Here is a 1,123,934-nt window from a genome sequence, read left to right as displayed (position 1 = left end):
CACTGCTCTCAGAACCGCTACGGGCTGTCTTCTTATGTGTGAACACCACCTACACAATGATTCGATAATAAACCGAGTGGATTAATTATCCGCTTTGCGGCGGCCGCTGTGGTGTGGTGATAGCGTGCTCCGCCTACCTCACGGAAGGTCCTGGGTTCAAGTCACGGACGAAGCAACATCAAACATTTAGAAAAAACGCTGTTTCAGTTAGAAAACAGTTTTTATTAGTGGAGTTGCCTGTCGGTAGGCCTTTGGCAAACACTTCGAGTGTATTTATGTCATCAAAGGCATTTCAGTGGGCGCTCATCTGCCTTGTAGTTCCTGTTAGGAGTCAAGGGCTATTGATGGTATAATTTAAGCCTAAGATAATGATTCTCTCATTGGTGTAGCTTAGTGTAGCCTTGTTGCAGGTTGATCTCTGCACGCCGCCTTATGGTTAAAGCCTCGGATAGAAAATGCTCGGATATTTTCCGAGTTATAAGGACATCCCTAATATCTTCGAGCTATCGGTGTACCATATAAGCAGGGATGCACCTTAACGTTAAGCTAATCGTTTATCAAAAAATTTCCACCGTTTCCGTTGAAACACTTCGAAATATTATCGATAAAGAAATTATCAAGATAAATTGTATCTCGTTTTTAACCGAAACGAAAAGCTTTCGTTAGCGTTAAAAACGTTAACAGAAACGTGATACTTTATGTTTGAATTGCGCTGGCAATGCTATAGCCATGGTGAAGCCGTAAGGTGGCAACAACGAGCGCACATACACACAAGAACTCTATGTAATTTGTTTGTGTAATTCGTTGGTGGTAATGTCAAAAATACTCTGAGAAATGTTCGTACTGTCAAAATTCATGAGAAAAGTTGCAATCAGCTTGGATAATGCTTTCACCTTTAATGACTCCGCCATCAATCAGCTTTGCCAGCATAGTTTGAAATTAATAATCAACATAAACGATTTGATTTCGTTTTGATATGGCAGAAAGCGAAACGAAATCATTTCGTTAATTTGACGATCTTAACGTTAATAAACGAAACGAAATGACTTCGTTTCGTTTATTAACGTTGATTATCGTAACGAAATGATATCGTTTCGTTGGTTAAGCATGCCTGCATATAAGTGTGCATTCTAGTCTATGGCGTATGGCTCCTGCAATGCCGACACACGCCGAGCGTTGCAGCGAAGTGAGTGATTTCTGTACAGTCACAAGAGTTGCTCTTGATGCCCATTAAACTGCTCCATACACTATGATGGATCTCCTTATCACGTGTTCGTCCATCTAGAATAACTTTTGACATGGTGTTGTCGACGTGCTTTCTCCACAATTGAATTAGAGGTTAACCTGATTCCCAAGAACTCCATCTCGGTCACATGCCCCAACCGTCCCTCATCCATTACGATTTCCCTCAGAGTCGTTCTCTTGGGAAAGGGTACAATGGCGACCTTGTTAGGATTATAGCTTAGCCCTAGCACTGTGCACCATTACTTTGTCAACATCAATGCCCTTAGCATTGTGTCAGCAAGGGTGCTCTCAATGATTCCGTCTTGCAATTATGACGATATCGTCCACGTGCCCCTGACAGTGGCTTCTGTTCCCTGAGAGTAAAAGGTCTCATCTTCAGGCAGATCGCAGCGAGATGGCTGTACCAGCCGTAAACAATATTAATTGACTGTGAAATCTCTCTTTTCACCACAACATCGGCACCGTGGCTTCGAATTTCGCTTCCGCTTCTAATGGCTACTGTGGCAAACGATGCAGGGTCCTCTTATCATCCTGTTTTGCTATATCCTTCGCGTTGCTAGTATAGCCATGAGGTCATATTTTGCCTTCATGCGGACATCGCGGGTGACTTCCCCTGAAAAGAGTCGAACATCACCATTACATTCAATCAAATCATAGTCCTTAAGTCGTTTGCCGTGGTCGTCGCCAGAAAAATGAGATATTGGGATAAGGTTTACAACAACTAAGGCATGACGTAGCTGAATGCGTTTATAACATTTCAACCATCGTAGGAGTGCAGGGTTCGAATTCCACTCCCGGGAGAAAACAGCTGTCGCCTTAGCCCATATATGTAAAGCTTGAAACACAATGCCCTGACGCCGCGAAATAAACGCGACGAGCATCGCCTTGTCAAAAATAGAATCCCCATAATTACATGACGGTGAACACAATGAACGCCAAGAGCGAAATTTACGCGACGTCATTTTGCGGCGATAGATTAATTTCTATCGTCGCCGCCGGGCGATGACGACAAACATCCCAAGGGTTGCTGCTGTTAAATTTTTTAAGTATAAAAAAAGAAAACATAATATCCAAAAACAAATTTTTTTTCTTTACATATAATTTTTAATTTAATTTCTTAACATTTTTGTTTTGTAATTGATATTAGAGAAAAATTGTAAGTTTACAAACGGCGATGGTTACTAGGACATGTTTCTTGTACAGCGAACAACGGGACATTCATATGGCTTAGCAGCTAAAGGCTTGCACTGATATGAATGTTGGAGATTCGAGTTCAACGCTCAGCTCCCGAAAAGCTAGCTGATGAAGAAGTAAAATTCAGAAACATGTCCTAGTAACCATCGCCGTTTGTAAACTTACAATTTTTCTCTAATATCAATTACAAAAACCATTTTTGTTTTGTTTTGTTAATTTCTTAACATTTTGGGCGTGTTTTAGCAGTCAAGTGCTAAAGCAGAGAATTAAAAAAGTTATAATTGTTTTCATCTTTATTTCTAAATAATGGCCACTCTGAATAAACATCGTCAATTTCGCCCGGCATCGTGTTTTAAGTAGACGAAATGTCTGGGTGTAATTTGAAAAATGTCATCGCCCGACGCGGCGTATATCGTGACTGAAGCAGCATAAGTGTGACAAGAAAAAATTTAAATTTAGGTACATTCGATTATTGAATGCAAAAACAAAAACGCTTAAACAGCAATATATCGGCACTCTCATGTTCGGGAATGTACTAAGCCTTTTGTAGCAATATAGGAGTATTACATACATACATATATGCCTTTTCCGTCCTGATGTCACGTTGTTTAAATTTTTCCCAAATTATTAAATAAGATATCATTACATTTTGACAAGGCCCAGTGAATAACCCGAGTACGGGATTTAGTTCTTAGTCGAAAAATAATTACCATTATAAAACAACTATTAAAAAGCAAAGATATCGATTTTGAAATGTATCGTCGTCTTGATATCATTTCCTATTGTTTCGAAATTCTTTTCCATAGTAAGACTTACAGCAGCGAACAGAAATATAGCAGTTACAATTGTTATCAAATTTCGTAAATATTTTTTTTTTTCGATGCTTTTAAAAAAACTTTTATGAATTTCGTAATCGAAACTATACAAACAAATTTCAAAAACTTTTTCGTAAAAATTTTAAAATTCGAGAAACTTAAACAGAAAATTTCCAACTTTTTATTTGGGTTTTCGGATATTTTTTTTAGGTATGCAATATTGCAGGCCAATGAACTTTAGTTTAACAACGTACAATTTATAGGTCTGAACCGCGTTTTAGATTTTCCTTCATATGGAGAGCGAAACAAAAATTTTTTTATATTAAAATCTGAAACACACTTCCGAAAAATTTTTTCAAAAATCAATGCAATTTTGAGGGACCTATAACTTGTACTTTGTGAGACTAAAATTGATTGGACTATAAAATTGCGTACTTAAAAAAATATAGAGAACTAGCTTTACCAGGCGCACGTTGTAACGCCCGAGATCGAATGGATGTTGCGTTATTTTTTCTGTTTTGTTTGTTATGGTAGGGGCATAGATTCTATGACGGTAACTGTTCTCTGTGAAAATGGGCGAAATCGGTGGAAGCCACGCCCAGTTTTTATACACAGTCCACCGTCTGTCCTTCCGCTCGGCCGTTAACACAATAACTTGAGCAAAAACCGATATATCTTTACTTAACTTAGCCCACCTACTTATCTGAACTCACTTTATCTTGGTATAAAAAATGGCCGAAATCCGACCATAACCACGCCCACTTTATCGATATCGAAAATTACGAAAAATGAAAAAAAGCCATAATTCTATACCAAATACGAAAAAAGGGATGAAACATGGTAACTGGATTGGTTTATTGACGCAAAATATAACTTTGGAAAAAGCTTTGTAACATGGGTGTGCCACCTACCATATTAAGTAGAAGAAAATGAAAAATTTCTACAAGGCGAAATCAACAGCCCTTGGAATCTTGGCAGGAATACTGTTAGTGGTATTGCATATATAAATAAATTAGCAGTACCCGACAGATGATTTTCTGGATCACCTGGTCCACATTTTGGTCGATATCGCGAGAACGCCTTCGCATATACATCTTTTAAAACCCTCATTAATACCTTTAATTTGATATCCATATCGTACAAACACATTCTAGAGTCACCCCTTGTCATGGACCGACACTAGGGAATAGGCAGCGGGGCGTGCATGCTTGCATTAACCAGGCTTAATTAGTCAGTCGGGAGGTCGGGGTTTTTGCTCCTATCGAACCACCCTAGCGTAAGTATATATAAAAAGTAATTCATGCACTTTATGGAATAAACCCGAACAGAAAATTCATTCAAAAAGAAAAAATGCTTTCAGCTCATATTCTTTATATACGGACGGACTCTCTTAACTAGCATAGTAATAGGAAAACCGGACAGACAACGATACTCTGAACTCAGAGCAATATCCTGCGCATACACACATATCATCTAACATTGGCCACAATACCGAAAACAGAATTCCTATGCAGAAACCAAGTAATGCGAAAAAAACAATACACCTATGAGAGGAGGTCTGTGGTGTTGCTTTGCCTCTTTACTTACTCTCGCTCCCTGCCCTACCAAAGTATTGAGAGTTCACATCAACTCTCCCATACCCAACCAACACTAATCCTCGACTACATACTCAACTCACAAGACTTTAAAACGATATTCTACTCTTTATTCATGTTATTTATTGCTAAGCACTACATGATCATTGCAAAAAAAAAGAGATTTATCCTCATTCTCTTACATTTATGATTACAATATATATTTCATTTACTCATTCTTAATTCAATTCAGTTGCGATTGCCTGGATATACAAAAAAAAATGCTTACATATTTATGTTTGTAATAATATACCGAAATATAAATTAACATAGTTTGAGCGAAATTAAATCAATGAAAATATGTGTTAACTGTTGATATCCAGCTGTATGATGAGTAAAACTTATAGTATTTTATGATTTCATTTACCTCACAAAAACTTACATATTTACATATTTATGTATGTATATTTGTTTGTGTTACTTACATTAAACAGGGTGCTGCAACGATGTTTGCGCAAACAGGTTGTTTTGAATTTTATGTAAATTACTTATTTTATAGTTGGCTTCTTGTTACATTTTGGAATAAATTTTTATATTATGTAGTTGTTGCTGCTAACGTCACATTAAATGAGCTTTTAAACTGATTTAGTTTCGGCTTACATATTTAAAATTTTTTTTTTTCTTTTTTTTTTTTTTTTTACATTTGTGTATTTTTCTCCTTTGTAGTTATTATCTAAGATTCTACACTAATATTTAGATGCAAAAATATTAAAGTGCCATTTGACGAAAATTTATTTGTAAGAAATTAAATTATAAAAGAAGCATTTTAAGGAAAATTATAAAATAAGGAAACTATTGATTACACTCTGTATTATTGAGGCAATTTAGCATATTACTATGATTGCGGTTGAATATTTTTTCGGGTATTTTTATATTTATATTTTTTTTTTCTTTTTCAAATCGAACTTACTAAGAGAGAATGCTTTAATTATTGTTCTTAGTTTCGGCGTATGGTTCGGGTTCCCTTTTTATAGGTTTTACATACCACGTGGAGTGGCGGCGCAGATGGGACCCCACTCTAAGCTTTGCTCCTGTCTTTCTCTACCTTTATGAAATAATATATTCGTTTGTGGCCTAATTTACAGCTGTATGATATTAGCTGGATATTCGCAGCGAGGGCTGGATAAGGGGAGGCGTACCTTTTCCTACACGGATTTCCTCGAGGGAAGGAACCTTGCCGCCTTTAATAAATTATATTTTTAACTCCTAATCGCATCGGATGTTAAAGATGGCCTACAAGAGGGGATTCTTTCTTGTGCGAATATTTTGTATTACATAATACTAGGACTTATTTCAAACCAATATTATCTTTTTTTGTTTTTTTTAATATCGTCTTGGGCGAAATAATACTTTTATCGCAATTATAAGCTTTTTTAGCAGTTCACTGATATACTGTTTAATGAAAATTGATCGCGATGGACTAAACAACTTTCGATTAATCACTTCACAATTTATAAAAACTTTGCAGATGTTACTTGCTGTCGATCCTAAGCGGAAATGGCAGAGGATATTATTGTGGCAGAACCTGACACCTGCGCTCTCTCCCTTTTCTCAGATGTCTGACAAGTTTTGCCTGTGTTGGATAACGCAAAAGAATTTGTAAAATAATTCGTTCGTTGTGGTGGGTTAATCTGTCAATCCCGATGCGAATTTGATATACATTTCTCATATCTAACCGAGGTTATTTTTTTTTTTTTTTTTTAATATGGGAATCACTGAAATAACCCCATTTGGAATTCTAGCCATCACACCCTGGCCCACCCTAATGGCGATATCTCGAAAAGGCGTCCACCTATAGACCTAATGCCCACTCCCCCTTAAAATGCTCAGCAACACATTTCGTTTGATACCCATATCGTACAAACATTCTAGAGTCACCCCTGGCCCACCCTAATGGCGATATCTCGAAAAGGCGTCCACCTATAGACCTAATGTCCACTCCCTCTTAAAATGCTCAGTAACACCTTTCGTTTGATACCCATATCGTACAAACATTCTAGAGTCACCCCTGGCCCACACTAATGGCGATATCTCTAAAAGGCGTCCACCTATAGACCTAATGCCCACTCCCCCTTAAAATGCTCAGCAACACATTTCGTTTGATACCCATATCGTACAAACATTCTAGAGTCACCCCTGGCCCACCCTAATGGCGATATCTCGAAAAGGCGTCCACCTATAGACCTAATGCCCACTCCCCCTTAAAATGCTCAGTAACACCTTTCGTTTGATACCCATATCGTACAAACATTCTAGAGTCACCCCTGGCCCACACTAATGGCGATATCTCTAAAAGGCGTCCACCTATAGACCTAATGCCCACTCCCCCTTAAAATGCTCAGTAACACCTTTCGTTTGATACCCATATCGTACAAACATTCTAGAGTCACCTTTGGCCCACCCTAATGGCGATATCTCGAAAAGGCGTCCTCCTATAGACCTAATGTCCACTCCCTCTTAAAATGCTCAGTAACACCTTTCGTTTGATACCCATATCGTACAAACATTCTAGAGTCACCCCTGGCCTACCCTATTGGCGATATCTCGAAAAGGCGTCCACCTATAGACCTAATGCCCACTCCCCCTTAAAATGCTCAGCAACACATTTCGTTTGATACCCATATCGTACAAACATTCTAGAGTCACCCCTGGCCCACCCTAATGGCGATATCTCGAAAAGGCGTCCACCTATAGACCTAATGCCCACACCCTCTTAAAATGCTCAGTAAGACCTTTCGTTTGATACCCATATCGTACAAACATTCTAGAGTCACCCCTGGCCCACACTAATGGCGATATCTCTAAAAGGCGTCCACCTATAGACCTAATGCCCACTCCCTCTTAAAATGCTCATTACCACCTTTCATTTGATACCCATATCGTACAAACACATTCTAGAGTCACCCCTGGTCCACCCTAATGGCGATATCTCGAAAAGGCGTCCACCTATAGACCTAATGCCCACTCCCTCTTAAAATGCTCAGTAACACCTTTCGTTTGACACCCATATCGTACAAACACATTCTATAGTCACCCCTGGCCCACCCTAATGACGATATCTCGAAAAGGCGTCCACCAATAGACCTCATGCCCACTCCCTCTTAAAATGCTCAGTAACACCTTTCGTTTGATACCCATATCGGTCAAACATTCTAGAGTTACCCTTGGTCCACCTTTATGGCGATATCTCGAAAAGGCGTCCACCTATAGAACTAAGGATTACTCCCTTTTAAAATACTCATTACCATCTTTCATTTGATACCCATATCATACAAACACATTCTAGAGTCACCCCTGGCCCACCCTAATGGCGACATTTCGAAAAGGCGTCCACCTATAGACCTATTGCCCACTCCCTCTTAAAATGTTCAGTAACACTTTTCGTTTGATACCCATATCGTACAAACATTCTAGAGTCACCCCTGGCCCACCCTAATGGCGATATCTCGAAAAGGCGTCCACCTATAGACCTAATGCCCACTCCCTCTTAAAATGCTCAGTAACACCTTTCATTTGATTCCCATATCGTACAAACACATTCTAGAGACACCCCTGGTCCACCTTTATGGCGATATCTCGAAACGGCGTCCACCTATGGAACTAAGGATCACTCCTTTTCAAAATACTCATTAACAGCTTTCATTTGATACCCATATCGTACAAACATATTCTAGAGTCACCCCTGGTCCACCTTTATGGCGATTTCTCGAAAAGGCGTCCACCGATAGACCTAAGGCCCACTCCCTCTTAAAATGCTCAGTAACACCTTTCATTTGACACCCATATCGTACAAACAAATTCTAGAGTCAGCCCTGGTCCACCTTTATGGCGATATCCCTAAATGGCGTCCATCCATAGAACTATGGCCTACTCTCTCTTAAAATACTCTTTAATACCATCCATTTGATACACATGTCATACAACCACATTCCAGGGTTACCCTAGGTTCATTTTCCTACATGGTGATTTTCCTTATTTTGTCTCCATAGCTCTCAACTGAGTATGTAATGTTCGGTTACACCCGAACTTAGCCTTCCTTACTTGTTATATATACATATGGCTATACCGATTTGGGATTTCAAAATCAACTAACCATCATCTCTCCTTCCTGTATCTTTCCTAAAAATTTCATGGCAATCTGTCGAGCCGTTCTCGAGTTATGGAGTGACAATCAAAATGTACACTTCTTTTTACCTATATAGATTTCGAATGACAATCTGAATTTTTCGCAAGGTTTTCTTGAATTTTCGAATTTTTTTGATAACGTTTTTGAGAATGGTTTGCATAGTTTCAGTTACAAAAAATATAAAAGCTTTTCCTTAAAATGTCGAAAATAAAAAAAAGCAGAATCTGATTCATGACAATTAATCAAAATTTTCACTGCTGTTCGCTGCTGTACATGTTACAAAGATGTTAAATAAACAAAATTTAGCATAAACAGTTGTTCCCAATAGATTTCTGTTCTGATTAAGCTCATGGAACATGAATGCTTTTTATACCTTTCGTGAAAATGAAATGGTATATTAATTTCGTCACGTAACCCAAAATTGTAAGTCCTTAAAGGAAAATAGATAGACCCACCATTAAGTATACCGAAATAATCAGGATGAAGAGCTGAGTTTATTTAGCCATGTCCGTCTGTCCGTCTGTCTGTTTGTATGCAAACTATATTGAAATATCTTGATAAAATTTGGTGAGCGGATGTATTTGGGTGTCCCATTAGACATTTGTCGGAACCGGCCGGATCGGACCACTATAGCATATATCCTCCATACAACCGATTTTTCAGAAAAATAGGAATTTTGTCATATCTTCCTCAATTTAACAGATTGAAGCTTCAAACTTATCCATATACTTTCGTATATTGCACATATTGTTGTCTGAAAAAATCATAGAGATCGGTTGTATATATAGTATCTCTCATACAACCGATTGTTCAGATAAGAAACTTTTCGCAATTTCTACCCCATTTTAACAGCTATAAGTTTCAAATTTCACCAAATGCTTACTTATATAGCATATATTCTGTCTGAAAAAATTATAGAGATCGGTTGTATATATAGTATATATCTCATACAACCGATTGTTCAGATAAGAAACTTTTCGCAATTTCTACCCCATTTTAACAGCTATAAGTTTCAAATTTCAACAAATGCTTACGTATATAGCATATATTGTTGTCTGAAAAAATCATAGAGATCGGTGGTATATATATTATATACCCTATATAAACTGTCATTTTTGCCCCTTTTTTACGGCTAGAAGCTTCAAAATTCATCAAATTTCATCAAATAGTTACGTTTACGTCATATATTGTTGAAATATGTGATTCGTAGTCATAGTTTTTACACGCAGACCACAAAAAACCTGAAACTTTGCATCCTCCTACCTATTTTTTATTTTATATTTATCTTAAAAATCGTTTAGGTATGCAGATCTTTTCACTATATATTTCTTATATTATACATCCGATTATTTGGAGATTACGAACGGGATAAGATTATTGTTCAGCCGCATTCATGAAAGGTATGAAGTCTTCGGCACAGCCGAAGATAGTCCCGTCCTTACTTGTTTTTACTTAAGGTGTGCACTCTTCAAATTATTGAAAATCGAACTCTTGTCTATAATTACATTAAAAAGTTTAAATTTAAAACTACATACAGCTGCTTCCATTAGGATTATTTAAAGGGAGTCATAATAACCGCCCAAGCATCATAAAGTTGACGAAGGTTAGCAGGTATTTCTACAAATACGCTTCAAGCTAATAGCTTTACCATTAGCTTCTGTCAACTTTACTACTCTGCTTGGTATCGATGCTTCTGACGCATGCTTCAATCAATATTGTACTCAAGTATTCTCACACCGCTTTCACTGCCATCCATAAATAACAACGCTCTCACATTTTAAATTCTACCTCAAGCTTAACTAAAATTATCAATCAAACTTACTTACAGTGCTACGTATATAGACCGTTTTGGATTTTTTCTAAATACTCCCTGTTGAAATAAACGTTTCTATTTAGTGTAAAAATATTGAAACATTTGCTAAGTTTTTGTATTAACTCACTCGATTTTTTCACGAATTCTGATTTGTTTTACACATTTTTTCGAATACCCAAAAAGGTCAAGTTCAAATTTCTTTCTTGTTCACGGAAATATGTTCCCACATCTATTTGAAACTTGATTCGAAAGATTTTTTTAATCGAATTTACCATTCGACTTCTGCATGAAAGAAAGTTTGTAATCGAGCTATTGGCTTCGAAAATACTACACCTTTCTTAGTTTTAGTCAAAAAGTTTCAGAAATTTCCATTGAAATTCAGAAAATTCCAATTAAAGTTCAGAATTTTCAAATGAAAATTCTGAACTTCAATTGTAATTTTCTGAACTTCTGAACTGTAAATAGAAATTCTGAACTACAAATTTACTTTTCTGAACTTCAGTTGTAACTTTATGAGATTAAATTGTAAGTTTCTGAACTTTAATTAAAAATTCTTAACTTCAATTTTAACTTTATGAACTTCAATTGCAATTTTCTGAACTTCAGTGGAAATTTCTGAACTTCAAGTGCAATTTTTTGAACTTTAAATTTAATTTTCTTAGCTACAAATTGAAATTCTGAACTTCAATTTTAATTTTCTGAACTTCAGTTGAAACTTTATGAGATAAAATTTAAATTTTCTGAATATTTATTAAAAATTCTGAACTTCAATTTTAACTCTCTGAACTTCAAGTGCAATTTTTTGACCTTCAATTTTAATTTTCTTCCCTAAAAATTGAAATTCTGAACTTCAACTTTAATTTTCTGAACTTCAGTTGTAACTTTCTGAGCTTAAATTGTAATTTTCTAAACTTTAATTAAAAATTCTGAACTTCAGTTTTGATTTTCTGAACTTCAATGGAAATTTCTGAATTTAAAGTGCAATTTTTTTAACTTCAATTGTACTTTTCTGAGCTATAAATTGAAATTCTGAATTTCAATTTTAATTTTCTGAACTTCAGTAGTAGCTTTCTGAGCTTAAATTGTAATTTTCTGAACTTTAATTAAAAATTTTGAACATCAAGTGCAATATTTTGAGCTTCAATTGTAATTTTCCGAGCAACAGCGTGGTATCCATACTTTAATTTTTGGTATGGTGGGAATCTGCTCTATATCCATCACCTCAATCCGCGTTCGTGCTTTGCCTTTATAGATTTGCAAAAACTTCTTTAAGCTACCTCAAGCTCAAAATGTTGTAGCATGCTACCATCTTTATAATACCGTCTAACTAAAACGCAAAATCAAAGGTTGCAAGCGACTTAATTAATTCTTCACGCATCATCTTCAGCATTAATCTAAGAAGCTGCTTTTGTACAGATCTACACAACTGTCTGAGAGGTTTCCTACGATCAACTAGTGCGTCAGTGACTGCTTCGCCATATCATTCACCAGCCGGAGTCTTAGTCCATTGGTTTATCACCTGCTTACACATCTGTTGTTGGCAAATCGCCACTATTCACGACCTATCTTTGACTTGCAGTTTTCGAGGTTGTTGCTTTAGAGGAAGAGCTACTTCGCTTTTGGGGTCCTGGGTAATAGAATTCGAATACAAATTCTTAAAAAAAAATTACAGTGGTTTTTCCGAAAAAAAAAAAATCAGGTTTAATAAACTAAGAATGAGAACAATTTCATGCTATAAAACTTTTCTGGATGGGTAAAGCCACTGTGGCAAGTTTAGCAATGAGGATAGTGACTTTTAATCTTACTCGAAAGAAAATATGTGAAAATTATTCTTCATAAAATTACCACAATAACTTACTTAGGCTTAGCCAATTAGCAAGAGCTATAATGAATAGCGTACGGAAACCTTAAAATTTGTGATATTTGAAAACTGTCTAATGTTCAAGTAGCAATATGCTCACAGCAAGTGATGTCCTTTAGACATTGGTGAATTTAATATCACATTAAATTATAAAGTTGAAATTTTGTTTCGGATTAATTGCTTTTTCAATTATGTAGGTCCTCGTAATAACTTGAAGTGGAAACTAGAAATTTTCAAGTAGATTAGTCTCTTAAATGGTAATGACTTGAGTGGTAAATAATTTGAAAGTAAATAATATTTATGAACTAGTTTTTACGACACATCAAAGAAAAATTTATTCAAGTATTTACTTATAGTCAGATATATTCGCTTAGTCAGTATGGCATTCGTAACCGACATTTGATTTTTGATTTCACGGTGTAATACTATTGAATATTGATGGAGCGTAACATAATTACCGTTAAAGTCAGTCTGCAATCAGAGTTATGAACCGGAAATTGGGCCAAATTGAAATGTATTGTGTTATATTCAGAAATGAGCATGCCAAACAGCCCCTATACACATACATACATACACATTTCATTTGCTATGTCAATTGTGTACTTTAGCAAAAGGCTGAAAGTAAATGTTATTTAAAACGTTTTCAAGAATAACAATAAAAACCAATCGACTGTTTTAACAATAACTCATGCCACAATAAAGAAAAGTGTGTCTTGCGTTAAATGAGAACAGATGAAGCACTCAAGAGAACAGTCAGAGTATTGCCATTGTTGTTGTTGGTGATGTAACGACAAAAACATTCCCTCAAGGTTTTGGGGAGTATTATCGATGTTGAAGTATGGTATGTAAATGGTATGTAAGGATAATCATCTGCTGAGCTAGTAGTGGTAAATGTAGGAAGACTTGGTGTCCTTTGGTTTTGTCCATTGAAGTAGGGGCGAAAGATCCGAGTAGACATCGGCAAAGAAAATGACGAATCAAATCCTCGTCCTCGTTAATTTGATGGATTTTATGGAGGAAGCTTTTTGGTATGTGCCATCGCACAACATTTTGAAACTATATTAAATAATTCTTTTTGGCTGCTGGTGATTTTGTGAGGGAATTCGAGCGTAGGCGTAACAATAATACCCTAAATATCGCTACACTTCCTCACAACAATATTGCATCAAAAAACTGAATGCTAAATCGCCCTTAATTTGTTTTATTAAAAAGTTAGAGGCTTAAACGCTAAACTAATAGAATTGTATTTGAAATCGTTTAACTGCAATTACAACATTATAGCTTTAACTGAAACTTAGCTAAAACCTCATGTATTTAACTCAGAGATTCTTTGCCATGATTACCAAATATACAGAAATGACGGCTTGAACAGAGTTGGAGGTGGAGTTTTGCTTGCGGTACATTCTTCTGTACCTTCAGCTGAGGTTGATTTACCCGTTACCGATTCTACAGAATTGAAATGCATTAGAATCAAGCGCGCAATGGGTTTTGTCTATATTGCAGTCTGCTATATCCCACCTTCTTCTGATACTTCGGTGTATATGGATCATATCTCCCTGCTGAAAATTGTTAATTCGACGTTGAAGCCCATTGATTTGATGATAGTCCTGGGGGACTTTAATCTCCCGCATATATTATGGACCATATCTGACGATGATATTGTACCTATTGCTTCAAAGTTGCCGAACAACGAATTTTTATCCGAAATTACTGAACTTTGCCTTAAACTGATAAATATAATTCCTAATATGTTCGGGAGGACCCTTTATTTGATATTTGTTGACGATACATCAAAATGTACTCTTAGCCGAGGTGGACCTCTAACTGTACCTGAAAACCCTTACCATCCTTCCCTGGAAATAGCATACGCATTCTCTACTCTAGTTTCAGATTTGGCTTTGCGAAGGCTAATTTAAGCAAACTTAATCAAACTTTAACTACAGTGGCTTGGCCCAAATACGGTGGATATATTGACCAAAATGTTTCTGTCTTTTATACCATCATTTACGGTATTTTTGAAAAACACATACTTAAGCGAAAACGTGTGTCTACCGAACCAGTGAAAATATGGTTCACTAAAGAGCTGAGGTCTTTAAAAAACAGAAAATCGCGCTTCTTCAAATTATTCAAAAGGTCGGGCTCTCACTCCGATTACTGGCAGTCCTCTATTTTGCCTCACAAATATTTTGAATTAAACAAAAAGTGCTATAATACATACATCTGCAAGATGAAAAGGAAAATAACTTGCAATCCGAAAGCCTTCTATGGTTTCGTGAACTCTAAATGAAGGGTTAAAGGGTTTTTGTCTGCTTTAAAATACCAGGAAGATTTTTCTAGCGACGACCAAGATATTGCTAATTTCTTTGCACAATTTTTCAAGTCCAACTATTCCCCTGAACTTACCTCTTTTTCAAATGAATATCCATTTCCACTTAACTCACTTAACACAGTTAATATTGCAGCAATATATCCTCATGAAGTTTTTTCATATATAAGGTCTTTGAAAGAGTCTTACAAGTACGGTCCTGATTTAATTCCCACTTGCTTTCTTAAAAAATGTGCTGAACACATTTACCAGCCCCTAACTGATTTATTCAATCTGTCCCTAAAACGTGGAATTTTTCCTTCTGCTTGGAAGAAATCTTTTCTCATACCCCTCCACAAAAGTGGCAGTAGGTCGTGTGTAGAAAACTATCGGGGAATTGCAACGTTGTCGGCCATCCCAAAGTTGTTTGAAGCTATAGTTACCAATCAGCTAACTTTTTCCATTTCTACTTTGATTGCAGAACAGCAACATGGATTCTGTAAAGGCAAATCTACCATTACCAATCTACTTGAATTCACAACTCATGTTTCTAATGGATTTAGAGAAGATCTTCACACCGATGTTATTTATACCGATTTCAGTAAAGCATTTGACAAAGTATCCTACTCCTTACTTATCTACAAGCTTAATCGGCTTGGTTTCCAACCTGATCTCACACTGCGGATCTCGTCGTATCTCTGCGGTCGAACGCAAAAAGTTATTTTAAAAAATACTCTTTCAGATGTCATTAATGTTCCCTCTGGCGTCCCACCGGGAAGTCATCTAGGTCCAATTCTGTTCTTGCTATTTATTAATGATATTTGATATTTAGTTAGACCAATACTAGAATACGGACCAATAGTCTGGAATCCTAAATATCGAGTTCATGCAGATAGACTTGAATCAGTGCAAAAGCAATTTCTACTTTGCTCTTTAAGAAATTTTCAGTGGGAGTCTGCGTAGAATCTTCCCCCTTATACTAGTCGGTGAAGCTTATCAATCTTCCAACTCTTGCAAGTCGTAGAGAAATGCTAGGCGTAATATTTCTGGCTAAACTACTGAATGGATTGATTTCTAGCCCAATTCTCTTAAACGAAGTGAACTTTAACGTCCCATCACGAGTGTCAAGACATTACAAATCTCTTCTTTTGAGGCGGTGTAGAACTAATTTGGAATTAAACGAACCTTTTCGGTGTTTGTGTCATGATCTCAACACTCATTCTAGTTCATTTGATATAACGGATTGACGTTTTACCATAAAGAAAACTGTCATACCCTATCTTAACTCGTAACAAAAATAAACAAAAAAAAATTAAAATTTTATGTACTAAAAAGTTCACTTACTTAACAATGTAGTATATGCATAATTTCTAACTGTTATTTATAATACTAAGCTGATGATTTTTATTCTGTAGCTGAGCAGTTGTAGATCTGAACGCTTAACAAACCTCCGCCTATCAACAACTCGGCAAAAACAAATCCGCGCGTCATGCGGATGCGCCACTCGCGTCGGTTGGACGGGCTTTGGAGGTTATTAATCCGTTGGGTATTATTATTATTATTATCAGTGCGATAGTTCTATAAAATTTAATGATAAGTAATCTTAATGAAGTTTATTTTGATAGAGAAATTTGTTTTCTTACTGTCCAAACAAGACCATAAGAACCTTAAGACATCACAATCATTTCGGTTGGTTCACAGTAATTTTGTTGTCCATAAGGTTTTTGTCAGAGCATAATCCAATGGTGCAGCGGCCGCCGTGGTATGGCGATGGCATGTTTCGCCTACAACACCAGAGTTCCTGGGTCGCACGACAAAATAACATTAAAACAAAAACAAAATTCAGTAACAAAACAATTTTTTCAGAGCGAGGACGCTCTTCGGCAGTATTTTGGAAAACACTCCGGTTGTATTTCGATCACGAAAAGCTTCTGTGTGAAAATTCATCTGCATTGCAGAATTCGTAGTCGGCATAAAAGATGTATGTTCCGTTGCTATTGTGGTTTTTATAGCGATAAAGACGCTCCTCGAAGGTTTTGAGGAGTTCCATCCATGTTGGTATAGATCCGGTACGTCTCAGTAACAGGTAGCATTAAGGACCTCGTCCGACCATCGCCGGCACGATTTCATATTGCCACATTGAACCTTCTAGGCCATACCTCCCACACACCCACTAATTCTACGAAGAGCTTGGAGTCGCCAACGCCTCACTTGCTAAATAAGTGTATTATTCATTCACATTTGTAACAGGATGTCCCTCGGGTAGGTGAGGTTTACGCTTGGTTTGCGGAAGCAGTTAAGCAATGAATCTTTGTAATGCCCTTATCAAAGCCCTAAATCGCAGTCATCGGCTTCTTATTGATTTCTAATTGGCTTGTTATACCCATGTTACAGATTTGTCATCGATTTTATAGCAAACTTTTATCGATATCTGTTTCATAACACACTGATTAGTCGTCAATAACAAATAAATAAAACACTGATAAAAAATTGCTAAGACTCCGATAAAATTTCGATAGTTTTTCGATATCAAATCGATAATTTTTTAATAGCAAGTCCACAATTCTTTGATAGAAAATCGATAATTTTTTTATAACAAAGAGTTAAATTTCGAAAACTTTTTGTAACCTTTTATATAATTTTTCGAAAAACAATCGAAAGCTTCTTAGTAATAACCCGATAGAATATCGATACATTGTTGATGAAAATTTTTCGATAACTCTGCGATAAAATCGATAGTTTTTCGATAAGAACTTGATTACTTTTTTATAACAAAACTATAATAAACCAATAGCTCATCGATAATGAACATCAAACAAATTGATAGCACAACGTACGTCCGGTTTCGGCTACGGGTTTGTTGACTTTTTATCATTCCTTTAATCTCCCTTGCTTTTCTTTTTCCATTTTCTTTCCAGTCATAACCTTTCCTATCCTTTATTTCACTTTCCTTACCTTTCCTTTCTCTCTCAGTCCGAGAGCTCCCTTTGCGACCAAACACTGCAGGAACTCTTGCAGAGGCAACAAATTTAAAAAGATGTTTAATCATTTTTAACCTTTTCTAAAAACTTGTTTCTAAATTTTTGATGTTGCTTTGCTCTGGGAGGGAACACAGTATTTTCGCTGTGGTAGGCGGAGCACACTACCGCTACATCAAGGCGGCCGCCGGATGGATGATATTCTGCGACAGTTTACAGTTCCTTCCGAAGACCCGTTTGCAGGTATAACACGCCGCTAGCACTTTCTCTGATCTCTGCTCAACATTCCTCTTCCAGTTTAAAGTAGTTGTTTGATTTAAATCGAAATGTAAAAGTAACCATAACCGCATTTGCGCCTGTAACCGTTCCGCTAACTGTAAATATAACAGCAACTGTAGCTATAAGGGGTCTTAATTTCGTAAATATTCTCGTTTCATTTTTTTTTAATACTTCGCGGCTGTTCCCTCATTTTCTGAATTTCTCGTATTGATTTGGTTTATGTACACTCACTGAGTTATTTTGTGGTATATATCAACTGAACTGAAAAGTTAACTTCTCTCTCGGCAAACGAAAATCATGCTCTACAAGTCACTTATCGTACCCGTCCTGCTACATAGTGCAGAAGCATGGACCATGACAACATCAGATGAAGCGACTCTGGGAGTGTTCGAGAGAGAAAGATTTATGGACCACTACGCGTTGGCGATGGCGAGTACCGAAGAAGATTTATGATGAGCTGTACGAGATTTACGCAGACATCAACATAGTTCAGCGAATTAAAACGCAGCGGCTGCGCTGGCTAGGCCATGTTTTGCGAATTAAAGATGACGCTCTGGCCAAGAATGTGTTTCTATCGGAACAAGTCTATGGAAGCAGAGGTAGAAGGCGGCCCCCACTCCGCTAGAAGGACCAAATGGAAAACGATTTAAACTCCCTCAATGTGACCAATTAGCGCCAGTTGGCAGAGTGGAGAAGCGACTGGCGCGCCTTGTTGGACGGCCATAACCGTTTAAACTGTTAAGCGCCAATTAAGTTAAATAGTATTGTAATGAATTTAGTTAGACTCCGCTTATTTCACACCTTCTACTAACGTTCGTATCGCTAAACTGTTGAATAAATAAGTCCAATATTCAATAATGCAAAATGGTCTTTATTAAAGTACTTCGCAATAACACTTATACTTCCCAACCATTAGCGGGTTTAAATCAAACTGATTCTGCTTACTTAGCTTTTGCCCCTCTTATACTTTCTGCTGTGTTGTTCGCATACTTCTAGGCGTTTCTTCTTCTAGAATTTACTACTTGTTTACCAGCTATACTTCCACCGATGATTGCTTACTTTTGTGAGTATCTCAGTTATATGCATCTGTTTGTGCATATCTCTCCGCATCTTGTTTGTACATATGTGTAGACATAATGATTGATTTGTTTATGTAGATACAAGTCACTGCTTAGTATCGGCTTAGAGATGATCGTATGCCTTAATTTTGCTAATATTCGTCACAATATCAACTGAACGTTTTAATTACCCACAACAAGTTATGCGTAACTCTCTGAATTCCCCCATAATGTAAACGTAAATATTATCACATCAAAAAAAGTAAGCTATATAATATTTCAATATTTCATACTCAATTGGATCCACTGTTCATATTTAATATCCGCTCAACTTCACAGCATGAGCCTTTCCGTCCATAAGCTGCAACAGCAACAACCATAATACAAATACAAATTTCACAATCAATCAGTTCAACTTATGGGCATTAATTTAAGTCAATTCTTTTATAAATTTCATTATTTATTTGTTATCAATCATAGTATGCTGTAAATTCATTTTTATTTTATTCATTTACTTTATTTACGCTGACTATTGGTGAGGGCACGACATGTAGAGGGATATATATACATTTTGAATATGTATTTATGTATGTGTATTTGCGTTCTGCGCCCACAAGGTCAATACTTTCACCTTTATTTTTATTTTTTATTACTTTTTTAAATATTTGTCGGTATAAATTCCATTACAATCAGTCACTATTAATAAGGTGACTGATAGACGCCTGCATGGAGGGACGCCATGGCGTATGATTAATGTGTGAAAAGGTTTGGCACCGGCTGAATTTTTAGGCGAAGGACTTGAAAATCAAATTAATATAAAATATTTGCAAACATCAGTGGCATAGTGAGGTTTTCTTGCGCCCGGAGCAAAATATTTTTTTTTACGTCGTTATTATCCTTGTTTAACAACGTCTAGAGAAATCCAAATTTAAAATTATGGTCATGTAATCGTGTAAATCTAGTACGCATTTCTTGTTGGAGACGATAGAGAAGACTTTTCGCAACACACGCGAGAAATTTCCCATTCTGCGTAAAGAACAACATCTGCAGCCGATTCTCAGGGAATTTTGTGGCGCCCTCTTACACATTTTATTATATCAATATCCCATTTTTCACAAAAAGACTTCGCTTTTTCTATTGCTTCTTCACAGAGAGTAACTCAAATTTCTTATAGTTCAGTAGGTAATGATTTATGATCATGATACGCTTCTCTAAAATTCATCCCCGGATCGTGTAAATTGAGCTGCACACGATCAATTCTCCTTAAGAGTTCATACCAGAAATGAACTAATGTTATGAAACTCAAATTTAGTTTATTTTGCAACAGAATTGTAGCTTTGCTTCTAGTGTCATTTGTGGTTGTTGTTGTTGTTGTAGCGATAAGGCCGCTCCCCTAAGGTCTTGGCGAGTGTTATCGATGTTGATGGTCCTTTGCTGGATGCATATCTGGTACGTTCCGGTACCAAGCCCGAACATCTCGGGAACGATTTGGTATGACCACATGCGACTATCTAGACCATACCGCCCTCCCACCCCCTAGATCCATGAGGAGTTCAGGGTCGCCAGAGCCTCGGCTGTCAATGAAACAGGATTCGCCGCCGATAGGTGAGGTTGACAATTGGGTTGGAGAAGCTATATATTGCGCTGGCAACCCCTTGAAAGGGTTGTGCTACACAATCCCTTGAGACTATTTGGTATTTTAGACGCCTCTCACGACAGGCATACCTACCGCGGGTATATTAAACGATTTTATTCTGGCGCTCCATCGTGTTTCAGATTCAGGTTTGACAGTTTTTGTTAAATCATTTTTTAACAATTCCCATCGTAACGCTGAACGTGAGAAAAAACATATATGCTTTCAATTATTTTGCAATCTGTCGCAAGTTTTCCGGATATTTGCAAGCATTTTTTAGTATAGAACATTTTAGAAATCAATATTTTCCAGAAATCAGTTATGATAAAAATACAAATTATCCAGGGAGTTCTGCTTTGTCGACCATTTGGCGCCCTGGGCAAGATGTCCCTTGCCCTCCCCTCCCTCACTACGCCACTGGTAAACATATCTCATACTCTGAACAAAAAAGGTACATAAGTAAGTTGAATTTATTAGTGCTACACTTGAACAATTTCGGCATCATATTGAGACTGATAATTGCTTCTATTCATAGATAATGATTTTTACGTCTACATCACGCTTAGTCCTATATTTGGTTCTTTTGTGTTTCTCTTAATGCACTGTCATTGTTAAGCAACCAAGCTGAATAGCCACTGGGTGTCAGTCCGAATTGAAAAATTTCTTTGATTTGCGATTTTCGCTTGATTGTTTGTTTTTTAAATTTCTTCAGGTTCAACGTTCAACTCCCAAAAATTCAATGACTTTGTTCAATTTTGTATACTCGTAGGAAATAACAACTGGAAATATTTATAAATAAATGAAGCGTCAAAATGATTTTGACAGATATTTAACTACGGTAAGATAGATTCTAGAAATGAAAAGAGCTATAGCGTGAAAGAGGGAGGAGGCGGAAGGTATATCAATTTGTGGCTCTAATAGCTTTCGCCCGTCAGTCGAACAAATTTCCACGAAAAGATGTTGACAACGGAAGCTCAAGTCTCGATTGCCATTTCCGGCGCAAGAAGAGTAACTTGTAGCATCTTTTTTCTGTTTTTTTTTTGATATTGGTTGTTGTACTTGATGAACCTGGATAATTGGATAATTCATGCTGCTTGAACATGTTGTTATTCATTTTGCGAAACAGTCGAAAAGAGAAAAAAAGTTGCTGTCAGAAATCAGTGAGGTGAGGATGAGATTTTGGTTTTGGTGGTCGTATTTCATATTTGCTGTGTACTTATATCTTATTTCATATTTAAATTTGTTTAAATGTCACAAGACGAAGATGACCTCTGCTGCTGTTACTGTTGTTGTAGCAGTGCTACATGTTCGTAGTGGTCGATTTGAGTGAGGTACTTCGACATCAAACAAAGTGAGCGAATTGATTATTAAATAAATAAATGCAAAGCGCGAAAAACCCCAAAGAGATTTTGGGCCAAGCTTCTCTACCAATTTGCATCCTGCTCCTTGTTTTTTTTTTAATTTTGCCTACAACTAGGTGGGACGAACCTACATGTTTTATGCCAACTCCGAGCGGCATCTGAAATTCAGATAAATTTTCACTGAGAAGCTTTTCATAGTAGAAATATATACTCGGAGTGCTTGCCAAATAACTGTCAAGGGCGACTCCGATTAGGAAAACAGTTTTCTACTTAAAAAAAAAATATTTTCAAAGCTTTCGATGTTGCTTTGCACGGGCGTGAACTCAGTATCCACGGTGTTATAGGCTAAGCACGCTATCATCACACCACGACGCCCGCCATGATTATTACAAAGTTGAAATTAGTTTTGTATTATGTAGCAGAGAGCAGGAGTCCATCTTTGGTACTAAACAATTTACGTAGTAAACTTTACTATATGTAAAGAGAGTCCCAGGTGGTTACCGAATGGAACTAGGTACATAATTTTGCAACAGTTTGATGCTATACGGGGAGTTAGAAGTAGTTAGTAGACTAAAATTTTGTGCTTACCTTAATACAAGATTACCGAGCCATTTCCATCTTCCAGGTGAAACTGACAGCCCTTAACGAGACAAGTTTGGATCAAAGCTTCTCAAAGCAGGATCACTTCATCGCAATTAGAACAGATTATATACAATAACTAAACAAACTAGCACTTCGGTGCACTACAACAGTGAGGTGGATCCCAGGTTCCAATGATTACTTCCGATGATGTAGTGACATAAAGGAGGTAGAAAGTAAGTCTTTGCAGATGCAATGCTCTGGTAAATTTGAGCAAGCAATTCAACGACTGTGTAACGGAGTTTGATTACGCTAATATCGAGGGAAGTCTGCAATATATTAGACGGACAAAATGGTAAAATTTCTTACATATTTAAAAGAGGAAAGTCATGAGCTCATTCAATTGTTTCACACTGGATTTGCAGACTTAGAGTGTCACTCTGGCCGTCTGAACTTAACTCGCTGCATAAATCTTACAGGAAGCAGATGAATGAGACCAAAAGACTTCACCTTAAACTACATTGGCAAAGGTATGATAAGTGAAAGTTGGAAAGCCATTGAAAAGGTGACTCCTACGGCAACTAAGTCTTCTTGAATGGACTTCTCATTAAAAGTGTTGCATATTTTGGCAAACCCAAATCTATTCTATTGAAAGCTTTAGAGTTATATTTAGACATCAAGGGCAGGCTAGGATCGGTTATGAGAGCCCTCGAATAGAAAGTGATTTACACGGAAACCAGAAAAGAGGATCCTAAAGAACTAATTGTCTCCTTTATTCATTATTTAACCTTCCACAGAATCTTCCTCTAAAGATATTCAAGCCGAGCTTCTCTTCAATTTATATCGTGCTCCTTTTTTATTTGTTCTACAAATTGGCGGGATGGGACCTACATGTTTTATGCCGACTCCGAACGGCATCTGCAAGGCAGACGAGCTTGCACTGAGAAGCTTTTCATGGCAGATATACACTCGGAGTGTTTGCCAAATCACTGCGGAGCGGCGATCCCGCTTGAATCCAAGTTCTTCAGTATGGTAGGCGGAGCACGCTTCCGAATTCCTACAATCGATAATAACCAATGGTAGCTAGTTAGTTATTCTTACTTCAAAAAGGGTTCAACAAGGACATCGTGCCAGGTTGGATAGGTTCTATAGAGCAGAAAGGTTCCATCATCTGTATTTTGGATTATTCCGGTCAATTTTAATAAATTTTAATATTTTGTTGTTTGGCTATTTGACCTATTGTGGATTCCAGTAGGCAATTCTAGCTTCTTCAGGGCCGAAGTCTATTTATTTTCAACAATAAAACATAAGAATTAATTACATTAGTTCTGTCACAATTTTGAAATAATATACATTAACAACAATAAGGTGTCACAAAAACAACAACTTTAGCTAAGCTAAGATACATAAAAGACACAGATACATACACACACGTAAGCAAAAATTAACATCACTCACATAATATTTTTTCTTAACTCTAAAAAATTGGTAATTCGCGAGATCAGCTGTATGTCCAGTTGTTGTTATGTGTTGTGATAACGCAGTGTTGTTCCTTTCTTCTCTATGTCAGCTTCGTGTTCTTTTAGTCGTACGCTCAGATTTCGCTTTGTGGTCCTAATATATACCCGGTTGCAATTTTCATTAACTTTTTTATTTCCCACGCAACTGATTTCATACACAACATTATTTTTTTGTAGGGTCTCGATGGAGCTCTTTGTGTTTGTAAATATGCTGGATATGGTGCAGTTGGATTTATGTGCTATTAATGTTCGGCTTAATATTCATGCTTTGGGGATATATGTAACGCTGTAGTATTGTTTGGTTGAATTTGTTGTTTCTGATGTTGGTGCTTTGGTATGTTTCGTTTCAGTTCTCAGTGTTTTTTGCTGTATTAGATTTTGTATCATGTTATGTGGGTAGTTGTTGTTTCTTAATATTTGATATATTTTTTCGATATTGGCATTGTGAAATATTCGCGGCTTATAGACAGCACTTTGTTTACGAATTTTCTTGCTGTGTTTAATTTCTATTTAAAGGGCTGCGATGAACGATGAAGAAGGTTTGGTATACCAATCGAATAAAACAGATCCATATTTGTGGATCTTGACGTCAAAAAAGGGGATGCTGTTGTTTTGTTCTACTTCCAGGGTGAATTGTAACTTGTTGTGGTAGCTGTTGAGCGTATTTAAAATTAGTTCCAAATCGTTGAGGGTGACGATTGCTAATATGCCTTCTACATATTTTACCAGAAATTTTATTTTCGTATTGTGTTGTTGCTTTAATGTTGCGAAAGTGTTCTCGAGTAATTCATCCATAATTATATCTGCTTTGGTTGGGAATTCCAAATATTTGGGTATATATTTTGCTGTTACACATGAAATATTAGTTGTCCATGAGACAAAAGTTTAGTATGTCGCGGAATTCGTTTTTGGGTATGTTCGTTGTATTTTGTATTTTCTCCCATTTTTTCATAACAATGTTGATAGCGAGATAAGTTAGATTATCTATGGGCGGAGGTAAAACATATACAACAATTAGTAGGGTCTTACCTCTCCTAGGGACCATGAAATCCCTCCTGGACTCACAATTCAAGAGGCGCAAATATCAAATACCAAAGCAAAGCTATCATGGATATGCTTCTATCCTATTGATCGTGGAAATAATGTTTAGAACTACACACAAGGTTTCATAGTTAAGAACCAGCCAGACCACCTTGTATCCAATGACCCGCCATTGGTGAGAATACCCACCATTTGCCATTTCTCAATTGCTAGCTTTCATCCGCATACCTCAACGGTGGGCAATCCTTCGGTAGAATCTTTCTGAACTTCGCGGAATCACTACACTCGTATAGGTTTTTGCGGCAGATAAACTAGGAGCCCAGGTGGGCAATCCTTCGGTACAATCTTCCTGAACTTTGCGGCCTCACTACACTCGTCCACGTTTTCGCAGAAGATAACTTATGAGTCCCGTTTGAGCTTTTACCGTTTGAATCTGAGCTGTGTGGTGATGTAATTTAGCTACTCGGCTTTGTTCAAAGCAGATCAAAACATTTACAAGGCCGACATCAACGCTCGACCATGGAGTAGGAAAGTCGTCGGCAGATGTATTGGTTGTGAAAACAGCCTAGGCAGTTGTAAGTAAGTAACCTCTCAGGGTTAGGTCCTCTTTCAGCTTTGAAAATATTTATTACTCAATCTGGCAGACGACTCCCGGACTATGCAGCATCAATATGTGTTTCCTATAGCGTGTATGCATGAAATGTACATACGTGAGATGTTAAGGAAGTGAATTTATCAAAACCCGAATCGGATTAAAAAAATTTGCTTTATGTAGCTCGGCACCGGAATCAAAATCAGAAGTCAAGCTGGCTAAAAATTACTCACATGAAGTTAAATATAAGGATCTAAATATTAAAAATTTAATTTTTGAACCATAGCACTGGTTACATGTGCCATAGTGATATCCCGGGCAGCTGTCAAGCATATCTCTTAGCCGTATCGATACAACTGGACCGGATGAAGATGGCTGTAGGGATTTCGGGATTCCGCTGACCACCTGAGGTCTACCCCTGCGAAGATGGGACTGGAGTCAGCTCAGCAACCCCTGTGCGGACACCATCTCTTGTAGGATAGCAATATCCTTTCGCACTGAAGTGAATGGCAGGAGGTCTGTCGAAATGATTTGGTTCACAAAGGCTCATCCATCAATGGTCATTGGCATTTTTGACAGGATACTGTCAAGTGGGCATCCAAGTGGTACATCTCAATATACTCTAAAACCCATCCTGCTGCAGCGGTATGGAGGATGATGAGGTGGAATCGTCGGATCATCGTATGTCTTCTAGTTTTTTCATAGAGGGAGTCCTTGTACTTTTCATCTGCATCGCCTATAGAGGCGTAGGCATATATGTACATATAAATGAAATTTTAAAAAACTTCATTTTAATGCGGATCGCAGCGAGATGCTCGTTCACAGCCGTGAAGGAAAGTACTTGGCGGCGATGTTTCTTTTTCACCACAAACCCAAAACCTTGGCTCCGAATTTCGCATTAGGGCCACTGTAGTAGATATCTGAAGGCTCTATCGCTCCTCTACCCTGCCCAGCCTGTCGTGCTTCCTGTTAGGTGGTGATGTCGGTCTTTTCCTTGACAAGGACATCAACCAAGTGATACAGCCGGGTATAGGTACCTTCTAGCAAAAGAATTTGAACATTACATTTTGTTACAACTCCCTATCCAAGTAGTCGAAATTGCAATCGGAATGAGTAGACAGCATTAACGGAAGCTTCCACGTTAAGTAATGGAATCGAAGCTCCCAGCATTGTGTAGTTTATATACTTGTGTAGATATGGATGTATTTAGTTAGAAAAAAATTATCAAACTTTAAAAAGACTTGTTTTCATTTTATCAAAAAATTTTGTTTTTGTTTTAATCTTTTGTGGTTCAAAAAAGTTTCTCCGTTCTGCTTGTAGTAAGCTCAATATCATCAATTCATATCAATTTCAGCTTTGTTAACAATTCGAGCTGCGTTGGTAGTAAACGTTTTTACATGAGTACAACCCTTTGGTTATGTGAAGCAAGAAAATTTAAGAATTAAAAAATGCCTTAAATTTAAAACCGCGATACGGGCAATCCCCGGCAAACTCATATAAGTAGACAACATTTGGTTAATTCGTTGTAGTTCTATAAATAGAACAAAAACAACAACAAAATATTTCTCTGAAAACCGCCTTACAAACATGCATAACTTTAACACATAACTACATACGAATTATGTGATGTGTGAAAGATAATATATGCGTAAGAAGGCAATTGGGAAAAACTTTACAACAACAAAGGCATGACGTAGCTGACTGCGTTTATAACCATTTCAACTAGCGTAGGAGTGCGGGTTCGACTCACACTCCCGGGAGAAAAGGCTTTCAAGAGATTTACAAGGTATAATCGAAACAGCTGTCGCCTTGTCCGTCCTGATATCACGTTGTTTAAATTTTTCCCAAATTATTAAATAAATTAAAACCGTTTTACTGAAGCATTTTGCGTCCCAGCAAGCTTTTCGAAAACCATAAAAAGTGAGCTGCGGGGATTTGGGCGACTTATTTTAAAGATGGTTACCGTGGTGTAGATGTAGCGTGCCCACCACCTGAAGGTATCTCCAGCGGGTCGTTGGCCTTTAGCCGTACAGCGACATCTGCCTTTTACAACTCATATGTACAAAGATATCACATCCTCTGCTTCTCAATTCTCCCAATGACCCAGAGCATTCCATTGATCGTGATATGGAGCTAGAAAACTCACTGGATGACGGCTTACCTCTTGCATGATTGCAGCGATGTTACTGTCGTGCATAAAATTGCGTTGAACACATCTATATGAAAAACTTCATTGTGGCTGGGCCTTTATAGATTTCCTTGAAATGTTACGTATACGCCCTGGCATTGTATGTACGTTTGTTACCCGAACAAGTTAGGGCACATGTGGAAAGGAAGTTAGCAAAGCATGAACAGTAAGTTTATACATACACACAAACATATGTACACATCTCTTTACAAATGTTACACTTGAAATAATATATCTGCTGCTATTTATTGCACATCTTTCAAAAGGGGAAGAGAGTTAAATAAGAATGCTAATTTGTGGAAACCTAAATATCAACATTTTATTGTCGGATCAATTGTATGTAAAAACTCGCAAGCATGCCGTAATATTTAAATATGTACATACATATGTACTTGTTGATGTTGGCAAAATAAGTACTTGTGCGAAGTTTAACAAAATGAGGTAACCACACACATGCTCAATCATTACGTTTAATATGTCTGTATGGAATTATGATTGCTTGATTACACAAAGGTTCTTATGTACTAAATAAATCAAGCGTATCAAGCGTAAATTTTTACATTTTTCTTAAGTGCATGTCGTCTGAAGTAGTATAAGCCGTTTGTAAGATCATAACAAAAAATAAATGTAAGGCGCATTAAACTCTGAAGAGATTTAAGGCCGAGCTTCTCTTCCAATTTGCGTCGTGCTCCTCTTATTTTATACCTACTAATTGGCTGGATGGGACCTACTTGTTTTATGCCGACTGTGAACGGCATCTGCAATGCAGATGAGTTTTCACTGAGAGCTTTTCATGGCAGAAATACACTCGGAGTGTTTGCCAAACACTGCCGAGGGGCGATCCCGCTTAGAAAAATTTTCTTCTAATTGAAAAAATTTGTTTCTAAAATTTTTGATGTAGCTTTGCCCGGGACGTGATCCCAGGATCTCTGGTGTGGTAGGCGGAGCACGCTACCATCACACCACGGCTGCCGCCAGATCCTGCATATCATACATTTAATCGTGTACAGATGTAATTCAAAATTTAAGTTGTTTGGAAATTTTATGTTATACCAAAACAGTCGGCTTATGAGTTTACGTTCAGAGGTGTAGAAAGTTCCATGTGATGAAAACACTGAGAATTGATTTCTTTGCATTATTCTAAGTACACTACTTGAAGCGGCTGCAGCTAAAATTTGAATTTATTCCGCGGAAAGAGTAGAAATAATTTTCTCAGGAATTTCTTAGGTTCCAAATAAGCCAGCTCAAGTTCGTCAGCCAAGTTCGTCAGCGATTGCTCGGCATATCCAAGTGTCCATACCAGACCTATACCAGACTAAGGAGAATTAGCTTAGAGGTGACCGATCCAAACGCTTTTAGTGCAGCCTGGCTGATATACTAATTTTGTTAGAGTTGACCCTGAAAGACATTGCAGTGATTGGGTAAGCTAAAGGATAGATTCCTCCCTAGTTGAGGTACAAAGATACCGCTTCCCATCTTGTTATCCAGTTTGCAGCCGTCAGTATATATCTGAAGCATATCGCCTAAGCCCGGCGGCTACTGCAACCAATAATCCATATCCGGTATGACAACATCGTCGGATCGCAATAGTCCGACTAAGGCGAATCCCGATTCTTAAGAATAGCTGCATGGCCATTCATATTGCCTTTCCAGCCAGGCAGCTCTTGCAGCCGCAGAGCAAATAAGCCGCAAATTGCTTGACCAAAAAATCTCTTGATAAGTCATTAAAAATTGTGTCCAGCGCTTTCGCAGGTAGGGTACGCAGAGCACTCCCTACGTAGACTTTTACCTTCTGAAATAATCGGGTTTTATTAAGTATCTAAGCTTTTCCACCACATCAAAGTCCCATAGGGAATGACTGGCCTAACCACAGGAGCCTATAGCCACAGGGTACTATCCAGTGATTTTTGATTTATCTTATAACTTTAAACGAGCAATTCTTGTTTGTTTGTATAGCCGAACGATCTGCACAGAGGTAATGTATAACCTTCTCAGACTTTCTACCTAAGTGTTGCCACTCAGAATGTTTCACAAGGTTGCCACCTATTCGAAATTAAAAAAAAAATGCATGAGATATGCCGATATGGGTATCAAACGAAAGGTATTTCACTCCGCATTACAATAGGGACAGTTTTGAAAAGGGTTGCCGTTTAAGGTTGCCACCTATTCGAAAAAAAAAGAAACCTTGCCAGCACAACGAAAAGTTGCCGAGCAAAGCTCGGTCCCCCAGGTACTGATTAATAATATTTGTAAAATTGATTTTATCACAAGTAGGCGGTGCCACGCTCATTTAAAAAAATGTTTTTCAAATTTTTACCAAGAGTCTCAATATCAGTCCACAAGTCAAATTTCAACATTCTAGGTGTAATATTAACTAAATTATCAGGTTTTTTGTGTTTTCAAAAATTTTATATATATAAAAAGTGGGCGTGGTTATCATCCGATTTCGCTAATTTTCAATACCATTCTATGCTGGGTCCAGTTAAGCTCGTGTACCAAATTTGGTGAATATATCTCAATATTTACTCAAGTTATCGTATTAACGAACATACGGACGGACATGGCTCAAACAAATTTTTTTTTTGATACTCATGATTTTGATATATGGAAGTCTATATCCATCTCGATTCCTTTATACCTGTACAACCAACCATTATCCAAAGTTATAATACCCTGTATATAAGTACAGCTGGGTATAAAAATGGTATAAAAAATTCGCCAAGGTCGATGTGTAAACATAGAGAAGTAGGTCTAGAAAACGAATGTGTTTAATTTAACTAACAATACTAACAATAAGTTATTGTTCTATAATCGTCATAGTATCAGCTTGTTATCATTGGCTTATCGGCTTCTATTCGCCAATAACAAATTGGTAAAATTTCGATAACTAATGTATCGATAACATTTCCACAAATAACCATACTTTCGGTAACGAATCGATAACCTTTCAACAAAAAATGGATAACATTTTGAAAACAAGTCGATAACCGTTCTATAAAAAATCGATAACACAGCGAAAAAATTGGTCATACTCCGATAAGAAATCGATGCATTTTCGATAACAAACCCATAACTTGTCTATAAAAATATCTTTAACTCATCGTAAGCTTTGCAATCGATAGAAAATCTATAGCCAGTTTCAAAAACCAATCGATAACTATATATCTCGTCGATAACACACCGGTACCACACCGACATATATCAAATCGATACCTTGTCGAACAATCCGATATCAAAATTCGAATTTTCGATATATTTTCTATAACTTTTCGATAAGAAACCAAAAACTCGCCAATAAGAAATTGGCAACTCAGCGATAGCAGAGGAAGAGGGCAGCCCCACTCCCCTGAAAGGACTAGGTAGAAAACGATTTAAGTTCCCTTGGTTTGACCAATTTGCGCCAGTTAGCAGAAGGAAGATGCGACTGCCGATAACTTTTGTTGTGAACGTTATAATACAAATCAATAGAACGTACCTCATCGATAACACAACTATAACAAACCGACCACTCGTCGATAACAGTTTCGCAAGACTAGCTCGAGGTCCACATACACAGAAGGAAAGAAAGTGGCCAGCCAGTCTGTATTCGAATATCCTTTAGACCAAGCACCCTGATAACTTTTACCAAGAAGTAGGTCTGTGCCAAGTATTTCCTTACATAGCGTGGTACATTGTTAGATTGGCTATATGAGTTTATATTATGTAAATTTCAATAAAGCGATGAATTCAAAATTTTCCGGTGGCTTCTAGCTCCTGGCAGGTTAATCATGATCATTGGGTTGAGTGCCGAACTTCATACCCTCAGGATTGCACTCGAATAGACCACAACTTTGCAGACCTTCACCGTTAGGTTCTGATGCAGGTCGTTTACAACTTCAACCCAAAGTAGCATACACAGAGTAGGTCTGCCCCAGTGGCCTCCTACCGCTTCTCACTTTTATATGAGCCGCATCAAGTTGTTGTAAGCTTCTTTGGAATGAGACGAGAATGATTGGTATAAAATCTTTGTGAGAGACTGAAGAGCGTTTTTCCAACTTTGGGATGAAGATGAGTTTAACAATATTGTGGGGACGGGTTCCTTTCAGAAAACTGACATAAATGCAGAATACCCCCAAAATGACACTGCGCAACTAGAACATCCGAAAATTGGGAAATATAAACGTAAGGAACTCTTTACCGCTTATCACCCTCATCCTTCCATATCCGGAAACATAATTGAGCAGCGTCCCTGGAGCGGGTCTTCCTGAGCGTCTTGGACATAAGTAAGGGGAAGCTGGTCTCAAAACGAGCGGAAGCTCATTGATCTCTAGTAAAAGTCCCCATATGAAAACAGGTTGTATATGTTAACTTCAAACTTCAAATCGTATATTGAGAGATTTCGCTGCAGCGGAATACAGTCACAATTATTTAAAGCCAATTTCATAAGCAAAAGCAGAATCATCGCATCTCTGCTTTCTTTTATATTACCTATAGTTATTTTAAGCTTATAATTGTTGACAGCACTGTATATTTATTTTAATAAGGCAACCACCTCTACTGACAAACCTACGAGGAGTGAAGTGTCTATAGCAAATTCATTTATTTTACCCGTACTTTTGTAAACGCGTTGAGAATTAGCTGTTTGTGGCTGTGGTAACACCTGCCGTGTGCTTTGCTGTTGTTTTCCAGCTGTCAGATGCATCAGTTGTTGCTTGCTGTCCGTTGTATTTTGGTATACTTCTAGTCGCAGGTGAAGTTTCAGATACAGGTCGTTATCTTGTAACGCTACACTACAGACTACAGGCTTATCTAAAGGCCGCGACGCAATGAAATTTTTTATATAAAAAAAAAAAAGCACCTATACAACAAAAATACTTCCTAACATATTTTGTGTCGTATTCTTTTGTTATATTGCTAGAAAAGTTACTAGCAAGAGGGAAAAATAATTTCACTTGCAATGTGTGCCAGCACCCTTAGCCAAAGCAAATGTCAAATTCTTCTTATGCTTTGCTTGCAACTTACTTCTTCATGTCAGATGGCGCAACCGTTTTCCATAAAAATACTCATAATGCAAGTTAACACGCGCTAGTTGCCCTTATCGCAACATTCCCACGTATGGCCAGTACACGCGCGCCGAGTCAGCAAATTATATTTCTCACAACATACGGCTGCGCATGGCAACCTAACACCTTTATTCAAGGCCATGGTTAGTGACGGCAATTAACACCTGCAAATTATGGTTCTCACTACATACGGCCGCGCATGGCAACTTAACACCTTTATTCAAGGCCATGGTTAGTGACGGCAATTAACACTCATGCTATGGAACTACTCCAGACGCACAGTCAGCTAAATTCTATTACACATGATTGTGAAATGCACACATACAGCACCTGTGGGAAGAAACCGACTTCAACATTCTCAAACAGCGGGCTGTCAACAAGTTACGCAAGAGGCGTGTCGCGGCTTGTTGACTGACTATATAGGGGAGCAATTGCGGCAGACCCGGCAGTCGAGTTCGGGATGGATTAGCGTTAACCATAAGTTAGTCTTAGTTCTAATTGTGAATTAATTACATTAAAATATACTTGAAGAATACTATTTGAACTTGTGTTGTTTAGTGCTGTTGGTTGGACGAGTTGGCCCAACAAATACATTTTTTTTATAACCAAGGACTATAGTCCTTTAACTGGCGCCCGAGAAGGCACCCAGGAAGTGAAGTGCACTGTGAAAAAAATTCAAAAAAGAATTTGTTCGAAAAAAAGAAAGAAAAAACTGTGAAAAAAAGTGCTAAAAACAGTCAGTTTTTTGTCTTTGCAAAGAAGAAAGAGCTGCCTAAAGAATTGGTTGAAAGAAGGAAACCGTGGAAAAAACTAAAGGAGAATTTCTGGCAAGATCATCAGCATACTGCCGGCATTACCTACTAGTGGAAGTTCCTGAAGTGCCTGGACGCATTGCAACATAATCGTGGTCACTAGTGAAAATTCCTGAGAGCTCCTGTACGCACTGCAGTGTAGTTCTGATATAATACGGATGATTTATCTCATCACGTAAGTATAAACAAGTAGGGAAGGCTAAGTTCGGGTGTAACCGAACATTACATACTCAGTTGAGAGCTATGGAGACAAAATAAGGGAAAATAACCATGTAGGAAAATGAACCTAGGGTAACCCTGGAATGTGTTGTTTGTACGATATGGGTATCAAATGAAAGGTGTTAATGAATATTTTAAAAGGGCGTGGGCCTTAGTTCTATAGGTGGACGCCTTTTCGAGATATCGCCATAAAGGTGGACCAGGGGTGACTCTAGAATTTGTTTGTACGATATGGGTATCAAATGAAAGGTGCTCATGAGTATTTTAAAAGGAGTGGGCCTTAGTTCTATAGACAGGCGGCTTTTCGAGATATCGCCATAAAGGTGGACCAGGGGTGACTCTAGAATTTGTTTGTACGATATGTGTATCAAATGAAAGGTGTTAATGTGTATTTTAAAAGAGAGTGGGCCTTAGTTCTATAGGTGGACGCCTTTTTGAGATATCGCCATAAAGGTGGACCAGGGGTCACACTAGAATTTGTTTGTACGATATGGGTATCAAATGAAAGGTGCTAATGAGCATTTTAAAAGGAGTGGGCCTTAGTTCTATAGGCAGACGGCTTTTCGAGATGTCGCCATAAAGGTGGACCAGGGGTGACTCTAGAATTTGTTTGTATGACATGGGTATCAAATGAAAGGTGTTAATAAGTATTTTAAAAGGGAGTTGTGGTAGTTGTATATATGAAGGCGTTTTCGAGACTTCGACCAAAAGTTGGACCAGGGTGACCCAGAACATCATCTGTCGGGTACCGCTAATTTATTTATATATGTAATACCACGAACAGTATTCCTGCCATGATTCCAAGGGCTTTCGATTTCGCCCTGCAGAACTTTTTCATTTTCTTCTACTTAATATGGTAGGTGTCACACCCATTTTACAAAGTTTTTTTCTAAAGTTATATTTTGCGTCAATAAACCAATGCAATTACCATGTTTCATCCCTTTTTTCGTATTTGGTATAGAATTATGGCATTTTTCGTAATTTTTGAAATCGAAAAAGTGGGCGTGGTCATAGTAGGATTTCGGCCATTTTTTATACCAAGACAAAGTGTGTTCAGATAATTATGTGAACTGAGTTTAGTAAAGATATATCGATTTTTGCTTAAGTTATCGTGTTAACGGCCGAGCGGAAGGACAGACGATCTACTGTGTATAAAAACTGGGCGTGGCTTCAACCGATTTCGCCCTTTTTCACAGAAAACAGCCATCCTCCTAGAATCTAAGCGCCTAACAAATTTCACAAGGATTGGTAAATATTTGTTCGACTTATGGCATTAAATGTATCCTAGACAAATCAAATGAAAAAGGGCGGAGCCACGCCCATTTTGAATTTTTTTTGTTTTTGTATTTTGTTGCACCATGTCATTACTGGAGTTGAATGTTGACATAATTTACTTATATACTGTAAAGATATTAAATTTTTTTAAAGTGGGCGTGGTCGTTCTCCGATCTTGCTAATTTTTATTAAGCATACATATAGTAATACAAGTAACGTTCCTGCCAATTTTCATCATGATATCTTCAACGGCTGCCAAATTACAGCTTGCAAAACTTCTAAATTAACTTCTTTTAAAAGTGGGCGGTGCCACGCCCATTGTCCAAAATTTTACTTATTTTCTATTCTGCGTCATAAGTTCAACTCACCTACCAAGTTTCATCGCTTTATCCGTCTTTGGTAATGAATTATCGCACTTTTTCGATTTTTCGAAATTGTCGATATCGAAAAAGTGGGCGTGGTTATAGTCCGATATCGTTCATTTTAAATAGCGATCTGAGATGAGTGCCCAGGAACCTACATACCAAATTTCGTCAAGATACCTCAAAATTTACTCAAGTTATCGTGTTAACGGACGGACGGACGGACATGGCTCAATCAAATTTTTTTTCGATACTGATGATTTTGATATATGGAAGTCTATATCTATCTCGATTCCTTTATACCTATACAACCAACCGTTATCCAATCAAAGTTAATATACTCTGTGAGCTCTGCTCAACTGAGTATAAAAACACAAAGGTAAAGTAAAATAAAAAATATTCCCACAAAAAATGGAAGATATGAGCCACAGTGACAAATTTGACTGGGGCCATCAACGCCCTTCTTGAAAAAATAAATTTGCTAGAAAGGCGGGTGGCTTGCGTTGATTCAGCTAGCTCTTCATCCACAGCGACCACTACTTCAGTGGTTAAACAAGTGGTGACTCAGCCACCCACCTCTGAGGCAAAGATCAGAGATATCTTAGGCTCCCTGATTGTGTTAAGGAGCTACAAGTGTTTGAAGGTAACCCTGTCCAGTACATCTCATGGATTCACTCTGTGCAAGTGATCCTTTCAGACTTTGCGGTAATGAAGGGAAAGCCCCTTTACCGAGCGATTCTCCAACATATTAGGCAGGAGGTGCGGGGACCAGCTGATTCTGCACTTATTTCCTAGAAAATATTCGATAGCAATTGGGGAAAAATTAAGGAATGCCTCTCCCTGCACTACGCAGATAAGAGGGATGTTGGTACACTCGAACACCAACTGCACCAGCTACAGCAAAAGGGAATGAGAATTGATGAATTCTACGCCAGGGTGAATCATCAATTCTCCCTTATTATTAATAAAATAAAAGCCGAATCCTACACGGAAGATGCCGTTAAAGTTCTGGTAGAAACCTACCGACCCTGGACATTTTATACGTGGGCTTAATGGCGAAATGTCGTGAATGCTCCTTATACGATGCCCTAAAACATTGAAAGAGGCATATTAGCCTGTTTGGAAATCCAAAATGTGGATTTGCGCAATTTTTCCGTTCATACGAACAATTCCAATAAACGTGTGGCTGTCCCTGTTAACAATTTGCTAGGTACCTCCTCATTTAGGAATAGGATCATGCCTCCCCAGTTACCCCCTAAACCTACTTGGCGCAACCAGGAAAAGCAATCATATGTAAGGAGTGACCGCCCGTCAGGTCGATTTGGAAATGCCAGCACCCCACTACATTCGCCTGTAGAGAAAATGGACGTAGACCCCTCGGTACAGACACGCAACGTTAATTACATGAATCGCCCAAATCCGTTTAAAAGAAGCGCAAGTTCAGAAAATCGACCACGGAAGCCGCAAAGGGTGTTCCATACTACACCCGGGGAGAACGAAGAGAGAGATGTGGACCTGAAGGAATCGCCAAGTGAAAACAACTCGGAGGATTTTCTGTCTTCCGGTCATCTAGCGTACCATACTTAGAATATACCTTGCCTGCCGGTCGTGTGCTGGATTTCCTCGTGGATACCGGCGCAAATAAGAATTTCATAAAAAATAATATTGCAACGAAAACAACTCCTGTAAAAAAATGATTCAATGTAGCTTCGGTGGGGGGTAGCGTGCCAATAAAGGATAAAGTAAAACTAAAATTATTCGAAAGTGTGGGTAACTCCACCGAATTTGATTTCTTCGTTTTACCGACTCTCAGTGAATTCTGCGGAATCATTGGGGACGATACCCTGAGGAAATTAGGCGCGATAATAGATAGGAAGAATAACCTCCTTAGTATAGACAATTACAAAATCCCCTTAAAAGACAGAAGATCTCTCGATGTAAACTTCACATTAGGAAAGGACCAACCTCTTGATATCCATGGAAAGGTCAATTCACTATTGGAAAAATACTCTGGTCTTTTCAAACCACTTAACGGTTATGAGCTTGCAAACACGAATGTCCGTGCAGAAATAAAAACATCAACTGACGAACCGGTGTATAGTAAATTCTACCCCTACCCAGCATGTATGAGAGATGAAGTCGAAAAATAGATAAATGAGCTCCTAGACGAAGGTGTCATCCGGCCGTCAAAAAGCCCATACAATTCTCTAATTTGGGTAGTCCCTAAAAAGCCTAAGGCGAATGGGGACAAACAGTATCGTATGGTTATAAACTATAAACGGTTGAACAGTGTAACTATCGCCGATACTTAACCAATTCCCGATATAAACGCGACTCTTTGCAGCCTTGGCCAAGCCAACTTCTATACTACAATTGATTAGACTTCCGGATTTCACCAAATTCCCATGAAGGATTCGGACATCCCAAAGACAGCCTTCTCCACAATGAATGGCAAATATGAATTTCTTCGGTTGCCATTCGGGTTGAAAAATGCGCCTGCGATTTTCCAAAGGATGATAGACGATGTCCTCAACCAGTACATCGGGAAAATTTGTTACGTCTATATCGACGACATCATCGTATTTGGCAAGGATGCAGAGGAACACTTTGTTAATGTTGAGAAGGTTTTTGCAACGCTTTGGGAGGGAAATCTTAAGGTTAATTTGGAAAAGACATGCTTCTTTGAAAAAGAAGTCGAATTTCTGTTATTACTCTCGATGGAGTACGCGCTGACCCAAAAAAGGTAGAAGCTATTAAAACGATTTCACCCCCGGAAAATTTGAAGGATTTCAAAAGTTTCCTTGGTATGACCTCATACTATAGGAAATTCATTAAGGATTAGGCCAAGGTCGCAAAGCCACTCACCAACCTCTCTTGGGGGGAAACTGCACAGGTAAAAGGGAACGCGTCCAAAAATGTAGCGATTATGTTTAACAAGGATGCCTTAGAGGCCTTCTGCGAGCTGAAGCAACTATTAATGTCAGCGGACGTATTAGCATTTCCAGATTTTTCCAAGGATCAATAGGCGACGATAAACCGATAGCTTACATATCGCGGTCCCTAAACAAAGCCGAAGAAAACTACGCTACGAATGAAAAAGAGCTTCTAGCTATTGTTTGGTCACTAGATAATTTGCGCTCCTACCTTTATGGCGCAAGCAAAATTAGGGTTTACACTTATCACCAAACTCTGACATTCTCCTTGAGTAATCGCAATTACAATGCAAAGCTCAAGCGATGGAAAGCTCGTATAGAGGAATATAACTGCGAGTTAATCTACAAGCCAGGTAGGACAAATGTAGTCGCTGATGCACTCTTCCGTCTCAAGACGGAAGTGAACGCACTCACAACCATCGAGTACTATAGCTGACGCGGTGTCTGAAACTGACACTGCTTCAGAGGGTACCATGCACTCCGCAGAGCAGGATAGCTCTGACCTCATACCTCACGTAGAGGCACCCATAAATGTGTTTAGAAATCAAATAATTTTTAGGCGGGGGGGGGGGGGGGTGAGTTGCGAGTGTACAGAAGAGCCTCATAGGGGGTACAAGAGGTACTTTATCACAATGCCTGTATTAAGCGTCGAAGCTTTGTCACCAGTCCTCAAAAATTACCTCAACCCAAATGTTATAAATGGCATTAAAATTCCGGAAGATGACCTCCATAGTTTGCAGGCTGTATACGTTAACAATTTCAGCAGATATAAAATTAGGATCACGCAGCGCGTGGTAGAAGATGTGACAATAGCTGATAGGGTATTCGACATTATTGAGAAGGAGCACAAGCGCGCGCATCGAAATGCTCGTGAGAATAGGGAACAGGTACTGGAAAAGTTTATTTTCCCGCAATGTCCAAACAGATTAGGGAATACATTAGCCAATGCGAAACATGTAAATTGAACAAATACGATAGGCACCCTTCTAAACCATATGAGCAACCAACTCCCATTCCTAGTTATCCGTGCGAAATCTTGCACATCGACATTTTCGAAATTGAACGACAAAAATATTTGAGTTGTATCGACAGATTTACCAAATTTGCTAAGCTCTTCCCAATCAAAAATAAGTCATCTCCTCATTTGCGAATGAACCTAACGATCGCGCTGCATTATTTCACAGTGCCACGAGCCTTGGTCATGGACAACGAACGCGGGTTTTTGTCACCACTTGTATTAAATTATATCAGGTCCTTAGGGATAGAAATATACCAAACACCAACGCAGCGAAGCGAGGCCAATGGTCAGGTAGAGAGGCTACACTCTACCTTGATCGAAATATACCGCTGCCTTTCCCTTGAACTTCCTAGATTAACACCTGAAGAACGCGTCGCAATAACTGTGGATAGGTATAATAACATGATACATTCCGTAATAAAGCGCATACCGGCTGATGTTTTTCTGAATAGGACAGCTAGGATAAATTACCAGGCTTTAGCAAACTTCAGGGAGCGCACTAACGAGGACATAAAGGCTGTTCTTCTACACGAACAGGAAAGTAGAAACTTAAGAAATAATAAGACTCGTTCGCCCCCCCCCCCCCCCCCCCCCTCCCGCAATTTTGACAGTGGCGATGAATTATTCAGAGCTAATAAACAAATAAAAAGTAAGCAAAATCCACTTTATAAAAAAAAAGCTGTGGCGGAAAATAGAAATTCCACTAGAACCACGCAAAGTGGGAAAAAATTCCACAAATCGGATATTAAAAATATCTAACGAAAACAAAAATGTCTATAAACAGACAAAATGTCCAAAGACACATTAAAAACTTACAAAAAACATAAGAGGCGAGATTCGGCACTAAGAGGGAACTTCAAAACAAGAGCGGGCTTTTAAGTAGGACAAATCGTGCCTTAGTAGTAGGTGGCGCCATCGAACATGACAAATGGCAATGCGACCTCCTAAACGGATACACACGATCCCCCAAGCTCGGAAAAGCTGAAAAATTAATAATGTCATAAAAGAACATTGGTCAAGAGGTAGAAAACCCATGCATTGATCCCTAAGCCCCGGTGGTGCGGGTACAAATTCACTTTTGTATTCGATTTGTCGTATTGGTTCAATTCCAGTTAACTCGGTGGTCCGAGTTCAATTGTGAAGTGGTTCAATTCCTCCATGGGACTATTGGCTTTAATTGACATGAGAAGTCACTCGTTCGATGGGCGGGAAAATTTTCACTTACAAAAACTTATGGTGTTCACTTTCAAAGGGGATACTCACGAGCCTTCGTCATGTCATCTGAGTTTATGCCTGCATTCCAATACAAAACAAAACAAGTAAGGAAGGCTAAGTTCGGGTGTAACCGAACATAACATACTCAGTTGAGAGCTATGGAGACAAAATAAGGAAAATCAATCTGGGGTAACCCTGGAATGTGGTTGTATAACATGTGTATCAAATGAAAGGTATTAAAGAGTATTTTAAGAGAGAGTAGGCCATAGTTCTATGGATGAACGCCATTTAGGGATATCGCCATAAAGGTAGACCAGGGCTGACTCTAGAATTTGTTTGTACGATATGGGTATCAAATGAAAGGTGTTACTGAGCATTTTAAGAGGGAGTGGGCCTTAGGTCTATCGGTGGACGCCTTTTCGAGATGTCCCCATTAAGGTGGACCAGGGGTGATTCTATAATGTGTTTGTACGATATGGGTATCAAATGAAAGCTGTTAATGAGTATTTTGAAAAGGAGTGATCCTTAGTTCCATAGGTGGACGCCGTTTCGAGATATCGCCATAAAGGTGGACCAGGGGTGTCTGTAGAATGTGTTTGTACGATATGGGAATCAAATGAAAGGTTTTACTGAGCATTTTAAGAGGGAGTGGGCATTAGGTCTATAGGTGGACGCCTTTTCGAGATATCGCCATTAGGGTGGGCCAGGGGTGACTCTAGAATGTTTGTACGGTATGGGTATCAAACGAAAGGTGTTACTGAGCATTTTAAGAGGGAGTGGGCATGAGGTCTATAGGTGGACGCCTTTTCGAGATATCGTCATTAGGGTGGGCCAGGGGTGACTCTAGAATGTGTTTGTACGATATGTGCATCAAACGAAAGGTGTTACTGAGCATTTTAAGAGGGAGTGGGCATTAGGTCTATAGGTGGACGCCCTTTCGAGATATCGCCATTAGGGTGGGCCAGGGGTGACTCTAGAATGTTTGTACGATATGGGTATCAAACGAAAGGTGTTACTGAGCATTTTAAGAGGGAGTGGGCATTAGGTCTATAGGTGGACGCCTTTTCGAGATATCGCCATTAGGGTGGGCCAGGGGTGACTCTAGAATGTGTTTGTACGATATGGGTATCAAATGAAAGGTGGTAAGGAGTATTTTAAAAGGGAGTAATCCTTAGTTCTATAGGTGGACGCCTTTTCGAGATATCGCCATAAAGGTGGACCAAGGGTGACTCTAGAATGTTTGTACGATATGGGTATCAAACGAAAGGTGTTACTGAGCATTTTAAGAGGGAGTGGGCATTAGGTCTATAGGTGGACGCCTTTTCGAGATATCGCCATTAGGGTGGGCCAGGGTGACTCTAGAATGTGTTTGTACGATATGGGTATCAAATGAAAGGTGGTAATGAGTATTTTAAAAGGGAGTAATCCTTAGTTCTATAGGTGGACGCCTTTTCGAGATATCGCCATTAGGGTGGGCCAGGTGTGACTCTAGAATGTTTGTACGATATGGGTATCAAACGAAAGGTGTTACTGAGCATTTTAAGAGGGAGTGGGCATTAGGTCTATAGGTGGACGCCTTTTCGAGATATCGCCATTAGGGTGGGACAGGGGTGACTCTAGAATGTTTGTACGATATGGGTATCAAACGAAAGGTGTTACTGAGCATTTTAAGAGGGAGTGGACATTAGGTCTATAGGTGGACGCCTTTTCGAGATATCGCCATTAGGGTGGGCCAGGGGTGACTCTAGAATGTTTGTACGATATGGGTATCAAACGAAAGGTGTTACTGAGCATTTTAAGAGGGAGTGGACATTAGGTCTATAGGTGGACGCCTTTTCGAGATATCGCCATTAGGGTGGGCCAGGGTGACTCTAGAATGTGTTTGTACGATATGGGTATCAAATGAAAGGTGGTAATGAGTATTTTAAAAGGGAGTAATCCTTAGTTCTATAGGTGGACGCCTTTTCGAAATATCGCCATTAGGGTGGGCCAGGTGTGACTCTAGAATGTTTGTACGATATGGGTATCAAACGAAAGCTGTTACTGAGCATTTTAAGAGGGAGTGGGCATTAGGTCTATAGGTGGACGCCTTTTCGAGATATCGCCATTAGGGTGGGCCAGGGGTGACTCTAGAATGTTTGTACGATATGGGTATCAAACGAAAGGTGTTACTGAGCATTTTAAGAGGGAGTGGACACTAGGTCTATAGGTGGACGCCTTTTCGAGGTATCGCCATTAGGGTGGGCAAGGGGTGACTCTAGAATGTTTGTACGATATGGGTATCAAACGAAAGGTGTTACTGACCATTTTAAGAGGGAGGGGGCATTAGGTCTATAGGTGGACGCCTTTTCGAGATATCGCCATTAGGGTGGGACAGGGGTGACTCTGGTATGTTTTTGTACGATATGGATATCAAATTAAAGGTATTAATGAGGGTTTTAAAAGCGAGTGGCCCTTAGATGTATATGTGAAGGCGTTCTCGCGATATCGACCAAAATGTGGACCAGGTGATCCAGAAAATCATCTGTCGGGTACTGCTAATTTATTTATATATGCAATACCACTAACAGTATTCCTGCCAAGATTCCAAGGGCTGTTGATTTCGCCTTGTAGAACTTTTTCATTTTCTTCTACTTAATATGGTAGGTGTCACACCCATTTTACAAAGGTTTTTCCAAAGTTATATTTTGCGTCAATAAACCAATCCAGTTACCATGTTTCATCCCTTTTTTCGTGTTTGGTATAGAATTATGGCATTTTTTTCATTTTTCGTAATTTTCGATATCGATAAAGTGGGCGTGGTTATGGTCAGATTTCGCCCATTTTTTATACCAAGAAAAAGTGAGCTCAGGTAAGTACGTGGGCTAAGTTTAGTAAAGATATATCGGATTTTGCTCAAGTTATTGTGTTAATGGCCGAGCGGAAGGACAGACGGTGGACTGTGTATAAAAACTGGGCGTGGCTTCCACCGATTTCGCCCATTTTCACAGAGAACAGTTACCGTCATAGAATCTATGCTCCTACCAAATTTGAGAAGGATTGGTAAATTTTTGTTCGACTTATGGCAATAAAAGTATTCTAGACAAACTAAATGAAAATGGGCGGAGCCACGCCCATTTTCAAATTTTCTTTTATTTTTGTATTTTGTTGCATCATATCATTACTGGAGTTGAATTTTGACTTAATTTACTTATATACAGTAAAGATATTAAATTTTTTGTTAAAATTTGAATTTAAAAAATTTTTTTTTTAAAAAGTGGGCGTGTTCTTCATCCAATTTTGCTAATTTTTACTTAGCACATATAGAGTAATAGTAGTAACGTTCCTGCCAAATTTCATCATGATATCTTCAACGACTGCCAAATTACAGCTTGCAAAACTTTTAAATTACCTTCTTGTAAAAGTGGGCGGTGCCACGCCCATTGTCCAAAATCTTACTAATTTTCTATTCTGCGTCATAAGTTCAACCCATCTACCAAGTTTCGTCGCTTTATCTGTCTTTTGTAATGAGTTATCGCACTTTTTCGGTTTTTCGAAATTTTCGATATCGAAAAAGTGGGCGTGGTTATAGTCCGATATCGTTCATTTTAAATAGCGATCTGAGATGAGTGCTCAGGAACCTACATACCAAATTTCATCAAGATACCTCAAAATTTACTCAAGTTATCGTGTTAACGGACGGACATGGCTCAATCAAATTTTTTTTCGATCCTGATTATTTTGATATATGGAAGTCTATATCTATCTCGATTCCTTTATATATGTACAACCAACCGTTATCCAATCAAACTTAATATACTCTGTGAGCTCTGCTCAACTGAGTATAAAAAACAAGTAAGGAAGGTTAAGTTCAGGTGTAACCGAACATTACATACTCAGTTGAGAGCTATGGTGGCAACATAAGGGAAAATAACCATGTAGGAAAATGAACCGAGGGAAACCCTGGAATGTGTTTGTATGACATGTGTATCAAATGAAAGGCATTAAAGAGTATTTTATGAAGGAGTGGGCCATAGTTCTAAAGGTGGACGCCATTTAGGGATATAGCCATAAAGGTGGATCAGGGTTGACTCTAGAATGCGTTTGTACGATATGGGTATCAAATGAAAGGTGTTAATGAGTAGTTTAAAAGGGAGTTCCATAGGTGGACGCAGTTTCGAGATATCGCCATAAAGGTGGACCAGGGGTGACCTCAGAATTTGTTTGTACAATATGGGTATCAAAAGAAAGGAGTTAATGAGTATTTTAAAAGGGAGTAATCCTTAGTTCCATAGGTGGACGCCGTTTCGAGATATCGCCACAAAGGTGGACCAGGGGTGACCCTAGAATTTGTTTATACAATATGGGTATCAAAAGAAAGGTGTTAAGGAGTATTTTAAAAGGGAGTGATGCTTAGTTCCACAGGTGGACGCCGTTTCGAGATATCGCCATAAAGGTGGACTAGGTGTGACCCTAGAATTTGTTTGTACCATATGGGTATCAAATTAAAGGTATTAATGAGAGTTTTAAAAGGGAGTGGTGGTAGTTATATATGTGAAGGCGTTTTCCAGATATCGACCAAAATGTGGACCAGGGTGACCCAGGACATCATCTGTTGGATACCGTTAATTTATTTATATATGTAATACCTGCCAAGATTTTAAGGGTTTTTTATTTCGCCCTGCAGAACTTTTTCATTTTCTTCTACTTAATATGGTAGGTGTCACAACCATTTTATAAAGTTTTTTCTAAAGTTATATTTCGCGTGAATAAACCAATCCAATTACCTCACCATGTTTCATCCCTTTTTTCGTATTTGGTATAGAATTATGGCATTTTTTTAATTTTTCGTAATTTTCGATATCGAAAAAGTGGGCGTGGTCATTGTCGGATTTCGTTCATTTTTCATACCAAGATAAAGTGAGTTCAAGTAAGTACGTGAACTAAGTTCATTAAAGATATGTCGATTTTTGCTCAAGTTATCGTGTTAACGGCCATGCGGAAGGACAGACGAACGACTGTGTATAAAAACTGGGCCTGGCATCAACCGATTTCGCCCGTTTTCACAGAAAACAGTTAACATCATAAAATCTATGCCCCTACCAAATTTCAAAAGGATTGGTTAATTTTTGTTCGACTTATGGCGTTAAAAGTATCCTAGACAAATTAAATGAAAAAGAGTGGAGCCACGCCCATTTTGAAATTTTCTTTTATTTTTGTATTTTGTTGCACCATATCATTACTGGAGTTGAATTTTGACATAATTTACTTATATACTGTAAAGATATTAATTTTTTTGTTAAAATTTTACTTTAAAAATTTTTTTTTTTTTAAATGGGCGTGGTCCTTCTCGGATTTTGCAAATTTTTATTGGGCATACATATATTAATAGGAGTAACGTCCCTGCCAAACTTCATCATGATATCTTCAACGACTGACAAATTACAGCTTGCCAAAATTTTAAATTGCCTTCTTTTAAAAGTGGGCGGTGCCACGCCAGTTGTCCAAAATTTTACTAATTTTCTATTCTGCGTCATAAATTCAACTCATCTACCAAGTGTCGTCGCTTTATCTGTCTTTGGTAATGAATTATCGCACTTTTTCGGTTTTTCGAAATTTTCGATATCGAAAAAGTGGGCGTGGTTATATTCCGATATCGTTCATTTTAAATAGCGATCTGAGATGAGTGCTCAGGAACCTACATACCAAATTTCATCAAGATACCTCAAAATTTACTCAAGTTATCGTGTTAACGGGCGGACGGACGGACGGACGGACATGGCTTAATCGAATTTTTTTTCGATCCTGATTATTTTGATATATGGAAATCTATATCTATCTCGATTCCTTTATATATGTACAACCAACCGTTATCCAATCAAACTTAATATACTCTGTGAGCTCTGCTCAACTGAGTATAAAAAGAAAAACAAAAGAACAAAAGTTAAAGAATTATTTGAGAAAGAAACATGATGTCACAAAGGAGTCGCTAAAATCCGCAAAAGAAAACAAAAGAAAAAAGAAAAACAAAGAAAAGGCGTTTAAAGCCACAAAAAAAAAGAAAAAAAGGGGAAACATTCCTCGAAAAATACTAATACTAACAAAAACTAAAGCAAACTAACTAACTTACAAAAAAATAACAAAAAAAGAAAAAATATAAATCTAACAAAAACTAACAACTAACTTACTAAATTAATTACTGAAAACTAACTGTCAGAAAAATTCCACTTTTAACATCATTCCTGGGTCCTCGTAAAATCCTGCCAAATCCTTGCCGACTCGAACTCCACTCATTAGGTATAGCAGTAGGATTTAAAAATAGTCTACTTTATACTTGAAATGTCAATTACAATTTGAAATCTAAAATCTACCTAAATTAAAATGAAATTTGAAATTTACTTAGACTAGTACTTAAACTTTGAAATGTAAATTTTTTAATAGCAATAGTTGACTATGTATTTCAATAGTTATTAGAATTATGTGTACTCCGACTCCTAGAATCTGCCTCTGTGCATCCGCACAAGCATATGTGGTATTAGATCTCGACTCGCCCGTGGTAACCGTACGTGATGGGTACGGCTGAATAACCAATGGCTACTTCAAATTAATTCATGTAATCAACCAAGCCCGTTATGAGGAAATAGCAAACCGCCTGGAAATTGAAGTCAAGAAACTGGATGAAACGAAGGACCTCACAGACGTCACTTTTTCCACCTGAGTAAAATCCAAACGCTGCTCGGTGAGTTAAAAGGCCCAAAGAACAAGAGAATCAAGCAATCAATCAACTGAATAGGATCGGATTGGAAATGGATAGCCGGTTCTCAAGACGCTTCCGACTGGGATGAGCTCCTACGAGCCCAAGCCACGCTAGTATCTAACAATAACCATCAATACAAGGTAAACTCTGAAATATTTAAGAAAACTCATGAGTTATTTCAGGTTGCCAACGGCATCGTAACCAACACAAATGACATCATTGGCCAGAATCATCTCATAAAGCTTTCACAAGAAATCATTCAGAAAGTCATGATCCTGAAGGACGATATGAACGAACTGGTGCAGGCCTGCCAGATGGCTAAGGAAGGTATTTTCAACAGCAACCTACTAGACAAAGAAGAGATCAATGGACTTATAAGCGAAGTAGATGTCATTCCATACAGCAATGTGATCGAAGCAATAGAATTCAGCGAACCTTCAATCTACTCCAACGGCACGATGCTACTCTACGTTGTGTCCATGCCTAAGGTGGCCCAAACGAGATTTAACTATCTAATCACCAGAGCAATTGTAAAAGACGGACATCGCATAGACCTGAAATACAGCACAGTCTTAAACAACAAAGAGCAAACGTATGGTATCAAGGATAGCTGCACCCACCTTACAAGCGCAATGGTATGCAAGCAAAAAGCGCTGGACCTACTTCGAGAGGACGACTGTCTGCCACGTCTGCTCAAAGGTGGTAAAACTAGTTGTCGGTACATCAATTGCAATGACTCAATGATCGAGGTGATTCTCTTAGACAATTTCAATAACACCGTGTGGTCAGGTGATACTCCCAATCACTTGAGCGGCTCTTACATCCTTCAACTGGACAATGAAACGATCCGCATTGGTGACAGAACCTACTGGAGTATGAGTAGTTCAGGAGTTCAAATAATCCCCCCTGTGATATCTACTATTGCAAATAAAAGCCTTGCAGTTAACCTTAATCTTGTACACGAGATGACAATCGGCAATGTTAAGCTCTTGAGGTACCTGAGGGACAAAACAAATTGGTTCACGGCGTCGGAAACTTTGGGGCTACTTCTGCTCCTACTCATGATTCGGATAATTTGGAGGAAATTAACAACGGGGCCAAAATTACCGGAATTGCGACTATCCATTAGAAGACAACATAAAAAGGACACTTGTCCAAATCCTAATCTGCGCGACGCAGATCTTTAAAGGGGGAAGAGTTAACACGCGCCAGTTGCCCTTATTGCAACATTCCCACGCATGGCCAGTACACGCGCACCGAGTCAGCAAATTATATTTCTCACAACATACGGCTGCGCATGGCAACCTAACACCTTAATTCAAGGCCATGGTTAGTGACGGCAATTAACACTCATGCTACGGAACTACTCCAGACGCACAGTCAGCTAAATTCTATTACACATGATTGTGAAATGCACACATACAGCACTTGTGGGAAGAAACCGTCTTCAACATTCTCACACAGCGAGCTGTCAACAAGTTACGCAAGAGGCGCGTCGCGGCTTGTTGACAGGCTATATAGGGGAGCAGTTGCGGCAGACCCGGCATTAAAATAATCAGGATCGAAAAAAATTTGATTGAGCCATGTCCGTCCGTTAACACGATGACTTGAGTAAATTTTGAGGTATCTTGATGAAATTTGGTATGTAGGTTCCTGAGCACTCATCTCAGACCGCTATTTAAAATGAACGATATCGGAATATAACCACGCCCACTTTTTCGATATCGAAAATTTCGAAAAACCGAAAAAGTGCGATAATTCATTACAAAAGACAGATAAAGCGACGAAACTTGGTAGATGAGTTGAACTTATGACGCAGAATAGAAAATTAGTAAAATTTTGGACAATGGGCGTGGCACCGCCCACTTTTAAAAGAAGGTAATTTAAAACTTTTGCAAGCTGTAATTTGGCAGTCGTTGAAGATATCATAATGAAATTGGGCAGGAACGTTACTCCTATTACTATATGTACGCTTAATAAAAATTAGCAAAATCGGAGAAATTTTAACAAAAAATTTAATATCTTTACAGTATATAAATAAATTATGTCAACATTCAACTCCAGTAATGATGTGGTGCAACAAAATACAAAAATAAAAGAAAATTTCAAAATGGGCGTGGCTCCGCCCTTTTTCATTTAATTTGTCTAGGATACTTTTAACGCCATAAGTCGAACAAAAATTAACCGATCCTTTTGAAATTTGGTAGGGGCATAGATTTTATGACGCTGTTTTCTGTGAAAATGGGCAGAATTGGTTGATGCCACGCCCAGTTTTTATACACAGTCGTCCGTCTGTCCTTCCGCATGGCCGTTAACACGATAACTTGAGCAAAAATCGACATATCTTTAATGAACTTAGTTCACGTGCTTACTTGATCTCACTTTATCTTGGTATGAAAAATGAACGAAATCCGACTATGACCACGCATACTTTTTCGATATCGAAAATTACGAAAAATGAAAAAAAAATGCCATAATTCTATACCAAATGCGAAAAAAGGGATGGAACATGGTGAGGTAATTGGATTGTTTTATTGACGCGAAATATAACTTTAGAAAAAACTTTATAAAATGGTTGTGACACCTACCATATTAAGTAGAAGAAAATGAAAAAGTTCTGCAGGGCGAAATAAAAAACCCTTAAAATCTTGGCAGATATTACATATATAAATAAATTAGCGGTATCCAACAGATAATGTTCTGGGTCACCCTGGTCCAGATTTTGATCGATATCTGGAAAACGCCTTCACATATACAACTACCACCACTCCCTTTTAAAACTCTCATTAATGCCTTTAATTTGATACCCATATCGTACAAACACATTCTAGAGTCACCCGTGGTCCACCTTTATGGCGATATCTCGAAAATGCGTCCACCTATAGAACTAAGTCCCACGCCCTTTTAAAATACTTATTAACACCTTTCATTGGATATCCATATCGTACAAACATATTCTAAAGTCACCCCTGGTCCACCTTTATGGCGATATCTCGAAAAGGCGAACACCTACAGATCGAAGGCCCACTCCCTTTTAAAAATACTCATTAACACCTTTCATTTGAAACCCATATCGCACAAACAAAGTCTAGAGTCACCCCTGGTCCACCTTTATTGCGATACCTCGAAAAGGCGTCCACCTATAGAACTAAGGCCCACTCCCTTTTAAAATACTCATTAACTCCTTTCGTTTGATACCCATATTGCACAAACGAATTCTAGAGTCACCCCTGGCCCACCTCTATGGCGATATCTCGAAACGGCGTCCACCTATGGAACTAAGGATTACTCCCTTTTAAAATACTCATTAACACCTTTCTTTTGATACCCATATTGTACAAACAAATTCTAGGGTCACCCCTGGTCCACCTTTATGGCGATATCTCGAAAATGGGACCACCTATACAACAACCACCACTCCCTTTTAAAACCCTCATTAATACCTTTAATTTGATACCCATATCGTACAAACACATTCCAGAGTCACCCCTGGTCCACCTTTGTGGCGATATTTCGAAACGGCGTCCACCTATAGAACTAAGGCCCACTCCCTTTTAAAATACTCATTAACACCTTTCGTTTGATGCCCATATTGTACAAACGCATTCTAGAGTCACCCCTGGCCCACCTTTATGGCGAGCACGTTCCAGGGTTTCCCTCGGTTCATTTTCCTACATGGTTATTTTCCCTTATGTTGTCACCATAGCTCTCAACTGAGTATGTAATGTTCGGTTACACCCGAACTTAACCTTCTTACTTGTTTTTATTACCAAGGTCTATAGTCCTTAAACTTACATAACATTGAGTTAAACGCTTCTATATGAAAAACTGCTTATGTGACGGTGCTTTAAAGACACATATATGTTTTAATATATTTTTTTCTTTAGCTACATACATATATGGAAGTAAATATGCTACTGTAATTTTAGTCTCAAACGTTTTTTTGCTCACCTCGAAGCCACGAAAGTAATATTCCAACGGAATCGTTGATGATAGTTACAAATTTTGCTGACAACTTTTTCGATGTTTTACTATGAATATGTCACTCTACTATACTCTAACTTTAATACATACAAACATTTGCATTTACATACTACTTATATATGAAAAATGTTATGTCTTGGAAGAAAAACTTAGCGACATCTGACATTGAAACTTTTTTTCACACCACTCAAAGTTAATTCGTTATGACAAATATTTTACAATGTCATCATGTTGTAGTTGTTTGTGTGACATGGATAAAAGTTAACAGTGACAACTTTGAAACAATGCAATATACGTGCATGCATCATAAAAGCACCTACAATGTATAGCCGGTTCAAATGATATTGATGTGTTTCTGCACTCAAGAAAAAAAAAATGGGTGCGTGTATTTATGTACGCACGTTAGAAGTTATACTTCTTTGTCATCATAAAAATAATTTTTAATTGCATGCAAATAACTAATTACAATAAAATAATAAAACAGTGCTGCTCAAACATTTTTATATTGAATTGAAAATCACAATACATGTAAAAATTTGTTGTTTTTTAATTTAAAAAATAAAAATTAAATTTTCAAATATTCAAAGCGCTCAAAAGTTTTAATATGTATATCGAAACATTTCGTAAATCGCTATATCATTACAATACTCTGTCCGTCCGTCCGTCTGTCTGTTTGAACGCAAACTAGTCCCTCAAATTTTGAGATATCTCAATGAAATTTGGCACAAGGATGTATTTTTTTATTATATATATTAGACATTTGTCGGATCCGGTAGCATCGGACCACTATAACATATATCTCCCATACAACCGATCGTTCAGATAAGACGATTATGGTCATTCCTGCTGCAATTTAGAAAGTATAAACGTGAAACTCGGTGATATATATTCTAATATATCATAGAAGATATCCTGAAAAATTATTTGATCGGAGCTATATATAGTTATATCCCATACAACCGATCGTTCAGATAGAAAGATTTTTGGCTATTTCTCCCTTAGTTTCCAACATAAAAACGTGGAGCTTGGTGATATTTATTCTAATATATCATAGAAGATTTCCTGAAAAAATCACTTTGATCGGAGCTATATATAATATATATCCCATACAACCGGTCGTTCAGATAAGGGGGTTGTTGCGAAAGTTACGTTGGCAACCCATTGCATATTGCTATTTCGTAATTTTCTTCCTCCCACCTTCGCTAACTGCAAACGTCAAATCAATTGCAAATTTCATGCTCACAAATTTCTGATTGTCCAAGAATACACAGGCGCCGTGGTTAAACAAAATGTAAGATACATAATTTGTACAAATAAGTCACATATTGTTATATTTATTAACTGAAATTAATAAAGATTTTAGCTTACTGAATTCATGATACGGACTCGAATATTGTTTTCTTCACGGGCCGCCAGCTGTTGAGACAATATTCTAAAATATTTTTGGTTTAGGAGAACATTCGACCGCGGAACTGATCATCGAATTTAAAATGGCCAATTCCGAGCACGTTGACAAAACTGAAGAAGGTAATGGAGTACTACCTGCGACCACTACTGGTGAGGCTGACATAGCTGGCAATAGCACGACAATAGGTATCGGATCACCGGCCACTGCTGCAAATGCGCCACATTGTCACGCATCAACGCTCGTCGCTCACTCTTCAATGTTTACAGTGCCAGCGATTAACAACGCATCCATGATAATATCCGTCTATGGAACACAACCACATTTTGTACCACCTATTCCAAGTGCATCATTTTTCAAGCACCATTTATGAACGCATGTACCAGCACATACTTGCCGGCCAACGTAAGTAGCGCTATACCTAACCTCACTTCTAGTGCAATGCATATTAGCACGTTGCCTTACCCTGCAAAAATCGCGAGTACTCCATGCATGCATGTATGGAGTACTCGCTATGGACCAAGCGAGTGCTCCAAAATTAACCACAATTCATACAAAAAATATGGTCCAATTAACATTGCGATGTCCTAGGACCGGACCATATGCTCCAGCTCCGCATTACATCAGAGTAATCCATGGAGTACCCACAGTCCAATAAACATCGTGTAGTGATTACAATCGTTAAAAACGAGCAATGATTGGCTTACAACATGTTCGTGTAGAAACATGAGTTGGTCCATCGCTGCATTACAGTGGAGTAGAATGGTAAGTACTCCAGTGGACCACATGGTCCAACGATTTTTGCAGGGTACTCAATGTTCGGCACTTCATTTCAACCATTTTACGCGCGAGCAAATACACATAACACAATAGAGCCACAACAAAATACTTCGGCCTTTGTTCAGCCGAACATGTCTGCCTGTATGCATCCTAATACGATGCACACTCAAATGAACGACAATCCTTACAATTTTTTTAGTCACCATAATTCACGCGACATTAGCTTAACACCAATGCAGATCTCCAGCCGCCAAGTGATGACGAAAGATTTGCCCAATTTTTCCGGCAAACCCGAGGAGTGGCCTCTATTCATCACAAACTACGAGCAATCCACTGAGCGATGCGGGTTCACCGATCAAGAAAATTTGATCAGATTGCAAAAGTGTTTAAAAGGGCCAGCCCTCGAGGCAGTGCGTGGTAAGTTAATCATGCCGTCGACGGTGGGGCTGGCGATAAATACACTACGAATGCTTTATGGTAGGCCAGATGTTATTCACCAAACTATGCAAGCCAAATTGGGAAGGGAGCCTTACGGCTGGGGAAAAGCTGGAAACGCTAGTAGCCTTTTCGCTTGCAGTACAAAACTATCGCGCTACTATGCAGGCGGTAGGACTGGCCGATTACTTGAATGACCCTGTATTGCTCAACGATTTAGTAGCTAAATTACCAGGCGACCAGAGATTAAATTGGGGTAGTTATCGTTTAACACTCAGTAGGGTTGACATCGCCGTTTTTGACGAATGGCTTTTTAGATTAGCTATGTGTGCGAGTGAAGTATCGACATGTCAGACGTCTGAAGTTACACCTGATAACAATGAAATCAAAAAGGGTGGCCGCAATTCTTCGAAGGCCAGAATTTTAGTTCACAACGTAGTCGATAAAAGGGAAGAGGTAAAGAACAAGGTTGCTGTATGCCCTAAGTGTAGCGCCAATCATAAGCTGTCGGATTGTACCGAATTCACCGCACTCTATATTTACGGTATTTAACGCCAACAAGAACAAAACCAGGTTGGTATGGGACGCCGCAGCTAAGGTCGGAGATACATCGCTAAACAGCATGTTGCTAAAAGGGCCAGACCAGCTGAAATCAATGATAGGAATCCTGCTTCGATTCCGGGAGAGATCCGTGGCGATATGCGGAGACATACGTGAAATGTTCCATCAGGTAAGGGTGGTCAAAGATGACCAGGCAGCGCAGAAGTTCCTATGGCGAGACGGCGACCCGAATCGACAACCAGAGGTATACGCTATATGCGTTATGACGTTTGGGGCTTCGTGCTCCCCTTCATTGACAAACTACGTGAAAAACCGCAATGCTGACCGCTTCAACGAGACCCATGCCGAAGCTGCAAAGCCAATTATCGAAAACACGTTCGTCGACGACTGGCTCCAAAGCGCAGATAGTGAGGAGGAGCTAACGCGTACAGCCATTGAGGTTCGCTGGATTCATAGCGAAGGCGGATTTGAAATGAGAAATTGGGTATCAAACTCGAAGAGTACGTTGACTGATCTTTGTGATTATAGCGCCCAGCAAGCGAGGTGTTTTAACGAGCCCGTAGCTGCCGTCGAAAAGGTTTTAGGAATGTGGTGTCTGCCAGAGTCTGATGAGCTTACGTTTGTGGAACGGTTTCCACCAGATAAATTCGATGAATCAACGTGTCCGTCAAAGCGACAGGTTCTACGCACGATCATGAAAATATTCGACCCTTTGGGACTCCTCGGGTACGTAGTCATACAAGCAAAAATAATTCTCCAAGATATTTGGCGCTCTGGCGCCGACTGGGACGAGCCTATCGGAGAAAGTGAACGCAGAAGATGGTGGAAATGGATGAGACGAATTTCCTCGATAAACAACGTTCGGATTCCACGTTGCTACACATTCGCCAGCCCTAGTCCATCCAATCAGCTGCACGTCTTCGTGGACGCAAGTATGAACGCTTACGCTGCTGTTGCGTACATTCGAGCAGAGAAAGGAAACGAGGTGAGCTGTTCACTGTTAGCTTCAAAGACACGAGTAGCGCCATTAAAGCCTCTTTCAATACCGAGGCTAGAGCTATTAGCAGCAGTTCTAGGTCTAAGGCTGGCAAATTTTATAGGTGACCAACTTTCCGTAAACGTAAGCCGTAGATTCTTTTGGACGGACTGAAAAAATGTTATATATTGGGTACGATCAGATGCAAGGAAATTCCATCAATTCGTCGCGTTATGCGTTGGAGAAATTCTGGAAAGTTCCAGTACTAGAGAATGGAGGTGGCTCCCATCATCCGAAAATATCGCCGATGAGGGTACGAAATGGAACGAAGAACGCGAGTTTGATGACAATACGCGTTGGTTTAGAGGACCGAGTTTTTTAAGTAAACCCGAATCTGAGTGGCCCGTGACTGACTTAGCAGGAAATACAACAGAGGAAATCGCAGTGACCCATCATATAAGCGTGGACACGCTCGGGCCACCTGTTCTTTCGGCAATATCAGCTGATAGCAATAGATTCAGCACCTCGGAAAAACTCCGCCTTACGCAGATGTTCGTCCTGCTCTTCCTGCGAAAGGTTTTGAAAAATAAAACACATCTCTTACAATCGCTATTCGAAAGACGTGGCAACGAAGCGGCGGAGCTCGTCGTAATAGCCACGTGCCAGGAGGAAGCATTTACCGAGGAGATAGGAAACCTGAAAACTGGACAAAGTATTCAGCGGCGGTCTGCCATCTATAAGTGGTCGCCATACCTGGACGATACCGGGGTCCTTCGCGTAAAAGGACGAATCGATCGCGTAGGTGGCGTGGATATCAACTTAAAACGTCCAATAATTTTACCGAGAAACCACAGAGTAACGCGTTTAATAACTGATTTTTACCATAGAAAATTTCACCATCACCATAATGAGATTATCGTAAATGATATGCGTCAACGTTTCTGCGTGTCCGCTCTACGCACAATTGTCAGAGACTGTGCCAGGCGATGCCAGATATGTCGTATTCGCAAGGCAAATCCACAACCACCCCAAACGGGAAATCTACCTATGGAGCGCCTCTCACCATTTACGAGGCCATTTACCTTCACAGGGGTGGACTACTTTGGTCCCATCGATGTAGCCGTTGGGTGGCGTCGGGAGAAACGTTGGGGCACTCTGTTTACCTGCTTGACGACTCGAGCAATTCATATTGAAATCGCCTCATCGCTGTCTACGGAGACATTTCTACTTGTACTAAAGCAATTTGTCAGCCGCAGAGGAGTACCGCAACGCATTGTGTCGGATAATGGCACTAATTTTCGTGGCGCAAGTCGCGCCCTTATCAGCGAAATAGAAAAGTTATCGACAGGGGAGTTAGAGAAGCGGAAGCCCGAAATAGAATGGTCCTTCATCCCGCCATCGGCTCCACACATGGGTGGTGCATGGGAGCGAATGATCCGGTCAACGAAATCAATTCTAATGGACATTACAAATGGTGCTGTTCTTCGCGAGGAAGTCCTTAGAGCTACTATAGCTGACATAGAAAACATCCTCAACTCCAGACCTCTAACATACGTAGCGATTGATACGGTAGATGATGATGCACTCACACCCAACCACTTCCTGTTAGGAAGTACAAGCGGCATTCGAGAATCAGGCTGTGATGACGATAGCGGATCAGCTCTTCGGCGATGCTTCCGAATCTCAAATCAGTTAGCGAACCAGTTCTGGAGGCGTTGGATACGCGGTTATCTTCCATGCCTTACCAGACGCTCGAAATGTTTCCAACCACCGGTATGCCCAATTGAAATAAACGACGTAGTAGTAATCGTCGACGACAATGCTAAGAGGAACTCGTGGCCGAAAGGAGTAGTTGTAGATCTTCATCGCGGAAACGACGGACAAGCACGCAGTGCTGTGGTGAGAACAGCAAACGGCATATGCACCCGACCGGTAGTCAAGTTGGCGAAGCTGGACCTAACGAAACAGAACTAAGTAGGTAAATTCCATACGAGACCGTACGCAATTTACGAGGGGGGGTTGCGAAAGTTACGTTGGCAACCCATCGCATATTGCTATTTCGTAATTTTCTACCTCCCACCTTCGCTAATTGCAAACGTCAAATCAATTGCAAATTTCATGCTCACAAATTTCTGATTGTCCAAGAATACACAGGCGCCGTGGTTAAACAAAATGTAAGATACATAATTTGTACAAATAAGTCACATATTGTTATATTTATTAACTGAAATTAATAAAGATTTTAGCTTACTGAATTCATGATACGGACTCGAATATTGTTTTCTTCACGGGCTGTTGAGACAACAGGGGTTTTTTGCCATTTTTTTATTTTATATTTATCTTAAAAATCGTTTAGGTATGTACATCTGTTCACTATTTATTTCTTTTCTTATACATCCGAATATTTGGAGATTACGAACGGGATAAGATTACTGTTCAGCCCCATTCATGAAAGGTATGAAGTCTTCGGCACAGTCCCGTCCTTACTTGCTTCAATGGTTGTTGTCATTAATATGGCATTCAGATCCTCTACACGAAATTTTTTTACGATACCTGAATTATTACCGGAGCAACAGTTTCGGAATGGTGATGAAAAACTCAATCGAAACCCCGCTCTTGCTGGCGACCAAAATGTTAGTTTAAAATCGCCATTACTTAACGATTCTCTAAGTTTACAACACCGTTATATCATGTTGTATCTCATAAGCCAGTATATATGAGTTCTTTACAAGGATAGCCTAGTGTAGTGTAACAGCCAACAATTTAATCCCAAATATTTAAATCAGTCTAATATGCTACCCTGCTACAAAAATAGTCTAAATGTTCATCAACACATAAATATGCATTTGATAATTAATGCTGTCATAGCTATTAAAACAGGTGTGTACAACACACAACCAAACAAATTTGAATTCCAGCAAATTTGCAAGGTTTGCATTTCCCATAGAAGTCGCAGCTCAACACAGATGTGTAGGTACATATTTTGTGTCGAGTTGTATGTAGGTATGTAAGTATGTATGCTTAAGATAGATATAGATAGGCGCAAGATCGCTGGACTTATCCAAGCGAGGATCTAGAAAGTACGGAAATTCCGCAAATTACAGAGCAAGAGGTGCTGGACACTGCAAAAAGAGTTGCTGATAACAAATCCCCAGGGCCCGACGAAGTATCAAACATAGCCCTTAAAGCCGCGATTACAACTAGGGCTACATTATTTACTGATCTTTTTAATGCCTGTATGCAAGAAGGCGTGTTCCCTCGCCCGTGGAAACGACAAAGACTTGTCCTATTGCTGAAACGTGGTAAACAGCTGGACCAACCATCCTCATATAGGCCACTTTGTATGCAGGATTCCCTAGGGAAGATTTTCGAGCGTATAATTAGTGAGCGCCTACAGCTTACTCTAGAAAGACCAGGTGGCTTATCGAATAGTCAATATGGATTTCGCAAATCAAGATCCACCGTAGATGCAATACAAACAGTCGTCAATATAGCTAGAGAAGCTATCTCTGAAGGCCAAAATAAAAGGAAGTTCTGTGCACTGATTATGTTGGACATCAAGAATGCTTTTAACACTGCGAACTGGATGTAGATAATGGCAGCGCTGCAAAGCTTCGGCACTCCAGCTTACTTACGCAGAATTATAGGTAGCTATCTTAAAGACAGAGTACTTCTTTTTGACACGGATCAAGGAGCAAAAGAGTACAAAATCACAGGAGGCGTCCCACAGGGATCTGTTCTCGGTCCACCGCTTTGGAATGTATTGTATGACGGGGTGCTAAAGATTGGTCTACCAGAAAACACGCAAATTGTGGGATATGCTGATGATATTGCAGTGGTAGTAGTGGCCAAGGAACTGGACCTGCTTCAAGCATTATGTAATGACGCCAAAGCAAGTGGTATTAGTAAGCTCCAAACGGTCGGCGAACGAGTTAGTCTTAACTGTCGGGGATCACCAAATCACCTCAAAGGATTCCTTAAAATACTTAGAGTGCACATTGACTCTAAGTTAACTTTCAAAGAGCACTTCAGAGCGGTGGGGGAGAAAATTACCAAAGTTAATGGATCACTTATGCGAATAATGCCTAACATTGGTGGTCCGAGCGAAGCTACACGTCAGCTATTGTCTACAGTAACCAGCTCAATAATACTATACGCAGCACCAGTGTGGTATGGATCTACACAGACCCATCAAAAATATATATTAGCAGCGTACCAACTTGTTTCTTTAAGAATAGCAAGTGCTTATCGGACGGTGTCCGACGACGCGATCGTGGTTCTAACCCGGAAAATCCCAGTGGACTTACTGGCAAGCGAAATGGCCGATCTGTATAACACTAATATCGAGCGACCATCTGAAGAAGACAAGAAAAGAGCAAGGACACAAACAATAGCTAAGTGGCAAGAACGGTGGGAGGCCTCGAGTAAAGGGCGTTGGACTTTCACACTAGTTTGGAACGTAGCTCAATGGAATGAGCGGAAGCATGGCGAACTGAACTACTATCTCACGCAGATAATGAGTGGACATGGCGGTTTCAAAGAGTATTTATGGAAGCGTAGGATATTGCCCAATGTGTACCACAGAGTTAGAAAACGCAGAACACGTCATGTTCTACTGCCCCCGTTTCCACGAAGAAAGACTCATCTTTCATGGAGTCTTTGGGGAGGAACCTACCACGAGAAATTTAGTTTCACATATGTGCAACAGGAAAGAGTGCTGGACTGTAGTGAGCAAACTGGCATTTATAGTAATGACTCGCCTGATGGATGCTGAGAGGGAGCGCAGAGAAATGCGCATGCGAAGCAGTGGCGATTAAAATGGACACTCAGAGCAAATAAAAAAAAAAAAAAAATGGTAGCTAAGCATGTAAGTATGTTTGCTTAAATGTAAATATGTATGTAATAGATATACGCCGCCGATAAACGCCGCCGCCGCCGAATGCCAAAAATATCGGCGCGGCGTCCGGCGCGTTACTATATTTTCTACTCGTTTAAGACTGTTTAGGCCATTTATTGTTTATGTCGAAAATTGGTCGGATATGGTCGAAAGTGGTATTGAAGTGTTTAATTTTAAAAATGAAAGAAGCTAAGACGTTCGTAGTCAAAACATGAATCTCCTTTATTAAATAATTGCTTTCTCTTTTATATTAATTTACTTAACCTATACATTCATAATAATCTTAATACTAATAAACTAAAAATATGTACATTGGTAATAGGGCATGCATATATGTAAGTTTGCATACAGTCTTTGTATACATGTAGAATTGTATGCATGACTCCATACATGTAGGTTTGTATACATTGTTAGCAACGTCAGCAGATCAATGCAAGTACTTTGGTTAATGTTAGGCGTACATGTAAGTTTGTATGCCTGTCTCACAACCTAAGCAGATCAATGCGGGAATTTGGTTAGTTCCCATAATTGGTTGTATGTAAATAATAAGCAAAATTTATTAGCTGTGAACGGACACGGGTTTCATATTCGGCATTCCATTGATGTTAGTTAACCGTCTGGGTTAGTTCAGTAATTTATGTTGTATAATATTGTAATATGATTGCTATTAAAATATATTTGGCATGGAGGTTCATGATGCGTAATGCCGCAAGTGTATTACATAGATGGGTATGACGCATCATGCTACAGTATCAACGGATTCGCATCACTGCCAGTTATAAGAAACTAATTGTGAAATTTAACTCTTTCTAACTATTCAAAAGTTATTTAAAAAAACAGGCGCTTTCGATGTCAGCTTAACACGGACTTTGCATCACCCAATTCAGCAAGTTATTAAAACAAAACACTAAAAGAAAAGTTATATAATAAATTTATATGCTCACTTTGCATTTTTGAAAAAATTAATAATGAACAATGAATTCAAACAAAATTACCCAAGGCGAACATGTTTTTAAATTGTCCTCAAGAATAAGCGAAATCAGTGATGCATAATCCTTTAGTAGGTTCTAGGGGCATAAACACTCCTTTGAAATGATTCTTACCTCATACTTAAGTTGAGGATATATGTACGTATGAGAAGGGTTTGAAAAATCAATTGGGCTTACATTCAAACATCTGTTGTTTATTTGCGAAACTATGCAATAGCGTCTGAAATGTTGATTTTGATTTTCATACTTAATCCTTCAACACACAAGTCTCCCGGTTTGATATTTCCTAAAGTTGGCGGCCCTATCCAAAACTAGTCCCTTGGAGTGAATCACATTGATTATAGCCTATCAACCAAGTTTATGTATCACCTACACGTTACGGCTCCTTTTACAAATGTGAATACGTAGGCACATATATCTACCAGGTGAGGCTTTGTCCTTCGCAAGAACACTCAAAGTGGTGAAGCAAAAGCTTTCCCAAGACAGTGGAACTAATGACCGTGTGTGATACTACCCTAACGTAGTGGACAGTCGAACTTGTCTGAAAACTAAAGCTACGCGGTCATCCATAATGAGCTCCTATATCGTAAGGCTGGAAAACAGTAGGTAACAACTTTCAACTTAAAATCCGTCGACTTTCATTCTAAATTTGATTTAACGAAGACTATTGAAATCAATGTTGTGAACACAAACGTCTGCAATCTTTGGTCTACATTTTAAAAATTTTATCCAGGGTCCTTTTACAATTTTAATCATGTATATGCACCGAGGATTATACGATTTTCACCCATGACGCAATGACATCCACTGCTTATGATTTTGAGGCGGCATCCTTGGACGAATAGTCACTCCCTAACGTTTCAAGGTGTTTCTCTTGTGTAGCTCGGCAGCATAGCGCGACAAAAGTATCCGTTGGAAAGTCTTCGGAGCTACACCTAGAGCTTCTAGGAAAGTGACGTCGACGAAGGTATGAGTTCGAAGTCGCAGTCCTATAGCTTCTGTACTGGCATATGGTGTGAGGCTCAGGAGGTGTGGTAGCGACTGGTGTTAGGGATTCCTACTGTTCGCACATCGGGAATTGTAGCGCTTAAAAACAGCCGAAAAACCTGGAGGCGCCCTGTGCCACGAGAGTCATGAGTATTAATAGACCATTAATAGCAATCCTAAGTCGCCTTTATGCGTGACCGCCAAGGAGCGACAAATGATTTAAAGAAATTGTGTTCGCGACGATTATTAGGAGTTAACCCTAGGTGAAACTACGCTTTGCAGGAGATATACAAGCAAAAGTGTGACTATTTTATGTATCTCTATTTCTTTTCAGCAGACGTAGCAGTACCAATTCCAAAGACCGGGGTTAGGTTCGAGGCCTCTCTGGAGCAAGCGAAGGAGGGGCAATCCCTTCGCAAGGAGCTACTCCTGAAAATTTTTAAACGGTCTGCGAGATTTTGATGCAAAAACCCCGGATCTTTCCGAAATGTCCAACACGTTGATTTCCTTAAATACATATAAACAAAACCTTTCGTAAATATTATTTTTTTAAATAGAAAAATCAAGCTTTTAAAGTAAGAATACCGGCGTACGCCGGCGCGCCGCCTCCGCCGCCGCCGCCGATAAAGTGATCGGCGTAAACCTCTAGTATGTAAGAATATGTTTAGAATAATTTAATATAAATAAGCTGAAATATTTGAATAAAGAGACATTCATACATTCGGAATTCACTCATCAACGTCTCAACACTTTTCATTCATTTTTAACCTTTTATACTAGCATTATTTAATCCAGATCTCTAGATCTATGAAGTCAAAGGACTTAAGAGCATTTATATTGAAGTAGGTACAGACAATTGGGGGAAAAAGTCAGATGCCGCTGATAGGTCCCTGTAGAGACCCAGAACTCGATATCATCCTAAAACATACTTAAACCCGAAATTCCAAAACGATTATTCTTTTTTAAATTCATTTCCTTGCTTTTTTTTGTTTTTATTAAAATTTTTCTATATTTTCAAAAGTTTTCCATTTAGTTTTTAAAAGTGATTTTTTTGTTAGACGAGGCGAACGCTTCTCTTTCACGAAGTTCTGAGAGCTTCAACTTGAACTGCCACAAAGACCAATCATCTACGGGTGGTACAAAGCTTCCCACATCTTTCTCATTCTCCATATTTGGTTGTATAAACATTTTATGAAGCTCTTTCCTCTCTTCATTTCTCTGCATAATATTTTGTAAATCCCTTCTTCTTACCATTTCCAAAAGCTCTAAACGCTTTGCCTCGATTTGCTTGGCGAAATGTTCTTCAATTGATTGCATAGAAAAGTCTGCGTTGTTTTCTCTTGTTTCTGCAAAGTCAAGTGCTTCATCGTCATCGTATATTTTTTGTTGAGTTACCGGGGGGATCTGGTTTTGTTCTTGTTCATAGTTTTCTAAAGGCAAATTCAGTTGCTCGTAGCCACCACTGTGTCTTTCCTGTACGCTAAATGGCAAAGAGGTTTTTAGCAAGTTTTTAAAATTTTTATAAGTGCTTGGCTGTATGTTCGAAAGATAAGTTGGTGTTGCACGCAATTTTTTTGGAAGATCAAAGCGCATATTCTTAAAAGGGTTTGATGCTACACATTTTACTTGAGTTGTACTGAATTTCTTGTTTGTATTTTTTAGGTTCGAAGCTTTAAATGAAGGTTCGATGTTACTGGTAATACTTTTAAACTTTTTCGAAGCTTTCCTTGGACTTTTGTGCTTAACATATTTTTGTTGCGGAATTTCAATCGGTTTAGTTTTGCAATTTTGCAGTGATGTTTTTGATTTTGATTCTAATCCCTAAATTAATGAAGAATCGGGGATGAAATGAAAGGCAAATTTTAGTATTTAAAAAGAGTTTTAAATCATTTCAAAAATGTTTTAGATATTGTAATTCTACTTAACCAACCGGAAAACAATCGCGCAACAGGCGCAATATGATCTTCATATGTTTCTTAAAACAATTCGGAAACCGTCTAGAAAAGATCCCAACTTTATCGCGAAATAATTTTGTAATGACTTGGAATAATCTCGAATTTATCTCGAAACAAGCTAGATCCGTAAATCAGAAAATAGTCCCCAAATTGCTCTGAAATTATCCCGAAAATTTTACCGAAATGATTACCAAACAATATGCAGACTATATCAAAATAGTCCTGGAATGATTGAAATTATCCTAAAACAGTCTCGAAATTGACTGATGAGTGGAATATTAACCTATTCGGCGGCTGTCTCGAAAACGCCCTAAGTATTCGGTGAAAGAACGCCCCATCTAAGGTTTTTTTCAAAAACGCATTATCTGAGCTCAAATTCAATAAATTTTGACATTAGCTGGAGTGTTTATGATACAAAATTCTGAGATAGCGCCTTATTAAAACAAAAACCTGAAATAGGGAAATATTCAAATATTTTCTGAGATAGACCGTTATCGAAACGACAGCCGAGAAAGGATGATATTCCTCTCAACAGTAGAAATAATACCGAAAAATTATAATTTTCCGAAATACTGCTGAAATTATCCCGATAACCATCGCGCAGTAGTCTCAATATGATATTGAAATGATTCTTAAAATAATTCCGAAACAGTTAAGAAAACATTCCGAAATTATTCGGAAATAGTTCCGTAATGCTGTTTATACCAAAACAGCTTAGAAATGATACCGAAAATATTTATAAATCAGGAAATGGTCCCCAAAATGTTCTGAAACTATCCTAAAAATAGTTCCGAAACGATGATGAAACAGTCACGAATCGAAACAATCCCTAAATTGGTTCCGAACCTATCAAGAAATGATTTTTAACTTGTATAAGTTAACACAATGTTTCAAAGTTCATATGCACATATCAGAAGCGTGACCAGCTCTTTGCCAATTATAGAAAGGCAAATGGATCCCGTGACTATGACGGCGATTTCTTCGAAGCAGTAGCTGCGATTAACTGTATTTTTTTCTCTCGCTATGACAAAATTACGGGTGTTTGAATATTTTCAAACTCTAATATTGTCTTCTCTCTAAGATAAAGTCAACGCCGTTAAACTTACTGGAGTGCACATATTCCCTTAGTTTACAGCCCATGCATAACAAAAATAAACAAAAAATAATGTAAGGCGCGATAACCTCCGAAGCGATTTTAGGCGGAGCTTCTCTTCCAATTTGCGTCGTGCTCCTTTTTAATTTTTCCTACAAATTGGCGGGACGGGACCTACTTGTTTTATGCCGACTCCGAACGGCATCTACGATGCAGATGAGTTTTCAATGAGAGCTTTTCATTGCAGAAATACACTCGGAGTGATTGCCAAACACTGCCAAGGGGCGACCCCGCTTAGAAAATTTTCTTCTTCATGCATATTATCAAGCCTAATTAAAGCAGCCGTGGGTGTAGAATTCAAAGAGAGAATGCCTCTAACCAACAAGTTCTACTTTGGACTGAGTAGGCAGTTCAAAAGTGAAGGCCTCTGCCGGTGAAAAAAATCACGTTTTACAAGTCGCTCATGATAACTGTACGCATGTACAGCTGTGAATCATGTTGGATGTATGGAGAAGGTGAGATGGCCCTGAGAGTGTTCAAGAAGGCGTTGCTTGGTGTTGGGAGTGGTTTGTTGAACCTATAGGTGTATTTGTACGATGGAAAACTTATCAGCAAACTTATCTGATTTAGCGAATGCAGTTCGTAGGTAGGCTGCAGCCTAGACAACATAAGTGGCCGCTTTGATGTCATTGGAGTAGTCCCAGCCTACTGCGTGCCTACAGCTCATGGCTGGTACAGACTGTAATTAGTTTATGGGTGTTGTTTTTGTAGCGATAAGGTAACTCCCGAAGGTTTTGGGGGAATGTTATCGATGTCCACCAGCGACACTTGAGTTGGAGAAGCAATAAATTGCGCTGGCAACCCCTTGAAGGGGTCAGGCTATACAACCCCAATTTGGTATTTTAGTCGCCTCTTACGAAAGGCGTGCCTTTCGCGGGAATACTCTGAACCCCTTTACCCTCTGGGGAGTCTTACTATTTTCTAATTTAGTCTAAGAAGTATTAGAGAAACAAAAAATATATACACACCCCTTCTTTCCTTTTTCACGTTCCCTTTGTTGTGTACTTCAATCTCATTATCTTATTCGCATTATTAATTTCTTCTGCTACTCGTTTTGCCTTATACTTTAGGCTATAGCTCTCAACCTTCGTAGTTGTCACTATAGGGGACGCCATTTTAGGCTTTGAAATTACCTTCTTATCTTTTTCGTCCTCACAAATTTTAGCTTCCATATTCTTAAGATTCTTCTGATTTTTAGTTCTACCTCTATTATACAATCTGGAAACTTGTGACGGCTGCTTTCCGCTTTCCACCTTTTGAATGAGTTCTTTCTTTGGTTCCGCCAGTTTTATTGGCGACTCGTTATTGACCTCTGTAAATGGTTTGGTACTTTCATCGTATACATTTCTCCTTATAGTTTCTTCTTTCCATTTTCTCAAATCCTGTTCAATATTCTCACGCAGCTGACGTTCTTTGTTTTCATTCAAGGTGATCTTACTATTATAAATGACAAAACTACCTTTAGGTTCTTTGACGGGTTCTGCTAATTCCATGTATTTTTCAATAATTTCACGTTGTTCGGCCAAATTTCTTATTGCCATTTTACCACTTTTCATTATCTCTTTCCCATATATTTCGACCCAATTATTCACCATAGCATCAACATAACATAAAATGGCATCCTTTATGGTTGGCACGGCCTCATCGATACTTTTTTTTAATGCTTTCATTCGCTTGGTGTTGTTGCTGCTGTTGTTGTTAGCCCCTGTAACAGAAGACAGGAATTAAAGTGAACAAAGTTCTAAGAAGAATTACTTGCTGTTTGTGGTTTCTGGTCAGCCTCGCTTGTACGTTTGGGCAATTTTTCGTTGCTCGTAGAACTTGTCCGGCGTCGCTTTGCCGGCTCTTCTGTGCCATCTTGGATTTGTGCATCTTTTAATGGAGAGTTTTGCATTTCGAAACATTGATCCTTGACGTTCTGTCTTTTGACCTCTTCAACTACATTATTTATGGGTAAACTTTTTCCTGTGGTTTGTCCTACTCCGAGCTCTTCCCAGCCTTTTCTTCCCTGGTCGCTAGAGCCCAATTGTAGAAATTTCCGACAAACACAAGTTTTTGTATCGGTGAACTGAAGTTAGAAAAAAGTTATAGTTATAAGTAAATGACCTTACTAGGGGCAGCGAACTTGTCGCTGTGCGAGGGCTCAAGTAAACTTCGTGGCTCTTGACTGTGTGGCTCAGTGGTATAGGCGCTTGCACCGGTGCTGTTTCCCTTCTCGTTATTAAAAACTCGAACCCAGGGCTTTGGAGGGACTGTGCCCATTGGATAACTAACCGTCTGATGGCTCATTAGGTGTATTTGACTGGATCTTTTCGGGAAGCTCTCAAATCACATAATATTAATTTTTTTTTTGCATATAATACGGCCGCAGATCGAAGACAGTTCAATGGCAACAAGAAGTTCGAGGAGGAAGAGGCCTTACTTACTTACTTGGTAGCGCTTAACTGTTTAAGCCGTTTTAGCCAGCCAACAAGTAGCTTCTTTTTTGAGCTAGCTGGCGCCAATTGGAAACACCAAGGGAATTTAAATTGTTTTCTGCCTGTTTTCTCCAAAGGAGGGGGAGCTGCGCTCTTCCTCTGCTTCCGTAGGTGGGTTCCGATAAGAATAGCTTCTTGACCGGATCGTCATCTTTCATTCGCATAACATGGCCTAACCAGCGTAGCCGCTGTGTTTTAATTCGCTGGACTAAATTGTTGTCTGCGTAAAGCTTGTACAGCTCATCGTTAAATCTTTTTCGATACTAATTTTTCCCTGAATTCCAAGACTGACGTTGATTGTGTTAAGGCTGGTTCAAAAAAAAAAAAAAAACAAAGTCTTTTATTATTTCAAAATTACGGCTACCAAAAATGGCGCGGTACTGCGTTTTTTCCTATTTCACCATTAAACCAATATTTTCTGCCTTTTCCGGTTTGGAGTAAATAAAACTTACAGCGCGGGTACCCAGGCTAATATAAAATACTGTTCCCGAGCGGAACAAAGAGACCAAAGGCGGGAAAAAAGAGGCAGCGACTTCTGTAGGGCGAAATAAAGCACTGATAGTTACTACTAGGACCATGGAGAGATGTGGAGGTAGACGGAGACCCTCGTTTCGTACAAAGAGCCTAATGGAAAGCGTTTTGAGTTTTCTTGGTATGTCCAAACTGGTGCTTGGTTAGCTTAGAAGTTACGGTGGAGTTTTGCTATAGGCCCAATAAAGTACGAGGGGAAAAGATTAAGAGCCTCACTTTTGATTACGAAACGAACTTTCGTTTTGCCTAATAGACGAATTGCAAGTGTATTTGCACTATGTTAAACCATGGCAACATATCATTTGACAATTACTTCCTGTTTGACATAAAGTAAGAAACGTAACGGCCAATTGAAAATTATAGAGAATACCAAAGCTAAACGAAATCGTTTGGAGGCGAATCGTTCATCTGAGCTATCGTTCGCAATACAGAATGAAGCCCTAAATGAGTGTATGTAAACCAAACTACGAAAATGAAGTCAAATTATGAAAAACGGCCGAGGTAGGTTAGTACTGTAGTCAGTCGTCGATATAATGCATATATTTATATATATACGTTTTCTTATTGAACATCATAGTTTACAAGTTATGTATGGTATTGTGGCGAATATTAGCATTACTATGCTGTTAGTAAATAATCACAAAAGCAAAAACAGCAACCAACGACACTTATGTACACATTAAGGTAAGCAACACTTAAGTACATAAAAGGTGTCGAAGAATATCTCACATACACATATGCAGTCGTCAGCTAAGAAGTAGGAACTCACACATACACACGCATATGGCTAGAAGGAAAGCATAAACCACAAATATACATGTATATAGCTGGTTAACCAAGCATGAGGTGAAGCTATTCTAGAACATATGATCGCGAAACGACTAGACCATAGGAGAATTACGGAACGAGATAACCGAGAGTATAAAATCAGCGCAAGCTGAGGAATCAGTAATCAGCTTGAGTTAAACATGCTATGAGTTGTGAAGTGAAGTATAATTGTGAAGTACTCCAAAAGTAATCTAAATAAAAACCAGTTTACATTACTGAATATTGGAGTTATTTATTCGACAGTTTAGCGATTCGAAAGTTAGCAGAAGGTGCATAATAACCAGGATTTTCCTAAATTCGTTACAGTATATTGTACCGTATATCTTAACGTACATAATATCGTATTGTAAAGGATATCGTTGTAGAGCATCTTACATTGTACCGTTAGATTCAGTTATTAAGGCACAATTTTTACCATATATCGTACGATATCAGCCATTACAAAATGCTAAAAAAAAGACAGAAAAACAAGTAAGGAAGTCTAAGTCCGGGTAAACCGAACATTACATACCCAACCAATAGTGTTATAAGGCTGCGCAATAATCTCGTGGGTGACGCCCATTTTCAAAAGTTGCTAAGTTTAGTTCTTAGCTCAAGCTTGTCACTACTATGGTAGAATATCAGTCAAATGTAGCTAAATACCATAGAGTTATTGCAAACTTGGTAGGGTTAGACCTTTAGGAAAAGTGGGCGTGGTCTTTAACTGATTTTCATTATATTCACTCAGTCTATATAATTTGGCAAGGATAGTGTCTCTGCCAAATTTTAATGTAATATCTTTAACGGCTTTTTAAACTTCCAAATTTTCTTCTTCTAAATGTAGGTAGTGCCACGCCCATATTCCAAAACTTTTTAGATACCATATACCGAATTTGGTGAATTTTAATATTTGCTCAAGTTATCGTGTTAACCGACGGACAGAGTGACAGACGGACGGACAGACGAACGGACATGGGTTAATCAATTTTTTTTTCGAAACTGATGATTTTGATATATGGAAGTCTATATCTATCTCGTTTCGTTTATAACACCAACCGTTATGCAATCAAAGTTATAATACCCTGTGTACAAGTAAGCTGGGTATCAAAAATTACTCTAAAGCTTACCGTTTGTATAAGATTACTATAAAGCGACTGTGCGAGCTTTTCAGGATTTGGTATGAGTTTATCGATTTGTCCGCTACTTGTGGAACGCACTGTTATTTCAGGAAACACCGTTATATTCGTGACAACATTAGTGCGCGTATTTAACAAATTGATGACTAAACGATGCTCCAAATGAACGGCTAAAAGTATGTGCAGCATACGATTGTAAATATAACGAATGGCATATTTGGGAAAATTATTCCAGCCTTCGGGTAAATTAATGCTGCCAGATGCATTTTCCGCATAAGTTTTCTAAAAAAAGAAAATTGGGTTTTGGAAAAAAGTTGTCTTTGCTTTAAAAAGAAAGGTACATCTTAAGCCCAACAAATGCTACTCACATCATCCCCCAAGCCCAAACAGCGAAATCCATTCTTTGTCAGTATGTAATGGGTAAATGCTATAACTAAATCGGACTTGCTTTTGAGGTTGCCAAAAATTTGCAAATAGAACTCCTTCCAATCTCCGAAACATTTGCTTACACCCTTCTCTTCTGCTTTTTGTTGTTCATGTTCATCATTTGTGCTACCTAATCTTAATATTGAAGCTGTTTCCTCTTCTTGCGATGTTCCTTCCTCTTCCACATATATTAGACTACTTCCGCCTAGGTATCGTTCGTCTTTAGTCATCGTTACTTCATTTATTGCCTTACGTTTCGTTGTACCCCGCTCTGTTGTTCTTGTAATATTTGAGACTGAGCTAGAAATGTTTGTTGGTCCTTCATGTTGCTTTGACGCCATCCTTCCTACAGGCATTGCACTAACACTGGACTCTAATTTCGTGGAGTTTGTGTTCGACTTCGACATATTTTAAAGCTTATTACCATAAATTTTTCTTAAATTACTGATATTTTTGTGTTTTTTTGCAAATTGGTTTGGAATAAAAGTTACAGCAAATTTTTATTGTAAAATTTTTAAATTTTTTTTGTAACATCTGACAAATTTTTGATAAACAACTAAGCAGTAAAGTAAAAAAAAAACTCGCGCTCGCGTTTACTAACACTGAACCGCATTTTCGAACGCTCAAAAAATTCTTAAAGCCCAAAGCAGATGGTAAAAAACTCAACCATCGGGCTGTTACAAAATATTTTAAAAACAAGTTATAGTGAAACTTTTCGGTGTGGCAAGTAATACTATTTCTGAGGGGTACAACGACTGGGATTGGCCAATACAAAGATTTTGCCGAAAGATCAAGTTTCCTTGAGTGGAGCTCCGGATCTGAACATGATATGACGGTTCTATCCAAAACAAAAGCTGCAGAGCTATTCCAGCAAAAACAATTAAGCTAAGTTGTATTCCAGTTTTCTTTCTGCTAGTCAATTAATTGACATCATTAGCTATAGGACAAAGGATAACGAAGACGGTTCGAAGGGGTCGTTCTAAATCATTGCAGGAATAATCGGGCTAATACTTTAAGGTGCTAGTTCGGGAGAGTAGGAGATCTATGTATGTATGTATATTATTAAAAGGACTATCACTATCGATTATATTTTAAAAAACCTTCTATTCATCCATAAGGTTTCCAATAAGAATGAAAGCGGGTCTGAAATAGCTCTCCGGAGCCCCATCTTTGCTCTTCAAAAAGTTGGACAGCCAAGCAAAAGGTACTGTGATAATTACATCGCAGCTACTACGGTAGCCCAATGTATGGAGGTAACTCAAACTGAACTCCAAATGACAGTGCGATGTAAGGAAAACTCATAAGCAATAAAAAATTCGGACACCTCATAAAAGGGGTTTTAAGTCCATGGTCTGATAGCCGACAACAAGCAGTGTTGCCCTTAAATTAAGGTGGTATTGACCAGGGGCGGATAAAAGATTTATGAGACCCGGGACTAAAATGAATATGGGGCCCACTTAAGGGGAGCAAAATATGAATATATTTTTTTTTAATAAATAAAATCTGTTATAATTATATTTATAATTTATTCTTGCAAATATTTTTTCTTTCCTACTTATATATTAAAAACTATAAATTATTATACAATTATAAATATTTTTTCTTGATTTTGCTCTGGCGAAGTCACTTATCAAATTACTAAACTAAATTAATGTATAACTTTCAATCTACTCCAGTAAACGAACTTAAACATTCCTTTTTTATATCCAGGAATACAAATTGCACATTCGCTTATTAAAAATCGCTATAGCTACAAAAAATAGCCACGATTCAAAAATCGCCATATCGCCCATCACTAGTACGAACTTCGTCATTTCGTCGTTTTTCCGCGAAAATAAACATTAATAAAGGATCGAGTGCTCCGCCCGCCGAACGGCGGCGCCTTCTGAAGCGCCGCAACTATGACGTTTTTCGCGAACAAAAACATGCATCGAGGTTGACCGGCTTCTGCGGTCAACCTCCAAGTGCCATTGATGGTGTTTTTATGATAATCTAAGCAAGGGGGGCAGATTACAATGAGTATATGTCATGATATACTTACTATAGTCCGAAATCTGAACTCTGCTTATATTATCTTATTCTTAACGACTGCGTGTATTCTTTTCCATATTGCTATCTTCTTCTTCTATATATATAAAAAGAAGTGTACATTTTGATTGTCACTCCATAACTCGAGAATGGATAGGAAGATTGCCATGAAATTTTTAGGAAAGATACAGGAAGGAGAGATGATAGTTAGTTGATTTTGAAATCTCAAATCGGTTTAGCCATTCTTGAGTTATGATTTTTTTTAGAATATGTATATACATTTTGATTGTCACTCCATAACTCGAGAACGGATAGGAAGATTGCCATGAAATTTTTAGGAAAGATACAGGAAGGAGAGATGATAGTTAGTTGATTTTGAAATCCCAAATCGGTTTAGCCATTCTTGAGTTATGATTTTTTTTAGAATATGTATATAAAAATGAATGTTTGTATGTATGTCATCGATTAACTCAAAAACTACTGGACCGATTATTATAAAAATTGTTATATATATGTATTTTTCCACGGGAAAGGTTTGTATAATGAGTACTTTGATATCGGGTGACTAGGGTCTCTAGATATAGGCCAAAACATGGGCCCGGGTAACTCCAGGAAGGGTATCAAATGCAAGCTGTTTATGAGTACTTTGACACTGGGTATTTTTCGTACCGGTGGGTGACTAGGATCTCGAGATATAGGCCAAAACGTGGACCCGGGCACCCCTAGAATGTGTTTATACAATATGGATATCAAATGAAAGCTGTTGATGAGTGCTTTGGTACAGGGTAGTTTTCATACCTATCGGTGACTAGGGTCTCGAAATATACCCAAAACGTGGACCCGGGCACCCCTAGAATGTTTTTATACAATATGGATATCAAATGAAAACTGTTGATGAGTGCTTTACTACAGGGAAGTTTTCATACCTATTGGTGACTAGGGTCTCGAGATATAGGCCAAAACATGGACCCGGATACCCCTAGAATGTGTGTGTATTTTGGATATCAAATGAAAGCTGTTACTGAGAGCTTTTAAGTAATTTTCTTTGTGATATTCGATTTAGTCGCATCAATCTGGCAAAACTGATAAATATGCATGCGAAGCCGAAATAAAGACATGACATACATGACATGATTTACATACGTCCTATTCGATTTGCCTGAAATTTGGTATATAAATTTGCCTATATTAGTATTTACGATGCTTTTTTCCGGGAAGTAGACCAGAGACGGACTGGGATTAAGACTGGGACTGAGACTGAGACTGAGACTCAGAGTGGGACTGAAACAAAATCCACCCTCTGAGACTGGCAATAAGATATGAAGAAGAATGAGAAAAACTTTGAGAGAAGAGAAAAGAGAGAAGGAGACTGAGAAAGAGATAGAATGAGATGAAGATGGAGATAGACGAAGCGAAAAATACGGAGGGAGGAGTGAATACAAAGATTAGGAAAAAGTGTAGAGGGGCGAGGGCAGAGTTAGAAGGAAAAAGCTTATTAAAATGTATGCAGATATAGCAAATTTAGGGCAGAACAACTTCTGCCGGGTCTGCTAGTTGTATATAAATTTTGAGGTGCAAAATTAAATACGTAATATGGTATTGTGATGAATTTTACCATCTCTAAGTGTATACTAAGTAAATAATCACGCAACAACAGAAAAAAAACATTGAACCGAGCCTCACATGTACATGTACGTAAAAAAAGCAATCATCATGTACACACATGCATACAAGGCAGGAGAGAGCTACTCACAAACGCATCATCAGGCGAAGTAGTACTGACATATACACACGCGTATGACTACAAACTACAAATATAAATGTACATATATGGCTGGTAACCAAGCATGACATGCAACTGTTCCCGAAACAACTAGATCTTAGGAGAAGTATACAACAGAGAGTATAAAAGCAGAGCAAGCTGAGTAGTCAGCAATCAGTTTTATTTAAACACGCTATCAGTTGCGAAGTGACGTTTAATTGTGAAGCATAATTGTACTAATTCCAAAGCAGTTTAATAAAGACCATTTTGCAATACAGAACATTGGAAAGATTTATTCAACAGTTTAGCGATTCGAACGTTAGCAGAAGGTTGCAAATAAGCGGAATTTTCCTAAGTTCGTTACAATATTATTTATTCGAGCTCGCGGGGCCCTCTCGATGCTGGGGCCCGGGGCTATATCCCCTGCTAGCCCTTCCTTTAAACCGCCCCTAGCATTGACCAACCTCGGCTTGAAGAATTCCGTCAAAGGTATTTAAAGACCAACGATTGCTCCGCTAACCATCAATATGTATACTGAATGCAAAAGGGGACAGAACTGTTTTTCTTTTAATGCTTCTCTTTATCGCTGTCCATTCTTACTCTTCTGCAATAGCTATGGGAATAATTGGAAAATGGCTTCGTCGTTGACTTGATTAGGCGTCCTCATCTTAAAACCGAGTTTAAGACTAACCTGGGAATATATAAGACATTACCAAATTGGATCAGCTGGTAATGGATTACCCATTGCAAGTCTTTTTAGGCATTGTAAAGAGTAAGCTATGAACCTTAAAACTCGATTTATCCGTTTTGTAGTTTAAGTGGCGACAACTCAGCTCAGTGAATAAGCAACTGAGACGAGTTCTTGGATGACCAAGCACTTTTAAAGGGTTCAGCGTCAATTTAGTAAGGAAGTAGTTTTAGGCACTGGGGCATTGTAATATAAAGCAAACAGAGATGGCTTATGAGCTGCGCCGCGGTGTGCTTCAGCTCTAAATATCGCAAAAGCGGATCAGGTTATTGTGATGGGGGTTAGGGGTTACACTGCTACAACAACAATAACAGGTTCTTTTCGTATAAAGTTTCGTATCTCTCAGCATAGGCTTAGCGAGAATTTTTTAGATATATGCGGCCATCATACAACAAATAACGTAGCGTTGTAATAATATGCCCTCAACTTTATGGCAACGCCTAAATGTACACTAACCCACACAACATATGTTGTTAAGCCAATAGCAAGCGATGATAAGTTGAAAAAATTTCATTGCATTGCTAATGCAAGCAGTTTGCTTCTCGAACGTGTCATATGCTTCTGCATTTAAAGGCTAAGATTAGACCGACTTCAGTTCAAGCCCACTAAATTTCCGTGCCCTTTAACCCCTCCATTATTGCCAATTCCAAATTGATACGTTTAGAGCACCTTTCGGAACTGCAGAATTTTAAGCCTACGAAGCTTATCCAATATTTATACTCAAGGCGAAGCATATGGTGGCATGGAGCTCAACTTTGTCCTAGCTTTTAAACGCTTGCAATTCTCTTGGTTGTCTTTAACACTTGCTATGCCGCCTAACGTGTGCCAAACCATTTCGTGGGCTCAAGACCTTAGCTATTGCCCATGGCTTGTATTTGAATATTTCCGTAAGATCATTGAAGAACGGTTGACCTAGAGTAACTAGCCGACTGCTACTTAACGCCTAAACCTGAACTGAAGCACTAGTATATCTCATTGAGACACTTGTGTTGTAGAAATGGGGCAAGATCAACCTAAAGGTCTTGAATGTAGAATTTTTGTTGCCGACTTGCGATATAGGTCTTGACTGTCAGTGAAAATAAACACATATTTAAAATCTTCAGGCACAGGCGCCAAAATGACTTGATATACACTACAATGGTGGGAAATGTGGAATAAGTTTTTACTTCCTACTCTACTTGATGCGTTGAAAATATATCTCTACCCACCTTCTCCTCAAACTTAGAGTCATCACCTTTGAGGCTTGGCTGAACCAAATTGATTTGTTTGTAAATATGTGGTTGAGTTAAGCGAGCATATCCACCTACAACATTCTTGTGGAGGTTGTTGGGACGTTGTCCTATATCTCCCACTCCTTTAATAAGAACCCACATACTTTAGTATTTATTTTTATACTCAGCTGAGCAGAGCTCACAGAGCATATTAACTTTGTTCGCATAACGGTACCCCCTAACGGCATACGCTTAACGAGATAGATATATACTTCTATATATCAAAATGATCTGGGCGTCCGTCCGTGTGTCTGTCCGTGAACACGATAACTTGAGTAAGTTTTGAGGTATCTTAATGAAATTTTGTACGTAGGTTCCTGGGCGCTCATCTCAGATCGCTATTTAAAATGAACGAAATCAGACTATAACCATGTCCACTTTTTCGACATCGAAAATTTCGAAAAACCGAAAAAGTGCGATAATTCATTACCAAAGACGATGTAACTTGGCAGGTGGGTTTACCTTATGACACAGAATAAAAAATTAGTAATGTTTTCGACAATGGGCATTGCACCGCCCACTTTTAAAAGAAGGTAATCTAAAAGTTTTGCAAGCTGTAGTTTGGCAGTCGTTGAGGGTATAATGATGAAATTTGGCAGGAACGTTACTCTTATTACTATAAGTGTGCTAAATAAAAATTTGCAAAATCGGATGACGAACACGCCCACTTAAAAATTTTTTTTTTTAAAGTAAAATTTTAACAAAAAATTTAATATCTTTACAGTATATAAGTAAATTATGTCAACATTCAACTCCAGTAATGATATGGTGCAACAAAATACAAAAATAAAAGAAAATTTCAAAATGGGCATGGCTCCGCCCTTTTTCATTTAATTTGTCTAGAATACTTTGAATGCCATAAGTCGGACAAAAATTTACCAATCCTTGTAAAATTTGGTAAGGATATAGCTTCTATAACGATAACTGTTTTCTGTGAAAATGGGCAAAATCGGTTGAAGCCACGCCCAGTTTTTATACACAGTTTACCGTCTGTCCTTCCGCTCGGCCGTTAACACGATAACTTAAGCAACAATCGATATATCTTTAATAAACTTAGTTTACGTACTTATCTGAACTCACTGTATCTTGGTAATAAAAATGGGCGAAATTCGACTATGACCACGCCCACTTTTTCGATATCGAAAATTTCGAAATGAAAAAATGCCATAATTCTATACCAAATGCGAAAAAAGGATGAAACATGGTGATTGGATTGGTTTTTAGACGTAAAATATAACTTTAGAAAAAATTTTGTAAAATGGGTGTGACACCTACCATATTGAGTAGAAGAAAATGAAAAAGTTCTACAGGGTGAAATCAAAAGCCCTTGGAATCATGGCTGGAATACTGTTCGTAAATAAATTAGCGGTACCCAACAGATGATGTTCTTGGTCACTCTGGTCGACATTTTGGTCAATATCTCGAAAACGCCTTCACATATACAATTTAGGGCTACCCCTTTTAAAATACTTATTAACACCTTTCATTTGATACATATATCGTGCAAACAAATTCTAGAGTCACCCTTGGTCCCCCTTTATGGCGATTTCTCGAAAAAGCGTCCACCTATAGAACTATGTCCCACTCCCTTTTAAAATAATCTTTAATACCTTCCATTTGATACCCATGTCATACAAACACATTCCAGGGTTACCATAGGTTCATTTTCCTACATGGTTTTTTCCCCTTATTTTGTGTTCAAAGCTTTCAGCTGAGTATGTAATGTTCGGTTACACCCGAGCTTAGCCTTCCTTACTTGTTGTAATTCACTTCCTTCATTAGTTGATTTATTATTTGCCTCAAAAGTTATTGTACGTACCACACAAATATTTTTGCTCTAAGTGAATGCCACATGCCATATTTAATTACAAAGCATGTTATTTACGCTATGAATTTTTACAATTTGAAAACTTTTGTGAAAATATGTAAAAAGGACAAAGATAATGGCACAACAGTACCCACATATGTTTGGTATGTTGATATGTCCATATTCGTTTAATTTATTTTTCACAATAGAAGATTTATGTGGGTGCATAACTTTGGTAACCAAGTGGAAATGGTTCGGCTTAATCATTGCAATTGTGGTAGGAACATACACGATTTAATTATTTTCATTTCTATTAAAATTAAAAACAAGAGTATGTTGTTTAAATTTTTTAGCTTGGGAAATAACAAAATAAACTCACTACGAAGATTGCAGAAAAGTTGAACCTTCGGTTCGGCCACTGCTTTGTTTGTTTGTCTCGAACTTATTTCGGCTCGTTCCGATTTCTGTTCCAATTTTCAATCTAAAAAAAATATTCTCATAATTTTTCGTTTTCGATATCATTTTTCAACTTTAATTTGGCTAAACTTCTGTCCCGGTTTTGATTTTGCTTAAAAAATCTCCTCCATTTCGACTCGATTCTAGTAAGATTTTGGTTTGGTTTTTAAACTACTCCGGTTTCATGCAGATTTCGGCTCAGATATTGTTTCGATTTTATTCATTCATATTTCAATGTTGGTTTCATTCTTCAAAATTCCCTAAGTTTCATTCCATTTCCAATTCAGATTTGATTTCGATTTCGTTATTTGTAACTATTTCGGTTTTGATTGCATTCATTCATATTTCAATAAAGCTTCGTGTTCAAAAGTTATTTCATCAAAACTGTTTCGATTTCTACCAGTTTTATTACGATTCCGGTCAGATTTTGTTTCAATTTCATTTATTCATATATCGATGTTGGTTTCATTCTTCAAAATTCCCTAAGTTTCATTCCATTTCCGATTCAGATTTGATTTTGATTTCATTATTCGAAACTATTTCGGTTTCAATTGCATTCATTTATATTTCAATAGAGTTTCGTTTTCAAAAGTTATTTCTTCAAAACTTTTTCGATCCCTTTCGTTATAAATAAATAAATGTAAGGCGCAATAACCTCCGAAGAAATTTCAGGTCCAGCAGCTCTTCCAATTTGCGTCGTCCTCCTTTAAATTTTTCTTAGAAATTGGCGGGACGGGACCTACATTTATACATGTTCTACTTCGAACGGCATCTGCATTGCAGGTGAGTTTTCATGAGAAGCTTTTCATTGCAGAAATACTTCGAGCTGTTTGCCAAATCACTTGTTTCAGTCAAGGCTTAGGCTTTTTGTTTAAAAATATTTAGTTTTGTTCTGATATCATTTTCAATTTATGTTTCTAAACCAATTGTGGTTTCGGTTTCGTTCCGTTGTCAATTTCATTCTTACCACTATTTAAGTTTCTTTAACGTTTTTTTTCGTTTGTTAATTATTCCGATTTTGATTTTTCTCAGTCAAGGCTTTGGTTTTGTTTAAAACTATTATCTACGTTTTATTCCGATTCCGATTCAAATTCGGTTTCTATTTCGATTTCATTTTGCGAAATTAAATTCTTTTATATTTCGTATTCGTTTCGTTTGATATCATTTTCAATTTGTGTCAATAAACAATTCGGTATTACCAAATATTTCGATTTCGTTCCGATTCCACTTTTAATTTCAATTTCTGCAACTATTTAAGTTTCTTTTATTTTTCGGTTTCGTTTTTAAAAACTGTTCCGGTTTCGGTTCGTTTCAGTCAAGGCTTTGGCTTAACTCTTATCTACGTTTAATTCCGACTCCATTTCAAGTTCGGTTTCGATTTTAAGTTATTTCTTTCTCTAAAGTTATTTCTTTCTCGTTCTTCAAAATTTTTTCCCGTATATTGTGCCATCTTCAGTGTAGTTTTTCGTTCTTCTTTATAAAAAAAAAGGACGTGTGGCACTCGGAGACTGCCGCGGTAAAGCTGTTGCATTTTATCAACTTATGCAATTATAATATTTATGCCAATTTTTTTAATATTTAAATTTAACCTTAACTTTAACTTTCATTTTAACTTTAACTTTAACTTTAACTTTAACTTTAATTTTAACTTTAACTTTAACCTTAACTTTAACTTTAACTTTAACTTTAACCTTAACTTTAACTTTAACTTTAACATTAACTTTAACTTTAACTTTAACCTTGACTTTAACTTTAACTTTAACTTTAACTTTAACTTTAAATTTAACTTTAAATTTAACTTTAACTTTAACTTTAAGTTTAACTTTAGCTTTAACTTTAACCTTAACTTTAACTTTAATTTTAACTTTAACTTTAACCTTAACTTTAACCTTAACTTTAACTTTAACTTTAAATTTAACTTTAACTTTAACTTTAACTTTAACTTTAAGTTTAAATTTAACTTTAACCTTAACCTTAACTTTAACTTTAACTTTAACTTTAACTTTAACTTTAACTTTAACTTTAACTTTAACTTTAACTTTAACCATAACCTTAACTTTAACCTTAACTTTAACTTTAACTTTAAATTTAACTTTAACTTTAACTTTAACTTTAAGTTTGACTTTAACTTTAACCTTAACTTTAACTTTAACTTTAACTTTATTTTTAACTTAAACTTTCGCTTTAACTTTAACATTCACTTTAACTTTAAATTTAACTTTACCTTTAACCTTAACCTTAACTTTAACTTTAACTTTAACTTTAACTTTAACTTTAACTTTAACTTTAACTTTAACTTTAACCTTAACCTTAACTTTTGGCCCGACGGAATACCCGCGGAGGCAATTAGACTAGCTGCAAACCACTGCCCAGAACTTATGTTGCACATGTACAACAAATGTCTCGAAGAAAGAATTTTCCCCACCATATGGAAGACAGCACGACTGGTTCTCATTCCAAAAGGGAAAGGAGATCCTAACTCTCCATCATCCTACCGTCCCCTATGTATGTTGGACACAGCAGGGAAATTGATGGAGAGTCTCCTGAAGCAACGCCTCACCAGAGCGTTACAGGACGCCGGAGGACTGTCGCCCAGACAGCATGGTTTTCGGAGGGGGCACTCTACAATGGATGCCATAGCAGAAGTTATAGACGCAGTCAAGAAAGCCGAGACAGCGTGCCACAGAGCAAGACCTATAGTGTTGCTGGTCACGCTGGACGTCAAAAACGCTTTTAACTCAGCTAGGTGGGAGGACATGCTTGAGGCACTAGAAAGCACTTTCAAAGTACCGCAATATTTGTTAGAAATTTTAAGGGACTACCTAAGAGAGAGGTATCTAATATATGAAAGTACTCACGGTCAAAAAAAGGTAAAAATAACAGGTGGAGCAGCCCAGGGTTCGGTACTAGGTCCCGATCTCTGGAATATAACTTACGACAGTCTTCTTCGGTTAGACATGCCAGAAAGCACCTTCCTCGTTGCATTTGCGGACGACGTGGCAGCTGTGATAACAGCACCAAGCTGCGAGCTGGCACAGCTAAAATTAAACCAGGTCATGCGTAATGTAAATAGGTGGATGGCTGAGCACGGTCTCCAGTTAGCAACAGCCAAAACGGAGATCGTCATCCTCACAAAGAGACGTATTCCCACTACCAGGAACATGATGGTTGGGGACCAGCCAATAGAAACACTCGCTTCAGCGAAATATCTGGGAGTGAGGTTAGACAGCAAACTCAACTTCTCGGATCACATACGAGGGACCTGCGAAAGAGCTGCGCGCATAATAGCGCAGTTGAGTAGATTAATGGCAAACACAGGTGGCCCAAAACCATGCACAAGGAAGTTGCTTGCATCAGCCTCGGATTCTATACTCTTATATGGTGCAGAAATCTGGGCGGACGCAATGAAATACCGGAAGAACCGAGTCGCCCTCACCTCGGTCCAACGCAGAGGGGCGCTGCGAATATCTTCGGCTTACCGCACGGTCTCAGCTGAAGCTGTCCTGGTCGTTGCGGGAACCATACCGATATATCTTCTCGTTGAGGAAAGAAAAACAATATATGACAACGGATCGCAAGCAAGTAGAGTTGCTGTTGCCATGCAGGCGCGAGAAGAATCGATCCGACGTTGGCAAGATCAGTGGAGCAACAGCATCGTAGGAAAGTGGACTAGGGAACTAATCCCTGAACTTGATCCATGGTTGAAGCGACCGCACGGAGAGGTAGACTTTTACCTGACCCAGTTTCTAACGGGACATGGTTACTTCCGCAAATACCTACACAGAATGGGTAAGGTTGATAGCCCGAGCTGTCTGTACTGTGGGGAAATAGACGATGTACGCCACACCTTCTTCGAATGCAGGCACTTCTCCCATCAGCGAAGGAGGGTAGAAGAGGTACTTGGCGACCTATCCCCGGGCAGTGTCATTAATAACATGACCTGTCGAAGAGACAGATGGGATACGGTCAGCACATATGTGAGGCATATACTTACCAGTAAACGAGAAGACGGATGCCTAGCCCATTAGCGTGAGAGTAGCCATAGAGCTCACGTAGCGCGCACCCGTACCCGAAGTAATGCTAAACGCGGTCCCAGGTACGGGGATTTACGCGGGCCGTGGGAGGTTAGGTTTTAGTGGGTAGGCCTTCATGGCAGAAGGGAGTCCTACACTCGGAGAGTCTCGCAGTGAGGCTTAAATATCCCGGTCAGTGCATAAAGCATTTCCTCCTTCCACGAAACACAAAAAAAAAAAAAAAAAAAAAAAAAAAAAAAAAAACCTTAACCTTAACTTTAACTCTAACTTTAACTTTAACTTTAACTTTAACTTTAACTTTAACTTTAAATTTAACTTTAACTTTAACTTTAACTTTAACTTTAACCTTAACTTTAAATTTAACTTTAACTTTAACTTTACCTTTACCTTTAGCTTTAACTTTAACTTTAACTTTACCTTTACTTTTAACTTTAACTTTAACTTTAACTTTAACTTTAACTTTAACTTTAATTTTAACTATAACTTTAACTTTAACTTTAATTTTAACTTTAACTTTAAGTTTAACCTTAACTTTAAATTTAACTTTAACTTTAACTTTACCTTTACCTTTAGCTTTAACTTTAACTTTAACTTTACCTTTACTTTTAACTTTAACTTTAATTTTAACTATAACTTTAACTTTAACTTTAACTTTAACTTTAACTTTAACCTTAACTTTAAATTTAACTTTAACTTTAACTTTACCTTTACCTTTAGCTTTAACTTTAACTTTAACTTTAACTTTACCTTTACTTTTAACTTTAACTTTAACTTTAATTTTAACTATAACTTTTACTTTAACTTTAACTTTAAATTTAACTTTAACTTTAACTTTAACTTTAACTTTAACTTTAACCTTAATCTTAACTTTAACTCTAACTTTAACTTTAACTTTAACTTTAACTTTAACTTTAAATTTAACTTTAACTTTAACTTTAACTTTAACTTTAACTTTAACTTTAACTTTAACTTTAACTTTAACTTTAACTTTAACTTTAACTTTAACCTTAACTTTAAATTTAACTTTAACTTTAACTTTACCTTTACCTTTAGCTTTAACTTTAACTTTAACTTTACCTTTACTTTTAACTTTAACTTTAACTTTAATTTTAACTATAACTTTAACTTTAACTTTAACTTTAAGTTTTACTTTAACTTTAACCTTAAACTTAACTTTAACCTTAACTTTAACTTTAATCTTAAATTTAACTTTAACTTTAACTTTAAGTTTGACTTTAACTTTAACCTTAACTTTAACTTTAACTTTATTTTTAACTTAAACTTTCGCTTTAACTTTAACATTCACTTTAACTTTAAATTTAACTTTAACTTTAACCTTAACCTTAACTTTAACTTTAACTTTAACTTTAACTTTAACTTTAACTTTAACTTTAACTTTAACTTTAACCTTAACCTTAACTTTAACTCTAACTTTAACTTTAACTTTAACTTTAAATTTAACTTTAACTTTAACTTTAAATTTAACTTTAACTTTAACTTTAACCTTAACTTTAAATTTAACTTTAATTTAACTTTACCTTTACCTTTAGCTTTAACTTTAACTTTACCTTTACTTTTAACTTTAACTTTAACTTTACCTTTACTTTTAACTTTAACTTTAACTTTAACTTTAACTTTAAGTTTAACTTTAACTTTAACTTTAACTTTAACTTTAACTTTAACTTTAACTTTAACCTTAACCTTAACCTTAACTTTAACTTTAACTTTAACTTTAACTTTAACTTTAACTTTAACTTTAACTTTAACTTTAACTTTAACTTTAACTTTAACTTTAACCTTAACTTTAACTTTCACTTTAACTTTAACTTTAACTTTAACTTTAACTTTAACCTTAACCTTAACCATAACTTTAACTTTACCTTTAAATTTAACTTTAACTTTAATTTTAACTTTAAATTTAACTTTAACCTTAACTTTAACTTTAACTTTAACTTTACCTTTACCTTTAACTTTAACTTTAACTTTAACTTTAAATTTAACTTTAACTTTAATTTTAACTTTAACTTTAACTTTAATTTTAACTTTAACTTTAACTTTAACTTTAACTTTAACTTTAACTTTAACTTTAACTTTACCTATAAATTTAACTTTAACTTTAACTTTACCTATAACTTTAACTTTAATTTTAACTTTAACTTTAACTTTAACCTTAACCTTAACTTTAACTTTAACTTTAACTTTAACTTTAACTTTAACTTTAGCTTTACCTATAACTTTAACTTTAACTTTAACTTTAAATTTAACTTTAACTTTAACTTTAACTTTATTTTTAACTTTAACTTAACTTTCACTTTAATTTTAACTTTATGATAGAGATCCAATTTTATGTATTTGGCCTGTTTCTAACACCGAACCTTTTTCGAACCTTTTCGAACCTTCTTTGATTTGTATTAGTTCACTTAAAAAATTGATAGAATTTAATTTTTTAAGCATCTCAAATTAAAAAAAAGTATTTCTTTAAGAAATTTGATAAAAAAACGGTGTAAAGGATTAATGAAATATGTGAATTAGGGACAACGCGTACTCATTAGATCCATAATATACTATTGTTTTTTTTAAGCTATTGCGTAGATTTTATCGCGGGCTTGGCGACTAAATAAAAAAAAACCCGTAACGGATATTTGTCAAAAAAGGTTCGAAAATTTTCGGTGTTAGAAACAGGCCAAAGTGAAAGTTAAAGTTAAGGTTAGATTTAAATGTTTAAAAAATTGGCATAAATATTATAATTGCATAAGTTGATAATATGCAATAGCTTTACCGCGGCAGTCCCCGAGTGCCACACGTCCTTTTTTCCATTTTGTACCTTTCATGAAAATGAAATGGTATATTAAGTTCGGTCTGGTTCACTTAAATTCCAAGTCCTTAAAGGGGAAGAGAAAACCAAACAAATAAGCATACCGAAATGATCATGATGGCGAACTGTTGTCAATCCGTCTGTATGTTTCAATGCAAACTAGTGCCTCAGTTTTTGAGATATATTGAAATTAAGGTAGCGCATATATTTTAGTGTCCGATGCGACATTTGTCGGGGCAGACCGTATCGAACACCCATGACATATATCTCCCATACAACCGATTTTTCAGAAAAAGGATTTTCCCCAATTGTTTCTCGTTTTAACAATGTGGCAAGCATTGTTGTCTGAAAAAATCGTCAGCAAGGTCGGCCACTGGTCCGCTTCCCGGAAAGAAGAGTTTCTCAAATAACAACCTGGTCAAATTAATTTCCAGGCAAAATAAGAAAAAAAAACGGAGCAAGCTGTGAATCTAAAGCATCCACAATTCTCCTTTAACATGTATACACAAATATTCATTAAAGTGGGTCCAGTTTTTTAGGAGGGGTTCAGTCATAAATACACATGCATATGATATGCATATATATTTTAACGAAGCTATGGTAGGAATAATGGGGATACCATGTATGCGGATGATGTAAAACTTTGCTACACTTATTGTACTGCGGATACGGGTTCCTTAAACTTTCTTCAGGCTGACTTAGACTCGTTCCAATGTTGGTGCTCAACAAATTTACTAGATTCAAATGGAGCTAAATGCAAGCATATGGCTATTCACCGTGTGAAACCAGTTTTGAATCCTTATACACTAGATGGCACCCTTTTGGAGCGTATATCTATTGCAAATGATTTAGGTGCCCATTTTGCTCCGAAACGGAGTTTTAACAAATATATATTTCATCAATTGCCAACAAGGCGTTGGGTATACATGGATTTATTAAAAGGTGGGCTAAAGAGTTTGATGACCCGTACCTCACTAAACTCTCTACACATCGCTGGTCCGTCCAATACTTGCAATTTCTGATATTTGCTTTACGTGGTCTTAATTGGGACTCAAATCTTCACCTACCACCATACAGAAGTAGGCTTCTTCTTATTAACTTGCCCACTCTAGAAAATAGCAGAATATTACATGGGGTATTGTTTATCCATAAGCTCATTATTGGAGAAATCGACTCCGCAGACCTTGGGATTCAAGGGGTTGTGTAGCGCAATCTATAGCTTCTCCAACCCAATTGTCAAACTCACCTTCGAACGGCGAATCCCGTTTCACTAACAGACGAGGCTCTGGCGACCCCAAGCTCCTCATGGAACTTGGGGGTGGGGAGGGAGGGATGGCCTGAAGGTTCAATGTGGCCATATAAATCGTTCCCGAGATGGTCGGGCCAGCACCTTAATGGTGCTGTGTTACCGGAGCGTATCGGATCTGTATCCGACAAAGGACCATCACATCGATAACACTTCCCAAAGCCTTCGGGGAGTAACCTAATCGCTACAACAACAACAACAACAACAACTCCGCAGACCTTCTAAGCCGACTGAATTTTGCTGTCTCTCCTAGAGTATGCAGACACTATGTACCTTTTCATCTTAATATATAAAAATCACGTGTCACTATGTTTGTTCCCGATGGACTCCTAAACTACTGAACCGATTTTGAATTTGTTTTGTATCCCGTATGTAGTTCGATCCAACTTGAAATATAGGATAGGTTATATCTCAGTATATGGTCGCAATATTATTTTATTGCAAATTTTTTTATTTGTTTATACGTAATATATTATATTTTCAGGTGGTACTTGTGTGTAATTGGTTGGTGTTTAATTAAACAAAGTGCTTATCAATAAAAAATATTATAGCGAATGATATCAAGCATAGCACATCACAAGGCCCGCCGTGAAGGTGGGGGAAGGGGGGGGATTAGCCCCGTGCCCGGGGTTTCTGAGGGGCCCGCGATTTAGAGGTACTATGACATTTTTTTTTAATTCAGGAGAGTCTTTAGTTGTTCCATGTGCAATTTTTAAGCCGAATTTCAAAAGCAACGAAAATCTGCATTTCGTTTTAATATTGTTACGAATATTAACAAAACTAAGGAGTGCTGCCATCTCCAGGCCGATGCTAAGCAGTGACGTGAATTCACATCAATAATTCAATCATTATGTATCTACATAAACGAATCAATAATTGCGTCTACACATACGTACACATTCCGACGAGCAACATTTACCATTATTAAATATTGGAGTTATTTATTCAACAGTTTAGTGATTCGAACTTAGCAGAGGATTGCAAATAAGAGGATTTGCAAGTAAATTCGTTACAATTGGTGTCAGAAGAGGAATTGTTGAATAAATTCCGAAGATTGGGAATACAACTTGGACATGGCAAAGTTCAGTGAATTGAAGATCCAGCAACTGAAAAAGGAGTTGGAGAACCGTGGATTAAATACAACCGGCAATAAGATCGAACTTCAAGCACGGCTACGAGAGGTAATGTAGTCGCAAGGAATTGATGTGGACGAGTTTGTCTTTTATCCTGATGTGGACGAAACAACAACAAAAATTGAAGAGAAAAACGAAACATCGCAGACAGTTACAAACACAGACTTGAACATGATATTGGCTGCAATATCGGCACAAATGTCCGAAATGTCATCACAAATATCCACCAACATGTCATCACAACTGGAAGAACAAAAGACAAATATAACATCCCAACTGGAAGAACAAAAGACAAATATAACATCCCAACTGGAGTCACAGAAGACATATATGGCATCCCAACTGGAATCACAGGAGGCACGTATTTCAGAAATGACGTCGCAAGTGTCATCTCAACTGGAAGACCAAAAGACATATATGGCATCTCAATTGGAAGCGCAAGAGGCACGTATATCTGAAATGTCGGCAGAAATTTTGGAACAGGTATTATCAAAACTGGAAGCGCAGGATGCAAAAATGGCTCAATTTCAGGCAGAAGTAAGTGATTTAAAAGGTCGTATGGAGCAGTTACAACTAAATCACCCAGCTGTTTCAGCGAGTAATCCAAAGGTAAAGACACCATCCTTTGACGGTTCTGTTCCTTTTCAGGTCTTTAAGCTACAGTTTGAGAAGACCGCAGCAGTGAACCAATGGAATGCTGAAGATAAAGTTGCAGCTCTGTTCGTGGCACTGAAAGGGCCTGCCGCGGAAATCTTACAGACCATCCCAGAGTACGAGCGGAACCATTACGAAACATTGATGAGCGCTTTAGAGAGACGTTTCGGAAGCGACCATAGAAAACAGATATTCCAAATTGAGTAGCAAAATCGCTACCAAAAAGCAAATGAGACATTGCAGGAGTTTGCTTCAGATATTGAAAGATTGGCTCATCTTGCAAATGCGGACGCACCCGTGGAATACACTGAAAGGGTAAATATCCAGAGTTTTATAAATGGCATACGAGACGTGGAAACGAAGCGAGCTACATACGCGAACCCAAAACTGACATTTGCTGAAACGGTATCACATGCATTGACCCAGGAAACTGCCTCCCTATTAAGTAAACCAGCATATAAGGCTCATCGTGTAGAAGTAGAAAGGCCAGAATGGGTAGACACAATTTTGGATCACTGAAGGGATCACAACAGAAAAATGCCGGAGTTATTAAGTGTTTCAAGTGCGGCAACCCAGGTCATATTGCACGACATTGCAGCACCGGTCCCAATAGCTCCAACAATGTGGGTGGCAGTAAACGCAAAGCTGGAGGAGATGAGCAAGAGCGAGTAAGAGGTAGAGATCGAGAGCTAGATCCAGCTATTGAATGCCCTGTGATATCTGTGTTGCAAATTGGTAGAAAATCGAGCAGTCCTACCGTCAGAGGGAATGTCGATGGCAAGGAGCGTGTACTGACTATAGATACGGGCGCATCTCATTCCTTGATTCGATCTGATTTGGTATACAAGAGAGTAAAGTCATTACCTGGAGCGAGGTTACGTACGGTCACAGGCGAATATAACCAAGTTCAGGGAGAAGTAATATGTGAAGTCCTAATTGGGAAGGTCATGGTTCTACACAAATTCGTTGTGGCGGAGATCGTTGATGAAGTTATATTGGTAGTGGATTTCTTGGTTGACCATGACATCAAGATCGATATGCAGAGAAGGGTGATGCATTATGAGAACCAAGATGTTCCACTTACCTTCAGTTTGGAAAAAGGGTTCAGCAGTAAGCGAGTGCTGGTGGAGGAGATTCGACAAAGGCCACGAAAGTCAAAGGTAAAGGTTGATGAAACGAATGGGCCAAACAAAGCGAAATCAAAAGTACCTGCGAGAAAAACACCGGCATTGACAAACCCTAATGGACGCACTAAAACGACTGCAAGAATTTTTCAGGAAGCATGCAAGGGTGGTTTCAAGCCATCGCGCACTTCTGTTGGGAAACCGCTGAACGATACTGTCAAACCAATCCGTCAAGCGCAAGCTCTGCGAAGTAGTTCATTGGTCAAGCAACAGAGTGCGAGGAAACGACTAAGGATAATGAGTAGTAAGATCAAACGCAGGTACAATGAGAACAATAATTCGGAAGGGTTCCTGGAGGGAGATTTGGTACTGTTAAACAACCCTCACCGGCGGAAAGGTGTTCCAGCCCAATTTCGGTGCAGTTGGGAAGGCCCGTACAAAGTTGTGAAGAAGATCAGTGATACCATCTACCGCATACAAACCACTGGGAAACCACGGATTAGAAGGGTGGTACATTTGGAGATGCTAGCGGCGTTTAGATTGGGAGATTTGTCTGATCGGGACGATCAGACTTAGGTGGAGGGCAGTGTTACGAATATTAGCAAAACTAAGGAGTGCTGCCATCTCCAGGCCGATGCTAAGCAGTGACGTGAATTCACATCAATAATTCAATCATTATGTATCTACATAAACGAATCAATAATTGCGTCTACACATATGTACACATTCCGACGAGCAACATTTACATACAAGGCAGCGAGAGATGAGATGTCACACACAGATGAATTTACTTATACGCTTATGTGTGTGCGGGAGACTGTAAACTACAAACTCACATATGTACATCTGAGAAGCGCTAAAAAGTAGACAATTGTAAACAAGTAGAAACTATATGAGATAGTTGGTAAGTTCTGGAAATGGAAGAGCCTAGAAGTATGCAGCGTAAACTATAAAAGCGGGGCAGGCGAGTAAGAAGTAATTCAGTTTGAGTTGAGCAATCAATCAGTTATTGATTAAGCACGCGGTCTGGCGGCCAATAGTAGAGTTTAATTTGAGTTATCAATCAGTTTGGTTATTAAGCCAACGAGTAGCAAAGTATAAGTGTTATTGTGAAGTACTTTAATAAAGGCCATTTTTCCATTATTAAATATTGGAGTTATTTATTCAACAGTTTAGTGATTCGAACTTAGCAGAGGATTGCAAATAAGAGGATTTGCAAGTAAATTCGTTACAATATTATAGTGAACTGTGAAAAATAAAAATCTATACATATAAAAAGAAAGGCTAAAATGTGTGTTAGTTGGTCGCCGGTGTTTGAAAAGATGCGTCTGTCGATTTTGTTCAAACTTTCATACAAGTTGCGTAAACGTCACACGGTGGTTACTACATAGGTTTGGTCGCGATCGACGTACAGGGTCTCGAGATATAGGCCGAACCGAGGACCCGAGTACCCCTAGAATATGTTTATAGAATATGGATATCAAATGAAAGCTGTTGATGAGTGCTTTAGTACAGAGTAATATATTATCCAGAGGCGGACTGGGACTGGGATTAGGACTAGGACTGGTACTGAGACTCGGAGTGAGACTGGGAGTGGGACTGGAATAAAATACATAACACCCTCTAGGACAGGCAATAAGGGATGCAGAAAAATGAGAAGAAATTGAGAGAAGAGAAAAGAGAGAAGGAGATTGAGAAAGAGATAGAATGAGACGAAGATGGAGATAGATGAAGCGAGAAATACGGAGGGAAGAGCGAATAAAAGGATTAGAAAAAAAGCGAAGAGGGGGGAAGGGCAGAGTCTGACGGAAAAAGCTTATTAAAATGTATGCAGATAGGCCAAATTTAGGGCAGAACAACGTCTTCCGGGTCTTCTAGTCTATATATATAAAAAGAAGTGTACATTTTGATTGTCACTCCATAATTTTTAGGAAAGATACAGGAAGAGAGATAATGGTTAGTTGATTTTGAAATCCCAAATCGGTTTAGCCATATATATATAAAAATCAAATTCTGTGTGTGTGTGTGTTCGCTATGGAAACGTATTTCCCACACATCAATCATCACCAAATTTTGGTTATGGGTTCCTTCAATCAACGGGAAGGTTTTAGGCTAAAAATAATTTCGATATATAAAAGGGGCGTGGCACCTCTCATACAAATGGAATCTTTGGTACTGCATACCTTTGAAGGTGTACATGCCAGAACATTGTAATTCAATGAGGAGTTATATGAGGTCAATCCCTAACACCACCAAGGAAATGCGGAATTTGGAGAAAGGGCGCGTGGCACCTCCCATACAAATGGAATCTTTAGTAATGCATAACTTTGAAGGTATACATGCCAAAACATTGAAATTCAGTAAGGAGTTATATGAGGTCAATCCCTAACACCACCAAGAAAAGGCGGAATTGGGAAAAAGGGGTCGTGGAACCTCCCATTCAAATGGAATCTTTGGTACTGCATAACTTTGAAGGTATACATGCCAGAACATTGAAATTCAGTAAGGAATTATATGAGGTCAATCCCTAACACCACCAAGAAAATATGGAATTGAGAAAAAGGGGGCGTGGCACCTCCCATACAAATGGAATATATTATATTGCACATACCTGGATGTCGTAATGGTAGGATAATTAAAATTGGTAAGGAGCTATGTGACGTTAAGTCCTAAAACCTCCAGTAAAATGTGGAATGGGGAAAAACTATGGCTGCCATACAAACTTAAGTTATTTTAACACCTAAAGTTTGACTGCATTGTTGAGTTTAGCTGTTATGCCTTTTGGATGTTTAGTAATCTGCCGCTGTTAAAAAAATGTGTGTTCCCTATGAAAACATGTTTGCTATACTTCGATCATCACCAAATTTTGGCTCGAGGTTCCTTCGATCAAGACGAAAGTTTTTCATATTTCAGAGTTAAGGATTTTAAATTTAAATGTTTTTTTTTTTGTGTATTTTTAAGCTCGTTCGATCTAAATGGGTTGAGTGCAAATAAAACGAGTTATTTCACCTTACGGCCCAACGTTTCGCCAACTTTCCTTGGCATCTTCAGTGGCGGATCTATATTTTAACAATAAAACATACCAAACAAAAACAGTTAATGATTTAAAATAATCCCTAGAAGAACATAGTTTCATATACCAATAAATTGAAAACATTCACTTACATTGGTATTTAAACATTGAAGCTAAAATACGAATTTAGACATTGATTGTTGTCATTAAACTAAAAAACTGATTTTTACAATTAAAAACGATATCATCATACTAAAACTAACTAAATAATATTAAAACTCATAAGCATAATAGGTAGCTAGCCGCGATACCGTCTGTGTCCTCTTTCTTGTTCATCGTTTTATCTCTGTTTTGCAAAATCCGTAAGCTCTCTATGTGTATCGTGTTTTTTCTTTGGCTTCCTGGTCTATAATTTTCGTGTTTGCAAAATCAGTCATATGCTTGTGTGTTGTTGCGTGCTGCGAGAGAGCTGTGTTTTGTTTTTGCTTCCTAATATCAGCTTCATGTCGGCTATTCGCGTGCCCAATGCACAAAAAATTTAAAAAACGATCGGAACCCAATATAAAATTTAAATGTTTTTGTTTTTTGGCTATGCGAAAGAACTTTCTTAGCTCCCAAAAATGATCATGTTAACAAAATCAATGATCACTTTCAAAATCAATTTCCTGGTGAAGTGACGAAATATAAATCGATCGACACAGTTACAGATGAAGATAAAATTGTGAATTATCCAAATGAATTTCTATACTCCTTAGAACCAAAAGGAATGCCTGCGCATATATCAACTTTGAAAATTGGCTCACCAGTCATGCTTCTTCGGAATGTAATCAAAGCAACAATCATCAGCGGTAAAAGCAATACAATAAGATACAAGATAAAATGTTTTAACAGAAAATTTCACCAAATATGCGTACAAAATTCAATTCAACTTACAGAACAATAAATTAAATTATCAACAAATAAAACAGAAAAAATAACGCAATATCAATTCGATCTCGGGCGTTACAACCTGCGCCTGGTAAAGCTAGTTTACTTTATAATTTAATGCGTATATTTATATATAATTTACTTTAATTCTTGGCTTGTAAGTTTATGTACGTTCTCTTCTTGTAATTGAATCTATTATTCTTAGCAGTTGACTGCTTTGTTTTTGAGTTGACTATAATTTTAAATAAAATAAAATAACAATTACATAAAAAATCACAAATTTTGCGAAACGCCTTATTGCCAAAAGTGAGGGAGATGATAAACTGTCTAACATAGTCATGGTACAAGGACAAACATCGTACTGTGAGGAGGCGGAAATGCAAATATACCGACTTAAAAACAATGAGACACAGAAGAACATCTGACCACTAAACTTTTCAAACAATGAGGCGAAACGATGTATCTTTCTACGCAAACTTTTAAATATAAAAAAGCATTTGGCATTGAAAAATGTAGTAGCACCTGGTGCCGCTATATCTTAGTTACACTTCACTTCAAACGCTTCTGAGGTTTTATTCGGACGACTCTTTGTCATTGTCTGCTCTAATATTATTTATTACAATATGGTTCAGAGGCGGCAACTATGAATGGATCAAAAGATCAAGAATACGAGAAAAAAGTTTTCCGGAACATTAATGGTATATACGCTATGCCAGCTGAATGTATCAAAGAAAATTGAAAACTATGCTGCTTTCCTATAGCCACCACCCTTTGATAGCGGATGAAGGAAAGGAGATGTCCTTATTTAGCTGGGAACTTTAAGAGGATAATAATTTAATATTCATTGCTGTTTCAAAATGCTTTCAGTTACCAGTCAAAAGAAAAAACTGATGAAATAATGAAAACTGTGACCCGAAAAGTCACCCACATTAACCGGAGTAAGTTCTTATACACAGACTAACTTGTAGTTCTTCAATTACTTTCGCAATTCCTTTGAGGAATGAAATGGGAAATTCGAAAGTACTTTTTCCATTACTTGTAATGTAATTGAAAGAAATTTCGATTACATATCCCATTCCTTTCGAAAGTACTAGGAAAGAAATTAAAATTGGTATTAAGGTAAAAGGTATTTTTTTATACTCAGCGTGCTTTGCACACATAGTATATTAACTTTGATTGGATAACGGTTGGTTGTACAGGTATAAAGGAATCGAGAGAGATATAGACTTCCATATATCAAAATCATCAGTATCGAAAAAAAATTTGATTGAGCCATGTCCGTCCGTCCGTCCGTCCACCCGTCTGTACGTTAACACGATAATTTGAGTAAATTTTGAGGTATCTTGATGAAATTTGGTATGTAAGTTCCTGGCCACTAACCTCAGATCACTATTTAAAATGAACGAAATCGGACTATAACCACGCCCACTTTTCGATATCGAAAATTTCGAAATACCGAAAAAATGCGACAATTCATTACCAAAGACGGATAAAGCGATGAAACTTGGTAGGTGGGTTGACCTTATGACGTAGAATAGAAAATTCGTAAAATTTTGGACAATGGGCGTGGCACCGCCCATTTTTAAAAGAAGGCAATTTAAAAGTTTTGCAATCTGTAATTTGGCAGTCGTTGAAGACATCATGAAGAAATTTGGCAGAAACGTTAGATACTACTATTACTATGTGTGTGCTAAATAAAAACTAGCAAAACCGGTTTAAGAACACGCCTACTTAAAAAAAAAAATTGTTTAAAGTCAATTTTTAACAAAAACTAGAATATCTTTACAGTATATAAGTAAATTATGCCAACATTCAACTCCAGTAATGATATGGTGCAATAAAATATAAAAATAAAGGAAAATTTCAAAATGGGCGTGGCTCCGCCCTTTTTCATTTAATTTGTCTAGAATAATTTTAGTGCCATAAGTCGAATAAAAATTTACCAATCCTTGTAAAATTTGGTAGATTTTATGCCGGGCATAGATTTTATGCCGGTAACAGTTTTCTGTGAAAATGGGCGAAATCGGTTGAAGCCACGCCAAGTTTTTATACACAGTCGACCGTCTGTCCTTCCTCTTGACCGTTAACACGATAACTTGAGCAAAAATCGATATAGCCTTACTAAACTTAGTTCACGTATTCATCTGAACTCACTTTATCTTGGTACAAAAAATGAACGAAATCCGACGAAAAATGAAAAAAATGCCATAACTCTATACCAAATACGAAGAAAGGGATGAAACATGGTAATTGGATTGGTTTATTGACGCAAAATATAACTTTGGAAAAAAACTTTGTAAAATGGGTGTGACAACTACCATATTAAGTAGAAGAAAATGAAAAGTTCTGCAGGGCGAATTCAAAGCTTGGACACTTGGCAGAAATACTGTTCGTGGTATTACATATATAAATAAATTAGCAGTACCCGGCAGGTGATGTTCTGGGTCACCCTGGTCCACGTTTTGGTCGATATCTCGAAAACACCTTCACATATAAATTTGAGAGCCACTCCTTTTTAAAACCCTCATTAATACCTTTAATTTGATACCCATATCGTACAAACACATTATAGAGTCACCCCTGGTCCCCTCTATGGCGATATCTCAAAAAGGCGTTCACCTATAGAATTAAGGCCCACTCCCTTTTAAAATACGCTTTAGTACCTTCCATTTGATACCCATGTCATACAAACACATTCTAGGGTTACCCTAGGTTCATTTTACTAAGAGGTGATTTTCCCTTATTTTGTCTCCAAAGCTCTCAGCTGAGTATGTAATATTGGGTTACACCCGAATTTAGCCTTCCTTACTTGTTTTTAATTTCAAACAAAAAATTAGTTGTACTCGAGCCTCAAAAAAATGAAATTACTTTTGGTATTTTTTTTTTTGAAGAATTGAAATGCAATCAATTCCTTTGCTGTGGAGGAAAGGAATTGATTATTTTTTCCAATTACTTAGGAATGTAATGGAATTGAATTTACCCAGCTCTGCCCGCAGCGATGTTTACGGCGATAACGCGGCTTTCTGCACTCGTGAATTTGTTAGCGTAATATGTTCGCCACTGCTTTAAATCAAAATGTTGCACTACCAACCACAGACCTAACAGCAATATTATTTAAATCAAGTAGTTGGGCATATTAACATATGTCTGCATATTGCATATATAAAAACATACACATACACACAAAAACATATGTTTTTACACACATTTGTGTGTATGTTAGCATACATGTTCATTAAACTTTATAAAACTTACACTAAAGTAATTTAGTCTTACACAAAATGACATTCATCTCCTTAAGTTGTCAAGTGGCATGTGGCTTGGGGAATGCTAGTGTTTGATGGACTGCTAAACTTTTGCCATTCTATTCACGCACTCGCACATACGTTCTTTTACAACGCACACACGTGAATACACACACAAGCATAACAACGCCTTTCTGCATACGCAAGAAGTTTTAACAAAGGCGTCAACACTATTTATTACTATGAAACTGTAAACAAATTATTTAGTGGGTTGCACTAACACTCACACACAGCCATACATACACTTGAAAGGGTAGTCCTTATAAAAAGTTAAATTATTAAATTAAAGATTAAAAAAATTTGTCCAGGTCAGGAAGAATGAATGATTGCCAAACAGTCTCCAAATGGTCCTAAAAATAATTACAGAATTTTCCGCAGTAATCCAAAAGTGATCGCGAAATTCCTGAAATGTTCCAGAATCATTCTGGATACATAACCGAAGTTAGTCCAAATATGATCCCGAAAACCGCCCTCAAACAATCTCGATATAGCCCTGAACCTATCCCGAACACAATCCGATCCAAAGTTTGAGCAAAATGATCTAAAACTGGTCCTAAAATGGTCCTTAAAATAAATGGGAAAGAGTCAAGAAGTGTGCCAAATCGGCATTAAAACGGTCCTGAAAAAGTCCCGAAAAGAATTTCCAAATGTCCTTTTAATGATTCCCGGCACAGTAAGATTAAAGATTCAAAAAAAAGAAACTGCTCCAAGGTGGGATGGAAGAATGATCGCGGAACAATCCCCAGATGACCTTTAAAATAACAGCAAATTAATACCCAAATGGAACTTATATAAATCCGCAAGTAATGCTACAATTACCCCAAAATAACCGAAATTATCTCGAGTCATTTTCGAATTGATCCCGAAAACTATACCGACATTATTCCGAAATGGGTCCCAAATGTTCTTAAACTAATCCCGAGATGATCCCAAAGTAATCGTGATATATTCGCGTAGTTATCCCGAAATGGCCGAAATAATCTCCAAACCAATTGCAGATAGTCGCTTTTGTTGTGTGCTGTGTTTGAACAACAAAATAATCAAAACTACAACAAATACATCAAAATTGTGGTTGTTGTAATTTTGATGTTTTGGTACACACAAAAAAATATTGTGATAAAAAGGGTTTTGGACCCACCCAGAGACATTTTTTATAATCGCGGCCGAAGGCTGTCAATGGGGAAGATATTCAGCGCACAATAATATGGTTCCCAGCCCCCGTTTGGGAACCGCCGCGGTAATTTTTCCGTTTTTTGGAAATATCTTTTGACAACATTAAAGTTTTCAATTTTCAGATTCGTCGTCCAGGGTCAAAGGCACGTCTTTTGGCAAACCTGCCGATATTTTTGGACTAATTTTAGCAGTTGAGAACAAAAGTAGAGAATTAATGTATTCGTAATCCCTGGTTAAGAACTAATGCTGATGATATTTTTTTTGATCCGTGTACTTTTTGGGAACCAGGTCCTTTTTTGTAACCGTGTACTTTTGTGGAACCGGGTACTTTTGTTGAACAGAGTAATTTTTTGGAACCGGATACTTTTTCAGAACTGGATCCTCCTTTGGAACGGGGTAATTTTATGGAACCGGGTAGTTACATATGTTGAACCGGGTACTTTTTTGTAACCGGGTAATTATGTTGAACCGGTTACTTTTAAGGCACAGGGTACATATTTTGTACCGGTACTTTTTTGGTAATGTGTACTTTTTCGAACCTGGCACTTGCGATAAACAGGATACCTGTTGGGAACCGGTTTTAATTGAAAACAGGTTATTTTTCAGAATCGGGTGCTTGTAATAATCCGGGTACTTATTTGAAAACGGGTACTTTTTAGAAGCGAATACTTTTTTGTGACCGTGTCCTCATTTTTCCTGACGTCAAATGCTAGTTAGAAGTCTCAAGGTAGGACTACTTCTCCGTAATGCCACGGGATGTCTTCTTATATCATCATAACACCATTCACACTACGAGGCGATAATAATCTCCAATAAAGTCAGAGACAAAATTTTAAAGAGTTTCTGTTGAATGCTCAGCCCTAAAAAGAAGTGCGGCACAAAAGAATTCAACAGTTTGAACGCAATGATTATAATAAAGTAACAAAAAAAAATTCTTAAGTTAAACGGTTTTATTGAAAACAATACTTACATGAAGTAATAATAATACTAAAAGCTAGAAAATAATTAGGTAGGTCCTAGGTAATAGTCATCACACTCCTCATCAATCTAGGCCGTTGATCATAGCATAACCTGATTAAAGTTCAGTTGGCTTTGTATATGACTATCAATAGAAATTTGACGCGTCCAACGCTTTTTTTAATTGTCTGATCAACGCCTTAGATTGATGAGGAGTGTGATGACTAGTACCTAGAACCTACTTAATTATTTTCTAGCTTTTAGTATTATTATTACTTCATGTAAGTATTGTTTTCAATAAAACCGTTTAACTTAAATTTTTTTTTTTATTATTTTATTTTCAAGTTTTTAGTCTTTATTTAATTGCCTATTATTTCTTATTCTATTTAGTTCATTTAGTGACTCATTATTACAAGGACTCTTTCCTGACAATTTGTTACAATATAAGTCCTCAATACATAATCCTTCCAAAGACTTTACTCGACTCTGCTCACATATGCTTGTCGCTCCTCCAACTCCAAAATACTTTGATGTCACTTCTATTCATGTATGTATTATGTGTTCCACATATGGACCAAATCGGACCACAAACACGATTTTTGTGAATATCTCGATCCTTGCGCCACCTAGCGGTGATTTTTTCATAGGTTGCTTTCTATTCTTGTGTGTATTATGTGTTCCAAATATGAGCCAGATCGGATCACAAATACGATTTTTATGAATATCTCGATCCTTGCTCCATCTAGCGGCGATTTTTTTTCATAGGTTGCTTTCTATTCTTGTAAGTATTATGTGTTCCAAATATGAGCCAAATCAGACCACAAATACGATTTTTGTGAATATCTCGATCCTTGCCCCACCTAGCGGCGATTTTTTTTCTTATTATAGCATTGTCATCGGGTTCTGAACTATATTCCAAGATTCCACCTTGTAGCTTATCGGGAAGTTACTTAAATTCCAATTACAAAATTCGTGCCAGCCAGCCAACCAGCCATCCAACCAACCAGCCTGTCAAGTCAAGCTAAGCTCGTTCTTACTTGTCGCCCTGTTTGTCCTATGTAACTGTGTCCGCTTTCGCAGGTAGGCTTGTTGACGCCGTGGCTGCTAAACGGATCTTCTGAGTTAATGTTAGTTCTTAGTTTTCGCCTTAAATTGTTCAATGTTTTGTAATGTTCTATTTTTTAAAACAGTTTGACAATTTATAAGTTGCCTTTCCAGTATATGTCATTGTGGTCCAAGTGTTGTTTGCTATATGTTACTGCAACCTCTCTTTTATATGCTTCTTGTGTAAGAGGTGTTCTTTCAAGAGTACATATGTACCAAGTGTCTTAATACTGAATTTTTATGCTGTTATTGAAGGTGCAATGTATTATTGTGTCGGCGGTAGTTGGTTTTCTATATATGTAAGTAAAGGACTGAAGGTCCTTGAACAATAAAAAAATTAAAGGGCCAACTTGCCCTGCAATGAAACACAGAAAAGTGATTTACAGTAATTTATTGAAATTGAACAAGCGGGTTAGTAGTCCACGATGCAACTGCCACCTTGATGCGCGCTGCTTCCTTTTATAGACTTGTTGCTCTGCTGCGTTGTGGTGCGCAGTATTTGGTACGCTGGCTTAGGCCCTAGATTCTCACGGTTGACATGCGCTGAGGGCATGTGCAAGTATTTCACAATCTTATTGACGGTGGTGTGATGGTAGCGTGCTTCACCAACCACCCCGAAGGACTTCGGATTAACTTCCGGTCAAAGTAACATCAAAAATTTAGAAAATGTTTTTTCAATTTAAATAAAGTTTTCCTTAAGCAGGGCCGCCCTTGGGCAGTTATTTGGCAAACACTCCGAGTGTATTTCTGCCATGAAAAGCTTCTTAGTAAAAACTGTCTTACAGATGCCGTTCGGAGCAGGCATAAAACATGTATGTAATGCCCGTTGTTGTTGTATAAACGATAGGGGCACTCCCCGAAGGTTTTGGGTAGTAGATCCGGTACGTTCAGGTAACAAGCATCATTAAGGTACTAGCCCGACCATCTCGGGAACGATTGAGTATGACCACATTAAATCTTCTAGGATAGAAATGAACCCGAAATAATATCGAAAACCATCCTGTTCAGACTACTTTATGAGGACCCAGTCGAGATCCAAATAAATGCGCAATATATTGGACTTTAATGTTATCGATATTGGGGTATGAGGCCTAGAAAACTTATGTTAATTTTTTCACTTCCTATATCGAAACTGAACTTTTTGCGACGTACTTTAAAAGTCTTCAATTGAGGTTAAATATTAAGTGGTATGTCTCTGACCATGCTATTACCCGTTTGGAGTTGTGAAAAGTGATTTATTTGAATTTTTAAAGATCGCCATAATGTACGTATGCATATGTACGTCAGCCACCTAACTGTGCACATATGGCATTTGATTATCTTAATATATGCATACATACATAACTATCTAGTAGCTCTAAAGTTTTGTAAATACAGTCTATTGATTCGTCCTTCACACACACAAATGTGAAAGTGCAACATACGTTAGACCGTTTCAAAATTAATAATTTCTTTTTATTTTGCTGTTGTTAAGCTTTAACACTATATCATCATTATATAATTTAATATGAACACATTGAACATTCTTGGCCATCCCGCACGCCCCTTAATCCATGAAATTTGGGGTCACCACGGGTATATGAGGTTGACAATTAGGTTGGAGAAGCTATAAATTGCGCTGGCAATGCCTTGAATCATTTGGGTATTTTAGTAGCTTCTTATGAGAGTCATACTTGCTGCGGGTATATTTTAAGCCTTCTAACCCGCTGGGGTCGGCTTAGGCGTGTAGGTGATTTTCGCTATTGTGTGAAAAGTTAAGCCAGCTTTGCTTGTTTCACGATTTTCGACGCACAGTAGGATCAGTCAAGAAAGTGAAGTTTTCCTCCACTTGTCTCTCCTTATTCATTTCAGGACGACGCTTCCTCTGATTCCAAATACGAGTGCCAAATGCAGTCTTTATCATCAAAAATTCTTCATCCTTTCACACAACATGAAAGCCTTTCGGCTTCATTAAGTTAAAATCTGCGCCAAGTGCATACAGCTCTTCATCGAACTTTCTTCGGTACAAGCCGTTGGGTATGCGTCTTTAATTTGCTGTTGTTCCTGGTTTCAGGTACATGAAATTGAACAACTATCCGCCAATAGAATCGGGCTTGCCAAGGTTTTGCCCGCTTCTTCTTGTCAACATTAAGCGCATCTTGCTCAATCGACCGTTAAGACAATTCTCTTAGCAGACTTTGAAATAGCGCGCTGAACTGCATGGGGATACATCGTATTAATCGTTCCCCAGATATTCGGGCTAGTACCTTAAAGGTTCTTGTTACAAGAACGTACAGGATCTATATCCGGCAAAGGACTATCAACATAGATAACACTTCCCAAAACCTTCGGGGAGTGTCTCTATCGTTAATACAGCAACAACACGAAAAAAGACATCAGGCTGGATCTGTGGAGAATTTCACGATGTTGAACTTCGAAATGAGCGCAAAACTCAAGCAAGACATATAAAGCGAGATATTTGCGAAGTACTAAATTTTGCGACCTCGGTTCTCGAACATCTCAAGGCGCGCACATGCGACTTATTATGACGTTTAATGCCATTAACATAAATAAAGGCGTATGCAGGTCAAAATTAAGGCTTGTGTAAGTTTTCAAGTCTTATCTAAAATTCCGACATATATCCCTTAAATGCCTGGAGTAATTTAAGTTTTCATAATGAGTCAATTTTGAGTACACATTTTTTTCAGTGCCGTCATATTTTTCAATAATTTTTTGTCGTCAATTTATTAGTGTAATTTTATTTTCTATAGTGAAGTGCTCGTTTATCATATGAAAGTGCTTTTGCTTTGCACTTACATATGAAAATCAAAAATTTCCATATGAATTTTATTTATACATATGTGAGGGCATACGGGAGGCTTTGACAATTTTTTTATATTTAAAGTGTAAATTTATATCTGTGCCTAAAACAAAAGTTCTATAAGTGTATAGAGCTTGAGCAGCTCTGCTTAGGAGGCTAATTTCAAAGAACCGATCAACTACTTTTCAACAGGTTTATATTAGTTTCACTTTTATGTTAATTGGCTTAATTCAATATCCAAAAATAAACAAAATTTTGCTCATAGTGCTTTTCATTTGTCTCATATAAATCTTCTATTTTTAATGCTTACCTCGAAAAAAGTTTGTTTTTCTGAAACGGTCTAATGTGTATGCGCAAATTCATATGCCGATGATGTAATCTAATTGCGCCACTTGAATTGCGTCTGCCATACTCGAAATTAAATTTTCTGTATGCCTGCAATCAGCAGCTGTTGTTAAACATGGATATTAGAGTGGAACAATGTATTTGGACCGAAAAACTGAAAAACGACATGTTCAAAATCCAATGGTCCCCACATAAACGCTTTCGTATAAACAAGCACTAACTCTAACACACAAGTACAACAAAACAAACTTGCAGCTGGTAGCAAAGGCATAGCAATAAACAAACTTCACCAACAAAGGCACAAAATATATATATACAATTGCCCCACCCTAATGAAAAAAAAAAACAGATATGAATGTACGTGAGGATGTCCAATGTGTTAGGAAATACAAGCGATATCGGCTATGCTGTTATTAATTAATTAAAATTTTTTATGTCTGAGTTTGGACTTCGTTTAACATTTATTAAAAAGTGGGTCGCGATTTTCATGTTGGGGTTGGATTGGTTTGAAATGGTCGGTTCATAATGACCTCACTTAGATTGAATGTGTGCACAGTGTTTGAAAAAAATCGAATTAGGTACCTGGACTTATGTTATAAAATAAATTTGCCCTTTTGGCAAATACCAGAAGTTTTCTAGGATCTAGCTTTATTGCTGCCTAGAGATCTGACAACTCTAATTCCGCAAGTAGCTGAAGACTTCACCTCGCGAGCGCAGGACACGAACACAGCACATGCTCGACAGTTTCAGCATCTTCTGCTACTGTTACGACGCCTAACTTATAAGCATTTGACACCAGAAGGCAATATTCTGTTAATATGCTCATTGTGAGCCTTAAGTCTTCACTCTTTAGAGATATAAGGGACTTTGTTAGTCTAACGTCGTAGGATTTCCACATGAGCTTAGAAATTTTGCAGCCACGCGCTTCTGTCCACGCCTTTCCTGCTTGATGGATCGTATGCAACTCCTATCCCCTTTTGATTTCTCTCTAACGGATTAGGACGTCTACTGTCGCTTCGGCGAGTGCTGCCCCCTCCTGTGCCAACTCATTGGCCTTTTCGTTACCTTCTATCTCTTTATGACCGAGAACCCGGTATATATGTATGGTTCGAACTGAGCGTTGTCTTTCTTATGCTCCTGTGTTATATGATGGCTTGCCTGACTAAAACAAAAAAAATGTAAGACGCGATAACCTCCGAAGAGATTTTAGACCGAACTCTTCAAATTTGCGTCGAGTTCCTTTTAATTTTACAAATTGGTGGGACGAGACCTACTTGTTTTATGCCGACTGCGAACGGCATATGCAAGGCAGATGAGTTTTCACTGAAAAGCTTCTCATGGCAGAAATATGTACATTCGAAGTGCTAGGCAAACACAGTAGAGGAGCGACCCCGCCTATAAAAGTTAAAAAAAAACATGTTTCTGAAATTTTGATGTTGCTTTGGCAGTCGGAGCACACTACCATCACACCACAGGGTCCGCCTGACAATATACATATTGTCTTTCAGGAGGAAATGTTGCAGAAATTCTGGAGGAAGCATGCTTAAGCTGCAGTTGCGTCAATATAAATAGTGAAACTGAAGGGCTAACATTTCCTCCTGAAAGACAATATGTACATTGATCTGGGAGCCTTTCGGATCTACTTATCTGCAGCAGACCTAACACCTTTCTGCTATTTCCGCACCGTTGCGCCAACCCTTTAATTCTATAGTGGCTCCAAGGTCTCTTACGAAGTTTAGGCACGTGACCATGTCCTCTATTTCATATTCAAGCAGACTTAAAGAAATGAGTTATACGAGGTTAACGCAGACGTTGACTTAGTGAGCCGATAAAAATCATCGTATTGTAACGCATTTTGGGAATTTTCTGATAATTTCTGATAACTCTGCTAACGTTCGAATCGCTGAACTGGTGAATAAATAACTCCAATATTCAGTATGGTAAAATTGCCTTTATTTAGACTACATTGGGAGTAGTACTTCACAATTTCAAATTATACTTCACTTCACCACTAATAGCATGCTTAAATGTGTCTAAATCCAAACTTATTACTGATTCCGCAGCCTGCGCTGCTTTTATACTCTCGATTACCTCGTTCACCCATTTTTCCTAAGGTCTAGACGTTTCACCTTCTAGAACAGTTGTACCTATTCCTTGGTTATTTAGCTATGCATATACATGTATCTCTGTAGTTTATGTTTTTTTTCTTCTAGCCATATGCGTGTGTATATGTGAGTAACAACATCTGCTCTTAGCTGCCGGCTACATAATATCTCAGTCTCAAGCTGCTGGTTATGTGTATGGAATATTCTTCGTTGCCTTGTACATAAGTGTGGCTGCTTCCTTCAATGTGTACATGTATATAACTGTGGCTTACTAACAGCATAGTGATGCTAATATTCGCCACAGTATGTATTCACTAGAACCCTTATAAGTATGAATGAAGAGGCGCTGAATTGGAAAGCGCTAGAATGCTCCATTGGAGATGGAGAATTAGAAAAATAATTGTGATCGTTTGCGGTATTTGGCTGATGTGAGATATAGGAAGTTAAGCATGCCAAATTGGCTTAGAATGTTAAATAGTCAACCTATTTGGGAATGTATTCTTGAGTTTACAAACATTTCTTTTAAGTTATCTTAGCTCGTAGTTGGAGTGCTTTGGAACAGTTCATTTAAATCGAGCAGCTACGATTTCTGAGATTAAGTATATTTAATATATTTTCGAGTATTTTTTTATAATTAAGTTGTGGTTCTCTCAGTATTTGGACCATAGGAGGCTTAGAACTGTTAGAGCACCTCACAGACTTTCATACTCTCCATACTTACTCTTCTGAAAACAACAACTTTTCTGAAAACAACAACGTAGCTGAGGAACGCAAGCAAATGTGTACAGAGAATTTCCCACACTCAGCAGCGATTATCCTTTAAGAAACCAATACCCAAACAAAGCTCACCTGCACCTTATCGAAATCAGCAATTAAATTGCAGAATCATCGTTTGTTTTCACAAACTAAGATCTTTTTGATGATTTTTTATAGCCTTTTAAGTACTTGTTGTTGTAAAAAATTTAATGAGCTGATAGGCCTTAGTTAAATAAAACACAATATTTAAAATTGTATTTTAGTTTTACTTCGTCGATATTTCGATTTCAGTCTGAAATCATCTTCAGGACTCTCAAACATAAATAGAAATAAGTAAGGAAGGCTAAGTTCGGGTGTAACCGAACATTACATACTCAGTTGAGAGCTGTGGAGACAAAGTAAGGGAAAATCACCATGTTCTAAAAAGAACCTAGGGTAACCCTGGAATGTGCTTGTATAACATGTGTATCAAATGGAAGGTATTAAAGAGTATTTTAAGAGGGAGTGGGGCATAGTTCTATAGATGGACGCCATTTAGGGATATCGCCATAAAGGTGGACCAAGCCTGACTCTAGAATTTGTTTGTACGATATGGGTATCAAATGAAAGGTGTTAATGAGTATTTTAAAAGGGAGTGGGCCTAAGTTCTATAGGTGGACGACTTTTCGAGATATCGCCATAAAGGTGGACCAGGGGTGACTCTAGAATTTGTTTGTGCTATATAGGTATCAAATGAAAGGTGTTAATGAGTATTTTAAAAGGGAGTGGGCCTAAGTTCTATAGGTGGACGCATTTCGGAATATCGTTATAAAAGTGGACCTGGGTTGACTCTAGAATGCGTTTGTACAATATGGGTGTCAAACGAAAAGTGCAATAAGTGTTTTAAAAGGGAGTGGGCCTTTGTTCTATGGGTGGACGCCTTTTCGGAATATCGCCATAAACGTGGACCAGGGGTGACTCTAGAATTTGTTTGTACGATATAGGTATCAAATGAAAGGTGTTAGAGAGTATTTTAAAAGGGAGTGGGCCTTAGTTCTATGGGTGGACGCCTTTTCGAGATATCGCCATAAAGGTGGACCAGGGGTGACTCTAGAATTTGCTTGTACGATATGGGTATCAAATGAAAGGTGTTAATGAGTATTTTAAAAGGGAGTGGGCCTTAATTCTATAGGTGGATGCCTTTTCAAGATATCGCCATAAAGGTGGACCAGGGGTGACTCTAGAATTTGTTTGTACGATATGGGTATCAAATGAAAGGTGTTAATGAGTATTTTAAAAGGGAGTGGGCCTTAGTTCTATGGGTGGACGCATTTCGAGATATCGCCATAAAGGTGGACCAGCGTGACTCTAGAATTTGTTTGTAAGATATGGGTATCAAATGAAAGGTGTTAATGAGTATTTTAAGAGGGAGTGGGCCTTAGTTCTATGAGTGGACGCCTTTTCGAGATATCGCCATAAAGGCGGACCAGGGGTGACTCTAAAATTTGTTTGTACGATATAGGTATCAAATGAAAGGTGTTAATGAGTATTTTAAAACGGAGTGGGCCTTAATTCTATAGGTGGATGCCTTTTCAAGATATCGCCATAAAGGTGGCCCAGGGGTGACTCTAGAATTTGTTTATACGATATGGGTATCAAATGAAAAGTGTTAATGATTATTTTAAAAGGGAGTGGGCCTTAGTTTTATAGGTGGACGCCTTTTCGAGATATCGCCATAAAGGTGGACCAGCGTGACTCTAGAATTTGTTTGTAAGATATGGGTATCAAATGAAAGGTGTTAATGAGTATTTTAAAAGGGCGTGGGCATAAGTTCTATAGGTGGACGCCTTTTGGAGATATCGCCATAAAGGTGGACCAGGGGTGACTCTAGAATTTGTTTATACGATATGGGTATCAAATGAAAGGTGTTAATAAGTATTTTAAGAGGGAGTGGGCCTTAGTTCTATGAGTGGGCGCCTTTTCGAGATATCGCCATAAAGGTGGACCAGGGGTGACTCTAGAATTTGTTTGTACGATATAGGTATCAAATGAAAGGTGTTAATGATTATTTTAAAAGGGAGTGGGCCTTAGTTCTATGGGTGGACGCCTTTTCGGAATAGCGTTATAAAAGTGGACCAGGGTTGACTCTAGAATGCGTTTGTACAATATGGGTATCAAGTGGAAGGTGTTAATGAGTATTTTAAAAGGGAGTGGGCCTTAGTTCTATGGGTGGACGCCTTTTCGAGATATCGCCATAAAGGTGGACCAGAGGTGACTCTGGAATTTGTTTGTACTATATAGGTATCAAATGGAAGGTGTTAATGAGTATTTTAAAAGGGAGTGGGCCTTAGTTCTATAGGTGGACGCCTTTTCGGAATAGCGTTATAAAAGTGGACCAGGGTTGACTCTAGAATGCGTTTGTACAATATGGGTATCAAACGAAAGGTGTTAATAAGTGTTTTAAAAGGGAGTGGGCCTTGGTTCTGTGGGTGGACGCCTTTTCGGAATATCGCCATAAACGTGGACCAGGAGTGACTCTAGAATGCGTTTGTACAATATGGGTATCAAATGAAAGGTGTTAATGAGTATTTTAAAAGGGCGTGGGCCTTAGTTCTATAGGTGGACGCCTTTTCGAGATATCGCCATAAACGTGGACCAGGGGTGACTCTAGAATTTGTTTGTACAATATGGGTATCAAATGAAAGGTGTTAATAAGTATTTTAAAAGGGAGTGGGCCTTAAATATATAGGTGGATGCCTTTTCGAGATATCGCCATAAAGGTGGGCCAGGGGTGACTCTAGAATTATTTTGTACGATATGGGTATCAAATGAAAGGTGTTAATGAGTATTTTAAAAAGGAGTGGCCTTTGTTCTATATGTGGACGCCTTTTCGAGATATCGCCATAAACGTGGACCAGGGGTGACTCTAGAATGTGTTTGTATGATATGGGTATCAAATTAATTGTATTAATGAGGTTTTTAAAAGGGAGTGGCCCTTAGTTGTATATGTGAAGGCGTGTTCGAGATATCGGCCAAAATGTGGACCAGGGTGATCCAGAACATCATCTGTCGGGTACCGCTAATTTATTCCAAGATTCCAAGGGCTTTTGATTTCGCCCTGCAAAACCTTTTCATTTTCTTCTACTTAATATTTTAGGTATCACACCCATTTTACCAAGTTTTTTTCTAAAGTTATATTTTGCGTCAATATACCAATACAATTACCATGTTTCATCCCTTTTTTGTATTTGGTATATAATTATGGAATTTTTTTCATTTTTCGTAATTTTCGATATCGAAAAAGTAGGCGTGGTCATAGTCAGATTTCGGCCATTTTTTACACCAATACAAAGTGAGTTCAAATAAGTACGTGAACTGAGTTTAGTAAAGATATATCGATTTTTGCTCAAGTTATCGTGTTAATGGCCGAGCGGAAGGACAGACGGTCGACTGTGTATAAAAACTGGGCGTGGCTTCAACCGATTTCGCCCTTTTTCACAGAAAACAGTTATCGTCCTAGAATCTAAGCCTCTACCTAATTTCACAAGGATTGGACAAATTAAATGAAAAAGGGCGGAGCCACGCCCATTTGAAATTTTCTTTTATTTTTGTATTTTGTTGGGACATATCATTACTGGAGTTGAATGTTGACATAATTTACTTATATACTGTAAAGATATTAACTTTTAAAATTTGAATTAAAAAAAATTTTTTTTTAAATAGTGGGCGTGGTCGTTCTCCGATTTTGCTAAGTTTTATTAAGCAGACATATAGTAATAATATAATAAAAATAAAATTTCATCATGATATCTTCAACGACTGCCAAATTACAGCTTGCAAAATTTCTAAAATACCTTCTTTTAAATGTGGGCGGTGCCACGCCCATTGTCCAAAATTTTACTAGCTTTCTATTCTGCGTCATAAGTTCAACTCACCTACCAAGTTTCATCGCTTAATCCGTATTTGGTAATGAATTATCGCACTTTTTCCATTTTTCGAAATTTTCGATATCGAAAAAGTGGGCGTGGTTATTGTCCGATATCGTCCATTTTAAATAGCGATCTGACATGAGTGCCCAGGAACCTACATACATACCAAATTTCATCAAGATACCTCAAAATTTACTCAAGTTGTCGTGTTAACGGACAGACGGACGGACGGACGGACATAGCTCAATCGAATTTTTTTTCGATAATGATGATTTTGATATATGGAAGTCTATATCTATCTCGATTCCTTTATACCTGTTCAACCAACCGTTATCCAATCAAAGTTAATATACTCTGTGAGCTCTGCTCAACTGAGTATAAAAAGGACAATTGGAATAATATTTTATTTTGCATATAGGTATATAATAAAGGAATTTACACATATGACTATGTTTGATCGAATGATCAGATGTTCAAAAATTAAGTATAGTAAAGCATAAGAACGAAAATAAACAATTGAAAATACCGCAAGTGTAAACAAATTTGTGCAATAACAATAATACATAGGACAAGGAACAATAAGACAGAAAAAAGTGCATGAGCCATAACTATAGTGTTTAGTTGCTGTCATTGGGTAGATGTATAGCGGGATGTTGGCTGGACGCTGTTTGAATTTGCTGAGAACCGTGAAGCTTGCACTGCATGTTGTTGTTGCTTCAGCAATAGATGTCGATATGCATATGCACATTGGTCGGTGTCACTTTTAAAATTCATTCTCTTATCATTAGGTGTGCTCATAATAGGGAGCATTTCCAGGGTAAAATGCTTATTATAATGTTTCTCAATATCCAAAATAGAAAAATTTTTGAAGTCAGGATAGTGACCAGTATCAGTTGAGCAGAGCTCACAGAGTATATCAACTTTGATTGGATAACGGTTGTTTGTACAGGTATAAAGGGATCGAGATAGATATACTCTTCCATATATCAAAATCATCAGTATCGAAAAAAAATTCGATTGAGCCATGTCCGTCCGTCCGTCCGTCCGTTAACACGATCATTTGAGTAAATTTTGAGGTATCTTGATGAAATTTGGTATGTAGGTTCCTGGGCACTCATCTCAGATCCATATTTAAAATGAACGATATCGGACTTTAACCAGGCCCACTTTTTCGGTATCGAAAATTTCGAAAAATCGAAAAAGTGCGATAATTCATTACTAAATACGGATTTGGTAGGTGAATTGAAATTATGACGGAGAATAGAAAACTAGTAAAATTTTGGACAATGGGCGTGGCACCGCCCACTTTTAAAAGAAGGTAATTTAGAAGTTTTGCAAGCTGTAATTTGGCAGTCGTTGAAGATATCATGATGAAATTTGGCAGGAACGTTACTTTTATTACTATATGTATGCTGAATAAAAATTAGCAAAATCGGAGAACGCCCACGCACAAAAAATTTTTTTAAAGTCAAATTTTAAAAGAAAAGTTAACATATTTACAGTATATAAGTAAATTATGTCAACATTCAACTCCAGTAATGATTTGGTGCAACAAAATACAAAAATAAAAGAAGTTTTCAAAATGGGCGTGGCTCCGCCCTTTTTGATTTAATTTGTCTAGGATACTTTTAATGCCATATGTCGAACAAAAAATTACCAATCCTTGTGAAATTTGGTGGAGGCTTAGATTCTAGGACGGTAACTGTTTTCTGTGAAAAAGGGCGAAATCGGTTGAAGCCACGCCCAGTTTTTATACACAGTCTACCGTCTGTCCTTCCGCTCGGCCGTTAACACGATAACTTGAGCAAAAATCGATATATCTTTACTAAACTCAGTTCGCGTACTTATCTGAACTCACTTTATATTGGTGTAAAAAATGGCCGAAATCTGACTATGACCACGCCCACTTTTTCGATATCGAAAATTACTAAAAATGAAAAAATGCCATAATAATATACCAAATACGAAAAAAGGGATGAAACATGGTAATTGTATTGGTCTATTGGCGCAAAATATAACTTTAGAAAAAACTTTGTAAAATGGGTGTGATACCTACCATATTAAGTAGAAGAAAATGAAAAGGTTTTGCAGGGCGAAATCAAAAGCCCTTGGAATCTTGGAATAAATTAGCGGTACCCGACAGATGATGTTCTGGCTCACCCTGGTCCCCATTTTGTCGATATATCGAAAACGCCTTCACATATACAACTACCACCACTCCCTTTTAAAACCCCCATTAATACCTTTAATTTGATACCCATATCGTACAAACACATTACAGAGTCACCCCCGGTCCACCTTTAAGGCGATATCTCGAAAAGGCGTCCACTTATATAATTATGGCCCACTCCTTTTTAAAATACTTATTAACACCTTTCGTTTGATACCCATATCGTACAAACAAATTATAGATTCAGCCCTGGTCCCCCTTTATGACGATATCTCGAAAATGCGTCCACCCATAGAACTAAGGCCCACTCCGTTTTAAAATACTCATCAACACCTTTCGTTTGATACCCATATTGTACAAATGCATTCTAGAGTCACCCTGGTCCACGTTTATGTCGATATCTCGAAAAGGCGTCCACTTATAGATTTAAGGCCCACTCCCTTTTAAAATACTCATTAACACCTTTCATTTGATACCCATATCGTACAAAAAAATTCTAGAGTCACCCCTGGTCCACCTTTATGACGATATCTCGAAAAGGCGTCCACCTATAGAACTAAGGCCCACGCCCTTTTAAAATACTCATTAACACCTTTCATTTGATACCCATATCGTACAAACAAATTCTAGAGTCACTCCTGGTCCACCTTTATGGCGATATCTCGAAAAGGCGTCCATTCATAGAACTAAGGTCCACTCCCTCTTAAAATATTTTTAATACCTTCCATTTGATACACATGTCAAACAAACGCATTCCAGGGTTACCCTAGGTTCATTTTACTACGAGGTGATTTTCCCTTATTTTATCTCCATAGCTCTCAACTGAGTATGTAATGTTCGGTTACACCCGAACTTAGCCTTCCTTACTTGTTTCTATTTATGTTTGAGAGTCCTGAAGATGATTTCAGACTGAAATCGAAATATCGACGAAGTAAAACTAAAATACAATTTTAAATATTGTGTTTTATTTAACTAAGGCCTATCAGCTCATTAAATTTTTTACAATAACACAAACTAAGATCTATAAAATTGAAAGCCACTCACCTTCAAACTTTCGCATTGCTCAAGGGACGCATCAAACCAATGGAGTCGACTACAATAGCCGCGATCTATTATTTTAATTCAACATTTGTACATTTAATGAGAACAATAACAACTTTAATGACTCTTTTTTAAATTGAACAATATAAAAGTCAACTTACTTAATGACGTACAATCGTTATTATATTGTGCGGGCTTTTTTAAAAGAGCTTAATTTCGAAATAATAACGCGAGTTGTATGCAAATAAAGCAGACGGACTATTGGGAGTTTTATTTATTCTCGCTTTAAAGCCAACTTTTTGGCTTGCAGCTATGCGTGGTAGTTAAACCGTTGTACATGATGAGCAGTGGAATCGATTAAATTGAAAGCTCATTACCATAAATTAAGGCAAACAGCAGAAAGTTTAACGCTAATGAAATAAAGGATTTTCGAAAATGAACAGAACAGACCAAAAAAGTAGATGAATTTAAAACCATATATGTGCTCCCTGTCTTAGCAAGGCCATGATAGGTAATAGTGGCTGTCACCTAAGCAGAGCCCATGTGATGGTAAAGTGCTCCGCCTATCACATCGAAGATTCTGGGTTCACGCCCGGGCAAAGCAACATCGAAACCTTAGAAACAAGTTTTTTCAAATAAAGAAGGCCCCGTCCCGCTACTTTATGAGAAAAATTAAAAGGATCACGTCGCAAACTGGAAGAGAAGCTAGGACTTAAATTTCTTCGGGGGTTATCGCGCCTTAAATTTATTTATATTTATTTTATTAACGTTCTATCTCTCAAACTCCTACAGAAATCATTAATTCCGTCTTAGGAAACACGACTAAGATTAAGTACACCTAATGAGAGTAAACAGAGTGATTAGTGGTATGTTGTTGTTGTTATTGTATTTTCGATAAAGATATGTGATCGATGTCGATAGACCTTTGACAAAAATATAGCCATTACCTTCCAGAAACAAACACCATTGAGGTACTAACCTTACTATCTCAGAAAAGATTTTATATGACTACGTCGAAACTCACTCCTCACCCACCTCCTCCTTCTATAATAAGCTTGGAGTCTTAAAAGCATATGTCTCCAAAAACTTAAAGTGATCACTCTTTCGCATACACAATGAAAGCGCAATTGTACCATGGAATGCAGACTCTTGCTCTTGAGTATCGCCTGCTAAGGTTGGGAGTTGGGTTAAATAAGCTGAAAAGTTAAAAAAATCTCTTGAAGCCCAATAAGAAATCATGTTCAGTCGTCATTTACGAAAGGAAAAATTTGCCTGAAAACCGTACATATGGGCACTTGAGCCCATCTGACAGCCAGAAATTGCAGACTTAGTGCCGGAATTGTTTCTTTTGTTGCAATTTTCAAGCCCTCAAGATCCCCGAAGGAGGAAGTTGTATGCGAAGATCAGACAGCATGTACAAAAACACAAACTAGCTTTATAAGAAGAGCATTTGTAAAATTGTAACCTAGCTGCTGCTGCTGTTAATCTTTTGTTAACCATGACGCCTTTGTCAAAGCCGACAAAACATAATGACAAAATATTAATTGCGTTTTTGTCGGGGTCGAAAAAAGGGCGAGCGCGTTTTGTATGCAGTTTGTAATAAATCCTTTAGTTGAAAAGGTCAGATGGCGAGCCATAAGATGGGCATACGACCACGAAAATAACATCATTAGCACCACGATCACGGTGGTTCACGAATCCATCAAAAAGACGAAGAAGATCTTAGAACCAGTAGGCTGAGACAGTTTAGCCATGCCGATATTGAAACATCTAGGCGATGAGACAAAAATAACTAACGCATGTCCTCAACTAATCTTCTCCACCTTTATCTCTTCTCAAAAAATTGAAACAGATAGCAGTGCCATCCTGGAAAACCTTGATCTCAGCAGCTAATCATCATATGGACTTCCGTAAGTTGCAAGCACCATTGCACACTGGTCGGTTCCATAGGCCAAAAATAAATGTGTCGTTAGTATGTCTTATTAGAACAGCCTTTTATTAGGTATATTTTTTTTTGTTGTACTCGAACTGTACTCTTTAAGAAAATAGCTTCACAAGTGAGGTTATGGTATTAGTTGGTTTTTGCAGTGTGAGCAAGTTAAAAATAAAGTGCAAGTTTAAGCTATTTAAAAATCCATAAAATATCATTGTATTGAAATAAATAGAAAGGAATATTGAATTCAAAGGTTTTTACCTCATTTTGAAATAATTTTAGTGTCTTTAGCTTGTTGCGTGTTTTTTTTTGTTATTTAAAATTTCACCAGTGCCTTTATTAATGTTTTTTTGCACAAATACTTGAATTTCAGCTAAAGTTTTAGTTGGGTTCCTCACCGCTCCTGACGTTGGGACTTATATATTAATAAGTTTTAAGATTCCAAAGTGTTAATATCAGCTGCCACTTTATGCTTCTAACTATGTTTTCTGATAGCGACACCCTGATAAATTATTGTTGTATGTTATACGTGCTAACATGTAACATAAAATATTATTTTATCCAGTCGACGATATGCAAATGTAAACTTTTGTGTGTGTTTGTTGTTTTGTTATTCTTATGTATGCAAGATCTTCTAATAACTTTAATTTCTTTATTTAATCCTATTGAACATTTTATTTGCGATAGACACATCTTACCACTTTCCCCCCACATCTACTTACATTTTGTATGCATGCGGTAACAATGGGTGGTTGAGGGTCCGTATAAAGGTATCACCTGCACCAATCTTATGAAAAAACCAGTAAGAACGGGACTTCATACCTTTCATGAATGGGGCTGAACAATAATCTTATCCCGTTCGTAATCCTCAAATAATCGGATGTATAAGATAAGAAATATAAAGTGAACAGATGTACACACCTAAACGATTATTAAGATAAATATAAAATAAACAAGTAAGGAAGGTTAAGTTCGGGTGTAACCGAACATTACATACTCAGTTGAGAGCTATGGTGGCAACATAAGGGAAAATAACCATGTAGGAAAATGAACCGAGGGAAACCCTGGAATGTGTTTGTATGACATGTGTATCAAATGAAAGGCATTAAAGAGTATTTTATGAAGGAGTGGGCCATAGTTTTATAGGTGGTCGCCTTTTCGAGATATCGCCATAAAGGTGGACCACGGGTGACTCTAGAATGCGTTTGTACGATATGGGTATCAAATGAAAAGTGTTAATGAGTATTTTAAAAGGGAGTGGGCCTTAGTTCTATAGGTGGACGCCGTTTCGAGATATCGCCATAAAGGTGGACCAGTGGTGACCCTAGAATTTGTTTGTACAATATGGGCATCAAACGAAAGGTGTTAATGAGTATTTTAAAAGGGAGTAATCCTTAGTTCCATAGGTGGACACCGTTTCGAGATATCGCCATAAAGGTGGACCAGGGGTGACCCTAGAATTTGTTTGTACAATATGGGCATCAAACGAAAGGTGTTAATGAGTATTTTAAAAGGGAGTGGACCTTAGTTCTATAGGTGGACGCCGTTTCGAAATATCGCCATAAAGATGGACCAGGGGTGACTCTAGAATGTGTTTGTACGATATGGGTATCAAATTAAAGGTATTAATTAGGGTTTTAAAAGGGAGTGGTGGTTGTTGTATAGGTGGTCGCCTTTTCGAGATATCGCCATAAAGGTGGACTAGGGGTGACTTTAGAATATGTTTGTACGATATGGGTATCAAATGAAAGGTGTTAATGAGTATTTTAAAAGGGAGTGGACCTTAGTTCTATAGGTGGACGCCGTTTCGAAATATCGCCATAAAGATGGACCAGGGGTGACTCTAGAATGTGTTTGTACGATATGGGTATCAAATTAAAGGTATTAATTAGGGTTTTAAAAGGGAGTGGTGGTTGTTGTATAGGTGGTCGCCTTTTCGAGATATCGCCATAAAGGTGGACTAGGGGTGACTTTAGAATATGTTTGTACGATATGGGTATCAAATGAAAGGTGTTAATGAGTATTTTAAAAGGGAGTGGACCTTAGTTCTATAGGTGGACGCCGTTTCGAAATATCGCCATAAAGATGGACCAGGGGTGACTCTAGAATGTGTTTGTACGATATGGGTATCAAATTAAAGGTATTAATGACAGTTTTAAAAGGGAGTGGTGGTAGTTGTATATGTGAAGGCGTTTTCCAGATATCGACCAAAATGTGGACCAGGGTGACCCAGAACATCATCTGTTGGATACCTCTAATTTATTTATATATGTAATACCTGCCAAGATTTTAAAGGTTTTTTATTTCACCCTGCAGAACTTTTTCATTTTCTTCTACTTAATATGGTAGGTGTCACAACCATTTTATAAAGTTTTTTCTAAAGTTATATTTCGCGTCAATAAACCAATCCAATTACCTCACCATGTTTCATTCCTTTTTTCGGATTTGGTATAGAATTATGGCATTTTTTTCATTTTTCGTAATTTTTGATATCGAAAAAGTGGGCGTGGTCATTGTCGGACTTCGTTCATTTTTCATACCAAGATAAAGTGAGTTCAAGTAAGTACGTGAACTAAGTTCATTAAAGATATGTCGATTTTTGCTCAAGTTATTGTGTTAACGGCCATGCGGAAGGACAGACGGGCGACTGTGTATAAAAACTGGGCGTGGCATCAACCGATTTCGCCCGTTTTCACAGAAAACAGTTAACGTCATAAAATTTCAAAAGGATTGGTTAATTTCGACTTATGGCGTTAAAAGTATCCTAGACAAATTAAATGAAAAAGGGCGGAGCCACGCCCGTTTTGAAATTTTCTTTTATTTTTGTATTTTGTTGCATCATATCATTACTGGAGTTGAATGTTGACATAATTTACTTATATACTGTAAAGATATTAAATTTTTTGTTAAAATTTTACTTTAAAAATTTTTTTTTAAAAGTGGGCGTGGTCCTTCTCCGATTTTGCTAATTTTTATTGAGCGTATATATAGTAATAGGAGTAACGCTCCTGCCAAATTTCATCATGATATCTTCAACAACTGACAAATTACAGCTTGCAAAATTTTAAATTACCTTCTTTTAAAAGTGGGCGGTGCCACGCCCGTTGTTCAAAATTTTAATAATTTTCTATTCTGCGCCATAAATTCAACTCATCTACCAAGCTTCGTCGCTTTATCTGTCTTTGGTAATGAATTATCGGACTTTTTCGGTTTTTCGAAATTTTCGATATCGAAAAAGTGGGCGTGGTTATAGTCCGATATCGTTCATTTTAAACAGCGATCTGAGATGAGTGCTCAGGAACCTACATACCAAATTTCATCAAGATACCTCAAAATTTACTCAAGTTATCGTGTTAACGGACGGACGGACGGACGGACGGAAGTGGCTCAATCAAATTTTTTTTCGATCCTGATTATTTTGATATATGTAAGTCTATATCTATCTCGATTCCTTTATATATGTACAACCAACCGTTATCCAATCAAACTTAATATACTCTGTGAGCTCCGCTCAACTGAGTATAAAAATGGCAAAAAACCTCCTTATCTGAACGATCGGTTGTATGGGATATATACTATATATAGCGCCGATCGAAATTATTTTTACAGGAAATCTTCTATGATATATTAAAATATTAAATATAATAAATATAATAAATATTAAAATATATATCACCGAGTTTCACGTTTATACTTTCTAAATTAAGGGAGAAATGGCCAAAAATCTTTCGATCTGAACGATCGGTTGTATGGGAGATATATGTTATAGTGGTCCGATCCTACCAGATCCGAAAAATGTCTAATATAATACAAAAATACATCCTTGTGCCAAATTTCAATGAGATATCTCAAAATTTGAGAGACTAGTTTGCGTTCAAACAGACAGACGGACGGACGGACGGACAGACGGACATGGCTATATCTTCTCAGTTCGTCGCCCTGATCAATTCGGTATACATAATGGTGAGTCTATCTTCTATATTTCTCAACGTTGCAAACATCGGACCAAAGTTAATATACCATTTCATGTTTATGAAAGGTATAAATTATTCTTACATTTTTGTTAAGCCGTGACGAAAGTTTCATGTTGAAAAATTTCCTGGAAGTACTTTTGGCCACCAACTCCATATAAGACCGACCAGTGGGCATGGCTCGTTGAGTTTCATTAATACTTGCATTACCGGCTTATTAAATAAAAAAGACATCACCTTCGGACAATGCTCTTGGCTCTCTATCTATCAAAAACCATGGCACCTAGGCGAACGAGATAACCGAGAGTATAAACGTAAAGCAAGCTGGGGAATCAGTAATCAGTTTGATTAAGACACGCGTTTGTGAAGTACGTAATATTGAAGTATAATTGTACTACTCCCAAAGAAGTCTAAATAAAGACCATTTTGCAATACTCAATATCGGAGTTATTTGTGCGAGAGTTCAGCGATTCGAACGTTAGCAGAAGGTGCATAATTATCAGAAATCCCCAGAATTTGTTACACTATGTTAGTGCAAAGCACGAAAAGAAAATTTTAAGTAGTCCTAGTTCGGTCATTTTAGCAAAACTTTTAATACCACAGTCGTGCAAAATGCTACAAATTTTAACATGATTTGGTTAGAACTTTGTTTTTATGCCCGTAACTGTTTTTGAATTGAATTTGCTAATAGTGGTATTCAGTAAAACAACTACTTAATTTTCCACTAATAAACATTTCAGAGACTTGTTGTGCTACTATATAAATGCATATATATATATACATACATCTTAATATACATACACTGAATAATAGTAGGGGAAACCCCTGTCTATACATATGCTCTTTAAATATGGGCATGCCATTGGAGGTGGCGCGCTGTCACACGAGCAAATTAAAGGCTTTGAGAAGTATCACACCGTTGCCCGTTATATCAAGGTCGAACTGCCACACACTGCAGACCTAATGGTACATTTTTTCTCAACATGCTCCACATTGTAAACTAAATGCCTTGCGAAATGTCCACCGAAGGGATTTGAAGGGCATGGTAATAGGGCCACGACAAAGTGCCTGTCGAATTGGCTATTTTGTCACTGCTAGTACAACACGCCTTGTTGAACTGGGTGTTTCTTCTGTACATGTGTTTGTGGCAGAACTCCTCTTAAATAACTAGACCGATTTTGATAAAATTTTGTGTGTGTATTGAAGAGGGTCTGAGAATGCTTTAAATTCACACATTACATACTCAGCCGAGAGCTATGGAGACAAAATAAGGGAAAATCACCATGCAGGAAAATGAACCTACGGTAACCCTGGAATGTGTTTGTATGACATGTGTATCAAATGGAAGGTATTAAAGAGTATTTTAAGAGGGAGTAGGTCATAGTTCTAGGGGTGGACGTCATTTAGGGATATCGCCATAAAGGTGGACCAGGGCTGATTCTAGAAATTGTTTGTACGATATGGGTATCAAATGAAGGGTGTTAATGAGCATTTTAAAAGGGCGTGGGCTTAGTTCTATAGGTGGACGCCTTTTTGAGATATCGCCATAAAGGTGAACCAGGGGTGACTCTAGAATTTGTTTGTACGATATGGGTATCAAAAGAAAGGTGTTAACGAGTATTTTGAAAGGGAGTAATCCTTAGTTCCAAAGGTGGATGCCGTTTCAGGATATCGCCATAAAGGTGGAGCAGGGTTGACCCTAGAATTTGTTTGTACAATATGGGTATCAAAAGAAAGGTGTTAATGAGTATTTTAAAAGGGCGTGGGCCTTAGTTCTATAGGTGGACGCCTTTTCGAGATATCGCCATAAAGGTGGACTAGGGGTGACCCTAGAATTTGTTTGTACAATATGGGTATCAAAAGAAAGGTGTTAACGAGTATTTTGAAAGGGAGTAATCCTTAGTTCCAAAGGTGGATGCCGTTTCGAGATATCGCCATAAAGGTGGAGCAGGGTTGACCCTAGAATTTGTTTGTACAATATGGGTATCAAAAGAAAGGTGTTAATGAGTATTTTAAAAGGGAGTAATCCTTAGTTCCATAGGTGAACGTCGTATCGAGATACCGGCATAACGGTGGATCAGGGGTGACTCTAGAATTCGTTTGTGCAATATGGGTATCAAACGAAAGGTGTTAATGAGTATTTTAAATGGGAGGGGGCCTTAGTTCGATAGGTGGACGCCTTTTCGAGGTATCGCAATAAAGGTGGACCAGGGGTGACTCTAGACTTTGTTTGTACGATATGGGTATCAAATTAAAGGTGTTAATGAGTATTTTAAAAGGGCGTGGGGCTTAGTTCTATAGGTGGACGCCTTTTCGAGATATCGCCATAAAGGTGGACCAGGGGTGACTCTAGAATGTGTTTGTACGATATGGGTATCAAATTAAAGGTATTAATGACAGTTTTAAAAGGGAGTGGTGGTAGTTGTATATGTGAATGCGTTTTCCAGATATCGACCAAAATGTGGACCAGGGTGACCCAGAACATCATCTGTTGGATACCGCTAATTTATTTATATATGTAATACCTGCCAAGATTTTAAGGGTTTTTTATTTCGCCCTGCAGAACTTTTTCATTTTCTTCTACTTAATATGGTAGGTGTCACAACCATTTTATAAAGTTTTTTCTAAAGTTATATTTCGCGTCAATAAACCTATCCAATTACCTCACCATGTTTCATCCCTTTTTTCGTATTTGGTATAGAATTATGGCTTTTTTTTCATTTTTCGTAATTTTCGATATCGAAAAAGTGGGCGTGGTCATTGTCGGACTTCGTTCATTTTTCATACCAAGATAAAGTGAGTTCAAGTAAGTACGTGAACTAAGTTCATTAAAGATATGTCGATTTTTGCTCAAGTTATTGTGTTAACGGCCATGCGGAAGGACAGACGGGCGACTGTGTATAAAAACTGGGCGTGTCATCAACCGATTTCGCCCGTTTTAACAGAAAATAGTTAACGTCATAAAATCGATGCCCCTACCAAATTTCAAAAGGATTGGTTAATTTCGACTTATGGCGTTAAAAGTATCCTAGACAAATTAAATGAAAAAGGGCGGAGCCACGCCCATTTTGAAATTTTCTTTTATTTTTGTATTTTGTTGCACCATATCATTACTGGAGTTGAATGTTGACATAATTTACTTATATACTGTAAAGATATTAAATTTTTTGTTAAAATTTTACTTTAAACATTTGTTTTTAAAAGTGGGCGTGGTCCTCCTCCGATTTTGCTAATTTTTATTAAGCGTACATATAGTAATAAGAGTAACGTTCCTGCCAAATTTCATCATGATATCTTCAACAGCTGACAAATTACAGCTTGCAAATTTTTAAATTACCTTCTTTTAAAAGTGGGCGGTGCCACGCCCATTGTCCAAAATTTTACTAATTTTCTATTCTGCGTCATAAGTTCAACTCATCTACCAAGTTTCGTCGCTTTATCTGTCTTTGGTAATGAAGTATCGGACTTTTTCGGTTTTTCGAAATTTTCGATATCGAAAAAGTGGGCGTGGTTATAGTCCGATATCGTTCATTTTAAACAGCGATCTGAGATGAGTGCTCAGGAACCTACACACCAAATTTGATCAAGATACCTCAAAATGTACTCAAGTTATCGTGTTAACGGACGGACGGACGGACGGAAGTGGCTCAATCAAATTTTTTTTCGATCCTGATTATTTTGATATATGTAAGTCTATATCTATCTCGATTCCTTTATATATGTACAACCAACCGTTATCCAATCAAACTTAATATACTCTGTGAGCTCTGCTCAACTGAGTATAAAAATGGCAAAAAACCCCCTTATCTGAACGATCGGTTGTATGGGATATATACTATATATAGCGCCGATCGAAATTATTTTTACAGGAAATCTTCTATGATATATTAAAATATATATCACCGAGTTTCACGTTTATACTTTCTAAATTAAGGGAGAAATGGCCAAAAATTTTTCAATCTGAACGATCGGTTGTATGGGAGATATATGTTATAGTGGTCCGATCCTACCAGATCCGACAAATGTCTAATATAATGCAAAAATACATTCTTGTGCCAAATTTCATTGAGATATCTCAAAATTTGAGAGACTAGTTTGCGTTCAAACAGACAGACGGACGGACGGACGGACAGACGGACATGGCTATATCTTCTCAGTTCGTCGCCCTGATCAATTCGGTATACATAATGGTGAGTCTATCTTCTATATTTCTCAACGTTGCAAACATCGGACCAAAGTTAATATACCATTTCATGTTTATGAAAGGTATAAATTATTCTTACATTTTTGTTAAGCCGTGACGAAAGTTTCATGTTGAAAAATTTCCTGGAAGTACTTTTGGCCACCAACTCCATATAAGACCGACCAGTGTGCATGGCTCGTTGAGTTTCATTAATACTTGCATTACCGGCTTATTAAATAAAAAAGACATCACCTTCGGACAATGCTCTTGGCTCTCTATCTATCAAAAACCATGGCACCTAGGCGAACGAGATAACCGAGAGTATAAACGTAAAGCAAGCTGGGGAATCAGTAATCAGTTTGATTAAGACACGCGTTTGTGAAGTACGTAATATTGAAGTATAATTGTACTACTCCCAAAGAAGTCTAAATAAAGACCATTTTGCAATACTCAATATCGGAGTTATTTGTGCGAGAGTTCAGCGATTCGAACGTTAGCAGAAGGTGCATAATTATCAGAAATCCCCAGAATTTGTTACACTATGTTAGTGCAAAGCACGAAAAGAAAATTTTAAGTAGTCCTAGTTCGGTCATTTTAGCAAAACTTTTAATACCACAGTCGTGCAAAATGCTACAAATTTTAACATGATTTGGTTAGAACTTTGTTTTTATGCCCGTAACTGTTTTTGAATTGAATTTGCTAATAGTGGTATTCAGTAAAACAACTACTTAATTTTCCACTAATAAACATTTCAGAGACTTGTTGTGCTACTATATAAATGCATATATATATATACATACATCTTAATATACATACACTGAATAATAGTAGGGGAAACCCCTGTCTATACATATGCTCTTTAAATATGGGCATGCCATTGGAGGTGGCGCGCTGTCACACGAGCAAATTAAAGGCTTTGAGAAGTATCACACCGTTGCCCGTTATATCAAGGGCGAAATGCCACACACTGCAGACCTAAGGGTACATTTTTTCTCAACATGCTCCACATTGTAAACTAAATGCCTTGCAAAATGTCCACCGAAGGGATTTGAAGGGCATGGTAATAGGGCCACGACAAAGTGCCTGTAGAATTGGGTATCTTGTTACTGCTAGTACAACACGCCTTGTTGAACTGGGTGTTTCTTCTGTACATGTGTTTGTGACTGAACTCCTCTTAAACGACTAGACCGATTTTAATGAAATTTTGTGTGTGTATTGAAGAGGGTTTGAGAATGCTTTAAATTCACACTTTGGTATGGAAAGCGGACCAGGAGCCGAACTTTTCCAAAAAATCTAATTTATGGCCAAGCTAATATTTGAGAAACTTTTCTTTCCAGGGAGTGGACCAGGGACAGACCTATTGGGCTCAGGAAAAAAAAGTTCCACTACGCATATAAAAAAAAAAAAATTTCAAGCCTGAGAAAAAAAATGGCGAAAGGGTAAATTTTTCGACCAAAACACTCCCCAAAACCCAAAAAAATATTTTTTTTTTTCAAAAAAACTGTTGTAAAAATGTTGGCGATAACAGTCTTTTGCAAAAAAAAAAAAAATATTTTTTGGGTTTTGGGGACTGTTTTGGTCGAAAAATTGACCCTTTGGCCATTTTTGTAAATTATTTTTTGGGTATGCGAAGTGGAATTTTTTTTCCTGAGCCCAAATCCTTTCGAAAAATCGATGGCGCGATATCGTTTAACTTTCGTCCATACAAATCGACCCAGTTTAATATATATATACATATATGACCAAGATAATATGAAAAAAAAAATTCCAACTGCTAAGTGCACCAGGGGCCGAAGAACTCTAAGAAAATGTTTATTGCGATTATTTGATAAATTTTCTTTATGGGATCTCGACCAGGGTTCGTTTTTCTTCCTATCATTTCGGGAAGTGAACCATGGTGGATCTATTCTAAAAAAATAGCTTATGACCGATGACATCTGATCTAGAGTAAAAAAGAACAGTACCTGGTGCTCAGAACGTGTTGCTCACATCCCCTAATACTTGTATTAAAAATGTGGAATTGTATTATGTATACCACGAGCCCTATCATTAGAATATGTCACAGCGAAATATTTATGTTTGGAATGAAATAGTTAGGGAATACAAGGTGGTGTTGTTTTGCAACCAGATGCCATTATCACTAAAATGGTGGAGCTTAGGTAGACTCGATATCATACCATGATAAGGCCTTGTCTTGAGGTTGGCAACATGGAGCTGATCATGATCAATTAGATTCGTGTTTGACATCGTGGGGTTGGCTCTTCCATTGACAGGTACTCACGTTAAGCATATTGAATAGTGGCACTTTTATCTCAGCTTCTGACACAACCCACTCCTCCACATTTTGAGTATGCCGATTGTTGTCAATTTGAGTAAAGAGTCAAGTCCCAGATGTTTTTAAAGTTTTCCAGTTTAGGGCTGACAACAGAGTGGAAGCGAGAAGCGTTGCTTTAATATAAGGATAGAAAGTTATGCAAATTGTAAAAGTTGTCATAGTGCCAGAAACATTTCAAGCTTCTAAAATACGTATATGAGAATAAATATTGCTCCTCACTGCCAGCCTAAGGTTTTGAGGTATTGGTATAAACACGTGGAGTTTTATTATGAAATTCAATCAATGAAGCCAGCTGCGTCTCATATCTCCTGCTTTTATAAGAATTTGTTTAATTGGTTTATGGTTATTTCAGTTTGTGGCCAAACTTTGAAACAAATATGAAAGCAAACACCAATGGCTAACAAGGAACTTAAACATGCAGATATATTTACATAGTGCACTCGTATGTATCACATTCTATTTCAATCTATGCCTCGTATTTTACAAGAAAAAACTTTGCTAGCAAGCGGCAGAGGTCATTAAGAATTTACGTTACCCATACGCAGTGTAGCACCTGTAACGGCTCTGATACAAACAGTCGTTCATATATGTACATGCATACAAATGTGCACCCACTACTATACAATGCACATTCATATACATAGATCCTAGAAATTTGCTTTACTTTGATGAATAGCATGCTGAAAACTAATAAATAATTTTGTGTGTAAATATGCTTTGAAACATAGATGTTAAGTAATGATTAGATAATGCTAATGATTGCTAATTAACTTTCATTTGCAAAATTCTCTAAGTCATAAAATAATTAGAATTAGTTCAACTAATTCCCATTAGATAATTGAAATTTTTACTCCAATGGTAAATCTAATTGCAATTAGTTGCCATTAGCAAAAAAAATTGGTTTACCTTTACAATTAGACATCTAATTGCTTCTGCTAATGCAATTAGATATTCAATTGGCTTGAATTAGAATCAATTATTTTGATAAAATAAATTTTTTTCAAAGAATTATTGAAGTGAACGAATAATGATGTAAATAAATATAAATAATTGATTCTAAATCGAGCTAATTGAATATCTAATTACATTAGCAGAAGTCAATTAGATTTCTAATTGTAAAGGTAACCCAATTTTTTTTGCTAATGGCAACTAATTGCAATTAGATTTACCATTGGAATAAAAATTTCAATTATCTAATGAGAATTAGTTGAACTATTTCTAATTGTTTAATGAATTAGAGAATATAAACCAATTGCGTCAATTGCTAATTCTAATTGGAATTTAACATGTATGCATTGAAATATGAATAGAAGGAGTTTTATACCTAGTCATCTCACACACATATTTGCTCTGATGACTACCTACACGCAAAGTAACTTTGCCCTAGCTAAAATACATATTGTAACAGATTTTCGGAAATTCCTGATTAGTTTGCAGTCTCTGTTAATGTCTGAATCTTTGAACTGTCGAATAAATTACTCAAATATTCAGTATAACAAAACTTTCTTCATTTAGATTACTTTGGGAGTAGTACTTCACAATTACAATTATGGCGTACTTCACTCAAGCGTGTTAGAATCAAACTGACTACTGACTCCTCAGTTTGCGTTCCCGGTTACTTCGTTCGTTCATTTCTCCTATGGTCTAGACGTTTAACGAACATGCCTTTTAGAATAGTTGTATCTCATGCTTGGCTATATAGCTACATACATGTATATCTGTAGTTTATGTTTTTATTCTAGCTAGATACATGTGTATGTGTGAGAAACAGCTTCTGTTCTTGGCTGACGATAACGTGATGTGTGATTGTTTCTCTTTCTTCTTCGCTCTTATCTGCTGACTACATATGTGTATGTGAAATAATCTCCTCACATCAAGCAGCTGATTATGTATGTGAAATATTTTTCGTTGCCTTCTATGTATGTGTGTAAATGTCTTACTCTCGTTGTGTTTATTTGCTAACAGCATAGTGATGCTAGAAATGCTAATATTCACCACAATATCTATGTACTGTGTGCGTTGCATCTTCAAATATGTGCACAGATATTTAATGTTATTAGTATTGATATAGATAAGTTTGTTCCACCCACGCAATTTGAATTTTAATGTTAAGGCTCAAGTGATAATGAATAGAAGATATTGGAACCATAGAAACTGATATGAATTTCGTAGTAAATCAGGAAAAACCCCATTTTAGGACGTGGTAACACAGTCAACCACGGTACGCGACTCCAAGATATAGAAGGTTCAACCCTTCCCCCGCGTCAAAAAGTATGGACCGCAAATTATCTGAATGAAAGCGTCGGTTAAATTTAGGAACGAAACCTCAAAGCCTAGGAAAGTTAAACAGTTGGTACCACAGAGTGATGTCCTAACCCCAATCCTGTTTAATTTCTACATAAGAAAACTTCCTGCCCCACCAGCAAGAGTTACCAAAATTTCTTATGCCGACGACTGCACAATAACGGCAACGGGACCTGGCCTTCAAATAGATGAATTAGCTTCTAGAATAAACAGCTATCTTTGCAGTCTTGATAGTTTCTTCAGCGCATGCGATCTGGCATTATCACCGACAAAATCCACGGCGAATGTGTTTGCGACGTGGAAGAATAAGATGAAGAAACTATTGGCCGTTCACGTGGACGATGTTACGTCAGTTGTGACTGTCAGTCACCCAAATATCTTGGGGGTAACGTTAATAATACTCTCACCTTCAAGGCGCATGCTACTGAAAATATACACTATCCTACTCTTGCAGAAGAAAGAAAGCACACTACCACGAGGAGGCACGAGTCACCCTGGGCCATTTTCGTGCTGGATACTGCTACAGGTTGAACACTTAACTAACCCGAGTCTATGTATGTCCTGCATGCGATATGTCCCCACACGACACCAACCACCTACACCTACGCCTCTAATACCAACTTCCCTATGGTCCAACTGCTAGATTCCTTGGACTCTCGTTACATGACCTTAATGACAATTGGTAAGAGGTGGCATCCATTAAATGGGCTGAAGCACTATTAGCACAACACTTACAACATTAGATATAAAAAAAAAAAAAAAAAATTAGATATAATTAAATTGAAATTGGAGAAATATCAGAAGATCTCTTTCAGTAAGACTGTCTGTTTTTTCTTCCTTACGTCTTTGACTTTTCATCAATTCCTTCATTTCCTTTCCCCTATCTCTTTAGCTGCTTCCTTAATTTTCCACTTCTCTTCTCCCCCTTCACCCTAGTATTTTTCCTGACTTTTCCGTCCTCTCTCTCTTTCATATTTCTTTCTATCTAACCCTTTCCTCTCCAATTTGCCTTCTGGCTCCTCCTTTCACTCTCGCTCAGTGGCACAGGTCCTAGAAAGCTTTGCTAAGTGGACGGAGTCATTTAATAACATAGGTCCTGGGTTTTGATAGCGGTTTTTCTGTCGTTAAACAAACTTCTGGTAACACTATGGACTCATTTAGTCCATGTTAGCTACTCATGGAGCAGCAAGTCAACCTAACCATCCAAACCTACCTTCGCTCCTTTTCTTCTCTCTTTTATCCAGTTACTGTTTATCGCTACCTCTTTTTATACTCAGCTGAGCAGAGCTCACAGAGTATATTAATTTTGTTCGCATAACGGTACCCGTAACGGAATAAACTAATCGACATATGTAGATATAGACTTCTATATATCAAAATGATCTGGGCGAAAAAAGAAATTCATTTAGCCAAGTGCGTCCGTCTGTCCATAAACACGATAACTTCAGTAAATTTTGAGGTATCTTAATGGAATTTGGTATGTAAGTTTTTGGGCACTAATCTCAGATCGCTATTTAAAATGAACGAAATCGGACTATAACCACGCCCATTTTTTCGGAATAATTCATTACCAAATACGGATAAAGCGATGAAACTTGGAAGGTGGGTTTACCTTATGACGCAAAATGGAAAATTAGTAAAATTTTGGACAATGGGCGTGGCACCGCCCACTTTTAAAAGAAGGTAATTTAAAAATTTGGCAAGCTGTAATTTGGCAGTCGTTGAAGGTATCATAATGAAATTTGGCAGGAGCGTTACTCTTATTACTATATGTGACTCGGTCTATGAAAAGGTAGCTTATGGCTCAAAAAATTTTTTTCCACTTTTTTTCTGGTTTCGATAGTTTTTGAGACGCTCTTTCACGTGGTGAAAACTAGAAAGTCCTAACTTGCTTTGATGTGTACTCAAATGTAGAGAAAAAAGAGCACAAATGAAATTCGATAAAGCCTTTGGTTTCTTCGATGCCACTTTGGTGGCTGGGGAAGTATGCTCAGATTTTTTTGATAGCATTTTTTTCGATGGCAATGGAGCCAAAATATCGGTCAGAAATCGGTTTGTGCTTTGCCTTTTGGGCATGACTGTTCATAATGCAAAAGAAAAACTACTAAGAAACTGAGAAATACATTGCTTATCTTTAACAGCTGTTTCTCACAATTTCCTTTTTGAGTCATAAGCCACCTTTTCATAGGCCGGGTCACATATGTATATGTTCTAAATAAAAATTAGGAAAATCGTATGTTGGACACGCCCAATTTAAAAAAAAAAAATGTTTAAATCAAATTTTAACAACAAATTGAATATCGTTACAGTATATAAGTAAAGTATGTCCACATTCAACTCCAGTAATGATATGGTGCAAGAAAATACAAAAATAAAAGAAAATTTCAAAATGGGCGTGGCTCCACCCTTTTTCATTTAATTTGTCTAGAATATTTTTAATGCCATACGTCGAACAAAACTTTGCCAATCCTTGTGAAATTTGGTAAAGGCATAGCTCGGCAGTTAACACGATAACTTGAGCTAAAATCGATATATCTTCACCAAGCTTAGTTCACGTACTTATCTGAACTCACTTTATCTTGGTATTCAAAATGGGCGATATCCGACTATGACCACGCCCACTTTTTCAATATCGGAAATTTCGAAAAATGAAAAAAAAAATGCCATAATTCTATAGAAAATACGAAAAAAGGGAGGAAAACATGGTAATTGGATTGGTTTATTGACGCAAAATATAACTTTAGAAAAAACTTTGTAAAATGGGTGTGACACCTACCATATTAACTAGAAGAAAATAAAAAGTTCTGCGGGGCGAAATCAAAAGCCCTTGGAATCTTGGCAGGAATACTGTTCGTGGTATTACATATATAAATAAATTAGCGGTACTCGACAGATGATGTTCTGGGTCACCCTGGTCCACATTTTGGTCGATATCTCGAAAACGCCTTCACATATACAACTAAGGCCCCACTCCCTTTTAAAACCCTCATTAATACCTTTAATTAGATACCCATATCATACAAGCACATTATAGAGTCACCCTGGTCCACCTTTATGGCGATATTTTGAATTTACCTATAGAACTAAGGCCCACTAATTTTTAAATATGTAATCATTAACGCCTTTCATTTGATACCCATGTCACACAACCACATTCCAGGGTTACCCTAGGTTCATTTTCACACATGGTGATTTTCCTTTATTTTGTCTCTAAAGCTCTCAGCTGAGTATGTAATATTCGGTTACACCCGAATTTAGCCTTCTTTACTTGTTAAGTATAAAGTACTACGGGATAAATTTGTGGGTGCTATTTACACCTAATTGAGTTGTATGGATAAAAAATAAACAAAAACTTTTTCTTCTAGATTTCAGGAATACTGCGAAATTTAAATTAAAGCTAATTAGTTGAACAAACAAACAAATTCAAGGTATGTACGCACACTTCAGCGAAATAAAATGGGCTCAGCTTTAACAAAACACTTGCTTTAGTTTTTCAAAACAAAATTTCCTAGTAATTGTTAGTTTCTATATGTATTTGCAGAGTTGAATTGTGTTATTAATGAGATATGTGTATAATGACCGTATATTTAATTAATAAGAACAGAAAAGTACAAAGGGTCCACTTAATTAGTTTGATCTCTTTCCAAACTGCTAATATGTTCTATTGTATATTGACACAAAACCAATAGTTGGGAGCATGGCACTAAGTTTTGAGCTAAGTCGGCTAACATAATCAAGATCTTGTGTTAATTGTTAATGAGGCGTTAATTGGTTATGGAAAAAATTGTCAAATAGTTCCATTAAATCGCGAAATGTTCGCAGTCTCGGCGATAAACACATAGTGATAAACAGAAGAAAAGATACATTAGATTTCTTAAAAAGGTGGGAAGGGGGGGGGGGGGTCCAATACTCCCCTGAAATACTAAACTTTTGAATTGATCTTGGAATAGTTCCGAAAACAACGAACAGATTCGGCTATAGTTAAAAAATATTCGGTAGCAGTCCTTCCGATATGATTCCCGAAACTTTTATCTTAAGGACTTTTTCAAGACTTTTTCAAGACTTTTTAAGTATAAAATACACCGAAACTAGTTTTGTGGGCGCTATTTGTACAATATTGAGTTGTATGAATAAAATATAAGCAAAAACTTTTTCTTCTAGATTTCAGGAATTTGAAATAACACAAATGGTTTTAGCGAAAAGTTGTCATAGTGCAAGAAACATTTCAAGCTCTAAAATACGTATATGAGAATAAACATTGTTTCTCACCGCCAGCCTATTAAATTATTCTGTTAATAAATTAAATTTTATTATAATTTTATTTTGAGGCGATTAACTATAAATGATTGTTTGACTTTCTACTACTGTTATATAAACTCTTTTTAATTGAATATTATTTTTTATTTTTTAGTTCGCTTAGCTATAAAAGCGTGTTTTTTTTTAGTTTTTTTAAACTATTGTAACGAATTTGCTGCAAATCCTCTTATTTGCAATCCTCTGCTAAGTTCGAATCACTAAACTGTTGAATAAATAACTCCAATATTGAATAATGGAAAAATGGCCTTTATTAAAGTACTTCACAATAACACTTATACTTTGCTACTCGCTGGCTTAATAACCAAACTGACTGATAACTCAAATGAAACTCTACTATTGGCCGCCAGATCGCGTGCTTAATCAAACTGATTGATAGCTCAACTCAAACTGAATTACAGCGCCTCTTCATCTGTTGCCTTTTATACCCTTTGGTTTCCTCGTTCGCATTTTTCCAGAATGTACTAGCATTGTCCATGAGCTCTCAAACTTCTCAGCTATAACTAAAATTGCACAATTTTATACATCTTTTAGGCGCTTCCAGAATCTACTAGTCCAGTAGCTCTCAAACTTCTCAGATATATGCATGTGTTTGCGCATTGACTCTCCGCTGCTCGTATTCGTACATGGTACATATGTGTAGACGCAATTATTTATTCGTTTATGTAGATACATAAAGATTGAATTATTGATGTGAATGTTTGTAGTTTACAGTCTCTCGCGCGCACATAGGCGTATAAGTAAATGCATCTGTGTGTAACATCTCTCTGGGCTGCCTTATATATGTGTATACTTGATTTGATTATTAACGTAAATACTGCTTGGCATGGCCTTAGCATCGCCTTAGTGATGGGATAACTTAGTGATGCTAATATCCGTGACACTGCCCTCCACCTAAGTCTGATCGTCCCGATCAGAAAAATCTCTCGATCTAAACGTTGCCAGCCTTTCCAAATGGACCACTTTCATTTTGGTTCGTGGTTTACCGATGGTTTGTACGCGGTACACTACATCGTTGATCCGTTTTACAACTTTGTATGGGCCTTCCCAATTACACTGCAATTTCGGGGACAAACCTTTTTTACGTTGTGGGTTGTATAACAGCACCAAATCTCCTTCCTGAAAACCTTCTGAATTAATTGCTTTATCATATCTGGCTTTCATCTTGTCACTCATAATCTTTGTTCGTTGCCTTATCAGATCATGTATTTCTCTTAGCTCTTCTTCCAAATCACTAGTGGATTTCCTGACATTTCTCTCCGCATTGGCATCTATCCCAAACTTCAAATAAGCTGGCAGTCTAAGGTCATTGCCAAAAATTACTTTTGCAGGGGTTTGGCCCGTTGTCTCATGCACTGCTGATCGGTAAGCCATCAAGAATAATGGTATGCGGGTATCCCATTCTTTATGGTACTTGTCTACTACTTTCCTTAAGTGCTCCTCCAATGTTCTATTGAATCGTTGTACCATACCATCGGATTGAGGATGAAATGCAGTTGTCCGTGTTTTTCGAATGCCCAATGACTTACACGTTTCCTGGAACACAGCTGATTCGAAATTCCTGCCTTGGTCAGAATGTAACTCCATTGGTACACCATACCTTGCAACCCATTCGTTTTTAACCACTTCTGCTACTGTTTCTGCTTCTTGGTTTGGGATTGGGTATACCTCTGGCCATTTACTGAAATAATCCATAACCACCAGTACGTATTTGTTTCCGCGGTTGCTAGTAGGAAATGGACCTGCGACATCCATGGCGATCCTTTCAAATGGCGCGCCTGAGTTATATTGCTTCATCTGGCCATGACTTCGTGTTCTGGGCCCTTCCGCTCTGCTGCAAACCTCGCAGTTCGCAATCCACTCAGTGACCGACTGACGGCAACAAACCCAATATAATCTCTGTTTAATCTTCTCGAGCGTCTTCGTGATACCAAGATGACCTCCGCTTGGACCATTATGCAGCTCGCTGAGCACGTCAGGAATCCTCTTTCTGGGAACAACTATCAGTTTATTCTTGTATTTACCATCCTCACTCTCCCATACTCGATGAAGGCAACCGGATATCAATTCTAAACTGTTCCACTGTGCCCAATATGACTTCGCAATGGGACTCTCTGCTGACATCTCTTCTCTGTTTGGTCTTTCATTTCGTTCGAGCCCTTGCATAACACGTGACAGATCTGCATCTTCTAGCTGGCACTTTCTTAGCTGTTCCTTGTCCCATTCATCTGTACATGTTATATTCATTAGCCGGACATCTATAATGTCTTCTTTAGCCTCGGCTTTTGAACAGTGCTTGCATTCCAAACTACATGGTCTTCGTGACATTGCATCAGCATTTCCATGGGTACTACTTTTTCGATGCTCAATGGAAAAGTCGTAGCTTTGTAGTCGCTCGATCCACCGTGCCAATTGTCCTTCCGGATTACGGAACTGCAGAAGCCATTTCAACGCTGCGTGATCTGTCCTGACACGGAATCGCTGGCCGTAGAGATATTTGTGAAAATGTTTAATGCACTCTACCAATGCCAACAGCTCTCTCCGCGTAACACAGTAGTTCCTCTCTGTTTTTCCAATCGAACGGCTGTAATATGCAACTACCTTCTCCTGTCCATCGACCAGTTGTGATAAAACGCCTCCTATAGCATATCCACTCGCATCTGTATCTAGAATAAATGTTGCTCCTGGAATCGGATATGCTAACATTGGGGCAGTGCATAAACGCTCCTTCAATGTTTGGAAAGCCACTTCTTGCTCCTTCTTGCATTCAAAAGCTTTGTTTTTTCTTGTAAGCTCATGGAGGCTATGGGCTACGCTGGAAAAATTTGGTACAAATCGGTGGTAATATGTGCACAGCCCAAGAAAACTTCTCAATTCATGTAGGTTCTGTGGTCTTGGCCAATCCTTTACTGCCTCTATCTTTTCATTCGCTGTACAGACACCTTCTGTAGTTACCTTGTGGCCCAAATAATTTACTTCCTTTTTAAACAGCGTACACTTTTTGGGACTTAACTTTAGACCAGCGCCAGCTATTCTCTAGAAAACTTCCTCCTAGTTCTTAAGATGTTCATCAAAACTCTTGCCCAATACGATGATGTCGTCCAGGTACACCAAGCATGTTTTCCAATGTAATCCTTTCAGTACCTGGTCCATGAGTCTCTCAAAAGTAGCTGGTGCATTACAAAGTCCAAAAGGCATCACTGTAAATTGCCAAAGACCATCACCGACACTGAAGGCTGTTTTCTCTTTATCTTCCTCCTTCACGTCAACTTGCCAGTAGCCGCTTTTCAAGTCCAGTGTGGAAAACCATTTCGTACCAGATAGCGAGTCCAGAGTGTCGTCAATTCTTGGCAACGGGTAGCTATCCTTTTTCGTAACGTCATTCAACTTCCGGTAGTCCACGCAAAACCTCATTTTTCCATCCTTCTTTTTTACAAGTACTACCGGTGAGCTCCATGGACTAGCTGAAGGTTCGATGACGCCGCTGTCGCTCGTTTCTTGAATGATTTGATTCACAACTTCCCGCTTCGCCAGTGGAACACTACGTGGAGCTTGACGGATCGGCCTAGCATCTCCAGTGTCAATTTGATGTTTCACAACGTTGGTGCGGCCTGCTTTAGAATCATCCTGGTCAAATATGTTCGCGTACTTTATGAGCAGTTGTTTTGCCTTACTCTGATATGCTTCCTCTAGCCCTTGCATCCATGCCGTGATGTCATTTGACAGATCAGTATTACTAGCTGAAACGTGTTCCTGGAGCTGTTCACAGTTAATAACTACTTCAGCCTCTTGGCATCTTCCCAAAATAGCTCCTTTAGTCAGTTTGAGTGGTGACTTGAACTCATTGAGTACTCTTACCGGAATATGTCCATCTTGTTTTGTCATAGCCAGTGTTTTTCCTACAAGTATGTTTAGTGCTGATTTGTTTGCTGCTTCGACAACCCACAATTTGTTTGTCCCACAAGCTCCATCAACCTTTGCCCAGATGACTGCTTCGGATTTTGGTGGTATTTGCTGACTCTCTTCCACCAGCACTCGTTTACTGCTGTAGCCTCTCTCGTAGCCGAAATTAAGCGGTACATCCATGTTTTTATATCGCATCGTCTTGCTTTGCATGTCGATCTTGATGCCCTGATCGATTAAGAAGTCCACTCCAATTATAATTTCATCAACAATTTCTGCCACTATAAAATTGTGTACTACCGTGACGTTCCTAATTGCGACTTCACATTCTACTTCTCCAATTACCTGGGTGTGCTCTCCCGTGGATGTACGTAATCTTGCTCCAAGCAATGGTCTTATCTTTTTGTTGACTAAATCCGCTCGAATGATGGAATGAGATGCACCCGTATCTACAGTCAGTAACCGTTCATTTCCGTCCACATGTCCTCCAACAGTAAGATTGCTCGAGCTTCTTCCAATCTGCGAGATAGAGATTATGGGACATTCAATTGCGGGAGCCAGCTGTCGCCCCTTGCGGCTGACTCGATTTAGTTTAACGATTGAGTGGTCTTGGAGATTTGCTCATCACCTTCTGCTCTGCGTTTACGACCACCCATATTGTTGAAGCTATTGGGACCGCTGCTGCAATGTCGTGCAATATGACCTGGGTTGCCATTTATGAAACTCTGGATTTTTACCCTTTCAGTGTATTCCGCGGGTGCGTCCGCATTTGCAAGATGAGCCAATCTTTCAATATCTGAAGCAAACTCCTGCAATGTCTCATTTGCTTTTTGGTAGCGGTTTTGCAACTCAATTTGGAATATCTGTTTTCTATGCTCGCTTCCATAACGTCGTTCTACAGCAGCTATCAATGCTTCATAATTGTTCCGCTCTCCTTCGGGAATCGTCTGTAGGATTTCCGCTGCTGGCCCCTTCAATGCCACGAACAGTGCAGCAACTTTATCTTCCGCATTCCAGTTGTTCACTGCTGCGGTCTTCTCAAGCTGTAGCTTGAAGACCTGGAAGGGAACAGAACCGTCAAAAGATGGAGTTTTTACCTTCGTATTGCTTGCTGAAACAACTGGGCGAATTAGTTGCAACTCCTGTATACGACCTCTCAATGTTTCAATCTCGGCATCGATTTTGTTCTCAAGTTGCAAAATTTTTGTGTCTTGCGCCTCCATCTTCGAATAAATACGTCCTTCTTGCTCTTCCAGTTGTGCAGAGATCTGCGCTGACATTTGTGCCGACATTTCGGACATTCGTGCCTCTTGTGCTTCAATCTTCGATGTTATACGGTTCTCCTGCGATTCCAGTTGAGATGCTATACGTGTCTCCCGTGATTCCATCTGTGATGACATATACGTTTTCTGTTCTTCCAGTTGAGTTTCCATCTTGGATGTTATACGTGTCTCCTGCGATTCCAGCTTAGATGACATGTTGGTGGATATTTGCGATGACATTTCTGTTATACGTACCTCTTGCGCTTCCAGTAGGGATGCCAATTGCGACGACATTGATGCTACTGTCGATGTTTGTGCAGATATTGCAGCCAATATCATGTTCAAGTCTGTGCTGGTAACCGTCTGCGATGTTTCGTTTTTCTCTTCAATTTTTGTTGTTGTTTCGTCCCCATCAGGATAAAAGACAAACTCGTCCACATCAATTCCTTGCGACTCCATTACCTCTCGTAGCCGTGCTTGAAGTTCGATCTTATTGCCGGTTGTATTTAATCCACGGTTCTCCAACTCCTTTTTCAGTTGCTGGATCTTCAATTCACTGAACTTTGCCATGTCCAAGTTGTATTCCCAATCTTCGGAATTTATTCAACAATTCCTCTTCTGACACCAATTGTAACGAATTTGCTGCAAATCCTCTTATTTGCAATCCTCTGCTAAGTTCGAATCACTAAACTGTTGAATAAATAACCCCAATATTGAATAATGGAAAAACGGCCTTTATTAAAGTACTTCACAATAACACTTATACTTTGCTACCCGCTGGCTTAATAACCAAACTGACTGATAACACAAATGTAACTCTACTATTGGCCGCCAGATCGCGTGCTTAATCAAACTCATTGATAGTTCAACTCAAACTGAATTACAGCGCCTCTTCATCTGTTGCCTTTTATACCCTTTGGTTTCCTCGTTCGCATTTTTCCAGAATGTACTAGCATTGTCCATGAGCTCTCAAACTTCTCAGCTATAACTAAAATTGCACAATTTTATATATCTTTTAGGCGCTTCCAGAATCTACTAGTCCAGTAGCTCTCAAACTTCTCAGATATATGCATGTGTTTGCGCATTGACTCTCCGCTGCTCGTATTCATACATGGTACATATGTGTAGACGCAATTATTTATTCGTTTATGTAGATACATAAAGATTGAATTATTGATGTGAATGTTTGTAGTTTACAGTCTCTCGCGCGCACATAGGCGTATAAGTAAATGCATCTGTGTGTGACATCTCTCTGGGCTGCCTTATACATATATGTGTATACTTGATTTGATTATTAACGTAAATACTGCTTGGCATGGCCTTAGCATCGCCTTAGTGATGGGATAACTTAGTGATGCTAATATCCGTGACACTATTATTAATTTTTAATTTTTTAGTTCAAATAATAATGAATCCAACCCCACGGCACCGAAAAGGGCCAAGACGCAGGGAGGTTGGACGCGGTATTTCGCCGAAATTTCCAAGGGTCGGCAGATCATTGGCATTATAGACGAGAGCAACGAAGATGGCAGGATCCCGGAACAACAGTGGAAGTGTTGGCATGGAGATGAAAGACTAGAACACTGATATTGGAGTTGACTGGTAACAATCCCTTCAAAGACTTTAGAAATGACTGAAAGTTTAGCAATACCCCTGTAGTTTTCAGCTTTTGACCTACTACCTTTTTTATGCAGGGGTATAATAAAATACTGTTTCCAAAGTGCAGGGAATGACGCAGATCCACTGTGCCCAATGACGATGATGTCGTCCAGGTACACCAAGCATGTTTTCCAATGTAATCCTTTCAGTACCTGGTCCATGAGTCTCTCAAAAGTAGCTGGTGCATTACAAAGTCCAAAAGGCATCACTGTAAATTGCCAAAGACCATCACCGACACTGAAGGCTGTTTTCTCTTTATCTTCCTCCTTCACGTCAACTTGCCAGTAGCCGCTTTTCAAGTCCAGTGTGGAAAACCATTTCGTACCAGATAGCGAGTCCAGAGTGTCGTCAATTCTTGGCAACGGGTAGCTATCCTTTTTCGTAACGTCATTCAACTTCCGGTAGTCCACGCAAAACCTCATTTTTCCATCCTTCTTTTTTACAAGTACTACCGGTGAGCTCCATGGACTAGCTGAAGGTTCGATGACGCCGCTGTCGCTCGTTTCTTGAATGATTTGATTCACAACTTCCCGCTTCGCCAGTGGAACACTACGTGGAGCTTGACGGATCGGCCTAGCATCTCCAGTGTCAATTTGATGTTTCACAACGTTGGTGCGGCCTGCTTTAGAATCATCCTGGTCAAATATGTTCGCGTACTTTATGAGCAGTTGTTTTGCCTTACTCTGATATGCTTCCTCTAGCCCTTGCATCCATGCCGTGATGTCATTTGACAGATCAGTATTACTAGCTGAAACGTGTTCCTGGAGCTGTTCACAGTTAATAACTACTTCAGCCTCTTGGCATCTTCCCAAAATAGCTCCTTTAGTCAGTTTGAGTGGTGACTTGAACTCATTGAGTACTCTTACCGGAATATGTCCATCTTGTTTTGTCATAGCCAGTGTTTTTCCTACAAGTATGTTTAGTGCTGGTTTGTTTGCTGCTTCGACAACCCACAATTTGTTTGTCCCACAAGCTCCATCAACCTTTGCCCAGATGACTGCTTCGGATTTTGGTGGTATTTGCTGACTCTCTTCCACCAGCACTCGTTTACTGCTGTAGCCTCTCTCGTAGCCGAAATTAAGCGGTACATCCATGTTTTTATATCGCATCGTCTTGCTTTGCATGTCGATCTTGATGCCCTGATCGATTAAGAAGTCCACTCCAATTATAATTTCATCAACAATTTCTGCCACTATAAAATTGTGTACTACCGTGACGTTCCTAATTGCGACTTCACATTCTACTTCTCCAATTACCTGGGTGTGCTCTCCCGTGGATGTACGTAATCTTGCTCCAAGCAATGGTCTTATCTTTTTGTTGACTAAATCCGCTCGAATGATGGAATGAGATGCACCCGTATCTACAGTCAGTAACCGTTCATTTCCGTCCACATGTCCTCCAACAGTAAGATTGCTCGAGCTTCTTCCAATCTGCGAGATAGAGATTATGGGACATTCAATTGCGGGAGCCAGCTGTCGCCCCTTGCGGCTGACTCGATTTAGTTTAACGATTGAGTGGTCTTGGAGATTTGCTCATCACCTTCTGCTCTGCGTTTACGACCACCCATATTGTTGAAGCTATTGGGACCGCTGCTGCAATGTCGTGCAATATGACCTGGGTTGCCATTTATGAAACTCTGGATTTTTACCCTTTCAGTGTATTCCGCGGGTGCGTCCGCATTTGCAAGATGAGCCAATCTTTCAATATCTGAAGCAAACTCCTGCAATGTCTCATTTGCTTTTTGGTAGCGGTTTTGCAACTCAATTTGGAATATCTGTTTTCTATGCTCGCTTCCATAACGTCGTTCTACAGCAGCTATCAATGCTTCATAATTGTTCCGCTCTCCTTCGGGAATCGTCTGTAGGATTTCCGCTGCTGGCCCCTTCAATGCCACGAACAGTGCAGCAACTTTATCTTCCGCATTCCAGTTGTTCACTGCTGCGGTCTTCTCAAGCTGTAGCTTGAAGACCTGGAAGGGAACAGAACCGTCAAAAGATGGAGTTTTTACCTTCGTATTGCTTGCTGAAACAACTGGGCGAATTAGTTGCAACTCCTGTATACGACCTCTCAATGTTTCAATCTCGGCATCGATTTTGTTCTCAAGTTGCAAAATTTTTGTGTCTTGCGCCTCCATCTTCGAATAAATACGTCCTTCGTGCTCTTCCAGTTGTGCAGAGATCTGCGCTGACATTTGTGCCGACATTTCGGACATTCGTGCCTCTTGTGCTTCAATCTTCGATGTTATACGGTTCTCCTGCGATTCCAGTTGAGATGCTATACGTGTCTCCCGTGATTCCATCTGTGATGACATATACGTTTTCTGTTCTTCCAGTTGAGTTTCCATCTTGGATGTTATACGTGTCTCCTGCGATTCCAGCTTAGATGACATGTTGGTGGATATTTGCGATGACATTTCTGTTATACGTACCTCTTGCGCTTCCAGTAGGGATGCCAATTGCGACGACATTGATGCTACTGTCGATGTTTGTGCAGATATTGCAGCCAATATCATGTTCAAGTCTGTGCTGGTAACCGTCTGCGATGTTTCGTTTTTCTCTTCAATTTTTGTTGTTGTTTCGTCCCCATCAGGATAAAAGACAAACTCGTCCACATCAATTCCTTGCGACTCCATTACCTCTCGTAGCCGTGCTTGAAGTTCGATCTTATTGCCGGTTGTATTTAATCCACGGTTCTCCAACTCCTTTTTCAGTTGCTGGATCTTCAATTCACTGAACTTTGCCATGTCCAAGTTGTATTCCCAATCTTCGGAATTTATTCAACAATTCCTCTTCTGACACCAATTGTAACGAATTTGCTGCAAATCCTCTTATTTGCAATCCTCTGCTAAGTTCGAATCACTAAACTGTTGAATAAATAACCCCAATATTGAATAATGGAAAAACGGCCTTTATTAAAGTACTTCACAATAACACTTATACTTTGCTACCCGCTGGCTTAATAACCAAACTGACTGATAACACAAATGTAACTCTACTATTGGCCGCCAGATCGCGTGCTTAATCAAACTCATTGATAGTTCAACTCAAACTGAATTACAGCGCCTCTTCATCTGTTGCCTTTTATACCCTTTGGTTTCCTCGTTCGCATTTTTCCAGAATGTACTAGCATTGTCCATGAGCTCTCAAACTTCTCAGCTATAACTAAAATTGCACAATTTTATATATCTTTTAGGCGCTTCCAGAATCTACTAGTCCAGTAGCTCTCAAACTTCTCAGATATATGCATGTGTTTGCGCATTGACTCTCCGCTGCTCGTATTCATACATGGTACATATGTGTAGACGCAATTATTTATTCGTTTATGTAGATACATAAAGATTGAATTATTGATGTGAATGTTTGTAGTTTACAGTCTCTCGCGCGCACATAGGCGTATAAGTAAATGCATCTGTGTGTGACATCTCTCTGGGCTGCCTTATACATATATGTGTATACTTGATTTGATTATTAACGTAAATACTGCTTGGCATGGCCTTAGCATCGCCTTAGTGATGGGATAACTTAGTGATGCTAATATCCGTGACACTATTATTAATTTTTAATTTTTTAGTTCAAATAATAATGAATCCAACCCCACGGCACCGAAAAGGGCCAAGACGCAGGGAGGTTGGACGCGGTATTTCGCCGAAATTTCCAAGGGTCGGCAGATCATTGGCATTATAGACGAGAGCAACGAAGATGGCAGGATCCCGGAACAACAGTGGAAGTGTTGGCATGGAGATGAAAGACTAGAACACTGATATTGGAGTTGACTGGTAACAATCCCTTCAAAGACTTTAGAAATGACTGAAAGTTTAGCAATACCCCTGTAGTTTTCAGCTTTTGACCTACTACCTTTTTTATGCAGGGGTATAATAAAATACTGTTTCCAAAGTGCAGGGAATGACGCAGATCCACTGTGCCCAATGACGATGATGTCGTCCAGGTACACCAAGCATGTTTTCCAATGTAATCCTTTCAGTACCTGGTCCATGAGTCTCTCAAAAGTAGCTGGTGCATTACAAAGTCCAAAAGGCATCACTGTAAATTGCCAAAGACCATCACCGACACTGAAGGCTGTTTTCTCTTTATCTTCCTCCTTCACGTCAACTTGCCAGTAGCCGCTTTTCAAGTCCAGTGTGGAAAACCATTTCGTACCAGATAGCGAGTCCAGAGTGTCGTCAATTCTTGGCAACGGGTAGCTATCCTTTTTCGTAACGTCATTCAACTTCCGGTAGTCCACGCAAAACCTCATTTTTCCATCCTTCTTTTTTACAAGTACTACCGGTGAGCTCCATGGACTAGCTGAAGGTTCGATGACGCCGCTGTCGCTCGTTTCTTGAATGATTTGATTCACAACTTCCCGCTTCGCCAGTGGAACACTACGTGGAGCTTGACGGATCGGCCTAGCATCTCCAGTGTCAATTTGATGTTTCACAACGTTGGTGCGGCCTGCTTTAGAATCATCCTGGTCAAATATGTTCGCGTACTTTATGAGCAGTTGTTTTGCCTTACTCTGATATGCTTCCTCTAGCCCTTGCATCCATGCCGTGATGTCATTTGACAGATCAGTATTACTAGCTGAAACGTGTTCCTGGAGCTGTTCACAGTTAATAACTACTTCAGCCTCTTGGCATCTTCCCAAAATAGCTCCTTTAGTCAGTTTGAGTGGTGACTTGAACTCATTGAGTACTCTTACCGGAATATGTCCATCTTGTTTTGTCATAGCCAGTGTTTTTCCTACAAGTATGTTTAGTGCTGATTTGTTTGCTGCTTCGACAACCCACAATTTGTTTGTCCCACAAGCTCCATCAACCTTTGCCCAGATGACTGCTTCGGATTTTGGTGGTATTTGCTGACTCTCTTCCACCAGCACTCGTTTACTGCTGTAGCCTCTCTCGTAGCCGAAATTAAGCGGTACATCCATGTTTTTATATCGCATCGTCTTGCTTTGCATGTCGATCTTGATGCCCTGATCGATTAAGAAGTCCACTCCAATTATAATTTCATCAACAATTTCTGCCACTATAAAATTGTGTACTACCGTGACGTTCCTAATTGCGACTTCACATTCTACTTCTCCAATTACCTGGGTGTGCTCTCCCGTGGATGTACGTAATCTTGCTCCAAGCAATGGTCTTATCTTTTTGTTGACTAAATCCGCTCGAATGATGGAATGAGATGCACCCGTATCTACAGTCAGTAACCGTTCATTTCCGTCCACATGTCCTCCAACAGTAAGATTGCTCGAGCTTCTTCCAATCTGCGAGATAGAGATTATGGGACATTCAATTGCGGGAGCCAGCTGTCGCCCCTTGCGGCTGACTCGATTTAGTTTAACGATTGAGTGGTCTTGGAGATTTGCTCATCACCTTCTGCTCTGCGTTTACGACCACCCATATTGTTGAAGCTATTGGGACCGCTGCTGCAATGTCGTGCAATATGACCTGGGTTGCCATTTATGAAACTCTGGATTTTTACCCTTTCAGTGTATTCCGCGGGTGCGTCCGCATTTGCAAGATGAGCCAATCTTTCAATATCTGAAGCAAACTCCTGCAATGTCTCATTTGCTTTTTGGTAGCGGTTTTGCAACTCAATTTGGAATATCTGTTTTCTATGCTCGCTTCCATAACGTCGTTCTACAGCAGCTATCAATGCTTCATAATTGTTCCGCTCTCCTTCGGGAATCGTCTGTAGGATTTCCGCTGCTGGCCCCTTCAATGCCACGAACAGTGCAGCAACTTTATCTTCCGCATTCCAGTTGTTCACTGCTGCGGTCTTCTCAAGCTGTAGCTTGAAGACCTGGAAGGGAACAGAACCGTGAAAAGATGGAGTTTTTACCTTCGTATTGCTTGCTGAAACAACTGGGCGAATTAGTTGCAACTCCTGTATACGACCTCTCAATGTTTCAATCTCGGCATCGATTTTGTTCTAAAGTTGCAAAATTTTTGTGTCTTGCGCCTCCATCTTCGAATAAATACGTCCTTCTTGCTCTTCCAGTTGTGCAGAGATCTGCGCTGACATTTGTGCCGACATTTCGGACATTCGTGCCTCTTGTGCTTCAATCTCCGATGTTATACGGTTCTCCTGCGATTCCAGTTGAGATGCTATACGTGTCTCCTGTGATTCCATCTGTGATGACATATACGATTTCTGTTCTTCCAGTTGAGTTTCCATCTTGGATGTTATACGTGTCTCCTGCGATTCCAGCTTAGATGACATGTTGGTGGATATTTGCGATGACATTTCTGTTATACGTGCCTCTTGCGCTTCCAGTTGGGATGCCAATTGCGACGACATTGATGCTACTGTCGATGTTTGTGCAGATATTGCAGCCAATATCATGTTCAAGTCTGTGCTGGTAACCGTCTGCGATGTTTCGTTTTTCTCTTCAATTTTTGTTGTTGTTTCGTCCCCATCAGGATAAAAGACAAACTCGTCCACATCAATTCCTTGCGACTCCATTACCTCTCGTAGCCGTGCTTGAAGTTCGATCTTATTGCCGGTTGTATTTAATCCACGGTTCTCCAACTCCTTTTTCAGTTGCTGGATCTTCAATTCACTGAACTTTGCCATGTCCAAGTTGTATTCCCAATCTTCGGAATTTATTCAACAATTCCTCTTCTGACACCAATTGTAACGAATTTGCTGCAAATCCTCTTATTTGCAATCCTCTGCTAAGTTCGAATCACTAAACTGTTGAATAAATAACCCCAATATTGAATAATGGAAAAACGGCCTTTATTAAAGTACTTCACAATAACACTTATACTTTGCTACCCGATGGCTTAATAACCAAACTGACTGATAACACAAATGTAACTCTACTATTGGCCGCCAGATCGCGTGCTTAATCAAACTCATTGATAGTTCAACTCAAACTGAATTACAGCGCCTCTTCATCTGTTGCCTTTTATACCCTTTGGTTTCCTCGTTCGCATTTTTCCAGAATGTACTAGCATTGTCCATGAGCTCTCAAACTTCTCAGCTATAACTAAAATTGCACAATTTTATATATCTTTTAGGCGCTTCCAGAATCTACTAGTCCAGTAGCTCTCAAACTTCTCAGATATATGCATGTGTTTGCGCATTGACACTCCGCTGCTCGTATTCGTACATGGTACATATGTGTAGACGCAATTATTTATTCGTTTATGTAGATACATAAAGATTGAATTATTGATGTGAATGTTTGTAGTTTACAGTCTCTCGCGCGCACATAGGCGTATAAGTAAATGCATCTGTGTGTGACATCTCTCTGGGCTGCCTTATACATATATGTGTATACTTGATTTGATTATTAACGTAAATACTGCTTGGCATGGCCTTAGCATCGCCTTAGTGATGGGATAACTTAGTGATGCTAATATCCGTGACACTATTATTAATTTTTAATTTTTTAGTTCAAATAATAATGAATCCAACCCCACGGCACCGAAAAGGGCCAAGACGCAGGGAGGTTGGACGCGGTATTTCGCCGAAATTTCCAAGGGTCGGCAGATCATTGGCATACGAGAGCAACGAAGATGGCAGGATCCCGGAACAACAGTGGAAGTGTTGGCATGGAGATGAAAGACTAGAACACTGATATTGGAGTTGACTGGTAACAATCTCTTCAAAGACTTTAGGAATGACTGAAAGTTTAGCAATACCCCTGTAGTTTTCAACTTTTGACCTACTACCTTTTTTATGCAGGGTTATAATAAAATACTGTTTCCAAAGTGCAGGGAATGACGCAGATCCCAGAGATAGCTCAAATAATTTTAAAATAGGCTCATACATGTTTTCGGCGCAGTACCTAAGCACGCAACTAGGAACACAGTCCGGTCCCGGAGAAAAGGTGGGCTTCAAAGATTGAAGACTCTGAAGGACAATATTACCATCAATAGCAGGATTCCTAACGTAATTCGAGCTATCTAAGCGATAGGGATATTGACCGGAATGAAAACCACTGGATGAATACGTGGACTTAAAGAACTCAGAAAACATTGTTAATCTGTAAAAGAGATGAGTCTAACAAGCAATTGAGAAACTCATGTTGAGCAGTGGGAGTTAAAAAGTTTGAATCACTTATATTAACCCAACTAACTGTTGGCAAGTTAAAGTCACCAAAAACAACAAGTCGATCGTTATCTCCCAACTGCGAATGCAAATCGCAGATGGCCGAGCCATGACTAGCATAAACATCCATATCCGAACGAGGTGGTATATACGAACAGCAAACAATTACAGTATAGCTACCGAATGAAAGCCTAACTGCTATGAATTCGATATGAGAGATATTGTCCAGCGAAATCAACTCAGATGATAGGTTAGATTCAACAGCCATAAGGACACCTCCCGCTCTAGAGATGCGATCACGCCGATAAACAGCATATTTATTTGAAAAAACCTCAGAATTGTAATTATCAGCCTTTAGCCAGGTCTCCGTAAAAGCTACAACTTGTGCAGAAAAGTTGAAAGAATTAAGGAACAAAGGAACAAGTTTTGATCGTAAACCACGAACACTTTGGTAATTAATGAGAAGACGGGACAGATCAGCAATTACCGTTGTGTTGTTATTACTGTGTTCGTCATACCGTTTTTTGGCTGTAATAAAACAGGTTCGGCCCTCGCCTTTCTTGTGAACAAGTGAACCACAGTATGCTTAGGCCAAAAAGAGGAATCAAGTACCTTATCGAAATATTCATCTGAAAGGGATATTTTAAATGAGGAGATGTCTCTCGCATATTTAAATTTAAATTTATACACATTGATGTTACTAGTGGGTGCAACACCAAGTTTAGAGCAAACGTAATGAGCAATGTCATTTTCGGTAAGCGAGGCGTGTAATCGGGACACAAATACAGCCCTACGAGGTGGCACGGAAGTCGCCTGCAAAGGAGTAGAGGATAGCACACCAGAGAACTGGGAAGGTGCGGCCGTTATAGAACAGTTGACAGAAAACGCATTGCTTGACCTAGCGTTGGTTATCGAGCCCGTCAAAGAAGTACTATTTTTTTCAGGTACACTTGTATCGCTAGCAACAACCCCAGTATCGGTAACTGTTATTGTTGGAGCTAAAGATACCGGTGGAAGTGTAGGATGAATTGGGGAGCCCAGCGAAATCAACATTGGTGACGTAGAACAAACAGCCGCAAAGGTACCACTATTAGTTCGTGCATTGTTTAATTTGCCAGAGATCGTCTCACTGGAAGTCTCGACACAGCCTTGTGGAGATTCCTGAGCTGCATTGTTCATAACGTCTTTGGTAAGCCTGTTCGTATCAGTCAACGCGGTTGAAGGGACATTCGTAGGAGGACAGCTTTGCCCCTGACTCGAAGACAAGTTGGAGTCATTGTTGGGCATACATTTCTTACGTTTTGGGGATTCAGATATCACTTTCAATTTTTTAAAGTGAGCCTCCATTATTTTGAATCTTTCGTTAAGGTCACGAAACCCAATAAAAATGTTGTTGAACTCTTTCTGAGTTTGCCTCATAAAAGCTCGCATGTCATTTTCTACTGAACGACAATCATGACATGTCCAGTTCAGTCCAATTTTGCTGGATATTAGGTCAACCACCCGACCACCTATGTGAGAGAAACTGGCACAGACAACATGAGCCATATTATCACAGAGCCAACAACAAACATAAGTATCACCACGGGAAATTTTCTTTTGATTGGTGCACTTCTTGACACATCAATCCAACATAATTGCAAAGTTAAACAAACACAAAAGAAAAATTGGCAAATTAAACTATAAATATAGGATAAATTGAACGGCTGTTCAAAAAATATCGGCGAGAGTTATTTTGGAGCACTGGATGCAAATCGCAAGACAGCGTATAGCTAGCAGCGAACACAACAGAAAGCAAAAAGAGCACACAATGACTTGCTAATAGCAGCTACCAACAAAAAGGTATGCAGTTATCACAAATTTTTGTGAAAATCTATGATATATGAACACACAGACTGAATGTTTAAATTGCACAAAAAGCCACTATGTGTATTGCACTGTGTAAAGATTTAATACGAAATTAAACTTATAAACTGTTTTCTATTATATTAATGAATATTTATAAAAGATAAAACTTGTTTACAAAGTAAAAATAATAACAATTCGAAGAGCGATCAAACACACGTCCGCGCACGGCAAGGTTACCAGATCAAAACCACCACACCATCACATTAATGCATTGTCATCGAGCCTTGATACGTGTGCACAGTTTTAATCAAACTTATGGAAATTCAAAGTGGTAATAAGGCCAATTGACCTTATGGCCGTTGACCTTATGTCACCGCATCATCACGTTCATGCATTGTCATCGAGCCTTGATACGTGTGCAAAGTTTCAATCAAACTTATGGCCATTCAAAGTGGTAATAAGGCCAATTGACCTTATGGCCGTTGACCTTATGTCACCGCACCATTACATTAATGCATTGTCTTCGAGCCTTGATACGTGTGCAAAGTTTCAATCAAACTTATGGCCATTCAAAGTGGTAATATGGCCAATTGAACTTATGGCCGTGGACCTTACGTCACCACATTACCACATTAATGCATTGTAATCGGTCCTTGATACGTATGCAAAGTTCCAAATTAATCAGACTTCTAGAAACCGGTGAAAATTAAGCTCAGAAATTCCGTTACATACATAGATACAGGCCAAGCTAATAAAAGCGTGTTAAAAATATTTTCTATTTGAACGCCGAGTAAATCTATATATATAAAATTCAAATTATGTATGTATGTATGTAGGTATAGATCGACTTGCGTCTTAAACGGATCGACCGATCACAACCAAATTTGCACAACCCACTAGAAACCTTCCAGGGATGGTCATAGGATAAAAATAATATCGATATATAAAAGGGGCGTGGCACCTCCCATGCAAAATGAATATTTGGTACTACATAACTCTGAAGGTATTCGTGCTAGAACATTGAAATTCAGTAAGGAGTTATATGAGATCAAACCCTAACACCCCCAAGAAAATGTGGAAGTGGGTGGAAGGGGTCGTGGCACCTCCCATATAAATAGAATTTATCATACTGCATATCTCTGGATCTAGTAATAGTAGGATAATGAAAATTGGTAAGGATCTTTATGCGGCTAAGTCCTAACACCTCCAGTAAAATGTGGAATTCGGGAAAAGGGGCGTGTCACCTTCCCTACAAATGGGATTTTTCAAAACTATGGCTGCCGTACAAACTTGGATTATTATAACAGCTAAAGTTTGACTACAGATTTGTTTGGCTGTTATTTCTTTTGGACGTTTATAAATCTTCCGCCGTTAAAATTTTTTGTTAACTTCAGTATATCCAAATGTTCTATCTATATATATGTACAAAGTTAAAATTATGAATGTTTGTATGTAGGTATAAATCGGGTTGCACCCTAAACGAATTGGCCGATCACAACTAAATTTGAATTACCCACTAGAAACCTTCCAAAGATGGTCATAGGCTAAACATAACTTCAATATAAAGAAAGGGAGTGGCACCTACCATACAAATGGAATGTTTGATACAGCATAACTCTGGAAGTATTCAAAGAACATTGAAATCCAGTAAAGAGTTAAATTGGATCAATCCCTAGCACCACTAAGAAAATAAGGGGTGAGCAAGAAGGGGCGTGGCACCTCCCATACAAATGGAGTAATGAAAATTGTTAAGGAGCTATATGACGTTATGTCGGCGTAAATCCCCAACTGAACCCTACACGAGGGTGCCGACTGGAAATGAACACTACAGCATTGAGCCTGTACGATGTCAGGACGGTGTCCAGCTAAGATCAGGAATCAGGGCTGTGTGCCTGACTCATTAATAGCCTGGCTACACGGAAATGATTCTTGACCATGGTTTCTGGGGTATCTTTCTCCCTCTTTCTTTTAGTCTTTCTCTCTGTCTCCTTCCTATTTCCTTTCCTTCTCGGGGGCTGGATCAAGGCGTTATGCGTTTCCGTACCGAGGATCAGCCAGGCTGGGGGCCCCTAAATAGCCCAGTCGCGAACGGAGCCCTCCTGGCACCAGGTTGCACCAGGTTGTATGGAGACCTTACCCGGGTATTGCGGATCTCTGCCCGGGTGGACGTTCCTTTTCTCCGCCACTCGTGGGAACATGAACAAAAGCAACAAAAATACAAAAAAAAACAAAAAGAGACCGGCTCTCTTCAAAGGCCGGGAGGGCTTTTGCCTACCACAACGGTGACCAGTGCGATGCAGGGTCATTCTAACCGCCAGAATATGGCTAAAAAAGAGAATGGTTCAAGACCAGTGGCGATGCCGGGTAAGAACCCTCTCCCCAACAAAACTTTAGGCAGTGAGCCAGGTCAAAGTGGTGTTCTCCGGGATACTCCTGGCACTAGGAGAGACGCAGCAGGTATGCAGAATGCAGCCTCGGTTGAAGCTGGTGCGCAGGCCCCGCGTGGCCCACCCCCGACACCCACGGCCTTCACGAAGCCTAGTGAGCGGCCAAATCCGAGTGAAGTTGGATACAAGCACAGGAGAGCGGCTGCAAGGATCCTAACCAGATCCGCACGTATGCCAGACCTCGAGAGTAGAACGGAAAGCGACAACGTAGGAGAAATACTGGCAGAGATTCAATGGGCGAAAGAGGTGATGCCCGATTTTCGTCTGGCAGAAGAAAGGGGGCCACAAGTTGCAACCAAAAGGGCAAGGTCGGCGGAAGTAGTGCCTACCAAACCAAAGAGGCCGAAGGTGTATGGGCGCTCTTTTGCAGAAGTGGTTAAGGACAAAATCCTGCTAGGGGTCCTTGACGACAATCAGGAAGACGGCGCAATAAAAAAAAGACAAATGGAAATGGGTGAAAAGCGAGCTGTCGAATATCACCCTGGACGTTCTTATGCGCAATCCTGGACCGCCACTGGTATGCAAGGATGCGGGGTGGTTCCAGGGTAGTATCAAAGTCGTGGAATGCGGGGACGAGAGGTCCGCAGCCATATACAAAAAGGCGGTAGAGTCTGTAGGTGAAGTCTACCCTGGAGCGAAGCTCAGGGCGGTCGATTTCAAAGAAATACCGTCACGGCCACGAGCAAGGGTGTGGCTACCGGCAAAACCAGCTGAACCAGAGAGGATACTCAGTATGATAAGGATCCTCAACCCGACGCTGCCAGCCGCCAACTGGAGAGTTGTCAGCGCGGAAAGTTGTCAGAGCCACACGTCAGGCTGTCCTCCTACTGAATGAAGAATCGCTGACAGTATTGAGGGAAACTGGAGGCGAGATAAATTATGGTTTAGACACCGTGATTGTAAGGGTCTACAGTAACGACGTCAACGCCGCTAGGAACATGGCAGCCGAGTTGGAGCCAGAAGAAGAAGAATGTAGCGACGAGAACGGGGTTACGAAGGCAAATGGGGGAGAGCCGGATACGCTGGACGGCTACGCCTCGTCTACCTCATCCATGGGGATAGGCGGGTTACACCTGCATTATACGGAGGAGGAGCTGATGATGGAGGATGCGGCTAACTCTACGCTCAAAGAGGGAGAGAAAGTGTGCGATGTTGGGGCGGGTTCTCCAGATAAACCTGCACCATAGTAAAGCAGCTTCCGCTGCACTGCTGCTCCGACTGACATCTAAAGGAGCAGCTGATATTGTCCTCATCCAGGAGCCATGGGTGGTAGGACAAAACATTTGCGGACTCAAGTCCACCGGCTACACACTGGTAAGTTGTGGCACCTCGGGAAAGCCAAGATCGTGTATACTTGTTAGTACCAAGCTTAATGTTTTGTTTCTTCCTCAATTTAGTGATGAAGACACAACAACGATCAGCCTGAGCCTGAGTATGGGTCAAATCAGGCATCATCAATTTATCTAGCCCATGAGAAGACGGTGCCGACATCGACCGTCAGGAAGCTGGAGATGTAAACGCGCACCACTCCACCTGGAGGAGTAATGACGAAAACGAAAGGGGTGAGTTACTTTTTGATTTCATCCTAAACTCTAGACTAACCATAAGTAATAGGGGAACCGAACCAACCTTTATTACAAAAACAAGAAGGAAGTTCTCGATGTCACCTTAGTCTCAGAAGATGCGGAAGAGTTGGTCAGAGACTGGAGGGTCCTTAAGGACCACTCATTCTCTGACCATCGTTACATCCGATTCGACTTAGGCTTGGTGAAAAAGCGGAGCGCTGCCATCCGAAATATTAAAAATACAAATTGGCAAGTATACAATAGGGAACTTGTTAAGATATTGCCACTTGAGAGCGTACCCGAAACACTAGGTAGCATACCAGAACTGGAAAGACTGGTAAATAACTTCACGGGGGCATGCCGCAAGGCACTAGATAAAGTCTGTCCCAAGAGAATTCAAAGGGATAAAAAGAAGCCACCATGGTGGAATTCACAAATAGAAAACCTTCGTAGGTTAAGTAGGACCTCTTTCAATGCAGCTAAAGCCTCTGGCATGAGCAGCATTGGGAAGTATATAAAGAACATCTTAGGAATTATAAGTTTAAGCTAAGGAAGCCAAAAGATCCTCCTGGCGGGATTTCTGTAGCAACATGGAAACAGTGTCTGAAGGGAATAGACTCAGGAAAGTACTTTCCAGATCGGCTAATACGGCCCCAGGATGCTTGCAAAGGCCTGATGGTTCGTGGACCGAAACTGGGGAGGAAACGCTGAATCTACTGCTGGATACACTTTCCAGGTGCAGCTAGGAACGAACCAGGGGATACACAAAGCTTGACACAAGCAACAGTGCAACCTATACTGCACAACCTAATTACAAGAGAGAAGATATCTTGGGCCATCCAATCTTTTGAACCATTCAGAACTCCATGGCCGGACGGAGTTACACCTATACAACTGCAACAATCACTGGAATGCAGCACTAGCTGGCTATATGCTATAATAGGAGGTGTCGTGGCACTAAACCACATCCCAAGTATATGGAAAATATCTAAAGTGGTATTTATTCCCAAGGCAGGCAAGGTATGCCACGCGAAGCCTAAGGACTTCAGACCCATCAGTCTATCTTCGTTTCAACTAAAGGTGATGGAGAGGCTAATGGAAACACATATCAGGGAGGCAGTGAATGACCAACTCTCTGAAGCACAACACACCTATATGAAGGGTAAGTCAACCGAAACGGCATTGCACGAAATTATATCGTGCATAGAGAGATCGTTCTCCTTCAAGGAGCAGCCTTCCTAGACATAGAAGGAGCGTTCAATAACATTAAACCTGACTCAATCATTAAGGTACTGACTGTTCTGGACATCGATTCTCAGCTGGTGCGTCTTGTGCACCAATTGCTGCTATGCAGGGTAGTACAGGCAGAACTTGCAGGGGTACCGGTGAGCAGGTTCGTCAGTAGGGGAACTCCCCAAGGTGGAGTCCTATCCCCTCTGCTGTGAGTCTTGGCGGTGAATCAGCTGCTAAGGGACATGGAGGAGGGGAGGGGCTGTAAAGCTATAGCATATGCTGACGACCTTGCTTTGGTGATAAGTGGGAAGTTTCCACAAACGCTCTGCGATATGATGCAGGTGGAATTAAGAAGGGTCGAAGCATGGGCCGTTGATAATGGTCTGGATGTGAACCCAAATAAAACGGAGCTGGTGCTCTTTACGAGGAGGTATAATATACCACGTCTTTCAACTCCAGTGCTGGAAAACACAGTGCTTAAGTTAAGTGAGTCCGCCAACTATCTAGGGCTCACACTTGGTAAGAAATTGAACTGGACACAAAACACCACGGAACGTGTCCGTAAGGCTACGGTTGCCCTATACATATGTAAAGGGGCAATTGGAAGGAAATGGGGTATGTCCCCCATGTTAGTACATTGGATATACATGGATATAGTTAGGCCAATATTGCTATACGGGGTGGCGGTATGGTGGCCCGGCCTGAATAAATCCCCGACGGTTCTTGCTCTTCAAAAGGTGCAAAGATCTGCACTAATATGCATAAGCGGAGCCATCGCACAACGTCAACGGAGACTATGAATGTAATACTGAACCTACCACCCATAGATATAGTAGGCATTAAATATGCAGCATGTGCAGCTATCAGGCTGAGGAAATTGACCACATGTTCGCACTGCAAACATACTGAAATTCTCGACAGATTCTGAATACCAGAATGGACAAATTTCTGCAAACCACATACCAACTTTAACAAGGGATACGAGATATTAATCCCTGAGAGGGAACAGTGGGCGAATGACTCTGATTTGCCCACTAACAGCATTCAGATCTACACAGATCTACAGAACTGGATAACAAGGTCGGAGGGGGTGTCTATTCGGAACGATTGGGGATACAAAGATCGTTTCGCCTTCCGGATCACTGTAGCGTATTTCAGGCCGAGCTTGCGGCCATACAAGACGCTGTGGACTGCCTTAGGGAGAAGGCAGTCTCTCAGAAACACATTTATATTTTCTCAGATAGTCAGGCAGCACTGAAAGCCCTTGACTCTGTCACAGCTAATTCTGAAACTGTAGTAGGCTGTCGCAGATCACTTAACGTGATGGCTGAACAGTTTACTCTGCATCTGGTATGGGTTCCGGGACATAAGGGCATACCAGGTAATGAAATGGCGGATGAGCTTGCAAGAAAGGGTACATCCCTTTCACTTTCGCCATCCTGGAAGAGGTTGGGCATGCCGCTCTCCACCTGCAAGCTCAAGATAAAGGAGGCTCTACTGATGGAATCGGGAGCCAGGTGGAAACATCATGATAGAAGCCAAACGGCAAAACGCACATGGCCGGAATGGAATGAGAAGTGATCGCGAGAGCTTCTCACTCTCCATAAGAGGGATATTTCCTTGGTTGTAGGTCTTCTTACGGGTCATGTTTGTATTGGACCGCATGCGGAAAGGATTGGCGCTCCATTTAATGATTATTGTAGAAGCTGCGGCAACGAAGAAGAACCTGAAACTGTTAGGCATCTACTCTGTGAATGTCCAGCGCTCGGTAGAAGAAGGCAACGTTTTATGGGCAAGATGTTTCTCGTAGATCTGACTGATATAACTGAGGTCAATACTCGACGCTTAGTTTGCTTCATAAACTCAACGGAGTGGTTTGATTAGGAGAGTAGGAACAAATCCGTGTGGTTTCACAATGGGCCTATAAAGGCCTAAGTGTGCCGCTCCAATGTGGACGGTAGCCAGTTGAACCTAACCTAACCTAACCTATATGACGTTAAGTCCTAACGGCGCCAGTAATATATGGAATTGAAAAAAAAAACAAGACAAATGGGAATTTCAGAACTATGGCTGCCTTAAAAAATCAAGTTATTTCAATACGTAAAGTTTGATTGCAGAGTTGGGTTTGGCTGTTATTCCTTTAGTATTCTTTTATGTTATCTTTAGGGTTGGTATTTTTGGAGACGCCTGGAGGAACCGGAAAAAGCATTTCTGTTTAATTTTTTATTAATTTATGTAAGAGCAAAAAGAGAAATAACTATGGCAGTTGCTTTCTCAGATACCGCGGATACCCTTTGTGTGGTGGACGTACACCTCCGCATTTAAATGACCACTGTCTGCAAACATCTGATACACCGATTTGCAACATAAGCAAACGGGCAGGCCAAAGTGAGGGTGTACGATGTGTGCACCATGACTCATAAACAGTCGCTGCAAGTTTTAGACCAAACCCTTAAGAATTTAAGGTGTAATGATCACACCAAACGTGGTACTTTCCTGTTACTTGCTGGAACAACCGCAGTTGAAGTAAATGCGTTCTTTTTCGTCTATGACGGATTTACTTATAAAAATGTACTCTTTTTAGAAATATGAGAGAGCATTTTGGCGGAAACACTTCAGCAGCAGCTTTTGCTAACCAACTTCTTGAAATTAATTATGGCAAAATTCCTATTTCTTCACTAACAGATTTGATTTCTTTTCCTACAAATTTTTGAGAAATTATGGCATCACCAGAAGCCTTAATAGCTGATGTTTCTTCCAAATATTGAATCTATCTTTACAAACTATAAATGGCTTTGAGAAAAGGAATTTTAGGTACCTTAAAATGAGGATGTTAATATCACTAGAACCCAGAAAACTTATCACTATATTAACACAGTCGTGGAAGAGTCCCAAGCTGTGCATATCCGATTGAGTTTATTTGCTCTTTTGATCCATCAGAAATATCTCCTCATCGATTGATCCTTAAAAGAGGGCCCATAATATCATAATATTTATGCTTCGTTATTTCGATCCCCACGCTTATGTAGTGGGAAGGATAAGGCTTTTCATCGCAAAACTTTTACGAATGTCATTGATGGAATTCGTGTTATCGGAAGATTTCGAAAACAAAAAAGTCTAAAACCAAGGATTTCATTGATACCGATAAATTTGTCTTTTCAATTTTAAATGCCTCAAATTTCTTATTCAATGAAGCCCAAGGACGATCATTAGCTGCGAATCAAGTGATTGATGAGCGCAATACAAACCTTTATAGCTTCAGAGCTTCTGAAACTCAATTGTCAACCTCACCTACGCGAGGGAAATCCTGTTACAAATATGAATATATCATACAACAACAGTCATTAGCTGTAGCAGATCAATCTTACCAACTCATGTTTTACCCATGGCCTTTTACGAGTAGCTTGCATATTTTTATAGAAACGTGGGGTAAAACCCACGGGCATAAGCTAGTAAAAAGTATGTTTGAGTCGTCTGAAGAATCAAATAACAAATAAAAAATATTTTCAAAATGAAGGGCGAGTAAATAAAAAATAAAAAAGTATCTTTGATTCGTGTGAAAAATTATATAACTTGCCAAACACTGCCGAGGGGTGACCCCGCTTAGCGAAATTTTCTTCTAATTGAAAAACCTTCCCAGCCAGCATTTTTGGAAAATTTTGATCAAAAAATATTCAAATATCATACCCCAAAATGATTAAAAACGTTCAAATATAAAAGCATTTTCTGTTCGAAAATTAACGTATCGTCGGGAGAAAAATGTACCATAAATGTGAATATTCTTGAATAATCATTTATGACTCGTACTTCGAAACGCTTTTTGTTCATATCTGATATCATTGTAAAATTGGGCTTTAATTGTTTTAGAGTAATATTTGATTGCTTTTCGCAGTCAATTTCTGATCATATACGTGAACATATTTCAATCATTTTGGCTGAGATTTTTGAATCATTTTTGAATGCGATTATCATGCATTTATTCTTCATATCTCATACAAAATAAGATAGATACTACATGCTAATATTATTTCATCAGAGGAAGAAAACATGCAGAAGTGAGCTATTTGAACCAAAGGTAATTCGAAAAACAAACTAGGCCAATATACAACTGCGACTACAACATCCATCATCAGATATGATCGTCAACATCTTAAAATACGATATGGTACGGGATGTTGAAGCCATATCCAGGTACATATGTCAAGAGAGTTTCACTTACCTGGGGTTCAAATATTTCACAACCTTTGTATTGTCTAATGGTTGGATTTGTATTTTCTGGGAAGCGAAGTTGGAGAAATGGTTGGGGGGCATCTTTTGTTAGGAGCAGTATATACATTATTTCTTGTCTTGAATAATAAAATTTTAATATATTTTTTCTGAACTTCATGATTGCAAAAATGTGTGTATGCGAAAAAATAAGATCTTCAATCAAAAGTAAAATTTTAACAAGTATAAAATTCATTATTCAGTCAACAAAGATTGTCAGAAAAGATTCAGAAAGCTGAATGAAAAATGATTAAAAATTGTTGATCACCTAAAGTAAACACAATTGATTCAAATATGATTCCAAAATATGATTGAAAAACTATATACAGTTTTTGAGCATCAAAAGTATTCATATTTGATTATTTAATAATCAAATTGTATTGATATGTAGGGAAATTCAAAATTTTATCACCTAAATGCTGAGTGGGTTATTCCTAAAATTTTTGTTGTTGCTTTGCGGGGTGTAAACCCCGGGCATTCTGTGTGGTAGGCGGAGCACGCTACCATCACACCACGGTCCGACGAAATATGAATAGAAGGAATTTTATACCTAGTCATCTGACATACATATTTGCTGCGATGACTACCTACATGCAAAGTAACTTTACTCTAGTTAAAATACATATTGCAACGAATTTTTGGAAATTGATGATTATTTTCCAGCTTGTGTTAACGTTCGAATATCTGAACTGTCGAATAAATAACTCAAATATTCAGTATAACAAAACGTTCTTTATTTAGATTACTTTTGGAGTAATACTTCACAACTACAATTCTCGCGTACTTCACTAAAGCGTGTTATACTCTGTGTTTTATACTCTTGGTTACCTCGTTCGCCAATTTCTCCTAGACGTTTAACGAACATGCCTTCCAGTTGTATCTCATGTTTGGTTATTTAGCTACATACATGTATATCTGTAGTTTATATTTTTCTTCTAGCTAGATACGTGTGTATGTATGAGTAACAGCTTCAGTTCTTAGCTGATGATAACGTGATGTGTGATTGTTTCTCTTCTTCGCTCTTATCTGCTGACTAGATATAGGTATGTGAAATTACCTCTTCGTTTCAAGCTGCTGGATATGTGTGTCAAATATTCTTCGTTGCCCTCTATGTATGTGTGTAAATGGCTTGGTGTCGCTGTTTATTTACTAACAGCATAGTGATGTTAGAAGTACAAATATTCCACAATATCTATGTACTGTGTCCGTTACATCTTCAAATATATGTACATAAATTTAATGTTATTAGTATTGAGACAGGTAAATTTGTTCTACCCAAGCTGAATTATAATGTTAAGGCTCAAGTGATAATGATTAGAAGATATTTGAACCATAAAAACTGATATGAATTTCGGAATAAATCAGGAAAAACCCCATCTTAGGACGTGGTGACAGAGTCAACCACGGTACGCGACTCCAAGATATAGAAGGTTCAACCCTTCCCCCACGTCAAAAAATATGGACCGCAAATTATCTGAATGGTCGGCAAGCGTCGGTTATTTTTTAGGAACGAAACCTCCAATCCTAGGAAAGTTAAACCGTTGGTATCACAGAGTCACGTCCTAACCCCAATTCTGTTTAATTTCTACATATCAAAACTCCCTTCCCCATAAGCAAGAGTTACTATCATTTCGTATGCCGACAACTGCACAATAATGGCAACGGGACCTGGCCCTCAAATAGAGGAATTAACTTCTACAATAAACAGCTATCTTCCCATTCTTGCTAGTTTCTTCAACGCACGCGACTTGCCATTATCACCGACAAAATCCACGGCGACTGTGTTTGCTATGTGGAGGAATCAGATGAAGAAAATATTGGCCGTTCACGTGGACGGTGTTACGTCAGTTGTGACTGTCAGTCACCCAAATTAGGGATAACGTTCAATAAAACTCTCACCTTCAAGGCGCATGCCACTGAAAATATACACTATCCTACTCTTGCAGAACGAAGAAAGCACACTACCACGAGGAGGCACGAGTCACCCTGGCCCATTTTCGTGCTGGATACTGTTGCAGGTTGAACACTTAACTAACTCGAGTCAACCCTGACATACGCATGCGATGTGTCCCCACATGACACCAAACACCTACACCTACGCCTCTAATACCAACTTCCCTATGGTCCAAATGCTAGTTTCATTGGACTCTTGTTAGATGACTTTAATGACAATTTGTAAGAGGTCGCATTCATTAGATGGGCTGAAGAACTATTAGCACAACACTTACAAAATTATAAATAATTAAATTGAAATTGGAGAAACATCAGAAGAGCTCTTTCGGTAATACTGTCTGTTTTTTCTTCCTTACGTCGTTGACTTTTCATCAATTCCTTTATTTCATTTCGCCTGTCTCTCTAGCTGCTTCCTTAATTTTCCACTTCCCTTCTCCACGCGTCACATGCCTTAAAAGTAGGTTTTATCAGAGATAGCAAGTGTAGGAAGACCGAGTTGAAGGAGGAAATGATCGAGTATGTTTATGCTCGTGCCCTGCGCTTGCTAGGCTAATACTCCAGTTATTAGGAGGGATACAGCTGTCAGATCTAAAATCAGCCAGTGGCACAGGTCCTAGAAAGCTTCTAGTGTTTGCTAAGTGGACGGAGTCATTTAATAACATATATCCTGGTTTTCGATAGGGTTTTTCTATCGTTAAACAAAGTTCTGGAAATACTATGGACTCATTTAGTCCATGTTAGCTACTCATGGACCAGCAAGTCAACCTAACCATCCTAACCTAACTTCGCTCCCTTTCTACACTCTTTTATATAGTTTCTGTTTATCGCACCCTCTTTTTACTCAGCTGAGCAGAGCTCACAGAGTATATTAATTTTGTTCGCAAAACGGCACCCCTTAACGGAATAAACTAATCGAGATAGATATATACTCCTATATATCAAAATGATCTGGGCGAAAAAAGAAATTCACTTAGCCAAGTCCGTCCGTCCGTCCACCCATCCGTCTGTCCATAAACACGATAACTTGAGTAAATTTTGAGGTATCTTGATGAAATTTGGTATGTAGGTTTCTGGGCACTCAAATCAGATTGCTATTTAAAATGAACGAAATCGGACTATAACCACGCCCACTTTTTCGATACCGAAAATGTCGAACAACAGAAAAAGTGCGATAATTCATTTCCAAAAACGAATAAAGCGATAAAACTTGGTAGGTAGGTTGACCTTATGACGCAGAATAGATGATTAGTAAAATAAAAAATGCTCCCCTGAAACAGTAAACTTTTGAATTGAGATTATCTCCCTGCTCCCCTGAAACAGTAAACTTTTGAATTGAGTTTATCTTTAATTAAGAGGGTCTTCTTTTTTTCCTTCCTGTCGATTAGAAATCGAAACAAAGGCGCAATAACCTCCAAAGAGATTTAAGTGAGAGCGAGAGCATGATCATCCCAGCGGAAAATTTAAGTTTAATTTATAACATGCAGATGGTGCATTTATTAAATACAGTTATATCAAAAATTTTGGAAAATTTTATTTTTGGTTCAAAAATAGTTTGAAATAATGCCCAGTTCATTAAGTTTTATTCGCTTCGAAGGGTAGCCGATATTTTTGCACATGCACATCAAATTTGGTTTATCAAAACGGCTGAACACGGCAAATATCGCAAAAATAGTGGCGATCACTCGCTAAAAAATCATATAAAAAATGTTAAAAAAATATAGGGCTGACTTAAAAATAAAACATAAAGATACATTAGTGTAATTTTTGTTTACTATTACTCTAAGTTACTTTAAACATTCTACAGTAATTTTTTGCAGTGCAGAAGTTAATTTTTTTGGCCCAGAAAAATGCGAGTCCAGAATGAAATTGTTAGAACTTTTGTTAAAATAAATCATATTGTATGGGAAAGGTATTAAGTATAGCATACCGAAAAATGTAAAATCCCGAGCCTATACATGTTTGCAAGATGAGCTACATATGGAATGGATGTCTAACCAGTTGCGTTTCCCCATCTTTATATTTCTCACAAGGAATCTTAACATTTGTGCGACAGCCTTGCGTAGTATCTATTCGTTGCTGTCTCGCTAATGGCTGACGATGGAGAGCAAGAATATATGTGAAGAAAATCTGGCCCAATTGAGCTATGGCGCGCCGACCACTGGTTTTCACAAAGAAACTTTTCATGTGAGAAATACACTTGGAGCGTTAGCCAAATCGCTGCCGAGGGGCGACACCGCTTAGAAAAACTTGTTGCTATGATATCCAAGGGGCGTTATGGAACTCAAACTATTTTCCCTTTCAGCTTCTTAGATCATTAAAAAAGAAAAATATTTGGATTAAACCTCAAATATGGAAAAGAAAAAAACCACATAATCAGATTAATGAAGAAAAATAACAACACTAAAAATACTTGATTGAATATTTCGCACAATATTAACATGTACAAGTTAGCGCAGTATTTTTGACTCAAATTTTACTTTTGGTAATCATGTAAATTTTCTCATACCAAAAGCTTATGCCAAGTTGCTTTCCTGCGACGATATGTTAAGGATTTCAAGGACGCATATACTAGGACAATCCTATACAATACCTTAGTGCGTTCAAAGATAGAGTAAGCTTCAGTCATCTTAAATTTGATATACTCTTCACACTCTTTAAGAATTGAAGGTATTCAGCGCAAGTTCATACGATTTTCTCTTCAACCTCTAATCACCTGCCATCCTACAATGTTGGCATGCCACTCGATATTTTCTAAAATATATTCGCGGCAAATTTTTTTGTTTCACGGATAAATTACGGCAAATTCATTACAATTTACCCGGCAGTTAAATTTTTTCCACTTAAAAAGTTCTCTTTCCACCTTCAGAGAGGTCACATATACTATTCTGTTTCGTAATGCATTCTAATAAGCGCTCTCTGCTTAGTCTCTCTGTTAAACCAATAACTTTAAATATTTTCTTAATTTCCCTCTTGTCTTTAGTTTTCTCCATCTCGAACTCTTTTCCAATTTGTTCCGCTATCTTCTTCTGCAGTAGTTCGCATGACTAAAGTATTCTTGCATTGAGCCATGATAAAAATATTACCAGGTAAAACCGGTGGGAGCCAAATGAGGTTTAAAGAAATTATAAAATTCTCACTGTTCTCACGTTTTTACTTTTTATATTCGTCTGCCCGTAAACACGATAACTTGAGTAAATATTGAGGTATTTTAATGAAATTTGGTATGTAAGTTTCCGGGCACTCATCTCAGTTCGCTATTTAAAATGAACGAAATCTGACTATAACCACGCCCACTTTTTCGATATCGAAAATTTCGAAAAACCGAAAAAGTACGATAATTCCTTACCAAAGACGGATAAAGCGATGAAATTAGGTAGGTGGATTGACCTTATGACGCAGAATAGAAAATTAGTAAAATTTTGGACAATAGGAGTGGCATCGCCCACTTTTAAAAAAAGATGATTTAAAAGTTTTGCATGCCGTAATTTGGCAGCTGAGTAAGTAATGTTCGGTTACACCCGAACTTAGCCTTCCTTAATTGTTTTTATACATATTTTTTTTCCCCTTTTTCTAGCTGTCCGTCTTCTGCACCCACCTCTCTTCCTCTCCCTTTAAAACCCCTGTCGTCATACTTTATCCTCTCTGTTCGTCCTCGTCATCTCTCTGTGTGCCCTTGCCTTTTGCTATCCTTCTATTTTTCCCTTTTCTCTCTCTCTCTACCTATGTTTTCCTTGCTGTCCTTTCTCATTTTTTTATTCCTCATCCCTAACACTAATCTATCTAAAGTATTGAATATCAACATGAAATGTTTTAGGATATAAAGCGTATTACACTTTTTTCTGAAAAGTGCGTGGCACCTCCCATCTTCCCAAAATTGCTTACTGCTTTATATTTAAGATACATTTACCAATTTTGTCCATTTTTTTATTTTTCCTCCACCTACACTTATTCTGGAGCTACGTGAAAATGTCTTTCCTTACCACTGATTCCCTTTCAATTACTTTACTACATAATGCCCACGGTTTAGGGCTTAGCATATTGATTTTAAGGTTCGATAACTAACAAGACACACACATACACACAAACAAAGTTCTTCACTCTAGTAGCCATGCGACTACAATTTGGCTAAATGTTTTGCATTGAACGAAATTTCAGTGAAAGCTCACAAAAACCTAAACAATCCGCTTTAAGATCTCTTCATTTATATGCAAATATGCAAACAGTAATCCCCTAACTACTGCCGGTTGTCTGCTTCATACACACTCTAGTGGATTGTAATCCTTTCCACGCTTCTATCTCATAGCTATTGGCACATGCTTAGGTGTATCATAGCATACGTACTGTTCCCACCTTTTGTTTTAACTGTACTTTTTGTTTAAAAGTAGATAAGCTTGTAGTTGCTGATAGTTTTGTTGAAAAAAAATTAAAGCGCTTGTAGATAAGTTACCCGGTTGAACATAAATAGTACTAGGACAAAAGAAAGAAACACACACTCGTCACTCGTATGGGTACATTCAGCCGTCTCAGATTTTTTTTCTTCTTACGGAAAATTTGCGTTGAGCAAAACAAAGCCACGCTCTGGAATGGGGTTTGCGAAGAATTGGACATTTACACCTAGAGACAAGGAACTGCCTAAATGGTCGAAAGCTGGGTAAGTTCTCTTTCCGAAAAGAAGCATTCTGGAAAATGGAGAGCTTTCTGAAGCAACACCTCACCGTAAGGTAGGTCAGCAACGCTGGACATCAAACGTGCGTTTAAGTAAACCAGGTGGAAGTACTTTAGAAGTTACTTGAAAGACAGGAATTTATCTTATCATGACTCAGATGAGACCCAAGACCATACAGAGGTCCCACAAACTGGCGCTGAATAAAAACACAGTGTTTATGTGCTAAGATTGAATGCATACATACGGCTTGAGGCGTTAGGCAGACAGCAGGTTTGCGCCCCAAGAGAGTGCGGAGCAACGGTCTAGCTCAACAGTTATGTGTGTAACGTATTAGTTGCGACCGGACGGTGTAAGAGGTTACTTGTACTGTTGGTTACCGGTAGTCGACTACAGCTTGAGAAGCGTTCGCCCGCGTAGTCGAACAACTGAATAGAAGGGGATATACGATCTGAACGAAAACGAGCCCCATTTAACCTAAAAATTAGCAACGAGGTTAATAGAGCAACGGCATCGATCCGTCGTCCTAACTCGCGTAAAACCAAGCAGCATCCACCCCTACCAGCTTACCAATGGTACAAGCTTCTTTACTAAGCGTACATTTCTAGAAGTTGTCAGTCTGGAGAATCGAACGCGGCATTCTTAAAAAATAAAGCCATTCCTCCTCACTCATACGTTTACAGCAGGAATAGGAAAGGTTGAAAATTCGGACTACTTAGACTATGGAGATAAAACGGACGTACGCCACATCTTTTTCGAGTGCGATCACTTCGCTCAACAGCAGGAATATTATCCATAAGAAGACCTGTGAAAGCGATAGATGATTCATATTTAGCGGATACGTAATGCAAAAACGTCTTGTTAAATGAGGAGATGATTGGTAAGCCCATGCGCTTCCGCTCTCAAAGTACTATTAAAAATAGTCCCAAATTCGTTATAGACCAAAAAGATTTGAAAACAAGTTTTCAGCTATTATTTCGGGTTTATACCAATCCACCACATTTTGTACACTTAAACGATAATTTCTAATTTGCTAGAATTCAAATTTTTCGAACGGTCTAAAGTGCACACAAATTTATTGGCATGACTTTGGCAATGACCAAGGTGTTTAGTTTTTGCACATCACGTTCAGCTAATTCAAACAAATTATTTACAAATGCAGGTACTATCAGGGTTGTTACGAATATAAAGTTTAAGACAGCCGGAGGTGCGAATGCAAACAGAGATTATTACAAGGCCCTTGTCCTGGAACAATCAACTCTTGAAAAGAAGTTTCTATACTTGAAAGCTCGGGATCGCCAATTTCATTCTCTCTATTGAGCGGATGCAGCAGAAGGGAACGGAACTCGATCCCGTGGCGCGTTTTGCGGTAAATTAGTGCCGTTCGGAGGTCTCTAAGAAACAACATGTCATAGATGGCACGTTCTTGACGGCTTTCCAATTGCATAGTATGCTTATATCAAAACGGATATTTGAGTAAAAATATTGTGACAACTTGAGTTTTGCGATATTTGAAAATTCGACGCAAAATTCAACCAGTAGTAGGCTTCAGTATATAATACATATCAACTGACCCAAGCTTTCATTTTGTATTCTCCGACTTCCTTTCTAAAAGATATAATTTGTAAAAGCTCAAAGTATTCAAAAAGGATTCCTGTTAAATCTTGTGTGAGCCCTATTTATATGTACATAATTGGGTCGTGTGAACAAAAAATAAGCAAAAACTTTTCCCTCTGATTTTAGAAATTAGACACAAGAAAAATACTTCTCAATTCCAGTTAGAGTTATACAACACTTGGCCTATTATATTATTACGTTTTCGGGTGTAAGTGTGTGCCAAAATTCTTAACACCTGCGATGTGTACAAAGCGTGTACTTAATTAGTTTTATTTGTTTCTAAACTGCTAATATGGTTTTGTTTTAATTATCATTTTATTAGTAAATACTTTGTTGACTTCCAGAGCTATATAAATCAAACACAGCACAAGTTAAATAATGTCAAACATATAATATTGTAAGTATATAAAACTATGCATATATAAAATTATCAACTTAAAGTATGTATATAAATGTTCACAGTAAAACAAACTCTTACCCAAACTTTAAAGGATGCATAGATTCCCTGCAAATAGATTGAAAACAGCACAGCACTTAAATTTAATATTAAAAACATAACAATCTCAATGCTCACATATCACACCACATAAACGAACGCGCAAAAGAATTCAATAATAAAATAATTAAAAAAAAAAAAAAATTTTAAGATCGCGGGTTTGAATCGAGCTCAAGGCCTAACAATAATTATTTTATATTTAAGAATTCATGAGCTTAACACCGGCTTATAATAATTGAATTTCAATTATTATGTTTTCTAAGAGAAACTGAAAAGAAAGAAACATTTACTGGCATATTGCTATGGAACCATTTCGAAACCCGCCAACGTAATCATCATCAGGCAATTTTGTAATGTTATCAAAGGTTTCACCGGTTTCAGTTTCTCTTAGAAAACATAATAATTGAAATTCAATTATTATAAGCCGGTGTTAAGCTCATGAATTCTCAAATATAAGTGTAAACTGAACACACCATTAAACAAACATACATAAATAATTATTTTATCATTATTACAATTATTTTTAGGCCTTGAGCTCGATTCAAACCCGCGATCTTACAAATCGGCAGGGCGATACAACAACAAAAAGTTTTTTTAAAATTTTTAGGTTAAACGGTTTTATTGAAAACAATACTTACATGAAGTAATAATAACACTAAAAGCTAGAAAATAATTAAGTAGGTCCTAAGTACTAGTCATCACACTCCTCATCAATCTAGGGCGTTGATCAGACAATTAAATAAAAGCGTTGGAAGCGTGAAATTTCTAAAAAATGAGGCGTAGCATAATCTTTTTAAGGTTCACTTGATCTTATATATGACTATCAATAAAAATTTGACGCGACCAAAGATTTTATTTAATTGTGTGATAAACGCCCTATATTGATGAGGAGTATGATGACTAGTACTTAGGACCGTTTAACTTAAAAATTTTTTTAAATTATTTTATTTTATATTTTTTAGTCTTTATTTAATTGCCTATTATTTCTCATTCTATTTAGTTCATTTAGTGACTCATTATTACACGGACTCTTTCCTGACAATTTGTTACAATTTAAGTCCTCAATACATAATCCTTCCAAAGTCTTTACTCTACTCTGCGCCACGTATGCTTGTCCCTCCCCGAATTCCAACGTATTTTGTTGTCACTTCTACAAAACTGTTTGACTTTGAGTAGCTGGAAGGAATGCATTAAAATACACCTACTTATTTAGATTAGTATCTGCCCAACCCGACCAACGCCGGGTACCTTGCTCGTATAATATAGAATCAACTTGACACATTAAATGTACTGTAAAAATCAGCGAGCTATAGTTGCCAGCGAAAGCGCCATGCCTTAAATCGTTTAAATCAGCATTTATAGCAGTTTCATTTGACCAAGCGCCATTTGGAATATATTCAGTTAGATGCAGCGCAGGATCGAAAGCATAGGACGGTTTTGTTCCCAGTGTAGTACCGGCTCTGAAGTATTATACATTAGTGTGACCGTTATTTTTTTCATATTTTCACTCAGATTTGTTCCAAATTAGAAAAAAATTATATATAAAAAATTTTTGATCGTTTGCTTAATTATTGGGCGTGCCTTGAGCCCACAAAGTTTGCAAAAATACTATTTTTCACACTATGGCTCGCTTTAATTGTTCTTAACTTCAGTAATAATTTTATAGAAAAACTTTATTCACAAATATTCTAGGGACATATCTGATGAGCAATGTTGCTCTGTATTAGTTTTCTTTAACATTAATATTTAATCCAGAACAAACCAAATAAAAGGACGTGTGGCGCTCGAGGACTGCCGCGGTAAAGCTATTGCATGTTATCAACTTATGCAATTATAATATTTATGCCAATTTTTTAAATATTTAAATTTAACCTTAACTTTAACTTTAACTTTAAAAATAAAAATTGACAAATATATGTTTACACGTAATCATTTTGTGGTTTAAGTTTATATATATTTGATCTGGCCTAGAGCTTGACTATTATTTAAACATTATCCACGAAGGCCGATAAAACAACAACAACAGTTATTTATTTTATTAAATGGTGTAATTATAAAAAGTTTTGTAATAAAATCTCCTTCGTGCTCAAAGGAAATTGTTTTTGATAGTTTTTGACAACTTGCAATATATATTGTTTTTGTTTCTCGTCTTTTGTGAGCATCGGGTTGTAGTCTTGCATCAATTTCACCGCTCGTTCAGCTGTATCGTTTACCAACTGAATGACATTAACAATTTGAAGAGCAGTTTTAAAGTTACTATCCGCAGGCCATAAACTTGGATAATTTTTCAAAAATGCAGTATTGATTTTAGGGCGAAGAAAAAAATTGTTTGTCTCGGAAGAAATGAGCTGATCCATTCCGTCTTCAATAACATGCATAACATTTAAATTTTGAATTGAGGCGCGTTTTAGGTCTTCATCTAAAGTCTCACAACTCAATGCATTCACCATCTCTTTTTTTGACTCAACATAAACACTGTTATCAAAAAATGCTAAAGCCACACATTGAGGACTCAAGTACCATAAGTAGTTTTTAAATTTGTGTAATGCAACTTGAGATATATCAGCATCAATTTTTTTATAAAGAATCCAGTTTTTTCAAAAGTTGGATATCTTTGTTTGGTGCTTGTGCAGCAGAAGGGGCAGAGAACCACATCTCAACATATATTGAAACAATAAAAATACATATATTACGTAAAGCCTTCCTATCTTTTACTGCCAAATCAAATTAACGTCGAAATAAAAACATTTTTAAGCAGCATATAGCTTTTTCTATCCATCTCGCTAAAAGCAAAAGCTGCATCGCGAATAGGTGGAGTCTCGCCAAGAAATATTACTGTAAGCTCAAGAAACTGTAGTCATCTCTTGGCTGTTTAGTTTTGATCCCATCGTTCACAAATTCAATTATTTTATCTTTATCTACTTTTAAATATTTTTTGGCATCATTATCTTCCATTCTGCAGACTGATAATTAGTTTGGTTAATATTTCCCCATGTATTTTTAAATTGCTCAAACATTTTTACATTTGGGCTTTCGGTTTTGCTCATCTTAACTTCAAAGGCACTTTTTAATGCGACTTCCAAATTGTGGTGACGGCAAGGTATCCAAAGAAGCTGCTTTTGAAGACTGGGTTCAATAGTCGTACAGGTTCCATTAAAATGGCCTGTATTTACGACAGTTGTGTCGAACACCAAGGCTTTTATATGATTTTGAAGACCCCATTCAAATATAGCTTTACAAACAGCAGACTCCTGCTCTCTGCCAGTTCCACTTTTAAGAGCGGGCACTTCAAGTAGTTGCTCCGTACGCCCGCATGAAATTATGATTGGAAGTCTGTCAACTTTCATTCCCAGTAAGAGCTGGTAACAGATTTCCGTCCCAGTGCAAACAAATTGCACCAAGTTCGTTCTTGTTGAAACGTTCTTTTATATTTTTGGACCATTCTGCTCGTATTTTTTCCCTTGCATTATGTATAGACGTTTTATTTATAATATAGTTTTGTACTTCAAGACCGACTGCTTCTACCACAGATATAATTAAATGCACGTCTTTTCGATCACTGAACTTGCAGCCGCCTTGCAAGTTTTGTAGTCATTATATTTTTAAATCCTCTCAATTTTTTGGCTGTCGTTGGCATTACAGATTCTGCTCCCAAGATCTTTTAAAAAGGAATTAAGCGTTTTGGTTATAATTTTGTAATGTAACCCTGTGTGTTTTAATTATTTCTCATCTACGTTTTATATAGTTTCATTCTCACGTTTTACTTATAATTTGTAACCTTGAACTTACCTTATAGCTAGCAGCGATTTCGCTGATATCGCTCTCCGAACAGCAGGAAGAAAGTTCAGCTGTTTCATCTGAATAAAGGTAGTACAAATAAATATATGTTGTACTATATTAAAAATAATATACAATTTTTTCTTACTAGAAGCAGCTAATGCACGATCATTCTGCTCTTTCTGTTTTAAATGATCTTGTTGACGTACTTCCATTCTTTCTTCACTTACTGCTGTTTTATAATCGATGCCATACATAAACCCCGGTCAACTTTTCTTTCTTTGATTCTCCAAAAATAATGTATCCTCTAAATTTTTAATAAGGTCCAGTGCATTTGCACTTGTTATATCAAATAAGTCATCTAACTCCGACTTCATAACTTCTTTGTTAGAAGAAAGTAGTTTACACCCACTTAAGGAAGGACAAAACTAGCATAACAAATGCATTTTTTCACGCAAAATTTTCGATAACATGTCCAATTACTTTAAATGCACGGCAATAAATGAAATGTAGTCGTCGTTAAGTAACAATAACAATAATATTCTGCTCTGCTACTCAGTAAGAACTAACGGTAAACTGTTGCACTAATTATTTGTTGCAAATTGTTAGCAGAGATTTATTAATAGAAAAAGAGTACTAAACACACAAACTCTGTTTCAATGCACGTATAATTTCGACTGTTAAAAAATTATTACAATACATATTTTAATTCACTGACAGAAATTCCAAAGCCAATACAACTAAGTTAAATATTCTATGTTGTTACCAAGTGATAAATAAGCAAAGTAGTTTTATAACACAAATAATTATATGAAAATATGTTCGAATGCGAAGATAAGTGAAAATGTCGCTGTTATTTTTTAATTTGGTTTCTTCTGGATTAAATATTAATGTGAAAGAAGACTGATACAGAGCAGCATTGTTCGTGAGATATGTCTCTAGAACATTTGTGAATAAAGTTTTTCTATAAAATAAATATTACTGAAGTTAAGAACAATTAAAGCGACCCATAGTGAGAAAAATAGCATTTTTAGGAAATTTTGCAGCCTTAAGGGACGTCCAATAATTATGCAAACAATCTAAAATTTTTTATATATAGTTTTTTTCTAATTTGGAATAAAGCTAAGAGGTTTGCCAAGTCAAAATAAGAAAAAAAAAAATTGTCAATATAACTTGCGGTCACACTATTATACATCCAAATTTCGAGTATAGTGCTGTATTTGTATTGTTTTTCTAAACTCATTCAGCAATAAAGTGTACTTTTAATACGCGAGTAAATAATGACAGTGCCATCAAGTGAAATTGATGTGAGTATGTCCTACTCATTGGTGCCCAACACACTTGAATCCCTTTAATTTGCCAGGAAAATATGCGGCATCCATAACGTATCACGCAGTTGTTTTGCAACCAAAATCGGTTGTCTACGTTTGTGTGCAACCTTACGAAAAGTTAAACGTAGATAGAGAAATAGTAATTGTAGTAATTGTAGTAAAACATTAATTTTAAATTGCAAATCATGTGTTTCTAAATTTCGCCTAAAATATATATAGGCGCGCACATAAACTTCGATTGGTTGGCGCTCCCCACCAGATTCAGTATAGATGACAGGGCGCTTCAGCCGATCATAACGACAGCCATGTGTTAGGCGCTCAATCAGTTGAATTTGCGATAAATTATTAGCATCATTTCACGATGGACATTCAGTATCCGCTCTAGATAAATCTAGAGTAGCTACTAAAATAAGTAAAGCGAAAGGACTGCATAAGCTGTAGACTGGTAGCTGATCTTGATTTACCGTACACTGCCGCAAAACCACCTCTCTGAAGTTGGCAAGACAACTTTTACGGGGAAAAAAATTAACGATTGCGCAAATTGCTGTGAATTTGCAGTAATTTATCCGTGAAACCAAAAAATTGTAGCGATTATATTTTAGAAAGTATCGAGTGGCACGCCAATTCATGTGATGTAAGCGTGCCACTTTTCGAAAACCACCTTAGATACCAGTTACAAAAATAATACTTACACATGAAATTGATTTTGAGGTTTAATCCAATTAGTTTTCTTGTTTAATGATCTAAGAAGCTGAAAGAGAAAATAGTTTGAGTTCCATAATGCCCCTTGCATATCCTCTAAAATCACGTCCCAGCGTTGATGTGATACAGAAACATCTTTGTAAATGCTTGCTATAGACCTAAATTTATGAACCACGTAGCATTATTAAAATTGCTTTGCGCAGTAAACGTATCGCTGTGAAAGAATGAAAAAAAAACTATAAACTCCTCATAGCACTCCGGAGAAATATTTAAGCACGTTGCAGATGTTTTATAATTAGCGAAAAAGTGACGAACGAGTCAATGAACTCGCAGGCTTTGGTCTTCCAGATAGTTTCCTGATACACCGCAGTAGAGAGGAAAGGACTGCGTTAATCGTCTTTATACCTGTGTAACTGACTGGTCCACCGAGGGATACATAATTACAGACTTATCATCAAGTTTCATTGACTTGAACAAAGATTTTACTGTTTTTTATACTCAGCTCAGCAGAACTCACGGAGTATATTAATTTTGTTCGCATAACGGTAATCCGTAACGGCATAAATGAATCAATACAGATATAGACTTCTATATATCAAAATGATCTGGGCGTCCGTCTTTCCGTTAACACGATAACTAGAGCACATTTTGGGGTATCTTGATGAAATTTAGTATGTAGGTTCCTGGGCACTCATCTCAGATCGCTATTTAAAATGAACGAAATCGGACTATAACTACGCCCACTTTTTCGATATCGAAAATTTCGAAAAACGGAAAAAGTGCTATAATTCATTGCCAAAGACGGATAAAGCGATGAAACTTGGTAGGTGAGTTGACCTTATGACGCAGAATAGAAAATTAGTAAAATTTCGGGCAATGGGGGTGGCACCGCCCACTTTTAAAAGAAGGTAATTTAAAAGTATTGCAAGCTGTAATTTGTCAGTCGTTATAGATATCATGATGAAGTTTGGCAGGAACGTTACTCCTATTATTATATGTATGCTTATTAAAAATTAGCAAAATCTGAGAAGGACCAGACCCACTTTTAAAAATATTTTTTTTTGTAAGTAAAATTTTAACAAAAAATTTAATATCTTTACAGTATATAAGTAAATTATGTCAACATTCAACTCCAGTAATGATATGGTGCAACAAAATACAAAAATAAAAGAAATTTTCAAAATGGGCGTGGCTCCGCCTTTCTTCATTTAATTTCTCTAGAATACTTTTAATGTCATAATCGAACAACAATTTACCAATCATCGTGAAATTTGGTAGGGGCATAGCTTCTATTACGATAACTGTTTTCTGTGAAAATAGGCGAAATCGGTTGAAGCCACGCCCAGTTTTTATATACAGTCGACCGTGTGTCCTTCCGCTCGGCCGTTAACACGATAACTTGAGCAAAAATCGATATATCTTCACTAAACTTAGTTCACGTACTTATCTGAACTCACTTTATCTTGGTAAAAAAATGGCCGTACAAACGCATTCTATAGAACTAAGGCCCACTCCCTTTTAAAATACTCATTGGCACCTTTCATTTGATACCCATATCGTACAAACAAATTCTAGAGTCACCCCTGGTCCACCTTTATGGCGATATCTCGAAAAGGCGTCCACCTATAGAACTAGGTTATGTTAGGTTAAGTTGAACTGGCCGGTCCGTGAGGACCTTGCATAGACTGATTGAGTCCGTAGTGTTACCAGAAGTTTGTTTTAACGACCAAATTAAAAACCTTATCAAAAACCAGGACCTATGTTATAAAATAACTCCGTTCTCTTGGCATATACTAGAAGCTTCCTAGGACTTAAGCCACTTGCTGCTTCTAGATCTGATAGCTGTATCACTCCTAATAGCTGGAATCTTAGCCTGGCAAGTGCAGAGCATGAGCGCAGAACGTGCTCGATCGTTTCCTCCTCCAGCCCGCACTTCCTACATCTGCTATCACTGACCAAGCCTAATTTAAAGGCATGTGACGCCAGAAGGCAGTGTCCCGTCAGAATACCCGTCATGAGTCTACAGTCCTCTCTTTTTAATGATAGAAACAACTTTGTTAGTCTAAGGTTGTAAGACCTACACATAATCTTCGACACTTCACAGCCCCGCGCTTGAACCCCCGCCTTTCCCGCTTAATCTCGCCCAGTCTAATTGGGACGCCTACGGAGCAAGCTTCAAGGGATGCGCCATTTTTAGCTAGTTCGTCCGATTTTTCATTACCATCTATTCCCATATGCCTGCTTACACTCTAACACGCATTTAGATACTATGCTATGCGAGATTATTGCTCCGGCAGCCTGTATGATCTGCTTATTTCCGGATCAGCACAGTATACCGCAGACCCTACTCCTTCCACTACTTTGGATCCATCTGTGTACACATGTATCGTCTCGTCCTCTTTTTGCGCACCCTTACGTCAACCGTCCATCTCTATTGTAGCCTTAAGATCTCCCTCGAAGCGCAGATAGGGAATCAGGTGGTCTGATCATCTTGTGATTGATGACGCTATACTACTATGGCCATATGGTAGGCGCTCAAGCTGCCCCGAGGCACCGTGCCTGGTTGCAATTGTTAATGCGATGTTCTTTGCTCCCAGCACTACAGGTGGAATGTGCAGAATGGCATACAGTGCAGCTGTCGGGGTTGTTTTCAGGGCTCTCGTAATGCCAAGCATTGATAGTCTGCATACCCCCTCTAATTTTTTGAGGTATGTTGTTTTTTGTGTGGCTTTCCAAACAAGAACTCCATAGTATAGAATAGGGCTTACAATCGCTGTAAAAACCCAATGAGAAAGAGAAGGCGATTATCCCCACGTACCCCAGCATTCTTTTACATGTATAGAGTGCCGTAGAGGCCTTCTTCACCCTCTCCTCCACGTTGAGCTTCCATGACAGCTTACTGTATAGGATGATTCCTAGATATTTTGTGCAAGGTTTCTCTTGTAAGGTCACCCCTCCTAATTTAGACCTGGTCCAATTTGGGAACTTGTACCTCTTTGTAAACAAGACCATATGACTTCTCCGCATTGACTTTCAACCCGACATTAGATGCCCAGGTATGAATATCCCGAAGCTCCCGATCCATAAAAGATCTAATCGTTGGAAGGCACTTTCCACTTATGGCAATTGCAAGGTCATCTGCGTAAGCCGTAAGTTTTACGGGTCCCTCATCGAATCGCCTGAGCAGTCGGTTGATGACCAGCGTCCGCAGCAGAGGTGATAGCACCCCTCCCTGCGGCGTGCCCCTGTCCACTGATTTCGTGGCCACGTACAATCCCCATTGTGATGTAATCTTCCTGCAATTTAACATGCAGTCGATCCATCTGATTAAGGCGGGATGTACTTTAATGTAATTAAGACCATCCATAATCGCCCATTTAGAAACATTATTGAAACCATCGGCAATGTCCAAGAGCATACTCCTTATATTCCAGGGATTTATCTATGCTTATTACCACTCTATGCAATGCGGTGTCTACCGACTTGCCTTTGGTGTACGCTTGCTGTGTTGTGGAGAGCATCTTTTCATCCACGTTGGACTTTATGTACACATCTATCAGCCTCTCAAAGGTTTTGAGCAGAAATAATGTTAAGCTAATGGGTCTATAGTCTTTGGGATACACGTGACCGATCTTCTCCGTCTTTGGTAGGAAAGCTACACGAGCAGTTCTCCAAGAGTGCGGTACATGATTCAGCCTTATGCACCCATCGAATATTATTTTAAGCCATTCCACGACCGCCCTACTTGAGACTTGTAGCATGGCCGAGAATAAACCATCTGGGCCCGGCGATTTAAAGTTAGAAAACGTTTTAATTGCCCATTCGATCTTGGTATCGGTCACCAAGCCCGGCACTACCCGCTCCGTGATCGAAGTGTGAGTGATGTCTGCTGGCTGTTCTAAACCGTCTCCCGATGGGATATGTGTATCGAGAAGCACCTCAAGGGATTCCTCACTATTACGTGACCATTCCCCGTTCTCTTTCTTTATTAGTCCCTGGACTATGTTTCCCATTGATAGGACTTTTTTCAACCGTGCTGTTTCGCTGGAGCACTCTATGTCCGTACAGAAACTTTTCCATGAGATTCTCTTCGCCCTGGAAATTTCACGCTATCACGTTGATCCTCAGTAGATCCCTGTACTCGTCCCGACACGCTTCGCTTTCCGCGGTCTTTGTGGGCTTAAACATTTCTTTTACCTGTCTTCTTAGCAGACTCAGCTCATTGCTCCACCATGGCGGCTTTGCTTTTCCTCTGAATCTTCTTAGAGGGCAAGCTTTGTTATACGCAGTCATAAGCGTCCTTGTTAGGAATTCATTCGACTCCTCCAGTTCCTCCAGATTGGCAACCTCTTTGGGTTGTCCCAGCTTTGTTTCTACCTGTTTCTGGAATTTAGTCCAGTTCGTTGACCTAGGGTTTCTAACGGTTCCTCGCTTCTCTACCCTCTTTAGGGGGATGCTGAAGCTGATATACGCATGGTCGGAGAAGGATGGTATATCAAGGACCATTCAAGCATACCTTGATATATCACGCTTGGAGCTCAATATAATATCCAGAACATTGCTGGATGTTGGACCAATGAATATAGGGGAATTTCCCCTGTTGGCTATCTGCAAATTGGTTTGCAGGATGTAACAAAATAGAGACTCGCTTCTCTCGTTCGTATCTGCTCTCCCCACGCATTGTGGTGCGCATTTGCATCTGCCGCTATGACCAACCGGCCTTTGCGCCCTTCCTTCTGTACTAGCCTTTTGAACTCCATCGGTGAAACCTCCGCAGCATGGGCCATGTAGCAGGACCCCAGGATAAATGCCTGCTTATTCTTTTGCTCAACGGCCACCACTACGAGCTCCTCAGTAGTGTAATTAGGCAGCATATATGAATGCAGCTGTTTCCTTACCATTACTACAGCTCACACCCGCCCTTACGTTTGCGCGTAGTAAACGCCAAACCCGCGCGCACTAAGTCCAGAAACCTTTCCTCCCGATGAGAGCCACGGCTCCTGGATCAGCGCCACGTCAAACGAACCCTCCTCAAGGGTTAGGAGGAGTTCGCTCGACGCCACTTTACTGTGTTGGAGGTTTATCTGTAGGACTCGCAGCACCATTGGGCTGTTTGCCCCCTCCAGCACCTTCGTCGTGACGTCGTCGTCCTCCTCTTGCCCTTCTGGTTTAGAGTATTCGAGGCCCCCTTCAGTCTCTCGAAACTGTTGTGCGGGTGTTCCTCTGTGCGACTCACAGCACCATCTGGCTGTTGGTCCTCTTCTAACACCTTCGTGGTGACGTCGGCTACGTCCACCTGTCTTTTTTCCCATAGGATTTTGAGGTCCTTTCGACATCGCCCACTTCCAGCGTGCTAAGATTTTTATCCTCGGGACTTCTTTTCCTGAGTCGCATATAAATTTTGCCTGTACCAAAGGACATTTTTCCAAACTGCGTGTACAATATATCTTCCGCCCGCTTGTTTATTCGGAAGATGTAGAACTGACTTTCCTCCGTAGGCTGAGATACAGTACCTTCCAATCCTGTGTCGGTATGTTCGGATTCTGATTCTGCAGAAGTCGCAGTGTATCCTCCGACTTCATCACGCATGGTATCCATACCTTAACTTTTGGTACCGTGGGATTTGAGCTTTATCCACCACCTCAAACCGGCCGCTCATGCCTTGCCTTTGGAGGTTTGGAACCACATCCTCCAGCCACCGAAAGATCGCGATGTTGTCGCACGCTATCATCTTCACACTATTATACCATCCCCCGAATCAAAGGTAGGAAGGGGCTTACTTGGTTGTTCCCGCATCATCTTAATCATTAAGCTAATAAGCTCCCTCTCCACAGATCTCCACCTTTCAGTAGTTATTTGTCCGAAAGGACTGCTACGATCAACCAGCGCCACAGTCAGTGATTGCTTTGCCATATCAATCATCTTCTCGGGAAAAGCCAAAGTCTTAGTGTTATCTGCCTTTGGCACTTCCGAGAAAGCCGGAGTCTTACCGTTAACTCCCTTTAGCACCTCCGAGAAAGCCGGAGTCTTAGCGTTATCTCCCTTTGGCTTATCTCCTACTTCCGTAGTTGGAGCTTCCCTCTGACTCGCAGCTTTCGAGGTAGTTGCTACCTCATTGGGGCCCATCTGTCTTACAGCCTTGGGCCTACTTGTCTTGTCTATGCGACTGCCTTGCCTTGTGGCTCTAGGACTGGATTCTTTCTGCCTCTTGAAAGCAGGCTTGTCGCCTCCCGCCGAACTTTTCCTCATCATTCTGCTATTCGACGCTTCTTTCTCCTCGTACCGGTTGCAGAACCTAGGGTTTCTCGCAGCAAACCTTTTGAACTGCCTTCGACCTACTTCTACCGCCTCATGGGCTCATTCCAAGTTCTCGATCTCCACTTCTGTTGGGTCGACCACTGCTCGTACAATTCTTAGTGCTGCACGGTACTGCGAGAGAGCTCTTTTACTTCCTCTGCTCCGTACTCTTCTCCACTCGTCTACTCCGTTTTCATTTGTGTGCTTCTCCAACACGGAGTTTTTTGAATCAGCACTACCCTCGCTCCCTGAGTCCGACGCGCATTTGCCCTCCTTGGCTTGCGACTCAGTCCTCCTCTTATCATCGTCCTTATTACAATCAGGTAATGAGTCGTTCATCTTGGTCGTACGACCACCTGCCCGATATGCCGGGCTCAGTGGTCCAGTATTATATACGGGGAAAGAACCGTCCGCCACAGCAGCGCCCCTTACTGTAGTAAGGCCATCAATACTTCCCAAGGTGGCCCGGTATCGGGAAGGCTCCGTTCGAATACAGCCGAATTTATCCCCTGGCTGCAAATCGTTCAATAGACACAGTCCGCATAACACCCTGGATTAGGGAGTTGGCAGGAAATTTTCTTTTGAAAAACTACGGCAAGTGTTTTGTTAAAGCTGATATCATTTTATTTCACTGGAATAGACGTAAACACCTTGAATTTGTTTTTTTGTTCAACTAATTAGCTTTAATTTAAATTTCGAAGTAGTCCTGAAATCTACAAGAAAATGTTTTTGTTTGTATTTTATTCATACGACTCAATTAGGTATAAATAGCGCGCAGAAAATTTATCACGTAGTACTTTATACTTAAAATTTAGTGAAAAAGGTTTAAACAGAAAAATAAAATGAGTTCAAGCATTCATTACGCGATCCTGTCTCTCGTGCTTAGCTGTCACTTGATTTTGACTACGAATGCGCAATTACGCATTGTAAATGGCGCAAATATAAGAATAGAGCAGAGCCGACATTCAGTAGCAATTTTGTATAAAAAATCATATGGTTGCGTTGGGTCTTTGGTCAGTATGAATTCGGTAGTAACAGCTGCGCATTGCATGGTACTGCCAGATCCGGGGAAGTACGTCCTTCTAGCTGGTGTAGCCCATATAAGTGGAAGAAACTCAGAAAGTGCGCAACAACTAACTTTGCTGAAGGTATATCTCCCTCCTGACTATGATAGAGACTCAGGATATATGGATATAGCTGTAGTAAAAGCGGATGGCTGCTTCTCGGAGACAGATCAAGTATAATCAATACCTCTTTGTGAAAGTCAATTAACACCGGGCACAGGACTGCAAATTAGTGGATGGGGTTCGGTAACACCAAATAGGAAAACTAGTTATCCTCTTCTCCAAACTGTTGAATTATGTATAGTAACCAGAAGACAATGCAAGTTTATTTATGAGAATCAACAACCAGCGGGATATTTATCAAAAACACAAATTTGTGCTGCATGTTCTGGAAGATATCCGTGTTATGGGGACTCTGGAGCAGGGGCCTTGTGGAAGGAAAACTTTGTGCGGTGTTAAATCATGGTTGTCCGAACCTCGATATTCCGAGTATATATGCAAATGTAACACATCCAAATGTTAACAACTTTCTAAGATCCAAGATATGGAGTGATTGAAGGGTTTTGTTATAAATTGATTGTTGAGCAGAATATCACCCTAACTCGTCTGCATGCCGAATTTCGAATTATTTTGGGTTGTGGCCTTTTTTAAACAGCAGTTGAGATATGGTGCTATTCAGCTCAGTAGACGAATTAGTGATATTTTTTTTTGTATCATGTATAAATAAATTTTTATGATTACGAATCAATAAATATTTTTAGATTGTTTGCAATAAAAGTGTGACGCATGTAAATGCCTTTAATTGTGAGACCAAACTTTGTTCACGGCTGTAAAGTTCAATCATGTATGAATAGATCATGAGATAGAAACAAAGTCGCGAATTAACTATCAAGCTTATAGAAATTAATGTAATAAGTTACTGGAGCCATAGAATACCGCCTTTGTCATAACGATACCATAGCCAACCAATAAATCTTTGGTTTTCCCCCATTTCCATAATCTATACATTTTTGGGTTGGCGATTTTATTCACATTTTGGAGATTTTATTTTTTGTTTTAAAATTTTTTGAGTCCCCGAGATGGTCGGGCTAGTACCTTAATGGTGCTTGTTATTAGAACGTATGGGATCTGCATCCGGCAAAGGCCATCTACATCGAGAACACTTCCTTCTACATCGAGAACACCTTCCCCTTTTTGCTATGACAACAGCAACATGCTTAGCACAGCCCCGCTAAAGAGATGATGAAATATTTCCTCAGGCCTTCCATACATACCCTGACTAGTGTAAAGAATCAAAGTGCTTAACATATTACATTTTCTCCTTCTTCGTACAGCTGCGAAGGAGTTTATTCGTTGGGATTCTTATACTCTAACCGCGAACTTGTTGTTGCTGTTGTTGTAGCTATAACGACACTCTGCGGAGGTTTGAGAAGTATTATCAATGTTACCAAAGTCTACGCGAACCGATGGTATATCGCTATGGTATAGTCGAGCACGTCTGTAATATGGCCATATAATTTCAGTGATGTGACCTATTGCTCCATTTACAAGTCCCTTAGAAACGTCAACATTAGATCTCAACATAATTTTAGCACCAAAAAATATTTCTAGTTCTTTTCGAAGACCTCCTGTTTTGTTAATGTCTGAGTGTATTATATTATTAATATCAATCTGATCATTGTTTTTTGTTCCATCAATTAATTGATCTTGCTAATAATCAGTTATCAACTGAGAGAAAGAAATTGTGCTTTTGAAACGATACGTTGAGCCAACTGTCAACAACCAATCGATAAAAACGTTGAGTGAATAAAGCGAACAATTTTTATGCTCACTAATTTTTCGTAATTCTTCGCCAGCAGTTGTGCTTTTGGAATGTGCCCCATGCTTTGTTCAACTCATTCAAATGAATTTGTATATATGTGCATACACATGTTCACGTGCTCTTGCAACAACAAAACGTTAAATACATACATACATACATATTGTTACGAATATTAGCAAAACTAAGGGGTGCTGCTATCTCTAAGCCGATGCTAAGCAGTGACGCGAATTCACATCAATAATTCAATCATTATGTATCTACATAAACGAAACAATAATTTCGTCTACACATATGTACCATGTACGTATACGAGCAGCGGAGAGTCAATGCACAAACACATGCATATATCTGAGATACTCCTATAAGTATGCAATGAGAAAAACTATAAAATTTTGCAATTGTAGTTACAGCTGAGAAGTTTGAGAGCTGCTGGACTAGTAGATTCTGGAAGCGCCTAGAAAATGCGAAGGTTGAAATCAAAGAGTATAAAAGGCGACAATTGTAGAGGCGCTGGAATTCAGTTTGATTTGAGTTATCAAGCAGTTTCGACTAAGACGCTATCTAGCGAGCAAGAAAAGTATTATTTTGAATAGTAGAGTTTCATTTGAGCTATCAAACAGTTTGGTTATTAAGCAAGCTATTCGTTGCACAGTTTGAGTGTTACCGTGAAGTATTTAAAAAAAAGGCCATTTTGCATTATTACAAATTGGAGTTATTTATTCAACAGTTTAGTGATTCGAACTTAGCAGAGGATTGCAAATAAGAGGATTTGCAGGTAAATTCGTTACAATATGAATATACAGATTTACGAGAAAACGTATCGTATGTGTTTGCCAAAAGTGGCTTCACTTCGGATATCAGCATCTTCGGTTGTCAGATCTCTCTCTCTCGCGTTCAACGCTAACGCGGTGTCAGGATGAAAAACTCTCAACGAAATTACTGATACGAATCGCTATGTTTAAATACCCCTGACTGAGTATCAGTACACTATTTTGCATATCATGATGTGAATATATTGTGGCATATTCATAATCGAAATAAAATGTGACTAAGTTAGTTGAAGCATTTTTGACAGAGAACACCAATAAAATTGTGTCAAACAGTGCTAACTAACTTAAAATCATATTTTATTGTGACTTTGCCAATGTCGCGTTCAGTTTACAACTACTCATTGCAGATCTCTGCTCTGTGGGTTAAATCTGTAAAACAAAATCAAGTGCCCAGAAAGGTATGCAACATTGAGCGATAACAGCCTAACTTCTAGGTTCGTTGTATACACAAACAAAGCGAAGTTACCTCGTTCTTGAGCCGCTGTAGGTTATTCACCATCCCTCTAAACAAAGGACTTAGGCTTTTATTCCTTTGTGAACACAGATCTTTGCCGATAACTCTGTTATCGATTAATTTATCGAATTCTCGCAAAGTAATATTGTGTTGTCATCGGAGTTATACATGTGTGCAAAATTTCAGCTCAATCGGACACCGGGAAATGTATCAAATTTAACTTGCAAGATTTGATTACAAACAACAGCCAAGTGAAAGTAAGTAGGAGCTTATAATCTATATATGTGACCCGGCCTATGAAAAGGTGGCTTATGACTCAAAAAAAAAAAAAAAGAAAACTACTAAGAAACTGAAGAAATCCATTGTTTTTCTTTAACAGCTGTTTCTCGCAATTTCCTTTTTGAGTGATAAGCCACCTTTTCATAGGCCGGTTCACATATATAAAATTCAAATTATGTATGTATATATGTAGGTATAGATCAGGTTGCGTCCTAAACGGATCGACCGATCACAACCAAATTTGCACAACCCACTTGAAACTTTCCAGGGATGGTCATAGGCTAAAAATAATTTCGATATATAAAAGGGGCATGGCACCTCCCATGCAAAATGAATATTTGGTACTACATAACCCTGCAGGTATTCATGCTAGAACATTGAAATTCAGTAAGAAGTTGTATGAGGTTAATCCCCGTAAGAAAATGTGTGGTGAGGGATAAGGGGGCGTGGCACCTCCCATACAAATGGAATATACCATACTGAATATCTCTGGATGTAGTAATGGTAGGATAGTGAAAATTGGTAAGGAGCTATATGACGTTAAGTCCTAACACCTCGAGTAAAATGTGGAATTTGGAAAAGGGGGCGTGTCACTTTCTTAAAATGAGATTTTTCAGAACTATGGTTGCCGTAAAAACGTAGGTTATTATAACAACTAAAGTTTGACTACAGAGTTGTTTGGCTGTTATTCCTTTTGGATGTTAAGTAATCTTACGCCGTTAAAATTTTTTGATAACTTCAGTCTATCCGCATATTCTATCATCTATCTATCTATATATATAAAGTTAAAATTATGAATGTTTGTATGTAGGTATAAATCGCGTTGCGCCCTAAACGGCTCGGCCGATCACAACTAAGTTTGAATCACCCACTAGAAACCTTCCAAAGATGGTAATAGGCTTAAAATAACTTCAATATAATAAACGGGGTGGCACCTACCATACAAATGGAATGCTTCGTACAGCATAACTCTGGAAGTATTCATGCAAGAACATTGAAATCCAGTAATGAGTTAAATTGGATCAATCCCTGACACCACTAAGAAAATAAGGAGTGAGTAAGAAGGGGCGTGGCCCCCAAAAAACTTAGGTTATTTCAACATGTAAAGTTTGATTGCAGAGTTGGGTTTGACTGTTATTCCTTTAGTATTCTTTTATGTTATCTTTAGGGTTGGTATTTTTGGGTACGCCTGGAGGAACTGGAAAAAAAATTCCTGTTTAATTTGATATTAATTAATGTAAGAGCAAAAAGAGAAATCACTATGGCAGTTGCTATCTCAGATACCGCGGATACCCTTTGTGTGGTGGACGTACAACTCCGCATTTAAATGACCAATGTCTGCAAACATCTGATACACCGATCTGCAACAAAAGCAAACGGTCAGGCCAAAGTGTGGGTGTGCGATGTGTGCACCATGACTCATAAACAGTCGGTGCAAGTTTTAGACCAAACCTCTAAGAATTCAAGGTGTAATCACCATCCCAAAGGTGGTGCTTTCCTGTTACTTGCTGGAACAGCCGTAGTTGAAGTAAATGCGTGTTTTTCGTCTATAGATGGCTTTACGTACAAAAATGTACTCTCTTTAGAAATATGAGAGGGCAATTTGGCGGAAACACTTCAGCAGCAGCTTTTGCTAAACAACTTCTTGAAATTAATTATGGAAAAATTTCTATTCCTTTACTAACAGATTTGATTTCTTTTCCTGCAAGTTTTTGAGAAATTATGGCATCGCCCGAAGCTTTAATAGCTAATGTTTCTTCCAAATATTAAATCTGTCTTTACAAACTATAAATAGCTTTGAGAAAAGGCACTTTAAGGACCTTAAAATGAGGATGTGAACTATCACTCTATTAACACAGTCATGGAAGAGTCCCAAGCTGTGCCTATCCGATTGAGTTTATTAGCTCTTTTGAGCCATCAGAAATTTCTCCACATCGATTGATCCTTAAAAGAGGGCCCATAATATCATAATATCTATGCTTCGTTATTTCGATTCTCCACGCTTATGTAGTGGGAAGGACAAGGCTTTTCATCACAAAACTTTTACGAATGTCATTGAAGAAATTCATTTTATCGGAAAATTTCGAAAACAAAAAAGTTTAAAACCAAGGATCAATGGAATCCGATAGATTTGTCTTTTCAATTTTAAATGCCTTAAATTTCCTATCCCTATCAATGAAGCTCAAGGACGATCATTAGCTGCTTATCAAGGGATTGATAAGCACAATACAAACCTTTATAGCTTCAGGGCTTCTGCAACTCAATTGTAAACTTCACCTACGCGAGGGGAATCCTGTTACAAATATGAATATATCATACAACAACAGTCATTAGGTGTAGCAGAAGTCAATCTTACCAACTCATGTTTTACCCATGGCCACTTACGGGTTACGCGCATATTTTTATAGAAACGTGGGGTAAAACCCACGGGCATAAGTTAGTATAATATAAAATGTAACCCATTTACAAAGTGCGCAATTTTTCTCATTACAACAAAAATCATCACCACAAATTCTACTTATAGGTTTACTAACTTCCTATATTAGGACCAGTATTTTTATAATCAGCGTGCTTTGCACACAGAGTATATTAACTTTGATTGGAAAACGGTTGGTTGTACAGGTATAAAGGAATCGAGATGGATATAGACTTCCATATATCAAAATCATCAGTGTCGAAAAAAAAATTTATTTAGCCATGTTCGCCCGTCCGTCCGTCTGTCCGTTAACACGATAACTTCAGTAAATATTGAGATATCTTCACCAAATTTGGTACACTAGCTTATCTGGACCCAGAGTAGATTGAAAATGAGCGAAATCGTATGATAACCATGCCCACTTTTTATATATACAACATTTTGGAAAACACAAAAAACCTGATTATTTAGTAAATAATACACCTAGAAATTTGACGTGTTGACTGATATTGAGACTCTTATTAAAAATTAAAAAAAAAATGTTTAAATGGGCGTGGCGCCGCCCACTTGTGATAAAATCAATTTTACAAATATTGTTAATCATAAATCAAAAATCGTTAAACCAATCGTAACAAAATTCGGCAGAGAGGTTGCCTTTACTATAAGGAATGCTTTGAAGAAAAATTAACGAAGTCGGTTAAGGACCACGCCCACTTTTATATAAAAGATGTTTAAGAGGGTCGTGGACGAATAAAATAAGCTATATCTTTGCAAAAAAGGCTTTATATCAATGGTATTTCATTCCCCAAGTGGATTTATAACAATAAATAGGAAAAACTTTAAATTTTTTAAAATGGGCGTAGCACCGCTTCTTTTATGACTAAGCAATTTTCTATGTTTCGCGAGCCATAACACGAAGAAAAATTAACGGATGGTAATAAAATTGGGTACACAAATTTTTCCTATAGTAGAAAATATTTATAGTAAAAATGAACGGGATCGGTTAAAGACCACGGCCACTTTTATATAAAACAAATTTAAAAGGGTCGTAGGCTAGAATAATAAACTATAGGTTAGGTTAGGTTGAACTGGCTGGTCCATGAGGACCTCACATAAACTGATTGAGTCCGTAGTGTTACCACAAGTTTGTCAAAAAGCAGGACCATGTTATAAAATAACTCCGCCTCTTGGCAAATACTAGAAGCTTCCTAGGATTTAAGCCGCTTGCTGCTTCTAGATCAGACAGCTATATCGCTACTAATAGCTGGAGTCTTAGCCTGGCAAGTGCAGGGAACGAGCACAGAACGTGCTCGATTGTTTCATCCTACAACCCGCACTTCCTACATCTGCTATCACTGACCAAGCCTAATTTAAAGGCATGTGACGCCAGAAGGCAGTGTCCAGTCAGAATACCCGTCATGAGTCTACAGTCCTCTCTTTTTAATGAGAGAAGCAACTTTGTTAGTCTAAGGTTGTAAGACCTACACATAATCTTCGACACTTCACAGCCCCGCGCTTGAACCCACGCCTTTCCCGCTTGGTCGATCATGTGTACCTCCCGCCTTAATACGATATAATTTAGCAAAAAATTGTTTTGCATCAAAGATATTTCACTTATCAAGTTTTATTGTAAGAGGAAATGGGGAGAATTTTTTGTTTTAAACGGGCCGTGCCACGTGTTATGTAGAAAAGTAATTTATCTGAAATGAAATGTGCAATTGAAGCTCACGCTGAGTATATAATGTTCGGTTATACCCAAAGTTAGACACCTTTACTTGTTTTTATTGCGGATGATTTAAAACTTTAACTATTTGCTGGGTAAGGGCCAGCGCAATGTCCTCTTTGCCATCTTTTAAATCCGCCCCTGATGGCGTTTCCAGTAGATCACCAAGTAGATTGTAAATACAAGTTCGAATGCATGCGAAAACTTTTCTTTTAAAACTATAAGAAGAGAAACAAGTAAGGAAGGCTAAGTTCGGGTGTAACCGAACATTACATACTCAGCTGAGAGGTTTGGAGACAAAATAAGGGAAAATCACCATGTAGGAAAATGAACCTAGGGTAACCCTGGGATGTGTTTGTATGACATCTGTATCAAATGGAAGGTATTTAAGAGGGAGTGGGCCATAGTTCTATAGGTGGACGCCATTTAGGGATATCGCCATAAAGGTGGAGCAGGGCTGACTCTAGAATTAGTTTGTACGATATGGATATCAAATTAAAGGTATTAATGAGGGTTTTTAAAGGGAGTGGCCTTTAGTTGTATATGTGAAGGCGATTTCGGGATATCGCCCAAAATGTGGACCAGGGTGACCCAGAACATCATCTGTCGGGTACCGCTAATTTATTTATATATGCAATACCACGAACAGTATTCCTGCCATGATTCCAAGGGCTTTTGATTTCGCCCTGCCGAACTTTCTCATTTTCTTCTACCTAATATGGTAAGTGTCACACCCATTTTGCAAAGTTTTTTTCTAAAGTTATATTTTGCGTAAATAAATCAATCCACTTACCATGTTTCATATTTGGTATAGAATTATGGCATTTTTTTCATTTTTCGTAATTTTCGATATCGAAAAAGTGGCCATGGTCATGGTCGGATTTCGACCATGTTTTATACCAAGATAAAGTGAGTTCAGATAAGTACGTGAACTAAGTTAGTGAAGATATATCGATTTTAGCTCAAGTTATCGTGTTAACTGCCGAGCGGAAGGACAAACGGTCGACTGTGTATAAAAACTGGGCATGGCTTCAACCGATTTCGCCCATTTTCATGGAAAACAGTTATCGTCATAGAATCTATGCCCCTACCAAATTTCACAAGGATTGGTAAATTTTTGTTCGACTTATGGCATTAGAATTATTATAGACAAATTAAATGAAAAGGGCGGAGCCACACCCATTTTGAAATTTTCTTTTATTTTTATATTTTATTGCACTATATCATTGCTGGCGTTGAATGTTGACATAATTTACTTATATATTGTAAAGATATTAAATTTTTTGTTAAAATTTTACTTTAAACAAATTTCTGTTTTTTAAAGTGGGCGTGTTGGTCATCCGATTTTGCTAATTTTTATTTAGCACACAAATAGTAACAGGAGTAACGTTCCTTCCAAATTTCATCACGATATCTTCAACCACTGCCAAATTACAGTTTGTAAAACTTTTAAATTACCTTCTTTTAAAAGTGGTCGGTGCCACGCCCATTGTCCAATATTTTACTAATTTCGTATTCTACGTCATAAGTTCAACTCAGCTACCTAGTTTCATCGTTTTATCCGTCTTTGGTAATGATTTATCGCACTTTTTCGGTTTTTCGAAATTTTCGATATCGAAAAAGTGGGCGTAGTTATAGTCCGATTTCGTTCATTTTAAATAGCGATCTGTGATGAGTACCCAGGAACTTACATACTAAATTTCATCAAGATACCTCAAAATTTAGTCAAGTTATCGTGTTAACGGACAGACGGGTGGGAGGACGGACATGGCTAAATTAATTTCTTTTTTCGCCCAGATCATTTTGATATATAGAAGTCTATATCTATCTCGATTAGTTTATGCCGTTTCGCGTTATGCGAACAAAATTAATATACCCTGTGAGTTCTGCTCAGCTGAGTATAAAAACGAACAATATAATAAGAATTTTGATAATGATGATAATAAAGAGGCCAGGGAAAAGCGTAGGTAAGAAGCCAAACCCGAAGCCAAAGCCATAACCGAAACTGAACTCGCATAGCCTGTTATACATTTTCTATCGTCGTGCTAACGATTTCTTATCCATGAGTTATCGACGAACTATCGGCTTATTTATGATTTTTTATGTGTTTAAGGGATCACTTGGAACCAATATTTGCGCGTTTCATCACAGCAGCTTTCAAAAGGTCAAAATTTCTTACTTATTTATTTACAAATCGAACTTGACGAGTTTTTGATACTCACCCCTTTTTTGTTTCGGCTTTTTGGAATATATGAAATCTTTTTTATCGAATAGGCGTTGCTTTGTTACTATTGATGACGGATGCTCGGACCGAAAGTTCTTCTGAAAATAAAACACCCTGACGTATTCTCAGAGGCGTAACTATACCATCTGGGCACATGGCAAATTCTTTTGATGTGCCGCTATCAATAAAAATCGTCACTCTCTATTCAGTTTAATTGTTACAAATTTCGAAATTTTCAGCGTACTCAATTACACGTTGTATATGCCCCACTAATGGGCATAGGCTTTCTCTCTTAGGTAGGAGAGAATGGTCTATAGGCCATGCTAGCCAAATGCGGAAACCTGAAAGCATTTACGATGAAATAAAAATAACAATTTAATTTCAATAAGTTATTTATTTAGAAAAATTTTTTTTTCGAGATTAGTGTTCCGCAAAAGTGTCTATAGCATTATTGTTTAAGTGAGTTGTGCTCACTTAAATAATATTCCGTTCCTTAGATCATTATCCGTTTCATAAGAGACTTTCGCTCACCTAACCAGTTGTATGACATGCGCTCATACAACCTTGCAAGTGAAGTAGATTTGAGTTGCCATTCATTACTTCCAACCAACACTCATTGGAGTTTCCTTCCAATGACGTGATCTTCTATAAATACAAGTGCAATCCATCATTTTGCTCTCTTCTTATTCGTTATCAACAACTAGTCGGATGGACATATCGTACTTCGTTACTGTTATCAATCATCAGTTTTTAGAAAGTCGAAGTCTACCAACAAAGTGCAAACATCTTCAAGCAGATTCAATCCATTCAACTTTCACCAATCAAATCCATATTAAAGGAAGTATATCCAAACAGTATCGTAAGTTTTTCAATTTATATTAATCAACTCAAGCACTTGCGGTGAACCCTTTGTCCATCTTGCGTTTACATGTGCCAATATCCTTGCGCGATAGTAATTGGAAAATATACCTGCAATCGCGGAAGAAGGCCTTAGGTGCGTCATTCAATTCATTAAAATCATTTTATAAATCTTTGATTTATCCCTTTCAAATATCGTTTGTCTAAATCTTCCTTTAATACATCAATTGCTACTGTTAGTTTTAAGTGCTAATATTCAACAAATGAATAATAATTGATTATAAATCACTTCTGCATCACTGCCTTTAACAGCTATCAGAGTTTAAAGATCGGGCTATAGAATCTTCAATAGACAAAATAACCAAGTTACATAACCTGTCTTGTCTCATAATGTTTCTTAGGTAGGTTTTGTCACTTTTAATTTTGAAAATGATCGTTCAGTACTAGCTGTAGTCACAAGACTTGTAAGAAATAACAGTTATGCAGTGTATGCTGCAGGAAATCTGCAAGACATAAAATGGCTTTTGTTTTTTTAAATAAACTAACAAGGCCTCTAACACACGGCGATGTTTTCATTTCGTCGCTGAAAGTGGATCGAAATCTGAAAATTTCCCTGGCAAATGATTCAGATATGTCTTTTCTCATACATCTCAACAAATTCTAAAGCAGTTTTTTTATTCGATCAGTGTCATTTAAAATTTTAAGTGGAAGGCGGCAAAACACCGGAATTTGAAACAATTTAATTCATTGGAATTAATCACTGAAATCGAGCAGTTGGTTTATATTGATGTCCAATACTCGATAAAATTTGTTCTCTTTGAACAAACTTTCCGGATCTTGGAGATGCTCATATTCGAAAGCTTATCAAAATGACGTTTTATCATCCTCTGGCGAGTTTTAGAAAATTCAGGGGTGATGAACCATTTTTCTGCTACACTATTCGTTCCCATTTTTAAATTTTCAAATTCATGCCGATACCTTTCCAATTATTCTAGACATTTTCAAAGGAATTTGAAAGGACGGTGGCTTTAGATTGAAGAACTTTAGAGGCGGCATCGATAGTAAGTAGGATATTGCAATGGAAAACCAATAACATGACAAAAATGTAGTTTTCGATCTTTTTATTGAGTGAAACATCTTATCTGATTTTCAATTTAACAGAATGTTTTCGTTAGCGCTTTGTAGACTTCAACAAACCGAATTTTTAAAGCAAAAACGTCATCATAACGTCCTGTCCATCTAGTAAGATTTAATGTTTTTAATGTTATTGAAGTTGAAGACTTACTTTCTATATTAGATATAAAACTTGAACAAATTTTGCATATCAATAACCTCTCTCACATGTAACGTGTACATCTCTAAAAATCAATCATCATCTTTTTTTTAGTTTGATTGAAATGCTTAACGATTATCTTGAAATTAAGTGTTAAGTATGGTCTTTAGTTGTCTCACTTTGGATTTTAAGCAGAACTTATAAAAGTATACTTTTCAAATAAAATAAAATACTCAGGTACAATGTAAAAAAGTATTTTTCAGCCCGGTGCCCTCTTGGATCGGGGCCCGTGGCATTTTGCCAGCCCTGCCACCCTATTGTTACGCCACTGCGTACACCTTCAAATGCTCTACACTGCTCAGCAGTAAAAGTGGCCTACAATGAAATTTGTGCAATTGAGTGTACTTATGTGCCGAGCACGGCTGCCATTTTGGACCATTTCGACCAAAAATTGTCCCTACCAACCCCATTCGGTTCGCTAGTACCTTTTTTTCAATTTTAGGAATTAGATACAAGAAAAATACTTCTCAATTCTAGTTAGAGTTATACAACACTTAGCCCATTTTAGCTTAAGTTTTCGGGTGAAAGTGTGTGCCAAAATTCTAAACACCTGTGATGTGTACAAAGCGTGCACTTAATTAGTTTTATTTGTTTCTAAACTGCTAATATGTTTTTGTTTTGATTATCATTTTATTAGTAAATACTTTGTTGACTTTCAGAGCTATATAAATCAAACACAGCACAAGTTAAATAATGTCAAACATATAATATTGTATGTATATAAAACTATGCAGATAAAAAATTATCAACTTAAAGTATGTATGTATGTTTGTTTAATGGCGTGTTCAGTTTATACTTATATTTAAGAATTCATGAGCTTAACACCGGCTGAGACAAAATGTCTCAATGGTGTTGTTAGTGTAGAAATGAGAAAAACTGAATTAAGCATGAAAACAAATACCAGCAGGATAGCTTAGTGGTTAAAGGCAACTGCAGTTTCACCATGTGATTCACGGTTCGAATCCCGCTGAAACCTTTGATAACATTACAAAATTGCCTGATGATGATTACGTTGGCGGTTTTCGAAATTGTTCCATAGTAATATGCCAGAAAATGTTTCATTCTTTTCAGTTTCTCTTAGAAAACATAATAGTTGAAATTCAATTATTATAAGCCGGTGTTAAGCTCATGAATTCTTAAAATTAAAGTATGTATATAAATGTTCACAGTAAAACAAACTTTTATCTATACTTTAAAGGATGCATAGATGTCCCCCAAAAAACAGCACAGCACCTAAATTTACTATTAGAAACATGACAATCTCTATACTCACATATCACACCAGATAAACGAACGTCCAAAGGAATACATTAAAAATAATAAAAGTCTTTGGAAATACACAAAACGCTTTCCGATCAATCCACATTCCATGTATTGTATGAATTGGCATACTATGTGTAGTTAAATAATTATTAAATGTTGGTGGATCATGCATTGGTAGTAGCTTTGTGATAGGTGGCGCACAAAATGAACGAGATCGGCATTGAGAGCAGCCGCGCGAGGGACTTGGCGATAATGTTGATTTCAGTATATGTTTGCTGTTCATTTTTTTCACATCCACATTACGTTTTCGACGCCATATTGTGTTGATAAAAGCAAATTCTATGAGGCTGCCAATAATAAATAGTGTACAGCCGAGAACCCATACATCGGAAACCTTAATGTAACTTTGGGTAGGGTTTTGCTTTGCGCAGAGGCAAGAGTTATAAAAGTCAACATCATGGTACCCAACATAATACCATACAATGGAGACGATTGATCCAGATTGGCGATTGACGGAAGATAATAATCTATATATATAAAAATCAAATTGTGTGCGTGTGTGTGTGTTCCCTATGGAAACGTACTTCGTATACTTCAATCACCACCAAATTTTGGCTATAAGTTCCTTCGATCAAGACGAAGGTTTTTCTTATTTCAGAACTAAGGATTTTAAATAAATAAATTTTTTTTCAATTTCACGTGCGCCACTGGGTGGTGCGATAAATTTTGTATGTCAGCAAAAGCTACTCATACGCCATATACGTACATAATTGTAGAACTTTTGTTAGGTCATAGCATTGAACTCACAAAAAGTTAAAGCGATTGCATTGAGTGATTTAAAAGTTTTTATTAAATTTTGAGCATTCCATTGTAAAAATTGCTCTCTTTATGAGATGATAGACAACAAGAAGGGAAGGATAAGTTCGGGCGTAACCGAACATTACATACTCAGTTGGGAGCTATGGAGACAAAATAAGGGAAAATCACCATGTAGGAAAATGAACCTAGGGTAACCCTGGAATGTGGTTGTATGACATGTGTATCAAATGAAAGGTATTAAAGAGTATTTTATGAGGGAGTGGGCCATAGTTCTATAGGTGGGCGCCATTTAGGGATATCGCCATAAAGGTGGATCAGGGTTGACTCTAGAATGCGTTTGTACGATATGGGTATCAAATGAAAAGTGTTAACGAGTATTTTAAAAGGGAGTGGGCCTTAGTTCTATAGGTGGATGCCTTTTCGAGATATCGCCATAAAGGTGGACAAGGGGTGACTCTAGAATTTTTTTGTACGATATGGGTATCAAATGAAAAGTGTTAATGAGTATTTTAAAAGGGAGTGGGCCTTAGTTTTATAGGTGAACGCCTTTTCGAGATATCGCCATAAAGGTGGACCAGCGTGACCCTAGAATTTGTTTGTAAGATATGGGTATCAAATGAAAGGTGTTAATGAGTATTTTAAAAGGTCGTGGGCCTTAGTTCTTTAGGTGGACGTCTTTTCGAAGTATCGCCATAAAGGTGGACCAGCGTGACTCTAGAATTTGTTTGTAAGATATGGGTATCAAATGAAAGGTGTTAATGATTATTTTAAAAGGGAGTGGGCCTTAGTTCTATAGGTGGATGCCTTTTGGAGATATCGCCATAAAGGTGGACCAGGGGTGACTCTAGAATTTGTTTATACGATATGGGTATCAAATGAAAAGTGTTAATGAGTATTTTAAATGGGAGTGGGCCTTAGTTCTATAGGTGGATGCCTTTTCAAGATATCGCCATAAAGGTGGACCAGGGGTGACTCTAGAATTTGTTTGTACGATATGGGTATCAAATGAAAAGTGTTAATGAGTATTTTAAATGGGAGTGGGCCTTAGTTCTATAGGTGGATGCCTTTTCAAGATATCGCCATAAAAGTGGACCAGGGGTGACTAGAATTTGTTTGTACGATATGGGTATCAAATGAAAAGTGTTAATGATTATTTTAAAAGGGAGTGGGCCTTAGTTCTATAGGTGGATGCCTTTTCAAGATATCGAAATAAAGGTGGACCAGGGGTGACTCTCTAATTTGTTTATACGATATGGGTATCAAATGAAAAGTGTTAATGATTATTTTAAAAGGGAGTGGGCCTTAGTTCTATAGGTGGATGCCTTTTGGAGATATCGCCATAAAGGTGGACCAGGGGTGACTCTAGAATTTGTTTATACGATATGGGTATCAAATGAAAAGTGTTAATGAGTATTTTAAATGGGAGTGGGCCTTAGTTCTATAGGTGGATGCCTTTTCAAGATATCGCCATAAAGGTGGACCAGGGGTGACTCTAGAATTTGTTTGTACGATATGGGTATCAAATGAAAAGTGTTAATGAGTATTTTAAATGGGAGTGGGCCTTAGTTCTATAGGTGGATGCCTTTTCAAGATATCGCCATAAAAGTGGACCAGGGGTGACTAGAATTTGTTTGTACGATATGGGTATCAAATGAAAAGTGTTAATGATTATTTTAAAAGGGAGTGGGCCTTAGTTCTATAGGTGGATGCCTTTTCAAGATATCGAAATAAAGGTGGACCAGGGGTGACTCTCTAATTTGTTTATACGATATGGGTATCAAATGAAAAGTGTTAATGATTATTTTAAAAGGGAGTGGGCCTTAGTTCTATAGGTGGATGCCCTTTCAAGATATCGGCATAAAGGTGGACCAGGGGTGACTCTAGAATTTGTTTATACGATATGGGTATCAAATCAAAAGTGTTAATGAGTATGTTAAATGGGAGTGGGCCTTAGTTCTATAGGTGGACGCCTTTTCAAGATATCGCCATAAAGGTGGACCAGGGGTGACTCTAAAATTTGTTTATACGATGTGGGTATCAAATGAAAAGTGTTAATGATTATTTTAAAAGGGAGTGGGCCTTAGTTCTATAGGTGGATGCCTTTTCAAGATATCGCCATAAAGGTGGACCAGGGGTGACTCTAGAATTTGTTTGTACGATATGGGTATCAAATGAAAAGTGTTAATGAGTATTTTAAAAGGGAGTGGGCCTTAGTTCTATAGGTGGACGCCTTTTCGAGATATCGCCATACAGGACAGACAGTCGACTGTGTATAAAAACTGGGCGTGGCTTCAACCGATTCCGCCCTTTTTCACAGAAAACAGTTTTCGTCCTAGAATACAAGCCCCTACCAAATTTCACAAGGATTGGTAAATTTTTGTTCGACTTATGGCATTAAAAGTATCCTAGACAAATTAAATGAAAAAGGGCGGAGGCACGCCCATTTTGAAAATTTCTTTTATATTTGTATTTTGTTGCACCATATCATTACTGGAGTCGAGTGTTGACATAATTTACTTATATACTGTAAAGATATTAAATTTTTTGTTAAAATTTGGCTTAAAATTTTTTTTAAGTGGGCGTGGTCGTTCTCCGATTTTGCTAATTTTTATTTGTCATACATATAGTAATAGGAGTAACGTGGCTGCCAAATTTCATCATGATATCTTCAACGACTGCCAAATTACCGCTTGCAAAACTTTTAAATTACCTTCTTTTAAAAGTGGGCAGTGCCACGCCCATTGTGCAAAATTTTAATAATTTTCTATTCTGCGTCATAAGTTCAACTCACCTACCAAGTTTCTTCGCTTTATCCGTCTTTACTAATGAATTATCGCACTTTTTCGGTTTTTCCAAATTTTCGATATCGAAAAAGTGGGCGTGGTTATAGTCCGATATCGTTCATTTTAAATAGCGATCTGAGATGAGTGCTCAGGAATCCACATACCAAATTTCATCAAGATACCTAAAATTTTACTCAAGTTATCGTGTTAACGGGCAGACGGGCGGACGGACATGGCTCAACCAAATTTTTTTTCGATACTGATGATTTTGATATATGGAAGTCTATATCTATCTCAATTCCTTTATACCTGTACAACCAACCGTTATCGAATCAAAGTGAGCTCTGCTCAACTGACTATAAAAATTTTTCAGCTAAAATATTTTGACTAAGTTATGAGGTTTTGAGTATGAATTGTGTATGACAAAATAAAATTAGTAAAATAAAGCAAACAATGATACATTAGAGGAATGAGGGATCTAAGAAAAAAGAAGAGAGAGGGATAAAGAAACTATAAAGGGTAAGAATAAGAAAAATTGGGAGATATATTTTGAAGAAGATCAATAAAATCTTATATACTGATTGCTGGACTTTGAGTAACGGGAAGGAATGCGTTAAAAAACACCTACCTATTTAGATCAGTATCTGCCCAAACCGAGCAACGTTGGGTACGCTCAGGTATAATAGAGAAACCAACTTGAAGCATTAAATGTACTGTAAAAATCAGCGAGCTATAGTTGCTAGCGAAAGCGCCATGCCTTGAATCGTTTAAATCAGCATTTACAACAGTTCCATTTGACCAAGCGCCATGTGCAATATATTCAGTTAGATGCAGCGCAGGATCGAAAGCATAGGACGCTTTTGTTCCCCATGTAGCACCAACTCTAAAGTATTATACATCCAACTTTCGAGTATAGTGCTGCACTGTTGCTCATCGAAGCGAAATTTTTCTAAATTCATTCAGCAATAAAGTGTACCTTTAATACGTGAGGAAATAGTGACAGTGCCATCAGGTGAAATTGATGTGAGTATGTCCTACTCATTGGTGCCCAACAAACTTGAATCCCTTTAATTTGCCAGGAAAATATGCGGCATCCATAACGTATCACGCAGTTGTTTTCCAACCAAAATCGGTTGTCTACGTTTGGGTGCAACCTTACGAAAAGTTAAACGTAGATAGAGAAATAGTAATTGTAGTAATTGTAGTAACACATTAATTTTAAATTGCAAATCATATACTTCTAAATTTCGCATAAAATATATATAGGCGCGCACATAAACGTCGATTGGTTGGCGCTTCCCACCAGATTCAGTATAGATGACAGGGCGCTCCAGCCGATCATAACGACAGCCATGTGTTAGGCGCTCAATCAGTCGAATTTGCGATAAATTATTTGCGTCATTTCACGATGGACGTTCAGTATCCGCTCTAGATAAATCTAGAGTAGCTACTAAAATAAGTAAAGCGAAAGCGACTGCATAAGCTGTAGACTGGTAGCTGATCTTGATTTACACTGCCACAAAACCACCTCCCTGAAGTTGGCAAGCCAACTTTTACGTGGAAAAAAATTAACTATTGCGCAAATTGCCGTGAACTTGCCGTAATTTATCCGTGAAACCAAAAAAATTGTAGCGACTATATTTTAGAAACTATCGAGTGGCACGCCAATTCATGTGATGTAAGCGTGCCACTTTTCGAAAACCACCTTAGATACCAGTTACGAAAATAATGCTTACACATGAATTTGATTTTGGGGTTTTTCTTTTCCAGATTTGAGGTTTAATCCAATTAGTTTTCTTTTTTAATGATCTAAGAAGCTGAAAGAGAAAATAGTTTGAGTTCCATAACGCCCCTTGGATATCCTCTAAAATCACGTCCCAGCGTTGATGTGATACAGACACATCTTTGTAAATGCTTGCTATAGTTGGGAAGAAGACTTAGATTTATGAACCACGTAGCATTATTAAAATTGCTTGGTGCAGTAAACGTATCGCTGTGAAAGAATGAAAAAAAAAACTATAAACTCCTCATAGCACTCCGGAGAAATACTTAAGCACGTTGCAGATGTTTTATATTCAGCAAAAAAGTAACGAATGAGTCAATGAACTCGCAGGCTTTGATCTTCCAGATAGTTTCCTGATACACCGCAGTAGAGAGGAAAGGACTGCGGCAATCGTCCTTATGCCTGTGTAACTGCCTGGTCCACCGAAGAATACATAATTACCGACATATCATCAAGTTTCATTGACTTGAACAAAGATTTTACTGTTTTTTATACTCAGCTGTGCAGAGCTCACGGAGTATATTAATTTTGTTCGCATAACGGTAATCCGTAACGGCATAAATTAATCAATACAGATATAGACTTCTATATATCAAAATGATCTGTGTGAAAAAAAAATTTTAGTAGGCACTTTCACCCAAAAATTTAAACAAGCTATAATGGACCGCAGTTGCGTGGTGATGGCGTGCTTCGCCTATCACAGCAATGATCATGGTTTCTATTCCAGGGCGAAGAAACAACAAAAATTTAGTAACAAATTTTTCAATTAGCAAAAAGTTTTTCTAAGCGGGGCTCCGCTCGGTAGCGATTTGGCAAACACTCCGAGTGTATTTCTCTCATGAAAAGCTTTTTAGTGAAAACTCATCTGCCTTGCAGATGTCGTTCGGAGTCGGCGTAAAACATGCAGGTCCAGTCGTCCCAATTTGTAGGAAAAATTAAGAGCAGCACGACGCAAATTAGAAGAGAAGCTCGCCCTTAAATCTTTTCGAAGGTTCTCGCGCCTTTCTTTTTGTTTTCTGATTAATTATGAACAGAAAGAAAAAAAACAAGATTCTCTTTGTATAGATTTAACTTAAATTTAGAAGTATCTTTGTTATTTCAAATTCCTGAAATCTATAAGAAAAAGTTTTTGCTTGAATTTTATTCACACGACCCAATCTTGTACAAACAGCGCCAATAAAATTAATTTCGGTGTATTTTATACTTAAAAAGTGTTGAAAAAGTCTTAAAGTAAAAGGTTTCGGGAATCATATCGGAAGGACCTCTACTGAATATTTGTTAACTATAGCCGAATCTGTTCATTGTCATCGGAACTATTTCAAGATCAATTCAAAAGATAAGTTTTTCAGCGGAGTATTAGAGCTCCCCCTCTTTCCTAAATCTAGTCTAACCTTTCTTTCTTCTGTTTATCACTGTCTGCTTATCGCCGCGACTGCGAACATTTCGCGATTTGTTGGCACTATTGGAAGATTTTTTTCATAACAAATTACATCTCATTAACATAACATATCTTGATTGTGTTAGCCCACTTAGCTCGAAATTTAGTGCACTGCTCCCAACTATGGTTTTGTGTCAATATACAATAGAACATATTAGCAGTTGGGAGACAGATCAAACTAATTAAGTGGGCCCTTTGTAATTTTCTGTTTTTATTAATTAAAAATACGGCCATTGTACACATATCTAATTAATAGCACTATTCAACTCTGCAAATACATATATAAATAAACAATTACTTGGAAATTTTCTTTTGAAAAACTAAAGCAAGTGTTTTGTTAAAGCTTAGCTCATTTTATTTCGTGGAATATGCGTAAATACCTTAATTTTGTTTGTTTGTTCAACTAATTAGCTTTGATTTAAATATCGAAGTACTCGTGAAATCTAGAAGAAAGAGTTTTTGTTAATTTTTTATTCACGCGACTCAATTAGGTATAAATAGCGCCCACAAAATTTATCACGCAATATTATATACTTAAAAAGTAGTGCAAAAGGTCTTAAATAAAAATGAACTCAAGCATTCACTACGCGATCCTGTCTCTCGTGCTTAGCTGTCACTTGATTTTGACTACGAATGCGCAATTACGCGTTGTAAATGGCGCAGATATAAGTATAGAGGAGAGCCGACATTCGGCAGCGATTTTTTATGAAACCAGATATGAATGCGTTGGTTCCTTGGTTAACATATATTCCGTGGTAACAGCGGCGCATTGCATAATAGGGAGGGAAAAGAGCAATTTCGTCATTCTAGCTGGTGTAGCCGATATACGTGAAAGAAACAGAGCAAGAGGGCAACAACACTATGTGCGGAGAATGCATCATCATCCTCAATATAACAGAGAGTCAGCGTATATGGATATCGCTGTGCTTAAATTGGTTGGATTCTTCTCGGAGACAGATCAAGTAAAACCAATATCTCTTTGTCAAAGTCAATTAACACCGGGCACAAAACTGAAAGTTAGTGGATGGGGTTCGGTAACACCAAATAGTATAACTACTTATCATCTTCTCCAAACCAAAGAGGATAGATAATAAGAGGCGTCATATCGCCATTTCAGAAAACCGACTGCGTTTTGTATGAAATTTGCCAATGTACCAATTCATGGGCTCGGCCATTCCTCTTTGTGCCTGTCCGCGAAGATTTGGTAAAATGCAGTGAAGAATTAACTCAGTGAGTGTAAAGTTAATATTGTGTTTTTGTGTTAAAATAGTGTAAAAAGTGAATAAAAAAGGCAAATAAATAGTGTAAAAATTTAATATAATTGTGTAAAAAGATATAAAAAAGTGAAGTGAAGTGAAATATTAGCTTAAAATCAAGAAATTGTGCAAAAATTTTTGTGTTTGAGCTAAAACATAAATTGAGTGAGAATGTGAAATGTCAGTGTAAATGAAAGTGTAAAAAAAAACCACACTATAAGAGTGAAGAAATAAAAACAGGTAAATATTCTGTTCCAATTAGTAAAAAGGTGATTAAAATTGTGTAAAAAGTTAATTAAATTGTGTAAAAAAGGATAAAAAAGTGAAGTAAAGTGAAATATTGGCTTAAAACTAAGAAATTGTGCAAAAAGTATTGTGTTTGAGCTGGAAGCATAAATTGAGTGAGAATGTGAAATGTCAGTGTAAATGAAAATGTAAAAAAAGCACAGGATAAAAAGTGAAGAAATAAAAAAACCTAAATATTCTGTGCAAATTAGTAAAAAAAGTGATTAAAATTGTGTAAAAAGTTTATGAAATTGTGTAAAAAAGGATAAAAAAGTTAAGTGAAGTGAAATATTGCCATAAAAATAAGATATCTTCAAAAAAAGAAGTTGTTCATTTGAGCTTAAATGAGTGAAAAGAAGATTGTGTTGTGTTGTGAAGTGTGTGTTGTTTATGCTCAAAAGGCAAATAAGTGGAAATATAAACAAAAATTTTAGAAAAATTAGTTCGGAAAATTGTGCAAAAAAGTGGAAATATAAACAAACATTTTAGAAAAAAATGTTTCGGAAAATTGTGCAGAAAGTTTAGAAAATTCTGAAAAATTTTGTAAAGTGTTAAGTGAAGTTTGAAATCGTGGTATATAATTTCAAAAAGAATTTGTGTGTGATAAAAGAAACTAAAAGGAATTATGCAAGTGTATAAGTTTTCCAAAATGTATATATGTATTATATATATATTGTATATGTGTTTTTAAAATCTCTACAATGTTATATAAATTTATATGTATTTGGATTCCAGCAATAAAGTTATTAACCTCTTATTTTATGGAAATTATCGGAAGAAAATTGCGCCAAAATTGGTAAAATTCCAATGAACATTTAATATACAGAAAACTTCGAAGTAGAAGCAAATCTTATATTTCTGCGCAAATCAAAAGCTGTGAAAAATTGTGAAAATTGCGAAAATCAAAAAAAAATTTACAAAAAAAATTTTAAAATAAATTATAACAAAATTAAACTGTGAAAAAATTCTAAAATCATTCTTGTTCCTTAAGCTGTATGGTTGCACATCTCCTACATATGCTATTTGACTCGTTAAGTACTTTGGTAGTAGGTGATATTTCATTTTAAACACAAAAACAAGTACGTTCATAATTGTTCTTTGATTGATATTTAACCATTTCAGAGTCGAACAGTATTCAAAATGTGGCTTGATCATTATATTAAATATCTTTACTGCGCTGTTGATAGGTATATTTTTGCGAATTCTTCGGAAAAATCTAATTTTTTTCGAGATTTTACTGCAGATATAATCTATATGGTTATCAAAATTTTATTTTTTGTCGATGACAATGCCTAGATATTTAATTACGTCAACTTTATCTATTTTTTCATCATTAACTATAATATTTTATTCCGATTCGCCGTTGATTACAAATGCTTTAGTTTTTTTAACGTTGAGTTTTAGCTTGTTCATACTTAATGATAAATTTTCGATAAACCTTCACGAAATTCTTTTACTCTTGCTGGATCAGCCTTCACATTTGCGTCGCTGGCATCAAGACCTTTTCCCTCCTCCTCAATATACATACGTTGATTGCTGGTTCTTTTACCCTCTTTTATGGTAACATTGAAGTTAACTCACATTAGCTAACTTTTACCATTTAAATACAAACTTTCAATGATTAATTTGTTAATAGTTTTGGCTGAAATTTTTGAATAATTTTTGAATACGATTATGATGCATTCATTCCTCATATCTCATTCAAAATAAAATACTACATAATAACTTTATTTCCTTAAGCACGTGAAAGTGAGCTATATATTCAGAAAGCTGAATGAAAAATTATAAAAAAATTTTTTAAAAAATACATTTGATTCAAATATTATTCCAAAATGTGATTGATTAAGTTTTGATTATCAAAAGTATTAATATTTGATTATTTATTTTGTTCAATTGTATCATAACTTATTATCAAATTGTATTGAAATGTAGGGAAATTCAAATTTTTTTCACCAAAATGCTGAGTGGAAAGTTAAATATTAAACTTTGTGTTTGTGTGAGAAAAAACATAAATATGTAGATATACTACAACTGAATAAAATTTTTTATAGACCTCTTGGCATAAGCTTCAAATTTAGAGGCGGATTTTTTCCAACTTTTTTTCGACCCAGTCTAATGTACAAACCATAAAAAAAAATCTTTTAATTCAATGGTTACCTATAAGTTTTGTAGTAAGTATACAATTTCTTCAAGTTTAGCAAAATGCAACCTAAATTACAAATGGAAACACATTCATATACCTACATATGTACATACACCTAACTAAACTCATATTTACTTATCAAAAAATATCCAAACTACAAAATCGTTAACAAAGGCAAAACCAACAAACATTTGCACATATTTGTACAAATGTCGTTTAATATACCGCTACCGCACTAACCCCTCTTCGAACATGCAACATACATACATACATTCCTTTAACCAACCACTAAAATCTGTATCATTTTTACTTATTTGCAAATGAAATAAATTCGTGAGGAAGAAAGAAATGTTGCAACATGGCTTCTTGCAAAAGTCCAAACATTTCATTCATAAAGATGCTTCCTCTTGAATGTTGATTCATAAAAATACTTCTTCTTTACTTCCAAAAACTTCATGATGAAACTTTGCAACACAGCATTCTTACAAAGTCATCAAAAGTCCAATTTTGTGATTTTTATAATTTCCAACTCGACTTCATATTAGGGGCTTTCACTAAACCGCGCATATGAAGCTACCTTACTTTATTTCAGATATTTATTTAGAAATATGCAAGCAAGGTTTAGCTGAGATGTTCACTTTACCAAGTGAATGCAATTTATGGTTTAGGTGCGGTGTTACTACACAAAGCTTTTCAAATGTAAAACGAAGGAAAAAGGTAAAGTATTTTAATATAAAACAAAGTTATCTTTAAAAATGAAAGATTTTTGCAAAGCAATAATGATTAAACGGTCATACGGCTGTGTGGAAGTAAGTATTTCGGAAAAAGTGTATCACCCAAAGAAGCATAGCTATCGCATAGCAAAGATGTATAAAAAATAATGCATAAATTACCCCCTATTATGCGAATAAATTTAAATAAATTGTTTTTTTTAATATTTATGTAAAGTGCATAATTTCGCGGGTTCACCGCTTCATATTTTTCATCTCTTATATGGATACGCTTATTATATTCTTGCCATGATTTTATGCGGCAATGTTGGTGTTGCGGCTGAAGATTTCTAGTTTGCCCTCTTATGGCACAAATTCGCACTGACACGTCGATGTCAAAATTTGCATTTGTTGCTATTTTTTTTCTTTAAAGAGCATATTTGCGCTAATTTTATAATGTAATATACAAAAGAAGGTTGCGAACAGTCTTTCCAGAATAGTATGGATGAATTAAATAGCCTTATTGACAAAACAGCTAGAATTTATATAATTCTAGCAATTATTTAATTCCCTTTTTTGTCTCCCGTTTTCTGAAAGCTGTAAAAGGGCATCACTTTTGACAGCCGACAACTTTGCCAGCCCTTCGTATTCGATTGTATTCGCCATTCGTATACGTAAATTTGTATTTATAAATATTATAAATAGATATATGTATATGTTCAATGGCAGCTGACACATGTCCATATGTACATATATTTAAATGCAGCCATGCAACCACCCCCAAATCCCAATGAAAACGCTTAATTCGTATTGTTTGCGAATAAAATAATTACATTTTTATTTATTATAAGTACATACATACATATATACTTTATGCAATGTATGTCAATTTTAGTGACCAATAATATGGTTTGCCGTCGGCAAAACGCAACACCTCCCCTTGATTAATTAAATTGTAATATGGTATAATTTATTTATTTAAGTTAAAATTTTCAATATTGCATAAATATTGAACATAAATTGTGCATAAATATTCTAGTAATTTGTAAAAAAATATTAACATGCTATTTTGCATGAAATCGCATTTTGTAAGCATTTGGACAAAGTTAACAAAACTTCAAAAAGCTCAAATGCAGAAAATAACTCAATGTCTCAATGTCACTCATTTTGACTTATTCTCTACTTAATTTTCGTCAGGCGAAACAAAAAATATGAGACAAGAAATTACGAAAAATAGGAAGAGACGGAATGGCCGAGCCCAAGAAATAGGTACATTGGGAAATTGCAATTCTGCCTGACACTGTCATCTGGTGTCTCTTATTATCTATCCTCTTTGTCCAAACTATTGACTTATCTATAGTAAACTTAGAAGGATGCCAGTTTATTTATCAGCTTAAACAACCACCGCAATATTTATCAGACACACACATTTGTTCTGCATGTCCTGAAAGCAATCCGTGATATGGAGACTCTGGAGCGGGGGCCCTGGTGGAAGGAAAACTTTGTGCGGTTTTAAGTGCTGGTTGTCAGAACCCCAATATTCCGAGTTTATATACAGATGTAACACATCCAATGGTTAATAGCTTTTTAAGATACGAGATACGCAGACATTGAAGGGTTTTCTTATAAATTGACTGTTGAGTGGAATATCTCACTAACTCGTCTGAACGCCGAATTTCGAATTACATATTTTGGGATGTGGCGCTTTTTAAACAACAGTTGAGATATGGTGCTATTCCACTCAGCAATCGAAATAGCGATATTTTTTTCTTGTATCATGTACAAATAAATTTTTATGATTACGAGTCAATAAATATGTTTAGATTGTTTGCAATAAAAGTGTGATGCATGTAAATGCCTTTAATTGTGAGACCAAACTTTGTTCACGACTGTAAAGTTCAATCATGTATGAATAGATCATGAGATAGAAACAATGTCGCGAATTAACTATCAACCTTATGGAAATTAATGTAATAAGTTACTGAAGCCATAGAATACCGCCTTTGTCACAACGATACCATAGCCAACCAATAAATCTTTGGTTTTCCGCCATATTCATAATCTATACATTTTTGGGTTGGGGATTTTATTCACATTTTGGAGATTTTATTTTTTGTTTTAAAATTTTTCGAGTCCCCGAGATGGTCGGGCTAGTACCTTAATGGTGCTTGTTACTAGAACGTATGGGATCTGCATCCGACAAAAGAGCATCTACATCGAGAACACTCCCCAAAACCTTCGTTTGGCGGGGGGGGGGGGGTGTACTTTTTGCTACGACAAGAGAAACATGCTTAGCACAGCTCCGTTAAACCGACGATGAAATACTTCCTCAGGCCTTCCTTACATGCCCTGACTAGAGTAAAGAATCAAAGTGCTTAACATATATATTTCCTTCTCCTTCGTACAGCTGTGAACGAGTTTATTCGTTGGGATTCTTATACTTTAACCACGAATTTGATTTTGCTGTTGTTGTAGCTATAAAGACACTCTGCGGAGGTTTGAGAAGTATTATCGATATTGCCAAAGGCTAAGCGAACCGATGGTATATCGTTATGGTATAGTCGAGCACGTCTGTAATATGGCCTTATAATTTCAGTGATGGGACCTATTGCTACATTTACAAGTCCCTTAGCAACGTCAACATTAGATCTCAACATAACTTTAGCACCAACAAATATTTCTTGTTCTTTTGGAAGACCTCCTGTTTTGTTAATGTCTGAGTGTATTATATTATTAACATCAATCTGATCATTGTTTTTTGTTCCATCAATTAATTGATCTTGCTAATAATCAGTTATCAACTGAGAGAAAGAAATTGTGCTTTTGAAACGATACGTTGAGCCAACTGTCAACAACCAATCGATAAAAACGTTGAGTGAATAAAGCGGCCAATTTTTATGCTCAGTAATATGTCGTAAAGTTGCAACTGTGCATTCCAAGAAGTTATCACTAATCAACTTCGCCAGCAGTTGTGCTTTTGGAATGTGCCCCATGCTTTGTTCAACTCATTCAAATGAATTTGTATATATGTGCATACACATGTTCACGTGCTCTTGCAACAACAAAACGTTAAATGCATACATACATACATATGAATATACAGATTTTCGAGAAAACGTATCGTATATGTTTGTCAAAAGTGGCTTCACTTCGGATATCAGCATCTTCGGTTGTCAGATCTTTCGCGTTCAACGCTAACGCGGTGTCAGGATGAAAAAGACTCTCAACCAAATTACTGATACGAATCGCTATGTTTAAATACCCCTGACTGAGTATCAGTACACTATTTTTCACATCATGATGCGAATATATTGTGGCATATTCATAATCAAAATAAAATGTGACTAAGTTAGTTGACGCATTTTTGACAGAGAGCACATATAAAATTGTGTCAAACAGTGCTAACTAACTTAAAATCATATTTTATGGTGACTTTGCCTATGTCGCGTTCAGTTTACAACTACTCATTGCAGATCTCTGCTCTGTGGGTTAAATCTGTAAAACAAAATCAAGTACGCAGAAAGGTATGCAACATTGAGCGATAACAGCCTAACTTCTACGTTCGTTGTATGCACAAACAAAGCGAAGTTACCTCGTTCTTGAGCCGCTGTAGGTTATTCACCATCCCTCTAAACAAAGGACTTAGGCTTTTATTCCCTTGTGAACACAAATCTTTACCGATAACTCTGTTATCTTTTAATTTATCGAATTCTCGCAAAGTAATATTGCATTGTATTGCATTTAAAGGCATGTGACGCCAGATGGCAGTGTCCAGTAGGAATAACCCTCATGAGTCCAGTTCGCTATTTTTAATGATAGGACGAATTTTCTTAGTCTAAGGTTGTAAGACCAACACATGATCTTCGACACTTAACTACCCCGCGCCTGGGTCCATGTCTTACCTGGTTGGTCGATCATGTGCAACTTTCGCCTAATCTAATTGGGACGTCTACGGAGCAAGCTTCGAGGGATCCGCCATTTTTAGCTAGTTCATCCGCTTTTTCATTCACATCTATTCTAATATGCCCTGAAACCCAATATAGATGTATGCTTTTCGCTATCCCTATTAACTCCAGGGATTCCTTACACATTCAGCACACTTTTAGATGTTCTACTATACGATATTATTGCCTTAATTGCTGCTTGGCGATCAAAAATTTACGTGGCTGCAGTTTAAGTTATTTTGTTCCAGTTTTTCTACTGCCTTGGTTATGGGTACTACTGAAAAGCGATGCCGCGATCTGGCAGCTTTTAGGATCTGCTTATTTCCGGATCAGCACAGTATACTGCAGACCGTACTTTCATTGCTTTGGAATCATCGCTGTACACGTGTTTCGCCTCGTCCCCATTTTGGGCAACCCTAAGCCAATCATCCACCTCTATTGTAGCTCTAAGAGTCCTTCAAAGCGCAGATACGGTATGAGTTCGTCCTGTTATTGATCACACTATACTGCTATAACCGTATGGTATGTGGTCAAGCTGCGCTGGGGCACTAAACCTTGTTGCAGTTGTTAAATCTATGTTCTTTGTCACTAGATCTATATATGGAATGTGCAGAATAACATACGTTGCAGTGGTCGGGACTGTTTTCAGAACTCCCGTAATGCTAAGCATTGATAGCCAGCATACTCTCTGTAATTATGCTCAGCGTGTTTTGCACACAAAGTATATTAACTTTGATTGGATAACGGTTGGTTGTACAGGTATATCGAGATGGATATAGACTTTCATATATCAAAATCATCAGTGTCCGAAAAAAAATTTGATTTACACGAGTAATTATTGAGATATCTTCACCAAATTTGGTACACGAGCTTATCTGGACCCAGAATAGATTGATATTGAAAATGAGCGAAATCGGATCATAACCACACCCACTTTTTATATATATAACATTTTGGAAAACACAAAAAACCTGCTTATTTAGTAAATAATACACATAGAATGTTGAAATTTGACGTGTGGACTGATATTGAGACTCTTGATAAAAATGTGCGTGGCACCGCCCACTTGTGATAAAATCAATTTTACAAATATTATTAATCATAAATCAAAAATCGTTAAACCTATCGTAACAAAATTCGGCAGAGAGGTTGCCTTTACTATAGGGAATACTTTGAAGAAAAATTAACGAAATCGGTTAAGGACTACGCCCACTTTTATATAAAAGATATTTAAAAGGGTCATGGACAAATAAAATAAGCTATATCTTTGCAAAAAAGAGCTCTATATCAATGGTATCACAATTTCCAAGTGGATTTAGTGGCACCGCCCCTTTTACGACTAAGCAATTTTCTATGTTTCGGGAGCCATAACTCGAAGAAAAATTAATGGATCGTAATAAAATTGGGTACACAGATTTTTCCTATGGCGGGAACTATTTCCAGAAAGAATGGACGAGATCGGTTGAAGACCACGCCCACTTTTTTATAAAAGAATTTTAAAAGGGTCGTAGACGAAAATAATAAGCTATGTCTTAGCGAAAAAGAGCTTTGTATCAATAGAATTTTACACTTTAAATTGAATTATAACATTAAATTGGAAAACACTAAAATTTTTGAAAATGGATGTGGCACCGCCCCTTTTATGACTAAGTAATTTTCTATGTTTCGGGAGCCATAGCTCGAAGAAAAATTAAAGGATCGTAATAAAATTGGGTACAAGCATTTTTTCTATAGTAGAAAATATTTCTAGTAAAAATGGACGGGATAGGTTAAAGACCACGCCCACTTTTATATAAAACAAGTTTAAAAAGGTCGTAGGCTAGAATAATAAGCTATAATTTAGCAAAAAATTGTTTTGAAGCAATGATATTTCACTTATCACTTACTTGTTTTACTTGCGGATGATTTAAAACTTTAACTATTTGCTGGGCAAGGCCCACCGCAATGTCCTTTTTGCCATCTTTTAAATCCGCCCCTGATGGCGTTTCCAGTAGATCACCAAGTAGATTGTAAATACAAGTTCGAATGCATTCGAAAACTTTTCTTTTAAAACTATAAGAGGAGAAACAAGTAAGGAAGGCTAAGTTCGGGAGTAACCGAACATTACATACTCAGCTGAGAGCTTTGGAGACAAAAAAGGAAAAATCAACATGTAGGAAAATGAATCTAGGGTAACCCTGGAATGAGTTTCTATGACATGGGTATCAAATGGAAGGTATTAAAGAGTATTTTAAAAGGGAGTGGACTATAGTTCCATAGGTGGACGTCATTTCGGGATATCGCCACAAAGGTGGACCAGGGGTGAATCTAGAATGTGTTTGTACAATATGGATATCAAATTAAAGGTATTAATGAGGGTTTTAAAAGGAAGTGGCCCTTAGTTGTATATGTGAAGGCGTTTTCGAGATATCGACCAAAATGTGGAGCAGGGTGACCCAGAACATCATCTGTTGGGGACCGCTAATTTATTTATATACATATGTAATACCACGAACAGTATTCCTGCCAAGATTCCAAGAGCTTTTGATTTCGCCTTGCAGAACTTTTTCATTTTCTTTTACTTAATATGGTAGGTGTCGCATCCATTTTACAAAGTTTTTTTTTATATTTTGCGTCAATAAACCAATCCAATTACCATGCTTCATCCCTTTTTTCATGTTTGGTATAGAATTATGGGATTTTTTTAATTTTTCGTTAATTTCGATATCGCAAAAGTGGGCGTGGTCATAGTCGGATTTCGACCATTTTTTATATCAAGATAAAGTGAGTTCAGATAAGTACGTGAACTAAGTTTAGTGAAGATATATCGATTTTAGCTCAAGTTATCGTTCCGGCCGAGCCGAAGGACAGACGGTCGACTGTGTATAAAACTGGGCGTGGCTTCAACCGATTTCGCCCATTTTAACAGAAAACAGTTACCCTCATAGAGTCTATGCCCCAACCAAATTTCACAAGGATTGGTAAATTTTTGTTCGACTTATGGCATTAGAAGTATTCTAGACAAATTAAATAAAAAAGGGCGGAGCCACGCCCATTTTGAAATTTTCTTTTATTTTTATATTTTATTGCACCATATCATTACTGTAGATGAATATTGACATAATTTACTTATATACTGTAAAGATATTAAATTTTTTGTTAAAATTTGACTTTAAAAAAAATTTTGTTTGTTAAAGTGGGCGTGTTGGTCATCCGATGTTGCTAATTTTTATTTAGCACACAAATAGTAACAGGAGTAACGTTCCTGCCCAATTTCATCACGATATCTTCAACCACTGCCAAATTACAGCTTGCAAAACTTTTAAATTACCTTCTTTTAAAAGTGGGCGGTGCCACGCCCGTTGTCCAATATTTTACTAATTTCGTATTCTACGTCATAAGGTCAACTCACCTTTCTAGTTTCATCGCTTTATTCGTCTTTGGTAATGATTTATCGCACTTTTTCCGTTTTTCGAAATTTTCGATATCGAAAAAGTGGGCGTGGTTATTGTCCGATATAGTTCATTTTAAATTGCGATCTGAAATGAGCGCCCTGGAACCCACATACCAAATTTCATCAAGATACCTCAAAATTTAGTCAAGTTATCGTGTTAACGGACAGACGGACGGACGGACGGACATGGCATAGAAGTCTATATCCATCTCGATTAGTTTATGCCGTTACGGATTACCGTTATGCGAACAAGATTAATATACTCCGTTAGCTCTGCTCAGCTGAGTATAAAAACGAACATTATAATAAGAATTTTGATAATGATGATAGTAAAGAGGCCAGTGAAAATCGTAGGTAAGAAGCCAAACCCGCAGCCAAAGCCATAACCGAAACCGAACTCGCATAGCGTGTTATACATTTTCTATCGTCGTGCTAACGATTTGTTATCAATGAGTTATCGACGAACTATCGGCTTATTTATAATTTTTTACCGATATGCTATCAACAACTACACTGTGCAACACAAACTTTCTGCTGGGATGAAATTTGCTAATAATGGTTCCCAATGATGCCCAAAACAAATTTTGTTTGCATATATCTCACTTATATGAGCTAACCTAGGAAAACATCTTGGGGAATGTGTTTAAGGGATCACTTGGAACCAATAACAGCAGCTTTCAAAAGGTCGACAATTTTTTCAACAGTGCGACGTACACTTATTTGTTTACAAATGGAGCTTGACGAGTATTTGATACTCATCCCTTTTTTGTTTCGGCTTTTTGGAATATATGAAATCTTTTTTATCGAATAGGTGTTGCTTTGTTACTATTTATGACGGATGCTCGGACCGAAAATCCTCCTGAAAATGAAATACCCTGACGTACACCCAGGGGCGTAACTATACCATCTGGGCCCCGTGGCAAATTCTTTTGATGTGCCCCTATCAATAAAAATCGTCTCGTTGTACTCAGTTTAATTTTAACAAATTTCGAAAATTTCAGCGTACCTCTATTCCGCAAAAGTGTCTACATCATTAAAAATTTAAAGAATTTTCAATAGACAAAATAACCAAGTTACATAACCTTTCTTATCTCATAATGTTTCTTAAGTAGGTTTTGTCACTTTTAATTTTGAAAATGATCGTTCAGTACTAGCTGTAGTCACAAGAATTGTAAGAAATAACAGTTATGCAGTGTATTCTGCAGGAAATCTGCAAGACATAAAATGACTTTTGTTTTTTTAAATAAACTAGCAAGGCCTCTAACACACGGCGATGTTTTCATTTCGTCGCTGAAAGTGGATCGAAATCTGAAAATTTCCCTGGCAAATGATTCAGATATGTCTTTTCTCATACATCTCAACAAATTCTAAAGCAGTTTTTTTATTCGATCAGTGTCATTTAAAATTTCAAGTTGAAGGCTGCAAAACACTGGAATTTGAAACAATTTAATTCATTGGAATTAATCACTGAAATCGAGCAGTTGGTTTATATTGATGTCCAATACTCGATAAAATATGTTCTCTTTGAACAAACTTTCCGGATCTTGGAGACGCTCATCTTCGCAAAGCTTATCAAAATGGCGTCTTATCATCCTCTGGCGAGTTCTAGAAAATTCAGGGGTGATGAACCATTTTTCTGTTACACTATTCGCTTCCATTTGTAAATTTTCAAATTCATGCCGATACCTTTCCAATTATTCTGGTAACTTTTTGTTGCGCGGACGTGTTTTTGATCGCTCTGTAACCTTTTATTATTTTTACTTTTGTAAACAACCTAAATTCTGCATATAAATTGTTTTAATTCTATACAGTTCATTTATTAGCTTACAGTGTATACATCTTAATAAAAGTGCAATACATATTGTGGCATTTTGTGCATTTTTAGTGATTTAAATTCTGTGTTAATAAACTTACACAATAATTATTGTCTAACTGCATACCTTTTTGTTGGTATCTGCTATTAGCAAATCATTGTGTGTCTTTTGCTTCCTGCTTTATTTACTGTTCGCTAAGCGCTGCCAGCTGTTAGCATACAGTGATCCAAAATAACTCTCATTAAAGAATCTTAGTGAGTGCCCACCAAAAATTTCTTTTAAGAAGAGTTATTGTGTTCTTTGTTTTTGCTTAAGATTTAATTAACAATAATGTTGGATTGTTGTTCCAGGAAGTGTACCTCCCAGGGCAAAATATCCCGAGGTGACACTTATGTTTGCCGTTGGCTATGTGAAAAGTTGGCTCACGTTTCGTGTGCAGGATTCTCACACATAGGTGGTCGAGTTGTTGACTTGATATCCAGCAAAATTGGGCTAAACTGGACCTGTCATGATTGTCACACAGTAGAAAATGACATGCGCGCTGTCATGAGACAATCTCAGAAAGAGTTTAATAATATTTTCATTGGCTTTCGTGACCTGCACGAAAGATATAAAACGATGGTGACTCATTTCAAAAAATTTTAAGTAATTTCCGAGTCACCAAAACGCAAAAAATGCATGCCCAATAATAACACCAACATGGCTTCGGGTCTGGGACAAGGTTGTCCTCATATGTCTGAACCTCCAACTTCACATACAGATCAAAACGGTCTGCCGAGATTTCTAGCGATGCTACGGTGATTTCTAACCATGTTAACACCCTTACAACTAGCAGTGGTACCTCTGTAGCGACTGCCCCCACGACGCCACTGTTAATTTCATTAACCTCCCCAGTTTTACCTTCTCTTCCGCCTGTTTCTCTACCTCCTACAACCACAGTAACCGACAGTTTGGCAACATTTGTGGCTGCCAGCAACCAAACGTTACTGACTGATTCGAACAACAACGCTAGGCCAATCAGCGCATTAACTGCCCCTTCTATTACAGTAGCTCCATTTTCTGGTGTGCTACCTGCTACTACTATGCCGGTTACTGCTGTGCCACTTCGTAGGGCCATATTTGTGTCACGGCTACATGTATCTCTAACGGAACATGACGTTGCTAATTATGTCTGCTCTAAGCTCAGTGTGTCGCCCACCAGTAACATCAATGTTTATGAATTTAACTTTAAGTATGAGAGAGACATATTCTCGTTTAAAATATCGGTTTCTGATGCATTCTTCGACAATGTCCTTGATCCTTCCTTTTGGCATCTAAATACGGTGGTACACTTATTTACCAGGAAGTCGAGGGCTGGACCTGTCATAGCGGTTAATACAAATCCAAAAAACGTAATGTCGAACACAGAAACAACAACACAAAGGTAATTATTGATTCGTCCCATTTCATCATTAATTACCAAAATGTCCGTGGCCTACGATCAAAACTCGCCCCTTTTTTCCTTAATAGCTTCACTTTTACGGCACAAGTAGTCGCTTTTACGGAGACCTGGCTTAAGCCTGATAATTTCAATTGTGAGATATTTTCAAATAAATATGCTGTTTATAGGCGTGACCGTATTTCTAGAGCGGGAGGTGTCTATATTGCTGTTGATTCTAACATCTCATCTGAGTTGCTTTTGCTGGAAAATATCTCTCATATCGAATTTTTAGGAGTTAATTGTTTGCTGTTCATACATTCCACCTTGTTCGGATATATATGTTTATGCTAATCATAGCTCGGCCATCTGCGATTTGTATTCGCAGTTAGGTGATAATGATCGACTTGTTGTTGTTGGCGATTTTAACTTGCCAGAAGTTAGTTGGGTTAATATGAGTGATTCAAATTTTTTAACTCCCACTGCTCAACACGATTTTCTCAATTGCCTGTTAGACTCATCTCTTCTTCCAAATAGTAGAAACAAAATGCTGGATTTAGTATTTGTAGATGGTTCGGTGGGTACTGCCCTTACTCAAATTCCACCTTTATCCATTCCAGAAGACTCTCTACACCCTACGTTTGAGATATTACTTGATATCAGTCTACCCCGCAGGATTCAAGTACAGGATCGACCCCGTTTTAAATGTTTCTACAAAGCGAATTTCATTAGGCTTAATGATCTGTTGGCTTCCCATGATTGGTAGGATCTCTACGCTTGCACTGATGTCGTTTCGGCAATCTCCATATTTAAGAGTACACTTGACGTCTTCTTTGATACCTGTATTCCTACTCGCTATACCCTGTGTTCGAATAAGCCGCCTTGGTTTTCAAGGAAACTTATCAGACTTAATAACATCAAATCTAGGCTTTATAAGAGATTCAAAAAACTGGAACATCTGCAAACTTCTCTAAATACCTATTAGCTCGTTCTAACTTTCACCGTCTTAATCAGCTTTGTTATAAAGAATACTTAAGTTTTCGTAAAGCTAAATTTTTTGAAAATCCAAAAAAGTTTTACAGTTTCGTAAATTCAAAACGGAAAACTTCTGGGTATCCTTCCTCATTAACCTTTGGTTGTAAAAAAGCTTGCACTGATGACGACGTTGCTGAACTATTTTCTGAGTTCTATAAGTCGACGTATTCATCCAGTGGTTTTCATTCCGGTCAATACCCCTATCGCTTAGACAGCTCGAATTCCATTAGGAATCCTGCTATTGATGGTAATATTGTTCTTCAGAGTCTTCAATCTTTGAAGTCCAACATTTCTCCGGGACCAGATGGTGTTCCTAGTGGTGTGCTTAAGTACTGCGCTGAAAACATATATGAGCCTATTTTAAAATTATTTGAGCTTTCCCTGGGATCTGCGTCATTCCCGTCACTTTAGAAACAGTCTTTTATTATACCCCTATATAAAAAAGCTAGTAGGACAAAAGTTGAGAATTACAGGGGTATTGCTAAACTTTCGGCTATTCCTAAAGTTTTTGAACAGATTGTTACCAGTCAACTTCAATATCAGTGCTCTTCCCTTTTTTCTCCATGCCAACACGGCTTCATTCGTGAAAGTTCAACTACTGCAAATTTGCTAGTATTTACCTCTTTAGTTATGGAAGGATTTTTAGCGAACAAGCAAACGGATGTCATCTATACTGATTTCAGCAATGAATTCGATACCGTGAACCATGAGTTACTTATTCATAAGCTTGATTTACTGGGCTTTCCGTTTGACCTATTAATGTGGCTGAAAAGCTATCTTTTTAACCGGACCCAAAAAGTTCTTTTCAAGTTTGGAGTTTCTTCCGGGGTACCTCAGGGAAGTCATCTAGGCCCTTTGCTCTTTACCCTATTCATAAACGACTTGTCACAGATAATATTACATTCCCATATTATAATGTATGCGGATAATGTAAAACTTTACTACACTTACTGTCCTACCGATTTGAGTTCCTTGGATCATCTTCAAGCCGACTTAGACTCGTTCTATTGTTGGTGCACAACAAATTTACTATCTTCAAATTGCTCTAAATGTAAGCATATGACATTTCACCGAGTGAAACCAGTTTTGAAACCTTATGTAATAGATGGTAACCCTTTGGAGCGTATATCTAGTGTAAATGATCTAGGTGTTCTTTTGGATCCGAAACCATCTATCGCCAACAAAGCATTGGGAGTACTCGGGTTCGTTAAAAGATGGGCTAAAGAGTTAGATGATCCGTATCTCACTAAGCTTCTTTACACATCGCTGGTCCGCCCAATACTCGAGTATTGCTCATGCGTTTGTTCCCCTGTTTCTCAAAATCATATAAAGCGTCTTGAGTCAGTTCAAAAGCAATTTTTGATATTCGTATTACGTGGCCTTAACTGGGACTCAAGTCTTCACCTTCCACCATACAGAAATATACTTCTTCTTATTAGCTTATCCACTCTGGAAAACCGGAGAATATTACTGGGGGTATTGTTCATCCATAAGCTCATTATTGGAGAAATTTATTCTGCTTACCTTCTCAGCCGATTGTTTTTTGCAGTTCTTCCTAGGGTTTCCAGACACTACGTTCTTTTTATTTACCCCTTTGTCGTCAAAACTTTGCTAAAAATAATCCTCTGCTTATCTGTTGCTCGCACTACAATGACTTGTATAGCTGTATCAGTCTTGAATGTACTTTTGCCACTATACGTAAGGCAATACTCGCCTATCTAAACTAAGAGACACAAGCTAATTTATTTTTTAAAAAGCTGGAATTATTATTTCTTCCGTAGAAAACAGGCACAATCGTATAAGGATGTATTGGATACATCGGTACTTCGCCCGGTTCGCGCGTTCTCCATACTGGGCATCGGGCTCCTTTATGAGCACCTCGCGTAAGCTCCCTTCTGAGCTTCTCACGACGACCCGCCACTGGGGACATATTATTATATTAATCTTATATATACTATATATATATTATACTTTAAATTTTTAGCAGTCGACCGCTCTGTTTTTGAGGCGACTATAATTTTGAATAAATAAATAAATAAATAAAAAAATAAATTTTCAAACGTTTTAAGGCATTTGAAAGATCGATGGCTTTACACTGAAGAGCTTTAGAGGCTGCATCGATAGTAAGTAGGATCTTGCAATGGAAAACCAACATGACAAAATTGTAATTTTCGATCTTTTTATTGAGTGAAACAGCTTATCTGATTTTCAATTTAAAAGAATGTTTTCGTTAGCGCTTTTTAGACTTCAACAAACCGAACTTTTAAAGAAAAATGTCAACGTCCTGTCCATCTAGTAAGATTTAATGTTTTTAATATTATTGAAGTTGAAGACTCACTTTCTATATGCTTAACGATTATCTTGAAATTAAGTGTTAAGTATGGTCTTTAGTTGTCTCACTTTGGATTTTAAGCAGAACTTATAAAAATATACTTTTCAAATAAAATAAAATACTCAGGTACAATGTAAAAAATATTTTTCAGCTCGCGACCTCTTGGCCCGGGGCCCTCTTGGGTCTGGGGCCCCTGGCAGTTTGCCAGCCCTGCCGCCCTATTGTTACGCCACTGCGTACACCTTCAAATGATCTACAATGTTCAGCAGTAAAAATGACCAATAATGAAATTTGTGAGATTGAGTGCACCTATGTGCCGAGCACGGCTGCCACTTTCGCCCATTTCGACCAAAAATTGTCCCTATCAACCCCATTCGGTTCGCTAGTCCCTTTTTTCAATTTTAGGAATTAGATACAAGAAAATACTTCTCAATTCCAGTTAGAGTTATACAACATTTTAGCTTAAGTTTTCGGGTGAAAGTGTGTGCCAAAATTCTAAACAACTGTGATGTGTACAAAGCGTGCACTTAATTAGTTTTATTTGTTTCTAAACTGCTAATATGTTTTTGTTTTGATTATCATTTTATTAGTAAATACTTTGTTGACTTCCAGAGGTATAAAAATCAAACACAGCACAAGTTAAATAATGTCAAACATATAATATTGTATATAAAGTTATGCAAATAAAAAATTATCAACTTAAAGTATGTATATAAATGTTCACAGTAAAACAAACTTTTATTTACACTTTAAAGGATGCATAGATGCCCTGCAAATATCTTGAAAACAGCACAGCACTTAAATTTAATATTAAAAACATCAAAATCTCAATGCTCACATATCACACCACATAAACAAACGTCCAAAGGAATACATTAAAAATAAGAAGAGTCTTTGGAAATACACAAAACGCCTTACGATCAATCCACATTGATATCTCCTGGGGCGTAAGCATTGTCCAACCATTATTCGCATACATTTCAGAACCTTCCTCCATACCATGTCCCATTACAATGAAGTTATCTTTGATACATTGTCCATTTCAACATTTTCATGTATTGTATGAATTGGCATACTATGTGTAGTTAAATAATTATTAAATGTTGGTGGATCATGTATTGGTAGCAGCTTTGTGGTACACAAAATGTACGAGAGTGGGATTGTGAGGAGCGGCGCGAGAGACGTGGCGATAATGTTGATTTCAGTATATGTTTGCTGTTAATTTTTTTCACATTACGTTTTCGAGGGTGTTATGCGGACCGTGCCTATTGTACGATTTGCAGCCAGGGGATAAATTCGGCTGTATTCGAACGGAACCCATCCGATACCGGGCCACCTCGGGAAGTATTGATGGCCTTACCACAGTAAGTGGCGCTGCTTTGGCTGACGGCTCTTTCCCCGTATATAATACTAGACCGCTGAGACCGCCTTGTCGGGCATGTGGTCGTACGACCAAGATGAACGACTCATTACCAAATTGATAACAGGAGGACTGAGTCGCAAGCCAAGGACAACGAATACCCATTAAGCGATGCGTCGGACTCGGGGAGCGAGAGTAGTGCTGATTCAATGAACTCCGTGTAGGAAAAGCACACAAATGAAAACGGAGTAGAAGAGTGGAGAAGGATACGGAGCAGAGGAAGTAATAGAGCTCTCTCGCAGTACCGTGCAGCACTAAGAACTTTCCAACACCTGGGAACAGTGGTCGACCCAACAGAAGTGGAGATCGAGTGCTTGGAATAGGCCCATGAGGAGGTAGAAATAAGTCGAAGGCAGTTCAAAAGATTTGCTGCTAGAAGTCCTCGGTTCTGCAACCGGTACGAGGAGGAAGAAGCGTCGAATAGCAGAATGAAGAGGCAACGTTCGGCGGAAGGCGACAAGCCTGCTTTCAAAAGGCAGAAAGGAACCAGTCCCAGAGCCGCGAGGCTGGGAAGTCGCATAGACAAGACAAGTAGGCCCAAAGCTGTAAGACAGATGGGCTCCAATAGTGAGGTAGTAACTAAAATGTGTTAATGATAATTTTAAAAGGGTGTGGGCCTAAGTTCTATAGGTGGACGCCTTTTCGAGATATCGCCATAAAGATGGACCAGGGGTGACTCTAGAATTTGTTTGTACGATATGGGTATCAAATGAAAGGTGTTAATGAGTATTTTAAAAGGGAGTGGGCCTTAGTTCTATAGGCGGAAGCCTTTTCGAGATATCGCCATAAAAGTGGACCAGGGGTGACTCTGGAATTTGTTTGTACGATATGGGTATCAAATGAAAGGTGTTAATGAGTATTTTAAAAGGGAGTGGGCCTTAGTTCTATAGGTGGACGCCGTTTCGAGATATCGCCATAAAGATGGACCAGGGGTGACTCTAGAATGCGTTTGTACAATATGGGTATCAAACGAAAGGTGTTAATAAGTGTTTTAAAAGGGAGTGGGTCTTAGTTCTATGGGTGGACGCCCTTTCGGGATATCGCCATAAACGTGGACCAGGGGTGACTTTAGAATGCGTTTATACAATATGGGTATAAAATGAAAGGTGCTAATGAATATTTTAAAAGGGCGTGGGCCTTAGTTCTATAGGTGGGCGCCTTTTCGAGATATCGCCATAGAGGTGGATCAGGGGAGACTCTAGAATGTGTTTGTACGATATGGGTATCAAATTAAAGGTATTAATGAGGGTTTTAAAAGGGAGTGGCCCTTAGTTGTATATGTGAAGGCGTTTTCGGGATATCGACCAAAATGTGGACCAGGGTGATCCAGAACATCATCTGTCGGGTACCGCTAATTTATTTATATATGTAATACCACGAACAGTATTCCTTCCAAGATTCCAAGGGCTTTTGATTTCGCCCTGCAAAACTTTTTCATTTTCTTCTACTTAATATGGTAAGTGTCACACCCATTTTGCAAAGTTTTTTTCTAAAGTTATATTTCGCGTAAATAAATCAATCCACTTACCATGTTTCATCCCTTTTTTCGTATTTGGTATATAATTATGGCATTTTTTTAATTTTTCGTAATTTTCGATATCGAAAAAGTGGGCGTGGTCATAGTCGGATTTCGGCCATTTTTTAACCAATACAAAGTGAGTTCAGATAAGTACGTGAACTGAGTTTAGTAAAGATATATCGATTTTTGCTCAAGTTATCGTGTTAACGGCCGAGCGGAAGGACAGACGGTCGACTGTGTATAAAAACTGGGCGTGGCTTAAACCGATTTCGCCCTTTTTCACAGAAAACAGTTATCGTTCTAGAATCTAAGCCTCTACCAAATTTCACAAGGATTGGTAAATTTTTGTTCGATTTATGGCATTACAAGTATCCTAGACAAATTAAATGAAAAAGGGCGGAGCCCCGCCCATTTTGAAATTTTCTTTTATTTTTGTATTTTGTTCCAACATATCATTACTGTAGCTGAATGTTGACATAATTTACTTCTATACTGTAAAGATATTAACTTTTCTTTTAAAATTTGAATTAAAAAAAAAAAAAAATTAAAAAGTGGGCGTGACCGTTCTCCGATTTTGCTAATTTTTATTAAGCAGACATATAGTAATAAGAGTAACGTTTCTGCCAAATTTCATCATGATATCTTCAACGACTGCCAAATTACAGCTTGCAAAACTTCTAAATTACCTTCTTTTAAAAGTGGGCGGTGCCACGCCCATTGTCCAAAATTTTACTAGTTTTATATTCTGCGTCATAAGTTCAACTCACCTACCAAGTTTCATCGGTTAATCCGTATTTGGTAACGAATTATCGCACTTTTTCAATTTTTCGAAATTTTCGATATCGAAAAAGTGGGCGTGGTTATTGTCCGATATAGTTCATTTTAAATTGCGATCTGAAATGAGTGCCCTGGAACCCACATACCAAATTTCATCGAGATACCTCAAAATTTATTCAAGTTATCGTGTTAAAGGTCAGACGGACGGACGGACGGACGGACGGACATGGCTCAATCGAATTTTTTTCGATACTGATGATTTTGATATATGGAAGTCTATATCTATCTCGATTCCTTTATACCTGTACAACCAACCGTTATCCAATCAAAGTTAATATACTCTGTGAGCTCTGCTCAACTGAGTATAAAAATGGCAAAAAACCCCCTTATCTGAACGATCGGTTGTATGGGATATATATTATATATAGCTCCGATCGAAATGATTTTTTCATGAAATCTTCTATGATATATTAGAATAAATATCACCAAGTTTAACGTTTTTATATTGGAAATTAAGGGAGAAATTGCCAAAAACCTTTCTATCTGAACGATCGGTTGTATGGGATATATATTATATATAGCTCCGATCGAAATGATTTTTTCATGAAAATTTTCTATGATATATTAGAATAAATATCACCAAGCTTAACGTTTTTATATTGGAAATTAAGGGAGAAATTGCCAAAAACCTTTCTATCTGAACGATCGGTTGTATGGGATATATATTATATATAGCTCCGATCGAAATGTTTTTTTCCGGAAATCTTCTGTGATATATTAGAATAAATATCACCAAGGTTAACGTTTTTATATTGAAAATTAAGGGAGAAATGGCTAAAAATCTTCCTATCTGAACAATCGGTTGTATGGGATATATATTATATATAGCTCCGATCGAAACGATTTTTTCATAAAATCTTCTATGATATATTGGAATAAATATCACCAAGTTTAACGTTTTTATATTGGAAATTAAGGGAGAAATTGCCAAAAATCTTCCTATCTGAACGATCGGTTGTATGGGATATATATTATATATAGCTCCGATCGAAATGAGTTTTTCAGAAAATCTTCTATGATATATTAAAATATATATCACCGTGTTTCGCGTTTGTACTTTCAAAATTGCGACAGGAATGACCAAAATCTGTTGTATGGGAGATATATGTTATACTGGTCCGATCCTACCGGATCCGACAGATGTCTAATATAATACAAAAATACATCCTTGTGCCAAATTTCATTGAGATGTGTCAAAATTTGAGGGACTAGTTTGCGTTCAAAAAACAGATGGACGGACAGACGGACGGACAGACGGAAATGGCTATATCAACTCAGTTCGTCGCACTGATCAATTCGGTATACTTAATGGTGAGTCTATCTTCTATATTTCTCAACGTTACAAACATCGGACCAAAGTTAATATACCACTCCATGTTCATGAAAGGTATAAAAATGAATTCAAGCATTCATTACGCGATCCTGTCTCTAGTGCTTAGCTGTCACTTGATTTATACGAATGCGCAATTACGCGTTGTAAATGGCGCAAATATAAGAATAGAGCAGAGCCGACATTCGGTAGCAATTTTTTATAAAAAGACATGTGGATGCGTTGGTTCGTTGATCAATATGAATTCGGTGGTAACAACTGCGCATTGCATGTTACAATCAGATCAGAGGATGTATGTCCTTCTAGCTGGTGTAGCCGATATACTTGAAAGGAATAGAGAAAGAGGGCAACAACGCAAGGTGCAGAATATACATCTTCCTCCTGACTATGATAGAGACTCAGGATATATGGATATAGCTGTAGTAAAAGCGGATGAATGCTTCTCAGAAACAGCTCAAGTAAAATCAATATCGCTTTTTGAAAGTCAATTAATACCGGGCACACGACTGAAAATTAGTGGATGGGGTTCGATAACACCAAATAGGAGAACTAGTGATCATCTTCTCCAGACAGTTGAATTATATATAGTATCCTTAGAAAAATGCCAGTTTATTTATGACTTTGAACAACCACGGCGCAGGGGCGCTTGTAGAAGGAAAACTTTGTGCGGTGTTAAATGCTGGTTGTCAGAACCCCGATAGTCCGAGTATATATACAGATGTAACAAATCCAAGAGTTAACAACTTTTTAAGATCGAAGATATGTAGTGATTGAAGGGTTTTGTTATAAATTGACTGTTGAGTGGAATATCATTCTAACTCGTCTGCACGCCGAATTTCGAATTATTTTGTGATATGGCCTTTAACAAACAGTACCCTTCAAAAAACGCGAGTACTCCATAAATAATGTAAGGAATACTCCTTTGGGAGTATAGGAGTATTCCAAAACTAATCTGTATTCATACAAAAAATGTGCTCCAATTAACATTGCGATGTCCTAGGAGAGGAGTAGGTGATCCCACTCGCGCTTTGTTTGTGAGTCTTCCATAGAGTACATACGTGAGAGTACTTTCCAAAGTACTTTCACTGTAGTACTCCATGGAGCACCCACAGAGCATCATATGCCAAAGTACTAAAGAGGAATTGTGTAGGAAAGAATTATCGGAGTGAATTTAATTTAAAATGAAGGTAAATGAAGAGGGGCAATACAACTTTTATATTTTTTACTACGAATATTCTTAAGTTATTTAGCATTTGCGTGAATTAAGTAATATTTCTCTATACTATAGTATGTATACATAAAACCAGTGCGCGGTTGTATTTTATCCGAGTTGCCATAGTAAAACTTTATTATCAGTTATTTGTATGCAATGTTTTACTTTTGGCAACTCTGTTCGATCGTCATCGTGTCGTGATCACGGTCGTTAAAAAACGAGCAATGATCCGCTGATGGTGGTCCGCAAACGCATTGCAAAGGGGTATTGTTAGAGTACTCCAACGTGAAGAAATGGAACACGTAATCCAACAATTTTTGCAGGGTAGTTAAGATATGGTGCTATTCCACTCAGCAGTCGAATTAGTGATATTTTTTTCTTGTATCATGTACAAATACATTTTTATGATTACGAGTCAATACATATTTTTGGATTGTTTGCAATAAAAGTGTGATGCATGTAAATGCCTTTAATTGTGAGACCAAAATCATGAGATAGAAATAAAGTTGCGAAATAACTACCAACCTTGTGGCAATTAACGTAATAGGTTATTCAAGCCATCGAGCGCCACCTTTGTTATAACGATACCGTAGCCAACCAATAAGTCTTTGGGTTTCCACCATATTCATAATCTATACATTTGTGGGTTGACGATTTTATTCACATTTTGGAGATTTTATGTTTTAAAATTTTTTGACGTTTCCTATTTTATGAAGTTATCAAATTTTTTAAGTTGAGACACCAATAACAGATGCCAATATATGTACATATACTTTATGAATATGGCAAGTTTTCGGGGCCTTTAAAGCGCCGATTTTCTACCAAAATAGGATTTTACTTTGGTAATAGGTGTCGCACTGATGGAACTATTTGGAAAACCCTCGAAAGCGGGTGCCGCTGTTTAAAATAAAGTACTCGGCGCGATTTACCTCCGTGGAGATTTAAGCCTGAACTTTGCTTCCAATTTGCGTTTTGCTTCTTTTAAATTTTTCGGGACGGGATCCAAATGTTTAATACCGACAGAAATGCACTCGGAATATTTGCGAAACCGCAGCCGAGGGGTCACCACGCTTAGAGGAACCTGTTTTCTAAATGAAATAACTTTTGCTGATGTGTTGATATTGCTTTGCGCAAGACTTCAGCCAAATACCTTCAGTGTGTTTGGCGGAGCCTTTGGCCCGGTCGCAAAAAACAGTTGTAAAAGTCTGCGTAAGACTATATCATGTACCGAACTTACTCGTTTAACTTTCCTACCAAAGCCGGGGAAGATTGGTAATAGGTATCGCAAAGACTGCAAGGCCATTAGCTTAACATCAAAACTGCTCTCCACAACACAACAAATTTAAAATCACTCTCTAAAACTTTGTGGAAATGCCGAACCAAAGGTATCTTATCCGTCAACTGCCTGACGGGATGTTCAATATGGCTACTTTTTAGCGTTTTCACAGCGTTTTGACAGGGTGTTCAATATGGCGGTGCATAGGGCCGGCTATCTTCAGCGGGTGACAGAAAGAGATACAGAATGAGACAGCGATAGCCAATTACAAATCAGGGGCCAAATCGTAACATACGATCCGTGATCGAATGCCGTTTTTTAAATCACAATAGCTCCGAAACGGTGTATCGGATTAATGAAATATGTGAACTAGGAGCAACGCGTATTCACTAGATCCATAATATATTATTATTTTTTTAAATAGTTGGATAGCCAAATTTTTATCGCTTGAGTGAAAATAGTTTTCGATCCGTGATCGTATGTTGCGATTCCGTAGCAGGTGATACATTCTATTTGTAATTTTGACGTCTATGAAGAAGTTATCTTATCCACAATGAAATGAAATGAAATTGCCTTGAAATCGTTTTGCGTGTATGTGGATAATCGAATGTTAGACAATTTTAAGTGTCTTGGCGAAAGGAATCATCTTGGTGGGAGTTATCCGTTAGTTTGATTTTGGTCCTAATCTTCACAGTAGCAAGATATATTCATTCGTCCATTAATTGGCGCTTAATCGCTTAGGTGATTGTGGGAGCACAAAGGAAGATTGATTCTTCTTCCACCTGCCTCCCCCAACTCAGTGGAGATTTAGATGAAATCCTTCACTGTCTCTAATGTATATCCATCAGCAGTGGCGTGGCTGCCAAGGCGCAAGTACGCCATTTGTTTCTTGGAGGACATCAAATACTTCACCTTGTTCCTATTTACCGCAAGACTTTTTCTGCCTCTTCATCCATTCCAGAGAGCGGAGAACTTATGGCGCGCTTGCTAAGGCCTATGATAACAATATCTTCAGCAAACCCCAGAAGTTGTATGTTCTTACATATATATAGAATTAATTTCTCCCGAGAAGGTGGAAGCAGTGGCATGATAGGGATGCGCTTTGTCTGGAAAATCTTTAGGTTTCAACTGACTAAAAGAGGTCTTTTTAATCCAAAAATGAACTGCTTATTGAAAAATAGAGAAAAAGGTAATGAACGCAGATCAAGTTATGGGTCAGTATAAAATATGAGTTTAAGTTCGCCAAATTGTAGAAGAACTAAAACTCCAAATTAAAAGGAAAACTTGGTCTCCTCGGGGATATACCGCGCCAAATTATTATTAGTATACACCTCTTATCACCCACCTTGGCAGTAAGTCGGTTAGGATAATATTGATATCAGGGGGAGAGCCATGTCGTCCTTTTCTTTTTTTCGCGCAGACTTCCTTTTACGTACATATTAAAAATGCTGTTCTGCATATAATAACAAAACTTTCATATTGCGGCGAATGTTGACATCACTAAATAAATGTTCAAGAACAAAAACATTAAAGCAAGCTACATAAACACATTAATCATCATTTACCCACATACATACAAGGCAATGAAGAGATAACTCACACACAGATGTAGTCATCAGCCGAAGTAGTACTCACGCATACACCCGCATATGGCTATAAGATAGACATAAACCACAAATATACATGTATATAGCTAATAACCAAGCAAGATGTTCTGGAATACAGTAAACCGAGAGTATAAAAGCAGCACAAGCTGAGGCATGACTAAGCAGTTTGATTTAAACACGCAATTAGTTGTGAAGTAAGAGTTATTGTGAAGTATTTTCAAGGTAGTCTAATAAGGACCATTTTGAATTATTGAATATTGGAGTTATTTATTCAACAGTTTAGCGATTCGAACGTTAGCAGAAGGTTTGGAATAAGCGGAATTTCGCTAAATTCGTTACAATATATGAGAAAAATATTTTCAGTTTCTCGTTTTTTGTTATGAAAACGAAACCAAAATAAACAAGTAAGGAAGGCTAAGTTCGGGTGTAACCGAACTTACATACTCCGTTGCCAAATTACAGCTTGCAAAACTTTTAAATTGCCTTCTTTTAAAAGTGGGCGGTGTCACGCCCATTGTCAAAAATTTTACCAGTTTTCTATTTTGCGTCATAAGTTCAACCCAACTACCAAGTTTCATCGCTTTATTCGTCTTTGGTAATGAATTATCGTACTTTTTTGGTTTTTCGAAATTTTCGATATCGAAAAAGTGGGCGTGGTTATAGTTCGATTTCATTCATTTTAAATACCGATCTGAGACGAGTACCCAGGAACTTACATACCAAATTTCATTAAGATACCTAGAATTTTACTCAAGTTATCGTGTTTGCGGACAGACGAGTATAAAAAGTAAAACGTGAGGAGAGTGAGCATTTTATAATTTTGTTAAACGTCATTTGCTTCTCACCGGGTTCACTTGGTAATATTTCAATGCAAGAATGCTTTAGTCACGGCGAACTACTGCAGAAGAAGACAGCGGAACAAATTGGAAAATAGTTCGCGATGGAGAAAACTAAGAGAAGAGGGGAATGAGGAAAATATTTAAAGTTATTGGTTTAACAGAGAGACTAAGCAGTGAGCGATTAGTAGAATGCATTACGAAACAGAATAGTACATATATGTGAAACAAATAAATGTTCAGCGACATTGAAATTAGCGTGCCACTTTTCGAATTTTTTTGGAATTTATTAAAAATGCCACTTATTTACGGCAAAATGGTATGCAATAACGATTTTCCTAACTGGTCTCTAAGACATGAAGTTGGCGTGCCACTGGATATTTTCTAAAGTATAGTCGCGGCAAATTTTTTTGTTTCACTGATAGATTACGGCAATTTACCCAATACCTATTTTTTTCCACCTAAAAGTTGTCTAGCCAACTACAGAGGGGTCCATTGAAGTAGCGCTATCTGCACACAGTTCTCGATATCAACTTATATTTTGTTATGTTTATATTACTGTGTTGCCCCTTTAAGTGTAATATATCTCTTTGCCTATACTGCAAATCTGATAGCATAAAAGAAAAAAGAGGAAATGGGAGACAGTCATGCAAAGCGACAATTTGGCACAACAGGTTAAATGACTACCTTCAAATTGGTTATACTCCGGTACAAAGCGGGACAGTTGGGAGCCACACTTGTACCAATAGCGCTTTAAGTCTGAGCTATGTGTATATATTTAAATTTATTAATAAAGTAAGTGACAGTTCAGCGCACTGTGAGGATGCTAGTGCGATTGGCTGCAGGATAGCAGCCACTGATTACCTGATACGAAACATTCATTCTCTCTTAATTCGTTTCCAGGAATGGGTCTTGAATATCAGCTGTCTGTTCATTCAATTGTAAACAAAAGTTCATTCGTTTCCAAGAATGGGTCTTGAATATCCGATGGCTATTAGGGCTGGGACTATCCGCGTATTCGAATATCCGGATATCCATATGGATATCCGTTGACACGGATAAAATCCGGACGGCATGCATATCCGTTTGGAAGCTATGCGGATATCCGGATTTATGAAGATCCGGTTAATAACCATATTTTTGGATATCCAGTGAAAGCAACAAATTGCTGTACCATATATGTTTATTTTACATTAATAACAATAAATACGTGGGGTATTTAAATCAATTAACAGTGAATACAAAAAAGGCTCGTATTGAGAAGTATGTAATACGATGTTAAACTATTTTCTTCTTGTTCTGGTGTAAGAAAACAAGTGCCGATATCATTTCCCGACTCAAGCAATTTCGTGTTGGACGATCTACATTGGCAGCGCTTGAAAATACCCTTTCAGAAGCTGTTGAAGTGGCAGGTACCGCAAGATATCTTTTGGCGATTTTCGACAGATTGTGATATATTTTTTCATGGTCTTGTCACCAATTGCTGGCACTGAGATTGTGGTTTATTTGTTCTTCGAATAAGTAGCGCTGAAACTACGCTTCCTCGCCTGTGTCACTGTCATAATCATTTAGGAATATATCAATGGCCGTAAGGGCACGGTTTTCCGCAGCTTATTTTTGGGCATTCATATCAGCAGCACCCATATGTGCAATAATGATATTTTCCAGAGATGGATCTTCAATGTCTTCAAAAAAATGTCTTCTCTTTGAATGCCATCATCGTATCAGAGTTTTTAAATTTCAGATGCTTATTAATAATTTTATGAATGATGGGTTTCACTTTAGAAAATGTAATCTCGCTGTCACTGCTAAGCACGTTTGTCGCAATTTCGAAAGGGGTGAGTAAATCTATTAGAACATCAACTGCATGCCAGTCACTGTCCGAAATTGCGATATTTTGAGTGGCCTTGCTGTTGAATATTTAACGATCAGCAATTACTGCATCAATAGAAGATCTAAGCTCTTTAACTCTTTCCAACATAAAAATAACGGAATTCCATCTAGTTGAACAACTTTGGATTAGTTTTGAAGTGTCTTTTCAGTTTGTAGTAAATGTTTCTCGGGAGCATATGGGGTATTCCATCCCATTTCGACCAATTTTGAACCCGACCCCTTTAGAATTGGCTTAAAGTTTTTCTTCTTTTTCTAGCTTACGAAAGACGTTTTTCAGAATTTTTTAAAATTTTTTCATCCAACTCAAAAAAAGTTATGAATTTAAAAAAAAACACCGTTTTTGTTTTCAAAATGCTATAACTTTTTCAAAAATTGACCGTTTGGGATCTTTTTTTTTCAATTTGTTTTTAAATATACTTTTCGGAAAAAATACAAAAAAAAATTTTAAGTTTTTTTTTTTTTGTAATTTTTCAGTTTTTCGAAATTTTTCGAATTTCGCCATTTTTTTTCTAATAAAAAACTTTAATCAATTCTGCAATCATCCCCACTAATCCCGGAGTGAGCCGAGAATTTTAATTTTTTTTTTTATTTAATTGAAAAAAAAACTTAAACAATTTTTTTGTATTTTTTCCGAAAAGTACATTTAAAAACAAATTAAAAAAAAAAATATTTTCACCCCCGCTGAGCGGGTTGTGCGCTGGGCTTGGGACCTGCCACGTCAAACCATACTCCAATGAAAAGCAACAACAAGCCTCGGATAAAACTAACACTCTCTATTGATGACGACCATGGCAAACGTTTGAAAGGCAATGAATTGAGGGCGTGCACCTGGAATGTTCGCGCCCTGAATGGGATTGGTCCAGATGCCCAGCTGGTTGATGTCCTCGTCAAAGCAAAATCTGATATCACCGTCATCCAAGAAATGCGTTGGAAGCAAGGAAGAAAGAAGATCAAAAATTGTGACATCTATTGGAGTGGCCATACGAATAAGCGCAGTTTCCGCGTCTGATTCGTGGTGGGAGAGAGACTTTGTCGCCAAGTATTGGTCCACGTTTATGGCGATATCTCGAAAAGGCGTCCACACATAGAACTAAGGCCCACTCCTTTTCAAACTAATCATTAACTCCTTTCATTTGATACCCATATCGTACAAACAAATTCTAGAGTCACCCCTGGTCCACCCTTATTGCGATATTTCGAAAAGGCGTCCACCTATAGAACTAAGGCCCACGCCCTTTTAAAATACTCATTAACACCTTTCATTTTATACCCATATCGTACAAACAAATTCTAGAGTCACCGCTGGACCACCTTTATGGCGATATCTCGAAAAGGCGTCCACCTATAGAACTAAGGCCCACGCCCTTTTAAAATACTCATTAACACCTTTCATTTGATACCCATATTGTACAAACGCATTCTAGGGTCAGCCCTGGTCCACTCTTATAACGATATTCCGAAAAGGCTTCCACCTATAGAACTAAGGCCGACTCCCTTTTAAAACAGTTATTAACACCTTTCGTTTGATACCCATATTGTACAAACGCATTCTAGAGTCAACCCTGGTCCACTTTTATAACGATATTCCGAAAAGGCGTCCACCTATAGAACTAAAGCCCACTCCCTTTCAAAATACTCATTAACACCTTTTATTTGATACCCATATAGTACAAACAAATTCTAGAATCACCCCTGGTCCACCTTTATGGCGATATCTCGAAAAGGCGTCCACATATAGAACTAAGGCCCACGCCCTCTTAAAATACTCATTAACACCTTTCATTTGATACTCATATCGTACAAACAAATTCTAGAGTCACCCCTGGTCCATCTTTATGGCGATATCTCGAAACGGCGTCCATCTGTAGAACTTAGGCCCACGCCCTTTTAAAATACTCATTAATACCTTCCATTTGATACACATGTCATACAAACACATTCCAAGGTTACCCTAGGTTCTTTTTACAACATGGTGATTTTCCCTTACTTTGTCGCCACAGCTCTCAACTGAGTATGTAATGTTCGGTTACACCCGAACTTAGCCTTCCTTACTTGTTTTTATACTCAGTTGAGTAGAGCTCACAGAGTATATTAACTTTGATTGGATAACGGTTGGTTGTACAGGTATAAAGGAATCGAGATAGATATAGACTTCCATATATCAAAATCATCAGTATCGAAAAAAATTTGATTGAGCGATGTCCGTCCGTCCGTCCGTCTGCCCGTTAACACGATAACTTGAGTAAATTTCGAGGTATCTTGATGAAATTTGGAAAATAAACGATATCGGACTATAATCACGCTCACTTTTTCGATATCGAAAATTTCGAAAAACCAAAAAAATGCGATAATTCATTGCCAAAGACAGATAATGCGATGAAACTTGGTAGGTGGGTTGACCTTATGACGCAGAATAGAAAATTAGTAAAATTTTGGACAATGGGCGTGGCACCGCCCTCTTTTAAAAGAAGGTAATTTAAACGTTTTGCAAGCTGTAATTTGGCAGTCGTTGAAGATATCATGATGAAATTTGGCAGAAACGTTACTCGTATTACTATATGTATGTTTAAAAAAAATTAGAAATATCGGAGAACGACAACGTCCACTTAAAAAAAATTTTTTTTAAAGTAAAATTTTAACAAAAAATTCAATATCTTTACAGTATATAAGTAAGCTATGTTAACATTCGACTCCAGTAAGAATATTGTGCAATAAAATACAAAAATAAAAGAAAATTTCAAAATGGGCGTGGCTCCGCCCTTTTTCATTTAATTTGTCTAGGATACTTTTAATGCCATAAGCCGAACAAAAATTGACAAATCCTTGTCGAATTTGTTAGGGGCTTAGATTCTAGGACGATAACTGTTTTCTGTGAAAAAGGGAGAAATCGGTTGAAGCCACGCCCAGTTTTTATACACATTCGTCCGTCTGTCCTTCCGCTCGGCCGTTAATACCATAACTTGAGCAAAAATCGATATATCTTTACTAAACTCAGTTCACGCACTTATCTGAACTCACTTTGTATTGGTGTAAAAAATGGCCGAAATCCGACTATGACCACGCCCACTTTTTCGATATCGAAAGTTACGAAAAATGAAAAAATGCCATAATTCTATACCAAATACGAAAAAAGGCATGAAAGAGAGAACTTGAGGTCATATATAATATCGCTGCAAACAACGGATATAAAAAAAGCACTAGTAGATAAGCTCAGAAGGGCAAATGGAGAACCAAAAAGAAATAATGAAAAGGAAAATAATAGCTGGACGACTATGACATATACCGGAAAAGCAACATATAAATTGGCAAACTTCTTTAAAAAATACAACATTAACACAGCATTCAAAACATCGAACAATCTATGGCGAAAACTAGGAACTAACATTAACTCAGAGGATGCGTTTAGCAGCCACGGCGTATACAAGCTTACCTGCGGATGCCAGCATAGTTACATAGGACAAACAGGACGGCAAATAAGAACGAGGTTCAGAGAACATATTAGAGAGTACAACAAAAAAATACGGAATCCAAACATTATACCAGAGTCTAACTTCGCGAATCACATGGTCGAGAATGAATGTTCCCCAGCAAACATCAATAAAACAGTTAGGAAAGGGCCGACGTCTCAACGTACTCGAAAACATGGAAATCTACAAACAGAAAACATTCGACGGTAGAATAATAAACGAACAGATAAACACAATTTCTGACACAATATTCGAGCCTTTAAAACTTGTTTACAGGAAACAACTTAATTACACAGGTACAACAGACAAACACACAACAACAAATAAACACAAAACAATTAACACACCAAAACAAAAAACCGACAAAGAAGGTCAAACGACTAAAATCACAGATTTCTACCTACCCCAGTCAGCCACACAAATCCATTTGTAAACCACCCTCGGTTCTGAATGAACACACAGCACATACACATAACTAAATAAACACAAGCATCAATTTGACAATACCTGCTCATATAACTACGAACTATAAATACAGGACAAACGACAACAACAGATCAGAACGAAAATCGACACTGATGATGGCACAACGCCGAAACCGGTTTGTCTCAAAACCAAATTTGACAAAGGATGATGGAAAATCATTCCAATATACATCATTTATCCACCTTGTCGGAAAATCAACCAAACAAGATAAGTCAGTTATTGCTTGTCAGGCTTTTAACTTGAACGCGAACGGACTACTAACAATTTACAAGCGACGCCTACTGAAAATATATAAAGCAAAGGCGAGCATTTGGTTCAACAAACAATGCCTGAAATTGAATGTTACTCCGAAATTCGCAAAAATAACAATAAAGGCAAATAACAAATCTAGCAGGAAAACAGTTAGAAAAGCGGAAAAGGATTTTTTAAAATATGAGTTGGAAAGCTTATACTCGAAGAAGGATGAGATAAATGCCGAGTTATTATCTATCCATTTAAGATTGGCAGAACAACTACCTACGACTGCATTAATGGAATGTTTCGACCGCATTAAGACAGAGGTCGATCAGGAACTACAACAAAAATACAGGTCGCTGAACCGAAAATTGGATAAGCTGGCAGGACGAGGAGAGGGTAACCAAAACCAAACTACTCACCAGTTTCATGACAAGTTCGTTAACCTCACAACAGTGGCCATTACCAAGGAAGAGGCACAACTTCTCGAAAAGGGCCTGAAGCACAATATCATGGACCAGAATACAGTAAGAAAAACGGAGCAAGCGATTGTAGATGCGGAGATCGCAATATCATTGATACCACAGGAAGAACAGGAGCACGCAAGACACATGTGCAGGGAAATCATAAAAAAGGAGGTGAAAGCACAGGAAGGACAAAAAACGAATACAGAGGAGAAAACAATAAAGAATCTACGGCATAAACTAAGGAAAAACAATATTGTCACAACGAAAGCGGACAAAGGAAACACCACTGTGCTAATCGAAAAAGAGCAATATATATCCAAAACCGAGGATCTCATAGAGAAAATGAAATGTCGTAGAATGAGAGAGGATCCCACAGATGAATACAAAAAACAAATCAAAATTGCTATAAAAAATGCAACAAATATAGTAGATTCTAACATGTCACATCGATTGGTCCAAATGAACCCTTCGGCTCCTTCACTGGTTGCGCTACCAAAAATCCACAAGCCGGACACGCCAATGAGGCCCATCATTAATTTTAAATCGGCACCATGTTACAAAATGGCTAAATATTTAAAAACGATATTGATAGATACTCTGGAGCTAAGGAACTAATATGCAATAGCTAACACAACAGAACTAATAGAGAGACTCGACACCGTAGAGCTAACAAGAAACAGCAAATTGGTATCTTTTGACATAAAAGATTTATACCCATCTATACCACTATCGGAGACATTGGACATAGTTAGCTCAACAATAATTCCTAATACAAAAAAACAAAGTGAAAAGTATGCAAATTACAAATACGCTAAGAACCACTTTACGTCAAAACTATTTTCAATTCAAGAATAAATATATAGACAAACAAACGGTCTTGGAATGGGAAGCCCCACATCAGCAATTCTTATGGAAGTGTTCATGCAAAATCTGGAAGAAAAGTACATACAGGAGCTGAATTCCAAATTAGGCGTGTCATTTTATGCTAGATACGTGGATGACATAATATGCGTTTTAACTACTAATAACGAAGAGCTTGTACTGGAGTACCTCAGCAAGCAGCACGGAAATATAAAATTTACAATGGAAACCGAAAAAGACGGAGGAATCAACTATCTAGACCTCACGATAAATATTGATAAAGAAGCCCAAAGATTTAACAATGACATATATAGAAAGCCAACGGCCACCGACACAATAATACACAATACCTCAAATCACCCTCAACAGCATAAAAATGCAGCATTAAGGCACTTGGTACATAGACTTGAAAGAACACCTCTTACACAAGAGGAATATAAGAGAGAACTTGAGGTCATATATAATATCGCTGCAAACAACGGATATAAAAAAGCACTAGTAGATAAGCTCAGAAGGGCAAATGGAGAACCAAAAAGAAATAATGAAAAGGAAAATAATAGCTGGACGACTATGACATATACCGGAAAAGCAACATATAAATTGGCAAACTTCTTTAAAAAATACAACATTAACACAGCATTCAAAACATCGAACAATCTATGGCGAAAACTAGGAACTAACATTAACTCAGAGGATGCGTTTAGCAGCCACGGCGTATACAAGCTTACCTGCGGATGCCAGCATAGTTACATAGGACAAACAGGACGGCAAATAAGAACGAGGTTCAGAGAACATATTAGAGAGTACAACAAAAAAATACGGAATCCAAACATTATACCAGAGTCTAACTTCGCGAATCACATGGTCGAGAATGAATGTTCCCCAGCAAACATCAATAAAACAGTTAGGAAAGGGCCGACGTCTCAACGTACTCGAAAACATGGAAATCTACAAACAGAAAACATTCGACGGTAGAATAATAAACGAACAGATAAACACAATTTCTGACACAATATTCGAGCCTTTAAAACTTGTTTACAAGAAACAAAGTAATTACACAGGTACAACAGACAAACACACAACAACAAATAAACACAAAACAATTAACACACCAAAACAACAAACCCACAAAGAAGGTCAAACTACTAAAATTATGGATTTTTGCCTACCCCATTCAGCCACACAAATCGATTAGTAAACCACCCTCGGTTCTGAATGAACACACAGCACATACACATAACTAAATAAACACAACCATCAATTTTGACAATACCTGCTCATATACCTACGAACTATAAATACAGGACAAACGACAACAACAGATCAGAACGAAAATCGACACTGATGATGGCACAACGCCGAAACCGGTTTATCTCAAAACCAAATTTGACAAGGGATGACGGAAAATCGTTGCAATATACAGCATGAAAGATGGTAATTGGATTGGTGTATTGACGTAAAATATAACTTTAGAAAAAACTTTGCAAAATGGGTGTGACACCTACCATATTAAGTAGAAGAAATTGAAAAAGTTCTGCAGGGCGAAATCAAAAGCCCTTGGAATCTTGGCAGAAATACTGTTCGTGGTATTACATATATAAATAAATTAGCGGTACCCGGCAGATGATGTTGTGGGTCACCCTGGTCCACATTTTGGTCAATATCTCGAAAACGCCTTCACATATACAACTACCACCACTCGCTTTTAAAATATTCATTAACACTTTTCATTTGATACCCATATCGTACAAACAAATTCTAGAGTCGCGCCTGGTCCACCTTTATCGCGATATCTCGAAAAGGCGTCCACCTATAGAACTAAGGCCCATGTCCTTTTAAAAAACTCATTAACACCTTCCATTTGATACCCATATCGTACAAACAAATTCTAGATTCACCCCTGGTCCACCTTTATGGCGATATCTCGAAAAGGCGTCCACCTATAGAACTAAGGCCAACTCCATTTTAAAATACTCATTAACACCTTTCATTTGATACCCATATCCTACAAACAAATTCTAGAGTCGCCCTTGTTCCACCTTTATGGCGATATCTCGAAAAGACGTCCACCTATAGAACTAAGGCCCACTCCCCTTTAAAATACTCATTAACACCTTTCAATTGATACCCATATCGCACAAACAAATTCTAGAGTCACCCCTGGTCCAGATTTATGGCGATATCTCGAAAAGGCATCCACCTATAGAATTAAGGCCCACTCCCTTTTAAAATACTCATTAACACCTTTCATTTGATACCCATATCGTACAAACAAATTCTAGATTCCGCCCTGGTCCACCTTTATGGCGATATCCCTAAATGGATTCCACCCATAGATCTATGGCCTACTCCCTCTTAAAATACTCTTAAATACCTTCCATTTGATACACATGTCATACAAACACATTCCAGGGTTACCCTAGGTTCATTTTCCTACATGGCGATTTTCCTTTATTTTGTCTCCATAGCTCTCAGCTGAGTATGTAATGTTCGGTTACACCCGAACTTAGCCTTCGTTACTTGTTCTTCATTAATCTGATTATGGGGTTTTTCTTTTCCATATTTAAGGTTTAATACAAATAATTTTCTTTTTTAATGATCTAAGAAGCTGAAAGAGAAAATAGTTTGAGTTCCATAACGCCCCTTGAATATCATAGCAACAAGTTTTTCTAAGCGGGTCGCCCCTCGGCAGCGATTTGGCTAACACTCCAAGTGTATTTTTCACATGAAAAGTTTCTTTGTGAAAACCAGTGGTCGGCGCGCCATAGCTCAATTGGGCCAGATTTTCTTCACATATATTCTTGCTCTCCATCGTCAGCCGTTAGCGAGACAGCAACGAATAGATACTGCGCAAGGCTGTCGCACAAATGTTAAGATGCCTTGTGAGAAATATAAAGATGCGGAAACGCAGCTGGTTAGACATCCATTCCATATGTAGCTCATCTTGCAAACATGTATAGGCTTGGGATTTTACCTTTTTCAGTATGTTTTACTTAATATCTCTCCCATACAATATGATTTATTTAAAAAAAAAAAAGTTCTAACAATTTCATTCTGGACTCCCTTTTTTCTGGGCCAAAAAGTTAACTTCTGCACTGCAAAAAAATTACTATGGAATGTTTAAAGCAACTTAGAGAAATAGTAAAAAAATTACATTATTTTTAAATAGCCTTATATTTTTTAAACATTTTGTATATGATGAGCGAGTGATCACCACTATTTTTGCGATATTTGCCGTGTTCAGCCGTTTTGATAAACCAAATTTCATGTGCATTTTCATGTAAAAATATAGGTTACCCTTCGAAGCGAATAAAACTTAATGAACTGGGCAATATTTCAAACTATTTTTGAATCCAAAATAAAATTTTCCGAAATTTTTATATACATAACTGTTTTTAATAAATGCACCATCTGCATGTTTTAATTTAAACTTAAATTTTCTGCTGGGATGATCATTAAGCTGGGTTGATTTGCATGGACGAAAGTTAATCCATATCGCGCCATCGATTTTTCGATAGGTTTTGGGGTCAGGAAAAAAAGTTCCACTAAGCATACCCAAAAAATTAAGTTTCAAGCCTGCAAAATTTGAGTGTTTTGACTTTTTTTGCTTTGATTTTTAAGGTTTTTTTCATGACCTACTTAAAATTTTTTCATTTGATTTTAAAATTTTCATGTATACCCTGTACGACTCAAAATTATCCGCTAAAAACTTTGACGATAACAGTTTTTTGAAAAAAAAAAAAGTATTTTTTTGGGTTTTGAGGAGTGTTTTGGTGAAAAAATTTATTTTTTCTCCATTTTTTTGAGAGTTTCTTCTGAAACGTGCAAAAGAGTTGCCGATGAAAACGAATTTGTCTCATATGCGATAAAAACGCTGGCATTAACAGTTAAAAAAATTTTTTTTTGGGACTTGGTTTGGGCGAAATGGATTTTTTCCATTTTCAAGGCTCCAAAACATTTTTTATGTATATGTTCCCGTTAGACCCACCAATAAGTATACCAAAATGATCAGGGGACGAGCTAAGTTGATTTCGCCATGCCCGTCTGTCCGTCCGTCCGTCCGTCTGTTCGTCCGCCTGTCCGTTTGTTTGAACGCAAACTAGTCCCTCAATTTTTGAGATATCTTGATGAAATTTGGTAAGCAGGCATATTTTGATGGGTGATTTGACATTTGTTGGAATCGACCGGATCGGACCACTATAGCATATACTTCCCATACAACCGATTGTTCAATAAGAGGGTTTTCGCCATTTCTGCCCCATTTCTGCCTTATTTTAACAGCTAGCAACATTAAATTTTACCACAAGCTTACGTATTGGGCATAGATGGTTGTCTGAAAAAATCGTCAAGATCGGACAATTTTTTTTTTTTGAAACTGCTCTTACCACCGTCTTTAGCGCATGAATTCACTTGGGACTAAAAATCGATTTCGACAAAAATATGTCCGATCTTGACGATTTTTTCAGACAACCATCTATGCCCAATACGTAAGCTTGTGGTAAAATTTAATGTTGCTAGCTGTTAAAATGAGGCAGATATGGGGCAGAAATGGCGAAAACCCTCTTATTGAACAATCGGTTGTATAGGAAGTATATGCTATAGTCGTCCGATCCGGTCGATTCCGACAAATGTCAAATCACCCATCAAAATATGCCTGCTTACCAAATTTCATCAAGATATCTCAAAAATTGAGGGTTTGCGTTCAAACAAACGGACAGACGGACATTGGAATACTTATTGGTGGGTCTAACGGAAAAATATACATAAAAAATGATTTGGAGCCTTGAAAATGAAAAAAAATCGATTTCGACCAAAACAAGTAACAAAAACCAAAAAAAAAATATTTTTTTTTTAAAACTGTTAATGCCAACGTTTTTATCGCATAATTCTAAGTGGGATACGAACTATGAGACAAATTCGTTTCCATCGGCAACTCTTTTGCACGTTACTGAAGAAACTCTAAAAAAAACAAAAAATTGCGAAAAAATAAATTTTTTCACCAAAACACTCCTCAAAATCCAAAAAATGTTTTTTTTTTTTTCAAAAAACTGTTATCGCCAAAGTTTTTAGCGGACAATTTTGAGTCGGACAGGGTATACATGAAAGTTTGAAAATCAAATGAAAAAATTTTAAGTAGGTCATGAAAAAAACCTTAAAAATCAAAGAAAAAAAAGTCAAAAAACTCAATTTTGCAGGCTCGAAATTTATTTTTTTGGGTATGCTTAGTGGAACTTTTTTTTCCTGACCCCAAAACCTATAGAAAAATCGATGGCGCGATATGGGTTAAATTTCGTCCATGCAAATCAACCCAGCTTAATGCACGTATATTGCATTGTTTCAAAGTTGCCATTGTTAACTTTTATACATGTCACACAAACAACTACAACATGATGACCTTGTAAAATATTTGTCATAACAAATTAACTTTGAGTGGTGTGAAAAAAATTTCAATGTCAGATGTCGCTAAGTTTTTCTTCCAAGACATAACATTTTTCATATATAAGTAGTATGTAAATGCAAATGTTTGTATGTATTAAAGTTAGAGTATAGTAGAGTGACATATTCATAGTAAAACATTGAAAAAGTTGTCAGCCAATTTTGTAACTGTCATCAACGATTCCGTTGGAATATTACTTTCGTGGCTTCGAGGCGAGCAAAAAAACGTTTGAGACTAAAATTACAGTAGCATATTTATGTCCTAGATGTGTACTTATATGTATGTAGCTAAAGAAAAAAATATATTAAAACACATACATATGTGTCTTTAAAGCCCCGTCACATAAGCAGTTTTTCATATACATAGATGCGTTTAACTCAATCTTATGCATTATGAGTATTTTTATGGAAAACGGTAGCGCCGTCTGACATGAAGAAGAAAGTTGCAAGCAAAGCATAAGGAGAATTTGACATTTGCTTTGGCTAAGGGTGCTGGCACACATTGCAAGTGAAATTATTTTTCCCTCTTGTTAGTAACTTTTCTAGCAATATAACAAATGAATACGACACAAAATATGTTAGCAAGTATTTTTGTTGTATAGGTGCTTCGCGAAATTTTGGCATTGCGAAACACACTGCAATTGCCAAGTCTGAAGACCCTTCATGTTTATAAACGCAACATCTTTGTTGATTGTGGCGATGTTACTGCTATGCATGCATGTTTTAAACGCAACTATATAAAAAATTGCATTGTGTCGCGGCCTTTAGTTAAGCCTGTAGTCTGTAGTGTAGCATTACAATAGAACGACCTGTATCTGAAACTTCACCTGCGACTAGAAGTACACCAAAATACAACGGACAGCAAGCAACTACTGATGCATCTGACAGCTGGAAAATAACAGCAAAGTACACGGCAAGTGTTACGACGGCCACAAACAGCGAATTCTCAACGCGATTACAAAAAGTACGGGTAAAATAAATGAATTTGCTATAGACACTTCACTCCTAGTAGGTTTGTCAGTAGAGGTGGTTGCCTTATTGAAATAAATATACAGTGCTGTCAACAATTATAAGCTTAAAATAACTATAGGTAATATATAAGAAAGCAGAGATGCCATGATTCTGCTTTTGCTTATGAAATTGGCTTTAAATAATTGTGACTGTATTCCACGAAAGTTCTCAATATACGATTTGAAGTTTGTAGTTAACATATACAACTTGTTTACATATGGGGACTTTTACTAGAGATCAATGAGCTTCTCCTTACTTATGTCCAAGACGCTCAGGAAGATCCGCCAGAGGGACGCTGCTCAATTATATTTCCGGATATGGAAGGATGGTGGGTGATAAGCGGTAAAGAGTTCCTTACGTTTATATTGCTCAATTTTCGGATGTTCTAGTTGCGCAGTATTTTTGGGGGTATTCTGCATTTATGTCAGCTTTCTGAAAGGGACCAGTCCCCACAATATTGTTAAACTCATCTTCATCACAAAGTTAGAAAAAAGCTCTTCAGTCTCTCACAAAGAGTTTTCACCAATCATCTTCGTCTCATTCCGAAGAAGCTTTTAACAACTTGATGCGGCTCATAGAAAAGTGAGAAGCGGTAGGCAACTGGGCATACCTACCCTGTGTATGCTACTTTGGGTTGAAGTTGTAAACGACCTCCTTCAGAACCTAAAGGTGAAGGTCTGCAAAGTTGTGGTCTATACGAGTGCAATCCTGAGGGTATGAAGTTGTGCACTCAACCCAATGATCATGATTAACCTGCCAGGAACTCGAGGCCAGCCGGAAAATTTAGAATTCATCGCTTTATTGAAATATACATAATATAAACTCACATAGTCAATCTAACAATATACCACGCTATGTAAGGGAATACTTGGCACAGACCTACTTCTTCGTAAAAGTTATCAGGGTGCTTGGTCTAAAGGATATTGGAATACAGACTGGCTGGCCACTTTCTTTCCTTCTGTGTATGTGGGCCTCGAGCTAGTCTTGCGAAGCTCTTATCGACTAGTTGTCGGTTTGTTATAGTTGTGTTATCGATGAGGTACGTTCTATTGATTTGTATTATAACGTTCACAACAAAGGTTATCGGCAGTCTCATCTTCGTTCTGCTAACTGGCGCAAATTGGTCAAACCAAGGGAACTTAAATCGTTTTCTACCTAGTCCTTTCAGGGGAGTGCGGCCACCCTCTTCCTCTGCTATCGCTGAGATGCCAATTTCTTATTGACGAGTTTTTGGTTTGTTATCGAAATGTTATAGAAAATATATCGAAAAGTTCGAGTTTTGATATCGGATTGTTCGACAAGGTATCGATTTGGTATATGTCGGTATGGTATCGGTGTGTTATCGACGAGATATATAGTTATCGATTGTTTTTTGGAACTGGCTATAGATTTTCTATCGATTGCAAAGTTTACGATGAGTTAAAGATATTTTTTTGGACAAATTATGGGTTTGTTATCGGAAATGTATCGATTTCTAATCGATACATGACCAATTTTTTCGGTGTGTTATCGATTTTTTATAGAACGTTTATCGACTTGTTTTCATAACGTTATCCATTTTTTGTTGAAAGGTTAGCGATTTTGTTATCGAAAGTATTTTGGTTATTTGTGAAAATTTTATCGATATATTAGAAAGAAGTTATAGAAATGTTACCAATTTGTTATTGGCGAATAGAAGCCGATGACTCAATGATAACAAGCCGATACTATGACAATTATAGAACAATAACTTATTGGTGTCAATTGTTACCCATGGGAAGGCCACTAAGCTCTATTCAAATAGCACGAAACTATTTGTTTCTGGTGAGTTCACTTCTGTTGTGGCTTCAACTTCCACCCATGGGCTGGAACTAGTTAAATTAAACACATTAGTTTTCTAGACCTACTTCTCTATGTTTACACATCGACCTTCGCGAGTTTTTTATACTGTTTTTATACCCAGCTGTACTTATACACAGGGTATTATAACTTTGGATAACGGTTGGTTGTACCGGTATAAAGGAATCGAGATGGATATAGACTTCCATATATCAAAATCATCAGTATCAAAAAAAATTTTATTGAGCCATGTCCGTCCGTCTGTCCGTTAAAACGATAACTTGAGTAAATATTGAGATATATTCACCAAATTTGGTACACGAGCTTACCTGGACCCAGCATAGAATGGTATTGAAAATGAGCGAAATCCGATGGTAACCACGCCCAATTTTTATATATTTAACAATTTGGAAAACACAAAAAACCTGATTATTTAGTAAATAATACACCTAGAATGTTGATATTTGACTTGTGGACTGATATTGAGACTCTTGGTAAAAATTTGAAACAATTTTTTTTAAATGAGCGTGGCACCGCCTACTTGTGATAAAATCAATTTTACAAATATTATTAATCAGTACCTGGGCGACAGAGCTTTGCGCTGGCAACGTTTCTTTTTTTTTTAATTTCGAATAGGTGGCAACCTTAAATGGCAACCCTGCCCAAAAATGTCCCTATTGTAATGCGGAGTGAAATACCTTTCGTTTGATACCCATATCGGCATATCTCATGCAATTTTTTTTAATTTCGAAAAGGTGGCAACCCTAAATGGCAACCCTACTCAAAAATGTCCCTATTGTAATGCGGAGTGAAATATCTTTCGTTTGACACCCATATCGGCATATCGTATGCAATTTTTTTTAATTTCGAATAGGTGGCAACCCTAAACGGTAACCCTACTCAAAAATGTTCCTACTGCAATGCGGAGTGAAATACCTTTCGTTTGATACCCATATCGGCATATCTCATGCAATTTTTTTTTATTTCGAATAGGCGGCAACCTTAAATGACAACTCTACTCAAAAATGTCCCTAATGTAATGCGGAGTGAAATACCTTTCGTTTCATACTTATATGGGCATATCTTATGCAATTTTTTTTTAATTTCGAATAGGTGGCAACCCAAGTGGCAACCCTACCCAAAAATATCCCTATTGTATGCGGAGTGAAATACCTTTCGTTTGATACCCATATCGGCATATCCCATGCAATTTTTTTTTAATTTCGAATAGGTGGGAACCCTAACGGCAACCCTACTCAAAAATGTTCCTACTGCAATGCGGAGTGAAATACCTTTCGTTTGATACCCATATCGGCATATCTCAAGCAATTTTTTTTTTAATTTCGAATAGGTGGCAACCTTGTGAAACATTCTGAGTGGCAACACCTAGGTAGAAAGTCTGAGAAGGTTATACATTATCTCTGTGCAGATCATTCGGCTATACAAACAAACAAGAATTGCTCGTTTAAAGTTATAAAATAAATCAAAAATCACTGGATACTACGCTTAGGCTATAGGCTCCTGTGGTTAGGCCAGTCATTCCCTATGGGACTTTGATGTGATGGAAAAGCTTAGATACTTAATAAAACCCGATTATTTCAGAAGGTACAAGTCTGAGTAGGGAGCGCTCTGCGTACCCTACCTGCGTAAGCGCTGGACACTATTTTTAATGACTTATCAAGAGATTTTTTGGTCAAGCAATTTGCGGCCTTATTTGCTCTGCGGCTGCAAGACAATATGGAATGCCATGCAGCTATTCTTAAGAATCGGGATTCGCCTTAGTCGGACTGTTGCACTCCAACGATGTTTTCACATCGGATATGGATTATTGGTTGCAGTAGCCGCCGGACTTAGGCGATGGCCTTCAGATATATACTGACGGCTGCAAACTGGATAACATGATGGAAGCAGTATCTTTGTACCTCAACTCGGGAGGAATCTATCCTTTAGCCTACCCAATCATTGCAATGTCTTTCAGGCACAGCTCTAACAAAATTAGTATTTCAGCTAGCCTGCACTAAAATCGTTTGAATCGGTCACCTCTAAGCAAATTATCCTTAGTCTGGTATAGGTATGGAAACTTGGATATACCGAGCAATGGCTGACGATCTTACTTACTTACTTAATTGGCGCTTAACCGTCTAAACGGTTATGGCCGTCCAACAAGGCGCGCCAGTCGCTCCTTCGCTCCGCCAACCGGCGCCAATTGGTCACACCAAGGGAGTTTAAATCGTTTTCCACCTGGTCCTTCCAACGGAGTGGGGCCGCCCTCTACCTCTGCTTCCATAGGCGGGTTCCGATAGAAACACTTTCTTGGCCGGAGCATCATCTTTCATTCGCATAACATGGCCTAGCCAGCGCAGCCGCTGCGTTTTAATTCGCTGGACTATGTTGATGTCTGCGTATAGCTCGTACAGCTCATCATTAAATCTTCTTCGGTACTCGCCATCGCCAACGCGTAGAGGTCCATAAATCTTTCGAAGAACTTTTCTCTCGAACACTCCCAAAGCCGCTTCATCTGCTGTTGTCATGGTCCATGCTTCTGTCCCATATAGCAGGACGGGTACGATAAGTGACTTGTAGAGTATGATTTTCGTTCGCCGAGAGAGGACTTTACTTTTCAATTGCCTACCTAGTCCAAACTAGCATTTATTGGCTGACGAACTTGATCTGGCTTATTTGAAACCTAAGAAATTCCTAAGAAAATTATTTCTACTTTTGCGCGGAATAAATTCAAATTGTGTAAGTTCGCCTCTATTTTAGCTACAGCCGATTTAACTAGTGTACTTAGAATAATGCAAAGAAATCAATTCTCAGTGTTTTCATCACATTGAACTTTCTACACCTCATAAGTCCACTGTTTTGGTATAACATAAAATTTCCAAACAACGTAAATGTTGAGTTACATCTGTATAGGATTAAATGTATGATATGTAAGATCTGGAGGCCGCCGTAGTGTGATGGTAGCGTGCTCTGCCTACCACGCCGGAGATCCTGGGTTCAAGCGCCGGGCAAAGCTACATCAAAAATTTTAGAAACAAATTTTTTAAATTAGAAGAAAATTTTTCTAAGCGGGGCCGCCCCTCGGCAGTATTTGGTAAATACTCCGAGTGTATTTCTGCCTTGAAAAGTTCTCAGTGAAAACTCATCTGCCTTGCAGATGCCGTTCGGAGTCGTCATAAAATAAGTAGGTCCCATCCAACCAATTTGTAGGTAAAAAATAAGAGGAGCACGACGCAAATTTGAAGAGAAGCTCGGCCTTAAGTACCTTCGGAGTTTATCGCGCCTTACATTTAGTTCTTTTAGGATCTCAAAAACAGCTTATACTACGTCTCACTTCAGACGACATGCACTTAAGAAAAATGTAACAATTTACGCCTGATACGCTTGATTTATTTAGTACATAAGAACCTTTGTGTAATCAAGCAATCATAATTCCATACAGACTTATTAAAAGTAATGATTGAGCATGTGTGTGGTTACCTCATATTGTTAAACTTCACACAAGTACTTATTTTGCCAACATCAACAAGTACATTTGTATGTACATATTTAAATATTACGGCATGCTTGCGAGTGTTTACATACAATTGATCCGACAATAAAATGTTGATATTTAGGTTTCCACAAATTAGCGTTCTTATTTAACTCTCTTTCCCTTTTGAAAGATGTGCAATAAATAGCAGCAGATATATTATTTCAAGTGTAACATTTGTAAAGAGATGTGTACATATGTATGTGTGTATGTATAAACTTACTGTTCATGCTTTGCTAACTTATTTTCCACATGTGCCCTAACTTGTTCGGGTAACATACATACATACAATGCCAGGGCGTATACGTAACATTTCAAGGAAATCTATAAAGGCCGAGCCACAATGAAGTTTTTCATATAGATGTGTTCAACGCAATCTTATGGATGACAGTAACATCGCTACAATCACGCAAGAGGTAAGCCGTCATCCAGTGAGTTTTCCAGCTCCGTATCACGATCAACTCGCACTGGAATGCTCAGGGTCACTGGGAGAATTGAGTAGCAGAGGATGTGATATTTTTGTACATATGAGTTGTAAAAGGCAGATGTCGCTGTACGGCTAAAGGCCAAGCAGCGACATCTATTTTTGAAAAAGTCGTTTTGTTAAAATCAGTGTTGCCAAAATAAAGACCAGAAGATAACAAATTATCAGGCTCACAAATTCAACCGGACTTTTTTCTATCTGGTTTTATCTGGCTCAAATCGCTGTTATTGCACTTACATGCAAAATTGTTTATCTGGCTCGGGATCAATACGACAGGGTAATGGCTGTTACGTATATACATAAATACGAAGAAACTTCAGACTTAGCAGTTGAAATTATATTCGGCTTGAATGTAGGCAAATTTTCGCGAAGCACAGTTATAAACATTCTCACAATACCAGAAAAATACTTCCTAAAATATTTGGCTTCCTATTCTTTTGTTAAAATGCAGTTTTAAACTGTGAAAAACGTTGGAATAGTACCAAAGAGTACGCAAAATAATTTCACTTGCAAAGTGTGAAAGCACCTTAGCAAAAGCAATGTCAAATTCTACTTCTTATGCTTTGCTTGCAACAAAAGTTGGAAGTTGGCTACTTGTTCATATCAAATAGCGCTAGTGTCGCCCGATCTGCCGCTCTCCATAAAAATACGTGCAATCTACTCATAACGCATAAGATTGTGTTAACCCTAAAACAGCCGACGAGTCACCGGGTGACCTTTTCATATTCTCCCCTCAAAAAAACGCATTTTAATAAATTTTGTTAACTCATTTTCCGTAACAACCTAACTTAATGAGTTTTAAGTAGAAAAAATACAAAATAAGGTTTTATAATTTTAGTCATAGACAACTGTAACGGGTTGAACACTTTTTTCCTTTTACTAGCAGTCACCAGGGTGACTGCGTCGGCCAAAATGACTTGTAAAAATCGTCCGCGGATTTAGGGTTAAACGCATTTATATTAAAAATTATCTTATGTAACGAGGCTTTAACTAAACTTTTAGAAATGTCCTGAATTTGCATGGATTCATATGCCTACTCGAAAAATAGCATACGTATTGTGACGAATATTAGCAACACTAAGGGATACTATCATCTCTAAGCCGATACTATGCAGTGACTTGTATGTACATAAACAAATCAATCATTATGTCTGCACATATGTACATACAATCAGCGGAGAGATACGCACAAACATATGAATATATCTCAAATACTCACAAAAGTATGCAAACATAAGTATTCACATATACACACGCATATGGCTATGCGAGAGACTATAAACTACAAATGCACATGCATATATGTATCTGGTAACTAAGTAGTAAATTCTAGAAGAAGAAACGCCTAGAAGTATACAAACGAGACAGCAGAGAGTGTAAAAGGAGCAAAAGCTGAGTAAGCAGCAATCAGTTTGGTTTAAACACGCTATCAGTTGCGAAGTGAAGTTTAATTGTACTACTCCCAAAGTTGTCTAATAAAGGCCATTTTGCAATATAGAATATTGGAGTGGTTTATTCAACAGTTTAGCGATACGAACATTAGCAGAAGGTTGCAAATAAGAGGAATTGCACTAAACTTGTTACAGTATAGTAAATACTCCACTATTTTGGGACTTTGAATCGAATCATGAATCGAACCGAATTTATTTTAAAACTTAAAGACCGAACCACAAACCATCAAAATAAAAATTGTTCGGCTCACTCCAAAGAAAAATAATTATGTCACCATAGTGGCTTGCGAAATTTTGTCTAATATTAATTTGTTGGAACTTGTTTTATACATTGTAACGAATTTACTTGCAAATCCTTTTATTTGCAACCCTCTGCTAAGTTCGTATCGCTAAACTGTTGAATAAATAACTCCAATATTGAATAATTGAAAAATGGCCTTTAGTACAGTACTTCACAATAACACTTATACTTTGCAACGAATAGCAAGCTTAATAACCAAACTGATTGATAGCTCAAATGAAACTCTACTATTCAAAATAATTCTGCTATAGCTCGCGAGATAGCGCTTAATCGAAATCTCAAATCAATCTGAATTACAGCGCCTCTACATCTGTTGCCTTTTATACCCTTTGGTTTCCTCGTTCGCATTTTTCCAAAATGTACTAGCATTGTCCATGAGCTCTCAAGCTTCTCAGCTATATGCATGTGTTTGCTCATTGACTCTCCGCTGCTCGTATTCGTACATGGTACATATGTGTAGACGCAATTATTTATTCGTTTATGTAGATACATAAAGATTGAATTATTGATGTGAATGTTTGTAGTTTACAGTCTCTCGCGCGCACATAGGCGTATAAGTAAATGCATCTGTGTGTGACATCTCTCTGGGCTGCCTTATATATGTGTATACTTGATTTGATTATTAACGTAAATACTGCTTGGCATGGCCTTAGCATCGCTTTAGTGATGGTATAACTTAGTGATGCTAATATCCGTGACAATATGTATGTACCTTTTCATCTTTGGTAAGGTTGTACTGGTCGGTCCCTAAAGATCTCACATAGACTGAATGTCTGCAAAGTGTTACTAGAAGTTTTTTTTGATGATCAAACTGAATGACCCTACAAACTAGAAACATTATAGGACCTACAATACTTGCTCTAGATCTTATAGCTGAAGTCTTAGACTGAGACGCAGGACACGAGCTACTTGCTTTCACTGACGATGCCTAATTTGAAAACATATGAAACAGTATCCAGTCGGAATACGCATCATGAGCGTACAGTCGCTTACATTTAGTTCTGAGGGTAACTTTTTTGGTCTAAGTTCTCGATTAGTGCACATGACCTTCGACACTGCTTGTTCCCGGTTCAAGCTTGCGCTACGCAATTCCTTGAATCATTTGGATATTTTCGTCTCGTTTTACGACAGGCATACCTGTCGCGGGTACATTCTAAGCTCCCTAACCCGCTGGAGATACCTTTAGGTGGTAGGTGGGCACGCTACCTCTACACCACGGTAACCGTCTTTAAAATAAGTCGCCCAAATCTCCGCAGCTCACTTTTATGGTTTTCTAAAAAGCTTGCTGGGAAGCAAAATGCTTCAGTTAAACGCTTTTATATTTAAGGCATTTTTAATTCTTAAATTTCTTTCCTTCACATAACCAAAGGGTTGTACTCGTGTGAAAACTTTGACTACCAATGCCATTGTTAGCAAAGCTGAAACTGGATATTGAGCTTACTATAAGCAAAACGGAGAAATTTTTTTGAACCATAAAAGAGTAAAACAAAAACAAAAAGTTTTGATAAAATGAAAACAAGTCTTTTTAATGTTTGATAATTTTTTTATATCAAAAAAATTAACTAAATACATCCATATCTACATAAGTCGATAAACTACACATTGCATATACTGGTGATGTTACGGAGCTTCGATTCCATTTTTTTACGTGGAAGCCTCCATTAATACCGCCTATTTATTTATTTTTTATTTATTTATTATTTAAAGTCGACGACAAACTTGAAATGGTCGACTGCATAATATAAAAGATATATAAATATACAACTCAAAAGATAAAATTTAAGATATACCGAGATTTCAACAATGTTATATTACAAACAAAGATATATTGATGAACATTACAGTTTAATTTCAGAATATAATAATAAGAAATATGAGCAAAAATAAGATCTTAGTACCTGGGCGACCGAGCTTTGCTCGGTAATCTTCCAGTATACCGCATAACTTACTTTGTTCTATATGTCATCATTAATCAAACTCTACTTTTTTTATATGCATATATATTATATATTTTCACTTACCAATATTTGATTTCCTTAAAAATAGATTTAAAAATCATATCAAACACTAACCGCAAAATGAACAGGAATTAAAAATTTGAAATGGGTAATTCCAGCCTATAGTATAAGGGATTGTTATGACAATTAGTGAAATCTATAACTAAGTTATTTAGGTCGAGTATCTTCATGCGCCGAGTTATTAATTTCAAACATTTTTTAGTTATACACTATGAAAGTCTCACAATTTTATTACATTCCAAAAACTTGTAAATTTCACGAATGACAACTATCAGTTAGTTTAATTAAATGTCGACATACTTCCCTAAGCGCCATCTGATGGTAAGTTTGGTGAGATATCATTTTGCTACGGTGAAAAATCTTTCTAATAGTAATCTGTAAGAAATTGCAATTATTCATTTCATATTTGCCAAAAATATGCATTTAAATATATTTTGCTAGAATTTGCCACGGTGCCTTGATATTGCATTTCAATTTTATTAGCTTGTATGAAATTTAGAAAATTAAGTCGAATCATGTGTAAGATTTTTTTACAAAGATTTTTAACTTCAATGTTCTCCTTTAAAGCTTTAATAGAATATGAGTAAGTAGAGTACTATTTCGTCTAACTACCCCAACCCTAAATGGTAACCCTACTCAAAAATATTCCTATGGTAATGCGGAGTGAAATACCTTTCGTTTGATACCCATATCGGCATATCTCATGCAATTTTTTTTTAATTTCGAATAGGTGGAAACCCTACTCAAAAATGTCCCTATTCTAATGCGTAGTGAAATACCTTTCGTTTGATACCAATATCGGCATATCTCATGCACTTTTTTTTTAATTTCGAATAGGTGGCAACCCTAAATGGCAACCCTACCCAAAAATATCCCTATTGTAATGGGGAGTGAAATACCTTTCCTTTGATACCCATATCGGCATATCTCATGCAAATTTTTTTTAAATTTCGAAAAGGTGGCAACCTTGTGAAACATTCTGAGTGGCAACACCTAGTTAGGAAGTCTTAGAAGGTGATAAATTATCTCTGTGCCAAATTTCATTTAAATCGGTTGAGCCGTTCCCGAGATCGTTCAGCTATACAAACAAACAAGAATTGCTAGTTTAAAGTTATAAAATATAAAACATACCTACTAAATTTTAGATGCGAGATTACTACACAAACTAAAATATATTCATGAAAATATAAATGTCCTCTTTGCTCATCTTAGGCATTAAACTTATAAGTGTTGACATACGGTTATGTGAAAAATAATATGGTCTCCCTTTAAAACTGTAAGGTTCCCAAATTATGTTTATTTATTAGGTTTTAATAATTCAAATTTAAAATATCGTTCTAACTATAACAAAAACTATATATATAGACTTCTCAAAGCTTATACAAAGCTTCCAACAATGAATCAAATGTTCATCAGTTTTCCAGACTTATTAAAAACTTCCAAAAAATTTCTGAGTGTGCAATTTTGTAGCTCATCTAACTGTAGTGTAATAATGTGAAAGTTTCAAGAGGGTGTTCTCATTTTTTTCCTTACATCGCAAGAACAAAATTTGTTTTTATATGGAAGATACGGGTAACACCCTCGGAGAAATAAATTTTAAAAAATTAACGGTAATTCTCATCTACTTGAAACTTGCACACTATTATACTACAATTGAATGAGCTTCAAGAATGCACATTCAGAAATTTTCTAAAAACTTCCATATACAAAGTTGTTACACACAGGGTTTGAACTCATTTTGTAAATTTGTTTATTATTTCACAAGCTTTTGACCACAGTGGCAAACAGTAGATGCTATTACTATCAAAAGCGACAAGTCACGGCGTTGCCATCGAGAAAAAAAAAATAAATGCAATTTTATCTTAGATTTGTATTTTCAAGCAAGGTGGTGAATTAAATAAGTTAAGTAATTTTTGTTGAAACTTTATTTTGAACCGAACCGAAACGACCATTTTTTTGGGTGGTTTTCGGTTCGGTTTTTGGAGTTAAGAAAAAAAACGGTTCGGTTCGTGGTTCGGTTAAAAGCCCCAAAATAGGGGGTGGTTCGGTTCATAAACCGGTTTGCACTCCTGATGTTTATACCCAGCTGTACTTGTACACAGGTTATTATAACTTTGATTGGATAATGGTTGGTTGTACAGGTATAAAGGTATCGAGATGGATATAGGCGTGGGAGCCATAACTCGAAGAAAAATTAGTTCAGAATAGAACCATATGTATATATGTATGTATTATTGCGCAGCCTTGTAACACTATTAAGCACACAAAACAAACAACAACAGCATTTCAAGTGTACAGCTGGGTATGTAATGTTCGCTTTCACCCTTCTTTGTAATTAATAAAAACAGAAAAGTACAAACGGTCCACTTAATTAGTTTGCTCTGTTTCCAAACTGCTAATATATTCCATTGTTGTGACACAAAACCAGTATGTTATGGTTACCCTACTGGGTAGCTAAGAAAGCTCCTCTGTAATACATCCCCCTTCCCCGTGCTACCCATCGTGTTCACCTTGCTCAATGTGCAGCCCCGAGTTTCAGCCATTGTTGTGGGAAAAGAAAAAATGGAGTAACACTGGTAGTTCTACACCAACAGGCCACACAAAAAAAAAACAATATGTTCACACTAATCGACTCACTTACAAATTCAACAAGGAACAAGTAAGGAAGGTTAAGTTCGGGTGTAACCGAACATTACATACTCAGTTGAGAGCTATGGTGACAATATAAGGGAAAATAACCATGTAGGAAAATGAACCGAGGGAAACCCTGGAATGTGTATCAAATGAAAGGCATTAAAGAGTATTTTATGAGGGAGTGGGCCATAGTTCTATAGGTGGACGCCATTTAGGGATATAGCTATAAAGGTGGATCAGGGTTGACTCTAGAATGCGTTTGTACAATATGGGTATCAAATGAAAGGTGTTAATGAGTATTTTAAAAGGGAGTAATCCTTAGTTCCATAGGTGGACACCGTTTCGAGATATCGCCACAAAGGTGGACCAGGGGTGACCCCAGAATTTGTTTGTACAATATGGGCATCAAACGAATGGTGTTAATGAGTATTTTAAAAGGGAGTGGGGCTTAGTTCTATAGGTGGACTTTCGAGATATCGCCATAAAGGTGGACCAGGGGTGACTCTAGAATGAGTTTGTACGATATGGGTATCAAAAGAAAGGTGTTAATGAGTATTTTAAAAGGGAGTGGTGTGAAGGCGTTTTCCAGATATCGACCAAAATCTGGACCAGGGTGACCCAGAACATCATCTGTTGGATACCGCTAATTTATTTATATATGTAATACCTGCCAAGATTTTAAGGGTTTTTTATTTCGCCCTGCAGTACTTTTTCATTTTCTTCTACTTAATATGGTAGGTGTCACAACCATTTTATAAAGTTTTTTCTAAAGTTATATTTCGCGTCAATAAAACAATCCAATTACCTTACAATGTTTCATCCCTTTTTTCGTATTTGGTATAGAATTATGGCATTTTTTCATTTTTCGTAATTTTCGATATCGAAAAAGTGGGCGTGGTCATAGTCGGATTTCGTTCATTTTTCATACCAAGATAAAGTGAGTTCAAGTAAGCACGTGAACTAAGTTCATTAAAGATATGTCGATTTTTGCTCAAGTTATCGTGTTAACGGCCATGCGGAAGGACAGACGGACGACTGTGTATAAAAACTGGGCGTGGCTTCAACCGATTTCGCCCATTTTCACAGAAAACATTTAATGTCATAAAATCTATGCCCTACCAAATTTCAAAAGGATTGGTTAATTTTTGTTCGACTTATGGCGTTAAAAGTATCCTAGACAAATCAAATGAAAAAGGGCGGAGCCACGCCCATTTTGAAATTTTCTTTTATTTTTGTATTTTGTTGCACCATATCATTGCTGGGGTTGAATTTTTTGTTAAAATTTTACTTAAAAAAAAAAATTTTTTTAAAAGTGGGCGTGGTCCTTCCCGATTTTGCTGATTTTTATTAAGCGTACATATAGTAATAGGAGTAATGTTCCTGCCAAATTTCATCATAATATCTTCAACGACTGCCAAATTACAGCTTGCAAAAATTTTAAATTACCTTCTTTTAAAAGTGGGCCGTGCCACGCCCATTGTCCAAAATTTTACTAATTTTCTATTCCGCGTCATAAGTTCAACTCATCTACCAAGTTTCGTCGCCTTAGCTGTCTTTTGTAATGAATTATCGCACTTTTTCGGTTTTTCGAAATTTTCGATATCGAAAAAGTGGGCGTGGTTATAGTCCGATATCGTTCATTTTAAATTGCGATCTGAGATGAGTACTCAGGAACCTGCATACCAAATTTCATCAAGATACCTCAAAATTTACTCAAGTTATCGTGTTAACGGACGGACGGACGGACATGGCTCAATCAAATTTTTTTTCGATCCTGATTATTTTGATATATGGAAGCGGCCACCGTGGTGTGATGGTAGCGTGCTCCGCCTATCACACCGTATGCCCTGGGTTCAACTCCCGGGCAAAGCAACATCAAAATTTTAGAAATAAGATTTTTCAATTAGAAGAAAATTTTTCTAAGCGGGGTCGCCCCTCGGCAGTGTCTGGCAAGCGCTCCGATTGTATTTCTGCCATGAAAAGCTCTCAGTGAAAACTCACCTGCCTTGCAGATGCCGTTCGGAGTCGGCATAAAACATGTGGGTCCCGGCCGGCCAATTTGTAGGGAAAAATCAAGAGGAGCACGACGCAAATTGGAAGAGAAGCTCGGCCTTAGATCTCTTCGGAGGTTATCGCGCCTTACATTTTTATTTATATGGAAGTCTATATCTATCTCGATTCCTTTATATATGTACAACCAACCGTTATCCAATCAAACTTAATATACTCTGTGAGCTCTGCTCAACTGAGTATAAAAACAACCTTATAACCAGACTACCAAATATACAACAAATCAAGTTGAGTGAAAGTAAACACTTGATCCTTACCAATGTCAATCCTGGCAGTTAAAGATGGTGGAACTGCCCCTTGCCCTCCCTATCCATGGATTTCAATAAAGTTTGCCACGACCCTTTTAAAAATCTTTTATATAAAAGTGGGCGTGTTCCTTAACCGATTTCTTAAATTTTTCTTCAAAGCATTCCTCATATTAAAGGCAACCTCTCTGCCGAACTTTGTTATGATAGGTTTAACGATTTTTGATTTATGATTAATAATATTTGTAAAATTGATTTTATCACAAGTGGGAGGTGCCACGCCCATTTAACATTTTTTTTTGTTTCAAATTTTTATCAAGAGTCTCAATATCAGTCCACACGTCAAATTTCAACATTCTAGGTGTACTATTTATTAAATAATCAGTTTTTTTGTGTTTTCCAAAATGTTATACACCTATCCCCCGATTTACACGGTACTTGTTTTACACGATTTCGCTTTTACAGGGTTCATAAATCAGCAAAATTTGAAAAACTCCGAAGATTCACAAATCATTAAAAACCTTTTTGAGTCCCCTTGGCAACACTGATTGCAATATTGAGGCATTCCCCTTATTGTGAATATGTATGTACATAACCAAACGCAGAGAATGTAGTTCATGTGGAAGGAAAATCGTTTGATGAAAATTTGAACAAAAAGCCATAATTTTTACTATTATTGCGAGTTTTTTTGGTTTGAACTGGTAAGTTATCGATTGAGTTATCTTTTCGTGAACCTTTATGAGTACATATGTGATTTGTGTTAATTTTTCATGTTTCTAAAATGCCAAAAACTTCGAAGAAAAATGAGACAAAAAGAAAACTTATATCTTTGGAAACAAAATACAAAATATTGGATCGTCTTCGTAGTGGGGGGAGAGTAACGGATGTTGCGAAACACTTTTATATGAATGAGGCGACAATACGAACAATAAGAAAAAGTGAAGATTCCATTAGAAAAAGTGTCGCAACTGGAGCTTGCAGCTGTATGAGCTCAACATCATATGTAAGAGATGTTACAATGGAAAATATGGAAAAAGCCCTAATGATTTGGATCGAAGACCAAACTCAAAAAAGAATTCCAGTTGACAACAATGCTATTAAAATTAAGGCTTTGAGTATTTATGGAAGACTCCGGAATCAGTCACCTGCTACTTCTTCGGATGGAAAAAACGTATCGTTATTCGGTTTTATGGGAGATATATTTTATTGTGATCCGATCCTACCGGATCCGACAAATGTCTAATATAATTCAAAAATACATCCTTGTGCTAAATTTCATTGAGATATCTCAAAATTTGAGGGACTAGTTTGCGGTCAAACAGACAGACGGACGGACAGAGGGACGGACAGACGGACATGGCTATATCAACTCAGTTCGTCGCCCTGATCAATTCAGTATACTTAATGGTGAGTCTTTCTTCTATATTTCTCAACGTTACAAACATCGGACCAAAGTTAATATACCATTTCATCTTCATGAAAGGTATAATAAACATACGAAAGTAGCATTAACAAGTAAGGAAGTCTAAATTCGGGTGAAAGCGAACATTACATACCCAGCTGTACACTTGAAATGCTGTTGTTGTTTGTTTTGTGTGCTTAATAGTGTTACAAGGCTGCGCAATAATACATATACATATGGTTCTATTCTGAACTAGTTTTTCTTCGAGTTATGGCTCCCGAAACATAGAAAATTGCTTAGTCATAAAAGGATCGGTGCCACGCCCATTTTTTAATATTTGAAGTTTTTCCTATTTATTGTTACAAATCCACATGGGAAATGAAATACCATTGATATAAAGCTATTTTTTTGCAAAGATATAGCTTATTATATTCGTCCACGATCCTTTTAAAAATCTTAATAAAAGTGGGCGTGGCCCTTAACCGATTTCGTTAATTTTTCTTCAAAGCATTCCTAATAGTAAAGGCAACCTCTCTGCCGAATTTTCTTACGACAGGTTTAACGATTTCCGATTTATGGTTAATAATATTTGTAAAATTGATTGTATCCCAAATGGGCGGTGCCACCCATATAAACATTTTTTTTTCAAATTTTTATCAAGAGTCTCAATATCAGTCTGCACGACAAATAATCAGGGTTTTTGTGTTTTCCAAAATGTTATGTATATAAAAAGTGGGCGTGGTTATCATCCGATTTCGACCATTTTCAATACTAATCTATTTTGGGTCCAGATAAGCTCGTGTACCAAATTTGGTGAAGATATCTGCTCAAGCTATCGTGTTAACGGACAGACGGACGGACATGGCTCAAACAATTTTTTTTTTCGATACTGATGATTTTGATATATGGAATTCTATATCTATCTCGATTCCCTTATACCTGTAGAACCCACCGTTATCTAATCAAATTAATATACTCTACGTGCAAAGCACGCTGAGTATAACAACAGTGATCGAGCCAACCGAATGTCATGTGACAAGAGTTAAAGAAATAAACAACGGAGGGATTGTAGTTCAATGCAAGAATACTTTAGTCATGCGAAATACTGCAGAAGAAGATAGCGGAACAAACTGGAAAAGAGTTCGAGATTGCGAAAGCTAAAGATAATAGAGAAATTAAGAATATATTTAAAATTATTGGTTTAACAGAGAGACTAAGCAGGGAGCGCTTAGTAGAATGCATTACGAAAGACAATAATTTATGCGACCTCTCTGAAGTTAGCACGACAACTTTTACGTGGAAAAAAATTAACTATTGAGTAACTTACCGTGAATTTGCCGTAATTTATCCGTAAAAAAAAAAAAAAATTTGCCGCTACTTTATTTTAGAAAACCATCTTACATACCGGTTAGGAAGATAATTCTTGCAGACGAATTTACCGTAAATTTGCCGTAGATGAGTGGCATATTTAATAAATTCGAAAAGTGGCACGCTAGGTTAGGTTAGGTTGAGAGGACGTGCGTGGGTATTACCCACACTTCCACTTGGAGAAATTTTTGTCAATTGTGAGTGCCCTCAGTAAGTGTAGGGTGGTGGCACATTTGTTTAACCCCAATACCTCATAGTGGTCATCAACGAACCATTTGCTTTCCCTGATAAACCCAAGAAGAATTGAGACGCCCACCTTCCAAACCTCTGCCAGACTGTCGGAGAACCGTGAGCCCAGAAATCTGAGCCTTCTTCTTTGGAGCCCCGGACATCGGCAGAGAAAGTGGTAGATCGACTCTTCTTCCTCCTTATCCTGACAGCTTCCGCAGATGAAGCTTGTTGGTATTCGCCACCGTCGGAGCATTGGTGTGATAGCAGAATGACCTGTGATGACACGCGTAAGTATCTTCACCGCGGATTTATTCAGTTTGAGAAGGAAGCTGGTGCCTTTCCTATCTAAGCATGCTCATGACGACCATGAGACTTCGCAGTCAACCCTGTTGGTCCATAGCAAGTCTGTTGCCCTGTTCTCATATTCCTCTTTTCTCGCCAGGAGATAACCCAGCGGTGGTCGGACGGAGATGTTCCCTTCATTTTTGTCCGAATCGGAACCCTTTCTGGCCATCTCATCTGCGAGTTCATTCCCTTCAATACCGCTGTGTCCCAGCAAAGGAGTCATTGAGATGACTTATAGAAGCCAGCGAGGCTCGACACCTCCACACGATATCCGATTTTATCATGTTGGACTCTAAGGCCCTTAAGGTGGCTTATAGAGGCTATACCATCTTGAAGCAGCTTTGCTGCTCTGTCTATGGCATAGACCTGGAATACACTGCATGCGTCAGGAAGTCGGAATGATTGGCTTAACTGTAGATGTGTTGAGTACATTCCAGCTAAAGTTCACTCTTCCATTTTCGAGCCGTCGATGTAGATTATAATGCCTCTGCCATTGTGTATGCCTTCTTCCCATTACTCCCTTGAAAGAGAAAGATATAGTATGCTCTGATCCTGGAAGTCCAAAACCGCTTTGATGTGGTGAGTTTTGGATGTTAGTTCGGTTATAATTCCGTTTATTTGTCTCTTCGTAACGTCGTCCAGAATCGTCGCGTGTCCGTGCTTAGCTGTTGAATTCTTTTAGTCGTAGAGCTCCTCTTGCGGCTAATCCCTGCGCGAAGACTTGTAGAGGCGTCAAATGAAAGATTTCATTTAGTGCTTCCTGAGGTGCGCTGCACACGGCGCCTGACATTCCCAGGCATGCCAGCCTTATATACACTTATACTTTGCAACGAATAGCAAGCTTAATAACCAAACTGATTGATAGCTCAAATGAAACTCTACTATTCAAAATAATTCTGCTATAGCTCGCTAGATAGCGCTTAATCGAAATCTCAAATCAATCTGAATTACAGCGCCTCTACATCTGTTGCCTTTTATACCCTTTGGTTTCCTCGTTCGCATTTTTCCAAAATGTACTAGCATTGTCCATGAGCTCTCAAGCTTCTCAGCTATATGCATGTGTTTGCGCATTGACTCTCCGCTGCTCGTATTCGTACATGGTACATATGTGTAGACGCAATTATTTATTCGTTTATGTAGATACATAAAGATTGAATTATTGATGTGAATGTTTGTAGTTTACAGTCTCTCGCGCGCACATAGGCGTATAAGTAAATGCATCTGTGTGTGACATCTCTCTGGGCTGCCTTATATATGTGTATACTTGATTTGATTATTAACGTAAATACTGCTTGGTATGGCCTTAGCATCGCTTTAGTGATGGTATAACTTAGTGATGCTAATATCCGTGACAATATGTATGTACCTTTTCATCTTTGGTAAGGTTGTACTGGTCGGTCCCTAAAGATCTCACATAGACTGAATGTCTGCAAAGTGTTACTAGAGGTTTTTTTTGATGATCAAACTGAATGACCCTACAAACTAGAAACATTATAGGACCTATAATACTTGCTCTAGATCTTATAGCTGAAGTCTTAGACTGAGACGCAGGACACGAGCTACTTGCTTTCACTGACGATGCCTAATTTGAAAACATATGAAACAGTATCCAGTCGGAATACGCATCATGAGCGTACAGTCGCTTACATTTAGTTCTGAGGGTAACTTTTTTGGTCTAAGTTCTCGATTAGTGCACATGACCTTCGACACTGCTTGTTCCCGGTTCAAGCTTGCGCTACGCAATTCCTTGAATCATTTGGATATTTTCGTCTCGTTTTACGACAGGCATACCTGTCGCGGGTACATTCTAAGCTCCCTAACCCGCTGGAGATACCTTTAGGTGGTAGGTGGGCACGCTACCTCTACACCACGGTAACCGTCTTTAAAATAAGTCGCCCAAATCTCCGCAGCTCACTTTTATGGTTTTCTAAAAAGCTTGCTGGGAAGCAAAATGCTTCAGTTAAACGATTTTATATTTAAGGCATTTTTAATTCTTAAATTTCTTTCCTTCACATAACCAAAGGGTTGTACTCGTGTGAAAACTTTTACTACCAATGCCATTGTTAGCAAAGCTGAAACTGGATATTGAGCTTACTATAAGCAAAACGGAGAAATTTTTTTGAACCATAAAAGAGTAAAACAAAAACAAAATGTTTTGATAAAATGAAAACAAGTCTTTTTAAAGTTTGAAAATTTTTTTATATCAAAAAAAATTAACTAAATACATCCATATCTACATAAGTCGATAAACTACACATTGCATATACTGGTGATGTTACGGAGCTTCGATTCCATTTTTTTACGTGGAAGCCTCCATTAATACCGCCTATTTATTTATTTTTTATTTATTTATTATTTAAAGTCGACGACAAACTTGAAATGGTCGACTGCATAATATAAAAGATATATAAATATACAACTCAAAAGATAAAATATAAGATATACCGAGATTTCAACAATGTTATATTACAAACAAAGATATATTGATGAACATTACAGTTTAATTTCAGAATATAATAATAAGAAATATGAGCAAAAATAAGATCTTAGTACCTGGGCGACCGAGCTTTGCTCGGTAATCTTCCAGTATACCGCATAACTTACTTTGTTCTATATGTCATCATTAATCAAACTCTACTTTTTTATATGCATATATATTATATATTTTCACTTACCAATATTTGATTTCCTTAAAAATAGATTTAAAAATCATATCAAACACTAACCGCAAAATGAACAGGAATTAAAAATTTGAAATGGGTAATTCCAGCCTATAGTATAAGGGATTGTTATGACAATTAGTGAAATCTATAACTAAGTTATTTAGGTCGAGTATCTTCATGCGCCGAGTTATTAATTTCAAACATTTTTTAGTTATACACTATGAAAGTCTCACAATTTTATTACATTCCAAAAACTTGTAAATTTCACGAATGACAACTATCAGTTAGTTTAATTAAATGTCGACATACTTCCCTAAGCGCCATCTGATGGTAAGTTTGGTGAGATATCATTTTGCTACGGTGAAAAATCTTTCTAATAGTAATCTGTAAGAAATTGCAATTATTCATTTCATAATTGGCAAAAAATATGCATTTAAATATATTTTGCTAGAATTTGCCACGGTGCCTTGATATTGCATTTCAATTTTATTAGCTTGTATGAAATTTAGAAAATTAAGTCGAATCATGTGTAAGATTTTTTTACAAAGATTTTTAACTTCAATGTTCTCCTTTAAAGCTTTAATAGAATATGAGTAAGTAGAGTACTATTTCGTCTAACTACCCCAACCCTAAATGGTAACCCTACTCAAAAATATTCCTATGGTAATGCAGAGTGAAATACCTTTCGTTTGATACCCATATCGGCATATCTCATGCAATTTTTTTTTAATTTCGAATAGGTGGAAACCCTACTCAAAAATGTCCCTATTCTAATGCGTAGTGAAATACCTTTCGTTTGATACCAATATCGGCATATCTCATGCACTTTTTTTTAATTTCGAATAGGTGGCAACCCTAAATGGCAACCCTACCCAAAAATATCCCTATTGTAATGGGGAGTGAAATACCTTTCGTTTGATACCCATATCGGCATATCTCATGCAAATTTTTTTTAAATTTCGAAAAGGTGGCAACCTTGTGAAACATTCTGAGTGGCAACACCTAGTTAGGAAGTCTTAGAAGGTGATAAATTATCTCTGTGCCAAATTTCATTTAAATCGGTTGAGCCGTTCCCGAGATCGTTCAGCTATACAAACAAACAAGAATTGCTAGTTTAAAGTTATAAAATATAAAACATACCTACTAAATTTTAGATGCGAGATTACTACACAAACTAAAATATATTCATGAAAATATAAATGTCCTCTTTGCTCATCTTAGGCATTAAACTTATAAGTGTTGACATACGGTTATGTGAAAAATAATATGGTCTCCCTTTAAAACTGTAAGGTTCCCAAATTATGTTTATTTATTAGGTTTTAATAATTCAAATTTAAAATATCGTTCTAACTATAACACAAACTATATATATAGACTTCTCAAAGCTTATACAAAGCTTCCAACAATGAATCAAATGTTCATCAGTTTTCCAGACTTATTAAAAACTTCCAAAAAATTTCTGAGTGTGCAATTTTGTAGCTCATCTAACTGTAGTGTAATAATGTGAAAGTTTCACGAGGGTGTTCTCATTTTTTTCCTTACATCGCAAGAACAAAATTTGTTTTTATATGGAAGATACGGGTAACACCCTCGGAGAAATAAATTTTAAAAAATTAACGGTAATTCTCATCTACTTGAAACTTGCACACTATTATACTACAATTGAATGAGCTTCAAGAATGCACATTCAGAAATTTTCTAAAAACTTCCATATACAAAGTTGTTACACACAGGGTTTGAACTCATTTTGTAAATTTGTTTATTATTTCACAAGCTTTTGACCACAGTGGCAAACAGTAGATGCTAAAAGCGACAAGTCACGGCGTTGCCATCGAGAAAAAAAAAATAAATGCAATTTTATCTTAGATTTGTATTTTCAAGCAAGGTGGTGAATTAAATAAGTTAAGTAATTTTTGTTGAAACTTTATTTTGAACCGAACCGAAACGACCATTTTTTTGGGTGGTTTTCGGTTCGGTTTTTGGAGTTAAGAAAAAAAACGGTTCGGTTCGTGGTTCGGTTAAAAGCCCCAAAATAGGGGGTGGTTCGGTTCATAAACCGGTTTGCACTCCTGATGTTTATACCCAGCTGTACTTGTACACAGGTTATTATAACTTTGATTGGATAATGGTTGGTTGTACAGGTATAAAGGTATCGAGATGGATATAGGCGTGGGAGCCATAACTCGAAGAAAAATTAGTTCAGAATAGAACCATATGTATATATGTATGTATTATTGCGCAGCCTTGTAACACTATTAAGCACACAAAACAAACAACAACAGCATTTCAAGTGTACAGCTGGGTATGTAATGTTCGCTTTCACCCTTCTTTGTAATTAATAAAAACAGAAAAGTACAAACGGTCCACTTAATTAGTTTGCTCTGTTTCCAAACTGCTAATATATTCCATTGTTGTGACACAAAACCAGTATGTTATGGTTACCCTACTGGGTAGCTAAGAAAGCTCCTCTGTAATACATCCCCCTTCCCCGTGCTACCCATCGTGTTCACCTTGCTCAATGTCCAGCCCCGAGTTTCAGCCATTGTTGTGGGAAAAGAAAAAATGGAGTAACACTGGTAGTTCTACACCAACAGGCCACACAAAAAAAAAACAATATGTTCACACTAATCGACTCACTTACAAATTCAACAAGGAACAAGTAAGGAAGGTTAAGTTCGGGTGTAACCGAACATTACATACTCAGTTGAGAGCTATGGTGACAATATAAGGGAAAATAACCATGTAGGAAAATGAACCGAGGGAAACCCTGGAATGTGTATCAAATGAAAGGCATTAAAGAGTATTTTATGAGGGAGTGGGCCATAGTTCTATAGGTGGACGCCATTTAGGGATATAGCTATAAAGGTGGATCAGGGTTGACTCTAGAATGCGTTTGTACAATATGGGTATCAAATGAAAGGTGTTAATGAGTATTTTAAAAGGGAGTAATCCTTAGTTCCATAGGTGGACGCCGTTTCGAGATATCGCCACAAAGGTGGACCAGTGGTGACCCCAGAATTTGTTTGTACAATATGGGCATCAAACGAATGGTGTTAATGAGTATTTTAAAAGGGAGTGGGCCTCTGTTCTATAGGTGGACGCCGTTTCGAAATATCGCCATAAAGGTGGACCAGGGGTGTCTCTAGAATGTGTTTGTACGATATGGGTATCAAATTAAAGGTATTAATGAGGGTTTTAAAAGGGAGTGGTGGTTGTTGTATAGGTGGTCGCCTTTTCGAGATATCGCCATAAAGGTGGACCAGGGGTGACTCTAGAATGCGTTTGTACGATATGGGTATCAAATGAAAGGTGTTAATGAGTATTTTAAAAGGGAGTAATCCTCAGTTCCATAGGTGGACGCCGTTTCGAGATAGCGCCATAAAGGTGGACCAGGGGTGACCCTGGAATTTGTTTGTACAATATGGGTATCAAAAGAAAGGTGTTAATGAGTATTTTAAAAGGGAGTAATCCTTAGTTCCATAGGTGGACGCCGTTTCGAGATAGCGCCATAAAGGTGGACCAGGGGTGACCCTAGAATTTGTTTGTACAATATGGGTATCAAAAGAAAGGTGTTAATGAGTATTTTAAAAGGGAGTAATCCTTAGTTCCATAGGTGGTCGCATTTTCGAGATATCGCCATAAAGGTGGACCAGGGGTGACCCTAGAATTTGTTTGTACAATATGGGTATCAAAAGAAAGGTGTTAATGAGTATTTTAAAAGGGAGTAATCCTTAGTTCCATAGGTGGACGCCGTTTCGAGATATCGCCATAAAGGTGGACCAGGGGTGACCCTAGAATTTGTTTGTACAATATGGGCATCAAATGAAAGGTGTTAATGCGTATTTTAAAAGGGAGTGGGCCTCTGTTCTATAGGTGGACGCCGTTTCGAAATATCGCCATAAAGGTGGACCAGGGGTGACTCTAGAATGTGTTTGTACGATATGGGTATCAAATTAAAGGTAGTAATGAGGGTTTTAAAAGGGAGTGGTGGTTGTTGTATAGGTGGTCGCATTTTCGAGATATCGCCATAAAGGTGGACCAGGGGTGACCCTAGAATTTGTTTGTACAATATGGGTATCAAAAGAAAGGTGTTAATGAGTATTTTAAAAGGGAGTAATACTTAGTTCCATAGGTGGACGCCGTTTCGAGATATCGCCATAAAGGTGGACCAGGGGTGACCCTAGAATTTGTATGTACAATATGGGTATCGAAAGAAAGGTGTTAATGAGTATTTTAAAAGGGAGTAATCCTTAGTTCCATAGGTGGACGCCGTTTCGAGATATCGCCATAAAGGTGGAGCAGGGGAGACCCTAGAATTTGTTTGCACGATATGGGTATCAAATGAAAGGGGTTAATGAGCATTTTAAAAGGGAGTGGGGCTTAGTTCTATAGGTGGACTTTCGAGATATCGCCATAAAGGTGGACCAGGGGTGACTCTAGAATGAGTTTGTACGATATGGGTATCAAAAGAAAGGTGTTAATGAGTATTTTAAAAGGGAGTGGTGTGAAGGCGTTTTCCAGATATCGACCAAAATCTGGACCAGGGTGACCCAGAACATCATCTGTTGGATACCGCTAATTTATTTATATATGTAATACCTGCCAAGATTTTAAGGGTTTTTTATTTCGCCCTGCAGAACTTTTTCATTTTCTTCTACTTAATATGGTAGGTGTCACAACCATTTTATAAAGTTTTTTCTAAAGTTATTTTTCGCGTCAATAAAACAATCCAATTACCTTACCATGTTTCATCCCTTTTTTCGTATTTGGTATAGAATTATGGCATTTTTTCATTTTTCGTAATTTTCGATATCGAAAAAGTGGGCGTGGTCATAATCGGATTTCGTTCATTTTTCATACCAAGATAAAGTGAGTTCAAGTAAGCACGTGAACTAAGTTCATTAAAGATATGTCGATTTTTGCTCAAGTTATCGTGTTAACGGCCATGCGGAAGGACAGGCGGACGACTGTGTATAAAAACTGGGCGTGGCTTCAACCGATTTCGCCCATTTTCACAGAAAACATTTAATGTCATAAAATCTATGCCCCTACCAAATTTCAAAAGGATTGGTTAATTTTTGTTCGACTTATGGCGTTAAAAGTATCCTAGACAAATTAAATGAAAAAGGGCGGAGCCACGCCCATTTTGAAATTTTCTTTTATTTTTGTATCTTGTTGCAGCATATCATTGCTGGGGTTGAATTTTTTGTTAAAATTTTACTTAAAAAAAAAAATTTTTTTAAAAGTGGGCGTGGTCCTTCCCGATTTTGCTGATTTTTATTAAGCGTACATATAGTAATAGGAGTAACGTTCCTGCCAAATTTCATCATAATATCTTCAACGACTGCCAAATTACAGCTTGCAAAAATTTTAAATTACCTTCTTTTAAAAGTGGGCGGTGCCACGCCCATTGTCCAAAATTTTACTAATTTTCTATTCCGCGTCATAAGTTCAACTTATCTACCAAGTTTCGTCGCCTTAGCTGTTTTTTGTAATGAATTATCGCACTTTTTCGGTTTTTCGAAATTTTCGATATCGAAAAAGTGGGCGTGGTTATAGTCCGATATCATTCATTTTAAATTGCGATCTGAGATGAGTACTCAGGAACCTGCATACCAAATTTCATCAAGATACCTCAAAATTTACTCAAGTTATCGTGTTAACGGACGGACGGACGGACATGGCTCAATCAAATTTTTTTTCGATCCTGATTATTTTGATATATGGAAGTCTATATCTATCTCGATTCCTTTATATATGTACAACCAACCGTTATCCAATCAAACTTAATATACTCTGTGAGCTCTGCTCAACTGAGTATAAAAACAACCTTATAACCAGACTACCAAATATACAACAAATCAAGTTGATTGAAAGTAAACACTTGATCCTTACCAATGTCAATCCTGGCAGTTAAAGATGGTGGAACTGCCCCTTGCCCTCCCTATCCATGGATTTCAATAAAGTTTGCCACGACCCTTTTAAAAATCTTTTATATAAAAGTGGGCGTGTTCCTTAACCGATTTCTTAAATTTTTCTTCAAAGCATTCCTCATATTAAAGGCAACCTCTCTGCCGAACTTTGTTATGATAGGTTTAACGATTTTTGATTTATAATTAATAATATTTGTAAAATTGATTTTATCACAAGTGGGCGGTGCCACGCCCATTTAACATTTTTTTTTTTTCAAATTTTTATCAAGAGTCTCAATATCAGTCCACACGTCAAATTTCAACATTCTAGGTGTACTATTTATTAAATAATCAGTTTTTTTTGTGTTTTCCAAAATGTTATACACCTATCCCCCGATTTACACGGTACTTGTTTTACACGATTCCGCTTTTACAGGGTTCATAAATCAGCAAAATTTGAAAAACTCCGAAGATTCACAAATCATTAAAAACCTTTTTGAGTCCCCTTGGCAACACTGATTGCAATATTGAGGCATTCCCCTTATTGTGAATATGTATGTACATAACCAAACGCAGAGAATGTAGTTCATGTGGAAGGAAAATCGTTTGATGAAAATTTGAACAAAAAGCCATAATTTTTACTATTATTGCGAGTTTTTTTGGTTTGAACTGGTAAGTTATCGATTGAGTTATCTTTTCGTGAACCTTTATGAGTACATATGTGATTTGTGTTAATTTTTCATGTTTCTAAAATGCCAAAAACTTCGAAGAAAAATGAGACAAAAAGAAAACTTATATCTTTGGAAACAAAATACAAAATATTGGATCGTCTTCGTAGTGGGGGGAGAGTAACGGATGTTGCGAAACACTTTTATATGAATGAGGCGACAATACGAACAATAAGAAAAAGTGAAGATTCCATTAGAAAAAGTGTCGCAACTGGAGCTTGCAGCTGTATGAGCTCAACATCATATGTAAGAGATGTTACAATGGAAAATATGGAAAAAGCCCTAATGATTTGGATCGAAGACCAAACTCAAAAAAGAATTCCAGTTGACAAAAATGCTATTAAAATTAAGGCTTTGAGTATTTATGGAAGACTCCGGAATCAGTCACCTGCTACTTCTTCGGATGGAAAAAAACGTATCGTTATTCGGTTGTATGGGAGATATATTTTATAGTGATCCGATCCTACCGGATCCGACAAATGTCTAATATTATTCAAAAATACATCCTTGTGCTAAATTTCATTGAGATATCTCAAAATTTGAGGGACTAGTTTGCGGTCAAACAGACAGACGGACGGACAGAGGGACGGACAGACGGACATGGCTATATCAATTCAGTTCGTCGCCCTGATCAATTCAGTATACTTAATGGTGGGTCTATCTTCTATATTTCTCAACGTTACAAACATCGGACCAAAGTTAATATACCATTTCATCTTCATGAAAGGTATAATAAACATACGAAAGTAGCATTAACAAGTAAGGAAGTCTAAGTTCGGGTGAAAGCGAACATTACATACCCAGCTGTACACTTGAAATGCTGTTGTTGTTTGTTTTGTGTGCTTAATAGTGTTACAAGGCTGCGCAATAATACATATACGTATGGTTCTATTCTGAACTAGTTTTTCTTCGAGTTATGGCTCCCGAAACATAGAAAATTGCTTAGTCATAAAAGGATCGGTGCCACGCCCATTTTTTAATATTTGAAGTTTTTCCTATTTATTGTTACAAATCCACATGGGAAATAAAATACCATTGATATAAAGCTATTTTTTTGCAAAGATATAGCTTATTATATTCGTCCACGATCCTTTTAAAAATCTTAATAAAAGTGGGCGTGGCCCTTAACCGATTTCGTTAGTTTTTCTTCAAAGCATTCCTAATAGTAAAGGCAACCTCCCTGCCGAATTTTCTTACGACAGGTTTAACGATTTCCGATTTATGGTTAATAATATTTGTAAAATTGATTGTATCCCAAATGGGCGGTGCCACCCATATAAACATTTTTTTTTTCAAATTTTTATCAAGAGTCTCAATATCAGTCTGAACGACAAATAATCAGGGTTTTTGTGTTTTCCAAAATGTTATGTATATAAAAAGTGGGCGTGGTTATCATCCGATTTCGACCATTTTCAATACTAATCTATTTTGGGTCCAGATAAGCTCGTGTACCAAATTTGATGAAGATATCTGCTCAAGCTATCGTGTTAACGGACAGACGGACGGACATGGCTCAAACAATTTTTTTTTTCGATACTGATGATTTTGATATATGGAATTCTATATCTATCTCGATTCCCTTATACCTGTAGAACCCACCGTTATCTAATCAAATTAATATACTCTACGTGCAAAGCACGCTGAGTATAACAACAGTGATCGAGCCAACCGAATGTCATGTGACAAGAGTTAAAGAAATAAACAACGGAGGGATTGTAGTTCAATGCAAGAATACTTTAGTCATGCGAAATACTGCAGAAGAAGATAGCGGAACAAACTGGAAAAGAGTTCGAGATTGCGAAAGCTAAAGATAATAGAGAAATTAAGAATATATTTAAAATTATTGGTTTAACAGAGAGACTAAGCAGGGAGCGCTTAGTAGAATGCATTACGAAAGACAATAATTTATGCGACCTCTCTGAAGTTAACACGACAACTTTTACGTGGAAAAAAATTAACTATTGAGTAACTTACCGTGAATTTGCCGTAATTTATCCGTAAAAAAAAAAAAAAAAATTTGCCGCTACTTTATTTTAGAAAATATTGAGTGGCACGCCAACTTATTATGAAGTTGACGTGCCTCTTTTAGAAAACCATCTTACATACCGGTTAGGAAGATAATTCTTGCACACGAATTTACCGTAAATTTGCCGTAGATGAGTGGCATATTTAATAAATTCGAAAAGTGGCACGCTAGGTTAGGTTAGGTTGAGAGGGCGTGCGTGGGTATTACCCACACTTCCACTTTGAGAAATTTTTGTCAATTGTGAGTGCCCTCAGTAAGTGTAGGGTGGTGGCACATTTGTTTAACCCCAATACCTCATAGTGGTCATCAACGAACCATTTGCTTTCCCTGATAAACCCAAGAAGAATTGAGACGCCCACCTTCCAAACCTCTGCCAGACTGTCGAAGAACCGTGAGCCCAGAAATCTGAGCCTTCTTCTTTGGAGCCCCGGACATCGGCAGAGAAAGTGGTAGATCGACTCTTCTTCCTCCTTATCCTGACAGCTTCCGCAGATGAAGCTTGTTGGTATTCGCCACCGTCGGAGCATTGGTGTGATAGCAGAATGACCTGTGATGACACGCGTAAGTATCTTCACCGCGGATTTATTCAGTTTGAGAAGGAAGCTGGTGCCTTTCCTATCTAAGCATGCTCATGACGACCATGAGACTTCGCAGTCAACCCTGTTGGTCCATAGCAAGTCCGTTGCCCTGTTCTCATATTCCTCTTTTCTCGCCAGGAGATAACCCAGCGGTGGTCGGACGGAGATGTTCCCTTCATTTTTGTCCGAATCGGAACCCTTTCTGGCCATCTCATCTGCGAGTTCATTTCCTTCAATACCGCTGTGTCCCAGCAAAGGAGACATTGAGATGACTTATAGAAGCCAGCGAGGCTCGACACCTCCACACGATATTCGATTTTATCATGTTGGACCCTAAGGCCCTTAAGGTGGCTTATAGAGGCTATACTATCATGAAGCAGCTTTGCTGCTCTGTCTATGGCATAGACCTGGAATACACTGCATGCGTCAGGAAGTCGGAATGATTGGCTTAACTGTAGATGTGTTGAGTACATTCCAGCTATAGTTCACTCTTCCATTTTCGAGCCGTCGATGTAGATTATAATGCCTCTGCCATTGTGTATGCCTTCTTCCCATTCCTCCCTTGAAAGAGAAAGATATAGTATGCTCTGATCCTGGAAGTCCAAAACCGCTTTGATGTGGTGAGTTTTGGATGTTAGTTCGGTTATAATTCCGTTTATTTGTCTCTTCGTAACGTCGTCCAGAATCGTCGCGTGTCCGTGCTTAGCTGTTGAATTCTTTTAGTCGTAGAGCTCCTCTTGCGGCTATTCCCTGCGCGAAGACTTGTAGAGGCGTCAAATGAAAGATTTCATTTAGTGCTTCCTGAGGTGCGCTGCACACGGCGCCTGACATTCCCAGGCATGCCAGCCTTTGCACTTTCCCGACACTCTGTTGATTACTTTTTTGTCTAGCGCTTTCCACCAGACCAGAGCTCCATATGCTAGTGTCGGTTGAATGACTGTGCTGTACATGCCATGAATGAAATGTGTTGTCAGTCCCCAGTTCCATCCAAAAGCCCTTTTGCAGGTGTAGTATGATGCTAGAGCTTTCTTTGATCTCATCTCAACGTTCCTTCTCCAGCTTAATTTGGAATCGAATATAATGCTAGGATATTTGTCTCTGGTGTTCCTTTTGCAAATAGAACCAGTTCCAAAAGTTGCGTTGACGACCCTACTCCTAAGCATAGAATCGATCCACGCAACTATAGAGCTTTGGGTTCCATATCGTGTAAGAGTATTGCAGATGGCATCCGTCTGCACGTTGTTTAAATCACCCTCAATGTCGAGGAAAGCTGCTAGCGTGTATTCCTTGCAATTTAGTGAGTTCTCGATGGCACTGACTCCCTCATGAAGTGCACATTCAACTGATTTGCATTTTCAGTATTCGTGCTGAGCTGCGTCCATCCTGCAGGACGCTGCTTTCAGAACTCCCTCTATTAGAGGGGGTACCGTTGGTACTTTCTCTTAGGGTTAAATATTTAGGGATTATTTTGTACAAGAAACCGTTCTGGAGACCCAATATGGAAGATAAGGTCAGGAAGGCCGCGGTTGCCTTGTACTGCTGCAGGGGGGCTATCGGCAAGAGATTGGGGCTCTCGCTAAAAGTAGTACACTTGCTTTATGAGATGGTAGTCAAACCGATTCTATTTTATGAGATGCTGGTCTAGCGAAATGCACAGGATACGGCGAGCACCACCAAAATATTAGTGTTAGTACAACGGACGGCGCTGGTTGATAGCAACGGCGTTCTTTGTACAACACTTACCTTTGCATTGAATTAACACAGAACATATATCCAGTAGTTATTGGGGGAAAAGCTGTCGCGGCCCGGTCATCGGTCCAGCTTCGTGATATATGCAATGGGCTTTCTGACTTTGGGCACCCTAGCCTCTTTACCAGGTTCTACTTTATCCCTGACAGGACGGACTATTGTGTGCCGATAACTGCTCGCTGTGCAATCTTCACCCCAGTCATTGCGCCGATAGAGGAATGAAGACTTGTCTGGGGCAGGTGACCAGTTAACATGTTCGTGGATGGGTCGAAGATGGACGGAAAGGTTGGTGGAGGTCTTTCATCAAATGTAAGCCGCAAGTTTAAGTTGACTAATCACTGCAGCGTCTTTAAGCGGATGCGGTGGATGAAATGCTACCTAGTGATACTACGCTTAGGGAATTTCACATCTACTCGGATATCCAAGCCGCTATCAAGGCCTTGAGTTCAACTATAGTGCGAGCGGGGGTGGTCTGGGAGTGCCTGACCTCGCTTGCGATTGCATCGAACTAATTTATGATTAAGAATATCTGGGTTCCGGGCCGTAGTGATATCCCGGGCAATTGTCAAGCGTAGCCTGCATCGGTACAATTGAGCCGGATGAAGATGCCAGTATGGACTTCGGGTTTACGCTGGCTACCTGTGGTATGCTCTGCATAAATAGGCCTCGTGTCAGTTCAGCAAGCAAGCATTGGGCGGACACCACCTCTTGCAGGGTGGCAGGATCCTTCTGGTCGGAAGTGGATAGCAGAAGGTATGCCGAAATGATTGGGTTCACTAAGGCTCTTCTATCACTGGTCATTGGGGTTTCGACAGGACACTATCCAATGGGAATCCATGCGGTATACTGTAAAACCACATCCTGCTGCAACTACATGGAGGGTGATGAGATGGAATCATCGATTCACTTAATGCTTGATTGCCTAATTTTCGTCTGAACTAGGCGGCCGTATTTTGGTCACTACTCACCTGGATCTCCGCGTAACTTATCCAATGTTGGGCTCGGTCTCAATCGAAACTATATCGTTGCTACGCAACGACTTTATAAGTAGCTATAGTTTAAGTCACCATTGTTTTATATTGTTTCACAACGGACCTTCTAAGTCAGCTTACCACTTTACCTAATCTAACCTAACCTAATAAAGCAACCAAAAAAATATAGCATACATTTAGGCGCTTTGTGTGTAATTTAACCAATCTCACATATTTTGATACTAACTGCCACTTTCACCATCTCCAGCAAACTGACACTTTATTTGACAGTAATCCTTCGGTGATCTGTCAAATAAAATGCTAGTTAGTGTCATATAACATTAACACAAATATCCTAGAATAAAAAGGGAATGGGCAGGAGTAACCCTTGGAATGGTTGCCAGTCATAGTTTAATGTTTATACTCAGCACCAGCAAGTTTGTTTAGGTCAACGCAATCATTTTGACTATGAAAGAAAGAATGTGTAAAGCAGTGGGCAATGAGAAATAGACCGGCAGCAGGAATATACCAGCAGACATTAAAAGCATAATCAATACAGAAATGAGAGGTAGCGTCAAATCTTATTTGTTACGCTTATATAGATACAACTAAAAACTTTGGGTTTTTGTATTTTGTATGCCTAAAATTTTAAGTTTATAGCAGCAAATAATGAACAGATAATGACTGTCCTTTTATTTCATTATCGTTCATTATCGCTGAAAAAAAAATTCTACAACAGCCTAGCCTTGCATAATTTTGGGCAGTAAAATTTTTCTGTATGGTAAAAATTTGTTCATAGTACTAAAATAAATTAATAATAAAAAGATGATAAAAAAATTTTAAGGACTACCTTTATATAAATGTACCAAAAAATTGGATGCAATTTTTCCTTTAATACAGACAGAGTCTTGTTGAATTTTGACTAAAAAACGTTAACAATAGCTCTTGTAAAAGAATTTTGGGATTTTAAACTATATAGATGGAGCGCAATCTTTCAATTTAAGGCAAACCATGTACTTGGGATTATCGAGTTGATTATTTAAAATTTAAACACGCGGTCTACCTTTATAATTTGAAATCCCAAAATTCCTTTACAAGAGCTATGGTTAAAGTTTTTTGTCAAAATTCAACAAGACTATGTCCGTATTAAAATTGGTTTCTATTTTTGGTCCATTTCTATTTTTGGTCCATTTATATAAAGGTAGTCCTTAAAATTTATTTATCATTTTTTATTTTAAATTTTTTAGTACTTTAATTCCTAAGTGAAAATTCGTATCTGTATTTATTTGTTCAAAACAGCAAGATTTAAGAGAGTTAGTGGAATTTTCGCTGACAACACTGGCGAAAACAAAAGAATTCCACCTCGCATCATAACAAGAGAATTCCACCCCGTTTGTCAGCTACTTAATTTTCACCAAATCGTGGTGGGATTCGCATACGCCTGAAAGTCTAAAATAATCGTGGTGAAAGTCGCGTACGCCTAAAAGTATGCAAGGACGTGCATTGAGTTGGGCCTTCAACGAGGTGGAATTCTACAATGCCTGCAACACTCAGGAGGCTGGCCATGAAGGTATGGCCTAATCTTCTAAAGAGTTCGACTTGTGCGTTACGTAGCTCAAATTTTTTGATCAAATATTGCACTGTCACCGAGTTTTAAACTATATTTCAGGTTTCAAGTCTCTAGATATCCAGAAAAAAGGTTTGAAAACGACTTTTCCTTAGGTTGCTCAAAATGTAATAGTGAAGTGTCTTTATTTATCGATTGCTTAGTCTAGTACATAGTACAATGAGATTCGTTTGTTGTTGTATGTAATATAATATTAATGGAAAGGTAATATAATAAAATTAAGGCTCCTTTACACTAGCTCACCGCCAAGTTACTCAAAAATCGATCGCAAGATTCCTCTAGTTTTTCAGGGATTTGTAGTTATCTCAATTAGTACGCCACCTAGTGGAATTTTGTTTTCTCTAGATTGTATTGTTATCGGGTCAGGAAAGTTAGTTAAAAATGGATTGAAATATTCCCAAATTAAAATTTGTTTTCCTTCTAAACGATCCGCTTGCCACCTAGCGATTTTTTTTGATAAAATGCTGCATCGTCACCGGGTTCTGACCCACGGCCCAAGTTGAAACTCTAGTTCTAGCTCACCGCCAAACTACTCAAAATTCGATCGCAAAATTCCCCTCGTTTTTCAAGGATTTGTAGCTATCTCACTTAACGCGCCCCCTAGCGGATTTTTGTTTTCTGTAAATTGTATATCCACCGGGTCTCGAACTATGTGCTAGGGTGTAAGTCTCTAGGTAACCGGGAAGTTAGCTAAAAACGGATTGAAAGATTCCCAAATTAAAATTAATTTTCCTAATATCTCAATCCATGGAATTTTTTTATCAAATGTTGCATTGTCACCGGATTCTGACTTACGGCTTAAGTTTCATTTCTTCAGCTCACCGGGAAGTTACTCAAAAATCGATTGCAAGATTCCCCTCGTAAAAAACAATACAGTTAAAATCAATTTAACAAATGGATAAAAAAACATATTGTAATATCAAAGCAAAAAGCATTTTGCTACGCACACAAAGCTGCAACGAATTTTTTTTCGCACCAAACTCAAATATTCTCCCGACCAGTTCGTTCGAAACAGGATGTTGCTTAACTTTGATATGTTTTCAAAAACTTGTATAAAGAGTAAAACTTAATAAAAAACCACTTCTATTAGTCCAAAGCCATTCAAGTAACTTACTTTGATGGAAATCGTTTAACTTTAAGGAGCGCGACTAAGTTATTTATACTTAAGTCCTTGTATACATCGTTTGTACGAACTTGTCACGTAAAGTCCATAAAAGTAATATTTGGTTTTTGTAAAATTTCAAACAAATCAGCTTCAAGGGCAAACGCAGCGTCAAGCGCATTTGTTAAATTTAATATACTTCAATTACTTATTAAATCAAAGGCTGTCTGGTGCTGGCGCGGATCTAAGGGGGGAGGGGGGGATTGGGGACCCCCCTCAAAGGTCGAGAACTTTTTTTTTTAATACTTTACAGAACAAAAATTAAATATCCAAAGAAAACAAATATTCAAATGTTCAATACTTAAAGTATGTGAAAAATAAAATTTTGTATGGAAAATCTTCAAGTCAAAGATGTGGAAATGAAAATATCTAACATCAATATTGCGTGCAATTTTTTCTCAACGGAATATCATAGAGAGTAAAATTTTGCGTATGTGGTTTTCCTTGCGTGCAAAAATGTGCTCCAGAACAATTTTTTTGCACGGTTTTTGCAACAATTTTAAAAATAGTTAGAAATTTATTTCACAGAAATAAAAAATGTGCTCTTAAAGAGTTTTCAATTACAAGCAAATTGGGGTTTGAATTGTCCGTAAAAGTTAGTTGAGGGGTCGACTGCTAATACCCTACCAAAAATATCGAGAGAGGTGTCAAAAGACGCGTATTGACCTCGACAAGAATAATCCGAAGGCGGAAAAGAAACATTTTATCTCTGCCGAGAGATATTTGCAGTTGAAATGGGCTATTTTCATGTGGTTGTTGTAATGTTGTTGTACCCACAAAAAAAATTGTAAACATAAGTGTTTTGCGTGGATAAAGTTTTGGTCTCCAAACCGGTGTTGGACCCACCCAGGTTAATTTTTTATAAGCGCGGCCAAAGGCCGCCAATGCAGAAAGCCGTTCTGAGCAAAAATAATATGGATATCACCCCCGGTTTCGGAGGGACCCGCGGTCGAGGTTGCGTCGTTTGACACTTCTCTCGCTATTTTTGGCAGTGTATTAGCAATCGACCCCTCAAATAGACTCTTACCGAATTGTCAAATTCGGTGGAGTCTATCGGCTGCTATTCAACTTTAAAACAAAAAGGACAAGGAAAATTCAAATGGCGATGATTAAGGATACCAAATTTTTTGGAAAAATCGAGGACGAGCACTTGTTTGTATTATCGATAGCTATCTTTGTTGCTCAAATATAAATTATGACGTTTTTCGGTCATCACTTTCAGAAATTTTCACTTTGTGTCTTTAAACATAACATTTATTTACATTGTTATTATTACATTGTTTTATTAAAATTATATAAGTATGAAGTGTACACACCCAGTGATGATAAAAGTACCAAATAAAAAATACGAACACTATTTAAAAACAGAATACATACATACTCTCGAAAATACTTTGAAATCGAATGCTTACATTTTGGTATTATTAAGCTCTGTACGCAAATCAAAATTCAACAAAAATTTTGCACTTTTCTTGAGCATGAAAGTAGCAGTAGACACGAAATTTTGGCATTTCACGATGCATGGCAAATTAATACATGAATACCGCTTTTATAAAAATAAAACAAAATTTATGAAACTTTTTGATACCATTATTCCCCCACAGCCAAGCTTACGATCCGCCACTGGTCTGGTGCGACTGCGATGCGCAAGCTAATGGCGGTCACTTAAGCGGCGTGATTTAAATTTTGTAAGCATACCTGTAGGCGTTATTTGTATTGCATACTTGTGCGTGACTATTTCGTACGAATTTGTTAGGGGGAGAAGGAATATTTTCAATTGTATCAATAATTTGGATAAAATTATAAGTTCATCAGAAGTTCATTAAACGTTCTTTTGAAATATACTCATACAAAAGATGAGCTATACTTGAACTGTTACGTTTGAAATCTATTTGATGAATTTCTCGTTGAATTTTGACGCTATTCAAATCAAAATCGATTAAATTAACTTGTGTTGCTTTAGGTTGCTACGTTATTTGTTATCATTGTGATGGTAAGTATGATAAGATCAAAATAACATTGAACTGATTTCGAACCTTTATAGCCACATATTCCTAAAAAAGTTTAGAAAAGATCCAAAAATTTGTTAATAAACAAACGGCGATGATTACTAGGACATGTTTCTGAATTTCACTTTTCATCAGCTAGGTTCTCGGAAGCTGAGTATTCAAATCAAAACCTCCAACACTCATACTTTATACTAGTGCAAAGTATAGGCGAAGAGAGGGGGGGGCATATTGCCCCGGGCGCTATTCACAGGGGGCGCCAAATGATCCGCAAAGCAGAACTTTCTCTGGATAATTTTTATTATAACTGATTACTGGAAATTTGAAAGGATACATATATATCTTTTTTTCCCACGTTAAACGGAGTTATTAAACAAGTAAGGAAGACTAAGTTCGCGATATGCGCGGACGAGTGCATGCCGGACGGTTGGAATCTAAATGTGCTTTGCCCAGTCCACAAGAAGGGGGATACTGAAAAATGCAACAAGTATCGTGGAATCAGCCTTCTTAATATCGCATAAAGTTCTTTCAAGTGTATTGTGCGAAAGATTGAAGCCCACCGTGAACCGGCTGATTGGACCTTATCAGTATGGCTTCAGACCTGGTAAATCTACCATCGACCAGATTTTCACAATGCGCCAAATCTTGGAAAAAACCTGTGAAAAGAGAATCGACACACATCACTTTTTCGTCGACTTTAAAGCCGCCTTCGACAGCACGAAAAGGAGCTGCGTATATGCCGCTATGACTGAATGTGGATTCCCCGCAAAACTTATACGCCTGTGCAAAATGACTTTGAGAAACACCATCAGCTCAGCCAGAATTGGGAAGGACCTCTCCGAGCCGTTCGAAACTAAACGAGGTTTCAGGCAGGGTGAGCCCCTATCGTGCGATTTCTTTAATTTGATGCTGGAGAAAATTATACTAGCTGCAGAACTTAACCGCACTAGAACAATATTCTATAAAAGCGTGCAATTACTGGCATATGCTGATGACATTGATATCATCGGCTTAAACACCCACGTTGTTAGTTCTGCTTACTCCAAACTGGAAACAGAAGCGGTAAAGATGGGTTTGATGGTGAATGAGGACAAAACGAAGTACCTGCTGTCATCGAGCAGAGAGTCAGCGCATATGCACCTTGGCAACCACGCTACTGTTGGCAGCCATAATTTCGAAATAGTAAAAGACTTCGTTTATTTGGGAACCAGCATCAACGCTAGCAACAACATCAGCACTGAAATCTAGCGAAGAATCAATCTTGCCAATAAATATTACTTTGGACTAGGTAGGCAATTGAAAAGTAAAGTCCTCTCTCGGCGAACGAAAATCATACTCTACAAGTCACTTACCGTACCCGTCCTGCTATATGGGGCAGAAGCATGGACCATGACAACAGCAGATGAAGCGGCTTTGGGAGTGTTCGAGAGAAAAGTTCTTCGAAAGATTTATGGACCTCTACGCGTTGGCGATGGCGAGTACTGAAGAAGATTTAATGATGAGCTGTACGAGCTATACGCAGACATCAACATAGTCCAGCGAATTAAAACGCAGCTGCTGCGCTGGCTAGGCCTTGGTATGCGACTGAAAGATGATGCTCCGGCCAAGAAAGTGTTTCTATCGGAACCCGCCTATGGAAGCAGAGGTAGAGGGCGGCCCCCACTCCGTTGGAAGGACCAATTGGAGTGACCAATTGGCGCCGGTTGGCGGAGCGAAGGAGCGACCGGCGCGCCTTGTTGGACGGCCATAACCGCTTAGACGGTTAAGCGCCAATTAAGTAAGTATGTAAGTAAGTAAGTAGGCCATATTTCTATAGGTGCACGTCATTTAGGGATATCGCCATAAAGGTGGACTAGGGCTAACTCTAGAATTTGTTTGAAAGGGTGTTAATGAGTATTTTAAAAGGGCGTGTGCTTGGTTCTATAGGTGGACGCCTTTTCGAGAAATCGCCATAAAGGTGGACCAAGGGTGACTCTAGAATGTGTTTGTACGATATGGGTATCAAATGAAAAGTGTTAATGAGTATTTTAAAAGGGAGCGGTGGTAGTTGTATATGTGAAGGCGTTTTCCAGATATTGACCAAAATGTGGACCAGGTTGACGCAGAACATCATCTGTAGGGTACCGCTAATTTACTTATATATGTAATACCACGAACAGTATTCCTGCCATGATTCCAAGGGCTTTTGATTTCGCCCTGCAGAACTTTTTCATTTTCTTCTACTTAATATGGTAAGTGTCACACCCATTTTGCAAAGTTTTTTTCTAAAGTTATATTTTGCGTCAATAAACCAATACAATTACCATGTTTCATTCCTTTTTTCGTATTTGGTATAGAATTATGGCATTTTTTCATTTTTTGTAACTTTCGATATCGAGAAAGTGGGCGTGGTCATAGTCGGATTTCGGCCATTTTTTACACCAATACAAAGTGAGTTCAGGTAAGTGCGTGAGCTGAGTTTAGTAAAGATATATCGATTTTTGCTCAAGTTGTCGTGTTAACGGCCGAGCGGAAGGACGGACGGTCGACTGTGTATAAAAACTGGGCGTGGCTTCAACCGATTTTACAGAGAACAGTTACCGTCCTAGAATCTAAGCCCCTAACAAATTTCACAAGGATTTGTCAATTTTTGTTAGACTTAAGGCATTAAAAATATCCTAGACAAATTAAGTGAAATAGGGCGAGCCACGCCCGTTTTGAAATTTTATTTAATTTTTGTATTTTATTTATTTATTTATTTATTTATTTCTTTATTCAGTCTATGAAGATACAGGTCTTACAGACTGCCAATAATGGTAGATACAAAAAATATTAACATAAAGATAACAAAATATACATGTAAATATATAGTTTACAAAAAAATAATAAGTTCTTATAACAAACAATTTAAAAACAATTAAATAGCTGACTTTAAAATATTTATAAAAGCGTCCCTACACATAGAAAAATCAAGCTCAATAGAAGATGAAATCTTATTGAATTCGTTCAGGGCACGTGCAATTGGCGCATTCCTTCCATAATTGGTTCTAATATTGATACCATAAAACGGGCAAACATTACGAAGATCCCTCCTTGGAACATTAAAATTAATTTCCACAAGAAGGTCAGCGCAGTCTACATCTCCGTGGATAATGCCAAACAAGAAAGTCAAGGAGAGAATAGATCTCCTGGCTTCCAGGGATTTAAGATTCAAAAGAAGTAACCGATCAGTATATGGAGGAAGATGGTATGTAAACCTTAATGACCGTAAAGCATACTTAAGAAAAACTTTTTGAACTCGCTCAAGCCTGTTGATTGAGAATTGTTGGAAAGGTCTCCAAATGATGGTAGCATACTCAAGATGAGAACGCACGAATGAGGAGTAGAGTACTTTTAAAGTATACGGGTCAGAAAACTCCGAACTATTACGCCGAATGAAGCCTAGCATAGCATAGGCCTTGGCAACGATGCAATCAATATGGTTCACGAACATAAATTTTGTATCAAATACAACCCCAAGATCTTTGATTTTTTCAACAGTCTGCAACGTACTGTTAGCGATACTAAACGAACTGTTGAGATTTGAACGAGATTTTGAGTAGGTTGCGTGGAAGCATTTATTTATATTTAATGAAAAATGAGATCGAATGCACCATGAGTAAAGTTTATCAATTTCAGCTTGAAGATTAATCATATCGTTTGCGGAATTTACAACAGAGTAAACTTTGAGATCATCGGCGTACAACAGAAATCTAGCGTAAGAGAAGCATGAGCTAATGTCATTGATGAATAAGATAAAAAGCAATGGTCCCAAAATACTACCCTCCGGAACGCCCGATGTCGCCAAAAAGTAATCTGATGATACCCCATCAATAGAGACGGCACACCATCTATTACTTAGATATGATTTTAGCCACTGCAAAAAGGTTGAATGAAAGCCAAGGCAGTACAGCTTGTGAATTAGAACATCATGCGATACCTTATCAAAAGCTTTGGAAAAGTCGGTATAAATACAGTCGACCTGAAGACCAGATGAAAAGGCAGAGATACAATATTCACTGAACTCCACAAGATTGGAAACGGTAGGGCGACCAGAAACAAACCCATGCTGTCTCGGACAGATCAAGTGCTTCACTGAAAAATAAATCTTTTCCTTGACAACGCACTCAAATAGCTTAGAAACGGTGGAAAGCTTTGAAATTGGCCTGTAATTGCAGACATCAGTCTTACTGCCAGATTAAATAGGAGTTATCGAGGCGAATTTCCAAGCATCAATAAACTCACCAAAGCTAAGTGATAAATTGAACATGATCTCTAACGGGACAACTAGGGAAGTGCATCCTTTTAGCAAGGCAGCCGAGAGACCATCAATGTCAGCTTTAGTAGAGTTGCTCAGTTTCGAGATGCCACTGAAGATATCTTCAGATGAAATTGACATTGAACCAAAATTTAGGGATGAATAAATTTCAGACGAGAAGTCAGACGAGGGACTAGCATCATTATTAGCAAAATTAGAACTAAAAAAATCAGCAAACGCGTTAGCCACATTGTGGGGAGTGTTAGCAGGTCTGTCATTGTAGAAGACGGTGGCAGGCACCGAGGAGCGAGATTTCTTCGACTTAACGTAATTCCAGAATGCTTTCGGGTTAGACTTTATATTCGTCTCAAAGATTGTAATGTAGTTTCTGTAAAGAAACTTCTCTAGACAGTTGAAATCCTTCACATAATGTTTATATTTGGTAAGAAATAACGGGGTTTTGGTTCTTTTAAACTTTTTGAAGAACTTGTTTCTTAAATTCTTCAACTTTTTTAACCTTGTTGTGTACCATGGCAACCTATATGGTTTCCTTTTCGCAACTGGTACATGCCTCGTACACAGATCAAAGAGAGTCAACTTAAATATTTCAAAGCAATGACCAACATCAGAGATGGAAAGCAAATTGGCCCAGTCTATTTCATCTAGATCCTGATCGAGTCTAGAAAAATCACACTTCGAAAAGTTAAATAAAAATCATCAATTAAAGAGCGAGCTCCAAACTCATAAAATTCGAGTTTAAGAATTAGAGCAGAATGGTGCATATTCGTCGGAGCGAATGGCGCATGGCACTCAGAAAGATTAGAATTTATGTCATTACTAATAAAAATTAGATCTAATATTCTATCGAGCCTGTTTTTGAAACTATTGATTTGATGCAAATTTAGACTTAAGATATTATCTATAACGTATAACTCAAAAGACTTAGTAATATTATTAGGTAATAGGCCTGACGCAGAGTAACTATGAGACCAAGAAATATCATAAAGGTTAAAATCCCCTAAAACACATAAGTGATTATCTCCTAATTTACTTAAAACTAGGGACGATATATTGTTAACATGAGCTTTGTAAATTTCTTCCAAGCTGTTCGGCGGTATGTATGATGCAACCAGATATAGAGATCCAGACTGTGGAGAACCACGGACATTGACGCAGATCTGGTCAAGGATGGTATCAGAATTATCTAACATAATAAGGGAGACATTATTCTTGCGTTGGACAGCAATTAGTACGCCACCCCCTCTTGAACGCCCAGTTTTAGTACAATCCCTGTCCTTACGAAAAACGACGAATAGCTTGGGATCGAAGAACTCAGCGTCGAAGAAAGCCGAAGTAAGCCAGGATTCAACAATGACAAAAATATCGTACTCCAATTGGCAACTAAATGCTCTCAAAATGTTTAAGCTGTTTATTAATTATGTTCTCATTACTGCTGGAAGCTAGGTGAACTGGAGTTGCTTTTCCACTTGAGGAAAAAAAACGGAAAGGGCGAACATTCACACCAGCAGGCCACAAGTCTGGCGATAAAATTTTCTCATAAACAGCATTAGTAACGCCAAGCTTAAAGTTGACTTTGGTTATTGAGTCAACAGGTGTATCTTTCTTAACGAGCCCTTTGCATGAAAAATTAGATCGATCAGCCTTCAGATGCCTTACCAGGTAGCTAATAATATCATTAGAAGAAACTGACGGCTGAAATGACGATAGGTGAAGCCAAATCATTCCACCGACTCCCAACTCATTATTAGCATTAGAGCATTTGGCATACGACGCTTGAAAACTTCAGTGCTATCTTTCAGCGCAGAAGGGGATAAAGATGCAGGCGTAGAAATAGATGTAGGTGCAGAAGTTGTAATCGAACCGACAGTGCTAGGCTGCTTACGACGTTTGTATGTTTGTTTGGTATTAACATTGATTTTATTACCAGCGCCATCCATACAGGTAACATTAGAGTTATTAGCCTGTGATTTAAGAACCGAAGCAAACGATCTACCACTATTAGCAGAATTATTAACAGAGTTATTCTCATACGTTTGAGATACAGCTGTGGTGGTAGCATTGTTAATAGCTATTGGTACTGAAGAATTATTTTTGTTGTTTTCAACGTTCATAGCACTATTTTTAACAGTAGAACAAGCATCAACATTGGTAGCCATAGCACACGTATTAGCAACTGCTGTATGTTTAGAAGCAGCAGGCAAAGCAGAAAGAATAACTACTTTTTCACTTGTCGTGTGTGACGATGAGGAAGTACCATTAGAATGTGCAGCACCAATTATACCCACATTCGAACGAACATTGGAAACAGCAGCAATGCATGACTCAGAGGAAAAGCGAGAGCGACAGGTAGCCAGCGGCAAGTTACAGAGCGTATTCTGCATAGAGCTTAACTTTACTTGCAGGTCGCTGACTTGTCGACGTAAACGATTACCTTCGTCTATTGATGTATTAAGCAGACGTAAAATCTTCTCCTCATTGCCTTTTAGCACAGCAATATCACACACTAACGACTTCAATGTTTTTTCTATATTGCACAAATTATCGCGATTGTTTTTGTTTTGCATATCTTCATTGAGTGAACCAGCAGGCAGCAAGGGCAGGTCATTTACAATACACGATGACGCTTTGTTAGATGATGATTTAAGAGAGGCGGGCGGCGATCGAATCGACCCACGACGCTCACACGCACAAGCTTTACAGTAAAAAGCACTATTAGACTCTCTTAAAAAGTCTAAGTCAGTCTCCAAAACACCCACACAGGGAAGATGAAAAAGTACCGAACACTTAGCACATTGAACCTTAGGTTGAGTGCGCTCAACTCTAAGACCACAAATACAAGGCATTAGAGTAAAACAAGCAACAAAAGCGATTAACTATGCCACAGTACATATAGCAACAAAAGCAATTAATTATGTCACAGTACATATAGCAATACAAAATCGTTGCAGAGCGATTAAAAAACACGTCCGGTCAGTACGACTGTTCGTATCAAACAAAAATGTTTGTTGCACCATATCATTACTGGAGTCGAATGTTGACATAATTTACATATATACTGTAAAGATATTAAATTGTTTGTTAAAATTTGACTTAAAAAAAATTTTCTTTAAAGTGGGCGTGGTCGTTCTCCGATTTTGCTATTTATTATTAAGCATACATATAGTAATAGGGGTAACGTTCTTGCCAAATTTCATCATGATATCTTCAACGACTTCCAAATTACAGCTTGCAAAACTTTTAAATTACCTTCTTTTAAAAGTGGTGGTTATAGTCCGATATCATTCATTTTAAATAGCGATCTGAGATGAGTGCCCAGGAATCTACATACCAAATTTCATCAACATACCTCAAAATTTACTCAAGTTATCGTGTTAACGGTCAGACGGACGGACGGACGGACATGGCTCAATCAAATTTTTTTTCGATACTTATGATTTTGATATATGGAAGTCTATATCTATCTCGATTCCTTTATACCTGTAAAACCAACCGTTATCCAATCAAAGGTAATATACTCTGTGAGCTCTGCTCAACTGAGTGTAAAAATGATTTAACAAAAACTGTCAAACGTGAATCTCAAACACGACGCAGCGCCAGAATGTGAAATTTTTTCTCGTTATGAAAAGTGTTCTCGATCGTCTCCAACAAGAAATACGTTCAAGACTTACACGACTTAATGACCTTAATTTTATATTACGATGTCTCTTAGATGTTGGAAATTTGTTAAACAAGGATAATAACGACTAAGAAAGAAATTGCAAGAACTTGGGTGAATTTTTTAATACATATTTCGATGGAACATAACTTTTTATCGAAATATGTGTCTGTAAAATATTACGCAGTAGAAAAGAAATTGAGCATAAAACTCCGTTAGAATTACCTACTTTAATAATCTCGTGTGGAGAAGATGTTTTTCCAAACTTGACTTTGTCAGTATCAGTTGCTAACTGCGAAAGTACATTCATCAAATTAAAACTGATTTTGACATATTTACTTACGATCAACGATGGGGCAGGGCCGCCTAAGTGACCTAACATTATAGGATAGAAAAGAAATAAAAGGAAAAGAAAAATTTGAAATGATAAATTTTGATGATATCACTGATATATTTGCTTCCTCAAAATGAAGCAAAATTTGCACATAGATATCAGTTTACTAATTTGGTGTGATGGTAGCGTGCTCCGCCTACCACACTGAAGATCCCGGAAAACGAAACACAAAAACTTTAGAAACAAGTGTTTTCAATTAGAAGAAAATTTTTCTAAGCGGGGTCGCTCCTCGGCAGTGTTTGGCAAGAACTCCGAGTGTATATCTGCCATGAAAAGCTCTCAGTGAAAACTCATCTGCCTTGCAGATGCCGCTCGGAGTCGGCATTAAACCAGTAGGTCCTATCCCGCCCATTTGTAGGAAAAAAATAGGAGCACGGCACAAATTGGAAGGGAAGCTCGGCCTAAGATCTCTTCGGAGGTTATCGCGCCTTACATTTATTTATTTTCATCATAATCATATTGTTATTTAATATGTAAAGTTTAGAAAGGATCGAAAACTATGTTAATAAACAAACGGCGATGATTACTAGGGCATTTTTCTGAAATTCATTTTTTATCAGCTAGGTTCTCGGAAGCTGAGTATTGAAATCAAAATCTCCAACACTCATACTTTATACTAGTGCAAAGCAGTGGCGAAGTGATGGAGGGAGGGGGAGCATATTGCCCCGGGCCCTATTCATATGGGGGCGCCAAATGATCTGCAAAGCAGAATTTTTTTCTGGATAATTTGTATTTTTATTATAACAGATTTCTGGGAAAAAAATTCTATACTAAAAAATGCATGCATATATCCAGGACACTTGCGCCAGGTTGTGGAATAATTGAAAGGATACATATATGACTTTTTTTCCCACGTTGAACGTTACGATGGGAGTTATTAAAAAATGATTTAACAAAAACTGTCAAACGCGAATATATTGTAAAGAATTTAGTGCAATTCTCCTTATGCTAACGTTCGAATCACTAAACTGTTGAATAAATAACTCCACTATGCAATAATGCAAAATGGCCTTTATTAGACTACTTTCAAAATAACACTACTATTGCTCGCAAGATAGCGTCTTAAATCAAACTCATTGTCGTGCCTCTACTGTTACTGCCTTTTATACTCTCGGATTTCCTCGTTGCATATTTCTAGGCTTTTCCATTTCCAGAACTTACTAGTTAGTTCAAATTACTCAGCTTTAACCACAGATGCATGATATTATAGCCATCTCAAACCCCATGCGCTTGTATGTGTGAGAGACACTTGCACAACCATTGCATACTTTCGGGAGTATCTCAGATTTGTGCATGTGGTTGTGCGTTGCTTCTCCGCTGCGTGTACGCACATATGTGTAGACATAATGATTGACTTATTGATGTGCATACAAGTCACTGCTTAGCATCGGCTTAGAGATGATAGTATAACTTAGTGCTGCTAATATTCGTTACAATATATTATAGATAAATATATAGGAAGGTAAAACCATTCCCTCTTCTCGGCGTCCATAATGATTTTTTGATTTAAAAAAAAATTTGTATATCTCTGAAAAACTTTGTGGAAATGCCAAACCAAAGGATACAAAAAAAATTTGGCATATTTGATTTTACCAATGCGCGACAAAAAACAAAAATAAAATAGATCGAAAATTTGGTATGCTTTTTTTAGTTCGGTTTTCTAGTTTGTTTTATTTTATTTTTTAATTTATTAAATTTTGATGAGCTCGAGGCAGTTTAAAAAATTGAAACACAGTTTAAATTTTTATATTTCAATTTTATTTGGTCGATATTTCGATCTCATTCTGAGATCATCCTCAGGAAACAATTGAATATGTTTTACCGACAATTGTTTCCTGAGGATGATCTCAGAATGAGATCGACCAAATAAAATTGAAATATAAAAATTTAAACTGTGTTTCAATTTTTTAAACTGCCTCGAGCTCATCAAAATTTAATAAATTATAATATTTGAAGGCAAATAAAAGTATTTTTAAAATATTTTATTTTTTTTCATTTGTACGATTTAACCATGCATAGTCATAATTTGTTCATACCAGCATCCAGCTTGATATGATAGCAGATCATTAGTAATGTTGCAGGTCTTCGCAGCTGGACGATTCACCTAGTCCAACTGGGGAATATTCATTTGTGGAGGTTGCATTTTTCCGACACCATCTTCCCCCACTTTGGCGTTAAGTGGTATATCCCGATTTTGTTTTGATTACATACAGAGAGCAGCAAACATGTACAGTTTCCTGTTTATCATCGACAGAACTAGGAGGCGGAGTTTTTTTCCCGTCCGTACATGTATGAAACTAATTTTTGTTGTACAAATCCCTCGCCAGGGTTAGAGGATATAGCACTCAAGAAAATTTAAATAAAATCCTTTACCGGAGATCCAAGGAATCTAGCAGTTTCAATATGGTTTAACCAAAAAAGGTTGATATTACAGATTTTTGTTCCACATTACATACGAATACATGATTTGTGCTATACACCAGACTGGGCCATACATAGAGATCGAAGTTGGGGCAGAGTAACGCGCATATCCTTCGGAAGTGTGCATTCTTCTTCGGCGATGTCTGCAAATACGATAGCTTGACTTTAAAGGAAATCACAGACTCTGCTTTCGTGTTGCTTTGCATCATACTACACCAGTTATCGTCATAGGGCTTATGCAGATGTCTTCTTATCCCTTGGAGGCGCAACTACATCAATAATTGTCTTTTGGGATGCCTCGGTGCTCAGACGTCTTAAGAAGATATTCCGTGGAAGTTCTAAGTGGGAAATTTGGCAGCCCTGCAACTTTCCCCGTTGCAGCGATTTGAGGATTTTGATGCATCTTTGTGCATTGTAGGTATTTTCGGATGCATTTGTATTGAAGCAGAGACTGTGTTCGAATGTCGAATGTTGTTGGGGTTCCACAGTAGTAACGCTATGACATCAAGTGGCTGTCCAGTTGTCGTGTTATGTGCAAGGTTCACGTCGGGAACAATATAGCCGTATGTAAACTAAATCAGTGCCAAGTCCTGTGATGTGAAACATTTGAAGAGACAACGAATATAAATGTTTATTTTGCAGCATAGTTTTCTTTTGTTGATTCCAGTCTGCATTCGCAGAGCCATGAAGCTGCCGACAAAACTAAGTTCATATGTATTTAATTAGCGAGCTTTGCTCATATTGCTTTATACAATGGTTTTTGTAATTGATATTAGAGAAAACTAAGTTCATCTTCTAAACCTTTTAATCCGCCGAGGAATGAAGCTCTCTTCGTTGTTGTCCTTCAGCAACGAGGCAATGTTTCCTATATTTCAGGATGAGGGTACCAGAGTTGATAACTTTCCGACCGTTATGATGGCTTTCCCAGCAAAATAATTACATTGCAACGATTAAGAATTCGAGGGTTCTCATAAAAAAGTTTCAACTTAACGTAAAAATATTAAAAAAATATTTTACGGCTTCGTCGGTTTTTTTAATTTTTTGAATATATAAAATTATATTGTTTTTGTAATATAGGGGGGAGGGGGGCAAAAAATATTTTTTCACGGGCGCAAGAAAACCTCACTACGCCACTGGTGCAAAGATGCCTTTATCCACTCAGCCATGTGAATGCCCCGCTGCTCGCTTTGCAATTGGTCTCTAAGTATTACCTTTTTGTTGCCATTCTTTTATTCGCCATTTACGGTACATACTAATTCTATATTTGTTATTTAATCCTAATTGTGTGGAATAATTATAGGCGCGCTCCAAGAGCTAAGTAACATTGGGTTTATAGCATTGCTTTTATAAGCAGTACTTCCGCTGTTTACTATTATATCAATATTATTATCTGTATTTAATTAGCGAGATATGCTCATATAGCTTTATGCATTTGTTTTTGAAGTTCTAAAATGATTCCGAAATTATCCCAATGGTCTCAAAACAATATTCGAATTTTCCTAAAATGTCCAAAAATAATTCCAAAATGTTGAAGATTTTTTGAAGAGAGTAATTATAAAAAGAAGATGAAGAAGAAAAAAATTCAGTTGATATAAAGCATTTTGAAAAGTGGTCAGCACGAGGTACATGCATAAAAATATACATCAAGCTGCATGGCTGTCCCCCGATCGAAATACACGCAATAAAACCGACCACGTTGTGATAGACGGACAGCATGCCTCCAGTGTTTTAGATGTGCGCACGATTCGGGTACCTAACAACGACTCGGACTACTATCTCGTTTCAGTCAAAATGCACACCCGTCTCAGCTAAATACTCTCTTCTAATTGGAAAAAATGTGTTTCTAAAATTTTGATATTGCTTTGCCCGAATGAATTCAGGCTCTTCGGTAGGACTCTTAGTAACATCTATTTACACTTTATCGTTACCCAGAGAAAGATTTTTGATAGAACCACATTAGGTTAGGTTAGATTGAGTGACGCCTGAACAGTCAACGGACAGCTCACTTGACCTTTTTTTTAGTACGCTGTGTTACCAATTTCCGTAACGGTGGTTGGCTGCTGGTTTTCAGATATTGAGCGAATTACTGCAATGCAGCGATCCACTTACGAATAAGCCGAGCCCAATCTTAAATATTTTCTTCGGAGAGCCGAATACGTCCGGAATTCGACACTCTGTTTGACGTCAAATTAGCCCAGCGTTTGTTTGACGGCAGGTTCGAGTTAAAAATTCAGCCAGATATATGAAAAAGGTAGTTCAATACCACATCGACCGAGGTCAAGCAATCCCTGACGGCCACCGATTTCACGGTGCCGGAACTTAGCGCTTCGATAGCCGTCTGAATATCGGAGTAATAGCAATAAAATTATCTTAAAGTAAAAGCGGTAAAAGCATCACCACTGATATTAAATAAATACAATGACGCCGAGTTTCTGGTGTGACAATCTCCAATTTTTTCTGCAGGTGGCTAAAACTCCTACAATTAGTGGTGTGTTACTTTAGATGCTTTCCATAAATTTGTAGGCGTCAGTTCTAGTACGACGTTGTATCGCATTTGCCTAAACAGAAAATTTTTTTTTGTTTTTTTTTTTTTAGAATCCAATATATTTTGCCATTTGTATACATATAATACATCTAACAAATTTTTGGTTTTTTAAAAGTAATTCATAATTAAATAAATAAAAATAAATGTAAGGAGCGATAACGTCCGAAGAGATCTAAGACCGAGCTTCTCTTCCAATTTGCGTCGTGCTCTTCTTGATTTTCCCTACAAATTGGCCGGACGGGACGTATATGTTTTATGCCGACTCCGAACGGCATCTGCAAGGCAGATGAGTTTTAAGTGAGAGCTTTTCATGGCAGAAATACACCCGGAGCGCTTGCCAAACACTGCCGAGGGGCGATTCCGCTTAGACAAATTTTCTTCTAATTGAAAAATCTTATTTCTAAAATTTTGATGTTGCTTTGCCCGGGGTTGAACCCAAGGCATAAGGTGTGTTAGGCAGAGCACGTCATAATTAATTAAACTTAATAAACTTGATGGCATGGATGGATTGCTCTTGTACTGCATCCATTTTTTTAAGAATTTATTAATACCACTTAATAAACTTGGTTGGCATGGATGGATTGCTCTTGTACTGCAACTATTTTTTTAAGAATTCATCAGTGTTGAAGATCTGTGATTGACTTTCAGGCGCGTGAAATTAGTTGGTCTTGCTGACAGAGCTAGAATGAATGGGTTGGGGTGAGTTAAAAGCCTCGTGTTGTATGAAATAGCATACTTTTTAATTTCTTCAGCTATTGTTGGAACCTTTAAATCCGGATGTAGCTGGTTGTTAGTCACATAGTAGGGTGCGTTTACAATCATTCAGAAAATGAATTCATTCGCTTAGCGGTATTCGTGTTTGAACTATCTCATTTTTTCCAATTTTTCTAAATTTTCGATATCAAAAAAGTGGGCGTGGTTATCGTCAGATTTCGCTTATTTTCAATACCAATCTATTCTGGATCCAGATAAGCCCGTATACTGAATTTGGTCAAGACATTCCAATATTTGCTCAAGTTATCGTGTTAACGGACGCACAGACGAACGGACGGAAGGACATGGCTTAGTTAAATTTTTTTTTTTGATTCCGATGATTTTGATATATGAAAGTCTATATCAATCTCGATTCCTTTTTACCTGTACAAACAACAGTTATTATACCTTGTCTACAAGTACAGATGGGTATAAAAATAACCCTATGGTATTCTGTGGTAGATATATATAATTTTAAGACGTGAATTAATAAAATTGGCGCAGTACTTCGATTATTTTGCTCTAAATATTATAAAGGTTTTAATTTTGTACGTTCGTTTTGTTTGTTTATGGACCCCTACGAGTTGGCGATGGCGAGTACCGAAGAAGATTTAATGATGAGCTGTATGAGCTATACGCACACATCAACATAGTCCAGCGAATTAAAACGCAGCAGCTGCGCTGGCTAGGACATGTTATAAGAATGAAAAATGAAGCTCCGGCCAATAAAGTGTTACTATCGGAACCCGCTTATGTAAGCAGAGGTAGAGGGCCGCCCCCATTCCGTTGGAAGGTCCAGGTGGAAAACGATTTAAACTGCCTTGGTGTGACCAATTGGCGCCGGTTGGCAGAGAGAAGGAACGACTGGCGCGCCTTGTTGGACGGACATAACCGTTTAAACGGTTAAGCGCCAAATAAGTAAGTAAGTGGAGATAAAGATAAAGATCAGAATGACTTCGTTCGCAGCACTCTCACTCCGGAAAGGTGAAACATTTCACTCAAGTTATTCATTTTATGAGCCCGCCTCCTTTTTATCAAAAAGCTCACCCTCATTTTAAAACCATTTTTAACCCAGTTTTCACACATCAGCTCTTAACGCTCACATATCCACTTATGTAATCGCAAAAGCTGGTATTTCAATGTTTTACAAGCATCATACAAACCTTACATTTACGCATACATATACATAAATATAACACCCATGTTTTGGAAGCAATGCGACAGCTATCCGAGTTGAAATAGCTGTCAAGGTAGCTGCCGCCTTTTTGAAATTGCCATTGAAGCTGAATGCTGTTGTTGATATCGTTTTGATTGTTGCTACTGTTGTTTTTACTGGTTTTGTTGTTGTCTTTGTTTGCTTCAATGTATATCAAGCAAGCAATTTAGTTAGGATTCCTGTCTTCTCACTAAATTTATGTTTGTATCATTCTACACCCTCATTTCTTCTAAGCTCTTTTGTCTACATATTAGAGTAACGGTAGTCATGCTGTATGTGCTTACTTGTATATGTGTGCACACATTTATGCTTGTCTAGATGGCTGCTTCTGATGGCCTATCTACTTATGGATTTGCATAATGACGAAACGTGCGATAATGACGCATTTGTAGCTCATTTTTGATATTTTTTTGCTTTGAAAGCTGCGTACGCGTTATCCTTGAAGCATATATATATATATATATTGAGCCACCTACTAAGCTACCGCATATGCTTAAGGTCTAGGTAAATATTAGTTATGCATTTGTGGGTTGGTAAATTAATATTTAAGTACATGAATATGCTTTTGAAGTTGAATGCAAATGACTCTGTAGATAATTTAATAATTTTCATAATAAAAAGGTGATTTTGATTATGATCTTACCTTTTTTGTTTAGGAAATTAAATAGCGAAGAGGCGTTACAAATACTAAAGAAAGCATGTCCATCTACCTTGTTGTTGTTGTTGAAGTAGCGATAAAGCCACATCCCGAAGGTTTTGGGTTTTAGTGTTATCGAGCAAGCTCGACCAACTTGAGAACGATTTAATGCGAACAAATTGAACCTTCTAGGCCATTCAAACTCCACACCCCTAATTCCATGAGGAACTTCGGGTCGCAGAGCCTCGGATGCTAAAGAAACAGGATTCTCCACGGGTAGGTGAGTTTGATAATTGGGTTGGAGAAGCTATATATTGCGCTAACAAACTTCTTGAAGGTTGAGCTACACAACATCTTCAATCATATGGGTATTTTAGTCGCGTCTTACGATGGGCATACCTGCAGCGGGTATATTCTCATCCCCTAACCCGCTGGGATGGACCCTATCTACCTTGGGTTGTATTTGTCGCGTATGGGAAAACTAAATCAAATTGTTTCTTAATAAAGAGAGAGAGGACTCTGCCGATCATTTGATAACCATTGCGGGCCTTGCCATCAGTGTTATGTATTCGATAATTGAGGATGATAATGGAAATCTGTAAGAACAGTCTTCAGCGCTCTATGGTGGTTTCCGCTAATTTGATGCTCCGCCTTGAACAATGCATAGTGGCAATAGCCCTTATCTAGTAGCCGTGGCTGAGTAACTATAATCAATAGTTGCGCAGCAACAACGATGTGGTTTCGGTGAATATGGCACATGGCGAAAACACTGGGCTCCCCTCATTACCGTATCTAGGGAAGATCGGACACCAATGCTAGAGCTGAATCTTTATTTATGTTTACTGCAGAAGAGAGGCTCTGTATTGAAGCGAGTTTTAAGAATTCTCGATTATTTTTTGCCTTCTGTTCTGGTTGAATCACTGTTAAACAAATACTGTTAAATAAATACCCAAATATTCTTAATACAAAACACGCTTTATTTACAGCACTACTGTTGTAGTAGAACCTCGCAATCCAAACTATTCGCGTACTTCACTTAGTAAGTGTTAAAATCCAACTGATCAATTATTTCTTAGATTTCACTGTTTATATACTACTCAGTTAGTTCGTAATTATTTGTCTCCCATGATCTACATAGACCTTTCGCGAACATCCTTCCCGAATAGTTGCTTATTTACTACTCTTTTCTGCAACTCATACCCTGCAGTCAAACCAACTAGATGTATACCAGATGAATACTAGTTTGCCAAAAATTCCAACTAGTATGAGTTCTGTAATTTTTTCATATTAGCAACTGGTATTTTTAACATGGCGATGTCCTACGAAATATCAGTTGCCAGTCTCTGCATCAGGCTCATACCAATTAACATACTAGTCAGCCTTTGCGCCAGCATTATACGAGATGGCATACTAGTTATTATATACATCAATATCATACCAACTGTAATATTAGTTAGTGTATTCAACATCAACATACCAGTTGGCATACTACTCAGTCTGTGCATCATTGTAATACCAGTTGACATACTATTCCATATTTGCATCAGCATCCTACTACTTAATACACTAGTCCTAGTTGGGTTGAAAAATTACTTGAAAATTGATAAATTACCTCAAATTCATTTTATTCATTATATTTCATATATATAAAAAGTATGTATATTAGACTGGATCGATTTATCAACCGATATCGCGCCATTTATTTTTACAACAGTTTTTTGAAAAAAAAAAAAAAAATAATATTTTTTGGGTTTTGGGGAGTGTTTTGGTCGAAAAATTTACCCTTTCGCCATTATTTTCTTCGCAGGCTCGAAAATTATTTTTTTGGGTATGCGAAGTGGAACTTTCTTTTCTTGAGCCCAAATCCTATCGAAAAATCGATGGCGCGATATTGGTTAACTTTCGTCCATACAAATCGACCCAAGTTAATATACATACATACATATATCACTTTAAAATTTATCACTTCAATACATTATACTTTGGAATAAATTTTGATAAAAATACGTACATATATATATAACCTAAAAAGTAACGGAATAACACATGCCGATTTTGTGATCGATCAGCGAAGCCGGCGGACCATATCCTGTGACGCAATCTCAAGACACAGGGCTAAGTTTATGGGCTCACCATGTCCAGAACATTCCCACATTAAATCCCTCAAGCCAAGAGAACGGCTAGGATTCATCAAGGAAGTCGGCTTGGATGATGTGCTGTGAAGGAGATGAGGGCACAATAGACCAATGGTCGCAGTGCAATCTTCAATAAATTATCTATCTATCTAACTGAGAAGGACGAACCAGTCGTGGTTGACTACGTCAAAACAGGCCAAGCTGCACTAGCACCGTCCTATGATTAGTGTTAATGGAGTTCAGAACGGTGGTAGTGATATGCACTTTACGAAAGTCATGCTGATGGCTGGATAACCGAAGAATTTCATTTAATTGAGGGAATCGTAACAGCTTCAAATGTTTTCATTACTGACCAAAGGCATAATATCGTTAGGTACTGGCTGGGTTTCCGGTCTTTGGTAGTGGTTTTATCCTTGCCATTCTCCGTTATTCTGGAACGGCAAAGGCTTTTAACGCCAAGAAAAAAAAATGTGCTAGGCTGCTGATGCCCTCATGGCCAAGGTGTTTTGGCATCGGCATAGGTTATCCGTCTGGGACTATTGATATGGAAGGCTTGGCGTTTTCGATATATTCTTTAACCTCTGTTGAGGCAACGGTGAGGGTCGACTCGTCATGCATGTGTTTACGTGCCGTTGATTTGGACGATATCTAGCATTGTCAACTGTAGTATGGATTGCAAACTGGCACTCGCGCAATTCCTCGAGTCCGACAGACGAAATTCTAGTCGAATAAATTGTTCAAATACTAACTACTATGAATAACACCACAAAATTATAGTCAATGAACCATTCTAAAACTGACTAGTATGATGAACGCCACAAAATTCTAGCCAAATAACTACCCATACACGAACTAGTATGAATAGCCCCACAAAATTCTAGTCAATCAACTAGAATGTTTGCTGACTACTTTGGCTTTTGACGGCAGGGTATTTGCTGTGGCTATATACATGTGTGTATGTGTGTTGTTTATCTTTTGACATATGCGCTCTTTGTTGCTTGGAGATGTGTGTAGCTGTTTTCTACTTCATATGCTTACATTGCTGTTGTTGTTTTGCAGCTTTTAACAAACACTTCTTCTCTGATTATCGATTTATGTATTAAGTTTTCTGTGAATCACTACGCCCTGATGAAATACCTTTTTGAAACCCTAAAGAACCTAGCTGGGTTCGGCATTTTAGGAACTAGGCGAAGCAATTGCCTGCCGTGAGTTTGTACGTGAATGCTCTTGTACGAAACTTTACCTCATCTTGCAATAGTATCTCATAACAGCCCCGCTAGTTAGATGAAACTTATAAGAGAAAGGCCAAGTCCTGTTTATGGTCGGAATCTCTGTTGTTGTAGCGCCAAAAACACTCACCGAGGGTTTTGGGATTTGTTATCGATGTGGATAGTTCTTTGCCGGATATAGATCCGCTACGTTCCGGTTACAAGCACAAATAAGGTACCGACTATCTCGTGAACGATTTAGTATGACCACATACAACCGTCTAGGTCATCCCGTCCCCTCCAACCCCTGGTTCTACGAGGAAGTTGGAGTCGCCAGAACCTCGCCTGCTAAATATGTGTTTGATACATCCATATTTGTAATAGGATTCGCCTCACGTGGGTGAGGTTGACAGTTGTGTTGCGGAAGCTGTAAATTGCACTTATCGAAATCACTCAAGGACCTTTTGGGCAGGAAGAGCAAATTGCTCTCTTACTTTGAGATCTTTCTGGTGAGCCTGTAGTTTTACAGATATGATGTAAGAATATTCCAGCGAGATGTGTTAAGGAGCTTTTTCGACAACTTGTGAGCCTGAAAACAATTCTGTTCCTGTGGGTTACCTATAGAAATAATGACAAAACGTGCCATAATGACGCATTTGTAGCTCTTTTTTGATTTTTTTTTGCTTTGGAAGCTGCGTACGCGTTATTTTTGAAGCATACATATATATTGAGCCACTTACTAAGCTACCGCATATGCTTAAGGTCCAGGTAAATATTAGTTATGCATTTGTAGGTTGTTAAATTAGTATTAAAGGACAAGAATGTGATTTTGAAGTGGAATGCAAATGACTCTGTGGGTAATTTAATAATTTTCATAATGAAAAGATGATTTTTTTATTAGGAAATTAAATAGCGAGGAGGCTTTACAAATACTGCAGGAAGCATGTCCATCTACCTTGTTGTTGTTGTTGAATTAACGATAAAGACACTCCCCGAAGGCTTTGAGGAGTGTTATCGATGTTCATGGTCCTTTGTCGGATATAGATCCGGTACGTTCCAGTAACAAGCACAATTAAGGTACTAGCCCAAACATCTCGGGAATGATTTATATGAACATATTAAACCTTCTAGGCCATCCCGCGCTCTCCACCCCCTAGTACCATGAGGAACTTGGGGTCGCTAGAGCCTCGGCTGTGAATGAAACAGGATTCGCCACGGGAAGGTGAGGTTGACAATTGGGTTGGAGAAGCTATAAATTCCGCTGGCAACCTCTCCTTTTGGAGAGGGCCCCCTCGCTTGCGATTACGTCAAACTATTTGAAGATTAATATAATCTGGGTTCCGGGGCAAAGCGGTATCCCGCGCTAATGTCATGCCGATTTCAAAGTCCGCATGGGTTCCGAATATGTCGGTCCAACTTGACCTGTATTACTCACGTGTGAGAATATTAAATCAAATCTTCTTGTACACAAAAGCAGATAGAGTATTGTCTATCCTAAAATAGCCAAATTTGCCGAATGTGCTACGGTCTGCCTTGTAGGAACGGGAAAGGAATTTGGCCAAGTGCGGAGCATCTGGTCCATGAAAGTAGTGGAGAAGAGTGTTGGAAATATCAAACGTGCTGACGCAAATTATTACTTTTATGCCACTTTTGATTATGTATCTTTAAAATAGCCATGTCTCTAGTCTTATAATGTCTCTAGAGATTTATCATGCAATCCCTAGTACAAACGAGACACTTGGAAATGCTTCTACGAAAACGTGGATGGGTTAAAGCGTCCAAGTTCATTGGGCCGCTTAAGATATAGCGATGGATCTTTTATTGTGGAAGAGATCTCTCCTTTGAGAACGATGAAATGAACGATGAATTGAACTGAGTTTTCTGGCGACTTTAAAGCCTAAAAATGAATATATAGGAGCTGAAGAACTCAACATGGGCTCATGATAAAGCTTTTCGAAAACGAAGGAGAATTGACAAACATTAGAAAAATTCTTTGAAAGAATCCGGCGCTTTTGATTTACCTGATAGATGTAAGCGGATGTTGGGAAATAAGGAGCGAAGCAAACCAAGTTACTAATTTTCTATGTTCTGACGACGCAGAAGTCTGTTCTCCCCTCCTAGCAATTGCCACCTTTGTTGGTTCAACTTTTACTTCCTGGAAGAAAGTAAGCTTTTCGAGGCGTTCAATTATTTTAAGACTTACACTTTTCCAGGACTTGATGGCATAATCCATGTGTAGCTCCGAAGAACTTTCGGTTTTGCTAAAAGCTCAGAATTTGCTTTATAGTTAGATAGAGTTTGCAGTATTGTGGAGAAACCAGTGATATGGCGAGGTGGTTCCTTCTTTGGCCAAATCCCAGCTCATTTTCCAAACGCTACGAGGGCCCATTTATTTTTGTATTTCTCAAAAAAAGGTACTTAATAAAAAGTCATTGATTGTAATGGCCTACACAGGTTACAAAGAATGCAGTTAATTGGATTTCAAAGTGCAATTACTCAAATGTGAGTTTATTGATAACTGTTGGGCTGCAATTTGAATGCATAAAAGAGGTGTCAAATGCAACGATCCTGCTTTCAATGTAAACAATTTTTAGTTTTACACAAAAATAAATGAAAGAAGAAATTTCATTTATTGGTATATTCATATAATTTTAACAAAGATGCTTTGGGACTACTATATGTAGGTAGTAGTATATATAATCATGTATGTGTATGTATTTGTGCATACAATATATTGTTTGTACATTAATTAAGTGCGAGAAACAAACATAATATTTGCTCAAAGAGAAATTTTATAGAAATAGGCAAACAAGTGAGAACAGCTACACAAAGTAAACAAAGTGTTAGCCAATAAAAGCTTAAAACCCCAAAAAAAAGTTAAATATACCAATTTCTACCCGCCAAAAAATTCACACATTTTGCACGGCTGACTTTTATATTCAGCTGAGCAGAGTATATTAACTTTGTTCGCATAACGGTAATCCGTAACGGCATAAACTAATCGAGATAGATATAGACTTCTATATATCAAACTGATTTGGGTGAAAAAAGAAATTCATTTAGCCATGTCCGTCCGTCCGTCCGTCCGTTTGTCCGTCCGGATGTAAACACGATAACTTGAGTAAATTTTGAGTTATCTTGATGAAATTTGGTATGTAGGTTCCTGGGCGCTAATTTCAGATCGCCATTTAAAATGAATGAAATCGGACTACAACCAGGCCCACTTTTTCGATATCGAAAATTTCGAAAAACCGAAAAAGTGCGATAATTCATTACCAAAGAGGGATAAAGCGATGAAACTTGGTAGGTACGTTGACCTTATGACGCAAAATAGAAAATTAGTAAATATTTGGACAATGGACGTGGCACCGCCCACTTTTAAAAGAAGGTAATTTAAAAGTTTTGCAAGCTGTAATTTGCCAGTCGTTGAAGATATGATGATAAAATTTGGCACGCACGTTACTCCTATTACTATATGTGTGCTAAATAAAAATTAGCAAAATCGGATGACGAACACGCCCACTTTAAAAAAACTTTTTTTTAAGTCAAATTTTAACAAAAAATTTAAAATCTTTACAGTATATAAGTAAATTATGCCAACATTCAACTCCAGTAATGATATGGTGCAACAAAATACCAAAAATAAAAGAAAATTTCAAAATGGGGTGGCTCCGCCCTTTTTGATTTAATTCGTCTAGAATAATTTTAAGGCCACAAATCGAACAAAAATCTACCAATCCTTGTGAAATTTGGTAGGTGCATAGACTCTATGACGATAATTGTTTTCTGTGAAAATGGGGGAAATCGGTTGAAACCACGCCGAGTTTTTATACACAGTCGACCGTCTCTCCTTCCGCTTGGCCGTTAACACGATAACTTGAGCAAAAATCGATAAATATTTACTAAACTCAGTTGGCGTACTTATCTAAACTCACTTTGTATTGGTATAAAAAATGGCAGAAATTCACGCCCACTTTTTCGATATCGAAAATTACGAAAAATGAAAAAAAAATGCACTTAATTCTATACCAAATACGAAAAAAGGCATGAGAGATGGTAATTGGATTGGTTTATTGACGCAAAATATAACTTTAAAAAAAACTTTGTAAAATAGATGTGACACGTACCATATTAAGTAGAAGAAAATGAAAAAGTTCTCCAGGGCGAAATCAAAAGCCTTTGGAATCTTGGCAGGAATACTGTTCGTGGTATTACATATATAAATAAATTAGCGGTACCCGACAGATGATGGTCTGGGTCACCCTGGTCCACATTTTGGTCAATATCTCGAAAACGCCTTCACATATACAACTAAGGGCTACTCCCTTTTAAACCCCTCATTAATACCTTTAATTTGATACCCATATCGTACAATACACATTCTAGAGTCAACCCCGGTACACCTTAATGGCGATATCCTGAAATTGCGTCCACCTATAAAACTATGGCGCACTCCCCTTCAAAATTTTGTTTAATACCTTCCTTTTGAAACGCATGTCATAAAAACGCATTCCAGGGTTACCCTATGTTCATATTGTTGATTTTCCCTTTTTTTGTCTCCAAAGCACTCAGCTGAGTATGTAATGTTCGGTTACACCCGAACTTAGCCTTCCTTACTTGTATTTGATAAAAATTGTTTCTAAGGTCTGGAAACCCCAAAAAAAGTTAAATATACTAATTTCTGCCCCCCAAAAAATGCACACATTTTGCACGGCTGATTTTTTTTGATAAAAAGTGTTACTAGGGTCTGGAATATATAAAAATTAATTACAAATACAATGCGCAATATCCTCCGTATAGATTTCAGGCTGAGCTTCTCTTCCAATTTGCTTCGGGATCCTTTAAATTTTTCGTACAAATTGACATGGCGGGGACATGGAGGTTTTACATGTTTCTTGTCTCCGAGTCGCAAAAGCAGAAGAATTTTCACTGAGAAGCTTTTCATGGCAGAAATACACTCAGAGTATTTTCCAAATCATTGCCGAGACGACGACCCGTTTAGATAAGCTTTTTTTCCAATGAAAAAACATTAATGTTGTTTACTTTAATGCAATACCAAAACTATTGAAACGAAGATTAATTTCTCCAAAAAAAAAAAAAAATTTAAAACTAGCACTTTGCGTGTTTGTTCGCTGCTAACCATTCATTCAAACATGCGATTAGCGAGAGCAATCTACGACATCAAACGTTAAATCAGATCATATGATTAAAAAGGCCAGCTAGCAAAAGAATTTCGGCCTACCTATGTAAGTATCGTTCTGATTTCGATGTCACATACACATTTATCCAACAAAACGTATTAAAGTCGCATACATCTTTTGAAATATACTTTTCTTTTAAGATTTTTAAATCATAGGCAAAGACAAAAATAAATATGTTCACCTACTACACTCAGCCGATTTGTTAAAATTTCCCAGATAGCTGCATAGACACCCATAGAGTATCAATGTTAAGTTTTTATTTGGGAACTGGAATAGGGTCACATCATTTCTAGAATATTATATTAAGATTATGGGGTATTTACTTACTTACTTAATTAGCACTTAACCGCTTAAAGGGTTATAGCCGTCAAACAAGGCGCGCCAGTCGCTTATTCGCTCTGCTAACTGGCGCCAATTGGACACACCAAGGGAGTTTAAATCGTTTTCCACCTGGTCCTTCCAGCGAAGTGGGGGTCGCCCTCTTCCTCTGCTTCCATAGGCGAATTCCGCTAAAAATACTTTCTTAGCCGGAGTGTCATCTTTCGTTCGCATAACATGGCCTAGCCAGCATAGTCGCTACATTTTAATTTGCTGGGTTATGTTGATGTCCGCGTAAAACTCGAACAGCTCATCATTAAATCTTCTTCGGTAGTCGCCATCGCCAACTCGTAGAGGTCCATAAATCTTTCGAAGGATTTTTTTCTCGAACATTCCCAGAGCCGCTTCATCTGATGTTATCATGGCCCATGATTCTGCACTGCATAGCAGGACGGGTACGATAAGTGACTTGTAGCGCATGATTTTCGTTTGCCGAGAGAGGACTTTACTGCTAGTCCAAAGTAGCATTTATTGGCAAGATTGATTCTTCGCTGGATTTCAGTGCTGATGTTGTTGTTCGCGTTGATGTTGGTTCCCAAATAAACGAAGTCCTTTATTATTTCGAAATTATGGCTGCCAACAGTAGCATGGTTGCCAAGGCGCCAATGCGCTGACTCTTTGCTCGATGACAGCAGGAAATTTGAAGCATTTAAAATTGAAAAGACAATTCTATCAGTATCAATGGAATCCTTGGTTCTAAACTTTTTTGTTTTCAAAATTTTCCGATAAAATGAATTGCTTCAATGAAATTCGTAAAAGTTTTGTGATGAAAAGCCTTGTACCACTATATAAGCGTGGATAATCGAATAACGAAGCATAAATGTTATGATATTATGGGCCCTTTTTTAAGGATTAATCAATGAGGAGAAATTTCTGATGGCTTAAAGGAGCAAATGAACTTAATCGGATATGCACAGCTTGGGACTCTTCCACGACTGTGTTAATAGAGCGATAAGTTATCTTGGTTCTAGTGATTTTAACATCCTAATTTTAAGGTGCCTAAAATGCCTTTTCTTGAAGCCATTTATAGTTTGTAAAGATAGATTCAATATTTGGAAGAAGCATTAGCTGTTAAAGCTTCAGGTGATGTCATAATTTCTATAAAATTGCAGAAAAAGAAATCAAATCTGTTAGTGAAGGAATAGGAATTTTCCCATAATTAATTTCAAGAAGTTGTTTAGCAAAATCTACTGCTGAAATGTTTCCACCAAATGCGCTCTCATATTTCTAAAGAGAGTACATTTTTGTACGTAAAGCCATCGATAGACGAAAAATCATGCATTTACTTCATCTGCGGCGGTTCAGCAAGTAAGAGGAAAGCACCAACCTTTTGATGATCATTACATTTCAAATCCTTAAGGGTATGACCATCCTTGGAAGGTTTCTAGTGGGTTGTGCAAATTTGGTTGTGATCGTTTAGGACGCAACCCGATCTATACCTACATTAGACTGGGTCGATTTATTAACCGATATCGCGTCATCGATTTTTCGATAGGGTTTGGGATCAGCAAAAAAAGTTCCACTACGCATACCCAAAAAATATCCGGAATTTAATTTTTTTGACTTTTTTCGGCTTTAATTTTTAAGGTTTTTTTCATGACCTACTAAAAACAGTGTCCGCTGAAAACGTTGGCGATAACAGTTTTGTGAAAAAAAAAATATATATTTTACACATATTAAAATTTTTTTAGTAGGTCATGAAAAAAACCTTAAAAATCAAAGTTGAAAAAAAGTTAAAAAAAAAAAATGAAATTTCTCGGGCTTGAAAATAATTTTTTTTGGGTATACGTAGAGGCACGTTTTTTTTTTAACTTTCGTCCATACAAATGGACCCACCCTAACCTATATGGGAAAATCCGCCAAAATTTGGTTTTTTGGGAGAAAATAATTTTTTTTGAAACATGGTATCACGCAAATATCTTTTTGTTAGGAACATTGAGGGGTAAATTGAGGCTATAGTGCACCGCTGTTACTCGTCTTACATAATGCCTCAAAGAGATATAGTCAAAAGATCGAGCAAAATATATATAAATTGAGGTCGCAATGTTAAATATACATTTATTTCAACACTTCTGTACCGATTATATCGAAATTTTAACAAAATATGGAGATATATGCAGCTGTTAGCTAGGTAAAATTTGTTTGATACACGAGACCCGGTTTTGTAGATATCGGTAAAAATATAAAACCGAATAGCCGCCAAATATTTTTTACTGCAAAGTTTGCAACACATTTATTTTAACCGATTCTTTTGAAACTTTAAAAACGTATAGATATATGAACGAAGTATGTTTAGGTAAAAACGTTTTAATACCGGAGATCCGGTTTTGGAGATATTGATAAAAATATAAACCCGGAAAACCTTAATTTTTTTTTACTTCTTAAACGATTGTGTTGAAATTTAATCAGGATGTACATATCTATGAGGGATATATTTAGGTAAAATTTTGTTGATACCCGACCCGGTTTTAGAGATATCGGCAAAAATATGAAACCGGGTAACCGTCAAATATTTCATACCCGTTTGTTAATTTTTTCTCTGCACCACAGTAGTATACCATCAGTTGCCTCATCTTGAAATATTCACGGCAGGAATGTTATTAATGTTTGTTCATGGGGAAAATATACGAAATTTTCGCCAAAAATTGGCAATCGTCAAAAAGTGTAGAACAAATTTTTTTTTTTATTTTTGTAGCAAATTTGTGTCTCTTTTCATTTACTTTTAAATAAAACCTGGTTAAAAAAAAAAAATGTCTACACTTTTGGACGATTGCCAATTTTTGTCGGAAATTTCGTATATTTTCCCCATGTACAAACGTCAATAACTTTCCTTGCGTGAATATTCCAAGATGGGGCAATTGGTGGTATACCACTGTGGTGTAGCTGTGCCCCACAAAAAAAAAATACTCCTGAAAAAAATTTACTCAGCCAAGTGCCTCCACTTTTCTGCCTCTACCTTCAAAACTGAAAGGACACATCGAATTTGAAGCCCCAGGTATTTTTAGTCCCTGGTAGGCTATTATTGTGCATAATCCAAATTTCAATACTCAGTAGCCTCAAAAAGCTATAAGCAAAAAGCTGTCAATATTGAAAATTACAAACAAAAAAAGTATCGCTACTTTGATTGATGATGGTTTTGAATATTGGAGGGGCACATTAATTTTGCTCATACTTTTGGAATCTCCGACTCAAAAACAATATTCTGTTTAAATACCATAGCGTTTCAGCAATGCCTCAATATTTTATCGAAAAAAAAAAAAATCAAGGGTATCGCTTGCAAAAGTGTAAAAATCGACGTTTTTTACGTCTCGAAGTTCTGCAAAAACTTACTATCATTTTTCTTGATTTTTAAAATCATCAGGTCGGATAGTCAAAAGGTCAGACTTAATGTCCTTGCACTTTCTTCTGGCCTTAAGTTTAATGCCCGTGTGTAAAACCCGACTATCCAAAATAGTAAAAGTTTTTGGGATTTGCCCATATACATAGATAGATATCTTCGATTTGTTATACTCAGTTGAGCAGAGCTCACAGAGTATAATAAGTTTGATTGCATACCGGTTGGTTGAACAGGTATAAAGGAATCGAGATAGATATAGACTTCCATATATCAAAATCATCAGGATCAAAAAAAAATTTGATTGAGCTATGTCCGTCCGTCCGTCGGTCCGTCCATCCGTCCGTTAACACGATAACTTGAGTAAATTTTGAGATATCTTGATGAAATTTGGTATGTAGGTTCCTGAGCACTCATCTCAAATCGCTATTTAAAATGAACGATATCGGACTATAACCACGCCCACTTTTTCGATATCGAAAATTTCGAAAAACCGAAAAAGTGCAATAATTCATTACCAAAGACAGACAAAGCGATGAAATTTGGTAGGTGAGTTGAACTTATAACGCAGAATAGAAAATTAGTAAAAGTTTGGACAATGGGCGTGGCACCGCCCACTTTTAAAAGAAGGTAATTTAAAATTTTTGCAAGCTGTAATTTGGCAGTCGTTGAAGATATCATGATGAAATTTGGCAGGAACGTTACTCCTATTACTATATGTACGCTTAGTAAAAATTAGCAAAATTGGAGAAGGACCACGCCCAATTTAAAAAAATTTTTTTTTAAAGTAAAATTTTAACAAAAAATTTAATATCTTTACAGTATATAAGTAAATTATGTCAACATTCAACTCCAGTAATGATATGGTGCAACAAAATACAAAAATAAAAGAAAATTTCAAAATGGGCGTGGCTCCGCCCTTTTTCATTTAATTTGTCTAGGATACTTTTAATGCCATAAGTCGAACAAAAATTTACCCATCCTTTTGAAATTTGGTAGGGGCATAGATTTTATGGCGCTAACTGTTTTCTGTGAAAATGGGCGAAATCGGTTGAAGCCACGCCCAGTTTTTATACACGGTCGTCCGTCTGTCCTTCCGCATGGCCGTTAAAACGATAACTACAGCAAAAATCGACATATCTTTACTGAACTTAGTTCACGTACTTATCTGAACGCACTTTATCTTGGTATAAAAATTGAACGAAATCCGACTATGACCACGCCCACTTTTTCGATATCGAAAATTACGAAAAATGAAAAAAATTCCATAATTCTATACCAAATACGAAAAAAGGGATGAAACATGGTAATTGGATTGGTTTGTTGACGCGAAATATAACTTTGGAAAAAACTTTGTAAAATGGTTGTGACACCTACCATATTAAGTAGAAGAAAATGAAAAAGCTCTGCAGGGCGAAATAAAAAACCCTTGAAATCTTTGCTGGTATTAAATATATAAATAAATTAGCGGTATCCAACAGATGATGTTCTGGGTCACCCTGGTCCACATTTTGGTCGATATCTGGAAAACGCCTTCACATATACAACTACCACCACTCCCTTTTAAAACTCTCATTAATATCTTTAATTTGATACCCATATCGTACAAACACATTCTAGAGTCACCCCTGGTCCAACTTTATAGCGATATCTCGAGAAGGCGTCCCCCTATAGAACTAAGGCCCACGCCCTTTTTAAATACTCATTAACACCTTTCATTTGATACCCATATCGTACAAACATATTCTAGAGTCACCCCTGATCCACCTTTATGGCGATATCTTGAAAAGGCGACCACCTATAGAACGAAGGCCCACTCCCTTTTAAAAATACTCATTAACACCTTTCATTTGATACCCATATCGTACAAACATATTCTAGAGTCACCCCTGGTCCACCTTTATTGCGATACCTCGAAAAGGCGACCACCTATAGAACTAAGACCCACTCCCTTTTAAATACTCATTAACACCTTTCGTTTGATACCAATATTGTACAGACGTATTCTAGAGTCACCCCTGGTCTACCTTTATGGCGATATCTCGAAAAAGCGACCACCTATACAATTACCACCACTCCCTTTTAAAACTCTCATTAATATCTTTAATTTGATACCCATATCGTACAAACACATTCTAGAGTCACCCCTGGTCCAACTTTATAGCGATATCTCGAGAAGGCGTCCCCCTATAGAACTAAGGCCCACGCCCTTTTTAAATACTCATTAACACCTTTCATTTGATACCCATATCGTACAAACATATTCTAGAGTCACCCCTGATCCACCTTTATGGCGATATCTTGAAAAGGCGACCACCTATAAAACGAAGGCCCACTCCCTTTTAAAAATACACATTAACACCTTTCATTTGATACCCATATCGTACAAACATATTCTAGAGTCACCCCTGGTCCACCTTTATTGCGATACCTCGAAAAGGCGACCACCTATAGAACAAAGACCCACTCCCTTTTAAATACTCATTAACACCTTTCGTTTGATACCAATATTGTACAGACGTATTCTAGAGTCACCCCTGGTCTACCTTTATGGCGATATCTCGAAAAAGCGACCACCTATACAATTACCACCACTCCCTTTTAAAACTCTCATTAATATCTTTAATTTGATACCCATATCGTACAAACACATTCTAGAGTCACCCCTGGTCCAACTTTATAGCGATACCTCGAGAAGGCGTCCCCCTATAGAACTAAGGCCCACGCCCTTTTTAAATACTCATTAACACCTTTCATTTGATACCCATATCGTACAAACATATTCTAGAGTCACCCCTGATCCACCTTTATGGCGATATATTGAAAAGGCGACCACCTATAGAACGAAGGCCCACTCCCTTTTAAAAATACTCATTAACACCTTTCATTTGATACCCATATCGTACAAACATATTATAGAGTCGCCCCTGGTCTACCTTTATGGCTATATCTCGAAAAAGCGACCACCTATACAATTACCACCACTCCCTTTTAAAACTCTCATTAATATCTTTAATTTGATAACCATATTGTACAAACAAATTCTAGGGTCACCCCTGGTCCACCTTTATGGAGATATATCGAAACGGCGTCCACCTATGGAACTAAGGATTACTCCCTTTTAAAATACTCATTAACACCTTTCATTTGATCCCATATCGTACAAAAAAATTCTAGAGTCAACCCTGATCCACCTTTATGGCGATATCCCTAAATGGCGTCCACCTTTAGAACTATGGCCGACTCCCTTTTAAAATACTCTTTAATACCTTCCATTTAATACCCATGTCATACAAACACATTCCAGGGTTACCCTAGGTTCATTTTCCTACATGGTTATTTTCCCTTATATTGTCACCATAGCTCTCAACTGAGTATGTAATGTTCGGTTACACCCGAACTTAACCTTCCTTACTTCTTGTTCTGTTTTCTTTAATTGATTGACTTGCTGTGTAAATTTGCCCATATTAACTCTACCACGGACATTTTTTTCCACATTGTAGTGACTACACTTACGCTTACGTTATGTATTCCCTCATGCCGTGAGCATAGATATTTACACATCAAAAATAAATTACTAGGTCAACTGATGCGTAGTAAACATGAAATGAATAAAGTATGGTCTCTATGTGACAAATACGCGTCTGAAAATTAAGTACCGAAGCAAAAAACAAATATTGCTTGAAGTGCAACCAAGGAAGTAAGAAGTAAACAAAGTATAAATTACAAAGTAAGAATACATGTATTTGTTTACAAGTAAACAAGTAAGAGTAAATAGCAACCCCAATAAATAGCAACCATTGTTTTCAGCTTGGCAAACTTTACACAATCACATCATCGATATCTACGCCAATGCGATATTTGGCAGGCGGCGCTACAATAAATCGTCCCAATATTGTTTGTCTTTTATAAATGTAACGTATAGCTTAGCATGTGAAATCCAAAAATTTTTTCACCTTTTATTATTGTTATTGTTTTATTTCCTAGTTACAAAATTGTATCAAGTTGAGGTATTTGTTTCGAAATTTTATCAACTTAAGCCAAAGTCGACATAAATAACAGGGATCAACACAAAATTTGACTTTGACTCCAAAGCATTAAATTTCAATTCTGTAGGTCGTAGTATGACGAAAAAAAAATATGTGGCATGAAAAAGTTTGCTTTCCTATTTAGGAAACCGCCTAAACGCAAATTTCCAAAATCTATGGTTTTAATTTTTATCTGAAAATGAAATAATTCAAATAAATATTTTTATTAAGTTTTAATATCGAAATAATTTAAAAAAATTTGAAAATGATTTAAAAGTGTACACTTTTACTTCTTCTTTTACGTTCATAAGTACTATCCCTCAATAAACCCCAAATATAGTCTCCCATCATGTTTTCTTTATATTGGCCTTGATAACGTTGTTCGAAGAAGAGCCCAAAAGCCTGTTTTACTTTATGGTAAATTTAAATCACTAACCAAATAATTAAAATCTTCAGTAGTGATGTAATGATGTTTTGGTTGTTCTCGTGTCGGTATTGCTTTTATAAGAATTAAGAGATGAGCCACTCCTCCCCTGCGATAATTGTTTCGGTGGCTCTGGTACTGGTCGTGTCAGATCGTGTGCGACTGGAGCAGAAGAAGATTCGAGATCAGGATATTCGATAGGGTTTGCATTTTTACCTCTACGTCTTTTACTCGGATTCACAATGCAAAAGTAGCAGTCTTTCAAGTGGTCTTTTGGTTCTCGCCAGATTCTTGGTGTTGCAAATTTCATAGATCTTTTCTCACTTCGATACCAATCTAGAATATAGCAAGAGAAATCAATATGTCTACTTTATTTAATTTACTATTTATATAAAATTTGCTTACCTTCCAAACATCTTTACAATAACTACAAGCAACATGTGGAGCCCATATCTTGTCTTGATTCCAAACAGGAGAGCCAAAATATGCTTCGTAGGCTTCACAGAGGATGAGAGATGTATTTAGGTCATATTTTATATCTCGAACTTTAATAAATTGCCCACATATATAACAAAAATCAACAGCTTCATGTTTATACTTTCGCGACGATATTTTAGGTTATTCTAGATTTGTACAAAAAACCTGATCATTGTTTAGTAGGGCGGGTCGATTTAAAAATCGCTCATTGCTCTGTGAAAATCGTATTCTAGGGATCAAAATAAGAAACTTTGCCGAAGGAACCATACCTCTAAAACGGGTATATGACTCATTGGGTTTTCGATAGTTGTTGATGTAGTTGCTTCATCTTGCGGTGTAGAGGATGGTGGATTCATTGTAAACTTTTTGATTTGGAATGGTCACTTCACTTATTATTTTTTAAATATTTTTTTATCTGAAATTAGCACTTCACACTTTGGGTTCTTCACAACGACTTAATGCATTCACAAAAACTGTTGCGTTATATATGGTCTACGAGACGAGGTAATAAGAATGAAATGGTAAATTCAATTCTACCTGCTGTGTCTTGTGGTGGCTTAAAAAAACAACACAAGCAATTTTGCGATCTGCAATTGTGTCACAGTGATACCTTCATTTTTTAAAACGGTTGAATAAAAAATCCACACAACTATGTTTACGACATGCAAATGCCACATAGTGATGCCTTGGTTTTAAAAGGGTTGTAAAAACGCTAATTTCTAATAATTTTTTTTAATTTCTTTTCTATTACTAAGTTAAATTCATTTTTAGCACGCTTTTATTAGCTGATGCATTGTCATCGGTCCTTGATACGTGTGCAAAGTTTCAAATTAATCAGACTTCTAGAAACCGGTGAAAATTAAGCTTTAAGATTCCGTTACATACAGGCCAAATGTGATGGTGTGGGTGTGGTGACATAAGGCCAACGGCCATAAGGCCAATTGGCCTTATCACCACTTTGAATGGCGATAAGTTTGATTGCAACTTTGCACACCTATCAAAGCTCGATGACAATGCATTAATGTGATGGTGTGGCGACATAAGGTCACCGGCCATAAGGTCAATTGGCCTTATTACCACATAGCCATTTAGCTGATTTTTTCATGTAAAGTGCAAAACCGGCGATTTTTTGAAATGTTTGTATGGAGAACCCCCAGGGGGTTCCAGGGGGTGTGCCACTGGCATCGGTGGGTCGGGCCTCCAAAGTTAGTGGGGGTCGGTCATACATTTGTACTCGATTGGAGCACTCTAAATGGGTCAAAGTGGGATTTTTCAAAATTTGCCCCTGCCCAAAAGTTCGACCCAAATTGGGGGATATCAGAATTCGTTTTAGAGGTATCGTTCCTTGGGCAAAGTTTCTTATTTTGATCCCTAGAATATGATTTTCATAGAGCAATGGGCGATTTTTTTGCCTCCCCACAAATCGACCCGGCCTATTGTTTAGTTATCACTTTGGCGCCATGAGTATTGTTGCTATAACTATTACGAAAGCAAACTTTATACCGAAAAAAGGTATTTTCTTTTCGTTTTTGTTTATAATAAAACAGAAAATCATGAAATAAACTTTAGGACAAAGAACAAATTTTTTTTGTAGAGATGTGTAATGTAACGGGTTTCAGGAATTCTTAATTACTCTGCAGCTTCCGTTATAGTACAAATCACTGAACTTTGGAATAAATAACTCAGTATAGCCGAATGTTCTTTATTGACAACACTATTCCGATACTATTACTTCAGAATAAAATTACTCGCATAATTAACCTATACCGTGCTGAAGTCGAACTAATTGATTATTCCTCAGCTTGCGCAGCTTTTATATTCTCTGTTGCCTCGTTCGCATATTTCTTCAATTGTCTGAACTTTTCACGAACTGCATTCTCGAACACCTCCTTATTTATTTCTCATTTGTTTTCTAGTATATACGTGTATATATGTGAGCAATAACTTGTGCTCTTAGCTGCTGAATACATGTGTGTATGTGCAATAATCTCTTAGCTGTTAGCTTTGCTGTTTCCATGTATGTGTGGATGCTTGCTTTGATGTTTACATGTACATATGTGATGCTTGTTTTGCTGTTGTTGTGCATTTATTTACTAGCAGCATAGTGATGTTTCCACGTATATGCTTAAGAAATAATGCATACTTTTTTGTGGGATAGGCAAGAACTAACTATGCTGCAAATGCTCCTCTTTCCAGAGCTCTTAAAGAGTTTAACTTGCTTTCAAATTCTTCAGTTTTGGATTTCCCCTACTCTGAAAATACTTTTAAATTGTTATTTAATCAAATGTTAAATTGGTGCGTTAAGACTTTATATATGTAAATAGTTTGTAAGAAATGTAACAATTTCAAGATGAGTAAATAAATAAATGGTAACATTGTCTACAATACTTTAGCATGCCATCTGTTAGATGTCTCATAAGCTAGTTCAACCTTTCCAGCGCAATCAAAAAACGAAAGCGTACTAAATTGCACATTATTTCATGCTAATATAATACGGATTAATTAAATTTATTACAATTGATTTTTAAGAAATAACGCGGGTTGGGCTAGCTTAAGTTTGAGTTAAGTTTTAGCTAGCCCGACCCTCGATATTAAAAAAAAAGAAGTTTAATAAATATAATTAACACGTATTAAATTATCATTAATAATTGTGTAATTAAATATATTTTCGTTGACTGATTTCGCTTAAATCAAATGCATGTTCAAATTTTCATGTGCCACCTATGGTTCCCAAGATATTGATTAAAATAGATAGTAACATGCATAACTTAAAAAAAACTAGCAGCGAATCTCGACTTAAGCTTCGCTTAACGAACTATGTTAGTCTTCCACGCGAAGAACTGAAATGTGTTAGTCTTCCACGCGAAGAAGTGAAACGTGTTAGACTTCCACGCGAGCAACTCAAACGTGTTAGCGTTTCAGGTGAAACGTGCCCGTCTTCCACGCAAATAACTGAAACGTGTTATTTTTCCATGCAAACTACTGAAACGTGTTGGTTTTCTACGCGAACAAGTGAAGTGTGTTAGTATACCAGGTGGAACGTGCTCGTCTTCCACGCGAGGAACTGAAACTAGTTGGTTTTCCACGCGAACAATAGAAACGTGCTAGTCTTCCACGCGAACAGCTGAAACGTGTAAGTCTTCCACGCCAACAAGTGACACGTGCTATTCTTCCACACGAGCAACTGAAATGTGTTAGTCTTCCAGGTGGAACGTGCTCGTCTTCCACGCGAGGAACTGAAACGAGTTGGTTTTCCACGCGAACAATAGAAACATGTAAGTCTTCCACGCTAATAACTGAAACGTGTTAGTCTTCCACGCGAACAACTAAAATGTGTTAGTCTTCCAGGTAAAACGTGCTAGTCTGCGCGCGAAGAACTGAAACGTGTTGGTTTTCCACGCCAACAAGTGAAACGTGCTAGTCTTCCACGCGAACAACTGAAGTGTGTTAATCTTCCATGGGATCGACGATATATACAAGCCACGTTTTGGTACAGATTGGTATAATATGGTACAGCCGATTTTGAAAAGATATCTATAGTTTTGCTAAAATTGGAAAGTGAAGCGATACACATACATATATAGACAGGTGATTTCGTATGCCAACGCGTCACTCTAAGAAAATGACAGTTTGTTTGTGTAAATATCACACCTTATTATACCTTTCATGAAAATGAAATGTTATATTAAGTTTGTTACGAATCTCGAAATTGTAAGTCCTTAAAGGTTGAGAAACAGACCCACCAACAAGTATACCGAAATTATCAGGATGACCATCTGAGTTGCTTTAGTCAGTTCTATCTGTCTGTTTGATCGCAAACTAGCCCCTAAATTTTTGAGATATCTTCATGAAATGAATGGTCAGCGGGTATATTTTGTAGTCCGATTAGACATTTGTCGGAAACGACCGGATCGGACCACTGTGGCATATATCCACCATACAACCGGTTTTCAGAAAAGAGGATATTTGTCATATCTTCCTCATTTATCAGATAGAAGCCTCAAATTTCACCAAATACTTACGTATACGTAATATCTGTGGTCACATGCAATAATCGCCTAAGTCCCATGTAAAAGGTAGGACTTAGGCGATTATTGCTTGTGACCACAGATACATATATTGTTTGTAGTGGTTCATGGTCATAGCTAACACATGCAGATAACAAAAAAAGTGGAATTTTGTGTGAGTATTACCGATATATTTTTATAAACTTCATGAAAATGAAATGGTATATTAACTTTGTCACGAATCTCAAATTGTAAGTCCTTATAGGAAAATAGATAGACCCATCGATATGTATACCAAAATGATCAGGATGAAGAGCTGAGTTGATTTAGCCATGTCCGTCTGTTTGTTTGTATGCAAACTAGTCCCTAAATTTTTGAGGTATCTTGATAAAATTTGGTGAACGGGTATATTTACGTGTCCGATTAGACATTTGACGAAACCGGCCTGATCGGAGCACGATAGCATATATCCCCCATACAACCGATTTTTCAGAAAAGAGGATTTTTGTCATATCTTCCTCAATCTATCAGATTGCAGCTTCAAGCTTCACCATATGCTTTCGAATATGGCACATATTGTTGTCTAAAAAAATGGATGATATCGGTCTTATATATAGCATATGTCCCCTACAACCGATTGTTCAGATAAGAAACTTCTCGCAAAATCTACACCACTTTAACAGCAAAAAGCTTCATATTTCCCGAAATGCTTATGTTTGCGTTATATATTGTTAAGGTGAGTGATTCATTGTCAAAGATATTTCATGCAGACCACAAAAAACGTAAAATTTTGCATCCTCACACAAAGTACCTACACACCTATTTTTATACTCAGTTGAACAGAGCTCACAGAGTATATTAACTTTGATTGGATAACGGTTGGTTGTACAGGTATAAAGGAATCGAGATAGATATAGACTTCCATATATCAAAATCATCAGTATCGAAAAAAAATTCGATTGAGCCATGTCCGTCCGTCCGTCCGTCCGTCTGCCGTTAACACGATAACTTGAGTAAATTTTGAGATATCTTGATGAAATTTGGTACGTATGTTCCTGGGCACTCATCTCAGATCGCTATTTAAAATGAACGATATCGGACAATAACCACGCCCACTTTTTCGATATCGAAAATTTCGAAAAATCGAAAAAGTGCGATAATTCATTATCAAATACGGATTAAGCGATGAAACTTTGTAGGTGAGTTGAACTTATGACGCAGAATAGAAAACTAGTTAAATTTTGGACAATGGGCGTGGCACCGCCCACTTTTAAAAGAAGGTAATTTAGAAGTTTTGCAAGCTGTAATTTGGCAGTGGTTGAAGATATCATGATGAAGTTTGGCAGGAACGTTACTCTTACAACTATATGTCTGCCTTATAAAAATTAGCAAAATCGGAGAACGACCACGCCCAATTTAAAAAAAAAAATGTTTTAAATTCAAATTTTAAAAGGAAAGTTAATATCTTTACAGTATATAAGTAAATTATGTCAACGTTCAACACCAATAATGATATGGTGCAACAAAATACATAAATAAAAGAAATTTTCAAAATGGGCGTGGCTCCGCCCTTTTTCATTTAATTTGTCAAGGATACTTTTAACGCCATAAGTCGAACAAAAATTAACCAATCCTTGTGAAATTTGGTAGGGGCTTAGATTCTAGGACGATAACTGTTTCCTGTGAAAAAGGGCGAAATCGGTTGAAGCCACGCCCAGTTTTTATACAAAGTCGACCGTCTGTCCTTCCGCTCGGCCTTTAACACGATAACTTGAGCAAAAATCGATATATCCTTACTAAACTCAGTTCACGTACTTATCTGAACTCACTTTGAATTGGTGTAAAAATGGCCGAAATCCGACTATGACCACACCCACTTTTTCGATATCGAAAACTACGAAAAATGAAAAAAATGCCATAATTATATACCAAATACGAAAAAAGGGATGAAACATGATAATTGTATTGGTCTATTGACGCAAAATATAACTTTAGAAAAAAACTTGGTAAAATGGGTGTGACACCTACCATATTAAGTAGAAGAAAATGAAAAAGTTTTGGAGGGCGAAATCGAAAGCCCTTGAAATCTTGGAAGGGATACTCTTCGTGGTATTACATATATAAATAAATTAGCGGTACCCGATAGATGATGTTCTGGATCACCCTGGTCCACATTTTGGTCGATATCTCGAAAACGCCTTCACATATACAACTAAGGGCCAATCCCTTTTAAAACCCTCATTAATACCTTTAATTTGATACCCATATCGAACAAACACATTCTAGAGTCACCCGTGGTCCACGTTTATGGCGATATCTTGAAAAGGCGTCCACCTATAGGACTAAGGCCCACACCCTTTTAAAATACTCATTAACGCCTTTCATTTGATACCCATATTGTACAAACAAATTCTAGAGTCACCCCTGGTCCACCTTTATGGCGATATCTCGAAAAGTCGTCCACCTATAGAACTAAGGCCCACACCCTTTTAAAATACTCATTAACACCTTTCATTTGATACCCATATTGTACAAACGCATTCTAGAGTCACCCCTGGTCCACGTTTATGGCGATATCCCGAAAAGGCGTCCACCCATAGAACTAAGGCCCACTCCCTTTTAAAACACTTATTAACACCTTTCGTTTGATACCCATATTATGCAAACGCATTCTAGAGTCAAACCTGGTCCACTTTTATAACGATATACCGAAAAGGCGTCCACCTATAGAACTAAGGCCCACTTCATTTTAAAACACTCATTAACACCTTTCGTTTGATTCCCATATCGTACAAACAAATTCTAGAGTCACCCCTGGTCCACGTTTATGGCGATATCCCGAAAAGGCGTCCACCTATAGAACTAAGGCCCACACCCTTTTAAAATACTCATTAACACCTTTCATTTGATACCCGTATTGTACAAACGCATTCTAGAGTCACCCCTGGTCCACGTTTATGGCGACATCTCGAAAAGGCGTCCACCTATAGAACTAAGGCCCACACCCTTTTAAAATACTCATTAACACCTTTCATTTGATACCCATATTGTACAAACGCATTCTAGAGTCACCCCTGGTCCACGTTTATGGCGATATCCCGAAAAGGCGTCCACCCATAGAACTAAGGCCCACTCCCTTTTAAAACACTTATTAACACCTTTCGTTTGATACCCATATTGTGCAAACGCATTCTAGAGTCAAACCTGGTCCACTTTTATAACGATATACCGAAAAGGCGTCCACCTATAGAACTAAGGCCCACTTCATTTTAAAACACTCATTAACACCTTTCATTTGATTCCCATATCGTACAAACAAATTCTAGAGTCACCCCTGGTCCATCTTTGTGGCGATATCTCGAAGAGGCGTTCATCTATAGAACTTAGGCCCACGCCCTTTTAAAATACTCATTAATACCTTTCATTTGATACCCATATCGTACAAACAAATTCTAGAGTCAGGCCTGGTCCACCGTTATGGCGATATCCCTAAATGGCGTCCATCTATAGAACTATGGCCCACTTCCTCTTAAAATACTCTTTAATGCCTTCCATTTGATACACATGTCATACAAACACATTCCGGGGTTACCCTAGGTTCTTTTTACAACATGGTGATTTTCCCTTACTTTGTCTCCACAGCTCTCAACTGAGTATGTAATGTTCGGTTACACCCGAACTTAGCCTTCCTTACTTGTTTATTTTATATTTATCTTAAAAATCGCTAAGGTACATATGTACATATGTTCGCTATATACTTCTTATCTTATACAGCCGATTATTCGGATATAACGAATGGGATAAGCTTATTGCTCAGCTCCATGCATGAAAGGTATGCGAAGACCCGTACTTATTTGTTTTTATATTTCATTTGCTTTGTATGAAATGGGAATTCGCCATTCAGTGATAAAATTCCAAAACTTTTATAAAGAGAATAACTTAAAATGTGATTAAAATTCGAGTCAAAATGTCCAACCCGTCACTATGCAAAACCCCATATGAAAATAAATATATATTACACATATGTATGTATGTAGGTATGGGAAGCCTACCTTTTGCTTGCAAGAATATCATTAATGTTAATCAATTTGTTTATATGGACGTAAAGTAAGTTAATAAATTAAGGTTTTCCCTTTTTAACTTTACTCACTTTTCTTTTATTTAAGATCATAACAAAGATATGCAGCCGGAGCTTTACCTATTTCCTATTTCCTGTATTATTATTAGCTAATGTGTCTTGGTTTTTATACTCAGTTGAGCAGAGCTCATAGAGTATATTAACTTTGATTGGATAACGGTTGTTTGTACAACCGGAATCGAGATAGAAATAGGCTTCCAGGAATCGAGATAGATATAGACTTCCATATATCAAAATCATCAGTATCGAAAAAAAATTTGATTCAGCCATGTCCGTCCGTCCGTCCGCCCGTCCATCCGTCTGACCGTCTGTCTGTTAACACGATAACTTGAGTAAATTTTGAGGTATCTTGATGAAATTTGGTATGTAGGTTCCTGGGCACTCATCTCAGATCGCTATTTAAAATGAACGATATCGATAATTTCGAACAACCGAAAAAATGCGATAATTAATTGCCAAAGACGGATAAAGCGATGAAACTTGGTAGGGGGTTGAGCTTATGACGCAGAATAGAAAATTAGTAAAATTTTGGACAATGGGCGTGGTACCGCCCATTTTAAAAGAAGGTAATTTAAAAGTTTTGCAATCTGTAATTTGGCAGTCGTTGAAGATATCATGATAAAATTTGGCAGCGACGTTACTACTATTACTACATATGTGCTAAATAAAAATTAGCAAAATGGGATGAAGAACACGCTCGCTTTTTAATTTTTTTTAAAAGTCAAATTTTAACAAAAAATTTAATATATTTACGGTATATAAGAAAATTATGTCAAAATTCACCTCCAATAATGATATGGTGCAACAAAATACAAAAATAAAAGAAAATTTCAAAATGGGCGTGGCTCCGCCCTTTTTCATTTAGTTTGTCTAGAATACCTTTAATGCCATAAGTCGAACAAAAATTTACCAATCCTTCTGAAATTTGGTAGGGGCATAGATTCTATGACAGTAACTGTTTCCTGGGAGAAATCGGTTGAAGCCACGCCCAGTTTTTATACACAGTCGATCGTCTGTCCTTCCGCTCGTCCGTTAACACGATAACTTCAGCAAAAATCGATATATCTTTACTAAACTCAGTTCACGTAATTGTCTGAACTCACTTTGTATTGGTATAAAAAATGGCCGAAATCCGACTATAACCACGCCTACTTTTTCGATATCGAAAATTACGAAAAGTGAAAAAATGCCATAATTCTATACCAAATACGAAAAAAGGTATGGAACATGGTAATTTGATTGGTTTCTTGACGCGAAATATAACTTTAGAAAAAACTTTATAAAATGGTTGTGACACCTACCATATTAGGTAGAAGAAAATGAAAAAGTTCTCCAGGGCGAAATCAAAAGACTTTGGAATCTTGGCACGAATACTGTTCGTGGTATTACATATATAAATAAATTAGCGGTACCCGACAGATGATGTTCTGGGTCACCCTGGTCCACATTTTGGTCGATATCTCGAAAACGCCTTCACATATACAACTAAGGGCCATTCCTTTTAAAACCCTAATTAGTGCCTTTAATTTGATACCCATATCATACCAACACATTCTAGAGTCAGCCCTGGCCAACCTTTATGGCGATATCTCGAAAAGGCGTCCACCTATAAAACTAAGGATCACTCCCTTTTAAAATACTCATTAACGCCTTTCATTTGATACCCATGTCATACAAACACATTCCAGGGTTACCCTAGGTTTATTTTCCTACATGGTGATTTTCCCTTATTTTGTCTCCAAAGCTTTCAGCTGAGTATGTAATGTTCGGTTACACCCGAACTTAGCCTTCCTTACTTGTTTTATTTGTTGTTAGAGCTCCTGCATATCCTTTTAATGTTATTCCAATTTTCCAAACAACTTAAATTTGTTTTCAAAATCTAAATATTCTTTGTACAGAAGGATACATTTTGTGTCCTTTTATTTTAACTAAATTTGTATATTAGTAAACATATTTTTACAAATCAACAAAAATATTACCTCTTTTGAATTTTTTTTGGATATAAATGTTTAATATAATGAATTAAAATGAAAAGATACATCCACATTTTGATAAGGACCAAAAATATGATTCATGAAAGAAAGCAAGAAATCTAAATTGTTTAAGAACAGCTATACACATGGATTGCAGAAGGTTGTTCTACTGAAGGAAAGATACAACAAATGTATAGAGAAAAGAATTCTTTGAACTTGGCGCACCTTTAAATTTACTAATCAAGTACATCAACAAATTTGCGTCTTTGATAAAAAGTCAACTACATGCGCTCATATAAAAAATAGCGAACTAACTGAAAAGTCACTTCATACAGCTGTTTGTGTTTTGCGAGGACGAGGCGTAAATATTTTTTGGTCGAGACGTATTTCACTCTCCGGGGGAAATTTCCATTCGTAGCTTTGTCGTTGCTACACAGCGATTCGTAAAATTACTGGAAGCTAATTTCAGCGTTGAAGAATGTGGTAACACAAGGGAGAAAGTGCTAAAAGTGAGTTGTGCCTTAACTAAAAAGCTGCTACTCAGCCTAATCTTTCCTTCCTTTCACCCTTTTTGTGTTTCTCTTGTTCTTGCTCTGTGCCTACCTCTCTCTTTATTTTTTTTATACACAGCTGAGCAGAGCTCACAGAGTATATTAATTTTGTTCGCATAACGGTATCCCGTAACGGCATAAACTAATCAAGATAGATATAGACTTCTATATATCAAAATGATCTGGGCGAAACAAGAAATTAATTTAGCTATGTCCGTTCGTCCGTCTGTCCGTAAACCCGATAACTTGAGTAAATTTTTATGTGAGTAAGTTCCTGGTATCAGTTCGCTATATAAAATGATCGAAATCGGACTATAACCATGCCCACTTTTTCGATATCGAAAATATCGAAAAACCGAAAAAGTGCGATAATTCATTACCAAAGACGGATAAAGCGATGAAACTTGGTGGGTGGGTTGACCCTATGACGCAGAATAGAAAATTAGCACAATTTTGGACAATGGGCGTGGCACCGCCTACTTTTAAAAGAGGGTAATTTAAAAGTTTTGTAGCTGTAATTTGGCAGCTGAGTATGTAATGTTCGGTTACACCACAACTTAGCCTTCTTTACTTGTTTCTATTTGTCATCTCTACATTCCCCTTTGGCCTTTCCTTTCCCTCTGGGCTTACCAATACCTCTTCTGTTTGCTTTTTAAAGAGTTTGGTGCAACGTGAAACTTTTTACTTGGATGAAATTTACCTCTATTTGCTTTTGCTTAAGTCGTTTTGATCTTTTAGATCTCTAAAAGGTTGCTGAATCGTATAAAAAAACGAGTTTAAATGTTGTTAATACATTTTTTTTAAATTGCGTGTGGTAATCAATCTCGCTCAGCTTTGCATAGGCAATTCATTTGTCAACGACTTAAATGGTATGCTGTGAAAGCAAATTATTCAACCGGCTTTCAAGGAAATCTTCTGACATTTAGCATTAAGTTTTATTACTTTCAACGTGTGACTAAAACTAAAAATAAGCAACAAGCTGTTCGGACGCTGACAATATGCTAACACTATTGTTATAGGCTGCTTAACACTACCTACCCCCCCTTAAAGGATAGACGAGCATGTCACATCAGCTTGGGTTTGTTAACACGATTTACTGTTTTTCCACGTAAAATTTAGCTCACTCCTACACTTTAACAAACAAATTACTTCAAAACTTTTTCCACTAAATTTCGCTGAAACTTTCGACTAACGGTTACTTTTAACTAAATTATTATGCACGTATTTCACTAAAACAATGAAAGGCTTTTAGAATTTCTGTTAGTGTGTATGTATGTAGATATGTGTATGTATGTAGGTATGCATAGTTGAAAATTTTTACTAAGGAATTCTTTTATTAGCTACGTTCTTTTGTATTCCAGTCCTTAACGAACAACATAATTCTATCTCTTTTTTTAAAACATATCAGAACCTCGTAAGCACGTACGTAGGGCTGGAATATGGTCAATGGAAATAACAGCTGACCTTATGACATTTCCAATCGCTACAAAGTCAATTGAGGTCATGACCATCAAACATTCTGCGCTTCTGATACTGAAAAATCGTCAAACTGCTCTGACCAAACTGCTCTGACCGCGTAGTTATTTGTAGTGACCATAAGGCCGGTTGACAATTTAAAGTGATCATAAGAGAAAGTGACGGTATGGCCGTTGACTTTATGTCACTCTACCCTGCTTACGTTCTGCTTTATTGCCAACACAGTGCACACATACTCAAAGAGACATCTCCGGGTGGTCTGGGGCAGGGCGGAGGTATATTGGACACAACCCTATTTTAGAATTGGCCCATCTTCAGCGCCATTTTTCCTAGTGGTTCTGAATTGACGTTTAAAGTGTGGACGTTTAAAATAAGAAAAATATAAAGGCTTTTACCGATTCAGAACTCAAAATTTAGCCAAAAAAAAAAAAAAAAAAGAAAACCCCGAAAATTTTTGCAATTCACAGATCAGAAACACATACGGTTGTCATACAAAAGACAGCAGGCCCATTTTGATACCAACCGAAGACACAATTCTGCTCCTCTTTTAACTTTTTGAAGACCTCACAGGCGAACAATGATATCACAATACCAACCTCGCAGGCTGCAGATGAGGTGGTCTACTATTTCTTCCGCTTTGTCATCTTTATAACCCCTAAACACAAAGGTGTGAACGTGACGGCCAGGCTTGCTGAGATGTACCATACCCTGGAGCCTGGAGCCTGTAGCCAACTTTCATGGGTGATGCCTAGGAATTTCGTATGCAATACAGTTTCTCTCAATGTCCCTGTATTTCGACCCCCTTGTGTAGTATTGAGCCATTTCTTAAAGAAGTCTCGGTGGCAGTTTTATATTAGTTCAGAATTGAATGCGTAAGCGCCAAGGGATTCATTAGCCGCTTGACTGATTTTAAAAGTAACGATTTTTTTCTGATACAGTATTTATATAACCAAACCGCAGATTTTATAATAACTGCGCGGCTCTCATGATGCCTTGGCCTGGCAGAACATTGAACAGATAAAAATAAGTTGAAGGTATCTCATTTGAATAGACCCCACTCCAACACCTCCGTGTAACTTAAAGCCGTCGGTGTATATAAAAAGTCTGCCGTCAGCAGCGAAGCACTGAAAGCTTCCGTTGACGTTATTCTTAGACCTCCTCTTTTGATGGTCTTACTAGATTTGTGAACTTTTTCCAACAAAATTAAGTTTGAAGTCTTGCAAGACTGGCCATTTTACGACTATCACTATGGGTAGAATAATGGCGGCGAATATCCATCCGCATATAATGGGGGCTAGTTTTTGCCAATGGCAATGCGCGCTTTCTATTTTCTGTGAAAATGGGCGAAATCGGTTGATGCCACGCCCAGTTTTTATACACAGTCGTCCGTCTGTCCTTCCGCATGGCCGTTAACACGATAACTTGAGCAAAAATCGACATATCTTTAATGAACTTAGTTCACGTGCTTACTTGAACTCACTTTATCTTGGTATGAAAAAAGAACGATATCCGACTAAGACCACGCCCACTTTTTTGATATCGAAAATTACGAAAAATGAAAAAAATGCCATAATTCTATACCAAATACGAAAAAAGGGATGAAACATGGTAAGGTAATTGGATTGTTTTATTGACGCGAAATATAACTTTAGAAAAAACTTTATAAAATGGTTGTGACACCTACCATATTAAGTAGCATGAAAATGAAAAAGTTCTGCAGGGCGAAATAAAAAACCCTTAAAATCTTGGCAGGTATTACATATATAAATAAATTAGCGGTATCCAACAGATGATGTTCTGGGTCACCCTGGTCCACATTTTGGTCAATATCTGGAAAACGCTTTCACATATACAACTACCACCACTCCCTTTTAAAACTCTTATTAATACCTTTAATTTGATACTCATATCGTACAAACTCATTCTAGAGTCACCCCTGGTCCACCTTTATGGCGATATCTCGAAAAGGCGTCCACCTATATAACTAAGCCCCACGCCCTTTTAAAATACTCATTAACACCTTTCATTTGATACCCATATCGTACAAACATATTCTAAAGTCACCCCTGGTCCACCTTTATGGCGATATCTCGAAAAGGCGTCCACCTATAGAACTAAGGCCAACTCCCTTTTAGAATACTCATTAACTCCTTTCGTTTGATGCCAATATTGTACAGACAAATTCAAGGTTCACCCCTGGTCCACCTTTATGGCGATATCTCGAAAAGGCGTCCACCTATAGAACTAAGGCCAACTCCCTTTTAAAATACTCATTAACTCCTTTCGTTTGATGCCAATATTGTACAGACAAATTCAAAGGTCACCCCTGGTCCACCTTTATGGCGATATATCGAAAAGGCGTCCACCTATAGAACTAAGGCCAAATCCCTTTTAGAATACTCATTAACTCCTTTCGTTTGATGCCAATATTGTACAGACAAATTCAAGGGTCACCCCTGGTCCACCTTTATGGCGATATCTCGAAAAGGCGTCCACCTATAGAACTAAGGCCAACTCCCTTTTAAAATACTCATTAACTCCTTTCGTTTGATGCCAATATTGTACAGACAAATTTATGGCGATATATCGAAACGGCGTCCACCTATGGAACTAAGGATTACTACCTTTTAAAATACTCATTAACACCTTTCATTTGATACCCATATCGTACAAACGCATTCTAGAGTCAACCCTGATCCACCTTTATGTCTATATCCCTAAATGGCATCCACCTATAGAACTATGGCCCACTCCCTCATAAAATACTCTTTAATGCCTTTCATTTGATACACATGTCATACAAACACATTCCAGGGTTTCCCTCGGTTCATTTTCCTACATGGTTATTTTCCCTTATGTTGTCACCATAGCTCTCAACTGAGTATGTAATGTTCGGTTACACCCGAACTTAACCTTCCTTGCTTGTTTGTCTTAGGTACCAGAGAGTGAATTATGTATTTTTTTTCAACTCGGTAACAAAAGATTACCACTTTTATCGCGGTTAGCTTAAGTTTGATTTCTTTGGGGACATAAAATAGTTAAAAACAGATTTGTGAATTTAATTTCCTTTTATTGGTCATTAAAATAACAGCTGTGGAAAAATATGTCATGGTATGTGTGGCTTTGTGTATATGTGTGCTGGAATAAAATAAAAGAACGAGATTAAAACTGGAAATAACGAGTTGCATGACCAGACAAAGAATAGCATTCCCTTTACAGTCTGCGAGTTTTGTAATTTATGAACCTAATTGTATATAAATAAAAACGTTTTTTTTGGAAAAGGTCAAAACACAAATATATTATAGACAAGAATTTTACAGTTTTTTGTTTCCAATTGAAATTTGTGGTCAAAAAAGTAAAAGTAATGTATATTGGAACGATTTTCCCTCATCCCTTGTCAAATTTGGTTTTGAGACAAACCGGTTTCGGCGTTGTGCCATCATCAGTGTCGATTTTAGTTCTGGTCTGTTGTTGTCGTTTGTCCTGTATTTATAGTTCGTAGGTACATGAGCAGGCATTGTCAAAATTGATGGCTGTGTTTATTTAGTTATGTGTATGTGCTGTGTGTTCATTCAGAACCGAGGGTGGTTTACTAATCGATTTGTGTGGCTGACTGGGGTAGGCAAAAATCCATAATTTTAGTCGTTTGACCTTCTTTGTGTGTTTGTTGTTTTGGTGTGTTAATTGTTTTGTGTTTATTTGTTGTTGTGTGTTTGTCTGTTGTACCTGTGTAATTACTTTGTTTCTTGTAAACAAGTTTTAAAGGCTCGAATATTGTGTCAGAAATTGTGTTTATCTGTTCGTTTATTATTCTACCGTCGAATGTTTTCTGTTTGTAGATTTCCATGTTTTCGAGTACGTTGAGACGTCGGCCCTTTTCTTGTATGTGAAGAACCCTAACAGTTTTATTGATGTTTGTTGGGGAACATTCATTCTCGACCATGTGATTCGCGAAGTTAGACTCGGGTATAATGTTTGGATTACCTATTTTTTTTGTAATATCTAATATGTTCTCTGAACCTCGTTCTTATTTGCCGTCCTCTTTGTCCTATGTAACTATACTGGCATCCGCGGGTAAGCTTGTATACGCCGTGGCTGCTAAACGGATCCTCTGAGTTAGTGTTAGTCCTTAGTTTTCGCCGAACATTGTTCGATGTTTTGAATGCTGTGTTAGTGTTATATTTTTTAGAGAAGTTTGCCAATTTATATGCTGCTTTTCCAGTATATGTCATAGTCGTCCAGCTATTATTTTCCTTTTCATTATTTCTGTTTGGTTCTCCATTTGTCCTTCTGAGCTTATCTGCTAGTGCTTTTTTTATATCCGTTGTTTGCAGCGATATTATATATGACCTCAAGTTCTCTCTTATATGCCTCTTGTGTAAGAGGTGTTCTTTCACAAGTGCTTTAATGCTGCATTTTTATGCTGTTTGGGGTGATTTGAGCTATTATGTATTATTGTGTCGGTGGCCGTTGGCTTTCTATATATGTCATTGTTAAATCTTTTGGCTTCTTTATCAATATTTATCGTGAGGCCTAGATAGTTGATTCCTCCGTATTTTTCGGTTTCCATTGTATTGATTTTATATTTTCGTGCTACTTGTTGAGGTACTCTAGTACAAGCTCTTCGTTATTAGTAGTTAAAACGCATATTATGTCATCCACGTATCTAGCATAAAATACCACGCCTAATTTGGACTCGGTTTCTGTATGTACTTTTCTTCCAGATTTTGCATGAATACTTCCATAAGAATTGCTGATGTGGGGCTTCCCATTCCAAGACCGTTTGTTTGTCTATATATTTATTCTTGAATTGAAAATAGTTTTGACGTAAAGTGCTTCTTAGCGTATTTGTGATTTGCATACTTTTCACTTTGTTTTTTTGTATTATGAATTATTGTTGAGCTAACTATGTCCAAAGTTTCCGATAGTGGTATTGATGGGTATAAATCTTTTATGTCAAAAGATACCAATTTGCTGTTCTTTGTTAGCTCTATGGCCTCAAGTCTCTCTATTAGTTCTGTTGTGTTAGCTATTGCATTATCGTACATTAGCTCCTGAGTATCTTTCAATGTCGTTTTTAAATATTTAGACATTTTGTAACATGGTGCCGATTTAAAATTAATGATTGGTCTCATTGTCGTGTCCGGCTTGTGGATTTTTGGTAGCGCAATCAGTGGAGGAGCCGAAGGGTACATTTGGACCAATCTATGTGCCATGTTGGAATCTACTATATTTGTTGCATTTTTTATAGCAACTTTGATTTGTTTTTGGTATTTATCTGTGGGATCCTCTCTCATTCTACGACACCTCATTTCCTCTATGAGATCTTCGGTTTTGGATATATATTTCTCTTTTTCGATTAGCACAGTGGTGTTTCCTTTGTCCGCTTTCGTTGTGACAATATTGTTTTTCCTTAGCTTATGCCGTAGATTTTTTATTGTTTTCTCCTCTGTATTAGATTTTTGTCCTTCCTGTGCCTTTACCTCCTTTTTTATGATTTCCCTGCACATGTGTATTGCGTGCTCCTGTTTTTCTTGTGATATCAATGATATTTCGATCTCCGCATCTACAATCGCTTGCTCCGTTTTTCTTACTGTATTTTGGTCCATGATATTGTGCTTCAGGCCATTTTCGAGAAGTGGCCAATACCAAGGAAAAGGCACAATGACGTCTCAACTCGAAAACAAGGAAATCTACAAACAGAAAATATTTGACGGTAGAATAATAAACGAACAGATAAACACAATTTCTGACACAATATTCGAGCCTTTAAAACTTGTTTACAAGAAACAAAGTAATCACACGGGTACAGCACACAAACACACAACAACAAATAAACACAAAACAACTAACACACCAAAACAAAAAACCCACAAAGAAGGTCAAACATCTAAAATTACAGATTTTTACCTACCCCAGTCAGCCACACAAATCGATTAGTAAACCACCCTCGGTTCTGAATGAACACACAGCACTTACACATCCAAATTTGACAAGGGAGGACGGAACATCGTTCCAATATACAAACTTGGAGAGTGTTATCGATGTTGATGGTCCTTTGCCAAATGCAGATCCGGTACGTTCCGGTACCAAGCCCGAACATCTCGGCAACGATTTGTTATGCCCCATGCGACCTTCTAGGCTACCCCGCCCTCCCACCACATAGATCCATGAGGAGTTCGGGGTGGCCAGAGCCGCGTCTGTTAATGAAAAAGGATTCGCCACAGATAGGTGAGGTTGAAAATTGGGTTTGGAGAAGCTATATATTGCGCTGGCAACCTGAAAGTGTTGCGCTACACAATCCCATGGATCTGGTATTTTAGTCTCCGTTTACCACAGGCATACAGGCAGCGTTTTTCTTTCGGTTGCAACGCGGTATTCTTCATCGTACCAGTTGTTTTTTTGTGGGCACCGGTAACCAATGTTTTTCCTCAGCGGCAGTATGAAGTGCTTTGGAGATATGCTCACACTGCGCCTGCATTCCGTCGGGTTGAGTTGTGCTCTCAGAGAGCAGGTGTGAGAGTCGAGTTGCGAAAGCATTGGCAGTCTGTTGCGATTGCAGTCTTTCGACGTCTAGCTTTCCTTGTGTTTTTTTTCTTGGTTTTAGCCGCGCAGAGGCGGGTGCGTATTTTAGCTGCGGCGAGATAATGGACCGAGTCGATGTTAGGTCCTCGGATCGTGCGCACATCTATAAACCTGGAGGCATGTCGTCCATCTATCACAACGTGGCCGAGTATTTCAATCGGTGGACAGCCATGTAGGCTGATGTATTTTTTTATGCATGAACCTCGTGCTGGATATGACCATGTTTCGAGCACCGGCAAAGTTGAAAAAGCTTCAGTCCTTTAGGAGAAGTTTCATCATGTAGGCTGAACTTTCCGACTGTGGTGCTAAAATCAAATTCTCAACAACAGGTCCCAAAGATTACCCTGATAGCCCTTAATCCAATTATTTCAGAGTGGCCTAGCCAGGTTGTCGCCTTCTCATATTAGCTCACCAGAGGATACTTGGCCGCAAGCGACCGAAAGTAATAAGCTGCTTGGACCGCATGCAAAAGAATCACTCCGGGCATTCGCAGGTGAATCTCGGTCAGAAGCTTTCCCCACTTTCGTGGACTTCTACACACGCCGCCACTTCTGCATTTACGTATTAAAAACACGGTCACTGTAGACATATCTAATTAAAAACACAATTAATTACCGCGAATGCATATCTAAACAAACAATTACTAGAGAATTTTCTTTTGAAATACTAAAGCAAGTGTTTGATTATAGCTGAACTCATTTTATTTCGGTGCAATATGCATAAACACCTTGAATTTGTTATGTGAATAAAGTAAAATCTGTTTGTTCAACTAATTAAAAAAAAGATTTTTTTTGTATAGCTTTAATTTAAATTTCGAAGTATTCCTGAAATCTATAAGAAAATGTTTTTGTTTATTTTTTATTCACGTGACTGAATTAGGTATAAATAGGGCCCACAAAATTTATCACTTCATACTTAAAAAGCAGTGCAAAAGGTCTTAAACAAAAATGAATTCAAGCATTCATTATGCGATGCTGTCTCTCGTGCTTAGCTGTCACTTGATTTTTACTACGAATGCGCAATTACGCGTTGTAAATGGCGCAGATATAAGTATAGAACAGAGCCGACATTCGGTGGCAATTTTTTATGAGAACCAATATGTATGCGTTGGTTCCTTAGTCAGTATGAATTCGGTGGTAACAGCTGCGCATTCCGTAGTAGAGCGAGATAAAAGGAAGTTTGTCCTTGTAGCTGGTGTAGCTGATATACATGAAAGAAACAGAGGAAGAGGGCAACAACGCAATGTGCTGAATATACATACTCATTGTAACTATGATAAACGGTTAGTATATATAGATATAGCTGTGATTAAAATGGATGCATGCTTCTCGGAGACAGATCAAGTAAAGCCAATATCTCTTTGTGAAAGTCAATTAGTACCAGGCACACGACTGCAACTTAGTGGATGGGGTTCGGTAATACCAAATAGGAGAACTACTTATCATCTTCTCCAAACTGTTGTAATGTATATAGTAACCACAAGACACTGCAAGTTTATTTACGAGAATCAACAACCACCGCGATATTTATCAGAAACACTCATTTGTGCTTCGTGTCCAGGAAAAAATCCATGTTATGGAGATTCTGGAGCAGGGGCCCTAGTGGAAGGAAAACTTTGTGCGGTGTTAAATGCTGGTTGTCAAAATCCCGATATTCCCAGTTTATATACAGAGGTAACACATCCAATAGTTTACAGCTTTTTAAGATCCAAGATATGGAGTGATTGAAGGGTGTTGTTATAAATTGACTGTTGAGTGGAATATCTCACTAACTCGTAAGCACGCCGAATTTAGAATTATTTTGTGATATGGCGTTTTTCAAACAGCAGTTGAGATATGGTGCTATTCCACTCAGTAGTCGAATTAGTGATATTTTTTTCTTGTATCATGTACAAATAAATTTGTATGATTACGAGTCAATAAATATTTTTAGATTGTTTGCAATAAAAGTGTGACGCATGCAAATGCCTTTAATTGTGAGACCAAACTTTTTTCACGACTGTAAAGTGCAATCATGTATGAATATATCATGAGATAGAAAGATAGTTGCGAAATAACTTCCAATTTTATGGAAACTAATGTAATAGCCTTGCAGTCAAACGAACTAGTTGTGTACTAGAAGAATACTAGTTTGCCAAAAATCCCAGCTAGTATGAGTTCTGTAATTTTTCCATATTAGCAACTAGTATTTTTAACATGGCGATGTCATACGGAATATAAATTGCCAGTCTCTGCATCAGCATCATACTAATTGTCAAACTAGTCATTATATACACCAACATCGTACCAGATACCATACTAGTCGGCATACCCATCAGGGTCATACCAATTAACATACTAATCAACTTTTGCGTCACCACTATACCAGGTGGCATACTAGTTATTATATACATCAATATCATACCAACATACCAGTTGGCATACTACTCAGTCTATTCATCATTGTAACACCAGTTGACATACTAGTCAATATTTGCATCAGCATCCTACTAGCTAATATACTAGTCCCAGTCGGGTTGAAAAATTACTTGTAAATTAGTAAATAAGCACAAATTCGTTTTATTCATTATATTTCATTTATATAAAAAAGTATGTATATATACTAGGCCGGGTCGATTTGTGGGGAGGCAAAAAAATCGCCCATTGCTCTGTGAAAATCATATTCTAGGGATCAAAATAAGAAACTTTGCCGAAGTAACCATACCTCTAAAACGAATTCTGATGCCCCCCCCCTTTGGGTCGTAGGTGCAAATTTTGAAAAATCCCACTTTGAAATGCCTATGTTTTTTCTTTTTGGAGTTTATTTTTCTCTTTAGAAATTTATTTAGTCAGAATATATGTAAATGAAAAAATGAATTTAACTTAGTAATAGAAAATAAATTAAAACAAGTAAGGAAGGTTAAGTTCGGGTGTAACCGAACATTACATACTCAGTTGAGAGCTATGGTGACAACATAAGGGAAAATAACCATGTAGGAAAATGAACCGAGGGAAACCCTGGACTGTGTATCAAATGAAAGGCGTTAAAGAGTATTTTATGAGGGAGTGGGCCATAGTTCTATAGGTGGATGCCATTTAGGGATATAGCCATAAAGGTGGATCAGGGTTGACTCTAGAATGCGTTTGTACGATATGGGTTTCAAATGAAAGGTGTTAATGAGTATTTTAAAAGGGAGTAATCCTTAGTTCCATAGGTGGACGCCATTTCGAGATATCGCCACAAAGGTGGGCCAGGGGTGACCCTAGAATTTGTTTGTACAATATGGGTATCAAATTAAAGGTATTAATAAGGGTTTTAAAAGGGAGTGGTGGTTGTTGTATAGGTGGTCGCCTTTTCGAGATATCGCCATAAAGGTGGACCAGGGGTGACTATAGAAAGCGTTTGCACGATATGGGTATCAAATGAAAGGTGCTAATGAGTATTTTAAAAGGGAGTAATCCTTAGTTCCATAGGTGGACGCGGTTTCGATATATCGCCATAAAGGTGGACCAGTGGTAACCCTAGAATTTGTTTGTACAATATGGGTATCAAAAGAAAGGTGTTAATGAGTATTTTAAAAGGGAGTGGGCCTTTGTTCTATAGGTGTTCGCCTTTTCGAGATATCGCCATAAAGGTGGACCGGGGGTGACTTTAGAATATGTTTTTACGATGTGGGTATCAAATGAAAGGTGTTAATAAGTATTTTAAATGGGCGTGGGGCTTAGTTCTATAGGTGGACGCCTTTTCGAGATATCGCCATAAAGGTGGACCAGGGGTGACTCTAGAATGAGTTTGTACGATATGGGTATCAAATTAAAGGTATTAATGAGAGTTTTAAAAGGGAGTGGTGTGAAGGCGTTTTCCAGATATAGACCAAAATGTGGACCAGGATGACACAGAACATCATCTGTTGGATACAGCTAATTTATTTATATATGTAATACCTGCCAAGATTTTAAGGGTTTTTTATTTCGCCCTGTAGAACTTTTTCATTTTCTTCTACTTAATATGGTAGGTGTCACAACCATTTTATAAAGTTTTTTCTAAAGTTATATTTCGCGTCAATAAAACAATCCAATTACCTTACCATGTTTCATGCTTTTTTTCGTATTTGGTATAGAATTATGGGATTTTTTCATTTTTCGTAATTTTCGATATCGAAAAAGTGGGCGTGGTCATAGTCGGATTTCGTTCATTTTTCATACCAAGATAAAGTGAGTTCAAGTAAGCACGTGAACTAAGTTCATTAAAGATATGTCGATTTTTGCCCAAGTTATCGTGTTAACGGCCATGCGGAAGGACAGACGGACGCCTGTGTATAAAAACTGGGCGTGGCATCAACCGATTTCGCCCATTTTCACAGAAAACAGTTAATGTCATAAAATCTATGCCCCTACCAAATTTCAAAAGGATTGGTTAATTTTTGTTCGACTCATGGCGTTAAAAGTATCCTAGACAAATTAAATGAAAAAGGGCGGAGCCACACCCATTTTGAAATTTTCTTTTATTTTTGTATTTTGTTGCACCATATCATTACTAGAGTTGAATGTTGACATAATTTACTTATATACTGTAAAGATATTAAATTTTTTGTTAAAATTTTACTTTAAAAAAATTTTTTTTTTAAAAGTGGGCGTGGTCCTTCTCCGATTTTGCTAATTTTTATTAGGCGTACATATAGTAATAGAAGTAACGTTCCTGCCAAATTTCATCAAGATATCTTCAACGACTGCCAAATTACAGCTTGCAAAACTTTTAAATTACCTTCTTTTAAAAGTAGGCGGTGCCACGCCCATTGTCCAAAATTTTACTAATTTTCTATTCTGCGTCATAAGTTCAACTCATCTACCAAGTTTCGTCGCTTTAGCTGTCTTTTGTAATGAATTATCGCACTTTTTCGGTTTTTCGAAATTTTCGATATCGAAAAAGTGGGCGTTTTTTTCGATCCTGATTATTTTGATATATGGAAGTCTATATCTATCTCGATTCCTTTATATATGTACAACCAACCGTTATCCAATCAAAGTTAATATACTCTGTGAGCTCTGCTCAACTGAGTATAAAAATTATTAGAAATTAGCGTTTTTACAACCCCCTTTTAAAACCAAGGTATCACTGTGATGCATTTGCATGTCGTAAACATAGTTGTGTGGGTTTTTTTATTCAACCGTTTTAAAAAATGAAGGTATCACTGTGACACAATTGCAGATCGTAAAATTGCTTGTGTTGTTTTTTTTAAGCCACCACAAGACACAGCAGGTAGAATTGAAATTGCCCCTACCCAAAAGTTCGACCCAAAGGGGGGGACATCAGAATTCATTTTAGAGGTCTGGTTCCTTCGGCAAGGTTTCTTATTTTGATCCCTAGAATACGATTTTCACAGAGCAATGAGCGATTTTTAAATCGACCCGCCCTAATATATACACACACATATATCACTTTAAAATTTATCACTTCAATACATTATATTTTGTAATAAATTTTAATAGAAATACGTACATATATATAAATACAAAAAAGTGACTGAATAACACTTACCAATTTTGTGATCGATCAGCGGATAGGGCGGACCATATCCTCCTTGAATGTGACGCAATCTCAAGACGCAAGCCTAAGTTTATGGGTTGACCATGGGCAGAAAATTCCCAAATTAAAACCCTCAAGCCAAGAGGGTTCATCAAGGAAGTCAGCTTGGATGAGGGCACAAAAGACAAATCGTCGCAGTGCCATCCTAAAAAAATTATCTATCTTTCTAACGGAGAAGGAACGAGCCAGTCGTGGTTGACTGTGCAAAAAAAAAAAAAAGCTGCACTAGCACCGTCTTATGATGAGTGTTAATGGAGTTCAGAATGGTGATAGTGATATGCACTTTACGGAAGTCATGATGATGGCTGGATAACCGAAGAATTTCGTTTAAATGAGGGAATCATAATGGCTTTAAACGTTTTCGTTACTGATTAAAAGATTAATGTTGATAGTTGATGGCTGGATTTCCGGTCTTTGGTAGTGGGCTTATCCTTACCTTATTTTCTTACTTAATTGGCGCTTAACCGTCTAAACGGTTATGGCCGTCCAACAAGGCACGCCAGTCGCTACTTCGCTCCGCCAACCGGCGCCAATTGGTCACACCAAGGGAGTTTAAACCGTTTTCTACTTGGTCCTTCCAACGGAGTGGGGGCCGCCCTATACCTCTGCTTCCGTAGGCGGGTTCCGATAGAAACACTTCCTTGGCCGGAGCATCATCTTTCATTCGCATAACATGGCCTAGCCAGCGCAGCCCCGCTTATCCTTACCATTCTCCGTTATTCTGGAAAAAACAAATGTAAGGCGCGATAACCTCCAAAGAGATTTTAGGCCGAGCTTCTCTTCCAATTTGCTTCGTGCTCCTTTTAATTTATCTTACAAATTGGCGGAACGGGACCTACTTGGTTTTTGCTGACTCCGAACGGCATCTGCAAGGCAGATCAGTTTTCACTGAGAGCTTTTTATGGCAGAAATACACTCGGAGTGCTTGCCAAACACCGACCCCGCTTAGAAAAATTTTCTTCTAATTGAAAAATTTTCTTTCTAAAATTTTTGATGCTGCTTTGCCCGGGCGTGAACCAAGGATCCTTGGTGTGGTAGGCGGAGCACGCTACCATCACACCACGGCGGCCGCCTGGAATGGCAAAGGCTTTTAACGACAAGTAGAAAACATATGCTGATGCTCTCATGGCCAAGGTGTTTTGGCATAGGCATAGGTTTTCCGTCTGGGACTATTGTTATGGAAGGCTTGGCCTTTTCAATGGCTTATTTAACCTATGTTGTGGTAACGTTGAGAGTCAACTCGTCATGCTTGTGTTTATGTGTCCGTTGATTTGGATGATATGCAGCATTGTCAATTGAAGTATGTATTGAAAATTGGCTACAGGAAGCACTCGCGTATTTCGTCGAGGCTGACAGATGAAATTATAGTCGAATAAATTATTCAAATACTAACTGGTATGAATAGGGTTACCCCCTTTATCCCCAAAATCTAAATCCCCAAATCAAAATCCCCAAAATCAAAATCCCATAATCAAAATCCCCAACACGAAATCCCCATTTTCTGTGTGAAAACATTCAAATTGAATGATTTTCACACAGGAAAAGAATAGTTATATTTATTCTATTTCCAGACTAACACTTCAGTATTAATTATTTCACAAATATTTAATGGGCACATTAAAGAAAATACAGTGCAACGCAATAACTTACAAATACAATTAATATAGTATTAACATAACAAAAAAAAATTCAAAATTCATTGCATTGCAGATAAACACCGGATTTTGTGTTGGGGATTTTGGTTATGGGATTTTAAATTTGGGGATTATGTATTTGGCGTTTTTTTTCAGTTGGGGATTCTGTGTTTGGGGATTTAGGGGCACTCCCGTATGAATAACATCAGAAAATTATAGTCAATGAACTAGAATGTTTGCTGACTAATTTGGATTTTTCTGCATGGAGTAATAACGCCCTTGTCACAAACGCTGAAACACATTCCAATCGTAAACTTAGCTAAGGTAACAGTGGTAAAGCAAGGTATGTAAGTAACCGCTTAGTAATTAGAATAGCTGGTTGATAGCGCTTTAATATTCGCAATAATTTTAAATGAAATTCAAAGTAAATAATGCACAATGGTATTAAATTCCATGAATCATTTTGATAGTGGTGAAGTTGCTATTGAATATAATAAAAACTTACTTTTATCGTCAGATATCTGATGAACAAATGTATCTGTTTATGTTGGACGAAAACGCAAGTGAATAACTATCTTATTTAACAATGCTGTCTAGAATAATAGCACAACAACACCAATGTTCACAGCGACACCATTTTTTATTTAAAGCCAACCAAATACACGCAAACATATTTATACCACCTGAGAGGACGGGTACCGGTGCGTATGCGTAACATTTGTATATTTTGGGTTAAAAACTTCTTCTATATATAAAAAATTTAAATGTGTTTGTATATCCTAAATGGAATGTAAAATATGCATTTGGTTATTTGTTGACTCCAGCAAGGTTCTTGGTGGTGATCCTGCCAGGCTTTCTCAGTTGGTGACTCCAACTTTCGACAGCTGGCCACTGCCATTCCAATGAAATTCATATATTGCCGTGGGGGTATGACGTTCATATTTTTTCAGAATAATTCGTGACTACTTCGAAACTAAACATCCGATTCGCTTGAAGAAATGACACAACTGGAGCAAATTGTTTCAAGCTTTTTTTTTGGATATCCTTATTTTCTGGAACAGGGAGTGACCTTTTCAAAAAAAAAAAAAAAAACAAAAAAAAAAAAAAAAAAAAAAAAAAAAAAAAAACGATTCTATCTTCATGAAATTTGTTACATGGGTAGATCTTCCGCTAGATTAAGGATCAGGGACCGCACAAGTAGACTGACCTTTTCTAAACAAATTATCTATGGTGAGATATGCTTGAAATTCGGCACAGGAATACATCCAAAACGTTTTGTCTAGCATAATATTTGAACCATTTTTCTTCTGGTAAGTGCGCCAAGAATCGACTTATTACAGAAAATCTTACTTATGATGCTGTTTGCTGAAAATTAGGTAGATATCACATTTTTAATTTATATTTGGGATACTTTTTTCGGGAAGCCGGCAAAGTTGGAATTTTTTGAATAAATCGTATTCGTTGTTTGATATGAAGCTAGAGAAGTAATGGGAGAAGGAGGATAGGAATAAGAAGATCATAGCATGAAGAGGAAAAAAAGCAGAGGAAGAGTTAGAGGGCATTTTTAGTTATAAGAACTAAGTAAGGAAAAGAAAATGGAGAAGTAGAAGTGTAGAGTGAATGGGCGAAAGTACAGTATTATAGCTATAACGTTATAACTAAGTAAAAGAACTTTTTCATATAGAGTCTGACGCATAAATTGAGTTTGTTTGTAGCAACAACGCGCCACAAAACACAAGCCCTTCAGAATCGACATAACGAGGGTTCGACACTGACTTTCATTTTCTTCGTTTGGGCAAACCTATAACTTAAGTATTTGTCTTTTGCTCGGCCTATTAAGTGGTCTTTGCTCTAGTATTGTGATGGTTGGTGCTGTCATTATTTTCATTATGATCTTCATGTAGCAGCGCCTTAGAGTTGTTGGCTTTTGCGTTTACTTGACGCCATGACCCACAACAAGTACCCCAGGGGGCTTAGCATATATACTCGCGGCAGGTATGCCTGTCGTAAGAGCCGACTCAAATACCAAATTGATTGAAGTAGTTGAGTAGCGAAACCCTTTCAAGGGGTTGGCAGTGCAATTTATAGCTTCTCCAACCCAATTGTAAATCTCACCTACCCGTGACGACTCCAGTTTCTTTAGCAGCCGAAGCTCTGACCACCAATTTCTTCGTGCATCTAAAGGTGGGAGTCGGGATGGCCTAGAAGTTTTCATGTGGTCATGCTAAATCGTTCCCAAGATGGTCGGGCTGGTATCCTAATGGTGCTTGTTACCCGAACGTGCCTTATTTGCATCCGGCAAAGACCATCAACATCGAAAACACTCCCCAAAGCCTTCGGGCAGTGTCCTTATCGCTACAACAACAGCAACAACCCACAGCAAGTTTATATCTTTTTGATGACTAAGTCATATTTTAGACATATATTTTGATAAAACGTTTACTATATGTGACCCGGCCTATGGAAAGGTGGCTTATGACTAAAAAAAAAAAGATAACTACTAAGAAACTGAAGAAATTCATTGCTTATCTTTAACAGCTGTTTCCGCAATTTCTTTTTTGAGTCATAAGCCACCTTTTTATAGGCCGGGTCACATATGATAACTTTGAATTGGTCCCTGGTCGGGCGCCAGTTGTGGTAGAAAGAAACCCATCAAACCCATCAAACCAACAGGCTCATCATTAATTTTCTTTCCAGTCGCCAATTTTATGCATTAATATCTGAATAAATTTTCAACTCACTTCTTTCTGTTGAACAAAATTTATATTTTTTTTTATTTTTCACATAAATCAATATTAATCAAGCGCCATGTACAACCATGAACAATAGTTGATTTTCATCGAAGCGATGCCAATTAATGGTACACATTTCATTGTTACGATTTTCTAATATCTCTCATATACACTCCTATAGATGAGTACTTACATACTGCAACTAACAAAAAAAGCTCTCGGTGTTAGTATAAACAAGTAAGGAAGGCTAATTTGGGGTGTAACCGAACATTACATACTCAGCTGAGAGCTTTGGAGACAAAATAAGGGAAAATCACCATTTAGCAAAATGAACCTAGGGTAACCCTGGAATGTGTTTGTATGACATGGGTTTCAAATGGAAGGTATTAAAGAGTTCTATAGGTGGACGCCTTTTCGAGATATCGCAATAAGGGTGGACCAGGGGTGACTCTAGAATGTGTTTGTACGATATGGGTATCAAATTAAAATTATTAAAAGGGAGTGCCCCTTAGTTGTATATGTGAAGGCGTTTTCGAGATATCGACCAAAATGTGGACGAGGGTGACCCAGAACATCATCTGTTGGGTACCGCTAATTTATTTATATAGGTAATACCACGAAGAGTATTCCTGCCAAGATTCCAAGGGCTTTTGATTTCACCCTGCAGAACTTTTTCATTTTCTTCTACTTAATATGGTAGGTGTCACACCCATTTTACAAAGTTTTTTCTAAAGTTATATTTTGGGGTCAATAAACCAATCCAATTACCATGCTTCATCTCTTTTTTCATATTTTGTACAGAGTTATAGATTTTTTTTTTTTTTTTTTCGTAATTTTCGATATCGAAAAAGTGGGCGTGGTCATACTCGGATTTCGGCTATTTTTTATATTAAGATAAAGTGAGTTCAGATAAGTACGTGAACTAAGTTTAGTAAAGATATATCAATTTTTGCTCAAGTTATCGTGTTAACGGCCGAGCGGAAGGACAGACGGTCGACTGTGTATAATAAATGGGCGTGGCTTCAAACGATTTCGCCCATTTTTAACAGAAAACAGTTATCGTCATAGAATCTATGCACCTACCAAATTTCACAAGGATTGGTAAATTTTTGTTCGACTTATGGCATTAAAAGTAGAGCCAAATTTTTCTAATTTTCTATTTTGTGTTATAAGGTCAACCCCCTACCAAGTTTCATCGCTTTATCCGTCTTTGGTAATGAATTATCGCACTTTTTCTGCTTTTCGAAATTTTCGATATCGAAATAGTGGGCGTGGTTATAGTCCGATTTCGTTCAATTTAAATAGCTATTTGAGATGAGCACCCAGGAACCTGCATACTAAATTTCATCAAGATACCTCAAAATTTACTCAAGTTATCGTGTTTACGGACGGACGGATGGACATGGCTAAATAAATTTCTTTCTTCGCCCAGATCATTTTGATATATAGAAGTCTATATATATATCGATTGGTTTATGTCATTACGGATTATCGTTATGTGAACAAAGTTAATATACTAGGTGAGCTCTGCTCAGCTGAGTATAAAAAAAGAAAAACAAATTAAAATGGAACACAAAAGTTGAAAAATATATTTGGTTGCAGGCAGTAACCTCTTAAGTCGACATAAAATTGGGTGCCAATCGTTTTCCTATTATTATCTAACAATCGTAAGTTAGATTGAACTGGTCGGTGCTTGAGGACCTCACATATTCAGTATATCCGTAATGTTACCAGAACCTTTTTAACGACCAAATTGAAAATTCTTATCAAAACCCAGTAGTGCTATATCATTTCCTCTTATAGCCGGCACTTCTTACATCTGCTATCACTACCCAAGCCAGAATGCAATGGCCTGTCATAAGTCTACAGTCCGCTCTTTTTAATGATAGAAGGCCCTGGCTTCGGTCCACGCCTTTTCTCGCTTGTTCGATCATGTGTAACTATCGCCTTCTCTTAATCTTGCCAATCTAATTGGGATGTCTGCGGATAAAGCTTCAAGGAATGCGCTATTTTTAGCTATTTTATCCGTTTTCCATTCCCATCTATACACATATGCCCTGAGACCCAATATAAAAATATACTTCTCCCTATCCCGATTCTTTCCAGGGGTTGCTTACACTCTAACACACTTTTAGTTGCTGTGCTATACGAGATTATTACCTTAATTGTTGCTTGGCTGTCAATATAAAAGTTGTGTGTCTGATGCTTTAGTAAAGGATGTTACTTCCGCCTGAAAACCGCTACCGTGATCTGGAAGCTTGTGGGATCTATTTATTTCCAGATCAGCATAGATACCGCAGATCATACTACTTCCACTATTTTGACACCATCGGCGTACACCTGTGTCGCTTCGTCCGCAATTTCAGCAGCCTTGCGTCAACCATCTACCTCTGATGTGGCTTTAAGAGCACCTTCCAAGCACAAATACGGTATAAGATAGTTTGTTCGTCATGTAATTGATGACGCTATACTACTATGGCCGTATGGTCTGCGCTCACAAGCTGCCCTGAGGCACTGAGCCTTATTGCAGTTGTTAACGCTATGTTCATTGCCAAAAGGTTTATAGGTGGAAGGTGCAGAATGGCGTACAGTGCAGCCGTCAAGGGTGTTTCCAGGGCTCGCGTCTAGCTATGCATTGCTAGCCTGCATAACCATTCTAATTTTTGGAAGTACACAGGTTCTTTTTTTCGAGGTTGTCGTCCAAACAAAGACTCCATAGTATATGGTATACGTGACTTTCCCGTTGGTCAGCGGAGGCGGTTAATTTAACCGTACAACCGAACAACAACAACTTACATACATGGTTAGTTATTGCTCTTCTTAGGTAGAAAAATGCAAAAACATGCCAACAACAATCCATACCTGTCGTGCATGCAAAGATACATACAAAAGCAATTGGGGAAATTTTGAACAACAACAAGTCGTATAGCAACATGTTTGATTTGAAGTCATTACTTTAGATTTTGCGGAAAACTGAAATCTTTCACATGGGACATTTTTGCAAGGAAGCAACGGTATGTACCTTTTGCCTGTGGATTTAAAAAAATGGTTGTACAAAAAAATGTGTTTCATCCATTTTTAATTAACATTTATTTATTTATTTAGAATTACTATACAAACTTCCGCATCGTTGCTGGCGAGCCTGACATTAAATTCAATTGAAAAGTGAGATCCACCTTGTTAACTTGTTTTCGGGCTATTTCTTTGTATTTTAGGAGAATGTGCGCATCAATACAAAATTTGAATCATTTCAGGTTTTTTTTATTTGGGTAGGGTTGTTGATGTAAGTTTCCGTATTCTTTTCTTATTAATTTTAAGCCTGGAAACTTTACGCGTCGGTTGCTATTTGGTAATACTCAACGTACCTTAAATGTAATTATTGAGGGAGTTGAAGGTGGGGAAAAAGTGGCTGTCATTTCTATTCAACAAAAAGCTGTTTTTAGCGCTGCATTTTTACGGTCTTTTTCAAGTTTAATAAAGGCAAAAACATTCCAAAAAAATGCGCAAAAGTTTTGTCACATCACCTAATAATAATAAAAGCGAATTTAAATAAACGTTTCAGCATATTTAGGTTGGGCTGAACTGGCTGGTCAATAAAGACCTCACATGGAGTAGAATGTGTTCATAGAGTTACTAGAATTTGACTACCAAACGGAAGAACCTCAATCAGGTACCAGGACTTCTGTTACAGAATAACTCCGTTCTATTAGCTATTTTACGAGAAGTTGCATAAGACCTAGCTTAATTGCTGCCTACATATTTGGCAACTCTGCCGCTCCTAGTAGCTACAGCCTTCATTTGGCGAGCGCAGGACATAAACGCACAACGTGCCCAACCGTTTCTTTCTGCAGCTCGCACTTCCTACACATGCGGTTACTGACGAGGCCTTACTTATAAGCCTATGACGCTAGAAGGCATTGTTCAGTTAATATGCCACTCGTGAGCCTGACTTTTTCTCTTTTAAGAGATACAAGCACTGTGAGGACCAAATGTTGACATCAAATTTGGCCCACACAGGATTATCACGGCAACTTAACATGCCAACCTAATATAAACGTACGGAAGTCATTTTCTGTCAAAAATTTCTCATGCACATACAACTTGTATGAGAGCAACCCAAATTGAATTTGCTGCGTGAAAACCTAACTCGGTTTCCAATTTTTGTTCTGCGTGACATTTAGATTTGACGTTTGCACACACGCTTTACATTGTCCCAACACATGCTTATTTGGGTTCGGGCAAAAAACGCCGGTTGTTTGCGTGCGCTAAAAAAAACGCAGTGCGGTTTTATTAGTTTGGCATGTAAGGCTGAGCGAAGCAAGCAACACATAACATTATAACCCAACCTTAGGCTGAGCGAAGCCAGCAATACAATCTCACAACCGGCAGATTATGCCTACAGCCTACATCAAGTCAAGCACACCAATACACAACACAATAAAACAGATCATACCAACTTCAACGGCAACATCAAACAGCAAGATACCTAAAGCCGGAGTCATTGGTGCCGTATGTCGTATCGCTGTGTCCGTATCGCTAACGTAATCAGCTGTTTATCGTTACGACGGTAAACCAAAACCCAATTGGTTGGCTACGATACGGTTACGACCTTAGCGGCACCAATAATCGATTGCATTGATTCTCATAAGGTTGGTCGAATCAGCTGTTATAAGGTTACCGATACGGTTACCGATAAAGCACCAATGTCTCCAGCTTAAGTCATACTAACCCACAACTAAGCTTCTACCGCACACGACCGATCGTAACAGCACGGTCGCAACATGTGGTCTAACGAGCCAAATCATCAACGTATCGTCTGTAATAGGGTGAAGACAGCAGGACAGGAGTCAATCAGCACAGAACAGTGGTAGCAAACGGATCTGAGTTGAAACGTGATAGCTCGCAAAAAGTTTTTAACCAATGTGAGACATCGTCATTCAGATTAGACGTGAACTGAGCCGTACTTCAGTGTTGCGGCTTTCCCGCTCATTGTACGCTTGAGGTTGCGCACCGCCGTTCCCTCCCAGTCAACCGTGAGCCGAATCGCAATTTTTTTTTTTTAAACCAGGTTTTATTTAAAAGTAAATGAAAAGAAACACAAGTTTGGTACAAAAATAAAAAAAAATTTTTTCTACACTTTTTGACGATTGCCAATTTTCGGCGAAAATTTCGTATATTTGCCCCCTGTACAAACATCAACAACTTTCCTTGCGTGAATATTCCAAGATGAGGCAATTGATGGTATACTATTGTGGTGTGTAGAAAAAATCAACAAACGGGTATGAAATATTTGACGGTTACCCGGTTTCATATTTGTGCCGATATCTCTAAAACCGGGTTTCGGGTATCAACAAAATTTTACCTAAATATATCCCTCATAGATATGTACATCCTGATTAAATTTCAACACAATCGGTTAAGAAGTGTTTAAATAAGTAAAAAAAATTAAGGTTTTCCGGGTTTATATTTTTATCAATATCTCCAAATCCGGATCTCGGGTATTAAAACGTTTTTACCTAAACATACTTCGTTCACATATCTATACGTTTTTAAAGTTTCAAAAGAATCGGTAGAAAGGTGTTAAAATAAAAGTGTTGCAAACTTTGCAGTAAAAAATATTTTATATATATATATATTGTTACGAATATTAGCAAAACTAAGGAGTGCTGCCATCTCCAGGCCGATGCTAAGCAGTGACGTGAATTCACATCAATAATTCAATCATTATGTATCTACATAAACGAATCAATAATTGCGACTACACATATGTACACATTCCGACGAGCAACATTTACATAAAAGGCAGCGAGAGATGAGATGTCACACACAGATGAATTTACTTATACGCTTATGTGTGTGAGGGAGACTGTAAACTACAAACACATGCATATACCTTATCTGAGTTGTCACAAGAGAGAGCAATAATTTGTGCACGTAGTTGTGGCTGGCGATTTTGTAGCCGAAACAACTAGTAACTTCTGGAAATCGAAGAGCCTAGAAGTATGCAGCGTAAACTATAAAAGCGGCGCCAGCGAGTAAGAAGAATTCAGTTTGATTTGAATTGTCAAGCAGTTACGAGTAAGACGATATCTAGCGAGCAATAGAACTATTATTTTGAAAGTCAGTTTCCTTTAAGATATCAGTTTGGTTATTAAGCTATTCGTTGCACAGTTTGAGTGTTATTGTGAAGTACTTAATAAAGGCCATTTTTCCATCATTCAATATTGGAGTTATTTATTCAACAGTTTAGTGATTCGAACTTAGCAGAGGATTGCAAATAAGAGGATTTGCAAGTAAATTCGTTACAATTGGTGTCAGAAGAGGAATTGTTGAATAAATTCTAGAGGACAACAAGGACATGGCAAAGTTAAGTGAATTGAGGATCCCGCAACTGAAGAAGGAGTTGGAGAGCCGTGGATTGAATACAAGCGGCGTTAAACTCGAACTTCAGGCACGGCTACGAGAAGCAATGGAAGCAGAAGGAATTGATGTGGAAGAGCATGTCTTTCATCTTGATGGCGAGGAGACAACAAAAATTGAAGAGAAGAACGAAACATCGCAGACGGTTACCAGTACAGACTTGAACATGATTTTAGCTGCAATATCTGCTCAAACATCGACAGTGTCATCTCAACTGGCAGAACAGCAGACATATATGGAATCGCAGGAGAACCGTATAACATCCAAGATGGAAGAACAGAAGACATATATGGCATCACAACTGGAATCCCAAGAGACACGAATAACATCGAAGATTGAAGCACAAGAAACGCGAATGTCAGAAATGTCGACACAGATTACATCCAAGATGGAAATGCAATTGGAAGAACAGAAGACATATATGGCATCCCAACTGGAATCGCAGGAGACACGCATAACATCAAAGATGGAAGAACAAGAGGAGCGCTTATCATTGCAGGTGGCACAAATGTCTTCACAGTTAGAAGCACAGGAAGCAAGGGTAACATCAAAGCTGGAAGCGCAGGATGCAAAAATCGCTCAATTTCAGGCAGAAGTCGATGATTTGAAGGGTCGTATGGAGCAGTTACAATTAAATCGTCCTGCAGTTTCAGCGAGTAATTCAAAGGTAAAAACACCATCCTTTGACGGTTCTGTTCCTTTCCAGGTCTTTAAGCTACAGTTTGAGAAGACCGCAGCAGTGAACAACTGGAATGTGGAAGATAAAGTTGCCGCACTCTTCGTAGCATTGAAAGGACCAGCTGCCGAAATCTTACAGACTATTCCAGAATACGAACGGAACAGTTATGACGCATTGATGGCTGCTGTAGAACGGCGATACGGAAGCGAACACAGGAAAGAGATATTTCAAATAGAATTGCAAAACCGCTACCAAAAAGCAAATGAGACATTGCAGGAGTTTGCTTCAGATATTGAAAGATTGGCTCATCTTGCAAATGCGGACGCACCCGTGGAATACACTGAAAGGGTAAAAATCCAGAGCTTCATAAATGGCATACGAGATGTGGAAACGAAGCGGGCTACATATGCGAATCCAAAACTAACGTTTGCTGAAACGGTATCGCATGCACTGATTCAGGAAACAGCGTCGCTGCTGTGTAAGCCAGTTTTCAAAGCACGCCGTGTGGAAGTAGAAAGGCCAGAGTGGGTAGAAACAATTTTGGAAGCACTGAAGGGATCTCAACAGAAGAATGCCGGAGTTATTAAATGTTTCATGTGCGGCAACCCAGGTCACATTGCACGTCATTGCGATCTTGGTCCTAATAGTTCCAACAATGTGGGTGGCCATAAACGCAAAGCTGGAGGAGATGAGCAAGAGCGAGTAAGAGGTAGAGAGCTAGATCCAGCTATTGAATGCCCTGTGATATCTGTGTCGCAAATTGGTAGAAAATCGAGCAGTCTTACCGTCAGAGGGAATGTGGATGGCAACGAACGAATACTGACTGTAGATACGGGCGCATCTCATTCCTTGATCCGATCTGACTTGGTCAACAGGAGAGTTAAACCGTTACCTGGAGCAAGGTTGCGTACGGTCACAGGCGAGTATAACCAAGTCCAGGGAGAAGTGATATGTGAAGTATTGATTGGGAAGGTCATGGTTCTACACAAATTTGTTGTGGCGGAGATTGTTGATGAAGTTATATTGGGAGTGGATTTCTTGGTTGACCATGACATCAAGATCGATATGCAGAGAAGGGTGATGCGTTATGAGAACCAAGATGTGCCACTTAACTTTAGTTTGGAAAAAGGGTTCAGCAGTAATCGGGTACTGGTGGAGAAGACTCGACGAAGGCCACGAAATTCAAAGGTAAAGGTTGATGGAACAAATGGGCCAAACAAATCAAAACCGAAGGTACCTGCGAGAGAAACACTGGCATTGACAAAACCTAAAAGACGCAGGAAAATGAAGCAACGAATTTTCGAGAAGGAATGCGAGGGTAGTTTCAATCCAGAGCGCACTACTGTGGGGAAACGTGGGAACGATACTGATTATGCAAAGCAAATCCGTCCAGCGCAAGCTCTACGAAGTAGTTCATCGGCCAAACAACAGAGTGTAAAGGAACGAACCAGGGTATTGAGTGGTACGATGAAACACAGGTACCATGAGAACAATAATTCGAAAAGTTTCTTGGCGGGAGATTTGGTACTGTTATACAACCCTCACCGGCGGAAAGTTGTTCCATCCAAATTTCGGTGCAGTTGGGAAGGCCCGTACAAGATTGTGAAGAAGCTCAGTGATACCATCTACCGCATACAAAGCATTGAGAAACCACGGAGTAGAAGAGTGGTACATTTGGCGATGCTAGCAGCGTTTAGATCGAGAGATTTGTCTGATCGGGACGATCAGACTTAGGTGGAGGGCAGTGTTACGAATATTAGCAAAACTAAGGAGTGCTGCCATCTCCAGGCCGATGCTAAGCAGTGACGTGAATTCACATCAATAATTCAATCATTATGTATCTACATAAACGAATCAATAATTGCGACTACACATATGTACACATTCCGACGAGCAACATTTACATACAAGGCAGCGAGAGATGAGATGTCACACACAGATGAATTTACTTATACGCTTATGTGTGTGAGGGAGACTGTAAACTACAAACACATGCATATACCTTATCTGAGTTGTCACAAGAGAGAGCAATAATTTGTGCACGTAGTTGTGGCTGGCGATTTTGTAGCCGAAACAACTAGTAACTTCTGGAAATCGAAGAGCCTAGAAGTATGCAGCGTAAACTATAAAAGCGGCGCCAGCGAGTAAGAAGAATTCAGTTTGATTTGAATTGTCAAGCAGTTACGAGTAAGACGATATCTAGCGAGCAATAGAACTATTATTTTGAAAGTCAGTTTCCTTTAAGATATCAGTTTGGTTATTAAGCTATTCGTTGCACAGTTTGAGTGTTATTGTGAAGTACTTAATAAAGGCCATTTTTCCATCATTCAATATTGGAGTTATTTATTCAACAGTTTAGTGATTCGAACTTAGCAGAGGATTGCAAATAAGAGGATTTGCAAGTAAATTCGTTACAATATTATATTTTCAGCGATATCAACCAAACCGGGTCTCGTGTATCAAAAAAAATTTTACCTAGCTAACAGCTGCATATATCTACATATATTGTACAGAAATGTTAAATAAATGTATATTTAACATTGCGACCTCAATTTATATATATTTTGCTCGATCTTTTGACTATATCTTTTTGAGGCATTATGTAAGACGAGTAACGGCGATGCACTATAGCTCCAATTTACCCCTCAATGCTCCTAACAAAAAGATATTTGCGTGATACAATGTTTAAAAAAAAATTTATTTTCTCCAAAAAACCAAAGTTTGGCGGATTTCCCCATAAATCCCTCACATTAGAAACTTCGAAAATAACAGTATTTCTCCACTATTTAATGGATGTTATTATACATATTATCCTCTTCAATCACTCTATCTATTAAAAAAACCGCATCAAAATCCGTTGCGTAGTTTTAAAGGTTTAAGCATGCAAAGGGATATAGGGACAGAAAAAGCGACTTTGTTTTATAGGATGTAGTGATTTAAAATTTTTTTATTTTCTTTTTATTTTCTTTTTATTTTTCGTGCGGGATCGACGCAGTCTAATATGCAGCAGGAAAAAAATTCAAAGTTTAAATAATATATGTAATACTCCCAATCGGACCACTAATACGAGTATTTTTATACTCAGTTGAGCAGAGCTCACAGAGTATATTAAGTTTGATTGGATAACGGTTGGTTGTACATATATAAAGGAATCGAGATAGATATAGACTTCCATATATCAAAATAATCAGGATCGAAAAAAAATTTGATTGAGCCATGTCCGTCCGTCCGTCCGTCCGTCCGTCCGTTAACACGATAACTTGAGTAAATTTTGAGGTATCTTGATGGCTAGGCCATGTTATGCGAATGAAAGATGATGCTCCGGCCAAGAAAGTGTTTCTACCGGAACCCGCCTATGGAAGCAGAGGTAGAGGGCGGCCCCCACTCCGTTGGAAGGACCAGGTGGAGGGCGATTTGAGCTCCCTTGGTGTGACCAATTGGCGCCGGTTGGCGGAGCGAAGGAGCGACTGGCGCGCCTTGTTGGACGGCCATAACCGTTTAGACGGTTAAGCGCCAATTAAGTAAGTAAGTAATCTTGATGAAATTTGGTATGTAGATTCCTGGGCACTCATCTCAGATCGCTATTTAAAATGAACGATATCGGACTATAACCACGCCCACTTTTTCGATATCGAAAATTTCGAAAAACCGAAAAAATGCGATAATTCATTGCCAAAGGCGGTTAAAGCGATGAAACTTGGCAGATGGGTTGACGTTATGACACAGAATAGAAAATTAGTAAGATTTTGGACAATGGGCGTGGCACCGCCCACTTTTACAAGAAGGTAATTTAAAAGTTTTGCAAGCTGTAATTTGGCAGTCGTTGAAGATATCATGATGAAATTTGGCAGGAACGCTACTACTATTACTATATATGTGCTAAATAAAAATTAGCAAAATTGGATGAAGAACGCGCCCACTTTTTAAAAAAAATTTTTTTTTAATTCAAATTTTAACAAAAAATTTAATATCTTTACTGTATATAAGTAAATTAAGTCAAAATTCAACTCCTGTAATGATATGATGCAACAAAATACAAAAATAAAAGAAAATTTCAAAATGGGTGTGGCTCCGCCCAGTTTCATTTATTTTGTCTAGAATACTTTTAATGCCATAAGTCGAACAAAACTTTACCAATCCTTCTCAAATTTGGTAGGGACATAGACTCTATGACGGTAACTGTTCTCTGTGAAAATGGGCGAAATCGGTGGAAGCAACGCCCAGTTTTTATACACAGTCCACCGTCTGTCCTTCCGCTCGGCCGTTAACACAATAACTTGAGCAAACAACGATATATCTTTACTAAACTTAGCCCACCTACTTATCTGAACTCACTTTATCTTGGTATAAAAAATGGCCGAAATCCGACCATAACCACGCCCACTTTATCGATATCGAAAATTACAAAAAATGAAAAAAATGCCATAATTCTATACCAAATACGAAAAAAGGGATGAAACATGGTAACTGGATTGGTTTATTGACGCAAAATATAACTTTAGAAAAAACTTTGTAAAATGGGTGTGACACCTACCATATTAAGTAGAAGAAAATGAAAAAGTTCTACAAGGCGAAATTAACAGCCCTTGGAATCTTGGCAGGAATACTGTTAGTGGTATTGCATATATAAATAAATTAGCAGAACCCGACAGATGATTTTCTAGATCACCTGGTCCACATTTTGGTCGATGTCGCGAGAACACCTTCACATATACATCTAAGGGCCACTCGCTTTTAAAACCCTCATTAATACCTTTAATTTGATATCCATATCGTACAAACACATTCTAGAGTCACCCCTGGCCCACCCTAATGGCGATATCTCGAAAAGGCGTTCACCTATAGACCTAATGCCCACTCCCTCTTAAAATGCTCAGTAACACCTTTCGTTTGATACCCATATCGTACAAACATTCTAGAGTCACCTCTGGCCCACCCTAATGGCGATATCTCGAAAAGGCGTCCACCTATAGACCTAATGTCCACTCCCTCTTAAAATGTTCAGTAACACCTTTCGTTTGATACCCATATCGTACAAACATTCTAGAGTCACCCCTGGCCCACCCTATTGGCGATGTCTCGAAAAGGCCTCCACCTATAGACCTAATGCCCACTCCCTCTTAAAATGCTCAGTAACACATTTCGTTTGATACCCATATCGTACAAACATTCTAGAGTCACCCCTGGCCCACCCTAATGGCGATATCTCGAAAAGACGTCCACCTATAGACCTAATGCCCACTCCCTCTTAAAATGCTCAGTAACACCTTTCGTTTGATACCCATATCGTACAAACATTCTAGTCACCCTTGGTCCACCTTTATGGCGATATCTCGAAAAGGCGTCCACCTATAGAACTAAGGATTACTCCCTTTTAAAATACTCATTACCACCTTTCATTTAATACCCATATCGTACAAACACATTCTAGAGTCACCCTGGCCCACCCTAATGGCGATATCTCTAAAAGGCGTCCACCTATAGACCTAATGCCCACTCCCTCTTAAAATGCTCAGTAACACCTTTCGTTTGATACCCATATCGTACAAACATTCTAGAGTCACCCTTGGTCCACCTTTATGGCGATATCTCGAAAAGGCGTCCACATATAGAACTAAGGATTACAGGCGTCCACCTATAGACCTATTGCCCACTCCCTCTTAAAATACTCAGTAACACTTTTCGTTTGATACCCATATCGTACAAACAAATTCTAGAGTCAGCCCTGGTCCACCTTTATGGCGATATCCCTAAATGGCGTCCATCCATAGAACTATGGCCTACTCTCTCTTAAAATACTCCTTAATACCTTCCATTTGATACACATGTCATACAACCACATTCCAGGGTTCCCTAGGTTCATTTTCCTACATGGTGATTTTCCTTATTTTGTCTCCATAGCTCTCAACTGAGTATGTAATGTTCGGTTGCACCCGAACTTAGCCTTCCCTACTTGTTAATATCTCAATCCTTGCGCCACCTGGCGGCGATTTTTTTTCATATATCGCTTTCCATTCATGTATGTATTATGTGTTCCAAATATGAACCAAATCGGACTGCAAATACGATTTTTTGAAATATTTCGATCCATGCGCCACCTATCGAAGTTTTTTCTTATTATTGCATTGTCATCGGATTCTGAACTATATTCCAAGTTTCAAGCCTGTAGCTTATCGGGAAGTTACTTAAATTTCAATTACAAAATTCGTGCCGGCCAGCCAGACAGCCAGTGAAGTCAAGATAAATAAAACCGTTTAAAAAAATAGACGCCGACGCCGTCTGGGTTATGTTGTTGAAACGTTTGTGGTTGTATTAATACAGTGGTCACCAAAATGAAAACTGTGGCTGTGTGAGTAAAATTAAAATCATCTCAAGGTCGCGGCACAATAACATTTTTCATATAGATGCGTTTAGCACAAGCTTATACATTCCAATAACATCGCCACAAACAACCAAGTTTGTAAATATGATGGAAATTCAGACTTGACAATTGAAGTTTATTACGCCTTGCCCATTCACATACAAAATTTCGCGAAGCACTGTTAAAAATTCTCCCTATACAACAAAAATACTTGCTAATATACTTTGTGTCGTATTCGATTGTTAGATTGCAGTTTTTAATTGCGAAAAATTTTAGAAAATTTACCAGCCAGTGCGAAAAATAATTTCACTTGCAAAGTCTGCCAACACCCTTAAGGGCCCATTACTGATACTTAGCATAGACTTGACTTGACTTGAGAACTGTCACTTACAGTTCTGTTAAATAACAAGTAAGGAAGGCTAAGTTCGGGTGTAACCGAACATTACATACTCAGTTGAGAGCTGTGGAGACAAAGTAAGGGAAAATCACCATGTTGTAAAAAGAACCTAGGGTAACCCTGGAATGTGTTTGTATGACATGTGTATAAAATGGAAGGTATTGAAGAGTATTTTAAGAGGAAGTGGGCCATAGTTCTATAGATGGACGCCATTTAGGGATATCGCCATAAAGGTGGACCAGGCCTGACTAGAATTTGTTTGTACGATATGGGTATCAAATGAATGGTGTTAATGACTATTTTAAAAGGGCGTGGGCCTTAGTTCTATAGGTGGACGCCTTTTCGAGATATCGCCATAAAGATGGACCAGGGGTGACTCTAGAATTTGTTTGTACAATATGAGTATCAAATGAAAGGTGTTAATGAGTATTTTAAGAGGGAGTGGCCTTAGTTCTATATGTGGACGCCTTTTCGAGATATCGCCATAAAGATGGACCAGGGGTGACTCTAGAATTTGTTTGTACAATATGAGTATCAAATGAAAGGTGTTAATGAGTATTTTAAAAGGGCGTGGGCCTTAGTTCTATAGGTGGACGCCTTTTCGGAATATCGTTATAAAAGTGGACCAGGGTTGACTCTAGAATTTGTTTGTACGATATGGGTATCAAATGAAAGGTGATAATGAGTATTTTAAAAGGGCGTCGGCCTTAGTTCTATAGGTGGACGCCTTTTCGAGATATCGCCATAAAGGTGGGCCAGGGGTGACTCTAGGATTTTTTTGTACAATATGAGTATCAAATGAAAGGTGTTAATTAGTATTTTAAAAAGGAGTGGGCCTTAGTTCTATATGTGGACGCCTTTTCGAGATATCGCCATAAAGATGGACCAGGGGTGACTCTAGAATTTGTTTGTACAATATGAGTATCAAATGAAAGGTGTTAATGAGTATTTTAAGAGGGCGTGGGCCTTAGTTCTATATGTGGACGCCTTTTCGAGATATCGCCATAAAGATGGACCACGGGTGACTCTAGAATTTGTTTATACTATATGGGTATCAAATGAAAGGTGTTAATGAGTATTTTAAAAGGGAGTGGGCCTTAGTTCTATAGGTGGACGCCTTTTCGGAATATCGTTATAAAAGTGGACCAGGGTTGACTCTAGAATGCGTATGAGGTGGGTTTTGTCTAAGGCTGGGGTAACGCTCAGTCAATCCAGAGTCGAGTAAAGGTCCCACAAACACCTACTGAATAAATACACGATATTTATGTGTTACGAACACACGCACACACGGCTGGAGATATTAGGCGGACAGCAGCTTTCCGTCGCAAGATGGCGAGGGGGGGGGGGGCGGAGCGTCGACTAACGGAGGTTCGGTAGGGCGGCTGAACGGTCGGGTAACGGACGGACTGGTACGGCGGTACGGAAGCAGCGGCGGGATAGAAGCAACGGCTTAACTGCGGTAGGATGGCAAGCGGCCAATGGTCGTCGTCGCAGTGGCGGGACGGATGCAGCGGCTTAACGGCGGTAGGATGGCGGACGGCCAACGGACGTCGTAGCAGCGGCGTGACGGATGCAGCGGCTTAACGGCGGTAGGGTGGCGAACGGCCAACGGACGTCGTAGCAGCGGGGTGACGGATGCAGCGGCTTAACGGCGGTAGGATGGCGGACGGCCAACGGTCGTCGTAGCAGCGGCGTGACGGATGCGGCGGCAGCGGCGGTGGGCTACGGAGCGCGTACCAGGGCCGTGGTGAGAGGGGAGATGGGCTGGCGACGGGGTTTACCTGGACAGCGGCTGCGTGTTCCGGGCGGGATAGAATGGGCGTACCAGCGGACTTGTATTGGTCGGTCGGTCGGCTTCGGCAGGATCGGGCTGATCGGACGTCTTCGGCAGGCTCGGTAATCGGCGGGGTCAGTCACCTGCGGGAGAAACTGCGAGGACTCGGGTTTAGTGCTGGTTTCACCGCTGGACACCCCCGCCTCCCTACTTGCACACTAGTAGAAGGTGCGTAAGGGGGGTGGGGTTGTACCAGCCGAGGCGCCGTGGGTCGACCCGTGGCGGAGGGGAAGTGCACCTTAACGGCACAGCGGTAGCCCCTTGTGCGCACGCATCGGCTCACGGCCGAAACCAGAGCTGCGGAGAGGGGGTCGTGCGGTCGTTCGGGCGGCGAGTCATTCCTTACCGGACCAGGACGACGGAGGGAAGGGTAGTCCTAAGACACCACTCGCGTCATCCTGGTGCAGCAGGGGGTGACTCGCGCCACGGCCGCACTCTCTTCTCCCCAGCTAACTAGAGGGAGTGGTTCCTCCGCTCCGGCCAGCCTACTAAAATCAGAGCTGAGGGGGGAGGGGGTTATTTGGTCATTAAGGCAGCGGGCCGCTCAACACCAGGGTGGGCGACGGAGGGAAGGATAGTCCGAAGACACCACTCGCGTCGTCCAGCACAGGTGAAGGGTGACTCGCGCCATGACAGCGCCCCTTCCGCTAGTCCGAGCCGCGGGGGAGGGGGGTTAGTTGGTCATTAAGGCAGCGGGCCGCTCAACACCAGGGTGGGCGACGGAGGGAAGGATAGTCCGAAGACACCACTCGCGTCGTCCAACTCTGGTGGAGGGTGACCCGCGCCATGACAGCGCCCCCTTCCACTCGGCTAGCTAGCCGGAGTGGCAATTTTGTCTTTAAAAAGACAACCACTCCCGCTGGCTCACCTGCGAGGACTGAATTGCAAAAATGCAAATTCAATGTTTATATGGGTGGTGCCGCAAACTGGTTGAGAAGTCAACGCACCATTATTGTGCTTTTTCATTCGTTTGCTATCAGTTGCTATCAGTGGTTGTTGACTATGCTATACAAGTGGTTTTTGGCTATGCTATAGAAACTGGTTGAGAAGTCAACGCACCATTATTGTGCTTTTTCATTGGTTTGCTATTAGTGGTTGTTGACTATGCTATACAAGCATAAGTACAAGTGGTTTATTGTAACGCTACGTTACAGTCCCCCTCCCACTTCGGTTGACGGAAAGCTGCGGTGGGGAAAGGTGGATCTCCAGGCATGGCCTAGGTCTTGTGCCGGTGTGCATGTGGGCGAAGCACTTTATTTAAAAAAAAATTTTTTTTCCAAAAATATACAGAGTCATTCCACTTATATCTAACAGAGTTAATGTTATTGTAATTGTTCAAAAAAAATGTTCCACTGTTTTGTTGTTGTTTTTTTTTTTGTTGTTTTTTTTTTTTTTTTTTTTTTTTTTTGTCGGGGGTGGAGTCGTACTAAACTGTGTCCGTTGTCGTACTTCTCTTGTTCCCCTTTTAATGTTATGTAGATATGTATGTATTTATATATATATATATATTTATTTATATATTTTTTTTTTTTTTTTTTTTTTTTTTGTGAAAATAATTTACAATTCATTTCTGACTTAAATCTACCAAGTTTTTGTAGAAGGTATGAAAATATAAAAATATAAAAAAGAAATGCGGCGGCCTCTTCTCTTGCTGTCTCATTCGACTTGTACCATTCGGTTGATTCCCATCAGCGAGACTTTCGCCCGGTTCTCGCCCATCATCTTCACCTTGACGCGCTGGTTCTTCCAATAGAATTTCCCGCACTTTTTGCTCAGTTTTGTCGGGCGTTTTAGTTTTAGTTCCCCGAAAAATTGTTCGGGATCGGGGTGCCCCTCTTCGCATGACGTTTTCTTTGTTTCGATGTATTCGGTGTTGCCCCGTCCCTGTGGCTCTGGTTGTGGGTCTTCTTTTATGGCCATTAGTTGCTCTATTGGTGGCCCATGAAAAATTTGGATTCTCTGAATCTTCGGTTTGTTTGCCGGCCACACTGTTGCCTCAAACGGCGGGCGCCACGGGCGTATCGGTTTCGGTGAGTCCGGTGGTGTGGGTTGCCGCTGTTTTCGACTCATTGTTGGACGGTTGGTTCCTGCAATGAGTGAGCAAAACGAGGGTTGTTTAGAATTTGTACGGCTTTAAATCTTGCAAGTGCGCGTGTTGCTGCTTTGTTTGCCCCGGGTGGCCTACTTTCACCGTGTTCGTGGAAACATATTCCATCACCAAGTACGGGCCGGAAAAGTTTGGTGCTAACTTCTGGGCGAATTGGTCGGCCGCGGATGAGAGTGGGTGGTCCATTTTCATCACCTGATCGCCTATACGTGGCTTCCATTGCCGTCTGCGTAAGTCGTAGTGTTTTTTCTGTTGCTTTGAAGCTTTGGCTAGGTGCCCTTTTATCTCGTCCCATAACTTGGTGATGGACGGTGGTACGGTTGGTGGCTCTGCTGGTACTGCTCCCTCCGTGCGCACTTGCTGCGGTGCTGTAAGGTCTCTACCGAAGTTGATTTCTGCTGCTGATGCTGTTGTCGATTCGTGGCTAGCCGTGTTTATCGCGAATGCTATTTGCGGAATCTCCTGGTCCCAGGTGCGGTGGTCGTCCTTGCATCGCTGAGCTATCATGGTTTTCACGACTCGGTTGGTTCGCTCGGTGGGGTTTTCGTGCGGGGCGTAAGCTGCCGTAAACTTGTGATCGATGCGGTGGTCGTTCAAAAACGCTGCTAATGCCTTCCCGACGAATTGTTTACCATTGTCGGTGAGGAAGGTTTTCGGGCAGCCAAATCGGTATATGACTCTTTCTTGGAGTGCTTTGATTACGCTTGTCGTTGTCGCTTGGCGAACTGGGATCAACTCCACCCACTTGGCGAATTTATCTACCATGACGAGGAGACAAGTATTTCCTTGCTTGGAACGGGGCAGTGGTCCCACGAAGTCAGCGGTTACTATTTCCCACGGCCGTGATGATTGCATGGTTGCCATCAATCCTGCTGGGCGTCTTTGCTCGACTTTGTATTCTGCGCATCTGATACACTTCCGTACGTGTTTGAGAACATCGCGGAACATCCCGGGCCAGTAATAGTTCTGTTGTGCTCTCTTAAGCGTCTTCTTCACCCCGATATGTCCGGCGGCGGCGGCGTCGTGGACTTCTTGTAGTACGTCCTTTCGTCGGTCGGCTGGGATGCACAGCTTCCATTGCGGTGACCGCGAGAGTTGATTTCTCGGGGAAATGTGGCGGAAGAGTCGGTTATCGACGATCTGGTAATCTGGATGTGCTTGAGGTTTTTCCCGCACCTGTCTTGCTTTCCTCTCGTGCCGGTCGTTTGTTCCGTTGGTTATGGTGTACAAAATGTCGTCATCGGCGTGTTGTAGCGGGCAGCGGGAGAGTGCGTCGGCTACCACGTTCTGTGCTCCTTTTCGGTATTCTATCTCGAAATTATATTGTTGCAATTCCAGTGCCCATCTTGCCAGACGTCCAGAGGGGTTTTGGAGCGAATGCAGCCATTTTAGTGAGTGGTGGTCGGTGATGACGGTGAAGTGATACCCCTCCAGGTACGGTCTCATCTTACGGATACCCCATAGCACGGCGAGGCATTCCTGTTCGGTGGCCGAGTATCGCTTTTCCAGCTGGGTTAGGCTTCGGCTGGCGTAAGCTACTACGTTCTCGTGGTCGGAATGGCGTTGATAGAGCACGACGCCCAGGCCCTCTCCGCTCGCGTCGGTCTGGAGAAAAAACGGTCGAGAGAAGTCCGGACAACAAAGTATTGGCGCGCTGGAAAGCTTATCCTTGAGTGCTTTGAAAGCGTGATTTTGTTGCGCCTCCCATTTCCAGACTTGTCCCTTTTTCAGCAGTTGGTTAAGCGGCGCGGCGAGCGTAGAGAAGTCGGCCACGAAGCGGCGGTACCACGACGCGAGTCCAAGAAAACGGCGGAGCTCTTTGAGCGTTTTCGGTGCGGACATCTCTTGTACAGCGGCTACTTTTGCTGGATCGGTGTGAATTCCTTTCGAACTGATGATGTGTCCTAGGTAATGGAGTTGTTGCTGAACGAAGCTGCACTTTTCGAAGTTTACTTGCATCCTGTGTCTTTGTAGGCGCTCGAACACTTCCCTCAAGATCGCCAAGTGTTCTTCGAAGGTATCTCCCAATACGATGATATCGTCCAGGTAGGCGAAAACTTTTGGTTGGAGTTCGGGCCCAAGTATCGAATCCAGAGCGCGTTGAAAGGTAGCCGGAGCAGAGTGTAGGCCAAATGGCATGACTTTCCACTGGAACAACCCTCTGCCAGGAACTGTAAATGCGGTGTATGGTCGGGATGCTCTGGCGAGCGGGATTTGCCAGCAGCCGTTCTTCAAGTCAATGGTCGAGATGAATTTCGCCTCTTTCAGCTGGTCGAGAATGGCTCCAATTTACGGCAACGGGTAAGCGTCTGGTTCGCTGGCGGCGTTGAGCTGACGGTAATCTATGCACATCCTCCACGTGCCCTGTTTTTTGCGGACTAGCACGATTGGCGAGCTGTACGCGCTTCGTGATGGTTCTATTCTTCCTCCGGCTAATAACTCGTCTACCTCTTCGTTGATTACTTGTTGCATGGCCGGGTTTGCGGGGGTAGTATCGTTGCTTCAGCGGTCGGTTGTGTTTGAGACGAATCGTATGCTCGGCTGCAGTGCTTGGTCCGATCATTTCCCCAAACCGCTTTTGGTGATGCGCCAGGAAGTTTGCCAGTTCCGTGTTTTGTTCGTCGCTTAGGTGTTCTCGGCTCGTCATTGTACATAGCGTATCCAGTTCGGGTGCTCTCTTGGTCACGGTGGCCTCCAGCGGCTGGCCATCCAGCGTGAGGATGATTCCCCTCTTTCTTAGGAAGTCCATTCCGAGGATTACCTGTTCGGCCAAGTTTGGGATAACGGACAGCATCGCGTCTGTGGCTCGTCCTTGATACACAATCCTTGCCGGGTAGGAATTCGAGGTAAAGACGCACGTTTGGTCTGCCAGCTGGATACTTCGCTTGTTGGGGCGTGCCTTGATGTTGTTCTTTTCTAGGTGTTTCCGTACGGTGTCATCTACATAGGATAGGGTGGCGCCGGTGTCCACTAGTGCGCGCACGCTCATGTCCTCGATGACCACTGGTATATAGAATCGGCCATCTACCTGTGTTTTTGCGGTTGATTTGCTGGCGGGTGGTTCCCTCGGCTTCTCTGGTCGGACGTACGGTGCTTGGCGGCTTCCTTTAATAGCGTTGGACGGCGTTCGGGATGCGTTCTCGGTAATTGGGCTCGTCGGAGGGCATGGGCAGTCCCTGGAGAGGATGTTGTCTTGGCCACACCGGGAGCAGAACTTCCTCCAGGGGCCCTTACATTGGAAGCGGTGGTGTCCGCGTTCCTTGCAGCGCCAACAGCACTCTTTGCTGTCGTATTCCATGGGTAGGTGGTATAGGCTGTGTGCCACCATTTTTCCCTGTTTCGCTTCCTCGCCTCTTAACAGCTCATACTCTTCCGTTAGCTCCAGGAGCTCCTCGATCGTCCTAAATTCGCTGCGTTTGACGAAAAGGCGGTATTCCACGCGTAGACCATCATAGATCCGTTCGAGGTGATTCTCTTCGCACATCGTCGGGTGTTGGCGGATCAGCGTTTCCAGTGCGAGGATATAGTCCTTGGCCTTCTCTCGGCCTTGCTGTTTGCGTTGTCGGATGGCCTCTTCCAAATGTCGTATGTGTCGCTTAGGTAGAAAAAAATTTTGCACCTCCCTCCGCAGATCGCTCCAGCGGTGTATGTGTTGCTTACGGGCGCGGTACCATTGCATTGCCTTCCCACGTAGAAGCTCCGGCAGTGTTGGGAGGTGGTTGCAGTTGTTTTTCCACGGTCATCTGCGGAGGAGGGTCCCTGCTCGGGCGCCATTTATGAGGTGGGTTTTGTCTAAGGCTGGGGTAACGCTCAGTCAATCCAGAGTCGAGTAAAGGTCCCACAAACCCCTACTGAATAAATACACGATATTTATGTGTTACGAACACACGCACACACGGCTGGAGATATTAGGCGGACAGCAGCTTTCCGTCGCAAGATGGCGAGGGGGGGCGGAGCGTCGACTAACGGAGGTTCGGTAGGGCGGCTGAACGGTCGGGTAACGGACGGACTGGTACGGCGGTACGGAAGCAGCGGCGGGATAGAAGCAACGGCTTAACTGCGGTAGGATGGCAAGCGGCCAACGGTCGTCGTCGCAGTGGCGGGACGGATGCAGCGGCTTAACGGCGGTAGGATGGCGGACGGCCAACGGACGTCGTAGCAGCGGCTTAACGGCGGTAGGGTGGCGAACGGCCAACGGTCGTCGTAGCAGCAGCGTGACGGATGCGGCGGCAGCGGCGGTGGGCTACGGAGCGCGTACCAGGGCCGTGGTGAGAGGGGAGATGGGCTGGCGACGGGGTTTACCTGGACAGCGGCTGCGTGTTCCGGGCGGGATAGAATGGCGTACCAGCGGACTTGTATTGGTCGGTCGGTCGGCTTCGGCAGGATCGGGCTGATCGGACGTCTTCGGCAGGCCCGGTAATCGGCGGGGTCAGTCACCTGCGGGAGAAACTGCGAGGACTCGGGTTTAGTGCTGGTTTCACCGCTGGACACCCCCGCCTCCCTACTTGCACACTAGTAGAAGGTGCGTAAGGGGGGTGGGGTTGTACCAGCCGAGGCGCCGTGGGTCGACCCGTGGCGGAGGGGAAGTGCACCTTAACGGCACAGCGGTAGCCCCTTGTGCGCACGCATCGGCTCACGGCCGAAACCAGAGCTGCGGAGAGGGGGTCGTGCGGTCGTTCGGGCGGCGAGTCATTCCTTACCGGACCAGGACGACGGAGGGAAGGGTAGTCCTAAGACACCACTAGCGTCATCCTGGTGCAGCAGGGGGTGACTCGCGCCACGGCCGCACTCTCTTCTCCCCAGCTAACTAGAGGGAGTGGTTCCTCCGCTCCGGCCAGCCTACTAAAATCAGAGCTGAGGGGGGAGGGGGTTATTTGGTCATTAAGGCAGCGGGCCGCTCAACACCAGGGTGGGCGACGGAGGGAAGGATAGTCCGAAGACACCACTCGCGTCGTCCAGCCCAGGTGAAGGGTGACTCACGCCATGACAGCGCCCCTTCCGCTCAGTCCGAGCCGCGGGGGAGGGGGGTTATTTGGTCATTAAGGCAGCGGGCCGCTCAACACCAGGGTGGGCGACGGAGGGAAGGATAGTCCGAAGACACCACTCGCGTCGTCCAACTCTGGTGGAGGGTGACCCGCGCCATGACAGCGCCCCTTCCACTCGGCTAGCTAGCCGGAGTGGCAATTTTGTCTTTAAAAAGACAACCACTCCCGCTGGCTCACCTGCGAGGACTGAATTGCAAAAATGCAAATTCAATGTTTATATGGGTGGTGCCGCAAACTGGTTGAGAAGTCAACGCACCATTATTGTGCTTTTTCATTCGTTTGCTATCAGTTGCTATCAGTGGTTGTTGACTATGCTATACAAGTGGTTTTTGGCTATGCTATAGAAACTGGTTGAGAAGTCAACGCACCATTATTGTGCTTTTTCATTGGTTTGCTATTAGTGGTTGTTGACTATGCTATACAAGCATAAGTACAAGTGGTTTATTGTAACGCTATGTTACATGCGTTTGTACAATATGGGTATCAAACGAAAGGTGTTAATGAGTATTTTAAAAGGGCGTGGGCCTTAGTTCTATATGTGGACGCCTTTTCGAGATATCGCCATAAAGGTGGGCCAGGGTTGACTCTAGAATTGTTTTGTACGATATGGGTATCAAATGAAAGGTGTTAATGAGTATTTTAAAAAGGAGTGGGCCTTAGTCCTATATGTGGAAGCCTTTTCGAAATATCGCCATATAGATGGACCAGGGGTGACTCTAGAATTTGTTTGTACGATATGAGTATCAAATGAAAGGTGTTAATGAGTATTTTAAGAGGGCGTGGGCCTTAGTTTTATGTGGACGCCATTTCGAGATATCGCCATAAAGGTGGACAAGGGGTGACTCTAGAATTTGTATCTGGTTATCAAATGAAAGGTACTAATGAGTATTTTAAAAGGGAGTGATCTTAGTTCTATAGGTGGACGCCTTTTCGGAATATCGTTATAAAAGTGGACCAGGGTTGACTCTAGAATGCGTTTGTACAATATGGGTATCAAACGAAAGGTGTTAATGAGTATTTTAAAAGGGCGTGGGCCTTAGTTCTATATGTGGACGCCTTTTCGAGATATCGCCATAAAGATGGACCAGGGGTGACTCTAGAATTTGTTTGTACGATATGAGTATCAAATGAAAGGTGTTAATGAGTATTTTAAGAGGGCGTGGGCCTTAGTTCTATATGTGGACGCCTTTTCGAGATATCGCCATAAAGGTGGACCAGGGGTGACTCTAGAATTTGTTTGTACTATATGGCTATCAAATGAAAGGTGTTAATGTGTATTTTAAAAGGGAGTGGGCCTTAGTTCTATAGGTTGGCGCCTTTTCGGAATATCGTTATAAAAGTGGACCAGGGTTGACTCTAGAATGCGTTTGTACAATATGGGTATCAAATGAAAGGTGTTAATGAGTATTTTAAAAGGGCGTGGGCCTAAGTTCTATAGATGGACGCCTTTTCGAGATATCGCCATAAAGATGGACCAGGGGTGACTCTGGAATTTTTTTGTACGATATGAGTATCAAATGAAAGGTGTTAATGAGTATTTTAAGAGGGCGTGGGCTTTAGTTCTATATGTGGACGCCTTTTCGAGATATCGCCATAAAGGTAGACCAGGGGTGACTCTAGAATTTGTTTGTACTATATGGGTATCAAATGAAAGGTGTTAATGAGTATTTTAAAAGGGAATGGGCCTTAGTTCTATAGGTGGACGCCTTTTCGGAATATCGTTATAAAAGTGGACCAGGGGTGATTCTAGAATTTGTTTGTACTATATGGGTATCAAACGAAAGGTGTTAATGAGTATTTTAAAAGGGCGTGGGCCTAAGTTCTATAGATGGACGCCTTTTCGAGATATCGCCATAAAGATGGACCAGGTGTGACTCTAGAATTTGTTTGTACGATATGAGTATCAAATGAAAGGTGTTAATGGGTATTTTAAGAGGGCGTGGGCCTTAGCTCTATATGTGGACGCATTTTCGAGATATCGCCATAAAGGTGGACCAGGGGTGACTCTAGAATTTGTTTGTACAATATGGGTATCAAACGAAAGGTGTTAATGAGTATTCTAAAAGGGAGTGGGCCTTAGTTCTATGGGTGGACGCCTTTTCGGGATATCGCCATAAACGTGGACCAGGGGTGACTCTAGAATGGGTTTGTACGATATGGGTATCAAATGAAAGGTGTTAATGAGTATTTTAAAAGGGCGTGGGCATTAGTTCTATAGGTGGACGCCTTTTCGAGATATCCCCATAAAGATGGACCAGGGGTGACTGTAGAATTTTTTTGTACCATATGGGTATCAAATGAAAGGTTTTAATGAGTATTTTAAAAAGGAGTGGGCCTTAGTTTTATATGTGGACGCCTTTTCGAGATATCGCCATAAAGATGGACCAGGGGTGACTCTCGAATTTGTTTGTACGATATGGGTATCAAATGAAAGGTGTTAATGAGTATTTTAAGAGGGCGTGGGGCTTAGTTCTATATGTGGACGCCTTTTCGAGATATCGCCATAAAGGTGGACCAGGGGTGACTCTAGAATTTGTTTGTACGGTATAGGTATCAAATGAAAGGTGTTAATGAGTATTTTAAAAGGGAGTGGGCCTTAGTTCTATAGGTGGATGCTTTTTCGAGATATCGCCATAAAGGTGGGCCAGGGGTGACTCTAGAATTTTTTTGTACCATATGGGTATAAAATGAAAGGTGTTAATGGGTATTTTAAAAAGGAGTGGGCCTTAGTTCTATATGTGGACGCCTCTTCGAGATATCGCCATAAACGTGGACCAGGGGTGACTCTAGAATGTGTTTGTACGATATGGGTATCAAAGTAAAGGTATTAATGAGGGTTTTAAAAGGGAGTGGCCCTTAGTTGTATATGTGAAGGCGTTTTCGAGATATCGACCAAAATGTGGACCAGGGTGATCCAGAGCATCATCTGTCGGGTACCGCTAATTTATTTATATATGTAATTCCACGAACAGTATTCCTTCCAAGATTCCAAGGGCTTTTGATTTCGCCCTGCAAAACTTTTTCATTTTCTTCTACTTAATATGGTAGGTGTCACATCCATTCTACCAAGTTTTTTTCTAAAGTTATATTTTGCGTCAATAGACCAATACAATTACCATGTTTCATCCCTTTTTTCGTATTTGGTATATAATTATGGCATTTTTTTCGTTTTTCGTAATTTTCGATATCGAAAAAGTGGGCGTGGTCATAGTCAGATTTCGGCCATTTTTTACACCAATACATAGTGAGTTCAGATAAGTACGTGAACTGAGTTTAGTAAAGATATGTGTATCGATTTTTGCTGAAGTTATCGTGTTAACGGCCGAGCGGAAGGACAGACGGTCGACTGTGTATAAAAACTAGGCGTGGCTTCGACCGATTTCGCCCTTTTTCACAGAAAACAGGTACCGTCCTAGAATCTAAGCCTCTACCAAATTTCACAAGGATTTGTAAATTTTTGTTCGACTTATGGTATTAAAAGTATCCTAGACAAATTAAATGAAAAAGGGCGGAGCCACGCCCATTTTGAAATTTTCTTTTATTTTTGTATTTTGTTGCACCATATCATTACTGGAGTTGAATGTTGACATAATGTACTTATATACTGTAAAGATATTAACTTTTCTTTTAAAATTTGAATTTAAAAAATTTTTTTTTTAAAAAAGTGGGCGTGGTCGTTCTCCGATTTTGCTAAATTTTATTAAGCAGACATATAGTAATAAGAGTAACGTTCCTTCCAAATTTCATTATGATATCTTCAATGACTGCCAAATTACAGCTTGCAAAACTTCTAAATTACCTTCTATTAAAATTTTTCTAGTTTTCTATTCTGCGTCATAAGTTCAATTCACCTACCAAGTTTTATCGCTTAATCCGTATTTGGTAATGAATTATCGCACTTTTTCGCTTGTAAAATTGTATATAAATTCAACAGTAAATGGAACATTTTTTGTGAAAGTGAAAATCAGAACATGCCCCTTAATCTACACATTTTCAAGTTCAAAATGAGATTTTCATTTTGAATTTACGTATTCTCAATACCAACTTATGTATTCGAAATACAATTTTCACTTTCTCATATTGATTTACATATTCTTATTTTAAATTTACATGTTCTCGTCTTCATTTTACACATTCTCAATTCAATTTACGCTTTCTCATTTCAATTTATATTTTCCCAATACAATCTTATATTTTCTCATTTTGAACTTAAAAAGGTGTAATGCATTGTGACCAACTATGCACGTACTTTATATTAACTTTTTATTTTTTTGAATTATGTTTAACTTTATAATTATATGAACTTTAATTTATTAACATATACATTTTTTTTTTGAATTAAATGAACATAGTTTATTTTAACTTATTACATTTAGTTTTGTTAATAATAAAAATTATATCTATTTTTACTGAAGGTAATATTTATTTCTATGAGATCATTTTTTAATTATTGTTATGCATAATTTTTCCTAACTGAAAAACTTATTTAGATTAGAATAGAAGAAAAGGAAAATTTATACAACTACCATAGCTAGATTTATAGATCCATTTCGATGACGCTACTCATCTCGTTAGAAACCCTCTGGCTCCGCCATCTTAGCCATATGCTAAGGTAATTGTTTAAAATTTTCCTTTTCTTCTATTCTTTATTTTATTATTTATTTTATTTAAATACATTTTTCAGTTAAAGAAAAATTATTCATAACAATAATTACAAAGATTATTGTTAGTGGCCTCGAACTCGTGTAATACAAAAAATAGCCCCGTTTCTTATGACGCGCATATTTCAAATATAAAAGTTTTTATACCTTTCAAGAACATGAAATTATTAACTTTGGTCCGATGTTTGTACCGTTGAGAAATATAGAAGATAGACTCACCACTAAGTATACCGAATTGATCAGGGCGACGAACTGAGTTGATATAGCCATGTCCGTCTGTCCGTCCGTCTGTCTGTTTGAACGCAAACTAGTCCCTGAAATTTTGAGATATCTCTATGAAATTTGGCACAAGGATGTATTTTTCTATTCTATTAGTCATTTGTCGGATCCGGTAGGATCGCACCACTATAACATATATCTCCCATACAAACGATCGTTCAGATAGAAAAATTTTTGGCAATTTTTCCCTTAATTTCCAATATAAAAACGTTAAACTTGGTGATATTTATTCTACGGCGTTATTATATATAACGCAAAGCGACGCGAGGAGTCACTTTCACCCAAGTGAAACCAAACAGGTATCATATAAGAGCATTCATTCACTTCAGTGACTCTAGGTGAGTGCTGGTGATTGTCTTACGTTTTTTCGTATTATATAGCGACGCAAAGTGTCACGAACACTCATTTTTGCTGTCAAAATATTCACTTGCTTCTGGGTCGCGTTGGCTTCATTAACTTCGCTTTTTTATTGTCGTTTTTTTAATAATTTTTGAGTAAAAACTGAACAATATTAACATTTCGTGAGAAAAAAGATTGAAATTTTCCATAGACAGCCGATAAAAGTTATAATTTTAGCTTCATTTAATGTGGATGCATATTTCTTCAAATTTTACAGGAATAAAAAAAGCGAAACCTATAAAAATTATAGCCAGGGACCCAAATTGTTATTGCTTTTGTAATAAAAGTCCTTCAGAAAAAATTAATGGTGGTATGGCCTAGAATGTTCAATGTGGTAATATTAAATCGTTTCCGATATAGTCGAGCTTGTACCTTAATGGTGCTTGTTAACGGAATATACCGAATATATATTCGGTAAAGGACTATCAACAGCGATAACACTCCCCGAAGGTTTCTTTATCGCTACAACAACAATTGGCTATGGGTTTTCGATAACAAGTTTCTATTATTAGTAGCAAAAATTGGAGTGTCCCCACAGGTTTCAAATCCAGATATTTACGATAGTGAATTGGTAAAAAATTTGTTTCATTTGGACGAACCGTATCATAGTTATGGGGCCGCACTTTTATTCTGTTCTTAAGAAATAGAAGTCTGGATTTCACTTTTATTTTCGGGCTTATAAAATAAATGTCCGGATTTTATTTTTTTGTAGATTTTTTTGAAAAAGGATGCATGATTCGTCATGAAAATGCTATTGGTTTCCCGGAATCCCATACACTTTCACAAAGGGAACGTTTTAACCGGACTTTTACGAGTCAACAAAAAAAAAAACCTATTAAAATGAGACTGATTAGAACTAAAAGTTATACTATGGTTTTGTCACTGTTTTATGTCAAATACTAATTATGAGTAATAGGAAAATAATAATTTTATTGTGGATTTTTAATAACTATAATAATTATAATTCCTTGCTACTTTTTTTTAAATTTTCTTATAAATCAGTGATTCTGTACAAAGGTGTATCGCAAATTATCTGTCTCGTTGGCAAACATCGATACAATTAAGGTACGCAACATCTAAGCACAGAAGAATTAAGCAAGGGCTACCACAGGGTGGTGTCCTATCCTCGCTTCTGTTTAACTTCTACATATCGAATCTCCTTTCGCCACCAGAAAGAGTTACCATTCTATCCTACGCCAATGACTGCACGATAAAGGTTACAGGTCCCGGGCCACCCATCGATGAGCTAGGTAATAAAATAAAAAACCATTTCCTTATTTACAACATGGACACGCCAAATGTCGACCATATTGAACATCCACGTCGATGGCATCACGCTACCGTCTGTCTTACACCCAAAAATCCTAGGTGAGACGTTCGATCAGGATCTACATTTGGGAGAGCATGCAACCGAAATTATCCCTTCAATCCAGAGCCGTAATAAAATCCTCGATTCCCTTGTCGACGCTCATTACCACTTACAAAATAATTGGCCGGTTTCTTGCATGCTACGCGTCCCCGATATAGTCCGCAAGCCTAAGGGGTACCCACTGGAAGAAAATAGAGGCCTGCTAAAATACTGCCCTCAGAACCGCTACGGGCTGTCTTCTTATGTCCCCAGAACATCATCTACATAATGAGGCGAGAGTACTTCCCATTAGGAAGAGAAATGAAATGCTAACCCAACAGCTTTTGTTGAATACCCAGAAACCTGGACATCCCAACAGACATCGGATTGATGAGGCTACACCGCCAAGGGGCTTAAGGGGTCATCTCCATAAGCATTATGAGGAAACACGGCACCTGAGAACACATTCGTATGAAGCAAAAAAGCACAAAGGGATCCTCAGTGATATCCGCAAACAGGCGTCGGACCTCTGTGCCTGGAATTGCCAGGAAAATCCGGTACTCAAAAAAAATTCCCAGAACTAGCAGAGGAAGTACTCACTCTCCCTAGGGAAATGCGTGTCATTTTAGGTAAACTTCGATCTGGGTACTGTAACAGGTTAAACTCCGCAGAACACCTTTCTGCGTTGGCAGTCTTCGGCTGCATGTGGGATCAAAATTAAATGCGTGCAAAATCCCTTTGTACACAAAATTTTTTTCAGTGCACAACATTACAACAACCACATGAAATTTGCAAATTTCAACTGTAAATATCTACGGACAGCGATAACATTTTTATTTTTCGCCTTCGGATATTTGTTGTCGAGGTCAATACGCGTCTTTTGACACCTCTCTCGATATTTTTGGACGCGTATTAGCAGTCGACCCCTGTTCTGGACTTATACCAGAAATTTTGTTTGCCGTATAAAATTTCAGCTTTTATATTGTGAGAAAGAACAAAGAGTGTAGCGTTAACAACTGCAATGAGGCTGTGCCTAGGGAAGCTTGAGCGCAGCCCATACGGCCATAGTGGTATGAGCTTCAAGGCGCATGGTACCAAAATTGCAGCTGTAGTGCAAGGTCGCAACAAAATCCTCAAATCGATTGCCGGCAATACTTGGAAAAGAGATAAGGAAACATACAAAATTCAACCGCAACTCGTAGCCAGTTTTATTAAGTACACACAATCGAAGAGGCTGCAAGCTCGCCACAACACTTCCCCGGAATTTTCCATGTCACACATATTTATATACTATATATAAACTATAGTTATGAACAGCTCAATATAAAAGAGCATATTGGAAAATAAACAAGTAATTGGTTTTAAAAACATTTAAACCATCAATATAGAAATGTTGTCTTTTTTTGCCATTGTCAGGTGTTTCGCTGCAATATTGCCATCTCGTTGAAACGATGTTATTCCGAAAAAATTGCACTGCAAAGTTTTCCGAAATAACAAACGTAATAAGTGCTGTACTGGCTACGTATTTGGTTTGACAGTCTCAGTGAATGCGTAGTGACTACGTAAGAGGACAAACGCGAATACGTAAGAAGTTATAAAATACGAATTCTGGGTGAATGTGAATGTGAATGAATGCGACGCAAACATTCACGGTGACATACATAATATGGGCCCTAATGTATCATAGAAGATTTCCTGTAAAAATCATTTCGATCGGAGCTATATATAATATATATCCCATACAACCGATCGTTCAGATAAGGGGGTTTTTTGCCATTTTTTTATATTTATCTTAAAATTTAAAGTTTAGGTATGTACATCTGTTCACTATATATTTCTTATCTTATACAGCGCATTATTTGGAGATTACTAATGGGATAAGATTATTGTTCAGCCCCATTCATGAAAGGTATGAAGTCTGCAGTCCCGTCCTTACTTTTTTTTTTTAATTTTACTACAAAAGTCAAAAATAAATGTTAAAATAACTTTTCGTATAAATGTCAAATATAATTGAAAACTAATTTTACTTTTTTGACTAGTAAAAAACTATACATTATTTTTTACTTTTATAAGAAAAGTAAAAAAATAACTTAATTCTAATTTTTCGCCCTCAAGACCGAAATAACTATTTTTGTAAAAAATGATTACAAAATAGTTATTTCGGTCTTTAATTTACAAAAATAGTTATTAATTTTTAGGTCATACACATCAGGGATCGTAACTTATTATTACTATTATTATTATAGAGCTATTATTGCTATTACTATTACACAAACAAAAAAATAAATTCTATTAATATAAGTTCATTTAAAACTTTTCAGTTATATACTTAGCTGTATATTTTGATTGTATTAGTATAATTTTAATTGACGTAGAGGTGAAATTGGTAGTATCAACATTTTCAGAAGCTCCATAGGAAGTCATTGTAATTGACTTAATCTGTTCTGGAAGGGAACTGCTCCTTGATTAATGAAATAATCCGCTAAAACATCTCTGAGACGGAATGCAGCCGTAGAAGCGTTTGGTCGAGATGGCGTAATTGAAGACAATGCCACCTGCATTCTCTACATCAACACGCCATCCTCCGTTTCGTATTTGCTCAAAGTTGTCCGTATCTACAAAATCATTCGGACAATACCAGCGATCATGGTCATTGAGCATGATAAAATTGTGTAGGAATAGGCAGGCTAAAACTATTATCTCGCAATGATACGGGGAAGACTCTATAGGTTTATGTAAAACACGCCAGCGTGCACCTAAAATTCCAAAACTATTTTCAATTACTCGACGTGCTCGATATTGACGGTAGTTGAATATGGCTTTGATATATGGTAGTTGATTCACAGAATAAGGACGCATTAAATTCTCATTTAAAGGGAATGCTGCATCGCCTACAAAAAAGTAAGGGAAGTCCACACCTGAACCATTCCAAAGAGGAGCATCTGGAGGTAATGCCAAACTGTTCTGAAGCAGTGAACGGTTTGCTGGAAAATACCTTTAAAAGGAGAAGAAATCAGATAAGTTAAAAACATTTAAAATGGTATTTACTACCTCCATCACTTTGTCCACCATAGCTCCCAATACTAGCAGAAGTAAATGTGTATTTTGCATCACAAGTAGCCATTAGTACTATACTATGAAATTTTTTATAATTGAGGTATAATGACCGAGAATTATTGGGACATCTGATGGCGATGTGTTTTCCATCGATAGCTCCGACACAGTTTGGAATGTTCCACAGCCTTAGAAAATCTTGCGCAATGTCGAGGTACTGTGACGTGGACGGTTCACTGTGGTACACTGGCGATAAAACGTTCCATAATACCTCACAGGTTTCCAGCACTATATTACGTACAGTGGTCCTTCCTAACTTATGCATGGAGGCAATAACTTCAAAAGAAAGAAGTTCCGTGAGCGAGATACCTAACAAAAAAAAAATGTAAATGTACTTTCGCGTTAAAATTTCCTTAATATAAGTTCTTATGTATATATGTATGTAGATCAGATTTCATTTACAGTACTGTTATAACTATACGCTTTTCAGCACAAATTTGCTGCTTGGGGTTTTCAAAAAATCCACTAACCAAACTGAGGAGCAAGTCGAAAATTGGGCGACGAATTTTGGTCAGGCCGAATAGCTTATCGTCATCTTCCCTACTTATTAAGAACACCCTTACAAAATATCCGTTGGTGTTTCGATCCAAATTTGCTGGGTGGTCTGCCCATCGGCGGATTCTTCTCGATGCCTGCTGTTGTTGGTAAATACGGAGAACTTTTACTTACTTACCTTCTTAATTGGCGCTTAACCGTCTAAACGGTTATGGCTGTCCAACAAGGCGCGCCAGTCGCTACTTCGCTTCGGAGAACGTTTAAAAATGCAAAATCCAGGAAAGCGTCTGGGTGCATTTTTTGCAAATGTATGTAGACCTTCAAGAACGAAATAATTATTAAATCACAAATTAAAATATAAAGTTAATGTCGAAAGAGTAGTGAAGCACACGGAACAGTCTCCATCTTTTTTGTAGGTTTGCAAACAAGATGCACATTAATACACATAAATGCATTCCTTTAATATTAGATATTATTTCTTTATACTAATCTTTACACTTTTGGACGATTAATAATATTTGTTTAGCTTTGGTGAAACAAAATCGGCAATAATGGCTTCTACCAAAAATATGCCACTACGGAACTACACTATTACTTTTTACCATTAATGAACGGTTTTGCTGTCTTACTGATTGTTTTAAAAAATTTTTACACTCATAAATTAATTGTAGTACTCAAGATTAACTTTGTTTAAAAACCACCACTTTTTGTAGCAAATATTTCACAATAAAATGATAGCTGCAAAACAGCTGATTATGATGCTCGATTGTATGCGCTAAGTGGAGTATAATCGTGGCTAAGTTGCCGACTTCACGCCAAGTCAAGTCTATGTTAAGTATCAGTAATGGGCCCTTTAGCCAAAGCAAATGTCAACTTCTTCTTCTTATGATTTTCTTACAACAAAATTTGGGAGTTGGCTACTTTTCAATATCAGATGGCGCCAGTGTCGCTCATTCCACCGTTCTTCATAAAAATACGTGCAATCTACTCATAATGCATAAGCTTGTGTTAAGCTCATCTATATGAAAAACAGCTTATATGTCGGGGCTTTTATTGGTAGTGGTTTAGTTGTGGATGAAAAATCACGCAGGTAGGAGGTATGCACTCATGTTTGTTAACACACAAAAAGTAATTCGTAAATATGCTGAAATGTTTAAAACTCGCAGTAAGAAAAGTACACTTTGAGTGTCTGACAATAATTGATTTTATTGAAGAAATTCTTTCTCTCTTTATACATAATTTCTTAACCTACACATACATAATTATGCTAATACTAACAAATTAAAAATATGTACATTTCTAATACGGGTATGCAAAGTCAGCAGATTACTTCATTGACCTATTTATGGAAACAATGTAAAATAGTTGTGTGTAAATATTTTGGTGGTTCACACTGACAAACTAACACTGACAATTAGACATTCCGATCGGCACGTGCATTGATCAGTGTGACTAATTGAGCAAAACTATGAAAGTGTGAAATGATACGGGTTTCGTATTCGGCATTCAATTGATGTTGACTTCCCGCTGTGTCGGGTCAATATAATTTATGTGGATCAATATTGTAATATGACTGCACTATGACTGTGTGTGGCAGGTTCATAAAAAATGCATTGGCATAGAAGTTCATAATGCATAATTCCGCAAATGTATTCCATAGGAGGGCATAATGCATAATGCTACAATACCATACAAATACTACTTTATTGCTTGAGTCTAAGGAAAAATTTAAACAAAATAAATTGTTAACATTAAACTATGAAAAAATTTTGCGCATGAACGCTTGTTTGCAAAATATCTTTTCGCAAATGCGCAAATAAACAATAGCCTCATCCGTTGTTGCTACTCTGCTTGTTCAGCGACAACTAAACGAAAGAGAATAATAATACGTGTGAAGTGGCGCGGTTAAATTTACGTGCAAGAATTATTTTTCTAACTGGTCTCTAAGACATGAAGTTGGTGTGCCACTCGATATTTTCTGAAATATAGTCAATAGCAAATAGCAAATTTTTTTGTTTTACGGATAAATTACGGCAAATTCACAGTAATTTTCACCATAGGTAATTTTTTTCCACGTAAAAGTTGTCCTGCCGACTTCGAAGAGGTATTTTTAATTTTCATTTATTTATTTATTTAGAATTACTATACAAACTTCCGCATCGTTGCTGGCGAGCCCGACACTAAATTCAATTGAAAAGTGAGTTTCATTTGGTTACCTTTTTTTCGGGCTATTTCTTTGCGTTTTAGGAATATATGCGCATGAATACACAATTCGAATCATTCCAGGTTTTTGTGATTTGTGTAGTGTTGCTAATGCAGGTTTCCGGCTCCCTTTTACAAATTTTCTTATAAATTTTTAACCTAGAAACTTTGCGCGTCGGTTGCTATTTGGTCATACCCAACGTACATTAAATGAAATTATTGAGGGAGTTGAAGGTGGGGAAAAAGTGGCTGTCATTTCTATTCAATAAAAAGCTTTTTTTAGCTTTATCAAGTCTAATAAAGGCAAAAGAATTCCAAAAAAAATGCACAAAGACTTTTGTCACATCACATAATAATACAAGAAAATTTAATTGAAATTTTCAGCATAGTTAGGTTAGGCTGAACTGGTCGGCCAACAAAGACCACACATTGATTGAATGCGTCCATAGTGTTACCAGAATTTGTTTGACTACCAAATGGAAAAACCCAATCAGGTGCCAGGACTTCTGTTATAGAATAACTCCATCCTCGTAGCTAACACCGCGTTACACACATTCTGTCCTATCAAACACATATACTTTTTCTGAAAGGAGAGAAAAAATAAAAATACATGTGTATCGGCGATTTTCATGTACACGTATTTGTATTTGTATTTTATTTGAAAATTTGTTCCTAGCACAACGATTTTGGCAAATTATTTAACAGTGCTAGTCATGAATAGCATGAGCTATAAAAATTGAACATTTTTAATAATAAATTAAATTAAATAGAGCATATAATAGTTAAATATTTATTTATGTTACGCGTCAGAATTTTTGTTTTATGTATTAAGTATAAAGCTCGTAGTGTCCGTCTGTCCGCCTGTGTGAAAGATTTTGGATCGATTTTTAACCATTTTTGCGTGATCCAATCGAGCTGAACTTTTGCAGGCAGATTCGTGGAAATGTCTCTATTACGTCCAATTAAAAAAAAAATATTTTTATTAATTCTAAGATTTTCTCTAATTTAAGAAAACAATTTTTTTTCACTTTTCCCGGCATAACTTGAAGGTACTCCAAATTTTTATACTACTAAAGCGTTCCGAAAAAACAAACATCCAACTGTCCAGATCGCATATGCTACAAACCTCAAAGAAACATAGGAAGGCATGGAATTAATATTACAGCTGATAAATTACCAAGAGCATAATTGGAAAATATGCTGCGATCTGAAAGTGATCGGATTACTCATGGATGTTAAGCGTGGATTTCCAACCCACCAGTGCTTTTTATGTAGGTAAGTGGAAGCCGCGAACATGCTACAAAGTAGAAAGTATATAAAATCTACCATTGGTGCAGCCATCTCAAATCATTTCGCCACCACTACATATTAAGCTCGGTGTCGTATCAAATTTTGATAAAAAACTGGATCGTGTTTTCAATGGTCTGCGCAAAAAAAAAAATAGTAGCAAGTTATGAATTTTCATCAAAATTGAATGCTATCGAACAACGTGCATGGAAAGGCATATTTGCCTTTATTGAGCAGTTTCCTGGCAACAAACGGGCTGCCAATTATAAAAATATTGTTGCAGAAATGATTTCGGCATATGGCGAAATGGGAATATTAATGTCGCTAAAGGTCCATTTCCTTCACAATCATTTAGATTTTTTCCCTGATGATTTAGGAGCTTGTAGCGATGAGCATGGCGAAAGGTTCCATCAGGACATTGCGGTTATTGAAAAGCGCTTTAAAGGACAAGATATTACGCATATGCTGGGCGAATACTTTATTTATTTATTTATTTACTCATCTTGAAATTGTTACATTTCTTGCAGACTAATGACATACGCACTAATCCAACATTTGGTTAAGTAAAAATTTAAAAGTATTTTCAGAGTAGGAAAATCCAAAATTGACGAATTTGAGAGCAAGTTAAACTCTTTAAGAGCTCTGGAAAGAGGAGCATTTGCAGCAAAATTAGTTCATAGGCATTATTTCTTAGGCATATATGTGGAATAGCAAAGAAAATGCGTTCTAAAGGTAGGGAAAATCAACAGCCCCACGGATTAAATTAAAAACAAATATTAAAGAGAGAAAAGTTCTCCTGCAGTTCAAATTCTTAAGATTGATAAGCAAACAGCTGGATTCATAGGAAGGAAACGGAAGATCAAAATGAAGGAGACGTAGAGCGTACTTAATAAATACTTTTTGAATCCTTTCAAGACGATAAATATGACAAGCATAAAACGTGCGCCAAATAAATACGGCATATTTCAATCTCGAACGTACGAAAATAGTATATAGTGATTTTAAAGTATATGGGTTAGTGAAATCAGAACTGAATCGTCGAACAAAACCCAACATCGAGTAAGCCTTAGCTATTGTAAAGTTTAAATGACTATGAAAAGAAAACTTGTAATTAAAGACCACCCCAAGATCAGTGACCTCGGACACAGTGCTTAGTTGCGCGCCCCCAATTTGGTAGGAAGTAGGAATGAGTAAACGGGATTTATAATAAGAGACATGATAGCTTTTTTAATATTTAACGCAAGTTTATTATTTCTGCACCAAATGACTACATTATCTAGGTCCTTCTGAAGTTTAATTGAATCGGAGGGGCAAATAATCTTGTTGAAAATCTTCATATCATCTGCGTATAGCAGGAATTGCGAAGAGTAAAAACAGCTGGCAATATCATTAATGAAAATCACAAAAATAATAAGGCCTAGTATGCTTCCTTGAGGAACGCCTGAAAAAGCTATGAAGGGATATGAGGTCACACCATCAACTACCACGATACAACTACGGTTGGAGAGATATGCTTTAATCCATTTCAAAAAAACAGAATGAAAACCAAAGCAATGTAACTTCGATAGTAGAATACTATGATTAACTTTATCGAAGGCTTTTGAAAAGTCGGTATACACGGTATCTACTTGGGCTCCATTAGTAAAAGCGTCGATGCAGTATTCCGAAAACACTGCCAAGTTAGACGTGGTTGATCTTCCCGACATGAAACCATGCTGATCTACAGAGATTAGACGATTTACTGAGAAAACAATTTTTTGTTTTACAATACATTCGGAAATTTTTGAGACAGTAGATAATTTAGAGATCGGTCTGTAATTAACAATATTGTTTTTATTGCCATTTTTGAAAATGGGAGTGACAAACTTAATTTTTCATGCATCAATGAACTCCCCTTGCGCGAGGGATTTATTAAAAAGCAGCCATAGAGGGTAGGCGATAGCAGAACTGTTTTTGAAAAGAAGAGACGACAAGCCATCAACATCAGTCTGTGATGACAATTTTACTTGTTGAATCCCTCATTCAACATCGTCTAAAGTGAGCTCGAGACCACCAAAATTTTACATACAATCAGCAGGAGGTAGCCAATTATTACTGACGCCCGAGTCTGGGTGAAAATTTGAACTAAAAACATCAGTGAAAAGATTCGCAGCATCCGATGAAGAGATGATTTTATAGACTTAACATAACGCTAGAAAGCTTTGGGATTCAATTTTATATCTGCCTCAAAGTTACGCACATATTTCTTCTTCAAATCCTTGCTTGGCCTATTTGTCGCGATACTGGCACAATTGCTTACAAACGAAAAAATAAAAGGCCTAATTTTCTTTAAAAGCAGTGCAATTTTTAATGTTAGAATTTTTAATTTTAATATAATAAAATTAATAAAAAAATTTGGGTTTTTAATGAGCTGAAACCGTTACAAAAAAACTGATAACCATTAAAAAAAAAGAAAATCAGGAAAATCTGAGAATTGATAAAGATCTATTTTTTAAAAACTTTTACGTTATACAGACATTTCCACGAGTCTGAGTGCAAAAATATAGCTCGATTGAATAATGGAAAACGGGTTAAACATCGATCCAAAGTCATTCACACAGGCGGACAGACGGACACTACGAGCTTTATACTTTATACCTAAAAAAAAAAAAAATCTGACGTTCACATGAAAATCGCCGATACACGCGTATTTTTATTTTTTCTCACCTTTCCGAAAAAGTATATTTGGTTCATAGGACAGAACTAAAGCTCGTTGTTCTAACGCAGTGTAATAGTTGAAGTTGTATATGACCTAGCTTAATGCCTGCCTAGATATATGGCAACTCTGCCGCTCCTAGTAGCTAGAGCCTTGACCTGGCGATCGCTGGACACAAACGCAGCTTCCTGCAGCTCGCACTAAACCTGCTGTTATTGGCGAGCCTGTGACGCTAGAAAGCATTGTTCAGTTAATATTCCCATCGTAAGCCTTACGTTTTCTTTTTTAAGAGATATAAGCACTTTTGCCAGTCTAACGTCGTATGACTTGCACATGATTTTAGAAAGTTTGCAGCCTCGTGCTTTCGTCCACCAATTTCCTGCTTGCTGTGTGATATGAAACTCCTGTCTCCTTTTGATTTCTCCCAAATGGATTCGGACGTCTACCGTCAACTCATCGAGTGCTGCACACTGCTTTGCCAACTCACCGAGCTTTTGGAAATTTTGCTTTCAAATTTTAAGGAACTTCCCAATAACCCAGAGATCTTAAACTTTGAATGAAATTTCGGGCTTGATTATTGAAAATAAGAAAGTACTTCAAAACCCGATGACAGCGAGGAAAAAAGTCTTATCTAGAGGTCCAGGGATTGCGAAAATTCAAACAATCGTCCGAACTTGGAAATTTTGCTTTCAAATTTTAAGAAACTTCCCAATAACCCAGAGACCTTTAACTTTGAATGCAATTTCGGGCTTTATTGGGTTGTAACATCTGGGATGAAAAGATGGGCCAGGGATCGCGATATTTAGAAAATTCATTTACAAAATGTGGAATTTTGCGACCGCTATTTGAGTAACTTCCCGTAGAACTAGATTCTTGAAAATAAAGAACGTATTTCAAAACCCGATGACCACGAGGGAAACAATTTTTAGCTAGAGGTACAGGGATCGTGAAAATTCAAAAAATTGTTCGAACTACAAAATTTTGATTTCGAGTTTTAATGAAATTACCGATAACCATGTAACCTGAAACTTATAACATAGCTTCGGGCTTAATTACGTTGTAAGATTTAGGATAGAAGAGTTTTCTAGGTGGGACGCGGGTCGAGATGTTTAGAGATATTTGTTGAATGTCGAATTTTGTGAATGCTATTCGAGCAACTTCCCGTAAAGCTAGATTCTTGAAACTAAGAACATACTTCGGAACCTCATGACAACTTAGCACGAGAGAAAAAATGTTCGCTAGGTGGGCCAGGGATCTTTCGAACAGTGTACGCTCCACCTCTATAAATTTGTCCCATACACATTTTTACAGTGTATATATAAAAATTTGGCGGCCACCGTGGTGTGATGGTAGCATACTCCGCCTACCCCACCGAAAATCCTGGTTCTCGCCACGGGCAAAGCAACGCCAAATTTTAGAAACAATATTCTTTCAAATAGAAGAAACTTTTCTAAGCGGAACCGCCACTCGCCACTCGGCAGTGTTTGGCAAGCACTTCGAGTGTATTTTTGCCATGAAAAGCTCTCAGCGAAAACTCATCTACCATCCAGATGCCGTTAGGAGTCGGTATAAAACAAATAGGTCCTGTTCGGCCAATTTGTGAGAAAAATTAAAAGGAGCACGACGCAAATGGGAAGAGAAGCTCGGCCATAGATATCTTCTGTGGTTATCGCACCTAAAATTTTTTTGTTTATATTAAAATTTGAATATGAAAGTTCAACAAGATTATGTCTTTGTTTATAGAGACATTTTTCATTTATTTTGGTCCATTTATATTAAGAAGGTACTTAAAAATTGTTCATCCCCTTTTTATTTTTCGTGTGGGATCGACGCAGTCTAATTTACTTAAATTGCTTACAGCAATAAATTAAGCATTGAGATGACAACAGCCTCTGTTAAGCATAAAGGATTTACCCTTACAACCTAGAGCACGTGAAGCATTAAATGCAAATTTTTTACCATCTCAAATATTTCGAGTACATTCTAAACCTATAAAATAGAACAAATTTAAAAAACTTCAAAGGCATTAATCCCACACTTCATTAACTGAAGGCAATAAAAAAGTTAAACTGAAAATAAGCAAATAAAATTTAATACCAAAAAAACTTTTAAACATAAAAGTCAAAATAGGCAAACAAATCGGAACGAATGCCTTAACCACGCGGTGTCCAATAAAACAAGGAAATAAAAATTAAGACTGCTAATTTCGATTTGTCGTGCTGACATGCAACATGTCAATAACGCAAAGCGAGACGAAACGAAGAGCACCAAATAACGAGAAAAAGAAAAATAAAAGCAATCATTTGGAATAAAGCTCCGACGAAAAAATTGTTAAACAAATTAACTGAAAAGAGTGAGAATTCACGCACTTGATTTATGAGGTATTTATATATTTACCAGTGAGCTGCAATTATTCATGTTTTAAGGTTATTAGTGGACTAACCAAAAACATAGTATTAGTGTGTACACAAACAAAGAATATCAAGCACTTATATCCATTAAAACACATTTACATAGTCATGCTTCGTAAAATGAATAACCGCTCATAAGCCACGAAGCAAATCAGTACTCAGTTGTCTTATTGAGCAAGAAAATCAACTGTGTTATACGAAAACATTAATTTGAATCAGTATGACTAACAGTACAATAAAATGAATATAGTCATATCAGGCTTTTGACGCTAGCAACACAACGATGTACACGAAACTAAAGTGAATACAGCGCTAAAGAAAAACCGATAATAAACGAAGTATACAGTGTATTACACACGAAACCAACATGCTACTGAGTTAAAGCCACTATGATTTCAGTTTATACTCAACAATGTCATATATGTATGGGACATATGTGTTGCGGGGCACTCGTATGTATTTTTTATTTTATGTGCTAATCACTCATAGTATTTGTTTGTACTTGACTAAGTACACATTTAGACACAATTTTTTGGCTCATGACTAAGTGCACTAATTTTAATAGTACTCAAAGCAGACCTCTGATATTTACATACTTTGGGTTTTCTTTTATTTAACCTCCTTTACATGTATGTATGTATGTATGTGTGTTTCTCACAGTTTGGCTAACGACGTTGTCACTTTCACAAAATGCTGCGAGTGGTGGGGCGTGTACGCAACGATTTTTATACTCAGTTGAGCAGAGTTCACAGAATATATTAACTTTGATTGGATAACGGTTGGTTGTACAGGTATAAAGGAATTGATATAGATATAGACTTCCATATATCAAAATCATCAGGATCGAAAAAAAATTAACTTGAGAAAATTTTGAGGTATCTTGATGGAATTTGGTATGTAGGTTCCTGAGCACTCATCTCAGATCGCTATTTAAAATGAACAATATCGGACTATAACCACGCCCACTTTTTTGATATCGAAAATTTCGAAAAACCGAAAAAGTGCGATAATTCATTACCAAAGACGAATAAAGCGATGAAACTTGGTAGGTGAGTTGAACTTATGACGCTGAATATAAAATTAGTAAAATTTTGGACAATGGGCGCGGCACCGCCCACTTTTAAAAGAAGGTAATTTAAAAGTTTTGCAAGCTGTAGTTTGGCAGTCGTTGGAGATATCATGATGAAATTTGGCAGGAACATTACTCCTATTACTGTATATATGCTTCATAAAAATTAGCAAAATCGGAGAACGACCACGCCCACTTTTAAAAAAAGTTTTTTTTTAATGTCAAATTTTAACAAAAAATTTAATATCTTTACAGTATATAAGTAAATTAAGTCAACATTCAACTCCAGTAATGATATGGTGCAATAAAATACAAAAATAAAAGAAAATTTCAAAATGGGCGTGGCTCCGCCTTTTTCATTTAATTTGTCTAGGATACTTTTAATGCCATAAGTCGAACAAAAATCTACCAATCCTTGTGAAATTTGGTAGGGGCTTAGATTCTGAGACGATAACTTATTTCTGTGAAAAAGGGCGAAGCCACGCCCAGTTTTTATACACAGTCGATCGTCTGTCCTTCCGCTGGGCCGTTAACACGATAACTTGAGCAAAAATCGATATATCTTTACTTAACTCAGTTCACGTACTTATGTGAACTCACTTTGTATTGGTATAAAAAACGACCGAAATCGGACTATGACCACGCCCACTTTTTCGATATCGAAAATTACGAAAAACTAAAAAAATGCCATAATTCTATACCAAATACGAAAAAAGGGATGAAACATGATATTTGGATTAGTTTATTGACGCAAAATATATATAAATATATAAATTGTTCTGGGTCACCCTGGTCAACATTTTGGTCGATATATCGAAAACGCCTTCACATATACAACTAAGGGCTACTCCCTTTTAAAACTCTCATTAATACCCATATCCTACAAACACATTCTGGTCCACTTTTATGGCGATATCTCGAAAAGGCGTCCACCTATAGAACTAGGGCCCACTCCCTTTTAAATTACTCATTAACACCTTTCGTTTGATACCCATATTGTACATCGAGATCGAGATATAAAAAAAAATCGTATTTGTGATCCGATTTGGCTCATATTTGGTACACATAATACATACAAGAATTGAAAGCGACCTCTGAAAAAAGTGGCCGCTAGATCGAGATATTCAAAAAAAGCCGTATTTGTGGTCCGATTTGGCTCACATTTGGAACATAATACACACGTGTATAGAAAGCGGCCTGTGAAAAAAGCGCCGCTAGGTGGCGTAACGATCGAGGTATTAAAAAATTTTTATTTGTGGTCCGATTTGGTCCCTATTTGGAACACATAATACATATATGAATAGAAAGCGACCTATGATGTCCGATATGGCTCATGTTTGGAACAAATATTACATACAGTCCTGTAGATGTGACATCGAAATATTTTGGAGTTCGAGTACAAGCATACGTAGCGCAGAGTCAAGTGAAGTCTTTGGAAGGATTATGTATTGAAGACTTAGACTGTAACAAAATGTCAGGAAAGAGTCCTTGTAATAATGAGTCACTAAATGAACTAACTAGAATGAGATATTATAATAGGCAATTAAATAAAGACTAAACACTTGAAAATAAAATTATTAAAAAAAATTTTTTTAGTTAAACGCTTTTATAGAAAACAACACGTACATGAAATAATAATAACATTAAAAGCTATAAATAAAAAATTAATAATAATTCTAAAAATAATTAGGTAGGTCCTAACTGCTAGTCGTCACACTCATCATTAATCTAGGGCGTTAATCAGACAATTAAATAAAAGCGTTGGACGCGTCAAATTTCTACTCATAGTCATATATAAGATCAACTTAACCTTAATTAAGTTATGCTACGACTCACATTTTTAGAAATTTCACGCGCTCAACGCGTTTATTTAATTGTCTGATCAACGCCCTAGATTAATGAGGAGTGTGACGACTAGTAGTTAGGACCTACCTAATTATTTTCTAGATTTTAATATTATTATTAATTTATGTAAATATTGTTTTCAATAAAACCGTTTTACTTAAAAATTTTATTTTAATTATTTTTTAGTAATTTCACACACAAATGCATGTATGTTCTATACGACTTTATATATATTTATCTATATATACATATATATATATAATATGCCGCAAATTTTTTAACTATTTATATGGACGCATGTATCACCAAAGGATTTCGGGCCAATCAGTCTCCCGTCGTTTCTTCCTATGACGGTTGAATGGTTGATTGACCTGTACCTACGAGAAAGGATACCTGGGTGGTTACTCTCAGCTTCGCAGCATGCCTATTGTAAAGGCAGATCGATGGAAATTTGCTGTGGGTGCCTTCCTAGACATAAAGGGGGCTATTAACAATATCTTGTTGGGGGAAATCGAAAGAGCTCTGGTTGGTTTAGGAGTTGAGGGGGTCTGGTTGAATTTATTAACAAACTTCTCTGCAGCAGAACTGTCGCTGGGGAGTGGGGAGGGCCATAATTAAGAGGAAGGCGTGCACGGGCACATCACAGGGGGTGTCCTATCTCCTCTGATCTGAGCTGTGGTAGTGCACGAGCTTCTTGTGGAACTGGAAGCCAATGGCTGTCGGGTGGTTGCCTATGCAGATGACCTCGCTATCTTAGTCAGGGGAAAATTTCTGAGCACTCTCCGCTATATTCTGCAGGGCTACTTGGATACTGTGGCTAGGTGGGCTGAATCATGTGGACTGGCGGTCAACACGGGAAAAGCGGAATTGGTTCTCTTTACAAGGAGATATAAGTTGTCCGATTTCAGATCTCCCTCGATTGGAGGGGTAACGTTGGTACTTTCCGATAGGTTTAAATATTTTGGGATTATTTTGGACAAGAAACTGTCCTGGAGACCCAACGGGGAAGATGGGGTCAGGAAGGCTGCGATTGCATTGTACTGCTGCAGGGGGAATATGAAAAAGAGACGGGGGCTCTCGCCAGGATTAGTACACTGGATTTATGAGCCTTGTTTTTTTCCATATTATTGATTTTGGCACTAATATTTAGTAGATAATTTATGTGCTACGTTTTTGACTTCTTGACATATAAACATATAACATATTTATTTAATACACATACGCATATAAGGACATGACGACGCATAATAATTTTAAATCTATATTTTAAACCTAAGTTTTCGCCAAATAGAATGCCGACCCTTCGATTACTATCGTAATTGAAATGAGTCTATTCTTGAATATAAATCTACAAACAAGCAAATTTGAGTGACAGCTAAATAGGCAATCAGTAAAGGCAATCGAAGTCTTGAACCATTACCAACACAGTCGTTGTGTAATCAAGCATGAGGTGAATAGGCCACCTTTTAATTGAAACAGGTTTTTTTTGGTTGACAAAATTGGGTAACTACAATTAGCTGAACTTTAAAAAAAAGGGTTCATTAAGGTGGCTCTCAAAGGAAATCGTACATTCGGAAAGCTTGGTTCACCAATGCTCATTTATCAATGGTGGTTGTGATCAATGCAGTAAGTTTTGACGTAGAATTATCGATACACTTCATGACTGTGTGGGCGAAAGTATTCTCGAATCATTCGGATCGTCGATGAACTATACCCGTTTAAGTGAACAATAGCACGAGTTTTATCTTTGAGGGGTTAACACTAAGTTCACTAAGTGCTCCCCATCATTTCCTTAGTGATGCCTGCATAATCCCGCTGATAACGCCGGGATGCATATTAGGTACCAGTATCACTCTGTCATATGCGTAGGCCAACCTTTTAAGCATATTACTTTTAAATTGGCGAACTATTCTCCAGAGATAACAGCTGTACCTTTCATGAATGTATTGTGCCTTCACGAGCTCCAAGAAAAGTGCTAATAATTTTTGGTTGCAGAGCTGAGTCTATCTTAATAGGATATAGTGAAGATTGCTCCCAACTGAGTATTATTAAAATCTCCCCTTATGTCAGATAATACAGCCACGGTAAACTTGTTGCTCTCAAAGGATGACTCCGTTTTCTTGTAATACATTCTTCAGTATAGAAGCTCAGTACTCTGTCCTTTGGAATGATGACCGTCTTGGCTCGTTGGCCAATTCAGAGAAATTTGATTTAATCTTATATTTCTATCAATGCAACGAATCTATGTACGATGTCAAGACATTTGATTTTGCGACAAGGAACTTCAAAGTACTATATTGTTCGACGCTGCGTATACGTAACATTCAAAGAATTTGCATGACAATGCTTAATTTCTCCAAATGTTTACGATTTATTTATTTTGGCCCAAATTTTCGATATGTAAACATCATTTTTCACAGTAAGGTGGAATCCAAAATGTAAGAGAAAGCGAAAGGAGAAAGAAAAGGAGGTGAGAGAAAAGGAAAGATTAGAAGTTGAAACCGAAGTCAAAACTGAAATCAGACGGCGTATTAACGGTTTGTAAAGGGCGAGTTATCAATTTATTATCGGCGGATTATGGGAAATCGAAATTGGCAATTCGATGAGTTATCGATTTTTATTCGATAAGTAATCGCTTTGGTATCGAATATTTTTCGATTATTTACCTGTTATCGACAAGTTATCGATTTACTATCGAAAAGTTATCGTTATGATATCAATAATTACAGATTTGTTATCAAAAGTTATCAATTTAATCTCGAAAAATAAAGAATTTTTATCAAAAATTATTTATTTGTGATAAAACGTGTCCTTTGTGTTATTGAAAATTCATCGAGTTATTATTGAATAGTGTCCGTTGGTTTATCGAAATGTTATCGAATCGCTATTGAAGGCTTTTGTTATAGGAAATGTATCAATTTGACATCAAAAGTGTTTGATTGGTTATCGAAAAGTTATCTACTGGTTATTGAAACATTATCGATTTAAAATGAAAAAGTTATTGATTTTTTATAAACACTTTATCGATACGTTATTATTTTGCAATCCAAACGTTATAAATTTCTTATCGATTGGTTATCAAAATGTTTTCGATCTAAAATCGAAAAGATAATGATTCTCGATAACTAGCTGATAAAAAGCCAATAAGAAGCCTATAATTCAAAGAATTATTAAGCGCAATACAATGTTTTATAGAATCACAGTCGCCCCAACCCCTCACCTACCCAAAGAGACTTTTAGGTATTTGTCTGATCAATGCCCTAGATTGATGAGGAGTGTGATGACTAGTACCTAGGTTGGGTTAGGTTAGGCTAAAGTGGCTGTCCCCCAGAAATGTGTGGGACACACTTCGGCCGGCTGGCCAATTGTCATACCACTGTGTGGGCTATAGCCCTTCTTCCTTTAGATGTGTAAAAATTTGAACCAATTTGTCCTTCTGATGTAGCGTATAATGTTTTCAGTTTCCGCCGAGCCAAGTTCTGCTAAGCAGTCGACGAAGTACTTATTCAGACATTGCATGCCTATACTGGCCAGAGCAGGGCATCTACAGAGGAAGTGCTCGATGCTTTCATCTCATATTCATCCCTGCAGCTGCGACAAAAATCGTTGGTTGGATTTACCATGCGATAGCCGTGTATTCCAATCAGGCAGTGGCAAGTTAGTATCCCGATCAAAAGACCAAAGGAGAGACGGTCCAGGTTAATGAGGAACGTAGTTCGATTCCTGTTTAGCGAGGCCAGGTTTCTTTGGACGCCTCGCATATGGGTTCCGGCTTCAATCTGGAATTTGCTTCATAGTGAAAAATGTTGTGAGCCAGTATTTGCACGCAGAAAAAGAGGGAGCAATGTCTTCAGCTGGCTTAGATCTGTCTCTCCAGTAGCCTTCCTGGCTAGTTCATCGGCAGCACAGTTCCCGGGTACCCCGCTGTGACCAGGGACCCATACTACAGCTGTCTCGCATCGCGATGAAAGTTGGTTTAGGGTATGTCTGCATTCTATTGCTAATTTCGATGAAGTATTCTTGCTTTGGAGGGCTCTTATTGCCGCTTAACTGTCAGAGTAAGTTGCTAGGGATGTGGGATTTATAGCTATCAGCCAATGGGCGGCCTCCTTTATTGCAGTTAATTCAACCCGGAAAACACTACAGTGGCTTGGCAGCACTATGCTTAGGGAAAGTGAAATATCCTCTGAATATATTCCACTAACCATGTTACCATTGAGCTTGGTGTCATCCGTCGTGCACTCTGTGTCTAGATTAGTGGCCTTATCCCATACTTGAATCTCTGGTATTCTGATTGAGAACTTGTTGTCTATATATAGGATCGATGTGGTGTAATCTAGTTGACGTAAGTTTTTGGGGATGGTTCCTAAAATGCTGCCATGGCCGAATCTGATGCAGCATAGCGTTGAGCCTCACTGCGTTGCAGCTTAATTGGAGTTTGCCATACAGGTCTAACGGAAGGAGATTGAACATGACTTCTAGCGACTTTGTGAGTGTGGACGGGAGTGCCCCTGACATGCGCATTGCTGCTGACCCTGGTCATCCTCAAAACTAAGCTGTTCCTTTCAAGTGCCGGCCACCATACTGTGTAGCTATAGAATAAAATATGTCTTAGGACCGCGGAGTATAGCCAGTGTAATATACTGGGCTTCAGACCACACATCTTCGCCATGGCTGCCTTAGAAGCATAAAGGGCGGTTATCGCCTTCCTGGTTCTGTCCTCTACACTTCGTTCCAGTAAAGCTTACTGTCCAAAATGACCCCGAGGTATTTTACTTTTTAACAAAGGTGTTCTAAAAGGTGGTATTTTGTAGCGCATTTCGGTTTTCGAAGGGTTGACTCTGAGACCACTGTCTCTCGTCCAGTCTTCCACAAGGTTGAGCGCGCTCTGCAGTAGGTCGCTTAGAGTTTGGAGGTGTTTACTTATTGCTGCGTGTGCACTATCATGACTTGACAACCAGTTCAAGTTTCTTTTGTAGGGTGTTCACCGTTAGGTTACACAGAAGAGGAGATAGTACGCCTCCTAGTGGGGTGACTCTGCATGCATACCGCGTTATGGATGATTCTCCCAGACTTGATTGGATAACTCGCTTTGACTAGTACCTAGGTCTAGCTTTTCTAACTTTTAGTATCATTAATACTTAATGTAAGTATTATTTTCAATAAAACCGTTTAACTAAAAATTTTTTTTATATTATTTTGTTATACACAAAACTTATAAGAAACTCATTTCGAGCCACCATAGTGCTCATAGGCATTGCATATTGACCCGCAAGTTGCACGTAAATTTTTCGATGTAAAACGCATTACGGTTAACCAGACATCAACATCTCATTAAAAGTCATTTTGGAACCTACAAATCTTCAATTTCGCATTAGCTTGTGCGTAACGCTGCCGCAACCCACAAGAAGGATATTTAATATTTTTTACAATTCATGATATGGCAATATTTCGTACACCTAGAAATACATACACACATACAGTGCAGCCGGAAAGTATTAGAACAAGATAAAAGAAGATGTTGATGTTGAAATAGCCTCAGAATTGTATTTTTCAAGATTGAAAATGGTCAAGCGAAAGGAAATATCCGTCGAAATACGAGTCCAAATCGTTATTTTGCAAAAACCTGAGAAAAGCTAGCGAGAAATAGCCAAACTTTTGAAAATATCTCTGTGTTCAGTTCATACGGCCATTAGAAGATGTCGGGAAACCGGACAAAATACCAACAGAAAACGCTCTGATCGACCAAGAAAGACAAACGAAAGAATCAACAAGAAAATATATGCAATAAATAAGGCCAATCGAAAATCTGCATCATAAATTCGTGCTGAAATCAATGAAGACTTGGATTCACCAATATCGCTCACGACAGTCAAAGGCCCGCTTAAAGAAAAAGGTATGATTGGACGCATTGCTGACAGAAAGCCACTTCTACGGCCAGTAAATAAACAGAAACAACTGAAGTTCGCTCAAGGACATATTGACGGGACGATTGATCAGTGGAAATCAGTTTTATGATCATGAATGTGAGGCGCATCATAACCTTATTAATGTTCAGCCGGTCTCACTTATAATTATCAATAGACATTTCACGCGTCCAACACTTTTATTTAATTGTCTGATCAACGCCCTAGATTGATGAGGAGTGTGACGACTAGTACCTAGAACATACCTAATTAATTTCTAGCTTTTAGTATTATTATTACTTCATGTAAGTATTGTTTTCAATAAAACCGTTTAACTTTAAAACATTTTTTTAATTATTTTATTTTCATGTTTTTAGTCTTCAATACATAATCCTTCCAAAGACTTTACTCGACTCTGCGCCACGTATGCTTGTCTCTCCTCGAATTCCAAAATATTTTGATGTCACTTCTACCGGACTATATGTAATATTTGTTCCAAATATGAGCCAAATCGAACATCATAGGTCGTTTTCTATTCATGTATGTCTTATGTGTTCCAAATATGGACCATATCGGACCACAAATAAGAAATTTTTGAATATCTCGATTTTTGCGCCACATAGCGGCGATATTTTCCGCAGACCGTTTTCTAGTCATGTATGTCTTATGTGTTCCAAATATGAGCCAAATCGGGCGAAAAGTACAATTTTTGAATATCTCGATCCTTGCACCACCTAGGGGCGATTTTTTTTCATATGTCGCTTTCTATTCATATATATTACTAGCAGACCCGTCATACGTTGTTCTGCCCTAAATTTGGTCTATCTCCATACATTTTAATAAGCTTTTTCCGTCTAACTCTGCAACTAAATCGAATATCACAATGAAAATTACTTTAAATCTCTCAGCAACATTTGATATCCATATTACACACACATTCTAGGGGTATCCGGGTCCAGGTTTTGCCCATATCTTGAGACCCTAGTCACCCAGCGGTATAAAAATTATTCTGTACTAAAGCACTCATCAACAGCTTCAATTTGATACCCATTATGTAAAAACACATCCTAGTGTTACCCTGATGCACGTATCTCGAGACCCTTCGCCAATAGGTTTGAAAACTACCCTGTACTAAAGCACTCATCAAATACTTTTAATCGTTATCCATATTCTATAAACACATTCTAGGGGTACCCGCGTCCACCTTTTCGATTATATCTCGCGACCCTAGCTACCCGCGGTTACGAAAAATACCCCGTATCAAAGTACTCATAAACAGCTTACATTCGATACCCATATTGTACAAACATATACCAGGATTACCCACGTCGACGTTTTGATCTCAAGACCCTATCCAGAACGGGATAAAAATTAGCCTTTGTCTGTCTCCTGGTTCTAAGCTACCCCTTCACCAATTTTCAGGCAAATATGTTCATCCGTTACTTCCTCTTCAATCACTCTTTATCTATTAAATAAAAAAAAGCGCATAAAAATCTGTTGCGTATTTTTAAAGGTTTAAGCATTCAAAGGTACATAGGGACAGAAAAAGCGACTTTGTTTTATACTATGTAGATCATCCATACATACCTATAAACCTACGCCCGAAGTTAAATAACAGAGCGAATGCTATATATGTACGTATGTATGTGTCGCATCAAGCCTCACTCAAAAGCAATTAGCGCGAACAGTTCACAGAGAACAAACACACATACGCATTTTTTGATAAAAATGTTACTTTTGTTTAAACAATTTGGCTGATATAAGAAAGGAAACAAGTATTTTTTTTGATGCAGATCGAAGGTAAATATTTTAAAGTTTTACAGAAAAGTAGAATTTTTTAAATCCATCGATCCGTTTATGAGTTATAGCTGTGTAAACAAAAATTTTATGACTTTTTACTACATTTTGGCAATTTGCCACGCCCCTATAATATATACCATCAAATTATATTAACTGCACCATCTCACGTAGCTAAGCTTTCAAATGCAAAAAACCGTTTTAAAATCGGAACATTCTGTGTGAAGTTATGTGCATACATGTCATTTAGCGACTTTATTTTATAAGATTTATAGATTATAGATATGTGTTCCAAATATGAGCCAAATCGGAACGCAAATACGATTTTTGTGAATATCTCGATCCGTGCGACACCTAGCGGCGATTTTTTTCATAGGTCGTTTTCTTTTCTTATATATATTATGTGTTCCAAATATGAACCAAATCGGACAACAAATAGGATTTTTGTGAATATCTTGATCCTTGCGCCACCTAGCGGCAATTTTTTGCTTATTATTGCATTGCCAAACAAGGGTTCTGAACTATATTCCACGTTTCAAGCTTGTAGCTTATTGGAAAGTTACTTAAATTTCAATTACAAAATTCGTGCCGGCCGGCCGTCCACCTTGTCAAGTCAAACTAAATAAAACCGTTTAAAAAGAGCAGTATCACAGTATACTCCAACGTCATACAATACCATCTGGCATTAATTTGATTGGTAGTGGATTCATATACGAACAAGAGAACGATCCGGAACATACATAAAAATATTGTACATCTTATTTAGAACGAAAAAAAGACGCACGTGACCGTGATACAATGGAGTGGCCACCAAAATCCCCCCATTTAAATCCCATCGAGCTATTGTGGGAAGAATTGGAAAGACGTGTGGCAGATCTAAAGCAAATAAGCCTTTATGACCTCTGGAATTGTTTTAACGAAGCGTGGAATAACATTCCACATCAAACACTTGAAAAACTCATCGAAAGAATGTCGAAATTGTGCGCTGCAATCATCAAAGCAAAAGATGAAGAAAATCGCTTAAAGTTACATACTCATTGTTTTCTTATAAATTTTGATGGAACTTTCAGTAAAATTTATTAAAAATATCTTCAGATTATAGAACTAAATTGAATGTACAAAACTACTGCTAATATGTGAATAATATTTTAATAAATGATACGATGAACTGACTAAATAAATAAAATAAATGTAAGGCGCGATAACCTCCGAAGAAATCTAAGGCCGAGCTTCTCTTACAATTTGCGTCGTGCTCCTCTTGATTTTCCCTACAAATTGGCCGGACGGAACCTACATGTTTTATGCCGACTCCGAACGGCATCTGCAAGGCAGATGAGTTTTCACTGAGAGCTTTTTCATGGCAGAAATACACCCGGAGCGCTTGCCAAACACTGCCGAGGGGCGACCCCGCTTAGAAAAATTTTCTTCTAATTGAAAAACCTTATTTCTAAATTTTTGATGTTGCTTTGCCCGGGGTGGGAACCCAGGGCATACGGTGTGGTAGGCGGATCACGCTACCATTACACCACGGTGGCCGACTAAGACAACTCTTTTCATCTTGTTCTAATACTTTCCGACTGTCCTGTAGGCATATGCATGCCATTAATTGTCCGTAAGTAAAAAGGTACACGATTACTGAGAATAATATATGAAGGTCTTCCTTAAAGCTCCCAAAAGACAATTAATGTTTAATTTATTGCAGGCAGGGCCGCCGAGAGAAAATCCGGGCCCGGGGGCAAAAAAATACAGGCCCCTAAACTAAAATGAACAAATTCTCAAAATCAAAATTACCGTGTTTTATACATTTATATGCTGTCTCGCTGTTGGTGCTTCAATATAGAGCAAAATACGTAGAGCAACACAAATGTTAGGAAAAATTGTAGCTAGATTTAGAGCACAGATACCATTCTACAATTCAAATGGTGACAGATTTTCGTTAAAATTTTACTGATTAAATGTGCTTCAAGTGGATCATTTCATCTCCTAAACTCTCGGAAACGTCTGAATTGTATTTGATGACAAATTGAACGGCATTTTCTCGTATTCATACCTCATCCATGTATCCAAATTGCCACAAAAAAGAAAAAGTGTTCTTTAAATTTTTCATGACAGCAAATCGTTCGGTAATACCTGCAATAACCGAATCAACTATCACCAAAAAGGTCTTGTTTTTGAAATCAGTCTCGTGATCGTCGTTGATTGTCTCGTTCTCTTCACATTCATAAAATTGTATTTTACTATTCCTTTTTCGTACGTCAGGAAACTTTGGTGAGATTCTCAATCCAGTGGCGTCTGTTTTGCATTCGCATAAAATGTTTTCCCATTGATTTCTGATCAGATTTAAATCAGAGATAAAACTTTCAAAGTTTATAACTTCGATATCGATCGTAGTATCCCTGGCTTGCAGAATAATTTTTCTTTCATTAATAACTGTCAAAATCTTGAGCCAAATGGAAGAAAACAAAATACATTCAAACTTGCTGATGTATTGAATAACGACATTAACATCACCATATGTTTCCGCTGTCAAATTTAGCCCAAGTAATTCGTTTAGTGCCTGTTTCAATCCTTGGCTACGATCTGCAAAAGGCTTAACTGCCTCAACTTATAATTTATTTATTTTCTGTAAGCAAAAAGCTTGGATAGCATTTTGAGATACCCGGGCACCTCCAAAGCCCGGGCCCGGGGTAAATGGACCCCCTCACTCACCCCCCCCTCTCGGCGGGCCTGATTACAGGTAATTGCCTCAGCAAAAAAAAAAAAATTCCTTTAATTTTCTTGCAAAGAATTGTGCCATTAAAGGCAAGAAATTTGTTTCATCTTAAGCTTTGCTAAACGATTTAAAATTACATACACATACATACTGTTACGAATATTAGCAAAACTGAGGAGTGCTGCCATCTCCAGGCCGTTGCTAAGCAGTGACGTGAATTCACATCAATAATTCAATCATTATGTATCTACATAAACGAATCAATAATTGCGTCTACACATATTTACACATTCCGACGAGCAACATTTACATACAAGGCAGCGAGAGATGAGATGTCACACACCGATGAATTTACTTATACGCTTATGTGTGTGCGGGAGACTGTAAGCTACAAACACATGCATATATCTTATCTCAGTGGTCACAAGAGAGGGCAATAATTTGTGCACGTAGTTGTGGCTGGCGATTTTGTAGCCGAAACAACTAGTAACTTCTGGAAATCGAAGAGCCTAGAAGTATGCAGCGTAATCTATAAAAGCGGTGCAGGCGAGTTAGAAGTAATTCAGTTCTGATTTGAGTTGATCAACAGTTGCGACTAAGACGATATCTAGCGAGCAATAGCAGTATTATTTTGAATAGTGGAGTTTCATTTGAGCTATCAGTTTGGTTATTAAGCTATTCGTTGCACAGTTTGAGTGTTATTGTGAAGTATTTTAATAAAGGCCATTTTTCCATTATTCAATATTGGAGTTATTTATTCAACAGTTTAGCGATACGAACCTAGCAAAAGGGCAAATAAGAGGAATTTGCAGAAATTCGTTACAATTGGTGTCAGAAGAGGAATTGTTGAATAAATTCCAGAGGACAACAAGGACATGGCAAAGTTCAGTGAATTGAAGATCCAGCAACTAAAGAAGGAGTTGGAGAGCCGTGGATTGAATACAAGCGGCGTTAAACTTGAACTTCAGGCACGGCTACGAGAGGCAATGGAAGTAGAAGGAATTGACGTGGAAGAGTATGACTTTCATCTTGATGGCGAGGAAACAACAAAAATGGAAGAGACAGTTACACAGACAGTTACGAGCACAGACTTGAACATGATTTTGGCTGCAATATCTGCTCAAACATCGACAGTGGCTTCTCAACTGGAAGCGCAAAAGACAGATATAACATCTCAACTGGCATCCAAGATGGAAGAACAGAAGACACGTATTGCAGAAATGTCGTCAGAAATAACATCAAAGATTGAAGCACAAGAAACGCGTATTTCAGAAATGTCGACACAGATTACATCCAAGATGGAAGCACAAGAGGAACGCTTATCATTTCAGGTGGCACAAATGTCTTCGCAGTTAGAAGCACAGAATACAAAAATTGTACAGCTCGAGGACAAAATGGATGCCGAGATAGAAGCTTTGAAGGATCGGATTCAGGAGTTACAATTGAACCGTCCAATCACTTCAATGTCTACTCTGAAAGTAAAATCCCCAACGTTTGATGGTTCTGTTCCATTCCAGGTATTTAAGCTCCAATTTGAGAAGACGTCGGCAGCGAACAGCTGGAATGCTGAAGATAAAGTTGCAGCTCTGTTCGTGGCACTGAAAGGGCCTGCCGCGGAAATCTTACAGACTATTCCAGAGTACGAACGGAACAGTTATGACGCATTGGTGGCTGCTGTAGAACGGCGATACGGAAGCGAACACAGGAAACAGATATTTCAAATAGAATTGCAAAACCGCTACCAAAAAGCTAACGAGACTTTGCAGGAGTTTGCTTCGGACATTGAAAGATTGGCTCATCTTGCAAATGCGGATGCACCCGTGGAATACACGGAAAGAGTGAAGATTCAGAGCTTTATAAATGGCATACGGGACGTCGAAACGAAGCGAGCCACATACGCGAACCCAAAGCAAACATTTTCTGAAACGGTATCCCACGCATTGACCCAGGAAACGGCGTCATTATTGAGTAAACCAGCATACAAAGCTCATCGTGTGGATGTAGAAAGGCCGGAGTGGGTAGACACAATTTTGGAAGCACTGAAGGGATCTCAACAGAAGAATGCCGGAGTTATTAAATGTTTCAAGTGCGGCAACCCAGGTCACATTGCACGTCATTGCGATCTTGGTCCTAATAGTTCCAACAATGTGGGTGGCCGTAAACGCAAAGCTGGCGGAAATGAGCAAGAGCGTTTCGAATGTAAAGAACGAAAACTTGCCCCGGCTGTTGAATGTCCTGTAATATCTGTGTCGCAAATCGGAAGGAAATCAAGCAGTCTTACCGTCAGAGGGAATGTGGATGGTAAAGAGCGTGTACTGACTGTAGATACGGGGGCATCTCATTCCTTGATTCGATCTGATTTGGTCTACAGGAGAGTAAAGTCATTACCTGGAGCAAGGTTGCGTACGGTAACAGGCGAATATAATCAAGTCCAAGGCGAAGTGGTATGTGAGGTATTAATTGGAAAAGTCATGGTTCTACACAAATTCGTTGTGGCGGAGATCGTTGATGAAGTCATATTGGGAGTGGACTTCTTGGTTGACCATGACGTCAGGATCGATATGCGGAGGAAAATTATGCGCTATAAGAACCAGGACATACCACTTAACTTTAGTTTGGAAAAAGGGTTCAGCAGTAATCGGGTACTGGTGGAAAAGACTCGACAAAGACCACGAAAGTCAAAGGCAAAAGTTGATAGATCGAATGGGCCAAATAAATCAAAATCAAAAGTACCTGCGAGAGAAACACTGGCATTGACAAAACCTAAAAGACGCAGGAAAACGAAGCAACGAATTTCCGAGAAAGAATGCGAGGGTAGTTTCAAGCCGGAGCGCACTACTCTTGTGAAATGTGGGAACGATACCGATTATGCAAAGCAAATCCGTCCAGCGCAAGCTCTACGAAGTGGTTCATTGACCAAACAACAGAGTTTGAAGGAACGGCCCAGGGTAATGAGTAGTAAGATGAAACACAGGTACGACAAGGAAAATAATTCGGAAGGTTTCCGGGAGGGAAATTTGGTACTGTTATATAACCCTCACCGGCGGAAAGATGTTCCATCCAAATTTCGGTGCAGTTGGGAAGGCCCGTACAAGGTTGTGAAGAAGATCAGTGATATCATCTACCGCATACAAAGCATTGAGAAACCACGGAGTAGAAGAGTGGTACATATGGCGATGCTAGCGGCGTTTAGATTGGGAGATTTGTCTGATCGGGACGATCAGACTTAGGTGGAGAGCAGTGTTACGAATATTAGCAAAACTGAGGAGTGCTGCCATCTCCAGGCCGATGCTAAGCAGTGACGTGAATTCACATCAATAATTCAATCATTATGTATCTACATAAACGAATCAATAATTGCGTCTACACATATGTACACATTCCGACGAGCAACATTTACATACAAGGCAGCGAGAGATGAGATGTCACACACCGATGAATTTACTTATACGCTTATGTGTGTGCGGGAGACTGTAAGCTACAAACACATGCATATATCTTATCTCAGTGGTCACAAGAGAGGGCAATAATTTGTGCACGAAGTTGTGGCTGGCGATTTTGTAGCCGAAACAACTAGTAACTTCTGGAAATCGAAGAGCCTAGAAGTATGCAGCGTAAACTATAAAAGCGGTGCAGGCGAGTAAGAAGTAATTCAGTTCTGATTCGAGTTGATCAACAGTTGCGACTAAGACGATATCTAGCGAGCAATAGCAGTATTATTTTGAATAGTGGAGTTTCATTTGAGCTATCAGTTTGGTTAATAAGCTATTCGTTGCACAGTTTCAGTGTTATTGTGAAGTATTTTAATAAAGGCCATTTTTCCATTATTCAATATTGGAGTTATTTATTCAACAGTTTAGCGATACGAACCTAGCAAAAGGGCAAATAAGAGGAATTTGCAGAAATTCGTTACAATACATACAAATGTATGTTGTATATGCTAGTTTCTGCCTGGTTAACTACGTACACATTTGCGGTATATTTGAACCACATTGAAATACAAGTCATTGTATATGTATACATATGTGACCTCCTTAGAATGATTGAGGTTTGGAAAAGCCATTAGTCAGGCAGAATTATAAGAAGTACGTGATTTAAATTTTTATATTGCCTTTCGGTATCTATATTCTATTAGCTCTTAAACTTTCAGTGTTAATATGAAAACTGTTAACTTTAAGGTACATGGGAATAAATTGGGGAACTTAATTGTTTGTAATTCTTGATTAAACCTACAAAGCCTCATTCTAATTAAGAAAAATTTAAAAGGCTAGCATTGACCCAGGATACAAACACGCATAGTGTAAACTTATGGCTGTCCGTAGAAGAAATCTGATTTTCAAAACTTAGAATTGATGAGTTTGGTTGTGCCATAGGCCAAGGTATCGCTCAGTCAATCCAATGTGAAATGTAAAGACACAGTACTGTATGCTAAGCTCCAATATACACATGAGGAGGAGAAGAAAATCATGCTTCCCACGGCAGCCGGTTCTATGTACCAAAGTGACTGGACATTTTACATGACTAAAGGCTGTCATTTGGGTGTAAATTCATTTTATTTTTTGCGTCGCTCACACAAATTGAATTTAAGCAGTCTATGAAGAGAATCGGGACAGGGAGAATAATACATCTATATTAAGTCCCAGGGCATGTGGGAATAGATGGGAATGAAAAAGCAGATGAACTAGCTAAAAAGGCCACATCCCTTGAAGCTTGCATATGATCGACCAAGCAGAAAAAGCGTGGGTTCATGCGCCGGGCTGTAAAGTGTCGAAGATTATATGTAGGTCTTACAGGATGGGTATTCTGACTGGACACTGCCTCCAGGCGTCACATGCCTTTCAATTAGGCTTGACCAGTGATAGCAGATGTGGGAAGTGCGAGTTGGAGGAGCAAGCGATCGAGCACCTTTTGTGCTCATGCTCTGCACTTGTCAGACCTAAGACTCCAGCTATTAGGAGTGATACAGCTGTCAGATCTAGAAGCAGCAAGTGGCTTAAGTCCTAGGAAGCTTCTAGTATTTGCCAAGAGGACGGAGTTATTTTATAACATAGGTCCTGGTTTTTGATAGGGGTTTTCAGTTTGGTCGTTAAAACAAACTTCTGGTAACACTACGCACTTATTCAGTCTATGTGAGGTCCTCATGGACCGGCAATTCAACCTAACCTAACCTCTCCGAGCCATTCGAAGCAAAAAGAGACTCCAGCCCGCACTCCCTACATCTGCTATCACTGACCAAGCCTAATTTAAAGGCGTGTGACGCCAGAAGGCAGTGTCCAGTCAGAATACCCGTCATGAGTCTACAGTACTCTCTTTTAATGATAGAAGCAACTTTGTTAGTCTAAGGTTGCAGACCCTCCTCCCTCCACTATTTTGGAACCATCTGTGTACACATGTACTGCCTCGTCCGCCACTTGCGCACCCTTGCGCCAACCATCCACCTCTATTGTGGCCTTAAAATCGCCTTCGAAGCGCAGATAGGAAATCACGTAGTCTGTTCATCTTGTGATTGATGACGCTATACCACTATGACCGTATGGTCGGCGCTCAAGCTGCCCCGAGGCACCGAGCCTGGTTGCAGTTGTTAACGTTATGTTCTTAAGCTACCAGGGCTACAGGTGGAATGTGCAGAATGGCATACAGTGCAGCCGTCGGGGTTGTTTTCAGGGCTACAGTAATGCTAAGCATTGATAGTCTGCATACCCCCTCAAATTTTTTGGGGTTGGTTGTTTTTTGTGTGGCTTTCCACCAAACATAAACTCCATACTATAGAATAGGGCTTACAATCGCTGTAAACACCCAATGAGAAAGAGAGAGCGATACGCCCCACGTACACCCCAGCATTCTTTTACATGCATAAGGTGCCGCTGAAGCCTTCTTCACCCTCCCCTCCACCTTGACCTTCCATGCAGCTTACTGTCTAGGATGATTCCTAGATATCTTGTGCAATGTTTCTCCTGTAGGGTCACCCCTTTTAACTTAGGCCTGATCCAATTTGGGACCTTGTACCTCTTTGTAAGCAAGACCATATCCGTCTTATCCGCGTTTACTTTCCACCCGAAATTTGATGACAAGCGTCCACAGTAGAGGTGAGAGCACCCCTCCCTGCGGCGTGCCCCTGTCCACTGATTTCGTGACCTGGTACAGTGCCCATTGCGATGTAATCTTCCTGCAATTTAACATGCAGCCGATCCACCTCGTTAAGGCTGGATGTGCTTTAATGTAATTAAGACCTTCCATAATCGCCCATTTAGAAACATTATTGAAAGCTCCGAGAATGTCTAACAAGACTCCTAAAGCATATTCCTTATATTCTAGGGCTTTATCCATGCTTATTACCATCCTATGCAATGCGGTGTCTACCGACTTGCCTTTGGTGTACGCGTGTTGTGTTGTGGAGAGCAGATTTTTATCCACGTTGGACTTTATGTATACATCTATCAGCCTCTAAAAGGTTTTGAGCAGAAATGATATTAAGCTAATGGGTCTATAGTCTTTGGGATACACGTGATCGATCTTCCCCGCCTTTGGTAGGAAGGCTACACGAGCAGTTCTCCAAGAGTGCGGTACATGATTCATTCTAATGCACCTATCGAATATTATTTTAAGCCATTCCACGACTGCTCTACTTGAAACTTGTAGCATGGCCGGAAATATACTATCTAGGCACGGCGATTTAAACTTGGAAAACTTCTCACTGCCCATTCGATCTTGGTGTCGGTTACCAAGCCCGGCACTACCCGCTCCGTGATCGAAGTGTGAGTGCTGTCTGCTGTTTCTTCTAAACCATCTCCCGATGGGAAATGTGTATCGAGAAGTACCTCAAGGAATTCCTCACTATTATATTTATTTATTAGTCCTTGGACTACGTTTTCCCTTGCTAGGACTTTTCCCAATCGCGCTGTTTCGCTGGAGCACTCTATGTCCGTACCGAAACTTTTCCGCTCGGAGAGGTACTTCCCAATCTTTACGGGGCTGTTGATGTTGCTCAACGTCATTTGGCGGAGCCTTATTAAATTTGCAGGGAATTTTAATTCAGACATTTTTAACATAGGTCCAGGGTTTTTCCGCTTGGTCGTAAAATAAACTTTTGGAAACACTACGGACTCATTCAGTCTATGTGAGGTCCTCAGACCGTGCAATTCAACCCAACCTAACCTAAATTCAGACATAGCAGCATGCAAATAGCTTCTTTTGGCGCTGTCAAATGCTGATTGGGAGGCGGTGAAAAGATTTCGAGAGCTGTTTCTCTTATCGCGAGTCTTCTCCAGGATCTGGCGCACCTGGGTTTAACCTTAGTAGATAGTAGATCCCCTTACAAATTTTCGTACTTCAAAAAGCAGGAATTGCTTCTGATACAATATAATTTTGTTGCGTTAAACATGATGTTGGTGGTTCCAAATATTTGTGTCGGACTTACTAAACCAGTAAAAGCGAATTTGTAACTCCCTGAAATAGGGTTTCAATGCGTAGCATAAAGTGAAGTTTGAGGTCCACGCTGACACCTGAGTCTTTGAATCTGATAGTCACCATAGAAATTTTTAGGTAATTTTCTTTAAAATCACACAAGATTTGCTTAGGTGGTTTTTGAAATAATTTATTTACTTTTTCTTATGATTCACTTTCTCTGCGTACTTTATACTTACAAATTTAATGAGAATACTTACTTTGTGATAAATAACTTAATTTTGTTGTTGCGCACTTTTCGCTTCTCTGATATTTTACTGTCATTTCTTTTTGTGCAGTACAAATTCAAGGAGATGCTCCCAAGTGTAAAGAAACTTAAGAATTTTTATTCCATTTTTTTTTTTTTAACATCATACTTGCTATTGTTGAGTTTGCTCGCTTCAGCTCAAAACTTCTGCCACAAGTAATTTACACAATGCAAATTTCGTTACGTTTTAATCTCCAATACCACACACCAGGAATGTCGGCTGAATTGCGGTTTTAACTTTTTACCGCATATTTCCTGATTATAAATTTTGGTAGAAAAAAGTTATGCGCTAAAGTTGCCAAAATGTATGTAAATTATTATTTTGCTACTACGCACAGAAGTCAGCAATGAAATATTTTTCTTGGGTTGTTGAATTTAATATATTTGATATACACACATTAGGGCGGGTCGATTTAAAAATCGCTCATTGCTCTATGAAAATCGTATTCTAGGGATCAAACTAAGAAACTTTGCCGAAGGAACCATACCTGTAAAACAAATTCTGATGTCCCCCCTTTGGGTCGAACTTTTCGGTAGGGGCAATTTCAATTCTACCTGCTGTGTCTTGTGGTGGCTTAAAAAAAACAACACAAGCAATTTTACGATCTGCAATTGTGTCACAGTGATACCTTAATTTTTTAAAACGGTTCAATAAAAAACCCACACAACTATGTTTACGACATGCAAATGCATCACAGTGATGCCTTGGTTTTAAAAGGGGGTTGTAAAAACGCTACTTTCTAATAATTTTTTTAATTTCTTTTCTATTACTAAGTTAAATTCATTTTTTCATTTACATATGTTCTGACTAAATAAATTTCTAAAGAGAACAAGTAAGGAAGGTTAAGTTCGGGAGTAACCGAACATTACATACTCAGTTGAGAGCTATGGTGACAACATAAGGGAAAATAACCATGTAGGAAAATGAACCGAGGGAAACCCTGGAATGTGTTTGTATGACATGTGTATCAAATGAAAGGCATTAAAGAGTATTTTATGAGGGAGTGGGCCATAGTTCTATAGGTGGACGCCATTTAGGGATATAGCCATAAAGGTGGATCAGCGTTGACTCTAGAATGCGTTTGTACGATATGGGTATCAAATGAAAGGTATTAATGAGTATTTTAAAAGGGCGTGGACCTAAGTTCTATAGATGGACGCATTTTCGAGATATCGCCGTAAAGATGGTCCAGGGGTGACTCTAGAATGCGTTTGTACGATATGGGTATCAAATGAAAGGTGTTAATGAGCATTTTAAAAGGGAGTAATCCTTAGTTCCATAGGTGGACGCCGTTTCGAGATATCGCCATAAAGGTGGACCAGGGGTGACCCTAGAATTTGTTTGCACAATATGGGTATCAAACGAAAGGAGTTAATGAGTATTTTAAGACGGAGTGGGCCTTAGTTCTATAGGTGGACGCATTTTCGAGGTATCGCAATAAAGGTGGACCAGGGGTGACTCTAGACTTTGTTTGTACGATATGGGTATCAAATGAAAGGTGTTAATGAGTATTTTTAAAAGGGAGTGGGCCTTCGTTTTATAGGTGTTCGCCTTTTCGAGATATCGCCATAAAGGTGGACCGGAGTGACTTTAGAATTTGTTTGTATGATATGGGTGTCAAATGAAAGGTGTTAAGATTATTTTAAAAGGGCGTGGGGCTTAGTTCTATAGGTGGACCCTTTTTCAAGATATCGCCATAAAGGTGGACCAGGGGTGACTCTAGCATTCCTTTGTGCAATATGGGTATCAAACGAAAGGAGTTAATGAGTATTTTAAGAGGGAGTGGGCCTTAGTTCTATAGTTGGACGCCTTTTCGAGATATCGCCATAAAGATGGACCAGGTGTGACTCTAGAATGCGTTTGTACGATATGGGTATCAAATGAAAGGTGTTAATGAGTATTTTAAAAGGGAGTAATCCTTAGTTCCATAGGTGGACGCCGTTTTGAGATATCGCCATAAAGGTGGGCCAGGGGTGACTCTAGAATTCGTTTGTGCAATATGGGTATCAAACGAAAGGAGTTAATGAGTATTTTAAGAGGGAGTGGGCCTTTCTGGACCAGGGGTGACTCTAGACTTTGTTTGTACGATATGGGTATCAAATGAAAGGTGCTAATGAGTATTTTAAAAGGGCGTGGGGCTTAGTTCTATAGGTGGACGCCTTTTCGAGATATCGCCATAAAGGTGGACCAGGGGTGACTCTAGAATGAGTTTGTACGATATGGGTATCAAATTTAAGGTATTAATGAGAGTTTTAAAAGGGAGTGGTGGTAGTTGTATATGTGAAGGCGTTTTCCAGATATCGACCAAAATGTGGACCAGGGTGACCCAGAACATCATCTGTTGGATACCGCTAATTTATTTATATATGTAATACCTGCCAAGATTTTAAGGGTTTTTTATTTTGCCCTGCAGAACTTTTTCATTTTCTTCTATTTAATATGGTAGGTGTCACCACCATTTTATAAAGTTTTTTCTAAAGTTATATTTCGCGTCAATAAAACAATCCAATTGCCTTACCATATTTCATCCCTTTTTCGTATTTGGTATAGAATTATGGCATTTTTTTCATTTTTCGTAATTTTCGATATCGAAAAAGTGGGCGTGGTCATAGTCGGATTTCGTTCATTTTTCATACCAAGATAAAGTGAGTTCAGATAAGTACGTGAACTGAGTTTAGTAAAGACATATCAATTTTTGCTCAAGTTATCGTGTTAACGGCCATGCGGAAGGACAGACGGACGACTGTGTATAAAAACTGGGCGTGACGTCAACCGATTTCGCCCATTTTCACAGAAAACAGTTAACGCCATAAAATCTATGCCCCTACCAAATTTCAAAAGGATTGGTTAATTTTTGTTCGACTTATGGCGTTAAAAGTATCCTAGACAAATTAAATTAAAATGGGCGGAGCCACGCCCATTTTTAAATTTTCTTTTATTTTTGTATTTTGTTGCACCATATCATTACTGGAGTTGAATCTTGACATAATTTACTTATATACTGTAAAGATATTAAATTTTTTGTTAAAATTTTACTTTAAAAAAAAATTTTTTTTAAAAGTGGGCGTGGTCCTTCTCCGATTTTGCTAATTTTTATTAAGCGTACATATAGCAATAAGAGTAACGTTCCTGCCAAATTTCATCATGATATCTTCAACGACTGCCAAATTACAGCTTGCAAAAGTTTTAAAATACCTTCTTCTAAAAGTGGGCGGTGCCACGCCCATTGTCCAAAATTTTACTAATTTTTATTTTGCGTCATAAGTTCAACTCATCTACCAAGTTTCGTCACTTTATCGATCTTTTGTAATGAATTATCGCACTTTTTCGGTTTTTCGAAATTTTCGATATCGAAAAAGTGGGCGTGGTTATAGTCCGATATCATTCATTTTAAATAGCGATCTGAGATGAGTGCTCAGGAACCTACATACCAAATTTCATCAAGATACCTCAAAATTTACTCAAGTTATCGTGTTAATGGACGGACGGACGGACGGACGGACGGACGGACGGACATGGCTCAATGAAATTTTTTTTCGATCCTGATTATTTTGATATATGGAAGTCTATATCTATCTCGATTCCTTTATATATGTACAACCAACCGTTATCCAATCAAACTTAATATACTCTGTGAGCTCTGCTCAACTGAGTATAAAAATAAACTCCAAAAAGAAAAAACATAAGCATTTCAAAGTGGGATTTTTCAAAATTGGCACCTACGACCCAAAGGGGGGGACATCAGAATTCGTTTTAGAGGTATGGTTCCTTCGGTAAAGTTTCTTATTTTGATCCCTAGAATATGATTTTCACAGAGCAATGGGCGCTTTTTTTGCTTCCCCACAAATCGACCCGCCCTAACATACATACATACATACGGCAGAGCTATGGCCAAGCTATTACTTTTTCGAATTGCTGGAGCCTAACGAAAAGACTGCATAAAAATTTGGCAAATATACATATTTTAATGAAGGAAGTGGTGAATTTTGTTCCTTGCAAAAGTAATGAAAAAATTGATTGCAAAAATGAACAAGTAAGGAAGGATAAGTTCGGGTGTAACCGAACATTACATACTCAGTTGAGAGCTATGGAGACAAAATAAGGAAAATCACCATGTAGGAAAATGAACCTAGGGTAACCCTGGCATGTGGTTGTATGACATGTGTATCAAATGGAAGGTATTAAAGAGTATTTTAAGAGAGAGTAGGCCATAGTTCTATGGATGGACGCCATTTAGGGATATCGCCATAAAGGTGGACCAGGGCTGACTCTAGAATGTGTTTGTACGATATGGGTATCAAATGAAGGGTGGTAATGAGTATTTTAAAAGGGAATGGGCTTTAGTTCTATAGGTGAACGCCTTTTCGAGAAATCCCCATAAAGGTGGACCAGGGGTGACTCTAGAATATGTTTGTACGATATGGGTATCAAATGAAAGCTGTTAATGAGTATTTTGAAAAGGAGTGATCCTTAGTTCCCTAGGTGGACGCCGTTCTAGATATCGACATAAAGGTGGACCAGGGGTGTCTCTAGTTGTACGATATGGGAATCAAATGAAAGGTGTTACTGAGCGTTTTAAGAGGGAGTCGGCATTAGGTCTATAGGTGGATGCCTTTTCGAAATGTCGCCATTAGGGTGGGCCAGGGGTGACTCTAGAATGTGTTTGTACGATATGGGTATCAAACGAAAGGTGTTATTGAGCATTTTAAGAGGGAGTGGGCATTAGGTCCATAGGTGGACGCCTTTTCGAGATATCGCCATTAGGGTGGGCCAGGGGTGACTCTGGAATGTGTTTGTACGATATGGGTATCAAATGAAAGGTGGTAATGAGTATTTTAAAAGGGAGTAATCCTTAGTTCTATAGGTGGACGCCTTTTCGAGATATCGCCATAAAGGTGGACCAAGGGTGACTCTAGAATGTTTGTACGATATGGGTATCAAACGAAAGGTGTTACTGAGCATTTTAAGAGGGAGTGGGCACTAGGTCTATAGGTGGACGCCTTTTCGAGATATCGCCATTAGGGTGGGCCAGGGGTGACTCTAGAATATTTGTACGATATGGGTATCAAACGAAAGGTGTTACTGAGCATTTTAAGAGAAAGTGGGCATTAGGTCTATAGGTGGGCGCCTTTTCGAGATATCGCCATTATGGTGGGCCAGGGTGGCTCTAGAATGTGTTTGTACGATATGGGTATCAAATGAAAGGTGGTAATGAGTATTTTAAAAGGGAGTAATCCTCAGTTCTATAGTTCGAGATATCGCCATAAAGGTTGACCAAGGGTGACTCTAGAATGTTTGTACGATATGGGTATCAAACGAAAGGTGTTACTGAGCATTTTAAGAGGGAGTGGGCATTAGGTCTATAGGTGGACGCCTTTTCGAGATATCGCCATTAGGGTGGGCCAGGGGTGACTCTAGAATGTTTGTACGATATGGGTATCAAACGAAAGGTGTTACTGAGCATTTTAAGAGGGAGTGGGCATTAGGTCTATAGGTGGACGCCTTTTCGAGATATCGCCATTAGGGTGGGCCAAGGGTGACTCTAGAATGTTTGTACGATATGGGTATCAAAGGAAAGGTGTTACTGAGCATTTTAAGAGGGAGTGGACATTAGGTCTATAGGTGGACGCCTTTTCGAGATATCCCCATTATGGTGGGCCAGGGGTGACTCTAGAATGTTTTTACGATATGGGTATCAAACGAAAGGTGTTACTGAGCATTTTAAGAGGGAGTGGGTATTAGGTCTATAGGTGCACGCCTTTTCGAGATATCGCCATTAGGGTGGCCAGGGTTGACTCTAGAATGTGTTTGTACGATATGGATATCAAATTAAAGGTATTAATGAGGGTTTTAAAAGCGAGTGGCCCTTAGATGTATATGTGAAGGCGTTCTCGCGATATCGACCAAATGTGGATCAGGTGATCCAGAAAATCATCTGTCGGGTACTGCTAATTTATTTATATATTCAATAACACTAACAGTATTCCTGCCAAGATTCCAAGGGCTGTTGATTTCGCCTTGTAGAACTTTTTTCATTTTCTTCTACTTAATATGGTAGGTGTCACACCCATTTTACAAAGTTTTTTCCTAAGTTATATTTTGCGTCAATAAACCAATCCAGTTACCATGTTTCATCCCTTTTTTCGTATTTGGTATAGAATTATGGCATTTTTTAATTTTTCGTAATTTTCGATATCGATAAAGTGGGCGTGGTTATGGTCGGATTTCGGCCATTTTTTATACCAAGATAAAGTGAGTTCAGATAAGTACGTGGGCTAAGTTTAGTAAAGATATATCGGATTTTGCTCAAGTTATTGTGTTAATGGCCGAGCGGAAGGACAGACGGTGGACTGTGTATAAAAACTGGGCGTGGCTTCCACCGATTTCGCCCGTTTTCACAGAGAACAGTTAACGTCATAGAATCTATGCTCCTACCAAATTTCAAAAGGATTGGTAAATTTTTGTTCGACTTATGGCATTAAAAGTATTTTAGACACACTAAATGAAAATGGGCGGAGCCACGCCCATTTTGAAATTTTCTTTTATTTTTGTATTTTGTTGCATCATATCATTACTGGAGTTGAATTTTGACTTAATTTACTTATATACAGTAAAGATATTAAATTTTTTGTTAAAATTTGAATTAAAAAAAATTTTTTTTTAAAAAGTGGGCGTGTTCTTCATCCAATTTTGCTAATTTTTGTTTAGCACATATATAGTAATAGTGGTAACGTTCCTGCCAAATTTCATCATGATATCTTCAACGACTGCCAAATTACAGCTTGCAAAACTTTTAAATTACCTTCTTGTAAAAGTGGGCGGTGCCACGCCCATTGTCCAAAATCTTACTAATTTTCTATTCTGCGTCATAACGTCAACCCATCTACCAAGTTTCATCGCTTTAACCGCCTTTGGCAATGAATTATCGCATTTTTTCGGTTTTTCGAAATTTTCGATATCGAAAAAGTGGGCGTGGTTATAGTCCGATATCGTTCATTTTAAATAGCGATCTGAGATGAGTGCTCAGGAACCTACATACCAAATTTCATCAAGATACCTCAAAATTTACTCAAGTTATCGTGTTAACGGACGGACGGACGGACGGACGGACGGACGGACGGACGGACATGGCTCAATCAAATTTTTTTTGGATCCTGATTATTTTAATATATGGAAGTCTATATCTATCTCGATTCCTTTATATATGTACAACCAACCGTTATCCAATCAAACTTAATATACTCTGTGAGCTCTGCTCAACTGAGTATAAAAATCAGCGATGTTGGAGAAAGAGCAAATATTTGGCATTTGCCTAATTTATACAATCTTCAGTTATAAATATGTAAATTTCCAAGCTCTTTGAGCTATAATAAGAAGCTTTTGCTTTTTTGATTATATTACTAAAGTGCTTATCACATGTTTTGGCAGATAACTGAATTGTAATGAGATTACAGATTCTTTCCTTAATGTAGGAGTTGAGAAGCAAAGTTTTGTTATCACATTCGAATGTTTCGATTCGTGTGTTCAAGAAAAAAGTTCTCTTGAGGATTAACTGTCATGCCAGCGGCGATTATAGAAGGATATCTTTATAATGAGAAAAAGTAAGGAAGGCTAAGTTCGGGTGTAACCGAACATTACATACTCAGCTGCCAAATTATAGTTTGCAAAACTTTTAAATAACCTTCTTTTAAAAGTGGGCGGTGCTACGCCCATTGTCCAAAATTTTACTAATTTTCTATTCTGCGTCATTGACCTTATGACCCACCTACCAAGTTTCATCGCTTTATCCGTTTTTGGTAATGAATCATGGCACTTTTTCGGTTTTTCGAAATTTTCAATATCGAAAAAGTGGGCGTGGTTATAGTGCGATTTTGATCATTTTAGACAGCGATCTGAGAAGGGTGCCCAGGTACTTGCATACCAAATTTCATTAAGATACCTCAAAATTTACTCAAGTTATCGTGTTTACGAACAGGCGGACGGACGGACGGATATGGCTAAATTAATTTCTTTTGTCGTCCAGACCATTTTGATATATATATAAGTCTATATCTATCTCGATTAGTTTATGCCGTTACGGTGTGCCGTTATGCGAACAAAATTAATTTACTCTGTGAGCTCTTGTAGCTGTCACTCTACACCAACGCACGGTGGGGTATTTGATCAATCTAGCTGGCCAAAATTTAAATAGCAGTTATTTGTGTTCAAAAAGTGGTTGTCTCACTTCATTGTTATGAAAGGTAATATTTGACAATAAACTCACGGTGTTCCCCGCATAATTACTATAGATCGGACCCTAGTTTTGGATGGACCCGAGGTAATTTTTCGGCATTACATGACAATATGGGTATCAAACGAAAAGTATTTTACTTCGCATTTTTATTAACATTTTTAAGCAGGGTTGCCCCTTAGGGTTGCCACCGTACCTTCTTTTTTATACATATTTCTTTGTATATCCACTACCATCTCGGAAACGGCTTAACCGATTTGAAAAAAATTTTGGTACATCGATATAGTATTACATTTTAAGACTTTTCACCTAGGTGTTATCGAAGAGTATAAAAGAGCGCAATCTGAGCAATCATGGTTCAGTTTGATTTAAGCACGCTCTCTGTCGAGAAGTAGTAGTGTTATTGTGAACTACTTGAATAAAGGCCATTTTGCATTATTGAATAGTGGAGTTATTTATTCAACAGTTTAGTGATTCGAACGTTAGTAGAAGTTGCAAATAAGAGGAACTGTACAAAATTCGATACAATTGGTTTCAGAAGAGGAATTATTGAATAAATTCCGAAGATTTTGAATACAACAAGGACATGGCAAAGTGGAGTGAATTGAAAATCCAGCAACTGAAGAAGGAGTTGGAGAGCCGTGGATTGAATACAACCGGCAATAAAATCGAACTTCAGGCACGACTACGAGAGGCTATGGAATTGGAAGGATTTAATGTGGACGAGTATGTCTTTTATCCTGATGTGGAAGAATCAACAACAAAAATTGAAGGGAAAAACTAAACATCGCAGATAGTTTCAAGCACATACTTGAACATGATATTGGCTGCAATATCTGCACAAACATCGACAGTAACATCAATGTCGTCGCAAATGGCATCACAACTGGGAGAAAAGAAGACGTATATGGTATCCCATCTGGAATCCCAGGAGACACGTATAACATCCAATATTGAAGCACAGAAACGAGAATTTCAGAAATGTCGTCACAAGTATCAACCGATATGGCATCCCAACTGGAATCGCAGGAAACCCGTATAACATCACAATTGGAAGAATAGAAGACATATTTGGCATCTCAACTGGAAGCGCAAGAGGCACGTATCTCAGAAATGTCGGCACAAATTTCGGGACATGTATCATCGCAGCTCTTTTTGAAACTGGAAGAGCAGGATGCAAAAATTTTACAACTCGAGGACAAAATTGATGCCGAGATAGAAGCGTTAAAATGTCCTATGGAGCAGTTACAACTAAACCGCCCAGCTGTGCCAGCGAGCAATCCAAAGGTAAAAACCCTATCTTTTGACGGCTCTGTTACTTTGCAGGTATTCAAGCTTCAATTTGAGAAGACGTCAGCAGTGAACAACTGGAGTGCTGAAGATAAAGTTGCTGCTTTATTCGTGGCATTGAAAAGATCTGCAGCTGAGATCTTACAAACCATTCCAGAGGGCGAACGGAACTGTTACGAAGCATTGATGGGTGCTCTAGAGAGACGATACGGAACTGAGCATAGGAGACAGATATACCAAATGGTGTTACTGAACCGCTTCCAGAGGCCTGGTGAAACATTGCAAGAGTTTGCGCTGGATTTTAAAAGGCTGGCATATTTAGCGAATGCGGACGCACCCGTGGAATACACCGAAAGGGTAAAAATCCAGAGCTTTATTAATGGAATACGGGATGTCGAAACGAAGCGAGCGACATACGCAAACCCGAAACCTACATTCGCAGAAACGGTATCGTATGCTCTGATTCAGGAAACAGCGTCGCTTCTGTGTAAGCCAGTTTTCAAAGCACGCCGGGTGGAAGTAGAAAGGCAGGGTGGGTAGACGCAGCTTGAAAAGAAACGCAACAGAAGAATAATGGTGCAATCAAATGTTTTAAGTGTGGAAAGCCAGGGCACATCGCACGCCATTGCAGCACCGGTCCTGGTAGTTCTAACTTGGCTGGTCGTAAACGTAAAGCTGGAGGAGATAAGCAAGAGCTAGTCAGATGTAAAGATCGAAAACTTCCCCCAGCTATTGAATGTCCTGTGATATCTGTGTCGCAAATTGGAAGGAAATCAAGCAGTCTTACCGTCGGAGGGAATGTGGATGGCAAAGAACGTGTACTGACTGTAGATACGCGCGCATCTCATTCCTTGATCTGATCTGATTTGGTCAACAGGAGAGTAAAACCATTACCTGGAGCAAGGTTGTGTACGGTCACTGGGGAGTATAACCAAGTCCGGGGAGAAGTGATTTGTGAAGTCTTAATTGGGAAGGTCATGGTTCTACACAAATTCGTTTTAGCGGAGATCGTTGATGAAGTCATATTGGGAGTGGACTTCTTAGTTAACCATGACATCGGGATCGATATACAGAGAAGGATTATGCGCTATGAGAACCAGGATGTGCCACTTAACATCAGCTTGGAGAAAGGGTTCAGCAGTAAGCGAGTGCTGGTGGAGGAGATTCGACAGAGACCACAAGGAAAGTAGATCGGGAAAAGGTTGATGGAACGAGTAGGCCAAACAAATTAAAACCGAAGGTACCTTCGAGAAAAACACCGGCATTGAAACCCCTAATGTATGCACTAAAGCGAACGAAAGAATTTACCAGAGGGAATGCAAGGGTGGTTTCAAGCCAGGGCGCACTACTGTAGGGAAGCGTCGAAACGATGCTGATTGTGTGAAGTCAGTCCGTCAAGAGCAAGCTCTACAAAGTAGTTCATTGGCCAAGCAACAGAGTGCGAGGGAACGATCCAGGATAATGAGCAGTAAGATGAAACGCAGGTACGATGAGAACAATATTTCGAAAGTTTCTTGGAGGGAGATTTGGTACTGTTATACAACACTCACCGGCGGAAAGGTGTTCCATCCAAATTTCGGTGCAGTTGGGAAGGCCCGTACAAAGTTATTAAGAGGATCAGTGATACCAGCTACCGCATACAAACCATTGGGAAACCACGAAATAGAAGAGGGGTTCATTTGGAGACGCTAGCGGCGTTTAGATCAGGAAATTTGTCTGATCGGAACGATCAGACTTAGGTGAAGGGTAGTGTGACGAGTGCTGGCAACGGTAAGGGATGCTATCGTCTCTAAGCCGATACTGAGCTGTGACCTGTATGCACATAACAAAGTTAATCATTATGTCTACACATATGTCCATACAAGCAGCGAAGAACAATGCACAAACCACATGTATATATCTGAGATACTCCCAAAAGTAGGCAATTATTTATGCAAGTATCACTCACATATACACGCGCATATGAGAAGCTATACACGTGCTTCTGTAGTTATAATTTTATAGCTGGTAACTAAGTAAATGCTAGAAACGCCTAGAAGTATGGAACGAGGTAATCGTAGAATATAGAAGAACGCAATCTGGGCAATCATGGTCAGTTTGATTTAAGCACGCTATCTGTCGAGAAGTAGTAGTGTTATTGTGAAGTACTTGAATAAAGGCCATTTTGCATTATTGAATAGTGGAGTTATTTATTCATCAGTTTAGTGATTCGAACGTTAGTGGAAGGTTCCAGATAAGAGGAATTGTACAAAATTCGTTACAATATACATATGGTTCACACCCATTTTTTAAATTTCAAGTTCTTCATATTTATTGTTATAAATCCAATTGGAAAATGAAACACCATTGATAGAAAGCTCTTTTTTGCAAAGATATAGCTTATTTTATTCGTCCACGACCCTTTTAAAAATCTTTTAAATAAAAGTGGGCGTGGTCCTTAACTCGCTAAGTTTTCTTCACAGCTTTCCTTATAGTAAAAACAACCTCTCTGCCGAATTTTGTTACGATAAGTTTACCGATTTTTAATCCATGATTAATAATATTTGCAAGCATTGATTTTATCACAAGTCGGCGGTGCCACGTCCATTTAAATTTTCTTTTTTTCAAATTTTAATGGTGAGTCTCAATATCAGTCCACACATTTTGATTTTCAATACCAATCTATTCTGGGTCCAGATAAGCTAGTGTACCAAATTTGGTGAAGTTATCTCAATATTTACTAAAGTTATCATGTTAACGGACGGGCAGACGGACCGACGGATATGGCTCAATCAAATTTTTTTTCGATACTGGTGATTTTGATATATGGAAGTCTATATCTATCTCGATTCCTTCATACCTGTACAACCAACCGTTATCCAATCAAAGTTATAATACCCTTGTACAAGTACAGCTGTGTATAAAAAATTGCTTGAGGTATGTCAATAGGGGTATCAAAGTAAAGGCATTTGACTACCGCCTTCCAATAAATATATTTTTAGGTAGGGTTGTCACCTCACCTTGTTGTAGATATATCTGAGTATATCCACTACTTCAGGAATGAAATCTGATTTAAAATTTCTTCCCCTTCAGAATTATTTTAATTCAGTAACAATGTAAAGTAGTAGTATTACAAGTAGAATAACTCAGTTAAAACATGCGGTATAAAAAATTTAACATATGAATTAAAACACACATTTATCTGTCCTAGAATAAAATCTAACTAGATTTGATTAAAGCTAAACAAGAGAAGAAGGGTATAAAATAAATAAATGTAAGCCGCGATAACCTCCGAAGAGATTTTAGGCCGAGCTTCTTTTCCAATTTGGGTCGTGCTCCTTTTTAATTTTTCCGACAAATTGGCGGGACGGGACTTACTTGTTTTATGCCGACTACGAACGGCATCTACGAGGCAGATGAGTTTTCACTAAGAGCTTTTCATGGCAGAGATACACTTGGGTTGCCCCTCACCAGTGTTTGGTGAGCACTCCCGCCTAGAAAAATTGTCTTCTAATTGAAAAACCTTATTTCTAAAATTTTGATGTTGCTTTGCCCGGTGTATGAACCCAGGGCATTCGGTGTGGTAGGCGGAGCACCCTAACATCACACCACGGTGGCCGGTAGCTTTGAAGGGTATATTACTTTTTAATCCAAAAATACATAGAACTGCATACAATTTTTATACAACATTAGATATGCGCGGTTAACTCCGTTGACGTTGCAGATGGGTTTTGGGGTATGTGTACTATTCAATGGACATCTAGAAACGTCAGGGAGTATGTTAAAAAAAAATTGGAATATTTTGAAAAATCGGCTTTTGGCCAGCTAAATTGATGAGATACACCATCGTGCGACGGTTCTAAAATGCACTGCGGTATGGCAGCGGATGTCTCCTGTGAAGATTCTTAAGGTGTCGCTGTGTTTCCAATATTGCTTGTAATTGCCAAGCGAAAGTTCTGTGTATAGAGGAGGCGTATATGCTCCTGTCGAAGGACTTGATGGGGTCGCGAGGTGTGCATTTACTCAGGTAGCCAAGCAGGGCCAAGGAGCGCCCGCACCTCCCCTATCATCTCGTCTAAGGCTCTCGACAGCTGCAAGAGGTTGCTCCAAGCAGCAGCTAACTTCGTAAACATAACCCTTATATTGGTATTTGAAAGAAATGTGTAATTAGCAGGCCTCACTAAGCCGACAATCTATATATACATATATAAAGAAGTATGTGTATTTGTATGCAGCTTATGGTCTCTGAAACAGCTCCGCCGACTTTCTTATAATTTGCAGGATAGCTTCACAGCGACCCGTCGTCAACGTTTTTACAACAGTTTTTTGAAAAAAAAAAAACAATATTTTTTGGGTTTTGGGGAGTGTTTTGGTGGAAAATTCACCCTTTCGCCATTTTTTTTTCACAGGCTCGAAAATTATTTTTTTGGGTATGCGTAGTGAAACTTTTTTTCCTGAGCCCAAATCCTATTGAAAAATCGATGGCGCGATATCGGTTAACTTTCGTCCATAGGTTATGTTTACGTTAGATTAGAGTTTACGATAATATTTTCGGGAAATGGACCAGGGACCGACTGGGACTGGTACTAGGACTGGAACTGGGACTGCGAATAGTGATGGGACTGGAGCTGAGCTGGGACTGGGGCTAGGGCTGGGACTATAACTGGGACTTTGAATAGGTATGGGACTGGAACTAGGCGAGTTACTTGAGGTAAGCCTGTAACTTGATTGGTTAATTTTTACGACAGAGAGTGTGAGCGAGAATGAGAATGGGACTGGGACTGTAACTGACACCGGGACCTGGGACTGGGACTAAAATTTGCAGAATAGCTTCACAGCAACCCGGAGATAGTTCCTGTGAAGTGTCTTTCGGCTAAGTGGTCGCCTGAAATTTGGTTTATAGGTAGCCCTTTGCCTTGACTAGTATTTACGATACTTTTTTCGGGAAGTGGACTAGGGATCGATCTATTCGAAAAAATACTATTCATAAAACGATTCGCTTGAAATTTGGTATATAGGTAGCCCTTTACCTAGATTAGTTATTACGATACTTTTTATTTCGGGAAGTGTACCACTAGGACTTGAACTGGGTCTGGGAATGGAAATAAAACTGGGACTGGGGCTAGGGCTGGGACTGTGAATAAGGGATGGAGAAGAATAATACGAATTAGAGAAAAGAGAAAGAGCGAAGGAGAAGGAGACTCAGAAAGAGATAGAATTAGACGAAGATAGAGAGATAGGGATAGATGTAGTGAAGAGGAAGTTAGGGGAAATATGGATTGTGAGAAAGAGGAAGGCAGAGGAAGGAGTGTATAAATAAATGAGGAAACGGGTAGAGACGGGAAGGGAGAGTAAGTGGAAAAAACTTCTTAAAAGTTATGCAAATGACCCAAAGCAATAAATGTAGTAAGCGTAAAACTAAGATTAGGTGGCAACCTTTTTATTTTCATCTTCCGTTGCCATTTGCCTTTTATGCCTATGTATGCTGCCAATTCCTATCTTATGGTGTTCCAATTTTAATTTATTTTGCCTATTCTATACATTACCAAGATAATAATTGCACTGTCTGATTGTACTCATATAAGATTAACCTTTTAGTTACGCGTAATTGGCTGGAGTTGCCATGCTGTACTTAAATACGTTTACACTTAAAAAAATGCGTGTGTAATAATTACTTGTAAATTTCGATGTGTTACCATACAGACGTGCGCCTAGAAAGGCCGTAACTGAGGCAACTTTATTAGAAACATGCTCAATGTAACATAACAAACTAGTAAAATAATCGATAACTTTTCGAAAACACATCAATATTTTTTCTATAAGAAATTGATGAGGTTTCGGTAATTAATCGATACAATTTGATAACAAATGGAGTAGGTTTTGACATTTATTTTTAAATATTTTGGGATACAAACCGACTACTTTTCGCTAGTAAATCGATAAATTTTTGGTATTAAAATTAGAACTTTTCGACACAAGTATTGTCAACGAAAAAAAAATATATATATAAAACATATAACAGCTTTTATCGATAACAAATCATTAAGATTTCAATAACAAATCGAAAACACGCGATTCGCTTTGGCTTCCGCTTTAAGTTTTAGTTACCCATTTTTCGGTTCCTTTCCTTGCCGTTGCTTTTCTCTAATCATTCCCACACAGTACACCTATACTTACATTCTGGATACTCCATACTCTATGAGCAAGGACGTCCACACTTCAAGCGAGTTAATTAAGCTCAACGCAAAATTGCTATATAAGCAACAAAAAATTTGCAAGCATTTAAAATAATCTTCTAATTTTCGAATGCACTGAACTATTTCAAATTCTTAAATAGATAAAATACAGCTCCATCCTCTGAGTGCATTTTTTTGTACCCCAAGAATTTCAACAAATTTCTTCAGCACTTTAAATTTTGTTTCAATCTCTTTTCCACTTCATTCGTATAGAAATTTGAGCATTTCGATGGAAAATCGTTTCATCTATAAAATTTCATTGAACTGTCTGTTCACTTTTACATTGGGACTACATTAAAACCACAAATAATGGCAGCTCATCGCAATAAACTAGCGCAAGTAATAGATATTTATTGCTGTAAACGAAATATTTCCGTCATATTTTTTCATTCCTTATAATATCGTTTAAGTGTTATTATAGTGCCGATTATTGGCTTCCTCTTTGGCACATCAATCATTTATTGATGTGGGTTTATCCAATATACAAACGTACATGTGTACGATGTCAGTATAAATGACAGCTCTTAGTTATAAAATACTATGAGATATTTATTATACTCGTGGAATTCAACAGCGTGTTATTTGGTGTAATCTTTTTGTCTTAGCTATTTGTTTTTATTTGTTGTAAGATGCAGTTATGGTTGAAAATATCTGCGTCGCTGTCGTTAGTGGGTGTGGAGGAGAATGTGTGGTTCTTCACCATGGGGCTTATCTGCACTTAGGCCCTGGCAGTTAATAGAGATTATATGAGGTCGTTAAATAAAGTGTGGTAAGTTAAAACTACAAATATGATGCATTTCATCACAGAGATTCATTCGCTGCTTTGGTCATGCTTGGTGACACTGTTGTTATTGTTGTGTTAACATTACTTCGCCTCATTCAATGATGTGACCACGCACAAATTGTCATGACGGTAGTCAAAGAAAACTAGCAGTTTCAACAAGGTTGGACTATAGCGAAACTGCTGTTAGAGGCGTAGGTTCTACATTACCGGTAAATACCATAACCCTTATATAGGTACCGGTCAGAGATATGTATAGGTCCCTTTTTTTCTTTTTTTGTGTTTGGGATATTTAAGCCTCAATGCGAGATTTCGGAGTATAGGACTTCCTTCTTCCATGAACGGCTACCCACTAAAACCTAACCTCACACGGTCCGCACAAATCCCCCGTACTTGGGACCGCGTTTAGCATTACTTGTGGTACGGGTGCGCGCCACGTCAGATCCCTGGCTAATATCACGCTAATCAGCTAGGCATCCGTCTTCTCGTTTACTGGTAAGTATATGCCTCACGAATACACAATCGGCTCCGGATAGCGGCCTTGAGGGGGGACTTTTTTAGAATGGACAATACTAATACGAATCCGCCAAGGATGGGGTGCGGAAGAAGAGCGCTTTTGATGGAAATCCGTCAAATCAATCTTCAGCACTCTAAGGCGGCTTCCGCAAATTTGTTGCTCTGCCTTGAAAAAGGCGGAGTGGATATAGTCCTTGTCCAGGAGCCGTGGCTGAGTAGTAACGGCAGTAAGATTTCTGGATTAAGGACTGGAAAATTCAACACCTTGGTGCATGGAGAGGCAAGTAGGCCTAGATCCTGTGTGCTTGTTAAAAAAGAGATTAAAGCTTTTATTCTCTCTAATTTCAGCAATGCTGACGTAACCACGGTCTGCCTCGAGCGAGGAAGTAATGAAATGTGGGTGGTCTCAGCGTACATGCCCCACGGGGACGTAGTGGGACCACCACCTGCGATACTGGGTGAAATCACCGCTGAAGCAAGGCGGAGAGGTGTTGGCGTGATCATCGGTGCCGATGCAAATGCCCATCATAGCATTTGGGGAAGCTCGGATACCAACACTAGAGGTGAGTCTTTATTTACTTTTATTGTAGATGAGGGACTTTGTATATGTAATAGGGGGAATGACCCGACTTTTATTACTGCGTTAAGGGAGGAGGTCCTGGACCTCACCCTGGTTAGTAGAGAACTGGAAGGTCGGATATCTGGATGGAGGGTTCTCAACGAGCACTCCTTCTCTGATCACCGATATATTCAGTTCTCAGTGAACGAAGAACGTCCCGGTAAAATATCTTTTAGGAACCCTAAAAGTACTAACTGGGACTTGTATTGTAGGAAGCTGGGAGATCTACTGCCTGCGGTGCCTATCATTAGTTCGGGCCTGTCCGAATCTGAGATAGACGTTCTGGTGGAAAACTTCACCTCGGCAAGCAATAGGGCCTTTCAGCTGTCCTGCCCATTGAAAACTTACAGGGGGAAGGGCAAGCCGCCCTGGTGGTCGGATTCTCTTGACGACCTAAGAGCGTCCAGTCGGCGGCTCTTCAACAGAGCCAGGAGGAGTAAATTACCCTCGGACTGGGAGCTCTATAAGGTGAGTCTGGGGATTTATAAATATGAAATAAGGATAGCCAAGCGAGATGCATGGCGAAGCTTCTGCGAAAACGTAGAAGGCTGCAATGAATCCGCGAGATTTAGAAAAATACTCTCTAGGAACCCCGCTCCTCTGGGGTATCTGAGAGATGATGGTGGGGACTGGTCGATGAGTAGCGAGGAGTCCCTAAGGCTTTTACTGGACAATCATTTTCCCGATGTCCCAGTTGCGCAGGGATCTTCGCCTGCATGGTCGGCGATCGTTGGCCATGCAGAAGTGCCTGCCATTCCAATACGGGAAAGTCAGATAACCTGGGCTATAGGGTCGTTCAAGCCCTATAAGTCTCCGGGCCCGGATGGAATCATTCCTGCGCAGCTTCAAAGGTCTTTGGGGATTTCCTGCCGCTGGTTGGCCATCATATATACTAACTGCCTCAGGCTTAACTATATCCCGAAGTCTTGGCACACGGTTAGGGTTATTTTCATTCCGAAGGCCGGCAGAAGCTCTCATGTATCACCTAAGGATTTCAGGCCAATCAGTCTCTCGTCGTTTCTTCTTAAGACGTTTGAGCGGTTGATTGACCTGTACCTACGGGAAAGGATACCTCGGGGGTTACTGTCGGCTTCACAACATGCGTACTGCAAGGGCAGATCGACGGAAACGGCTCTCCATTCGATTGTAAAGCAAATAGAGGGGTCCCTAGAACACAAAGAGTATGCTCTGGGTGCCTTTCTAGACATCGAGGGAGCTTTTAACAATGTCTTACCGGGGTCAATCGAAAGAGCTCTGGTGGGTTTAGGAGTCGAGGCGGCTCTGGTTGAATTTATTAGCAAACTTCTATGCGGCAGAATTGTCGCAGCGGAGTGGGGAGGGGCCATAATTAAGAGGAAGGTGTGCAGGGGCACGCCACAGGGGGGTGTCCTATCTCCTCTCCTCTGGGTTGTGGTAGTCAACGAGCTTCTTGTGGAGCTGGAAGCCAATGGTTGTCGGGTGGTTGCCTATGCAGATGACCTCGCTATCCTAGTCAGAGGCAAATTTCTGGGCGCCCTGCGCGATGTTCTTCAGGGCTACCTGGATACTGTGGCTAGGTGGGCTGAATCATGTGGATTGGCGGTCAACCCGGGAAAAACGGAATTGGTCCTTTTCACAAGAAGATATAAGGTGCCCGATTTCAGAACTCCCTCGATTGGAGGGGTACCGTTGGTACTTTCTGATAGGGTTAAATATTTGGGGATTGTTTTGGACAAGAAACTGTCCTGGAGACCCAATGTGGAAGATCGGGCCAGGAAGGCCGCCATTGCCTTGTACTGCTGCAGAGGAGCTATCGGAAAGAGATGGGGACTCTCGCCAAGAATAGTACACTGGCTTTATGAGATGGTGGTCAAACCGATTCTGCTATATGGGGTGCTGGTGTGGTGGAAAGCACTGGACACGGCGAGCACCTCCAAAATGTTAGTGTCAGTGCAACGGACGGCGCTGATCGGTATCAGTGGCGCTCTCAGAACAACGCCTACCTTGGCACTGAACGTCATGCTGAACATATACCCAGTAGATATTGCGGGAAAGGCGGCCGCGGCAAGGTCGTTGGTCAGGCTTCGTGATATGGGATATAGACTTTCTGACCGCGGACACTCTAGCCTTCTTACCAGTTTCGACTTCATCCCGGACAGAACGGACTACTGTATGCCGATAACAGCTCCCTATACAACCTTCACCCCAGTTATTCCAGAGAGAGAGGATTGGGGAAGAGGAATTATCTGGGGCATGGGACCGGTTAACTTGTTCACGGATGGGTCAAAGCTGGATGGAAAGGTTGGTGGGGGGGTCTTTTGTCAAGAGCTAAATTTAAGCCGCAAGTTTAAGTTGGCTGATCACTGCAGTGTATTCCAAGCGGAAATTGCTGCGATTAAGGATGCGGTGGATGGAATGCTATCCAGTGCTACCACGGTTAGGGAATTTAACATCTACTCTGATAGCCAATCGGCTATCAAGGCCTTGAGCTCAACTACAGTGCGATCGAGGGTGGTCTGGGAGTGCCTGACCTCGCTTGCGATTGCATCGAATTATTTTACAATTAAGATTATCTGGGTCCCGGGCCATAGTGATATCCCGGGTAACTGTCAAGCGGATCTCTTAGCCCGCATCGGTACAACTGAACCGGATGAAGATGGCTGTAGGGACTTCGGGATCCCGCTGGCCACCTGTGGATTGCTCCTCCATAGCTGGGCCTCGAATCAGCTCAGCAAACGTTGGGCGGATACCACGTCTTGCAGGGTAGCAAGATCTTTCTGGCCGAAAGTGGATGGCAGGAGGTCTGCTGAAATAATTGGGTTCACTAAGGCTCACCTATCAATGGTCATTGGGGTTTTGACAGGGCACTGTCCCATGGGTATCCATGCGGTACGTCTCAATATACTGGAAACTCCATCCTGCTGCAGCTGTATGGAGGATGATGAGGTGGAATCACCAAATCACTTTATGCTTGATTGTCCAGCTTTTGCCAGAATTAGGCGAAAGTACTTCGGTCGCGACTCATTTGGATCTCCCGAGGATATATCCAAAGTTGAGATCGGTATCATTCGGAGCTTTATCGTTGCTACCCAACGATTCTCTAAGTAGCTGGATCTAGGTCACCGTTATTTTTGGTGTATGTGGTATCACAACGGACCTTCGTGTTGTCCAAGTGAGCTATCCTTATCAGGGCAGCTACCACCTAACCTATCCTATCCTACCTATATGCCTCACATATGTGCTGACTGTATCCCATCTGTCCCTTCGGCAAGTCATGTTATTGATGACACTGTCCGGGGATACGTCGTCAAGTACCTCTTATACCCTCCTTCGCTGATCGGAAAAGTGCTCGCAGTCGAAGAAGTTGTTGCGTACAACGTCTATTTTTCCACAGTACAGGCAGCTCCGGTTATTAACCTTGCCCATTCTGTGCAGGTATTTGTGGAAGTAACCGATTCCGGTTAGAAACTGGGTCAGGTAAAAGTCCACCTCTACGTGTGGTCGCTTCTACCATGGATTCAGTTCAGGGAGTAATTCCCTAGTCCACTTTCCCACGTTGCTCCACTGAGCTTGCCAGTACCGAATCGATTCTTCTCTCGCCTCTTGGACCGAAGTGGGGGCGATTCGGTTCTTCCGGTATTTCATTTCGTTCGCCCATATTTTTGCACCGTATAAGAGTATAGAATCCAAGGCTGATGCAAGCAGCTTTCTCGTGCATGGCTTTGGACCACCTGTGTTTGCTATTAATCTACTCAAATTCGCTATTGTGCGCGCATATCTTTCGATATGAAAATCTGTAGTCCGGAAAATGCGATATTTTTCGGTAACATATCGATTAATTTTCGATAATATATCGATTAATTTTCGATACAAACTTAAAAACTTATCGCGGGGTAATATGACACTATGGCAGCATTGCCATCAAACAAGTCCAATTTTCACATTCGTTCTGGAACAGATGTCGCAGTGTTGTGAATATCAATTGGCAAGAACCAGAATAGAATAGGAATAATGAAGACCATAGATTAGATTGATACGAATCTTTTGTTTACGCTCTCATATTTTCGCTCTCACGAGGGATTTATCTTCTAGTTGTTGCTGGCAACAATCACAGATAAATCCCTCGCGCCAGCTGAAGCGGGTGCCAGAACAAAAAATGTGCCAGCCGAAACGAAAAACGTGCCAAAAATTTTGGTAAACGTTAGTTTGACCTACAACTGTAGAATAGCGTTCAAAAATTATGGGAAAAAGGATAAAAATACTTGTTTTAGTGTAAGTATTATTAGTTCGAAGGCGGAGAGTAAATATTATTTCCCATTCAAAAGTTATCACTAAAAACAGGGTTTGTAAATATGAACTCCCGATGCAACCAGTCCATTTTGATCACAGAACCTGGAACGCCAGACATGTAGGATAAGCCCTATCCATTAAATAATGTTTACTATTATATCATAGGTCCGATTTACTGAAATTTCAAAAGAATATATGGTTTTCACTGCGAGTTAAATGCGTTACAATATTTGACTAATTAATTTAATCGAAATGTTAGTTTTACTTAGATTTGTTTATATTTAACTCTAACTAGTCGTAGTATTGTAAAATAACTTTAAGGAAATAAACATTTTACGACTATCATTTTATTAAATGATTGAAACTTTAATCGCCGAAATGTATGTCAAAAATCCCCATTTTTAGATCTATTCATTATTGTTTGGAGTGGCATCATTGATAAATGTTATAAAAAATGTGCATTTTGGCAGCGCTCTCTCGAAACAAAGAGTTGCAAATCCATTCATCTATGATGAAGACAAACAAAAAACCGCTGTGATGGCTGAACGGTTATAGCAGCGGCGCCTAAACGTTGCCGATGAAGGAATTTACCAGTTCCCGAAATGGATCTATACAACGAGCTTTGGCAGTTGTCTAAATTTTTCTTTCTTCTATTCTAATTTAATAATTTTTTCAATTAAGAAAAAATTTATCATAACAATAATAATGATAAAATAATTATTGTTAGGCCTTGAGCCCGATTCGAACCCGCGACCTTACAAATCAGTAGGCCGATATAACAACAAAAATTGTTAAAAACTTATAAAATATACGAGTTGGTTGAAGCCATATCAATCAGATGATAAAAAATCTAATCATTGGATTTCGTGTCTTAGCTCTAATATGGTAACGGCCCATAAGACCGTCCATTAGATCAACTCCACCCATATGCTTATTATATTTCCTTATTATCTGAGGACGGTCTACTTCGAGGTACTTTTTCTGTTTTTCTGATCGTAGCGTACCACCTTTGACTCCTGAAGTGTGGGATTTGACCTGGAAAATGGTACAGTTCCAACGTATGTTGACGCTAAACGTACACTCTTATTGTGTTTCCATAGGACTGTATTTATTTCCACGCCATACGATGATGCAACAAACTCTACTGAAAATCCTCTCCCTTGTTTTTTCACTTCGAGGTCGGAAGGTAATTTACAGTTAGGAATCCTATTGACCCTGATTGTACCTAGACTAAAAATTCCACGTGCTCGTAAATATACCAATAACGGAAGCGTTGTGTAAAAATTATCAAAATAAAGGATATGGTTTCTAAAATTTGGTATTGTTTGGGACAACCGAACAACAACATTGGCAGTGCTTCCTAAGTTGGGTGAGTTTGGTAAGATAACATTGTCACCTGCGCCATTATAAATTTCAAAGCGATAAGCAAATCCATTAGTATCGCAGAGTACAAATAGTTTTATGCCCCATTTATGTGGCTTATTTGGTATGTATTGGCGAAAATGGTGTCTTATTTTCGTGCTGCACATTGGCGTATCAACACAGAGGCGACTTTTCTTTGGTATAGTGTCGAACATTTTGTTTATCTCTTCAGAAAGTCTTCGTATACGAAACAAAGGATCGTAGCCCGCCTGTCCTTTTTAAAATTTTCGGCTTTCATCATGAAAAGACAGGTAATTTTTTATTAACATAAATCTCTTTGCAGGCATGATGTTCTGTATTTTTGGAAAAGCATTTTTGCCGCAGTAGCTCTCTAAATTAGGATATCGATACAAGGACATGTATAACATAATTCAAATATAATGTCGAATTTCTTCTGGACTGGGTTTTAAAAGTTGTATTGACGTTTTCCACGAGCGCTGCGTGATTCGTCTCTTCAGAAATCAAAAATATAATTTTTTCTGAAAAAAAGTAGTTGAAAAATTCCATTGGAGTAGACAGATTTTTTATTGACTGTGGCAATGTGAAGTCTCCCTGAAAAGCTATGTCACTGACATGCAATTGCATCTGACTCTTACGCCATGTCATGTTCGAAAATTCTTTTGAATCTCTGTATATTTCAGTTAATTTTGAAAAAAAAAAAATGACTTCTGTAAGGAAAAATTACATAATTTATACCTGAACCATTAAACCCTCCACCAGATGGTAAACTCGAAGGACCAAAACTTTCTGACACTAGTAAAGGAGATCGTACTCTTTTCTGATCCTTCAACGATTCTGCTGAGGTTGATGGGACTACTGATTTCGGTGATGACGCGCTGATGAGCGACATGTCGAAACTTTGATCAACAAGATTCTTTGACCCGTTAGCATCCATTTCTCTAATACAATTAGAAATAGATTCAGCGTCTTCGGGAGATATTTCATCTGGGCTAAAATCTGGATCATTGAATTCGTCATCACTGCTAAAATCCCCACAATCTTCGTCTGTATCTACCGATTCCATTAGTTGGATGACTTCTTCTTCAGTAATATCGGAAAGCCTAAACCTTTTCTCTCGGAGTACATGACATTTTGCTTCCATTTATAGAAAACACAGAAACAATACTTAAATACTTTCATATGCAAACACAAAAAACGATCATGATGAACTGCAATTATGAGAATGCAACTTTCGCCGTAAACTGGCAAGGCTGCCTTCAGGCTGCCTTTACATTTTCATTTCCCATATTTGTTCTTTTTCATTTACACAATCACTAGATATATTTATCAAACGTTTATACTCGCCCAAACTTTCTATTTAATTTTCGAATCAAGCAAACAAGCACAAGTTCAATTATTTTTCAATTAATTGCTTTATCTTCACCACAGTAAATTTTAGACGTAAACTCACTCGAATCGCGCTCTAAAACGAAAGTATGAGCACACCGAGCGCGGCGAAAAATAAAAAAGTGAGCATACAATAATAACTAAATTCCAAGGAAAAAAAATTAATGTATTTTTTGCGAAAATTACAACGGCCGCGTTAAATTTGAGTTTTTAACAAAGGCTGCCTCTAGGCAGCCTTGCCCGTTTGAGGGTTAATAACTTCTCGATAAATAATCAATAGATTTGATATTAAATTTATAATTTTGCGATAACAAACCGATAACTCGTCGATAGTAAATCGGTAGCTCAGAGAAGAAAAAACAATATTAAAGGTGATCTAAAATCTGTAACGGACTTATAAGTAATTAAGTTTCCGTCCGGGCCTATATAGTGTAAATGATAATAATATAAGTCATGCCTGAGTAGAGGCTGATCAACCAAAGTTAACATATGAATCACCTTGTAACGATGGGAGAACAGGCACGTGAATCACCCTGTATGATGAAATAACGAAAAGGCACGAAGCAGTTGTTGTTGAGTAGTCATCGTGTTAACGTTTTAACAAAATGTAATTGAAATTATCACTCTAATTAAATATCTTTAAATATCCTTTATTACTTTTTAAAAACAACTATTCAATACAACAATTAAAGAAAGTGAATTAATGTCCATTTAAACTCTAACTAAACGTGTTTGATTTAAACTCGACCATCCGACCACGCCTAATCGTAAGTAATGGTTCAGAAGCTGGGAAAATGTAATAGAATATTTTCCACGGGTATCGCGAAGGTTTAAACAAAAAAAATCTGCTATGTTAAATATGCAAATTCGTACATAATTTGTGCAAAAAAGACATAATTCTGCTAATGGACGTGCCGGAGCGCTAGGGCTCCAAAAAGCAGCGACGCCAACATTGCAAAATATATATATACGTAAAGCGGCAAGTTTAAATAGCTTTGCGCATATATTTGCAGATTCAACGTATGTGAGAGCGAGAAGAAAATATCATACAACGAGAAATATACGTATACATGAATTGTGGGTTGAAATTCAAATTTCAACAGCGACATCGAGTGGGTAACGAAAGAAATTGAAGTACGAATACGTCAACGATAAGTAAGAATGAGCAACGTCGAAAACGTAGTAACGAGTATAAACGTCAACGAAGTGATGACCAGCGAATTTAAGCAAACTTAAGCGAGTTTTGAAGTATGAAATCAAAACAAAAACGACAAACGATACGAGCTGTGAAATACATGTATGAACGTATGTTAGTGTGTGCATTGTTGTGCATAAAAACGAAAGCGAAGTAATAAGAAATACATAAAATAAAACACGAATTTTAGTAAAGAAGAATTTGTAAAAATGACGAAAATAACTGAATTGAAAATTGAACAGCTAAAGGCCATTATACGTGAAAAAGGGTTAAGCACACTAGGAACCAAAGCGGAGCTAGTAACGCCAGTGGGAGATGCAGTTGGCTCAGATGAAGTTGATGTACCAATACCAGTAAATGCTGGGCTACAAGAACAAATGAATGATCTTCGAAGTATGATGGAAAGTGTTATGAGTATGGTTGAGCAACGCACAAGTAGTACAAATACCAATCAGCCAAATAGAAATGAGAACGAAAATGAAAATAGTATCAATAACGTAGTAACACCAAGCTACAAGCTAGCTTATAGTTTTCGGTCGATTAAAGAGATTGCGGATATGATACCGGAATTTGACCCTACAAATACTCAAACGTTAACAGTAGAGCAATTTATTGCGCGTATTGGAAGCGTAATGAATGCTTATCAGATAGAAGAAAAGTGTATTTTACTAGCGGTCTGTAGTCGGTTAAGAGGAGCAGCGCGTGTATGGTTGGATTCGTTGCCAACCGTACATACCAGTTGGAATGATTTTTCTGCAGAATTAAAAATAGAGTTCAGTGTATCTTATGATGAAGCTCAAGTACATCGTATTATGCATGAGTCTGTGCACAAAACAAACGAGCGCATATCTTATTATTGTTTCAGAGTATATGCCCTTGGTAAACGTTTTCAATTAAGTGAATCAGCTATCATGCAATACACGCGACAAGAGTTGAATCACCGTGATTTACAAATGGCTATAGCCGCCCAAAGATTTGATAGTGCTAAACAAATGCGTGAAGTAATAGAAGAGTGGTTAACTTACCGTGCTAGATCTACAAATTTTAAGCCAAATGTTGATAGTAAAACTGATTTCAAGAAGGTAACGCATCCAAGTACTAGTAATAGTGAAGGAAAAAAATTGTATGCTACAATTGTGGTGAAGTAGGCCATATTTCAAGCAAATGTACGAAAGAGCAAAACGGGCAAGATGTGCTGATTGTGGTAAAGTTCACAAACGTGAGGAATCAGTTAATTGTGGTCATAAGCAAACTGCACACAGTGTTCGAAAAGCAGATATGTCACAAAGAGATAAATGTTTTGTAAAGAAAATTAACGTGAATGGCAAAATATTAGTAGCATTAATTGATACAGGAAGCGAGTGTTGTTTAGTGCGTGAATCAATGGCAAATATGTTGAACGTTAAATCAGAAGGGTGCTCTACATATTTAAATGGAATAAGTGGAGGCAGGTACATGATGCGAAAGAAATGTATGCTTGAAATTGCAATTGGTGAAATGAAGTTCAATATGCCAGTGTATATCGTTGCCGATAATATGTTAGATACAGATGTTTTACTTGGTCAAGATTTGATATCGCATAAAGACGTAGTGTTAAAAGTGGAGTATGGGCAATCAAAGCTTGAAGCTAAGTGCCACCGTGGTAATGTAACGCCTGATGATGAATGTTTCAAAAAGTTAACGTGTAATGTAAAAAACGATCGTCAACGAAAAGTGCTCGAAGGGTTGCTGTGCGAATACAAAGATGTGTTTTCAGATGGTTTGAACGGTATTGGTAAGTCACATTTGATTGAAATGCAAATTGTTTTAAATTCGAAAAAAGTTGTTTCACAAGCACCGTATAGAGTGCCGGCTCCAAAGCGAGCTATAGTAACGCAAATGATTAGTAGTATTGAAGAAAACGATATCATAGAAAAATCATCATCGGAGTTTGCGAGTCCTATCGTAGTGGTTAGAAAGAAAGATGGTAGTGACAGGCTTTGCGTGGACTATCGCCGATTGAATTTGATCGTAGAAAAAGAAAACTTTCCAGTTCCAAATATCGAGGAACAACTGCACCAGGCTAAAAGATATAAATTTTTCACAATATTAGATTTGACTAGTGGGTATTATCAAATCCCTATTGCACCTGAGAGTAGAAAATATACTGCGTTTATAACTCCTGATGGGTTATATGAATTTAAGCGTATGCCGTTTGGTTTAAAAAACTCACCCATAGTTTTTCAACGCCTGATGGCAAAACTTAAAGAGCAAGTTCGCGAAGAAGCTTTCATGGTATACATGGATGACCTGTTAATAGGTGCTCAAACGTTTGAAGATATGACTGAGAAACTGAAGCTAGTTTTACAAGCCTTACATAATGCGGGCTTAACGTTGAATATAAGAAAATGCGAATTCATGAAAGAAACTATTACATTTCTTGGTCACGAGTTAACGCCAGAAGGTATTTTACCTGGAAAAATAAAAACGCAAGCTGTATGTAATTTTGCAACACCGACAAACGTTGCGGATGTACGTAGATTCTTAGGGCTAAGCGGTTATTTTAGAAAATTTGTTCCCGGATACGCTATTATTTCTGAGCCACTTCGCAAATTATTACGCAAAAATTACAAATTTGAGTGGACCAAGGCACAAGAAGCTGCATTTCAACAATTAAAGTCCAAATTAGTATCACAACCAATATTAGTAGCATATCGAGTAGACACGGATCATGAGATCCACACTGATGCAACATCACTTGGTTTAGCAGGTGTGCTGATGCAGCGCGAAAAAGATGTTTTGCAACCTGTAGCGTATTATAGTAGAAAAAAAGTTTCATAGCTACGAGATTGAGACGTTGGCTGTTGTCGAGTCTCTTGAACGATTTAGATATTATATCTACGGTAAAAAAGTCAAAGCTAAAACTGACTGTAGCGCACTCAAAACGACCATGTAGAAAAGAGAACTCATACCACGAATCGGCAGATGGTTGTTACGAGTCCAAGACTACGATATCGAAATAGAGAATAGACCTGGTAATCATATGGAGCACGTTGATGCTTTGAGTCGGATTCCATATGAAGAAGCACAAACGATTGAGGAAGCAAGTTTACGCACGGATAAAGCTGTTATAGGAAAAGATGACTTTCTTTTCAGTATGCAACTACAAGATGAGCGAATTAAAGAAATTGTAAATGACATTAAAACGAGTAAAGAAAGCAATGACAAAGACTACGTATTAGAACATGGCTGACTTTTCGGAAAAGTTAACGACAAATTACTTTGGGTTGTACCACGAGCATTGCGTAATAAAGTGGTAGAAGACTGTCATGCACAAGCTGGACACATGGGTGTCGAAAAGACATTGCAACGAATAAAAGAGTATATGTGGTTTCCACGAATGCGTAATTTCGTTAAGAGTTTTATTATGTCTTGCGTGGACTGCGCGTATTACAAACGTAAAGGTGGTAAGCCTGAGATACGGTACCACTACGATGACATTGAACCGATCCCGTTTAGAACTATCCACATGGATCATTTGGGTCCATTTCCGAAAAGAACTAAAGGTAAAGAACACTTACTGGTAATTGTCGATTCTTTCACGAAATTCACGATGTTGTATCCCGTTAAAAGTACATCAACGAAATATGTGATCGAGGCATTGAACGAAGCAAGCAGTTATGTTGGAATGCCAATACGTGTGGTAACAGACAGAGGGTCAGCGTTTACATCTCGCGAATTCGAAAAGTATTGTTTCGAAAACGATGCAAAACACGTACTCACAGCAGTACGCACACCGAGAGCTAATGGTCATGCGGAACGAACAAACCGCACGATTCTATCAATATTATTGCCGACGAACTCCAACGTCAAGAAATGGGACGAAAATATTCGATGTGTCAGTGGTGCATAAATACAATGAAAAATAGTACCACTGGTTGCACACCCCATGAGCTTTTTTATGGATATAAGCCTCGCGATATTCTGCGTAATAGAATTATTTTAAGTCTTCAGGCAAATTATGAAGCAATTGACAACGAGCAGTTAACTAACTTACCCGAGACAGCAGCGAAAAGAATAAATGAAAAACGAGCAGCAGCAAAATCGCGTTTTGACACAAAATATGCAGCAGCGAAGAAGTTTCAAGAAGGTGATTTAGTTTTAGTGGAATACGAAGCACCAAGTACGGGTATGTCTAGAAAATTAGAGCAACGATATAAAGGTCCTTTTGTAATCACCAAAGTCGTTGATAACGATCGATATGTTATCGAAGACTTGCCACAGACCAGACGAACACGAAATCACTATATATCAGTTTATGCAATCGACAAATTGAAACGTTGGTGTTTATTACCGGAAGACGATAGTAATAATGAAGATGCTGAAAACTATAACGAGTTGAGCGAGGGCGCTGAAGGTCGTGATAATAATATAAGTCATGCCTGAGTAGAGGCTGATCAACCAAAGTTAACATATGAATCACCTTGTAACGATGGGAGAACAGGCACGTGAATCACCCTGTATGATGAAATAACGAAAAGGCACGAAGCAGTTGTTGCTGAGTCGTCATCGTGTTAACGTTTTAACAAAATATTATTGAAATTATGATAATAATATAAGTCATGCCTGAGTAGAGGCTGATCAACCAAAGTTAACATATGAATCACCTTGTAACGATGGGAGAACAGGCACGTGAATCACCCTGTATGATGAAATAACGAAAAGGCACGAAGCAGTTGTTGCTGAGTCGTCATCGTGTTAACGTTTTAACAAAATATTATTGAAATTATCACTCTAATTAAATATCTTTAAATATCCTTTATTACTTTTTAAAAACAACTATTCAATACAACAATTAAAGAAAGTGAATTAATGTCCATTTAAACTCTAACTAAACATGCTTGATTTAAAGTCGACCATCCGACCACGCCTAATCGTAAGCAATGGACACATTAATCCCTCTTTCAATAGTAAAAGTGTACATGAGCGGCTCCAATACGCAAGGTAAGTGAACTGGGCCATAACTAGGGCATTTGTAAGTCAGGGAGACCAACTGGCTTCAGTACTTATCAGTGGCGTAACTACAACATCTGGGGCCCATGGCAAATTCTTACGATGGGGCCATATCAATAAAAATCATCCCGTTGTACTCAGTTTGATTAAAGGAAGCAAATTTTATTTCAACAGATGATTTTAATAAACAAAACAACAATTTAATTTCAATAAGTTATTTATTAAGAAAAATCCTTTTTTCGAGATTTCTGTTCCGTGTCTATAACATCATCGAAGTTTAGAGATCGGGCCATAGGATTTTCTATAGACAGAATAGCCAAGTTACATAACCTGTCTTGTCTCATAGAGTTTCTTAAATAAGTCTTTATCAATTTTAATTTTGAAAATTATCGTTCAGCACTAGCTGTAGTCACACGAATTGTGAGAAATAACATTAATGCAATGCATACTTCAGGAAAGCTGCAAGACACAAAATAATTTTTTATTATTAATAAATCAGCAAAGTCTCTAATGCACGACAATTTTTCTATTTCGTCTCTGAAGGTGGATCGAAAACTTAGAATTTCTATGCCAAATGATTCAGATATGTCTTTTTTTAAATCTCAACAAATTATAGAGAATTTTTTAATAGATCAGTGTCATTTAAAACTTTTAACGTGGAAGGCTGTAAAACATTGAAATTTGAAACAATTTCCTTAATAATTTGGGAAAAATTTAAACAACGTTACATCAGGACGGACAAGGCGACAGCTGTTTCGATTATACCTTGCAAATCTCTTCAAAGCCTTTTCTGCCGGGAGTGGGATTTTAACCCGCACCCCTACTATAGTTGAACGCATTCAACCAAGTCTTGCCTTAGTTGTAAAGTTTTTCCCAATTGCCTCCTTTTTTTTCAGATTTAATCTTTTACACATTGCATACTTCGTATGTAATTATGTGTTAAAGCTATGCTTGTTGGTAAGGCGGTTTTCAAAGAAAATTTGGTATTGTTGCTGTTTTTGTTCTATTTATAGAACTACGAAGAATTAACCAATTTTGTCTGTTTGTATGATTTAATCGGGGATTGCCCGGATTGCTTTAAAAAATGCAAATTATTAAATAAATTATAAAATTAAAAATTGCTTTAAATAAATGTTTTCATACATTTAAAGCAAGACGGGAAATCCCCGATTAAATCATAAAACAATTTCATTCATTGGAATGAAACGCGATTTCAGTTGGTTTATAATGATGTCCAATACTCGATAAAATATATTCACTCTGAACAAACTTTCCGGATCTTGGAGGCATCATCTTCACAGAGCTCGTCAAAATGGCGTTTTACCTTCCTCTGACGAGTATTAGAAAATTCAGGGGTGATGGACCATTTTTCAGCTACACTATTTGCTTCCATCTTCAAATTTTCAAATTCATGTCGATATCTTTCCAATACTTCTAGGCAGATTTTCAAAAGTTTTACGGCATTTGAAAGATTGGTGGCTTTAGACTGAAGTACTTTAGAGGCTGCATCGATAGTAAGTAGGATCTTACAATGGAAAAGCAGTAACATAACAAAATTGTAGTTTTCGATCTTCTTTTTGAGTGAAACAGCTTCATTTCTTTCATCTCATTTGCAATTTAACAGGATGGTTTTCGTTAGCGCTGTTTGCACTTCAACAAACCGAACTTTTAAAGCAAAAACGGCATCATAACGTCCTGCTGATCTAGTAGGGTTTAATGTTTCCAATGTTATTGAATTTGAAGACTCACTTTCTTCATTAGATATCAAACTTGATAAAATATTCCATCTTTTGATACTATGCCCAAAAAATTTATAAATTTGTTGAATTGTTTCAAAAAAATTTTGCATATCAATAACCTCTCTCACTGCATCATTGAGTACTAGATTTAAATTATGAGCAGCACAGTGAACATATACGGCATTTGGCTCAACATCTTTTATGAGTTTTTGAACTCCACCATAAGTCCCTTTCGTTGTGTTAACCCCATCATATCCTGGTCCTCGACACTTATTTAGAGGAATGTTTTTGTCATTGATGGATTTAATAAATTGCTTGGACATTGCTAAGGCAGTTTGATCCTTAATATTATGAAATCCCAACAATGTTTCTTTAATGACAAGTGCCTTAGGGATCCCATTACAATCTTTATCGATGATAAAATAACGGTAAAGTTCACAAATTTGATCAATTTTTGAAATATCTTGCGTTGTATCGAATATGATACAGTAGAATGGTGCTTCATTTACTTCATTTATAAGTACATTTTATACTTTTAAAACCAGGAGAGAAATTAGCTCATTTTGTATTTTCGGACTTAAGTATTTTATTTGGCCCTTTGGTTTTTTAACAACTCTTGCAAAGTCGGATCGTATTTTCTTAATAACTCAACAATACTCAAAAAGTTTCCTTTGGTGCTTGGATCACTGCTATCTGCGTTTTCTCTGTGGCCACGAAAGGCTAAATTACATGTTGAAAGCGTCAGAGTAACATCAAGGCGCCTAGAAAGTACTTGTCGCCAAAAGGATTTTTCTTTTTTGATCATAGACTCTTGCTATTCATAAAGTGTTCCATGTAGTCGCCACTGTTTATACGTAAGACAGGAATCCAGATGAATTTCTGATGTGTCGTGTCTTTGTATGCCATCTATAATATGTTTCCAATCGTCATAGCCTTCAATCCAAACATTTTGTATATTCTTAGATGCCCGATTTGCGAATAACCAACACGGTTCTAAATACGCACTCTGAAGTATTAAAGAATAGGAAAGCCATGTACGTTCTAGCTTGACGTCAGACTTGGAAACAATATAGTAATGTTGTTCTATAAAAGATCTATTGGTACTATCTTTTAAGAAAGGGCCATTAGGTTTGCAATGTCCGTTTTCAATCACGAACCGTTTCACTTGATTAGTTACCTCTTTAAAATTACCCTTATCAGTAACATATGGCGAAGATAAAATATTTTTTATGCTAGAATATAACTCACTATGATTTTTGCCGGCACCTTTTTGTGGTTGTTCTGGATCTGGATATTCACTGATGTTGGGTGCTGCATCTGATAACACTGGTGTACTTTTAGTAAGCTCCGATTCTTCCCCTCTGGAGAACTGCTCAATCGATTTTTTATTATTTAAGTCATCATTTTTCAAGTACTGACTAATTTTAGGTAGCTTTTTATTTTTTCTTCAGTCTCCTTCTTCCTCTTTCGCTTTTCGCTCCCACTTAAATATTTTCTGGAACTAGATATTTTAATATTTAACTTTCACAATAAACTTTACTTTGCCACTATTTTCATATTCAATAAAATAACAAAATCAAACATACAAATCACCAATCGTTAAAATACTCGCACAAAGAATACGCAGTCAGCGAAGCCCTCATAAAAAAATTTCAAATCCGGGATTCCCCCTAACATAGTGTGGCCAACTCACCCCCGCAGTAGCGAGACGAAAAAAAAAACTAAATGGGGAATTCCCCGTTTATTAATGCTCACTCGCGCTGCCAACGTTCCGCTCCAAAATATGTAGAAACCAATGGATGCATTTTAAAATGAATAAGAACCTGCAATTATCGGTATTTTGATTGACGGGTTTTTGACGTTCATAAGGAAGTAAAATTACTCGTCACGCGTGCTTCTCTAAAAATGAATAAACATCTTTTTGTTAAGTTCGGTTGAAATGCTTAACGATTTATTGATTGGATTTTAAGCAGAATTTATAAAAATATACTTTTCACATAAAACAAATTTCTCATGTACAATATACAAAAAATTCTTGAGCTCGCGTCCTGTTGGCCGGGGCCCTCTTGGGTCGGGGGCCCGTGGCTTTTGTCACCCATGCCACCCTATTGTTACGCCACTGGTACTTATGCGGTGCCTTCCAAGACCATTTAATATACAGAGAGAGTGGATATAGGGCAGAATACTGCAGCTCTAGTAAACAACCGAATAAGTTTGTCGAGCCACGTATGTGGATTTGGGGGCATCTAGATATTGAGAACAACTAAATCGCTGGTGAAATGCCCAGGTACAACTCACGGCGATTACTTTTGAGTTATCTGAGCAGTGAAATGGTGGACCCAAATAGAAATGTGTAGCTATTTACTAATCCCGTAATGTGCGCTGGGCGTGAGACCTACAATGTAAAAACCACATCCAATGACACACATTAACATTACTCGGAAAATAACTATCTTCTTTGTTAGCGACCAACGTAAACGTTTTAACGAATGACGAGATGAAATTGACCTGGAAGATTCCTACTCTTTCACTGAAAGGTACCCATGTTGGACTGGTTGACGTCATCATACACAAAGGCTGAGCGCAAAGCCATACCAGAGCTGATATAGAAAAAATTTCGCGCTCTGAGCGGCAAGATATTCGTGATCCGTATCACGGTAAGATTCTTCAACAATACGTTCAGCTAAAAGTATTTATACACCGCTGTCTCCGCTGACTCCGTTGGGATACCCCATGGGAGTGTTCTCTCACCGCTTCTTTGAGTGGTCGCGCTGAACGACATTCTAATCAAGCTCAACAAAAATGGAGTGAAGGTATTACATATGCAGACGTATCAGGTACATTTCCCCCCGACTTAAAGTGAAATACAGGCAGGAGCGCTTCGAAAGCTTTACGTTTGTGCGCCAAAAACGGCTTTAACGTGAACCCTAGTAAAAAGGAGAGAATGTGGTTTACTAACAAGAGCAAAAGACCATAGTTTCGACTGCACTCTCTAACTAAGTAAGAATTACGACAGCAAGAGAACAGGGGACCTACTAAATAGGTCAATGAAAGAAATCTTTACGGTCACTGCCACAATCACGGACCACTGGCCGCTAGGCCTGCATGCTGACAGAATGGGGATCCCTTCTAACAGTATTTGCACTACTTGTGCGAATACCCAGCTCTAGCACTAGGTTTTTAACTATGGCCAGTTATATACTGCCGGAAATTTAAGAAGTAGCTAAGTGCTCTGTAAGAGATATCAGGTTCATTCTCCGCTCAAAATGGTTCGAACGGAGCACCCAATAGCCATACGAAATCAGCAGCAACGAAAAATTTGCATCAAAATAGCGCCCCTTGCGCTACTTGGACTCCGATTTTTGGTTTCCAGGCGGCACAGCAACCAACCAATCAACAATCCTTGGCAGGCTTATAGTGGGCGTTTCAAATTTGGTTGTGATCGGTTGACCGGTTTAGGAAGCAACTATGTTTCATTACATACTTACTTAAATGGCAATTGACCGTTTAAACGGTTATGGCTGTCCGACATGGACGCCAGCGGCTTCTTCGCTCTGCCAACTAGCGCCAATTGGTCACATCAAGGGAGTTTAAAATGGTTTTCCAACTGGTCCTTTCAGCGGAGTGGGGCTCTTCGTCTGCTTCAATAGGTGGGTTCGGATAAAAATATTTTATTTGACGGAGCGTCATCTTTCATTCTCATAATATGGCCTAGCCAGCCATTTTTAATTTGCTCGACTATCTTGATGTCTGTCGTACAGCTCATCGTTAAATCTACTTTGGTACTCGCCATTGCCAATGCGTAGAAAGCCATAAATCTTTCGAAGTACTTTTCTCTCGAACATTCTCAGAGCCGCTTCTTCTGTTGTTCTCGTGATCCACACTTCTGCACCATATAGCAGGACGAGTACGATAAGTGACTTGTAGAGGATGATTTTCGTTCGCCAAGATATATCTACATACATACATAGTTTAAATTTTATATATATAGATGCGCATATTTATATTTTTACCATGAAGAATATCAAATAGCAACAAAGCGAATTCAAATTTAACTTTTCCATATCACTACTAAGTAAAAGAAAACCCGAGCAATTTAAAATTCTTCTTACGCTTCTTAACACCAACGCAAAGTACTGAAACTTTCTTGGATTTCAAACAAAAGTAAAACTGGCAACAATTTTTGATTTTCTCTCTAACTATGTACTAAACGATTCTGGTCGAAAGCTCTTTAACTCGACTATCACGTTTATGAGAAAACTTCAAGAATAGCTTTTGGTTGCGTCCTTTAGAAAGCGATACATATTTTAGTCCACACTATTTCGCCTTTATACTTAAATTTAGATCAAAAACTTATTTCCCTTTTTAAAGTGCACTCAAAAATTTACAAAACAACTACAACTAAAAATTCAGCGCTTAGTCAAACAGCACAAAAAGTTTGCTTTTCGAATTTCATCTGTGCAAACTTGAAGTTTAAAAATTTAATTAATATTTTTGTTTTGTTAGCATTAAATTTTAGACATTTGTCAATTTTATTATGTACGAGTACAATAACTTTTGATGCTGCAAAATTTACTGGAATTTTAATATTTGCTTTACATAACGAATATAATGATAATATGAATATTGAAAGACCAAATGGCGATGTATATTTCGATTTTAACTGTCTGACAAGCTTAGAATATATAATGAAGTGAATAGAATTCCAAAAAGGCCGTGGAAACCAAATGAAAACAAGTAAGGAAGGTTAAGTTCGGGTGTAACCGAACATTACATACTCAGTTGAGAGCTATGGTGACAACATAAGGGAAAATAACCATGTAGGAAAATGAACCGAGGGAAACCCTAGAATGTGTTTCTATGACATGTGTATCAAATAAAAGGCATTAAAGAGTATTTTAAGAGAGAGTAGGCCATAGTTCTTTGGATGGACGCCATTTAGGGATATCGCATTAAGGTGGATCAGGGTTGACTCTAGAATTTGTTTGTACGATATGGGTATCAAATTAAAGGTATTAATGAGGGTTTTAAAAGGGAGTGGTGGTAGTTGTATAGGTGGTCGCCGTTTGGAGATATCGCCATAAAGGTGGACCAGGGGTGACCCTAGAATTTGTTTGTACGATATGAGTATCAAATTAAAGGTATTAACGAGGGTTTTAAAAGGGAGTGGTGGTAGTTGTATAGGTGGTCGCCTTTTCGAGATATCGCCATAAATGTGGACCAGGGGTGACTCTAGAATACGTTTGTACAATATGGGTATCAAACGAAAGGTGTTAATTAGCATTTTAAAAGGGAGTGGGCCTTAGTTCTATTGGTGGACGCCGTTTCGAAATATCGGCATAAAGGTGGACCAGGGGTGACTCTAGAATGTGTTTGTACGATATGGGTATCAAATTTAAGGTATAATTGAGGGTTTTAAAAGGGAGTGATGGTAGTTGTATAGGTGGTCGCCTTTTCGAGATATCGCCATAAAGGTGGACCAGGGGTGACTCTAGAATACGTTTGTACAATATGGGTATCAAACGAAAGGTTTTAATGAGTATTTTAAAAGGGAGTGGGCCTTAGTTCTATAGGTGGACGCCGTTTCGAAATATCGCCATAAAGGTGGACCAGGGGTGACTCTAGAATGTGTTTGTACGATATGGGTATCAAATTAAAGGTATAATTGAGGGTTTTAAAAGGGAGTGATGGTAGTTGTATAGGTGGTCGCCTTTTCGAGATATCGCCATAAAGGTGGACCAGGGGTGACTCTGGAATACGTTTGTACAATATGGGTATCAAACGAAAGGTTTTAATGAGTATTTTAAAAGGGAGTGGGCCTTAGTTCTATAGGTGGACGCCGTTTCGAAATATCGCCATAAAGGCGGACCAGGGGTGACTCTAGAATGTGTTTGTACGATATGGGTATCAAATTAAAGGTATAATTGAGGGTTTTAAAAGGGAGTGGTGGTAGTTGTATAAGTGGTCGCCTTTTCGAGATATCGCCATAAAGGTGGACCAGGGGTGACTCTAGAATACGTTTGTACAATATGGGTATCAAACGAAAGGTGTTAATGAGTATTTTAAAAGGGAGTGGGCCTTAGTTCTATAGGTGGACGCCGTTTCGAAATATCGGCATAAAGGTGGACCAGGGATGACTCTAGAATGTGTTTATTCGATATGGGTATCAAATTAAAGGTATAATTCAGGGTTTTAAAAGGGAGTGGTGGTAGTTTTATAGGTGGTCGCCTTTTCGAGATATCTCCATAAAGGTGGACCAGGGGTGACCCTAGAATTTGTTTGTACGATATGGGTATCAAATCAAAGGTGTTAATGAGTATTTTTAAAAGGGGGTGGGCCTTCGTTCTATAGGTGGTCGCCTTTTCGAGATATCGCCATAAAAGTGGACCAGGGGTGACTCTAGAATATGCTTGTACGATATGGGTATCAAATGAAAGGTGTTAATGAGTATTTTAGAAGGACGTGGGGCTTATTTCTATAGGTGGACGCCTTTTCGAGATATCGCTATAAAGGTGGAATAGGGGTGACTTTGGAATGTGTTTGTACGATATTGGTATTAATGAGAGTTTTAAAAGGGAGTGGTGGTAGTTGTATATGTGAAGTCGTTTTCCAGATATCGATCAAAATGTGACCCAGAGCATCATCTGTTGGATACAGCTAATTTATTTATATATGTCATACCACGAACAGATTCCTGCCAAGATTTCAAGGGTGTTTTGTTTCGCCCCGCAGAACTTTTTCATTTTCTTCTACTTAATATGGTAGGTGTCACAACCATTTTACAAAGTTTTTTCTAAAGTTATATTTCGCGTCAATAAACCAATCCAATTACCATGTTTCATCCCTTTTTTCGTATTTGGTATAGAATTATGGCGTTTTTTTCATTTTTCGTAATTTTCGATATCGAAAAAGTGGGCGTGGTCATAGTCGGATTTCGTTCATTTTTTATACCAAGATAAAGTGAGTTCAGATAAGTACGTGAACTAAGTTCAGTAAAGATATGTCGATTTTTGCTCAAGTTATCGTGTTAACGGCCATGCGGAAGGACAGACGGACGACTGTGTATAAAAACTGGGCGTGGCTTCAACCGATTTCGCCCATTTTCACAAAAAACAGTTAGCGTCATAAAATCTATTCCCCTACCAAATTGCAAAAGGATTGGGAAATTTTTGTTCGACTTATGGCATTAAAAGTAGCCTAGACAAACTAATGGAAAAAGGGCGGAGCCACGCCCATTTTGAAATTTTCTTTATTTTTTGTATTTTGTTGCACCATATCATTACTAGAGTTGAATGTTGACATAATTTACTTATATACTGTAAAGATATAGAATTTTTTGTTAAAATTTTACTTAAAAAAAAAAAATCTTTTAAAAGTGGGCGTGGTCCTTCTCCGATTTTGATAATTTTTATTAAGCGTACATATAGTAATAGGAGTAACGTTTCTGCCAAATTTCATCATGATATCTTCAAACGACTGCCAAATTACAGCATGCAAAATTTTAAATTACCTTCTTTTAAAAGTGGGCGGTGCCACACCCATTGTCCAAAATTTTACTAATTTTTTTATTCTTCGTCATAAGTTCAACTCACCTACCAAGTTTTATCGCTTTATCTGTCTTTGGTAATGAATTATTGCACTTTTTCGGTTTTTCGAAATTTTCGATATCGAAAAAGTGGGCGTGGTTATAGTCCGATATCGTTCATTTTAAATAGCGATCTGTGATGAGTGCTCAGGAACCTACGTACCAAATTTCATCAAGATACCTCAAAATTTTTTCAAGTTATCGTGTTAACGGACGAACGGACGGACGGACATGGCTCAATCAAATTTTTTTCGATCCTGATGATTTTGATATATGGAAGTCTATATCTATCTCGATTCCTTTATACCTGTACAACCAACCGTTATCCAATCAAACTTAATATACTCTGTGAGCTCTGCTCAACTGAGTATAACAAGTAAGGAAGGCTAAATTAGGGTGTAGCCGAAATTTACATACTGAGCTGCCAAATTACAGCTTGCAAAACTTTTAAATGACCTTCTTTTAAAAGTGGGCGGTGGCACGCCCATTGTCCAAACTTTTACTAATTTTCTATTCTGCGCCATAAGGTCAACCCACCTATCAAGTTTCATCGCTTTATCCGTCTTTGGTAATGAATTATCGCACTTTTTCGGTTTATTTCGAAATTTTCGATATCGAAAAAGCGGGCGTGATTATAGTCCGATTTCGTTCATTTTAAATATCGATCTGAGATGAGTGCCCAGGAACTTACGTACCAAATTACATTAAGAAAGCTCAAAATTTACTCAAGTTATCGTGTTCACGGGCAGACAGACGGACGGACATCTCTAAATGAATTTCTTTTTTCGCCCAGATCATTTTGATATATAGAATCCTATATCTATCTCTATTAGTTTATGCCGTTACGTACCGTTATGCGAAAAAAATTAATATACTCTCTGCTAAGCTGAGTATAAAAATATTACAATTTGTAACAACAGCAGCGCGGCACCCACAGCTGACATTATCTTGAAAGGAGTTTAGTTTATCAAAACAGAAGCGTGGAGAGGCATAAATATTTCATTTGCTTTTAATTGCCAGTGAAAGTTCACAGCTTCCTTTTCTGACAAGTTCAAGTGTCAGTATGAATACATCGAGGGAACGATGGGTGTGATGGTGAATGAGGACAAAACTTGCTGTTATCGAGCAAAGAATCAGCCATAATTACGTAATAGTAAAATACTTCGTTTATATACGAGTCAGCTTTAACGCAAAAAATAACATCTCAAGCTCTACTAAATGCTAGTTTGGACTAGGCAGGCAATTGAAAAGTAAAGTCATCTCTCGGCAAACGAAAATCATGCTAAACACTTATCGTACCCGTCCTGCTCTATGGTGCTGAAATATGAAGCAGAAGGGAATGTTCGAGAGAAAATGTCTCGGAAAGATTTGCGGATCTCTACGCCTTGGCAACGGCGAGTACCGAAAAATATTTAATTATGAGCTGTACGAGCTTACGCAGACATCAACATGACTGTGTAGCGAGTTAAATGCAGCGGCTATGCTGGCTTGGCCATGTTATGCGAATCAAATTTGACGATCCGGCTAAAAAAGACCTCTATGAAGTTGTTGCCTCGCCAACTTTTTTAGGTGAACTTTTAAGTAAACTGCCACGAATTTGGCGTAATTTATCCGTGGAGCAAACAAAATTTGTCAAGGCCATATTTTTAGGCAAACGACGGACATACAATTTAGTGCTAAATATTGTGCTCACAGTAAAGCGAAAAAAAATTTGGGGTCTTTTCGAAAAAAAAAAAAAACATTTTTGTCATAACTTTTTAACAAACGGTGGACAAAAGAAAATTTTGCTGGACAAACATGGACAAACGAATGACAATTGTTTCTTTTAATTACTCGCATATTTAGATGCCAACTACACAGAGCTGTCAATTAGGTATTAAATTAATTTCGAACAAATTCTTGGGTTTTGAATTTTTCCGATAGGGAAAAAGTTGAAATTATTTTAGAACGATTTCCCGTAATCCCTTGTCAAGTTTGGCTTGAACACCAACCGGTTTTAGTATTGTGAAACGAAATTGAACACTGAAGAGGACACAAAACCGAAAACGGATTGTCTCCAACCCAAAATTGACCTGACGGAAAAAATAGATTTTGAATTGACAATTTTAAAAGTTTAAACAAAATCAAGTAAGGTAGGCTATGATCGGGTGTAACCGAACATTACATACTCAGCTGCCAAATTATAGCCTGCAAAACTTTTAAATAAACTTCTTTTAAAAGTGGGCGCTGCCACGCCCATTGTCCAAAATTTTACTAATTTTCTATTCTGCGTCATAAAGTCAACCCACCTACCAAGTTTCACGCTTTATCCGTCTTTGGTAATGAATTATCGCACATTTTCGGTTTTTTGAAATTTTCAATATCGAAAAAGTGGGTGGATTTATAACCCGATTTCGTTCATTTTAAATAGCGATCTAAGATGAGTGCCCAGGAACTTACATTCCAAATTTCATTGAGATGCCTCTAAATTTACTCAAGTTATCGTATCTACGGTCAGATGAACGGACGGACGGACATGGCTTAATGAATTTCTTTTTTCGTCCAGATCATTTTGATATATAGAAGTCTATATTTATCTTGATTAGTTTATGCCGTTACGGGTACCGTTATGCGAACAAAATTAACATACTCTGTGAGCTCTGCTCAGCTGAGTATAAAAATTATTTCATCATAATGTAGTTAGTCTGGAGAAGTCTCGATTAGTATAAGCTTTCTGTTATTGTTGGAATCACTGAACTATCCAATGAATAAACTTAAATCTTCAGTAAATCAAACTGTTTTTTATTTCAGGGCAGCATGGTGACGTTAAGTTTAGAAATGGAAAATTGAAAAAAAAAAATTACGTTAAATTTATTGAAAAAACGAAGTTATCAAAGTAAATTTCATTTCGCTATTTATCAAAAAAAAAATTTCAATAAAATTTCGAAATGATAAAATTGTTTTAAATTGGTAGAAAGGATGCCCGTTTCTGAAATTATTTTTTTGATAACCAACTTTAATAATAACGTTATAGCGAAACGAAATATTTTTATATATATTTTTTGATAACTATGAAAAGAAATTTTTTTGGTATCTTTTTTTTTTTTTTTGACAGTCAACGAAATATTTCCGTTTATATAGTATGCAAGCCTGTTTGTTTATAGCACTACTCCAGTAGTACAAATTCACAATTGAAATTATTCGTGTATTTCACTTAAAACGTGCTAAAATCAAACTGATTTACCACCACTTGAACTGCGGCTATGAAATTTAGATAGTACTCAAAAGCCTCTTCCGCCTATTTCTCCTAGGGTTTAGACTTTTCGCGAACAGACTTCGCGAATAATTGTTTATTTACTTCTCTCGTTTCTCTGCATCTCATATTCGCTGTTGTCTTCTATGCATATGTGTAGCTCATATAACATCATCTGCTTACATTGCTGTTGTTGTGAATAATTTTTTACTAACGGCATAGTGATTTGTTGAAATTGCAAATATTCGCAACAAAACGTAAGCCAAAGAAGCTCTGTGAACTTAAAACTTATTACTATCACATTATTTTAACGAAGTCTACAAATCGTTTACGCGTATTTCAACTTCAGCTACAGCACTATCGCTCACCTGAAACAAATCAGTGATCAACTAAAAAAATTAATGTTCTGGAAAGGCATCGCTGGGTGAGTCGTGGAACTTAAATCTTATAGACTACCAGCGGACCCAGCAGACATTGTTCTGCCTTAACTTTGGTCTATCTACATAAGTTTAAATAATTTTTTACCTCTTACCCTCCCTGCCTTCCCTCCCCTTTATCTTATCCTTTTATTCACTCCTCCCTCTGTATGTATTTTTCTCCCTCTCCTTTTCCCTCACTTCTTTTTCACTACGTCTATCCCCATATCTCTATCTTCTTCTATCTCTTTGTATATCTCTCTTTCCTCTTCTCTTTAGTTTTATTATTTTCCAGTCTTTATTCCCTGTCGCAGTTACGGACCCATTCTAAGTTCTAGTTCCAGTACTACTCCTAATCCAAGTCCTAGTCCCGCACCCATTCCAAGTCGCTCCTTGGTCTTTTTACACGTATTTAAACTTTAGCTACAGTTCTATCGCTCACCTGAGACAAATCTGTGATCAACTAAAAAAATGTTTATGTTCTGGAAAGCCATCGCTGGTCTATCTACATAAGTTTAAATAATTTTTTACCTCTTACCCTCCTTTCCTTCCCTGCCCTTTTTCTTATCTTTTTTATTCACTCCTCCCTCTGTATGTAGTTTTCTCCCTTTCCTTTTCCCTCACTTCTTTTCCACTCCATCTACCCCTATACCCCTATATCTCTGTCTATCTCTTTGTCCTTCTCTATTTCCTCTTTTCTTTAGTTTTTATTATTCTCCATTCCTTATTCCTTGTCGCAGTTAAGAATCCGTTCTAAGCTCTATTTCCAGTTCCACTCCTAATCCCAGTCCTAGTCCCAGGCCCAGTCCTATACCCATTCCCAGTCGCTCTTGGTCCATTTCCCTAAAAAAAAGTGTCCTTATAGATTGGTCCCTGGTCCACGTTCCGAAAAAAAGTATCGTATATACAAATCTAGTTAAAGTGTTACCTAAATACCTAATTTCAGGCATATGGAACCATGAATAGAATTTGTTCGAATAGATCGGTCCCTGGTTCACTTCCCGGATATAAGGCAATTTTCATAACTTTTCTCTCCGTAAGAACAATCCTCGTACTTCAAGAAATATTCTAAAAAAGGAATTAGTGAAATCGGCCCAACCGCTCTCGAGTCTTGCGCTTAGCACTACATACAGCGAGACATTTTTAACACGTTTATATAAGTTTCACTTGTATGTATGCTTGTTTGTAACTCTTTAGGCTAGGCACGCAATGGAGAGTTAGACCCATCTTGCGGAAATTATTGAAGACTCGCGGCAGTGGTTAAATAACTCGCCACAAAACGATTTGTGCTGAATAGCGGAGACACGAAACTCCGTGTTACTATTTGATGTTGATAACTGGATTGTAGATACTGTGGGCACCATATTTACGCTTTTTTAAATTTTTTTTAACTATATTTATTTCATTATATTATAAATAGATGCAGAGCGTTTAACTTCTACAGATGGATAATTTCCTCCAACTGACCGCTGCACTTTAGTAAACCTGCTGACTGTGTTGTTTGTTTCAAGTGCACACCACCAAACCGTAATACCAATACAATAATAACATGGATCTGCCGACCGTGATGTTTGTATATGGCTATAAGCTACTGAAAATACATTGAACAAGTAAGGAAGGCTAAGTTCGGGTGTAACCGAACATTACATACTCAGTTGAGAGCTATGGTGACAACATATGGGAAAATAACCATGTAGGAAAATGAACCGAGGGTAACCCTGGAATGTGTTTGTATGACATGTTTATCAAATGAATTTAAAGAGTATTTTATGAGGGAGTGGGCCATAGTTCTATAGGTGGACGCCATTTAGAGATATCGCCATAAAGGTGGATCAGGGTTGATTCTAGAATTTGTTTGCACGATATGGGTATCAAATGAAAGGTGTTAATAAGTATTTTAAAAGGGAGTGATCCTTAGTTCCATAGGTGGACGTCGTTTCAAGATATCGCCATAAAGGTGGACCAGGGGTGACCCTAGAATGCGTTTGTACAATATGGATATCAAACGAAAGGTTTTAATGAGTATTTCAAAAGGGCGTGGGGTTTAGTTCTATTGATGGACGCCTTTTCGAGATATCGCCATAAAGGTGGACCAGGGGTGACTCTAGAATGTGTTTGTACGATATGGGTATCAAATTAAAGGTATTAATGAGGGATTTAAAACGGAGTGGTGGTAGTCTTTTCGAGATATCGGCATAAAGGTGGACCAGGCGTGACTCTAGAATGCGTTTGTACAATATGGGTATCAAACGATAGGTGTTAATGAGTATTTTAAAATGGCGTGGGGCTTAGTTCTACAGGTGGACGCCTTTTCGAGATATCGCCATAAAGGTGGACCAGGGGTGACTATAGAATGTGTTTGTACAATATGGGTATCAAATTAAAGGTATTAATGAGGGTTTTAAAAGGGAGTGGTGGTAGTTGTATAGGTGGCCTCCTTTTCGAAATATCGACATAAAGGTGGACCAGGGGTGACTCTAGAATGCGTTTGTACAGTATGGGTATCAAACGAAAGGTGTTAATGAGTATTTTAAAAGGGAGTGGGCCTTAGTTCTATAGGTGGACGCCTTTTCGAGATATCGCCATAAAGGTGGACCATGGGTGACTCTAGAATTTGTTTGTACGATATGGATATCAAATTAAATGTATTAATGAGGGTTTTAAAAGGGAGTGGTGGTAGTTGTATAGGTGGCCGCCTTTTCGAGATATCGACATAAAGGTTGACCAGGGGTGACTCTAGAATGCGTTTGTACAGTATGGGTATCAAACGAAAGGTGTTAATGAGTATTTTAAAAGGGGACGGGCCTTAGTTCTATAGGTGGACGCATTTTCGAGATATCGCCATAAAGGTGGACCATGGGTGACTCTAGAATTGGTTTTACGATATGGGTATCAAATTAAAGGTATTAATGAGGGTTTTAAAAGGGAGTGGTGGTAGTTGTATAGGTGGCCGCCTTTTCGAGATATCGACATAAAGGTGGACCAGGGGTGGACGCCTTTTCGAGATATCGCCATAAAGGTGGACCATGGGTAACTCTAGAATGTGTTTGTACGATATGGGTATCAAATTAAAGGTATTAATGAGGGTTTTAAAAGGGAGTGGTGGTAGTTGTATAGGTGGCCGCCTTTTCAAGATATCGACATAAAGGTGGACCAAGGGTGACTCTAGAATGCGTTTGTACAGTATGGGTATCAAACGAAAGGTGTTAATGAGTATTTTAAAAGGGAGTGGGCCTTAGTTCTATAGGTGGACGCCTTTTCGAGATATCGACATAAAGGTGGACCATGGGTGACTCTAGAATGTGTTTGTACAATATGGGTATCAAACGAAAGGTGCTAATGAGTATTTTAAAAGGGAGTGGGCCTTAGTTCTATAGGTGGACGCCTTTTCGAGATATCGATATAAAGGTGGACCAGGGCTGACTCTAGAATGCGTTTGTACAATATGGGTATCAAACGAAAGGTGTTAATGAGTATTTTAAAAGGGAGTGGGCCTTAGTTCTATAGGTGGATGCCTTTTCGAGATATCGCCATAAAGGTGGACCATGGATGACTCTAGAATGTGTTTGTACGATATGGGTATCAAATTAAAGGTATTAATGAGGGTTTTAAAAGGGAGTGGTGGTAGTTGTATATGTGGCCGCCTTTTCGAGATATCGACATAAAGGTGGACCAGGGGTGACTCTAGAATGCGTTTGTACAATATGGGTATCAAACGAAAGGTGTTAATGTGTATTTTAAAAGGGAGTGGGCCTTAGTTCTATAGGTGGACGCCTTTTCGAGATATCGATATAAAGGTGGACCAGGGCTGACTCTAGAATGCGTTTGTACAATATGGGTATCAAACGAAAGGTGTTAATGAGTATTTTAAAAGGGAGTGGGCCTTAGTTCTATAGGTGGACGCCTTTTCGAGATATCGATATAAAGGTGGACCAGGGCTGACTCTAGAATGCGTTTGTACAATATGGGTATCAAACGAAAGGTGTTAATGAGTATTTTAAAAGGGAGTGGGCCTTAGTTCTATAGGTGGATGCCTTTTCGAGATATCGCCATAAAGGTGGACCATGGGTGACTCTAGAATGTGTTTGTACGATATGGGTATCAAATTAAAGGTATTAATGAGGGTTTTAAAAGGGAGTGGTGGTAGTTGTATATGTGGCCGCCTTTTCGAGATATCGACATAAAGGTGGACCAGGGGTGACTCTAGAATGCGTTTGTACAATGTGGGTATCAAACGAAAGGTGTTAATGAGTATTTTAAAAGGGAGTGGGCCTTAGTTCTATAGGTGGACGCCTTTTCGAGATATCGCCATAAAGGTGTACCATGGGTGACTCTAGAATGTGTTTTTACGATATGGGTATCAAACGAAAGGTGCTAATGAGTATTTTAAAAGGGAGTGGGCCTTAGTTCTATAGGTGGACGCCTTTTCGAGATATCGATATAAAGGTGGACCAGGGCTGACTCTAGAATGCGTTTGTACAATATGGGTATCAAACGAAAGGTGTTAATGAGTATTTTAAAAGGGAGTGGGCCTTAGTTCTATAGGTGGACGCCTTTTCGAGATATCGACATAAAGGTGGACCATGGGTGACTCTAGAATGTGTTTGTACAATATGGGTATCAAACGAAAGGTGCTAATGAGTATTTTAAAAGGGAGTGGGCCTTAGTTCTATAGGTGGACGCCTTTTCGAGATATCGATATAAAGGTGGACCAGGGCTGACTCTAGAATGCGTTTGTACAATATGGGTATCAAACGAAAGGTGTTAATGAGTATTTTAAAAGGGAGTGGGCCTTAGTTCTATAGGTGGATGCCTTTTCGAGATATCGCCATAAAGGTGGACCATGGGTGACTCTAGAATGTGTTTGTACGATATGGGTATCAAATTAAAGGTATTAATGAGGGTTTTAAAAGGGAGTGGTGGTAGTTGTATATGTGGCCGCCTTTTCGAGATATCGACATAAAGGTGGACCAGGGGTGACTCTAGAATGCGTTTGTACAATATGGGTATCAAACGAAAGGTGTTAATGTGTATTTTAAAAGGGAGTGGGCCTTAGTTCTATAGGTGGACGCCTTTTCGAGATATCGATATAAAGGTGGACCAGGGCTGACTCTAGAATGCGTTTGTACAATATGGGTATCAAACGAAAGGTGTTAATGAGTATTTTAAAAGGGAGTGGGCCTTAGTTCTATAGGTGGACGCCTTTTCGAGATATCGATATAAAGGTGGACCAGGGCTGACTCTAGAATGCGTTTGTACAATATGGGTATCAAACGAAAGGTGTTAATGAGTATTTTAAAAGGGAGTGGGCCTTAGTTCTATAGGTGGATGCCTTTTCGAGATATCGCCATAAAGGTGGACCATGGGTGACTCTAGAATGTGTTTGTACGATATGGGTATCAAATTAAAGGTATTAATGAGGGTTTTAAAAGGGAGTGGTGGTAGTTGTATATGTGGCCGCCTTTTCGAGATATCGACATAAAGGTGGACCAGGGGTGACTCTAGAATGCGTTTGTACAATGTGGGTATCAAACGAAAGGTGTTAATGAGTATTTTAAAAGGGAGTGGGCCTTAGTTCTATAGGTGGACGCCTTTTCGAGATATCGCCATAAAGGTGTACCATGGGTGACTCTAGAATGTGTTTTTACGATATGGGTATCAAACGAAAGGTGCTAATGAGTATTTTAAAAGGGAGTGGGCCTTAGTTCTATAGGTGGACGCCTTTTCGAGATATCGATATAAAGGTGGACCAGGGCTGACTCTAGAATGCGTTTGTACAATATGGGTATCAAACGAAAGGTGTTAATGAGTATTTTAAAAGGGAGTGGGCCTTAGTTCTATAGGTGGACGCCTTTTCGAGATATCGACATAAAGGTGGACCATGGGTGACTCTAGAATGTGTTTGTACAATATGGGTATCAAACGAAAGGTGCTAATGAGTATTTTAAAAGGGAGTGGGCCTTAGTTCTATAGGTGGACGCCTTTTCGAGATATCGATATAAAGGTGGACCAGGGCTGACTCTAGAATGCGTTTGTACAATATGGGTATCAAACGAAAGGTGTTAATGAGTATTTTAAAAGGGAGTGGGCCTTAGTTCTATAGGTGGATGCCTTTTCGAGATATCGCCATAAAGGTGGACCATGGGTGACTCTAGAATGTGTTTGTACGATATGGGTATCAAATTAAAGGTATTAATGAGGGTTTTAAAAGGGAGTGGTGGTAGTTGTATATGTGGCCGCCTTTTCGAGATATCGACATAAAGGTGGACCAGGGGTGACTCTAGAATGCGTTTGTACAATATGGGTATCAAACGAAAGGTGTTAATGTGTATTTTAAAAGGGAGTGGGCCTTAGTTCTATAGGTGGACGCCTTTTCGAGATATCGATATAAAGGTGGACCAGGGCTGACTCTAGAATGCGTTTGTACAATATGGGTATCAAACGAAAGGTGTTAATGAGTATTTTAAAAGGGAGTGGGCCTTAGTTCTATAGGTGGACGCCTTTTCGAGATATCGATATAAAGGTGGACCAGGGCTGACTCTAGAATGCGTTTGTACAATATGGGTATCAAACGAAAGGTGTTAATGAGTATTTTAAAAGGGAGTGGGCCTTAGTTCTATAGGTGGATGCCTTTTCGAGATATCGCCATAAAGGTGGACCATGGGTGACTCTAGAATGTGTTTGTACGATATGGGTATCAAATTAAAGGTATTAATGAGGGTTTTAAAAGGGAGTGGTGGTAGTTGTATATGTGGCCGCCTTTTCGAGATATCGACATAAAGGTGGACCAGGGGTGACTCTAGAATGCGTTTGTACAATGTGGGTATCAAACGAAAGGTGTTAATGAGTATTTTAAAAGGGAGTGGGCCTTAGTTCTATAGGTGGACGCCTTTTCGAGATATCGCCATAAAGGTGTAACATGGGTGACTCTAGAATGTGTTTTTACGATATGGGTATCAAATTAAAGGTATTAATGAGGGTTTTAAAAGGGAGTGGTGGTAGTTGTATATGTGGCCGCCTTTTCGAGATATCGACATAAAGGTGGACCAGGGGTGACTCTAGAATGCGTTTGTACAATATGGGTATCAAACGAAAGGTGCTAATGAGTATTTTAAAAGGGAGTGAGCCTTAGTTCTATAGGTGAACGCCTTTTCGAGATATCGATATAAAGGTGGACCAGGGCTGACTCTAGAATGCGTTTGTACAATATGGGTATCAAACGAAAGGTGTTAATGAGTATTTTAAAAGGGAGTGGGCCTTAGTTCTATAGGTGGATGCCTTTTCGAGATATCGCCATAAAGGTGGACCATGGGTGACTCTAGAATGTGTTTTTACGATATGGGTATCAAATTAAAGGTATTAATGAGGGTTTTAAAAGGGAGTGGTGGTAGTTGTATATGTGGCCGCCTTTCGAGATATCAACATAAAGGTGGAACAGGGGTGACTCTAGAATGCGTTTGTACAATATGGATATCAAACGAAAGGTGTTAATGAGTATTTTAAAAGGGAGTGGGCCTTAGTTCTATAGGTGGACGCCTTTTCGAGATATCGCCATAAAGGTGTACCATGGGTGACTCTAGAATGTGTTTTTACGATATGGGTATCAAATTAAAGGTATTAATGGGGGTTTTAAAAGGGAGTGGTGGTAGTTGTATAGGTGGCCGCCTTTTCGAGATATCGACATAAAGGTGGACCAGGGGTGGACGCCTTTTCGAGATATCGCCATAAAGGGGGACCATGGGTAACTCTGGAATGTGTTTGTACGATATGGGTATCAAATTAAAGGTATTAATGAGGGTTTTAAAAGGGAGTGGTGGTAGTTGTATATGTGGCCGCCTTTTCAAGATATCGACATAAAGGTGGACCAGGGGTGACTCTAGAATGCGTTTGTACAGTATGGGTATCAAACGAAAGGTGTTAATGAGTATTTTAAAAGGGAGTGGGCCTTAGTTCTATGGACGCCTTTTCGAGATATCGCCATAAAGGTGTACCATAGGTGACTCTAGAATGTGTTTGTACGATATGGGTATCAAATTAAAGGTATTAATGAGGGTTTTAAAAGGGAGTGGTGGTAGTTGTATATGTGGCCGCCTTTCGAGATATCGACATAAAGGTGGAACAGGGGTGACTCTAGAATGCGTTTGTACAATATGGGTATCAAACGAAAGGTGTTAATGAGTATTTTAAAAGGGAGTGGGCCTTAGTTCTATAGGTGGACGCCTTTTCGAGATATCACCATAAAGGTGTACTATGGGTGACTCTAGAATGTGTTTTTACGATATGGGTATCAAATTAAAGGTATTAATGAGGGTTTTAAAAGGGAGTGGTGGTAGTTGTATAGGTGGCCGCCTTTTCGAGATATCGACATAAAGGTGGACCAGGGGTGGACGCCTTTTCGAGATATCGCCATAAAGGGGGACCATGGGTAACTCTAGAATGTGTTTGTACGATATGGGTATCAAATTAAAGGTATTAATGAGGGTTTTAAAAGGGAGTGGTGGTATATGTGGCCGCCTTTTCGAGATATCGACATAAAGGTGGACCAGGGGTGACTCTAGAATGCGTTTGTACAATATGGGTATCAAACGAAAGGTGTTAATGAGTATTTTAAAAGGGAGTGGGCCTTAGTTCTATAGGTGGACGCCTTTTCGAGATATCGCCATAAAGGTGTACCATGGGTGACTCTAGAATGTGTTTTTACGATATGGGTATCAAATTAAAGGTATTAATGAGGATTTTAAAAGGGAGTGGTCCTTAGTTCTATAGGTGGTTGCCTTTTCGAGATATCGCCATAAAGGTGGACCATGGGTGACTCTAGAATGTGTTTGTACGATATGGGTATCAAATTAAAGGTATTAATGAGGGTTTTAAAAGGGAGTGGTGGTAGTTGTATATGTGGCCGCCTTTTCGAGATATCGACATAAAGGTGGACCAGGGGTGACTCTAGAATGCGTTTGTACAATATGGGTATCAAACGAAAGGTGTTAATGAGTATTTTAAAAGGGAGTGGGCCTTAGTTCTATAGGTGGACGCCTTTTCGAGATATCGCCATAAAGGTGTACCATGGGTGACACTAGAATGTGTTTTTACGATATGGGTATCAAATTAAAGGTATTAATGAGGGTTTTAAAAGGGAGTGGTGGTAGTTGTATATGTGGCCGCCTTTTCGAGATATCGACATAAAGGTGGACCAGGGGTGACTCTAGAATGCGTTTGTACAATATGGGTATCAAACGAAAGGTGTTAATGAGTATTTTAAAAGGGAGTGGGCCTTAGTTCTATAGGTGGACGCCTTTTCGAGATATCGCCATAAAGGTGTACCATGGGTGACTCTAGAATGTGTTTTTACGATATGGGTATCAAATTAAAGGTATTAATGAGGGTTTTAAAAGGGAGTGGTGGTAGTTGTATATGTGGCCGCCTTTTCGAGATATCGACATAAAGGTGGACCAGGGGTGACTCTAGAATGCGTTTGTACAATATGGGTATCAAACGAAAGGTGTTAATGAGTATTTTAAAAGGGAGTGGGCCTTAGTTCTATAGGTGGACGCCTTTTCGAGATATCGCCATAAAGGTGTACCATGGGTGACACTAGAATGTGTTTTTACGATATGGGTATCAAATTAAAGGTATTAATGAGGGTTTTAAAAGGGAGTGGTGGTAGTTGTATATGTGGCCGCCTTTCGAGATATCGACATAAAGGTGGAACAGGGGTGACTCTAGAAGTCGTTTGTACAATATGGGTATCAAACGAAAGGTGTTAATGAGTATTTTAAAAGGGAGTGGGCCTTAGTTCTATAGGTGGACGCCTTTTCGAGATATCGCCATAAAGGTGTACCATGGGTGACACTAGAATGTGTTTTTACGATATGGGTATCAAATTAAAGGTATTAATGAGGGTTTTAAAATGGAGTGGTGGTAGTTGTATATGTGGCCGCCTTTCGAGATGTCGACATAAAGGTGGAACAGGGGTGACTCTAGAATGCGTTTGTACAATATGGGTATCAAACGAAAGGTGTTAATGAGTATTTTAAAAGGGAGTGGGCCTTAGTTCTATAGGTGGATGCCTTTTCGAGATATCGCCATAAAGGTGTACCATGGGTGACACTAGAATGTGTTTTTACGATATGGGTATCAAATTAAAGGTATTAATGAGGGTTTTAAAAGGGAGTGGTGGTAGTTGTATATGTGGCCGCCTTTCGAGATATCGACATAAAGGTGGAACAGGGGTGACTCTAGAATGCGTTTGTACAATATGGGTATCAAACGAAAGGTGTTAATGAGTATTTTAAAAGGGAGTGGGCCTTAGTTCTATAGGTGGACGCCTTTTCGAGATATCGCCATAAAGGTGTACCATGGGTGACACTAGAATGTGTTTTTACGATATGGGTATCAAATTAAAGGTATTACTGAGGGTTTTAAAAGGGAGTGGTGGTAGTTGTATATGTGGCCGCCTTTCGAGATATCGACATAAAGGTGGAACAGGGGTGACTCTAGAATGCGTTTGTACAATATGGGTATCAAACGAAAGGTGTTAATGAGTATTTTAAAAGGGAGTGGGCCTTAGTTCTATAGGTGGACGCCTTTTCGAGATATCGCCATAAAGGTGTACCATGGTTGACTCTAGAATGTGTTTTTACGATATGGGTATCAAATTAAAGGTATTAATGAGGATTTTAAAAGGGAGTGGTCCTTAGTTCTATAGGTGGATGCCTTTTCGAGATATCGCCATAAAGGTGGACCATGGGTGACTCTAGAATGTGTTTGTACGATATGGGTATCAAATTAAAGTATTAATGAGGGTTTTAAAAGGGAGTGATGGTAGTTGTATAGGTGGCCGCCTTTTCGAGATATAGACATAAAGGTGGACCAGGGGTGACTCTAGAATGCGTTTGTACAATATGGGTATCAAACGAAAGGTGTTAATGAGTATTTTAAAAGGGAGTGGGCCTTAGTTCTATAGGTGTACGCCTTTTCGTGATATCGCCATAAAGGTGGACCATGGGTGAATCTAGAATGTGTTTGTACGATATGGGCATCAAATTAAAGGTACTAATGAGGGTTTTAAAAGGGAGTGGTGGTAGTTGTATAGATGGCCGCCTTTTCGAGATATCGACATAAAGGTGGACCAGGGGTGACTCTAGAATGCGTTTGTACAATATGGGTATCAAACGAAAGGTGTTAATGAGTATTTTAAAAGGGAGTGGGCCTTAGTTCTATAGATGGACGCCTTTTCGAGATATCGCCATAAAGGTGGAACATGGGTTACTCTAGAATGTGTTTGTACGATATGGGTATCAAATTAAAGTATTAATGAGGGTTTTAAAAGGGAGTGATGGTAGTTGTATAGGTGGCCGCCTTTTCGAGATATAGACATAAAGGTGGACCAGGGGTGACTCTAGAATGCATTTGTACAATATGGGTATCAAACGAAAGATGTTAATGAGTATTTTAAAAGGGAGTGGGCCTTAGTTCTATAGGTGGACGCCTTTTCGAGATATCGTCATAAAGGTGGACCATGGGTGACTCTAGAATGTGTTTGTACGATATGGGCATCAAATTAAAGGTACTAATGAGGGTTTTAAAAGGGAGTGGTGGTAGTTGTATAGATGGCCGCCTTTTCGAGATATCGACATAAAGGTGGACCAGGGGTGACTCTAGAATGCGTTTGTACAATATGGGTATCAAACGAAAGGTGTTAATGAGTATTTTAAAAGGGAGTGGGCCTTGGTTCTATAGGTGGACGCCTTTTCGAGATATCGCCATAAAGGTGGACCATGGGTGAATCTAGAATGTGTTTGTACGATATGGGTATCAAATTAAAGGTATTAATGAGGGTTTTAAAAGGGAGTGGTGGTAGTTGTATAGGTGGCCGCCTTTTCGAGGTATCGACATAAATATGGAACAGGGGTGACTCTAGAATGCGTTTGTACAATATGGGTATCAAACGAAAGGTGTTAATGAGTATTTTAAAAGGGAGTGGGCCTTAGTTCTATAGATGGACGCCTTTTCGAGATATCGCCATAAAGGTGGAACATGGGTTACTCTAGAATGTGTTTGTACGATATGGGTATCAAATTAAAGTATTAATGAGGGTTTTAAAAGGGAGTGATGGTAGTTGTATAGGTGGCCGCCTTTTCGAGATATAGACATAAAGGTGGACCAGGGGTGACTCTAGAATGCGTTTGTACAATATGGGTATCAAACGAAAGGTGTTAATGAGTATTTTAAAAGGGAGTGGGCCTTAGTTCTATAGGTGTACGCCTTTTCGTGATATCGCCATAAAGGTGGACCATGGGTGAATCTAGAATGTGTTTGTACGATATGGGTATCAAATTAAAGGTATTAATGAGGGTTTTAAAAGGGAGTGGTGGTAGTTGTATAGGTGGCCGCCTTTTCGAGGTATCGACATAAATATGGAACAGGGGTGACTCTAGAATGCGTTTGTACAATATGGGTATCAAACGAAAGGTGTTAATGAGTATTTTAAAAGGGAGTGGGCCTTAGTTCTATAGATGGACGCCTTTTCGAGATATCGCCATAAAGGTGAAACATGGGTTACTCTAGAATGTGTTTGTACGATATGGGTATCAAATTAAAGTATTAATGAGGGTTTTAAAAGGGAGTGATGGTAGTTGTATAGGTGGCCGCCTTTTCGAGATATAGACATAAAGGTGGACCAGGGGTGACTCTAGAATGCGTTTGTACAATATGGGTATCAAACGAAAGGTGTTAATGAGTATTTTAAAAGGGAATGGGCCTTGGTTCTATAGGTGGACGCCTTTTCGAGATATCGCCATAAAGGTGGACCATGGGTGACTCTAGAATGTGTTTGTACGATATGGGTATCAAATTGAAGGTACTAATGAGGGGTTTAAAAGGGGTGGTGGTAGTTGTATAGGTGGCTGCCTTTTCGAGGTATCGACATAAAGGTGTACCAGGGGTGACTCTAGAATGCGTTTGTACAATATGGGTATTAAACGAAAGGTATTAATGAGTATTTTAAAAGGGAGTGGGCCTTAGTTCTATAGGTGGACGCCTTTTCGAGATATCGCCATAAAGGTGGACCATGGGTGACTCTAGAATGTGTTTGTACGATATGGGTATCAAATTGAAGGTACTAATGAGGGGTTTAAAAGGGAGTGGTGGTAGTTGTATAGGTGGCCGCCTTTTCGAGATATAGACATAAAGGTGGACCAGGGGTGACTCTAGAATGCGTTTGTACAGTATGGGTATCAAAGGAAAGGTGTTAATGAGTATTTTAAAAGGGAGTGGACTTAGTTCTATAGGTGGACGCCTTTTCGAGATATCGCCATAAAGGTGGACCATGGGTGACTCTAGAATGTGTTTGTACGATATGGGATTCAAATTAAAGGTATTAATGAGGGTTTTAAAAGGGAGTGGGGGTAGTTGTATAGGTGGCCGCCTTTTCGAGATATCGCCATAAAGGTGGACCATGGGTGACTCTAGAATGTGTTTGTACGATATGGGTATCAAATTAAAGGTATTAATGAGGGTTTTAAAAGGGAGCGGTGGTAGTTGTATATGTGAAGGCGTTTTCCAGATATTGACCAAAATGTGGACCAGGGTGATCCAGAACATAATTTGTTCGATACCGCTAATTTATTTATATATATAATACCACGAACAGTATTCCTGCCAAGATTTCAGGGGTTTTTTATTTCGCCCTGCAAAACTTTTTTATTTCATTCTACTTAATATGGTGGGTGTCAAACCCATTTTACAAAGTTCTTTTCTAAAGTTATATTTTGCGTCAACAAACCAAGCCAAATACCATGTTTCATCCCTTTTTTCGTACTTGGTATAGAATTATGTAATTTTTTTCGTTTTTGGTAATTTTCGATATCGAAAAAGTGGGCGTGGTCATAGTCGGATTTCGGCCATTTTTTATACCAAGATAAAGTGAGCTCAGATAAGTACATGAACTGAGTTTAGTAAAGATATATCGATTTTTGCTCAAGTTATCGTGTTAACGGCCGAGCGGAAGGACAGACGGTCGACTGTGTATAAAAACTGGGCGTGGCTTCAACCAATTTCGCCGTTTTTCACAGGAATAAGTTATCGTCCCAGAAACTAAGCCCTTACCAAATTTCACAAGGATTGGTAAATTTTTGTTCGACTTATGGCATTAAAAGTATCCTAAACAAATTAAATGAAAAAGGGCGGAGCCATGCCCATTTTGAAATTTTCTTTTATTTTTGCATTTTGTTGCACCATATCATTACTGGAGTTGAATGTTGACATGATTTACTTATATACTGTAAAAATATAAAATTTTTTGTTAAAATTTGACTTGAAAAAAATTTTTTTTAAAGTGGGCGTGGTCGTTCTCCGATTTTGATAATTTTTATTACGGTGCCACGCCCGTTGTCCAAAATTTTACTGATTTTCTACTCTGCGTCATAATCCTTCTTTCATTTCATTATCCTTCTTTGGTAATGCATTATCGCACTTTTTCGGTTTTTCGAAATTTTCGATATCGAAAAAGTGGGCGTGGTTAAAGTCCGATATTGTTCATTTTAAATAGCGATCTGAGATGAGCGCTCAGAAACCTACATACCAAATTTCATCAAGATACCTCAAAATTTACTCAAGTTATCGTGTTAAGGGACGGACGGACCGACATGGCTCAATCAAATTTTTTTTCGATCCTGATGATTTTGATATATGGAAGTCTATATCTATCTCGATTCCTTCATACCTTTACAACCAACCGTTATCCAATGAAAGTTAATATACTCTGTGAGCTCTGCTCAACTGAGTATAAATTTTTTTTATAGAATATATGTATACATATATTTTTTTTCTAATGGACGTTGTCGCAGCGCGCTGCCCTCAAGTGGCCCAATGAAACCAGGCTAATCCTGTTCACGTGATCGATTTACATATATGTATCTTAATATATAAAAAACACGTGTCACTATGTTTGAGGCCAATGGACTCCTAAACTACTGAACCGATTTTGAATTTGTTTTGCACTACGTATGTAGTTTGATCTAACTTGAAATATAGGATAGGTGATTGGGTGACTAGGTTCTCGAGATATAGGCCAAAACGTGGACCCGGGTACCCGTAGAATGTGTTTATAGAAAATGGATATAAAATGAAAGCTGTTGATGAGTGTTTTAGTAGACGGTAATTTTCATACCCCTGGGTGACTAGGGTCTCGAAATATAGGCCAAAACGTATACCCGGGTACCCCTAGAATGTGTTTAAAGAATGTGGATATCAAATGAAAGCTGTTGATGAGTGCTTTAGTACAGAGTAATATATTATCCCAAGACGGATTGGGATTGGGATTAGGACTAGGACTGGGACTGACACTTTGAGTGGGACTGGGACTGGAATAAAATACATACCACCCTCTGAGTCAGGCAATAAGGGATTCAGAAGAATGAGAAGAAATTGAGAGAAGAGAAAGGAGAGAAGGAGATTGAGAAAGAGACAGAATGAGACGAAGATGGAGATAGATGAAGCGAAAAGACGGAGGGAGGAGTGAATAAAACGATTAGGAAAAAGTGAAGAGGAGGGGGGGGGGGGAGGGCAGAGTCAGATGGAAAAAGCTTATTAAAATGTATGCAGATATGCCAAATTTAGAGCAGCACAACGTCTGCGGGGTCTTCTAGAATATATATATATCATAACTCCTTTTCTTTTTTGCCGAGTCTTTGATGGGCAACGGTTTGTCATTATAAAAAAATTAAAACACATATAAATTTTGGATACAATAGATATTTATTTAATTCATTTCATAATAAAACACACGTACAAACATATCTATGTACACATATCTTCTTTCATAATTATTATTTAAATATATAATTTCTTGATTTAAATTTAGCTTATCCAATAAACGCATCTTATCTGTTCACAAATATTTTTATAAGTGAGCTTATAAAAATAGTATGCTATTATATTCATAAATCTTATATAAATACATTTTAACATATAAAATAAAAAATATAAGTTTTTTATTATATAAGTATATAATAGTTGTTTTTGTATTTGATTCTGCGCACTCATAACTTTTAATTTATTACCTAGAAATTTATTTGCTATTATTTTGCTTTCGTTTAATATAGATAAATTTTATTACTTTCTTGATAAACTATGACTATATATATATTAAAATTAATAAAGTAAATAATTATGCTTATAATTTTTTACTCAAATAATTTTGTATAACTTTCATGAAAGTTAAATGGTATATATTAAATGGTATTTTGTCAAAATTTTAAGTCTTTAATGGAGAAGAGATAGAACTACCAATAAGTACACCGATTTGATGAGGCTAATGAGCTGAGTTGATTAAGCCATTTTCATCTATCTGTCTGCCCGCCTGTCTGTCTGTTTAAACGCAAACTACTATTATCATTATTATTATTATTAGGCCTGCAAGCACTGCGACTTTTGTGCAGATCTACTGTGCATGACCATTCAGACTCCTTTTGTGTCTGGAGGCATTTGATGTATCTAAGTACCTCTTCAGGCTTCTTACTCAATATCACATAGGGATTAAAACTCACACCACCTAGCCAGAGCGACGCATTCGCAGAGAATGTGAACCGGTGTTTCGTCCTCCAGCTCACAGGGACTAAAATGTGAGTATCGGATAGATTTAACTTACCTAGGTGATATCGTAGACCACAGTGTCCCGTATAGTACCCAGTGAGAGTTCTTAGGCCCTCCATGCTTAGATTACTGAGTTTATTTGATACTTTCGTTGTCGGAAGTATAAACAGTTTGTCCTGTCCTTGTCCTGGGCAGTCAATCCCGTGACAACTGTATTGTTTTGTTTCCCAGTTACTTATTGTTAACCTAGTGTGTGCTTTTGTGAGTCCACAAAAGGGCTCTGCACCATAAAGTGCTGCTGTAGCACCCTGCTTGGCTAGGTAATCTGCAGTTTAATTACCTTCAAGTCCCTGTTGGTCGGGAACCCATCCTAACAAAACCTTGTTTTTGGCTCCCAGGTCATTAAGGGTCTCAGTGCAGTCATCCATTAGCTTATTGGTAACTGTGTAGGTTTGCAAGACTTGCAGGACCGCCTGGCTGTCCGACATGATGTAGGTGCTCTTCGAGGATGACTTCTGCCTGAAATATGTTGGGGTAGCATCCATTGGTATCGATTTCTTGAAGTTCAGCCCATAGATGACAGCTCCCGTTCTTCCGTCATCGAATTTCGGTCCATCCGTGAACCAGACCTCTGAGTCGGGGTCAGTATATAGATTCCCTGTTTCCCAGTGGGTCCTGTCCACAATTCTCACTTCAAAGTTCCGTGAGATTCTGTGCTTAGGGGACATTATATCACGCAGTTGTAATGTGGGAACGCAAACTAGCTTTAAAATAACTTGATAAAAATTTGGTGATCTGGTTTATTTGGGTGCCCGATTAATCATTTGTCGAAACCGACCGGATCAGACCACTATAGCATGTAGCCCTCAAACAACCGATTTTTCGAAAAATAGTGTTTTTGTCATCTCTTACACATTTTAACCGCTATAAGCTACATATTTTTACAGGTGCTCACAAAAACCGCATGTGTCGTTGCCTGAAAAATCGTAAAGATTGGTCGTATATATAATAGATATCCCATACAACTTATTGTTCAGATTTTATGGATATCTGAAACTTGAACACATTGTTGTTTAACGCCATTCATGAATGGTATGAAAACAGCCGAAGATAGCCCTGTCCTTACGTTTTGCTATCGGTACGTCAATTGTAGAATTTTAATATTGTTTAAAAAGCGATATGAGAAAATTTTTAATTAAATTTCATCATTAGCTTGCCTATATTAGCCCCTTGGCAGCATTTTTTGCAATTTTTTTTTTTCATATTCTGACATAAATATTTATACAAATATTTGTACAAACCATTTACATACATTCATATCTAATTGTCTCATTGTTATTCAAAAGTTCATGGCACTTTCTATTATTCACCACCCAATGTACGCATGTATGTGTGTCCTGTTTTTTGTTACCACAATTCATATCAGTAATTATTTCAAAACACACGCAAACATACAAAAACAAGTAAGGAAGGCTAAGTTCGGGTGTAACCGAACATTACATACTCAGCTGAGAGCTTTGGAGACAAAATAAGGGAAAATCACCATTTGCCAAAATGAACCTAGGGTAACCCTAGAATGTGTTTGATGGCATAGGTTTCAAATGGAAGGTATTAAAGAGTAGTTTAAAAGGGAGTGCGCCTTAGTTCTATATGTGGACGCCTTTTCGAGATATCGCAATAAGGGTGGACCAGGGGTGACTCTAGAATGTGTTTGTACGATATGGGTATCAAATTGAAGGTATTAATGAGAGTTTTAAAAGGGACTAGCCCTTAGTTGTATATGTGAAGGCGTTTTCGAGATATCGACCAAAATGTGGAGCAGGGTGACCCAGAACATTTTTTGTCGGGTACCGCTAATTTATTTATATATGTCATACCAGGAACATTATTCCTGCCAAGATTCCAAGGGCTTTTGATTTCGCCGTGCAGAACTTTTTCATTTTCTTCTACTTAATATGGTAGGTGTCACACCCATTTTACAAAGTTTTTTCTAAAGTCATATTTTGCGTCAATAAACCAATCCAATTTCCATGTTCATTACTTTTCTCACATTTAGTATAGAATATGGTACTTTTTTCATTTCTCGTAATTTTCGATATCGGAAAAGTGGGCGTGGTCATAATCGGATTTCTGCCATATTTTATACCAAGATAAAGTGAGTTCAGAGAAGTACGTGAAGTACGCGGAAGGGCAGACGGCATCAAAAAAAATTGTTGACTACCATTCTACGGCAGAGTAGTTTGTTAATGAATTCAACTAGAGGCCTCTCGACTCCGAAACAAACCGGAGCCCTTACAATGGCCACATGTGCTAGTTCAAGATACCCCCCTGGTATAAAATTTTCATTTATCTGCCTTTATAATATGAGTGCTGCAAAGCCGGCAGTAACCCCCGAAAAATCCTTTTCCATAGGTACAGAACAATGAAGCGCTTCAACGTTTTAAGAAGAAACGACAAGAGACTGATTGGCCTGAGGCAATGGGAGCATCTATCGACATTTGGAATGAGGATAACCATGAGCGTGTTCTAAAACTTCAGAATATGGCTAAACATAAGGCAGTTAGTGTAAATGATGGTCAACCAGCGGCAGGAAATCTTTAAAGAACTTTGAAGTTGCGCAGGAATGATGTCATCCGGGACCGGATACTTAAAGGGCATGAACGAATTGATAGCCCAAGAAAAACTACACATACGTATGTATGTATGTATATTAGTTAATAAAGTGAAAGGTTTAATGAAAATGTAATTATGAAAAAAAAAAATTGGAAACGCAGCTCAAACGGTAAAATGTGCTTATGATTAAGATACTCGCTACTCTGTGATTGGTAAAGGTAAGTGGAGATGGTGGCTTATAAAAAATTAATTCACCCTAAGCCAATGTATTTGGTTTTGTTTTTCATATTTCATATTTCTGACCAATTAAAGTTAATCGCTTTCTTTGTTTAAATAACTTAAATTTTGTTCAATTAATAACATTTCACACAGTACGAATTAAATCTGGGGTGTCGCATTCAGAAATTCTTTGGTTTTCTAGAACAATCTAAATTATTACATTTATTTCTATTTCTAACTACTTTAAAATTATTAGGTAGTAATACACAATACGTCAAACATTAACTTATAAGCTTAAATGTACTTAAACGCAGAACATATGTAGAGCTATATGAAAGGCCGGCAATAAAACGTGTATTTATATTAAGGGTGAATCAAAGCTCAACTTATAAATATATCCGTAAAAGTGCGATAAAAAAATAAAGCTGAACTTATCATTTTCCCATAAAATTTGAGCGCATCGATTCAATCATTCTATTTGGAACAATTTCAAAATCACTCCGGGATTATTTTGGCTTCCGTTTCGGGAAAACCTCAAAACAATTTCGAGACTATTTCGGTACAATCTTGGAGCAGCTGAAGCACTTCGGAACTATTTTTGTGATCATTTCGAAACCTTTTCGGCACCCTTTTGGAACCATTTCAGGACAGTCACAGGATCATAAAATAACCACAAAATTATCCTGAAATTGTTTACAGTTGGTCTCAAAACAGTCTGGAAATCATTCTAAAGTGATCCTGTAACTGTCCTGAAATATTCTTGAAATTATCCTGAAGTTGTTCCTAAATGATACCTAAAAATCCCGAAGTGTGCACGCAAAGATGCTTCAGCGTCCCAAAATTGTACGGAAACGTCTCGAAATGGTTTTGAAGTTTTCCCGAAATGATATCCAAAATAATCCCTAAGTGATCCTGAAATTGTTCAGAATTGCATGGTCTGGTATGTCTGCTTCCTAGGAAAAAAAAAAATTATAAGCCCGTGTTTTATTGTATAAATCGATGTTTTTATATTTTATGGGGCAAAATGATAAGTCCAACTTTTACTGCCGTTTTGTTTATTCACCGCACTTTTACAGATATGTTTTTAAGTTTAAGTTTTATTTTATATATTATTTATAATTTCTGTTTTTATATGCAGGTCCCTTTTTCACTCTTATTTGGAATCCAAATCTATAAATAAAATTTTGGTTTAAAGATGGTGATTCGTGCTATTAGCGAGCTTTGGGCATTATTGGTCGTAGTGCTTTTGTTTAGCTATATTTTATTAAAATAATTTGTTAAAAATAAACGAGTGTGAACACACAAAGAATTCAATTTGTACCATGACACTATTATGAATACTTGATTAGAACTATCAATGCATTACCGGTAGTTGCTAAAATTCTCCAGATGGCTGCGCAAGCGCATGTAAGTTATTATTGAGAGATAATTGATTGATAGAACAGCTGATTTCTGTTGATATTTGATATGATTGTATTTTGTTGCGCAAGATGCGCACGGGTCCGGCTAGTTCTCTCTTAAAATAAACACACTTTTTATTGCCGGCCTTTCATGTATGTATGTAGTTATGTATAGAGATAATTACAACATACATTAGGGCGGTACAAAAAAAAAATAAATTTTGTATAATTTTTCTTCGGAAACACGATCAAAGATTTTGTTTTTTTTTGCAATACGTCTATAATAGTATTTGGCCTTAATATAAGTAACAAGGCTGTCCTTACGATAAACTTACGAACAAGTAAAATTTGCAGGCCTGATTGCAAGTTTTGCTTGCCAATTTCTCGAAAACAACACGTACGTTTTCTTGTATTTAATATTTTTAAATTAATACCGAAACAGCCGTGACATAGCCCCTAACTGATAGCGAAACAGTCCCGAAAGTATCCCGATAAAGAAATTGTTCCAAAATGTATCCGAAGCATTCTCGAATCTGTTGGGAAGTGGTCCTAAAAATGTATCTACATGTTTCCTAAGGCAATCATGAAGTTTCTCCTATTTGGAAATGTCGAAATAACTGTAAAAACAATCCCGATATACGTCAGATATCCCGAATAGTAGCGAAATGTTAACGAAAGCAATTTTGTAATATTTCGGAAATTGTCCAGAAATTAATCTTAGATAGATCATTACTAATCCAGACACAGTACCGAAACTATCACGAAACCGTCCCGATATGAAGGCAAAACAATCAAGAATCTCTAAAATAATCAAGAGATTTTTCCAAAATATACGCGAGGCAGTCGGTAATGGGTTTTTACCTGATTTTTCAAACAATCCAGATAATATTTCGAAATATGTTAAAAGCAGTGTAGTAATAGTCAGTCTATATTAAAACCCGGAATTTTCCATGGAACAATAATTCCGAATATTCGTAAAATGTCAACGAAGCCCATTTTGTAATATGCCAGAAAATATTCTGAGATAGTGTGAACATGATTCTTTATAGTCCCTTACTGATGCCGAAACTGTCTCGAAATGATCACGAAACAGTCGCGATAAACAACCAAGAATTTCTTAAACAATCAAGAATTCTTTAAAGCCAAAATTTACCCGAACCAGTCCCGAGTCGGTCCGAAAAAGTCATGGAAGTTTTCCTTCACGGTCCTTTAAACAATCAAGCAGTTCTACCAAAACAATCACGATATGATACTTTAATTAGTCCCATAGTTTTTAAACAATAAGTCCAAATAGTAATTTTTGTAATATTTCGCACAGAAAAGGTCACGAAACAGTCCCGATATGAGCCGATTCTCAACAATAATCACTCTTAATCTTCTAAACAGTTTAGATATTATTCCAAAATCCCTAGATGATTCCTACATTTATCAACAAAGAGTCACGAAATAGCCCCAATATTATATTTGTATCAATTGCAGAACTCTCCGGAAATAGACCAAAAATGATTCTGAGATATACCTTAACTGATCCTACAAGAGCCCCAAAAGGGCATCGAAGCCGTACCAACATGATTTTCAAAACAATCAGGAATCCTTAAAACAGTCAAGAGATTCCTCTAAAACGTACTCGGAGGAGATCCGAATCGATCATCAAATGATCCTGAAAAATTTCTTACACGATTTTTAAAACATTCAAGATATTTTTTCGAAATATATCGAACGCAGTTTTAAGAATTTCCTGCATGTTCCTAAAAACAATCAAACAATTTTCCGAAATATGTCTAACCCATCTCTTTAATCTCAGAATGTGCCGTTCGACCATAATAGCGAATACTCGCGAAATGCTAACGAAAACAACTTTCTAATACTTCGAAAACATTCCGGAAATGAATCCGAATCAGTCCCTAACTGATTCTAAAACAGTCGCGAAATTATCGCAAAACAGTCCCGATAATCCGTAAACCAATCAAGAATTAGTTAGAATTAGTTCCGAAATTTTCCCCCATAAAAAGCAGAATTTTTTTAACATAACCCCGAAATAAATTTAAGACTCCGATTAAAATCATAAAATATTTTGGAATTGGTAGCGCGACGACGTGATGACGATAACGAAATGAAAAAGCAAATTAATCTGTAATGCTCGAAAGTAGTTCTGAAATGAACCAGGGGGACTCCCGAGTAAGTACCAAAGTCTTCACAGAAATGTCCCGATTTTATTCTTTAAACAATTAAAAAACATTTCCGAAGCTTTTCTGGAATAGCCTCAAAATGATCCAGAGATAATTCCATTATATTCCAGAAATAATCCAGAAATAATGACAGCATAACCGAATTATTCCGAACCCGAATCGAAATTATTACAAACCGATCTTGAAACAATAATTCGGAAATTGACCCAATAACGATTCCAAAATTATTTCGGGATGATCTCTAGATGACTAGTCTACAAGTCGTACTTTAAATATAATTTTTATAATTTTTGAGCTAATTTTTTTAAAAAATTTTGTTTTTTGTTTTCTTAAACCGTCTAATGTAGCATATCTTCATTTATTAAATACGAAATAGCAATATCTTAAATTAAGCTTATATTCTTGTGTTATGATAGGCTTTTTTGATCATAATATTGCTTTTAGAGCAAGTAAAACTCCACTATTGCGTCCCAACGTTTCTCAAAACACCTTAGCTTCCTCAGGGGCGAAACTGCATTTATTTAAATAATTTTTCCAATTTACCAACGTAGTTTGACATGAAATTATAAACATTATTGTTTAAAATTGCAACAATGCCCAAAAATTTAAAATAAACCAAAGACAATAAATGAAAATGGACTTACATACATAACTTACATATATAACACCCCCTATATCGTGCTTCTGCACACCTTCCTCTCGATTATGGACCCTCCCCACTACGAGACGAGAGACTGTTTTGCCTGATATCCTTAAGTGACACACGAGAGCTTCTGCCAGCCTTTGGAGTGAAGATAACCTTGAACGTGTTCCAAGACTTCAGAATATAGCTAAACTTAGGCAGTTAGTGTAAGTGATGGCCAACCAGCGGCAGGAAATCTCTAAAAACCTTTGAAGTTGCGCAGGGATGATGACATCCGAGACCGGAGACTTAAATGTGTGCATGTATATTAGTTAATAAAGTGAAAGATTTAATGAAAATGTAAAAAGTTGGAAACACAGCACAAACGGTGCAATGCGCTTATGATTAAAATATTCGCTACTCTGTGATTGGTAAAGGTAACTGGAAATGGTGGCTTACAGAAAATTAATTCACCCTAAGCCAATGTTTTTGGTTTTGTTTTTCATATTTCATATTTCTGATCAATTAAAGTTAATGGATTTCTTTGTTTAAATAAATTAAAATTTTGTTCTATTAATAACATTTGACACAGTATGAATTAAATCTGGGGTGTCGCATTCAAAAATTCCTTGGTTTTCTAGAACAGTCAAATTTATTACATTTATTTCTATTTCTAACTATTTAAAACTATTAAGTAGCAATACAAAATGGACTCACATACATATACATATATGTTCAATTTGCTAGTATAAAAACATATGGCTAATACAGTATACGCTCACAAATTAGTACCACTTTGTTTTTAGGGTGATTCTAATTTCTGAAAAATTCTAATTCCTGGAGGATTTTTTATTTGTATAAAACCGTAAAAATTAAAACAATTTGCGTTAAAAAAACTACAATGAAATTGTGTTAATTTTGTTCATAAAAACGAGAAAACATAAGGTAAAAATCCAGAACAATACATATCACATGTTTTTTATTAAATATACGTATATGTATATATACGCTATATCAAAAAAGATCCAAAAAACAAAAACTTCAGTTACAATAAATATTTTTTTCATTAAAAATACATAAAAGATCGATAAAAATACATAAAAAAAGCCAAAAATTATTTAAAAATTTCATAACTAATATTCAGCGATGTGCAATGATTTTTTGTTAGCCTCATGATAGGTATTAGAAACAGCGCTTAAAATTGATTATTTATTCGATTTGATATAGCTGATTGCAGATGGCGCCACATAAAATTCTAGGGCCAACCCCTTCCCTTGAACACCTTTTTCAAGCTTTTCCAAGATCTGAACTTTCGTTTCCAAGGACAAAGTATTTTTCTTTAGTTTATTTGGCATTTCGGCGAATTACTTTTACTTTTAAATAAACAATGCCATAAATTGCACAGAACCACGACGAAAATCCCACGAATAGCGAGCGTAACATGAATAAATTGGGGATTCTTTGTCTATTTTGCAACAAAAAAAAAAAAAAACAAAATACGCTCAGAAATTAGAATTTTCGATTCTAATTTCAGATCGTGTAATGTATTCAAAAAGTTGATCCTAATTTCTGGACATTCTAATTACTGAATGTTCTAATTTGTGAGCGACTACTGTACTAACTATATGTGGTACAATTGTCATGTCGGTAAATTGGAAAAAATATTTAAATAACCGCAGTTTCGCTCCTGAGGAAACTAAGGTGTTTACCGAAACGTTGGTACGCCATATTGGAGTTTTACTTGCACTAAAAACAATATTATGGTAAAGAAAAGCCTATCATAACACAGAATTATAAACAATAATTTATTGATCGGCTATAACTAAAACTTATATTCTATTTTTTTACATGTATATAGGAAGAAGAAACAAAATAAATACTTTTAATATACATATGTAAAGCTGCGAACGGGAAAATAGCAGTGACAATTTTGATCAAGACTTGTCATTTAAAATCTTCTTTTTTCATTTTCGATAGTTAACGAAAAAATTTCCATCAATTTTATAACTAAAACTAGCAAACCAAAATCAAACACATTTTCGAAAATATTCGACACAACAAATAAAATGTTATGGAAATTTCAAACTTTTTTTTTAAGTTTTCTGATCTTTTTAAGTAAAAAATTTCCCAATAAATTTTCGATCACACAAAGTTCAGCTAATGGGTTTCTAAAATCTTGAATTGATTTTAAATAATTTGTATTTTTATATGCAAGAAAATCCAAAATACTCTTGTGAATTTTGAGAGCACCGTTACTTGTACTTTGCCTGGGAAAAATTATTTGGGCTGCAAAACTGCAAGATAAAAAAATTCAAAAAACTCTAGATAAAAAGTTAGAAATTCTCCCGAATTTTCAAATTTTTTCAAGACTGTTTTTGAGATTGGTTTGCATAGTTCTTTTTAGAAAATTAATGTAAGTTTTTTAGCATTATAAAAAAAAAGAAGAAAAATGTAATTGACAAAATTTTATAAAAAATTGCCTGTTATTTCGGTGTTCGCAGCTGTAAATTAGGGTGGTCCTGCAAATTAATTTGAATTTTTTTTTTGTTCCAATGCTCTAAACAGTAAAACTCAGTCAAGAGAGGTCCGGGATGCGTCACACAGTTTGCAGGTTTTGCTGCTGGGACTAAAACAAATAAAGTTATTATTCTTTTTTTTAATCATATTCTTATATATACACGGTTGAAAACTTTGGTTTAAATTTTACACTTTTCGGTCTACATATACGACCAAACTTTACTTGGTTTTAAATGCAGTTCTTGTAAAGCCGAAAACGGAACGAGCTCATATGACGTGTTTTAAATTGAAACATTTTGGTTAACATTTTTGTGCACAAGATTTCCATTTTTCAAGATTCTGGACTAAAATTTAAGCCCAAATACATTAAAAATTGTATTTATACTCTTACAGTTTATAATAGAGACCAAAAAAGTTTAAAAGAGCGTTATGGGTAAAACTTTTTGATTTTAATTTATTCATCGAAAATTGTATTTTTCAAGTTTTTGGGCTAAATTTAAACCGTAATATCTTAAAATTGCTTCAAGTTATTTGGTGGTTTTAAAAATACTATGAAAATCAGCAGTAAACTTCGCTAGGTTTAAAAAATAAACTAAAATTTTTGACGGTGTACTGCTTTGGTGGGGGATATCCTATGAAAAAGCGCCTTAACAATAATTGGCATTTTAAGTATTTGACTGTTGTGTTAACATTTGTAGGTGTAAAACTGAAAAAAACATTGATTTGATCTTTGAAGACCACCCTAATATAACTGCATGCAATATTCCAAACACATATATGAAGAACAACCTAAATGTATGCAATAATAAATAAACATTTTACTACTTCCAAGTGACGTGTCAGGCATTTGTTTTGTTTGTGTTTATGAAATCGCCTCAATGAAGCCACCACATTCACTCGTGCAATTAAAAAGATCCCTGCATATGACCACGAACCGCACCATCAACCGCACCGTCAACCGCATCAAAACATTCGCTACTATTTACAACTACATTCGTATGCTCTCGTTTATGTTTGACATTTGAGTCGACGGTTAGTTGTGGCTCTTGTTGTTGTATTTGATGGTCAATTGTAGCACCAACCACCACTGCAACAACAATAGCCGGAGGCTGTGTATTAATGTTTCGTTGTTGCTCGCTTCTTTGTTTTTGTTGCAATTGCGAATTTCTTGATGTTTGCAAATGCGCTTTTTGCTCGTTGCATGTTTGTAAATATGCTTGATGCAGCTTTTGTTGTTGTTGATTTTTTTTTATATTACATAAGACATAACGTATCAAACTGTATCTATGATTACTGCTACGCCAACTGCGTGCACCACGTCGTCGTGGTCGTATTTGTTTCGGTCGCTGTTGTTTTTGTTGTTGTTGCTGCTGCTCATCTTCTACAGTTACTACAATTTGTGTGTTGTTTCTTAAGGCATTACAATTACTACCACTATTTCTACTGCAATTGTTGTTATTTTGCCGATATTCAGTTCCTTGTGCACACGCACTGCCATTCCCGCCACCAGTATCAGCATCAACACTTTCACCACCACTACTTCCATTCACACATAAATGCTTATTATTCTTGCAGTTAGCTACATTATCATTCGTTTGCTTGCCACGCCAACCACAACAGCCTTCTGCTGCTGCCGCACTCGTCTGCTCTATATCTTCATGATTACCATCACCACAAGAGGGTTCGGCACGACAGCACGAATGCAATTGATTCCTCTGCTACACATTTGTTACTTGCGTCGGCAGACATTTCTGTTCGATACCTTGCGATTTGCTTGCCAATTCACTACGCAGATGGCTATTCGCGCCCGAATGACCATTATCATCTTGCGCCACAGGCAGCCATTTGTCGAGGAACTGGGGTCGGAAGAGTTTGGTGAATGTTGTGCGAAATTGTCGGCTCATTGAGCAGTAGAGTATGAAATTAATGCTGGAATTGAGTAGCGCCAGTATGTCCATGATATCACCTGATGAAAAAAAAGAGCAAATATTCAATATAAGTAATATGGAAACGTAGACGGAAGAAGAAAGTAAAACGAGTGAGTAGCAGACGTGTAACTTAATCCGTCTTACGTAGGGTGTGAGAAACTTAAGAGGAGAAGGAATTGTATTACCAGCACTGTACCTGGAGGCATAATCAAATATACTATTTATATTAGAGCGGGTAAAATTTTTTTCCATTAAGAGTATAGCAAAAACGTAATCTACAGATGATTCTAAGAAAAAGTGCTGAATACACCATAGCTCTTAGTCCTATTTCCGGTCCATACTACTACTATATTATCATTTTTAACACGTTTCTTATGGAATTTTTTTTCTTTACAGCTAAAATAAGTTCAGAACATTTCCAACAACTCTCATTCAGACACTTTTTCTTTTTTCGAATTCGTTTTAGTAGAAAATTTTTTCAAAAAATACCTATATTTTCAATTAATAAGCAAAACAACACAATTTTTATAATTTTAATGTGATTTATTTAAAAAATTATTTTTATACCCGCTGTACTTGTGCACAGGGTATTAAGTATAACTTTGATTGGATAACGGTTGGTTGTACAGGTATAAAGGAAAATAGATAGATATAGACTTCCATATATCAAAATCATCAGTATTATAACTTCTACCTTCGATGGTTAATAAAACAACAGAAACGTCCGGATTAACTACCTTAATACTTTATTCTTCAGTTGTCAATCCAATAATGAAACGGAAGTCCACCATCTTTTCTTCCTTTACAGTGATGTATTCTTACTTATTCTATTAATTAGTTGACATGGTTTCATTTATGATCTTACAGTATCGAAAAAAAATTTGATTGGGCCATGTCCGTCCGTCCGTACGACTGTCCGTTAAAACGATAACTTGAGTAAATTTTGAGATATCTTCACCAAATTTGGTACACGAGCTTATCTGGACCCAGAATAGATAGGTATTGAAAATGAGCGAAATCGGATGATAACCACGCCCACCTTTTATATATCTAACATTTTGGAAAACATAAAAACCTGATTATTTAGTAAATAATACAATGTTGAAATTTGACGTGTGGACTCACTTTGAGACTCTTGATAAAAATTTGTAAACAAATTTTAAATTGGGCGTGCCACCGCCTACTTGTGATAAAATCCATTTTACAAATATTATTAATCATAAATCAAAAATCGTTAAAGCTATCGTAACAAATTTCGGCAGAGAGGTTGCCTTTAATATAAGGAATGCTTTGAAGAATTTACGAAATCGGTTAAGGAACACGCCCACTTTTATATATAAGATTTTTAAAAGGGGCATGGACGAATAAAGCAAGTTATATCTTTGCAAAAAAGAGCTTTATATCAATGGTGTTTAATTTCCCAAGTGGATTTATAACAATAAATATGAAAACTTCAAATTTTATAAAATGGGCGTGGCACCGCCCCTTTTATGAGTAAGCAATTTTCTATGTTTCGGGAGCCATAACTCGAAGAAAAATTAACGTATCGTAATAAAATTGGGTACACAAATTTTTCCTATAGCAGGAAATATTTCTAGGAAAAATGGACGAGATCGGTTAAAGACCACGGAACTTAGATATAAAACAAGTTTAAAAGGGTGGTATACTAGAATAATAAGCTATAACTTAGCAAAAAATAGTTTTGAATCCATGATGTTTCACTTATCAAGTTTTATTGTAAGAGGAAATGGGGAGATATTTCTATTTAAACGGGCGGTGCCACGTGTTATGTAGAAAAGAAATTTATCTGAAATGAAATGTACAATTGAAGTTAACGCTGAATATATAATGCCGGTTACACTCGAACTTAGACACCTTTACTTGTTATACTCAGTTGAGCAGAGCTTTGATTGGATAACGGTTGGTTGTACAGGTATAAAGGAATCGATATAAATATAGACTTATATCAAAATCATCAGTATCGAAAAAAATTTGATTGAGCCATGTCCGTCCGTCCGTCCATCCGTCCGTCTGTCCGTCTGTCCGTTAACATGATAACTTGAGTAAATTTTGAGGTATCTTGATGAAATTTGGTATGTAGATTCCTGGGCGAATGCGGTAAATTCCTAAACTTTCACTACTAGACGGTAAGTCCAGATTATTTAATTCACTTGATAAACCAAATGCAATAATATCGTGTTCAAGTATATGCGATAAAGTGTATTCAGATGTAGTAGAAGGATTAGGTTCATCCGTTTTAAATTTAAATACAAAAAAAGCTGTAAAGAAAAAAATGTCAATAAGAAATTTGTTAAAAATGATAATATAGTAGTTAAAAAAAAGTTCATTTTAGGCTAATTTCGTATAATTTAAGCATGTTATCTCTACTAATATTCAAAAACACTATAGATATTAATACAGATTCTGAAATGTGCGTAAAATACCTTTAAAGTAAGTTCAATGTGATATTTTTCATATAAATCTATCAGAAGCTATGAAGATTTTTTGCCAAACCATACATTCATATGGCAAAATATCTATCTTGCATAAGTGGTGGACTCGAAATCGGACTTAGAGCTATGGTGTCTTCAGCAATTTTTCTCTCATCATCTGTGGATTACGTTTTTGCTATACTTCTGATAAAAAAAAAAAAAAAATACATCCATACAATTTGACCCGCCTTAACTTACATATACATATAGGTTGTCAGAGAGTTAATTATTTATGGTGATGGATGAGTTTATATTTCGTCTCGTCTTAAATCGCAGATATTAGGCTGATGACGCAGATGTAAGTTGGCAAAAGGATAGGCAGAGTAAAATGACTACTTAGAAGAAGACAGAAAAGGAAGGCGAAGACGACTAAGCAAAAGAAATATGAACACAAAGAGCTTAGGAAATGCAAATACGCATACAAATACGAACAACCTCACCTACCCGTGGCGAGTTCTCTTACTTTAACAGCCAAGGCTCTGACGACCGCAAGTTCCTCATGGATTTAGGGGGTGGGAGGGTGGTATGGCCCGGAAAGTTTCATGTGGTCATAATAAATCGTACCCGAGATGGTCGGGCTTGTGCCTTAATGGTGTTTGTTACCGGAAGGTACCGGTTCTGCATCCGGAAAAGGACCACCAACATCGATAACACTCGGCAAGGCTTTCGAACCATACCAATTGTATATGTTTTTAAACCTAATTGTGTGGAATATTTATAGCCGCGCTTTCAAGAGTTTAGTAACATTGGATTTTTAGCAGTTTTTAGCTAATAGTCCCGAAACAATCCCAAAAACATTCTCCAAATGATTCTGAGGTGTTCATACAATCCCAAATTGACCGTTTAATCAATTCTGAGATGATTTTAAAATTGTACGAAATTAATCAAGGAATGACTGCATGATCCCAAAAGCAATTCCAAGTAGGCCCAAACTGATGCGAGAAACAAATATCGAAACGGCTATGAAATGGCTGCAAACTGATATCGAAATTGTCCCGCAGTGATATTGTTATACGCGAGATGATCCCAAAGCCCTGTAAAAATAATCCCAAATTGACCTCCAAATTAATCTCGAAATTATTCCCAAAATTTCTGAAATAACCCAGAAATGATCTAAAAATTAATCTTAAAATTATTTAAAAATATATATATTAGAACCAAAATTATCCCGTGCAAGTCCCAAATCATGTTGCAATAGCCTCCGAGTTAACCCTTAAATCCATCCCCATAAACGCGAAAGGATCCGAAATTTATCTGAAATTTCTCCAAAATGATCCTGAAAACGTCCCGAAATAGTCCTGACTTAATCTAGGAATAGTTTCGAAATGGTACCGAAGCGATCTCGAAATCGCTCCGATTACTACGAAAAAATTTGAAATAATTGCAGTTTAATTAGAATAGCATCGAATTGATCACTAAAGTAGTTTCAGAAAACTACCCTGAAGTAACTCCTAAATAATCCGAACGGATAAAAAATAAATAAAGAAATCGGAAGCAGTTCTGAAATCATCTGAAAGACAAGCCTCAAATGGTCTTCCGTTAAACCAGGAATAGTTGCGAAATAATCCCGAAATAGTTATGAAATATTTTTTTGAGAATCTCTCCCTTCCTCCCTTCCCCTCTCTTGATCTGAAAATATTGCGAGCTGATTCCAAAGCCGATACCGAAATCAGCCTCAAATTATTTCGAAAACAACCGAGATATTGTTCCCTTGAAATCTTCCATTTCCCTTACTTCTAAATTCTTCACTTTTGCTGTTCTGATTAGGTTTATGTCCGCTACTAAAGACTTTCTTGACATCTAAGGAGCAAGCTTCGAGGGATGCGCCCTTTTTAGCTGGTTCATCCGCTTTTTCATTCCCATTTATTCCCATACGCCCTGGGACCCAATATAGATGTATGCCTATCGCTATCCCCATTTTTTATAGGAATAGCTTATACTCTAACATACTTTTGGTGTAGTAATGTTGTCCGTTCGTCCTGTAATTGAAGATGCTATACTACCATGGCCCCTCCAGTTTTTTAGGTAGGATTTTTTGTGTTTGGGTGGCTGTGCACCAAACAACGACTTCATAGTATTTGATAGGCTTTACAATCGTTGTAAATACCCAATAACAACTAAAGGGCGATACATCTCATGTACACGCCAACATTCTTTTACGTGCATAAAGTGCTGTTGATGTCTTCTTCACGCTCTCCTCCACGTTGAGCTTCCACTATTACTTCTGTCTAGAATTATTCCTAGATATTTTGTGCAAGGTTTCTCCTGCAGTGTCACCCTTATAGCTTAGGCCTGGTGCAATTGGGAACTTGTACCTCTTAGTAAACAACACCATATGCGTATTCAATACGTTGGCGGTCAACGCGACATAAGATGTCTAGGTATATACATATATCTAGAAGTGTCTGATCCATAAAGAAAAAGTTACGTATACTTTTAGATCGAAGCTTGTAGCAGTAGCTACCATATTTCCAGTGAAGCAAATGGATGCAAATTTTATCCTTTTTTTTTAATTTCTACGTTGTCTAAAGCACTTCAGCAGCTCCAATTACATTGAATTTGGTTCAGCAATTTAAATCTATCTTAATTCCCTAATTCCTTACCAACAGTTTCATGTGAATCAAGCCTAGCAATACACAGTAACCTTGCACAACATATCGGCAATTAATACAACTTAATGCAAGATAAACCGACAACGAACTAACGACAAATGGGGATTATTATAGAAATTTTCAAATATCTAAGCCAGCCAAATACACAGTTCAAGCATTTAGATATATTGCGACCTAACAAGGGATCGTGTTGTTCGTAAATAATTTAATAAATACTAAAGTAATTGAGCTTAGTGAATGTGAGTATTATCCAAATAACTAAGTGTGTATGTGCATGCGTAAGCATTTGAGTCAGGAATTAGATAAAATAAATTAAGCTTTACAGAGACGTTAAGCCCATTTACATACTCAAACAACTTTTCGCACAAATGTATTCTTATTGTTCTATACTATACATAGCAATATTATAAGCTTTTATTTAGTTTCACTTTTGTTGTCTGTAATGGAATCTTGCAAGTTAAATTTGATACACTTCCCGGTGTCCGATTGAGCTGAAATTTTGCACGCATGTATATCTCCGATGACAATGCAATATTACTGTGTTAGAATTCGATAAATTAATCGATAACACAGTTATCGGTAAAGATTTGTATTTACTTTGGCATAACAGCCTAAGTCCCATACAAACCCGCCGGTACCTATCCGTGGATTGTGATATTTGGACGTGGTGAATCACGCGTGTCACGCGTGGTGAATCTCAACGCTTGCGAAAAGCGGAGACACAACTCTCTGTTGTATTTCTGTGTATAACCAACATAGCTGAATTTTTAAGGCTGTTTAACTCTGTAATCTTTTCTGTAATTTATTTTGGTTTTGGAAAAATTACCTATTTGAAAAAAGCTGGCTGAAAAATATTGGCATAACAGCTCAAGTTAAATCAAGAATGGAAAATCTTGGAAAATTTGAGCAGATGTGGCAATTTCGCGCGTCCGTTGAACGAAATATTTACAATCTGCTGATCATCGCTAGGAAATTAGCGACATTCCATCAACTAAGCAGCACTTTAGCAATACTACTGTTATTATTTGGCCGCTCAAACACACATATATTAATTGTGCATTAAATCTAAAATATACAAATACACCATAATAATTTACAAGGCCAAAGCCGTAATAATTTACACGGGTCATCAATTCTTTCTCTGATTCAAAATCTGAACTACCAGCGCTACCGTCAACAGCTCAGTGTCATCATTGCCAGTATCGCCAATAACACCAAACTCGTGCCTGACACACAAAAGTCATTTCACTCAATAGCGCAAGTAAAATGTACTACGCACTCACTACTAAGTAGCGTCAAAAATTCGCTTGGAGTCATTTCGTCAATGAGCTACCATTGAGCTGGCACCGCATTGGCGCTGGCGCCATGCAATTTACATCACTAAAATTGCGCGAATGCCCAGGCTCATGACTTCAATACTTATATTTACTATGCTTTAAACTTTGAAAACACCGCTGAAGTTGCTGCGCATAAAATGTGTACTAATAAATTCCAATCCGCATTATACCAAAAATTTTTGAATATAAAGATATTGCATGCGCGAACTTCGGTGGAAAGCAGCGGAGCGTAACAAAATTCTAGTAAGTCACTTTCACCACACCAAAAACTTTAACACAATTTTTAACATAATTTAAGCACAGAAATACACTGATTGGAGTTTTAGAGAGTAAAAGTTAAAATTCTGAACACATTAGCTGAATAAAAAGTGTACAAATAATTATTAAATAACAAATACAGGCAGTGGTAGTTTAACAAATTCTGCTGTGGTAAGTGGTGAATATGACCTACTAGAATTTTGTGAAGCTTGCCTCACACCATTTTTCGTCTATGCAATGTCTCTATATTATATCGTTTCTGATTATACGCAGATGTATCTGAAATATGTGTTTTTGTTTCACCTCCTTTACTTATATTTAAAGCTTTTCTAAGAACAAGCTTCTATTACTTGTTAATAAAACGAACTAAAAAGTAAAAAATAAAATTAAAGAAAAAAAAACTTTTTTAAAAATAAGCTTTTATTATTTTGGTTAATAAAATTAACTAAAAAGTAAACAATAAATTGACTCTAAAGAAATATAACACTTTATAAGTTCATTGTAAGCTTAAACGATAATTAGGCTTTTTCGTCTGCGACAAAAAAATTCTATATTGTACATAATTATATATTTTTAACATTAAAACTTTACACCTAAATTATTAAATCTTACAGTTTATATCACAGTCCTAATTGTTCTAATAAAAGCGTGTTACATTGCGATAGCAAGAAAATGAGATCCTAAATGTTCTTAATTATACCATCAAAATTTAACACGTTTTTTATTAGAACAATTAGGACTGTGATATAAACTGTAAGATTTAATAATTTAGGTGTAAAGTTTTAATGTTAAAAATATATAATTATGTACAATATAGAATTTTTTTGTCGCAGACGAAAAAGCCTAATTATCGTTTAAGCTTACAATGAACTTATAAAGTGTTATATTTCTTTAGAGTCAATTTATTGTTTACTTTTTAGTTAATTTTATTAACCAAAATAATAAAAGCTTATTTTTAAAAAAGTTTTTTTTCTTTAATTTTATTTTCTTATGATGTTGATAATAAACAAATTCAAACCCCTACAAATCCTCTTACATTCTCGTTGGTGCTGCACGTGGCACACCATGTCGTATGAGCAACATTCAACAGTGTTAATTAGGTTCTCTAGACCTCTTAAAAATATGCGAGTAATTCGATTATTCGATTTTAGATTTTTGTTCGTTTATTAATCGAATTTCACTATTCAAATTATTGATTTATTTAACATCGCGTTAGCAACTGCAACTAGGCTTAAGGCCTCGAGGCAGCCTTATGGCCAAAGCAGTATAGCGCCATCTAATATCGGGCAAACGGAATATATGGTCCGGTGCCTGAACTTCGAGAGGTATTGGGGCCACAATTGAGCCAAAGGGTTGGGGAAGAAATGGCAGAAAATACTATACACGTCTATACGGGTGGTTCCATATTAATGGAAGGGGTTGGGTCTGCTGTGTACTGTCTAAACCCATATATATCTAGATCCTACAGGCTACCAGATTACTGCAGCGTTTTTCAGGTGGAAATTATAGCAGTGAAGAAAGCAGCAGAAATTCTGGAGAAAGCGTGCTTAAGCTGCAGTCGCGTCAATACATATATTTATAGCCAGGCTGCGATTAAGGCAATAATCTCACACAGTACTTTATCAAGCAGTGTTCTGGAATGCAAAGAAGCATTGGAAAAACTTCGCTTAGGCCGGATCATACATCTTTACTGGATTCCCGGTCATATAGGTATAGAAGGTAACGAAAAGGCCACAAAAGAGGGTGCAATACTCGCTGAGTCGACGATAGGCCTCCCAATCCGTTTGGGCGAAATCAAGAGGAGACAGGAGTGGCATATAATCCATCAAGCAGGAAAGGCGTGGACAAAAGCGCGGGGCTGCAAAATTTCTAAGATCATGTGCAAATCCCACTATATTAGACTCACAAAGTGGCTCATATCCCTGAAGAGGGAACACTTAAGGCCCACAATGGGCATAATGATTGGATATTGCTTTCTGGACTCACATGCTCACATGTTAGGTCTCGTCAGTAACAGCAAGTGCCGGAAGTGTGAGCTGCAGGATAAAACGGTTGAGCACGTTCTGTGTTCGTATCCTGCGCACGTCAGGTCAAGCCTCCAGCTATTACGGGTGGCAGGGTTACTAGATCTCGAGGCAGCAATTAAGCTGGGTCATATAAAATTGCTAGTATTTGCCAAGATGACGGAGCTAACCTATAACATATGTACTGGCACCTGATTGGGGTTCTTCCGTTTGGTCATCAAACAAATTCTGGTAACACTATGGGCACATTCAGTCTATGTGAGGTCTTTATGGGATGATTGCGAGATCACCTAAATTTTAGGTAACTAAACTAATATTCCATTAAATAATGTTTGTTTATGCAAATAATACAAAACCGCGATGTACTCGTATATGCACGCTTCAACCGGGCAGATGTCGATGGAGCGGGAAAGCATCCCTAAACAGCAGCTCGAAAAAAATGCAGCGTCTCCAGAATACAGGGCCCCTTTTTTCGAACATCGTGAAATACATGGCGTGATGGATGGCACCAACTCAAATGGAACTAACTAACAAACGGCTCGAATATCTTATTTTAAGCAGCAGTGGTGCGCTGAGGAGTATGAGTATATTTTGATGATTAAGGATTCAATTCTTATTCTACCTGCGTTAAAGCGAAGCTATTAGGTACCATCTATAAACTATTCAGGAATCAATCGGACACCAACCGCAGCACCAATCATCACCATCTGGTCTATATGGTAGGTCTTTTGAATATGCAATCGCATTTTATTTGCTTATCTGTAGAAATAAAAAAGTGAAATTAAAAAATTAAAAATTTAAAGATATTTAATTTAGGTTGAAAAAAAAAAAAAATCGAAACTTTTTTTTGCATTTGGATGGTATCCTAAACCAAGCCACAAGACCTTTCTTCGCCTGTACTCGAGTCTATGGCAAAACATGGGGGATATCTCCAAAAATGGTATACTGCGCACTTAATACTGTTGTAAAGACAATACTCTCCACGCTTCCCTAGTTTGGTGGCAGAAGCCCACATAAATAACGGCAGCAGCAAAAATAAGCAAACTGCATCGACTAATTTTCATTGCCATAACGGATGCGATGAGAATGTTCCCTACTGATGCACTTAGTGCTTTAGTGGGAATATCTCCCTTCCCTATTCTGATAGAGAAAGAGGCAACACTAGGTGCACTAAGATTTAAAAATATTTCGGAGTTGAAACTAGCAAGCATGATAGGGTATATGAAAGTAATAAGAAAATCCATAGGAAATCCGACATTACAACTTTGTGACGTAATGTCCCCTAAGCTCAGAATCTCAAGGAAGTTCGAAGTGTCCGTTGTGGGCAGAACGCACTGTAAAAGAGGAAATCCTTATAATGGCCCTAACTCAGAGGTCTGGTTCACGGGTGGATCGATAATCGATGACAGATGGACGGGAGCTAGCATATCTGTGCCGAACTTCAAGAAATCGATACGAATAGGATGCTACCCCACCATATTTCAGGCAGAAATCCATGCAATAGAAGTTTGCGGTAGGACAAAGACAGGCTAAGCTAATTATACTTCCGGCAACGAAAGTATCGGCCAAACTCATTATTCCAAACAGAGAGGACCTACGAATTCTCACTGGGTACTATAGCGGACATCGTGGTCTACGTTATCACCTAAGTAAGTTATTCGATACTCAAATTTGTCGTTTCCGTGAGCTTTAGGCTGAGACTTCGGTTCATATTATCTGCGAATGCGTCGCTCTGGCAAGGCAGAGACTCTCCCATCTAGGTGATGTGACTCTTAATCACATGTGATATGGACTAAAAGCTTTAAGAGGTACTTAGATACATTAAAAGCATCCACGTACAAAATTAGGCTGAAAGGTCATGCACGATAGATCTACATAAAGGTAGCATTGCTTCCAAGCCTAATAATAATAGTGCACTGCATTATCGACATTTTGCCGTGATTCCGATTTTTTATCTATTTAGGTAGCAATTTAGGCGAACTTGCCCTAGGCTTAGATTTTTCAAATAATAGCAACTCAACGATTATTTGATTTTCTAAATCGATCTTTACTTTGGCACGAAGTATATATTAGACCGTGTCGCAAAAAAAGTTGTAAAAGTCCGCCCCTAAATTTGAAGCTTATGTTGAGAGAGTTTCGACAAAGTTTGTTTTCAATTTATTTTTGATCCCACGAAATACAGCCCAAATCATTTTTATAATGTAACTTGGTTATTTGACATCCGATTTCTAGAATTAATATGACATTATATTGGTCACATATGTACACAAATCTGCATATTAGCTTTTAATGTCCTTTCGAGCGAGCTATGAGGTCCAAGTTCATGACTTTATTGCTTTTGAGCCATTTCCTTAAGTCAATATGTAAAAAAATCGGATGCAAAATAACTAAGTAACAATAAAAAAAAAACTATTTACAGCCGAAGAATCAAAAAATATTACCAAAAAAAAAAAACAAAAATTGTTTTCCGAAATTTAGCGGCGAACTTTGAAACTTTTTTTGTATGGGTACCAACCCGGTCTAATGTACATACATATGTTAGCATTTGAGTTAGGAATTAGATAAAACTAATTAAGCTTTATAGAGACGTTAAGAATTTTCGTATACTCAAACAACTTTTGGCACATGTGTACATAATTAGTGTATACTATCCTTAGAAATATTTTCCTATAAATAATGTTGATAATAAACAAATACAAAGCCCTACTACATCCTCGTTCGTGCTGATTTATTTTATATACCGGTACGTGGTACGCCATGTCGTATGAGTAACATTCAACAGCGTATCGTTTAATTAACACTATAGTTGACAGCTGAATGGGTTTTGAAGGTTGAACTGCGGGTATGGGGGCTTAGCCTGTACCCGCGGTAGGTATGCCTATCGTAGACTCACTTTCGTGAGAATTCTTTAACATAATGCTGGAGAAGATAATTCTACTTAGCAGCAGAACTAAACCGTGATGATACAAACTATTATAAGAGCGTACAACTTCTCGGGTGCACTGATGATATTGATATTATACGCCTGAGCAAAGCCTGAGCCTGAGTTTAGACTTCTCCAGACAAGACAAAGAAACGAAATAAAGTGGGTCTTCCGATAAATGAGGACAAGATGCAGTAGTTGCTGTCATGCTAGGAAGAATCGGCGTATTGGCGCCTTGGCAGCCACGTCGCTGTTGACGGGTATAAATTCGAGATTGTGAAAGATTTCGTCTATTTGAGAACCAGCATTAACATCAAAAACCATGCCAGCTTAGAATTCAAGCGAAGAAAAACTCTTGCCAACAAGTGCTTTTTTGAACTGAGTAGGCAATCGAAAAGTAAAGTCCATCATAGACGATGGCAATATCAATAAAGCGGCTCTGGGAGTGTTCACAATAAAAGTTCTTCCAAAGACTTACGGACCTCTATATGTTGGTGATGACGAGTACTGAAGGAGATTTAATAATAAGCTGTACGAGCTTTACAAACACACAAACATAGTCCAGCGAATTAAAATGCAGCGGTTATGCTGACCAGCATCAACAATAACAACAACATCAGCACTGAAATCCAGCGAAGAACCAATCTTGCCAATAAATGCTACTTTGGACTAGGTAGGCAATTGAAAAGTAAAGTCCTCTCTCGGCGAACGAAAATCATACTCTACAAGTCACTTATCGTACCCGTCATGCTATATGGGGCAGAAGCATGGACCATGACAACAGCAGATGAAGCGGCTTTGGGAGTGTTCGAGAGAAAAGTACTTCGAAAGATTTATGGACCTCTACACGTTGGCGATGGCGAGTACCGAAGAAGGTTTAATGATGAGCTGTACGAGCTATACGCAGACATCCACATAGTGCAGCGATTTAAAACGCAGCGGCTGCGCTGGCTATGCCATGTTATGCGAATGAAAGATGATGCTCCGGCCAAGAAAGTGTTTCTATCGGAACCCGTCTATGGAAGCAGAGGTAGAGGGCGGCCCTCACTCCGTTGGAAGGACCAGTTGGAAAACGATTTAAACTCCCTCGGTGTGACCAATTGGCACCGGTTGGCGGAGCGAAAGAGCGACTGGCGCGCCTTGTTGGACGGCCATAACCATTTAGACGGTTAAGCGCCTATTAATTAAGTAACTAAGGTGGTTATGCTGGCTACGGGATGTTATGCGAATGAAAGATGATGCTACGTCTAAGAAAGTATTTTTGTCGGAGCCCGCCTTTGGAAGCAGAGGAAGAGGTAGGTACCCACTCCGCAGTAAGGACCACGATTTACTTGCCCGTGGTGAGACGAACTGGGGTCAGTTCGCAGAGCGAAGAAGCGACTGGCGCGCCTTGTTGAACGCCCATAATCGCTTAAAGAGTTAAGCGCAAATTAAGTAAGTGAATTAAAATCACAGACTTTGTTTAATGACTCTCGACTTTATTTATATTTATATGAACAATGTGGCTGTATATGTGCATACTTCTAATAAACAGAAATAACAACAAAGCAGTAACAACCCCAACGCCCAAATTTATGACTGATACAAATAACAATTCTAATATAAAACTAAATAATAATAAACACAATCATTCGTGCACACACACACACATATTTATTCAATTATGTATAGTTTCCACAAAAGTGTTATTATTGGTAGCACACACACATACACAGATTTCGAAACATTTATTTTCTTTCATAAATTGACCTTATTAAAGCGGTTGAATATAGCACATTGTCAAAACTTTCATTTGCATAATCTGCAAAATGGCATTTCGTATAAATAAATAAATAAATATGTATTAACTGCCTCTAAAGTATTTGTGAATGTATGTATATGTTGGAGTAGAAATTTAATATTTAGGTTAGATGACTCTGCGTATCATAAGCAGATTTGCAAAAGCTTTTCCATAGGAAAGTTAATTGGGAATTTAAAACATTTTCTCTTTTCTGCCATTGAAATGTGTTATTGACAGAGCAAATCTATGTAAATATTTTAACAATAATATACATATGTTGTAGTCAACTTTGTAGTTACTAAAACGATCTAAAATTTATTAAACTAAATTGGTTCAACAAAATCAAATAAATTCCTATGGAGATTTTGTGATAAGTGTCGAATAAAAAGAGATATGAAATAGTAAATAAATTTTGACACTTTAAAGCCTTTTGAGTGTGTAGGGAAATATTGATATGCGTAAATATTTTTTTGTATTCGTGTGTATGTCACTGCGTGTGTATTAGGGTGGAGTGAATTAATTTTTTTTCGAAATCGCTTTTGGCTGTCCTCTAGAGAGTTGTTGCCTTTCTAGACCAGAAATAAGTTTGAAAATTTTTATTTCACTCATCGCATGCTTAGAGGTGACCAACGCAACTAAACTTTGAAAACGACGGTAGGTACAATTTTTTTTTGTCATTGATTTGGTTTCGCTTCTTGTTATTGTGCTCATTTATTTCAAAGCCTACTGATTTTCATGGCCAACTATGTCCCTGTAAAACTTTTACTTATACACTTAATTAGAAACATACTATTATCAACAAAAAACTGTAAAACACCATTTCAAATTTGTTGTTCTTAGTTATAATATGTAACTTTACTAAGGTAAAGTATATTAAAAAAGAAATAAAATAAATATTGTAACGAATTTACTTGCAAATCCTCTTATTTGCAACCTTCTGCTAAGTTCGAATCACTAAACTGTTGAATAAATAACTCCAATATTGAATAATGGAAAAATGGCCTTTATAAAAGTATTTCACAATAAATAATACTGCTATTGCTCGCCAGATAGCGTCTTAATCAAAACTGCTTGATAGCTTAAATGAAACTGACTTATTGCGCCTCTACCGTTGTTGCATTTTATACTCTCTGATTTCCTCGTTCGCATCTTCTAGGCGCTTCCATTCCCAGAATCTACTAGTTGGACATCAGCTATCAAATTTCTGAGTTATAACTACAATTGCACGATTTTATAGCTTCTCTCATTGCATACTTTCGGGAGTATCTCAGATATGTGCATGTGGTTGTGCGTTGCTTCTCAGCTGCGTATACGTACATATGTGTAGACATAATGATTGATTCGTTTATGTAGATACATAATTATTGATATATGGATGTGCATACAAGGCGCTGCTTAGCATCGGCTTAGAGATGGCAGTACCCCTTAGTGTTGGTAATATTCGTAACAATATGTAAATAATGAACTTTGTAAAATCGCGATTATTTTGCTCAATTTCTTGGGGCTGGGGGCATCTCAAAACGCCAACCTTCGAAAATAATATTTGGTGGTTTTGGTTAACTCTTATAAAGACAACTTTTCATTGCTAGGCCATTAAAAAAAAAAAACAAAAAAAAAATCCATAGGGTATCACTCCACCTTAGTGCGTATAAAGGATTTCATCGATTTTGTTGAAACCTTTTTTATGTCTTCAAGACGATTTGCGAATGATTCATATTTACGATATTGCGGAAGATGTGGTGGCAAAGGGAGCAGCACAGGACGTTTGGATAAGTGGTATAAGGGGGAAAAAATATTTACAGGATAGGATAGGCACATTACCAGAGACGAAGAGAGGGCCAGGTACAGGAAAGGACAGATGAGAAATAGAGGTATGGAATTCCGCCCCTTCTTTCCAAGGGATAGGGATATGGAAATAATCGTTGAGAGGAAGAAGAAGAAAGGGATCCCCGTGCTGGTTAGAAGTTCTACAACTTTTCCATTTTAAGTTCAGAAATTTACAATTCGAGTTCAGAAAATTATAATTTAAGTTAAGAATTTCCAATTCAAGTTCAGAAAATTCATGTTCAAAAACTCCAATTCAAATTCAAAGAAAATTACAATTCAAGTTCAGAAAATTATAATTCAAGTTCAGAATTTTCATTTCCTTACTTACTTACTTAATTGGAGCTTAACCGTTTAAGCGGTTATGGCCGTCCAACAAGGCGCCCAAGTGGCTCCTTCTCTCTGCAAACCGGCACCAATTGGTCACACCAACAGAGTTTAATCGTTTTCCTATCGGTCCTTCCAACGGAGTGGGGGCCGCCCTCTACCTCTGCTTCCATAGACGGGTTCCGATAGAAACACTTTCTTTTCCGGAGCGTCATATTCCATTCGCTGGACTATGTTGATGTCTGCGTATAGCTCCTACAACTAATCGTTAAATCTTCTTCGATACTCGCCATCGCCAACGCGTAGAGGTCTATAAATCTTTCGGAGAACTTTTCTCTCGAACACTCCCAGAGCCCCTTCATCTGCTGTTGTCATGGTTCATGCTTCTGACCCATACATGTAGCAGGACGGGTACGATAAGTGACTTGTAGAGTATGATTTTCGTTTGCCGAGAGAGGACTTTACTTTTCAATTGCCTACCTAGTCCAAACTAGCATTTATTGGTAAGAGTGATTCTTCGCTGTATTTCCGAGCTGATGTTGTTGCTGGTGTTGGTGGTGGTTCCCAAATAAGCGAAGTCTTTTACGAAATTGCTGCCAACAGTAGCGTGGTTGCCAAGGCGCATATGCGCTGACTCTTTGCTCGATGACATCAGGTATTTCGTTTTGTCCTCATTCACCATCACACCCATTTTTACTGCTTCTTTTTCCAGTTTGGAGTAAGCAGAACTAACGGCGCGGGTGTTTAGGCCGATGATATCAATGTCATCAGCATATGCCAATAATTGCACCCTTCTATACAATATTATTCCAGAGCGGTTAAGTTCTGCAGCTAGTATAATTTTATCCAGCATCAATTTAAAGAAATCGCACTATAGGCGTCACCATGTCTGAAATCTCGTTCAGTTTCGAACAGCTCGGAAAGGTCCTTCCCCATTCTGACTGAGCGGATGGTGTTGCTCAACGTAATTTTACTCAGCCGTATAAGTTTTGCGGGGAAACCAAATTCAGACATAGCGGCTTATAGGCAGCTCCTTTTCGTGCTATCGAAGGCGGATTTAAAATAGACGAAGAGGTGATGTGTGTAGATTCTTTTTTCGAGGGGTTTTTCCAAGATTTGGCGTATTGTGAAAATCTGGTCGATGGTAGATTTACCAGGTCTCAAACCGCACTGATAAGGTCCAATCCGTTGATTCACGGTGGGCTTCAACCTTTCGCACAATACGCTTGACAGGACCTTGTATACGATATTAAAAAAGCTGATTCCGCGATAGTTGGTGCAGTTTGCAGTATCCCCCTTCTTCTGGACTGGGCAAAGAACGCTTAGATTCCAATCGTCGGGCATGCACTCGTCCGCCCATATTTTGCTAAGAAGCTGATGGATGCAGACAGTCCATCAGCGCCCTCGGCCTTGTTGGTTTTCAATCTTGTTATTGCTACTCTGACTTCATCATAATCAGGTGGGGGGACATTTATTCCATCACCATCGATTGCGGGATCGGGATCTCTGTACGGTAAATCGTTGCCTCCATTTAGGAGAACCGAGAAGTGTTCCCTCGTCGTTTTCGTTCTTACATGAGTTTGCCCCGGTCTTAAAACCTACCGTCTGTCACCGAATTTTTTGTACACAGTGGGCGTGGTTATCATCCGATTTCGTCATTCATTTTCAATACCAATCTATTCTGGGTCCAGATAAGCTCGTGTACCAAATTTGGTGAAGATATCTCAATACTTACTCAAGTTATCGTGTTAACGGACAGACGGATGGACGGACGGACGGACATGGCTCAATCAAATTTTTTTTCGATACTGACGATTTTGATATATGGAAGTCTATATCTATCTCGATTCCTTTATACCTGTACAACCAACCGTTTTCCAATCAAAGTTAATATACTCTGTGTGCAAAGCAAGCTGAGAATAAAAATAGCTAGGCACTTTGTGCGAGGATGCAAAGTTTATCGTTTTTTGTGGTCTGCATGTAAAAACTATCACGTATTTCAACAATATATGACGTAAACGTAATTATTTGATGAAATTTGTGAAATCTGAAGCTTCTAGCCGTAAAAAGGGTCAAAAATTAGAGTTTATATGGGGTATATAATATATATACCACCGAACAATATATACGTAAGCATTCGTTGAAATTTGAAGCCTCTAGCTCTTAAAATAGGGCAGTAATTACGAAAAGTTTCTTATCTCAAAAATCGGTTGTGGGGATATATACTATATATACGACCGATCTCATCAATTTTTTCAGACAACAATATGTGCAATATACAAATACGCACGCTCTTCAAATTGTATCAAGATATCTCAAAAATTGAGGAACTAGTTTGCATACAAACAGACAGACGGACAGACGAACAAACGGGCATGGCTAAATCCACTCAGCTCTTCATCCTGATTATTTCCGTATACTTAATGTTGGGTCTATCTATTTTTCTTTAAGGACTTACAAATTTGGGATTCGTGACGAAATTAATATACCATTTCGTTTTCATGAAAGGTATAAAAATAAAAAGCGCCCCAGACGAAAATTTGGAATAAAAAATCGCGCGATCGGTCACGATAAACGAGCAAAATAGCCACTCTTTCTCGATGACACATCGGTTTGTAGTCGGTAACAAATGTTATCAATGAGTTATAGGTTTGTTATCGAAATTTTATCGATTTACTATCGAAAATATGTCAAATATTTATCGATATGTAGTCAAAAAGTTATCGATTTTTTTTTATCAGAATGGGACCAATTTATTATTGGCGCCTTGATGAATTTTTTTCGAAAATATATTGATTTGTTGTTATCGATTCGATATCGAAAATATAATAATAATTTATCGTTAAGTTATCGATATCTTAACAAAGGGTTATCGATTCGTTCTCCAAAAGCTATCTGTTTGTTTTCGGAGTGGTAAAAATATGTTTAGTTGTATTATCCATTTGTTATCGACGACTCATTGGTTTATTATGGAAAAGATATGGAGAAAATTTCAATAGCACATCTGCACATATATAGGCGATGAAAAACCAAAAAGAAACTGATGATTATGAGAGGAGAAACGGTAAAAAAATCAAGAGCTCGACGGTAGTTTCGCTTTCGATAATAAACAGTCTATAAAAAATAACTTGTCGGTGTCGGTTGCTACCGATAAAAGCCGAAAAAACGATAGGTTTAACAATTTTTGATTTATGATTAATAATATTTGTAAAACTAATTTTAACACAAGCGGGCGGTGCCACGCCCATTCTAAAAAATTTGTTCAAATTTTAACAAGAGTCCCAATATGAGTCCACACGTCAAATTTCAACATTCTAGGTGTATTATTTACTAAATAATCAGGTTTTTTGTGTTTACCAAAATGTTATATATATAAAAAGTAGGCGTGGTTATCATCCGATTTCGCTCATTTTCAATACTAATCTATTCTCGGTCCAGATAAGCTCGTGTGCGATATTTGGTGAAGATATCTCAATATTTACTCAAGTTTTCGTATTAATGGAAAGACGGACAGACGGACTGACGGACATGGCTCAATCAAATTTTTTTCGATACTGATGATTTTGATATACGGAAGTCTAAATCTATCATAAGAGACTTTGCACCTACACATATACATATGTACTGATATACCACTGCTTAACATATTGTTACGAATATTAGCAAAACTGAGGAGTGCTGCCATCTCCAGGCAAATGCTAAGCAGTGACGTGAATTCACATCAATAATTCAATCATTATGTATCTACATGAACGAATCAATAATTGCGTCTACACATATGTACACATTCCGACGAGCAACATTTACATACAAGGCAGCGAGAGATGAGATGTCACCCACCGATGAATTTACTTATACGCTTATGTGTGTGCGGGAGACTGTAAACTACAAACACATGCATATATCTTATCTGAGTTGTCACAAGAGAGAGCAATAATTTGTGCACGTATTTGTGGCTGGCGATTTTGTAGCCGAAACAACTAGTAAGTTCTGGAAATCGAAGAGCCTAGAAGTATGCAGCGTAAACTATAAAAGCGGGGCAAGCGAGTAAGAAGTAATTCAGTTTGATTTGAGTTGTCAAGCAGTTGCGATTAGGACGATATCTAGCGAGCAATAGCAGCATTATTTTGAATAGTAGAGTTTTATTGAGCTATCAATCAGTGTGGTTATTAAGCAAGCTATTCGTTGCACAGTTTGAGTGTATTGTGAAGTACTTTAATAAAGGCCATTTTGCATTATTACAAGTTGGAGTTATTTATTCAACAGTTTAGTGATTCGAACTTAGCAGAGGATTGCAAATAAGAGGATTTGCAAGCAAATTCGTTACAATATATTAAAACTACTATGGGCGGAACTGGCTTTGATTGTGTCGAAGGCTTCATAACTTTCATAAATAGAGCTGTACAATAATGTTGTAGCGATAAAAACACTCCACGAAAGTTTTGGGGAGTGTTATCGATGATGATGGTACTTTTTCGGACATAGATCCGGTACGTTCGATGAAGGTACAATGAAGATACAATCCTAATCATCTCGAGAACGAATTAATTTGACCATATTGAAACTTCTAGGCCATTCTGCCCCCAACTCCTAATTCCATGACTAACTTGGGGTTGCCAGAGCCGAGGCTGGTTAAGAGACAGGATTCACCACGCATAGGTGAGGTTTACAATAAGGTTGGAGAAGCTATAATTTGCGCTGGTAACCCCTTGAAAGGGTTGCGCTATATAACCTCTTGAATTATTTGCGTATTTTAGTCGCCTCTTACGACAGGCATATCCGTCGCAGGCATATTTTAAGCCCACTAACCGGCTGGGGGAAAATCATGTAAATAAATAAGGTGGGCTGATATTCCTACTTAATGTTTGAATATGGGTCAATTCACAAAAGGAAATAAAAACTGGAAATTAAACATTGTATTCAAGTGCATAAAAGATAAAACAAAATTTACATATCTTCTAGTTTATCAAAAAAAGGTAAATATTTACAGTGAAACAGTAAGCTAAATTCATAATTATTCATGCATCATGTAGCCCCAATGCAATTTGTCCCACCGTGGGCTTATGTTTTTTATTTGCTAAATTATATAAATTATAAATTACATTATATTACAATTTGGATCTTAGTTTCTTATTAGAACATATGTTATAGCTAACTTTGAAAATATTTTTATATTTTTTCGGAAAGTGGAAAGTGAATTCATCCACCTATTGTCCCACCTGTCACTCTTAGAAATTGGTATATAAGAGTTTTTGCTATTCAGTAGCTTCATATCATTTGTCTTTAACTGATAAAATTTCAAAACTTCTTTAATTTCTAGTTAAAGAGAAATTACTAATAATATTAGAGTCAAAATCGAATCAAAATGTCCCACCCGTCATAATTGAATGCCCCATACGAAGTTCTTGAATATAATTGAAACACTGAACATAGCACAAGTGATTGATGTTCCCATCACCCAGGCGACATTAAATGGGCGAGCGAATGAACACAAGTCATCATACTTACTTAGTCACGTTCACCTCATTATTGTAATGATATGCTTTTTAGTGTGACACGGCAGTCGTGCAAACAAGTAAATAAGTAAAAGCATAGTCCCTAATGAGGCATTAACTGTCTGATTTGATTAGTAATTTATACAAACTTTCTCTGGTATTTCTACTAAATAATCAAATATGCCAATCGAATAAAGAATCAGTAGATTTGTGCAAAACTCCACACCTCTCCACTTTATGTTGAACCAACAAACAACAAGCGGTGACAATTTGTTTACATACAAAGCTATACATACATACATATTTTTTCCATATCCCAGCAAAGAATGCGATTAGTCTAGGATGAATCTGGAATGAGTCGCAAAGGTATATGCGACCAATAGCAGTTTTGATCTATTTATATTAGTTGAACTGCTCACTTTTGTTTGAGCATGTCCTATGAAGAGACTAATTGTACCCATTTATACCCGAAAGAGTACCCATATGGGAACATATGAAGACTAGGCCATATTCGTTTCAATAAGTACTCAAATAGGGACCAGTCGCATTTTTAACTCCAATGGTAGTAATCCATTTTATAATAAAACAATAATTCAAATTGTTTTAGTTTCATTTCCGGTTTATATTGAAGTACGCATTTGCTAAGGCAGGTGATTTTTTTGCTGAGAAACCATCATGGCAGAAACACAATCGAAGGGTTTGCCAAACCACCAAATCTATTTGATGTAAGCTGTTTGATGCCGCTTTTCAAAACGGAATAAAAAATATTCTCCGAAAATTTTATCCTAACCTCGGCACTATCGTCCTAGTAATTTAGGTTCGGTAGAGAGCTGCGCATTTTTCATAAATAATTCGATTCAATACCTTTTATTATTTTACTCATTTCGTTGACGTTTTTTTTAATATTTCTTAAAATGAGCTACACAGATTTCAAACTGACTAAACCCAACTGTACCCGAAAGGGACGAAAGGAGATCAATTATGGCCAAATGTAGACAAAAGAGACCAATCGGAGACCAATCTCTTTAGAGATTAATCGCACAATTTTTTGCAGGAATACACCATTTCAACTCACATACACATACACTAAGTTGGTATCGTAAAAAAAAAAAAAAGTAAGGAAGGCGGGTGTAACCGAACATTACATACTCACTTGAGAGCTTTGGAGACAAAATAAGGGAAAATAACCATTTAGCAAAATGAACCTAGGCTAACCCTGGAATGTGTTTTTATGACATTGGTTTCAAATGGAAGGTATTAAAGAGTATTTTAAAAGGGAGTGCGCCATAGTTCTATAGGTGGACGCAATTTCAGGATATCGCCATAAAGGTGGACCAGGGGTGACTCTAGAATGTTTGTACGATATGGATATCAAACGAAAGGTGTTACTGAGCATTTTAGGAGGGAGTGGGCATTAGGTCTATAGGTGGACGCCTTTTCGAGATACGATATGGGTATCAAACGAAAGGTGTTACTGAGCATTTTAAGAGGGAGTGGACATTAGATCTATAGGTGGACGCCTTTTCGAGATATCGCCATTAGGGTGGGCCAGGGGTGACTCTAGAATGTTTGTACGATATGGGTATCAAACGAAAGGTGTTACTGAGAATTTTAGGAGGGAGTGGGCATTAGGTCTATAGGTGGACGCCTTTTCGAGATACGATATGGGTATCAAACGAAAGGTGTTACTGAGCATTTTAAGAGGGAGTGGACATTAGGTCTATAGGTAGAAGCCTTTTCGAGATATCGCCATTAGGGTGGGCCAGGGGTGACTCTAGAATGTTTGTACGATATGGGTATCAAACGAAAGGTGTTGCTGAGCATTTTAAGAGGGAGTGGGCATTAGGTCTATAGGTGGACGCCTTTTCGAGATATCGCCATTAGGGTGGGCCAGGGGTGACTCTAGAATGTGTTTGACGATATGGATATCAAATTAAAGGTATTAATGAGGGTTTTAAAAGCGAGTGGCCCTTAGATGTGTATGTGAAGGCGTTCTCGCGATATCGACCAAAATGTGGACCAGGTGATCCAGAAAATCATCTGTCGGGTAATGCCAATTTATTTATATATTCAATACCACTAACAGTATTCCTGCCAAGATTCCAAGGGCTGTTGATTTCGGCTTGTAGAACTTTTTCATTTTCTTCTACTTAATATGGTAGGTGTCACACCCATTTTACAAAGTTTTTTCCAAAGTTATATTTTGCGTCAATAAACCAATCCAATTACCATGTTTTATCCCTTTTTACGTATTTGGTATAGAATTATGGCATTTTTTTCATTTTTCGTAATTTTCGATATCGATAAAGTGGGCGTGGTTATGGTCGGATTTCGGCCATTTTTTATACCAAGATAAAGTGAGCTCAGATAAGTACGTGGGCTAAGTTTAGTAAAGATATATCGGTTTTTGCTCAAGTTAGTGTGTTAACGGCCGAGCGGAAGGACAGGCGGTGGACTGTGTTTAAAAACTGGGCGTGGCTTCCACCGATTTCGCCCATTTTCACAGAGAACAGTTACCGTCATAGAATCTATGCCCCTACCAAATTTGAGAAGGATTGGTAAATTTTTGTTCGACTTATGGCATTGAAAGTATTCTAGACAAACTGAATGAAAATGGGCGGAGCCACGCCCATTTTGAAATTTTCTTTTATTTTTGTATTTTGTTGCATCATATCATTACTGGAGTTGAATTTTGACTTAATTTACTTATATACAGTAAAGATATTAAATTTTTTGTTAAAATTTGAATTAAACAATTTTTTTTTTAAAAAGTGGGCGTGTTCTTCATCCAATTTTGCTAATTTTTATTTAGCACATATATAGTAATAGTAGTAACGTTTCTGCCAAATTTCATCATGATATCTTCAACGACTGCCAAATTACAGCTTGCAAAACTTTTAAATTACCTTCTTGTAAAAGTGGGCGGTGCCACGCCCATTGTCCAAAATCTTACTAATTTTCTATTCTGCGTCATAACGTCAACCCCTCTACCAAGTTTCATCGCTTTAGCCGCCTTTGGCAATGAATTATCGCATTTTTTCGGTTTTTCGAAATTTTCGATATCGAAAAAGTGGGCGTGGTTATAGTCCGATATCGTTCGTTTTAAATAGCGATCTGGGATGAATGCCGAGGATTCTACATACCAAATTTCATCAAGATACCTCAAAATTTACTCAAGTTATCGTGTTAACGGGCAGACGGACGGACGGACATGGCTCAATCTAATTTTTTTTCGATACTGATGATTTTGATATATGGAAGTCTATATCTATCTCGATTCCTTTATACCTGTACAACCAACCGTTATCCAATCAAAGTTAATATACTCTGTGAGCTCTGCTCAACTGAGTATAAAAATGGTATATGTCAACTAATAGTCCAGTAGATTTTGCCCTTACAGTCTGTTTTCCTCTCTGTGTGTTGGAACCCACAGCACCCTCTCCAATTTTTAAAATATCTCCAGCAAATTTGGCAACCTCATGTATTTTTCCATTATTTTCTATATAGAGAGAAAGGAAAATAGGGAAGGAGAAAGGGATAGAGTAAGGCAAGGATAGAGAGATAGGGATACATCATATATGTAATACTCCTACTTGCTACAAAAGGCTACATTCCCAAACAGCCGAGTGCCCATATATTGCTGTTTAAACGTTTTTGTTTTTGTATTCTATAATCGAATGTACCTAAATTTAAATTTTTTCTTGTCACACTTATGCTGCCACAATCACAAAAATTGTATAGGCGGTCTTGTTTTGATTTCGAATTCAAAACACATTGCGAGCATTTTCTATTAGCAATATAGGAGTATTATATATATGGGTTAGATGGAGGAAGAAACAAGTGATGGAAAATACGGAGGAGGAGAAGGGCGGAGAAGGAGAAAGGTAAAAAAAAAAAACGCTTAACAATACCCCGATGTTTCTGATTTATTCTTTTCGTTGCCGTTCCTATTTCTGTGATACCAGATTGTTGTCGCTAACATCAAGAAACCGTAAAATGCGTTCAGCGCCATGAGTGCTGCCTGTACATGCAATAATCACCACCACTTCTAAAATTTTCTGACATGAATCCATATACAACCGTTACTCCTAGTAACATGCTTGGGAGATGAGTTTGGGAGGCGGATAAATAATGCTGTGATTATAGGAGCCTTGTGGCTAATAAATTGAAGGCAAAAGAAACGTTTTTTTTTCTTCCTACGTCTCTTGATACATTTTTACATCGTCATGTATATATTTGTACATTTTAGCATAAATATGTAACGTTAGTAAGACCACGGCAAATCAAGCAAGGAAGAATTCGTAACTGAAATATTTTGTTTTTGCAGAAATTCTTGCCCCAAAAACATGTAAACGAGTGCATTAACCCTTTGTGGGCTGATTATATATTTAAGGTCGTACAAAATTCGCTTGCTAAGGCAGCTAAAGGTATTAATATATATTACCATGACTTCCTTTGGTTGAGATCCAGAGTTATCAGCGAGAATAATTTCAGTAAGAATTGTAACTAAGAGCTACTCTTGCTACTTCTACAACTTAGGACTGATTAGAAGTGAAGTTAAGTCCCTATTCCGCTAAGGAGGATATGTGTGTTCGAGAATATTAGAGATGCAATTTTCATAGCACAACTCGATTCGAGAGTAAATTGATTAAAATTTGGGTCCAAGAGTTAACGGATAAAATAAACTGCTCGATGTTCTCTAGCAAGGTGGTCGTAAGAATAAACTAAAAGTTGCAGTGGCCCAAAAAATGTTCTCGCTGAAGCCGTGCTAGAACTAGAAGGATAACGTACCAGAGCGCATCAGGTCCATTATAATCAAACACTTCCTTGAATATTCCAGACATGTTTTTGTAAATATATCAACTCGAAATCGTTTGCTCTCACTGTTGGTCCTATCGTCAAAATAGTAGACAACTGCAACAGAACATGAGTAGGTATCATTCGAAAATTATTTATAATAGTTTTTCGATCATACTACTATATACTATATAGAACAGAAATTGGCCAAAACATTTCTTACAGCACCACTACTCTTATACCAAAACATAATTAGAATTAAATGATATTCATATGGGGTATTCCATCCCATTTCGACCAATTTTGAACCCAACCCCTTTAGAATTGGCTGAAAGTTTTTCTTCTTTTTCTGGCTTACGAAAGACGTTTTTCAGAATTTTTTCAAATTTTTTCATCCAAACTCAAAAAAAGTTATGAATTAAAAAAACAAAAAAAAAACGGTGTTTTTTCAAAATGCTCTAACTTTTTCAAAAATTGACCGTTTGGGATCTTTTTTGTTTTTTAATTTGTTTTTAAATGTACTTTTCGGAAAAATAACAAAAAAAATTTTAAAGTTTTTTTTTGTAATTTTTCAGTTTTTCGAGTTTTTTTGAATTTCGCCATTTTTATAACTTTCATGAAAATGAAATGGTATATTAATTTCGTCACGAAACCCAAAATTGTAAGTCCTTAAAGGAAAATAGATAGACCCACCATTAAGTATACCGAAATAATCAGGTTGAAGAGCTGCGTTGATTTAGCCATGTCCGTCTGTCCGTCTGTCCGCCTGTCTGTTTGTATGCAAACTAGTCCCTCAATTTTTGAGATATCTTGATAAAATTTGGTGAGCGGGTGTATTTGGGTGTCCGATTAGACATTTGTCGGAACCGACCGGATTGGACCACTATAGCATATATGCTCCATACAACCGATTTTTCAGAAAAAGAGGATTTTTGTAATATCTTACTCAATTTAACAGATTGAAGCTTCAAACTTCACCACATACTTTCGTATATTGCACATATTGTTGCCTGAAACAATTGATGAGATCGGTCGTATATATAGTATATATCCCCCACAACCGATTGTTCAGATAAGGAACTTTTCGTAATATAGTATATATATGGTGGTATATATAGTATATATATATTTTTTCGCAAATTTTAGCCGCATTTTAACAGTTAGAAGCTTCAAATTTCACCGAATACTTACGTATATAGCATATATTGTTGTCTGAAAAAAGCATAGAGATCGGTGGTATATATAGTATATATCTCACAGAACCGATTGTTCAGATAAGAAACTTTTTGTAATATCTACCCCACTTTAACAGCTATAAGGTTCAAATTTAACCGATTGCTTACGTATATAAGTATATATTGTTGTGTCAAAAAATCATAGAGATCGGTGATATATATAATATATATATGATGGTATATATAGTATATATATAAAGTATATATATATTTTTTTGCGATTAGGCTCCATTTTAACAGCTAGAAGCTTCAAATTTCACCAAATGCTTACGTGTATAGCATATATTGATGTCTGAAAAAATCATTGAGATCGGTGGTATACATAGTATATATGTTTCTCATACAACCGATTGTTTAGATAAGAAACCTTGCGCAATTTCTTCCCCGTTTTAACAGCTAGAAACTTCAAATTTCACCAAATGCTTACGTGTATAGCATATATTGTTGTCTGAAAAAATCATAGAGATCGGTGGTATATATATTATATACTTCATATAAACTGTCATTGTTGCCCCTTTTTTACGGATAGAAGCTTCAACATTCATCAAATTTCATCAAATAGTTACGTTTACGTCATATATTTTTGAAATACGTGATTCGTAGTCATATTTTTTACACGCAGACCACAAAAAACCTGAAACTTTGCATCCTCACACAAAGTACCTACCTATTTTTATACCTTTCATGAAAATGAAATGGTATATTAATTTCGTCACGAAACCCAAAATTGTAAGTCCTTAAAGGAAAATAGATAGACCCACCATTAAGTATACCGAAATAATCAGGTTGAAGAGCTGAGTTGATTTAGCCATGCCCGTCTGTCCGTCTGTCTGTTTGTATGCAAACTAGACTACTATAGCATATATCCTCCATACAACCGATTTTTCAGAAAAAGAGAATTTTTGTAATATCTTACTCAATTTAACAGGTTGAAGCTTCAAACTTTACTACATAATTTCGTATATTGCACATATTGTTGCCTGAAAAAATTAATGAGATCGGTCGTATATATAGTATATATCCCCCACAACCGATTGTTCAGATAAGAAACTTTTCGTAATTGCTGCCCTATTTTAAGAGCTAGAGGCTTCAAATTTCAACGAATGCTTACGTATGTAGCATATATTGTTGTCTGAAAAAATCATACAGATCGGTGGTATATATAGTATATATATGGTGGTATATATAGTATATATATATAGTATATATATATATTTTCGCAATTTTAGCCCCATTTTAACAGCTAGAAGCTTCAAATTTCACCGAATGCTTACATATATGGCATATATTGTTGTATGAAAAAATCATAGAGATCGGTTGTATATATAGTATATATCTCATTCAACCGATTGTTCAGATAAGAAACTTTTCGCAATTTCTACCCCATTTTAATAGCTATAAGCTTCAAATTTCACCGATTGCTTACGCATATGGCATATATTATTGTGTCAAAAATCATAGAGATCGGTGATATATATAATATATATATGATGGTTTATATAGTATATATATAGTATATATATATATATATATAATTTTTTTTTGCGATTTTGGCCCCATTTTAACAGCTAGAAGCTTCAAATTTCACCAAATGCTTACGTGTATAGCATATATTGATGTCTGAAAAAATCATTGAGATCGGTGGTATACATAGTATATATCTCATACAACCGATTGTTCAGATAAGAAACTTTGCGCAATTTCTTCCCCATTTTAACAGCTAGAAGCTTCAAATTTCACCAAATGCTTACGTGTATAGTATATATTGTTGTCTGAAAAAATCATTGAGGTCGGTGGTATATATAGTATATATCTCATACAACCGATTGTTCAGATAAGAAACTTTGCGCAATTTCTGCCCCATTTTAACAGCTAGAAGCTTCAAATTTCACCAAATGCTTACGTGTATAGTATATATTGATGTCTGAAAAAATCATTGAGATCGGTGGTATACATAGTATATATCTCATACAACCGATTGTTCAGATAAGAAACTTTGCGCAATTTCTTCCCCATTTTAACAGCTAGAAGCTTCAAATTTCACCAAATGCTTACGTGTATAGTATATATTGTTGTCTGAAAAAATCATTGAGGTCGGTGGTATATATAGTATATATCTCATACAACCGATTGTTCAGATAAGAAACTTTGCGCAATTTCTGCCCCATTTTAACAGCTAGAAGCTTCAAATTTCACCAAATGCTTACGTGTATAGTATATATTGATGTCTGAAAAAATCATTGAGATCGGTGGTATACATAGTATATATCTCATACAACCGATTGTTCAGATAAGAAACTTTGCGAAATTTCTGCCCCATTTTAACAGCTAGAAGCTTTAAATTTCACCAAATGCTTACGTATATAGCATATATTGTTGTCTGAAAAATTCATAGAGATCGGTGGTACATATAGTATATATATCATACAACCGTTTGTTCAGATAAGAAACTTTGCGAAATTTCTGCCCCATTTTAACAGCTAGAAGCTTCAAATTTCACCAAATGCTTACGTATATAGCATATATTGTTGTCTGAAAAAATCATAGAGATCGGTGATACATATATTATATACCCCATATAAACTGTATTTTTTTGCCCCTTTTTTACGGCTAGAAGCTTGAAAATTCATAAAATTTCATCAAATAGTTACGTTTACGTCATATATTGTTGAAATACGTGATTCGTAGTCATAGTTTTTACACGCAGACCACAAAAAACCTGAAACTTTGCATCCTCACACAAAGCACCTACCTATTTTTTACTTTATATTTATCTTAAAAATCGATTAGGTATGTAGATCTGTTCACTATATATTTCTTATCTTATACATCCGATTATTCGAAGATTACGAATGGGATAAGATTATTGTTCAGCCCCATTCATGAAAGGTATGAAGCCTTCGGTACAGCCGAAGACAGTCCCGTCCTTACTTTTTTTTTATTTTCAATCAATCCTGCAATCATCCCCACCAATCCCGTAGTGGGCCGATTATTTTTTTTTTATTTAATTGAAAAAAAAAACTTTAAAAATTTTATTGTTTTTTCCGAAAAGTACATTTAAAAACAAATTTAAAAAAAAGAAAAGATCCCAAGCGTTAAATTTTTGAAAAAGTTATAGCATTTTAAAAACAAAAACGGTGTTTTTTTAAAAATTCATAACTTTTTTTGAGTTGGATGAAAAAATTTGAAAAAATTCTGAAAAACGTCTTTCGTAAGCTAGAAAAAGAATAAAAACTTTCAGCCAATTCTAAGTGGGTCGGGTTCAAAATTGGTAGAAATGGGATGGAATACCCCATATATACATCAAGTATACACGTTACATTATATAACAAGGAAGGATGGCTAGGTTCGGGTGTAACCGAATACTCAGCTGAGAGCTTTGGAGACAAAAAAGGGAAAATCACCATGTAGGAAAGTGAACCTAGGGGACCATGAGTGACTCTAGAATGTGTTTGTGCGATATGGGTATCAAATTAAAAGTATTAATAAGGGGTTTAAAAGGGAGTAGCCCTTAGTTGTATATGTGAAGGCGTTTTTGAGATATCGACAAAAATGTGGACCAGGGTGACCCCGAACATCATCTTTCGGGTACCGCTAATTCCTTTATATATGTTATACCACGAACAGTATTCCCGCCAAGATTCCAAGGCCTTTTAATTTCGCCCCGCAGAACTTTTTCATTTTCTTTTACTTAATATGGTAGGTGTCACACCCATTTTACAAAGTTTTTTCTAAAGTTATATTTTGCGTCAATAAACCAATCCAATTACCATGTTTCATCCCCCTTTTCGTATTATGGCGTTTTTTTTTATTTTTCGTAATTGTCGATTTCGGATTTTGGTAATTTTTTATACCAATACAAAGTGAGTTCCGTGAGAATAGAAACTTAGTAAAATTTTGGACAATGGGCGTGGCACCGCCCACTTTTAAAAGAAAGTTATTTAAAATTTTCGAAGCTGTAATTTGGCTGTCGCTGAAGATATCATGATGAAATTTTGCAGGAACGTTACCCCTATTACTGTATGGGTGCTCAATGAAAATTAGTAAAATCGGAAGACGAACACGCCCAGTTTAAAAAAAAAATGTTTTAAAGTCAAATTTTAACAAAAAGTTTAACATCTTTACAGTATAAATGTAAAATATGTCACCATTAAACCGCAGTAATGATATGGTTCAACAAAAGACAAAAATAAAATATATTTTCAAAATGGGCGTGGCTCCGCCCTTTTTCATTTATTTTGTCTAGAATACTTTTAATGCCATAAGTCGAACACAAATTTACCAATCCTTGTGCAATTTGGTAGGGGCTTAGATTCTAGGACGAAAACTGTTTTCTGTGAAAAAGGGCGGAATCGGTTGAAGCAATGCCGAGTTTTTATACACAGTCGACCGTCTGTCCTTCCGTGTGGCCGTTAACACGATAACTTGAGCAAAAATCGATATATCTTTACTAAACTCAGTTCACGTACTTATCTGAACTCACTTTATCTTGTTTATCTTGGCATAATAAATGGCCGAAATCCGACTATGACCGCGCCACTTTTTCGATTTCGAAAATTACGAAAAATTAAAAAAATACTATTAGAAAAAAACTTTGTAAAATGGGTGTGACACCTACCATATTAAGTAGAAGAAAATGAAAAAGCTCTGCAGGGCGAAACCAAAAGCCCTTGTAATCATGGCAGGAATACTGTTCGTGGTATTACATATATAAATGAATTGACGGTACCCGACAGATGATGTTCTGGGTCACCCTGGTCCGCATTTTAGTCGATATCTCGAAAACGCCTTCACATATACAACTAAAGGCCACTCCCTTTTAAAACCCTCATTAATACCTTTAATTTGATACCCATATCGTACAAACACATTATAGAGTCACCCCTGGTCCACATTTATGGCGATATCTCGAAAAGGCGTCCACCTATAGAACTAAGGCCAACTGCCTTTTAAAATACTCATTAACACCTTTAATTTGATAACCATATCGTACAAACGCATTCTAGAGTCACCCCTGGTCCACCTTTATGGCGATATCTCTAAAAGGCGTCCACATATAGAACTAAGGCCCACGCCCTCTTGAAATACTCATTAATACCTTTTTTTGACACCCATATTGTACAAACGCATTCTAGAGTCACCCCTGGTCCCCTTTACGGCGATATCACGAAACGGCGTCCACCTATGGAAATAAGGATCACTCCCTTTTAAAATATTCATTAACACATTTCATTTGATACCCATATCGTACAAACAAATTCTAGAGTCAGGCCTGGTCCACCTTTATGGCAATATCCCTAAATGGCGTCCATCTATAGATCTATGGCCCACTTCCTCTTAAAATACTCTTTAATACCTTCCATTTGATACACATGTCATACAAACAAATTCCAGGGTTACCCTAGGTTCATTTTCCTACCTTATTTTGTCTCCATAGCTCTCAACTGAGTATGTAATGTTCGGTTACACCCGAACTTAGCCTTCCTTACTTGTTTAAATATAACATAGAACCATTTTCGTTTGCCTTACATTCATGCATATATTTAAATATTCCGCAGTACATGTGTATATGCGCGGTAATAAATTCACGAAAATTGTTATTTTCATTGTTTTGGTTACTTCACTATCCTAACAAGAAGGATTGTAATTAATTTTTTGGCTTTGTCCCTCTTTCGTATCCGGTCTTAGTACGTAACCCAAATGAAAAATTCATAAAATGGTTTGAAGCGGAGAATATCAGTTAAAGTGTAAATTAAATTTCTCCGCTTTCGTAATGACTGTAAAAATTTTCGAACGAATAATTGTCAAAGCGAAGGTAATGTTATTAAGTTTTTTATACAGTTAAGGCCTTTATGTGGTCGAAAGGATATTTTAATGAAAACGGACTTAAAAATTAATTATGCACGTTACAAATATATTGTATGTATGTGTGTAGATGATTGATTTGTTTACGTACATACTGCTTAGTATCGGCTTAGTTGTATCGCTTAGTAATACTAATATTCGTCACAATATAATAGTCAGCACCAGACTTTGCTCTACCCTAACTTTGGTCTATCTGCATGACTTTTAAGAATTTTTTACAGGCATGCTTAACCAACGAAACGATATCATTTCGTTACGATAATCAACGTTAATAAACGAAACGAAGTCATTTCGTTTCGTTTATTAACGTTAAGATCGTCAAATTAACGAAATGATTTCGTTTCGTTTTCTGCTATATCAAAACGAAATCAAATCGTTTATGTTGATTATTAATTTCAAACTATGCTGGCAAAGCTGATTGATGGCGGAGTCATTAAAGGTGAAAGCATTATCCAAGCTGATTGCAACTTTTCTCATGAATTTTGACAGTACGAACATTTCTCAGAGTATTTTTGACATTACCACCAACGAATTACACAAACAAATTTGTGTGTGTATGTGCGCTCGTTGTTGCCACCTTACGGCTTTACCATGGCTATAGCATTGCCAGCACAATTCAAACATAAAGTATCACGTTTTCGTTAACGTTTTTAAAGTTAACGAAAGCTTTTCGTTTCGGTTAAAAACGAGATACAATTTATCTTGATAATTTCTTTATCGATAATATTTCGAAGTGTTTCAACGGAAACGGTGGAAATTTTTTGATAAACGATTAGCTTAACGTTAAGGTGCATCCCTGATTTTTTACCAGTTAATCTCCCCTCCCCCTCTCAATCCCTTTTCCTTATCCTTTATTATTTTTTTTTTCACTCCTCCATCTGCCTTTTTCTTTCTCTGAATATCTTTCCCTCTCTCTGTCTTTTCCCTCATTTCTTTTCCGCATTATCTACCACTATCTATCTATTTTCGTCTGACTCTATCTCTATCTCCTTCCTTCTTTTCTCTCTCTTCTTCTCCATCCCTTATTCAAAGTCCCAGCCCAAGTCCCAGTTACAGTCTCAGTCCAAGTCACTGTCGGTCCCCGTTCAATTGCCTGGAAAAAAAACCGATTCATGAAAAGAAATTGTTCGGATAGATCGGTTCCTTGTCCACTTCCCAAAAAAAAAAATTGTCGTAAACAGACAAATGGCTACCTACGTACCAAATTTTACTCAAATCCAACCGTGAATATAATTTGCTCGAATAGGTCGGTCCCTGGTCCTTTTTCATAAAGAAAATTTGTAGGAACACTCTGCGGGTTGCTGTAAAATTATCCTGCAAATTCGACTAAAATCTACGTAGTGGTTTCGGGGTCTATAACCTACATACAAACATGCATCCTTCTTTATATATATGTAGACTCTCAGGGTTGCGTTGCTCGGGTTAGGCAGATACTAATCTAAATAATAAGGCGTACTTTAACGCATTCCTTCCAGTTACTCAAAGTCAAGCAATCAGTATATACAATTTTATTGATCTTCTTCAAAATGTATCTCACAATTTTTCTCATTCTTACCTTTTATAATTTCCTTATCTCTCCCCCTTCTTTTTTTACATCCTCTACCAGTCTCCTTCTTTTTTCTTAGATCCTCCGTTCCACTAGTTTATCATTCTTTGCTTTATGTTCTAAAATTGTATTTTGTCACACACAATTCATATTCAAAATCTCATAACTTAATCAAAATATTTTAGATGTACAATTTTTGTCTATCATCTCATATATATAGGCTATTTTTACAATGGAATGCTTAAATTTAATAAAAACTTTTAAATCACTCAATGCAATCGCTTTAGCATTTTGTAAATTCAATGCTATGACAAACCAAAAGTTCTGCACGTAAGTACGTACGTATATGGCGTATCAGTAACTTTTGCTGACATACAAAATTTGTCGCACCACCCAGTAGCGCACGTGAAATTGAAAAAGAAAAAAAAAAAAATTAATTCAAAATTCTTATTTCTGAAATATAAGAAAGTTTCGTCTTGGTCGAAGGAACCTATAGCCAAAATTTGATGATGAGCGAAGTGTGGAAATCCGTTTCCATAGGGAACACACACACACATAATTTTGATTTTTATACATATAGATATACAGATGCATAGGTATATACATACTCGTAACTGTGCATGTATTAATATGTAAGTAGTAACCTGATCCTTGACTTTGATTTTACATAGCAATTTTGAAATAACCAAGCACTACGTACAGTCTTCTTAACAAAGAATGAGGGAGAAAAAAAGTTAGAAAGTAATAAAGAGCGGCATATTACGAAAATGACTGTAAAGTTTTAATTAGTTCAGCATGGGGTATATGCGTTACGTCAGAAATGTGACATTAATGTGAGCTTCCTACGTACAGCGAATGCAATTTGTTAACGGCAAAATGCACACAAACGACAGCTCTGTGTTACAATCTGCTAACTGTGATGGCTGCTCAGGAAGAAACTTTATTTATGGGAATAGCAAGAATTGTTATTGTTGTTTAACCCTCATTGGTCAGTGAGGGGTCGTAAGTGAATTAAAAGTGGTTTCGCTGCGTACAGTAAAAAAGCAAATTATTCATTTGTTTGCTTAGGGAAAATCATGAAGCTTTATATTCCTGAAAAGGATTCCATATATTGTGTGGAGGTTAATGCAATTAATTCGTGGGATGTACACTCATCGCAAAAACTTTTCCTCGGATGTAAAATTTCAACATTTGTATTCAAGATAAATGCTGACTTTTTTATAGTAAGACTCCGAACATCGCAGTTCATTCTGGCTAATTTTGTTGTTTTTGTAATGCGCCGAATCGTTCAATAGGCAAGCTCACTCAGGGATTGTTTTCAAAATCCCCTATAACAAAATTCCTAGGAAACCAGCACAATGAAGTAGTCATGAGTCAATTACTGCTTCACCCATGAGTTGTGAACTAATATTCGGCCGATATCCCGCGAACTTTAGATCGCAGAAGGTGTGTAAAAGTTTATGATTTCGATATGGACATCGCTTCACCGGCCTATTATACCATGATATTCGAATATATTGTGGCTATGGCCTGAGTTTCGAGGCTTATTCCTCCCTTTAGCTCTCTCTTGATCTTTCCTATGGATACCTAAGCCATGCCGCAAGCTTGCAGATCAGGACGGTGGTTAGATGAACCATTATAATTATTAAAACAAATAAATGTAAGGCGCTATAGCCTCCGAAAAGATTTTATGCCGGGCTTCTGTTCCAATTTGCAAAGCAGATGAGTTTTCACTGAGAAGCTTTTCTTGGCAGATATAAACTCGGAGTGCTTGCCAAACACTGCTAAGGGGTGAACCCGCCTAGAAAAATAGTCCGAATTGAAAAACTTAATTCTAAAATTTTGATGTTGCTTTGCCCGGGGCGTGAACCCAGGATCTTTGGTTTGGTTGGTGGAGAACGCTACCATGACATCAAGGCGGCCGTCGGTCCCTCGCCCTGTGTTATAGGCTGCGCAGTTCAGCTGTAAGGTAAGGCAAATACTGGCCGCAAGTACATGCTTATATTGCTAAGCCTTAAACGTATGGAAAAATGGCATTGAGGAATGAGGTTCATTGAGTCTCTCGCGGCCAGAAATCCATGCAAACGAAATTCCATGCATGCGATGAGGGGTATCAAATATCATACCGAATGATTTTCGTCTACACAAATAACCTGGAAGCCAAAAAGAAGTCTTTGTGTAAGTTATCTTTCGTGAACATGAGGATTATGTTGTTAATCAACATTTAGACCTCCTCGCCAAACATGGTGCTATTGACCAGGCCAGGACTCTGTAATCTTACCAAAGCTCATATGCGGGAAACCACAAGTAATTAAGATTATGTGTTCACGGCAAATTTGGGAAAGGTTGCCAAAAGTCATTTCAGTCAAAGTCGTTTAGTTGAATATAGAGAGTACGTTTGTCGTCTCTAGGTAAAATACGTGAAACTCTTGTCCCATCTGCTACTAAAGTTTACTATTTAATCGCAAGAGTTGAAGTGCTGCAGTCATACCAGGTAGGGTTAAAGAAAATTTGCGTTATGGATTACACCAGCTCCTGCGCTTAGCACACTTAACAAAATGCTCCTCATTGGGTTACGTCAACTACTCACAATCACTAATAACTACATTCTACTGCATACACATACATATCTACTCATACTTACTCAGTTTTAGATAACACTGCATGAGAAATGCATCGCCCAGCATTGTATTCAAGAGTCCCATTATGCCTTGCGGGAATTCGGTTATGAGAAATAACAATAAAACTGCTAAAAGCATACGTGTCGTGCGATCTGTTTGCTTCTCTTTTTCCAAAGTTTTGCTATTCTTACGTGGCGCGCGTTGTTGTTGTACCTCTAAAAATTTACCATTCATCATCGGTTTCATGCCATTCGCTGCATTACAAGTCAACATTTTACGACGACGTTTAGCCTCCAATAATGCAACAATCAAACGCACCGATAATATTGTCAATGCAATGCATGGAATTAGTTTGATTAGTACGCTATAAATGAGAAATGTTGAATTGAGTAAAGATTTGTTATGCAAAGCCAAATCACTATGATAGAGACGATAGACAGTGATGTTATGATGTGCTATTTGCCATGGTGATAATGATGATGTAAGTGTTGTTGTTGTTGCTATTAAGGATGTGGAGCCCGTTGCGGCTGCTGTTGGTGCTATTGTGGCTAATTTGCTTGTTGTTGCTGTTGCTGTGGTTGCAGCTAAAATACCCACAATATCTGATATATTCCATGCATCTCCTCCATTCCCAGCCGCCAATGCGCTTTCATTACGCTGCACCGCAAATGTTGTTGTAGCCAATGCTGATGCTGTAATATGTTGTGTTTGTTGCGTTTGATTTGCCATCTCATTATAGTAATCGATTATGTACTGACTCAAAGGTTCTGAATCGAGTGTTTTGCCATGCTCATCAACTGCTTCGAGGAATTCTGCGATTGACGTAACCAAATAAAGTGAAGGTGATACTACTAATATACAAACGATGTAGGCGGTGAGTATGGTGAATAATGTTGTACGCATACCACACCATATAATATTCTTTTGTGGATAACTAACTGCAATATAACGCCAAACAGCCAATGTAACGGTTAACCATATGCTAATTGTATGTAAGACTTGTGCATATATTGAATGAAATTTAATAAAACAAGCCCATGCATAGCTAAGACGTTGTTCACGTGGCAATTGTTGTGCGAGTATGTAGTCGTGTGTTGTGTAGGGTATATATTCGAGCATAACAGCGAGATCGGCTACGGCTAGTCCGGTGAGTATGGCATTGGTGGGTGAACGCATTTCTTTGCGCGTCAATACAATAATGTTGAGCGTATTGGCGATGGTGCCAAGTATGCAAACAATAAGTGAGATGTAACCATGCCAAATTTTGTAGCTGTAAAATGTAAAAGAAGAAGAAGAAAAAACTATGTAGATTGCATAAATTAAGTGAGTTAGTTAGCAAAAAAGTAAGTGGAATTTTTCATTGTCAACGTTTCAATTTAATGCATTTTAGCTGTGACAAGGTTTTTCAGATATAAAGTTTTGTAGGAAGGTCAAAAAATGGTATGAGATAAGCTCAATATCTAGACTTTCGTGAAACAAAACAAAAATTAAATGAAAGCTTATTGATTTATTCTATAAAATCATTACAAAAAATGATTTCTTTGCGAACCAAATTTGAATAAGACTTAAATGGGTATTATTTTTGTGGTTAAAATCTGAATTTTTCAAAATAAACACTACGTATTTTTTATATAGTCCTTTAAAAAGTCTGTGTATTAAGTTCCACTTTTCTCTAAAGTTTTAATGCTCTTAGATATACATCTTGTCCTTCATCTTAGAAAAACCCTTCCAGCGGCGGACGCGTCGGTATAGTCACCTAACACTTGATCAATAAGGTCTACGCAGGTTCAATCCACTGTCCAGAAACTATCCAAGTCTGTTTTGAACTTTTGCTTTGCACACAGAGTATAAAAACTGTGACAACATAACGGCTGATCATAACGGCATAAACGAATCGAGATAAATATAGACTTCAATATATCAAAATGCTCAGAATGTAAAGAGGAATAGATTTAGCCATGTCCGTCCTTCCGTCTGTCAATGCACACGATAACTTGAGTAAATATTGAGATATGTTATTGAAAAGTGATGTATGAGTTCCTTGGCACTCACCGCCCATATCTATTTTAAATGAGCGAAATCGGATGATAACCACGCCTTCTTTCTATATATATAACCTTTTGGAAAAGACAAAGAAACCTGATTATTTAGTAAATAATAGACCTAGAATGTTTAAATTTGATGTGTGGGTTAAAATAGAGATTCTTGATAAAAATTTAAAAAATTTTTGAAAATGGGCGTGGCGTCGCCCAATTATGGTAAAATCAATCGCACAAATATAATTAATCACAAATCAAAAGCCGCTAAACCTATTAAAATTCGCCATAGAAGTTGCCTTTACTATAAGGAATGCTAACGATAAGAACGAAATCGGTGAAGGACCACGCCCACTTGTATTTAAAAAAATTTCAAAGGGTTGTAACGAGTAAAATAAACTATATATTTGCAAAAAAGAGCTTTATATTAACAATAATTCTTTTCCCAAGTGGAATCCCAACATGAAATAGGAAAAAATTCAAATATTTTAAAATCGTCGTGGCACCGCCCTTATAATGACTAAGTAATTTTCAATGTTTCGGCAGCCATAACTCGAAGAAAAATTAAGATATCGTAATAAAATTGAGAAAACGTACTTTCTTTATAGCAGGAAATATTTCTAGTCAAAATGGACGCGATCGGTCAAGGACGACGTCCACTTTTATATATAAGATGCCCACTTTTAAATATAAGATGCCTACTTTTATATAGAATTAGAATAGTAACTTATCTCAAATGAACTGTACAATTGAAACTCACGCTTAGTATATGTTCGGTTACACCCTAACTTAGATACCCTTATTTGATCTATACAATTTGTTCGTAAGGATTCGTTGCATACTATGTGAGAACGAGTGGGGTTCCTTCATGGTGTCTGTCTTCGGCTTATATTTTTTTCCAGCGTGAACTCTTTGGATCAGCGTATGACAGTGGAATATGAAGAAGAGTACACCCCTTATCTTTTCATTCGATATTTTTTTTTTCAAGCAAAGGTGTTTGATGACACCTTTGATCAAATTTATCTCAAATTGATGTTAACTCATTGGCAGTACATATTCAATAATTAGCTGTCGGCTATCGTGGGCTATTTAAAGTTTGTTTGTTTTTTTTTGAAGAAATTAAGTGGTCGCCGTGGAGGCTCTAAGCGGGATCACCCCTCGGATGTATTTTTGCAAACACTTCGAGTGTTTTTCTGTCATGAAAAGCTTCTTAACGAGAATTCATCTGCCTTTCAGCCGCCGTGCGTGGTCTGCCATCAAACATGAATTTGTAGGAATAATTAAAAAAGAACACGACGCAAACTGGAAGAGAAGCTCGGCCCAAATATTTTCCGAGGCGAATCCTACCCGGTAATTATTTATTTATTTCCAATGAATGCCTTCTGAGCACCAGATTAGTCACCAATTGTCATTCATTTTGCATCAAGCACGTATACGTTTCTGAGTAACTGTTGTGTGGGAGTTATATATTCACATAAACCTATCTTGAAATTTTGTTGACATAAACTCCGAACCGATGGTGTTATTGAAAGTAAAAATGGCGAAATTTCAGGACATTTTTGAAAGTCAAAAACAGTTTAAAAAACTGAGAACGCAATTATATTAATAAGGCTTAAATTAAGTCACGTCAAGTATCAAACCCTTACAAACACTTTTATTCTGAAGCTGAGCAGTTTTCGATCTCGACGCTTAACAAACCTCCGCCTATTAATAACTCGGCAAAAATAAAATTCGTGCGTTTTGCGGATGCGCCCCTCGTTTCGGTTGGGCGGACGCTTTAGAGGGTATTAATCCGTTGGGTTAAATATTTATATTATCGAGACTCTGGGATGTTAGCACCCTATTTCTGGAATTTTATAAAAAACTTATGCCAAATAATTTGTCATAATTAGTAAGCGGGTTCCACTAATTGGTCAGCCATAGAAAACTGTATATGGCCATTTAAAGTTTTCCAAGGAAAAAACAATTTTCCTCTCTAGACACCCTGTATACATAGGTTTTCAAAAAAAAATTATGCCAAATAATTGGTCACTAATTGGCCAGAAGGTTTCGTTAATTGGTCAGTAGGAAGTTTTTCATTAATTTTTTAAGTTTTTTTTTGTTATCGAAAGTTTTGTCGGCTCGTATGTTAGCACACCATCGGTGGATTTTCAAATCGAAAAGTATGCCAAATAACTGGCCACGAATTGGTCAGCAGGTTTCGTTAATTGGTCAGCCATAGGAAGTTTTTCATTAATTTTTTAAGTTTTTTTTGTTATCGAAAGTTTTGTCGGCTCGTATGTTAGCACCCCATCGGTGGATTTTCAAATCGAAAAGTATGTCAAATAATTCATCATCGAAAGTGTTGTCGGCTCGGAAGTTAGCACACCATCGGTGATTTTCAAATCGATAAGTATGCCAAATAACTGATCTCTAATTGGTCAGCAGGTTTCATTAATTGGTCAGCCATAGGAACTTTTAATTAATTTTTCAAATTTTTTTGTTATCGAAAGTGTTTTGGCTATGATGTTAGCACCCCATCGGTGGATTTTCAAATCGAAAATTATGTAAAGTAATTCATAACTAGTTGGTCAGCAGGTTTCGTTAATTGGTCAGCCATAGGAACTTTTTAATTAATTTTTTAAGATTTTTTTGTTATCGAAAGTGTTATCGGTGTTATCCACCCCACCGGTGGATTTTCGAGTCGAAAAGTTATTTGGCAAGTTAGGTAGCATAGACGAAAGTCCCACGAGTGAGCGTTAAAGATATTCGAGGTCAAAGGTCGTAGTTTGTAGCTTAAAATCACGTAGTTTCTTACAAGTGCACCCTGATATAGTTTTACGTGAACTCAGACATTTCTTAATAACAACGCGAAAAGCGCGAGCAGTCGCTCAACGTTTAGAACATTTTTTTCTAGTCGAACATTTATATATTAATACGCTAACAAAATTTCCATACAAACAATTGACAGGCGGTTTCGCATAGTTAGCATACGTAAAATCATATACAAGTGATACGAATCGATTTGTATAAATCAGCCGCAGTGCATAGGCCTATTTTTGTTAACAAATATTATTCTATTTGTTTATAATTAATAGAAATTTTTTTTGTAAATCCAACAGTCTCTCCAAATATGGATATTTACTTTCTTGCACAAAAGCGCGCCATCTGTGGAACAATTATATAAGTGCTCTAAGACACAAACCTACATAAGCGTACGCGCTACACGGTGAAACAAACATGTTTCCCATTGTTGCCACTTACCTATAATAGCCTCTACCAAAATCCTAAAAAATTGTTCCAAAATAGTTTGTAGCGTACCAAAAAATCTTAAATAGAATTAATTTTTGGCCGGCCCATTTTTTGTGGCAAATTTCACTTACACGTAAATACATAAGTCTTTATTTAACAGATTTTTTGTTTTTTATTTTAGTTGTTTTCAAAAAGACATGAAATCGCAAATAATGAGTTAACTTTTGTTGAGACTAACTAATTTATTTATAACAATTAATGGCAAATTTGCCCGAAAATGTTTTTGAATTTGAAGATTTAATCCTCATTTTAGATAAAGTACGTCTTAAAATTAAAAAAAAAAAAAAACAAGTTACAAAAATATAACATTAAATTTTTTATATTGCCTTTTATGCTAATTTATTTTATTTCTTATTTTATTTTATTATATATTCTCTTATTTCAAATTGGTTTATTATTATTTAAATGCAACTTGACTGAATCGGAAAGTTTCACGTTGTATATTAAACGAAAAAAAACGTCCCAAAAACGTTTTTGATTTTAGGTCAAAGCGGCAACCGGCATCATAGCGGCCGTATTGCATAGGCAGTATATTACCCACTATATTTATTATTAGGCTAACTTTGTTGGATTATTTTTTTTTTTAATCGGATGCTTAGATCCCATAACCCTAATTTGTTTATGTCGCTTAAAGTTATAAAATTAATTTTATTTTAGTAAATATGTTTGTGTGAATAATTTCAATGTTTTTCTTTGTTTTTCTTTTCTTTTTAATTTATTCTGCTTTCTTATATCTTAGTATTATATTGTTCACAGATGGTAGATATTGTCATATATATTCATGAAATGGAATGTTTACAAATTTAATACAAATTAATTACGTACATAGATCTCAATGGGAATCCCAACATTAAATATCCGAATATTAGAATCTTCATATTTCCACAATGATCACATTAAAACCCGGAAAAAAGTCTAAGTGCACTTATTGCGTTTTTATATGGAACTGTTTGTTCACTTCACTTAATTTTTTCGCAATTTAAGGACTTCATTTTTTTTCTTTAATTAAAATTTTTTTTTAGTAAACTCTGCCTTCTTTCTCATTACATAATTTTTTTATATTTTTATTTTATTTTTTATGAAGGTATCCTCTATTCTACTCGTAATTTTTGTTTTGTGTCACACTTACATATTATATATATATTTATACAAAATTAAACCTGTGGCGTGAAATAGGCTAAATTCCTTTAGCAAATTTCTTCATTTTTAACTAAAAGTTCGTGTTTTTTGAATTATGACACTATTGAAGTAAATGGGCGATATATGTAATTGGGTGATATAGGCCTACTGGGGAGCCGAGCTCCCAAACTATCTTCGGTACCGCGCCAACGGGGACCTTCCGGGTGGTGTGAAAAAACCTATTTTTCAATTCAATTTCAAGTAATTTCACCATAATTCTATATCAATTTCATTTGATTTTACATAATTTTTATATTTTTGTTTAAGGAGCTCCACACAAAAACGTTATAATTACATGTGAAAAGTTTGTAGAAAACTTAAGAAAATAGATTCAAAAAGGACAAAGCCTTAGATCAAATTCAAAATTTTAAAGAAAAAGTTAAGTAAGTTAGACCTGTTTGCTATATTTCCAACACTTGGTGCATATACTGAGTTGAAAAAAATACACGTTGGTCGAATTTCGCCCACAGGCGATACTAGTTTTTATTATTACAAAGATATTGTTGTTGTGACGTGAACAATTTACTGCGACTTTTAATGCCAAAATTAAAGCGTAAAGCTTCGTATCTCGAATTCTGTCTCAGAAAGCAGGTGTTAGAGTCGTTATGCAAAATAATTGGCAAACTGTTGCGATTGCAGCCTTTCGTCTATATTTCATTGTTTTTATTCTTCCTAGACTTTTTGTGTATACTAGAGTTCGCCCCGTGGTTGAAATCCAACCACAGGAAAGAAAAGAAAAGGAAAGGAAAGAAAAGGAAAGGAAAGGAAAGGAAAGGAAAGGAAAGGAAAGGAAAGGAAAGGAAAGGAAGGAAAATCAATGGAAGGGAAATGAAAATAAAAGAAATATAATTTGTCATTTTTAAATAATAATAGGAACATTCGACGGGTAATATAATGAATAAGTAAGCTCAAAATAGGGAAATTTTATATTGCTCTGGCAGGTAGGGTATGATTTGATCAATCTGCTTCTCGTAAACAAAAGGTAGGAAAAGGAAAAAAAGGAAAGGAAAGGAAGGAAATAAAAGAAAAGAAAAGTAGAGGAATGGAAAAGAAAGGAAAGAAAAGGAAAAGAAAAGAAAGTAAGGAAAGGAAGGAATATGAATGGAAAAGAAATGAAAGTAAATGAAAGGAAATTAAAAGAAAATTAAAAGAAAGGAAAGAAAAATAAAGAAAAGGAAAGGAAAAGAAAAGAAAGGTAAGTAAAGTAAAGGAAACGAATGGAAAGGAAAGGAAAGGAAAGGAAAGGAAAGGAAAGGAAAGGAAAGGAAAGGAAAGGAATGGAAAAGAAAGGAAAGCAAAGGAAAGGATAGGAAAGGAAAGGACAGCAAAGAAAAGAAAACAAAGGAAAGGAAAATAAAAGAATAGAATGGAAAAGAAAGGAAAGCAAAGGAAAGAAAAGAAATAGACTTGATACATGACCCGCTATGTATTTTTGTTTAATTTTCATTGTGTACAAAGCAACTCCTCGGCCAATCTCACGATTCAGCATAGTACACAAAAAGTAAGTACACACACACAGCGTGTCTATAGTATGAATAAGTGTATGTGTAGTGGTGTGCCTTTTATGTTAAATTTTTTATATTAAAATGATTTTTAAAATTTTTTTAAATTTATGGATAACAGTGCAGCTCAAAATTTCCTATCAATACATATATAATTTGCATACCTTAAAATTATAGTTTAGCAGAAAACGGTTCCACATTTTGTCATCTTGTCTATTTATATATAAGATGATGAAGCAATAATGGGGACTCCCTTAGATTATTATTTATTGCACGAAATCTCAGTTTTGCACTTAAATACCAATGTAAAAAAGTGGCTAACAGCTGCCATTTGTGTGTGTATAATTAAATTAAATTGCATTTATCATAAAGTGACATGCGAGCAAAAAACGATGTAGTAACCATTCACATGCATTCATGTTAACACAACAACAACAACAGTGGCAATATGCACGCGTAATTTATGCACACATGCACTTATGCATCCATTTGTGGTGCATGCGCAAATGAAACAAAAGAATGAATAAACTACATTAAAACCCACAACGTAAACAAAAATGAGTTCAACTACAACTACACAGAAAAAAGGATAGATGCACGCTATCAATGCTTAGCCTTACTGGAGCCTTGAAAACCAACCCTCACGGCTGCACTGACTGCCATTTTGCCCATTCCACCTGAAGATATGGTGGCAAAGAACATGATGTGTTAACGCACCTGCAACGAGATCCAGTGCCTCGCGTCATCAATTAGAGCCGCAACAGAGGTGGATGGTTGGCACACGAGTGCCCAAATGGCGAACGAGCGTGTATCGACACGTGTACACCGATGGTTCCAAATTAGTGGAAAGAGGAGGGTCTGCGGTATACTAGGCTGATCCGGAAATAAAAGAGGTTTTACAAGAGGTTCTAGTAGCCCTAACCAAAGCAGTATAAACACTGGAAGAAAATACCTTAAACTGCAGTCCGGTAAATTCTTATATTGACAGTCAAGCAGAAATTGTGGCAATAAACTCGCACAGCATAGCATCTAAAAGTGTGCGAGAGCGCAAGCAATTCCTGGAAAGATAAAGCGAAGCAACTAGCTTAAAAGGGCGCATGCCTCGAAGCTTGCTGCGTACACATCCGAATTAGATAGTGAAAGACCAGATTTCGCATAGTGTAACTTAGGGGTCATCCTGACTAATGCAACTCTGAGCTATGTTGAATTTCATATTATTTTATCTTCTCTTTTTCTTGATACACAAAAATGAAATATAACTGACATGTACATTTTAAAATTAGTATGTAATAAAGAGCCATCCTTACAGGTCAGAAGTGAGACCGAAGCCGCGTTTCGAAGAGTGAAAAAATTCTAAGAAAAATTTAAAATCAAATTGTGAATGCCATATAACAGAGAAAGCTTTCAAGTGAAGTTTGTTTTGAACCTGTACTTTTTTGCAAGAAATTCATGATCAAGTCATGTATAGTAGTGCAAAATATTAACAGAAAAATTACGACTTAAAGAACTTGAGTGCGGTTGAAATTGCAAGAGGTTTTTTGTGAATGTATGTATATTGCGTCGTTGTTTAGAAATGTGCGTACGAATGTACGAATATTTGCGTGTCTAAATTAGAGAAAAACAGACAAAAGAACATAAGTCGAAGTTTTTGTGTAAATGCGCGTATGAATATACGAGCGTTTGCATGGTTAAACACATATGTAATTTGAAAAGTAAAGTAAAGTGGATGCGCGTATGAATATACGAGTATTTACATATATAAATACGAACGAGTCGAGTGGCCGTAGCGAACAATTGGGTCGTCATCGGTGATTAAAAATATATGTATACGGACATACATACATATATGCATAGAAGCGTATAGAAATTGGCGAAATTTCTAGAACGATCAGAAACAGTGAAAATTTTCTTGTTAGATTCCAATAAGAATTGTGGAATGGCAACGATGGTGAAAAGTCATTAAAGGTGGAAGAAATCAAAGAGCAACTGCGTGCTCGTGATCTTTCTACCACAGGCACAAAAACCGAGCTTGTACTTCGCCTATCGGAGAGCGTAAATGCCGATGAGATAGAAATTCAAAATAACGATAGTGGATTACAAGTGCAAGTGAACGAATTGCGTGCAATGATGGAGAGCATGATGACAGCTGTTAATAGTTTAGCTGGGCAAATGCAAAATAATACAAATAGTGTGACAGTGAGAGAAAATGTGGAACAAGTAACAATAACAAATTCACCACAAAGTGCAATGTAACAGTGGGACGAAATGTTAGTGTTAAAGAAATTGCAGAAACAATTCCTGAATATGACCCCACTAATGAAAATTCTTTAACAGTGGATCAATTTGTGGATCGAGTGAACAGTGCTATAGATGCGTACAATTGGGACGAGAGGTGTTTACTCTTGGCAGTGTATGGAAAATTAAAGGGTGCTGCAAGATTGTGGCTTGATGCATCACCTAAATTTCATTCGAGTTGGGTTGAGTTTGCTAATAGTTTAATTAATGAATTCGGGTACGAATTAAATGAAGCAGAAGTGCATTTTAAAATGACAAACGCTATACGTAAACAAAACGAAAATATCATGGACTATTGTTTTCGAGTCAGTGGACTTGGTCGTCGGTACGGTTTAAGTGAAAATGCAATAATTAAATATTTGCGTGACGGATTAAAGCATCGAGAGCTACAGCTAGCTATATCTGCGGTTCGGTTTAAATCCATAAAAGAAATGCGATAAACAATTGAACAATATTTACAAAATTCGGGTAAAACCTTAAGAAGTGAAGCGTTCACGAAACAAACGGTAGATGCACGTGTTAAAAATGAAAATAGCAAAAGCAGTGTTGAGAAAAGAAATATTAAATGTTTTAATTGCCAAGAACTTGGGCATTACGCGCAAAATTGTCAAAAGCCAAAGCAGCAACGTCGTTGTAGAGACTGTGGGAAATTCCATGGTAGTGGTGAACCAGAGAATTGTGGTAAGAAAAGCATTGTAAAACGAATGCAGATAAATCAACAAAATAAGTTTGGCGAAAAAGTAATCACAATAAATGGTAAGTCATTTTTGGCTTTTATAGATACTGGTAGCGAATGCAGCATGATTAAGCGTTCAGTAGCAGATAGTTTACAAATACCCCTTCAGAAATGTTCGATGGAAATTTTTGGCATATGTGGCGGTAGAAGCTGCTTAACAGAAAAATTGAATACATCAATTGGTTTGGACAATGAGGTAGCCAACGTATATTTGTTTGTTGTCGATGATAGTATCATATCGACAGATATTCTTTTGGGACAAGAAGTATTCCAATGCAATAATGTAGTAGCAGAAATTAAAAATAACGATTTCCAGTTTTCGTCAAAACTTGCAAGAGCAGATATAAAACCAAAAACAATAGAGGCAAATGACATAGTTTGTAGCTTGAAAGATGAGGAGGTTAATAAAAATCTACATATATTTTTAAAAAAGAATAGCGATATTTTTGCGGAGTGTTTACACGACATTGGGTTAACTGATATAATCGAGATGAACATCGAATTGACAACATAAGAACCAATTGCACAAAAGCCATACAGGGTACCAGAGCCGAAGAAATATATCATAGCAAAAATGATAAATGAACTTCTTGATTGTGATATAATTACGAAGTCTCATTCAGAATATGCAAGCCCAGTTGTTTTAGTAGCAAAGAAAAGTGGGCGTGAACGTCTTTGTGTAGATTATAGACGATTGAATAAATATACTGCGAAAGAAATGTATCCTACTCCCAATATCGAGGAACGGTTGAGCGAAGCGATGAAGTTTAAGTATTTTTCAATACTATACCTCAACAGCGGATATTATCAGGTGCCAATTCAGGAGGTTTGTAGGAAGTTCACGGCATTTATAACCACTGAGGGGCTATATGAATTTAAGAGGATGCCGTTTGGACTCAAGAATGCGCCGGCTGTATTTCAGAGGTTGATGCAGAATATTGCGGATCGAACAAAACCTGGAGATATGGTTCATTATATGGACGATATTTTAGTAGGCAGCAATAATATTCAAGAAACGCATGAGAAATTAGCGCGAGTTTTTGAGGCACTGCGAGAATTAAAGTTAACGCTGAATATTAACAAATGTGAATTTCTAAAACAAAGTATTGAGTTTTTGGGGCATGAATTACATCCAGGTGGCATTAGTCCAGGTAGGGCGAAGACAGCAGCTATTGAATGTTTCCCTGTACCCAAATGTGTAACCGATGTCAGAAAATTTCTTGGTCTTAGCGGATATTTCCGTCGATTTGTTCCGGGATATTCCATAATTAGCGAACCATTAAGAAGATTGTTACAAAAGAATCAGCCATTTGATTGGACTGAACAGCAAGAGAGGTCTTTTTGTGAGCTGAAAGCAGCTTTAGCATCGAAACCGGTAATGACAGCGTATAAAGTTAATGCAGATCACCAGATCCATACTGATGCAAGTTCCGTGGGAATTGCAGGAGTATTAATGCAAAACGACAATGGGGATTGGAAGCCAGTCGCCTATTATAGTAGGTCTACTACAGAGTCAGAGAGAAAATTCCATAGCTATGAACTTTAGGCATTAGCAGTAGTCAGTAGCTTAGAGCGTTTCAAATATTATGTTCAAGGCAAGAATGTTGTGATTGTTACTGATTGCAGTGCAGTGTCGGTAACTATGAATAAGAGAGAGCTTATACCTAGAATAGCACGTTGGTGGCTACGAATTCAAGATTTTGAGATAACGTTCGAACATCGACCAGGAAAGCGTATGGAGCATGTCGATTTTCTGAGCAGAATGCCTAATGAAGATAGTGTGGAACTTGACACAGCATCATTAAAGGTAGCGAAGATATCATTAGAAACGAATGATTGGGTTTATACAATGCAGCATGAAGATGACAAGATAAGAGATATTATAGAGGAAGTTAAAAGTGGCGACAAAACTTTAGGTGAAGAGTATACCGTAGAAAATAGTCGACTTTATCGTAAGGAGAAAGGCAAAAACCTATGGGTAATACCTAATACGATGCGTTATAAGATAATACAGAGTGTTCACGAAAAGGTAAAGCACCTAAGCACTGAGAAGACACTTGAAGAAGCACAAAAATATTTTTGGTTTCCACGAATGCGCAATTTCGTCAAATCTTTTATAAATTCATGTTTAGAGTGTGCATATAATAAGCAGCGAGGCGGTCGACAAGAGGGTGAATACCACCTTACTGAATTAGAGCCCGTACCTTTTAAGACAATCCATATGGATCACTTAGGTCCGTTTCCGAAGAGTAAGAAGCAGAATGAACATGTTCTAGTTTTCGTGGACTCATTTACAAAATTTACGATTGTCAGAGCTGTTAGAAGTACAGCGACACGACATGTCATCGGACTACTAAACGAAGTAAGCAGTTATTTCGGTGTACCAACTAGGATAGTGACCGATCGAGGTACCGCGTGTAAAGTGTAGTGTGCGTTGAGCATTCGTCATGTGCAGACGTGCGAGTCCCATACATAGTATTCAGTAATTCAAACATCAATTTTCATATTAAACTCTTATTTCTTTAAATACAAATAAATACATAAGTACATATGTGTATACGAATCATTTACTTGTAACTCAGTCGTCTTTGACAACGTCAGAAGTAGGATTCGATTCAAGGAATTTTGATCACGCAAAGAATTTTTTTTAAACTAAAGTATATACACACTTGTATGTATTTTCTTCACGGAATTAAGTTATTGAACGCAACTGGTAAGGCAGGAGAGATCAGCGATAGACGCGATAAAATTCAGAGAAACGATAGACGTTCAAAAATTCAGAGAAACGATAGTCGTTCGTGGAAATCAACATTAGCAGACAAAAATTTTAGGCAGCGATAGACGCAAACAGAGTAATTGAAAAGACGTGAAGAAGATTTTGTTTATGTAGTAACATGACAGTTGCTGCAATTAACTGGAAAACGGAGATTCTGAGGAATTGTAAGCTAGCAGAGTTGGATTTTCGACGAACATTTTGGTGGTTGAATTTAGGAGTCAGAAGTTGAAAGTTGTACAAGCGGTAAGGACGTAACAGAAGGCATTGCAATCATGGGATTGGAGGAAAGCCAAGGAAAGGTGAAGTTTTCATCGCTGAAAGTGGAGCAACTGAATGCTTTGTTGCAAAAATGTAGTCTCGCAGTTTCGGGCAATAAGAGCCACAAGATTGCATCGCTAATGGAACTATATGAGTCGGATGAGGTGGATATTGAGGAGGTCGAATCGCGTGAATATCCATCGTGGCAGCAACAAATTGGTGAACTCAAAGAAATTATGAGCAGCTTATCAAAAACCGTGAGTGGATTACAGGCTATAACGCAAGGGCGTAGTGAAACAATCCAGGTTGGAGATAGGAATTTGGAACAAGGGGTAAGCCAACAGAAAATAGCATCTGGGAGTTCGCAAGCATCAGCACAAGCTCCAACGCAAATTGTAGCAACAGTACCAGGGCGATCTACAGAAATTCCAGGAGCAACAGACACGCCGGTTAGAGAGTTAAGGACTCCTGTGCTTGGACAAGTACCTCGCGATTTAATGACGGATGTCCAATCAGCGACGACGCAGGCAGGTACAAGGTATTCAATGAGGGAGATTATCGGCATTTTGCCAGAGTTTGACCCACTAAAGGGACACCGAGCAACGAGTCAGTTCATAGCGAAGATCGAACAATTGCGAGATATATATTTATGGAGTGATGAAGAAGTACTATTCGCGGCGCAACAAAAATTAAGAGGGGTGGCAAAAGATTGGGCTGATTCCCAGCCAGCATTCAGAACATGGTTTCAATTCATTGAGATGTTAAGAAAAGATTTCCCAAGTGCACCAAGCTCAGCTGAAATACATCGCTAAATGGGGAGACGCAAGAAAAGGCCCAGTGAATCTTTGAAAGAATACTTTTACGTAATGCCAAGTTTGGGACGCAGCGGAAAATAGATGAAGTATCAATAAATTCTTATGTTATTAATGGTCTAAATGATATGAATCTTTCCAGAACTTTACATGCTATGAATTTGGGGTCATGCCACGAATTACTTTTATCAATTGAAAGATTATCTGCGATGCCTGGGTGGCAAAAGAGTGTAGTAGACGAGCGCCAGGGTAGAACAGAAGCTCCGAATAGTCAAGAAGCTCGGAAGTCAGTACGGTGCTATAATTGCAACGAGGTGGGACACATAGCAGCTAAGTGTCCACATCCACAGCGCAAAATTAAGTGCACGAAATGCAACAAATTTGGACACGAAGCCAAATCATGTGGCATAGCGAAACCATCGGTAGCAAACATAGCAGAGGCAGTGGATACAGTACCACCACCAGTAACCAAAAATGTAAATGTATTTGGGCGAGATATTTCAGCATTTATTGACACGGGCAGCGATGTGTCAATGGTCAAGGAGTCTCTAGTTCCTATCAGTTTACAACGTGAGGCCGCCAATAAGAAACTTGAAGGTTTTGGAGGCGGTATAGTCGAAACAGAGCACAAGGTAAATGTCGTCATGCAGCTGGATGGTAAAGAAGTGCAAGTTTGGTTAATCATAGTGGCAGACGAGTTTATGCCATATGAGTTACTCAACGGTCGTGATGTGCTATGTAGTGGAGATGCAAAATTTGTCATCGACTCAGGAGTGTTGAGGATAGAAGAGCCAGGGCCACAGATGAAAGTAAACATCGTGAATGGGGGTGACTCCAAGCAGTTGAGCACCTTGTTAGATCAGTACGAAGATTGCTTTTCAGAAGAGTTGTCAGCCTTAGGAAGATGCAACATGACTGAAATGGAGATTCAAGTCACCACTGATAAGCCAATTGTGGGAAAGCGCTATCAATTGCCATTTTCGCAACGTCCGGTGTTGTCAACGATAGTGGAAAATCTATTGGATCACAATATCATTCGTCCAAGTACGTCGCCACATGCAGCTCCAGTGGTCTTAGTTAAGAAGTCCAATGGTGAAGACAGAATGTGTGTCGACTTCCGCGCACTCAACGCTGTGACTGTCAAGAAACCATTTCCAATGCTTATAGTAGAGGAACAGCTAGCGAGATTAGGGAACAACCTATTCTATACCACACTGGATATGACCGCGGGTTATTATCAAATCCCAATGAAGGAAGAGAGCAAACAATACACTGCGTTTATTACCCCGGATGGGCTGTTTGAGCACAATGTTATGCCCTTCGGGCTGGTGAACGCACCTATGGTATTCCAGGAGATGGTGTTGAAGATTATTCAGAAGCTCAAGCAACGGGACAAGATTGTGAGTTATGTCGACGAAGTTATCATTGCTTCATCAACAAAGGACGAGGGTATTCACGTATTGGCAGAGTTTTTAGCAAAAGTACGCGAAGCAGGCTTGACGCTCCGACCATCGAAATGTGTTTTTTTGGCGGAGACAGTTACTTTTCTGGGTCATATAATTGGTCAAAAGGGGATTCAGCCAGGCGAGGGGAAAGTACAAAGCGTCAAAGATTTCCCACTACCGACTTCAGCGACACAGGTACGTCAGTTTTTGGGACTAACCGGTTTCTTTCGTAGGTTCATTCCACATTATGGTGTCATTACCAAGCCCCTCACTCAATTGCTCAGAAAGGGCGAATGTTTCGAATGGACGAAAGCACAAGATGAAGCCTTCAATGCACTGAAGTTAGCACTTTCATCTGAACCGGTTCTGGCACTGTTCGATCCGTCAAAGCCACATGAGGTGCACACAGATGCCAGCGCTCTAGGTATCTCAGGTATATTATTACAAAAGAAAGACGAAGGTCTGAAGCCAGTACAATACTACAGTCGACAGTGCAGTGCAGCTGAAAGCAGGTACGCAAGCCACGAACTAGAGGTGCTTGCAATCGTAGAAACACTAGAAAGATTTAGAGTGTACTTGTTGGGTACGCCTTTTCTTGTGGTAACCGACTGCAACGCCATAGCAACTACAAAGGCAACAACGTTACTTCAACCTCGAGTAGCTAGATGGTGGCTTAAGCTTCAGGAGTTCGAGTTCGAATGCATTCATCGACCTGGCGAACGAATGGCACATGCAGACAGTCTTAGTAGAGCGCCAGTGCAACCACCGAGCCCTACGATGACAGCAGCCGAAAAGGTGATGAGAGTACGTGACCCGACAGCTATCAAAGATGATTGGATTTACGCTATGCAAATGCAAGATAACCAGTTAAGGCGGATCGTTCACATTTTAAAAACGATACTTCCACACCTGACGTAGACGAAAAGCAAATACGGAGTGATTACCAGATGCAGCAAGGTCGGTTATATCGTAACGTCAAAGGGCAACCAAAGCTGGTAATTCCGAAAGCAGTACGACGGCGAATAACAAAAGCATGTCATGATGATATGGGCCACTTTGCAGTAGAGAAGACAGTGGAACGCAGGAAGCACTTCTGGTTTCCAAGAATAAGAAGGTATGCAAAATCGTACATTAACTCATGCGAAGAGTGTTGTCTTTTCAAGGTGAAAGGAGGGAAATCTGAGAGTCAGCTTCATGTTATCGAAGTCTTACCGATACCATTCCGAACGGTGAATATTGATCACCTGGGACCGTTTCCAAAGAGCAAAAGGGGTAATGCATACGTCTTGGTCATTGTACGTGGATTCAGCAAGTATGTACTACTGAAGGCACTGCGGAATACAAAAACCGAACCTGTCACGAAAACATTGGAAGAGATGATGTCCATATTTGGCCAGCCAGTCCGTCTCATATCTGACCGCGGTACAGCATTCACCTCTAAAGCTTTCCAGGACTTTATGCAAACGAATGGTATACAACACGTCAAAACAGCTGTCAGGACTCCTAGAGCTAATGGTCAGGCCGAGCGGGTCAATAAAACTATTCTCAGTTGCATTAAGTGCAGTACCAAAGAACCGAAAAATTGGGATTGCTCCCTACTAAGCATCCAATGGGCGTTAAACTCACAGCAAAACAGTGTTACCAAATTCACTCCAAATGAGCTGGTGTTTCATTTCAATCCAAGAGACGTATCTACTAATCGAATCATCCAAGCATTGCATGATCAATATGAAGATGGAGAGATCGAAACAAAGCATAAAGAAGCAGCCACGAATATCTTAACTGAACGCCAAAAGTGGAAGGAGAGGTATGATAAAAAACATTTACAACCACACCAGTATGAAGTCGGCGATTTGGTATTTGTCGATTACGCACCAGTGGCTACGGGCGAATCACACAAGCTTGATCCAGCCTATAGGGGTCCATACATTGTATCTAAGGTACTGGATCATGACAGGTATCTAATCGAAGATTTACCGGATACAATGATCACTCAACGACGATATAGTAATGTAGTTAGTGTAGATCACATTAAACCTTGGTGCGCACTTAACCCAGAGTTGGATACAACCGATGATTACGATAGCCAATCGACCGGGCCGGTCGAAGAGTCAGGAGAGGCCGAATGTAAAGTGTAGTGTGCGTTGAGCATTCGTCATGTGCAGACGTGCGAATCCCATACATAGTATTCAGTAATTCAAACATCAATTTTCATATTAAACTCTTATTTCTTTAAATACAAATAAATACATAAGTACATATGTGTATACGAATCATTTACTTGTAACTCAGTCGTCTTTGACACGCGTTTACCTCAAAGGACTTCGAAAAGTATTGTAGCGATAATGACATAAAACATATATTAAATGCGGTTAGAACACCAAGGGCGAATGGACATGCTGGGAGGGCAAATCGTACGATTTTAAGCATGTTATTACCATCTACCAGCGATAACAAATGTTGGGACGATGAGTTACGAGCTATACAATGGACATTAAATTCTACAAAGAACAAAACTACAGATCGAACACCACAAGAATTACTATTTAACTTTAAACCGAAAGACATATTACAGAACAAACTTATATTAGCACTACACCGAGATGAAGTTATAACAAATGAAGAATTACATGATATACAAAAGAAGGCAGCAGAGCGTGTAAATAATCAGCGTATTAAAGCAAAGAAGAGTTTCGACAACAAGCATAACAGTCCAACAGAGTATACTGTCGGTAATTTACTACTCGCAGAAAATGAACCCGCCAGTACGGGGAGTTTACGCAAATTAGAACCTCAGTATAAGGGACCTTTTATTATAACGAAAGTAATTGGAAATGATCGGTATTTGATCGAAGATGTGCCAGGATCGAGTCGAAAGCAGCGGCACTACTCATCGATATATTCATCCGACAAATTAAAACCATGGTGTGGTTTGCCAAATTTCGAAGGGTTTATTGACGACAGCGAAGGAGCCGAGGGCGTCTCCAGTAATCAGGATTGGCCGACTGAAAGACCAGATTTCGCATAGTGTAACTTAGGGGTCATCCTGACTAATGCAACTCTGAGCTATGTTGAATTTCATATTATTTTATCTTCTCTTTTTCTTGATACACAAAAATGAAATATAACTGACATGTACATTTTAAAATTAGTATGTAATAAAGAGCCATCCTTACAATAGTTGGGCAAGATCAATAGAAAGCGCTAGATGTGCATGCTCGATCAAGCAGTAAAGGCGTGAACGCAAGCGTGGGGCTGCAAAGTGAGTTCTAAAGCTTTTTACGGGCGCTCCGACCAGACAGACACAGCCTTCTGGCGTCCCTTGCTTTTCGATTAGGGTTGGTCAGAGATAGCAGATGAAGGAAATGCGGGTTGGCGGAGGAAACAATCGATGTTTTGTGCTCATGCCCCTACGCTTGCCAGGCTAAGATGTTAGCTGTTAGGAGTGATACGGCTATCTGATCTAGAAGCAGCAGGTGGCATAAATCGTACAAAGCCTCTAGTATTTGCCAAGGGGACGAAGTTTATTTATAAAATAGGTCCTGGCTTTTGATAGGGTTTCTCAGTTTGCTCGTTAATTAAAATTAAATTTGGTATCACTACGGTTTTATTCAGTCTGTGTGAGGTTTTCATGGACGGGCCAGTTTAACCTTACCTAACGCAACTTACACAGAAAAAAGCCTTGGACACTCAACTTTTTCTTTAAAGCGAGAATAGGAATAGGTGTAAGTATTCGGTATCAGCAAAGAGGATAAATATAATAAGAGACTCACTAGTTACTTGTAACCATTTGCTAAATTCTTTCTTGGAGATAGTCGCTGGTTGTTTTTTTTTTTTTTTTGGCGGGATGTGCATAAAATGTTTTCCATACATTTTCGTGATGTATTTGTGTTTAGTTTTCCGACTGTATTTATTTAATTAATAAATTCTCTTACCAAAAATTATAATTGCGCAAGGTTTCTACACGGCATGAATAAATGCGAAACAATTAAAAATGTCCCCCTTAGAAGGCATTAGGCATACATTTTTTTAATTTCCAGCGAGCTCTTATTATATACTAGCAGACGCGGCAGACGTTGTGTTCCCTTAAATTTGAAGTATCTGCATACATTTTAATAAGCTTTTTAAGTCTAACTCTGGCTTTCCTCTTGGCTCTTCACTTTTTCTTAATCCTTTTATTCACTTCTCCCTCCGTCTTCTTCGCTTCATCTATCTCTATCTTCGTCTCACTCTATCTCTTTCTCAGTGTCCTTCTCCTTCCCTCTTTTCTCTTCTCTTAATTGCTTCTCATTCTTCTTGATCCCTTATTGCCACTCCCAGAGGGTGGTATGTATTTTGTTCCAGTCCCATTACCAGTCCCGAAAAAAGGATCGTAAATACTAATAAAGGCAAATTTATATACCAACTTTCAGGCAAATCGAATAGGATGTATGTAAATAGGTATGTATGTGGGTATTATTATTATTATTATTGAATTTATTCTTTGAGTATCTCCTTATTGGGTATACACTTTGGAGGCCTTAACCTAAAACAAAATATACTAAATTAACAGTTTCTATTTTTGTATATATGTATATGTATATGTGTTTGTTTAAGCCAGGAAGTTTCTGGTAATGTGGCAGGTATCGATGATGACTGACTTCTGGATGTTGTTAATCAGGCTTTCATGTAACCCAAGCATATTTGTTCTGAGATGATTTTTAATTACGCCTTCAGCGCTTATCACCACTGGGATAATTTTTATTTCTATAAGGTTACAGTTCCTCTTTGTTTCAACGGCTAGCTCGGCATACCTACCGATTTTTTCGGCGTATGTATGAGTCATGTTTCTTGTAGCCGGAACTGCAACATCAATGAAGAAGCCTCTACTTTCTCTTTTATCGAGGATCGAGATATCCGGGCGGTTATGGAGTCTCGTGTAGTCTGAGTATATTGTTCTGGCATAGTAGATCTTCACGTCTTCATTTTCCATAACTGGTTCTGGGTTATATCAGCAGTACGGCACTTCACCTACATGGATATTGTATTTGCTAAGCAGGTTCTTGTGGAGAATTTTTGACACGTTGTTGTGCCTTCGTGTGTATTCAGTTTGAGCTAGGTTTGTGCAGCCTGAAATTATATCGTCAATGGTTTCGGTTTGACTCATACACCTTCTACAAGTATCACTAGTGACATTTGGATCCTTTATTACATTCTTTATGTAATTTCTTGTTGGGATTACTTGATCTTGTATAGCAATCATTAAAGCCTCGGTCTCAGCAAACAAGTTTCCATTCAATAACCATTTGTTTGACATAAATTTGTCAACATTTTCAGCGTTAATGGACCTGTAGAACCGACGATGAATAGGTTTTATTGACCAGTGACTTTTGTTCCCTTGAAGTATTCTCTTCTGCTTGTCGGGTAAAGCTTCCCTTCAAATTTAGGGGTGTTAAGTTTGTATCTGCTTCTGTCATTATTTTTATCAGGCGAGATCTTTCAGATATTAGCTGGAAGTACCATCGAAGAGATTCTATTTGATTATCATGGAGTGTTTGGAGATCAACAAGCGCTTGTCCTCCATCTTTCCTTGACATTGCCATTCTTTCACAGCATGATTTGGGATGATGGGATTTATAGGATGTTTATTATTATTATTATTATTATTATTATTATTATTATTATTATTATTATTATTATTATTATTATTGGTTAGGTACTGGTATGAATATCAGAACTAACTGAAAGAGCATTGGCTACTCAGGCCACCAGCTTGGGTATTATTAATTCATGTCTTTATTTCGGCTTCGCATGCATATTTATCAGTTTTGCCAGGTTAATGCGACTAAATCGAATATAACAATGAAAATTACTTTAAAGCTCTCAGCAACAGCTTTCATTTGATATCCATATTGTATAAACACTGCCTAGGCGTACAAGGGCCCACGTTTTGGCCTATATCTTCAGACCCCAGTCACCCAGGGGTATGAAAATTACCCTCTACTAAAGCACTCATCAAAAGCTTTCATTTGTTATCCATATTCTATAAACACATTCTAGGGGTACCCGGGTCCACGTTTTCACCTATATCTCCAGACCCTAGTCACCCAGGGTACGAAAAATACTCCGTATCAAAGTAATCATCCATTTGATACCCATATTGTACATACGCCTCACAGGATTACCCAGGTCCACGTTTTGGTCTAAAGACCCTATCCAGAACGGGAAATTCTTAGTTCTGAAATATGAGAAACCTTCGTCTTGATCGAAGGAACCTATAGCCAAAATTTGGTGATGAGTTAAGTGTGGGAAATACGTATCCATTGGCTACTACAAACACACACACACACACACAGAATTAGATTTTTATATATGTAGATGCCCTCTTTGGTATCAGTATAGATGTATAAACATAGCTAAAAATGTATGTATACCGGTATGCTTATCTTGCCAATTTGTAATAACTTCAAATGGAAGCTTTGTAATTTAGTATGATATCATGTTTTCAATATTGGCAATAATAACAATATGCGCATAATAATTTTCACATAATTGTGAGCTTATATGCAATTGTTACGATTATTTAGTAGAGCGTGAAAATTTTATTGTTCGATAGCAATTAACGCCACTACCGACTACGTGCTTGCACAAATTAATTTAGGGACGTGGAGTATACGTAACATTGGTGAGTGCTCAGCGTACATACCAAAATCACGGTTGCCACTTTGTTTCAATTGAATAGAAATTATACTTTTGTTGATGTTTGGTCAAATACCTAATTTGTTTGGTCGCTTTTGTTAAAGATATATATTTGACGGAGCCCTGGTCAACCCCTCTACAATAGGGTTATAATGTTTTTTAGATTTTAACTCCTGTGCTGGCAAACGATGGACTTTTGTATTCAATTTCAAAAAATAACAACGGGTTTGAAATATTATAAAAAACAACGTTCGCGCAAAGCGGAATTTGTTATCATTGTCACGTTTTTTTATTTCATATGAGTTATGGTATAGATACATAAGTAAAGACAAAAATTTTGCATTGTAAATTAATATTTATGAACTTGTGGTTGAGTGCCAAGTATATATATAAGTGACAAGTATACTTTTGCAAGTCCTGTAAATCTCTTCCATTAGCTTCACAGCTCGTTCAGCAACCATGTTTGAACGAGGCACATCAAGAAGGACGTTCCTTTATCCAATGAACGGTAAATAACTTCAAAGCCTTAGCGCAATCCAGTGAAAATTTAGAAACATGAGAATTTCAAAATGCAATATCTCAGCGAAAAAAAATGATATTTGAACAAACTCAACGCGATTTGGAAGAAAAGGACTTGTACTTAAAGATGCCAGCCTATTGCTTTGGTAAAAGAAAACATTTACAAGGCTACATAACCTCAAATATGGCCAAAACCGGTGTATTTTGCACACTTAGGTTAGGATATCTGATGGAGCTGATAGAGCAATTTTGAGGCCAGATTTCGATTCATCGCATCAAAATCCTTCGAAAATATATAGTCCGGTTTCTGGGTCTGAGATGTTGTCGGCCTGTATTATTGTTCCGCCTCATTCATAAAAGGTATGCAGTCTTCGGCACAGCCGAAGACAGTCGCGTCCTTATTTGTTTTTAATTGCAACAGCACATATATATGAAAAATTTTGATTACTCTGCTACTGATAGTGATTTTAAAAACCATGCATTATTTTAGAGAATTTATTATATATACATATCTATAATTATTGATTGTTATGTAGATATGTTTATATTTACCTTGTATGAAAATCATCAAGGCCGCTGCCGCAATAAATTGGATGTGATTCGTTTGTTGCCATGGTTTTGCTGTCATTTATCAATATTTTGTTGTTACGTTGTGCCGTAGCTATGGGGAAAATATGCTGGCTAATGCTAGTTTTGTTGTTGCTTTAAATTACAGATAATAATCCTTCCACATTACATTTTAATTGGTGTTGCTTGAATTAATAAGGTTTGCTGCAATATAAAAAAGAATAATTCATATATTATTAGCCAGAAAAATATTTTTACTGATGTTCAGTAAAAAGTAGGGATTTTAATTTTTATTAAAATAATCGCGCCTTTCTTAACGAACTCTTTAACCTAAATATTTGTCAAAGGCTTATCATGTGCAATCCGAATCAAAATTCTAATTTATCTAAAATACCGATACTAGCAGCCGTTTTTGTAGTTGTTGTTGTAGGAATAAAGACACTCCCCCAATATTTTGAGGATTGCTATCGATGTTGATGTCCCGGTTCCGGTAACAAGCACCATTAAGCTATAAGCCCGACCATCCCGGGAACGATTCCATGTGACTAAATTGAAGGGTCTTAAGTCACTAATAGAAGTCTATATTTTTTGTTATTTTCTCGCGGATACCCTAATTGCCGTAATCGCCCCATTTCGTTGCCTTCTCGTTGCATGATTATTATACTCAAAGTGCTTGGCTCACAGAGTATATTAACTTTGATTGGATAACGGCTGGTTGTACAGGTATAAAGGAATCGAGATAGATATAGATTTTCATATATCAAAATCATCAGTATCGAAAAAAATTGATTGAGCCATGCCCGTCCCTCCGCCTGTCCGTTAACACGACAACTTGAGTAAATTTTGAGGTATCTTGATGAAATTTGGTATGTTGGTTCCTGGGTGCTCATCTCAGATCGCTATTTAAAGTGAACGATATCGGACTATAACCACGCCCAATTTTTCGAAATCGAAAATTTCGAAACACCGAAAAAATGCGATAATTCAATACCAAAGACGGACAAAGCGATTAAAGTTGGTAGGCGCGTTGACCCTATGACGCAGAATAGAAAATTTGTAAAATTTTGGACAATGGGCGTGGCACCGCCCACTTTTAAAAGAAGGTAATTTAAAATTTTTGCAAGCTGTAATTTCGCAATCATTGAAGATATCATGACAACTATATCTATATATGTGCTAAATAAAAATTAGCAAAATCGGATGAAAAACACGCCAACTTAAAAAAAAAATTTTTTTTAAGTCAAATTTTAACAAAAAATTGAATATCTTTACAGTATATAAGTAAATTATGTCAGCATTCAACTCCATGGTGGAACAAAATACAAAAATAAAAGAAATTTCAAAATGGGCTTGGTTCCGCCCTTTTTCATTTAATTTGTCTAGAATACTTTTAATGCCATAAGTCTAACAAAAATTTACCAATCCTTGTGAAATTTGGTAGGGGCATATATTCTATGACGATAACTGTATAACTGTTTTCTGTGAAAATGGGCTAAATCGGTTGAAGCCACGCCCAGTTTTTATACACACTCGGCCGTCTGTCCTTCCGCTCGGCTGTTAACACGATAACTTGAGCAAATTTCGATATATCTTTACTAAACTTAGTACACGTACTCATCTGAAAATGACCTAAATCCGACTATGACCACGCCCACTTTTTCGATGTCGAAAATTACAAAAAATGGAAAAACTTCCATAATTCTATACCAAATACGAAAAAAGGGATGAAACATGGTAATTGGATTGGTTTATCGACGCAAAATATAAATTTAGAAAAAAACTTTGTAAAATGGGTGTGACACCTCCTATATTAAGTAGAATAAAATGAAAAAGTTCTGCAGGGCGAAATCAAAAGCGTTTGGAATCTTGGCAGGAATACTGTTCCTGGTATGACATATATAAATAAATTAGCGGTAACCGACAGATGATGTTCTGAACTGGTCCACATTTTGGTCGATATCTCGAGAACGCCTTCACATATACAACTAAGGGTCACTCCCTTTTAAAACCCTCAGTAATACCTTTAATTTGATACCCATATCGTACAAACACATTATAGAGTCACCCTTTGTCCACCATTTATGGCGATATCCCGAAATGGCGCCCACATATAGAACTATGGTCCACTCCCTTTTAGAATACTCTTTAATACCTTCCATTTGATACCAAAGTCATACAAACACATTCCAGGGTTACCCTAGGTTCATTTTCCTACATGGTGATTTTCCCTTATTTTGTCTCCATTCAACGATTTTACTCGGCTCAATACTACGTAGGTCTAGCCTTTGGCAAAAGTGCTGATCCTAGATTCACCACTGCGCTATCCACCGTACACCCTTGAATTTTTTGAACTGCGCAAGCCCAACACAGTTTAATAATCGATCGTAAGATTCCCTACGTTCCGTACGATTTTTCTAAATATCTCAATCCGTGCGCTCCTTAGCAAAATTTTATACACGATAACTTGAGTAAATATTGAGATATCTTCACCAAATGTGTCACACTAGCTTACCTGGACCCAGAATAGATTGGTATTGAAAATGAGCGAAATCGGATGATAGCCACGCCCACTTTATATATATATAAAATTTTGGAAAACACAAAAAACCTGATAATTTAGTAAATAATATACCTAGAATGTTGAAATTTGACATGTGGACTGATATTGAGACTCCCGACAAAAATTTCGAAAATTTTTTAAAATGGGCGTATCACCGCCCACTTGTTATAAAATCAATTTTACAAATATTATTAATCATAAATCAAAAATCGTTAAAGCTATCGTAACAAAATTCGGCAGAGAGGTTGCCTTTACTATAAGAAATGCTTTGAAGAAAAATTAATGAAATCGTTTAAAGACCACGCCTACTTTTATATAAAAGATTTTTAAAAGGTTCGTGACCGAATAAAATAAGCTATATCTTTTCAAAAAAGAGCTTTATATGAATGGCGTTTCATTTCCCAAGTGGATTTATAGCAATAAAAAGGAAAAACTTCAAATTAAAAAAACAGGGCGTGTCACCGCCCCTTTTCTGGCTAAACAATTTTCTATGTTTCGGGAGCCATAATTCGAAGAAAAATTAACGGATAGTAACAAAATTGGGTACACAAATTTTCCCTATAGTAGAAAAGATTTCTGGTAAGAATGGACGGGATCCGTTAAAGACCACGGCATCTGAGATATAAAACAAGTTTGAAAGGGTCATAGACTAGAATAATAAGCAATAACTTAGCAAAAAATAGTTTTGAATCAATGATATTTCACTTATCAAGTTTTATTGTAAGAGGAAATGTGGAGACATTTTTTTAAACGGACGGTGCCACGTGTTTTGTAGAAAAGTAATTTATCTGAAATGAAATGTACAATTGAAGCTCACGCTGAGTATATAATGTTCGATTACACCCGAACTTAGACACCTTTACTTGTTGTAATATGATTTACACTGTCACCGACCTCTGAATTAAGTTTTGAAATTTCAAGTCTCTAGCTCACCAGCAGAAGGTACCTGTAAGCCGGTTTAAGTTCTTATCTAATTACTTCAACCCGTGCGCCATATAACGGATTTTTTCCCTTTTATTGCACCGGCTCGGTGTCTTAACCTATCTGTGATGTTTCACGTTTGTAGCTCAATAAGAGGTTACTTAAAAATCGTTTGCAAGATTTGTGTTGAAAATGCGGACAAAAATTCAACCAACCTAATATAAAGGAAACAACAAAAAAACTACAAAATATTACTGCTTTTAAAATGAACATATAACGTTGATCATTTAATTTAAAGCAAATCAAAACAAGTAAACAAAGTTTTGGCTAAATATTTTAAGTTCTATGCAAACCGAATGGAATTTAATTTAATACCCGCCCACTAAACGTCCAGTACTACGCAAACGACACGGATGAATAACGCGCAATTCTGCACTAAGTTAAAATCCCAAACTTTTCATACATTTTTTGTTGAATTGTACCAGGGCTGCAAACCGGTTCGAACCAATTCTGTTCATAAACCGAACCACCCGCTCTTTTGTGGCTTCAATCAAAAATTGCGTTCAATCAAGAACCGAATTTATTTTAAATTTCAAAAACCGAACGAAGAACCACCAAAAAAATAGTTCGTTTCAGCCCAAAATATAATTTTACCAATTCCCCACATTTCCCTAAACTTTTACAGAGTACACATCTCATATAAATTAAAGTATACCACTTTGTTTATCTTAGATTTTCATTCCGATTTGTTCAAACCCTAAGTATGCGCGATTTTTTGTAAATTTTTTCTAATAATAATTCGGTAGAACCTGAGCTAAAATGTATCTTGTCATCACAGGGTAAGGTTGAACTGGCCAGTGCCAGAGGACCTCACATAGACTGAATGTGTGCAAAGTGTTAGTTTGACGACCAAACTGAATGAGCCTAGAAACTTGAAGCAGTCTAGAATCTCTACTACATGCTGCTTCTAGAGCTAATAACTCAAATTTTGTCACTGATGACGCTTAATTTAAAAGCATGTGTCGTCAGAAAGCAGTATCCAGACAGAATACACATCATGAGTCTACAGTCCTCTATTTTTATTGATGGACATAATTTTGTTGATCTAAGGTCCTGAGACATGATCTTCGATACAGTTCCTGCTGGGTGCAATGTCTTACGCGCTTCCAAATCAATCATATGCAACTCCTTCCTTCTTATTATCCTACCCGTTCTGATTGGGTCATATACGACACAAGCTGCGAGGGAGGCACCATTTTTAGCTAGCTTACCCCGTATTTTGTTTACATCTATTCCCATTTGGCCGGGGACCTTATATAGATGTGTGTTTCTCTATATCCCATTTTGTTGTACGAGATTATTGCTTTAATTGCTGTTTGGCAGTCAATATAAAAGTTAACGCGGCGACTGTTTAAGCTACTTCCCTCCAGTGTTCCTACTACTTTAGGTCACGGCTACTACTTCGGCTTGAAAGACATTACAACCGTAGACGCTACTATATCCACTAGTTGCGAGCTACGGAAGTATACCAGTAAAGCTGTAGCGTCTCGCATGGTGCCGAACTTCAATCCCTATCTTGGCTCTTAGATCCACATCAAGGTGCACGTATGGGATTCATTTGTCTGTTGAATCTGTTGTTGTTGTTGTAACAACGCTACGTCGCATCCAATAGGTGTGACCAGTTACCATTAGTCATCAATATCCTCTAACGGGAGTCCATAGGAACTTGCAGTTTTAACAGGGATGGACCAAAGTTAAAGGGGTGTTAGAGTCGTTGGGATCCCCAGGTTTCTGAGTATTTAGCAGAAATTGTTTGTTCAGAATTTCATATGTCTCCCTTCAGCGTTTCTCGCCTCCCTGTGTAAATGGTGTTCTGGGTACATAAGAAGAAAACTCTTAGCAGTTCTGAGAGCGGTATTTTGACAGGCCTGTAGTTTCTTCTAGTCAGTAACCCTTAGGTTCGACGACCATATCTGGGACGCGTAGCATGCAAGTGACCGGCCAATGGCTTTGTAAGTGGCAATGAGCGTCGCTTTATCCTTACCACAAGTGCTACCGGCAAGAGATTTATGGATTTTATTAAGGCACTGAAGTTTAGGTACAAATGATGATGCGATGTGTAGATCCTGTGAAATGTAGATCCTGATCGAATGTCACACCCAGTATTTATGGATGTAAGGCAGACGGTAGCGTAATGCCATCGACGTGGATATTCAATATAGTCTTCATTTGTTTTGTGTATGTTGTAAATAAGGTTGCCGATGATTTGGTCGTTGACAATCAGATGCCTGTTGGGCGCCGAAGCAACTGGAGAGATTAGGGAGATAGCTGCGTATTTTATTGCGTAGCTCATAAATGAATGGGCGGGACCTGTAGCCATTATTGTGCAGTCATCGGCGTACTATACAATGGTAACTACTTCTGATGGCGAATTAAACTTCGATATGTAGAAATTAAACAAAAGCGGAGAAAGGACACTAATTTTTCGTACTTATTCTTTAGTTATTCAGGGTTTAGAAGTTACGTTGCTGAATAGCCTCGATGCCTACCATCCAGGCAGATGATTCGCAAGGTGGGTCCTTCTAAGTCTCGCAGTAACGTGCCGTGGTTTACTGTTTCGTTGCATTTGTCCATGTTAGCCCATTTAGAATCAATGTTACGAGCTTTACGCAGACATCAACATAGTCCAGCGAATTAAAACGCAGCGGCTACGCTTACTAGACCATGATATGCGAATGATAGATGACACTCCGGCTAAGAAAGTGTTTCTATCTGAACCCGCCTATGGAAGCAGAGGAAGGGGGCGATCCCCACAACTCCGCTGGAAGGACAAGGTGGAAAACGTTTTAAACTCCCTTGGTGTGACCAATGGACGTCAGTTAGCAGAGCGAAGAAGCGAGTGGCGCGTCTTTTTGGACGACCATGACGGTTTAAATGCCAATTAAGTAAGAAAGTTATGACTCCATCAATCGTATCCTACTTATTTGAAAAGAAATTCTATCATTAGTAACAGCGCTCATCTGAAAGCAACTTTACTTTTAAATATCACCTTGATAATTTATCAATCAACATAAAAGGGTTGAACAACTTAAACCGAACCGGTTCGGGGGTTCAAAAGTACCCAGGAACCGGTACATGTATCGGCTCAAGTTTTGCCAAAGTGGTTCGAACCACTGTACAGAAATGCTTCGATTTTTAAGGCGATTTGCAGCCGTCATTTACACATTCTATTTTTAACAATTGAATTAATTCAAAAGAATTTTTATTATTTCTGTTTTGTTTGTTTGTTTTTTTTTGTTTTTGTCAAGATTTACTCCCAATTTGTGTGCGCTGAACAGACGTTGCTATTCACACCAAATATGTATTGTTTGCCCTTTATTGAGTTCCAAATATTTTCTTGCCATTAACTAGATAATAAAGAGAGAAAAAGTTGGAATATATTTTATTTTAAGCTTTCAATGAGAATTTAATCCTCTTATATTCAAATAATATAAAGCAACTTTCTTTGTTGTGTAGCGTAAGAAGTTCAGTTTATTTCAAAATGTATTTGCCACATAAGCTGACTTTTATCTACTATTTTAAATTAAACTTGAGTTTTGTTATAATAAGCTTTTCGCTATGGAAATTCTTTTGATACATTTTTAAAGTTAAAATTTTAGGCTTCAGTTTATAGGGGAGAGGAGACTAAGAAAATTCCAGCCAGGAAATCGAATCGATTTAAAATATTGGTACGATTTCGTTGATGGATTTTTTCTTTAAAATTATATTCCGTTTCATTTAGGTCTTCTCGATATTTTGGAAGTAGGACAGAATGGCAATGAGATGAATTCACAAAATTCAGCACAGACATGGTAGCCTTTTGTGTATTATGTTCGTACGTCGGATCGAATCCCAGCAACCTTAATGGATCTGATGAAGGATCGACGAGTAGCGAAACGTGGTATCCATGCTTCGCTGTATTACAAATATTTTCTGAATTTATCCCAAATCTTTCAAACAATTTTTCATCAAGCCATGTCTGTCTCCCCGCCCCTTTGTCCGTACCAGCGTCCCTCCGCGAGCAGAGTTACTTGACCAAAATGAAGTTATGTCTACCAGATTCCATAAACGTACTTGTTTAGATTAAATTGGTATTGAAAAGAAGCAAAAAAAAAAAAAAAAACACAGAAGTAAGGAAGTCTAAGTTCGGGTGCAACCGGACATTACATACCCAGCTGTACACTTGAAACGCTGTTGTTGCTGTTTAATAGTGTTACAAGACTGCGCAATAATACATATACATATGGTTCTATTCTGAATTAATTGTTCTTCGAGTTATGGTTCCATAAAAGGGGCGGTGCTACGCCCATTTTTTAAAATTTTAAGTTTTTCCTATTTATTGTTATAAATGCACTTGGGAAATGAAATATAATTGATATAAAGCTCTTTTTTTGCAAAGATGTAGCTTATTTTATTCGTCCACGACCATTTTAAAAAACTTTTATATAATAGTGGGCGTGGTCCTTAACCGATTTCGTTAATTTTGTTTCAAAGCATTCCTTATAGTAAAGGCAGCATCTCTGACGAATTTTGTTACGATAGGTTTAACGATTTTTGATTTATGATTAATATTTGTAAAATTTATTTTATCACAAGTGGGTGGTGACACGCCCGTTTTAAATCTTTTTTTCAAATTTTTATCAATAGTTTCAATATCAGTCCACACGTCAAATTTCAACATTCTATGTGTATCATTTACTAAATAATCAGGTTTTATGTGTTTTCCAAATTTTATATATATAAAAAGTGGGCGTAGTTATCATCCGATTTCGGTCATTTTCAGTACCAATCTATTCTGGGTAGATAAGCCCGTGTACCAAATTTGGTGAAGATATCTCAAATTATCGTGTTAACGAGTGGACGGACAGACGGACGGACATAGTTCAATAAAATTTTTTTTCGATACTGATGATTTTGATACACGGAAGTCTATATCTATCCTTCCTTTATACCTGTACAACCAACCGTTATCCAATCAAAGTTATAATATCCTGTGTACAAGTATAGCTGGGTATAAAAACAAACAAAAAAATTTAAGGCGCAATATCCTCGGAAGAGATTTTAGGCCGAGCTTCTCTTCCAATTTGCGTCGCGCTCCTTTTTAATTTTTCTTTCAAATGCGCGGGACGGGACCTATTCGTTTTTATGCCGAATCCGAACGGCGTCTGCAAAGCAGATGAGTTTTCGCTGAGAGCTTTTTATAACAGAAATAAGCTCGGAGTGCTTGCAAACACTGCCGAGGGGCGACCCCGCTTAGACAAATTTTCCTTCTAATTGAAAAATCTTCTTTCTAAAAATTTTGATGTTGCTTTGCCCGGAGCGTTAAATGAGTTAGACCGCGGAGCTACACTCTGAAAAGTTTCCTTAATTTCCAAGCGAAGACTGTGAGATTTTCAAACAAATTTTGAAATTAATTTTAGGAAATTCCAATTTCTTTCCGAAAGCGTTTTAGAAATTGGCTTAAGCAGTTTTTGTTTTATTTTTTTTTTTAACGTATTAGAGCAGAATTTCATTCTCAAGAGTTTCCTTAAACTCGAAGGTAAAAATCTGAGATTTTCATACAAATTTTTTTTTTTTGATATTCCAAGTTTTTAGGAAAACGTTGTCGAAATCGGCCTAAGTAGTTTTTGTTATTTTGTTTTTGAGTTCGAACGGAATTTCACTCTCAAGAGTTTCTTTACATTCCAAGTAAAAACTATGAGATTTTCAAACAATTTTTGATTTTTTTGGATATTCCAAATTTTTTTCGAAAACGTTGTTGAAATTGGCTTAAGTAGTTTTTGTTATGAGTTATACTACGGAGCTTTATTTTAAAAAATTTCCTTAAAAAAATAAAAAAAAATGTAAGGCGCGATAACCTCCGAAGAGATTTAAGGCCAAGCTCTCTTCCAATTTGCATCGTGCTCCTCTTAATTTTCCCTAAAAATTGGCCGGACGGGACCTACTTGTTTTATGCCGACTTCGAACGGCATCTGCAAGGCAGATGAGTTTTCACTGAGAGCTTTTCATAGCAGAAATACACTCGGAGTGCTTGCCAAACACTGCCGAGGTGCGACCCCTCTTAGAAAAATTTTCTTCTAATTGAAAAAACTTGTTTCTAAGATGTTTGATGTAGCTTTGCCCGGGGCGTAAACCCAGTATCTCCGGTGTGGTAGGCGGAGCACGCTACCATCACACCACGGCGGCCAGACTGAAATTTTTAATTTTAAACAAATTTTGATAATTTTTTGGAACCTCAAAATTTTTTTGAAAACGTTTTCCAAATTGTTTTGAATAAATTTTGTCATAAAATTAATTACAATTTCTATTTTTTTAACAAACGAAAAAAAAGAGAATAACTGGTAAAATTGTTCGCTGTTTTTTTACTTCCATATGTGCCTATTGTGCACTGGAGCGCGTGAGTTACTTTTTGATATGCTACATTTGATAATCGAATATTTTTACTTATTGATTAACTGCAGCACATATTTGCTGATATAAAGTCTATTTTGTATACACTGTAAAATTATGCATTCCAAGAATACAAAGGCTTTAACTACTTTTTGCAGGAATCGAAAAGTCTGATATAATGTTGGGAAAATTCTTCAAAATTTGTTATATCCTACACTGTGTTGGACCATATATCAGTTTTATATGCGAAGTTATAGAATTTAAGTAAAACAAGAACACGTTAATTTCGTACAGCGTATATTTCAGAAAGAAAGAATACAACTCCAAACAAATTTATTCAATGTGAATATGACAGTATGTGCAAATGTGATACAATATTCAAAACAAAGTGGTTATTTACAAAGTATATTTCTAACACTCCTCCTCAATATGTATACATTTTTCATTATTTAATATAATCCCATATCTTTTCTAAATTTGCAGTGTTTTGTCTTTTGCAAGATTTTGGTTAAAATATCCGCTATCATTTCTTCAGTACAAACATAATTCAGTGATATTTCCCCTGTTTTATACAAATCTCGAACAAAATGATATTTCAAATCTATGTGTTTACTTCTAGCATGATATACAGGATTTGTTACCAAAAACTGTGCACCCTGGTTATCACTTTTTATTACAGTAGGTTTAGGATCACCGAAACTTAATTCATTTAAAAGCTTTCTTATATATATAGCTTCTTTTGCAGCTAATGATATTGTTACATACTTTGCTTCTGTACAATTAAGTGCAACTACGCTCTGTTTCTTAGACTCCCAGGAAAATACTGCACCTGCAGCAAAAAAAGCATTTCCTGAATATGATTTCCTGTTACTTGCGTCGGCTCCCCAATCAGCATCAACATAACATTCAATTGCTTTACCCGTTTTGTGATAACATATTTTAATATCTCTTTTACCTAAGAACATGTTTAGCTGCAGCTTCATGCTCACAATGTGGATCAGTATTTCTTTGAGAGAGTTTACTTATTGAATGAAGAATATCTGGTCTCGTGGAAATAGCCAAATACATTAAAGCGCCTATCAAAGACTGATATTCACTTTGTGACACGCGTCTACATTTGTTATACTCAGCTGATCAGAACTCACAGAGTATATTAACTTTGTTCACATAACGGTAATCCGTAACGGCATAAACTAATCGAGATAGATATAGACTACTATATATCAAAATGATCTGGGCGAAAAAAGAAATTCATTTAGACATGTCCGTCCGTCCGTCCGTAAACACGATAACTTGAGTAAATTTTGAGGTATCTCAGATCGCTATTTAAAATGAACGAAATCGGACTACAACCACGCCAACTTTTTCGATATCGAAAATTTCGAAAAACCGAAAAAGTGCGATAATTCATTACCAAAGACGTATAAAGCGATGAAAATTGGTAGGTGCGTTGACTTTATGACGCAAAATAGAAAATTAGTAAATATTTGGACAATGAGCATGGCACCGCCCACTTTTAAAAGAAGGTAATTTAAAAGTTATGCAAGCTGTAATTTGCCAGTCGTTGAAGATATGATGATGAAATTTGGCAGGCACGTTACTCCTATTACTATATGTGTGCTAAATAAAAATAGCAAAATCGGATGACGAACACGCCCACTTTAAACATTTTTTTTAAGTCAAATTTTAACAAAAAATTTAAAATCTTTAAAGTATATAAGTAAATTATGGCAACATTCAACTCCAGTAATGATATGGTGCAACAAAATACAAAAATACAAGAAAATTTCAAAATGGGCGTGGCTCCTCCCTTTTTCATTTAATTCGTCTAGAAAACTTTTAAGGCCATAAATCGAACAAAAATTTACCAATCCTTGTGAAATTTGGTATGTGCATAGACTCTATGATAATTGTTTTCTGTGAAAATGGGCGAAATCGGTTGAAGCCATGCCTAGTTTTTATACACAGTCGACCGTCTGTCCTTCCGCTCGGCCGTTTACCCGATAACTTGAGCAAAAATCGATATATCTTTACTAAACTCAGTTCACGTACTTATCTGAACTCCTAGGATGATCTGGGCATCGCCCTCATACAATAACCTTGGGCTTACAAGGGACTGGTGAGGGGCCTTAATGTGAGTAATAACAGATTTATTTGGGATCTCTCACATCAGAGACCAAGAGCATGTGCAATGCTTAAGTCAAACATTAACTATTTTTGCATTACAGAATTTTTAAGCCGGGATCTGGTGGCGGTCCAGATCGAGGCAAAGGTGAATGGAGACAACACCAGCATTGTGCTGGTCGCAGCCTACTTCCCGGGGGACGACAGCACAGTCCCTCCAGTTAACGTGCAGAAGCTAGTGGAGCACTGCAAAAGAGTGAAAATTCCGTTGATCATAGGATGCGATGCCAACTCCCACAACACGGAGTGGGGCAGCAGTGATACCAACCAAAGGGGTGAGTGTTTACTAGAATATATAGTCAGCAACGATTTGAATATATATAACGTCGGGAGCAAACCGACGTTTGTTACGAGAGTCAGGGCAGAAGTCCTAGATATAACACTTGGCAACAACCTAACTGAGAATATGGTCTCGAGATGGAGAGTCTCAGAAGAACCCTCCCTATCGGATCAAAGGATCATAAGGTTTGAGCTGGGTGCTGTATCAGGGCAATCCAGCCCTAAACGAAATCCCAGGAAAACAGATTGGGGCAGCTAAAAATGTATCATAGAGGCTAACGCGGTTAGTCTCAGAAACAAGAGCAGAAGCACTAACTGTACTGAGTTAGAGGGCAGAGTGGATAGAGCAAATCAGATAATGATAGATTCCTACAACCCCAGTTGCCGGGTCACCCTAGTTAATGGTAAGAAGGCAACCCCTTGGTGGTCGCATGACCTGACACTACTAAGGAAGAAAGTCAGGAAACTCTTTAAGGGGGCAAGAAGAACCGGAAACTGGGAGGAATACACTCAAAATCTAACAAAGTACAATAAAGAGATAAGGAAAGCTAAGAGGGAAAGTTTCAGAAATTTCTGTGAGGGAATTTCTAGCACACCTGCAGCGGCAAGGCTCCACAAGGTCCTAGCCAAAGAGCAGAGGGAGATTAACCTAGCGATTATGCTTCCAGACGGTACCTATACCGGAACAGTGGAGGAGCGAGCGAGGGCCCTGCTACATACGCATTTTCCGGGTGCCTCTCCGCATGTACCGGACCTTGTGTTCCCCAGAGTGAAACCAACCCCATCAGACTGGCAACTGGCCAACTCCCTCTTCAGTGAGGCCAGAGTCAGATGGGCAGTGGAATCCTTTGAGAAATGGAGTGGATGGCAACTAACCGGTGCTAATGCAGCAAGGGACACAGATTATCCCACATCTGGCCAGTATCATGAGAGATAGCCTGGCACTGGGATACATACTCATGATGTGAAGAAGAGCAAAAGTGGTTTTCATACCAAAAGTAGGAAAAAAGGACTATTCGCAGGCAAAGTCCTTCAAACCAATAAGTCTAACTTCCTTTGTCTTGAAGGCAATGGAAAAGATATTGGACCAAGAAATTAGGTCGAACGCCCTCAAGAGCTGGCCCCTACATCATAGCCAGCATGCGTACAGAGCGGGTAGGTCCACGGACACAGCTCTGTACCAATTAAAATCTGAAATACAGAGGGCGTTCGAAACAGAGGAAACAGTGATTTGCGCTTTCCTTGACATTGAGGGTGCCTTTGACAACACATCTCATGAAAGCGTAAATATAGCACTGCAGAGGAGAGGAGTTCAAATGCCTATCCAGAGATGGATTGACAATCTACTCGGCACAATAATCGCTGAAGTCCATGTAGGCAACAGCGCAGTTAAGGTTAATACCACGGGGGGTGCCCTCAAGGAGGTGTTCTATCACCCCTTCTGTGGAGCCTATTAGTGGATGAACTCCTGCAAAAGCTATCTGACAGTGGCATAAGATGCCAGGGATATGCTGACGACATCATCATATATGCAAGGGGTAAATTCGAGAGTACGCTCTATCACATAATACAGAGAGCATTGAATATTACAAAGGGATGGTGTGCCAGTGTGGGGCTTAACATCAACCCATCTAAACCGACCATAATCCCTTTCAACAGAAGAAGGGCCCTACCAGCCCTGAGAGCAATTACAATAGATGGCGTGGTACTGGAACATGGAACCGCGGTGAAATACTTGGGGGTCATTTTTGACACCAAGCTCCTATGGAAACAGCACTTCGACTCCATGAGTGCTAGGGCCACGATATCCATCATGATATGCAAACGTTTAGCAGGCAAATCATGGGGCTGTAGCCCGCATGTGCTAAGATGGATGTATACCATGATAGTAAAACCTATGGTAACATACGGTTCGATAGCCTGGGCATCGAAGGCAACTCGGGCAACGACGAGGCAAGCACTGTCAAAACTTCAGCGACTGGCATGTGTATGCATCACGGGAGCTATGCGGACATGCCCCACAGCAGCGCTGGAGGCTATCCTCGATCTGACCCCGCTGCATATATCAATAGAGCAGTGAGCCAAGCGAACCCTCCTGAATATTGCTAAGGAGGGCTCGGGCATAGGTAAAGTCATATCGTCCCGAAAAACGGAGGAATTGAGAGAGAAGATCCCAATCTCTCAACTCCCGAGGGGTGATATACTCAGGCAGATAGTCTATGAGAGAAGGTACAAAGTAGAACTGGGAGACAAGGGTACATGGGAGGAAAGCAGAATTGTGTACATTCATCAGCTAAATAGAATAGTATGGTATAAATATGGCTCGAAGACGCCAAAGGGGATAGGATCTGGAGTCACTGGACCCAGAGCCAAGATATCAACGCCTCTGGGAGCACACCCGAGCATTTTTCAAGAGGAAGTATTCGCTATAAGCCAGTGTGCTGACCTGAACCTTCAGCGCGAATACTCAGTGACAGTCAGGCTGCCCTCAAGGCGGTCTCGGCGTCTGAAATAAAATCAGCACTAGTCCTTGAGTGCGTTGAAAAGCTAAATAAACTAGGAGCACACAACAAACTGTTGTTGGCCTGGGTTACTGGCCACAGGGGAGTGAAGGGCAATGAGCAAGCGGACAACCTGGCAAGGGAGGCAGCTATAACACGACCCATTTGTCCTGAGCCTGCCAGTAGGCCCGCAGGAAATCAGAGGGCATCTACTATTAGAAGAAAGGGAAAAGAGGGAAGAACACTGGCGCAATATGCCAGGGCTGAGGCAATCTAAGTTACTGCTGGGGAGCTACAGCACAACTCTATATAGAGCATTAATGCGCCTGTTGAAAGATAACCTGAGGATCCTAACAGCTATTCTTAAGGACATTGCAGACTGAACAGCCACATGCAAAAGCTGGGCATACTATCGAACAACACATGCCGATTTTGTGATCGATCAGCGGAGACGGCGGAACATATACTCCTGGAATGTGATGCAATCTGAAGACGTGGGGCTAAGTTTTTGGGCTCACCATGGCCAGAGCATTCTCACATCAAATCCCTCAAGCCAGGTGAACTGCTAGGGTTCATCAGAGAAGTCGGCTTGGATGAAGTGCTGTGAAGCAGTTGAGGGCACAATAGACCAATGGTCGCAGTGCGATCCTCAATTAATTATCTATCTATCTATCTGAACTCACTTTGTATTGGTATAAAAAATGGCCGAAATACGACTATGACCACGCGCACTTTTGCGATATCGAAAATTACGAAAAATGATAAAAATGCCATAATTCTGTACCAAACATGAAAGAAGAGATGAAACACGGTAATTGGATTGGTTTATTGACGCAAAATATAACTTTAGAAAAAAGCTTTGTAAAATGGGTGTGACACCTACCATATTAAGTAGAAGAAAATGAAAATTTCTGCAGGGCGAAATCAAAAGCTCTTGGAATCTTGGCAGGAATACTGTTCGTGGTATTACATATATATATAAATTAGCCGTACCCGACAGATGATGTTCTGGGTTACCGTGATCCACATTTTGGTCGATATCTCGAAAACGCCTTCACATATACAACTAAGGGCTACTACCTTTCAAAACCCTCATTAATACCTTTAATTTGATACCCATAACGTACAACACACACAGAGTCATCCCCGGTCCACCTTTATGGCGATATCCTGAAATTGCGTCCACCTATAGAACTATGGCGCACTCTCCTTTAAAATACTCTTTAATACCTTCCATTTGAAACCCATGTCATACAAACACATTCCAGGATTACCCCAGGTTCATTTTGGTGATTTTTCCTTATTTTGTCTCCAAAGCTCTCAGCTAAGTATGTAATGTTCGGTTACACCCGAACTTAGACTTCCTTACTTGTTGTCATTACAACTAACTTGAAAACCTGCATTTAGCGGTGTAGATACAACTTTACAATCAGACATTCCTTGTTCCATTAATAAGTTTGTAATATAATTCTTTTGGCATAGAGTTATTGCACCCGTTTTCCCTTCACGTGAAATCTCCATTCCAAGATAATAATTTAAAGGACCTGCGTCAACTACATCAAACTTATTTGCTAATTTGCCCTTTACTATTTCGAGCTCTTCTAATTTCCTAACGCCTATAATTAAGTCATCCACAAATACAGCAATAATATTGTATGTAAACGCAAGGCTCACTAACACATGGTTTATATCGAAATGAATTTAGGACTGAATCTAACCTTGCATTTCACTCGCGCCCACTCTGCTTTAACCCATAAAGTGCCTTATTTAATTCCAAAACATGATTAGGAAACTCTTCACTAACAAACCCTTCAAGTTGATTCATAAAAACCACATCATGCAAATCACTATTCAAATATGCTGATGATACATTCAATTGATGTAAATGTAAGTCGTATTCACATGCTAACGCTAAAATTAAACGTATTGTTGCATATCTCACTACAGGTGAAAACGTTTCATTAAAATTTACACCAAATCTCTGGCTACAACCTTTTGCTACAAGACGACTTTTCAAGCATTTTACGCTTCCGCCAGCGTTTCTTTTAGTGCAAAATACCCATTTACAATTGACGACTTTTACGCCACGAGGTAATTCCATCAGCGACCACGTATGATTTTTCATAAGTGCATCATACTCCTCCTGCATAAAACCTCTCCACTGCGTAGCATTTTCACCACCTAATGCCTCCTCAACAGACTGCGGAACTGTTTCAATTAAAATTAGACGAACTCGTTCTATACGGGGCGACCTCGAGCTCCTGAACGAATTATTTTTGGTCTACCCGGACCATAACGAACTTGCTCTATGCGATCATTATCACCGTCGTTCAATTCATTTACATACTGTTCGATTCGTTCAACACTCCTACTCTCTAAATGAAGTAGCATAATATTTCTATCTGTCTTTTTATCGTCAAAAAATTTGCTCTTTTATTAGTAACTGGATCCATTAACCAATATGCTTTGGATGTACTTGCATACCCAACCATTATTAATTCCCTATCTTTTAGTTGAAACTTCTTCGATTGCGTCTTATCGAGGGCTATTACCACCGAACCGAAAATTCTAATGTGCTTAACATATGGCTTCTTACCCGTATACTCTTCATATAGAGTTTTGTTGACTAAAGTTTTTGTAGCAGTCCTATTCCGTAAATAAGATGCTGTTGACACAGCTTCCCCCAAAAACTTTCGTCCAACATACTATCCACTATCATGCATTGTGCCATCTCAACCAAAGTTCGATTAGTGCGTTCAGCCACACCATTTTGGTGAGGTGTATATGGGACTGTCAATTGCCTACATATACCATTTTCATCCATCAATTTCAAAAAATGTTGAAATTCGTTACTCAAATATTCACCGCTATTATCGCTTCTTAAAATTTTTATTTTTCTGCCTGTCTGCTTTTCTGCCATTTTCTTAAAAGTCTTAAATGTCCCAAAAACCTTGCTCTTCGATTTCAAAAAATAGATAGAAATGTATCTTGACTTATCGTCAATAAACCTCACAAAATATCGGGAACCAGAAATTGAATGTAAATTCATTGGCCCACATACATCCGAATGTATGATTTCTAACAAATCACTAGCCCCATTTTTGGAAACCTGAGGAAATGGCTTAACAGATATCTTACATTTAACACACGTAGCACAGTCTTCATTTTTGGAACTTCTTTCCATTTTAAGGCCATGAACAAGCTCCTTGGACCGCATTTCATTTAAACTATCCAAATTTAAATGTCCGAAATGACCATGCCACATTTTAACACAGCTTTCTTCACTATTTACGTTAAAACACCTATTTGACTTACTTTTGAATACAAATAAACCACCTCTCCTTATATATTTATATATATATATATATTATTAATAATAAAACATTGATTATCATTGAAAGTAACTAAAAGCCCTTCCTGACAAACTTTGCTTACCGACACAAAATTTCACTTCAAGTCTGAAACATAAAAAACATCTCTTAACTTTACTTGAAATTCGCCACTTCGAACGCAGACATCACCAACTCCATCCGCTTGTATGTATTTGCTTCCAGCTAGTTCGATTCTTTGCTTGCTTTCCTTGTACGTCGCAAATGCAGAACGATCACAACATAGATGCGAAGTTGCTCCACTATCGATACACCAATGGTTTCGACTCAACTCGAGAGAAGATTCAGAAGCAACCACATTAAAGGATTTGTCATCTCGATCCCTTCTTCACTGGGATTCCTTGCATTGTGCAGCATAATGGCCATGTTTTCCACAATTAAACCATTTACCTTTTCATTTCCTTCCCATTATGTACACTTTTTTCTGTTCTTCTGGACCTTTGTTTTTGTTATCATTATGAAATTTTGTTCGTACCACCAACGCTTGTTGTGAATGAGTACTACCAATTTCAGCACCATTCCGTCTAGCTCCCTCCTCGAGCAGCTTTACTTTGATTGATGTTAACGTTGGCAAAAAATCTCGCGACTCGATTGCCACGACAAAATTTTCGTAAGGCTTTTCGATAAACTCGCTAGCAAAATTATGACTGCCATTTCTTCTGGTAAAATAACATCTATCTCCGCCAGCCTTTCGATTGTATCGCAAAAATCTTTGAGATGTTCTTGAACCTTCTAACCTTCAGACAATCTGAGAGACAGCAATTGTCGAAATAGCGTGATTTTCCGCGCAGAAACGCCCGGGTGATGAATCTGCTTGAGCTTAACCCAAGCTAAAGCTGCTGTTTGACAATGCTTCACATAGTTCATCTGCAGATGCATCCTCACCTTTCACTACCTTTCCCGTAGTTATTGCCCACAAATCCGAATGTATTAAAATGCTCTTCATTTGTACAGACCAAGACATAACATTTGTGTCATCAAGTTTTTCGATGGCGTGCAATCCGGCAAAACTCATTATGTATACGCTTTTAATAAATTAATCTCAAATGATTTAATTCTTTTAACGACCTGGGCCTATAACCTATTGGACCATATATAAGTTTTATATGCGCAGTTATAGAATTTAAGTAAAACAAGTAAGGAAGGCAAAGTTCGGGTGTAACCGAACATTACATACTCAGTTGAGAGCTTTGGAGACAAAATAAGGGAAAAACACCATTTAGCAAAATGAACCTAGGATAACCCTGGAATGTGTTTGTATGACATGTGTATCAAACGAAAGGTGTTAATGATTATTTAAAACGTAGTAGGCCTTACTTCAATAGGTGGACGCCTTTTCGAGATATTGCCATAAAGGTGGATCAGGGGTGACTCTAGAATATGTTGGTATGATATGGGTATCAAATTAAAGGCACTAATTAGGGTTTTAAAACGAATGGCCCTTAGTTGTATATGTGAAGGCGTTTTCGAGATATCGACCAAAATGTGGACCAGGGTGACCCAGAACATCTTCTGTCGGGTACCGCCAATTTACTTATATATGTAATACCACGAACAGTATTCCTGCCAAGATTCCAAGGGCTTTTGATTTCGCCCTGCAGAACTTTTTCATTTTCTTCTACTTAATATGGTAGATGTCACACCCATTTTGCAAAGTTTTTTCTAAAGTTATATTTTGCGTCAATAAACCAATCCAATTTCCATGTTTCATTTCTTTTTTCATATTTGATACAGAATTGTGGCATTTTTCGTAATTTTCGATATCGGAAAAGTGGGCGTGGTCATAGTCGGATTTCGGTCATATTTTATATCAAGATAAAGTGACCTCAGATAAGTACGTGAACTAAGTTTAGTTAAGATATATCGTTTTGTGCGCAAGTTATCGTGTTAACGGCCGAGCGGAAGGACGTACGGTCGACTGTGTATAAAAAATGGGCGTGGCTTTAACCGACTTCGCCCATTTTCACAGAAAACAGTTATCGTCATAGAATCTATGTCCCTACCAAATTTCACAAGGATTGGTAAATATTTGTTTGACTCATGGCATTAAAAGTATTCTAGACGAATTAAATGAAAAAGGGCGGAGTTACGCCCATTTTGAAATTTTCTTTTATCTTTGTATTTTGTTGCACCATATCATTACTGGAGTCGAATGTTGACATAATTTATTTTATATTTGTGATTATTGGAGCTTTTCGGCCGATAATTTCAAGACAAAACACAAGATTTTCTTTTTCTCCTACGCGTTTCGATGGGTATTTTCCATCTTCCTCAGGGAGGCTGTATATTTTAACATAAAAATATAAACATAAAACAAAACAAACATTAACATATTTAACAGTGAAAACTTTACAAAACTCTTTAACAGACTTTCCACTTACATTCAATGTTAAATAACTTTATTAAAACATTTAGACTTTACTGAACATAAATAAACAACACTTAACATTAATTCATTCATCTGCGCTGAATCGTCCACTAGCTGATAATGCCGTCATGTAAGCGTAGTTGATGTTATTGACGTCTTCTTTATAATTCATAGCATTGTTGATTTTTTGTTGTATTCTCAATGCTTCCAGCGTCATTCATGTTCTTTCTTTCCCCTCGACATACATACCAGGATTAACGGACATCAAGCATCGCACTCAATAACAAAATAAAATTGGCACATAAACCAAATCAAACTTTAAGTACAATATTTACACAAAAAAAAGACAAAATCGACAAAGAACAACAACACAATGTAGTATACCAAATCCAATGTAATGGGAGCGCAGCCAAAAATTGCAAACAAATATACATTGGAACAACAAAGCGATCGCTAGGCGTCCGAATAAATGAACACAGACTTGACGCGAAAAATAAGAAAACAACAACAGCACTATGCGAACATTTAACCAACACAGGACACACAGCGGACTTCGAAAACACGATAATATTAGATATTGAGGGGAAAGAAAGAACACGAATGACGCTGGAAGCATTGAGAATATAACAAAAAATCAACAATGCTATGAATTATAAAGAAAACGTCAATAACATCAACTGCGCTTACATGACGGCATTATCAGCTAGTGGACGATTCAGTGCAGATGAATGAATTAATGTTAAGTGTTGTTTATTTATGTTCAGTAAAGTCTATATGTTTTAATAAAGTTATTTAACATTGAATGTAAGTGGAAAGTCTATTAAAGAGTTTTGTAAAGTTTTCACTGTTAAATATGTTAATGTTTGTTTTGTTTTATGTTTATATTTTTATGTTAAAATATACAGCCTCCCTAAGGAAGATGGAAAATACCCATCGAAACGCGTAGGAGAAAAAGAAAAACTTGTGTTTTGTCTTGAAATTATCGGCCGAAAAGCTGCAATAACCACATAATTTATTTTATACTGTAAATATATACAATTTTTTGTTAAAATTTGACTTAAAAAATAATTTTTAAAAGTGGGCGTGTTCGTCATCCGATTTCGCTAATTTTTATTTAGCACACATATAATGATAGGTGTAACGCGCCTACCAAATTGCATCATGATATGTTCAACGACTGCCAAATTACACCTTTCAAGACGTTTAAATTACCTTCTTTTAAAAGTTGGCGGTACCATGCCCGTTGTCCAAAATTTTTCTAATTTTCCATTTTCCGTCATAAGGTCCATGCACCTACCAAGTTTCATCGCTTTATCCATCTTTGGCAATGAATTATCGCACTTTTTCGGTTTTTCCAAATTTTCGATATCGAAAAAGTGGGCGTGGTTGTAGTCCGATTTCGTTCATTTTAAATAGCGATCTAAGGTGAGCGCCCAGGAACCTACATACCAAATTTCATCAAGATACCTCAAAATTTACCCAAGTTATCGTGTTTACAGACGGAGGGACAGACGGATGGACGGACGGACATGGCTAAATGAATTTATTTTTTCACCCAGATCATTTTGATATATAGAAGTCTATATCTATCTCGATTAGTTTATGCCATTACGGATTACCGTTATGCGAACAAAGTTAATATACTCTGTGAGCTCTGCTCAGCTGAGTATAACGAGAACACATTAATTTCGTACAGCGTATATTTCAGAAAGAAAGAATTCAACTCCAAACAAATTTATTCAATGGCAGTAGTACAATATGACTGTAATTGCAAATGTGATACAATATTGAAAACAAAGTGGTTATTTACAAAGTATATTTCTAACACACTGAATATCCTTTCAAATCAAATGGAGTCTATGACAAAAAGGTGATATTGCATGAATAGATTTGTATGTACATTTTTTTAACACCTATCTTTTAATGCCTTCAACTATAGATGAGTAGTACTTGAATGAATAAATCACTAAATTTGGATTGCGTAGGATTACAACGCAAAAGTTATTTACACACATACACACATATGCATGTATGGCCAATGTCATACACCCCAGAGCATCTTTATACTTCATTAAATATGCAACGAAAATCAACAGTGCAGAGCTTAAGGCGATTACAACCAAAGAGCAAAGAACAAAGGTAAACAATAAACAATAAAAAGGAACTGTGGGAGTCAAGACTGACTATACAAAATCGCTTAATAAACTGAAGAGTAGATAAACAAAACAAAGAACACGATGACTTTACTAAGAAATTGAAGAGACGAAGTAATTAAACCTAACCTTGAACTTAATCTTCTGGATTGATTATATTTTATTTAACAATATAATGCAATACAAAAGAAATAAACATACGTATGTACTAATCCATAATATGCAATTTCATTGTAAGGCTGGTCGTTAACTCGATACTTTGGGAAACTCACATATATACATATACGCACATATACATGGTTATATTTGCTTAATTTATTATACACCATGCTTATAAATTTCTTGCATGCACTCGAGGGATTTCAGTCAATCACACATTTATTCATGTAATGCAAATATTTATTCAAAGGAACAACAATTATAAATATGTCTGCATATTTTTTTATTTGATAAAAAGTCATTGCCGTTACAAACAAAAGTCTGCTAAAAGAAAATGTGTCAATAAACGTTACTTTCAAATATACAGACGTTTTATACACATACGAGTAAAACACGAGCAACTAACAAGATTTGAAAGTTTTTTCAGTTATTGTCATTTTTGTTTGTTTAAAAAATATAAAAAATAATATTTCGAAACAGTATTCAAAAAAATTCGAACATGCAAAAATGAAATAAAATTTTTAGGAAATTTTCCCAATTTTTATTTAGAATTTGAGAAAGTTTTTCGGTGTGCAGTTTTCTAGTCTAAAGCGTTTTTGTACTTAATGTGAAGAATTTAATTTTTGATATGAAAGAAAATCTAAAACAGCTTTCGGAGAAAGTAGCAGCAAAAAGATTTGCGTATTTTATTAGTCGATTTTTTTCTTTTAAATATTCGTAATTTAAAAAAAAAAAAACAATTTTTAAACGATATAAATAATTTTCGAAAACATGTTCCAAAATTGAAAAATAGGAAAATGTCCCATTTTTGTTTCGAATGTTAGGAAAGTTTTTTATTTTGCAGTTTTTATGTCTTGTGCACTTCAGAACAAAGCGTGACAAGTTAAATTTTTTATATAAAAAAATCTGATGCACCCTTTAGAAAAAATTTCATATCAGGCATTTTGTATTCGTTTATTTTCTTTAATTTATGTAGGTGTAAAACGAAATTTGTATATCAATAAAATTGTACGCAACCTGCACTAAAATGGATAAGACTACAAAATTCAAATAGTTTCCCCAAATTCTGAAAATAGTAAAAAAAAAATCGAGACTCATAAAAAATTCTATTAACTTTTTGAATTTTTGAAGTTTCTCAATTTGGAATTTTTATTATTAATTTATTGTTATCCAAAGTATGTTTGAGCTCAGATTGAAGTCGAAATATTGGCAAGACAAACCATTCGACAAATAAATATACATTGTTTAAACACATTTGCTGTATTTTAATAAACATATGTATATATTGGCCTAGAGCTCAAACATACTTTGAATATATTAACTAAAAGGTCGGAATACAAGAATTTAATTTATTGTTATTTTATTCTTTATTCTTATTATTTATTTGAAAAAAAAAAAAAAGTATTTTTTTGAATTGTTCAATATGAATAATGTAAACCAATTTCGAAAAGTTTCGAAAAATTTCGAAAATTTAAATAGCTTATAAGATCAATGGAAATTTCAAAATTTTTATTTAGAACCTTAACAAAATTTTAGAGTGTGCAGTGTTGCAATCTAATTAATCAAACTTGCATTATGTCAGAGTGAAATTAACAAGAAAAAAAATATGTATTTAAATTTTTTTCGAAATTCTAATTAAAAATTTGGAAAATTTTATGGAAATTAATTTCGAAATAACTTTCGAACGAAACGTTTTGGTTTAACAAATTTGTGTTATATATTTCATGCGTTTTTTTTTTTTCAAATAAACCATAATAAATAAATCAAATAACCGAAAAACAAAAATGAATAAATAAAAAAATTCGCACTTCGAAAAAAATTGCCAATTCGAAATTGAAAAAAAAAAAATATGTTAAAGTATCTAAATTTTTTTCTATAATTTTTGTAAATTTTTTGAATTTTGTGTAAAGAATTTAATCAATAGTCATTCATGTGTGCTATGTCAGACTAAAAAAATGAAATCTAAATAAAAATTTTAAGATTTTTAAAAACTTATTCATTTCGATTTTTCTAAAAAAAAAAACCAAAGTTAATTTTTCAAATAAACCGTGAAAACAAAATTTTAATATTAACATACGTGACCCGGTCTATGAAAAGGTGGCTTATGACTCAAAAAAAAAAAAACAGCTGTTTACAGCTGTTTACATCTGTTTCTTGCAAAAAAAAAACAGCTGTTAACAGCTGTTTCTCGCAATTTCTTTTTTGAGTCATAAGCCACCTTTTCATAAACCGGGTCATATATACAATTTGCAAATAGCTTCTAATTTATTTCGAAAAGGTTTTCGAAAAAATTCGAAAATGAGTAAATTCTTTATGAAAATCCCGAAACTTTCATTAGAATTTTAGGAAAGTTTTGATGCATGCATTTCTTTGGTTTAATAGATTTTAATAAAATTTTTTTCGGAAAAAAAATTCAAAAATTATTTGCTTATTCTTTGTCTAATTAATACTAACTGGTCACTGCCTTCTGACTTCACATGCTTATAAGTTAGGCATCGGGCAGGAAGAAACTGTTGAGCCCGTTCTATGTTCGTGTTCCGCACTCGCCTGTCCAAGGCTCCAGGTATTAGGGTCGGCAGAGTTGCCAGACCTCGAGGCAGCGATTAAGCTGGGTCCTAGAAACTGCTTGTATGTATTTGCCAAGAGGACGGAGTTATTCTATTACATAAGTGCTGGCACCTGATTGGGGTTCTAAATTTGAAAAATTGTATTTTGCTTTTGGAATAGTAAGTAGAAAATTTAAAAAAAATGACAATAATTATCATTAGAAAAAAATTATTGTTCTGGCTTTGAGCTCGATTCGAACTTTGAATGATTTATCAATAGGCCGATAAAAACAAAAAAACAATTGTTAATAAACCATGAGCACTTGGGAATGTCAAACAAAGTAATTGACAATAAACAAAAATCCAGCATTATCAGTGATTTGCACCAGATGGGGCAACACTGAATAAATATAGTTGGTAAAAAGGAATAGAAATAGCAAATTTGCCAGTCAAACAAACCACCGCTGTATAGCTAAATGGTTAGCGCAGCATGCCTAAGCGAACTGATGAAATGGATCTATCTGCGCAGCTATGGCAGGTTGTCTGAAAAATTTTCTACTTACTATTCCAAAAACAAAATACAATTTTTCAAATTTAGAAAAATTAAAAAAAAATAACAATAATTATCATTAGAAAAAAATTATTGTTCTGGCCTTGAGCTCGATTCGAACCTTGAATGATTTATCAATAGGCCGATAAAAACAAAAAAACAATTTGTTAAAAAATTTTACAAATTTCGAAAGGGATCTCGAAAAAAATCGAATACATTTTAAAAATGTTGACGAAAATTTCTCAATTTAGGAATCTTTTTAATCGCACAGTAAAAAGTGTAAAAAATTTAATTTTTTTTAAGAAGATATCAATCAGAGTTCGAGATCTCTGCGAGTTTTGAGAAAGTTGAGCTTGTACTTTGTCAGACTTTACCGAAGAACTTTTTTGAAGTTTCAGTTGTTTTTGAAATTTGTAATTATCGTTTGCAAATATTGTCGGTTTTGAATTTTTAAATAGCTTCGAAAACGTTTTCGAAAAATTCAACAAATGTATATATTTTTCGAAATCATTAAATTTTTATTTAGAATTTTAAAAAACTTATACTCACTTTTTTCGAACACCTTTTCGAATTTGATTTACATAGTTTACGTTAAAACATTCATAATTTTTTTTTCTTAAAAAAATCGCACTAAAAAAAAATAACAAAAAAAACTGCAAATGATTTTTACCAACTTCGAAAGCAATCGAAAATTCGAAAATTATTTAAATAAAAATCATTATGAAAATTTTCCAATTTTTTTTTAATTTTGGAAAATTTTTTTATTATGCAGTATTTTAGTCTAATTTGTTTTAGTACAAAGCGTGAAAAATTTTTATTTTTATAGAAGGTCATGGGTTCGAATCCTTAGAAATAATCATTTTTAATATTTTTTCCTTATTAATTGGAAGAAAATTTTAAACCAACTGCTAAAGATTGTATAGATCCATTTAAATGGAGGCTTATCTCCTTCATCAGCAACATTTTAGACTCCACACTCAATAAGATTTCTAAAAAATAAAAATTTAGAAAATTTCATGAAAATTAAAAATATTTTTTGGATTTCGAACTTCGAAATTTTTCGAAGACGTTTTCCAAGTTGGTTTACATTGTTTTGTTGCAATACCAAAAATAATAAAATAAACAAATTTCTGATAAAATTAGCACTTTCACTGCTGTTTTTTCCCGCAGCTGTACATATTTGAAAAGAGGTTCATATAATCTCATTCTGTAACACCATTACTTCAATATTCGGCCAAATTAATGACATAAGGTTTTAGGTTTGAGTGATCTTTTGAAAAGTTTTACTTTTAGCGACAAAGTTTCACGACTGTGTCTGCATATTAATTCAAAATGTTTTCATTTGCTTAGGCGTTCATTAGTAAGTAATTTGTTTGGTAAATAATATTGCACTTCTAAAGTACATTAAATTCGTGGCTATAAGACGATTTAAGTGTAAATATTAAAAAGTGAGTGCAATGATACATTTAACAAATGAGTAAAAGTAAATTGGAAAAAGTTGGAGCCAATCGATAACTAAATGTTTGAAAGTTTCTGCGCCGGCATTAGAAACTTTGGTGATTCGATTTTAGCTATATTTGAATCTAGACGCATGTAAATTTGCGTTTGGCAGGGCAATTGAGTAGACTTTCTTAAGTTTTGTGTTGATACTGTTCTCTGAATTCGCGTAAACTGCAGTTACATTTTTATAAAGGCAAAATGAGTTGAAAAAATCAAAAGATGATAAGTTGCCTTCGTCAGTCTTTCTATATATCCGACTGTCCCACTGTCCATTTATATAACTTGCTATTTGAAGGCAAATCGGTCTCTCCATTATTGAGATATCTTTATGAAATTTTGAACACTTATGGCCTGTGCGGGTTTGCATCGTCATAATAGAACACCGCCTTTTTAGTAAAAAATGATAGTGGCCGTTTTTCCCTCAATAAAGTAATAATTATGCTTCACAGCTTTCATTCAATGATTTACCCAAGGAAACATCGCAATGTTAAGTTAAACGTTAATCAAGAAATTTCAATCGTTTGCGTTGAAATACTTTTGAATGTTATCGAAATACATGTACTTCATCAAGAAGTGTTTTGCAAGCTATGGAAAATCTTCGCTTAGGCCAAAGCATGCATCGGCGATAGACGTCCCAATCCGTTTAAGAGAAGTTAAAAGGAGACAGGAGTTACATATGATCAATCAAGTAGAAAAGACGTGGAAAAGAGCGCGTGACTGTACAATTCATCACAAAGTGGCTCATATCTCTGAAGAAGGGAAAACTTAAGGCTCACGACGGGCACACAAACTGGATACTGCCTTCTGGCGTCACATGCTCATAAGTTAGGCGTCGCCAGTAAAAGCAGATGTAGAAAGTGCGAGCTGGAGGAAGAAACGGTTGAGCACGTTCTGTTTTCGTGTCCTGTGCTCGCTGGGATAAGGCGCCAGCTAATAATAGCGATGGCTAAGTTGTCAGATCTCTAGGCAGCAAATAAGCTAGGTCCTAGAATAATTCTAGCATCTGCCAAGAGGACGGAGTTATTTCATTACATAAGTTCTGGACCCTGATTGGGGTTCTTCCGTTTGGTCGTCAAACAAATTATTGTTACACTATATTTAATCTAACCTAACCTATCAACATTTCATATTCGAAGAAATGAAAATGTTAAATTTTAAAAAGTTCCCATTTCTCAAACCTTTGGAAGGTCTTTCTATACCGCCACTTCCTTTCCCTCTTCTTCTTCTCGCTGTTCTACTTGAAATAGATTTAAGCACTACAACCATTTTAAGTACTAACTATTATAAAACCATTAATAAAACTCAGCTACGATTATAACGCTTCCTTGAGCAACAGCTGTTTATAACCGCACGTAAGTAAGGAACTTTGACTGTAAACTAAACGTCAAGTGTGAGTAGAATAATTCTATATACCCTTCAAGGTGTAATAAAAACTATGACATATCTAAAGTTAAGGTCAAGAAAATGTAATAGAAATACGTAGCATGTGTTAATACGTACATATGTACGATGTGTGTAAGTTTTTAGAAAGCGTAGTCATATTCGAAATTAATTTAGTTACTTTTCCTTGGTGGGTTAAGTTACTCATGTAGGGTAAGTGACAAAGGTGTATGGGTAAGTGGGGGAGCACCATAACCATATTGCGTGGCGACTGAAAGCAAAGACGTCTTAAATTGCCATTAATTAGAAGAAATGAGATTGCATACACATTTTGGTAAGTTCATACGCATTCGTTTACTGTTATGTGTTTATAACCTAAATAAAAATATGATAATGTGTGCAATTCATACATAAACATCAAAATATGTTTACACGAGCCGTACATTTGTATATCTATTACCATTTTACTTCATTTATATAAGATGGTTTTCCGCCAATTTCTATACAAAACTGATGAATCTTGCAATCCATTTTTTACTAACTTCCAGGAGTGTTAAAATATATCGCTAGGTAGTGCAGGGATCGTCAAAATTCAAAAATTCGCTCGAACTTGGAACTTCGCTTTGGAGTTTCAAGAAACCTCCCGACAACTCAGAGATCTGAAACTTTGAATAAAGATTTGCGCTCTATTAAGTTGTAATGTTTAGGATAAAATAGCTTTCTAGACAGGGATCGAGATATTAAGAAAGTCGAATTACATACATGAGAGCAACTACCCGTAGAGCTAAATAAGTATCTAAAGAGTCTTAGAACATATTTCAGAACCCCATTAAAATGCAAGATGAGGAAAAAAATTTTGCTAGGTGGTCCAGGAATCGTAAAAATAAAAAAAAAAAACAGAAACGGTGAATATTTAAAACATCGTCCGAACATGGAAATTTCCCGATAGCCCAGTAATGTAAAATTTTGAACCGTTGTGATATTTAGGATAAAAAAGTTTTAGCCATGGGACAGCGATTGATATATTTAAAAAGTCCGTTTACAACATGTTGAATCTTGGGACCGCTATTTGAGTTGCTTACCGTAGAGCTACATTCTTGAAACTAAGAGCATACTTCAAAAACCTATGGCAATGCAACACCAAAAAAATATACGTTAGGTGGTCCAGAGATTGTAAAAATCAAAAAACCATGGAAAATTGGAAATTTTTCTTTCGAGTTTTAAGAAACTTTCCGATTACGCAGAAACCTGAAGCTTTGCACCAAACTTCGGGCTTATTAGGTTGTAATATCTGGGATAAAAAGAGTTCTTTAGATGTTATAGGGATCGAGATATTTGGAGTTATTTAGAAAGTCCATTTACAAAATGTGTAATCTTTCGACCGATTTATGAGTTACTTTCCGTAGAACTATATTATTGACACTAAAACATACTTCAGAACCCGATGACAATGCAACATGAGGAAAAAAAATGTATGCTAGGTGGTCCAAGGATCGTTAAAATTACAAAAAAATTTACCGCAAATGGAAATTTTGCTTTCGAGTTTTAAGGAACTTCCCGATAACCCAGAGACCTGAAACTTTGAACCAAACTAAGGGCTTTATTAGGTTGTGATATTGAGGATAAAAGAGTTCTCTAGATCGGGCAGGTAATGCGATCGATTTGTAGGTAACTACTCACATAGGTCAGGCCACCTTGGCAAAGCAACAAAAGAAGAAAATAAAGAGATAAAAAATTGTTGAGTACATCCTTTGTATAAATGGACCAGGAGAAACGAAAAATGTTTCTTTAAATAAAGACATAGTATTGTTGGGCTTTAAAATTATTATTAAAATTTTAACATAACCACTGTAACAATTTTTATGGGGAACAAAAGTAAAAGGTGGAGCGCACTTATGTAAAGATTATACCGAAACTCTGTATTGTAACGAATTTTGGGGATATCCTGATAATTATGCACCTCCTGCTAACGCTCGAATCGCTGAATGTCGAATAAATAACTCCAATATTCAGTATTGCAAAATGGTCTTTATTTAGAGTACTTTGGGAGTACTACAATTCACGTGCTATCACGTACTTCACAACTAATAGCGTTTTTAAATCAAACTGACTAGTTATTCCTCAGTTTGCGCTGCTTTTGTACTCTCTGTTTTGTTCTTTTCTTTTGGTTCATTTATATAAAGGAAATACCCAAAAATCTTTTATCTTCTTTTTAATTTCAATTCTAATTGCCAAAACTAGATACAGTAGAAAAAATTTGATAAATAATATTTTAATAACAATTACAACTTAAACATCAGTTGTTGAAGGATCTTGAAAATTTCAACACAGTCTCGCCCCACATCGAAAAGATACCCAGCCAATATTGTTGATGTGTAAAGATCTTCGCTCACGATATGGGGAATGAAGATATAAGTGTTAAGTAATTGTAAGCGTAATGTTTGAAAGTGGTAACCTGTATACTAGAATCCTGAATGAAAGTAGATTGTAACAGTAGTCGTTATGTGTGAGAGAGGTGGGAGGGAAAGAAAGGGCAGAAGGATATAAGAAAAACAGGGGAGTGTCAAGGAAAAATGAGAAAATAAAACCGAAATCCCAGCTGGAACCGGACGGAGTGTTATCAATTTGTTATCGGTGAGATATTGAGTTATCGATTGGTTATCGACAGTAAATTTTATAGATTTACTTCCGAAAAGTTGCGAATAAAAGTGTTTAACGTGGTGTTTTCGATTCAATATCGATGAGCTATCGTCAAGCTATCGATATGTTACTATAGTGATATCGGTAACAACGTTATTACGGGGCATGGCACGTAGAATGTGTCTTACATTTGTTTATTTATTTATTTGTACGGTGGTAAGAAAGTCATGCCAGCTATCCATTTTTCGCGATAACTGACGCTAATTAGAAGCATCAACGGAGCTAAAGTCTTCTTGACGAGGTTGCGGATAAACGAGGTGTTGAGGAATGTTCTTTTACAAAGGTGAACCACCGTACTTGGCGACGAGGTCTCTCTCTCATCACGAATTCGGTACGGCAACTATTCTAATTTGCATGGTCAGTTTAGTACATGTGAAATTTTTTATGAACTCTTTTAAATGGTATTGCCAGATTTTATCTTCACGAAAAACATTCCATGTGCATGCCTTCTAATCATTGGTCCTTAGTCATTTGCAAGGATCGACATCTATAAAAAGGATTGGATTGTGGGTCCAAGCCCAGAGCGCAACCAGCACCGGCAAGCCAAAGGGCTGCTTGCAAGCAGCTTGTAGTTTCACATCAAATGGCTACTGTGTCAATTGAAGTAATGACAATTGGAAACGATCAGAACGTCAAGTTTCCAACGGCTACAACGTCAGCTATATTGATGTTAATATTATTCTACTTTGCTCAAATAGTTGTACAGTTAGCTAAGAAGAAAGTTGAGAAAATCTCCCCTACATACTAAGATGTTAACAACTGATGAATTGACAATTGATATGACTTTTTTTGCTTTGCCAATTAGTGCGGATACATAAAAGTTTTGCGAAGCATTCTGCTCCTTTTTTTAAGGAAGGGTGACAAAAAGTTAAAGGCCATAACGTCAATGAACTTTACGCCCACTTCAAATGGACACAAAGTTAGTTGAAGTTATGGCAATATAAAATAGTCACCACGTCAATTTTGAAATAGGTATAATATCAATATCATCCTGCTTTTCCAAAAAGGTCATAAATTCAACTGTTTTTTTTTTGTTGTAGTGGCCCTAAGGTCAATTACAGTTGTAGTTTGCTGCGGCGACCGTGCTCCGCCTACTCCATAGAAGATCCTGGGTTAAGCCTCTGGCAAAACAATATTAACAATTTAGAAACAATTTTTTTTTTTTTTCAATTAGAAGAAAGTTTTTCTAAGCGGGGTCGCCCCTTGGCAGTGATTTGGCAAATAGTCTGAGTGTATTTCTTCCACTAAAAGCTTTTGAGTAAAAATTCGGAGTTGGTATAAAAAAATTTGGCCTGAGTTTTCTTTGGAAGTTATCGCGCCTTTCGTATATTTTTATTTATTGTTTTAGCTATATTTCTTTTCTGCCGAATGACAAAAGCAATTTTTTTCCTTTCAATTATTCGGATATGGCGCTCTTATTCCTATATTTTGGCCCTATTCTAGTGAAAAATCGGGTAAAAAACTGGTCCAGTGAGTTTTTCTCTAAGGTAATGTTCCCCTACGGCGCTCCCTTTTCTATATTCCAGTCTCAGAAGAACATATAAACGTCTTCCCACTTCTGCGGAAGTTTTTGTTTTTGTGCTGCTCTTAAATTGCTTTAGAAAGATATGGCCTCTGTCCCGAAATAGTCTAAAGATTAAATTAACTTTAATCTTAAATCAAATTTTAGGCAGGTCATTAAATCAATTGTCCTTGTGATTTGCAGTGGCTATAAAGCTAATCGATATTAGTGTCATAACATCAATTGCCTTTTGACCGTTGTCACCCCACCTTTTCCTATATTATAAAGTTTTATCCATCTTTTTTTTTTGTTTTTAGAGACCATAAATTCAGTGCAGGGTCCCGAAATGGTCGTAAGGGCAAATGAAAATTTCCTAAATATCCATTTCGTCACTCTTAAGAGTGACATAAAGTCAATTGGCCATTTAAAATGGTCATAAAGTCAATTGACTTTGGTAGTGGTCAATAGACCAATTGATTTTATGGCTTTTGACTATATGTCCCGCCCACTAGCGACTTAGTAACTGAGAAACTCAGAAACATATTTAAGCCAACATTGCTGTGTAAAGTTTTGTAGTTTTGCTTCAATATCAGCAAAATACAATTTTTTTTTTAAATGGACATTTCTCTAATAAAAATTGACTCAAAAGAGCGCAAAATTTTTGCTCACTCAATGAAGCCATATAACCCACAGGGCCTCATTCTAACCTTGAATCATACATAAGCAAGTATATTAATTCTTGTGTAGAAATATTCTTTAATTTACGCCCTTATTATCTGTTGCGTAAATACACTTCCCCACTCTACAGAGACTAGAGAATGTAGGCAACAAAGCTAACAATTTTCTCATGAAATGCAAAGTAGCTTTTATCAAGCAAGAGCTTTGCTGAGGCTTTTCGTATTAATGAAAAGTATCTCATGACTGCGTTTTCAAAAACTGAATGACAGAGGATTTATTTTCTTTTTCTTTTTATGCGAATGGGTATAAGTTTACGCATACATATGTAATACTTAAGCATGTGTCTTGTGATTCTCCTCTTATTAAATTAAATCTTCTGTATATTTCATCATACGTCAATTTGCGTGATATATTTTCTGTTATTGACGTTTGGTTTCCTTTCAAGATGAGTTTAATTAAACAGCCTATAAACAGTATTATATGTATGTAGTGGTATGAATATTGCACACAACTAACTAGTAGGTGAAAGCCATTCAGATGCTGGTAATTTGAAGTTAAAGGGAAGCCAGATTGGGTCAAGTATTTAATGAGAACTTTTTGCTCAAATTGATGTGGGTATACCAAAGATTCAAATAGGAACTGGCCGGTTCTTAAAGGCCTCATATAGACTGATGGTTTTATTGGTCTTACCCTAAGTTTGTTCAACCTAATTGTAAACCCCTTTCGAGAACCCGCAACTATCTTATAAAATAACTCCGATATATTTGTGTTTTTCTGAAATACAATTGAGTTTTTCCTAAATACTGTTGAAAAAGAGGTAGACATTATGGAAAAGTACCCAGGAATGATCGCGGAAGTGTTCCAAAAAGATACCGCAATCGTCCAGAAAAAGTCCCGATATGACCCTGACGGTATTCCGGACGGATCCCGAAAATAATCCAGAATCTTCGAAGGGTACGCAAATGATCCCGAAATAGTGCAGAAAAATTTCCGAAATTACGCCGACAGAATGCCGGACGGATCGCGAAAGCCATCCAAAATGATGTCGGAAGGGTCCCCAAATTATCCTGAAACAGTCCCGAAATGATCCCGGAAGGATCCCCAAATTATTCCGGAACAGTCCCGAAAAAGTCCAAACATACCCCGACGGAATCCCGGACGGATCCCGAAAACTATCCAGAAATGATCCCGGAAGGGTCTCGATATGACCCTGACGGGATTACAAATAAGGTGAAGTTAATTACAAAAGCATGTTAATAAGGCAGCAGGCGCGTTGAAGCGAATGAGGAGTTACAAACAAACATTCAGGTAAAGCTAATAAAAGCGTGCGAATAAAAACAATTGAAGGAGGGAAGACGGCGGGAGAAGACGGAGATCACCATCGATCGTTTTCCAAAATTTTTTAGATCTCGATCTGAACAGATGCCAAAAATTATTGATCTAGGAGAAAATTGATATTGAAAGCTAAAACATTGTAGCCATACCATGTTTGGAGGTGCGATAATAATAATAATAAACCCAACGGATTAATACCCCCCAAAGCCCGCCCAACCGACACAAGGGGCGCATCCGCATGACGCACGGATTTGTTTTTGTTTTTGCCGAGTTGTTGATAGGCGGAGGTTTGTTAAGCGTCGATATCTAAAACTGCTCAGCTACAGAATAAAAATCATCAGCTGAGTATTATATACATAACAGTAGAAAATTATACATATAGTAAATTGTTAAATAAGTTAACGATTTTTATTTTTTTTTATTTTTATTTTGTTAAGAGTTAAGATAGGATAGGACAGTTTTCCTTATAGTAAAAAGTGAATCCGTTATATCAAATGAATTCGAGTGAGAGTTGAAATCATGACACAAACACCGGAAAATTTCATTTAATCCCAAATTAATTCTGCACTGCCTCAAAAGAAGAGGTTTGAGGACATTGAAGTTTACTTCGTTCAAAAGAAAGGTGCTAGAAATTAGTCAATTCAGTAGTTTAGCCACAAATAATACGCCTAGCATTTCCCTACGGCTAGCGAGAGTTGGAAGATTGATAAGCATTAACCGACTAGTATAAGGTGGAAGATTATATGCAGAGTCCCAATGAAAATTCCTTAAAGAAAAAATTAAAAATTGCTTCTGTATTGACTCAAGCCTATCTGCATGAACTTGATACCGTGGATTCCAGACTACTGAACCATATTCTAGTATCGGTCTAACTAATGTGGTAAAAAGGGCTTTGGTTACATATGGGTCACTAAATTCTTTAGACCATCTCTTCACGAATGATAGAAGACCTCTAGCCTTATTGGCAGTAGTCATAATATGAATGTTGAAACTAAGTTTAGCATCCATCGTGACTCCCAAGTCAACAAAATAATTTACTGATGCAATACAAAAATTATCAATTACGTAAGAGGCTGCTGGCAAAGATCTCCGAGAGAGGCACATGAACTTACATTTATTGATGTTTAGCGGCATTGAATTCGCGTTGCACCAAGAAACTAAGCAGTTTAAAGCCGCTTGAAGCAATGGACGTTCTTCAATAGACGCATAAGGCCTAAAAAGTTTTACATCACCAGCATACATTAAAATTTTGGAATATTTTATTATGGTACAGATATCATTAATAAATAGCAAGAACAGAATTGGACAAAGATGACTGCCCTGTGGGACGCCAGAGGGAACATTAATGACATCTGAAAGAGTATTTTTAAAAATTACTTGTTGCGTTCTACCGCAGAGATAAGAGATATCCACTGAGTGAGACCTGGTTGGAAGCCAAGTCGATCCAGCTTGTGGATAAGCAATGAATGGGAAATTTTGTCAAATGCTTTACTGAAATCAGTGTAAATAACATCGGTGTGAACATTTTCTCTAAATCCATTAGAAACATGCGTTGCGAATTCAAGTAGGTTTGCCTTTACAGAATCTATGTTGAGAGTCTGTAATCATTGCAGAAATGGAAAATGTTAGCTGATTAGTAACAATGGCTTCAAACATCTTTGGGATGGCAGACAATTTTGCAATTCCTCGATAATATTCTACATATGACCTACTGCCGTTTTTGTGGAGGGGTATTAGAAAAGATTCCTTCCAAGAAGAAGGAAAAACTCCATGTTTTAGGGGCATGTTGAAAAAATCAGTTAGGGGCAGATAAATGTGTTCTGCGCATCTTTTGAGAAAGCATGTGGGAATTAGGTCAGGACCATATTTATAAGATTCCTTCAAAAAAGTTAAATATGTAAGAACCACTTCTGGAGATATTGATGGAATATTAATTGCGTTAAGTGAGTTAAGTTGATACGGGTATTCACTAGACAATGAAATTAATTCAGCGGAATAGTTAGATTTGAAAAATTGTGCAAATAAGTTAGCAATACCTTGATCTTCGCTAGAGAAATCATCACGGTATGTCATACCAGAAGGAAAGCCTTTAACCCCACGTTTAGAGTTCACGAAATTATAGACAGCTTTCGGATTGCAACTTATTTTCTTTTTCATGGCGCAGAGATAGGTATTGTAACACTTTTTATTTAATTCAAAATATTTATGACGCTATATAGAGTACTTCAAGAAGTCGGAGTGTGAACCCGTCTTCTTGTAAAGCTTGAAGGAACGCGATTTTTTGTTTTTTAAAGATTTCAGTTCTTTGGTGTACCATATTTGGACTAGTTCGGTGAAAACACGTTTACGCTTAGGCACATGTCTTTCCAGAATAGCGTGAATGATGGCGTTGAAGTCAGAAACGTTTTTGTCAATATCTGCACCTATTTGGACCAAACTATTGTAGATAAAATTTGGTTGAGTTTATTAAAATTAGCCTTCGCGAATTCGAATCTAAAACTAGAGTCGTTTTCTGTGGTAGTGCAATTCGGAGAACTTTCTTCCAATTCGTAAACTATTTCCAGCGAAGGATGGTAAGGGTCCTCAGGTACAGTAAGAGGTTCACCCTTTCCTAAGAATGGATTTTGATGTATCATCAACAAATACCAGATCAAGTACCCTCCCAGACATGTTTGGAACTATATTTATCTGTCTTAGGCAAAGTTCAGTTATTTCAGCTAAAAAGTCGATGCTGGAGAATTTTGAAGAAACCGGTACAATACCATGGTCGGATGTGGTCCATGATACGTGCGGAGGATTAAAGTCACCCAAGAGAATTATCGAGTCAATAGGCTTCAACATTGAACTGATATCTTTCAGTAACGAATTATGGTTCATATACACCGAGGGATCTGAAGATGCTGGGATATAGCAAATGGCAATATAGGTAAAACCTATTCCCAGCTGGGTTCTAATGCACTTAAATTCCGTAGCTTCAATAACAGGTAAATTTACCTCAGCGGAAGGTATAGAATAATGTACCGCGAGCACAACTCCACCTCCAACTCTGTTCAAGTGGTCATTTCTATATATTTGGTAATCATTGCAAAGAATCTCCGAATTAAAAATATGAGGCTTTAACCAAGTTTCAGTAAAAGCGATGATATTGTAATTACAGTTAAATTATCTCAAGTATAGTTTGGTTAATTTTGTGTTTAGGCCTCTTACATTTTGATAAAATATATTAAGGACAGGTTTAATATTTAGTTTTTTGCAGCATTATTGTTATGAGGAACGGTAGCAAGATTACGAATGTCAACATTGCGTCTATGCTCGAATTCACGCACAAAGACTCCGGGTGGCCAAAATGAATTATTCAAAATTGTTTCAAAATGTTGCTATGATACGTCAATCCTAAATGACGAAATATCTCTAGGATAATTGAAATTAAATTTACGAATAGACACATTTTCAGATTTAAGTTTACTTATGATGTACGACTTCGGGTCCTCTTCTGTAGTGTCTCTCTCGAATCTGGACACGAAAATCGACTTTTTAATCGCGACAGTAATCAATCTACTAGCCGGCGGTTCAGATTCCGCAGAGGGGTTTTGGGGAACCTAGTTCCTTTTTGTGGAGGGTACAGTAGATACAGCTGAATGAGCGTTCCATGTAGATGGTTGAACTGCTAAGGGACTCGGAGAGGACAGATTTATCAATTCAATAGTTGGGGGTGGAAAATCTGGAGGTGAAGGAACTTTGGGAACAGCATCCATAGTCGGAGCTGGAAGGGAAACATCGATAGACCTACGATTATTATCCGGAATGTGTACATTTGAATGTTTGAAAGACTTAAATAAGCTATGCCTTTTCACAATATCAGTGTCATCTTCAGAACTAAACCAATATAATTCAATTGCAAACTTTTGCAATACGCCTAAGAGGAGTTCGCCAGTTAATGGGACATGCACGGATAAATACACATTGATAGTCGGGGCCTTGATATTATTTGCTGTCGCAGTCCTGGTACCAGTGTCCTGGTATCAGCCACATGCACTAGTAATAGTCTCTGGGTTTATTATTTTAAAATCTACCACCAAAATTGTACATATTTCGTAAGAATGACAACACTGCTTTTACTCTTAAATACACAAATTCTAAGACATTTATCCTGCAAAAATCGTTGGATCATGTGGTCCACTGGAGTACATACCATTATACTCAACTGTAATGCAGCAATGGACCAACTCATGTTTCTACACGAACATATTTTAAGCCGATCATTGCTCGTTTTTAACGATTGTAATCACTACACGATGTTTATTGAACTGTGGTTTCTCCACTGATTACTCTAAAGTAATGCGGAACTGGAGTATATGGTCAGACCTAGGACATCGCAATGTTAATTGGACCATATTTTTTGTATGAATTGTGGTTAATTTTGGAGCTCTCGCTTGGTCCATAGCGAGTACTCCATACATGCATACATAGAGTACTCGCGATTTTTGCAGGGTAGTTTGCGGTAAGCATTTAATATACTTCAGAATATGTGACATATATATTTCAACATTCATGTGTGTGTGTACTAAAATTTGTATGTGGGTCGGTATGTATTCACATACATAAATATTGATGATATTGGTCATGCTGAAGTAACAACATCATACATATTTTATCATGTTTGTTGACATAATAAGCTGAGATTGCAGACAGTGGCGTAGTGAGAATTTCCTGCGCCCGTGGCAAAATAATTTTTTTGGCTTTTGATTGTGAATTTCAGAGCTCAAAAATAAAATATTCAAGGCAACTGTGTGGTTTGGCGGTGGAAGTGTGATGGGTTTGGGCCTACTTGGCTACTTCTGGAGTTGGCAAAATAACTCTCTTTCACAATGGACAAAAATTTGTATGTAACCTTACGAAAGGCAATTTGTTGCGAATCGCCCCTAATTTAGGTGTACCTGATCGATTTCGCAATAACCCAGACGAATACCTTTAACACAAATCCGGAATTGTGCCGGAATTATGCAGGCATGGGTGATATGGAACTGTCCACACCTCATGAATCCACTTCGACAATCTCTCGCCTTAAATGCCATTGAAAATTTGTGATCAATTTTGGAATCGGCTACACGGCAAAGGCAGATTAGTAAGATTAGCGATTTAAAAACTACTCTTGTCGAAGAAAGGCATAAGGTACGACCCGAAGTCGCTCAAAAACTAATTGCATCTATGGAAAATCATTTTGAAGATGTTGTTTAACAAAAAGGTGGTCATACGAGGTACTAAACTAAATAAAAAGTAGTTTTTTCTGAGGCAGGGCGCAGTGCACGAAATAAGCTGTGACCAGTTTTTGAGATAATTTTAGCTGTTATTAAATAATTAGCACAAACGTGTAAATACATGAAAATTAAGTATTTCTTCAAATAAAAGCATATTTTTTATTAAAATTGTGCATTTGAATTTTTTTGACACCGTCACTAGTTTCCTTTCATTATAGCTCAACAGATTTGTTCTATAGCTGCACGAAATAAGCTGTGAGCCACTGTATTTATTTTTATTTTTTATCGGGCAATTATAAAGGTCATATATGTATATGCTAAATTTTTTGTGTGTATCCTTTGGTTTGGCATTTCCACAAAGCTCTTGAGAGAGATTTTAAAATTTTTTTAAAATCAAAAAATCATTATGGCCGTGAGAAGGGAGAACGGTTTCACCTATATTTTTATCATCGGCTGAAAATATCATCTATAAGTAGACTCAAATAGATATTTAATAATAATCTGATTATAATACATTAGTAATAAAATAAATCAGTAATACTGAGATAGTGAAGTTTGGAAAAACATTTTCTCCATATTTCCATAAAAAGTTCTGTTCAATCGAAATCTGTGGTATAAAATTATCCGTGTTTAACAAATTTCCAACTTCTAAGAGAAATCCAAATATAAAATTAAGGTAATTTAGGCGTGTAAGTCTTGTACGTATTTTTTTGTTGGAGACAATTGAGTACACTTTTCACGACGCGAGAAATTTCACATTCTGCGGAAAGACCAACATCTCTGGCCGATTCTCCGGGCATTTTGCGGAGCCATCTTACACGTTTTACTATGTCAATACCCCATTTTTCACAAAGAGATTTCGCTTTTTCTATTGCTTCTTCACAGAGAGTCTTGAATTTCGGATTCACGTTTGACAGTTTTGTTAAAGCATTTTATAATAACTACCATCGTAACGTTGAAAATAAGAATAAAAAAGATATGTATATGCTTTCAATTATTCAATTTATTCCACAACCAGTCGCAAGTGTTCTGGATATATGCATGATTTTTTTAGTATGGAAATTTTTTTCCAGAAATCAGTTATATTACAAATACAAATTATCCAGGAAGTTCTGCTTTGTGGACCATTTGGCGGCCCCCTGTGAGTAGCGCCCGGTGAAAGATGCCTTCCTCCCCCTCACTACACTTCTGATTGCACAATGCACTTATTAGCTTCTACGGATGCTTATAAAATGGCTTAAGCCCCCATTACTGATACTTAGCATAGACTTGACTTGACTTGGCGTAAACTTGGAAACTTAGCCACGATTATACTCCACTTGTCGCATAAAATCTGGCATCATAATCAGTGTTGAAATTTATTTTTAAATAAATGTCAATTTGAATGACAAAATGTCAAAATGAAATGGAAACAAACAAATGGCATCTCAAAATGTAAACGTCACTTAGAACTTACATAGAAAATCAAAATTCAACAGACTTCTAAGTCAAGTTAAGTTTTGAGTAATCAGTAACATGCAATGTTCATTTAACAGAACTTTAAGTGACAGTTCGCAAGCTAAGTCAAGTCTATGCTAAGTATCAGTAATGGAGCCTTTACATTCTACACACACATTCTTACCTACATGCATACATATCTACGTACTGGTATGCTCTCTTGTCTCATTAACTACCACTTATTTATGCTCGTAAATTTTGCTTCCTTTTATCTTTCTTCACATTATTCTTGTTTGTGACATTTCATTTTCATTTTGTTGTTGTCAACATGAAGCAGACTAAAGAGATATACAAAAGTACATTAGTTGTGCTTTAATGCAATAAACGCTTAAGTTTATGGTTTTTGTGGCAAGTAGGAAAATTATACTAAAGCTTTAAAATAGTATTTGAGTTAAGTTTAAATAGCTACTTAAACTTAAGAAAATAATAGATTATTTTAAGTTATATGAAATCTTGGACTTTTTTTTGGAATTAAGTATACCAAGGGAATCTAATGATGGGTTGGTCGGCAACCCAAAAAACTGATACGGTCTTGCTTAGTTAAGGCGGGGGTCTTTGTGTGGTGGTAGCGTGCTCCGCATACCACCTTGAAGGTCCTAGTTTCACGTCCCGGTCAAAGCAACATCGAAAATTTGAAAAAAGGTTTTTCGATTACAAAAAAGTTTTTCTAAGCGGGGTCACCCGCGGCAGTTATTTGGCAAATACTCCGATTGTTTTGCTGCCATGAAAGGCTTCTCAGTGAAAATTCATCTGCCTGCAGATGCAGATTGTAGGAAAAGCTAAAAAGGAGCAGGACGTTAATTGGAAGAGAAGTTCGGCACAAATATCTTCGCAGATAAATCGTGCCAAGTATTTTGTTTTTTAATAGGTGTATTATTATTAATATTAGGCCTGAAAGCACTGCGATCCTTGAGTAGATCCATTGTGCATGACCTTTCAGCCTAATTGTGTATGTGGAGGCTTTTAATGTATCTTAGTACCTCTTTAGGCTTTTTACTCCATATCACATGGGGACTAAGAGCCATACCACCTAGATGGCAGGGTCTCTGCCTTACCAGAGCGACTCATTCGCAAAGGAATGAAACGCCGGTTCATTTAATCATCCAGATCGCAAAAACGACAAATTTGAGTATCGGCTAGATTTAGCTTACTTAGGTGATATCGAGTGAGTGTTCGTAGGTCCTCCCTGCTCAGATAAATGATTTTGTCTTTGTCCTGGGCAGTTAATCCAGTGACGCCTTAATTGTTTTGTTTCGTACTTATTGATAGTTTCAAATTAAAGAAAAGCGTAGGGCCTTCGGTTACTTTGCTGATCCGAGAATAAGCTGATTCTACAAGCTGCCAGAGCAACGTTGTGCTATTCAGGCGAAAGTAGTAGTCGTAACTAAGGCACACTTGAGGGAAACAGCTTAAACTGCAGCCGCGTAAAATTTTTATGTTGACAGCAAGTGGGCCGTCAAGGAAGTAATATTGCACATCACAAACAAACTAAAAAAAGGAGCTTGCACCGTTGACATCACAACGGAGTTGGGCGAGATAAAAAGAAGGCAAAAGTTCCACATGGTCGACCAAACAGAGTGCGGCGCACTCTAGACAAAAAAAAAAAATATAATAATGAGCCTGGTTTCATTGGGCCACTTGAGAGCAGTGCACTACGACAACGCCCATTCATTCGAAAGTAGCCGCCTCTGATTTATGTCGCGAACTACGCCACAATCGATTCATATAATAAGAAGGTCCAAGAAAACCAATAAAACGACAAAACAAGTTAAGACAAAGAGGTGCTGCTGCACCAAATTTCAAGCAAAACGCACCAGAAGTTATTATTTTTTTTTGTTTCAAAATGGGTTGGTCACTTGCCGGAGTAGAAAGTTTATCAAATATTTTCTTGGCCAAAGATGTGCCCCTGTAGAGAATTTCAGACGAATCGCACCATAAATTAAACTTTTTGGAATAGGTCGATCCCTGGTCCGCTTCCCACAAAAAAAAGTTTCGCAAATTGTGGGCAAGCCAAGGAAGTGCCCTATACCAAACTTCAGGCGAATCGCATCATACAATATTTTTAATTAGATAGTTCAACTCCTGTTCTAATTTCCGGTAATGAGTGTGCCAAAGAGGTACCATTGTACCAAATTTCAAGCAAATGGCACCATACACAATTTTTTTATTTAGATAGGTCTGCTCCTGGTTCACTTCCCGGAATGAAAAGTTTATCATATAATATCTTGTCTAAAGAGCTACTCATGTACCGAATTTCAAGCGAAATGCATTATAAGTAAGATTTTGTGGAATAGGTCGGTTCCTGGTCCACTTCGCGGCAAGAAAATGTTCTCAAATAATTAGCGAGACTGCTAAATTTCAAGCAAATCGCATCATGCGCTATTTTAATTTAGAATAAGCCGGGTCCTGGTCCGCTACCCGGAAAGAAAAGTTTCTCAAATAATGAGCTGGCCACGGAAGTATCCCCGTTCAATTTTCCAGCGAATCGCACTAGAAATTAAATTTTTTTTGGATCGGTCGGTTCTTAGTCTTCTTCCCGAACCAAATTGTGAATAAACACCGGTCCAGTCGTTTAGAGGGAGTTCAGTCACAAACACGCGTACAGATATCCTCGGCCCCGTCTAAGACTAGCACAATTCGTGTTGCGTGAAAAACTAGCACTATTCCTGTTCCCGTGGAAGACTAACAAGGTTTAGACTAATGTTTTCGATGCGACCGACCATATATATTAAGATAAATAAATTTTATAAATAGTGCCATAGAATCGTACCGATTGGATTGATAGAACTCAATAGCCCAAATCTATGTAAACTCGACTTAAGTGTTCTTTTCATAATACTACAAATATTTAATGGCTTTATATCTATGTATATAGAACTACAGAAATGCTAAAACCAAACAACCACCTGCTTATATACATACATACATACATACATATGTATGTTTGTCAGGCCTCGAAAGATTAAAGGATATGATATCAAGCATTTGTAAGCATATTACTTATTAGGTATTTATTTGTCCTCGTATTTTTATTTCCGCTTCCATGTAGAACTTATGCCATATTTCCTTCAGTTTGAACGCAAGCGAAATAAATCACTCTCACCAACTCAAAGTACCTATTTTTGTCATTATTTGACTTTAACTTTATGCATCTTTTTATTTGATTTCGGTTTTACATTTCTCTTCGTTTAATATTAAATGCTAGGAATGTAAGATTTATTGCTATAAACTTTATTGTATGAAAAGATTATTCTCAAAATTTTTTAACGATTTACATTCTGAATACCACAGCCATAAATTAAAGTAATATTTAATGAGAAATTGGAAATATTGCGCATGTAAGTACCAAGTAAAAATACATAAGGGATGACTGTCACAAGGTTTTTATTACATCCTTCATATTAGGTCGGTTAAATGTTAGTCCGCTTTTCATACAAATCTTGCAATCGATCTTCAAGTAACTTCTCATTGAGCTACAAACGTGAAATTTTACACATTGCACTTTTACACCGTGACAGTGCAACAAAAATAAAAAAGAAAATCCGTTAGTTGGCGTACGGATCGAAATAATTAGATAATAATTTGAAAATTTTCAAACCAGCTTTTAAGTAACTTCTCGATGAGCTAGAGACTTGAAATTTCAAACTTAATTTAGAGGTCGATGACACGATACAAAAAGGTTCGCTAGGGGCGCACGGGAAGAGATATTTAGTAAAATCGTATGAAACAGAGGGAATTTTGGGATTGTTTTTTTATGTAAGTTCTCATTCAGCTAAAGCTGTAAAATTTAACAGAGAGGATAAGACGCCGAGAAAATTGAAGAAAATGAGAAAAAAAATTCCGTTAGATGGCGCATGGATCGAAATATTTAGATAAGAATTTGGAAATTTGGTAATGTCATACCCGTGACATACACAAATTGAAGGCGATACATACTGGTAATAACATTTTATATGAATTCGATATTATGAAGCCAATGTCCCTAAAAACGTGACCAGGTACCCCTTAGAGCAAAGATGGAACCTATTGTGAAAAAACCCATTTTCCTTACTATATTATCAATTTTTGGAATGAAAACAAAGATGTATTTCAGAAATCAAGTATAATAAATGTTTTCTTCATTTTATTGCTTTTTAAATGTATTCAACGGACTGACATAATGTGGTTTTGGTAGGTAATAATTTGCCAGGGCAATAAGTTCAGGACTAAGATACCACAGAGGATTTATCATTTTGTCAATGCTTTCGTATTTCAGTAGGTTTTCAATGAGGTCTAGATCTTATTTTGGTGCTAAACACGAACTGGGGGCGTTAAACCAGGCTTTACAGTGGCCCCAGTGGCACGGGTTAACATCTTCCAATTTTGCTCAAACTTCGGCAATCTTAAAATCTAACAAAAAGAAACATTTGGGGAGTGCCTACAAAAAAAATCTGAAATTTGTTTACCCTATGAGATAAAACCACCCTAATTTGTATATCTTAAATATACAAAAATTTCAGTTTTATGCCTTAAATATCTATTCAGAAAAATTATAAAAATGGATCCTAAACCAAAAAATAAAACTTAAATGAGTTATCTAATCAAGCTTCAATTTTTACCCTATGAGATGAGACCACCCTAATGCGGCATCGGCATTAAGAAATATAATTCGCATCAAGTTTGGGATATGATATATTAAGGTATATCTAAGCAATTCTTGCGAAAATATCCTTCTAGGGTTATCTATAAATCAGCTCCCGGGGCCCTATTAAAAAAACTAGTAGAAAAGTGAATTGGACAACTGAAAGAACCGAGCAAGTGGGATAATCTAGGAATAACTTAACGAAATCTCTAATAAATGCGTCCAGGAACTAATGAATAAGGAGTGTGGGCATAAAGTAGTTATTAGTCGGTGGTGCAGATATCGTGGACGTTTTTAATGGACATAATGGTTACGCACAAAAATAAGTACACACTTGGTTTATGCTGAAAAAACTCAAATGCAGTGGCTCACAGCTTAACTGATATTTTTCATCTGAAATATCGCAAATTCCCTAACAGAAACTACATTAAAAAAAATGTCAAAAATGCGAAATGACTGGACGCGCCGCCACACCGATATTTTTAACATAAGCGGCAGGGTGCGAAAAAGGACCAAAATCGGCGGCGTTTATCGCCGGCGTATAACTCTAATACAAACATACAAGTGAAGCTAATACAAGTATGTTAAAAAGTCCACATTTTTCGTACACTTTTTCTTAACACATTCAGAAAGCCTAAAATGTATTTACAAAATTACTCAGAGCTTAAAAAACTGAACAAAAAACCAAAGTTTTTCTTGCAAATTTCTGGATAAAAATCTTTAAGCTCTAAACTTTGCTTAAATGATTTGACCCAGTGAAACACGTAAATTTAACAATAATTTTCTTTAAAATTTTCAACGTGAATGAATTACACTGGATCACAAATTCCAACTTTTTTTCTGCACCAGAGACGCCATTATGAAATTCCTATGTAAAGTCACCCCCTGATTTCGAAAATCAAGATTATTTTTAATTCTATGGTAACGTTTATGAGATATTTAGGACTAACGTTTTTTTCCAAAAAAAAAATTGGGTCCACTTAATCGTATATATCTCAAGAACGAATTCAGCAATTCCAAAACGGTTTGAAGCTTTTAAAAGGCAATAAACTATGCATACAACATTTTTGCGAGGTCCTGCAGATTCAAAGATAACGAACAATAATTACGGATTTTTTCCATTATTTTTGAAAAAATATAAAAAAATTTGTACTTTGCGTGGAAGGATCTCGAGAACTTTTTAATTTATTGCAGATTTGTTTTTTTCTCTCTAAGCTTTGTGTTATTACAAAAAAATAAGCTTTTATTCAATAAAATCGATGGACTAATACAAAAGTTATAAGCATTCAAGTAAATATATCCATTTAATACTTAAGTACCCTACTGGTACATATGTGTTAATATTCGATAACTAACTGATATACGAATACTAACACATATGTACCAGTAGGGTACTTAAGTATTAAATGAGAATATTTACATGAATGCTTATAACTTTTGTATTAGTCCATCGTTTTTTGTTGAATGAAAGCTTATTTGTTTTTTTGTAATAAAACAGAGCTTAGAGAGAAAACAAAAAAATCTGCAAAAGAAATAAAAAATTTTCGAGATCTTTCCTCGCAAAATACAAATTTTTTTATATTTTTACAAAAAAAAGGGAAAAATCCGTAATGATTGTTCGTTATCTTTGAATCTGCAGGGCCTAGCAAAAAGTGTTGTATGTACAGTTTATATAAAATTGTAATGCCGTTTAAAAACTTCAAACCATTTTGGAAATGCTTAATTCCTTCTTGAGATATATATGATTAATTGGACCCATTTTTTTTTTTTTTTTTTTTTTGAAAAAACCATTATTTGTAAATATCTCAAAAACGTTACCATAGAATTTAAAATAACCTTAATTTTTGAAATCAGGGGGTGATTTTACATAGGAATTTCATAATGGCGTCTTTGGTGTATTTTGGCTGTAAACCAGTGTTATTAGTTCGATCTTCTACCATATCCCATGCCTTTCGTAAGATTCTTTGCCATCAAAGTAGAACTTAATATAAAGAATATTGCTGATGTAAGATTTATTAGGATCAGGTAGCACACATTAGTCAATATCACTTCCCTAAGCAGAAGGTACAATATGCCTAAAACGCTAAGAGAAAACCAACAAATATTTGCAGAAATATTCACACAAACATAATTTAAGTTTTGTTTTTTATAAAAAAAATATCGAAATTCAGCAATAAATTTTGAAGCTTACAAAAAAGGTTCTTTACTTTCGCAAAATGTTTTCTTTTTTTCTGATTTTCTTTAAAACAGTATGTATGCATAAAAATGAACCCACACATATTTACAAACAAGCAAACTTTTTAAGCACTCCACGCTCTCAGCGCCCTACTTCATTCGAATGTTGGTTAAAGGAAAAATGTTAGCTTGTTAACTTATTTGCATAATAGGCATACTCTTCGCATTTTTTATTATCATCATCCTTTGGTTTCTTTTACGTGTTTTTCCCAGGGATCGTAACGGTTATGGATTTTAGAATAAAAGTAATATTTTAATAGTTACTCTTTGACTTTAATCACAAATGTCAAATTTTTACTTATTATAAATGTCAAAAGCAAAAGTAAGAATTTGACTTTTATTATAAAAGTTATAAATAAAAGTTAAAAGTTTACTTTTATTACAAAAACATAAATAACCGTAATAGTTGAAAAATAATAGTAAAAATTTGACAAGTTTTGTTGTTATATCGGCCTACTGATTTGTAAGATCGCGGGTTTGAATCGAGCTCAAGGCCTAACAATAAATATTTTATCATTATTATTGTTATGAGAAATTTTTTCTTAATTAATTGTAAAAATTTTTAAATTAGAATAGAAGAAAGAAAAAATTTAGACAACTGCCAAAGCTCGTTGTATAGATCCATTTCGGGAACTGCTAAGTTCCTTCATCGGCAAAGTTTAGCCGCCGTTGCTATAACCATTCAGCCATCACAGCGGTTTTTTGTTTGTCTTCTTTATTTCCACTTCTACTCTGGTTCTTGCCAATTGACATTCATAACACTGCGACATCTGTTGCAGAATGAAAAAAACATTTTCTTTCTTCTATTCTAATTTAATAATTTTTTGAATTAAGAAAAAATGTATCATAACAAATCATAACTATAATAATGATAAATTATTGTTAGGCCTTGAGCTCGATTCAAACCCGCGATCGTAAAAATTTGACTTTTATTATAAAAGTCATAAATAAAAGTTGATTTTTACTATAAAAGTTATAAATAAAAGTTAAAAGTTGACTTTTTAGGTAAAATTTGACTTTTATTATAAAATACATAAAAAAAGTTGAATTTTTTTATTAAAAGTTTACTATTATTATTAAAATTTAAAATAATAGTTAAAATTTGTCCGTTATTATAAAACTGGAAAATAATAATTAAAGGTTGACTTTTATTAAAAAAGTCAAAACTTAGTGAACATTTCACTTTTATTAAAAAGACAAAAATAATAGCTAAAAATTGACTTTTATTGCAAAGGGAAAAATAACAGTCACAACCGGTTTTCCGATTTTTTCATAATAATGGGCAGCTTACGAACAAATGGTGCGAACATTTAGCACACATAGCATAAAAAAATGATAAAATTTATTGCCTAGACATTATATGAAAGGCCATTTACGTCGTTTTTAACACAAAATTTGTTAGTTGCTACCTGTTTGTGATTGTTTTCGTAACTAGTTCTGGCTAGTTTTCGAGATAAATTTTCAGGACCACTTTGGAAATATTTTACCGGGATCGATTTGGAGCTATTGCAGAATTTTTTTAAATTATTTTCGGACCTCTTTCGGAACTCTTATTATATTTTCAATAAATTTATTTAAATCTTACCATTCCAAAATTGTTGTTCCTACCGGTAATTAAAAATAAATAAATTAATTAATGCAAGACGCGATAACCTCCAAAGAGAATTTAGGCCGATCAATTTGCGTAGTGCTCCTATAATTTTTCCAACAAATTGGCGGGAGGGACCTTCAAATCTTACGCCGCCTCCAAACTGCTTCTGCAAGGTAGATGAGCTTTCACTGAGAAGCTTGTCAAGGCAGAAATATACTCAGAAAGCTTGCTAAATTACTTCCGAAGGGCGACCTAGCTTAGAAAGATTTTTTCCTAATTTAAACCACTTGCTTCTGAATTTTTGATGTAGCTTTGTCCTGGGCTTGAACACTGGACTACCGATGTGTGAGGCAGAGTATGCGCTCGCCATTTACTGCCGGTAATTACAATGTCTATAATCACTGCAGCAATCACTGCAGCAATTAAAAATGCTCTACCTCGGCATAATTATTGTAAGGCACCGTAAACTAAACTAATTTGTCTGAATCTGTTTCGAAAAGTGCTTCATCTCAACTTAAACTCAAAAAATTTTTAGATTTTGAAACGATTTTTTAGATGTGGCTTTCTAAAATGCAATGCAAATAAAGAGCATTTCTACCAAATTCTTTGTATAAAAAATTTTGGAATAGGGCTTTGTACCAAAAAACTGAGATGGGCGTTAAAAAAAAATTCTGAGACAGCTATGATTTTTGAATGATATTTGAACCCAAACAGCTCTTGAAATGACCCAGAAACAGTCCTGAAATTATTCTAAAATAGACGCTAAATTTTCCTCAATGTCAAAAATTGGTGACAGCCCAGCGAAACAGCGACCGTTTAAAAGGTTAAGCGGCAGCTAAGTAAGTTCGAGATGATTTTGAAAAAAAAAAAAACTAATAAATGTAAAGCGCGATAACCTCCGGTAACTCTATGCGGTGGATTTTAGGACGAACTTCTCTTCCAATTTGCGTCGTGCTCCTTTTAGTTTTTCCTACAATTTGGCGGGAAGGGTAGGCGGAGCATGCTACCAACACACCAAGGCGGTCGCTTGATGATTTTGAAAACCGTTCCGAAATAGCCCCGAAATAGTCCCAAAACTAATTTCGAAAACTAGATGATCCCGAACTAGCCCTAAATACAATCCAGAAATTATCACGAAGTAGTCCCGAAGTTATTCCAATACGCTACCAAAACATTCCGGAAATGATTCCGAAATAAGTTGCCAAAGGCTTCTGAAAGAGTCCCTCAATTACCAAAAACGAACTAGTCACGAAAACTAAACCAAACAGGTAGCAACCCAAATTTTCGTTTGTTAATTACGAGAAAAATAACCTTTTACTTGATATTCATATAAGCTAATTTGTTTTTATTTGTGTGACTTTATCTTTATTCTATTATAAAAAACCAAAAAAAAAAAACACTTTCACCTTTTATTTTTGACTTTTATAATAAAAGTCAATTTTTTTTTATTATTCTTGACTTTTATAATAAAAATGAACTTGTAAAGTTAGCTTTTGAATTTTTATCAAAAAATTCGAAAAAATAACACAACATTACTTAGCTGGATTCAAATGTCCAATAGAGCAATTTCTTTTTTCCCACTTTTCAAATTAAAAATTACTTTAAAAAAAACGTTGCCTGTTTTTTTCGTCCTGAGTGCATTACATTTAAATTTTCAATTTAACAGTCTACCCTCCACTTTACCCTTGTTTACTCCTGACACAATTCCCTTGTGTGCCATTGAGCAGTAGAAAAACGATGTGGTCCTGTTTCGCGGTTCATTATTATTATTTTTTTTTTTTTTACCAATTTGTTTGAGGGAGGTCAAGTAGTGATAAGAATGTGAAAAGTTTTTAATGACTCTCAATGATGTGCTAGACTGGATATCATATTAAACGATAGGAAATGAAGCAAATTTTAAGTTCATTTGCAACTAAATATCAAAGTGTTGACACATTGTACAAAATTTAGGTAAAATTTAGTGCTAAGTGGTGGCTTCTTTGTGCGTAAAATATTATGTTACTGTGATGTATATTGGAACGATTTTCCGTCATCCCTTGTCAAATTTGGTTTTGAGACAAACCGGTTTCGGCGTTTTTTCGTTTTTTCGTTCTGATCTGTTGTTGTCCTGTATTTATAGTTCGTAGGTATATGAACAGGTATTGTCAAATTGATGCTTGTGTATATTTAGTTATGTGTATGTGCTGTATGTTCATTCAGAACCGAGGGTGATTTACTAATCGATTTGTGTGGCTGACTGGGGTAGGTAGAAATCTCTGATTTTAGTCGTTTGACCTTCTTTGTCGGTTTTTTGTTTTGGTGTGTTAATTGTTTTGTGTTTATTTGTTGTTGTGTGTTTGTCTGTTGTACCTGTGTGATTAAGTTGTTTTCTGTAAACAAGCTTTAAAGGCTCGAATATTGTGTCAGAAATTGTGTTTATCTGTTCGTTTATTATTCTACCGTCGAATGTTTTCTGTTTGTAGATTTCCATGTTTTCGAGTACGTTGAGACGTCGGCCCTTTTCCTGTATGTGAAGAACCCTAACTGTTTTATTGATGTTTGCTGGGGAACATTCATTCTCGACCATGTGATTCGCGAAGTTAGACTCGGGTATAATGTTTGGATTCCGTATTTTTTTGTTGTAATCTCTGTTATGTTCTCTGAACCTCGTTTTTATTTGCCGTCCTGTTTGTCCTATGTAACTATGTTGGCATCCACAGGTAAGCTTGTATACGCCGTGGCTACTAAACGGATCCTCTAAGTTAGTGTTAGTTCTTAGTTTTCGCCCTAAATTGTTCGATGTTTTGAATGCTGTATTAATGTTGTATTTTTTTAAGAAATTCGCCAATTTATATGTTGCTCTTCCAGTATATGTCATAGTCGTCCAGCTATTATTTTCCTTTCCATTATTTCCACATGTCCGTCTGAGCTTATCTACTGGTGCTTTTTTATATCCGTTGTTTGCAGCGATATTATAAATGACCTCAAGTTCTCTCTTATATGCCTCTTGTGTAAGAGGTGTTCTTTTAAGTCTATGTACCAAGTGCCTTAATGCTGCATTTTTATGCTGTTGAGGGTGATTTGAGGTATTGTGTATTATTGTGTCGGTGGCCATTGACTTTCTATATATGTCATAGTTAAATCCTTTGGCTTCTTTATCAATATTTATCGTGAGGTCTAGATAGTTGACTCCTCCGTCTTTTTCGGTTTCCATTTTAAATTTTATATTTCCGTGCTGCTTGTTGAGGTACTCCAGTACAAGCTCTTCGTTATTAGTAGTTAAAACGCATGTTATGTCATCCACCAAACAAGATAAGTCTATTATGTTATTTTAAATATTTAGCGCAATTATTCTATTGGGAATCAAACTATGGCTCTATCTGGAATTTCTTACGCAAGTATTAATATTTTAAGCCACTTTGCATCGTTCTATTACTAGAGAATGGAGTTGTATGCAAAAAACTGCGCCTTAAAAAATGTTTTATCATTCTAATTGAAAATATTTATTTGTGGAATAGTTAAAGTAAAGTAAATATAATTTTCTAAATTAAAAAAGTGATGAAGACGAGTGGACAGTGAAAATTAAAAATGCAGGTCTATCATAAGGGCGATGTATTTAGCTCGTTAGCCTTGTTAGCCGTATCACTCATGATGAGCCCGAATTATTTTACACATTTGGTACCTTCATTTCTTCTTTCAACCATTTTAACGAGGATTTTCAACCCAAAAGCTAACTTCCGACTTCCATCGCCCTTATTCCAACCTTCGCCAAAAATATCTAAAACAAGTGCGCAGAAAAGTATTGAACACTTAGATCCATATAGTCACAAGACCAGCCCAACTGCTATCATGGGACTTAAGCAGTTTTTCCTCATGGCTAAGGCCCGGTTTTCCAGTGCAAGTTCAACTCAGTTTATCAGTTTAACTATGCTTGACCTTATTCTGCAGTTTTTCAGTCTACTTTAACAGAAGTTTAAGCTGAGCTTAAGCGGCTGATCTGGCTAGGTTAAACTCTAGTTAACCAATCAGTTATTTGCGTTCATTCGAAATGGCGTCGAATATACCCAAAAAGCATTTGGGCTTGAGTACAATTAGATCTCATGTTGATGTCGAGGCATACTTTTAAAATCTCAAGAGTTGTTTCGAAACAGTCGCTCAACTCGAGAACCATAGCGTACTTAGCAAAATAGGGAATTTTATAAAAAACAAAAAATGCTATTATTTAAGTTGAAAAAATTTAATTCCCAACTTGTGGTTCTCTAACTGGACTCGAATGTAAGATTCCATACCACAGTATTTGGTATGGTATATCAGTTGTTGGTTTTGGTGGTACCTGATTGGAGATTTTGTTTTTAACTCCACCACAAATCGATATCCAATGTGGGATATCAACTGGGAAATGTGTTGAATATTCATTTGAGAACTGTATATTTTTCAAAATCTCTCAAAGGTCGGAAAATAATTTAAGAATGGCGTATTCGCAAAGGTTGGATAATAATTGGAGAATGATGTTGGATATCGACTAGAGAAATATCTCATTTAAGAATACTTAAATAATGATGTTGGATATCACCTCCGGAACTAGATATATTTCGCTATAGAAATCTTTTTCCAAGTTTGTTATGTAAACAAAATCCAGCTGTTGCTGTATCTACAAATTATGTAGATAATAAAAAACCAATGTTGCCGCACAAAAAAGCCTACCCCAAAGGCGTCCTTAAACTGTGACTGAAAAATTGCTCAGTAGTTTAACTGGATTTTAAAGTTGACTAGAGGGTAAGCAACCTATCTGGCTTCAATAAGTCATCTCAATATCTCCCTTTGCTGGGTCCCTGGGCACAGCAGTACTGAACAGAATGAACTCGCAGATGAGATGGCTAGGAAATATTCCGATTTGCACATAAGTGAGGTGGACAGCTCCGTCCGACCACCGCCGAGTTAACTTCTGGGGAGAATTTGCGAATTCTCAAGGCCCTTATGGTCATGCTTGGATAGGAAAGGCACCAGGTTCCTTCTCAAAATGAACAAATCTGCGGTGAGACTACTTACGGGAGTCATCATAGGTCATTGCGCTATCGCAACAATCCTCCGACTCTGGCGAATACCAACAAGCTCCCTCTGCTGAAGCTTCCAGGATGAGGAGGAAGAGGAGTCGATCTACTACTTTCTCTGCCGATGACAGGCGCTTCAAAGAAGAAGGCTCAGATTTCTGGGCTCACGGTTCTTCGACAGCCTGGCAAAGGTTGAGAAGGTAGACGTCTCGCTTCTTCTTGGGCTCATCAGGGAAAGCAAATGGTTCGTTGAGGACCACTAGCAGGTAATAGGGTTAAACGAATGTGCCGCCACCCTGCACTTACTGAGGGCGCTCACAATGGACCCACCCTTGCCCTATTTACCTAACCTAACCTAATTGGCCATCGGTGATCTGAACAGATAGAGGCATATCCAGGTGATCAAATTCTTCACAAAACTCTTAATGATTGTAAATGAAAATTTGTCTTGAATTTTGCTGCTATTAGAAGTACAGAACCACTTTATTACGGTTCCAAATACTAACTTATTTTTGTTTGTTTATGCCAGACCATTTTTTAACTTCTTTGCTCCCTTCTGTGACTGCAAAGTATATTAATTATTATTTTAAATCTGTTTCTACGTTTAAGTCCGCATGCTCCCTCTAATTTTTTGAGATATGTATGCAGACTATCGATGCTTAGCATTACGGCAGCCCTGACAACAGCCCCGACGGCTGCACTGTATGCCATTCTGCACATTCCACCTGAAGACCTGGTAGCAAAGAACAAAGCATTAACAACCGCAACCAGGCTCGGTGCCTCGGGGCAGCTTGAGCGCCGACCATATGGCAATAGTAGTATAGCGTCATCAATCAAAAAACGAACAGACTACCTGATTCCCTATCTGCGCTTTGAGGGAGATCTTAAGGCCACAATAGAGGTGGACGGTTGGCGCAAGGGGGCGCAAATGGCGGACGAGGCAATACATGTGTACACAGATGGTTCCAAAGTGGTGGAAGGACTGGGGTCTGCGGTATACTGTACTGATCCGGAAATAAGGAGATCCTACAGGCTGCCGGATTACTGTAGCGTTTTCCAAGCGGAAATATTAGCCGTAACCAAAGCAGTAGGAACACGTAGGCAACCGTGTTAACTTTTATATTGACAGTCAAGCAGCAATTAAGGCAATAATCTCGCATAGCACAGCATCTAAATGCGTGTTAGAGTGTAAGCAGTCTCTGCAGAGAATCGAGACTGGGAGAAGCATACATCTATATTGGGTCCCAGGGCAAATGGGAATAGATGGGAATGAAAAAGCGGACGAACTAGCTAAAATGGGCGCATCCCTTGAAGCTTGCTCCGCAGACGTCCCAATTAGAATGGGCGAGATTAAGCGAAGGCGAGAGATGCACATGATCGACCAAGCGGTCTGTAAAGTGTCGAGGATTATGTGTAGGTCTTACAACCTTAGACTAATAAAGTTGCTTCTATCATTAATAAGAGAGGACTGTATACTTATGACGGGTATTCTGACTGGACACTGCCTTCTGGCGTCGCATGCCTTTAAATTGGGCTTGGTCAGTGATAGCAGATTTGGCAAGTACGTGTTGGAGGAGGAAACGATCGAGCACGTTCTGTGCACGTTCCCTGCACTTGCCGGTCTAAGACTCCAGCTATTAGGAGTAATAGAGCTGTCAGATCTATAAGAAGCAAGTGGTTTAAGTCCTACGAAGCTTCTAGTATTTGCCAAGAGGACGGAGTTATTTTATAACATAGGTCCTGGTTTTTGATAGGGTTTTTCAGTTTGGTCGTTAAAACAAACTTCTGTTAACACTACCGACTTATTCAGTCCATGTGAGGTCCTCATGGACCAGCCAGTTCAACCTAACCTAACCTACGTTTAAGTATTAAATTATTTTTTAAAGAAACAAACATATATCCACACTTTAGGAGGATACAAATGTACATAAGTATATATTTGTTAACTTTTTTAAACTCGCTGCCAAAAAAAAAAACTTTCTAATGCACTGTTGAGCTGTAGGGATTTCACAAACGAACTCAAAACAGCCTGGTTGTGTAATTTCCTTTGTACTTTGCTTTGTTCTAAGCAGTCAAAGGCAAACAATTTAAGTTTTAGGCTTTACTTAAAGAGAAAAAAAATAATAAATACATTATGAGCTTTTAACAAAATTTCGAGTAATGTAGACGGATGAAAGCTGTTATCGCGACAGCAGTTTTGACTTCTGCCCCCAAAACTCGTGCCGTAGGGATTTTCAAATATAATGAACTTGCAAAGTACTTAAATTTGCCTCGATAATGTTTTGTCGTATCTTAGCAGCTATAATTGATGCATAAACTGCGTATTATTATTGTTCATATAGTTGATATTCGTTGAGTTAGACGCGCATTTTGTTTTGGTTCGTTAAAATAATTGGGATAATATGATTATGTAAAATCGTCACGCCTCATGTATTAAATTCAAAAACTGCAAAAAATATTATTTACGCAATTTTTCTTCCATTTTTTGCTTTGGAGGGAGAACTTACAGTTACCAGCGTTCCAAATGCGCGTAGGCAGGTATAATGGCTGCGACCTGGGTAACCCAAGTAGATAATGAAAAGCCGTTGAGTTTTCACTGAGAAGATTTTCATGGCAGAAATACACTTGCAATGCTAGCCAAATCTATGCCGAGGGACGAACCTGCTAAAAAAACACGCGCTCGCGCACGGTTTGAAATATTTAGATAAGAATTTAGAAATTTTGTGGTTTGAGATCGACTTTAAAGTAACTTCTCATTCAGCTACAAACATGAAACCTCAGAGACAGGTTAAGACACCCTGACAAAGGAACAAAAGGAGAAAAAAATTCCGTTAGGTGGCGCACGGATCGAAAACATTAGATAATAATTTGGAAATTTTAAACCGGGTTTTAAGTAAATTCTCGATGAGCTAGAGCTTAATTCAGAGGTCGATGACAGCTGATGACGCAATACAAAAAGTTTCGCTAGGGGGCGCACAGACAGATATTTAGAAATATCAAACGGAACGGAGGGAATTTTGAGATTGATTTTTATGCAAGTTTTCATTGAGCTACAAGCGTAAAACTTAACAGAACAAGTAAGGAAGGTTAAGCTCGGGTGTAACCGAACATTACATACTCAGTTGAGAGCTATGGTGACAACATAAGGGAAAATAACCATGTAGGAAAATGAACCGAGGGATACCCTGGAATGTGTTTGTATAACATGCGTATCAAATAAAAGGCATTAAAGAGTATTTTATGAGGGAGTGGGCCACAGTTCTATAGGTGGACGCCTTTTAGGGATATAGCCATAAAGGTGGATCAGGGTTGACTCTAGAATGCGTTTGTACGATATGGGTATCAACTGAAAGGTGTTAATGAGTATTTTAAAAGTGAGTAATCCTTAGTTCCATAGGTGGACGCCGTTTCGAGATATCGCCATAAAGGTGGACCAGGGGTGACCCTAGAATTTGTTTGTGCAATATGGGTATCAAAAGAAAGGTGTTAATGAGTATTTTAAAAGGGAGTAATCCTTAGTTCCATAGGTGGACGCCGTTTCGAGATATCGCCATAAAGGTGGAGCAGGGGTGACCCTAGAATTTGTTTGTACAATATGGGTATCAAAAGAAAGGTGTTAATGAGTTTTTAAAAGGGAGTAATCCTTAGTTCCATAGGTGGACGCCGTTTCGAGATATCGCCATAAAGGTGGAGCAGGGGTGACCCAAGAATTTGTTTGTACAATATGGGTATCAAAAGAAAGGTGTTAATGAGTATTTTAAAAGGGAGTAATCCTTAGTTCCATAGGTGGACGCCTTTTCGAGGTATCGCCATAAAGGTGGAGAAGGGGTGACCCTAGAATTTGTTTGTACAATATTGGTATCAAAAGAAAGGTGTTAGTGAGTTTTTAAAAGGGAGTAATCCTTAGTTCCATAGGTGGACGCCGTTTCGAGATATCGCCATAAAGGTGGACCAGGGGTGACCCTAGAATTTGTTTGTGCAATATGGGTATCAAAAGAAAGGTGTTAATGAGTATTTTAAAAGGGAGTAATCCTTAGTTCCATAGGTGGACGCCGTTTCGAGATATCGCCATAAAGGTGGACCAGGGGTGACCCTAGAATTTGTTTGTGCAATATTGGTATCAAAAGAAAGGTGTTAATGAGTATTTTAAAAGGGAGTAATCCTTAGTTCCATAGGTGGACGCCGTTTCGAGATATCGCCATAAAGGTGGACCAGGGGTGACCCTAGAATTTGTTTGTGCAATATGGGTATCAAAAGAAAGGTGTTAATGAGTATTTTAAAAGGGAGTAATCCTTAGTTCCATAGGTGGACGCCTTTTCGAGGTATCGCCATAAAGGTGGAGAAGGGGTGACCCTAGAATTTGTTTGTACAATATTGGTATCAAAAGAAAGGTGTTAGTGAGTTTTTAAAAGGGAGTAATCCTTAGTTCCATAGGTGGACGCCGTTTCGAGATATCGCCATAAAGGTGGAGCAGGGGTGACCCAAGAATTTGTTTGTACAATATGGGTATCAAAAGAAAGGCGTTAATGAGTATTTTAAAAGGGAGTAATCCTTAGTTCCATAGGTGGACGCCGTTTCGGGATATCGCCATAAAGGTGGAGCAGGGGTGACCCTAGAATTTGTTTGTACAATATGGGTATCAAAAGAAAGGTGTTAATGAATATTTTAAAAGGGAGTAATCCTTAGTTCCATAGGTGGACGCCGTTTCGAGATATCGCCATAAAGGTGGAGCAGGGGTGACCCAAGAATTTGTTTGTACAATATGGGTATCAAAAGAAAGGTGTTAATGAGTATTTTAAAAGGGAGTAATCCTTAGTTCCATAGGTGGACGCCTTTTCGAGGTATCGCCATAAAGGTGGAGCAGGGGTGACCCTAGAATTTGTTTGTGCAATATGGGTATCAAAAGAAAGGTGTTAATGAGTATTTTAAAAGGGAGTAATCCTTAGTTCCATAGGTGGACGCCGTTTCGAGATATCGCCATAAAGGTGGAGCAGGGGTGACCCTAGAATTTGTTTGTACAATATGGGTACCAAAAGAAAGGTGTTAATGAGTATTTTAAAAGGGAGTAATCCTTAGTTCCATAGGTGGACGCCGTTTCGAGATATCGCCATAAAGGTGGAGCAGGGGTGACCCTAGAATTTGTTTGTGCAATATGGGTAACAAAAGAAAGGTGTTAATGAGTATTTTAAAAGGGAGTAATCCTTAGTTCCATAGGTGGACGCCGTTTCGAGATATCGCCATAAAGGTGGAGCAGGGGTGACCCTAGAATTTGTTTGTGCAATATGGGTATCAAAAGAAAGGTGTTAATGAGTATTTTAAAAGGGAGTAATCCTTAGTTCCATAGGTGGACGCCGTTTCGAGGTATCGCCATAAAGGTGGACCAGGGGTGACCCTAGAATTTGTTTGTGCAATATGGGTACCAAAAGAAAGGTGTTAATGAGTATTTTAAAAGGGAGTAATCCTTAGTTCCATAGGTGGACGCCGTTTCGAGGTATCGCCATAAAGGTGGAGCAGGGGTGACCCTAGAATTTGTTTGTGCAATATGGGTATCAAAAGAAAGGTGTTAATGAGTATTTTAAAAGGGAGTAATCCTTAGTTCCATAGGTGGACGCCGTTTCGAGATATCGCCATAAAGGTGGAGCAGGGGTGACCCTAGAATTTGTTTGTGCAATATGGGTACCAAAAGAAAGGTGTTAATGAGTATTTTAAAAGGGAGTAATCCTTAGTTCCATAGGTGGACGCCGTTTCGAGGTATCGCCATAAAGGTGGACCAGGGGTGACCCTAGAATTTGTTTGTACAATATGGGTACCAAAAGAAAGGTGTTAATGAGTATTTTAAAAGGGAGTAATCCTTAGTTCCATAGGTGGACGCCGTTTCGTGATATCGCCATAAAGGTGGAGCAGGGGTGACCCTAGAATTTGTTTGTGCAATATGGGTATCAAAAGAAAGGTGTTAATGAGTATTTTAAAAGGGAGTAATCCTTAGTTCCATAGGTGGACGCCGTTTCGAGATATCGCCATAAAGGTGGAGCAGGGGTGACCCTAGAATTTGTTTGTGCAATATGGGTACCAAAAGAAAGGTGTTAATGAGTATTTTAAAAGGGAGTAATCCTTAGTTCCATAGGTGGACGCCGTTTCGAGGTATCGCCATAAAGGTGGACCAGGGGTGACCCTAGAATTTGTTTGTGCAATATGGGTATCAAAAGAAAGGTGTTAATGAGTATTTTAAAAGGGAGTAATCCTTAGTTCCATAGGTGGACGCCGTTTCGAGATATCGCCATAAAGGTGGAGCAGGGGTGACCCTAGAATTTGTTTGTACAATATGGGTACCAAAAGAAAGGTGTTAATGAGTTTTTAAAAGGGAGTAATCCTTAGTTCCTTAGGTGGACGCCGTTTCGAGATATCGCCATAAAGGTGAACCAGGGGTGACCTTAGAATTTGTTTGTACAATATGGGTATCAAAAGAAAGGTGCTAATGAGTATTTTAAAAGGGAGTAATCCTTAGTTCCATAGGTGGACGCCGTTTCGAGATATCGCCATAAAGGTGGAGCAGGGGTGACCCTAGAATTTGTTTGTACAATATTGGTATCAAAAGAAAGGTGTTAGTGAGTTTTTAAAAGGGAGTAATCCTTAGTTCCATAGGTGGACGCCGTTTCGAGATATCGCCATAAAGGTGGACCAGGGGTGACCCTAGAATTTGTTTGTGCAATATGGGTATCAAAAGAAAGGTGTTAATGAGTATTTTAAAAGGGAGTAATCCTTAGTTCCATAGGTGGACGCCGTTTCGAGATATCGCCATAAAGGTGGAGCAGGGGTGACCCTAGAATTTGTTTGTACAATATGGGTATCAAAAGAAAGGTGTTAATGAGTTTTTAAAAGGGAGTAATCCTTAGTTCCTTAGGTGGACGCCGTTTCGAGATATCGCCATAAAGGTAGACCAGGGGTGACCTTAGAATTTGTTTGTACAATATGGGTATCAAAAGAAAGGTGTTAATGAATATTTTAAAAGGGAGTAATCCTTAGTTCCATAGGTGGACGCCGTTTCGAGATATCGCCATAAAGGTGGAGCAGGGGTGACCCAAGAATTTATTTGTACAATATGGGTATCAAAAGAAAAGTGTTAATGAGTTTTTAAAAGGGAGTAATCCTTAGTTCCTTAGGTGGACGCCGTTTCGAGATATCGCCATAAAGGTGGACCAGGGGTGACCTTAGAATTTGTTTGTACAATATGGGTATCAAAAGAAAGGTGTTAATGAATATTTTAAAAGGGAGTAATCCTTAGTTCCATAGGTGGACGCCGTTTCGAGATATCGCCATAAAGGTGGAGCAGGGGTGACCCAAGAATTTGTTTGTACAATATGGGTATCAAAAGAAAGGTGTTAATGAGTATTTTAAAAGGGAGTAATCCTTAGTTCCATAGGTGGACACCTTTTCGAGGTATCGCCATAAAGGTGGACCAGGGGTGACTTTAGAATATGTTTGTACGATATGGGTATCAAATGAAAGGTGTTAATGAGTATTTTAAAAGGGCGTAATCCTTAGTCCTTAGGTGGACGCCGTTTCGAGATATAGAATTTGTTTTTACAATATGGGTATCAAAAGAAAAGTGTTAATGAGTATTTTAAAAGGGAGTACTCCTTAGTTCCTTAGGTGGACGCCGTTTCGAGATTTCGCCATAAAGGTAAACCGGGGTTGACTCTAGAATTTGTTTGTACAATATGGGTACCAAAAGAAAGGTGTTAATGAGTATTTTAAAAGGGAGTAATCCTTAGTTCCATAGGTGGACGCCGTTTCGAGATATCGCCATAAAGGTGGAGCAGGGGTGACCCTAGAATTTGTTTGTGCAATATGGGTAACAAAAGAAAGGTGTTAATGAGTATTTTAAAAGGGAGTAATCCTTAGTTCCATAGGTGGACGCCGTTTCGAGATATCGCCATAAAGGTGGAGCAGGGGTGACCCTAGAATTTGTTTGTGCAATATGGGTATCAAAAGAAAGGTGTTAATGAGTATTTTAAAAGGGAGTAATCCTTAGTTCCATAGGTGGACGCCGTTTCGAGGTATCGCCATAAAGGTGGACCAGGGGTGACCCTAGAATTTGTTTGTGCAATATGGGTACCAAAAGAAAGGTGTTAATGAGTATTTTAAAAGGGAGTAATCCTTAGTTCCATAGGTGGACGCCGTTTCGAGGTATCGCCATAAAGGTGGAGCAGGGGTGACCCTAGAATTTGTTTGTGCAATATGGGTATCAAAAGAAAGGTGTTAATGAGTATTTTAAAAGGGAGTAATCCTTAGTTCCATAGGTGGACGCCGTTTCGAGATATCGCCATAAAGGTGGAGCAGGGGTGACCCTAGAATTTGTTTGTGCAATATGGGTACCAAAAGAAAGGTGTTAATGAGTATTTTAAAAGGGAGTAATCCTTAGTTCCATAGGTGGACGCCGTTTCGAGGTATCGCCATAAAGGTGGACCAGGGGTGACCCTAGAATTTGTTTGTACAATATGGGTACCAAAAGAAAGGTGTTAATGAGTATTTTAAAAGGGAGTAATCCTTAGTTCCATAGGTGGACGCCGTTTCGTGATATCGCCATAAAGGTGGAGCAGGGGTGACCCTAGAATTTGTTTGTGCAATATGGGTATCAAAAGAAAGGTGTTAATGAGTATTTTAAAAGGGAGTAATCCTTAGTTCCATAGGTGGACGCCGTTTCGAGATATCGCCATAAAGGTGGAGCAGGGGTGACCCTAGAATTTGTTTGTGCAATATGGGTACCAAAAGAAAGGTGTTAATGAGTATTTTAAAAGGGAGTAATCCTTAGTTCCATAGGTGGACGCCGTTTCGAGGTATCGCCATAAAGGTGGACCAGGGGTGACCCTAGAATTTGTTTGTGCAATATGGGTATCAAAAGAAAGGTGTTAATGAGTATTTTAAAAGGGAGTAATCCTTAGTTCCATAGGTGGACGCCGTTTCGAGATATCGCCATAAAGGTGGAGCAGGGGTGACCCTAGAATTTGTTTGTACAATATGGGTACCAAAAGAAAGGTGTTAATGAGTTTTTAAAAGGGAGTAATCCTTAGTTCCTTAGGTGGACGCCGTTTCGAGATATCGCCATAAAGGTGAACCAGGGGTGACCTTAGAATTTGTTTGTACAATATGGGTATCAAAAGAAAGGTGCTAATGAGTATTTTAAAAGGGAGTAATCCTTAGTTCCATAGGTGGACGCCGTTTCGAGATATCGCCATAAAGGTGGAGCAGGGGTGACCCTAGAATTTGTTTGTACAATATTGGTATCAAAAGAAAGGTGTTAGTGAGTTTTTAAAAGGGAGTAATCCTTAGTTCCATAGGTGGACGCCGTTTCGAGATATCGCCATAAAGGTGGACCAGGGGTGACCCTAGAATTTGTTTGTGCAATATGGGTATCAAAAGAAAGGTGTTAATGAGTATTTTAAAAGGGAGTAATCCTTAGTTCCATAGGTGGACGCCGTTTCGAGATATCGCCATAAAGGTGGAGCAGGGGTGACCCTAGAATTTGTTTGTACAATATGGGTATCAAAAGAAAGGTGTTAATGAGTTTTTAAAAGGGAGTAATCCTTAGTTCCTTAGGTGGACGCCGTTTCGAGATATCGCCATAAAGGTAGACCAGGGGTGACCTTAGAATTTGTTTGTACAATATGGGTATCAAAAGAAAGGTGTTAATGAATATTTTAAAAGGGAGTAATCCTTAGTTCCATAGGTGGACGCCGTTTCGAGATATCGCCATAAAGGTGGAGCAGGGGTGACCCAAGAATTTATTTGTACAATATGGGTATCAAAAGAAAAGTGTTAATGAGTTTTTAAAAGGGAGTAATCCTTAGTTCCTTAGGTGGACGCCGTTTCGAGATATCGCCATAAAGGTGGACCAGGGGTGACCTTAGAATTTGTTTGTACAATATGGGTATCAAAAGAAAGGTGTTAATGAATATTTTAAAAGGGAGTAATCCTTAGTTCCATAGGTGGACGCCGTTTCGAGATATCGCCATAAAGGTGGAGCAGGGGTGACCCAAGAATTTGTTTGTACAATATGGGTATCAAAAGAAAGGTGTTAATGAGTATTTTAAAAGGGAGTAATCCTTAGTTCCATAGGTGGACACCTTTTCGAGGTATCGCCATAAAGGTGGACCAGGGGTGACTTTAGAATATGTTTGTACGATATGGGTATCAAATGAAAGGTGTTAATGAGTATTTTAAAAGGGCGTAATCCTTAGTCCTTAGGTGGACGCCGTTTCGAGATATAGAATTTGTTTTTACAATATGGGTATCAAAAGAAAAGTGTTAATGAGTATTTTAAAAGGGAGTACTCCTTAGTTCCTTAGGTGGACGCCGTTTCGAGATTTCGCCATAAAGGTGGACCGGGGTTGACTCTAGAATTTGTTTGTACAATATTGGTATCAAAAGAAAGTTGTTAATGAGTATTTTAAAAGGGAGTAATCCTTAGTTCCTTAGGTGGACGCCGTTTCGAGATATCGCCATAAAGGTGGACCAGGGGTGACCCTAGAATATGTTTGTACAATATGGGCATCAAACGAAAGGTGTTAATGAGTATTTTAAAAGGGAGTGGGCCTTAGTTCTATAGGTGGACGCCGTTTCGAAATATCGCCACAAAGGTGGACCAGGGGTGACTCTAGGATGTGTTTGTACGATATGGGTATCAAATTAAAGGTATTAATGAGGGTTTTAAAAGGGAGTGGTGGTTGTTGTATAGGTGGTCGCCTTTTCGAGATATCGCCATAAAGGTGGACCAGGGGTGACCCTAGAATTTGTTTGTACAATATGGGTATCAAAAGAAAGGTGCTAATGAGTATTTTAAAAGGGAGTAATCCTTAGTTCCATAGGTGGACGCCGTTTCGAGATATCGCCATAAAGGTGGACCAGGGGTGACCCTAGAATTTGTTTGTGCAATATGGGTATCAAAAGAAAAGTGTTAATGAGTATTTTAAAAGGGAGTAATCCTTAGTTCTATAGGTGGACGCCTTTTCGAGATATCGCCATAAAGGTGGACCAGGGGTGACTCTAGAATGAGTTTGTACGATATGGGTATCAAATTAAAGGCATTAATGAGAGTTTTAAAAGGGAGTGGTGGTAGTTGTATATGTGAAGGCGTTTTCCAGATATCGACCAAAATGTGGATCAGGGTGACCCAGAACATTATCTGTTGGATACCGCTAATTTATTTATATATGTAATACCTGCCAAGGTTTTAAGGGTTTTTTATTTCGCCCTGCAGAACTTTTTCATTTTCTTCTACATAATATGGTAGGTGTCACAACAATTTTATAAAGTTTTTTCTTAAGTTATATTTCGCGTCAATAAAACAATCCAACTACCTTACCATGTTTCATCCCTTTTTTCGTATTTGGTATAGAATTATGGCATTTTTTTCATTTTTCGTAATTTTCGATATCGAAAAAGTGGGCGTGGTCATAGTCGGATTTCGTTCTTTTTTCATACCAAGATAAAGTGAGTTCAAGTAAGTACGTGAACTGAGTTCATTAAAGATATGTCGATTTTTGTCAAGTTATCGTGTTAACGGCCATGCGGAAGGACAGACGAACGACTGTGTATAAAAACTGGACGTGGCATTCGCCCGTTTTCTCAGAAAACAGTAAGCATCATAAAATCTATGCTCCTACCAAATTTGAGAAGGATTGGTAAATTTTTGTTCGACTTATGGCGTTAAAAGTATTCTAGACAAATTAAATGAAAAAGGGCGGAGCCACGCCCATTTTGAAATTTTCTTATATTTTTGTATTTTGTTGCACCACGTCATTACTGAAGTTGAATGTTGACATAATTTACTTATATACTGTAAAGATATTAAATTTTTTGTTAAAATTTTACTTTAAAAAAATTTTTTTTTAAAAGTGGGCGTGGTCCTTCTCCGATTTTGCTAATTTTTATTAAGCGTATATAGAGTAATAGGAGTAACGTTACTGCCAAATTTCATCATGATATCTTCAACGACTGCGAAATTGCGGCTTGCAAAACTTTTAAATTACCTTCTTTTAAAAGTGGGCGGTGCCACGTCCATTGTCCAAAATTTTACTAATTTTCTATTCTGCGTCATAAGTTCAACTCATCTACCAAGTTTCGTCGCTTTATCTGTCTTTTGTAATTAATTATCGCACTTTTTCGGTTTTTCGAAATTTTCGATATCGAAAAAGTGGGCGTGGTTATAGTCCGATATCGTTCATTTTAAATACCGATCTGAGATGAGTGCTCAGGAACCTACATACCAAATTTCATCAAGATAACGGACGGACGGACGGACGGACGGACATGGCTCAATCAAATTTTGTTTCGATCCTGATTATTTTGATATATGGAAGTCTATATCTATTTCGATTCCTTTATACATGTACAACCAACCGTTATCCAATCAAATTTAATATACTCTGTGAGCTCTGCTCAACTGAGTATAAAAAGGAAAAGGGGAAAATAAAAAAAATAATAAAGAAATTTTAACCACTTCCTTTATATAAGTGGACAAAGATCAGCGAAAAATGTCTCCTTATATAAAGACACATTCTTACTAAACTTTGATTTTTAACTTTTGACAGAGAAATTTCAAAAATATTTATGAAAAGTAAAAATATAAATGTGGAGCGCAATTGACTGAATTTTAATATCTCCTCTCCAGCCAACTTTCCAATCCAAGTAATTTGCCGTCCACTTTTATAATTATAATAAAGTGATTAAAATTTTTTATTTTATTATACCTTTCATGAAGATGAAATGGTATATTAACTTTGGTCCGATGTTTGTAACGTTGAGAAATATAGAAGATAGACTCACCATTAAGTATACCGAATTGATCAGGGCGACGAACTGAGTTGATATAGCCATGTCCGTCTGTCCGTCTGTCCGTCCGCCCGTCTGTCCGTCCGTATGTCTGTTTGAACGCAAACTTGTCCCTCAAATTTTGAGATATCTCAATGAAATTTGGCACAAGGATGTATTTTTGTATTATATTAGACATTTCTCGGATCCGGCAGGATCGGACCACTATAACATATACCTACCATACAACCGATCGTTCAGATAGAAAGATTTTTGGCCATTTCTCCCTCAATTTAGAAAGTATAAACGTGAAACTCCGTGATATGTATTCTAATATATCATAGAAGATTTCCTGTAAAAATCATTTCGATCGGAGCTATATATAATATATATCCCATACAACCGATTGTTCAGATAAGGGGGTTTTTGCCATTTTTTATATTTATATTAAAATTGTTTAGGTATGTACATCTGTTCATTATATATTTCTTAACTTATACAGCGCATTATTTGGAGATTACGGATGGGATGAGATTATTGTTCAGCCCCATTCATGAAAGGTATGAAGTCCTCGGCATAGCCGAAGACAGTCCCGTCTTTACTTGTTTTTATTTAAATTTATTATTGCGCTTTGTCCGGCGATTGAACCCAGAATCTTCGGTGTAGCACCCTGCCACACCACCGCAGCAGCCGCCACGTCCATGTAGCTCTTTAAATTGCACAGCCCGCGGTGATCTTCCACTTTTGCTGAGCCTTGTTCACGTAAGTATTCCGAATTCCCCCTTGGCTACTTTCAGGGGTATGCTTAATTCGACGCTGTTTATTCCCTTACCTTGTTGTTTTTGTTGTTGTGCTAACAATACTTCACCCCATTTGATGGGTACGACCACTCACAAATTGTCATTAACGGCTTGTAATGGGTGTCCAAGGAAACTGGCAGTTCCAACAGAGGTGGACCAAAGGGAAAAGGGTGTTAGAGGCGTAGGTTCCACATTGCAATTGAAAAGATGGTTTGTGTCAAGTGGTGACTCATTGCATGCAGAATGTAATGTATGCAGGGGTTGATTCTGGGTCAGCAAGATTTAACCTATTACAGTATCCAGAATTTAGTTATGCTAAGGTGACACTTCGCTCCCTTGGTAGTGTGCTTTCCTTTTCTGCAAGGGTGTGATAGTGTATACTGATAACGGGTTTCTCCGGGCGAATTCTCGCAAACATGTTTACCGATTCTGTTTAGATTATGCTTAGGCCTCCTTATGCTTGTCTGGATCAAACGGCTGTGTTGGAAGTTGCTGGACCCCAGCATAGTACTTCCTTTAACCCTCTTGAGGGCGGGGCTAGATAAGCAGTTGTTTGCCAGGGTGTCGAGATTTGTGGCAGTTAACCAAAACCTGTCCAGCATTTAATTATGCTCTTTAATATTGATTTCTTTAGCCTCATTATGTAGTTGATGTTTAGGGGTCATAAGGAAACATCCCGCAGCCTGCTGCCTTTTCCAGTGTGTGTGTTTTAAGACCAGGCGGCCAAACTGGTGACACGTAGCGCATAAGGGGTCAGTCGACTGCTTTGTACGTGGTTAAAAAAAAAAAAAATAATGGTTAGCAACGTTTTATTTAAATATTTTTCCCCAAGTGCAGCCGGCAAACAACTTGAGGAATTTGTTGCGGATTTGTACTTTAGACACATTTTCGGTGACATTCGCCTTGACGGTGAGACTATTATTGAACGTTATCCCTTAGACCTTGAGGCGACTGGCAGTCGGTAGCGTAACACCATCGCCGTGAACGTCCAATATGTGCATAGTCTGTTCCCTCCACGTCGTAAACTAATCACGTAGCTACTGCTAGACTAAGCTATTCCCTCATGACCTTCGGCTGACCTCGTACGTGCCTTCTCAATTGGCCATCTCATTTCCTTCGATTTCCCTATACACCGAAATGCAAATAAAAGATATATCCGGAGTGTCTGTTAACGCAGATGTAACTTCCTTGCATGCCTCTACTAGATTTGAGCTAGTGTATTGCTATGCTTAGAATCTCGCTAATTTGTAGGCCTGCCAAATTTCATGAACTTCTGCATGAAACACACTACAGCTTGAAGGAAGTTTGACTGACGTAGAAATCGTTTGGAAATGTGATTGGATTCCAGCCCCCATACCTGAGTTCATTTTGGACCCATGGGTGAAGACTAGTATGCCTTTATAAGCTGGACCGTAACCCTTTTCCAATCATTCATACTTGGAATAATAGTGTTAACACCGCCCTCGAACTGCAGTTTGCGGGGGATAGTAATCTATTTCGGAATTAAAAGTTGCCGGCCGAAGTAAATTAAGGACACTGCTTTGCCCTCCGTCTACTGCGGATTGAAACGAAAAGACACAGAATGCAACTATTATGCCAGAATTCGCGAATCACATGGCCGAATATAAATGTTCCCCAGAAAACATCAATAAAGCAATCAAGGTCTGTTACCTACAAGAAACAAAAGGCCGACGTCTGAGCGTAATCGAAAATATGAAAATCTACAAAGAAAAACCGTTCGACAGTAGAGTAAAAAACAAACAGATGAACACTATTTCCGACAGGACATTTGAACCTTTGAAACTGATCTAAAAAAAAAGCTATCACAATGTTACAACACACAAACACGAATTGACAACTAAGCATAAAACGAGAAAAGAAAAAAGCAGCAAACACACGAAAAAGGTGCACAACTAAAATTACTGACTTCTACCTGTCTCATCTAACCACACGAATTGATCCATGTGGAAAATACCTGCTTATGTACTCACGAACTCGGTATAAATACAAGACAGTCATTAACAGTAGATCAAAGCAAAAAATGACACTGAGGATGGTACAACGCCAAAACCGGATTGTCTCCCAACCAAGCCAATCAACAACCCAAAAGGTAAATATTTGTATTCGTTTTAACACTAACCAACTTGATTTACAAATGGAAAACATTTCAAAACTGGTTTTTTTTTGTAATAATGAAAATAATTTGTGGTTTCAATACGATAATCACTACTCAAATGACACACCCTATAAACGCTGTATTTACTTACGTGCTCAAAATAGCAATCGCCAGCAAAATTTTTAGTGACTTCAAAATAAACCCTATGCTGACTTTGCTATTCATTATGCATAATAAATATTTTATATTTCCCACACAAAATGCCAATTGTATTTTGAAATGTAAACATGAAAGTTCCAATTCATTGAAGCGGTAAATAAATTTGTTGATATTTAGTTTGTGAATTGCGAAATAAGTTAATTTTCAGCAGGCTTTTCCTCAAACATAAACTTTATCATTTCCACTTTTCACAGGAATTTTAATTTATTTTGGTAAAACCATAAAAAACATCGAAATAGTATTTGTTTTTATGTACAGCTGCGAACACGAAAATAGCAGTGGAAATGTTTGTCAAATTTCGTCGGCGGCCGCCGTGGTGTAATGATAGCGTGCTCCGCCATCGACACCCCGGGAAAAACAATATCAAAATTTTAGAAATTATTTTTTTTTTTTTTTTCAATAAGAAGACAATTTTTCTAAGCGGGGTCGCCTCTCGGTACCATTTGGCATGCAGAATATAAGTTAATTTGTTGATGGTATTTGACTCAGACGTACGCACACACACATGGTGGCAGAGAATTGTATCTAGTTAACATTGGGATTGAAGGGAAGCGTAATCAATCGCTAATTGATGAAAGGGGGGAAATGCGTAGGATCGATGAACAGCGTCCAACTGCCGGTAAAATCGGTGGACAGCCGGCGAGACACATGTGAAAGGTATATCGGCCAACGGTTACGGGGTTTGCAGCGGACTAATGTATCATCGATCAGGAGAGGGGGGGCCTACGGTGGTTGGATAGGCGGCTTGTGGCGGTGATGACGAATCGTTGGATCGATTCCTAAGCAACCGGTGAGTGGTGGAGTTGATACCCGGTGAGGCGTAGATAATTAGTCGGTGAATCGGTAAGTGTCGGTGAGTAGGATAGGGGAATTACTGATGACGAATCTATGGATCGAGCAACCAGTGGAATCGATAACCGGGGAATTCTAGATGAGTAATCGGTGGATTTTTGAATGTCGGTGAATCGGCGATGAGGAATCGTTGCTTCGATTCTTAAGCAACCAGTGGTTGGTGGATTCGATAAACGGCAAATAGCAGATGACTGATCGGTGGAAATATATCGTAGTGATTTATATGGTGGTATGGTCCTGTAGGTATGGTGGCGGTGGACGCACATGCATCTGGGAGAATAAGTAGGTAGGAAATGGATTCCTTCACACCCAATCTCCGGACACACCAAGAGTAGTTAGCGATCAAGGTCACCTGCTGAATATAATTGGCGGACCTGTGCAGGATACGAGAATAACGTCTGTTAGCGCTAACAGTTTGCAGTAAAGACATCGTATGTCGCCGCGCCTTCGATGATCTATAAAATGCTAACGGCTTCTACATAAGCGTATGCCGTTAAAAATAATTTGAGAAGTTTTCGCACTAGCGGTTAGACGACTGTCGCGCGAGTGAAATGCATTGCAAGTGGTTACATACATTTTGTCTGTGCATTCTCATTCATTTGTTGATCGCTAATAGAGTGTGGCCGTATGTAGGGGTAACTATGTGAATGTAGGTTGGTGATGCTACTAAATACTTGTGATGCTACTGAAAGCGGCATTATATATTTTTGAAATTTTTTTGCACAGTTTCCAATTGAAAACCCATTGAAGCGTTTCTTCAACTATAAAAAAAGGAACAATTTAACTGACGAATTTTTATAAAACGTGGCGTTGCTATTTTCCTGTTCGCAACTGTTTATATCAAATTTTTGCCGCGGGTCTAACAACCACAATAAGTTCGAAGTGTTAAAACTCAGTAATAAAATAAACCAAAATAAAACAAATAAGGACGGGACTGTCATCGGCTGTGCCGAGGACTTCATACCTTTCATGAATGTAGCTGAACAATAATCTTATGCGGTTCGTAATCTCCGAAAAATCGGATGTATAAGATAAGAAATATATAATGAACAGATCTACATACCTAAACGATTTTTAAGATAAATATAAAATAAAAAATAAGTAGGTACTTTGTGTGAGGATGCAAAGTTTCAGGTTTTTTGTGGTCTGCATGTAAAAACTATGACTACGAATCACGTATTTCAACAACATATGACGTAAACGTAACTATTTGATGAAGTTTGATGAATGTTGAAGCTTCTAGCCGTAAAAAAGGGGCAAAAAAATACAGTTTATATGGGGAATATAATATATATACCACCGATCCCTATGATTTTTTCAGACAACAATATATGCTATATACGTAAGCATTTGGTGAAATTTGAAGCTTCTAGCTGTTAAAATGGGGCTAAAATTGCGAAAATTTCCAAAGTGTGTGAAAATTTGATGACTGACCAAATTGCGGTGCATATTCAAAAGAATAATTTGCTTTCTCCATTGCAGTCTGGGTTTAGGCCTGGGCACAGTTGTGCTACTGCTATGCTTAAAATTGTAGATGACATAAGAACGCCTTTTGATAAAGGAGATATAACTATACTTTGCCTCTTAGATTTCTCTAAGGCATTTGACTCAGTCAACCATTCTCTTTTATGCTGGAAGCTAAGGCATTTTTTCGGGTTCTCTGATAGCTCTTCGAAACTGTTGTTAAGTTATTTAACGGGAAGGTTTCAACGTGTTATATGTGGTAATGCCTCATCTCAGTTCAAAGCTATCAAAACAGGTGTCCCGCAAGGCTCAATACTTGGCCCGCTCTTGTTTAGTATGTTTATTAACGACGTATTTTCGGTGTGTAAACATGTTAGTGCGCATGCGTATGCTGATGATATTCAGTTATATCTTTCAAATCGTATCGGTCTTGTAGAAGATTTATGTTACAAAGTAAATAACGATCTGTCTGCTATATTGTGCTGGGCGCAAAAAAATGTTTTGTGTTTAAATGCAAGTAAATCATATGTTGTACCCATATGTAAAACCGAAATAGACCCTGATGATATACCGCCTTTAGTAATCGGTACATCCACCCTTGAGATCACTCACAAAATAAAGAACCTTGGGTTTATAATAAATAATAAACTTAGCTGTGGTGATCATGTTAACAAATTGGTAAGCAATGTTTATTTTATTCTGCGTAGGTTGAAAATGTCTGCAGCGTTTACGCCACAAGAGACACGTAAAAAACTCGCGATGCAATTGATTGTGCCCCATTTTACGTACGCGGAATTAGTATATAGTAAACTTGACTCGCTATCAGCAAATAAGGTAAATGTAGCCTTCAACAATGTTACACGGTATGTTTATGGCATAAGTCGTTATGCTCACATATCACCATGGCACGACAAAATTTTGGGTTGTAGTATTATGCAATATTTGGCCGCCAGGAACTGTATTTTCATGTTTAAGTTGCTAGAATCGAAAACCCCTAAATATCTGTATGACAAGATTCAGTTAACCAGATCTCAGAGACTAAACAGCTTAATAATTCCGAAATATAGTACACTAACATCTAGCCGGCTGTTTTTCATTAGTGCAATTAAAATGTGGAACAGGATTCCAGAAAATTTAAAATCAGAACTAAATAGAAGCAACTTCAGAAAGCTAATATACAAATATTTTAGTGACCTCGATATGACGCTGGCCTCGTAACTACAAATAAGCTGCTAGTATCTTAATCTCTATTTTCTGTCTCTCTCTATTTTCTAAATTTCACTTACTATCTATATCACTTACTGCCTTTTAAATTGTTAAGTGCCATTGCATTAGTCATAAGCTTGAATCAAATATTTTATTTTATCTTTTAAGTAATGTTTTTTTAAATATAAATACTAAATAATAGAATGTATCCCATTGCTGATGTACATATAAAAGAGTGACTAGTCTTAGTTGTACAATGAAATTAATTAAATAAATGTTATGTTATGTAAAAAATATACTATATATATATACTATATATACCACCGATCTTTACGATTTTTTCAGACAACAATATATGCTATATACGTAAGCATTCGATGAGCTTCTAGCTCTTAAAATAGGGCAGTACTACGAAAAGTTTCTTATCTGAACAATCGGTTGTGGGGGATATATACAATATATACGACCGATCTCATCAATTTTTTCAGGCAACAATATGTGCAATATACGAAAGTATATGGTGAAGTTTGAAGCTTCAATCTGTTAAATTGGGTAAGATATTACAAAAATCCTCTTTTTCTGAAAAATCGGTTGTATGAAGGATATATGCTATAGTGGTCCGATCCAGTCGATTCCGACAAATGTCTAATCGGACACCCAAATACACCCGCTCACCAAATTTTATCAAGATATCTCAAAAATTGAGGGACTAGTTTGCATGCAAACAGACAGACGGACAGACCGACATGGCTAAATCAACTCAGCTCTTCAACCTGATTATTTCGGTATACTTAATGGTGGGTCTATCTGTTTTCCTTTAAGGACTTACAATTTTGGGTTTCGTGACGAAATTAATATACCATTTCATTTTCATGAAAGGTATAATGACTAATACAATGGTCGAACACGCATTCGAAGCATGATTTCCCGCGCATAAAATATGAAAATTTTTTCTATTTTGTTTGTTTTCTTTTTATTTATTTAAAAAAAAAAAAAGGTGGCTAACCGTTTATCGGAAGGGAAAATTGGCATAACGTGCTTAGCTTTTCAAATAAATTTTAATCAGGAATGGTTTTTAAAATATAAAAACATCATACATATTTATGAAAGTATATACATATGTGTTGTGGATGTATTTGTCGATGGGCTTGTTATATTTTCAACACAGCGTTGAGTTGGTACGAGGTTGGCGCTTTTGGCGCTGATAAACTTATTCGCGACATCCCAATTTCAATATGTGTGCCAACCATTATTGCTTGCTTTGGTCATACCCTGTAGGGCAAATCTCTAGTTCAAAACTAGTGCGCCTCTAGTGTATTGGGGACCACTACTAGCTCGTCCTTTATATCTTTTGTATGCTTTCAACTGGGGATTTGAACGTTGCGATGTCCTAGGCGGTGGAAATTGTCCCTTCCCTGTACTTTACTATTTCTGTAGTTCGGACCTAGATACAATTTTTCATTTTAGAACAAGTTCTTTTCGTAGTTCCGCACTAGTGTACAAATTCACAGTTTAGATCTTTTTCTCTTATTGGTACTATTTCGTTGATTCCGGTAAAGACCGAAATTCTACATGTTGATTCCCTTTTTTGATAGTGCCGAACCACTCTATAAATGTCTACAAAGGAATAATCTATTCCCATTTTAAGATAGTTCTGCCCCCGTATTCTGACATGTGCTTACGATAAAACTCCATCGCTAAAAATATCTAAAATAGTATCAAGTGCGCAGGAAAGTAAGAAACATTTAGTACTATGTATATGGTCAATAGGAATAACCCACTAGATTAGGTTAGAGTGGGCACCGGTGCGAGCACCAGTGCACTTAGGCCACGTGAATCTCTCCCCAACAGGTCGATTCAGCAAATGTCAGGAATTTCTTAGGTTCCAACTTAGCCAGCTCACAAACATCTTCAAAGAAGGGAGAGCCCAGAGATTTCTTCCTCTTGCGCCAAAGCGCAAGACAATCGCGCAGAATCTGGGAGACAACTGCATGCAAGGCCGCCTCCGTGGACTTCCCTTTCATATAAGCATGTTGGAATATCGATAACTTTCCCTCCATGAACTCCCTTAGTGTAGAGTCCATTAACATCTCGAGTCTCTTCAGCTGGAAGGATGTCAGACAAATCGGTCTGAAGTCTTTAGGGGTTACGTGACAAGTCCTTCCAGCTTTTGGTATAAAGGTGACCCTTGAATCGTTCCAATCCCATGATATTGGTAAGAATTCAAACTCTTTTGAAGTTGTTAAACCACTAAAAAGCACTCAGCTCGATTGTGTGCTGGAGTTGCATCGTATCCAACCTATCCGGCCCTGGTGCTTTGAAGGCTTGAGCGACATTATAGCCCATTTAACTCCCATCGCCAATGCGTAGAGGTCCATAAATCTTTCGATGAACTTTTCTCTCGAACACTCACAGAGGCGCTTCATCTGATGTTGTCATGATCCATGCTTCATGATCATTTTGGGAATATTGATTTCGAAGTCAGTTTGTGGTAATTTCTTGATGATATTGGTTCTATTTTGTGGTTCTCCCGGGTCAGTAAGTGATCATTTCGGGCTAATTTTGAGATGGTTTTGTAGACCGAAAGAACTCAAAAATATTCCGAAATATCTCCCAAATTAAGTAACATATCTCTGAAACAAAATGCGTTTCTAGTACATATGTTACTGACTATTAAAACTGCCTCTCACAGGGATGTACCGAGCAAAAATTGGCATAAGCGGCTGTAAGTAATAGGGAATACTGTTTCCACCCATGAGGGATAAACTTTGGAATAAGGTAAATTAAGTACATCGTACACCTTATAAGAATGCTTTATGTTAGGCCTATTTACTCTGCAAAACAAGCCTTACACCTAAGGAAAATAACTTAAATGATGATAACTTTCGGACCTTTATGATAGATTGCCAATTTATACTTGAATAAGGTCTTGAAATAGACGATTGTAAAGATAGATCATGGAGTTTGAAGTCAGGTGGTGTGTTATTATGAGCCCTACGCAAGCCTTGTTTTGTATGTGCAATAACATCTTATGTAAGCCTGATTCGTAGTTGCCTTTACGCTTTAGAAAAAATCCTAATATAGCAGGAAGTATCTAATAATAAGACCTTATGTAAGCCTTATTTTATTTGGTCCTTAAGCCTAATGATAAGGTTGTTATACTCTCCCTAATGCTATATAATATTTTCTTATGTAAGCCTTATTTAATAGGGACTATATGCCTTATGCATAACGTTGTCTTCCAGATAAACCTTAGGCATGATGACATAACTACAAAAAATAAGGAGTATCATAAGTTACATTCTATACAACTTACCTTCCTTATAGGATTAAGGCATGATGCCATAAGCCTTTTGCCCATATGAAGTAAACCTTATATAAGGTAAATTTAGTTAGTTGTCATTCAAGAATGTATTTGTAAAAACGTCTGTATTTTTGCGATAAATTAGATGGATTGAAATTTAATCAAATGTACTATATACAAAGTGATTCAAAATCGTATTAATTTACTTTGCCACGTATTCCTGGAGTCAAAACGAACAAAAATATGATTTAAATTTTTTTTTGAGTTTTGTTACGAGCCCCTTAAGCCTCTTCCTTAAGATGGGCTTGCATAGCGTGTTGGTAAAAGTGGTGTGTGCACTGGCATTAATGCGGGAGCTTCAGCCTGGGGAGGGTTCGAAACACGTTTACCAAACCAAGCCATCATCTGTCAGCTCGGGGGCCGAATAAGAACTTAAACTTTGCACACTAACGAAAAGCTACCGGAAAGCCTGAGTACCACCAACTATGCCTGGAAACCCCCATACCTAGCAGCGCGTATCTTATTTTGGCGGCTGCTCTTAACCCACCCTACCATGGCTTTAAAGCTGTTAATAAAACCCCAAAAGACCAACTACACTACTATGGAATTAGACCAACACAATTAAATTTACAATTTCATATATACAAATTTTTATTACAGTTCAGCACATTCTCCTTATAGGTTAAAGAAATTTAAACGTATGTAAGACTTAGTGTAGGTGGCAATCTAATCGTAAAACTAATCACCAAGATCTTAATTTATATCCGTAACAACTAACTTTTTTTTTCTTGGGTTTTGATCAGAAAGAAAAAACTAACCTACCTCAACAATATGTACATTATATATTTTATGAGTTCGGCGACCTTGCCGCTCACGAGAGCTTGGAGTTAGAGATATACGCCGCCGATAAACGCCGCCGCCGCCGCCGATTTTGGTCGTTTTTCGCACGCCGCCGGCGAAAGTCAAAAATATCGGCGCGGCGTCCGGCGCGTTACTATATTTTCTACTCGTTTAAGACTGTTTAGGCCATTTATTTTTCATGTCGAAAATTGGTCGGATATGGTCGAAAGTGGCATCAACGGATACGCATCACTGCCAGTTATAAGAAACTAATTGCGAAATTTAACTCTTTATAACTATTCAAAAGTTATTTAAAATGACAGGCGCTTTCGATGTCAGCTTAACACGGACTTTGCATCACCCAATTCAGCAAGTTATTAAAACAAAACACTAAAAGACAAGTTATATAATAAATTTATATGCTCACTTTGCATTTTTGAAAAAACTAATAATGAACAATTAATTCAAATAAAATGAACCAAGACGAACATGTTTTTAAATTGTCCTCAAGAATAAGCGAAATCAGTGATGCAAAATCCTTTGGTAGGTTCTAGGGGCATAAACACTCCTTTGAAATTATTCTTACCTCATACTTAAGTTGAGGATATATGTACGTATGAGAAGGGTTTGAAAAATCACTCAGTCTTGCATTCAAACATCTGTCGTTTATTTGCGAAACTATACAATAGCGTCTGAAATGTTAATTTTAATTTTAACACTTCATCCTTCAACACCCAAGTCTCCCGGTTTGACATAAATTTGGCGGCCCTATTCAAAACTATTCCCTTGGTGTTAATTGCATTGATTATAGCCTATCAACCAAGTTTAAATATCACCTACACGTTACGGCTCCTTTTACAAATGTGAATACGTAGGCACATATATGTATTTAGTAGGTGAGGCTTTGTCCTTCGCAAGAACACTCAAAGTGGTGAAGCAAAAGCTTTCCCAAGACAGTGGAACTAATGACCGTGTGTGATACTATCCTAACGTTGTGGACAGTCGAACTTGTCTGAAAACTGAAGCTACGCGGTCATCCATAATGAGCTCCTATATCGTAAAGCCGGAAAACAGTAGTTAACAACTTTCACCTTAAAATCCGTCCACTTTCATTCTAAATTTAATTTAACGAAGACTATTGAAATCAATGTTGTAAACACAAACGTCTGCAATCTTTGGTCTACATTTTAAAAATTTTATCCAGGGTCCTTGTAAAATTTTAACTATGTAGATGTGCCGAGGATTATACGATTTTCACCCATGTCGCAATGACATCCACTTAAACTGCTTATGATTTCGAGGGCGGCATCCTTGGCCGAATAGTCACTCCCTAACGTTTCAAGGTGTTTCTCTGGTGTAGCTCGGCAGCATAGCGCGACAAAAGCATCCGGTGGAAAGTCTTCGGAGCTACACCTAGAGCTTCTAGGAAAGTGACGTCGACGTAGGTATGTGTTCGAAGTCGCAGTCCTATAGCTTCTGTACTGGCATATGGTGTGAGGCTCAGGAAGCGTGGTACCGACTGGTGGTAGGGATTCCTACTGTTCGCACATCGGGAATTGTAGCTCTTAAAAACAGCCGAAAAAACTGGAGGCGCCCTGTGCGTCAAGAGTCATGAGTATTAATAGACCATTAAGAGCAACCCTAAGTCGCCTTTATGCGTGACCGCCAAGGAGCGACAAATGATTTAAAGAAATTGTGTTCGCGACGATTATTAGGAGTTAACCCTAGGTGAAACTACGCTTTGCACGAGATATACAGGCACAAGTGTGACTATTTTATGTATCTCTATTTCTTTTCAGCAGACGCAGTACTACCAATTCCAAAGACCGGGGTTAGGTTCGAAGCCTCTCTGGAGCAAGCGAACGAGGGACAATCCCTTCGCAAGGAGCTACTCCTGAAAATGTTTGAAGGGTCTGCGAGATTTTGATGCAAAACCCCCGGATCTTTCCGAAATGGCCAACACGTTGATTTCCTTAAATACATATAAACAAAACCTTTCCTAAATATTATTTTTTTAAATAGAAACATCAAGCTGTTAACGTAAGAACACCGGCGTACACCGGCGCGCCGCCTACGCCGCCGCCGCCGATAAAGTGATCGGCGTAAACCTCTACTTGGAGTTTCAGTAGAAAGATTAAGAAACCAAAACAAAAATTATTCTTATAATTCTCATGGTTTTACCATGAGATGATTCAAACTCCACACGGGAGATGGGTATTCATATGTATTGTAACGAATTTACTTGCAAATCCTCTTATTTGCAATCCTCTGCTAAGTTCGAATCACTAAATTGTTGAATAAATAACTCCAATATTGAATAATGGAAAAATGGCCTTTATTAAAGTACTTCACAATAACACTTATACTTTGCTACTCGCTGGCTTAATAACCAAACTGATTGATAACTCAAATTAAACTCTACTATTGGCCACCAGATCGCGTGCTTAATCAATAACTGATCGATAGCTCAACTCAAACTGAATTAATTCTTACTCGCCTGCCCCGCTTTTATAGTTTACGCTGCATACTTCTAGGCTCTTCCATTTCCAGAACTTACCAAGTATATTCGTGTGTGTATAGTTCTCATATAGTTTCTACTTGTTTACAATTGTCTACTTTTTAGCGCTTCTCAGATGTACATATGTGAGTTTGTAGTTTACAGTCTCCCGCACACACATAAGCGTATAAGTAAATTCATCTGTGTGTGACATCTCATCTCTCGCTGCCTTGTATGTTAATGTTGCTCGTCGGAATGTGTACATATGTGTAGACGTAATTATTGATTCGTTCATGTAGATACATAATGATTGAATTATTGATGTGAATTCACGTCACTGCTTAGCATCGGCCTGGAGATGGCAGCACTCCTTAGTTTTGCTAATATTCGTAACAGTATATACGAAATTACTTAAAGAAAAATGATGCGAACAACAAAGAAAGAAAGGTTGCATCCATGTGCATATATGTACGTACATACATAATTTGGTTATGTATGTAAGTACATGTCACTTACGCTCTCTATCGTAGTATTTATGTATACTAAGTAGGTTGGTAGATAAAATGAAATAAGTGAACTTACTTACATGTTTTCCAGTGGTAATGGTTTGCTTACTACGACGCTGTCCCACGAAGCGAAGAAGGCCTTCCTTGCTTGGTACGCAGCTGCTGGTACACGTTCATATGCTTCAAATATTATAACCTATTTTATCCCACCAAATATACCTTAGCAGTTAAGTGTGGTTATTTCTTTGGCCTATATGGCATATATGGTTTGCGAAGGGCGCATAAAAGGGGTCAAAGAATAACCGCCGCCGACAGGAGCGCCAACAAAAAATGAATTTAAGAGAATGGTGAGCAATTGGAGCTAAGAAAGTCTCCCAAACATTGGCAATTTCAACGTTCTTGGTTTTTGATTTCTTCGATCTTTTTCTCAAAAGAGCGATCCGGAAATTAATAAAATGGATGACGACTTACAACATCTTGTGGAACTAGGTCAGTTTAACAGCTGATCATATGGTTTTCTTTTAGGTTAATGTACATCGATTAGCTATGTTGTTAAAATGCAATAACATAGTTACAATAAAATGATCCTAATGTTCATGGTTCAAAGGTAAGTATAACGATTTGATAAAAGGTGTACATTGAGTAACTAATTAAAGGTTATTACAAACTCAGTTAACATTATTTAAACATGTAAGAACCTAGAAGATGGTTCCATTGTAGGTTCTCCAAAAAAATTCTTTTTATTAGGGTGTTCTTCTTCTTCCCTTCCTTGCTAGGGTATAATTATTTGAAGTGAAATTGATTATTAATAAATAGTTTCTTACTCTATTCAAAAGGTTACATAGGGGTAAGAATTAAGCCAAACTAGTGAGAGTAGGTATTATGGCAATCTCATTCCTTTGTGCTTAGGTTTGCTTTCTATAATTATTTAGGCTAACAGGTAAATCTAAAGGTAAGTATAATTCATGTTTTCAGGAGACTAATATTCAAGAACTAAAAATAAAATTAGTAGTAAGTATAATTGAAGATGTTCATTGTAGGTTATGACAAAGTAAGTATGCGCATGTACATCTACATGCAACTGGAATCCCTGGTTTTTATTTTTACATTATAATGCGGGTCTTCTAACTCTGGTCTCTGGCGATTTCGGATCTGAAAGGGAAAACCGCCTTTTCCACTATCGGGTAAAACCGCGCTGGTTATAAACTTAACTTTTACATGTTTAGGGTTTACGATTATAAAAGTTAAAACTCTCTTAACAATTCCTTAACTAAATGGTTGTAGGTAAATTGTTTTTTTGTTGAATTAATTAGGATTTTTTTCTAGGTCCGTTTCTAGCGATAACGAATCATCATTTATCATTAATGATAAAGTGGAAAACCGCCTTTTCCACTATCTTACTTGTATTCTAACTTTTTCATAACCATTGAAATTCGAAAAGTTAGATATAAGTATGTAAGATATTTAGGAAAATTGTCTTGAAGGCTAAGGTTAAATTTTTACTGGAACCGGAATTTGTTGTAAGTGTTAAGGCTTCACATTGGGTGCGTATGATCAGATTCGGCCAAGGTGCGGAGAACGCTCAAAATACGATCTCTCAAACAACTTATCGCTCAATTAAAATTGAGAGCTTGGCATTTCTCGCGAGTGAGAAATCGAATTTGCCTACGAATGAATAAACAATCTCTCACAAGATAAAAGAATTTTCACAAACTAATACGAGCGACAAAACTTCTTTTCAAGCGTGGTGATTCGCTTTTTCGGTATCGATCGTTATTTGCGAGCGTCCACTGCAAAACTCAAATATTTTCTCGTTTTAAAAAGATCGATCGCGCGATCGATCGCGATCGTTCGTTTGAAAATCAATATGATGTTGTAAAATAAACAATCTTTTAAATAATGGTGATGCAATATATTTGAGTTTTCCCTTGATAAGTTGAATGAAAAGAATATCTTTTTTTATAAGTAATATGTGAAAAGTTGAATTAATTAATTTTTAGATAAATTGTAAATAAATTTAAAAAAATGTTTTAAATGTTCTCATAAATTAAGCCATAAAGGGTTATCCCCTCTTAACACAAAGAAAAGTTACTATTTTTGTAATAAGCATTTAACAAAACTGAACAATTTACTTGAATTTATTTCTAATTTATATGTATTGCGATCGTCCTGAGAAGGTCCCAGGTACATATAAAATTATCAGTAATGAGAAATTATACAAATGCATATACATATGTACATTGGGGTGGGTGTTGTTATAATGCAAAAGTTTTTCAAGGCATCTAAAAATATAGCCGTATAAAACTTCAAACTTTTATTTGTTGTTTTATGTTCAGAAGAGTCTCATACGGACCTTATTTTTTCTATACAAATATAAAAAGTATGGGTTAGTCCCGGGCAAAGCAATATCAAAAAGAGTTTTCTCAATTATACCTACATAGTTAGTTAGGGTAGTTTCGCAAACAGTCTGAGGGTATTTCTGCGATGAAAAACTTAGACCCTGGGCCAATCGCATGAAAAAGTAAAATTTTGACAAACCGAAGGAAAATTTTGATACTTATCGTGGTGAATACGAACGTCAGAATTTTCCCTGGCCAATGAGGCTACTTAAAAATTGATAATCGCTAGGTAAAATTTGACAATTACTTTTGTGTGCTCGTGCATATATTTTGTTTCAGAAACATACGAAAAGAAGAAATGCATGTCTTTACACGTGGATTAGCACATCTAATTCGAAAATTTTTCACCAAAATGGAAAATTTTTACACCTTATTTTTCCATTGAGTAAGATGTTATCGATTGACACACAGTCTTATCAGCGAAAATTCATCTGCTATGCATATCCCGTTCGGAGTTCCGCCAATTTGTAGGTAAAATTGAAAAGAAGCACGCCGCAAGTTGGAAGAGAAGCTCAATATAAATCTCCTCGGAAGTAAATCGAGCCAGGTATTTATTTTTTTTAGCTATTCGGATGTCCTGAACTATTTTTCACTATATCAAGAGTAATATAAACATTGTTTGGCACACCCTAATATACATAATCCTATCTCAACGGGAACTTGACTTGACGGAACAGCTAAAATGACTTCAGCCAGCTTATACAAATCCTTTTCTTTTGTGGACAGATTTTTCCAATAATCAAGTATATCAGCCGCAAAAGGTTTCCTTTCGCCGTATTCTAAATTATCGAGCTTTTGGCGGATACTATCATTGCTTTCAGTTGTCAATGTACACCTGGTCATGATGTTGAACTCCTCTTCTAAAATACTGTAGAGATCATTAAGCAAACCTAGCGCAGTATCTTCTGATTCATTTCTTTCGTTAGGCGAATTGCATTCTCCATTCAAGGAATTAAGGCTTGCGTTTGTTCGTAATATATGCACCTGAGGAAATGACAATTTTTCAAACAAAAGCACATAGTTAGATTTTTTACACATACCACTGCACTTTTATTCTGCTCATCAGTCATATACGGTGAAAAGAAGTTAAATCTTGGATCGAGGTATATACCAGCAAGGAATGCGTTGTTGTTCATCAATATTTCTTTTCTCTTTTCCATAGGTTCTAACAGTTTGGCAGCAAAAGCATTTCCAGTCATTCCTTTTAATTTGACTTCACATATTAGCCAATCTCTGCAGAAATCACCAATGATGTATTGCTCAGTTTGAAGTTGCTTTGTACATTGCGCCATTGGTTTGAATGCATCGACAAAGCTTTCTACAAAGCTCCAATCAATTTCAGTATCAATAGGAAACTCGATCTCGTTCCTATTTATTTTTCCCATTCTTGTAGCAATATCAATCTTTAAACATAACATTTTCTTGGAAAAGTTTAGTTTCAAAATATTTTTTACGTTATCTGCGATAAGGTTCACGTGTTCTACGATATTTTTAGAATTCAAATTTAAGTTAAACTTTTTTTCATAGGGTGCAATAATTTGCTTAAAATATAGTTCGTCGTCGAAAATTCGAAAGGGTATGTTGTTTACAGTTACCAGTCCAACGAAACATTTTATAAAATCGGTTTTATTTAATTTTACACGATTTGAGTCCTTACTTGCACTTGTGGATGGTTCCACTTCACCAAAGCTATGTTTCTGTATGGTCTCGTAGTGTCTTAATGTTTCCTAATATATGCCCTTTAAGCTCTTTTTCGTATAAAAGACATTTTGACAAATTGGTATCTTTATTAAAGGCCACAAGTTTTGCCTTGTCAATATTCGACGTTTTCCCCATTTTTTTTTTTTTATTAATATAATACTAATAAGATTAAAAACAATCTACCACGTATATATAACTTTTTTTCGACTGATTAAACTCAACTTTTTGCATTCGCACCGTAGGAAGAACAATCGCGATTGCTCAAAAAGTCGATCTCTCACGATAAATGCTAAGTTCAACGAACGTTCGTTAAAATATTTTTCGTAGTTGAGAGACCGCAGGCAATAATTTTGTGTATACACATCGAAAACGAACGAGCGTACAAAGCGATCGATCGCGGCGGAAAGGCTGCTGTGAAAAGTTGTTTGTCTAGTCACTCAAAAACGAAAAAGGTATACATATATTGTTTTGCAATCGTTAGTCCTTATAAGTATTTATCGCGAGAAATCGCGAACGTGAAATGAGATAATACGAGAAAATCATGTTTTTGAGCAATTGCGATCGAATTTTTGCACACCCTGGATTCGGCCACTATTTGCCGGCATATATTTGGGCATTATTTTGGGGCATTCAACTGGTGATTGATTCCGGCCGCAACAACATTTTTGCGCACGTTATTCAGGCTGCGCTTGCAGGGCCTCAGTTAGATAGCCGATTTCTTTAAGTTGGGTTTAGTTTGATTGCAGGGAATGTAGTGGTGGTGGGAAGTGAGTTAGTTAAATTAGCACTCGCGATTTATCTTAACTTTTCGAGTTAAATTGGACACTTGGTTTACTAACTACACTTCCACACTTACGATCTGCTAAGCACGATGGTGCTTCAGGAAAAGAATGATTTTCGGGCCGGATATAAGGCCGAGACCCATGAGGAAGTAATTGACATATAGATTACCGATAATTTTCGTATCGAAAATCATATGTTCGAACTGATGATTGAAGGATGTTAATCTTAGAATAGTGTTGAGAACTACTGGGTGTTCTGTATGAAAATTTAAAAGAAAGCAAAAGTAGAAGAATTTTAAAAACAAGGGGAAACTGTGTTTATGAGAGGGTGAATAAAGTGCATGCATGTACCCATGGTACAGTTTCATACAACTTTTTCGAAAGATCAGTGTGCAAACCTCTCATGCCAAGTCATTTTCACTTATCACAGCTCGATCGAAAAAGCAAAAAATAGTTATAATGGACACGAAGCAATTCATTTGGCCATGACCATCCGTCCGTCAGTCCGTTCGTATGTCCGTAAACACGATAACTTGAGTCAATTTTGATCTCTTAATGAAAGACGGATAAAGCGATGAAACTTGGTAGATGGGTTGACCTTATGATGCAGAAAAGAAAATAAGTAAAATTTTGGACAATGGGCGTAGGTTAGGTTAGGTTGAATTGGCCGGTCCATGAGGACCTCACATAGACTGATTGAGTCCGTAGTGTTAACAGAAGTTTGTTTTAACGACCAAACTGAAAAACTCTATCAAAAACCAGGACCTATGTTATAAAATAACTGCATCCTCTTGGCAAATACTAGAAGCTTCCTAGGACTTAAGCCACTTGCTGCTTCTAGATCTGACAGCTGTATCACTCCTAATAGCTGGAGTCTTGGCCTGGCAAGTGCGCACAGAACGTGTTCGATCATTTCCTCCTCCAACTCGCACTTCCTATATCTGCTATCACTGACCAAGCCTAATTTAAAAACATATGGCGCCAGAAGACACTGTCCAGTCAGACTACCCGCCACGAGTCTACAGTCCACACTTTTTAATGATAGAAGCAACTTTGTTAGTCTAAGGTTGTAAGACCTACACATAATCTTCGACACTTTACAGCCCCGCGCTTGAACCCACACCTTTCCCGCTTGGTCGATCATGTGCACCTCTCACCTTCGCTTAATATCGGCCAGTCTAGTTGGGACGTCTACAGAGCATACTTCAAGGGATGCGCCGTTTTTAGCTAGTTCACCGCTTTTTCATTACCATCTATTCCCATATGCCCTGGGACCCAATATAGATGTATGCTTCTCCCTGTCCCGATTCTCTCCAAAGGCTGCTTACACTCTAACATGCATTTAGATGCTGTGTGTGCTATGCTAGATTATTGCCTTAATTGCTGCTTGACTGTCAATATAAAAGTTAACACGGTTACAGCTTAAGCTATTCTATTCCAGGGTTTCTACTGATTTGGTTACGGCTAATATTTCTGCTTGGAAAACGCTACAGTAATCCCGCAGCCTGTAGGATCTGCACAGTATACCGCAGACCCTACCCCTTCCACTACTTTGGAACCATCTGTGTACACATGTATCGCCTCGTCCGCCATTTGCCCCAATCGTCCACCTCTATTGTGGCCTTAAGATCTCCCTCGAAGCGCAGATAGGGATTCAGATAGTCTGTTCGTCTTGTGATTGATGACGCTATACTACTATGGCCATATGGTCGGCGCTCAAGCTGCCCCGAGGCACCGAGCCTGGTTGCGGTTGCTAATGCTTTGCTCTTTGCTACTAGGTCTACAGGTGGAATGTGCAGAATGGCATACAGTGCAGCCGTCGGGGTTGTTTTCAGGGCTCCCGTAATGTTAAGCGTCGATAGTCTGCATACCCCTCTAATTTTTTGAGGGCTTACAATCGCTGTAAAAATCCAATGAGAGAGAGAGGGCGATAAGCCCCACGTACACCCCAGCATTCTTTTACATGCATAGAGTGCCGTTTAGGCTTCTTGACCTTCTTCTCCACGTTGAGCTTCCATAACAGCTTACTGTCTAGGATGATTCCTAGATATTGTAACGAATTTTTATTTGCAAATCCTCTTATTTGCCCTTTTGCTAGGATCGTATCGCTAAACTGTTGAATAAATAACTCCAATATTGAATAACGGAAAAATGGCCTTTATTAAAATACTTCACAATAACACTCAAACTGTGCAACGAATAGCTTAATAACCAAACTCATATCTTAAAGGAAACTGACTTTCAAAATAATAGTGCTATTGCTCGTTAGATATCGTCTTACTCGTAACTGCTTGACAATTCAAATCAAACTGAATTCCTTCTTACTCGCCTGCATCGCTTTTATAGTTTACGCTGCATACTTCTAGGCTCTTCGATTTCCAGAAGTTACTAGTTGTTTCGGCTACAAAATCGCCAGCCACAACTACGTGCACAAATTATTGCTCTCTCTTGTGACAACTCAGATAAGGTATATGCATGTGTTTGTAGTTTACAGTCTCCCGCACACACATAAGCGTATAAGTAAATTTATCGGTATGTGACATCTCATCTCTCGCTGCTTTGTATGTAAATGTTGCTCGTCGGAATGTGTACATATGTGTAGACGCAATTATTGATTCGTTTATGTAGATACATAATGATTGAATTATTGATGTGCATTCACGTCACTGCTTAGATCGGCTTAGAGCTGGCAGCACTCCTTAGTTTTGCTAATATTCGTAACACTGCCCTCCACCTAAGTCTGATCGTCCCGATCAGACAAATCTCCCAATCTAAACGCCGCTAGCATCTCCAAATGTATCACTCTTCTAATCCGTGGTTTCCCAGTGGTTTGTATGCGGTAGATGGTATCACTGATCTTCTTCACAACTTTGTACGGGCCTTCCCAACTGCACCGAAATTTGGCTGGAACACCTTTCCACCGGTGAGGGTTGTTTAGCAGTACCAAATCTCCCGCCAAGAAACCTTCCGAATTAGAGTTCTTGTCATGCCAGTGTTTCATCTTACTACTCATTACCCTGGGCCGTTCCTTCACACTCTGTTGTTTGGTCAATGAACCACTTCGTAGAGCTTGCGCTGGACGGATTTGCTTTGCATAATCGGTATCGTTCCCACATTTCACAAGAGTAGTGCGCTCCGGCTTGAAACTACCCTCGCATTCTTTCTCGGAAATTCGTTGCTTCGTTTTCCTGCGTCTTTTAGGTTTTGTCAATGCCAGTGTTTCTCTCGCAGGTACTTTTGATTTTGATTTATTTGGCCCATTCGATCTATCAACCTTTGCCTTTGACTTTCGTGGTCTTTGTCGAGTCTTTTCCACCAGTACCCGATTACTGCTGAACCCTTTTTCCAAACTAAAGTTAAGTGGTATGTCCTGGTTCTTATAGCGCATAATTTTCCTCCGCATATCGATCCTGACGTCATGGTCAACCAAGAAGTCCACTCCCAATATGACTTCATCAACGATCTCCGCCACAACGAATTTGTGTAGAACCATGACTTTTCCAATTAATACCTCACATACCACTTCGCCTTGGACTTGATTATATTCGCCTGTTACCGTACGCAACCTTGCTCCAGGTAATGACTTTACTCTCCTGTAGACCAAATCAGATCGAATCAAGGAATGAGATGCCCCCATATCTACAGTCAGTACACGCTCTTTACCATCCACATTCCCTCTGACGGTAAGACTGCTTGATTTCCTTCCGATTTGCGACAGCTGGATCTAGCTCTCTACCTCTTACTCGCTCTTGCTCATCTCCTCCAGCTTTGCGTTTATGGCCACCCACATTGTTGGAACTATTAGGACCAAGATCGCAATGACGTGCAATGTGACCTGGGTTGCCGCACTTGAAACATTTAATAACTCCGGCATTCTTCTGTTGAGATCCCTTCAGTGCTTCCAAAATTGTTTCTACCCACTCTGGCCTTTCTACTTCCACACGGCGTGCTTTGAAAACTGGCTTACACAGAAGCGACGCTGTTTCTTGAATCAGAGCTTGTGACACCGTTTCTGCGAATGTTGGCTTTGGGTTTGCGTATGTAGCTCGCTTTGTTTCGACGTCTCGTATGCCATTTATAAAACTCTGGATTTTTACCCTCTCGGTGTATTCCACGGGTGCGTCTGCATTTGCGAGATGAGCCAACCTTTCAACATCTGAAGCAAACTCCTGCAATGTCTCATTTGCTTTTTGGTAGCGGTTTTGCAACTCAATTTGGAATATCTGTTTCCTATGCTCGCTTCCATAACGTCGTTCTACAGCAGCCATCAATGCTTCATAATTGTTCCGCTCTCCTTCGGGAATCGTCTGTAGAATTTCCGCTGCTGGCCCCTTCAATGCCACGAATAGTGCAGCAACTTTATCTTCCGTATTCCAGTTGTTCACTGCTGCGGTCTTCTCAAACTGTAGCTTAAAGACCTGGAAAGGAACAGAACCGTCAAAGGATGGTGTTTTTACCTTTGTATTGCTTGCTGAAACAGCTGGGCGGTTTAATTGCAACTCTTGTATACGACCTCTCAAAGCATCCACCTCGGCTTCGATTTTTTCCTCAAACTGTGTTATTTTCTCGTCCATACGTGCTTCGAGTTTTGATGATATACGCGCCTCTTGTGCTTCGAGTTGTACTGTTATGCGTGCCTCTTGTGCTTTCAGTTGTGTCTCCATTTTTGATGTAATCTGTGTCGACATTTCTGCCATACGCGTTTCTTGTGCTTCAATCTTCGATGTAATCTGTGTCGACATTTCTGACATACGCGTTTCTTGTGCTTCAATCTTGGATGTTATGCGTGTCTCCTGCGATTCTAGTTGTGATGCCATATATGTCTTCTGTTCTTCCAGTTGAGATGACACTGTCGATGTTTGAGCAGATATTGCAGCTAAAATCATGTTCAAGTCTGTACTGGTAACCGTCTGCGATGTTTCGTTCTTCTCTTCAATTTTTGTTGTCTCCTCGCCATCAAGATGAAAGACATGCTCTTCCACATCAATTCCTTCTGCTTCCATTGCTTCTCGTAGCCGTGCCTGAAGTTCGAGTTTAACGCCGCTTGTATTCAATCCACGGCTCTCCAACCCCTTCTTCAGTTGCGGGATCTTCAATTCACTTAACTTTGCCATGTCCTTGTTGTCCTCTAGAATTTATTCAACAATTCCTCTTCTGACACCAATTGTAACGAATTTTTATTTGCAAATCCTCTTATTTGCCCTTTTGCTAGGATCGTATCGCTAAACTGTTGAATAAATAACTCCAATATTGAATAACGGAAAAATGGCCTTTATTAAAATACTTCACAATAACACTCAAACTGTGCAACGAATAGCTTAATAACCAAACTCATATCTTAAAGGAAACTGACTTTCAAAATAATAGTGCTATTGCTCGCTAGATATCGTCTTACTCGTAACTGCTTGACAATTCAAATCAAACTGAATTCCTTCTTACTCGCCTGCATCGCTTTTATAGTTTACGCTGCATACTTCTAGGCTCTTCGATTTCCAGAAGTTACTAGTTGTTTCGGCTACAAAATCGCCAGCCACAACTACGTGCACAAATTATTGCTCTCTCTTGTGACAACTCAGATAAGGTATATGCATGTGTTTGTAGTTTACAGTCTCCCGCACACACATAAGCGTATAAGTAAATTCATCGGTATGTGACATCTCATCTCTCGCTGCCTTGTATGTAAATGTTGCTCGTCGGAATGTGTACATATGTGTAGACGCAATTATTGATTCGTTTATGTAGATACATAATGATTGAATTATTGATGTGCATTCACGTCACTGCTTAGATCGGCTTAGAGCTGGCAGCACTCCTTAGTTTTGCTAATATTCGTAACAATATTTTGTGCAAGGTTTCTCCTGTAAGGTCACCCCTCATAACTTAGGCCTGGTCCAATTTGGGACCATGTACCTCTTTGTAAATAATACCATATCCGTCTTCTCCGCATTAACTTTCAACCCGACATTAGCTGCCCAGGTATGAATATCCCGAAGCGCCCGATCCATCAAAGAGCTTATCGTTGGAAGGCACTTTCCACTTAAGACAATTGCAACGTCATCTGCGTAAGCCGTAAGTTTTACGGATCCCTCATCGAATCGCCTGATCACTTGGTTGATGACCAGCGTTCACAGCAGAGGTGATACCACCCCTCCCTGCGGCGTGCCCCTCTCCACTGAATTCGTAGCCTCGCGGTGGCGGCGGCGTCCGGCGCGGTACTATATTTTCTAATCGTTTAAGACTGTTTAAGCCATTTATTGTTCAAGTCGAAAATTGGTCGGATATGGTCGAAAGTGGTATCAACGGATGCGCATAACTGCCAGTTATAAGAAACTAATTGCGAAATTTAACTTTTTCTAACTGTTCAAAAGTTATTTAAAAAAAAACAGGTGTTTTCGATGTCGGCATAACACGGAAAACCAATTCAACAAGTTATTAAAACAAAACACTAAAAGAAACGGTATATAATAAATGTATATTATCACTGCATATTTTTTCCAAAAAAAAAAAAAAAAATTACCAAGGCGTTTCAAATTGTTATCAAGTTGTTAAAAAAAGCAAAAAAGTGCCGATTTTTTTAAAAATTTTATATTGCGATTTGCTGAAAGAATAAGCGAAATCAGTGATGCAAAATCCTTTAGTAGATTCTAGAGGCATAAAGACTCCTTTGAAATGTTTTTTACCTCATACTTAAGTTGGGAATATATGTATGTACGTATGAGAAGGGTCTGAAAAATCACTTGGGCTTACATTCAAACATCTGTTGTTTATTTGCGAAACTATACAATAGCGTCTGAAATGTTAATTTTAATTTTAACACTTCATCCTTCAACACCCAAGTCTCCCGGTTTGACATAAAGTTGGCGGCCCTATTCAAAACTATTCCCTTGGTGTTAATTGCATTGATTATAGCCTATCAACCAAGTTTAGATATCACCTACACGTTACGGCTCCTTTTACAAATGTGAATACGTAGGCACATATATGTATTTAGCAGGTGAGGCTTTGTCCTTCGCAAGAACACTCAAAGTGGTGAAGCAAAAGCTTTCCCAAGACAGTGGAAAAAATGACCGTGTGTGCTACTACCCTAACGAAGTGGACAGTCGAACTAGTCTGAAAACTGAAGCTACGCGGTCATCCATAATGAGCTCTTATATCATTAGGCCGGAAAACAGCAGTAAACATCATTCAACTTAAAATCGGTCGACTTTCATTCTAAAATATCGTTTTGATTAAACGAAGACTATTGAAATCAATGATGTGAACACAAATGTCTACAAACTCTGGCCTACATTTTAAAAATTTTATCCAAGGTCCTTGTAAAATTTTAAATATATAGATGCGCCGAGAATTATACGATTTTCACCCATTACGCAATGACGGCATCCTTGGCCGAACTCCCTAACGTTTCAATTTGTTTCTCTGGTGTAGCTCGGCAAAAGCATCCGTTGGAAAGTCTTCGCAGCTACACTTAGCGCTTCTAGGAAAATGACGTCGACGAAGGTATGAGTTCGAAGTCGCAGTCCTATAGCTTTTGTGCTGGCATATGGTGTGAGGGTCAGAAGGCCTGGTAGCTACTGGTGGTCGGGATTGCTACTGTTCGCACATCGGTAATTGTAGCTCTTAAAAACAGCCGAAAAAACTGGAGTCGCCCTGTGCCACGAGTTTCATGAGTATTAATAGACCATTAATAGCAACCGTAAGTCAAATTTGTGCGTGGCCGCCAAGGAGCCACAAATGATTTAAAGAATTTGTGTTCGCGACGATTGTTAGGAGTTAACCCTAGGTGAAACTATGCTTTGCACGGGATATGCAGACAAAAGTGTGGCTATTTTATGTATCTCTATTTTTTTTTCAGCAGACGCAGAAGTACCAATTCCAAAGACCGGGGCTAGGTTCGAAGCCTCTCTGGAGCAAGTGAACGAGGGAAAATCCCTCCGCAAGGAGCTACTCTTGAAAATGTTTGAACAGTCTGCGAGATCTTGAAGCAAAAACCTCGGATCTTTTCGAAATGGCCAACACGTTGATTTCCTTAAATACATACAAGCAAACCCTTTCATAAATACTATTTTTTTAAATCGAAAAATCAAGCTTTTTAAAGTAAGAACACCGGCGTATGCGGCGCGTGGTATATAATAGAGCCTGCGCCGCCGCCGCCGATTAAGTGATCGGCGTAAACCTCTAGTAGATATGTCGCGCAAAAATTGTATCAATTTTTTTAATATTTTGTAACAAAGTGTTATTAGTAAGCAATGTCTACTAAGCATATGCATATGTCTTTCTCTGGAGAATTTTCGGTATATGCTACCAAAATAATTCAATATCAGCATATTTATACTCACATGCTAACCCAATTAATTATTGTACGTATGCGATTTGCATTGCGTTATTAAACACATATGTATGTCTGCTCTATGCTATACGCGTGTAAGCACAAATGGAAAATTACTGCATAAACAGCATATTACCGTTAACAAGAAATCATTAAGAGAAATATTATGACATTCAGTGTAATTACCTTGGCAACATACACATGATGACATATTGTATTAAGTTACCTCTGTAATTATGCACGACATACTTGCCTTGCGTTATGGGAATTTGTTTTTGCTATTGCACTGATAAAAACGCTACACTAAGATAAAGCCCTAGAATTTTCAAGTAGATATTGCCTCATCTATGAATTTCTTTTTAAGTGCTGAATGTGTGATGGATATTTATTGAGAAAGCTTTATCAAATTCTCTGCGGACACGAACTCAATACCTCTTATATGAACTTCAAGCTATTTATGCTTTCCATATGTTGTGTTTCCTAACTTTGATAATTAATAAACGCTAATTGTTATTGAGGAATTTAATTAGTACTCACAAATAATTCAACGCTAACAACAAATAGAGCAATTAAATGTTGCGCATATTTCAGAAAGGAAATATGAAGAATTAATTTATAGTTAGTTTGTGTATGTATGAGTGTTTCTGTACATATAATATGAGTAGTTAATTGCATTTCGCTTGTTATAATGATTATTCAATTTCGTTATGGTTATGAATATGAGCGACTATTTGCGTGTGACTATGCAGTTGCTTTTTTAGAAGTACTCGACTTGCAGAAGAATTAATTTGAATACACAACGGACGCTTTCAGTGAACACAATTTTGGTTGATATGTTGTAAACATGTTTACATTTTTATAAATGTAGCGAAAAAACTTTCTGCTCAGTTATTTGACGTTAAATTCCAACTGCTTCACGGTGGGTATTTAATCAATCTAGTTGGCAAAATTAAAACAGCAGTTATTTCTCTACAAAAAGTGGTTGTTTCAGTTCATTGTTATGAATTGAAATATTTAACAATAAATTCACGGTGTTCCGCGCAGAATTACTATTAATCGGACCTCCGGGTTCGGATGGCCCCGGGGTAATTTTTTGGAATTATATAAGGGTATCAAACGAAAGGTATTTTACTCCGGATTTCTATTAATATTTTTAAGTGGGGTTGCCACTTCGGTTTCCCACCTCACCTACTTTTTTATATATCTTTGTAAATTTATGGTTTAATTATTCATCATTAGCATATCAATAGCAATATCGTCGTCTTCATCATTTTCAACATCTATGAAAAAATGCTCAGCAGAAAACAGCATCTCTTGACTCTCTTTTGACAATGGCGTTGATGTTTTCTTTATTCGGGGCCTCTTCCCATCAAAAAAGGATACGAAGTTAAAAGCAATTTGTTCATTACATCGAAGTAGCAAGAAGTTCTTGAATGTTTTCTTGCAAAACTATCACAATAAATGCGAAAATGACTACTCCTTGCTTCACTTGCTTCTTCTGATAATTGGCCGATAGGCACTAAAAAATTTTCGATAACGGTTGCTCCATGAATTAGAATTTTGTGTACTGTTGGAGACATCGGACACCAAGGATAAAGGATAAAATACAGCTCTGCAGTTTTCACGACATTCTCTTACAAAATTGATCACCACTCAAAAAATCGCGGGTATGCACAGCCGTTTTTGTTATTAAACTTTGAAACAATCACAAGCTTATGTATTGGAAAATTACTGACGCGATATGCCATGAAAAAGAGATATATCTTTTTGTTTGCAAGGTTTTTAAAAAAATTTTATGTTGAAAAGTAGTGGCGGTATAAAAATCTAACATATGAATCAAAAACACATTTACCTGTCCTAAAAGAAAATGTAACTAGATTTGATTAAGGCTAAACAAGTGAACAAGTATTTAGGTTAGAAAGGCATATTGCTTTTTAATCCAAAAATACATCGAACAGCACACATTTATTATACAAGTTTTGATGTGCGCCCTTAGCTCCGTTGACATTGCAGATGGGTTTTGGGGTATGTATACTATTCTGTGGACATCTAGGAATGCCAGGGATTATATTAAAAAAAAAAAAAAAAAAATTGGAATATTTTGAAAAATCGACTAAGGGCCAGCTAAATTGATGAAATACCCCACCGTGCCCTGAGTGGATCAAAAATACTCAACGCTGCGTTCAGAAAGTTATCACTCAATGACTGATCCACAGTTGTGTTTGCCGAAAGCGCTCAATGATATGGACAACTTTGTTTAAAAGGAGGTCTACACAATAAGGAAATTTTAATGAAGTCAAGATGAACTGTCATTATATTTCCACTCCGTCTTTCTGGGACCCTTATGTTCAACCCAATGGCTTAAACATATACAGTACGTCAATTATTTGGCGGACAAGGGAGAATATGACAGCTGAGTTGGTTGTATTTATTTAAATGGTAAATGCCATATAAGCAACGTATCACTTATCGCTTCCGTCAAAGCTCGCCAATTTTCTACTTTTGAAGTACGTCACCCACGTTACATACGTTGGACTCTATTTTGTGCCGGTTATAGTACGCGTCGATGAAAAATTGATATGTCAAATTTAGCAACGCAATTACAATTTTTAATTGGTTTGTTAATGGAATCTGCAATTTCATTCTTACACTAGCAGAGCCGTCAGACGTTGTTCTGCTCTAACCTTGGCCTAGCTGCATAACTTTTAGAAAGTTTTTATATAACACTCCCCCTGCCACTCTTTCCCCTTTTCTTTGTCCTTTTATTCACTCGAATCTCTGCGTGTATATCTCTCTCCCCGCCTTTCTCATCAATTATTTATCTCTAGCTCCTTCCCCCGCTCCATCTATCATTATCCTTCTATCTACGTCTAACTCTATCCCTTTCTCAGTCTCTTTCTCCTTTCCTCGTTTTTCTACTATCTAGCTCTTTTTATTCTTCGCCATCCCATATTTCTATCCCCAGTCACAGTCTCAGTGAGTTGTATATAATTTTGAATGCTGTTTCTTAAAAAAATAAAAACAATCTATATATATATACATTTTGTACATTTTGATTGTCACTCCATAACTCGAGAACGGCTCTACAGATTGCCATGAAATTTTTAGGAAAGATACAGGAAGGAGAGATGATGGATAGTTGATTTTGAAATCCCAAATCGGTTTAACCATATATATATATAAATCAAATTCTGTGTGTGTGTCTGTTCGCTATGGAAACGTATTTCCCACACATCAATCATCACCAAACCCATAACCAAAATATGGGTTCCTTCGATCAACGGGAAGGTTTTAGGTTAAAAATTATTTCGATATATAAAAGGGGCGTGGCACCTCCCATACAAATGGAATCTTTGAAACTGCATACCTTTGAAGGTATACATGCCAGAACATTGGAATTCAATGAGGAGTTATATGAGGCCAATCCCTAACACCACCAAGAAAATGCGGAATTTGGAGAAAGGGGGCGTGGCACCTCCCATACAAATGGAATCTTCAATAATGCATAACTTTGAAGGTATATATGCCAGAACATTGAAATTCAGTAAGGAGTTATATGAGGTCAATCCCTAACACCACCAAGAAAAGGCGGAATTGGGAAAAAGGGGGCGTGGAACCTCACATTCAAATGGAATCTTTGGTACTGCATAACTAGGAAGGTATACATGCCAGAACAATGAAGTTCAGTAAGGAGTTATATGAGATCAATCCCTAACACCACCAAGAAAATGCGGAATTGGGAAAAAGGGAGCGTGGAACCTCCCATTCAAATGGAATCTTTGGTACTGCATAACTTTGAAGGTATATATGCCAGAACAATGAAATTAAGTAAGCAGTTATATGAGGTCAATCCCTAACACCACCAAGAAAATGCGAAATTGGGTAAAGGGGGCGTGGAACCTCCCATCCAAATGGAATCTTTGGTACTGCATAACTTTGAAGGTATACATGCCAGAACAATAAAATTCAGTAAGGAGTTATATGAAATCAATCCTTAACACCACCAAGAAAATGCGGAATTGGGAAAAAGGGAGCGTGGAACCTCCCATTCAAATGGAATCTTTGGTACTGCATAACTTTGAAGGTATATATGCCATAACAATGAAATTAAGTAAGCAGTTATATGAGGTCAATCCCTAACACCACCAAGAAAATGCGAAATTGGGTAAAGGGGGGCGTGGAACCTCCCAATCAAATGGAATCTTTGGTACTGCATATCTTTGAAGTTATACATGCCAGAACATTGAAATTCAGTAAGGAGTTATTTGAGGTCAATCCTTAACACCACCAAGAAAATATGGAATTGGGAAAAAGGGGGCATATATCTGGATGTCGTAATGGTAGGATAATTAAAATTGGTAAGGAGCTATGTGACGTTAAGTCCTAAAACCTCCAGGAAAATGTGGAATGAGGAAAAACTATGGCTGCCGTACAAACCTAAGTTATTTTAACACCTAAAGTTTGACTGCATTGTCGAGTTTAGCTAATATGCCATTTGGACATTTAGTAATCTGCCGCTGTTAAAAAAATTGTTTAACTTCAGTCTATCTACATCTTCTATAAAAATCAAATTCTGTGTGTATGTTCCCTATGAAAACCTGTTTGCTATACTTCGATCATCACCAAATTTTGGCTCGAGGTTCCTTCGATCAAGGCGAAAGTTTTTCATATTTCAGAATTAAGGCTTTTAAATTTAAATGTTTTTCTTTTTTGGCTATGCGAAAGAACTATCTTAGCTCCCAAAAATGATCATGTTAACAAAATCAATGATCGTTTTCAAAATCAATTTCCTGGTGAAGTGACGAAATATAAATCGATCGACACAGTTACAGATGAAGATAAAATTGTGAATTATCCAAATGAATTTCTATACTCCTTAGAACCAAAAGGAATGCCTGCGCATATATCAACTTTGAAAATTGGCTCACCAGTCATGCTTCTTCGGAATGTAATCAAAGCAACAATCATCACCGGTAAAAGCAATAAAATAATATAAAATAAGATACAATAAGATACAAGAATAAAATGTTTTAACAGAAAATTTCACCAAATATGCGTACAAAATTCAATTCAATTTACAGAACAATAAATTAAATTATCAACAAACAAAACAGAAAAAATAACGCAACATCCATTCGATCTCGGGCGTTACAACGTGCGCCTGGTAAAGCTAGTTTTATCTAAAAACAAGTAAGAACGGGATTGTCTTCGGCTGTGCCGAAGACTTCATACCTTTCATGAATGGGGCTGAACAATAATCTTATCCCGTTGGTAATCTCCGAATAATCGGATGTATAAGATAAGAAATATATAGTGAACAGATCTACCTACCTAAACGGGTTTTAAGATAAATATAAAATAAAAAACAGTTGGGTACTTTGTGTGAGGATGCAAAGTTTCAGGTTTTTTGTGGTCTGCGTGTAAAAGCTATGACTACGAATCACGTATTTCAACAATATATGACGTAAACGTAACTATTTGATGAAATTTGATAAATTTTTAAGCTTCTAGCCGTAAAAAAGGGGCAAAAATTACAGTTTATATGGGGTATATATTATATATACCACCGATTTCTATGTGTTCGGAGCAGCAGCTGACACCTAAGGGAACACACCTTCGAATGAGTGTCTGTTGACAGTTGTCAAGAAAAACATATGGGCGAGCGAGAGCTATTCGTTTTTCTTTTCTTCGTGACACTAGCAAGCACAATTTTTTGGTTTATATAATATCTCGCGGCTAATCATTTTTTGTGAAACCAAAATCTCATATACATTTATTTAAACTATAATAAAGTCTGTAAATACATGCAGTGTTCAAATATTAAAAGGTTCATTTGGTTTTTGTTCATTTGGATTTGCTAAACATCAAAGGTTTGCGTTTTTTGTTTATTTGGATGCATTTTGGAGTGTGAGCATGCAACCCAACAAGCACACATTCATATCATCGGATTCCATAAGCTGCAAAAAAGCTTGCAGCTCAACATTTTTTGGTGACCCCGACGTGATAAAGTTATTTCATTTTTTGGTTCTGGCGAATTTTTCTCGTGCACATGCATATTTGGAGTTTTTTGTAGCATGGCATTTAACTGTTAGAACTGTAACTTCCAGTAAATAACCAACCTGTGTCGTACATAACTACAAATCGAATTTATATACATACGTTTTTCTTTTTCGCAAATCATATACATACTTGAATAGTACTGCTACCAAAAACAACATCGGCTTGCATTTTGTTTTTCAATTCGTAAATTTTTTGCGCAAGTCATTTTCTCTACTCAGAAGCATAAAAATGGCTGGTGATTCTTCCAATGGGGGAGATCCTGCAGCGGTATCTCCTGATCGAGTTACCTTCTTAAAATTAAAAACTATGGCTATTTTAAATCGTCTCTTGCGTATAGAGGCAGATATTAACAGTGATAAGCTGCAAAACATGGATGAATATGCACTGTCGGCAATGATCGAATCATTGGGCGAATTAAAGTCAACATTCTCAGCAGCGCATAATAGTCTTGAGGAACTAGATGTCGAAAGCTTGAACAGTGATTTACCATACAAGTTTGATGATAAGCTAGTAAACCTCAAAGCAACTTTACAACAAGAAATTAGTAAGCGTAGCGTATCTCAACATTGTTCAACACTCAAGATGAACACCAACGATTCGCAGTCAATTATCGTAAATGCAAATCGCTCTCGGTTACCTTTGCTCACATTGCCAAAATTCAGTGGGGTCTACACCGAGTGGACCAATTTCTTGTCTATGTTCACTTCTGTTATTGACAAGGATGCTGACCTCACACAAGTTGACAAGTTGCAGCACTTGCGTTCCTGTCTGAGTGGTGCAGCGTTAGACACCATCAGATAACTGGAAATAAATGAAGCCAATTACAAAATTGAATTAGATTTACTACGTAAATGTTTTGATAATAAAAGACTTATATTTCAGGCACACATCAGAGAGATATTCGGGCTGGACAAGGTAGAGGTAAATAAGTTGCGTTAGCTAACGGACAAGGTCACATCGCATATACGAGCGTTACAAACACTTGGATCACGGGAGCAAATAGCAGATTGCGTCATCGTACATCTAATATTGCAAAGACTAGACAAGGTAACTCAAGCCAAATGGGAAGAACATTCGTCAAGCAACGAACTGCCTTCGTGGGACCAGCTGGCTTCATTTTTAGAAAAACGATGTCGAACCTTAGAGAATGTGGAGCATGCGATGCAAATGCACAAGGGTCAAGTCAACCGAACCGAAAAACCTGTAAGTACCAATCAAAGAAAATCATTCGTAGAATGAAATGCTCGGCAGCAGTTTCGGGCATTGGAGATGCCAACTTTTTGACAGAAGGATGTTCTGTTGATATTGACCTGAAGTCGCGGACTTCAGAATTCGTAACGCAAATCACTGCTGTTATCGTGAAAACAATTACAGATAACCAACCTAGTTTTTCTTTGAATACTGCGGACTGGAACGTCCCAACCAATATTTCACTGGCTGATCCTAATTTCAACATACCGCAGCGTATTGAGTTGCTCATCGGAGCCAATCTCTTTTACGAACTGCTTTGCGTTGGGCAAATCCATCTAGCTTCGGGATTGCCAGTGCTTCAAAAGACTCCCTTCGGATGGGTTTTGTCAGGGGGTGCGCAGCATAATTCAAAACTTTCGTCGTAAATCAAAAAACAATTAGCGACATCGAACCAAACAATCGATTGGATGATTTGGTACGTCGTTTTGGGAAGTAGAACACATTGCTGAGCCCATATCTAAAACTACAAAGGAGGAGCTCGATTGCGAGTCCCATTTTTCACAACACTTTTCGCGCTTACCTTCGGGCGAATATTCGGTTCGCTTGCCAACGAAGCTTGATCCGCAGTTCTTAGGTGACTCATATATGCAGGCTAAACGGCGATTTGAAACTCTTGAAGGCAAACTACTTCGGAACCCTGATGTTATGGAAAGCTATCGCGCCTTCATGAAAGAATACCTCGCTTTGAGGCACATGTCATTAGTCCCCACGGCAGCTGTGGATGAGTGTAAATACTTTCTTCCACATCACTGCGTCTTCAAAGAAGATAGTTCTGCAACGAAGCTTAGAGTTGTATTTGACGGCTCAGCTGCTACAACCTCGGGCTTATCATTGAATGATATCCTTATGGCAGGACCAAAAATTCAGCCCAAATTATTCAACATCCTCATTAGATTTCGTTCGTTTTCTGTAGCGCTTACTGGCGATATCTGTAAAATGTATCGCTGTGTCAAGGTATCGCCACCTGACAACCTGCTCCAATGCATTCTGTGGCGGGACTCCCCAGGGGGTGAGCTTAGCGTTTATAAACTAGACACCGTTACTTATGGAACCAAGCCAGCCGCCTTTCTTGCCATTCGGGCAATGCATCAGCTTGCTGAGGACGAATCCTCATCATTCCCTCTGGGCGCTCAAATCGTTACGCGGGACTTCTACGTTGATGACCCAATATCTGGTGGGAACACGGTAGAAGAAGCTATCGAAATCAGGAAGCAAACAACAAATCTCCACAAATCTCATTGGCCCGACCTTGACCAAAGCGAAAATTATATTGCAGCGAATGTGGAGGGACAAACTTGATTGGGATGAGAGCCTACCACAATCTCTTGATACAGCTTGGTCTACATTCTGCACAGCCTTTTCAGAAATTCATTGTTTGACATTCCCACGTTACATCGGAACTGCACACGAAATTCACGCATTTTGTGACGCCAGCCTTGATGCATACGGCGCTTGCATTTACGTACGCTCAATAATAGATGATAAATTTCAAGTTCAGTTATTATGTTCAAAAGCTCGCGTTGCACCGTTGAAGACGCTCACTGTACCAAAACTTGAACTCTGTGCTGCTGATTTACTGGCTCAGCTAGCGGCCGAAATAGCTAAAATTAAGCTTTTCGATTGTCCTTATTACTGTTGGTCCGATTCAACTGTGGTGTTGTCATGGTTACGTGAAGAGTCCTCCAAATTTAACGTATTCGTAGCTAATCGTATTTGTACCATACAGCAGCGTACAAAGGGAATGCAATGGCGTTACGTCCCTACGTCCGCTAACCCAGCTGATATTTTGTCAAAGGGAGCCTCACCAGCTGAGCTTTCCCGATCAACGCTTTGGGTTCATGGTTCCCCTTTCTTACAAACAGAGGAGCGTGATTGGCCGCAGGCCAGCGCGTCCAACCCTAATCTCCCTGAAATTCGTCACAAGGCTCTGGTTATTTCAAATAATCTAATCGACTTCTCGCTATCGTTTAAGTATATCAACTCATTCGGCAAGATGCAGCGCATATTTGGATATGTTCATAAGTTTTTAACCATACGAAAATCCAGAGGAACATCGCAGCTAACCTATGAAAACATTTATCAAGGAACTCAAATTTTAATTCGCATGGTTCAAAGGGCACAACTTTGGCCTGAGTATGCCGTACTCAAGAATCAGGAAAATGTTCAACCTTCGAGCAGCATCGCTTCGTTAGCACCATTTTTGGATGATTTAGGAATAATTAGTGTTGGTGGCCGACTCAGGAATTCAACCCTCGGCTTCGAAGCACAACATCCAAGCATTCTACCAAAAGATCATCCACTAACGTTTGCTATAATTATGCATTTTCATCGTAAATATCATCATGCAGATCCCCAATCCCTTCTAGCTACGATTCGCATGCAGTATTGGCCCATAAGTGGAAGAAAGACGGTGGCCCGCGCCCTTCGAAAATGTATCATATGATGCAGATCAAAACCACGACTCGTTGAGCATATCATGGCGGATTTACCCAAGGAGCGCATCGAAGTCTCGCGCCCTTTTACCATTTCTGGAGTTGACTACTGCGGGCCCTTGTATTACAAGCCCGAAGCGCGCAATAAACAGCCTCAAAAATGTTACATCAGTCTTTTCATTTGTTTTGCGACAAAGGCTGTTTGGATGGAGTTAGTGAAGGATCTTTCAACAAGTGCCTTTCTCGACGCTTTAAAACGTTTTGTTGCTACTCGCGGTACACCAAGCTGCATTTGGTCCGACAACGCGACTAATTTTGTCGGTGCTAATAACGAGCTGAAAGACTTACGTCGCTTATTCCTTAGCGAAAGCCATCAGAAAGATGTTTACGCGCACTGCCTTGATAATGGAATCGATTGGCGATTCATACCACCCCGTTCGCCGCACTTCGGGGGGTTATGGGAGGCCGCAGTGAAGATGGCCAAACAGCATTTGTATCGCACAATAGGATCTGCACTTCTTGGCTTCGATGAATTACGCACCTTAGTATGCGAAATTTCTGCAGTAATCAACTCTCGTCCTCTAGTACCAATTTCCGAAAATCCGGACGATCTCGACGTATTGACACCAGGCCATTTTCTTATTGGTGGTCCTTTCACAGCTCTCCCAGTACCTGACCTTACGCCCCTAAATTATAATCGACTTGATAGTTGGCAGCGCGTTACCTATCTACAACAAATATTTTGGAAGAGGTGGAGTGAAGAATATCTGAGTCTTCTCCAGCAGCGCGCCAAGTGGCGCATTCCACATACCAACATTCAAATAAACGATATTGTGTGCATCAAGGATGAAAACTCTCCACCCCTAAAATGGCCTCTCGGCCGTGTAACTGACGTAATCACTGGGAAGGATGGTGCGGTGAGAGTTGCCATTCTACGTACATCTGCAGGTATCGTGCGTCGAGCAGTAAATAAGCTGTGCGTCCTTCCAGTTAGAGAGTGTGTTGAAAGCACTAATGTTTCAACGGGGGGAGGATGTTCGGAGCAGCAGCTGACACCTAAGGGAACACACCTTCGAATGAGTGTGTGTTGACAGTTGTCAAGAAAAACATATGGGCGAGCGAGAGCTATTCGTTTTTCTTTTCTTCGTGACACTAGCAAGCACAATTTTTTGGTTTATATAATATCTCGCGGCTAATCATTTTTTGTGAAACCAAAATCTCATATACATTTATTTAAACTATAATAAAGTCTGTAAATACATGCAGTGTTCAAATATTAAAAAGTTCATTTGGTTTTTGTTCATTTGGATTTGCTAAACATCAAAGGTTTGCGTTTTTTGTTTATTTGGATGCATTTTGGAGTGTGAGCGTGCAACCCAACAAGCACACATTCATATCATCGGATTCCATAAGCTGCAAAAAAGCTTGCAGCTCAACACTATGATTTTTTCAGACAACAATATATGCTATACACGTAAGCATTTGGAGAAATTTGAAGCTTCTAGCTGTCAAAATGGGGCTGAAATTGCAAAAAAAAAATATATATACTATATATATAGAATATATATACCAAAAATTACAGTTTATATGGGGTAGATATTATATATATCACCGATCTCTATTTTTTACAAAACAATATATACTATATACGTAAGCAATCGGTGAAATTTGAAGCTTATAGGTGTTAAAATGGGGTAGAAATTGCGAAAATATATATATACTATATATACCACCATATATATACTATATATACCACCGATCTTTATGATTTTTTCAGAAAACAATATATGCTATATACGTAAGCATTCGTTGAAATTTGAAGCCTCTAGCTCTTAAAATAAGGCAGTGATTGCGAAAAGTGTCTTATCTGAACAATCGGTTGTGGGGGATATATACTATATATACGACCGATCTCATCAATTTTTTCAGGCAACAATATGTGCAATATACGAAATTATATGGTGAAGTTTGAAGCTTCAATCTGTTAAATTGAGTAAGATATGACAAAAATCCTCTTTTTCTGAAAAATCGGTTGTATGGAGGATATATGCTATAGTGGTCCGATCCGGCCGGTTCCGACAAATGTCTAATCGGACACCCAAATACACCCGCTCGCCGAATTTTATCAAGATATCTCAAAAATTGAGGGACTAGTTTGCATACAAACAGACAGGCGGACATGACTAAATCAACTCAGCTCTTCATCCTGATTATTTCGGTATACTTAATGGTGGGTCTATCTATTTTCCTTTAAGGACTTACAATTTTGGGTTTCGTGACGAAATTAATATACCATTTCATTTTCATGAAAGGTATAAAAATGGGAGTTGGGCTACCTTATCCATCTTGACCTATGAAAAGTAGATAAGAATCGGTCGAGCCGTTCGAAGAAATTCTACCACAAACACTGTGATACGAAAATTTCATATTTTTATATAAAAGCTTATCCATGGTCGCCGGTAAGCAATTTTTTCTTCGGCGAGGGTACAAAGTGCTTTAGAGATAAAAAAAAAATCGACAACACGCCGATAACATATTACTATTATTCCGATAACAAATCGATATTTTTTTCAATAACATATCTATAATTTTTTGATAACATTTCGAAAAGTAATCACTAATTTTTCTATATCGACGACATGCCGATAACAGATTGGTAACATTTCGATGGCAATACAATAAGTTTTCCTCAGCAAATCGATAAGTTTTTGATACCATATTGTAACGAATCTGTATCATAGTTCGAATCGCTGAACTGTAGAATGACTAACTAAAATATTCAGTATAGCAAAATGTTCTTTATTTATAACACTACTGTGGTAGTAGTATTTCGCAATCAAATTACTAGCGTACTTCACTTATGGCGTGGTAAAATCAAACTGAATGTTTAGTCCTCAGCTTACGCTGCTTTTGTACACTCAGCTGCCCAATTCGCCTATTTCGATAAACCGTCTCGAACACTTGCTTCTTTATTTCTCGTTTCTGTATCTCATAATTACTTATATATTTATCGTTTCTGTATATCATAATTACTTATATATTTATTTTTTTTGTATCTCATAGTTGCTTATATATTTCTTCTCTGTATCTCATATTTGTTTTGGTTACATTACCAATATGCGCTCTTTTGTGCACATGTGTGTGAAATATTCTCTTCGCACTTAGCTCATTTCCTTTCCACTAAGAACGGTCTAGTTAATAAATTTTTTTTTTTTCAAAAATGGGATGGCTAAGTACCTCATCATAAGTAAGTAATTCATAAAAAAGTCTTAAGATCGGGCGCAGAATTCTGAAGAATTTCTTGAAAACCAAGAAAGTGTGACCGATTTGTTGAAATAAAAAGGTCACTTTTACTAGATATTCATCTCCGGTGGTCAATGTTATCATTTTGCTGTTTGTAATAGTTTATGTTTATGTTTATTAATAAGAAGTACTAGTACAGAAATATTATATATCTTTCATAGTATAAAACAGGAGGAAAATATTAAAAGTGGTATAATTAAACAATTACAAAATACTAACAGGCATGTATTAAAAAGTATGTATGTATATAACGTAAGGCTATTTAAAATAAAGCTACATATTTAGTTTTTATGTCGGTATCTTAACATGGCAGTCTATGTCCTAAGTATTGTCTGGGAAATAGTTATTAGATAGCATTCTTATAGTTGCATACATTTAAATTATTTCTTATAGAATTGGGAATATAATTCCAGGTACGTATAGTGTTTATAATATATAAATATAGGTACGATTAGATCATTTGTACCGGCGGAGCTGGTGAAAGTAAACTTATTATAAAGGTGTAGTTACGTTTTTGTAAGAATTAGTCGATAAAGGAAAATGTAGCTCCTGTCCTTAAGATAGTCAGATATTTGTCATCCCAAAGGGCGAGACTTCCATCGAGATATATGATCGAACTTTTGCAGCCCATACACGTAACGTGTGATATGATTAAAGACCACATCCATTTTACGAGTAGGTTGCGAATAATAATAATAATAATATAAGGTAGAATTACCTGAACAGTTAGTTTATGCCTTATGTTACAGGAAGTAAACGTAGCGGATAGCTGTAAGTTCCGCAGAGCACCATATACCTTAACTATGGCTAAGTTAACGTAATCCACACATGCCAAAATTGAGTTGCTTACAAAGCCACGGTTTGTAATTTTATTCTATAGCGTAATTTGCTCGGTACCTATGTTGAGAGGTGGAATTCTCGTCTCAATCAGCTTTCTCTTTGAGAGAGGCAGAAAAAATGTTTTTTTGGGTTATTATTAGACCAAAGGGAAATAGATGAAATGTCAGCATTAAGTTTCGAACACAAATCATCAACGTTATCAATGCGGCTAGACAGATAAAGTTGAACATCATCCGCATAATCATGCATGCTGACGAATTGGCAGACCTTTAAAATATCATTGATGAATAAACTAAATAACAGTGGGTCAAGGATTGGCTCTAAAACCAGACTGAAGAGGTCACAGCAGCTGATTATTTTGTATGTGATTCGTTCAGCTATTAATGCTTCAAAAGCCTTGGAGAATGCCGGCAATATACTTATAGAGCCGAAGTCAGAAGGAGTATCAGCAGACCCCTTTTTCAGTATGAGTCTACATATAAGTCAAAGGCGTAGGCAGGGGGGGGGGCAAGTGCCCACCCCTAAATTCATGAAGTCTTATATTTTTTTTTATTTATAAAATTATTTTTTTTTTTGCCATTTTTAATTTTAGTGGGATGAATTTTTTATTTTTTGTGCTTGACAAACCCCCTCCCCCCCTCTCCCATCTAAATCCGATAACGATTTACCGAAAAAAGTAAAAAAAATTGGCAAAAGTTTACAGATGTTTTTATCGGTTCAACTTTTTAGTTGGAGTACCAAATTTTGGTGAAGTTGGATAAAATTGATCACCCTGTAGTATTTCATGTCCAAATATGACTACTTTAGTAATAGTTTTTATCACGTCGTTATTCTTGAAGTGGAAAGTGTGTAATTATTACAATTACTTGGAATTGAAAAAAAAAGTTGAATTGTTTAATAATAAATTACAAAGATGGACATACGCAAATTTTTTAAAGGTAAGATGTTTACTACTGATAACCTTAGCACTTTAACCACAGTGGCTATTAGTTAAATTTAGTCACATTTCTATAAAATTGCAGTCTGCAATTAACCTTGATAATTCCAAAAAGAGGCGCCAACACGTTATTCGGGCAGAGTTTGCTGAAATTTTGGATGGTGAATTTTCTGCCGGCCGCATTTGAAATGCATTTTACACACTTTTGTGATGTATTATTGTTTGTTTCGAGATATTGTATTAATTAATAAATCTATTCTATTTAATAAAATCGCAATGGCACAAGGCGAAAACTCCAGAAAAATGGAAATTACCAGCGGGCGCTAGAAAAAACATCCACCGTAATACGTATATGCACAAATGCGAACAAATATATGTATATATTACAATGATACTACATAATCTTCCTGAACTTTGTCAGGGACCTGGCACTTAGCCGGGTTTGACATCCACCATAATATATATATGCACTAGCGCATACAAATATATATATCCGGGGTCATTTTGTGTTTTTTTTTGGTGCATATCTTTTGACAAAGCAAAATTTTTTAATAATACTGAAGTCAAAACGCGTCTTTCGGCAACTTTCCAGATATTTTTGGAAATGTTTTTGAAATTGATCCCTGTTCTAGAATATTACCAAAATAAGTTTTATCAATTAAAAATTTTCAAGTAAAAGCCAGGCTGAAAGAGTTAAAATATACAATGCTTTTCCACACATAATCACAAAACTATTCAAATTGAAGGGATTCGCATTTGAAGCTTATCTCCTCAAAAAGTTTTGTTCTTGCTTCAACCCAAATTGTATACTTGTGTTTTCACAGCACCAAAACGAAAGATTGTGGAACCCGCCACGACTCGGGTTGAAGAAGGTGCTGCTTCCTGTGTGAGTCTGCAAGAGAAGCCTACATGTTCAAAAGGTTTGAATGAATGATATAAATTTTTGTGTGTTTTTAGCAATCACAATATTCATTAGCATGTATACGCAGGTAATGTTCTAGGACAGTGGCCGAGTGCTAAAAAAAATAGCTAAAAATCAGAAAGTGGTACCCAAAAATGAGTTTTGACCTCAGGATCTCGAATCCGAAACCATAAACCCGATATCTCTGACAATTCTCGAGATTTTTGCAAAACCAATTTTAAAGTTTTCATACGAAAAAATTTGCTGTGCAAAACGCGTTCTTTTGTACCACTTTCGGATTTGTAGCTATTTTTTTAGCACTCGGCCACTGTCCTAGAACTTTGTATACGTATACATGCTAATGAATATTGTGATTGGTAAAAATTATAGCTTCATGCTGATAACATTCATTGTGAGTTTCTCAATAACAAATTATTGCTCGTATTTGTAGAAAATTTAACAGATATTCCATCGAACGATGCTAAAGAATTCACTTCGAAGTTTGATGAAGGCCAAACTTCGACATCTAGTCATCAACCTACAAATTCCTCTCATCGTGTTAAAAAAAGTTCTTTCACTTCAGCATCATCATGTTTAAATGAAACAAGTTTGGAAGAATATCACTCGCACGATTTCGGCTTTTGTGTTGGACGATCATCACAGATATTAACTACTGACAAGATGGAATTTCTAAAGAGATGTTGGGTAACGTCAGAAAATTATAATTTTAGTGACGTCGTCGAAGACTTAGGCTGAAAATTTAAATTTCAATGGCTGAAAATGTATTCTCCTTGGCTTCAGAATTCGAAAAAACTGAAGAGAGCATTATGTTTATATTGTGTTCTTTTTCCGCCGAAAAATGTTCAAGGTGTTCTAGGATCATTGATAAAAAAACCTTTCCAAACGTTACAAAAACATGCATGAATATTACAAAAAGCACTCTACAAATCAATGGCACCGGGGAGCAGCCAGAGAAGCAAAGAACTTTTTGGAAATAACACCAAACAAACCGTCATTACAAAATTGGGCACGAAATAAATAATAGTTTAAAAAAACTAAAAAAACACGCTTTTATAGCTAACCAAACTAAAAAGTAGAAAATAATTTTCAATTAAAAAGAGGTTATATAACAGGAGTAGAAGGTCAAACAATCATTTATAGTTAATCACCTCAAAATAAAATTATAACAAGTAAGGAAGGTTAAGTTCGGGTGTAACCGAACATTACATACTCAGTTGAGAGCTATGTTGACAACATAAGGGAAAATAACCATGTAGGAAAATGAACCGAGGGAAACCCTGGAATGTGTTTGTATGACATGTGTATCAAATGAAAGGCATTAAAGAGTATTTTATGAGGGAGTGGGCCATAGTTCTATAGGTGGACGCCATTTAGGGATATAGCCATAAAGGTGGATCAGGGTTGACTCTAGAATACGTTTGTGCGATATGGGTATCAAATGAAAGGTGTTAATGAGTATTTTAAAAGGGAGTAATCCTTAGTTCCATAGGTGGACGCCGTTTCGAGATATCGCCATAAAGGTGGACCAGGGGTGACCCTAGAATTTGTTTGTACAATATGGGCATCAAACGAATGGTGTTAATGAGTATTTTAAAAGGGCGTGGACCTAAGTTCTATAGATGGACGCCTTTTCGAGATATCGCCGTAAAGATGGACCAGGGGTGACTCTAGAATGCGTTTGTACGATATGGGTATCAAATGAAAGGTGTTAATGAGCATTTTAAAAGGGAGTAATCCTTAGTTCCATAGGTGGACGCCGTTTCGAGATATCGCCATAAAGGTGGACCAGGGGTGACCCTAGAATTTGTTTGCACAATATGGGCATCAAACGAAAGGTGTTAATGAGTATTTTAAAAGGGAGTGGGCCTTAGTTCTATAGGTGGACGCCGTTTCGAGATATCGCCATAAAGGTGGGCCAGGGGTGACTCTAGTTTTCGTTTGTGCAATATGGGTATCAAACGAAAGGAGTTAATGAGTATTTTAAGAGGGAGTGGGGCTTAGTTCTATAGGTGGACGCATTTTCGAGGTATCGCAATAAAGGTGGACCAGGGGTGACTCTAGACTTTGTTTGTACGATATGGGTATCAAATGAAAGGTGTTAATGAGTATTTCTAAAAGGGAGTGGGCCTTCGTTTTATAGGTGTTCACCTTTTCGAGATATCGCCATAAAGGTGGACCAGGGGTGACTTTAGAATTTGTTTGTACGATATGGGTATCAAATGAAAGGTGTTAGTGATTATTTTAAAAGGGCGTGGGGCTTAGTTCTACAGGTGGACACCTTTTCGAGATATCGCCATAAAGGTGGGCCAGGGGTGACTCTAGTTTTCGTTTGTGCAATATGGGTATCAAACGAAAGGAGTTAATGGGTATTTTAAGAGGGAGTAATCCTTAGTTCTATAGGTGGACGCATTTTCGAGGTATCGCAATAAAGGTGGACCAGGGGTGACTCTAGACTTTGTTTGTACGATATGGGTATCAAATGAAAGGTGTTAGTGATTATTTTAAAAGGGCGTGGGGCTTAGTTCTATAGGTGGACCCCTTTTCGAGATATCGCCATAAAGGTGGACCAGGGGGGACTCTAGAATTCGTTTGTGCAATATGGGTAGCAAACGAAAGGAGTTAATGAGTATTTTAAGAGGGAGTGGGCCTTAGTTCTATAGGTGGACACCTTTTCGAAATATCGCCATAAAGATGGACCAGGTGTGACTCTAGAATGCGTTTGTACGATATGGGTATCAAATGAAAGGTGTTAATTAGTATTTTAAGAGGGAGTGTACCTTTCTGGACCAGGGGTGACTCTAGACTTTGTTTGTACGATATGGGTATCAAATGAAAGGTGTTAACGAGTATTTTTAAAAGGGAGTGGGCCTTCGTTTTATAGGTGTTCGCCTTTTCGAGATATCGCCATAAAGGTGGACCAGGGGTGACTTTAGAATTTGTTTGTACGATATGGGTATCAAATGAAAGGTGTTAGTGATTATTTTAAAAGGGCGTGGGGCTTAGTTCTATAGGTGGACACCTTTTCGAGATATCGCCATAAAGGTGGGCCAGGGGTGACTCTAGTTTTCGTTTGTGCAATATGGGTATCAAACGAAAGGAGTTAATGGGTATTTTAAGAGGGAGTGGGCCTTAGTTCTATAGGTGGACGCATTTTCGAGGTATCGCAATAAAGGTGGACCAGGGGTGACTCTAGACTTTGTTTGTACGATATGGGTATCAAATGAAAGGTGTTAGTGATTATTTTAAAAGGGCGTGGGGCTTAGTTCTATAGGTAGACCCCTTTTCGAGATATCGCCATAAAGGTGGACCAGGGGGGACTCTAGAATTCGTTTGTGCAATATGGGTATCAAACGAAAGGAGTTAATGAGTATTTTATGAGGGAGTGGGCCTTAGTTCTATAGGTGGACACCTTTTCGAGATATCGCCATAAAGATGGACCAGGTGTGACTCTAGAATGCGTTTGTACGATATGGGTATCAAATGAAAGGTGTTAATTAGTATTTTAAGAGGGAGTGGACCTTTCTGGACCAGGGGTGACTCTAGACTTTGTTTGTACGATATGGGTATCAAAATAAAGGTATTAATGAGAGTTTTAAAAGGGAGTGGTGGTAGTTGTATATGTGAAGGCGTTTTCCAGATATCGACCAAAATGTGGACCAGGGTGACCCAGAACATCATCTGTTGGATACCGCTAATTTTTTTATATATGTAATACCTGCCAAGATTTTAAGGGTTTTTTATTTCGCCCTGCAGAACTTTTTCATTTTCTTCTACTTAATATGGTAGGTGTCACAACCATTTTATAAAGTTTTTTCTAAAGTTATATTTCGCGTCAATAAAACAATCCAATTACCTTACCATTTTTCATCCCTTTTTTCGTATTTGGTATAGAATTATGGCATTTTTCGTAATTTTCGATATCGAAAAAGTGGGCGAGGTCATAGTCGGATTTCGTTCATTTTTCATACCAAGATAAAGTGAGTTCAGATAAGTACGTGAACTGAGTTTAGTAAAGATATATCAATTTTTGCTCAAGTTATCGTGTTAATGGCCATGCGGAAGGACAGACGGACGACTGTGTGTAAAAACTGGGCGTGGCATCAACCGATTTCGCCCATTTTCACAGAAACCAGTTAACGCCATAAAATCTATGCCCATACCAAAGTTTAAAAGGATTGGTTAATTTTTGTTCGACTTATGGCGTTAAAAGTATCTTAGACAAATTAAATGAAAAAGGGCGGAGCCACGCCCATTTTTGAATTTTCTTTTATTTTTGTATTTTGTTGCACCATATCATTACTGGAGTTGAATCTTGACATAATTTACTTATATACTGTAAAGATATTAAATTTTTTGTTAAAATTTTACTTTAAAAAAATTTTTTTTTTTAAAAGTGGGCGTGGTCCTTCTCCGATTTTGCTCATTTTTATTAAGCGTACATGTAGTAATAAGAGTAACGTTCCTGCCAAATTTCACCATGATATCTTCAACGACTGCCAAATTACAGCTTGCAAAAGTTTTAAATTACCTTCTTTTAAAAGTGGGCGGCGCCACGCCCATTGTCCAAAATTTTACTAATTTTCTATTTTGCGTCATAAGTTCAACTCATCTACCAAGTTTCGTCGCTTCATCGGTCTGTTGTAATGAATTATCGCACTTTTTCGGTTTTTCGAAATTTTCGATATCGAAAAAGTGGGCGTGGTTATAGTCCGATATCGTTCATTTTAAATAGCAATCTGAGATGAGTGCTCAGGAACCTACATACCAAATTTCATCAAGATACCTCAAAATTTACTCAAGTTATCGTGTTAACGGACGGACGGACGGACGGACGGACATGGCTCAATCAAATTTTTTTTCGATCCTGATTATTATGATATATGGAAGTCTATATCTATCTCGATTCCTTTATATATGTACAACCAACCGTTATCCAATCAAACTTAATATACTCTGTGAGCTCTGCTCAACTGAGTATAATAAAATTTAAGTTATTAACATAATAATTTAATTCAGATTAAAATGCATGGGGTGCATTTGACTACATTTCATATCTTTCCTCTCAGATAGTTGCCAATAGAATGATTGTAACGTTCAATATCAAGCACCCCACGCTTTTTACTGTGAATTGAATTATTCTGTTAATAACTTAAATTTTATTATAATTTTATTTTGAGGTGATTAACTATAAATGATTGTTTGACCTTCTACTACTGTTATATAACCTCTTTTTAATTGAAAATTATTTTCTACTTTTTAGTTTGGTTAGCTAGAAAAACGTGTTTTTTTTTAGATTTTTTAAACTATTATTTATTTTTAATTTTTTAGTTCAAGTAATTTTAAAAGTTTTTGTCGAGAATGATGAAACCTAAACGCCAGCGGTCCGTAGATGAATCCAACCCCACGGCACCAAAAAGGGCCAAGACGCAGGGAGGCTGGACGCGGTGTTTCGCCGAAATTGCCAAGGGTCGGCAGATCATTGGCATTATAGACGAGAGCAGCGAAGATGGCAGGATCCCGAAACAACAGTGGAAGTGGATCGAGGCCGCGCTCGTTACCATGGCCGTTAAGGTTAAGAGAGAAAACCCTGGTCCACCGCCATCTTACACCGATGCAGGGTAGTTCCAGGGTAATGCCAAGCTAATTGGCTGTGACGCCGCCAGGTCGGTAAACCTCTATAGGGCCGCCGTCACGCTGATAGGGGTGGTATATCCGGGCGCGCGCCTCAAGGTAGTGGAGGCGCGTGATATCCCCTCACGACCAAGGGCTACAGCGTAGGTTCCAGTGACGCCAACGGACCCAGCTTACATCCTGGAGCTGCTCCAGGAGTACAACCCGCCAGAGGTTTGGATGTCAACCCGGATAAAACCAAGCTTGTCCTCTTCACGAGGAGGTACAAAGTACCAAATCTTAGACCGCCAAGAATTGGGGGTACGTTCTTAGCGTTTAGCGATCAAGTCAAATATTTGGGAGTCATTCTGGATAGGAAGCTATTATGGAGTGACCATATAGTGGAGCGATCTAAGAAGGCAGCAGCAGAGCTGTTTACCTGCAAGAGGGCAATTGGCACCTCCTGGGGATTCTCCCCTAAGGTGACCTACTGGATTTACACAGCCATTGTGCGCCGATTCTTCTTTATGGTGCCTTGGTCTGGTGGCCTGCACTAGCTAAAAGTACGTATCTTAAAATACTTCAAAAGGTGCAACGGAGTTCGCAGATCTGCATTACTGGGGCTCTCAGCTCCACTCCAAATTCCGTTACATACATTCATGGATACATAGATACATGGATAGATACAGGCCAAGCTAGTAAAAGCGTATCAAAAGGGCTCCAGTATGCTCTTTCGAAGATGTGCCATGCATCTACTTCTATCATTAATAGAGGAATGCGTTTTTCGCATTATGTGCAAGGTTTCAAATCTATGGCCATTTGGGGTGGTCATAAGTTCAATTGGCCTTATGTCCGCTAACCTTATGTCACCCCACCATCACATTATTGCATTGTCATCGAGCCTTGATACGTGTGCAAAGCTTCAATCAAACTTATGGCCATTCAAAGTTGTTACAAGGCCAATTGACCTTATGGCCGTTGACCTTATGTCACCACACCATCACATTAATGCACTGTCATCGAGCCTTGATACGTGTGCAAAGTTTCAATCAAACTTATGGCCATTCAAAGTGGTATAAGGCCAATTGACCTTATGGCCGTGGACCTTATGTCACCACACCATCATATTAATGCATTGTCATCGAGTCTTGATACGTGTGCAAAGTTTCAATCAAACTTATGGCCATTCAAAGTGGTATTAAGGCCAATTGACCTAATGGCCGTTGACCATATGTCACGGCACCATCATATTAATGCATTGTCATCGATCCTTGATACGTGTGCAAAGTTTCAAATTAATCAGATTTCTAGAAACCGGCGAAAATTAAGCTCAAAGATTCCGTTGCATGCAGGCCAAGCTAATAAAAGCGTGTTAAAAATAGTGGAGGGGAATAGGAAATTCGTATCGTCTATTGTAGAAATTGTTATATTCTGTGGCGTCCATCTGCCACTTAGAGGAAAGAACAATGATGATATTACCTTCACATTTTGAATTTTATATATAAGGTAGAAGTATTTATTTTTAAACTAGCAGCAGTTTTAAAATCTTATATCAAATTTTGATTGTGACAATATACATAAGCACACTTCTCGCAAACAAATAAAAATATAAGTATCATTTGAGACTTGGTTGTTCTAAATTAAGTGCATTTTGATTATCCTGTTCAGTAATGCGCACTTTGCAATGCATTTGTATTATGGAGATCATCCATATGGACTCATCCAGTGAAGCTTCGTAAATTACAGATTTATATAGAATTGTGTAACTTTATCAATTCAGCTAAATATTACTGAATATTACTGCTCAGAGTATATTATACAAAGTCATAGTGAACTGGGCAGTTCTCCCTTCTCTGTATGAATTGTTGTTCAAATGAAAAAAATATTTAACCCGTTGACTTCCGAAAAATTTAATTTTTTTTGTAAACACACAAAATTTTCAATTTGAATACTTTTGTTGCAAAAAAAACAAAAAAAAAAAAAACAACGCGCATCCGTAATAAGTGTTATCCTGGAATAAATCACTGTGGGAAGACATTCATAAGTTGTGCTGTTTACGGAGTTACTCAGAATATCAGTTATTCAATTCCTTAAGGCATCTAGTTCGGATGAAAAGCGACTCCAAGGGGCTCACGTTAAGGAAGTTTTCGCATATTTCCGACCGAACTGGTTATATTATTTTGCGAAACCTGGTTGCCAAAGTGACGAAATATTTAGTTTGAAATATACAATTTTCTGAAAACCTACTCGCATTTACGAATTCGCTAGCAGTAGTACTACTACATACTACTTTAAGTCTTTTCTATTACAATTTCTGCTGAGAAAGACATAATTACTCCCCCTTTTCCATGCTAAGTAAAAGCAACCCGTACTGATTTTTGATTCCGAGTGCTTCGAGTGAGCAAACTTGCAGTAGTTGAATCATGTGTAGGATCTAAAATATATGCTTAGGCCACAAAAGGTTAATGCGCTTGTTTGCAATTTTTTGAAGTAACAATTCATGCAAAACTAAAATTTTTCAGTTATCAATTCTACCTTGTTTAAGTTGCCTTGTTACTGCTTATCGTTTCAAAACTTTTACTTCTACCCTCACATCTCATGATTTGGAGCAAACTTCGAAAACTATTTTATGCTTTAAGGTGTATTTTATGACCTACTCGGCCTCCAAATCAAAACGGGTGATCAGCATTTTGAAGAAAGGAAAAAAATTCTACTTACACTTCGCCCGAAATCAGGAATGAAATATCATCACTTTTTGTGGACAGGTTATTCAAGATGACATTATAAACGATGCAAAAAAAGCTACAGCATTCGTTCTTATTGGGGACGAAAGCCGTGACATAGCAGCAAATGAAAAATTGTCAATTGGTATCAGACTCTACGACGAAGAAAAATAAGTTATTCGAGAAAAATTTGTAGGGTTTTTTCAACTAGACGCTATGGATGCCAAAACAATTGCCACCACGATAGATAATTTTATCACTGAAACAGGACTTCATCCTATGAAACTTAAAGGACAAGTGTTTGACGGTTGTTCAACAATGTCAGGGAAAGAAATTGGTGTGCAAGCTATTTTGAGGGAGAAATATCCTCAAGCTTTATACTTTCATTGCGCAAGTCGCAAATTGAATTTAGTAATAAATGATTTAAATGAAGTCTCCGAAATTCGTAACACTATTGCAACAATCAAGAACGTCATCAATTTTTATCGTGGTTCTCTTGCCGGATGGAAATATATTCCACATATTCCTGCTTTCTGCGAAACACTATAGTCAGAGAAATACAGGAGTATTTCGATCTTTCTACAGCACTTTATCAGCATCGTTAATGGATTAAAAGAACTTTCCATCGAAGGAAACACTTCAACAAAAACAACTGCCTTTCAGCTGCACTCAGCTGTCACTCAATCAACTTTCATCATATGTCTTTCTTTGATTTCGAAATACTCGTCTTATTTTGAGCCAGTGGTTAACATTTTACAATCAAAGCAGTTGGATCTTCTTTTGTGCAGAACACAAATCCAACGGATCGTTCAATTAACAAAAGACGACTTTTGACAGATTCAAAGTTGATTGCTGAAAAACTAGGATTAGAACTGCAAAAACCCAGGACCGTGGACCGTCAAAAACATCGCTCGAATCATCCTGCTTCTTATGGCGCTCAATTTTGGAAGAGATCACTTTTAATTCCGTATTTAGATTCATTTGTCGCCTCACTGGAGCAAAGATTTCCTGAAGAGAACTTGCCTACGTATAAATTGTTTCACTTGCACCCAGCTAACATGTTGAAAATGAATTTCCAAGGCTTCAAGAAAGCAACAGAAAATTTTATTCAGTTTTACGGTCTTACAAGTTTTGCTGTGGAGGCTGAATTGTGGTATTTTCATTGGAAGGACAAAAACTTAAAAGCTGAAGATTTTCATAAGTTAGACCGGTTTGATGTTCAAGAAACGGAAATGTTTTATCCAACGACGAAGCTTGCTTTGTATATTGCTATCGCATTACCTTGTACGACAAGTTCCATAGGACGAACCTTTAACACGTTGAGAAGAGTAAAGACTTGGCTTCACTCAACGATGGTCGAAAATCGTTTGAATGGTAAGAAAAGTGATGAAAATCCAAAAGTTATTTTCGGATTGTAATGATAAATATGATTCATTTTTTTAGGATTATGCATGATGAGTGTACATAGGAAAATGGCCAAGGATAAAGCAGAGGATATAATACTCAGAGTTTTAGAACGATCAGAAGATCCACGCCGTATGGCACTTGTATAATTCACTGCTTCTTTTTTCTTGCCATTAAATTGGATGGAATTGCGCAACCTGACCCCAACAGACGTAGAGCTTAGTGCTCAATAGACTGGGTTGGTCCCCATACAAAAAAACAAAGTTGCCAATGTCCGCCCCGAAATTTGAAGATTATGTTGAGAGGGTTTCGGAAACATTTTTTTTAATTTTTTTTTGATCCTTCGAAATACAGCCGAAAATGTTTTTTCGTTGTGACTTGGTCATTTGACGTCCAATTTTTAAAATTGGTATGTCATTATTTTGGCCTTGAGAAGCTTCACATTTCCGTTTAATGTCCTTTTAAGCTATGAAGTCGTTTTCACATGATTAGGCTTGACGCACTTATTTACTATGACTTCCCCTATTCATAATATTTGGCATATGTTTATTAACTTTTCAATGCAAACCCTGCAATTTTTCCTCCAAAAATATCACGAGTTTCAGGTCTAAGTATAATAAGAATCAGGTAAAATAACAGTTGCAATTTGTTTATTATTTTAGTAATATGGTTTCTTAGCAACATTTTCTTGAATTTTCAAGTACTTTCGTTTGGTAAGGAAAAAAAACATATATTAGGGGCGGGGTAAAATTTTGTTAGCTGACCTAATCATGTGAAAACGACTTCATAGCTTAAAAGGCCATTAAACGGAAATGTCAAGCTTCTCAAGACCAAAATAATGACATACCAATTTTAAAAATCGGACGTCAAATAATCAAGATACAAAAAAAACATTTTCGGCTGTATTTCGAAGGATCAAAAAAAATTAAAAAAAAATTTTCCGAAACCCTCTCAACATAATCTTCAAATTAAGGGCGGACATTGGCAACTTTTTTTTTCGACCCAGTCTAGTGCTCAACCTATCTGCTGACGGAATACTTGACGGTGGTACCGGGGGTATATGGTACTCAGACAGTAGGAGGTTTAGTGCGGTTAAAGTCCCACACTAACTTTGAGGCTTTCGATGCTTCCTCCTCGTAAAAAAAAAACAAATATTGGCTACGCCCTTGATATAAGTATTTTTGATTTGCCCTTATTTAGTTTACAACATTGCTGCTGTTAATATTTCATTAGCTACGTTGAGTAAAAGATTTGTTTAGCAACAACAAACCGCATATTTTTAACACTTAATTTAACGAATCATTAAATAATATTTGTTTATGTGCATTAAAGCTTAAGCATTAACATTAATCTTTTACACGCCTCTTACATACGTCAAGTTTTCCTCAGCAAATAAAAAAAATCGTATTATCATATTACCACTTAGCCTTTAGTGTAATGTATTTACCCTTTGCCGTTCTCCTTAATACCTTAATACACAAAAGCTTACATACAACTACATACATATATATGTACTCACAGCTATAAGGTACTTTAACTATTTTGTGAAAGGAAGTATTTGCTTGGCATTTTATTACCTTTTATCACCTCCGTTTCAGATTTCCGTATCCAACTGAATTATCTTCTGCATGCCTGCAAACTGAGAATTTATGCTTTTACTTCGTTGCGCTCAGGTAAGCATTACTACGTTCATTGCTTTTAGATATGAAAATCCTTTTGTTGTGAATTGCTTTTTTTTCGTTTATGCTATGAGTTATTTAATATACTGTTCAGTTTTAGTAATATAGGTAGGTATTTAGGTACCTACTCATATTCTATGAGTACCCATTTTAGCATATTAAAGCGCCATAAAAATTATTTACTACACTTTTTGTTATAAGTGGTAAATCGTGATTGGCTATTCCAAAAGTCGTCACGTACAAAATCGAATTTTTTTTTTGTCATTCACAAATCAAAAAGTTTACGCCGTTGGCGAGATATAAGAGCGGACGTGAGCAAATAAGACTAAAAGCATAAAATCAATTTGGCAGAAAAATCTTGAATTGTTTGTTAAACACTTTGCAATGCAGGAAGGGCAAAACAAGTAGTGCTGTAGTCAATTGCTTATTCTACTCTTCCCTAATTGACATGTCTCCATCTTGGAAATAAAAGAATAAAATAAATAAATATAAGGCGCTATATACCTACGGGAGATTTAGGCAGAGCTTCTCCAACTTGCGTATTGCTCCAGTTTACGCACTGCTTACCAGTGATTTATCTATATATATAAAATAGGATGTATGCATGTATGTATGGATGTTTGTATGTTTGTATGAGGCTTATGGACTCCGAAACTAACACGCCGATTTTATTCAAATTTTCAGGACAACTTAGTAGGAACCCGGAGAGTGTTTGTGAGAAGTTTTTTTTCCGGGAAGTGGACCAGGGACCGATTTATTCTAAACTATCGTATATATGGCTCGATTTGCCTGAAATTTGGTATGTAGGTAGCGTTGTATCTAGAATAAAATGTCGGATAATTTTTCTTCCGGGAAGTGGACAAGGATACATATTGGTGACTAGGATGTCGAGATATAGGCCAAAACGTGGACCCGAGCACCCCTAGAATGTGTTTATACAATATGGATATCAAATGAAAGCTGTTGCTAAGTTCTTTAGTATAGGGTAGTTTTCATACCTATTGGTGACTAGGGTCTCGAGATATAGGCCAAAACGGGGATCAGGGTAACACTAGTATGCGTTTTTACATTATGGATATCAAATTGAAGCTGTTGATGTGTGCCTTACTACAGATAATTTTTTATTCCGCAGGGTGTCTTGGGTCTCGAGATATAGGCCAAAACGTGGACCCGGATACCCCGAGACAATGTTTATACAATATGGATATCAAATAAAAGCTGTTGATGAGTGCTTTAGTACAGGGTAGTTTTCATATCTATTGGTGACTAGGGTCTCGAGAATAGGCCAAAACGTGGACCCGGGCACCCCTAGAATGTGTTTATACAATATGGATACCAAATGAAAGCTGCTGATGAGTGCTTTAGTACAGGGTAGTTTTCATACCTATCGGTGACTACGGTCTCGAGATATAGGCCAAAACGTGGACCCGGGCACCTCTAGAATGTGTTTATACAATATGGATATCAAATGAAAGCTGTTGATGAGTGCTTTAGTACAGGGTAGTTTTCATACCTATTGGTGACTAGGGTCTCGAGATATAGGTCAAAACGTAGATCAGGGTAACACTAGGATGCGTTTTTACATTATGGATATAAAATAGATATTGGTGACTAGGGTCTCGAGAATAGGCCAAAACGTGGACCCGGGCACCTCTAGAATGTGTTTATACAATATGAATATCAAATGAAAGCTGTTGATGAGTGCTTCAGTACAGGGTAGTTTCATTACCTATCGGTGACTACGGTCTCGAGTTATAGGCCAAATCGTGGACCCGAGCACCCCTAGAATTTGTTTATACAATATGGATATCAAATGAAAGCTGTCAATGAGTGCTTTAGCGCAAGGTAGTTTTCATATCTATTGGTGACTAGGGTCTCGAGTTATAGACCAAAAGGTGGACCCGAGCACCCCTAGAATGTGTTTATACAATATGGATATCAAATAAAAGCTGTTGATGAGTGCTTTAATACAGGGTAGTTTTCATATCTATTAGTGACTAGGGTCTCGAGAATAGGCCAAAACGTGGACCCGGGCACCCCTAGAATGTGTTTATACAATATGGATACCAAATGAAAGCTGCTGATGAGCGCTTTAGTACAGGGTAGTTTTCATACCTATCGGTGACTACGGTCTCGAGTTATAGGCCAAATCGTGGACCCGAGCACCCCTAGAATTTGTTTGTACAATATGGATATCAAATGAAAGCTGTCAATGAGTGCTTTAGCACAAGGTAGTTTTCATATCTATTGGTGACTAGGGTCTCGAGTTATAGACCAAAACGTGGACCCGAGCACCCCTAGAATGTGTTTATACAATATGGATATCAAATAAAAGCTGTTGATGCGTGCTTCACTACAGATAACTTTTTATACCGCTGGATGTCTTGGGTCTCGAGATATAGGCCAAAACGTGGACCCGGATGCCCCTAGAATGTGTGTGTATTTTGGATATCAAATGAAAGCTGTTGCTGAGAATTTTAAAGTAATTTTCATTGTGATATTCGATTTAGTCGCATCAACTTGGCAAAACTGATAAATATGCATGCGAAGCCGAAATAAAGACATGAATTAATAATACTCACATACCTATTTACATACATCCTATTCGATTTGCCTGAAATTTGGTATATAAATTTGCCTATATTAGTATTTACAATACTTTTTTCCGGGAAGTAGACCAGAGACGGACTGGGACTGGGATTAGGACTGGGACTGGGACTGAGACTCGGAATGGGACTGGAACAAAATACATAACACCCTCTGGGACTGGCAATAAGATATGAAGAAGAATGAGAAAAACTTGAGAGAAGATAAAAGAGAGAAGGAGACTGAGAAAGAGATAGAATGAGACGAAGATGGAGATATATTAAGCGAAAAATACGGAGGGAGAAGTGAATACAAAGATTAGGAAAAAGTGTAGAGGGGCGAGGGCAGAGTTAGACGGAAAAAGCTTATTAAAATTTATGCAGATATACCAAATTTAGGGCAGAACAACGTCTGCCGGGTCTGCAGTTATTAGATAAAAAAACAACGACGAAAATCTAATTTCGGGGGAAACCGAACATTACATACCCAGCTGTACACTTGAAATGGTGTTGCAGTTTGTTTTGTGTGCTTAATAGTGTTACAAGGCTGCGCAATAATACATATACATATGGTTTTATTCTGAACTAATTTTTTTTTTTAGTTATGGCTTCCGAAATATAGAAAATTGCTTATTCATGGTACCACGACCATTTTTAAAAATTTTAGGTTTTTCCTATTTATTGTTATAAATCCACTTGGGAAATGAAATACCATTGATATAAAGCTCTTTGTTGCAAAGATATAACTTATTTTATTCTTCCACAACTCTTTTAAAAATCTTTTATATTAAAGTGGGTGTGGTCCTTAACCGATTTCGTTAATTTTTCTTCAAAGCATTCTTTATAGTAAAGGCAACCTCTCTGCCGAACTATGTTACGATAGGTTCAAAGATTTTTGATTTATGAAAAATAATATTTGCAAAATTGATTTTGTTACAAGTGGGCGGTTCCACGCCCATTTTAAAAAATGTTTTCAAACTTTTATCTAGAGTCTCAATATCAGTCCACACGTCTAATTTCAACATTCTAGGTGTATTATTTACTAAATAATCAGGTTTTTGGTGTTTTCCAAAATTTGATATATATAAAAAGTGGGCGTGGTTATCATCCGATTTCGCTCTATCTATTCTGGGCCCTGGTAAGCTCGTATACCAAATTTGGTGAAGATACCTCAATATATACTCAATTTATCGTGTTAGCGGGCATACGGATGGACGCACAGACGGACGGACAGACGGACGGACATGGTTCAATCAAATTTTTTTTCGATATTGATGATTTTGATATGTGGAAGTCTATATCTATCTCGATTCCTTTATAGCTATACAACCAACCGTTATCCAATCAAAGTTATAATAGCCTGTGTTCAAGTACAGTTGGGTATCATAAAATGCAAGGTACGCTAGCCTCCTATTACGATATGTGCTTCACTTGAGTACCTGTCAACGGATGACCTCACCCCACATTGTCGGACACGGATCTAATTGCATGATCAATTGTCCAAATTATCGGCTTCATGTTGCCCTCCCTCAGCACTTCTTAGCCGGGTCATTGGTACGGATTGTCTTGCAATCGGAACGTTTCAATTACAAGTTCTTACCTTGGTCTGATAGGAGTCTATCAAGCTCCCTCCATTTTATTGACAATGGCATCAGGTTGCAAGGTAACTCCACCTAGAATTATATTTCTATGCACAAGTATTTCGCAGTAACATGTTCTGATGCTAGGGCTTATCAGGTACATGATACTATTCCACAATTTGAATACCAGTATTAGGGGAGTTTGAAAACTTATTTTGTTTTGTTGATATTCCGACAGGGTGGATAAATCATGTATACTGGAACGATTTTCTGTCATCCCTTGACATGTCTCAAAACCAAATTTGACAAGGGATGACGGAAAATCGCTCCAATATACATCGAGTATGAAACCCCCGTTCTGAGCACCAGGAAACCTGGATCAGAATTTAGGGATGTGATAAACCTTTCCTACGCATTATGATCCAAAACGTCCATTCGCTGTGATTAACTACAACGACGTCATCTATAAGATCAAAATGTCGTTTTCCCACGAATAACTACGTCGACGTCATCTTAAGGTTGAAATGACATTTCGCCGTCAATAACATGATTCCAATGCAGCACTCATTAAAAGCATGAATATTCACAGGCAACACGCTCATTTACTCGGAAGATACTTCTTCATAGGTACTCAATCATAGGTACTAACACATTTACGCTTAAGATACATCTTATTAATTACAGGTACTAGTACGCTTACTTAAGGTCAAATGCGTGGTATATCGAAGTTTCAAAAAATTTCAAAAATAAGGGTGGGCACTAACCCACCCTTGCAATTATCCACAATTATCCACAACGATAGACCATAAAGCAATTTTCGTTCTGCTTTATTTGCAACGTTCGATCTGCTTTATTCATACTCAAAATTCACAATTTTGGAATGTGTTCAACCGTTTCTTTGACCTTCAGCAGAAGAGTCTTTGAATTAGACCAGAAAAGATAGTGAGGCAGTTTACTCCAAGTAGTAGAGTGCCATGAGTAAACTTTATGCTAAACTTCCACCCAAGAAGACTGCGTTACTCCGAAGAGAATACTTTATTGCCACCCCAACGAAGAAGCGAATGCATAACTTTATTAAGCATGGTTTATTGTCAACTTCCACGATGGTGAATTTGTCGTATTAAGGACCCACCCCGATCCAAAATACAACATGAAACCACAACCATCACGATTCTTCCACAAGGGGGCTGAGCCCATGGACAGGGGGTGAGACGTGAATACAAGCATCATGCGCTACAGTGTATCAGGTCACAACTGGCTTTTCCTGCTCCGCCCGATACAGTTTTTACATACCATGCTAGGGTCTCGCAGGTGGTACACAGCGTCCACTCTGCTCCCTTTCCAGTAAACACCACTTATGGATTGGTTAGCCATAGTATTATGATGGCCTTTTACGATCGGTATACCTACCGCGGGCATATTCTTGAACCCTAAGCCGCAGGAGGGACGCTAACTTCCTAAGAGATTTAAGGCCGAACCTCTCTTCAAGAGGCGACTCCGCCTAGAATTTTTTATCTAATTGAAAAAACTTGGTTGTAGGTTTTTGATCTAACTCTGCCCGAGGCTTGAACCCAGAATCTTTGGTGTGGTAGGCATAGCACGCTGCTACCATACAATAGCAGCCGCTAAAATTACTATCCTAAAAAATCTATCATTATAAGATCAAACATCTATCTCCCTCTCCGTTTACCTTCCCTTTTCCTGTTGGTCTTGCTCTTCCTTTCCCTATCTCCCTCCCGCTCTTTGTTGCACCACCTTTTTCATCTATATCTCTTTTTCTCTCACTCTATCTCTCCTTTTCGCCATCTTCTTTTATATTTCATTCTGCTTTCGCTCTCCCTCACGCATTTAAGCTTACCCTGCTTATGGTGTATCTCCGGGCGGCAGCTATTCTATTTGATAATATTTTCTCGTTAGCACACTACGCACGTACATTATTCAAACGTATTTTATATAAGCTACTTATGTGAAAAACGCTAATTTCGCTAAAATAATATGAATAAGAACTACTTATTCACATTTAATGCCACCCAAGGCTCCTGCCGATGCTCGCTAAGAATGATTTCATATATGTCTCAATTTAACAATGAAGCTATTTTGCAATTGGATCACGTTCGTTGTCTCAGGACGATATCACATGCAAAGTTGAAATTGAAAACAAAATATAACTGCAGCATTTACCTTCAAGTATGAATAATTTTGTAATATTTGCACATGTATGTGGTGCCGGCCACCGTGGTTTGATGGTAGCGTGCTCCGCCTATCACACCGTATGCCCTGGGTTCAACTCCCGGGCAAAGCAACATCAAAATTTTAGAAATAAGGTTTTTCAATTAGAAGAAAATTTTTCTAAGCGGGGTCGCCCCTCGGCAGTGTTTGGCAAGCGCTCCGGGTGTATTTCTGCCATGAAAAGCTCTCAGTGAAAACTCATCTGCCTTGCAGATGCCGTTCGGAGTCGGCATAAAACATGTAGGTCCCGTCCGGCCAATTTGTAGGGAAAATCAAGAGGAGCACGACGCAAATTGGAAGAGAAGCTCGGCCTTAGATCTCTTCGGAGGTTATCGCGCCTTACATTTATTTTATTTTTTATGTATATATGTCCACCCATCCGTACACTGCGAGCAGCTGAATAGGTTTGAAATTTTGGTTTTGCAAAATACCACCTATGTATATGGAAGCATTTTTTATGCAGTATTATTATAGTATTTTCAGTTCAAACGAAATTTTTTCAAATCAAATGAAACTTTTTTCCTTTCAAATTAACCTTTTTTTCATCTCAAATATAACTTTTTTCAAATTAAATAAAATAATTTTTATTTCAAATGAAAATCCTTCAAATCAGATTTAACTTTTTTCAAATCAAATGAAACTTCTTTCAATTCCAATGAAACTTTTTCAAGTCAAATAACACTTTTCAAATCAAATAAAACTACTTTTAAATCAAATAAAACTTTTTCAAATCAAATGAAATTTCTTTCAAATCAGATTAAACTTTTTTCAAATCAAATGACACTTCTTTCAATTCAAATGAAGCTTTTTCAAATCAAATGAAATTTCTTTCAAATCAGATTAAACTTTTTTCAAATCAAATGAAACTTCTTTCAATTCAAATGAAACTTTTTTCAAATTTACTGAATTGTTTTCGAGTTAAAATAAACTGTTTTCAAATCAAATACAACTTTATGAAATCAAATCAAACTTTTTTCAAATCAAAAAAAAAAAAAATTGTTTCCAAATCAAATCAAACTTTTTTCAAAATGAACCTTTTTTCAAATCAAATATAAAATTTTTCCTTTCAAATTAACCTTTTTTCATTTCACATATAACTTTTTCCAAATCAAATAAAATTTTTTCAAATCAAATGGAGGTTTTTGCTTTCAATATAATTTTTTTTAATAAAATGAGATTTTTAGCAAATCAAATAAAACTTTTTTCAAACCAAATGAAAATTTTTTCAAATTAAATGAATTTTTTTAAATCAAATGAAACTTTTAGCAAATCAAATTAAATTTATTTTCAAATAAAATTAACCTTTTTTCAAATCAAATAAAACTCTTTCCAAATTAAATGAAATTTTTTTCAAATTAAAATCGAACAGTCGTGCCGTACAGACGTGTTATGTTATCGCTCTGCAAACTTTATTTTGTTTAACCTGGTTTTCTGTTTTTTCTGCCAATATTGGTGCAATGGATATTTTCTGTGCTAAGTGAGATAAGAGTTTTGGCCGAAGTGAGACCAAAGAGGATAAATATAATAAGAGACGTCACTCGTTATTTTTTAGGCATTTACTCGATGTAAACTGTGAGGCAGTCGCTACTTTTGTTTTATGACGGACATTTTTGAATTGCCTTCCATTTATCCATGCGGTGTTGTCACTTTATGCAAACGTGCTTTTGTAAAAAATTCTTCCATCGTACATGCTGTGAAGGCAACATGTCTACATATGATGTAGAATTGCTAGCTAAGAACCGGCATATCAGTTACGTGTGCACGGAATTCTTAAATGCCTATGACAAGCTTTGTAAGGCATATGACACGGTCTTAGCGTCACATAAAGTTGGTCTGGAATCTGCCTTGCTTGCAATTGATGTAAAATTTAAACTTTTGACTGAACAATTAATTGAAATAAAAAATGATATTAACATTCATGTTAAATCAAAAGTTAATTCCCACAAAAACAATGAAGACTGTGTGGATGAGACGACTGATGGTATCAACCAAATGTCAAGTGTTGCCAGCTCTCTCAATGCTGCGAAAACATTGCGCAGCGATATTAATAGTTGCGCGCTTACACATGTGTCGTTGTCGCCGTCTCTTGTTCTCCCCGTTCAACAGTGTGTGCAATGCCATTTTTTCTACCGATCACCTGTTTTTGCAAGTGTTAATGCTGTTGTTAATAACGGTGGACCATCGTCTACATTGCTTTCTACTGCTAACTCAGATCATGAAAAGAGTAATGTCTTACGCACAACAGCTCACGGCTCCAGCTGAAATTGTTAATAAATCTAAATCTACTGTAGCAAATGCCAATGCTGCTGATACTGCCAATTATTCGACTGCAATGTCTAGTAAGAACAAGACCCCAGCTTCGAAAAACAAAGCGAATGCTGTTGGGAACAGCACTAATTCTGTTAATGCTGATGAGTCTGATGCTGTTAATGTTCCTGTTAATGTTAATGTTCCTGCTATTCAACACAATTCTGGTAAGGATTCGACTGCTGTAACAGCAACCGCACTCGCAGCCCTAATCACAACCCCTGTTTCTGAATCGGTTGCTTTAGAACCTGGTGCTCCTAGAGAGGTGACTGCTGTTCCCCCCCGTAGGTCCATTTTTGTATCACGGCTCCACGCATCGCTGACGGAAGCTGATATATCTAACTACGTATGCTCTAAGCTTGGTGTTGAACTTAACAGCAATATTAATGTTTATAAGTTTAATTTTAAGTCTGGGAGAGAGATATCTTCTTTCAGAATCTTAGTTCCTGACAAATTTTTTGATAGGGTACTCGATTCTACTTTCTGGCCGAAACACTCTGTGGTGCATTTGTTTACTAGAAAGTCGAACCGTGACCGCGCTACTTTAAATGCATCAAAAAACTTGCCAGGCAACACTCCAGAGGTGGTACAAACTTAAATTATGTCTTATCAAACGTAAATAATATCTCACTTAGTATATTTTATCAGAACGTTAGGGGGTTGAATACCAAACTAACGGAAATTTTTCTACTGAGTCATGAGAGTTCTTATGATGTACTCGTTTTTACTGAGACTTGGCTAAAAAGAACAGTTTTTAATGCTGAAGTTTTATCGAGTTCGTTTCAAGTGTTTAGAAAGGACCGACTGGCCAGAGCTGGTGGAGGTGTGTTAATTGCCGTTCACACTAGGTTTTCCGCGGAGGAACTACATTTTCCTGACTTTGAGGATGCTGAGCTTCTTTGTGTGAGAGTAAAACTTTCCTCAACCTACAAATATTTTATAGCCAACTACATTCCCCCACAATCTAACATTTCCTTATATTTGAATCATTCCTCAATAGTGAAATCTGTGTGCAGCACTGCCAGGGCCTGTGATTCTCTCACTGTACTTGGCGATTTTAACCTGTCATATGTGTCTTGGAGTCTTATCGACGGGAAGCTAGTCCCTACTTCTTCTCGCGCTATCCACTATGATTTCCTAAACGAGTTTGCAGATGTTGGACTTTTTCAAGTTAACAGCATTCAGAATAAATTCAGTAAATGCTTGGATTTAATTTTCTCAGACGATTCAAATTGTTTTGTAAATCGATGCGATCCCCTTGCCCTGCCTGAAGATGTGTATCATCCTGCTTTCGCGATGTTTATGGAATCTCATAATTTATCTGAGCGTTCCTCCAACGTAGTGCGAAAATCCCTCACCGGTTTCTGTTTAGAAAAGCCAATTGGTCTAAAGTAATACTCGAAGTATCGAGAATAAATTGGTCTGAGTACGATGGGGATATTGATGAGAGTATATCCCATTTTAATAATGTATTTTACGGAATATTTAAAAAATGCATACCTACGTCCGAAACCACTGCTATATCATCATCGGCTTGGAGCACTAAAGAATTGAAACGCCTGAAAAATCAGAAGACGCGTTCATTCAAACTTTACAAACTTTCTGGATCAATGACTGACTATGCCGCCTACTCAATTTTACATCACAAATATAACACATTGAACAGAATTTGTTATAGGAAATATATCAGTAGGATAAAAAGCCAAATTTTTGTCAATCCTAAGTCGTTTTACAGCTTTGTTAATTCAAAAAGGAAGATAAAAGGGTTTCCTTCTACAATGAAGCTAAATGATCAGATTTCTAACGATAGCTTCGAAATTGCTAACATGTTTGCGAATTTCTTCATATCTAATTATTCAAACACCTATGATTACCCGCCATCGAATTATCCTTTCAGAATGTCTCCTCTGGATTCCCAGGCAGTCCCATATATATATGTACTGATGATGTTTTAACTCATCTGGAAAATCTAAAAATTTCTTACTCTAGTGGTCCGGATCAAATTCCGTCGGTAGTGCTGAAATCTTGTGCTCGATACTTGTATCGACCTCTAGCCTGTTTGTTTAATGCATCCCTGAAGCAAGGGGTATTCCCCAAGAAGTGGAAAGAATCATTCGTTATACAACTGCATAAAAATGGAAGCAGAACGTGTGTTATAAATTATAGAGGAATAGCCAAACTCAACACTATTCCTAAGCTATTTGAACTGAGTATCACAAAACAGATTACTTTTGGAGTATCTTCATTAATGGACTTTTCACAACATGGCTTTTGAAAGGGTAAATCAACGGTGTCCAACTTGCTCGAGTTTACAACCTTTGTATCCAACAATTTTAAGACTAATTGCGAAGTTGATGTTATTTATACTGATTTTAGTAAGGCATTTGATAAAGTTTCAAATTCTATACTTTTATTCAAACTTGATCGGTTAGGATTTCCTCCTTTGCTTCTATCTTGGGTTTCTTCTTATGTGAAGGAAAGAAAATAAACAGTTATATTTAATAATTGTTGGTCTCGGTTCATAAACGTAACTTCTGGTGTTCCTCAAGGCAGCCATCTTGGTCCGGTTTTGTTCCTGTTGTTCATTAATGACCATCCTAGTGTCTTGAAGAGCTGCCAGCCGTTGATGTACGCTGATGATGTCAAACTTGTAATGCCTATCCGCTCACCCGTGGATAGGCCATGTCTTCAGGCTGATCTGAATAGTCTTGGTGACTGGTGTAATGTAAACGCCATGTCACTAAACCTACCTAAATGTAAGTTCATGTATTTTACAAGGATGTCCTTCCAATCCCATGATTATGTTATTGGCGACTATGTAATCAAGCAAGTCACTAGTTTTATTGATTTAGGCGTTACAATGGACCCAAAACTCGATTTTAAACTTCATATTCAATCTTGCGTGAATAGCGCTAAAGGTACTTTGGACTTCGTTAAACGTTGGTCTAAAGAATTTAATGATCCATACGCTACAAAAACTCTTTTTATATCATTGTTCAGACCTACTTTGGAATATGCTTCAATAATTTGGAATCCGCGTTACTAGGTTCATTCTGACAAGCTGGAATCGGTCCAGAAACAATTTTTGCTTTTTGCTTTAAAACACTTACCATGGGATCCTTCTAAAAATCTCCCCCCCCCCCCCCCTCCCTATTGCAGCCGGTTAAAACTAATACAGCTGCCCACATTGCAGAGCCGCAGGGAGATGCTCGGTGTGTTATCTATTGTTAAATTAATAAGAGGGTCAATAAATAGTCCATTTTTGTTTGGTGAAATTAAGTTTAACGTTCCTATTAGGCCATCTAGACATTTTCAATAAATTTTTGTAGCTACATGCAGGTCGAATTATGAAATGCACGAACCACTTCACTGTTCATGTCGTGATTTTAATAAACACTGTAAAAATTTAGACGTCTGTGACTCGTATCTTGGCATTAAAAAATAACTTTTAACTACATTAAATTTGTAATTCGAAATGAAGCAAAGACCGCTAAACCGTGATATACTGTTCAACCCTCTGTTTCAAATTTGAAGTAACAGTTACTTGAAACTTGTTTGCAAAATTGCGTTGTGATCATTATTATACTCAGTTGAGCAGAGTATATTAAATTTGATTGGATAACGGTTGGTTGTACAGGTATAAAGGAATCGAGATAGATATAGACTTCCATATATCAAAATCATCAGGATCGAAAAAAAATTTGATTGAGCCATGCCCGTCCGTCCGTCCGTCCGTCCGTTAACACGATAACTTGAGTAAATTTTGAGGTATCTTGATAAAATTTGGTATGTACGTTCCTGAGCCCTCATCTCAGATCGCTATTTAAAATGAACGATATCGGACTATAACCACGCCCACTTTTTCGATATCGAAAATTTCGAAAAACCGAAAAAGTGCGATAATTCATTACCAAAGACAGATAAAGCGATGAAACTTGGTAGGTGCATTGAACTTATGACTTAGAATAGAAAATTAGTAAAAAGAAATGTAAAAAGAAAAATAAAAAAAAAACTTTTAAAGGAAGGTAATTTAAAATTTTGCAAGCTGTAATTTGGCAGTCGTTGAAGATATCATGATGAAATTTGGCAGGAACGTTACTCCTATTACTATATGTACGCTTAATAAAAATTAGTAAAATCGGAAAAGGAACACGCCCACTTTTAATAATTTTTTGGTAAAGGCATAGATTTTATGACGCCAATTGTTTTCTGTGAAAATGGGCGAAATCGGTTGAAGCCACGCCCAGTTTTTATACACAGTCGTCCGTCTGTCATTCCGCATGGCCCTTAACACGATAACTTGAGCAAAAATCGACATATCTTTACTGAACGTAGTTCACGTACTTATCTGAACTCACTTTATCTTGGTATAAAAAATGAATGAAATCCGACAATGACCACGCCCCCCTTTCGAATCGAAAATTACGAAAAATGAAAAAAATGCCATAATTCTATACCAAATACTAAAAAAAGGGATGAAACATGGTAATTGGATTGGCTTATTGACGCGAAATATAACTTTAGAAAAAACTTTATAAAATGGTTGTGACACCTACCATATTAAGTAGAAGAAAATGAAAAAGTTCTGCAGTGCGAAATAAAAAGCCCTTGAAATCTTGGCAGGTATTACATATATAAATAAATTTGCGGTATCCAACAAATGATGTTCTGGGTCACCCTGGTCCACATGTTGGTCGATATATGGAAAACGCCTTCACATATACAACTACCACCACTCCCTTTTAAAACTCTCATTAATACCTTTAATTTGATACCAATATCGTACAAACACATTCTAGAGTCACCCCTGGTCCACCTTTATGGCGATATCTCGAAAAGGCGACCACCTATACACCTTACACCACTCCCTTTTAAAACCCTCATTAATACCTTTAATTTTATACCCGTTTTGTACAAACAAATTCTAGGGTCACCCCTGGTCCACCTTTATGGCGATATCTCGAAACGGCGTCCACCTATGGAACTAAGGATTACTCCCTTTTAAAATACTCATTAACACCTTTCATTTGATACCCATATCGTGCAAACAAATTCTAGAGTCAACCCTGATCAACCTTTTGGCGATATCCCTAAATGGCGTCCACCTATAGAACTATGGCCCACTCCCTCATAAAATACTCTTTAGTGCATTTCATTTGATACACATGTCATACAAACACATTCCAGGGTTTCCATCGGTTCATTTTCCTACATGGTTATTTTCCCTTATGTTGTCACCATAGCTCTCAACTGAGTATGTAATGTTCGGTTACACCCGAACTTAACCTTCCTTACTTGTTTTTATATGTATGCAATTAAATTTACTCTGTATAAATTGTATTCTGTATATATTTTTCTACTATTAATTTGCTTTATTGTCAATTTCATAAATTATTATTTACTAGCTCCTTCATGAGTACATTTTAACACATTTACATCATTTTAACTTTTGCTTACTTCTAAGTTTTTAATTGAAATTGTCAAGCGTTTAATTCAATACTGTTTAAATATTACGTTAAAATTGATGACTGCTTATGTTGTTTATATCGTGTATTACATCCAAGAATTAAGTATCGGTATATTTGGTCTGTATAATTGTTTAAATTGTAGACTGATAAATAAATAAATAAAATAATTTAAAAAAAATTTTTAAGTTAAACTGTTTTATTGAAAACAATACTTACATGAAGTAATAATAATACGAAAAGCTAGAAAATAATTAGGTAGGTCCTAGGTATTAGTCAACACACTCCTCATCAATCTAGGGCGTTGACCAGACAATTAAATAAAAGCGTTGGGCGCGTGAAATTTCTAAAAATGTGACTGATTAAGGTTCAGTTAGTTTTACTTATGACTATCAGTAGAAATATGATATGTGTCTGATCAACGCTATAGATTGATAAGGAGTGTGATGACTAGTACCTAGGACCTACCTAATTATTTTCTAGTTTTTCGTATTATTATTACTTCATGTAAGTATTGTTTTCAATAAAACCGTTTAACTTAAAAATTTTTTTTTAATTATTTTATTTTCAAGTTTTTAGTCTTTATTTAATTGCCTATTATTTCTCATTCTATTTAGTTCATTTAGTGACTCATTATTATAAGGACTCTTTCCTGACAATTTGTTACAACCTAAGTCCTCAATACATAATCCTTCCAAAGACTTTACTCGACTCTGCGCCACGTATGCTTGTCCCTCCTCCAACTCCAAAATATTTTTTTTGTCACTTCTACCGAACTGTATGCAATATTTGTTCCAAATATGAGCCAAATCGGGTATCATAGGTCGCTTTCTATTCATGTATCTATGTATTATGTGTTCCAAATATGGGCAAAATCGGTCCACAAATACGATTTTTGCGAATATCTCGATACATGCGCCACCTAGCGGCAATTTTTTTCCATAGGTCGCTTTCAATTCTTGTATGTATTAAGTGTTCCAAATATGAGCCAAATCGGTCTACAAATACGATTTTTGCGAATATCTCAATCCATGCGCCACCTAGCGGCGATTTTTTTCATAGGTCACTTTCTATTCTCGTGTGTATTAAGTGTTCCAAATATGAGCCAAATCGGTCCACAAATACGATTTTTGCGAATATCTCGATCCATGCGCCACCTAGCGGCGATTTTTATGGTAGGTCGATTTCTATTCTTGTATGTATTAAGTGTTCCAAATATGAGCCAAATCGGTCCACAAATACGATTTTTGCGAATATCTCGATCCATGCGCCACCTAGCGGCGATTTTTTTCTTATTATTGCATTATCATCGGGTTCATGCTTGTAGCTTATCGGGAAGTTACTTAAATTTCAATTACAAGATTCGTTCACAACGGCCGTGCAGCCGTGCATGCGACCATGCGGCCTGTCAACTCAAGCTAAATAAAACCGTTTAAAAATAAAAAAATTTTCAAATCAAATGCAACTTCCTTTAAATGAAATAAATTTTTTCAAGTCAAATGGAATTTTTTCAAACAAATGAAATTTCTCTTAAGTGAAGTAAAACTTTTTGAAGTCAAAGAAACCTTTTCAAGTCAAATGAAACTTCTTTCAAATCAAATAAAGCTTTTTTTCAAATAAAACGAAACATTTTTGAAATTAAACGAAGCTTTTTTCAAATCAAATAAAACTTTTTTCAAAACAAGTGAAACTTTTTCAAATCAAATGAAACTTCTTTTAAACAAAATAAAACTTTTTTTTGAAGATTTTTTCAAATTAAATTAATTTTCTTTTTAAATCAAATGAAACTTTTAGCAATTCAAATAAAACTTTTTTCAAATAAAATTAACCTTTTTCCAAATAAAACAAAACTTTTTTCAAACTAAATGAAATTTTTTCAAATTAAACAAAAATTTTTTCAAATCAAATGAAACTTCTTTTAAAAGAAATAAAACTTTTTCTAATCAAATGAAATTTCTCTTAACCCAATAAATCCTGAACATAGAAGGGCTGGAGCAATTTCAATGAAATTTTCTGTGGCCATATAAATTGGTTCAATTAACAATAAAAAATCAAAAAAAATTTGCTGACCTGACCCATTTGGGTGGTGGAGCACTATGCGTACACGCAACGTTAGGTTTTAGTGATATACAAATTTTTACTTTTCATTTCATTCTATTTAAAAAAAAAATTTATTTCCATTGTGCGAAAATTGAACAACAGGGAATCATGATAATAAATAAAACATGTTGTAATTACGATATTTCAAAAACACATTCAAAAAATAAGCTATTCGACCAGTGGCTGCTTACGGGATTTCCCCATGGCCTCAGTGAACTCCACAAACAGGCGTCGGACCTCTCAGCCCGGTGAATCCTGTACTCAAAAAACAATATCCAAAACTAGCAGAGGAGTAACGCACTATCCCTAGGGAAACGCGAGTCACTCTAGATCAACTTCGATCTGGATACTGTAACAGGTTAAACTCCTACTTATCCAGAATAAACCCCGACATACAAAATTATATGTCCTGCTTGTAGTGTGTCCCCATCCCTGTTGAAACAGTAAGTTTCCTTGGACTCCCGTTAGAGGACATTGATGACAATTTTTCATTGGTCGTATCTCTTGGATGGGGTGAAGCACTGCTACAACAACAACAGCAGTAGCTTCTTATTGATGGCATGGTATTGAATCCAGTAAAATACAAAATTCCAATGAACGTTTGAATTTCTGTCAAATCTCTGGAAAATAATTTAGTATCACTACAAAAAAAATTTAGAAGGTTACAAATTGCTCCACTATTTTTTATTATATACCAGAAGACCCGGCAGACGTTGTCCTGCCCTAAATTTGGCCTATCTGCATACATTTTAATAAGCTTTTTCCGTCTGACTCTGCCCTCCCCCTCTTCACTTTTTCCTAATCCTTTTATTCACCCCTCCCTCCGTCTTTTTCGCTTCATTTATCTCCATCTTCGTCTCATTCTATATCTTTCTCAATCTCCTTCTCTCTTTTATCTTCTCTCAATTCCTTCTTATTCTTCTGCATCCCTTATTGCCTGTCTCAGAGGGAGGTATGTATTTTATTCCAGTCCCAGTCCCAGTCCCACTCCAAATCTCAGTCCCGGTCCTAGTCCTAATCCCGGTGCCATTCCGTCTCTGGATAATATATTACTCTGTACTAAGCACTCATCAACAGCTTTCATTTGATATCCATATTGTATAAACACTGTCTAGGCATTCACTTGCCCACGTTTTGGCCTATATCTCGAGACCCTAGTCACCCAGGGGTATGAAAATTACCCTCTAAACAATTAAAGAATATCCTGAATTAAAAAAAATGTCAAAGTACCTCTAAATCGCGGGTTCCCTCAGAAACCCCCTTCCCCCCACCCTCTCGGCGGGCCTGGTGATGTGCTATACTTGATATCATTCGCTATAATATTTTTTATTGATAAGCAGGTTGTTTAGTTAAACACCAAGCAATTACACGGAAGAATATCCGCATCACCTGAAAATATGAGTGCCACTGCCTATACGTAACATTTTATTATTACGTATAAACAAATAAAAAAATTTGCAATAAAATAGTATTGCGATTATAAACTGAGATGTAACCTATCCCATCTCTCAAGTTAGATCAAACTACATGCGGGATGCAAAACAAATTTAAAATCGGTTCAGTAGTTTAGGAGTCCATCGCGCCCAAAAATGTTGTGACACGTGTTTTTTATATATTTATTTATATGTATTTACCCAGTTATTCAAACGAGGTTCTATAATATTCAATTAAAGAGTCAATAGACTGTTGTGAAAATTTATATTTGGAGGACTTACTGGACTTATTTTTCTGGCATGATGATTTGCTCAGGAGCCAACTCTCCAATTTGGCTTTCTTCTATTCTATCATTGTCGTCATTGAATAGGCAAATAATTTCCACTGCACCATCAACTTTCCTAGAAACTTCCCCGGTTTGTTCTGAAGGCAGTTGTACATCTTCGTCCACATCTTCTGTGTCACTAACTGCATCTACAGTATCCAGCAGTAATATCATTTGATCGGAAGCTCATTTTTTATATTATTTACGACTTCATCCCCCTCGTTCTGCGATATAAAATTTTGCAAAATTTATTTCCAGGCAATTTGTTTAGACAAAGTACGGGTAGTAAGGAGATTTTTAACTTTTAAATCGAAAGTATTTTTTAATAATTTAACAAAAGACACCCAAAATATAGTGGATATTCAAACCAAAATAAATGTGTATAAATCTATACTACATTCAAATATATTTGCTTTATTTCTAATATTAGCTATCATCCGGTGGCAAAATCCTGAGCCAGATAAATAGTTTTGCATGTAAATGCAACAACAACGATTTGAGCCAGATAAATCCAGATAGAAGTTTGGTTCAATTTGTGAGCCATATAATTTGTTAATTACTTCTTTTTAGGTAGGCAACGCGGCCTTTAATATACCTACTTTTTCAAAAATAGATGTCGCTGCTTAGCCTTTCGCCGTATGCGAATTCACGTGTGCGAAAATTCCACGACATCTGCTTCTCAAGTCTCTCAATGATCCCGAGCATTCCCGTAAGAATTGAGCGTGAGCCGGAGCTGTAAAACTCACTGGAAGACGGCAATTATTCCCGTTTTAATTCGAACGGTGCCGGAGGATCCTTTTCAATTCTAACTAAGCTAGTGTTGTCGATCAACGTCATTTTGCACAGTCATAAAAGTTTTTCGTAGAAATCGGGTTTCGACTAAGCGGAATAGAGGCAACAAATGTTTGTGTTATCGACGGCGAGGTGATATTTGCCATTTTTTTCACTTTTTTTTTCAAAACTATATTTCTTATGGTGCTTTCAAAATATCCAATCAGTTTGATTCCTCGATAGTTAAGGCAGTTTGTGGCCATAATTGAATACCACTGCGGCCAATGTCTGATAACTTTGTGGGCTTTGGGTCAGCACCTTTCCCTAGATGCTTCAATGCTGCCTTCCCTCCATAATCTAAGCACTCTCTAAGCATGAGTTACCAGGTCACCGTTTTCTGTGCGAGTGCATTCAGCGTTGAGCCCTTACCACTTTTGTTGAGTTTTCTGATAAAATTGTATGCTATGATCTGGGCCAGTAGCTCAAGCGCTATATTCTGACGCCTTTGGAAGTCTACCTTTTTTCTTTTTGAAAAGACGGCTGGCTTTCTTCTTCAACATACAGCAGGTTTCACTCACTTATCTCATTGCATTCGATCGCAGTGCGGTTTGTAGGCAGCTTTTCTACATGCCTTACCGTACCAGATGCTTCAATCCACTATTTTTATCGCCGTCAGCTCAAAGCGCTAGCAGAGAGGTGCGGATGTACAATGGTTCGACTCGATGCTTCGAATCGCTGGAACCTCTAAAACTCCTCGGGCATGCTGTCCGCCTATCGCAAAAAGGACGATCTGGTTGTGGTTGAGTGACAGCCAAGTAGCTGGTTGGTTATTTTTATAACCAGCTGTACTTGTACACAGGGTATTATAACTTTGATTGGATAACGGTTGGTTGTCCAGGTATAAATGAATCGAGATAGATATAGACTTCCAAATATCAAAATCATCAGTATCGAAAAAAAATTTGACTGAGCCATGTCCGTCCGTCCGTCTGTCCGTTAACACGATAACTTGAGTAAATATTGAGATATCTTCACCAAATTTGGTACACGAGCTTATCTGGGCCCACAATAGTTTGGTATTGAAAATTACCGAAATCGGATGATAACCACGCCCACTTTTTATATTATAACATTTTGGAAAACACGAAATATCTTATTTAGTAAATAAAACACCTAGAATGTTGAAATTTGATGTGTGGACTGATATTGAGACCCTTGATAAAAATTTGAAAAAAACAAAAATGCTTAAAATGGGCGTGGCGCCGCCCACTTGTGATAAAATCAATTTTACAAATATTATTAATCATAAATCAAAAATCGTTAAACCTATCGTAACAAAATTCGGCGGAGGGGTTGCCTTTGCTATAAGGAATGCTTTGAAGAAAAATGAACGAAATCGGTTAAGGACCACGCCCACTTTTATATAAAATATTTGTAAAAGGGCCGGGGACAAACAAAACAAGTAAGGAAGGCTAAGTTCGGGTGTAACCGAACATTACATACTCCGTTGAGAGCTATGGACTATGGAGACAAAATAAGGGAAAATCACCATGAAGGAAAATGAACTTAGGGTAACCTGGAATGTGTTTGTATGACATGGTTATCAAATGGAAGGGCCATTGTTCTATAGGTGGACACCATTTCGGGATGTTGCCATTAAGGTGGACCAGGGGTGACTCTAGAATTTTTTTGTACGATATGGGTATAAAATGAAAGGTGTTAATAAGTATTTTAAAAGGGAGTAAGCCTTAGTTCTATTTGTGGACGCCTTTTCGAGATATCGTTATAAAGGTGGACCAGGGTTGACTCTAGAATGCGTTTGTACAATATGGGTATCAAACGAAAGCTGTTAATGAGTATTTTAAAAGAGAGTGGGCCTTAGTTCTATAGGTGGACGCCTTTTCGAGATATCGTTATAAAGGTGGACCAGGGTTGACTCTAGAATGCGTTTGTACGATATGGGTATCAAATTAAAGGTATTGTAGCGAATTCTTTGCAAATCCTCTTATTTGCAATCCTCTGCTAAGTTCAAATCACTAAACTGTTGAATAAATAACTCCAATATTGAATAATGGAAAAATAGCCTTTATTAAAGTACTTCACAATGACACTTATACTTTGCTACTCGCAGGCTTAATAATCAAACTGATTGATAACTCAAATTGAACTCTACTATTGGCCGCCAGATCGCGAGCTTAATCAATAACTTATTGATTGCTCAACTCAATCTGAATTACTTCTTACTCGCCTGCCCCGATTTTATAGTTTACGCTGCATACTTCTAGGCTCTTCGCTTTCCAGAACTTACTAGATATTTTCGGCTACAAAATCGCCAGCCACAACAAATAAAAAAAAAATGTAAGGCGCGATAACCTCCGAAGAGATCTAAGGCCGAGCTTCTCTTCCAATTTGCGTCGTGCTCCTCTTGATTTTTCCCTACAAATTGGACGGACGGGACCTACATGTTTTATGCCGACTCCGAACGGCATCTGCAAGGCAGATGAGTTTTCACTGAGAGCTTTTCATGGCAGAAATACAATCGGAGCGCTTGCCAGACACTGCCGAGGGGCGACCCCGCTTAGAAAAATTTTCTTCTAATTGAAAAATCTTATTTCTAAAATTTTGATGTTGCTTTGCCCGGGAGTTGAACCCAGGGCATACGGTGTGATAGGCGGAGCACGCTACCATCACACCACGGTGGCCGCCTACAACAACGTGTACAAATTATTGCTCTCTCTTGTGACAACTCAGATAAGGTATATGCATGTGTTTGTGCATTGCCGCTCCGCTGCTCGTATACGTACATATGTGTAGACGCAATTATTTATTCGTTTATGTAGATACATAATGACTGAATTATTGATGTGAATGTTTGTAGTTTACAGTCTCTCGCGCATACATAGGCGTATAAGTAAATGCATCTGTGTGTGATATCTTTCGGCTGCCTTATATATGTGTATACATTATTTGATTATTGACGTAAATACTGCTTATCGTGGCCTTGGCATCGCCTTAGTGATGGTATAACTTATTGATGTTAATATCCGTGACTCTGCCCTCCACCTAAGTCTGATCGTCCCTATCAGACAAATCTCTCGATCTAAACGCTGCTAATCTCTCCAAATGAACCACTTTCATTTTGGTTCGTGGTTTGGTAGTGGTTTGTATGCGGTACACTACATCGTTGATCCGTTTTACAACTTTGTATGGACCTTCCCAGTTACACTGCAATTTTGGGGACAAACCTTTTTTTCGTTGTGGGTTGTATAGCAGCACAAAATCTCCTTCCTGAAACCCTTCCGAATTAATTGCTTTATCGTACCTTGCTTTCATCTTGTCACTCATAATCTTTGCTCGTTGCCTTATCAGATTGTGTATCTCTCTCAGCTCTTCTTCCAAGACACCAGTGGATTTCTTGACATTCCTCTCCGCATCGACATCTATCCCATACTTCAAATCAGCTGGCAGTCGAAGGTCATTGCCAAAAATTACCTTTGCGGGAGTTTGGCCTGTTGTGTCATGTACTGCCGATCGGTAGGCCATCAAGAATAATGATATGTGTGTATCCCAGTCCTTATGGTACTTGTCTACTACTTTCCTTAAATGCTCCTCCAATGTTCTATTGAAACGTTCCACCATACCATCGGACTGAGGATGCAATGCAGTTGTCCATGTTTTCCGAATGCCCAACTTCTTGCACATTTCTTGGAACACAGTTGATTCAAAATTCCTGCCTTGGTCAGAATGTAACTCCATTGGTACACCATACCTTGCAACCCATTCGTTTTTAACCACTTCTGCTACTGTTTCTGCTTCTTGGTTTTGGATTGGGTATACCTCTGGCCATTTACTGAAATAATCTATAACCACCAGTACGTATCCTTTCAAATGGTGCACCTGAAATATACTGCTTCATCTGGCCATGACTTCGGGTTTTGGGCCCTTTCGCTCTGTTGCATACCTCGCAATTGGCAATCCACTCGGTGACCGACTGACGGCAACCAACCCAATAGAATCTCTGCTTAATTTTCTCTAGTGTCTTCGTTATTCCAAGATGACCTCCACTTGGACCATTGCGCAGCTCGCTGAGCACGTCAGGAATCCTCTTTCTGGGAACAACTATCAGTTTCTTCTTGTATTGACCATCCTCACTCTCCCATACTCGATGCAAGCAACCGGATATCAATTCTAAACTGTTCCACTGTGCCCAATATGACTTCGCAATGGGACTCTCTGCTGACATCTCCTCTCTGCTTGGTCTTTCGTTTCGTTCGAGCCCTTGCATAACATGTGACAGATCTGTATCTTCTAGCTGACACTTTCTTAGTTGTTCCTTTTCCCATTCATCCGTACACGTTATAGTCATTAGCCGGACATCAATAACGTCTTCTTTAGCCTCGGCCTTTGAGCAGTGCTTGCATTCCAGACTACATGGTTTTCATGACATTGCATCAGCATTTCCATGGGTACTACCTTTTCGATGCTCAATGGAAAAGTCATAGCTTTCTAGTCGCTCGATCCACCATGCCAATTGTCCTTCCGGATTACGGAACTGCAGAAGCCATTTCAACGCTGCGTGATCTGTCCTGACACGGAATCGCTGGCCGTAGAGGTATTTGTGAAAATGTTCAATGCACTCTACCAATGCCAACAGCTCTCTCCGTGTAACGCAATAGTTTCTCTCTGGTTTTCCAATTGAACGGCTGTAATATGCAACTACCTTCTCTTGTCCATCGACCAGTTGTGATAAAACGCCTCCTATAGCATATCCGCTCGCATCTGTATCTAGAATAAAAGTTGCTCCTGGAATCGGGTATGCCAACATTGGGGCAGTGCACAACCGCTCTTTCAATGTTTGGAAAGCTACTTCTTGCTCCTTCTTCCATTCAAAAGCTTTATTTTTTCTTGTTAGCTCATGGAGACTATGGGCTACGCTGGCAAAATTTGGTACAAATCGGCGGTAATATGTGCACAGCCCAAGGAAACTTCTCAATTCATGCAGATTCTGTGGTCTTGGCCAATCCTTTACTGCCTCTATATTTTCACTCGCTGTACAGGCACCTTCTGTCGTTACTTTGTGGCCCAAATAATTTACTTCCTTTTTAAACAGCGTACACTTTTTGGGACTTAACTTCAGACCAGCGCCAGCTATTCTCTGGAAAACTTTCTCCAAGTTCTTAAGATGTTCATCAAAGTTCTTGCCCAATACGATGATGTCGTCTAGGTACACCAAGCATGTTTTCCAATGTAGTCTTTTCAGTAGGTACCTGGTCCATGAGTCTCTCAAAAGTAGCTGGTGCATTGCAAAGTCCAAAAGGCATCACTGTAAATTGCCAAAGACCATCACCGACACTGAAGGCTGTTTTCTCTTTATCTTCCTCCTTCACCTCAACTTGCCAGTAGCCGCTTTTCAAGTCCAGTGTGGAAAACCATTTCGTACCAGATAGCGAGTCCAGAGTGTCGTCAATTCTTGGTAACGGGTAGCTATCCTTTTTCGTAACGTCATTCAACTTCCGGTAGTCCACGCAAAACCTCATTTTTCCATCCTTCTTCTTTACAAGTACTACCGGTGAGCTCCATGGACTAGCTGATGGTCCGCTGTCACTCATTTCTTATATGATTTGACTCACAACTTCCCGCTTCGCCAGCGGAACACTACGTGGAGCTTGACGGATCGGCCTCGCATCTCCAGTGTCAATTTGATGTTTCACAACATTGGTGCGGCCTGGTTTGGAACCATCCTGGTCAAATATGTTCGCGTATTTTATGAGCAGTTGTTTTGCTTTACTCTGATAGGCTTCCTCTAGCTCGTGCGTCCATGCCGTGACATCATTTGAAAGATCAGTATTTCCAGATGAAACGTGTTCCTGGAGCTGTTCACAGTTAATAACTACTTCGGCCTCTTGGCATCTTCCCAAAATAGCTCCTTTGGTCAAATTGAATGGTGACTTGAACTCATTGAGTACTCTTACCCGAATACGTTCATCTTGTTTTGTCATAGCCAGGGTTTTTCCTACAAGTATGTTCAGTGCTGATTTATTTGCTGCTTCGACAACCCACAATTTGTTTGTCCCACAATCTCCATCAATCTTTGCCCAGATGACTGCTTCTGATTTTGGTGGTATTTGCTGACTCTCTTCCACCAGCACTCGTTTACTGCTGTAGCCTCTCTCGTAGCCGAAATTAAGTGGCACATCCATGTTCTTATATCGCATCGTCTTGCTTTGCATATCGATTTTGATGCCTTGGTTGATTAAGAAGTCCACTCCAATTATGATTTCATCAACAATACCTGCCACTATAAAATTGTGTAGTACCGTGACGTTCCCAATAGCTACTTCACATTCTACTTCTCCAATTACCTTGGTGTCTTCTCCAGTGGCTGTACGCAATATTTCTCCATGCAATGGTCTTATCTTCTTGTTGACTAAATCCGCTCGAATGATGGAATGAGATGCACCCGTATCTACAGTCAGTAAACGTTCCTTTCCACCCACATGTCCTCCGACAGTAAGATTGCTCGACCTTCTTCCAATTTGTGAGATAGAGATTATGGGGAATTTAATTGAGGGAGTCAGCTGTCGCCCCTTGCTCGCTTTAGTTTAACGATTGATTTGTCTTGGAGATTTGCTCATCTCCTTCTGCTCTGCGTTTACGACCACCCACATTGTTGGAACTGTTAGGGTTGGTTTTGCAATAACGCGCAATATGCCCTGGCTTTCCACACTTAAAGCATTTGACTGCATCATTATTCTTCTGCTGCGTACCCTTCAATGCTTCCAAAATTGCGTCTACCCAGTCTGGCTTTTCCACTTCCACTCGATGAGCTTTGTACGCTGGCTTACTCAAAAGTGAGGCTGTTTCCTGAGTCAGTGCATGCGATACCGTTTCAGCAAACGTTAGTTTTGGATTCGCATATGTAGCCCGCTTCGTTTCCATATCTCGTATGCCATTTATGAAGCTCTGGATTTTTACCCTTTCAGTGTATTCTACGGGTGCGTCCGCATTTGCAAGATGAGCCAATCTTTCAATATCTGAAGCAAACTCCTGCAATGTCTCATTTGCTTTTTGGTAGCGGTTTTGCAACTCAATTTTGAATATCTGTTTCCTATGCTCGCTTCCGTAACGTCTCTCTAAAGCGCTCATCAATGTTTCGTAGTGGTTCCGCTCGTACTCTGGGATGGTTTGTAAGATTTCCGCGGCAGGCCCTTTCAGTGCCACGAACAGAGCTGCAACTTTATCTTCAGCATTCCATTGGTTCATTGCTGCGGTCTTCTCAAACTGTAGCTTAAAGACCTGGAAAGGAACAGAACCGTCAAAGGATTGTGTTTTTACCTTTGGATTATTAGTTGAAACTGCTGGGCGATTTAGTTGCAACTGCTCGATACGTCCTCTCAAAGCATCCACCTCGGCCTCGATTTTTTCTTCAAACTGTAAAATTTTTGTATCTTGCGCCTCCAACTTCGAGGAAATACGTCCTTCTTACTCTTCCAGTTGAGCAGAGATCTGCGATGATATCTGTGCTGAAATTTGAGCCGACATTTCGGATATCCGTGCCTCTTGTACTTCCATCTTCGATGTAATCTGTGTCGACATTTCTGACATACGTGTTTTCTGTTCTTCTAGTTGTGTTTCCATCTTAGATATTATATCTGTCTTTTGCGATTCTAGTTGTGATGTCATATATGTCTTCTGCTCTTCCAGTTGAGATGACACTGTCGATGTTTGAGCAGATATTGCAGCTAAAATCATGTTCAAGTCTGTGCTGGTAACCGTCTGCGATGTTTCGTTTTTCTCTTCATTTTTTGTTGTCTCCTCGCTATCAAGATGAAAGACATACTCTTCCACATCAATTCCTTCTGCTTGCATTGCCTCTCGTAGCCGTGCCTGAAGTTCAAGTTTAACGCCGCTTGTATTCAATCCACGGCTCTCCAACTCCTTCTTTGGTTGCTGGATCTTCAATTCACTAAACTTTGCCATGTCCTTGTTGTCCTCTGGAATTTATTCAACAATTCCTCTTCTGACACCAATTGTAGCGAATTCTCTGCAAATCCTCTTATTTGCAATCCTCTGCTAAGTTCGAATCACTAAACTGTTGAATAAATAACTCCAATATTGAATAATGGAAAAATAGCCTTTATTAAAGTACTTCACAATGACACTTATACTTTGCTACTCGCAGGCTTAATAACCAAACTGATTGATAACTCAAATTGAACTCTACTATTGGCCGCCAGATCGCGTGCTTAATCAATAACTGATTAATTGCTCAACTCAAACTGAATTACTTCTTACTCGCCTGCCCCCCTTTTATAGTTTACGCTGCATACTTCTAGGCTCTTCGATTTCCAGAACTTACTAGTTATTTTCGGCTACAAAATCGCCAGCCACAACAACGTGCACAAATTATTGCTCTCTCTTGTGACAACTCAGATAAGATATATGCATGTGTTTGTGCATTGCCGCTCCGCTGCTCGTATACGTACATATGTGTAGACGCAATTATTTATTCGTTTATGTAGATACATAATGACTGAATTATTGATGTGAATGTTTGTAGTTTACAGTCTCTCGCGCATACATAGGCGTATAAGTAAATGCATCTGTGTGTGACATCTTTCGGCTGCCTTATATATGGGTATACATGATTTGATTTGATTATTGACGTAAATACTGCTTATCGTGGCCTTGGCATCGCCTTAGTGATGGTATAACTTAGTGATGTTAATATCCGTGACAGTATTAATGAGGGTTTTAAAAGGGAGTGGCCCTTAGTTGTATATGTGAAGACGTTTTCGATATATCGACCAAAATGTGGACCAGGGTGACCCAGAACATCATCTGTCGGGTACCGCTAATTTATTTATAGATGTAATACCACGGATAGTATTCCTGCCAAAATTCCAAGTGCTTTTGATTTCGCCCTGCAGAAATTTTTCATTTTCTTCTACTTAATATGGTAGGTGTCACACCCATTTTACAATGTTTTTTTTTTAAGTTATATTTTACGTCAATAAGCCAATCCAATTACCATGTTTCAACCCTTTTTTCGTATTTGGTATAGAATTATGGCATTTTTTTCATTTTTCGTAATTTTCGATATCGAAAGAGTGGGCGTGGTCATGGTCGGATTTCCGCCATTTTTATGCCAATAGAAAGTAAGTTCAGATAAGTACGTGAACTGTGTTTAATAAAGATATATCGATTTTTGCTCAAGTTATCGTGTTAACGGCCGAGCGGGAGGACGGACGGTCGACTGTGTATACAAACTGGCGTGGCTTCAACCGATTTCGCCCTTTTTCACAGAAAACAGTTATCGTCCCAGAATCTAAGCCCCTATCAAATTTCACAAGGATTGGTAAATTTTTTTTCGACTTATGGCATTAAAAGTATCCTAGACAAATGAACTGAAAAAGGGCGGAGCCACGCCCATTTTGAAATTTTCTTTTATTTTTGTATTTTGTTGCACATTTCATTACTGGAGTTGAATGTTGACATAATTTACTTATATACCGTAAAGATATTAAATTTTTGGTTAAAATTTGACTTAAAAAAATTTTTTTTTAAAGTGTGCGTGGTCGTTTTCCGATTTTGCAATTTTTTATTAAGCATACATATAGTAACAGTAGCAACGTTCCTGGCAAATTTCATTATGATATCTTCAACTACTGCCAAATTACAGCTTGCAAAACTTTTAAATAACCTTCTTTTAAAAGTGGGCGGTGCCACGCCCATTGTCCAAAATTTTACTAATTTTCTATACTGCGTCATAAGTTAAACTCATCTACCAATTTTCATTGCTTTATCCATCTTTGGTAATGAATTATCGCACTTTCTCGGTTTTTCGAAATTTTCGATATCGAAAAAATGGGCGTGGTTATAGTCCGATATTGTTCATTTTAAATAGCGATCTGAGATGAGTGCCCTGGAACCTACATACCAAATCAAGATACCTCAAAATTTACTCAAGTTATCGTGTTAACGGACGGGCATCGCTCAATCAAATTTTTTTTCGATATTGATGATTTTGATATATGGAAGTCTGTATATATCTCGATTCGTTTATACCGTTATCCCATCAAAGTTAACATACTCTGTGAGCTCTGCTCATCTGATTATAATAAGCTATATCTTTGCAAAAAAGAGCTTTATATCAATGGTATTTCATTTCGCAATTGGATTTATAACAGTAAATAGGAAAAAATTCAAATTTAAAAAAATGGGCGTGGCACCGCCCCTTTTATGACTAAGCAATTTTCTATGTTTCGGAAGCCATAACTCGAAGAAACATTAACGATTCGTAATAAAATTGGGTACATAAATTTTCCCTATAGCAGGAAATATTTCTAGAAAAAATGGACGAGATCGGTCAAAGACCACGCCCACTTTTATATAGAAGATTTTTAAAAGGGTCGTAGACGAAAATAATAAGTTATATCTTACCGAAAAAGAGCTTCATGTCAATAGAATTTTACTTTCTAAATTGAATTATAACATTAAATTGGAAAACACTAAAAGTTTTGAAAATGGGTGTGGCACCGGCCCTTTTTTGTCAAGAAATTTTCAATGTTTCGGGAGCTATAACTCGAAGAAAAATTTACATATCATAACAAAATTGGTCACACATATTTTCTTTATAGGGGGAAATATTTCTAGTAGAAATGGATATGTTTGGTTAAGGACCACGCCCACTTTTATACAAATTACTTTAAAAAGGGTCGTAGGCAAAAACAGTAAGCTATATCTTAGCGAAAAATAGTTTTATAGCAATCGTATTTTGTGCCATTATAACAAGAAATGGGAAAAAATTCAAATATTGAAAAATGGGCGTGGCACTGCGCCTTTCTTCCAATGCATTTTCCACCTTTTCTGGAGCCATAAATCGACGAAAATTTGGTGCACATGTATGCCTTTTAACAGGAAATATTTTCAGTAGAAATGGACTAAATCGGTTTAATCTCCTTCTTTTATATAAAAGATTTTGTAAAAGTACGTAGATGCAGGTAATAAGCTATTTATACACTGAAAGGAAACTACTGGTAAAATCAACCGAAATTTCTGTAAATTTTTATCCATCGCAACAAGATGTTGAATTAACTGCGCACAAATCGTTTATTCGTAATTGACCGTTTTAGTAGTCAAATTAACAAAAAAAGTTGTTGCGACAGCTTTGTACGAAAGTACCTTTGTTGCGGCATTTGCACTGAGTTTTCACTGACGACTTTTCATTAATTCATTCATTCATTTATTAATAAATGCATTAATACAATAAGAAAAGTAATTCTTTTTTAGTACAACAATAGTAGTTTAAATATTTTAACACATATCAAGGAACATTATTAGAGAAAAAGTTAATTAAAATAGAGATATAAATAAAACTGTAAGTAGAACAATATAACAAGAAAATACATAAGGTTTTAGAAAGCACATCTTAGGGTAAAAAGGAAAAATAATCAATCAAACAAAAATCGGTTAAGTTACAAGATTACTGAAATATGAGGTTAAAATAGTCTTAATGTTGCTCTTATTCATACTACTGCGTATAGTAGAAGGAACTGGGTTCCATAAACGCGTAGTATTGATGAAAAATAGTCTAGCCGAAGAGGGAAAGTTATATTGCGGCACAAACAAATCATAAGAACGAGAAGACCTAGGAAATATTAGCTTTTCATAGAGATAACTAAGCGACTTCTCCTTTATAAGGTTAAAGAGGAACATACAATTTCTAACTTTGACGTACTCAGAAAGTTCACACTCCAAAGGATTGTCCTGCATTCAGAAATATGCACAAATCTCGTAAGCCCGAAGACATAGCGCGTAGCATTGTTGAAAGCCACATCCAATTTGTGTGCAGACTGAGAGTATAGCTTGCTATACACGAGATCAGATTAAGAAATTATAGGCATTATAAATTGAGTGGCAAGTCTTCGCCTTATGCTAGCCGGTGAAAATGCGGCGGACATCCGAAGACTCCTTAGGGTATAGTATATCTTGCCAACAGAAGAGCTTATATGATCCGTGCAGGTAAGGTCAGTGTTAATGACATAACCTAGGTTAGTTACTTTCGAGACTGTTTTAATAGCTCGATCCCCAATTTACAGAGGAGGGACAGTTGCGAAACGTTTTTTACTAATAGGTAACCCATAACACTTTTCAACATTGAGACGAAGGCCATTTCGTGATGCCCAGGACTTGAGAGAAGATAGGTCATCATTAAAATTAACGCACATGTTAGTTGTCTGGTCAAGAGGACAGGACATATATAATTGTATGTCATCCGCATATGCGTGGATACTTGCATGTCGACATTCAGAGAAAACATCATTCACAAAAAGACTAAAGAGTAGGGGTCCCAGAATGGACCACTGGGGAACATCAGACGACAGTGGACGTAACATAGACAGTTTCAGGTCAACCTTCACACGCTAGGACCTATCTGTAAGGTAGCTCTGCATCAGTTGCACAGCAGATGAGCTAAGTCCAAAGTGATTTTGCAGTTTAAGACAGAGAAGGTTATGTTCAACAGAATCAAAAGCTTTAGAGAAATCCAGTAGGCACAGGAGCGGCAGATATTTTTTGGCAAAAGCAATTCTAATGTTATCCAGTATTTTTATCATAGCTGTGTTTAGTTCTAAACCCAGACTGGAAATTCGATAAAAGATTGAACTCATTGACATGAGAGTAAATTTGCTCAGACATTATTGATACAGCAACTTTCGACAAGGCCGGCAGTATACTGATAGGTCGAAAGTCACTGGGCGTAGCAGCAGATTTGTTTTTGGCCACCGGAATCACAGTGGCAATTTTCCGCGCACTAGGGAAGCAAGACGTTGTGAAACTATGGTTAATTATGGGCGTAAGGGTGGTAAGATATACGGTAAAATAATTTTTAAGAATTTGATGGGGATGCCATCTTCACCAATAGCATTGGACCGTATTCTATACAAGTTTTTCTCCACATCAAGCTCGCTAACTGCACGGAACTCAAACATTCGACTTGGGGGAATAACATCACAGTGGGCTGCGGACAAAGATGAACGCGAAGAAGGGGCTAAGGAATGGAAACATTGTACAAACGCTTCATTCAGGATATCAGGGTCGAGGGTACAGACGGAGTTATTACTAACATGCACACGCAGTGCTTTTAAATTACGCCATAACAAATTATTAGACAGGGAGTGGCACAGCCTTTTATCGAAATAATTCCTCTTTTCACGCCTTATGGTTAGTGTGGTTTCATTTCTTACCAACCTAAATGTACTCCAATTCATTTCCGTCCGATTCCTTTTCCAATTACTGTAAGCATTGTTTCGCTTTTTAATAGCCGCCCGTAGCGCATTGTTCAACCAGGGACAAGATGACGATCTGCTCACTACGGTTTTGGTTGGCACATGATGTGTTAACATCTGCAGAGTTATATTTTTAAGAAAAGAAAGTTTTTCGTTTACCGAACTGAAGCCCCAACAAACAGATCAGTTGATACTCGCAAGATCATTAAAAAGGCTATTAATATCTAAGGAGCGATAATCAAAATAACTGTACCTACTAACTGAGTTTATGTCGTGGTCAAGTTTAATGCCAAATGAACAGAAAATGAAGTCGTGGTTAGATAAAAATGATATTGGGTAAATTTTTACAAAATGGAAGAGTCAGATACAATAAAATAGTCAAGTAGGCTTGGAAAACAGCTACTTCCACACCTTGTGGGTACGGACTTATTAACAAGAGACAACCAACACCAGACAAATCATTAATTAAACGAGAACTGTAACTGTCAGTACATAATAAATTTATATGAAAATCACCACAAATGATTATGTCGTAGTCAGTAGACAAAGAGGACAGATAATCGAAGAAATCAGACGGACTAAAACATTTATTGGGATTGTATACACAACACAAAAGGGTTTTGCACGAACAGGTGGACAGTTCAACAATCAAATATTCAACACTATGACCAGCTGTTTGAGCTATTACCTTTATTTTCAAGTGGTTCTTATAGTATATAGCCACCCCACCCCCTTTTTTGCCTACTCTGTCATTCCTTAACAATTTATAATTTTTAATGTCAAAGTGACCATCATTAATGTCATGTCTAAACCATGTTTCAGGTACACATATGACAGCAACACCTGAAAATTCAAACACTTTTCTCACTAAGTCCATTTTTTCAGAGTTTAAGCTCCGCGCATTGAAATGGACAATTTTTAGATCATTCTGCCGACTAAATTGAACATTTATCAGAGCCAGGCTATACTCATCAATGCTAGGTGGTGTTGTGTTTTTGCCTAAAATTTTGGCACAGTACAATACAAATATCAAAAGCAACTTTAAGAAAATCTTGATAAACGTAAGCAAAGTAGGCTGTAATAAACAAAAACAAACAAAGATGTGCTAACTTTACAATAATAGAAATACAAAAGTGAGAAATTTATAAAGTTAATAACACTAAGAAATAAATTAAATAACTATTGGAATCGCGACAAGTCATCTTTACAAATAATTTTTGTTGACACGCCGCCCATACCCTTCTCCGTCTTAACATGCACACACCCACGAAACGTATACACAGATGAAAGCTTTCGTTCTCTTCGCAGCTTGATGGCTTCATGCAGCAATTGCCGGTTCTCTTTTGCAAGGCTCTCAAAAATATGAAAATTCCCTTCATAGCCGATTGAGCTAAGTAAGATCCCAGAATTTGTTCTCTTGCGGTACTCTCCAAATGCGCGAAGTGTGCGATTTCGATCGAAAGGGGAGTAAAACTTTACAACAATTGTTGAAGGGCAGAAATACACTCGGAGTGCTTGCCGAACAGTGCCGAGGAGCGACCCCGCTTAGGAAAATTTTCTTCTAACTGGAAAACCTTATTTCTAAAATTTTTATGTTGTTTTGCCCGGGGTGTGAACCCAGGGTCTTCCGTGTGGTAGGCGGAGCACGCTATCATTACACCACGGCGTCCGCCATATTCGTACGTAAATATGTGCATACATATAGTACACAGCATACATAAGTATAAAGAAGAGAGCGCAGTGGTAAAATTCTCTTTGAAATTTGCTTATGTATTGACTGTTGATCGCTGTTGAAATCACCAGTGCTATCAGTTGTGTTAACAAAAAAATCAGTTAGAACTGATTAGGAATCTGTAAATTTTACAGAATTTTGTTAACTTAAGATTGACAATTTCTCATATGTTGAAATGACTAAACTAATTTGTTCGCTTGAAAAAGTTGGAAAATTTCGTTAATAACCCTGCCCTTTTTTGTAATAACGCTTTTTAGTACAATGGCACTTGTGTGTTTATATTTATTGTTATGTTATAGATTTATTTTAAAATAAACAGTAGGGAAATCCCCATATCTGAAGGAAAATTGCATTATTACCCGCTCAAGGTCCTAGGTGTTAGCCTCTGTATCCTTTATGCTTCTTTTAGACGAAAATTAGTTCAGAATAGAACCATATGTACATGTATTATTGCGCAGCCTTGTAAGACTATTAAGCACACAAAACAAATAACAACAGCATTTCAAGTGTACAGCTGGGTATGTAATGTTCGGTTTCACCCGAACTTAGACTTCCTTACTTGTTATATTTATTACTGGAGCAGGGTATGAATATTTGTAGGGCAAGGACGAAGTCGATTTACTTCATTGCTAAAAACAATTTACCACCACACATAGTCTTTTCCACCTCCGTTCTCTCCTACTACTTATTTCTTATTTTAAATTTATTGTAACAATTGACGGTGTATACCTGAAGCATGGTAAAGAAAAAGGCGAGATAAAACAAACACTCGAAATCAAAGATAAATGCATAAAAGAATGGTTCTGATGAACGGAAGCCAGCTTGAATTCTAAGACCTTGTTTCGAAGCATAAACGCATACATGCCCATTAGGGCGGTCCCTGCGAAAGAACTGCCAGCATAATAGCGAATTTTAGTAGATTAATGGCAAACACACGCAGTCCAAAGCCATGTACAAAGAAGCTGCTTGCACCAGCCTCGGATTCTATACTCTTATACGGTGCAGAAATCTGGACGAATGCAATGAAATACCGGAAGAACCGCCATACAGGCTCGAGAAGTGTAGATTCGAAGCTCTCAACCACAGTGGAGCAACAGCACCGAATGAAAGGGGACTAGTGAACTAATATCAGAGCTGAATCCTTGGTTGAAGCGACCATGTAGAGAGGTAGACTCTTACCTGAATCAATTTCTAACCGGACACGGTTACTTCCGCAAATATCGGCACAGAATGACCTAGGTTGATAACGCGAGCTGCCTGTACAGAAAAAAAAGCAATGTACGCCACATCTTCTTCGAATGTGGGCACTGCTCCGATCAGCGAAGGAGGGTAGAAGAGATACTTGGCGACCTATTCCCGGGCGTTAGCGTGCTAAATGCGTACCCAGGTATGTTAGTGAAAGATATCACATTGTGAATTGTGCAGTTAGTTGTGCCTTCATAGTTTTGTGCCCTAAGTGACATGTCAAAACAGTTTCTAAAGCGAACCAAAGTATATTCTTTTATATTCTTCATTGTACTGCCTTTTGACATGAAAAGTCGTTCTTTTGATTTTTTTAAGGACCACCTTAATGTCATAAATAACTCAAGGTATGATAAATAGCAAAATATGACACCCTACACAATCATGAAGAAAATTAAATTTTTTCAAGAAATGACATTTTTGGTTTTCGGACTTCCTTTTTCATAGCTTCTGCTCGTGCTTCATTTGAAATTAAATTTTCCATTGATGTACATATATATGTACGTGACTAACGCTGTACCTATGTATGTAAATATTCATACATCCAATGACAAAATGGCAGGCAAACGTGCGTGTAAACAACAAATTGAATTGAATTTGGTGTTGTCAGACGAACTGTCATTTGGCTACCTGCTTTTATGATGTGGAGCAGAGTGAACTTTTCGTTTAAATATAGCGACAGTAGTGAGTCAATTGAACAGCAAAAACAAATTCCATGTCCTTAATGACTTTTCTTTAACTCCCACTAACCATTGATTGATATGACGAGTATGCTTACATCGACTTTTACAAGATTGATTACCTAAATACTTGCCTTAGGAGCTATTCTTATCCTTAAATTAGAAACCTCTTTGTGTGTTCCTTGCGACAATATAAATTACTTTAATTCAGAGTACATTTGACTTTTTTATATCCACCAGCCATTCCAAATGATCCCAATAAATTTATGCATTTGAAAACGACGAGGGTTTTGGTATTGAGACTAAAAGCGTATTTAAGGTTTGTACAACTCTGACTTTCGATAGAAAAATTAAACAAAAAAAGGCGGGAGTGCAAAATCCACGTGGAGTTCGACGTGTAAGCTTATAGGTGCACGTCTAGAAAACTTATGTTTTTAAAGTTAACTAGAGTTGACATAGGAGCTGAAGTTAAGACAACAGAGGGAATTCTACGACAAACAAAAAATTACAGGCTTTTTGGAAACTGGTAACTAGCTTTATTATCGATTCCGAATTAGTATCGTCGAGTTATCGGTTTATTATCGGCTTGCTATCACCAAGCTATCGGGTACTTATTGGTTTCTTATCGGCTTGTTATAGCCGAATTACAGATGTCCTATCGACTATAAAAATAAACAAGTAAGGAAGGCTAAGTAAGGATGTAACCGAACATTACATACTCAGCTGTGAGTTTGGAGACAAAATAAGGGAAAATCACCATTTAGCAAAATTAAACTAGGGTAACCCTGGAATGTGTTTGTATGACGTGCGTTGCAAATGGAAGGTATTAAAGAGTATCTTAAAAGGGAGTGGACCATAGTTCTATAGGTGGATGCCATTTCAGGATATCGCCATAAAGATGGACCAGGGGTGAATCTAGAATATGTGTTGTACGATATGGGTATCAAATGAAAGGTGTTAATGAGTATTTTAATAAGGAGTGATCCTAGTTCTATAGGTGGACGCCTTTTCGAGATATCGTAATAAAGGTGGACCAGAGGTGACACTAGAATGTGTTTTTACGATATGGGCATCAAATTAAAGGTATTAATGAGGGTCTTAAAAAGGAGTAGCCCTTAGTTGTATATGTGAAGGCGTTTTCGAGATATCGACCAAAATGTGGACCAGGGTGACCCAGAACATCATCTGTCGGGTACCGCTAATTTATTTATATATGTAATACCACGGACAGTATTCCTGCCAAGATTCCAAGGGCTTTTGATTTCGCCCTGCAGAACTTTTTCATTTTATTATACTTAATATGGGAGGTGTCACACCCATTTTACAATTTTTTCTAAAGTAGAATTTTGCGTCAACAAACTAATCGAATTACAATGTTTCATCCTTTTTTTCATATTTGGTATAGAATTATGTACTTTTTTTCATTTTTCGTAATTTTTGATATCGAAAAAGTGGGCGTGGTCATAGTCGGCTTTCGGCCATTTTTTGTGCCAAGATAAAGTGAGTTCGGATAAGTACGTGAACTAAGTTTATTAAAGATATATAGATTTTTGCTCCAGCTATCGTGTTACGGGCCGAGCGGAAGGACAGACGGTCGACTGTGTATAAAAACTGGGCGTGGCTTCAACCGAATTCGCTGATTTTCACAGGAAACTATTATCGTCATAGAAGCTATGCTCCTACCAAATTTAACAAGGATTGGTTAATTTTTGTTCGACTTATGACATTAAAGGTATTCTAGACAAAGTAAACGAAAAAGGGCGGATCCACGCCCATTTTGAAATTTTCTTTTATTTTTGTTTTTTGTTGCACCATATAATTACTGCAGTTGAATGTTGACATAATTTACTTATATACTGTAAAGATAATACATTTTTTGTTAAAATTTGACTTAAAAATTTTTTTTTTTAAATTGGGCGTGTTCTTCATCCGTTTTAGCTAATTTTTATTTAGCACATATATAGTAATATTAGTAACGTTCCTGCCAAATTTCATCATTTTATCTTCAACGACTGTCAAATTACGGCTTGCAAAACTTTCAAATTACCTTCTTTCAAAAGTGGGCCGCGCCACGCCCATTGTCCAAAGCTTTACTAATTTTTTATTCTACGTCATAAGGTCAACCCACCTACCAAGTTTCATCGCTTTATCCGCCTTTGGTAATGAATTATCTCACTTTTTGAATTTTTCGAAATTTTCGATATCGAAAAAGTGGGCATGGTTATAGTCCGATTTCGTTCATTTTAAATAGTGATCTGAGATGAGTGTTCAGGAACCAACATACCGAATTTTATCAAGATACCTCAGAACTTACTCAAGTTATCGTGTTTACGGACGGACAGATGGATGGACGGACGGGCGGACGGACATGGCTAAATCAATTTCTTTTTTCGCCCGGATTGCCGTTATGTGAACAAAGTTAATATACTCTGTGAGCTCTGCTCAGCTGAGTATAAAAAGGCGGGAGTGCAAAGTCCACGTGGAGTTCGACGTGTAAGCTTATAGGTGCACGTCTAGAAAACTTATGTTTTTAAAGTCAACTAGAGTTGACATAGGAGCTGAAGTTAAGTCAACAGAGGGAACTCTACGAGAAACAAAAAATTACGGGCTTTTTGGAAAGAGTTTCGTCGCCTTCTTATCTGCTACAAGTGATAACGAAAAGCTATAGCTTTATTATCGATTTCGAATTAGTATCGTCGAGTTATCGGTTTGTTATCGGCTTGCTATCTCCGAGTTATCGGGTACTTATTGGTGTCTTATCGGCTTTTTATAGCCGGATTACAGATGTCCTATTGATTATATAAATAACTAAATGAATACAAGGCGCAATATAACTGAAGAGAATCTAGGCCGATCTTCTCTTTCGCCGTACTCCTTTTAATTTTTCCTAAAAAATGCCGGCACGGAACCTACATGTTTTATCCGACTCCGAGCGGCAACTGTAAGGCAGATGAGTTTACACTGAGAAGCATTTCGTGGGAGAAATGCATTCGCCGAGGCGATACCGCTTAGAAAATTGTTTTCTTATTGAAAATCTTGCTTCTTAATTTTTAGGGTTGCTTTGCCCTAGAGTTGAATCCATAGGCGGAGCACGCTACGACCACATCACGGCGGCCGATCGATTATATAGTGAAGTTTTATATCTATTTTACAATAACCGAATTTGTCATCGACAACAAGTAATGAATAAATAAGGAATCGATAACTTTAAGATATCAAATCGAGAATTTTTGATATCAATTCAATAGTTTTACATTAATAAATCGTTAACTTTTTAATAAAAAATCGAAAACTTTCGTTAACCAACCAATAACATGCCGGTAATAAATTGGTAACATGACGATAACAAATAACGTTTGAATAACAAATTACAAAAATATAAAAAAAATTTAGCTCATCGATAACAAAACTTTGACCTTTGATTCAAGGCGTTGTGTAGCGCAATTCTTTTAAGCGAGGTTTGAGCGACTCCAAGTTTATCGTGGAACAAGTGGTTGGGGCATGTTGCTTTAATGTGGTCATATTAAATCATTCCCAGGCTTTTACAATAATGACGCTTTTTATTGGAACGTACTTTCTGGTTAAGTACCATCAGCATCGATAACACTCCCCAACACCTTCGGGAAGTGTCAATATCGCTAAAACAACAAGAACAACAACGTTGATAAAATTCCGGCCGCTATCAGCTACGGCTTTGGTTTTGGCTTCAGTTTTAACATCTAACATTTCCTTTTATCTCCCCTCCTTTTCTTTTTTCCTTTCGCTAAAGAGGCGATTATCATAAGCATTGTTATTATCATGCATATCATTATCGACACATTGTTATTAATCACTTGGTGGAAGTGTTAAGACAAAGTTAGCTCCGCTTAAGTAAGAATCCAACTAGGTTCCTAATTAATTTTACTGATTTCTCTTAACATCCATTGATTTGTATATGGTGAACATACACCAAACATTCGTTGGAATCCTGACGAGAATTATTAATGTTTTATTCAACACTTCCTTTGCAGAAGCCTTTTGACTTTAACACAAATATGTCTGAAGAAGACTGTTTAGCTGAGCTTAACTCTGATCTGCACTACTTCTATAGTAGTACTACTTCAGAACTTAATTACTTGCGTACTTCACTTATAGCTTGTTAAAATCACACTGATTTATTATTCCTCACCCTGCGCTGCTCTCATGTGCCCTTTTTCTAAGAGTATAGACTTTTCGCAAACATCCGTATCGAACCCTTGCTTGTTTATTTCTCGTTTCTGTTTCACATAGTTGGTTATTTGGCTATATACATGTATATGTGTGAGTAATGTCATCTTCGCTCTTAGCTGATTATATGTATGTGAAATACTTTATTCGCTTCTTAGCATTAATATACTAGCAGCATAGTGACGTATCCAACTTCTAATATTCGTCACAACATTTAACAGCAAAGACTTTAGACCATTCACATTGAGGCGGTCACTCAGAAAAATAAATAAAAGTAGAAATCTCGTATTTTTTTTCTGCTATTTTTATACTCAGTTGAGCAGAGCTCACAGAGTATATTAACTTTGATTGGATAACGGTTGGTTGTACAGGTATAAGGGAATCGAGATAGATATAGACTTCCATATATCAAAATCATCAGTATCGAAAAAAAATTTGATTGAGCCATGTCCGTCCGGCCGTCCGTCCGTCCGTCTGCCCGTTAACACGATAACTTGAGTAAATTTTGAGGTATCTTGATGAAATTTGGTATGTAGATTCCTGGGCACTCATCTCTGATCGCTATTTAAAATGGACGATATCGGACTATAACCACGCCCACTTTTTCGATATCGAAAATTTCGAAAAACGGAAAAAATTCGATAATTCATTGCCAAAGGCGGTTAAAGCGATGAAGCTAAGTAGATGGGTTGACGTTATGACGCAGAATAGAAAATTAGTAAGATTTTGGACAACGGGCGTGGCACCGCCCACTTTTCAAGAAGGTAATTTAAAAGTTTTGCAAGCTGTAATTTGGCAGTCGTTGAAGATATCATGATGAAATTTGGCAGGAACGTTACTACTATTACTATATATGTGCTTAATAAAAATTAGCAAAATTGGAAGAAGAACACGCCCACTTTTTAAAAAAAAATTTTTTTTAATTCAAATTTTAACAAAAAATTTAATATCTTTACTGTACATAAGTAAATTAAGTCAAAATTCAACTCCAGTAATGATATGATGCAACAAAATACAAAAATAAATGAAAATTTCAAAATGGGCGTGGCTCCGCCCATTTTCATTTAGTTTGTCTAGAATACTTTTAATGCCATAAGTCGAATAAAAATTTACCAATCCTTCTCAAATTTGGTAGGGGCATAGACTCTATGACGGTAATTGTTCTCTGTGAAAATGGGCGAAATCGGTGGAAGCCACGCCCAGTTTTTATACACAGTCCACCGTCTGTCCTTCCGCTCGGCCGTTAACACAATAACTTGAGCAAAAACCGATATATCTTTACTACACTTAGCCCACGTACTTATCTGAACTCGCTTTATCTTGGTATAAAAAATGTCCGAAATCCGACCATAACCACGCCCACTTAATCGATATCGAAAATTACGAAAAATGAAAAAAAATGCCATAATTCTATACCAAATACGAAAAAAGGGATGAAACATGGTATCTGGATTGGTTTATTGACGCAATATATAACTTTGGAAAAAACTTTGTAAAATGGGTGTGACACCTACCATATTAAGTAGAAGAAAATGAAAAAGTTCTACAAGGCGAAATCAACAGCCCTTGGAATCTTGGCAGGAATACTGTTAGTGGTATTGCATATATAAATAAATTAGCAGTAACCGACAGATGGTTTTCTGGATCACCTGGTCCAAGTTTTGGTCGATATCGCTAGAACGCCTTCACATATACATCTAAGGGCCACTCGCTTTTAAGACCCTCATTAATACCTTTAATTTGATATCCATATCGTACAAACACATTCTGGAGTCACCCCTGGCCCACCCTAATGGCGATATCTCAAAAAGGCGTCCACCTATAGACCTAATGCCCACTCCCTATTAAAATGCTCAGTAACAACTTTCGTTTGATACCCATATCGTACAAACATTCTAGAGTCACCCCTGGCACACCCTAATGGCGATATCTCGAAAAGGCGTCCACCTATAGACCTAATGTCCACTCTCTCTTAAAATGCTCAGTAACACCTTTCGTTTGATACCCATATCGTACAAACATTCTAGAGTCACCCCTGGCGTACCCTAATGGCGATATCTCGAAAAGGCGTCCACCTATAGACCTAATGCCCACTCCCTCTTAAAATGCTCAGTAACACCTTTCGTTTGATACCCATATCGTACAAACATTCTAGAGTCACCCTTGGTCCACCTTTATGGCGATATCTCGAAAAGGCGTCCACCTATAGAACTAAGGATTACTCCCTTTTAAAATACTCATTACCATCTTTCGTTTGATACCCATATCATACAAACACATTCTAGAGTCACCCCTGGCCCACCCTAATGGCGACATTTCGAAAAGGCGTCCACCGATAGACCTAAGGCCCACTCCCTCTTAAAATGCTCAGTAACACCTTTCATTTGATACCCATATCGTACAAACATTCTAGAGTCACCCCTGGCCCACCCAAATGACGATATCTCGAAAATGCGTCCACCTATAGACCTCATGCCCACTCCCTCTTAAAATGCTCAGTAACACCTTTCGTTTGATATCCATATCGTACAAACATTCTAGAGTCACCCTTGGTCCACCTTTATGGCGATATCTCGAAAAGGCGTTCACCTAAAGAACTAAGGATTACTCCCTTTTAAAATATTCATTACCATCTTTCGTTTGATACCCATATCATACAAACACATTCTAGAGTCACCCCTGGCCCACCCTAATGGCGACATTTCGAAAAGGCGTCCACCGATAGACCTAAGGCCCACTCCCTCTTAAAATGCTCAGTAACACCTCTCATTTGATACCCATATCGTACAAACATTCTAGAGTCACCCCTGGCCCACCCAAATGACGATATCTCGAAAAGGCGTCCACCTATAGACCTCATGCCCACTCCCTCTTAAAATGCTCAGTAACACCTTTTATTTGATACCCATATCGTACAAACACATTCTAGAGTCACCCCTGGCCCACCCTAATGGCGATATCTCGAAAAGGCGTCCACCTATAGACCTAATGCCCACTCCCTCTTAAAATGCTCAGTAACACGTTTCGTTTGATACCCATATCGTACAAACATTCTAGAGTCACCCTTGGTCCACCTTTATGGCGATATCTCGAAAAGGCGTTCACCTATAGAACTAAGGATTACTCCCTTTTAAAATATTCATTACCATCTTTCGTTTGATACCCATATCATACAAACACATTCTAGAGTCACCCCTGGCCCACCCTAATGGCGACATTTCGAAAAGGCGTCCACCGATAGACCTAAGGCCCACTCCCTCTTAAAGTGCTCAGTAACACCTCTCATTTGATACCCATATCGTACAAACATTCTAAAGTCACCCCTGGCCCACCCAAAGGACGATATCTCGAAAAGGCGTCCACCTATAGACCTCATGCCCACTCCCTCTTAAAATGCTCAGTAACACCTTTCATTTGATACCCATATTGTACAAACACATTCTAGAGTCACCCCTGGCCCACCCTAATGGCGATATCTCGAAAAGGCGTCCACCTATAGACCTAATGCCCACTCCCTCTTAAAATGCTCAGTAACACGTTTCGTTTGATACCCATATCGTACAAACATTCTAGAGTCACCCTTGGTCCACCTTTATGGCGATATCTCGAAAAGGCGTCCACCGATAGACCTAAGGCCCACTCCCTCTTAAAATGCTCAGTAACACCTTTCGTTTGATACCCATATCGTACAAACATTCTAGAGTCACCCCTGGCCCACCCTAATGGCGATATCTCGAAACGGCGTCCACCTATAGACCTAATGCCCACTCCCTCTTAAAATGCTCAGTAACACCTTTCGTTTGATACCCATATCGTACAAACAAATTCTAGAGTCAGCCCTGGTCCACCTTTATGGCGATATCCCTAAATGGCGTCCATCCATAGAACTATGGCCTACTCTCTCTTAAAATACTCTTTAATACCTTCCATTTGATACACATGTCATACAACCACATTCCAGGGTTACCCTAGGTTCATTTTCCTACATGGTGATTTTCCTTATTTTGTCTCCATAGCTCTCAACTGAGTATGTAATATTCGGTTACACCCGAACTTAGCCTTCCTTACTTGTTATACTTGTAGATGTATATGGTCAATACTAAATAGAAACTCCCTATTAAAATGGATGGAAGTTACTGTAATCTAACTTAAAAATTATTTCCTGTAACAAATCACCATCAAGGCACTAGCCTGACCAAATCGAAAACGATTAATATGACCACATTAAATCTTCTAGGCCATGCTGCCTTCCCCACCATGATGAACTTGTGGTCGCCAGAGCTTCTCCTGCTAAATATGTGTATTATCCACACATATTTGTAACAGGATTCCCCTAATGTAGGTGAGGTTGACAATTTGTTGCGGAAGCTATAAAGCTTTGTATTGCGACTATCAACTCCTTGAATACCAATTTTATCCCCTCTCTGACTATTGAGTTGGAATAAACAATTTATTAAAGTGACATCAAATATAAACAATTTATTTAAGTGCATTTAAGCAAAAGTTTTAGAATGAATTTTTAAAAAATTGGTAAGCATTGTCTTTTTATTTTCATGTCCATTTTGTCCATAATTTTAAAATTCCAGTGTGTTATACACTTTTTGTGTGAATGAAAACTGCCACTGGAACATGCAAGTCAGTTTTGGTATTGATAAGAAGGACACATTTACACGAAATAGTCAAGGCCTGTGCTGATGGTCTCGATAATCAGTTAATGTTCTAGAAACACGCGAGTGAGACGAACTACTAACAATCTACAATCGACGCCTACTGAAAATATATAAAGCAAAGGCGAGCATTTGGTTCAGCAAACAATGCCTGGGATTGAATGTTACTCCGAAATTCGCTGAAATAACAATAAAGGCAAATACCAAATCTAGCAGGAAAACAGTTAGAAAAGAGGAAAATGATTTTTAAAAATATGAGTTGGAAAGCTTATACTCGAAGAAGGATGAGATAAATGCCGAGTTATTATCTATCCATTTAAGAATGGTAGAACATCTACCTACGACTGCATTAATGGAATGTTTCGACCGCATTAAGGCAGATGTCGATCAGAAACTACAACAAAAATACAGGTCGCTGAACCGAAAATTAGACAAGCTTGCAGGACGACGAGAGGGTAACCAAAACAAAAAAACTCACCAGTTTCATGACAAGTTCGTTAACCTTACAACAGTGGCCAGTACCAAGGAAGAGGCACAACTTCTCGAAAAGGGCCTGAATCACAATATCATGGACCAAAATACAGTAAGAAAAACGGAGCAAGCGATTGTAGATGCGGAGATCGCAATATGATAGATACCATAGAAGAACAGGAGCACGCAAGACACATGTGCAGGGAAATCATAAAAAGGAGCTGAAAGCACAGGAAGGACAAAAATCTAATACAGAGGAGAAAACAATAAAGAATCTACGACATAAGCTAAGGAAAAACAATATTTTCACAACGAAAGCGGACAAAGGAAACACCACTGTGCTAATCGAAAAAGAGAAATATATAACCAAAACCGAAGATCTCATAGAGGAAATGAAATGTCGTAGAAAGTTGCTATAAAAAATGCAACAAATATAGTAGATTCTAACATGGCACATAGATTGGTCCAAATGAACCCTTCGGCTCCTCCACTGATTGCGCATCCAAAAATCGGGACACGCCAATGAGGCACATCATTAATTTTAAATCGGCACCATGCAACAAACTGTCCAAGTATTTAAAAACTATATTGAAAGATACTCTGGAGCTAAGAAACGAATATGCAATAGCTAACACAACAGAACTAATAGAGAGACTTGAGACCGTAGAGCTAACAGAGAACAGCAAATTGGTATCTTTTGACATAAAAGGTTTATACCCATCAATACCACTATCGGAGACTTTGGATACAGTTAGCTCAACAATAGTTCATAATACAAAAAACAAAGTGAAAAGTATGCAAATCACAAGTACATTCAGAACCACTTTACGCCAAAACTATTTTCAATTCAACAATAAAATATATCGACAAACAAACGGTCTTAGAATGGGAAGCCCCACATCAGCAATTCTTATGGAAGTGTTCATGCAAAATCTGGAAGAAAAGTACACACGGGATCTGAACTCAGAATTAGGCGTGTCACTTTATGCTAGGTACGTGGATGACATAATATGCGTTTTAAATACTAATAACGAAGAACTTGTACTCGAGTACCTCAACAAACAGCACGGAAATATAAAATTTACAATGGAAACCGAAAAAGACGGAGGAATCAACTATCTAGACCTCAAGATAAATATTGGTAAATAAAAATTCAGCATTAAGGCACTTGATACATAGACTTGAAAGAACACCTCTTACACAAGAGGCATATAAGAGAGAACTGAGGTCATTTATAATATCGCTGCAAACAACGGATATAAAAAAGCACCAATAGATAAGCTCAGAAGGACATGTGGAAATAATGGAAAGGAAAATAATAGCTGGACGACTATGACATATACTGGAAGAGCAACATATAAATTGGCAAACTTCTTTAAAAAATACAACATCTACACAGCATTCAAAACATCGAACAATTTAGGGCGAAAACTAAGAACTAACACTAACTTGGAGGATCCGTTTAGTAGCCACGGCGTATACAAGCTTACCAGCGGATGCCAACATAGTTACATAGGACAAACAGGACGGTAAATAAGAACAAGGTTCAGAAAACCTAACAGAGATTACAACAAAAAAATACGGAATCCAAACATTATACCCGAGTCTAAATTTGCGAATCACATGGTCGAGAATGAATTTTCCCCAGCAAACATCAATAAAACAGATTCTTCACATACAAGCAAAAGGCCGACGTCTCAATGTACTCAAAAACATGGAAATCTACAAACAGAAAACATTCGACGGCAGAATAATAAACGAACAGATAAACACAATTTCTGATATTCGAGCCTTTTAAACTTGTTTACAAGAAACAAAGTAATCACACAGGTACAACAGACAAACACACAACAACAAATAAACACAAAACAATTAAAAAACCAAAACAACAAACCCACAGGGAAGGTCAAACGACTAAAATTACGGATTTTTACCTACCCCAGTCAGCCACCCAAATCGATTAGTAAACCACCCTCAGTTCTGAATGAACACAAAGCACATACACATAACTAAATATACACAAGCATTAATTTTGAAAATACCTGCTCATGTACCTACGAAATATAAATACAGGACAAACGGCAACAACTGACCAGAACGAATATCGACACTGATGATGGCACAACGCCGAAACCGGTTTGTCTCAAAACCAAATTTGACAAGGGATGACGGAAAATCGTTCCAATATACATCACTAGATATTTTATTAATTTATATCACAAATACGAAAATGGTGACCTGGTAAAAAATATGTAGAGAGTATGCTTGAGTTGTAGATAGAACTATTCTCTTTATTGCTAGCTAGCGACTAACCCCATACCCCAACCACCAATTATGGAAAGCACGCTCCGGTGCCCGACTATGGCAAATTGAGAATTGCCATATCCAGACTTAAAAATCAGAAGGCGTTTGGCAATGACGGATTACCGCCGAGCTAATCAAAAGCGGAGGCGAAGAGCTTGTAAAAACATGCATCAACTCCTATGAAAAATATGTTGGGATGAGCGCAAGACCTCTGATTAATATTTAGGTGCATTCTACCCAATCCACATGAAAAGCGATCACGCAAACTGCGCCAATTACTACGAAATCAGCCTGCGTAATATCGCATATAGAATTCTATCCAGCGTGCTATGCGAAAGACCCATAGCGAACAAACTCATTGGACCTTATCAGTGCGACTTTAGACTGCGCCAGACCATTGAGATTACTCACGATAAGAGAATCGACCCTCACCATATTTGCGTCGACTTCAAAGTAGCGTTTTTTAGCGCGTAAAGAAGCTGCTTACATGCTGCTACGTCTAAATTTAGGTTCTCTACAAAATTAATAAGGCTCTGCCAAATGACGTTGAGGAACACCTGTAAGGATTGGGAAAGACCACTCCAAGCTATTCGAAACCAAACGAGACTTGAGACAAGGCGACTTTCTTTCGTACAATTTCTTTAAGGTAATGCTGGAGAAGATAGCTACATTATTTATCTATTCATATAAGCGCGTACTGGCATAAATTGGTTTGCCTACATTTAAAGTGTGAGTCTCGCCCCCTCTTTGCTCTCCATCCCATTTCCTTTTGCATTTTTCCTTTTTCTTATTCTTGTCAATTCCTTACTCTATTTATCTCCGCTCTTATCCCAAACCAACTCCCACACCCTATCCAACTGCCGCTAATACTCCATTTTTAATCAATCTAAAATCTTTCACCTCTTTCGATTTTTCATATTTCATAAAAAAAAAAGAAATATGTTATTTGCTCTCTGTCCCCTTCTCTATGTTTGATCGCTGTCTCTCGTCCGTAACTTTCACGGTTCGTTTTCTCGATTATTCTCGCTTTGCTCCCACTTTCTTTCCTCTTTCCCAACCTCGCAAAATTTTTCTACATTTTCTTCCATTCTATTGCTCTCTCACCTTCCAATATTTCTCTCTCAATTGTCTCCATTTCCTACCACCATTTCCCTTCCTCGCCCTCAGCCTAGCTTTGCAATTCTCCCCCTTTCTTTCACCCCATCTCCAAATCCAACTCCTATCTCTTATTTTCCTTTACCTCTTTACCTGCCTACGGCTTTTCTTATAACTCTCCCTTCCCTTTCGCTCTTCTTCTTAACCGCATATATATGCTACTCAAAACCACATTCTGTTGTCTTCATTTCAAAAATCGGTTCACATATGGAACTAACACCCAATTACGAAATATTTCTCAAATAATAAACTAGTCAAGGAGGTACCCCGGTGCGTACTTCAAGTAGATCGTGCCATAAAAACGATTCTTTACAGTAGGTTGGCCCTTGGTCCACTTGCCTTGATTGAAGATGTCCCAAATATTAAGCTTGTGGAAGAGAAACCGTTGTACCGAATTTCAAAACAACCGCCCATAATATAATTTTATCGAATAGACCGGCATCCGATCCACTTCTTGGCAGAAAAATTTTCTCACATATTACGCTTGTCGAAGAGGTACCCCTTTTCCAAGTCTCAAGCTAATTGTCCTTAAATGCGATTTGATAAAATCGGTTTTTAGATTTTTTACAATAGATCAGTTCCCGAAAGAAAAGTTTCTTAAATGTTATCTTTGTCAAGGAGGTGCTGCTGTACCGAATTTCATAAATAACATTTCTTGGAATAGGTACCTGGTCCACTTCCCGGACCAAATTATGGATCTGAAGCATCTTCGAATTCCCTTGAACACGCACATAAAATATAATTAAAATCGATAAAGTAGTTTAGGAGGAGTTACCACAAACTGTCACAAACAAATGCATAGAACAAATACATGTATACGAGCAGACTCGTCAGACGTTGATCTGTCCTAACTTGTTCTATCTGCATAAGTTTTTATAAATTTTACCTCTTACTCTCCCTCTTCCGTTTCCTTATCTCTTTATACTATCCTCCCCTGCCTTTATCTTTCTCTTCGTCACTTTATCCCTCTCCGTTTTTGCCCTCACTTCTTTTCCAATCCATCGATCTCTATCACTCTATCTTCGTCTATCTCTTTCTCAGTTTCTTTCTCTTTCATCTTTTCTCATCTCTCTAGTTCTTTTTGTTCCTCTCCATTCCTTATTCCCAGTCTAAGTTACAGTCCCAGCCCAATCCAAGTCCCAATCCCAGTCCTAGTTGTTCAATGGTCCATTTTCCAAAAAAAAGGGCTACATATATACCAAATTTCAGGCAAGTCCAAATATGAATAGAATTTGTTCGAATATATTGGTACCTGGTCAACTTCGCGGGAAGTCACTTCACGGGAACAATTTGCTGGCTTTTTTCACCATTAATGTAATGTGGTGAATTTCCCACTCAAAGCAAGTTTGCTCGTACTGTTCACAGCGAACAAACACACACACTGCCTTTTTTGGAAACATGTTACTTTTGCTTAAACAATTTTGCTCATATAAGAATCCTTTCTTCAAGTATTTTTTAGGCAGAAGGAAGCTAAATATTTCGAAGTTTTACTGCAATGAAGAAATATGAAATATCCGTTTTGAATTTATTGCTGTGTAAACAAATTTTAGGATTTTTTACTACATTTTGGCAATTTGCCACGCCTCTATAATATATACCTTCACATTTTAATGAAAATGTCCATCTCACGTAGCTAAGCTTTCAAATGAAAAAAAAAGTTTTAAAATCGGAGCATTCTGTGTGAAGTGATGGGCGTACAAAGAAATTTGGCGACGTTAGTTTATTTATTTAACTGATAGATCATACATGGATATAATCATACGTACCAGAAATAACTATCTGTGGGGTGCATACTTTATAGAAAAATTCCATGATTGTTCCTTCGCAAAATTTTCTGTGTAGTAATACTACAACGCATTGCTAAGCGAACAACTTATTCAGGTCATGGGAAAACACCTGTTGATATACAAAAAAAATTACCCGTTCTTCACGCAAACAAAAAAAAAAAAAAAAAAAACAAGTAAGGAAGGCTAACTTCCGGTGTAATCGAGCATTACATACTCAGCTGAGAGCTTGGCTGCGTTGGTTTCGTAGGATTCCGTAGATGGTTTATAAGTAGTTTTTAATTCGATATCACATACGTTTGGGAAATATCGACCAAATTGTAGACCAAGGGTGACGTTTTTTGCAACGATTTTCCTTCATCCTTTGTCAAATAAGGGAAAATCACCATGTAGGAAAATGAACCTAGGGTAGCCCTGCTATGTGTTTGCTTGACATGGGTATCAAATGAAAGGTATTAAAGAGTATTTTAAATGGGAGTGGGCCCTAGTTCTATAGGTGGACGCCTTTTCGTGATATCGCAATAAAGGTGGACCAGGAGTGACTCTAGAAGGTGTTTGTACGATATGGGTATAAAAATAATGGTATTAGTGAGGGTTTTAAAAGTTGTTTATGTGAAGGCGTTTTCGAGATATCGACCAAAATGTGGACCAGGGTGAAGCAGAACATTATCTGTCGGGTACCGCTTATTTATTTATATATGTAACTAGCAGACCCGGCAGATATTGCTCTGCCCTAAATTTGGTCTATCTGCATACATTTTAATAAGCTTTTTCCATCTAACTCTGCCCTCCCCCTCTTCACTTTTTCTTAATCCTTTTATTCACTCCTCCCTCCGTCTTTTTCGCTTCATCTATCTCTATCTTCGTCTCACTCTATGTCTTTCTCAGTCTCCTTCTCCTTCCCTCTTTTCTCTCAAATTCTTCTCATTCTTCATCATTTATTGCCAGTCCATGAGGGTGGTATCTATTTTCTTCCAGTCGCATTCCGAGTCCCAGCCCCACTCCGAGTTTCAGTCCGTCTCTAGTCTACTTCCCGGAAAAAAGGATCGTAAATACTAATATAGGCAAATTTATATACCAAATTTCAGGCAAATCGAATAGTACGTATGTAAATAGGTATGTGGGTATTATTTATTCATGTCTTTATTTCGGATTCGCATGCATATTTATCAGTATTGCCAGGTTGATGCGACTAAATATAATATCACAATGAAAATTACTTTAAAGCTCTCAGCAACATCTTTCAATTGATATCCGTATTACACCCACATTCTAGGGGTATCCGGGTCCACGCTTTGGCCTATATATCGAGACAATAATCACCAGTAGGTATGAAAACTATCCTGTGCTAAAGCACACATCAACAGCTTCAATTTGATATCCATAATGTAAAAACACATCATAGTGTTAACTTGATCCAAGTTTTGGCATATATCTCGAGACCCTAGTAACAAATAGGTATGAAACTTACCCTGTACTAAAGTACTCATCAACAGCTTTCATTTGATATCCATATTGTATAACCTCTGTCTAGGGGTACACGGGCCCACGTTTTGGCCTATATCTCGAAACCCTAGTAACAAATAGGTATGAAACTTACCCTGTACTAAAGCACTCATCAACAGCTTTCATTTGTTATCCATATTGTATAAACACATTCTAGGGGTACCCGGGTTCACGTTTTGGCCTATATCTCGAGACCCTAGTCACCAATATGTATGAAGACTACCCTTTACTAAAGCACTCATCAACAGCTTTCATTTGATATCCATATTATATAAACTCTGTCTAGGGGTACACGGGCCCACGTTTTGGCCTATATCTGGAGACCCTAGTCACCCAGGGGTATGCAAATTACCCTCTACTAAAGCACTCATCAACAGCTTTCATTTGTTATCCATATTGCATAAACACATTCTGGGGGTACCCGGGTTCACGTTTTGGCGTATATCTCAAGACCCTAGTCACCAATATGTATGAAGACTACCCTTTACTAAAGCATTCATCAACAGCTTTCATTTGAAATCCATATTGTATAAACTCTGTCTAGGGGTACACGGGCCCACGTTTTGGCCTATATCTGGAGACCCTAGTCATCCAGGGGTATGCAAATTACCCTCTACTAAAGCACTCATCAACAGCTTTCATTTGTTATCCATATTGCATAAACACATACTAGGGGTACCCGGGTTCACGTTTTGGCGTATATCTCAAGACCCTAGTCACCAATATGTATGAAGACTACCCTTTCCTTAAGCACTCATCAAAGCTTTCATTTGATATCCATATTGTATAAACTCTGTCTAGGGGTACACGGGCCCACGTTTTGGCCTATATCTGGAGACCCTAGTCACACAGGGGTATGCAAATTACCCTCTACTAAAGCACTCATCAACAGCTTTCATTTGTTATCCATATTGTATAAACTCATGCTATGGGTACCAGCGTCCACGTTTTCGCTTATATCTCGAGACCCTAGTCACCCGCGGATACGAAAAATACCCGGTATAAAAGTACTCATAAACAGCTTCCATTTGATACCCATATTATGCAAACATATCCCAGGATTATTCAGGTCCACGTTTTGATCTCAAGACCCTCGCCAGAATGGGATAAAAATTATCCTATGTCTGTCTCCTGGTTCTAAGCTACCCCTCCACCAATTTTCAGCCAAATATGTTGATCCGTTCCTTCCTCTTCAATCACTCTTTTTCTATTAAAAAAAGCGCATCAAAATCCGTTGCGTATTTTTAAAGGTTTAAGTATTCAAAGGGACATAGGGACAGAAAAAGCGACTTTGTTTTATACTATGTACTGATGTACATCCATACATACCTATAAACATACGCCCGAAATTAAATAACGCAGCGAATGCTATATATGTACGTATGTATGTGTCGCATCAAGCCTCACTCAAAAGCAATTAGCGCGGACAGTTCACAGCGAACAAACACACATACGCATTTTTTGATAAAAATGTTACTTTTGTTTACACAATTTGGCTGATATAAGAAAGGAGTCAAGTATTTTTTTTTTTTTTTTTTGATGCAGATCGAAGGTAAATATTTCAAAGTTTTACTGAAAAGTAGAATTTTTTAAATCCATCCATCCGTTTATAAGTTATAGCTGTGTAAACGAAAATTTTATGATTGTTTACTACATTTTGGCAATTTGCCACACCCCTATTATATATATCTTCAAATTATATTAACTGTACCATCTCACGTAGCTAAGCTTTCAAATGCAAAAACCGTTTTAAAATCGGATCATTCTGTGTGAATTACTTTATTTTATAAGATTTATAGAAGATATATGTAGATAGATAACAGTAACAGTATTCTTGCCATGATTCCAAGGGCTTTTGATTTCTCCCCGCAGAACTTTTTTATTTTCTTCTACTTAATATGTGACACCTTCACACCCATTTGAAAAAGTTTTTTCTAAAGATATATTTTGCGTCAAAAAACCAATCCATCCCTTTTATCGTATTTGGTATAGAATTATGGCACTTTTTTAATTTTTCGAAATTTTCGATATCGAAAAAGTGGGCGTGGTTATAGTCGGATTTCACCCATTTTTAATGCCAAGATAAAGTCAGTTGAGATAAGTACGTGAACTAAGCTTAGTAAAGATATATCGATTTTTGCTCAAGTTGCCGTGTATAAAAACTGGGCGCGGCTTCAACCGATTTCGCCCATTTTCATAGAAAATATTTATCGTCATAGAGGCCCTTACCAAATTTCACAAGGATTGGTAAATTTTTTTTCGACTTATGGCACTAAAAGTATTCTAGACAAATTAAATGAAAAAGGGCGGAGCCACGCCCATTTTGAAAATTTCTTTTATTTTTGTATTTTGTTGCACCATATCATTACTGGAGTTGAATGTTGACATAATTTACTTATATACTGTAAAGATATTACATTTTTTATTAAAACTTGAATTTAATTTTTTTTTAAGTGGGCGTGTTCGTCATCCGATTTTGCTAATTTTTATTTAGCACACATATAGTAATAGGAGTAATGTTCCTGCCAAATTTCATCATGATCGTTGAAGATGACTGCCAAATTACAGCTTCCAAAACTTTTAAATTACCATATTTTAAAAGTGGGCGGTGCCACACCCATTGTCTAAAATTTTACTAATTTTCTATTCTGCGTCATAAGGTCAACCCACCTACCCAGTTTCATCGCTTTATCCGTGTTTGGTAATGAATTATCGCACTTTTTCGATTTTTCGAAATTTTCGATATCAAAAAAGTGGGCGTGGTTATAGTCCGATTTCGTTCATTTCAAATAGCGATCTGAGATGAGTGTCCAGGAACTTACATACTAATCATTAAGATACCTCAAAATTTACTCAAGTTATGGTGTTTACGGACGGACGGACGGCCATGGCTAAATGAATTTCTTTTTTCGCCCAGATAATTTTGATATATAGAAGTCTATATCTATCTCGATTAGTTTATGCCGTTACGGGGTACCGTTATGCGAACAATATTAAAATGCTCTGTGAGCTCCCCTCATCTGAGTATAAAAAAAATATCAATGTCATACTAACCAAATAATTGAACATTACATACTTATCCCCCAACGCCACTAAACCTGAAACATCTCAATTGGAAAGTAATCGATCTGACACTCACGAAAAATCCATTAGAGTTTTGCTTAAGCTGTCGATGGCCTTGGTAATGATTACATACAATTAAGGAACTTTAATAAAATTTGAATTGAGATGCGAAAAACAAACAAACCGATGAAAATTAGAACAAATGCATATTGACAGGCGTGACAATGAAGACCGTAAGGCGCTTAAGGCGCGAAATAAACAATCCACGTAAAGCAAAGTAAGCAAATTTATTTGAAGAGAATGAAAATTTACGAATGCAAAAAATGAAATAGAGACCAATTAAAAATGTTAGTGAAATAAAATGGTAAACAAATAAGCACTCTAGGCCTCATTGTTTGACAATGAGACCCAAGCTGTGGTCACGAAGAATAAAGTGAAAGTGATTGAAGTGGTGATGGTGCTGAATGCTAATAAAAAGCGTTACACCGCTCACGCACGAAGGAGAACGTGAATAAAAAAAACAAGTAAAGAAGGCTAAGTTCGGGTGTAACCGAACATAACATACTGAGAGCTTTGGAGACAAAATAAGGGAAAATCACCATGTAGGAAAATGAACCTAGGGTAACCCTGGAATGTGTTTGTATGACATGGGTATCAAATGAAATGTGTTAATGATAATTTTAAAAGGGAGTGGGCCTAAGTTCTACAGGTGGACGCCTTTTCGAGATATCGCCATAAAGGTGGACCAGGGGTGACTCTAGAATTTAGTTTGTACGATATGGGTATCCAATAAAGGTATTAATGAGGACTTTAAAAGAGGAGGCATTTTCGAGATATTGACCAAAATGTGTACCAGTTTGACCCAGAACATCATCTGTCGGGTATCGCTAATTTATTTATATCTGTAATACCACGTACAGTATTCCTACCAAGATTCCAAGGGCTTTTGATTTCGCCTTGCAGAACTTTTTCATTTTCTTTTACTTAATATGGTGGGTGTCACACACATTTTACAAAGTTTTTTTCTAAATTATATTTTGCGTCAACAAACCGATCCAATTACCATGTTTCATCCCTTTTTTCGTATTTGGTATAGAATTATGGCATTTTTTTCATTTTTCGTAATTTTCGATATCGAAAAAGTGGGCGTGGTGATAGTCGGATTTCGGCTATTTTTTATACCAATACAAGGTAAGTTCAGATAAGTACGTGAACTAAGTTTAGTAAAGATATATCGATGGTTGCTCAAGTTATCGTGTTAAAGGCCGGGCGGAAGGACAGACGGACGACTGTTTATAAAAAATGGGCGTGGCTTTAACCGATTTCCTTTAACCGCCTTTTTTCACAGAAAACAGTTGTCGTCCTAGAATCTAAGCCCCTACCAAATTTCACATGGATTGGTAAATTTTTGTTCGACTTATGGCATTAAAAGTATCCTAGAAAAATTTAATGAAAAAGGGCGGAGTCACGCCCATTTTGAAATTTTCTTTTATTTTTGTATTTTGTTGCCCCATATCATTACTGGGGTTGAATGTTGACATAATTGACTTATATACTGTAAAGATATTAATTTGTTTGTTTAATTTTGACTTTAAAAAAAAATTGTTTAAAGTGTGCGTGGTCGTTCTCCGATTTTGCTAATATTTATTAAGCATACATATAGTAATAGGAGTAACGTTCTTGCCAAATTCCATCATGATATCTTCAACGACTGCCAAATTACAGCTTGCAAAACTTTTAAATTACCTTCTTTTAAAAGTGGCTGGTGCCACGCCCACTGTCCAAAATGTTAGCAATTTCCTATTTTGCGTTACAAGTTCAACTCACCTACCAAGTTTCATCGCTTTATCCGTCTCTGGTAATGAATTATCGCACTTTTTCGGTTTTTCGAAATTTTCGATATCGAAAAAGTGGGCGTGGTTATAGTCCGATATCATTCATTTTAAATAGCGATCTGAGATGAGTACCCCTGAACCTACATATAAAATTTCATCAAGATGCCTCAAAATTTACTCAAGTTATCGTGTTAACGGACAGACGGACGGACGGACTGACATGGCTCAATAACATTTTTTTTCGATGCTAATGATTTTGTTATATGGAAGTCTATAACTATCTCGATTCCTTTATACCTGTACAACCAACCGTTACAAAGTTAATATACTCTGTGAGCTCCGCTCAACTGAGTATAAAAACTAATGAGTGATATTCGGCAATCGGCTTATGAACTGAACAGAAATGTTTCATTAAAAACTCCTCCTTGCCCTTAAGGGAAGATTTCTGGGCTCAGCGCTATGCGGGTTGCAGTCATGCTAATGGCAACCTTCCAGTGGTTGGAGTCGAGCAGAAGAATTAGCAGGCATTTATACTGGCATCCTGCCATATGGCCCATACAACGGAGGCACCACCAGGGGAGTGCAAGAGGCTAGTACAAAAGAAAGGGATGCAAATGCGCAACAAAATGCTCGGGTTGGGGAGGCGACTGAAATTATAGAGGCGAGTTTCTACTTTTATATCCTGCAAATCGATTTGTAGATAGCCGACAGGGTAGTGTCCCTACCTAAGTTGGTCCGACATCCAGCAATGTACTTTATTTCATTTTTAGCATTGAATGTCACGTATCCGAGTGTGATTGGAGAGTCCCTGATAAACCATATTTCTCATACCATGCGTATATCACCTTCAGCATCCACCTAAATATGGTAAAGAAGTGATATACCTTTAGAAGCCCTAGGTCAAAGGACTGGAGCATATTTCAAGAACATTTAGAAAACAACTGGGACATCCTAAAGAAGTTGCTACTTTGGAAGAACCAAAAATTGATCGAAGAGTAGAGATGTTGCAGGCGCAAACTTCGGTGGAAAGCAGCGCAGCGTAACAAAATTCTAGAAGGTCACTTCCACCACACCACAAACTTTAACACAAGTTTTAACATAACTTAAGCACACAAAATACACTGATTGTAGCTTTTGAGTGTAAAAATGTAAATTCTGAACAGATTAGCTGAATAAAAAGTGTACAAATAATTGTTAAATAACAAATACAGACAGTGGTACTATAACAAATTCTGCTGTGGTAAGTGGTAAATGTGACCTACTAGAATTTCGTAAAGCTTGCTTCCCACTATTTTTGGTCCCTGTAATCAATCTTTAGAAGAACTGGATGAATCTAATAACGCAATCATAAGCGTCATTGTATGAAGTGAAGAGCCCCTAGTGGAAGAGAGCGTTAATAGAGAGAGTGTGAAGGCGAGGGAGCGGAAACAAATTGAGATTAGGAAAGTAAGAAATGAAGAACAGAAAAAAATGCGTGGGGAAATTAATATGGGAGGAAACAATATAACGGAGGGAGATGAAATAAAATAGAAGGAGGTTGAGAAAAGAAAGTGGGAATAGAGGAGAGAAAAATCGAAAAATTCAAAGGGTGAAAATGCGAAAGAAAAAGAAGGAAAAAACACGAAGAGAAGAAGAAAAAGCAAGAAGATATAAACATTTTTTTCTTGCGAAAGCAAAAAAATACCCCTGTTTAATGGGAGAGTAGATAGATCGCAGAGAGGAATATTTTCGGGCAGGAGAACGTCGCAATTAGTTGTCTATAATATATCTCGGGCAGGCCAATGTCTGTTGGGTACTTTAGTACAGACTAAACGTGTTCATTGTGTTAACAGAACTTGTTTGACGACGAAACGGAAACCCCCAATATGGTACCAGTCCCTATATTATAGGACAACCCTCAATAGACGTCTCTCTGATACTGCTTTGCATTAAAAAAATTAACGATTTAAAACAATTTGTATCTTTCCACAAAGTAACTACCATTTCTTGTTAAAATAATTTTAATAGAAACATGGCTTTAAATTTCAATGGCTTTAATCCTCAACTTGATTAAGTGGAAAAATTTTGTGAAGATGTCATTATTTAACTTAAGGAACCGGACGTATTATATATAACAAAACAAGTAAGGAAGTGTAAGAACGAGCAAACCCGAACGTTATGTACCCAGTTCAGCCCAGCTCTCCCCAATATATTAACGGTATATTGAAGAAGAAATGTAACGAACATTTAATGAGATGAAAGCTGAAACACTCAACTTACTTATACTTATTTACTTACTTAACACAATTGTGTGCAAGTATACGCTGGGTATAAAAATACTCGTATATACATATGTGTACACATACATACTAGTATGACCGTTATTTTTTTTTTTCGTATTTTCACTTGGCAAACCCCTTAGATTTATTCCAAATTAGAAAAAAATCTTTATATATAACAAACACGTGTCACAAAATTGAGGCCAATGGACTCCTAAACTACTGAACCGATTTTGAATTTGTTTTGCACCCCGTGTGTAGTTTGATCTAAATTGAAATATAGGATAGGGTATATCTCAGTTTATAGTCGCAATAATATTTTATTGGAATTTGTTTTATTTATTTATACGTAATATTAAAATGTTACGTATACGCAGTGGCACTCATATTTTCAGGTGGTGCGGTGGTGGTCCGTATAATTGTTTGGTGTTTAATTAAACAACCTGCTTATCAATAAAAAATATTATAGCGAATGATATCAAGTATAGCACATCACCAGGCCCGCCGAGAGGGGGGGGGGGTTTCTGAGGGGACCAGCGATTTTAAGGTACCATGACATTTTTTTAATACAGGAGAGTCTTTAGTTGTTCTATGTGTAATTTTTAAGCCGAATTTCAAAAGCAACGAAAATCTGCATTTCGTTTTAATATTATAGTGAAGTGTGAAAAATAAAAATCTATATATATATAAAGAAAGGCTAAAATGTGTGTTAGTTGGTCGCCGGTGTTTGAAGAGATGCGTCGGTCGATTTTGTTCAAACTTTTACACAAGTTGTGTAAACCTCACGCGGTGGTTACTACAGGTACAGGGTCTCGAGATATAGGCCAAAACGTGGGCCAGTGAATGCCTAGACAGTGTTTATACAATATGGATATCAAATGAAAGCTGATGATGAGTGCTTTGGTACAGAGTAATATATTATCCAGAGACGGACTGGAATTAGGACAAGGACTGGGACTGAGACTGGAATAAAATATATACCACCCTCTTGGACAGGCAATAAGGGATGCAGAAGAATGAGAAGGAATTGAGAAAAGAGAGAAGGAGATTAAGAGAGAGATATAATGAGATGAAGATGGAGATAGATGAAGCGAAAAAGACGGAGGGAGGAGTGAAAAAAAGGATTAGGAAAAAGTGAAGAGGGGGGAGGGCAGAGTCAGACGGAAAATGTATACAGATAGGCCAAATTTGGCGCAGGACAACATCTACCGGATCTTCTAATTATATACAAAAAAATGTAGATCGTTTGTATAATTATTATTGGGCGCTAAGATACTTGGTTCATCAGGGACTGTTATCAGTCTTAGACCGGCCATAGTGACGAATGTCACGCGTGATTAGTTATCACGTCCTGCACGAGGTGCCCCTGCTTCTTTTGATAACGACAGATCTAGAGAGGACAACTCGATAAAACCCGCACCGCTGAGTCATTGTGCCGAGCTCAGGGGAGGGAGGACTCTTTAAGAGTCAAGATCGGTACACAACGGTGACGAACTGGATTGTTTAGGGCTTTTGATTATTGACATTAAATTTTGACTTGATGACTTTGGGCTGGTAGGTGCGGTATTCTGCCACCTTAGTAGGTCGGGGTGAAACCCTACCGAAATGGCTGGTAGGCTAATGCTGCACCTGCGCACATCCCATTAAAACCGTGGCGGGCCTCAAGGTACTTTCCGGCTCCGTCGCCGTTAAGTTGGTGGTGTAGGTGTGGTTGAAAATTTTCCTGCTTCTCGTCCGGTCTGGCTCTGAACGCATTACTCATAAGGTAATGCGTCAACCGTCGCGTGGCCTGCCTGCATAGCATAGATAACCACGAGACCGTTGAAGGGCGACTACACAATCGGCTCCGGATAGCGGCCTTGTGGGGGGACTTTATAGAATGGACACCACTAACACGAATCCGCCAAGGATGGGGTGCGGAAGAAGAGCGGTTTTGATGGAAATCCCTCAAATCAATCTTCAGCACTCTAAGGCGGCTTCCGCAAATTTGTTGCTCTGCCTCGAAAAAGGCGGAGTGGATATGGTCCTTGTCCAGGAGCCGTGGCTGACTAGTAACGGCGGTAAGATTTCTGGATTAAGGACTGGAAAATTCAACACCTTGGTGCATGGGAAGGAAGTAGGTCTAGATTCAGTGTAATTGTAAAAAAAGAGTACAAAACTTTTATTCTCTCTAATTTGAGCAATGCTGACGTAACCACGGTCTGCCTCGAGCGAGGAAGTAATGAAATATGGGTGGCCTCAGCGTACATGCCCCACGGGGATGTAGCGGGAGCACCACCTGCGATACTGCGCGAAGTCACCGCTGAAGCAAGGCGGAGAGGTGTTGGCGTGATTATCTGTGCCGATGCTAATGCCCATCATAGCATCTGGGGAAGTTCGGATACCAACACTTGAGGTGAGTCTTTATTTCCTTTTATTGTAGATGAGGGACTTTGTATATGTAATAGGCGGAATGACCCGACTTTTATTACTGCTGTAAGGGAGGCGGCTCTGGACCTCACCGGGGTTAGTAGAGAACTGGAAGGTCGGATATCTGGCTAGAGGGTTCTCAACGAGCACTCCTTCTCTGATCACCTATATATTCAGTTCTCGGTGAACGAAGAACGTCCCGGTAAAATTTCCTTTAGGTCAAGTATATGCCATAGTCGTCAAGTTATTATTTTCCTTTTCATTATTTCTTTTTGGTTCTCCATTTGTCCTTCTGAGCTTATCTACTATTGCTTTTTTATATTCGTTGTTTGCAGCGATATTATAAATGACCTCAAGTTCTCTCTTATATGCCTCTTGTGGAAGAGGTGTTCTTTCAAGTCTATGTACTAAATGCCTTAATGCTGCATTTTTATGCTGTTGGGGTGATTTGAGGTATTGTGTATTATTGTGTCGGTGGCCGTTGACTTTCTATATATGTCATAGTTAAATCTTTTGGCTTCTTTATCAATATTTATCGTGAGGTCTAGATAGTTGATTCCTCCGTCTTTTTCGGTTTCCATTGTAAATTTTATATTGCCGTGCTGTTTGTTGAGGTACTCCAGTACGAGCTCTTCGTTATTAGTAGTTAAAACGCATATTATGTCATCCACGTATCTAGCATAAAATGACACTCCTAATTTGGACTTCAGCTCCTGTACGTACTTGTCTTCCAGATTTTGCATGAACACTTCCACAAGAATTGCTGATGTGGGGCTTCCCATTCCAAGACCGTTTTTTTGTCTATATATTTTATTTTTGCATTGAAAATAGTTTTGACGTAAAACGGTTCTTAGCGTATTTGTGATTTGCATACTTTTCACTTTGTTTTTTGTATTATGAACTATTGTTGAGCTAACTATGTCCAAAGTCTCCGATAGTGGTATTGATGGGTATAAACAATGAAAGCTTTCTTACTGACTACGCCTAGTATAGGTTAGGTTATGTTGCACTGTCCGATCCGCGAGGACCTCACATACACTGGAAGAGTCCACAGTGTTACCAGAAGTTTGTTTAACAACCAAACTCGAAACTCTATAAAAAGCGCGACCTATGTTATAAAATAACTCTGTCCTCTAGGCAAGTACTAGAAGCTTTCTATGACTTATGCCACTAATAGCTGGAGTCTTAGCCTGGCAAGCGCAGGGCATGAGGACAAAACGTGTTCGATCGTTTCTTTCTGCAACCCGCACTTCCTACATTTGCTATCACTAACCAAGCCTAATTTAAAGGCATGAGACACCAGATGGCAGTGTCCAGTAGGAATAACCCTCATGAGTCTACAGTTCGCTATTTTTAATGATAGGACGAATTTTGTTAGTCTAAGGTTGTAAGGCCAACACATGATCTTCGACACTTAACTGCCCCGCGCTTGGGTCCATGTCTTACCTGGTTAGTCGATCATGTGCAACTCTCGCCTAATCTAATTGGGACGTATACGGAGCAAACTTCGAGGGATACGCCATTTTTAGCTAGTTCATCCGCTTTTGCATTCACATCTATTCTCATATGCCCTGAAACCGAATATAGATGTATGCTTTTCACTATCCCTGTTCACTCCAGGGATTGATTACACATTTAGCACACTTCTTAGATGTTCTAATATATGATATAATTGCTTTATTGCTGCTTGGCGATTACAAATTTACGTGGCTGCAGTTTGAGCTATTTTGTTCCTGTCTTTCTTCTGCCTTGGTTACGGGTACTACTGAAAAACGCTGCCGCGATCTGGCAGCTTTTAGGTTCTGCCTATTTCCGGATCAGCACAGTATACTGCAGACTGTACTTTCATTGCTTTGGAATCATCGCTGTACACGCGTATCGCCTCGTTCCCAATTTGGCAAACCATCCACCTCAATTGTAGCTCTAAGAGTCCTTCGACGCGCAGATATGGTATGAGTTGGTCCTGTTATTGATCACACTACTATTATGACCGTATGGTCTGTGCTAAAGCTGCGCTGGGGCACTAAGCCTTGTTGCAGTTGTTAACGCTATGTTCTTTGCCACCAGATCTACATATGGATGTGCATAATAGCATACGTTGTAGTGGTCGGGACTGTTTTCAGGGCTCCCGTAATGCTAAGCATTGATAACCAGCATACTCTCTGTAATTATACTCAGCGTGCTTTACACACAAAGTATATTAACTTTGATTGGATAACGGTTGGTTGTACAGGTATAGAGAAATAGAGATAGATATAGGCTTTCATATATCAAAATCATCAGTGTCGAAAAAAAATGTTATTTAGCCATGTCCGTCCGTCCGTCCGTCCGTCTGTCCGTTAACACGATAACTTGAATAAATATTGAGATATCTTCACCAAATTTGGTACACGAGCTTATCTGGACACAGAATAGGTTGGTATTGAAAATGAGCGAAATCGGATGATAACCACGCCCACTTATTATATATATAACATTTTGGAAAATACAAAAAACTGATTATTTAGTAAATAATACACCTAGAATGTTGAAATTTGACATGTGAACTGATATTGAGACTCTTGATAAAAATTTGAAAAAAAATTTTAAAATGGGCTTGGCACCGCCCACTTGTGATAAAATCAATTTTACAAATATTATTAATCATAAATCAAAAATCGTTAAACCTATCGTAACAAAATTCGACAGAGGTTGCCTTTACTATGAGGATTGCTTTGAAGAAAAATTTACGAAATCGGTTATGGAACACGCCCACTTTTATAAAAAAGAATTTTAAAAGGGTGGAGGACGAATAAAATAAGATATATCTTTTCAAAAAAGAGCTTTATGTCAATGGTATTTCATTTCCCAAATGGATTTATAACAATAAATAGGAAAAACTTCAAATTCAAAAAAATGGGTGTGGCACCGCCCGTTTTATGACTAAGCAATTTTCTATGTTTTGCGAGCCATAACTCGAAGAAAAATTAACATATCGTAATGAAATTGTGTACACATATTTTCCTTATAGCAGAAAATATTTCTAATAAAAATGGACGGGATCGGTTAAAGACCACGGCAACTTAGATATAAAACAAGTTTAAAAGGGTCGTAGACTAGAATAATAACCTATAACTTAGCAAAAAATAGTTTTGAATGAAAGATATTTCACTTATCAAGTTTTATTGGAAGAGGAAATGGGGAGTAATTTTTTTTAAACTGGCGATGCCACGTGTTATGTAGAAAAGTAATTTATCTGATATGAAATTTCAGCTCACGCTGAGTATATAATGCTCGGTTACACCTTTACTTATTTTTGAATTAGATTCTTTTTTGTGTGGTTGGTAGACCAAGGTCCACATAGTATAAGATAACTTTAACTATCGCTGTAAATACCCAATGACAGAGAATGCGATAGACCCACGTACACTCCAGCATTCATTTACTTGCATAAAGTGCTTTGGAGGCCTACTTCACTCTCTTCTCCACGTTGAGCTTGCACGACAGCTTACTGTCTAGAATGATTCCTAGATATTTGGGACCTTGTGCCTGTTATTAAAGAAGACCATATCTGTACTATCCGCGTTGTATGTCAGCCCGATATTAGATGCCGTATGTTTATCAAAGGTGGATAGATATGGGGTACTGCCATCTCTAAGCCGATGATAAGAAGTGACGTGAATGCACATCAATAATTCAATCATTATGCCTACACATATGTTCGTACACGCAGCAGAGAAGCAACGTACAAACACATGCAGATAACTTATCTGAGATATGCAATTATAATTGTGGAAGTGTCGCACACAAACACACGGGCATTTGGGAGCTATACACGTACATTTGTAGTCATAATTATAACAGATAACCAACTAGTAGATTCTAGAACAGAAGCGCCTAGAAGATGCAACGAAGAAATCAATGAGTATAAAAGGCCTCAACGGTAGAGGCGCTACATTCAGTTTTGATTAAGAACGCAATCTGTCGGGCAATAGTGGAGTTATTTTGAAGTACTTTAATAAAGCCCATTTTGCATTATTAAATATTGGAGTTATTTATTCAACAGTTTAGTGATTCGAACTTAGCAGGCGGTTGCAAATAAGAGGATTTGCAAGTAAATTCGTTACAATTCGTGTCAGAAGAGGAATTGTTGAATAAATTCCAGAGGACAACAAGGAAATGGCAAAGTTCAGTGAATTGCAGATCCAGCAACTGAAGAAGGAGTTGGAGAGCCGTGGATTGAATACAACCGGCATTAAACTCGAACTTCAGGCGCGACTACGAGAGGCAATGGATGCAGAAGCAATTAACGTGGAAGAGTATGTCTTTCATCTTGATGTCAACGAGACAACAAAAATTTAAGAGAAAAATGAAACATCGCAGACAGTTATGAGTACAGACTTGAACATGATTTTAGCTGCAATATCTGCTCAAACATCGACAGTGTCATCTCAAATGGAAGAACGGAATATGTATATGTCATCACAGATGGAATCCCAAGAGACACGAATAACATCAAAGATGGAAACACAACTGAAAGAACAAGAGGCACGCATAACAGTACAACCCGAAACGCAAGAGGCGCGTATATCATCAAAACTCGAAGCGCGTATGGAAGAGAAAATAACGCAGTTTGAGGAAAAAATCGAAGCCGAGGTGGATGCTTTGAGAGGTCATATACAGGAGTTGCAAGTGTTGCAGTGTTACGAATATTAGCAACGATAAGGGGTACTGCCATCTCGAAGCCGATGCTAAGCAGTGACGTGAATGCACATCAATAATTCAATCATTATGCCTACACATATGTACGCACACGCAGCAGAGAAGCAACGTACGAACACATGCAGATATCTTATCTGAGATATGCAATTATAATTGTGGAGGTGTCGCTCACAAACACACGCGCATTTGAGAGCTATACGCGTACATCTGTAGTTATAATTATAACAGATCACCAACTAGTAGATTCTAGAACAGAAGCGCCTAGAAGATGCAACGTGAAATCAAAGAGCATAAAAGGTCTCAACGGTAGAGGCGCTACAATCAGTTTTGATTAAGCACGCAATCTGTCGGGCAATAATAGAGTTATTTATTGTGAAGTACTTTAGTAAAGGCCATTTTGCATTATTAAATATTGGAGTTATTTATACAACAGTTTAGTGATTCGAACTTAGCAGAAGGTTGCAAATAAGAGGATTTGCAAGTAAATTCGTTACAATATATTCTGTTATATGGCCCCTTATGAAATCTGGCAGAGGTTGAATCAATGCTTTGGTGACAGCGCCACCGCTTCGGAGAGTGGTATACCATTGATATGTTTTGTCTACAGTCAACCTAGTCCCTTATGTGTACAGTATGGAAGAGTCAACCGGAAACGAACGCACAAAAAAGTCAAACTACTCAAATTACTGACTTCCAGCTGCCTCAGTTAGCCGCACTAATTGACTAGTAAAAACAACATTTTTGTTTTTTATTTTTCTATCCCCAAGTGGCCCAATGAAACCAGGCTAATGCTGTTCATGTATCCGCGCCCCGTCGGACCGCCGTTAGGCATTACATCACGGGGACAAAGGCGATTTATTCGCCACTATTTCGCATGCGCATATTCCTGCGCTCCCTTTCAGCATGCATCAACTGCATCTTAACTTAAAAGGCCATCTTGCTCACAGCAGTCCAACAATCTATTTCCTAATGGAATGCTCCTCTCCAAAAACTCTGTGTAGAGAAAGTCTTTCGCCGTAAAAAGGAGGGCACTGAAACATTACGAGTTCTCCGCTTTCCAATTTGGAGGGACTGTGTGGACAGAACAGCTCCTCCTCTATCCCACGCTTATGTAGATATTCCTTGAAGCCGCTGCGACCGCTCAATATCTGCGTGAGGTGATAATTCAGCTCGCCGAGTCTTCGCTCGTACCATCCGCTATATTCCGAACTAGCGTGAAGGTCCAGCGCACTTTTCTGGATTCTTCCCACCGTTCTTGCCATCTAACAATTGTTCGTAACTTTGCGCTTTTCTTAGCATCTGCAGATGGTCGGATGATTCCAATGCCATACAGATCGGCCATTTCACCTTAAAGGAGATCTACTGGGATTCTTCTGGATAAAACATGGATCGCGTCGTCGGACATCATCCAATAAGCACATACTATTTGTATAGCAATAATACGTTAGGCTGCTAGTATATCTTTTTTGGTGGACCATTTTAGATCTGTGCTATACCGGTGCGGCATATAATACTATCGAGCTGGTTACGGTGGATAATAGCTGACGAGTATCTTCGCCTGGGCCGCCAATGTTGGGCATTATTCGCGTTAAGGCTCCTCTTACTCTAGAAACTTTCTCCCCCACCGCCCTGAAGTGCTCCTTAAAAGCTAGTTTTGAGTCAATGTATACTCCTAGATATTTCAAGAAAGTCTTTGAATTTATTTGATAATCTCATATGTCCACAGTCCGCTTTGAGCTCACTAAAACCACTTATGTCTTAGTGCTAGCCATCTCCAGCCCCATGTTCGTCAACCATTCCTTTATTCTTCCCACGCATCATTACATAATGCTTGGAGCAGATCAAGTTTTTTTTTGCCACTGCTACTGTGACAATATCATCGCATAGCCGACAATTCCTTGCCTTCGGGAAGGTCGATTTGTATCACAACGTCATACATCGCATTCCGTAGCGTTGGACATAGAACGGATCCCTGAGGGACACCGCCCGTGATGTTGTACTTTCTTGGTCTCTCATCCGTATCAAACGGGAGTACTCTATCGCTTATATATCTACCAATTATTCTGAGCACACTTTCGTAGTGACGTCATTATCTGCATCAAGTTCGCATTTTGTCTAAGAACCTAATTTGACAAGGGATGAGGGGCAATCTTTCCATTGTACTAAAAGGACTTAGCGTACAGTCCCCGTAAGGATATAAAATAGTATAGAAAAGGACATATGTATCAGAGCGGTTAGGTCAGAGTATAAATAAGACTAATCCGACACTTCCTGTTCAGGCAATAACAAGTACCATAAATCTTCCCGAAGAATATGCTAAAAGAAAATTAACCACTCCAATCTATATAAAAAGATCAAAACTGGCTATAGTCACATAACTCTTTGCGACTCATCCTAGACTAATCGACATTTTTTGCTGCGACCTTATTGATGACGAGCCGAACTCATTACAGTGGATATGCGTTGGGGAATAATGGCTGTAAGTGTAAACACTTGTGATGATACTGAACACAATCGAACTGTTTATATTTAAGCCGTTTTCTTTACATGTATTCTCTAACACCAACAACCAGTGACTGGAATGTCTTTACAAGTTCACAGTCAAACGTTAACGTATTTCACGCATTTCCAAATTAATTAACCCAATTAATAATTCAAACAGTCAAACCAATTAATTTCACTTTTAGTTGTTCTTAGTATTTTCTGCATAAACAAACATCAAATAAATCTTATGGCGCGTGAAATTGATTGAGGGTCACAAGCTTAATCAAATAAATATCCAACGAAAAACACACAGAAATGTCTATTTAGGCAACAACAACAACAGCATTTGTTACATATCTTGAAAGTTTCAAGGACTCATGCAAAAAAATTTGAATATAAAAACAAATGATATATATGTAAAAAATATAATTTTGGCACACCTGCATATTCAAGGACTTAATTATTCAGGAAATGCGCGCAAATACTCCAAATGACGCACACAGCGCTGGGGGAGATATACAAATCAACGTGACGACAAACAGGATAGCTGAAATTATTCAAGCATTTTGCTGTGATACGATATTGCTGAATATGTTTTTAGATTGGTATATACGACTGTGCTCAAAATAATCGCAGTGGCGAGTGAGCAGGATTTCAAACAAAGACAAAAAGCAATATAGGCCCTTTTCTGTTTTATTAAACGGTTTTATTTAGGTTGACTTGACAGGCTGCACGGCTGGCCAGCCAGCGCGAATTTTGTAATTAAAATTTAAGTAACTTCTCGATAAGCTATAGGTTTGAAACTTGGAATATAGTTCAGAACCCGATGACAATGCAATAATAAGAAAAAAATCGCCCCTAGGTGGCGCAAGGATCGAGATATTCACAAAAATCCTATTTGTGGGCCGATTTCGCTCATATTAGGAACACATAATACATACAGGAATAGAAAGCGACATATGAAAAAATCGCCGCTAGGTGGTGCATGGATCGAGATATTCACAAAAATCGTATTTGTGGTCCGATTTGGCTCATATTTGGAACACGTAATACATACAAGAATAGACACCGACCTGTGAAAAAAATCGCCACTAGGTGGCGCAAGGATCGGGAAAGTCACAAAAATCGTATTTGTGGTCCGATTTCGCTCATATTTGGAACACATAATACATACATGAATAGAAAGCGACCTATGAAAAAAAATCACCGCTAGGTGTCGCAAAAATTTAGATATTTAAAAAACTCGTACTCGTCTGTCCGATTTGGCTCTTTGAACAAATATTATATGCAGTTCGGTAGAAGTGACATCAAAATACTTTGGAGCACATAAGTTCAAATTTTGTTAGTGAAATTTCATTACAAAAATTCATTTCCCGATAGAAGTGGCGTCAAAATACTTTGAAGCACATAAATTCAAATTTTGCTAGTGAAATTTCAGTATAATAAAATAAATAAAAAAAATGTTTCAGTTAAACGGTTTTATTGAAAACAATACTTTCATGATGTAATAATAATACTAAAAGCCATAAAATAATTAGGTAGGTCCTAGGTACTAGCCATCACACTCCTTATCAATATAGGGCGTTGATCAGACAATTAAATAAAAGCGTTGGGCTTGTGAAATTTCTAAAAATGTGGGGCGTAGCATAACCTTATTAGAGGTCAGTTGGTCTTACTTATGACTATCAATAGAAATTTGACGCGTCCAATGCTTTTATTTAATTGTCTGATCAATGCCCTATATTGATAAGGAGTGTGATGACTAGTACCTAGGACCTACCCAATTATTTTCTATCTTTTAGTATTATTACTACTTCATGTAAGTATTGTTTTCAATAAAACCGTTTAACTTAAACATTTTTTTTAAATTATTTTATTCTTTATTTAGATTAATTTGCTCATTTTCAAGCCTGCAAAATGTATAGTTTAGTTTGTAAACAGAATTAACGTTTTCCATAGATTAATAAAAAAATGTCAAATAAGAGGTGTTTGATTATTACGGGCCGATTCTGAGCGTTACCGGTAAAATAGTCCCCAAAATATTATGTAACCGAAAATCGTTTCCAGTTCTTTTATTCGCGATTCTGGCCAAAGTGGTAACGCTGTCGTTATCGAAACACTCACCAATGTCTGTGGTGAAATTTAAAAGTTGGTTTTCTTCGCTTTATCCATGGCGGAACGATACAAAGTGGCAGCATGCGACAGCTGAATATAAACTTTTTTATTTGATTTGACACATCAACTTCCGGCGCAGTTCGATTTTGACATTCGTCCATCGAATTTACAAAAACAAAGTACATGGAATTTTTATTTATGTTTGTAGGTATGTCACCATGCAGCCACCTTGTATGGTTCCGCCATGGCTTTACCGAAAATGTGTCACTCGTAGATACGAGGTTAACAAATAAACGAAATGATGTGTATATATGTACATACATGCATAAGATTTTACATAGTTATATTGTAATTTATTCTGTGAAAGTACATAATGTAAACAAATATATAATATATAGCAAGAGGCAACACTATTTTACTATTATCTTTACTTATTTGCGCTTACAATTCTTTATTTTTCAGTTTTGCCTTTTTCTAACCACCTACTTTTGTGGGTAAAAAATTTCGCGGATATAATACCAAAAGGGTGTAAAAGTTTCTACATGATTTCGTTACCGTGGTAAAGAATGTTGTTACCACACTAGAATCGGGGCGTTAATAGCAGTATTTATTATTTACACTAGAAAATTATAAATTGAAGAAAATTAGTAATGGACTATATCATGTCTCTGTTATCTTTATCGATTTTTAGGTGTAGGAATAGAACCGTGAAAATTTCAAAATGCGATATCTCAGCGAAAAAAAAAAACGATATTTGAAAGAAAAAGACTTGTGTTTAGAGATGACATCCTTTAATTTTGGTGCAAGAAAACATCTGCAAGGCAACATAACCTCAAATATGGGCAATAACGGTGTTTAGGGCAAAAGTTAACGGGACTTCATGAGCGTGACAACTGTATTATAAACTTATCTATACACAGAGGCGGCCACCATGGTGTGATGGTATCGTGCTCCGCCTACCACCCCGTATGCCCTGGGTTCACACCCCGGGCAAAGCAACATCAAAATTTTAGAAACAAGGTTTTTCAATTAGAAGAAAATTTTTCTAAGCGGTGTCGCCCCTCGGCAGTGTTTGGCAAGCGCTCCGGGTGTATTTCTGCCATGAAAAGCTCTCAGTGAAAACACATCTGCCTTGCAGATGCCGTTCGGAGTCGGCATAAAACATGTGGGTCCCGTATGGCCAATTTGTAGGGAAAATCAAGAGGAGCACTACACAAATTGGAAGAGAAGCTCGGCCTTAGATCTCTTCGGAGGTTATCGCGCCTTACACATATTTTTTTTATACACAGAGTCATAGTATTTGGGCCTATGTTCTGATGTAGACAAATTTAAGTGTACAAAAACTGTGGCTAAAGTTTTCATAGGCCACTGCTATTTTTTCGAACGCAATTGTATGCAGCATGACTAAGCAAAGTCATACAAGTGTTTATGATTAAGTATGAAGGATATCGGCTCTGAATATATAAATACATACAAATATATATTTTCGGTCATTGATACATAGACACAGTTGCACGCATGGGTGTTGGTGTAGTTATGTTTATATACGAAGATGTAATCTAAATTTGTTGGTAATTGGCTTATACATATTTCAAAAGTTTCTTACATAATAAACAGCGAAAGTGGCGCAAGGAGAATCCTGTAAATAACCGATGAACTTTAGACGTACAAAAACTTTAAACCCACTCTACGTATGTATTAGTGAATTGTCAAAACAAAATGTGAGTTACGCGCACGTGACTGTTTTTCAATTTATTAAATTGTTGAATTTGATGGACATTTTTCTTTTGAAGTCTTAACATCTTGCTCATGCTAGAGAAGATTGCGGATATTATTTTGTGAATTGTATGCTGTATGGGAACTACAGAATATAAGGGTCGGGTAAGTGAAGGCGCCGTATGTGGAAGTGGTGTGAGAAAAGGATTGTAAATTAAGAGGAAATGAAGGGAGAGAAGAAAAAGAAAGGAATGAAAAGAAAAGAAAAAAAAGAAAATCAAGGCGAGAAGAAAGTTAAGAAACACATCTGTTATCGAGACTATAAATATTTTTATCAAAAAAATAGTAATTTGAATGGAACGAAGAGGAAATGAAAGTTATCGGTTTGTTATCGAAATGTAATTGACTTGTTATCGACGAGCTGTCGGTTTCTTAACAAAATACTATCGTTTTGTTATCTAAAAGTTATCGGCTCGTACAAAAAGGAAAGAAAGAGAAATAAAGGGAAAGGAAAGGAAAGAAAAGAAAAAGAAACAAAGCGAGAGGAATGATAAGAAATCTTTATCGAGTTTTTTCGAAAAAATATTGATTTAAATGGATTGGAGAGGAGAGGGAATTTATCAACTTGTTGTCGGAGTGTCTGCGACTAGTTATCAGTTTGTTAACAAAATGTTATCGTTTTGTTTTCAAAAAAATAACGGTTTGTTATCGAATTGTTATCTTGCTATCGAAACATATTTGTAACTGATATGGTGCTTGTTGTGGTAAGTAGTCTCCGAAACAATTTCAGGGGAAAGAGAAAGCGAGCTGAAATGAGAAAGGAAAATCGTTTTAAATAGAGATCAAAATTGAGTGGGAAAGGAGTAAAAATTAAGGGTTGCAGAATAAGGAATGGAATAGTGGGACGACAGAAAAAAATTTAATTAAAGGCGAAGTGGTTTCGCAGGAAACGAAAGATACGGAAGGGAAGATGGAGGGAAAGAAGAAGAGGAATAGAAAACAAGTAAGGAAGGTTAAGTTGGGGTGTAACCGAACATTACATACTCAGTTGAGAGATATGGTGACAACATAAGGGAATATGGACAACATACCAAAATAAAATTCACCCTGGAGAGAGAAACGAACAACAAATTAGCCTTCCTAGATATAGAGGTCCATAATACAGAGAACAAAATAAGGAGCAATTGGTATAAGAAAGCCGTAGCATCATCGAGAATGATCCACTAATTGTCGAACCACCCACGGAGTCAAAAGAAAAACACGGCCATAGGTTTTATTAAGAAAGTATACTCCCTGAGCGATCAGGAGTTCATGGAGGAAAACAAAAGGAATATAAAAAACATTCTCCAAAAAAATGGCTACCCTAATGCAGTAATAGAAGCATTTATAACTGCAGCCAAAAACAAAACGAGAAACTGCAATATCAATACAGAAAGTGAAGATAACAACAACAAAATATACATTGGCGTCACATATGTACCTCAACTAAAGGTCAACAACACTTTAGGTAAAATTATCAAAAGCAAAAATTTAAGCTACGCACACAAACCGCATCACACAATTCGCAGCGTATACACAAAAACAAAGGACAAAATTAATAAAGAACAACTACACAATGTAGTGTATGAAATACGGTGCAAAGGCAAATAAGGAGAAAGCTGCAATAAGGTTTACATTGGCACAACAAAAAGATCGCTTGAAACAAGGGTAAACGAACATAAATCGGATGCCAAAAACAACAAATACACTACAGCATTAGCGCAACACCTGATAGAAAATCACCACACAGCTGATTGTAACAACACAAAAATATTGGATGTGGAGAACAGAACAAGAAGAAGGATGACGCTAGAAGGGTTACGGATACAACAACAATTTAACAAAGCAATGAATTTTAAAGAAGACGTTGACAACATAAATTGCGCATATGCTACTGCGATCACACAAAATGTTTGAGCCTGGACAAGAGAAGATGTGCGGTGTTTTTTATATATATATAATTTTCCATTGATTATACCCAGATGTGATATTTAAATAATTGTTAACTTAGTAAGTGTAATAGGGAAAAAATGTTATTTGATTCAATGTATGATGTAATTCGATTAATATAAATATCTTGTTTTTCGTATATTTATTAAAGCCTTCATGAGGAAGACGCGAATATGCGTCGAAACGCGTAGAAGATAAAATAAACGATGGTTTTATTTCAAAAAAAATCGGCCGAAAAGCTCCACAATTTAATAATTAAACTTTACGACCTGGCCCAATATAAAATAATAAGGGAATATAACCATGTAGGAAAATGAACCTAGGGTAAACCTGGAATGTGTTTGTATGACATGTGTATCAAATGAAAGGCATTAAAGAGTATTTTATGAGGGAGTGGGCCATAGTTCTATAGGTGGACGCCATTTAGGGATATCGCCATAAAGGTGGATCAGGGTGGACTCTAGAATTTGTTTGTACGATATGGGTATCAAATGAAAGGTGTTAATGAGTATTTTAAAAAGGAGTAATCCTTAGTTCCATAGGTGGACGCCGTTTCGAGATATCTCCATAAAGGTGGACCAGAGGTGACCCTAGAATTTGTTTGTACAATATGGGTATCAAAAGAAAGGTGTTAATGAGGGTTTTAAAAGGGAGTGGTGGTAGTTGTATAGATGGTCACCTTTTCGAGATATCGCCATAAAGGTGGACCAAGGGTGACTCTAGAATGCGTTTGTACAATATGGGTATCAAATGAAAGGCGTTAATGAGTATCTTAAAAGGGAGTGGGCATTAGTTCTATTGGTGGACGCCGTTTCGAAATATCGCCATAAAGGTGGACCAGGGGTGACTCTAGAATGTGTTTGTACGATATGGGTATCAAATTAAAGGTATTAATGAGGGTTTTAAAAGGGAGTGGTGGTAGTTGTATAGGTGGTCGCCTTTTCGAGATATCGCCATGAAGGTGGACCAGGGGTGACTCTAGACTTTGTTTGTTCGATATGGGTATCAAACGAAAGGTGTTAATGAGTATTTTAAAAGGGAGTGGGGTTAGTTCTATAGGTGGACGTCGTTTCGGAATATCGCCATAAAGGTGGACCAGGGGTGACTCTAGAATGTGTTTGTACGATATGGGTATCAAATTAAAGGTATTAATGAGGGTTTTAAAAGGGAGTGGTGGTAGTTGTACAGGTGGTCGCCTTTTCGAGATATCGCCATGAAGGTGGACCGGGGGTTACTCTAGACTTTGTTTGTTCGATATAGGTATCAAAGGAAAGGTGTTAATGAGTATTTTTAAAAAGGAAGTAGGCCTTCGTTCTATAGGTGGTCGTCTTTTAGAGATATCGCCATAAAGGTGGACCAGGGGTGACTCTAGAATATGTTTGTACGATATGGGTATCAAATGAAAGGTGTTAATGAGTATTTTAAAAGGGCATGGGGCTTATTTCTATAGGTGGACGCCTTTTTGAGATATCGCCGTAAGGTGGACCAGGGTGACTTTAGAATGTGTTTGTTCGATATTGGTAGCAAATTAAAGGTATTAATGAGAGTTTTAAAAGGAAGTCGTTTTCCAGATATCGACCAAAATGTGGACCAGGGTGACCCAGAACCTCATCTGTTGGAAAACGCTAATTTATTTATACATGTAATACCTGCCAAGATTTCAAGGGTGTTTTATTTCGCCCTGCAGAACTTTTTCATTTTCTTCTACTTAATATGGTAGGTGTCACACCCATTTTACAAAGTTTTTTCTAAAGTTATATTTCGCGTCAATAAACCAATCCAATTACCATGTTTCATCCCTTTTTTCGTATTTGGTATAGAATTATGGCATTTTTTTCATTTTTCGTAATTTTCGATATCGAAAAAGTGAGCGTGGTCATTGTCGGACTTCGTTCATTTTTTATACCAAGATAAAGTGAGTTCAGATAAGTACGCGAACTAAGTTCAGTAAAGATATGTTGATTTTTGCTCAAGTTATCGTGTTAAGGACCATGCGGAAGGACAGACGGACGACTGTGTATAAAAACTGGGCGTGGCTTCAACCGATTTCGCCCATTTTCACAGAAAACAGTTAACGTCATGAAATCTATGCCCCTACCAAATTTCAAAAGGATTGGGGAATTTTTGTCCGACTTATGGCATTAAAAGTATCCTAGACAAACTAAATGAAAAAGGGCGGAGCCACGCCCATTTTGAAATTTTCTTTATTTTTGTATTTTATTGCACTATATCATTACTAGAGTTGAATGTTGACATAATTTACTTATATACTGTAAAGATATTAAATTTTTTGTTAAAATTTTACTTTAAAAAAAAAAATTTTAAAAGTGGCCGTGTCCCTTCTCCAATTTTGCTAAATTTTTATTAGGCGTACATATAGTAAAAGGAGTAACATTCCTGCCAAATTTCATCATGATATCTTTAACGACTGCCAAATTGCAGCTTGCAAAACTTTTAAATTACTTTCTTTTAAAAGTGGGCCGCGCCATGCCCATTGTCCAAAATTTTACAAATTTTCTATTCTGCGTCATAAGTTCAACTCACCTGCCAAGTTTCATCGCTTTATCTGTCTTTGGTAATGAATTATTGCACTTTTTCTGTTTTTCGAAATTTTCGATATCGAAAAAGTGGGCGTGGTTATTGTCCGATATCGTTCATTTTAAATAGCGATCTGAGATGAGTGCTCAGAAACCTACATACCAAATTTCATCGAGAAACCTCAAAATTTACTCAAGTTATCATATTAACGGACGGACGGACGGACGGACGGACATGGCTCAATCAAATTTTTTTTCGATCCTGATGATTTTGATATATGGAAGTCTATATCTATCTCGATTCCTTTATACCTGTACAACCAACCGTTATCGAATCAAATTTAATATACTCTGTGAGCTCTGCTCAACTGAGTATAAAAAGGGGAATGAGTGAAAGGTAATTCAAAAATGAAGAGAAGTTGAGGACGGAAGAGTAAAGTAGAAAAATGGAAGAACGGGAGGGACCAATTGCAAGATGTCGGAAAGCGAGAGGGAGGTAGAGGGAAAGGCCAATAGTAACACGAAGATAAAAATATGGGGATACATGAGGAAAAACATAAGAGAAGTTGAAAACAAAGAGAATATAGAAAAAGCGGCGGAAAGAGAATGAGGAGAGAAAAACTAGGAAGAAAGCCAAACAAAAAGCTAAGGAAAAGAGAAGAAGAACAAAACCAAAACTGTGCTAGTAGGGGAAAATCAAGAGGCAGGTGAAAAGGAAATGCCAGGCAGAAATATTGTGTGGTTGCTTATGTAGGTTATTTTGAACATATTTTTTTATCAGACTAATCTGCAGCCGGCCTAAATGATAAAAAAGTACCTTCGAATCGACAACATGAAATATCGTAAAAACTTATATGCAATGGATGTCAGCCCCATAGGCCCATATGGTTACCTGCAGACTAGGAAACAACCGTCACCATCAACGAACTGCGCAGACGGTTTGACAATGACTACTCATACTTACGACGTATGCAGATGACGTTTCAGTCACTTCCGGATATAGATGACTGGGAATATGCATTCCAAGCACTCGTGCGCATACAATAAAAGTCGCCGAAGTACATACTATCGATCCATCATATCAGTGCATCGCCGCTCGGATGTCGCGTTCGTGCTTACGCGAAAATGGCTTTCATACTAGAGATGACTGGCATCTAAATATTGTTGGCATGATTCGGAGGTCTGCCACAATTCAGCACTGTATGGCAATTCATAGATATAACTAGGTTAGAATATGTTAGTCTAGTTAAAAGAATTATATATATAAATTGTAAAAAGATATAAGCTAGGCTTAATTAAGCTGTAATAAATAAATAAATAAATCAATAAGATGGATTTATTTATATTCTGGCGGCCGCCGTGGTGTAATGGTACCGTGCTCCGTCTTCCACACCGGAGATCCTGGGTTCACGCCCCGGGTAAAGCTACATCAAAAATTTTGGAAAAAAGTTTTTTCAATTAGAAGAAAAGTGTTTGGCAAGCGCTCCAAGTGTATTTCTGCCATGAAAAGCTCTCAGTGGAAACTCATCTGCCTTGCAGATGCCGTTCGGAGTCGGCATAAAACAAGTATGTCCTATCCAGCCAATTGTAAGGTAAAAATAAGAGGAGCACGACGCAAATTGGATGAGAACCTCGGCCTTAAATCTCTTCGTAGGTTATCGCGCCTTACATTTTTTTTTATTATTTAAAAAAAAAAAGCTATAATAAGTAAAAATTTGGCTTAAAATCCAATCGGGTTTACTGGCATTCTTATAAGTTAAAATGAGGTAAATGAAAGTGACTGATATGGGAGTCGATCGGTGGCTGTGATAAGTTTGCTTTCGGTAGTTTAAGTTTTAGCCAAAACGTTACCTCGTGAGGCAGGAAACGATACAGTTATTTGATTATACCCGAGCGAAATAGATAAAAACAGACCCTATAGACACATATAGCACGCACCAAGAGTATAAGTGGTTCCAGAATGAGTTAAACAAGGCTTAGCGCGAAGAGATTTACGTCAAGGATAAGGAGATAATGACAGCAAAGCAAGAATCGGAGACAATACTACAAGAAGAAGAAGAAGGTAAGATAGAAAAAGGGATATTAAAGAAAAGGCCAGGATAGACCAAGAGGAAAATGGACAGCTACAAGGATGAAATAAGGGAAAGGGATAAGAAAGTGAGGAGTATAAAAGGGGCAGCAAATGTGGAGTTGGGTAGAACTTCGAAGAGCATAATAATGGGAAGAGTGAGCGGTAGGAACGCTTTAAAATTAAAAAAAGGACGTGTGGCACTCGGGGACTGCCGCGGTAAAGCTATTGCATATTATCAACTTATGCAATTATAATATTTATGAAACATTTTGTTTTCTTTGATATTAACTCAAGTTAACCTTTTTAAGCTTGGTGACCCATAAAAAAACAAATTTTTTACTTTTATTGAATAAATTAGAAGTTAATATTTAACTTTCACTTTAACTTTATTTTTAACTTAAGCTTTCACTCTAGCTTTAACATTCACTTTAACTTTAACTTTATTGTTAACTTTGACTTTAACTTTAACATTCACTTTAACTTTAACTTTAACCTTAACCTTAACTTTAACTTTAACTTTAACTTTAACTTTAACTTTAACTTTAACTTTAACTTTAACTTTAACTTTAACTTTAACTTTAACTTTAACTTTAACTTTAACTTTAACTTTAACTTTAACTTTAACTTTAACTTTAACTTTAACTTTAACTTTAACTTTAACTTTAGCTTTAACCTTAACTTTAATTTTAACTTTAAATTTAACTTTAACTTTAACTTTTGCTTTAACTTTAACATTCACTTTAACTTTAACTTTAACATTAACTTTAACTCTAATTTTAGCTTTAACTTTAACATTAACTTTAACTTTAGCTTTAACTTTAACTTTAACTTTAACTTTAGCTTTAACCTTAACTTTAACTTTAACTACAACTTTAACTTTAACTTTATTGTTAGCTTTAACTTTCGCTTTAACTTTAACATTCACTTTAACTTTAACTTTAACTTTAACTTTAACTTTAACTTTAACTTTAACCTTAACTTTAACTTTAACTTTAACTTTAACTTTAAATTTAACTTTAATTTTAACTTTAACTTTCGCTTTAACTTTAACTTTAACATTCACTTTAACTTTAACTTTAACTTTAACTTTAACTTTACCTTTAACTTGAACTTTAACTTTAACTTTAACTTTAACTTTAACTTTAACTTTAACTTTAACTTTAACTTTAACTTTAACTTTAACTTTAACTTTAACTTTAACTTTAACCTTAACTTTAACTTTAACTTTAACTTTAACTTTAACTTTAACTTTAACTTTAACTTTAACCTTAACTTTAACTTTAACTTTAACTTTAACTTTAACTTTAACTTTAACTTTAACTTTAACTTTAACTTTAACTTTAACTTTAACTTTAACTTTAACCTTAACTTTAACTTTAACTTTAACTTTAACTTTAACTTTAACTTTAACTTTAACTTTAACTTTAACCTTAACTTTAACTTTAACTTTAACTTTAACTTTAACTTTAACTTTAACTTTAACTTTAACTTTAACTTTAACCTTAACTTTAACTTTAACTTTAACTTTAACTTTAACTTTAACCTTAACTTTAACTTTAACTTTAAATTTAACTTTGACTTTAACTTTAACTTTAACATTCACTTTAACTTTAACTTTAACTTTAACTTTAACTTTAACTTTAACTTTAACTTTAACTTTAACTTTAACTTTAACTTTAACTTTAACTTTAACTTTAACTTTAACTTTAACTTTAACTTTAACTTTAACTTTAACTTTAACTTTAACTTTAACTTTAACTTTAACTTTAACTTTAACTTTAACTTTAACTTTAACTTTAACTTTAACTTTAACTTTAACTTTAACTTTAACTTTAACTTTAACTTTAACTTTAACTTTAACTTTAACTTTAACTTTAACTTTAACTTTAACTTTAACTTTAACTTTAACTTTAACTTTAACTTTAACTTTAACTTTAACTTTAACTTTACCTTTAACCTTAACTTTAACTTTAACTTTAACTTTAACTTTAACTTTAACCTTAACTTTAACTTTAACTTTAACTTTAACTTTAACTTTAACTTTAACTTTAACTTTAACTTTAACTTTAACTTTAACTTTAACTTTAACTTTAACCTTAACTGTAACTTTAACTTTAACTTTAACTTTAACTTTAACTTTAACCTTAACTTTAACTTTAAATTTAACTTTAACTTTAACTTTAATTTTAACTTTAACTTTAACATTCACTTTAACTTTAACTTTAACTTTAACTTTAACTTTAACTTTACCTTTAACTTGAACTCTAACTTTAACTTTAACTTTAACTTTAACTTTATCTTTAACTTTAACTTTAACTTTAGCTTTAACTTTAACTTTAACCTTAACTTTAACTTTAACTTCAACTTTAACTTTAACTTTATTTTTAACTTTAACTTTCGCTTTAACTTTAACTTTAACTTTAACTTTAACTTTAACCTTAACTTTAACTTTAACTTTAACTTTAACTTTAACTTTAACTTTAACTTTAACTTTAACTTTAACTTTAACTTTAACTTTAACTTTAACTTTAACTTTAACATTCACTTTAACTTTAACTTTAACTTTAACTTTACCTTTAACTTGAACTTTAACTTTAACTTTAACTTTAACTTTAACTTTAACTTTAACTTTAACTTTAACATTAACTTTAAATTTAACTTTATCTTTAACTTTAACTTTAACTTTAGCTTTAACTTTAACTTTAACCTTAACTTTAACTTTAACTTCAACTTTAACTTTAACTTTAACTTTATTTTTAACTTTAACTTTCGCTTTAACTTTAACTTTAACTTTAACTTTAACATTAACTTTAACTTTAACTTTAACTTTAACTTTAACTTTCAATTTAACTTTAGCCTTAACTTTAACTTTAACTTTAACCTTAACTTTAACTTTAACTTCAACTTTAACTTTAACTTTATTTTTAACTTTAACTTTCGCTTTAACTTTAACATTCACTTTAACTTTAACTTTAACTTTAAATTTAATTTTAACTTTAACTTCAACTTTAATTTTAACTTTAACTTTAACTTTAACCTTAACTTTAACTTCAACTTTAACTTTCAATTTAATTTTAACTTTATTTTTAGCTTTAACTTTCGCTTTAACTTTAACATTCACTTTAAATTTAACTTTAATTTTAACTGTAACTTTAACTTTAACTTTAACTTTAACTTTAACTTTAACCTTAACTTTAACTTTAACTTTAAATTTAACTTTGACTTTAACTTTAACTTTAACATTCACTTTAACTTTAACTTTAGCTTTGACTTTAACTTTAACTTTAACTTTAACTTTAACTTTAACCTTAACTTTAACTTTAACTTTAAATTTAACTTTGACTTTAACTTTAACTTTAACATTCACTTTAACTTTAACTTTAACTTTGACTTTAACTTTAACTTTAACTTTAACTTTAACTTTAAATTTAACTTTAACTTTAACTTTAACTTTAACTTTAACTTTAACTTTAACTTTAACTTTAACCTTAACTTTAACTTTAACTTTAAATTTAACTTTGACTTTAACTTTAACATTCACTTTAACTTTAACTTTAACTTTAACTTTAACTGTAACTTTAACTTTAACTTTAACTTTAATTTTAACTTTAACTTTGACTTTAACTTTAACTTTAACTTTAACTTTAACTTTAACTTTAACTTTAACTTTAACTTTAACTTTAACCTTAACTTTAACCTTAACTTTAACTTTAACTTTAAATTTAACTTTGACTTTAACTTTAACTTTAACATTCACTTTAACTTTAACATTCACTTTAACTTTAACTTTAACTTTGACTTTAACTTTAACTTTAACTTTAACTTTAACTTTAACTTTAAATTTAACTTTAACTTTAACTTTAACTTTAACTTTAACTTTAACTTTAACCTTAACTTTAACTTTAACTTTAACTTTAACTTTGACTTTAACTTTAACTTTAACTTTAACATTCACTTTAATTTTAACTGTAACTTTAACTTTAACTTTAACTTTAACCTTAACTTTAACTTTAACTTTAACTTTAAATTTAACTTTGACTTTAACTTTAACATTCACTTTAACTTTAACTTTAACTTTAACTTTAACTGTAACTTTAACTTTAACTTTAACTTTAACTTTAACTTTAACTTTAACTTTAACTTTAACTTTAACTTTAACTTTAACTTTAACTTTAACTTTAACTTTAACTTTAACCTTAACTTTAACCTTAACTTTAACTTTAACTTTAAATTTAACTTTGACTTTAACTTTAACTTTAACATTCACTTTAACTTTAACTTTAATTTTGACTTTAACTTTAACTTTAACTTTAACTTTAACTTTAACTTTAACTTTAACTTTAACTTTAACTTTAACTTTAACTTTAACTTTAAATTTAACTTTAACTTTAACTTTAACTTTAACTTTAACTTTAACCTTAACTTTAACTTTAACTTTAACTTTAACTTTAACCTTAACTTTAACTTTAACTTTAAATTTAACTTTGACTTTAACTTTAACATTCACTTTAACTTTAGCTTTAACTTTAACTTTAACTTTAACTTTAACTTTAACTTTAACTTTAACTTTAACTTTAACTTTAACTTTAACTTTAACTTTAACTTTAACCTTAACTTTAATTTTAACTTTAAATTTAACTTTGACTTTAACTTTAACATTCACTTTAACTTTAACTTTTTTATTTTTTTTTTTTTTTTTTTTTTTTTTTTGCGGGGAGGCTGAAAAATGCCTAATGCACCATAATTGCTGCCGTCGCAGCAACCCTGTGTCCGTAGACTAAAAAACAGCCCCGTTCTGGAACCGTCGCCCACCCCGGCACCACTTTCGCATTACTTCAGGGTGGCGTTCCATATTTCTCATTTTTTAAGAGCCTACTGTTGTCCCTGCGTCCAGGTTCCCGCTATTTGCTCTGAGTGTCCATTTAATCACCACTGCTTCGCATGCGCATTTCTCTGCGCTCCCTCTCAGCATCCATCAGGCGTGTCATTACTATAAATGCCATTTTGCTCACTGCAGTCCAGCATTCTTTCCTGCTGCACATATGTGAAACTAAATTTCTCGTGGTAGGTTCCTCCCCAAAGACTCCATGCAAGGTGACTCTTTCTTCGTGGAAACGGGGGCAGTAGAACATGACGTGTTCTGCGTTTTCTAACTCTGTGGTACACATTGGGCAATGAGGATCTTCCTCTATCCTACGCTTCCATAAATACTCTTTGAAACCGCCATGTCCACTCATTATTTGCGTGAGATGGTAGTTCAGTTCGCCGTGCTTCCGCTCATTCCATTGAGCTACGTTCCAAACTAGTGTGAAAGTCCAACGCCCTTTACTCGAGGCCTCCCACCGTTCTTGCCACTTAGCTATTGTTTGTGTCCTTGCTCTTTTCTTGTCTTCTTCAGATGGTCGCTCGATATTAGTGTTATACAGATCGGCCATTTCGCTTGCCAGTAAGTCCACTGGGATTTTCCGGGTTAGAACCAGGATCGCGTCGTCGGACACCGTCCGATAAGCACTTGCTATTCTTAAAGAAGCAAGTCGGTACGCTGCTAATATATATTTTTGATGGGTCTGTTTAGATCCATACCACACTGGTGCTGCGTATAGTATTATTGAGCTGGTTACTGTGGACAATAGCTGACGTATAGCTTCGCGCGGACCACCAATGTTAGGCATTATTCGCATAAGTGATCCATTAACTTTGGTAATTTTCTCCCCCACCGCTCTGAAGTGCTCTTTGAAAGTTAACTTAGAGTCAATGTGCACTCCTAAGTATTTTAAGGAATCCTTTGAGGTGATTTGATGATCCCCGACAGTTAAGACTAACTCGTTCGCCGACCGTTTGGAGCTTACTAATACCACTTCCGTCTTTTGGCTAGCCAACTCCAGTCCTGTATTGGTCAGCCATTCCTTTATTCTTGCTACGGCGTCATTACATAACGCTTGAAGCAGGTCCAGTTTCTTGGCCACTACTACTACTGCAATATCATCAGCATATCCCACAATTTGCGTGTTTTCTGGTAGATCAATCTTTAGCACCCCGTCATACATTACATTCCAAAGCGTTGGACCGAGAACAGATCCCTGTGGGACGCCTCCTGTGATTTTGTACTCTTTAGCTCCTTGATCCGTGTCAAAAAGAAGTACTCTGTCTTTAAGATAGCTACCTATAATTCTGCGTAAGTAAGCTGGAGTGCCGAAGCTTTGCAGCGCTGCCATTATCTGCATCCAGTTCGCAGTGTTAAAAGCATTCTTGATGTCCAACATAATCAGTGCACAGAACTTCCTTTTATTTTGGCCTAACTTGGGCTTTAACTTTAACTTTAACTTTAACTTTAACTTTAACTTTAACTTTAACTTTAACTTTAACTTTAACCTTAACTTTAACTTTAACTTTAACTTTAACTTTAACTTTAACTTTAACTGTAACTTTAACTTTAACTTTAACTTTAACTTTAACTTTAACTTTAACTTTAACTTTAACTTTAACTTTAACTTTAACTTTAACTTTAACTTTAACTTTAACTTTAACTTTAACTTTAACTTTAACTTTAACTTTAACTTTAACTTTAACTTTAACTTTAACTTTAACTTTAACTTTAACTTTAACTTTAACTGTAACTTTAACCTTAACTTTAACTTTAACTTTAAATTTAACTTTGACTTTAACTTTAACTTTAACATTCACTTTAACTTTAACTTTAACTTTGACTTTAACTTTAACTTTAACTTTAACTTTAACTTTAACTTTAACTTTAACTTTAACTTTAACTTTAACTTTAACTTTAACCTTAACTTTAACCTTAACTTTAACTTTAACTTTAACTTTAACTTTAAATTTAACTTTAACTTTAGCTTTAACTTTAACTTTAACCTTAACCTTAACTTTAAGTTTAACTTCAACTTTAACTTTATTGTTAGCTTTAAATTTCGCTTTAACTTTAACATTCACTTTAACTTTAACTTTAACTTTAACTTCAACTTTAACTTTAACCTTAACTTTAACTTTAACTTTAACTTTAACTTTAACTTTAACTTTAACTTTAACTTAAACTTTAACTTTAACTTTAACTTTAACTTTAACTTTAACTTTAACTTTAACTTTAACTTTAACTTTAACTTTAACTTTAACTTTAACTTTAACTTTAACTTTAACTTTAACTTTAACTTTAACTTTAACTTTAACTTTAACTTTAACTTTAACTTTAACTTTAACTTTAACTTTAACTTTAACTTTAACCTTAACTTTAACTTTAACTTTAAATTTAACTTTGACTTTAACTTTAACTTTAACATTCACTTTAACTTTAACTTTAACTTTGACTTTAACTTTAACTTTAACTTTAATTTTAACTTTAACTTTAACTTTAACTTTAACCTTAACTTTAACTTTAACTTTAACTTTAACTTTAACTGTAACTTTAACTTTAACTTTAACTTTAACTTTAACTTTAACTGTAACTTTAACATTCACTTTAACCTTAACTGTAACTTTAAGTTTAACTTTAACTGGAATCTTAACTTTAAATTTAACTTTAACTTTAACCTTAACTTTAACTTTAACTTTAACTTTAACCTTAACCTTAACTTTAACTTTAACTTCAACTTTAACTTTATTGTTAGCTTTAAATTTCGCTTTAACTTTAACATTCACTTTAACTTTAACTTTAACTTTAACTTTACCTTTAACTTCAACTTTAACTTTAACCTTAACTTTAACTTTAACTTTCACTTTAACTTTAACTTTATTTTTAACTTTAACTTTCGCTTTAACTTTAACATTCACTTTAAATTTAACTTTAACTTTAACTTTATGATCCGGGGTGGGCGTGAGCTTAGCACCTGCTAACAAGCCAACCTAATATAAACGCACGCAAGTCATTTTCTGTCAAAAATGTCTCTTGCACATACAACTTGTATGAGAGCAACTCAAATTGAATTTGCTGCGTGAAAACCTAACTCGATTTCCAATTTTTGTTCTGCGTGACATTTAGATTTGACGTTTTCACACGTGCTTTACATTGTCGCAAGGCATGCTTATTTGGGTTAGGGCAAAAAACGCCGGTTGTTTGCGTGCGCTAAAAAAACGCAGTGCGGTTTTATAAGGTTGGCTTGTAAGCGACCATATATGTATACGATAAGCGATAGCACAATGGCTGATTCGTGAAAATCAGCGACAGCTCTTTTAGTTTGAGTTCGATCATTGTTTACTATATAGTTTGGCAGCTTAATTCGAGGTTATGTTGCGAATAGAGTGGAATGAAGAACAGTAGGAAGACCAGAGTTGCATTGGATCAATCATTGCATCAATATTAAAGATAAATTTAGAAAAAATAATTAAATACTTGAGAATAAGCAAACATTTTCTTTCAATTACTGCAATTAAGGTGTCCTAGATACTATATATTCCAAAATTATAACATTTTATGTCTGTTTAAAAATTTAACTTCAATTTCCCTAAGATTTCCGTAATATGGCCATTAGTGATGTTTGTGTGTGTGTGCAAATTTTGAGCGATCAGCTGTTAGTTGCGCTACTTGGTAAAGTTTACAATGAGTTCGATGCTCGTATTGTAAGGAGGTGTCGCACGCGCGCTTAAAACAGAGTACCAAAGAGTGCGTATGACACATGTTCACCGTTCAAGCATTGAAATCATTGTAAATTTTAATTTTTTTTTTAAGTTTACTACTTAAGCTGCCAAACTATTAATAATTGATTTTGCTTTCGTGCTCGCTACGCGTTCGTGTTTACTAACACATTCTCAATTTGGTAACCGTTTAAATGATAGAGATCCAATTTTATGTATTTGGCCTGTTGCTAACACCGAACCTTTACGAAACGTTTCGAACCTTTTCGGGTCTTTTTTGACAAATATTCGTTACGGTTTTTTTTTTTGATTTAGTCGCCAAGCCCGCGATAAAATCTATGCAATAGCTTAAAAAAAGGAATATTTTTTAAAGCAATTAGGAATAGAATGGCCATTCTTTAATTTATTTGTTTGCTATGTTCCCTGTGCCGGTATTTTCCTTGTGCAGCCAGTTATACAAAACGAAAGTTCTGCCTTACAAGTTCCATAACTACTTTTGAGCTGATGCTAATATTGTGAAAAGCGGGACAGTACGTAGCCAATCTTATAGCAAGCATACATTTAGCGACCGTTATAAAAGCCGCCGTGGTGTGGATGTCCTGGGTTTTATCAAAGAGAAAAAAATCTAAGCGATCTCGTCTTTCGGCGGTTGCTTGGTAAAATTTACGCCTGTATTTTTGCTATGAAAAACTTCTCAGCAAAAATTCATCGGTTTGCAGAAACCGTTCAGACTTCTGCAGCGGGGACGGATTGCCATTTGTTTGGACATCGGAATGTTGAAAATATTAGCGGAAACCAATGGGTGGGGAGACACTGACGTATGGTGCTTCCTCTTAGTTGAAAACTTCTGCGCTGATTTTAAACTACCTAAATTTTCTTTAGGTTTTAACGCGCTTACCTATACCTTATACGTTAGTTAGTCAAATTTAGGAAAACTCCGCCAACCATATAGTGCTGATGAGCTCAAATATTTAATTGTTACAGTGAATTACGTTTTGATTTTGATGAGTATCGTAGCTTTTTACATTCACGCGTTGCTAGGATCTAAAAGAAAAATTCCATCTCCTATTTATGGCTCTGTTTATAGCACTTACGTACTTCAGTTGAAAACGGATTTACTTACTAAAAGAAGTAAATAAATACAACTCAAAGACGCATAGAAAACTCATTAAAACTTTATTGAATGCTTGTGGAATGTAGGTCATGGTTGTTTATGGTTATTCAATTCCATTAAATACACAAGTAATATTTTCCTGAATGTGTTATATCCATTTGTGACATGAATTCGAAACTAGAAACACTGAATACCACCTTCTCAATAATAAGAGCCATCATCTTAACCACATCAATTTAATGTGCGTTGGGTAAAATAATGCAAGGAGCGCGTCAATTATGACAAACAATTTTGCATGTTTTCAAACTAAAGCACATTTTTATACTCAGTTGAGCAGAGCTCACAGAGTATATTAACTTTGATTGGATAACGGTTGATTGTACAGGTATAGAGGAATCGAGATAGATATAGACTTCCATATATCAAAATCATCAGGATCGAAAAAAAATTTGGTTGAGCCATGTCCGTCCGTCCGTTAACACGATAACTTGAGTAAATTTTGAGGTATCTTGATGAAATTTGGTGTGTAGGTTCCTGAGCACTCATCTCAGATCGCTATTTAAAATGAACATAATCGGAGCATAACCACGCCCACTTTTTCGATATCGAAAATTTCGAAAAACGGAAAAAGTGCGATAATTCATTACCAAAGAGGGATAAAGCGATGAAGCTTGGTAGGTGAGTTGAACTTATGACGCAGAATAGAAAATTAGTAAAATTTTGGACAATGGGCGTGGCACCGCCCACTTTTAATAGAAGGAAATGTAAAAGTTTTGCAAGCTGTAATTTGGCAGTTGTTGAAGATATCATGATGAAATTTGGCACGAACATTACTACTATTACTATATGTATGCTCAATAAAAATTAGCAAAATCAGAGAACGACCACGCCCACTTAAAAAAAAATTTTTTTTTAAGTCAAATTTTATATCTTTACAGTATATAAATAAATTATGTCAGCATTCAACTACAGTAATGATATGGTGCAACAAAATACAAAAACAAAAGAAAGTTTCAAAATGGGCGTGGCTCCGCCCTTTTTCATTTAATTTGTCTAGGATACTTTTAATGCCATAAGTCGAACAAAAATTTACCAATCCTTGTGAAATTTGGTAGGGGCTTAGAGTCTAGGACGATAACTTATTTCTGTGAAAAAGAGCGAAATCGGTTGAAGCCACGCCCAGTTTTTATACACAGTCAACCGTCTGTCCTTCCGCTCGGCCGTTAACACGATAACTTGAGCAGGAATCGATATATCTTTACTAAAATCAGTTCACATACTTATCTGAACTCACATTGTATTGGTATAAAAAATGGCCGAAATCCAACTATGACCACACCCACTTTTTCGATATCAAAAATTACGAAAAATGAAAAAAAATCCATAATTCTATACCAAATACGAAAAAAGGGATGAAACATGGTAATTAGATTGGTTTATTGACCCAAAATATAACTATAGAAAAAGTCTTTGTAAAATGGGTGTGACTCCTACCATATTAAGTAGAAGAAAATGAAAAAGTTTTGCAGGACGAAATAAAAAACCCTTGAAATTTTGACAGTAATACTGTTCGTGGTATTACATATATAAATAAATTAGCGGTATCCGACAGATGATGTTCTGGGTCATCCTGGTCCACATTTTGGTCGATATCTGGAAAACACCTTCACATATACAACAACCACCACTCCCTTTTAAAACCCTCATTAACATCTTTCATTTGATACCCATATCGTACAAACAAATTCTGGGGTCACCCCTGGTCCACCTTTATGGCGATATCTCGAAAAGGCGTCCACCTATAGAACTAAGCCCCACGCCCTTTTAAAATACTTATTAATACCTTTCGTTTGATACCCATATCGTACAAACAAATTCTAGGGTCACCCCTGGTCCACCTTTATGACGATATCTGGAAAAGACGTCCACATATAGAACTAAGCCCACGCCCTTTTAAAATACTCATTAGCACCTTTCATTTGATACCCATATCGTACAAACAAATTCTGGGGTCACCCCTGGTCCACCTTTATGGAGATATCTCGAAAAGGCGTCCATCTATAGAACTAAGGCCCACTCCCTTTTAAAATACTCATTAACCCCTTTCATTTGATACCCATATCGTACAAACGTATTCTAGGGTCAACCCTGATCCACCTTTATGGCTATATCCCTAAATGGCGTCCACCTATAGAACTATGGCCCACTCCCTCATAATATACTCTTTAATACCTTTCATTTGACACACATGTCATTCAAACACATTCCAGGGTTACCCTCGGTTCATTTTCCTACATGGTTATTTTCCCTTATGTTGTCACCATAGTTCTCAACTGAGTATGTAATGTTCGGTTACAACCGAACTTAACCTTCCTTACTTGTTTTTATTGTTTTTGCAAGTGCACTTTCCTGCTTAGGTACAAATATTTATGTGCATATAACTACATATCCGGATACATATATATATATGTATATAACTACTGCAATTTACCACTCCTGCCAATGACAGCTTTTCACATTACTCACACTTATATCAATTTTGCTTTTCATATCACTCATTGCATTTATCTTAGGGTGGCTCCAAAAAAAATAAAAAACTAAGGTCGAGTGATCTATTTCGTGATGACATTTTAAGTATACGTATAGTTGCGGGCCTAGGTTATGTTGAACTTACTTACTTACTTAATTGGCGCTTAATCGTTTAAACGGTTACGGCCGTCCATCAAGGCGCGCCAGTCGCTTCTTCACTCTGCCAAGCAATATTCTAAAGAAAGAATAAGCTGAACTGGTCCAACCGTTCTGGAGTTTTTCGCTTAGCAACACATTCAGCGGCCGCCCTGGTGTGATGGTAGCGTGCTCCGCCAACCACAACAACTATCCTAGGTTCACGCCCCGGGCAAAGCAACATCAAAATTTTTTTTTAATTAGTATAAAATTTACCTAAGCGTCGTCGCCCCTCGGCAGTGTTTGGCAATCGCATCGACTGTCTTTCTGCCATGGAAACTTCTCAGTGAAAACTCGTCTGCCTTGCAGATGCTGTTCGGAGTCTTCATAAAATAAATAGGTCCCGTCCCGCCAATTTGTAGGAAAAATTAAAAGGAGCACGGTGCAAATTGGAAGAGAAGCTTGGCCTATATTATCTCTTCGGAGGTTATCGCTGCGTACATTTATTTTTTTAACACATCCAGTCCAGCGACTCATTTTCATACTATACCTAGATGTACTTTTTTCAACACAGTGTGAATCCCTGGAAACTCACAGAATGTTTTCAATAAAAATATACAAAAAACAAATAAGGAAGGTTAAGTTCGGGTGTAACCGAACATTACATACTCAGTTGAGAGCTATGGTGACAACATAAGGGAAAATAACCATGTAGGAAAATGAACCGAGGGAAACCCTGGAATGTGTTTGTATGACATGTGTATCAAATGAAAGGCATTAAAGAGTATTTTATGAGGGAGTGGGCCATAGTTCTATAGGTGGACGCCATTTAGGGATATAGCCATAAAGGTGGACCAGGGGTGACTCTAGAATTCGTTTGTGCAATATGGGTATCAAACGAAAGGAGTTAATGAGTATTTTAAGAGGGAGTGTGCCTTAGTTCTATAGGTGGACGCATTTTCGAGGTATCGCAATAAAGGTGGACCAGGGGTGACTCTAGACTTTGTTTGTACGATATGGGTATCAAATGAAAGGTGTTAATGAGTATTTTTAAAAGGGAGTGGGCCTTCGTTTTATAGGTGTTCGCCTTTTCGAGGTAACGCCATAAAGGTGGACCAGGGATGACTTTAGAATTTGTTTGTATGATATGGGTATCAAATGAAAGGTGTTAATGATTATTTTAAAAGGGCGTGGGGCTTAGTTCTATAGGTGGACCCCTTTTTGAGATATCGCCATAAAGGTGGACCAGGGGTGACTCTAGAATTCGTTTGTGCAATATGGGTATCAAACGAAAGGAGTTAATGAGTATTTTAAGAGGGAGTGGGCCTTAGTTCTATAGGTGGACGCATTTTCGAGGTATCGCAATAAAGGTGGACCAGGGGTGACTCTAGACTTTGTTTGTACGATATGGGTATCAAATGAAAGGTGTTAATGAGTATTTTTAAAAGGGAGTGGGCTTTCGTTCTATAGTTGTTCGCCTTTTCGAAATATCGCCATAAAGGTTGACCAGGGGTGACTCTAGAATGAGTTTGTACGATATGGGTATCAAATTAAAGGTATTAATGAGAGTTTTAAAAGGGAGTGGTGGTAGTTGTATATGTGAAGGCGTTTTCCAGATATCGACCAAAATGTGGACCAGGGTGACCCAGAACATCATCTGTTGGATACCGCTAATTTATTTATATATGTAATACCTGCCAAGATTTTAAGGGTTTTTTATTTCGCCCTGCAGAACTTTTTCATTTTCTTCCACTTAATATGGTAGGTGTCACAACCATTTTATAAAGATTTTCTAAAGTTATATTTCCCGTCAATAAAGCAATCCAATTACCTTACCATATTTCATCCCTTTTTTCGTATTTGGTATAGAATTATGGCATTTTTTTCATTTTTCGTAATTTTCGATATCGAAAAAGTGGGCGTGGTCATAGTCGGATTTCGTTCATTTTTCATACCAAGATAAAGTGAGTTCAAGTAAGTACGTGAACTAAGTTCATTAAAGATATGTCGATTTTTGCTCAAGTTATCGTGTTAACGGCCATGCGGAAGGACAGACGGACGACTGTGTATAAAAACTGGGCGTGACATCAACCGATTTCGCCCATTTTCACAGAAAACAGTTAACGCCATAAAATCTATGCCCCTACCAAATTTCAAAAGGATTGGTTAATTTTTGTTCGACTTATGGCGTTAAAAGTATCCTAGACAAATTAATTGAAAAAGGGCGGAGCCACGCCCATTTTTAAATTTTATTTTATTTTTGTATTTTGTTGCACCATATCATTACTGGAGTTGAATCTTGACATAATTTACTTATATACTGTAAAGATATTAAATTTTTTGTTAAAATTTTACTTTAAAAAAAATTTTTTTTTAAAGTGGGCGTGGTCCTTCTCCGATTTTGCTAATTTTTATTAAGCGTACATATAGTAATAAGAGTAACGTTCCTGCCAAATTTCATCATGATATCTTCAACGACTGCCAAATTATAGATTGCAAAATTTTAAATTACCTTCTTTTAAAAGTGGGCGGTGCCACGCCCATTGTCCAAGATTTTACTAATTTTCTATTTTGCGTCACAAGTTCAACTCATCTATCAAGTTTCGTCGCTTTATCGGTCTTTTGTAATGAATTATCGCATTTTTTCTGTTTTTCGAAATTTTCGGTATCAAAATAGTGGGCGTGGTTATAGTCCGATATCGTTCATTTTAAATAGCGATCTGAGATGAGTGCTCAGGAACCTACCTACCAAATTTCATCAAGATATCTCAAAATTTACTCAAGTTATCGTGTTACCGGACGGACGGATGGACGGACGGACATGGCTCAATCAAATTTTTTTTCGATCCTGATTATTTTGATATATGGAAGTCTATATCTATCTCGATTCCTTTATATATGTACAACCAACCGTTATCCAATCAAACTTAATATACTCTGTGAGCTCTGCTCAACTGAGTATAAAAAAAAAATCTATTGATCCATGTTGAAAAGGTCAAAGATTTTTATTGAACTCGTCCATATACGTAAGATCCTAAACCAAACAGCAGTTTGCCAGGTGAATCAATTTCTACCAAATAGCAGTTTTAGTAATTTTTCTTTTTAATAATATAAGTACTTAGCGAAAAGTTTATGAAATTTCATGGAATATGTATTGATGAGCAGGCTGGCCATTTTTATTAAAATATTGTTGTTGTTTTATTTAAGTTTCCGAAAAAGTCTGCCTTAAACTGAACATTTATCAATGCTATTCTAGAAATAAACAGTAGAGAACAAAGCAGACCAAAAAAAAAATGCTTTAAAATGAAACAGTCTAATATTTATATGTATGTAGGTACATATTTCTATAAATATACATTTATGTATATAGCTGTCTATTTATTGATGTATTCATCATTACAAAATGTCTATTTAAATTGTCTACTTAAAAATTCTAGAACGAAGTCGGTCGTGATTGTTTTTCAAGTAGTATTGAGGCGTTAAAACGCATAATAGTGTAGAAACATATATACATACATACACAGTGTATTGTTACGAATTTGTCTACTTACGCTATAGCTTTCTAATGTTTGTCCCATTTATGCTGTGGTTTTAAAGTTCCGTTTTTTAATAGACATGTGAATAAGAAAAAGAAAATAAAAATTTTTATGGACTGCCCGTGCAGTTAAGCAGAATGTAAGATTACTTAGTACATATGTATATAAAAAGCAACAACAACACATTAGTTTAACCATAGTAGTTTACATATATGTAAGTAAGTAAGCACTAATAAAATGTGTCTCTCAGAGGAAATATCATTAATCTCCTAATATAATGAGACGGTGCAAATGGGACACCCGTATACCAGCGTATACGCAACATAATGCGTACGATGTAGTCAGAAAGGCATGAGTGTAAGCCATAAACGAAGCACACACATACATGCACACGTACTTAGTAAGCGTACCAGCGTGTTAAACATTGTAAGGACTTTAATTAGACACTTAAAACACTATGTACTACCGTTAAAAATTGTTATTACTATTTTACGGTTAAACTAATGTGTTGTTGTTGCTTTTTATATACATATGTACTAAGTAATCTTACATCCCATTTCGACCAATTTTGAACCCGACCCCTTTAGAATTGGCTGAACGTTTTTTTCTTTTTCTAGCTTACGAAAGACGTTTTTCAGAATTTTTTCGAATTTTTTCATCCAACTCAAAAAAAGTTATGAATTTAAAAAAAAAACACTGTTTTTGTTTTCAAAATGCTATAACTTATTCAAAAATTGACCGTTTGGGATCTTTTTTTTTATTTGTTTTTAAATGTACTTTTCGGGAAAAATACAAAAAAATTTTTAAAGTTTTTTTTTTTTGGTAATTTTTCAGTTTTTCGAGATTTTTCGAATTTCGCCAAGTTTTTTTTTTTTTTTTCTCATAAAAAACTTCAGTCAATTCTGCAATCATCCCCACTAATCCCGGAGTGGGCCGAATTTTTTTTTTTTTTTTTTTTATTTAATTGAAAAAAAAACTTTAACTTTTTTGTATTTTTTCCGAAAAGTACATTTAAAAACAAATTTTTTAGAAAAAAAAGATCCCAAACGGTCAATTTTTGAAAAAGTTATAGCATTTTGAAAACAAAAACGGTGTCCAACTCAAAATAAGTTATGAATTTAAAAAAAACGGGAATTTAAAAAAAACGGGAGTTTTTTTTAAATACTATAACTTTTTCAAAAACTGACCGTTTGGAATTTCGGAAAAAATACAAAAAAATTTTTAAAGTTGTTTTTTCAATTAAATAAAAAAAAAAAATTCGGCCCACTCCGGGATTAGTGGGAATGATTGCAGAATTGATTGAAGTTTTTTATGAGAAAAAAAAAATGACGAAAATCGAAAAATCTCGAAAAACTGAAAAATTACCAAAAAAAAACTTTAAAAACTTTTTTGTATTTTTCCGAAAAGTACATTTAAAAACAAATTAAAAAAAAAAAAGATCCCAAAAGGTCAATTTTTGAATAAGTTATAACATTTTGAAAAACAAAACGGTGTTTTTTTTAAATTCATAACTTTTTTTGAGTTGGATGAAAAAATTTGAAAAAATTCTGAAAATCGTCTTTCGTAAGCTAGAAAAAGAAGAAAAACTTTCAGCCAATTCTAATGGGGTCGGGGTTAAAATTGGTCGAAATGGGATGGAATACCAAATATTTTGCTTTGTTTGTAGTAGTGAATTACCTTGAAAAAAGACTGTGTTCTTAGTTGATAAAATTAAATAGAAATCTGCAATGTGTAAAAGATTAAAATATGCGAAAAGAAGGCAATTGGGAAAAACTTTACAACAACTAAGGCATGACGTAGCTGCATGCGTTTGTAACCTTTTCAACTATCGTAGGAGTGTAGGTTCGACTCCACTCCCGGGAGAAAAGGCTTTGAAGAGATTTACAAGGTATAATCGAAACAGCTGTCGCCTTGTCCGTCCTGATGTCACGTTGTTTACATTTTTCCCAAATTATTAAATAAATTAAGAAATCCTTTAGTTTTTAGATTATTGCAAGATTTCAGGAAATGGAAAATTACGTTTAATTTGCTCAGAGGATTTAATCCAATTTGTAAGTAAAATAAAAATTGCTTAAGATTTTGTAGACTGGAAAGGTTCTCTGCTTGTTAGCTATGATATGATGCCAGCAGATTTTGATTTAGTTTTAATTCCACTGGCACACAAAAAAGGAGTCTATGCTTTTAACTGGACCCATGTCCCTAGATTTTAGAGGCTCTGATGTCAAATTTTGAAAGAGATTTGCAAATACTTATACCCTTGGAATAGTTGCAAAAGTGTCATAAGTCCAAAATGGGGGTAGAAAGTAAAGTTAAAACCTTACGAATTAAATTAAATACATTTCTTGTGTATTAATTAAATAAACCACTTCTTATTTATGTTTCTCTTGTCCGAGACCGGTGACCTTCCAAATTAAAACTCAACTTAAATACAAACTATAAACTTTCGAATACAAACTATAACTCTTTCCAAACTAAATACAGTAATAATATTGTGTAAAAAGTTTGCTATAAAATCCAATATAACTAAGCTCTTGAAAGCGCGCCTATAAGTATTCCACACAATTAAGATTAAGGAATACCAACAAAAAGGCAACTCTTAGAGACCAACTGCAAAGCGAGGAGCGGGGGGCATTCATATGGTTGAGTTGCATCTGCTAGTATAAAGTATGAATGTTGGCGATTTCGAGCTCAATACTCAGCTTCCGAGAGGCTAGCTGATGAAGAAGTGAAATTCAAAAACATTTCATAGTAACAATCGCCGTTTGTAAACTTTGTAATTTTTCTTTAATATCAATAATATAAACTCCTTAAGCTATATACAGTAGCTGCTGGCTTCGCCGCTGAGTACACATAATCTCGCATAGCACAGCATCTTAAAGTGTGTTAGAGCGTAAGCAATCCTTGCAAAGAATTGGGGCAGGGAGCAGCATACATCTATATTGGATCCCAGAGCATACGGGAATGGTAGAGAGTGAAAAATTGGATGAACTAGCTATGAAGGGCGCATCCCTCGAAGCTTGCTCCGTAGACGTGCCAATTAGATTGCGAATATTAACAGAAGGTGTGAGTTGCACATGATCGATCAAGCGGGAAAGGCGTGAACCTAAGCGAGTGGCTGTAAGGTGTCGAAGTTCATGTGTAGGTCTAACAACCTTAGACTAACAAAGTTGCTTTTATCACGAATAAGAGAGCACTGTAGGCACATGAGGGTTACTCTGACTGGACACTGCCTGCTGGCGTCACATGCCTTTAAATTAAGTTTGGTCAGTGATAGCAGATGTAGGAAGTATGGGTTTATCAAAAAGAGAAAAGATTTGTTATCGAAGTGCTAACGATTTGGTCTCGGAGGTATAGACGAACTATTCATTTTTTATCGAACCATTGTAAATTTGCTATCGATAGCAAAGGTCATCGATGAGTTATCATTTTTGTCTCCGACTTATCGTTTGGTTTTTGTTTATTTAATGAATATTTATCGATTATTTATCGAAAAATGACGGCTTAGTTATTGAATAGTTATCGATATGTTATCAAAAAATTATCGATTTATTATCGGAGTTTTAAAAATGTAATATCGATCAATTGTTTGTCGATAACATATATATTGGCATTATAAAATAGTTATCGATCTGCCTTCGAAAAGTTATTGATTTTTTATCGGAGTGTTATCAAACTTTTATTGGGATGCTATTGCAAAGCTATCGTTATAGATAATTATCTATAGTGTTTCGATAAATTTTCAAAAAGGTTAAGACTTTATATCCAAAAATTTTGCATTTGTTATCGCTATTTTACTCATTTGTTATAGGAGGTACCGAAGTCAATGATTTATCGGTTGCATATCGATTATTTATATAATGTTTTTTTGAACTATTTATCGAAAAACTGAAAGTTGAGTTATTGAGTAACTTAAAAACGCTACCGGTCTGCTATCGAAAAGTTATCGATTAGTTATAAGTGTGTTGCCAATCTGGTATCGGCCTGTTGTAGATTTGGTAAAGAAGAATCATCGGTTTGTTATGAAACGAGTACCCATAAAACACTAATTTAAAATCGATTGCGCGCGCTTAGAAAACAATATCTTGTTCGTATCGGTTGTTACTGATAAGAAGCCCACGAAGCTCTTCCCAAAAAAGGCCTTAATTATTTGTGCTTAGTTGGGTTACCTCTGTTTGCAGTTAACTTGAGCTTCTAGGTGAGCTCTAGCTAATTAAAAAACTTAACTTTTTTAGAGGTACCTACACCAGCATGTTTACACATCGAACTTTACAAACATCTTGTACTCAAACCTCGGCTATCAGCGCAGTAGTTTAGGTGGCGTAACCATTGCTCTGTCATGCTTAGCAGCCGAAGGCATGGCCTTTATAAAATGCAGGTTTCCCAAAAATCCATCAGACTGTTTTCTTAGAACTTTATTTCTGAGCTTACTTTAGCTTATACAAAAAGAATCCGCAAAAAAAATCCGAGGGGTTATGGAAATAAATCTCAGTTCAAGCACCACATGGAGTTTTATCATGCTGCGCTTTATTGTGTTATTTAATTAGTTTATTTCAAATAGCTTGCCCAAAAGATTATGTCTTGCCCGTAAACTACCTTCCCCTTTCTATCTCGAACTTCTTCTGCTCTTCTTCCATTCGTCTTAGCTATTTCCGAGCGTTATTTTGTTCAGTGTGCCAGCAGCGCATGGGAATGTTTGCCAGTAGCCATCACTTGCGCTTATGTAGATTTCAAATATCCATTCAGAGGGATAAATTTGTCAGGAGAGCTTAGATTGTTGTTGTTTTTCAATTACTTATCTACATAAACATGCATACATGCACACTCTATCTAGGATATAAGGTAACATAATTGTTTGTGAAATTTTCAAATGCAATTAATCAGGATAAGCGGCTATTTTGGTTGAGAGATAAAGTTTTTATACTCAGTTGAGCAGAGCTCACAGAGTATATTAACTTTAATTGGATAACGGTTGGTTGTACAGGTATAAAGGAATCGAGATAGATATAGACTTCCATATATCAAAATCATTAGGATCGAAAAAAAATTTGATTGAGATATGTCCGTCCGTCCGTCCGTCCGTCTGTCCGTTAACACGATAACTTGAGTAAATTTTGAGGTATCTTGATGAAATTTGGTATGTAGGTTCCTGAGTACTCATCTCAGATCGCTATTTAAAATGAACAATATCGGACTATAACCACGCCCACTTTTTCAGTATCGAAAATTTCGAAAAACCGAAAAAGTGCGATAATTCATTACCAAAGACGAATAAAGCGATGAAACTTGGTAGGTGAGTTGATCTTATGACGCAGAATAGAAAATTAGTAAAATTGTGGACAATGGGCGTGGCACCGCCCACTTTTAATAGAAGGAAATTTAAAAGTTTTACAAGCTGTAATTTGGCAGTCGTTGAAGATATCATGATAAAATTTGGCAGGAACGTTACTCCTATTACTATATGTACGCTTAATAAAAATTAGCAAAATCGGAGAACGACCACGCCCACTTAAAAAAAAAAAATTTTTTTTAAGTCAAATTTAAACAAAAAATTTAATATCTTTACAGTATATAAGTAAATTACGTCAACATTCAACTCCAGTAATGATATGGTGAAACAAAATGCAAAATAAAAGCAAATTTCAAAATGGGCGTGGCTCCGCCCTTTTTCATTTAATTTGTCTAGGATACTTTTAATGCCATAAGTCGAACAAAAATTTACCAATCCTTGTGAAATTTGATAGGGGCTTAGATTCTGGGACGATAACTTATTTCTGTGAAAAAGGGCGAAATCGGTTGAAGCCACGCCCAGTTTTTATACACAGTCGACCGTCTGTCCTTCCGCTCGGCCGTTAACACGATAGCTTGAGCAAAAATCGATATATCTTTACTAATCTCGGTTCACGTACTTATCTGAACTTACTTTGTATTGGTATAAAAAATGGTCGATATCCAACTATGACACGCCCACTTTTTCGATATCGAAAATTACGGAAAACGAAAAAATGCCACAATTCTATATCAAATACGAAAAAAGGGATGAAACATGTTATTTGGATTAGTTTATTGACGCAAAATATAACTTTAGAAAAAAACTTTATAAAATGGGTGTGACACCTACCATATTAAGTAGAAGGAAATGAAAATGTTCTGCAGGGCGAAATAAAAAACCCTTGAAATCTTGGCAGGAATACTGTTCGTGGTATCATATATATAAATAAATTAGCGGTATCCAACAGATGATGTTCTGGGTCACCCTGGTCCACATTTTGGTCGATATCTAGAAAACGCCTTCACATATACAACTACCACCACTTCCTTTAAAAGCCTCATTAATACCTTTAATTTGATACCCATATCGTAAAAACACATTCTAGAGTCACCCCTGGTCCACTTTTATGGCGATATATCGAAAAGGCGTCCACCTATAGAACTAAGCCTTGCGCCCTCTCAAAATACTCATTAACACCTTTCATTTGATACCCATATCGTACAAACATATTCTAGAGTCACCCCTGGTCCACCTTTATGGCGCTATCTCGAAAAGGCGAACACCTATACAACTACCACCACTCCTTTTAAAACCTCCATTAATACCTTTAATTTGATACCCATATCGTACAAACAAATTCCACCTTTATGGCGATATCCCTAAATGGCGTCCACCTATAGAACTATGGCCCACTCCCTCTTAAAATACTCTTTAATACCTTTCATTTGATACACATGTCATACAAACACATTCCAGGGTTACCCTCGGTTCATTTTCCTACATGGTTACACCCGAACTTAACCTTCCTTACTTGTTAAATTTCTTTTTTGTTTTATGGTGACACTTGTTAAGTATTTTCTAAAACTTAGGAAATGTGTTAATTAATTAAATTAATAAAAGAACAGCTTAAAAGAGGCCAGAATAAATTCAACCTTAAACTGGAATATTAAATAAACTAAATTTTATACTTACAAAGCCATCGAGTGTAAACGTTCAAATATCTAAAAGAAACAGAAACACTTAGTGAGTATTTATAAAAAAAATTAATTTGGTTTCAATAAAGTTTATATAACAAAATAAGTGGCTAAGCCTGGCTAAAAAATTACCAGTGCCTTGAAATCTTAAAAAATACAACGCGCGTCAACAATATTGCAATGCTAATTAGAAATTTAGACTTTGCTAATTGCAATCAACTAATTTGTAAATATTTACATATATGTGTATGTAAACGTCATACCTTAAGGTAATTCAATTTAATGCCAAAAAATAAACTTATACGTTTCCTTTTCGTATTAACTAAATAAGTACATTACAAAGTAAGGAGAAACTCAATACGCTTAAAGGCAAACGAAAGAAGCTGCCGCGAGTTGCATGTGTAACTCACAAGCTCACATATGAACTTACTCATGTAGGTTCAAAGTATTTAGGTATAACGTAAGGTAAACTCAAAAACTTCGTTAGCTTTTATAGAAATTTCATTTACGCAGCTCTTAATGTTGAATTACGTTGATTTTATACTCGGAAATAATTTCCTGCTCTTTAAGTTCAATGTATTTGAGATCGTTTTGTGGTGTAATTATAATTGCACATACTTAGTTTTGTTTTGTGGCCATAAGTTCTAGTTCAAAAGCCACACATTGAGTAGCAACTAAACTTTTTAATTGAGGATGATAAAGTTTTAAGCATCAGTTTACGAAGAAATAAGTGAAACCTTTGAAATTAGACTAAAATGATATGAGAGCTCAAATGTGTGTAGGCGGATGTGTGGATGGAAACAGTGAGGTCGTTAAAATTAGTCCATCAAACGATGCACGCATAAAATTAGTATCTATGGCATTGAATCGGGAAATAAAATTATGCTAAGGTAGCGGAAAACGAGTTTGCAAAGGAAGAGGTGTTAGGTACAGTGGGGCTTAAATGATTTTTGATGTGCAAAAACCTTTGCCCACGATATGGGGGAATGCAGAATGTAGGCGTAAGCTTTGGAAGTAATATGCTATAAGGGTGAGTATAGAATATAAGTATAAGTGTACTTGAGTGTAGGAAAGGAAAAAGGAAGGAAAGGGAAAGAAATAAAAAGAAAGAAAAATAAAAGAAAATAATTTAAGATAAAATACAAGAAAATAAAAAAAATGAAAATTAAATAAAATAAAAGGAAAGGGTAAGGAAACAAATGAAAAGAAAGGAGAAGAACGAAAAGAAAAGCGTCGTTGTCGACGAGGTATAGACGAGTTATCAATGTTGTCGATGTTTTATAAATTTCAAATCATTACTAAAGGTGAGCTTACGGTTTGTTATCGATTATCGAAAAATATTGCTAATTTGTTTAAAGAATATCGATATGTTATCAAAAGTTATCGATTTATCAAAAGTTTAACAATTTTTCATCAAAAAAGTTATTGATTTGTTATCGAATTCTTACTTAAAATTGGTCCATTCGATATCGAAAAATTACAGATTTATTATCGAAAAGCAATCGATTATATATCGAAAATTTAACGCTATGCTATCAAAAAGTAACGAATTATCAAAAAATTTGCAATTTTTTTACCTTTATATTAAGTCGCTTTCATGTATGTCCCCTCATTTCCATACGAATTTTTGACCCACGGAAAAGTCTTTTTCGGTAACTTCCCGTTGAGCTAGAGACTTGATACTTAGAACATAGTTCAGATCTGGGAGACACTACAATGCAAGTGAAAAAAATCCACTAGGTGGCGCACGGATCGAGATATACAGAAAATTAATTTTAAAATGGAAATTTTGCGATCGACTTTTAACTAACTTCTCGGTGATCCAGAGACTTGAAAATTAGCACATAGTTTGCAAGTCGATGGCACTACAATTCGTTGAAAACAAAATGCCGCCAGGTTGCAGACGAATCGAGATAAACGAAAATCCCTGAAAAAACGCAGGGGATCTTGCGATCGATTTTTAAGTAACTTCCCGGTGAGCTAGAGAACTGAAACTTGGGCCGTGAGTCAGAACCCGGTGACAATGCAACATTTGATCAACAAAATTTCGCTAGGTGGCGCATTGATCGAGATATTAAGAAAATTAGTTTTGATTTGGGAATTTTCAATCCATTTTTAACTAACTTCCCGGTTACCTAGAGACTTGAAACTTGGCACACAGTTCGAGGCTTGGTGACAATACAATTTATAGAAAACAAAATTCCGCTAGGTGGCGCGCTAAGTGAGATAACTACAAATATTTGAAAAACGAGTGGAGTCTTGCAATCGATTTGTTAGTAACTTCCCGGTGAGCTGGAGACCTGAAACTTGGGCCGTGAGTCAGAACCCGATAACAATGCAATATTTTATCAAAAAAAATTCGCTAGGTAGCGCATGGATCGAGATATTAGCAAAATTAATTTTGATTTGGGAATCTTTCAATCCATTTTTAACTAACTTCCCGGTTACCCAGAGACTTGAAACTTGTCACACTGTTCCGGGCTTGGTGACAGTACAATTTATAGAAAACAAAATTCCGCTAGGTGGCGAGTTAAGTGAGATGACTACAAATATTTGAAAAACGAGGGGAATCTTGCAACCGAGTTGTTAGTAACTTCCCGGTGAGCTGGAAACCTGAAACTTGTGCCGTGAGTCAGAACCCGGTGACAATATAATACTTTATCAAAAAAAATGCGCTAGGTGGTGCACGGATCGAGATATTAAGAAAATTAATTTTGATTTGGGAATCTTTCAATCCATTTTTAACTAACTTCCCGATTGCCTAGAGACTTGAAACTTGGCACACAGTTTTAGTGAGTCAGAACACAAAATTCCAAATGCCTTTTTGTAGGCAGCACTAAAAAAGTGAAAATAAAAGGATGATAAAAAAATTTTAAGGACTACCTTTATATAAATGGACCAAAAAATAAAAGGCAATTTTTCCTTTAATACACACATAATCTTGTTGAATTTTGACTAAAAAACTTTAACAATAGCTCTTGTAAAAAAATGTTGGGATTTAAAATTATAAAGGTAGAGCGCAATCTTTCAATTTAAGGCAAACCATGTACTTGGGATTAACTAATTGATTATTTAAAATTTAAGAACGCGCTCTACCTTTATAATTTTAAATCCCAAAATTCTTTCACAAGAGCTATTGTTAAAGTTTTTAGTCAAAATTCAACAAGATTATGAGTGTATTAAAGGAAAAATTGCCTTCTATTTTTTGGTCCTTTTATATAGAGGTAGTCCTTAAAATTTTTTTATCATCTTTTTTTTTATAAAAAAGTTAGTGGATTGTTATCGAATTCTCAATAAAAATTGGTCTGTTTATTATCGAAAAGCTACCGGTTTATTAATGAAAATTTATTGATTGCTTATTGAAAAGATAACGATATGCTATTAACAAATTATCGATTTTTTCAAAATTTTTTATTACAAAAATTTTCCATTTGATATCAATTTGTTATTGAAAGGTTATCGATTGCCTCCTTTCTGGATATAAAATACGCATTGAACAGCATAGAAATCAGCGCGATTGTAAAATCCCGTCAAAGGCTGGATTTGGCAACCATATTCGCGATTGGACGCAATAAATGCTGGAAAACAGAATTATTCAAATGGGCATGAGCTCGGGAACAACGACCCGAAACATCGGAAAGGGGCACCCCTAAGTGAAATTTTCTCCCGAATACTGGTGGCTGAAGGAGATACTATTTGAGCTCGATAAGAATGAAGCAAATGCTGTAGTACATGAAGACGATGCTTTCATCGCAGCTTCGGCCACACACTTTTACAATGGGAGTCAAGTAACTTATTGTAGAAACGGATAACAAGCTAAACTGGAAAGTCCAAATTGAAATTGAGAGGCATGCACTACTTCCGCTTATTTAAAATAATGGTTAGCAGGAGCTGGGGCCTAAGGCCAAAGCGTACGATATGACCCTTTGCAGCGGCTAAGGCACATCCTTACTTACGCAGCATTAAAATAGGATGCAGCGCTCAATTTGGAGGGGCGACAGGAGCATTTAATTTGTATTCAACGGATCCGTTAAATGTTATTCTTAACCAACTGCCATTGAATTTCCACATACGCGTAAAGACTACAGGCTCAGCCATGAGGCTTAGGGGATATAGATGCTGGAATGAAAGATACCACTTTTGCCTAAAGAATTCTACCCGACATGCATTCGACAATAGATTATCTTTTGCTCACATTGAACACCGACAAGAATTACAAGGGGACAAGTCCCCCACACGGATGAGTCGAAAACAATGAAAAGTCGTAATCTTCGTTCGCCTCCCAAACTCAGCCATTTACTTTGGAAGTATGAAGAGGCTATAAATAGGGCCTGTAATATTCTGTTAACAAATCAAGTAAGCCGCAATTCGCAATTGGTATTCTACGGATACCTGCAAAACCATCAATCATACTAGACCTCATTAAAACCAGAAAAGAACAGGGAATCTACTGAGTAGTTCTAGAAAAGAGATATTCAGGTTACATCCGCAATTGCAGGACACTGGCCATTTGGTGTATACCGATAAAACCAATTCCCCTTCAATGCAAAATATAGAATATGTAAGGCGGCTGTAAGTAAGGATAAAGTTATCCATTTCATCTGTGAGTGGCCAGCCCAAGCGAGAATTAAATCGTGAACCTTTTTAGGCATAGGATTTGAGTAAAACATACAAAGGGTACATTTCATGGGTCTCCTCCAAAAAGTTAAAGAAATTGCCCTTGCGCAATGAGAGTACAATTGTGCTATGGAATGGAGACCCCCGGTATATTTAATAATTGGTATTAGGAGAATGTGGACCCTAGAGCATGACTTTTGCCGGTCTCTCCGGTCGAGCAGCATAGGAACCAACCATACAAAAGGAACTAACGTTAGTGATCTTTCACTATTACCACTTGAATAAGAAGTGAAATTTTGACTCAACAATTCTATAGCAATCAATTAAGTTCTCATTGTTTTTCGATATTAAAGGCCGTTTTTCAAATACACTTTAAAATTTATCTGTCTGGTTGTAGGCCAGAAAAAAATTTAAGTTCACATGAGAAGACGGATTTAAATTATACAAATTTCTAATACCGTTCCGAAATGGGGCAAATCATATTGTAACGAATTTAAGGAAATTCCGGTTATTTGCAACTTCCTGCTTACGTTCGTATCGTCAAACTGTTGAATAAAACACTCCAATATTCTGTATTACAAAATGGTCTGTATTAAACTACTTTGAAAGTACTTCGCAATAACACTTATACTTCGTAACCAATAGCGTGTTTAAATCAAACTGATTACTGATTACTCAGCTTGTGCTGCTTTTGGTATCAAACAGTTTCATAAATTTTGTTTTATTTTTATAAAAGCGGTATTCATGTATAAATTGCCATGCATCGTGAAATTCCAAAATTTTGTGCCTACTGCTATTTTCATGCTCAAGAAAAATGCAAAATTTTTCTTGAATGTTTGCTTTCGATCTGCGTACAGCGCTTAATAATACCAAGCATGTAAGCTTTCCATTTCAAAGTATTTTAGAAAGTATGTATATATGTAAACAATGAATAGTTTATTGGTATTCAATATTGCGTATATTGATTATAATGTTTTAATTAATAATGAAAATGTATTTCAATTATAAAATGATTCGCGCCTGATTCAGTAAAGAGTTATATGAGGTCAATCTCTAACAGCACTAAGGAAATGTGTGGTAAGGAATAAGAAGTCGTGTGGCTCCTCCCATATGAATATAAAATTTCCTTCTGCATATCTCTGGGTGTAGTAATGATAAAATAATGAAACTTGGTAAGGAGGTTTATGACGTTAAGAAGTTACTTAAGGAGGCGTGGCACCTTCCTTACAAATGCGGGTTTTTCAGAAATGTGGCTGCCGTACACACTTAGCTTATTTTAACTCCTAAAGTTTACCTGCACAGTTTGGAGGTTATTCTTTTGGGCGTTTAGTAATCTTTGGGATTTTGTAATATTTAGGGTTGGTATTTTTGGATGCGCCTGGAGAAACTTCGAAAATATCTCTGGTAAATTTGATATTACCTGATGTAAGAGCAAATAGAGAAATCGCTGTGCCAGCTGCTTTCTCAGCAATTGCGGATACCCTTTTTTGTGGCAGCTCACTCCGCATTTAAATTCCCACTGCCTCTGCAAACATATCATACACCGATGTAGATGAGTGCACCATAGCTCATAAACAGTTGCTGGAAGCTTTAGACCAAATTCTTAAGGACTTGAGAGGTAATGATCACCCCATTTTTGTTGCTTTCCTCTAACTTGCTGTAGATTTCCAACAAATATCGAAAGGAACACCCGCAGATGAAGTGAGTGCTTGCTAAAAATCGTAATTTCTATCGCGTTTCGTACAAAAATTACCTCTCTCTTATGAGAGCGCATTTGGGTTGAGGCACTACATCAGACGCTTTTGCTGAACAACTTCTTGAAACCAGAAGTGGCACAGTCATATTTTTTTACCACCACATTTCATTTCTTCTCCTGCGCATTTTAGCGAACTTATACCTTCACCTGAAGCTTTAATAGCTAATGTATTTCCAAATATTGAATCTAATTATACAAACTATAAATGGCTTCGAAAAAGGGCAATATTGGCACCTAAAAATTAGTGTGTGAACATCATCAATGACACAATTTATCGATCATTTGAAACAGTCGTGAAAGAATCCCAAGCTGCGCATTATCCGGTTAAGTTTCTTATGTTCTTGGAGCCATCAGGAATTCCTCTTCATTGATTGATCTTTAAACACGGGTCATAGTTTGGTTCCTCCGCGCTCATGTAGCAGGACAAGGCTTATAATCACAAAACTTATACCTTATGGATAATCATTAGCTGTAGCAGGAGTCAATCTTACAAACTCATGTTTCACCCATCATATGTAGAAATCTTCAGGGTTTTTAAATAATATTACAAAAAATATCGTATATCCCGTGGTTTTCAATACAATACCCTAATTTGTAAATTCAAACCCTTAAAATTAGCGTAAAATGTTTTATTTATTTTGTACATTTTCATAGACACGTGTGGTAAAACCCACGGGCATAAGCTATTATTCATATAAATTAACAAGCAATTCTACAAACTTTTTATTTTTATTTATAAAAACTTCCCTGCATCCAATTCAATGAGAATTTGTAAGCTATGTGAGTTTTTTCTATAAAAAGTTTTGCCAGTTTCTCAATTGCTACAGAAACTCCCACCTATAAATTCAGCCACGCGTGTTAACGGTAACAATTATATATGCACGTATGTACAGCAGCGAATAAAAAAATAACAGTGGACATTTTTATCTAAATTCTTCAATAGAATTCATCTTTTTGTATTTGCAATATTTGAAAAAAAAAAGGCATTTTATGAATTTTTCAAATGAAATTCTGCAAATCAATCTCAAAAACGTTTTCGAAAAAATTCGAAAATTTAAAAAAATTGTCAAAAATCAATACAAATTTACAAATAACAAACTTCTCTGCGGCAGAACTGTAGCAGCGGAATGAGGAGGGACCATAATCAAGGGAAGGGATGAGCAGGGGCACTCCACGAGGAGTGTTCTATCTCCTCTGTTCTGTGTTGTAGTAGTCAACGAGCTTCTGCGCGATGTGGATACCTAGACCTGTGGCTTGGTCATGTGTCTGGCGGTCAATATGGGAAAAACGGAACTGTTAATTTTTTCAAGGAAATATAAGATGCTCGCTTTCAGAACTTCCTCAATTGAGAATGTTTTCTGAGAGGGTTATATATTTAGGGATTATTTTGGACAAAAAACTGTCCTGGAGGCTCAATGTGGAAGGGGGCTTTCACCAAGAGTAGCACACTGGCTTTATAAGATGGTAGTCAAACCATCTGGTCCCGTGGAATGAGCTGAACACGGCAAGTACCACTAAAATATAAGAGTCATTGCAACAGACGGCGCTAGTATATATTTACCTTGGGGTTGAATGTCATGCTGAATATACATCCAGGCGTTGGTCAGACTTCGTGATATAGGATTTGGGCTTTCGGACTTCGAATACTCTAGCCTTCTTACCAAGTTCGACTTTATCCCTGACAGGACGGACGATAACTGCTCGATGTGCAATCTTCACCCTAGTCATTCACCCGAGAGGTGAAGGGAAATTTTCTGGGGCAGGGCAGCAGTTCCCTTGTTCAGGCATGGATTCAAATTGGTGGAAAGCTTGGGGGGGATAGCCAAACAGCTATCAAAGCCTTGAGTTCAGCTATAGTGTAATCCAGGGTTGTCTGAGAGTGCTTGACCTCACTTACGGTTGCATCAAACTATTTTACTATTAAGATTATCTGGGTCGCCGGTTAAAGTGATATGCCGGGCAACTGTCTAGCGGATCAATTAGCCCGCATCGGTACAAATGAACAGGATGAAGATGGCTGTAAGGATTTCGGGATTCCGCTGGCCAACTGTGGTCTGCTCTTGCACAGTTGGTCCTCTTGCAGAGCAGCAAGATCCATTTGACCGGAAGTGGATGGAAGGAGGTCCGACGAAAAGATTGGATTCCCTAAGGATCATTTATCAATGATGATTGGCGTTTTGAAAGAACACTGTCCAACAAAAATATCCAACATGGAAACCCTATCCTGCTGCAGCTGTAGCAATAATGATGAGGTAAAATCATCGAGCCACTTCATGCTCGACTGTCGAGCTTTTGCCAAAAGTAGACGAAAGCATTTCGGTCGGAGCTTACTTGGACCTCCGTAGGATTTACCCAAGGTTGAGATCGGTCTTATTCGATACTGTATCGATGCTACGCAACTATTTTTATACTCAGCTGAGCACAGCTAACAGAGTATATTAATTTTGTTCAGATAACCGTAATCCGTATCGGCATAAACTAGTCGAGATAGATATAGACTTATATATATCGAAATGAACTGGGGGAAAAAAGAAATTCATTTAGACATGTCCGTCCGTCCGCCCGTCGGTCCGTGAACACGATAACTTGAATAAATTTTGAGGAATCTTAATGAAATTTGGGATGTAAGTTCATGGGTACTCATCTCAGATCGCCCATTTATTCGATATCGAAAATTTGGAAAAACCAAAAAAGTGCAATAATTCGTCACCAAAGACGGGATGAAACTTGGTAGGTGGGTTGACCTTACGACGCAGAATAAAAATTTGTAAAATGTTGGACAATGGGCAAGGCACCGCCCCCTTTTAAAAGAAGTAATTTGAAAGCTTTGCAAGCTGTAATTTGGCAGTCGTTGAAGATATCATGATGAAATTTGGCAGGAACGTTACTACTATTACTATATGTGCGCCCCTTTAAATAAAATATTTTTAAAAGTCAAATTTTAACAAAAAATTTAATATATTTACAGTATAAAAGTACATTATGTCAAGATTTAACTCCAGTAATGATATGGTGCAACAATATACAAAAATAAAGGAAAATTTTAAAATGGGCGTGGCTCAGCCCTTTTTCATTTAATTTGTCTAAAATACTTTTAATGCCATAAGTCGAACAAAAATTCACCAATCTTTGTGAAATTTGGTATGGGCATAGCTTCTATGCCGTTAACTGGTTTCTGTGAAAATGGGCGAAATCGGTTAAAGACACGCCCAGTTTTTATACACAGTCGACGGTCTATCCTTCGGCTCGGCCGTTAGCACGATAACTTGAGCAAAAATCGATATATCTTTACTAAACTCAGTTCATGTACTTATCTGACTCATTTTGTATTGGTATTAAAATGGGCGAAGTCCGAAAATTTCAAAAAATTAAAAAAAAATTCCATAATTCTATACTAAATACGAAAACATGCTGATTGGATTGGATTTTTTGACGCAAAATATAACTTTGGAAAAAACTTTGTAAAATGGGTGTGACACCTACCACATGAAGTAGAAGAAAATAAAAAAGTTCTGCAGGGCGAAATCAAAAGCCCTTGGGATCATGGCAGGTATACTGTTCGTGTTATTACATAAATCACCCTGGTCCACATTTTGTCGATATCTCGAAAACACCTTCACATATACAACTAAGGGCCACTCCATTTTAAAACACTCGTTAATACCTTTAATTTGATACCCATATCATACAAATACATTCTGGAGTCACCTCTGGTCAACCTTTATAGCGATATCTCGAAAAGGCTTCCAACTATAGAACTATGGCCCACTCCCTTTTAAAATAATCTTTACACACATGTCATACAAACACATTCCAGGGTTACCCTAGGTTCATTTTCCTACATGGTGATTTTTCCTTATTTTGTCTCCAAAGCTCTCAGCTGAGTATGTAATGTACGGTTACAACCGAACTTAGCTTTCCTTACTTGTTTAAGTAGCTGTAGCTACAACAACGGCCTTTCATGCTGTCCAACTGCGGTTCCCCTACCAGTTCAGCTTCCACTAACCTAACATAATGTAATGCAATTTTTGATATTTAACTTGTACATTGTTACTCAAAAAATTCACAGGGTTTCAACATAAAAAGTTAAAAATTTTCTAAATTTTTTTCGATTGATTTTCGAAAACGTTTTTGAGTTTGCTTTGCATATTTTCAGTTGTAAAACTTATAGATATTTTCCCCCAAAATATCTAAAGTAAAAAAAGAAGATTTTAACTGACGATTTGTTTTAAATTGGCACTGCTATTTTTCTGTTCGCTGCTGTACGTTATAAGTTGGATAGCAAAGTATCGCAATGTTAAAATTTGGAATTTCATAAAAGTTACTCTAAATCAAAGCAATTTTATACCTGTTATATAGTTATGAGAATGTGTGTATGTATATATGTGTGTATGCACAAATAGAAATAAAATTCAATAAAGTTCTACTAAATAAAAAAACCCAAGCAAAGCAATTCGTACACCTTCAATTTTTTATCATATTGCAATGATCGAAACTTTATTGCAATAACAACGTATATGTGAATACTTTTTTTAGCATATTTTCCAAAACTAATTTCACAAAAAAGTATGAGCTGGGCAAATCAATGTTTCTGTCGTGATTGCGAATTTTGCTGGAAGCTGTTGTGGCAGAGTGCAAGTTTTGATATATGACTTTTATTGCCATTTGCTATTCAATAACTTTCAAGTTATGAACTTGCCAAAAAAGTGCGAAAAATCAATCCAAAATAATAAAAATAATATTTTCTTTACAATGGGTAAAATTTAAGCCGTAGACCAAATTTTTGTAATAGAGAAAAATTACAAAGTTTCCAAACGGCGATGGTTACTAGGACATATTTCTGAATTTCACTTCTTCATCAGCCAGCTTCTTGAGAGCTGAGTATGGAACTCGAAATCTCCAATATTCATACTTTATACTAGTGTAAAGGCAGGTGCCTTTGTCCACCCAGCTATATGACTGCCCCGCTGCTAGCTTTGCAATTGGTCTCCAATATTACTAAGCTCTTAGAGCGTGCCTATAATTATTCCACACAATTAGGATTAAAAAGCATTTGGAATTAGTATTTACCCAAATGTTGAATAAAGGAATGGCAACATTTAGACACCAGTTGCAGAGCGAGCAGCGGATATTTCGAGTTCAATACTCAGATTCCGAGGAACTAGCTGATGAAGAAGTGAAATTCAGAAGCATGTCCTAGTATCCATCGCCGTTTGTAAACTTTGCAGTTTTACTCTAATATCAATAGCAAACATTTTTGTCACTACTTTGCACATTAACCATAAAAAATTCAACTGAAACTCAATTTAAATTTTATTGTTTATGTTTTGCCTGCAAATTCTATTTTTTCGGCGCAAAAATTGTTTTCAAATGCACCGTGAAACTGTCGTCGGTAGCGCAATTTGAAAGCACTGGAAATACAATTTAATAACTGCGAAACGTACCGTAAAAGTTAGTGGAACGTGCCCCAACAAAGTGGAGAAAAAAGAAGAGTAAGTTGTAAGAATCCAAAACGCATTTTAAAAAAATAAAATATGTATGAATGATATATTAAATGACACGCATATATATAATACTAGTTTATGTCCGTGGATTTTATCCCACGATTCTATAAAAATATGCAAAAGAAATAAAACTAATTTCAAACTTCTTTTAAAGTTGTGTCTTTGCAAATTTATGGAAGGTGTATTTGTAGGGAAGTTGTCACGCATCCTCCCCCCCAATTCCACATTTTACTGGTGCTGTTAATACTTAAGGTCAAAAAGCTGCTTACCTATTTTCATTGTTCTACTATTTTACATCCATGGGTTTGCTGTATTTTCTGTTTGTATGGGAAGTGCCACGCCTCTTTAATATATCTTAATTATTTTTAGCCTCTGACCATCCTTGGAAGGTTTCTGGTTGGTGTCTTAAATTTGGTTGTGATCGGCCGATCCGTTTAGGACGCATTCGATGAATACATATATACATACATAATTTGAATTTCGTGTAGGTATATATGTAAATATATACATATGTATAAATATTTATTATATATTTTTTCAAACGTGTCTATTTAGCTTGACTCTGTGTAGCGAGGGTTGTTTGCGAATTATGTAATTGAAATTTAAGTAAATTCCCGATAAGCTGCAAGCCAATGACAATGCAATAGAAAGAATAAAAAACTCCACTAGGTGGCGCGTGGATCGATATATTTAAAAAAATTGTATTTTTAGTCCAATTAGGCTCATATTTGGAATACATATAAACGGTCCGTGACAGGAATTTATTTATACAAAATAAAGATCACATACCGATAATCTTTCACATTTTTAAAAGAGCGAATATGAAAATAATCACCTCGAAAACAATTAACACAGAAGCATTGTTTTTTAATGTTTTTTTTTTTTTTGCAACATAATCATGGTTCATACATGCTTTAAGTTAAAGCGGTTACACATAAGTTTTATCAACTAATAAAATGTTATATTATATCATATGTAGCCCGCCAAGTACATGAGAACTCTTCTATGTATATTTGTATTATTAAATGAAAACTATTGTTTATTTTAGTATATAAGATCATATACATCGAAATAAATAAACACTACAAAAAAAAAAAAAAAACCATATAAACGGTATTCTTGAAAAAAAACAAAACAAATTGCAGTTCTATCCATCATTATGGTGCTACTAAATAAATGCACAACAGCAATACAGCAAGCAGCCACACTTATTTACATATACACATTAAAGCAAGCAGTCACACTTATGTACATGAACATATCATAGCAAGCAGCCACACATACACATAAACAGCAGCTTGAAGAAAGAGAAACAATCACAATTAACGTTATCATCAGCTAAGAGCAGAAGTTGTTTCTCACATATGCACACGCATATAGCTAAATAACAAAGTATGAGATACAACTGCTCCAAAAGGTATGTTCGTGAAAATTCTAGGCCTAAGAAGAAATATGCAGCGCAAGCTGAGGAATACTCAGTCAGTTTGGTTTTAACACGCTATTAGTGAGGTACGCGATTATCGTATCAAGTAAATATTGCTATACTGAATATTTGAGTTATTTATTCGACAGTTCAGCGACTCGAACTATAGAAGAAAGTGCAAAACAATCAGAATAATAAGGTAGGTCCTAGGTCCAAGTCATCACACTCCTCATCAATCTAGGGCGTTAATTATTTTATTTATAGCCAACGCAGATGATGTTTTCCTTATTCAGTTAAAACGAATTGATTTTGAGTAGCCACATGAAAGTGCACACATTTTTTTAGGCTTGAACTTTGCTACTGTTTTCCTTTGTAAAAGTGGCTAGCATTTTATACATTTCATTGCGTATTTTTTCTATTTATGTATGTTAGCATGTAACTTTTGAATACCACATGGGTTCATGCGTCAAGTTACATTCATAAATACATTTTCAGTTCCTTCATAAGAAGTTCAGGGTTTGTTTAAAAATTTCATTTTTTTTATTCAATTTTATAACTATTATATTACAAGGACAGTGTCGAAAATTGCGCAACTTTTTCATATAAATAATATTTTTAATGGTAATATTTACAGTTCAAATGTATGTACAAATATATTTTCATTATATCTTTTGAAAATGAATATATATGGACAATAAATCAAAGCAGCAAATGAAAAGTGAAAACTTTTTGGCATTAAAAACCCAGAAAAGTGAGTAATTAAAAAATGTACAGCAATGAAAAGATGTGAAATTCACTGATTCTACTGTCTGTGAAATACGTAAATAAAAAAAGGACGTGTGGCACTCGGGGACTGCCTTGGTAAAGCTATTGCATATTATCAACTTATACAATTATAATATTTATGCAACATTTTGTTTTCCATGATATTAACTCAAGTTAACCTTTTTAAGCGTGGTGACCCATAAGAAAACAAACTTTTTACTTTTATTGAATAAACAAGAAGTTAATATTTAACTTTCACTTTAACTTTAACTTTATTTTTAACTTAAACTTTCACTTTAGCTTTAACATGCACTTTAACTTTAACTGTATTATTAACTTTAATTTTAACTTTAACTTTAACATTCACTTTAACTTAAACTTTAACTTTAACTTTAACTTTAACTGTAACTTTAACTTTAAATTTAACTTTAACTTTAACCTTAACTTTAACTTTAACTTTGACTTTAACTTTAACTTTAAATTTAACCTTAACTTTAACTTTAACTTTAAATTTGACTTTAACTTTAACTTTCATTTTAACTTTAACTTTAAATTTAACTTAGACTTTAATTTTAACTTTAACCTTAACTTTAACTTTAACTTTGAATTTTACTTTAAATTTAACTTTAACTTTAACTTTAAATTTAACTTTGACTTTAACTTTAACTTTAACATTCACTTTAACGTTAACTGTAACTTTAACTTTAACTTTAACTTTAACTCTAACTGGAACCTTAACTTTAAATTTAACTTTAACTTTAACCTTAACTTTAACTTTAACTTTGACTTTAACTTTAACTTTAACTTTAATTTTAACTTTAACCTTAACTTTAACTTTAACTTTAACTTTAAATTTAACTTTAACTTTAACTTTAACTTTAACTTTAACTTTAACATTAACTTTAACTTTAACTTTAACTTTAACCTTAACTTTAACTTTAACTTTAGCTTTAACTTTAACTTTAACATTAGCTTTAACTTTAACTTTAACCTTAACTTTAACTTCAACTTTAACTTTAACTTTATTTTTAACTTAAACTTTCGCTTTAACTTTAACATTCACTTTAACTTTAACTTTAACTTTAACTTTAACTTTAACTTCAACTTTAACTTTAACTTTAACTTTAACTTCAACTTTAACTTTAACTTTAACTTTAACCTTAACTTTAACTTCAACTTTAACTTTCACTTGAACTTTAACTTTATTTGTAACTTTAGCTTTCGCTTTAACTTTAACATTCACTTTAAATTTAACTTTAACTTTATGATCCGGGGTGGGCGTGAGCTTAGCACCTGCTAACAAGCAAACCTAATATAAACGCACGCAAGTAATTTTCTGTCAAAAATGTCTCATGCACATACAACTTGTATGAGAGCAACTCAAATTGAATTTGCTGCGTGAAAACCTAACTCGATTTCCAATTTTTGTTCTGCGTGACATTTAGATTTGACGTTTGCACACATGCTTTACATTGTCGCAACGCATGCTTATTTGGGTTAGGGCAAAAAACGCCGGTTGTTTGCGTGCGCTAAAAAAACGCAGTGCGGTTTTATTAGGTTGGCTTGTAATCGACCATATATGTATACGATAAGCGATAGCACAATGGCTGCTTCGTGAAAATCAACGACAGCTCTTTTAGTTTGATTTCGACGCTCGTATGGTAAGGAAGTGTCGCACGCGCGCTTAAAACAGAGTACCAAAGAGTGCGTGTTACACATGTTCAACGTTCAGCCATTGAAATCAAACTAAATAAATAATTGATTTTGGTTTCGTGCTCGCTACGCGTTCGTGTTTACTAACACATTCTCAATTTGGTAACCGTGTAAATGATAGAGATCCAATTTTATGTATTTGGCCTGTTGCTAACACCGAACCTTTACGAAACTTTTCGAGCCTTTTCGGATCTTTTTTGAAAAATATCCTTTACGGTTTTTTGATTTAGTCGCCAATCCCGCAATAAAGTCTATGCAATAGCTTAAAAATTTGTTCTCCATGTATACGTATATGCAAAATTTAAATTCAAATCAAATTTGCATGAAAAAGTATTGTTTTAACGACAAACGAAGCTTTAAACTCTACTTTTGTTTCTTTGAATTTTACACTATTAATGTAAATTCCACATTTAAATGATATCAAGTCTACAGTTTTTATATTACCTCTACGCTTCCATGCCTCCGCCGCTTCCTCTTTACTTTCTGTCTCTCTCTGTTTGCCTGTACTTTTCCCTCTCCTCTCCTTTAAAGTTTGCCTTACACTACTCCTTTTCTCTCTTCCCATGTTGTTTCTATTTTCATCAAACTCATATTGTATTCTATTTCTTGCTTACGACTCTCGCTTCTACTTTCTGAGTTCGACGCGGTGCTTAATCTTGCTTTTAAATTTGAACGTGTTCAAGACTCTGATAAAAGTAAGGTAATTTGAAAGGCCAAGACATGTTGGTACTGCATATGATTATATTTCCACCTCCGTCTATTACTTATTAGGAATCAGAAATTTAGGCCAAGCTTATTATTTTATTATTATCTTCCGTTTTGAATTGTGCTCTATACCTCCTTCCATACACGCCGTCGGCATTGTGGACATGAGAAACCGTCAGGTGAAAATTAGAATAGTTCAGCATCATTTGGAAAAGCAAATAAGATTAGTGAAGTGTAAATTTTGTTTCTATCTTCATCCACCTCATATTTTATTGTATTATATTTCTTGCTTACCACTCTCTCTTCTACTTTCTGAGTTCGACGCGATGCTTAATATTGCCTTTAAATTTGAACGTGTTCAAGACTCTGTTAAGAGTAAGGTAATTTGAAAGGCCAAGAAATGCTGGTACTGCATATGATTATATTTACACTTCCCCCTATTAGTAGGAATCAGAGATTTAGGCCAAGTTTATTATCATATTATTATCATCCGTTTTGAATTGTGCTCTATACCTCCCTCCATACTCGCCGTCGGCAGTGTGGAAATGAGAAACCGTCAGGTGAAAATTAGAATAGTTCAGCGTCATTTGGGAAGCCAAACAAGATTAGTGAAGTGTAAATTGCGAAGTGTCCAAACTAAATGAGAAATGGAAATGAGAATATTCTTGGAAATTCGAAGTCGTCACTTCGATATTAAAATTTGTGCAAATAAGAACATTCTGTGGCAAATGTGAAAGTGTCATTTTGAGAGGCCCAACCATTAATTAAGTTGGGACGATGTCAGTGTGACTAGGGTGGATCCACCGATAGAGGGGGTTTGCCTAGGGTGAACACGTACCTTGCTTTTATTACGTCCGTTTTTCAACGCTGGGTAAAGAAGGAGATGACTCTTTGGTGACAACTGAAATTTTTTTCAAAATAACGCATTACCATCCTGTAGACAGACGGGCGGTAGGTTGTGAAGCAATGGCTGCATTATTTAGAACAATTGGTGGATGAAGAGAAGGAATTTGGCACTTCATATTACGTCATAGCATATTCAACCGACATTTTCTTATTAAAACCCCAATGCTCTCAATTTCAAATGACGACTTCTCATTTACACCTGATTACTCATAATAATAAGGGATATTTTCTCATTCTAATTTAATGATATCTTACTGTTCTCATAGCATTTTTCCATTTTCATCTGACTAATTACATTTACAGCTAACTTTCAAAAAATAAAAGTGATTATTTCGCATTTATAATTAACTGTTCTCATTTACATATCACGATTTCCCCTTTCAAACTGCATTTTTTAGAATTCACCCTGCTGAAAAGTAGCCACCTTAAAAACTCTTTTGACTGATAAGATATCATACTTGTTTGTACACAATGTTTACAACTTACTATTCTCATATCGAAGTGACGCTTTCGCATTTACAATTGGCTATTCCCATTTCAATTTCATTTTCATCTAGCTATCTCACTTTCAACTGACTGCCCTCAACTACAACTGGCGGTTTCCCATTTGACGGTTTCCCACATGACTGTTGTCATTTTGCTTAAGCATTTACATTTGACGCTTTCTCATTTCAAAGTGTATCTAAAAGTATAAAAAAATATGAAGGGCAGTTATAATATCCTCCCCGTTTTCCCATTTCCCTCTTGTTTGCTTAGGTTTTTTATAATATTTTTTTTCAATTTCCTTGAAGGACAACGTTGTTGTTTCATGTGGAAAAACAATTGGAATTTAATGTGGGTATCAGATATGTTTGTATGTGTGTGTAGTTTGTTATGTCGGTTTTCATATAAATTATTTAAATGCTCTAGCTGCAATGTCATATACATGGGTACATATATTGTAAAAATTTATGCGTTTTTTAATATCGCCTTCTTTGATCATTTATGCGCATTATTTGCATATCTAAACCGCTCATGTAATACAACATTACTTTATTTCTCTCCATTGCCCCACATTCTCATATTTTCTGCGACGAAATACCGCGGGGTTTTACTCGTTTGATTAAGCATCAGCATTGCCAGAAAAAATTTCCAGCTGAACCAAAAACAAGAACAAATGGAAGTAGATAGTGTTCAATTATTTAGCCAATTCAGAGCTACTAAAAAGACGAGCTAAACATATTTATTTTTTGAATCGTTGATTTTCTATTCTATAGTTTCTACTACGTTGTTTTTACAAAATTATCGAGTTTTAAATAATAAAAGGAAAACATGTAAAAAATGCCGTATTTTCCGCCGCGTTTTGAATTCTATGTGAAGTTCTGAGCTGGTAATTCAATGGTATACATACATGGCGCAATAACCTCTGAAAAGATTCTCTTCCAATTTGCGTTGTGCTCCTTATAATTTTTCCTACAAATTGGCTGAACGGGATCTACTTGTTTTTTGCAGACTACGAACGGCATCTGCAAGGCAGATGAGTTTCCACTGAGAAGGTTTTCATGGCAGAAATACACTCGGAGTGTTTGCCTAATCACTGCCGATTGGCGATCCCGCTTAAAAACTTGTTCCTATGATTTTGATTTTGCTTTGCAAGGGGCATGAGCCCATAATCGTCGGTGTGATTGGCGCAGCATGCCGTCGTTGATATGAGAGTAAAATCGATCCTTCATAGGAACCACATTCAGAGTTTAATAATGCGACTTCGGCGCAGAAGCAACAGAAAGCCCTTGAAAACCTAGGATTATTGTACGCCATCTTGAAGTTATGCGAAAGCTATGTACAACATAGCATTTCAATAACAAAGCGAGACGTTTTCGATGACAACTCTATAATTTTACGCTAGCAAACGGAAGACAACCAGATGAAAAATGTATTATACGTTTAACCATAATCGTCAAAATGAAATGAAATATCCCATAGATAACCAGAAGACAGTTTGTCAATTAAACGTTTCTTATCGATAGCAGGCAGTCAACATTTCGATAAAAAATCGTTAATTAGGCAACCTCTACTTAATATACCTGCACTTACCCTGCACATACATTCTATATCTCCCATACCGTGATGTTTACGCATCAAAAATCTTGAAACTAGAAATTGAGAACGAAGACTTTCGCTGAGGTAATAGCCCATTCATCCCCATTTTTATTTTTCATCGCCGTCTCCTTAACTTTGTTTTTTTTTTTATCGCATACATTTTAAAGTAGCTTTTTAAGTCATTGAATTGCGCGAGTACTTGAAATTCTTTTGTTACAAATTCGAGTAAATTGTTTTGACAGGCTTTCAAAACACTTGTTCACGCGACAAACGTTGAGTTTAAAATACACAGGGAATGGGGCACAAGGTGAAAGCGATTGGTTCAACGAAGTAACAATAGAAATAGCGCAATTGGAAAAGTACTTACAAAGCGAGCATGACATAAATAAGCAGGAGGAAAATTAAATCTAGAAAGTCTACAATAAATAAATTTTCGGGAGTTGAGATAAATAAACAAAACATACAACAACAATACGGCAAAGTGCAATAGATCGTGCAATACTAGATACAGTGGGACGGACACTAAAATTTCTAAATAAAAATGACAAGATTCGTATTTTATCTTCTGACAAGGGAAATAAAACAGTAGCAATTGAACTCAATGACTATAACAATAAAATGGATGAAATATTAAATGACCTGACGAAGTATAGAATTCAGAGACAAGATCCTACTTTAAAATTACAAAATAAAAATAATAGTCTTGTAGATAAACTTTTTAAAATGGAAATTATTTCGAAGGCAGATAGAAATAAACTTACGACTAAAACGGCACTACCACCACGGATATATGGATTGCCGAAAATCCACAAGGAAGGAACCCCACTAAGACCGATATGCTCGGCCACGGGATCACCAGCACACGCACTCTGCAAATACGTTGCAGATATTTTAAAAAACGTCACCACCAGTTCACTATATAGGCGGCCTTCGGCCGCGCTTATAAAAAATAACCCTGAGCTACGCCATGCCAAGTCCGAGTGTGGGGTATAACCGTGGCTACCGCCACGGTGATATCCTTCTGCGTAGTATACCCTTCTGCGTAGGCGGCCTTCGGCCGCACTTAAAAAAAATAACCCTTAGCCGATCCAACACCGGCTACGTCATGCCATGATTCCGGAATTTTGACTTCCAGAATTAAACATGCAGAATTTTGAAAAAGCAGAATTTTAGAAAGCAGAATTTTAGAGAGCAGAATTTTAAAAAGCAAAATTTTAGAAAGCAGAATTTTAAAAAGCAGAATTTTAAAAAAGCAGAATTTTGTTTAAGCAGAATTTTTTTTGCAATTTACAGAATTTTGTACCCAGAATTTTGTAATACAGAATAATGACACGCTCCGCTCTTATATTTATGAAGATGAAAAGATGACATCCTTTGACGTAGTTTCATTGTTCCCTAGTATACCGACACATCTAGCACTTGACATAATAAGAAATAAGTGGACAACAATAGAAAAATATACGAAAATACCTAAGAAAATGTTCATAGAAATATTAAAGTTCTGCATTAAAGATAATCGGCATTTTAAATATAATGAAACAATATATACCCAACTAAAAGGATTACCGATGGGATCACCAACCTCCCCAACAATTGCAGATATTGTAATGGAAGAACTGGTGGACAATGCGATGAACAAATTAGCACGAAAACCAAGATTCATAACTAAATACGTGGACGATCTTCAATGAAACGATAATCAATGAAAACGAGGTACAAAACATACTTGACGCACTAAATTCTTTTGACAAAAATATTAAATTCACTACGGAACTCGAGGACGACGGAAAATTACCCTATCTAGATTCAATAGTAATATGACGAGGAAATCAACTGAAGTTAATGTGGTATAAGAAGTCTATAGCATCGGGTAGAATTATAAATTATTATTCTAAACATCCCAAAAACATGATAATAAATACGGCAATGGGCTCTATAAGACGATTGATGATATTACAAATGACACTTACCATAATAACATAAAAAATGAAATAAAGATATTGTTAAAAGCCAATGATTTTCCTGATAAAATTATACAAATTCTTTTAAAAATATATAAATCACCAAATAGTCAACGTAGATAGGAAAACCCGAAAATATTCAAGTCGTTAACTTATGTAACTAAATTATCTGAGCGCCTATCAACATCTGACATCTATAATAAAGAAGATATTAAAATAGCACACAAACCTGTGAGCACTTTAAAAAGTATGTTTAACCAAACTAAATCGAAAATGCCGCAAATGGAAAAAAGCAACATTATTTATCAAATCCCGTGTAACGGAAACGACAAAGAATTATGCAACAAAGTATATGTTGAAACAACTAAATCTAAATTAAAGGCTCGATTAGCACAACATAAATCAGATTTTAAATATTGTAATGATTTAAATATAAATAACCAAAAAACCGCACTTATGACCCATTGTGCAAGGAGAAAGCACTGCCCGAATTTCGAAAAAACAATAGTACTTCAACAAGAACAACAATATGGAAAGAGATTCACACTGGAAATGCTACTTATGCTAAGCACACCAACTAACACAAGAATTAACTACAAAACAGATGTAGCAAACACCGCGCTCTCCTATAGGCATTTATTAACAAACAAAAATATTTAACAACTTCACGTACAAAGGGAACGACGTGTAAAAATGTATGTTTTCAATGCTTAAGAAGTTTTGTTAATCATTATTAATTGTTGTTTGATGTAAATTATATGTTATTTTGTGTTCTGTTTGTTTATAGTTCACCCTGAGGACGGTTATCGTGCATAACCGAAATATAATGGTAAAAATTTAAAACATCTGTGTTTTATTTTCCAAAACATCCGACCTCAAGCCGGCAAATAAAAACTTATAAAACAAATATGTCTACAAAGTCGCAAACAGCATTATCTATTTATTTTTCGAATTTAAAATTTGTGATACAATACAAATAAATTGTATATAATCCTGACTAAATTTAGCTTGCACATATACATTGAACACACACATGCAAACAAACGCAAGGATCAGTTCATACACGCAAACACTTTGTACGAAAATATGGCCAACAAATCGACCAAACAACAACTACTTGCAGGATTTTTATGCGGTTTAAACTGCCCAATGAAGTTACAACGCAACAGTGCAGACAGGTGAACAACAACAACTTAAAAAGTTACAAGTACTTTGGCGAAAGTTTGTTCAATTCAAAGGAACAAAGCGTTAAACTTACACACCATTGATCTACTCCGAGTTGGTGAACGATAGAAGACGTTTATAAAACTTCTTCCAGGAAATTGTGCTGACATTAAATTGATTGGAATTTTGTTTAAATTCTATTGAATTAAATTTTTAGTTTGCGGTTATGTGACCTCAGTATAGTGACGTAGGGTTCTTGATGGAACACGCATGTCAGTACGAGTATGTGTGCAGATGTAGTTCTTCACAAATAATTTCTAGGTGGATTTAAGTTATGAGTGCGTATTATCAGCCCCTACGAGCTTACGAAGGATTTATTCGAAATGTAGAGCCTTAAAAACTACCCCGACATCAGCATTGCACGCCATTCTACACATCCCGCCTGCAGACCTAACGGCCAAAAACATCGCGTTAGCAAGAAGGCTTGAGGCCTCGGGGCGGCTTGAGTGCAGGCCTTATGGCCACAACAGTAAAGCGCCGTCTAATATCGGGCAAACGGAATATATGGTCCCGTGCACGAGCTTCGAAATACACAATTGTGCCGTAGGGTTGGTGCTGGGGTGCAGAAATGGCAGAACATACTATACACGTGTATACGGATGTTCCAAATTAACGGAAGGGGTTATGTTTACTATGTCAATCTAGAAATAAGTAGATCCTACAGGCTGCTAGATTTCTGCGTGAAGTGAAGAAAGTGGCAGAAATTCTGGAGGAACTATGCTTAATCTTCAGGCGAGTCAATTTATATATTGATAGTCAGGCTGCGATTAAGGCAATAATCTCACACAGTACTTCATCAAGAAGTGTTCTGAAATGCAAAGAAGCATTGGAAAAACTTCGCTCAGGCCGGACCATACATCTTTACTGCGTTCCCGGTTATAAAGATATAGAAGGTAACGAAAAGGCCGATGAGTTCGCAAAGGAGGGTTCAACACTCCCTGAATCAAAAGGAGATAGGAGTTGCATATGATCCATCAAGCAGGGGGCTGCAAAATTTATAAGATCATATGCAAAGCCTGCGATATTAGACTCACAAAGTGGCTAATATGTCTGAAGAGATAAGACTTAAGGCTCACAATGGGCATACTGACTGGACACTGCCTTCTGGCGTCACATGCTTATAGTTAGGCCTCGTCAGTAATAGCAAGTGTAGGAAGTGTGAGCTGCAAGAAGAAACAGTTGAGCCGCTGTTAGAGGCAGCAGAGTTGCCAGATTTTGAGGCAGCAATTAAGCTGGGTCTGGAAAATTGATATCTATCTGTATTTGCGAAGAGGACGAAGTTATTCTATAATATATTTCCTGGCACCTGATTGGGGTTCTTCCGTTCGGTCGTCAAAAAAAAATTTGTTTGATAACATTATGGACATATTCAGTTTACGAGTGGGGTTTTTATTGGCCGGCCAGTTCCACCTAACCTAACCTAGAGTCTAAAGCGCGCTAGGAAGGGAACACTTTAATTTAGTTTTAAGTATTTTTAACAAATAAATAAAAAATAAATAACAGGCGCGATTAACCTTCGAGCAGATTTAGGCCGAGCTTCTCTACCAATTTGTCTCTTGTTCTTTTATAATTTTCCTTAGAAATTGGCGGGACGGCACCTAAAAGACAGATAAATTTTCACTGAGAAGCTTTTCATGGTAGAAATACACTCGGAGTGTTTGCCAAATCCCTTCCGAGGGGCGACTCCGATTAAAAAAACTTTTTTCTAACTGAAAAATCTTGTTTCTAAATTTTGATGTTACTTCGCCCGGGAGCACCCTCGGTGTGGTACGCGAAGCATGCTACCACCACACCACGGCGGTCAGTTAAAACACTTAGCAAAAACCAACGGAGTTCTACGTCACAATCAGCGCTGCCATTTGAGCCCATTTCAAGAGAGGCTTACAAAAAGAACTTTCGCCGATTTCACATTTTTATGGCCAGCTGTACTTGTACACAGGGTATTATAACTTTGATTGGATAACGGTTGGTTGTACAGGTATAAAGGAATCGAGATAGATATAGACTTCCATATATCAAAATCATCATTATCGAAACAAAATTTGATTGAGCCATGTTAGTCCGTCCGCCGGCCGTCTGTCCGTTAACACGATAACTTGATTAAATATTGAGATATCTTCACCAAATTTGGTACACGAGCTTATCTGGACCCAGAATAGATTGGTATTAAAAAAGAGAGAAATCGGATGATAACCACGCCCTCTTTTTATATATATAACATTTTGGAAAAAACAAAAAACCTGGTTATTTAGTAATTAATACACCTAGAATGTTGAAATTTGACGTGTGGATTGGAATTGAGACTCTTGATAAAAATTTGAAACACACTATTAAATGTGATAAAATCAATTCAACTATTATCTAATCTAATCTAATATCTAATATATAATTGTGATAAAATCAATTCAAATATTATCTAATCTAATCTAATATCTAATATATATTACAAATGGCAAAGTTTGGATGTTTGGATGTTTGTGTGTCCAGACGTTTGTTTTTGTGACTCAATCACGCCAGAACGGCTACACGGATTTTGATGAAATTTGGGACACAGACAATAGTCTACTAGCGAAACTTGTTTCGAACATGGAAAGGGGGGGTGGGCGTCCCAGAGAACTTTCAGGACTTTTTCCGAATAGTTTCGAGTTTATAAACGTTATTATTTCGGGTCTATTTCAGGATAATTTTGAGGCCATTGCATATAAAGCGACCCCCGAGAAAGCAGTTGAGATTATTTGGTGATTGTTGCAAGTTTATTTAGGTACTGTTTTGGGTTCACTTCGGAATCATTTTGAAATTTGCAGATATCGCTATGAAATGTTTTAAAGTTTATATCGGTAATATTTGGAAACCACCTCGGGAAAACTTCAGTGGTCAATACGGGAGCACAACGTGATTGATCAGTATTATTTCGGAGATATTTTCGGAACCATTTCGCAACTATTTCTGGACTGTTTAAGGATTGTATTCGATATAATTTTAGGGAAGATATTAGGATCAATCGAAATCATTTGAATAACATTCCCAAACGATTTCGAGGTTATCTCCGAATGATTTCGGAACTTAGTCCGAAATGTTTCGCGGTGTTTTTGTGAAATTTCGCGTCAATTTCGGAATAACGTCAGGCAATTTCGGAACCAACGCGGGACCATCTAGAGCAGCACCTTTCCCGACTATTTCCTAATTGTTTCGAAAATATATACATTATGGTAGATACATAAGTCTTGAGGCTATTTTGGAACCGTTTCGGGATCATTGTGGAATCAATTGTACCTACTCCAGATTTAAATCATTTAAGGGAAATTTTTGACGGTTTTACTACTTGATTGCATTATAAATCACATTAAAGCTGGGCCGATTTCAGTATCTCATCTCCCTGGGAAAGGTATTTAATGCGTCATAAATCTTAGGCTTGTTGAACTTCATCTATTGTATCTTATATATTAGGCATAGATTAATGTGTGAGTCACTTTGATGAAGTGGGCAATCTATAACTTAAAATAAAATTTGCTTCCTACTCAGTAAAATTTTCATCTCGCTCTGCTGCCAAATCTGCATATCGACAGAATTAATTTCCAGGCTATCGCGCCGTTATCCATTGCTCCTGCTAATACCAAACCAACATCCAAAGCAAACTTGCATATAGTTTGTAAGACTATCAACTTATACTTTCCTGAATAAAATCCTCACCTGAGTGAGGCTTTCTATCCGGTAATCTAACTTTTCATTAATCGCTTAGTAAATATGTAGTATATTCGTGTTGTAGCATTTTAACAGTAAATTATTGAACATCATTACAAATTGGCGCTTAAATTTCTTGTTGATTTTGGCCTTCGACACAGCCAGCAAGAAGACGGAAAAGGGAACTAGAGCAGGACATTACTCAAGTATCTGCCAGGGGGAGGAATTTGCTATAGTTATAGCGACCGGATTTAGCACAGGCTCAGACGCCAATGTAACGATTTTTGTCGACATTCACGCAGCCGTCAAGTTATTAGCATCCCACTTGATAAGGACGGATATCGTGTGGAGTTGTCGAGCCTCGGTGGCGACTATACAGCTTCTTAATATCCTCTTTAATGGGACTCTGGGCACGGCAGTATTGAAATGAATTTGCAGATTAGATTGCTATGAAAGGTTACGAAATGGTTATTAGCGAGGCGGACTGACTTGCTGTGGGTCAACTGGCATGACTGCGAGGTATCGACATTCTTATGGTAATGTTTGAATATCAAACGAACTAGTTGTCCTCTCCAACTAAACAAATATGTAAAGAGATTACAACAGAGGTCATTACGCTATATTGCGCAGTTGTACGGTGGGGTATTCGATCCATCTAGTTGGCCAAATGTAGATTTTTCAAAATGTAAAATTTTTTTTTTTTAAATACACTCCGTGGCGTTCCTAGATGTCCACTGAATAGCATACATACCCCAACCACCATGGTAGTCGTCCGATCTTGATAAGCTTAGGAAGTCATGTAGGGCGGCCTTTAATAAAGCAAAGCATGATGGACATGAATCCTCATGGGATAAAACGAAAATAAATATATATAAAAAAGCAATCCGAAATGAAAAGCGATCCTCCTAAAGGGATTTCTGCGGCAAGATTGAATCCACATCCGCGGCCTCCCGGTTAAGGAAGGTGCTATCGAAATCTCCAACTCAGCTAAGTTACGTCCAAAAACCGGATAGGCACTGGACGGACGCCAGCGCTGAAACCATAAACTTGCATATGGATACACACTTCCCAGCAAGCGCGGGCGTGTGTTCAAATATTATTAGCGGAGGGTCACCTAATGATCAGCTAATAAGCGAAATCACAGATGATAGCAGGATAGATGGGGCTTTACAGACCTTCAAGCCCTATAAATCGCCGGGGCCGAATGGAATTTTTCCGGCTCAGCTACAGTATACTGCCGAACTTATAAGGCCCTGGATAAAAGGGATGTTTATAGGTTGCCTTAGGCTTAATTACGTACCAGTATCGTGGAGGGAAGTCAACGTGGTCTTTATCCCCAAGGCAGGAAAAACCTCGCACACCATATATGATTATAGGCCTAAAAGCTTATCTTATTTTCTGCTTAAAGCACTCGAAAGATTCTTAGAGGACTGCATCAGGAGGAGGATTGAGCCATCGCTTCTTTCGCAAGCTCAACATGCCTATACTAAGGGCAGGTCAACTGACACGGCCTTGCACTCACTGGTATCCGTTATCGAAAGGTCACTAGACCTCAAGGAATACATATTTGTGGCATTTCTAGACATAGCGGGTGCCTTCAGCAATGTTCTCCCGGAGGCCATAACCTCGGCGCAGACCGATATGTGGGTCGACGCGTGCCTGGTGGAGTTTATATAAAATCTACTTACGCGTAGGCAGATTAAACCTGAGCTAGGTGGATGCGTGCTCCGCAGACTGGTCGGCAGAGGTACTCCACAGGGAGGCATTCTCTCTCCGCTACTTTGGGTGGTTACCATCAACCAACCTCATCGAATCAGAAGGTCACCAAGTGATCGCGTATGCAGAGGACATTTGCGTCACCATGCGGGAGAAATTTCCGCAAACTCTCTGCAACCTAATGGTAGGGGCACTATCCAAAATTTCGCACCGGGCCACAGCCACAGGTTTGGAAGTCAACCCCGATAAAACCGAGCTTGTCCTCTTCACGAGGAGGTACAAAGTACCAAATCTAACACCGCCAAGAAGTGGGGGTACGTTTTTAGCGTTTGGCGATCCAGTCAAGTATTTGGCAGTCATTCTGGATAGGAAGCTATTATGTAGCGACCACATAGTGGAGCGATCCAAGAAGGCAGCAGCAGCGCTGTTCACCTGCAAGAGGGCAATTGGCACCTCCTGGGGATTCTCCGCTAAGGTGGCCTACTGGATTTACAGAGCCATTGTGCGCTCGATGCTTATTTCTGGTGGCTTGGTCTGGTGGCCTGCACTAGCTAAAACTACCTATCTTAAAATGCTTCAAAAGGTACAACGGAGTTCGGAGCTCTGTATCACCGGGGCTCTCGGCTCCACTCCGTCTGAAGCACTCAACACAATGCTACGCCTTCCACCTCTTGACTTGGTGGTGAAGGAAATAGCGGTCATCGCCGCTCTACGCATAAGGGAAACAGGTCTCTCGTCAAATGGATCTAGTGGACACGCAACAATCCTGGGCACGAACGCCTTGCAAACAAAAAAATATATCTTTTTTCATGGCATATAATTGTCAGTAATTTTTTGGCAATACATAAATTTGTGCTTGTTTTAAAGTTTAATAACAGAAACGGTTGCGCATACCCGCAATTTTTTGAGTGGAGATCAATTTTGTAAGAGACTGATATCCTTACTGGCAAAAGGTGGTAACCTTGTGAAAACTTCCTCAGTGGCAACACCTATGTGAAAACTCTTAAAACGTAATACTATATCGAAGTACAAAATTTGATTGAAATCGGTTAAGCCGTTTCCGAGATGGTAGTGGATATACAAAGAAATATAAAAAAGAAGATGAAGTGGCAACACTTCTTAAAAATGTCAATAAAAGTGCTGAGTAAAATATTTTTTGTTTGATACTCATATTGAAATATCTCATGTAATGCCAAAAAATTAGCGTGGGTCCATCCGAAACCAGAGGCTCTATCCATAGCAATTCTGCGCGGAACACCGTGAATTTACTGTCAAATATTTCCTTCCATAACAATGAAATGAGACAACTACTTTTTGAACAGAAATGACTGCTGTTTTAATTTTGGCCCGCTAGATTGGTCAAATACCCCACCGTGTGATGCTCCGAGGGTAGCTCATACCAACAAATGTCCTCTGCATTAGCTGTCCGAATGAGGAGAAAGAGGAGTTGATTAAATTTCTTTGCCATGTATATGCATGTATGTATGTCGACAGTGACATGGCTTCCAATTTGAGCATTTATTAAATTCATTTGTCTTTTTCTGATTTTACTTGATTTTTTCTGTAGACAGATCCTTTCATTTTGTCAGTTGATTTTCATCTTATGCGTACCTTGTTTTCATATTTCAACATTTTTTGAAAATAGTTAACACATAGTCATTGGAAAATTAAATTCCGCTAAGCTTTTCTCCTATCATCTGTTAGCTACAATTAAAAATTCATATCTCATTCATCTTCTGATTTAAGTATGCCAGAAAGTGGACTAACATAAAGTGAATGTTAATTTTATCGTTGACTTTGCAATTCAGAGAGTTAGTCAACACACTTGCCATATTATGTAATTAAATTTTATTTTTACTTTTTGTGAGCTGCAATACCCAGCTGCAATACTCTAGCTTAATTGCTAACAACCAAACAGGGTTGCAAAAACACTTAACCTTAAAATGCTTATGCAAAAATATGTAGCAAGTATTAACACAAGTATATAAGTGAGTAAGTGCATATGCGGTTATTTGCATATGGCAGGCATGCTAATGAGTATATGTATGTGTGTATGTGTGTGTGTGTTCGTAGCTAAACGTTAACCCATTTGCAATTTAAAGCAACTGTTCTACACTCGCTCATGATGTTTAGTGGATTACACTGGTTTACAGCCAAAATTCACCAGAGACACCATTATGAAATTCCTATGTAAAAAAAATAAAAAATTGGGTCCACTTAATCATATATATCTCAAGAATTAATTGAGCAATTCCAAAACGGTTTGAATGGTAATAAAATTTTCTATAATCTGTGCATAAAACACTTTTTGCTAGGCTCTGCTGATTCAAAGATAACGAACAATAATTACGGATTTTTTCTATTTTTTTTTTTTTTTAATAATAAATTTATACTTTGCGAGGAAGGATCTCGAAAATTTTTTACTTTTTTTTGCAGATTTTTTGTTTTCTCTCTAAGCTCTGTTTTATTACAATCGATGGACTAATACAAAAGTTATAAGCATTAAAATAAATATATCCATTTAATACTTAAGTACCCTACTGGTACATATTAATATTCGCTAACTCACTAATAAACGAATACTAACTACCAGCAGGGTACTGAAGTATTAAATGGATATATTTACTTGAGTGCTTATAACTTTTGTATTAGTCCATCGATTTTGTTGAGTGAAAGCTTGTTTTTTTTTGTAATAAAACAGAGATTAGAGAGAAAAGAAAAAATCCGCAAAAAAAATAAAATTTTTCTAGATCCTTCCTCACAAAGTAGAAATTTTTTTATATTTTTACAAAAAAAAATTTAACAAGTAAGGAAGGTTAAGTTCGGGTGTAACCGAACATTACATACTCAGTTGAGAGCTATGGTGACAACATAAGGGAAAATAACCATGTAGGAAAATGAACCGAGGGAAACCCTGGAATGTGTTTGTATGACATGTGTATCAAATGAAAGGCATTAAAGAGTATTTTATGAGGGAGTGGGCCATAGCTCTATAGGTGGACGCCATTTAGGGATATAGCCATAAAGGTGGATCAGGGTTGACTCTAGAATGCGTTTGTACGATATGGGTATCAAATGAAAGGTGTTAATGAGTATTTTAAAAGGGATTAATCCTTAGTTCCATAGGTGGACGCCGTTTCGAGATATCGCCACAAAGGTGGACCAGGGGTGACCCTAGAATTTGTTTGTACAATATGGGCATCAAACGAATGGTGTTAATGAGTATTTTAATAAGGAGTGGGCCTTAGTTCTATAGGTGGATGCCGTTTCGAAATATCGCCATAAAGGGGGACCAGGGGTGACTCTAGAATGTGTTTGTACAATATGGGTATCAAAAGAAAGGTGTTAATGAGTATTTTAAAAGGGAGTAATCCTTAGTTCCATGGGTGGACGCCGTTTCGAGATATCGCCATAAAGGTGGAGCACGGGTGACCCTAGAATTTGTTTGTACAATATGGGTATCAAAAGAAAGGTGCTAATGAGTATTTTAAAAGGGAGTAACCGTTAGTTCACTAGGTGGACGCCGTTTCGAGATATCGCCATAAAGGGGGACCAGGGGTGACCCTCGACTTTGTTTGTTCGATATGGGTATCAAATTAAAGGTATTAATGAGAGTTTTAAAAGGGAGTGATGGTAGTTTTATATGTGAAGGCGTTTTCCAGATATCGACCAAAATGTGGACCAGGGTGACCCAGAACATCATCTGTTGGATACCGCTAATTTGTTTATATATGTAATACCTACCAAGATTTTAAGGGTTTTATATTTCGCCCTGCAGAACTTTTTCATTTTCTTCTACTTAATATGGTAGGTGTCACAACCATTTTATAAAGTTTTTCTAAAGTTATATTTCGCGTCAATAAAACAGTACAATTACCTTACCATGTTTCATCCCTTTTTTCGTATTTGGTATAGAATTATGGCATTTTTTCATTTTTCGTAATTTTCGATATCGAAAAAGTGGGCGTGGTCATAGTCGTAATTTGTTCGTTTTTCATACCAAGATAAAGTGAGTCCAAGTAAGCACGTGAACTAAGTTCATTAAAGATATGTCGATTTTTGCTCAAGTTATCGTGTGAACGGCCATGCGGAAGGACAGACGGGCGACTGTGTTTAAAAAGTGGGCGTAGCATCAGCCGATTTCGCCCATATTCACAGAAAACAGTTAACGTCATAAAATCTATGCCCCTACCAAAAGGATTGGTTAATTTTTGTTCGACTTATGGCGTTAAAAGTATCCTAGACAAATTAAATGAAAAAGGGCGTAGCCACGCCCATTTTGAAATTTTCTTTTATTTTTGTATTTTGTTGCATCATATCATTACTGGAGTTGAATGTTGACATAATTAACTTATATACTGTAAAGATGTTAAATTTTTTGTTAAAATTTTACTTTAAAAAAATTTTTTTTAAAAAGTGGGCGTGTTCCTTCTCCGATTTTGCTAATTTTTTTAAGCGTATATATAGTAATGGGAGTAACGTTCCTGCCAAATTTCATCATGATATCTTCAACGACTGCCAAATTACAGCTTGCAAAACTTTTAAATTACCTTCTTTTAAAAGTGGGCGGTGCCACGCCCATTGTCCAAAATTTTACTAATTTTCTATTCTGCGTCATAAGTTCAACTCATCTACCAAGTTTCGTCGCTTTATCTGTCTTTTGTAATGAATTATCGCACTTTTTCGGTTTTTCGAAATTTTCGATATCGAAAAAGTGGGCGTGGTTATAGTCCGATATCGTTCATTTTATATAACGATCTGAGATGAGTACTCAGGAACCTACATACCAAATTTCATCAAGATACCTCAAAATTTACTCAAGTTATCGTGTTAACGGCGGACGGACGGACGGACGGAAGGACATGGCTCAATCAAATTTTTTTTCGATCCTGATTATTTTGATATATGGAAGTCTATATCTATCTCGATTCCTTTATATATGTACAACCAACCGTTATCCAATCAAACTTAATATACTCTGTGAGCTCTGCTCAACTGAGTATAAAAAATCCGTAATGATTGTTCGTTATCTTTGAATCTGAAGGGCCCCGCAAAAAGTGTTGTATGCGCAGTTTATAGCAAATTATTATCTTTTAAAAACTTCAAACCATTTTGGAAATGCTCAACTCGTTCTTGAGATATATATGATTAAGTTGACCCAATTTTTTATTTTTTTGAAATAACGGTAATTCGTAAATATCTCAAAAATGTTACCATAGAATTAAAAACCATAGAATTATTAACCTTGATTTTCGAAATCAGGGGGTGATTTTACATAGGAATTTCATAATGGCGTCTCTGGTGCAGAAAACAGTTGGAATTTGTGATACAGTGTTATGGCTAAAATGATTAAAGAATATCACCACAAAAAGTGTTCACTATGAATATGTACATGTGTCAGAGGCTGCGTTTGCCGGTTAACTCAAAAAAGCAAATCGGCTTATCACAGATAACAACCTACCAAAATTAGAATTAGGTGATTAGTTCATATTTTCAAATATCACTAAAATCGTGTAGTGTTATTTATAGTCAATGGGTTTTTTGTAAACTGTTATTTTGCGACCGAAATAGGATTCGGTAATAGTAAATCTCTCTTCTGCTCTGCTAAAATTAACATAAAATGAACTCAACATTAAGCTAATATAAGGGTCTGCAAATAATTTTTATTCCACAAAATTTGAACCAGAAACACCATACTACATCCCGATTGTATAATTTTTCTATTTCTAGAACTTAGTATGGATAGTTTTTGTTTTGCTCGGGAATAATTTTGGGATCAATTCGCGACTATTTTGTTGTATTGTTGGGATCATTCCGGGACTATTTTGATATAATTTCAAATTATTTTTGGTTTTGCTGCATTTTCTACGTGCTATTTCGATATGATTTTCGTAAGGCGTTTGGGAAAATTTCGGAATTATTATGGGATTATGTCGGGGCTATTTCGAGATTGGTATGGGATCATTCCGGAGCCATTTTGAGAAAATTGTTTCATAAAGTTAGCAACTATTTCGCGATAATTTTGGATTAATTTGGCATTTTGGGTTTTGAAAAATTCATTTGTGAATACGAAAAGTTATGGGGCTGCTAATTTTATCGGATTTTTTATCGACAACCACTCTTATCGAAGGGTTATCGGCATAGCATTGATGAATTACCAAAGTTTTATTGTTTTAATATCGAAAAGTGTAAGATTTGTTATCGAAAAAATATAGATTTGCTTTAGAAGTCGATGTTTTTTCGGTAAAATTTCACGGGTAAGTTATTCGTTTCGATAATAGTTGGAGATTTTTCCGATAGTAAAAATGTATTTTTTCGATGATAAATCGATAATTTTTCAAAAAAAATTGACCACTCTTCCAAAATATCGATATTTTTGCGATAACTTTTCAATAAAAAATTCAATGTTTCTTTGATAAAAAATCGATATTTTTCGATAATATTCGATACTACAACAAGAAGTCTCGATAACATCAGCTGTCGATAGCAAATTTATAACCGTCCGATAACAAACGCATAACAAATCGATATCTCAGCCAAACTAAATGTATAACACGCCCTAAAACCATCGATAAACATCCGATCACTCGTCGATGACGGTTGTTTTCCTTTTTTTGTTGCTCTCTCTTTTCTTTTGTTTTCCTTCCTTTCCTTTTCTGATGTGACACATATAGCAATTCGATACGTCACTATGCTGCTAGTAAATACATGCATAAGAACAGCATAGCAAGCAACCACACATACATGCAAACAGCAAAGCTAAGAGCGAAGGGAATATGACACTACTTACGCATATGTATATATATATATAGCTAAATAACCAACTAAGTGATACAGAAATGAGGAATATATCAGCAACTATTCGAGAGGGCTGTTCGTGAAAGTTCTAGATCTTAGGGCAAATAGGCAAACGAGGCAACTGAGAGTATAAAGGAGTGGTCGGAACAATTTAGATGCAAGTGTATTAGCGAGAGCGAGAGCATGAGCATTCTAGCAGGAAATTAAAGTTAAACTGGCAACGTGCATTTATTAAAACCGTGTTATCAAATTTTTTTGCAAATTTGATTTTAGAATCAGAAATAGCAGAACAAAAATTTAATTTTTTTATTGGCTCATAAAAAAAGTGATTCCAGAATGAAACTGCTACAACTGTTGTTAAAATAATTAAAAAACTCATATTGATTACCTATAACATATCAAAAGAAGATATAAATCCACCCTAAACATTTTGAGACCATGAGTTAATTACGGAAGGGTCGTCTTAACAGTTGCGTTTCCCCATCATAATATTTCTCACAGGGAATCTTAACATTTGTGCGACGACAGCCGTGCGCAGTGTTTGTTCGTTGCCCTTTCGCTAACTACTGAAGTATAAAGTGTAAGAATATGTGTGAAGCAAGTCTGGCTCAATTGCTGTAACGTTATAAGCGAAGTACGGTAATAATTTAATTGTGAAATACTACTATAGTGTTAACTACTTTGTACTCTTTACTTTAATTTTTAAAATAATTTTAATTGAGTTTTCGTGTTAACTTAAAATTTTGAATAACTTCAAAAAAAGAAAATTCTAATTAGTTAGAAAATATCTAAACTCAAAAATAAACAAAATATAAATTTTTAAAAACAAAATCAAAATAAAAGATTTTTTAAATATCAACTTGAATGTTGATATAACTACTACCATAGTAGTGTTGTAAATAAAGAAAATTTTGCTATACTTAATATTTGAGTTATTTATTCGCAGTTCAGCGACTCGAACGATAACAAAAGCAGAGTAATCAATAATTCCTAAAATTCGTTACACTATTATTCACGCATAAAAGAATATGTGCCGTATTCCCGCAAGCACATAAACATTTCACTGGTATGTTATTCGTTTACAGCAATTCTGTAAGCTAACATATATGTTAGTCTTAAGAGAAATAAAACGCAAACACCTTATTAGTCACTTAATATATTTTTTGTATTTTATTATGCAAAATAATAAACAAAACAATACAATTGTTTTGGCACTATCGTTGTGTCTTCATCAGTCGATAGCGTTCAACTAGCCGCTGTCTGTCAAAAAACCATACAACAAATAACAACACAATAATACAATCAAAAACCAATGAGAAAATTTGCTATAATAATAATTACGATAACAAAATAATTTTTTAAGTTTGTTGGAAAGCGGTTAAAAGGCTAGAGTACAGTGGACCAATATCCCTATTAACAACAACATTTTTATTTACATATATGTGACCCGGTCTATGAAAAGGTGGCTTATGACTCAAAAAGCTGTTTTTTTTTTTGCGAGAAACAGCTGTAAACAGCTGTTTTTTTGGGCCATGAGCCACTTTTTCATAGACCGGGTCACATATATGCAAGGATTCTAAAATAGGAGAGCGTTACTTGAATTTTTTCGGTATTCGATTGTTCACGTTCACTGACCATTTATTTTGCTTGCAAAACGATCTTCCTCTGTGAGAAACCGAAACCAGCAGTACTGGCATTTAACAGTTATTTAAAAAGTGTTCATTGAAGAACTGCTTTTATTGAACATATCGGTTTCTAGAACTGTTATTTTTCGAAATCTGATATGTGCATGTATGTGTACTCGTGTGTAGGAGTGCATGCATATCATCATGTGGGTTAAATTATGGTGAACAACCACGAAAAAGTGGTGTCAAAGTGAAATAGGGCAGAAGTGCCAACAATGAGAAGGAAACACTTTCACAAGTAAAAGTAAGTGCACATATGTATGCGAGTATGTACCTACATATATGAATGTATATGCACATACGTATATAAGTTATTAATATAGTATTTTTAAGCAAACAAATTTTAGAATAAACCGATCGCAAACAACGTAAACAGTAAATTCAGTTTCTCAGTGTGGTAAAACCACTCGTTTCAATTCCTGCTACCAAAAATATGCAATAAGCTCTATTTTACTTCTTCCAGTTTTTTTGTGTATATGTATATGTTAGCAAGTGCAACTGCGTGGAATGCAAGACAGCGGATATGGCAAGTCGCAAAATGGCAAACAATGGAAAATGTCAAGCGTGATGTGCATCCTTGAAGTCATAAACTTGTTGAGACATTTTTACTCGAAACTAAATGTAGCAGCGAAAAGTATGTTTCTGTTACAAATACGCATATAAGTGTGAAAGTACAGTAGGGTGAGACTGTTTGTATAACGAACCCCTTTTTGACATCATTCTATGCTTCACATATTAAAAACTCCTAAAAATTTTGAAGAAATGGCACTGACGAAATCCGCGAACCTAGTGGTAAACATTACCATATCCGTAGCTATTACTATAACCATAACCGTAGCCGCATCTCCAACTGCTAAGATATACCCATAAATCCATGAGGAACTTAAGGTCGCCAGAGCCTCGCCTGTTAAATATGTGTGTGCATGATACATTCGTATTTGTAAAAAGCTTCCCTTCGCGTAGGTGAGGTTGACAATTGGGTTGCGGAAACTTTGAAACTATAAAGCTTTGTATTGGGCTTATAAATCCTTTGAATCGAAGGGCTTTTTTTACCGGTGTCTTTAACTTTACCACAAATGTAACCATGACCACTAACGTTTTCGTAACCATATCTCTAATCTTAAGGGCCAGTTAATGGTGACTTAACCATAACCAGATAAAACAGCTGATCGAACCAACTTTATGGAAATCAATGTAGTCGATTAATGGTGCCATACCATAGCCAACTATAGTATGACTATGCGAACTTTAACTCGGGCTTTAGCCATAAAGCCAACCACCATAACGTACTATAACCGTGATCTTAGCAATAATTTTAGCCTTAGCTTAATTGTAACCATAAATGGAACCTTAACTACTAACGTAGTCGTAAGTAGAAATAAGACCGTAACCATAAATGGAACCATAACTATTAACGTATCCGTAACCATAATCAAAAATGCTACCGTACATGTTATCGTAACACGTTATTATATCTGCCAATATCTCAACTGTAGTCGTAACCATACACATAATTGCACCCATAAACGTAACCATAAACAGAGCAGTAACCGTTATCTCAATCGTAGTAGTAACTCTTTTCATCGCCATAACCGTCACATTAAGCATCATCATAATTAATTGGCGCTTAACCGCCTAAGCGATTTTGGCCGTTTCATAACAAGTCAAGCTAGCTTTCTCTGATTCGGGAGAATTTACGCAAATTGGCACCAAGAGAGGTGGAGACCATAAATTTTCCGGAGAAGTTTTCTCGCGAACCTTCTAAGTGCCATCTCATCTTCTCTCGACAGGTGTGATGAGCGACTTGTAGAGCGTGATTTGTGTACGTTGAAAGAGGACTTTTCTTTTCAATTACGTACTCACTCTAAAGCTGTACCTGTTGGCAAGAGTTATTCTTCGTTTCGATTCTAAGCTGACATTGTTTTTGTTGGTAATGCTGGTTCCCAAATAGACCAAATCCTTCACATTTTCGAATTTATATGCTTCAACAGTGATGCAGCTGCCAAGACGCCGTTTTCGTTTGTTCTCATTTACCGCAAGACCCACTTTTTTGCTTCTGTATCTAATCTAGAGAAAGCTGAACTCATAGCGCATTTGTTCAAGCCAATCATATCAATATCATTTAGAGCAATGACAGCAAACATAGTTTTAGGCTTCCGAGGCTATATATATCTAACAGGTTTCTTTATAATAAAGTCATAGGGAACTGATGTCTTTTTGGAGTACTTAGAAGATTGAGTGTAATATTTTAGGACGGCAGATGTCAGTTACTCATCTATAAATTTTTGATGGTCCTCCAATAACCACTTGAAATTTGTATATTTGTAGATATATATATGCAACTATTTTATACTCAGTAATAATAATAAAAAGAGATATTACTTATTTAAATACCGACCTTTAAGTTACCATTAAAGTGCGATTATGCATATATAATTTTGGAATTTTCTAAAAATGTTCCCTTGTTTCGTACTTGAAACAATAGGCCAAGTTTCGGTCTAGTTCGGAATCAAAAAAGCGTATCGGAGAGTAACTGGATTTCAAACTTGTTTTGAATAATTTTTTTCCCAACACTGAGATGGTCTAATAACTTGCAAGTATAGATATAAGAAAATGTTAGCGAATAGCACGTTATTGCTAATTTAAATGATAATTATTTTAATGGTATCATAAAACCAATCATTCGGCCTTTGAGGCAAAGCGTAATTGAACTTGAAATAAAATTATAATTATCTAGTAAAGGTGTCTAAGTTCGGGTGTAACCGAACATTTAATACTCAGCGTGAGCTTCAATTGTACATTTCATTTCAGATAAATTACTTTTCTACATAACACGTGGCACCGCCCGTTAAAAAAAATGTCTCCCCATTTCCTCTTACAATGAAACTTGACATATAAAATATCATTGATTCAAAACTATTTTAAACTTGTTTTATATCTAAGTTGCCGTGGTCTTTAACCGATCCCTTCCATTTTTACTAGAAATATTTTCTGCTATAGGGAAAACCTGTGTACCCAATTTTATTACGATCCATTAATTATTCTTCGAGTTATGTCTCCTGAAACATAGAAAATTTCTTCGACATAAAAGGCGCGGTGCCACGCCCATTTTTTTAAATTTGAAGTTTTCCTATTTATTGTTATAAATCCACTTGGGGAATGAAATACCGTTGATATAAAGCTCTTTTTTGCAAAGATATAGCTTATTTTATGCATCCAGGACCATTTTAACAATCTATTTTAAAAAACTGGGCGTGGTATTTAATCGATTTCATTAATTTTTCTCCAAAGAATTCCTTATAGTAAAGGCAACCTCTCTGCCGAATTTTGTTACGATAGGTTTAACGATTTTTGATTTATGATTAATAATATTTGCAAAAATTGATTTTATAACAAATGGGCGGTGCCACGCCCATTTGAAAAACCTTTTCCAAATTTTTATCAAGAGTCTCAATATCAGTCCACATGTCAAATTTCAACATTCTAGCTGTATTATTTACTAAATAATCAGGTTTTCGAAAATTTTATATATATAAAAAGTGGGCGTGGTTATCATCTGATTTCGCTCATTTTCAAAAGCAATCTATTCTGGGTCCAGATAAGCTAGTGTACTAAATTTGGTGAAGATATCTCAATATTTACTCAAGTTATCGTGTTAAGGGACGGACGGACATTGTTGCTCAATCAAATTTTTTTTCGATCCTGATGATTTTGTTATATGGAAGTCTATATCTATCTCCATTCCTTTATACCTGTACAACCAACCGTTATCCGTAATATACTCTGTGTGCAAAGCACGCTTAGTATAATAGTTAAAAAAAAAATTGTTAAGTTAAACGGTTTTATTGAAAACAATACTTACATCTATATATATAAAAATAAATGTCCGTTTTTGTGAGGCTTATAGAATCAAAAACTATACATCAATATAGCTAAACCATTATACAAACTCTTTCATCGAGTCTTGAGAATGGTTTAAGAACAGTTCCGAGACCCCTCCGGTAGGTGGGTATCGAGTTATAGGCCAAAACGTGGACCCCGTTACCCCTAGAATGTGTTTATAGAATTTGGATAACAAATGAAAGCTGTTGATGAGTGCTTTAGTAGAGGGTAATTTTCCTACCCCTGGGTGACTAGGGTCTCGAGATATAGATCAAAACGTGGGCTCGTGAACGCCTAGACAGTGTTTTACATTATGGGTATCAAATTGAAGCTGTTGATGAGTGCTTTAGTACAGGGTAGTTTTCATACCTATTGGTGACTAGAGTCTCTAGGATGTGTTTTTATATTATGGGTATCAAATTGAATCTGTTGATGAGTGCTTTAGTACAGGGTAGTTTTCATACCTATTGGTGACTAGAGTCTCGAGATATAGGCCAAAACGTGGATATGGGTAACACTAGGATATGTTTTTATATTATGGGTATCAAATTGAATCTGTTGATGAGTGCTTTAGTGCAGAGGAAGTTTTATGGCGCCGGGTGACTAGGGTCTCGAGATATAGGCCGGGTACCCCTAGAATGTGTGTGTAATATGGATATCACATGAAAGCTGTTGCTGAGAGTTTTAAAGTAATTTTCAATGTGATATCCGATTTAGCCGCATCATCCAAGCAAAACTGATAAATATGCATGCGTAACTGAAACTAAGACATGAATTAATAATACCCGCATACCGATTTACATAGGTCATATTCAATTTGTCTGAAATTTGGTATATAAATTTGCCTATATCATTATTTACGATCCTTTTTTCCAGAAACTAGACCAGAGACGGAGTGGGACTGGGACTGGGACTTGAACAAAATACATACCACCCTCTGGGTCTGGCAATAAGGGATTAAGGAGAATGATAAAAACTTGAGAGAGGAGAAAAGAGAGAAAGAGAAGGAGACTGACAAAGGGATAGAATGAGACGAAGATAGAGAGAGATGAAGCGAAAAAGACGCAGGGTGGAGTGAATAAAAGGATTATGAAAAACAGAAGAGGGGGGGAGGGCAGAGTTAGACGGAAAAAGCTTATTAAAATGTATGCAGATATACCAAATTTAGGGCAGAACAACGTCTGCCGGGTCTGCTAGTGAATTAATAATAATAATAATAATAAAAGGTAGACAATAATTAGGTATGTCCTCATACTCTTCATCAATCTAGGGCGTTGATCAGATAATTAAATAAAAGCGTTGGACGCGTCAAATTTCTGCGCCTCACATTTTTATTTACTACCTTTTAGTATTTTTATTACTTAATGTAAGTATTGTTTTTAATAAAACCGTTAAATTAAACATTTTTCTAAGTTATTTTATTTTCAAGTTTTTAGTCTTTATTTAATTGTATATTATTTCTCAATCTATTGAGTCCATTTAATAACCCATTATTACAAGGGTTCTTTGCTAATAATTTGTTACAATATAAGTCCTCAATACATAATCTTTCCAAAGACTTTATTCGCCACAGCCCCACGTATGCTTGTCCCTCCACGAAACTTAAAGTATTTGGATGTCACTTCTACCGGACTGTACGTAATATTTGCTCCAAATCGGGCCACAAATACTAGTATTTTTAATATCTCGATCCCTGCCGCTCCTAGCGGCAATTTTTTTTTCATAGATCGCTTTCTATTCATGTATGTATTATGTTTTCCAAATATGGGCCAGATCGGACCACAAAAGCGATTTTTTTGAATATTTCGATCCTTGCGCCACCTAGCGGCGATTTTTTTCATAGATCGCTTTCTATTCATGTATGTATTATGTGCTCCAAATAAGAGCCAAATCGGATCACAAAAACGAATTTTTGAATTATTTCCATCCATCCATGGAAGTTTTTTCTTATTATTGCATTGTCATCGGGTTCTGAACTATATTCCAAGTTTCAAGCTTGTAGCTTATCGGGAAGTTACTTAAATTTCAATTATAAAATTCTGTTCGCTACACAGAGTCAAGCTAAATAAAACCGTTTAAAAAATGTTACGTATACGTACCGGTCCCTGCTTTTATACTCAGCTGAGCAGAGCCCACAGAGTATATTAATTTTGTTCGCATAACGGTACCCCGTAACAGAATAAACTAATCGAGATATATTAAAATGATCTGGGCGAAAAAAGAAATTCATTTAGTCATGTCCGTCCGTCCGTCTGTCCGTAAACACGATAACTTGAGTAAATTTTGAGGTATCTTAATGAAATTTGGTACGTGAGTTCCTGGGCACTCATCTCAGACTGCTATTTAAAATGAACGAAATCGGACTATAACCACGCCTACTTTTTCGATATAGAAAATTTCGAAAAACCGAAAAAGTGTGATAATTAATTACCAAAGACGGATAAAGCTATGAAATTTGGTAGGTGGGTTTATCTTGTGACGCAGAGTAGAAAATTTGTAAAATTTTGGAAAATGGGCGTGCATCGCCCACTTTTAAAAGAAGGTAATTTCAAAGTTTTGCAAGCTGTAATTTGGCAGCGACTATGTAATGTTCGGTTACACCCGTACTTATCCCTCCTTACTTCTTTCATGCTGGATGAATATGTATGTTTGGGTATAATTGAGGGTTGATTTTGTTAGAAAACAACGTGCTTATTTCATAACTTTCATATGTAGAATCCAAATCTTCGAGGTATGGTATTGCCAAAAATTTACTCACCCTAATGCACACATGTTTATTTGCTATTGTATATGCATGCAAGTTATGCTATTCATGAATACGTTTTCACAAAAATCGGTCTATCCAAAAAACAAAAAACATGCGAAATGACAGCCAAGCTAAAAATGTAGGTATGTGAATGGCTATGTGTGCATCCTCACCGCGGCCACTTTGCACCATAAGAGTGCACTTAAACTCATTTTGGCCTACCAAATTACCAATTTATCTGTACTCACCGGAATAACGTTCGCTGAAACATTATACTGACTTTTAGAGCTTTTTGGTTGTGTGTGTGTGCCCTGATTCTGTGACATTTTTGTATGTAAGCAAAAACAAATAAAGAATCGGCATGTCAACAAAAAAAAATGTGGTTCTTCTCGAAAAAATTTCCCAACACAGTTGTTGACGGATAAATAATGACTTTAAATTGCAGTGTTTAATAGCGCAGCAATGGCAGGTAAATGAGAGTTAAGTTGTTTAGTGCTGCTGATGAGAAGGGCGTAAGATAACATAAAACGTCAAGGTCTTAAGGAGAGGTTATTGTATGTACAAATATATTTTCTGTCGGGAGACTATATCTACTTTCTGGATACTCAAAAAATTTTATAAAATGGTGGGTTAATAATGACTAAAAAAGAGTTAATGTGCTTACCCGCTCAGCGTAGGGTGCTGACCGAACAAAGGTCCCTTATTCTCTTTAGATGTAGTTCTGTTATGAAAAGCGTCTTAGCGATTCATCTTGCTAAGCAATCGGTATAGAACTTGAACTTCCCGCAATTTGCAGGAAGAATTAAAACACCGATCCTAAAAAATTTAAGGAGAAACTCGGTTCTAATTTCCTCGGAGGTGTACTGCACAAAAATTCTTTAATGTCATTATTATCATCTTTTTTTTTCTAAATCAAGGAAGGAGAAGCAATATACACTAACCCTGTATTTAAGGCTCGACATTGCTCGGGGATAGATTGCTTAGTCTTATCGCATTCTAAAATTGTTGTTTCGGGCGTGATTTGTAAGAGAGTACTGTAGATTTATGACGGGTATTCTGACTGCACACTGCCTTCTGGCGGCATTTGCCTTTAAATAAGGCTTGGTCAGTTATAGCAGATGTAGGAAGTGCAGTTTGGAGGAGGGAACGATCGAGCACGTTTTTTGCTCATATTGTTAGGAGTGATGCAGGTCTAGAAGGAGGAAGAAAGCTTCTAGTATTTGCCAAGATGTACAAGTTATGTTATAACATAAGTCCTGGTTTCTGATATGGTTTTTCAGTTTGGTCGTTTAGCAAACTTCTGGTAAAACTCGTTCAGTCTATGCGAAGTCCTCATGGACCGGCCAGTTCAAGCTAACCTAACCTAAGGGCTGGTAAAATTTACAGTGCTTCAAGCTTCTTCATCGCAATTTCAAACTTGAAATTTCTTTGTTTTCACGCCCATTAACTGTATGCTGTACTAGCCAAAATATTCCTCTTTATGTAAAGCAAATAAATACCAAACTCTTCTTCACAATCACGGCAATGCTCTACATATCGCACTTCCGTTTATTTTACTATAACAGCATAAGTAAAAAAAATCGGCATATACGTAAATAGCACCTGAGTGTGCGACCAATTAACAAATGTGCCGTCCATTGCCAAAATGGTACAAAAATTTTTATGTTCACACTCATGCAATTGAGAGCCACTTTTGGCATTTACAGCGAATTCATAGAAAAAGTTGTTCATACGTCATGTTGCACCTACCATAATCCTTGACTCGCTACTTGCATCGTGTGTTTTCATTTGTTCTTTTCTGTTATATGTCTTATTTATGCTTTCTTAAAATTTTTCTACAAGAAGTTTCAACATTACATACCGTGTTGATGTTGTTATTGCACTATTTTACCACTTTTCAATTGTAGTAAAGAAAAAAAGGACGTGTGGCACTCGGGGACTGCCGCGGTAAAGCTATTGCATATTATGAACTTATGCAATTATAATATTTATGCAACATTTAGTTTTCTTTGATATTAAATCAAGTTAACCTTTTAAGCGTGGTGACCCATAAGAAAACAAATTTTTTAATTTTATTGAATAAATGAGAAGTTAATATTTAACTTTCACTTTAACTTTAACTTTATTTTTAACTCAAACTTTCACTTTAGCTTTAACATTCACTTTAACTTTAACTTTATTATTAACTTTACCTTTAACTTTAACATTCACTTTAACTTTAACTTTAACTTTAACTTTAACTGTAACTTGAACCTTAAATTTAACTTTAATTTTAACCTTAACTTTAACTTTAACTTTGACTTTAACTTTAACTTAAACTAACTTTAACTTTAACCTTAACTTTAACTTTAAATTTAACTTTGACTTTAACTTTAACTTTCATTTTAACTTTAACTTTAAATTTAACTTTGACTTTAACTTTAACTTTAAATTTAACTTTAACTTTAACCTTAACTTTAACTTTAACTTTGACTTTAACTTTAACTTACCCTTTAACTTTAACTTTAACTTTAACCTTAACTTTAACTTTAACTTTAAATTTAACTTTGACTTTAACTTTAACTTTAACATTCACTTTAACTTTAACTTTAACTTTAACTTTAATTGTAACTTTAACTTTAACTTTAAATTAACTTTAACTTTAACCTTAACTTTAACTTTGACTTTAACTTTAACTTTAACTTTAACTTTAACTTTAACTTTAACTTTAACCTTAACTTTAACTTTAACTTTAAATTTAACTTGAACTTTAACTTTAACTTTAACATTAACTTTAACTTTAACTTTAACATTAACTTTAACTTTAACTTTAACTTTAGCTTTAACTTTAACTTTAACTTTGGCTTTAACTTTAACTTTAACTTTAACCTTAACTTTAACTTTAACTTTAACCTCAACTTTAACTTTCACTTTAACTTTAACTTTATTTTTAACTTTAACTTTCGCTTTAACTTTAACATTCACTTTAACTTTAACTTTAACTTCAACTTTAATTTTAACTTTAACTTTAACCTTAACTTTAACTTCAACTTCAACTTTCACTTTAACTTTAACTTTATTTTTAACTTTAACTTTCGCTTTAACTTTAACATTCACTTTAAATTTAACTTTAACTTTAACTTTATGATCCGGGGTGGGCGTGAGCTTAGCACCGGTATAGAACTTGAACTTCCCGCAATTTGCAGGAAGAATTAAAACACCGATCCTAAAAAATTTAAGGAGAAACTCGGTTCTAATTTCCTCGGAGGTGTACTGCACAAAAATTCTTTAATATCATTATTATCATCTTTTTTTTTCTAAATCAAGGAAGGAGAAGCAATATACACTAACCCTGTATTTAAGGCTCGACATTGCTCGGGGATAGATTGCTTAGTCTTATCGCATTCTAAAATTGTTGTTTCGGGCGTGATTTGTAAGAGAGTACTGTAGATTTATGACGGGTATTCTGACTGCACACTGCCTTCTGGCGGCATTTGCCTTTAAATAAGGCTTGGTCAGTTATAGCAGATGTAGGAAGTGCAGTTTGGAGGAGGGAACGATCGAGCACGTTTTTTGCTCATATTGTTAGGAGTGATGCAGGTCTAGAAGGAGGAAGAAAGCTTCTAGTATTTGCCAAGATGTACAAGTTATGTTATAACATAAGTCCTGGTTTCTGATATGGTTTTTCAGTTTGGTCGTTTAGTAAACTTCTGGTAAAACTCGTTCAGTCTATGCGAAGTCCTCATGGACCGGCCAGTTCAAGCTAACCTAACCTAAGGGCTGGTAAAATTTACAGTGCTTCAAGCTTCTTCATCGCAATTTCAAACTTGAAATTTCTTTGTTTTCACGCCCATTAACTGTATGCTGTACTAGCCAAAATATTCCTCTTTATGTAAAGCAAATAAATACCAAACTCTTCTTCACAATCACGGCAATGCTCTACATATCGCACTTCCGTTTATTTTACTATAACAGCATAAGTAAAAAAAATCGGCATATACGTAAATAGCACCTGAGTGTGCGACCAATTAACAAATGTGCCGTCCATTGCCAAAATGGTACAAAAATTTTTATGTTCACACTCATGCAATTGAGAGCCACTTTTGGCATTTACAGCGAATTCATAGAAAAAGTTGCTCATACGCCATGTTGCACCTGCCATAATCCTTGACTCGCTACTTGCATCGTGTGTTTTCATTTGTTCTTTTCTGTTATATGTCTTATTTATGCTTTCTTAAAATTTTTCTACAAGAAGTTTCAACATTACATACCGTGTTGATGTTGTTATTGCACTATTTTACCACTTTTCAATTGTAATAAAGAAAAAAAGGACGTGTGGCACTCGGGGACTGCCGCGGTAAAGCTATTGCATATTATGAACTTATGCAATTATAATATTTATGCAACATTTAGTTTTCTTTGATATTAAATCAAGTTAACCTTTTTAAGCGTGGTGACCCATAAGAAAACAAATTTTTTAATTTTATTGAATAAATGAGAAGTTAATATTTAACTTTCACTTTAACTTTAACTTTATTTTTAACTCAAACTTTCACTTTAGCTTTAACATTCACTTTAACTTTAACTTTATTATTAACTTTAACTTTAACTTTAACATTCACTTTAACTTTAACTTTAACTTTAACTTTAACTGTAACTTGAACCTTAAATTTAACTTTAATTTTAACCTTAACTTTAACTTTAACTTTGACTTTAACTTTAACTTAAACTAACTTTAACTTTAACCTTAACTTTAACTTTAACTTTAAATTTAACTTTGACTTTAACTTTAACTTTCATTTTAACTTTAACTTTAAATTTAACTTTGACTTTAACTTTAACTTTAAATTTAACTTTAACTTTAACCTTAACTTTAACTTTAACTTTGACTTTAACTTTAACTTACCCTTTAACTTTAACTTTAACTTTAACCTTAACTTTAACTTTAACTTTAAATTTAACTTTGACTTTAACTTTAACTTTAACATTCACTTTAACTTTAACTTTAACTTTAACTTTAATTGTAACTTTAACTTTAACTTTAAATTAACTTTAACTTTAACCTTAACTTTAACTTTGACTTTAACTTTAACTTTAACTTTAACTTTAACTTTAACTTTAACTTTAACTTTAACTTTAACTTTAACTTTAACCTTAACTTTAACTTTAACTTTAAATTCAACTTGAACTTTAACTTTAACTTTAACATTAACTTTAACTTTAACTTTAACATTAACTTTAACTTTAACTTTAGCTTTAACTTTAACTTTAACTTTGGCTTTAACTTTAACTTTAACTTTAACCTTAACTTTAACTTTAACTTTAACCTCAACTTTAACTTTCACTTTAACTTTAACTTTATTTTTAACTTTAACTTTCGCTTTAACTTTAACATTCACTTTAACTTTAATTTTAACTTCAACTTTAATTTTAACTTTAACTTTAACCTTAACTTTAACTTCAACTTCAACTTTCACTTTAACTTTAACTTTATTTTTAACTTTAACTTTCGCTTTAACTTTAACATTCACTTTAAATTTAACTTTAACTTTATGATCCGGGGTGGGCGTGAGCTTAGCACCTGCTAACAAGCCAACCTAATATAAACGCACGCAAGTCATTTTCTGTCAAAAATTTCTCATGCACATACAACTTGTATGAGAGCAACTCAAATTGAATTTGCTGCGTGAAAACCTAACTCGATTTCCAATTTTTGTTCTGCGTGACATTTAGATTTGACGTTTGCACACATGCTTTACATTGTCGCAACGCATGGTTATTTGGGTTAGGGCAAAAACGCCGGTTGTTTGCGTGCGCTAAAAAAACGCAGTGTGGTTTTATTAGGTTGGTTGTATACGATAAGCGATAGAACAATGGCTACTTCGTGAAAATCAACGACAGCTCTTTTAGTTTGGTTTCGATGCTCTTACGGTAAGAAGGTGTCGCACGCGCGCTTAAAACAGAGTACCAAAGAGTGCGTGTGACACATGTTCACCGTTCAAGCATTGAAATCAAACTAAATAAATAATTGATTTTGCTTTCGTGCTCGCTACGCTTTCGTGTTTACTAACACATTCTCAATTTGGTAACCGTGTAAATGATAGAGATCCAAATTTATGAAGCTTTTCGAACCTTTTCGAGCCTTTTCGGATCTTTTTTGACAAATATCCGTTACGATTTTTTTGATTTAGTCGCCAAGCCCGCGATAAAATCTTGCAATAGCTTAAAAACTCGCAAACCAGTGGAGCAAACGCAAATATGAACATCGACAGCTAAGTGAAAGGTGAAATTTGTGTAAGTCAGGAAGTGTGTAAAAACTTTTGCTGTAGGAGCACACGGTACACAAATAAAAGGTAATAATGAAAATAGAGGAAAAAAGTTGTTCACATAAATTATGGTTTTAACAGAAAGAACAAGGAGCATAGTGTCCTAGGAACAAAGCAGAACAAGACGAAAATGTCCAGTTGAGTAAGCAAAATTTAAATTGAAAAAAAGTATTAAAAGCAATGAATAACAAAAAATTCCATTCGTTGTATTTCGTACTGTTGCATTTTAGTTATCATTTTCATTTAGTTATTTTTATTTTATATAGTTTTTAGTTTTTGATTTTTGTTTTTATTTCGTGGTAAACCCAAATAAGAAAGTTGTAAATTCACAAGTAAAGGTGTCTAAGTTCGGGTGTAACCGAATATTATATAATCAGCGTGAGCTTCAATTGTACATTTCATATCAGTGTAATTACTTTTCTACATAACACGTGGCACCGCTCGTTAAAAAAAATGTCTCCCCATTTCCTCTTACAATAAAACTTTATAAGTGAAATATCATTGATTCCAAACTATATTTTGCTAAGTTATAGCTTATTATTCTTGTCTGTGACCCTTTTAAATTTGTTTTATATCTAAGTTGCCGTGGTCTTTAACAGATCCCGTCCATTTTTGCCAGAAATATTTTCTGCTGTAGGGAAAATATGTATACACAATTTCATTACGATACGTTAATTTTTCTTCGAGTTATGGCTACCGAAACATAGAAAATTGCTAAGTCATAAAAGGGGCGGTGCCGTCTACTCTCCTTTCAAAAATCTTGTATATAAAAGTGGGCGTTTTCTTTAACCGATCTCGTCCATTTTTCATAGAAATATTTCCTGCTATAGGGAAAATTTGTGTATCCAATTTTATTATGATTCGTTAATTTTTCTTCGAGTTATGGCTCCCGAAACATAGAAAATTGGTTAGTCATAAAAGGGGCGGTGCCACGCCCATTTCTTTAAATTTGAAGTTTTTCCTATCTATTGTTATAAATCCACTTGGGAAGTGAAATACTAATGATATAAAGCTCTGTTTTGCAAAGATATAGCTTATTTTATTCGTCCGCGACCCTTTTTAAAATCTTTTATATAAAAGTGGGCGTGGTCCTTAACCGATTTCGTTAATTTTTCTTCAAATCATTCCCTATAGTAAAGGCAACCTCCCTGCCGAACTTTGTTACGATAGGTTTAACGATTTTTGATTTATGGTTAATAATATTTGTGAAATTGATTTTATCATAAGTGTTGAAAAATTTTGCAAATTTTTATCAAGAGTCTCAATATCAGTCCACGTGTCAAATTTCAACATTCTAGCTATATTATTTACTAAATTATCAGTTTTTTTATACTCAGTTGAGCAGAGCTCACAGAGTATATTAAGATTGATTGGATAACGGTTGGTTGTACATATATAAAGGAATCGAGATAGATATAGACTTCCATATATCAAAATAATCAGGATCAAAAAAAAAATTTGATTGAGCCATGTCCGTCCGTCCGTCCGTCCGTCCGTCCGTCCGTCCGTTAACACGATAACTTGAGTAAATTTTGAGGTATCTTGATGAAATTTGGTATGTAGGTTCCAGAGCACTCATCTCAGATCGCTATTTAAAATGAACAATATCGGACTATAACCACGCCCACTTTTTCGATATCGAAAATTTCGAAAAATCGAAAAAGTGCGATAATTCATTACAAAAGACAGATAAAGCGACGAAACTTGGTAGATGAGTTGAACTTATGACGCAAAATATAAAATTAGTAAAATTTTGGACAATGGGCGTGGCACCGCCCACTTTTTAAAGAAGGTAATTTAAAACTTTTGCAAGCTGTAATTTGGCAGTCGTTGAAGATATCATGATGTAATTTGGCAGGAACGTTACCCTTATTACTGTATGTACGCTTAATAAAAATTAGCAAAATCGGAGAAGGACCACGCCCACTTTTAAAAAAAAAATTTTTTTAAAGTAAAATTTTAACAAAAAATTTAATATCTTTACAGTATATAAGTAAATTATGTCAAGATTCAACTCCAGTAATGATATGGTGCAACAAAATACAAAAATAAAAGAAAATTTAAAAATGGGCGTGGCTCCGCCCTTTTTCATTTAATTTGTCTAGGATACCTTTAATGCCATAAATCGAACAAAAATTAACCAATCCTTTTGAAATTTGGTAGGGGCATAGATTTTATGGCTTTAACTGTTTTCTGTGAAAATGGGCGAAATCGGTTGATGCCACGCCCAGTTTTTATACACAGTCTTCCGTCTGTCCTTCCGCATGGCCGTTAACACGATAACTTGAGCAAAAATCGATATATCTTTACTAAACTCAGTTAACGTACTTATCTGAACCCACTTTACCTTGGTATGAAAAATGAACGATATCGGACTATGACCACGCCCACTTTTTCGATATCGAAAATTGCGAAAAATGAAAAAAATGCCATAATTCTATACCAAATACGAAAAAAGGGGTGAAACATGGTAAGGTAATTGGATTGTTTTATTGACGCGAAATATAACTTTAGAAAAAACTTTATAAAATGGTTGTGACACCTACCATATTAAGTAGAAGAAAATGAAAAAGTTCTGCAGGGCGAAATAAAACACCCTTAAAATCTTGCCAGGTATTACATATATAAATAAATTAGCGGTATCCAACCGATAATGTTCTGGGTCACCCTAGTCCACATTTTGGTCGATATCTGGAAAACGCCTTCACATATACAACTACCACCACTCCCTTTTAAAACTCTCATTAATACCTTTATTTGATACCCATATCGTACAAACTCATTCTAGAGTCACCCCTGGTCCACCTTTATGGCGATATCTCGAAAAGGCGTCCACCTATAGAACTATGCCCTACACCCTTTTAAAATACTCATTAACACCTTTCTTTTGATACCCATATTGTGCAAACAAATTCTAGGGTCACCCCTGCTCCACCTTTATGGCGATATCTCGAAACGGCGTCCACCTATGGAACTAAGGAATAGCCCCTTTTAAAATACTCATTATCACCTTTCTTTTGATGCCCATATTGTACAAACAAATTCTAGGGTCACCCCTGGTCCACCTTTATGGCGATATCTCGAAAATGCGACCACCTATACAACAACCACCACTCCCTTTAAAAACCCTCATTAATACCTTTAATTTGATACCCATATCGTACAAACACATTCTAGAGTCACCCCTGGTCCACCTTTGTGGCGATATTCCGAAAAGGTGTCCACCTATAGAACTAAGCCCCACACCCTTTTAAAATACTCATTAACACCTTTCTTTTGATACCCATATTGTACAAACAAATTCTAGGGTCACCCCTGGTCCACCTTTATGGCGATATCTCGAAACGGCGTCCACCTATGGAACTAAGGATTACTCCCTTTTAAAATACCCATTAATACCTTTAATTTGATATCCATATCGTACAAACGCATTCTAGAGTCACCCCTGGTCCACCTTTATGGCGATATTTCGAAAAGGCGACCACCTATACAACAACCACCACTCCCTTTTAAAATCCTCATTAACACCTTTCGTTTGATGCCCATATTGTGCAAACGCATTCTATAGTCACCCCTGGTCCACCTTTATGGCGATATTTCGAAAAGGCGACCACCTATACAACAACCACCACTCCCTTTTAAAATCCTCATTAACACCTTTCGTTTGATGCCCATATTGTGCAAACGCATTCTAGGGTCACCCCTGGTCCACCTTTATGGCGATATCTCGAAAATGCGACCACCTATACAACAACCACCACTCCCTTTAAAAACCCTCATTAATACCTTTAATTTGATACCCATATCGTACAAACACATTCTAGAGTCACCCCTGGTCCACCTTTGTGGCGATATTCCGAAAAGGTGTCCACCTATAGAACTAAGCCCCACACCCTTTTAAAATACTCATTAACACCTTTCTTTTGATACCCATATTGTACAAACAAATTCTAGGGTCACCCCTGGTCCACCTTTATGGCGATATCTCGAAACGGCGTCCACCTATGGAAATAAGTATTACTCCCTTTTAAAACACTCATTAACACCTTTCATTTGATACCCATATCATACAAACGCATTCTAGAGTCACCCCTGGTCCACCTTTATGACGATATCTCGAAACGGCGTCCACCTATAGAACTACGGCCCACTCCCTTTTAAAATACTCATTAACACCTTTCGTTTGATGCCCATATTGTGCAAACGCATTCTAGAGTCACCCCTGGTCCATCTTTACGGCGATATCTCGAAAAGGCGTCCATCTATAGAACTTAGGTCCACGCCATTTTAAAATACTCATTAATACCTTTCATTTGATACCCATATCGTACAAACGCATTCTAGAGTCAACCCTGATCCACCTTTATGGCTATATCCCTAAATGGCGTCCACCTATAGAACTATGGTGCACTCCCTCATAAAATACTCTTTAATGCCTTTCATTTGATACACATGTCATACAAACACATTCCAGGGTTTCCCTCGGTTCATTTTCCTACATGGTTATTTTCCCTTATGTTGTCACCATAGCTCTCAACTGAGTATGTAATGTTCGGTTACACCCGAACTTAACCTTCCTTACTTGTTTTTTTTTGTTTTCCAAAATTTTATATATATAAGAAGTGGGCTTGGTTATCATCCGATTTCGCTCATTTTCAACACCAATCTATTCTGGATCCAGATAAGCTCGTATACCAAAATTGGTAAAGATATCTCTATATTTACTCAAGTTATCGTGCTAATGGACGGACGGACGGACATGGCTCAATCAAATTTTTTTTTCGACACAGATGATTTTGATATATGGAAGTCTATATCTATCTCGATTCCTTTATACCTGTACAACCAACCGTTATCCAATCAAAGTTCATACACTCTGTGTGCAAAGCACGCTGAGTATAAAAATTATGAAATGAAATCTAGCTCAGAAATCTTTTAAAATATGTACCGACTTGATAATTGGACAAAATTTAAATTCTCACGCGTAGGAGATGCGTTTCGCTGCTTTCACATCTTCTTCAGGGAGTGAAGATTTTTGTGTAAAAAAAAGACGTGTGTAGCAAGTACTCGTGAAGTTCGATGTGTAAGCACTGTATGCTGTTTATATGTTTACGTCTAAGAAAATAGAGGTTTTAGCTAACTAGAGCTCGCACAGCGGCTGAAGTAAAACCACAACATAAGTAGCTTTACCAGAAATAAATAGATACGGGCTTCTTGATAAGAGCTTTGTGAGCTTCTTTTGAAGAACAAGATATTGTTTTATCATCGGTTTGATATTAGTAGTGATTTTTTTGTGATATTGCGATTTAATATCAGCATGTAGTTGTGTTCTTATAGGGTTCTTAACGGCTTGACATTGAAGGTATATGTTTAAAAAAAAAAACCGATGCATCGGCGTTAACAAGTCGACAATATGCAGAACACTCAAAATAATAAAATTTTTAGTAATTAATATAGTATATATATGTATCTTTTCTATTAATTTAAGTATTACACTTAGCTGATGATATCACTTCTCTAGCTGAGTAGCTCAAGATCTCGGAGCTTGACAGACAGCTGTCCATGAACAACTCGACAATACAAAATTTAAGGATAAGCCTGATTCCTTTGGGCTACTTGAGGGTAGTGTACCACCTCAACGTGCAATAAAAGAAATAAACACTTTAAAATCTGTGAGTATATCATGAGATTTTTCTATTTGAGATGTGGGAAAGTAAAGAATTTTTTATAATTTTTGTGGATAGTTTCACAGAGTTTATCTGGCATCACTACATTCTAAATGGCTTCTACTTTCACCGCTCACATATTTTTATTTTTCTGTTTAAATGGACGTTGTGGCAGCGTGCTAGCCCTCAAGTGGTCCAATGAAACCAGGCTCAGTCTGTTCTCGCGTATAAATTTGCAATGTTTTTTTTGTGCCGAGTAGTTAATGGAAAGCAGTTTGTCAAGTTTCGAGGGAACACAAAAGTTCACTTCATTCAGAAAAAAAGGGCTTGAAATTTATAAATTTAGAAGTTTTTTCATAAATATTACATCAAGTATTTCCCTTCGACTAACAGGCGTTGCTTGATTTTTAAGGTCTAATCGATTATCATAAGGTGAGAGGTTAGGTTAGATTGAACTGGCCGGTCCATGAGGACCTCACATAGACTGATTAAGTCCGTAGTGTTACCAGAAGTTTTAAGGACCAAACTGAAAAGCCCTACCAAAAACTAGGACCTATGTTATAAAATAACTCCGTCCCCTTGGCAAATACTAGAAGCTTCCTAGGACTTAAGCCAATTGTTGCTTCTAGGTCTGACAGCTGCATCACTCCTAATAGCTGGAATCGTAGCCTGGCAAGTGCAGGGCACGAGCACAGAATGTACTCGGTCATTTCCTCCTCCAACCCGCACTTCCTACGTATGCTATCACTGACCAAGACTAATTTAAAGGCATGTGACGCCAGAAGGCAGTGTCCAGTCAGAATACTCGTCATGAGTCTACAGTCCTCTCTTTTTAATGATATAAGCAACTTTGTTAGTCTAAGTTTGTAAGACCTACACATAATCTTCGACACTTTACAGCCCCGCGCTTGAACCCACGCCTTTCCCGCTTTGTTAATCATGTGCACCTCTCGCCTTCGCTTAATCTCGCCCAGTCTAATTGGGACCTCTACGGAGCAAGCTTCAAGGGATGCGCCTTTTTAGCTAGATCATTCGCTTTTTCTTTCCCATCTATTCCCATATGCCCTGGGACCCGACATAGATGTATGCTTCTCCCTGTCCCGATTCTCTCCAGAGACTGCTGATACTCTAACACGCATTTAAATGCTCTGCTATGCGAGATTATTGGCTTAATTGCTGCTTGACTGTCAATATAAAAGTTAACACGGTTGCAGCGTAAGCTATTCTCTTCCAGGTTTCTACTGCTTTGGTTAGGGTTAATATTTCCGCTTGGAAACCTCTACAGTAATCCGGCAGCCTGTAGGATCTACTTTTCCGGATCAGCACAGTATATCGCAGACCCTACTCCATCCACCAGTTTGGAGTCATCTTTGTATACATGTACGCCTCTTCCGCCATTTGCTCACCCTTGCGCCAACCTTCCACCTCTATTGTGGCCATAAGATCTCCCGCGAAGCACAAATAGCGAATCAGGTAGTCTGTTCTACTTGTGATTAATGACGCTATACTACTATGGCCATATGGTCGGCGCTCAAGCTGCCCCGAGGCACCGAGCCTGGTTGCAGTTGTTAATGCTAAGTTCTTTGCTACCAGGTCTACAGGGGGAATGTGCAGAATGGTATACAATGCAGCTGTCGGGTTTGTTTTCAGGGTTATCGTAATGCTAAGCATAGATAGTCTGCATACCCCCTCTAATTTTTTGAGGTATATTGTGTAAGTTGGATTATATAAACATTACCAATGAGAGTCTCTTAAAGCAAATAGTAAGAAATGTTTTTGTATTGATGCAAGATTGTCTGCATGGACCAGATTACTGATCCGTATATTAATATTGGCTTAGCTAATATTGTAAAAATAGCTTTTGTTACGCAAGATTCATTAATGTACAAAATTTTGTAGAATTTTTGAGAAAATAGATAGACCCACCATTAAGTATACCGAAATAATCAGGATGAAGAGCTGAGTTGATTAACCATGTCTGTCTCTCCGTTCGTCTGTTTGTATGCAAATGAGCTCCTCAATTTTCGAGATGTCTTGATAAAATTTGGTGAGCGGGTGTATTTAGGTGTCCGATTAGACATTCGTTGGAACCGGCCGGATCAGACCACTATAGCATATATCCTCCATACACCCGATTTTTCAGAAAAAGGGGATTTTTGTCCTATCTTCCTCAATTTATCAAATTGAAGCTTCAAACTTCACCAAATACTTTCGTATATTGCACATATTATTGTCTGAAAAAAAGGAAGAGATCGGTCGTATATAAAGCATATATTCCCCACAACCGATTGTTCAGATAACAAACTTTTCGCGAATTCCTTCCCATTTTAACAGCTAGAAGCTTCAAATTTAACCATATGCTTACATATATAGCATTTATTATTGTCTGAAAAAAATCATAGAGATCGGTGGTATATATAGTGTATACCCCATATAAACTGTCATTTCTGCCCCCTTTTTTACGGTTAGAAGCATCAAATTTCATCAAAAGCTTACGGTTACGTAATATCTTGTTGAAATAAGTGATTCATGATCATAGCTATTTCATGCAGACCACAAAAAACATGAAACTTTGCATCTTCGCACAAAATACGTACCTAACATGAAATGGTATAATAACTTTGGTCCGATGTTTGTAATGTTGAGAAATATAGAAGATAGACTCACCATTAAGTATACCGAATTGATCAGGGCGACGAACTGAGTTGATATAGCCATATCCGTCTGTCCGTCCGTCGGTCTGTCTGTTTAAACGCAAACTAGTTCCTCTAATTTTGCGATATCTCAAAGAAATTTGGCACAAGGATGTATTTTTGTATTATATTAGACATTTGTCTGATCCGGTAGGATCGGACCACTATAGCATATATTTCCCATACAACCGATCGTTCAGTTGAGACGATTTTTGTCATTCCTGCCACAATTTAGAAAGTATAAACGTGAAACTCGGTGATATATATTCCAATATATCATAGAAGATGTCACGAAAAATCACTTTGATCGGAGCTATATATAGTCATATCCCACACAACCGATCGTTAGATAGAAAGATTTTTGGCTATTTCTCCCTTAATTTAGAAAAAACGTGAAACTCGGTGATATATATTTTAATATATCATAGAAGATTTTCTGAAAAAATCACTGTGATCGGAGCTATATATAGTATATATCCCATACAACCAAACGTTCAGATAGAAATATTTTTGGCAATTTCTGCCATAATTTCCAATATAAAAACGTTAAACTTGATGATATTTATTCTAATATGTCATAGAAGATTTCATGAAAAAATCATTTCGATCGGAGCTGTATATAATATATATCCCATACAACCGATCGTTCAGATAGAAAGATTTTTAGCCATTTCTCCCATAATTTCCAATATAAAAACGTAAAACTTGTTGATATTTATTCTAATATATCATAGAAGATTTCTTGAAAAAATCACTTTGATCGGAGCTATATGTATATAGTATATACCTATCCCATTCAACCGATCGTTCAGATAGAAAGCTTTTTGGCCATTTCTCCCTTAGTTTCCAATATAAAAACGTGAAACTTGGTGATATATATTCTAATATATCATAAAATATTTCCTGTAAAAATCATTTCGATCGGAGCTGTATATAATATATATCTCATACAACCGATCGTTCAGATAAGGAGGTTTTTTGCCATTTTTTTATTTTATATTTATCTTAAAAATCGTTTAGGTATGTACATCTGTTCATTCATGAAAGGTATGAAGTATTCATCACAGCCGAAGACAGTCCCGTCCTTACTTGTTTATTTTGTATTCATGTTAAAAATTGCTTAGATATGTCCATCTGTACGCTATATATTTCCTATCTTATACAGCCGATTATTTGAATATTACGAATGAGATAAGATTATTGTTAAGGCCCATTCATGAAAGGTATGAAGTCTTAGGCACAGCTGAAGACAATCCCGTCCTTAGTTGTTTTCATACGATTTTTAAACTTTTTTCCCCTTTTCTTTTGTATAGCTTCTTCTTACAATTTTTTTTTTTTGGTGTTCCTTTTTTATACAATTTTTTCTAGTAATTTTATTATCTTTTTTCGTGTTATTTTTTGTGTTACTCTTTTCGTTGTCCGTGCAATTTTTTATTGCATATTTTAGTGCTACTTTTCTCGTGCCATTTCTTTCGCTATTCTTTTTTGTGCGATTTTTTTCAAGTTTTTACCGCGCATTTTTCGTTTCAGAAATTTTCTATATCGGAAAAGTGGTCATGGTTATCGTTGGGTTTCGCACATTTCAGTAATAATCTTTTCCGGGTCCAGAGAGGCCAGCATACCAAATTATATTGATATAAGTTAGTCCATTCCAATGCAGCTGCTAGCCAACTAAGTATATGTTGATTATACAAAAGCTTTTTGCATTTTGTACCGACATCATATTCGTTTTATACTAATCCTTATTTATAGGGCACTGTTTCTTGGTAAAGTATATTATAAGAAAAGGTTTTACTTTATTTTTTATTTATTTTTTTTTTTTGCTCTAAAAATATTAAATCTAAGATAAGAATGTCGTCAGCCTAAGTTACTATGCATTGTCCTTAATAAGCCTTCACTAACACCCATTGTTTGCTGCTACCGACAAAAGAGCATCATAAACTTAAAGAAGAAAAACAAAAACATACTGTTCTTCTTAGTGAATAATACCTAAAAATAAAATAATGCAAAGTTCAAAAGTAGATATTGGTGTCAAGAAAACAATGCCACAAATAAGTAAGAAAACAAATAAAAAACCATTTGATAAAAAGGCTTAAGCAGAAACCGAACAGCTAAAAATTATGAAAGTGGGACCAAAGAATCAAAAGCACACAAGCAAATACTCGCTCAATTCATTTTTCAATACGAAACATTTTTTTTTTTTATTATCTTTACGATTTACACAACTGGCATTTGTGTAAAAAAAATTGCTGCTTCCGTTCACCTAAAGAAGCTGTCAACGTCCTTCAAGCATATCCGGATTTTCTATTAGCTTTCATATCTACTGAATGGAAAAAAACTTTAAGAAAAGTGAAAAATGTAATGCAAGAAGGAAAGAAAATCTGCATAAATATTTTTTGATATATTACACAAATATTTTTGTATGTATGCTTTTGTAATGGGGATGGCAAAAACCAATTGAAATAAAAGAAAAAAAAAAACTTTTTAAAAAATAAGCTTTTATTATTGGTTAATAAAATTAAATAAAATGTAAAAAATAAATTGACTGTAAAGAAATATAACACTTTATAAGTTCATTGTAACCTTCAACGATAATTAGGCTTCTTCGTCTGCAACAAAAAAGTTCCATATTTTACATAATTATATATCTTTATACTCAGTTGAGCAGAGCTCACAGAGTATATTAACTTTGATTGAATAACGGTTGATTGTACAGGTATAAAGGAATCGAGATAGATATAGACTTCCATATATCAAAATCATCAGTATCGAAAAAAAATTTGACTGAGCCATGTCCATCCGTCCGTTAACACGATAACTTGAGTAAATTTTGAGGTATCTTGATGAATTTTGGTATGTATGTTCCTAGGCACTCATCTCAGATCGCTATTTAAAATGAACGATATCGGACTATAACCACGCCCACTTTTTCGATATCGGAAATTTCGAAAAATCGAAAAAGTGCGATAATTCATTATCAAAGACGGATTAAGCGATGAAACTTGGTACGTGAGTTGAACTTATGACGCAGAATTGTAAATTAGTAAAATTTTTGACAATGGGCGTGACACCGCCCACTTTTAAAAGAAGGTAATTTAGAAGTTTTGCAAGCTGTAATTTGGCAGTCGTTCAAGATATCATGATGAAATTTGGCAGGAACGTTACTCCTATTACTATATATTTGCTTAAGAAAAATTAGAAAAATGGGAGAACGACCACGCCCACTTAAAAAAAAAATTTTCTAAGTCAAACTAAAAAAAAGTTAATATCTTTAGAGTATATAAGTAAATTATGTCAACATTCAACTCCAGTAAAGATAAAATTTAATAAAATACAATAAAAAAGAAAATTTCAAAATGGGCATGGCTCCGCCCTTTTTCATTTAATTTGTCTAGGATACCTTTAATGCCATATGTCGAACACAAATTTACCAATCCTTGTGAAATTTGGTAGGGGCTTAGATTCTAGGACGATAACTATTTTCTGTGCAAAAGGGCGAAATCAGTTGAAGGCACGCCCATTTTTTATACACAATCGATATATCTTTACTAAACTCAGTTCACGTACTTACCTGAACTCACTTTGAATTGGTATAAAAAATGGCCGAAATCTGACAATAACCACGCCCACTTTTCCGATATCGAAATTTGCGAAAAATGAAAAAAATCCCATAATTTCATACCAAATACGAAAAAAGGGATGAAACATGGAAATTGTATTGGTTTATTGACGGAAAATATAACTTTAGAAAAAAACTTTGCAAAATGGGTGTGACACCTGCCATATTAATTAGAAGAAAATGAAAAAGTTCTGCAGGGCGAAGTCAAAAGCCCTTGGAATCTTGGCAGGAATACTGTCCGTGGTATTACATATATAAATAAATTAGCGGTACCCGACAGATGATGTTCTGGGTCACCCTGGTCCACATTTTGGTCAATATCTCGAAAACGCCTTCACATATACAACTACCACCAGTCCTTTTTAAATACTCATTAACACCTTTCATTTGATACCCATATCGTACAAACAAATCCTAGAGTCTCCCCTGGTCCACCTTTATGGCGATATCTCGAAAAGGCGTCCACCTATATAACTAAGGCCCACTTCCTTTTAAAATACTCATTAACATCTTGCATTTGATACCCATATCGTACAAACGCATTCTAGAGTCACCCCTTGTAGGGTTTGTTTATAATTTTAACTTTACAATATTTTACTTTGTAATTTTTTTATTTTTTAAATGTATTCATGTATTTTTAATTTTCAATTTTGAATTTTGTTTACTTCAAAAATTTTCATTCTTGTGAACATTCGATTAATGTACAACCGATTGATGAATGTGGGATAATCGTATCCATATCGGTCATCGTATATAATTTCTTGGCATTATAATGGTTTAACATACAACTAATATTACAACAGATGCAGTTGCTGATATATAGAAGAGCTAATATTACAGCAAAAGTCTAGATGCAGTTGCAGATACATAGAAGAGCTAATATTATATGCAGTAATATGCAGTTGCAGATACATTGAGAAGCTTATATTACAACAAATTTTATGACGATATACAAACATTTCATTAACAATTGGTCACTATGATTATTGTCCTCAACGCTATTAGCTGTCTGCGTCTTCGTACATACCGTCTATGTTGCTGCGCCTAGAATTGAGATACAGCTGGTTTCATAGCAATAACGACCATTGATTATATCAACCTTAACAACCTCTGATGTTATCAATGACACTTCCGTCACTTTCGCTACCGTTATTGTTAATAAAGTAAGAATTACACAACGTAAATGATACTTCTGATACACTACTAGCAACAATTTCATCTTCCTGCATCTCAAAAACAATTTCATATTGGTGAGATCAATTCTTCATATTTACATATATATTTGTTTAACTATTAGATATACTATTTTTGTGTTGGTTTCGAATCTTGTTATTTTTTGAATTGTTCTTTTCTGGTTAAGATACTAAATCTCGAGTAATTAAGTCAATTTATTTACATTCAATTGGTAACTTATATAGGACTATTTACATTCCATAAGGTAGTAGCAAAATTGAAAAATTTTAAATTGTGAACTCTTCCTTCAATTCAGTATAGTATTTATTTAATATAAATTATATAACTGTTTTACTGATTTAGATTAATTTTGTTTTATTATTAGTTTTCTAACAGGGAACGACTTTTTGTCATCCCTTGTCAAATTTGCTATTTTATTCTCTAACTTTCTTTTTCAAAACGGTTAGTATGTTTCACTCCCCAAACAACAATACACACAACATACAAACTAAACTCACAAACAATTTAAATTACTCACTAATTGATTTACCGGATGAGATTTTTTCTGATCATATTTCGAATCCTTACGAAAATATAAGATCAAGTGAAATTTCCGCAACATCAATTAAACTTCCACAATTTTGGACTAGTTGTCCAGAAGCTTGGTTTATCCATGCAGAAACACAATTTAGTACTAAAAATATAACGCAAGAAAACACAAAATATGAACATATTATTACCGCGCTTCCACAGGAAGTTATTTTAACGGTTTTAGATTTTATTCAAAATCCACCCCAAGTTAGTAAGTTTTCTGAACTTAAGAAAATCTTAATAGAAAGGCATTCATTAAGTGAAAGTTCAAAGCTAGATAAAATTTTTAGTGATTCTGAGATGGGAGATCGTAAACCCTCAGAATTTTATCGATCATTGATTTTACTTGCCGGTTCAAATTCCAGTGAAAATATTCTTAAAAAGATTTGGATAAGAAAACTTCCCAAAAATTTAAGTGCGATTTTAGCTAGTTCCAATTCAACTAATATAAATGAATTGACAAAACTCGCTGATAATATTTGGGAGGTCATAAATAAAAATGAAGTATATTCGGTTAACGCGGTTTCGAATTCAGTAGCGCAAAATTCTGTTGTTGAAAATTTGGTAAAAACTACTTCTTTGATGTTTGAAAATTTTCAAAAACTTTCTTTAGGATTATCTGAAACAAAAACTCAAGTTTATCAAAATCAATCTAGATCACGGTCGAATTCCAGAAATTATTTTAGAAATTCACTTAGACGTCGTTCCAATTCGCGTAATAATCCAAATTGGCTGTGTAGATTTCACTACAAGTTTGGAAGTAATGCCCGAAATTGTGAACAACCGTGTTCTTATAATAAAAATAATGATTCAACAAACTAAATTCAACCGTTGTTGCAGCGACGAACAACGGTAATTTGGAATTTTCAACTCGTCGCTTGTTCATTTTTGATAAAGATAATAAACTACATTTTTTTAACGATAGTGGAGCAGAAATTTCAGCGTTACCATTGTGTAAATTTCCACATACGAAACGTACAGATATAATTCTTATAGCAGCTAATGGTTCAACAATTTCCACATACGGGAAAGGGCTTTTAAACGTTAATTTAGGTTTAAGACGTGAATTTCCCTTTACATTTTTGATATCGGATATAGCTAAGCCAATAATTGGAGCAGACTTTATTTGTAAATATGGTCTCCTTATTGATATGAAACATAAGCGCTTACTAGATCCCTTAACAATCATTTCTTCTTTTTGTGACATTCCTTTACCAAAGTTATTTGCGGTTGATAATAAATTTACGAAATTATTAAGAGTTTCCGTCACTTATTGCAGAACCAGATTATACGAAACCTATTAAACATACAACGCTACATCGACTTGTAACGGAATGTAGTCTTCCATTTTCTAGACCCAGGCGCTTAGATCCGATAAAATACAAAGTCGCTAAAACGGAATTTGATTTTTTAGTTAAAACAGGCATTTGTCGGCCTTCGAATTCTTCAGTAGCATCTCCTCTTCACTTAGTACCTAAAAAAGAGTTGAATGATTGGCGTCCTTGCGTTATCCTTTACCACACATACAAGATTTTAATATGAATCTTCGTAATAAAAATATATTTTCGAAATTAGACTTAGTTAGAGCATATCACCAAATTCCTATTGCTGGAGAAGATATTTATAAAACTGCGATTACAACTCCTTTCGGTATGTTTGAATTCATGCGAATGCACTTCGGACTTAGAAATTCTGCACAAACTTTCCAAAGATTCGTTAACGAAATAGTCAGTGACTTATATTTTGTATATTTTTATATCGACGACTTACTTATTGCAAGTAAAGACGAAGAACAACATTTAAAACATTTGCGTATACTGTTTCAACGCCTTTCAGAGTACGGTTTAAACATTAAACCAAGTAAATGTACTTTTGGCGTATCAAATATAGACTTTTTAGGACATAATATATCTGGTATAGGTATTCGACGTTCTGACGAAAAGGTAGCAGCTATTCGCAATTTCGAACGTCCGAAATCAATTAAGCAAGCCCAAAAATTTATGGGCATGGTAAACTATTACCATAGATAAATTCCAAAATTAGCAGAATTTACCAACAAAATCTATGATCTAATTAACAGAACAAGTAAGAAACGTGACAAAACTTTAATATGGGACGATATATCGAGTGAAGCTTTTGAATGCATTAAGGATAAATTTGCATCTACGATATTGTTAAATAATTTTAACAAAGATGTCAAATTATCTTTAACAGTAGATGCATCAAATACGGCTATTGGTGGTGTTATACAACAAACGTATAATAACAAAATTGAATCTCTTGCATTCTTTTCTAAAAAACTTTCTCCAACCGAAATTAAGTACAGCGCATTTGATAGGGAATTAATGGCAATTTATTTAAATATAAAACATTTTCGATATCTTTTGGAAGGACGACAATTTACAGTTTTTACGGACCACAAACCTTTAACTACAGCTTTAAATTCAAAAACAGAACGGAGTCCCAGACAAACGAGACATTTGGAGTTTATAGCACAATTTACTGATAACATACAATTCATTAAAGGAGAATTCAATGTTGTAGCAGATACGCTATCTAAAGCTTTCGAGGTTAATGCCATTCACACTACAGAGCTGAATTTCAAAATTTTACAAAGCGAACAACAAAATGACAGTGATTTAAACGAACTAATATCTAAAATACAATTTTTAAATTTGAAGTTAATTAATATACCTATATTAAATTTCAATATTTGGTGTCAAGTTTCTGGAGATACACCTAGACCATTTGTACCGAGTAAATTACGGAAGACGGTATTTGACATGCTGCATGGAATTGCACATCCTGGTACAAGATCTACACGACGACTCATAATTAAAAAATATTTTTGGCCTAACATGACTAAAGATATTAATAGTTGGTCAAAAGGGTATCTAAACTGTCAAAAATCCAAAGTTGATCGTCACACAAAGTCTCCTGTTGTCAAAATTCCCATTCCTAAGAATAGATTTGAGCATTTACATCTAGATATAGTTGGACCGTTACCTATTTCGAAAGGACATCGTTTTATTTTAACAATAATTGATAGATTTACTCGTTGGCCAGAGGCATATGCTCTAAAAGATATTTCAGCGTCAACAATTGCGAACAAATTTATCAAAGAATATATATCTCGTTTTGGAGTTCCATTGAAAACACCATCGAACAAGTTAGCCAATTCACATCAAAATTGTTTTTAGAGTTAACCAAATTACTCGGTAGTCATCAAATTACTACTTCGGCTTATCACCCTCAAGGAAATGGTATGGTTGAAAGGTTTCATAGGCAGCTAAAAGTCACTATAATGGCTAGAGATGGATCAAACAATTGGTATGACGAGTTAGCTGTCATATTACTTGGGTTGCGATCTATTTACAAAGAGGATATTTCAGTTACACCGGCGGAAATGGTTTTTGGTACGTTTACCGGGGGAACTTGTTGTTCCATCAGCTGAGAATAGTTCATCAACTGAAATTTTAAGTAGTTTGCGTGAATATTTTCGGAATATTAAATCAAATTTAAGTCATCAATGAAATTGTGATATAGGAATTTATGTTCCAAAAGATCTTCAAACTTGTAAATTTGCATTTGTTCGAGTTATAGATAAACGCTCATTACAACAACCATATGAGGGACCTTACAAAATTGTGGAAAAAGAATAAAAATATTTTAAATTGGAAATCAATGATACTATTAAAACTATTCCAATTGACAGATTAAAACCAGCAATAATTGAGACAACAGATACAAACAACACTAACAATACACTTAAAAAGAGAGTTACTTTTAATTTGTTTGATGTTGATTTTTCTTGAAGGGGGAGTATTGTAGGGTTTGTTTGTAATTTTAACTTTACAATATTTTACTTTGTAATTTTGTTATTTTTTAAATGTATTCATGTATTTTTAATTTTCAATTTTGAATTTTATTTACTTCAAAAATTTTCATTCTTGTGAAAATTCGATTAACGTACAACCGATTTTTAAGCGTTAATAAAATATATTAATTTTTACATTAAAATAGTTCCTTTATTTATATCAATATTGGAACTACAACCCTGTTCTGCCTTTATGGTGATATCTCGAAAAGGCGTCCACCTATAGAACTAAGGCGCACTCCCTTTTAAAATACTCAGTAACACCTTTCATTTGATACCCATATCGTACAAACAAATTCTAGAGTCAGCCCTGGTCCACCTTTATGGCGGTATCCCTAAATGGCGTCCACCTATAGAACTATGGCCCACTGCCTCTTAAAATACTTTTTAATACCTCCCATTTGATACACATGTCAAACAAACACATTCCAGGGTTACCCTAGGTTCATTTTCCTGCATGGTGATTTTCCCTTATTTTGTCTCCATAGCTCTCAGCTGAGTATGTAATGTTCGGTTACACCCGAACTTAGCCTTCTTTACTTGTTTTTGTTTTTTTAAATTTTTAGTAGGGTAAAATATTGTTCAAATTAGTTATGTGATCTTTGCTTAGTTATTTTTAACGTGTCTCATCCTATCCATTTCTTTCAATGCATCAACATTACAAGGTTTCTTCGAAGTCAACTTTGGACAGTCAAGTTCTTCGATTCGAATGTTAACTAACTTAAAATCATATTTTATTGCGACTTTGCCTATGTCGCGTTCAGTTTACAACTACTCTTTGCAGATCTCTGCTCTGTTTTGACATAAAATTCCAACTTTCGCTTAGCTAAAATTTCATCGCAAAAAATCTGTAAAACAAAATCAAGTGCGCAGAAAAGTATGCAACATTTAGCGATAGCAGCCGAACGTCTACGTTCGTTGCATACACAAAAAAGCGGAGTTGCCTGTGTTCTTGAGGACTTAGGCTTTTATGCCAAGGTGAGCACAAATCTTACCGATAACTCTGTTATAGATTAATTTATCAAATTCTCGCAAAGAAATATTGCATTGTCATCGGAGTTAGACATGCGTGCAAAATTTCAGCTCAATCGGACACCGGGAAGTATATCAAATTTAACTTGCAAGATATGATTACAAACAAGAGCCAAGTGAAATTAAATAAAAGCTTATAAAAAAGCATGGGCGCAGAAAAAATTATTGGCAGATACTTCCTGAAATCATACTTATACAAGCACTATATCCAAGATGGTGTATAGGTCCTGGGTTCAAAAGCCGCGAAAGGCAACATCAAAATCTTTCGAGAAACGATCAATCTTTTTTAATTCTGCTATAAAAAGCTTGCCAGAGAAAATTCGTCTGCTTCTGATTCTATTTGGAGTCGGCATTAAACATGAAAGTCACGTTACGCCAATTAGTAGTGAAAAATTTTAAAAAGGAACAACACACAAATTGGAAGAGAATCTCAGTCTAATTCGTATTGGAGGTAATGATTTTAATGTTGCTTTGCCAGTGTTTTAAACCCAAGACCTTCGATGTGGTAGCCGAGCACGTTGCCCTCATACCACAGTGGCTGCAACAGAATATTCAGGAAAGTTTTTGTTTTTTTTTTTGAACACAGAAGTTAATGATTGACTGAACTAAAAGCCTCCGAGAAGTGAGCAACAAGGGAGTTGAAATCTTCCTTTACCTGCACTTCCGAGGAGGATAGTTTGCATGTATTGTGTGTATGTTCGGAGTGCTCATACATTAGGGATATAAAAAGTGTTGCAAGCAATGGGTTTTATGTTATTGGGACTCTTCCTACTAGACCGTCGTTTCAATTATTGAAATTGTGTGCTTTGGATGTATTTAGACGAAGAAGATGTGATATGGCAAATGGTGATAAGTGCAGTTAAAGTGTTTATGTGTTTGGGATTTTAACTAACTTATGGATGGAGTTTTGTCCACTCGTATCATCCATTGGCGAGCGTTGGGCGCTGGTCGAGCTTTTGTTTGATACGTATGTATTAGTGCATCGTTAAGAATATTTCAATTCAAGTTCAGAAAATTTCAACTCAAATTTAGAAACTCCAAATTAAATACAGAAGGTTACAATTTGAGCCCAGAAAACTTGCTCGAGTTCAGTATTTCAAATTTAAGTTGAAAAAATTGCAATTCACCTTTAAAATTTGTTCAGAAATTTGCAAGTCAAGCTCAGAAGATTACAATTCAGTTCAGAAAATTGCAATTCAAGTTCAGAGATTCCAAATTAAATTCAGGAGGTTGCAATTTGAGTTGAGGGAACTACCTAAATATTCAGAGTTTCCAATTTAATTTCAGAAAATTGCAAATAAAATTCAGAAACTGCAACTCAAGTTCAGAATTTCCATTTCAGAAAACTGCAATACAAATCAGAAACTCCAACCTGAATTGAGAAATTAACAATTTAAATTCAGAAAACAACAATTCAAGTTCAGAAAATTGCAATTCAAGTTCAGAAATTTCAACCTTAATTCAGAAAGTTACAATTCATATTTAGAGCTTTCATTTCAAATACAGAAAACTACAATTTATTTAAAAAAGAAAAAAAACTAACTGAAGTTCAGAATTGTTAACGAAAACTGCAGAAAATATTAGCGCTTCAAATTTTTCACCAACTTTGCACTCAAACTACTACCTAAAAAAGTCGCCCCTCAATATAATCTAGGTTGAAATGTTCGGTCAAGTGTTAGTAGAACTACAACCAAACGGGAAAACCCCAATTATTCACAAGGACTTATGTTATATAATAATTCCGCCCTCTTAGGAAATAATAGAAGTTTTCTAGGACCAAGCTTAATTGCTGCCCCGATATCTGGCAACTCAGCCGCTACTAGAAGCTAGAGCCTTGATCTTGCTAGTGCAGGACACGAACACAGAAAGTGCTCAACCGTTTCTTCCAGGAGCCCAAACTTCCTACATCTTTTTTTTTGGGGGTTTGGGGTAGCGCACTAACCTCAAGTGGTCAAAAGAATCCAGGCGTATCCTGTTCATGTGTCCGCAACCCGTGAGACCGTGAGAAAGGCGATTTAGTTGTCATTATTTCGCATGCGCATTTCTCTGCGCTGCCTTTCGGCATGCATGAATTGCGTCACAACTTTAAAGGTCTTCTCACTCACAGCAGTCCAATCTATTTGTCTGCACATTCGGGGAACTTAATTTCTAAGGGAAGGCTCCTTTCCAAAAACTCTGTGTACAGAAAGTGTTCGCCGTGAAAACGAGGGCAGTGTTCTGCGCTTTCCAATTTGGTGTGACAGCGTGGACAGAAATTTTATGAATTTCCTTAGAGATGACCATTTTCCTAGAAAATCAAATCATTCAATTACTTTTGCATTGCGCACAACTTAAATTTTATGTGCAATTCATTTCACAAGTGAGCACAACTGAACTTTCTTTGATAACTTTGCAGTTGAAAATTTCAAGTCAAGAGTATAATACTAAACTATGTTTGGCTGTTTGGCTATCGTTGGACACTGGATCTAAATATTTAGTTATGTACATTTGTACGCATTCTTGTTGGACTTTTATTGCCTTTAGCTCGTAGCAGTCTCAAATGCAGTCAACATTGACATACAAGCATACAAGTCATTATATACACCAGATTCGTACCAGATGCCATATTAGTTTGTATCTGCATCAGGTTCATACCACTCAATACACGAGTCACCATCTGCGCCAGCATTATACCAGCTAGCATAATAGTTATTACATACACCGATATCATACCAATTAACTAGTTAGTTTATGGCAGAGTATAAGGTAAGTAATTTCAGAACATTCTTGATTATTCTGCACCTTCTGTTATAGCTAGAATCTCTGAACTGTTGAATAAATAACTCAAAAGTCCGGATTAGTAAAATATTCTTTGTTTACAACACTACCATGGTAGTAGTACTTCACAATTAGATTACTCGCGTACTTCACTTACAACATTTTAAAATCCAACTGAGTTATCAACACTTTGACTGCGCTGCTTTTATACTCTCAGTTTGCCTCGTTCACCTATTTTCCTCCAGGCTAAACTTTCGCGAAGAGCCGTCGCATATAATTGCCACTTTATTTCTCGTTTCTGTATTTCATAGTTGCTTTGCCTACACAGATGTACTTATGTAGTTTATGTAAGGTTATGTGCGCTCCCAGCTGCTGTTGACATGAGTTTGAAATATTATGTGCGCTCTCAGATGCTGTTTTCTCTGCGCTCTCAACTGCTATTGATATGAGCTTGAAATATTATTTACTTGGTTTGCTGTTGTCGTGCAGCATTTATTTACTAGCGGCATAGTGACGGCCCCCGTGGTGTGGTAGTACCGTGATCCGCCTACCACACCAATGAACCTGGGTTCACGCCCCGGGCAAAGCAATATCACAATTTTAGAAACAAGTTTTTTCAATTAGAATAAAGTTTTTCTAGGCGGTGTCCCCCCTCGAGAGTGACTGGGCAATCACTCCGAGTGTATTTCTGCAATGACTCGTGGCACCGCCCGTTTAAAAAAAATGTCTCCTTATTTCCTCGTACTATAAAACTTGATAAGTGAAATATCATTGATTCAAAACTATTTTTTGCTAAGTTATAGATTATTATTCGAATCTACGACCCTTTTAAATTTGTTTTATATCTAAGTTGCCGTAGTCTTTAACAGATCCCGTCCATTTTTTCTAGAAATATTTCCTGCTATAGGGAAAATATTTGTACCCAATTTTATTACGATCCATTAATTTTTCTTGGAGTTATGGCTCCCGTAACATAGAAAATTGCTTAGTCATAGAAGGGGCATTGCCACGCCCATTTTTTTAAATTTGAAACTTTTCCTATTTACTGTTATAAATCCACTTGAGAAATGAAATAACATTGATATAAAGCTCTTTTTTGAAAGATAAAGCTTAGTTTAAAAATCTTTTGTATAAAAGTGGGTGTGGTCCTTAACCGATTGCGTTAATGTTTCTTCAAAGCGTTCCTTATAGTAAGGGTAACCTTCCGTCGAATTTTGTTACGATAGCTTTAAATATTTTTGATTTATGATTAATAATATTTCTAAAATTGATTTTATCACAAGTGGGTCGAGCCACGCCCATTTTAAAAATTTTTTTCAAATTTTCATCAAGAGTCTTAATATCAGTCCACACGTCAAATTTCAACATTCTAGGTGTATTATTTACTAAATACTCAAGTTTTTTGTGTTTTCCAAAATGTTATCTATGTATATAAAATGTGGGCGTGGTTATAATCCGATTTCGCTCGTTTTCAATACCATTCTATTCTGGGTCCAGACAAGCTCGTGTACCAAATCTGGTCAAGATATCTCAATATTTACTCAAGTTATCGTGTTAACGGACAGACGGACGGACGGACGGACGGACATGGCTCAATCAAATTTTTATTTCGACACAGATGATTTTGATATATGGAAGCCCATATCTATCTCGATTCCTTTATACCTGTACAACCAACCGTTATCCAATCAAAGTTAATATACTCTGTGTGCAAAGCACGCTGAGCATAATATGGCAAATCGGAAGAGAAGTTCGGCCTAAAATCTTTTCGAAGGTTATTCGCGCCATACATTTTAATTTTATTTTTTATAGTGACGTATCGAAATTGCTAATATTAGCCACAATATCGAGAACAACGTTGTACGGCTGTGACCTAGCGAAGAAATTTACCGACTCAGTGTGAACTAGGCTTAGGGCCTCATCAAGTTTATATGGATTAACCGGCTGAGATGGAGTTTTGGGTGGTTCAGTACTGAGTTTTCTGAGTTTTAATGGCGTTTAGTGGGGTATTAGTTATATTTTGATACCGGAAGCCATACACATGGCCGGTTAGCTGAATATTTACGTTAAAGTGAGGGAAGCAATACATTTTCCAACGGTTCTGTACTGACTAAAGGAATGAAAGCGGTATATACGACTTACCATCGCTATCTTTGTTTCCAGGCTTTGTTAGTGGGATTATCATTGCCACTCTTCATTATTATGGAATGACAAAGGCTAAAACGACCAATAGATAGCATACGTTAGGTAACTGATACCCTAATTTCCAAGGTGTTTTACCATCGGCGTAACAATTCTATCTGGCCTATTGACATGGCCCCTGTTGTTGTTGTTGTTGTTGTAGCAGTGCTTCGCCCCACCTAACATCCGCGACCGATCAAAAATTGTCGTCAATATCCTCTAACGGGAGTCCAAGGAAACTTGCTGTTTCAACAAGGCTGGACCATAATGAAAGGGGTGTTAGAAACGTTGGTTCCACATTGCAATTAAAGAGATGGTTGGTGTCATGTGGGGACACATTGCAAACGGGGCATACATTTTGTATGTCGAGATTGATTCTGGATAGGTAAAAGTTTAATCTGTTACAGTATCCAGAACGAAGTTGAGCAAGAGTGACACGCGTTTTTCTGGGCAGTACGCGTTCTTCTTTGAGTACTGGATTCACAGGGCAATTCCTGACATAAATGTCCGACGCATGTTTGTGGAGTTCACTAAAGACCTGCTTGTGTTTTTTTGCTTCATACGGTGGAGTTCTCAGGTGCCGTATTTCCTCAAAATGCTTACGGAGATGACTCCTTAAGCCCCTAGGCGGTGTTGGCTCGTCAATAAGATGTCTGTTTGGATGCCCAGCTTTCTGGGTATTCAACAGGAACTGTTTGGTTAGCATCTCATTTCTCTCCCTGATGGGGAGTATTTTCGCCTCATTATGTAGATGGTGTTCTGGGGACATAAGAAGGCAGCCCGTGGCGATTCTGAGAGCAGTATTTTGGCAGGCCTGTAGCTTCTTCCAGTGGGTAATTTTTAAGCTTGGCGACCATATGGGTGACGCGTAGCACGTAAACGGCTGGCCAGTTACTTTGTATGTAGTAATGAGCGTTCCTTTATCTTTTCCCCAGGTACTGCCAGCAAGGGATTTGAGGATTTTATTATGGCTCTGGATTTTCGGAACAATTGCGGCTGCGTCCTCACCAAAATGTAGATCCTGATCAAACGTCACACCCAATATTTTGGGGTGTAGGACAGTCGGTAGCGTAAAGCCATCGACGTGGATTTTCAAAATGGTCGACATTTGGGACGTCCATGTTGCAAATAAGGTCGCGGAAGATTTAGTCGGTGATAATGCCAGGTTTCGCGAAGCGAAAAAACTGGAGAGATCAGTAGCCGTTTATTCTGTTGCAGAGCTCATCGATCTGTGGGCCTGGGCCTGTGGCCACTATTGTGCAGTCATCGGCGTATGAAACGATAGTGACTCCTTCTGGTGGTGAAGGTAGCTTAGATATGTAGAAATTAAACAAAAGTGGGGATAGGACACCACCCTGTGGCACCCCTTGTTTAATTCTTCTTGGTTTTGGTGTTTCGTTTCTAAATTGCATCGATGCCTGCCGACCACCCAGATAATTTGCGGTCCACCTTTTAAGACATGGGGGAAGGATAGAACCTTCCAGGTCTTGCAGTAACGTGCCATGGTTGACCGTATCAGAAGCTTTTGATAGGTCTAGCGCTACGAGAACTGTTCTATGGTGGGGGTTTTGATTTAAATCGCAATTTATCTGGGTGCTGATGGCATTTAGCGCGGTGGTGGTGCTATGGAGTTTTCTGAAACCATGCTGATGCAAATTAGCTTGAAAGTAGGGGAGCAAAATAGCTTCAAGCGGCTTTGCTACTGGCGATAGGAGAGATATCGGGAGATACGACTCTCCTATGTTAGCTGGTTTCCCAGGCTTTAGTAGCCGGACCACCTTGGCCATTTTCCATTTTTCGGGTATGACAAAGGTGGAAAGAGACAGGCTGAAGACATGTGCTAAGTATTTGAAACCCTCTTTCCCTAGGCTTTTAAGCATCGGCATGGCTATGCCGTCTGGGCCCACTGCTTTGTATGGTTTAGCATGACCAATGGCATCTTCAACCTCTCTGGCGGTGATGGTAGTTGGTGACGCGCTGAATTTATGTTGATGTGCGTGTCCGTTGGCCCTCCGTATATCTTTGTCGACCGTAGAATGCATTACATATTGACGGTAGAAAGCGTTCGCTCATTTTTTTGAATCCGACAGCACTTTATCGCCGAAGGCGATGGAAACTTTGTCATTGTGCTTAGACGGATTCGATAGGAACTTTACGGTGGACCAAAGTTTACCCACACCGGCAGAGAGGTTACAACCTCTTAGGTGCTCCTCCCATTTTGCCCGCTTGTATTCGTCCACAAGGAATCTGATGCATTGGTTTATATCCCTTATTTGAGGGTCGCCTGGGTTGAGCTGTCTTATAAGGTCACGTTCTCTCGCTAAATTTGCAGCCGCCGCCGGGAAGTGGGGCCGAATTTCGGGAATTCTCTCGTCGGGAATGAAAAGTGCCGAGGCGGATTCAATGACCTTGCGGAAAGCACGCTCCTCTTTCCGGGAATCAGTCGGGATAGGGAGGGCAGCAAAGAGGTTGTCTGTAAAAGATTTGTATTTCTCCCACTTTCCTTTTTTTAAGTTTATGAAAGTGCGTTTTTCTGTAACGGTGAAGTCGGCGGGATGCTCGAACGAAATAAGTGTAGGCAGGTGGTCGGATGCCAATGTTACCATCGGCTGCCAGTTGACGCAGTTTACGAGATCTGCGCTCACGATTGAGATATCCGGCGAACTGCGACAGCTTCCTACCATACGTGTGGGGGCGTCTCCGTTTGTTGTGCAGAACGTCGTTTCTTCTATTTGATCCGCCAACATCTCACCCTTACTGTCCGCCCGCAAGTTTGAATGCCATAGATCGTGATGGGTATTAAAGTCGCCTAAGATAATGCGATTGTTGCCAGTGAGTAAGGCGCTAATATTAAGGCGGTATCCACTGGGGCAACAGGTGGCAGGAGGGACGTAGATGTCGATGATTTCTAGGTTTGCATCGCCTGACTGGACAGATAGACCTTGACGTTCTAATACATTGTCCCTGCGGTCGATGCCAGGATCAAATATATAAAATTGCACAGAGTGGTGTATGATAAACGCGAGGCTGCCTCCTTTTCCGCTCATGCGATCTTTTCTGTGGACATTATACCCAGAACAGGTTTGCAGTGCAGATCTAGCTGTGAGTTTAGTCTCTTGAATCGCAGCAATGCGTATGTTGTGCCGCTTCATGAAATCGACTATCTCCGTGATCTTCCCAGTTAGTCCATTGCAGTTTAACTGCATAATTCTGAAGTAAATAGGGGGAGACGTCGCCACTCTGGGAGTAAGTGACGTGTGACTACGCCTCGGTTGAGGACTTGGCCCATCTAGTGACTTCTTGAATCTACAGAAGTAACGGGGAGGTGTTATGTGCTCGTGTTTGTGTTTATGTGACCGTTGATTTGTACGATATCTTGCCTTGTCAACTTTAGTATGCATTGCGAATCGCCGGCAAAAAGCATTCGCGTATTTCACCGAATTGGACTGAAAAAATCTTTGCTAATGAACTATTCAAACACCAAATGGTATGAATAAACCCACAAAATTCAATCAAATCATATAAATGTATTACGTGGAGTACGGACGTGTTTTTTCTTTGCTCCGCATTATGGTGAATTTTATCATAATAAACCGTCTTTAATCACGTAATTTTATGACCAATTGTCGTGCAATTACATATTGACTCTTGGTGTATAAACTTTATTTGCGCTAACCGCTGTCAAGTTAATCGAATATTCATTTAATTTTAAAATGCCTTGTTTGTGCAAACAAAAAGTTGATTGCATAGATCCTGAAATTCAGTGTGCAAAGTGCAAAGAAATTTTTCACTTGCATTGTGTTCGTTTTGTGCAAACCGATGTTGACTATTTGCTCTCGGCAGGTAAATCTTTTTTGTGTGAGAAGTGCATGGCAGAGCGTCGGGCATCTCTCCGCCCGCCTGTATCCCCCGTTGCATCATGTGAACGACCACTTGAAAGTTCTTCATTGAACACAAACAATACAAACAATATAAATAATGTGAAACCCACTGTGGACAATGAACTCGATGGTTTGCATGCAGAAGATGCTAATATGCATTCCTCTTTACGCTTCTTTCGTTATGACAGCAAAAAGTTATCACGAAAGTTTGATGCTTTATGTGCCGAATTTAAATTATTGTCTACAAACCTACAAGACAGAGATGCTGTTATAACTTCTCTTAAGTAGGAAATAGTCGATTTGAGAAAGGCTGTAGTCGATTTGCTTAAGCTGGTTTCGGACAATGCTCTTAATGTAAACAAACAAAAAGAGTTGTCTGATAATGTTAATGTTCCTGCTAGCTCTTTGGTTATGCGGGATGTTGTCGCTGCTAAAGTAAGTCTAAAGTAGTATATGAATTTAGTTCACTTTTGGGTTATGATGTTTACATTTTCGCGGAAACCTGGCTAAATGAAAATTTCTATGACAACGAATATTTTGATCCCGAAATGTACAACGTATATAGAAAAGATCGAGATACGTTAAAAACTGGCCTGTCCCGAGGAGGTGGTACTTTAATTGCTGTTCGGCGTAAATATCACTCGTCATCTATTTCGCTGCAGAATGAGGACACGCGGTTGGATCAACTGTGTGTATGTGTCAATGGGTCCTCGACACTCTTTATATGAGTATCTTACATTCCGCCTGGTAGTAATGACAGTTTGTATAAAGCACATATTGGTAATCTTATAGACTTAGTTTCTACGAAATCAGAGTGTAATTTTTGTATTTTAGGTGATTTCAATATAGGAGATGTGAGCTGGGCGCCAGTGGGTGAGGGTTTAACTTTGTACCCCAACAATGTAACTAGCTTTTGCGTATATTGTTGACAACTTATTAAGCGTCCATCTTACCCAAATTAATTCAATTTTAAATAAACTGTTTAAAACATTAGATATAATTTTTTGGAGTGAAGATATGAGTTTTTCTTTGGAAGAATGTCTCGACCCTCTGTCATGCCACGGCTTGCATCATGTTCCTCTTGTCCTGCAACTGGAATTTTACGAATTTAGAAATGTCGACTTAGATTTGCTACCGGATAATTACTGTTTCAAAAATTGCAACTTTAATGCCATTAGCGATAGAATCAATTTGCATGATTGGGATACTATATTTTCTGGGAAAAGTGTAAATGAATTCTTTGATCTTTTCAAAGTTAAAGTCAATGAAATTTGCTCCATTTTAATTCCTCGAGTGAAAAGGAAATGTTACAAAATACCTTGGTATACAAGAAAGTTGAAAAGACTTAAAAATTTAAGGAATAAGTTTTTTAAAAGGTATAAATTCTCGAAGATGCGTCTTCATAAGTATAAATATTTATTATACTCAAGTAAGTTTAAATCTTTGAGTAAGAAACTTCATAAAGATTATGTTGCTAAATTTGAAAGGGATATTAAGTTAAACCCTAAATCTTTTTGGCGTTACGTCTCAAGTTTCTTATAACGGAAACTCTGGGTATTCCCTCGGCGAAGCTGTCAACCTCTTTGCTGATTTTTTGGGGCAAATTTTGAGACTGGGACGTTTCTCACTGAGGAACCAGATACGGAAAAAGACACCCCTATTAATTTTGGTCAATTGTGCCTGACTCTTGAAGATGTCATTTGTGGCATCTCGGTGATCAAGTCGTCAGTGCAAATGGATGTAGATGGGTTCTGTTCTTTTTTGTTTAAAAATGTTGCAGCAGATGCGTATCCAATCTTATTAATATTTAATAAATCTCTCAGGAATGGAGACTACATAAACGCTTGGAAGGTAAAGTCTATTACCCCGATATTCAAGAGTGGTAATAAAAGCAATGTTGCCAACTACCGTCCTATTTCTAAACTTTCCACTGTCTCAAAATTGTTTGAAATTGTAGTTAAGGATAAAATATTCTTCGCAGTAAAGATCTTGATTTCACCTAATCAGCATGGATTCATGCCTGGCAGATCAACTGTAACTAATCCAGCAGTATTTTCTGAATACTGTATTTCTTCATTTAATAGGAGCGCACAAGTTGATACTATCTATACCGATTTTTCGAAGGCTTTTGACAAAGTCAACCATTCATTACTAATATCTAAACTTGCTGGCTTGGGCTTCCATTCTAGTATACTATCTTGGGTGAGATCTTACTTGGCAGATCGTAGCTGTGTTGTTGTGGTAGATGGTATTTGTTCGCCGTCGTTTACTGCCACTTCTGGTGTACCCCAAGGGAGTGTGTTGGGTTCCTTATTATTTGTTATCTTTATTAATGACATACGTCATTGTTTCAGTTATGCTGAAGTCTTATCGTTTGCTGGTAACTTGAAAATTTTTGCATCAATCACGACTCAATCTGAGTACACTATGCTCCAAGCTGATCTTGATAACGTAATGGACTGGTGTAAACGGAATCGTCTGCTTTTAAATATAAGTAAATCTTTTAGTATTACCTTTGCTAAAACTCGAAATGTTCTTTCTGTTTCTTATCATATTGGGGACTCTACGCTGAGGGTTGTTGATGAAATTTAAGATCTTGGTATAGTATTTGATGCGAAGTTTCTATTTCACAGTCAGATTAATTATGTCATTGCGAAGTCTTATTCCACACTCGCGTTCATTCGCCGTTTCAGTATGGATTTTAGTGATCCTAATACTTTAAAACTTTTATTTATAACCCTAGTGCGGTCTAAACTAGAATATGCTGTTTTCATTTGGAGGCCGTGCCATGCCTGCCATATAGACCGACTTGAGCGTATTCAAAAAATATTTTTGCGATTTGCCCTCCGGTCTTTGCGTTTTCAGGACCCTGTTCCAACATACAGTTCTAGGTGTCTTTTAATTAACCTTAAATCTTTAGTGAGTAGAAGATCAATGCTTTCATTGACATTTTTATATGATATCATCAATGGGACGGTTGACTCGCCCTATCTTTTAGAACGTATACTGTTCAATGTACCTTCGAGAACCCTTCGATGTCACGATTTTTTCTGGTTAGATAGATTTAGAACGACTTATGCTTCCAATTTTCAAATTGCTAGGGCAATGAGGGAGTTTAATTTGCTGTATTCTATAGATATTGATTTTGCATTAAATAAATTTGGGTTTAAACTGCTATTGAATGAAATAATTTGAATATTATATATTTAGTAGTTAAGATATATTAGTAAATAGTCTGTAAGGAGGTTCTGATTGTCCTAGACTATAATATGAATAAATAAATAAATAAATAAATAAATTCTAGTCAATGAACTAGAGCGTTTGCTGATTACTTTGACTTTTGACTGCAGCGTATGTGCGTACATATGGAAATGTGAAAACAATGTAAAAATCTATGCGCATTTCAACATTAATTTTTTTTCAAAGAATCGATATAATATAAAGGATCGTCGACATAAACACCAATACATGTACTAATATATATGTATGTATGTACATACGTATAACAAAAGCTAAACAATCGTCTTATAAATTTACATACATGAAGTACCCGAACAATAACATTATGGCACATAGCACAAGCTTTAATATGAGCAAGATTGTCCCACGTTCAGTAAAGAAATGCCAGCACATACATTTGTAAGGTTGAATGAAATATAAAGTAGGTGAAAGAAAGATGAAACATTTTTTCTCTTGGTCCATATAATAACTTAATTCAATTCAAAAGCACATATGTTTGTTAATACGAGCATATTTGACAGATGTTTATGTCTTCCTTTCGTTTCGGCTCCTAATTTTGTTGTGATATGTTTTTATAAATTTACTTAAAATGCATTGTTATATGTAATATATTTTACCTTTTATTTTGTTTTGTGAAAGGAGGAAATACTTTAAACCCTAGCCGGTCTTTTTGATATGTAATCATCTTTGCTCACAGTATGGGAGAATCCAGAATATGAGCGTAAGGGTATATTATAGGCGTTAGCTTGTCTTTGGAACGGATGTGTTATAAGGAGGAATATAGAATATAGGGGTGGTTTGTGGTATTTGGTAGCGTATTGTGGGAGCAATATACACATTGTAGAGAGCAAATTAAGTTAATAAAACTGAAGTAAAGAGAAAGACAGCTCACTTACGAAATGGAAAGGAAAGGAATGCAAATGAAAAGAGGAAAATTCTTTCTTTTCTTTTTCACACTGCCTTTATACAAATGGTTCAAAGCGTGTCCTTGAACACAGACATAAGAACGTTGATGAATTTTTATATTGAAATTTTAATAACAGCTAAATAGATTATTAGTTCCTAATAGTTGTTGTTACGATTTCAAAACTCATCAATATTATGTTTTTGTTCAAGGAGGCATTTTTCTCCATTTTTATAAAGGAGGTGATGAAAAAATTGTATCGCGGTAAGCCCCTAGAAGAACGATTTGTGCTATTTATTCGAATCCCTCTATGAAATATGTTCAAAATTTTTAAGTATCTAACTTACTGGAAAGTTAGTTAAACAACGACTGCAACATTCCAAGCTATGAATTGTATACTAATTTCAGCCAGCGCTCCAGATAGTGTATTTTTTAGTATTTTATTGCATTTCTGGATGTGCTGAGCTAAATGTGCAGCCTTAAGGTTGTAGTTCAATAGTTAGTTTCCTAATATTTTAATGCACGATTCCTTACCTTCCGTAAGCTTTTTTAATAATTTCATCACTCCCTTTGGGTAAATATATTCAAATGTCAAGCCCCTAGCTTTCTATTTACCTCGTTTGTTTTGTATTACCTTGATCCTCAAAACTATGCGCATGGTTGATATTTTTAGCTCAATGGGAAGTTTCTTAAAACTTGTCGCAAAAGAGTTAGCGGTTTGTTATCGATTTATTTTATAAAAAAATTTATGTTTTTGTTATCGGCTTACTAGTTTTCTTATCCGCTTGCTGTCCATTTGTTAACGCAAAGTAGTAGAAAATATATCGATTTGTTCTCGAAGGGCTATCGCTTTTCGATAAATGTTATCGGTTTGTTATAGAAATTTTATTGAGAATATAATTATTTGGTATTAGAAAATTATCGATTTATTATTAAAAAGTTATCGATTTCTTATCATAGCGGTATGACTCGACGCTAAGAAGTCCGACTATCCGATAACTCGATGACAGTTTCTCCTCCCATTTGCTATAAATTTACGGGATGAGGCATTAATATTTTATGTCGACTCCGACCGGTAGATGCAATTCCTGTGACTTGAACCCAAAACCACACCACGAAAGCCGTCAGAAAACGTTCAATCAAGTTAGGTTCAGATAATTTTCACTAATATATTAGAATACGTATAAGTGGCGACTTCACCTTTACTTGAAGTTAATTGGTAAATATCTCTGAGAAACAATGTTAAGCCATTGGAACCATTACCGTAGATATATTTTCTCTGTGCATGTCGGACCTTTAGAAGTGCTTTTGAGCAATCTTTGGTTGATCTCTCCTATTCAGCACCATCACATTATCATACTGATGGCTATTGCTATGCAACTCTGGCAAACAACGCCTTTGCACAAACCACAATTCATTTCTACATAAAATAAAAAAAAAAAAACAAATGTGAGGCCCAATAACCTCTAGATAAGAAAATATAAATGTAATTCAAAATCTCAAAGAGATTGTTGCCTTCTCAATAAACTTACCGGGATTTTGGGTTAGATTGTGAATACCTTTCCTGTTGCACAGACGCGGCTGCATTTTTATTTAAAATGAGGCAGAAACTACGATAAATTTCTTATCTTAACAGTCGGCTGTATGGGATATATACTATATATATGACGGATTCCTACGATTTTTTCATACCACAATATATGCTTTTTACGAAAGCATGTGAAATTTGAAGTTTCAATCTAATAAATTGAAGAATATACTATGACAAAACCTTCTTTTCTGAAAAAAAAACAAGCTACAGTGGTCCGTTGTTGTCTATCTCTGCTCCTTAAAGGACTTATAAATTTGAGATTCCCGAAAAATTTAATATACTAAGTTTCTGTTATTGATATTAGTGAAAATTACAACGTTTACAAACAGCGATGGTGACTACTACTACTTATAAAGCACTGCTAAAAGTCCAGCTCTTGAAAGCGCGCCTATAAGTATTCCACACAATTAGTATTAAAAATATATAGAATTAGTATGTACCTAATGGTAAAAAAAAACAAGTAAGGAAGGCTAAGTTCGGGTGTAACCGAACATTACATACTCAGTTGAGAGCTATGGAGACAAAATAAAGAAAATCACCATGTAGGAAAATGAACTTAGGGTAACCCTGGAATGTGGTTGTATGACATGTGTATCAAATGGAAGGTATTAAAGAGTATTTTAAGAGAGAGTAGGCCATAGTTCTATAGGTGGACGCCTTTTCGAGATATCGCCATAAAGGTGGACCAAGGGTGACTATAGAATGTTTGTACGATATGGGTATCAAACGAAAGGTGTTACTGAGCATTTTAAGAGGGAGTGGGCATGAGGTCTATAGGTGGACGCCTTTTCGAGATATCGTCATTAGGGTGGGCCAGGAGTGACTCTAGAATGTGTTTGTACGATATGGGTATCAAACGAAAGGTGTTACTGAGCATTTTAAGAGGGAGTGGGCATTAGGTCTATAGGTGGACGCCTTTTCGAGATATCGCCATTAGGGTGGGCCAGGGGTGACTCTAGAATGTTTTTGTACGATATGGGTATCAAATGAAAGGTGGTAATGAGTATTTTAAAAGGGAGTAATCCTTAGTTCTATAGGTGGACGCCTTTTCGAGATATCGCCATAAAGGTGGAACAAGGGTGACTCTAGAATGTTTGTACGATATGGGTATCAAACGAAAGGTGTTACTGAGCATTTTAAGAGGGAGTGGGCATTAGGTCTATAGGTGGACGCCTTTTCTAGATATCGCCATTAGGGTGGGCCAGGGGTGACTCTAGAATGTTTGTACGATATGGGTATCAAACGAAAGGTGTTACTGAGCATTTTAAGAGGGAGTGGGCATTAGGTCTATAGGTGGACGCCTTTTCGAGATATCGCCTTTAGGGTGGGCCAGGGGTGACTCTAGAATGATTGTACGATATGGGCATCAAACGAAAGGTGTTACTGAGCATTTTAAGAGGGAGTGGGCATTAGGTCTATAGGTGGACGCCTTTTCGAGATATCGCCATTAGGGTGGGCCAGGTGTGACTCTAGAATGTTTGTACGATATGGGTATCAAACGAAAGGTGTTACTGAGCATTTTAAGAGGGAGTGGACATTAGATCTATAGGTGGACGCCTTTTCGAGATATCGCCATTAGGGTGGGCCAGGGGTGACTCTAGAATGTTTGTACGATATGGGTATCAAACGAAAGGTGTTACTGAGCATTTTTAGAGGGAGTGGGCATTAGGTCTATAGGTGGACGCCTTTTCGAGATATCGCCATTAGGGTGGGCCAGGGTGACTCTAGAATGTGGTTGTACGATATGGGTATCAAATGAAAGGTGGTAATGAGTATTTTAAAAGGGAGTAATCCTTAGTTCTATAGGTGGACGACTTTTCGAGATATCGCCATAAAGGTGGACCAAGGGTGACTCTAGAATGTTTGTACGATATGGATATCAAACGAAAGGTGTTACTGAGCATTTTAAGAGGGAGTGGGCATTAGGTCTATAGGTGGACGCCTTTTCGAGATATCGCCGTTAGGGTGGGCCAGGGGTGACTCTAGAATGTTTGTACGATATGGGTATCAAACGAAAGGTGTTACTGAGCATTTTAAGAGGGAGTGGGCATTAGGTCTATAGGTGGACGCCTTTTCGAGATATCGCCATTAGGGTGGGCCAGGGGTGTCTCTAGAATGTTTGTACGATATGGGTATCAAACGAAAGGTGTTACTGAGCATTTTAAGAGGGAGTGGGCATTAGGTCTATAGGTGGACGCCTTTTCGAGATATCGCCATTAGGGTGGGCCAGGTGTGACTCTAGAATGTTTGTACGATATGGGTATCAAACGAAAGGTGTTACTGAGCATTTTAAGAGGGAGTGGACATTAGATCTATAGGTGGACGCCTTTTCGAGATATCGCCATTAGGGTGGGCCAGGGGTGACTCTAGAATGTTTGTACGATATGGGTATCAAACGAAAGGTGTTACTGAGCATTTTTAGAGGGAGTGGGCATTAGGTCTATAGGTGGACGCCTTTTCGAGATATCGCCGTTAGGGTGGGCCAGGGGTGACTCTAGAATGTTTGTACGATATGGGTATCAAACGAAAGGTGTTACTGAGCATTTTAAGAGGGAGTGGACATTAGATCTATAGGTGGACGCCTTTTCTAGATATCGCCATTAGGGTGGGCCAGGGGTGACTCTAGAATGTTTGTACGATATGGGTATCAAACGAAAGGTGTTACTGAGCATTTTTAGAGGGAGTGGGCATTAGGTCTATAGGTGGACACCTTTTCGAGATATCGCCATTAGGGTGGGCCAGGGGTGACTCTAGAATGTTTGTACGATATGGGTATCAAACGAAAGATGTTACTGAGCACATTAAGAGGGAGTGGGCATTAGGTCTATAGGTGGACGCCTTTTCGAGATATCGCCATTAGGGTGGGCCAGGGTGACTCTAGAATGTATTTGTACTATATGGATATCAAATTAAAAGTATTAGTGAGGGTTTTAAAAGCGACTGGCCCTTAGATGTATAAGTGAAGGCGTTCTCGCGATATCGACCAAAATGTGGACCAGGTGATCCAGAAAATCAACAGTCGGGTACTGCTAATTTATTTATATATGCAATACCACTAACAGTATTCCTGCCAAGATTCCAAGGGCTGTTGATTTCGCCTTGTAGAACTTTTTCATTTTCTTCTACTTAATATGGTAGGTGTCACACCCATTTTACAAAGTTTTTTCCAAAGTTATATTTTGCGTCAATAAACCAATCCAGTTACCATGTTTCATCCCTTTTTTCGTAGTTGGTATAGAATTGTGGCATTTTTTTCATTTTTCGTAATTTTCGATATCGATAAAGTGGGCGTGGTTATGGTCGGATTTCGGCCATTTTTTATACCAAGATAAAGTGAGTTCAGGTAAGTATGTGGGTAAAGTTTAGTAAAGATATATCGGTTTTTGCTCAAGTTATTGTGTTAACGGCCGAGCGGAAGGACAGACGGTGGACTGTGTATAAAAACTGGGCGTGGCTTCCACCGATTTCGCCCATTTTCACAGAGAACAGTTACCGTCACAGAGTCTATGCTTCTACCAAATTTGAGAAGGATTGGTAAATTTTTGTTCGACTTATAGCATTAAAAGTATTCTAGACAAACTAAATGAAAATGGGCGAAGCCACGCCCATTTTGAAATTTTCTTTTATTTTTGTATTGTGTTGCATCATATCATTACTGGAGTTGAATTTTGACTTAATTTACTTATATACAGTAAAGATATTAAATTTTTGTTAAAATTTTAATTAAAAAAAATTTTTTTTTAAAAAGTGGGCGTGTTCTTCATCCAATTTTGCTAATTTTTATTTAGCACATATATAGTAATAGTAGTAACGTTCCTGCAAAATTTCATCATGATATCTTCAACGACTGCCAAATTACAGCTTGCAAAACTTTTAAATTACCTTCTTGTAAAAGTGGGCGGTGCCACGCCCATTGTCCAAAATCTTACTAATTTTCTATTCTGCGTCATAACGTCAACCCATCCACCAAGTTTCATCGCTTTAACCACCTTTGGCAATGAATTATCGCATTTTTTCGGTTTTTCGAAATTTTCGATATCGAAAAAGTGGGCGTGGTTATAGTCCGATATCGTTCATTTTAAATAGCGATCTGAGACGAGTGCTCAGGAACCTACGTACCAAATTTCATCAAGGTACCTCAAAATTTACTCAAGTTATCGTGTTAACGGACGGACGGAAGGACGGACGGACGGACGGACATGGCTCAATCAAATTTTTTTTCGATTCTGATTATTTTGATATATGGAAGTCTATATCTATCTCGATTCCTTTATATATGTACAACCAACCGTTATCCAATCAAACTTAATATACTCTGTGAGCTCTGCTCAACTGAGTATAAAAATGGTGTATAAAGAAATAACAACAAAAAGGCAAGATTGGCAAGATAGCTGAGTGGAGTATAAAGTATGAATGTTACAGATTTCGAGTTCAATACTCAGCTCACGAAAAGCTAGCTGATGAAGAAGTGAAATTCAGAAACATGTCCTGTTAACCACCGTCTTTTGTAAACTTTGTAATTTTCCTCTAATATCAATAACTACAAGTAAGGAAGGTTAAGTTTGGGTGTAACCGAACATTACATACTCAGTTGAGAGCTATGGTGACAACATAAGGGGAAATAGCGATGTAGGAAAATGAAACGAGGGTAACCCTGGAATGTGTTCGTATGACATGTCTATCCAATGGAAGGTATTAAAGAGTATTTTAAGAAGAAGTGGGCCATAGTTCTATAGGTGGACGCCATTTAGGGATATCGCCATAAAGGTGGACCAGGGCTGACTCTAGAATTTATGGTAGGTGTCACACCCATTTTACCAACTTTTTCTGAAGTTTAATTTCGCGACAATAAGCCAATCTAATTACCATGTTTCGTCCCTTTTTTTCGTATTTGGTATATAATTATGGAATTTTTTTCATTTTTCGTAATTTTCGATATCGAAAAAGTATGCGTGGTCATAGTCGGATTTTGGCCATTTTTTATACCAATTCAAAGTGAGTTCGGATAAGTACGTGAACTGAGTTTGGTAAAGATATATCGATTTTTGCTCAAGTGATCGTGTTAGCGGCCGAGCGGAAGGACAGACGGTCGACTGTGTATAAAAACTGGGCGTGGCTTCAACCGATTTCGCCCTTTTTCACAGAAATAAGTTATCGTCCTAGAATCTAAGCCCCTACCAAATTTCACAAGTATTGGTAAATTTTTTTAGACTTATGGCATTAAAAGTATCCTAGACCAATTAAATGAAAAAGGGCGGAGCCACGCCTATTTTGAAATTTTCTTTTATTTTTGTATTTTGGTGCACCATATCATTACTGGAGTTGAATGTTGACATAGTTTACTTATATACTGTAAAGGTATTAAATTTTTTGTTACAATTTGAATTAAACAAATTTTTTTTTTAAAAGTGGGCGTGGTCGTTCTTCGATTTTGCTAATTTTTATTAAGCATACATATAGTAATAGTTCCTGCCAAATCTCATCATGATATCTTCAACGAATGCCAAATTACAGCTTGCAAACATTTTAAATTACCTTCTTTTAAAAGTGGGCAGTGCCACGCCCGTTGTCCAAAACTTTACTAATTTTCTATTCTTCGTCATATCCTCAACTCACCTACCAAGTTTCATCGCTTTAGTCGTCTTTGGTAATGAATTATAGTACTTTTTCTCTTTTTCGAAATTTTCGATATTAAAAAAGTGGGCGTGGTATTAGTTCGATATCGTTCATTTTAAATAGCGATCTGAGATGAGTGCCCAGTACCTACATACCAAATTTCATCAAGTTACCTCGAAATTTACTCAAGTTATCGTGTTGACGGACGGACGGACGGACGGACCGACATGGCTCAATCAAATATTTTTTTCGATCCTGATGATTTTGATATATGGAAGAATATATCTATCTCGATTCCTTTATACCTGTACAACCAACCGTTATCCAATCAAAGTTAATATACTCTGTGAGCTCTGCTCAACTGAGTATAAAAATAATTGCATACAGCAACCTGAACATGTCTTTTCATGAAAGGTATAAATATATATATATCCGTCCAGCAGAATGAGGACTTTCTGCGCACTAGTAATAATAAACGAAAAAACTTGATAAGTACAAAATGTTTTAATGCATTAAACTTCTCTAGCTCCAAATAGCAACAAAAACCAGCAAACAGTGTAGTTTCTTGTTTAATTCATATATGTATATACATCTTAATATATAAAAAACACGTGTCACAACATTTTCGGGCGCGATGGACTCCTAAACTAATGAACCGATTTGTTTTGCACCCCGTATGTAGTTTGATCTAACTTGAGAGATAGGATAGGTTATATCTCAATTTATAGTCGCAATATTATTTTATTGCAAATTTTTTTATTTGTTTATACGTAATAATAAAATGTTACGTATACGCAGTGGCACTCATATTTTCATGTGGTGCGGATATACTTCCGTGTAATTGCTTGGTGTTCAATTAAACAACCTGTTTATCAATAAAAAATATTATAGCGAATGGTATCAAGTATAGCACGTCACCAGGCCCGCCGAGAGGGTGGGGGGAGGGGGTTTCTGAGGGAACCCGCGATTTAGAGGTACTATGACATTTTTTTTAATTCAGGATAGTCTTTAATTGTTTAGAGGTTAATTTTCATACCTCTGGGTGACTAGGGTCTCGAGATATAGGCCAAAACGTGGGCCAGTGAATGCCTAGACAGTGTTTATACAATATGGATATCAAATGAAAGCTGTTGATGAGTGCTTAGTACATAGTAATTTATTATCCAGAGACGGACTGGGACTGGGATTAGGACTAGGACTAGGACTGAGACTAGGAGTGGGACTGGGACTGGGACTGGAATAAAATACTTACAACCATCTGGGACAGGCAATAAGGGATGCAGAAGAACGAGAAGAAATTTAGAGAAGAGAAAAGAGAGAAGGGTAACGAGTTTGAGAAAGAGATAGAATGAGACGAAGATGGAGATAGATGAAGCGAAAAATACGGAGGGAGGAGTGAATAAAAGGATTAGGAAAAAGTGAAGAGGGGGAGGGAAGAGTCAGACGGAAAAAGCTTATTATAATGTATGCAGATAGGCCAAATTTAGGGCAGGACAACGTCTGCCGGGTCTTTTAGTATGCATGCGCGGTTCCAGGGGGTGGGCTTTTTTTGTATTGACTGTAATGAAGTAAATAATACTAATCTACATAGTAATTTCTTATCACACAACGGATTTTTATTAATTTTTAATTTTTCTTGCTTTTTTATGTTATTATTACAAAAAAGGGTTTATGCATTCGATGTTGATAAAAGAAAAACAAAACAAGAATTTTGTTACACTAATTTTCAATGTCAAAGCGAGCTTTGAATTGCAATTTGAACTGTAACGAACAGTAGGGACGACAGGGCGTATGATTGATATCGTGTCACTATGCCTTTTTAAATGAGTTTTTAGTTAGAAGAGCCTCCTTTTACAAATACAAAACACTTTTAGCGAAGTACTTTTATATCTGAAGCTTTCATTGAGGCGCCGCACAGTAGGGTATTTGATCAATCTAGCTGGCGTAAATTAAAACAGCAGTTATTACTGATCAAAAAGTGGTTATCTCATTTCATTGGTATGAAAGAAAATATTCGTCAGTAAATTTACGGTGTTGCCCGCAGAATTACTATGGATCGGGCCCCCAGTTTCTGATGAACCCGGCATAATTTTTGGGCATTACATGAGATATATCAATATGGGTATGAAACGAAAGGTATTTTACTCGTATTTCTATTGATATTTTTATGGCAACCACGCTATTGTTGGCAGCCATAATTTCGAAATAGTAAAAGATTTCGTTTATTTTACATTAACACTAGCAACAACTTTAGCTCTGAAATCCAGCGAAGAATCACTCTTGCCAATCAATGTTCTTTTGGACTAGGTAAGCCATTGAAAAGTAAAGTTCTCTCACGGCAAACGAAAGTCATAATCTTCAAGTCACTTATCGTTCCCGTCCTGCTATATGTAGGCAAAACAATTTTCGGACAAAACAAAGTCTGCGGGGTATTCTAGATTAATATAAAAATTTTCACTTATTTGAGGAAAAATTTTTCGAGTAAGGTCAGTAAATAATAGTACTCGACTGTAACGTTGCGGACCTCGAATAGAAATTCACAGCCGCCAATTGAATTTTTATTTCTGTTTACATACAATTTTCTCCCTGTCTAAAAAAATATTCCTATAACTAACAACTTTGTTTTGAGAAAATTATTTGTCTATATTAAGGGAAGCGTTTCTATGGTGCAAAATCGTTCACCTTTGTTTTCTTTTCCAAACAAATTTTTAGAATTTCTTTTTTGAATGCAAATATGTTTGTCATTTTATGCATTATATTTATTTAACTGTGGATGAAATATCTGTGTTAAGAATATTAAACACAAAACTCGTGGTTGTTTTTGCAGCAGTGCTTCGCCCCACCCAATAGGCGCGACCATTCACAAATTGCCATCAATATCCTCTAACGGGGTTCAAGGAAACTAGCAGTTTTAACAGTGGTGGACCAGAATGGTAGGGATGTTAAAGGCGTTGGTTTCACATCGGTTCCATAAAACGGGGTCAAATCCTTCCTTGCTAGAACTCTATTTTCCACTTGTTTTTCCATTGAAGTGAAAATATTTGCCGCTTAGACTTATATACAAATTGTTACTCAATAAACTTTTATACATTTCTTACGTACAGAGTAACAGTAACTACCAATTTTACGCAAAGTTTTGATTATAATAAATATTTTCCATTGATATAACGATTGAGTGTTCACACAATCTTTCACTGAACTAACTTACCAATCCCAAATGGTATGCAAATTGAATCTGCAAAAGAAGAAAATATATTTAAATACAATTAAGGCCTTCAATATGTATGCAAATTAGTACGTAACTCAATTAAAATGCATATGCAGTAAATACATAATACGTTAACTTCTCTCACTCATATTGGAATACTTGAAACCCTAAAACTTATTTGGTCTGACTGACACCAACATTTTTATACTCAGCTGAGCAGAAGTCACAGAGTATATTAATTTTGTTCGCATAACGGTAGCCCGTAACGGCATAAACTAATCGAGATAGATATAGACTTCTATATATCAAAAGGAAAGGAAGAAATTCATTTAGCCATGGTCGTCCGTCGGTCCGTCTGAACGGATACTAGAGATATACGCTGCCTATAAACGCCGCCGCCGCCGCCTATTTTGGTCGTTTTCCGCACGCCGCCGCCGAATGTCAAAAATATCGGCGCGGCGACGTGGTACGGTGTGTTACTATATTTTCTACTCGTTTAAAACTGTTTAGGCCATTTATTGTTCATGTTGAAAATTCGTCGCATATGGTCGAAAGTGGCATCAACGGATGCGCACCACTAACAATTATAAGAAACTAATTGCGAAATTTAACTCTTTCAGACTATTCAAAATATATATTCAAAACAAGTAAAGGTGTCTAAGTTCGGGTGTAACCGAACATTATATACTCAGCGTGAGCTTCAATTGGACATTTCAATTCAGATAAATTACTTTTCTACATAACACGTTGCACCGCCCGTTTAAAAAAAATGTCTCCCCATTTCCTCTTACAATGAAATATCATTGATTCAAAACTATTTTTTTTTTAAGTTATAGCTTATTATTCTAGTCTACCACTCTTTTAAACTTCTTTTATATCTAAGCTGCCGTTGTCTTTAACCGATCCCGTCAATTTTTACTAGCTATAAGGAAAATATTTTTACACAATTTCATTACGATCCGTTAATTTTTCTTGGAGTTATGGCTCCCGAAACATAGAAAATTGCTTAGTCATAAAAGGGGCGGTGCCACGCCCATTTTTTAAAATTCGAAGTTTTTCCTATTTATTGTTATAAATCCACTTGGGAAATGAAATACCATTGATATAAAGCTCTTTTTTGCAAAGATTTAGCTTATTTTATTCGTCCACGACCCTTTTAGAAATCTTTTATATAAAAGTGGGCGTGGTCCTTAACTGATTTCATTAATTTTTCTTCAAAGCATTCCTTATAGTAAAGGCAAACTCTCTGCCGAATTTTGTTACGATAGGTTTAACGATTTTTGGTTTATGATTAATAATATTTGTAAAATTGATTTTATCACAAGTGGGCGTTGCCACGCCTATTTAAAGTTTTTGTGCAAATCACTCTGAGTATAAAAACAGGCGCTTTCGATGTCAGCTTAACACGGACTTTGCATTACCCAATTCACCAAGTTATTAAAACAAAACACTAAGTTATATAATAAATTTACATGCTCACTTTGCATATTTTTTTCAAAACATTAATAATAAACAATTAATTCAAAAATGACCCAAGGCGTGCATGTTTTCAAATTGTAGTCTAGTTGTTAAAGAAAGCAAATTAACCAAAAAAGGTGCCGATTTTTTTAAAAATTGTATATTGCGATTGGCTGAAAGAGTAAGCGAAATCAGTGATGCAAAGTCCTTTAGTAGGCTCTAGGAGCATAAACACTCCTTTGAAAAGATTCTTACCTCATACTTAAGTTGAGAATATATGTATGTATGAGAAGGGTTTGAAAAATCGCTTGGGCTTACATTTAAACATCTGTTGTTTATTTGCGAAATTATACAATAGCGCCTGAAATGTTAATTTTGATTTCCAAACTTCGTCCTTCAATACCCAAGTTTCCCGGTTTAACATTTCCTAAAGTTGGCGGCCCTATTCAAAACTAGTCCCTTGGAGTGAATCGCATTGATTATAGCCTACCAACCAAGTTTAAATATCACCTACACGTTACGGCTCCTTTTACAAATGTGAATACGTAGGCACATATATTTACCGTTTTGATTTAAGGAAGAATATTGAAATCAACGTTGTGAACACAAACGTCTGCAAACTTTGGTCATCATTTAAAAAATTTTATTCAGTGTCCTTTTAAAATTTTAGTCATGTAGATGCGCCGAGGATCATACGATTTTCACCCATGAGCTACGCAATTATATCCACTTAGACTGCTTATGATTTCGAGGGCGGCATTCTTGGCCAAATAGTCACTCGCCAACATTTCAAGGGGTTTCTCTGTTGTAGCTCGGCAGCATAGCGCGACAAAAGCAACCGTTAGAAAGTTTTCGGAGCTACACCTAGAGCTTCTAGGACAGTGACATCGACGAAGGTATGAGTTCGAAGTCGCAGTCCTATAGCTTCTGTGCTGGCATATGGTGTGAGGGTCAGGAGTCGTGGTAGCGACTGGATTGTAGCTCGAAAAAACTGGATGCGCCCTGTGCCACGAGAGTCATGAGTATTAATAGACTATTAATATCAACCGTAAGTCGCATTTGTGCGTGACCGCCAATAAGCCACAAATGATTTAAAGAAATTGTGTATGCGCGACGATTATTAGGAGTTAACCCCAGGTGAAACTACGCTTTGCACGAGATATACAGACTAAAGTGTGACCATTTTATGTATCTCCATTTCTTTTCAGCAAACGCAGCAGTACCAATTCCAAAGACAGGAGTTAGGTTCGAAAGCGCTTCGAAAATATTTCATGGGTGATTTAAAAAAAAATGATAAAGAAATAAATTCAAATTTAACCAAATTTTCATATTAAAAAAAAAAATATTCAAATAAAACCAATTGATAGCTGCAGAAAGATAACCAAGGCAAGTTGCTTCACTTTTTAATATTACCATTTGTATGTATCCACGAAAAAGACAATTTTGTCTCCAAAGCTCTCAGCTCAGTACGTAATGTTCGGCTACACCCTAACTTAGCCCTCCTTACTTGTTCCAATAGCAAATTGTGTTAAATTGTAGAGCTTTTCATATTAACACTTTCACGATAAGCGAAAATCCACAAAAATATGGAATACATATGTATGTGAATACTATTATCCACATACATACATATTTACACACACATATCTATGTATGTGGCTTACATACCCAAAGAGATATATAGCGTCCTTCAGATTGTAATTTTTTCTACAACAAAATGTTCAATAAATAAAAAACAGAGAGATATTGGATTCAGATAAAAGTAATTTTGTGGTGATTTCAAGTATGTATGAATATTATTTTGTGTCAGATTTTCAAGGTACTGAAATATTTGCGCACACTTGACAAACAAAGCTTCAATCTTTTGCGATTGATTTTCAAAAATTTTTAAGTCTATATACCTTGTTTGTCCCGACACATTAACCGGTAACGTCGCATCCGCGACGTAAGTTCTGCTTACTCCAAACTGGAAAAAGAAGCGGGAGAGATGGTTTTGATAGTGAATGAGGACAAATCGAAGTATATGCTGCTATCAAGCAAAGAATCAGCGCATTTGCGGCTTGGCAACCACACAGCTGCTCACGGCCACAATTTCGAAATAGTAGAAGACTTCGTTTTTTGGGAAAGAGCATCAACACAAACAACAACGCTTTGACATTCAGCGAAGAATCACTCTTGCCAATAAAAGCTACTTTGGACTAGGTAGCCAATTGAAATGTAAAGTCATCTCTGGGCAAACGAAAATCATGCTCTACAAGTCACTTATCGTACCTGTTCGGCTATATGGTGCAGAAGTACGGACCATTACAATATCAAATGAGGCAGCTCTGGGAGTGTTCGAGAGAAAACTTCTTCGAAAGATTTACGGACCTCTACGCATTGACGACGGCGATTACCGAAAAATATTTAATGATGAGCTATACGAGCTTTACGAAGACATCAGCATAATCCATCAAATTAAAACGCAAGGGCCACTCTGACTATGTCATGTTATGCGAATGAAAGATGAAGCGCCGGCTTAGAAAGTATTTTTAACGCAACCCGCCTTTGCAAGCGGTGGAAGAGTACGGCCCCCATTCCGCTGGAATGATCAGGTGGAAAACGATTTAAATTCCCTTCGTTTTACCAATCAGCGCCAGTTAGCAGAGGAAAGAAGCGACTAGAGCCACTTGTTGGACGGTCATAACCAATTAAATTTGTTTTGAAAGTTGAGCAAAATTTAGTGACACAAAGAAAGCGCGCTATCTCAATATTTGTGAACGTTTCTCACATTTTCACTTAGGCCATTTTGGATAGCAGTTTATGAAATGGGTTTAAGAGTGATTTGAAAAAATCACTTCAGTTTTGCCTGCTTCACGTTCAATCAAGGTTTGCTAAAAAGTTAAGTAATTAAGTAAGTTAAGTCAAAAGGGAAAGGAAAGGAAATGAATGTGAAAGGTGTGACATCAACGAGGTAAAGGCGAGTTACGGATTTTTTATCAAACAGTTATAAATTTGCTATCGACAATAAAGGCCATCGATGAGTTATTGAGGTGTTTTCGACAGTTATTGGTTTGCTATCGAAAACATATTTAACCTTTAGCGACAGTTATCAAAGGCTTAGTGGAAAGTTGGCTATAAGTTGCCAAAAATTAATGACTTCTTATCGAAAAGTCATCGATTTATCATCGAAAAATTAAAAATTTGTTATTGAAAAGCGATCGATTTGTTATCGGGTGGTACCAATTTTTAGATTTTTTATCGAAACGTATTGGGTTTTCAATCGTAAGCTATATACTTTTTATTAAAAAATTATCGATTTGTTTTAAAAAATGTTTGGATTTGGCTTCGGAAAGTTATCGATTTGTATCTGTTGTGTTAGCGAAAAGTTATCGATTTGTTATCATATATTTGAAGATATTTTATCAAAAAGTTATCGATTTGCAATCGAAACATTTTTGATTTGTTATCGATAATTTATCGATTTAAGATCAAAAAGTTATAGATTTGCTATCGATTATTTATCAGAGTTATAACATTTTTTTTATCAACTCATCATTGAAAAGTTACAGGTCGAAAAATTTTCGATTTGTGATTTAAGTGTAAACAATATTTTTATCAATTTGTCAACGATGACTCAACAGTTTGTTGTGCAACTGAAACAGAAACCGATCAAACTTCAATATAAAATTGGTAACATATCTCGTTTCCGATGTTGACTCGGCGAGCATTATAAGTTGTATATAATGGCCCGACGAAGCCCTTCTCATAAAGTACGAAATTATTTGTTTCTAGCAAAGCTACTCTTATGAATTCACTTCTACCCCTTGGCGAGGTCAAGACAAGTTAAAACCTTTACATTTCTAGAATCAAACTCGTAAACATTTACGTATCGGACTTCACAAGTACTTGATACTCACGTCTCTTTTGATCTGGCTGGTGATGGCAAAAATTTCAGTTAATACTCAAAAAATGCTTAGTATTTAACAAGCCATAGTTACGTACAATTTTATATTTATTTGGTACAGCGAACGAATAAAAAGCTGGAATAAAAATTTAATTGTAGAAATATAAATTTATTTGAAAATATTTGCTTTGCAAATGAATGTTTTTAAATTAAATTTCTCCTTCATCATTTATACGTACCCAAATGAGCCAACTATTGTTAAAAGCAGAGCAAACTATACCATCTCAAATTATATTTGTGGTAATTTTTTACCACAAAATAGTTTCAAAAGGAAAATTTCTCATTGCAGTGTACCGTAATTTGCAAGCATTCTTGAAAACTTTGCAATGCAGCCAAGTATTTAATTATGAATATTGAAAATAATGTAACTATGGGTGACACGAAAGTATGCAAAGGTTGCAGCGAAGCGTAAAAATTTCCAAAGACTTTATTAGAAATGAAATATGAAGAATGAGGGGAAAAAAGTAGTAGTTATGTATGTATATTTGGGTGGGCAAAGATATAAATATTAGTGGGAAGGATATACTTGATACAGATTTCAATTTGCACTCAACGGTGATATGAAAATGATTATGTGTTATCACTAAAGAATCGCTCATCTGATTTCTTTCACATATATGCAGTAAACTGATAGATTTGCATAACATTTTGTTAAAATTATGCAGGGAGAACCATTCAGTATCATTTCGAAACTATATTAAATATCATTTCAACACTACATCGAAACTGTTATCAGACCACTTCCGGGTTATTTTCGGAATAATTTCGAGACTATTTGGGTATCAATTTGAAATTATTCTAGAATTATTTTAGTTATTATTTGGGGAAAATTTTTGGATCAATTCGAAATTGTTCAAAAATGATACCTAAAATTGTCCCGAAAAAGCCGAGAAATGACGTTTCTGATATTAACTCAAAGTGATAACTAAAATAATCCCACAGTGATCCTATAACAGTTTTACGAGGGTTATGAAATAGTTTCGAAAAAATCCTGATCCTATAATAGTTCTGAAACGGTTTCAGAATATTCTGGATATGGTCCAGAGGTTGTAAAAAATAAAATTTTTAATAATACAGAAGTGTTCCTGAAATGGTTCCATTTTGTTTCCGAAATAGTCTCAAAATAATTCCAAAAATAGTCCTGTAACTGTCCCGAAATGAGTTCGAAATAGCCTCGAAATTATCCCTAGTTTGACCCGAAATAATTTTGAATAGTCCGGAAATGATGAGATCGAGCAGCTTCTGAAATTTTCCAAATAGCCAGAAGCGATGCTAAAAGTGCCTTAAAATATCGTCTTCTTAAAATAATACCGAACTGTTTATGAAGCCAACCCAAAATATTCACGAAACAGTTCCAAAGAAGCCCCAGAGTTATCCAACAATAAACGATACCATTCCAGCCCCTTAAACATCTGAGCGAAGTCTGTCAACCCGTTGCGAACTTTGCGCCATATTCGTTGATGTCACTCCTCTTTTACTTAATAACAAGATATGCCTACCATTAATTGAATGATTTGGTATGTCTTTTCTTATGGAAAGTCCCGGTTTTACTGTATGAATCGATGTCTCCTCATTTTAATGTAAAAACAACTAAGCACGGGACTGTTTTCGGCTGTGCCGAAGATTTAATACCTTTCATGAATGGAGCTGAACAATAATATTATCCCATTCGTAATATCCAAATAATCGGCTATATAAGATAAGAAATATATAGTGAACAGACGTATTTACGTACTTAAGCGAGTTTTAAGATAAATATAAAATAAAACAAGGAAGGAAGGCTAAGCTCGAGTGTAACCGAACATTACATACTCAGCTGAGATCTTAGCTACGTTGGTTTCGTAGGGTTTCGTAGATGGTTTATAAGTGGTTTTTAATTCCATATCACATACGTTTGGGAAGTATCGACCAAATTGTAGACCAAGGGTGACTTTTTTGGAAACGTTATTCCTTCATCCTTTGTCGAATAAGGGAAAATCGCCATTTAGGAAAATGAACCCAGGGTAACCCTGGAGTGTGTTTGTATGACATGGGTATCAAATGAAAGGTATTAAAGAGTATTTTAAAAGGGAGTGGGCCTTAGTTCTATAGGTGGACGCCTTTTCGAGATATCGCCATAAAGGTGTACCAGTGGTGACCCTATAATGTGTTCGTAAAATATGGGTATCAAATTAAAGGTATTAAGGAGGGTTTTAAAAGGGAGTGGCCCTGATGTGTATATGTGAAGGCGTTTTCGAGATATCGACCCAGAACATCGCCTGTCGGGTACCGCTAATTTATTTATGTATGTAATACCACAAACATTATTCCTGTCATGATTCCAAGGGCTTTTTATTTCGCTCTGAAGAACTTTTTAATTTTCTTCTACTTAATATGGTAGGTATCACACCTATTTTACAGGTTTTTTCCAAAGTTGTATTTTGCGTCAAAACACGAATAAAATTACCATGTTTTATCCCTTTTTTCGTATTTGGTATAGAATTACGGCATTTTTTTCATTTTCCGAAATTTTCGGATTTCGCCCATTTTTAATACCAAGATAGAGTGAGTTCAGAGTTTTAAGTTTAGTAAAGATATATCGCTTTTTGCTCAAGTTATCGTGTTAACGGCCGAGCGGAAGGACAGACAGTCGACTGTGTATAAAAACTGGGTGTGGCTATAACCGATTTGGCCAATTTTCACAAAAAACAGTCATAGAAGCTATGCCCTTACCAAATTCCACAAGGGTGTGTAAATTTTTGTTCGACTTATGGCATGAAAAGTATTCTAGACAAATTACATGGAAAAGGGCGCAGCACCGCCATTTTGAAATTTTCTTTTATTTTTGTGTTTTGTTGCACCATATCATTACTGGAGTAATTTAATTATAGTGAAAAGATATTACATTTTTTGTTAAAATTTCACTTAAAAATTTTTTTTTAAAAGTGGGCGTGTTCGTCATCCGATTTTGCTAATTTTTATCTAGAATACATATATTAATAGGAGTCACGATCCTGCCAAATTTCATCATAATATCTTCAACGGCTGCCAAATTACAATTAAAATACCGTATGACGCAGAATTGAAAATTAGTTAAATTTTGGACAATGGGCGTGGCACAGCCCGCTTTTAAAAGAAGGTAATTTAAAAGTTTTGCAAGTTGTAATTTGGCAGGATCGTTACTCCTATTACTATATGTATTCTAGATAAAAATTAGCAAAATCGGATTAAGAGAAAACACCCACTTTAAAAAACAAAATTTAAGTCAAGTTTGAACAAAAAATTTAATATCTTTACAGTATATAAGTAAATTATGTCAACATTCAACTCCAACATTTGTTTCCAAAACTTTCAGCTGAGTATGTAATGTTCGGGTACACCCGAACTTAGCCTTCCTTGCTTGTTTTCTTTTAACGTACATTCACGGATATGTTTACAAATTTCGCATCTATTCACACTTAAAATTAATTCCATTTTCAATGCTAATAATACAAATTAGTTTTAAACTTTTGTACGTCCCTATCTGGAGTATGCAGCCTTTATCTGGCGTCCATTTCTTTAATTTAGGATAGACTGGATAGAACGTGTTCAAAAAGTGTTTCTTAAATACGCTTTGCTTTGCCTTCGCTTCACGGAACCAGTTCCCTCCTACAGGTCCAAATCATTGTTAATAAATCTTAAATCTTTAGAAAAATGTAGGTCTGTTCTCTCATTAACTTTTGTTTTTGGCATTATACAAGGAACTGTTGACTGTACTTACCTCCTGGAGCGCATTTATCTTAATGTCCCGCAAAGGACACTGCGATATTCAAATATTTTTTATTGCGAAAACTTTAAGAAAAACTATTTTCGGAACGCCCCTTTGTCAAGGGCTGTTAAAATATAATCTCTAATTCTATCGATATTGATTTTCCGGTCTCGAAATCAAATTTTCTTTATACTTTAAATTTAATATAATCTATTAATTTGCTAAATTTTATTTACTCATAATCTGTGAGAATATTTTTCATGTTTGTAGACTAATTCAAATAAATAAATAAATAAATATTTCTGTAAGAAATTGAAATATCAACAAATAATTTCTGATATAACACCCTAACAACACCTACGCGATCCCCCAATTCGTTCCGATATAATCCCAAACACATCTCTGAAAACGTTCCAAAATAGTCCGCAACCTATCAAAAACTTATTCCAAAAGAGTCCTGAACTTATCACAATAATAATGCTGGAATGATGCGAACATAGTCCCGAAATGATCCCGAAGCGGTTTCGGAATATTTCTAAAACAGTTCGGTAATTACACGAAAACGTAAACAATCAAAACGGTTTCAAAAACAATTCCTAAAGTGCTTTATATAGTCCAGATATAATCCCCAAAACTATCCCAAAACAGTTTTGAAATTTTCTCATAAACAAAAGTCTCGAAATTTAATTTTTTTATCCCGAAACTTTTCCGCAGACGATCCTGAATGACTCTCGAAAATTTCTTTATATGTGGCCCCAAATTAATGTTAGGCAATTCGAAACCATCCTGAAATAGTGCCGGAAAACATGTAAATTCACGTATGAGCTTGTCTGTAAATAAGTAAGCTCTTTTAACTCCACATGTTCTCCAGCACAAATGTCAGGAGCTTTATAGCTTCGATTGCTTCACTTTGGAATACTGAAGTATACTTTCGAAGAAAAAAAAAATATTTTTATGACCGTTGCCATTACCAACCTACACAGGGTCAGTGCCATATATCAGTAAAGATAATAGAATATGTGCCTCAAATTGGGATTAAGCCAGCTATGAACCTGAGGGATTTAATATTAAAAATTCGGTGAGCTCAGCATGAAAACCTATAAAAACCAGTACCAGAAATACAAGTTTTTCTTTCCTATCATGAGGTGCAATTTCAGTGTCACGCCAATAAACTGCAGGCCTAGTTTCTCGCGCCGAGCGGCTACTCCGGCTCTCAGGCCAGTTCTCCATAACTATCACCTCCCTAGCATAGTAAGGTCTTCTCCTCCTCTTTCCGGCGTTAGTCCATGAGTATGACTAGACAATCAACTCATGATCTCTGAAATGGTATTCAAGTACAAAATATCTATCTTTATCGTATATTCCCTGTGCAATATCTTCTAGATCCAGCAAAGATAACCTCCTGTAAGGTGTTGCCTAGCTGTACTCCCAAACATGGGGTACATCGGGGGACAATAGCAGACACAACGTAGTTTTATTCCTCTAAAGCGCAATTTTTTGCAATAATTTAACTTGAAATATAAAAAAGATAGTCGATTTTATGAAAGGCCTAACACCTGCTACATTAGACTTACGTGAATATTTATCTCACAACCCATATTCAAGAGATTATATGTGCTTATACTCTGGTCAGGTAGGTAGGTTGAACTGGCCGGTCCATGAGGACCTCACATAGACTGATTGAGTCCGTAGTGTTACCAGAAGTTTGTTTTAACGACCAAACTGAAAAACCCTATCAAAAACCAGGACCTATGTTATAAAATAACTCCGTCCTCTTGGCAAATACTAGAAGCTTCCTAGGACTTAAGCCACTTGCTGCTTCTAGATCTGACAGCTGTATCACTCCTAATAGCTGGAGCCTTAGCCTGGCAAGTGCAGGGCACGAGCACAGAACGTGCTCGATCGTTTCCTCCTCCAACCCGCACTTCCTACACCTGCTATCACTGACCAAGCCTAATTTAAAGGCATGTGACGCCAGAAGGCAGTGTCCAGTCAGAATACCCGTCATGAGTCTACAGTCCTCTCTTTTTAATGATAGAAGCAACTGTGTTAGTCTAAGGTTGTAAGACCTACACATAATCTTCGACACTTTACAGCCCCGCGCTTGAACCCACGCCTTTTCTGCTTGGTGGATCATGTGCACCCCTCGCCTTCGCTTAATCTCGCCCAATCTAATTGGGACGTCTACGGAGCAAGCTTCAAGGGATGCGCCCTTTTTAGCTAATTCGTCCGCTTTTTCATTCCCATCTATTCCCATATGCCCTGGGACCCAATATAGATGTATGCTTCTCCCTGTCCCGATTCTCTCCAGAGACTGCTTACACTCTAACACGCATTTAGATGCTGTGCTATGCGAGATTATTGCCTTAATTGCTGCTTGACTGTCAATATAAAAGTTAACACGGTTGCAGCTTAAGCTATTCTCTTCCAGGGTTTCTACTGCTTTGGTTACGGCTAATATTTCCGCTTGGAAAACGCTACAGTAATCCGGCAGCCTGTAGGATCTGCTTAATTCCGGATCAGCGCAGTATACCGCAGACCCTACTCCTTCCACTATTTTGGAACCATCGGTGTACACATGTATCGCCTCGTCCGCCATTTGCGCACCCTTGCGCCAACCGTCCACTTCTATTGTGGCCTTGAGATCTCCCTCAAAGTGCAGGTAGGGAATCATGTAGTCTGTTCGTCTTGTGACTGAGGACGCTATACTACTATGGCCATATGGTCGGCGCTCAAGCTGCCCCGAAGCATCGAGCCTGGTTGCGGTCGTCAACGCTTTGTTCTTTGCTACCAGGTCTACAGGTGGAATGTGCAGAATGGCATACAGTGCAGCCGTCGGGGTTGTTTTCAGGGCTCCCGTAATGCAAAGCATCGATAGTCTGCATACCCCCTCTAATTTTTTGAGGTATGTTGTTTTTTGTGTGGCTTTCCACCAAACAAGAACTCCTTAGTATAGAATAGGGCTTACAATCGCTGTAAAAACCCAATGAGAAAGAGAGGGCGATAGGCCCCACGTACACCCCAGCATTCTTTTACATGCATAGAGTGCCGCTGAGGCCTTCTTGACCCTCTCCTCCACGTTGAGCTTCCATGACAGCTTACTGTCTAGGATGATTCCTAGATATTTTGTGCAAGGTTTCTCCTGTAAGGTCACCGCTCCTAACTTAGGCCTGGTCCAATTTGGGACCTTGTACCTCTTTGTAAACAAGACCATATCCGTCTTCTCCGCATTGACTTTCAGCCCGACATTAGATGCCCAGGTATGAATATCCCGAAGTGCCCGATCCATCAAAGAACTAATCGTTGGAAGGCATTTTCCACTTATGACAATTGCAACGTCATCTGCGTAAGCCGTAAGTTTTACGGGTCCCTCATCGAATTGCCTGAGCAGTTGGTTGATGACCAGTGTCCACAGCAGAGGTGACAGCACCCCTCCCTGCGGCGTGCCCCTGTCCACTGATTTCGTGGCCTCGTACAATCCCCATTGTGATGTAATCTTTCTGCAATTTAACATGCAGCCGATCCATCTGATTAAGGCAGGATGTACTTTAATGTAATTAAGACCATCCATAATCGCCCATTTTGCAACATTATTGAAAGCCCCGGCAATGTCCAAGAAGACTCCTAGAGCATACTCCTTATATTCCAAGGATTTCTCTATGCTTATTACCACCCTATGCAATGCGGTGTCTACCGATTTGCCTTTGGTGTACGCATGCTGTGTTTTGGAGAGCAGCTTTTCATCCACGTTGGACTTTATGTACACATCTATCAGCCTCTCAAAGGTTTTGAGCAGAAATGATGTTAAGCTAATGGGTCTATAGTCTTTGGGATACACGTGACCGATCTTCCCCGCCTTTGGTAGAAAAGCTACACGAGCAGTTCTCCAAGAGTGCGGTACATGATTCAGTCTTATGCACCCATCGAATATTATTTTAAGCCATTCCACGACCGCCCTACTTGAGACTTGTAGCATGGCCGGGAATATAGCATCTGGGCCCGGCGATTTAAACTTAGAAAACGTCTTCACTGCCCACTCGATCTTGGTATCGGTCACCAAGCCCGGCACCACTAGCTCCGTGATCGAAGTGTGAGTGATGTCTGCTGGTTCTTCTAAACCGTCTCCCGATGGGAAATGTGCATCGAGAAGCACCTCAAGGGATTCCTCACTATCACGTGACCATTCCCCGTTCTCTTTCTTTATTAGTCCCTGGACTATGTTTCCCTTTGCTAGGACTTTTTTCAACCGTGCTGTTTCACTGGAGCACTCTATGTCCGTACAGAAACTTTTCCATGAGTTTCTCTTCGCCCTGGTTATTTCACGCTTGTAGATCCTCAGTAGATCCCTGTACTCGTCCCGACACGCTTCGCTTTCCGCGGTCTTTGCGAGTTTAAACATTTCTTTTACCTGTCTTCTTAGAAGACTCAGCTCATTGCTCCACCATGGCGGCTTTGCTTTTCCTCTGAATCTTCTTAGAGGGCAAGCTTTGTTATACGCAGTCATAAGCGTCCTTGTTAGGAATTCATTCGACTCCTCCAGTTCCTCTACATTAGCAACCTCTTTGGGTTATCCCAGTTTCGTTTCTACATGTTTCTGGAATTTAGTCCAATTCGTTGCCCTAGGGTTTCTAAAGGTTCCTCCCTTCTCTACCCTCTTTAGTGGGATGCTAGAGCTTATATACGCATGGTCGGAGAAGGATGGTCTATCGAGAACCATCCAATCATACCTTGATATATCACGCTCGGAGCTCAATGTAATATCCAGAACATTGCTGGATGTTGGACCAATGTATGTAGGAACATTTCCCCTGTTGGCTATCTGCAAATTGGTTTGCAGGATGTAACAAAATAGAGATTCGCCTCTCTCGTTCGTATCTGCTCCTCCCCACGCATTGTGGTGCGCATTTGCATCTGCGCCTATGACCAACCGCCCTTTGCGCCCTTCCTCCTGTACTAGCCTTTTGCACTACATCGGTGGAACCTCCGTAGCATGGGCCATGTAGCAGGACGCCAGGATAAATGCCTGCTTATTCTTTTGCTCAACGGCCACCGCTACGAGATCCTCGGTGGTGTAATTAGGCAGCATATATGAATGCAGCTGTTTCCTTACCATTACTACAGCTCGCACCCGTCCTTCCGTTTGTGCGTAGTAAACGCCAAACCCGCGCGCGCTAAGTCCAGAAACCTTTCCTCCCGATGAGAGCCACGGCTCCTGGATCAGCGCCACGTCAAACGAACCCTCCTCAAGGGTTAGGAGGAGTTCGCTCGACGCCACTTTACTGTGTTGGAGGTTTATCTGTAGGACTCGCAGCACCATTGGGCTGTTTGTCCCCCTCCAGCACCTTCGTCTTGACGTCGTCTTCCTCCTCTTGCCCTTTTGGTTTAGAATATTCGAGGCCCCCTTCATCCCCTCGTGAATTTTGTGCCGTGTGTTCCTCTGTGCGAGTCACAGCACCATTTAGCGGTTGGTCCTCTTCTAGCACGTTCGTGGTGACGTCGGAGACCTCCACCTGTCTTTTTTCCCTTAGGCTTCTGAGGTCCTTTTCGACTTCGCCCACTTCCAGCGTGTTAGGATTTTTATCCTCGGGACTTCTTTTCCTGAGTCGCATGTAAATTTCGCCAGTGCCAAAGGACATTTTGCCAAGCTGCGTGTACAACATATCCTCCGCCTGCTTGTTTATTTGGAAGATGTAGAACTGACCATCCTCGGTAGGCCGAGATACAGTAAGTACCTTCCAATCCTGTGTCAGTATGTTCGGATTCTGATTCTGCAGAAGTCGCAGTGTATCCTCCGACTTCATCACGCATGGTATCCATACCTTAACTTTTGGTACCGTGGGGATTTGCGCTTTATCCACCACCTCAAACCGCGCGTTCGTGCCTTGCCTTTGGAGGTTTGGAACGACTTCCTCCAGCCACCGCAAGCTCGCGATGTTGTCGCACGCTATCATCTTCACACCATTATACCATCCCCCGAATCAAAGGTTGGAAGGGGCTTACTTGGTTGTTCCCGCATCATCTTAAGCACTAAGCTAATAAGCTCCCTTTCCACAGATCTCCACCTTTCAGTAGTCATTTGTCCGAACGAACTGCTACGATCAACCAGCGCCACAGTCAGTGACTGCTTTGCCACATCACTCATCTTCTCGGGAAAAGCAGGAGTCTTAGTGTTATCTCCCTTTGGAACCTCCGAGAACACCGGAGTCTTCGCGTTAACTCCCTTTAGCGCCTCCGAGAAAGCCGGAGTCTTAGCGTTATCTCCCTTTGGCTTATCTCCTACTTCCGTAGTTGGAACTTCCCTCTGACTGGCAGCTTTCGAGGTAGTTGCTACCTAGCTATTGGAACCCATCTGTCTTACAGCTTTGGGCCTACTTGTCTTGTCTATGCGACTGCCCTGCCTCGCGGCTCTAGGACTGGGTCCTTTCTGCCTCTTGAAAGCAGGCTTGTCGCCTTCTGCCGAACGTTGCCTCTTCATTCTGCCATTCGACTCTTCTTCCTCCTCGTACCGGTTGCAGAACCGAGGGTTTCTCGCAGCAAACCTTTTGAACTGCCTTCGACCTACTTCTACCGCTTCATGGGCCCATTCCAAGCGCTCGATCTCCACTTCTGTTGGGTCGACCACTGCTCCCAAGCGTTGTACAATTCTTAGTGCTGCACGGTACTGCGAGAGAGCTCTTTTACTTCCTCTGCTCCGTACCCTTCTCCACTCTTCTACTCCGTTTTCATTTGTGTGCTTCTCCAACACGGAGTTCATTGAATCAGCACTTCTCTCGCTCCCCGAGTCCAACGCATCGCTTAATTCGTATTTGTCGTCCTTGGATTGCGACTCAGTCCTCCTCTTTACATCCTCCTTATTACATTCAGGTAATGAGTTGTTCATCTTGGTCGTACGACCACCTGCCCGACAAGGCGGGCTCAGCGGTCCAGTATTATATACGGGGAAAGAACCGTCCGCCACAGCAGCGCCCCTTACTGCGGTAAGGCCATAAATACTTCCCGAGATGGCCCGGTATCGGGAAGGCTCCGTTCGAATACAGCCGAATTTATCCCCTGGCTGCAAATCGTCCAATAGGCACGGTCCGCATAACACCCTGGATTAGGGGGTTGGCAGTTCTTGGTCACCGACATCCCGCCGCCCTCCTATGAGGCGAAACGGCGTAGATGTCAGTCCTAAACAGCTCCGCCTCATAGTCGGGCGCTATGGAGTTCGGCTAAGCCCTCACACCAACGACAAGGTGCCTACCCTAGTGAGGGTATACTCTGGTCAAGGTGAACAAAAACGGTTTACAGGCGATAGCATCGCACCCAAGCTGAATGTATCCAGCAATCGTATGCACCAGAAAATCGACTCCGATTACAAATCGATTCACTTTTTTAATAACTTTTCTGCAAATAATCGATAATTTTTCTATAAATAATTTATAACTTTACGGTAAGAGATCGATAACAAGCCGATAATTCGCAAGCTAAAATCGACAAGTCAACAATAAAATCTGTTATATTTTGTAAATTTATAACAATTCGATAACAAATCCGTAGTGTCACCAGAAGTTTGTTTAACGATTAAACTGAAAAGCTCAATTAAAATCAGGACCTATGTTATATAGTAACTCCATCTTTTGACAAATACTAGAAGCTTTCTAGGACCTATGCCACTTGCTGCTTATAGATCTTTCAGCTGTACCACTCCTAATAACTAGAGTCTTAGCCTGTAAGCGCAGGACTTGAGCACAAAACGTGCTCGGTCAATTTTCCCACCAGCGCACAGTTCTTACATCTGCTATCACTGACTATACTTAATTTGAAGGCATGTGATGCCGGAAGGCAGTATCCAGTCAAAATATCCGTCATGAGTCTACAGTCCTCTAATTTTAATGAAAAGCTGCAACCTTCAAGAGATGCGACCTTTTTAGCTAGTTCATCCGCTTTTTCATTCCCATTTATTCCCATATGTCCTGGGACCTAATATAGATGCCTAAGAGTTCCTACGAATCAAGTAGTCTGTCGTCGTCCTCTAATTGTTGACGCTATAGTACTATGGCCGTATGGTCTGCACTCAAGCCGCCCCGAGGCACTGAGCCCAGTTGCAATTGTTAACGCTATGTTCTTTGCTAACAGGTCTGGAGATGGATTTTGCAGAAAGGCATGCAGAGCAGCCGTCGAGGCTGTTTTTATCGCTTCCAAAATGCAAAGCATTGATAGTCTGCATGAGCGTAGATATTTACATATTAAAAATTCCTCTCATTCCACCTAATTCAACTTTTTTTTTGAGAATCACATTCTCCGCCGTAAGTAATCATTACTTTGTACCGAATAACTTAAACCTCATATTTCGTTGTTATACGGCACATATTTTAAATTTTTTATGCTTAGATCAGCTACTTTTTATTATATTTATGTGCATATACATTAGGTATAAGTTTATTCATACATATTAACGTACACGTGTAGTGGCATTAAATTGGGTTATGCTGTTGTTGTGAAACCTGAGTAAAAGAGCATTAAATAGAGATATTATGTCTTTAAACTTTTTATGAACTTTTTAGTATTTCCACCCAAACTTATCTTTATTTATAGCTAAGTTTCTTTTGTTGGTCAGCATTTTGATAATAACTTTTACAAGCGTAGAAATTTGTAAACACATACGTCTTGTCCCGTCCACAGCATATGAGAAAATGCTCAGCCCACAATCACATCCATCTTCATCTCAATCATACAATTCACAGTAAATATTTGTGTTTAAGTAATGTACAAAGTTTACTTATCTATCAGACTCCAAATAAATATATAAAGTTATAGTCAAAGCAAGTTTTTAAGGTCAGCTGTTTGCCTAAATGTTTTACACGCACACATCGAATTTGTGCTTTACTAAAAGTATTAATAATAAATAATTTGTTTACCAAAAAAAAATTTTCCATTTATTTAATGAAACCACTTCGATATATGTATGGCGAAGTTAACTTTAAACGAATTTAAATTAAAACAAGTAAGGAAGGCTAAGTTCGGGTGTAACCGAACATTACCTACTCAGCTGAAAGCTTTGGAGACAAACTAAGGGAAAATCACCATTAAGCAAAATGAACCTAGGGTAATCCTGGAATGTGTTTGTATGACATGTGTATCAAATTAAAGGTGTTAATGATTATTTAAAACGTAGTGGGCTTTAGTTCTATAGGTGGACGCCTTTTCGAGATATAGCAATAAGGGTGGACCAGGGGTGACTCTAGAATGTGTTTGTACGATATGGGTATCAAATTAAAAGTATTAATAAAGGTTTTAAAAGGGGAAGCCCCTAGTTGTATATGTGAAGGCGTTTTCGAGATATCGACCAAAATGTGGACCAGGGTGACCCAGAATATCTTCTGTCGGGTACCGCTAATTTATTTATATATGTCATACCACGAACAGTATTCCTGCCAAGATTCCAAGGGCGTTTGATTTCGCCCTGCAGAACTTTTTCATTTTCTTCTACTTAATATGGTAGGAGTCACACCCATTTTACAAAGTTTTTTCTAAAGTTAAATTTTGCGTCAATAAACCAATCCAATTACCACGTTCCATCCCTTTTTAGGTATTTGGTATAGAATTATCGCATATTTTTCATTTTTCGTAATTTTCGATATCGAAAAAGTGGGCGTGGTCATAGTCGGATTTCGGCCATATTTTATACCAAGATAAGGTGACTTCAGATAAGTACGTGAACTGTGTTTAATAAAGATATATCGATTGTTGCGCAAGTTATCGTATTAAAGGGCGAGCGGAAGGACAAACGGTCATCTGTGTATAAAAACTGGGAGTGGCGTCAAACGATTTCGCCCATTTTCACAGAAAACAGTTATTGTCATAGAAGCGATGCCACTACCAAATTTTACAAGGATTGGTAAATTTTGTTCGACTTATGGCATTAAAAGTATTCTAGACGAATTAAATGAAAAAGGGCGGAGTTACGTCCATTTTGAAATTTTCTTTTATCTTTGTATTTTGTTGCACCATATCATTACTAGAGTCGAATGTTGACATAATTTACTTTTATACTGTAAATATATTAAATTTTTTGTTAAAATTTGACTTTAAAAAAAAATTTTTTTAAAAGTGGGCGTGTTCGTCATCCTATTTCGCTAATTTTTATTTAGCGTACATATAGTAATAGGAGTAACGCGCCTATCAAATTTCATTATGATATCTTCAACGACTGCCAAATTACAGCTTGCAAAACTTTTAATTTACCTTCTTTTAAAAGTGGGCGGTGCCACACCCATTATCCAAAATTTTACTAATTTTCTATTCTGCGTCATAAGGCCAACGCACATACCAAGTTCCATCGCTTTATCCATCTTTCGTAATAAATTATCGCACTTTTTCGGTTCTTCCAAATTTTCGATATCGAAAAAGTGGGCGTGGTTGTAGTCCGATGCCGTTCATATTAAATAGCGATCTGAGATGAACGCCCAGGAACCTACATACCAAATTTCATCAAGATACCTCAAAATTTACTCAAGTTATCGTGTTTACAGACGGACGGACAGACGGACGGACGGACGGACATGGCTAAATGAATTTTATTTTTTCACCCAGATCATTTTGATATATAGAAGTATATATCTATTTCGATTAGTTTATGCCGTTACGGATTACCGTTATGCGAACAAAGTTAATATACTCTGTGAGCTCTGCTCAGCTGAGTATTACAAGTAAGGACGGGAGTATGCCGAAGACTTCAAACCTTTCATGAATGGGGCTGAACAATAATCTTATCTCATTCGTAATATCCAAATAATCGGCTGTATCAGATGTGAAATATGTAGTGAACAGATAACAGACATAAGCGATTTTTAAGATAAATATAAAATTAACAAGCAAAGGTGTCTAAGTTCGGGTGTAGCCGAATATTATATACTCAGCGTGAGCTTCAATTGTACATTTCACTTCAGATAAATTACTTTTCTACATCACATATGACACCGCCCCACATAGGTAGATTTTCAAGTTTTAGGCGGCCAAAAATATTTTATTGTCTATATCTTCTTAAAACTGTTTAATACATGAACAATTATAATAATTTGCACGCAGTGAGGCTATTTTTCTTGTTGTACAACAACAAGGGCGTATCAAACCCTCTATCTAACCCCCTATCTGCAAGTATCAGCAGCTAAATTTAATGCAGATGGCAAGCTAATTGCACCAAGTACCATGTTCAAAACTAATTTTCACTTGTACGGACTTGGAAACATTACAAAACTGGTTTTGAACACAAAAAATAAAAAATTAAAAATAATTGTTTTTTAACATCCAATTTATAACTTTAAAAAATCACAAACACCATTAATAATGTTAGTATTTAGCTGAAATATCAGAATCCATTACAATTACTCAAATCAATTGTCTAAAAACTTAAAATATTCACGATAAAACATGCGATTTCATATAGGCTAAAAGAAACTATAACACGCGTTTCAGAAATAGCTAAATTCCGATTACTTTGCAGCTAACGCCAGCTATGAGATGGATAGGAAGGGGTATAATTATTGTTCCCCTGTTTATTCTTAAGCTGTGGGAGTCCTTTGTTTGTAATTGTGGCATCTTTCAGAAATTAAATTATGGCCGCCTAAATGTGTAAAATCTACCTATGTGCACCCGTTAAAAAAAAATGTCTCCCCATTTTCTTTTACAATAAAGCTTGATAAGTGAAATATTATTGATTCAAAACTATTTTTTGCTAAGTTATAGCTTATTATTCTAGTCTACGACCCTTTGTTTTATATCTAAGTTGCCGTGGTCTTTAACCGATCCCGTCTATTTTTACTAGAAATATTTTCTGATATAAGGAAAATATGTGTACACAATTTCATTACGATCCGTTAATTTTTCTTCAAGTTATGGCTCCCGAAACATAGAAAATTGCTTAGTCATAAAAAGGGCGGTGACACACCCATTTTCAAAAATTTTAGTACTTTCCCATTTAATGTTATAATTCAATTTAGAAAGTAAAATTCTTTTCATAAAAAGCTTTTTTTTCGCTAAGATATAGCTTATTATTTTCATCTACGACCCTTTTTAAAATCTTTTATATAAAAGTGTGCGTGGTCCTTAACCTTACGTTAATTTTTCTGCAAAGCATTCCTTATAGTAAAGGAAACCTCTCTGCTGAATTTTGTTACGATAGGTTTAACGATTTTTGATTTAAGATTAATAATATTTGTAAAATTGATTTTATCACAAGTGGGCGGTGCCACGCCCATTTTAAAATATTTTTTTCAAATTTTTATCAGTAGTCTCAATATCAGTCTACACGTCAAATTTCAACATTTTAGGTGTATTATTTACTAAATAATCATGTTTTTTGTGTTTTCCAAAATGTTATATATATATATAAAGTGGGCGTGGTTATCATCTGATTTCGCTCATTTTCAATACTAATGTATTCTGGGTCCAGATAAGCTCGTGTACAAAATTTGGTGAAGATAACTAAAAATTTACTGAAGTTATCGTGTTAACGGACTGACGGACGGACGGACAGACGGACATAGCTTAATCAAATTTTTTTCGATACTGATGATTTTGGTATATGGAAGTCTATATCTATCTCGATTCCTTTATATCTGTACAATAGGCCGGGTCGATTCGTGGGGAGGCAAAAAAATCGCCCATTGGTCTGTGAAAATCATATTCTAGGGATCAAAATAAGAAACTTTGCCGAAGGCCAATTTGGGTCGAACTTTTGGGTAGGGGCAAATTTTGAAAAATCCCACTTTGACCCATTTAGAGTGCTCCAATCGAGTCCAAATGTATGACCGACCCCCACTAACTTTGGAGGCCCGACCCACCGATGCCAGTGGCACACCCCCTGGAACCCCCTGGGGGTTCTCCATACAAACATTTCAAAAAATCGCCGGTTTTGCACTTTACATGAAAAAATCAGCGAATTGGCTATGTTTTTATACTCAGTTGAGCAGAGCTCACAGAGTATATTAACTTTGATTGGATAACGGTTGGTTGTACAGGTATAAAGGAATCGAGATAGGTATAGACTTCCATATATCAGTATCGAAAAAAAATTTGATTGAGCCATGTCCGTCCGTCCGTCCGTCTGTCCGTTAACACGATAACTTGAGTAAATTTTGAGGTATCTTGATGAAATTTGGTATGTAGATTCCTGGGCACTCATCTCAGATCGCTATTTAAAATGAACGATATCGGTTTATAACCACGCCCACTTTTTCGATATCGAAAATTTTGAAAAACCGAAAAAATGCGATAATTCATTTCCAAAGGCGGTTAAAGCGATTAAACTTGGTAGATGGGTTGAAGTTATGACGCAGAATAGAAAATTAGTAAGATTTTGGACAATGGGCGTGGCACCGCCCACTTTTACAAGAAGGTAATTTACAAGTTTAGCAAGCTGTAATTTGGCATTCGTTGAAGATATTATTATGAAATTTGGCAGGAACGTTACTACTATTACTATATATATGCTAAGTAAAAATTAGCAAAATTGAATGAAGAACACGCCCACTTTTAAAAAAAAAAATTTTTTAAATTCAAATTTTAACAAAAAATTTAATATCTTTACTGAATATAAGTAAATTAAGTCAAAGTTCAACTCCAGTAATGATATGATGCAACAAAATACAAAAATAAAAGAAAAAATTTTTTAAATTCAAATTTTAACAAAAAATTTAATATCTTTACTGAATATAAGTAAATTAAGTCAAAATTCAACTCCAGTAATGATATGATGCAACAAAATACAAAATACAATGGGCTCCGCCCATTTTCATTTAGTTTGTCTAGAATATTTTTAATGCCATAAGTCGAACAAAAATTTACCAATCTTTCTCAAATTTGGTAGGGGTATAGATTGTATGACGGTAACTGTTCTCTGTGAAAATGGGTAAAATCGGTGGAAGCCACGCCCAGTTTTTTAAACACAGTCCACCGTCTGTCCTTCTGCTCGGTCGTTAACACAATAACTTGAGCAAAACCGATATATCTTTACTAAACTTAGCCCACGTACTTATCTGAACACACTTTATCTTGGTATAAAAAATGGCCGAAATCCGACTATAACCACACCCACTTTATCGATATCGAAAATTACGAAAAATGAAAAAATGTCATAATTCTATACCAAATACGAAAAAAAGGATGAAACATTGTAACTGGATTGGTTTATTGACGCAAAATATAACTTTGGAAAAAACTTTGTAAAACGGGTGTGACACCTACCATATTAAGTAGAAGAAAATGAAAAAGTTCTACAAGGCGATATCAACAGCCCTTGGAATCTTGGCAGGAATACTGTTAGTGGTATTGCATATATAAATAAATTAGCAGTACCCGACAGATGATTTTCTGGATCACCTGGCCCACATTTTGGTCGATATCGCGAGAACGCCTTCACATATACATCTAAAGGCCACTCGCTTTTAAAACCCTCATTAATACCTTTAATTTGATATCCATACCGTACAAACACAATCAAGAGTCACCCCTGGCCCATCCTAATGGCGATATCTCGAAAAGGCGTCCACCTATAGACCTAATGCCCACTCCCTCTTAAAATGCTCAGTAACACCTTTCGTTTGATACCCATATCGTACAAACATTCCAGAGTCACCCCTGGCCCACCCTAATGGCGATATCCCAAAAAGGGGTCCACCTATAGACCTAATGTCCACTCCCTCTTAAAATGCTCCGTAACACCTTTCGTTTGATACCCATATCGTACAAACATTCTAGAGTCACCCCTGGCCCACCCTAATGGCGATATCTCGAAAAAGGCGTCCACCTATAGACCTAATGCCCACTCCCTCTTAAAATACTCAGTAACACCTTTCGTTTGATACCCATATCGTACAAACATTCTAGAGTCACCCCTGGCCCACCCTAATGGCGATATCTCGAAAAGGCGTCCACCTATAGACCTAATGCCCACTCCCTCTTAAAATGCTCAGTAACGCCTTTCGTTTGATACCCATATCGTACAAACATTCTAGAGTCACCCTTGGTCATCCTTTATGGCGATATCTCGAAAAGGCGTCCACCTATAGAACTAAGGATTACTCCCTTTTAAAATACTAATTACCACCTTTCATTTGATACCCATATCGTACAAACACATTCTAGAGTGACCCCTGGCCCACCCTAATGGCGATATCTCGAAAAGGCGTCCACCTATAGACCTAATACCCACTCCCTCTTAAAATGCTCAGTAACACCTTTCGTTTGATACAAACATTCTAGAGTCACCCCTGGCCCACCCTAATGGCGATATCTCGAAAAGGCGTCCACCTATAGACCTAATGCCCACTCCCTCTTAAAATGCTCAGTAACACCTTTCGTTTGATACCCATATCGTACAAACACATTCTAGAGTCACCCCTGGCCCACCCTAATGACGATATCTCGAAAAGGCGTCCACCTATAGACCTCATGCCCACTCCCTCTTAAAATGCTCAGTAACACCTTTCGTTTGATACCCATATCGTACAAAGATTCTAGAGTCACCCTTGGTCCACCTTTATGGCGATATCTCGAAAAGGCGTCCACCTATAGAACTAAGGATTAATCCCTTTTAAAATACTCATACACTACCTATAGACGTAATGCCCACTCCCACTTAAAATGCTCAGTAACACTTTTCGTTTTATACCCATATCGTACAAACATTCTATAGTCACCCCTGGCCTAATGGCGATATCTCAAAAGGTGTCCACCTATAGAACTAATGTCCGCTCCCTCTTAAAATGCTCAGTAACACCTTTCCCATATCGTACAAACACATTCTAGAGACACCCCTGGTCCACCTTTATGGCGATATCTCGAAACGTCGTCCACCTATGGAACTAAGGATCACTCCTTTTCAAAATACTCATTAACAGCTTTCATTTGATTCCCATATCGTACAAACATATTCTAGAGTCACCTCTGGTCCACCTTTATGGCGATTTCTCGAAAAGGCGTTCACCTATAGAACTAAAGCCCATTCCCTTTTAAAATACTCATTAACAGCTTTCATTTGATTCCCATATCGTACAAACACATTCTAGAGTCACCCCTGGTCCACCTCAATGGCGATATCTCGAAAAGGCGTCCACCAATAGACCTAAGGCCCACTCCCTCTTAAAATGCTCAGTAACACCTTTCGTTTGATACCCATATCGTACAAAGATTCTAGAGTCACCCTTGGTCCACCTTTATGGCGATATCTCGAAACGTCGTCCACCTATGGAACTAAGGATCACTCCTTTTCAAAATACTCATTAACAGCTTTCATTTGATTCCCATATCGTACAAACATATTCTAGAGTCACCTCTGGTCCACCTTTATGGCGATTTCTCGAAAAGGCGTTCACCTATAGAACTAAAGCCCATTCCCTTTCAAAATACTCATTAACAGCTTTCATTTGATACCCATATCGTACAAACAAATTCTAGAGTCAGCCCTGGTCCACCTTTATGGCGATATCCCTAAATGGCGTCCATCCATTGAACTATGGCCTACTCTCTCTTAAAATACTCTTTAGTACCTTCCATTTGATACACATGTCATACAGCCACATTCCAGGGTTACCCTAGGTTCATTTTCCTACATGGTGATTTTCCTTATTTTGTCTCCATAGCTCTCAACTGAGTATGTAATGTTCGGTTACACCAGAACTTAGCCTTCCTTACTTGTTTTTCTTTATTTTTATTTATTTATAATAATATTTCTTATTTATTTATATTAATATCTATTTTTTCTCTTAAGAAATTTATTTAGTCAGAACATATGTAAATGAAAAAATTTATTTAAGTGAGTTATAGAAAAGAAATTAAAAAAAATTATTGTTTGAAGTCTTTTTTACTTTCAAGTCTGGGCAATTTCACACGGCTCTCTAGTGTCGTCGCCATAACAGCCTCTACATTTTCCGGTATAACAAATACGATATTTATATCACTCAAATTGATCGTTTCCGTATAACTTGTGCAATTAAAGTTTATATCTGATTTTTTATAAACTCTAAGTTCCATTGGATCGTCAACATCGGTTCGATAGCGTAGAATTTTCTTGATGGCACAGTCGCGCTTTTCTTTGCTATCATCAAACAACATTGATAACAAGATATTTTCCGAATGCGCATAACATGAATTATCTTTAATTACTTGATTGACAATTTTGCGTAAACGAGGTTCTGGAAATCGTGACCAACCAATGAACTTGAAAAATAATGCACTGCCGTACACGAAAGAGCTGTAATACTTGATATTGGAGGACATTGGCACATAACATTTAATTATAAATTCAACCAGAATTATTAAATTTGCATCTGGATTTTCCGTAGTCACATATAATCGCAATAATCTAGCGGCCTTGGTGAGCCACCGAGAATGTACAATTTTCCCTGGTTTGATGTTAGCCAGATCCACCGGAACCACGCCGCTAGAAATTGCATGGGCCATGTCGTATAAGTACTTCGAATCGGTGGAAAATTATATTTTTTCTGGAGCAGGGGGCATATTTTGCAACTCAATTTTCTGGAAGCCGTCCACCACCTGAAAATATATAATAATAAAATAATTAAAAATGGTTGACAATTATAATAGGAAGAGTTTCACAAGTTTCGATTGGGCGGCTCAGTTTTCCGGTTGCCGATCTTGGTCCAGTGCTGGTTGATTTATCCAAACAAATGCCGAAACGGAAGTTCGTTGAAGTGTAGAAGGCAAACGCACCAATGCAATGGTCTTTTTAACAGCAATTCGAATCGTCGTATAATTCCACCGTGTGGGCCAGTGTTTGTTGGCTCACCGTCAGTGCATATTCCAATTAATGCATTCAGTGATATATTTTTATCGTTGAAAAAACCATTTAATTTGGTTGTTTTGTATTCAGCGGTTTCATGTTCCAGTCTTAGGTAACCAATCAATTCAGAATTTGGTTCTCTCAAAATAACAAGATGAGGTTCTTTTACCATCCTAGTATGATACTTCTCATCAATTTTATCTATCGTTAAAGTATCATCTTTTCTGCCATCGAATGAAAACGCTAACAATTTGGTATAATCTAACCGTTTGCGAAGCACTTCTTGTCTGTATTTCTCTTTTTCTCTGCGAACTTTCCATTTATCCATGATGAAAGGTTTCCCATGCTTATCTTTAATTTTAAAATCTTGCAAAAGAGCAGTTCCCAATGCTGATGCTACTCTGTCAGGCACACCAAATCTGTCACATACCAAGGCAAAGTTAAAACAATCGTATCTCTCTGTGTATTGTGAACGCGTGCTTCTATCCATATCTTCCTGAACCGGTGGCGGTGCGTATGTTGAATCATCGGGATCTTGGTATGTTGGCATTGATGACATAGACGTTGCTCCTTGCTCTTCAGTTTCCATCATAAATGCATCCATTGTTAGTCTTCTCTGATTATGTTGATCGTGCATGAACTCTTTGAGGCGTTCGGTAACCCAGCCGCATGCACTTGGAGCTGCCTTCAAATTGCATTTACATGTTCCAATGTAAAAAATTGTTTCCAGAGATTTTACATACTCTGTAAATTGTTGGGTGTTGTTTCTTCTCTTGATTTGCTCTTGATACTTGTCAAGCAATTTATTCAATTTATTAAATACACTTTTTTTCAGCATTATTTCCATACCAAGTTTTTCCCAAATTCCAATCAACTTATCTTGTACTTGAATAGTGAATGATTTATGGGAAAACTTTTTTTGTTCTGTTTTAGCACGTTCGCTTAAGTAAAAATAATATCTCAAGATATCCAGATGGGTTGGTAAATTAAGATCAGTTAAATCAGTAGACACACCAAAAGCAGTAACATCATGCTTGGGTATATGACTCATTGGGTTTTCGATAGTTGTTGATGTAGTTGCTTCATCTTGCGGTGTAGAGGATGGTGGATTCATTGTAAACTTTTTGATCTGGAATGGTCACTTCACTTATTATTATACTCAGTTGAGCAGAGCTCACAGAGTATATTAAGTTTGATTGGATAACGGTTGGTTGTACATATATAAAGGAATCGAGATAGATATAGACTTCCATATATCAAAATAATCAGGATCCAAAAAAAATTTGATTGAGCCATGTCCGTCCGTCCGTCCGTTCGTCCGCCCGTTAACACGATAACTTGAGTAAATTTTGAGGTATCTTGATGAAATTTGGTATGTAGGTTCCTGAGCACTCATCTCAGATCGTTATTTAAAATGAACGATATCGGACTATAACCACGCCCACTTTTTCGATATCGAAAATTTCGAAAAACCGAAAAAATGCGATAATTCATTGCCAAAGGCGGTTAAAGCGATGAAACTTGGTAGATGGGTTGACGTTATGACGCAGAATAGAAAATTAGTAAGATTTTGGACAATGGGCGTGGCACCGCCCACTTTTACAAGAAGGTAATTTAAAAGTTTTGCAAGCTGTAATTTGGCAGTCGTTGAAGATATCATGAAGAAATTTGGCAGGAACGTTACTACTATTACTATATATGTGCTAAATAAAAATTAGCAAAATTGGATGAAGAACACGCCCACTTTTTAAAAAAAATTTTTTTAAATTCAAATTTTAACAAAAAATTTAATATCTTTGCTGCATATAAGTAAATTAAGTCAAAATTCAACTCCAGTAATGATATGATGCAACAAAATACAAAAATAAAAGAAAATTTCAAAATGGGCGTGGCTCCGCCCATTTTCATTTAGTGTGTCTAGAATACTTTTAATGCCATAAGTCGAACAAAAACTTACCAATCCTTTTGAAATTTGGTAGGAGCATAGATTCTATGACGTTAACTGTTCTCTGTGAAAATGGGCAAAATCGGTGGAAGCCACCCCCAGTTTTTATACACAGTCCACCGTCTGTCCTTCCGCTCGGCCGTTAACACAATAACTTGAGCAAAAACCGATATATCTTTACTAAACTTAGCCCACGTACTTATCTGAACTCACTTTATCTTGGTATAAAAAATGGCCGAAATCCGACCATAACCACGCCCACTTTATCGATATCGAAAATTACGAAAAATTAAAAAAATGCCATAATTGTATACCAAATACGAAAAAAGGGATGAAACATGGTAACTGGATTGGTTTATTGACGCAAAATATAACTTTGGAAAAAACTTTGTAAAATGGGTGTGACACCTTTCATATTAAGTAGAAGAAAATGAAAAAGTTCTACAAGGCGAAATCAACAGCCCTTGGAATCTTGGCAGGAATACTGTTAGTGTTATTGAATATATAAATAAATTAGCAGTACCCGACAGATGATTTCCTGGATCACCTGATCCACATTTGGTCGATATCGCGAGAACGCCTTCACATATACATCTAAGAGCCACTCGCTTTTAAAACCCTCATTAATACCTTTAATTTGATATCCATATCGTACAAACACATTCTAGAGTCAACCCTGGCCCACCCTAATGGCGATATCTCGAAAAGGCGTGCACCTATAGACCTAATGCCCACTCCCTCTTAAAATGCTCAGTAACACCTTTCGTTTGATACCCATATCGTAAAAACATTGTAGAGTCACCCCTGGCCCACCATAATGGCGATATCTCGAAAAGGCGTCCACCTATAGACCTAATGTCCACTCCCTCTTAAAATGCTCAGTAACACCTTTCCTTTGATACCCATATCGTACAAACATTCTAGAGTCACCCCTGGCCCACCCTAATGGCGATATCTCGAAAAGGCGTCCACCTATAGACCTAATGCCCACTCCCTCTTAAAATGCTCAGTAACACCTTTCGTTTGATACCCATATCGTACAAACATTCTAGAGTCACCCCTGGCCCACCCTAATGGCGATATCTCGAAAAGGCGTCCACCTATAGACCTAATGCCCACTCCCTCTTAAAATGCTCAGTAACACCTTTCGTTTGATACCCATATTGCACAAACGAATTCTAGAGTCACCCTTGGTCCACCTTTATGGCGATATCTCGAAAATGCGACCACCTATACAACAACCACCACTCCCTTTTAAAACCCTCATTAATACCTTTAATTTGATACCCATATCGTACCAACACATTCTAGAGTCACCCCTGGTCTACCTTTATGGCGATATTTCGAAACGGGGTCCACCTATAGAACTAAGGCCCACTCCCTTTTAAAATACTCATTAACACAATTCGTTTGATGCCCATATTGTACAAACAAATTCTAGGGTCACCCCTGGTCCACCTTTATGGCGATAATTCGAAACGGCATCCACCTATGAAACTAAGGATTACTCCCTTTTAAAATACTCATTAGCAGCTTTCTTTTGATACCCATATTGTACAAACAAATTCTAGGGTCACCCCTGATCCACCTTTATGGCGATATCTCGAAACGGCGTCCACCTATGGAACTAAGGATTACTCCCTTTTAAAATACTCATTAACACCTTTCATTTCATACCCATATCGTACAAACGCATTCTAGAGTCACCCCTGGTCCACCTTTACGGCGATATCTCGAAAAGGCGACCACCTATACAACAACCACCACTCCCTTTTAAAACCCTCATTGATACCTTTAATTTGATACCCATATCGTACAAGCACATTCTACAGTCACCCCTGGTCCACCTTTATGGCGATATTTCGAAACGGCATCCACCTATAGAACTAAGGCCCACTCCCTTTTACAATACTCATTAACACAATTCGTTTGATACCCATATCGTACAAACGCATTCTAGAGGCAACCCTGATCCACCTTTATGGCTATATCCCTAAATGGCGTTCACCTATAGAACTATGGCCCACTCCCTCATAAAATACTCTTTAATGCCTTTCATTTGATACACATTCCAGGGTTTCCCTCGGTTCATTTTCCTACATGGTTATTTTCCCTTATGTTGTCACCATAGCTCTCAACTGAGTATGTAATGTTCGGTTACACCCGAACTTAACCTTCCTTACTTGTTTTATCTGAAATTAGCACTTCACACTTTGAGTTCTTCACAAGGACTTAATGCATTCACAAAAACTGTTGCGTTATATATGGTCTACGAGGCGAGGTAATAAGAATGAAATGGTAATTTCAATGCTACCTGCTGTGTCTTGTGGTGGCTTAAAAAAACAACACAAGCAATTTTACGATCTACAATTGTGTCACAGTGATACCTTCATTTTTTAAAACGGTTGAATAAAAAACCCACACAACTATGTTTACGACATTCAAATGCATCACAGTGATGCCTTGGTTTTAAAAGGGTTGTAAAAACGCTAATTTCTAATAACTTTTTTTAATTTCTTTTCTATTACTAAGTTAAATTCATTTTTTTATTTACATACATATGTTCTAACTAAATAAATTTCTAAAGAGAAAAATAAACTCCAAAAAGAAAAAACATAGGCATTTCGCTGATTTTTTCATGTAAAGTTCAAAACCGGCGATTTTTTGAAATGTTTGTATGGTGAACCCCCTGGGGGTATCCAGGGGGTGTGCCACTGGCATCGGTGGGTCGGGCTTCCAAAGTTAGTGGGGGTCGGTCATACATTTGGGTCAAAGTGGGATTTTTCAAAATTTACCCCTACCCAAAAGTTCGACCCAAATTGGGGGACATCAGAATTCGTTTTATAGGCATGGTTTCTTCGGCAAAGTTTCTTATTTTGATCCCTAGAATACGATTTTAACAGAGCAATGAGCGATTTTTAAGTCGACCTGCCCTACTGTAAAACCAATCGTTATCCAATCAAAGTTAATATACTCTGTGTGCAAAGCACTCTGAGTATAAAAAAAATTGGTAGGAGGTTTATGTGGGGATGCAAAGTTACACGTTTTTTGAGATAGTTAGAAATATTCGTAAAATTTGTTGAGATGGTTTGCATAGTCTGAGTCGCAGAATAGAAGCTAAATAATCGAAGAAAAAGATACATTTATTTAAAGTAATTTTTTGCCACTGCTATTTTCATGTTCACTTCTTATCAAATCGGAATTACTTATTGGGATTTAATAACATCACGAATTGATACTATTTATGGAGCACGTCATTTTGTGGATGGCTTGAATTTTCACGATTTATGCGCAAAAGCAATTTCATGATCAAATATCTATTGATGAGATTGACATGAAATGAGTTTGGCAATCGAGGAGGATTTTTAAGCATTTTTTTTTTATATTTTTGTTATTTTTGCGTGAGATAATTTTTGCAATTGAACATTTGCTACATATGCTTTATATCTATTATATTCATGAAAAAGCTTTGCTATAGACAAAAATTTAATTATCAATTCTCATAGAGATGCACACGCAAACTTATGCTCGTGCTGTATCTAATTTCAACAAAGACAATACTAACAAGTAAAGACGGGACTGTCTGTGCCGAACTCTTCATACCTTTCATGAATGGGGCTGAACAACAATCTTATCCCATTCGTAATCTCCAAATAATGCGCTGTATAAGATAAGAAATATATAGTGAACAGATGCACATACTTAAACGATTTTAAGATAAATATAAAAAAATGGCAAAAAACACTATTATCTGAACGATCGGTTGTATGGGATATATTTATATATAGCTCCGATCGAAATGATTTTTACAGAAAATCTTCTATGATATATTAGAATATATATGTAGCGATACCTGTTAGTTTTTAACTTGTTATTCTCTTTTAATAATTTTATAATTTGATCAAATTACTTTTGCTTTGTAATTTCAAATTGGAAAAAATAAAATTAATTGAATTTAAGATTTCAGAATATCTACAAATTATTAATACTGGATACGTATCCTATAAATTGGTGACCCCGAACGCTTTTTCCAGCTACACAACTTTCCTCGGCAATTCAAAGATCCTTAAGAGAATTGTCATCAACTTTTAAATATTTCATCTCCGTTTTCCTTTGTTCAACGCGATGTTCACATCTCCTCCAATGACCCGCAGCGTTGCACGAGCACTGAACGCTCCAAGAGATCAGAATGCAGATCAAGAAGAGGAATTTTCTGATGCAAGCAACGTTGTGAATGCAGATTCACATCAAGCAAACGGATTCGCAACTCGTGTTCTCGTTCCAAAATTACAAGGCTATGAACTCAATAACGTGGAATCATGGTTTCGTCGCTTAGAATCATTTTTTATCCTTCAAGGAATCAATTCTTTGCCATCATCACAACAAGATGATGAAAAGTTTCACGTGACAATCATCAATTTGGATGAGCGGTTATATGATCAAGCATATGATGTGATTACAAATCCTCCTACAAACGAAAAATTTAGGACGCTTAAAGATACAATTTTAGCCAAGTTTTCTTCATCGTCCGTCGCACGTTTAGAGCAATTGGTATCAGGTATTCAGCTCGGAGATAACAAACCCAGCCACATGCTAACCCAGCTGCAACGTACAAACGTAACAAGAGACCAACAATTAATCAAGGATTTTTGGATGCAGCGTCTGCCAACTGCTGCGCGTGCGGTCATCGCTGGCGTTGCTAAGAGCAGTCCAATGATGTCCATTGAAGATCTTGCTCTTGTAGCCGACGAAATCAATGATAACATTAAGAAGAATGAAATAACTGAAATCGATTTTCAATCTTCCTCTTCGAACGTTAGTGCCATTCGAGACAACAGCAGATCCTTATCCGAACGCATGGCAAAAATTGAAAATTCGTTAACTCGTTTGGAAAAGATGTTCAACAGCGATCAAGCTCAGCCTAACGCTCGACGACAATCAAAATCATTTTCTCAGGAAACTGAATCTAAAGTTTGCTGGTACCACAACAAATTCGGGGAAAGTGCAACACAATGCAAAGCACCGTGCTCTTTCAGCTCAAAAAACTGAATAGGTTGGCGATGTATTCTTCAAACATCGCCAAGGATGAAAAAACACAACATTTAGTCAACAACAATAATCATCTCACTTCATCTATTCGCCTCTTCGTTAAAGATCGATCCTCGGAACGAAAGTTTTTAATTGATACTGGAGCAGACGTTTCCGTAGTCAGTGCATCTTCGTTTCAGATCTCACATTCAAAAACATTCTCATCTCAACTTTACGCAGCGAATAACACAGCTATTTCTACTTTTGGAACCGCTCATTTATCAATTGACTTGGGTTTGGGACGGTCTTTCCAGTGGAAATTTGTCATCGCACAAACCAATCACAACATCATTGGTGCAGACTTTCTCAATTATTTTGGTTTACTAATTGATGTCAAAAATTCTCTTTTGATTGACAATCGCACCAAATTAAAAACAAGATGTCTTCATGCTTGTGGCATTGGAACAATATCAATAAAATCATTTGATTCATCGTGCAGGTATTCCGTTCTTTTATCGTAATTTCCTGATATTACTCAACTCAATAAGATTGCTGCGCTACCAGTTGAGTTTTCAACAACGCATGTGATTGAAACTCGCGCAGCACCTGTAACCGCCAAACCTCGAAGACTCACGGATGAAAAGCTCAAGGTTGGCATTTGCAGACCATCAAAAAGTCCTTATGCATCACCCTTGCATATGGTTCGTAAATCTAATGGTACATGGCGTCCTTGCGGAGACTACCGTGCACTTAATGCACAAACTGTTCCAGATAAGTATCCACTTCCCCATATCCAGGATTTTAGCAACATAATGTACGGTAAGTCTATTTTTAGCAAAATAGATTTGAATAGGGCATATAATCAAATACCCATCCGTGAACAAGATATTCCGAAGACAGCGATAATTACTCCGTTTAGTCTTTTTGAGTTTACGCATATGACATTCGGTCTCTGTAATGCTGCTCAAACTTTCCAGCGATTTATGAACGAAGTTTTGAGAGATTTAGACTTCACATTTTCATATCTTGATGATATCTGCATCGCATCTGAATCACGTTCCGAACATATCAACCATCTTCAACAAGTTTTTGAACGACTTCAAAAATTTCAGTTAACACTTAATCCATCTAAGTGTGAGTTTGGAAGAAGTGAACTAATTTTTTTAGGGCATCTCGTCTCATCGGAAGGGATTCGTCCCTGTCCAAAAAAAATTGATGTAATCAAAAATTATCCACTTCCTACAGTTGCTATGGAGCTAAAAAGATTTTTAAATATGATAAACTTTTATAGAAGATTTATTCCTCGCGCTATTGAACATCAACAACCTCTTATTGATTTAATAAAGGGTAACAAAAAAAAGGACAAGACTCCAATTAAATGGGACTCGAAAACTCTTCAAAACTTTGATGCGTGCAAACAGGCACTAATTAATGCAACGCTTTTAGCACATCCGAAGTTGAATGCGGAGATTGTTTTATGCACAGATGCAAGTGAAACAGCTGTCGGGGCTGTTCTACATCAGATTAATGCTGGGCTAACTCAGCCTCTTGGTTTTTTCTCCAAGAAACTTTCGAATGCCCAAAAAAAATATAGCACTTATGACCGCGAACTGCTTGCCATTTATCTGGGTATTAAGTACTTTCGGTTAGCATTGGAAGGCAGAGATTTTGAAATATGGACTGATCATAAGCCCCTTTCATTTGCTTTCACTAAAAAACATGATTCTTCTTCTCCACGTCAAATTAGGCATCTCGATTTCATTGGACAGTTTTCTACTCGTATCGTATATGTACCAGGCGAAGAAAATATAACTGCGGATACGTTATCTCGCATCGAGTCTTTAAAATCAGATCGCGACGTTATTAATTTAGAACATATGGCAGATGCTCAGCGAAATTGTCCAGAATTACAGAATTTTCTTAACTCCTCTACCACTTCTCTAAAACTTAAATCTATTCAGCTGCCAAATTGTTCAAAACCAATTGTATGCGATTTTTCTATACAGTCCGCGCGGCCTTTTGTTCCGAAGTCGTTCAGGGAGAAGGTTATATTGAAATTTCACAATATTGCACATACCAGCGCCAGATCCACTTTCAACACTATTCGACAACGTTTTGTATGGCCACATATGCAATCAGAAATAACAAGGTTCGTAAAAGGCTGCATTCAATGTCAACGCTCTAAGGTTAGTAGGCATTCTGCATCACCGTTTGGAAAATATTGTCTTCCATCACAAAGATTTGAACATATCAACATCGATCTTATTGGTCCACTGCCACCATCAAATGGTTTTCAATATTGCCTTACAATCATTGATCGCTATACCAGGTGGCCTGAAGCAATTCCTATCACAGATATTAGCGCAAGAACTGTTGCAAAAGCATTAATTGATGGTTGGATTTCTCGTTTTGGAGTACCGGTTCGTTTAACTACCGATCAAGGAAGACAGTTCAGTTCAAATCTTTTTAGTGAACTTTCTCGGATTCTCGGCATTGATCATCTTCGTACTACCGCTTACCATCCTCAGTCTAACGGAATTATTGAACGATGGCATAGAACTTTGAAAGCGTCGTTAATGTGTTTTAATAGGTTAAAATGGACTGAGCATTTACCGATTGTCCTGCTGGGATTAAGATCAACATTCAAGCCAGACATCGGATCAAGTCCATCACAAATGGTTTACGGGACTGTACTTAAATTACCTGGCGAAATGTTTATCGATAGTCATTTCAAACCACAGGAAGAGTTTGTTAAGGAATTTACTCAGCTAATCAAAACCATCCGACCTGCAGACGCAGCTCATCATTCGACTACAAAACCGTTTGTTAATGGAAAATTAAATGATGTGACGCATGTGTTTATTCGTGTGGATAAAATACGTTCATCACTCACACCACCATACGACGGACCATTTGAAATTAAAAAACGTTTTCCCAAGTTCTATACTATTTTGGTTGGAGATCGAAGTTTGAAGATCTCTATTGACAGATTGAAGCCTGCTTTCATTACAATGGAAAAATCTGGAAGTCTGCAAGAAAATTAATCAAACATTTCGACTTTCAAACATTTTATTTATTGATAGTCTGGCGGGGGAATACTGTAGCGATACCTGTTAGTTTTTAACTTGTTATTCTCTTTTAATAATTTTATAATTTGATCAAATTACTTTTGCTTTGTAATTTCAAATTGGAAAAAATAAAATTAATTGAATTTAAGATTTCAGAATATCTACAAATTATTAATACTGGATACGTATCCTATATATATCACCAAATTTCATGTTTATACTCAGTTGAGCAGAGCTCACAGAGTATATTAAGTTTGATTTGATAACGGTTGGTTGTACATATATAAAGGAATCGAGATAGATATAGACTTCCATATATCAAAATAATCAGGATCGAAAAAAAATTTGATTGAGCCATGTCCGTCCGTCCGTCCGTCCGTCCGTTAACACGATAACTTGAGTAAATTTTGAGGTATCTTGATGAAATTTGGTATGTAGGTTCCTGAGCACTCATCTCATATCGCTATTTAAAATGAACGATATCGGACTATAACCACGCCCACTTTTTGATATCGAAAATTTCAAAAAACCGAAAAATTGCGATAATTCATTACAAAAGAGAGATAAAGCGACGAAACTTGGTAGATGAGTTGAACTTATGACGCAGAATAGAAAATTAGTAAAATTTTGGACAACGGGCGTGGCACCGCCCACTTTGAAAAGAAGGAAATTTAAAATTTTGCAAGCTGTAATTTGGCAGTCGTTGAAGATATCATGATGAAATTTGGCAGGAACGTTACTCCTATTACTATATGTACGCTTAATAAAAATTAGCAAAATCGGAGAAGGACCACGCCCACTTTAAAAAAAAATTTTTTTTAAAGTAAAATTTTAACAAAAAATTTAATATCTTTACAGTATATAAGTAAATTACGTCAACATTCAACTCCAGTAATGATAATGTGCAACAAAATACAAAAATAAAAGAAAATTTCAAAATAGGCGTGGCTACGCCCTTTTTCATTTAATTTGTCATAGATTTTATGACGCTAACTCTTTTCTGTGAAAATGGGCGAAATCGGTAGATGCCACGCCCAGTTTTTATACACAGTCGTCCGTCTGTCCTTCCGCATGGCCGTTAACACGATAACTTGAGCAAAAATTGACATATCTTTAATGAACTTAGTTCACGTGCTTACTTGAACTCACTTTATCTTGGTATAAAAAATGAACGAAATCCGACTATGACCACGCCCACTTTTTCGTTATCGAAAATTACGAAAAATGAAAAAAATGCCATAATTCTATACCAAATACGAAAAAAGGGATGAAACATGGTAAGGTAATTGGATTGTTTTATTGAAGCGAAATATAGCTTTAGAAAAAACTTTATAAAATGGTTGTGACACCTACCATATTAAGTAGAAGAAAATAAAAAAGTTCTGCTGGCCCACCTTTATGGCGATATCTCGAAACGGCGTCCACTTATGGAACTAAGCATTACTCCCTTTTAAAATACTCATTAACACCTTTCTTTTGATACGCATATCGTACTAACAAAGTGTAGAGTCACCCCTGGTCCACCTTTATTGCGATACCACGAAAAAGCGTCGACCTATAGAACTAAGGCCCACTCCCTTTCAAAATACTCATTAACTCCTTTCGTTTGATACCCATATTGCACAAACGAATTCTAGAATCACCCCTGGCCCACATTTATGGCGATATCTCGAAAATGCGACCTATACAACAACCACCACTCCCTTTTAAAACCCTCATTAATACCTTTAATTTGATACCCATATCGTACAAACACATTCTAGAGTCACTCCTGGTCCTGGAACTAAGGCCCACTCCCTTTTAAAATACTCATTAACACCTTTCGTTTGATGCCCATATTGTACAAACAAATTCTAGGGTCACCCCTGGTCCACCTTTATGGCGATATCTCGAAACGGCATCCACCTATGGGACTAAGGATTACTCCCATTTAAAATACTCATTTACACCTTTCTTTTGATACCCATATCGTACAAACACATTCTATAGTCACCCCTGGTCCACCTTTATGGCGATATTTCGAAACGGCGTCCACCTATAGAACTAAGTATTACTCCCTTTTAAAATACTCATTAACACCTTTAATTTGATATCCATATCGTACAAACGCATTCTAGATTCAGGCCTGGTCCACCTTTATGGCGATATCCCTAAATGGCGTCCATCTATAGAACTATGGCCCCCTTCCTCTTAAAATACTCTTCAATACCTTCCATTTTATACACATGTCATACAAACACATTCCAGGGTTTCCCTCGGTTCATTTTCCTACATGGTTATTTTCCCTTATGTTGTCACCATAGCTCTCAACTGAGTATGTAATGTTCGGTTACACCCGAACTTAACCTTCCTTACTTGTTTTATATTGGAAACTAAGGGAGAAATAGCCAAAAATCTCCCTATCTGAACGATTGATTGTATGGGATATATATTATATATAGGTAGGTAGGTTGAACTGGCCGGTCCATGAGGACCTCACATAGACTGATTGAGTCCGTAGTGTTACCAGAAGTTTGTTTTAACGACCAAACTGAAAAACCCTATCAAAAACCAGGACCTATGTTATAAAATAACTCCGTCCTCTTGGCAAATACTAGAAGCTTCCTAGGACTTAAGCCACTTGCTGCTTCTAGATCTGACAGCTGTATCACTCCTAATAGCTGGAGTCTTAGCCTGGCAAATGCAGGGCACGAGCACAGAACGTGCTCGATCGTCTCCTCCTCCAACCCGCACTTCCTACACCTGCTATCACTGACCAAGCCTAATTTAAAGGCATGTGACGCCAGAAGGCAGTGTCCAGTCAGAATACCCGTCATGAGTCTACAGTCCTCTCTTTTTAATGATAGAAGCAACTGTGTTAGTCTAAGGTTGTAAGACCTACACATAATCTTCGACACTTTACAGCCCCGCGTTTGAACCCACGCCTTTCCTGCTTGGTCGATCATGTGCACCTCTCGCCTTCGCTTAATCTCGCCCAATCTAATTGGGACGTCTACGGAGCAAGCTTCAAGAGATGCGCCCTTTTTAGCTAATTCGTCCGCTTTTTCATTCCCATCTATTCCCATATGCCCTGGGACCCAATATAGATGTATGCTTCTCCCTGTCCCGATTCTCTCCAGAGACTGCTTACACTCTAACACGCATTTAGATGCTGTGCTATGCGAGATTATTGCCTTAATTGCTGCTTGACTGTCAATATAAAAGTTAACACGGTTACAGCTTAAGCTATTCTCTTCCAGGGTTTCTACTGCTTTGGTTACGGCTAATATTTCCGCTTGGAAAACGCTACAGTAATCCGGCAGCCTGTAGGATCTGCTTAATTCCGGGTCAGCGCAATATACCGCAGACCCTACTCCTTCCACTATTTTGGAACCATCGGTGTACACATGTATCGCCTCGTCCGCCATTTGCGCACCCTTGCGCCAACCGTCCACCTCTATTGTGGCCTTAAGATCTCCCTCAAAGTGCAGGTGGGGAATCATGTAGTCTGTTCGTCTTGTGACTGAGGACGCTATACTACTATGGCCATATGGTCGGCGCTCAAGCTGCCCCGAAGCATCGAGCCTGGTTGCGGTCGTTAACGCTTTGTTCTTTGCTACCAGGTCTACAGGTGGAATGTGCAGAATGGCATACAGTGCAGCCGTCGGGGTTGTTTTCAGGGCTCCCGTAATGCAAAGCATCGATAGTCTGCATACCCCCCTCTAATTTTTTGAGGTATGGTGTTTTTTGTGTGGCTTTCCACCAAACAAGAACTCCATAGTATAGAATAGGGCGTACAATCGCTGTAAAAACCCAATGAGAAAGAGAGGGCGATAGGCCCCACGTACACCCCAGCATTCTTTTACATGCATAGAGTGCCGTTGAGGCCTTCTTGACCCTCTCCTCCACGTTGAGCTTCCATGACAGCTTACTGTCTAGGATGATTCCTAGATATTTTGTGCAAGGTTTCTCCTGTAAGGTCACCGCTCCTAACTTAGGCCTGGTCCAATTTGGGACCTTGTACCTCTTTGTAAACAAGACCATATCCGTCTTCGCCGCATTGACTTTCAGCCCGACATTAGATGCCCAGGTATGAATATCCCGAAGCGCCCGATCCATCAAAGAACTAATGCATTTTCCACTTATGACAATTGCAACGTCATCTGCGTAAGCCGTAAGTTTTACGGGTCCCTCATCGAATTGCCTGAGCAGTTGGTTGATGACCAGTGTCCACAGCAGAGGTGATAGCACCCCTCCCTGCGGCGTGCCCCTGTCCACTGATTTCGTGGCCTCGTACAATCCCCATTGTGATGTAATCTTTCTGCAATTTAACATGCAGCCGATCCATCTGATTAAGGCAGGATGTACTTTAATGTAATTAGGACCATCCATAATCGCCCATTTTGCAACATTATTGAAAGCCCCGGCAATGTCCAAGAAGACTCCTAGAGCATACACCTTATATTCCAGGGATTTCTCTATGCTTATTACCACCCTATGCAATGCGGTGTCTACCGACTTGCCTTTGGTGTACGCATGCTGTGTTGTGGAGAGCAGCTTTTCATCCACGTTGGACTTTATGTACACATCTATCAGCCTCTCAAAGGTTTTGAGCAGAAATGATGTTAAGCTAATGGGTCTATAGTCTTTGGGATACACGTGCCCGATCTTCCCCGCCTTTGGTAGAAAAGCTACACGAGCAGTTCTCCAAGAGTTCGGTACATGATTCAGTCTTATGCACCCATCGAATATTATTTTAAGCCATTCCACGACCGCCCTACTTGAGACTTGTAGCATGGCCGGGAATATACCATCTGGGCCCTGCGATTTAAACTTAGAAAACGTCTTCACTGCCCACTCGATCTTGGTATCGGTCACCAAGGCCGGCACCACTAGCTCCGTGATCGAAGTGTGAGTGATGTCTGCTGGTTCTTCTAAACCGTCTCCCGATGGGAAATGTGTATCGAGAAGCACCTCAAGTGATTCCTCACTATCACGTGACCATTCCCCGTTCTCTTTCTTTATTAGTCCCTGGACTATGTTTCCCTTTGCTAGGACTTTTTTCAACCGTGCTGTTTCACTGGAGCACTCTATGTCCGTACAGAAACTTTTCCATGAGTTTCTCTTCGCCCTGGTAATTTCACGCTTGCAGATCCTCAGTAGATCCCTGTACTCGTCCCGACACGCTTCGCTTTCCGCGGTCTTTGCGAGTTTAAACATTTCTTTTACCTGTCTTCTTAGAAGACTCAGCTCATTGCTCCACCATGGCGGCTTTGCTTTTCCTCTGAATCTTCTTAGAGGGCAAGCTTTGTTATACGCAGTCATAAGCGTCCTTGTTAGGAATTCATTCGACTCCTCCAGTTCCTCTACATTAGCAACCTCTTTGGGTTGTCCCAGTTTCGTTTCTACATGTTTCTGGAATTTAGTCCAATTCGTTGCCCTAGGGTTTCTACAGGCTCCTCCCTTCTCTACCCTCTTTAGTGGGATGCTGAAGCTTATATACGCATGGTCGGAGAAGGATGGTCTATCGAGAACCATCCAATCATACCTTGATATATCACGCTAGGAGCTCAATGTAATATCCAGAACATTGCTGGATGTTGGACCAATGTATGTAGGAACATTTCCCCTGTTGGCTATCTGCAAATTGGTTTGCAGGATGTAACAAAATAGAAATTCGCCTCTCTCGTTCGTATCTGCTCCTCCCCACGCATTGTGGTGCGCATTTGCATCTCCGCCTATGACCAACCGCCCTTTGCGCCCTTCCTCCTGTACCAGCCTTTTGCACTCCATCGGTGGAACCTCCGCAGCATGGGCCATGTAGCAGGATGCCAGGATAAATGCCTGCTTATTCTTTTGCTCAACGGCCACCGCTACGAGATCCTCGTTGGTGTAATTAGGCAGCACATATGAATGCAGCTGTTTCCTTACCATTACTACAGCTCGCACCCGTCCTTCCGTTTGTGCGTAGTAAACGCCAAACCCGCGCGCGCTAAGTCCAGAAACCTTTCCTCCCGATGAGAGCCACGGCTCCTGGATCAGCGCCATGTCAAACGAACCCTCCTCAAGGGTTAGGAGGAGTTTGCTCGACGCCACTTTACTGTGTTGGAGGTTTATCTGTAGGACTCGCAGCACCATTGGGCTGTTTGTCCCCCTCCAGCACCTTCGTCTTGACGTCGTCGTCCTCCTCTTGCCCTTTTGGTTTAGAGTATTCGAGGCCCCCTTCAGCCCCTCGTGAATGTTGTTCCGTGTGTTCCTCTGTGCGAGTCACAGCACCATTTAGCGGTTGGTCCTCTTCTAGCACGTTCGTGGTGACGTCGGGGACCTCCACCTGTCTTTTTTCCCTTAGGCTTCTGAGGTCCTTTTCGACTTCGCCCACTTCCAGCGTGTTAGGATTTTTATCCTCGGGACTTCTTTTCCTGAGTCGCATGTAAATTTTGCCAGTGCCAAAGGACATTTTGCCAAGCTGCGTGTACAAAATATCCTCCGCCTGCTTGTTTATTTGGAAGATGTAGAACTGGCCATCCTTGGTAGGCCGAGATACAGTAAGTACCTTCCAATCCTGTGTCGGTATGTTCGGATTCTGATTCTGCAGAAGTCGCAGTGTATCCTCCGACTTCATCACGCATGGTATCCATACCTTAACTTTTGGTACCGTGGGGATTTGCGCTTTATCCACCACCTCAAACCGCGCGTTCGTGCCTTGCCTTTGGAGGTTTGGAACGACTTCCTCCAGCCACCGCAAGCTCGCGATGTTGTCGCACGCTGTCATCTTCACACCATTATACCATCCCCCCGAATCAAAGGTTGGAAGGGGCTTACTTGGTTGTTCCCGCATCATCTTAAGCATTAAGCTAATAAGCTCCCTTTCCACAGATCTCCACCTTTCAGTAGTCATTTGTCCGAACGGACTGCTACGATCAACCAGCGCCACAGTCAGTGACTGCTTTGCCACATCACTCATCTTCTCGGGAAAAGCAGGAGTCTTAGTGTTATCTCCCTTTGGAACCTCCGAGAACACCGGAGTCTTCGCGTTAACTCCCTTTAGCGCCTCCGAGAAAGCCGGAGTCTTAGCGTTATCTCCCTTTGGCTTATCTCCTACTTCCGTAGTTGGAACTTCCCTCTGACTGGCAGCTTTCGAGGTAGTTGCTACCTCGCTATTGGAACCCATCTGTCTTACAGCTTTGGGCCTACTTGCCTTGTCTATGCGACTGCCCTGCCTCGCGGCTCTAGGACTCGGTCCTTTCTGCCTCTTGAAAGCAGGCTTGTCGCCTTCTGCCGAACGTTGCCTCTTCATTCTGCCATTCAACGCTTCTTCCTCCTCGTACCGGTTGCAGAACCGAGGGTTTCTCGCAGCAAACCTTTTGAACTGCCTTCGACCTACTTCTACCGCTTCATGGGCCCATTCCAAGCGCTCGATCTCCACTTCTGTTGGGTCGACCACTGCTCCCAAGCGTTGTACAATTCTTAGTGCTGCACGGTACTGCGAGAGAGCTCTTTTACTTCCTCTGCTCCGTACCCTTCTCCACTCTTCTACTCCGTTTTCATTTGTGTGCTTCTCCAACACCGAGTTCATTGAATCAGCATTGCTCTCGCTCCCCGAGTCCGACGCATCGCTTAATTCGTATTTGTCGACCTTGGATTGCGACTCAGTCCTCCTCTTTACATCCTCCTTATTACATTCAGGTAATGAGTTGTTCATCTTGGTCGTACGACCACCTGCCCGACAAGGCGGGCTCAGCGGTCCAGTATTATATACGGGGAAAGAACCGTCCGCCACAGCAGCGCCCCTTACTGCGGTAAGGCCATAAATACTTCCCGAGATGGCCCGGTATCGGGAAGGCTCCGTTCGAATACAGCCGAATTTATCCCCTGGCTGCAAATCGTCCAATAGGCAGGGTCCGCATAACACCCTGGATTAGGGGGTTGGCAGTTCTTGGTCACCGACATCCCGCCGCCCTCCTATGACGCGAAACGGCGTAGATGTCAGTCCTAAACAGCTCCGCCTCATAGTCGGGCGCTATGGAGTTCGGCTAAGCCCTCACACCAACGACAAAGTGCCTACCCTAGTGAGGGTATATTATATATAGCTCCGATCGAAATGATTTTTAAAGGAAATCTTCTATGATATATTAGCATATATATCACCAAATTTCATGTTTTTATATTGGAAACTAATGGAGAAATGGCCAAAACTCTTTCTATCTGAACTATCGGTTGTATGGGATATATATTATATATAGCTCCGATCAAAATGATTTTTTCAGAAAATCTTCTATGATATATTAAAATACATATCATCGAATTTCACGTTTATACTCTCTAAATTAAGAGAGAAATGGCCAAAAAGCTTTCTATCTGAACGATCGGTTGTGTGGGTTATAACTATATATAGCTCCGATCAAAGCGCTTTTTTCAGGATATCTTCTATGATATATTGGAGAATATATCACTGGGTTTCACGTTTATACTTTCTAAATTGCGGCAGGAATGACCAAAATCATCTTCTCTGAACGATCGGTTGTATGGGAGATATATGTTATAGTGGTCCGATCCTACCGGATCCGACAAATGTCTAAGATAATACAAAAATACATCCTTGTGCCAAATTTCATTGAGATATCTCAAAATTTGAGGGACTAGTTTGCGTTCAAACAGACAGACGGACGGACGGACAGACGGACATGGCTATATTAACTCAGTTCGTTGCCCTGATCAATTCGGTATACTTACTGGTGCGTCTATCTTCTATATTTCTCAACGTTACAAACACCGGACCAAAGTTAATATACCATTTCATGTTCATGAAAGGTATAAAAATTTCACCGCAGTAGGAGCTTTGCAAAATTCTATTGTCTGCATCCCTAAAGCTATTGGCAATGACCATGACGTTGTCTAAGTAAAGGTAGAAACAAAGAGAATTATATATTTTCATACTGAACAAATTGAGCTGTCTCTATGCATTAAATCCTGGGGACAAGCATGATGTCCAGGTCCACAAATACAATTTTAATCCCCTAACAAAACACATACATAGAGACCTTCGTAGAATATATGGTATGAAATTTTTGTACAGTAAGTGGAGATTTAAATAACCATTTTTTTTTTTATTTTTTGCCCATATGCTTACAATAAAAATGCCAGCAGCACCAAAACGTATTTATCTGCTATTGTAAACTGGATTTAGTTGGCTTTGCGGTCCAGAATGCTTGACGCTAAGCTGTGGGCTGATGAGAGCCCAGCATATCCATGGTGAGGTACTCCACAAGGCAGTATTCTGTCATCACTGCTCACGCTTTGCGATATAGACAGCATACTACGTGACCTTCACAAAAATGGTGTCGAAATGGTGGCCCACTTGGATGAGGTAATAATAGGTTTAGTGGATCTGCGGGATTATGCGGTGATCATGAAGAAAGCAGTGAAGTTGGGCGAACATCGCAGGGCTTACTAGAAACTAGCGCACTTAACCACGAGAAAAAAAAAGTTAAGCTTAAATTATATTCTCTGGTTGGTAAAGAGCTAAATAAGAGACTAAGCGTAGAACATAGGGCAAAACGATCTCTTACCAAAAAAACGGCATCGCAAGGTGCTCTAGGGCTTAGGGTCCTCTGGAAAGTGGATACATGCTGGTTTCATCTTAAACTGCTCAATGCTTACAACTACAATATCACAGAAAAAAATTATGACATAATTCGGATGACAATAATTTTTACTTTGAATTCCCCCTCCTACAAGGAACTTCCTACAATGAAGGATTGGAATGGTGAACAGAACACTCCAGCGCGTTTCTCTGATTATGATGGTGCCATAGAGGTCAACGAAAGAAAACCTATGATTTACCGTTGATTTAAACGGCGTAGTATCGAAGTAGATTCGTACCTTCTGGTACTCTTCAATGCTCATATATAGCGAGCTTAACAATATGAGACAGAAATCGCAGCTCTAAACGGTTTCTAGGATGTGGCCATCATACAATGTAAAATTATCTTTAGCCATTTTCAAGTCGAATAATAGAGATAAGGGCTATCTCTCCCAACCGCCTCAACTCTGATTTCGGCCGTGGGCTGATGCGTTACCACAAGGGGTTACAGTTGTCTCTCTAGAGTACACTTTTTTCCCTTCCAGCACCTTTTTTATAGCGTGTAAATATGAAGGTAGGGTGCGTAGTGGTTAAGTCAGGACTAACGCAAGTATTGGCAGTCTCTTGTACGTTACATCATCCCAACTAACGCCGTATCTACCCATGGCAACTATGCTCTGCTTCATTACCATTGATAATGCCGTTCTTCATGGTCCGCCCCTGGTGCGGACTCCATTCGATACTGCCGCGGATATCATACCGCCACCAGCTCTCGTCGATACCCTATTTATACTACTACCGTGGTCGCCCAATATTTATCTACTGCAACAGTTTCCGATTACCAATAAACCCAATGTAGATGTAGGTAATCTCCTACACATTTCGCTGACAACTACTCCAAATTTCGCATACTTATAAACATGGCCTCCTAGCACCTCAAAATGCATGTATTTGTGTGTGTATCCGTACACATAAACTATGTGTTTTTATTCGGTGGGGGTTTGTGGAACCTCTGCTTGACCTTGTATTAGCAGTCTGCTAACTCTGTCTTCTATAACACCCACCTCATACGGTAGTAAAAAGATTTATTTATTATGGAGTTTCTTTTTGAATTCCGGGCTTATCTTATTCTCCTTTGATTTTTTTTTTTTTTTTGACTGCTGATGGTAAAACCCCTAACACCCGCCACCTGAATCGCCAGTGGCTCTCATGCCATCACTACTCGTAAACAGTGTAGTCTGTGGCCTCCTCCACAGTCTGAGAAGCTGTCACATCTCCAAGCCAGCTGATTTCTGACTTACTTCCAACCGCCGGTGCTCTTAATTGGCCCTCCTGTATCGTAAATTTAAGAAATTTGTTGTCCCCACTTAATTTCTTTGTATGAAAATCGTCTCTACTCTTCGCAGTGTTTTGAAAGTCTACATTCCTTCCGAATATGAAAAAACCAGAAGCCATTGTGTGTCCCGCCACAGGCGCACATCGGGTGTTTCAAAATGTGTCATACCCAGTATGGGGAAAAACTGCCGCATATTCATAGCCGTTTGCGGAGATTGGTTCTGCTCACATTGACGTCAATCGGCGCTATATTAGAGTAATGAATTGTTTCACATTTTGTCGTATTTGAAGGAGGAAGAACATTAGTTCTCTCAGTAACATTATCCTCTACTTTGGTCTGAAGCAGCCACTTTAGCCGAGCGTAACCTAACCTAAATACAAAGATTTTTTTCAAAAATTTTAAACTGCAAATTTTCAAATCACACAAATTCTTTTATTTCATTAAAACTGACCACCCGACCACTTAAAAAATTATTTTGAAACAACTTAAAATCAATCAACAACAACAACCAATATGTAAAGGCTTAGCTTTACAATAAAAATTAGAAACGACGTCTGTACACAACACGACGAACTGTCTTATAACGATAACCATCTTGGCCATGTGAGGACGATGGTGGTAAATAAGTATTTTGAGGAGCAGCAATAGGCTCGGACTGTACCGCCTCTTGAACTGGTGCTGGAGGAATATAAGTGTTTTGTGGTGGTGGTGGAGGAGGAATGTAAGTATTTTGAGGTTCGGAAAGAACAGCTTCATGTACGGGTTCTGGGGGAATGTAGGTATTTTGTGGTGGAGGTGGCGGTATATAGTTGTTTTGTGGTGCAATTGGTTCTGATTTGACTTCATGATGCACTGGCGCAGGATAATTATAGCCAAGATGAGAGACATCAGCAGCTACAAAAGCCAAAAGCGCGAAGGATGCGGCAATGAAGAGTTTCTGTGAAGGAAGATAGAAATAGTTTACAAGTTGCTTATTTTGAAGGTATTCACTAGCGATTAGGAAAACATTTTTTGCTCACTAAAACAAATTTTTACAAGTTCGTTTTAGGTTTTAGTTTTATTTTATTTATTTATTTTTTTTTTATTTAATTTGCAAATATTTTTTCTTATTTACTCACCATTTTTTCAGTATTTCTTTAGCTGCTTGCACCACAATGGTTAAAGTTTGATAATATCTTGGTTGGTCAGCGTTACGGTATTTATATCTTTTGACAATTATGCCGAACAACATAAACCGTGGAATGCAGATCATCTGGGCTCAAGAATTATCAAGAGCAAATGCATAAATGTGAGACATAATCACAGATATGTTAATTGACATTCAATAATTCGTAAATTAGATGTTCCAAAAAATGTGTTACTTCATATTTAATTAACCTAAGCTTTTTTGTTTCTACTCGCTACGCATTTTAGCTTTACACATCGTAAATATTTTATTATCATTTTGTCAGCTGCGCTATGACATTCACTTTGAAAATGTTTGAAGGCAAACAAAAAAAATTTTACGAACAGGTGAAGTCAATATTACCAAATGCAGTTGTTGTTGTATTAACGATAAAGACACTCCCGTAAGGTTCCGGGCGGTGTTTTCAATATTGACGGTCTTCTGTAGGTTATAGATCCGGTACGCTCCGGTAACAAGCACCTCAAACCCGACCATCCCGCGAACGATCTATATGACCACATTTGGCCTTCAAGGCCATTTCGTCTCCGAACACCTAGTTGCATGAGGAACTTGGAATTACCAGAGCCTCGTCTGCTAACTATGTGTATAATATCTTCATATATGTAACAAAATTCCCCTCGCGTAACTGAGGTTGACAATTGCGTTTTGGAAGCTCTGAAGCTATAAAGCTTTGTATTGCGTTTATGAACCCCTTGAATCCAATACAAAATGGTCTCGCATTTGCTTCTGGACTTATCTGCAGGATTGATTTTTTTTAGTTATCTTAATAAAATACTACATTTATGCAGAAAAATATCGCCTATTGTCTATCATTCCTTTTGTGTGATGGTTGTTTTCTTCCTGCTGCGAATAAATGGAAAAGTTTTAGTCAACGGAACTACATTTCTGGATATTCTGGGTATCTCATTGTCCACAACTAAGGAATTTGGACATATACTGCTGAGTTCAATGAGATGATTGACGATCTGGAACAATATTATGAAGTAGCAGATGGGTATCTGGGAGTCGTTTAATACGAAATCTCGGGATTGACGGTAAACAGTTCCAAGACCAAACATTTATTTATGTAAACCAGCCGTTGAGGTAGGCTCATTGAACACAAAGAGGTGGCTGGATGCGGCAAGGGTTTTACAGCAGTGATGCTTAAACAAATCAGATCTTATAGATTTACCTGATAGCAAAAAAAATAAAATTCGTTATCAGAACTTCATTTTAAATAACCTGAAAACGTTTAGGCAAACATGAAATACTCCCAGCCGTATGATCAAACCCGACAGATAATGTTCTAAACTTTTTTATCCGCCCACCTGCGTCTCATCAGTCTAACTCTCTTCTTCTGTTATTTCCCCTCCACTCTGCATTTTCTAACTCACCTGAAGCGGTTTATTAAATTGTTCTATCCCTTACATTCTTCAGGAAATCTTCCCCCTTTTTCTCTTACTCTTCCTGCTCGTGCTCTTATCTAAGCCCAAATCTCACTCTCAATATTTGTTGTAATAATGTTTGTAAATTGTCGAGCTCGAGGCCATACAATATTAAATAACAAACAAATAATAACTGTTTATTTGTATATGTTATATATTGTCGTTTTTTATTTATCGATATTTCGACTTCAATTAGAAGTCATCTTCAGGACTAGAAATACAAAAATACAAGTATTATAATAAAAAACATAAAAGTACATGTATACATTTGACTTACATCGTTGGATGTACCAGATCGACTAATTTAAAATTTGATATGACAAAAACGAAAATAAACATAAAAAGTAAACAAATAAAGAACCGTAATTATAAACAAAATTCTTAACTAACAACAATATAGCATAAAAAGTTAAAATGTGAGCGACACCCATAGTATAAGTATGTATTAAATTCCCACCAGGTAAATGTTGTTGTATAACACTCTCAGCATTAATTTTTGCAATTTTGCTTTACCAATTGTCGGTATGCGTGAGCGCATTGGTCTGTGTCTGACTTAAAATTCATTCTTTTATCGTTGGGTGTGCCGATGATGTGAAGCATCTCCAAAATATAGCGTTTCGTATAAAGTTTTTCTTGTTGTAGAATTTCTACCTCATCGAAATCCGGAGAGTGTCCAGTTGTTTTGCAATGCTGAGTGAGGGCCGTTTTGTTATCATTAGTGTGGTCCCTATTTTTTATGTTTGATTTGTGAGCGGAAATCCTTGTCTTTAGTTTGGATTTAGTTGTCCCCACATATACCTTATTGCATACTTGGGACCCGTCGCCGTTGCATTTAATTTTATATATAACGTCAGATTTCTCATATTTTCCGATTTTGCTTTTTGTATTTGTAAATATTTTTTGTAAAGTGTTGTTATATGTGAAGGCAATTTGAAATTTTTCCCTGTCGTACAAATTCGAATGCTTTATCCTATTCGACAAACCTGGTACAAAAGTGGTGGATTTATATATTTTATCTGGTTTGGCTTTCTTGTCTCTAGTCGTCTTGAAATGGCTATGTATGAATTGTTCTATAAGTTGAGCAGGAAATTCATGAGAAATCTGACGGAAAATATGAGAAATCTGACGTTATATATAAAATTAAATGCAACGGCGACGGGTCCCAAGTATGCAATAAGGTATATGTGGGGACAACTAAATCCAAACTAAAGACAAGGATTTCCGCTCACAAATCAAACATAAAAAATAGGGACCACACTAATGATAACAAAACGGCCCTCACTCAGCATTGCAAAACAACTGGACACTCTCCGGATTTCGATGAGGTAGAAATTCTACAACAAGAAAAACATTATACGAAACGCTATATTTTGGAGATGCTTCACATCATCGGCACACCCAACGATAAAAGAATGAATTTTAAGTCAGACACAGACCAATGCGCTCACGCATACCGACAATTGGTAAAGCAAAATTGCAAAAATTAATGCTGAGAGTGTTATACAACAACATTTACCTGGTGGGAATTTAATACATACTTATACTATGGGTGTCGCTCACATTTTAACTTTTTATGCTATATTGTTGTTAGTTAAGAGTTTTGTTTATAATTACGGTTCTTTATTTGTTTACTTTTTATGTTTATTTTCGTTTTTGTCATATCAAATTTTAAATTAGTCGATCTGGTACATCCAACGATGTAAGTCAAATGTATATATGTACTTTTATGTTTTTTATTATAATACTTGTATTTTTGTATTTCTAGTCCTGAAGATGACTTCTAATTGAAGTCGAAATATCGATAAATAAAAAACGACAATATATAACATATACAAATAAACAGTTATTATTTGTTTGTTATTTAATATTGTATGGCCTCGAGCTCGACAATTTACAAACATTTTTACAAACTAAAGGCCAAAAAACAAACAAAAAAATTAATTATTTGTTGTAATGTCATCCTTATTGTTAATCTTCCTGCTAACCTCTTTTTTTAATACTTTGTCTCAAATAATTACCCTAATTCTTACATTTGACTATTACACTCGATCTTCCTCTAGCTATCTTTACTTGTCCGACTTCCCCCAATTTCCTCGATTTTTTCTTCCCATCTCCTCTGTTTTCTATTTTCTTTTCTAACATGTCTTCGTTTCTAATGGGGAGGTACATATATCGAGTGTGATTTTTCCGCACATAACAATACAAACGTAGTAAAAAAGTAACAAAATAGTACCAACAATTTTCCGTCGCTACTACTTTAAAACTGATAAACGGATTATGAGGGCCGTAAGACTTTCGTTGTACCAATTACTTCACCTGTCTGGTGGTTAGTTTACTATTTCTCTGATTAGTCAAATTGTGATTAAAACGATACTGACTTAAACAAATTATTTAAATCTGAGTAACTTTTTTCCTTTTTAGTTTGTTTTTTCTATAAATTAGAGGTATTATTTACTAGGGCTTAATCGCAAATTAAATACATAATATTCCAATTAATCACAACCCAAAGTTACTAAGTTAATTTATTAATTCCAATTTTCGACGACTTGGTTTGCAACTAAATCAATTTTTTTATTAATCAAAATGCAATTTATTTGAGTAAGACTACAATTAATTGATTATGTTAAATTTAAGCCGAAATTGCTCAAATACTCGATTGATTATTTAAAAATTGATGATTTAAAAGGAGAGTTTTATGGAGCAATCAGTTGTTTGATGAATCAAAACGTAATTAAATAAAGTAATCTCCTTTCATAATTTTTGATTAAGTAATTTTTGATTAAGTGTTGGATGGTGGCACATTCGTCCAACCAGATTACTTCCTAGAGTAGAGCGAAAAGTCCACCTTCCCAACCTCTGCCAGACTGTCAAAAAACCGTGCTTCCAGAAATCTGAGTGGGCAGAGAAAATGATGAAACAAATCCTCTTCCTCCTCATCCTGACGGCTTTTTTAAAGGAACTTTTTTATGGGTCATCGTCGAAGCATTTGTGCAATAGCGCAATGACCTGGCATCCGTAAGTACTCACACTGCCGATTTTTTTGGTTTGAAAAGGAATCTAATGACATTCCTATCCAAACTTGGTCATAAGGACCTTGATACCATGCAATTATAGCGGTTGGTCCATGGCACTTCCGTTGCTCTAATCTGATATAACCAGATTTTCTACCGGAGATAGTCGGTCTTGCGGAGCTATCCTCCTTTCTTATGTTCATTTTTCCTGGCCATATCATCTGCAAATTCTTTCCATATCATGTGACCAGGGACCCAGCAAAGAGATGTATTGGTTTGCATTATAGGCGCCAGCGAGACTCGAAACCTCTGTACAAGCTCTGACTTTATCACAGTGGATTCTAACGCCTTTGAAGCAGCCTGGATGTCGACAAATATCGTAACATTGGCGTATAAGACCGGACTATTCTGCAGAAGTCTGAATGCTCTCTCTATGGCATAGACCTCTTTTCAAAGACTCTGCATGAGTCAGGATGCCGGTACGAATTATTTATCAGCAGATGCTTTGACTGCAATTCAGCTCTAGTGTGCCCTTTTCCATTTACGGGCAGTCTGCAAAAATTGTAATGCCACTATCACCATCTAGACCCACCTCTGTCGAAGGATATCTTATGTTCTGCACATGAAAGTTAACACCAACCGTGTCAAACGTTAGATTAAGTTTGATCCGGTTTAGCCTTCCCTTTACAATGTCGTTTAGTTATATAGAGAGAGTTAATTTTTTTACGAAATGCACGCATTCACTCGCAGGTGTCGATTTCGAAATAACTGGCACAATTTGTCGAAAGTCTTCAGAGAGTTAGAAGAAAGGATCCCTCAAGTGCTAAGGGTTCGGTCTAAGGCTTCCAGCATTCTGTGTATGAGCCATAATGCCCTCATCACACACGATAAGCTTACATGTCTTTAGAGCATCACTTTGGCCTGACCTTTTGAATATGTTGCACATCAGCGTAATCAGATATTTACAGAGATAGTCTACTTTAAATGCGAAGTGAGCTGTTCGTCCACCACATAAAATCATATCTGCAATTCATGAGGAAGCAACTGCCACAGCGATTTCTCTCTTTGCAACAACATCAGGTAATATCATATTAAGAATAAACGTGTTTGCGGTTCCTCCGGATGTACTCAAAAATACCAACCATAAAGATTACAAACCGCAAAGGCTTAAATTACGTCCAAAGGGTCAAACCTAACTCTGCACTCAAATTTCAGGTCTTAAAATAACGTGAGCTTGTACGGCAGAAAGGGTTCTGGAAAATCCCATTTGTAGGGTAGTTGTGACGCCTCATATCCCAAATTGCACATTTTGCTGGTGCTGTTAGGGCTTAACGTCATAACGCTCCTTACCCCTTCTCACTCATTCCAAATTTTGTTGGTGGTGTTAGGATTCATTTCATATAACTTACTGAATTTCAATGTTCTAGCATTAATACTTTCAGCGTTATGCAGTATCGCAGATTCCATTTGTATGCGAAGTGCCACACCCCTTTCATATAGGTATCAAAATTAGCTTTAGCCTATGACCATACTTAGAAGGCTTCTAGTTGGTGTTCCAAATTTGGTTGTGGTCGATCGATCCCTTTAGGACGCAACGCGATCTATACCTACATACATACATAAGAATTGAATATATATATATAGATAGATAGAAGGTGTAGATAGACTGAAGTAAACAAACATTTTTAACTGCGGCAGATTACGAAACGTCCAAAAGGAATTACAGCCAAACTCAACTCTGCAGTCAAACTTAAGCTGTTAAAATAACCTAAGTTTTGAACGGCAGCCATAGTGCTGAAAATACCATTTGTAAGGAAGGTGCCACGCCCCCTTTTCTCCAATTTCACATTTTACTGGTGCCGTTAGCACTTAACGTTATAAAGCTCATTACCAATTTGCATTATTCCACCATTACTATATACAGAGAAATGCAGTTCGAAATATTCCATTTGTATAGGAGATGCCACGCCTCATTCTGAATTTCAATGTTCTAGCATGAATACTTTTAGAATAATGCAGCAATAAATATTCCATATGTATGGGATGTGCCACGCCCCTTTCATATATCGAAATTATTTTTAGCCTATGACCATACTAGGAAGGCTTCTAGTGGGTGTTTCAATTTTGGTTGTGATCGGTCGATCTGTTTAAGAGGCAACCCGATCTATACCTCTACGTAAATACATACACAATTTAAATTTTATATATGTAATAGCTTATGCCCGTGGGTTTTGCTCACGTTTCTGTAAAAATATGCAAGCTACGCGTAACTGACCGTGGGTAAAACATTTGTTGGTAAGATTGAATACTGCTACAGCTAATGACTGTTATTGTATGATATAATCATATTTGTAACAGGATTCTCCTAGCGTAGGTGAGGTTGACAATTGAGTTGTGGAAGCTCTGAAGCTATAAAGGTTGGTATTGCGCTCATCAATCGCTTGATTCGCATCTAATGATCGTCCTTGAGCTTCATTGATAGGGATAGGAAATTTGAGGCATTTGAAATTGGAAAGACAAATCTATCGGTATCAACGGAATCGTTGGTTTAAACTTTATTGTTTTCGAAATTTTTCGATAAAATTAATAGCTTCAATGACATCCGTAAAAGTTTTGTGATGAAAAGCCTTGTCCCACTACATAAGTGTGGTAAATCGAAATAACGAAGCATAAATATTATGATATTATGAGCTCTTTTTTAAGGATCAATCATTGGGGAGAAATTTATGAGGGCTCAAAAGAGCTAATAAACTCAATCGGATATGCACAGCTTGGGACTCTTCCACGACTGTTTTAACCCGAAATAACCCACGATTACCATATGGTAACGCAAAAGGTGTCGCTATATTTCCATGAATTAAATCTAAACTGCACAACAAATTTACAAATGAAAAACGCTATTTTATACAGAATATCCCTGACTTTCAGAAAAACAAAGCTTTGGTTAGTCTGGGTTCAAATAGTGAAGCTATCGTACGTCAAATTTAAGTGAGAAAAAGAAAAGTTTAAAATTCCCGTTTCTCAATATGGCACGTCTGTAAGTACGCGATTATAGTAATAATTTTTAAGAACATTTAAATAAAAACTATAAAAGCCGGTAACTAATGAAATAAGTTATTATATTTAAGTTAATCTTTTGCTGGAATTATTTAATTTCTAGTTCTTTTTTACATTTTATTTAAGGCATTGCCATATGGTAACCGTGGGTCAGCTAGGGTACAGGTTTTTTCTTCGTATTTCATGGGATTTTCTGTGCTAGGGTACAGTTTTCTACGCATATCAATGGCTTTTCTGTGCCTTTTTGTAAATTTATCTGATATAATCTGCAGAATTTTTTAAATACTACGACTTTCAGAGGTTTATCGGCGCAACAAATACTTGATTACATTCAAGATATACCAACCACTCTTTATATTGAGCCTCCTGTAGGCGGAAACATATCTGGCGAAGAGGATCTGAAGATGATTGTACTGGAATCCCTGTTAACGTATGCCCCGTTTTGATCAGAGCGTACATATTGTAGTACCATCGAATCGTAGCCGTTGTTCTGATGAAAGATGAAAAGTTAGTGGGCGAACAGCATGTATGAAATGCATCGTAAGACTTTGTGTTAAGTGTTTTGCAAATTATCATACCAAATCATGATTTCAGCCACCTATATTTTAGTTCAGAAAATGTCTTTCTATTATATTTTTTTAAACTTACACCCCTATTATGAACTCGTACGATACACGATAAACGCTTGCAATATGTTCTACCGTATTATGAAATAAATTCTAGCGTGTGAAACTCGATCGTTAGCGTTTATCGTTTATCGTGGTATTGCCATACGCTAACTATCGCATACGCTGTTCAATTTTCTACGCTAGCTATCGCTTATAAATTTTTCCACGATACGTTGGGAACTATTTAAATAAAAGTAAATATACAATTATTACATAATCCAAAATAATCCAACTACAGCCTCATTCCCAACACTCTGTTGCAACACCCTGGGCAAGAAGCCTTAAAGTGGCACAAACCTTCAAAATATTTGGGATGGATGGCCTATTTTTACGGGCGCGCAAACTGCCTTCTATTTGTGTTAAGACATACTCTGACATCAATTTTGTTTCTTAAACTTTTTTTACTTTTAGTATGTCAAGTACTTACAGTGTAGAGTTCATTTCAAGAAGATTGGAATAATCTCTCAATTTTCTTCTTTCTGTGGAATCTATGCAAGTTTCGTCAATTTGTTCATTTGAGTTTATATAAAAGGTAACAGAGGTTGCATAAAACATTTTATTATAACAGCTTTTAAAAACTTTTGCCACTTTTACGTACAAGACAAATTAATTGTAGTATTTACGTTTTGTTTTGCTATCTGTTTCGTATAGATTCACAAAAATTTGTAAACAAAACTCTGCTGTCATTCACAATAGTACATCTATCGGAAAGCTGATTTTTTACGATACGCTAGGAAGCGTTTATCGTCTATCGTATGAAAATTCATAATAGGGGTGTTATTCTTTCCTTATTTACGATTTAATAAAACAAAAACGTCTCTTTTTTGTGAAATAAAATTTAAAAAAAATGTCCAAAATAGTGTATTCTTTCATCAAAATCCTGTACCCTAGACGACCCAGGATTACCATATGGTAACGCTAGTTTTCCGGATTTTCCGGAAAAGCGTAACAGTGAATTACAAAATGGACACCATTTTCGTGTTCAGGAGGTCAAAATCCAACTAAATACAAGACAAAAAAGTTATGGGAACTACCGGGTTAATAGAGTGATAAGTTGTCTTGGTTCTAGTGATATTAACATCCTCATTTTAAGGTGCCTAAAATGCCTTTTCTCAAAGCAATTTATAGTTTGTAAAGATATATTCAATATTTGGTAGAAGCATTAGATATTAAAGCTTCAGGTGATGTTATAATTTCTCAAAAATTTGCAGAAAAAGAAATCAAATATGTTAGCAAAGGAATAGGAATTTTGCCATAATTAATTTCAAGAAGCTATTTAGCAAAAGCTGCTGCTGAAGCGCTTCCGCCAAAATGTCCTCTTATATTTCTAAAGAGACTAAATTTTTGTACGTAAAGCCGTCTATTGACGAAAAAGCACGGATTTTCTTCAACTTCGGCTGTTCCAGCAAAAAAAGAACAGAAAAGCACCACCTTTGGGATGATCATTACACCTTAAAATTACATCAATTAATATCAAATTAAAGAGACATGTTTTTATCCGGTTCCTCCTTGCATATCCAAAAATACCAACCCTAAAGATAACTGAAAGGAATACTAAAGCAATAACAGCCAAACCCTACTCTGCAATCAAACTTTACGTGTTGAAATAACCTAAGTCTTTAAGGCAGCCATAGTTCTGAAAGTCCCATTTGTTTTTTTTTTTCATTTCCATATATTACTGGTGATGTTAGGACTTAACGTCATATAGCTCCACTTAAATTCTCATTATTCCATTTATATGGGAGGTGCCACGCCCCCCTCTCCCCCACCCCACATTTTCTTGAGGGTGTTAGGGATTGACCTCATATACCTCCTTACTGAATTTCAATGTTCTAGCATGAATACCTTCTATGTAGTACCAAATATTCATTTTGCATGGAAGGTGCAACGCCCCTTTTATATATCGATATTATTTTTAGCCTATGACCATACTGGGAAGGCTTCTAGTGGGTGTTTCAATTTTGGTTGTGATCGTTCGATCTGTTTAAGAGGCAACCCGATCCATACCTACGTAGATACATACACAATTTAAATTTTATATATGTATATACAGAGATAAGTAGATGTTCATCCTGTGTCGCTCTAAGCAACATTTGCCTTTGGAAATAAAATATTTTTAATTAATTATATCTCATTAGAGTGATGAAAAAGAATAACATTAACTGTTATTATAACATTGTTGTTATTTTCTTAATAACAATTATAATTGATTGCGCTGCATAAAATGTGATTTAGCAGTAAATTGTTATATTAGTATTTGATGTTTTGTCCATTTAAATACACCATCCTTCTCAGACCATGCATATATGGACTTCAATATCCCCCTAAAGAGGGTAGGGAAGGGAAAACCTTTAGAAACCCGAGGGCAATGAACTGGTAAAAATTTCAGAAACGTGTATCAGGAAGACAGGGACAGCGTAAAGAGGTTACCACCGTAGATGAGTTGGAGGAGTGCAACAACTTCTTATCAAAGCCACTGACAACTGCGTACAATAAAGCTTGTCCTCTGAGAAGATTCAAGTGGAAAGCAAAGCCATCTTGGTGGGGTAAGGAGCTGAGTCTTCTTAGAGGGCAGCTGAAAGAGAAAGATATTTTTAAGCTATTTAAAATCGCGGAAAGCGAGGTGTGCTGGGACTGTTGGGAATCTATGTATGCTCATACATATACACATGTATGTACTTAAAATTAAAAAGTTAATAAATAAATGTTTTGCTATAACATCGCATTATATATACATAACTTGATCATATTCTTGTAATACGATTAGCATTTTGGCATAGATAACGAGTTTCTGTAAAATAATTGTATATTTATATTAATATCTACATACGTACATACAGACATACATAGAATGAGAATCTGAAACCATAAACAAATACCCTGCAACAAGTCGTGCGACTAAACCCTAAGCAGAGCGGTCTGCCATTGGTCTCATTTGTCCACATTGGGGTATAATTGATCGATTCTAATCCCTTTTGTGTATATTCAGTCAGTTTGAAATTTATGTAGTCATTAAAAAAAAAAACAAAAAAACAGCAACGAAGTGAATAAAATAAAAGCATTTAATGTGTTTAAATAGCATTATTTAAGAAAAATGCGTAACACAAAATCAGGGAAAATGACCATTTAGCAAAATGAACCTAGGGTAAACCTGGAATGTGTTTGTATGGCATGGGTTTCAAATGGAAGGTATTAAAGAGTATTTTAAAAGAGAGTGGGCCTTAGTTCTATATGTGGACGCCTTTTCGAGACATCGCCATAAAGGTGGACCAGGGGTGACTCTAGAATTTGTTTGTACGATATGGGTATCAAACTAAAGGTATTAATGAGGGTTTTAAAAGGGAGTGGCAGTTAATTGTATATGTGAAGGCGTTTTCGAGATATCGACCAAAATGTGGACCAGGGTAACCCAGAACATCATCTGTCGGGTACCGCTAATTCATTTATATATATAATACCACGAACAGTATTCCTTCCAAGATGCCAAGGGCCTTTGATTTCGCCCTACAGAACTTTTTCATTCTCTTCTACTTAATATGGTAGGTGTCACAACCATTTTACAAAGTTTTTTCTACAGTTATATTTTGCGCCAATAGACCAATCCAATTACCATGTTTCATCCATTTTTTCATATTTGGTATAGAATTAAGTGCATTTTTTTCATTTTTCGTAATTTTGGATATCGAAACAGTGGGCGTGGTCATAGTGGGATTTCGGCCATTTTTTATACCAAGATAAAGTGAGTTCAGATAAGTACGTGAACTAAGTTTATTAAAGATATATCGGTTTTTGCTCAAGTTATCATATTAGCGGCCGAGAAGAAGGACAGACGGTTACTGTGTATAAAAACTGGGCGTGGCTTCAACCGATTTCGCCCACTTTCACGGAAAACAGTTATCGTCACAGAATCTATGCCCCTACAAAATTTCACAAGGATTGGCAAAATTTGGTTCGATATATGGCATTAAAATTATTCTAGACGAATTAAATGAAAAAGGGCGGAGCCACGCCTATTTTGAAATCTTCTTTTATTTTTGTATTTTGTTGCGCCATATCATTACTGGAGTTGAATGTTGACATAATTTACTTATATACTGTAAAGATATTAAATTTTTTGTTAAAATTTGTATTTAAAAAAAAATTAAAAATGGCGTGTTCGTCATCCGATTTTGCTAATTTTTATTTATCATACATATAGTAATAGGAGTAACGTGGCTGCCAAATTTCATCATGATATCTTCAACGACTGCCAAATTACAGCTTGCAAAACTTTTAAATTACCTTCTTTTAAAAGTGGTCGGTGCCACGCCCATTGTCGTAAATTTTACTAATTTTCTATTCTGCGTCATAAGGTCAACGCACCTACCAAATTTCATCGCTTTAGCCATCTTTGGTAATGAATTATCGCACTTTTTCGGTTTTTCGAAATTTTCGATATCGAAAAGGTGGCCGTGGTTGTAGTCCGATTTCGTTCATTTTAAATAACGATCTGAGGTGAGTGCCCAGGAACCTACATACCAAATTTCATCAAGATACCTCAAAATTTACTCAAGTTAGCGTGTTTACGGGCGGACGGACGGACGGACGGACATGGCTAAATGAATTTCTTTTTTCGCCCAGATCATTTTGATATATAGAAGTCTATATCTATCTCGATTAGTTTATGCCGTTACGGATTACCGTTATGCGAACAAAGTTAATATACTCTGTGAGCTCTGCTCAGTTGAGTATAAAAACATTAAGAATAAAAGAGGACTTGTCCGCCAGCACCCATAGGCGAACAAAAGAGACTTGTGTGTCTGTGGCTGTAGAGGCACAAAGAGAATATGTCACTACCCGTATGGATACAAAAAGGGCCTATCGGACACTTCCCATAGGGTTAACAAGAGAAAGTGGCGAACAGTACAGAAAAGATCTATCGGACAGTACCCCTAATGGTATAAAGAACACCAGTCCGCCGTTCAGGTATAAAGAGGTAGAATTTGTCTCTCCGTATTACATGCTCAAACAAAAGAGACCACTCCAACGCATATAAAGAGATAAGAACTGGCTATAGTCGCATACTCTTCCCGGATTGCATAATTAAAAAAGCTTTGATTTTAGCTTAAAAGAAAACATCAAAGAATTAATTGAATAACAAATCAAACGGAGGTTTTACTAGGTTAGGTTAGGTTGAACTGGCCGGTCCATGAGGACCTCACATAGACTGATTGAGTCCGTAGTGTTACCAGAAATTTGTTTTAACGACCAAACTGAAAAACCATATCAATAACCAGGACCTATGTTATAAAATAACTCTGACAGCTGCATCACTCCTAATAGCTGGAGTCTTAGCCTGGCAAGTACAGGGCACGAGCACAGAACGTGCTCGATCGTTTCCTCCTCCAACACGCACTTCCTACATCTGCTATCACTGACCAAGCCTAATTTAAAGGCATGTGACGCCAGAAGGCAGTGTCTAGTCAGAATACCCTTCATGAGTCTATAGTCCTCTCTTTTTAATGATAGAAGCAACTATGTTAGTCTAAGGTTGTAAGACCTACACATAATTTTTGACACTTTACAGCCCGGCACTTGAACCCACGCCTTCCCCGCTTGGTCGATCATGTGCACCTCTCGCCTTCGCTTAATCTCGCTCAATCTAATTGTGATGTCTACGAAGCAAGCTTCAAGGGATGCGCCCTTTTTAGCTAGTTCGTCCGCTTTTTCATTCCCATCTATTCCCACATGCCCTGGGACCCAATATAGATGTATGTTTCTCCCTGTCCCGATTTTCTCCAGAGATACCTTACACTCTAAAACTCATTTAGATGCTGTGCTATGCGAGATTATTGCCTTAATTGCTGCTTGACTGTCAATATAAAAGTTAACACGGTTGCAGCTTAATTAATTATTCTCTTCCAGGGTTTCTACTGCTTTGGTTACGGTTTTACTAAATAAAAGATGATACAAATTTTAATATTACAAATAAATTATTTTTAGTGCTCTTTTAGTTAACTTATGCATTAAAGAGTTTTCTGAAGGTGGACAAGAATTTTATTATTAGGGTGTGCGTGATTAACCCAGCTGCTTTTTTTTCTTTGCTAAATTTTTAGTTTAAGAATTTGACAAATTATGGAACGTATGAAAATAATTAATATTGGTGTATTGTAAAAAATGCTCGTCATCTCTTCCCAAGCTTGGTTTGGAGACAAACCAAAAACGGCGTTGTACCATTTTCGAAATTTGACAAGTGATGTCAGCAAATCATTCCAATATATGGGAGCGATTATCCGGCATCCGTTGTCAAATTTGGTTTGTGTACAAACCGGTTTCGGTGTTGTGCCATTTTCAGTGTAATTTTTAGTTCCTTCCTTCAAATCTCCCACCATCTGTTACATGTAGCTATACATCTTCAATTACAACCATACACATCTAGCAATAAGAATACTTCATAGGCCTCACGATCCTTCTTCCCAAATATTCTAGAGTACGTTCTCTCGAATACTCCTAATTTCCTTCGACACCAGCTATGGTTGAATCCGTACATTAGGACAAGTATGGCGCGAAATTTCTGCAGCATAATTCTGCTCGTCGCGAGAAGTCTTTGCTTTCCTCTGCTCAGTCCAATGTTCCATCCAATCATTACCATCACCATGAAGAAAAGAAGTATTAAGATAGAAGAAGAGTACTCTTTGAAACTTCAGGGAGAGTAACAACTTTCTATTGTTGCCTCTGCATGTATTCGTATAGAGTTTTGCCGCACAGCGCATCGTAGACATCGTTAAAAGTGACAAAACGTCTAAAACAGTCTTTACGAAGACAATTTTTGACTTTCAGGTACAGAACATCAAGTACCTTTCGAGTGAGAAATGGAAGGACATTACAGTTAATACAGACGGTTAAAAAATGGAAAAGTGGCTAGGCTGTATTGAATCAACCTGCTAGTCAATCAGTCTAATCGACTCTCCGACGTTTGGAGTGTTGTCCAGACAAAGATTTAAACCACAGATATAGTTGCTTAATTTCTTCTTATAATAAAAATCTTGGTAACCAACGTAACGATATTTATTGACAGCCAGGCTGCCTCGGTGTGGTGGTAGCGTGCTCCGCCTACCACACCGAAAATCCCTGGGTTAAGTTCCGGGCAAAGCAACACCGAAAATTTAGAATAAGGTTTTTTCAATTTGAAAAAAGTTGTTTTTAAGCTTGGTCGCCCCTCGGAAGGGAGAGCGTATTTCTGCCATGAAAAGCTCCTCAGTTCAGATGCCGTACAGAGGCTGCGCAAAACATGTAGGTCCCGTCCCGCTAATTTGTAGGAAAATTTAAAGAAAAGCGCGACGTAAATTTGAATAGAAGCTCTTCCTAAAATCTCTTTTGAGGTTGTCGCGCCTTGCTTGTATATATCTAGGCTGCTTTAGAGACAACGAAAACCTAACTTGGTAAAACTGGGTTTCTGAGAACAGTAATATTGAACGGAAAGAACATGATGGGATGGCTAGTAAATGTTTCGAACTAGGGTATATGGAGAAATCGACAAATACACTACTAAGACAGCGGCCTTGCTTTAAACCAACCAGAATTATTGCAGGTCCAAAAGATTGTAGTGATTTATGGATATGAAGGGTACAGGCTTCCTACTCAATTTCGCAGTGAGAACCTTAAGGGCGTCATAACAGGTTCAGTGTTCTAGGCTTGCGGTTCATATACGAATACATGTATTTTCTTGAAGATTAATTAGGAGAAGCATGCCAATTTTGGTCCCCATATATGAAGAGTGCCTTTGGCATGGCTCAATTGAAGGTCTTTCGCGGGGACATAATTCCGTATGAAGTTGACACTGAAGATAGTGGAAGGGGCAGTACAGCTCCTGAAGTGTGTGAGATCTGCAGCACTCTGCATATTCTATAAGCGAGTAGCCAAGCGAAGAGCCTGCTCTTTAATCAAGGTTGTACTGGTTAGTCCGTTAGGTTCTCTCATTGACTGAATTATCCTATTGTCCACAGGAGTCTAAAACGTGAGGCCAAAGAAGCCATCTTCTTGGTCTCGGCGTGCATGCCACATGACAAGATGATCGCACCTCCACAGCTGAGAAATTTTTAAACAACCGCGGTAAGCATGCTGTAATCATTTCCAATGCTACCAAAACAAAACATTCGATGTGGGGAAGACGGTGACAGCCTTTTCCACTACACCCTTAATTATAATCTAGTAGTTTAACACCGGCACTACGAATAGTAGAATTTTTTTGTGTTTTTCGATGTAAGCGAGGTATCAAAATGGTCCCTAAAAGTCATAAGCAGGTATATTGATGTAACCAAATGGTTTGAGTAAATACACGCTCTGAATACAGCAGCCTAGTAAATAATTTCCTCCAATACAAAGTGCTTCGTAATGGCACCAAGAGCGTTACTTGGGCCGGTGTCTTCGACCGGGCAGCATTGCAATCAATCAGCTCGAAAGTATCTGGTTGGGCGGATGTACCACCACATGACAATCACCCAAGGTATTCACAGCATGCCTCGAATTGACGTGTGGAAAGTACCCATGTACGCCCTTCTACCTAACCTTAGCTCAAGCGAGATTTCGACAAAATCCAGTATTGTTAAAACTGTATATTTAAAACGAAATGCTGTGACACGATGACAAAAAAAACTGCAGAACAGTATTCAAATATCTAACTGAATACAGAAAGTGGATCGCCCTAATACGCATTCAAGTTCAAAGTCGCTGTAAAACTATAAAAGGTTTATATAAACGGAAGTAAGACTACTTTAAAGTAGAAATAGCTTGCTGATGTAAATGGCAAACTGCGTAGATTGAAACAATCCAACCTTCTAACCTACCTCAACATTTAACATAATTTAAATATCAACAAAAATCAAAGCCAACTTAACTTGATTCAAATGCAATTAAAAAAAAAAAACAATATTCATTTGAACAAGAGATGGCCGTTAAGGTTTTGGATAAAGAGCTCAGCAAATCTCAGCAGAAGCAGTAAAAAGTAAACCAAAGTTCATCTTTTGATAAAAAATAAATAAATAAATGTAAGGCGCGATAACCCCCGAAGATATTTTAGGCCGATCTTCTCTTCCTATTTTCGTCGTGCGACAGGACCTACTTGTTTTTTTGCCGACCCCGAACGGCATCTGCAAGGCAGATGAGTTTTCACTGAGAGCTTTTCATGCCATAAATACACTCGGAGTGCTTGCCAAACACTGCCGAGGGGCCACCTCGCTTAGTAAAATAGTCTTCTAATTAAAAAAACTTGTTTCCAAAATTTTTATGCTGCTTTTCCCGTGGCGTGAACTCAAGATCTTCGGTGCGGATGGCGGAACGCGCTACCATCACACCACGGCGGCCGTCAGCTTTTGATAATAATGAAATTAATTTACATAAAATGTTAACGGACAGCATTACAAACCAAATAGCTACTAATGTAATTATGTACTCGGCAACCAAACACAGCGTCAACATTAGCGTAACGTTCCGTTTAAGTGCGCTTCAGTTGGCACGTTTGCCGGTTGCTCTTGCGTGTCAACGTCGCGTCGTTGGCTGCTGTTGGCATTTTAGATGTTTAAGTTGTTTTCAAACTTAAATGTTTTTCTTCCTCTTTTCAAATATTTTCTAGTTTCGTTTTGTATATCATTCGCATATTGGCTGGTTTTCTTGTTGTCGGCTTCTAATATATCTTGCGGCGGCAAATCAAACAGATTGAAGCTGTGCACTTTGGCTTTCGTGTCAAAGGCATCGATTAGCCCTCAGATATTTTATTGTTAATTTATTAAACATTAATGAGCTGGAAAGAAGAAGCACGAAATACAGAAAAAATTAACAAAATGCAGCTAATTTATTGAATGTTAATGGTCTTTTTTTTATCGGAAACCGTCAATAGCTTACGCCTCCGTTATATAATATAACTATGGCACAAACAGTTATAGCTTTTAGAATAAAAGTTTCGTAACATAGCAAAGGTCATCAGTCTGTATTGCGAACGATAGCTCAAAAAAAGGAATTGTCTCTTTGCGGTTTTGTTAGCAATTACATTCTCTATCATTTGCGATCGTTTCCTACGTCGGGAACGCAGTGCTTCTCGATGTCCCTGTACCGCGGCATCGGTGTGAAGTGATCTGTTCGGCCATTTCTTGAAGAAATCGGTGACAGTTTAATGTTAGTTCAGTACTCAAAAGGAGTAAGAGCCAAGGTGTTTGATGGCCGCATGGCTTTCGCTGTTGGTGTTTTGGTACGAGTACATTCCCTAGTTGAAGTACAGAGTATTGTACAAGTACCTTCTCAAGTATCGAGTACCGAGGCACTCGTACTCACTGGTACTCAAGTAAAAAAAAAAAACAGCTGTACTTTTGTAAGTTTTGCTCTGACTATTCCAACCAAATTATATTTTGAGATTTCCTACATTTGGCATTTTTGAGTTCTGATATTAAAATTCTTCAAAAAGAATACTTATTAAATTCTGCTCTTAAATTGCCTTCCGGTAAAAGCTAACGTTTGTTAATTTTAAGAAGAATGGCGATATTCGCCGTTGCATTTATAGCCAATCTGAGAGTCCGCTGCTTCAAAATACGGGTATCAATAGAAGTAATTTGTAAATGTGCCAAGGGCAGTTAGCTGATATCTACAAAGAGTAGCCAAGCTGCCTGGTCCGGCAGCTTTAAAAGACTTAAAAATGTTAGCTACATATTTAATACTTTCCTCGCTGATGGGTATATTTACAGCCTAGTTTGCTGCATGTGCGCTGTGCATCTTTCTCGGAAAATCTGCGTTGAGGAACAGCTCAAGTGTTTCACTTTTTGTCTTTAAAGGCACACACCGTAGCTTGCAATGTCGCGACACTTTCGACTTCACTGCAGAAGTTTCCCCACGAAGTTCTATCCGCCTCTCCACGATTTTTTTGTATGTGCTTAGGTGATCTTTGTATTCCAGGCGTTGTGACTCATTATCGATTCTATTGGCTCTATTGAACTTTTCTCTACAGGATTTCCGAAGTGAGTCCAAGTCATGGGACCACAAGTGAGGTTTCAGCTTACCGCATAGCTTTGGCACTTGACAGACGTGTTCTAGGGCACTTGAGAGTGCTGGTGTAAAGATCGCTACCAGATCAGCGGTCAGATCATAGAGCGTCATTTCAGGCTTCATTAGGCGCAGCAATAACGGATGTCAAAGTGCTTTGAAATAGTGGTGCACTGCCCAGCAAAGCTCAAGTAATTATACACGCATTTAAAGTATTAATTTGAATTGTTAGGAAGACTGTTTAAGTCACAAAAGTTTAGATTAAATCAAATAAAAAAAGTAAAGTTCAACTGCGTCCTTTATGCGTATCCACCAATCGCTAATACCTACCCTTGCTACAGCACGGTTTCTCTTTTACATTATCATTCATTTCCTAAGCTTGCACAATACCTGCACTCATTGAAATAGATTGAGTTTGGTTATGTTTTGTGGTAACCACTTTGGAAAGCGCAGCTCACTTGGACAACATGAAGGTCCATTGTGATACATTATAAGATTACTGCGACGTAAGTTAAAGCTACTTAGCAATCATGTAGTTTCAAAAAATGCCGATATCGAACCCGGATAAGTCCATCTCCTAGTGTACCGTGACCGACATACTTTCGCCCAGATCTGGTAAAAGCTAGACAATCAAGCATGCAGTGTCTCGATAATATCACCCCATCACCCTCCATGCATCTGCAGCAAGAAGTATTTCGATTATATTGAGACGGAACGCTTGGACCTCTGGATAGTTCCCTGTAAAAACTCCAATAACAAATGATAGGTAAACCTTTAAACACTTTACAGCCCCACACTTGAATTCATAACTTCCCCGCTTGGTCGATCTTGTGCACCTTTCGCCTTCTTTGAATCTCGCCCGAACTAATTGAGTCGTCTTCGGTGCATGCTTCGAGAAATGCGCCCTTTTTAGCTACGCAGACCCTACTCCTTCCACTACTTTTGAACAGATGGAATGTACAGAATGGCATACAGTGCAGCCGTTGGGGTTGTTTTCACGGCTTCCGAAGTGCTAAGCATTGATAGCCCGCATGAGCGTAAATGTTTACATATTAAAAATTCCACCAGTTCTACCTGATTCAACTTTTTTATAAGAATCACATTCTCGGCACTCTTTATCGAATAACTTAAACCTCATATTTTGTTGTTATTCGGCACATATTTTTGAATTCTTTATGCTTAAGTCAGCTATTTTTTTTTTGTTTTTGTTTGTATTTCTGTATATATGTAAACATTAAGTATATGTTTATTCATACATATTTACGTACATGTGTAGTGACATTAAATTGGGTTATTTTGTTGTTGTGCAACTTTAGTTAAATAGCATTAAATAGAGATATTATGTCTTTAAACTTTTTATGAACTTTTTAGTATTTTCACCCAAACTTATCTTTTTTAATAGCTAAGTTTCTTTTGTTGGTCAGCTTTTGCTAATAACATTTACAAGCGTATAAATTTGTAAACACACACGTCTTGTTCCGTCCACAGCATTCCTTCAGTTTTTATCTTAACTCAAATATAAGAACATGCTGAGCCCAAAATCACATTCACCTTCATCTCAATCATACAGTTCACAGTAAATATTTGTGTTTAAGTAATGTACAAAGTTTACTCATCTATCAGTAAATGGGAAAGTTTGGATATTTGGATGTTTGTCCAGACTTTTGTCTTTGTGACTCAATCACGCAAGAATGGCTGGCCGGATTTGGATCAAATTCGGCACACATACAGCCAATAGTCTAGATGGATCTACTAGCTATATTTTTTTGAAAAGGGGGGAGTCTCCGCACCCGAGGAGCAGTTATAATTTAATTATTGTATTTTTTCGTCTATGTGAGTGAATCACGCCAGAACGGCTACACGGATGTTGATGAAATTTGGGACAGAGACAATAGTCTACTGGCGAAATTTTTTCGTACATGGAAAGGAGAAGGGGGTCCCCCGACCCCTTCGAATAATTGCATTTTAACATTTTTACACATTATAACTTTACGTATACTGACCTTCACCAATATTACAAACTAAATGGGTCAAATAATTCGAGGGCTTACAACGTGAGCAGTGACATCCTCCCCCTCCCCGCCGTCTCCTCACCCAACTGGTGCAAAATCTATAAATTATTATAACTCAATATAAATTTTCTCCTAAATCAATAATTTTTGGTATCTGGATCATACAGATCGAGATCTAAACAATTTTGCAAAAACGATCGGTGGTGCTCTCCGTCACCTCCCGCCATCAGCCCTCCTTCAATTGTTTTTATTTACACGCTTTTATTAGCTTTACCTGTATGTTTCTTTGTAGCTCTTCATTTGATCCAACGCGCCTGCTGCCTTATTAACATGGTTTTATAATTAGCTTCAAGTTATTTGTAATCCCGTCAGGGTCATATCGAGACACTTCCGGGATTTTTTCAGGATGGTATTCGGCATCCGTCCGGGATCCCGACAGGGTCATTTTTTATGATAGGTTTAATGATTTTTGATTAATAATATTTGTAAAATTGATCTTATCACAAGTTGGCGGTGCCCACCCCCTTTTTAAAATATTTTTTTTTAATTTTTGTTAAGAGTCTCAATATCAGTCCACACGTCAAATTTCAACATTCTAAGTGTATTATTTACTAAATAATCAGGTTTTTTGTGTTTTCCAAAATGTTATATATATAAAACGTGAACATGGTTATCATCCGATTTCGCTCATTTTAAATACCAATGTACTATTCTGGGTCCAGATAAGCTCGTGTACCAAATTTGGGGAAGATATCTCAATATTTGCTCAAGTTATGGTGTTAACGGACAGATGGACGGACGGACGGGCGGACGGACATGGATCAATCCAATTTTGTTTCGATACTGATGATTTTGATATATGGAAGTCTATATCTATTCCGATTCCTTTATACCTGTACAACCAAACGTTAACCAATCAAAGTTAATATACTCTGCGTGCAAAGCACTCTGAGTATAATAAGTATTGAGAAGTGTATTCTTCTATCATATAGGGACTGTAAGCCCATTAGTTTCCGTCTACCAATGTAAGAAGGAAGATCACTTTGCCACGGTAACTTTCTTAGAGCAAATTTCGTGAAAACTGTTTGAACTCTTTCGATTTTGTTTGAGTGGGTTTCATAGTATGGGCACCATATTAGAGAACAATACTCTAGTCTGCTTAGAACAAGATATATGTAAAGACCTTATAGTGTGCAAGGATCTCATAAATCCGTTGAATTTCTTCTTATGAACCCTATCATAGAAAAAGCTTTTGATACTATGAAGTCAATGTGTTGAGAAAATTTCAGCTTTGAGTCGAAAATAACACTCAAATTTTTCATTTCGGTATTTCTAGTTAGAGCACAATTGTATATTGTAACTAAATATTATGTTGTTACACTTCCCAGAGAAGGTGACACCCCAGCATTTATTGATGTTCAGTTTGAGACAATTCAAAGTGCAACACTGATTAAGTGAATTGAGATCAACTTGTAACTTATGACTATCACTTGCATCACGAACGGTACAAAAAAGTTTGACGTCATCCGCGAACCTTAGGCACTTTGCGAATTTAAAGCAATTACCTGACCACGCGTCGATAAATAGTCTTGAGGTTGTATTCCCTAACTTAATAAATAATTCCCTGTTTGACAGAAAACTAGCGAATAAATTAATGAAAATGCTACTAATTCCGTAACTTCGTAACTTTTGCAAAATTATGGTATGACGGACCTTATCGAAGGCTTGGGGAAATTCTGTGTAAATCACATCAAGTTGTTCCTGCTTTCCGAACGCACCCACTTACTATTCGTTAATAGGGTCAAGTTCGAACAGGTTGATCTTTCCTGGAAGAAGCCGTGTTGATGTTTAGAGATCAAATCCCGAACCTGGTCAAATAACTTTGACTGGATTATATAACTAATCGAACAATTTGGCCAGCGTCCTCTCTGTAACGATAGGCCTATAATTACAAACATCATTACGATCACCAGACTTAAAGGCCGGAACAATGGGACATAACTTCTACTGTTCGAGAAAAGTACCCTTATTGATTCAATCCTGGAAAAGCTGGGATATGGGATTAGCTAAAGTATAGCAGCAACGCTTGAAAAATACAGGCGCAAATCCCTCGGAGTGATGTTTGGAACTGGACTTTAGCGATGAAATAGCGGATAGTACATCCTCTTCGGCGTTTGAAAAGGAGGTTATAGAAGCTAAAAGTGTGGCATGAAATGTAGGCGATATAGGAATGCTATGATTCTCATAAACTTTTTGAAAAAAATTTGCAAACAAGTCGCAGGAGTCGACAGTATTGTCAGAGATAGCGCCATTATTTTCCAAGTTCGTTGGGAATCCATTTGTTTTCCTTCTGAAATCTATAAGTTTCCAAAATCCACTCGGATTGGACTTTAAACTGGTTTCAACGGTATACATATAGTGCCTAAATAAGAATATGTATTACATTTTAGACACGTATTCATTGTAGATAAAACTGTTAAAACGCGAAAATAGAAAAAACACTTAGAGCGCGAAAGAACACGTCCGTTCGGTACGCTGACAATATACAATTTTGCGTACCTTTGATGGTCTCCGGGATCATTACGCGACTTTTCGGGATAATTTTGGGCCCTTCCGGGATCATTTCTGGATGGTTTTCGGGATCCCGTTGGGGTCACTTCAGTCATAATTTCTAGAGGGTTTTCGGGATCCGTCCGGGATCCCGTCGGGGTCATTTGCGGGCCTTTTCGGGATCATTTGGGGTCAGGGGCATTTCGGGACTTTTTCGGGATCATTTGGGGTCTCTTCCGGCCCCATTTCTGGATGGTTTTCGGGATCCGACCGGGATCCCGTCGGGGTCATTTCAGGACCTTTTCGGGATCATTTGGGGTCCCTTCCGGCATCATTTCGAATGGTTTTCGGTATCCATCCGGGATCCGTCGGGGTCATTTCAGGACTTTTTTGAGATGATTTGGTGTCCCTTCCGGCACCATTACTGGATGGTTTTCGGGAGCCATCTGGGATCCCGTCGGGATCATTTCGGGACTATTTCGGGATCATTTGGTGTACCTTCCGGCATCATTTGTGGATGGTTTTGGTATCCGTCCGGGATCCCGTCGGGGTCATTTCTTTTTCGGGATCATTTGCGGTCCCTTCCGGCATCATCTCTGGACGGTTTTATGGCAGTATACAATATATCACATAATTAGCTTGGGAACAAATATAACTTAGTAAGTGGGGTATGTTTGCATTTCCGTATTTAATCTGGTTTTATGGCAGTATACAATAGATGACATAATTAGTTTGCGAACGAATATAACTTAGTTAGTGGGGTATGTGTGCTTTTCCGTATTTAATCTGGTTTTATGGCAGTGTACAATAGATCATATAATTAGTTTGCGAACAAATATAACTTAATTAGTGAGGAATGTGTGGTTTCCGTATTTAATCTGGTTTTATGGCAGTATACAATATATCACATAATTACTTTGCGAACAAATATAACTTAATAAGTGAGGTATGTGTGCTTTTCCGTATTTAATCTGGTTTTATGGCAGTATACAATAGATCACATAATTAGTTTGCGAACAAATATAATTTAATTAGTGAGGTATGTGTGTTTTTCCGTATTTAATCTGGTTTTATGGCACTATACAATAGATCACATAATTAATTTGCGAACAAATATAACTTAATAAGTGGTGTATTTGTGCTTTTCCGTATTTAATATGGTTTTATGGCAGTATACAATAGATCACATAATTATTTTGCGAAAAAATATAACTTAATTATTGAGGTATGTGTGCTCTTCCGTATTTAATCTGGTTTTTTGGCAGTATACAATAGATCACATAAATAGTTTGCGAACAAATATAACTTAATTAGTGAGGTATGTGTGCTCTTCCGTATTTAATCTGGTTTTATGGCAGTATAAAATAGATCACATAAATAGTTTGCGAACAAATATAACTTAATTAGTGAGGTATGTGTGCTCTTCCGTATTTAATCTGGTTTTTTGGCAGTATACAATAGATCACATAAATAGTTTGCGAACAAATATAACTTAATTAGTGAGGTATGTGTGCTCTTCCGTATTTAATCTGGTTTTATGGCAGTATAAAATAGATCACATAAATAGTTTGCGAACAAATATAACTTAATTAGTGAGGTATGTGTGTTTTTCCGTATTTAATCTGGTTTTATGGCACTATACAATAGATCACATAATTAGTTTGCGAACAAATATAACTTAATAAGTGGTGTATTTGTGCTTTTCCGTATTTAATATGGTTTTATGGCAGTATACAATAGATCACATAATTATTTTGCGAAAAAATATAACTTAATTATTGAGGTATGTGTGCTCTTCCGTATTTAATCTGGTTTTTTGGCAGTATACAATAGATCACATAAATAGTTTGCGAACAAATATAACTTAATTAGTGAGGTATGTGTGCTCTTCCGTATTTAATCTGGTTTTATGGCAGTATAAAATAGATCACATAAATAGTTTGAGAACAAATATAACTTAATTAGTGAGGTATGTGTGCTCTTCCGTATTTAATCTGGTTTTATGGCACTATACAATAGATCACATAATTAGTTTGCGAACAAATATAACTTAATAAGTGGTGTATTTGTGCTTTTCCGTATTTAATCTGGTTTTATGGCAGTATAAAATAGATCACATAAATAGTTTGCGAACAAATATAACTTAATTAGTGAGGTATGTGTGCTCTTCCGTATTTAATCTGGTTTTTTGGCAGTATACAATAGATCACATAAATAGTTTGCGAACAAATATAACTTAATTAGTGAGGTATGTGTGCTTTTCCGTATTTAATCTGGTTTTATGGCAGTATACAATAGATCACATAATTAGTTTGCGAACAAATATAACTTAATTAGTGAGGTATGTGTGTTTTTCCGTATTTAATCTGGTTTTATGGCACTATACAATAGATCACATAATTAGTTTGCGAACAAATATAACTTAATAAGTGGTGTATTTGTGCTTTTCCGTATTTAATATGGTTTTATGGCAGTATACAATAGATCACATAATTATTTTGCGAACAAATATAACTTAATTAGTGAGGTATGTGTGCTCTTCCGTATTTAATCTGGTTTTTTGGCAGTATACAATAGATCACATAAATAGTTTGCGAACAAATATAACTTAATAAGTGGTGTATTTGTGCTTTTCCGTATTTAATATGGTTTTATGGCAGTATACAATAGATCACATAATTATTTTGCGAACAAATATAACTTAATTAGTGAGGTATGTGTGTTTTTCCGTATTTAATCTGGTTTTATGGCACTATACAATAGATCACATAATTAGTTTGCGAACAAATATAACTTAATAAGTGGTGTATTTGTGCTTTTCCGTATTTAATATGGTTTTATGGCAGTATACAATAGATCACATAATTATTTTGCGAAAAAATATAACTTAATTATTGAGGTATGTGTGCTCTTCCGTATTTAATCTGGTTTTTTGGCAGTATACAATAGATCACATAAATAGTTTGCGAACAAATATAACTTAATTAGTGAGGTATGTGTGCTCTTCAGTATTTAATCTGGTTTTTTGGCAGTATACAATAGATCACATAAATAGTTTGCGAACAAATATAACTTAATTAGTGAGGTATGTGTGCTTTTCCGTATTTAATCTGGTTTTATGGCAGTATACAATAGATCACATAATTAGTTTGCGAACAAATATAACTTAATTAGTGAGGTATGTGTGTTTTTCCGTATTTAATCTGGTTTTATGGCACTATACAATAGATCACATAATTAGTTTGCGAACAAATATAACTTAATAAGTGGTGTATTTGTGCTTTTCCGTATTTAATATGGTTTTATGGCAGTATACAATAGATCACATAATTAGTTTGCGAACAAATATAACTTAATTAGTGAGGTATGTGTGTTTTTCCGTATTTAATCTGGTTTTATGGCACTATACAATAGATCACATAATTAGTTTGCGAACAAATATAACTTAATAAGTGGTGTATTTGTGCTTTTCCGTATTTAATATGGTTTTATGGCAGTATACAATAGATCACATAATTATTTTGCGAACAAATATAACTTAATTAGTGAGGTATGTGTGCTCTTCCGTATTTAATCTGGTTTTATGGCACTATACAATAGATCACATAATTAGTTTGCGAACAAATATAACTTAATAAGTGGTGTATTTGTGCTTTTCCGTATTTAATATGGTTTTATGGCAGTATACAATAGATCACATAATTATTTTGCGAACAAATATAACTTAATTAGTGAGGTATGTGTGTTTTTCCGTATTTAATCTGGTTTTATGGCACTATACAATAGATCACATAAATAGTTTGCGAACAAATATAACTTAATTAATGAGGTATGTGTGCTCTTCCGTATTTAATCTGGTTTTATGGCAGTATACAATAGATCACATAAATAGTTTGCGAACAAATATAACTTAATTAGTGAGGTATGTGTGCTCTTCCGTATTTAATCTGGTTTTTTGGCAGTATACAATAGATCACATAATTAGTTTGTGAACAAATATAAATTAATAATCTAACTTAAAATCTAAATGTTTTTTTTTTTAATTCGAAAAAACTTTATTGTACTATTCATGTAAGTGTGCTTTCAGGTTCTCAGCTCATTTAGTTATTTTTTTAACTTGATAAGCAGGATAACGAAAATAGCCCATATATTTTATTTTCTCCTTGCGGACGGGCCGCGGGCAAAGGCTTGTAAACATATAAAGTTATAGTCAAAGCAAGTTTTTAGGGTCAGCTGTTTGCCAAAATATTTTACACGCACAAATGTGATTTGTGCTTTACAGAAAGTATTAATAATGAATAATTTGTTTACAAAAAAAAACTTTTCCATTTATTTAATGAAACCACTTTGATATATAGCGAAGTTAACTTTAAACAAAATTAAATTAAAACAAGTAAGGAAGTCTAACTTCGAGTGAAACCGAACATTACAGACCCAGCTGTACAATTTAAATTCTGTTGTTGTTTGTTTTGTGTACTTAATACTACATAGGGTTATATTCTGAACTAATTTTCGTTTAAAAGAAGCAAAAAGGATACAGACGAAAACACCAATGACCTTGAGCGGGTAATAATGCAATTTTCCTTCAGATATGGGGATTTCCCTGCTGTTTATTTTAAAATAAAGATATAACAAAACAATAAAAATACGATTGGTACAAAACTAATTTTCACTAAGGTTTAGCTTATTATTTTCGTCTACGACCCTTTTAAAAATCTTTTATATAAAAGTGGCCGAGGTCTTTGACCGATCTCGTCCATTTTTCTGGAAATATTTCCTGCTATAGGGAAAATTTGTGTACCCAATTTTATTACGATCCGTTAATTTTTCTTCGAGTTATGGCTCCCGAAACATAGAAAATTTCTCTTTCATAAAAGCGGCAGTGCCACGCCCATTTTTTCAAATTTGAAAATTTTCCTATTTATTGTTATAAATCTACTTGGGAAATGAAATTTCATTGATATAAAGCTCTTTTTTGCAAAGATATAGCTTATTTTGTTCGTCCACGAGCCTTTTAGAGATCTTTTATATAAAAGTGGGCGTGGTCCTTAACCGATTTCGTTAATTTTTCTTCAAATCATTCCTTATAGTAAAGGAAATCTATTCTGGGTCCAGATAAGCTCGCGAACCAAATTTGGTAAAGATATCTCAATATTTACTCAAGTTATCGTGTTAACTGACAGACGGACGGACGGACGGGCGGACATGGCTCAATCAGATACTGATGATTTCGGTATATGGAAGTCTATATCTATCTCGATTCCTTTATACCTGTACAATCTACCGTTATCCAATCAAAGTTTAATACCCTGTGTACATATACAGCTCGGTATAAAACTTTAAGAATACAAAATTTCAAAAACAATTTCGCCAAAGTTTTCTCCAAAAAGTCAAACAACGTAGAAATTCCAAAAAAAATGTTCAGGAGTACCCAGAATGTTAAGAAGTTTTGGAAAGGAACGATAAAATTTTGCAAAATTATTTCAACAAATTTTTTGAAAAAGTCTTCAAACAATTGCAAAGATCAAAAAAAAAATTAAGTAGAAAAACGTTCAAACCTAGAAAAAAAGTCGTCTGAGACTTCTTTCTAAAAAATATATTATTTTTTTGTAAACTATAAGAAAATGTTAAAATCAAGCCTTTTTTCCAAAAACGTGGAGTGACAACACCATAAACCTAATGGAGTCTTATATCGGAAATAAATTGCCTACGTCATCCACTATCACTTCTAATCTTAAAATTTATTTTAAAAACGCATCCGGTTTGAGAACGAAAGCGGATATTGTTAACTCGTTTAGTGCGCAACTGGACTTTGTGTTTTTATTATAGTCGAAACTTGCCTAAATTCAGCCTTTTTTGATGGCGAATTTTTTGACCTCAACATATATGATGTCTTTCGCAGGGACAGAGATCCTTCCAAAATTGGCTCTCGCAGGGGCGGAGGCGTTCTCATCGCTGTTCAACGAAAGTATCGCGGTTATTTAATTACGCTTAATAACGACAACTCTCTACTTGATCAGGTATGTGTCTGTCTGAAAAACTCTTCCAGACCATTCTATATTGTGGCCTCTTACATCCCTCTGTAATGGTCACTTTTCATCAAAGCAAGTATGGTACCTTTATCGCCTTCATTTCGCAACAAAAAAAAGTTGCATGCGATAAAATTGAACATCCGGTCGGCCTATGGTGCTGAACTAAGAACAGCCAGCGAACGAAAGCTCAACTTTGCTGAACCTAAGAAAGAATAGAAGCAAATGTCAAAATTGGAAGCCAAAAATCAGAAAACCGCAAGGTATAAAAGGGCTCACGCGGCTACAGTTAGCCTCTGTTTTTGGAAAATGTCTCTACCAAGTGAACAAGTGAGTTATTGATATATCCCGTCAGTTATCGCGAAATTGTGAACGCAAGCATAGCAGCAAAAAAGAAAGTATATAGTGGTCTTAAGCCGAAGACGAATCAGTGACCTCCTATTTCCGCGATATATCCAGAAAAATAGGAGCACCACGTGCTGGAATGATAGCTCTGGGCGGAGTAAAAACTCCTTCATCCTGTCCACCAACTTCAACCACTCATCATCATTTCCAATTGCACGTATTTAAATAGCTACGGTATTGTCATTACAACAATCGCACCTGTTCACAAGATTCCTGGCTAGAGGCCGCTTCACCAAAACTTCAATTTTGCATATTGATACAGGTGTGAACCAATTTATTTAGGAGCTAGTCCATTATGGAATCGACGCATCTGATTCCATGTACCCGTACATCACATAAGGTTTGGTAAGAGGAAAACAGTATAAAGAGATTCCTGCTTGGAGTAATGACTCCCCTACGGGCGCATTAGGTTCTCAAGGATCACCCTTCATCCTAACGTGTAACGCCTCCTAAAGTGCATACCAGGCGCACATAAGTCATACAGCCAGCCGCAATTGGGCTGACAAAAGGACAAAAGTCCGAAATACAAAAGTACAAAAAATTGGATTACATAGTGTAGTAAAACTAGTTAGAACTGTTAAAAAAAAAACGTATATGCAGTAGCCAGTTTCCAATCTTTAAAAAGAAAAATATTTTCAAAGAAAAAAAATCAAGTTTGTTTGTTAATTAAAATATGTATAGCATGAAGCTAAAGTTATATGTTAAAGTTACATCATTTTAAAGAAATAAGTTCACACAAAGAAGCAAAAAAATTGGTATATACCTATAGTTGCAATACAATGTTAAGATGTGAAATTAGATACAGGAGAGTAGGACGATTGTGATTGTGTTAGAGTTCCTTTTTGGCTCTTTGTTTGGAACAATGACTCCATAACCACTACCTATGTTGAAAGCCAAAAGAAGTGCAAATTCAAAAATTCAATCTTAAAGTTTCGAGAAAGAAAATTCAGTTTTTTTTTGAACCGGCTAACGTTGCATAGCATTTTGCCAAAGTAATGACGTCACAGTTATCAAAACCAGAATTTTAGCTACACGAAAATTAAAACAACACCAACTAAATTACCGCTCCAGCATATTCGACGCTGAAAGGCCTTTCAACGGGAAATATCATGGACAACCATATTTACATACACACGATCATATGCATGTAAGTAAATTTTACCTTTTTGCCTATTTTCTTTGATTGATTTTTGTTGCGAATTGACATAGTTATGTACATAGATCTTTAGTAAATGATATACCTAAAATGTTGAAGGTATAAGTATACATTTGCACGTACGTATGTAAGTCAGTACAACGTATTCTGATACCTAGCTACATAGTTCTGTCAACCTAATAACGCTCACACGGGTTACCTTGAGGTTACATGGAGTGTTTTGTTAAGTCTAAAGCCACAAGGGTAATCAGCCCAGTTCCTTTGATTAAAGCTACGAGATCGATCTCTACCACAACAGTCGTTAGCTTCCGTTTCTGATTTCCGAGTAAAAGGGGGTTCAAATAAGTTTTAACTTCAACTAAAATCTTGTTAATAAGTGTTAAAAATGTTAACAAATAAAACTAATTAATATAGGTCTTAAATTTGGTTAGCATACCACACAACCCCAAAAATGATACCTTTCATGTAAATAATATTGTAAATCTATATCTAAGCCAAGTTTTACTCTTTACAAGCAAGATTAATTAACATGAGGATTTATCCAAATCTAATGAAAATTGAACGATATGTTTAGCATAGCTTATCAGCCTAGTTTAAGATTTTTCCTTTAATGAATAAAATTATAAAGTCAGTTTATAACGTACTTATAATGTGTTAAGTTTTTGAAGTTTTCCTGAAGGCATATGGTGATATAAACAGGTAAGGAAGTTCATTTTAGAGGGGATCTTCACCATCAAGTTGTATCGAGGATCATAGTTGGGAAAGGGTTAAGAAGGCGATTGTCGAACATCATCTTGGACATCGCATTCCAATCCGCACGATTAACGTTCAATGGGTTCGTGTTTTTTTGTTTTCGATTCTTTCATGCGGCCCTACTTCTTTGTGGTTTAAATCATATAGTTCTGTTAGGAATCCTAATAAATTTAAAGTTTATGTGAACGCAGTAGAGGCAAGGCAAAACCCACCCACGCCGCAAGAGCTAAGGCAACAGAGGATTCCGCCCGCCGCGACCCTTCTACTTCCATTAGGTAACTATCGGTTCCTACTCTCACCACCCAGGAACCACTGGGTGACCACCTACCATTGTAAGCGGTCATACCCAGTCACCTAATAATCACCACCGTCAATGATACCTCACGGTAAGTTGACGGTTACACCTCCGAATTGTAATCATGAACTTTACAAAATGCATGCAGATAACATTATATCTCTGGCAGAAAACAATGTAATGGATGATAATTTGTACATTTTAGGAGACTTCAATTTAAGTAATGTCCACTGGTCTGAAAGTTCCTGTTTTTCATTTCTTTCGCCATCCAATGTAACTGCCTCTCACGAGACATACTTTATTGATTGTATGCTAAGTCTTAATCTTAAGCAAATCAATCTGTTTTTTAACAAACTAAATAAAATCTTAGATCTCATTTTTGTCAGCGATAATATTAATTACAATATTTCGGAATGCTTGCTGCCTATAAGTCAATGTGACAAGCATCATGTCCCTTTAAATATAAGTATTGATTGTTATGAATACATTTCTACTAGTTAAAATACTAGTGATGTGATCGCTTCCCAATACAATAGTTGTGATTTTACTGTTTTAAATAATTTATTACAAGAAGTCAATTGGACGACGCATGAGTTTTCATATTCAAATGTTAATAATTACTTTTCTAATTATGAAAATTTTTGCATGACTTTTGTTTAGAAAATATAGCAGTTAAAAAGAAACGGCCACATAAAATTCGTGGTACACTAAATATTTAAAAAAGCTTAAAAATCTGACAAATAAGTTTCACAAAAAATTTCACACAACAAGGCATATTTATTTTTATAATAAATATAAGTGCTTTGCTGGCAAATTTAACCGGTTAGATAAGTTTCTATACAAGAACTACATTCGGTGTGCTGAGCTCAGCATTAAAAGTAATCCGAACTATTTCTGGACCTTTATCAAATCCAAACGGTCTCGTTCTTTTATTTCCACGTCAGTTTTTCGCGACGATAAATTTGCTGAAGGGCCCAATGAGGTAGCTAATCTGTTTGCTGATTTTTTTAAGTCAAACTTTTCTACTGATGAGAATTCCTCTTCTGCAAACTTTTCTTCGAACTTTAGTTCTTACCTAAATTTTGGTTCTCTTGCGCAGTCTGTTGAGGACATAAAGATGGATCCGACTTCACTGAAGCCCTCGTCTGAAATCGACGTTGATGGCCTATCGGCGATTTTGCTAAAGAAATGCCCAGCTCTCATCGGACCTCTTAAAATAATGTTTAATTTATCTCTTTCATCAGGAACTTTCATTAATTATTGGAAAGTAGCACACATATTTCCGATTTTGAAATCTGGTAAAAAGAATGATGTTCGGAACTGGGTCTATAGTTCCGAACATCGTTCTTTCTCGAAGCTCTCTTCCGTTTCGAAACTTTTTGAGTACATTGTAAAAGACAAATTGTTCTTTGCAACCAAGTCGCTTATTTGCCATTATCAACATGGCTTTGTACCAAAGCGGTCCACAGCCTCGAACTTAGCTGTGTTCACCGACTACTGCAGTACTGCCTTTTCGGCTGGATTCCAGGTTGACTGTGTATATACAGACTTTTCGAAAGCCTTTGATACATTTTCTCATACATGCCTTTTGGAGTGGATAAAATCGTATCTTACTGATAGAAGTTGTGGTGTTACCATTAATGGTGCTATCAATTATCTACTAATAGACATGACTCTCGTGGCACAGTTTTAACGAATAGCATCACTGCTGGCTTATTGTTGATCGCGCCAAAGGGCGCCTTCAGTCTTTTCGGCTGTTTCTAAGAGCTACAATTCCCGACGTGCGAACAGTAGAAATCCCGACCACCAGTCGCTACCACGCATCCTGGCCCTTATACAATATACCAGCACAGAAGCCATAGGACTGCGACTTCACACTCATACCTTCGTCGACGTTACTTTCCTAGAAGCTCTAGGTGTAGCCCCGAAGACTTTCTGACGGATGCTTTTGTCGCGATATGCTTCCGAGCTACACCAAATAACGCCTTGAAACGTTAGACCAGGGATGCCGCCCTCGAAATCAAAAGCTGTCCAAGTGGATATCATTGCGTAACACATGGGTGAAAATAGTATAATCTTTGGCGCATCTACATAATTTAAACTTTACAAGGACCGTGGATAGAAGTTTGAAAATGTAGACCAAAATTTGCATACGTTTGTGTTCGATACATTGACCTCAATAGTCTTTGCTTCCGGCCTTATGATATAAGAGCACATTATGGATAACCGCCTTCAGTTTTCAGACTAGTTCGACTATCCCCTACGTTAGGCTAGTAGAACACCCGGTAATTTGTTCGACTGTCTTGAGAAAGCTTTTGCTTCCCCACTTTCAGTGTTCTTGCGAAGGACAAAACCTAACCTGGTTAAAAAATGTGCCTACGTATTCAGTCATATTTAAACATGGTTGATAGGCTATATCCAATGTGATTCACTTCAAGCGACTAGTTGGGGATAGAGCCGCCAACTTTAGGAAATGTCAAACCGGGAGACTTGAGTATTGAATGATGAAGTGTGAAAATTAAAATTAAGATTTCAGCCGCTATTTTATAGTTCAGCAAACAAAGTGATTTTTCAAACCCTTCTCATACGTGTTGAAGATATGTGCAACTTAAGTATGAACTGAGAATCTTTTCATAAGAGAATTTAAACCACTGAAGCCTACTAAAGGATTTTGCATCACTTATTTCGCTTATTCTTTCTGCCAATCGGAATACAAAATGTGTAACCTTTTTCGGTTAACTTGATTTTTTAACAACTGGAGTACCATTTGAAAATATGTTCGACTTGGGACACTGTATTTAAATTCATTGTACTTTATTAATTTTATGAAAAAATTATGCGAAGTGAGCATCTTAATTTATTATATAACTTGTCGTTAAATGTTTTGTTTTAATAACTTTGTGAATTCGGTGAAGCGAAATCCGTGTTAAGCTGGCATTGAAAGCGCCTGTTTTCTCAAATAACTTTTGAACGGTTATAAAGTGTTAAATTTGGCAATTGGATTTTTAAAACTGGCAGTGATGCGCATCCCTTGATACCCCTTTTAACCATATCGGACCAATTTTCGCGATGAACAATAAATAGCCTAGATAGTCTTAAAAGAGTAGAAAATATAGCAACGCGCCGGACGCCGCCGCCGCGGCGATATTTTTGACATTCGGCGGCGGCGTGCGAAAATCGTCGCAAATCGGGGGCGGCGGCGCCGTTTATCGGCGGCGTATATCTCTAATGCCCATGCCATATTTAGTTTCAACAAAGACAGCATTAAGAAGTAAGGAAGGTTAAGTTCGGGTGTAACCAACATTACATACTCAGTTGAGAGCTATGGTGACAACATAAGGGAAAATAACCATGTAGAAAAATGAACCGAGGGTAACCCTGGAATGTGTTTGTATGACATGTGTATCAAATGAAAGGTATTAAAGAGTATTTTATGAGGGAGTGGGCCATAGTTCTATAGGTGGACGCCATTTAGGGATATCGCCATAAAGGTGGATCAGGGTTGAATCTAGAATGTGTTTGTACGATATGGGTATCAAATTAAAGGTATTAATGAGCATTTTAAAAGGGAGTGGGCCTTAGTTCAATAGGTGGAAGCCTTTTCGAGATATCGCCATAAAGGTGGAACAGGGGTGACTCTAGAATTTGTTTGAACGATATGGGTATCAAACGAAAGGTGTTAATGAGTATTTTAAAAGGGAGTGGGCCTTAGTTCTATAGGTGGAAGCCTTTTCGAGATATCTCCATAAAGGTGGACCAGGGGTGACTCTAGAATGCGTTTGTACGATATGGGTATCAAATGAAAGTTGTTAATGAGCATTTTAAAAGGGAGTGGGCCTTAGTTCTATAGGTGGACACCTTTTCAAGATATCGCCATAAAGATGGATTAGGGGTGACTCTAGAATTTGTTTGAACGATATGGGTATCAAATGAAAGTTGTTAATGAGTATTTTAAAAGGGAGTGGGCCTTAGTTCTATAGGTGGAAGCCTTTTCGAGATATCGCCATAAAGGTGGACCAGGGGTGACTCTAGAATGCGTTTGTACAATATGGATATCAAAGGAAAGGTGTTAATGAGTATTTTAAAAGGGAGTGGGCCTTAGTTCTATAGTTGAACGCCTTTTCGAGATATCGCCATAAAGGTGGACCAGAGGTGACTCTAGAATGTGTTTGTACGATATGGGTATCAAACGAAAGGTATTAATGAGGGTTTTAAAAGGGAGTGGTGGTAGTTGTATAGGTGGCCGCCTTTTCGAGATATCGGCATAAAAGTGGACCAGGGGTGACTCTAGAATTTGTTTGTACGATATGGGTATCAAACGAAAGGTGTTAATGAGTATTTTAAAAGGGAGTGAACTTAAGTTCCATAGGTGGACGCCGTTTCGAGATATCGCCATAAAGGTGGACCAGTGGTGACCCTAGAATTTGTTTGTACGATATGGGTATCAAATGAAAGGGGTTAATGAGTATTTTAAAAGGGCGTGGGCCTTGGTTCTATAGGTGGACGCCTTTTCGAGATATCGCCATAAAGATGGACCAGGGGTGACTCTAGAATGCGCTTGTACAATATGGGTATCAAACGAAAGGTGTTAATGATTATTTTAAAAGGGCGTGGGCCTTAGTTCTATAGTTGGACGCCTTTTCGAGATATCGCCATAAAGGTGGACCAGGGGTGACTCTAGAATGCGTTTGTACAATATGGATATCAAAGGAAAGGTGTTAATGAGTATTTTAAAAGGGAGTGGGCCTTAGTTCTATAGTTGGACGCCTTTTCGAGATATCGCCATAAAGGTGGACCAGGGGTGACTCTAGACTTTGTTTGTACGAAATGGGTATCAAATGAAAGGTGCTAATTAATCTTTTTAAAAGGAAGTGGTGGTAGTTGTATATGTGAAGGTGTTTTCCAGATATCGACCAAAATGTGGACCAGGGTGACCCAGAACATCATCTGTTGGATACCGCTAATTTATTTATATATGTAACACCATGAACGCCCACCGTGGTGTGATGGTAGCGTGCTCCGCCTACCACACCGTATGCCCTGGGTTCGCACCCCGGACAAAGCAACATCAAAATTTTAGAAATAAGGTTTTTAAATTAGAAGAAAATTTTTCTAAGCGGGGTCGCCCCTCGGCAGTGTTTGGCAAGCGCTCCGGGTGTATTTCTGCCATGAAAAGCTCTCAGTGAAAACTCATCTGCCTTGCAGATGCCGTTCGGAGTCGGCATAAAACATGTAGGTCCCGTCCGGCCAATTTGTAGGGAAAATCAAGAGGAGCACGACGCAAATTGGAAGAGAAGCTCGGCCTTAGATCTCTTCGGAGGTTATCGCGCCTTACATTTATTTATTTATTTAACACCATGAACAGTATTCCCGCCAATATTTCAATGGTTTTTTATTTCGCCCTGCAGAACTTTTTCATTTTCTTCTACTTAATATGGTAGGTGTCACACCCATTTTACAAAGGTTTTTTCTAAAGTTATATTTTGCATCAATAAACCAATCCAACTACCATGTTTCATCCCTTTTTTCGTATTTGGTATAGAATTATTGCATTTTTTTCATTTTTCGTAATTTCGATATCGAAAAAGTGGGCGTGGTCATAGTCGGATTTCCGCCATTTTTTATACCAATACAAAGTGAGTCCAGATAAGTACGTGAACTGAGTTTAGTAAAGATATATCGGTTTTTGGTCAAGTTATCGTGTTAACGGCTGAGCGGAAGGACAGACGGTCGACTGTGTATAAAAACTTGCCGTGGCTTCAACCAATTTCGCCCCTTTTCACAGAAATAAGTTATCGTCCTAGAATCTAAGCCCCTACCAAATTCCACAAGGATTGGTAAATTTTTGTTCGACTTATGGCATTAAAAGTATCCTAGACAAATTAAATGAAAAAGGGCGGAGCCACGCCCATTTTGAAATTTTCTTTTATTTTTGTATTTTGTTGCACCATGTCATTACTGGAGTTGGATGTTGACATAATTTACTTATATACTGTAAAGATATAAACTTTTTTTTATTTGACTTTAAAAAAAATTTTTTTTAAAAGTGGGCGGGGTCGTTCTCCGATTTTCTAATTTTTATTAAGCATACATATAGTAATAGGAGTAACGTTCCCGCCAAATTTCATTATGATATTTGCAACGACTGCCAAATTACAGCTTGCAAAACTTCTAAATTACCTTCTTTTAAAAGTGGGCGGTGCTACGCCCATTGTCCCAAAATTTTACTAATTTTCTCTTCTGCGTCATAAGTTCAACTCACCTACCGAGTTTCATCGCTTTATCCGTCTTTGGTAATGAATTATCGCACTTTTTCCGTTTTTCGAAATTTTCGATACCGAAAACGTGGGCGTGGTTATAGTCCGATATCGTTCAATTTAAATAGCGATCTGAGATGAGTGCTCAGGAACCTACGTAACAAATTTCATCAAGATACCTCACAATTTACTCAAGTTATCGTGTTAACGGACAGACGTACGGACGTACGGACGGACGGACGGACGGACGGACGGACATGGCCCAATCAAATTTTTTTTCGATCCTGATGATTTTTATATATGGAAGTCGATATCTATCTTGATTCCTTTATACCTGTACAACCAACCGTTATCCAATCAAAGTTAATATACTCTGTGTGCAAAGCACTCTCAGTATAAAAAAAATTGGTAGGAGGTTTGTGTGAGGATGCAAAGTTTCACGTTTTTTGAGAAACTTAGAAATATTCGTAAAATTTGTTGAGATGGTTTGCATAGTCTGAGTCGCAGAATATAAGCTATATAATCGAAGAATAGGATAAATTTATTTAAGTTAATTTGATAAAATTGCCACTGCTATTTTCATGTTTACTGCTGTGAAATTACTTATACGACAAGAACATGAATGCCTTCTTATCAAATCGGAATTACATATTGGGATTTAATAACATCACGAATTGATACTATTTAGGGAGCACGTCATTTTGTTGGCTTGAATCTGCACGATTTACGTGCAAAAGCAATTTCATGATCAAATATGTATTGATGAGATTGACATGAAAACAAATTTGGAAATTGAGGAGGATTTTTAAGCAACTTTTATACTCAGTTGAGCAGAGCTCACAGAGTATATTAAGTTTGATTGGATAACGGTTGGTTGTACAGGTATAAAGGAATCGAGATAGATATAGACTTCCATATATCAAAATCATCAGTATCGAAAAAAAAAATTTGATAGAGCCATGTCCGTCCGTCCGTCCGTCTGTCCGTTAACACGATAACTTGAGTAAATTTTGAGGTATCTTGATGAAATTTGGTATGTAGTTCCCTGGGCACTCATCTCAGATCGCTATTTAAAATGAAGGATATCGGACTATAACCACGCCCACTTTTTCGATATCGAAAATTTCGAAAAACCGAAAAAGTGCGATAATTCATTACCAAAGACAGATAAAGCGATGAAACTTGGTAGGTGGGTTGAACTTATGACGCAGAATAGAAAATTAGTAAAACTTGGGACAATGGGTGTGGCACCGCCCACTTTTAAAAGAAGGTAATTTAGAAGTTTTGCAAGCTGTAATTTGGCAGTCGTTGAAGATATCATGATGAAATTTGGCAGCCACGTTACTCCTGTTACTATATGTATGATAAATAAAAATTAGCGAAATCGGAGAAGGACCACGCCCACTTTTAAAAAAAATTTTTTTTAAAGTAAAATTTTAACAAAAAATTTAATATCTTTACAGTATATAAGTAAATTATGTCAACATTCAACTCCAGTAATGATATGGTGTAACAAAATACAAAAATAAAAGAAAATTTCAAAATGGGCGTGGCTCCGCCCTTTTTCATTTAATTTGTCTAGGATACTTTTAATGCCATAAGTCGAACAAAAATTTACCAATCCTTTTCAAATTTGGTATGGGCATAGATTTTATGACGCTAACTCTTTTCTGTGAAAATGGGCGAAATCGGTTGAAGCCACGCCCAGTTTTTATACACAGTCATCCGTCTGTCCTTCTGCATGGCCCTTAACACGATAACTTGAGCAAAAATCGACATATCTTTATTAAACACAGTTCACGTAATTATCTGAACTCACTTTATCTTGGTATAAAAAATGAACGAAATCCGACTATGACCACGCCCACTTTTTCGATACCGAAATTTACAAAAAATGAAAAAAATCCCATAATTTCATACCAAATACGAAAAAAGGGATGAAACATGGTAATTGGATTGGTCTATTGACGCGAAATATAACTTTAGAAAAAACTTTGTAAAATGGTTGTGACACCTACCAAATTAAGTAGAAGAAAATGAAAAAGTTCTGCAGAGCGAAATAAAAAACCTTTGAAATCTTGGCAGGTATTACATATATAAATAAATTAGCGGTATCCAACAGATGATGTTCTGGGTCACCGTGGTCCACATTTTGGTCGATATATGGAAAACGCCTTTTTATATACAACTACCACCACTCCCTTTTAAAACTCTCATTAATACCTTTAATTTGATACCAATATCGTACAAACTCACCCCTGGCCCACCTTTCTGGCGATATCTCGAAAAAGCGTCCACCTATAGAACGAAGACCCACTCCCTTTTAAAATACTCATTAACACCTTTCGTTTGATACCCATATTGTACAAACGCATTCTAGAGTCACCCCTGGTCCACCTTTATGGCGATATCTCTGAAAAGGCGACCACCTATACAACTACCACCACTCCGTTTTAAAACCCTCATTAATACCTTTAATTTGATACCCATATTGTAAAAACAAATTCTAGGGTCACCCCTGGTCCACCTTTATGACGATATCTCGAAACGGCGTCCACCTATGGAACTAAGGATTACTCGCTTTTAAAATACTCATTAACACCTTTCATTTGATACCCATATCGTGCAAACAAATTTTAGAGTCAACCCTGATCCACCTTTATGGCGATATCCCTAAATGGCGTCCACCTATAGAACTATGGCCCACTCCCTCATAAAATACTCTTTAGTGCCTTTCATTTGATACACATGTCATACAAACACATTCCAGGGTTTCCCTCGGTTCATTTTCCTACAAGGTTATTTTCCCATAGCTCTCAACTGAGTATGTAATGATCGGTTATACCCGAACTTAACCTTCTTTACTTGTTTTTTTATATTTTTGTTATTTTTGCGTGAGATATTTTTTGCAATTGAACATGTGCTTTATATCTATTATATTCATGAAAAAGCTTTGCTATATACAAAAATTTAATTATTAATTCTCATAGAGATGCACACGCAAACTTATGCCCGCGCAGTATCTAATTTCGACAAAGACTGTACTACCCGCAGTAGGAGCTTTGCAAGATTTTATTTTTTGCATCCCTAAAGCCATTGGTAATGACCGTGACGTTGTCTAAGTAAAGGTATCAACAAAGAGAATTATATATTTTCATTCTGAACAAATTGAGTTGTCTCTAGGCATTAAATCCAGTAGGAGACAAGCATGATGTACAGGTCCGCAAATATAATTTTAATCCCCTAACAAAACACATACATAGAGACCTTCGTAAAATTTATAGTATAAAATGTTTGTAAAGTAAGTGAACGTATAAATAACCATCACAGTTTTATTTTTATTTTTTTGTTTCCCATATGCTGACAATAAAAATGTCGGCAGCACGAAAACGTATTTATGCGCTATTGTAAACTGGATTTAGTTATATCTGCGGTGCAGAATGCAGGACAGTGTTCTGTCATCACTGCTCACGCTTTGCGAAATACTTATATATACCACATACTCCGTTAACTCCACAAAAATGGTGTCAAAGGATGAGGTAGTAGTAATGCAACTGGGTCTGGCAGCGAAGACCGCAGGTTTTACCTTTGGCCCCTCACAAGCAAAACTAGTGCTCTTAACTACTAGAACAAAAATGTCAAGCTTAAATTACCTTCCCTTATTGGCCAAGAGCTAAGAGCTAATCAGGGATTAAGCACGTAACATATATGCAATTGAATGATCTCTTAATAAAAACAAGTAAAGGTGTCTAAGTTCGGTTGTAACCGAACATTATATACTCAGCGTGAGCTTCAATTGCACATTTCGTTTCAGATAAATTTCTTTTCTACATAACACGTGGCACCGCCCGTTAAAAAAAAATGTCTCCCCATTTCCTCTTACAATGAAACTTGATAAGTGAAATATCATTGATTCAAAACTATTTTTTGCTGAAGTTATAGCTTATTATTCTAGTCTACGACCCTTTTAAACTTGTTTTATATCTAAGTTGCCGTGGTCTTTAACCGATCTCGTCCACTTTTTCTAGAAATATTTTCTACTATAGGAAAAATTTTTCTACCCAATTTTATTACGATCCGTTAATTTTTCTTCGAATTATGGCTCCCGAAACATAAAAAAAATTTTAGTCATAAAAGGGGCTGTGCCAATTTTAAGTTTTTCCTATTTATTGTTATAAACCCACTTGGGAAATGAAATACCATTGATATAAAGCTCCTTCTTGCAATTATATAGCTTATTTTATTCGTCCACGACATTCTAAAAAATCGTTTATATAAAAGTGAGCGTGTTTCTTAACCGATTTCGTTAATTTTTCTTCAAAGCATTCCTTACAGTAAAGGCAAATTCTCTGCCGAATTTTGTTACGATAGCTTTACCGATTTTTGACTTATGATTAATAATATTTGTAAAATAGATTTTATCACAAGTGGGCGGTGCCGAGCCCATTTAAAAAAAATTTTTCAAATTTTTATAAAGAATCTCAATATCAGTCCACACGTAAAATCTCAACATTCTAGGTGTATTATTTACTAAATAATCAGGTTTTTTGTGTTTTTCAAAATGTTATGTATATAAAAAGTGGGCGTGGTTATCATCCGATTTCGCCCATTTTCAATACCAATCTATTCTGGATCCAGATCGTGTACCAAATTTGGTGAAGATATCTCAATATTTACTCTAGTTATCGTGTTAATGGACAGACGAACAGACGGACGGGCGGACGGACATGGCTCAATCAAATTTTTTTTCGATCCTGATTATTTTGATATATGGAAGTCTATATCTATCTCGATTCCTTTATACCTGTACAACCAACCGTTAACCAATCAAAGTTAATATACTCTGTGTGCAAAGCACGCTGAGTATAATAAAAAAAGGGGACGCCAAGATGCCCTAGGGCTTAGGGTTCTCTGGAAAGTGGATACATAATGGTTTCATCTAAACCAGCTCATGTTAATAATAACAATATCGAAGCAAACATTTACTACATATAAAATTCGTATGACGGTCTTCTTTACAAACTTTGGGGTCACCATTCCTACAAGGAACTTCCTATAATGAAGGACTGGAATGGTGGTCAGGACATACCGAGATTCGACATCTTAGTTATCACAGCGCGTTTCTTTGATTAGGATGCTGAAATAACGAACAACGAAAAAGCCTATGATTTAGCACGACAGCGATGAAGATGGCGCAGTACAGAAGGAAGTCCGTCGCTCCTGCAACTGTTCAAGGCTCATATCTAGCAAGTCTAGCAGTAAGATGAAGACATTGCAGCTCTAAACGATTTAAGGATTTGGCCATCATACAATGCTAAACCATCTTCAGCCATTTTAAGACTAATAGAAGGAGTATGGGCTATCTTCCCCAGCTGCCTCAACTCTGATTTCGACCGTGTGCGTTACCACAAGAGGGTCCCGTTGTGCGTTTACAGTACACTTCCCTTCCCTTCCAGAACCTTTTTTATGCATGTACATTTGAAGGTGAGGTGTGTAACGATAAGTCAGCACTAACGCAAGTCTTAGCAGTCTCTTGTACGTTACACCACCCCATCTAACGCCACATCCACCGATGGCAACTATCCATTGCTTCGTCACCAACGATGATCCCGTTGCTAGGCGTTCCGCCCCTGGTATGCGCTCCATTCTCTAACGCCACTAGCTGTCGCCGACACCCTACAACTGATGCTATCGTGACGCCCGGTTTTCACCTACTGCAACCAGCTTTACCTTGTTGGTACTTGGCTCAAATGTTGCTGACTACCGATAAACCCGATGTAGGTTCAATCTCCCACACCTTCCACTGGCACACCTTCCAAAGACTGTTGGCCGGTGATTTTAGTATACCTCTGGTAGAGCTTTTGATGGTAAAACCCCTAACATCCGCCACTTGAATCACCAGCGTCTCTGATTCCATCAGCACTCGTAAACGGTGTATTCTGTGGTCCTGCTCCACAGCCTGAGAAGGTGCCACATCTACAAGACAGCTGCTTTCGGGCTTACTACCTCCCGCCAGTGCTCTTTATCCGACCCCCTGCATCGTAAATTTAAGAAATATGTTGTCCGTACTTAATTTCTATGCACGAACGAATCGTCTCCACTCTTGGGAAGGAGTGTTTTGACAGTCTACATTTATTTCCACAAGACTCGGCCTCTATCGCTACTAATATGTGGAAAAACTGCCGCATACTCATAGCCGTGAGCGGAGCTTGGCTCTGCTCACATTGAGGTCAATCGGCGCTATATTAGACTGATAAACTGATAAAGGAAAGACATTAGCTCTTTCAGTGACAGTATCCTCTACTTTGGTCTGAAGAAGCCGCTTTAGCCGAGTCTAACCTAACCTAAATACAAAGATTTTTTTTTTCAAAAATTTTAAACTGCAAATTTTGAAATCACACAAATTCTTTTATTTCATTCTGAACACCCGTCCACTTAAAAAATAATTTTAAAACAACTTAAAATCAATCAACAACAATAACCAATATGTGAAGGCTTAGCTTTACAATAAAAATTAGAAACGACGTCTGTACACAACACGACGAACTGTCTTATAACGATAACCATCTTGGCCATGTGAGGACGATGGTGGTAAATAAGTATTTTGAGGAGCAGCAATAGGCTCGGACTGTACCGCCTCTTGAACTGGTGCTGGAGGAATATAAGTGTTTTGTGGTGGTGGTGGAGGAGGAATGTAAGTATTTTGTGGTTCGGAAAGAACAGCTTCATGTACGGGTTCTGGTGGAATGTAGGTATTTTGTGGTGGAGGTGGGGGTAAATAGTTGTCTTGTGGTGCAATTGGTTCTGATTTGACTTCATGATGCACTGGCGCAGGATAATTATAGCCAAGATGAGAGACATCAGCAGCTACAAAAGCCAAAAGCGCGAAAGATGCGGCAATGAAGAGTTTCTGTGAAGGAAGATAGAAATAGTTTACAAGTTGCTTATTTTGAAGGTATTCACTAGCGATTAGGAAAACATTTTTTTGCTCACTAAAACAAATTTTTACAAGTTCGTTTCAGGTTTTAGTTTTTTTTTCTTTTTTTTATTTAATTTGGAAATATTTTTTCTTATTTACTCACCATGTTTTCAGTATTTCTTTAGCTGCTTGCGCCACAATGGTTAAAGTTTGATAATATCTTGGTTGGTCAGCGTTACGGTATTTATATGTTTTGACAATTATGCCGAACAACATAAACCGTCGAATGTAGATCATCTGCGCTTAAGAATTATCAAGAGCAAATGCATAAATGTGAGACATAATCACAGATATGTTAATTGACATTCAAGGATTAGTAAACTAAATGTTCCAAAAAATTTGTTGTTTCATATTTAATTAACCTAAGCATTTTAGCTTTACACAACGTAAATATTTTGTTGTCACTTTGTCGGCTGCACTATGGCATTTACAAGTCACTTTGGAAATGTTTGAAGCCTTTCAGAACAGATGAAAGATGAAAGTTATTCAAATCCAAATAAAAAATTTTGAGTTAAAACTAAAGATGTAAATGAGTTGAATGCATTGAAATTAGAGATAAAATTAGAGATATGCGAAAAATTAGTTGAATAAATTACTTAGTTCATAATATCTCTGATTAGTCGAAAATGCTGAATAGTCAAATTGTGATTAAAAAGATCCTGACTTAAAAAAAAATTTTTTTATCTGAGTAAATTTATAGATTTTTTTTAGTTTGTTTTCACCGTAAATTAAAGTTACTATTTACTGAGGCTTCGCAATTAATTAAGTACTTGATATTCCGATTAATCAAAAGCCAAAGTTTATCAAATAATCGATCAATTCCAATTTTTAAGAGTTAACAGGGAAGTTTGTTCAACTAATCAATTTTGTTAAAAATCAAATCGCAAATGAATTGCATAAAGCCGTGGGATTAATTGAATATGACTAATTACAACCGAAACTGCTCAAGTAATCGACTGACTTGCAATTTTATAACAGCTTTTTGTTTAATCAAAACGCAAATAAATATAGTAATCTCCCTCCTTATTAAATTGATTAATGACATATGCTTCCACTTTTCACAGTCGGCTAGCATTAGCATGATTGTTTCTAAATATTTTATTTTTAAGTGTTTAATTTTGAAGTACTTAAAAAACTTAAGCGATTTTTGATTAACGAAAATTATTGTGAATGCCCTCAGTGCGGCACATTCTTTCAACCAGACTACTTGGTAGTCTTCAATAAACCACTTGCTTTCTGTGATGAACTTAAGTAGGAGCGAAAATTCCACCCTTCAAACCTTTACCAGACTGCCGAAAACCGTGCGTTCAGAAATCCGAGTCAGCTCTCGTCATCGGCAGAGAAGATGATGAATAGACTTCTCGTCATCCCGACAGCTTCTGCACTGGGAGATTTTTTTATGGGCCACTGTCGGAGCATTGGTGCAAGATCCCTCATAACAATATTTTAAGTACTTTTACTGCAAATTTGATTGTCTTGAGAATAAAGATGGTTACTTTCCTATCCACATATGGCTATAAGGACATTGAGAGCACGCTATCGTTCCCGTTGGTCCACAGCAAGTCCGTTAGCCTAATCTTATACTCTTCCATTTATCAACGGAGATAACACGTGCGTAGCTGCTTATGTATATTTCCGAACATTTCCACCCATATCATTTTTAAACGCTTTCTTTTCCATATCGCTGTGCCCAGGGACCCAGAAAAGGGATCATTGAGTTGCCTTTTAGACGCCAGCGAGGCTCAAAACCTCCACACGCTTACCGACTTTATCACATTAGATTCTAACGCCTTTAAGGCGACTGAGACTATGTTTCACTGCTTTCTAGCCACAGTTGGTACACATGAACGTGCAGCTTCCGGAAAAATGTATGACGCTATACTAAGCGATCTGGCAGGCGTTTTCCTGTTCTAAATTTGGTTTATCTGCATGACTTTCAAAAAGCTTTCATTTCTTACTCTCCTCTTCTTTTTGCATCTTCAATTTAATCGATCCTACCTTTTCCATTCTCTCTCCCACTCCGTATCTTTGTCCCTCTAAGCCTTTTTCTTTCCTTCCTCTTTCGTCTCTCTCCGTCCCTGGTCCAGTACCCAAAAAATTATGTACCTCAGAATCTAAGCTAAAGGGAAGCAATGTATACAGTCGAATGCTAAATATGATTTTCCTAGTATGATGTCCTAGTAACCATCGCCGTTTGTAAACTTACAATTTTTCTCTAATATCAATTACAAAAACCATGATTTTTTAGAATTTATCGGTCCCTGGTTCTGTTCTAGGAAAGTGCTAAACAGGAGCACTTTCTAGCTACCTATGCAGCTATGTATCTTGGAAATTTTCACAAAACCTACTTAGTATAGCGCAGGATATATACCTATCTAATTTGGTCTTTACCAAGAAGCATTTTAAACTTCCTACGGAAGAGTATGTTGAAAATGCGTACACACATACATACATGCATATGTAGATAGGCACAGTTTCGCTTGGCAGACTTTTTCACCATTCGATGAAATTCAACATCTTATAGTTATGGGTTTTGTTTTGGGTTATGGTGGAATTGCTCTCACTCATGCGTTCAGTGAATTTGAACGAATGGTTGACTACGAACACACAAGGAACTTGCTTCTTTTAATAAATGTTAGTTTTGCAAACCAATTTGGTTGTATGCGAAAATAATAAATTATCTTTTTTTGATGTAAAACGAAAGTAAATATTTTAAAGTTTATTTTCAAGTAAGAAATATTTCAATCCAGTGCCTCGCTTTTGATTTGTAGTTGTCTTAACTATAAACTTGTATTTTTTCCCATATTTTGATAACATCCTACAAATGTATATATGTTCATCTCAATAAATAAATATGAAAGCCCGTACGAGGCCGGAGCATCGCGATGTGAGGCGTAACATAACCTAGTTGAGGTTTAGTTGGTCTTACTTATGTTTATCAATAGAAATTTTACGCGTCCAACGATTTTATTTAATTGTCAGATCTACGCCCTAGATTCATGAAGAGTGTGATGACTAGTACCTAGGATATACCTAATTATTTTCTAGCTTTTAGTATTATTATTACTTTATGTGGGTATTGTTTTCAATAAAACCGTTTAACTTAAACATTTTTTTTTTTTAATGATTTTTTTATTTTCAAGTTCAAGTCTTTGGTTAATTGCCTATTATTTCTCATTCTATTTAGTTCATTTAGTGATTCATTATTACAAGGAATCTTTCCTGACAATTTGTTACAATCGAAGTCCTCAACACATAATCCTTCCAAAGACTTTACTCGACTCTGCGCCACGTATGCTTGTCCCTCATCCAACTCTAAAATATTTTGATATCATTTCTACCGAACTGTACGTAATATTTGTTCCAAATATGAGCCAAATCGAACCACAAATATGATTTTTTTGAATATATCGAACCTTGCACCACCTATCGGCGACTTTTTTTAATAGGTAGTTTCTGTTCATGTATGTATTATAGTATTATATAGCACATGAAAAAAATTGCATCATAAATACGATTTTTTGAAATATGTATTTCGCTCCATGCACCACCTATCGGGGTTTTTTTCTTATTATTGCATCGTCCTCGGGTTCTGAACTATATTCCAAGTTTCAAGCTTGTAGCTTATCGGGAAGTTACTTAAATTTCAATTACAAAATTCGTTCACAACGGCCGTGCCTGCGGCCGTGTGGCCTGCCTGCTAGGTCAAGCTAAATAAAACCGTTTAAAACTAGTAAAATATTCCTAGCCTTCTTGCTGTACAAGGAAATATTTTTGGGACACTGGTGTTCCATATGCGTGAAAAGGTTAAAAATACGGTCATATTGTACACGTATCACTCAACCTATCTGAAATTAATACCACAATTCAATTGTATAAATATAGAAACGAGCAATTAAGCACAATTAAATTTTCCATTGAAAAATAATAGAAAAGAAGTAAAGGTGTCTAAGTTCGGGTGCAACCGAACATAATATACTCAGCGTGAGCTTCAATTATACATTTAATTTCAGATAAATTACTTTTCTACATAACACGTGGCACCGCCCGTTTAAAAAAAAATGTCTCCACATTCCCTCTTCCAATAAAACTTGATAAGTGAATTATCATTGATTCAAAACTATTTTTTGCTAAGTTATAGCTTATTATTCTATTCTACGACCCTTTTAAACTTATTTTATATCTAAGTTGCCATGATCTTTAACTGATTCCGTCCATTTTTACTAGAAATATTTTCTCCTATGGGGAAAATTTGTCTACCCAATTTTATTACGATCCGTTAATTTTTCTTCGAGTTATGGCTCTCGAAACATAGAAAATTGCTTAGTCGTAAAAGGGGCGGTGCCACGCCCATTTTTTAAAATTTGAAGTTTTCATATTTATTGTTATAAATCCACGTGGATAATGAAATACAATTGATATAAAGCTCTTTTTTGCAATGGTTAGGTTAGGTTGAACTGGCCGGTCCATGAGGACCTCACATAGACTGAATAAACCCGTAGTGTTACCAGAAGTTTGTTTTAATGACCAAACTGAAAAACCCTATCAAAAACCAGGACCTATGTTATAAAATAACTCCGTCCTCTTGGCAAATACTAGACGCTTCCTATGACTTACGCCACTTGTTGCTTCTAGATATGACAGCTGTATCACTCCTTTTAGATGGAGTCTTAGCCTGGCAAGTGCAGGGTACGAGCACAGAACGTTCTCGATCGTTTCCTCCTCCAACCCACACTTCCTACATCTGCTATCACTGACCAAGCCTAATTTAAAGGCATGTGACGCCAGAAGGCAGTACCTAGTCAGAATACCCGTCATGAGTCTACAGTCCTCTCTTTTTAATAATAGAAGCAACTTTGTTAGTCTAAGGTTGTAAGACCTACACATAATCTTCGACACTTTACAGCCCCGCACTTGAACCCACGCCCTTCCCGCTTGGCCGATCATGTGCACCTCTCGCCTTCGCTTAATCTCGCCCAGTCTAATTTGGACGTCTACGGAGCAAGCTTCAAGGGATGCACCCTTTTTAGCTAGTTCGTCCGCTTTTTCATTCCCATCTATTCCCATATGCCCTGGGACCCTATATAGATGTATGCTTCTCCCTGTCCCGATTCTCTCCTGAGACTGCTTACACTCTAACACGCATTTAGATGCAGTGCTATGCGAGATTATTGACTTAATTGCTGCTTGACTGTCAATATATAAGTTAACACGGTCGCAGCTTAAGCTATTCTCTTCCAGGGCTTCTACTGCTTTAGTTACGGCTAATATTTTCGCTTGGAAAACGCTACAGTAATCCGGCAGCCTGTAGGATCTGCTTATACTCGGATCAGCACAGTATACCGCAGACCCTACTCCTTCCACTACTTTGGAACCATCTGTGTACACATGTTTCGCCTCGTCCGCCATTTGCGCACCCTTGCGCCAACCGTCCATCTCTATTGTGGCCTTAAGATCTCTCTCGAAGCGCAGATAGGGAATCAGGTAGTCTGTTCGTCTTGTGATTGAGGACGCTATACTACTATGGCCATAGGGTCGGCGCTCAAGCTGCCCCGAGGTACCGAGGCTGGTTGCTGTTGTTAATGCTATGTTCTTTGCTACCAGGTCTACAGGGAGAATGTGCAGAATGGCATACAGTGCAGACGTCGGGGTTGTTTTCAGGGCTCCCGTAATGCTAAGCATCGATAGTATGCATACACCCTCTAATTTTTTGAGGTATGTTGTTTTTTGTGTGGCTTTCCACCAAAAAAGAACTCGATAGTATAGAATAGGGCGTACAATCGCTGTAAAAACCCAATGATAAAGAGAGGGCAATAAGCCCCACGTACACCACAGCATTCTCTTATATGCATAGAGTGCCGTTGAGGCCTTCTTCACCCTCTCCTCCACGTTGAGCTTCCAGGACAGCTTACTGTCTAGGATGATTCCTAGATATTTTGTGCAAGGTTTCTCCTGTAAGGGCACCTATTCTAACTTAGCCCTGATCCAATTTGCAAATATGTAGCTTATTTTATTCGTCCACGGCGCTTTTAAAAATCTTTTATATAAAAGTGGGCGTGGTTCTTAACCAATTTCGTTAATTTTTCTTCAAAGCATTCCTTATAGTAAAGGCAGCCTCTCTGCCGAATTTTGTTACGATAGGTTTAACGATTTTTTATTTATGATTAATAATATTTGTAAAATTGATTTTATTACAAGTGGGCGGTACCACGTACATTTTAAAAAATGTTTTCATATTTTTATCAAGAGTCTCAATATCAGTCCACGCGTCAAACTTCAACATTCTAAGTGTATTATCTACTAAATAATCAGGTTTTTTGAGCTTTCCAAAATGTTATATATATAAAAAGTGGGCGTGGTTATCAGATAAGCTCGAGTATCTAATTTTTGAAGATATCTCAATATTTACTCAAGTTATCGTGTTAACGGACGGACGGACGGACATGGCTTAATCAAATTTTTTTTCGATACTGATAATTTTGATATATGGAAGACTATATCTATCTCGATTCTTTTATACCATGTAAAACCAACCGTTATCCAATCAAAGTAATATACTCTGTGTCCAAAGCACGCTGAGTATAAATACTTTACCAAATACGCATTAATTTCGTTTAGCTGGAATAAACATAACAACCTTGAATTTTGTTATTTTGATAGAGCAAAAGTTGTTTATTTAACTGTTCTAGAATTTACGTTACGCTTGGCGCATTAACCATAAAAAGTTAAAAATAAAAACAAATTAATGAATGCTTGGCGGGATTTAACTCTGAGAAAATTTAGGCCGAACTTCTCTTCGAATTTGCGTATTGGTCACTTTTGATTTTCCCTATAAAGAAGAAGATTTAGGTCGAACTTCTCTTCAAATTTTTGTTTTGCTTCCTGTTGATTTTCCCTACAAAATTTACGTCGAGTCCAAGCGGAAGCTGTGGCAAGGAATATCCATTTTCACTAAAAAGCTTTTCATAGTAGAAATACACTTGGAGTGTATGCCAAATCATGGCCGAGGGGCGACCGCGCTTAGACAAACTTTTTTCCAATTGAAGAACTTGTTTTGAATTTTTGATGTTGCTTTGGCCGGGGCACTTGAACTCAAGCCATTCGGTATGGTAGGCGCAGCACGCTCGCACGACACCACAGCGGCCGCTTTTTTGTGAATAAGTAGTTTGAGATTTTGTCAGGCACACGGTTAAAAGTTTGAGTTTTTGAAAAAGATTCGATAACTTGCAGCACTTTTCACAAATAAACCAATTTAAACTCCTAGGATAAATTTTAAAACCAGAAATTTCTATTCCAGTTACTATTTTTAGATTTTTGAAACCTGTTGCTTTTGTTTCAAACTCTGAAGTGACTACAAGTTTGTATTTTCGGATTTTTTGAAACTTTTTTGGGGTTTTTTTTGTTTAACAATTTTAATATTTCAAACTTAAACTGTTTAAACAAGTTTTGAAGCGAAATCGAAAAAAAGAAACAAAAAAGACAATAATGAATTGAGATGTTTCCAATTTACTAGTAAAATGTTTCAAGAAGTGTTTAAGCCGATGAATGGTTAAACATTTTGACTCAGATTTCTAACCGTGTACTTGCACCCGAAAATTTTATCAAGCTTCCCCACTGTATATAAATAGCGCCCACAAAACTTGTCTTGGTTAGTTACTTAATACTTTTTAATAAGCAGCATAAAGTCAGAAATTAAAATGAACTTACACAAGTATATCGCGATCGTGGTTGTTGTCGTTTGCTGTCTGATCACCAATATAAATTCGCAAACTGACGATCGCCGTTATTTGGTAGCAGTGCTTTTAAAAGAAACATATAAATGCCCTGGTTCATTAGTCAGTATGAAAATAGTCATCACAGCTGCGAAATGCCTGAAATATGCAGATTTAGGTTTTGTCTCCGTTGCAGCTAAAACATCTAATGCAGAAACACTATGCGGACCACGTCGCAAATTGAAGCAACTATTACCAAATTCGGAAATAATTGGAATTGACCTGTTTGAATCCTTTGACGCAAATGATGGAGTGGTGCCCTTATCACTTTGCAAAAATCCACTTCCGGTGGGTGCAAATATGCAAACTAGTCCACAATCAGAAAGGCCAGATCGTTTTGAAATAGTAAAAAGTGCCGCAACTTTACTATCACCAAAGGAATGCGTGAATGACAAAAAAAATTTTGAAGAAAATAATATGTATTGTGCTATAGATGACAATGCAATTTGTGGTCGAGTGCGTGGAGCACCAGGCGTCGTGGATGGACAACTTTGTGCGGTGGGACTATATTCGGTTCGGATCAAAAACCAAGTTCTGCAAATTTATGCAAATGCATCTAATCAAAAAGTTCTGGATTTCATACAAAGATCGATTGAAGGTCATTATGATATTTTTACGTCGCCCGTCTAAGCGATCATATACGTACACGATGAGCGCGAGCACAATGATAACTTCTTCAAAAACAACGACAGCTCATTTAGTTTGATTTGGATGGCCGGACAATAAGGAAGTGTTACACGCTCGCTTAAAACTGAGTACCAAAGAGTGCGTGTAACACGTGCTCAAAATAAATTTTACAGTGTAAAAGCATTGAAGTCAGACTAAAAAAATAATTTATTTTTCTTCCGTGCTCGCTACGCGTTCGTGTATATGTAGTGGTGCCCATCGCTGATTATTATATATAAAACTTTTGTGTGTCACACGTTATAAGTCCATACTGAATAATTCCTGAAATCCCCCACTTTGTCGAACACACGGCAACACCAGAAATACAAAAATCTACCAGTTGAGTTTTAACGAAGACATCCGACGGTACAGTACGAGCGGTGCCCTATCAAATTCAATTAAAATACATAATTTGTAAATATATACGAAATTAATTCTTTCAAATTACATTAAACTTATAACTCATTATTATAGCTGTGTTCTTTTTTAAATCTATAGACGTTTACGCTTAAACTTTATATGGACAGCTAAGCGTCAAACTTTATATACTACTCTGAAATTGCTGCGCATAAAATTAGTACTACTAAATTTCAATACGCATTATACTCAGATGTAACTGAAATATATGCCTATGTTTCACCTCTACACTAATTCTATGTATCACCTCTTAAAATGGTGCGTGTCCACAATTCATCGCAACTGATTCAGCTATATGTTAACACTATGGCCACCAGAGATTTTTGTCGCCGATTTTAGGTACACCCTGTCCTGTAGCTAGTCATTTAACCACTGCCGCTAGATGGGTATCTTAAGCATTATCTAAGCGAGGATAGGCGTTTTTTTACGCGTAAACGTAAACATATATGAGTGTAAAAAAACACACGGCTTATATTACATTCTAATTAATAAGTACGATTTACTAAAACGGACATCCTGAAAACGTAAGTAACCCGTCGCATGTATATACACACATATGTGTATCGACAAGTGCGAGAAAAATTTATCTTATAAAACTGGGGATAGTAAGTATGCAAAAAATTAAATTTAACCTTTTATCAATTTTCAATTTCTTTTATTCTTTTTAAAATAAAGTGCTGATTTAACTTTTTCAATACGGTTGAAAGAGCATGTTCTGTCATACGATTTGTGATTTAATAAGAGAAATAACTAGCTTAACTCATTTGTATTTAATGAAGCTAATTTAAATACACGGTTAAAAGTTTGAGTCTAAATATTAAACTTTTTTGTACAGCAAAGAAAATCTGGCTTAAAATTTAGATTGCACCTATTTTCGTAAAAAAAGGTGTTCAGACCTGGGTTTAAATTTTAAGTCAGAGAAGTCTAAATTTGCACTAGAAAAATGAAGAAAGGTTGGGACTGCCTTCAGCTGTTCCGAAGACTCCATACCTTTCATGAATCTAGCCGAGCAATAATCTTATTCTATTCGTAATATCCGAGTAATTGGCTACATAAAATATATTATATAAGGAGAACATATATACAACCTTAAGCGAAATTTTCGATAAATATGAAATAAAACAAGTAAGGAAGGCTAAGTTCGGGTGTAACCGAACATTACATACTCAGCTGTGAGCTTTGGAGACAAAGTAAGGGAAAATCGCCATGTAGGAAAATGAGCTTAGGGTAACTCTGGAATGTGTTTGTATGACATCGGTATCAAATGGAAGGTATTAAAGAGTATTTTAAAAGGGAGTGGGCCATAGTTCTATAGGTGGACGCCTTTTCGAGACATAGCCATAAAGGTGGACCAGGGTTGACTCTAGAATGTGTTTGTACGGTATGGGCATCAAATTAAAGGTATTAATGAGGGGTTTAAAAGTAAGTGTTCCTTAGTTGTATATGTGAAGGAGTTTTCGAGATATCGACCAAAATGTGCACCAGGGTGACCCAGAACATCGTGTGTCGGGTACAGCTAATTTATTTATACATGTAATACCCGGAAGAATATTCCTCCCAGGATTCCAAGGGCTTTTTATTTCGCCCTGGAGAACTTTTTCATTTTCTTCTATTTAATATGGTAGGTGTCGCACCTATTTTACAAACTTTTTTCTAAATTAATATTTTGCATCAAAAAGCCAATCCAACCACCATGTTTCATCCATTTTTTCGTATTTGGTATAAAATTATTGTATTTTTTCATTTTTCGAAATTGTCGATATCGAAAAAGCGGACGTGCTCATAGCCGGATTTCGCCCATATTTAATACCAAGATAAAGTGAGTTCAGATAAGTACGTGAACTAAGTTTAGTAAAGAATATATATCGATTTTTGCTCAAGTTATCGTATTAACGGCCGAGCGGAAGAAAAGACGGTCGACTATGTATAAAACTGGGAGTGGCGTCAACCGATTTCGCGGCGCGACGCCCATTTTGAAATTTTCTTTCATTTTTGTATTTTGTTGTACCCTGTCATTACTGAAGTTGAATGTTGACATAATTTACTTATGTACTGTAAAGATATTCAATTTTTTTGTTAAAATTTGATTTAAAATATTTTTTTTTAAAGTGGGCGTGTTCATCAACCGATTTTGCTAATTTTTATTTAGCACACATTTAGTAATAGCAGTAACGTTCGTTCCAAATTTCATCATGATATCTTCAACGACTGCCAAATTACAGCTTGCAACCCTTTTAAATTACCTCCTTTGAAAAGTGGGCAGTGCCACACACGTTGTGCAAAATTTTACTAAGATTCTATTCTGCATCATAACCCACCTACCAAGTTTCATCGCTTTATCCGTCTTTGGTAATGAATTATAGCACTTTTTCGGTTTTTCGAAATTTTCGATTACATAACAAATTTCTATATCTATCTCGATTAGTTTATACCGATACGGGGTACCGTTATGTGAACAAAAATAATATACCCTGTGAGCTCTACTGAGCTCAGTATAATAAATAAATTTAGGAAGTAGTAAAAAAAACCTATTTTCTAACAACAAGGAAAGCTAAGTTCGGGTGTAACCGAACATTATGTACTCAGCTGAGAGCTTTGCAGACAAAATAAGGGAAAATCACCATGTATGAAAATGAACATATGGTAACCCTGAAATGTGTTTTTATGACATGGGTATCAAATGGAAGGTATTAAAGAGTATTTTAGAAGGGAGTGGGCTATAGAGGGATGACTCTAGAATGTGTTTGTACGATATGGGTATCAAATTAAAGGTATTAATGAGGATTTTAAAAGAGATTGGCCTTTAGTTGTATATGTGAAGGCCTTTTCGAGATATCGACCATAAAGTGGATCAGGGTGACCCCGAACATCATCTGTCGGGTACCGCTATTTTATTTATATATATAAACCGCGAACAGTACTCCATGATTCCAAGGGCTTTTGATTTCGCCCTGCAGAACTTTTTCATTTTCTTCTGCTTAATATGGAAGGTGTCACACCCATTTTACAAAGTTTTTTCTAAAGCCCATTTTCACAGAAACCAGTTACCGCCATAAAAGCTATGCCCTTACCAAATTTCACAACGATTGGTAAATTTTTGTTCGACTTATGGCATTAAAATTATTTTAGACAAATTAAATGAAAAAGGGCGGAGCCACGCCCATTTTGGATTTTTTTTATTTTTGTATTTTGTTGCACCATATCATAATTGGAGTTGAATGTTGATATAATTTACTTATATACTGTAAATATATTAAATTTTTTGTTAAAATTTGACTTTTAAAAGTTTGTTTTGTTTAAGTGGGCGTGTTCGGTATCCGATTTTGCTAGTTTTTATACAGCACACATATAGTAATAGCAGTAACGTTGCTGCAAGATTTCATCATGATATCTTCAACGACTGCCAAATTACAGCTTGCAAAACTTTTAAATTACCTTCTTTTAAAAGTGGGCGATGCCACGCCCGTTGTCCAAAATTTTAGTAATTTTCTATTGTGCGTCACAAGTTCAACTCACCTACCAAGTTTCATCGCTTTATCCGTCTTTGGTAATGAATTATCGCACTTTTTCGGTTTTTCGAAATTTTCGATATCGAAAAAGTGGGCGTGGTTATAATTCGATTTCGTTCAGTTTGCATAGTGATATGAGATGAGTACCCAGGAACTTACATAACAAATTTTATTAAGATACCTCAAAATTTACTCGCAGACGGACGGACGGACATGGCCAAATGAATTTCTTTTCTCGCCCAGATCATTTCGGTATATAGAAGTCTATGTCTATCTCGATTAATTTATGCAGTTACGCATTACCGTTATGCGAACAAAGGTAATATACTCTGTGAGCTCTGCTCAGCTCAGTATAAAAAACTGGTCGCTGCTGAACGATTATTCGAATGTTAAAATATACATAGGTAAACTTTGAGCATAAAAACTGAATATTTATCATTTTAAACCAATGTTTGTTTGTATTTGCTACTCCAGAGCAGCTGTAGCAACGAAAAATATGCTCTGCCACTGCACAGTGGTCGGTTCCATAGGCCAAAAAAAAAACAAAAAAACAAAGTGAAAAGTTTTTCACCAAATGTGTCGCTAGTATATCTTATTAGAACAGCCTTTTAAAAGGCATATTTGTTTTTGTTGTATTCGAACTGTACTCTTTAAGAATAGCTTCAAAATTAAGTTAATGGTATTAGCTGGTTTTTGCAGTGTGAGCAAGTTAAAAATAAAGTGCAAATTTAAGTTATTTAAAAATACATAAAATATCATTGTATTGAAATAAGTAAAAGTGAATGTTGAAGCCAATGGTATTTACTTCATTTTGAAATAATTTAGTGTCTTTAGCATGTTGTGTTTTTATACCTTACATGAACATGAAATGGTATATTAACTTTTGTCCGATATTTGTAACGTTGAGAAATGTAGAAGATAGACTCACCATTAAGTAAACCGAATAGATCAGGGCGACCAACTGAGTTGATATAGCCATGTCCGTCTGTCCGTCCGTCTATCTGTTTTAACGCAACCTAGTCCCTCAAATGTTGAGATATCTCAATGAAATTTGGCACAAGGATGTATGTTTGCATTATATTAGACACTTGTCGGATCCGCTAGTATCGGACCACTATAACATATATATCCCATACAATCGATCGTTCAGATAAGACGATTTTGGTTATTCCTGCCGCAATTTAGAAAGTATAAACGTAAAACTCGGTGATATATATTCTAATATATTATAGAAGATATCCTGAAAAAATTACTTTGATCGGAGCTATATGTATATAGTATATACCTATCCCATACAACCGATCGTTCAGATAGAAAGATTTTTGGAAATTTCTCCCTTAATTTCCAATATAAAAACGTTAAACTTTGTGACGTTTATTATAATATATCATAGAAGATTTCATGAAAAAATCACTACGATCGGAGCTATATATAATATATATCCCATACAACCGATAGTTCAGATAGAAAGATTTTTAGCCATTTCTCCCTTAATTTCCAATATAAAAACGTTTAACTTGGTGATATTTATTCTAATATATCATAGAAAAAAAATCACTTTGAACAGAGCTATATGTAATATATATCCCATACAACCGATCGTTTAGATAAGGGGGTTTTTTGCCATTTTTTTATATTTATCTTAAAATTGTTTAGGTATGTACATCTGTTCACTATATATTTCTTATTTTATACAGCGCATTATTTGGAGATTACGAATGGGATAAGGTTATTGTTCAGCCCCATTCACGAAAGGTATGAAGTCTTCCGCACAGCCGAAGACAGTTCCGTCCTTACTTGTTTTTTTTTTTTTTTTTTTTTTTGTTATTTAAAATTTCACCAGTGCCTTTATTAGTGTCTATTCGCACAAATATTTCAACCTTGGGACTTATATCTTATTAAGTATTAGCCATAGTTTTGGGATTCTAAAGTGTTAATATCAGCTGCAACTTTCTGCCACTAACTATGTTTTGCGACAGTTTTCTGATAGCGTCACCCTGATAAATTATTGCAGTATGTTATATGTGCTCACAAGTAACATACGACATTATTTTATCCAGTCGACGCTATGCAAATGTAAACTTTTGTGTGTGTTTGTTGTTTGTTATTGTTATGTATGCAAGATCTTTTAATAACTTTAATTTCTTTATTTAATCCTATTAAATATTGTAATTGCGATAGACACATCTTACCACTTTTGCCCCCACATCTACTTACTTTTTGTATGCATGCGATGAAAGTGGGTGGTTGTGGGTCGCTATGAAGGTATCACCCGCATCAAGTTTATTGAAAAACTAATTCTCACATATTTGTAAAGCCGCGACCAAAGTTTCACGTTTATATCTCTGCAGGAAGTATTTTTGGTCACCAACTCCATATAAGACCGACCACTGTGCGCTGCTCTAAAAATGAATAGATTATTGAGTAGAGCCCTTGCATGAAAAAGTGGTAGCAATGCTCTGGCCATGCTATGAGCTACGTCGTGTTTTAGAGCGCAGAAAATAGCAAAATATTTTCTACAAACGTTATGTTTTTATAGCAGAGCGGCAGGGAATTGTCTTACGTGGTTATTTCGGGATCGGTTTGAACACTGCTAGAAAGTTTTAGGGCCTATTTCGTTGTCATTTCAGGATACTTTTTGGAGTTATTCGGGGTCATATCGGCATATTTGAAGGGACTGTCGGGATCATTTTTGGGACTGTTTCGTGGCTATCCCCGGGGCCATTTCGAGATCAACCTGTGGACATTTCCGGTTCATTTTGTGGACTATTTCGGACAAATTTCGAGGGCAATTTGTGGTAATTTCCAGATGATCTTAGGGACCATTTCAGGATTCTTCAGAGGTCATTTCATTATGATCTTTGGGAATTATTTCAAGGCACTTCCAGGGTTATTTCGAGATCCTTTGCAAGTAATTTCGGAATCATTTCGAGGTCTATTTTTTGGTTCTTTTTGGATGATCTTTCGGTTTATTTCGGGGTTCGCCAAATGTAATTTTACGATGACCGTGTAAACTGTTTCGGACTCTCAAATAATCATGAAATGGTTTTGTAAGGACCCCAAATAGTTCTTAGTACTATTACCGTTTTTTGACAATTTTTTGTTACATCCTTACCAAAATATTGATTTTTTCCGAAATTTTTGTAGGGTTACTTTTGTTTTTCTCACCAGAATCAAAAAGATAGGAAGATTTTACTCAAGCACTTCAAGGTTGGCTTCCGTGCTCCATTCTGGTGTTTTGGCGGAGTTGGGAGATGCAATGCTTCCCTGACCTGGAGTTAGGGCGGTGTTTTTTGCACTTTTTCGGGGCCATTTAAAAACCAAACTCGTTTTATATATTTAACGGAACGTCACGTGGCAGTGAAAAACACATGGCGACAATCCACATATTGAAACTTAACATATGTGACCCGTTCTATGAAAAGGTGGCTCATGACTCCAAAAAAAACAGCTGTTAACAGCTGTTTCTCGCAAAAAGAAACAGCCGTTTCTCGCAATTTCTTTTTGAGTCATAAGCCACCTTTTCATAGACCAGGTCACATATATTTAAATACTAAAAAAAAACAAATTTCGTAATTGTAACGCGAACTAACGGAACAAATAAATGGCGTATAAAAGATATTTGATGCAAATATATATTTTATGCTGAAAAGCATCTCGTTTTATATACTCGTCAATTCTTATTGCACACATCAAACTGCAGTTTTTATTGTTTTTATTGTAATCATCAAATAAATGATTTTCATTGCGCTCATCATAATAACACCAAAAAATTTAAAACTTAACTTTCATCTTGAAATAACCTCGCAAATAGAGAATCAAAATCTCTGCCATATTTTTATTATTTTTAAATAAATATTACAAAACACTAAAATTTAAAAACTTAATAGCAAGCTGCTACACATTGTTCTGGACTCATTGGTTGTTGTTGTTGTATCAGTGCTTCGCCCAATCCAACATATGCAACCGATTACAAATTGTCATCAATATCCTCTAACGAGAGTCCAAGGAAACTTGTTGTTTCATCAGGGGTGGACGATAATGAGAGGGGTGTTAGAGGCGTTGGTTTCACAATACAGTTGAAGAGATGGTTGGTGTAATGTGGGGACACGTTACAAGCAGGGAATATGTTTTGTATGACGGGGTTGATTCTGGTTAGGTAAGAGTTACCCTGTTACAGTATCCAGATCAAAGTTGAGCTAGAGTGACCCGCGTTTTTCTAGGGAGTGTGCGTTCCTCTTCTGCAAGTTTTGGGTATTGTTCTTTGAGTACGGGATTCCCCGAGGGCCTATTTGTGTTTTTTGGCTTCATACGGTTGTGTTCTCAGGTGCCGTATTTCCTCATAATGCTTACGGTGATGACTCCTTAAGACCTGGGCGGTATTGACTCATCAATCATATGTCTGTTGGGATGCCCAGGTTTCTGGGTATTCAGCAAGAATTGTTTGTTTAGCATTTCAGAGTATTTTGGTAGGCCTTTAGCTGCTTCCAGTGAGTAGTCTTTAGGCTTAGCGACCAAATGGGAGACGCGTAGCATGCTATCGGTTGGCCAATTGCTTTGTAAGTGGTAATGAGCGTTTCTTAATCTTTCCCCAAGTACTTCCAGCAAGAGATTTGAGGTTTTTATTGCTCTGGATCTTCTGTACAATTGCGGCTGCATGCTCACTAAAATGTACATCCTGACCCAACGTCACACCCAAGATTTTGGGGTGGGTGTTAGACAATAGGTAGCTTAGTGGCATTGACGTGGACGTTGGAAATGGTCGACATTTGGGACGTCCATGTTTTAGATAAGGTCTCCGATGATTTAGTCTGTGATAATGTCAGGTTTCTCGGGGAGAGAACAGGGAGGTAGCCGTTTATTTTGTTGCAAAGCTCATCGATGTATGGGCCTGGCCTGTGGCAATTATTGTGCAGTCATCGGCGTAGGAAACGATAGTAACTCCATCTGGTGACGAAAGTAGCTTTGTTATGTAGAAGTTAAACAAAAAAGGGGATAGGACACCACTCTGTGGCACCCCTTGTTTGATTATTTTTGGTTTTGATGTTACGTTTCTAAATTACACCGATGCCTGCCGGCCACCAATATAATTTGCGGTCCACCTTTTAAGACTTGGGTGAAGGGTAGACCCTTCCAGGTGTTGCATTAACGTGACATATTTGACCGCATGAAAAGCTTTTGATAGGTCTAGAGCAGCGAGTACTGTTCTATGGTGAGGGTTTTGATTTAAACCACGATTTATCTGGGTGCTGATGGCATTTAGCGCGGTGGTTGTGCTATGAAGTTTTCAAAAGCCATGCTGATGACAGGCTAGCTGTAAATTTGCTTTGAAATAGGGGAGCAAAATGGCTTCAAGCGTCTTGGCAGAAATATCGGGCGATATGAATCTCCTATGTTAGCTGATTTTCCACCACCACCTTGGCCATTTTCGATTTTTCGGGAATGACAAAGGTGGAAAAGGACAGGTTGAAGACATGTGCTAAATATTTGAAACCATCTTTTCCTAGGCTTTTAAGCATCGGCATGGCTATGCCGTCTTGGCCCCCTGCTTTAGATGGTTTAGCTTGACCGATGGCATCCTCAAGCTGAATTTGTGTTTATGTACGCGTCTGTTGCCTTCCGTCTAACTCAAACTGTCAACCGTAGAATGCATTATATATTGTCGGCAAAAAGCGCTCGCGCATTTTTTCGCATCCGACAGCACTTTATCGCAAAACGCGATGGAAATTTTGTCTTTGTGCTTGGACAGATTCGATAGGGACTTTACGGTGGACTAAAGTTTATCCACAACGCACAGTGGCGCCTCTGCCGTTAAAGCATGGCAAAAATCAAAAAAATCATGAAAGCGTTCGCAAAATCTAATACAGGTTTCTAATAGAGAATTTTCCAGGGATCAAGAATATACAACTGTTTTTTCACAGAAAATTTACCAGGTAGAGCCGCTCAAATTTGACCAATTTTCAACATTAGGAAAAATTTGAAATTTTTCTTCTTTTTCGTTGTATTTAAAATGGTTTTGTGAGTAAATAAGGCGGCCGGTTGTCGTGTTTTTGTATAGCAATTAAATATAATTTAATTTTGGATTGAAAAAGAAAAAAAATTGTCTTTTTTTTGTTAAAAGTTGGCGGATATACCTATTTTTCTAAGTGCCTATTTTTAGGCCCTTTTTAAAACTTTGATGGAAAAAAAAAATTGTTGAAATATGTGCTCCGTCAAATTAACAGTAGTTATTTGTGGAATATTCAGTTACCTAAATTCATAAAGTCTACCTGCGTCCAGCTGCAACTTCACTTTTTATATCAAATAAAGTTAAACAATCTTGGGCATAAATACGCGCCTGAACAGGTATATAGAATTCAGTACGGCCGTAAGGTCGTTTTTGTTATTGGAACTTGTTAAAAACATAAATTTTTTTAGTTACGAATTGTATACCTAAAATTCGTTTTAATAATTTGAGTAGGTATATAAAGCTATCCATCATACAATGCACATTATCATTCGTTTTTTGGAGATTAAGGAACTAAGTATTCTGTTTACTTAAATAAAGTGAATAGTATTTTTATACTCAGTTGAGCAGAGCTCACAGAGTATATTAACTTTGATTGGATAACGGTTGGTTGCCCACGCCCTCTTAAAATACTCATTAACATCTTTCATTTGATACCCATATCGTACAAACAAATTCTAGAGTCACCCCTGGTCCACCTTTATGGCGATATCTCGAAAAGGCGTCCACATATAGAACTAAGGCCCACTCCCTTTTAAAATACTCATTAACACCTTTCATTTGATACCCGTATAGTACAAAAAAATTCTAGAGTCACCCCTGGTACACCTTTATGGCGATATCTCGAAAAGGCGTCCACATATAGAACTAAGGCCCACGCCCTCTTAAAATACTCATTAACACCTTTCATTTGATACACATGTCATACAAACACATTCCAGGGTTACTCTCGGTTCATTTTCATACATCGTTATTTTCCCTTATGTTGCCACCATAGCTCTCAACTGAGTATGTAATGTTCGGTTACACCCGAACTTAACCTTCCTTACTTGTTCGTATTTGGTATATAATTATGGCATTTTTTTCATTTTTCGTAATTTTCGATATCGAAAAATTGGGCGTAGTCATAGTCGGATTTCGGCCATTTTTTACACCAATACAAAGTGAGTTCAGGTAAGTATGTGAACTGAGTTTAGTAAAGATATATCGATTTTTGCTCAAGTTATCGTGTTAAAGGCCCAGCGGAAGGATGGACGGTCGACTGTGTATAAAAACTGGGCGCGGCTTCAACCGATTTTGCCCTTTTTCACAGAAAACAGTTATCGTCCTAGAATCTAAGCCTCTACCAAATTTCACAAGGATTGGTAAATTTTTGTTCGACTTATGGCATTAAAAGTATCCTAGACAAATTAAATGAAAAAGGGCGGATCCACACCCATTTTGAAATTTTCTTTTATTTTTGTATTTTGTTGCACCATATCATTACTGGAGTTGAATGTTGGCATAATTTACTTATATACTGTAAAGATATTAACTTCTCTTTTAAAAGTTGAATTTAAAAAAATTTTTTTTTAAAAAGTGGGCGTGGTCGTTCTCCGATTTTGCTAATTTTTAGTAAGCAGACATATAGTAATAAGAGTAACGTTCCTGCCAAATTTCATTATGATATCTTCAACGACTGCCAAATAACCGCTTGCAAAACTTCTAAATTACCTTCTTTTAAAAGTGGGCGGTGCCACGCCCATTGTCCAAAATTTTACCATTTTTCTATTCTGCGTATAAGTTCATCCAGCTTACCAAGTTTCATCGCTTAATCCGTATTTGGTAATGAATTATCGCACTTTTTCGATTTTTCGAAATTTTCGATATCGAAAAAGTGGGCGTGGTTATTGTCCGATATCGTTCATTTTAAATAGCGATCAGAGATGAGTGCCCAGGAACCTACATATCAAATTTCATCAAGATACCTCAAAATTTACTCAAGTTATCGTGTTAACGGACAGACGGACGGACGGACATGGCTCAATCGAATTTTTTTTCGATACTGATGATTTTGATATATGGAAGTCTATATCTATCTCGATTCCTTTATACCTGTACAACCAACCATTATCCAATCAAAGTTAATATACTCTGTGAGCTCTGCTCAACTGAGTATAAAAAAGGGATGAAACATGGTAATTGTATTGGTCTGTTGACGCAAATTATAACTTTAGAAAAAAACTTGGTATAATGGGTGTGACACCTACCATATTAAGTAGAAGAAAATGAAAAAGTTTTGCAGGGCGAAATCAAAAGCCCATGGAATCCTGGAAGGAATACTGTTCGTGGTATTACATATATAAATAAATTAGCGGTACCCGACAGATGAAGTTCTGGAACACCCTGGTCCACCTTTATGGCGATATCTCGAAAAGGCATCCACCTATGGAACTAAGGCCCACTCCCTTTTAAAATAATCATTAGCACCTCTCATTTGAAACCCATGTCGTACAAACGAATTTTAGAGTCACCCCTGGTCCACCTTTATGGCGATATCTCGAAAAGGCGTCCACCTATAGAACTAAGGCCCACGCCCTTTTAAAATACTCATTAACACCTTTCATTTGATACCCATATCGTACAAACGAATTCTAGAGTCACCCCCGGTCCACCTTTATGGTGATATCTCGAAAAGGCGTCCACATATAGAACTAAGGCCCACGCCCTTTTAAAATACTAATTAACACCTTTCATTTGATACCCATATTGTACAAACGCATTCTAGAGTCAACCGTGGTTCACTTTTATAACGATATTCCGAAAAGGCGTCCACCTATAGAACTAAGGCCCACTCCCTTTTAAAATACTCATTAACACCTTTCATTTGATACCCATATAGTACAAACAAATTCTAGAGTCACCCCTGGTCCACCTTTATGGCGATATCTCGAAAAGGCGTCCACATATAGAACTAGGGCCCACGCCCTCTTAAAATACTCATTAATACCTTTCATTTGATACCCATATAGTACAAACAAATTCTAGAGTCACCCCTTGTCCACCTTTATGGCGATATCTCGAAAAGGCGTCCACATATAGAACTAAGGCCCACGCCTTCTTAAAATACTCATTAACACCTTTCATTTGATACCCATATCGTACAAACAAATTCTAGAGTCACCCCTGGTCCACCTTTATGGCGATATCTCGAAAAGGCATCCACCTATGGAACTAAGGCCCACTGCCTTCTAAAATACTCATTAACACCTCTCATTTGAAACCCATATCGTACAAACGAATTTTAGAGTCACCCCTGGCCCACCTTTATGGCGATATCTCGAAAAGGCATCCACCTATGGAACTAAGGCCCACGCCCTTTTAAAATACTAATTAACACCTTTCATTTGATACCCATATTGTACAAACGCATTCTAGAGTCAACCGTGGTTCACTTTTATAACGATATTCCGAAAAGGCGTCCCACCTATAGAACTAAGGCCCACTCCCTTTTAAAATACTCATTAACACCTTTCATTTGATACCCATATAGTACAAACAAATTCTAGAGTCACCCCTGGTCCACCTTTATGGCGCTATCTCGAAAAGGCGTCCACATATAGAACTAGGGCCCACGCCCTCTTAAAATACTCATTAATACCTTTCATTTGATACCCATATAGTACAAACAAATTCTAGAGTCACCCCTTGTCCACCTTTATGGCGATATCTCGAAAAGGCGTTCACATATAGAACTAAGGCCCACGCCTTCTTAAAATACTCATTAACACCTTTCATTTGATACCCATATCGTACAAACAAATTCTAGAGTCACCCCTGGTCCACCTTTATGGCGATATCTCGAAAAGGCATCCACATATAGAACTAAGGCCCACTCCCTTTTAAAATACTCATTAACACCTTTCATTTGATACCCATATAGTACAAGCAAATTCTAGAGTCATCCCTGGTCCACCTTTATGGCGATATCTCGAAAAGGCGTCCACATATAGAACTAAGGCCCACGCCCTCTTAAAATACTCATTAGCACCTTTCATTTGATACCCATATCGTACAAACAAATTCTAGAGTCAACCCTGATCCACCTTTATGGCGATATCCCTAAATGGCTTCCACCTATAGAACTATGGCCCACTCCCTCTTAAAATACTCTTTAATACCTTTCATTTGATACACATGTCATAAAACACATTCCAGGGTTACCCTCGGTTCATTTTCCTACATCGTTATTTTCCCTTATGTTGCCACCATAGCTCTCAACTGAGTATGTAATGTTCGGTTACACCCGAACTTAACCTTCCTTACTTGTTAAATATAGTTCACAGATTAATATTTAGTCAGATACACTCGAAGCCAATTCTAATATGTATCTAGAAAACTCGAGACTATTTTCGGTGTTTAAATCTACAAAGTCAAGACGGGACTTCGTTGAGGCTATTATGAGAGAATTAGCGAGTGAAACAAGCATTAAAGAAAAGGAAGGCCTGGAAGAAAAAATTGGTTTACAACACATTATGATAGAAAGAAGATGGTAGGACGTCTATCGTAACAATTCAAAATTTCTAAGTAAACATGAAAAGTGACTAGCTGACAAAACTTTTTTGGACGAAGAAACGTCCAGCACGTCAACCAATCCAACTAGAGGGAGACCAAAAAAACCCATAGAAGAGTGTTCTACCTACACAAGGAAAAGGAAGCTGTGTGATACCACAAAAGCTATGGCCACGATTCATCTTTCAGAAGCACTGGCTATTAAATATAAAAAAGACGAAGAAAGCGTAAAGTCTCATATAACAGAAGCAGTTGCGGTAGCAAGTCCAGTGCGACTGACGAGGATCAAAAACAGCTTTCCCACTCCACCAAATGCGCTACGCTACCTAGGAAATACACTCCCGAAGAAGCTTTGGTGCTGTTTATAGATATCGGTTTAACGAAGAAAAAATATATTATATTGCGGAAGTCATTATTGCAACGTAATGCCGATATTTTACCTGGATACCAAAAAATTGCTCAAGCCAAGAAAGAAGCAGTTCCTCTAAGTCCCAAAATAACCGAATTATCGGCAGAAATGTAGCTACAAAACCTAATGGATCATACGTCTACACGAATCCTTCAAAGTTTTACTGAAGAAAAGTTGAAATCCCTGCCAAAGGAGCTAGCATTTATAACTAAGTGGGGCTGTGATGGATCATCAGGACAAAGCGCATATAAACAAAGAATAAATGTAGACGATGAAACAATTACAGATAATAATATTCTATTCTTTCATTACGACTAAAAGATGAAGCTTCAGAATATTGGAAAAATCCACGTTCGTCATCAACTATATTGTGCCGCCCGATATTATTTAAATACGAGAAGGGGTCTTGAAAATCTTGATGATTCAATAACTGACGAACTAAATTATGAGTATGAAATATCTCCTTTGCATGCTAGGATAAGATGTATGGAATTTGTTTTGAAGCTGGCTTATACACTACCACAACAAGGAGAAGTTTTCGACGACAATACAACGTGTAAGTAGAAACAAAACAGGAGAAAAAAAAACAATTCAGGATGCATTCTATGAAGAGATTGGCCTTAGAGTTGACTGTCCAAAGTATGGATACGGAGATACAAATGATGGTAACTCCTCAAGAAGATTTTTGGAAAACGATGAAGTGACTGCTCGCATAACAGGAGTTGATAGAGATATTTTGAAAAGATTGGGCGTAATTTTAAATATTTTAAACTGTCATGAACCAGTTAATGGACCCAAATTTGGAGAATATGCATCTAAAACTACAGAGTTGCTGCATCAAAAGTAACCTGAGAAGAAACTTGCACGAACGGTACATAAACTTTTAGCACATCGAAAAAATTTAATAGAGTACCAGTGCTTACCATTAGGAGAATTGTCTGAAGAAGCTCAAGAATCTAAGAACAAAGACTACAAAAGATATAGATGTATGAACACCTGCAAAGTATCACGAGTTAGACAAAACCAAGATCTTTTCAACATTTTAGCTATCTCTTCTGAGCCAGTCATATCATCTATGAGGTATGTAAGAACACAAAAAGATCTTACAGATGCATATAGCTCAGAAATGGTTCCAGTGACGATGACTATGTTAAGATAAAATAAGTTTCTCACTTCTTATCACAACAATGAAAAAGAGATTTACCAATCAATTTTGTTACTTTACTGAAAAATAAGATATGTATGTACAAGTTAATTTTTTATTTCAAAAAAAAAAAAAAAGAATTAATTTAGTAATTTATAAATATATACTTTTCGTTATCGCATTTCTCTAAAGTTTATCAAATTTATTTTAAAGCTTAGGCATTTCGCATTCCAACGAGTATTAAATTTTTATAGAAATCAATACGTCTCTCAAGTTTGGTACAAATTGGTAAAGCGGTTACTAAGATCAAACTTTTTAGCATAAATGGGCAGTGCCACTCCCTTTTTCCAAAATTCGTTGGCTGTTTAATCTTTAGCTCAAATAAAATTTCATTGAACCACTTTCAATAAAAAAAAAAAAAAAAAAATAAAAAACTTTTAGTTATTAATAAAATACATATTTGGCTTGTAAATTAAAAAAAAAACATGTAAAATTTTACGATGAATTTTGAAGCCCCTTGTTATTGTGGCACCAAAAACGGACATTTGAGTTTTATAAGAGTATTGCCATTTAAAAGAAACAATACGTCGATCGATTTTGGTAGTTATTGATTACGTGACTATTTAGATACAACTTTTTATCATAAGTGGACAGCGCCACGCTATCTTATCAAAATCATTAGTTTATCTTATTTAATGCTTAAATACGTCATTATAAGACAAATCTCATTTTATTTTTTTTATTTTTTACTAAAAACATTTTTTTTTGCATTTTTCTAAAAATTTTCGACTTTGACGAATTTTTTTGAAGCATCTGTATCTGTGACATTCTTAGCTTTCACACAATTAAACTTCAAATAATTAGCTTTCATTTGCATTTTAAATTTTTAAAATATCTTCATTGGTTCAAAAGTTATGATTTTTGCAAAGAAAAAACTCAAAAGGCGCCGAACTAAAAAATAGAAAATAATTTTCAATTAAAAAGAGTTTATATAACAGTAGTAGAAGGTCCAACAATCATTTATAGTTAATCACCTCAAAATAAAATTATAATAAAATTTAAGTTATTAACAGAATAATTTAATTCACAGTAAAAAGCGTAGGGTGCTTGATATTGAATGTTACAATCATTCTATTGGCAACTATCTGATAGGAAAGATATGAAATGTAGTCAAATGGACCCCACGCTTTTTACTGTGAATTAAATTATTCTGTTAATAACTTAAATTTTATTATAATTTTATTTTGAAGTGATTAACTATAAATGATTGTTTGACCTTGTACTACTGTTATATAAACTCTTTCTAATTGAAAATTATTTTTTAGTTCGGTTAGCTATAGAAGCGTGTTTTTTTAGTTTTTTTAAACAATTATTTATTTTTAATTTTTTAGTTGAAGTAATTTTGAAAGGTTTAGTCGAGAGTGATGAAACCTCGAAATGCTAGCGGTCCATGGATGAATCCAACTCCACGGCACCGAAAATGGCAAGACGCAGGGGGGCTGGACGCGGTATTTCGCCGAAATTACCAAGAGTCGGCAGATCATTGGCATTCTATACGAGAGCAGCGCAGATGGCGGGATCCCAAAACAACAGTGGAAGTGGATCGAGGCCGCGCTCGCTACGGTGGCCGTTAAGTTTAAGAAAGACAACGCTGGTCCACCGCCATCTTACACCGATGAAGGGTGGTTCCAGGGCAATGTCAAGCTAATTGCCTGTGACGACGCCAGGTCGGTAAACCTCTATAGGGCCGCCGTCATGCTGATAGGAGTGGTATATCCGGGCGAGCGCCTCAAGGTAGTGGAGGCGCGTGATATACCCTCACGACCAGGAGCTAGAGCCTGGGTTCCAGTGATGCCAACGGACCCAGCTGACATCCTGGAGCTGCTCCAGGAGTACAACCCGCCACACGTGTGGAAGCCAACCCGGATAAAACCGAGCTTGTCGTCTGCACGAGGAGGTACAAAGTACAAAATTTTACACCGCCAAGAATTGGGGGTACGTTCTTAGCCTTTAGCGATCAAGTCAAGTATTTGGGAGTCATTCTGGATAGGAAGCTATTATGGAGTGACCATATAGTGGGGCGATCCAAGAAGGCAGCAGCAGAGCTGCTCACCTGCAAGAGGGCAATTGGGACCTCCTGGGGATTCTCCCATAAGGTGGCCTACTGTATTTACACACCCTTTGTGCACCCGATTTTTCTTTATGGGTCCTTGGTCTGGAGGCCTGCACTAGCTAAATGTACCTATCTTAAAATACTTCAAAAGCTGCAACAGAGTTCGGAGCTCTGCATTACCGGGGCTCTCGGCTCCACTCCAGATTCCGTTACATACATACATGGATACATATATACATAGATAGATACAGGCCAAGCTAATAAAAGCGTGTTAAAAAGGGCTCCAGTATGCTCTTTCGTAGATGTGCCATTCATCCCCTTCTATCGTTAATAAAGCAATGCGTTCTTCGCATTATGTGCAAGGTTTCAAATCTATGGCCATTTGGGGTGGTCATAAGTTCAATTGACCTTATGTCCGCTAACATTATGTCACCCCACCATCACATTATTGCATTGTCATTGAGCATTGATACGTGTGCAAAGTTTCAATCAAACTTATGGCCATTCAAAGTGGTAATAAAGCCAATTGACCTTATGGCTGTTGACCTTATGTCTCCACACCATCACATTAATGCATTGTCATCGAGCATTGATACGTGTGCACAGTTTCAATCAAATTTATGGCCATTCAAAGTGGTAATAAGGCAAATTGACTTATGTCACCGCACCATCACATTAATGCATTGTCATCAATCCTTGATACGTGTGCAAAGTTTCAATCAAACTTATGGCCATTCAAAGTGATAATACGGCCAATTGACCTTATGGCCGTTGATCTTATGTCACCACACCATCACATTAATGCATTGTCATCGAGCCTTGATACGTGTGCAAAGTTTCAATCAAACTGATGACCATTAAAAGTGGTAATAAGGCAAATTGACCTTATGTCACCGCACCATTACATTAATGCATTGTCATCGAGCGTTGATACGTGTGCAAAGTTTTATGGCCGTTGACCTTATGTCACCGCACCATCACATTAATGCATTGTCATCGAGCCTTGATACGTGTGCAAAGTTTCAATCAAACTTATGGCCATTCCAAGTGATAATAAGGCCAATTGATCTTATGGCCGTTGACCTTATGTCACCACACTATCACATTAATGCATTGCCATCGAGCCTTGATACGTGTGCAAAGTTTCAATTAAACTTATGGCCATTCAAAGTGGTAATAAGGCCAATTGACCTTATGGCCGTTGACCTTATGTCACCGCACCATCACATTAATGCATTGTCAGCGAGCCTTGATACGTGTGCAAAGTTGCAATCAAACTTATGGCCATTCAAAGTGATAATAAGGCCAATTGACCTTATGGCCGTTGACCTTATGTCACCACAGCACCACATTAATGCATTGTCATCGGTCTTTGATACGTATGCAAAGTTTCAAATTAATCAGACTTCTAGACACCGGTGAAAATTAAGCTAAAAGATTCCGTTACATACAGGCCAAGCTAATAAAAGCGTGTTAAAAATGATTTTTTTTTTTTTTGAAATTGTGTTTCTACTAAAAAGAAAAACTGTCTGAATCAAAGTTTTTGGAAATGTTCTGAACTTATTTTAGTTGTAAAGAAAAAAAATGTCTATAAGAAATTTGGGAAAAATGATAATACACTGGTTTACAGCCAAAATGCACCAGAGACGCCATTATGAAATTTCTTTGTAAAATCACCCCCTGATTCCGAAAATCAATCTTATTTTTAATTCTAGGGTAACGTTTTTGAGACATTTTCGATTAGCCGTTTGAAATTGGGTCCAATTAATCATATATATCTCAAGAACGAACTGAGCCATTCCAAAACGGCTTGAAGCTTTTAAAAGTTAATAAAATGTGCTATAAATTGTGCATACAATACTTTTCGCTGGGTCCTGCAGATTCAAAGATAACGAAAAATCATTACGGATTTTTTCATTTTTTTTGTAATAATATAAAAAAATTGGTACTTTGCGAGGAAGGATCTCGAAAACTTTTTATTTTTTTGCAATTTTTTTTTCTCTTTAAGCTCTGTTTTATTGCAAACAAACCAGCTTTCATTCAACAAAATCGACGAACTAATACAAAAGTTATAAGCATTCAAATAAATATATCCATATCATAAAACTGAAGTACCCTACAAATAATAGCATAGGTACATATGATTCTGTCTTAACTCTATGATCTTGTTTTATAATTGAAAAAGTTATGTGTCTTGTTTTGACGCTTATTTAGATTAGGATCGGTTGCTCTTATGAGAAACCAACAGTAGTCACCCATCATAGCGACATCCCAGAATCCTTGATACGGACTTTCCATCATTTTCATTTGCTGGTGAAATCTTTCGCCATGCTCGTCGCTTTCGTCGCCAAGATTCTGTGGGAAAAATTTAAATGGGTGTGTAGAAAATAAATTTTTAAAGACAAATTTACTCCTGGAAGAAAATAAAAAAGTATATTAGATAAATACATAAGTGACAAATTAGTGCATAATTTTGTTATGCTGGATTCATGATTTAATTACTAGAAGTTTGTTCTCCAATAATGACAGATCTTTGACACTCCCAAATTGAAAAATCTGGAGGGGTTTCTTTTACGAAGTAAAGAAAACGGGGAATAATTCAATCCCCTTCTGTGAAAATTGTAGAAGAAAAGTATTTTTGGTAGTATATTAGTAGTGATAATAAATTTGTAAATGCCAAAAGTTTTTGGGGAAATAATTCATTTTCTACTAAATATTTCGTGAATTGATAAAGTTATGTTGGTTTGGTCATTCTTTCGCAAATTATTTTAAGAATGCCGTATGTTAGGATTTTATTCAAAAATGCACTATCTCAAAATTTGTTTCAAAAACTCCTTATATGGGCATAAGTTCAATGCATTTTGTCATAAGAGGGAGTTAATGAAAAGCATTCTGGGATGAAGCGTTCTTCAATCTAACTTTAATATAGGGTGGTTTTGTGACAAATCTTGAATTGCGAAATTTTTGAAAAATAATAAACGATTTTGAACAGGCAGCCGACATGGGGTGATACTTTACTCAGCAGCCGCAATGAACTGACAAAAACAAAAATAAAAGAAAATGGCTTATTGTCTTAGAACTTTATATTCCTACGCTGACTTTGACAGAAGAGTTAAGCTTTCGAGCGGCCCCTGCTACACAGGTCGTATTCACCTTTTTATTCTGAAATTTCGGAAAGCTCTTTTCCGTTAAGTATTAAGTGGAAGCATTTCGGATAAACCGTTAATTTAGAATATTCGAAATACGTTCATTTGATACTACCTCACGAGGTCCGAATATTAAAAATAAGTATATACATAATATTCCAAATGTAAAACGTTTCCACAAGTTCTTAAATGGAGACGTATGTTCCGAACATACGGAATTAATAAGTTAACGTGCTCAATTACTAATGACATTTTTACGCGAATCGGTTTACTAGTAGAGTTTTTGACGTTGAACGATGAATTTTGATTTGGTTTAGGTTTTGCATGTTTTTGCTGTTAAGTATTTATCGGGTATTTGTAAACTGTTTGCTTCCTATTTTTACAACTATTATTTTTCGAAAATTCGCAAAGCAACAACACAGTTAACGAATGTCAATTCGATTTGGGAGCAAAATGGCTGCAATTGTCAAAAAATGTGTCTGTCGAGCAAACCTCTTGTGATTGAATCATGGGCTGGATTTATCTTTCAATTCAGAACAAATTTTTTGTTTATATTCTCATTCTTGTTTGTTCGGAACTGGACGATAAATTCAGATTTAGGGCTTTATATTCTCATGTAGATTAAATATGTTTTATAGTTCACTATCATCTCGTAGTTAGGACTTTTGTGTTTGCCTAAAAAAGAAGTAACGACCTTTTCAAAAGAATCCCATGCTGCTGCCTCCACTGGTGACAATAGTTCTTTGAAATGGTTATTGGTCACCATTTTCCTTATTTGCGGCCCCACAAAAATCCCTTCATTTATTTTTGCTTCTGAAGTCTCTGCAAAGATTTTCCTCAAATGACAAAAAGCTTCGCCTTCTTTCCCCAAAGCCTTGACAAAGTTTTTGATAAGGCCGAACTTGATCTGGAGCGGAGGTAGAATTACTTCTTCCTTCTTTATAAGTGTGGAATATTTTATGTTATCCACCCCAACTTGAAACTCGATTCGTTCTGGCCAATCCTTTATGATGTAGTGGTCTTGACGAGCTCGGCTATCCCATTTGCATAGAAAGCAACAGTATTTTGTGTATCCACTTTGTAGACCACATAGCATTCCAACGACTTTAAGATCGGCACATATTTTCCAATCATGTTCTTCGTATTTGATTAATTTGAGCAATTTTTGCATTATCTCATACGTTTCCTTCGTATTTACTGCATGCGCGATCGGGATAGATGGCTTTAAACTTAATTTATTGCCGTCTATGAACAATTGCCACTCTTTTGAATCATATGGTTCACCAAACTGTTTGAATAGACCAGCAATGTCTTTGCAGTAACAAACACTGTCGTCCTTCGTATAGTACTTGGAAAATTGTTCGTGACGAGTTCTGTAATATGTTACCCTAACATCGGATGGAACAAATTTAAATTTTTGCATACGAGAGGCGTGTAGTTCGGCCCTTTCCTTTGACAAATCCAAATCCCTTATCCAATCATTGAGTTGTGCTTGTGAAAAAGAGTTTCTCTCGTTTTCCGTTTGAAATCCAGTACAACATGATTCCTCGTAATCAGATACTGCTTTTGACAGTGAAAGTGGAGCCAGAACTAAAGTTAAATTTGATTCTGGCAATGTAGCTTCCGTTGAATTTAGTTCTGGTAATGACACTGTAGTTACGCTCGCATAGGTTACTTTTCTTTGCTTTCCAACCCCCAAGTTGGTTCCCCCACTACCAATGAGTATAATAATAAATTTGATATGTCACCTAAATAGATAGTTTCAGAAATTAGTCAGCTATGCGAGGAAGCAAATTCCTAATTTTTACAACGCACCTCTTTGTTCCGGTTTCCGAAAAAATCAATTCGACTCGACATGTGGTGCACAAAGTATTCGTTGTCTATGGTTTTTCATTGTTTTTGGCTCAATTCCAAAATACTTATAGTATATAACTTTCAAAGGATTTGAAAACACACGTCGCATCCTTTTAAAGATAAATTCACCGCAGATGAAACAGAACATATCTGTATCATTTGCACACTCAAACTCTCGCGCCCTTTTATTCATATTATATTTTTAAGTTGAGAGTTATAAACTGCAATTATAAACTGAACAGTATCCGGAGAACTTTGCAGATATTATGAAGGAACAAGGCGCATGTCCTATTATTTATACTTGGATAAAGTAAAAATTCAAGCCTACCTAGAGAAAAAGGTTCCCCAGTTCTACAAAGAAAACACTACCTGCCTTAAAAATATGCTCTTGCTTGAAATTCACCTGGGTTTGAGAAAACGACACTAACAGTTTTTTGTATCTAATAACCCTTCGAAAATCTATCTGCTAACTAACTGATATACGAATACTAACACATATGTACCAGTAGGGTACTTAAGTATTAAATGGATATATTTATTTGAATGTTTATAACTTTTGTATTAGTCCATCGATTTTTTTTGTAATAAAACAAAGCTTAGAGAAAAAAAAATCTACAAAAAAGTAAAAAGTTGTCGAGATCCTTCCTCGCAAAGTAAAATTTTTTTTATATTCTTACAAAAAAATTTTAAAAATCCGTAATGATAGTTCGTTATCTTTTAATCTGCAGGGCCTAGCAAAAAGTGTTGTATGCACAGTTTATAGCAAACTTTATTACCTTTGAAAAGCTTCAACCCGTTTTGGAATTCGTTCTTGAGATATATATGGACCCAATTTTTTTTTTTTCCTAAATATCTCAAAATCGTTACAATAGAATTAAAAATAACCCTGGTTTTCGGAATCAGGGGGTGCTTTTACATAGGAATTTCATAATAACGTCTCTGGAGCAGAAAAAAATTGGAATTTGTGATCCACTGATACCTTTAAATTGGGCTTACAATACAATATTTTTCGTATGACTCTATCAGAAGCTATGAAGATTTTTGGCCAAACCCTACATTCATATGGCAAAATATCTATTTTGCAAAAGTGGGGAACTCCAAATCGGACTTAGAGCTATGGTGTCCAGCAATTTTTCTTAGAATCATCTTTAGATTACGTTTTTGCTATTGTCCTGATGGAAAAAAAATTTGACCCGCTCTAACATACATATGTACATAACATGAGAATCTGAAACCAAAAAGTTTTGATTTAAGCTAAAAAGAAAACGTCAAAGAATTAAGTGATTAACAAATCCAATTGATTTTAAAAATCGGGGATTGCCCATATTGCTTTTTTAAATGTATGAAAACATTTATTTGAAGCAATTTTTTAATTTTATAATTTATTTAATAATTTGGGAAAAATTTAAACAACGTGACATCAGGACGGACAAGGCGACAACTGTTTCGATTATACCTTGTAAATCTCTTCAAAGCCTTTTCTCCCGGGAGTGGGAGTCGAACTCGCACTCCTACGATAGTTGAAATGGTTATAAACGCATTCAGCTACGTCATGCCTTAGTTGTTGTAAAGTTTTTCCCAATTGCCTTCTTTTTGCATATTTTAATCTTTTACACATTGCATGCTTCGTATGCAATTATGTGTTAAAGCTATGCTTGGTACGGCGGCAATATGGGCAATCCCCGATTATTAAAATCATACAAACAGACAAAATTGGTTAATTCGTTGTAGTTCTATAAATAGAACAAAAACAGCAACAAAACCAAAGTTTCTTTGAAAACCGCCGTACCAAGCATAGCTTTAACACATAATTGCATACGAAGCATGCAATGTGTAAAAGATTAAAATATGCAAAAAGAAGGCAATTGGGAAAAACTTTACAACAACTAAGGCATGACGTAGCTGAATGCGTTTATAACCATTTCAACTATCGTAGGAGTGCGAGTTCGACCCCACTTCCGGGAGAAAAGGCTTTGAAGAGATTTACAAGGTATAATCGAAACAGCTGTCGCCTTGTCCGTCCTGATGTCACGTTGTTTAAATTTTTCCCAAATTATTAAATAAATTATAAAATCCAATTGAAATTTAACTAAATAAAAGATGAAACGAATTTTAATATTACAAACAAAACTGTTTAATATGAACGTATGCATGACAGAGTTTTCTGAAGGTGGACAAGAATTTTATTATTGGGGTGTGCGTGATTCAAGACTAGGAAAAATTATGGAGAGAATAAAAGTAATTAATACTGTTATATTTTCTTAAAATTTCCGCCATCTCATGTCAAATTTTGGTTGGAGACAAATTAGTTACAACCTTGTGCCATCTTCAGTCCAATTTTTTGAAATTTTACGAGCGATGAAAGAAAATCTTTCAGATATACCTAAACTATGCATATAATTGAGAGAACCACGGGAAATCAAATTTTACTTTATTTGTTTTTTTTTTTTTTTTCAAACACAGTGAAGGGTCTGCTGTTTACTGGCTCGATTCTGAAATAAGTATATCCTAAAGGCTGTCAGATCACAATAGTGTATTCACTTGCTTCAATATATGATGATAGTCTTCAACCTAGTGTTGCTCGTAAAGGGAGGACTTTGTTATCTCCTTGGACTACAGCAGCAAAAGTGTAGTGTTTCTGATGAAAGGGAGATGGATCATATCTCACTTCGTGCTTCTGCAAGTTCTCCAGTTTGACCACAAAGGAATGTTAGACTTAGAGAATCCAACACGTTAAAATCAGCCTATTATGAGAAATGAACTATGTAAGACGATATGGTAAGAGGCCGATTAAACGTTATTAAAACTGGTCAAAGTTCTGACGCAGACTATATGGCGGCAATTTTTGACATTCAGGTACATAACATAATGTAATTTTCAAGAGAGAAATCTGATGAGACCCTAAAAAGTTATAAGGGCATTACAGTCTACACAGAATGGAACTGGGACTGGGCTGCGTCCTTAGCAGTGTCTTCTACGCGGAAGTCAATGCCATAGAGATGATTCGGTAAAGTAACGATCCTTATCAAGAGCTAAGCTACCTAAAAGACTTTATAATCCTACTTTATAAAAGTGGATATGGATATAGTTCGGATGTGTTGAGTCTCGGTAGCGTCCATGGCTTATTTCAGTGTCTCAGTTGTCAGGTCCCTGGATACAATAATATATGGGAAAATAAATTTCTTGATGAAATGGTCAAGGTTTCGAACTAGGGTATCGTCCTGAGGAAAATCAAGGAACATACTACTAAGGCAACGGACATACTGTAGAACAAGTTTGTGTGGAGTTTTAAATTCTTTAGAGCCATGTTTTTACAGGAAAGAAACAAGCTTTTAGGAACATCATTAAAAGTCTCTATGAACCAATGCTTATGTGCATAAGTTAGCTCTGCAGAACCGGTCAGTTAGAAGAGGAAGAGGAGGCGATTCATTACTTCCTCTGCAGATGCCCTGGGCTGCAAAGAGAACTACTCTGATTTCCAATAGTCTGGAGAAGGCAAGAAAATTGTGTCATTTGCTCCTACTTAAGTTCATACAGAAAAACAAATGGTTTATAGAAGATGATGACAAAACATCTGCTATTGGAATCGTCAAACATTTAGAACTCGATGAAACCAAACTATGGAAAAAATAATCATCTACAGAACATTATTGAAATTTCTGATTTAATACAGAGCGGGGATCACCCTAATACGCATTCAAGTTCAATGTAGCTCTAATACGATAAAAGATTTATGTAAAAGGAAGTAAGACTGCTGTAAAGTAGTAATAGCTTGCTAATGTAAATGGCAAACTGGTAACATCTAACCTACCTCAACATATTACATAAATTAAATATCAACAAAATCAAAGCCAACGTAAATTTATTAAAATAAAATACAAAAAAAGAAACAGATTCATTTGCGCAAGAGATGATCAAAAAGGTTTTAGAAAAAACAAAAATAAGTTCAGGAAATGTCAGCAGAAGCAGTAAAAAGTAAACCAAAGTTCAACTTTTGATAATAATGAAGTTAATTTGCATTAAAAGATAACGGACAGCATTACAAACCAAATAGCTAATGGCATAATTAAGTACTCCAAAACCACCAAATACAGCGTCCACATTAGCGTAACGTTCCGTTTAAATGCGCTTCAGTTGGCACGTTTTCCGGTTGCCCTTGCGTGTCAACATCGCGTCGTGGGCAGTTGTTGCCATCTTAAATGTTTAAGTTTTTTTATACTCCGCGTGTTTTGCACACAGAATATATTAACCTTGGTAACATAATGGTTGGTTTGTACAGCTATAAAGGAATCGTGATGGAAATAGGCTTCCATATATCAAAATCATCAGTATCGGAAAAAAAATTGATTAAGCCATGCCCGTCTGTCCGTCCGTTAACACAATAAAAAATAAATGAATGCAAGGTGCGATAATCTCCGAAGAAATTTTAAGCCGAGCCTCTCTTCAATTTGCGTCGTGCTCCTTTTTTTAATTTTTCCTACAAATTGGTGGGACGGGACCTACTTATTTTATGTCGACTCCGAACGGCATATGCCAGGCAGATAAGTTTTCACTGAGGGCTGTTCATGGCAGAAATACCCTCGGAGTGCTTGCCAAACACTGCGGAGGGGCGACCACGCTTAGCAAAATGTTCTTCTAATTGAAAAAACTTGTTTCTAAAATTTTGATATTGCTTTACCCGGGGCGTGAACCCAGCATCCTTGGTGTGGTAGGCGGAGCACGCTACCATCACACCACGGCGGCCGCGATAACTTCAGCAAATATAGAGATATCTTCGCCAAATTCTGTATGCGAGCTTATCTGGACACAGAATAGATTGGTGTGGAAAATGAGTGAAATCGGATTATAACCACGGCCACTTTTTATATATATAACATTTTGGAAAACACGAAAACCCTGATTATTTAGTAAATAATACACCTAGAATGCTGAAATTTGATGTCTGGGTAAACATTGAGACTCTTGATAAAAATTTCGACACAGTATTGAAAATGGACGTGGCACCGCCCACTTGTATTAAAATCCATTTTATATATATTATTTATCATTAATTTAAAACCGTTAAACCCATCATAACAAAAATCAACTTTACTCTAAGGAATGCTTCGAAGAACAATCGACTAAATCGATCTGATCAGCGCCCCAGATTGATGAGGACTGTGATGACTAGTGCCTAGGGCATACCTAATTATTTTCTATCTTTTACTATTATTATTACTTCATATATTTATTGTTTTCAATAAAACCGTTTAACTAAAAATTTTTTTTAATTATTTTATTTTCAAGTTTTTAGTTTTTATTTAATTGCCTATTATTTCTCATTCTATTTAGTTCATTTAGTGACTCATTATTACAGGGACACTTTCTTGATAATTTGTTACAATCTAAGTCCTCGAACTCCATAGTATTTTGATGTCACTTCTACCGGACTGTATGTAATATTTGTTCCAAATATGAGTCAAATCGGACCACAGCACACTTCCCGGTCTTATATAGAGTTGGTGGCCAAAAACACTTCCAGTAGAGATATCAACGCGAAACTTTGGTAACGGCTTTACAAATATGTGGGAATTATTTTTTTCATATAATTTGTGCAGGTGATACCTTCATAGCGACCCACAACCACCCACTTTCACCGCATGCATACAAAAAGTAAGTAGATGTGGGGGCAAAAGCGGTAAGATGTGTCTATCGCAAATACAATGTTTAATAGGATTAACTAAAGAAATTAAATAAAAGATCTTGCATACATAACAATAACAAACAACAAACACACACAAAAGTTTATATGTGCATAGCGTCGACTGGATAAAATAATGTCGTATGTTACTTGTGAGCACATATAACATACTGCAATAATTTATCAGGGTGACGCTATCAGAAAACTGTCGCAAAACATAGTTAGAGGCAGAAAGTGGCAGCTGATATTAACACTTTGGAATCTTTGAACTATGGCTAATAATAAGATATAAGTCCCAACGTGAGGATCGGTGAGGAAACCAACTAAAACTTCAGCCGAAATTGAAATATTTGTGCAAATAAACACTAATAAAGGTACTGGTGAAATTTTAAATAGCAAAAAAAAAAACGCAACAAGCTAAAGACAATAAAATTATTTCGTAATGAATTAAATACCTTTGACTTCAATATTCGTTTCTATTTATTTCAATACAATGATATTTTATGTATTTTTAAATATCTTGAACTTGCACTTTATTTTTAACTTGCTCACACTGCAAAAACCAACTAATATCATAACCTCACTTTTGAAGCAATTCTTAAAGAGTAGAGTTCTAACAGAACAAAAACAAATATACCTTTTAAAAGGCTGTTCTGATAAGAGATACTAACGACACATTTGGTGACAAACTTTTTACTTCGATTTTTTTTTTTGGCCTATGGAACCGACCACTGTGCACAGATAGGAGTATTTTTAATATCTCGGTCTTTGCGCTACTTGGTGGTGGTTTTTTTCATATGTCGCTTTCTATTCATGCATGTATTTTGTGTTCCAAATATGATACAAATCGGATCACAAATACGATTTTTTGAAATATTTCGATCCACGCGCCACCTATCGGAGATTTTTCTTATTATTGCATTTTCATCTGGTTCTGAACTATATTACAAGTTTGAAGCTTGTAACTTATCGGGAAGTTAGTTAAATTTTAATTACAAAATGCGTGTCGGCCGACCGGCCGGCCCTTACACAGAGTCAAGCTAAATAAAACTGTTTAAAAAATGGTCGATATCGTTTAATGACCACGCCTAATTTTATATAAAAGAAGCTTAAAAGGGTCGTGGACTAGAATAATAAACTATATCTTAGGGAAAAATAATATTGTATCAATGATTTTTCAGTTAACAACTTTTATTATAAGAGGAAAATGTCTCCCTTTTTTATTTGAAACGCCCAACGTGTTATGCAGAAAAGTAATTTACTGAAATGAGCTGTATAATTGAAGCTTACGCTGAGTATATAATATACGGTTACACTCGAACTTAGACACCCTTACTATTTTCAAATTTCGTTTTGTTTATCATTCGTGGCTAATCAAAAAGCTGTGCACTTTGCCTATCGTGTCAACGGCATCGATTAGACCCCAGCTATTTTATTATTAATTTATTAAACATTAATGGGCAGCAAAGAAGAATGTTAATGGGTTTTTTTCATCGGAAATCGTTAATAATCGCCTCCGTTATATATAGCCTGAGCACCAACAGTTATAGCTTTTATAATACAAGTTTCGAAGCAAAACGTTGGTTTTCATTCTCTATTGCGAACGATATCTCAAAAAAATTGCTTAGCGATTTAATGAGCACAGGTATTCTCTATCATTTTCAATCGTATCCTACGTGCTACGGCAAACCTGTTTGGTCGTACACTGGCTAGCGAATTTGGCTGCAATGCAGCCTCCCTCGATGTCCCTGCATCGCCTTACCCATGTGATGTGATCTGTTGGCCCATCTATTGAAGAAATTTGCAACAGTTTAGTGTTTGTTCAAAATTGAACGAGTAGGAGCCAAGAGACTTAATGACAGCCTGGCTGTCGCTAAAAAATAAAGATTTCTTTGCCAACATTGTGTGTCCCTATCTTAACTGCGTCTTCCACAATGACTGAAAAACACTACAGTGATCGGGTAGTCTCAAACAGGGTTAAAGATCTAAGTCTCTTGAATATACTCCTTCTCCAAATCTGCTGTTTTACTTAGAACTGTTGGTGTATGAGTAATGTTGCTGTCAGCAACAAGGCGCCTATCATACTCCGCCCAATCGTACTTTTTGCGAATATTTATCATAAAGTTGCATTCGGCAACCGTTGTGGTCGCTCAGTGATTTGTGCTATATCAATCCATATACATATAGTGGGGTAATTTTCCACTTTTTGCCAATAGCTCTTTTACATGTCGTCGCCCAAAAATGTAAATGTTGGGAAATAGAGTTTTAAAGTTTATTGCTCCCTCAAAATTAGAAAAATTAGATTCTAGTGTAAAAATGTACTTTTATATTATACTTACACTATGCTCTTTCAACTGAGATAATTGTTCTGCTCGCATCCCTTCTATTCTCCTAGATCTGGCATATTCATTTTTCTGGCACAACAAAAGTTTAAAAAGCAGATCTAATTTTTTGTCATCTTGACATCTATACAAGAAGAGTAAAAGTAGCGGGATCAGGTGAATTGGCTCATGCATTATATGCATTTTGATGCGGTGAATCCAAATACGCTATAAGAATTGGCCCAAGTGGTCGTGGGTATGGCCTTAACCTCAAAACACGTAAAAAATCACTGCAGATTGATTTTTAAATAATGTTAGGGCCAAGCCAAGACCTGCTAGGCCAATTCTGTTGTTCGATTACGATTCGGAGTATCACAGTACTTGGGAAAACATCCGCGGCTGTGACTTTTCGAAAGTATGTATGTAAATGAAAAAAATAAATAAATAAACACATTCAATTCAATTTCAATTATTGCAAACTTAGAACAAGTTCTTATTTTCATCAGAATCAGAATCTTCTGAAATGTTGGGTTCGGGTAAAGCGTTGCTCTCTGGATTTTTATAATAAGAACGATATGCTTGATATAACCAGTTTTTCATACATTTTGTCTTTTAGTTTTGATTCGGCAAGAGGTAACGGCGTCGAATAAACCGGTTTGCCTTCAATTAAACAACGACCTTTTCTGGATATTCATATATTAAAATTCTTCATCGGTTTACTGTTTTTTGAAGGATACATTATACAGCTCCTCTTTTGTGTATATCAGCTAGCATATATATCGCATGGGTAGTTTTATAGCTCCCTGGGTAAAATAATTATAAATAAAAAAATCGTCATACAATTGTATGTGAACCTAGAAAAGTTTTGGTGGGTTACGAGCTCCTCTAACTAACTACGCCTAGGAGTTTGGCGCTATCTGCCAGTTTTAAGCGCACAACCTTTAGTTCTTGTATGTTTAACTATGGTATTTTGTATCTTTTTTTTTGTGTAAACGTCAAACGCAACTTTATCGTATACTCACGCTGAATCCGCATCGGGAGGCTCATAGGGAAACCTTTCGAAATGCTTTCTAAAGTTGGAGGGAACTTGCCTCTATAAGCAATTACAAGTTCGTCAACATATTCCACAACTTTCCCGCCCTACATCTTGCATCTCTCAACGAGTTTACCGTTCACTGCAGTGGGACACCACTTAACCACCTCAAAATCCTCCCCTTGCGACATAGCCTATTATATCAATCTTCCCCTGCGAAGATAGTATTTTTGTTCCCTTGATTAGTTGATCAATGACTCCAAGGCCACGAAATAATAATCGAACAAGGATCTTTCAAAAGTAGAGACTAGGCTGTACATCGCAGTCGATGTAGATCTTACTTTGGTATATGCATGGTGAAAGATATGATGTTGCTGTCAAAAGTAGTGGTACGGAAGTGGCTTAATATCCTTGCAAGATTCTAGGGTACTAAGGTCGAAATACGGATAGGTCTGTAGCCCTTTGATTCATAATTAAAGGCTTGGCACTTCGTCACGCACACCGAATATAGTTTTCAGCCAAGCTGGTGGTGTAAATGTGCGCAGGCGCTTAGCGGATATCTCCAAAGCACGGTTGCCACAGCCTGTTTTCATTTGGGACCAATTTTCACCCTGCAGCCGCCGAACTATGTTGCAGACTGAGTTAATCATATACAAAACCAAGCATTTCTTCAAAATACTTTTCATTCATACCACTTCTATAAAAGCTTACTTTCTTCCAAAAAGCGGTGCGGTCGAAAGATGGTGAGGGGGCGGGGCGGCGGCTAACGGTCGTTGGAGTTGAGGAGGTTCGATAGGGCGGTTGAACGGTCGGGTAACGGACGGTCTGGTACGGCGGTACGGAAGCAGCGGTGGATAGAAGCAGCGGTTTAACGGCGGTAGGATGGCAAGCGGCCAGTGGCTGGTGTAGCAGCGGCGGGACGGATGCCGCGGCTTAACGGCGGTAGGATGGCAGACGGCCAACGGTCGTTGTAGCAGCGGTGTGACGGATGCAGCAGATTAACGGCGGTAGGACGGCGGACGGCCAAAGGTCGCCGTAGCAGCGGCTTAACGGCGGTAGGATAGCGAACGGCCAACGGTCGTCGTAGCAGCGGCGGAACGGAAGCAGGGGCTTAACGGCAGTAGGATGGCAGACGGCCAACGGTCTTCGTAGCAGCGGCGGGACGGATGCAGCGGCTTAACGGCGGTAGGATGGCAGACGGACAACGGTCGTCCTAGCAGCGGCGTGACGAATGCAGCGGCTTAACGGCGGTAGAATGGCGAACGACCAACGGTCGTCGTAGCAGTGGCGGGACGGATGCAGCGGCATAACGGCGGTAGGATGGCAGACCACCAACGGTCGCCGTAGCAGCGGCTTAACGGCGGTAGGACGGCGAACGGCCAACGGTCGTCGTAGCAGCGGCGGGACGGAAGCAGCGGCTTAACGGCGGTAGGATGGCGAACGACCAATGGTCGCCGTAGCAGTGGCGGGACGGATGCAGCGGCTTAACGACGGTAGGATGGCAGACCACCAACGGTCGCCGTAGCAGCGGCGGCTGAACGGCGATAGGACGGCGAACGGCCAGTGGTTGGTGTGGCAGCGGCGGCACCAGCAAGGCGGGATGGGCACGGCGGTAGTATGGCGGACGGCCAGCGGACGGCCAACGGTCGGCGTAGCACCGGCGGGATGGGAGCAGCGGCGGCACCAGGTGGGCGACGATGCGACGGCAGCGGCGGTGGGCTACGGAGCGCGTACCAGGGCCGCGGTGAGAGGGGAAGTAGGCTGGCGATAGTGGTTACCTGGACAGCGGCGGCTCGTTCCGGTCGGGGTCGGTTGGCGGTATCGGCGGGACCGGATTGATCGTTAGCCTTCTGCAGGATCGGTAGTCCGCGTGGTCGGTCACCTGTGAGGACTCGTTAGTGCTGGTTTCACCGCTGGACACCCCCGCCTCCCTACTTGCACACTAGTAGAAGGTGCGTAAATTGGGCAGACTTGTACCAGCAGAGGCACCGTGGGTCGACCCGTGGGCGGAGGGGAAGTGCACCTTAACGGCACAGCGGTAGCCCCTGTGCGCACGCATCGGCTCATGGCTGAAACCAGAGCTATGGAGAGGGGTCGTGCGGTCATTCGGGCAGCGGGTCACTGCTTACCAGACCAGGGCGACGGAGGGAAAGTAGCCCCAAGACTCCACTCTCGTCGTCCTGGTACAGCAAGGGGTGACTCGCGCCACGGCCGCACCCTCTTCTCCCTAGCTAACTTGTGGGAGTGTTCCCACCACTCCGGACAGCCTATTAAACCAGAGCTGTGGGGGAGGGGTGCTTTGGATCATTGAGGCGGCGGGCAGATCAAGCACCAAGGTAGGCGACCCGGAGTGGTTATTTTGTCTTTAAAGCTGGAGTCATTGGTGCCGTATGTCGTATCGCTGTATCCGTAACCCTAACGTAATTAGCTGTTTATCGTTACGACGGTGAACCAAAACCCAATTGGTTGGCTACGATACGGTTACAACTTTAGCGGCACCAATAATCGATTGCATTGATTCTCATAAGGTTGGTCGAATCAGCTGTTAAAAGGTTACCGATACTGTTACCGATAAAGCACCAATGTCTCCAGCTTTAAGCCGGAGTCATTGATGCCGTATGTCGTATCGCTGTATTCGTATCCCTAACGTAATCAGCTGTTTATCGTTACGACGGTAAACCGAAACCAAATTGGTTGGCTACGATACGGTTACGACCTTAGCGGCACCAATAATCAATTGCATTGATTATCATAAGGTTGGTCGAATCAGCTGTTATAAGGTTACCGATGCGGTTACCGATAAAGCACCAATGTCTCCAGCTTAAAAGACAACCACTCCCGCTGGCTCACCTGTGAGGACTGAATTGCAAAAATGCAAATATTATGTTTATATGGGTGGTGCCGCAAACTGGTTGAGAAGTCAACACACCATTATTGTGATTTTCATTCGTTTGCTATCAGTGGTTGTTGACTATGCTATAAAAGAATAAGTACAAGTGGTTGTTGGTTAGGCTATAGAAAACTAAGTACAGGGAGGTTCAGGTTTAAGTGAATAAGGAAATACAGGGGGTTACGTTATTGTAACGCTACGTTACATGAGGCTTAAAATCACAATTTAACATTCTTAAAAGCTTCCATAGTGTAACAATGGTATCTTGATCGCACTTTATCAAGTACGAAAAATTATTTATTAACGGTATTATAGAAGTTTCTGTTTCTGCTAATACCTTGTCGGGAGTAATTGTACATAAAACTTGTATATCACATCTAGGAAAATCAAAGTGATTTTCATTTGCTTTAAGAGTTCAATATAGAAATCTAAAATCGCAAGTCATTGTACATCTGTAAAGTTATCGCTTTCAAGAAATACTTCAGCTTTACTTCCAACAAAAATATTTTTTAATTCAAGGTATTAAGTTTTATCACTTAAATCAAAATTTCAAAAAATAGGGGAGTGTAGTAGTTTTACACAAAACGCCAAAAAATTAAAGGGCTATGCATTTGCTACGTCATTGCAAATAAGCAACATAAAACCCGTAGTTTATTTTTTCAATTTTGAATACTAAATTAACAACTGTCGAAACAAAACAAAATATGCAAAAAAAAAAATAAAAACGAAAAAAAGTTGTTCAGGATCCGTAGCTTTCATTTGATGTAGCAATTTACAACACCAAATACACAAAATTCTGAGCTCCCTAGAGAATGCAATGCTAAATATCTATTGCTTTTGGAATGCAATCACCAAGCATGTTTTTTGATCCAAATTGTGTGGTATATTTACAGGCGCGCATAAACAGAACCTAATTAAATTGGAGTTTAGTAGTGCCTCCGCTGTTCACTACTACTTACTTACTTACTTAATAGGCGCTTAATCCTTTAAACGTTTAAAAGCTATAAGACAACGACATATTTTTTTTTTATGTACTCATTATGCATGAAGTTGCTCAAGATAAGCTTGAAGTGTGCTTCAATTTGATGGTATAGGAATGGCAAGCGGATGTTTTCTGATTGGAACTCTTTATTTAAGGTATTTATAATTTTAAGAAAATAGGCCAGAAACAGCATATACGCTTTTATTTCGGGATCCGACATTAAATTTGCTAATTGTATTGCACTAACGCCACTTACTTCGAGACACGCACAATGTTACATGACAAAGCGTTCTATGTAAAAGCGGCCAATAGCTATCGGCTCCGCTGGTGAGAGTTACTGAAAATCGATTGCCATTCACAGGGCGTTCAAACAAGCAAATTTTTTATCAGTGCTGCGTATTGTTATGAAAGTAAAAAAATTCAAAAATTCAAATCAAATTACCAAAGTCGTGAGGGCTTGCAGAAAAAGGACCAAAATTAAAAAAAAAGGACCAGCAGACCAAACGGTGTTGGAGCGGACCAAATTTGGTCCAAACGGACCCAAAGTGGCAACCGTGCTCCAAAGTAAATAAGTTGGACAGGAACAATCCAGTCTGTTTAGACACCCTTAAAAGGCTTAAAACTTGTAACTACCCACTTAACACTTTCCTCGCTGATGGTACATTTACAGCCTGGTTTACTGCAAGTTTTCTAGAAAATGTGTGTCCAGGAGCAGCTCTACGGTTTCCCCTTCTGTGATAGTTCAGCTACCGTTAGGTCTGTTTGCCTCTTAGAAAGCACACACTGTATCTCCGTATCGTATGTCGAATACAGTGCGAGTACCCTCGCTTGCTCTTTCACATTCATATTCATTTGCTAGGCTTGTCCAGTGTTGTTGCGATACTACTCGATATATGTACTCATTGAAATAGATCAATTCGAATGAAAATGCTCTATACGTTATTGTTTTTTACTCTTTAAAAGGCCCAGTTAAAGTTATCGAAATTAATCCTTTATTTCAGTTAGGGTATGTTGTGTAGTCGCCACTTCAGCAAGGGAAGCTTACTTGGAAAGCATGAAGGTCCATTTTGATACAACATAAGATTACTGTGACGTAAGTTAAAGCTCCTTAGCAATGACATAGTTTCGAAAACGGCCGATCTCGAGCCCGGATAAGTCCATCTCAATGCACAATTTTACGTGTGTACCTGCCAATGATGGTCTAAACTTATGGTGCTCAAAAACACAACGGATCTCATTACGTAAATTATCGGCCCAACAAAGGCTCCATGCCATCCCAACACTTCAGTATACAATGTTGGTACAGGATGCAATCTACCTTGGTTAGGTAAGAAAGCTACCTTAATTATCTCTTATTTTATGGATACTTAAGGCCATCCGGTCCACCGCAAGTTGAAAGATTCATTTCAGCCCACATATGTATATATTGTTCGATGCGTCTCGTGCGCCTATTTAATCTCACTTTTGCAACATACGCAATTTAGGGACGTTCTCAATGTTTTTATTGACACTATTTTCGAAGGGTCAGTTGAACAATTAATGTATATATTAAAATATATAAAGAGGTTGCTTTACCCCTGGTGGCAGAAAGTCTAAAAGAACGCTTCACTGCCAACGTATAGATTGAAGAGACCATTTTACCTTAGGTGAAGCATAGCAAAGAGAAAACTTCACGGCTATTGTATTAACGATAAAGACACTCCCCGAATGTTTTGGGTAGTGCTATCGATGTTGATGGTCCTTTGCCGGATACAGATACTTTCAAGTAGAAACAAAAGCCACCAGCAAACTCTCAGTTAAGGACCGTTTCTTATGAACAAGACCTGAATACAGATCACTATTGGCTTTTCCTGCTTCCCGCGGACCAGTTTTTACCGACCTTGGAGGTTCTTGTAAGAAGTACACTACGTCGCAGCTTGTAACCTTTGAGTAAATACACTTCTCCGAATTGGGTACTCAGATTCTAGTCACTTTTTAATCCACTTCCATCTAGTAGGATCTCGCTCACCTGCATGAGGTAGTGTTCACACAGAAACTTTAACAAGCGGCTTACATCTAAATATATTTCGGGGCGCTCCATAAATTGCACAGTTACGCCCTATTCTGTTTTTGTATGCCGGTGCAAGATACTAAAATGGGCATCGGTATTTCCAACGATTTTTTTTTGTTCTAGATAATGTGTGAGCGGAAATAAATATTCATACCTTTTTTTGGGGTATTTTTATAGTGTAAAAATTGGCGAATGTTTTGAAGTGTATATAAAAAATTGCGCGAAAATTGTCAGCGCAAAAGTTACAATTAGGCAAAACGCGTTGCTTGATATAAGTAATCGATTCTTCGATATTGTGGCCACGCACTGTTCTTGTTATTGTTGTTGTAGCGATAAAGATATTCCCCGAGGGTTTTCAGTAGTGTTATCGATGTTGATGGTCGTTTGCCGAATATAAATCCATTACGTTTCGGTGACAAGCACCATTGAAGTACAAGCCCGACCATCTGGGTACGACATTGAACCTTCTAGGCCAGCCCGCCCGGCACTCTTTAGTTCCATGAAGGACTTGGGGTCGCCAGAGCCTCTGCTGTTAAGAAACAGGACTCGCACCGGGTAGGTGAGTTTGACAATTGGGTTGAAGAAGCTATGAATTGCGCTGACAACCCTATTGAAGGGTTGCGCTATACAACGCCTTGAACCATTTAGGTAGTTTAGTCGCCTCTTACGACAGGCATACCTGCCGCTCGTATATTCTAAGCCCACTAAACCGCTGACGGTACTCGATAATAACGGTAGTACTTTTACGAGGTAATCGACTACGAAAAATACTCGGTACTTAAGTAAAGTACTCGACTATGTAATCGTAGTTACACTGTCGTTGGCACAAGGCTTAGAAAACCGAGTGTATTCGCGCCGCCAAATTATAGCAGCATGATGAAATATAGCTGTTACATTCCAACCTAATATAAACGCACGCAAGTCATTTTCTGTCAAAAATGTCTCATGCACATACAACTTGTATGAGAGCAACCCAAATTGAATTTGCTGCGTGAAAACTTAACTCGATTTCCAATTTTTGTTCTGCGTGACATTTAGATTTGACGTTTGCACACATGCTTTACATTGTCGCAACGCATGTTTATTTGGGTTAGGGCTAAAAACGCCGGTTGTTTGCGTGCGCTAAAAAAACGCAGTGCGGTTTTATTAGGTTGGCATGTTACGTAAGCTTATAATGTGCTGCAATAGCGCAGTCAAAATGAGTGTGTTGCGCTTGATGATCAAGTGGTTGTCAACATTTCATTCAACGAATAGGCGACGTTGTGACAGCTGCTCAAACTTTACCGAAGAACGTGATGCTTTGTCATAAAAAGTAACACTGCTGCAACACCTGCAATTCGAACATTTCCACCAACACCAAAATGTGCAATGATTTTAACGAAATAACACTTCCAGAAAAAATATATGAAAAGATCTTTTCGCATCCTTATTTCGCCGGTTTTGTTTAGCAGTGTTATGAAGCAACTCGGCATTGTTACAACATTTTTAAAGCTAGACGTACACTCTCATCGTAATCATGTTCAAATTAGTAACTTTTAAAGTGCAAGATAGCAACCATCGCTTAAAGCAAATCAAAAATTTGATAAATCATCCAACATTATGCGATAATAATGTCTGTAGTAGATACGTCAATCATTTGGCGTCCGAGATACAGTGGCGCATTTTGAGTTTTTTCTTTGCAAAAATCATAACTTTTGAACCAATAAAGATATTTTTAAAATTTAAAATGGAAATAAAAGCTAGTTATTTGAAGTTTTATTGTGTGAAAGCTCAGAAAGTCACAGATACAGGGTCCTTAAAAAAAATTCGTCAAACTCGAAAATTTTTAGAAAAATGAAGAAACAAAATGTTTTTAGTAAAAAATAAAAAAAATAAAATGAGATTTGTCTTTTAATGATGTATTTAAGCATTAAATAAGATAAACTAATGATTTTGATAAGATAGCGTGGCGCTGCCCACTTATGATAAAAAGTTGCATCTAAGTAGTCACGTAATCAATAACTACCAATATCGATAGACGTATTGCTTCTTTTAAATGGCAATACTCTTTAAAAAATTAAAAGGCCGCTTTTGGTGCCACAATAACAAGGGGCTTCAAAATTCATCGTAAAATTTTACATGTTTTTTTTTTAATTTACAAGCCAAATATGTATTTTATTAATAACTAAAAGTTATTGAAAGTGGTTCAATGAAATTTTATTTGAGCTAAAGATTAAACAGACAACGAATTTTGGAAAAGGGAGTGGCACTGCCCATTTATGCTAAAAAGTTTGATCTTAGTAACCGCTTTACCAATTTGTACCAAGCTCGATAGACATATTGATTTGTATAAAAATTTAATACTTTGAAGGCGAAATGCCTAAGCTTTAAAATAAATTTGATAAACTTTAGAGAAATGCAATAACGAAAAGTATATATTTATAAATTACTAAATTAATAATTTTTTTTAGATAAAAAATTAACTTGTACATAGATATCTTATTTTTCAGTAAAGTAACAAAATTGATTAGTAAAAGAAGTGAGAAACTTATTTTATATTAACATAGTCATCGTCACTGGAACAATTTCTGAGCTATACGCATCTGTAAGATCTTTTTGTGTTCTTACATACCTCATAGATGATATGACTGGATCAGAAGAGATAGCTAACATGTTGAAAAGGTCTTCGTTTTGTCTAACTCGTGATACTTTGCAGGTGTTCATACATCTATATTTTTGTAGTCCTTGTTCTTAGATTCTTGAGCTTCTTCAGACAATTCTCCTAATGGTAAGCACTGGTACTCTATTAAATCTTTTCCATGTGCTAAAATTGTATGTACCGTTGGTGTAAGTTTCTTCTCAGGTTACTTTTGATGCAGCAACTCTGTAGTTTTAGATGCATATTCTCCAAATTTGGGTCCATTGACTGGTTCATGGCAGTTTAAAATATTTAAAATTACTCCCAATCTTTTCACAATATCTCTATCAACTCCTGTTATGCGAGCAGTCACTTCATCGTTTTCAAAAAATCTTCTTGAGGAGTTACCATCATTTGTATTTCCGTATCCATTCTTTGGACAGTCAACTCTAAGGCCAATCTCTTTATAAAATGCATCCTGAATTATTTTTTTTTCTCCTGTTTTGTTTCTCCTTACATGTTGTATTGTCGTTGAAAACTTCTCCTTGTTGTGGTAGTGTATAAGCCAGCTTCAAAACAAATTCCATACATCTTATCCTAGCATGCAAAGGATATATTCCGTACTCATAATTTAGTTCGTCAGTTATTGAATCATCAAGATTTTCAAATTCCTTTTTGCTCTTCTTACAAATTGGACTTTTCATTGTAGATGTCGTATTTGTTATTAAGTTCAGAACTTTTCCATCGATCATTGTTAGAAAAAAATCATCCTTTATTGTAATGACATTCCCCTCTTCAATTTCAATTATTGTTGGTTCTAATTTGGCAATTTGATTTTTTATATCACCCACTGTAGCTTTTATGAGTTCCGAAGACTTCTTCTCGTATTTAAATAATATCGGGCGGCACAATATAGTTGATGACGGATGTAGATTTTTCCAATATTTTGAAGCTACATCTTTTAGTCGTAATGAAACAATAGAAGCCATAAACATATTATTATCTGTAATTGTTTCATCGTCTACATTTATTCTTTGTTTATATGCGCTTTGTCCTGATGATCCATCACAGCCCCACTTAGTTATCAATGCTAGCTCCTTTGGCAGTGATTTCAACTTTTTTTCAGTAAAACTTTGAAGGAGTCGTGTAGACGTATGATCCATTAGGCCTTGTAGCTCAATTTCAGCTGATACTTAGGTTATTTTGGGACTTAGAAGAACTGCTTCTTTCTTGGCTTGAGTAATTTTTTTGTATTCAGGTAAAATATCGGCATTACATTGCAATAATGTCTTACGCAATATAATGTATTTTGTCTTCGTTAAACCGATATCTATAAACAGCGCCAAAGCTTCTTCAGGAGTGTATTTCCTAGGTAGCGTAGCGCATTTGGTGGTGTGGGAAAGCTGTTTTTGATCCTCGTCAGTCGCACTGGACTTGCTACCGCAACTGCTTCTGTTATATGAGATTTTACGCTTTCTTCGTCTTTTTTATATTTAATAGCCAGTGTTTCTGAAAGATGAGTCATGGCCATAGCTTTTGTGGTATCAGACAGCTTCCTTTTCCTTGTGTAGATAGAACACTCTTTTATGGGTTTTGTTGGTCTCCCTCTAGTTGGATTGGTTGACGTGTTAGGCGTTTCTTCGTTCAAAAAAGTTTTGTCAGCTAGTCACTTTTCATGCTTACTTAGAAATTTTGAATTGTTACGATAGACGTCCTTCCATTTTCTTTCTATAATAATGTATTGTAACCCAATTTTTTCTTCCAGGCCTTCCTTTTCTTTAATGCTTGTTTCACTCGCTAATTCTCTCATAATAGCCTCAACGAAGTCCCGTATTGACTTTGTAGATTTAAACCCCGAAAATAGTTTCGAGTTTTCTAGATACATATTAGAATTATCTTCGAGTGTATCTGACTAAATATTAATCTGTGAACTATATTTAAAAATACTATTCACTTTATTTAAGTAAACAGAATACTTAGTTCCTTAATATCCAAAAGACGAATAATAATGTGAATTGTATGATGGATAGCTTTATATACCTACTCAAATTATTAAAATGAATTTCAGGTACACAGTTCGTAACTAAAAAAATGTATGTTGTTAACAAGTTCCAATAACAAAAACGACCCTACGGCCGTACTGAATTATATATACCTGCTCAGGTGCGCATTTATGCCCAAGATTGTTTAACTTTATTTGATATAAAAAGTGAAGTTGCAGCTGGACGCAGGTAGACTTTATGAATTTAGGTAACTGAATATTCCACAAATAACTACTGTTAATTTGACGGAGCACATATTTCAACAATTTTTTTTTTCCATCAAAGTTTTAAAAGGGGCCTAAAAATAGGCATTTCGAAAAACAGGTATATCCCCCAACTTAAAAAAAAAACAATATTTTTTTTGTTTCAATCCTAAATTAAATTATCTATAATTGCTATACAAGAAAACGATAACCGGCCGCCTTATGTACTCACAAAACTATTTTAAATACAACGAAAAAGAAGAAAAATTTCAAAATTTTCCCAATGTTGATAATTGGTCAACTTTGAGCGGCTCTGCTTGGTAAACTATAATGTGAAAAAACAGTTGTATATTCTTGATCCCTGGAAAATTCTCTATTAGAAACATGTATTAGATTTAGCGAACGCTTTCATGATTTTTTTGATTTTTGCCATGCTTTAACGGCAGAGGCGCCACTGTGCGACGGTAATGTTCATTAGGAAAAGTATATTATATAATTAATCATCACCGTTACAAAGAGCATTAAAGCAAGTGGTATTATGTGCTTTTAATGCTTTAAGTGAATGCATATTTCACAATATAATTATATATATACATACATAACTACATATGTGAATATATGTATGTACGAATGCTGCAGCTAATGCCAAAAAATAAAAACAAAAGTCTACAAATATTTTTCTTTTTTCCTATTCTTTAGTTTCATTAGCATCTTTATCTTCCAGCTTAGTTGATGTTTGCTGCTTTACACATCTGCTTAACGATGCTGTCTAACAAATTAAGAACAAGAAAACAAATTAGGAAGCAGAACTTTTGTTTTGCCAAACAAAAATTCGTTGCTTCCGCATTTAATGCTTAATTATGTATATTTTAATTTGACTTTATTTGAAATAATGGCAAAAGTTTACGAATTTGCTACTCGTTTAGTATAAATAAGCGCGGGTGAAACTTCACGACTACAATCTGTAAGAAAAGTTTGTTGTGTAAACATTGGAAAAATAATTGAAATTAGGGACAATATGGTGAGTGAAACATTGTAGAAAACTAAAATTGGGAATAACATGCGAAAAAGCAAAACAAAAAAAAAAAAAACAATGCTAAATATGAGAGTGGAAATTACAAAAAAAAAAATGTTTTTAAATATTAAAAAAGAAAGCGTTTTTAAAAAATTAAAAAAAAAAATGGCAAAATTTTGCTAGTTAGGTTAGGTTGAACTGGCCGGTCCATGAGGACCTCACATAGACTGATTGAGTCCGTAGTGTTACCAGAAGTTTGTTTTAACGACCAAAATGAAAAACCCTATCAAAAACCAGGACCTATGTTATAAAATAACTCCGTCCTCTTGGCAAATACTAGAAGCTTCCTGGGACTTAAGCCACTTGCTGCTTCTAGATCTGACAGCTTTATCACTCCTAATAGCTGGAGCCTTAGCCTGGCAAGTGCAGGGCACGAACACAGAACGTGCTCGATCGTTTCCTCCTCCAACCCGCACTTCCTACATTTGCTATCACTGATCAAGCCTAATTTAAAGGCATGTGACGAGAGAAGGCTGCGTCCAGTCAGAATACCCGTCATGAGTTTACAGTCCTCTCTTTTTAATGATAGCAGCAACTGTGTTAGTCTAAGGTTGTAAGACCTACACATAATCTTCGACACTTAACAGCCCCGCGCTTGAACCCACGCCTTTCCCGCTTGGTCGATCATGTGCACCTCTCGCCTTCGCTTAATCTCGCCCAGTCTAATTGGGACATCTACGGAGCAAGCTTAAAAGGATGCGCCCTTTTTAGCTAGTTCGTCCGCTTTTTCATTCCCATCTATTCCCATATGCCCTGGGACCCGATACAGATGTATGCTTTTCCCTGTCGCGATTCTCTCTAGAGACTGCTTACACTCTAACACGCATTTAGATGCTGTGCTATGCGAGATTATTGCCTTAATTGCTGCTTGACTGTCAATATAAAAGTTAACACGGTTGCAGCTTAAGCTATTCTCTTCCAGGGTTTCTACTGCTCTGGTTACAGCTAATATTTCCGCTTGGAAAACGCAACAGTAATCCGGCAGCCTGTAGGATCTGCTTATTTCCAGATTAGCACAGTATACCGCAGACCCTACTCCTCCCACTACCTTGGAACCATCTGTGTACACATGTATCGCCTCGTCCGCGATTTGCGCACCCTTGCGCCAACTGTCCACCTCTATTGTGGCCTTCAGATCTCCCTCGAAGCGCAGATAGGGAATCAGGTAGTCTGTTCGTCTTGTGATTGATGACGCTATACTATTATGGCCATATGGTCGACGCTCAAGCTGCCTTTTTTGCTGGTATTTAAGAAAAAAATTTGCAGCTGAAACTGGTAAAATTACATCTTTTTAAGATTCAAGGTTCGATTCGGGCTCAAGGCCAGAAAATTAATTTTGCGTCTATCTGCGCAGCTATGGCAGGTTGTCTGAAAAATTTTTTGCTTACTATTATATACTATTATAAAAATTAAAGAAACAATAATTATCATTAACAAAAATATTGTTGTGGCCTTGACCCCGAAACGAACCTTTATCATTAGGCCGATAAAACAAAAACACATCTTTTTAAGTTTTAGTTCAGAAAGTTACAATTGAAGTTCAGAATTTTCAATTTAAGTTTAGAGAATTACAATTGCAGTGCAGAAAATTATAATTGAAGTTTAATTGAAAATTACTAACTTCAATTATAATTTTCTGATCTTCAATTATAATTTGCTGAACTACAAATAGAAATTCTAAAATTTAATTTTAATTTTCTTAACCTCAATGGAAAAGTTCGAACTTCGAAAAATTGTGCTACACAAAACCTAAAAAAGGTTATGTCCCAAAAAATTTTCGAAAAATTTCGAAAGTTTTATTTCGAGTTCCCTATATTTTTTAAAACTAAAAGTTATTGGTCTCTCAAAATTCGCAATGATTTATGAATATTTTTTTTCTGAAGGGTGTATTTTTTATTATATTTTTCTTCATACAAAGCGTAATTTTTTATTTTTATATAGAAGAAAATCTGAAACAACCTTCGGAAAAAAAATTATTAAAATCACTGTGAGTTTCGAAATACCCAATGTTGTGTTTTGTGAAGTTAAAAGTGATTGAGTTACAAAACTGCGTATTAAAAAAAAAGTTCCAAATTTTTTACAAACTTTCTGGAATTTTCGAACTTTTTCGAAACGTTTTTGAGAATGGTTTGCATAGTTTCATTTATAAAATTCAATCAATTTATTTTGTTAAAATATGGAAAATAAAACAAAAAAAGAAACTAATTGACAAAATTTGGAAAAAGTTCGAAATAATAATTTTTTTTTAATTTAATCAGTTTGAATAAACTTTTTTAAAGAATGCGATGAAACAATTACAAACTGAATAACTAAAAGTTATTGGTCTCTCAAAATTCGCAATGATTTATGAATATTTTTTTTCTGAAGGGTGTATTTTTTATTATATTTTTCTTCATACAAAGCGTAATTTTTTATTTTTATATAGAAGAAAATCTGAAACACCCTTCGGAAAAAAAATTATTAAAATCACTGCGAGTTTCGAAATACCTAAATGTTGTGTTTTGTGAAGTTAAAAGTGATTGAGTTACAAAACTGCGTATTAAAAAAAAAGTTCCAAATTTTTTACAAACTTTCTGGAATTTTCGAACTTTTTCGAAACGTTTTTGAGAATGGTTTGCATAGTTTCATTTATAAAATTCAATCAATTTATTTTGTTAAAATATGGAAAATAAAACAAAAAAAGAAACTAACTGACAAAATTTGGAAAAAGTTCGAAATAATAATTTTTTTTTAATTTAATCAGTTTGAATAAACTTTTTTAAAGAATGCGATGAAACAATTACAAACTGAGAGAATATTCCAATTTTTTTATATTCTAGGGATGTTAGAAATTACGAAGCAGGGACCGGTAGTTATAAAAATCACTGCTTAACCTTTACTTTTTAGATTTACCTATTTTATTTATTGCACATAAATGTTATATTGATTGCTTCGGAAAATCTGTACAAAATATTCGTGAAGCCTAATGTGAAAAGCCGTAACCGTAACTGCAAAAGTTAGCGTAAGCGTAAACGTAAACTTTAACATAACTTTGACCTTAGCCGTAGTAGCAAGCGTAACCGTTATCGTAACTTTAACCATTACTTCAATATTAATTGTAAACGTAACCGTAACCGTATTCGGTAACAAGCATAAACATTATCGTAAACTATTCCGTAAGTTTGCACGAAACTGAACCACAAATTTTAACCGCAATTTCAATCATCAACGAAAACGTAACCGTTACCGTATTCGGTGACAGATGCGTAACCGTAACCGTAAACTTTTCCGTATCTTTGGACGTAACCGTACAATTAATATTAAACCGCACTACTAGACGTAACCGTACCACACCCCATTACCGTAAACGTAACCATTACTATAACCGATCAGAACCTTCCCTGTAAACATAACCGTAACCGTAGGTCATACCTGTAACCGTAACCGCGAAAAGCAATCGAAAACGTAACCATATTTGTAACTGTAACTGCAACCATAAAATTCAAGCGAAGCCATCACCGTTATTTTTACAACAATCATTATTTTTCAGTAACAGTAGCCGTAGCGGTTAAAGTATCCATACAGGTAACTATGGCGCTGGCCGTTATCGTTAGAGTGAGCTAGACTGTATTCTTAATTGGAACCGTAGCCTACCCCATAATGTGCATAGACGTAATAAACCGAAACTGAAGCATGTACATAACTCTAACTGTGACAGCAAACGCCACCATGCCTCCAATTGTTGTCTATGCCGTTGTCTTCATATCTGTCACCATTTTGCCTAATATTCACCACTGATATCTATTTCTACTTTAATTTCTCAGTTCCTTTTCCCTTGTCTTTTACTTTTCATGTTTTCTTCTCTTAGTTCAAATCGCCTTCTAGCAGTTGTGAGTCGTACGAGCACCACCGTACCTGAATGGTGAAGCACAATTCACATTGCTCTAAGTATTTCTTAATACTAACTATTACTTTTACCACCGTTACCTGAAGACCACTATCGTCTCTCTCTGAAGTTGCAGCGCTATCCTAACAATCGTTCCCACCACATACTGCGCTCTCTCCATCTTTCTATGCCTTTCTCTCTAGGTCTCTAGGAGTTTTAAGTATTTTAATGGTTCTTGACTTGAGCCCAGTACCGTCGGTGTTGAATGCGCGCATGCTACTATCATACCACTAGCTTAGCTCTTACAAACTCTGCAGTGAACATGCGAACCACTTCCCTAATAAGTTCTAGGCATTTCGAATCTCACTCTGTACCAATTACAAAACAAAACAGATCGAAGAATCGGTAACGAATTAACGTTCAACAATAATCAGTTGAGGTAATATTGGTTGAGAACTTGACTATTATCGTCTTCTTTTTTTTCTCCTTTTCTTCATGGGGACTAGGAAACTCCCGTAATTTTGGGTGTTCTAACGATGTTGATAATCATTTATATATTGAAGTCATGTTCCAGTTTCCGTACGGTTTTCTGGTCAAACTTTGGTTTTTTGTCTGGTTTTGATTTCACTTCCGATGCGAATGTTGATATTAATTAATGTTCTGGTTTTATGGTCCTTTTGGGCTCTCAATTTGGTGCCAGGTTAGATTTTTCTCCAATTGCACTTTCTGTTCTACTTTCTTGTCCACCTTCGGCTTGGATATTTTCCAGTTTTTTTATTCATCTTTGGCTTCTGGCACGTTTTAATTTAGTTTCTGTTCTAGATGCCAGTCACTTTTTAGTTTCGTTCGAGTTTCTACTCATGATTCTAGCTCAGTTCTTGTTTCCTTTGAATTACCACTCCTTCAACTAATATTTCATGCTTGGTTTCAAAGTCTTCATTGATCCTTTGCTGCCTTTGGTTTAGGTCCTATTCTTGTTACGGTTCCATATTTGGTTTAAGTTAAGTTCCAGATCCGTTCCGTTTTCGGATTCAATCCATTCTTTAGATTTCTTCGAGCTCTTGTTCTACCTTTTCGTTTGGATTTTGTTCTACTTTCGTTCGGTTTTGTGTTAGATTATTAGTTAGATCCGTTTTCAAATTCCGCCTTTTTTGAAATCCTATTTTGTTTTCAGACGCGTTCAAGTTAAGATCCAGGTACCGGTTTCGGATTGGTTTCACTTGTTTGTGACTTCCATAACTTTAAGCTTATTTTATATTTTCGGGCTTGTATCTGCCTCTACTCTAATTTCAGTTCAGTTTTAGTTTCTTAATGTCCAATTTTGATCCGGTCTTTTGCATCGTTTCGTTTTACATTTCCGTTGCAAGCTCGCGCCCGGTACGATATTCTTTCTCGTGTTTTGTTTCTGCCGATCCAATTTCGGTTCGGTCTTCGTTATAGTTTCTTAGTCTTGGCGGTGCCAAAATGGCTTCCATTCCCTGATTCCTTTGCGTATTTAGTTTGGGACTAGTTCCAATTTCAATTTTGTTTTGAGTCATATCTCGTGGGCTCAACAGGCCTAATAGTACTCAGAAATAATACTAATTAGGTATAATGATAATAATTATAAGAAGAAGAACATTTTGGCTGTGACCTTGCATTTTCAGTTATTCGTCTTGTTATTTTATATCACCTTTGAAGTATTTAAAAAATAATTCTTTCTACATCTTACTTCTCTCTTTTTATTTACAGAAGCTATTCATTGCCGCCTCATTCGCCCTGCTTGCATTCGCCGAAGCAGAAGGCGCTCATCTTGGTGGGGGCGGCTATAATTACCCAGCTCCGGTACATCAAGCAGTAAAATCACAGCCGATCGCTCCACAAAATACCTACGTGCCACCCCCACTACCTGCCCCAGCACCAGCTCCATCTCAAGGCTATAACTATCCTGCTCCAGCTCCTGTACATCAGGCAGTTCTCTCACAACCAATCGCCACACAAAACACTTACGTCCCACCCCCAGCACCGGCGCCAGCACCAGCACCATCCTCAGGCTATCACTATCCTGCACCGGCTCCAGTACATGAAGCTGTTCTCTCACAGCCAATCGCACCACAACATTCGTATGTTCCACCTCCAGCACCTGCACCAGCACCAGCTCCATCACAAGGCTATAGTTATCCTGCTCCGGCCCCCGTTAATCAGGCTGTCAAATCAGAACCAATAGTACCGCAGAACACATACGTTCCACCATCGGCTTCATTAGGTCAGGATGGCTATCACTACAAAACTGCGCGTCGTGTTGTCTATAGACGCCGTTATTAAACTTGTTTAGACCAAAACTTATTTTATTGTTGTAAATCGATTTTGTTAAAGCTACTTAGATGAAATTTATTAAATTGCACTTGAAAACTTGTGACAAACTTCAGGAATGTCTTTATTTTTTTTTTTAGATATAACTATAAGGGCTAGTGCGCGGCATAGATGGTGACAATCTATATGAAAAAACTTGTATATTTGTATGAATTTTTGCCATCTGCTGTCAACAATAAGCAAGCCGCGGCCAAGCTGTAGCCGTCCCAATACTGGCCCTAGTTACCGCGGTACTTCCTCTGTCCCATTGTTCGGCTATCGCTCTATTCGTTCGCTCAACTATTGCCCCCCGTAAGAAAATCTGCAATACCGTTTACTGCTCAAGACCGCCTATGTCGGGCCCAAAAAAAACCCCACCTCATACATTCAATGTGAAGGCAGAGTAGGCGTTGCTCTTAGGACCAGATTAGTACCTCATGGTGCACCATTGGCTTGACTTCTATACCATGAAGCCAATGTACAACTTCCGCTCACAGTCTACAGCTCCTACCGACGCTACAATATCACAAGGCAACCAAAATCGAGGCCTCCGTGCCAGAGTGTCAAGAAACTAACGTCCGACCAAGATTCCCACGTAATTTACTATGATAACTCTGAGTACAGGGGAAAAAATAACCACCCTGTGAATTGCCTATATACACCTTTTTTCCAATCTCAGTTTCATCCTATTCTATTGCTATAATCCTGTTGTGCAGAAATTTGTTCTTTAACTCAGCCATAGTCTCGACGATCCTAAACTAACCACGGATATTTAGATGACTCCAGACAGCATATTATTTAATGCTCCTACAATATATATACTGGTAACCTAAAAAAAATGTGTGAGTTCTAGTGATCCCTCTATCAGTTGTTGAACCGAATTGGGTGCCATTTCCATTGATGTGCTTCACAATAGACATGCTGTGATACCAACATTAACCCTGGAGGAATCCTCACCGTATGAAGCAAAAATGCACAAGCAGGTCTTCAGTGATATCCACAAACAGGCGTCGGACCTCTATGCAAGGAATTGTCCGGCGAATCCAGTACTAACCAGTACTAACACTCACAAAATGTATGTCCTGCTTGCAATGTGTCTCCACATGACACTAACCATATCTTCAATTGTATTGTGGAACCAACGCCTTTAAGGCCCTCTCATTATCGTCCAGCCCTTATGAAACAGCAAGTTTCCTTGGACTTCCGTTAGAGGACTTTGATGTCAATTTGTGACTGGTGACCTTTTGGATGGGGCGAAGCACTGCTACAACAACAAAAAACAGAAATCCTCACCCGTATGTACAAATCAATCAGACACTCTGACATTTTAAGAGAAACGACGTTAGACTTATTGCTCTGAAGTCGTTAGAGAGTACGTAAGAGCTGGTTTCGGCTTTTGGGATGAAATTAAATTTAACCATGTTCGACTATTATTGGTATGTAGCTCAACTTAAGTTTCAGGTCGTGGCCAGCCAGCACAAGTAAATGCCCAAAATTCTGTGAAGCACTGAAGATAGCTACTGTTAACCGTTTTCTTCTTCGGAGATGTAACTTAAATAGTCGTAGGTAGTAAAAAATCAATCAGACGATAGTTACCTTCAAAGGTGCAGTCCCTAATCAGAATCTTAACAGGGTTGAACTGTTGTGCGATTGTTTTTAGAAGAGTTTGATAATGAAAAGAGTCGAGTAGAGTACGGTTTTTGGGACATACTATAGGCAGATTAAGGTTATGTTTGGATGGATAACAGTTTATTGAATAACAATATTCAAAACGAATAGTACACAAGTGAGGCTCCCATGGGAGATCGCATTCTATTCATTCTATTATTTGAAAAATAAAATTTTGTATGGAAATTCTTCAAGTCCAAGGTGTTCAAATGAAGATATCTAGCAGCAATACTGCGGGTCATTTTTTTTTCAACAGAATATCATAGAGAGTAAAATTTGGCTTATGTGGTCTTTCTTGCGTGCTCCAGAACAATTTTTTTGCACAATTTTTGCAACAATTTTAAAAATAGAAATTTATTTCACAGAAATAAAAAATATGATTAAAAACTTAATTACAAGCAAATTGGTGTTTGAGTTGTAAAAATCGGCGAAGCCTATAGGCTGCTACTCAACTTCAAAAGAAAGAGGACAAAGAGCTCAAATGGCAATTATTAAGGAGACAATTTTTTTTTTTTTTTTTTTTGAAAAATCGAAGATAAGCACTTTTTGTATTGTCAACAGCTATCAAATAATACATCTGTTGCTCAAAAATAAATTATCACATTTTTAGGTGATCCGTTTCAGAAATTTTCACTCAAAATGAAACACGCACTATGAAACCATCCTATGTCCTCCCTGATTCGCGAATCGTTCGACGATATCTTCTGGTTTCACTTCAATGTCAGAATGTATATTCAGCAACGCCAGACCGACAAATCTTTGTTGAAGCATAGTTGTTCTGAGCCACGTTTTCAACCGACGTAATGTTGAAAAAGACTTTCGGCGCTTGTATTCGTGACACACATCGTACATAAAATTTTGAGCAAAGCATGGATGGTTGGGTATACATCTTTGTCACAAAACCCCAAAGTTTCCACAGCGCTAGTTGGTATACCAGAGGTTGTTTGAGAATTTTCGGCTGTCTTTTGCTTCCAAAAATATTGCCAATAAGTCATTTCTCCTTGAAGTCTTAAGTAAAGAAGCTTGTCGGATTCCTTCAAAAGTGTGGAGAACCGCTGTGTTAAACATTCGATTAAATGTGTAATTTCACTCGTTGTCGTATCTTTTATATTCTTCGGGTGCAATGAACATATCTGAAAGCCAGACAAAACTTCTGGAGCAAATCGAATTTCCAAATCTTCTATAATATTTTCCAGAAGAGGAATGTACATGGAGGCGCGGAAATAGTCTTCACAGTATGATGTTTCGTGATTTTCTCGTTTTGTTTGTCAAATCATCGTCATCATCAGTATCAATCTAAGAATTTGAAAATAGATAATAGGCATGAACAATTTCCGAACCAAATTCGGATTTCTCGACCTCCCCCCCCCCCCCCCCCTATATCGCCGCCTGGTGTAACTATTGGTGAAGTCAATAGATGAAATATTCGCTCCATTATTCGGATGTTATTATAATATCGGACCGCTACTGTAATCAAAGGGGCTGCAAAGACAAACATTTCCAAAACACGGCACAACCGAAAAAAAATGACGGTCCGTCATGATTCATTAGCTACGCGAAGCATAACCTACTTAGTGAGCTGCAAAAGCTAATTGTCAAAGAGAAAAACAAGACTTTTGGATTATATTTTGCCTTACTCTACGGAATACCTCTCGACGCGAATTTGCCTGTTAATGGGATCCTCCCGACTAAAGCCATTATATTCGTTAATGCAGCGAAGGCTGCCTTACTCCAGTTTTGAAGTATTGCAATGATACCGAGTGTGATGCTGCTGGCGCTGGTGCGCTGAGCTGAGGTATTACGTTGGTACTGGCTTCAATATTAAAAATGATCCTATACCCAGCGTTAAATGCAGCAGTTTTATTCGACGGTATACTGGGGGAATATGAACGACATTTACAACTAGCTAATAGTTTCTTTGGTAGCCTCTATCACATAAAATCCCATAATAAAAGCTCAATCGAAACCTACTTATAGCAGCAGTAGACTAGGACTTGACAAAAAAGCTTTAATAGGCCTGGTTGAACTTCAAATTGGTAAAAGGTTGAACTTTTCCAAACTTTTACTAATGTAGGGCGAACTTACACATTGCCCATTTACGCGCCGCATTTTATGATTCCCTCCACCATGGCAACAACCTCTTCACATTGTACAAGAAGTCAACTCATCCGAAAACTTTATCAATGTGGCCCATCCCTTAGAGTAAGAAGAACAACTCAGCGCCACACAGCGAAATGATGACCAGTGTCATACAGCCAATGATAGTGACCTCAAGTTTCTCTTGGAGTTAGGGGGTGAGGCGAGATGTTTTAGTCATTTTAAATTGTTCCCTTGATGGTCGGGCTAGTACCTTAATGGTGCTTGTTACCGGAATGGATCCGATCTATATTAGGCGAAAGACAATCAACATCGATAGCACACCACAGGGCCGTCGGGGAGTGTTTTTATCGGTACAACAACAATATGACCAGTACTATAATTGGTAAAATAAAATGTCGCACGCAGTTTAGGATAGGATATGATTGTTCAGCCCGAAATGAAGCTGGCCTCCATTTGTTCCTTGCAGTAGACTGGTTATTGATTAATGTGTATAGGTATCATAAATGAGGTCCATATGTTGATTTCTGCATACAGGCATTCTGCCGTACTGCAATGATTCGGAATTCGAACCATACATAAGGAAAGGCATAATGGAATACTTAGAGATCGTGATCGTTGTTCGTCGCGAAAATACTTTACTGTTAAGTTACCCACTCAGTCTAGAGTACCAACATTTGCTGCTGGATTCAGCATTGATATCGGCCGGAACGTTCCAAAACCGCCAAAAAAAACTAACATAGAAATGAGCAAAAAGGTAATATATTGAACAACTTTTATTTTGCGTTTTCAGGACAAGTTCAGGTACGTAGTCCTAAAAGGAAATTAATATACTTTTCAGGAATGATTTATGTACGGAGTCTGTAGGCGCGAAGAACGGTCTTGTAATGGTAACCATCATCGAGAAGTTCGGCAGTGGGTTCTCCCTCAAGAACTGGCTCTGGTGCAAATACCGGAACAGGTGCGTATACTGGAGCAGGTTTTGGTGCTGGAGCAGGTTTCAGTGCTGGAGCAGGTTTAGGTGCTGGAGCAGGTTTAGGTGCTGGAGGAATGTATGTGTTTTTAGGTTTTTCTACTGTTGCAGGTGCTGGTGCTGGAATAGGTTTCGAAGCTGGAGCAGGTTTAAGTGCTGGAACAGTTGCTGGTGCTGGAGCAGATGCTGGTGCTGGAGCCGGTACAAATACTGGAGCGGGTTTAGGCGCTGGAGCAGGTTTAGGTGCTGGAGGAATGTATGTGTTTTTAGGTTTTTCTACTGGTGCAGGTGCTGGTGCCGGAGCCGGTACAAATACTGGAGCAGGCAATGGTTCAGACAGAACCTCGTGATGAACAGGTGCTGGTGGTGGGAGATATTTATTTTGAGCTGCTGGTGCTGGTGCATCATATACTGGAGCGGGTGGTGCAGGTTGGACGTATGTATTTTTGGGTGCTGGTGGTGGTGGAGGTGGTGGTGGTGGCACATATTGCGGCTCCTCATGTACATGAGGTGGTGGTGAATAGTCGTAACCCAAATGCGCAACATCGGCTATCACGCCAGCCAATAAGGCTAAGGAGATGGCAATGAAAAATTTCTGTGGAATTAAAAACGGATAAGTGATATTCAATAGTTTTGATTATACGATTTTTCATTTCAAACTCACCATTATTTTATTTGCTCCTGGAGAACTTAACACAACAAAGACTAAATTTAGATAATGCTCCAGCAATGGCTCTGCCACCTTTTTATACTTCTTCTAATTTATTCTAGCTTAAACTAGAACTTGTAAATTCTTTTCGTTCGACAAATAGTTTCCGGAACAACATTCAAATACATACATACAAATTTATGCGTATTCTATAATTGCTGTCATACCGTATTTGGATGATTTAATTTTAACGCATTAGAAGGCTAAAAAGATGAGTTAAAAATCGCCGACTTTAACAATTTAGTCATTTTGGCGCATAATCAAGTGAATATTTTCGCTAGTTATGAACTTATGAGAGTACAAAGTTCTGAAATGCTAATAGAAATACTCGTACAACGGAAAATTACTTAGCAAATTAATGAACTCAATAGTTGTTTGACAAACTTGAATAATTTGTATCGAATTCCCATAAATAATGGCACATAATTGCTCAATCATTTAGTGACGTTGAACATATAATCCAACAAATTGAGTTAGCATACGTCATTTGGGCTTAGTTATGATTTGTGCACACAAATGCCCAATACAGGGTGTTCCAAATGTTTGAAAAATGCCGCGTTTGTCTTCTTAATTCAAAGAACTTTCCTCTGCAGCAATTCGAGGGTAGTTTCATTGGGGGAATGACATAAGGTCAACGCTCAAAAGGTCAATTGGCGTTATGACTACTTCAGATATTCGCAAGGTTGTTATGACCACTTCAAATGTTCATAAGGTCAATTGACATTATGACCTTTCTTAATTTGACTTTATTGCCATTTAGGAAATTTCCCGCCGACCTTACGACAATTTCGGGAAGAAGACCATTACCATATACAGCAATTTAAGATCAGCACAACAGCAACTGAAACTCTCGTACGACGATTGAATGTTTAGTTAAATTGCTCTTCTTATTTTAAAGGAATTTTCGCTTAACTTTTCATCCGAATATGCATAGTAATGACACCTAAAGTATGAAAAATAGTTCTTTATAAAATTCTAGGTAAATTAATTATTCTTACCTCAGAGAGACCCTCTGTTGTCCACTTTTTTGTCCGATTTTTTACAAAAATGAGAGCAAAATTTAGGAAAAGGAGCAAAAATTTGGGACACAAATAATCTTATATCATTCGATTGAACAAAAGTATAGTGAAAAAAATAAAGTGTAGCTGTAAATCGACAGTTGTTAGCATTTGAGTACGTAGAGTTACGACACAAAATGATTGACTTTATGGCTCCCCTTCGGTAAAGCAGTTACGTCATAAGGCCAGTATCGTTGACGTCAATATCAATTAACTTTGTGGCCACTTGAATTGGTCATGAAGTCAATTGACGTTTTGGCCGTTGACCTTGTGTCACCCCTCTATTTCATTATTTTTTGAACGGTTAACTGTGTTCTTTCATCAGTGCCTTATAACTATCTGCAGTAGCAACGCAAATAATTACACCCCTTGTACACTGACTCGGTAGCGGCACAAACAGTCGCCCACTATAATACTCGATCAGCAAGAAATTGAAGCCATCTGCACAATGCAAGGGAACACTTGCTTGCCTTCAATAAGCGAAACATTTTCCAACTTTTCGAATATTTTATAATGGACTTATACTTGTGTACACAAAAAAAATTACCTATCGAATGATATGCGAGTGAAGTTCCTGCCATAAATGGTTTCGCTTTTACTGACGAAACACTACAATTTTTTCTGAAAAATCGCTGTTTTTCCTAACCTTGACCTCAATGAGGCACGTGTTAACCTTATTGGATTGGCAATAATCATTTTCTGATCTATTGGCATATTTTAGGAGGGTGTCCCGAAAGATAGAACAAAAATTAAAATTCATTTTTTAGTACACCAGTTATAGAATACGCTATTCCTATAAGGGTTAGTCTGTACCCCAAATTTTGAGTGAACAGATTTCTTTCTCTTATCCAAACAAATCCTCCACGCTCGAGTAGTTTATTCGTGTTGGGTTTTATATTAGGGTACTTGGAGTGAATCCCACATACGGTTTTTTTTTTCTTTTCACCAGCCACATGACATATCGACTAGGCGGGCAGGCATCGGTTCACTAAGCACCAATCTGCTTCCACTTGTAATATTGGCCCAGATTTAACATTCGCCGTTGTTCCAACTAATTGTCAGAACTCCTCCAATAAACTTCCACTAAGCCATTAACGGTCAATTTGTTTATCAGTTCCATTGTTCTATGTGTACTGAAAACTTTGGCACAGATCCCCCAATAGCTGCTTTACTGGATGCCATCCGCCGTCAATCACAAACTACCCACTCCTAGTCATTCAACAGCTCCACCCTTCTAAGCCTGATAGTAACTTTGGCACCATCTCATCCTCATCGTTACCCCGTTTTGCCAATCAACAGCCGATATTCGGGGAGGGTTGTCGTTAATACAACAAAAACAACATTGCATATTCTCACATTATCCGGATTAGTGGGAACTCTATGCCTCAAATAACACCAACAAATGAACCTGTATTAGCTCGTAAAGCAAGTGAAACCTCTTCTCGGCTGTACTAGATAGGCTGAGCTTTCAACGAAGTACAAATAATTCTAAACCTTGCTGAACAGGAGCGGAAATGTCTCAGCAATATAGAAGCGCTATAACCGAAATACTTCGTAAAACGCATGAATATTCTTATTCGTTCTTTTACGACAGGGCCGGCTTCGTCTCGCTCACCACGACAGCCGGCTCTATGCACTGGAGCGGCTCCAAGTTTATCTGGATCAAGGAATGCCACTTCAGTGAAGATACATTTAGTATACCCGAGTCTAACTTCGCGAATCACATGATCGAGAATGAATGTTCCCCAGCAAACATCAATAAAACAGTTAGGGTTCTTCACATAGAAGAAAAGGGTCGACGTCTCAACGTACTCGAAAACATGGAAATCTACAAACAGAAAACATTCGACGGTAAAATAATAAACGAACAAATAAACACAATTTCTGACACAATATTCGAGCCTTTAAAACTTGTTTACAGGAAACAACTTAATCACACAGGTACAACAGACAAACACACAACAACAAATAAACACAAAACAATTAACACACCAAAACAAAAAACCGACAAAGAAGGTCAAACGACTAAAATCACAGATTTCTACCTACCTCAGTCAGCCACACAAATCGATTAGTAAACCACCCTCGGTTCTGAACGAACACACAGCACATACACATAACTAAATATACACAAGCATCAATTTGACAATACTTGCTCATATACCTACGAACTATAAATACAGGACAAATAACAACAGATCAGAACGAAAATCGACACTGATGATGGCACAACGCCGAAACCGGTTTGTCTCAAAACCAAATTTGACAAGGGATGACGGAAAATCGTTCCAATATACATCATTTAGTATGTTTGTTAATGTAGCCCGAAGAAGGTTTAACTGACCGGGCGCCACTGTTAATCGAGTGTTAGCAAACATCAACCACGCGTTTATTATAGATTAGTAGAACAGATTAATACTTTAGAATGAAGAACAACACGAACCGATTCTGCGGGAATGATTTTCTTCGATATGAGTTTAAAGAACCCTCATCAAAGGCACTCGCTTTGAGATAAATCATATTAAGACGAACCATTATGCAAGCCAACATCAAAATTACGTGATAGTGAGACTACGTATTGCGCTCGTACAAATCATGGCATTGTAAACACGAATTTTTTCTTCACGAAGTAATACGATATTGCTCAATGTACCATGTGCACTTGTGTTCGGCCTTCATACCTACACAATCGGCTTTTTACTCGGTGTACAGCCCGATCGTCAATATCGATAGGAGATGAGAAGCTAATTTAATATGTTATAACTATGTATTAAACCAGTGGTCACCAAAATTGAAATTGAGGCTGTGTTGGTTAGAGTAAAACCAGATAGTGGTAGTGCTTTAGACGTTGATTAACGAGCCCGGATGTATCCATGCTCAAAAAATTTAAACAAAATATATTGGCAACATTTAACAATTAAAACTTTCTCATTGGTTTGTAAAATCTGTTATTTGAAATGAGCAAATAAGCAATCATCTCTCTCGAAGTTGCTGCTCTGCTTTTTCAGCGACTACTAAACGAAAGAGAATAATAATGTTACGAATATTAGCAAATCTAAGGGGTGCTGCTATCTCTAGGCCGATGCTAAGCAGTGACGTGAATTCACATCAATAATTCAATCATTATGTATCTACATAAATGAAACAATAATTGCGTCTACACATATGTACCATGTACGTATACGAGCAGCGGAGAGTCAATGCACAAACACATGCATATATCTGAAATACTCCTGAAAGTATGCAATGAGAGAATCTATAAAATCGTGCAATTGTAGTTACAGCTGAGAAGTTTGAGAGCTGATAGCAACTAGTAGATTCTGGAAGCGCCTGGAAGATGCGAGCGTTGAAATCAGAGAGTATAAAAGGCAGCAAATGTAGCAGCGCTGAAATTCAATTTGATTTGATATATCAAGCAGTTATTGATTAAGCACGCGATCTGGCGGGCAATAGTAGAGTTTCATTTGAACTATCAATCAGTTTGGTTGTTAAGCAAGCTAGTTGCAAAGTATAAGTGTTATTGTGAAGTACTTTAATAAAGGCCATTTTTCCATTATTCAATATTGGAGTTATTTATTCAACAGTTTAGTGATACGAACTTAGCAAAAGGGCAAATAAGAGGATTTGCAAGTAAATTCGTTACAATTGGTGTCAGAAGAGGAATTCTTGAATAAATTCCGAAGATTGGGAATATAACTTGGCATTGGCAAAGTTGAGTGAATTGACGATCCAGCAACTGAAGGAGGAGTTGGAAGTCCGTGGATTGGATACTTCTGGCAATAAATCGCAGCTACAAAAACGACTAAGTGTAGCTATGGTATTTGAAGGAATCTACAATGCTGAGGAGTATGCCTTTCATTATGATAGCGACAAAACAACAACAAAAATGGAAGAAAAAAACGAAACACCGCAGACAGTGACGAGCACAATATCTGCACAAACATCGACAATGGCATCTCAGCTGGAGTCACAGGAGGCACGCATTTCAGAAATGGCGTCGCAAATGTCATCTCAATTGGAAGAACAGAAGACATATATGTCATCTCAACTGGAAGCGCAAGAGGAACGTATATCTGGAATGTCGACAAAAATTTCGGAACAGGTATCATCGCAGCTCGAAATAGAAGAGTGGTACATTTGGCGATGCTAGCAGCGTTTAGATCGAGAGATTTGTCTGATCGGGACGATCAGACTTAGGTGGAGGGCAGTGTTACGAATATTAGCAAAACTAAGGGGTGCTGCTATCTCTAGGCCGATGCTAAGCAGTGACGTGAATTCACATCAATAATTCAATCATTATGTATCTACATAAACGAAACAATAATTGCGTCTACACATATGTACCATGCACGTATACGAGCAGCGGAGGGTCAATGCACAAACACATGCATATATCTGAAATACTCCTGAAAGTAGTAGATTCTCGAAGCACCTAGAAGATGCGAGCGTTGAAATCAGAGAGTAAAAAAGGCAGAGAATGTAGCGGCGCTGGAATTCAATTTGATTTGAGCTATCAAGCAGTTATTGATTAAGCACACGATCTGGCGGGCAGTAATAGAGTTTCATTTGAACTATCAATCAGTTTGGTTGTTAAGCAAGCTAGTTGCAAAGTATATGTGTTATTGTGAAGTACTTTAATAAAGGCCATTTTTCCATTATTCAATATTGGAGTTATTTATTCAACAGTTTAGTGATACGAACTTAGCAAAAGGGCAAATAAGAGGATTTGCAAGTTAATTCGTTACAATAATATAAGTATGTGAAGTATTGCTCTGCTTGTTCAGCGATTTCTAACGAAAGAGAAGAATAATATTAGTATGTGAAGTGTAAATGAACGAAATATAATGAGAAATAGTAGGCAATTAAATAAAGACTAAAAACTTGAAAATAAAATAATAAAAAAAAAAATGTTCAGTTAAATGGTTTTATTGGAAGCAATACTTGCATGAAGTAATCATAATACTAAAAGCTAAAAAATAATTATGTAGGTCCTAGGTACTAGTCATCACACTCCTCATCAATTTAGGGCGTTGATCTTACTTACTTACTTAATTGGCGCTTAACCGTTTAAACGGTTATGACCGTCCAACAAGGCGCGCCAGTCGCTCCTTCTCTTTGCCAACCGGAGCCAATTGGTCACAACCAAGGGAGTTTAAATCGTTTTCCACCTGGTCCTTCCAAAGGAGGGGGGGGGGGGGGTGCCCTCTACCTCTGCTTCCATAGGCGGGTTCCGATAGAAACACTTTCTTGGCCGGAGCTTCATCTTTCATTCGCATAACATCGCCGCTGCGTTTTAATTCGCTGGACTATGTTGATGTCTGCGTATAGCTCGTATAGCTCATCGTTAAATCTTCTTCGGCACTCGCCAATTCGTAGAGAACCATAAATCTTTCGAAGAACTTTTCTATCGAACACTCCCAGAGCCGCTTCATCTGCTGCTGTCGTGGTCCATGCTTCTACTCCATATAGCAGGACGGGTACGATAAGTGACTTGTAGAGTATGATTTTCGTTTGCCGAGAAAGGACTTTACTTTCCAATTGCCTACCTAGTCCAAAGTAGCATTTATTGGCAAGAGTGATTCTTCGCTGTATTTCAGAGCTGATGTTGTTGCTAGTGTTGATGCTGGTTCCCAAATAAACGAAGTCTGTTACTATTTCGAAAATATGGCTGCCAACAGTAGCGTGGTTTCCAAGGCGCATATGCGCTGACTCTTTGCTCGATGACAGCAGGTACTTCGTTTTGTCCTCATTCACCATCAAACCCATATATCACTATCAATAGACGCGCCCAACGCATTTATTTAATTGTCAGATCAACGCCCTAAATTCATGAGGAGTGTGATGACTACATAATTATTTTCTAGCTTTTAATATTCATGTAAATATTGTTTTCAATAAAACTGTTTAACTGAAATTTTTTTTAAATTATTTTGTTAAGAATCACTACTAAAGAGGAAGGATGCTCACGCAATGGCTCTCTAAGTTCAAGCTTTTTTTCGCTCGTAACAACAATGAATATAAAAATATCACAGCATGTTCTGCATTGCATTGGCTTCGGCAAAGCAAACTGTATAATAGTCGATCGGCATTTATTCGCTGCTGGTTGACAAAGTGGTCTCAATGGGTAGCTATAACAACGTATAACGTGTAAGTACGTAATTGTACTGATGTAAAGTTTTTGTCACTGCTGTTGCTTAGCTGCGTTAATTAATGGAAAAATTCCGAACGCCTTACTATGTAAAGATGCCAGCTATTTTTGTCCATCAGAAGCAAAATTATTTTGTGTAGAAAAATATTATTTTGTTATTCCATTCCGGGAGTGCAGTTGTTGTTTACGTTGCCGTCGTACTAGTTCTGTGAGGTAAATTTATAGAGCTATCAACGGTGGTATGAAATGAGTGAGAAATATGGTCTGGTCTTCTTCTTCTTGTAGCAGTAACATCGGTTTGTTGAAGATTTAACAGCAACATTTATAAGTTGTATATTTCAGAACGGTTTCTTTACAGGAAACTTAGCTCCTACTTCTAGGATTTGATTAGTTACTGAGGCCTTGATGAGCGCTCATCTTTTGCTTTGTAGAAAGAAGGGTATAAAAATGCTGACAACTACTTAGAGTCGACCGCTATAAGGAAGAGTCTTGTAGAACAGAGCACTATTCGTTACCACTTTAGGGTGGAACAATTTTCTAGTCTTTTGTAGAAGACATTTTAATTTCAAACACTTTATATCCCTTAGTATGTGGTGCACCATGTATTTTGGCGAAATGAAGCAATTTGTAAACATGTCAATCAAATGTCATAGTTTGCGTATATAAACAACGAACAGCTGTGATCAGATGAGAATATGTTTATAACCATATGTGCCTCACAATCAAATCAGCTAATAATAAACTGATGTATATTGGACCTATTTTCCGTAATTCCTTGTCAAATTTGGGTTCGAGACAAACCGGTTTCGGCGGCGTGCCATCATCAGTGTCGATTTTCGTTCTGATCTGTTGTCGTTTGTCCTGTATTTATAGTTCGTAGGTATATGAGTAAAAAGTAAAAGAAAAGTAAAGTAAAGTCCTCTCTCGGCGAACGAAAATCATACTCTACAAGTCACTTATCGTACCCGTCCTGCTATATGGGGCAGAAGCATGGACCATGACAACAGCAGATGAAGCGGCTTTGGGAGTGTTTGAGAGAAAAGTTCTTCGAAAGATTTATGGACCTCTACGCGTTGGCGATGGCGAGTACCGAAGAAGATTTAATGATGAGCTGTACGAGCTATACGCAGACATCAACATAGTCCAGCGAATTAAAACGCAGCGGCTGCGCTGGCTAGGCCATGTTATGCGAATGAAAGATGATGCTCCGGCCAAGAAAGTGTTTCTATCGGAACCCGCCTATGGAAGCAGCGGTAGAGGGCGGCCCCCACTCCGTTGGAAGGACCAGGTGGAAAAGGATTTAAACTCCCTTGGTGTGACCAATTGGCGCCGGTTGGCGGAGCGAAGGAGCGACTGGCGCGCCTTGTTGGACGGCCATAACCGTTTAGACGGTTAAGCGCCAATTAAGTAAGTAAGTAAGTAAGGTATATGAGCATACATCGTCAAATTTGATGCTTGTGTATATTTATTTATGTGTATGTGCTGTGTGCTCAAAAGAACCGGCGGTGGTTTTGACTGAGGCAGGTAAAAGTCCATAATTTTAGTAGTTTGACCTTCTTTATGGATTTGTTGTTTTTGGTGCGTTAATTGGTTTGTGTGTTTGTCTGTTGTACCTTCGGCTCCTAACAGCAGATCAGAACGAAAATTGACACTGATGATGGTACAATGCCGAAATCGGTTTATCTCGAAACCAAATTTGACAAGGGATGACGGAAAATCGTCCCAATATACATCATTTATCCACCCTGTCGGAAAATCAACAAAATAAAATAAGATAATTATAAACTATTTCACAACTGGCACTAAGCTAAATACGTCCTGGTGTATTGCGTAAGTAGACAACTCATATGTAGAGCTCACGAGTTAGATCGCCGGTTTTGGAATCAGCAAAATAAAAATTTGGGGATTTTTCAACCGTGAACACACTTATCCAACTAAATTGTGAGGCACTCCAACGCGAGGCGAATACTGTTACATGTATGGACGTATTACTTACATACATACTGTAACGAATTTAGGGAAACTCCTTTTATTTACATCTTCTACTAACGTTCGTATCGCTAAATTGTTGAATAATTAACTCCAATATTCAATAATGCAAAATGTCTTTATTAAACTACTTTGAAAATACTTCACAATAACACTTATACTTCGCAACTGATAGCGTGCTTAAATCAAACTGATTCCTCATGCCTCAGCTGGTGCCGCCTTTATACTCTTACGTTTCCTTGTTCGCATATTTCTAGGCGTTTCTCCTTCTAGAATTTACTAGTTCGCTGAATATTGCATACTTTTGTGAGTATCTCAGAAATATGCATGTGTTTGTGTGAGAACTATTTTGCTGATTATTGCATACTTTTGTGAGTATCTCTCCGCTGCTGTATGTACATATGTGTTGACATAATGATTGATTTGTTTATGTAGATACAAGTGACGGCTTAGTATCGGCTTAGAGATGATAGTATCGCTTAGTGTTGCTAATATTCGTCACAATACGTATTTAGCAAACAAGGTTTTCGAGACTCCTAAGTTTGTTACGAAAGGGATGACCTAAATAGGTCAGCGCGGTTATATCTCGAGATGGTCGGGATTTTACCTTAAAGGCGATAGTTTCCGGATCAGACTATCAAAATCGACTACACTCCCCACAACCTTCGGGGAGTACCTTCATCGATTCAAGCAGAAAAAGAAGAGTTTGTTATTCGTTATAGTTTGATTATTGGATTAGTGCGGTAATAGTCAAACAACTGTGTTTTTATATTATTACAATCTTCTCCGATTTGTTGTGTGTTTTAATCGAATATTCGGTAAAAGTCTAGCTGAGGGGCCGACTGCTAATACGCGTCAAAAAATATCGAGAGAGGTGTCAAAAGATGCGTATTGTCCTCGGCAACAATAATCCGATGGCGGAAAAGAAAAATTGTATCTCTGTCCGGATATATTTGGAGTTGAAGTTGGCGATTTTCATGTGGTTGTTGTTATGTTTTGTACCCACAAAAAAATTCTGAACATAAGTGCTTTGCGCGGATATAGTTTTGGTCTCCAAACCGGTGTTGGACCCACCCAGGGTAATTTTTTATAAGCGCGGCGAAGGCCGCCAATGCAGAAAAGTGTTCTGCGCAAAAATACTCTGAATACCACCCCCGAATTCGGAGGAACCCGGGTGTCATTTTTCGGTGTTTCGTTAATATCTTTTGAACAATATTTTTTTGTAGCGTATTAGCAGTCGACCTCTCAAATAGACTTTTACCAAATATTCGTATATTTATTGGGGTGGTTCTTTAAAACCAAACGATTTTTTTCATTAACACCACAATAATACCACAGAGACCCCCAGCCACGGCGCAGAGGCTTTAAATGTAATCTGAGCAGCTCCACTTTGACTTTAAATAAAGGTTGTGCCCGTGGTAAAACACTTGATATGCCTAAGTGAAATAAAAAGCTTGACCATCTAAGATGCCAGGCTAGAAAGCTATTTAATTAAGCGAGAACTACAGGCGATTGAGAGTCGTTCATAAACGCTCCTAAATCATGCAAAAAACGGTAGAAAGGAGATCTAGGAGCTTCTTAGAGAGACCATTGTGAGAATATTGAGAGCCTTCCGACAGCAGTGTGACTCCAAAAAACCTTTCCTGGATAGCATATAAATGTAATCTGAAAAAACCATATGGAAAAAACGCTAAGCAGAATGGGCGATACTTTTACGGACTGTTTAGCAGGCGAACGATATCTAATGGATCTCCTAACGTTCATTAGGGATCCGGGAAAATAGTCTAGTAACAAAAACACAACAGCCAAGCAAGCGCAATACACTTTGTCTACTTTCACACCATTCAAGTCTGAGGGACAGTATGGGCTCTATATAGGCTCAGTCCCATCTATAAATCTTATAAAATAAAGTCTGTAAATACCGTTAAAATGCCATAACTTCACACAGAATGGTCCGATTTTAAAATGGTTATTTGCATTTGAAAGTATAGCTACGTGAGATGGACATTTTCAATATAATTTTAAGGTTTAAATTATAGAGGCGTGGCAAATTCACAACATGTAGTAAAAACTCATAAATTTTTTATTTAAACACCTATAAATCAAAAACGGATGGACCGATTTGAATTTTTCAGTATCAAACACAATTTATTATTTTTGTTGTTTACGACCTTTGGATTATAACTTTTTATGTCGACATATTGCATTCAACAATTCCTGATGATGACTTCAGACTGAAGTCGAAATATCGACAAATTAAATGATATAATTGTATATTAAAAATTCACGTATTGTGTTTTATTAAGAATATACAAATATTTGGCCTAGAGCTCGTTTATATTTAAAAAGACAATTTATTTCTTTCTAATATGATACAAATTATTTTACTTTTTCCAAAAAATTCTAATCTTGTGTTGGTTCGCCGTGCACTGTACGAGCAAACTTGCTTTGAGTGCGTCTTTCACCACATCAAATTATGCGTCACTTACATATGTACATGTTGAATTATATCAAGTGGTAAAAAATAAACATGTTTTCCTTTCATATTATTCAAATTTGGAGGTTAGCTTTATAGCAAGCCCGAGAGTTTTCATGTGTAGTTTCTTTCCGGAAAGTGTCCCAAGGACCGATCTATTTGAACAAATTCTTTTCATGGTTCGATTTGCCTAAATCTAAGTATATTGGACCAGGGACCATCTAGGATTGCGATTGGGATTTGGACTTGGGCTGAAACTATAACTTGAACTGGATCGGGGACTGTGAATAAGATATGGAGAAGAATAAGAACGAGAAAGAAGCGAAAAGAGAGAAGTAGAAAGAGACTAAGAAAGATATATAGTTAGACGAAGATAGAGAGATGGGTATAGATGGAGCGGTACCTACGGAGAGGGGGAGAGAGACGCAGAGAAAGGGAAAGGCAGAAGGAGGAGTAAATTAAATGATAGGGAAAATGCGAGAGAGGGGGATGGCGAGTATGAGGTAAAAACTTCTTAGAATTTATATAGAGAGACCAAAGATAGGGCAGAACAACATCTGCCGGGTCTGCTAGTACATATAATATATATAAATTTTGGTCTCCAATGGAAACTGTTAAGGGGTGGTGTAGGACAATTTGTTGAACGGTATTACCGGAAAAATCGCTTACTTGATTTTTGAGAATAACCCTCTCACATGTATGTTTGTATCTATATTTTGTATGAGTGTAATTAAAAACAAGTAAGGAAGGTTAAGTTCGGGTGTAACCGAACATTACATACTCAGTTGGGAGCTATGGTGACAACATAAGGGAAAATAACCATGTAGGAAAATGAACCGAGGGAAAACCTGGAATATGTTTGTATGACATGTAAATCAAATGAAAGGCATTAAAGAGTATTTTATAAGGGAGTGGGCCATAGTTCTATAGGTGGACGCCATTTAGGGATATAGCCATAAAGGTGGATCAGGGTTGACTCTAGAATGCGTTTGTACGATATGGGTATCAAATGAAAGGTGTTAATGAGTATTTTAAAAGGGAGTAATCCTTAGTTCCATAGGTGGACGCCGTTTCGAGATATCGCCACAAAGGTGGACCAGGGGTGACTCTAGAATGTGTTTGTACGATATGGGTATCAAATTATAGGTATTAATGAGGGTTTTAAAAGGGAGTGGTGGTTGTTGTATAGGTGGTCGCCTTTTCGAGATATCGCCATAAAGGTGGACCAGGGGTGACTCTAGAATGCGTTTGTACGATATGGGTTTCAAATTAAAGGTGTTAAAGAGTATTTTAAAAGGGAGTAATCCTTAGTTCCATAGGTGGACGCCGTTTCGAGATATCGCCATAAAGGTGGACCTGGGGTGACCCTAGAATTTGTTTGTTCAATATGGGCATCAAACGAATGGTGTTAATGAGTATTTTAAGAGGGAGTGGGCCTTAGTTCTATAGGTGGATGCCGTTTCGAAATATCGCCATAAAGGTGGACCAGGGGTGACTCTAAAATGTGTTTGTACGATATGGGTATCAAATTAAAGGTATTAATGAGGGTTTTAAAAGGGAGTGGTGGTTGTTGTATAGGTGGTCGCCTTTTCGAGATATCGCCATAAAGGTGGACCAGGGGTGACTCTAGAATGCGTTTGTACGATATGGGTATCAAATGAAAGGTGTTAATGCGTATTTTAAAAGGGAGTAATCCTTAGTTCCATAGGTGGACGCCGTTTCGAGATATCGCCATAAAGGTGGACCAGGGGTGACCCTAGAATTTGTTTGTACAATATGGGTATCAAAAGAAAGGTGTTATTTAGTATTTTAAAAGGGAGTGGGCCTTAGTTCTATAGGTGGACGCCGTTTCGAGATATCGCAATAAAGGTGGACCAGGGGTGACTCTAGACTTTGTTTGTACGATATGGGTATCAAATGAAAGGTGTTAATGAGTATTTTTAAAAGGGAGTGGGCCTTCGTTCTATAGGTGTTCGCCTTTTCGAGATATCGCCATAAAGGTGGACCAGGGGTGACTTTAGAATATGTTTGTACGATATGGGTATAAAATTAAAGGTATTAATGAGAGTTTTAAAAGTGAGTGGTGGTAGTTGTATATGTGAAGGCATTTTCCAGATATCGACCAAAATGTGGACCAGGGTGACCCAGAACATCATCTGTTGGATACCGCTAATTTATTTATATATGTAGTACCTGCCAAGATTTTAAGGGTTTTTTATTTCGCCCTGCAGAACTTTTTTAATTTTCTTCTACTTAATATGGTAGGTGTCACAACCATTTTATAAAGTTTTTTCTAAAGTTATATTTCGCGTCAATAAAACAATCCAATTACCTTACCATGTTTCATCCCTTTTTTGTATTTGGTATAGAATTATGGCATTTTTTTTTCATTTTTCGTAATTTTCGATATCGAAAAAGTGGGCGTGGTCATAGTCGGATTTCGTTCATTTTTCATACCAAGATAAAGTGAGTTCAAGTAAGCACGTGAACAAAGTTCATTAAAGATATGCCGATTTTTGCTCAAGTTATCGTGTTAACGGCCATACGGAAGGACAGACGGACGACTGTGTATAAAAACTGGGCGTGGGATCAACCGATTTCGCCCATTTTCACAGAAAACAGTTAACGTTATAAAATCTATGCCCCTACCAAACTTCAAAAGGATTGGTTAGTTTTTGTTCGAATTATGGCGTTAAAAGTATCCTAGACAAATTAAATGAAAAAGGGCGGAGCCACGCCCATTTTGAAGTTTTCTTTTATTTTTATATTTTGTTGCACCATATTATTACTGGAGTTGAATGTTGACATAATTTACTTATATACTGTAAAGATATTAAATTTTTTGTTAAAATTTTACTTTAAAAAAAATTTTTTTTTAAAAGTAGGCGTGGTCCTTCTCCGATTTTGCTAATTTTTACTGAGCGTACATATAGTAATAGCAGTAACGTTCCTGCCAAAGTTCATCATGATATCTTCAACGACTGCCAAATTACAGCTTGCAAAACTTCTAAATTACCTTCTTTTAAAAGTGGGCGGTGCCACGCCCATTGTCCAAAATTTTACTAATTTTTTATTCTGCGTCACAAGTTCAACTCATCTTCCAAGTTTCGTCGCTTTATCTGTCTTTTGTAATGAATTATCGCACTTTTTCAGTTTTTCGAAATTTTCGATATCGAAAAAGTGGGCGTGGTTATAGTCCGATATCGTTCATTTTAAATAGCGACTGAGATGAGTGCTCAGCAATCTGCATACCAAATTTCATCAAGATACCTCAAAATTTACTCAAGTTATCGTGTTAACGGACGGACGGACGGACATGGCTCAATCATATTTTTTTTCGATCCTGATTATATTGATATATGGAAGTCTATATCTATCTCGATTCCTTTATATATGTACAACCAACCGTTATCCAATCAAACTTAATATACTCTGTGAGCTCTGCTCAACGGAGTATAAAAATCGACTTAAGTTGTTTGAATATATTTAGCAAGTAGTACCATAACGTTGAGTCGTTGTTCGCATTCAAATATTTTTTTAAAGAAATCGTGATTTTGTAGTCTGCCATAAATCTGAAATTTCCGTCGTCGCTATATAATATAGTTTGTTGTTAAGTACTCAATAGAATTTATTACATTAAATAGTCAATTAAAATACTTCAATACTTCAGGTCAATATGAACATTATATCTATAAGGTATATAACTTTTGTAACACCATACTGACGACTCCGTAAAAAACTACCTTATCTAGTCTGACGCATAGAATAGCACTTATCTTAGCAAGCTACAGAAAAACATTCCATCGTATAATAACATAGCTTACGCCCACAACCAAATTAGAACTGCACTGCTACGAGTTGTCACAGTAAGACGGAAGTACTCCCGTTACTAGAAGTTAAATGCAGAACAAACGATTTCTGCTGAATACCCAGAAACTTGGCATAGCAAGAGGCAACTAATTGAAGGAGCCCTGTCTCCCAGGTATTTAAGAAGTCATCTCCGCAAGTATTATGATGGTACTTAGTGCAGTCCACCAAAACGAGTCGGACCTCTACGCCAGGCGAATCCCGTTCTTAAATTGAAATACCCTAAACTAGCATCAGAAGAAAGCAACCTCGCCAAGGCGACGCGTGTCAATCTACATCATCTTCGATCTGAATGCTGTAACAGGTTACGTTCCAGATTCAACCCCGACATACATAATGCAAAAATGCTTGTTATGTGTCCCCAAATGACACCAACCATCTTTTCGATTGCAATGTGGAATCAACGCCTCTAGCACCCCTTTCCTAACTCCACCCCTATTCAAACTGCAAGTGTTCTTGCATTCCCGTTAGAGTGTAGTCGCAACAATTTGTGTGTAGTCGCAACTAACGGATGGGGCTACAACAAAACATAGCAAATACGGCCTGAGTGCGAAGTGTAGTCACTACAAGAGAACAAGGTTCGTGGGGTGAAGTTGGTATGGGCGAAATCAGACTTGAAATTAAGGCAAGGCAAGGCGTTTCATCAATTTCTTATCGAAGTGTTGTAAATTTGGTATTCATATGAATTAGTTTCAATTTTTCGACGGCGAGTTATGTTGTTTTTATCGGAAAGTTATCGATAATTATTTTTCGAAAAGCTATCGATATATTATCAAAAAATTATCGACTTGTTGTCGATTTGTTATCGGCTTCTTAGCAGAAAGTTGTCCTTTCATTATAAAAAAGTTATCGATATGTTAGCGAAAAAATAGCGATATATTATAGAAAGACAATCGATTATTTGTCTGAAAATTATCGATATGCTCTCGAAAATTTATCGAAAATGTATATATTTATTATCAAAACTTATCGATTTGATACCCAGGTTGCTATCGGCGCTTTTTCCATTTGTTATCGATGATTCATGTGCTTTTTATGAAACTGATACCAACAAAACTGAGATACAAAATTCGATAACACATTTGTGGTATCTTCGTAAGACTTTCAGTATTTGTGTAGCTCGCAAATATGCAGCTGTTAATCTCACCTACATGGCTGAGTCACTTTCTTGAATAATTCCCAACGGAAATGGCCGAAAGCTCATCACACTCTACATACAAATAAATTAAAGAGCAGCAAGTAAGGGTGTCTAAGTTCGTGTGTAACCGAACATTATATGATCAGCGTGAGTTTCAATTGTACAGTTAATTTCAGATAAATTTGTTTTTCAAATTTTGTTATGAGGGTTTTATTTTTTGGAGGCTCTTGAAATGTTTTGTAATGTTTGATTAGAATTGGTTCGTCTACAACCCTTTTAAAAGTCTTTTAAATTTTGGGCGTGGTCCTTTATCGATCCGATTTCCTTCTATAAGAAAAATAGGCGTACCAAATCTCAATACGATCCGTTTAAGTTTTTCTTCGAGTAATAGCTTCCGAAACGTAGAACATTGTTTGGCGTTTCCAAGCCCATTTTAAAAAATTTAAATTTTTTCCATTGATAATTATTGTTATTTTTAAATTTTTCTATAATTGAAAAATTGTATTTTGTTTTTGGAATAGTAAATAGGAAATTTTTCAGACAACCTGCCATAACTGCGCAGATAGAAAAAAATATTGTTCTGGCCTTGAGCTCGGATCGAACCTTGAATCATTTATCAATAAGCCGATAAAAACAAAAACAATTTTAATTTTTTCATTTTTCTTATTATAATTTCACTTGGGAAATGAAATACCATTAATATAAATCTCCTTTTTGCAATGATATAGCTTATTTTATTCGTCCACTACCCTTTTAAAAATCTTTTATATAAAAGAGGGCGCGGTACTTAACCGATTTCGTTAATTCAAAAGTCTCAATATCAGCCCACACGTCAAATTTTAACATTCTAGGTTTATTATTTACCAAATAATCTGGTTTTTTGTGTTTTCCAAAATGTTATATATATAAAAAGTGGGCGTTGATATCATCCGAACCCCGCTCATTTTAAATTGCGATGGAAGATGAGTGCCAGGGAGCCCATATACCAAATTTCAATATTTACTCATGTTGACGTTTTCACAGACATACGGATGGACGGGCGAATGGACATGGCTAAATTGGTTCCTTTTTTTATCCTGAACATATTGATATATGGAAGTCTATATTTATCTCGATTCATTTATACCGTTACGAACAACCGTTATGTTACCAAAGCACGCTGAGTATAAAAAAGCAAGAGAATACGGTATTTAAAATATCTGTGCGAATTGTACCAAATCAAAGCGAAATTCACTTTCCAATAAATGATGCCAAAAAAAATGACCAACAGAGAAAGTAGGAATTGTATTCAATATACATACATATAGACCGAAGTCCCCCTACAGTACAGCGGCTTACAATTTCATGTAGCAACAAAAGTTTAATAATAACAGTCAAGTGCTTTGCAATGTTACCATTTTTGTTTTTTACTCTTGCTAATCGCTGCCAGACTAATTAGTGGCATAAAGAAATGTGATTCCCCTATAAAAGTGGACTACAAGTGCATTTCGATGTAAGCTTTTATATTTCTTTTTTGTACGTCATCATATCTCCCTATATCTCCCACTGTACAGTTTGGTGATAAAGCGCCTAGACATTTTTAGCCATCACTCTAGAGAAAGCCATTAAAAGTGAAACCATAAAAAGAGTTGAGGAAAACGTAAAATAAAAAAAAGTATATAAAAAATCTTATAAATAGCAGCACTGAATACAAGTACATATTTGCAGTAAGTACTTAAGTATTATTAACTACTTTTGTAACCAAAAAATGTTTGTAAGTAAGTACTTTGGTAGTTGTATGTAGTGGAAATGTGCTGATGTTTGGATAATGACGAGAAAATTTATCGTTTTGGTTTGGCCATGCACAATGGCAGAGGGATTCAACCTACATATGTACATTAGGCGGGTCCTTATCTTATACTAAAATTTTACTTCTCGGAGTTTGCCATGCAGGACCCCTCTAAAATGTTCTTTTGAGAAAAAAAATGATGTTCTAGCAGTTTTATCAAAAAATATTAGCATTAACCCGTGCCGCATCGACGTCAAAGTTTCGGAGATATGTACGTCGAATATAACGATATACATATATTCGTTGACTTCAAGTTGCTTATTTGTAACCATATTTTTATACTCAGTTGAGCTCACAGAGTATATTAAGTTTGATTGGATAACGGTTGGTTGTACAGGTATAAAGGAATCGAGATAGATATAGACTTCCATATATCAAAATCATCAGGATCGAAAAAAAAATTGATTGACCCATGTCCGTCAGTCCGTCCGTCAACACGATAACTTGAGTAAATTTTGAGGTATCTTGATGAAATTTGGTATGTAGGTTCCTGAGCACTCATCTCAGATCGCTATTTAAAATGAAAGATATCGGACTATAACCACGCCCACTTTTTCGATATCGAAAATTTCGAAAAACCGAAGAATTGCGATAATTCATTACAAAAGAGATATAAAGCGACGAAACTTGGTAGATGAGTTGAACTTATGACGCAGAATAGAAAATTAGTAAAATTTTGGACAATGGGCGTGACACCGCCCACTTTTAAAAGAAGGTAATTTAAAATTTTGCAAGCTGTAATTTGGCAGTCGTTGGAGATATCATGATAAAATTTGGCAGGAACGTTACTACTATTACTATATGTACGCTTAATAAAAATTAGCAAAATCGGAGAAGGACCACGCCCACTTTAAAAAAAATTTTTTTTTAATTAAAATTTTAACAAAAAATTGAATATCTTTACAGTATATAAGTAAATTATGTCAACATTCAACTCCAATATTGATATGGTGCAAAAAAATACAGAAATAAAAGTAAATTTCAAAATGGGCGTGGCTCCGTCCTTTTTCATATAATTTGTCTAGGATACTTTTAATGCCATAAGTCGAACATAAATTTACCAATCCTTTTGAAATTTGGCAGGGGCATAGATTTTGATGACGTTAACTGTTTTCTGTGAAAATGGGCGAACTCGGTTGAAGCAACGCCCAGTTTTTATACACAGTCGTCCGTCTGTCCTTCCGCATGGTCCTTAACACGATAACTGGAGCAAAAATCGACATATCTTTACTGAACTTAGTTTACGTATTTATCTGAACTCACTTTATCTTGGTATAAAAAATGAACGAAATCCGAATATAACCACGCCCACTTTTTCGATATCGAAAATTACGAAAAATGAAAAAAATGCCATAATTCTATACCAAATACAAAAAAAAGGGATGAAACATGGTAATTGGATTGATTTATTGACGCGAAATATAACTTCAGAAAAAACTTTGTAAAATGGTTGTGACACCTACCATATTAAGTAGAAGAAAATGAAAAAATTCTGCAGTGCGAAATGAAAAACCCTTGAAATCTTGGCAGGTATTAAATATATAAATAAATTAGCGGTATCCAACAGATGATGTTCTGGGTCACCCTGGTGCACATTTTGGTCGATATCTGGAAAACGCTTTCACATATACAACTACCCCACTCCCTTTTAAAACTCTCATTAATACCTTTAATTTGATACCAATATCGTACAAACACATTCTAAAGTCACGCTCGGTCCACCTTTATGGCGATATCTCGAAAAGGCGTCCACCTATAGAACTAAGCCCCACGCCCTTTTAAAAAATTCATTAACACCTTTCATTTGATATACATATCGAACAAACAAATTCTAGAGTCACCCCTGGTCCACCTTTATGCCAATATCTCGAAAAGGCGTCCACCTATGCAACTACCACCACTCCCTTTTAAAACTCTCATTAATACCTTTAATTTGATACCAATATCGTACAAACACATTCTAAAGTCACGCTCGGTCCACCTTTATGGCGATATCTCGAAAAGGCGTCCACCTATAGAACTAAGCCCCACGCCCTTTTAAAAAATTCATTAACACCTTTCATTTGATATACATATCGAACAAACAAATTCTAGAGTCACCCCTGGTCCACCTTTATGCCGATATCTCGAAAAGGTGTCCACCTATGCAACTACCACCACTCCCTTTTAAAACTCTCATTAATACCTTTAATTTGATACCAATATCGTACAAACACATTCTAAAGTCACGCTCGGTCCACCTTTATGGCGATATCTCGAAAAGGTGTCCACCTATGCAACTACCACCACTCCCTTTTAAAACTCTCATTAATACCTTTAATTTGATACCAATATCGTACAAACACATTCTAAAGTCACGCTCGGTCCACCTTTATGGCGATATCTCGAAAAGGCGTCCACCTATAGAACTAAGCCCCACGCCCTTTTAAAAAATTCATTAACACCTTTCATTTGATATACATATCGAACAAACAAATTCTAGAGTCACCCCTGGTCCACCTTTATGCCAATATCTCGAAAAGGCGTCCACCTATGCAACTACCACCACTCCCTTTTAAAACTCTCATTAATACCTTTAATTTGATACCAATATCGTACAAACACATTCTAAAGTCACGCTTGGTCCACCTTTATGGCGATATCTCGAAAAGGCGTTCACCTATAGCACTAAGCCCCACGCCCTTTTAAAATATTCATTAACACCTTTCATTTGATACCCATATCGTACAAACAAATTCTAGAGTCACCCCTGGTCCACCTTTATGCCGATATCTCGAAAAGGTGTCCACCTATGCAACTACCACCACTCCCTTTTAAAACTCTCATTAATACCTTTAATTTGATACCAATATCGTACAAACACATTCTAAAGTCACGCTCGGTCCACCTTTATGGCGATATCTCGAAAAGGCGTCCACCTATAGAACTAAGCCCCACGCCCTTTTAAAAAATTCATTAACACCTTTCATTTGATATACATATCGAACAAACAAATTCTAGAGTCACCCCTGGTCCACCTTTATGCCAATATCTCGAAAAGGCGTCCACCTATGCAACTACCACCACTCCCTTTTAAAACTCTCATTAATACCTTTAATTTGATACCAATATCGTACAAACACATTCTAAAGTCACGCTTGGTCCACCTTTATGGCGATATCTCGAAAAGGCGTTCACCTATAGCACTAAGCCCCACGCCCTTTTAAAATATTCATTAACACCTTTCATTTGATACCCATATCGTACAAACAAATTCTAGAGTCACCCCTGGTCCACCTTTATGCCGATATCTCGAAAAGGTGTCCACCTATGCAACTACCACCACTCCCTTTTAAAACTCTCATTAATACCTTTAATTTGATACCAATATCGTACAAACACATTCTAAAGTCACGCTTGGTCCACCTTTATGGCGATATCTCGAAAAGGCGTCCACCTATAGAACTAAGCCCCACGCCCTTTTAAAAAATTCATTAACACCTTTCATTTGATATACATATCGAACAAACAAATTCTAGAGTCACCCCTGGTCCACCTTTATGCCAATATCTCGAAAAGGCGTCCACCTATGCAACTACCACCACTCCCTTTTAAAACTCTCATTAATACCTTTAATTTGATACCAATATCGTACAAACACATTCTAAAGTCACGCCTGGTCCACCTTTATGGCAATATCTCGAAAAGGCGTTCACCTATAGCACTAAGCCCCACGCCCTTTTAAAATATTCATTAACACCTTTCATTTGATACCCATATCGTACAAACAAATTCTAGAGTCACCCCTGGTCCACCTTTATGCCGATATCTCGAAAAGGTGTCCACCTATGCAACTACCACCACTCCCTTTTAAAACTCTCATTAATACCTTTAATTTGATACCAATATCGTACAAACACATTCTAAAGTCACGCTTGGTCCACCTTTATGGCGATATCTCGAAAAGGCGTTCACCTATAGCACTAAGCCCCACGCCCTTTTAAAATATTCATTAACACCTTTCATTTGATACCCATATCGTACAAACAAATTCTAGAGTCACCCCTGGTCCACCTTTATGCCGATATCTCGAAAAGGTGTCCACCTATGCAACTACCACCACTTCCTTTTAAAACCCTCACTAATACCTTTAATTTTATACACATATCGTACAAACACATTCTAGAGTCACCCCTGGTCCACCTTTATGGCGATATCTCGAAACGGCGTCCACCTATGGAACTAAGTATCACTCTCTTTAAAATACTCAATAACACCTTTCTTTTGATACCCATATTGTACAAACAAATTCTAGGGTCACCCTTGTTCTACCTTTATGGCGATATCTCGAAACGGCGTCCACCTATAGAACTATGGCCTACTCCCTCATAAAATACTCTTTAGTTCCTTTCATTTGATAGATATGTCATACAAACACATTCCAGGGTTCCCTCGGTTCATTTTCCTACATGGTTATTTTCCCTTATGTTGTCACCATAGCACTCAACTGAGTATGTAATGTTCGGTTACACCCGAACTTAACCTTCTTTACTTGTTAAATTATTAATAACTGTGCTTAGAACTATAGTCCAAAATTACTATAGGGTATGACAGTTATAATATACGGAAGTAAAAATTTTAAGTAACGAAAGTCCCGAAACCTCTATTTCGAGCTTTGAAACTTGTAAAATTGTCCCCAAACTAAAACTAAGCGCAAAAGCTCTTTAGCTTAGAAGTTTAACCCATCTAGTAAATAAACGGGGTATATTTTGCTAAGTGCATAGATTGCGCGGAATACATAACTCGTATACTAAATATAAACGACTGACTCTAGCAGGCATCGGTCGCGTGTAAAATAATTATCATAGAAAAGAAAAAACTTCGGCAAACTTTTACAAACTTCTTAAAAATTATAGATATACAAAGCCTATTTTACGACATTAAACCTTGTTGCATTTAAAAACGAGAGACGTAAAGCAGTGCTGCCGCGCAATTTTCAACGAATGCGTTGCTTTCGTCAAATGTACAGTGCAACAATTATACTGCGTTTACTAACGAATCCGTTATTTTCTCCGCGCTATTTTCTGATGTGGTGAACTGTTTGTTTTAGTACGGTGTTCGAAGTAATAAAAGCCAAAGTGCAGGGCATAAATTATAAATTCTCGAAGATGCCGCGAAAAGAAGTGTATTTAATAGGAGCTATGAAAACCCAAATACTTGGGGGCAAACTGCCGCCACAATTAGACTGTTTAGGTGTTTTATTTTACAACATGCGGGTGGTTAATTTTAACTTATACAACGCAGCTCAATTAGTGATCGAAGAGTGCTTAGAGTTTTGGAATAAAACGCGAATTCCAACCAGAGACCGAAGTGATTGTGTAAAAAAGCTTAAAAAGCTTTACGAAGTCTGGAGAAATTTAGAAGAAAGTTCAAAAAGGGAAAGTGATAGCCAAAAGAAAAAAGTGGATACTTTCAAAAACAAGCTAAGTAATCTTTTCGGTATCGCTCATGGCAATGCTTTAAATATGATAAAAATCGAAATGTGTTTTTGACTGCGCAAAGGAAGCCAAATCGTGAGGGGTGTATGCTGGGAATTGACTATAAGTTAGCTGCAGCAGAAAAAAGGAAGACCAAACGAAGGGAAAACGAAGCATCAAAAAAAACAAAGAGTTCAATCAGAGATGTGGAACTACGGAAAAGTAGTGAAGCTAAACGGGATTTCAAATATTTAAATTAAAATGGACCATAAATATTTTTATTCATATTTTTTTAGTTGTACCACCACCCACTTCGGATACGGACTCAGAAAGTTCCGACATTAGTGCAGAGGAGCAAGAAACACATACTTCTACGATAGAAGTCCAAGAACTTCCTACCTCTCACGTTCGTCGTGGAAGAAAGGAAATTGTAACAAGCAGAGTTGCAGCCACACTCGATAAATGTAAAGTTAGTGACCGGGATGCAGTTCACATTTTGATTGCATGTATTGAAAGCTTGTCATTAAGTCCAATGGATTACGTCATCAATCGAGGATCAATTAGGAGGGCGCGCATTAAGCACCGCGAAGATACTGCAAAGCAAATTCAATCCGAGTTTTCACATGCCAATGTTGACATTGCAGTTGTCCATTGGGACTCAAAACTGCTTCCAGGTGTTACAGGTGATAATTAACAGTGCTTAGTTTCATATAAGACAGTGTGAAGTTGGATGCGGCACGTATTAAAATAAATAAAAATATTATAAAATAAGAACTTTGGAGAATATTTTTTTTTAATTCATAAGAATAGTTAGGAATGCTCCTGCATATAAAATTTTGATTCTGAATATTAAGGGCATTATTTGAGCACAACGTAATCTTCTTTCTCATATAAGGCTCATATATGTCAGGTGTGGCCAATTTCAACCTGCCTGCGGCACGTGTTAATATTAATTTATTTAAACAAAACTTATTTAGCATGTTTTCTTCATTCAAAAGAACAGTTTGGAGGGGTCCTGCATAGAAAATTTTGATTGCGGAAAATAAGGACCATCCTAATGTACATACATACTTTGCCTTTTCATTGTATCCGCATTTACCTTGGAATCATTAGTATTGTTATCAATAAGGGCGTGAATAATCTCAAGCTCACGTGTGCCCTTAGATAAGTGAAATATTACTAAATGAAAATATATGTACGTATGTACACTTGCTGAATGCAAGGAGCTTCCGATGCTGACTGATGGGAATAATGTTCGAAAATTCCACTGATAATTGCAAGTTTAAAGACACCAGAGCGAATTCATGCTGGAACAATAATGACGACCTACTACCAGCGCACAAAGTGTACTTAGGTTATAAAGGGAGCAATTTTTATGTTGTTGTTGTTGTAGCAGTGCTTCGCCTCATCCACTATCTGCGACCACTCACAAAATGTCTTCAATACCCTCTAACGGGATTCCAAGGAAACTTGCAGTTGCAGTGGTACAGTGGTGTAACAGAGTGAGAGGGGTGTTTGAGTTTGCACATTGCAATTATTAAAGAGCTGATTGGTGGCGTGTGGTGACACACTGCAAGCAGGACATAAATTATGTATGTCGGGGTTGTTTATATATAGCTAAGATTTTAACCTGTATCCAGATCAGAGTTCGGGGTATTTATCTTTAAGAACGAGGTTCTTCGGGCCATTCCTGGCATAGAAGTCCGACGCCTTTTTTGGATATCACGGAGGACCTGTAAAGAAATTTAATTTATTGAGCAATTCTTCTCATTCCCGTTAGTTTTGGTAGTGGCTTAAGTCAACTTTTTTTGTTGTGTTTACACTTTTATCACGATATGGGGAATACAGAATGTAGGAAACTTCTGGTAACACTACGGATTTATTCAGTTTATTTTAGGTCCTCACGGAGTTCAACCTACCCCAACCTTCGAATTCTGACCACGAACTGGTTTCCAAAGACCCAAAAGACCCGATATCTAGATCGTTTAATACAACTTTTTTTCTGTGTGGCTATGTAAGTTAAAAAGTACGAAAAATCCATTAAGCAAGCTGTAAATCATAACTTAAAACGCCGTACATTTGACGTCCATTCTTAATAACATGTATCTTTCCAAATATATTTTTACTGAATTGGCAATCCATTTAAAATATACGCAATGTGCTGGAAAACTCCTTTCAGTCTCATACAAAAGCATTGAATATGTTTCTTATCACTTTTACGTAATTCTTCCATTTATCACTCGGCTGCATTCCGGTTGCCATTCATTGACTCTCACATGGCTGATGTGCCACTCTGTTCCATTTCGACAGCTAATAGAAGAAATCCTTCGAAATTTAATTTATTGCCTTTTTTTTGAAGAGGTTTTCTACTTTATTGAAGGAGTTCCGTATCGTAAACTCAACGCAATCCAAAGAGAGAGTTTTGAAAAATGGTCCAAATTGTTTGCCTCATTTTTCAGATTTTTGATGTGGCAGTACTTTGCTCACGGTATGGGGGCATCTTCGATGTAATTTTAGGGGTAAGTGGTATGCTTTATGGGCGATAGAATGTAAATGCAAGCGTAATCGGTAATATCGGTATATGTACTATACTAGAGACTAGAAGCATATGTGTAAAGCGTAATATCGGTATGCTGAAGGGAGTAGTAAAGAATGAGAGCATAAGGATAGTCACTACACTGTAACGTTATGTGGGAACATGGTACATGGAACGTAAATTTTGGGCATGCAAGTTCAGAGATGTGTACATGGCTGTTTTGTTTGTAATAAAGAGCAGAGCAAACATGAGCAAATGCGTGACTGTCATTACTCACACAAAAAGTGTGTACAAAACAAAGTACGTGGTTAGATATTCACGTTTAAGTTGAAATGAGTGTCTTTTTAGGGTCTTGTGGGTTACGGCATATTTGTACATTACTTGGCAAGGTCTATATAAAGTTATAAAGTATATTGACAATTGTTTTTGTTTTATCGGCCTTTTTATTAAAAAATTGTCTGTATTTAATTAGCGAGACTTGCTCATATTGATTTATACAATTGTTTTGTTATTGATATTAGAAAAAAATTGCGAAATATACAAAGGGAAGGAAATGAAAATAAAAAATTAAGTAAAATAGAGGTAACAAAAATTAAAAAAAAACATAAAATAGAATAAGGTGAAATATAAAAAAAATAAAAATCAAATAATTTAAAATAAAATAAAATAATTATATGTTTGTATGTTTAATGGTGTGTTCAATTTTACTTAAGATTTTTAAGAATTAATGAGCTTAACATCGGTAAATAATAATATTGAATAACAATTATTATTTGCCGGTGTTAAGCTCATTAATTCTTAAAAATCTTAAGAAAAATATAATAAAATAACATGAAATAAAATACAATAAAATAAATTAAAAACAAAATAAAATAATGTAAAAACAAAATAAAATAAATTAAAATGAAATGAAGTGAAATAAAATAAATTAAACATAAAAAAGTAAAAAGAGAATAAAATAAAATTAAAAAAATAAAAATAAAATAAAATACAAATAATGAAAATAAAATAAAATATAAAAAAATTTAATTAAATTAAATGAAATGAAGTGAAATAAACAAAAAAAAAAATAAAAATAAAAAATGTAAAAACAAAATAAAATAAAATAAAAAAAAAATAAATAAAATAAAACAAAGAAGAGCTTACGAGTTCTTCTCGAACACAAGCGAGATTTTCGAGAACCGAGAAATCGAGAACTCGACATTCTTACTTAATCGCTGTATGAACAGTATTTATACACTTGGTTTTTTTACTTGTGACTTTTTTGTTGATTATATTGTTTCAATGATATTTAACTCAAAACATAATTATTATACATATAATTTTGTACGCAATATTTTATTTTTCAACGGGACATCAAAAACTTGGCTTCTCGCGAGATTCTCGAATCTCGAATTTCTCGTAATACTCGCGATCTTCTCGACTTTCAATTCAGTCGCTGCATTGGCAATATTCTATACATTTCGGGGTTTTTTACTTGTGGTTTTGCGGACATTTTGGCTTGTGCTCCAGAAAAAAGCGAACGCTCTACATAAAACAGCCAATGAATTGATTTGTTTGAATGCCGAGAAGCTCGCGAGCTTTTCGAGACTCGAGAATCTCGCGAGCCTTACGAGTAATTCGAGATCGAGAATCTCGCGAGCCTTACGAGTAATTCGAGATTCGAGAATCTCGCGAGAAGGCGAGACTCGCGAGAAATCTCTTTTCGAACATGTTCGAGAAATCGTGAGCTCTAAAACAAAGTAAAATAAAAGAAAAAATTAAATTAAATTAAAAAACAAGTAAAAACGGGACTGTCTTCGGCTTTGCCGAAGACTTCATACCTTTCATGAATGGGGCTGAACAATAAACTTATCCCGCTCGTAATCTCCGAATAATCGGATGTATAAGATAAGAAATATATAGTGAACAGATCTACATACCTTAACGATTTTTAAGATAAATATAAAATAAACAAGTAAGGAAGGCTAAGTTCGGGTGTAACCGAACATTACATACTCAGTTGAGAGCTATGGAGACAAAATAAGGAAAATCACCATGTAGGAAAATGAACCTAGGGTAACCCTGGAATGTGGTTGTATGGCATGTGTATCAAATGGAAGGTATTAAAGAGTATTTTAAGAGAGAGTAGGCCATAGTTCTATGGATGGACGCCATTTAGGGATATCGCCATAGAGGTGGACCAGGGCTGACTCTAGAATGTGTTTGTACGATATGGGTATCAAATGAAAGGTGATAATGAGTATTTTAAAAGGGAATGGGCTTTAGTTCTATAGGTGAACGCCTTTTCGAGAAATCGCCATAAAGGTGGACCAGGGGTGACTCTAGAATATGTTTGTACGATATGGGTATCAAATGAAAGCTGTTAACGAGTATTTTTAAAAGGAGTGATCCTTAGTTCCATAGGTGGACGCCGTTTCGAGATATCGCCATAAAGGTGGACCAGCGGTGTCTCTAGTTGTACGATATGGGAATCAAATGAAAGGTGTTACTGAGCATTTTAAGAGGGAGTGGGCATTAGGTCTATAGGTGGACGCCTTTTCGAAATGTCGCCATTAGGAATGTGTTTGTATGATATGGGTATCAAATGAAAGATGGTAATGAAAGGGAGTAATCCTTAGTTCTATAGGTGGACGCCTTTTCGAGATATCGCCATAAAGGTGGACCAAGGGTGACCCTAGAATGTTTGTACGATATGGGTATCAAACGAAAGGTGCTACTGAGCATTTTAAGAGGGAGTGGGCATGAGGTCTATAGGTGGACGCCTTTTCGAGATATCGTCATTAGGGTGGGCCAGGGGTGACTCTAGAATGTGCTTGTACGATATGGGTATCAAACGAAAGGTGTTACTGAGCATTTTAAGAGGGAGTGGGCATGAGGTCTATAGGTGGACGCCTTTTCGAGATATCGCCATTAGGGTGGGCCAGGGGTGACTCTAGAATGTTTGTACGATATGGGTATCAAACGAAAGGTGTTACTGAGCATTTTAAGAGGGAGTGGGCATTAGGTCTATAGGTGGACGCCTTTTCGAGATATCGCCATTAGGGTGGGTCAGGGGTGACTCTAGAATGTTTTTGTACGATATGGGTATCAAATGAAAGGTGGTAATGAGTATTTTAAAAGGGAGTAATCCATAGTTCTATAGGTGGACGCCTTTTCGAGATATCGCCATAAAGGTGGACCAAGGGTGACTCTAGAATGTTTGTACGATATGGGTATCAAACGAAAGGTGTTACTGAGCATTTTAAGAGGGAGTGGGCATTAGGTCTATAGGTGGACGCCTTTTCGAGATATCGCCATTAGGGTGGGCCAGGGGTGACTCTAGAATGTTTGTACGATATGGGTATCAAACGAAAGGTGTTACTGAGCATTTTAAGAGGGAGTGGGCATTAGGTCTATAGGTGAACGCCTTTTCGAGATATCGCCATTAGGGTGGGCCAGGGTGACTCTAGAATGTGTTTGTACGATATGGGTATCAAATGAAAGGTGGTAATGAGTATTTTAAAATGGAGTAATCCTTAGTTCTATAGGTGGACGCCTTTTCGAGATATCGCCATAAAGGTGGACGAAGGGTGACTCTAGAATGTTTGTACGATATGGATATCAAACGAAAGGCGTTACTGAGCATTTTAAGAGGGAGTGGGCATTAGGTCTATAGGTGAACGCCTTTTCGAGATATCGCCATTAGGGTGGGCCAGGGATGACTCTAGAATGTTTGTACGATATGGGTATCAAACGAAAGGTATTACTGAGCATTTTAAGAGGGAGTGGGCATTAGGTCTATAGGTGGACGCCTTTTCGAGATATCGCCATTAGGGTGGGCCAGGGGTGACTCTAGAATGTTTGTACGATATGGGTATCAAACGAAAGGTGTTACTGAGCATTTTAAGAGGGAGTGGACATTAATATATAGGTGGACGCCTTTCCGAGATATCGCCATTAGGGAGGGCCAGGGGTGACTGTAGAATGTTTGTACGATATGGGTATCAAACGAAAAGTGTTACTGAGCATTTTAAGAGGGAGTGGGCATTAGGTCTATAGGTGGACGCCTTTTCGAGATATCGCCATTAGGGTGGGCCAGGGTGACTCTAGAATGTGTTTGTACGATATGGATATCAAATTAAAAGTATTAATGAGGGTTTTAAAAGCGAGTGGCCCTTAGATGTATATGTGAAGGCGTTCTCGCGATATCGACCAAAATGTGGACCAGGTGATCCAGAAAATCACCTGTCGGGTACTGCTAATTTATTTATATATGCAATACCACTAACAGTATTCTTGCCAAGATTCCAAGGGCTGTTGATTTCGCCTTGTAGAACTTTTTCATTTTCTTCTGCTTAATATGGTAGGTGTCACACACATTTTACAAAGTTTTTTTCCACAGTTATATTTTGCGTCAATAAACCAATCCAGTTACCATGTTTCATCCCTTTTTTCGTAGTTGGTATAGAATTATGGCATTTTTTTCATTTTTCGTAATTTTCGATATCGATAAAGTGGGCGTGGTTATGGTCGGATTTCGGCCATTTTTTATACCAAGATAAAGTGAGTTCAGATAAGTACGTGGGCGAAGTTTAGTAAAGATATGTCGGTTTTTGCTCAAGTTATTGTGTTAACGGCCGAGCGGAAGGACAGACGGGGGTCTGTGTATAAAAACTGGGCGTGGCTTCCACCGATTTCGCCCATTTTCACAGAGAACAGTTACCGTTACAGAATCTAGGCTCCTACCAAATTTGAGAAGGATTGGTAAATTTTTGTTCGACTTATGGCATTAAAAGTATTCTAGACAAACTAAATGAAAATGGGCGGAGCCACGCCCATTTTGAAATTTTCTTTTATTTTTGTATTTTGTTGCATCATTTCATTACTGGAGTTGAATTTTGACTTAATTTACTTATATATAGTAAAGATATTAAATTTTTTGTTAAAATTTGAATTTAAAAAAATTTTTTTTTAAAAAGTGGGCGTGTTCTTCATCCAATTTTGCTAATTTTTATTTAGCACATATATAGTAATAGTAGTAACGTTGCTGCCAAATTTCATCATGATATCTTCAACGACTGCCAAATTACAGCTTGCAAAACTTTTAAATTACCTTCTTGTAAAAGTGGGCGATGCCACGCCCATTGTCCAAAATCTTACTAATTTTCTATTCTGCGTCATAACGTCAACCCATCTAACAAGTTTCATCGCTTTAACCGCCTTTGGCAATGAATTATCGCATTTTTTCGGTTTTTCGAAATTTTCGATATCGAAAAAGTGGGCGTGGTTATAGTCCGATATCGTTCATTTTAAATAGCGATCTGAGATGAGTGCTCAGGAACCTACATACCAAATTTCATCAAGATACCTCAAAATTTATTCAAGTTATCGTGTTAACGGACGGACGGACGGACGGACGGACATGGCTCAATCAAATTTTTTTTCGATCCTGATTATTTTGATATATGGAAGTCTATATCTATCTCGATTCCTTTATATATGTACAACCAACCGTTATCCAATCAAACTTAATATACTCTGTGAGCTCTGCTCAACTGAGTATAAAAACAGGTAGGTACTTTGTGTGAGGATGCAAAGTTTCAGGTTTTTTGTGGTCTGCGTGTAAAAACTATGACTGCGAATCACGTATTTCAACAATATATGACGTAAACGTAACTATTTGAAGAAATTTGATGAATTTTGAAGCTTCTAGCCGAAAAAGGGGGCAAAAATTAGAGTTTATATGGGGTATATAATATATATACCACCGGTATCTATGATTTTCTCAGACAACAATATATGCTATACACGTAAGCATTTGGTGAAATTTGAACATATCTAAACGATTTTTAAGATAAATATAAAATAAAAAATAGGTAGGTAATCCGTGTGAGGATGCAAAGCTTCACGTTTTTTGTGGTCTGCATGTAAAAACTATGACTACGAATCACGTATTTCAAAAATATATGACGTAAACGTAACTATTTGATGAAATTTGATGAATTTTGAAGCTTCTAGCCGTAAAAAAAGGGCAAAAATGAGAGTTTATATGAAGTATATAATATGTATACCACCGATCTCTATGATTTTTTCAGACAACAATATATGCTATATACGTAAGCATTTTGTGAAATTTGAAGCTTCTAGCTGCTAAAACGGGGCAGAAATTGCGCAAAGTTTCTTATCTGAACAATCGGTTGTATGAGATATATACTATATATACAAACGATCTCTATGATTTTTTCAGACAACAATATATGCTATATACGTAAGCAATTGGTGAAATTTGAAGCTTCTAGCTGTTAAAATGGGGTAGAAATTGCGAAAAGTTTCTTATCTGAACAATCGGTTGTATGAGATATATACTATATATACAACCGATCTCTATGATTTTTTCAGACAACAATATATGCTATATACGTAAGCAATTGGTGAAATTTGAAGCTTATAGCTGTTAAAATGGGGTAGAAATTGCGAAAAGTTTCTCATCTGAACAATCGGTTGTATGAGATATACACTATATATACAACCGATCTCTATGATTTTTTCAGACAACAATATATGCTATATACCTAAGCATTCGTTGAAATTGGAAGCCTCTAGCTCTTAAAATGGGGCAGTAATTACGATAAGTTCCTTATCTGAACAATCGGTTGTGGGGGATATATACTATATATACGACCGATCTCATCAATTTTTTCAGGCAACAATATGTGCAATATACGAAAGTATATGGTGAAGTTTGAAGCTTCAACCTGTTAAATTGGGTAAGATATTACAAAAATCCTCTTTTTCTGAAAAATCGGCTGTATGGAGGATATATGCTATAGTGGTCCGATCCGGTCGGTTCCGACAAATGTCTAATCGGACACCCAAATACTCCCGCTCATCAAATTTTATCAAGATATCTCAAAAATTGAGGGACTAGTTTGCATACAAACAGACAGACGGCCAGACGGACAGACGGACAGACGGACATGGCTAAATCAACTCAGCTCTTCAACCTGATTATTTCGGTATACTTAATGGTGGGTCTATCTATTTTCCTTTAAGGACTTACAATTTTCGGTTTCGTGACGAAATTAATATACCATTTCATTTTCATGAAAGGTATAAAAACAGGTAGGTACTTTGTGTGAGGATGCAAAGTTTCTGGTTTTTTGTGGTCTGCGTGTAAAAACTATGACTGCGAATCACGTATTTCAACAATATATGACGTAAACGTAACTATTTGATGAAATTTGATGAATTTTGAAGCTTCTAGCCGTAAAAAGGGGGCAAAAATTGAGTTTATATGGGGTATATAATATTGTTACGAATATTAGCAAAACTAAGGAGTGCTGCCAGCTCTAAGCCGATCTAAGCAGTGACGTGAATGCACATCAATAATTCAATCATTATGTATCTACATAAACGAATCAATAATTGCGTCTACACATATGTACACATTCCGACGAGCAACATTTACATACAAGGCAGCGAGAGATGAGATGTCACACACCGATGAATTTACTTATATGCTTATGTGTGTGTGGGAGACTGTAAACTACAAACACATGCATATACCTTATCTGAGTTGTCACAAGAGAGAGCAATAATTTGTGCACGTAGTTGTGGCTGGCGATTTTGTAGCCGAAACAACTAGTAACTTCTGGAAATCGAAGAGCCTAGAAGTATGCAGCGTAAACTATAAAAGCGATGCAGGCGAGTAAGAAGTAATTCAGTTTGATTTGAATTGTCAAGCAGTTACGAGTAAGACGATATCTAGCGAGCAATAGCACTATTATTTTGAAAGTCAGTTTCCTTTAAGCTATCAGTTTGGTTATTAAGCTATTCGTTGTACAGTTGGAGTGTTATTGTGAAGTACTTTAATAAAGGCCATTTTGCATTACTACAAATTGGAGTTATTTATTCAACAGTTTAGTGATTCGAACTTAGCAGAGGATTGCAAATAAGAGGATTTGCAAGTAAATTCGTTACAATTGGTGTCAGAAGAGGAATTGTAGAATAAATTCCGGAGGACAACAAGGACATGGCAAAGTTCAGTGAATTGAAGATCCAGCAACTAAAGAAGGAGTTGGAGAGCCGTGGATTGAATACAAGCGGCGTTAAACTTGAACTTCAGGCACGGCTACGAGAGGCAATGGAAGCGGAAGGAATTGATGTGGAAGAGTATGACTTTCATCTTGATGGCGAGGAAGTAACAAAAATTGAAGAGAAAAACGAAACATCGCAGACGGTTACCAGCACAGACTTGAACATGATATTGGCTGCAATATCTGCACAAACATCGACTGTAGCATCAATGTCGTCACAAATGTCATCACAACTGGAAGAGCAGAAGACATATATGGCATCACAACTGGAAGAACAAAAAACGTATATGTCATCTCAACTGGAAGAACAGAAAACGTATATGTCATCTCAACTGGAATCACAGGAGACACGTATTACATCCAAGATGGAAACTCAACTGGCAGAGCAGAAGACATATATGGCATCCCAACTGGAATCACAGGAGGCACGTATTTCAGAAATGACGTCGCAAGTGTCATCTCAACTGGAAGACCAAAAGACATATATGGCATCTCAATTGGAAGCGCAAGAGGCACGTATGTCTGAAATTTCGGCAGAAATTTTGGAACAGGTATCATCAAAACTGGAAGCGCAGGATGCAAAAATGGCTCAATTTCAGGCAGAAGTAGATGATTTAAAAGGTCGTATGGAGCAGTTACAACTAAATCGCCCAGCTGTTTCAGCGAGTAATCCAAAGGTAAAGACACCATCCTTTGACGGTTCTGTTCCTTTTCAGGTCTTTAAGCTACAGTTTGAGAAGACCGCAGCAGTGAACCAATGGAATGCTGAAGATAAAGTTGCAGCTCTGTTCGTGGCACTGAAAGGGCCTGCCGCGGAAATCTTACAGACCATCCCAGAGTACGAGCGGAACCATTACGAAACATTGATGAGCGCTTTAGAGAGACGTTACGGAAGCGAGCATAGGAAACAGATATTCCAAATTGAGTTGCAAAACCGCTACCAAAAAGCAAATGAGACATTGCACGAGTTTGCTTCAGATATTGAAAGATTGGCTCATCTTGCGAATGCGGACGCACCCGTGGAATACACTGAAAGGGTAAAAATCCAGAGTTTCATAAATGGCATACGGGACGTGGAAACGAAGCGAGCTACATACGCAAACCCAAAGCTGACATTTGCTGAAACGGTATCACATGCATTGACTCAGGAAACGGCCTCACTATTGAGTAAACCAGCATACAAAGCTCATCGTGTAGAAGTGGAAAGACCAGATTGGGTAGACACTATTTTGGAAGCACTGAAGGGATCACAACAGAAAAATGCCGGAGTTATTAAATTTTCAAGTGTGGCAACCCAGGTCATATGGCACGACATTGCAGCAGCGGTCCCAATAGCTCCAACAATGTGGGTGGTCGTAAACGCAGAGCAGAAGGTGATGAGCAAATATCCAAGACCACTCAATCGTTAAACTAAATCGAGTCAGCCGCAAGGGGCGACAGCTGGCTCCCGCAATTGAATGCCCCATAATCTCTATCTCGCAGATTGGAAGAAGATCGAGCAATCTTACTGTTGGGGGACATGTGGACGGAAAGGAACGGTTACTGACTGTAGATACGGGTGCATCTCATTCCATCATTCAAGCGGATTTAGTCAACAAAAAGATAAGACCATTGCTTGGAGCAAGATTACGTACAGCCACGGGAGAGGACACCCAGGTAATTGGAGAAGTAGAATGTGAAGTCGCAATTGGGAACGTCACGATAGTACACAATTTTATAGTGGCAGAAATTGTTGATGAAATCATAATTGGAGTCGACTTCTTAATCGACCAGGGCATCAAGATCGACATGCAAAGCAAGACGATGCGATATAAAAACATGGATGTACCACTTAATTTCGGCTACGAGAGAGGCTACAGCAGTAAACGAGTGCTGGTGGAAGAGAGTCAGCAAATACCACCAAAATCCGAAGCAGTCATCTGGGCAAAGGTTGATGGAGATTGTGGGACAAACAAATTGTGGGTTGTCGAAGCAGCAAACAAATCAGCTCTAAACATACTTGTAGGAAAAACCCTGGCTATGACACAACAAGATGGTCGTATTCCGGTAAGAGTACTCAATGAGTTCAAGTCACCATTCAATTTGACCAAAGGAGCTATTTTGGGAAGATGCCAAGAGGCCGAAATAGTTATTAACTGTGAACAGCTCCAGGAACACGTTTCAGCTAGTAATACTGATCTTTCAAATGACATCACGGCATGGATGCAGGGGCTAGAGAAAGCATATCAGAGTAAGGCAAAACAACTGCTCCTAAAGTACGCGAACATATTTGACCAGGATGATTCTAAACCAGGCCGCACCAACGTTGTGAAACATCAAATTGACACTGGCGATGCGAGGCCGATCCGTCAAGCTCCACGTAGTGTTCCACTGGCGAAGCGGGAAGTTGTGAGTCAAATCATTCAAGAAATGAGCGACAGCGGCGTCATCGAACCATCAGCTAGTCCATGGAGCTCACCGGTAGTACTTGTAAAAAAGAAGGATGGAAAAATGAGGTTTTGCGTGGACTACCGGAAGTTGAATGACGTAACGAAAAAGGATAGCTACCCATTGCCAAGAATTGACGACACTCTGGACTCGCTATCTGGTACGAAATGGTTTTCCACGCTGGACTTGAAAAGCGGCTACTGGCAAGTGGAGGTGAAGGAGGAAGATAAAGAGAAAACAGCCTTCAGTGTCGGTGATGGTCTTTGGCAATTTACAGTGATGCCTTTTGGACTTTGTAATGCACCAGCTACTTTTGAGAGACTCATGGACCAGGTACTGAAAGGACTACATTGGAAAACATGCTTGGTGTACCTGGACGACATCATCGTATTGGGCAAGAACTTTGATGAACATCTTAAGAATTTGGAGGAAGTTTTCCAGAGAATAGCTGGCGCTGGTCTGAAGTTAAGTCCCAAAAAGTGTGCGCTGTTTAAAAAGGAAGTCAATTATTTGGGTCACAAGGTAACGACAGAGGGCATCTGCACTGCGAACGAAAAAATAGAGGCTGTAAAGGATTGGCCAAGACCACAGAACCTACATGAATTGAGAAGTTTTCTTGGGCTGTGCACATATTACCGCCGATTTGTACCAAATTTTTCCAGCGTAGCCCATAGCCTCCATGAGCTTACAAGAAAAAATAAAGCTTTTGAATGGAAGAAGGAGCAAGAAGTGGCTTTCCAAACATTGAAGGAGCGTTTGTGCACTGCCCCAATGTTAGCATATCCGATTCCAGGAGCAACATTTATTCTAGATACAGATGCGAGTGGATATGCTATAGGAGGCGTTTTATCACAACTGGTCGATGGACAGGAGAAGGCAGTTGCATATTACAGCCGTTCGATTGGAAAACCAGAGAGGAACTACTGCGTTACGCGGAGAGAGCTGTTGGCATTGGTAGAGTGCGTTAAACATTTTCACAAATACCTCTACGGCCAGCGATTCCGTGTCAGGACAGATCACGCAGCTTTAAAATGGCTACTGCAGTTCCGTAATCCGGAAGGACAATTGGCACGGTGGATCGAGCGACTTCAAAGCTATGACTTTTCCATTGAGCATCGAAAAGGTAGTACCCATGGAAATGCCGATGCAATGTCACGAAGGCCATGTAGTTTGGAATGCAAGCACTGTTCAAAGGCCGAGGCTAAAGAAGACATTATAGATGTCCGGCTAATGACTATAACGTGTACGGATGAATGGGACAAGGAACAACTAAGAAAGTGTCAGCTAGAAGATACAGATCTGTCACATGTTATGCAAGGGCTCGAACGAAACGAAAGACCAAGCAGAGAGGATATGTCAGCAGAGAGTCCCATTGCGAAGTCATATTGGGCACAGTGGAACAGTTTGGAATTGATATCCGGTTGCTTGCATCGAGTATGGGAGAGTGAGGATGGTCAGTGTAAGAAGAAACTTATAGTTGTTCCCAGGAAGAGGATTCCTGACGTGCTCAGCGAGTTGCACAATGGTCCAAGTGGAGGCCATCTTGGAATCACGAAGACACTCGAGAAAATTAAGCAGAGATTCTATTGGGTTGGTTGCCGTCAGTCGGTCACCGAGTGGATTGCCAATTGCGAGGTATGCAACAGAGCGAAAGGGCCAAAACCCGAAGTCGTGGCCAGATGAAGCAGTATATTTCAGGTGCACCATTTGAAAGGATCGCCATGGATGTCGCAGGTCCATTTCCTACTAGCAACCGCGGAAACAAATACGTACTGGTGGTTATGGATTATTTCAGTAAATGGCCAGAGGTATACCCAATCCCAAACCAAGAAGCAGAAACAGTAGCAGAAGTGGTTAAAAACGAATGGGTTGCAAGGTATGGTGTACCAATGGAGTTACATTCTGACCAAGGCAGGAATTTTGAATCAGCTGTGTTCCAAGAACTGTGTAAGAAGTTGGGCATTCGAAAAACACGGACAACTGCATTGCATCCTCAGTCCGATGGTATGGTGGAACGTTTCAATAGAACATTGGAGGAGCATTTAAGGAAAGTAGTCGACAAGTACCATAAGGACTGGGATACACACATATCATTATTCTTGATGGCCTACCGATCGGCAGTACATGACACAACGGGCCAAACTCCCGCAAAGGTAATTTTTGGCAATGACCTTCGACTGCCAGCTGATTTGAAGTATGGGATAGATGCCGATGCGGAGAGGAATGTCAAGAAATCCACTGATGTCTTAGAAGAAGAGCTGAGAGAGATACACGATCTGGTAAGGCAACGAGCAAAGATTATGAGTGACAAGATGAAAGCGAGGTACGATAAAGCAATTAATTCGGAAGGGTTTCAGGAAGGAGATTTGGTGCTGCTATACAACCCACAACGAAAAAAAGGTTTGTCCCCGAAATTGCAGTGTAACTGGGAAGGCCCATACAAAGTTGTAAAACGGATCAACGATGTAGTGTACCGCATACAAACCACTACCAAACCACGAACCAAAATGAAAGTGGTTCATTTGGAGAGATTAGCAGCGTTTAGATCGAGAGATTTGTCTGATCGGGACGATCAGACTTAGGTGGAGGGCAGTGTTACGAATATTAGCAAAACTAAGGAGTGCTGCCAGCTCTAAGCCGATCTAAGCAGTGACGTGAATGCACATCAATAATTCAATCATTATGTATCTACATAAACGAATCAATAATTGCGTCTACACATATGTACACATTCCGACGAGCAACATTTACATACAAGGCAGCGAGAGATGAGATGTCACACACCGATGAATTTACTTATACGCTTATGTGTGTGTGGGAGACTGTAAACTACAAACACATGCATATACCTTATCTGAGTTGTCACAAGAGAGAGCAATAATTTGTGCACGTAGTTGTGGCTGGCGATTTTGTAGCCGAAACAACTAGTAACTTCTGGAAATCGAAGAGCCTAGAAGTATGCAGCGTAAACTATAAAAGCGATGCAGGCGAGTAAGAAGTAATTCAGTTTGATTTGAATTGTCAAGCAGTTACGAGTAAGACGATATCTAGCGAGCAATAGCACTATTATTTTGAAAGTCAGTTTCCTTTAAGCTATCAGTTTGGTTATTAAGCTATTCGTTGTACAGTTGGAGTGTTATTGTGAAGTACTTTAATAAAGGCCATTTTGCATTACTACAAATTGGAGTTATTTATTCAACAGTTTAGTGATTCGAACTTAGCAGAGGATTGCAAATAAGAGGATTTGCAAGTAAATTCGTTACAATATATATACCACCGATCTCTATGATTTTTTCAGACAACAATATATGCTATACACGTAAGCATTTGGTGAAATTTGAACCTTCTAGCTGTTAAAATGGGGAAGAAATTGCGCAAAGTTTCTTATCTGAACAATCGGTTGTATGGGATATATACTTTATATACCACCGGTATCTATGATTTTCTCAGACAACAATATATGCTATACACGTAAGCATTTAGTGAAATTTGAACATATCTAAACGATTTTTAAGATAAGTATAAAATAAACAAGTAAGGAAGGTTAAGTTCGGGTGTAACCGAACATTACATACTCAGTTGAGAGCTATGGTGACAACATAAGGGAAAATAACCATGTAGGAAAATGAACCGAGGGAAAACCTGGAATATGTTTGTATGACATGTGTATCAAATGAAAGGCATTAAAGAGTATTTTATGAGGGAGTGGGCTATAGTTCTATAGGTGGACGCCATTTAGGGATATCGCTATAAAGGTGGACCAGGGGTGACCCTAGAATTTGTTTTTCAATATGGGCATCAAACGAATGGTGTTAATGAGTATTTTAAAAGGGAGTGGGCCTTAGTTCTATAGGTGGATGCCGTTTCGAAATATCGCCAAAAAGGTGGACCAGGGGTGACTCTAGAATGTGTTTGTACGATATGGGTATCAAATTAAAGGTATTAATGAGGGTTTTAAAAGGGAGTGGTGGTTGTTGTATAGGTGGTCGCCTTTTCGAGATATCGCCATAAAGGTGGACCAGGGGTGACTCTAGAATGCGTTTGTACGATATGGGTATCAAAAGAAAGGTGTTTATGAGTATTTTAAAAGGGAGTAATCCTTAGTTCCATAGGTGGACGCCGTTTCGAGATATCGCCATAAAGGTGGACCATTGGTACCCTAGTTTTTGTTTGTACAATATGGGTATCAAAAGAAAGGTGTTAATGAGTATTTTAAAAGGGAGTGGGCCTTAGTTCTATAGGTGTACGCCTTTTCGAGGTATCGCAATAAAGGTGGACCAGGGGTGACTCTAGACTTTGTTTGTACGATATGGGTATCAAATGAAAGGTGCTAATGAGTATTTTTAAAAGGGAGTGGCCTTCGTTCTATAGGTGTTCGCCTTTTTGAGATATCGCCATAAAGGTGGACCAGGGGTGACTTTAGAATATGTTTGTACGATATGGGTATCAAATGAAAGGTTTTAATGAGTATTTTAAAAGGGCGTGGGACTTAGTTCTATAGGTGGACTCCTTTTCGAGATATCGCCATAAAGGTGGACCAGGCGTGACTCTAGAATGTGTTTGTACGATATGGATATCAAATTAAAAGTATTAATGAGGGTTTTAAAAGCGAGTGGCCCTTAGATGTATATGTGAAGGCGTTCTCGCGATATCGACCAAAATGTGGACCAGGGTGACCCAGAACATCATCTGTTGGATACCGCTAATTTATTTATATATGTAGTACCTGCCAAGATTTTAAGGGTTTTTTATTTCACCCTGCAGAACTTTTTCATTTTCTTCTACTTAATATGGTAGGTGTCACAACCATTTTATAAAGTTTTTTCTAAAGTTATATTTCGCGTCAATAAAACAATCCAATTACCTTACCATGTTTCATCCCTTTTTTCATATTTGGTATAAAATTATGGCATTTTTTTCATTTTTCGTAATTTTCGATATCGAAAAAGTGGGCGTGGTCATAGTCGGATTTCGTTCATTTTTCATACCAAGATAAAGTGAGTTCAAGTAAGCACGTGAACTAAGTTCATTAAAGATATATCTATTTTTGCTCAAGTTATCGTGTTAACGGCCATGCGGAAGGATAGACGGACGACTGTGTACAAAAACTGGGCGTGGCATCAACCGATTTCGCCCATTTTCACAGAAAACAGTTAACGTTATAAAATCTATACCCATACCAAATTTCAAAAGGATTGGTTAATTTTTGTTCGAATTATGGCGTTAAAAGTATCCTAGACAAATTAAATGAAAAAGGGCGGAGCCACGCCCATTTTGAAATTTTCTTTTATTTTTGTATTTTGTTGCACCATATCATTACTGGAGTTGAATGTTGACATAATTTAATTATATACTGTAAAGATATTAAATTTTTTGTTAAAATTTTACTTAAAAAAAATTTTTTTTAAAAGTAGGCGTGGTCCTTTTCCGATTTTGCTAATTTTTATTGAGCGCATATATAGTAATAGCAGTAACGTTCCTGCCAAAGTTCATCTTGATATCTTCAACGACTGCCAAATTACAGCTTGCAACACTTCTAAATTACCTTCTTTTAAAAGTGGGCGGTGCCACGCCCATTGTCCAAAATTTTACTAATTTTCTATTCTGCGTCATAAGTTCAACTCATCTACCAAGTTTCGTCGCTTTATCTGTCTTTTGTAATGAATCATCGCACTTTTTCGGTTTTTCGAAATTTTCGATATCGAAAAAGTTGGCGTGGTTATAGTCCGATATCGTTCATTTTAAATAGCGATCTGAGATGAGTGCTCAGGAATCTACATACCAAATTTCATCAAGATACCTCAAAATTTACTCAAGTTATCGTGTTAACGGACGGACGGACGGACGGACGGACATGGCTCAATCAAATTTTTTTTCGATCCTGATTATTTTGATATATGGAAGTCTATATCTATCTCGATTCCTTTATATATGTACAACCAACCGTTATCCAATCAAACTTAATATACTCTGTGAGCTCTGCTCAACTGAGTATAAAAATAGGTAGGTAATCTGTGTGAGGATGCAAAGCTTCACGTTTTTTGTGGTCTGCATGTAAAAACTATGACTACGAATCACGTATTTCAAAAATATATGACGTAAACGTAACTATTTGATGAAATTTGATGAATTTTGAAGCTTCTAGCCGTAAAAAAAGGGCAAAAATGAGAGTTTATATGAAGTATATAATATATATACCACCGATCTCTATGATTTTTTCAGACAACAATATATGCTATATACGTAAGCATTTTGTGAAATTTGAAGCTTCTAGCTGCTAAAACGGGGCAGAAATTGCGCAAAGTTTCTTATCTGAACAATCGGTTGTATGAGATATATACTATATATACAAACGATCTCTATGATTTTTTCAGACAACAATATATGCTATATACGTAAGCAATTGGTGAAATTTGAAGCTTATAGCTGTTAAAATGGGGTAGAAATTGCGAAAAGTTTCTTATCTGAACATTCGGTTGTATGAGATATACACTATATATACAACCGATCTCTATGATTTTTCAGACAACAATATATGCTATATACGTAAGCATTTTGTGAAATTTGAAGCTTCTAGCTGTTAAAACGGGGCAGAAATTGCGCAAAGTTTCTTATCTGAACAATCGGTTGTATGAGATATATACTATATATACAACCGATCTCTATGATTTTTTCAGACAACAATATATGCTATATACGTAAGCAATTGGTGAAATTTGAAGCTATAGCTGTTAAAATGGGGTAGAAATTGCGAAAAGTTTCTTATCTGAACAATCGGTTGTATGAGATATATACTATATATACAACCGATCTCTATGATTTTTTCAGACAACAATATATGCTATATACGTAAGTATTCGGTGAAATTTGAAGCTTCTAGCTGTTAAAATGGGGCTAAAATTTGCGAAAATATATATATATATATATACTATATATACCACCATATATATACTATATATACCACCGATCTTTATGATTTTTTCAGACAACAATATATGCTATATACCTAAGCATTCGTTGAAATTTGAAGCCTCTAGCTCTTAAAATGGGGCAGTAATTACGAAAAGTTCCTTATCAATTTTTTGAGGCAACAATATGTGCAATATACGAAAGTATATGGTGAATTTTGAAGCTTCAATCTGTTAAATTGGGTAAGATATTACAAAAATCCTCTTTTTCTGAAAAATCAGTTGTATGGAGTATATATGCTATAGTGGTCCGATCCGGTCGGTTCCGACAAATGTCTAATCGGACACCCAAATACACCCGCTCACCAAATTTTATATCAAGATATCTCAAAAATTGAGGGACTAGTTTGCATACAAACAGACAGACGGACAGACGGACAGACTTACAGACGGACATGGCTAAATCAACTCAGCTCTTCAACCTGATTATTTCGTTATACTTAATGGTGGGTCTATCTATTTTCCTTTAAGGACTTACAATTTTCGGTTTCGTGACGAAATTAATATACCATTTCATTTTCATGAAAGGTGTAATTAAATGAAATAAAATAAAACAAATAAAATAAAATCGACTTAAATTAAATAAAATTTAATTTAAAAAATTTAATGAAATGAAATGATACAAAAAAAAATAAAAAAAGTAAAAATAATTTAAAAAAAATTTAAGTTAAACGTTTTTATTGAAAACAATACTTACATGAAGTAATAATAAGACGAAAACTAGAAAAAAATTAGGTAGGTCCTGGGTACTAGTCATCACACTCCTCATCAATCTAGGGAGTTGATCAGACAATTAAATAAAAGCATTGGGCGCGTGAAATTTCTAAAAATGTGAGGCGTAGCATAACCTGATTAAGGTTCAGTTGGTCTTATATATAACTATCAATAGAAATTTGATGCATCCAATGCTTTTGTTTAATTGTCCGATCAACGCCTTAGATTGATGAGGAGTGTGATGACTAGTACCTAGGACCTACATAATTATTTTATAGCTTTTATAATTATTATTACTTCATGTAAGTATTGCTTTCAATAAAACCGTTTAACTTAAAATTTGTTTTTTTTTTTTTTAATTTTATTTATTTTCAAGTTTTTAGTCTTTATTTAATTGCCTATTCCTTCTTATTCTATTTAGTTCTTTTAGTGACTCATTATTACTAGGACTTTTTCCTAACAATTTGTTACAATATAAGTCTTCAATACATAATTCTTCCCAAGACTTTACTCGACTCTGCGCCACGTATGCTTGTCACTCCTCCAACTCCAAAATATTTTGATGTCACTTCTACCGGACTGCATGTAATATTTGTTCCAAATATGAGCCAAATCGGACATCATAGGTCGCTTTCTATTCATATATGTATTACGTGTTCCAAATATGAGCCAGATCGGATGACAAACACGATTTTTGTGAATATCTCTATCCTTGCGCCACCTAGCGGCGATTTTTGCTTATTATTGCATTATGATCGGGTTCTGAACTATATTCCAAGTTTCAACCTTGTAGCTTATAGGGAAGTTACTTAAATTTCAATTACAAAATTCGCGCCATCCAACCAACCAGCCTGCCAAGTCAAGCTAAATAAAACCGTTTAAAAACAAAATAAAATAAAATCGAAAAAATAAATAAATAAAATAAAATAAAACAAAATAAAGTAAAATAAAACAAAAAATTTAATTAAATAAAACAAAACAAAATAAAATAAAATTGACTTAAATTAAGAAACATTAAATTAAAAAAATTAAATGAATTGATATGAAATAAAATAAAATAATGTTAAGTTTAATTCTGTACTAAGCCTAGCTAAATAAAATAAAATTAAATTAAATAGATTTTTAGCCGGTGAGTTATCCGTTTGTTATCTAAAAGTTTTGAATTTATCATCGAAAAAGTATCGACATGTTATCAATATGTTATCGATTACTTAACCAAAAGTTATCGATGTATTATAAAAAGGATATCAATTTGAAAAGGACACTTATGATTTGTTATCGGCGAGTTATGGGAAAGTTATAGTTTTCGTTATCAAAAATAGATCGATTTGTTATCGCAAAGTTATCGAAAAATGAAAAATTAAAATTGAAAATTTTATATAAAATTAATGATAAATGTGTAACCCTTCTATGACAAAGCCAATAAGAAAGCCATTGCCTCGAAAAAAAAATCCGATTATAAACCGATAAGTCAACGATAATTATTCGTTATCGATAATAAGCCAATTATAGAATCATATGGATCGTTACCAATAAAAAGCCGACGAAGCTCTTCTCACGCATTTTTATATTCAGAGTGCTTTTCACACAGAGTATTATAACTTTAATAAGATAACGGTTGGTTGTACAGGTATAAAGGAATCGAGACAGATATAGACTTCCATATATCCAAACCATCAGTATCGAACAAAATTTGATTGAGCCATGTCCGTCCTTCCGTCCGTCCGTCTGCACGTTAACACGATAGCTTGAGTAAATATTGAGATATCATCACCAAATTTGGTACACGAGCTTATCTGGACCCAGAATAGTTTGGTATCAAAAATGACCGAAATCGGATGTTAACCACGCCCACATTTTATATATATAACATTTTGGAAAACACATAGAACCTGATTATTTAGTAAATAATACCACTAGAATGTTGAAATTTGACGTGTGAACTGATACTGAGACTCGTGATAAAAATATAAAAAAAAAGTTTTAAAATGGGCGAGTCACCGCCCACTTGTGATAGAATCAATTTTACAAATACTATTATTAATAAATAAAAAACCGTCAGACCTATCGTAACAAAATTCAGCAGAGAGGTTGCCTTTACTATAAGGAATGCTTTGAATAAAATTTAAAGAAATCGGTTAAGGACCACGCCCACTTTTATGTATGAACAATTTTTTAAGGCTCGTGGACGAATAAAATAAATTATATCTTAGCAAAAAATAGATTTGAATCAATGATATTTCACTTATCAAGTTTTATTGTAAGAGGAAATGGGGAGACATTTTTTTAAACGGGCGGTGCCAGTGTTATGTAGAAAAGAAATTTATCTGAAATGAAATGTACAATTGAAGCTCACGCTGAGTATATAATGTTTGGTTACACCCAAACTTAGACACTTTAACGTGTTTTCCTGTGTAGTTATCGATGTCAACTAATCCCCTCTCAGGACACAATTTTTACCCTCAACTTTAAAAATATCAGTGTTTCCCTAGCGGAAATGAAAAGTGTAATCATTTACGCTCACAAATTTTCAAGACCTAAATTTTGAAAATAAAAACTTTTTACAACCCACACTTTTTCTTATCTGTCAACTGTACACCTCTGTAAACTTATGCAAGTGCTATTGAAGAAAGTTTATCACTTGTTTGTTTTCACTTTATTTTATGGTTTACAAAATATTCATTTCATACCAAATTTTATTATGTGGGTTTTAAATAATATAATTAAATTCGGTTTTATTCATTACATGGTGCATTTATACGGCTGTGAGCATAAATCAAATTCAGGGTTATAAACTTATTTGAAAATTGGAGTGTGTTTGTATGTATGTATGCACATGAATGAAGATATATAAGTTAAAACAAAAAGTGTAATTAAAGTTAAGTCATACATTAGTGGGTGAAGAGAGGTTGAATTAAGAGTTAATACTTAACTTACTTGGCTATTAAAAGGTTTTGATATTACTACATTTCAATATTTTATGAGATTAGTGTTTACTGTTTTATTAATAAACTTAATAATAAGTGGTAGTGGTGCTTTAGTGGATAGAGTTATTGGGTTCATCAAATTTTTTGAGTTATACTCATGAGTACCACTCACTGGTCGGTATGGTATTACGTGTGAGAAAATTTCATTATTTCCGTGAGTTTTATTAGCATGGAATTGAAATCAAACCATTGTCACACTATATACCGGACCATTTTAAAACCAGTTAGGTTAATATTATGGATAAGACTTATTTGTTTTTATTCGTTTGTTGAAATTCAAAAACTGCGTGTAGGTAGGTAGTTCAAATGTTTGTGACCCAGGTGCTTTGATGCCATAACCCGTCCAGGGGTTGATAATAAAGCACAGCAGCGGTAACTTTGCCAGAGACAAATAATTTTGGGCTATTTGGAAAGAGATTCGTTGAATTCTTATCGGTAACGACCGATGCCGACAAGTTATTGTTTTATTTTCGCCTTATTAAAGAAAGTGAAATTTTGGTCGAGTTTTCGACTGCTAATTAGTACTTTCTCTTGTAAGAACGAAAACGGCGACCTTGCAACTAGAGGTTTACGCTGGTCACTTAATCGGCGGCGGCGGCCACCTCTGAATTGAATCGCTGGACTTCAAAGTATCACATTGTCCTCAACTAATGAATATGGAAACATACTGCTGACGTCAATGGTATGTTTGACGATCTGGAACAATATCATTTACTTGTGGATGAAGATCTGTGAGGCTTGTAAAACGAAAATTTAAAAAAATAATATTGGGAAATGTTTTGTTTATATGTATTTAAGGAAATCGACGTTTCGGAAAGATCCGCGGGTTTTGCCTCAAAATCTCGTGGACCGTTCAAAAAATTTCGGGGGGAGCTCCTTGCGGAGAAAGCGGGAAATACTTTAAATGGTCACACTTTTTTAGCGTAGTTTCACCGAAGGACATGTTCTGGGCTAACTCTAATATCCGTCGTCGGCACGATTTCTTTAAATCATTTGTGGCTGCATGCTGATTACTCACAAAGGCGACTTACGGTTGCTACAAATTATCTACTAATAGTTCTGACTCTCGTGACACCGTTTAAACGATTAGCATCAATGGGGGCTTATTGTTGATCGCGCCAAAGGGCGCCTTCAGTTTTTTGGCTGTTTTTAAGAGCTACAATTCCCGACGTGCGAATAGTGGCAATCCCGACCACCAGTCGCTACGACGCATCCTGGCCCTTATACCATATGCCAGCACAGAATCCATAGGACTGCGACTTCTAACTCATACCTTCGTCGACGTTACTTTCTTAGAAGGTATAAGTGTAGCCCCGAAGACTTTCTGACGGACGTTTCTGTCGCGCTATGCTTCCGAGCAAACCGATGAGTCGCCGATGAAAAGTCGATAACACGCTATTACAAACTGGTAAAGCTCCGATAAAAAATCGCTTAATTCCCAATAACAGATCGATAGCATATTGATAACAAATAAATTACTTTTTTAAAATATGTTGATAATTTTCTATACATAGTCGTTAACTTTTCGATAACTATTCGTTACCTAATCGATAACTCCATACCGAGAGCAAAAGTAAAATGTCGAAACCTGCTGGATTCGACATATTCTACAGCGTGCCAAAGTTGTTATGAAATCCAAAAACTTATTTGTGCCCTTATTCGCAATAACCTACACGGACCTTCCAAAAAGAATGGAAGAATCTTAATTTGTACTAGATAGAATTAGGATGTTACACAGAAATTTCTCTATGAAGCTTCTGCGGTGGCCAATATGCGGAATACCCATATTTTCCCCATGCTTTTCTATATATAAATGAAGGTGCACTATAAGACTTCTTGTCCTTCTCGCATTATTGTCTGGCCATAGCATAATCCATGACACTCTTCTGCTTATTCTGCGCTCTGTTTCCCTTGGGTTCTCCTAGTTAGATACTGACACATTCCACCTCTAGACCTGGTAGCAAAGAAGGTAGCATTAATAACTGCAACCAGGCTCAGTACCTCAGGGCAGCTTGAGCCCCGATCATACGGCCATAGTAGTATAGCTACATAAATTACAGCACGAACAGACTACTTGATTCCCTATATGCACTTCGAGGGAGATCTTAAGGCCACAATAGACGTGGATGGTTGGCGCAAGGTTGCTCAAATTGCAGACGAGGCTATACATGTGTACACAGATGGTTCCCAAGTAGAGCAAGGAGCTGGGGCTGCAATATACTGTGCTGATCCGGAAAAAGACAGATCCTACAATCTGTCAGAATTCTCTAGCGTTTTCCAAGCGGAAATATTAGCCGTAAGCAGTAGAAACACTGGAAGAGAATAGCTTAAACTGCAACCGTGTTAACTTTTATTTTGACAGCCAATCACCAATTAAGGCAATAATCTCGCATAGCACAGCATCTAAATGCGTGTTAGAGTGTAAGCAGTCTCTGGAAAGAATCGGGACTGGGAGAAGCATAATATACATTGGGTCCCAGGGCATATGAGAATAGATGGGAATGAAAAAGCAGATGAACTAGCTAAAAAGGGCGCATCCCTTGAAGCTTGCTCCGTAGACGTCCCAATTAGATTGGCCGACGTTAAGAGAACGCGATTGATGCATATGGTCAACCAAACGGGAAAGGCGTGAGTTCAGGCGCGGGGCTGTAAAGTTTCGAAGATTATGTTTAGGTCTTACAACCTTAGACTAACAAAGTTGCTTCTATCATTTAAAAATGAGGACTGTATACTCATGACGGGTATTCTGACTGGCTTGGGAGCAGTCACATCCTCCGCGAGGTAGAAAGAGCAGATTATACAGGGTAAAATGACCCGTTAAAATGTCCATAAGCTTCCAGATGCTTTCCATTCTCGACTTATTGAAGTATTCACAATGAGTATATTGGTATCCTCGATGCTCCTAGCAAAGGGTGTTAGTGTGCGGAATTTTTGACGTACAAATAAGGTCAATAATAACAGAGCTATAACTCAAAAGCAAGTTATTTGAAACTGCTCTTTATTACTTCTTAAATACCTTAGAATAAATACTTTACTTCAGGCAGCATACATCCCTCTGAAGTATAGAAGGGTGCCGCAATAATATGGTAACATTTATCAACTCCTTTCAAAGCTGTGGATTTGTTCGAATGGGCCGGTCTCTGGTCCACTTCCCGAAAAGTAACTTCACAAGAATACTCTCCGGGTTGCTGTTAAGCCACCCTTAAAATTTTAGTAGAATATCCGAAGTGGTTTCCGAGTTCATACGCTGTATACAAACATAGACACATCCTTCTTTATATAATTGATTAAAAGCTTGGCTAGCATCATGGAGAGAGTGCGCGGTATCTTGTTAGAATATTAAGGGGAGTTATACATATGCTCCTACAACTGGTTAACTCCTCAAGTACATCCTATAAGGCGACTGTAAGAGAATTCTACCACGCACTTTCTCCGTCAAGAATAAAAAATCAAAAACAAAACTGAAGCATTCGACGGTAAATGTTGACTGAATCAAACACAACTCGCAAGCTTTTTTGGAACCGGTTCACATATAAAATTTCTCAAATATCTATTTAAAATATATTCATGCAGATAAATACTTTTAGAATTAGAATTGAAATATGTTTAGGCACACCAACAAATCGTTTTAAAGTCACGATTAAAATTATTCGTGTTTATTCTAACAAAAATGTTTGACCATGAATAAAATCATTAGCATAAATTGCTTTGTAATTAGCTAATTGGTTCATAGAGCCTAAAAAACATTCAGAACCAGTTCATTGTGGTAAACTTTTTACGGTTTTTTTGAGTTTGAAACAAATTCATTTATTTTATTATTGAGATTTTAGATTTCATAGAATTAATTGGTAGACAGACACTATTTTTAGCTAATTAATGCTAGCAAAAATGTGCGTATCTTCTTTTTATTATATTCCAATATATAAGCTTAGTAACAGTATTGTGCAAAACAAAAGCCACAAAGAAATAGCCAGAAGCATACATCTATATTGGTTTCCAGGGAATATGAAAATAGATGGGAATGAAAAAGCGGATAAGTTACATAGCTAAAAAAGGCGAATCCGTCGAAGCTGCTCCGTAGACGTCCCAATAAGATTGGGCGAGCTTAAGAGAGAGCGAGAGCTGCACATGAGCGACCAAGCGAAAAGCGCGGGGCTGTAAAGTATCGAAGATCATGTGTAGGTTTTACAACCTTAGACTAACAAATTTACTGCAATCAATAAAAAGAGAAAACTGTGGACTGATGGCAAGTATTCTGACTGGAGACTGCTTCCTGGCGTCACATGCCTTTAAATTAGGCTTGGTCAATGGAAACAAATGTAGGAAGTGCGAGTTGGAGAAGAAAACGATCAAGCACGTTTTTTGCTCATACCCTGCGCTGTTCGGGATAAGACTCCAGCTATTAGGAGTGATACAGCTGTCAGATCTAGAAGTGGCAAGTGGCATAGATCCTAAAAAATTTTCCTGTATTTGGCAAGAGGACTGAGTTATTTTATAATATAGGTTCTTGTTCTTTATAAGGTTTTTCAGTTTGGTCATTAAAAAAACTTCGGGTAACACTACGGACTCATTCCGTCTATGTAAGGTCCTCACAGACCGACCAGTTCAACCTAACCTAACGACTCCTTGTAAGATTTCATTTTATATACCCCTGTTTCTAACTTCTGTCCCCTCCTATGTATATGAGCCCTTGATTTTGAAAGTGGTCTAAGTCAAAATTTTTAAAAATCGAGTTTATCAGCTACTTGTTATCTAACCATAATAAAATAACATAATCTGAAGAGATTGGCGGTATGCCATGAAAATTAACTCGTAAAATTGAATGAATTTTTTGGTTGTTAAACAAAATATAGAAACTGTTTATTTTGAAAGTGGTCTAAGTCAGTCTGTTGAGAAATTTTGGAAAATAAATAGTAATTTTGTAATGCCTTCAGATAACGATTCAGGTATGATCAAGTAATCCTTAAAATGTAAAAATGTTCTATATATAGTTAATTGTAGACATTATCCTGCGAAGAAGTGTAAGTAATGCTCCCAAGAAATGGAAACGAATAAGAGTAATATCGTCTTCAGATGAATCAACTGATACTTTAAAAGTGAATTCGGAACCCCTACAAATGGAAGAAATTAACATGAAATCAAGAAAGAGGAGCCGAAATCAACATAATTATGCACAAAATTTAAGAAAAATTAAGAGAAATAGGGGAGAGGAATATGAAACAAAAAAGTCTAAGCTTGTGAGTGGCAAACTTTTCGAAAATAAATATTGCCTTTGTTCCAAACAATATATAAATGCAATTGGATATGAAGACAGGAAAGCTAATTTTGATGCATTTTGGAAATTAGCAAGTTTCGAAAAACAGAATTTGTTTCTGCATGGTTTGGTTGGAAAACTGTTAATAAAGCAAAGGCGACCCAGAAATAACAAAGGATACATAAGAAAATGTAGTTATAAGTTTCATATAAATTTACGGATGTCAGAAGTTTCTGTTTGTAGAACTTTTTTTTTGGATACTTTTAAAATATCTTACGGAAGATTAAGCCGTGCCTTAAATGCTAAATCCCCTGGAATGGATTTACGTGGCAAAATGACTGGTTCATGGAGAAAAACAGATGAAGAAAAAATTAAAGTGGTACGAGAACATATTCTGAGTTTTCCAGCATGTGAGAGCCATTACACGAGATCACATCACACTTCAGGTCGAAAGTATTTAAGTGCTGACTTAGATATTCGAAAAATGTATGAGCTGTATGTAGAAAAATGTGATGAAAATAATACACCACGTGTGAAGGAGTGGACTTACAGGAAAATTTTCAATACGGAGTTCAACTTAAATTTTCATACTCCTCGCAAAGACACTTGCCAAAAGTGTGATTCACTAAAACTAAAAATAGAAGCATCCAGTAACGAAGACGAGAAGTTGCATCTTATGGAAATTCATGATTCCCATCTTAACAGTGCCGAACAGGCTAGAAAAAGTTTGACAGAAGACATACAAAGAGCAAAAGATAACCCGAGTGAATATTACGGTTTCACATTTGATCTACAGAAAGCACTTTCTTACCCAAAACTTTCTGTCTCGGTAGCTTATTATAAGCGCAACATGTATGTATACAATTTAGGGTTTCATAATTTCCACAATGAAAATGCTAAAATGTATGTATGGGATGAAAAAATCGCTTCAAGGGGATCACAAGAAGTTGCGTCTTGCATCTTAAAGCACATTCAGGACATTACCACTCAAAAGCATGTCATAGCTTACAGTGATGCCTGCACAGGACAAAATCGTAACATCAACATAGCTTTAATTTGGTTAAAAATTGTTCAGTCATCTGATAATAATGTTGAAACTGTTGATCATAAATTTATGGTATCCGGCCATTCTTTTTTGCCAAATGATCGGGATTTTGGTTTAATAGAAACTAAAATTAAAAAATCAAATTATTTATACATACCTGAGCATTATTATAGTTTAATAGAAGTATGTAAAAAGAAAAACCCATTTTTGGTGGTACAAATGGCTCAGAGAAATTTTATTTCGACAAAAAAACTTAAAGATTCAACGAATAATAGAAAGAAAAACACCAATGGAGAAGCTGTGTCTTGGCTTAAAATCCAATGGATCAGATTTCTAAAAAAAATCTCCATATAAGATGTTTTATAAAACTTCCTTGGATGACAATTACGAATTCAAAATATTAGACCCCTCACCTAAAAAAGGAAGACCTAGAATATATGCAAATATTGATTTGCCTCCATTATACACAACTATTAGACCAATAACAAAAGAAAAACATAAAGGTATGATGGATTTACTACCCTATATCCCACCAATTTTTCACAAACACTTCACTTCCCTAAATATGTCATAATAAATAATTTACTTTGTTATAATGAAATGAGTTTGAATAAAATGTTAATTACTAATTAAAATGTTTCCTTGGTATAAGTCATTTATAAAGTCATTCTGTTAATTTTGAAAGTGGTCTAAGTCATTTCCAACCTTTCAAAAGCACATTTCCAGTTAAAAATGGTAATAAATTTCACAACCATAATAAATTCTTGTTTGTTGGCACTACTTTACTGTCGAAAAATCATTTTCCATAGTGCAAAAATATTTTTCAATCCTTTATAACGCAAAACTCTAATTATCTCGAAACAAGGAAAATATTACTTAGACCACTTTCAAAATCAAGGGCTCATATATGTTAGACTGGGTCACAAAAATTTGTTGTAAATGTACGCCGCTAAATTTGAATCTTATGTTGACAGCGTTTCGAAACAGTTTTTTTTTTTTTTTAATTATATTTTTATACTCAGCTGAGCAGAGCTCACAGAGTGTATTAATTTTGTTCGCATAACGGTAATCCGAAACGGCATAAATTAATCGAGACAGATATAGACTTATATATATCAAAATGATCTGGGCGAAAAAAGAAATTTATTTAGCCATGTCCGTCCGTCCGTCTGTCCGTAAACACAATAACTTGACTAAATTTTGAGCTATCTTATTTGGTATGTAAATTTCTGGGCACTCATCTCAGATCGAAAATCGAACGAAATCGGACTAAAACCACGTCCACTTTTCGATATCGAAAATTTCGAAAAACCGAAAAAGTACGATAATTCATTACCAAAGACGGCTAAAGCGTTGAAACTTGGTAGGTGGGTTGACCTTATGGCGCAAAATAGAAAATTAGTAAAATCTTGTACACAACCCAATTTTAAAAGAAAAAAGTTTCAAAGTTAACAAAAAATTTGAATATCTTTACAGTATATAAGTAAAATATGTTAACATTCAACTCCAGTAATGATATGGTGTAACAAAATACAAAAATAAAAGAAATTTTCAAAATGGGATTGGCTACGCCCTTTTTCATTTAATTTGTCTGGGATACTTTTAACGCCATAAGTCGAACAAAAATTAACCAATCCTTGTGAAATTTAATAGGGGCAGAGATTCTATGACGATAACTGTTTTCTATGAAAATGCGCGAAATCGGTTGAAGCCACGCCCAGTTTTTATAAACAGCCGACCGTCTGTCCTTCCGCTCGGTCGTTAACACGATAACTTGAGCAAAAATCGATATATCTTTACTAAACTTAGTTCACGTACTTATCTGAAAAATGGCCGAAATCCGACTATGACCACGCCCACTTTTTCGATATCGAAAGTTATGAAAAATTAAAAAAAATGCCATAATTCTAAACCAGATATGAAAACAGGGATGAAACATGGCAATTGGATTGGTTTGTTGACGCAAAATATAACTTTAGAAAAAACTTTGTAAAATGGGTTTGACACCTACCATATTAAGTAGAAGAAAACGAAGAAGTTCTGCAGGGCGAAATCAAAAGCCCTTGGAATCTTGGCAGAAATACTTTTCGTGGTATTACATATATAAATAAATTAGTGGTACACGACGGATGATGTTCTGGGTCACCCTGGTACATATTTTGGTCTCTATCTCGAAAACGCCTTCACATATAAAACTTAGGGCTACTCGCTTTTAAACCCCTCATTAATATCTTTAACTTGATACCCATATCGTACAAATACGTTATAGAGTCACCCCTAGTGCACCGTTATAGCAATATCACGAAAAGGCATCCACCTATAGAATTAAGGCCCACTCCCTTTTAAAATACTCATTAACACCTTTCATTTGATACCTATATCGTACAAACACATTCTAGAGTCACCTCTGGTCCACGTTTATGGCAATATCTTGAACAGGCGTCCACCTATATAACTAAGGCCCACTCTCTTTTAAAATACTCAATAATATCGTACAAACACATTCTAGAGTCACCCCTGGTCCCCCTTTATGGCGATATCTCGAAAAGTCTTCCACCTCTAGAACTAAGGCCCACTCCCTTTTAAAATACTCATTAACACCTTTCATCTGATACCCATATCATACAAACACATTCCAGGGTTACCCTAGGTTCATTTTCCTCCATGGTGATTTTCCCTTATTTTGTCTGAAAATCTCTCAGCTGAGTATGTAATGTTGGTTACACCCGAACTTAACCTTCCTAACTTGTTTTTCTTAAATTTTTTGTATTATATTTTTTTATCCTTTGAATTGCAGCCACAATTTTTTTTAGTTTGTTTTTTTTTTGTAGCCTGGCTATTTGACATCCGATTTCGAAAATTTATACGTCATTATATGAGTTCTGCAAAGCTGCATATTTGCTCCTCTAATCGAGCAAATGTCCTCTCGAGTTGGGAAGATGTTTCCACATTATTATACCAGCTAATCCAGCTTAGAATACAAACAAAAAAATATTATGCATTGACACACCTTTCTGATACATATTCTCACGTATAAGGCTTATTTGCTACAGCACTATGCCAAAAGTTTAGTTATGGAACGAGTATGCGGTAATGAATTCCAATGATTATATCATATACTTTGTTGCATTATTTTGGCGCAATCTTTTAGATTGCATTAATTTAACAGCTTTAGTTAATATTTATATATGGACCAATTTCTGATATTTATGTTTGCTGGATTGAGCACATATGGTCAAAAAATTAAAACACATTTGTTGTTGTTTTCCCGACGCGTTTCGACGTTCTTTTTTCTCACGTCTTCTGGAGATTTTTTTTAATGCTAAATATGTAAAAATAATATACATATTAACATTTGATATTTTTTTCTAACAATAAACATGAAACTAACACTTCACACAAATTTTTTTCTTTTATCTACATTAATTATATTACAATTAAATTATAAATTGCACTTTATTTTTAAACAAAGATAAAGAGTTGGCCCTTGCATTTTTTTGTTTACTTTGATTTGCATCTCTGAATAACAGCTGAGTAGACGCTGCTGATGTTGTCAAAGTCTTCTTTAAGATTTAGTGTGTTGTGTATTTGTTGTTGTATTCTTATGCTTTCTAGAGACATTCTCGTTTTTTCTCTTTTTTCAATATCTAATATTTCGACATTTGAGAAGTCCGCTATATGGTTGCTCTTTGTTAAGTGATGAGCTAAACCGGTGTTCGTTTTTTTGTTTGCTGCGTGTTTTTGGTGTTCATTGATACGTATACCTAGTTTTCGTTTGGATGTTCCAATATAACATTTTCAACATTTATCATCATCGCGACCATTGCATGTTATTTTATACACCACATCATTTTGTTGATCTTTTGGAATTGGATCTTTGATTTTTGTAAAAATATAATTAAGTGTGTTGTTCGGCTTGTGCGCGTAGTTAATATTCTTGTTGTTTATTATTTTATGTAGTATTTGATTGTCAGTAAGACCCGGTATATATGTTACACCGATGTACTTTTTATTAGTGTTATCCGGCGGTAAATTGTCGGGGTTTTGACTAATTCTGTTTATTGTGTTATTAATTAGTCTATCAATAAAAGTGCTTGGATAGCAATTTTTGAATAGTATATTCTTTATTTTCTTCATGTTTTCTTCAGTTTACTCTTTCTCACTAAGTAGCGCTACTTTTCTTATCATACTTGTTGCGGTGTTAATTTTTTGCTTCCAAGGGTGGTCAGAAGATTTCAACATAAAAAATGCATTTCAACTAAAGGAGAGATTGGAGAATATTAACATAGAAGATGATGAAGTACTCATATCGTTCGACGTAATTTCACTATTCACAAATATTCCAGCACACCTAGCAATACAGACGATAATTAAACAATGGTCGCAATTGGAAAAACACACAAACATCTCAAGAAAACAGTTCCAAAATATATTAGAGTTTTGTTTACGAGAAAATAAATATTTTATGTACAACTCGAGGTTGTACCAATAAACATACGGCATGCCAATGGGCAATCCACTATTTCCTACTATAGCGGATATAGTATTGAACAAAATACTTGACGACAGCATAGCTGAATTAAAAGAAAAGGACATATATATCCAATACATCAACAAGTAAGTAGATGATGTATTCGCAATCATAAAAACCAAAGACGCGGAAGATATCTTAAAAATATTAAATGCGCAACATACAAGCATAAAATTCACTATGGAAAAAGAAAAGGAAAATAAAATAGCCTTCCTAGATGTAGAAATAATCAGAAAAAACAAACAGTTGTAATGAATTGGTACACTAAATCCATCGCATCGGGCCGATTAATTAACTATCATTCAAACCACCCTTGGAAGCAAAAAATTAACACCGCAACAAGTATGATAAGAAGAGTAGCGCTACTTAGTGAGAAAGAGTACATTGAAGAAAACATTAAGAAAATAAAGAATATACTATTCAAAAATTGCTATCCAAGCACCTTTATTGATAGACTAATTAATAACACAATAAACAGAATTAGTCAAAACCCCGACAATTTACCGCCGGATAACACTAATAAAAAGTACATCGGTGTAACATACATACCGGGTCTTACTGACAATCAAATACTACATAAAATAATAAACAACAAGAATATTAACTACGCGCACAAGCCGAACAACACACTTAATTATATTTTTACAAAAATCAAATATCCAATTCCAAAACATCAACAAAATGATGTGGTGTATAAAATAACATGCAATGGTCGCGATGATGATAAATGTGGAAAATGTTATATTGGAACAACCAAACGACAACTAGGTATACATATCAATGAACACCAAAAAGACGCAGCAAACAAAAAAACGAACACCGGTTTAGCTCATCACTTAACAAAGAGCAACCATATATATCGGACTTCTCAAATGTCGAAATATTAGATATTGAAAAAAGAGAAAAAACGAGAATGTCTCTAGAAAGCATAAGAATACAACAACAAATACACAACACACTAAATCTTAAAGAAGACTTTGACAACATCAGCTGTTATTCAGAGATGCAAATCAAAGTAAACAAAAAAATGCAAGGGCCAACTCTTTATCTTTGTTTAAAAATAAAGTGCAATTTATAATTTAATTGTAATATAATTAATGTAGATAAAAGAAAAAAATTTGTGTGAAGTGTTAGTTTCATGTTTATTGTTAGAAAAAAGTATCAAATGTTAATATGTATATTATTTTTACATATTTAGCATTAAAGAAAATCCCCAGAAGATGACATGAGAAAAAAGAACGTCGAAACGCGTCGGGAAAACAACAACAACTGTGCTTTAGTTAATATTAAACATTTAGATTTTTCGAAAAGCTATTAGAACAAACAAATTTAGTTTTGTGTATTTAAATTTTCATTATTGATATAAGAGCAAAAATTACAAAATTTACACACGGCGATGGGACATGTTTCTAAATTTCACTTCTTCATCAGCTAGCTTTTCAGGTGCTGTGTATTGAAGTCTAACTGGTTTTTCTTTAATATCAATAACAACTTGTATAAATCAATATGAGCATATCTCGTTAATTAAAAACAGTTGACCATATTGGTATAATAATAATGAACAGCGGAGCAACTGCTTATAAAGCTATGTTAAAAATCCAATGTTACTAAGGCCTTGAGAGCGCGCCTGTAAGTATTCCACACAATTAGAATTAAAAACATACAGAATTAGTATGTACCTAATGTTGTATAAAGGAATAGCAACAAAAAGGCAATACTTAGAGATCAATTGCAAAGCGAGCAACCGGGCATTCATATGACTGAGTGGATAAAGGCATCTGCCTTTACACTAGTATAAAGTATGAATGTTGGAGATTTCAAGTTCGACACTCAGCTCCCGAAAAGCAAGCTCATGAAGAAGTGAAATTCAGAAACATGTCATATTGACTATCACTGTGTGTAAATTTTGTAATTTTCCACTAACATCAATAACAAATAAAAACTAAATTTTATCCAATAAGAGGCGGCGCCATTTTAAGTTTTAGCTTGCTAATGTTTTGTTGTCATATATTCAGTGGCAGTGATGATAATCATGGTACATTTTTGAATTTTTTTTGGTACATTTCGCTTCCCGAAAGTATGTTGGTACTGCATTCACATATTTGGTACATTTTTGTAAAATACAGCACTACACTTCAACTTCTTTGCAAAGCAGATTTGAATGTACAAATTTAAAATTTTTCGAAGAAAATATATAGTTAAGTTTTGTTGTCGAGCACAATTTGCCATTTGCAATTATGGAGCATTTAAATATGCTTATGGAAAATAGCATAACAGATTCTAGAATTGTGAATAAATTTTGCATCAATAGAATTAAAGCACAGAAAATAATAACTCAAATAACAGGACCAGAAAATTATAAATCCATAATTGCATTTTGCCAGAAGAATTATTACTCTCTAATAACAGATGAAGCGACTGATATATGTATATCAACAAAATTTGGCAGTTTCGATTCGAATTTTTGATAAGAAGTTCATTAAAAGATATTTTCTATTCAAAATTTAATTAAAACTAAGTGAAGAATAGAATTCAAACAAACACAGTTTCAAATTTAATAAAAACTGAAGACTTGATGAAATCAACTAACAATAGTTGTCATAATATAGATACGAAAAAAAGCTTTTTGTCAACTAATGTATTTAAAGAACTCAAAGAAGAAGAACTTTTAATGTAGCGATTGAGACATGAGTTATTAATATAGATGTACACTGAAAGAAATGGTGCTAGTAAAATCAACAAATCGGTTCTGTTGTTTTTGACTTAACAGAGATTCCGTGAAATTGATCAAATTATGGTTAGTTCGACCGAGTTCTTTGTCAAACGAAGAAATTAGTTAGCCATTTCAAAAGAAGAGAAATTATCCCTCTTAAGTTAACAAAATTCTATAAATTGAGAGATTCCTGGTCAATCTAACTGATTTTTCTGTTAACACAACTGATCTCACTGGTCATTTCAACAGTGATCAACAGGCAATACATGAGCAAATTTCAAAGAGAATTTTACACTTACTGTGCTCTCTACTTTGTACTTATGTCGACGGTGCCACTTGTTTAAAAAAAATGTCAAAATAAGAAAACCACCAAATGGAAAAAACAACAAAAAACTTATGCTTAGCCTACAAATGGAATTGCACACTAGCGACATGCTTCACAAAACAAAAAGCCCAATAGACCAGCAACAACAAAGTTATGTAGTGTACGAAGTAACTTGCAAAGGCAACAACAACGAGAATTGCAACAAGATTTATATCGGGAATACGAAGCGAAATTTAAGCACCAGACTAGCAGAGCACAAGGCTGATATAAGAAAACAAAAACACAGCACAGCACTATCACAGCATGCAATAACAAACAACCACACAGCTGATTTTGCCAACCCAAGAATACTAGATAAGGAACGAAGAGAAAAGACGAGATATACTTTAGAGAGCCTACGTATAATGCAGAAAAGGGAATATACGATTAACAAGAAAGAAGACACCAATGAAATAGCCGCGACTTATTTGCTATGTTTATAGTTTAGCTTAGTATGACAAGAGTACCACGAATGATGGTATCAACATTGTATGTTTATGTTTTTGTAAAATTTAATGCAACAATATCATTGTTTAGTTTTTTTAACGTAAATATTTAATGTAACAAAAATCTACAATTTTCAGTGTATGTAAGATATAAATGTTTAATGTGTGTTTTAAACTTTGTGCACCTATATGTAACACCTACTAATGTTGTTTTTGTGTTTTTTTTATGGATTTCTAAATAAACTTACAGTTACAGATGCTAAGAAAATCTTAGAGAAACGTTGAGCTGTAAGGTGGAAAAAGCTTTGTCTTATTCGCACCCCACATAAATAGATCAAACCAGCTTATTATATATAAAATTAACAAAAAACTAGTTTTTCAGTTATCAATACAAAACGAAAATCCTTTTTTGAATTTACGTGCAAAAAATTACGAGATAGCGGGACACCTATTTATCGGGTACAATTTTGCAACTTCTCCTCCAAGCGCAATGCAAAATTGCGCCCTCTTGTTGCAAAAGTTTTATTTGAACGAACAGGATTTTTCCAAAGTTAGTAACATTTTGTTCAAGTTTTTACGAATTTTCACTCACGCTAATGAATTTAATAAGAAAATAAAATGCACCATTTTTTAATGTCGATGAGTCCGACAACACAAAAGTTTGAGTTGTTTTGGAATCATTTCAACTTAAAGTGTTACCAAAATTAAACTTCCCGAATTACATGTAAAATTACTCCAGTGGTGAATTACCTTCTAGCGTTTTGATTCTTTACTTTTCTATAACTTACAAGTTCTCTATTTAAAATGTTATGTCAAACATTTACACTACAAGTTTTGTTCGAAACAATCATGTGTGGCAACTACATGCGAGAGAAGAAATTGAGAATGAGCTAAGCTGTAACTGAAAGAATTGTGAATCAGTTTTGTGACTACTATTTTCATTTCTATTTACAAAGCGAAGTTCAAAACTATAAATTAAATAAATTATAAAAAAATATAAAATTTGGTGAAAGTGCGTTTAATAAAACAAAATATTAAAGTGTATAATGTTTAATGTGTGCCAGCATATTTGATGTAAGACCAATTGACGTTCGGTTAGTAAGTGCCACCGTAGTGTGATGGTAGCGTGCTCCGCCTACCACACCAAGGATGCCCTGGGTTCGCACCCCGGGCAAAGCAACATGAAACTTTTAGAAATAAGGTTTTTCAACTAGAAGAAAATTTTTCTAAGCGGGATCGCCCCTCGGTAGTGTTTGGCAAGCGCTCCGAGTGTATTTGTGCCATGAAAAGCTCTCAGGTAAAACTCATCTGCCTTGCAGATGCCGTTCGGAGTTGGCATAAAACATGTAGGTCCCGTCCGGCCAATTTGTAGGGAAAATCAAGAGCAGCACGATGCAAATTGGAAGAGAAGCTCGGCCTTAGATCTCTTCGGAGGTTATGGCGACTTATTTGTTTATGTATATTGCAACATAGGTACTTTCATAAAAAGCTGTCGCAACAAATTTTTTTGTTCATTTGACTACTAAAACGGTCAATTTCGAATCAACAGTTTGTGCGCAGTTGATTCAGCATCTTGTTGCGATGGATAAATACTAACAGAAATTTCGGTTCAATTGACCCGTATTTCGGTTGATTTTACCAGTCTTTTTCTTTCAGTGTAGGCGGCAATTTTTCAACTTTTATACCTGAATCTAAATCTTTTTTACCTAAAATGTTTTTATGAAATTTTTTTGTATTGAATGCAGCTGCTGTTTTTTTTAATATTAATTTTATGTTCCTTACTGGTATTCCACAAATAAATGTTTTTATATATGTACATAAATGTAAGCTTCGATCGATAAACTTCTTTTATTATTTTTACTGGAAACGTATTTCTTCATAAATCATATTTCCCTGTTATACTACCTTAATCTGTGTTAGAAAGTTTCCTGACTAAAAACAGTTTTTTTATAAAGAAGCAGAATAACTATTGCTCTAGTTTGGTTCAAATTAACATCCGAAGACTTTTGGTATATTTTTGGATGATTTGGTACATTTTTTTCCTCGTTTGGTACAAAATGAAAAAATCCATTTATCATCCATGTTCAATGACCGTCTATTCGATAAGTTTAAATTAAATTAACGTACCCGCTATATTTTGAACCATCAAGCGAAACAGTAATGGCTTAGCAAAAATTTTACAATTCTTTTATTTTTTTTTTTATTCCAAATCAAGTATTAAGTTTCAACATTTGCAATTTGTATTTATAATATTTTTTGTACATTTATACAAACGACTTATGTAAATATATATTTTTGCATAGCAAATATGTACACTTTTAAAAAAATTATATTTCACTTTTTAACTCGCTTTTTCTAAATTTATCTTTGTAAGTTGATCTGAATATATCGTTTTTTAATTATCTTTTTTATCAGCACTCACAATATTAGAACGTTTTTATTAAATAATGTGTTAAATATTCATAAAGCCGGAGGATTTTAAAAGTTTTACTATAAGAGTAACGAATTCCGTATTTAAATTCGCGTATGGCTTTTGAAGCAAAACAACAAAAAATGATTCTGAGAGGAATTCTTAAAAAATGCAATTTGAATAATTCCTCACAGAATCAGTTTTTTTTTCTGTTTTCCTTCAAAAACCATACACGAATTTAAATGCGAAATTCAATTCAAACTGCTCAAGATAGAATTAAGTTGAACTAAGCCCCTCCATTATTGAGGCGAAGAAGGAAGAGATACGCCTATTTAGAAGGAAAACACCTGAGGCACAACGCCGTGAGTGAGAGAAGTTCTAGATACTGGCTGATAGGAATAATTCCCGAAAATTCTGAAAAAATCCGGCCATTTTTGGAAGGTTTCAAGACCAAAGCAGATTCCTGTAGGATCGAATTTGACTACCTACTACCTGGTAACTGACATACAGTTTGCGCTTAAATTGTGGAGGGATAACTTCGCCTCATTGCTAGCTAGGAGAAGTCAAAGCCGATACCCCAATCGCCGATGGTGGAAAACACTTTCCAGCACCCGACCATGACGAAGTTAGAATGGCAATATAACGGCTAAAAACTCACAAGGTGGCTGGATTTGACGGAATACTTGACGAGTTGCAGCCACGCCTATCCTATATGAGGATGAGTTCACGCCTCCAAATTGGAACTGAAGTATACTCTGCCCAATCCACAAGAAAGGTGATCCCGCAAACCACGCCAACTACGGCGGAATCATGCTGCTTAATATTGCGTATAAGGTCCTATCTAGCGTACTCATAGACAACAGACTGATACGATATTATCAGTGCACCTTCAGACCTGGTAAGTGTACAATCTACGATTCTCACAATGCGCCACATCCTGAAAAAGACTCGCGACAAGAGAATTGACAGTCATCATCTTTTTATCGACTTCGAACCAGTCTTCCACAGCGCAAAAATGAGCTGCTTGTATGCTGTTATGTCTGAATTTATGTTGCCATAGGCAATGACGCTGAGGGACACCACTTAATCCGTAAGGATTGGGAAGGACCTCCCTGAGTCATTCGAACCCAACCGAGGCTTCATACAAGGCGACTATCATTCGTGCGATTTCGTCAACATAATGCTTGAGGAGATAATTCTAACAGCAGAACTAAACTAAAATGGTACAATCTGTTAAAAGAAAGTTTTTGGAATATGGTGCTATAATATGGAGAACATACCATATTTCCACAATATTGAAAGGGTCCAAAAAATATTTCTGAGGTTCGCGCTACGCTTACTAAACTTCTCTGAGCTGATGCCTACATATAATTCGCGGTTACTTCTAATAAATTTGAAAACGCTGGAGACAAGGCGAGTTGTTCTTTCATTATCTTTCTTTTTCAATATTATCAGTGGAGACATAGATTGTGCATCTCGCTCGAATTAATTTTAACATCCCGCGGAAGTCTCTGCGTGTTGTTGTTCCCTTCTATGAGCAAATTCTTAGAACTGATTACGCTCGAAATGCTCCCATCGCTCGAGCTATCAATGAACTTAACAGGATCTCTAACTCTGTCTCGTTTGACTTCTCAATATCTTAGTATGAACTTATTAACATATTGAATACAGTTTTGTAATATATTGTTAAGTTTTTACGTTTGTTTGATAGGCATAGCTTTTAGTCTGTAAGAAACCTGTATTTCATAGACTTGAATAAATATAAATATAAATATAAATAAGAAGAGCATACAATAACTAGCGTAGGCTGATGATGTTGAAATTATTACACTAGAAAAACGCGCTCTTCTGCTTTCTCTGTATTTGATAAAGAAGCAAAAAGTTGGTATTGCGGTAAATGAGGAAAAGCCGAAGTACTTTCGGTCAACAAAGAACGAGTCGGCGCATTCGCGCCTTGGTTGGAATGAGAAGCAGAATAGTTGTAAATTTGGCAAATAAAAATGTAATGTCCTCTCTGAATCAACAAAAATCACGCTCTACAAATCGGTCATCAGACCTGTCCTGATTTATGGCTCGGAATAATGGAGGGCGTCGAGATAAGATGAGGTGGGTCTTGGTGTGTTCGAGAGAGAAGCTCTGTGGAATTTTATGGTCATGTCCGTGATTCCGATGGTGAGAATAGAACGAGTACGCATAAATGATTATAGTGCAGCGAATAAAAACCCACAGGCTTCGCTGGCTAGGCCATATGGTTATGCGGATGGGCGAAGACGCTCCAGTAAATAAAGTATTTCAATTGACAAATCAGTTTGGAAGTAGAGGAAGGAGGAGCCCTCCACTGAGTTGGGAGAGGCAAGTGGAGGAAGACTTGTTATCCTGTGGTGCCCCCAGTTCGCGTCAGTTATCGCGCAACAATAATACCTGGCGCGACTTGTTACGAAACGGCCAAAATTACTTAGGCGGCTAAACGCCAATTAATGATGATAATTTGAAGCTGTTGAAGGTAGCTCTATATAAGCTATATATAGATTATCAATGAATAGCAAAACGGGAGCCTTAAAAACTACTACGACAGCAGCATCACATGCCATTCTACACATCCCTCCTGCAAATATCGCGTTTGTCACGGCAACAAGGCTTAAGGGTTCGGGGTAACTTGACTGCAGGCCGTATGGCCCTAGCAGTGTAGCGCCATCTAATGTTGGGCAGACTCTCTATATATACGTGCGCGAGCTTCCAAAGAGATTTAGGGGTTAGAAATGAGCCAGAAGATTAGTGTCAACGAAAAGATTCGGGTCTGCCGTTTACTGTATCCATTCAGAAATAAGTAGATCCTGCAGGCTGCCCGATTACTGCCGCTTCTTTAAGGTGGAAATTATAGCCATAAAGAAAGCAGAAGAAATTCTGGAAGAAATGTGCTTAAGCTGCAGCGCGTCGATTTATATATTGACAGGCAGGCAGCGATCAAGGCAATAATATCACAGTACTTCATCAAGAAATGTTCTGTAATGCACAGGGGCATTGCAAAAACTTCGCTCCGGTCGGACCATATACCAATACTGGGTTCACGGTCATAAAGGGATACAAACTAAAAAAAAATGCCAATGGAAGGCGTCCCAAACTTATTGGGTGAAATACAAAGGGAGTTACATATGATGCATCAAGCAGGAAATGCGTAGACAGAAACGCGGGCCTGCAAAATTTTTAAGAGCATGTGCAAATCCTACGATATAAGACTCACAAAGCGGCTCATATCTTTGAAGAGAGAAGACTCAAGGCACACGATGTGCTTTGTCAGTGACAGCAGATATAGGAAGTTCAAGCACGTTCTGTGTTCTTGTCCTGCACACGATATGTAAAGCCCCAATTATTAGGGGCAGCAGAGTTGTCTGATCTCGAGGCACCAGTCAAGCTAGGTCCTAGAGGACTTCCAGTATTTGCCAAGAGATCGGAGTTATTTTATAACATAAGTCGTGGCACCTTATTCAGCTTGTTCGTCGAAAAAATTATGGTAACCATATGGATACATTCAGTCTATGTGAGGTCTTTATTGACCGGCCAGTTCAACCTATTCTAACCTAGCAAAAATGGACTTAGCTAACTCAGCGCTGTGCATTACATTATAAACAGTAGATTAAGTATTAACATGGCAAAACCTGCGAACTCCACTTATAAGACACTTACCCTATTTTTTTTTTTATATAATGTTATTGATGTATCTTAATTTTTCTCTTATTATTTTGCCCGAATTTTTAATTTATTTTATTTTATTTAAGAATTTTTTTAGCTCGAATCGAATCTAAAATATTTTATTTAAGACTTCTTTTAATTTATTAGACACTTTTCATTATTAAAATTTTGATATATTTTTATCAACAAGGATTTTGCATATGTATGTTTGTAAGTATAACAAGAAGTATATAGTTGGCTTTTTTAAAATTTTTTTTGTTGGATTTTATGAATTTTTTTAATTTAAAATTAAATATTTTTCATATATTTTTTTTAACTTTTTTTTTTTATTTGTAGAAAAATTCGAGTGTTTTGGATATCGAATTTAAATAGTTTAAATTTACCGTAGAATTTACAATTCTTCCTTACTCCACATAATTGTGTTCAGCTATTATAATTAACATTTAAATCTTTTTGAAAAATATTTCACATAAACCAATTTCTTGTAGCCCATAGCACAATCCAGTAATCCATTATCATTATTCCGCACACTTTCACTTTCACACTTCACCTTTCCCCCCTCTCTTTTTCCCTTTTGCTCAACATTAAATTTTCATTATGTTGTTTTGTCATTGTTTTCAGCCGCGCTATACATTTTTTGTTGCTTTCATTACTCATACGCCGTGTCGGCATTCGTAAATTTCAATTACACGCCCTGTTATCAAACGTTGCGCGCGAATAGAAAAATTTGTCAATCTGATTTTTCCGCATTTGACATTCGCACTGCATCGAGTCACAAAATCAACTAAAATACTTTCTTTGTGCTACTTTTAAACGTATTTGGGGCAACAGCGTCCGTCCAATAGTAGCCAAAATACACCCACAAACACGCACATATGTATAGGTGCAAAGGAAATTTTGAAAATGTATGTATGTAATTGTGTTTGTATTTCTTAGAAGACTCCTGTTATCGGCAATTTGGTTTTGATTTTGTTGTTGCTTTGGCTTTTTCTTTTACACTTTATCATATCAATTTGGTTTTGCTTTCCACTGTGCACCCCCACCTGTTTGCTCACACCGTAATAAATATTATAATACATTTAGATTCCACAGAAGCAAACTCTCACAGCTTATCTATGAATGGGGAAAACTGATAAGTAAGAGAAACTTTAAGAGATGCCAAATGAAAGGAAATTTTGTTAAATATTTGCTGACTGAAGGAAAGAGCGCCTCTGGTAGACTGGCCGACACTTTTTATTATCGATAACAAGGTAATAAGAATTAAATAACAAGCCGATACCTCAACAAAACGATAACACTCAGATGAAAAACTGAAAACATGCCAAAAAAATAACTGATAACAGGCCAATAACTAACTAATGAGTCGACAATAACATAAAGATATCGGTTAATTATCGATAACAAGCTGAAAACATGTCGATAACAATTTCATAAAAATACATAACGAGCCGATAACACGTTAACAAAAAAACGATAATTCGTCAATAACATGCAAACATCGATTTTTATCGATAACGATCCCTTATTACGTCGATACCAATTTATTGGGAACCAATAACAATACGATAACTTATCGGTTGGGTTTTTTGATAATAAGCCAATAAAATGATAAGAAATAGATAACACGCTGATTACTTACCGATTACTCGTCAATAACATGGAAATATCGGTTTTGTATCGACATTCAAAAATCGTGTCTCATCGATAACAAGTCCATATTACGTCGACAACAATCCATTCAGACACCGACAACAATGCGATATATAGTCGTTAACATTGGCTTTTGTGATAATAAGCCAATTATAAATCGATAGCTCGTTGGGTATAAACAAACCGATAACCCTTCGATAATATATGTACATATAACAGTTGTTATCAAAGCAATCTGATAATTCGTCGATAATAAGGCATCAATGGGCCGATAACAATGACTCGGAGAAATCGTTTGTTATCCATGCCAATACAAAGATTCCGATTATACGGACCTATGAAGAAGGAGACGGATAAGTTAGGATCAGCAATAAGCTGATTAAGTGTTAGTAATTCCTTTACAAGCCAATAACAAATCGATAGCTCGCAGATGAGAAGCCAATAACAAACCGATAACCGCTCGATATCAAGTATGTAAGGTTTTTATCGATAAACCGATAACACCATCCAACAGCAAATTAGTAACAAACTGATGACTTATGGATATCGATTGTTATCAATGAAAATCCTATAATTCGTCGATAACAAGCCGATAACTCGATAATATGGATTGCAACCGATGAAAAGCCTATGATGCCTTCTCAAACAGACCTGAAATTATACCGAAATGGCTCTAAAATATTTTCATCACAAATAAGTTCCAGAATGGTTCAGCAATAATTCGGAAATGCCGGCGCTAGAGCATACGAATCTTAATCTCAAGTTTGGTGCTCGGGTCACACTTTCCTCGTAATTCTTGCGTAGCTTGTTGCTTGGAGCAAGGTGTAGTGGTAGGTAGCATATAAGCTTTTAGCTCCCACGAATGGTTAATTATTTGCCCCGTCTTTATTTAGCCCTGCTGAGAACGAAAAGCGAAACTAAGTAAGAAAACATTATGCAGAGAATTTGGAAACAGTGCCGTTTTCTTATCTGGAGTCAGATCCGACCTTCCGCATACATGTGGCCTTGAGCTTCTCTATTCAGTTCAGTCTACTTTGATAATATCCCTGGTATGTCTCAGTAGCTTCCCCTACGGTCGACTAGTCCGTCTGCAAAACATACTTATCCGAAGAGCTGGTCGTTTGGAACAGTAAGTATTGCTCCTACTTTTTTAAAGAACAAACGAGATGCTGATCTCCTGCGTCCTTCGCAATATTATGTTCGTACAACCGGGCAGACTTAGACTAATATCCGGTCAGAGTTCGTCACTCTCGACATATCCGATGAGAGTTCGCCACTATCGTCATCAGCATTCTGAGCCCGAACCCGAAACCTTAATGGCGATTAAGTATTTACCACACCATCTGACCATAATGGAGTAAGTTAAAGAAATACGTCAAAACAGTTTATGTTACTTTGGAAGCTATATCAACCGACTGCGGCAATCTATAGCAGAGGAGTTAAATTTTTTGCAGCAACTTGTTCTTGCTCTGATGGCACAACATTTTCTTAACACTGACCTGTCTCAACTTTCTTTTATCTCTATCTGAGCGTAAATTTTTCAAGAGAATCCTATTACTTCACTTGAGTTTATTTAAAAAGTCAAGAAATTCCAAAAATGTATTAAGCTTGCATACTCGTTGTAAAGCTTGCGGTAGAATACCTTCCACATTTCAGCCCAGTTCTCTTTAATCACTTGCTCTTTACACTCTCACCCAAAGAAGTGCACATGCGCATTCTATAAAAAGACAATTCAGTTGGTGCTTTTATTATTTTTTGTTTTTGTTTTGCAATTGTTTTGTCTGCAAACGCAATAATCAGAAAACACATTTGCTAAAATACTCAGCTGTTTGTTTCAATTGCTTAGTTCCATCGGTTCTTTCGCCGGCGCGTTTATTGTTTACACAGCTGAACTAAATATGTTGGAACTCTTTTCTCTTCCCAGAACCGATATCTTTACGCTGGCGCTGGCTTAGCTGATTATACCACCATCAAGCCTTCCTTGCTGGAAAGACCAACAAACAAAATTTATAAGGACAATAGTTAAGGGAACAGAGGTAGAATAGGGTATCCAGTCGGAACCAGCGCCAGAATTATAAACGGAAAAACGTCGCTTAAGTGAACTCGGTGGTATAACGCCAGCTGGCGAGAAAAAAGAAAGAAGACATATAAGACATATAAAGAAAGAAACGAAGCATAGATGGAAAAAAGCCGTATCAAAGTATTGGACAGCGTTAAAAATTAGCAAACGCTTAGATGCTGTGACATGTGCACATAAAGCGCTGAAATCAGCCGGAGTCCAGTTCAGAATTTTCCAAAACAACCCTTAATAACGCAGCCGGTTTGCGAAGAAAGGGAGCTCATGCGGAAAGATAAGGCAGCATTTTACTGAAGGCGAAAATCCTGCTTTTAAGAGCAAACAAAAAGAGGGCAAACTACAGCCTAAGGAAGCATGAACATAAATCTAATGACGCATGAATATCTAAAGCTGCAGGATAGAGAGATAAAGAGTTCGCAATTAATTCTCAGGAAGTTAATGCTGAGACACCGATATCCCAGAGAATGAGCCACGCAGTCCCTGACTAAAGCGCTAAATGTTGAAAAGAATACATACTTCTAGGCCAAAAAACGGATGTCTACCTAAATAGAGTCAGGCTCCGAATAAATCGACAAAGGACTGAAAGGTGCTGCACTCATCTAAGCCAAAGAGAAGGGTTTCATGGGTACTGTTTCTCTGTGGCTAATGAAGTGAGGCTATTAGGACAAGATTCATGGTCATTGGCAGGATTCTCTATAGCTCAGACAGAGAGGTCATCAGGCTGAAACTGAAAACTGAAAGGTGCTTCGACCATTTAAGCCAATAGAAAAGAGTTAGCACCGTAGTCCATTTATAAACCAGAAGACGGAAAATATGCTATATGAAGAGTTGGATACTAAGAGCCATGAGCAGTATTTCTCTGTGGCTAAGGCAAAGCGGTCCCTAGGACAACATTCATAAGCATGGGCAGTATTTCTCTGTGGCTCAGACAGAGAGGTCTTTAACTTCTCATCGAAAATTCAACTACTTGCAAGAAACATGTAGGCCCCGTCCCTAAAAACTGTATGTCATGATTTTCGAAGTAATTAAGAATAAAGTTTTATGCCAAATTTATCATCCTCCTGCAAGTTATCCCTGCTTCATATTAACTGACGCGAGCACTAAGTGAGCTCAGTCTTCCTCTAAATGTCGCTCTCAACTTAATATAGCTCTCTCCTTTCCTCTGCTACAGCATATGGCTGTTGATAGCAATACTTTCCGTACCATAGCGTCCTTTTCCATTCGCATGAAATAATTAAGCTTAAGACTGCTTTGTTTTTTTTTCCACCGCACTTTATTCATGTCTGAGTAAGGGTGCCTTAAAAACGCGCCGTTGGGATCAAGTCTAAGGTCATTAGTTATCCGAAAACCTTTGCCTTAAATACTTCAAATGTCATTCCCTCTATTCTCGATACCACTGGACGGGTGTGATTTTTTTATTTCTTTATTAACATATATATTCATCCTGACACAACAATTTTGAAAAAATTATTTAACAGTGCCAGTCACGTGTGATAAAATAAGGTATTCTGACAATTAAAAATACTTAACATAAAAAAGGGGAGAAGCAAGAAAATGAGAAATAGGGACACATTATAAAATGGAACACAAAGAGGAGAAACAATGTGTCTAATATTGCACAGTCCGAAATAATGTGTCTAATATTGCACAGTACCACTCAGACCAATTTGCTCAGCGATTAATTCCCCATCTTACGGTCTGTGTAAGTTCATAATTAATATTTTAAGGAACATAACAGCCAACTCTCCATATAACATAAAGAACGCACTTGAATTTAAAGAGAGGATTAATAATACCTTGATTTCTGATGATGAAAAACTTATCTCCTTCGACGTGGTTTCTTTGTTTCCTAGCATACCTACACAATTAGCACTTGACATTATACAAGATAAATGGACGATTATAAAAGAACACACCAGGATACCAAAGAAAACGTTTATGGATATACTTAAATTTTGCATCGAAGAAAATAGGTACTTCAAATTTAACGACACAATCTACACACAATTAAAAGGAATGCCCATGGGATCACCTGCATCGCCAGTCATTGCTGACATAATTATGGAAGAACTTTTGGAAAAAACAATGACAAAACTAAAACAGAAACCGAGAGTACTTACAAAATATGTTGATGACGAGATTCAAAATACGCTGAATACGCTTAATTCCTTTCACAAGAATATCAAGTTTACTGTAGATTTAGAAGACGGGGGCAAATTACCTTATCTGGACTCCATTATAATAAAAGAAGGTAACCAGCTAAAATTACGGTGGTATGAGAAACAAACAGCATCTGGACCAATCATCAATTTTAACTCTAAACATCCTAAAACGATGATCATGAATACAGCAATGGGCTGTATACGACGCATGTTAAATATATCTGACAAAACTTACCACAAGGAGATTACGGACGAAATAAAATATTTATTAAAACAAAATGACTTCCCAGACAACATTATAAACTCCCTAATTAAAAGATCGAAATACAATATTCAGCATCAAATTCAAGACAAACCCAAACTATTCAAATCGGTAACTTACGTACCCCATTTATCTGAACGCTTAATGATGTCAGATTGCTACGACAAAGAGAAAATAAAAATATCTCACAAGCCTACAAGTACCCTTAAAAACATATTTAACAGAACTAAGTCAAAAATACCGGAAATGGACAAAAGTAATGTCATTTATAAAATCCCATGTAATGGAAACCAGAAAGAGCTGTGCAACAAGGTATACGTTGGTACAACCAAATCAAAATTAAAAACGCGATTGGCACAGCACAAATCAGCCACCGAACAATGCCAAAATTCTTTTACACATAAAACTGCGCTAATGGCACACTGTGCATCGAGCGGACACTCTCCCAATTTCGCTAAAGCAATTATCTTACAGCAAGAAGCAAATTATTCCAAGCGTTTCTCACTTGAAATGTTACACATTATAAACACTCCGCCAAATATACGACTGAACTACAAGACTGACACGGACAACGTCGCGCATATTTACAGACATTTAATTACAAATAAAGTAGTAACAAACTCCACGCCTAAGCAAGAGGACGTGTAAATTAATGTATGTCATTTGTTGTTACTGTTTCACCAATATTTTGTTTATATAATGTTATTTGTTTGTATAGATTTTGCAGTTTATATCCCTGAGGACGGTTACCGCGGAGTAACCGAAATATATCGGATTTTTAAAGAAAACTTGTGTTTATTTTTTAATTGACCTCGAGCCGGCAAAAATAGGTATTAATGAGGGTTTTAAAAGGAAGTGGTGGTAGTTGTATATGTGAAGGCGTTTTCGAGATATCGAACAAAATGTGGACTAGGGTGACCCAGACCATTATCTGTCGGGTACCGCTAATTTATTTATGTATGTAATACCACGAACAGTATTCCTGTCAAAATTCCAAGGGCTTTTGATTTCGCACTGCAGAACTTTTTCACTTTCTTCTACTTAATATGGTAGGTGTGACACCCATTTTACAAATTTTTTTTCTAAAGTTATATTTTGCGTCAATAAACCAATCCAATTACCATTTTTCATCCCTTTTTTTGTATTTGGTATAGAATTGTGGCATTTTTTCATTTTTCGTAATTCTCGATATCGAAAAAGTGGGCGTGGTCATAGTCGGATTTCGGCCATTTTTTATGCCATTACAAAGTGAGTTCAGATAATTACGTGAACTGAGTTTAGTAAAGATATATCGATTTTTGCGCAAGTTATCGTGTTAACGGCCGAGTGGAAGGACAGGCGGACGACTGTGTATAAAAACTGGGCGTGGCTTCAACCGATTTGGCCCCTTTTCACAGAAAACAGTTATCCTCCTAGAATCTAAGCTCCTACCAAATTTCACAAGGATTGGTAAATTTTTGTTCGACTTATGGCATTAAAAGTATCCAGACAAATTAAATGAGAAAGGGCGGAGCGACGCCCGTTTTCAAATTTTTTTTTATATTTGTATTTTGTTGCACCATATCATTACTGGAATTGAATGTTGACATAATTTATTTATATACTGTAAAGATATAATTTTTTTTTTAATTTGACTTAAAAAAAAAATTGTTTTAAAGGTTGGCGTGGTCGTTCTCCGATTTTACTAATTTTTATTAAGCATATAGTAATAGGAGTAACGTTCCTGCCTAATTTCATCATGATATCTTCAACGATTGCCAAATTACAGCTTTCAAAATTTCTAAATTACCTGCTTTTAAAAGTGGGCGGTGCCACGCCCGTTGTCCAAAATTTTACAAATTTTCTATTCTGCGTCATAAGTTAAACTCACCTGCCAAATTTCAGCGCTTTATCCGTCTTTGGTAATGAATTATCGAACTTTTACGATTTTTCGAAATTTTCGATATCGAAAAAGTGGGCGTGGTTATAGTCCGATATCATTCATTTTAAATAGCGATCTGAGATGAGTGCCCAGGAACCTACATACCAAAATTCATCAAGATACCTCACAACTTACTCAAGTTATCGTGTTAACGGACAGACGTACGGACGAACGGACATGGCCCAATCAAATTTTTTTTCGATTCTGATGATTTTGATATATGGAAGTCTATATCTATCTCGATTCCTTTATATATGTTCAACCAACCGTTATCCAATCAAAGTTAATATACTCTGTGAACTCTGCTTAACTGAGTATAAAAATAAACAAAAACAAGTAAGGAAGGTTAAGTTCGGGTGTAACCGAACATTACATACTCAGTTGAGAGCTATGGTGACAACATAAGGGAAAATAACCATGTAGGAAAATGAACCGAGGGAATCCCTGGAATGTGTTTGTATGACATGTGTATCAAATGAAAGGCATTAAAGAGTATTTTATGAGGGAGTGGGCCATAGTTCTATAGGTGGACGCCATTTAGGGATATAGCCATAAAGGTGGATCAGGGTTGACTCTAGAATGTGTTTGTACGATATGGGTATCAAATTAAAGGTATTAATGAGGGTTTTAAAAGGGAGTGGTGGTTGTTGTATAGGTGGTCGCCTTTTCGAGATATCGCCATAAAGGTGGGCCAGGGGTGACTCTAGAATGCGTTTGTACGATATGAGTATCAAAAGAAAGGTGTTAATGAGTATTTTAAAAGTGAGTAATCCTTAGTTCCATAGGTGGACGCCATTTTGAGATATCGCCATAAAGGTGGACCAGGGGTGACCCTAGAATTTGTTTGTACAATATGGGCATCACACGAAAGGTGTTAATGAGTATTTTAAAAGGGAGTGGGCCTTAGTTCTATAGGTGGACGCCGTTTCGAAATGTCGCCATAAAGTGGACCAGGGGTGACCCTAGAATTTGTTTGTACAATATGAGTATTAAAAAGAAAGGTGTTGATGAGGATTTTAAAAGGGAGTAATCCTTAGTTCCATAGGTGGACGCCGTTTCGAGATATCGCCATAAAGTGGAGCAGGGGTGGCCCTAGAATTTGTTTGTACAATATGAGTATTAAAAAGAAAGGTGTTGATGAGGATTTTAAAAGGGAGTAATCCTTAGTTCCATAGGTGGACGCCGTTTCGAGATATCGCCATAAAGTGGAGCAGGGGTGGCCCTAGAATTTGTTTGTACAATATGAGTATCAAAATAAAGGTGTTAATGAGTATTTTAAAAGGGAGTAATTCTTAGCTCCATAGGTGGACGCCGTTTCGAGATATCGCCATAAAGTGGACCAGGGGTGACCCTAGAATTTGTTTGTACAATATGGGTATCAAATTAAAGGTATTAATGAGGGTTTTAAAAGGGAGTGGTGGTTGTTGTATAGGTGGTCGTATTTTCGAGATATCGCCATAAAGGTGGACCAGGGGTGGCCCTAGAATTTGTTGGTACAATATGAGTATCAAAATAAAGGAGTTAATGAGTATTTTAAAAGGGAGTAATCCTTAGTTCCATAGGTGGACGCCGTTTCGAGATATCGCCATAAAGGTGGGCCAGGGGTGACTATAGAATTTGTTTGTGCAATATGGGTATCAAACGAAAGGAGTTAATGAGTATTTTAAAAGGGAGTGGGCCTTAGTTCTATAGGTGGACGCCTTTTCGTGGTATCGCAATAAAGGTGGACCAGGGGGACTCTAGACTTTGTTTGTACGATATGGGTATCAAATGAAAGGTGATAATGAGTATTTTTAAAAGGGAGTGGGCCTTCGTTCTATAGGTGTTCGCCTTTTCGAGATATCGCCATAAAGGTGGACCAGGGGTGACTCTAGAATGAGTTTGTACGATATGGGTATCAAATTAAAGGTATTAATGAGATTTTTAAAAGGGAGTGGTGTGAAGGCGTTTTCCAGATATCGACCAAAATGTGGACCAGGGTGACCCAGAACATCATCTGTTGGATACCGCTAATTTATTTATATATGTAATACCTGCCAAGATTTTAAGGGTTTTTTATTTCGCCCTGCAGAACTTTTTCATTTTCTTCTACTTAATATGGTAGGTGTCACAACCATTTTATAAAGTTTTTTCTAAAGTTATATTTCGCGTCAATAAAACAATCCAATTACATTACCATGTTTCATCCCTTTTTTCGTATTTGGTGAAGAATTATGGCATTTTTTTCATTTTTCGTAATTTTCGATATCGAAAAAGTGGGCGTGGTCATAGTCGGATTTCGCTAATTTTTCATACCAAGATAAAGTGAGTTCAAGTAAGCACGTGAACTAAGTTCATTAAAGATATGTCGATTTTTGCTCAAGTTATCGTGTTAACGGCCATGCGGAAGGACAGACGGACGACTGTGTATAAAAACTGGACGTGGCATCAACCGATTTCGCCCATTTTCAGAGAAAACTGTTAACGTCATAAAATCTATGCCCTACCAAATTTCAAAAGGATTGGTTAATGTTTGTTCGACTTATGGCGTTAAAAGTATCCTAGACAAATTAAATGAAAAAGGGCGGAGCCACGCCCATTTTGAAATTTTCTTTTATTTTTGTATTTTGTTGCACCATATCATTACTGGAATTGAATGTTGACATAATTTACTTATATACTGTAAAGATATAAAATTTTTTGTTAAAATTTTGCTTTAAAAAAAATTTTTTTTTTAATTGGGCGTGGTCCTTCTCCGATTTTTCTAATTTTTATTAGGCGTACATATAGTAATAGGAGTAAGGTTCCTGCCAAATTTTTAAATTACCTTCTTTTAAAAGTGGGCGGTGCCACGCCCATTGTCCAAAATTTTACTAGTTTTCTATTCTGCGTCATAATTGCAACTCATCTACCAAGCTTCGTCGCTTTAGCTGTCTTTTGTAATGAATTATCGCAGTTTTTTCGGTTTTTCGAAATTTTCGATATCGAAAAAGTGGGCGTGGTTATAGTCCGATATCGTTCATTTTAAATAGCGATCTGAGATGAGTACTCAGGAACCTACATACCAAATTTCATCAAGATACCTCAAAATTTACTCAAGTTATCGTGTTAACGGACGGGCGGACGGACATACGGACGGACATGGCTCAATCAAATTTTTTTTCGATCCTGATTATTTTGATATATGGAAGTCTATATCTATCTCGATTCCTTTATATATGTACAACCAACCGTTATCCAATCAAACTTAATATACTCTATGAGCTCTGCTCAACTGAGTATAAAAAAACGAAGTACAAATATTTTGAAAAAAATAAGATATAATATGTAAAATTTACATTCAATAATATAGATGGTATTAAAACAGAGTTGTAGTAGTTAAAAATCATTGTAAAAACTAAACACTTTATTTCTAAATTGCAGTGTATTAGTAATAAGCCTTAAACTAGCTGGAAGTGAGTTCCAAAAACGTACCGCGTTGATAAAAAAAATTGGCGTTTGGATGTCAGAGTTTTGTGTCTAGTGTAAATAAGCAATGCCGACCTTGAGGAATGAAGAAACTGAAGTCTCTGGTCTAAAAGAAATATTTAACAACTTTACGGCATACGCAGACACATGGTCAAGTCGTTTTAGCCTAAATACGTATCTGGCAATGTTGTTATAAACAACATTAAGCTTGGTTTTACATACAGAGGCACAATTCAATAGCGTAGGTATTAAGTACGCTTTTGCAAGATGTGTAAAGGAGTGAAATACTGTGTTAGCCATAGTGTACGAAGCATTCCATACACTTTACCTACGGTACTAATGATATGATTATTTCATGTTCACCACATCAAGGTTTTTCGCTGAGTCAACATATTCAATAACTGCACCGTCTAGCATTACCTTGTCTAAGTTTTGTGCGTCGAAGGCTTTTCTGCGAATGACACTACATTTAGATTTGGCAGGATTAATTGATAAACCATTCGCAGATGCCCATGAACTTACATTCGTCAATTCAGAGTTAATTTCATTAATACACATGTCAACACGATCAAGAGGACAGCACACATATAGTTGAACATCATCAGCATAAATATGAGCATTACAATATCTTAGCACATTGGGCAAGTCATTAACATACAACACAAAGAACAAAGGGCCCAGGATTGAACCTTGCGGAACACCCCTGAGTACAGGTACAAAATTAGACCTATTGCCACCAACATACACAGCCTGAGAACTCTGCACGAGATAGGACCTAATCAAAGGGGTGGCATGAGAAGAGAAATTAAAAAGATTTTGTAGCTTGCGACATAGAAGCTCATGAACAACTGAGTCAAACGCTTTGGAATGATCGAGTAGAGTTGGAAAAGCAAGATTATTTCCATCAATATCCATCCTAATACTTTCTATAACATCCAACAGTGCCGAAGTGCAACTTCGCTTCGGCCTGAAACCGGACTGACGGTCTGTCAGAAGTCTGTTATCATGCACATATGACATTATTTGCTTATAAAGGATACGGTCAACAGCTTTAGACAAAAATGGTAGGATAGCAATGGGCCTGTACTCGATAAGTATGTTGTGAATGATGTTAAAATATGTTTTCTCCAAACACTGCGCCCCTATCTTATGTGAGGCCTTAAACACCAAGCGTCACTGATATTTGCATGTATTGTTTGTGTGTTTGTTCTACTTGTTATTGTTTCAGCATGCTATATTTGTTGTTTATGTTTTGTTTTTGCAACAATGTTACATAGTTGATGTTGCTTGTTGTTGTTTTTGGCCTCATGTCACCCACTTGCTAAACAAAAAACATGCATTTCAATTGGGATTTTTGCTGTTAAAGTAAAGTCTGCTCCACTCCACGTGCTGGTGCATGTTGTTGTTGTGTCAATTTTGTTTGAAAAGCTGTCAATTACAGTTGGGTCGACGGCGCGCTACATGCACATTACTCAAATACACAGACATGCACACATACATACCTACAGCTGTATAATGAGACTGCTTTAGTATATTTATGAATGAATGTATTTCACACTATGGCCTTTCCTCAAATTGGTTTTTGCTGGTGATAATTTTTTTCGAGTAGTTGTTTTGGGGCTTTGCTTTTGTGTTTATTATTTAATTTGCTCTTTTTCCTTTTCTTAGATTTTTTTTTTTTGTCTTTTGCTTTGTACTTCTGTTTTGCTGCTAAGCTGTCAAATTTTTTCCTCTTTTATTATATTTATGACTATATTTGACCTTACAGTGTTGTTGGATATTAAAATCATTTTCGGATTGGTAGCGAGACTCAATACTTGGAACACAGAACCCAATGATAATTCAGCATGAGCTGACTGGATAGGGATTCAAAGGGTTGATAAGCGCAATACAAAGCTTTATAGCTTCAAAGCTTCCGCAACTTAACTGTCAACCTCACCTACGCGTGGGGAATCCTGTTACAAATATGAATGTATCATACACATATTTAGCAGACAAGGCTCTGGCGACCCCAAGTTCCTCATGGAACTAGGGGGTGTTGAGGGCGGAATGGCCTAGAAAGGTTAATGTGTTCATATTAATCGTTCCCGAGATGGTCGGGCTAGTACCTTAACGGTTTTGTAAAAATACTCGGTTGGGTAAAAATAACCATTTTCAGAAATTTACCAGGTTCGGTAAAAGAACCCGGTTCCACTTTATTCGGTGAAAGTAAGCAGTTCAACAAAAATAACCAGTTCATTAAAAGAACGTGGTTCAGTAGAAGTAACCGGTTACATAAAAGTACCTGATTTGGTGAAAGTAACCGGTTCCATTAAATAACATGGTTTGGTAAAAGTAACCAGTTCCATAAAATTACTGGGTTGGGTAAAAGTAACAATTTTCAGAAATTTACCAGGTTCAGTAAAAGTAACCGGTTCCATAAAAGTATTGGTTTGGTGAAAGTAACCGGTTCCATAAAATTACTCGGTTCTAAAAATATCCATTTCTAGAAATTTACAAAGTTCGAAGAAAAAAATTGGATCCACATTGTTCGATGAAAGTAACAGGTTCAACAAAAATAAATAACCAGTTCAGTAAAAGAGACTGGTTTAATAAAAGGAACTGGTTCAGGGAAGGTAACCGGTTCCATAAAATTGCCTAGTTTGGTAAAAGCAACGGTTCCACTTTCTTCGATGAAAGTAGCAGTTTCAATAAAAATAACCAGCTCAGCAAAAGTAACCATTTCCATTAAATTACCCAGTTCGTTTAAGGTAACAATTTTCAGAAAATAACCAGATTCGGTGAAAGGAACCGGTCTTATTTCATTTTTTTAAAGTATACGGTTCAGCAAAAATAACCAGTGCAGTAAAAGTAAGCGGTTGTAAAAAATCCAAACTGATAAAAGTTTTAAAAAATGTGACCAGTACAAAAATAAATAAAGTAGTTGACCATTATTGATTTATATCTTATAAATGATACACCCAAACCATAAATATACTATTAATTTTAAATTCTAAGTCACGCAAAGCGACAATTTCTCACTACAGGTTTAATGATTGTATGCGAGCTGGTAGTAATCGAATGCAAAACGGGACAGTTGATAGCCTCACTTGTATCAACAGGGCTTAAGTCTTAGCTATATGTAATTCATCAAAGGACGTGAAAGAATAAAATGATTATTTCAGTTAAAAGGTTAAGTTCGGGTGTAACCGAACATTACATACTCAGTTGAGGGCTAGGGTGACAACATAAGGGAAAATAACCATGTAGGAAAATGAACCGAGGGAAACCCTGGAATGTGTTTTTATGCCATGTGTATCAAATGAAAGGCATTAAAGAGTATTTTATGAGGGAGTGGGCCATAGTTCTATAGATGGACGCCATTTAGGGATATCGCCATAAAGGTGGACCAGGGGTGAGTCTAGAATATGTTTGTACGATATGGGTATCAAATGAAAGGTGTTAATGACTATTTTAAAAGGGAGTAGGCCTTAGTTCTATAGGTGGACGCCGTTTCGAAATATCGCCATAAAGGTGGACCAGGGGTGACTCTAGAATGTGTTTGTACGATATGGGTATCAAATTAAAGGTATTAATGAGGGTTTTAAAAGGGAGTGGTGATAGCTGTATAGGTGGTCGCCTTTTCGAGATATCGCCATAAAGGTGGAACAGGGGTGACTCTAGACTTTGGTTGTACGATATGGGTATCAAATGAAAGGTGTTAATGAGTATTTTTAAAAGGGAGTGGGCCTTCGTTCTATAGGTGGTCGGTTTTCGAGATATCGCTATAAAGGTGGACCAGGGGTGACTCTAGAAAATGTTTGTACGATATGGGTATCAAATGAAAGGTGTTAATGAGCATTTTAAAAGGGCGTGGGGCTTATTTCTGTAGGCGGACGCCTTTTCGAGATATCGCCATAAAGGTGGACCAGGGGTGACTCTAGAATGTGTTTGTACGATATTGGTATCAAATTAAAGGTATTAATGAGAGTTTTAAAAGGGAATGGTGGTAGTTGTATATGTGAAGTCGTTTTCCAGATATCGACCAAAATGTGGACCAGGGTGACCCAGAAAATGATCTGTTGGATACCGCTAATTTATTTATATATGTAATACCTGCCAAGATTTCAAGTGTGACTTATTTCGCCCTGCAGAACATTTTCATTTTCTTCTACTTAATATGGTAGGTGTCACAACCATTTTACAAAGTTTTTTCTAAAATTATATTTCGCGTCAATAAACCAATCCAATTACCATGTTTCATCCCTTTTTTCGTATTTGGTATAGAATTATGGCATTTTTTTCATTTTTCGTAATTTTCGATATCGAAAAAGTGGGCGGTGTCATAGTCGGATTGCATTCATTTTTTAAACCAAGATAAAGTGAGTTCAGATAAGTACGTGAACTAAGTTGAGTAAAGATATGTCGATTTTTGCTCAAGTTATCGTTTTAAAGGCCGAGCGGAAGGAGAGACGGACGACTGTGTATAAAAACTGGGCGTGGCTTCAACCGATTTCGCCCGTTTTCACAGAAAACAGTTAACGTCATAAAATCTATGCCCCTACCAAATTTCAAAAGGATTGGGAAATTTTTGTTCGACTTATGGCATTAAAAGTATTCTAGACAAACTAAATGAAAAAGGGCGGAGCCACGCCCATTTTGAAGTTTTCTTTATTTTGTATTTTGTTGCACCATATCATTACTAGAGTTGAATGTTGACATAATTTACTTATATACTGTAAAGATATTAAATTTTTTGTTAAAATTTTACTTTAAAAAAAATTTTTTTTAAAAGTGGGCGTGGTCCTTCTCCGATTTTGCTAATTTTTATTAGGCGTATATATAGTAATAGGAGTAACGTTCCTGCCAAATTTCATCATGATATCTTCAACGACTGCCAAATTACAGCTTCCAAAAGTTTTAAATTACCTTCTTTTAAAAGTGGGCGGTGCCACGCCCATTGTCCAAAATTTTACTAATTTTCTATTCTTCGTCACAAGTTCAACTCACCTGCCAAATTTCAGCGCTTTATCCGTCTTTGGTAATGAATTATCGAACTTTTCCGATTTTACCGATAACGCTTGTGTAACTCCATGAGATAGCCATTCTTCCAGCGCTTGCTGAATTGGTGATGTAAAACTTTCAACCGGTCCCAACGGTTGATCATAGAGAGGTGTTCATAGTTCGGCTCGGGGATGGCGAGGAGGGGTGCGCCTCGGAGAAAGTGGCCAGGTGTGAGGGCGGTGAGATCCGCTGGGTCCTGGGAAAGCGGGGAGATAGGGCGAGAATTGAGAACGGCCTCGATACGAATTAATAGAGTTGAGAATTCTTCAAAGGTGAAGCTGTGTGTTCCGGCAACCTTTTTAAAATGGGTTTTAAAGCTTTTGACGGCAGATTCCCATAATCCGCCCATGTGGGGTGCGCCGGGGGGTATAAATTTCCAATCGATGCCTTGTGGCGCATACTTTTGGGCAAAATTATTTAACAGTGCCAGTCACGTGTGATACAATAAGGTTTTCTGACAGTTAAAAATACTTAACATAAAAAAGGGGAGAAGCAAGAAAATGAGAAATAGGGATACATTAGAAAATGGAACACAAAGAGGGGAGACAATAAAAAACAAAAACCAAGTACAGATATTTTGAAAAAAATAAAATAAAATAGGTAAAAGTTCACATTTAATAATATAGAAGGTATTAAAATAGAGTTCTAGTGGTTAACAATCATTGTAAAAACTAAACACTTTATTTCTAAATTACAGTGTATTAGTAATAAGCCTTAAACTAACTGGAAGTGAGTTCCAAAGACGTACCGTGTTGATAAAAAATTTACGTTCAGATCTCAGAGTTTTGTGTCTAGTGTAAATAAGCAATGCCGACCTTTACGAATGAAGAAACTGAAGTCTCTGGTATAAATACTTTGGTTACTTCGTATGAATAACCTTATGTATGACCAAAAGAAATATTTAAGGACTTTACGGCATACGCAGACACATGGTCAAGTCATTTTAGCCTAAATACGTATCTGGTAATGTTGTTATAAACAACATTAAGCTTGGTTTTACATACAGAGTCACAGTTAGCATAAATCTCACAGCCATACAGTAGCGTAGGTATTAAGGACGCTTTTGCAAGAAGAAGTCTAATGTGTAAAAGAGTGAAATACTGTGTTAGCCATAGTGTACGAAGCATTCCACACACTTTACCTACTGTACTAATGATATTATTATTCCATATCAGAGTTTGATTAAATACCACACCAAGGTTTTGCGCTGAGTCAACATATTTAATAAATGCCCGTCTAGCATTTTTTTTAGTGGGGTGGATGCATGATATTTAATGATCAAAATTATTAGTACAATAAGATTTGAGGTCTTTTAGAGTACAACATGAAAGTAGAGATAGTTATAAGTAGTAACGCAAGTAGTAGTACAAAAAGAAAATAAACAGTTACATGATACTGATATAAACAGATATATCTAACATTACCTTTTCTAAGTTTTGTGTATCGAAGGCTTTTCTGCGAATGACATTACATTTAGATTTGGCAGGATTAATTGATAAACCATTCGCAGATGCCCATGAACTTACATTCGTCAATTCAGAGTTAATTTCATTAATACACATGTCAACACGATCAAGAGGACAGCACACATATAGTTGAACATCATCAGCATAAATATGAGCATTACAATATCTTAGCACATTGGGCAAGTCATTAACATACAACACAAAGAACAAAGGGCCTAGGATTGAACCTTGCGGAACACCCCTGAGTACAGGTACAAAATTAGACCTATTGCCACCAACATACACAGCCTGAGAACTCTGCACGAGATAGGACCTAATCAAAGCGGTGGCATGAGAAGAGAAATTAAAAAGATTTTGTAGCTTGCGACATAGAAGCTCATGAACAACTGAGTCAAACGCTTTGGAATGATCGAGTAGAGTTGGAAAAGCAAGATTATTTCCATCAATATCCATCCTGTACTCGATAAGTATGTTGTGAATGATGTTAAAATATGTTTTCTCCAAACACTGCGCCCCTATCTTATGTGAGGCCTTAAACACCAAGCGTCACTGATATTTGCATGTATTGTTTGTGTGTTTGTTCTACTTGTTATTGTTTCAGCATGCTATATTTGTTGTTTATGTTTTGTTTTTGCAACAATGTTACATAGTTGATGTTGCTTGTTGTTGTTTTTGGCCTCATGTCACCCACTTGCTAAACAAAAAACATGCATTTCAATTGGGATTTTTGCTGTTAAAGTAAAGTCTGCTCCACTCCACGTGCTGGTGCATGTTGTTGTTGTGTCAATTTTGTTTGAAAAGCTGTCAATTACATTTGGGTCGACGGCGCGCTACATGCACATTACTCAAATACACAGACATGCACACATACATACCTACAGCTGTATAATGAGACTGCTTTAGTATATTTATGAATGAATGTATTTCACACTATGGCCTTTCCTCAAATTGGTTTTTGCTGGTGATAATTTTTTTCGAGTAGTTGTTTTGGGGCTTTGCTTTTGTGTTTATTATTTAATTTGCTCTTTTTCCTTTTCTTAGATTTTTTTTTTTTGTCTTTTGCTTTGTACTTCTGTTTTGCTGCTAAGCTGTCAAATCTTTTCCTCTTTTATTATATTTACTAGCCTTTGCCCGCGGCCCCGTCCGCAAGGAGAAATTTAAATATATGGGCTATTCGCGTTAGCTTGCTTATTATCTGTTTAAAATTTTGTTTTCTGTCTAATGCATTTTATTTTTGTAATTGAGTAAAAAAAAGAACTAAATGAGCTGATAACCTGATAGGATCCCAAACGATCCCGAAATTATCCAGAAAAAGCTACGAAATGACCCCCACGCTATCGCGGACGGATCCCGAAAACCATCTAGAAATGCCCCAAAAGCGTCTCCAAAAGTTTCCCGAATAGTCCCAAAAAAAACCCGAAATGACACGACACGATTCTAGACGTATCCAGAGACCCACACAGAAATGATCCCTGAAGGTGTTCCACAATGATCCCGAAAACGTTCCGAAATGACCCTGACGGGCTCCCGGGCGGATCTCAAAAACCATCCAGAAAATATCCAGGAAGGGTCCCTAAATTATCCCGACATACTCCAGAAAAAGTTCCGAAATGGCTCCGAGGGGATCCACGACAGATCGCGAAAACCATACAGAAATGATTCCGGAAGGATCCCAAAATGATCCCGAAATAGTCCGGAAATGACCCAGATGGGATCCCGCACCGATCCAGAAATGATCCCGGAAGGGTGCAAAACTATCCCGGAAAAGTAACATAAAATCCCGAAATGGCTCCTACGGCATCCCGGACGGATCCAGGAATAATCTCGGAAGGGTCCCCAAATGATCCCAAAATAGTCCCGAAGTGACCCTGATGGATCCGGCAAACCATCAAGAAATTATGCCGAAAGGGTCCCAAAATGATCCCGAAATAATACAGAAAAAGTCACGAAACGACCCCTAGAGGATCCCCAAATGATCTCGTATTATCCCCGAAAAGGTCCCGAAATAACTCCGACGGGATCCCGGACAAATCCCGAAAATCATCCAGAAATGATGCCAAAAGGAATCCCAAATGATTCCGAAAAAGTCCCGCATTGATTCCGACGGGATCCCGAACGGATACCGAAAATCATCCAGAAGTGATGCCGGAAAGGTCCTCAAATGATCACCTAATAGTCCCGAAATGACCCTTAAGGGGTCATGGACGGATCCCATAAACCATCCAGAAATGATCCCGATATAGACCCGAAGAAGTCCCGAAATGATCCTGACGGGATCTCGAACGCACCCCTAAATGACCCTGACGGGATCCGGGACAGATCCCTAAATCCATCAAGAAATGATCCTGGGAGGGACCCCAAATGATCCCGAAAAAGTCCCGCAATGATTCCGACGGGATCCTGATCGGATACCGAAAACCATCCAGAAGTGATGCCGGAAAGGTCCTCAAATGATCACCTAATAGTCCCAAAATGACCCTGACGGCATCCCGGACAGATCCCGAAATCCATCCAGAAATGATCTTGGGATTGTCCCAAAATTATCCCGAAATAGTCTCGGAAAAGTCCAGAAATTACCCTGACGGGATCCCGGACGAATCCTGAAAACCAATCTTAAATGATGCCGAAAAAGTCCCGAAATGACCCTGATGGGACCCGGAAAGGATCCCGAAAACTAACCAGAAATGATGCCGGAAAGGTCCTCAAATGATCTCCCAATAGTTCCGAAAAGACCCTGACGGGATCCCGAACGGATCCCGACAAATATCCAGAAATGATACCGAAAGGGCCCGCAAATGATCCCGTATTAGTCGAGAAAAAGTCCCGAAATGACCCCGACGGGATGCCGGACGAATCCCAAAAACCATCCAGAAATGATGTCGGAAGGGACCCCAATGATCCCGAAAAAGTCCCGCAATTATTCCGACGGGATCCTGAACGGATACCGTAAACCATCCAGAAGTGATGCCGGAAAGGTCCTCGAATGATCACCTAATAGTCCCAAAATGACCATGACGGCATCCCGGACAAATCCCGAAATCCATCCAGAAATGATCTTGGGAAGGTCCAAAATGATCCCGAAATAGTCTCGTAAAAGTCCCGAAATTACCCTGACGGGTTCCCGGACGAATCCCGAAAGCCATCCTTAAATGATCCCGAAAAAGCCCCGAAATGACCCTGACGGGATCCCGAAAGGATTCCGAAAACTATCCAGAAATGATGCCGGAAAGGTCCTCAAATTATCCCCTAATAGTAACGAAATGACCGTGACGGGATCCCGAACGGATCCCGACAACTATCCAGAAATGATGGCGAAAGGGTCCGCAATTGATCCCGTATTAGTAGAGAAAAAGTCCCGAAATAACCCCGACGGGATCCCGGACGAATCCCAAAAACCATCCAGAAATGATGCCGGTAGGTATCCCAAATGATCCCGAAATAATCCCGAAATGACCTCGTCGGCATCCCGGACGGATACCGAAAATTATCCAGAAATGATGCCGGAAAGGTCCACAAATGATTCCCTAATAGTCCCGAAATTACCATGACGGGATCCCGGACGGATCCCGAAAACCATCCAGAAATGATGCCGAAAGGGTTCTCAAATGATCCCGTATTAGTCGCGAAAAAGTCCCGAAATGTCCCCGACGGCATCCCGGACGGATCCCGAAAACCATCCAGAAATGATGCCGGAAGAGCCCCAAATGATCCCGAAAAGGTCCCCAAATGACCCCGACGAGATCCCGGACGGATACCGAAAACCATCCAGAAATGATGCCGGTAGGTACCCCAAATGATCCCGAAATAGTCCCGAAATTACCCGTCCGGATCCCGGACGGATCCCGAAAACCATCCAGAAATGATGCCGGAAGGGTCCCCAAATGATTGCGATATAGTCCCGAAATGATTCCGGAATAGTCCCGAAAATGTCCCTAAATAACCCCGACGGGATCCCGGACGGATCCCGAAAACTATACAGAAATGATCCCGGAAAGGTCCCAAAATTATCCCGAAATAGTCCCGAAAAAGTCCCGAAATTACCCCGGCGTAATCCCGGACCGATCCCGAAAACCATTCAGAAATGATCCCGGAAGGGTCTCGATATGACCCTTACGGGATTACAAATACGGTGAAGCTAATTATAAAACCATGTTAATAAGGCAGCAGACGCATTGGAGCGAATAAAAAGTTACATAGAAACATACAGGTAAAGCTAATAAAAGCGTGCTAATAAAAACAATTGATGGAGGGCGGATGGCGGGAGTAGAGGACAGGACCACTGATCGTTCCTCCAAAATTGTCTAGATCTCGTTCTGTATGTCCCAGATACCAAAAACTATTGATTTAGGAGAAAATTTATATTAAGTTATAACAATTTATAGATTTTACACCAGAGGGGTAGATAAAGGGGGGCGGGCGGAGGGTGTCACTGCTTACTTTGTAAGCTCTCGACTTATTTGACGCCTTGAGTCTGTGATATTGGTGAAGGCCAGTATACGTAAAGTTATAATGTGTAAAAATTATTGAAAAATAATTTCTCGAAGGGGTCGTGAGACCTCCGCCCCTCTTTCCATGTTCGAAAAAAATTTCACTGGTAGACTACTGTCTGTGTCCCAAATTTCATCAAAATCCGTGTAGCCATTCTGGCGTGATTCAGTCGCAAAGACGAAAAAATATAATAATTAAATTATAACTGTTCCTAGGGGGCGGGGACCACGCCCCTTTTAAAAAATATATAGCTAGTAGATCCTTCTAGACTATTGGCTATATGTGTGCAAAATTTCATCCAAATCGGTCCAGCCGTTCTTGCGTTATTGAGTCACAAAGACAAACGTCTGGACAAACATCCAAACATCCAAACATCTTAACATCCAAACTTTCCCATTTATAATATATACTAGCCTTTACCCGCGGCCCCGTCCGCATGGAAAATTTTAAATATATGGGCTATTCGCGTTAGCCTGCTTATTAACTGTTTAAAATTTTGTTTTCTGTCTAATGCATTTTATTTTTGTAATTGAGTAAAAAAAGAACTAAATGAGCTGATAACCTGATAGGATCCCAAATGATCCCGAAATTATCCAGAAAAAGCTACGAAATGACCCCAACGCTATCGCGGACGGATCCCGAAAACCATCCAGAAATGCCCCGAAAGGGTCTCCAAAAGTTCCCCGAATAGTCCCAAAAAACCCGAAATGAGAGCGACACGATTCTAGACGTATCCAGAGAACCCCACAGAAATGATCCCTGAAGGTGTTCCAAAATGATCCCGAAAAGGTTCCGAAATGACCCTGACGGGCTCCCGGGCGGATCTCAAAAACCATCCAGAAAATATCCAGGAAGGGTCCCTAAATTATCCCGACTAACTCCAGAAAAAGTTCCGAAATGGCTCCGAGGGGATCCACGATGGATCGCGAAAACCATACAGAAATGATTCCGGAAGGATTCCAAAATGATCCCGAAATAGTCCCGCAATAATTCCGACGGGATCCTGAGCGGATACCGAAAACCATCCAGAAGTGATGCCGAAAAGGTCCTCAAATGATCACCTAATAGTTCCAAAATGACCCTGACGGCATCCCGGACAGATCCCGAAATCCATCCAGAAATGATCTTGGGAGGGTCCCAAAATTATCCCGAAATAGTCTGGGAAAGGTCCAGAAATTACCCTGACGGATCCCGGACGAATCCTGAAAACCAATCTTAAATGATGCCGAAAAAGTCCCGAAATGACCCTGATGGGACCCGGAAAGGATCCGAAAACTAACCAGAAATGATGCCGGAAAGGTCCTCAAATGATCTCCCAATAGTTCCGAAAAGACCCTGACGGGATCCCGAACGGATCCCGACAACTATCCAGAGATGATACCGAAAGGGCCGCAAATGATCCCGTATTAGTCGAGAAAAAGTCCCGAAATGACCCCGACGGGATCCCGGACGAATCCCAAAAACCATCCAGAAATGATGCCGGTAGGTATCCCAAATGATCCCGAAATAATCCCGAAATGACCTCGTCGGCATCCCGGACGGATACCGAAAATTATCCAGAAATGATGCCGGAAAGGTCCACAAATGATCCCCTAATAGTCCCGAAATTACCCTGATGGGATCCCGGCCGGATCCCGAAAACCATCCAGAAATGATGCCGGAAGAGCCCCCAAATGATCCCGAAAAAGTCCCCAAATGACCCCGACGAGATCCCGGACGGATCCCGAAAACCATCCAGAAATGATGCCGGAAGAGCCCCCAAATGATCCCGAAAAAGTCCCCAAATGACCCCGACGATATCCCGGACGGATCCCGAAAACCATCCAGAAATGATGCCGGAAGAGCCCCCAAATGATCCCGAAAAAGTCCCCAAATGACCCCGACGAGATCCCGCACGGATCCCGAAAACCATCCAGAAATGATGCCGGAAGAGCCCCCAAATAACCTCGAAAAAGTCCCCAAATGACCCCTACATACTCCAGAAAAGGTTCCGAAATGGCTCCGAGGGAATCAACGACGGATCGCGAAAACCGTACAGAAATGATTCCGGAAGGATCCTAAAATGATCCCGAAATAGTCCGGAAATGACCCAGATGGGATCCCGCACAGATCCAGAAATGATCCCGGAAGGGTCCAAAAACTATCCCGGAAAAGTAACAAAAAATCCCGAAATGGCTCCTACGGCATCCCGGACGGATCCAGAAATGATTGCGGAAGGGTCCCCAAATGATCCCAAAATGGTCCCGAAATGACCCTGATGGATCCGGCAAACCATCAAGAAATTATGCCGGAAGGGTCCCCAAATGATCCCGAAATAAAACAGAAAAAGTCACGACACGACCTCTAGAGGATCCCCAAATGATCCCGTATTAGCCCCGAAAAAGTCCCAAAATGACCCTGACGGGATCCCGAAACGATTCCGAAAACAATACAGAAATGCGCCGGAAAGGTCCTCAAATGATCCCCTAATAGTCCCGAAATGACCGTGACGGGATCCCGACAACTATCCAGAAATGATGCCGAAAGGGTCCGCAAATGATCCCGTATTAGTCGAAAAAAAGTCCCGAAAGGACCACGACGGGATCCCGGACGAATCCCAAAAACCATCCATTAATGATGCCGGTAGGTATCCCAAATGATCCCGAAAAAGTCCCGAAATGACCTCGTAGGCATCCCGGACGGATCCCGAAAATTATCCAGAAATGATGCCGGAAAGGTTCCCAAATGATCCCCTAATAGTCCCGAAATTACCCTAATGGGATCCCAGACGGATCCCAAAAACCATCCAGAAATGATGCCGAAAGGGTTCCCAAATGATCCCGTATTAGTCGCGAAAAAGTCCCGAAATGACCCCGACGGGATCCCGGACGGATCCCGAAAACCATCCAGAAATGATGCCGAAAGGGTTCCCAAATGATCCCGTATTAGTCGCGAAAAAGTCCCGAAATGATCCCGACGGGATCCCGGACGGATCCCGAAAACCATCCAGAAATGATGCCGGATGAGCCCCAAAATGATCCCGAAAAAGTCCCCAAATGACCCCGACGAGATCCCGGACGGATCCCGAAAACCATCCATAAATGATCCCGGAAGGGTCCCAAAATGATCCCGAAATAGTCCCGAAAAAGTCCCGAAATTACCCCGGCGTAATCCCGGACCGATCCCGAAAACCATCCAGAAATGATCCCCGAAGGCTCTCGATATGACCCTTACGGGATTACAAATAAGGTGAAGCTAATTATAAAACCATGTTAATAAGGCAGCAGGCGCATTGGAGCGAATAAAAAGTTAGATAGAAACATACAGGTAAAGCTAATAAAAGCGTGCTAATAAAAACAATTGATGGATGGCGGATGGCGGGAGTAGAGGAGAGGACCACTGATCGTTCCTTCAAAATTGTCTAGATCTCGTTCTGTATGTACCAGATACCAAAAACTATTGATTTAGGAGAAAATTTAGATTGAGTTATAACAATTTATGGATTTTACACCAGAGGGGGTGATAAAGGGGGGCGGGCGGAGGGTGTCACTGCTTACTTTGTAAGCCCTCGACTTATTTGACCCCTTGAGTCTGTGATATTGGTGGAGGCCAGTATACGTAAAGTTATAATGTGTAAAAATTATGAAAAATAATTTCTCGTGGGGGTCGTGGGACCGCCACCCCTCTTTCCATGTTCGAAAAAAATTTCGCTAGTAGACTACTGTCTGTGTCCCAAATTTCATCAAAATCCGTGTAGCCATTCTGGCGTGATTCAGTCGCAAAGACGAAAAAATATAATAATTAAATTATAACTGTTCCTAGGGGGCGGGGACCACGCCCCTTTTGAAAAATATATAGCTAGTAGATCCTTCTAGACTATTGGCTATATGTGTGCAAAATTTTATCCAAATCGGTGCAGCCGTTCTTGCGTTATTGAGTCACAAAGACAAACGTCTGGACAAACATCCAAACATCCAAACATCCAAACATCTTAACATCCAAACTTTCCCATTTATAATATATATTAGATTAGATTAGATTAGATATTAGATTATATATTAGATTAGATTAGATAGTTTATATATTAGATACTAGAAGACCCGGCAGACGTTGTTCTGCCCTAAATTTGGCCTATCTGCATACATTTTAATAAGCATTTTCCGTCTGACTCTGACCCCTCCCCCTCCTCACTTTTTCCTGATCCTTTTATTCACTCCTCCCTCCGTCTTTTTCGCTTCATCTATCTCCATCTTCGTCTCATTCTATCTCTTTCTCATTCTCTCTTTTCTCTTCTCTCAATTCCTTCTCATTCTTCTGCATCCCTTATTGCCTGTCCCAGAGGGTGGTATGTATTTTATTCCAGTCCCAGTCCCAGTCCCACTCCGAGTCAGTTTAATATATATAGATTTTTATTTCTCACACTTCACTATAATATTAAAACGAAATGCAGATATTCGTTGCTTTTGAAATTCGGCTTAAAAATTGCACATAGAACAACTAAAGACTCTCCTGAATTAAAAAAAATGTCTTAGCACCTCAAATCGCGGGCCTCCTCAGAAACCCCGGGCCCCCTCTCGACGGCCCTGGTGATGTGCTAAAACATATCCATACCAACTGAAAAGAGGTGCACCACTGCGTATACATAACATTTTATTATTACGTATTTATACGTATATTTATAAACAAATAAAAAAAATTTGCAATTGCGACTATAAACTGAGATATAACCTATCCTATGTCTCAAGTTAGATCAAACTACACACGGGGTGCAAACCAAATTCAAAATCGGTTCAGTAGTTTAGGAGTCCATCGCGGCCGAGAATGTTGTGACACGTGTTTTTTATATATTAAGATATGTGTATGTAATTTCCTAGTGAGAAGGAAAGTAACATGAAAACGGAATGCATATTTGCTCACATTATTGGAGTGATCATGTTACTCTCTTTCAGTTTTACATAATTTTCCGTATTTATGCTTTACTTGAGAGTTATTGTGGTTGCCACCGTAAAATTTTAATTAACCTTATTAAAAGGTTTAGATTCTAATTAGAATCCTTTTGTTTGAAAGGTTCCTTCTTAACCTTGTCATTTCCCTTATAAAAGTATGTTACGGTAATTCGCATCAATCAAATTAGAAAATAAATAGAATGTTGTTGAATTTGAAGTATGTTAGCATTAGGCATGTTCTTAGACGCAAATTATAGATACACTAGCCTTTACGCGCGGCCCCGTCCGCAAGGAGAAAAAGAAATATGTGGGCTATTCACGTTAGCCTGCTTATAAAGTTATCTGTTTAAAATTTTTCTGTCTAATGCATTTTATTTTTGTAATTGAGTAAAAAAAAGAACTTTATGAGCTGATAACCTGATAGGATCCCAAAATGATAACGAAATTATCCAGAAAAAGCCACGAAATGACCCCGCCGCTATCGCGGACGGATCCCGAAAACCATCCCCGGAAGTGTTCCCAAAAGTTCCCGAAGTAGTCCCAAAAAAACCCGAAATGACAACGACACGATTCTAGACTTATCCATATAACCACACAGAAATGATGCCTGAAGGGTACCAAATTGATCCCGAAATAGTCCCGAAGGAAGGGTCCCTAAATTATCCCGACTAACTCCAGAAAAAGTTCCGAAATGGCTCCGAGGGGATCCACGACAGATCGCGAAAACCATACAGAAATGATTCCGGAAGGGTCCCAAAATGATCCCGTATTAGTCCCAAAAAGTCCTGAAATGACCCCGACGGGATCCCAGACGGATTCCGAAAACTATCCAGAAATGATGCCGGAAAGGTCCTCAAATGATCCCCTAATAGTCCCGAAATGACCCTGACGGGATATCGAACGGACTCCTAAATAACCCTGACGGGATCCAGGACAGATCTCGAAATCCATCCAGAAATGATCTTGGAAACCCAAAATAATCCCGAAACAATATCTGAAAAGTCCAGAAATTACCCCGACGGGATCCCTCACGGATCCCAAAAACTATCCAGAAATGATGCCGGAATGTCCTCAAATGATCCCCTAATAGTTCCGAAATGACCGAAAACCATCCAGAAATTATGCCGGAAGGGACCCCAAATGATCCCGAATACCATACAGAAATGATGCCGGAAAATACCCCAAATGATCCCCAAATAGTCCCAAAAAAGTTCCGAAATGACTCGGAAGGGATCCCGGACGGATCCCGAAAACCATCCAGAAATTATGCCGAAAGGGTCCCCTAATGATCCGATACCAGTCGATAAAAAGTCCCGAAATAACCCCGACGGGATCCCGGACGGATCCTCAAAACCATATAGAAATGATGCCGGAAGGTACCCCAAAGGATCCCGAAATAGTTCCGTAATGAACCTGATGGGATCCCGGACGGATCCCGAAAACCATCTAGAAATGATGGCGGAAGGTACCCCAAATGATCCCGAAATAGTCCCGAAATGACCCCGACGGGATCCCGTACGGATCCCGAAAACCATCCAGAAATGATGCCGAAAGGCTCCCCTAATTAGCCCGTATTAGTCCCGAAAAAGTCCCGAAATGACCCCGACGGGATTCCTGACGGATCCCGAAAAGCATCCAGAAATAATGCCGAAAGGGTCCGCAAATCATCCCGTATTAGTCAAGAAAAAGTCCTGAATTGACCCCGTCGGGATCCCGGATGGATCCCGAAAACTATCCAGAAATGATGCCGGAAGGTATCCCGAAATAGACCCGAAATGACCCTGATGGGATCCCGGACGGATCCCTAAAACTATCTAGAAATGGTGCCGGAAGGTACCTCAAATGATCCCGAAATAGTACCGAAATGACCCCGACGGATCCCGGACGGATCCCGAAAACCATCTAGAAATGATGCCGGAAGGTACCCCAAATAATCATGAAATAGTCCCGAAATGACCCCGACGGGATACCGGACGGATCCCGAAAACCATCCAGAAATGATGCCGAAAGCGTCCCCAAATGATCCCGTATTTTTCGAGAAAAATTCCCGAAATGACCCCGACGGAATCCCGGACGGATCCTCAAAACCATATAGAAATGATGCCGGAACGTATCCCAAAGGATCCCGAAATAGTTCCGTAATGAACCTGACGGGATCCCGGACGGATCCCGAAAACCATCTAGAAATGATGCCGGAAGGTACCCCAAATGATCCCGAAATAGTCCCGAAATGACCCCGACGGGATCCCGGACGGATCCCGAAAACAATCCAGAAATAATGCCGAAAGCGTCCGCAAATGATCCCGTATTAGTCGAGAAAAAGTCCCGAAATGACCCCGACTGGTTCCCGGACGGATCCCGAAAAGCATTCCGATATGATGCCGAAAGGGTCCCCAAATGATCCCGTATAAGTCGAGAAAAAGTCCCGAAATGACCAAGACGGGATCCCGGACGAATCCCGAAAACCATAAAGAAATGATGCCGAAAGCGTCTCCAAATGATCCCGTATTAGTCGAGAAAAAGTCCCGAAATGACCCCGACGGGTTCCCGGACGGATCCCGAAAAGCATCCAGATATGATGCCGAAAGGGTCGCCAAATGATCCCGTATTAGTCGAGAAAAAGTACCGAAATAACCCCTACGGGATCCGGAACGGATCCTCAAAATCATATAGAAATGATGCCGGAAGGTACCCCAAATGATCCCAAAATAGTCCCGAAATGACCCTGATTGGATCCTGGACGGATCCCGAAAACCATCTAGCAATGATGCCGGAAGGTACCTCAAATGAACCCGTATTAGTCGAGAAAAAGTACCAAAATTACCCTGAAGGGATCCCGAACGGATCCCGAAAACCATACAGAAATGATGCCGAAAAGGTCCCCAAATGATCCCGTATAAGTCGAGAAAAAGTTCCGAAATGACCAAGACGGGATCCCGGACGGATCCCGAAAACCATCCAGAAATGATGCCGAAAGCGTCCCCAAATGATCCCGTATTAGTCGAGAAAAATTCCCGAAATGACCCCGACGGGATCCCGGACGGATCCTGAAAACCATCTAGAAATGATGCCGGAAGGTACCCCAAATGATCCCGAAATAGTCCCGAAATGACCCCGACGGGATCCCGGACGGATCCCGAAAACCATCCAGAAATGATGCCGAAAGCGTCCCCAAATGATCCCGTATTAGTCGAGAAAAAGTCCCGAAATGACCCCGACGGGTTCCGGACGGATCCCGAAAACCATCGAGAAATGATGCCGAAAGGGTCCCCAAATGATCCCGTATAAGTCGAGAAAAAGTCCCGAAATGACCAAGACGGGATCCCGGACGGATCCCTAAAACCATCTAGCAATGATGCCGGAAGCTACCCCAAATGATCCCGTATTAGTCGAGAAAAAGTCCAGAAATGACCCCGACGGGTTCCCTGATGGATCCCGAAAACCATCTAGAAATGATGCCGGAAGTTACCTCAAAGGAACCCGTATTAGTCGAGAAAAAGTCCCAAAATGACCCTGAAGGGATCCCGAACGGATCCCGAAAACCACACAGAATTGATGTCGAAAAGGTCCCATGATCTTGGGAGGGACCCCAAATGATCCCGAAAAAGTCCCGCAATGGTTCCGAGGGGATCCTGTTCGGATACCGATAACCATCCAGAAGTGATGCCGGAAAGGTCCTCAAATGATCACCTAATACCAAAATGACCCTGACGGCATCCCGGACTGATCCCAAAATCCATCCAGAAATGATCTTGGGAAGGTCCCAAAATTAACCCGAAATAGTCTCGGAAAAGTTCAGAAATTACCCTGACGGGTTCCCGGACGAATCCTGAAAGCCATCTCTAAATGATCCCGAAAAAGTCCCGAAATGACCCTGACTGGACCCCGAAAGGATCCCGAAAACTATTCAGAAATGATGCCGGAAATGTCCTCAAATGATCACCTAATAGTTCCGAAAAGACCCTGACGGGATCCCGAACGGATTCCGACAACTATCTAGAAATAATGCCGAAAGGGCCTGCAAATGATCCCGTATTAGTCGAGAAAAAGTCCCGAAATGAACCCGACGGGATGCCGGACGAATCCCAAAAACCAGCCAGAAATGATGCCGGGAGGGACACCAAATGATCCCGAAAAAGTCCCGCAATAATTCCGACGGGATCCTGAGCGGATACCGAAAACCATCCAGAAGTGATGCCGAAAAGGTCCTCAAATGATCACCTAATAGTCCCAAAATGACCCTGACGGCATCCCGGACAGATCCCGAAATCCATCCAGAAATGATCTTGGGAAGGTCCCAAAATTATCCCGAAATAGTCTGGGAAAAGTCCAGAAATTACCCTGACGGATACCGGACGAATCCTGAAAACCAATCTTAAATGATGCCGAAAAAGTCCCGAAATGACCCTGATGGGACCCGGAAAGGATCCCGAAAACTAACCAGAAATGATGCCGGAAAGGTCCTCAAATGATTTCCCAATAGTTCCGAAAAGACCCTGACGGGATCCCGAACGGATCCCGACAACTATCCAGAAATGATACCGAAAGGGCCCGCAAATGATCCCGTATTAGTCGAGAAAGACCCCGACGGGATGCCGCACGAATCCCAAAAACCATCCAGAAATGATTTTGGAAGGGACCCCAATGATCCCGAAAAAGTCCCGCAATTATTCCGACGGGAATCTGAACGGATACCGAAAACCATCCAGAAGCGATGCCGGAACGGTCCTCAAATGCTCACCTAATAGTCCCAAAATGACCCTGAGGGCATCCCGGACAAATCCCGAAATCCATCCAGAAATGATCTTGGGAAGGTCCCAAAATGATCCCGAAATAGTCTCGGAAAAGTCCAGAAATTACCCTGACGGGTTCCCGGACGAATCCTGAAAGCCATCCTTAAATGATCCCGAAAAAGCCCCGAAATGACCCTGATGGGATCCCGAAAGGATTCCAAAAACTATCCAGAAATGATGCCGGAAAGGTCCTCAAATGATCCCCTAATAGTTCCGAAATGACCGTGACGGGATCCCGAACGGATCCAGACAACTATCCAGAAATTATGCCGAAAGGGTCCACAAATGATCCCGTATTAGTCGAGAAAAAGTCCCGAAATGACCCCGACGGGATCCCGGATGAATCCCAAAAACCATCCAGAAATGATGCCGGTAGGTATCCCAAATGATCCCGAAATAATCCCGAAATGACCTCGTCGGCATCCCGGACGGATACCGAAAATTATCCAGAAATGATGCCGGAAAGGTCCACAAATGATCCCCTAATAGTCCCGAAATTACCCTGATGGGATCCCGGACGGATCCCGAAAACCATCCAGAAATGATGCCGGAAGAGCCCCCAAATGATCCCGAAAAAGTCCCCAAATGACCCCGACGATATCCCGGACGCATCCCGAAAACCATCTAGAAATGATGCCGGAAGAGCCCCCAAATGATCCCGAAAAAGTCCCCAAATGACCCCGATGAGATCCCGCACGGATCCCGAAAACCATCCAGAAATGATGCCGGAAGAGCCCCAAATGATCCCGAAAAAGTCCCCAAATGACCCCGACATACTCCAGAAAAGGTTCCGAATCAACGGAATCAACGACGGATCGCGAAAACCATACAGAAATGATTCCGGAAGGATCCCAAAATGATCCCGAAATAGTCCGGAAATGACCCAGATGGGATCCCGCACAGATCAAGAAATGATCCCGGAAGGGTCCAAAAACTATCCCGGAAAAGTAACAAAAAATCCCGAAATGGCTCCTACGGCATCCCGGACGGATCCAGAAATGATCTCGGAAGGGTCCCCAAATGATCCCAAAATGGTCCCGAAATGACCCTGATGGATCCGGCAAACCATCAAGAAATTATGCCGGAAGGGTCCCCAAATGATCCCGAAATAAAACAGAAAAAGTCACGAAACGACCCCTAGAGGATCCCCAAATGATCCCGTATTAGCCCCAAATAAGTCCCAAAATGACCCTGACGGGATCCCGAAAGGATTCCAAAAACAATACAGAAATGATGCCGGAAAGGTCCTCAAATGATCCGCTAATAGTCCCGAAATGACCGTGACGGGATCCCGACAACTATCCAGAAATGATGCCGAAAGGGTCCGCAAATGATCCCGTATTAGTCGAAAAAAAGTCTCGAAAGGACCACGACGGGATCCCGACCGAATCCCAAAAACCATCCAGAAATGATGCCGGTAGGTATCCCAAATGATCCCGAAATAGTCCCGAAATGACCTCGTCGGCATCCCGGACGGATCCCGAAAATTATCCAGAAATGATGCCGGAAAGGTTCCCAAATGATCCCCTAATAGTCCCGAAATAACCCTAATGGGATCCCGGACGGATCCCGAAAACCATCCAGAAATGATGCCGAAAGGGTTCCCAAATGATCCCGTATTAGTCGCGAAAAAGTCCCGGAATGACCCCGACGGGATCCCGGACGGATCCCGAAAACCATCCAGAAATGATGCCGAAAGGGTTCCCAAATGATCCCGTATTAGTCGCGAAAAAGTCCCGAAATGACCCCGACGGGATCCCGGACGGATCCCGAAAACCATCCAGAAATGATGCCGGATGAGCCCCAAAATGATCCCGAAAAGGTCCTTAAATGACCCCGACGAGATCCCGGACGGATCCCGAAAACCATACAGAAATGATGCCGGAAGAGCCCTCAAATGATCCCGAAAAAGTTCCCATATGACCCCGACGAGATCCCGCACGGATCCCGAAAACCATCCAGAAATGATGCCGGAAGGGTCCCCAAATGATCGCGAAATAGTACCGAAATGATTCCGGAATAGTCCCGAAAATGTTCCAAAATAACCCCGACGGTATCCCGGACGGATCCCGTAAACTATACAGAAATGATCCCGGAAGGGTCCCAAAATGATCCCGAAATAGTCCCGAAAAAGTCCCGAAATTACCCCGGCGTATTCCCGGACCGATCCCGAAAACCATCCAGAAATGATCCCGGAAGGGTCTCGATATGACCCTTACGGGATTACAAATAATGTGAAGCTAATTATAAAACCATGTTAATAAGGCGCATTGGAGCGAATAAAAAGTTAGATAGAAACATACAGGTAAAGCTAATAAAAGCGTGCTAATAAAAACAATTGATGGAGGGCGGATGGCGGGAGTAGAGGAGAGGACCACTGATCGTTCCTCCAAAATTGTCTAGATCTCGTTCTGTATGTACCAGATACCAAAAACTATTGATTTAGGAGAAAATTTAGATTGAGTTATAACAATTTATGGATTTTACACCAGAGGGGGAGATAAAGGGGGCGGGCGGAGGGTGTCACTGCTTACTTTGTAAGCCCTCGACTTATTTGACCTAAGCGTACATTTAGTAATAGGAGTAACGTTCCTGCCAAATTATATCATGATATCTTCAACGACTGCCAAATTGCAGCTTGCAAAAATTTTAAATTACCTTCTTTTAAAAGTGGGTGGTGCCACGCCCATTGTCCAAAATTTTACTAATTTTCTATTCTTCGTTATAAGTTCAACTCACCTACTAAGTTTCATCGCTTTATCTGTCTTTGGTAATGAATTATTGCACTTTTTCGGTTTTTCGAAATTTTCGATATCAAAAAAGTGGGCGTGATTATAGTCCGATATCGTTCATTTTAAATAGCGATCTGAGATGAGTGCTCAGGAACCTACATACCAAATTTCATCAAGATACCTAAAAATTTAGTCAAGTTATCGTGTTAACGGACAGAAATGGCTCAATCGAATTTTTTTTCGATACTGATGATTTTAATATATGGAAGTCTATATCTATCTCGATTCCTTTATACCTGTACAACCAACCGTTATCCAATCAAACTTAATATACTCTGTGAGCTCTGCTCAACTGAGTAAAAAAAAGCTAAGTAAGTAGCAAAACCAATTTTAAGGTTTCATTTCGTTTAATAAATCTTGTTTCATAACACGGAGCGACACGGCGTATGATCAACATTCACATATCTTCTGTGCATAGTAACAGTGTACACTTAAATGTCACTTTTAACTGCAGTGATAAAACAAGCAGTTTTGGAAAAATTTGTACACAGGATAGATATAAAATCACTTAAGAGCATCAACGCCATCTGCCGCGCAAAACATAAAAGATAATGGATTTCATGTATTTTTCCCCACAATAATTGCCTAATCGAGCGTAACATACTAAATATCATTAAAATTTATTTTTCCTCATGATCTTAAGATATACATATATTTCTGCTGTATATGTGTTTGTGACTAAACTCCTCTTAAACGACAGCAACGATTTTAATGAAAGTTTGGGTGCGTGTTCGAAAGGATTTGAGGATGCTTTAGATTCGCTACTTATTTTTCCCGGAAGTGAATCAGGGGCCGACTTATTCTTTACAAAACAAGTAAGGAAAGCTAAGTTTGGGTGTAACCGAACATTACATACTGAGCTGAGAGCTTTGGAGACAAAATTGCCTGTTTCATGGATACATACAAATTATAATACTAAAAAGTGGAGCAACTTGCCTTTGCTATCTTTCTTAAGCTATCAATTCGCTTTATTTCAATATGTTTATTAAAAATGAAAATTTGGTTAAATTTTCATATTAAAAAAAAATTAAAATATACATATGTGTTAAAAAGGGTTTCAAATGGGAGTGGCCCTTCGTTGTATATGTGAAGGCGTTTTCGAAATATCGATCAAAATGTGTACCAGGGTGACCCAGAACCGCTAATTTATTTATATATGTAATACCACGAATAGTATTCCTGCCATGATTCCAAGCGCTTTTGATTTCGCCCTGCAGAAATTTTTCTTTTTCTTCTACTTAATATTGTAGGTGGCGCACCCATTTTACAAAGTTTTTTCTAAAGTTATATTTTGCGTAAAACAACCAATCCAATCACCATGTTTGATCCCTTTTTTCATATTTGGCATAGAATTATGAAATTTTTTTAATTTTTCGATATCGAAAAAGTGGGCGTGGTTATAGTCGGATTTGGCCTTTTTTAATACCAAGATAAAGTGAATTGAGATAAGTACGTGAACTAAGTTTAGTAAAGATATATCGATTTTTGCTCAGGTTATCATGTTAATGGCCGAGTGGAAGGACAGACGGTCGACTGTGTACAAAAACTGGGCGTGGCTTCAACCGATTTGGCCCATTTTCACAGAGACAGTTATCTTCATAGAAGCCATTACCAAATTTCACAAGGATTGGGTTCGACTTATGGCATTAAAAGTATTCTAGACAAATTAAACGAAATAGGGCGGAGCCACGCCCATTTTGAAATTTTCTTTTGTTTTTGTATTCGTTTGCACCATATCATTACTGGAGTTGAATGTTGACATATTTACTTATATACTGTAAAGTTACCTTAAAATTTTTTTTTAAAGTGGGCATGTTCGTCATTCGATTTCACTAATTTTTCTTCAGGAGTAACGTTCTTGCCAAATTTCATCATGATATCTCCAACAACTTCCAAATTACACCTTGCAAAACTTTTAAATTACCTTCTTTTAAATGTGGGCGGTGCCACGCCCATTGTCCAAAATTTTACTAATTTTGCTATTCTGCGTCATAAGGTCAACCCACCTACCAAGTTTCATCGCTGTATCTGTGTTTGGTAAAGACTTATTGCGATCTGAGACGAGTTCCCAGAAACTCACATACCAAATTTCATTAAGGTACCTCAAAATATACTAAGTTATCGTGTTCAAGGACAGACGGACGGACGGACATGGCTAAATGAATTTATTTTTTCGCCCATATCATTTTGTTATATAGAAGTCTATATCGATCTCGATTAGTTTATGCCATTACAGGGTACCGTTATGCGAACAAAGTTAATATACTCGGTGAGCTCTACTCAGCTAAGTATACAAATTATGTTGCCAATTTGGTAAAGGCGAACCTCATTATTTTTCTAGAAATTTTCTCTAAGAGAAGTGGACCAGGAAAAGGCATCTTCCAAAAATTATAATTTATGGTGTAGTTTGGTGGAAATTCGGTAAAACCCTATATACCTTGACTGGGTTACTATTTAAGAAATTTTATTTCCGGGAAGAGGGCGTTAGACCGAGCTATTCGAAAAAATTCTATTTATGGTGCGATTTGCATGAAATTTATTATATAGGCGATATGTTGGTAACTTTATTACGTATGATGAAATGAACTTATTTTAAAAATCATAGCTGCGTTAGTTTCATAAAGTTTCGTAGATGATTTATAAGTCTTTTTTAGCTCAACATGTAGACCTTCTTCTAAGGTATAGACCAAAATGTGAACCTGAGTGGTCCTAGAATGTGTTTCCACAATATGTGTATCAAATAGGATCTGTTAATGAGGGTTTTAACAAGGGGTTGTCGTTAAGAAGAGGAGCGAGTGGTAAAAAGCCATGGGCTGAAAAAGCGAAGAAGGTGTATAAAACATAGGTGTGCGAATTCAATACTGATAGTAAGAGAGGGTGAGAAGAAGAAAAGTACAGAAAATGTAAGAAAAAAGGAGATGTGAGAAGGAAATACTGATAAAATGCTGACTTTCTCGAGGGAAATTCAGAGAAGAAAGGAACCTGACGAAAGAACGGGGAAGAAGAAAAATAGAAGGAGATTGTGGGAGAGAAATTAAGTGGGAGTGAAAGAGAAAAAAGTAGAAAATGTTAAAGGGGGATGATACGGTGGAGAGACAGGGATGACACATGGAGAGAAGGAGGGAGAGGCAAGAAGATTCAACACTTTTTACATACATAAGCTTCAATAAGACAAATGTTACTGTTTACTGAGAAAGTAGGTACATCGCTGAGAGTAATATTATCGAACAGGAGAAAGTCTCAATTATCTATCTTTATCTTATTTGTAAAGATGAATGCCATTTTCAAAATAGTGCATGCGTTTGTTTCATATAGTTTTTTATTGGTTTATAAAAACAAAGATATTGTAATCGGCAGATCAGATGAAACGTGGAATACTGCTTTTGAAAAGAGATTCCATATACAATGAAATTAAGGTGAGAGAAATAGTAGGAGTGGGAAATGGCGCTGTACTTAGGGTGGAAATAGGTTCGGCAGTGGGAGAACGAAAAATGGAATAAAAGATGAACAAGATTAAGTAGAAAATTTAAAGAACGGGATAGAGAATGGAAGCGAGGCTCACTTTTGAAATGTAGGCAAACCAATTTTCGAGTAAAAAAAAATAAAGTCTGATGGGTATTCTAGTATTCCTATTGTACAACATGCGCGCAATGAGTTTATAATTCGAAATCCAGAAAACACAGCCTACAAAAATTTGACAGCTCTCATAATCCGCTTTGCTCCGTTTTTATTACCTTTCACATCGGAAACGAGGATATGAAAGTAAAGAGAAAACAAAGGGAAACGGGAAGATAAAAAATTTGGTGGGAAGTCGGAATAGTAAAGAGAACAAGACAAAGATGACAGGATTAACAGGAAGATTAAGAATTAGGATAAGATTAACGAAAATAGTGAGAGATAGCCTTAATAAGAGCAGGAGCGGGAATAGTAAATGGAAAAGCGGAGAAGTATACAAAAGTATGGAAGCGATAGGGAAATTGAATGAGCCGGATAACGTGAACTAGAAAATACTGAGGGGTGACGAAATTACAAAGGAAAAAGGTTAGACAGAGATGAGGTAGACGGATAGTTATAGTAAGTCCGAACAATATTTGTCGGGTTTAATCAAACGGTTTGGAGTATTTCAAGTTTCCAAGGATAGCCAGAACTATCTGAAATACAACTTTGATAAGCCAAAGTGTTTTTGTGTATTAGAGTCTTCTTCGGGTCTCCAGCATGATCAAAATAAGCATATAAAATAAAAATAAATAAATGTAAGGCGCGATAACCTCCGAAGAGATCTAAGGCCGAGCTTCTCTTCCAATTTGCGTCGTGCTCCTCTTGATTTTCCCTACAAATTGGCCGGACGGGACCTACATGTTTTATGCCGACTCCGAACGGCATCTGCAAGGCAAATGAGTTTTCACTGAGAGCTTTTCATGGCAGAAATACACCCGGAGCGCTTGCCAGACACTGCCGAGGGGCGACCCCGTTTAGAAAAATTTTCTTCTAATTGAAAAACCATATTTCTAAAATTTTGATGTTGCTTTGCCCGGGGTTTGAACCCAGAGCATACGGTGTGGTAGGCGGAGCACGCTACCATCACACCACGGCGGCCGCCGGCATATATGCGCTCATTTTCTGATCAGAAAAGACTCCCTCGTCGGGAGAAAATGGTACCCTACGCGTGACTACACGTTTAACCTATATTTCTAATCAGTATTTAGTCTTTTCGAGTCATATTTACCATCATTTGTGAGTCTTGTGGCAATAATTTTTAAGTGTGTTTTAAAGCTTTTGCGATTCTTTCTCGAGACATTTAGGAGTCTATTTGGAATCTTATTTTAATCATTTTTTGTGATCGCTTTACATTTTATTGTTGCTTTTTCAATAAATCATATTTCACTCATAAGAGGGAGTTGATTTCGAGTCTTCTTTTGATCGCAGAATTGATTAAACAGTTTTTAGTCGTCAAAAGGAGTCGAAAATATTTCATTGTGGTGATTTATACTTTAATCAATCTTGCATATGCTATGTGGGTAAAACATCATTCAAATAATATTATTTTCACATACATACATTAAATGTGATTCTTATAAATTAATGGATATTTCTATGCTTGTGTATGTGATATAATGAATTTATCATTATTTTATACCATCACCGCCATATACTACATATCATACAAATCCTATTGTGTGAAAGAATCTCTTTAGCAAACAAAGCAATAAGAAATTACATGGAACAAAATCACACTTTGTTAGCCGGTGGGAGGTACAAAGAATCTGGTGGCTTGCAAGTAGAAGGCGCTAAGTAAACAAACCAAAGAGAAATGAGAAAGCATTAGTAAGCATTTTGTGATGAATGTTTGAGTTATGGTATATGGGATGTTTTATCTTCACGGGTGGGATAATTATACGGTGTATTTCATCTTTGTTGAAGCATTCTGATAAAACCAGCTGGAGACTTCTGGTTCTAATAGATATGTTGAGACACTTCGCATTCAATTATTATTGTTATGTAATAAGAACAACGCACATGTCTAAGTATATAAGTAGATTATAATATGTTTACTAATTGCACCGAGAGGGGGGTGAATTAGACGCTATGCGCTTGTCAAGTTATATTTATTCCTTATAATATAAAGAATATATTATACATATATACTAGCTTATGCCCGTGGCTATCACCCCACATTTCTATAAAATAATGCAAAACAAATTTAAAAATTTGTTAACTGCTTTTAAAGTTGTTTATGTAATATTATTTGAAGTATTAATAAAATCATTTTTAGATTATGACGTGGCTTTGTTAAAATAAATTAAGTTTGAACGACATCGCATCGCATTTATACGGAAGGTGCCCCTTACTTTTCCCCAATTCCACATTTCACTAGTATGGCTTAACGTCATATAGCTCCTTACCAATTTTATTATTCTACCATTACTACATCCAGAGATTTTCAGTATGAAATGTTATATTTGTATGGGAGATGCCACGCTAACTTCTTCCTCATCCCACATTTGCTTGGTAGTGTTAGGGATTAACATGAATGTTTCATACACATATTTAGCAGGCGAGCCTGTGGTGATCCCAAGTTCCTCATGGAACTAGGGCGTGGGGAGGGCGCTATGACCTAGACGGTTTAATGTGGTCTTATTAATCGTTCCCGAGATGGTCGGGCTAGTAACTTAATTGAGCTTTGTTACCGGAACATACCGGATCTATATCCGGCAAAGAACCATCAACATCGATAACACTCCGCAATGCCTTCGGGGAGTATTTTTATCGTTAGTGCAACAACAGCAACATCTGTTTTAACTCCTGTTTTTTTTGTGGTCTTTATTTTACTTTTATGTTCTTTTTGGTTTCGATTTGGACTCAGCTCGACTTTTGGTGTTATTCGAAACTGATTCTAGTTTCGGCCCGGTTTCGTATTCAGATTCGGACCAGCATTCAGTTCCGGTTTAGGTGCTTTTTACGTTTCCCATTTCAGCCCTTTTTCAGATGCACGTTCGTTTGCGCTCTGGTTAAGGGTCCGGTTTCGGTTCGGTTTCTTATTTTTATGTTTTCATTTCATTCTTGGCTTCTATACGGTTTCTGCTCGTGTCTCGGTTCGTTTGGATTAGATTGCAGTTTCGGGTTTAATTTAGCTTCCAGATGCAAAACCGGATTCGCTTTCAGTTTCGATCCCTTTAAAGTTTTGATTTCGATAGGAATCGATAACGCAAAATAATTCTGTTTCGGTATTGGTTTTCGTTTCGTTTTTGGGTTCGGTTTCCTGCAATTTCTTTCCTCTTCCTTTCCTTCCGGCTTCGCTTGAATCACCTTTCCTTTATTCTACTTTAGTTTCCTTCATACCATCATCCTCATCACATTCGTCAACATAAATATAATGCTCTACCTTCCTTTTTTTCTCTTTTTCATCATCTTTAAATAAACTCTTCCTCCTCTTTTACTGTTCTCTTATTTGTTTGCGCTTGCTGTTCTGATTTGGTTTATGGTGACTTCATGTGTCTCTCTATAGGTTTGTGCTTATGCCAGTACCATTTCAACCACAAGATACCCAAGGCTTGTGCGTAGCTAACCTATTGCCGTTCGGTATGCAAAAATTGTCACGCATAAAAAAACAAATTTTGCATCTGTTTCACAAAATTCTTTGCTCAGTATATATATATATTTTTATGTAATTTTTATACTCAGTTGAGCAGATCTCACAGAGTATATTAACTTTGATTGGATAACGGTTGGTTGTACAGGTATAAAGGAATCGAGATAGATATAGACTTCCATATATCAAAATCATCAGTATCGAAAAAAAAATCGATTGAGCCATGTCCGTCCGTCCGTCCGTCTGTCCGTTAACACGATAACTTGAGTAAATTTTGAGGTATCTTGATGAAATTTGGTATGTAGGTTCCTGGGCACTCATCTCAGATCGCTATTTAAAATGAACGATATCGGACAATAACCACGCCCACTTTTTCGATATCTAAAATTTCGAAAAATCGACAAAGTGCGATAATACTTGGATGAAACTTGGTAGGTGAGTTTAACTTATGACGCAGAATAGAAAACTAGTAAAATTTTGGACAATGGGCGTGGCACCGCCCACTCATGATGAAATTTGGCAGGAACGTTACTCTTATTACTATATGTCTGCTTAATAAAAATTAGCAAAATCGGAGAACGACCACGCCCACTTTTTAAAAAAAAATATTTTTAAAATTCAAATTTTAAAAGAAAAGTTAATATCT

At 37.4% G+C, this 1,123,934-nt stretch overlaps 5 protein-coding genes and 2 pseudogenes across 6 annotated transcripts; 1 reads left to right on the top strand and 6 right to left on the bottom strand.

Annotated features, from left to right (window-relative positions):
* Nucleotides 1-63,877: 63,877 nt before the first annotated feature.
* LOC137254351 (DNA ligase 1-like) lies at nt 63,878-71,852 on the bottom strand. Its single transcript, XM_067792000.1, has 5 exons — nt 71,276-71,852; nt 70,899-71,189; nt 67,712-68,024; nt 67,090-67,661; nt 63,878-64,669 (listed from the first exon to the last, which is right to left on the bottom strand). Exons 1-5 carry the CDS (start codon nt 71,738-71,740, stop codon nt 63,878-63,880), a joined length of 2,433 nt encoding a protein of 810 aa, XP_067648101.1. The 5' UTR covers nt 71,741-71,852.
* Nucleotides 71,853-194,473: 122,621 nt separating this feature from the next.
* Nucleotides 194,474-215,985, bottom strand: LOC137254350 (pH-sensitive chloride channel 2-like; annotated as a pseudogene).
* A 158,598-nt stretch (nt 215,986-374,583) lies between these two features.
* On the bottom strand, nt 374,584-429,853 carry LOC137254348 (putative nuclease HARBI1; annotated as a pseudogene).
* Nucleotides 429,854-477,018: 47,165 nt separating this feature from the next.
* On the bottom strand, nt 477,019-1,081,938 carry LOC137251842 (G-protein coupled receptor dmsr-1-like). Of its 2 annotated transcripts, none has more exons than XM_067786736.1 (6): nt 1,081,167-1,081,938; nt 854,285-854,311; nt 762,788-762,816; nt 538,554-538,772; nt 514,498-515,744; nt 477,019-477,376 (listed from the first exon to the last, which is right to left on the bottom strand). In XM_067786736.1, exons 4-6 carry the CDS (start codon nt 538,613-538,615, stop codon nt 477,129-477,131), a joined length of 1,557 nt encoding a protein of 518 aa, XP_067642837.1. In that variant the 5' UTR covers nt 538,616-538,772; nt 762,788-762,816; nt 854,285-854,311; nt 1,081,167-1,081,938; the 3' UTR covers nt 477,019-477,128. The 2 variants fall into 2 exon arrangements, with proteins under 2 accessions (XP_067642837.1, XP_067642836.1); XM_067786735.1 differs by lacking the exon at nt 1,081,167-1,081,938 and adding an exon at nt 1,077,200-1,077,476.
* Nucleotides 902,594-949,164, bottom strand: LOC137254347 (uncharacterized). The gene is made up of 4 exons (XM_067791999.1): nt 949,029-949,164; nt 948,472-948,856; nt 926,599-926,750; nt 902,594-903,073 (listed from the first exon to the last, which is right to left on the bottom strand). Exons 1-4 carry the CDS (start codon nt 949,029-949,031, stop codon nt 902,678-902,680), a joined length of 936 nt encoding a protein of 311 aa, XP_067648100.1. The 5' UTR covers nt 949,032-949,164; the 3' UTR covers nt 902,594-902,677.
* Nucleotides 1,001,115-1,007,678, top strand: LOC137253967 (uncharacterized). The gene is made up of 2 exons (XM_067791575.1): nt 1,001,115-1,001,352; nt 1,007,003-1,007,678. The coding sequence occupies exons 1-2, from the start codon at nt 1,001,350-1,001,352 to the stop codon at nt 1,007,573-1,007,575; spliced, it is 576 nt and encodes a 191-aa protein (XP_067647676.1). The 5' UTR covers nt 1,001,115-1,001,349; the 3' UTR covers nt 1,007,576-1,007,678.
* LOC137253966 (skin secretory protein xP2-like) lies at nt 1,012,114-1,013,146 on the bottom strand. The gene is made up of 2 exons (XM_067791574.1): nt 1,013,005-1,013,146; nt 1,012,114-1,012,935 (listed from the first exon to the last, which is right to left on the bottom strand). The coding sequence occupies exons 1-2, from the start codon at nt 1,013,005-1,013,007 to the stop codon at nt 1,012,216-1,012,218; spliced, it is 723 nt and encodes a 240-aa protein (XP_067647675.1). The 5' UTR covers nt 1,013,008-1,013,146; the 3' UTR covers nt 1,012,114-1,012,215.
* Nucleotides 1,081,939-1,123,934: the final 41,996 nt, after the last annotated feature.

This window comes from Eurosta solidaginis, chromosome 5 (assembly GCF_040869045.1).
Source record: "Eurosta solidaginis isolate ZX-2024a chromosome 5, ASM4086904v1, whole genome shotgun sequence".
NCBI classification, from domain to species: Eukaryota; Metazoa; Arthropoda; class Insecta; order Diptera; family Tephritidae; genus Eurosta; species Eurosta solidaginis.
The sequence above is the reverse complement of the archived record's forward strand: the minus strand, read 5'-3'. Positions and strand labels throughout refer to the sequence as shown.

Excerpts from the sequence above, each read along its gene's own strand:
- LOC137254351 (XM_067792000.1), bottom strand. The coding sequence starts at position 71,740 with ATGTCGAAGTCGAACACAAACTCCACGAAATTAGAGTCCAGTGTTAGT. Across the intron at positions 71,190-71,275 it reads GTTTGGGCTTGGGGGATGAT|AAAACTTATGCGGAAAATGC; the intron begins GTGAGTAGCATT and ends TTCTTTTTTTAG. Across the intron at positions 64,670-67,089 it reads AGGACGAAAAAGATAAGAAG|GGATTAGAATCAAAATCAAA; the intron begins GTAATTTCAAAG and ends TCATTAATTTAG.
- LOC137251842 (XM_067786736.1), bottom strand. The coding sequence starts at position 538,615 with ATGGCAACAAACGAATCACATCCAATTTATTGCGGCAGCGGCCTTGAT. Across the intron at positions 515,745-538,553 it reads CTTGATGATTTTCATACAAG|CTACAAAATTTGGCATGGTT; the intron begins GTAAATATAAAC and ends TACATTTTACAG. Across the intron at positions 477,377-514,497 it reads GCAGTGTTATCTAAAACTGA|GTGATATCATGGACATACTG; the intron begins GTAAGTATGAGT and ends TTTTTTCATCAG.
- LOC137254347 (XM_067791999.1), bottom strand. Across the intron at positions 926,751-948,471 it reads TCGTCGTGTTGTGTACAGAC|TTTATGAGAATCATAGCATT; the intron begins GTCGTTTCTAAT and ends TTTTTCAAAAAG. Across the intron at positions 903,074-926,598 it reads ACTCCGAGGGATTTGCGCCT|AAACTCTTCATTGCCGCATC; the intron begins GTATTTTTCAAG and ends CTTCCTTCACAG.